The sequence below is a fragment of the Diceros bicornis genome, chromosome 6, assembly GCF_020826845.1.
Source record: "Diceros bicornis minor isolate mBicDic1 chromosome 6, mDicBic1.mat.cur, whole genome shotgun sequence".
NCBI classification, from domain to species: Eukaryota; Metazoa; Chordata; class Mammalia; order Perissodactyla; family Rhinocerotidae; genus Diceros; species Diceros bicornis.
The window spans coordinates 59,080,420-60,233,852 of NC_080745.1; the positions used below are offsets into that span (position 1 = coordinate 59,080,420).

The 1,153,433-nt window shown below is 40.3% G+C and overlaps 12 protein-coding genes and 3 pseudogenes across 32 annotated transcripts; 11 read left to right on the plus strand and 4 right to left on the minus strand.

Annotated features, from left to right (window-relative positions):
• Positions 1 to 10,583: 10,583 nt before the first annotated feature.
• CEP55 (centrosomal protein 55) lies at positions 10,584 to 30,964 on the plus strand. 3 transcript variants are annotated; one of them, XM_058543552.1, is made up of 9 exons: positions 10,586 to 10,867; positions 13,373 to 13,567; positions 15,395 to 15,670; positions 18,154 to 18,222; positions 24,858 to 25,008; positions 26,359 to 26,672; positions 28,330 to 28,401; positions 29,111 to 29,236; positions 30,644 to 30,964. In XM_058543552.1, exons 2-9 carry the CDS (start codon positions 13,385 to 13,387, stop codon positions 30,842 to 30,844), a joined length of 1,392 nt encoding a protein of 463 aa, XP_058399535.1. In that variant the 5' UTR covers positions 10,586 to 10,867; positions 13,373 to 13,384; the 3' UTR covers positions 30,845 to 30,964. The 3 variants fall into 3 exon arrangements, with proteins under 3 accessions (XP_058399537.1, XP_058399535.1, XP_058399536.1); XM_058543553.1 differs by lacking the exon at positions 10,586 to 10,867 and adding an exon at positions 10,885 to 11,310; XM_058543554.1 differs by lacking the exon at positions 28,330 to 28,401 and having other exon boundaries at positions 10,584 to 10,867.
• A 20,559-nt stretch (positions 30,965 to 51,523) lies between these two features.
• FFAR4 (free fatty acid receptor 4) lies at positions 51,524 to 72,686 on the plus strand. Its single transcript, XM_058542686.1, has 3 exons — positions 51,524 to 52,090; positions 60,898 to 61,026; positions 72,098 to 72,686. Exons 1-3 carry the CDS (start codon positions 51,524 to 51,526, stop codon positions 72,485 to 72,487), a joined length of 1,086 nt encoding a protein of 361 aa, XP_058398669.1. The 3' UTR covers positions 72,488 to 72,686.
• Positions 72,687 to 75,630: 2,944 nt separating this feature from the next.
• On the minus strand, positions 75,631 to 84,799 carry RBP4 (retinol binding protein 4). Of its 3 annotated transcripts, none has more exons than XM_058543558.1 (6): positions 84,721 to 84,799; positions 84,276 to 84,404; positions 84,030 to 84,166; positions 83,769 to 83,875; positions 77,615 to 77,827; positions 75,631 to 75,927 (listed from the first exon to the last, which is right to left on the minus strand). In XM_058543558.1, the coding sequence occupies exons 2-6, from the start codon at positions 84,384 to 84,386 to the stop codon at positions 75,890 to 75,892; spliced, it is 606 nt and encodes a 201-aa protein (XP_058399541.1). In that variant the 5' UTR covers positions 84,387 to 84,404; positions 84,721 to 84,799; the 3' UTR covers positions 75,631 to 75,889. The 3 variants fall into 3 exon arrangements, with proteins under 3 accessions (XP_058399541.1, XP_058399540.1, XP_058399538.1); XM_058543557.1 differs by lacking the exon at positions 84,721 to 84,799 and adding an exon at positions 84,677 to 84,694; XM_058543555.1 differs by lacking the exon at positions 84,721 to 84,799 and adding an exon at positions 84,480 to 84,553.
• Positions 84,800 to 92,972: 8,173 nt separating this feature from the next.
• Positions 92,973 to 143,977, plus strand: PDE6C (phosphodiesterase 6C). Of its 2 annotated transcripts, XM_058543559.1 has the most exons (22): positions 92,973 to 93,431; positions 99,696 to 99,848; positions 99,953 to 100,042; positions 101,002 to 101,142; positions 104,383 to 104,457; positions 105,467 to 105,531; positions 105,635 to 105,701; positions 110,560 to 110,607; positions 114,306 to 114,455; positions 115,046 to 115,189; positions 116,422 to 116,490; positions 121,243 to 121,389; positions 121,629 to 121,736; positions 122,129 to 122,238; positions 126,033 to 126,120; positions 136,507 to 136,607; positions 138,427 to 138,534; positions 138,620 to 138,683; positions 140,598 to 140,672; positions 140,788 to 140,871; positions 141,242 to 141,398; positions 143,912 to 143,977. In XM_058543559.1, exons 1-22 carry the CDS (start codon positions 92,973 to 92,975, stop codon positions 143,971 to 143,973), a joined length of 2,565 nt encoding a protein of 854 aa, XP_058399542.1. In that variant the 3' UTR covers positions 143,974 to 143,977. The 2 variants fall into 2 exon arrangements, with proteins under 2 accessions (XP_058399542.1, XP_058399543.1); XM_058543560.1 differs by lacking the exons at positions 99,696 to 99,848; positions 99,953 to 100,042; positions 143,912 to 143,977 and having other exon boundaries at positions 141,242 to 141,403.
• A 3,996-nt stretch (positions 143,978 to 147,973) lies between these two features.
• LOC131407269 (protein FRA10AC1) lies at positions 147,974 to 178,650 on the minus strand. 3 transcript variants are annotated; one of them, XM_058543563.1, is made up of 15 exons: positions 177,755 to 177,884; positions 177,580 to 177,649; positions 175,638 to 175,714; positions 174,227 to 174,322; positions 174,048 to 174,093; positions 171,327 to 171,403; positions 170,160 to 170,243; positions 169,493 to 169,577; positions 167,300 to 167,345; positions 165,134 to 165,247; positions 163,926 to 163,968; positions 161,332 to 161,450; positions 156,773 to 156,811; positions 150,382 to 150,460; positions 147,974 to 148,148 (listed from the first exon to the last, which is right to left on the minus strand). In XM_058543563.1, exons 3-15 carry the CDS (start codon positions 175,712 to 175,714, stop codon positions 148,106 to 148,108), a joined length of 948 nt encoding a protein of 315 aa, XP_058399546.1. In that variant the 5' UTR covers positions 177,580 to 177,649; positions 177,755 to 177,884; the 3' UTR covers positions 147,974 to 148,105. The 3 variants fall into 3 exon arrangements, with proteins under 3 accessions (XP_058399546.1, XP_058399545.1, XP_058399544.1); XM_058543562.1 differs by lacking the exons at positions 163,926 to 163,968; positions 177,755 to 177,884 and adding an exon at positions 178,630 to 178,650; XM_058543561.1 differs by lacking the exon at positions 163,926 to 163,968 and having other exon boundaries at positions 177,755 to 177,885.
• A 37,508-nt stretch (positions 178,651 to 216,158) lies between these two features.
• On the plus strand, positions 216,159 to 253,896 carry LGI1 (leucine rich glioma inactivated 1). 4 transcript variants are annotated; one of them, XM_058542687.1, is made up of 8 exons: positions 216,159 to 216,625; positions 217,032 to 217,103; positions 235,313 to 235,384; positions 235,480 to 235,551; positions 246,806 to 246,877; positions 249,435 to 249,604; positions 250,137 to 250,301; positions 253,061 to 253,896. In XM_058542687.1, exons 1-8 carry the CDS (start codon positions 216,159 to 216,161, stop codon positions 253,894 to 253,896), a joined length of 1,926 nt encoding a protein of 641 aa, XP_058398670.1. The 4 variants fall into 4 exon arrangements, with proteins under 4 accessions (XP_058398670.1, XP_058398674.1, XP_058398672.1 ...); XM_058542691.1 differs by having other exon boundaries at positions 216,411 to 216,625; positions 253,842 to 253,879; XM_058542689.1 differs by lacking the exon at positions 217,032 to 217,103 and having other exon boundaries at positions 216,411 to 216,625.
• Positions 253,897 to 326,207: 72,311 nt separating this feature from the next.
• On the plus strand, positions 326,208 to 333,662 carry SLC35G1 (solute carrier family 35 member G1). 2 transcript variants are annotated; one of them, XM_058543564.1, is made up of 3 exons: positions 326,208 to 326,429; positions 330,604 to 330,784; positions 332,794 to 333,662. In XM_058543564.1, the coding sequence occupies exons 1-3, from the start codon at positions 326,252 to 326,254 to the stop codon at positions 333,530 to 333,532; spliced, it is 1,098 nt and encodes a 365-aa protein (XP_058399547.1). In that variant the 5' UTR covers positions 326,208 to 326,251; the 3' UTR covers positions 333,533 to 333,662. The 2 variants fall into 2 exon arrangements, with proteins under 2 accessions (XP_058399547.1, XP_058399549.1); XM_058543566.1 differs by having other exon boundaries at positions 330,607 to 330,784.
• A 79,801-nt stretch (positions 333,663 to 413,463) lies between these two features.
• Positions 413,464 to 736,639, plus strand: PLCE1 (phospholipase C epsilon 1). Of its 2 annotated transcripts, none has more exons than XM_058543567.1 (33): positions 413,464 to 413,703; positions 458,069 to 459,626; positions 558,484 to 558,772; positions 591,101 to 591,417; positions 639,253 to 639,398; positions 645,425 to 645,683; positions 647,296 to 647,501; positions 656,890 to 657,565; positions 670,282 to 670,464; positions 671,959 to 672,076; positions 672,901 to 673,057; positions 675,718 to 675,840; positions 675,927 to 676,063; positions 678,036 to 678,274; positions 679,826 to 679,887; positions 679,970 to 680,135; positions 683,590 to 683,697; positions 684,807 to 684,923; positions 688,395 to 688,553; positions 696,613 to 696,742; positions 700,950 to 701,071; positions 701,987 to 702,104; positions 707,085 to 707,216; positions 708,499 to 708,789; positions 713,518 to 713,681; positions 714,974 to 715,235; positions 718,355 to 718,473; positions 722,209 to 722,337; positions 725,404 to 725,613; positions 730,058 to 730,216; positions 731,749 to 731,967; positions 732,300 to 732,512; positions 735,332 to 736,639. In XM_058543567.1, exons 2-32 carry the CDS (start codon positions 458,421 to 458,423, stop codon positions 732,486 to 732,488), a joined length of 6,912 nt encoding a protein of 2,303 aa, XP_058399550.1. In that variant the 5' UTR covers positions 413,464 to 413,703; positions 458,069 to 458,420; the 3' UTR covers positions 732,489 to 732,512; positions 735,332 to 736,639. The 2 variants fall into 2 exon arrangements, with proteins under 2 accessions (XP_058399550.1, XP_058399551.1); XM_058543568.1 differs by having other exon boundaries at positions 672,901 to 673,009.
• Positions 600,433 to 601,112, minus strand: LOC131406860 (phospholipase A and acyltransferase 1-like; annotated as a pseudogene).
• NOC3L (NOC3 like DNA replication regulator) lies at positions 729,220 to 787,446 on the minus strand. Of its 3 annotated transcripts, none has more exons than XM_058543572.1 (21): positions 787,339 to 787,446; positions 785,846 to 786,053; positions 781,475 to 781,607; positions 780,559 to 780,716; positions 779,632 to 779,685; positions 778,210 to 778,340; positions 775,708 to 775,869; positions 775,425 to 775,518; positions 770,437 to 770,612; positions 769,889 to 770,017; positions 764,075 to 764,206; positions 762,270 to 762,350; positions 761,862 to 761,962; positions 758,839 to 758,911; positions 758,470 to 758,533; positions 758,313 to 758,384; positions 757,775 to 757,956; positions 756,576 to 756,704; positions 755,783 to 755,880; positions 753,592 to 753,676; positions 729,220 to 730,333 (listed from the first exon to the last, which is right to left on the minus strand). In XM_058543572.1, exons 1-21 carry the CDS (start codon positions 787,345 to 787,347, stop codon positions 730,304 to 730,306), a joined length of 2,301 nt encoding a protein of 766 aa, XP_058399555.1. In that variant the 5' UTR covers positions 787,348 to 787,446; the 3' UTR covers positions 729,220 to 730,303. The 3 variants fall into 3 exon arrangements, with proteins under 3 accessions (XP_058399555.1, XP_058399553.1, XP_058399554.1); XM_058543570.1 differs by lacking the exon at positions 729,220 to 730,333 and adding an exon at positions 740,049 to 741,473 and having other exon boundaries at positions 787,339 to 787,445; XM_058543571.1 differs by lacking the exon at positions 729,220 to 730,333 and adding an exon at positions 743,917 to 744,039.
• Positions 787,447 to 808,753: 21,307 nt separating this feature from the next.
• TBC1D12 (TBC1 domain family member 12) lies at positions 808,754 to 916,958 on the plus strand. Of its 6 annotated transcripts, none has more exons than XM_058543579.1 (14): positions 809,613 to 809,744; positions 847,253 to 847,376; positions 851,026 to 851,062; positions 879,245 to 879,360; positions 883,884 to 883,966; positions 885,946 to 886,063; positions 887,301 to 887,407; positions 891,263 to 891,343; positions 895,100 to 895,188; positions 896,377 to 896,448; positions 910,130 to 910,258; positions 910,524 to 910,633; positions 913,612 to 913,870; positions 914,703 to 916,943. In XM_058543579.1, the coding sequence occupies exons 5-14, from the start codon at positions 883,942 to 883,944 to the stop codon at positions 914,769 to 914,771; spliced, it is 1,059 nt and encodes a 352-aa protein (XP_058399562.1). In that variant the 5' UTR covers positions 809,613 to 809,744; positions 847,253 to 847,376; positions 851,026 to 851,062; positions 879,245 to 879,360; positions 883,884 to 883,941; the 3' UTR covers positions 914,772 to 916,943. The 6 variants fall into 6 exon arrangements, with proteins under 6 accessions (XP_058399556.1, XP_058399559.1, XP_058399560.1 ...); XM_058543578.1 differs by lacking the exons at positions 809,613 to 809,744; positions 847,253 to 847,376 and adding exons at positions 852,481 to 852,575; positions 853,875 to 853,926; XM_058543573.1 differs by lacking the exon at positions 851,026 to 851,062 and having other exon boundaries at positions 808,754 to 809,744; positions 914,703 to 916,958.
• Positions 916,959 to 923,276: 6,318 nt separating this feature from the next.
• Positions 923,277 to 962,917, plus strand: HELLS (helicase, lymphoid specific). Its single transcript, XM_058543569.1, has 22 exons — positions 923,277 to 923,418; positions 923,832 to 923,953; positions 928,177 to 928,299; positions 931,468 to 931,524; positions 934,287 to 934,323; positions 934,410 to 934,474; positions 936,748 to 936,789; positions 939,475 to 939,699; positions 940,057 to 940,239; positions 940,848 to 940,991; positions 943,313 to 943,509; positions 945,887 to 945,983; positions 947,876 to 948,037; positions 949,377 to 949,516; positions 949,604 to 949,742; positions 951,119 to 951,202; positions 951,284 to 951,403; positions 953,298 to 953,414; positions 953,740 to 953,899; positions 955,959 to 956,055; positions 956,339 to 956,415; positions 962,345 to 962,917. Exons 1-22 carry the CDS (start codon positions 923,388 to 923,390, stop codon positions 962,437 to 962,439), a joined length of 2,514 nt encoding a protein of 837 aa, XP_058399552.1. The 5' UTR covers positions 923,277 to 923,387; the 3' UTR covers positions 962,440 to 962,917.
• Positions 962,918 to 1,022,409: 59,492 nt separating this feature from the next.
• Positions 1,022,410 to 1,058,444, plus strand: LOC131407275 (cytochrome P450 2C18). 2 transcript variants are annotated; one of them, XM_058543581.1, is made up of 9 exons: positions 1,022,410 to 1,022,577; positions 1,024,040 to 1,024,202; positions 1,024,372 to 1,024,521; positions 1,027,377 to 1,027,537; positions 1,029,882 to 1,030,058; positions 1,033,924 to 1,034,065; positions 1,040,068 to 1,040,255; positions 1,055,911 to 1,056,052; positions 1,058,263 to 1,058,444. In XM_058543581.1, exons 1-9 carry the CDS (start codon positions 1,022,410 to 1,022,412, stop codon positions 1,058,442 to 1,058,444), a joined length of 1,473 nt encoding a protein of 490 aa, XP_058399564.1. The 2 variants fall into 2 exon arrangements, with proteins under 2 accessions (XP_058399564.1, XP_058399565.1); XM_058543582.1 differs by lacking the exon at positions 1,029,882 to 1,030,058.
• A 34,692-nt stretch (positions 1,058,445 to 1,093,136) lies between these two features.
• On the plus strand, positions 1,093,137 to 1,129,055 carry LOC131407276 (cytochrome P450 2C18-like; annotated as a pseudogene).
• Positions 1,129,056 to 1,148,628: 19,573 nt separating this feature from the next.
• LOC131407610 (cytochrome P450 2C21-like) overlaps positions 1,148,629 to 1,153,433 on the plus strand; it is a 16,900-nt pseudogene continuing 12,095 nt past the window's right edge.

The following is a 1,153,433-nucleotide window of genomic DNA, read 5'->3' on the forward strand; positions in this document are numbered from 1 at the left end:
CCGAGTGGTGACAATCTACAGGCCCATCTCAGCTCCTGGGCTCCCCATGTGGTCAGCCGAGGCTGGTATTGGGACTGTATCACTGCAAACTCTACTTCCTTCTCCTCCTTTCTATGGTGATGATCCCAAGAATACTTCCTAAGAAATGTCCTGCACACAAATATCCATCTCAGAAATTTTTCCCTGGAGAACTCAAATGGTCACAGTTGGTGCCAGATGCTAAGATGAGATTTGGGGGTCAATCGTCCACCACTCAGCTGGCAAGGAGGACCCGTCATTGGTGGTAGGTAGAGCATTGACGGCCCCTGGCACAGTGCAATTATAAAAAGTGTCACCAGTGGTGAACTGGGCTAGTATACCAAAGGAAAGGAATGCGTTAGTTAGTGTGATGTGCCAGGTAGCTGAGATATATGGAGGAGATAGTAACTCTAAAGACTTGGCTTTGGTGGCTATTGCTAAACTCAATTGACCCTCTGGAAAAGGGAAACAAAAGGCTGAGAATGATTAATCAGCATGATTAATCAGCAATCAAAAGCTAAGAATAAAATTCAGAGGCCTTCCTTGGTAGCATACGCGGAGGCCCTCTTCTCCCTCAGCAGGAGGGCATGGAAAGCTCAGGACCAGGACTAGGACTCAGTCATAAACAAGCCAAGCTCCAAAGAAGATTGAATATCTAACGAAGACAGGTCTCCTATGACAAGGTCAAGGCCCTGCTTGGGAAAGAAAGGGACCCTGGTACATGGGATGGGGATGTCTGGGTTGATGCCTTTGAAAATCTTGAATCCCCAGATTCCCCTGAACCCTCTGAGCCTGCAAGAGTGGCATGCTTCTCCCTATTGAGGACAGCACCCCTCCACCTTGCTTGGAGATGATGCAGAGGCCTCTCCCCTGCAAGACAACTTGTTCTCCCCTCAGGATCTCCCTTCACCTCCCCTCGTGGCCACTAGGCCAATATCTAGGGTTAAGTCCCAACATAATTCTGCTGAGGATGTGCTGGGCCTGCTGAAGACAGAAAGGCACTGTACCCTGAATAAACTACAGGACACAGCCAACGTGTCCTGGCAGGAGATGGAAGAGTACACAAGGGACTGGATTCTAAGGGTGCTGGACCAAGGGGCAGGGCAGAACATAATTTGGATAAAAGAGAGTTTATCAACATGGGCTCACTCTCCCAGGACACTGAATTTCACATGCTGTAAGGGGGCCGGAGATGATGTGAACACGTGGCTAGGATGGCTCCTAGAAGCACGGAAAAAGCAATGGTCACCTTAAGTAAGGAATACCTGGATTACTCTGGCAGGTAGTGGAAAGCAGGGATTAAAATGCCCCCCAAAGTGGGCATGATAGAGTGGATAAGTATATGTAAGATCAGAACACCTACCAGATGACTATGTCCTGCAGGGGCCTGGAAGACACATCATTTACCAAGGCAATAAAGAATGTGCTGATGAGAGGGGCATCAGCTTCACTAAGAAGTTCTGTCCTCTGTAGGCCGGGACTGAGGTCAGAGATGCTGATGTAGAACTGGGCTCAGAGCATTGGGAATGATAAGACCCCAGAACAATAGAGGCCAGGGGGGCAGCACATAACTGTCAGAAGCCAGGTGTGAGCAATTATCATAATAAACATCCAAGTTGAAGTGGCAGCCAACCTAACTCACATAGAGTTATGAAGATGATTAATAGAACACAGCTTCTCAAAGCAAAATAAATGGTCCTGCCACATCAATACAATCAAAATAAATCAGAAGCCTGAGGGCAGTTGCCCCAGTAAAAAGTCATGTTTCCTTGCCCAATTTCCAGACCTGAGCAGGTCCTAGGATGTGGAAGCCACTGAATGAAGGAAAGGTCAATTCCCCAAGAGGAAGGACCCTCGATCTCCACAGCAAGTATACTTGATAGTGATTCCTCCATCTGCAGTAGGGACCCAAGGGCATTTACTCAGGTGACTACACGCTGGGAAAAGAGAATATCCAAACATTTTGAGGACTTTGGGATACAAGGTTCAAGTTGTCATTGATACCTGGAGACACAAAACATTATCATGACCTCCCTCATTAGAATGGGAGTACGTGGAGGCCAGATAATAAATGGAATCTTTGTTTCACAGTGAATCTGCTATCATTTCCACAGTTCCTGCATATATAATTGGAATAGCCATAGTTGGTTGTAAGCAAAACCACCACAGGTCTTTGGCCTATGGGGTAAAAGCTGTGGTAGTGGGGATATTCCCTTCCGGTTCACAAGAAGTGATCCTTCCCAAGAACACTCCTTAGTGAACACCCTCCATGCTCATCTCCATCTCAGAGTCTGATTCTCAGAGAACCCAACTGCAAGAGAGAGGAAATAAGGTAAGCCACACTGGAGCAGAAGTTTTAAGAGACTCTGTGGCATGTTTCTGGCAGCTCTCTTGTTCTTTTCCCTCTGCCTTGAGAACAGTATGTCCCAGTCGAGGGCTTCTCCTTTAATCAAGGTCCTAGAATGAAGAAATGTGGGGCAGAGCGACAGCCAACCAGCAGTGAGCTAGAATGTGAGCATGATTCAAACTGTTGTTTAAGCCACTGAACTATGAGAAGTTGTTTGTATAGCAGCATAACCTAGAGAAAGCTAACTGATAAAGTAACTGAGATACAGCTCCCAGGTTCTGCAGGTTTTCAGAGGCCTGAGAAAGTGTATGAAGCAAAAAATGCAATTAATTAATATATAATATAATGAAATTAATGCATTGAGAAGTGATAGCATATCATTTCTACGGTATTCTTCCCAAAGAGCCATAACCCCAGTCTAAAATGAGAAAACATCAGACAAACCCAAGTTGAGAGACATTCTACAAAATACCTGACCAGTACTCTTCAAAAGTGTCAAGGTCATAAAAATAAGGAACGATTGAGAAACTGTTACAGAATGAAGGAGGTAAAGGAGGCATGAGGACTAAATGCAAGGTCGTATCCTGGATTGGATCCTGGAACAGAGAAAGGCCATAAGTGGAAAAACTGGAAAAATCCAAAGAAGTCTACAGTTTAGTTCATAATACTGTATCCGTATTATTTTCCTAGTTTTGGTGGATGCACCATGAGTATATAAGATGTTAACATTAGGGGAAGCTGGAAGAAGGGCCTCAGGGAATTCTGTATTCTTTGCAACTTTTCTGTAAATCTAAAATTATTTCGAAATAAAATGTTAAGAAATAAAATTAAAATGAAATACATTTGTAAATATTGACTTAGAAATGTAAAAAGGAAGACTTCAAAATTGAAACAATAATTGTTTTAAGTCTCTGAAACAAAACAATGCCTGCTTCATTAATTGGTAAGTTTTTAGTATTCATGAAATTTTCATTTCAGTTGAAAAGAACTTGTAGTTAGATTTTTGTACTGTAAAAGAATTTCTGAATATACATGATAACTACCAAGAAATCACAGCTAGTCATAAGTTACTTACTCATAACCCAAATTTTCAACAAGATAATTATTTAAAATCCTTTCAAAGTTTTACAGCAAAAAACAAAATTATCTTTAATGTGGCGTAAGGTACATTTGAGTATGTTTGATGTGATGTATCCAGAAGTAGGATCTCATTAAATTGTTAAGTAAGCCGTGAAAAGAATTAACTTCCTAATCCCCAGCATTTCCTGGAGTCTTCTATTTGGCACTGATTTATATAACTTTGAATAAACACAGGCAAGAGAGAGTGAGCTGCATAGTAAAAGTAGAACCTAGTGAAAGGACCAGCACCCCTTTTAACAAGCTTGCAATGGCTTTGCCATGGAAGGAAACACCTTCATCCTCGTCCTCAGGAATAAATATTTGACGCAAAGAAGTTTGAGATACTTGGAAAGACGCAACTTAAAGCTAAGCGGTGGAAAAGATGGCGGCTGAGGGATGTGGCCTAGCGTCAGACCTTCTCTCCTGACATAAGGGAGAACTGTGGAGCAAGGTTATGAGGGTTGAGACTCCGATTCCAGGGAGAGCCATGAGCTGTGTTTCCTTGGGGAGCAAGAGGCAAGGGGCAGCTTTAAGACCTGAGACCAGCAGGAGACAGGGGCAGAGACTAGGGTGGGTGGTGTTTGGAGAAAGGAGGAAGTGCTCAGAGGCTGCCAGTCAATCTGACTTCATACCATCTTGTAGAGAGAGAGAGGGAGAGCGCGCGCGTGTGTGTGTGTGTGTGTGTGTGTGTGTGTGTCTGTGTGTGTGTTGGGAGTTGGGTGGAGATGGTTCAGTGGCAGGAATATGAACACGTGCTTTCGAGAGTGCAGAGCTTTACTCTAAGGCAATCAGTGGATGCCATCACTCCTGGCATCCTCACCATCAACCCTGACCCTCCTCTCCCTGCCACCTCTGGCCCAACAACAGCCTCCTGGAGCCCTGTTCAGCAGGCTGCTCCTGCCTTAAGTGCTCTGTTTTTATCAACTACTTTGGTCCTAAAAACAACCCTATGAGGCAGGTTCTATAATAACTTCCACTTTATATGGTGAGGAAACTGAAGCAAAGAAAAATTAAGTAGCTTGTTAAAGGTTACAGCTAATAAATGGCAGATCCAAACCCAGGCCGTTTGGTTGTGGGTCTTCCTGCCCTACTCTATTGGAATGTGTCACTTACACATGCTTTGCAGCCTCCACACACCCAGGAAACAATTGTGCCCAGCCTTGATACTGCTAAGGTGCATCGTAACCAGAGGCCCTGGATACCATCGCTCTCAGTGACTTGTCTTCTGAGCTCTCCAGCCTCCTAATGCCAAGAAGGTAACAGTGTCAGTCTCTGGTGGGCACTGGGATTTTCTCTACACCTTGTGAGCCTAGGATGGTGCTAACCCCTCAGTTCCTCTATCCCCGTGGCCTCTCTTTGGACAATCCTTATGTTTTCCCTGAATACACACTCACTAGTGTTATAGTTGGAGACAGAGAGGGAGAAGGAAAGGATGAGAGATTTCTCTGTAGCTTTGTTCAAATGCAAAAAGCTAACAGGGTCTCTTATCCTTATACGATCAGGTTTTAGATATAAATCTTTAGGAGTCCAACAAACACTATAAGAAAAACACTTAAGGACAAATATTTCCTTTTGGAAAAATCAAGGAAGAGTAAGAGAGAGAGTTAAGAATAAATTAACACACAGTGATCAACTATTTATTCATCAATGATATGTTCATTTGTTCAACAAATACTTGAGTGTCTACAAGTACCGTGTGTTAGGAGCTGAGGTTTCAGTGGACAATAAGCCATAGTTCTGACCAGATGGAGCACCCCAGCTTGTGGAGAGCACCTGCCAGGTCTCACGTCTATCAGTCACTGCTTCCAACACCTCCAGGAGCAAGGACTCCTGGGCTCATCTCTATGGCTGATGAAATGGAGGCTCAGAAGAGTTAAAAACTTGAGCCCAGATTCAAACCCAATGTCTTCTGAGCCCTACTTTCCTTTCCAACTTCACCTCAGCTGAGATCTCAAATTTCCTGTTTCATTATTCCTCACCTTTCTCATCAAGTAAACGCATGCATCAGTCTAGGTGAGTGGCACTGGGCCTGCCCTGCGGCACTGAGGCAAAAGGGATAGAAAAAGAGAAATATTTAGAGACTTAGCAAAAAATCTAGGTGTGAGGAGAAAAGTAATAAGGGTAGCAAAGAGGATTTAGCAGAAGAGATGTGAAGATTCATGATATCTTATTCCAATTCCAGTTTTACAAAATCTTAGGTTTTACCTAACAGCAATTTTCAAACCGGCACACACAGAGGGTCCATTGTTAAGATGTGTTTACTGAAATACTTCTTTAACAATTATTTTGGTTGATAACTAAAATGCTTTTTAGAACTAAAATACTATTTTTAGTAGCTTAATTATACGGTTTTGCATAGCAATAGATGCTATTTTTAAATAACTTAATATATAGTATATTTAAATTTCATTCCTTTAAAAAAGTGCCTGGCAGTGACTAAGTCTACATGGGGGGCAGGAGGGAATAGAGTATTTGGCACCATCATATTGTCATTATTCGAGGCAATTGGAGGAGCTAAATATATAAGAGAGAATGAATCTGACCTTCTCCAAGTAAGTATTAACATATTTTCTAAAATAAACTTGGAAAAAATGGAACAGGGAGAAGTGGAATCATTTTAAGGCTTGTGCTCATTTTTATGGAAATAGTAACTCCTCATCAAAATGTCTGATAGACAAATGCTTCCCAGCCATTCTTCTGTAAGAGTCTTCATTCATTCATGCACACATGCATTTATTCAGCAAACATTTATTGAAAATCTATTGGGTGCCAGGCACAATGCTAATCACAAAGATGAATAAGACACATTTCTTCTCTGCAAGAAGCTCACAGATAATTACAGCACCATGGAATGAGTGCAATGATTGAGGGAGGCGGAGGAGATGGGTATCTAATAGGACAGTGGTGGCCAAGCAGGGTAGGCTCCTGGAGGAGGTAACAGCTGGACTGAGTATTAACGGTTGGACTGACATGTGTATGTGTGTGTGATCTGAAATAGAGTTAAACAAATACCCCTGGCGAGCATTGGGAACCTCAAGCCATTCGATGTTGGTGAAACAGTCAAGCAGTGAGCCCAGGCAGGCAGGCAGACACCAGCTCAGAGAGCCTTGTTTGTTCCATTAATAACAATTAACATCGACTGAGTGCTCACTACATGACAGATGCTATCCTAAGCATTTTGTCTCATTTAATCCTTCCACTGCCCGATCCTGTGAAGTAAGGATTTTGTCATCCCCATTTTACAGTTGAGAAAACTGAGGCCCAGTTTGGCTACGCACCTTGCTCAAATTCTCACAGTTAAGTGCAGCCAAGATGTGAACACTGGCAGTCTTCTTCTAGAGTCCATGCTCTTAACTCCTTACACCATGCCTCACTGGCAGTGGGACTTAACTAGAGATGCATTTTTCAGCAGGGGAGCAAAGCGATTGTATTGCATACCAATACTCTGGACACAAATGAAACATTTTAATAACCCCACAGACTCAAAATTAAATTTTAAAAGGAGATAAAACAGGTGAAGCAGTCAACGCCCAAGGAGCTGCCCTCTCCAAATAGGATGCATTCTGAATCGAGAACCAAGTCAGGAAGCGGCACTGACTGGCTAATAAGAATTCTCCTATATGAGATTAGCCAGCCAGAGAAAATCTGCCTAACCTGCCCCTGAAACGCCTTTCAAACGTGTTGCTTACTGATAGGGCTGCCGTGATCACAGCTAGATGCTGAAGTGTCTCCCTATTTACGGATCTAAAATGCAGCCCCTCCTGGCTAAAGATGAGCTCTAATCCAGGAAAGAGCAGCGGGTCTACCCTGGGAAGGTGCTGGGCTCTAAAACGATGTTTTTGGTGCCTGTTGAGGAGTATTGATAACAGAAGGGAGGAGAGTAAAGAGCTTGTCTGTTTCTTCACAATAGTCTAGGGCAGAGGAGAGTCCGATCAATTCATTCATTCATTCATTCATTCATTCATTCATACATTGAACAAATATTGATTAACTACTATGTTTGTTCAAGCACTGGGATGGTAGGTGCTGAGGATATGGTAGTGAGCAAAATCAGACAAACTCCTCAAGGAGTTTACAGTCTAGTGAGGGAAAAGGACACCAATAAAGGACCACTCACAAATAAATGTGCCATTATAACTGTAGTGAATGCTCTGAAGAAAAGGTAAAGAGAGGAAATCCCCTTCTTGGGCAGCAGGAAAGCCTCCCCTTAGGCAGTGAGGACTGAGCTGAGATCTGAAAGGGAAGTAGGAAAGAAGATAACAGCTGGATCATTCCAGACAGGGGGAATCTTCTGTGAAAAGGCCCTGGGGCAGGAAGGACACTGCCTGGTCAAGGAATGAAAGGTGACTAATATGGCTGAGACCAGGCTGGGGAGGTCAGTCTAGGCTGACTGGGGGACTTGGTTCTTTACACTAAGAACAAAGGCAGGTCAATAAAATGTTTTAAGTGTTTGTGTTGGGGAATGTGTGACATGATTAGATCTGCATTCTTAGAGAAAAAATCCCTAGTGAGGGGAAATTGGATTGGAAGCAGGCAACAGTTTACTTGGTCCTTCTCTTCCTGCATTTAAAGAACATTTATTGCGTGCATACCAGTGCTGCCAATAGAAATGTACCATAACTCGCATTTACCATCTTGAATTTTCCAATAAAGTAAAAAACAATAGTGAGGTTAATTTTAATATATTTTATTTTACCCAATATATCTAAAATGGGTTATCTCAACATGTATTAATATAAAAACGTACTAGTGAAGTATTTTACATTCTTTTTTTCATACTTAGTCTTTGAAATCTGCTGTATCTTTCACACATCTCAACTTGGACACAAAATTTTCATCAGACATACTTCATCTGAATTTAGATTTTATTTAGATTTTACAGTTGAAAAAGTAGATTTACATACCCAAGTTGTTCCAAACATGTTTAAAAGTTTTCCAATAACTGAATCAACTATTGGTTTTTAAGTTAAAATTAGTAAAATTAAAAATTCAGTTCCTTAACCACAGTAACCACATTTCAAGCGCTCCATAGCCATATGTGGCTAGTGCTACCATATTGGACAGAGCAGAAGGAAACTTTCCACCATTGCGGAAAGTTGTACGGGAAAGCACAGATTGTATCTGCTGGTGAGGACTGGGCATTCATTAGCACCCCTTTGGAAGACAGAACCTTCAAAGATAATGGGCACATACGTCTACAACAGCCTCACCATTTCCCTTTATTAAGCCTAAACGCATGCAGCAGGCTTTTGGTACTGTTTTGGTTTCCCAAGATCTTCTTACTGGGAAGAAAATAAGCTAACCGGCTGAGACAAATATCCAGTCTGCTTGGCTGTTAAATTTTTCTCTGTAAATGAATAAAGATGAATTTTGAATCGTTGTCCAAGGATTCCTGAGTGAACTGTCAACATCAGGTACTATCACCTTGTGAGGTCTCATGCAAACTACCAGCTCCTCGCACTTTATGCCTGGCAACACCTATCTGCAAAGAGCAAACATCGATTTCCAGGCGTTAACAATGACAATTACAAAATTAAACAAGCCACCAGGCCAGCGAGGCTCCTGCTTGCTCCTCTTCCTCAGGGGTCCCCAGTCACAGGGAGAGCTCCCACCAGAAGAGAGGGACCTGGGGAGCAGATGTGTAATTGGGGTGTCTGGCCCAGCAGGCCTAGGCACCAGGCCCCCAGCCGCCAGTCTGGTAGGTGCCACCCCTCTTCACACAGTCTCTCCCACTCCCTCTCTTCTCTACTCCCCATTTGGCTGCAAGCTGAGCTGGAGATTTCTCTCTCTAAGAATCTTTGTAAATTTCTATGGAAACTAATTTTGCCCTTCCTCTCCACTCTGGGCAATGAATAACACTCACACCCTCACTTATCTTTTGCATCTGATACTTTAACACAACAGATATGAAAGAGCCCAATTCTCTTCACTTTTCCTTTAGAAATGTGAGCTCCTTGGAAGCAAGGACCAAAAGTTATCTTCTTGTTTTTTTTTTTTAATTCTTTAAAATTTTCTAGATGGTTTCTCATCCATTCTATTCAGTAACATAGGAGTTTGTTGCTTTTTGTGTAATAATTGCTAACATCAAGTGAGCATTTACTAAATGCCAAGCACTTCACATGGATTCTCTCCTTTAATTCTCATACCCACCCTATGAGGTAGGTATTATTATTTGCATCATTTTGCAAATCAGGAAACTGAGGCTCAGAGAGGTTAAATAACTTATTCAAGATCACACAGCTAGTAAGAGGCAGTCAGGAACTAAACTCAGTCCTAAGCTAGAGTTTAACCGGTGTGCGACACTGCTGTCCTAGCATGTCTTGCTACTGTATCTTTTTATCTATTGTTTTAAGTCTCTGGTGAGTTTACGCTTGGTCTGAGAGAGAAAGGTAGACCCTGCCAAACACTAACTGTGCCTCATTGTTTTAGCAATAAAGTCCTCAAGGCGGCTAACCATGACCCAGGCTAGAGCAACAGATATCGAGCCGCAGGGCAGCAATCTGGCGCACACGCCTGCCTAGCTTCCTCTAGGGCTCACAATCTCAGCGCTCAACCTGGGCGTGCCTATCAGTCCTGCCACCTGCCACACTCCCGTCGCTCACCCCCGATTTTTGGCAGGATTGAGGCTCAGCCCAAGGGGAAGACAGGAGGCTGCGCTGCCTTGTGGAATCCAGTTCTCCCATTTTAGACAGGACCAAACTGGTACTTGGGCGAATCACGCTCAGGGACACAGAACGAGTTAGTCCCAGTCCACAGTCTCACTGAGCATAGTAACTGCTTCATCCCCAAAGCGGACAAACACAAAGCTCCTCACACAGCGACCCCGACCGCGAGATCTGGGCCCTCAGATACACCCAAACGAAGCCCCAGAATACGGCAGGAACCCGAGAGGTGGTGTCGCCGTCCGCGACTCCGCCCCGCCGCCTCCGCCCGCGCTGTGGCTCTAAGCCCCGCCCCTCGGGGGCCGCAGCCAATCGTTGAGCCGCGATCCCGCCGCGCGTGCTGCCCCCACCTTCCTGCCGGGCGTGCCCCCGCCGGCAGTGACGTGCCCCGCCCCGCAGCCGCGGGATTCAAACTCCCGGAAGCGGAGTCCGCGCCTGAGGGTGTGAGTGGGCCGACGCTAGCGCTGAGCTTCGCCTCCGGTGCTGGCTGGCTGTGGGGAGGCGACCACGGAGGGCGGCGAGGGGCGGCCAGAGCCCTTCGCCCCGGGGTCGGGCGGGCCGGACCGCGAGGGAGGCGGTGTCGTGGGCAGATCGCGTCCGCTTGGGCTCAATCTCTGCCCGCCCTGATATAAGTCCCCTTCCCTGGCGCTCACGTCGAGCCTGGCTCCGGGCCGGGCGCATCACGGCCGTCGTCGTTTCGATCCCTCCTTTCAGCTTCGCGGTGGGTATTATCATCCCTCTTCAGACGGGCGCCGAGAGACCGAGTGACTTGGCCAAGATTTTTTGTTAGTACCGCATCTTTCCGGTTAGCAAGCGCTTTCATGCCTGTTCTGCAAACATCTTCATTTTAGAGGCGAGAAAAAAGTGCGTCTTTTTGCAGTTTTCTTTGCCCGTCAGCCTCCCCATGTGAGATCTTACTTCTGTGAAGGTTGTTGTAAGATTTACCTCCACTTGTAGACGACGTGGCTTTTAATAGATGTCTTGTGCAGTTTGCTGGATTGAAGTGTTTCTTTGGTCACCTGTTCAGCCTGTCTTAGATCACTTGAACCAATCAATAAGTATTTTTTGAGCATCTGCTCTTAGGCTCTGTGAGTGACAAAAATAATTCAAGGGTCAGCGCCTGAAACAGTTGTTGAACAAATACAGAAAGCGTGGGGGTAACAGGTGAGTACCAGATTGTGCCCTGTGGACTGCATATGGCTGATTCGAGTTCGCAGAGGGAAGGCTTCCTGAAGAAGGGGCAGCTGGGCCGGGTGAAGTCTGAACAGTGTGAACCTGTGAATACTAGCCTGACGAATGGAAAATACAGGAAAAGGAGGTTGGTAGGCCTAAGTGATGGGGAGCCGGGGGACCCCGGCAGAGTCTAGGCTAGAAGCTGGAAACAAAAATCGTTCTCTGCGGAAGTTCTGTCCGGAGGTCAGGAAGCAGATGTCCGGAGGTTCCTTCCAGTTCTATGATCTATACAGTTCCACCAGTCTGTGTTTCAATGACTTGGTTGAAAAGTAGTTTTCTGCCATATCAACCCATTATGTCGCATCACAGTGTGGTATTAACAGAAGCAGGTAGGAAAGAACTTTCTGTGGCGGCAGATTCTGGAGACACCGTAATCTTGCATGAGCATCAACTGATTTAGTAGTTATCTTAGTCTTGCACCTTAGAACGGGCAGAAATCCAGGAGCAACCTTTTGATAGATGGTCTGTTCGACTCAGTCTACACAGTTCTAGTCTTTTCAGGCTCTATGCTTACAGGATGACCCTAAAAGTCACTTCCACAGAGAGGCCTACCCTCACCACCTTGTCTAAGTAGGTCTCTCCTATTTTTACTGCTGTCATTTATCACTGTACTCTTCATTTCCTGTATAGCATTTATTTTACAACTTAAGAATTTGTATTTGTTTCCTTGTTATTGCTTATCTCCTTTACTAGATTGAAAGTTCCGTTATGTAAGGGAGCGTGTCCCTCTCTCTTTCTTTTTTCTTTTTTTTTACTAGTTTATACCCAGTTATGCTGCCTGGTAAATTGTAGGCTCTCCAATATTTTTTGAATGCATGAATGGTCTCATATTCTAGATTTTCTAGTCACACCACCATTATTTTATCTCAGGATCCATAAGGTGGAAAAATGCTTTTTATCCTCCCTAATTAAAGCTACTTTTATTATATGTACTGTACGTTACACTGTATATTTTCCTCCTAGAGTTTATATTATGCACTTGCTTCTAAACTGTCATCTAATACTGTTAGCAGATACTCAGCTTCTCCTAACTTAATTTGGCTCCTTCTTCGTCATTCCTGTCATTCCTGAATTCCTTGAATATTGTGCCTCTTTTTCCCTATAAATGTCTCACCTTGGATACTCCTCACTTCTGCCCTCTGTGGTCTCTCCACTGACAATTAGGATAGATCTGAACTAGGCCTATCTTATAAAACAGAAGACATACCATTATGTCAGGTAATGACATCTCAGTGCCTGTGTACTCAGAATTATATTATTTACCACTAGCTTTTTATTCCTGGGTAAAACATGTCTTTGATTGTGATCTGCTTCTTTCAGGCTTCATTAATCGTTTAATTGTTAGTTACCCCTCCATATTTTTTTTTTTTTTTTTGTGAGGAAGATCAGCCCTGAGCTAACATCCATGCCAACCCTCCTCCTTTTGCTGAGGAAGACCGGCTCTGAGCTAACATCTATTGCCAATACTCCTCCTTTTTGTTTTTTCCCCCAAAGCCCCAGTAGATAGTTGTATGTCATAGTTGCACATCCTTCCAGTTGCATATGTGGGACACGGCCTCAGCATGGCCAGAGAAGCGGTGCGTCAGTGCGCGCCGGGGATCCAAACCCGGGCCGCCAGTAGCGGAGCGCGCGCACCCAACTGCTAAGCCACGGGGCCGGTCCACCCCTCCATTTTTTTAAAACAAAACTTTTTTATTGAAATATGACACACATTCAGAATCCTGCACAAAACATAAGTGTACAAGTTGACCTATTTTTAAAAAGTGAATACTCCCCATGTATCTACCACCCAGATTTAAAAATATATTGTTACTAGCAAGCCAAAAGCCTTCCCCAGGCCCTCTCCCATACCCCACTGGTTTGGCTATCTCACTTCTATTTAGATAGAAAGGTTCTTCTATTTAGCAGGCAGGTTATTAGACCTTTTCATACCTGAGATTTGATTTTTTAAAACTCAGACTTATAAAATATAATTGTGTTTTTATTTTTACAGATAATTTCAGAGATGTCTTCCAGAAGTCCCAAAGATTTAATTAAAAGTAAATGGGGATCAAAGCCTAGTAACTCCAAATCGGAAACTGCATTAGAAAAATTTAGAGGAGAAATTGCAGCTTTAAAAACATCAGTGGATGAAATCACAAATGGAAAAGGAAAGCTGGCTGATAAAGACAGACACAGACTTTGGGAGGTAAATGGCCTTATAAATCCTTTAAATTATAGTAAGCTGTACTGTAGGAGATGAGGAAGTGTTTTCCCAATAATGATAATACTCTCGTTTTTCTGTTAGTTCGCTAAAAGTAAAAAATCAAATCTTATCATTTCATAGTGTTAAATGGAGTTCAGATTTTAATGTAAATGTTTAAAAACCCATTTTATCATGTATATTGGCTGCTTTCCAAGTAATCTTTGTTTTCAGGGTTTTTGATGTAACATCATTACATATATTGGCATTTTGTGTTCTGTTAAATTATATTTCAGATTCTCTAATTTATAATTTGTTATGGTATAGTCAGTAAAGCAGTTAGGAATTTATTAGAACTGGAAGGATTTGAGAATTTAATCTTTAATTTAATTTTAATTTATTTTGCAGAAGTACTTTTATTGTTCATATTTAGAAAATAAATGACCTGTATTAAATAGTATCATTGGATTTCTTTAAATTCTGTTTTATAAGCACATCATAAAACTGAATGATTTATTGTTTTTTTAACAGCACAAATTGAGGTAAATACTTATTCAAGCACTTAGAAATGATCCATCATCAATTCTTAGACATAAAGATTATTTTGCAATCTGGTGGAGAAATCTAAATGCTTCCCTGAGAGATCTCTTTCCAGTTCATTCCACTTTTGACCAGCACTGGAGTCAAAACTCTGTTCCTTTATAATCAGTTGAAATTAAACTTCCTGTAACTTCTACCATTTTGTTTCCAGTTGTACTCATAAAGCTACATAGAACAAGTCTATTTTTTATCCAATTGACAACTTTTCAGATTTGAGAAAATCCTACTTCCTCTTACTTTTCTGTAGACTAACCCCATATTCTTCAGCTTTTGTGGCGTCTTATCCCTGGTCACTTTCCTGCACACTTTGTCGTGTGTCCATATCTCTTTCTGAATTGTGCACCCACTATGGCACACAGTGGCAAACACGGGTTGACATGGTAGTGTTATTTCCCCTAATCTGTGTGTTTTGTCTATGAAAGCCTAAAATTGTATCTGCTCTTTTTGTAAGTCTTTTATACTATTTCCTTAAGCTTATGGCCAACCAAAATCCTGTCATCATTTTCACACAACCATCCAACTCAATTTCCCCATTTTATATTTGAACAACTGCTTCTTTCCTCCCTAAATGCAAGTTTTTAGTCTTAAGTTGTTCTTCCTTATTAGCCTGTAAAGTCATTCTGTTAACTTTTTCTATCACCTCTCTGTCATCTCTCTATGCCAGCAGCAGTTTAACAATTGTGGATTCTTTATCTTTCAAATCCTTGAAAACGTTGAACGCTCCTTCTAGATTTGATACCAAATCGTTCATTAGCAAAAAGCAAGTTAACGAATGCATTTTTATCCAGCTGTAATGTTCTGTAATTTTTAAGTTCTGTTGTTTCAAGTTCATCATGAGGGTGTATCTCTGTGTGACTCACTTTTAACCTTTAAGATTATTGGAACCAGTACGATGGAGGGATGATTATCAGATAACTCATGTGAGGGCCAGCTTTTCTTTAGCTTTCTCTCACCACTCTCGACAGAGTTGGTTTCTCCTTTCTGTGTCCGTGTCCCATTCATTTTATATATATCTTAACTATAGCACTTACCACATTGCATTCATGTATTGGTTTACCTCTCTATGAGCCCTCTGAACCTAAGACCTTGGCTTCATCTTCTTTTTGGCCCTAATATCTAATGTAATGCTGACTTGACAGTTAATAAACACTTCACAAATGCTTGTTGTAGTGTATTGTTTACTTTCATGTTTGACCTGGCTTTGTTCTAAGATTCTTCTTAGTTTATATCTAGAAAATTCGAGTCCTTGAAGCTGAGAGGGAGAAGAATGCTTATCACCTCACAGAGAGGGACAAAGAAATACAGCGACTCAGAGACCAGCTGAAGACCAAACACAGCACTACTGCATTGCTTGAACAGCTGGAGGAGAAAACAAAGGAAGGTGAAAGGCGGGAACAGCTGTTGAAATCCTTGTCTGAAGAGACAGATGTACTGAAAAACCAGTTGTCTGCTGCAACTGCAAGACTTACAGAACTGGAAAGCAAAGCCAGCTCACTTCATTTATCACAGGTACTAATCATTTATTTAAACCCGTGGGGCTGGCCTGGTGGCGCAAGCGGTTAAGTGCGCGTGCTCCCCGGTTCGGATCCCGGGCATGCACCGATGTACCGCTTGTCCAGCCATGCTGTGGCGGCGTCCCATATAAAGTGGAGGAAGATGGGCACGGATGTTAGCCCAGGGCCAGTCTTCCTCAGCAAAAAGAGGAGGATTGTCAGATGTTAGCTCAGAGCTGATCTTCCTCACAAAAAAAAATAAATTAAAAAAATTAAAAAAAATTAAACCCAGATTTTTTTTTCTTCCTGATACAATTTAGAATTCTTATGAAGAATGAGTTTGTTAAAATATGCTTGTCAAATGGTGAAACAGTATAGTATACGAACAGGTTACTTTTTTTTATAGCCCGGTACCCTCTCAATAAGCAAAAATAGTTAATATAGCTCCCTCGACTCCCCACACCATTGTTTTGCCAAAGGGAATAGTCAGAATACAGAATCCACCGTATATCTGCAGTAGCCAAGAGTTCTTTTTGCTGTAGTTTGTATCATGAAAACAATAGTCTTAATTTTTTTATTATTTTTTATATTTGAGATAGACTATTATAATATCAAGTATGCTTTTCCTAACTACACGTGCTTTTTCTGCCCCTCTTTTGTGTCAGAGTCACTAGTGTAGCAGAAAGAGCAAGGATTTATAGGTAGGCAGATCTGAGTTCAGATCTTAGCTCTGCCACTTGCTAGCTATGGACCCTAAACAAATTCCTTAACCTCTCTAGCCTTAGAGACAATGCTAGAATTCACCAGACCCTTCTCCTCAACCTCAATTTCCACATCAGTAAGATCAGGATAAGAACACTGGAGATTAAATGTGATAATATATGTAAATTGCCTAGCATAGTGCCTGGCATATAATAAGGGCTCAAAAAATGGTTTCTTATTGATCAGACCTTTGATTCTTTTGGAAATTTAGACATTTGAATAATACTAACATTACAATTATTAATGCCATCTATAGAAGAAAATCTGTAGCTTTCAGATATAATATCTCAATGCTGTTACAGGTCTGTCTTTGTACTTAATCTCCCCTTTAGGGTAGACACAGTGATCAGACCTATACATTTATATGTACTTTCATAGATGGACAATGGAGTGTTTCTACAGATGAGTTCAAAGAGGTTAAGTTTTTCTAGAGAATTTCCATAGAGCTGAAACTCATGAGACATTACAGTCAGATCCAAAGTGGTTAACTAAAACCTTTCCTTAAAGCTCAAGAATTAGTTTCTCCATTTTTGAAGATAGAAATGCAAATCTTAGTATAAATAATTTTTAAAAATGTATTCTTATAATAATTCTGTGGGCTATTCACTATTGATTTCTGTATTACTCAGCATGTCTAACTGCTGTAACAAACACCCTCCAAATCTCAGAGTCTTATACAACAAATATTTATTTCTCCCTCACGTCACTGTCTAGTGCGTGTTGGTATGGAGGTGGCTTTGCTCCACAGAGTCGTTTAGAGATCTAGGTTCCTTCCTTCTAGTAGCTCCTGCATCCCTTAGGGTGGAGTCCTCCACCAGATCCTCTCTATACAGCCGTGACCCAGAGACAACATGTAGAGAATTGGGGGGGAGGGTGTGGGGGCCGGGCCTGGTATTGGTGTATTTCACTTCTGCCCACATTCCATGGGATAGAAATCAGTCTCATGGCCTCATTAAGCATAGGGAAGGCTGGGAAACATAGTCTACAATGTGCCCAGGGCAAAAAGGAAAGGGGTTCGGTGAACTATCTCTGTCACAGTTTCCAGCTCGAGAACTGAATTGAGAAGGAGAAAGGGCTACATACTAGGGTGAGTGTCTAGAAACATTTGGAGAAAAAAATATATTTTGAGCTTCCTTGCCAGGGTTCACACAAGTCTGTTTCCTTAACAGCTGTTAAAGGATTAAAATACAGCTTTTTATGAGTTTTGCTGGCTAGCCTGGGTACCTAACCACTTCTCTTTTTTTTTCTGTGAGAAAATGAAGAGAAAAAAAGGAAAGAAATTATATTTTGAGTTCCATATAATCTATATGAACTAATACAAATTAATACTATTAGTAATACAATTATAATTCTAGAAAACAACTTTTATCTTTTGATAATTTAATATTTTCCAGATTTCATTTAAATAGCCCAGTTGTTTTGTTTTGTCTCCTTTTGGTGAAAACCACTGAGCTGTTCATATGCATTAAGGGCTTTTCTGGTGATCCTGGGGTCCAGAGGCCCTTAGAAGTCAAATTAGATCTGAAATCTCAGGGTTTCCAATCTGCTTAGGAAGCTTCTAGGAGATGTTAATTCTCCTCTGGTACCCATCATCTGGCGTGATGGTTCACCAGCATGTACTAAATCTGGATTTTGGGATGCCCCTGTGAAGTATACTGTATTATTATGGAACTAAATATAATGAAGAAACTTCTATTGTTAAATTTGTGGTGTTAACTAATACTGGCTTTTTTATAGACTGTGGCTACAAGCTGTTTCAACTCATCAATGAGTAATATTCATGAAATGGAAATACAGCTGAAAGATGTAAGTTCATTTTCCTGTTATTAAGTTATGGCTAAAGAGGACCAATTCATTTATTCTTAAATTTCATAAAAATTGACAGCATTGATGCTGTGACTTGAAAAAATCTGTTGAGGAGGTGGAGAACTGAGTGATTTGAGATCATTTCTCTAGGTTATTAACTTTAAGTCTCTTTCCAGGCATTCAAGAAGGCTAGTTCCTTTGCATGGTCTCATTAGGCTAGAAAGCCCTAGAAATCACCCATCACTACCCAATACCTAAACAACATCCCTTCTCTACCTAACTGTAATTTGCCTAACTAAGTTACTATTATCATTATAATTTAATTTATAGTTTCTTCTCTTTTAGTTTATCTGTGCAAGATGTATTCTTTAGTTTGAAATTCTTCTCTTGGAACCAGGATTTGCTTTCATAGTTTGAAAAGGAAGCACATTCTTTGTATACTCAATACTTCTTTTCTCTAGAGTATGATGTGAGCTTATTTCAGATATATGAGAAAGTTGTATTATTTCAAACTTAACATCTTAAATAGATTGGTGAGTTTCTTTGGGAATTAAATAGATTGAGGACATAGGACCACTATTCACAGTGTATTTTTTCAAGTATTAAGATTAGATATACAAAGTATAAAATTCTTGATTTAATTATTAGGCCACTAGATACGTATTTCGATTCCAGAAATATTACTGGCATGTCTACCCTCATCTAAGTATGCTCTTAAGATTCCTGTTTTATTTCATCTAGCAAGTGTACCTTGAGGTCTATTTGATCTTCAAAAGAAGAATTTAAGTCTGTTGAGTGTATAGCGGGGTATTACAGTACCCTTATCACAGTAATTTACCCAGAGGTAACTAAAATGAAGAAGAAACATAATTTTTAAAGAACTATCGAAATAAGTTTTTTGTGTTGTGTATTATCCCCAGCATCTAGAACATTTGAGAGAATGACTGAATCTTGGAATCTTGCAAAGCTTCTTGAATTTTACTAGTGTATCTTTTAGCAAAGAACCAGAAAATATATGCTGTTTTCTTAAACTGGTGTAATTTTTAGGCTTCTCAGCACTAACTGCTTCAAATAACAATTAAAGTTATTTTTAGATAATGACGGTTCTTTTTATGAAATTAACTTTGAAATGTTATGCCTTTATACGCAATCTTTTTGTTCTTTTTTATCTTCCCAGGTTATTTAGGGATCACATTGTACTTCTCTGCTCTGCTTACCTTAGAAAGGCTTTTCGACAAATGGAGTAAAATTTAACCCAGCTCACCTTCAAATGGTGGTCTAGACTGAGCAATGCCTCTCAGACTCTAATGAGCACATGAATCTAGGGGATCTCCATAAAATGCAGATTCTTATTTCCTTGGTCTCGAGTAGAGCCCGAGATTCTGCGTTTTCAATAAGCTCCAGCTGCTGCTGCTGTTGCTGCTACTGCTGGTGGTCCGAGGACGACACTTTGAGAACCATTAACTTCTCATTTGAGGAGCAAGAGGTGATTTAGCTCTGGTTGTCCCTTTGGAACCTCAGCAGATCTTTTCGACGAGGCAGAGAGTTGTAGTGGGAAGACTTAGGGAGCAGGGAAAGAGAAATCTCACTCCTCACACTCTACACGCTGTCACATTCTTGGGCTTTTGAGGGCTCAGCACTTCTAGTCCCATACCACTCCTCCACGCTCCCACAAAACTTCCTGTAGAAGTTTGCCTACCTGTTTTAAGAGTCAGTATTTGTTATGCTAAAAGAGGCTCTAAAAACCTGTTTGCCTTTCTTCAGGCCTAGCTGTGTCTTTCCTCAGTTACCGTTTAGGTCTGGCCAACATTTTGAAATAATTACAGGGAGTTAATACTGTAAAAAATACAGTAACTTTGAAACCAAATAGCTAAAAGGCAATAGTAAAAGGCATTTCTTGCTCTTAATTTTAAAAATCTAATTTTTAAACTTAGAATTTAGGGAAGATAAATAATAATTATTTTTAAATTTTTTATTTGGAAAAAAATTCAAATTTACAGAAAGGTTACAAGAATGAAAATATAGAAACCCATGTACTCTTTACCAGGATTCAACCATTGTTAACATTTTGCCCCATTTTACGGACTCTCTTTCAGTCCCCACTCCCACCTACACACACACACACACACACACACACACACACACACACACACACACACACGTAATATTTTTTTCTGAATCATTTGAGTGAGTTGCATATATCCACAGCCCTTTAAACCTAAATACTTTGATGTATATTTCTAAGAATGAGGATATTCTCTTACATGACTTCAGTACAGATAGCAACTTTAATAAATTTAACATGGACACAATACTTTCATGTAATCTATCATCCATATTCCAGTTTTGTCAATAGACCCACATTTTTTATTCCTCCAGTGTAAGCTAACATTTTAATCTATGTTAGAATTTTTGCCCAAGGAATAGTTAATGGAACCCTGTCAAACCAGGAGGAATAGCTTTAGTAGCATTCCACGGGGCTTCAGTTTTACCCATTCTTGTTCTGTAGTTTTATTGATAACTTGGATGGAAATGTGAAATGCATGTCTAAAAAAAGAGATAACTAATGCAAGGAGGAGTCTGGAGATGCAAAAGTAGTAATATCAGCACTCATTGATAGCTATCAAATCTGTTTATTATTGAAACTATTAAGAGAAGAAAAAGCAGATGCATAGAGGCAGTGAAATCAAGAGTAAAGAAATGTTACTACTTTATTGAAGTAACAGCGCCATCATGTGGCCCTTTAGAATAATGTCTCTTGAATCTTAGACAGTTTTGTTTCTCCTGCTTAAGTAATGTGTGGACAGATACATTTAAAAGAAGAAAATTTTCATGACCATTCAACATTACTTAAATTGTTTATATTAAAATATTTCTTAAATGTGGACAAATTTAAAATTCAGTATAAAATTAGGTGTCTTTAGCATCTAACACATGATTTAGGTGTATGCGTGCTTTTTGAGTTATACAATGCTACCGCTCTTATCAACTAAATCTGAATATCTAATACAGAGTGCCTGTATAGTATCTCCACTTGCTAAATGAACTGAAGCCATGCAAGGACAGTTAATGTTATAGCTGCCTAACAGGTGCAGAGAGAAAAGTGTCTGGCCAAGGGGCTAGAGGGAGGGCCCTTGAACTAAGTCTGATTCCAAAGGCTGCATCTGTCTTCCTAATCCGTTTCCTAATTCTGTAGAAAACAGACATTGAAAATCCTTTAAGCCACATACCTAGAAGGTTTGCTCATGAGTTTGTAGGATGCTCGTGGAAGCAGCCCAGCAAAGGTTGGAGGAACTCTCTCGAGTTAGAGTTTCCGTATATTTAGATCTTTTTGGACATGGAGCTCAACTGTCTGTATTTATAAAAGATGGAAGTTTCTACCTGAAAGAAGATACCCTGATATACAACCAAAAACTTCCAGTATATTCCTTACCACTTATCCCATCTCACCCCTCTAGAGTGAGATGCCAGCTTGTGGGGGAGGAGAGCCCTCCTTTTACAGTATACTGCAACAAATGCAGGGTGATTCAAAAAGAATGGCATGCTGTTGAAAATGTATTCCACTCTGTATATTTTACTCCAGTAAAGGTACACCGTGCAACTTTTTTGTCAAGAACTTTGTGTTTGTACATCTGTTCTGGCAGCCCTGAAAGATAAGAAGTTATACATCCTGACTGCCACTTCAACCATTGATAGTAATAAATTACAGCAGGTCTAGGATGAATTATGACACAAGGAGTACATAGTAAGCACTTGTAAGATTATACAAATAGCTATGATAATTCTATTATAAAGGGATTTTTATTACCTTTTCAGATATTTTTGAAAGTGTTTCATTCTTTCTGAATCATTCTAAATATATTCTGCTGTATGTGAGGAACTGTTAGATTCTTTCATGCCCTCTCCTCCCTTCCCTGAATACTCTGTAACTGCAGTTTGGGGCTAAAAGACTTGCTTGGGTGCCTGCTGATTCTTGCAGTCAGTTTCCCCACTCCACGTTGTCATCATCGTTCACAAACATTCCTTAGCCTGCTACTTGCTATGGAAACAGTATACACATGTACGGAACTATAAAAAAAAATCTCAACAAGCCTGGCCCCAGCTATCCCGGGGCCTTATGATCTAGTTAAGATAAGAAGTGTCATCAGGAAGCAATCAAAGTCATGAGAATAAGATGCCAAATAGATTGGATGGACATTAAAAGTACTCTTGGCTTACAAAGGAGAGGGAGCTTGGTGAGGGTAGTTATGGTAAGGGGACTTGAAAGACAAGCCTGGACTCACTGGAACTTGATGAAAAGATAGGATTTAAGTGGGCAGGTAATATAGGAAGGGGTTCTGGGGCACTCTGGGCAGAAAGGAGAGTTTAAGCGAGGCATAGAGGGTGTGCATGGTTGTGTAGACAACAAGGCAGCAGTGGAGGAGAAAAGGCCAGGCTATACCCTGAAGAGAAGGGAAGAGGCGGATTGTGGACAATTTTAATGTCAGCCTAGGGGAAGATAGCTTCAGTTTTAGCAAGTGGTGTCATGAAGCTTTCAGAAATTCTCAGTTATTAATATAACTAAAATGACGTAGCACTTTGGGGACCAAAAAAGAGGTTGAACTGAACTTATTAGGGGTGGCTGTTTTGCCCCCAAATATAGAGTGATCATTGTATTAATGGACCTAAAGCTTTTGGTGATGGCCCGCATCTCCTCTCAGTTTCCCAATGGGGAAATCACCCTCCAACTGAGGATTTCTATTGTTGAGAAAAAATAAATGGACACATTTTTCCTTTTTTCTCTTAGTCCAAAACTAATCAGGGTTTACCAGGATCCAACAGTGAATCGTTGCTCAAGTAGGCATTCCTGTGGGGGCAGACAGGTCATAGCATGGGCGGCAGGGGCAGAGGGCTCGGTACAAATGAGTCTGGCCATTGTGAAGGGGTGTTATCACCACTATGTGAGCCTCCTTCTGGGACCCTTCATCCATAACACTTTACATGTTTGACATCGGGTTTAGATATGCATGCTCTCTGTACACAAATAGTCATTGAGACTTATTTCCCCAGCTTCTCAGGAACTTAGAACGAAAGGAGGATAATCCCATCCTCTTGGACTGAACAGCTAGATTGGAGAGGAGAGAGCAGTTATAATCTCGTTGTGTTTTGGTGCTATATTAGAATTTCTGGGCTTTTTTTCCCCTAGCACCAGCAGGTGAATCGTCATCTTTGCTAGCTTTCAACTCGAATCCGTGCCCTGCTTTCAGTAACAAAACTGCCATCTCCCCTGGCAAAACTGGGGGTAGGAGGCAAGGGGGAGGTGTAGCGGGCAATTGCTGGGGGATGCTGGGCTGCCCTGGCTGACTCCTTTGGCTTTGCCTTTGACTGAATTTCCAAGGATCGAGTGGTGAAGAACAGTGAGTGTTAGAATCAGAGGATATATGAATTTGTCCTCGTTAACAATAATATCAACAGAATTTTTCATTAAAAAAAGACAGCTCATAAATCTACACACCTTTGTCCACATATTCCACCTTGTTTTATCCACTAAAGTTAATGTAGCTTCTTATGTGAACGTTTGCTAATGTCTCGCCACAGATTAGGTCGTGTGACCCACAGAAAATGTAGATGTGATAAGATTCTCAAACCTATGCTAGGTGGCCTAGTAAGATAGATATCAGGTATCAAAGCTAAAGGGAAAGATGTAACTGAAATGAAAAACTAATGTTAGCAGTAACAGTAAAGTGAATCACTTTCCATGTAGCCAGCTAACTTAAACAGACACTGCCTGTTTTATTAATATTATCCCATCATCCAAGTAATTTCCTGAGTATATATTGTACATAAAAGCTAGGAATCCTCTCAGAAAAACATGGTCTGCCACTTCAAAGAATTTACTATCTATTTGAGAGACACAGCAAACAGATAAAAAGCTGAAGATGGCTGGTTAAATAATTTCTTAAACTATTAAGAGATATATATAACAACTGAGTTTATAAGCCCCTATACAAACCAGGTGAGTGATGCCAGTTTGGGATTTTCAATTGAGTTCCAGAAGACATGAAGGATGAAAATTGACGATAAAGAGAAGGAGTGGCTATTTAAGGTTGATTTTCCAGGAGGCAGACACTGAGGTGGAGTTAGGGGTGCCAACAGTTTCTTGGGGAGCAACATCTGTGAAAGGAAAAGGAAGGCAGCAGGATTGGGCAGGGTCACCATCCGACCAGGGTGCAAACCTTACAGAGTCTCTGTCCGCCCCATGGGGCGCTCCTGAGCAGTCTTATGTTGGGTGCAAACAGCTCTTTCTTAAAGGGTGTCTGAAAGTGCATCTCCACCTCTGCCACGAAGGCATTCTAGTTGACAGAGAAGGACATGGACACAGACACAAAGCAAGTTGTGTATAGGAGACAGCAGGTAGATGAACTTAACCCTGTGTAAAGGTGACTTCACCGTGTCATTAGGTATTCTGAAGGTGTGTGACATTAGAATGTATTTCTGTGTTGTAAGCCATACAATGGTTGCCTAGAATTATTCTATTAAATGAGGCATAACAGTTTTTATGTGCTGGAAAAGACTGCATTACTTGGGCTCCCTTGTCCATTTTAAGATTGTGGTTTTTTATTTTATTATTGATTTGCTTTCATTGTCCCTGTGAGGCTCTGGAGAAGAATCAGCAGTGGCTTGTGTATGATCAGCAGCGAGAGGTCTATGTACAAGGACTTTTAGCAAAGATCTTCGAGTTGGAACAGAAATTGGAAGCAGCTGCTCATTCACTCCCACAGCAGATAAACAAGACTGAATCAGAAGGTACTGCTATAAAAATGTTCTTTTGGGTTAGGCCTGCCTGACATTTTCTAAAAGAAGAGATCCATCAAATTTAGATTTTTATAGATATGTTAGGAAATAAAATAAGCAAGTCTTCTAGCCTGGAAGTAAGAAATACCATTTTAGCAAGTCTGTTTTATTTCCCATTGTTTTCTGATAAAAGAGTACATAAGGCACAGGGTAAAGGGACTTCTGGCAGCTCTGAAGGCACTTTAAATTTTCCCCACTGTGCATGTCCTTCCTCTCCTTCAAAGTTCTTTACCAACTTTATTCCCCCAGAGCTGGCCTTGTCACTGATTATCTCTTTATTCTGCTTCCCTTCAGCACTTATTCATATCAGTCCCAGGAGAAAGAATACATTTTCTAGATGATTCTTCAATCATTTGACTCTCACCATAGAAGAGATGTAGTTTCTTATGAATGATGCTATCTTTTTGCCAAGTGCTTTGCAGCTTCCCTGACATTGATCTCAACTGAGTTTCACAGGAACCCCAAGAGGTGGGGCAGAAAGGGTCGTTATTTTCCTTATATAGATGGGAAATAGGGTCAGCAGTTCCAGGCGCTGAGCTAGGAAAAGAGAAACCCGCACCCAAAACACTCATGTAAATGACTGACAGCCCTAATGGGACTGAAGCCCGCAATTATATAAAGAGAAGGATAAGAAAGGCGAGCAAGGCTCAGAGTCTTGGAGCTTCACCTGCAAATATTTAAAATGAAGCTAATGCTAAAAAGAAAATGTAAAAGGAATGTCTCTAGAGGTAACTCAAAGCTGTTTATCCCTAAGGGGACAAAGTTACCACTATAATGCCTTTATAAGATTACTATATATAGAAGTAGGATTTTAGTTATGGGCTAAGTCTAATTTTTTTTTTTTTTGGTGCTATAGTTCTGTGTGTGTTTGTGTATGTTTTATCAAAGTAATATAAGCGCTTGTTAAAATAATTTAATGATAATATAGAAGGGCTCTGCCCCACCTTTCCCACCTTTCCCATTGCTGTTTTTAATTTGGTAATTATCACCTTATCTATAAATAATGAGCTTATATCCCTATTTGTTGATTTATCTTCTTTAGACCTTAGTGACTTTCCCTCCCCACAGAATAGTTTTATTCTTCTAGCTTTTAGTTCTTCTAGTTATTAGTTTTATAACTCCAAATAATGTACCTGAACCTCTGTTTCTTGTTCCATCAAATATTAACCCTATCTCTTGACTCTTCATTTCATAAGGTGAGGAAATAAGGTGATCTTATTTATAGAAAAATGTTTATGTTTATCTTTTCAGGAATAATGTCTATTTTATAAAATGAGTTGTACCCTGATGTGTTTGTCATAGGTTGTCTTCAAGAAGAAATGCAAAAATATTATAACCAGCTCTTGGCAAATGCAAAAAAAGATCTTGAGGTTGAACGACAAACCATAACTCAGTTGAGTTTTGAACTTAGTGAATTTCGAAGAAAATATGAAGAAACCCAAAAAGAAGTCCAAGATTTAAATCAATTGTTATGCTCACAAAGAAAGGCAGATGTACAACATCTGGAAGATGATAGGCATAAAACAGAGAAAATCCAAAGGCTCAAGGAAGAGAATGATATTGCTAGGGAAAAACTTGAAGAAGAGAAGAAAAGATCTGAAGAGCTCTTATCTCAGGTGAGCCTACCCAATAAGGTTTTCCTTGATGCATAATTCAAAATTTTCATTATACTTACTATGTGTCAGAGGCTATTTTAACCACTAGGAACCAGCAAGGAACAAAACAAGTTCCTGCCCCCTCCTGGGAGTTCATATTTAGATTGGAAACAGACCATCAACAAGTACCTAAATAAACAAGTAAACTAAAGAAAATAAAGCAGGGTAATTTGACAAGGAGAAGTTGGGGGCCAGTGGAGGCCTCACTGGGGAGATGGTATTTGGACAAAGAGCTGATGACAGGAAGGAACCAGGGAAGTGAGTGACTGTGGGAATTTCCTCCTGCCAGAGGAAATCAACATACACAAGTCTCTGAATGAGGAGGAGGTAGGTATGTGTGAGAACTCAAAAGATGTGAAGTCAAGAGGGGACTCAAGGTTGATTCCTAGCCTGGTGCCTTGATCGTGCTGTTGCTGTGCTTTCAAGTTAATTCATGTGATCCCTTCCATGTTCTCATCATTCTCACAGCTTTATGCCGGGAGGTCTGTCTCAGTAATGTTAGTTACTAAGTTAGGATTATTAGAATTGAATACTACTTCAACAGAAACTCATTATTTTAACTTTTACTTGGCAGCATGGAATAATGGAAAAAACATCATTTGGGTTCCATGCCTGTTCTCTAGTTCAGGATGTGTGGCCGTAGGAAAATCAGCTAACTTAGCTAACTTCCTTGACTTGCAGGTTATTCATGTGTCTATTAATAATAACCTCTTCTTGCCTCTTAGGGCTTTTGTGAAGGTCAACTGAGAATGTAAAAGTGCTTTGTAGGGGGGGGTGGGCCCTGTGGCTTGGCGGTTAAGTGCACACGCTCCGCTACTGGCGGCCCGGGTTCGGATCCTCAGTGCGCACCGACACACCCCTTGTCCGGCCATGCTGAAGCGGCGTCCCACATACAGCAACTAGAAGGATGTGCAACTATGACATACAACTGTCTACTGTGGCTTTGGGGAGAAAAAGCGAAAAAAAGGAGGAGGATTGGCAATGGATGTAAGCTTAGGGCCAGTCTTCCTCAGCAAAAAGAGGAGGATTGGCATGGATGTTAGCTCAGGGCTAATCTTCCTCACACACACACACAAAAAATTGCTTTGTAAACTAAAGGGCTAGGTAAATGTTAGTTATTGCTACCATTAGAATAGGAATTTTGAAAATCCTCCAAAAGTTGAGAGAGGGGAAAAAATAGTCTGTAACATTTGCCTTCTTAGTCTTTACCACCCTCAATTCTCCCTACAGGTGTGAGCAGTGATATTTACAAAAGATTAAGCAGAAATGATTGAGGATTTTGCTCCGACTCTGTGGCGGAGGAGGCAAGGCACCGCCAGCTTTGTTATCCTACTCAGAAATATTAGTAGCTGTCAGAACCTCCAGGAAAGTGGGTGTGTCCCCTGTAGAGTGCAGTGATGTTAATCAGCTTTCAGTCTGTGCCTCAGGGCACTCTCAGCCAGGGTGGTCCTTCTCAGCTGCTTGCATAGATAGCCATCAAACAGCCAGCTGGAATGACTCACCCGACTTGCAGGTGGCATCCCTGTTAGTGAAGTGAGACTTGTGAGCCTTTCATGCACCCCGGGTCAAGCGATAAGAGCTCAGATATGACAGTGTCGGCTCTATTTACTTCCTTCAGGTCCGGTTTCTTTACACGTCTCTGTTAAAGCAGCAAGAAGAACAAACAAGGGTAGCTCTGTTGGAACAACAGGTACTCATTGGGATTGCTTCTACACTCAACTTAGCCTATTAGAAAATGGAATTTTTTCCTGATGTTCACACTATTCTGTGCACCATTTGAAAGTTGCGAAAAATCGTTTTAAAAAACTTTGACAAAAAATATTTAAAGTGACTCTCTGTGCTAGCCATATATTCCTTTTACTGTCTGGAGGCTAAACCAGATTCTCTGAGGTGAAATGGCAATTTTCTTGACAGGTAGATGTTTGCCTTGGCAAAGTTTATTCTTCCCCAGATGGCTTCTGTAGTTCCTACTCTAGCCTAACAGGGTCTCCCTAATAGGGCTACCTTATAACTTCCAGTGGAACTCAGAGATACCATTTATTCTCAGAATATAGACCTAAGATTTTCTAGTGTATTCCAAACCAGGGAACAGCCATCTCTTTCCCCTCTCCCCTTTCCCCACAAAAAGGGAGATGGAGAGGACAGATTCTAACCAGCAACTTGTTAAGCTGCTCCTCACTCACCTATACCTCAAGCGTTAGCTTTGCTTCTTGGATAAACCAAATCCTCAACATAAGCTTCTTCATTTATCAACATCTCACTGTGCTCAGATGAATTCTTGCTCAGATGATACAACAAATATTTGCTGCTTGTGCTAATAAAAAAATGCAAGCATCCAGTCAAGAGAACGAGACAGAGTATACTAGCTATACTTGTCTTGTCCTGGGCATTTTTTCCAGATGCAGGCGTGTACTTTAGACTTCGAAAATGAAAAACTTGACCGTCAGAATATGCAGCATCAGTTGTATGTCATTCTTAAGGAGCTCCGAAAAGCAAGAAATCAAATAACACAGTTGGAATCCTTGGTGAGTCTGGAATGGTTAAACTAAAACTTGTTTTCTTCTTTCTCTTTCTGCCATCTTTCTATTTATATATCAAACCAGTTCCCAAACTAGGAGGATGCAGCTTAAAGAATGTCTGTTGATTCTCAAATCAATAGGCAGAGCCTCTGCCTCATTTGAAGCAACTGCCTTACGAGCATCAATTCAGAGCACTAGCAAGAGGGCCATTGTGTATCTCTTGGTGAGGATTACACTACCAGTGCCTGGGGTCATTTCCCCACCCACCCTGGGGCGCTGTGATTCTAGAGGCAAGGGAGAGAGGGCGGGGGTAAGGGAGGAGAATCGTAAATCCTGAACTGAAATTATGTTTTTCTATTTAAAAAGAAAAGAAGGAAGAAATGCTTTTTTAAAGGATAATGGACTATTACTGTTAATACACTGTTTTAGGCATATTGAGTTAAAGCACATTTTGTGGGTTACTCTGAACACATAATCGTTTAAAACAAACCTTTTAAATAACATAGTTCCTGTGAGGAAATGGTTTTTGACTTGCCTGTTTTCATCTTATTAATAAGCTTTTGGACCAAACCTGTTGGGTTCTGTGTTTGTGTGTGTATGTCCCATAAGCACATATTTTACATATCATCCTAGTACTGCAGAGTATTTGTAGATGGTGAAATGTTACAAATAGAATTCCTCAGTTTTCAAAAGAGAAAAAGCAGTTGTTAAAAAAAGTTATTTGTAACTTCTTCATGAGTAAAAGACAGAAAACATATTTTTGTCTCTATTCTTTAGTATGTCATTGATTTTGACCATTTATAGTATTTGAAATTGAAATTTATAATTTATTTCTGTTAATTACCGTCTTTCAAAATATGGAAAGCCAGAGGCTATACAAAAGAATCCATAATTTTCCTGTACTTTTCTTTGTGTTTCTATTGTCCATCACCTTCATAGTATGCTGTAAAATACTCATTTTTAAGCTTTACTGACTATTCTAAGTTCCTCAGGAAAAAAACATGAAAAAGGAAAGTCACAAAGGTGTTATACAATATCTTAGTCATTTCTGTGTGTAACCTGTTTGATCTGGTAAAATTCTTTGCTGCTCTTAATTCTGTGTAGTTCTTTATTGAAGTTGACCCTCTTTTACAAAACTAGCAAATTTTGTCAGACTTGCACACAGGCCTGCCTTAACGTTTGGCTCTAAGCATTTTAATAAAACCTGTCCATATAAACACCCAACCCTAGTACTTCCTGGGTAATTTGGGTAATTTATAACCACCTCATGTTACCACTGTAATACTGATGAGCAGAGATTCAAAAGAAAATCTGTCTGCAGGGCTGAAGCAGCTGGAGCATCTAGGAGCAGTTACGGCTGTTGAACAGGAGGCTGTATATACAAACGATCTTCATTTGACATTTATTTTTCAGAAGCAGCTTCGTGAGCTTGCCTTCACAGAGCCATTAATCCCTCTCCAAGGAGAGGCTGAAAACAGAGTGAAAGCTGCGTCACCCAAAAGTCCCACTGCTGCACTAAATGAAAGCCTGGTGGAATGTCCCAAGTGCAACATGCAGTATCCGGCCACCGAACATCGGGATCTACTTGTCCATGTTGAGTACTGTTCAAAGTAGCGGTATGAGTATTCTTTGTTTTTGTGCCAAAAGATTCAACGCTGTATCTTATGTTAGCTTATGGACATTTTGAATTACTTATTTCACCTCTTATTTAAGACACCTTCTATCTACCTTTGAGACTCTGGCATAGGAGTGAATCATTGTATTTTTTTGCTACTTCGCATTTTCCTTGGCAGCAATACCTCCCTAAGATGGTTCATCTTCGGGCCTCGGTGGCAGAATGTGGTGAGCAGTGAATGCTGAGACGGCTAACATTCTGCACTGTTAACGTACTTGATGGAGAAAAGATAGTTCAGGTTATTGCTCATGGGTTAAATCTTTTACACTGGCAAGCAAATATTTTATGTTTTATGGATTTTTAGAAATCAAAGGTAATTAACCAAGGATCTTACTGTGTTAGCATGTTTTATCCAAGCACTTGGCATACCTACAATATACCTACAGTTGAGTCCATTGTTAAAAGATGGTGATACCTTTTTCTCTTTTTTCTTGCTATTATAGAATGGTTATTAGAAAACTTGGGAATTTTCTTGATCTTTATTGCTGCTTACTGTTGAAATTGTAAACCTCGCTGTGTTCTAAGCACAAAGCAGATTCTACTTAAGGAGTACTCCTAAGTAACCACACACAATGTTTTCTGTCATATTAACTGGCTGTAACTTTAACTTGAATTTCATTAGCACGTGTTGGTTGCTAAAATTCTTAAAATGAATTTTAACAAAACCATCCAGCCCACTCATTTGATTTCCAGATATTTTATTTATTTATTTTTGGCACTCAAAGCTGGGCAATGTAATAAGCAGATATTTGCTTATCTGAATATATGTTTTTATACAAACATGTGTAAACCCCAAATTTTTTTATTTCTTCAGGTTTTCTAAAATACTTAACACTGGGCTACTGTTAGTAATATAAAGGAGAAAAGAATAAAATTATTTTAAGTTTTAATATGTCTAGTGTATGTGTGTATAGATAAGTATTATAAGATTTCTGTCCTGATAGGAGTGCCAGAGAGTTACAGATTAACATACAGTGTAAAATGATAAGGTAGTTAAGGATACTTTGGAACCAAAAAATACATGAAGTTCAGAAAGGTTAAGCAAAATCCCCACAATCATACAAACAAAAAAAGACATTCTTGGATTTCAAACTCCAAGTCAACTCCAAAGCCCATCTTCTCTCCACCATGCCAGAAGAAAACCTTTATGAATTCTCCAAACTCGATATTCTTAAGTGGTAACAACTGCAGTAATGGGATTTTCCTTGAGTTAGAAAAATGGCAGGACACACCAGCTGGTCTATTCTATCCCTCTGGTCTGAGAAGTCCTGCCTTGTCCTACCTTTCCAACCTGTTCCAGGTTTTTTTTTTTTTCCTGAGGAAGATTAGCCCTGAGCTAACATCCGTGCCAGTCTTCCTCTACTTTATATGTGGGTCATTGCCACAGTGTCGCTGACGAGTGGTGTAGGTCCATGCCCGGGATCTGAACCCACAAACCCAGGCCACCAAAGCGGAATGCGCTGAACTTAACCACTATGCCATGGGGCCAGCCCCACGTTCCAGTTTCCAATGTCTTTAATTTCATTCTACAAATGTTATTAAATGCCAACTATGTGCAAGGCTCTGGGCTAGGCATTAGTGACACAGTGATAATAAAATGCAGCCCCATCTTCACAATCTAGTAGAAGACCAACATCTAAACAGGTAAGTGTAATACCTAGTAGGAAGTGCTATAATCAAGGTATATGTATGGTAGAGGAGTTTAAACCCTGCCTTCTAATAAAGATTGAAGTGTGACTTTTCAAAGACACAAATCTTATACTAAGGTAAAATAAGTAAAAAAGAAGTAGAAAAAAGCAGTAGTAAAACAAGACTAAGAAGTAAAATGGAGCCACTCATAAGGGTAGACCGCAGGGCAGGCCATGGAGTGCTTCTGAGAGGTGAGCCCTGAGTTTGGTGCTGAGCGCAGAGGAACAATCCTGTACACCATTCACATGATTTAAAAATACTGCTGATCTTCAAGAGAAACACCACTATAGCAATCTTGGTACTGAGACTATGAGGAGATTTCTCCAGTGTGCCGTCATCAAGAAGAAACCATGTAATGTAGAGGTTCATAGTCTCAACAACAACCTTGCCATAAACACAACAGTGAGTTCCACTCTGCTGATTTCTTAACAATGTTCTTACGGTGGGGGAAAAAATGTCGTGTCCAGAGGCGATTTCATAATCCTCAAGGGCAGGCAATGCCATGCTCTCCCAACGCGTAGCTCTCTGCTGCTCTGGCTTTATCCCAGAGCAAATCTTAGACTCGGAGCCAACTCTAAAGCCGCCTCTGACGGGCGAGGTGGTGGCGTGAATGAGGCAGCTGGCCAGCTGGACTGTGGAGGCTGGGAAATGGTGCCTTCCCCAAAGGCGGCGCAGCTGCACAGCTCCAGCCAATGTCCTATGCCCATGTGAGTCCCGTGTGGCTGATCTTTCAGATTTTCCAAGACAAATCTGGAACTTTTAAATGTGCAGTCTTCCAATTTTTAAATGTTGGAAAGTTAAAAAAAACATTAACACTGTGTGGGCCAAACATATTTCCAGTTTGTAACCTTTGTTTAGAGCATCTGAATGGGGCAAAAGAAGCAGAGGCTAGCTCAGCCTGAGATGGGCAGGAAGCTAAGGCAGACTCTCTGTCCTGCCCGCTGTCTCAGGGCTGAGGTCTCCTCGAGTCCAGTTCAATCCAACAGGCACTGTCTGAGGGACACTGAGTACAGCCCTCCCTGACCACTCTCTTCCACCTGCCATCTGGCTTGCTTTCGTGGCTACACTTCCCTGAACAGAACCGGCTGGCTGCCAGAATTTCCTGGCTACCCTCTGTTCCCCAAACCTGACAACTGAGGGAATATCAGGGCTGGAGGGAACTGTGAGATCATCTACCCCAGCATTTTTAGTCCACGAAATCACCTCACCCTTGGAGCATGTTGAAAATGTTGGTTCCTTGGCCTCCCCCAGCTCTCCTAAATCAGATTGTCTGGGGGTGGGGAGCATGGAATATGCATTATTAACAAGCTCTCCAGGGCATTCTGGTGTTTTCCTGAAGATTGAGAATGGCTCATCTAGTCCAACCTTGACTTCCTGATGAAAGAGAGTCCCAGAGAGGGGAGTGACTTATCCAAGGTCACATAGCAGGTTTGCAGGAGAGCGAGGGAGGCCCAGGTTCCCAAAGGCAGTGGTTGTGAGAGCCCCTACCATTTTCATTCGTGTGCCATGATTCCACCAAATTACTCTTTCCAACACCCCCAATGCTCTGTCTTCCTACCAAATCCAGTGGTAGGACTTGGTTCTCTTTATTTTCCCTTGTCCTCTGCGCTGTGCTCTCTGCTTTGAATCTAACGATATTTTGGCTTTGGGTGGTTGAGTGGGAAATGCTAGCAAGACATCTCAGTGGCCAATCTAGTGGTGACACTCAAACAAGGGTGAAAGGTCAGGACCAAGCTAGGGATTTGCATAGAATCTGGAGAGACGATGAAGAAAGGAGCAAAGACGACTGAGCCCTGGGGAGCATCCTGTGGTCCAGAAGTAGATAAGAGCACTCAGAGAGAATCAAATTAATGTTGTGTCTCCCAAACCAAGCAATCAAAGAAGGAATGGCATGCACCCAAGAGAACAAGTTAGCACCTGATAATAACCTTCAGATTCTTGCCTGCCAGGCTCACTATATTGATTTAACCCCAGGATCAGCATATCTTCCATACAGTGTTTTAAGTCTCCCGAATAAATCTTACCCATTTGAGAGGATGTGTCAGGCACTGATCTCATTACTTGACTGTGAAATATTTAGCCTGTGTGCAACAGGCAAGGTGCCATGCCAGGCACTAGAGTTGGAGAGAAGAGGAATAGCAGAGCCAAGACAAGGCAGACATCAACGCAGATCAATGCCAGCACAGTGAGGTGAGCGCCCCACTAGAAGTCGCCCCACGGTTGAGAGAGGAGAGGCTTCCCAAAGGACACAATGACTGAGCTAGGTTTAAGGAAACAAGTAATATTCAAATTTTAATAATGTTTGTTCCTGAACTTATGTTGAATGTGAATCATTACGCAGAGCTTAAAGAAAAACATGGCCTGTGTTATAGTGATGACAAAGGATGAGTGTGTAGGGGAAGGGCAGTATCGTGGGTCCAGATTCTGAGACAGTGAAAGGTGTTCCTTCTTATCCTATTAACTTGATGTTGACAGTCACGTAGCCACAAAGAGACAGAAAGCAGACTATTTTGAATGCTGAAATATCGGAGGAGATAATGCATAAGCTAAAGGTTTTAAGGAAGAATAAAAAGACTTAGAAAAAAGTCAGCTTTGCTGTTTTTTACAGATATTGCAGAATGACACCTACGAGACCTTGCATAGATTATAAAGGTGTGCATTTTCACTTGATTTTTATAAGGTGGAGGTAAGTGGAGGGGAAAACCTGATTCTAGAGGATTAAGAGAAAACCTCCAGCATATATTATTTTCAGTATCAATTTAACAATCTCTCACATTCACACATATGCTACAGTAATAATTCCCTTCTCCTCAAGGAGTGAACTTTATGAAAATGATTCTGTTTATTGGAGATCAAAAAGGAAGCATCTCAAAATTCAAATTTTATTTTGTTTTACTTCTTTGGCAATTTCAGCGAAGTGTGTTACTGAGGAAAGAGCCCTCAGAAATGGAAACCACCAGACCTGAGATGAAAATCTGGTTCAGATTTTGAGCAAGTCAACCTCCCTAAGCCTCAGCTTCGTACACCGTAGGAATGTTAATGCCTGCCCCAGCTATCTTCCTAGGATGTCATGAAAATCAAAGTCCAATTTATTTTAGGGAATCCTGTGCATTAAGCCTTTTTTAGTGTCCCAGACAACTTGCTAAAAACTGCATTTGTGTCATGTCATTTTATCCTCACACTAACACTGTACGGGAGTTTCTATAGTTGTTCCATTATACAGATGAGGAAGCTACGGTTTAGAGAGCTCATGTCACTCGTCCAAGGTCACACAGCAAAGAGAGTGCCAGAGCCAGTATTTGAACCCGAGTGTGCCTGCCTCTAGGGCCTGAGCTGTTAGCTCCTACATTATACTGCCACTCTTCTATCACCTTAAAGCCAGAGAATGTACGTGAAAGCACATTGCAGATGGGGAAATACTGTCCAGGATTATTTTTATTTTTCAGCAATGATTATAGTGTGGATGGGGATGAAGAGAAGACAAGAGATAACAGTGACATTACCTACCCCCAAGAACCTCCATTCATTTTACTTATCCATTATAACCACACTCCTCATCCTCATTTGTCCATGCAGGTGTATTCAGATGCAAATAACAGAAAAGGCTGACACCATTGGGACATTCGTTGTTTGTTAAAAAAGAAGTCTGGAGTCAGACAATCGCAGTTTAGATCAGCAGTTTCACAATTTTAAGGCTCTGGACTGTCATTTCTGTTATTCTCTTGGTACTTACTCATGCTCACATAATGGCTGCTGCAGTTCCAAACATTGTAAGCTAATGAGACTTTTTTCCAGAACCAAGAAGCAGACAGCTAACTAGGGTAATGAAAGAGCACTCCTTATATGTCTCTTTCCTTTTATCCAATAAAAGGAAATTTATTGGAAATGGAAATATCCATTCAGAAACTCCACAGCACACTTCCCTTACACCTCATTGACTAGAACTGGATGACACAGTGTATTAGGCCAGGCTAGGCCGGGCTCTGTTAACAAGTAAGCCCTGAGATCTCAGTGGCTTAACACAACATGGGTTTATTTCTTGCCCGCCTCACAGTTTTTGTGGGCTGGTGGCCCTCCTTTATGTTGTAGCTACACCACCTGGAAGGGGAAGCCTCCAAAGCCATTGCAGCAGGGCAAGAGAGTTCTGAAGCCAACTACTAACTGCGCCAGACAGGAAGTGACGCACTCTGCTGACGTTCCTATTGGTCAGAACTTGGTCCCACTGCCCCACCCCCTGCAAGGTGGCTGGGTGGGACAACTAGCCCAGCAAAGGAAACAGTGTGAGGAACACAGCATTGTGTGACTCTCATGGCCACGCCTAGATGTCAGAGAAGAAGAGGCTTGGGAATGGCTGCTGGGTGGTCTGCCACTCCATCTCATGTCCACTGGCTCGCTCACCACGCCAGGAAGCCTGGTTAAAGATACAGGGAATGTTCTCATGATTCTCACACTTCCTCTTCCACAGCCCTTTTCTCTCAGTATCATAATAATCTTTCACTTGCCCATCACTCTCTCCCCCGATCCACTCTACCCGCAACAGACTGTAAGCTTCTTAAAGTCAGAGATTGAGTGGTCTTCCCTTCCCGTCTCTCACGCCTAGACTAGAGCCTGGCAGTAGGTGCTCAACAGATGTTTTTAGAGCAAGTGAATGAGAATCTTTTAGAAACAATGATTTCAAACCTTTGACTGTCTCTAAGAAATATCTGGCTCTTATCTTTAGAATTTCCGGTGGAATCGTTGAGGAACAAGAAGTATGATTCAACCTTTAAACAAATATGGGCGCAAAAGAGTGCGCAGCTGACTTCAAGAATGTGGCCGTAAATCAAGTAAATATTTGATCAACGACATCAACATTTGTAAAATATTTGTTTAAGGAAACTGAGTTTTGGAAACCCACTTAGAATACCTTCAGTACAGTTTTGGGACTTTAACCAAAACTACATCTCCAAGGCTGAAAGTGTCAAGAATCCCTTGTATGCCGGAGAAGGTGTCACAGTGATGGCGGCTGTGACCGCCATGATGAGGCAAGAATAGTTGGATATATACTCTTTAAGAAATTTAACTAAGGGAGCCAAATCAGTGAGGCACTTTGTCAGCCGGGATTATCACCACCATTAGAGTTGAAATGTGGTGAGGACTATGTGTCAGACATCGCGCTAAGGACTGTGTGTGCATTATCTAATTGGAGCCTCTCAACAGTGCCGTGAGGCAGGTACTATTATCATGCCCATTTTACTGATTGGTATAGTAAAGCTTGGAGAGTTTAATAATTTACCTAAGATCATATAGCTGCTAAGAGGATGGTGGCAAAAATTGATAAACAGGCTGTCTGGTTCCAAAGACAATGACTTTTAACCGTTAAGCTTTAGACTTGCTCCCAGATTCAGGATACTGGAAGAAAATTTGGCAGGTGTTTTGCTCATCCATTACTGTGTAACAACACAGCCCAAAACCCAGTGGCTTAAAAATGTATTACTACCTCCCGTGGTTTGTGGATTGATGGGGCCAGCTGGGTGGTTCTCTCTTAGAGTCTCTTGTACTGTTTCAGTCAGAGAGTCTTGTGGCCTCGCTTCAGAAGTCACACAGTGTCACTTCCACTGCATTTCACTACTTAAAAATGGGACACAAGACCAGCCTAGATACAAGAAGAGAGGACCACACCGGAGGGAATGAATACCAGGAAGCATCCCTTCTTGGGGCCATCTGGGGGACTGGCTACCACAGTAGACAGAGCTGAACGAGCAAATGGGAAGCACCCCTGGTGTGTGTGCAAGGGCTTACTTCTTAGAAAAGACTTTCACCTCCGCTTCTCACGTGATCCTTTGTAGCCTGTGAGGCAGGCAGGCCAGGGGCAGGACTAGAGCTCTGTTTTACAGACATGGACACTGTTGCTTGGTGAAATTAAGTAACTTGCCAAAAGTCACACCGCTTCTAAGTGTGGGTGTGGGATGTGAACTTTGTTCTTCTGACTCCTAGCCCTACAAACTTTATAAGTTTTCCTAAGCTGCCATGGCTCAGAACTCTTTGGCATTTCAAAGCAGGAAGAAGGAGACAGAGGCTCCACCAGCACAAATTAATCAAAGGGAAGCAATCATGGACCTAAATTTAAAAAGAAAAAGGATATCAAAGTTGCAAAAATATTAAAACATGATAACACCTACTATAATAGCTGATGTAGGAATGGACACGTATCTTCTGCTCGTGGGAGTATAATTTGGCGTAAACTTTCTGGATATGCAATAGACACCAAAAGCCTTAGAGTTTTGCAAAATCTTTGACCCAGAAATTCCGTATCTAGAAAATTTTCTAAAGAAATAGTCATGAATGTGGGCAAATATTTAGTCGTTAGGATGCGTTCTGGAGTATTTTTGCTAATAAGGAAAAATCAGAAAGAATCCAAATGTCTAACAAGAGAGGTTTTGTTAAACAGTGGAAGGCCATTCTGCCGTTAAATTGATATTGCAGAAAAATATTTCCTATTGTGTAAAATGTTTGCAACATTATTTATGGGGGAAAAGCAGGTTTTAAAGAGTATTATAATATCCCATTTTTATCTTAAAAACCATAGTTGTATCCATGCTCACAGAAAAAGACACAAGAAGGAAATGATACCAAAATGTTAACAGTAGTTATTTAAGGATGGTAGGATTATAGGTTATTTTTCCTTTATTTTATTTTATTTTATTTTATTTTATTTTATTTTATTTTATTTTATTTTATTTTTTCTCCTCTATATTTTAAAATTGCTTATAGCATGTATTACTTTATAATGAGTTTTTAAAAAGGAAAATAAGAAAGGGAATTAGGAAAATTTAGAGGGTTTTAAGCTAATTTCATCTAACCAAATGGAAGGTATGCATAGGAATAATATAATACCTTATATTTGACTCTTCAAAAGTGCTTTTTAATTCAAGGTCTAAGTTGACTTTTACAACAACTCAGTGAGGCTGATTGGACAGGTATTATTATTTCTGTTTTGTAAATGGGAAAAGTGAGGCTCTCAGTGGTTGAGTCTGTAGGGTCAACCTGGCTAGTTAGTGACAAAACGGGAACTAGAGCCCGGATCTCCCAGGCCGTCATGGACTTCACGTGAAGTCATAGCAGATGCCAGCATCACACCTGGCTTTGAATTGGCGTGTCCACCTTCTGTTGTGGACCCCCTGTTGTTTTAGTCTACCCAGAATCCCTTTCCCCGTCTTTGGTCTCCGCACTCAGACTTTTCTCTGTGGAACCTGCACTCACTCAGTCTCAGTGTAGATTCCAGGAATGGACATGTAACCCAACCCAGCCAATGAGAACTATCCTTGGAAACTCTGCCAGAAGTGTTAGAAAAGAGTTTGCTGAGTTGGTAGGAAGTAGGCAAGAGCTGCTGCGGCCTTTTTGCTCCCACTAAGGGACTGACGGGCTGCCTGAAGCAAAGCCAATCAGAAAAAAGAGTCAGGAGGCAAAGACAGATGCCCAGACACGTTGTTTGGGTACTTGGATCCTGGTGTGCCTGAAGCTAGATCCACTTACTGGACTTTTTGCTTACCTGGGATAGTACATTTCTTCTTTCCTTTCTTGCTTTTTCTTCTTCTTTTTTGTTTTTGTTCAGGTTTGAGTTGAATTCCTGTTAGTTGTAACCAAAAGACTCCTGACGATGATACTCTCCCGTCTCAGTTTTCTCACCTGTAAAATGGGGATACTGCTCACCTCCTACCTAGGATTGTTGTGAGATTTACATGAGTCAATGCACATAAACTGTCACATAGTGAGGGTCAGTAGATGCTACCTATTATTTTTAAGGAGTTAGGAAAAATTGAATTCAGAAAATCTCCTTCTCACCCCAAAAAGAAAGAAAAAAAGAAAAAGACTGCTCCATGCATAAACATATAGAGAATATAATTCAAGTTGTGAGAAAAGAGAGCGCCGTGTCACCAGCTTCCACCAGGAGTTGCTATTTCTTAATTTACGGTCAGGCAGAGGCTCAGCTGGCATGGGGCTGCCCCCCATCTCCCTGGCATGGGAGCCACCGGCCCCGCCTTTCTCACACCCTCCCACACACTCAGTCACTGGCTCAGGGCCCCTTTTGGATGCCAGGTGATGCTGGCCTGGGAAAAATGTTTTGTTGGCAATTGTTAGAAGAGCAGGAATTGCAAGAGAGGAGGGGAAAAGGAGGTGAAGTGGTTGGCAAGACAGAGATGGCTGATTTCGCAACGCAGTTTGGAGACAGAGACAGTAAACTAGCAGAAAGTTAGCCAAGCTGTATAGCCTCGTTCCTGCGTTGGTTACAGAAAGAAAGGGCGCCGTGCCTGCACTCCTCAAATGCTCGGTTAAGGATGCTTATTCTCCAGGGAGCTGGGACTCTGATGAAGCCAGCACAGAGGGCTCTGAGGCTGAGCAAAATATCAGCACAGGAAAAGCAACACTCACCCACGAACCCACTCCGCTGGATTAGACAGAACAGGGTATTATGTACCTCACAGGGTCTCACAGGGGAGGGCCTTGGAGTTGCTCTTGGAGACTCCTCAGCCCAGGTGAGGTGGAGGCTACTCTATCACCAGGTGATGGTGGAGGCTACTCCAGTGGAGTGCCCACTGTTGCTACCCCAGGGCCCAGACCCCTTGCATGGTTCACACGGTTGGTTCTGGCCACTGGATGCCAGAAACCCCACAACTGTGCCCTAAACCCTTACCCCAAAATGAATTCTGTGCAGCCTCAGGCTCCTCACATCCTCTCCTGGAGGCTAAGTCTGTCACGGGTGTCTGAGCCGCTAAGCCTAGGGTATATACCTTATTGCAAGGCGGCTGGGAAAGCCAGTGTCAGCCTTTCACCTTGGGAAGGCAGGACTCATAATGTGGGAAATTTATCAGTCGCAGGATGGGGTTCAAAAGGACAGCCATCAAGTATGTATGCACCCCCTATTTCTATAGTGTGTGTGTGTACACATATGAAATAGACATATGATCCGTGTCTCAAGGTCCCCTTTCCAGGGTGTTTTCATCCTTAAAAATCCAAAGAACCATCATTCAAGCCCCCATCAGCAGCAGGAGCCCAGTCTCTTCACTTGGGTGTCACTCAGCACCTCTGAGTTCAGACCGCAGCTCCAAGTACCATCTGGTCACCTCTTCTCCTTGTGGTCCTGCTCTTTCTGGTCATTATTGCCCTCATGACGAGGACCCAGGTCTCTTTCTCCCCCTTCCTCTGAAATGAAGAGCTGACACACTCCTCAGAGACGTATCAGGCCCATGGGGAAGACACGTTGCCCCAACACAACAGAGCAGTGGGCTCTGATTTGTCCCATCTTCTCCCCTTAGGACTCAACTCTGGTTTTCCCTCTGTAGAGACAAAGACCTATTAAAGTGGCCTCAAAGATGAATTCAGCCACCGAACCTAGGATGCAAGGCCAGAAGGAATTTTTTTTAAAGTACTGGGTTTTGGTCTTGTCCCAGATGAAGCCCCATTTTGGGAGATAGTTGAGAAACTACTCTAATAGATTTCTCCTTTAGAAAAACCCAGAAAGCAGATTAAGGGCGATGCCCCAGAGCTGTCCCTGCCCCACACAGCAGGGCAACCGTGACTGTCAGGAGCCACAGGCCTGGACAAGGGGAGGAAACACTATAGGTGGAGAATGATTCTCTTCTTCCTCGGCTTTCCCAGGTCTCCTCTTCCCCTTCAAGGAGGTTCATGCACTGCCTGTGTTTGCACTTGCCCCGCTCCCACCCCAACTCACTCTGTATGTCACACAGTGATTGCCTGCTGAATGACCCACCAGCTGCTCTATGCATTCTGTCTGAGTCCCCCAGGAGAGCCAGCTACAATACCGGCCTGTCTCCCACAACATTCTGTGCAAGACCCATTTGGAATATTTAGTTGGTTGTTCCACTGTTTTGTGAGTTTCCCTTTAAGACAGGGACAACATATCATTTGCTATGGGATTCTCAAAAACTGACAGAGTGCCTATGAGTGTTTTTGAATGGAAAGAAAGAAAGATGGATGGATGGATGGATGGATGGATGGATGGATGGATGGACACCTGAGCTTTGAGGATCAATGGTCACTGCAGCCAAATGCCACGAGAGGGCGGTGTGGAGCAGCTTTTCAAGGTCTCCCAGAGTTCCTCCACAAGGCCCTGGTGGGCAAGGTTTCTAGAGCTTGTTTTGTTCAACATTTTCATTTGTGAGAGAAGGAGTTAAGGCCTGAGAGGGCAGTGGCTGTGCCCAGGGGCACACTGTTCCTGAGCTGGACTCTTGAGTGGGGCCAGCACTCTTTCCATTACAGTGCACCCGTAAACCCAGCTCCCTAGGCTCTGATGGCCCCTATGCATCCAAGCCCTTCCTGGAGCTGCCAAGGGTCGCTGGCTGGCGAATATGTGCAGCACAGAGGAAATGGACCACTGAGTGCGCCATTCAGGGCCTAATGTGTCTTCCCAGCCCCTCAGCAGGGTCCCAGCTCTGCTGACTCGGGCCCTGCCTGGACTTCCCTTTGCCCCAACTTGTCTCTTCTCTCTTTTTGGGACCTACATCACCTGAACTCCTATCTCCCTGGAAAGGAGGGACCCCACCCTGCACCACATTATCTTTCTCCTCTCAAAATCTACTTTTCTTGTGTACCATTTCCTTTAGCCCTGCTTTTTGGTTTCCTACATCTCTTTTTTGGTGGGTGGGAGAGGTATTGGGGAGAATACTAGGATGGTGATGGCTCTCTCCCTCCTTCCCGGCTGTCCACACATCTTTACAGCAGGCTCCAGAGGACCAGGCCTTAGATAGCTGAGAGAGATATTTGGAGGGCACACAAAATCTCAAAATTTCCTTTTCATTCATGCATTCATTCATTCACTTATTTACTCAATTATTAAAAACATTTTAAGCAACCTCTATGTGTCAGGTGCTGAAAAAAATAGCACAGTCTTACATTTATTAAGCCTTTGCTATGCTTAGGCACTGTGCTAAGGGCCTAATGTTCATTATCTTTACACAGGCCCATGAGGGAGGCATTATTAGTCCCATTTTACAGATGAGGAAACAGAGGTCTGGAGAAATGATGTCACTTGCCCAAGGGAGCACAGTCAGTGAGCTACAGAACCAGGAATTACACCTTGGAGGCTGCCACCCCAATGATCAGGCATTTCCTTCGAATGTCCATTGTTGGGCTGTGTCTGCTCATGCCCAGGGCTCTCCCAAGTCTGCGCCTCTGCAGGTAGCCGCAGAGTGTTTAAGCCCACAGCCTCAAGGGCAAAGGGATAAGCAGGAATGGCAGAAACTCCCAGGCCGGGGTTTCTGGCCATTTAAGTGTGTTATAGCTTTGTGGGTCCTAGAGTGGAATTCCAGAATGTTCCATCAAGTTTGATTCTGCAACTGCACATCTATGCTCTGTGTGGGGCCCAGCATCACCTCAACACTGTGGCTCAGAGAAGAGCCCTTTGCAAGGTCACTGGGGTGGGAGTCAGGAACCTAGATCTGCTTGATTGAGGCCTAACAAGTCACAAGAGCTAGCCCCTCTCCCTTGCCATGCTGAGCCCTTCTGCTGCTTCATCTGTAAAATGGGACACCACACTACCTGCCCTGGAGAGCTGTCCTCAGGATGGGTTAAGAGCATGGTCATGAAAGGGTTTTATTATCACCACAGGCCAAGCTGGTGTGCCTTGCCTGAGTTCTCCTGGAGGCCTAGAGCAGAAATTCCTCGCCTTCAGGACCGCACAGGTCAGGATAATTTTTTCTATTATAAATCTCAATAAGTCACATAGGGTTGTCAACTTTTTTACATTGGGTTGTTTCTTTTTTTAAATGACTGCCACAAACATTCTGTCCTGAAAGAAAAAGAAGTTTAACAAAAAAGCAGGCGGAACACAATCTTGCAATTAAAAATGAGTGTATTCAGCCTCATGGAATGTAATATGGTCTATGTGATTCTCATTTCACTTTAAACTAGTGGAAACTGAAGCAAGGATGGCCTCTGGGAGCCCTTGCTGGAGAGTTTGTGTGGCTTATAAGTGTGTCTTTCCACCTGGCAGCCAAGCCCTGGGCAGTAAGAGATGCGCTAACTGTGTCATGGGGCAGTCATGTGCTTTGAGGGAACTGAGGAACAGAATAGAAAATCATGTTCCAGGAAATTTTCTTAATGCATATTACAAAATAGAGTGCACACCATGATCCCCAATTGGTAAAATACCCATATGCTTGCAGACAGCCCCAGATGCACAGAGAAAACACCAGAAGGCTATACAGCAAACTCACACAGGGTTACCTCTGCATGGAAGAATGATGGTTACGTTTATTTTCTGTGAGTTATTTCTTGCATTTCCCAAATCTCTTGTTTTGTAATCAGAAACGTAGAATGAATAAAGAATCCAAAAAACAAAAGTCATGCGAGAAGAATCATGCAACACACTGTAGAAGACCTTGGCCAGCGGTCTCCTTGGGACATGCAGAATTTCAGGGAAGCCATGTCTTGGGCTGCAGAAGGCTCTTTTGGGCTTGTGCTGGTCTCAGCTCCTATCTTCACACTTCTAGGGCTGGGCCTGGTGCCTTCCTTGTGGTATATGTTCCATCGGGTATGTTGAGTGGGCCACTGTCTTTACAAGCCTGGCCAGTGTGGCTCCTGGCCAAGAGGGGGCCATAGAGAAAAGCTGCCACTTAAGTAGAAATGGACTATCCCTCAACTGCGTTCCTTTCTGAGCTCAAAAATTTGTATTTGGAAACTTTGATTGCTTCTCTCAGAAGAATGGAACAAAGTGATCCCTAAGATTCCTTTTATGAGTTTAAGCTCCTGTCTTAGAGGCAGTCTGGCTACCATTAGAATGAAGACCATCTTTAAGACAACAAGGCTTGGGGAGGGCAGGTGTTAGGTCTCCCATTGGTTAGGCTTCTTGGTCACAAGCGACAGGAGTTAATTCTGGCCAATTTAAGCAGGAAAGAAGTGTATTGGAAAGCCTCCTGGGAACTCTCATTTTGGACAGAAAGACTGTAAAATAGACTGGACCCAAGATCAATCAAGCTGTAAGGACCACTGCTGAGGTTCCTGCGTCCTACCTCCTGTCCAGGCCTCAGTTTTCTCATGATTCTGAGTCTTGACAGGTTCACTGTGGGGGTTAAGAGCATGGGCCCTGGAGCCAGACTGCCTGGTTTCAGATCACACTTACTAGGACCTTAGGCAAATTCTATGATTTCTCTATGCTTCCGTTTCCACATCCGTAAAATGGGGTTAATAAAAGTACCAACTTGCATTCATTATCTTTTGCTGTAAAACAAATTACCCAAAAACTTAGTGCCTTAAAACAAAGAATGAACATTTATGATCTCTCAGTTTCTGTGGGTCAGGTATTTGGGAGCAGCTTAGCTGGGCAATTCTGTCATGAGTTTCAGTCAGATGTGGGCTGGGGCTGCAGTCATCTGAAGGCTCGGTTGGGGCTGGAAGATCTGTTTCCAAGGTGGCTCACTCACATGGCTGGCAAGTTGGTGCTGGCTCTTGGCAGGAGGCCTCAATTTCTCCCTAAGTGGGCTGCTTCAATGTCCTCACAACATGGTGGTTGCCTCCGCCCACAGCAAGTGGTACCAGAGAGAGAGCCAGACAGAGGTTGTATGCTTTTAGTGACCTAGCTGGTGAAGTCACATCACATCACTCCTGCTACATCCATTCATTAGATGAAAATAAGTCCAGCCCACATGCAAGGGGAGGAGAATTAGGATCCATCTTTTGAAGGGAGGAGTGTCAAAAAATATGCAGCCATATTTTACAACCACCACACTACCTCATAGGATTGTCATGAAGATTAAATGAGTTAATACAAGTAACAGTGCCTGGAATATGGTAATTACCACCTAAGTGTTATATTGCCATATTATTGCTACTACTATTATTGTTGCTATTCTCCCCCACCCACCCTGCTAGACTTCCTGCTCCTCACTGTTCCTTCTCCCCAAAGTTACCTCAGAGGTGAGGGCTGATTCTTTCTTGACTTGTTGGCTCCTAAGACCCCCTCAGGGAAGCAGGGGCTTCTTTAGGACCAGTCCCACTCTCTTTATCTGCCTCGGGAAACAAAGCTTAGTCACACTAGGACTCAACGATAGTGGTCAGGCCTGGCCACCAGCATGAGGCGCTAGCTGCTCTTTGTACATCTCAGTCCTCACAGGTGCTACAAGGCCGCCCCTTGCTCTCCTCTCTTCATCTCCTCAGGTGACACACCCACAACAGTGAGCTTGAGGAAATTTCCCAGGCAAATGACTGGCCTGGTGGGACACACTCCTGCCCAATTGGCACCCCAAAGTGATGGGGTATGGGGGTGGGCTTTGAGGGCTTGAGCAGAAACCACCACCAAGTGGGCAGGAAGAGCCCGTGAGAAGGGCCCTTGCTGCCACAAGCCCACAAACCACAAGGCAGAGCCACAGCAAGTCAACGTGAGGGTGCTCCCTGCAAAGGACGCCCACGTGAGGCGCGCATGCAGGGCCCTGCTTGCCAAGCTCGGAGCCTTGGCTGCCTCCACCCTGAGTGAGGGCTACATTTTCCCCGCTGAGTGGGCAGTTTTTCTAATTTATATAAAGCATTGCATGTGCTAGGTGTGGCCGGGCCACCAGGCCTCATTTTAAGATACCTGCCCTGGGCCCCTAGTATGCAAATACTTTACAACCAGGTGGCAAGTGATCACTTGTCCCACTTGGGTTTAGCTTTTTCATTTTCCAGTTTCTACTTGGACTTCTTTCTTATGGCTGATGGGTATGATTTGGACAGTAGGGTGATTACAGGCCTGAAGGCATAGAGCACTTTCCCTTTCCCAGGTATGGCCTGTTCTCCCGCACCTTCCCACTTTGTAAGTGCTAGAATGCTGTTCAATCCTTGTCTACTTGGAAACTCTTGGGCCTCCTTGAAGAAAGAGCATGAGGATCCTATCTCAGAGCACAGAGTGACCCTCCCTTCACCCCACGGACCTGGCCAAGGTGGTTCCTCAGCTGAGAACACTCAGGGAATTGGGTCTGGGGTCTGGTAAGGACCCGCCTTGACAAGATGGAAGGAGCAGAGGTACAGAGGCAGGGGGGAGCCTTAAAATCTTTACACAGGGGTAAGCATCCTTTGCATTCTGCTCTAGAATAGATCCGAATTTTGCAAGGAGATACTCTGATCTCTGCAAGGACTTATGTCTCAAACCCAGTAGATATAGATAGATAGGTAAATAGATAGATGATAGATAGCTGCTCACAGAGAGGTTTGGAGAGGACGCAATGGGCCAGTAAACATTTTCATACAAACTTTATAAAACTTTTCCAGAGGAAAATGAAGAAAACCACACACAGAAAAAGTTCTCCTCCTGTTTGGTTAAAAATATAAAATAAACAGGCACAGAAGTCATCCCTCAAGGTGGCCTTCCCTTTAGCTCAGAAACTAGACTGTCCGTATTTACATTTGGTGGATCCGTGTCTCCATTTCTACCATTTTATCTAAGAGTGGAAGAGGCGAAGGAGCTTGATAATAATAGTAATTAATGACTGCGAGCAATAAATACAACTCTCACAACGAGGGCTCAGCCGCTGGTTTCCTGCCATCTTGTCTCCGAGGGACATGTGAGGTCTGTCCACCCTTATGACTCTGCACCCGGCCCCGTTGACCCAGAGGATTCCACAGCTGCGCACCCTGGGGCCAGAGCACGACGCTGAGCCTCACCGTGGTTGGTTAAAGGGGTTACAGAGTTTGCGGTGAAAACCCTACCAGGAAAATAATATTTCTGGCTTTTGCCACTAACTGAGACTTCACAACGGAAATCAACAGTAAGAGGTAAAGTCTGGTGAGGCCCCAAGAGGGCATAGCCCCTAGTACAGGGTGTCTCAGCCTCAGCTCTATTGGCATTTTGGGCTGGAGGGTTCTTTGTTGTGGGGCCGTCCTGTGCATTGCAGGATGCTCAGCGGCGGCCTACTCTTCCTACCTCTCCCCTACCCACTGGATGCCAGTAGCAACCCCCCAGTTGTGACAACCAAAAATGTATCCAGACATTACCAAATGTCTCTGTGGTTGTGTGTGTGTGTGTGCGTGCGTGTGTGTGTGTAAAATCTCCCCAAGGTAAGAAGCACCACTCTAATGGTTAACAGCAAGGGCCCCGGAGTCAGACCGTTTAGTTCAAATCCCAGGGCTTGCGATTTGTCGGAGCACTGAATGAGTTAATCAACATAAAGGTAGGCTGACCACATCATTTATCCTCCAAACCAGGGCAATTTGAGAGGGAAAGGGGGTTCTAATAATAACTTCACAACCTGAGACTGTCTCAGCAAACAGGCATGTGTGGTCAGTCCTCCGGTCCAGATATAGTGTTGAGCACAGAGCCTGACCCTGTGTCCAGTGGATGACTGTCGTGCTAAGTGCTTTACCTGAGGAACTTCATTTAATCCCCCCAAAACCCTATGAGATCGGTACTAGTATTATGCCCTTTTTACATATGGGAAGACTGTAACACTAGAAGCTAAAGTAACTTGTCCAAGGTCACATGGTGAGTTGTACAGTCAGGATGCTGATCCTGGTAGGGGAGTTTCCAAGCCCGTGTTCTTGACCACTGTGCCCACGTGTGCTTGCGTGCCCAGGAAGACACAGTGCCAGTCAACATCCATCGGACTCCACACAAACCACTAACTCTGGGTCATTCACAGTGTCAACATTAAACCCATTTACAAAGCTGGGTTTTCAGGGGTTACTGTGATAAGAAGCAGATACACGAAAATCCAGGTGGAGAAGGAAATGAGAGTGGCAGGCCCAATCAGATTCCCAGTTTTTTAGGACTCAGCAGGTGCGCCCATCCCATTAGGTAGTCCTTATGGTTACTAAAGAAGGAAACAAAAGATTTATTTTTCAATTCATGTTTATTGTTTTCCCAGGTGGCTACTAAGTTGTTAGGACATAAATTCTTATTAAGTCATTTGGACCTAGCTGCCTAATAAATGGAGCGGATAGATACTTCTTTTGGCCTAGGAGTACCCTGAAGGTGATGTGAAAGGAGAAAGTTGGGGAACCTCTGCACTCACCATTTTGCCATGGGGAGAACTCTGGAGGGTAATGATGGAGAAGGCCTTCTAGCCCAGAGACCCCACGCTGGTCGTCCACTCTGGGGAAACCTCTTCCTGTCCCCACGGCACATCAGCCCGTGAAAATGGAATCCTCTCTCTCCCTCCTCCTCTCCCTCTCCAGCCCTCTCCCTCTCTGTCACACACATACACACAGCTCTCCCTTCCCTCACTCAGAAACTAATACTCCCTGACCCTGCTCAGACAGTTGCCAAAGCCCATCTGAGTTCCCTTTATTTCAATCTCTTGCCCTTTTTCAACTGTGTCAGGAAGCAAACTGGCTCTGTTTTACAACTTGAATTTAGTCAAGTTTCAAGATGAACATCTCCCATTGACGTCTCTGCAATCTGCCCTTCAGGCAGAGATCACATTGTCAACTCAGCCCCACATGACACAATGATAAGCAGACAGGCAAATGCACCCCCTCCCTGGAGAACACCTCAGGCTGGTGCACCAGATCCTTAATAAATACACAGAGACAATTATAAGACGGAATGGGTCACTGGGAGAGGGCTACCAGCCCTTTGTAGTATGGCAAAGGGGAGAGAGGGTGAGGGCGTGGGTGGTGAGAGGGTGGCTGGCCAGGGAAGTGGTCACTGGGTCTAGGGCCACAAGCACCTTTCATTCTCTAACAGCCTAATTTACTATGGCAGAAGACTAGACAGCAGAAATGTGTGGGGCAGGGGCAAGAGATTTGGCTTTTATTACTAACCAGGGGCTACCTTGGACAAGTCACTTCTTGCTGTAACTCAGTTTCCTCATCTGTAAGGGGATTGGATTGTCCAGTGCTTCTCAAACTGGGGTGCCTGAGGCACGATCACAGCCTGTGTGTGCACTTGAAAGCCCTGGAGTGTCTGTATACCTGAGGTATCAAGTTTATTCAAGATTTTGGGGGGCCCCACTCTTTTTACATGAAAGTGTTTTATATCGTTGCTCAGAATGCAAAATTTACATGCATTTTAATTATAGTAACTAATAATTGATGACATTTCACGAGCAATTACTGTGTGCCAAGTGTTAATCTCATTATATGATCTTCACAATTACCCAATGAGATACTATTAATCCCATTTTATAGATGGAAAAAAGTAGGCCACGGAGAGATGAAACAATCCACCCAAAGTCATATGTGACAGCAATGATAAAACAAATGATTCCCTCTTCCCTCAAAAAATAAAAGACATGGGGGGCTGGCCGGTGTCACAGTGGTTAAGTGCTGGCACTCCGCTTCAGTGGCTCGGGTCTTCGCAGCTTCGGATCCCCGGCGTGCACCAACGCACCGTTTGTTAAGCCATGCTGTGGCGGCGTCCCATATAAAGTAGAGGACGACAGGCACGGATGTTAGCTCAGGGCTAATCTTCCTCACACAAAAAAATAAATATATAAAAGACCTGGGACCACTGTGAGGTGCTTTGGGATCTACTCCCAGACCCATGGGGCTTCTTTGGTGAAGCTTGAACCAGCACGTGCCAAAATGATCTCCAAAGTCCCGCTCTGACAATTCTAAATCAATTTTAGCTAAATTGGTGGATTTAGGGCTTTACACACCGAGTGCCACTGGAGGGTGAAGGCGGCTAGGGAGGCCTCGCGGGGGCTTGGGGGTGGGGTGGGGTTCACTAGGTGGGTGTCCGGCCCCTAGGGCGCTCGGAAACCTGCCGAGGGCGTGAGGCCTCTGCCTAGACTGCCGCCTCCTGCCCAGCCGGGGTGTATCCAGCCGGCGCCGCCGGGCGCTGGCACTTCCTCGTTCCCGCGCGCCCCAGGCTCAGTTCGCAACGCCCAGCGCTCCTCAGGCGGGAGGTGGCCAGAGGGGAGATGTCGCAACCGCCTCTCTCCCTCTTTCCCCGCCTTGGCGCACAGTCACCTCCCAGATGAGCGCGCTCGCAGACGGCTGCGGGCCGCCGGGCGCCGGGCATGTCCCTTGAGTGCACGCAGGCGGCGGGCACCGGGCCCCCTCGAAGCCTAGAGCGGTCCAACCGCACCCGCTTCCCCTTCTTCTCTGACATCAAGGGGGACCACCGGCTGGTGCTGAGCACCGTGGAGACCGTCGTGCTGGCGCTCATCTTTGTCGTGTCGCTGCTAGCCAATGTGTGCGCTTTGGTGCTGGTGGTGCGCCGACGGCGCCATGGCACCACTGTCTGCCTTGTGATCAACCTTTTCTGCGCGGACTTGCTCTTCACCAGCGCCATCCCGCCGGTGCTGGCCGTGCGCTGGACCGAGGCCTGGCTGCTGGGCCCGGTCGCCTGCCACCTGCTCTTCTACATGATGAGCCTGAGCGGCAGCGTTACCATGCTCACGCTGGCAGCCGTCAGCCTGGAGCGCATGGTGTGCATCGCACGCCTGCAGCGCGGCGTGCGGGGCCCGGGGCGGCGGGCGCGGGCCGGGCTGCTCACGTTCATCTGGGTCTACTCGGCGCTCGCCGCGCTGCCCCTCTGCATCTTCTTCCACGTCATCCCGCAGCGGCTCCCCGGCGCCGAGCAGGTGAGGCCGGGCCGTGCGCGCGCCGGGCAGGTGTCCGGGGCGGGCTGGCAGGCGGGATCCGACGGAAGCGGTGACCTGGGAAGATGATTAACAAATAACAGCAAAACAGTAATAGGCCATTTGTTGCGCTTAATCGTTGTGTCACTGTGCCCGGCGCTGTGAAGTTTTATCTCTTAAATTTCTCTACAACCCTGCGATGTAACGCCCTCCAAAACGTTGTAAGAGGAATCCCCCAAATTCCTACTAATACTTGGACAACTGCGAGGTTAGTGAAATCACAGGGGGCTTAACAGCCAGCCGGACGGCACTTCGGGGATCCGGAATGGCTACTGGCATTTTCTTGGATTCTGCTTTCTTGCTGGGTGCTACAGTACTCTTACTATCACACCTACTTTACAGGTGAGGAAAATGAGGTATAAAGAGGAATAACCTTCTCAGGGTATCTCACCCTTAGTGTGAGGAGGAGGTGAGATCATGCTCAGCAGACTCAGCGCGACCTGGGGAAGGGTCCGTCTTTGAGAACCGGCAGACAGGTGCATGTGGGTGGGCCGTGGAGAAAGGGCATTGGAGACCCAGAGACCCCAGACCCGATGCTGCCTCTAGGGGGTTTGTGACTTCCCCTCCCGGAGCCTCATTTTTTCCAACTGTGAGACGGAAGGATTAGACTAGACCACGGGATCTTACCCTGGGAAGCTTGCCTGATGGGTGGCTTCAGAGTATCCCGAGAGCCCAGAATGTTTCGCAGATCCCAGAGGCTGGACCGATAAGCTTCATTCCGGGCAGAGCGCCCACAGTTGTCATTAGGATGATGGCGGGGGGGGTTACCATCTAAAAAAGGTTCTGCGGACAGTTCCGGACACTGGCTCCGGTCTTCTCGAGTCTCGCGGTCCAGAATCGCGGGCGTAGCTCTCACTGCTGCCCTACTGCACGACTGCAGGTTTTGCGAGCCGAGATTCACCCCGGGACACCGGACCCAGGCTCAGGCCGGGGTGGAGGACAGTGGCCGGCGGTTCTGGCTGTCATCCCGGTGTGTTAGATCCTCTGCGCATGGCGGGGGGTGGGGGTGGGAGGGAAAAGACTTAGGTCTGTGCGCCCTAGGGGAAGGCGCGAGTCCTCGTTCCTCTGCCCCCCCACCCGCCTCCAGTGGCTGCCAGAGGTACGGTTCTCCACCCCTCCCTTTCCTTATGGAGGTCGCTGGTTTTCCGGCCCCGGGACTGGCGAGCTCAACCCTGCCTCTAGGACGGGGTGTGGGGCTACCTGAGCAAGCCTGGCACAAACCACAGTCCCAAAGAGAGGCCTGTGCAGTGACCAGAAGAGGGTAGGAGGGTAGGGAGGCAGGGGGGAATGAGAGGTCACCTGGGGGAAGGCTTCTAGTTGTGGAGGTGAACACAGTCCAAGGAGGGGAGGCCGCCCTGGGTGAGACACAGAGCCTGGACCCAGAGGTGGGCTTCTCTGGGGGTTTCCCCAGACCAGTCTCTCACATAGGCCTTTTGTTGAGGGGTGGTGTGGGGAGAAGTCTGTATCCTGTGTAAGCAGTATCTTTTTTCTTTTTAACACAAGTCAAACTTGAAAGTCTCTTTCCTAATAGTTTATTGCTTGTGTGAGATACATTGTGAGGTTTTGGTTTGTTTGTTTTGTTTTAAGGCCTTGAATGACTAGAAGGCAGGGACTGTGTCAGGCCTGTGGCACTCGATCAAAGAACGTGTAAGCCTGTGCTATGTCCCCTCAAGTGGGGGCCAGGAAAGCCAGGATTAGCTGAGCTGAGCTGGCGGGGTGTTGTTGGCACAGACCAAGGACCCTAGCTTAGTGGGCAGGCCTGCTCTCCTCAGCTTGGATACACCTGAAAATCGAGGTGGGTCACATAGATGCTTCTAAAAGAAGTGGAAGACCAGGCCTCACCCCAGACCAATGGGATCGGCTGGGGGCTGGGGTTCTACCATCAGTCTTTTGATTTCTTAAGTTATTCTCTCATTGAGATACAATGTTTCTGCATTTTTCACAGAACTTGAGGGGTTTCTCCCCATTTCTTTTCTTACAGAAAAAATGACACTCAGGGAATTGAAGATCAAATAGAATATGTCTTAAAGATATCTTATGTTTCCAGACGTGTATCTTGTGCCTCTTCCCTTTACAATGGTTTTAAGTACACTCCCACTTAACTGGCAAAGCATGCTAAAAAATGAGGCTCTTGTCACCTCCCTGCCAAAAGCCCAAACTAAAACTGCTTGCTGACATGGACACAGGTGGTAGTTTGAGTGAGAAGGCCTTTGCACAGATGGGAGAACTTCCTGTCTCACCCCTCTGTATTTTACTCCCGTGAGGGCCTCTGTGTGTGGTTGGAGCCCTCTACAGCGCTTCTGGAATGACCAGAGTTGTTCTGCGAGATGCTTCTGTGGAAATCTGTGTTGTGGTGGCCTTCTCTCGGTCCCCGTTGGGGCCGGGCACACACATTGTTTTAATGCAGAAACACTTCCTTGGTCTTAAGAGCCTTTGGAGAAGGATTTGGGCAAAGCCACTGAGAGAATGGGTCTGCAGAGCACCTCTGAAGATTGGGTGCCAGGTGACTTGGCTACAGGATCTATTCGTTGAAATTAGTAGAGTTGGAGAGAGGGACGTTGTAGTGAAAAACTGAGCCAGCCCTTTCCAGCTCTCCATCATCCTGTCTTTCCCCCTACCTGGGCCCCTGCCTCCCACTCCACCCTCCACATACCTGCCAGTAAACCAACAAACAGAAAAAGTCCCTGGTTCCTCAAGAGCTGTAACCTGAGCATGTAGGAAACATTTTATAGGTGAACAAACTAAGACTCGGGGGTTGGAGAAGTAAGTTGAAAAGAGGGAGAAATGAGGAAGAAAAAAAAAGCGGGGAGTGCAGCCATTTAAAGAAAGAGACAGAGGAGGATCCAGTCTAGACTGAACTGAGTCTCACATTTAAAATTAGCAGAGGCTTGTTTTCTCAATCCTTTACTCCCCGAGTCCTGGCTGTAGATTCTGCCTGCCCCCTCCCACTGGGACACTAAATATGGAGGTTTTGGATGGGGGACATTTTCCTACCTAAACCACTGGCTCAGAGAACTAACTAACCCCAAGCTCATGCTGGCTCCCTCCCCTCAAGGATCGCTAGCCAGGGCAACTGTGTCTCTCACAGCTTTCTGCTTATCTGAGCCCGTTCCCCCGCCAAACAGGAAAATGATTACCGTTGTCCATGTGGGCAGTGTGTGCCCAGCAGTCCAGGGTGACCAGACTCTCTAAAACTTCCCTGATGGGAGGATGAAATGATAGACAAGCTAGAAAATGCTAGATCATTTGTTATTAGGAGTGTGGGCTTTGGAATCAAACTTTCTGAGTTTAAATCCCATCTCTGCCATTTATGAGCTCTGTGACAGAGGCAGATGGTATCACCTCGCTATACCTCCCTTTCCTTGTTTGTGGAATGGGCAAGGTAACAATATTAACTTTATAGGATTGTCATGGGGACTAATGTTCAGTAAATGGGCCAACACCTGGCACATACACAGTTAAGCACTCAAGAATTGCCAGCTTTTATTAGTTTCCTTATCTTTGATTATAAACATTTTAAACATTCTTTAAACAGTGTAACTCTTCTGATTGTTGTAAAATAATAGACTACCATTGTAAAGGGTGGACACAGCCTGACAACTTAGACATCTCAGCCAGGTCAGCTCGGCCTGTTCCAAGGGAATTCCTGCCCGTGTGTGCAGTGGCCCTGCCAAGGCGGTTACCTTCACCGGCAGATGGAGAGGACTGTCCACCCTGGCCAGAATGTGCTGCCCATTCATTCCGCAAACATTTACCAAGCACCCCTCCCCCCTGCCCTCACATGAGTCACATGACCAAGACATTGTCCTTCTCTTCAAGAAGGTCCATTTACTGAGCAGATGGTCCCAGACCCTGGCACAATTCGGTCCCCACAGTAACCCCACAATAGGCATTCTTATGTTTATTTTTCAAGGGAGGAAATGCCTAAAGTCACAGAGGAGGCAAAGGATGGAACCAGAATTTAGTCCAGGTATGTCCATTCCTTCTGGTGACATCTCCCATGAGTTCACACTTCCTTGGGAGCACCTGGTCCCCCTGCTCCACTCTGCCCTGATTTAATACCAGGCCAGTGATGCCATTGTGTCTCTACTGAGTGTAGATTGGGTGAAGAGACAAACACAGTTTGCTTGCCTTTGTTAATATTAGAGGATACTTATAAGAAAGTAAGTCCATCTCTTGCATTGGTATTTTCTGTTGGGAAGCTGATAGGAGAGGAGATATCCAACTAGGATTCCCAGTTCCTTAAGATGACCTTGAAGTCTTCCGTTTTGTTTGAAGAAGTGGGACAGGGAGAACGATTTACAAAGGGGTCCCCAGGGGTACTCCAGGAAGAATCATTAGAGAAGCTGACAGGAAACAGCTGGAATCAGGAGGCATTTGCAAATATGGCAGCCAGTACAGGGAGGGGTCAGCATTTGAGCAGTGCCTATAGGTAGACGTCCCCGGCCACAGGCGTCTTCTTAGGAAAGAATGAGTGATATCTCAGCTGAGTGTGAAGATGAGAGGCAGTTAGCCAGGCAAGGTCGCGGGGGACTGGAGGGACATTACAGGCAGAGGAAATGGCCCACGTGTTGGCAAGAGATGGTGCTGGAAGGATTGGCAGGGCCCAACTGGAGAAGGGCCAGGTACCCTCCTTTAGGGAGTTTGGACTTATGATTTGAGACTTGGCCTTGTCTGGAAGGGGGTGGGTCAGTGAGAATGAGATACATGGATGGGTTGGATAGCTATTTAGGCAGAACTTAGAGGTTCCCTCTGAGTGGAGAGGGAGGAAGAAGGCAGAAGGCCAGTACTCGGGTTTCTGGCAGTTTGGGGAATGGCGGCTCCATGCCCCGAGTCGGTGACACAGGAGGTGGAAGCTTTTGGGGGTGAGACATTGGAGGTTTGCCATGCCTGTGAGGCATCTTGCAGAGATGTCCTCAGGGCAGTGGGGTGAGTCTGGGTTTCAGGAGAAGACTGGGCTGGACGGAGTAAATTGCAGCAGCATCTGCAAAAAGAAGCCATGGAAATGGATAAGATTGCCAGGGAGAGATGGAGGTTGGGATGGGGATACAAGTCACACTTAACCATACTTAATGCCATTGTACGTGGCCTCCCGCCTTAATCCCTTCTGGTCCTGACTCTGAGCTCTGGCCTCTCCATGCCCCTCGGTGAAGCCCCATCCTTCCAGCTGACACAACCTCTCCTGGATGCAGCTTTCCTCCACTCTCTCCGTCATCTGTAGCTCTCTGGGCACTTCCAGCTCGCTGCTCTGTATTGAAGTTTCCTAGGGCTTCTCTCCCTCTGAGTGCACCGTAGCCTCCTTGACGGCAGGGACCAGCCTTGCCCATCCTCACTGGGCCCTCACAGTAGCTCAGGCACCATTTGTCGGGCCATGATGTGGTGGAGTCCCATATAAAGTGGAGGAAAATCTGCACGAATGTTAGCTCAGGGCCAGTCTTCCTCAGCAAAAACGGGAGGATTGGCGTGGATGTTAGTTCAGGGCTTATCTTCCTCACACACATACAAAAAAAATCAGGGAACATTTCAAATGTGCAGAAAAAGTACAGAGAATATTATAACACTCATGCCCCCACCTTCCAGATTTGACTCATTGCCAAGCCCCTTTACAAGTCACAGCCTGAGTGAGAAAACCTTGAATCAAAATGACTTAAGTCAAATGGATTTTCCCACAGAAACAAAATCATAACACCACGTTAGATCTCTGACTGTGGGCCTGGTGCCTGCTTTTTTATTTTTTAATGAGAATAAACACTGCATTTAACCAATGATACCATATAAAGCTTTCTAAAGAGCATATAAATCAGTCATTTAGTCCACACAGGCCAACCACACTGTCTCCTAGTTTGTGTGTAGGGGTGCTGTGCAGAGTTCTTATCTTACTTCCTTATCACATTCTGTGCCTAGAGTGATTGCCACAAGGCAAAAGGTGACAGAGTGTCTTCATCAGTCATGGAATTTGGGAGTCTTCTTGGGACGGGTTCATTGCCTTTGTTGAAAAAATAGCCCGTTAGATTTGCTAAACTATCATGGTAATCTATGTTTCATGTTTGCTCATCATTTCTTTTAAAAATTAACTGCCATTTTTTCGCTTTTATAAAAGTAATATAGGCACATTATGGAAAATTTAGAAAATTCAGATAAGCCAAAAGAGTGAAAATAACTTGAGTCCCACCTAGAAACAGACACTGTTAATTATCTGGGGTGTATCCTTTCATTTTCTCTATGCATATGTGTGTGGGTGTGGGTGTGGCTGTGTGGGTGTATGCATAGGTGTGTATCTGTTCATTCACACCTATGCATTTTCTTCAACAACACTGGGCTAATATAGGCATATTGTTTAGGGATCTACATTTTTGCCCCTAATGTAGGGAGAACATCTTGCTGTATCATTACACAGTCTTCCGCAAAATCTTGTTAATCCTGGACAGATTTTGGCAGACATTCTGGAGAAGGCTTTTGGAAAGAGTTGGGGCATCTTGGGGGTTTAAGAAATGGTTCTGGGGTCATCTGTTTTTCTGCCCTCCCTGTACGTTTTCCCATCACAAGTATAGGAATTAGAGACCAAGTCATGTTCAGGGCTGGAATCTGTTTCTTCTGATTGCTGCTTCAATATATCTGCCTGTCTGTGTTGCCCACCAGTGTACTGGAATGAGGGGTCCATGGTGGGCAGAGGTCTGAGTACAAGTGAAGGCTACGTGGATTATCTAAAGAGCCATGGTCACTGCACCATCGTCAACGTGTCAATATTCAGAAGATCCTTGAGAGACACACGTTTCTTTCCAATCACTAAAATGTAGAAAGATCTCATTAGCTTTCTCCTGTTAGTTGTAGATAGTGGGGATGGGGATGGAGAAACAAGTTTTTGGAACGTCCAGTACATTCGTGAGCCATCTAAACAAAATAGGAAAAGGAAGCAACATTCTCACCCCCCTTGTCAAGGTACAAATATAATTAAAGCAATCTCCCCTGCTGGACTTGCCTTAGAGTTTTCTTGGTAGGTCCCTGGATATCCTTTATCACTACTTAGCTCTTAGGGGAAAATATTGTATGATTAAAAAGCACTATACCTTTAGTTTTGTAGACTATTGTTTTAGGAAGATGTTTCTAAGCCTTAGTTTTCTCCTCTGTCTAATGGGAAAAATAATAATATGCATTTCAACAAGGTTATGATGAACATTCAATGAGATAATATATGTAAGTGCTTCCTGGCCCAGAATAAATGGTCAGTGACTAGTAGATGTTACTATTTTCTGCTGATACTGAATAGGAAAAGAAGTGACTATTTGACTGTATTTTGAGTTTAGCCACTCAAGTATGATACATACTGGGAAATAATAAAAATTCTTTGCCTTTGCCTGTATAGCATTCAATAAATATTGGTTGAATGAGTGAATGGTGCTATGGATGATAACACTACTTCTGGACATTGGTTAAGATGCCTTGTCCAACAAAAATCAATAATGTGGTCTTTTTATACAGAATGCTCTCTTAAAAATCTGTTCTATGGGGCTGACCCGGTGGTGTAGTGGTTAAATTTGTGCCTTCCACTTTGGTGGCCCAGGGTTCGCAGGTGCAGATCCTGGGAGCAGACCTACACACCGCTCATCAAGCCATGCTGTGGCAGCATCCCATATAAAGTAGAGGAAGATGGGCATGGATGTTAGCCTGGGGCCAATCTTCCTCAGCAAAAAAGAGGAGGGCTGGCAACAGATGTTAGCTTAGGTCTAATCTTCCTCACCAAAAAAAAAAAAAAAATTCTGTTCTACATGTCTCTGGAAGCGTTTAGGGCAGCTTGTTTTCTAAATAGTTTTGTTCCCATAGTCAAGCAGGCATGGGAAATTTGTGTTTGGGAGGAGAGAGAGCTAGCTAGCTAGATAGGTAGGTATGTCTCTTTTCACTGACTGATTTATTCATTGGAAGGAAATTGTTGCAGCAGCTCTTAGTAACTATCTAATAAGGTCTCCATGTGTTTTGGGGTTTGTAGTTAGTGTCAAACATTTGAATTCAACACAACACAGTGACAGCAGCAGGGTCCCAAACCTTCATGCTCTTCTGCCACATTCCAGTGGTTTTCCATCTTGAGCTGATGGAGAATTGTGGTTGCGCCTCGGCGTTGGGGCTGTGTAGTGTGCTGCTCTGGAGGAGAGGCACAGGAGGACAGAGTTCCTGAGTCTGGCGCCAGTATTGTCTTGGAGTAAACCATGGCCTGCTTCGATGCCACGTGACACATTTTAGATGTTTAAACATCCCCCAAATGAGCACTTAACGCCTGAACATAGCCCCTGTTGCCGTCAGTGTACATAGTGACTGCACTGAAACCTCGTTCCTGTTTTTCTATGCTTGTTTGGAGCTTGTCACTTCCAGTCAACGTAACCTTTCAGGGGTCAGGTTTTTTGCCTGTAAAATGAAGGACTTGAAAGAGAAGGCTGAAAGGCTCTTTGCAGCTCAATGTCAGGAAGTGGACAGAACACTGGCCCTGGAATCACACCTGGGAACTGACTCTAGCTCTTACCAGCCTGTGACCCTGAGGCCCAGTTGCCTCCCCTGGAGAATGGGAATGATAATTAGGGTTATTCTGAGGGTCAGAGGCAAATGATTTGTAAGTGGGGCTGTGCGGGCTGTGGAAGGGGTTCTGGGATTTCTCGTCATACCAGTTGTATAACAGGGCCAGGTCACCCCTAATGGGGACTGAGCTGAAGGCCAGATGAGAAGCCAGAATTTAAATGACGTTCTCTTCCTTTTGTAACTAGGAAATTTCGATTTGCACACTGGTGTGGCCCAGCATTGCCGGAGAGATCTCCTGGGATGTGTCATTTGTTACTTTGAACTTCCTGGTGCCAGGACTGCTCATTGTGATCAGTTACTCCAAAATTTTACAGGTACGTTTGCTTCAGGCGTTGCGGCTGAACGTCGCTCAAGCTTGAGGTGTTTCAGGTGGAAGCTTAGCATTTCCTGTCAGAAGTTACCTTAGGCTTCACGCCAGTCCAATCCTGGTTACGGCCCTGACCAACCCCTCTGCAACACTGAGGAAGGAGAGTTTAGTATTTTAAAAAAAGGTTACATCTTTGTGATTATTATTATTTTTTTATAGAGCTTTTTTTTTTTTTTTTTTTTGCTGAGGAAGATTCACCCTGAGCTAACATCTGTTGCCAATCTTCCTCTTTTTGTGTGAGAGCCACTGCCACAGCATGGCCACTAACGAGTGGTGTAGGTCTGTGCCCAGGAACCAAACCCAGGCCATCAAAGTGGAGCACGCCGAACTTAACCAGGCCACTGGGGCTGGCCCATGATTGTTATTATTATTTTTTTGCTGATCAAAATAAAGACATATAAAAGTGTATAACACAGAAACTAAAAGTCATCTCTACTCCCATTGTTAACAATTCAAAAGTACATTTTTTCAGGTTATTTTTCTTGTAAATTTATATATATACACATATATACAAAATACTTTTATGCTGTGTGTATATGTATGTGTGTGTGTATACATATATATTTATCATATATATGATGAATCATATAAAATGGTCAAATATCGACTATTCACCATGCATCAAGCCCATGTTTGTTTTGTTTTGTTTTTCAGATTTGAGATAATACTGTCTGCTCCGTAACTTCCTTTTTTCTGGTTAACACTATATCGTAACATCTTTCCATACCAGTTCCTGTATTGCTGTCTCATTATTTTTAGTGGCTTCATGGTCTTCCGTCATACAAATGTGACACAATTTATTTTATGGGCCTTTGGGTTGTGTCCATTGTTTCCTCATCACGAACAGCAATGCAGTGATAGAGAATGTGCACTTTTAAAACCTTTTTATTGAAGTATAATGTACCTACAGGAAAGCACACCCAGCGTACATGCACAGCTCACAAACCGACCACACTCCCAAAAGCAGCTCCCAGAAACAGAAAGAGAAATAGAACATTCCAGAAGCCCCGCCTGCTGCCTTCCAATTGCTGCCCCCCACTCCCAGGGAATGCGCCTTTCAGAAGTGTGCTGCAACAGGAAATGATCTCTACCTTCGAAGTGAGTGCGTACAGCGACAGAAAGAAGACCCGCCAGCCTGTGTCCTGCCTCTTGAGGCAGCCCTGTTACATGCACGGCGCTGGCCCAGGCAAACAGCGTGGACATGTGTTCACGCTCATTTTAGGTTTAATGCAAAACCTCTGAGTCCTCTCGGAGGTTTACAGTTGTTGAATCTTGGTTTTATAGCATATTATGGGTCATCTGGCAAACAAATATATTGAAGTGGGGCCCTGTGGGTCCTGCTTGCTGTCTGGCCACTTGAATGGTCCTTTCTTTGTACCTGAGGACCTGTAACCTTCTTAGACGCTCAGAACGCAAAGCCAGGCCAACCTCCACCCGGGTCTGCTAATCCCTGGGCCCGTGGAGATAGCCCTCATGTTATTCCATAGCCTCTTCCCCACCAGTTGTCCTGTGATCCCCTTAAGTGATGCCCCACTTAGGGCTTGTGCAAGGGTAAGAGTCAGGCCTGGAGTTGAGGTCTGTAACGTGCTTGCAATGGGGGCCGGGCATGTGTAAATGCTATGTAAGTGTTAGCTGTTATCATTATGTAAAAATAACTGAGGGAAAAGGGAAGAGAAATATAGAATGCATTTTTAAAAATTATTTAGCCAATACTTGTGTAGCATTTAAAATGTGTCAGGCACTAACTCATTTAATCCTCAAAAGAATTACAGGTGAGGAAACCAAGGCACAGAGAGGTTAAGTAACTTGTCCAAGGTCACACAGCTCATAAGTGGCAGTATCAGGATCTAAACCCAGGCAGTCTGTCCCCAGAGTCCCAACACTAATTCCTCAGACATTTGTTAAGAATCTGCTCTTGCAAAATGTTGGTGGGGAGTGGAGACTGGTCAAGAGTGAGCACATCACATTCTCTATCTAGAAGGAGCTATAACACAAGAAAGGGGAGGGGGAGACAGACAACAGCACTGCTATTTAATGCAGTGAAACCCTGAAACAAAGGTGGATGATGCTGAGAGTTAGTGTGCAAACATTTTGCAAGCTGTTAAATGCTACACAAATGTAAGAGATGAACAAGGGATAAAAGAGAGAAGAGCAAAGGGCCATGAAAGACAGACGCAGAGACATGAAAGGGGTATTTTAATAGTCTGGCTTTGAGTCCTGGATCTGCCACTTTCTTGCTGTGTGGCCTTCGGCAAGTTACTTACCTTCTCTGAACCTCAGTTCCCTCATCTGCAAAACCATAACTCCAACAGTGTGAGATTGTTGTGAGACACGTAAGAGACGCTGCTGGTGGAACTAGAGTGCCATGCCTGCCCGTAGCAGGGGGTGAATAAATGACATGTGTTGTTACCTGTTAGGCAAGGCTGTTCCTCTAACCCTTCTCTCACAACATGCTGGGAAAAGGTACTGCCGAGATTTTTGAGATAATAAACAGCAGAGCCCAGACGTGGAGCATGGCAGGAACGAGGAACTGACAAGAGAGCGGGGTTGGTCAACGCGGGCGGCGGCGTTTGCCCTCTTCCCCTTGGGCGGTCCCACGCCTGAGTCCCTCAGAGGCCAGAGGGTCTGGGCAGCCCCCTTTCACTCACACCTCACACTGCTCAGCCGCCTGCTGAGGGAGGATTGAGTGCAAAGGATTCTGTGCAAAGTTTTCCCAGCCCCTCCATCTTTTTCTCGGGCCAGGGCCCACCTGGACACATTCCAGGATACCCCAAGAGCCCTGACAATTGGAGGATGTGTCTTCTTCTCCATTTGCCTCTAAACCGCAGTTCATCGCTTTCCAGACACTTTGCAGATAACCCATGGCCGGCCTTCGGTTCTCTCATCGCAGACCCCAGGACAGCTCCTGGATGGAACAGAATAGGTATCATGACTCAGTTCTGAAACAGTACTGAGTGATGAGTCAAAGATAGAATTTAGATCCCATCACTTCCCTCACACCTGGAGAAAAATCCAAAGCCCTCACCTTAAGGCCATGTGTGATCCAGCGCCTGCCTGCCCCTCTCCCCTCTCCCCTGTCCACCTTGGCTTTGGGGCTGTTCCTCACACATGTCAACACGCTGCTGCCTCAGGACCTTTGCACCTGCCATTTCCTCTCCTCCATCTCTTGGATGTCTGCATGGGGCACTCCGCCACCTCATTTAGGTCTCTGCTCAAAGGGCTCTTCCCCAGAGAGACAGCCCATCATTCTCTAGTCCCTTACCCTGATTTATTTCTCTTCAAAGCACATATGACCCCTATGTGTCCATTTCTGTGTATTTAGTTGTATATCATCTGTCTTGCCCACTAGAATGCAAGCTCCAGGGACTTAGTTTTGTTTACTGCTCTAGCTCCATGCCTAGAACAGAGCCTGGCTTCTTCATTGTTGGCGCTCAATAACCACTCACTGAGTGAGTAAGACACAAACCTCGGATCACACGGAAAGGGCCAACAGCACCTTCTCCTTTTGGGCAGTGGGAAAATCACTGGGCAAAGAGTCACGGGACCCAGATTCTAGTCCAAGCTTTATTACTGTGTGACCTCAGGCAAGTCACTTAACTAATGTGGGCCTCAATTTTCTCTAGAGCCAAATGGGCCCAGTGGATTGTTTAACACAAGAACCTGAGAGTGCAAATATGATAATGTTTTGAGCAGACTTTAATATGAAAGAGATCTAAGAGATCTTATATTGCAAATATAAGACTTTTAACAAATTACTTTCCATCCCACTAGCAAAACTGGCTGCTGCTCATTTCCCTATGACATTTGTCCTCACTTTGCACCTGTGGGTTTGCCAGGCTGGTAACTTGGAAACAGGTAAGCTGCCAGGTGGATGGAGTGTCTGGGCAGACCCTCCTAGCTTGCGTCTCTCTCCCTCTGAAGATATTCGTAACTCAGAGACACTCAACCAGCTTTTCTACCAAGCTTTTTCTGTCAAGAGCGTAACTCTGTAAACTCAACTGAACATCAACGTTAATTAGCTATATTCCTAGAGACACAATTAGCAAATCATTCAAAGCCATAGGACATTGTCATAACTACACCACCCACCCCTTTTCCACCAACCCCACCTCTCACCTGTCACTATTGCCTCTAACTCGGGTTTCATCCCTAGGCCTGAGAAGTGCCTCTTTCAAATCAAAGCAAACCTGATCTTTTATTCCTCTACAGCAGTCTCCTCTAAACTGCTCTCTAGAACTCCATGAGACATTAGATGTTAGAAAGCGTTCCATGATCAAGTGAGTTTGGGAAATGCTGGGTTAATCAAAGTTAAATGGGTTTCTTTGCTGCAGGACTTCTCAGAGCCTTTATTATGCTAATGTACTTTGAGACTCTCCAGCACAGGAACAGACTAGGCACCATTGCTAAATCTGACTGCAGACCCTCTTTTCCCTGGGGGGAAAAGCATCTCTCTGGACTGGTGCTCCATGGAATCTCCTTTGGGAAATGCTGCTCTAAAGTTCCGGCTCTGGCTGCTGGTTCTGCCCTGGACAGGGATTGAGAGCAGGTCTCCCCCGGGCTCCTCCCTTCCAGGCGGCTTCATGTGCTCAGGGCAGTGGCTTTCTCCCCACTTCCGCCTTCCCTGCTCCCTCTTTCCTACTGACTCAGGCATGCTGCACATCTTCAGTGGCTTTTTCCCATCAACAGTTTCCCAGGGTAATAGTGTCCCAGACACTCACTCCCCAGTGCCTTTGATCAGGCTGTAGAGCAGGCTGTCGATGCCGGCTGCTGGGGCTCAGTTTACGCTGTCACCCAGCAACCATTGCCGTGGCAAGATGAGATGCTTCCACTCTTCGTGGCAGTTTGCATGTTTCTTGTTCCCCCTCCCCACTTGCCACATACACAGTAGAACGGAAGGGCAGGGTGGGCAGGGCTGCTGTGTTTCTTGCTGTATATCCAACACCTACACGAGTGCTGGACATACAGTCAGGGCTCAAGAAGTATTTGTTGAATGAGAGAGTGAGCATGTGGCTTGAAGTTGGAAAACCCTCATCTATCTCAGCGCTTAACCAAGAGATGGAGTCTGTTTCATTCACACCATTTCATAACGTGAAGGTGTTTGGGAGTGAACGCGCAGCCCTTGCTCCACGCCTGACCCTCATTCTCCAGCTTTGGGGCCTGCTTGCCGGCGGTGGAGAGGGAGTGGGCCTTCTGGAAAGACGGAGTCTATCGTCTGATGATTCTAATCGGGAGGTTGCTGATTGACCAAGCAGCCCCCAAAGGAGACCCAACCCCTAGGGGTCCGAGCTGTGTCACCCTGCACCCACCTGTCAGCACCACGGTCTGGTGGCATGGTTCGGCAAAGAGGTGTGAGGTGGGGAGAAGCTTCCCTCATGGCCTTCAGACACTCACGTGGGCGTGAAGGCAACGAGTCTCAAAAAGCGACTTTACGAAAGACTAGACTGTTGGTGGTGAACAAGACGCAGTCTATACAGAAACTGAAGTATAATAATGCACACCTGAAATTTACACAATGTTATAAGCCAGTAGGACCTCCACAAAATAATTTTTAAAAAACCTCTTAGAAAAAAAAAGAGGGTGACTTTAAAAAGTGACTCTCTTCCAAGGACTGGGGGAAAACTCCAAGTCTGTTGTCCTGGATTAGTGGTTCTTATACTTCAGTGAGCAAGAATCTCCTGGGGAGTGGATAAAAAGCGCAGATTTCTGGGCCCCACTCAGACCTACAGAATCAGAGTATCTAAAGGTGGGCCCAAGATTTGCATTTTATCGAGCGCCAGGTGACTCTGATGTGGGTGACCCCGGACCATGTTCCTGGGAGCTCTGTCCCCTCTCCCGGTAGTGGCGTGCCCCAGTGGTGAAGGCTCGGGTGCCTCCCCTGAGGCATGCCTCCCCCACCTGACCGTGAGGCCTTGAGCAAGTCACTTCACCTCTCAGAGCCTCCATCTCTGGTCCCCAAAATGGGGTAATGACAGAACCTATCCCATAGGCTTGTTTTAGAATTAAAGTTAACCCGCAAAGGTTAATTGAGTATTTAATTTAATCTAAAAGCACGTGAAGCATTCTACGCAATGCCAGGGACACTTGAAACCCTGGATAAAAGTTGATGGACGAGTCTTGCCATCTAATGTGGGGAAGGGAGCAGGGAGGAGCCACATTTGATTATAATGGGACCATTTTCCTTCTCACTCCCTGAAAGTTGTGGGAACCGTGAACAGAAGGAAATGGTAGCATCAGTCGGTGTTAACAAAACCCAACCACGATTCACTTGGCCCATGCATCAGCCCATTTCATCATCTGTTTGCTCAGAGTCATTGTCAGGCACTTGCTAGAACCCTGGTTACAGAAGCCACAGGGCTGCCCAGTCCCCAGGGAGCCTGCAGTCTGGCGGTGAGGGGAGGTGGGGAGGTGGAGGTGGTGTCAGAGGTGAGAACAACATCCAAGACATAGTATACATGTCAAGGGCCTTGTGAGTCCCTGAAACAAAGCGCTGCAGGATGCCAAGAGGGAGATGAACCGGAAAGCCTTCTCAGAGTTCCTGGCATTAGACCTTGAAGTTAAAGGCTAAGCAGAAGAATTTCCATTGATGGAGATAGCAGAGGGTGGGAAGGAACTAGCTGAAGATTAAGAGCATGGGCTGGAGTCAGACTGCCAAGGTAGGGAACTCAGCTCTGCAACATCTTAGCTGGGTTCTATTGGGCAGGTTCCTCAACTCTTTGAGCCTCAGTTTCCTCATCTATAAAATGGGGATCATCAAGTACAAATGTCACAGCATGATTGGGAGAATGCAAAGAGAAAAACCAAGTGATAGGTACAAGGCCAGGCAAATGGTATATGCTCAATAAATGTGCCCTTCCATCAACATCGCTCATTCAAAAAATATTCATAAGACACTGTACCTAGGACTCCATCGTTATGGCAGGGCAATGTGGACAGCCCAAGGGATGATGCTGCTTGGAATCACCCCGTATGTTCCCCCCAGGCTGCACTTAGGCCTAGAGTGACACCCCTTCTCAGAGGTGGTGTCATTTCCCTGCAGCCTCCCTACTCCCCGCCTGCCCAGCTGTGACTCTCCCAGGTCTATTGGCCAAGGGGGGCTCAGGTTGACCGGCTCTCACCTAACTTTGATTCTACTCCTCCAGACTTGGATGTGCCCATGTGACCTCCAGCGTGTGGGTCTGAGATGGCGGGCTGTGTCTCCCGAGCAACCCACCCTGCAGAGCAGGCAGTGGAGGGGAGAGCTGAAGAGGACGGCAACCCTGTTGGAGCCTTTTATGCTGTGGCTCATCTTTAGCTCAACGGAGCTGGATTTCCACAGATGGGAACTTTGACCCTTTATCATTATAAAGGAGTGACCTTTAACAAGTTATTCAAATTCCTGAGATTCAATTTCCTCATCTCTGAAGTGGGAATAATAACAGTATAAATCCAAAGAGTAGTTGTAAAGATTCAATGTGACAATTTAGAAAAGAAATGCGTGGCACAGTACCTGGCACACAGTAGCCTCCATTAAGCTCAGGGATCCAGATTCCTACTGCCCTTGTTGTTGGGGAGCGGGTCGGGGGGAGTGGGGCCTGTTCACCCAGCATCTGTGGCCCTCGTCCTCATCAAGTAGTAGACCTGAACTACTACCTGGAAGCAAACAAGAAATTGCATTTAGTCATAAAACAATTAAATGGCTATCCTTTAATTAGCTAGTTAGAAGTATTCTAAGGAGAATATTTTAAGCCATTCTGATCTTGGAGTCAAACTTGCCCAAATTGTGAATGATGCTAATTGCCTTCCAATTGCTTCCTCTCTTGAGATTCAAGAATCTTAGAGGAACGGGCCTAGGAAGGCCAGCACAGCGCTAACAATGAGATTTGTGGCCATTCAAGTCTCCAGACGTGTAAGCACCCACTGTGGCCAGCAGCCTGCTCCTGCAGGAGAAGCAGAAGGACACAGGACCAGACTCAGCAGACGGGCATTAGCAAGGACGGCAAATGTGGCCAAGACATTCTGAATTGGATCTCTTCCCTGGGGGCAGGGGTCACAGGCTAGAATGAAGCCTGTCAGGCCAGCAGCTACAGTGTCCCACCACATCCTGGAGTGGGTGCGCCAGTTTGTCCCTCACCCACCCCCAACCTCTTGGCATCGTTGAAGCTGAGCAAGGGGTAGGGGACAGCAGGCCTTCTGCCCTCTGGCTATGCCTAGAGGACAATTAGAATCAGGCAGAAGGGCTGGACACTGTTTGTGTCCCCAGGGCAGCCTGCACCTGAGCACTGGACTCTTTCCAGCTGCCCCGGAGGTCAGACCCACCCAACGTGTCCACCATCTTGTGCCTGGAGATACACTTAAATGGCAGCTCCACTTTCTCTTTCACAGACTCAGCTTTCATGGGGTTTTGGCTCTCTGAAGGGAACACTTCCAAGGCTTCTGTTTTCAAAGTAGCTTGACTAAACCCTCTCTCAGGAGGCCTATTTCTTCACCTGTGGAAGGAAGGGGTGGAGTAGGCCCTGGCTGCTCAAAGTGTGGTCCTCGGACCAAGAGCAGCGGCAGCACACAGGAGCTTGTCAGAAATGCCGGATCTCAGCTCCACTCCAGACCTGCTGAACCAGAATCGACATTTAGATAAGATCGTGCTGTGTGTCTCACGGGCACAGTCAAGTCTGAGAAGTGCTGCTCCAGTGACGCACGGGCCCCATCCTGCTCCAACACCGCGGTTCTGAGATGTTATGAAGCGTTTGCATGTTCCAAACATACTGTTGTTATGTGGGTCAGTGGGACGAGAGGCCCTGCAGGGCTTTATTTTAATCTGGTCAGCCTGCTTCAGTTGATGGGCCATTTCCATGTCCAAGGCTGCCTACTGCCAACTAATAACCAGCCTCTCTGACTGACGCTGAAGCAAGACTCTCTAACTGAACAGACTGCACAGGAGACCCTGGAAGTAACAAGGTCTCCCGAAAGAAGAGTCCAGAACTCCCTTCTAAACCCACGTAACCAAGGTTGCCATCCTTGCCCACAATCCCTCTGCTGTAATGCTGGCCCTGCTCATTAGTACAAAATATTAGAAGTCTTAGCATTTCCACTGTTAGGAATTTATTTTATTGATACGCTTACCTAGGTGAGCAAAGATACGCATGAGGATGTTTATCCCACCGATCATCACCTCTCAACTGGGGGCATAAATATGAAATGGTTTTGATTTCTCAACATATGTCACCAGCACTGCTCTGATCAGCTTCTCTGTCTTACTGGGAAGGGCAAACTTTAATGACACCTAAGTCTGATTCCAGAACTTTCCCATCATTTTGGGGGCATACCTGCTTATTTTAATCCATCAATCTCATGGTCAATTTAAAGCTTCCCCCTCCCCACAGTGCAGGATGGGAGTGGGGTGGGTGGGGGAGGAGGATGGACTGCTCTGTCCATGCCCCAATCTCCCTCATGGACAAGGAACTGCATGATGCCCATGTAGGGTGGCTGTCCCCTTCTGTTGGTCATTGCCTCTGATTCCATGTAGCTCGTGGTGGTGCCAACAGACCCTGCTGATTAGGGGATCATTCAGCACCACCCCACCCCGGACCCCATGCATTGGTGAGCTCTTCCCCGACCCAGCTTCATTTTTGGACTGACACCTGGCAGCAGCTGTCCTAGCAAATGAACAGCCTCCACTCATCCACCTTCCATAACCCCCAACTCAGGAGACTATGGTGAGATTAGGATCCATTTTCAACTGTCCCTAAGAACGGAAAGGAACCCAGTGCTGGGGTTCAGTGCTCCCTTTCTGCCTGGTCGGGCCACACCCTTATGCCATCTCCCATTGCCTTCTTCCCTGCCCAACAACCTGGAGGGGAGAGGAGAGGGACAAGTATGTCTTCTGCCATTTCAACCAGTACCTATACCACCTCCCCCACACACAAACAAAAGGCTAAATAAATCAAATACCCATCAGTAGGGGCCTGGATAAATTGTGGTACAGCCACACTATGGAATCACTAACAAGATAAGAAGAATGAGGGGCTGATATGGAATGAGCACCAAGATACACTGCTAAGTGAAAAAGAAGCAAGGTTCAGAGTGAAGTGTGTAACATGGTCCCATTCGTGTACAAAGCAAAAGTGCAGATGCCTACAATCCCATAGCCAGGCATATGTATGGAGGAAAAGCATTTCCAGAAGGACATACAGGAAACCATTCACTTTGGTCGCTTCTAGGGAGTGGAAATGGAGGAGACAGGGCCTAGAGGCCTTATACTTTTTATTTGATCTCCTTCAGTATCATATTGAGTTTGTTCCTTTTATACAATTGATTACTTACCTCTTTTAAAAAAAGAAATAACAGGGAAAATGTGTGTCTTACTCTGTTCAGACTGCCATAACAAAATACCACAGACTGGGTGGCTTATAAACAATAGAAATTTACTTCTGACAGTTCTGGAGGCTGGAAGTCCAAGATCAAGGCGCCAGCCTGGTCAGGTTCTGGTGAGAGCCCTCTTCCAGGCTGCAGGCTGCTGACTCCTCGCTGTGTCTTCACGTGGTGGAAGGGCCGAGGGAGCTCTCTCTGGGGCCTGTTTCATAAAGGCACTAACCCCATTCATGAGGCCTTCATCCCTGTGATCTAATCACCTCCCAAGGGCCACCTCCTAATACCACCACCTTGGGGGTTAGGTTTCAACATATGAATTTGGGGAGACACCTTCAGACCATAGCAAGGTGCTTCTATTCACGCATCCCTCTTCTACACCATCCATTGAAAGCTTTTCACTTCCCTTCATCAACTCTGTTTACAACATGGATGATTTTCTGCCTTATTTCTCAGGAGGCCAGCCAGGTGCCCCATTTCTCCAGTGCATCCTAATCACAGGCAGAGTGCCAGGCCTCTGAGAAAGGACCTCTCTCCACACAAAGTTCCAAAGCCAAACAGCCCCAGTGTCGTGGAGACGGCCGATTCCCACTCCTGGGCCCTCTGCTCCTCCTAAATCAGAAAACCCTAACATCTGCAGTAGAACACGGCTCCAGCTCTGTTTTGTGTTCCTGCAGATCACAAAGGCATCAAGGAAAAGGCTCACGGTGAGCCTGGCTTACTCGGAGAGCCACCAGATCCGCGTGTCCCGGCAGGACTTCCGGCTCTTCCGTGCCCTCTTCCTGCTCATGGTCTCCTTCTTCATCATGTGGAGCCCCATCATCATCACCATCCTCCTCATCTTGATCCAGAACTTCAAGCAAGACCTGGTCATCTGGCCGCCCGTCTTCTTCTGGGTGGTGGCCTTCACGTTCGCCAACTCGGCCGTAAACCCCATTCTCTACAACATGTCACTGTTTAGGAACGAATGGAGGAAAAATTTTCGCTGCTTCTTGTTCTCAGAAAAGGGAGCGATGTTTACAGACACGTCTGTCAGAAAAAATGATTTGTCCATTATTTCCAGCTAACTAATTTTTCTCTATAGGCAGAGTTTGTCACTCTCCGGCAAGCCATGGCATGTTTTCAAAGCAAGTTAATTTCCAGGACCATCACACCAGTGCACCCTGCTTCAAGAAAATGTAACCTATGCAGATACACATTTACAGCACCATCAAATTAAGGGATGATCATTCAGTATAACAATTTTATCCTTTCTAAAAGGATTTGTGATGGGTTCCTTTAAATGTGAACTTTTTCAGTGTGTTTGTAATATGACTAAATTTAATAAATTTTAATTTATAACTGTTCAGCAATCACATCTCCTGCATATAAAGCCACACTTGGCTGGTTTCTGTAGTGAGTCTTGGAACTGATCTAGGACCCAAATTTTTCCTCTGAAGGGTCATGGCCACCCTAGACTTGCAAGTCCTCAGGCTCATTCATTAATGTCAAGAACACTAGAAGAATTTCCAAGGAACAATTAAAGGTGACATTTTTTATTTCATTTATAAGAAATGCCATGGAACCCTTTAGGAGAAGCAGTGTCATGAAATCATAGAGAAGATAGGATGACTCGTAAACCGATTGAGAGTGAGAGCATGAGTGAGTCCCTTCATTGATCCACCTGTCAGATGCCTCTTAAGCACGTGCTGTGGCCACCAAGTGTTCTTGGTGTTGGGAATACAGTGGTGACCCAGACAGCCATGGCCCCTGCCCTCCTGAAGCTTGCTTATCTTCTAGTCAGGGGGAGAAACTAAACCGAAGTCAATAAATAATATAGCATCATGGAGTGAATTAACATCATGAAGAAAACAGGACAGTGATGGCAATTCAGATGGGGTGGGGAGAGGTATGGGAAGACATTCCTGAGGGGTGATGTTTGGGCCAAAAGGTTAACCACAAGTAAGAGGCAGCCATGTGAATCCAGGGGAAGGGGGCTTTGCAAAAGAGCAGACACTGGTGCAAAGAGCTGCAGTGCTTGTGGAACAGAAAGATGGGTATAACCAAAGCAAAGCAAACTACTGACGAGCCTCCTCTGCATTTGGCCCTGTCCTTGATGCTGGCACAGAGGGGTGCCCTGCTGGAGCCCATCTATTGAAACCAGAGAAGTTACAGGGCTGGATTCTGTGTGGCCTGGGAGGCCACCATAGGAAATTTACTCTTGTTCAATGGGCAGCCACTGGAGGTTTGCAATTGGAGACTGATCGGACCTGATATATGTTTCTAAATATTACTCTGGCTGCTGGGCAGGGAATAGACTTTGAGGAGCAAGAAGAAAAATGGAGACCAGTTACACAGCTGACGAAGTAGAAAAAGAAGTTGGGGAACTTGGAGGTGGGCGGCACCAATGGGGGTGGTGAGAAATATCTTGGGGCATACTTTTGGAAGGCGGAGCCAACACGATTTATTGATGGACAGGATGTAGAATGTGTGGGAAAGAGAGGATTCAAGGATGACTCCTAGATTTTTAGCCTGACACTGGTTGAATGGTGGGGCAGGCAACAAAAATGGGGAAGACTGGGAGAAGAATGGGGGTGGGAGAGCCAAGAGTTTCATTTGGGTCATGTAAGTTTGAAATCCCAGTGAGAACCAAATAGACAGCAGGCAGTTGGATGCAGGAATGTGGAGCCTGGGCCTGAAGATACAGTGTTGGGAGTTATCAGATGGTGTTTGCAGGTCTGTGGTTTTATGAAGAATCCCTGGGAGAGAAGAGAGAAGGAGAAAAAGCCAGAGCCAAAGAGAACCCAGGGACATGCCATCACTTGGAGGTTGGGCCAATGAGTGGAAGGTGCAGTGTCTCTGGGCCTGGCACATAGTAGGTCTCAACAAATCTCTGTTGCCAAGTAAATCAGTGCCAGTAGTTGCCACTGCTTGTGGAATTTCTTGAGTAGCTTCTACTGAAGTAAGATCTATGGCGATCACAAGCTCGAACAAGAGGACAGATATCTCTTGTTCATCTTTAGTTAATAGAGTCAGTAAACTAAAGCTGTATTTTGAAGTGACGTGTGGCTATCTTATGGGTCTCTGGGGTTGTCGAATGAAGCTGAAGAGCCGGGCCCTGACAGCCTGCTGTTCCATGTGACGACAGGCAGAGCTTTCCCACACATGGTCACTTGTCTCCTCCCTCCCTGGTGGGAGAACAAAGCACATGGTGGTGGGGACCCAGGAGCCTCCCCTGGGCCTTGGTATGCCATCACCCAGGCAGAGATCTCCTCACACATGGGAGAGAGGTGCCCTTCCCCACCTCCCGACACACTTCATAGATGTCAGCCTGGCATGGCCAGTGTTGGCACAGCTCCTAGCGCTCTAACCAAATCCTCACTGCATCCCATCGGGCAAGTACTGTTTCTCCTATTACATAAGAGAAGAGGGAGGCTCAGAGAAGCCACATAACCAGCCCCAAATCACACACCTAATATATATCTGAGCTGGATTTTGACTTAAAACTTTCTAGTACCAAAGACAGATTCCTTCTCAAGAAGAGAAACTGAGACTCCTGGGAACTCTTGGGAAACTGAGGCAAATGGCTTTGCATGCGGTTATACACTAGCTTTCACAAGTGTTGCTAATGGTATGGGACAATGATCTGCCCCAGTCCCAGCTACTTCCACCCTCACCTACCCCCTTTCCTGCATGATCCAGGTAGGGGGCGCCGTGATCTTCCTCCAGACCTGGCTTCCTCTCAGGGTGAGGGCCTTCTCTCCATCAACATTTTGGCCACATCTGAAACAAGTAGTGAATAGTGCTAGCAACCATGAAGGACTGGGGGTGTTTCCTAGAGCTCACCCAGACCCATACCTCTCAACCTCTCAAACCCAGCTGTGGGTGAGCCCGCCATCCTGCCCACCTCATGGGCCCAGGGCTGACTGAGGCCTTGGGCTCACTGGCTTGGCCTAGCCTACACTCACCTCCTCTTTTGGCCTTGGTGCCTTGGCCAGGCTAGTAGTTAAGGTCTTCCCGGGTTAATGAGGAAACCCCTTTTTCAGGAAGTTGGGAGAAGCCACAGTCATTAATAATGGGGATTAGGCACTACAATAGGCCAAAGGTCATAAAGAGCCAGGAGAGAGGGAAGAACGCCTCCTGGTACACAAACGTGCACCCTACCCAACCACCTTCAGGACTTCTCAATTTGACATACACGGGAACACAAATAAGAACCCAAATCGTAGGAAACGGGTGACTATATTTTAATAAATCAAAGTCTGGAATCCTAAGCCTCAAGTGATTCCTTAGAAAACTCCAGTAAAGACATACATTTGAATGCACACAGATTCACTTATTCCCACATATATTTTTATGTGACTGAAGGTTTTATGTTTACCAAGGGAAGGGGAGAAGAGAGGGCCAAACTAAACTAAGATAAATAGAGTCGAAGTGTGAGTGAGAGTTAGTGGGAAGTTTTCAAATGAAACTTGACTTCCTCGATGTTGCTAAAAATAATTTCTGTCTGATTTAGCATCACAGTAACCTGAAAGACAGAAAACAAAGCCATTAATGACAGAATGATGGACCCAGTGTCTAATGTAGATAATGAATATCATGGTGCACTCAGCTTTACTCAAATGCTTTTTGTACGGTTACAACTAGATGTGGCTGTAATTTATAAACATCCCCAAGGCTGTTTTTAAAACTCTTTGAATTTCTCTGGGGGCAATAGGGGCTGAGAGAATAGGATCGGCTATATGAAATAGTGTTCTTTTTATTTGTATTAAATTTGCCCCACTGCATTTCAAAGGGTTGGGGGCACATCCTCCTATTTCAGGAAGTGGAGGCCAAGTGAGCCTGTTCTCAGCCAAGTAACCATTAAATTGACTAGTTGGTTACTCTGCTAGTAGTTTTATAGAATGTTCACCATGTCCTATATCATGTGTCACCAGGTGGTGCCACAAGAGGTTTCAGAATCACAAAAACCCTTGGTTTGCATCCAATTCGGCTACCCATTGAAAATCTTGGGCAACTTTTCTAATCTTTCTTGGCCTCCGTTTCCTCATCTGCAGAAAGTGGGTAATCAGAGTATCTACTTCATAAGGTATCTCTGAGGATTAAGTGAGATGATGCAGGCAAAGGGCTTGGCCTGGAGTCTGGCATGGTGAAATCCTTTACTGGCCTTTCCCGTAGGCTGCCTGAGGGTAAACTATCTAAACCTTACTGATTTATGTTTTTGGTCTGGGTTCATATCGTTTGGTGTAGTGTGGGTCAGCTAGTTAGATGACCAACAGACAAATTCAGTTTTCTTCTTTTTTTCCTACATTTTAGCATTACCCTATTTGGATTTTGAAACTCAGTTTCCCATGAGAGTGAGTGAGTGTCAATTCAAAATAGACTGTGCACTTACTTCCAGAATGTTTCTGGTTTTTAAATCAAGATTAGACAAGGGTAATATCTATAAAAGGATCCAACAGTTGTTCCAAGGGATCTCAAAAAACGTAAGTGAGGAAAACCAACTAGTCAATTTAATGGTTATTTGGTTCCATATGAGAAAAAGAACATCTGTTGAAATCATTCTCTTTTGAACTTGCTATGGTGGTGTCTCTCTAAGTTTTATATCAATGGCCACATTTGCTGCCCAGCTCTTCATGGGGACCACTCAATCCCCAAATAATATTAATCCAGTTAAAATGGCTTTTGGGGCAGTGTACCTAGGACAAAATCATGTGAACAGACTGGGCCTAAGGAAGAAGAAAAAAAAAAAGAAGAGAGTACCCCCTGCAGTTTTACTTAATTAAAAGTGCCACAGTTTGTGGCCAGCCCCGGTGGCCTAGTGGTTAAGTTTGGAGTGCTCTGCTTCAGTGACTCAGGTTCAGTTCCCAGGCACGGACCTACACTACATGTCTGTCAGTGGCCATGCCGTGGTGGCAGCTCCATACAAAAAGAGGAAGATTGGCAGCGGATGTTAGCTCAGGGCAAATCTTCCTCAGCAAAAAAAAAAGCGCCAGGTTTTGGAAAAAGGCCCTTGCACACTCCTTGAGCATCAGCCCCATGATAAGGCCAGTGAAACACGTGGTCAATAAGGACTTGGGCCCAGAGGGGGCTCCTAAGACTCCCTATTTTCTCTTACACGCAGATGAAGTGCATCTTCGTGGTATGCGGGCCCAAACTCTCTACACACTGCCCCTCAGGGCGAGCCAGGGGTGCCCTGCTCCTGCCCCACTCACCATTGTGAGTGATCAGCCTGTACTGCCTGGCCAGGCACAGCTCCTCCTGCCTCCGTCTCACGATTCTCTGCACTTCTGGGGAAAAGCCGTGCGGGTCACGGGCGAACACGAAGGAGTAGCTGTCAGCACAGGTGCCGTCGAGGTTTAGGAGGCGGCAAGAGTACTGCACGGCATAGGTGTCGTAGTCCGTGTCGATGATCCAGTGGTCATCGTCTGCAAGCAGAAAGCCCAGAGCCCATGCCTCTCCCTCAGCGGGCTCGGAGGTCAGGGCAACTCACCACAGAGAAACCAGCGACTTCCTGGAACTGGGTTCATGTCGTTAGGAAGCAGGAGACTACAGAGAATTCTGAGAGCTTGTATAAAATCGGGAAAATGAGAAAAGATCTTTTTCTCCTTTACAGAAAAAAAAAAATCCTGGAGTGGGGGGAACCTCATTCACTTCAATGATTCTCTTTCACCCTGACAACAAATGTGATAGTATCTTTCCAAAGAACAATGGAGAATGTGGGCCCATCAAAACCACAGAACAGAGCTTTCTACTGTCGTCTTCTCCATCCACCCTCCAAAAATATCTGTGCCTTTGTGGCTGATGTCTGACACCCCAACTTATGTTATCCCCAACATCAGGACGTATCTTTGCACTGATCTCTATTAGCTAGTCCCCGGTCATCTCACTGACTACGCGGCCCTCCCACCTCTCAACCCACTGGAGGACGCCACTCTGATGATCAGGTTCACGGCTTTTCTGGCTCCACCATAATTCCGGCTTAGTAACCTGACTCACTTCTCCATGCTGGCAAAAGAGAGTAGTGTTTGTCTCGGGGGCACAAGATGCCCACCCTCTGACATCAGATATTCTTTCTTAGAGCTTGTATTCTTGCCCCTGATAGAGGCAGAGCTGAGCCCGTGAAGAATTTACATTAATAGAATTTACATTATATTTATTCCTGAGGCTGGGATGTAAGCCATGAAGAATACGTGTAAATAAAGGTGGTAAAAATGTCAACAAAGGCAAGATTAATGGGAAATTATACTAATAAGAACATAGTGAGAGGTTTTCCATGGAGAAACAACAATGCTCAAGTTTATCCAAGTTTTTACTTCATATTTGGTAAAAAGTGCCACATCTCTACTTAATTTAAAATTCTCATTGACATATAACCATGACTAGGACTTTCTGAGCACTTAATTATGTGTCAGTCACTGTGTAGACATTTTCCATGTCTTCTCAATTATTCCTCACAATGACCCAAAAGTGCACACTATTTTACAGATAGGAAACCGAGCACAGAGAAATTAAATAATTCACCCAGGTCACAAAGAGCAGGACTGAAGCAGGATTCAATCTGACTCCGGAGCCCACGTGCCTCACCTCTACACCACACTGTCTCAAGGCAATCAGTAAATTGGGGGGAGAGTGGACAAGGAACAAGAAACAAAACGCCTTTGTGTCTCCATCTTACATCCAGGTCATGAGCAAGTGATGCTCTCTGCTCTATGGGGAGAGTATCTGTGCTGGAGGAACGTAGAGGAACCTGGACCCCCCAGCAGTAGTGGGTGGAAAGGAGATCTCTAATGCTCACCCTAAGTCACCTCTGGGGGTGCCTCTCGGCTCTAAGAACCCCCGGAGTGCCAGCCTAGGAGGGGTTCAGCCCACACCCCAGCCTTGCAGGAGAGCTGCACAGGAGTGGGTGCTGGAGCCCTCTCTTCAGCTCACTCCATGCCCGCCAGGAGGAAGAATGAGCCATCCCTGCATCTCCCAGGCTTTCCCACGGGGAGAGTGTCAGAGGCCAGGGGTGGGAGTGCCCAGACATGTGACTGCTCAGCGGTAGCCACCCAGTTAGTCAGCAGACAGGCCAAGAACAGAAGCCGTGGGGCCACCTGCTGGGCCTCACTCTAACCACCAGCTTCCCTCACAGGCTCCCGAGCATCTGAGCAGAGTTTTCCTCCTCTCCGAATAAAGTCATTTCCTCCCTAGTTATGGGGCTCACTGTGTCAGTCACGGGTGACCCCTCAGACACAAAAGCACTCCCCTTTGAAATTCATGAATTCATGATCGAGGTGGCTATTAGCTCAGCAAATCTGCAGCTTAACTTTTTTTCCAGAATTGTTGCCAGAATGTGAATTCTGACATAGGAACTGAGTAACTTTCAATGCTTGGTTTTAGGAAAATTCACTACTGTTCTTGACTTTAAAAGGCCTAAGTTGGTTTGGTTTATCTCCAAGCTCTTTTTGGCTAAACATTCAGACAAAGAATTTAAATCATAACAATCTTTACCAGACTCTGCCTCCTAAGACAAGAAATGAACTGCCTGAGCGCTGCGCGAAAGAATGAGCTCGGTCCTCCAACCTCCTCTCTCCCAGCAGCTGGGGTGGGTCCCTCTGGAGAGCCAGATACCCGCAACGTTTCTGGACAGCAGCTCCCTGCACGCAGAAGAGCTATGGCCAGAGAGTGATCAAGACAGTGGGCATAAGGCCAGGAGCCCCGACTCCCCTCTACCATCCCAGGAAGTGGGGTTACACTCTGCTGCATCCACTGTACCCACACAGAAGGGTTTAGAGGTTTTGATTGCCAGTCCAAAAGCCAAAGAAAATGCTTGGTAGAGGGATGTCTCTGGTGACATAGCTCCCTTGAAGATCTGTCATTCACTGTGGTGGGCCTGGAACGTGTCCCTTCAGCTGCCTACACCTGTGTCCTCCAATCATCTAAAGTGACAAAACCAGGTGACAAGCTCCCTGCCGTTCTCAAGTCTAACAGTCCAGCTGATCCAGATGGTGGGTGTGATGCTATTTCTGGCTAATTGCTCCCAAAAATCCAACAGGCCCTGCCAAAGTGAGTGGAGTGTGAGGCCTTGAAACTCAAGCAAGCCAAGATAACTTTTTGGATTGAATTATCTAGAGCAGCGGTTCTCAAGCTTCATTGTGCAGAAGGAGCATACCCAAGGAGCATACTAAAAATGCAGACTCTGGGGCCCCACCCCAAGAGTTTCTGATTCAATAAGTCTGGCTTTGGGCCCACAAATCTGCATTTTTAGCAAACACTCCCCTGATCTAGATATAGGTGGCCCAGAGATCCTGACTTAGAGAAACTGATATAGACAATCAGGTCCACATTGTTACTGAGCCTGAAAGGGCTCTTTAACCAGCAAAGTGAGAGACTTTATGTGGAAGGTGGACAAAGCAGAGCCTTTGTCCAGGTCTTTCTGGAAGAGCCCAAACAATGATGGTCATAGATAGTATTTGTTGAGTGATTATTGTTCATCAAGCTAAGCATTTTTCATGCATTACCTTAATTAGTCCTCCCAACAATCTTATGAAATAGGGACTATTCTTTATCCCCATTTCACAGCTAAGAAAATCGAAGTTCAGAGAGGCTAATCAATGGTGAAGCCTGTAATCAACCAAGATGGGCTAATGGCAGCATCCTTAACCCCTGAGACGTCCTGCTTGCTGCTGGTGGAGCTAGAGCAGAAGGAGGCCCGTAGAGAGCATGCCCAAGGCTGGGGCAGCAGCCATGTCAGAGTCTGTTAACACTGAAATTTAATATTCAACTGTAGAAATTGATTACATTTAATTTTAAAATAATTTCACAAATTTAATGAGCATTTGTTCCTGAGTTATTTTGTCTGCATAAGTGTACCTCATTTTAAACATATCTGTTTGGTGAAATGCAGAATATGAAGAAGGGGAGAGACCAAGAATGCAGGCCACTCTCTGAGGCCTTCAAATCCTCCTGACCAAGTCAGTGTTTAATGCTAGACCAAGCTTAAGGAAGGAAGAAATCAGCACAGAGGAATGAAAGCAGGGTTTGTAAAAACCCCCTAAAATCACGTAAAACACAGGAAGGTAGAAACATCAAATCATACAGGAAGGTAGAAACATCAAATCATACAGGAAGGTAGAAACATCAAATCATACAGGAAGGTAGAAACATCAAATCATACAGGAAGGTAGAAACATCAAATCATACAGTTTGTGGGATGCCTGGAAAACAAAGAGACGGTTCACGCCCCTTTACATGCCCTGGGCAAAGAGGTGTCACTAGGTGCCACTAATTAGCTGTATGCCCCTAGGCTAGTCACTTCTCTAATGTGGGCCTCAGTTTCTTCACTTGTAAAATGAGAGATTTGAACCTGATGGTCTCTGTGGGTCCTCCCACCCTGGACCCAGAATATAAAGGTATTATTTCATGACTAGCAAGATAACTAAGCAGCAACAATATCATACACTTACAGAGAACTCATGTCTCAGGCACTGTTCTAAGTGCTTTCTGCATATTAACTCATTGCATCCTCATCACACAAGTCCATGAGGTGGGTGCTGTGATCACCTCCTTTTGCAGATGAGGAAACTGAGGCACACAGAGGCTAAGGAACACATCCAAGGTCCCACAGGTAGTGGGTCGAGTTAGGATTTGAACTCAGGCAGTCTAACTTTAACCCTGCCTGCTTAACCACTATACAGCACCGCTTCTTTTCTGAAAAGCAACCTAAGAAGGAATTTATCTTTATGCGTTCCATATAGTAGTTATCTCTTTTAGTAGCTACAGCAATCACTTTCAAGATTTCAATAGTTTTTTCTTCCCTCCAAATGAAATCCTAGATAGAATCTCAATGTACAAGCAGTAAAAGTAGAACTAATCTAGTTTTGTAGGGGGAGGAGGAGGCAAGAGGCAAAACCCTACCCCCTCCTTGGGTCCTCTCCCACCCCTCCCAAATGCATTACCAACAGAATCCTAGTCCTAAAAGAGTGTGTCTCAAAACGCTATGGAGTACTATGTGTTTATGCTTTCTAAAAATGAGTAATCTTGTAACTCCCAGTATTGATTTTTGTAATCCGTCATCAGAAAAGTGTATCTTTTATGGTAAAAGAATCACTTTAGGAAGTTTTGCTGCATTATTTGAAATAATTTTTATTACTTCTAAGGATAAAAGTTTTTGCCCCTTGTTGAACAGCAACTCCATCTGTACAGTGTAAATCAATCCTGAAGATGCAATTTGATAAAAAAATGCAATTTCACCTAACACACAACTTTAGAGAAGTCAAGGAGTATGTGCCAAGTGTCAACGGGCTACAAAAAGGACATTTCTGCCCTAGATACCAACCTAAGAGAGTCCCCTGAACAGCTCCCTGGGGCTTCTCTCACAGGAGAGCTTAAACAATACTTTGTAAAAGTTGGGCTGTATTAGGAGGCCCTGCTGTTCAGGGCCACCAAATCCTGGCCTGGGAGTTGGAACCCCTGACTTCTGACACTGGCTCTCACAGACTTGTTGCATGACCTTGGGCAAAGCACTTCTCTTGGCCTCAGTTTATTCATCTGTATATTGAACCCCCTTTGTAGGGTTAACTCTCCTTGGTACCTAGAGAATAATGCAGGTTATTATTAGAAAATTATTAGAAAATAGAAAATTAAAAATTATTAGAAAGTCTAATATCCCATGATATATGCCCCCTGGCCTGCATTATTCTCTAGGGACCAAGTAGACTCCAGATTTGAAACTTAGGAGAAATGGGGAAAAAAAGCAGAAAGAGCATATAGATGTGTGTTCTCACGATCAGGCCAAATTTTAGGATGCTCTTCTGAGAGTCCTCAACACTTCTGTCCCCCATCTGAGTTTCAGTGCTTGGGAGAAAGGGAAGAGGTCACTGCCACCCAGAACACTGTGCCTGGCTCAAAATCTCAGCATTGGCAGGCAGGGCACCCAGGAGTGAGCCAGCCCCGTGCACAATACTCCCTACATCCTTGGATGAGGGTCTCCCAGCCTCTGCTGGGGCCTCAAATAGTCAAGCTGTTGCAAGGATTTAAGATATGGAAGAAATGCAAACCAAGTTGAGTGGTGATGTGCGCTGTGTCTTGGGGAGGTGCGAGGTCTAAGCATGGAGTGGCTGGACGGAGAAAATGGCAGAAGGAGGTCACCTGATAAGCCCAAAGGTCCTTTTGAGATTGGCCCAGGTTTACTAAACTGGTGGGGGGAGGTAGGGCGGGGCGGGGAGGGGCCTAGCTACTCCCAATCTCACCCCCTAATCTCAAAACCTGCTGAGGTTTCCTGCCATAAGCAGACCATTCTTCCCAAAGGTGCCACTGGAGAAGAAACAGCGATTTGCCCAGGTATGCCCCCATCCCCAAGACAGTCCCACTCAGCTGACTACTCACTTCCTTTCTGGAGAAAGGACGCTACGCCCCAGTACTTCATCTTGAACTTGGCAGGGTCCTCAGTGTCTGTGAAGGTGCCCACCATGTCTGCGCACACGTCCCAGTTACTGCAAAATCCAAGGGGATCCTGAGCCGGGCCGGGCAAAGCATTTCCTCCCACCATCCCACCCCGGGTGCTGCCTTCCCTCTCCAGTCAGCGTTTGGCGCTCAGCCCAGGGGACCCTGCAGCACAAAGAGCGCAGCCGCCCAGAGGCCACTGACTTCAAGAGACGAACTCGGCCCTTGGCCGTGGCGCTCATCTGGCCACTCTCGTCCACGGAGAACTCAGCGATGATGTTGTCCTGGAGGAAAAGGCCCTCGGGGTCCTTCTTGGCCATGGCGTACCAGGTCCCGGCGAACTGCGAGAGATGAGAGCAGGGTTTGGTGTCCAGCAGTGCTCGGCCGGCCGGCCGCTGGGAAGGGAGGAGGCGGGGGCCGGGGACCCGGGCCACCTGGGCCGATACCTACGCGCGCCTTGTCGAAGTTCTCCTTGACTCGGAAGCTGCTCACCCGGCAGTCGCGCTCCGCCCGGGCGCTGCCCAGCGCCGCCAGCAGCACGAGCGCCCACACCCACTCCATCTTGCCCAGGATTCCGCCCTGCGGGAAACGCGCGCCGTGAGCGCCCGGCAGCCGGACCACCCGGCCCGCCCCCGGCCGCCCGCCCCGGCTCACCGTCCGGAGATCGCGCAAGCCTGGCCGCGGCGTCCCGGCGCGCGTGGAGCGAGAGGCCAGCGCGCCGCGGGGCCGCCCGGCCGCTTTATAGCTCCGGGGGGAGGGGGTCGCGCTTTCGCAACCGCGCGGGGTGAAAGACCGAGGGGGAGGCGCCGGGGGCCGGCGGGCCAGCCCTTGCATAACGCGCCCTGACTCACCGCCGCCAGGACGCAGGGAGGGTCCCTCTGGGCGAGAGCCTCACCTCCAGTGCCGTCTGGGGCTGGTGGAGCTGCCGCGCGGGGTGGCCTCGGCGGAGCCCAAACTCTCCAGCGGCGACGAACCGCGGGAACAAGTCCTGGCCCAGTTATCCAGCGTTTGTGCCAGCGGCCGCCAGCTGCGGCCTGGGGTGGCCACGGGGCCCAGTTGCTCTGGCTGGAGGCTCAAGTCGGCCTGGCGGGAAGATCTACGATGCTGCCTGGTGCGTTGGTGCCTGGGCGCCGGCCGTGCCAAATTGGACCCTTCGCCCTCAGAGGGCCAGTTGTGCAGGGGTTTGGGAATATTTCGGCCAAATAGTTTTTCATTTTATAAAGGATGTATTTTACTCTCTTTCAGAAGAGTTGTGGTGCCCTCAGGGTCAATATTTGTTCTTTAGTTTCAACATCTTTAGAAGCTTTAAAACCCTCCCTGTTAAATATTCTCCAGAAACGCAACCCTGGTCAGGACAGGAAATATTTTAGCAACCTTGGTGGTCGCCTACTTAACTCTGTGGCACCTCGCTCAAACCACTTTGAAACACACCTACCAATTGTTTATGATGCAATTTTATTTCAAAGCCGTAGTGGGATTTTGTTTTGTTTTCAAAACAGCTAAGGTGAGTTGGCTGAGAGCGGACGTGAAGGGGGAGGTGAACAAAATTCTATAACGTCAATGGTCAATTAAGTCAAAATGCTGTGACTAGTTACGTTATTTTGCCTAGGTGATGGCACAATTTACTGACCGTATTTTTCTCTCTCCATTCAGAGTTAAAGAGTTCCTCTAATCTGACCAAGTAGTCAGAAGATGCTGCTTTTGACTGAATGAGAATTAGTGATATGGCAAAGAAATACCATCTTTTTGTAAGATTCTTTCTATACAATATCAGTTGTGTCTCCATGGCCCAAATGGGAAGGAACCGGATGAATTTGGACCATTTTGCTGCAGCCAGCCCTGAAATAAGAGAGGGCAGAGGAAGAGAAGGGTGGCTGGCAAACAGCCAGGAATTAATTGGTCCTCAGACCAGCCCTTTACAGGGATTGGGGCTACTTCTGAGCCTCCTGAAAAGACATGTGTCGCCTCTGTTACCTCGCTGTAACTTTTTGGACATCTCCCTGCCTGGTTCTCTGCTTCTACTTTCCACCTTTCCCTCCTCTCCTGCTCCACATTTGAGTCTCAGCAGTGTCTCTGGAGTGCCAGTGATGATGCATTTAACTCCTTACTGTCCCAGAGCTGGGAAAGCTCTGTTTCTGACCATCCAGCTGACTAGGAGATCTTCTGATTAGGCCAGTTTTATGACAGGATATATAATCCCAAACAGCTCAAATAAGTTCTGCTCCAGAGCCACTCCTCCAGGAACCATGTGTGTGGCCATACGTCTGGTAGTAACTATGCACCCTAGATGGGAAAGGACTTGAGAGCATCTCTCTATCTCCTGTCCAATGCTTGGATCTCCTCTTCGACATTCCGGAGTAGAGATCTTCCAGCTTCTGCTCAAATACTTCCAGTGATGGAGAGCTCTTGGCTGAGCTCAATTGCTTTTGGACAGTTATTACTGCCAGAAAAGCTCTCCTAATACCCTCAGCATTCCAACCATTTCTCCTAGAACATATTTTGGTGGTCCTTGCACACACCATATGTTGAATAAATGTAGGGCATTTCAATGCATGTTTATGGTGATTGTTTTTGCAGCAACATGTTTTCATTTATTTTTTGGATGCTTAAAAGTTGGTATAACTGTTCCTCCTCTTCTCTCTCTCTCTTTTAATGATAAATCGTGAACCTTGGTGTCCCAGATACCAGCAAAGCAAAACAGTTTATTTTGGCATTCTCTCCCAAATTTCTTCATGATGACAAATACGTGAATACAGGTCAACTGATGTTTTTAACTTCAATGCTTTGAAATTTATCCTCATAAAATAATTTTTCAAATATGCATATATATTATCAACAATTTTATATATATATATATATGTAATATCAATGGGAAAAAGGTTCACAGTGATTACTTCTGTGTGATAGGATTAGGAACATTTAAAGGCTTTTTTTTGCTTTTGTGAACTTTTGTGTTTTCCAAATTTTCCTACAGTGAAAATGTTTAATCAGAAAATAAAACAAATATTCTCTTTGCAAACATTTTTCTTTTTTTTTCTAGAAGTAAAATTATGTTTTGAATTACATCTTATGGGTTGTACATAAAAAAATACACAAAAGTTCGTTTCCTTGCCATACTTCAGGGAGAGACAGCCCGTGTTTCATTCCTCCTGGTATCCATCCCCCCAACTTTTTCGCGGGATTTATCAAGAGACTTTCCCATAGTAGGTGCTTGATCAATAGATATTGATTTAATTTGTTTTACTAAAATTAATCACGTTAGGTAAGCTTTGGAAAATGTTTATTCAAAAAGAGCTAGTCAGAGATCACTGTTTCTGAAATATAATTTCTCAGGATTTAGCACTTGTAACAGAGGTGGCTAGCTGTCCTTCCACCAAAAAATTTGCACCCGTCTTCCGTAGTGTGGGGTTGTTGGGAAGAAGCTGCTCTGCCAGAGGGCACCTCCCCACTTCCTGCAGCTTTATAAGGCCACATGCCTAAGTTTTGGCCAATGGATTGTGGACAAAAGTGCTGTGTGTCACTCACTCCCAGACAGAGCTTATAAAAGCTGCCCATCCAATTGTCCTTGGTTCCTCTCTTCCCTCATCTGCCCGAAGTGGAGCCTCCATCAGCCTGGGACCCCACCAGTGATTCACTTTATGTGAATGAGAAGTAAACTTCCATTGGATTAAGCTGCTGAGATTTGGGAGGATTTCGTATGACAGAGGTTAGTATTACCTTAACTAATACAGCAGCAAACAAGTCACTAACTCCTAGGAAATATTGAAAAATGTTTTACCATAACTGGAAGAAGAGTTAATGCAAGAAATTTATGTCCTTACCCTCATACAAACTAAGCATCTCTAACCAGCCCCGTTTTGTACAAACTGACATTTACATCCACATCCTGACAAGACAGGCCAAGAAAAATGAAAAACAAGGAAACTGGGTAGCATTTATCTTCTGACTGCATTTAAAAGATGCCAAAATAATTGGTGGAAAACGAAAAGATTAGTTATTCAGCCAACGTTTTCAGGTACAACGAGTCAAACTAATTTTTTCAATAAGGTTTTTTCAGTGGATACAAAGGCATCAGTCAGTTTCATCAATTTAGTTGAAAATGACATGGATCCTACCAATTGAGTTATCCCTAAGATACCTGGTCATACCCATCAGTTAGGTGCAGGCAGAGACTCTCATCAGAGCAAATATGCAAGGTGAAAGGGCCCTTTGAAGTTGGCGGCCAGGATGTGCTTGAAATCCCTGCGTTTAAAGGATCCCTTTCAGTGATTAACATGGTAGGAACAGAGAATCTGGCTCAGGTGGAGCTGAAGAGTGGCTTCAATATAATGATCCAAAATGCACTGAGTTAATCCAGGATATTGTTGTTAGTTTCATGTCGGTACTTCAACCTCATATGCATACTTTTTGGCTATTATGTAAGCATTACTTCCTGTGGAAATAGTTAACTGCAGCGGAAAATTTTAGCAATGATGGAATTGAATATTACATCTGTTCATTAATATAGTATATTACTGAAAAATGTCAACTCGTTAAGTAGAAATTTTAAGGTAGTTAAATCATTCTTTGATACATTTGTAGGCCTTTAAAAAGAGTTCTTGAAATTTCATTTAACTCTTCTATTGGTGTTTAACATTTTATATGTCTAGATTTTAAATTCCTTAAAGGAAAGGTCTTTGTGTATTCCCCTGTAGCAGTTAGTATGATGTCTCGGACCACTCATGGGTGCACTTTTAATTTAATCCTATTTAAACTGGTAGTTTGGGGGTAGGTCACTATTATTTACTAGCTGTGTGACCTTGAGCAAGTTACTTTATTTCTCTGTGCTTCCATTTCTCACCTGTAAAATACAGATAATAATAGTACCTACCTCATAAGGTTAGTGTAAGAATTAAATGAGATACCATATGTAAGGGTCTTAGAAGAGTTGCTGTCACAAATTATATATTATAATGTTAGCTATTTTTATTATCATTACCTTGTGGCTTATATTTCTAAAAACATTCTGAGTAAATGGAATGGAGTTTTCACATCAACTTTGTTATTTTTTCAGAGATGTTTTATCTAAATAAATGATTGTCAATGTCTGTACCATCTAAGATATTGACCTTTTTCCTCATTCTCTTCATCAGTTAATGCTCTATTAAAAAATCTATGCTTTAAATGAGCTAGAAATGCTGACATAAAAATTAAGCAGTGAAGTTTAACAAAGTGAACAATTATTTTGTAGGGTGAAAAATTCATTCTAAGTGGTCTGTTTGGTAATTTTTTAAAAATACTACATTTTCTTAAATTTTGGGTTTTTTTTTAATGATTAGGACTGAACAGCCAATAAGAGACACAAAGGCCTTGTCAGCACAGGCCAGAGATTCTGCAAGGACTCCGAGGAAGAAGAGCAGTGGAGACGATGGGGCCCAGTCAGGGCAGGAGAGGAAGAGAAGGATTTTGTGTATGTGCTAAAAGGCAGCCTTCCAATATTTCCCTTAAAAAAATCTTTGTCTTTATAAAATGTCATCCAATACTCAAAGCAGTCACCAGAGACCCCTCTTTCCTGCTTGCTTTTTCTAATCAATTGCCTAGTCCTGTCAATTGTTGCCTGGAATTATGTTCACATTTGTCCCTTTCTTTTTCGTTCCCAAGCAACCTCACCCATAGTCTATGAAAATAGCCTTAAAAACTTGTTTATGAATGAATGAATTTCTTTATCACATAAATTTTGTATATGTTCATTGCAGATACTCTAGAAAAATCAGGTAAGCAAAAAAGAAGAAAAAATTAATGTATTGAGTCCCACCACTTTGAAATAATCACTGTTAACATTTTGGTGTATGCACCTCCAGATATGTGTGTGTGCATGTGAAATTGTACTGCAATACCATCTTGCAATTTAATGCATATCATAAATATTTGTTCATATCAATAGGATTATGAATATAATAACATTATTAATAAGTGTATAGTTTCTTATTCTATGGATATAATGCCATTTATTTACTCAACCTCCTATTGTTGAATATCTAGGCTATTTCTAATCTTTCACTTTTATAATGATGCTTTTGATGAACATCCCTGTAACTACATTAATCACATACATTCTTAATTATTTCTGTAAGATAAATTCATAAAAGCAGAATTGCATGGCAAAGTCTGTGCACAGTTTTAGGGTATTTGATAATGAACCAAATGCAATATAACTTCTTAATCTGTATCCCAAAGTCCAATATTTCTTTTCTCCAATTCATCTTTCTAAGCACTATCAGATTAAGTTTGTAGAGAAGAACACTAAAAATGTCATTTCTTACCCCTAAACTTTCCAGGGTTCAAAATCCTCAGTCTAGCCTTTGAAGCCCCTATAATCTGGGCCCAACCTACCTTTCCAGATTCACCTTTCACTGACCTCTCTGTTACTCTACACTCCATGCTATTGCTTCTGTTACCACCACCTGGAACACACTCGATTTCTACCCCATCTCCACCCACTGTAGGTATGATCCCATTTCTATATCACATGAACTCTTGTAGTCATATGTATGTACCTCACTTCTGGCATTAATCATACTCTGGTCTTTGTTTCATGGCTTTTTATATTCTAGTCTTATCTCCCTTACTACACTACAAGTGCTTGTAAAGCTGAGACAAGGCTTATTCACCCCCTGCCTCCCTGCAGTAGAAGTGTAACAGTCAGGATTGACTTGGTTATGCTGTGGGAACAAACAACCCTCATATTTCAGAGGCTAAAAACAAAAAAGATTTATTTCTCATTCATGCTACATGTCCATCTCAGGTCAGCAGGGGGCCCTCTTCTGTGACATCCTCATCCTAGGATTCAGGAGGCCCCTGCATCTGGAACTGACATGGCAGTAGGGAGAAGGGAGAGCTGGAGGGTCTCACACTGGCAGTTAATTGTTCCTACCTGGGAAAGACATTTATGCCCGCCACCCGTAGGCCAAAATTAGTCACTTGGCCCTACTGGGGGAGGAGGGCAGAGGGGAATAATCTTCCCACATAACTAGCCGGAGAGGAGAATCAGATAACAGGGAACATGAAGTCTCTACCACAGGAGCTGGTATGGTGTCTGCTTATAATGGACAATCAATGGACACGTGTTGAAAAAATGAGCAGATGAATGAATCTAGAAGTAGCTATAAAAACAAAAGAATGCTGACTATAATAGCATATGTTTCATTTTTAAATTAATTTGCATTTTTCTAAGTAGAGGAATGTTAACATATATGGGTATTTTGTTGTTCCTATTAAGTATAAATCTATATATGGAATACAGAGATGTGTTTTTCTCTCTGTTTAAAGAAGGAAGGATGGAATCAGGGAATTGTGAGCACACCACATACTTTTGGGAGAAGTAGGAACTGCACCAAAGTCACACAAAATAACCAGGTAGAAAGTGTTCAAAACTGTGTTAGAAGAAGATGATGGTGCTGCAGGAGGATGACTCAGCTGACTCAATTCCTTTCTCTTAGGAGATAAAGCTCTGCATTGTTCTAATTGTAATGAGTTGCTAATAGGGTGTTATGAAGTAATTAGTAGTCTGAGGAGGACCCTCTTGAGACTAGACACGGGTACGACAGAGGGAGGTGGAAGACAATGTACGTGCTTGACAAGGCCCTTTGAGGTAGCAAGTGAACTCAGCCACAAGAAGTGACACAGCTCCACAAATGCCAGTTTGAGTTCTGTCCCCCGGGGAAAACCACGTTCTGACCAAGAATCTCTCATTTCATGACCAAGAACCAGTAACCTCAATGGATCTCTTTTTCTTTTCTAATAGGATTATTATCACTCTAGCGAAGTAAGCCTTCAGCCTAGAGAAGTAAATGAAACCCATCGGGTTGCTGTTTTTGAAGTGGACTTAAACGTGGGTATAACAATAACTTTTAGAGTCACTGTAACATTTATGTGTTTTCATTCAAGAGAATTTGTCATATAAAGTTTGTAGGTTTATTGAAATGCTTAAAAGACCTTGACTAAGTTTGAAATCAGTATTTAAATATTCAAGGAAATTGGTTCATGAAATGTGTAGTTAGACTTATTAGTTGCATAATAGTGTTTAAATATTTGGGAAAATGTGCTTAATCGATATAAAAGCTTCATAAACTGAACATTAAACAAAACTAAGTAGTGGTAAGTGTTCTTTCCACTCCAGAAGCCCCTGAGACGTTAAAGATCCTAGCAACAGACAAAACAGGTTTTATCCAGTAGATTTAACAGACTGTACCTTGGAGCAAAACTGCATGAGGTCTGGCTATTACTATTGAAAACTAAATCCAAACTAATATGCTTAGCAGGAGAACCCAGTTAGCAGCTGCATGGGTTGCCTTTTACGATCATGTCTTTTGACAAGGATTATTGTTGAAGTTGTGGCTTGATTAGGCTTGGGCCACAGGCAAATTTTGCCACATTCGCCTCTCTAGAGTAAGCCTAAGGTTTGTTCCTTTAAAACACTTCCAAAGTCAACCTGTTAAGTGAGGGGAATGGAGAAGTGAAGGTTTTAGAGAAAGAGTAGGCCAAGCAACCTGGAGGATCATAGGACATTTAAGAAAATGAAAGATTAATATTCCATTTTGTGTAGCATTGATGCTAAACCCTTCCATCACCCCCAAATGTTCACTAAATTGCCATATAAACAAACACATTTCCGAGGTCTAAATGGTTTCATTACATAAAGCTATCACGAAAGAACAAGTCAAATTGTCAATGGATGCTAATGTAATATAACTAATGGATATGTCGAGGATACTTCTTGCTGCAGAGAGCAGCCAATGTTCAATTATTTTTCTGGAATAGTCCCTTCGACTTGCCACTTGCCTGACTGATCTAAGATGCTCTGAGGATTCTCTCAGGACTTATGAGCTAATAATGCTTAGAGATTTCGTGACCTGAAGAACTCGATTTAATCCTATGCTTCCAGAATCCCATTCTAAGCCAGGACCTTCTGTCACATCCCAAGAGTTACAGGCAGTTTGAAAGCTCTGCTGAGCAACCATTCTGCTGGGCCTTTGGGGATCCTATGAGGTACCACTTAGGGTTTCCTCAGTAACTTTGATGAGGGTGTATTTGCTACTCGGCACTATGCCCCAGGAAGTGCTCTGAGGGTCTTCCTTTCTGAACAACAGCAGCAAAGCAATACACACCATGAGTGACATCAGCCAAGAGGCCGTGGAGAAATATCTCAAGGATAACCCTCAGTTTGCCAAGGAGTACTTCGACAAGAAGCTGCAGGTGGAGGCGCCGGGAGAAGTCTCTGAGCACAGCAGGGCCTTCCCGGGCCTGACGGCAGCGGAAGAGTCAGCCCTGTTCGCAGAGCTGCTGTTGGTGGTGCAAGAAGAGATGGGCAGCGCTGAGCTGGTGGCGCACAGGGCCCTGCAGAGGCTGGCGCAGCTGCTGAGGGCCGACCGCTGCAGCATGTTCATATGCCGGGCCCGCAATGGCACCCCCGAGGTGGCCTCTAAGCTGCTTGATGTCACCCCGACCTCCAAGTTTGAGGACAACCTGGTGGTCCCTGACAGAGAAGCTGTGTTTCCATTGGACATTGGAATAGTGGGTTGGGTGGCTCACTCGAAGAAAGTCCTTAATGTCCCAGATGTGAAAAAGGTAGGTGACCTGATGACAGTGGTGTGGAGATGAGGTCCTGGCCAGTCAGGGAAGAACAATGGGAAAGAGAATTGGTCCAGGGGACCATCCTTGTGGCTTTGGTTTGGTCCTGGGGAGTGGGGGCAAAGGGGAAGAGGATCATCCAGGCAGTGGGTTACCAGATTTAGCAAATAAAAATACAAGATGCCCAGTTCAATGTGAATTTCAGATAAACAATGAATAACTTTTTAGGGTAAGTATGTCCCATGTAGTGTTTGGTGTTTTATTAGGCAATCTTACCTGGGCCTGGTGCATTCCACACCTGCTCTCTTACACCTCCATGCTCTGGGCACTATCCTTCTGAACGACACCACAAAGCAGGCTGCCCACTAGGGAGATCAGTCAACATGCCAGATGCCAAAACTCCTGAACCACTCCCCACGCCTCTCATTCCCAACCCTTTGAAGACACTCATTTCTTTAGGATGGATTGGCTCATAAATGGATTCTTTCACCTATAGACCAAATGTGCAAAAAGAAAAACTGATACCGTTTGAAAGTTCAGATGTTCACATTTGGATCACTAGATGTGTGAATTTAGGTGATGATTAAGTGCAATTGACCATCCCAATCGCCCATAACTCAGATCTATCAAGAATAAATTCCAATCATGTAAATATGACATTTGGACTCTTCCTAAAACAACAGCATATTGCACAAATACAAGGCATTGCCATGCTCTTTAAAAAAAAGAAAAATTAACTCTTTCCTCTTACCACCGCAATACATGTTCATTTTAGAAAAATTAGAAAATACAAATAAACAAAAAGGAGGAAATGCAAATCACCCAAAATCTCTCTACTCAGCAATAACGGTAAGTAGAGCCTGGAGTTTCTCCTGCCAGTCCTTTTTCTACACACGCATCCCATTATTATGATTTACTGTTAATAAAAGGAGAGAAGTCCATTATGATGGAACGGAGTTGAAATGCTTTCTGCGCGGGGGTTTATTGCCAGCTCGTGAAGGGGGGCAGCTGGAGGCGGGAGGATAATCCCCTACAGGCCTCCCGAAGCTGATTACGGAGGAGGGCTGCATGGATCCATAAGGCGCAGGAGTTCTCAAACATTAGCAACACTCGGCAAACAACCACAGGACAGCCCTCAGGGGCAAGGGTTGCCCTGGGCAGAGTAGGGTGCTCAGTCCTTTAGGACCCCTCCCCTCAGTGAGTTTAGCTAGTTGAAGTTGGCTTTTGAGGCTGCCCACAGTTACTCCAGGTGACTAAACTGATTCATGCCCTTCAGGCAAAATTCTCTGGACACCAGTTAGGAGGCTAAGCCCACACACCCGAGGTTTTCTCATGGGAATACGCTTCTTGCCAGCCTCCAACTGAGGCCATCTCCAAAATTACTAGGACATCAAACTTAAGAAAGTGACATTCAAGATTTTTTTCTGAAAAATTTTTTTTAAGAAGAGTTGGGTAAAGTGATTTCTACCATAATACTTTATTAATGAGCCCAGTTCTTCAGGTTGAGGAGAAAATAATAGAATGGAGCTTCTTAAAAGCTCAGGTGGCCTTGATCTGTTGCTGTCCATGGTGAGTGTCACGGCATGGGTGGGGCAGTAAGTGGGGGTGGGGGGCCACGTCTCTCCTTTCTCCCTTTTCCTGAGGACTCCTGGCTGTCACGGGTGGCACAGAGATGTATGTGTTGAAGACAGACACCCTCCTAAGCTCAAAGGAGAGACAAAGGCTTCATTTGTTCTCTATTTCTACTGCTTCTAGTCATCTTTTTTCTCCTAGAGTGGTGCTTTTCAACTCTGGATGCGCTTTAAATCAAATTGGGAACTTTTAAAAAAGTAGTGATGTCTGAGATTCTCAATAGACCAGTTACACCAGACTCTCAGAGTTTGGGACACAGGCATTAGCATTTTTAAAAAAGCTCTCCAAGTGATCCTAATATGCAGCAAATGTTGAAAACCACTAGTCTATTGGGTGAGCAGATGCAGGAGGAGGAAGTGAATTTCAGATCAATTTCAGAACATTAGTGATGGAAAGGGCTCCCCCAGTCTTTAGTCCAACTCTTTCCCTGGGCAGACAGGAAGTTGAGGTCACAGGAGCTGTCTCTCTCCCTGAGTCCATGGTACGGTCAGTGAATGAGGAGGGCTGGAGTAGAATCGAGGACTCTTCACTCTGAGTCCAGGGCTCTTTCCACCCTCCCCCACATCCCTGCAGTTTTGCTGCACTTTAGTTTCTGCGGCAAAATCTGCAAAGAGAAAGGCGATGGAAACTCGTGTTTTAAATGAAATTTCTATTAATTCTTTACCTTTCTACTTGACAATGTATAAGATATTTTCTCATTCTTAATCTCATTTAATTCTGACAAAGACCCTGTGCAGAATGCAGGGACCATATTTTTATTTCCATGCTACATATATAGGAATCTTCTCAAAGTCAATTAGGCAGGATGTGGTGGGTCGGGACATAACCCAGGTCTCCTGTGGCCTCCCTCTTTCTACCACACCTCTGACTACACACAATTTGTCTCTGGTTGGCAGTGTGGGTACAAGTGAGGAAAGGACTTTGCACACCTAGGCAAAGAGGCAAAGCCAGATGCTCCTGATGGCATCTATGAAGGTGATAACAGGGAAGCCACATGGTGTAGGACGACAGCTTTGGCATCAGACAGACCTGGGCAGAGATCCAGGTCTGAGACTAGGTAGCTGTGTGATGGATTGAGTTCCTGCACCTGAGAAACGGAGGTCACAGATCAGATGCATGTAAAGGGCCTGACTGCTAGTAGGTGCTCAATAAAGGACAGCTGGTAATACTATATTTATGCCAAAGAAGGTTTGAGGACTGGGTTTGGGCGGCCAAAAAAGGATCAATGATTATTGCCTGTTTTTAAAACAGGTTAAAGGCAGAAAAACTTTTAATAACAGGAAACTGAGAGAAATCCTTTGCAAGTTAATCATTTCTTTTTCTATTGGGAAAGCTGTTGATTAACTCTGTGAGTGATTCTCACTCTGACTGTGGTTTAAAAGAAAGCCATGGGAGAAGTCCTAAGTTTTCAATAATTAACAGGGTGCTTATAGCTCCCTTTTCTCCCTCCTCTCTCCTTTCTCTCCTCTCTTTCTGACTCCTGATCGCAAGGGTTAACGGTATTTAATCAGAATTTAACAATGCTGAGGTTGGATGAGAGATCCAGGCAGCCTGCTGCTCTAAACAATGTTCTCCGCTTGCCTGCAGAGATCCTTTGAAGAAGGATCATCAAGGGAGTTTAATCCGAGAAATACGGGATTTACTCAAATAAACGTCACTAAGGATTGTTTGAACTAGTGAAAATAAAAACCAGAAAGCCTCACTTCGCCTGGTGGATGGTTTTATCCAGGGCTTTCAGATACAATAATACATTACATTTTGAAACTTATAAGCCATTTTCTCAAAACTTCCAATTGAACTTAAGAACATTTCCTTGTGTTTAGAATCTAGAATAAAATAGCATCGAATGTTGAAGCTGCAGAGTGGTGTATGTTTGCAAAGAAATGCTGCCTGGGGGCCGGCCCCATGGCTTAGCGGTTAAGTGCGGGCGCTCCGCTACTGGCAGCCCCGGTTCGGATCCCGGGCGCGCACCAATGCACCGCTTCTCCGGCCATGCTGAGGCCGCGTCCCACATACAGCAACTAGAAGGATGTGCAACTATGACATACAACTATCTACTGGGGCTTTGGGGGGAAAAAAAAAAGGAGGAGGATTGGCAGTGGATGTTAGCTCAGAGCAGGTCTTCCTCAGCAAAAAGAGGAGGATTAGCATGGATGTTAGCTCAGGGCTGATCTTCCTCACACACACACAAAAAAAATGAAATGCTGCCTGACTCCATCCCATGTGTAAATGAAGGTGATCACCATCTGTAATGGGTAATAGAATAAGAGGAAAACAGAATGTGAGCTGGCCTGGGCAAGCAGTGGATTAAGAGAAAGAACCTAACAAAGTCTGGAGACATCCTGGCCTGAGAGTGAAGATGCTACAGGAAGCAGAGAGAAGGAACCAAGAGAGTAGTTGGGAAAGAAATGTGGCTGTTGATGGCAGGGGGCAGAGAGCTGGCCCTCCGGAGGAAGTGTCCTCCTATACGTAGGAGGCCTCATCAGCTAAGAGCATCTAATTTCTTCAGTGATTAGAATTGGTTAGAAAAGCTAGAACTAGATGCAAAATAGTAAATTGCAAAAGAGAACTGCTTCTAATCCAGGGAAGTGCAAAAAAGTCCCAGCTTGTCTTCCCAATATTTATCGAGCACCTACTCTGTGTCAAATACTTTAAGTTCTCTACTCATACTGTTATTTTATCTTCACGACAGGGACTCTAGACAGCAGAAAATATCACTATTCCCATTTTCAGATTAAAAAATGAGGACTCAGAGGGAAGTAGCATGCCCAGGATCACACAGATAGTAAATTGGGGCCTGGTTTCAGCCGAGGAAGTCTGATTCCAGAACCTTCTTCACCATTATGTGATGCTGCCTCCTAAATAAATACATAGTTGGTTTGTGTGGTTCCACTTTGGGAAAGACATAGAGGAGATCTGGCGTAAGGGGCTGCATTTGATGCCCTTAGTATCTCACGTTTTCTTTGTGAATGGTCCCATTTCTAGGGATCCTCCACTGGAGTGATTCACTTGCTAAAAGTACATATTCCTGGGGAAGACAGATGCCACTTTAGGAGATGAGGATTCGGTGGGTCTACTGCGAGGCCTGTGAATCTGCATTTATCTGCAGGTGATTCTGACGCACAGCCTGGGACTATTGCTCTGAGCTGAGCTGTGAGCTCTGTTCGCCAAGCAGGCCTTATTCCCCAATAGAAATTCTGGCCTGGAAATTACGCACCAGTGGACTCTCACATTTTTACTTTGGGAAACAACAGAGTCCAGCTTCCAGGTTTTGTGCTGCTTCTAAAAGCCTTATCAACAGAGGGAGATGAAAATAACATGACTTGTGAAAGAAACACCACATTAATTTTGGCCAATGAGTCTCAGAGTCAGACTGAAAATTCAATTCTATTTGAAGAAGACTCAGGTTCAAAGGGGAGATGGTAAGGACCCACAGAAGGCTGAGTCTAACCGCATCTAGAGTGAGTATTCCTCTAAATTACAGCTAATAAGATAACTACCAAGGTTGACCTTCTTCTCAAACCTTCTATTTGTGCATCTCTCCAAACTCATCACTCTGCCCTTTCCATGGTTAGTGTATTAGAATCATCTCTTGCATCTACTACATGAGGCTAGCGTCTGGGATGATCCACTTCTCTTCCCCCAAAGAAAGAAATTAAAAATATGAATGAAAGACTTTAGCTTGGTAAAACATTGAAAAACTGATAAGTTTCTGGTGCTGGCAAGAGGGTGGTCCTCTCACACATGACCAGAAGAAGTAAGAATTTCAACCTTTTGTAAAAGTAATCCATGTATATAAAAACTGCATATACCTGTTGATCCAGCAAAAAGGGTTTCCACTTTAGGGAATCTATCACATAAAAATAAAAGCAAGAATGATTAGTGCAGCATTGTTTGCAGTGGGGAAAACTATAAACAGACTGAATCAGTGGAGGGTGGTTGAGCGGATCATGGAGCTCCCACACTGTGGAGTAGTATGCAAGAATCTAGAAGATGAGGTCACATCCATGTGCATTGATCCGCAGGGAAGTCCATAAGATATTGTTAAGTGATGAAAGTATTGTATAAAATTATAAAGGAAAATTTTATTTAAAAAGAAAAGAAAAACCTTTGTCCAAGCACAGAGAAAGACATAGAAGGAGTCATGCTGAGCACTTAACAGATTTCCTCAAGTAGGTGAGATTAGGAATTTGGGGATTGACTGGTTTCAAGTGCACATTTTACTTTGGTAATTAAAAAGAAGAGCTCTATGAAATATACCTGTAATCTCAGCTGTGCTCTCCATCCCAGCACACGCTTTCTGTCCATTGTAATCCTGCACCTTTCCATCCCCTCCTCTTAGCACCTCACTTTCCACTTGGCCATAATATCACCTCTTTTCTCCTGGCGCAATCTCAGCCTGCCCTAGATAGGCCATAGCTCAGGTGGGAAACGCTCATTCGGAAACAGGCAGTTTCATTCTATACAATCATAGGATGGGGGCTGGGTGGGAGTGCTTGGGACTGCTGTGCTGAGGCCCTGCTTGTCTGTTGGTACTGCTTGGATTAGAGAGAACGATCTGTTGCCATCCCTAGATCTACGCTCCATGGTTCTGTGCTGCTTTGGCAAACCTGTGGATGTATCTTTCAGAACAGCCATTTTTCTGACTTCATGGACAAACAAACCGGGTATGTCACTAGGAACCTGCTGGCAACTCCGATCGTGATGGGCAAGGAGGTTCTTGCTGTGATTATGGCAGTTAACAAAGTAAATGCATCTGAATTTTCCAAACAGGATGAAGAGGTAATGCTAACCCTGGGCATCCAGTCAGAGGCTCAGGAAGTTTATTTGTTGTATAACAGAAAGAAAGATGTCACACCTAATTCATTTTTCTCTGCCATCTATAGGTCTTTTCCAAATATTTCAACTTTGTTTCTATCATCCTAAAGCTTCATCATACCAACTACCTGTACAGCATTGAATCTCGAAGAAGCCAGGTAAAGAGAAGGTGACATTAATCACTCCACCTGGACTTATTCTGACAAAGGACCCCGAGAAGACAAGCCCAAACCCCTCTTACCCCTTGCAGGGCTTTAAATCACATGAAGCAGACCCTCCCACTTTGGTCCCAGGCGTCCTTTCCTGCTCCGACCACCCCCCCCCACCTCCCTGCCCCTCCACCTGTATGTACAACGGGCTTACCTTTCTTCGGTCTATATCCCTGGTAGCCACGGTTTCTTCATCTATGAGATGGCGATGATAATTATATACCTACCCCTCTTGGTTGTTGTGACTATTAAAAGGTCATTAGGTAAATTAGTTCATATAAAGCTCTTAGCAGCTCCTGGTACAGAGTAAAGCTATTAATTTGAGGAGCAAATCACTTCTCTGAAGTCTGTTGCCTTCTTGAGCCAGAAGGATAAAGAACAACACTAGTAGCCAGGATACCTGAGCCTGGACCACTCTCTGGACCTCAGTTTCCTCATAAACACAAGGGTGGGAGAGGAGTTGGGATGGAGGGCTTCCAAGGTGCCCTCATGTTCTAACTCTCCAGGTAAGGTTACCTTGACTAGCTAGGACGCACGGAAGGAGGCATGTGGCTTTCTCCCGGGGCCAGCAGGAGCCAGTGGGCCACCAACACTGGACCCCGTGCCTAGGGACTGTCTCTGCATCCAATTTTAAATCACTTGCCCTTTGGAGGCAAAACATTTGGACATGGGGACCAATTGTGGCTTCTCCCCCTTCATAAGCCGGCGCAGCCTTGCAAAGGTCTACTCGTAGTCATCCCACTTAGAGAGTCTGAGTGGTTGTCACATGTGTACGTGTTCAAAAATGGAATCACATTGTTTAGTGATATGCATTCTGTGTGAAGCACCTTCTGTTTCTTCTGGCTAACGCTCTATCTCTTCATAGTGTCTTTTGTTCTAACTGTTTTCTTTTTAATACCTACCTTCAGATCCTTATGTGGTCGGCCAATAAAGTATTTGAAGAGCTCACAGATGTTGAGAGGCAGTTTCACAAGGCGCTCTACACGGTTAGAACATACCTGAACTGTGAACGATACTCCATTGGACTGCTGGACATGACCAAGGAGAAGGTTCTCACTCTTCCGTACATTTGTCTCACCTAAAACCACCTATCAAACACACATCACATGAAATGTGATCCATTAAAAAATGGATATACTATGTAAATAATCATGATAGATCACAAGAACCAGTGACAAGAAGGTATGGTACAGAGGCAAAAGTGTGCATTTTGGAGCAAAGAAGCTCTAGGCTTGAATCTTGGCTTTTCCACTTCCTAGCTGTATGTGTCTTCAACAAGTCTTTTTTATTTGTTTTTAAATTAATTAGTAGACTTTATTTTTTTTGATAAGTTTTAGGTTTACAGAAAAAATGAGCAGAAAGTTCAGAGAGTTCCCATATATGTCCTCTTCTCCCCGTGCCCCACAGTTTCCTCTGTTATTAACATCTTGCGTTGGTGTGGTACATTTGTTACCATTGATGAATCAATATATTATTATTATTAACTAAAGTCCATGGTTTACATTAGGGTTCAGTCTTTGTGTTGTGCGGTTCTCTGTTTTGACAAATGTATAATGTCATAGCTGCCATTACACTTTCATACAGAATAGTTTCCCTACCCTAAAAATCTCTCTGCTGCACCTGTTCATCTATCTCTTTCTTCTCTCTAAACTTCTTGCAACCACTGATTATTTTACCGTCTCTATAGTTCTGCCTTTTCCAGAATGTCATATAGTCGGAATCCTACAGTATATAGCTTTTTCAGATTGACTTCTTTCACTTAGTAATACACATTTAAGTTTCCTCTGTGTCTTTTCATGGATCGATAGTTCATTTCTTTTTATTGCTGAATAATATTCAGTTCTCTGGTTATACTAGTTTGTTTTTCCATTCACCTGCCGAAGGGCATCTTGGTTGCTTCCAATTTGGGGCAATTATGAATAAAGCTTCTATAAACATTGTATATAGGATTTTGTGTGGACATAAGTTTTCAACTCATTTGGGTAAATACCAAGGAATGCAATGCTGGATAGTATGGTAAGAGTATGTTTAGCTCTGTAAGAAACCACCAGACTATCTTCTGAAGTGGCTGCACCATTTTGCATTTCCACCAGCAATGAATGAGAGTGCCTGTTGCTCCACATCTTTACCAGCAGTTGGTTGTGTTAGTATTTTGGATTTTAGTCATTTTAATGGATGTGTAGTGGTATCTCATTGTTTTAATTTGCATTTCTCTGATGACACATGATGTGGAGCTTCTTTTCGTATGCTTATTTGCCCTCTGTATATCTTCTTTGGTGAGTTGTCTGTTCATATCTTTGGCCCACTTTTTAATTAGGTTGTTTATTTTCTTATTGTTCAGTTTTAAGCGTTCTTTGTGTATGTTGGATACAAGTCCTTTATTGGATATGTGTTTTGCAAGTATTCTCTCCCAATCTGTGGCTTATCTTTTTATTCTCTTAACAGTATCTTTTGCAGAGCAGAAGGTTTTAATTTTAATGAAGTCTATTTTCTCAATTTTTTTCTTTCGTGGATTGTGTTTTTGGTGATGTACCTAAAAAAATCCCACCAAACCCAGTTCACCTAGATTTTCTCCTGTGTCATCATCTAGAAGTTTTATAGTTTTACATTTTACAGTTAGGTCTATGGTCCATTTTGAGTTATTTTTTTGTGAAAGGTGAAGGGTCTATGTCTAGATTCATCTTTTTTGCACGTGGATGTTCAAGTGTTCCAGCACAATTGTTGAAAAGACTATCCTTTCTCCACCGCCTTTTCTCCTTTGCCAAAGATCAGTTGATATATTTGTGTGGGTCTATTTCTGTATTCTCTATTCTGTTCCACTGCTTTATTTGTCTGTTCTGTCACCAATACTGTACTGTCTTGATTACCATAGCTTTAGAGTAAATGTTGAAATCGAGTGATGTCATTTCTCTGACTTTGTTTTTCTTTTCAATCTTTTAACCTTCTTGACTCTTGGTTTACTCATCTGTAAAATGAGGACACCTCTCTTATCAGTGTGAGGGTTAAAGATTATTTAGAGATTATTTATATGTATGTATAGTATCTAGCACATAGTAGGGCATAATAATAAATGATAGTATCATTACCAGTTTGAGTATTTATGTTCTGAAAAGTTAAAATTATTTTAAAGTAGAAAAAATAAAATATTTAATATTATCCACACACAATTTAATGCTTATTTCTCATCTTGTTTAATTAATTCTGTTGGAGCTCTCCTAGTTCAACATAATTAATGAATACCATATCATTTATTACCCATGTGATTGGAAGTTATTTTTTCAGAGTAATTGTTCTAAGTGGATAAACATAAGACCAAGCGTCAGGAAAGCTGGGTTCTGATCCTGGCTCTGGGACTTTCTAGCTGAGTGTATTGGTTTGGATGTTTTTGGCTGTGAGTAATATCAGACCCAGATAAAAGCATCATAGCAACATGACAGTTATTATTGCATTTAACAAGAATCCCAAGGTAGAGCAGTTCTAAGGCTGGTTAATTTGGAGCTCAATATAGTCATCAAAGTCCCAGGTGCTCCCCATTTTTTCCTGGCAAGGTGCCTGCTATCTTCAGCGTGCTGGTGAGGTCTCCTCTTAAGACGGCTGCTGCAGCTCAAGGCATAGCACACAGACACGACAAAATTGGGAGACATTTCTTATAAATGTCACTTTCATCATCTTTCATATGAGGAACACCTTTCCCCAGAAGCCCCTTGGCAGACTTCTCCCCCTTCTTCATTGTCCACAACTGGGCCACATACCTGCCCTCAAATTAACCCCCGGCACCTCATACTGACCACTCATGGGCTGTGCAAGGCCCATCTTCTCTGAACAAATTACCACCTGATACCCAAATAAAATCAGGTTCTGTTAGTAAGGAAGAGGAAGAGAATGGATGTTGGGTAAGGCAGCCAACACTGTTCACCACTCTGCATGACCTTGGCCAAGCCTCTTAACCTATCTGTATTTAGTTTAGTTGTCTATAAAAGAGCTTCTATCTATTAAGTACTTTTAATTATGTGTCATGGTAGGTGCTCTGTATGTATTATTCATTTAATCCTCACAAAGACCCTGGAGTATAAGTACAGGATCCACATTTTACAGGTGAAAAAGGTTAAGTGACTTGTTCACTGTCATGAGTTCATAAGCAGAACTGCTGGGAATTATAGCTCTTTTCCAGCTCTAAAATTCCAGAATTGTATAAATTAACATAAAATATGCAAACACACAAATTCATATAAAATATCGTAGGTCATGGAACAGTTTGTTTAATAATGTTTAAATCTAATTGCCTCCAGGAGTTCTATGATGAGTGGCCAATCAAGCTTGGAGAAGTTGAGCCTTATAAAGGTCCAAAGACACCAGATGGCAGAGTAAGTGCAAATGTCATTCTTGATGATATCTGTGCATGGTGTAAGATGCTAAAACCAGAGGCGGCTGTCCATAGAGGAAAAAGCACTGGCCTGAGAAGGCCTTGGTTCTAGTCCTGCAACTTTCTGGGAGAACTTGGAGTAGTGGAAAGAGCACTGGACAAGAAGTTTGAGGTTCAAGTCCCAGCTCCGCCCCAAGCCAGCTGGGTGGCCCTTGTCTTAACTCATTGTTTAACCTCTCTGTTTCCTTTTCTGCAAAGCCGGGGCTTAGTGGATCCGTGTTTCTCCATAGGGAGGGACACATTAGAGCCACCTGCACAGCTTTTTAAAGACACTGTGCCCAGGCCCTTCTTCTGATGTGCTGGATTGGAATCTCCAGGGAGGGGTTGGATTAGATTTACTTCCCCCCTGGACTGCAAGCTTCATTGGCAGGCACCGTGTTTTACCACTGTGTCCCCAGCTCACAGGAAAGGGAAAGTAAAGTGATGGAATATGTCCAGGCCTCAGGTTCTTCATCTGCCCAAAGAAGTAGACAGACTAGTTGTCAACTCCCTTCCAGCTTTGACAACGTATTGGCTGAATCCTCTTTCTGAGGCACTTGGTCTGATAAGCCAGTGCTGGAAGGGGGTAAATGCTCACTGTACAGCTGGAAAGAGAAAACATTGACTAAGGTTGAGAAATTACATGATTTTTCCATCAGCCAGCTATTTCTGGACAATAGAAAGAGATCAGTTAAAAGAAAAAACGAGATTCCGTTAAAATCTGTTTGGGTGAATTTAACTTGTTAAATTTAGTTCAACAGGCTTGTTCGTGTAGACAAACAGCTGATAATATTTCCGGTTTTATTACATGCTTGTAATCAGGACATGATTAGTTTGGTAGTAGTTATGCAGAGAAATGTGGTTGGGAAATAAGGTTCTATTTAAATGAGTTTAAAAGTATAAGTTCGTCAATGAAAAATGTTTTCTTTGGAAAATAAGATTAGTCTCATAATTTCTCCCTTTTCTCTTAGGAAATCATCTTTTACAAAATCATTGATTACATTTTACATGGAAAAGAAGAGATCAAAGTCATTCCGTGAGTACTATCATAAAGTGGCTGCATTAGTTGCTATTGTATTTTTGTACACAGTGCATTTCTCTGTATAGTAATGATTTTCTTTCTTCTAATCTTCCTCAAGGACACCTCCCGCAGATCACTGGACTCTCGTTAGTGGGTTGCCAACTTATGTTGCTGAAAATGGATTTGTAAGTTGTTGAACAGATTCCAATCTTAAATAATATTGAATGAAACTCTTATTAGCTAAGAGACAGAAACAGTTGTGAAAGCAAGAATGTACCAGGTGAGGGTGAAATGGCCACTTCCTTTGGCCCAGGACATAGGAGAGAGGAATCTCGGCAGTCAAAGGTAGGTTAACTAGAGACTCCTAAACTCTACACAAAAATATTTTGTCAACGTGAGAGACTCATCCATCCCCCGATGTCTTATTCTGCAGCCACACAAATTTCAGACGTCCTTTGGAAGTCCGTGACTATGATTCGTGCTGGGTTTAGTTGATCTCAAGTACAGTTACCTTGGTCAAGACTTTTGAAGCATGGAAAACTATTGACAAAATAGAAAAATAGAGAGAGAACTTTGCCACTGACTGCAATGCAAAATGTAGTGAGTTGATAAAGGAAGTGAAGATTTTTGCCCTGGTCTGGCAGGTGGGATGGGGTGGGGTGGACAGTAGGCCAGGTCTGGCTAAGAGAAGTCAGGCATGGGAAGACAACAAACAAGAGGTCTCTGGTAGGTCCCATAGGTCTCATGTCAGAGGACCAGGGTCACCATAGCTTTCCCACTTGGCCTCAACCACACTTTCCTTCCTCCTTATGGCTGATTTCTCTCCCCAGTTGTGTTTCTCCTCCATCTGTGTCGTTTTTTGGCATCCAGGTGTCTCCCTGCAAGAATATTCGATGCTTGCAACATTTATGTTGACATTTTTCTTTCTTCTCCCTTCAAATCCAAGTTTCTAAAATATATTTATAGCATTTATTTGCATATTTGCTTGTTCTTTAATGTTGTCCTTGTGTTTTTGGCAGTGTTCATCCATCTTCATTATTTAGTAAATGGGCATGTGAATTACAGTGACCAGTAGGGTCACCTGAGGATCATGGAGAAAGTGAAACAAAATCTAGATTGTCTAGTGTTCTCTTTTACTGTCACAAATTTGCCTCTGCTTAAAGTGAAAATTGCTGGCTTTAGAATGGTAACAGAGTGAGGAAAATTATGTATATAACTGCCGGATAATCTTTATATGTAGGGATGCTTTCCTTTGGGGTTTCAAGGAGGAGGCCTAAACCCTGGGCTCAGTGGTTATAGGACAAGGTAGCCTCAACCAGGTGACATGATCCCTTTCCCTAATGTAGAGACATGCCGAAGGGAAGAAAAGAAAAAGAAGAGAAAAACAATTTTATTCCTTTTAGGAGTAAACAGCAGTGTGTACTAACAAATACCATGTTTTCAACATCGCTCCAAAATAATTGAAATTTTTAAAAAATGTCAGTCTTCACTTGATAGTGACTTGGTGGTAATGACCAAACATTCCAGTTCCTTCCTAACTGAATCCACACATATCACGATTTTTCAGCCTCACTAAGTAGCTAAATAGCTTGACCATTGGCCCCATCCTTGGTTTCCTGGCAGGCCAGCTACTAGGCCTCTATTAGAGCTTTTATCACATTTGATACTCCCAAAGCTGCTGCAACCAGTATAAGGGAATTTATGCCCCGATTTTTCAGTACCTATTCTCTCCTAGGGAAACAGTTTGGAGAAAGGTAATTCATCAAAAGCCAACTGATTGAATGCTTAATTTGCCATATAACCAACTTCCCAAGGGATCGATGGCCAGAACCATTGAGGATTTTTTCCACGTTTTGGTTCTGTCGCAGGTTCCCTGCATTTGCTTTCCTGCTGAGTTATACGTCTCAGCTCCTGCCCTTGGCCCCACGGCTGCTCTTATCCCTTCTGCTGGTAGCCAAGATGGTGGCCAACTGTTGTAAATAGTTTAAGGTATTTCTTTTATTATTATTATTATTTTATTTTATTTTATTGAGGTTACATTTGTTTATAACATTGTGTAAATTTCAGGTGTACATCATTATATTTCCTCTTCTGTATAGACTGCATTGTGTTCACCATCAAAAGTCTAGTTTCCATCCATCACTGTACATACATGCCCCTTCACGGCTTTCACCCTTGACCTTGAGCCAGTTCCTGGAACTCCATAATTAGGATGAACATACATCCCAGTTTCCCTGGGACAGCCTGTCTTTATACCTATTGTCTTTGTGAATTAGTAATAGTCCTCCCTTTCACTCTCAAAAGTAAAATCCTATAATATGTACTCATGAGAGGCAGGATCTACTAAAAACATACGTATTTTGTGTATATGACAGGATTTCTCAATCTTGATACTATTGATGTTTTGGGCTAGATAATTCTCTGTAGTAGAGGGCTGTCCTATGCATTGTAGGATGTTTAGCAGCATCCCTGCCCTCTACCCACTAGACGCCAGTAGCACCACCCTGCTTGTAACAACCCCAAATGTCTCAGACATTTAATGCTAAATGTCCCCTGGAGGGCAAAATCAGCCCTTGCTGAGAACCACTGGTGTAGAGGATGATATCAAACATTTCAGCAGACTCAGCCAGAGTGATGCCATTCTGGTGGGGCCTGCTGTAACACGGTGGTGGGTTCTGGTGAAGACAGCAAGAGGCTGTGACTCAGGAGCCCTGGGTGCCTTGATTCAGTCCTACCTTGGCAAATCCCTTGGCAAATCCTCGACCTTGGGCAAATCCCATGACCTCTCTGGGTTTTAACGTTCTCATCTGTAAAATGAGGTTGTTGACCTAATTATTTAAGAGATGGGGTCTTCAAGAATTTTTAAATGCTATTTTCTGGATAATAAAAATGATCTGTAGCTTTAATTATAATTATTTGTAAGTATATGATGCTCCTCTAAACTGCATGAAAACTTTCCCTTTTAGCTTTTTAAAACTTTTCCCTGGGTGATTTTCTCACAAACCCAGAAATACTTCAGCTGGATCTCACTGGACTTAGGGGACTCTCTCACACAGAGTTCTCATTAAAGAAGTAAATCCTGATGGATGTTAACTAGATCATTTCACAATATTTAAAAATACCGAATCATTATGTTGTACACCTGAAACAAATATAATGTTATATGTCAGTTATATCTCAACTAAAAAAAAATTTTTTTAAGTAAATCCCAGCTTTGAACGGGGAAACAACAGACTTCAATTTAGTGATTTCTGATAGCTGAAAACATTTAGACATTAAAAGCAAAAATTCGGTATATTTCTTGAATTGGAGGCATTGAATACAGGATCAAACTAAGCTGGAATCAAGATGACATGTAAATTCAAGAAAGAGAGAGAAAAAGAGAGAGATGGAGGGAGGTAGGGAGGGTGGAAAGGATTTCTGGATCTTGAGTTAAAAGCTTGGCCTCTAAGACCTTGACCCAGCTGTAGATGTTCTCCAGAGGCCTGAAAGTGTGGGCTAAAACAGATACTGTTGATGGGAAGGTGAGAAAAGAGGACTAAACAGCTTTTTGCCTCTTTAAAACACACCTGAAGGATGCTCAGCCAATCAATTCATGTTATTCATTCAAATTAGATCATAAAATTAATGAATGGTACAGAAGTTCTTAAATTCGTAGGCTGTATATGCTAATAAAAACTTTGAAGGATTTTCACATTTACTTTGCAAGAGTAGCCCCAAAATAGCTGACATGGCTCAACCACCCTCAGAAAGTAATTACCTTGGGCCTGAGGGGCTGGCGGGGTTAGTGCAGAGGGTGTAGAAGCCCGCTCTTACCTACCTTCAAAATCTAAATTGTTAGATTTTTCAGGAATTTTGAGAACAAGTTGTTCCATTTTTGGAAGCTTGAAATCCCCCATGGTGGGAGTATTTATACCACAGAAATTGGCAAATGATACAAATCAGGGCTTTCCCCAACCCCTCACCAGGAGAGCTGATTCCACCAGCACCCTCACTGGAGAACCCATTTCTGATTTCATTCCATGATTTTGAACAAAATCACTTAATCTCTTTGGGCTTCTATTTACTCATCTTTAAAAGGAAAAGCTTGGGGCAGGCCTGGTGGTGTAGCAGTTAAGTGAGCGCGCTCTGCTTCGGCGGCCTAGGGTTCTCAGGTTCGGATCCCAGGAGTGCACTGACGCATTGCTTATCAAAACATGCTGTGGTGGCGTCCCATATGAAGTAGAGGAAGATGGGCACGGATGTTAACCCAGGGCTGGTCTTCTGCAGCAAAAAGGAGGAGGTTTGGCATTGGATGTTAGCTCAGGGCTAATCTTCCTCACAAACACACACACACAAAAGGAAAACTTGAACTTAATTACTAATGTCTCTTCCAGCTTTAAAATGCTATGATTTTAAGAATCCAATATAATTTTGGTGGGAAGAAAGATATAGTCTCTTATTAAGACCCATTTGTGGATATGACCTGATGTTCAGATAATTAAAAATGGCCCAACCTGGAATGCTTTCTTGTCCTTATGGATGTGAGCAATAGTCTCTGAATTCAGTACTTAAAGTGATGGCTCATAGTGAATATTTACTTTGGCATACCTAAAAGGTTGTTTCCTCCTGCTCCCTAGCCACTTTCTTCCAACAGGGATCCCACATCAGAAAAAAAAAAGAGAAAGAAAATACAGCCTTCCCAGCATAGCAGCCACACCTGCCCCAACAGAACGGCCTTTCTGCTCAGCTGTTTCCTCTCCTTGGCCTAAACAGCTAGTTGCATTGAATTTGGAAGGAGAATCCTTAGAGCTTGGGAGAGTAGGGAGGAGCAGAGATAGATGGTGCTAAATGGCGACCAATGACTTAATTAGAAGAGAAGCTAACTTCGAAATGTTAGCAAATTTGGCCTAGCCGAGGTCCAGTGTGAATAATTTGCTTGCGAGCAGTCAAGAGCTAGGCAAGAAGCCTTCACACCTGATGCGTTCTTTCTTGTTCTGCTTTGTGGGTTGAATGGCTGTACCACACGATGTTTCAGGACTTCCGTCTCTTCTTGCTTTACAGATCTGTAACATGCTGAATGCCCCTGCAGATGAATACTTCACTTTTCAGGTAACCTCGCCCTCTGCCAGGCCTCACGGCTCAGTGCAGGGGAGGAGGGGAACAGCACTGTCGCCCCCACCGCCCGTCCCCAGAGTCCGCCTTATGCTCCGGTGTGGCCAGGAGGCACACACGGGGCTTATGTCCCCCTCCCCCTGGCTGGGCCAGTGGCTGAGTAGCAGATTCTTCAGTGAAGGGAGAAGAGGCAGGAGGAAAAGAGGGGAGTGAGAGAGGAGACAGGGTGTTTGTCTCCCCGGCGTGCAGGGGGCCCTGCTCTTCTCCATTCTCCCCTGCTCCTGGTCGTCTAGTGCTAGAAACATGCCTGGCACATCACAGGTGCTCAATAAATATTTTCTGCATGAATCATTGGCACCCGAATTCAGCCCTTTGGGGGGTTTTCTCGCAGCCCTTTCCTGCAGCGTATTCCAACTGTCATCAGGAAAAGAGAAACTTATTATTGGGTGCTTGGGGGCCTCGCCTGCTGTCAAGGCTCTGGGTCTTATCCCTCCTCCTCTAAGATCCAGAGATCCCCCTTCCCCACCTGTCCCTTCTGCCACTCCCCTCCCTACCTGTCACCTCTGCCATCCCTCCCCACTTGTTACCTCTGTCCCCCCACCTGTCACCTCTGCCACTCCCCTCCCCATCTGTCACCTCTGCCACCCCCTCCCCACCTGACCATCGGGGATAAACTGGCATTTGGCTCTGCAGCCTCTCCTTTTCTGCCTTCTGGCACTTGTTCTGTATTCTACGTTTAAGGAACATCCAGTTAGAGCCTAGTCCTGGTCAGGATTAGAGACTGCCCTCCCAGTGGGGACCGCGAGTGTCTGTCTTCCTGGCTCTCACTCACAGACACACACACAGAGCCTCAGCTATGCATGGATGGAGAAGCCAGCCTCCTTGGGGGTGAGGGGCGCCTTCTCAGCATCAGAAGCAAACCAGACCTGGGGAAACCTGTGCACACTTCCTTAGTTATGTGGAAGGTTTCCCTCTGATCTCCCTGCTCATCCCTCTGCTCACTGACATGGAAAACGCACAAACACCATATGGTGCCTTTGCTCCAGCTCCTTCCTCCTTACAGCCAAAGCTTAATCATGACCACACTGTGCCCCGCCCTGACTCCTATATTATGGCAATTGGGTGCCAGGAAAGAATGTACAAGCAGGAAAAAGGGGACGAGGACTTTCTAAAGTGTCCAAACCTTAAGCAGTCGTTGTCTAAACAGGGAGGGGAGGGCGCTGGCCCAGGAGAACCAGGACTGCACTCTGAGGTTTCAGGGCCTGTACTTTCTCTCGTGCCATGCTGTGGCTACCACAGGAGCAGCCACACAAATGCTCTGATGGCCCTGGCAGAGAGGAGGCTAGGGGTTAACCTCCAGCTCGTAGGAATTTCCCAGCTTTCCAAGAAACATCAATGTGGTGCCCATGAAAATATCTTCTCAGGTCTCCGACTGTGGGAAGGATAACCATCCAATGGCTGCTGGGATCAGAAATCCACTGTGACATTTGCACTGAGGCTGGGCTTCCCATGGGCCACTCGCAGCCACTGGCTGAGTGTGGCAGGGATGCTAAAGCAGGCCAGACTCCTCTGACAGCCACGTTGCCCTAGGAATCCCCAGCAGACTCTTCTAGAACGGCACTGCTATCTAAGAGGCTTCCACCCAACTCCTTAGTCCTGGGTCAGAATTGCATCTTGATGGTGCTGTAGGCCTCCTCAGGCTCCCTCCCCATTTTCCCACAGGCATCGCTCCTGTGGATTATTCCAAAGAGCAGACTCAGGAGAGGGCGGCTGCCCTCCCCAAGCCTCCACCCTGCTCTGCCTTCCCATTCTCCCTGCACCTGCTCATGCCTCGCCTCTACTCTCCCTAGTCCCTTTTGCACCTGACAAGTTTAATGGAAAAACCAATGACCCAAAGAGAACTACAGTCAGAGCAGACTTGCAAAGGCAGTGGGTCTCAAACTATGTTCCTTGGGATCATGGTGTATTAGTTTCCTATTGCTGCTGTAATAAATTACCACTCAGTAGCTTAAAACAACACAAATGTGTTATCTTACAGTTCTGAAAGTCAGAGGTCAGTAAAGCTTGTTTTGGAAGCTTTTAAAAATATACATATGTGCTTATGGTTGTGAAGTTATTTTGCACACAGATAATATATTTTCTGTTATTGATTTTGTCCCTAGTCCATGTGAGGGTATAAGTATATAAATATTTCACAGTATTTTCCAAGGATGAAGACTTTGAGAACCACTGTGCACTGCTTTTTTTCCCTAAAGCTTTGAAAATTAGGACACATAAATTGAGGTTTGGTTTCTCTGCTTTTCATTCCAAGTATAAAGATAAGATCTTCAACTAATAAGCAATTATTTATTGAGCACCTGTCATATGCCCAGGACCGTCCCATCACTTACATGGAATTCAACAGTTTGTGGAACAGCTCTTTGGTAAGGTTAGAAAATAGCCTCGGAGACAAAAATCAACAATTCTGAAACATTTGGAAAATATCTAAATGCTAAATTGTATGGTCCAGGCTATAACTGCTGTTGGAATTCTGAAAAAGAGAAGTTCCATATGGATGAAAAAAGTTAGAGAAGGCTTCATGGGAGAGGCGAGACTTAACCTGGGCTTCTGAGATGACTGAATAAGCCAAGGGCAGGCTGAAGAAGGAATAATGTAGTATGTTAAGTGCTCTGCTGCCTTTGCCTTGCTGCAAACTGTGCAGGTGCCACACCATGGTTCTCAGACTTCAGAGGGCATCAGAATTACCTGTGGAACTTATTTATGATACGTGCCCGGAGATTACGGAACAAGCTAAAAAAAAAAAAAATCTCTTGCACGTGGTCCTTGGGCCACACATTGAGAAACACTGCTAAACTTCTGTGTCTGCATCCCTCACTTATCATCTTGAGCTCAGGGCCTCTGATTTATTCATCTTTGTACCCCCAGCAGCTAGCCCAGGTCTTGGCACGTCATAGGGACTTGACAGATGTTTACTAAACTTGCCTCATCACAGAACAAAAAACTATTTTGATGGATCAGTCAGGAAAACAGAAACCACATTAGGTATTTCAACAGAGAGAATTTCACATAAGGAATTAGCTAAACTGGTGTTGGAGGACAGAAAAAGTGAACAGGGAACACTGAGGTAACAGAGGTAAGTGCTTCCCATCCCTAGGGCTGGAGGGACAAAGAGAAGAGGTTAGGGTTGTCACAATACAGACACTTTGTTCTAGTACACTTAATCGCATATACTAGAACACTTTTATGGTCTTAGCCATGTTCTGACACAACGTAGGAATTGTGCATCTAACATCCAAAGATTATTCTTTCTTTAAATTAAAAATAACCCAAGTGGAGGGTGTGGCTATAAGGGGGAAGTGCAAGGGAGCCTTGTGGTGATGGATTAGTTCTGTATCTCGATTCTAATGGAAGTTGCATATATCTATGTGTGATGAATTTGCATAGCAGCACACACACGCATGCACAAATAAATATATATAAATCTAATGAAATTAGAATAAGCTCTGTGGCTTGTACTAATGTCTAGTTCCTGGTTTGGATAGTGTACTGTAGTTACAAGATGTTACCATTGGGGAAACTGGGTGAAGGGTACGTGGGACCACTCTGCAGATTTCTTTTGCAACATCCTGTGAATCTACAATTATTTCAAAATAAAAAGTTAAAAAAATAACCCTAAGTGTCTTTATTGTTTGTAGAAAGGACCTGTAGATGAAACTGGTTGGGTCATTAAAAACGTCTTGTCCCTGCCTATCGTCAACAAGAAAGAAGACATCGTGGGAGTGGCCACATTTTATAACAGGAAGGATGGAAAACCTTTTGATGAGTACGATGAACACATTACTGAGGTAAGTGCAATTATGAAATAATGGAGGTAAATGAAATTCATGAAATAATAGAGGATGCATAATTATTTGTTGTTCTGGAATGATATTTTGGAAGGGCAATTAAGATATGAGTCACACATGGTTGCAGTCAATATGTTGTTATTGTATCATTTCTATTTCCTGATTTCTTTAAACTGCAACATTTTCTACCAAAGTATGAACTTTTGGCTTAATCAAAATTCTTTACGATACTAGGAAATTGGGAAAGACTATTTCTATCTCTTTTCTCCCCACTCCCTCTTCTATTCCCTCTCCTTTTTGTTATCATCCCCAGTCCTCTCTCTGATTATCAGGTCATGCTTTATTCTACTGGATTTTTGTAATTCTCTCCTCTAATAAAGTTTTCATGGTGCATGGTACACTTTGACAAGCAAGGGCTTAGCCAATTTTATTGTCTGGGGCTGATTATTAGTATGATTTTTCTTAGATTAAAACAAAGAACTGGGTTGTTAATGGTGGAAGGGAGATTGATAGGAAAACAAGCAGGTTGTTGCCTCCAAATTAATTTTCCTCTAATTTCAGAGAATTGAATTACGTTTTATCCATTTCAGACTCTCACACAATTTCTTGGATGGTCTCTTTTAAATACTGACACTTATGAGAAAATGAATAAGCTAGAGAACAGAAAGGACATCGCTCAGGAAATGCTCATGAGCCAAACCAAAGCTACTCCTGATGAAATCAAGTCTATTTTGGTAAGTGGGTAATTCAGTCCTACTGGACATTAGGTAGTATCTAACCATGGATTCTGGAATTTGTCTAATTATTCAGAGATCTGACAAATGGGAATAGGTTTGGTCCTGGTCTAAGGAAGGGGAGACAAAAAAGGAGGACTAGGGGGAAGACTTGGGTGGCCCAGTGTACACAGAGCCTTATGGGACTTCCAGGCTGCTTGGTTGGAATATCACTTTGTTAAAAAACAGCTCCTGGGTCTATAGGAGCTGGAGTAGTGACATCTAGATTCAAGTGTGTTAACAAGCAAAAAAAATATTTTCAGGAAGGGAAATGTATCAGTCAGCTATTTCTATATAATACTGCATAACAAACATAACATCTCAATGGTATGTAACAATAAGCATCTTTTCTCACTCGTGCATTTGTGGGTTGACCAGGCTTCGATTTATCTTGGTTGAGTTTGGCTCCAAGCTGTGAGTTTGGTTTGCTCTATGCATCTCTCATCCTTCTGGACCAGTAGCTACCTTATAGATGTTCTTCTCATGATAATGACAGGAGTATAAGAGAGCAAACCCAACTGTGCAAGCACATTTTAAGTCTTTACTCACATTATATTCACTAAAATTCTCATTGGCCAAACTTGACCAAGACTAACATCACGGATGATGGGAGAGCAAGTAGATATTTGCTCACAGTGTTCTAATTTTCGCTAAATGAAGTGCAAATATCATACACCCACTATTTCTACTCCTTTTATTTCCCTAGCCTTTAGAGTGTATGCATAGGTATAGTTTTGCTGGGGTGGTTTCTTTGTTTTTGACTTTGCTGGGTGATTTGTGAATTAAGAGAATTTGGTTTGAGAGTTTGTGATGTTGAAGATGAGAAGGTCTAGGGAGAATAAAGGGAAATTGCTATAAACTAATAAAAAACAGATGTCAGCTACTCATTTTTCTTTTTCTTTCCTACCTACATACAAACAACCCACATCTCTCTTTTTTTTTTTTAAGACAGCTACTGATACATTTTTGAGGAACAGAGAAATTCCCCCAAATGATGTTTTTTATAAGAGATTATTTCTTGGAGAAAACTCTTCAGAATTAGGTGCTTTAGGTCTTTTTTGTATCCAGAATGTATCTTTGTCATGTAACTCATTACAGCCTATTTTAAATATATTTTAACTGATTTTAAGATTAGAGGAATCAGACAGAAATCTTCTTTGTAGTACCTTCACTCAATTGCTTTTGCATTCTAGAAATATAAAGAGAAGTTAAATATAGATGTAATTGAAGACTGTGAAGAAAAACAACTTGTCACAATTTTGGTAAGTGTTTTACTTCTATCCTTAATGCCTTTTTAATAAGATATATTAGGACATATTTTCCCATTTTTCAAGCAAATGTTGAGTTTCCTCATCCTTGTACCTTTCAAGGCTAAAAAGAAAGGGGATTTCTTCTAAAGAGTCATCTTCTAGCTCCCTGCTTTTCTTCCTCTTTGTCTCCTACAGTCCAGTCCACACAGATAATTTAGAATCACGGCTAAACTAGACTATGGCATAAGGGACTTCAGGCACAGACTCCAGAGATAGCATGGCCTGGTTTATTTTAACAGCTCTAGATTACACCATGGCCAGCCCAGAAGACATGTCAGGATTACAGTAGAACATAGACCCTTCTAGAAGTCACAATTACCATCTGTCATCTCTAGCTTCTCTCTGGGAGCCTGGAGGACTTCAGCTTTTTCCTATTGTTATTAGGCCACCCCTACTATTTCTGGTTGAAATTAACTTCTTTTCCAGTTCATTAATTCTATATTTTGTTGTGTCTAGTGTTAAACTCACACAAACCCGTTTTCTACAGTTTACTGTTAATCCCATCCAATAGATTTCTTAATTTCAGAGATTATCTTTTTCAGTTCTAGAATGTACAATTCATTTTTTTAAAGATTCCAACTCTACGTTAAAACTTTTCATCATTTTATCTATCTTCCCCTCTATTTTCCTGAATTTATTGACCATAATTATTTTAAGTTCTCGATCTCAATACCTGAATCACCTATAGGTCTGCTTCTACTGTCTATTTTTACTCTTGGGTTTCAGTCATTTAATCATTTTAAAACATAGTTCATATTTTTTTTCATTGAGAACCAGACATTGTGGATAAAAACCTGGAGGGGCTCTGGGTGATATTATCTTTCTGCAAAGAGAGTTTGACTTTATTCTGACAGGTGAATGGAGTTGGCTTTAGATTTTGTTAGGGAGGTCTATTTCAGTTTGGTCCTTGCTACTAGGATAGAGCCCTTATTTCTAGAGTGTGGCCCTTCTGGAATTCCAACTGAAAGCCTGGGATATTTACCAAGGCCCCTAGACCTTGAATTTCAGAGGCTTGAATTCAATCTGCTTGAAATTGAAATAATATCACATTTATTTCCCTCACTAACTATCTCATCCTGTTTTCCACCGCCCCTTTCCAATCTGTGATGTAAGTCTTTCTAAGCTAAGATACACTGAATATCTCACCTTCCCTCTTCCCATCTTTTATGAACTCTGTCCTCCCATCCTATCCCTTGGTTCTGCTACCACAGAGCCATTGGCCTTTGACCCTTTCTTGAGGGTCCCATTCCCACCGTGCATATTTTCATGTCACCTCAGTCTCTTCCGCCTTCTCCTACTCTCCTTGGCTTCACCTCTGAGCACTTTCCTCTCACACTTGGCCTGGAAGACAATGCTTCTTCTGCATGTTTTACATGCATCTTCTTTTAAAAAAAAATCTTTAATTGACATCCATGACACTTAGGAAATTCTCTAGTTCTCTATTTAGAGGAGAAAGGACTTTATGTTGGAAAAGCAATAAAATGGACAAAGAACCAGTAGCTTTGCTAAAAGATAGCCTATTTTGAATGTAACATCTGCTCTAGGCTCATCCCCAATAATTGCTGCAAGAGACAAATAAATATTTCAGAAGTGTTCTCCAAAATTATCTTGGCATAATTTCCCAGCTACATAATTATTTGTGCATCTCCATTTACCAGGATTCTTTCTCCAGGTGTGCACTTTAAGTCTAGGTTCAGAGGAGGCCCGTCCTCTTTTCTAGGTGAAACAGCAGGCACATGTCACAGGGAAGGACCGAGGTAGCAGTGCACGGACTCAGGCAGAGGAAGTGAGGCAAGTCCTCCTCCTACCTTTCTCCTGCTATCCAGGACATTTAGGTCACTCATAGATAGATGATCTGGAGAGGACTTCCCAGAGAAGTACCTCACTCACTCATCCTTTATTCATTTTTTTTCATGCATTAGGTAATTATTGAGATGTACTATAATACAAGGAAGCCTAGGTCCTGAGGGCAAAAGATAGTATGGTCTGGTTCTTATGTGGTTCAAGAAGCCCCAGTTTATTAGGGAGACAAAAATATAAGCAATGACACTGCCCTACAAGGACGAGCTCACAGAGCATGACCACTAAGTGCCCAGGGGAGGCCAAGGGCCTGATACAATACGAGATGATAGCCGTGGCCCTGAGGCTTGAAGGGAAAGAAGGAGTCAACTGGGCAGGTTGATGATGGGGGCTTGGAGATGCCTGGAGATGAGAAGGGAAGCAAGACAGTACAGACCAGGGCCTGGAGACACAAGGTCGCACGTTGTCTCAGGAAACTGATGACAGCTGGGTGTGGCCAGAGCCCCGGTGAGCAGAGGAGAGGAGCAGCCTGTGAGGCCTGGCAGGGAGGCGGGACAAGACCAAGACAGCGTGGCACGCTAGGACCCGGGAAGTGACCTGATCAGATGTTCAGGGTGATCCTTCTGGGAGCAGATGGAGCAAGCCAGCCTTGAGGCAGGAGGCCAGTGGGGCCACTTGATGGCCAAGGGGGATGGCAGCAGCTCCCTCCTCCACCCATTACACCCCAGTTGTATGTAATGCAATTCCTGCAAAGAGGAGAAAAATCAGCCTTGGGCACCAGAGTCCCGACCTACCAGATCAATCAAACGCCTTTATTTTTATCAACCGCTCTGTATCACAGACTGAAAAACAGCTGTTCTTCAAAACCCGTGATTTTAGTATTAAAGTATTATTTTATTGGTTCTCCTGTAACTGCAGATGGGGCCTCTGGGAATCATAATTCTGAGAACTCCTTACTTTGTTTCCTGCTAAAATGCACATTTACACTTTAGTGTGACTGACCCTGCAATGCATTAAAAAGCACTTTCACATTTTATCTTTGCATCACACTCTGAGAACCATAGGGCAGAGACGAGAGGCTATGTGGCACCCCCTTGCACCTCATAACTCTCTTCTCTTACTTTGATTTTTAAAAGACGTGCTTATTGTCTGTCTCTCCCCATGAAAATGTACGTTTCAGGGGCACTGACAATGTCTGCTTTATTCATTGCTTTACCCATAATGATTAGAACACAGATGGGAATCAATAAATGTTTGTTGAATCAATAAATAATAAAATGAATAAGTGAAAAAGAAGAGCCTATATGGGCAAGAAATCTGGTAGGATTTGGAGAGAAAAAGAAAGTGATAAGAAGGAGTAGCAAAGGGCATAGGAGGGTCCTATGAGAAATGGAGAAAGGAGTTTTGTGAAGTATTACTATGGGCCATGAGTTGAATCCCCTCTAATTTTCTTTGAGACATACAAGTAAAATCGGAATTGCTTTTTAACTAAAACAATAAAGACAAAAATGTTATTACTATTATTCCCATTTCACAGATGAGAATACTGAGGCTTGTTCAGTCTGGGAGATGCAGCTAATCCAAACCCGGAACTGAACACTAGTCTCCTGACTCCAAGCCATTGCTTTGCAGGAAAAAAAATCTCTGCCTAAAGTGACGGTCTGAGAGTAGCATTGGTGAGAAGGGAGACCCAGGGAGTGGAGAGGAGGGCAAGGGTGTGATGGGGCCAGCCAGGACTCAGGGGTTAGGGGACCAGAAACCATAATTTTACTTAAAACGGCCATATACCATTTGGTGTTGAAATTTGTGTAAATAGAGTGTGAGCCGTCCCCTGGGAAACTTTAAACTTACTGAGGGAAGTGACCACAGCACATGGGTGAGCACATACAATGGGCTCAGTAAATACCTATTGAACTGAATTGCTCATCTGGTCAATAGTCCAGATGTCTAGTCCTTGCTAACGCCTGCATCCGGGAGCTTTCTCTCCTCCCACGGGATCTACTCTTCTCTCCTCCCTGCCTCCTACCAAATCAGCTGAATGCACCCCCTTCCAGAATCTCTCCTCCTTTAATTCCCCCCAGCCTGCCTTCAACTTCCCCCACAGTTGTGGGCACTTACACCATGCTCTGTGAGTATTCTCAGCTCTCACTTTCACTGGTCTGTATTGTATGTATAACCGTTTCAATAAGTTCAGTTCCTTAAGGTCAAGATCCATATTTTTATTACCCAAACCATGTCAATACTCACGTACCTAGTTCACTGTTTTTTCACATAGTCCTATATCCTAACAAGCTGTGGGTTAAATGAGATGTCTGCAATTGTACCAATACACTGCATTCATTCGTTCATTCATTCATCCAACAAAGTTTACCTAGCACCTCCACGGGCCAGGCCCTGCAGGGGGGATACCCCAGCAAACAAGACAGACACGATCCCACCCCTGTCAGCTCACAGTCTAGTGGGAAAGCGCCACTGAGCACGTAAAGAAAATACGATAGATTGAAGTAAGCCATTATTTACTGTTGAGGGAATATTTCTCAAATAGGAAAATAGAGAAGTTGAGTATTGAAAATGGGTAAGGCTGCTGCAACTAAACATTTTATTTTGCATCAAAGAAAGAAAATACCCATTGGAGCTGGATTGGGAATTGAATTCCGTCACTTAGAAAATTTTGTAATATAGCTGAGTCTCAGTTTCACCATCTGGAAACGGGATAACTGTGCAGGTTTGTTGTGAGGATAATACATGTAAACTGCAGAAGCCGGTGCCAGGCACTTGGAGGCTCAGTGAAGGGCACATGTTATCCTTTCATTGTCATTTTGTTTTACGCCCAGTGCTGGATATGTGCGACTAAAGGGAAAAAAGATGCATGTAATCTGAAACAGTTCATCCTTGTTTCAACAGAAAGAGGACTTGCCGGACCCAAAAGCAGTCGACCTGTATGAATTCCGCTTCAGCGACTTCCCCATTACGGAGCATGGGCTGATTAAGTGTGGACTGCGACTGTTTTTTGAAATAAATGTGGTGGAGAAATTCAAAGTACCCGTAGAGGTCAGATGGTATCTAATTTAAAATACTGTGAGATCCTGTTGCTGACTTGACTCGTGGTTCCTGTGGCTCAAAAGATTTAACCTCAGTTTGGATATTACATTATTATTAACTTTGTAAATACATCAGCTTAAACCCTGTAAACAAGACAACCTATCTTTTCAGATAAGATTGTCACAGACCTTCTGACCTTTAGAATTCTATTCCAAAGTCTGACGGGTGTTGTCTTCTTCTGGGGACAGGTCCTGACCAGGTGGATGTACACCGTGAGGAAAGGGTACCGGTCCGTCACTTACCACAACTGGCGGCACGGCTTCAACGTGGGGCAGACCATGTTTACCCTGCTGATGGTGGGTACAGAGCGCTGTCGCTCACCGTAAACCTGTGCAGGCCCCTCTTGAGCCTGGTGAGAGATAGATCCGGTCCACCATTTTGGATAGTAATTTTGGAATTCATGGCCACAATCCATACACCCCAAACTCCCCTGTAGACGATGCCAGGGGACATGGGTACCCAGCACCTGGCTGGATTGTCACTCTGACATTCGAATACTTACCTCCTTAAAGGAAAACTCAGTTACCTGCTGGGTTTTGTAATTGCCCGAATGAGTTACAATGTCCACAAGAAATAAACCCAACTTGCTCTGAACACACAGCAGGTCCCCTTCTCCATTGCAGGCAGGCCCCTCTGCACGTGTTGCGGAGGTGTGTTAATCCAAGTAAATATACATATGTATTTTTAGACAGGAAGACTAAAGAAGTACTACACGGATCTTGAAGCTTTCGCCATGCTCGCTGCTGCTTTCTGCCATGACATTGACCACAGAGGCACCAATAATTTGTATCAGATGAAGTAAGTGAACACATGCAACAACAGTGACATGTACTGGTGATGTTTGAAAGCGCCTGGGGGGGTGAAGGAAATTTTTCCCTGTTCCTTAGCCCAACCGGTTCCTCTTAGTCACGTTGAGGAATCACAGGGCGGTGTTCTGTGCCTTCTGAGCTTCAGCCCTCATAATGTTCTCCCTTTCTCTCTGGCTGCTTGCCTTTCCCTTCTGTTTCCGTCTCCAAATGTGCCCCTGCCTTATTGGTGAATGCTTTCACTCCTGCTGTCAACTTTGTTTAATCAGAGTATTGACTTCGTGCACTAAAGTGCATTGATCTTAGGCTGACACTTGTACATACCTGGGGAACGCCACCTAGCTCAAGCTAGAGAACATTTCTTCCTGGGCTCACCACCTCTCATGCCCCTGGTCCTTTTGCTTCTGTGAAACGCTCCTTGAGCCGGCCCTGCATCTTAATATCGCTGCCATCTTCCTCTCTTGTCCCAAGAAAGGGTAATAATAAGGGTGCAGGCTCTCAGCTCAGACAGATTTGAGTTTGCTGGGTTCACAAGTTATTTAAACTATCTAAGCTTCGATTTCCTCATCTGGAAAATAAGAATTATAGTAACGGTATCTAACAGGCAAGGTCATTGTATAGATTAAATGAGGTCATGCATATAAGGTACTCTGCTCATGGTAGGCTCTTGGCAGTTAACAAATATTAGGCATTATTATCATTACTGTTATTATGTCATTGGCGGTCTTCAAAATTCATCAGCAATGCTCATGGCCAGCCTAGCTGCCTGATAATGGTTTTTAAGATGCTCTGTCTGCCTTAGCCACACTCTATCCTCATCTCTGTCACACAACCTACCCCTCTCTGGAGGTAGTGAGGGGTTTTAGAGAGATTGAGCTTCTAGAGTCTGGGTTTGTGGGGTCCAACTACTTCCCGGTTAAGGGATCTTGGGAAAATCACTTAGTCTATTTGAGATTCAGTTTCTTGACTGTAAATTGGCTACAATATCAGCCTCTGAAAGACTGTTGTGAGAATCAAATGAAATCATATACATGATACTACGTAGTAGGTGCTCAAGAAAAATTTATTCAATGAATGAAAAGAGCTTTGTGAGCAGTGGATTCTCACCTTCAGCAACTCTATCTGCCAGACTTTGTCTTGAAGAGGATCTCCACTCTGGCTTTGGGCAAGGGACGTCTTTGTCTTGGGAGGTTCCAGCCCATGCTGGCCATTCTGCACTCTTGAACACAAGTCTCCTGACAGTCGTTGAGTTCTCTTCCTCCCTCCTAATCAGTAGTGCATTAGCCAATTCAGTTCCAAAGGAACTAACATTTATTGAGCATCTATTGTGTGCTAAAGACCAGGCTAAGAACTTGGTACCCATCACTTCATTTAATCCTCACAGCACTCCCACATGGGAGGAACTATTATCCCCTGCTTTTACTGATGGAGAAACAAGCTCAAAAACGTGAAGTCCACCTTGCCTTAGACTAAAAGAAGTAGCCGAGTTGGATGTGGCATCTCACCTCCACATCCCAGGAAGGATGCAGCCACATCCCAGACTTCTGCTTTGGCCTGGCATTTGGAGCCTGTGTGGGTCCCTCCATTCATCAGTGATGGGCATACTGACCTTCTACCACCATTTCTGTCTGTAAGCTGCACAGCAGGAACATGTAGTGATGGCTTCATTCTTTTACAGGTTTATAGATCTCTTTGTTCCTTCCATCCCCTTTTTCTCATTTAGTTTTTCAGTTCTCCTGTCTTTCAGTCTCCTTTACTCTCCTCCATCTTGTCTCTGAAGAAATGCAATTATCAGAAAAAAATCTGAGGAATTGTAGAATTTATCTCATCTCCCCATCCAGTGTAGTCCTCTCCTCTACCGTATTCCCTCCTGTGTCCTCTAGTCTATTCGATTATCTTCCATAGTGGAGAATCCACTTGCTCACAAGGCAGGCCATTCTATTTTTAGATGATTCTAATGGTTGCATGTTCTTCAAGCTATTGAACAGAAATTGGTCTCCCTATAACTTCTGTTTGTCCTAGTTCAGGTCTTTGGAGCTGCCAGGATGCGTATAATTTTTCATCCATAGGCTATTCCTTCATATATTAAAGAGAGTTATCATTACCCCCTGCCCTTTTCCTGGTTGAACACACCAACTTGTTTTAACTATTTCTTATATAACAATTTCCATACATATAATTTTGTTTGTTATTCTTCTCTGTACCCACTCTAGTGTTTTTATGTCATTCCTAAGTGCAGGTCTTGGGTGTGACACAATAATGCAGACGTGATCTGAAGTACTTTATATTTAATCCTAATTAAATTTCATCTTCTTAATTTGATTCTTTATTCCACTCTTAACAGAAATAGCCTTTTAAATCACACTCTGTTAGTCAATGGATTCATTATTTTTTTCAGTTTTTTATCATCTGAAAATTAGATAGTCATGATTTCCATCAATATTCATTTAAAATCTATAAAATTGTGCATCAGGACAAAACTGGATTTAGCTTTATTCATTTTTTAAAAATCTCCAGTGCTGACACAGAGTTGATATTTGAATATGTGTTAAAATTATGATCAATTATAATATTGATCAAACATAGTCTAATTGTTCCCTAACTGGAGTATTTGGTTTACCAGACCTTTTAGTGACCTGTTCATGACTCCTCCCCTCCTTAAAGTTCTTATTAAAAATGCAGATTCCTGGGCCTGAACCCAGAAAGGCCAGTCAGTAAGTGTGAAATGAAGCCCAGGATCTCCCCAGCCTGCCCACTCGCCCTGTGAACTCGATATTTCTGACAATGTTCCTCCCCTCCTTAAAGTAAAGAAATAAAAGGAAACTTCTCTGCTAAGGCTGCCACCCATATTTCTGATTTCTTCCTTCCTTAAAATTATTTATTCCATATTTCCATAACAAAGTCTTCACAACATCTATGTAGACCTTCGGCCTCATCCTCTCTCCATCTTTTCTTCTTTTCACCTTATTTTCAATTTTGTTTCCCCTTCCTCAGACAGGAAGAACTGAAGAAAGGGTGCCAAAGACTGAGGTCCCCACTTTCATAAAGCTGTGACCTAATGTTTAACAAATGGAAAATTTAAGTTTAAATTTCTGTCCCTGTCTTGGAGGAGGAAAGCAATGTTACTTTATCATCATTTTCATTTTGGTTTCTGGAAATTCTTTTTTATTTTTTTTTTTTATAATTTTATTTATTTATTTTTCCCCCAAAGCCCCCGTAGATAGTTGTATGTCATAGCTGCACATCCTTTTAGTTGCTGTATGTGGGACGTGGCCTCAGCATGGCCGGAGAAGTGGTGCCTCGGTGCACGCCCGGGATCTGAACCCTGGCCGCCAGCAGCGGAGCGCGCATACTTAACCGCCAAGCCACAGGGCCGGCCCACGGAAATTCTTAATAAACGCTTTCTATGCAAAGAAACATAGGGCTTCAACAGGTTTGCTACACGGTCTGTAAGTCATAGTCCCCCCACCATAAGCTCCAGGGAACTTAAAGACTTTAGATGCAGGGCATGAAGCAAACTTCCTAGTTTAAAGAATTCAATCATTTTATGCATTCAACAAATTAGGGATTTTTTTAAGGATTTTTTTTTTTAAAGAGCATATTCTCATCTTCTAAACCTAAAAAATCTTTTCCAATATGTGACTTTTGACCATTTCACAGGCATTAGGGGAGAGGGAGGAGAGGGAATAAATGAGAAAAATCCTCAGATAGTAAAGATTCTATATTGTATGGACTTATGTGTAATCTTTAAACAGCTAAAATTATGGCAAATCCTTTTCCTCTTAGATCCACATCTCCATTAGCAAGGCTTCATGGATCTTCCATTTTGGAGAGGCACCACCTGGAGTACAGTAAGACTCTACTGCAGGATGAGGTACGTGAGCCTCTCTCCAGGCCAGCTCACAAGCTCTGGATCAAAGTGCTAACCCACAGAAAATGCTTAGAAGGAGATGGCCTTGAGTTATGGCGGTTGACAGTGTGTACCCTTATTGAAGTCAATTGAGAGAAACTGCTATACTGAAACAGTATAATTTTGAACAAGCAAGTTGGAAGTAGCTGAGATAGAGAAAAGAGCCGTGGAAAGTCATAGAATCTCTGTGGGTCTGTGGAGAAAGAAGAAAAAACTTAAGGTGGATGTGAGAGAGCTCTGTGCACCCTAAAGTATGTATGAATGTAGAGGAGAAAGGAGGCTACATAACCAATGATTTTCTTATTCATGGGGCCCACGCCATAAGGCATTGTCCATATCTTTGAGAAAGTCAAGCTTTGGTAGTGGAGGTAGGCATGAAATTGGGATATAAGACAGAATCGGACAGCTGCCATCAGAGAAGCACTAAGTAAAGCTCGGAGAGTTCTGGAGGGAGATGCTGCATTCAGAAGTGGGCAGATCATAGGGTAGCAGAGGGCTAGGATCCAGGATGGCTTTATGCAGGAAGTGGCTTGTGCTTGGTCTTGAATTCACTTAGCATGTACTGCTTACATTCCATAGAAGGTAGTCATTCTTCTTCCCTATCGATTTTATTTGAGGGTATATAGGCTTTTGGAAAAGTTGTGGATATAATCTAGTTATACTTTTAAAAAATCTCTTGAGAAAGTTCCAAACCAAAAGTGATTAAAATGAGTCATTGTTAGATGGAGGACAACACTATTTTGTCATAACAGAGAATTTGTTTAGAATCACATGTGCTCATTAGGATAAACAAGACCTCTGGAGAGTGGAGCTTTTCTCAGTTTCTAGAATAATCCTTTTATTAAAGACTCAGAGGAGAGGCTACACAGAAACATGTCCAAGTTTAGAGACAACATTACATTCTTCTAGGTAATGAAAAGCTAAGTGGGAAAACTTGTAAGGCAGAGTGATCAGGCAGAAAAGTGGAAAAAGAAAAAGAAATACTTGAGTGTTTTTAATAGCCTGTGATTGAGGCTGTGCCCAGACACGGGGACCCGGACCAACTGCATCAGGGACATGGATTTCACAGGGCGAGTGGGCAGGCTGTTAAAAACAGACCCTGGGCTTCATTTCACACTTAACTGACTGGGCTCTCTGGGGTTTGGGCCCAGGAATCTGCATTTTTAATAAGAACTTTAATAATTCTGATGTATAGCCAGAACTTTTCCCTGCAGTCGGATTTACACCATAACAATGATGATGACATCTGTTTTATGAAAATTAAAAGAAGTAGACTTGAAAGAAGATAAGAGTAAATTGTTATTATCCAACTTGTTATGAGTCTTTGTTTTACCAGTTGGGACAATCTTATGTTTTTGAGTGAGAATTTTCTATACATCCCACTGATTATGTGATACTAAAGGCAAGTAGTGTCAAATATAATTTATTATTTAATTTTACATTTACTTACTAAAGGAAAATATATTTTAAAACTACAGTTAAATATTGAAATGCTTAACATTGGAAGGCTCCTGGTGTCTCTTATGTTTTTCCTTCTGGGATTTGAGAGTTTATAATAGAGTTATGGTTTTCCATCTTAATTTTTTTAAAATGTTATTTACTCTGCAGTCTGAAGTGGCTTTGATGGCTTTATAAAGACGTATTGTTCTTTCTAAAAAGGAATATTGCATCTCGGTAATCCATGCTACCTTGGCGAGGACTTGTCTACAATGCTATTCAACCTGTTAATTGCAGACTTTTAAGGCCTGTAAATAGCGTCTCCAGGCAATGCAATTACAGAGCTTTTTATGAGCAGGCCACTTGAACACTGAAAAAACTGAAATTTTTAGCCATCAGATGTTCTTTTTACATTTTTGGAAGACAATCTAGTTCTTTTATTTATTTTTTGTATAAAGAAAATATTTACATTTAAAAAAAGTTTATTTTTTTTAAATAAGAGAAATTCTTAGGATTTACCTAGCAATTTTGGCAGTTTGTGGGCATGACTCAGACATTTTGTTTGCATATTATAAGGCTTTGACCTCAAGTGTCCTTATATCGCAGCAGAGCTGGAGTCACTGCTTTGAGGATTAAACTACCTGGATTCTAAGCAGACAGAAAACAACCCTTTAACCTGTGAACAGATGGAAAAACCTTGTTAGTCAAATTTGTAAGAGTGTAAATTTTAATGCTATAACGTACTGTAGAAATGACAAAATAAATTGCTCAGCATAAATAACAGAACCCATTTATTATTCAAGACACTTCTTTATGAAGGTCACGAAAATTTTATGTTTTGTCCTACCAACTCCATCTTATAAAAAGAAGGCATGAAGAAGAAATTTAATATCTCGTGTATGGTCATGAGCGAGCCAGGAACGTGTTGGCAATGTTCCCTTAGGGGCGTGGCGGGTACCACCCCGAAGACTAGAACCGCCTGTGCTTTCTCTGGCCTCACCTCACCTGAGAGCCCTAATCAGAATGAATTAGAGCCATTTCTGCCTATTTTCGTGTGCTACACAGAATTTATATTTTTATTGCCATTTTAATAGTAGGGGGAGAACAAAAATAGACTCTTTCTGTGAGCAAGTGGGCACCCAGATGGAACGGGGCTGGGACAGGGGCCTCCTCTCCTGCTCTGCTGCACCTGTCTCTACATCATATTTTCAGCACAAACCTCAGGAAAACAAATGGAATATTATATACTTCTATATTTTTTAATTAATGACAACAATTTTTGTAAAAATTATACATACCCACCATAAAAATTCAAGCAGTAGGAACAGTTTCAAAGACAAATATAAAAAAATCACTTCAAATCCTATCACTCAGAAACAGATACTTCATTAACCTTTGATGAACTTCATTGCAGCCACCCTGTGACTATATACAGGCAGGATGGAGAGAAACTATTTTAGAAAAATGGGATCATACTATCTAAGCTATTTTTTTAAGTCAGAATTATGTTTTTTTAATCAACTTTATTGAAGTATAATACGTGTACAATAAACTGCATCCTTTTACTGTGTACAATTCTATGAGTTGTTAGTTTTATACATCTGGGAAACCACCACCACAATCAAGATACAGAATGTTTCTATCACCCCAAATGATTCCTCGTGCCCCTTTGCAGTCCATGCCTCTCTCTGTTCCCAGCCCTAAGCAACCACTGAAATGCTCTTGGTCACTATAGATTAGTTTGAATTTTCTAAATTTTACATAAAGGCATTCCTACAATAAATACTCTTCCGTGCTGCCTTTTTTCATGCAGTGTAATAGTTTTGAGATTTGTCTGTGTTGTTATATATATCAGTGATTCATTCTTTTTCATTGCTGAGTAGTATTCCATTTATCTTAAAATATATGTAATTTTTACTTGAATTTAGCAGAAGAAACATTTTGGAAATAGAAGGAATTGCAGAACTTCAGGTAACTGTCTTTATCACAAGGGATATTAGTTCTTAAAGAGCCCTCTAAAATGAATAACAAAGAACTATGAGAAATTATGAAAAACTATAGCTGAACATTTAAACATTTGATATTTTCAGACTGTATATGTTGACTTTACACTAACTCCCTGCTTTGAAACATGAAACAATTAGAATGCTTTTACTTCTTCTCACATCTCCACCTCTGTTTTGTAAGGTATTTATTATCATTAGTATTTCTTACCATTACCAGTATTTATAAAATTCACATTTTGCTTTCTAATTTCCACAATTGTTTATTCCTAATTCTACTTTTAAATGGGCCCACTACTTATCATTAGTCCTTTTATCACGGCTTCTCCACTCCTGTGTATTTTATTTTGATTCACATCTCGATTGGCTAGATTTTTGTCATCTGATAGTTTTTCCAGGAGAGGCTAATCTAAGTACATGATTAAGAATATCTGTTACATTTGTTTTTGAAGGTCAGCTTGGCAGGATGTAAAGGTTTTGGGTCACACTTTCTTTTTCTCAGAAATTGGAGGACATTGTTCCAATGTCTTCTGGCATTAATGGGTATATACGGGCAGTCTGATTTTCTCCCTAGCATGTATTGCTTTTCTGCATGGATGCTCATATGATTCTTTATTCTTCACATTTTAGTAACTTCACCTGAATGCCTTCATGTTGATCGTTCTGCTTTGATTTTTTTCCTGATTATGGGTGACACTTGTGATCCATAGATTCTTTTTTTTTTTTTAATTTCAGGAAAGTTTTCTTTCATTGTATCTTTAAACATTTTTCTAATAGATTGGGAACATCAATTATGTATATGTTGAATCTCCTTTGCCCTTCATATCTATTTTATTCTTTATGCCATTTTTATATATTTCTTCTTTTCCATTTTGTTTTGTTTAATTTCCTCAATCTTATGGACTATGTCTCCCAAAATTTCAGTTGTCTATTCTGAGTAGCTTTTAATGTGAATTTCATCAATTATAATGCTTTTATTTTCAGTTTCACTTTTTTTTCATTCTAGACTGAGCTTCACTAGTTCATTTTTTATTTTACTATTTTTATCTGACAATATCCTCTTTGAATTCTTGCGTTTTTGAGACAATGCAGAAGTACTGGTGTGAATTTTTCACATTTCATTGGATATTTCCTTTGATATGTTTTTCATCTGCCTTTTATTTGTGTTCCTTTCTTCCTTTGTTTTTTCTTCAAGTTTGGAGGGGGGAGTGTGTGTGTATGAATACACTACATTTGTTTATTCAGTCAACTATGGAAAGACATTTTCTGGTTCAGGGCTATTACGTATAGTGCTGCTATGACTATCTAGTACGTGTCTTTTCATGAACACATGCATGCATTTCTGCCATACTCTTGGGAATAGAATTGCTTGGCCATAGGTATGCATATATTCAGCTTTAGTGGATACTGACAAACAGTTTTCCACATGGTTGTACTAACGTATGTTCCTATCAACAGTTAGTTCCAGTTGCTCTACATCCTCTCTAAAACTTGGTACCTTCCATCTTTCTCATTTTAGTCATTAGGGAATGCAGTGATATTGCATCGAATTTAACTTGTATCAAATTAAATAGCATTGATCAATACATAAGCACTATAGTTCATATGTTTATTGGCCTTTTGATATTCTCTTTTTTGGGTTGCTTGACTTTGCTTTCAACTTAACTTGTAGGAATTCTTTATCTATTCTGGTTTACATATCTTTTGTTGGATATGTGTATTGCAAATATCTTCTCTCTCTGAGTTGCCTTTTTACCCTCTTCATGGTGGATTTTGGTGAACAGAAGTTCTTAATTTTAATATAGTCCATTTGATCAACTTGTTTAAGACTAGCTCTTTTTCCCCCCTTAAAAAATCTTTGCTACTCAAGGTCACAAAGATATTTTTCTGTAAAAGCGGTATTGTTCCACCTTTCTCATTTAGATCCACAATCCTTTTACAATTTATCTTTATACATGGTGTGAGGTAGAGATCAAAATAACATTTTTCTTTCCGTGTGGACCCAGCATCATTTATTTAAAAGGCCACTCTTGGGCCGACCCCGTGGCTTGGCGGTTAAGTGTGTGCGCTCCGCTACTGGCGGCCAGGGTTCGGATCCCGGGCGCGCACCAACGCACCGCTTCTCCGGCCATGCTGAGGCCACGTCCCACATACAGCAACTAGAAGGATGTGCAGCTATCACATACAACTATCTACTGGGGCTTTGGGGAAAAAAAGGAGGAGGATTGGCAATAGATGTTAGCTCAGAGCCAGTCTTCCTCAGCAAAAAGAGGAGGATTAGCATGGATGTTAGCTCAGGGCTGATCTTCCTCACACATACACACACACACAAAAAGGCCACTCTTTTTCCACTACACTTCAGTGCTACTTTTGTCATAAATCAGGTAACTATGGGTGTGACTCTGTTTCTGCACTCTCCGTTCTGTTCCACTGATCAGCTTGTTTCTCCTTTGTCAATACTGTTATCTTATTGCTATAGCTTTGTAATAAGTCTTAATGTCTTATAGCATAAATTCTCCAGCTTTGCTCTCCTTCAAGATGGCCTCAGCTTTTATTAACCTGCGTTGGCTTTTATTAACTCTTTGCACTTCCATATGAATTTTAAAATCAGTTTGTCAGTCTACAAACATACACACACACACACAAACCTGTTGGTATTTTGGTTGGAATTGCATGAGTCTATAGATTCTTTTGTGTTCTTGTGGTGTTTTGCAGAGGTTTTAGCTGTTCCCTTTTGAAAATTACTCGTCCCTTAATGGAACCAGCTATCTGCTGAAGAATACCGTGGGAGAAGGGCAGGAATGAGCTGAGGAAACCCTGAGCTTCCTGTTTATTATCTCAAACACTCTCTCCCAATTCTATTTCTTTTGTCTGGGGAGCACACCTCTTTGATTTTGGCTTTCCAGAAGCTGCTAACGCTCATGTTGAGCAAAGCCCACGAAGCTACAGGCTCTCTGTGTTGGGATCTGGCCATTGCTGCCTGCCTGCCTTCCCTCCCTCCTTGTCACCCGTCGGCTTCTCTTGGGCCTAGGAGACCAAGTGGTGGTTGTCAATACAAATGTCTATCAGCATAGCTTTTCCATCAGCTCCTCCTCTGCTGCTGTTCTGTGGTGTCAAACTGGGTCCTCAAGGGACATCCTTACTTCCCCGTGTGCTGTCCACATCCTAAGACCTCTTGCTCTAATTGAAAGATCACTGGCTTTGGCCTTTGCTTACTTAAAAAAAAATTTGCATGCGTGTGTATGTGTTTAAAAGAAATCCTCAATTTTGTCCAAAAAGGATTTAATGGAGCTTCCAAAAATACATAAAACATTAAAGAAAAAGAAAACAAGGGCTAATGGAAAAATAAGATGAAATATGGTAAATTCCCAAAATGTGCCAAAAATGTGTATAGTGGGGTAAAAATATTTATTAGACACGGGCCTCAAATTTAGTCAAGAGCTTTCTAGCAACTAATACAAAACAAAAGCAGGGTCTTTTATGTGACTCTCTATCCATAGCTTAAAAAGAAACCACTTAGAAGCTCTTCTTTTAAGAACCTTAGCTGTGAAAGGAAGAAAAGAGAACATATAAATAAATATAGAATTAAGAAAGGGTTTTTCAATTAGGAGACTTGTACGTGTTTTTAGACCAAAGTGAAAATGAGTGACAAAAAAAGGTAAGAGTGAAATTCAGGTATATTGTGCTATCAACAAAGGAAGCAGTACTGAAAAGGTGAATGTACACTGTTTTTTCCTAATTTTACCAATTTTAAAGATATGTCATTATTCATCTTTTTTTCTGTTTTTGTGAGGACGATCAGCCCTGAGCTAACACCCAATGCCAATCCTCCTCTCTTTTTTGCTGAGGAAGACTGGCCCTGGGCTAACATCTGTGCCCATCTTCCTCCACTTTATATGGGACGCCGCCACAGCATGGCTTGACAAGCGGTGTGTATGTGCCTGCCTGGGATCCAAACCTGCGACCCCTCAGGCCGCTGAAGTGGAGCACGCGCACTTAACCGCTGTGCCACCAGGTGGACCCCGGTTTATTCACCTTTTTTTAAATCCAATATTGATTTACTTTGTAAAGTGAAAGACCTTTTGACAATCTGTCAGTTTTAATACAGTTGTTTTATTATTTTGGATTGGAAAAAGGTATGACTTGGGAGTAAAAAAGTGTTAGTCATTTTTATTTTTATATCTCTATATATAGCTTTTTCTCTCTGACACACATATATTTAGCAAATAGCAACAGGTATCCAGGTTTACAAATATAAGCAACATGCATTAAAATAACTGGTGCATAAAAAATAAGTATTGATTTATTTGATCAATGGTTGTAGATTATGTACTCTGTACAATCTGACACTTGCTAGAGGCAAGGTCTATCCTAAGGGATTATTTATTTAAATTCAGCAGCCTGTTTTGCCGCCCTCCACTCTGTTTTTATTTGGTTCTTTTTTATAAACTTTTTATTTTATTTTTTTAAATTACACATATTTAAGGTGTACAACATGATGTTTTGATATGCAAATACATAGTGAAATGATTACTACAGTCAAGCTAATTAACAAATCCATCTCCTCACATTGTTACCTTTTTCTGTTTGTGTGTTGAGAACACCTGAGATCTACTCTTAGCAAATTTTCAGAATACAAGTATTAAAATGACTTCATGTGCTATTAATATTAATTTGTCTAGAAGTTTAAGGCATTTCCACACGTACTCCCCACTTTTTCCCCTAGTGCTGTAATCAAGGATGACTTGAAGCATTACTGGATCTACAAAGTATATGTGTTGAATCACATAATACTCATTACTTTTGGAACATAACAGTGTACATCAGTGGACAAGGCAGTTACTCACTGATGTAAATATGCTACTTGGTCACCACCAGTCCAAAGGAAGGCCACCATTGTACCACAATCAGGGGCAGGTTAAGTGGGATTAAAATTGCAAATGCCTCACTTACTCTTCCTTCTTCCTGGCCAATCCAGCCCAGGTTGAAAATAACCTGTATCCAGATTTGGTTCACAGATTATGCCTAAGGGGCTGCTGTGAAGTGTCTCAAGAAGGAAATTGGGTTTGATCTAGACAAGCTTTCTTTTTATTTTAATTTGGAGTGTTCAACAGCCATTTTTTTCATTCTATCCATTTAAAAAGACTAACTATAGTTGCTGTTATGAACCCATTACTTTATTTTTTTTGGCAAGGAAGATTAGCCTGAGCTAACATCTGTCACCAATCCTCCTCTTTTTGCTGAGGAAGATTGGTCCTGAGCTAACATCTGCACCCATCTTCCTCTATTTTATACTAGGGATGCCACCATAGCATGGCTTGATAAGCAGTGCGTAGGTCTGCGCCTGGGATCCAAACCTGTGAACCTCAGGCCGCCGAAGCGCAGAGCACGAACTTAACCACTACACCACAGGGCCGGCCCCTGAACTAAAAATATCACAGCTTCCCTTTCTATTATTTATATCAGCTGTGTAAAATACCATTTTTCTTGTCCTGTTGTTAAAAAAGTTGTTAAAAAAAGATGACTTAAATGGAGGTTTGTATAATATATAGTATGGCATCTAAAACTTGAGTTCTTGTCCATTTCTTCCTTTCTAATATTTCAGTCTCCTGGAATGACAGAGAGCCATATTTGGTCTTGGGTTTGCAATTCTATTTTAACCTGGAGCTAGCCTCAAAACTTTATATAACAATAATAATGACACAGCGATAATTAAATTTCCTAGCAATTTATAGTTTTGAAATGCATTCCCAGTTATCGTCTCATTTGAGTCAACATTCCACAAATATTTAATGGTCATAGACTAAGCGCTAGGCAGTTAGCAGGGCAGCTGTTATGATCCCCATCTGAGAAAACAAATACTCATAGATGTTAAGTGATGTGTCCAGGATTATTCAACTACCAAGTGGTGACACTGGGAACTGAACCTGGGCTCCTCATTGAGAGGCAGTGTAGTGCCGTTGCTGTATTGGTTTAGATACCAACTCTGCCGTGTACTAGCTGTTTAACCTTGAGCAAGTTACTTAACCTCTCTGTGCTGTGGCTTGTTGTGAGGTTAAGAGTATTCATAAAGCGCTTAGAACAGTGCCTAGTAAGTAGTAAGCATTATGTGAGTGTTTGCTATTATTATTTAGTGCTTAGTCCAGTATTCTTTTCTACATTTTGCTGCCTCTATCTCTACATAGGTTAATAGACTATTTCTTTTTTCTTTCCAGTGGAATTTTTCTGTATTTCATAACTGTCAAGCTCATTTGGAAAAACACTATACATCTGTCCTTTGGCCTGTATGCCTAAAATGGTCTATTTGAAATATCAGACCTTTTAAAAACCACTCCCAGATTTAGACTCTCATTTTCTAGACCACTAAGAAATGAAGCTGACCCATATGTGAAGCGATTATTAGTGGGCAACTCTTTGAAGAAACGTCTAGTTAAGTCTTTGTAAAATATAATTGCAAGAAAACATTTAAGAACAACTTGGAAGGATTTCATTATTTCTTCCTATGTACACATGAGTACTAGTGTAATTTGCAGGTTCTAAAAGTTTTCCAACGGTTTCTATAATTGCTCTGAAATTATCTGGTGGATGATTCAACATGTCTAACAATCTATTGTTATTTTTTTAAATGGTCCTGGAAGAAAACACTTTTATTTACTCCAAAAGCCTATACATTGATTACATGAATATTTGCTAATAGTATCTCTTTTTATAGTTTAAATTACCTTACTCAAAGTACAGTAGAGAGGTAACTTAACCCAAGAGAGAAAACTGAAAGCAAAAAAAAGTGAGAAAGACCTAGTTTTTCTTCTCTCTGTAATAGAATAATCTTTATTTTGTTAAGCATAGTTTGGTTTGTTTGTTGAATCCAAGGCAAATTAATGATTGCACTTTGTGAATTTTCATCTTACAGAGTTTAAACATCTTCCAGAACCTAAATAAACGCCAGTTTGAAACAGTTATTCATTTGTTTGAAGTTGCAATAATAGCAACTGACCTGGCTTTATATTTCAAGTAAGTACAGAACTCCCTTATACTTTGTGTGGTTCTGCCTTCCATAAACGATCCATTGCATTACAGTTAAAAGGCATTTATTCATTTTCCTTTTGGATTATCAATAGAATACCCTCAAGATGCTTGATAGTGAATTTACTAGACATCTGGAAACATATTTTAAAAAGCAAAGCCCCCTAATATTATTTAGTTTGTTATCTGAAGAAGTTTGAATTGAAGAATATGCAGCAAGTTGGTGCATTGTCAGAAGAGTGACATCACAAAACCACACAAGGGGGCTATTTGTCCTGGTGAATTCATCGTGGTTCAGAGGCTCGTATTTAGAGTTGCAGACTCAGATACTTGATCCTGCCAGAATCTGGAGCTGAAAAATCTTGGTGATACTGATGCACGTTAACCAAACTCACAAAATTCTGAGTTATATACAGCAGAGCGCCAGCCTATTTATAATACTAATAATTACCAAGGAGACCAGATACTCCAAGCTTCTGTACATTTTCTTGTCAGTGAACTATAAAGTTGCTTGCTGAAAATAGATTAGAACAGGGTGAACTAGTTATGGGATCCAAATATTTAATGACCTGGATGGGCAGTATCAAATTGTGCCTCTCTGATCCTTCTTAAATAAAAATTTAATTATTACATACTTCAAACATGAAGACAGATACTTAGAATAATATAATTGATATCCAAATATCCATAACCCAGATTCAACAAATGCTAAGATTTTGCCACATCTGTCTTAAGTCCCTCTTTATTGTAAGAAAGATTGGTCCTGAGCTAACATCTGTGCCCATCCTAAGGAGGAAAAAAGTGATGCAATTGAGGCATCCCATCCCCGCCACCATGAAAAATCCCTTTTTCTCCTGCACAGATGTCACCGTCCTCACGTTGATGTGTGTTCATTCTTTCGACCCATGTGTTTGTATGGTACTACGTGTGTTTTAAAATTTTCCATAAATGGTATCAGACTATACATACCTTTCTGCAACTTGCTTTTTTCACGCAATGTTATGTTTTAAAGATTTACCTTGGTGGTAAATGGAGATCCAGTTCACTCATTTTAACTGTACATTCAACTGTATGATTATACCATAATTAACTTAGCCATTCTTCTATTCATGGACATTTAGATTATTTCCAATTTTTCTTCATTGCCTACAATACTGCATTGTCTATCCTTGTATATATGTGAGAGTTTCTCTAAAGTACATACCCAGAAATGGGATTGCAGTAGGGTTTGCATATCTTCCATTTTATACCACATAGCAAAACTGCACTCCTGACTGGTTGTGCCAATTTAAACTCCCAGCAGCAATGTTCACGTTTCTGTTATCCTGTATCTAGATTAGATTACTCTTGATCTGAGCACATTTAAATCTATTCATTTATTTTGTTAATCTGAGTATGAGATGTTATCTTGTTGTTGTTCAAATTTGTATTTTCTTGTTTACCAGTGAGATTGAGCATCTTTTCATATATCTTGGGTTCTAATTTTTTTTTTGTTTTAGGCATTATAATATCTTATCACAGCCTGTGGCCTTTATATTATGACCTCTTTTGTCATATGTAACTTTTAATTTTGCTGTATCCAACCTTATCAGTTTTTTCCCTTTATGACTTGTGCGTTGTCTGTCTTAAACCCTTTCTATCCAAGGTTACCCAGTCATTCCCTCTTCTCCTATCCCCTGACCCCTTAGATCCACTATGTGGATCTGATGCAAAGTAAGAACATGAAATCTGAAGAGCACATATTAAAGATAGCTTTTTATCTCTGGTTTTATATGCTAAAATTGTTGCACAGCTGTATCTTTTTTAGGAAGAGAACCATGTTTCAAAAGATTGTTGATGCTTGTGAAAAAATGGAAACTGAAGACGAGGCCATCAAATACGTAACCATTGACCCAACCAAAAAAGAGATTATCATGTGAGTAGTCAGAATTTTATTCCTCTTCTGGCAAAAATAACTCATTTCAGATTTCTATTTTAACAATTTTTGTTTTCTTCCAAAGGGCAATGATGATGACGGCGTGTGACTTGTCAGCTATAACCAAGCCCTGGGAGGTACAAAGTCAGGCAAGTACAGTTATGTGTCCTTTTCTGTCACACTCTCAGGTACTGTCTAGGTCCCATGGAAAAGTGAACATGAAGGTATCTGGCAACCTCAGAATTTTATTATTACTATCAATTATATGGCTATGTATTTTGTAAGCAACTATCTTTCATTACCCTGGACTTATCGACAACTCTCAAACAATTGGTTTATAATTTAAAAGAAGAAAAAAGGAATTTGAGAAGTTAAGACAAAAATAAAATGTTCCCTGTTGGGTTTCTGCTAATGAAGAAAGGCAAATAGCTTTCGAGAGCTCACAAACATCAATAAGATAAAAAGTCATTTGGTGATGCCCCACAACAGGCCAATAGAAGGAACCTTGGAAAAAAATGCTTTCTGGAAAGAATTCCTTATCATTGAACAGGCTGTAAAAAGTTTATATAAAATTATTTAGGGAATGTCTGAGTTTTTAATAGAGGAGATAAATCAGCACAAGACAAGGATGAATCATTAGTGCTTTCCTCCATCAAGGGTGGTTTTGCTCCTACCATCTCTGTGTCAATGTGCTGTCAGTTATCAGAAGGCACCGGCTGTGAGTTCAGGATGCCCTCCCCGGGAGTTCTTCCCCAACCTTGGGGAGTGAGAGTGGGCAGCCACTAGTTTACCACTTGATTTCTTACTAATTGGATGAAAGAGGCTTCTCCTTTTCCCTCAGTAACTTCTAGGGATAACCCTAAGCAGAAGAGAGGCCAGAATTTACTGGCTTCAACTATGAATGTGAGTTGTATCTGTAAAGACAGAATAATTAGAACCATCAAGGCCAAAACCAAACATGTGCTGCTTTCACTTGACATGCCTGCTCTTCCTCCTCTAGTCTTTACACAATCACTCAAGCCAGAAACCTGAGGTCTTGCTTGAGTCCGTCTCCCCCATTTCAAAGCCAGTCCTGTCCCTCACCCTCGCTACCACCTTCCACCTTAGTTCAGGCTTTCCTCCTCTTTCATCACAGCTGTGGTGGCAGCCTCCTAAGTGATCCTCTCTCACCATTATCTCCCCAACCTTCCTCTGAACTGCTGCTGGGACTGTTTATAAATAGAGCTCTGCTCAGCCACTCCACCACTAAAAAGCCTTCTAAACTCCCCATTGCTGGAGGTTTTCAACCTTTTTCTAAATGAAGAAAAGCCCATTTTTCCCCTACAAGAAGTTGCACAAAGATCACTTTATAAAAGAGAAAAGAGCAAAGTTACTTCAGCTTGTATCTCTCTTGGCCTCCACCCTCTTGGGCTACTAGTGCACTCTAGAGGAACCCTAGGGCTCAAGGAACGAGAACCACTGGCCTAGACAATCAAGTTCAAACTTCCCAGCAAAGCTCACATGACCTGTCACTACCTGTCCTTCTCACCCTCTCTGGTTTATTTCCCATCACTCTCTCCCATGTCACTGCCTCACACTCTAGGCTCCTATTATCATCTCTTATCCTGACTCCATTCTCCTTGATCCGTAGCACTTCATACTATTACTGTTACAGCACTTACATTGTTTACATGACTGTCTTCACTAGACTGAGAGCATCTTAAAGAAAAAGGCCACATCTTATTCCTCTTGGCAAGCCTGGCTCACGCCAGTGTAAGGCAGCTAGCAGATGTTCAATAAACTTGATAGATATTGGGTTTTTAAAAACTATATAAATTAACCCTCAAATATCCTCATGCTGTAATCACATAAAGTTGTATTCTAATCTGTGTGTGCATGCGCACATGCAGATATATGGATGGTCCCCGACTTAATGATGGTTCCACTTTACAATCGTGCGAAAGCAACACACATCCAGTAGAAACCGTACTATAAACTGTATCCTTACATGTCACTTATAGTAATAAAATGCCTATTCTCTCTTAATAAGTCCCTTTCATGAACCAAGTCTTTCTCATTTGCAGGTAGCACTTATGGTTGCAAATGAATTTTGGGAACAAGGAGATCTGGAGAGAACAGTGCTGCAGCAACAACCGATTGTAAAAACCTTGAGATAAAAATGCACTACTTTTTACAAATTATCACTACAGATCAGTCTATTTTGTTCACTGAATCTTAGAAATCTATCTTTAAAGGATTTGTTTCTCTTTCTAGCCTATGATGGACAGAAACAAAAAAGATGAACTACCTAAACTTCAAGTTGGATTTATTGATTTTGTTTGTACTTTCGTATATAAGGTAAGTAAAGCAATTGATATTGGAGTGAAGTATATAATCATCTAGACGGGGATTTTTCTTTCAAACTGCAACCAGAATCAAAAAGTCACCCACATGGAAAGCCATTAGGGGTGTCCTTGTTTCTCCAAAGTAGTTTGAGATATTCCCTAATCTCTCATTCAGGGGTAGAATAAAAGGTGAAGGAACTCAGATGTGAGCAAACAGAACAGACTTACTTAGGCCAGCAGGGAAGTTCCCAAGGCACTGAGTGAAGCTCGCTTCAGCAGCTCTGAGCACTGTAACAATTCCTTACATCTCCTTCTATACATATGAAAAGTATTGAAAACCAATGATATGATTTAAGTAGTTTCTGACCTAAGGTTCTCTGTAGGAGTTCTCAAGGTTTCACAAAGAAATCACACCTATGCTGAGTGGTCTGGAGAATAACAGAGTGGAATGGAAATCCCTAGCTGATGAGTATGATGCAAAGATGAAGGTAATTGAAGAGGAGATGAAAAAGCAGGAAGAAGGAAATGCGATCGAAAAAGGTTAGATGGAATCTTGTTTTTGCTTCTTGTAAAGGAGCCAGAAGTCGAGCTGAGCTTAATGTCACATGACAATAGCATAAAAAGTGAATGCAAACTGGAAACGCGCAGTACTGCACACAGACTGGTAATTATAAGAAGCTGATTAGTGGTTTTCATGTTTTTTTCCCCCAAACAAGATCTTATGTATAATTCCAGATGCAACTGACTGGTCCAGTTGAAGCAGAGGTTGGGGTTAGGCTACTTCATCCACCTAGAAGGTGGTTCCTGGGATACCTCTGCAGAATACTGAGTTTTTAGAAATAGTATGAAAACCACAGAATCAGTGGGATCAGGTTAGGTGAGAAAACAATTTTAGTCCCAACATTATGCATCAGCTGTGAGACTTTGGACAACTTGCTTAACCTCTCTGAACTCAATATTCCTCTCTACATAATGAGGTTTTACAGATCTCCAGCCTCACTTCCAGACTTCAGGAAGCCCTACATGTAAAGTGAAGCTATCCAGCTGAAAGGGTGACATGACTGGTACTCCCAGACTGTGCCCGTGCCTCAGATGGCTCCACACAGTGCTGTTTTTCCTGATGAACTATCTACTCCTAAAGTCTTTTAGGTTTAACATTATCTTCAGAAAGCCTCTGTTAAGATGCTTAGAATCAAATATTAGTTCATCCGATGACTCAAATGTCATCTTGAAAGTGGAATGCTAATGTCATGACTTCCTATTTTGTCTTGAGAGTTCAGCACTCAAAAGGTTTTTTAAGAAATTCTCGTTGTTTAACAAAGAAATCGTCTCGATCTGGAAACGCCTTGTAACACAGAAGATACAACATTCCTTGTAGATGGTTCTATTGTGTTTAGTGGTATTTTAAAGAATTCAGAGAGGGAGAAAGTATTTTGCTTAGAAGGTTAAGGATGTCCTTTAACACGATGAAAATACGAGTTTCTGACTCCTTGATATCCATTCACTTCTGTATTTGTTGAGTGTCTACTCTGTACAAGGCCCTGTGTTAGACAAGCCCTGGGAAAAGATGGGGTCCTTAACTCACAGAGCTTACCATCTGGTAGGGGAGCTAGACATGAAACCAATAAATGACGAATTGATTATCTAACTATCACTATCAGAGGAAGCATGAGGTGTGTACCTGGGGCATTGGGGAAGGCTCACCTAAAGAGGGAGGCTTATGCTAAACTCTGAAGACAGGAGGCTTTGCCTAAGAGAGGAGGAGGGGTTGGAGAGGAAGGGAAAGAACAGAACATGCACAAAGGCCTTGAAGTGGACATAAGCTTGGTACAGTTGAAGAACTTAAAAACTGGTGTAGTTGGAGTCTAGAGAGCAAGGAGGCAAAGCACCAGATGACGCTGGTAATGCTGGCAGCTCTGCCAGATAGGATGTTGCCTTGAAGGCCTTGCTAAGGATTTGCCCTCCAGAAGAGCAAGGGGAAATCATTAACGGGATTTAAACAGGAAAGTGATAAGACCTGAGTTGCACTTCAAAAAGATAACAAAAGTGGTAATTTTTACTGAGCAAGTGAAAAGCAAAGGTATTTATTAGTACAATAAATTTATTCTTTATCTCAATTTTCTGATGGACAGGGTATCAGGTCCTCTGAGTGGCTCCTGGCATTTGCTTTAATATTCAGTATACTGGATACAGATCTTCTGTACTTCATTTGCATAAAAATACTTCTGAATTTTTTTTTCCTACTACACTGAAAAGTCTCTGTAAACTAGGAACATTATTTTGTATTTGTGCCTGGCACAAAGCAACAACTCAGATTCCCAGACTGTGTAGCTCTCTTAAGAAACAGATGTTAACAGGCTAACCACTTATTAGATTCTGTTTTTATTTTTAAAGTTTTATTTATTTATTTTCCCCCCAAAGCCCCAGTAGATAGTTGTGTGTCACAGTTGCACATCCTTCTAGTTGGTGTATGTGGGACGCGGCCTCAGCATGGCCGGACAAGCGGTGCGTCAGTGTGCGCCCGGGATCCGAACCTGGGCCCCCAGCAGCAGAGCGCGCGCACCTAACCGCTAAGCCACAGGGCCGGCCCTAGATTCTGTTTTTTTTTTTTTTTTTTTTTTTTTTTGTGAGGAGATCAGCCCTGAGCTAACATCCGCCAATCCTCCTCCTTTTTTTTTTGCTGAGGAAGACGGCCCTGGGCCAACATCGGTGCCTATCTTCCTCCACTTTATATGGGACGCCGCCACAGCATGGCCTACCAAGCAGTGCGTCGGTGCGCGCCCGGGATCCGAACCAGCGAACCCCGGGCCGCCGCAGCGGAGCGCGCGCACTTAACCGCTTGCGCCACCGGGCCGGCCCCTAGATTCTGTTTTTTAAATGGACCAATTCTGAATATGAATTCAAGTTTTTAAATGGTGAAACCCTTAGTACTTGCTATATGTTAAAACTATTAATTAGGCTATAAAGTTGATACTAACATCATGAGAGTATTAGAATAAAAACACTACATATCCACTGACTCCCAGTAATCCTGCTTTTCTCCTTTTTACTAGTTGCGGAAGATTCGGGAAGTGGTGGTGATGACAAAAAGTCCAAAACATGTCTAATGTTGTAATAGTCCAACTGGTCGAAATTTCAAATATTGTATCTACTGAAGAGAAACAGAAAACATTCAAAAGAACATCTGCAAATTGCATTCAGCAAACCATCCACTAACAGAGTAAGAGGACCTTCAGAAAAGCTACCCTTGTGACAACCAAGAGAAAATATACCACTAGCCTGAAAACCCTGAGGGTAAAATAAAGTTCAACAAAAGTGCAAAATAAGATGAAAGTAAGTGCATTTTTTGTGCCAATTTGTTTTAAATTAAAAATATAAAATCCTAAAATTAGTCACCAATTCTTTTTTTAAAAGTTCTTGTTAATTGTATCCATTTGCTAGGGCTACTATAACAAAATACCACAGACTGAGTGACTTAAACAACAGAAATTTATTTTCTCACAATTCTGGAGGCTAGAAGTCCAAGACCAAGGTGTTGGCAGGGTTGGTTTCCTCTGAGACCTCTCTCCCTGGCTTGCAGATGGCCACCTTCTCCCTGTGTCTTCACACGGTCTTCCCTCTTGTGTGTCTGTGTCCTAATCTCCTCTTCTTATGAGGACACAGTCCTACTGGATTAAGGCCACACTCATATGACCTCATTTTACCTTAATTACCTCTTTAAACACCCTATCTCCAAATAGTCACATTCTGAGGTACTGGGGGTTTGAATTTCAACATATGAATTTGAGGGGGGACACAATTCAGCCCATAGCATTAATAATTGTGATTCATACCTCAAATCCCTTACTAAACCAAAAATCTCTCATCAACGTATCTGAATGTCAGAGTAAATACAGTAGAGAATGTATAATGTATGTAAATATATAGCAAAACAAAGAAAAAGGATGTCAAATACAATTCCATCTGAAATGCTTATGATCTCTTTTCTCTACTTTTCATCCTTGATAATGGAAGGGTGAAAACCACACCACTTTTGGCAGCTTATAAATTATGTCTTTGTCCTATGCCCATCCCTCTCCCCAGGTCTGAAATCAATTACTTCACATGTAACTAAGAATATTTTTTTATGTTCAGAACTATTCTTCTCATTGAAAGAATTATGAATTTATAAGACACTACCTGGATAATCCTAATGCAAGTTAAATCAGCTAATAAATAGTATGCAATATTAAGAAGCACGTGATTTGATTATGCGAGAACTTGACTATCAAAAGCAATTTTGAAGGACTTCAACAGAGGTTACTTTTAAAAAAATGATTACTAGAACTATCTACCAGGCATTCTAACTATTGACTTGTCAAGAGAAACTCAGGACAATTAACTACTTCTACCACATGGTGCATGTCTGAACATCAGAGAAATTTAAGATTTCTTCCTTTACTTCTCTACAATCACAGACCAAATTAAAAAACAGACCAAATAATAGTAATTATGCCACAAATTTTGCCGTAGATTTTCTTGTCAAAAGATACCTATATGATAATGAATCAAAGTGACGATCTATGAACCTCAAATGCTTTGTTATACAGGAGATATTGTTCAATTTTAGCAGCCAAGAAATAAATCACCATTTGTTATATTTTGACAAGTAAGTTAGTACTTCGAATCATAAGACTGCTCCTCTCATGTTAGAATGTAAGGTCCATAAGAGGAGAGACTTTTTGTCTATTTTTGTCTGTTTTTCTCATAGCTCTATCCTGGCACTTAGAGTAGTGCCTGGTACGAGGCAGGTGCTCAGTAAGTATGAATGAATAATACTTTGAATCAATGTCATAACAAAAGGTACAAATGAGAAGTGCCTGTAAGTTAATAAAATATTGTTGGGGAGAAAAAAACTCACTCAATATGTACACCCAAATGAGAGCTGTCTAAGTCACCACCTTGGGTAAGTGATACACTTTATTTCCATTGCTTAAAATAATTTTGAAACTCCACTTCTAGGATTATTTTAGGAACTGCATGAGAACCTCTCTTCTTTTAGCCTTACGTAATTTTGGACCCCCAAATATAGGTCAGCTCAAAGAACTGCCCCCTACTCATTTACTAGAAAGCAAACTGAGGGGTAGAGATGTGCTACCACTGAAGGTCTGCAAAAATACGAACATTGCTTAAGAGCAAGTATAAGAAAGCATAACTCATATCCCAAGCCAAGGGTCCGCTGAACACCACTGACTGCACTGTAGCCAAGTTTGAGTAGGTATTTTGGCGAATTAATCTTTAAACTCATCATCTTGAGGCTTTGTCAAAGACTTCTTAAAAATATGATTCCCATTATCTGCCTCTGTGTACGAATGGATTAAGTGTTGTGATTATATATAATGATCTAAATGAACTTTATAAATGAACTTGATGTCCATAAACCATACTTGCAATACCAAATATATAGATCTATATTAAAAGGATCTTTAGCTATTCTTCCTAGTCATCATTTAATTTTGCAGGAATTCTATTTTCTGATGACCACTAAACTATGAGTGTATTTTTATCATAAAAGTGTTTTAGCTACATATATTCGATTACTATATTGCTTTTGCTGCCAGACATTTCAACACTTTTTCCCCAGAAATCACAATTCCTTTTTATTTGTTATAAGTAGTAACATGAAAAAGACATAATTTCTTTAAATGAGGGGACTTTCAAACCATGTTTAACATTAAAAACCAATGCTGATGTACTGTCTTCTGACAGAAGAAATGATTGCATAAGTGTTTCCCATATAGTTCCTCTGTAGCAAAGTCCAGCACAGTGCCTCACACATAACAGACGCCTGATAGATATTTGTTGAATTAATGAATAACAACTATTTAATAAAAGGAAAATCTCTGATACTAACCATTTAAAAATAAGATACTAAATTACTTATTTTGCAGTTTAATGCCTATCACTCCATGTTTAAGTCATTTAAAATAGTATATCTTCAACAAAATAATTGGAACACTATGATCATTTTACAGGTCCTCTCTTTTATTCACAAACCACGCATCTTCTCCTCGATCCATCTCTTTGCTCTCTAAAAAAATGGGTCTTACCTTTTTAAAAAAAATATACTTTTGAAAATTTTATGAAAACTATGGACTCTTTCCCCCAAAAACACACATAATCACAGAAGTTTACACATAGACTCTAGGAGTGCTTAGATCTCCTGAAGCACATCCACTGACTCTTGGGGGTATAGACCCCAAACTACGAAGTTAATGATTTATAATATATCCCTGCATGTAAGTATATCCATATTTGCATAACTGTATCTGAGACAAGCTCTATGCACACAGTATTCAATTAAATTATCTGATTGCATAATCTCTGTTGGAGAGTCAACTTTTGTGAACACATCCTCTGTTTTTGACTACTGGGACCTCATCTGGCCCCCTGTGGTATAATTTACGTTATAGTAAATTACCTACACACTGGGAAGTCAAATCGGTTATGATAAACTCCCTTAAGTGGCAGAGGTGAAAAGGAAGCAAGAGAAAGTTAAACAAAGAAAAAAAAAAGGGCAGCTAAAAACAGGTGGTAATGGGAAAACAGGTGCTTACAAGAGGGCTGACAGTGTATCAAAGGAAAGTAAAGTTGAAGACAGGGGCTGGCCCAGTGGCGTGAGCAGTTAAGTGCGTGCACTCTGCTACGGCGGCCCGGGGTTCGCCGGTCCCGATCCCGGGCACGCACCGGCACACTGCTTGTCAGGCCATGCTGTGGTGGAGTCCCATACAAAAAGGAGAAAGATGGGCATGGATCTTAGCCCAGGGCCAGTCTTCCTCAGAAAAAAGAGGAGGATTGGCAGATGTTAGCTCAGGGCTGATCGCCTCACACACAAAAAAAACAAGTTGAAGACATACTTAATCTACTTTATAATTTTTGTGAGGCCCAAATAATCCTAATAATTTCAACTAATTGAGGCAAGGAAAGATAAATATGAATCAATAAAAAAACCCTACAAAATATAGGAACAATGGACTCTCTGTACAGTGTACTAGCTCCATCCTTTAAGCAATTAAAAAGATATATAAGGGATGGGAAAAGTGTCTCCCATAGAACTAAAAAACTTCCAAAGCATCTGACATCCTCAGAGTAGCTGGATTTTTATTTCCAAAGACAAACCACTCAAGCTACAACTTGTAGATAAAACTTCTGTGAAGAGTTTCAAAGTATACTTGCACATTAAGGAATGTAGGCTTCTTTCTTCCATCTCACAGAAATAAATCTTGAAAATACTCATCAAATTCTTCTTCCCTATTTAAAAGAAAAAGTATACATATTGATTAAAATCAATAATTAGAGGAAAAACCTACTAGGTAACACATTATATGAGATTAATAAAAATAAAATATTTTATTTCAACGTATTTGCTGATTCTTCTGTATATCATTGTATTTCATAATTCAGCCGTCGAATAATTCTTAGCCTCTAGAATAATCATAACTACACCCAGATTGATTCAATTTAAAATGTTTTATGTGTTGGCACCTCTCCCTAAATGTATTTATTACCTAAGATTTTACTTTAAAGTACTTTGTGAAACATCATTGCTTCTCTTGACTATTTTGGTTGACTTTAGAACTTCTCTGTTCATTCTCATTTCAAATTATGTTCTGATCAAGAAATGATTGAAAAAGAAACTATTTTAAGGAAAAATACAAATCTTACTCCTAGGAATGGGGAAAATCTGCTTAGGCTACAGATTTTTATTACTCTGAGAACAATAAACATGTAGTTATCACAGTAAAGATTGTGTTTAAGACAAAGAACAGAACTCTGAAAGGAGATCTTCTTTTATAATGTGTTAAAATACTATGAAAATTGTAAAGTACTAAATATTAGTGCTAGGAGCCAAAGTGGTACAGGGGAAAGAGCACAGGTTTTCAAGTCAGACCATGTCTAAGTCCAAGCTCTGTCACTTGTTAGCTGGGTGAGCAAGTTACTTAACTTCTCTGGGCTCAGTTTCCTTATCTGTAAAATGGAGAACGTCTCATCTCCTCAGAGGGCTGCTGTGAGGATTACATGTATGCACAGTTGCTTTTCTTCCGTCTGGGAACAGGGAATCAAGCTGGACAGTCAAGTTCAGTCTACCAGTCCCTTTAGAAAATGTTCTTTTAGATCAGAGATTCACAATGGGACTCCATCATTTGGTTTTAGATCATGGTGAATGCATAAAGCCATCACAACCATGTTCAAATTTAAAAAAAATTAATTACAGAATCAGATAAAGCTGATTTAAGAATTATCTGCAATTTGGTATTCCCCATGCTACTGTCCCTTTTCCTCAGCATGACAGCAAAATGCAGAATTTTTAACATGGTAGTAAGAACCTAAATGTACAAAATTAGCTGAATCTGTGTGGACTCAGATGTTCAGTATTTGATCAATGTCAAGTTTTTATAAGGTTGCAAAGAGTTTTGGATTATAAAAGCCTTCTTAGGATTTACTCATTCCTGTATCTTTATTGTCTAAAAAAGGTGAGTTGACTCTAAGACCTATTCTGTCATTTTTCAGCTGTAAAGCTCTTCAAGGGGAAGTTATACAGTTAAGTTCAGTCAACAGTTTAACTAGGATAGCATTATTTTATTTATAGCAACAACTTTTTTATAATCTGATCTATAATGACCACATATTTTAGAATTCTTTATTTGGCTGGGAAAAAAAAGGTTAAAGTCACAGAAAAAAAATAATCTTGTTAAAAAAACTTTTTTCCAACATATCCGAAAAACACTGAGAACATATCATATAATTAGCAAGATGTTTTATAATCAGCTTAAATTAGTGAATTATGATTGCTTCAACAGGTCTCTTCCTATTATGAACCAATATGCCTCAGGACTAACAAAATGGGACTAACATTTATTGAGCGCTTACTATATCTGTAGGTATTGTATCAGGTACTTTACAATCTTTATTTCATTAAATCTTCATAATAAAGTCTATGCAGTAGGTATTATTTTATCATCTTTCAAAAGATAAAGTTCAAGTGGTGAACATCCCACTACACGACAGGAGCTCATAACACTCCAGCCCACGTCCAGACAGCTCTTCCAACCCACAGCAGAGAACAATGCAGGCACTGAGGTATCCGCCTATGGGGGCTACGAAGGGTGTTGGCAAGTAAACTTCTACACCTGTATATATCTTCAAGGCGCTTCCCTATACAGGTTTATGATCATGAGAATATCATGGATAGGCTGCTCTGGAAGCTAGTCAACAGCCCTTCTCTGAACGAATCTAAGCAAAGACCACAGGGTCACCTGTTAAGGCAAGCTGAGGAAAGATTTCCTCACCAAGAGGAAGCTGAACAAGTTTGCTGTTTACGGTCAAACAATGGTTGGGAATAAACCAGGCTAGGTGGTCCTTGGCATTAAATTGACATTCATGATGCTAAGTTTTTTCATTAACTATTATCAAGGAAGGCTGTGGTCACAGCTTCCTAAACTGATGTTAAGGGCATGCAGTATCTATTAATATGAGGACTTACTGTGACTTTTCATCTGTCTCTGGTAGTGGGCCCTTCCAAAGTTCAGATTCTGAAGTACTTTCTTCCTCATCAGAGTCTTCTGTTCATTTAAAAAAAGATTTTTTTAAAGATGAGGATTATATTTAAAACACATTTTGAGTTACTCAACAATGCAATTAAATTAACTTTGGATTTAACTGCAGTTTAGTGTCAACTTTTATGGCTCTCTGGAAATTTAATTCACTCTTCCAGACCAATAAATTCTTTTTAAAAATAAATAATAAGCTGAGACATACCAAAGAGTTCTCAGCAAAGAGACCAAGGATTTAAGGGCTCCTGGGAAACTTCTCTAAGTTACACTGAGTTAAAGTAGCAATTTCAATATTAACCCTTACAAAGGAATTACCTTTTGCAGTATAGTTGTTTTTGATTTAGTTTCTTCTTTTTCTTGGTCATACAAAAGACATGCAAGTTAAGATTTTTGTAGAGTATACTGACATTAGTATCAAGACCTCAAGAACTGAACTAGTATGTAGGAGCAGCTAGTTAAATTATGAAAAAATATTTGTCAGACAGTTTTTTAAATTAACGCTGATTACATTAATTAGAAGAAGCCTGTTTCTGTGAAGAAACAAGCATTCTCGTACATTCTTAGGAGCAAAAATTCTCTAAACCATAAACCTTTTTCTTCAGGAAAATCTGGCAATATAGATAGTTTAAAACATACGTACCCTTTGACCAGCAATGCTGCTTCTAGGAATTTAATTATTACTTAGAATAAATAAGCACCTCAGATATATGTGCAAAGATGTTCACTGTATAACAACACAATGAAAGAAAACAACCTAACGCCCACCAACTAGAGATTAAAGACTGGTTAAATAAATACAATACAGCTGTTAAAAAATATCTTAGTATATCTATATGTATTACCATGAAAAATAACTGTGCTGTATCAATTTTTTAAAAAGTTACAGAAAGTATGCATAGTATAATCTGATTTATGGTTGAAACATTATATATATATATATATATATATACACACACACACACATAGATATATATACAGTAGTGTATATGTATTATGTATATATGTATTGTAAGTTTGTAAGGACCAACCAAACTTAACGGTGATTATATTACCTGTGGGCCTGGGATGGATATTTTTACTTTCTACTTTAAGCATTTGCAAATTTTTTGTATTTTAAACAATAGTCATGTATTACCTTTAAAAATCAGTAAAAACAATAAAGACATTTCTATTTTAAAAATATAACAAAATAGACATGTTTCAAATGAATCACCCTATATTAGTCAACTAAAAACTATCAAATACTGAAAAATGTATTATAAGACAATAAAATTATATGCCACAAAGTAATTACATTAGCAAATAATTCCTCTCCAATGACCATTAGTCTAAAAAAGAACGGACACAAATTTGGCCTGTCTATACAGAATGTCCCTTAGTCAAACACAACACAAAAATAAAACAGCACTGATTTGCCACCATGGTTCCAGCCTGTCACCTGTTGGACTTTGATCCTTGGATCAACATGTGCGTCTGAACTTTGGTCCTAACTGAATCTATTCTGGCACAAATTTTAACAAAAACTGCAAGAAAAAAAAAGGGGGGAGGGGTTTGTGTGTTGTATTTCTAATGATCTACATACAGACGATAAAATTATAAAGCCTTGGGACAAGATTCCTGCTCAACGACAGCCAGCACTGGAACTGCCAGTGTCCCAAACTGAATATGACAGAAGAAAAAATACAAGTCTTTTACCCTTATTTTTATGAAAACTCAATAATATGATAAAGCACAGAAAAACTAATTAGTCCTAATGAAGTTATCATGATTGCGTTACCCTGTTAATGATGTCAGAGAACAAAACCTACAAGGCCTTTGAAAGTGGGCAACTGATTTCAAAAGGCCTTACAACCACCTGTTGTCTTGTTCCCCCTCAAGAGTACTCCCCATGTGCCAGCTTTCCTACACCAGTTTTCTGATACCAGACAATCCACTTTTACTAAAATATATAATCAGTTTAAAGTTGTTTTTTTTTTTTTTTGTGAGGAAGATCAGCCCTGAGCTAACATCCATGCTAATTCTCCTCTTTTTGCTGAGAAAGACCGGCTCTGAGCTAACATCTATTGCCAATCCTCCTCCTTTTTTTTTCCCCAAAGCCCCAGTAGATAGTTGTATGTCATAGTTGCACATCCTTCTAGTTGCTGCATGTGGGACGCGGCCTCAGCATGGCCGGAGAAGTGGTGCATTGGTGCGCGGCCGGGATCCGAACCCGGGCCGCCAGTAGCGGAGCGTGTGCACTTAACCGTTAAGCCACGGGGCCGGCCCCTATAATCAGTTTAGAGTAACATTATAAAATAACTTTTTGAAAGAGCACATGCTGAAAAAGTGACCAAATATCCTTAGAGAATCAAATCTACAAGATTGGACCACATGACCTTTAAGGTCCCTTACAACCCTATGAATCTATAGTATCCTAGTTCCCTGAGGATGAATGTAACTACAAATCATTCCTATGATAACTGCTACAACCTGCCAGGGATGGGAGGGGTGTTGCTTAGGAAATAACAATGAGAAGAATGGGCAATACAAAATGATGCCCTTGCCTCAGTGTCAAATCTAGGCAATAATTATTGGCAAGTGGGGATCCGAATTAAAGTACAGACTGTGTTGGAAGGGGATCTGGGAGGTCTTTAATCCAATCCTAATCCAATGAATGAATCTCTTATTGCAACACCTCCAGTAACAAGTGACTGTCCAATCTACACTTGAACACCTCACTACTTCCTGAAGCAGGCCATTCCTCCATTCCTTCCTTCAACGAGTTCTAATTGACAAGCTTTTCCTTATATTAAGGCAAAAATCTGTCCTTAGACAGTTTTTACCCATAGACTCTAGTTCTGCCAACCAGTCACCAAAAATACGACTCCTACATTGTAGCAGTCTTACAAATATCTACAGTTTCCATGTCCACCTCCTTACCCTTTCCCTCCCATCCCTTCACCTTTCTCCAAGCTAAACATCTACAGTTCCTTCAGCCTTCTTCCTACGACATAATTTCAAGTTCTGTCAGCATCTTGGTTGTTCTATTCTTGACCTGCTTTAAGTTTTCAATGTTAGAAAGTGATGCAAATTGCTCACAATTTTCCCTATGCTTTGGATAATGAAAACAGGTCTATCATCATCTTGGTTTTTCTGGATATTATATGATACCTAAATAACTCTGCCTATTGAAGAAGTGGCAACTCTCCAATTATGATAACAAATGGACAGGTCAGACTTCTACAGACTTAACTTTTAATCTGACCAATTCTAGAGAACAAACATCTGTTTAATGTCTGGTATTTTTCTTTTTCTCTGATATAAAATAAAACACAAAAATAAAACAGCTATAGGTTATCAAAACTTACTTTGTGTCAGACACACGCTTAACACGTATATGATCTCATCTGAGTCTGACAATAATCCAACAAAATTAAGTCTCTTTATACCCATTTTACAGATAGAACTAGGACACAGACAGATCAAATCATTTAATGTGGATTTGTATAATGTATCTGTCAAAATTGGAGTATAAAGAGTGGACTCACATTTGATTCAGTGATGAGTTATTGATGATATAGGTAAAAGGGCATAGATTTTGGAGTTATAAACCTATGTTTAATCCCAGCTCTGCCATTAACCAACTATTTGACCTCAGGTAATTTATGTAAATTCTCTGGGTCTCAGTCCTCTTGTCTGCAAAATGAGATATTATATGCCCATTATTAAGATTAAATGAAGTAAGACAACTAAACCATTTGCCATTGTGGTCGACAGAGCAGACAATCAACAAATGCAACTTAAAATTCTTTTTCCTCATAGAAATTGGGTTTTTCTTCATGGATTTGGCTTTGATAATCCCTATGTTAAATAGGGGTAAAAGCATAACTGAATATTATCCAAATGGACATGAAACAAAGAAATAGCAAAATTTGAGTTCTGAAATTGCCAAGACCATCTGAAACAGATCATAAACCACCTGAGAGGATATCTGGGGTTGGCATGCCATAACGAGGTACTTGTCTCCTACTCGATATGGTAAATGGCTTTCTGGTTGCCATATGAACAGAAGGTCACCTGGAGGTAGATAATTTGTTTCTTTAAGAACTAAACTAAGCTAGAGGTTCTTCAGGTTGGGTACAGGCTGGGTACTTCTCTACTACTAGAAGTTTGACCTAGCTGAGGAGAGGTAAAGAGACTTAGGGCTATTTCTAGGAGATGGGAGAGGCTCGAGAGGGCTGCGGGGAGGACAGTGGGAGGGAGAAGGAAGGAAGAAGAAATGAAAGAATAAATATAAATGAGTAGTCAAGACCTTTCCCCAAAAGATTTTTTAATAATGAAAAACTGGAATTGGAAAAGGGCAATGCTTTTCTTTTCCTACATTAAATAGGCCTTCATACCTCTCATTGCAATGTATTGTTGGAAATAGGTAAAAACTAAAATAAAATTTCCCATTTTAACTTGTGTATGCTTAAAAAAAAAAAAAAATATATATATATATATCTACTACTTCATTCCCCAGATAGCATAAGACTATCAGTCTCATGCCTGGATATGTTCTAGAAACTGTCACTACACTTCACCTAATTTAAGAGAAGGAGCTACTGATAAATTAGGATTCACATGGAAGAAAGGAAGTGTCACTGTTTTAGGACACTTCCAATATGCTGAAAACAAAATTGGTATGAGTAAAATAATTTATAAGGAATATGTTGTATTTCTAAACTAGAAGAATGCCTCCACTGACACCTCTATCGCCATTAAATTTTTAAACAGTAAATATCTTAAAATTTCTATTTTTCCCAGGGCAAAATTCCTGATTACTGAACGCTTAAAAATTCTCCTTAAGAATTATACTAAAATGAGAATAATGTTTATATTTGAATGGTGGGATTTGGAATAATTACTATATTTTTTCCTGAGTTTGCCAAAGTAAATATATATTACTTAAAAATCAGAAAAAAAATTTAATTCTTAAGTGTATAAATTTCCAAGTCAGCCTAGAAGTCTCAAATTTCTAAATTTCTATAAAATAAGTCCAGATATTATAAAATGAATTAGATATGCTATTGAATTACACTTTATTGTTAGGCTCTAAGCCTATATTGCAAGGTCCTTAAGAAGTTCGACATGGTATTACTGTTGAGACGCAAGGCTACTTATATCACAAATGGATGCTCCCTTTTACGAACCCACAGGAGATTCTGCTCTCAAAACTCTGCTTGCCAAAAGCTGAACACCCTGTGAATTCTCTTTATTATCATATGGATGCTATTAATCATTCTACTGGTGGTTTCCCTCTTTGGTTTGGTTGTTAGGGAAAACAGTGACAAATCTGTGATCTACCTTTGTAATTATGCAGGACTTTTTGGTAAACATTTGTCTGTATTAATTTTACCTCTAGCTTTACTTTGCTACTATCTTATTTTTCCATTATTCTGAGTTCACCTTTAAAAAAATCTTATTTTAGGGGCCGGCTCCGTGGCGTAGTGGTTCAGTTTGGTGTGTTGCGCTTTGGTGGCCTGGGTTCGCAGGTTTGGATCCCAGGCGTGGACCTACACCACTCGTCAGCCACATTGTGGCAGCAACTCACAAAAAGCAGAGGCAGACTGGCACAGATGCTAGCTCAGGGCTGATCTTCCTCAAGCAAAAAATGAGGAAGACTGGCAACAGATGTTAGCTCAGCACTAATCTTCCTCAGCAAAAAAAAAAAAAAAGAAAGAAAAAAAAATCTTATTTTACTGTATATATTTTTGTAAGTCATTGTGAATACTTTTTGGAATGTTGCAGGGAAAAAATAATAAAATTTGCAGCAAATATTCAATGAAATCCAATCTGGTTTAATCCAATCTGGTGAAAAGCACAGAACTTACTAAAAACTAACCAGTAGCAACCAGTTGCCAACATTTTGCTTTTCAGGTACAAACCACACACTTCTTTTAATCAATCAAAATCACCAAATGATAGCAATAACTCAGTCTCATGCAATATAAGAAACATTTCTTAAATCTTAATCCACCTCCCCAATTCTTTTTCTATTCCAACTTTATCCCTATGTTTCTCTTCCTTCATATTCTATAATGTGAAATTGAAATGTGTATCCACTGTATTTACTGAAAAAAAAATTTTATGCTCTTCTATACTTAAAATAAGAAACATTTAAATGTTGTAAATTGGGGAAGAAATCATACACATTTGGTCTTCTTTCTATGATTTTTCTCATTTGGTACAAAAACAAAAAATAATTTACATCAGAGCAAATCACAATTCATGGGAAACTCAAATTGCAAATAACTTGAATCTATATATTTTTATTAAATAAAGAAAATACTTGATACTTACTGTTTGCAGAATTTTCTGATTTCTTTGAGGATGAATGTCCTGAAAAGGAAACAGCACTGTTTTATTAAGAATCATCTTGTAGTGGTGCAATGGTTGTAGCTGTAACCAGAATTCTTCCCAATAGTCTAGTTTACCTTTTGTCTTACAGAAAAGCACTTTACTGTCTTCTACTCTTTCATGTTCCTTAGGCTTATCTCCCTAATTAAAATGTTAGGTTCTTTTAGGCAGGGATATTTTATGCTCTCGTAAAGCCTGGAATACCTAGCACAAAGCTAAAAAAATAACGAACATCTGTAAAAAAAAAAAAAATCTCATGTTGCTAAAAAGAAAACACAAAACTTTTTAGATTAGCTGCAATATAACCAATATTTTATCTATAGAGATATTCAAAATCTGAAAACAGTTTATGAATAAATACTGATTTTTCACAATATCTTTTCAAAGATCATATACGGGAGAGAATTAATTCTCAGTCACTGAAAATCACACAAAAAATTATGTCATAAAATAAATATCTTCAGTTCTACAATGAGGTTATCCAGTGAGGGAAATGGAAACAGAAAAGTACTGAAGATCTGTTAACGTAATTTTTAAAAATCATCACTATTCAGAGTCTCCTGAAATAAGACCTCAGTGGAAATATTTCTGAAGGCTGCTAAATCAAAAAAGGATTGATAACAGACAGAGAGTAACAATTTCTCCAACTTCCCTGGATAGGAGGTCTCATAAGCCAAAGCTGAGGTATGAATGGCCCCTTTAAGGCCAGACCAAGAGAGTGCGAGAACTACAGGGTAAAGACTCCAAAGAGAGCAGCAACTGCTTTATATTATTTCTTCACTCCTCCTTATTTCCTAGTCATCAGAGAGAGCATATAAAAACATAGCTAAGCTTCTGGCGGCAAAAGAAACGTATTCTGTCATCTCTGTCATATGAGGAACACAATACCTGCTTCCAAATGTCTATACGTTAAAAAAGAGGTTAGGCTTACTCTGGTGGCCTAAGGATATAATTGGAACCAAAGGGAAGAAGTTGTAGGTTTGGGCTGAATGTAAGAGAAACCTGCTAGCAATTACTACTATCTAAAATGTAAAGGAATCTTTTGGATGGTAGTGGGTTCCTTGTCCCTGGAGGTGTTGAAGCAAAAGCAGAACAAGTATGTGATATAGAGCAGTGCATCTCAAACTTAATTGTGCACATGAATCATCCTGTGAACTTAGAGTGCAACTGTAATTCAGGAGATCTGGAAGGGTGTGAGATTACACATTTCTAACAAGCTCACAAGTGACAATGCCAGAGGACCAAACTTGGAAGAGCAAAACCATTGAATATCTTTTCGATCATGACTCCAGGGCTGATCTCTGATGTTCCTTTCGATACTGAGAAACTGGTTGATTTCACTGATTCACTTACTCACCTAACATTTACAGAATGCCTTCTATGTGGAATAAGCTCTGTGCTTAGGAATTGGAGATAAAGAATTAAACGAGTCACACAGTCCCTTCCTTAACAGAAAATAAACAAATTATTCCAAGGGTGGTATGTATTTCTAAAGGAGAAGTGCAGGGTGCTATTGGAATGTGTAACAGGGACTTAACCTTGCCTGGAAGAGTGGGGTGAAGGGAGTCAGGAAAGGCCTTCCCAAGGAACTGAGCTGGGGGATGGGATGGGGTGGTGGCGAGAGGGGTAAGATCCTGAACTTTCTGCTAAGACAGTCTACCTAAGTACCTTGTTCTGCTCATACCTCCCAAAGCAGACTGGTCCTCAAAGTCAAGCTATTGATCTTTCTTACATTTCCTCTCCACCCCTTCGTTCAGCCATCTAGCGATCCAATTATCTATCCATCCATCCACTTATTTAACATTCTGTATGAGAGTAACCTGAAGCCATGTGAGTAGATGGGATCACACAGGGAGAACAGAGAGAGAAGAGAGGTTCTGTAAGAGCCTTGAGCAACTCCAACACCCTAGAGTGAGACTGAGGATGAACTATAGTCAAAAGAGGCTGAGGCGAGGCTAGAAAGACAGAAAGAAAATCAAGAGAGTAGATTGTTTTGAGAAGGTGTGTCAATAGTCCAAATGCAGCTGAGATATTAAGCATTTATCAATTACTATACAAGTTTGGGCCAAATTAAGGTGGTCTGGCAAGAGAGTATCACATCAAGATCAACCTAGTCTCAGATGATCCCAGATAAGAAGATATTAAAGAGTTCCACGTGGTTTTCCTAAAAGTGTGCTAAAATGTTGTCATTTTCTGCTTTATACCATAGAAGCTGAAAAAAGAGAACTATATCTTGCACTCTCTGCTATCAAAGGTGCTCTGAATTAAGAATAAATAAGAAACAGATGTCTCAATTCCACTTCACTTTGGTTTTTCTATCCCTGAGGTTGCCCTAAAACAATCTTCAAAGTCTTTCATTTTCTCATTCTTTATTTTTATGCCTAACACGTGCTAATGGGGTGCTGGCAATACACCAATGAACACAGCGGACAGAATCCTTGCTCTCCTTGGGGTTTTATGTAACTGTCATATGTGTAATAAAAGAAAAGTTCCTTTATTACATTATAAAGGATAATATACTATGTGATACCATTATAAATGGGACTCCTAATTTAGATTTGTGGTCAGGGATGGAGTCAGGAAAGGATCTCTGAGGAAGCAACATTTAAGCTCAGACCTGAAGGATGAGTTACGATGGGACTAGGGGTTTTAGGAAGAGAGGCAGCAGCATCTATGTAGTCCCTAAATGGAAATAAGCTTGGCATTTTCTAGAAATTGAAGGGTTATGTGGGTGGAGTGTGAAAGTGAGGTGGAGAGTGGGAAGAAAGAAGCGCTGTATGCCAGATCTTATAGAGACTTTGAGCTCTGTCCAGATTTTGGTTATATCCTAAGAACAACAGGAAATCATTGTTTTAGCAAGAATGGATTAAGGAGAGGGAAGGTGGGATGACGAGACAGTGGCAGAACCAGTAAGGAGAATATAGAGGTAGCCTAGATGACAAAACATGGTGGTTTGAACAAGGGTGAGAAAGAACTTGAGAAATATATATTCTGGAAGTAAAACTGATAGAACTTGGTGACAAATTAAACATAAATAATGAGAAAAAAGAAGGCATCAAGGATAATTCCAAGATTTCTGATATCAGTTTTTAGGCTGACAGAGGCGTCATCTACTGAAACATGGAACACTAAAGGAAAAACATCTAGGAGGAAGATCACATGCATATATATGTATAATCTGAGGGGTCCAACTCCACCCTCATCCCAAGTATCCAGCTACCTAATTACCTGTTTTGAAGGTACTGAATTAACTTTTACAAGGTTGGGATTAGTTCTTCTTTAACTTGGAATATGCAATGATTAACACAGTATCATACTATGATATGAAACTAACAATATTACATAATACAATAATGAATGCAACAAAATTCTCAAACATGATACATTAAATATTGTACTAGCACATGAGGATAAATAAAAATTTTTAAAACTTCAAATTAGATTTTCACATTTAGTAATTAAAATTTATTTTGGAGGTGGGAAATGATTAAGATAGAGACAAAAAGGCATTCTGCTTCAAATACTATTTCTCAATAAACAATAGAATACCAGTATTTTCCTCTCATCATCTATCAATTTTACCAAGTCTAAAACTTAGTGATACTATATGCTTGAATATATTATGATATGCAAGAGGAAAAACAAATGCACATAAGAATGTAACATAGCTAATGATCTTCATAGCCGGAGCAAGGGAGCCCTCTCCTGTCCAAGTATTATGTTAGCATTGGCCTGAATCTAATTCAGTCTACTATTACCTACCTAACAGTCTGATTCAGTTTAAGTTATAGCCAATTTGACTCAACTCAATATGGACTGAAAAAACAACTAGCAGTAACCTTCATGATAGATAACTATGTGCCAAGTACCATGTAAACTGCTCACGTGCATCATCTAATTTCAACTTCTGAACAATCCTATGAACTAGGTATTATTATCATGACCATTTTATACATGAAGATTAAGGCTTAGAGAGTTTAAGGACTGCTGAGGAAGAAGTTAAGTGGTTGATTGATGGATTTGAATTTAATAATTATTTATGAAATGTATGTGCACAGCACCATGCTAGGTTCTGAGGACACATATGCATCAATCTCTATCACTTCAAGAAGGTCATAAGCTAGTGAGAAAATCACACAGACCATGACAATTGAAATCATAATGTTGTAATTTTATACTGAATTACAGATTATGTACTGTTTTACAGTGTTCAAAGTGTCCTTCACATTTTTATTTGATTCTCCACAATAAGCTCAAGTAGTACAGAGGCCAGGTATTCATATCATTCCTATTTACATGAGGAAAGTAAAACTCAAGAAGTTCAGTGACTTGCTCAAGGTAACAAGTCTATAAGTGACAAAGCCAGAACTTAGTTTCCTTTCAACTACTATAAAACAGTATTCTAAATGTATTCACCAATTAAATTCTACATTTGCCACATATGGAGATTACACTTCATGTTCAGAAATGTGAGTAGATATTATATCTTAATTTCCTTTTACCTTTATCCTTTTTCTTGGAGGTCTCTTCTGCAGAAGATAATCTGGATTTTTTATGTGATAACTCTTCACAATCTTTTTTGGTTTTACCCTTTCTTTTTTTTGACTTGACTTCTTTTCTCCTTTATGTTGAACAACATAAAATTAAAGTTAACTTTTTCAACTGACCTTTACAAAAAATAAAACCAATGAGCAAAAAAATCAAATCAGTTAAAGTACATATTTTAAGAGCGTAATTTACATAATAAGGAACCCTTAAATGAGTCTGTAAGTATTTTAGGTTAGTAGGTAAATTAAGACAATTCTGTAAGATAATGAAGCCTGAATAGTGAGACAAAGAATTATTTTTTGTAAGTTCTGTATACAAACCTTGGAAAATATAAATCAGTTTTACACATTTCCTCCTTTTTATAGTCTATCATTTAGCCATTTAAAAGAAAATTACAAAAAAAAATTTTATTTCTTTCCACATAATTCATATCTACCTATACTTTGAAAAAACAGAAAACAAGAAGAAACCACTTTAACAGTTCTAAACTACCAGGAAATAGAAAACTCTTCTCTTAGGAATAAAAGAATATAGTAAAGGTATAATGGAATGAGGACGGGTTATTATTAACTCATATGTCCACTTTAGACCATTTATCCTTTTACTGCTATAGCTTTCTCTCGTCTAGGCCAGGTTTACAAGGTTGCTAGTACCACAATTGGCAAGCAATTGATTTGAATTGGTTAAGAAAACTCATACTAAGTCGGAAAAGGTGATAAGGCTGAAACTGGGACTGGGAAGGAGGATGAAGAGATAAGAGAGGATTACTTTAAGAAACTTGCTGGGGCCGGCCCGGTGGCTTAGCCGTTAAGTGCATGCGCTCTGTTACTGGTGGCCCGGGTTCGGATCCCGGGTGCGCACCCACGCACCACTTCTCGGGCCATGCTGAGGCTGCGTCCCACATACAGCAACTAGAAGGATGTGCAACTATGACATACAACTATCTACTGGGGCTTTGGGGGGAAAAAAAAGAGGAGGAGGATTGGCAATAGATGTTAGCTCAGAGCCGGTCTTCCTCAGCAAAAAAACAGGAGGATTAGCATGGATGTTAGCTCAGGGCTGATCTTCCTCACAAAAAAAAAAAAAAAGAAGAAGAAAGTGAAAAGGCAAGAAATGGAGTGAAAAAAATTAAAAAAAAAAAAAAAAAGAAACTTGCTTATCAGACCTTCCAAATTAAGGCACTTACGGGCTGGCCCCATGGTGTAGCGGTTATGTGAGTGCACTCTGCTGCTGGCAGCCCGGGTTCAGATCCCGGGCACGCACCGATGCACCGCTTATCAGGCCATGCTGTGGCGGCATCCCACATAAAGTGGAGGAAGAGGAGGAAGATGGAAAGGATGTTAGCTCAGGGCCAGTCTTCCTCAGCAAAAAAAGGAGGATTGGCATGGATGTTAGCTCAGGGCTGATCTTCCTCTCTCTCACACACACACACACACACACACACACACACACAAAAGGCACTTACACCAAATGCTATAATACTATTTACGACAGCAACCACTTTTTGCCTAAGAATCATTTCAAATTTGAAATGAAGCTCAAAAGTCAAGGTCAAAAAAATATCTCTGGGATCTTTCAGTATGATTGATGGAGAGAAGAAATAGAAGTTTAGGCTATTCAAGTAATCTAAAAATTCTGCTAATTTTAAGAATTAAAAATTATTAATTATTTAATATTTATTTTTAATAGCTAAAATACTAGGTAGGGCACATCGATAACAGAGCTGATTTTAAAATTAATATACTAACATATACAAAGTTGCAGAACCTTACTGTTGCACTTTCAACTGTTATTTGGACATGAAACCCAACGACCACAATCACATAGATCTTGTCTGAACATCTTCAAAGCCAGGGACTCCACTATTCCTGACTTACCATATGCCAGACACTATGTCATGCACTTTACAAGCACTTTCATTTAATCCCCAAAATAACTTTAGTATTCTCATTTTTAGAGATGAAAAAATTCAGTCTTACAGAGGTTAAGTAGCTTACCCAAAAAGACAACTAGCAAGTGGAGTAGCTGAGACAAATAGAAAGGTGTATGATCTCAAAGCCCATGATCTCACATATGCTGCACATCACAGAACACTGATACTCCTCCCCCATTCAATATGGTAGACACATTCTAGCTCATTCAATAGGAGCCTGATTTCAACATCTGAAATGAGTACAGAGGTGTATAACCCTTTGTCAGATGACAAACTCCAATTGAAACACTGTTTAAATGAGACCTAATAGTCACTTTATGAAGATCTGCTTTATAATATAGTTTCTAAGAATATTATGGTATCTGAACGTTGACTCCAACTAAAAATTTACCACCCTGCACAGGCTTTCACATTTAAAACTGCTTGGCTAGAGTAAGGCGTGGCAAACTTTCAGTTCCCTGGTTTATGTGGTCATACAGTAATGCTAAATACTCTATACAATCAACTAATTAAACCATCAACCATTCAAATCTACATTTACACATCCAGTGCAGATAAGTGACTATGTCCAAGATTATTCAACATTAACAATAGTATTTTAAAAGATAATATTACCTGTGACAAAAATTTAATTTAAAGGAACATTCTGGGCACAATCCTGGAAAAAAAATTTAACACCACTGAATCACTAAATTTGAATAACTGCACTGCTACTCTACTTTTAATAGCACAATTTCTCAATTTTACTTATATTCCTTTATTATAAGACGGGAAATAAATAATCTGAAGAAAACAATCTGATCTCCATCTCAAAAAATGCATATATGTAATAAAAATGACATTACAATGCTTGAAGAATTGAAACTATTCTAACATTACTTTAGAAAAATGTGCTGTCAATTTATTCTAAAAGCAAACTGTGTTTCATAGGCAGCATTAACGTGCATCTCACATCCAAGATATCTAATAACAACAGTGTGGGTTCAGTCATTTCCTCTGAAGCGCTCTAAGAGTTTTCAAATGGAAAACAGCTTTTCAAAAAGTTCCTCAATTGTGGCCTCTTCTTTCATCTTAATTTCAGTTCACACAAGTTCACTTTTCCTCATGAGCACTGCCAGGAGGAACTCAGAAACCAATCTTGGTGTGCGTTAAGCAGAATATGAGGAAATTCTTGACTTCTATCTGGAGTGGGCAGAAAACTCTGAGGGCACATTTATTTAGGTCTCAGAGAAAGTTGTTAACGTACTGGAGAGAAGTCGACATAAGACGAGCTTAGGAAAAAAAAAAGAATGAACAATAGATTCTAAAACATGCATATTACGAGAAACCACTGTATTCTGGGGTATCACCCTAAGCTTTTAAGACTGATATCAAGAACAATTATGGCCCCTGAAAATTTTTTCTTTATGGACACAATCAAAGAGAATGTATTTATTTACTATCCACACCACAACAACATTGCTATCAGCTAACCGGAGATTTTACATTGCCTTTTCTGATACTCTGAGTCTCACTCTGCATTGACATTCTCATTAACTTGACATTCTCAAGTTAATGAGAAGAGGTCTTCAATTTACAAATTACTGTTTTACATTTGGCATTAGAACTGTTTCACCTAAACATCACCATAACCCTGAGAATATTAAAATTTTGGGCTCAAAAGTTCTTTGCAACTTTGGGAAGCCCTGAGAAAAAAAGAGCACTTCCAGGAAGATACATTAAAATTTTTTAATTGAATCTTAAATTAGACTATATATTTTTAAATTTAAATTATTAGATAAACTTTGAAGAAATCAATCATATCCCACCTAAAGTTAACTTACTTAATTTAACAAGGGCATTTCTCTTTTCACCATGCTCAATATAACCAAAATTAACTTCCCAACTCTTTAAGCCTTCTTTTTTATCACAACATTTATTTCCACAGAAAAACTGGCCTGCAAAACAGAAAGGAATGTTAGCTATGATAGTTGGTGACAATATGTATACAATTTGGTATTATCTCTGACATTTGCCCTTAACATACATAAATTCTTAGTTCTATAAAGTCAGCATTAAAAAACAACTGACCACAATAATTACAGTATTCTCAACAAATGTGTATACAAGTATCATCAGATCAAAGAGCTGAATGAACTATTTACAAAAAAATCAGTCACAGAATTCTTGCTCGATAGATTGATTGTTTACATTTAGATACAGAGTTTTAGTGACTCCCTGTTGGGGAATCTTATACTTTGGAAAATGGGAGTACTAAAAGAGTATACTCACTAATCCCTAAAAAAAATAAAACTATTTTCCAAAGTACATGCACCTACACCTGGGTGAATCCTTTTCAATATTTAATAATACTAAAATTGATTAAAATTGACATTTTTAAGTATTAACATGATGGTATCTACTTTAAGTACCAGCATAAAACGGCATTTAAAGCACATTTTAAAATGCGGGTACTTTAGCTCTAAATTTTAGAATCACTTGACACTAAAATCAGCCACATTACCATGTCCGCTGTATATTAAAACCTGCAAAAAAAGACTAACATTGATGATCCACGAGGGAAAAAAGGAAGAAGAAACTACTCAACAATTTTTAACTTTGACAGAAAGAGACAAGATCAAACTTTTATTTGTAAAAACAAAGAAAAATTTACATCTAAATAATTTGCATCAACAGGAACCTGAATTTTTCTGAAAAAGAAATTACCAAAATGAATTTTGAAAATTATCAGTCCAAAAGGCTGATAACTTTTTTAAATTGGCATTTTTTACTCATTTCAAATGAATACTTCACTAAATCTGTATATGTTTAGTAACGGCTCTACTGTTAAAACAGCAACAAAATTATAACTTTGTAAATCACAATAACAGTTTCTCTCCCCTTCCCAACTAATCCTTTTTTCAGTTATATAAACTTAGAGAATGTCTATGAATTGTTTTTAAAGGCAGCATTACTTACCATTCTCTGAAAATTCCATTCAACAAGAGGATAAAATTTTAAAATTGTGATAGACATTTCAATATCTCTCATTGTTTTAGGTAAAACACCAACTAAAGTGTAATCCTAAGAAAAGTTAAAAATAGCTTTAAATTTCTTCTTTTTCCTTCTCCTCTAGAGTAACTTCAGGGCTGATCCTTTACTATCTAAAGAAAAAAATTCCCACTATTTAATTTTGTTTTATTGCCTATACAATTTCACACCTGACATAGACATCCAATTTATGGAAGACGTTTATGAGCCACACTGGTGGCATAAATGTTTAATCATTTTAAAATGTAACCTTTATTTTAGTTTAAACAATTTTTTAAGTTATTAGTTTAAAATTATTTCCTAAACGCTCCTATATATAGTTTTCAGAAACATTAACACTTAAAAATGCAATTATCAATCAACAGCTAATTTTATAGCACGAATACCATATCTCTATACTAATAGATATTAAATTTTCAGAAAAATTTTATGACTAGATTAAACAATGTATAGAAAAAGCATTTAGTGACTGCCTACCAAATGTCTGGTCTTTTGTTGTAAGACTAAATATTTGGGCTCAATTTCAGTGACTCCCCAAAATAAGAACTAGCCTGGCCAAAAATTCTATTAGGTTCAAAGTGATATCTAATTTCTACTTTCAAAACGTGGAGTTGACTGGAATACAGTAATATCAACTCATTATTCCAAAAATTGATGAGAAAAACTCAAGTGTTTATCTACTGATAATCTCCTTGCTATGAAATCTTTAACTCTTAAAACATTTTCTACTTATCCTCAATTGAATGTTCTAAAAGCAAAAATTCTAAAGGTAAAAATCACTAATGCATTATATTTTGACCTTTGCTAGTAATATATCATGAATACACTTTCTCTAATTTTACTTTTGTAAATAATCATTTATCATATATTAGGAATAATCTTACTCAGTGACTTCAATTCAATAATATAACAAAATAATCTTATCCTATTAAAAAGTAAAATTAAAAAAAAAGAATTACCTTTTCCTGAAATTACCTCTTTTTCTACTCGCCACCTAAATCCAAACTGATGAGGAAAAAAACATTTATGCCAGAGTAAATTTAAATATTATTTAAGTTGTATATAAATCTAAACTTCGAGCCAACAATTGATATAATGACATGTACCAACCTAAAAAGTAAAACTAATTCCCTTCATGATAGCTTTTTCTCTCGCTATCGGATTCAGGTACTTAAAAACACATTTGAACAATTACCAACTTATCTGTTAAGGAAAAATCTTCTTTACTTTTAAACTACCTATTAAAAGTTATAGTTGCCAGGTTTAGGTATCTTACCTAAATTAATATAAAAATATATCCTGTTCTATGACATTGACAGGAAAAAAAAAAAAAGAGGGTATGCTCCAGTAAAGAGGCAGTATACTATAGTGCAAGAGAGTGCAGCCTTTGGAGTCAGGCTGTTTGGGGTTATGTCTTAGCTCCACCACTTAACAGCTGTTATAATACTGGACAAGCTATTTAACCAATTTGTGCCTCAGTTTCCTCATATGTAAAGTAGAGATAATACGAATACCTACTTCTTTGGGTTAAGAGGTTTAAATGGGACAATACATATAAAGTACTTAAACTAGTACCTGGTACATAGTACACAAGGGTTAGCAAACTATGGCCCACAGGCCTGCTGCCTATTGTTATAAATAAAGTTTTATTGGAACACAATCACACCCACCCATTCACGTGTGGCTTTTTTCCCACTGTCTTTGTGTAAATAAAACTAGGAGAAAATGCATTCTAGTAAGGAAAACAAAGGCACTACTCTAACTTTCTCCAACACCTCAAACATGGTATGCCAAAAAACAATTATATTTCCCCACAAAAAAGATCCCCCTTGTACGTGTGGGGCAGGGGGTATACGGGAAATCTCTATACTTTCCCCTCGATTTTGCTGGGAACTTAAAACTGCTCTAAAACAATAAAATCTTAATTAAAAAAAAAACCCCCTCCCTCCATATTTCCTATTTCTCTAGTATTCATCTTCAAAACCTGCTAGTCATATCTGATTTCTTACTCCCACTTACTCTTCTATTTAACTACTCATCATATCCTAAAAAGAAAATATAATTTGTTTCAAGATTATCCTCTTCAAAATATGACTTTCAGTCATATACGGTGTTTTCTTTAAATGCACAATACAAATATTTAATTATTTATTCATATACACCTTCTCCCCTCAACTAGACTATAGGTTTTTTTCAAAGGGAGACATCATGTTTTAATCCACAGCACCCAGCCCAGCCCTCAGTAAATACTGAAGAACAATTAACAAATGAGCCAGGGTTGAAAAAGCTGCTCTGTTACGTCCTCCTAGAGAAACATACTGCACGCTCAACTTGCAGTGGAGTAACTTCAAGTAACTCCAACTGCTGTGGTGCTTTCTGGATTTGATATAGTCAATAAGTGGTACTGAGATGAGAGCTAGCTCACAAGAAACAGAGGGAGTCTTTGGGATACACCACAGGCATGGTCTTGTAAACAGGGTTATAAAAATGGACACTACTATTATCTATAAGAATATTACGAATATTTCTTAATACAAATGCATACTACCTAAAACATACAGATTTATGCAACTTCAAACTGAGATCCCCTCTCATTTCAAACTGAGATCATCCGTTTCTGGGTCACCTTCTCTAGCCACAAATGCAAAATTTGAGATAGGAATAAAAATCATTTTAATGTGGGAACGGAAATCTGCCATTACTAATTAGCACTGATAAGTGTTAATTTTACTAGAATAGACACTTATATAACAGATGTGCATCTGCCTTTTTATAAATGGCACTCAATCTGAAAAAAAAAGCCTATCAATTTCAAATATCGTCTGTGGAACAAGACATCATTCTGCAGTGTCAAATCATTCATTAGAATCACTAGAGGCTCTAGAAAACAGAATGAAACAGGATCCAGCAGCCACTTGTGTTTAATTTTAGACTTTTCAGGCCTCAGCTCACAAAGCATCCTTGACTAAGGACCCCTTTGTAAATTCCATAGCTGCAGATGTTAAATGGTCCAAATGATACTTCATAGATGTAGGACAACTTAGATTTGAATTAGCATCTTTAAAAGAATAATGTGGGGCATGACAGTATAATAAAAAATTAATACTGTACTTGAATCAAAACCTTCTTCTATAAATATTTGGAAGGCATACCTTATTTTCTTTGTATCTACTGAGATCTGCTATGCAGTATTCCTTGAATAATTTATCATAGTATTTCTTTGCAAGTTTCTTCTCCCTAGATCCATTAAAAAAATACAAATCTTATACATTTAGAAATTCACCCGTAATTTGCTACTTGGAAGCAATGTCAAATAACGCATATGATATAAATGTTTTAAAAGAGGCCTATTACTCACATGTGCATAGAGCATCTGAATATTAACTATCAATAGTGGTTTTCCCAGGGAGGGAAACTGGAAGACTGACAGTCAGAAATGAGAAGGAGATTTACTCTTCACTTTTTACCCTTTGTATTGTCTGAATTTTTAAAACCATTTTCAGGTATTACTTTTTCCCAAAATGTTTTAAAAATTTACGAAGAAATATATTACAGGACAACACAATATTGTAAAAATGTTATAAATTATTTCTTAAAGACAAAGTGAAGCGACAAGAAGTCAGTTAAAACTGCTAAAAGTCACCAACAGAACCAAACCAGATTCAGTAATCCGAGGCATAGCTTTATGTCCTTGATTGAGAACTGTTCTATGCAGGGGCTGAATGCCTCGGACAGGTGACAACGTAAGACAACACTCCAAGAGTAGGAAAGATAGGACTAAAGCATCTGACGCCTTGTGCCTCAGATGGCTAAAATTACCAATTCATGTCCATTTCATCCTCCTCATTCCATAGGAATCTATGATTTTCTCGTATAACATCCATGTCTGTCTTGTCATTTTCCCTGGAAAATAAAACTATTTCAATGTAATATAAACACAAAATTAGTTAAATTTAGGAGGTGAAACAGTTCTATGAGATTTTTGAAAATCTGAGTAAAAATACAATACGCAAAGATAGTTTTATGTGTATGTATATATGTACATATATTTATAAAAACTGTTTCGGTATTTTCAAAAGGCACCTATAAAGAGTGCCGCCACAGAAGCAAGTAAATGGATAGGAATCCATCCGTCTCTAGCAGTGGTTTCAACTATACAAATGGTGCTAAATTACCAGAGCTTGGATGAGAAATCTGAATAAACACTAAATGGATAAGGAAAAAAGAATGAAAATAAGTTTCAGAATCTAAAAAAAGTCAATAGTAACACCATCCTATTGAGATCTAATGTAAAAAATATGTGAAGAGTTTTCCATACCTCCTTTTACTACAGCGTGCTAGGAAGACTGAGTAAGGGAGGAAGAGAGTTGAAGGGGATGATTTTTCAAGATGCTAACAGTTTGAGGGTAGAACAAGGGATTGTTGGGGAATATAGGCTAAACTGAGAGAGGAGGTAAGTTTGGCGTAGATGAGAAGGTATAAAATTTTTTAGGGCTATACCACCTCAGAAGATTGTTAAGTCAGAGAAAAAAAACCCACACAAAACCAAGAGGCTCTGACAGAACAGCCTCAAATATAGAAAGGAATTTCACGTGCGGGAAATATTAGAGTGAGTTTTCTTGTTTCCCTACCTTTTAAAAAGCATTGTTAAAAAACACTGAGGTCTAAAAAGTTCACTATTTCAAAGATCCTTGCAAAAAAAAAAAAAATTTACTACATAATCAGGCGCATGAGCATTCCTCACATATCCTATTATTGCCAGGGGCAGATCTGGCTCAGCCAGCTACCTGAGGCCTGCTGCCAGAGAAAGAGGATTCACAACGGATGAGCTACTTAGCCAGAAGCTATGGATGGCCTCTCCACTTTATGATATAACAAGGAAACTGGATTAGAAAGCAGCGGTGAATGACAGGATCAAAAGGCACAGTAGGTATAGGTCTTTAAATACCATCCCCTCCCATTCTGTGTAAACCTCATGACACTTACCCCGATCGCCTAAAGTCTTCTTTCTTGCCACCATAGTATAAAATATAGTCATTTACAAACTTTGTATGCCTTTGATACTGAAATGCAAAAAATTAAGGATTTTATTTGCTCAGTTCTTCTTCTGTGTCCATGACATATTAGTAAGTAGGAAAAAGAAACATAGTACGAGTCTATTTAGTTTTTCTAAATATGCAAATATGTACTATATATGCTTATAAATTCAAAAAGATCTAAAAGGGTAAATATTAAACTGTTAAGAGTGAACATTTTAGAGTAGAGGGGCTTTCACTTTCTACTGAATACCATTTATATTGTTTTGAACATTTTTCAAGCACATACTACTCTTGAGATAACATATATCTCCACTCAGGGAGAAAGAGAGCTTCCTATTCTATTGCTGAACCACATACAGCCTCATACCACCAGTCATCTTCATCTTCACAATACGAAAAATAAATTATAGTTTCTAAGATTAAAGGTAAGGAGAATTTACCCTTCATTATTATAAAATATAGTTTAGCTATTCCAGTAATGATAAAGCTTCTAAAACAGAAGACACAACTTTTATGATATTAAATCCTAACATGAGCGTTTCAAAAAGAATATAAGAAATCAGATGTTGTTTTCATACTTTCTTTTAATATTAAAAGAATCCACAGTCATGTTTATTTTCAATGCAGTATAACAAGATATATGAGCATTTTACTTTTTGTTTTAAAAAGTTCAATGGGGGGCCGGCCCTGTGGTGTAGTTGTTAAGTTCGGCACACTCCGCGTCGGTAGCCCAGGTTCGTGGGTTTGGATCGCACGCACGGATCTATACCACTCATCAGCCATTCTGTGGCGGTGACCCACATACAAAATAGAGGAAGACTGACACAGATGTTAGCTCAGGGCTAATCTTCCTCAGAAAAAAAAAAAAGTTCAATGGTACTCTCTCCAGAGCTGAACATGCACATAACAGAACTGACCTCATCTATAAGACTGTCTGTGACTACACCCTATTACATTAAAACTAAATAGTGATTTAATTGATCATAATGTGTCCTAATAGAATACTGAATCAGAACATGATACTTCCAAAGCTGGCAACAAAACAGTTAACATTTCAGAAAGGAAAAAAAGAAAAGACAGATATCCCAAGATCTGGGTTCTAGCTCTTGGTCTATTGCTAACTGGTCATGTGACCATGGCAAGTCACTTAAATCTTTTAGAGCTGGGGTCAGCCAACTTCTTCTGTAAATGGTAAACATGCAGGCCATATGATCTCTGTTGCAACTGCTCAGCTCTGCCATTTTAGCATGCAAGTAGGCATAGCTAACATCTAAATGAATAAGCATAGCTGTGTTCCAATAAAACATTATTTACGGAAATAGGTGGTGGACGGGACTTCACTTCCAGGAAGATGGAGTAGACAAAGATGTACTCCTCTCTATTCTTCCCACTAAGAACAAGTAAAAACCTTGGAAATTATATATAAAACAAACAAAAGAAGCCTCAGAAAGGTGGAGAAAAGAAGGCATACCAGCTAGGGACCTCAGGACCCATGGTATGACATGGTGGTGCATTCCCCAGGTTTTCTTTTTGCCTCATACATCCCAGACTTGGAGGTGAGGAAGCTGGCAACCTCGAAACGCCAACAAGCACAGAAAAAAAAAGTCCCAACAAAAGCCTGCTCTAACCGAATAACCAAGAGAGAGGAAGCCTAACAAGACAGGTAACTTTTAGACGATAAGTACTCTACTCCAGCCAGACAATCCAGAAAAAACTGTGGCCCCACCTCCACCCCTTCCAGAAAAGGGGACCTAGACACCCTCACCAGGCTGCAACTAGATGCGCCAGCACCCCCAACTGAGCAGTGTCAAAGAAGGCAGAGTAGACGTTCAAATGATAAAGGAACAAGTAGCAGATGAGATCCACGGGAAAGCTAAGCTATTGGGTTAGGCTATAAGAGGAATAAATAAATTGGTGACAAGAGAGAACGTCTATAACTTAAAGAAAAGAATTAGGAATGATAAAGTGAAACAACTACACGTAGGAGGTGTATCTAATTGACATTGTCTCCTTCTCCCAATCTTGACCATAGTAATTAATATCCAGAAATACTTCGGGTCTTGCTTGGCCTCTCTTTCATTCTCCAATATTCCTAACAGTAATATGGATGGCCAGTAGTAGCAGTTAGTGTAACGAGCCACAGTCTTATCAAAAAGTTGAGCTGAGATATGACTACAACAGAGCAGCAAGGTATAGCTTAAAGACAGGCCAAGTCACACCTGAGAGTTGAAGCCACAGCAGGCCTGAGGACAGTCCACAGACAGACCTACTTTTAAATACAAGTTTTACAAAGACCTTAAATAGCCAAGAAACAGGTAGGAAGAAAATAAGAGTTAAAATCAGACTGAAGATAAGAGTAGTATAACATAAGAAACGTTGAGAGCATGGCAAAAACACGTTGGAAAAAATATTTGCAAGTTTGTGGACTTTGTAAATCAATTTTTAGAACATTAGTAACGTGTTTTATTATTTTTTGTCTCTAAATCTGTCTTATATATTAGTAAAAGAGAACTGTACTCAAAAGTATAAATGGCAAAATTCCACATCAATAAACACTTGTCTTTAAAAATAAAATATAGATCTATCTGACTTCACAAGATTTTATGAAATAAAAAAGATTTTTAAATATTCTATTAGTTATAAAAATCTAGAAATATAAAAAGGATACAGCATCCATAGCTATGAGATGAAACCTTCTATTTCTTGCTTCTTCCCTGTTAAGACAAATTCTATTTTAAGCAAATTCAAATGTCTATATTCTAATTAATATAATCAAATCCCCAAGTCTCTGAGTTTACAAAAACATCTTAAACCAAAAAAAAAGGAATACACATTGAAATACTATACCTATCCAGCAATTCTGCTGCAACTTGTTTATGGGCCACTTTTCCATGTTTTTCTTTCTGAAATGGCTTTTTGAGCAGTAAATCATCTTCAACTGTCCTGGTTTGTCAAGAAGAAAAATTATTAAGAGTGCATTTTTCCCAACCCTATTTCTTTGTATTTTCATAACTGAAACATGTTTTAAACAATTCAAGTCTTAATTTTAAAGACTCACCATCTTTAATGAGACATTTTATGTCTCCTTAAACAGCTTAATTAATATCTTAACTTCATTTAATACCTATAAAATGGAGAAGATGAAACTAAATGCACGGGTTCTGGTGTCAGATCACCTAGGTTCCTGGGTTTAAATTCTGGCTCTGTCATTCACTGTCTTAATTTTAAATAAAGATTAAGTTATTTAATTTCTTTGTGCCGCAATTTTCCTGTTGTAAGGTAGAGATAATGAAGCTTTTGGTAATTGATAACATGGAAAAAGAAGGGCTAATTATAGATGATATAGACTATAGATGATCAGCCCTCGCTATGTAGATAAATATAACCCTAGAGCAGAGAAGACTATCCAACTAGATTTGCTCAAATTCTATTCCTACAAAGTAGTATTTCTGAATGAAAAATCTAGAAAATGTAAAGCATCATAAAACGTAAATTATAACTATTTCTCTTCTTTTGGTTATTCATGAAGACTGAGTACCTGACAAAAATGTTCAGTCCCCATCAGTATACCTAACTGCACTCAGTGTAAAGTAATAAACCAAGTTTTATAAGTTTGGTTAACATGAATCAGTCAACCATTCCTAAGTTAATGAATAAAATCAAGTTTCTAAGCACTGAAAGCTGAAAACACTGCCCCTAAACACAGCAACTCCACCGAGATGTCGCCTCCTTCGAAGGTCCAGGCTTTATCTGCTGACAGTTCTTGTCCCTCCAATTCAATAAAAACTTCCACAAGCTCCTTCCCGTGACTACTTAGTCTGCTCATTCACAAAACCGCAGGAATTGTGCTGCATCACAGTCTCATCCTCCACACTAACCTCATTTTGAAGTCAAGTACCAGCAAAGAGACCACCAACTAAGCCCCTTCTTACCTCTGACAATCACAAGTAAAAAGTCCTTGATGGTTAAATGAAAAATGGATGCAACAGGGAAATGTAACAGCTTTAATTGATTTTTTCCCCCTGCTTCCCTTTCCATAAACCCCTTCACAGTATAAATATTATTTTCTTATTTTGCACACAACTGTTGTCAAATTTTTGAGTCAAATTCATTATAGTTTATTGAACAAAAATTCGTTCAATAGAGCATCATTGTCTTCACAAGCAAGCACAATCCCAAAACTTTCAATATTATTTATTTATACCTCATCTCAATCTAGAAAGGATCAGAAAACACAGATCAATAAAAAATTACTTACCTTTTTTTCCTTTTGCTAGATTCTCCACCATGTTCATCATCACTAAAATCAGAGTCATAGCCTCCATGACCATGCATCTGTAAATAAGCATAAAACCAGTTACTTAGAACCTAAGTTGCCCATAGTTCAGGAAACAAAATAGTCCAAAAATAAGTTATCTTTAAAAGCCACAATAGCTTTAAAGGATCATGATGAGTATATCACTGCTCGTGGGCTATCCAGCCATCTAAAACTTTCATTCACTTTGAAATAACAGACTTACCCTTTAGAAAATGAATCAACATTTTTCACCTTAATTACCATTAGGCCAACAAGGAAATCTGCTCTTTGACCTTTCCATTGAAAACCAGGTCTAGAAGCTGCCATGTGACTGCACACAAGTTTTAGTAATGCTTCATTTTTATTTCACTAGAATATTAACAGTTGCTGTGTACTTACCATCAACTTTGTTCCAGACATTATGCTATGTACTTTACTGTACGTATGTTACATACTTTACTGGAACTTTGTTCCAGACATTATGCTACATAATTTAATGCTTCTAATTCTGCAAGTTAGGAAGTATTATCTCCATTTCAGAGATGAAATCAAGGACAAACAAGGTTAAGTAAATCAATTATACAGAGCAAATAAGTGGCTAAGCTGATCTACTGGATTCTTAAGCCCATGATTTCAACTACTCCAAACCGCCTCTATGGAATATGCTAACATTTTGATTATTATATTCCATTAGACTCACTGTATTTGTGAACAGTGCACTACCAACTGATGAAAATTTTCCTCTTTTTTTCAACTCATGAGGAGACTTCCTTTTTCTTTAAAACCTAGTTTTTTCAAGGTAAACCACCTTGCCCTCTGGCCTAGTCAACTTTATCTTGTTTCAATTCATTTTTTAACTGAAATTCTTAAAAACAGTGAAGGATCTCAACTGTCATTCAGTTGTGTTGGAAGAAGCTCCTGGTTTCAGCATTACATTGAATTTGGGACACATTTTAACGGGGGACAGATGGATTATTTGACTATTTGATGTCATAAATACCCAATTCATATGGCTAAAAGGCACCAGTTCGGGTCAAATGATATATCAATTTTTTTAAAGTTTAATATTCACTATAGCAGGTACAGCAGGAAAAAAAAGAAAGATCTCCCAGAACCTCACTATAATGGACCCAAGACAAAAGATGTTTCTAGTCCTGGCTAGACTTGAATAAATTATATCATCTCTTTGGGATTCATCTGCTGAATAAGGGGGCTATATCATATAATCCTCAAATCCTATGAGTCTGTGATCTCACTACAATTCTATTTTCAAACGTAGGTGTGTGGGTGTCTAGCTCTTTTCCTGTCCCACAGAATTCGAGGGAGGAAGGCGCTAGCCAAGGTTAGAGGTGAAGGTTGGAAGGCCTCAGTTCCAACTCTACCCTCGCTTACATTTGCCACCACCTTACAAACACACCTGGATCTCACACCCTTTATCATGTCAACCCCTTGTTCCAGCTGTCTTAGCACATCTGTTCAAGCCACACTAGCCTCTCATCCCTTCACATCTTGATGAGGGACAACCACGCTGCGGAGCTTAGAGATATGTTCTGGGATCAGCCTTCCAGAACGCAAATCCTGGCTCCGCACTTTCCATTTGTCTTTCTTTGGGCATGTTCCTTAACCTCTCTGGGCCTCAGTTTCCCCTATAAAATGAGGCTAAGAAGAGTACTGGTCTCATAGGACTGGACATTAAATGAGTCACCTAACATAAAGAGTTTTAAAAAAGTGTCTGGTACAGCAAAACCCTGTAAATGTTAACTCTCATCACCATCTTGTTCCCTCACCCCGCGACACCACCCCCCACCCTTGCTCCCCTGCTCCCGTTTCTTTCTTCTCTGGCGGTTTCATCCATCCTATACCCATCTCAATTCAGTAGTGGCACTAAAAAGCTCTCACTCACTTCGGACTACGAATCAACTGACAAGGGCCGAGAGAAATTCGAGAAGGGAGACGCCGAGTGTCTCCAGAATCTGTCACCAAAAAAAAAAAAAGATAATCAACTAGTAGCATATGAGGAACAAGTTTCGAGGTCCTGCTCCCCGACCCCAAATACACTCATAGCCCTTCTCACACACCCCTTCCCTCCTCCCGGCTCTGCCAAGTTGCCCGCTGAGTCGTCGTTTCCTCCTTTCGCAGCGGCTGCAGCGACGACCCCCGGCCTGAGCGAGCCGCTGCAGGGCCAGCCCGGTCCGCGCCGGCCGCGCAGCCTCCCCACCGCCTCCGCCCGCTCCCCGCCTCTCCCGCTCTTCCCTACGGATCCCGACTGGGCTCTGCTTCCGGTCCGGCTCGGCCGCGTGTCACACTTAAATGACACCGTCCCCGCGCGCGCCGACCTTGTGCTACAGCCAAAAGAGCCCCGGGAAACAAGGGCAGCGGGAGAACAGGGCCGGAAGGGGAGGCAGAGGCTTCTTGCTTTCTTGACGTCGCCGCCTTCAGTTTTTCCCTTCCGTTCCCTTTTCGGGAGCCCGGCATCTAATATCGTGTGGCACTGCTCGCACTAAGCCCACGCCCCTTGGTTGAAAATGTTTTGTCTTGGAACAAAACCGTGCCTGCATATCACCTTCCGTCCTCTTTCTAGTAACCTTAGTAACGCCTCCTCGGAGCATCCTGCCTGAGCGCCTCAGTCTCCGCTCTGCCTCTCCTCCCCCTCCTCCCCTCTAATAAAACAGTTCTCATAATTAGAACAAAAATAACTTTCCTTCGTTTCACCACCCACACAATAGATACCGATCCAAATGCAGTGCTGGTGGCGGAGGAGCACATGGAACATGTGAGGAAAGGAAGAACAGGGGATGGGGGGATTTCACAGGGTCGCGGATTCCCTGCACACAGGCGACCTGGCACGTGTGAAAAAGGATCCAAAATAGTTCCTTGACAAAGAAAAAGAAAAGAAAGCAGGCAGGGAAAGTTAAATTATTTTAAGCTCCACCGCGTTCTCCCTGTGTTTTACCTTTGCCACATTATGATGCCCCATCCTGCTGTTATGTCTTGTCTCTCTCCGGCTGAAGCTATTCATCTGTGCCTCCCCCTCAGTACCCAACACGGTTCCTAGGAAATCTCAAGCGCTGATTAAGTATTCGTTGAGTTGAACTGGCACGCCACTGACTTTTACAGCAGCCCCATTTTAGGGAAAACCTTGCCACTTATACACATTCATCATTTTACGTCTTTTGCACTAAATAGTAGATAACAATATCCTTATAGGTTCAAGGCCCCCTTCTATCCCTGACAGTAAATTATAGATACACCCTGCTTTACCCAGTGCAGTGAATGTGATCTTTAAAATCTGTAAGTTAAATTATTTTAAATTCAATTATTTCAAAATGTAATCGGATTATACTTCAATAAAAACGTTTATTCAAAAAATTCAAAGCAATAGGAAGCCTGAAAATTTAACATTATACTATATTGAATTATTTTGTCAAGCAGTTCCTTTTTTAATAAATATCTAAAATATACATTTAGTTCTTTTATTTATTAATAAAACCAAACACACCTGTACTTTGTGTTCAATTTACTTTCTACCAATATTTGACATTTAATAGCATTTTTCTTACATGTCAAAATATGCCATTCTTAGTATATTTTTGTCTGTTGCTTCATTTTACTCTTACAACAAGCCTGTGCTGCCATGGTATTAGCCCCATTTTGCACATGAGAAATAGAAGCATAGAAGTTAAAGCCACAGACGTGGTGACGGTCTAGAACTGGGAGTATTTGTCTGTTTACAAGACCCTGTTTTCTCTCTGTCTCTCTCTGGGTCTCTCTCTCTGTCAATTTCGGTCTCTCTCTCTCTTTTTTTTAACTCAATGATTGTGTGGGAAGTAGCTTCTGGTTCTAACATCTTAAGAATTTCCGATATGTTGCTACCAGATCATTCAGCCAAAGATTTGCATTTTTCCCCTTGAGGCAGCAATTATTGAAAGAGAAAAAATAGAAAATATATGTTAGGGATAGATCACATGATCTGAACTAAAAAGAATTAATACAGGATAGAAAACCTACCTGATCAGGAAATCTCAAGTTAACAATTATAGCTCAACTATAAGAAATACAAATATTAAGTGCCTGCTCTGCCCTGTCCTAGTCATCAGGTGTTACAAATACCTAAAAGCCACTCCTTACTCTTGAAGGTTGACTAGTAAGAAAGAAAGAATATATAGAATAATAACAACAGTATATCCTATCATATGCCAAATGCCTAGTAAATGGCATGAACCTGTGGTTCCCAATCTGCAAAATGTGTTAATTCAGTGAATATGAAAATTTAAACATGCGCCAATGCTGTGTAACTCAAATAAAGCAACAAAATACTATCATAGTTACGTGGTGGGGGTGAGGGAAGTTGGTCCCCACTCCTGTCCATCACCTTCCCCCCAAACACATCCAAAAAAAAAGATGCTCTGGGAAATGGTACAGTAAACGGTATAGTAAAGAGCCACACTTCAAAGTCAGCCAGACCTCCGTTCAAGTCAGGTTTCTGCCACTCACTAGCTAGGAGATCTTGGGAAAGTTATTTAATTCTCTGAGTCTTAATTTCCTCATCTATAAAATGGAGATAATAGTAGTACCTATCTCATAGGCATTGATAAGGTTTAAAATGAAATGATGAAGCTCAAGTGCTTAGCATGATGCCTAGTTCGTAATAAGTATGTAATAAATGCTACTTGAGAAAAGAATCAGATTACAGGCATTCTTTCTTGAGAATGAGTTTAACAATTAACAGCTTCTTGAATATGGCCTAGAAACAGATACACACATATATAATCCCATGATTAACGGCATCGGTGTAGGTATGGACTTTTCAATAAATAGTTCTGGGTCAACTGAATAATATGGTAAAAAAAAATCTTGATTCCTACTTCACACCATCACAGAAGTCAATTTCAAAGAAAACACAGGAAAATATTTTCATGATATTTCATGATGTCTTCCTTAGGGCAGGAAAAATTTTCTTAGGCCACACAAAGAACTAACCATAAATGAAAGAACTTAATTAAGGATTTCTGTTCATTTAAAACACTTTATTAAAAAATGAAAAGTTAGGTCACAGAGTGGGAGAAAATATTGCAGTATGCATATTCAACAAATTATCAGAATATATAAAACTTTAAAAATATATAAATATAAGAGACTTTGAAAGTCATTAAGTGAAAAGCAGAAACCCAATAGAAAAATTGGCCAAAGACTTGAATAGACAATTCACAAAAAAAGATATTCAAATAGCCAATGCATAAAACAAAATGCTCGTCTTCACTAGTTAACAGAGATATGGAAATTAAGAATACAATGCACACCATTACACACCCACCGGAATGGCTAAATGGGAAAGACAGATCTAGTGCTGATGAAGATGTGGCATGACTATAACTCTTATATGCTGCTGGTGGGAGTGTTAATTGGTACAACCACCTTGAAAAAGGTGTTCGATAGTACCTACTAACGCTGAAAGTATATATCCTTGGTCTCATATATTCCACTCCTCAGTGTATTTTCAACAGAAACGTGTACACTGGTTCATTGAAAGACCTCAACTACAGCGCACTAGTTAAAAATAATAGCACTCTATGTCAAAAACTGGAAGCAACCCACATGTCCATCAGCATTAGAATAGTTAAATAAATTGTGATTTATTCACACAATGGGATACTATACAGCAACAAAAACAAACAAACTACAACTCTATGCAACAGCATAGATGAATCTCACAAATACAATGTTGAGCAAAAGAAGCATTGTATATGCAAAAGAATACATATGACACGATCCTATTTCTGTAAAGGACAAAAGCAAAAGTAATCTGTCTGTTACAAGTCAGGGTATTGGTTTCCCTGGTGGGTGTAGGGGAGGGGTCTAGAAAGGGGCACAAGGCAGTTGGGGGGTGCTTTGGGGAAAAGGTGATATTTTGTTTCTTGATCCTGGAGTTCATTACGAGTGGTTTGTTTACACCTATGATTTATGCACTTTTACTTATGTATGTTATACTTCGATAAAAGTTTGCATTTAAAAAAATTTAACTATTCCTAGAGGTTTTTAAAACTTTGACTCTAATTGGTTAATTGAAGAGCTGGTGATTAAAGCCATTTCAGGCATGACAGAATAAATTGGGGAATGGATAGGTGGGGTTTTCTGGGGTCTCTGAAATCATGCCACATAAATGCTTACATAGTCAAAGACAAATTTCCTATAGGCACCAAAATGGAGGCAGACGGGGGCTCTGTAAGTGCTGAGCAAGACTCTAGTCAGCACCCAAAGGACGAAAGCACCCAGGCTCGAACACTTGGCAAGGTCAGCATGTACTTCCCGTGCATTTCTAAGCCAGGATCTGGCAGAAGGCAGCTCCGCAGCTTCCGTAGTCAAGCTCAGTCCGTGAAGAGAGACACAGTGCAATAGCTCTCTTTTGCAAGCTGCCCCAAGGTCAGGCACTTGCCTGTGTAAGTGCCTGGAGAAGGCTGCCAGAGCACCAATACTACGGCTGGACGGATACTGGGACACAAAGTGGAGAGACAGCAATATACCAACTAGCCAAATGAATTGATTGTCATTTTTAGGCCTGCTCCCAGGGGTTGAGAACAGAGACAGGATGTCTAGGAAACCCCTCTCTGAGACAGTCATGGACAAGGAGCCTTGTGATTGAGAGATAGGGAGACACTTATCGGGTCAGATGATGAGAAGAAGAGACCGGGAACACTAAGCATCACCGGGAAACTGATGCACTTATTTTTTGTCGTATAATATCTATGAGTATAAAGATTTCATGCCTCACTCAGGAACGTGCAAAGAGGAAAGACTCACTATAATAATGAAGGTTGATGGGTGCTGTATCTCTGGATCCTTGCTCAAGGGCTGGCTAGACCTGGGCCTATAATCATGGAAAAGACATAATCCCCCCATCAAGACTCAAGCTCTAGGTGGGAGACAGACATAGAAAGAGGTCATTACAGTATAGCTCTGTGGGCAATGATAGCAATAGGTCCAGAAGGCTATGGAAGCACCAGGGAGGGCCCCCAGCGCTGCGAGAAGGAAGACAGGAAACGCCCGGGAGGTGGAGGACTTTATGTTTATGTTCAAAATGCTTAAACCACAGTTTTAACTCTGTGTTACAAATTGCCCTGACTTTGCGACCAAAGGAAAGGGTGGTACGTTCTCCCAGGCCTCCCACATTCACCGGTGACCCCCAACAGCCTCTCTCGCTTTATGAGGTGTAAGCAAGCACCAAGTAGGAGTTGACCGTATTACATGATTTCACAACTTATGAACACAAGTTGACCATGTAGAGAGTGTGCTGGTATCATCAAGTAAAATGTCCAGTGAAGTAGGTCTGCCGCATATTTAAGGATATATGTCATTATTATTATGTGGTTAGGCAATTAGACGTAAATAGTAAGCAATTTTCCCAAATGATGCCTTAATTAACATATTCTCTGAAAGTAAAACCTCTTTAACTAGTTGTCCTGAAGGTGATAATTGGTGGTGGGAAATGGAAATACTTAAACACACACAGATAACATAAATGACTGAATAGGTTCAGAGGAGCAATGGTAAACAGGAGATGGAGAGCTCGTGCTCTTCTTACTTTGGCTGTATAGCACCAACAGCACCCAAATACAGATTTCTCTCACAATCCAAAAGTAGAGCCTTCCTATGAAACCTTTTGTAGAGTGAAAATGCTATTTTCACTTTTCGCCTTTTTTCATAAAAGTGAAAATCTCCTTCGGATTTCTTTCAGTTAGAGAAAAGAGATACTAATATAGGTCTGTTGTAAAAGCAAAGTTGTATGAAGTAAATTTTTGAAAATCAGAGTATGCCTGTACTTGGATCCATAAATAAAACTTTTTCAATGACACACGTTATTGTCAGGAATGTTTGCTAAATAGTGTAGGAGGTATACAATAGAAATGCAGGCCAGAATTGCAAGAGCGATCCATTTTTCCACAGAAGTCGAAAATCTGGATTTTTAAATTCAATATTCTGATTTTTAATATTGGCATCTAATTCAAGTTTAAAAATCAAAGCAAAACACCACTTGGAAAAAACCACTCCTGTGAGCTGAATTTAGCGCATAGGATGCAAATTTCCAAAGGGGTGGTCCATTGCCCTCAGAACTGCACTTCGAAGGTGGTGGTTTGGAAGCAGAGGTTATGAGACTGTCTTGGATGCATCTCTTGGGGATAAGACAGGCTCCTGGTAAGTCAAGCATGAAGACTCCTTCAAGGGAGGAATCAAAAGCCTTAAACAAACACTCAGAAAAGGGGGCTCAGAGATGTCACAGCCTGGGCCACAGCAAGGGGTGGTTCATTTGTCCCTGGGCAGGAATATCTATGCTGGCTGTGAAGACCAGGGTGTCACCCAGACTAGGGGGATTGAATTCACATCCCAGAGCATGCTGACAATGTTGAATTTTAGCTGAGCCCTTCTCTCCTGGAAAACAATGACGATTAAAGGAGTCCTTTCATTTTTCTGTTCTAGAAAATGGCTTATGCAAAGAACCACTCTTGACCATATGACTTAGATAAGACTCAGATGCCCCTTGTTTGACCTATGACAAAGCTACACATAGACCTTCCAAATCCTCATTCTTCGCCTCATAAATGATAAGCTGAACTCCTTGTTCCCACTGATCAATTGGAACAAAATGCTTGTTAACCAAACTTTGGTTAGGCTTCCTTCCTTCCTCCAAGCCCCTGAACTTTGGCCCACCCTAGACTGACCAGCATACAGCCCCTACTGAGAACAAACCGGCCTCAGCATAAAATACCATCTGATCATATCGCCAGTTCATTCCATTTCCCCTTCATTTCACCACATTCAGTTTTTTCTAGCCTTGTTCACGCCTCTCTATAACAGAAAACCTTTGTTTACCTGACCCTTGAGACACTTGCAGGTTCTCCCTGTTGTAATAGTCCCTTTTCCTCCTAGCCATGATCTTTTCGAATAAAAGTTTCTCTTAACCAAGTCCGGATTTGTTTTTTATTTGACAATGTCTTTATGGATCATCTACTACTTAGAACAATTTCCGACAATAAAATGTGTTATTGAAAATCTTCTGTTTACGACCAGAAATATTACTCTATCGGATGATGCCCTCTCACACAACAAGAATTAAGCAGCAGCTGAAGTGACCCCAGGTCGCTGGACATGAGTTGCTAGGCATCAGGAGTAAGGTCACTAGTCTCTCCTGACTTCCGTGACACCACACTCAGTTTTCCCTCTCCCTCACAGTCTGTGCCTTCTCAGGGTCCGGGCGCTTTACACGGCTGGGGTGTTCTTTTCTACCTGCACTATCAGCCATTCCCATGGCTCACAGGACTGTCTACATGCTGATGTGCCCCAGTTCATATCCTTTTAATGTCTGAATAACACCCATTGTATTTGTGTGTGTGTGTTTGTGTGTGTGTGTGTATATATATCACATTTTGTTTATCCATTCATCTGTTGATAGACACTTGGGTTGTTTCTATCTTTTGGCTGTTGTCAAAAATGATACTATGAACATTGGCGTACAAATATCTATTCAAGTCCCTGCTTTCAATTTTTTTTTTAATGTATATCTAGGAGCAGGATTGCTGGCTCCTATGGGAGTTTTATGTTTAACCTTTTGAGAAACCGCCAAACTGTTTTCCACAGCAGCTATATTTTACATTCCTACCTTCTCCACATCCTCACTAACACTAGTTTCCTTTTTTTGATTTTTTTTTTATTATAGCCATTCTAGTAAGTGTGAAGTGGTATCTCGTAGTTTTGATTTGATTTCCCTAATGACAAATGATATGGAGCATCTTTTCGTGTGCTTATTGACCATTTTTATATCTTCTTTGGAAAACTGCCTATCCAAATCCTATTTTTGAAGTGCATTCTTCACTTTTATGTTGTGAGTTTTAGTTCTTTATAGATTCTAGATATTAATCTCTTATTAGATATACAGTTTGCAAATATTTTCTCCCTTTCTATAGGTTGTTTTTTCGCTTCCTTGATGGTATCCTTTGAAGCACAAAAGTTCCTGATTTTGGTGAAGTCCAATTTAAAAAGATAATTTTTTTAAAAGGCTAAAATTATGACTCTTGTACAAATATAAAATTAACACACATCAGAGATTTTCTTTACCTAATTCGTGAGGCAACCAGCAAGATATTACCACCAGTTCAAAGGAGAATTCAAGAACACACGTATATAGGCAATCAGGAAAGTGAAAATGAATTTACAAATGGATGCAAAACTGGTCAATATCCGCAGGGCAATAATCAATTGCACCTCCAGCAGACAAAATTCATTTGCATTCCTATTGACAAGAATCACTTGTATTGCTATCAGTTTTATACAACTTAAAAAATTGTAAAATAGCTTGAAGACAATGAAGGTCTCAGCAACTCAGTAGGGTGCTAGACAGGACAACTGTTAATCTTTTTTCCTATTTCAAAGTCTTTCATAGTTTTTCCTGGTGCCACCCTCAGGGCACCACCCACTGCTATCCCAGCTGTGAGCTGAACCAGCTGCTCTCAGATTCCCTCAAGTCTTTCATGACTGGGATAGCTACTGGAGACAATTAGTTCAGCTCAAGGACTCTTCATTAAGTGCCAGGTGGTCGAGGTGCAGCTCTCCAGCCATTCCTGCTACAAGTACTTAATATCTACTGCAAGCCGACATTATGCTATGAGCACAGCGGGGATCAAGGCAGACTCGTCTCTGTCTGTCCTTACTGTCCAGATGGGAACACGAAGAACAAGTAAATAAACAAATAAAATAATTACCAACTGCGATAAATGCAATGAAAGAAAACAGCTGCCGACAGAGAATCACCAACAGGAGCCTACGTTGGTAGGGCGGCCAGGACCGGCTGCTCGGAAGAGAAAATTTAAGCTGAGACTTGAAAGATGAAGAGGAGCCAGCCATTCTGAGCGTGGGGGGTGGCAGCAAGCCAGCCGAGCGGCCAACTCCACAGTCTGTCTTCGCCCTCTGCACTTCTAGGGACAGGTCTGCAGCAGCCACGGTTATAGCTTATCCCTGCCCGGCGTGTGCAGGAAGCCAGAAAGGCCAAGTCCTGCCCTCCCAGCGCTGTTACTGGCTGCCTTTGAGGCTAAGCTTCAAACAATTTCAAGGGAAAGAGAAGGGCCCCTCCCAAACCAGCTCACCTTCCTTCCTCTTCGGTCTCAGTTCTCTCTAAATTCCCCCCATCTGCTAAGTGAAGCCTGAAATGTCTTCAACATGTGAACAACAGTTGAACCCACAAAAAGAGATAAAAGGCTTTAAAAATGCAAATGAGTGGGAGAATTAACACATCAGTGTGGCTATGTAAAATGATCAGCTCTTTTGCCTAACTGATTTGATTAGAATGCTGCAAAGTACAGCGATCTTATGAGCAAGAGGAAAGACCAAGGGTGGTATGGGGTGACAGGGCACCAGAATCAATGTCACCTGCCTCACAGTTTTGTCCAGGGCCTGGGCAATAATTCGTCACTGTTCCAAAATCATTTTGGACTGCTCCATGACTCTCACCAGGAGGTTGGCACCAGAAGGGCAAGGTTGGGAACCATCTGCCCGAGTTGGAGCACTGCAACTGGATGGGCTCATGGGGACAGAGAGCAGAGGGAGGCTAAGGCGGAGGGCAGAGGCTGGGGGCATTCATATGGGCAGGAGAGGAAGAAGGAGATGGAGAACAGACTTAGGGAGCCCACAGAATCAAAAAAAAAACATTGTATCATAGCAACGGAGGAAAGTGTTTAAAGAAAAGAAGTGGCCAATTATGTCAATACAGAGGGACAGTTTCTTAAAATGTGTGTGGCTCTGGGAACATCCACATCAGAATGATTCAGGATATTATTAAGGATTCAGATTCCTAGGCCTCAGCCACACCTGGTTTGGAACCTCTGGCACTGGAACCAGGAATTGGCATTTTAAAAGGTGCTCAGAGATTCTGATCCGTGTTCTGGAGCAATGTTTCAACACGTGAGATGTGGAATCAGAGCCAGGTTTGATTCTGGTTCCTTCACTTGAGTTGTTGGGCAAATTATTTAACCTCTCTGAGCCTAGTTGTTTTTTTTTTTTAATCTGTAAAATAATACCTACTACACAGGGTTGATATAAGCATCATCTTCACATGAGATTATATTTATGTGTATATATAAAATATATGCAGTGCTTAGCACAATGCTTAGAACACAGTTGGAATTCAATGAATAGTGACTGCTATGATTACGTAATAAAGAAATGTCACTGGATTTGGGAGGAAAGGGGTAATTTTAAACTTTCCCGTTGGTCAATAGAGCAGCTTGGAAAATTTCTGGGAACTAAAAAGGAAACACATAGATAAGAAGTAGAGGCAGCAAGTGAAGATCACAAGCTCAACTGCAGGAAAATTTGCAGCAGAAGGAAAGACATTTGGGTTGGTAGTTAGAACTGGGTAAAGCTGGTAAGAGAAAGGTTATTATTAAAATAGCAGTGATGGAAGGATGCTTGCAGGACGGAGTAAGGAAAATTTCAATGGTGCCACCATTGAAGGCACTAGAAGAGAACAGGTTAGGAGAAGGAGCTCGGTCCCAGAGAAGATGGGAAGGAGGCTCAGAGGATAGGTAGTGGGCTGGATAGAGTTAGGGAGGCTAAACTGCTTCCCCTGACATCAGAGGAAGGAATTAGAGCAGGAGTTCACCAAGGGTAGACCCTGGTCCAGCAGCATCAGTATGACCAGGAACTTGTTAGAAATGCAAATTTCCCAGCTCCAACCCATAACTACCGTGTCAGAAACTCTGGGGGTGGGGCCCAGCAATCTGTATTTTAACAAGCCTTCCGGACAATTGCAACGCACCAAAAGTTTGAGAACCACTGAATTAGGCAAGAGTTGAAGAGGCAGGGATCTTGAGACAAAGCTATGTAGAGCCCTGGGCAAGGCGGTCGGCTGAGTGTGAGGGTGGCAGGGGGAGTAACTGGAAGCTGAAGGAGTACAGAAGGAAGTCTGGGAGGTGAGTGCTAAGGAGTCAGCTAGGATACATGCAAGGATTCCCAAACTACAATGTGCTGTGAGATAGCATGAAAATTTATGTCATACAATAACAAAACCCGAGTTGACTAGGAAAATAATTCAAAATATTCAAAAAGCTGTAGGTACTGAGATATTTACAATATTGAAAGATTGAACACTTAGTTGTCTAACATTTGGGAAGGGTTAACAGAGTACTAAGGTATTCATTAATGCCTTATGAAGACTATGAGACAATGAGAGAAAATATCTATGATACAATGTTAAATGAAAAAAAAAAAGCCTACAAGAGTGTACATAGGTGTAATGATAATTATGTATAAAAAAAGTACTCTTGGGGAAATGATAGGAATTTTAAAATAGATAGATTGCCAAAGGCCACTGGGTCCAAGGACATGGCTATTGAACTCGCCACCGTGGAAGGCGTGGCCATTGTTAGGTGTAGTTAGTCAGTGAGGGCTTCTGGATTAGATGAGCTTTAATCTGGGAGTTGACAGCCGTGGGATGGTGTAGGGGATCAGGAGCTGCTTTCCAGCGGGGGCAATGGCTTAGAGCCAGAGCAGATAGGTTGGAAGCATTTAAGTGTGTTCAGAGCCCCTGAGGCCACTGACTTGTCTGGAGCAGAGGAACACTGTGGAGAATAAGAGGAGATGGCTTTAGAAAGCTGGGGGGATGACATTTTAAAACCAAAATTTAGGATTCAAGGCCTGCCAAGTTTATAGATGCTATTGGGAGCATGGGCCAGCGTATTTGAATCTGGGCATTCCTGAGAAATGTGAGACCAGGGCTGTCATGTTGGATCAGCAGCTCCTGGAGATCATTTACAGTTGGAGACCCCAGTCCCCGGTCATGTTATAGATAAGAAAAATGAAGGCAAGAGAAGTTTAACAACTTGTCCAAAGCCACACATTTAATGCTACAAAGGCCGAGGCTGAAGCTAGATCTCCTGTTTTAATACCATGCTTCCTGGATGAAAGACCTCAAACCCTCAGCTGAAGAGTGGAGATGAGATGACAGGTAACAGGGATTCGTGATAAATCACTGCCTGGGGAGAAACACGGTGAGTGGAGTATTTGGGGAACGCAGTGATGTGTGACCCGGACAGGAAGAGTCTGAAGGGAGGGGATCATTGGGGGACCAGCAGCAACCCTGGGACATGTGGTTAATTAGAGCCTGGCCCAGATTGCTGGCTGTGAAATTAGACAGGAAAGAACCACGGAGAGACATGGCATTCCTCACTCTCACTCCACACTTTCCCCAATTTCCCTCGGTTGGTTCCTTAGAACTCACTTCATTTACCTTCAAGGCTTGTTTGCGGACACAACTCAGCACAAATTTTAGCCAGCTTGTAGATCTTTTAGGTGTTTTTTTTTGCTAGGCAATGGTCTACATTTTTCAGAGCCAGTGCTATACCCACTGGTAATTGAAAGGAATCAAACCCACTGTAAACGGTAAGTGGCTCTGAACTTACGGCTTTCTACAAATGACATGGTATTTAAAGAGGAAGCTGAGAAACAGAGAGTCTGAGAGTGTCTCACCCAAATACCACTCTTTCTTTCCCACTTCTGACACCTCTGATCCTCCTGCTAGTCTCTAGTTTCCTTTGCTTCTGTAGGACAGCTGCTGGATTCATTCAGGATGAGAAGGGAGGCATCACACTGAGAACATTAGGTCTGAAAGGACAAGCTTCCAGGCTAAGCCCCCAGGAATACAAGTGGCTGAAGGTGAAAACAAGACCAGAACACAGGTGTCCTAACGTCCTCGCTGAACTACAACTTTTCTTTCTTTACTCCTCCCTCCCAGAAATGCAACCTGAAATAAAGTTCCAAAATAAAAAAAAATTTTTTAGTCAAAACTGTACTAATTATATATATATATATATATATATATATATATCTACAGACACCACAGATTAGAGTCAATAGGAGGAGGGATAAAGGTATGGTAAATGCATAGAAATTCAAATATCACCTTAAATACAGTAATTGAATAACATTAGCTAAGTTGAATTACTTTAAGAAGGGGGAAAATGAAAAATTTTTTCTGTATGTGAGATCTGCCATCAGAAGTGATTGGTCTACATGTGCTCTTCTTTAGCGTATCGCTGTTACTGCCCTCGGAACTGCATTATGTAATTCCTCATACTTGCTTCCCTTTTCTTTCAGGACCAAACCTGCTTCGCGTGCCTTGTGGTTCTTTGCATTGTTTTTGGCACATTGCTTATTCTTCATAAGGTTTTGGCACAGTGTTTACTCTTCATAAACATTTGTGGAATGACAATGCATAAAATAACTTGCATCCAATGTTTTTGCAACTTTTTCCTTCGCCACTTAAAAGGGAAAAGTCAAACAGGAAAATGAGTATGCCACATCAACCGGAGAATTTAACAACTTGCTTTTTAAATGAAAACACCTTAGGCAACTATGGGTTCAGCCATACAATTCTGAAGTCCAAATCACACAGATGAGTCTGAACAGTTAAATCAAGTCCTCGGAAACAAATTAAAAATTCAAACCACGGCAATTTGGAGAGAATCAAACAAAATGTCAAATTGCATCTAAGCCAATTTCCCTTTCTATAATCAATGAGTTGTTTTGAGGCAAAAAAAATTAAAAATCCTCAGGATTGTGTGTACTCAGACAATATTTGTAAGAAAACTGCCTGCTTGCTTTCCTGTAAAAGTGAGAGGAACAGAGTGGGTTCCTAGACTCTTCTCAGATGCTTCAGCTGAAAAGTTAAATGAACACCAATGCCAATAAAATGAGGAGGAAAATTATGCCAAACACTTGGCACCAGCTGCAGCAATTAAGTAAGCACCTGCTTTAGGCTTCGTCCCCTCCCTGCTTCATTTAGACAGATTTCTGGTGTTTTTAGAATAAATGCACCTCATTGCACAGGCACACAAATGTGCTTTTTTTCTTCTTTTTCTTTATTTTTTCTTTGGCTATCATTACCAGGGCAAACTGAGTGGCAGGAAGATCCAGACAAGGGCAGAGTAGTAAAGACACTTACCTTTCTAAAATCTAGGGTTTTAGACAACGTTGGGGGCAGATGTAACCATAGCAATCAGCTCTGGTATGCGAGTACTGACGTATGCTGCTTCTACTAAGCAGCAGATTACACCATCCCAGGGAGACCCTGCAAATGCAGATGTAGATTAGATTTCTGGAAGCAAGGTTTCTGTTGGCTTAGTCTTGAATCTCAGCTGTACAACAAAAGCAAGTTCCTCTGTGGAAATTTAGGCTCGAAAAGAGATGCCATCGAATAGTTCTAGATGGTTATCTACACAGGGCTAGCAGGAGCATCAAATGAGATATGAAAGAGGTGACAGTGCTTTGAAAAGCTGAAAGGATTATGCAAATGTGAGGCAAGTATAAATATTAAAAATGTTCATTGAAATCCATCTAATAGAAACTAGATAGTAAGCGTATTCATCCACTGGAAATGAATTAGCACTTTTCAGAGCCCTGAAAAGTGGCTCTCTCTTTTCATCATGTCTGTAAAAGCTGGCTAATGATGCCTACAACAGAGGCAATTGGGAGGCTTAAATGAAACTAAAGGAGATAATGTATGTGAAGCACCTTGCTCCATGCCTCGTGTGTAAGAGACACAATAAATGTGAATTGATTTCAAGCACATTATCCTGAGAATTCTTCTCACTTGCAGCCCACCAATAGATGGTTCACATTAAATTACACATTTCCAAGAGAGAAAAATGGAAAGGTCATCCTCAACAGTACATGATCAGTGAAGCTGACTGCTTCTCACATGGAGAAAACAGACATGAAACCACAAAGACATCCATCCTTCAATTCGTAGGTGTCAAAGTAGCAATTCCTCTCTTCCCATACTGATTACTACTGCTGTGTTCTCTAGGGGGAAATGTTAAAGCTGCTTTTGAATTCCCTCTAACACAACCAGACATGCAAAAGAGAGACTCTGAGAATGGAGCAAGAACTTCCGGCTACAGACAAGAAGCTCCTGGAGGGCCCAGACATCCCTACCCTGCTCCCTGCCACGTCCCAATGCTGACTAGAGTGCCCAGCACATAACGAGCACTCAGTGACCATTCGTTGAATGAGTTCACCACATCAGAGATAGGAGGAAGAAAATGAGATATCAAATTAAAGGTGCTTTGTTTCATCAACTTAATTGGCTATTCATTTCATCTGCCTTTGGTGTAAAACGAGGCCACATTTGATTTAGTGGTCAAACCATAAAGATTCTGAAGCTTCATCTTGTTAATCAGGAGAGTTCATCCTACTCTTACTAGTGTCCTTGTCTTGTTAATAAGAGCAAGGGCTCCAGGGGTAGATAGTCCAAAGTGCTTAACCTGTTGATTGCTAATTAGTTAATATTGCCTCACAGAAGAAGAAACCAGAAAGTCTGGTCAGTCTACCAAAGGGCTCTACTGTCTGCTATTTGTACTGGTTTACATGAGTGTAAAAGAAGTGAAGTTCAGCTGTCTAGAACAACCTCTATTCATTTTAGATATTGATATTAGATATTTAGTACCAAGACAGACAACCATTGACAGTACTAAGAGATTCTTAGGGAGTGTTGGGAGATGGTGGTTTTCTCTCTCTGGGAACCCACCCTTGGAACCTCTGCACCAAACAAGTCTGTCCCTCTGGTGTTACAGCACCCATGTGATACAGAACTTCTAGTTTACACACACTCACACACAGAGCCACTTCGTCCCTAAGGCATGTCTATCTTGCCTGGGTGGCTGGATCAGCAGGTCCAGCATCACCCTTACACTGTGCCCAGAACCTTTTTCTTGACTCTCCTTTCCCCTGGAGAGCCTAGAAACTCTGAGCTTGAGCTCAAGGAGGTAACATTCAAACAGAACCTCAAGGATGGGAAGGAGAAGAGGAGATTAGTGTAGCAGGAAAGCAAACAATATCACCCAAGACAGAGTAGCAGAAGATCCAGGGCTGCAAGCAACCTTTATTTAGCTGGATGCAGAATTCCTGCAGGGTTCAGGAGGTGGGACATGTCATAGAAAGGCAGGGCCATTTGGGGGGTCTAATATTGGGGGAGGTGAGTGGAGTACAGAAGGGTCAAGATTTAAAGAAACAGTCATTCTTTCCTTGGAATATGACCAAGATCCCTGGAAAGGTGCTATTTCTATCACATTTTAGATGGGACAAGGAACCAGAACCCAACACCATCACTTCAGTGTCCTGCAGAGCAGTGGTGGCCCCAGGGAGGCCCTAGAGAGCTACAACAGCACAATGGGAATAGATATTCTTCTAAATTGTTATAATACATCACATAACATGAACTAATTCGTTCTATGATGGCAATAGGTTAAAGGTGTTACAGGAGACCTTGAAAAGACACTCAAATCACTCTAGGACAATCAGAGAAATAATCCTGGTAATGAGAGTGGACTCTTCAAAATCTACCTATCTTGATTGATAATGAGTACATTAGTTCATTGATCTGGCCAAGGAGAAGGTGATTGGCCATGATTGGCTTAGACCAATCCTCTCATTGATCCTCTCCCCTGGCTATAAAATAGAACCACCTAGGGAGCTAAAAAAAAAAAAAATCCCAGACCCATCTGGGCTTAAGGAAAAATGAGTACAAAGGCCTGGAAAACAGGGTGAGCTTATGGGGATATTCATAGTTCTACATGCCTGGAACATAGAATAGGGAAACGAAGGCATCACCTGAGGCCTCAGGTCACACACTGGGGCCACCACTGTTCAGTGGGACACGGAAGTGGGGGCATAGGTTCTAATTCCCTGTCCCCAAGTCTAAAATGAAGTAGATGTCCCTGAAGCCACATCACAGCAGATACTATTAAACAAGGGAATCTTACAGAAATCTTTGAGAAAGGGTGCAACGGTTAAAGGTGCAGATTTTACAGCAGCACAAGACGAGCTCAGTTCTATCATTTAACACCTGAGGAGCAAGACAGGGGGCCAGACCTGCACCTTTGGGAAGAATCAAGTACGGAATGGAGGTACCACCCTTGTTGACCTTGTTCTTGCCCTGTTCCCGCTATTGTCTTTCCATTATAGTCTTGAAAACTATAATGTCCACATGTTACCTTGCAAATTCCAGGAAATTCCCAGGGTTGGGGAATGTGCTCAGGAGAAGTGACAGTTTCTTCTCTAGCTGCAAAGCCCAATAATCTGCAGTCATGTTCTTGGGCTCTACCAAGAACTTATCATATGGAGAACTTATCCCGGTTCTACCACTTACTTGCTGTGAGCTGTTAGTTAAGTTACTTCTCCTGTCCAAAACTCAGATTCATCTGTAAAATGGGGGTAATGATGAGTTGTTATGGGCAGAAACTATGTGTTCACCAAACCTTGTTTCCTCTTCCTCCTGATCATACACCTAGTGGACATTTCCTAGCCTCTCTTGCAGTTAGGGAGGGCAATAGAACTGAGTTCTGGCCAATGGAATGTGGGCAGAAGTGATGCATGCCACATCCAACCTAGACTGTGAGAAACCTCCCATGGGATCCTTCCCACCTGCACTTGCTCCTCTCCCCTCATCCGCTGGCAGGATGCAGAGTCCAGTGGAGGACTCCAAGGTCGACATGAGTAAGCAATCAGCCTTTACTGTATTAAGTGACTGAGATTTGGGGATTGTTTGTTATGGCAGTTACCTACCCTGACTAACACAACAATTGTGAGGATCAAACAAGATAATTTATTTGTAAGCACAGTGTCAGAAACATAGTAAATGTTTAGTAAGAATTGCTGTTTATTATTATGTGATATCTGCCCTGCTTTAGGTACAGAGACTTTTTCCTTCCCATTTTTCCAATGCTATTTCTTCCCTTTGATCCAGTGACCAAGGCATCTCTGGATGTCCACCCTTGCTTTGCCTTTAAGCCTGATCACAATGTTAATGTGCTGCTTCTCTCCAGACCTTGTACTAATAGCATTTCCTTGCAAATGATATGGGGGTATAGAGGGTGCTTCTATTGACATGATAATGGTTCTGAAATGAGTCAGAAGCATGAGGCAGTCCAATTGGCACCATTCATCACAGCTCCATTTTTGCTTTCCCTGCCTTTCCATGTGAAGGCTACAGGGCTGAGAGTTAAATTAGTTTGAGAACTGACTCAAACGAGCAGCACAATCTGCTCTCCTGGAGACAACATTTTGTAAAAACTGTTCCTGCCGAATTTTCATGAAACTTCCAAATTTTAATTAGAAACTGGAGAACCAGATGGATGGCAAAAAGAATTTAAAGTAATGAAGGAGCAAGTGCTCACACACTAAGGTTAAAATCAATAGCCATGTGACTAGGCAGCCACTTAATCAGCATGATTTGAGGAGTTCTAGGGGCTCCCTGTGGCCCCCAAACATCTCAGTGCAAGTTGGCAATGCCTGAAAAGTTGTTCACAGCAATCCTTGACAATCACATGTCACTTTACACGTTCTCTCTTAATGCTGTCAATTCACCTGCAAGGTAGGTTATATGTATGAACCTCAAGACTCCACGAAAGCAAGTGGTCTGCACAAGATCACACAGCTGGTAAAAGGCAGAGCAAGGACCCTTTGCATCTCCTGGCTTCAGGGTTCTTTCCACCATACCACAATTGCCTCTGCCATTATTAAAGCTTCATTTCTTTGGGTTAAATGCATTTCCTAAGTAATTGATCGTTCAATTGATCATTCATCTTAGTGTATAAATGGAGTTGTTCTGGCTGAAGTATATTTATAGGGAGGAGAGACAGGGAGAGGGAAAGTTTGGGGAGATAGACATAAAACCCAAGAAATACAGTCTAAAAGCCAGTAGTAGGTTAAAGCATCTGTCCCCTATTTCAATGCAAATGGCCTTGGAGGAAGCACTTGCTGTCATTCATACCTTGTGATCTATCAGATCATTTCCTACTATCTGAGATAAAACCATAGAATAACAGACCAGGGCTAAAGGGCCCTGTCAGTATATGGCAAGGTGGGAAGGAGAGAAGAAATGGAATAAAGGATAAAAACAAATTTTACTGTTTACTTTAGGTTTGCTCTACCTGTAGAGGAATCAAATTCTTCTATGGCTAATAAGTTATTGTGATTCTTGACCACTGGTGCTTTAAAGCTACTAATACAGAAACAGAGAAGATCTAGAAATTAAAAAAAAAAAAACAACCATCCAAAAGGCCTTATACCACATTACAGTGTGGTCTTTACATTCTAGAATTATTAGAATTCCTTGTACTTGTCAAAGTAGACTTTTCAAAAAGTTAAAAACATGACCCTTATACAAATATAGAATGAACACATGTTAGAGATTATTCAACTCATTAGTGAAGGATGGTAAAGCTGATTCCAGAGAGAATTGGAGGAACTGGAATCATTTAGGCGTTGGAGAAAGAATGAGATGGTAGGATTAGATACAAATTTGGTTAATGTCCTATAGGCAACAGAACCATAACTTGAGGGTTAAGTTTTCTACCTTTCAGAATTCATTTCCATCTCTACTGGGCACAAGTCTATAAGTGCAGATGTAACTTTAAAGTGGGCCTTTGATCAACAGTAAGCAGAAACTCAAGCAAAGGTCCAGTCCTTAGCCAACTCATTGTTTAACACTTGGGCAGCCTGTAAAGCGTTCCACTCTGACACTGAGAGGACATGCGGACCTCCTTTTGACTTCTTTCAAAGTTTTAGTCCCAATGGCTCAAGTTGGGCTCAGGCAGGTCAAAATTTTTCCAGCTCAAATTCTGAGTTGCCTTTGAATGTGTGAGTGTGTTCAAACCACAAGGAAAGAAAAGAAGTGGGATTAACCTTTGTATTAGTCTGCTGGGGCTGCCATAACAAAATATCCCATACCAGGTGGCTTAAACAACAGAAATTTATTTTCTTACCGTTCTGGAGGCAGAAAGTCTGAGCTCAAGGTGTCAACTGGTTTGGTTTCTCCTGAGACCTCTCTCCTTGCCTTGTAGATGGCCAGCTACCCACTGTGTCCTCACATGGTCTTTTCTCTGTGCATATACCCCTGGTGTCTCTTCCTTTTCTTATAAGGACACCAGTTCTATTGAATTAGGGCCCCACCCTTATGACCTCATTTAACCTTAATTACCTCCTGAAAGGCCCTATCTCCAAATATAGTCATATTGGGGGTCAGGGCTTCAACATATGCATTTGGGAGGAGACACAATTCAGTCCATAGCAACATTTATTTAGCACTTTCTCATGCTCAGACTTTCAAATGCACAATCTTCTTGAAGGCTCACCCCAACCTGCAGAGATGGGTACATTTTACAGATGGGGTCCGGAAGTTAAATAACTGCCCAAGATCACCCAAGTAGCAAGTGGCAAGGCTGTCGTCTGACTCTGGGGAGACCATGTCATAGGAAGTCAGGAGCTAAAGGCAGGCCGTTTATGGAGGAACATGGGAAGAAGGTTCCACAACCTCTATAAATTCCTTATATTTGCTATTTGTTGTAATTCTTGACCCTTGAAATGAAAATGTCCTGTGGGCTTGTCTTCCAGGCAGCATCATCTGCAGAAGCCATGGAAACTGAATCCTAGGCACAGCCAGTGCTGTAAGAATCAGGTTGTCAGAGACCCGAGGGGGTGGGGGAAACCAACCACCAAGCTCCCCAAATTCCTGGGAACTGCAAGATGCAAGAGAAGAGGGTGCAGGCAGCTGGGCTGTGACTGGGATTAGTAGGAGAAAAGCCTGGATGGGTCCTGATAAGTCAGGAGAGACTGTCTGAGGGGCTTCACTCATTCCTCACTCCCTTCTTCATGCCCTCCCTCCCTGCTTTACTCAATTCGTATTTATTGAGCTCCGCCTGTGGCCAGCACGACCAGATGCTGGAGGATTTATAGCTCCTGCCAAGGATCCCTTTCTTGATTCTCCTTAAAGGCCCATTTTAAGGAATGATAGTGTTTCCTACCTCCATTTCTGCAAAAAAAATTACCCCTACTAAGAAATGATCAATTCATTTTCTCGTTTTCCTGGGCTCAAATCCTAGCTCTGCCATTGGCTAGATTTATGACCTATTTATTTCACCTTTCTGGCCTCAGTTTCCTACCTGAAAAATGGGCATATCAATAATACCTACCTCACAGAGTTGTTAAGAGAAATAAATGATATAATGTAGTATAATGTAGTATAAACATTCTTAGCACAAAGCTCAATACCCAAGCAAGGCCCAGTGAAGGGGATCAGAGTATGTCACCCCGAAATATGTCACTTTGGTGTAAGGATTGTTTTGAGCTGAAAGCAATTAGCTCTCTGCCCTTTCCCTTCCTGTCTAAAAGCAAGGCATCAATTTCCCTTTGTAAAGGTAACATAAATTTCCTTTTGTAGATGACTCTCCCTCTCCAGTACCAAGAAGAAAATTACTCGGGAGACAACTCTTACCACCTGAAAGGACTTTTCTTACTAAATGACTCGTATTTACCATACATTTCCCAGTCACCTTCTCGTTACTTACCCACCCCTGGGAAGCCCAAAACCACTTTTCCTTTGTCTAGCCTCTTCCCCATACTTTATCACCCTTTGTTAAGATGATATATAAGCCCCAAATTCTACCACCTCCTTCAGTCACATTTCTTTGTGAATTCCTATGCATAAGTATATAATCAAATTCTGTTTTTTTCTCTTGTTAATCTGCCTTTTATCAGCTTAATTTGCAAGGCCCAGGTACTGAAACCAAGAAAGTAGGGGAGAAAATTTTTCTTTCCCTACAGAGGCATGAAAACTTTTTCTTCTTGAATTTTTTTTTTGGTGAGGAAGATTGGCCATGAGCTAACATCTGTTGCCAATCTTCCACTTTTTGCTTGAGGAAGATTCTCCCTGAGCTTACATCTGTGCCAATCTTCCTCTATTTTCTATGTGGGATGCTGCCACAGCATGGCTTGATGAGTGGTGTGTACGTCCACACCCGGGATCTGAACTCTCGAACCCCAGGTCACTGAAGTGGAGCGTGCAAACTTAACCACTATGCCACTGGGCCAGCCTCCTTCTTGTACTTTTTTTCTTGTTTGACATTAGTCTCTTTGTTCCCTAGTTTTCCTTAGAAACCGTTTCTCAGAACCCTTGCCATCTTTGTGAAGATTCGAAGGCAGAGGAGTGAGGAGGTTTCCCAGATCTTTAGGAGAAGAGGAACTACAGTGGGACACTCTGCTGCTGCAGCCACCTGACATCCACAGGGAAGCTGGGGCCCTTGGGGAGGCTGCCAGGGAGGATCAAGGCAGAGTTGGAGCCCTTGGGGTTTAGTTTAAACTTTCCTGACACCTTAGTTGGGATTCTGTGCTGCTGTTGCTTCTCCACCAGCTTGACTGTCCCTTGACACAGCCTTCACCCACACTTTGTTTCGTCTTGTTTAATTCTCGTCTTCTCCTGTGGGCCATGTGATGCTCTAAGGCAGGAGCTCTGTGGGTCTTGCCCTCTACTGAATGTCCCATGCTACACTGTGCCTCACATGGAGACCACACATTTGTTGAATGAATGAACTGAGACGGCTATGCTAAATAAGAAATAAGATTCATTTGTTCACATCAAACTAAAAAGCTTCTACATAGCAAGAGTGAAAAGATAACTTTCGGAATCTGAAAAAATATTTGCAAGCCATATACCTGATGAGGGGTTAATATCCAAAATATGTAAAGAACTCATACAACTCAATAGCAAAAAAACAAATAACCGAATTAAAAAATGGACCAAAAGACCTGAATACACATTTATCCAAAAAAGATATACGAAAGCCCATCAGGCACATAAAAAGATGCTCAATATCACTAGTCATTAGGGAAATGTGAATTAAAACAACAATGAGATATCACCTCATGCCTGTTAGAATGGCCATCATCAAAAAGACAAGAAATGATAAACGTTGGCGGGGATGTGGAGAAAAGGGAACCCTTGTGCACTGTTGGTGGCATTGCAAATTAGTATAGCAACTATGGAAAACAGTATGGAGGAGCCTCAAAAACTTAAAATAGAACTACCATATGATTCAGCAATTCCACTTCTGGGAATATATCCAAAGAAAATGAAAACACTGACTCGAAAAGATATCTGCACCCCTATGTTCATAGCAGCATTATTTACAATAGCTAAGACATGGAAACAACCTAAGTGGCCATTGATTGATGAATGAATAAAGAAGTTGTGATGTATATGTGTGTGTGTGTATATATATATATATATGTACACACAACGAAATATTTTTCAGCCATAAAAATGAAGAAATCCTACCATTTGCAACAACTTGGATGGACCTTGAAGGCTTTATGCTAAGTGAAGTAAGTCAGACACAGAAAGACAAATAATGTATGAGCTCGCTTATATGTGGAATCTAAAAAAAAAAAAAAAACGTAACTTGTAACAAAAGAGATCAGACTTGTAGTTATCAGAGGCGGAGGATGGGGGGAGGGGGAATTGGAGGAAGGTCCTCAAAAGGTAGAAACTTCCAGTTATAAGAAAAATAAGTGTTAGGGTTGTAATGTACAACATGATGACTAGAGTTAACACTGCCGTCTGTTATATAAGAAGGTTAAGAGAGTAACTCCTTCCACCACAGGGAGAAATTTTTCCTTTTTTCTTTTCTTCTTTCTTTTCTTTTTATTGTATCTATACAAGATGATGGATATTAGCCAAACCTATTGTGGTAATCATTTCACAATATATGTAAATCAAACCGTCATGGTGTATGCCTTAAACTTATACAGTAATGTATGTCAATTATTTCTCAATAAAAGTGGAAAAAATCCATTGTTTACTTAGTTCTAATGTGAGCAACATAATTACAGTCAAATCTTGGGTAGTGGACATTCCACTTAAGCAAGGCCTGTGTCCATCACAACTCACTTCAATGTTGGTCCAGAAGAGTCACAAAAGGGGAAAGTGTTGTTTTCCTGCAAAAACTTTAACAATCATCTCAGAATGTTGATGCTGTCATTTGAGAGCGCCTCTGAAATTTGGCTCTACTCTAGGATGGAGACAGAAGGAAATGCTATCTCTGGGCTGTGTTTCTTCAGGGTTCTGTGATTTACCCTCAGACTACAATGAGGGTACCTATTGTACAGGCCTGGGGTGAGGGGTATAGTCTGGGTCAGAAAGGCAGCCATTCTAGTCTATTGTCCCCCCTCCTCAGGCCTGGGTGCTCCTCTCATCCCCCTCCCTCAGTCATTCTGACAGCTTCAGAGGGGGGCTCTTATAAGGGTACCTTGGATATCTAAAGACAGATTGGAATAGTAATAGCTTACTATATGCTAAGCACTTTCTTACATTATCTCATTTCCTCTTCATAGCAATCTTGTGAGGTGAGTACTAGTATTATCTCCATTCTACAGATGAGGAAAACGAGGATGAGAAAGTGTAAAAATTTGCCCAACGTCACTCAGCTGATAAATGGCAAAGTCAAGACTTGAGCTGTAACTGCCACACTAGACTGCGTCCGACTGGATTGGCATGACCCAAGGAGTCCCCCAGGTCTCCCCAGAGAGTCGCCAGAGCCAGGGCTGGGTCAGCCTCAGTTGTTTCCGTACCTCAAACACCAAACAAACAAATGAAACAGTATAGACATTTTACACAATACTTGCCTCACAGAGACAAGGCCTCAAGCACTGTCCATAATTTCACACACATCAAAAGTAAGGAATCACGTGATAAACATTTTGAAAAGAGACAGAAGTCAGTTTGAAGCCAAACTGTATGGTCTTGGGCAAGTCATTTAACCTCTGTGAGCTTCTGTTTCCTTATCTGTAGCATAAGGATGATAATGCCTCACATGCAGGGCCGGTAAGATGATCAATTGAGCATCTGGCCTGTAGGAGGTCCAGCAAGTATGGGTTCTTCCATCTTCCTCACTCCACTGTTGGGAGCAGTAAGGGCAGTGTCAGATGTGGAGCCAGGAGGGGAGCTGCGCAGAGCCTGATGCTTCTCTGCTGTTGCTGTCCCTTCCTGCCTGGACTAGCAGGGCACTAATCCCATGATCATAACCAGTTCCATCATTCCCTTGCCATTCTCTGGAGTCAAATTCCAAGCTTCTTGGGTCATCATTTCTACTGAAACCAATGGGTATAATACAGGCCACAAGTCACGGGAAGCAATGGAAAGCTCTTAGTTCTTCCAGAATGAGAGCACAAAGCCAAACAAAACAAAACAGTGCCTTTCTAAAGGGATAAGACAAAAGCAAAAAGCCTGAGATCCAACATCATGAGTTCAAGTTTCCAAAGTGTGAGCAATCTAGTTGCATATTTTTCCTTTTAATTTCAGAATCTTAAACCAAAACAAACAAACAAAAAAGCAGTGAATGGTCTTGAAATGGTGAAGGAGTGTCTCTTTTAAGAAAAAATGACTGCTAATAACTATCTTGGGAGTGATTCAGGCATAAAGTAGAAGAAGAAAGGAGAGTAATCATATTTTTAACTTTATATTCCAATAAACAAGGCCCACTCTGTGGCAACCCCTCTCAGAGCCACTGCTTTTCCTTAGGACCACCCCAAGTTATATTTCTGGCTTGGTTATGTTCCCCTTGCCCATGACTTAGAATTATGCTGGTTTTGTTTTTTTTTTTAATTTTTTTGGCAAGGAAGATTCGCTCTAAGCTATAATCTGCTGCCAATCTTCCTCTTTTTTTTTGCTTGAGGAAGATTAGCCTTGAGCTAACATCTGTGCCAATCTTCCTCCATTTTGTATGTGGGTCACCGCCACAGCACGGCTTGACAAGTGGTGGAGGTCCGTGCCCGGGATCTGAACCCATGAACCCAGGCCGCCGAAGCATAGTGTGCTGAACTTAACCACTATGCTATGAGGCCGGCCCCAGAATTATGCCTGTTTTATTCCTTAGCAAACCTTTTTTTTTTTCCCCTATTCAAGTCTAGCCAGTAGAAAAAGTAGCCTAGCATGGCCTTGCCTGCATTTTTGGGTGTTTGGCTCAGAAAAAGTTCAAATATATTTCCAGAGAAAATGCTAAACAGCTAAAATCATATTTTATCAAAAATATGCTGGGATCATTTGCTTCTGTATACTTTTTAAAAAATTGAAGTCTAATTGACATATAACATTATACTTGTTTCAGGTATATAACATACTGATTCGATATTTGTATATACTGCAAAATGATCACTACCAAATGTCTAGTTAATGTTTGTCACCATAGATAGGTGCAAAAAATTTTCTTTCTTGTGATGAGAGCTTTTAAGATCTACTCTTTTAGCAACTTTTAAATATGCAATATAGTTTTATTAACCATAGTCAATATAGTCAATAAAGTATGCTTCTGTATGCTTTTGATTTAAACTTTGCCATACACATTTTGATTAACTGCAGTACATATATCTACCATACACAAAATGAGAAAAGCAAAGTCTCTCCAAGCCTCTATTTTTACAGGGTATATTCTCTTTTCTGAGGAGAGAAATTAGGAAGTTACAGAATGCTGATGCTGTAAGATGGAGAAACTGAGGCCTAAGGAAATGAAATGCCTTGTCCAAGGCCACACAGCCTCAACACAGTTCTTGCCAGAGGACATCTGTCAGTTTGTTTTGGATTCTGTATGAAGAGCATTCAGCTTCCCTGAGTTAATGGATTATTGATTAATGTTCAGGAAAATGCACAAAGAAGTTTTTTATGTTCCCCAGTGTGAGAACTTCTTTTATTCCTTCTCAGTAGGAATGCTAAGAGCATTTGGGGCAGGACAATTCTTCGTTGTGTGTGGAGGTCCCAAGCGTCTCAGGATGTTAGCATCTCCAGTCCAACAGTTGCAGCCAGGGTACAGCACAAATGCCCTCATGCATTTCCAAACAGCTCCTAAGAAGGCAGTACTGCCCTTAGTTGATACCCACAGCACCTGATGGGATCCTGGGACCGAAACAATGAGACGTCCTCACCCTCCTCCCTACCCTGCCCTCCCCAGAGTCTTCCACTAAATAATCATTCCTGCCTTCTCTTCAAGTTTTCTTGGATATCCAAGAATAGCCCCGTCTGATGTTTACCCATTTACCGGCTTCAGGCATATGGCGCAACATAAAGCAGGAGGCAACTAGGCCCAGTGTTTTCAGAACTCCTCAGGACACCCAAATAGCTATTAGCAACTTACTTTTGGACATGCAAGAACCTGCTCAATACCGTCCTTGCCTTTCTAGTAATCTACTCTCTGATAGGATTTCTGGGAGGAGCAGTTTACATGTACAGGATCTTTAGAGATCACCTGGCCCAAGAGCTTCCTTTGTTTTCTTTTTTTTTTGTGTGTGTGAGGAAGATCAGCCCTGTGCTAACATCTGCCAATCCTCCCTTTTTGCTGAGGAAGACTGGCCCTGGGCTAACATCTGTGCCCATCTTCTTCCACTTGATATGGGACGCTGCTACAGCATGGCCTGACAAGCGGTGCATCGGTGCGCACCTGAGATCCAAACCAGCGAACCCTGGGCCGCCGCAGTGGAGCGCACGCACTTAACCGCTTGCGCCACCGGGCCGGCCCCCAAGAGCTTCCTTTGAAAGCCAGAGCCCAGGTGTTGAGAGCTGTGCCCAAAGCCATACAGCTCATCCATGACAGAACCAGATTTTGGCCCATTCTCCTTCCACATCCCAGAGACAAACTTCCCATATGCCACAGCTTTTCCAAGGACCAACTCTGATTACACACCCAAACTAGCACAAGGGGCCATTACCCATCACTTCATTGGGGTTCTGCACTCACACAGTTCTTGCCTGCTCTTGTGTGAATAGGTGAGATTACCCTTTTTCCAGGAAACCACTCTGAAGCAAGGAGACAGTGGCGTGACTAAGTGCTGTGGAGTGATTAAGAGTGTGGAATGCCTCAGTTTTAAGCGAGATAAACCTCTTATCTTGGGCAAGCTGCCTAGCCTCTATGCCTCAGTTTCCTCACTTATAAACTGGGAGTCAATAATAGCCAAACTTTATTTATGATTAAATGGGGCAATGGTTCTAAGGCACTCACAAGGTGCCTGGTACATTATAAACAAGTTAAATGTTGGTTGCCATCGTCATAGTCATTGTCGTCATCATCATCATCATCATCATCATCAATTACATCATTTTTCCTCCCCTGGAAATTTAATGAGGGAAAGAGAGAAGAATTGGTTCAACTTCCCCCAGCATGAGCCAGAAGAATCTCTTCCTTTGGGGACATAAACAATGCCAATCCATGGCTAATTCAGTTTCTACACAACGTTGAAGACAGTTATGAAAATGAATAAATTCAGCATGTTTAACTTTGGTAATAAAGATTAAGCAAAACAAAGTTTATTTTTTTAGGAGTAAAGAAAAGTACCAGCCCACACCTCTACACTGTCTTTTCTCTTTTACAATGCCATTTTAGCTGTTCCTCCTAGTTAATGATCATTCAATCACAGGAATAGAAAGATAAATATGGGTGGGTCCTGCTTTCAAGGAGGGTTATTTAAGCAGTACAACTTGCTGCCTTTCATTCCATGCACTCTAGTTTTGCTCTGTGATGGGCTTGGAATCTTGGTAAACTAAATAGGGACAGAGCTGAAATCCCACTTGATTCACTGACCCTTCTACTCTCCTCTTTGCAGACCACACTCCTAATGGGGTCGTTCCTCAGGCTTCCATGCTGTTCCCAGTTCTCTTAGAGCCCAGTCATTTGCTTCCTATTGAGGAGTGGGTGTAAGGGTGTATTAAGCATATCTTCTTATTTTCTTTACTTTGATGGTTTGACATCTGGGGCCCTGCTGACCCTTGAGGGACTGCCCCTCCCAGGGTTAGCCAATTCCTAGAGATAGTAAATGACTCACCTGTAAGCATATCTTTCCTATGCAAACCAATCAATCCAGAGTCCATATCCCCAACCACCTCCTCTAATGGACTCTCACACTCCAGGCCACTGTGCACCTGCCCTAATCATCCAGGGGCAGGTACCAGATAATTAGGGACAGCTCCTACGCCCCAGATCCCACTGAGATTGTTCAAATTAGCACAAGAAAGGCTCTTGTCCACATTTTCTCCTCACTCTTTCTGCCTTCTGGCCGACCCAGGTGCTTCCCCATGCAGCCCCCCTGCATGGCGCTCCATGCCTTATGTTTTACACTCCAGGAAACTGTGAGTATAATAACTTCTTCCTTCATGATGGCCATTTCCATGCCTGTGTGTCTTACCACACCTGACTAAAACAAATCTTGGGTACCCTTACAACAAAGGGAAATAAAAAGGGAGAAAGAATCAGAGACAAGAGCCAGTCGGGGAAGGAGAGTAGAATTCAATGCAGTAAACATGATTAGAAGAACAGAATAGCAACTCTTCATACCTGTAAAAGACTAGAGTTGATGAAATGCTTTCATAGACACAATTTCATCCAGCCCTTGGCAAAAGCCTGTGAAGTCAGCATTATTAATCTCATTTTACCTGAAGAAATTGAGACCCAGAGAGGTCGAATGATTTGACTAAGATCCCACAGCCAGCAGGTGGCAATGCTAGGATTGGAACTCAGATCTATCAGATTCTACAATTCTGTGGCTGCCTCCCAAATAAGCAGAGAGAAAATAAGAATGAAGAATGGAGCTACGATCTCATAATCTGGGTGTTCACTCCATCTGCTTCCAGTCCATGGGGCTTACAGGGCTCTCTGAAGACAGAGACTTTGTCCTGTGCACTTGGTAGTCCCTGATGCCTTGTGTATGCTAGAGTATTCAGAAGTACACATTGAACGAATAAATGAATGAAGAGCGAGGAGGAGTCCATCAAAAGGGGGCAGGTAAACAGTTCCAAGGCCCCTAGGAACCCACTGACGCTGCCTGTCTTGTCCTTGGCTCCGACACACCAATGTGGCGTTGGTATACTGCATTGAGGAAGGAGATTTTGAGATGCTTCCTACAGAAGACACTGGAGCTTCTGTCAGAATGATTTTAAAAGAAATGGTTAAAAAACCTTTCTGTATGGTTTTGGAAAGATAAAGTCCAGAAAAGCTGTTCTGGTATGGCTTGCATCTGGCCTTGTTTTTCTTAAGCAACTCTGATTGCTTAGAAAACTCACTTCCGGGAGTGAGAGGTTTGGTCTAAGTTTCTCAGAATGTCTAACTACTCCTCATCACAGATGGCTGGACCTAAGATTAACTACTAGTTTCTTTTATTTTACCAAATAGATGTAATCTACCAACTTTAGCTGTAACGTGAAATCTATTTTTCCATTGACTTTTATCCTAAAATTGGAGATGCATTCATGTGCTAAAACAGCGCATTTTATTTACAACCAATGGCAGATAGTAACTCTTCTCTGCTACCACCCTTCAAAACTGAGCTACCCAGAGGGTCACTATTCAGCATTTCTGAATAGTTTGGCCGTCCTGTGTACTTCAAAGCTTGAATTTGGGAATCAGACAAATATGGGTTGAGTTCCAATTAATAGTAACTGTATAACTTTGGGCAAATAATTTAACCTCTTTGATTTTTTATTTCCTTATCTGTAAAATGGGGTAATACTAGCACCTATCATACAAATTTGTTGAGAGGAATTAATATATAATTCAACATATAGAACATAATTATATACTATGATTATATAATATAGTATATGATTATATGTATAATTCATTATGTATATTCTAAATATATAATAGCCTGCCCTGGTGGTCTAGTGGTTAAGATTCAGCGGCTCTCATCACTGCAGCTGGGTTCATTTCTCGGTCAGGGAACCACACCACCCGTCTGTCCATTGTCAAACTGTGGTGGCTGTGTCATACACTGAAAGCTATGCCACGGGTATTTCAAATACCAGCAGAGTCACCCATGGTGGACAGGTTTCAGCAGAGCTTCTAGACTAAGACAGACTAGGAAGAAGGACTTGGCCACTCACTTCCAAAAAATTGGTCATGAAAACCCTGTGAATAGCAGTGGAGCATTGTCTGATAGAGCACCAGAAGGTGAGAGTATGGCCCAAAAAGACTGGTCAGGGTCCCAGTCTGCTGTACACAGGTTCACTAAAAGTCAAAACTGACTCGACGGCAAATATATAATATTGGTTGTTGAGCATTAATATAGCAAAAATGTTTTATCCATATGCCTGGCAAGTAATCAGAATTAAATATATGGTAGCAAGAGTAAGTACCTTTAATTCTTCTGTTGTTGGCTGGGCATTGTGGGCCTTTGCTGTCTGGGCTGTGGGTACAGCACTATTGGCTTCTAGTCAAAATTCCCTTCTCAGCCACCCTCATCATCAACTGTCTAGTATGTCCCTGCTTTCTTTCTACCTCCTGTGGGGAGAGGCCATGTTCCAGCCCCATGTCCCTATAGCACTTTCACCCCTTACTTCAACAAGTATTCATTGTTTAACTTTTTCTGTTGCTAATTAACAACCCACCCAAAACTTACTGGCTTAGAACAGCAATCATTTTATTTGCTCACAGCTCTTCCGTCTTGTCTGGGCTCAGCTGGGAGTTTCTTCTGCTGGTCATGCGGGTGGTCACTCTCGTGGCTGCATTCACCTGGCAGGTCCATTTGAGGCTAAATTGGGCCTGGATGCTGGGGTGGCTGGCATGGCTGGCAACTTCTTACATGGCAGCTCAGGGCTCCTAAAAGTGCAAGAGCAGAATCTGCCTGGTCTTCTTAAGACTCCGGCCTGGAACTGGCACAGCATCACTTCTGCCATATTTTGTTAGTTAAAGAAGACCAGTCCAGCTCCCAGGGGAGGGGGCGCAAGGGCATGAGTACTGAGAGGTGTGGTTCCTTGAGGACCATTAATATAACAGACTCTCAAAAGCACATTCTACATGCCTAACACTTTGCTAGGCTCATTGGTAAACACGTCAGACCAGGTTCCTGCTTCCACGAAGCCTATGTCCTAGGCAGTGGTTCTCAAAACTTGAGAGTGCATCAGATCACCTGGAAGCCTCGTGAAAACACAGATTTCCCAGCACCACTCCAGCATTTCTCTTTCTGTTTGTCTGGGGTGCGGCCCAATAATTTGTATCTCTAACAAGTTCCCAGGTGGGGCTAATGCTCCTGGTGTGGGAACATACTTTGAGAACCACTGTTCTGGGATTGCTTCAGGACTAGAATACATCCCCAGAGGTTTTAATTCAATTGGTCTGAGGTGAGGCCCAGGTATCCGTATTTTTTTAAACATTTTCCAGATGATCCTAATGTATAGTCCAGACTGAGAACCACTGCTTTAGAGTCTATTCTGTTTCCTCTTTTTTCTTAAAAGCTTCCTTGAGCTATTCATAATTTGATTCATCTTCATGAGCCTACTTGAATATAATTAATCTTTCCCTTCTTTAAAACAAGGGCTCTCAAATTTTGCTGCACTTTAGAATTTCATAAGACTTATAAAAGTCTGGGATGTCCAGGTCACACTCCAGACCAATTAAATCAGAACCTCCAGGGATGAGACCAAGCATTAAGTATTTTTTAAAATTCCCCAGATGATTCCAAAGTGCAGGCAAGTTTGAGAATGAGTGCTTTGAAACACCCTTATTGATGATGTCACGGTATACATTTCTAAGTTAAAAAACAGTCTTTCCCATGGTAATCTCCAATGTCTTCCTCTGAACACTGAAAAATGCAGAGGATATTTTGACCTAGACTTTTACTTTGTCCTCTGTCTATTCCCATTTACATCTGCATCCATGCCTCAATTGCATAACTATCCTTTAGGGAGACCAGATTTTGCCAAATTTGCCATTAAAAAATTTTTTTACCTGAGACAGTGAGGAACTTTTGGTGAGGAAGGGGTTAAGATGTTAGCCCAGTTGCATGCTGGGAACTGTAGTTCAATAGCAGTGCCTAGCCAGGGAGGTGCTATGGGCTTCCAAGGTAGCACCCAGGAACCCACATCCCACACAGCCCTTTGGAGAGGCAGTGTCCAGTAGTACCTAACACCATGGGCATTAGAGTCAGAACGTCTGGGTTAATCCGGGTGCTGCTCCTCACTAGCTGCAGGACCCCGGGCAAGCTACTTAACCTCCTCTATAAAAATGGAGGCAATAATAACAATAATATCATCTAGCCCCTGGGATTGTTATGAGGATTAAATGAATTAATATACATAAATTGCTTAGAACAGCAGCTTGCACATAATATGTATTCAATAAGCGTCACTTTTCATTATTATTGCCTTCTCAACTTCTGTCTTGGCCAAAGTTCTGTTCTTTTGGACCTTAAGAGTTGAAAATCCCCTGATTCCACAGTCAGGACACAAGAGTTTAGCTGTCCTATGAGAAATTATCCATATCTGTTTGTCTAAATTATCCTCTGGTCATTTCTCTTTAAAATCATGGGTTGGGTTTGGGGTGATAGGCTGGGACAGAGGGAAATGATATTAGCTAACAGATCCTGGCACACCTCCCATAGTGAGTGTCCCTTGGTTTTGTCTGCCCAGCACCCATCCTCTCTGCTTCTGGTAGTAGCACCAGAGTTTCCTTTGGGAAGCCACTCCTCTCCCATCACATGCACTCTTGTTGGGATTGCCAGTCAAAGTGCCCTGCCTTTCCATGGCAAATGGGTGGGGACTTGACCCCAGCTCAGCCCATCAGACTCTCTCCTTTGGGGAGAAACATGGGGATAAGAACTGGTTGGAGTGGATTCACCTGAGGACATTGCTCATTAGCTCCTGCCACCCAGATCCCAAGCTCCCACAAGTTTCTCCATTTCTGATGCCTGCTTGGATAGCCCTTCTTTGAATTCTGCAAGTCACTCTATTACCATGGCAATAATAAGGTCCTTTTATGCTTAGGTCAGCAGAGTCAATGTCTGTCACTTTCTACCAAAGAGTCCTAAGTGACACACTACTTCCAAGTAATCTTTGAGATCTGGTCCTCTGCTCCCTGCCCTCTCTCCCCTTCCTATTTAATTCTGGTAGAGTTATCAGAGGTTGAATGCCTTCTTAGTGACATGCCTTCCACATGCATTATCACTAACAATTCAACAATTCAAAGATGGTATTACTTCTACTTTATCGATGTAGAAAAGGAGGCACAGAGAAGCTAAGAAACTTGCCCAAGGTCACACAGCTGGTAAATAACAGAAAGGATATTCCAACAGGTCAAATTGTTGCCCTCAACCAGTAAGTGAAATGTATAGGAATTGAGATCAACATTTCTCTGCCATTTCACAGACTCCTGGGATGGGTGAAGATCTTTAGCATCCTCTAACGTAGTGTTTTCTTCCTCCCTTTCTTTCTTTCTTTTTTCTCTGTTGTAAACCCATTGTAAGAAATACATTTTACATCACAACCCTATACCTCCCACCACACACACATACCCAAAGAATGGAAACAAAGGCTTCACAAGGCAATGGTTCCTTGTATAGGTGCCATACAGTCCAATCTTGGATTCAAGACTCCTTCATTCTTTAAAATTCTGCTTATACCTACTAGACTGATTTTACAACCCACTTTTGCAGCTGACTTGCAGCTTCAACAACCCTGCTCTATTGAGAAAGCTGCTTAAACTGACACCAGCTTGCATGTCTGAGTGTTTGTAAAAGGAGGCAGGGCCAAGCTAGATCTTTTAAGGCTCATAATAATGATTTGTTTACTTGTACAATGCGTGTTTCCTAGGCCACACCAGCCTGAGGGGAAAACTGGGATCAGAACCCCAGCACATGCTGTTCCTCTCTCTCCCAGAATTGCCAGCCCCTCCACAAAGACCCTTCCAGTTTCTGAGGATGCCCAGGGAACATTGCACATGCGCTCCTAAACATCACGCCATATCCCTCATTTCCCTTCTCTTCTGCCCCAGCTCCCTGCTGGGATCATTTGCCAGTTCCTCTTATGTCTATAAGGCTGTCACTGCTGCTGGGCCACTAAGGTTGAGCTGCTTCTGGTGGAAAATCCAGCAACTTTGGTAATATCTGAGCCATGGGCCTGGAAGTGACACTGTTGGCCTGACATCTCTACGGCTGCTCCTGGTGCCACAGCACTGTGTGTAGTTCCTCATGGCACCCACTGCAATGCCATGGTGCCCACTAAACTAGAGAGAACCGCCTTTGTTACAGGGATCCCAAAGTAGATTCCTCTTACCCCTTCCAACTTACATACATTCAGGTCAAGGTCAGTGGGCTGCAAACATCTCTGTCCTGTGATCATAACCACCTTCTTTTTCTCCAGCTCTGGCCCTTGTCCTTGAACCGAGCTTGGGTGCTCCTACTCTCACCCCAACTGGTGAGTTCTTTCTTTCCCAGGAGGCTCCTTGGTTCCTTCATGTGAATAGACTCTTGGCAAGGCCACAGTCTGTCATCCTGCCCAGAAGTGCCTGCTTCCTAGAGCAAACAGAGACTCAAGCTAAACCCGTTTTTATTTGAGAGCTTTGCTTCCCAGGTATCAGGAGTCATGTGTTCAGAATTTAAGTCCTGTTGCAACACTGATGATGATGATGATGACGACAAATCTTTCCCGTAGATCAGATCCCACGCTAAGCACTTTAAATGTATTATTGTATTTAATTCTCTCAACAACTCTATGTGTTATATTATTATATTCCTCCTTTTGCAGAGGAGAAAACCGTTGCCTAGAAAGGTTGCATAGCTAGCCCAAGGTCACACGACTGGCAAAGTGCAGAGCCAGACCCGGGGCCCGCTCAGCTACTGCTCCACAGCTGGGACTGGGCGGTGAGCCTGCCTGCCTGCCCTCCCTGGGCCTCCTTCCAGCCCTGCTTTCATCCTTTCTAAGCCCCTCTCCCAAGGGCCCCTCTGTAATCCACAGGTGGGTTGCCAAACCTTATCTAAAGGCCCCCAGGTTGATGGAAACTCCTAAGCTTCCATCCTCCCACTTCCCACATCCTCTCTGTGCCCTAGCAGGGCTTCTCAGAGGAGGAGTCATTGGGAAGAGAAGCTTTGTCAGCAAAGGAGCCCCCTCCTCTCCCTAGCCCCCTCCTCAGATCCAACTCTGGAACCAGGGTGTGGTTTCTCCTCCCTAAAAGGCCATCAGCATTCTGTATTACACGGTTAAAATTTTGCCTGATCTTAGTGGGTGTTTTAATTGAATAGGGAATTCAAGTCTGGGCTTTAAATGCCATAGAAAAAGAAAAAGTTACTGTCTTTTCAGAATGGCCATTGCAAGTCGTCCGAGAGTACCCCCCTCCACTGTCCTTTTTCCACTTGAACTGACTAATTGAACTGCCAGATAAATACAGCTGCAAAGTGAATAGTTATGGATATGATTTCTCTCCCTTATTCATTTGCCCTCCCAGCTTAACCAAGTCAAAAATGAAAGACGGCTCACCCCTTCTTTGTGTCTACAAAGCACAAAGCCAAGGCTGATCAATGAATCTTGATAATTTGATACGTTTAAAAGTGAATTATCCTGTTTGACTACACCAATCAGTTTAACCAAATAACTGCCAGAGTGTCACCCTATGCAGAGTGGTGGCTCTACTACTAGGCATCTGTGTGACTTCTCAGTACCTCAGTTTCCCCTTCTGTAACATGCAGGGATTGGATCTGAGACCTCTGAGAAGTTCTCAGGGTCTTTATTTTATAGTTTCAAAATGCATCATCTTCAAGTCAGATAATTTAGGAGTGGGTGACTGTTTGAATAAAAATGATCTTCTATAAAATTTTCACCACATAATTATTTTATGGAGCAAGTTTCCACTGTGCACTTGAAGCAGGATTCAATTTACAAAAACCTGACTTGCAGCCAACCTTTAAGTGACACTTTTACTGTTTCAAGTAGGGCTTGCCCATAGGTCACGGTGGTTTCTATAAACACTGTGATATACTCCCTGCCTCCATAGAGTCCTTCACGGTGAAGCATTAGTAGAATCCATGCTAAAATCATTACATCTCTTGGACTGACTGTTTTTTCTTTTATGTTAAAAATAACATATTTACATACCCTCAAAAACTGGCTTAATGATAATAATCTACTGGTCCTTTGGAAACACAAACCAGATTATATCACTCCTCTGCCTAAAACTCTGCAGACGTGTCCGTTGTTCTCTGGGTCATGGCCAAGCCTTTGCATATGCTGTTCGTTCCACCTGGAATGCTCTCACCAACCCTCTCTTATTCCCCCTTACCTTGCAACTCAGCTCAATCATTACTTCTTCAGGGAATTGTCCCCTGACTTCCTTGACGAGATCAAATCCCTTTATTATAACCCTGAGGTGCGATTTGAAGTTTCCTTGGATGAGCATGTCCTGACCCTGAGTAGCCTCTACGCTGTGTTGTTGCTCACAAAGGCGTACTATTGTTGCTCACCACGTGCACAGTGCTGTGCAGGCACTAGAGTCACAGCAGGGTCTCTACACTCATGGAGCTTCCAGTCTTCCGGGTAAGCAGACAATAATTAAATACAAGAATGAACACACCTGCCACTGCCCTCCCTTCACAGAGCTTACAGAGAACCATATGAGTGATTAGAGTAAGCATGGGGCATGTTATGAAAGGAAAGGGTAGACCGTCAAGGCATCAAGCTCCCATGTACGATGAGTTTACGTCATAATGATGCATTTGCTCAAACAGTCCTTTTACTACTTTCAGTCTAAGAAGCTGAGAGTGAAAAGATCGTGGACTGGCATACCCTGGTCAACTGTGCCAGACTGAGAGATGGCCACCTTCAGCATGGCAAGAGGACCAAGGTCTATTTTCCTCCCCTTCCTCCATCCTACGAGTCTTCCCACCCGCTTGGACTATACTGTCTTGCCCCAATGCCAGGGCTTTTTGTTTTATCTTCCTTAAATGAATTTTCTTCCCTAAGGGTGCACCCTCTTTCCCATCAAATACAATAGTAACGTAGCCTACCATTTTGATGTAATGTTCATAATATTTATGGGACGTGTTTATTATCATCCCCATTTTACAGAGAGGGGAATAGATCCAGAGACAACATCAGCTCGTTCATGGCAGAACTGGGACCTCAAAGCCAGGTCTCCGGCTTAGTCCAGCGTTCCACACCCCTCCCCCCGCCCCCCACCTCAGCCTCCCGAGCTAAGCCAGACTTTTTCCAGAGCTCTGGAAGCCAAAGTTAGCTGCCTCCTGCTGGCAGGGAGCTCCTTCCAGGCTTCTGGTGCTCCTGCTAAAGAAGGGAGAGCGCAAGAAGTGAGGAGGGTGGCTTATACACAGAGGCAGTCTATTCTTCTATTTCCCGCCCCCTCCCCATCACGGGAGGAGGGAATGGCTCACACGTCGGGGGGCCAGTTATGAAAATCAATAATTCACGAGTGTTGATAAGTGTCAGAAAAGTATATACTCACATTCACTCCCTGAAAGTCACATTCTCCTTGTGTTCTTGTTTGTCTTTCAACGATGGCATCAGTCAGGTGGACTCAGCAAAAAATACCAAGGTTTTAGCCAAATGCTGTGGAGGGAGAGTTTCGTTTAACCTCATTTTTCCAGCCAGGGCTGGCTCCAAAGCAAGTTTTTCTTACTAGGTTGTTTGCCACATGAAAAGCAAATTCCCAGAGGTTCCTGAGATTGCCGAGATCCGATGCAAGATGACTGCTCCCACCCACCCTCCCACCCACCCACTAATAAGACATAATGCCGTCCTATTTTTGGTAACAATTAAAGAGCCTCCCGGTGCAAGCAGAAGGCTGTTTATTTTCTGTTACATCACTTCACTTCTCCTTCGAAGGCTGGTCTGGGCTCAGTGTTTTCGTGGTGATGCAAGACGGCTCTCGCCTCCAGCAGCTGGATCCCTCCCATCTCGCAGCACCTCACAGGTCTCTTCCCCGAGCAGTGCATTGCTGGAGTGAGGAGCAGCTCACGAATCAGCTGCAGGTCCCTGTTTTGAAAAGCAGAGATACAGAGGCAAAGGAAAAGGGTGGACTCGTATGTGACCTGGTCTTAGAGCAAGACAATCACCATCTGAATTCCAGAAGCCCTGTTCATGTTTGGGGATATTTTTTCGACTGCATGGAATCAGAGAGAAGCCAAAGGATGGGAAATGCCTGCATCCCCCTGAAAAGAATTGCTTATTTCCTATGTCTCTTATCTGCGCTTTTGCTGACTGAGGGGAAGAAACCAGCGAAGCCAAAATGCCCTGCTGTGTGTACTTGTACCAAAGATAATGCTTTATGTGAGAATGCCAGATCCATTCCACGCACCGTTCCTCCTGATGTTATCTCATTGTAAGGCCCGTAAGCATTTTGATATCTAATTTACGATTTAAAAATTCCAGCCGATGTATTTGGGGCTTTGTATGTATTGGCAGAAGGGCATGGAGAGAGAGGTTCCTCTTGCATGCCTGGCCATTTGACAGTGCTAACATTTTGCTGCATTTAGTAATTCTGATTTTTTATTAGCTGCTACAGAACATGCTTAGGTACCCCCCACCCCTGAACATTATTATGAGAAACCTGTAGCAGATTCATCTCTCCTGCTTCATCTGGGAAGGAGCAGTATCATACTTCATAAAATAGTGTCAGAATAGTGACCGTTTTGCTAAACCGGATTAACATAAGGTTTGTTCTGTGTGTGTGTGTGTCTCTTTGTGTGTGTCTGTTTGTTTGTTTTTTTTGTTTTGTTTTCTTTCAGATCCTTTGTGAGATCTGGTTTTACTGAAATCTCAGAAGGGAGTTTTTTATTCACACCATCGCTGCAGCTCTTGTGAGAAATATTTATATCATGACTATTTTTAATGTAGCATGTATTTGGATAAGCCATCTAGTAAAACAATCTCAATATGAATTTTGTCAAATGTGATTACATTTCTGGAGAGAAAAAGAATACCAGTAAAGTGAGAGGTAAATGGGTTTGTCTGCGACTTGGCACCCATGGTGCAGGTTGATTCTTGCAATGGTAAATTTGCTAACCTGCAATGCTATCTACTTTAATCGCTATTTATGAAGTTGTTGGAATGTTGCAACAATGACCCCAATTCCATTCCACTATTTTACTTTCATTTTTGACTCGGGAACTTTGGTTATTTTGCCCTGGAGTTTTTGAATTAGTCAATACAGAACCCAGCATAACATATGCACTCAAGATGTTGTCTCCTGGGGATCTAGGGCAGGCTGCTACCCTGTATGATTTACCATGTGGGAAAAAAGATCTGGGTTCTTTCTAGGTAATTCCTTAAAATATTAATTCTCCAGCGACTGTTTTCTAATCTCATCTAATTTATAACTAGTCCCCTTACAAGGAGGGAAAGAAATATTAATATAGGATAGTGCAAAGGATTAATCTTTGCTGTGTGTTTTGAGTTAGCCACGAGGGAACCACATATTCAGTCTATGTCTCAAAATAGCCAAAAAATAATATTTGACTAAGAAATCAGATCTCTCCACAGGCATAATGTCACACATATAATTTGTTCTGACGTGTAATGTTTGGCAACTGGAGTGCTCGTTCCTAGAGCAGGACCACATAGGGGTCAAGAGGTCTCCCTGCACTCAGGTGTCAGGCAATAGATTGTGGCTGCAGTTTCCTGGTTCCAGGAGGGAATTAGCCAACTGTCGATCAACTGAGTTTTGGTTATCTTAACTGCATGATTCCAGACCCAAGTTTTTTGCTTGTTTGTTTTTGTTTTGTTTTCTTGCCTTAATTGGCCATTTTGGTTGTTTGAGGTTATATATATACATAGGCAAACAGTATGGACTCGAAATGGGAGAGACCTATGTGCAAATCTCACCCCACCACTCACTAGAAACTAGACATGTAATCTTGTGCAAATGACTAACTCTCTCTGAGCCTCAGTCTCCTCATCTGTAAAATGGAGGTGATAACTTATTGAAGGGTCATTATCAGAAATGAATAAGATTAAAGTAGATAAGAAGCTTGGCATAGGTTATGACAAATGGTTACAAATTTTACAAATGGTAGGGTTTTAAATTTTTACAGAAAGCTAAAAAATCACTTAATCTGTTGTCTTGTCTATATGAAATCCCAAAACTGGTTTAACTATTTCATTGAATTCACAAACCTCATCAGGTGTTTTGACATTATATAACAATGTTGGCTAATGTCCTTCTACTAGCTAATGTCTTTGAGTGATTAACAACTGAGTAGAATATTCCTAAGGGATTTATCTGTTTGATTGATGGCTAATGGTGTGATTTAGGGGAAGCGTTAGCACATCAAACAAATCCAAAAAAGGTAGTCTTTAGTACATTAAGCAGCAAAGTCTCCAATGCTGGGGTCATTCCATAGGATTAGAATTGGTTGTGTCTGAGAAAGTGATAAATTGTGCTTATGTTGTTCATTTGTTAAATAAATAAATGGCTCATTTAAAAAGCATCCTTTTGATGAGCTGAGGCAGACCTCGCCCCCTAGGATAGTTAAATAGATCAGTCCTTAAAATTCAAGAAGTGTCAATCAAGACATACTACTCCTGTTCCAACACTAGATGGTTAGCTGTGACACAGAAAGCATAGATGGATCAACCTGACCAGTTAGCACGTCTCCACTTTGTTATTGTTGGGTGGACCAGCCTCAGCAAGCACAGATGCTGGACAACGTTATAGAAATAGTTACCGGCTGCTGCAGAGTAATGTGATTACATGTATTTAGAATCACAGAGGGAAGCCAAAGAACTGGTTTTTAAATAGCCCACACCGAGTGTGTGCCATGCCCCTGTGTCCCATGCTCAGAGTTCCTATGGAACATTCCAGCCCTTATTTCTAAAAGCAGTTCAGGTTTCAGAAATAACAAAAGGGCGAGTAATTCCTGCCCTGTATGTCCTCACTTAACTCACATTGGTGACCTCAACATGACAGATTTACACCAGGGCTGATATTATGCAAAATTGTCAGGGGTCAAACTTTGTCTCTAATCTTCAGGACCTTGTTTCCTAAAGATTTTGCTCTCCATTCTTCCTGCCCAATGTTCTCTGCTTCCTCCTGTCCTCAGGAAAGGGTCTAATAAGCTCATTTTCACTGAGGAGGAAATGAATGATAAGGCTCCAAATATAAACTGTGCCATAATCATCACAGTGGTAGGAATGGATGGGTCACAGACAAAAAGAGTTCGTCTGTGGGAGAGGGCCATCCAGTGCCCTGAAAACCCCAAATGGGCTACCAACCCCCCATTGGAATATGAAGACCAAGGGGCCTGAATTTGCCTTTGCATGACTTTTGCCATCAGACCAGGCCTGGGGTTTGCAATGAATTCTAATGGCATTTGTGACCACAGATTACCAAACTGACCTGTTGTACCCTGTGAAGAGAGAAACTTCAGAATCAATTCTGCTTGATCAACGTACAAAGGCAGTTGGTCTCTCACTCTGTTGTTGAAAAGAGAAAAGAAATGACCCATTCCCATCATCCACCCTAAAAATCTGATAATTTCATTATGGCCCCAAATGCTTTTTCAGACCTTCTGCAGAGGCATGAGGAGAAGTACTTTTTGAAATGTCAGCCTGGGGTACTGAGGAAAACAGACGCAGTGCCTCCTTAAGTTACATACAGTGTTTTGGGGAAAAGATTCTGGTAGGCTGTGGCTGGCAGTGTGTGTTGGAGAACAAGAAAAACAAAAGCCCACACTCTGTAGAGACAGGAGAAAAAGAATAAAATTTTCTAGTAAAAATTCATCAGATTAGTTGTACAAAACGTATTTTTAAAAAATATCTCACTTATGGCTTTAAACAACAACAAAACCTTGCCCAAGAAAATGCAGTTTCATTCATGTTTTCCATAGGGCCCTTTGTGTAACGTAACCAATGAGAACGATTAATTCATTCTAGTTTGCTTTTAGTGATGGGGCGTGGTGCTTGTAGTGAAGGCAATTTACAGAAATGTGTTTTCACACATTACAGCCCTGTTCTTCTCAACTGCAGACTGAAATTCCCAATGACATAGGCTCATAACAGAAGTAAAATTCTAATTTAAGAGTATAAAATATGGCCCCACTGCCATTTCTTTATAAAATTTTTAATAAACTAAATCCCTCCAACTCTTAAGAGAGTTCTCTTTGCAGCGAGTAATTACAGGGTTGGTTGTAGTATCATGCTCAAAAAAAAAAGAAATCTCTATATAAGAACTCAGTGTGACCAGAAAAAAAATTCTATTTGTTCCAATGAGATTTGGTCTTGCTTGAAGCGATGGAATTGATCCCTCTGGGGGGAAAAATATCATTATGTCTTTTATTAATCCACAATCAACACATATGTACATAGTCTGTAAGAAATCAATGACTAAAAACAAATGGCAAAGTGAATAGTATGAACAAGATAAATAATAAATCTATCCTTACTGAGGTTTTATTGTTTAGTCCTTCAAAATATTATCTCTCCAGGAAAAAATATCCGTGGCCTTTCTCACCTTTACAATGATTGGCATCTTTTTCTATTCTTCCTTATATTACAAGTGTAAGAAAATTTTAGCAACCTTCAATGACTATTCGAGCCAGACCTATTAGCTAAAAGGGCTTTTAGAGGAATTATTAGCTGGTTAGAAGTGAGCATGTTTCGGTTTCCGCCCAGCTGATGATCCCCACAATGGACTGAGAAGTAAAAACTTCAGTCATCTAGGCTGTTTTGTCTACAATTTGCCCCATGACCCGTAGCTCTGATTTTTAACTTTTTTTGTGTGTGTGTGAGGAAGATTAGCCCTGAGCTAACATCCATTGCCAATCCTCCTCTTTTTGCTGAGAAAGATTGGCCCTGGGCTAACATCCGTACCCATCTTCCTCTACTTTATATGGGACACCACCACAGCATGGCTTGACAAGCGGTGCGTCAGTCCACGCCTGGGATCCAAACCCGTGAACCCCGGGCTGCCACAGCGGAGCGCAAGCACTTAACCACTACACCACCGGGCTGGCCCCCTAACTTTTTAATTAATTTTTGTGACTGTGCAAACCAGCCCTGTGCAACAAATGTTTTCTCCGAAAGCATATTTCATCCTCTCAGTTATTCAGGCAGGAAAGTTAGGAATTCCCTGCCCCTTCTCCCTCACTGTCCACTTCTAACTGGAAAAGTCCCTGTCAAACATCATGAGAATCTGCCACCTCCTCTTCACCCTGGGGCCATGGCCCTAATTGAGGCTGCAATTGCTGTTTCACAGGCTACTGTGGGAGCTTCTGCACTGGTCTCCCTGCTTCTGGTTCTCATCCTACCCACCTCCATTAATGTCACCTTCCTGAAACACAGATCTCATGGCACCCTTGTGCTGGAAGCCTTTAATGGTTCCCTAGAATCAGAGAAAGTCTGAACATCTGAGTTGGTGTTAATAGAATTTGTCTATTTATCCAGGGTCATCTCTCACAATATTGACACCACGCAAACACACACACACATACCAAGCTCTGTCCATATGAGACTGAAGTCCCTCATTCCCTGTCCTCTGTTTTCTCAAGCTCTATAGACTTTACTGATGGCTCTAGTACTTCCTGTCATTTATTAGAGCAATTTGTGCTCGTGTCTGCCCTGGGTCTCTCACAAAGGATCATCAATAGCCAAGGTCCTAGATAACGTTGTAGGCGTAGACCTTGCTTATTTTATATTTTGTCACTTGTAATCCATATTTTCATAGATTTTATACTAAATGCTCCTATTTTACTACCAGTAGATAGTCCTGGTGGTGTTCACACTCTTTCTTGTGTTTGGAACGCCCTATCAGATTTCACGTGAACTAATAGTGTGGAGGTCTGGAAAGTGAGCCAAACCAAAAAAATGTGAAGAGGTCTTTGTTCATGACATTATGACTTCAAACTTCTTCAACAGAGATTTCCAGTGTTCCAGAACTTAAAAGGCAAAGCATCCAAACTCTTTCCTTAGACCCACTGCCTGAATCTCTTTTGTCCCACCCTGACTTTCTCTTGGTCTTTCACATGTGAAAAATCATACTTAGGCTCCTAGGTTCTTCATTTGACTATGGAGGCTAATTAGTCTCCCTCTCTCCTGTGAAGGGCAGAATTTCTCCTTTATCCAGTCTGACAGGACATCCAAGGGGAAATGTTAGTTAAGCATTATTAAAATGAAAAAAATTAATTAACACAAAGATAATTTCCTTTTTGACTTGTGTATATTTGCTTAGCTAAAACAAGTGTTTATTCATTGTAAAGCTGCAAGCAGTAACAAAATGAAAGCAAAGCCTCCCATTTCAGCAAACACATTTTGGGGTTCTCCTGTGCAGCAGGCACAGCGCTGGGCTTTGATGAGGCACACAAAGATGAGTGACATCTCTCCCTCCCTGCCCTGATATGGCAGCTGCAAGCTAGCGATGATCCCTTAAAAGGTAAATTATACTTTGCCCATATTTGAATGTATCGTAAGGTAGTCCTGATAAGCTTTCTCAGGTTGTTCAAAATGGTATTCTGTTGATTGTTGATGGTGGTTGTGCTTGCCAGTTGTTGATCCTGCAGCTGGTATAGGCTACAAAATGATTGCAGGGCCTTGATAATGACAGCTATGATATTGAAATGGCTCTCCCTGGTGAGCTGGCAATGTGGCAAGTAGCAAAGAACACAGATTTTGTGGTCAGATAAACATGGGTTCAAATCCCCACTCTGCTGCTTACTCTAGTGTTCTGTGACTTGGGGCAAGCTTAATCAAGCCTTGTTATCTGCATCTACAAAATGGGGAATAACCACAGTACATATTGCACAGGATTACAGTAAGGATTAAATGAAACAATACATGTAAAGCACTTGGCACAGTTCCTGTAACTCAATAAACATTAGCTTTTATTATGGAATCTGAAAGTCTCTTTAATTTGAATGACCATACCATCAGATTAGCATCTGATTGTATAGACTGGGTTTGTCTACAATCCCAGCTTTAAAATTCTGCTTTTCTACAAATAGGTCTCCAGCAGAACCTGCTAAGAAATCTTTCCTTCAAATATTTCTCACAGGAAATATGAACTGTTTACCTTTCCAGGGGGTGAGGGGATGGGGGGAAACATAACCTTCTTACTTCTTCCTCATGAAAAAACACAACTGGTACCACATTTTGTAAAACATGCCAGATTTTGTTTAAAACAACTAACATTGACAGATCTTCAGATAAGTGGTTCTGTGGTAGGATGGAAAGAGGCTTGAACTAAAAGTCAGAAGACATGGAACTGAAATCCAATTCGGCCACGAAGAGGCTATGTGATCTTGGGTTGGTCACAAAATATCCCTGGGCCTCAGATTTTATATATATAAAACACCAGAGATGGATTAAATTATTGTTCTCAAACTCAAATACCAATGGGAGTCGGGGTGATAAGGTAAATGAAGAAAACAGTTGAGCATAAAACAATAGGGATGGTAGTGACTGAGGTAAACCAGAGAAGACATGTCTTACCTAAAAATGACATCCTCAGCTCCAGCTGATTATTGCTGATGAGAACGTGGTACATGAAAATGGAGCCATATTTTCCTAATTTTCAGAGGAAGGAAGAAATCTGGAAGCAGATTTTTAAATAGGATAAAGACCAAACAAAACATAGGTTGGCATTTTGAGACCTTCACATTCAATTAATTAAGGTCTCTTCCTAGCTTAAAAATTCTATTGTATTGTATTCTATTCTATAAACAGAGCTAGTTTAAATTAATATAATATGAAAAATGGTCCTATTAAAAAAATGGTGGGACAAAATTTATTTTATCAGTTCTAACAAATCACTAAATTAGATTGTTAATTGAAAGAGCTTAATATGGAATTGGCTATTATAAAGCTATTATTAAAATAATAATGTAATTCCCAATTTCCCAAGCAGGTCCATTAGGACTTTACCAGGACCTCCGCATGGTGGCTGGTGATAAAAAAATGTTTCAGTATCCTTACCATGGGACAAGGATTGGAAAAGAATTGTTGGGCACATTTACATGGCAAGCTGGCAAGTGTTTGCCTATATAAAATGTGATTAAAAAGCAATGAACCTTTTTTTAAAAAAATAAAGAGACTAGAATTTATATGTACAAATAACTTAACTTGCAGAGAATCCCTCAGGCGAGGTCATAGATTCTTCCTAACCGTGCTTCCATGGCTAAACATTTCTAGATCCTTCTTTGAGAATTGCCCTCACTGCCAGTTTGGAAGCCATGCGATAAAACCAGGCAAAGTTTTGTTAGGGGGCATTTGTCATTTTTGTATTGACTGATGCTAAGCACTTTATATATTTCATTTTTTATTTCATCATCACAATAACCCTGTGAGGGGGTATGATTATTTCCATTTTGCAGATAGTGCACTGAGTCCTAGAAGGGTTAGGTAACCTCCTCATACCCCTCATAAGTGGCAGAGTCAGGGTTTAAACCCACATCCTCACTTTAACCACTTCTGTCTACTTCCTCTTGAGCAGGAATCACTGGGCTTGACTTTGCATAGTTTTGTTCCCCAAATCAAATCCCCTCTCAAAGGGTCAACTTTTGCCATTAACGAGGGTATTCAGGGGACTGTGTCCTGATTCCTGAAGACAATGACTGAAAAGGAGTTTCAAAAGCCCTTTGAAAGAGTGGCAGCATTGCTGCCAAGGACATCTAGTTTCCCTAGGATTCCGCTCTCATTTGTATGTATAAGCTCTGATCTCCTCGCCTTAAAAAAGAGAGAGAGAGAAAAGAAAAGAGCAAAAGAAAAAGAACTTACTTTAAAGTTACACCTTAGACCAAAGTTTTCTAAACTTGTGTCCTGTGCAACAGTTGTCTTGAAAGAAAAGGGTTCTTTGCTCAAATAAATTTGGGAAACTGCACATTCTATCCCTGCTTGGCTATTCACAAAGCACCTTGGCTTAGAAAAGCTTCCGGAATTATTTTAAGTTGTTTCACTTTTCTTAACATCCCATAGAATGTTGGTTCTGTGGACCATACTTTGGGAATCTATGCCTTTGATATTCATTTTATGTGTTAGCTTAATTATTTATGCCTTGCCTGTTCTAGAGAGGCTTGCTAGCAGAGCTTAGGCAGGTAGAAAGAATCCCATTTCAAAGCATACAGTAAACCATCTATCTCCGTATAAGGAGTAACTCAGACAATTTTGTTAGTGTGGATTCATTGAGTGTAACATCTAGGAGGCAGGCCTCACCACCAGCCCATCGACCTGGTCAAGCGGTTAGCACACACCATTTCTTTGGGGACCTCCCAGTGGATGCTCCATCTTTCTGGGAAAGTAGATTATTAATAGCAACCCATTCAACAGGAAAAAAGCCTCTGAGCTTAAATTTACACTCTCACTGTTTTTATTTGGAGCAGTTTCCCTCAAATAGATGTGGCTAAACCTGTGTTTCCCTGGGTACGTTCCATGGAATATTCATTCTGTGTGAAGCCCGATGATAAAAGGTTCCCATTGTCAATAAGACTGGGAAACTGCATATTTAATTCCCTTCTAAAGAGACTCAGTTTACTTAAGAATAGAAAGATTTATGTAATTAAGAATCCCAATTAACTTCACTTATCCACTTTTCCCAATCTTATTTGCCTTTTTTTGTCCATGTAAACCCTCTCAACCCTATAAAGGCCTTGTATTCCAGGGAATACACTCTGGGAACTACTGGATAGGGCTCTTCCCCACACTAACGCTAATTTGCAGCAGATACTAAGCAGATCTGATGGGACTAAAAAGAGGAAGCCTGGCCTCGCCCATGACCATTACCAGCCCCGGCGGGGAGACCCTGCCTGAGCGCAGAATCCCAGCTCTGCAGGTTACAGGCTTCAAATTACTTTACCTCTCTCACCTTGGTTTCCTTTATATTTTAAGTGGAGAATATAAAACCTAGATTATAGTCTTCATTTGAGGATTAAAATGAGTTAATAGATGGCAAGCTGCTAAAGATGACGCTTGGCCCAGAATAGGCTTTAGATAAAATTTAAGTCTCTTCTTCTTAGTGTTTCAGGGAGATACAGACTGAATTTATAAACAACATCGGGAGGGTGGGCTGCTGACTAGTTATGCCAACTACTAGAAAGGAAGAGTTTTGACTATCCTGAGAAGTAATGGACTGTAAAACCAAAGAGGTGGGTCCATGCTCAAATCTTTGCTAGTGTGCATGCCAAGAATATTCCCAAGGGAATCCCTGCAAATCTAAAGCCTACATTCTAATCCTGGTCCTGCTGCTGACAAAAGATGTGACCTTGGGTAAGTCACTTCTGCAGGCCTCGGTTTCCTCACCTGTAAAAAGAGGAATTGAACTACATATCTCTCAGGGGTGCTCCCCACCTGAAATTTATGTGGAGCAAAAGTTAAGGTTATTCCCTATCGATCCCGATTAGAGGTAGTGGTCTACTTGAGGATTCGCCGAATTACACTGAAAATGTTTTTCGAAGATGAGAGCCAAAAATAACTGTGAAATAATGTGCTCATGTGTGAAGCTTCCCGTTTTAATGCTTTCCTATCTTAAGAGCATATTTTAAAATATTCAAATGTAAATTATTCACGGGGCACATGCACTTAGAATGTGTGCATTTGACTAAAGTGAATCATCAGCCTATTATTAATTATCATTCGACTAGCCCTATTCTTTTGGATAAAGGAGAATATTAGTAGCAACCAGAGGGTTTGAATCATTTAAGCTAAGCCGGCTTTAAACAAGTGGGCCAGCCTGTCTAGCTCTGCCCCCAAATCTTCCAACAGCTGTAATCTATGCACCTTGCTCTCATTTACATATATATGCATATATAAACATATAGACACACATACGTACTTGCAAGTGTGCACACTTGTGTTTACACACACTGCCCACAGCTGCCTAATTCCCTGGACAATGCCCATAACAGTTCTGTTGGGCAGGTGACAATCTCACTGGGCCTCAGTTTCCCTAGCAATAAGACTACGGTCCTTCCCTAGGTCTAACAGCTCTTCCAGATCTGATATTTTATCTCTATGCTTTTTCCTTAGATATTCTTTGGCAGAAGCGTTGGAGACAGGCTCTTATACATTATCTCATGTAATTCTTAGAATCTTCCAGGAAGTCTTTTAGTTATTATAATTTGTATTTTACAGATGATGAAACAGATTCACCTACTTAATGCATTATGTACATAATAAGTGGCAGCTACAAGCTTAGAAACCAGATTCTCTGTTCTGTATCTAATCAGTGCTGTCTCCAAGAGACAACCAGGTGCTGGCTGCTCACTCTTCTCTCCTTCATCCACAATAGGCTTCACTGAGGGGGGTTGTATGGGAGAGTCCCCTAAATCGTCTCCCCTCCATAGCCAGGAGAATCTGCTTTGGGCTGGAAGGCAGGATGTAGTTTTCCTCCTAGGCCAATGACAATTCTGACGACAGTCGAGGTGTCACAAGTGACTAGAGAGAGTCTGAAGAAGTGAGTGTCATTAGAGCCAGGGGACCCTGGTGTGACTAGATGAGCAGTGTGGTTTGAGACAAGGGGAGATTTTCTCAGCCTGCAGACCTGCCTCCCCAGTACTCCCCACTAGCCATGCAGAGCCCATGCCTACTGTTCCACGAATGAAGCCCACAATGCTACGAGCACAGACTCATGCATCTTTCAAGCTAGAAGTGATCTAAAAAATTATCTAGTCTAGACTCCTCATTTCACAATGTAGAGAGGAGAAGTGATATGCTCAAGGCCACACAGAGGATTTATGGCCAAGAGAGAATTAAGACCCAGGCTTCCTGATTCTCCCTTCAGTGTGCTCCTTCCCTGGTCCCTAGAAGAGATGAGAAGCTGGGGCAGGAAACCACTTCAGTAGCCCGTCAGATTTGGCCTTAACACATGTGCCTGCCCAGTGAAAGGACTGTGGACCCCCATCTCTGGCCACTTGGCTGGACATTGAGCAGCCTTAGCCTTGACCTCCTTCTGATGTAGCTGGATCCTCATTCTGTGATCCTCTGCTCCTTCTTTTACTACTCTGTTGCTGACCCTAGAACTCTGTGCTCCCTGCTAACCCTGTCACCCACTTTTCTGCTCCTTTCGAATTAAATGCTGCTGGTCCTAGCTTTTCAGTTCAACTAGGAACCCTCTAACAACTTTATGGCCTGGGTTATTGGTTAATTTATTGCTTGTAAAGAAATGTGACCCACCCCTACAGGCCGTTGGGTGTAGGCAGTGGAAGGAGGAACTGGAGCTCAGACGTTTTACAGATTTCATCCTCTGATCCCAATGCAATATTAACCATAAAATTATGAAAGCTTTTTTTAAAAAAGCTATTATCGGGGCCGGCCTGGTGGCGCAAGCGATTAAGTGCGTGCACTCTGCTGCAGCGGCCCGTGGTTCACCGGTTCGGATCCCGGGTGCGCACCGATGCACCGTTTGGCAAGCCATGCTGTAGTGGCATCCCATATAAAGTGGAGGAAGATGGGCATGGATGTTAGCCCAGGGCCAGTCTTCCTCAGCAAAAAAAAAAAAAAAAAAGAGGAGGATTGGCAGATGTTAGCACAGGGCTGATCTTCCTCAACAACAACAACAACAAAAAAATTTTTTAAAAAAACCTATCATCAACAAGGGATTTTTTTTTTTTTTGCTGAGGAAGATTAGCCCGGAGCTAACATTTGTGCCAATCTTTCTCTTTTGTTGCTTGAGGAAGATTAGCCCTGAACTAACATCTGTGCCAATTTTCCTCTATTTTATATGTAGGTTGCCGCCACAGCATGGCTAACGAGTGGTGTAGGTCCACTCCCAGGATCTGAACCCATGAACCCAGGCTGCCGAAGCGGAGCATGCCAAACTTAACCACTAGGCCATGGGTCTGGCCCCAGCAAGGGATTTTAAGAATACTATTCTAAATACGTGTTGAAATCAAATATGCAATTTTAAGAGATTATTACCTATCAAAACTTACTGGATGCTTTATGCAGAGGTAAAGTCATATTTCTAAATACTTTCATTTTAAATCAGAAAGAATAAAAGCATATGAATTGAGGATCAATAAATATCATAAGGAAACCAAGAGAAAATAAATACTAAAGACAGATAAAATAATAAATTAGGTAGCAATGGGAATAATAAAAAAAATCCAAGATTTTTTGGAAAAAACCAATAAAATAGCAGACATTTGAAGGTAGCAATACTCACCAATGGGGAAGGCATTAATTATTCAACAACAGGTTTTGGTTAAATTTGGGTAAATATATCAGAAGGAATCAAGGCAGTGTCTCACTTCACATTATACATAAAAGTAAGTCTCAAATGGATAAAAGAGTCAAATAAAAAAATTTTTTAAAGAGGGAAGGTGTAGGTAATATTTCATTGATCTTAAGTGAGGAAAGAACATTTTAAGAATTAAAGCAAAGAGAGAATATATAATGGAAGTTGATATATTTTGTTAAAAATGTAAAACTTCTATGTGTTAAAAATCATGAATGAAAAGGCAAATCACAATCAGTAGGGAAAAACTCTTAGCATCAAATAATATAGAAAAGAGTAGGTAATGTCCATAGTAAATAAAAAGTACTTTGAAAGCAACAAAAATAGTCAAAGGACATGATTTCATAGAAAAAGAAACAATAATGATAATACTAAATGTTGGAGAGGATGTGGCACAATAGGCACTTCTATACTCAGAATTGAACATGTAATTTGATACAAGATAGCAATAAAGAACTAGAGACTTAAAAACCATCTATAATCCAATAATGCTACTTTTAGAAATCTATCCTAAGTCTATCCTAAAGAAATAATGAGAGATATGGAAAAATACTTGTGTATGAGGATGGTTATGGCAGTATTTATAATAGTGAAATTGGAATCAATAATAAAAAATTAAATCATGATATATGTATAACACAAAACTTATTCATTTGTTAAAATTATATATTAAAAATTTATTATCATGAGAAATTGTTCGTGATAAAATAAATACATGAAAAGGACACAGAACAATATAAAAATTATTATCCCAATTTTATAAATATATATGTGTATATATCATGTATATATTACATATATGCATACAAGTGTCTTTGGGTAGTAGGAGTATAGTGATCTCTATTTTCTTCTTTAAGCTTTTCTGTGTTTTCCAGAATTTCTACAAAGAGCATATAGTATTCATAAGCAGAATACACTAAACTGCATTCAAATTTTTAAAATCCTTTACTTGAAAAAAATGCAGGTTGGCATGATCTCAATGTGACTCTGAGACTACTTATATTGATTAATTAATTCCTTTAAAAAGAGATTATTATTTAATTAGATTTCTTAAATCCATATGAGCTGAGCAGTGTTATTATGATTGTCTGCCAGAATGTGGATATTGTGTCATTATGTGATCCAGGTCTTATACTGAGAGACTACCCAGTGTTTGAAAAGCGCGGTAGACCAGGAGTCTTGGGCCTCACCACCTTGGGCAAAGCTTTTGACAGCCGTCCAGGCCTCAGTTTTCTTCTGTCAAATATATGTTAACACCTGTTCTGCCACTTTCACCGAGTTGTTCCAAAGACTAGATAAGATCATGGAGCAGGAGTCTATGAAATGTAGGCTATTATGAAGGCAGCAATCATCATTTTTAAAATGAGCTATTGCCTGCCTGGAATTGATGGTTGATATGTACAGTCTTCCTAAATCTTCTTCTTGGTAAGGAAACATGCACTCCATTGGTTGCAGAGGAAAAAATCCTCCTCACTCCTCCTACAGTCCATTTTCCAACTGAATTCATGATGCTGATGGCACAGCCCTTGCCGGGAGGGTACAGATAGGTCAAGGCACATCCTTGGGTCCACCTCCACCAACATTCTAGGGAAAAATGCTTTGTTTTTTCCTCCCTAAGAATAGAGGAAGAGGCAGAGACCTCAAATGTTCCCACAAGACCAGGGGCAGAGGGCAAATTCTATACTATCTCTGCACAAACCCATTTGCTGCTTGGCAAATCTACTGGGTCTAGATCTCTGATTTGTGGCTCATGGTAACAAGTTCATCCTGATGGTACCTTGGTCCTCACTTACCCCTCCATGTGCTGCTATCTTGAGGACAGTTGCCAAATCTGTGTCATATTATTGCAGACTCTTGCTACCTGTAGTTATGGGGACAGGACAGTCCACAGCATCTGCATGTGCCAGAGCAACTGCTCCAGTCAGACTTGCTGCAAGGAGCAGAGGCCCCCTCAGTCACCACAGGTAAAGGGTGGCTATTGTAATTGACTGGAAAGCTTACCGTCCATATGCAGTCCTGCTACATACACCTGGTGAGATTTTAAATATCCCCGTGCCTAAGCCACACCCCAGGTGCAGAATTTAACCAGAATTCCTGAGGGTGAGAACCGGATATCAGTATTTTTAAAGCTCCCCAGGTCATTCCAAGCACAACCAAGATTAAGAAGCACTGGCTTAGGATCTAAAACCGACCTAGGCATCGCCGCACTCCAGCCTGCACACACAATTCCCCTTGTGAGGTCTCCTCCACATTCTGCTCTCTCCTAAGTGTGTCTTGCACACATTGTTGCCTGCCATGGATCTAACTCAACCCTAAGGCTTGCTTTCTCCTTCAGCTCCTCTGCTGGCTGGCTCCGTCTCTGCTTGCCAGTCCCAAATCCCCAAGAAGGGACTCATCTTTAGCCCAGCTCATCTCCCCTTTGTGAACCAGGCTACTTGGGCCATGGGATGATGACTGACCTCAGAATCAGCTACTCTGGATGAGAAGCTGAGTCCTTCTTGCCCTAATAGTCTGCGGAAAGGAATGGAGGAAAGGGAGATTGTGAGGTGTAACACGGCCACCCTGGTCTGCCCCAGGTCAGTGGTATGTGAAGATGAGGTGGGGTGGCACAGTTTCCCTTAACAGGGTCTGTGGGATTCTTTAACATATCTGGCCTAATAACAAATCACAATATTGAAATCAAGCATATTTAGAGGAATCCATAAAGAATTGAGGATCAGAATTTCATCCTCTTTATAGAACATGATATTTTTTAAGTCTTTTTAAGTATACACAAGATAATAAAATGGATAGCCAGCTCAGCTATATTTAGAATGTGTATAATTTTACAAATCTAGTCCATGGAATCCTTGTCCATAGAAAACTGCAATTGAATTTAGAATTGAAGGATTAAGATATTCATTATCTTAGCCAGAGGAATATTTTTTTTTGCTTTTATAAGAAACTTTTTAATTGAAATATAATATATATAAAGAAAAGTGCACATATCCTAAGTGTACATCTCTATTTTTTATTAAGATTTTATTTTTTTTAGAGCAGTTTTAGGTTCACAGCACAATTGAGGAGAAGGCACAGACATTTCCCATATACGCCTACCCTGACACATGCATAGCTTCCCCATTACCCACCTCCCCCACTATAATGGTACATTTGTTACAGTTGATGAACCTGTGTTGTCATCTAGAAGCCATAGTTTACATTTGGGTTCACTCTTGGTGCTGTACATTCTATGGGTTTGGACAAATGTTTAATGACATGTGTCCATCATTATGGTATCATACAGAGTATTTTCACTGCCCTAAAAATCCTCTGTGCTCTGCCTATTCATCATTCCCTCCCCACCACCATGATTTTTTATAAAGTGAATACCCTTGTAGCCAGCACCCAGGTCAAGAAACCAAACGTTACCATTACCCTGAGGACTCCCCTTGTACCCTCTTCCAGTTACTACTCACCTCCTGACTTCCCCCAGCATAGATTAGTTTTGCTGGGTTTTATGCTTTATGCAAGTCCAATCATATAGGATATACTTTATTATGTTCTGGCTTCTTTACCTCAACTTAGGTTTGTGAGATTCAACATATTTTTGCGTGTAATTTTAGTTTTAGCCAGAGGTTTTAATCCTTGAAATCTAGTTCAACAAACATTATTCAGCCAGGAACTGTGCCCAGGGCTGGGAACACAAAAGCAAATAAGGGTAAGCCCCTGCTATAAGGAATATTCAATCTGGTAATGCAGTAATGACCAGAATTTAATGTAAAGTGAATTCTTCTTTGTTTAACAAATATTTATTCAGTGTCCACTATGGGGAAGACACTATTACAGGTGCTAGGGATAAGCAATGAACAAGCAGATTAAAATTCTAGTGGAAATCCTCTGTTTTATTTCCCTGACATGTGTGGGCAAGTTTTGCCCACTAATATCCATTTCCCGCTCCGTTTTGCATCTGATTCAACATAAGGAGAAATAGTGATGAAAGCTATTTCTTCTGGCAACTTGGAGTGTGTGATTATGAAGTGGCTGGTCCAACCATGGGACAGTTTGTAAACCAGCGAGCATGGGAGTCATTTCTCTGTATATTTTTCTGCCTTATTCCATTCTGTCCATTCCTGATGCTGCGTATACAGAATGAAACGAAAATCTGGAACCTAAGGAAAACTTTGGATGTTAGCTTACCTTGGAGTAAGGCTGAGCAGACTTGTTTTCAAGAACCGTGAAGTGAGAAGAGATAATTGCCAAAGTTAAACCTTTGAACATGTTTTAATAACTATGGACATCTAATACATCTAATGCATTCGTTAGAGTTGACTTTTCAGAGCCTAGTCAATTACTTGAGTGTAAAGCTATATCACATTGGAGGGAGGAGAGATAGAAGAGAATCCAACATGGCTCCAGGATTGATAGCTTAGGAAGAAATGCAAGAGATCATCTAGTTTTGTTTGTTTGGTCCATTTTTCCCCTCATTTTTATGGAAAATTTCAAACATATATAAAGTTATATAAGCATATATAACGTAAAAGTTAAAATAATAGTAAAATTTGTTCCCATGTACCCATCGTTTAGCTTCAGAAATTCTCAAGTCACACTCAATTCATCTCTAACCCACTGCTGTCCTACTCCTTTGATTATTTTGAAGCCATCCAAGATGTTGAATAAGTTATTCATAAATGTTCAGAAAGTGAGATCTCCTAGTTTTAATCCCCTTAGTTAAGAGGCTCAGAGAGGTGAAGTCACTAAGTTAGTTAGTGGCAGTCATTTTTAGTCCCTAGGCTTCAAAAGTAAATGTCAAAAAGGTTACTAACACAGAATATTGAACTTTACATAGTGAAGTTAAACAGTATGTATAAGACACAAATTGTCAAGTTATGTCAAACATCTGGTTGGTCCATGACCATGGCCTCACTTTGGACAATAGTTACAAGTGGAATATGAGGTCCCTCCATACAAGAACTTCAACATGTAGACTGAGCATCATTTGACTCATAAATTTGTCATCGGTACATTTAAAATCTTTTTTTCAGCTTGTATCAACACTTTTATCTAATGAGTTCCATAAATTAATACTCAATCTAAAACAATAACTGTGTATTATTTGGCCTATAATCACCTCTTTTAAGCCTTCCATTCAGAAAGTTCTTTGAAGAGTTCAACAGGATATGGGGACTACTGGTCGATGTTCCTTTTCACCAATTTCAAAACCAAATTCCTATGGATTTTGAAATCGCAAATAAGTTTGTTCAAGTGAAAGTGTTCTTTTCAACTATTTAGTAACAAAATGGGTCTAAGACTCTTCCTAAGCTTCATTGTGTCCCATCTTCAGCCTGTTCTATTTTCGAAGAAGGAGATGAATTGATGTTCATTGAGCCAGTGTCAATGGCTTATCTATTATGAGATGTCACAGCACAACCAAGTATGGAGCTACCTTTCTAGGTTTCCCAGGCTTAAAATCCTGAAACACCATTGTTTGGGCTGGTCAGAATGTTCCAGAAGTTTCTAGAGCAAGAGGGAAATATCCTGTTAGTGTCTTTTTCATGAAAATATGCAAAACGTTGATTTGACTGCTTCAACTGTCATACTTGCCCAATTATATCTCAAAATGTTACCTAGGGCATGGGACATCCATCACTGTGAGCAGTGGGGCACAAAGCCCCCGTTTGATAAACATTTGATGAGGAGATAATTGGGTGTGAAAAAAAGCTGCAAAAATTACCTGAGTAAATAACACTGTGGAAGCAGATATCCAGACATTTTTCCTTACACAACTCCCACTCGTTTCTTTGAGAGATAAAAGCAGCAAATATTGACAACCTGTCAGTTGAACCATTTTCATTGTGTACTTTTTCTGGGCAGGTTATTCACATCGAACTCCTTTGATGTGATCAGTGATGATGCTTTCATTGGTCTTCCACATCTAGAGTATTTGTAAGTAAAAAAACCTTTTTTTAACATAGTTATGCAGGACGAGTTCTCTCAGGCTCCTATAGCTGTCTGACAAAAAATGTTATAACCTGTTGCAGATTCATAGAAAACAACAACATCAAGTCCATTTCAAGACATACTTTCCGGGGACTAAAGTCTTTAATTCACCTGTAAGTATGAATGTTGCTATTACTTTTTAAGTTTGCTAATGGACAACACAGTTTGAAAACCTGTGGGAATTCACAAAAATTGAAGGAACCCAGAGGATTTCTGTCCATGCGCAGTTACCATCTCTCCCTGTCATCAGCCAGTGTGTGTCTAGGAAATTGATTACTATTAATGTGGTTAGCCTAAACCAACCATAATTAGGAAAACAATCTAATGCAGGGAAATTGTGTGACTGAAATAACTTTTTTATTATCTACATCATTACTCACTTCATGGATAATTATGGGTTGACAATATAGCTCAATTTGATATTTGCTGTTCTTCTTTTTTTCTGTATAAGCCATGACTTTATATACATTTGAACATATGCTATAACCACAGGCAATGTCTAAATTGTACTTAAACAATTTATTTATAAATGAAATATTTAATTATTCAAATGGGGAATTAGAGCTACATCGGTTGTTATTAACAGGGGGCAATTTTGCCTCCTAGGGAACGCTTAGCAATGTCTACAGACATATTTGGTTGTTACAACTGGGGACTGTAACCGGCATCTAGTGGATAGAGAGCATCAATGCCCCTAAACATCCTACAATGCACAGGACAGCCCTCACAACAAAGAATTATCCAGCCTAAAAGGGCACAGTGCTGAGGCTGAGAAACCCTGAACAACATGAATCAAATAATTTGTTTCTCCTAGCCACCCCGGGACCCTATAGACACACATACACACACACACACACACATAGATGTATTTTTTTACTGCTATTTATTTATTTCTTATTGCGGTAACATTGGTTTATAATATCGTATAAATTTCAGGTGTATATCATTACACTTCTATTTCTGCATAGATTACATCATGTTCACCACCCAAAGACTAATTATAATCCATCACCATACACATGTGCCTAATCATTCCTTTCACCCTCCTCCCTCCCCTCTTCCCCTCTGGTAACCGCCAATCCAATCTTTATCTCTATGTGTTTGTTTGTTGTTGTATTTATGTTCCACTTATGAGTGAGATCATACAGTACTTGACCTTCTCCCTCTGACTTATTTCACTTAACGTAATACCCTCAAGGTCCATCCATGTTATCACAAATGGCTGGATTTCATCGTTTCTTATGGCTGAGTGGTATTCCATTGTGTATATATATCATATCTTCTTTATCCATTTGTCCTTTGATGGGCACTTAGGTTGCTTCCAAGTCTTGGCTATTGTGAATAATGCTGCAGTGAACACAAGTGTGCATGTATCTTTATGCATTCGTGTTTTCACGTTCTTTGGATAAATACCCAGCAGTGAAATAGCTGGATTGTATGGTAGCTCTATTCTTAATTTTTTGAGGAATCTCCATACTGTTTCCCATAGTGGTTGCACCAATTCGCACTCCCACCAGCACACACAGGTGTATTTTTAAGGAAACTAGAAGAACATGGGAAGAAAAGGCACTAACATTTATTAGGTGCCTACTATTATGCTGGTCATTATGCTTTACATGAATTTTCATTTAATCCTCTCAATAGTCCCGGCCAGATAGGCACAATAATCCCCATTTTAGAAATGAAGAAACAGGTTTGGAGGGGGATATATGACTAGTGAACTGGTAGTTATGTAATTATGATAAAATCAGCTCAGTAGTTGAACTGAAATGGCTATTCATCCATTCAATGACCATTTCTCAAGTGCCTAATATGTGTCTCACTAGTGTTAGATAAAGAAGCAAGAGATCTAAGCATCATAGTTGTTCTGTCAGCTTTAACCTGTTCCCTCACAATGCCTCATTCCCAGCTCTGTTCTAGGCCCCAGGATGCAGCAGGGAACAAAGCAGACAAAAATGCCTGCCCTTTGAGCCTGCATTCTAGTGTGTCCACATGGTCATCATGATGCCTCTACCAAGCCCTGTCACTACTGCTGTTTGTACTTGCAGTAAGGGGGAACTGATGGCCAGATGTATTTTACAAAATCATTATACCTTTCAAGGCTTTTTTATATAGTCATTATAATAGAAACAGCATTTGCAATGCTGCTTTGCATGTCAATGGTATAACGTGATACAAAAATGGCTGTGTGTTGTGTGAATGTTATGCCATTTTGTCACAGAACCAACACTGCCAAACCTAATTTTTCAGACAAAATGAATAAAGGAAATGAATATGTAGAAGGAGAAATGGAAGTTCATGACCTCGATTTGAGATCTACTTGATTCACATAAATTCCATTCAACCCAGCCTCTGTCCAGTGCTTAGCATCATGAGGGGCTGAAGGAGGCTTTGAAATACCCAACTTTCCTCTCTGGGAACCCACAATATTAGCCATGCCATGCCCCTTGGCTCGCTCAAGTGTCTTCTCTCCAGCCTAAAGCCCTCTGGAAGGAAGAAAGGAAAGAAGGATGGAAGGATGGAAGGGAGGAAAGAAAGAAGGGAGGGAGGAATGAAAGAAAGAAGGAAGGAAGGGAGAAAGGAAAAGAGAGAAGGGAAGGAAAGGGGAGAGGCAGGGAAGAGTAAGGAAGGGAGGAAAGTGGAAGGAGGAAAGGGGGAAAGAAAAATCTCTATACAACACCCTACTGAAGAACATCTATTTTGTTTGACTAGAGCCTATTACATCCATCAAGTGAAATGGGAATTTAAATTTGGGTCATAATGAGGCCCCTTCCTTAGAGATATGAAGACTATAAGAAGGTGACACCAGTACAGCATGTGCTTAATATCTAGAAATCTTCAAGCTCAAGGGAATACCAAAGGCAGCCTTCAAAGAGAGAGGCATGAATCTTAACGGTCAAACAGACAGTGAAAGGGAAGTCCCATCTCTCTGTCCGAGTGCTGGAGGTGGGAAGGAGGTGTTATGAGAGAACAAGTTAAAGTTGACTGAGTGAAAGTGACCCTTAGATCTCTTGCATCTTTATCTAACACTTAGGTTGACTCATATGGCATTGCCAATATTAGATTGTTTTTGATCTACTAAAATGGCAATGCCATATGGTTCATCTTAAATAGTCTCTAGGATGTGCCACACAAAGATGAGTAAGATTCAGTTCCAACCTGGAGGAGCTCAGTCTGGCAAAAGGAAGTAGACAAACAAATATTTTCTCACTGAGTGCCTTTGTCCCCAAGTTCTTTCCTCATTTCTAATTATTCTCTTTTCTAATTTCCTTCCTTCCCTCTTTTTTTTCTTTCCTTTCAAGGAGAGGTGGGTAGGGAAGATTTGAAACCCAAATGTCCCTCTGATGGCTTGGTACATTAAGTTCATTTTCCATTACTTATCACTTATAAATAAATCTGACATTTGTTTGAGCCTTTAATTTCCTTTTTAAGATTTTAGGTTTCAAAGTGAACTTTTCTCCACCTCAGACCAGTTCTTCCTAATCAAGGACAAGTGTTCAAGCAATGAGGAATGATCATCTCGCCCTCTAACCTGCCCATACTGCAGAAAAAGTTTCCAAAGCTTTTTCATGTTCCTGATCTTATCATAGTCTCCTGATGACCTTAAGAAAGAGACAGGGCAGTAGCACTACCCGCATTGACCAATGAGAACTTGGAGGTGCACCCTGTGTTTAAGCTGCTCTTCAGTTAGTAGCGATAAAGCCAAAGTTCCCTGAGGTCTTTAGTGAGACGTCTAGTGCCCTCTCCACCATGTCAGTTGTAGCAGGACCAGACAGCTTTTATCGAGCTGGCTGGATCCTTCCATGAGACATGATTTGAGGAGCAAATATGGCCAGGGAAGAGAGACAAGATCCTGAAGGCAGGAGCCCTACCCTCGCTGTTAATCTCCAAATGCAAATAGTTGGGATTAGACATATACTTATAGATCCAACTGACTCCCACTCTGGCCTAACATTAAAGCTACTCCAAGGGACCCACCTGAGCATTTATGTAAATTCAGTTAGTTCCTAAAGAAGCGATGAACTTATCTCACCTTCTTATACATCTGTCTCAGTAGACTTAACTTCTCAAGAGATATTTACAGACAACTTATAAGTTACTATATATACCCCCTCCCCCACAAACTAGCCCTCAGAAAAGGGAGAATTCCTTATATTGAGGTCCTTACAAAGCCAGTCAAATCCTGGAACCTTCTATCTATTACTTTATTTTCAATTACTGTCCTAATGTTAAACATGTTTAATGTTTGAATGGTTATATATTTCAGCAAGGTTTGAATTTTTCTGATGACCATGTATTACTTTTGAAGCCAGAGAAAAATTGAATAAAAAATAATTTTTGGCCAAAGATGCCAAAATGTCTAAACATTATGTATTGGTTTCTGTTAATACCCATAAGCATTTTAGTAATGATTCTCTTGGTCATCACATAATGTCACTGTGGCTAAGGCCCAGTGGAGGCAGGATGGTTTGCATGCATGTATGAAAATATTTGGGGAAAATTGTCATCAATCTATATGTGCTGTGGAGCATCTACTGGTTGCTCAGCACTATGGGGGTATAAAAGATGTATATAGCTGTCCCCAAACTCAGGATGCCCTTGTGTGCCCAGTCAGTCAGGCAAGATGTCTTTGTTTCAACCTTCACAGTGACATGCATGTAAAGAGGCAGCATGATATGGTGGCTGAGGGTGATCTCTGCCACCAGACTATGTGAGTTCAAAGCCTGGCTTTACCTCTTAACAGCTGTGGGACATGAGGCAGGTCACTTAGATTCATTATGCTTCAGATTGCCTATGTGTAAAATGAGGGTGATGATAACAATCTGTAAAAATAGAGGTGGGGAATAATAAAGTACTTAGGAGTTCCTAGCTCCTAAAGTTGCCATGAGATTAAACGAGTTAATCTATGCAAAGTGCTTAGAACAGAGCTGGTATACAGTAAGCACAACTGTATAGAAATAAACTAAAATTCACTGCCTAATCCCTATTGGTCTTGGATCTGGATTCCAAATGCTGCAGTGTATTTATTCCCTTTAAACATTTTGTATGGAATTAAAATAACTGCACTTGAAGCACCGCAAATTCAGTGAGACACCAACTCAAGCTGAGAATCTGCACTGCAGGGAGGCTGGGAGCACCCCAGATGGCCGTGGGCGATGCTTTCTTAGCAGCAGAGCCCAGTGGCACTGAAACAAACGTGCTGTCTGAGCCAGTCTGGTCTGTCTTAGAGAAAAGACTTTCCAGTAGGTTCCATAGTCATAATCAAAGGTTTTCTCAGGTAAACCAGGAAAACACCAAAGTGGAGGGAATGGTCATCATTTCTGTTAGGAAGGAAAGACTGTCTGCCACTGAGCTCCTCTCAAGGGAGCTAGATCTTCAGTTGGGTAGTTTCCTGCGTATTTTAAAGAATGTTTCTTGGGTAGATTCTGAATCAGGACCTAGAGAATGGTGCTTCATTGAAGGCACACTTTAAAGAGCTTCCGCATTGCTGTGGAATTATTTCCACAGTGAGGCTAAGAGGAAGGAGGGCACTTTGTGAGCAGTGGGTCCATGTGATGTGGGCATGGGTGGCAATGTAATTCACAGGGCTTTGCACTTTCTCCGTACCTCAGTGTCTTGGTACAAAAGGCCTAAAAGAAGACTCCTCTGCTCTCTTCTTTGTCTAGATTGATGCCCTTCCTCTCATCCACTCCAGCCTGCCCCATTCATTCATTCATTCATTTAAAAGTGTCCATCGAGGGGCTTACTTTGTGCCAGGCCCTGGTGATACAGTGGTAAGAAAAACATCCTTCCAGTACTCACTACAGAATCATCCTAGCAAAAAATTAACATGAAATGTTTTCTCAAATCTCTCACTGCCTTGTCTTCACTCCTGTCCCAATCAGTGCTACCCCCCATCAGATATTCCAGTGCACTCCTACCCCCTAGAAAAACCTGTTGTCAAACTCATCAACTCCTAACTACGTGGCTTAAAGTACTGCCTCTCCTAGTATCAATGTATTATTATTAAAGATGAAGCCATAAGCCTCTCACAGTGAAAAGTACAAAGATGTGATTTAAGAACTAGAACAGAACTTGGAGATCATTCTGACCAAGTGATCATTCACTTTGTAGAAAAGAAAACAGCCAGAGCTCAAACACATATATGCTGTTCCTGGCCCGTGTCTTGTCCACGGTGCTCTGCTGCTTAGTCCAGGGAGCCCTGAACGAGCCTGACAGGCAAGGGGTTGGCTTGGGCAGGAGCCTGGTTTTCCTTCAATCATACCATGTAGAAGGTCTTTTTCCTGACTGCTCTGGTAGCTACCTTTCACTCCTTACCTCTCTCTCCCTTACCCTTCAAATTTTTCTTCCTCTTATTCCTAATAGTGCTCATATTTAGTTTTAGAATCCAGCACTGTTTTGACCTTTGCCCAGCTGACAGACTTTTGAAGAGGAAGGAGGTCCCCCACGCCAATTCAGGCTTACGCATTTTCACGCCATCACACTCTAGAGGAGAGAGAAGAGGACTAGAGACCTTGGGGACAGGTAGCATGGCTCTCCAAAATCACTTGCTTTCCACATTAATGTCCCCATGAGATGGGCTCTGTATTAATGACTGAAAGAAAATATGACAAAATCTTAACAGTGGTTGCCTCTGCCTGGATGATTATTGTTTTTCTCCTTTTAAAAAAAAAATAATTTCCTCAAATTTTCTTGAGGTGAAGAAATAGTAATAATTATTATTACATATGTGTGTATATATAGGCATATGTGGTATGTATATTTATGTGTGTGTGTGTATGTGTATATATATATATATATACCTCAGTAAAATATATATGTGTATGTGTATATATATTTATACCTCAGTAAAAGATGGGACTTTTAAGAATACCAAGGCATAGAGTTCTCTCTATTCAGAGAGACAAAGAGAATAGATGATCTCAGCCTCCTGAATTGAGCATTTAAAAGTGCTTAAGTATTAAATATCACTGTTTTTGACAACAACAACAACAAAGAAAAAGATTTGTCTTGTGGTCTTGATTATGTAACTTAAGGCTTAAAAATTCACCTGCAGAAACAGAATTTTTCCTGGAGTCCATTTAAAAGATGTGTGTATAAAAATGTCAGTAGTTGCATGTGTTAATTCTCACAGGAAATGAAATCGGTATTCTTAATCAGTTGCGCAGATGTCAAGACAGAAACCTAGAAAGGTTAAATTAAGTTAACCAAAGGCACTCCCTGAGAGTGATGAAGCTCAAATCTAACCCTTTGTCTACTGGAGATGAAGCTGGCACCTGAACTACTACATGCACTGAATGAGGCAGGGAATAAGAGCTATGAGCAGTTTTATAAAAGATACACAACATATTCCAATCAGAGCTTCTATAGCGAAGGGAATAATAACTTTAAGTTGACACTCTGTGAAACTCAATGCAGAGACGGAATCTGAAGAAACAAATAATCCTAACATCAACCCTAAAGTAACCCTAACCCACGAAATGCTGTCTCAATATCTCTAGCTGTTTGAACAACCTACTAGGCACCAGATCTCATTCCATTCACCCTTTTTGTGCGAGGACCAAATGCTGAGCAGGCTTCAGGGAACATCACGGGACTTGCCCCTTTTTCTTCCTGGTAGACCTGGCCCAAAGCACTCAGCAACTCTCCCCTGCAGAGAATCTCCCTTAAGTCCCCAGGTGCCCATGACGGGTTTTGGAGGCTCCTGACCCTCCTCAAAGCTGAGTTTCAGCTGGCTCAAGGAACCCACATGGACAGCTCCAAGCCTTGGCTGACTGTAGTCCTAAAGTTCCCCAGAGGATGAGGGCCTGAAGCCACATGGGAATCTTGTGGGAAAGAAGGTAGCTCCATCCTGAAGCCCATCTCCTGAAAGAGGTTGCCATCATCTAACCACTCAGGCACCCACGTGCAGACCGTGGCAGTTACTCGCACTGTAGCCTGCAACTTGGGAACTTTATGAATGCAGCCAAATCATTGATCTAGAATGACTGAATGCTCACTGGACAGAACCATTACATACACAGATCCTAAGCAATGGAGTCCTTTCACAAATTCACCTTTATCCTTTGTTTCTGCTGAATTTAAAATAATACATGCTTGATGATAAAAACTCTCACAATCCAGACGTCTACATCGCAAAACTGAAATGTTCCAGCTGCCTCAAGATGTAGCCTTGGTCAACAGTTTTTATATCTCCTTCCAGACCTTTGTTTATGCATCTATAGATATAAATTCTGCCTCCCCAGGGAGATTACACTCTACATACTATTCTCCAACTTCCTTTTTTTCACTTAGGCATCATTTCATGTCAAATCATAAAGATCTATCTCATTTTTTAAAATCTCCTGCAAAATATTCCATGTTAAGCATGAGCCATCGTTTATTTACACAATCCCTTATTAATAGACATGTAGGTTGTTTCCAATTCTTTGCTACTTTAGGTAATGCTAGATTAAATATCTTTCTCCACTTGTGCAGTGAGCCTCTAGTATTTCCAGTTTCTCTTCTCTTGGGAATTGGTAAAAACTCCAAACTGGCCACAGCTAAGATATGTGAGGAGGCATTTCACATTTCCCTTCTTAACTTTTCAGGCTCTGCTGAACCCTTTCTCTATGTTCAGTGTATCTGTCACCCTGTACCCATCAGCCTGCACTGGAAGGTTGCTTTGTATCAGGGCCCTGATACATTTTTTGCAGAATAAGTCCCAGGTTCTGTCAGCATTGCTTTCCTAAGACATTCTCTGCCCGAATCCCTGCTGCCTGCTTGCTTTTTACCCACATGTAACCCAATGTCACTGAGCCCTCCCAGAGACTTAGGGAAGCTGAATTCCTGAGCCGTGGGCATCAGGAAGCCTTCCTCTCATTTCCTCTCATTTCTGAGTCTTACTTCCTGTTGTTTCTGCTGCTTTTATGAGTCCAGGCAGGCTTCTCACACCTGGCCCTCACCAAACCTAGATATGAAGCTCCATCCTATCTTCTTCAGAAACAGTATACTGTGAGTCAGTATTTCATTGAATTTTGGAAGTATAACAGAGAAAGAGTCCCATTGGGTGCAGTAAATCCATCCACCATTTCTCCCTTCGATACCCCACATGCCACCCTGCCTCCCCGAGCCTCTGGTTCCTAGGGTGAGAGCTTCCCTGTTACAAGAAGTTCTCAGGAAGCGCAATGCCTCATTCTACAGCCCATCAGGCCAGCCTGCCTTCATCAGCCGCATCCCCCAATTCTGTTGAATTATAAGTCCTCCATCTTGTTGTACAAAACTGGTGTCTCTCTATCCCAGACGGCCCAAAGCTCCAAGTCTGTATCCCCCCAGCTGCCTCTGCAATTGGCCTTCACCTTGGGTATGTGAGGCCTACAGCTCTGTCCTTTGGGCAGGAAATGAAACTCCCAGATTCACCGATTGGCACCTCAGCAGCAACACAAACATGGTGCCTCTTCCTGTGCAACCATAGGGGCAGCAGTAATTCAGGACTTGACTGTTCATCATTTCACACCCACTGTCCTATGACCCAGCGTCCTCCAAGCTTGTGCCCTCTAGACAGTTGCAGTATGTGCTGGTTTCTGGGATAGGGATGTCCACTTAGGAGAAGTTAGCATGAAAACTTGAAGAAACATTGTGCCAGCAAACAAATTGAAACACATAACTTGGGAGTGACTCTGGATTTGTCCAAGACACCAAGAAATCTCTTCATTCAAACACCAGGCAGGAAGATGAATTATGGAGACATTCTCTTGAATAGTCTTCTTTAGCAGCATTTTATTAATACCACGTAGGTGGAAAGTTAGCAGGTCATTCATATGGTCAGTTTTCTAAATGTTGTTTCTTGGGCAATGGATGCACAGAAGCCCTTCTCCTTCTTTCCCCTCCTCCTCCTCCCAGTTGCTTTTTATTGAGAATAGATCAGATGCCAGGTACCGTCCTGATTTATCTCATTTACTTTTTCTAGCAATCTTATGACATGAGGTATTATTAACTCCACTTAAAAATGAAAAAAACTGAGGCTCGGAGAAGATATATAACCAAAGTTACACAGCCAGTAAATAGTGGAGTCAAGATTCAAACCGAGCTCACAATGACTCCAAAGCTGTGCCCTTCTTTATAAAATGGACCTTCATTGAGACTGGAACATTTGGATTCTGTTCCCATTCTCAGTTCCAAGGTTCATTGAAAAAAGTTTTTCAATCTAGTAGTAGTTTCTAAAACTCAGAAAAACAACATAATTAATTTAAAATGGGTTTTAAAAGTCTTGAATGTTTGCACTTGAGAAATCTCATATTAATTAGACGAAGTGGAAGACATAGAAGACTTTTGAGAGTGTTTTAAAGGGAATTTGAGAGAATTTTTGAGGACTTTGGAGGCTGACAGCATAGGCTCTTTTGTTTTAGTTTTAAATTTTTATTCTGAAAATTAAAAACACTCCTAAGAAAAGTATATCACATGTGTGTGTACAATGCTGGTTAAAAACAGAAAATTACCAGTACTTAGTACCTTCCCCATCATACAGCATCTGCTTTGTGTTATGTCCACACTTCTGCAGAATGGACACATTTCCCTTATGTTGATACCATCAGGACTATTTCCTCCTCATTAGCCTTGATTAGAATCATTCTAGTGATAACATGGAAGAACAAATAGAAAGAGAAGGAGAAAACCATTCCTGTGAAAATAGGGGAAGAACTGGAAGAAAGGAAAAGAAGGAAGTGATTAAAAAGGATGAATGCATGGATGAGTATTTGTGAGAAAGCTATATTCTGCGGTGGAATGAATGAAGCTAAGAGGAAAAAATATAGAAAAAGGAGGTATGTACTTTGGAAAGAAGAAAGAATGTGCTGGTGAAGGGATAGATTAGATAGGGCCCCAAACTCTAGAGATGTTTGTTCCATCACTTGGAGGTCTAGCTGCTCCCTGGAGCAAGTGAGGAGGAATGAGGGAAGAGAAGGGCAGCCTGAGTGTGAGGGGAGAGGGCACTGGAGATGGACACTGTCACCACTTGGGAGACATCCCCTAGACTAAATGTCTGAAAGTATGAATCCCAGATTCTGTTCTAAATAAAAAGATCAATGCCCAGGCATCATTTTGTTGCTGGTATTGGCAGCGGGACGGTGTGCGGGGGTTGGGGAGGGGGGTGTTAACTATGATACACGAAGTGCCATAAATACTGAGTGAGTGTTGAAGCAAAGAGGCCAGGAATTGAAAATACAATAGCAGGAATCTGAGTAGCATCTTAAATGAAGAAGAAAAGAATAAGACTGCAAGTAATTTGGTTTAGTCTGGAGAGAACAAAGGACTTATAATTAAGCTTTATCATAAAATGCATTTTTTTAGTTTATGACTACAATTTATATCATTCTTTTTTTTTTCCAGGAGCCTTGCAAACAACAATCTCCAGACACTCCCAAAAGACATTTTCAAAGGCCTGGATTCTTTAACAAACGTGTAAGAGGACCTAAGAAATCACTGAGTAATTCATTAATTTGCAGTAGTTAACAAAGAAACCTGGTATTGGTGATTAGAATTTTTAATTGGCTTTAAAATTTAATTAGAATTTAAATTTTAAATTGGCTTGAATTTTCAATTTGCTTGGACTAAAGTTTGAATCTTCTATGGTATTTACCACTGGAAATTCTGAAAATATAGTGCCCAGGCATTCCTTTGACAAAGTATGTGTCTGTATGGGAGGGAGTGATGATAAGGGACTTTGAGGGGGTGGGAAGAGGAGGCCCAGATAGAAATTTCAAGATGCATTTTTTCTCATGAGGTCCAGGAAATGGGGCTACAAAGGAAAAACATAAAGGAGTCTGGGAAACTGACAGAGTCAAGATGAAAGGTTACACCCATGGGTTGGTCAGTCAACAGAGAAATGGAGCAGGAAGTGGGGGAAGGGAGGAAAGTTTGCCTTTTCTCTCATTAGACTGAACAACAACTCTAGGCTTAATCCCCAGGAATTTGGCTTAAGCCCCAGAAAGGGAATGAACTTAATTATTTTTGACCCTTTTTCAAACAAAAGAGCTTTCAAACTTTGACTTTTAAGCCTCAGAGTGAAAGATCTTTGTAAGGAATTTGTATATTTTGCAGTAAGCAAAGCAAGTAATGTATGCCTAACCCTCTCAAAAGCAATTTAGCTTCATTAGGTGCCTTCCAGAACTTTGGTATTTAAATGCCATAAGGTGGAATACAGGAACAAAGCAAGGATATATGAAAAGCAAAGATTTCTTATTATTCAGGTACTTTGCTATAGAATATATATTCAAACAACTTTTCTCCAATAACAACAAATCTGTCAAGTATTTTCTCCTAAACCTGGTATTTAACTTCCAATCAGTAAGCTAATGAAAAACTTTCTTTGTTCCTTGTAGTATTCCCCCAGCCCCTCCTCCATGCCTATTACCCCAATTCCTGAATGATGGTTTATTTCCAAGAGAGTGCCAGATTCAGGACACTTCCAAGAGAGTCTCCGGCAGACCACAGTTATCCGCTCTGGTTACGACAACCCAGAAGACTTGACCCTCATTATTCTGGGTCAGAGTATTCTTGGGAGATGAGGTCAGTCCTGGGAATGTCTTGAAAGTTAGATGATTCTCCATGGCAGACTTGAGATACAGCTTATTGGGAGACCCTCTGGCCCATCCTTGTGTCAGCCTATACTCCACATTAGCAAAAAAAACCACTTAAAATTGGCTCAGTCTCTCCAGGGAATCCCATAATGGATTTGCCTCTTGGTCCTACTCTGTTATGCCCAAATCAAGAATTATCTAAGATGTACCAGGATCCATGCCAACTTGCCTTTTAGTGGATTTCTTGGTTTTCTTGAATGTATCCCTTAAAAAACATTTTTAAATGCTTCAACATTTAAAAATTATTCATGTGCTATATGAAGAGTAGGCAGTACCTATCTTAGGAATTCTGTGTGACCAAGAAGGATTTTAGAAAAGAGATGGAATTTCTGAACAGAAGCAGTGCAAATAAACGGAGAACTTGGTGAGTTGGGATCATATGTGGAAATTTAAACCATCTATGCTGTACAGTTTATTATGGACATAAGCTATTGTATGTCTATGTTAACTCTGCTGTGTCGAAGTCATTTCCTATTAAAACTGAATTTGTAGACCATGGAATAGGATCAGGATTAATTACATCTGTGAGGAAGAAGAAAAGCAAATAGCTTACTCGATTTAATTAAATATGATAGAATAATCACTACATTCTATCGTCTAGACCTGCATTGTCCAATATGGTAACCACATATGTGGTCACTGAGCACTTGAAATGTGTTCCCAGTGTAACTGAGGAACTGAATTTTAAATTTTACTTAATTTTACAAAAACCAAGCAAAAAACTAACTTTAAGAACTAACTCTGGGTTCAATTACTGGGAAACTTTTAAGTATGTTTGGAACAACTTGGGTATGTGAATCTATTTTTTTCAACTGTAAGTTTTATTAAATCTAAATACAGATCAGGTATTTCTGATGAAAATTTAGCATTTGATTTGAGATATGCCATAAGTATAGAATACACACTAGACTTCAAAGAATTAGTATAAAAAAAAGATGTAAAATATCTCATTAATAATTTTTATATTGATCACACATTGAAATGATAATATTTTGTATATATCGGGTTAAACAAAATATACAATTAAAATTAATCTTACCTATTTCTTTTAACTTTTTTAATGTGTCTGTAGAAAATTTTACATTACATACGTGGTTCACGTTATATTTCTATGGACAGCACAGCTCTAGACTGAGCTGCCTTTGAATCCAAGGGGGAGTAACTTACGAGGTTCCATTGCCAAGGTGGTCTTTAAGGGTTTGCTGCAGTAACTCTCTGAGCCCAAAGTGAATGGTCAGTCAGGTTCAAGGTAGATTGTGGGGCATTCTGCACATAATGATTATGGCTCATTCTGCACATGTTTATTGCTGGAGTAGAAGTCATATCTGTGTAAGTAGAGCACCCTTCTCCAGCAAAAGCAACTGAAATTTGTCTTTCAGGGACCTTAGAGGGAATTCATTTAATTGTGACTGTAAACTGAAGTGGCTGGTGGAATGGCTAGGCCACACCAATGCAACTGTTGAGGACATTTACTGCGAAGGGCCCCCAGAATACAAGAAGCGCAAAATCAATAGTCTCTCTTCCAAGGATTTTGATTGCATCATTACAGGTAATGTATTCCAAATCATTTCACCTCATAAAATTAAAATGAGGACTACCTTTTTTGCATGTGCAGGAATTATTTTTATTTATTTTATTTTTTTGTGAGGAAGATCAGCCCTGTGCTAACATCTGCCAACCCTCCTCTTTTTGTTGCTGAGGAAGACGGGCCCTGGGCTAACATCCACGCCCATCTTCCTCCACTTTATATGGGATGCCTGCACAGCATGACTTTCCAAGCAGTGCATTGGTGCGTGCCCCGGATCCGAACCAGCGAACCACGGGCCGCCTCAGTGGAGTGCGTGCACTTAACTGCTTGCGCCACGGGGCTGGCCCCCAGGAACTATTTTTTATGTCTTGAAGACAAACTACGCAATTTAATTTCAAAAATATTGTGAACTATTAAAACTTCATGTGCTTAAAAGCAAAGTAAAATTGCCATTTTACTCTGAAATAAATTTATTTCTTATGGACCTTTGAGATCTAACCAAAGAACAAGGCATTAGCACACGGTCCCTCATCATCATTTCCTATTTTTGCAGAATTTGCGAAGTCTCAGGACCTGCCTTATCAATCACTGTCCATAGACACCTTTTCTTATATGAATGATGAGTATGTAGTCATCGCTCAGCCTTTTACTGGAAAATGCATTTTCCTTGAATGGGACCATGTAGAAAAGACCTTCCGGAATTATGACAACATTACAGGTATGAAAAGCCTCATCATATTTTGAGTGGAAAGTTAAGCTGCTTGGGCCAAGGACAACAGGAAAAAATGAGTGGTGTGGGGGAATGCTTTGGGCAGGCTTAGAGTCATTTGAATCCCAGCTCTACCATTTACTAAGTGACCTGGGATTTTTCCCTAAACCTTAATTTCCTCACTTGTAAAATGGGAATAATAATACTTAATTTACAGGGTTCTTATAAGATAATGCCACCATATTTTCAAGAAACGTAACATAGCACCTGGCTTAGTAAATTGAATTATTTTTCTTGAGAGAAAAAATATTGGACTAGGAATCATTCTAATCCAGGTTCTGCCACAAACTAACTGGGCAAGCTGCTTGCCCCTTTTTCCTTAACTATAAAATAAGGAGGTTATTTTAGATCAGTGAGTCTCAAACTTTGTTTCACAAACATTACCTTTGCAAAATGCTAATGTACGCCTTGTGACAAAAAGAGTTTTGTGGGGCCGGCCCCGTGGCTTAGCGGTTAAGTGCGTGTGCTCCGCTGCTGGCGGCCCAGGTTCGGATCCCGGGCGCGCACCGATGCACTGCTTCTCCAGCCATGCTGAGGCCACGTCCCACATGCAGCAACTAGAAGGCTGTGCAACTATGACATACAACTATCTACTGGGGCTTTGGGGGAAAAAATAAATCAATAAATAAATAAATAAAAAAGAGTTTTGTGGTCCAATAAGTCTGTGAACTGTATCTCCCTCTTGGAGATTCATACACATTAGACACTCAGAGAAGTCCTGCAGTGACGAAACAAATCTCTTTCTGGTATTTTTTGCATTTAATTTGACCATGGAAACCAATTATTTTTCCATGAAAACTTTTACTTAGTTCATCTCTTAACTTTCTTTCTCATCTCAACAATTTTTAAATTTTTGTCATAAATTAGAACATGGGGCTCCCTCTGAAATGTTTACATCAGTTTTAGCTTCCGACATCTTTAAATCTGGTCCTAAGAGCACTCAAATATCCCCATAAAAGGTCGCCCATTAGACGAGGCTGGGAGTGTCATAAGCTCCATTGCTCAAAGGATCAAAACAGGTCCGGGGCTTGCTCGAGACTGAGGTGCCCAGATGAAGAGATCCCCTCCAAACTGAGACCCTCCTAGAATCCTCCTTCTTTCTTATGGGTGAAGGCTATCCTTCCCCTTCTCCCTAAGCCCCCATCAGTTTTCCAGTGGATTTCAGCAGGGCTTTGTATAGTCTAAACCAGGTTATTCTCACCTGTGTACAGTCCATCAATTGCTTTGAATGAATCTTTAGATAAGCACTTGGAAGAGAAATGAATCATATATTTGCAGATTTTCAGGGTGCATTATCTAGTCTAGGATGACAAATATGTGTCACATATATGGTCACTATCCCCTCTCTCACCCCAGACAAACATTGCTAATCTGACATGGTGCTCTTTCTTGCAGAGTGCAGACATGGCCACAGAATCCTTTTCAACATAGTTCTCCAGGCAGTCACAGTCTATCAGTAACCAATATTGATACATGGTTGAAATCTAATGGCCATCTCTGATCTAGTCCAAACTCTCATTGTACAGAAGAGAAAACTGAATCCCAGAGAAGTTAAGTGATTTTCCTAAGGTCACATAATCAGCTGAGTCCTGAAAAGGGTCACAAATAGAATAATGTGGCCTATGGATGGAGCCAGTTAGTAGAAAGAGTTGATGTAGAACTTATTGCCTCAGAGTCCCTAGAGCTACCCTAGACATGGCCTGGGATCCAGATTTTCCCTGCCTCTCTTTGGGCTTCCCAGAGCCAAGCTCCCTGCAGGAGATCAGAATCTATTGATAAATATTAAACTCTTACCAAAAGGATACTGAGCTAGGCCACTGACATGTCCCATACTGTCTTCTGAGATTTCCCAAAGTAACTTTCAGGAGCACTGCATATGACTGTACCCCTCTTTCACTTTTCTCAAGGATTCCTCTTCCTTCTCTTCTCTCCTGCCACCAGTGACCTAAAGCGTCAGAAAAATGCCAAGTGGCATCTCTTTCCTTTCTCAGGGGAAAGTCAGGTTATGCTAGAGCAAGAAGCAGTTCATACTCAGAGCAAATCAATTAGAGGTAGAGCCATGGGCTGCCCAGACCACCACTCAAGACTTCGTGGGGTTGCTCTAGAACCTTGTGGGATCTTAGCCCAACTTGGAATCCCTGGAACAGCTGACCGCTGCCCCAGGTTGGGTTAAAAGCATAGCGATGCTATAGGCCTGGGTTTAGAATACTAAGTCTGCCTTCTCCTACCAGCACCGAACCTCTCTGTGCTTCAATCTGCTCATCTGCGAAAGGGAGGATAAGAATATTTCTCTCTTAAGATTGTTGGGAAATTTTACTGAGATGATTTGGCAAAGCACATAGCAGATGCTCAACAAATGGCAGTTTTCACTACAATTACAATGATTAACTCATGATGTGTCAGGCAAAGCAATGCTTTCTTTCTGCAAGAGGTGAGAGGAGAAAACTCAGGCTGTAGCCATGTGTCCCGAACATTCAGTGCGGGTTGGATGTGACGTGACAACTCAATTGTTGGTAACAAGACCCCATTAAGCACACAGAACTTCAGGATCCTGCTGCCATTGGCCTTGGAGATTGGCCTTGCCTATTCAATCAACAAAATCTCTTATTTCAGGCTGATTTTGGTAGAAGTTGTATGGCCTCAGCCTGCATGTTTCATGTTCCAAAGAGGATGGCCATCCAACTAACCTCTCCTTTGTCTTTTCTCAGGTACGTCCACTGTAGTGTGCAAGCCTATAGTCATTGAAACTCAGCTCTATGTTATTGTGGCCCAGCTGTTTGGCGGCTCTCACATCTATAAGCGAGACAGTTTTGCAAATAAATTCATAAAAATCCAGGATATTGAAATTCTCAAAATCCGAAAACCCAATGACATTGAAACATTCAAGATTGAAAACAACTGGTACTTTGTTGTTGCTGACAGTTCAAAAGCTGGTTTTACTACCATTTACAAATGGAATGGAAATGGATTCTACTCCCATCAGTCCCTACATGCATGGTACAGGGACACTGATGTGGAATATCTAGAAATAGCCAGAACGCCTCAGGCACTCAGAACACCTCATTTAATCCTATCGAGTAGTTCCCAGCGTCCTGTAATTTATCAGTGGAACAAAGCAACACAGTTATTCATTAACCAAACTGATATCCCTAACATGGAGGATGTATATGCCGTTAAGCACTTCTCAGTGAAAGGTGACGTGTACATTTGCTTGACAAGATTCATTGGTGATTCCAAAGTAATGAAATGGGGAGGCTCCTCATTTCAGGATATTCAGAGGATGCCATCGCGAGGATCCATGGTGTTCCAGCCTCTTCAGATAAACAACTATCAATATGCAATTCTTGGAAGTGATTACTCTTTTACTCAAGTGTATAACTGGGATGCAGAGAAAGCCAAATTTGTGAAATTTCAGGAGTTAAATGTCCAGGCACCGAGATCATTCACACATGTGTCCATTAATAAGCGTAATTTTCTTTTTGCTTCCAGTTTTAAGGGAAATACACAGATTTACAAACATGTCATAGTTGACTTAAGCGCATGACACACCAAATCCTGTGGCCACCATCAGAAACTTTCTACAGCACATGATCCGGATGAACTCAATGCATGATGACTCTTCTTATCACACTTGCAAATGAATGCCTTTCAAACATTGAGACTGCTAGTACCAAGCACTACCAATATCTCCATCCTTAACTGTCCAGTCCAGTGGTGTGGGAAGTTATCTTTTATAAGACAAAATTAAATTGTGTAACTGTTCTTTCAGTGAAGATGTGTAAATAAGCGTTTAATGGTATCTGTTACTCCAAAAAGAACTATTAATATGTACTTTTCCATTTATTTATTCATGTGTTCAGAAACAACTGCCAAATAAAATGTTTACATTTTCTTTCATATCCCAAAGGTATTTATTTACAGGAGTTGTTTTATTCTTGGTGATGGTATGTTGAGAAGTAGTTTGATATAATAGGTTATATTTGGATAAAGAATACATGGTGTGAATAATGAGTGAAGGTGAAACACTGTTATTGATTACTCATAATTTATGAACAGGTTTATCAGCTGGTCTTGAACATTCAAACTTGTTTCCAAAGGCCAGAGCTTTTAGAAACACTTTGAGGTGAAACGGTAACAAATTAATAGAAGGGGAGAGAAATTTGCCTATTATAAGAAGACAATTTGAAATAAAGAAGATTAAGACTCATCCTTTCCTGTCTGATAGCTCCAGCTAAAAACATCATTTAAACAACTTATGGAAAAGCTCAAGTCCAGATTTCAGATTTTTTTTTTTTTTTTTGTGAGCAAGATTTTTTGTGAGCAACATCTGTTGCCAATCCTCCTCTTTTGCTGAGGAAGATTGGCCCTGTGCTAATATCAGTGCCCATCTTCCTCTACTTTTACATGTGTGACGCCTGCCACAGCATGGCTTGCTAAGCAGTGTGTAGTTCCGCGCCCAGGATCCAAACCTGCCAACCCCGGGCCGCCAAAGTGTAGCGTGCGAACTTAACCACTACACCACCAGGCCGGCCCCAAGATTTCAGATTTTTAAAACTCTACTCAGGGACTCTCTAAATGCCTGACTCTAGAATCATCTGACAGCTGATAGAGATCGCAACCTTATAGCACTTGCCTCAAATGTACCTGATATGAAGGCCTCTTAATCTGGGCAAGGATGCTTCACTTCGAGAGACCAGTTTTGATATGTTACTGACATGCTGCAGAGTCCAGGATGCTCATATTTGATTTTCTAAACTCCTGCTCCTGGATCACAGGGATGGTTAGAACTTAGCACAATGTCTGTGATACAGTAGACTCTCAAAAAATGATTTTGAAGGTGCACATGTGTCCTCCTGTTATAATACAATAATAAACTTTATGAGGCTTTTTGGTCTAATCAGTCAGTATTTATTGAGTACCTAGTAAGAATGGGGTATCATTCCTGTGATGGGAGAGAGGAGAACTGAGGAAGAGTAGGGCATGGTCCTTTCCCTCAGGGGGCCTTGAAGACCACTTGAGGGGTTAGGACACAATAGAGCAAGCAATGATTGCCAAGTATCGTCTGAACATTCCAATTATAAGTATCATGGGACTATCAAAGATTAATTCCTGGAAGAAGTGGTCCTTACTTGAACTTAAGAGAAGATAGGATTCCAAAAGAGAATCATGGCAGGAAAGATATTCCTGGTGTAAATTGGCTCCATGTGCTGCCTTCACGGAGGGGATCAGAGCTTCCTCCAGCTCGTTGTTCCCCAGACTCTTTTGCCAAATGATGAGGGGCAGTGGGCAGTAGGCAGCAACCTCTCTTCCAGGACGTATATGGTGAACTTGAGGCATCAAAGGTACACACAATAGTTACATAGTCTCCAGGAAGCAACTCCTTGGGGAGTTATACACAGGAACCAGATTCCTATACCACATGGGGAAGACATTAACTCTGACATCAGGGTTTCAAGGAGAAGAAGACTCACCCACTCCCAATCCTGCACAAAGGGAGAAGTGGCCTTTGAATGTCTTACTTTTTTCAGTTCTCTTTTCCTATAAGCAGCATATATGCGGTTGGAGAACATCTGCTTTGTGCAGACTGGGTTTAAGTAGTGGCTTTGTCCACAGGCAAGTTACTTAACCTCTCTGAACCTCAGTTTCTTCACCTTTAGTGGTAAAATAATGCCTACTCCAAGGACAGTGGGAGGATTAAATGAGATAATGCACACGTGGTAGATTGTATTTTCCAAATATGGCCACACAATATCTCCCATCCCATGTGCTCTATGAGAACCATGCCCCCATCCCATCAACGAGTCGCACCTAATTCCCCTATCCTTAAATCTGGACAGGCTTGTAACCAATAGAGTGTGGTGGAAATGCTGCAGTTTGACTTTTGAGGCTAGATCATAAAAACAATGAAGATTCTGCCTTGTGAACTGGGACACTCGCTTTTGGAACCCTGAGCTGCCACATAAGAAGTCCTAAAAGCCTGAGGCCACCATTCTGTGAGAAAGCCCAGGCTTTGGTCCTAGCCAGCAGCCAGAATCAACCACCAGTCATGTGAGTGATACCTCTGGGTGATTACAGCCCCCAGCTGTCAAGTCACCGCCAGCCATCAATCTTCCCAACCGAGGCCCTGGACATTATGGAGCAGAGGCAAGCTGTCCTCATGGTACCCTGCCCAAATTCCTAACCCATAGACTCTATAAGCATAATAAAATGATTGTTTTAAATGTCTAAGTTTGGGGGTGATTTGTTTTACTGCAGCAGTAATGGGAATACCACTCAAAGTGCTTAACACAGAACTGGCACAAATTAGCACTCACCAAGTGCCAGCCATTGCTGATGGGTGCCACACCCAGAATATTGCTTACTTTTGAGTCACGTTCTACCTTACTGTCTTAGTGTAATTCACTGTCATTTCATTTTTAAAGGGTATCTCCTGTTGTCAGTATGTATCAGTGTTCTTACTCTGTGCCAGGCATTGTGCTGCACAGGGATGCAGAGATTAAAGACCTAAATTCGGCTCTGTGTTCACAGAAGCACTGACTGTTTAAGTTAGCAAACCAACTCTCTAATATACCTTAAACCTGAGACCCAGAGGTATGCATTGAGCTGGGTGAGGTAGGCCTCCTGACACTCAGTCCAGTCTTTTCTCCATCACGTGGTGCTAACTTTCAAACCTCACCCTCCAATCTGAACCTGGGATTGTAGATGGGAAGAGAGGTGAGGCGTGAGGAGGCCAACGGAGAAAATTAACTCAAGAAAGACTGAGGAGGAGGAGGAGGGCGTATGGTAGGGTCTGCTTTTGTAGGAATTGATGGGCCTTTTCTGAGAGTTGCCCTCTCTCTTGCTACCCCTCATCCACCCTGTATTGTATCACTCTGCCTGCTCTCCAGCCATCGAGGATTGGACTTGGAGTGAACTCCTGATCCAGGGGTTCAATCCAGAAACTGGACGGGGCTCAGCCTGAGCCAATCCAGTTCTCTTTCTTGGACATTTGGAATTAGGACAGCAGAGGCTGTGTCATTAAACACAGGCACCAGATTTGTAAGGTGATGATCTTAAATCAGGCTCCTTAGAAGCAGAGGGATTTACCAAGGGAGTGCTCTCAGGCTCCACCTGTAAGGCAGTGAATGAGGCATAGGGCAGGGGAAGATGCTACGCAAAGCTGTCGTTTCAGAGTCTAGCTTCAGCCTGACCTCACGGAGAACTCTAGAGTGTGACTTATACCACAGAGTGTGTCCCATCTTGAGGCAAGGAGGATAGACGTTCATACCCCTCATCTAAAAGTCATTGAGCAAAAGTGTGTGGGGCATAGCCTCTCAGGCATCTCCAGCAGAAAAGGTTCCAGTTGGTGAAGGGCAAGCCTCCAGAGAAGGGTACAACTGTGAGCTGTTGTTAACCAACACCCACAGCAGCTGCAGGTTGGGTGTATCAGTCTAGTAAAGGGCTTCTGAGTGGGATGCCGACAGCATAAGCCACAGCAACAGTGATTGAGGTGCTGAAGACATCACTTTGGAGGAGCCACAATGGTCCACGTACCAGAGGAGCAGAGGAAGCTGGTCTGAAAAGCGAGAAGAGAATGAAGTAGAAGCTCAGAAAAAAGCAGGGGTGAGAAACTACATAGTCTGAGGGAGGTAGGGTGAGGGAAGAAGAGAGACGGGGTAAGAAAAGTGAAAGGGAGGGAGGAGGGAGAGTGGAAGGAAGACTGGCGTGGATGGTGTCCCTCGTTGGGTCACCTGAGAACCAGACTCAGAGAGGTTAATGTACAAATGTTTATTAGGTAGTACCCTTGAGATCAACATCTGGAGGTGAGGAGAAAGAAATAGAATTTGGCGGAGAGCAGCTGAGGTGTGATGCAGCTCCAATAAAAGCAGCCCTGTAGGGAGCTCTAGAGCTGAGATGCCCCTTCTTGGTTGTCCCAAGTTGCAGTGAGGGAACCAAGCCTTTACATCTCCCTGTTGATTAGTCATTGGATGTGGGCTGTCCCTGGAACAAAGTATGGCCTTAGGTGAGGCTGTTTCTTTAGCCAAGGTAATCCCCAAAGAGGGCAGACAGCAGAGACCCATCTTCTGGTAGTACTCCCAACAGCTGGGAAAATAAGTCCTTTATTCCGGAATGAGCATCTGGGCAGTGCAACACAGCACCTACTGCAGAGGGAAAGAGAGAGAGAGAGAAGGGTGGGAGGAGGGTGGGAGAGAAAAGAGAGGGGAAAAGCAGCCCCAATTCCAAGTGATTGCCCATTTCCCGATCCATCCCTCATTAGATCCAATGCACTCCTGCTCTTGAATTCCTTGAGGTACTTCCATAGCTTTCTAATAATAACCCCCTACCACACACACAAACACACACGCACGCGCATACACACACACATTTTGTTTTGTTTTCAGTTAGTTTGAGTGGATTTCTGTACTTGCCACAAAATTATCTTTGACTAAGTTAGAATGTTCAGGGACAATGTAATATAACGTAGATACGATGGTGAATACTAGATATTTCAATCTCTTTTCTCTCTGCTATTCACACTGTATAATTTCTTTTTTTTTTAATTTTTTTAATTTTTTATTTTTTTATTTTTTTTTCAAAATTAAAAACTTTCCCTCTTCTTTATTTATTTATTTATTTTTTAATTTTTTGTTTATTGCAGTAACATTGGTTTATAACATTGTATAAATTTCAGGTGTACATCATTATACATCTATTTCTGCATAGATTACATCATGTTCACCACCAAAATACTAATTACAACCCATAACCACACACGTGTACCGAATTATCCCTTTCACTCTCCTCCCTCCCCTCTTCCCCTCTGGTAACCACCAATCCAATCTCTGTCCCTATGTGTTTCTTTATTGTTGTTATTATCTACTACTTAATGAAGGAAATCATACGGTGTTTGACCTTCTCCCTCTGACTTATTTCACTTTGCATTATACTCTCAATGTCCATCCATGTTGTCACAAATGGCTGGATTTCATCGTTTCTTACGGCTGAGTAGTATTCCATTGTGTATATATACCACATCTTCTTTATCTGTTCGTCCCTTGATGGGCACTTAGGTTGCTTCCAAGTCTTGGTTATTGTGAATAACGCTGCAATGAACACAGGGGTGCACGTACCTTTACAAATTGGTGTTTTCAAGTTCTTTGGAAAAATACCCAACAGTGGAATAGCTGGATCATGTGGTAGTTCTATCTTTGATTTTTTGAGGAATCTCCATACTCACGCTGTATAATTTCTATTGATCTATCCTCAAGGTCACCAACTCTCTCCTCTGTCATCTCCGACCTCAAATTTCTTTAAAAAGTAATATTATTTCAACTAGATCAGAGCTTCTCAACTTTTCAAAACATTTCCAATGTTTAAAAAAATTTGGACCATGAAAATTAAAAAATTTCCAATGTCTTTTAGACCAATGTATTTCCATTTGTATTGTGGACCGATATTTTCAGAAATTAGAATAAAAATGAATTACTAGAAAAACAATCGCATGGTTGGTTACTGTGGCATTGTCAAATTGCTATAAAATTTTCTCAGTGTTTCCTCTCAAGTTCTGTACTTAATCTCACGCCAAACTGATTTTAAACTCTCCAGGACTGGTACTGGTCCTGGGACCACATCTATAGGTACAACGACCTAGTCAATGAAAGCTGAACTCACTCAACTCAGCTCTTACAGTTATACGTCAGCTTAATGTGGGAGGTGGATGCGTTTTAGTCTGATTGCTATCAAGGGCACTGGGGCATCCAGGGACACCACAGGCCTAGGGAAACCTATAATGGCCCTATAAAGTCCTGAAGGTGAGTTCAAAATCTGCCCTGGCTTGCGCTCCCACTCGGCATCCTCCACTCCAGTTACTCTCACAACTTGCCAAGCTTGTTCATCTAAGCACTTACCCACCTCTGTGCCCAGGCTGCTCCAACCACCTACAATGCCTTTCCCCACTTTTCTATCTTTTGAAGTCTTAGTCCTTCTCATCCAACCAGTTAGATGTGCTCTCTCCTTTCTCTGGTTTTCTCAGCCCATGGCTTTTACCATGAGCAAGGCTCATAATTCACTGTACCTTGCATTATGGTTAATTGTTGATATATCCATCTCTCCCACTAGGTTACACATCCCTGAGGGTCAGGACTGTGTCTTAGGCTGTGATTCTTCTATGCCACCCCACCCTCTATCTCCTAGAACAGTCCTGCTTTGTAGAAAGTCCATAAAGTTGGTGGAAATGAAATACTTTTAAGCCCAGCGGCTTTAGCCTTCCTGTTTGCATATCTGAGAAGCCGCCACATCCCCTACAGCAAATTCCCAGCCCCACAAAGAATCCTGGCCGTGGATTGCCCCAAAAGAGTAAGTCTGCACAGGCCCATCTGCTTCTCCGGGGTGACTGGAGTGGGCTGGAATGTGAAAGAGACACAATTTATTTCCCGAGTAAATCCTTGTTAAAAACACACGTTGCATGTCTGCCTAAAACCTGACCCACAGAACTGAAGGATGGGAACTGATTTAATTAATCCATGGAGACCCAAAGGGCAAGAAGCTTGATACTAACACCTTCAGAAAGCCTACGCCCTTTGAAATTTTTATCCCCAGAGAGGGATCCACGTCCATGGTCAGCACTACTCAGAGATGCCCCAGGGAGAGCATCTTCCCTAGCTGAAGCTTTAACAATAATTCCCAGCAACCTGGTTTCTGTGTCCCAGAAACCAGTCCTCTTCACAGTGCCAGATCCCAGGACAACTGTCCTTTGTCCTTCATTCCGTTGACCCTGTCTTCTCACACATATTTAACAATTCTAAAGAAAATTTTAATATAGGAAATATTCTTTAATATTTAATTGAATTATAATAATATGTGGCATTTCTTGAGCACTTACTATGAGCCAGGCCCTATATCAAAAGTGCTTTATCTGTATCATCACTCCATCCTCTGTGATTCTGTAACGATAGTATTGTTTTACAAATGAGAAAGCTGAGGCTTGGAAAAGCTAAGTAACTTACCCACAGTCATATAGCCAGTTAAGAAGCAAAGTCAAGATTCATTTGGATAGTATCTCATCAGTAGCACCATGCTGTGAAGCGCTTAAGGATGAAATATATATTAAAAATTTAGGGGCCAACCCCAGTGACCTAGTGGTTAAGTTTGTGCGGTCCGCTTCGGCGGCCCAGCTTTGGTTCCCAGGTGTGGACCTATGCCACTTGTTGGCAGCCATAATGTGGCAGCAGCTCAGATAGAAAATAGAGGAAGATTGGCAACAGAAGTTAGCTCAAGGAGAATCTTCCTCAGCAAAAAACAAAAAAATAATTGAGAACTCTGTAAACTACCAGATAGATACCCCACTCAGGAACCTGAAGTGTCCCCAGTAGCCTAGGGATATTGATTGGTATTTACACCCTTGGACACAACAAGCTCAATTTCATTGAAGACATTTATTGAACACTTACTATGTACAAAGCACTATCGTAGATGATACGAAGAAAACAAAAATGAGCAAGAAGTTGTCCCAACCCTTAAAGTCTCTACACATCACTAGAGCTTATTTCTAAAAGGCAGCATGAAAAAAAATCGGAGGCAAAAGTAAGTTCTTTGTGGATCTAAAGGGGAAGTGAAAATGACCCATGTTTTCCTGCTTTTCGCCTGTGGGTCTATCCTACTGGCGCTCACAAACATTTCTTTCTTAGGGGCAGTGGACACAGTGGGTAACAGCACGTGTTTTAGACTCAGGCAGACCTGGGTTTGCCTCTCAACGGGGCTACTCACTAGCTTTATGGCCTTGGCAGGTTAATCCATCTCGTCTGTAAAACATGAATAATGATCATCACAGAGTGGGTTTGCAGATTTAACGTAAACCTTTCAACTATCCCAGGGGGTGCTTACTATTAATACTTCCATTTTACTGGTGAGGTTAATAACTTGCCGATGTACACACAGCTAGGAAGTCTAACTGGGGAGCCTGCCTCTGACCACTCCATTCTGCTCTCTAAGTTGGGGCATATTGCAAAAGTTGTGTGTTGTCATGTAGGAGCTGTAATCATTGACCAGTTTAGGCAGAGGACGCCTGGGCACCATCACATCCTTCTCTGTGAGAGCTGAGGTTGTCTGTGGACTTCTAGAAGAAGAGGTGGAACAAAAACCCAGGTGATCCTGCCATCACAGGCAGCTGAGCCCACCAAGAGAGACAGGCAGACAGCCAGAGTGAAGTGAGCAGACCACCCAGCGGCATTCCCCAGCTCCAGCATGGAAGGTAGCCAGAGTCATGGTCTGTGATATGAATGCATTCTTACCAAGGAACATTGAGGGACTTTGGCCTCTAGGAAATTACCTATGTTTTAATAAAACTTGCTTTTATTAAAATGTAGTCAATGTTTGTATCAGTGGAGGGAATGTTGTGTGAAAAATAGCTCTTCAAATTTCTGTCTGGCTTTTAAGTCACTAAAAGCCAGATATCCCTGAATGATAAGACGGAGTAATTCTACAACAGTGTCTCAGTCAGCAAAGTTATATTAAGTAGCATGTGCCTTTACATTTTTTAAAGCATTTTTTTTTCCTAAAAGAAGACAGAAGCAAGCTCAGAAGGGGTTTACTGTGTTGTAGCTATATGACATTGGCCAAGTTTCCTCAACTAGCGTGAGTCATCCTCAACTAGAAGTGATTTGGTGAGGAAAGGTATACTCCCATTTCCGGTCTCCAAACCCTGGCCACTCTCAATGGGTGTATCAGAATTACCTGTGGGGATCTTTCCAAATACGCATGACCGTTTCTCCACCCCAGGCTCTGAGCCCTGAGGAGACATAGTGGTTAGGATTCCTTTGGTTGTAAGTGGCTGAAATCCAACTAAACTAGTTTAAACATAAAAATGTGTCTAGCTTCAGAAACACCTGGGCCAGATGCTCAGATGATATTTTCATAAATCTCTCTTTCTCTGACTCTTGGCTCTATTTTCCTCTATGTTGACTTCTAAGTCAGTCTCTCCTTTCACAGTGGAGAGATACCCACCAGCAGCTCCAACATTACATCTTGCCACTTGAGCCATGCCCAGTAGAAAGACAATGCCTCTTTCCCAGTAATTCTAGCAGGAATTCAGAGCTGATGCTCATGGCCAGAGCCCGTCCCTGAAGCAACTGTTTTGGCTAAGGATAGAATGCTCTGATTGGCCAAGCTTGGGGTCACGTGCCCACCCTTGGAACCCATGGATGAGAACCACGTGGAATGAGAGTGAGGTAAGGGGGATTCTCTAAAGTAAAACTGTAGTGCTATCAGAAAGAAGGAAAGGATGCCAGACAGGCAAAGCCACAAAAATCTTCAGTAGGAGGTGTGGCGTCTATTGAGAACCCCTTTACTTAGAGAGCCAGATGTGCTAGCGGAGGAGCCACACCCTCAGATGTGTCAAGAATCCCTTCACTAAAAGGTTTTAAAGATCCCTTCCAGCTCTTCTTTTGGCAAAACTTGACAAAATATAACCTCCCATCTTTGTCTATTATTCATGATGACTTGCTGTTATAATTTCTATACACATTTTTAAATGGTGTTGTCTCAAATATTCTATTTTAAAATATTTAAACTGATATCCTCTGTTTCAAAATGATGTTTTCCCCAGTGAAGTCAAGCTGCCAATTCTGATTTAGTGGTCACCGATCCCTGGGAGATGAGACCAAGTGTTCCTAGATCACTTTCTGTTCTTCTGGATGTACTTGCATTTCAGATCAATCTCCATCTGGCAAGAGCAAGCATCAGCTGTCCTCCCTCCGTGCTCTAATCACCTTGAGCTTGGCTTTGCAGAGTAAAATCCTGGAGTCCCCTTAGTGGCCCAGGACTTCTCCTGATTTAGCTTTCTAGTCATTAGCTGGAAATTATGATTGGCCAGTATCAGCAGAGAAGAGCAGAACATGAAACACTGACTTCTGTTAACGCTCGTTCCTTAATCTGAGTGTCTCCCAGAATCACCTAGAAAGCAGACTAACTATACAGATTCCTGGGACCCCACATCAGACCCACTGAAACTGAATCTTCAAAGAATGGGACCCCAGAATTCTTATTTTTAAACATCCCTTAGATGATTCTGATATTGATAGCCTATCACCAGTCCATTAACTGGGATTTGGGGACCCTGCTCTAAATAACCACATTGGACTGACTAGCAGCATGTCAAGAGCACCAAACCCATGGTTACAAATTTGACCAAAAGCTCTGGAATGTGCTCTATTATGGTTTATTACCCAGGGCAAGACATTTGATTTTCTTTTGGCCTCAATTTTCTCTATAAGGTATTGGAACTAGATCAGGCCATCCTAAAGGTCCTTCCAGCTCTGAAAATTCTGTAACTCTCTGCTATAATGGAAAAAAAGTTAGCTTGAAAGTTTGCAGATCTTAGCCCAATACCACCATCTTTATAGCTTTGTCACATTGAGAAGTCACTTTCACTTCCTGGGCCACAATTTCCTTTCTGTAAAAATGAGTTGCTTGAGAGTAAAGGATACAGAAGAACGGATCTGTGAGCTGGACGAAAGACTAGAAGAAATTATCCAAGCTGAACAGGTAAAAAGAAAAGAATCAAAAAGAGTGAGGACAGTCTAAGGGACCTCTGGGACAACATCAAGCACACTAACATCCATATTATAGGTGTCCTGGAAGGAGAAGAGTGAGACAAAGGGGCAGAGAATCTATTTCAAGAAATAATAGATGAAAACTTCCCTAACCTAAGGAAGGAAACAGACATCCAAGTACAGGAAGTACAGAGATCCCCAAACAAGATAAACCCAAAGAGGCCCACACCAACACACATCATAATCAAAATGTCCAGAATTAAAGATAAAGAGAGAATCCTAAAAGCCACAAGAGAAAGTCAAGTTACAAACAAAGGAAACCCCATAAGGCTATCAGTTGACTTCTCAGCAGGAATCTGACAGGCTAGAAGAGAATGGCATGGTATATTTAAAGTGCTAAAAGGAAAAAACTTACAGCCAAGAATACTCTACCCAGCAAGGTTATCATTCAAAATGGAAGGAGAGATCAAAAATTTCCCAGATAAGCAAAAATTAAAGGAGTTTGTCATCAAGAAACCAGTGCTACAAGAAATGTTAAAGGGACTGATTTAAGGGGAAAAGAGAAGACCACAAATAGGAAAAATTATCTATTTCTATGATAAGAGGGTAATGGATACAAATGCACAAAAAGAGATTGGATACGATATCAAAAACATAAAAGGAGGGAGGAGGAGAGTTAAAGAGTAGAGCTTTCAGACAGAGGTCAAACTAAAGAGACCATCAATTCTTTATAGAAGAAGAAAGGAACAGAGAAGGACTACTAAAACACTGAGAAAAAAAAAAGTTAAAAAATGGCAGTAAGTACATACTTATCAATAGCTACTTTAAACATCAATGGACTAAATGCTCCAATTAAAAGGCACAGGGTGGCTGATTGGATAAAAAAACAAGACCCATATATATGCTGCATACAAGAGACACACTTCAGACCTAAAGACACACACAAACTGAAAGTGAAGGGATGGAAAAAGATACTCCACGCAAATGGCAATGAAAATAAAGCTGGGGTAGCAGTACTCATATCAGACAAAATAGACTTTAAAACAAGAACTATAAAAAGAGACAAAGAAGGGCATTACATAATGATCAAGGTAACAATCCCACAAGAGGATATAATGCTTGTAAATATCTATGCACCCAATGTAGGCGCACGTAAATATATAAAGCAATTATTAACAGACATAAAAACAGAAATAGACAGTAACACAATAATAGTAGGGGACTTTAACACTCCACTTACACCAACCCATAGATCATCCAAACAGAAGATCAATAAGGAAACATTGGCCTTAAATGATACACTAGAACAGATGGACCTAGTAGATATATACAGAGCATTCCATCCAAAAACCGAAGAATACACGTTCTTTTCAAATGCACATGGAACATTCTCCAGGATTGATCACATATTAGGCCACAAAACAAGTCTCCATAAATTTAAGAAGATTGAAATAATACCAAGCATCTTTTCTGACCACAACGGTATGAAACTAGAAATCAACTATAGGAAGAAAATCAGAAAAGCCAAAAATACGTGGAGATTAAACAAAATGCTACTGAACAACGACTGGGTCAATGAAGAAATCAAAGAAGAAATCAAAAAATACCTGGAGACAAATGAAAATGAAAATGCGACATGCCAGAATTTATGGGATACAGCAAAAGCGGTTCTAAGAGGGAAGTTTATAGCAATACAGGCCTATCTCAACAAATAAGAAAAATCTCAAATAAACAATCTAACAATGCACCTAAAGGAACTGGAAAAAGAAGAACAAACAAAGCCCAAAATCAGTAGAAGAAGGGAAATAATAAAAATCAGAGCAGAATTAAATGAAATAGAGACCAAAAAACAATAGAAAAAATTAATAAAACCAAGAGCTGGTTCTTTGAAAAGATCGACAAAATTGACAAACCTTTAGCTAGACTCACCAAGAAAAAAAGAGAGAAGGCACAAATAAGTAAAATCAGAAATGAAAGAGGAGAAATTACAAGAGACACCTCAGAAATACAAAAGATTATAAGAGAATACTATGAAAAGCTATATGCCAACCAATTCGACAATCTGGAAGAAATGGATAAATTCTTAGAATCATACAACCTTCCAAAACTGGATCAAGAAGAAGTAGAGAATTTGAATAGACCAATCACCAGTAAGGAGATCGAAACAGTAATCAAAAACCTCCCCAAAAATAAAAGTCCGGGACCAGACGGCTTCCCTGGTAAATTCTACCAAACATTCAAAAAGGACTTAATACCTATCCTTCTCAAACTCTTCCAAAAAATTGAAGAGTGGGGGAAGCTCCCTAACTCATTCTACGAAGCTGACATTACCCTGATACCAAAACCAGACAAGGACAACACAAAAAAAGAAAATTACAGGCCAATATCACTCATGAACATCAATGCAAAAATCCTCAACAAAATACTAGCAAATCGCATACAACAATACGTTAAAAAGATTATACACCATGATCAAGTGGGATTTATTCCAGGTATGCAGGGATGGTTTAACATTCACAAATCAATCAACGTGATACACCACATTAATAAAATGAAGAATAAAAATCACATGATCATCTCAATAGATGCAGAGAAAGCATTTGACAAGATACAGCATCCATTTATGATAAAAACTCTGAATAAAATGGGTATAGAAGGAAAGTACCTCAACATAATAAAGACCATATATGAGAAACCCACAGCTAATATCATCCTCAATGGTGAAAAACTGAAAGCTATCCAAGAGCAGGAACCAGACAAGGATGCCCCTTGTCACCACTCCTATTTAACATAGTACTGGAAGTCCTAGCCAGAGCAATCAGGCAAGAGAAAGAAATAAAAGGGATCCAAATTGGAAAGGAAGAAGTGAAACTGTCACTATTTGCCGATGACATGATTTTATATATAGAAAACCCTAAAGAATCCACCAGAAAGCTTTTAGAAGTAATAAACGAATATGGTAAAGTTGCAGGATACAAAATCAACATACAAAAATCCGTTGCATTTCTATACGCTAACAACGAAGTAGCAGAAAGAGAAATTAAGAATACCATCCCATTTACAATTGCAACAAAAAGAATAAAATACCTAGGAATAAACTTAACCAAAGAGGTGAAAGAGCTGTACACCGAAAACGATAAAACATTGCTGAAAGAAATCGAAGAAGACACAAAGAAATGGAAAGATATTCCGTGCTCTTGGATTGGAAGAATTAACATAGTTAAGATGTCCATACTTCCTAAAGTAATTTATAGATTCAATGCAATCCCTATCAAAGTTCCAACAACATTTTTCACAGAAATAGAACAAAGAATCCTAAAATTTATATGGAACAACAAAAGACCCCGAATAGCTAAAGGAATCCTGAGAAGAAAGAACAATGCTGGAAGTATCACACTTCCTGATTTCAAAATATACTACAAAGCTATAGTAACCAAAACAGCATGGTACTGGCACAAAAACAGACACACAGATCAATGGAATAGAATCAAAAGCCCAGAAATAAACCCACACATCTATGGACAGCTAATCTTTGACAAAGGAGCCAAGAACATACAATGGAGAAAAGAAAGTCTCTTCAACAAATGGTGTTGGGAAAACTGGACAGCCACATGCAGAAAAATGAAAGTAGACCCTTACATTACACCATACACAAAAATTAACTCCAAATAGATTAAAGACTTGAATGTAAGACCTGAAACTATGAAACTTCTAGAAGAAAACATAGGCAGTATGCTCTTCGACATCGGTCTTAGCAACATATTTTCAAGCACCATGTCTGACGGGGCAAGAGAAACAATAGAAAAAATAAACAAATGGGACTACATCAAACTAAAAAGCTTCTGCACAGCAAAGGAAACCATCAACAAAACGAAAAGACAACCTAACAATTGGGAGAAGATATTTGCAAACCATACATCTGATAAGGGCTTAATCTCCAAAATATATAAAGAACTCATGCATCTCAGGGCCAGCCCCGTGGCTTAGCGGTTAACTGCGCGCGCTCCGCTGCTGGCGGCTCGGGTTCGGATCCCGGGCAAGCACCGACACACCGCTTCTCCAGCCATGCTGAGGCCGCGTCCCACATACGGCAACTCAAATGGATGTGCAACTACGACATACAACTATCTACTGGGGCTTTGGGGGGAAAATAAATAAATAAAAATCTTTAAAAAAAAAAAAAAAGAACTCATGCATCTCAACAACAAAAAAACTAACCACTCAATTAAAAAATGGGCAAAAGACCTGAACAGACATTTCTCCAAAGAAGATATGCAGATGGCCAACAGGCACATGAAAAGATGTTCAAAATCATTAACTCTCAGGGAAATGCAAATCAAAACTACAATGAGATATCACTTCATGCCCGTCAGAAAGGCTATGATTAACAAGACAGGAAACAACATGTGTTGGAGAGGATGTGGAGAGAAGGGAACTGTCATACACTGCTGGTGGGAGTGCAAACTGATGCAGCCACTATGGAAAACAGTATGGAGATTCCTCAAAAAATCAAGGATAGAACTACCATATGCGGGTCGGCCCCGTGGCTTAGCGGTTAAGTGCGTGCACTCCGCTGCTGGCAGCCCGGGTTCGATCCCGGGCGCGCACCGACGCACCGTTTCTCCGGCCATCCTGAGGCTGCGTCCCACATACAGCAACTAGAAGGATGTGCAGCTATGACCTACAAGTATCTGCTGGGGCTTTGGGGGAAAAAAATAAATAAATAAAAATTATAAAAAAAAAAAAAAAAAAAGAACTACCATATGATCCAGCTATTTCACTGCTGGCTATTTATCAAAAGAACTTGAAAACACCAATGCGTAAAGATACATGCACCCCTGTGTTCATTGCAGCGTTATTCACAATAGCCAAGACTTGGAAGCAACCTAAGTGCCCATCAAAGGATGAATGGGTAAAGAAGCTGTGGTATATATACACAGTGGAATACTACTCAGCCATAAGCAACAATGAAATCCAGCCATTTGTGACAACATGGATGGACATTGAGGGTATTATGCAAAGTGAAATAAGTCAGAGGGAGAAGGTCAAATACCATATGATTTCCTTCATTAAGTAGTAGATAATAACAACAATAAACAAACACATAGGGACAGAGATTGGATTGGTGGTTACCAGAGGAGAAGGGGGAGGGAGGAGGGCGAAAGGGATAATTCGGCACATGTGTGTGGTGATGGGTTGTAATTAGCATTTGGGTGGTGAACATGATGTAATCTATGCAGAAATAGAAGTATAATGATGTACACCTGAAATTTATACAATGTTATAAACCAATGTTACTGCAATAAACAAAAAGTTAAAAAAAAAATAGGAGTTGCTTGGAGTACAGGAGTTTTTTTATTTTTATAATTCTAAGATAGCTCCAACATAACAATTTAGCCTTAGATAATTCTTCAGAATAATCTGTTGAGATGTGCAGTATGAACAAGCTGCGGATGATCACAGTTTCCTGTTGACTTGGGTTTGCTGGGTGAAGATCTGCAAGCAGCATTTGGTATGTCGGTGTTTACTGGCTATGACATTTCACTGCACCAAATGGGAATGGAATATTTTCAGCACAGAATTCACCAAGGTTTAGTAAAGAGGGCTTGTACTCTGACTGGAGTGTGAACAAGCAGAGGTACTATTTTAAAAGACCAAATATAGAAACCCCTTCCCCTCCAGGATGACAAAATAGTCCTATGTGCACTTATTCTTACCACAAAGCTTGAAGAATTTGCCCCTTCTATATCTCCTAAAAGGCAGTGTTCCTTCTACTTTAATAACTCTGCTGGCTCACATACATTCCTTCTGTCTTTCCATGGCCTGCAAACTTATGTTTAACAGGCTAAAAACATTGTTGCTGATTGAAAGCAATAACAATAGTTACCATTTATTGAGCACTCGCTATGTGCAGGACATGTGTTGAATACTTTACATGTGTTTAGCTATTCAACCCTTGCAACAATACTATTATTATCATTATTTTCTAGAGAAGGAGCTCAAGTTCAGAGAGGTTCAGAAGTCTGCCAACTGGCCTGTATCTAGTAGACAGTAGAGTTAGTATTCAAACCCATTCACCTGGAATTATAGACTTAGTGATTGACTACTATACTTACGTTGATTGTATCAGTCAGGACAGGATTATTTAGTAACCCTTTTGGTAGCACTCAAATAATACTGGCTTAAAATAATAAAGAATTATTTGTCATTCATGCTACTGAGAGCACTGTTCCAAGTCATCATAATCTTCATACATTGATGCATGCACTGATGGGATAGCCACTATATGGGACACTACCAAGTTAACTACATCAGAGGGAAAAAAGAGCCGTGACAAAGCATGCACTGGCTGCTACTATTGTTTTTATTTGGAATTCCTTTACTTGATTTTTAAAAACTATTTTCATATAATACTTGGATAACTTTTTTAAAGAGATGTTTTCTCCAAAATGGAGATTAAAAGAGACTAAGCTCCCTCCCGAACCCACCCCAGGCATCTCTTGGAGATGTCATCGTTGATTTGATGAGGTTTTCGCCATCTCGTCCTCCTGACCCGAAGCCAATATGCCCTGTAGTCATCAGTCATACAAGCCAGATGTTCATGTTTACGATATTTGCACTTGTGGGGGGCAAAGTGCAGACTACTTTTAAACACACACATCTGCTAAAAGGTTCTTCCATGGCAAAGAAGAAAGGCTACATGGTAGATGGATCCTCCCAGAAGTACATCCCAGACACCGCACTGCCAGCCTGCATGGGGCAGAGGAGCCAGTCCAAGACACTGAAGAGGGCTACATTATAAAATAATATCTTGCATGTATTACTGGTCCCTAATAACCCAGCACCTCGGGGTAACCGAACCTAGTCTTCTTTATGTCCAGGATACCTGCTTTTACCTCCATCAGCATCTTTCCAAACCTTTTCCTCTTTACTTTCAGTTTAAAGGGTCAACTTGATGCTGATATTTGAGATTTCTGCAATGCTCAGCTACCACTTCCAGGATGCTGCAGCAGATGAATCATAACATAACAATTATTATTATGCTATAGCAAGTGGCTTTGTGTTTAGAGGCCACCAAATAAGAACTATCACAATATGTGGGGGCAAGGTCAAGAGATATCACCATCTGACAACAAATCGAATGAGAGGGCATCGTTGATGAGCTCAGACATTTTCTAGTCATATTTCAGGGCCCTTCCCAGAAATAATCCATTATCCATTATGATGGGTGCCAGAATCATTCATCCAGGGAATGTTAGATAAACTCTACCTGGAAGCTGCAATATGGCTTCACACCATGCTCCTTAATAACGTGAGGGTTTGGTACCTGCTAAGGACTGCTGAGGAAGGAGAGTTGGAGGGAAAGAATTGCAGCCTATTGGGAAAGGAGGACATGACCCAATGGTTAACAGGCAGAACAAGCCCACTGTGGCTAGCAGAGGGCAGCAGAACTAGACTGCCCCTGCAGAGGGCCTCAGTGACCACATGGCAGCTGCTGTGGACATCTGTGCTCCAGGAGACTGGGACCACAAAGGTCCAGTGTAGAAAAGGTACAGCTAAAGTGGGAAAGGAGGTTTGGGAAAAGAGATTTCCTTCCCAGAGAGTGGCCAGCAAGGCTGTTCTGGAAATTCCAAGAACAGAGTCCAGGGACAACCGAGGTTCAAGAATTGGAACAATAATTAGTTTTGCTAAATAAGCTTTGCCAAGGTTCTGCTTCAACCAGATGAGGCAAGCAGCAGGGGCCAGAGGAAGAGTCTGAAACTGAGAAGAACATTTAAATAGCATCTTGTTTTGGTATTCGAAATAGACTTTCTCACTGGGAAAGCAGTTCTTCAAATCTGTCCCTCTTGAAGGTGACATTCTTCCCTAAAATCAATCCACTGGCCTGCCTCCTGAGAGATTGGATTAATCCTCCAAAGCCTGGTCATCCCAAGACCAACAGTCAAAATGGCAATTTGGATCATGCAAAGCTGAAGACTAGAACATAAACTCCTAATGACTCAGCCATGATATAAACAATTAATTAAATTCAGCCTGAAACAACCACCCATCCTTCCCTGCATGCCCCAGCAGACTTACCATTGAGTCACCTGTGTCACCAATGTCCACCACCTCCACAACAAAGGGGAATAATATAAACACTCTGCTCTCATCTTCCCAATAGGTCTCCTGCCCTCCATCCTCTTCTGCAGAAGGTCAATGTTCTCACTCAAGTGATGGAGAGCATGGCAAAGGTTGTGCACACAAAGAGAGGACCTGCTTCATACCAACATAAATTGCCTCCCTTTCTTCTTTGATCAAGCCAGAGGTGATAGACAGTAGTTGAATTTTACTGCCCTTGAACACAGCAAGACTCATTGAGCCTCATGTGTAGGGTCAAGTACCTAGGACCACTCAGAGTTGCTAGTTCAGATGACTGTCCCAGCGGGTCTGGGCAGATGCTCAGAAGCCTAAAGGAAATTTTGACTAACTTTATTATCAAAAATGTAAGTCTGACCAGGCAAAATTGTTGCTGTGAATGTGTTCTAAGCCCTTACCCTGGCCCTACAAGCTAAAGAAGTTTCTGCCTTTTTCTACTCAGTTTTTTCCTCTTCCACAGTCCTCCTGGCAGAGTTCTGTTTTGGGGACTCCCATGAAGCAGAATTGGGAGAAGAATAACACAAAGAAACTCACAGACTAGGCTGAAGGAGGGTGTCCAATTCCGTGTTTTGAAGGGAGAGGCCCAAAGCAGCTTCGTAAGCGGAGTGGGTGGGCAAGGACATGGGGATTCTAAGAACTGTTTCTGTGGGTTACAGCCCTTTCATGACATTAAAAAAAATGTTGTTTGAATGTGTTCATTTGATAGAAGTCTTCTTTGAGAATGGACCCTATGAATCATAGTTTCAATAGAATTACAGAGGAGACTAACATAATTCTGCCTCTTCCTTTGAATGAGCATTTGCATAATTTGACTAGGTTATCTGTAGCTCATGAGAAGCATGGAAAATTACCTAACTCACAGAATTTCAAATTTCAAAAACAAAGCAAACCAAAAGCCAAATACCTATCAAAACTCTACTGTTTCTGATCTTTGCTTCCATGTTATTACATCTAAAGCTTTCTGGAATCATCTTTGCTGCTTGAAAACTGTTGGAGATGCTTCCACTCCATCTCTCTTGGAAAATTTCTTCTTCTGGGGGCCTTTGGCTTTACCAACTCATTACATGGCTCTAGGCTGTCCTCTAAAACCTCTCATTGTGGATTGACCAGACTAATGTTTTCTACTTTGATGTCTCCGCCTGTGACAGAGCCAGTGTTCTTGATTCAGTTCCTTTTTCTGTCCTTTTAACTTCCAGAATTGGAGGCATTTAAAGAAGAAAACAGTTGTGCAGTGTTACTATGGCCACAAGGCCAAAGGGTGCTTAGTTAACTAAGTGTTACATGTGGATTTAGGTTTACACCAGAGTAAGAGGCATGGAGTCAGGAGTGGCTTTTCTTTCTAAAGAAAGAAAAGAAAAAGAAGAGGTCACATTAGCTGAGAAAGTCTCCTGGTTACAGATAGAAAGAATTTTGATATCTGAGCTGCTGGGACGCTCTCTCTCTCTCTCTCTGATTTTTTTCCTTCATTGAAGGAGGATAAGGTCAGAGATAACTGAGAAGAGTTGGAATTCACTGGGGAAATTACCTCAGAAGCAGGCTGTAGAAGAGGGCACCACAGAAACACGTCCCCATGTAACCATGGTGACGAGCTGAGGAAGGAAGGGGTTGAAAGGGAGCAAAGAGCCAGTGCAGACAGGGAGGGGAGGGGACACCCAGGTCAAGGGGGTGAGTGACAGGAGCTGTGAGTCTTTTAAGCTAAATTTAGGTTTTAAAAGGAAAGAATTAATTTATGACTGTAATTAATTAGGAAGGCAGGATGCATGTTACATTGTAGATTCTTTTTACATTTAGAAAGGGTTTTAAATGTTTCTTTAGCGTTTAGCTATTTTAACAAAGCAAGATTAGGAGTGAGCAGTGGAAAGTTGTGGTTGAGTTGGGGGTGGGGGTGGGGAGGGTTGGAAGAGGAAGGAAGACAGACTCAGCTACCTAGAAGCCTAGAGACTGGTTCAGTTTGAGTGAACACAGCACCCAGTCGCCTCCTGGTGGCCGCTGTCTTATGGGATATTCAACTGCTGAGGCTGAAGTGGCAAAATCAAAGCCGTAGGTACAGGATGGTCAGATTTAGCAAATAAAAATACAGGACACTCAGTAAATTTTGGATGTCAGATAAACAGCAAATAATATTTTAATATGTTTGTGTTCCATGACAACCCTAATAAGGTGGCACCTACTGATAAAATATCTTCTTCTTGTTCTCTCATCCCGTATATATTTAAAAAAGAAAGAGAGAGAGAAGGAAGGAAGAAGGAAGGAAGGAAGGAAGGAAACAAGGAAGGAAGGAAACAAGGAAGGAAGGAAGAAAATGAGCCCCAAATGGTTAGTTTCTCTCTAATTACCTAACCACACTCCTTTCGTTCTTGTTCCTCTCTCTCTTCACCATCATAGGATACTCCCTAACTAGTCTCTATGACATGTCCTCAAAAAATCAAATCAGAACAAAGCCACACACAATCAAACCAAACCTCTTCAGATCCTACAACCTCAGACCATCTTTTCCTGGATACTAATTGTGTGTTATGACACCCCCTCCAGCCTCACCTATAAGCCTCCACATCGACCTCACTACTCACCTTTCTTGCTGCTGCCAGATCTTTATCTGCCAGTTGACGCCCCTCTGAGCTCCCTGCTTGCACTTTTTTCAGGCCCTTGTCTATGATTAATGCACAATTCTTAAAGCATCCACTAAGTAATTGCTCTGAAACTGGTGTCAATAAATCCTGCCGCAGTAATATCTCAAAGAACCGTTTTACAAAACAAATCGATGTCCATGGTTCAGCACATGGTGGGTGGTAATGGTGTTCTTTGATGGATTTTTCTCACACATTCCACCTCAGCTCCAGCTGAGGCTGGATGTTCCCAGCCCCCAGCTCCTATCTCCAGCCTTAACCAAACACCACTATAGAAAAGACAGGGAAGGGAGGGGACACCCAGGTTCAAGACAAGAATTTGGTTCACAGATCGTCTTAAAACTTCAATCAGATCATATCAATCTGTTTAAAACCCTCCATTGCTCTCTCCTTACATTTAGAATAAAATATGAAATGTTCACAATGGCCTGTAAGTTCTGTAGGATTTTCCTCTACCCACATTTTTCACTGTATTCCTCACTCACTGCTATCCAGCCATGTAGAACCCTTTTCTGACCCTGGAAAATGCCCGGACTTTTCCTGCCTCAGGATCTTGCACTTGCTTTCTCTTCTGCCTGCATGCTTGCCCAACTCTTTGGTTGGACAAATCCCTCTGATCCTTCGGGACTCGGTTCTGGGTGCTAAGAACATTCTATATCTTGAGATTTGCGCGTTTTACGGCATGGATGTCACACTCCAGTAAGAGATAAAATGTAAAGTGGGCTACCCACAGTAACCCACTACCACATCACCCTTTTTCTTTCCTTCCTGACAATGATCACAATCTAATATTCATGTTGATTTATTTACTTGTTTACTGTCTGCTTTCCTCCTAGATAGGAAGTTGGCAACTGATGGTCCACTGGCCAAATCCAGCCACCATCTGTTTTTGTATATGAAGTTTGATTGGAACTCAGCCACAGCCGTTCACTTACTATTGTCCATGGTTGCTTTGGTGCTACTATGGCAGAGCTGAGTTGTTATGGCAGAGCTGAGTTGTTGTGACAGAGATTGCATGGCCCCACAAAACCTAAAATGTTTACTATCTGCCCCTTTCCACAAAAGGTTTGACAACCCCAGCCCAGAACTATAAGTTTCATGAAGATAAGAGCTGTGTCAGTCCTGTCCACTTGTATTTTCAGGGTCCAGTGCCTGGCACAAACTCAGCAACCCCTTAATGAATGTTAGATCCCCATTATGCCTCCTGCCAACTGACCCCAGTGCCACCTCCTGGTTTGCCCTTTCCATCATCAGAGCCTGGCTCCTGGCCAGTTGCCTGCAGACTGCAGGTTCCTGCCATATGCTGTCCCCTCCTAGTCCTGCTCCTTGCTCTCTGTTTCCAACTGGTGCTACTTATACCCGGAGGCTGAAAAGCAATCTGATCACAGCGAATAATCCCATAGCACAAGAGCTTCCTCTCATGCTTGTAGCCTATCAGGACCATGTTTTGTGATCAATCATTTTGTGGCATGCCAATCCATTCTCTATAATCATAGAAAGCATGCCTATTTAAAATTTCATTCTTCTATCATTCAACTTTTTGACAACATATTTATTTAGGTCTTTTTCTATTATAAAAATGATCCATACACATAACAGGAAATTTTGGAAATATAGAAAATAAAAGGAAAAAATCACCAAGAGACAATCATTTTCATTTTTAGCATTTTGGCAGTTTCTTTTCATTTTTCTTTCTATCTTTCTCTGCTTTTGTTTTTAAGAATACTTGTATAAAACACCAAAAAATGGCTAACGACAATTTTTTCCCTAGCATTATTACAAGCATTTTTTTTATATTATACATTCCTTGTAAGTTATTATTTTTAATAGCTGTACAATACTACATTGAGTGGATATATTTATTAAATATTTCCCTATTGGTGGGAAATATTTATAATATATCCAGATTTTTACACTCAAAAATAACCATGAACATCTTGTACATGAAGCTTTTTTTCCTATTTTGGATTACTTCCTCAAGTAAGAGTTCCAGATGCAGAATTACTGGATCAAAGGGTATCTTTTTTTAGTTCAGATACAGCTTGTCATTCTCACTTTTAAAAGGCATGAAAACCTCTGGATAAAGGTCTCAAAGTAAGTACACTCATAATCCTCTTTCCTGTGCTCCAAATCTAGAAGAATGAGAGATAAGATATTAAAATATATATTTATATGCTTCTCTCAAAATACAAGAAGAAAATACCAGTGGCTCAAAAAAGAGAGTAAAACTTAAATAATAGGCAAAGGGTACAGCCACAGAGAGAAAGGGTGGGAGTGGAGCGGGCAAGCAGGGCTGTTGTTGGGTGCCTCCTAAGGGAGGCATGGATGCACCTCCTGTAACAGGAACCAGAGCTGGGCTTCCTGCCCAACAACAGTGGGTGATATAGATCCATCCGGGCATCTAGAATTGTGACAGAAATACACTACCTGCTCAGGACCAGTATCCATAGCAGAGTCCCCTTCTGGTCTGTACCACATGAATTGTGGAGAATAGTCACTTCAGAAATGGGGAACTGTGAGTTGAATTGCAAACATATGACGTGGATTGAGTCCGGTCCACCCATGAGACAAGGCCACGGCAGCTAAGAAACTGCCTCACGGACAAGGGAAGTATGGGAGAAAATTCCCACGCCATATGAGCTTCCCAGGAAAAGTTAGAAACACACTTAACACAATGAGAAGTTGTTACAAAGGAGAGATTTATATCCTAAGGTGACAGAGATACAAGAAGAATCTGAAAAGAACTTTGAAATGAATCTATCTAAAATCTGCAAGGAAATAGAAGATAACATCAATAAAATCAGAAGCGGAGATTATGAAACTGGATTAGGTAAATAATAAAATAACATAAATTATCCACCTCCCAACTTAAAACAAAAACAAAACCATCCCTTAAAGGAACTGTACTTCACCACACTGACAGAAGAGGGTGATCTTGAACTAGGAATGGCAAATTACTCTAAATCCATGAAATGAAATGAAGCATCATAAGTGTACACAAAGTTAGTATAAGGGGAAAAAAATGAGAATCAAATCTTCTTAGCTGGAGAAAATTCTTACCAAAAAACAACCACAAAGCAACCACAAAACATAGAATTCCAGATGGAATTAATATCTTCAAAGAAGCATTTGGAAAGTTGAAAAACCACCTTAAATCAGAAATTCAAAATCCGAGAACAGAAATGGACAAAGCAACAGATGATAGATAGATGGATGGATAGATAGATAGATAGATAGATAGATAGATAGATAGATACATGGAGAGATAGATCAATCAATGGATTGAACTCAGGAAAGAAAAGAAAAAATCATCTTAGGAATAAAGGCTAAATTACAAGTATCCAATGGAGAATAGACTCAAGTGAAATTTTAATAAAGTGTATTGAGGAGAGGCAGGAAAATAAATAAGAAAATAAAAATGAAATAAAGAAAGAACTAAAAAGTTTCAGAGAAAAAGTTGTTGAAATAAAAGACAAAGAAAATTAAAGGTAATTGGAACCCCTGAAGAAGACATATGAAACAATGGCATAAAACTTATATTTAAACCTACAATCCAAAATGGAGAGATATACTATGTTCACATACCGGGAAACTCAATATTGTTAAGAGGTCAGTTTTCCCCAGATGGAACCATACATAGACTTGTCTAGGAAAAAACTCCTCGTTTCTCCTTTACTCTCACACTCACAATACTTCTGACACTAGATGTGTGGGTTTATTCCCACACCAACCAATTCTCCAATACCGGTTGGGTGTCTTATAGTTCAGTTCAATTCTGACACTATCTACCTGAAGTTAGCATCAGATCCCACAAGTTAAGGGCTCAGTCTCACAAGACTGTCCCCACTTCAGGTGCCAATCACAAGTCCCAGGTTGTCCCCAGTGCTTCTGACTAAACAGCTATGAATCAGATTTTCCACGACTCTCTCCTCAGGTTTGATAATTTGCTAGAACAGGTCACAGAACTCAGGGAAACACTTATGTTTATCAGTTTATTATACAATAAAGAATATGATAAAGGATACGGATGAACAGCCAGAAGACATACATAGGGCAAGGTCTGGAAGTGTCTCACATGCAGGAGTTTCTGTCCCCATGAAGCTAGGGTGTGCCACTCTCCTGACACATGAATGTGATCACCAACCCAGAAGCTCTCTGAACCCTGTACTTTTGGGATTTGTATGAAGTTGTATTGCGTATACACGGTTGATCATTAACTCAATCTCCAGCCCCTCCCCCCTTCCCAGAGGATGGGGGTGGGGCTGAAAGTTCCAAGCTTCTAGTCATGGCTTGGTCTTTCTGTTGACCAGCCCGCATCCTGAAGCTATTAAGGAACCCACCAAGAGTCACCTCATTAGAACAAAAGACACTCTTATCACCCAGAAAATTCCAAGAGATTTAGGAGCTCTATGTCAGGAACCCGGATCAAAGACCAAATACTAGAACAAAAGATGATGCCAGTGCTCTTAACACTTGGGAAATTACAAGGGTTTTAGGAGCTCTGTGCCAGGAACCAGGGACAGAGACTAATATTTATATATATTTTTTTCTATTATTTCACAAGACTCAATGTTGTTAAGATTTCATTCCTCCCCAAAGTGAACTATAGACTCATTCCCAATCAAAATCCCAACAAACTTCACTGTAGAAATTGATAAGATATTTCTAAAACTTATGTGGAAATGCAAAGTAGCTAGAACAGCCACAACAATTTTGAAAGAAAAGAATAAAGTTGGAGGACTTACTTGATTTTAAGACTTACTATAAAGTGAACCATAATCAAGAAAGAGTGGTATTTAATGAAATATCACCTCACACCTGTCAGAATAGCCATCATCAAAAAAGACAAGAGATAACAAATGCTGGCATGGATTTGGAAAAAAGGGAACCCTTGTACACTGTTGGTGGAATTGCAAATTGGTACAGCCACTGAAGAAAACAGCATGGAGTTTCCTCAAAAAACTAAAAATCTGGGGCTGGCCCAGTGGCATAGTGGTTAAGTTCATGTGCTCTGCTTCGGCGGCCTGGGGGTCACGAGTTCAGATCCCTGGCATGGACCTACGCACAGCTCATCAAGCCATGCTGTGGCGGCATCCCACATACAAAATAGAGGAAGATGGGCACAGATGTTAGCTCAGGGCTGATCTTCCTGAGCGAAAAGAGGAAGATTGGCAATGGATGTTAGCTCAGGTCCAGTCTTCCTCACCAAAATAAATAAATAAATAAAATAAAATAAAAATAAAAATAGAACTATCATATGATCCAGCAATCCCACTTCTGGGAATATATCCAAAGGAAATGAAAACACTAACTCGAAAAGATATCTGCACCCCCATATTCATAGTAGCATTATTTACAATAGCTAAGACATGGAAACAACCTAAATGTCCATCAATGGATGAGTGGATAAAGAAGGTGTGGTATATGTACAACAAAATATTATTCAGCCATAAAAAATGAGGAAATCTTACCATTTGCAACAACATGGATGGACCTTGAAGGCATTATACTAAGTAAAATAAGTCAGACAGAGAAAGACAAATACTGTACAATCTCACATATATGTGGAATTAAAAAAAAAAAACTGCTCAAAACTCATGAAAAAAGAGATCAGATCTGTGGTTACCAGAGATGGGGCAGTTGGAAGAGGGTGAATTGAAGGAAGGTAGTCAAAATGTACAAACTTCCAGTTATAAGATAAATAAGTACCAGGGATGTAATGTACCACATGATGACTATAGTTAATTAACACTGCTGTATGACATACAGGAAAGTTGTTAAGAGTAGATACTGGGGCCAGCCTGGTGGTGTTGTGGTTAAGTTCACACGCTCTGCTTTGGCAGCCCAGGGTTCACGGGTTTGGATCCTGGGTGCAGACCTATGCACTGTCCATCAAGCCATGCTGTGGTGGCATCCCACGTACAAAATGGAGGAGGATTGGCACAGATGTTAGCTCAGTGACAATCTTTCTCAAACAAAAAGAGGAGGATTGGCAACAGATGTTAGCTCAGGGCCAATCTTCTTCACACACAAAAAAGAGTAGATCCTAAGAGTTCTCATCATAAGCAGAATTTTTTTTTCTGTTTATTATATCCATGTGAGATGATGGATGATAACAAAACCTATTGTGGTAATCATTTCACAATATATGTAAATAAAACCATCATGCTGTATACCTTAAACTTATACAGTAATATATATCAATTATTTCAAATGTATATCAAATAAAACTGGAAAAAAAACTGCTAAAAAATAAAAAAGAAAGAGTGGTATTGGCATAAGGATTGACATATAGATTAGCGGGAAAGAGTAAAATGTCCTGAAATAGACCCACGTGTATATGGTCAATTAATTTTTTATAAAGGTACCAAGGTAATTCAATAGGGAAAGAATAGTTTTTCAACAAATGGTACTGGGACAACTGAAAATCCATATGAAAAAAATGAACCTCCACTATTACTTTACATCATACACAAAAATTTATTTAAAATGAATCATAAACCTAAACATAACACTTAAAAATATAAAACTCATAGCAGAAAATATTTGTGGCCCTGGGATAGGCAAAGATATCTTAGGCTGGGCGCAGAAAGCACAAAATATAAAAGAAAATTGATAAATTGGACTTCATCAAATTATGAACTTCTGCTCCTTCAAAAACAAAAAATATTTTTTCAAAAATAGTAGTCAAGCCATGTAATGGGAGAAAATATTACCAACACATACATAGGACCAAGGACGTGTATCTAGGATGTATAAAGAACTCTTATGACTTAATAATGAGAAGATAGACTACTTAATTTTAAAAGTTGGAAAAGAAGGAAGATTAGGAATAGTGTTGGGCAAGCTCACATGGAGTCCTCAAGCCAAAATCACACTCCTCTTGATGGAATGGTCTCACCTTAGTCCCCCTGCCAGTCTCAGTCATTGGAGGGAGCAGCCCTGGGAAGCAGGGCTCAACAGAATGGTGTCAGTGGATCTAGGGGCAGGAGTTGGGGCCAGCCAGGCAATATTGCCCTTCATGGTAGGAAATCTGGGTGGCACATTTTTATGGCCATCCCACCCTCTTTCTCTACTTTCTGGTCTTCTGGCTCTTTACTCTCCCAAGTATCATTTTTCTCTGAGCCTATATTCCTCCTGTATAAAATCAGAGATATAGTAATCAAACCTTAAGCATTCTTCCAACGTATGACAAAGATGAGGAACTCCAATTCTGTGACCCAAGAGGCCCCTTTGTAACTTTACAGCAGAAAAATACTATTCTCGCCATTGCTAGGGCCCACCCCTTTTCTCTAGCCCCATATCCCCTACCATGGTGTGTACCTACCTCTCTCAGGGAATTCTGCCCCATTCCTACCCTGTAATAAGATGCTAGAAGGCAGAAAATCCCACATTATACCATCAGCCAACTCAGTGTGTATGTGTGTGTTTATTCTCTCATAGTGCTAAGCTTTTAAATGTTTTAAGCATGTTTTTTTCTTGGAAGTCCTGATGATTCTATCGTAAACAGTTTTCTGAAGATTCCTCTGGTCTATACGAGCTGTTAACCTTTGAAGTTGCTATGGAAAAATAAATAAATTTATTTTTTTAAATAAATTATTGATGTAGAGGAAAGAGAGGCTGTGATACCTGTCTCAAGGAAAAACAAATGAGGCATTTGAAGATATGCAAAAAAGTAAGAAAACCTAGACATATTAAGTAACAAGACAGCCTTTCCATCTTCCCTCAAATTGAACTAGTGGAATGCTCTCAGAAATTCTGCTATGCAGGATAAGAACCCTTATTTCTATGGACATGGTCAATTAGTACTTGTTGGACGAATGAATGAATGGAGAATGGGAGACAAGGTAACCCTAGACGGTGTTGGGTAAACTAGTCACGTTTTACTACTCATGCGGGTTACAGGAATTAAAGAGTTTCATCACCCCGTGATTAGCACTAATTCCAGCTTTTTATCAGTTCTGTTCCTTAAACCTTGAGAGATTTTACTAGGAATCACTCATTCACTTGTCAGAATTCTATTTTCTAGGCTGTGGAAATTTAAAAATTGGTATCTGCAAAAATATCACACTGTGAACCAGCTCAAAAAAGCCACTGGTAACATGTGACTATAGGCCAGAGGCTTCCTGCTGAACAAATCTAACCACCATGTCCAGGTATTGCAATCTCTCAAGTATAAAATGAGATCACATTAATTGTTCATGTCCACATTTTAATGGTGGAACCACTGGGCTCGTTGCTAGATCTCAGGCTTTTGTACTGGACACAGAGAACCTTCAGCTGTCATCCTCTTTAGAGTCAGCCTCAGCCACAGACAGCTGCCATGCCTAAGGTCACACCCTTCCTGGGGCAGCTTATACCCAATGATGGATGGAAGCAGGAGTATAAAGTCCTAGCCATTTCAGCTCCATGTGGGACAACTCTGATGCTTTTGGATCCACAGTTGCCTGTAGGGTTGGTTGAAGCTATTGGGCTTACATCTCAGTTCACCCTCCTTTCTCAGCCCTGTCTAGCATCTTTCTCCTCCCTTCCACATGTGTTGATCTCAAGGGCACTTCCTAATAAATATCTTATACACTAAACTCTATCTCAGAGTCTGCTTGCCAGAGGACCCAACCTGCAACAACTCCTCCCATCCCCTGCCACCTAGCATGGCCAGATAAAATACAGAATGCCCAGTTAAGTGTGAATTTTAGATAAACGACGGATAACTTTTTGGTATAAGTACGTCCCAAATATTGTTATGGCTCTGCTTCCTGTGCCTAGTATGGTGGTGATTGGCCTAAGTAAATGTTTGTTGGATGAATGAGAACATTAGGATCCCATCTTAAAATAATGTGCCCTGTCACACAAGGAAGAAGGCAGAGGTAGGCGATGGTCCCCTACTTCCCATTATGCAAATATTTATCAAAATGTCCACAGATAAGCAACATCCTAATCACCTGAGGGGGCTTGTTCCTAATGTAGATTCCTGGGCCTCACCAGATGTACTGAACAAGGACCTGGGGCTGATCCCTAGAAATCTGCATTTGTAACAAGCTACCTGGATGATTCTTCTGCCCCCTAAAGTTTAAGGACCTTCTACACTGAGAATGGTGGCCTTGAACTAGAAAGACCAGTTTCATCCAAATCTCTCTGTGGTCACCAAAGAACTATAGAGAGCGGGAGATCAGCACTGTCTCTTTCCCACCTGTCCACTCTCTATTCCTTTACTCCTGAGTGTCTCTTAGATGAAAGTAAGTTCTTGGGCCAGGCTGATCATCATAATCTCTGGGAAAAGAGTGTTATAAGAATCAGAGACTGAGGATTATATTCCAAACACAGGAGGCCTCAGAGAAACCAGAGTCACGGGGAAAAGCGTTAGGGAAGAGTTGGCTTTGAATGATGGGCGATGTTTGCATAGGCAGATTGGAAAGCCTTGAGCATTCTAGAATAACAGAATCTACAGGCCTAGGGTAGGAGAAGCAGGGCGTGGGAGAACACTTACTGTTAGAAGGCTCCTGAAACTCAGTGACAGTGTTGCTTCTGGATCTGGGTGGCAGGTTCAGGAACATTCCTCCCTAGCTCCAACACACAGTTGCATTTCTGCTGCCAGATGTCCCTCTAGAAACAAGCAGAGGAATCTTCCTACAGGGTTTAATCAGATCTCAAATGAATCAACACAATGTACTAAATGATCATCTGTCAGGAGTTCACAGATTGGTGGCCCAGTCGGCTGGACACTGAAGTCTAAAATCTCACGTTCATGTTTTATACCTTTGGGGAAGTCCCCTTCAGACAATACTCTACTCTCTTCCCCACAGGATGAAGCTGTGTGGAATGGGAGAGTGGTTTTTCCCAGATGCCAAACAATGTCATAGAATTTTTCTCTCCCTCCTTTATTTTATCATTTAAGGAGCAACGGGGTTTGTGGGTAAGGGGCATTTAGACATTTGGGGTTTGTAAAAGGTGATTTGGGGCTTATGAGCAATATGTCACCTCCATGGAGTCCCACTTGGCACACACCTGGCTAGAGCAGCACATGCATGTGGAGAAGAGTGAAAAATAAGGTTGGACAATTGATAGCAATTTGCCAGCCAGGAAATGCTGAGAGCTATAGTTCATCTTCCCAGTTTCTCTTTCTAGACTAATTTTATTCTTGGCATTCAAGCCTCAGTTCACATGTCACCTCCTCAAAGAGGCCATCCTTAAGCACCCATTCTAAAAATCACTCCCTCCCCACCCTGTCACTCTTCATCACATTACACTGTGTTATTTGGTTTACAGTACCGCTCATAGATTTAAAATTATGTTGCTCATTTACTTATTTACCTGCTTGTTAGCTTCGCCCTCATTAGAATGTAAATTACAGGAGAATTGGGTCTATGCCAGTTTTGTTCACAGCTGTAACCCCTCACCTAACATTTAGTAAGGACTTGCTAAAATAGTTGTTGAATGAGTGAACTTACATTTTTTTCCGTTAAACATCATGAACATTTGTTAATGCATACCAGAAACATAAGCAGAAATGCTATGATGTTAGAAGCATCAACGCTACCAGGGCCCATAGCTTGCACCTTTCCCCAGAATCCATGTGGACCATTTTGTGAATCCTGAACAACATTTGAAAAGCCACTAACAAGTTCAGTGGAGAAAAAGACAAAAGTTGAGCATTTGCAGAGTCTTTATCAAATTGTAGCACAGGGTTTTCTGATTTGACATTTAGGGGAAAATTAGCAAGTCAGTCTACAGCTAACATAAATCCACGAGATGAAAGGTAATAATTATTCGTGAACTTTACATTTTAAAGCCTTTAGCATGAAAAAAATCTTTAGACAGATGCATGTATTTCTCTTAAATCTTATTTTATCTTATAAAAAATAGATTTAATTCTTTCTAATGAATAAAAACTTATTTTTAAAACTAAATGAAATGCCGCAATCTGCGTGTCCAATGAGTATTTTGTTAAAATTTAGATGGAGAAGAAATGAAATTCAATTAATCACTAAGAACTCAGAGTTCAGTCAAGAATAAAAGAACTGAAAAATAAAGTGTTCAAAGCTCTCATATGTCAATGAACTCCGCACCCCACTTCCCAATAAATAAGATTATAATATTCAAGATTTTAGTTATCTGCATCTCTGGGTTTAATTCTTCTATGTCATGAATGTCACAAAAGTTCATTCCTTTGGATCTGCAAAGAGCAGAATTTTTCTAAAAATAGGCAAATAGGACCTGTAAATCCTTTACCCTTCTGAAGTCTATGTAGCTACAATTATGCCCTGCTTTTAACAAGGAGGCAGCTAAATTATCTGTGTCTTTTAAAGAAATATTCTGGAATTTGGTTAAGGTTGTCAAATTTATAAGATGTCAACCAGCCTAAAGCAGGCTACTTGGGTTTCTATTATTGATGGTGAACTTTTGCCTTCTTTCATTCACTCGTTCTTCTTTCATTCATTTTCTTTTAATGTTATCTGAGTTGTGGGTAGTATGTGCCTCACTAGATGATGTGCCTTGATTTCAGAGCCTCTGGGTTCCTAGCAGAACCTAGCACAATTCATTTACTCAACCGATATTTTTAAGTGCCTGCTATGATCTAGATACTGCAGAGACAGCAGTAAACAAAGACACCTGCCTTCTAGGAGCTTGCGTTTTAGTGGTGAAGACAGACAATAAATAAGATAAAAAGTAAAATATGGATTCTGCTAGATCGTGATGAGTGCTAGGGAGAGAGCTAAGCAGAGAAGAGTACATAGGAATTCTGTGTTGGGGGAGGGAAATTTTAGATAGCATGGCCAGAAAAGGCCTCAAGGAGAGAAAATGTCGTTTGAGTAAAGATGGGAAGGTAGTGGGCACATGCCAGGCAGATAGAAAGCACTCATATGTATTGAGCAACTGAACCATGGTCATTGGTTTCTCAGCTCTCATTGTGTTTGGGATGTCTCCCATTTGGGGGCTTATGTGTTTACATTGTAGATGCCTTGTCCATTCTCATAACTCTTGAATGGCATCCTTATTCACAACCTATAAATAGTGATCCCAAATGCAGCTAATGTACATATCCACATCCTCAAGAACAAATGACACTGCACTGTCAGGAAATGGCTGAAAGCCAGCTGGCTGGATATGTAGAGGTTAATGCAGTAGCTTGCATTGGTGGAACGTAAGCAACACCACCTGCATTTGTTGGAATAGTGCCAGGCAAAAGTAAAGAAGGTGAAATGGAAGGAATCAAAGAATTCCAAAGAGAAAGCAAAAGACAGAGGTCTTGCTATTGGGAGTTAAAGTTTTACACACAAAAATAGCGAGGCCAGCCCAGTGGCGTAGTGGTTAGGTTCATGTGCTCCGCTTCAGCGGCCCAGGGTTGGCAGGTTTGAATCCCAGTCGCTGGCGATGCACCACTCATCAAGCCATGCTGTGGTGGCGTCCCACATGCAAAAGTGGAGGAAGATGGGCACAGATGTTAGCTCGGGGCCAGTCTTCCTCACACACAAAAAAAATAGCAACAAAACTCTGCACTGAAAACTAGTTTCCTATCTCTGGCCTGTGTATCTGTGGACTTTTCTCCAGCCTTATCTATTGGTAATACCCAAACAGCATGTTATTTTTGAGACAAACTACTGCCACAAAGAACTTAATGCTCTTTAGCTCCATGCCTTGGCACGTGCTGTGTACTCCTGACCTTTAGCCTCCTGTTCATTCTTCCAAGACTCAACTCAAAATTTCACCTTCTCTGCCAAACCCATTGAACTGTAACACTTAAGACTGGTTCATATCACTGTAGGTAAATTATACCTCAAAAAATAAAAGTAAAAGAAAAAAACTTCACCTCCTCCGAGAAACCTTCCAGCACAATCTCCCATCCCTGCCCCCTACCTTAGCAGGGTTGGCCATCAAGCCTGGCAGTTCCGCAGTCTGGGGGTGAGCTTCCTAGTGAGCCAAGGGGCCAAAGGGAGGGACATTAGTGCCTCTGATAATAATCTAGGTGGATTATTACCTTCTTTACCCATTCCATATTCTCTCTCCCTTTTCCTTTCAATAGCAGACAGATAATTTCAGCCTCCTGGGCTTTTGTTCACTAATACTATTGAGTTATTAATGAGTAAACATACATTTTAATATTTCTCCCATCTTTGCTAACTTCTGGTAACACTAATTCAAACTCGCATCATAATTCTGACATGTGCCATCCGTCTATCCGTCCATTTGTCCACCCATCCACCCACCCGTCTACTCATCCATCCATCCACTCACCCTCTGCCATCCATCCATCCACCCACCCATCCACTCACCCATTTACCCATCTACTTATCCACCCATCCACCCACTCATTCACCCATCCACCCATCTATCCATCTTGTAGTGGCTAATAGCACAGGGTCTGAACCCTGACTGCCTATGTTGAAATCATGGCTTTTTCACTTACTAAGTAAACTTACCTTGCTGAACCTCAATTTACTCATCAGTAAAGTGGGATAGTAATAGTCTTTGTTTCTGAGAGTTACTGGGAGAATTAAATGGGTTAATGCATATAAAATGCATAGATGGTGCCCAGTACACAGTCAGCATTCAATAATTCATAGTGAACATTCAATGATCAATCATTCACTGAGTATCTACCATATGCCAGAATTGAGTTTGATACTATGGGAAAAAAACAATAAATAAGACAGGGACCCTAGCCTCAAGGAGCTGAGTTTATGAGAGAAGGCTGACAGACAGACAGACAAATACAACAGAATGGATTAATGCTATGATGGGACAAGCCTAAGCTGCTATGGAAGCGCAAAGAAAGGGTCCCCAGCTCTCACCAGGAAATGAGTTAGTGAAGGCTTCCCAGAAGTGGAGATAATTGAACCAAGTCTTATAATTCTGGCCTCTTCTGTTTTCCTCCTCCCTTTCACCATCACAATGATGTTTTTGTTTCTGACTCCAACTTCTCTGACCACTACCCTGGACTGACATCCGCACTTTGGCATTCTCATTGCTGGTTGGTGTCTTGGATCCTCTGTGACTCTAAAAGGACCCAAGCCTCTTACCCCAAGAGTAGGCAAATAAGAACAGCAATAGTCACAGAAATATGATGATAACAAATGTTCTTTCTAGTTCCCATTTCATTCAGAGTAAAAGCAAAAACCCTTATAAGACCTCTAAGGCCCTACACCATCTGGCCCCATCATTTCTCTGACTTCTCCTATCATACTATTCCTTCCTTATTTGGCTCCAGCCAGACCTTTTTGCTGTTCCTTGAACACACCAGGCACACAAACACCTCAAGGCCTTTGCACTGGCTCCTCCCTCTGTCCAAAGCACCCTTCCCTGGGTATCTACAAGGCTCACTCTCTCACCTTCAAGTCCTCACACTGACCACTCCGTTTAAAATGCAAACCCCAGGGGCAGGCCCGGTGGCGTAGTGGTTAAGTTTGTGCTTTCTGCTTCGGCGGCCCAGGGTTTGCAGGCCCGGATCCCAAGCACAGACCGATGAACCCCTTATCAAGCCATGCTATGGCAAGCATCCCACATATAAAGTACCGGATCCCAAGCACAGACCGATGAACCCCTTATCAAGCCATGCTATGGCAGGCATCCCACATATAAAGTAGAGGAAGATGGGCACAGATGTTAGCCCAGGGCCAATCTTCCTCAGCAAAAAGAGGAGGACTGGCAACAGATGTTAACTCAGGGCTGATCTTCCTAAAAAAAAAAAATACAAACCCTACCCCTAGCACTTCCAAGCCCCCTTACCTTGATCTATTTTTTTTTCTAAAGCATATATCATATGATATCATTCTCCATAATTTACTTATTTATTGTGGTCATTACCTCCTTACTCTGCTAGATTGTAAGTGTCAGGGGAAGAGGGAGAATCTCCCTCTGCCCTTTTCCTTAAGGTTCTTATGGCTGGCCAAATAATTAACAAGACAGGTTAGCAGGAGAAAATAATACCAAGTTTAATAACATGTATACATGGGAGAAAGCAGGGACACTGCGTTTCTCAACACAATAGCAGAAATTCTTGTCTTAAATACCATGTCCAACCAAAGACAATGAGGATGTTGGGGGTGGGGGTGTCAGCTACAGAAGATCATCACTAAAGCACTGTAAACAAGAGTAAGGTTTATTATGCAGCCCCAAGGCCTCACCTTCCACATTGCTAAGTCTCTAGAAATGAGTTCATCCCCCCTCTTCCCAATACAGAGAGGGAGATACCTTTACAAATGGAGACCTCCCTTGTAAATGATTGCCTGGCAACTCCTCACAGGGCCATCCAAAGAATGTGGCCAGAGAGACAGAACTTCCGATAAGATGGGCTTGTTGATGCCTTTTCTATTGTAACCTCTATCCTACATTATCTTTATAGCAGTCATGATAATAACTCCTTCCTGAAACAGATCTTTTGTTTTAAATTCTTTAGGCAGTTTGGGAGGGGAAACTCAAATATTCTTCCTGAGTTCTCTGAGTCCTTATTGTCTTCAGCTGGAAATAATCCGCATACCAGAGCGGTGCTTCCTGGGGTAGCTTGCTCTGAGCACCATCATAAGCTTCAGAAGAGGCAGGATATTGATCTGTTTTATTCACTGAACAGCCTGTGTCAGTGGCTAGCACACTGTGGGTGCTCAATAAATACTTATTAAGTGAGAGGATATTGGCATGAGCAGCCCTAGGGAAAGTTTGTCTGAGGCCCCACAAGTTAGGAAGCACAGAACTACCTTTTAATTATTAAGCTGCACGAGTGTAAAAAACTCATTTTCATTTTACCCTTCAGTCAACAAAGCAATGAAGGTTCTTGACCCTGCTTAATGAGTTCACGAGAGTGATGGCTAACTAATGTCAAGCAGCCAGGCTACTCCGCTAGTTAGCCGCTAGGATCGCCTGCGGAGCAACTTGGAAGAGGAACAAGCCTCTCTCCTGCTCCCTGCATATCTGCCCACCTGTCTGCACAGGCCCAGAGGGGTGTCTAAGGTGGACAGAGAGCTGAGACAGCTTCTACCCCAGGGACTTTGCCCAGCTCTTGGCTGTTCTCCTTGCCTATAGGGGGCCTGGGACTTTGTTCCCACTCTCCCAGCCTGGGACCCTCGTCCTGGACCCTGGTTTGTTGGATTCCTCAAAGACTGATCCCAGAGCTATTTAATTAGAACCCAACTCGGTGATTCCATCCAGGCTCACAGAATAAGTGGGTCTGAACCTTGCTTTCTGGCGTCTTCCCCAGCCTGGCTTTTCCCGGCAGTGTGGCCCTCAATCTCTCTTTTTAGAGAAACTGATGTTCTGGCTACAAATCCATGATAGATCGCACCAATCAGATTGGGTCTGAATCCAGCTGGGACACTTACTGGCTCATTGACTTTGGATATGTTTCTCAACCTTTTGACAATACTGAATTTTACCTGAGTCCTGAGAAAATAGCGAGGGTTAAGAAATCCTCCCACCCTTTGGTATTCCAGGAAACTTGTCTGCCTTTCCTGATAAAGCCAGGTTATTAATCTGCAATCTGTGGACCTCTACAGGGATGATCAGGGATCTGTGACCCAGAAAACATTAAGAATAATTCATGTCTAGTTCAGGAGCTCCTTGGGAACAAGGCTTGTGGCTTATTCATTATTGCAACCTCTGTTCATTCAATAATGCAACATTTATGTAACAGTAAATCAGACGCTGGAGGACAGCATCTCAGGAGGCATTGCCCAAAAATTCTTTGAGGAAAATAAATGAGAATTAGGTTAAGATGAATAAGCATGTAGCTTCACATGCACAGAATAAGGGTAGATATAGATATCTATCTATCTGTATTTATCTATCTATATATATATTTAAAACTTATATACATATAAATTTATGTATATATTTAAAATCTCTCAGTATTTGGTCACATATGTTTAAGAGAGGAAAAGTGTTTTTCCCTCTGCTCTCCAAGATTCAATGAATCAAACTGATAAAAGAGTAATGTGAGAAAAAACAGTTTTAATTACATACCAATACACAAAAGTTCACAAAGAAAATTGTGGCTCAAGGAAGTGGCCAGATGATTGAGGCTTATAATACCATCATAGGCTAAACGAAGGAAGAGGGGTTTGGGCTTCTGGCAGGGCAGGCAAGTTGTGGGAAGAGGAGGGGAGGAAACGTACGGCAACTAAGGTTTGTCCTGTTATGCAGATAAGGGTCTCTCAGGTGATAAGAGTTGTCTCTGGGAGTAGCTGGCTTCCTGGTATGCAGACATCTTTATATGGAAATTTCCTTGATAAATGTAAATTTCCTTTACAAAAGGAGAAATTTATACTCTATTTTTAGGCAGTTAGGGGGAGGTAAAGAGCTCTTCGTGTGCCTGCTCGTTCTCAATGGCCTTTACCTCAAAATGATCCATACGTTGCCAAAGACATATTTTGGAATGGCATACTCTGTTACCCTTTGTATGTATATTGTGGGGTTTGATCCCCACCAAATTGTAATTCTCTGAAAGTGTGCAGTATTATCCAAAGTTCCATATTTCTACCCAGGTTAATACATATTAAATTGGTTTAAATATTCATCCATTTCCCTTTTGCATTCACATTATTGGATAATGAGACTTGCAGAGAAGTTTTGAAAAGGAAGTGCTTTAAAATTCTTTCTGTATGTTTGAGGCTAATCGGCTGAGGTCTCACTACTGTAACTGGCGTGGAATGCTGCACTTCAGAGATCAAATGTGGTCATGTCTCTGCCATTTTTCTAATTATTTGGTTGAGGCCCCATTTGCCTTACTAGCAGGACGTAAAATATCTCCCTCCCTGAGTTATCCAAGAACCACGGGAGGAGAGTGGTGTGTAGGGATGGGAGCCTCTCACTTCAGCTAAAGAGGAGATCAGTCCAGCTTCCCCACTCCTGCTGTAGCAGGAAGTACCTGTATTCATCACCCCCCTTTATTCTCGTCATTTCCGCTGCTTTGACATCTGGGGGACTTGCTGACCCTCGATTGACTGCCCTTCCCAGGGCTACCCAATTCCTAGAGATAGTAAAGACCTGCTTGGTGTGCACCTTTCAAATGCAAACTAATCAGTCCAGAGCCCACCCTCTGCCACCTCTTCCGTCAGATCCTCATCTCAGGGCCAGGTACCAGACAACTAGAGACAGCCGCTATATCTCAGAGCCCACTGAAATTACTCAATCTAGCCAGTCCTCAGCCTGCTTACTCTGCCTCGCCTGTTTCTTCCCCACAGAAACCACAATTAAGTCTTTTGCCCACATTTTCTCCAAGTTCCCTTTGCCTCTAACCAACTCTGGTGCTTCCCCATGTGGTCCCCCCATTGTGGTATGTCATGCCTGCCTCCTCTTGGGAACTATGAGTAACAAACTATCTTTTCATTGCCAATCGTCTCCTGATCTGTTGGCCTCATCATTCCTGAATGATAATAAAACCTACATTTTAAAACTGTACCACGGGCTGGCCGTGTGGTGTAGTGGTTAAGTCCAGCATACTCCACTTCGGCTGCAGGGGTTCGCCGCTTCAGATCTCAGGCATGGACTTACACCACTCTTCAAGCATGCTGTGGCAGCATCTCATATACAAAATAGAGGAGCATAGGCACAGATGTTAGCTCAGGGCTAATCTTCCTCAGGCAAAAATAAAACTTCACCAGAGTCTGGTGAGTCCAGCAAGCTGTGACTTTTCACTGCCAAGGGCATCAGCATTGAAAACAAGTCTTATAAAGTCCAAAGGCCGTGCAAGTCCCCTGCTGCCGTGACGTCAGTGTGTTCCAGATCTCAACCAAGACTGTGGGAAATCCTGGAGGCAGAGCCCAGCTCAGCCAAGGGTGCCCCACACCTGGGCTCCCCAGAGGGCAGATGCTCAGCACTTTCAGTTCACACATCCAGGCATCTCCTGGGGGCAAGTCTGCCTGGGGGGAGGCTGGGATCTGGCATCGCCACCCTAGGGACCCATAGCTGTCTTGTGAGGTGGCTGCCTTCAGATGATACACTAATCCAGTGATTTACTCCTGTAAGGAAGTATTTTACAGGAGTTCCTGGCAATTTTTTTGCTATAAAAAGAGAATCATCCTCCCAAATCTACTTTAATTTCATATAGGCATTTTACAATTTACCAGAGCACCCAATTTATGAGGGAACAGCTTTTAAAACAACTTTTCTTGGGGCTGGCCCAGTGGCATAGCAGTTAAGTTGGCATGCTCCACTTTGGTGGCCCGGGGTTTGCAGGTTCAGATCCTGGGCACGGACCAATGCACCGCTTGTTAAGCCATGCTGTGGCAGTGTCCCATATAAAGTAGAGGAAGATGGGCACAGATGTTAGCCCAGAGCCAATCTTCCTCAGCAAAAAGAGGAGGATTGGCAACAGATGTTAGTTCAGGGCTAATCTTCCTCACAAAAAAACAAAAACAACTTTGTTCCTCCTCCATTACTGGCCTCTCACTCCTCATTATTAGACTATTCCCATTCCTGAAAACTCTTCTCCCCACCCGCTATCCACAGTGGACAAAACTCCCAAATTGATTCCTTCTCTGCTAGTCTTCCCCCATGCCTCCAAGAGATGCCCCAATCTTGGCTCCTCCATCAGCCTGGCTCTCTTTCCCTGCACCCTGGCCCATAGGGGGTTCCCCAAGACCTCAAGGCTTAGCTCTCAGAAAGGCTTAGGGACCAGTGTGAGGCCCAGCACTGGAGTTTTAGGGCTGCTTCAAGGATTGCAACAGTGATATAGATTAAAATAAGTTTTTAAATGGGGAAAGAACCCAGTCAACTTTTAAACAATCATGTTTCCAGGAGAAAATGTGTCCTGAGTGCCAAACAAGTTGATACCAAACTTCTTAATCTCAAGCTCGTGTGCCCAATGCACAGCAAGCTAAACATTGAGACATCAGTGCTTGGAGATGGACAAAGTTTTATTCGAATTGGCCAAAATGAGTAGGCGGGAGCCTGGGTTTGCTCAAATCCACCTCCCCAAGAACAGGAAGCAGAGAGATTTTGTAGAGCTAAGGGGCTTGGCAGGAGGAGCTTTGGGGAAACAAAGGCATCACTCCTGATAAGCCCCTGAGCAATCTGATCTGGCCTTCAAGGGCTGCTGAGGGCCAGCCATCTGGTGATGGCAACCTCCCTGAAGGCAGTCTCTTTCTTCTACAAAACAAGCTCACAAATCCTTGAGACCCCTTTGTCACCCCTCAAGTTAAACAGGAAAAACAGCAAATTGGTTTAATATCTACAGTACCCTCAGGTACCTGACTTCAAAGTGACATACAAATGAACTTTCAGAACATTACGCTGTTTGCAAGCTAAAGACAGCCTGCCTCTACAGCCTCTAGCGAGCTGCAAAGGGGGTGCAGTGGAGTGAATACTGCCCTAGGAGATTGGGGTTCTAGTCCCAACTCTGCCACTCATCTCATCTACAGAGACTCAGATAACTCATCAATAAAACGGGCGTACCGCCTTTAATATCTTCCTTGCCAGACATTAGGGGAATGGACCAGATTGTCTCTTGCAGTTCTAACAGTGATGTAAAATTAAAGTTGAGCTCCAAGAGGTTTGTTTCCTACTGTGAAAAATTCCTGCATTGAACGATTTTTGAAAAGTTTTGGGAGTGGGGGTGGTTCGACACTGACTTAAAGGATCCTCCTTCCCAGAGGAGTTTATTAATTCAAGGATCACAGCAGAGAGGAGAAGGGAGAGTGAGATGGGAGGAGGTGTTAGCTGAGGGCTGTGAGACTGGCTGGGCCTGAGAACCCTTGGGTGACCAATTTATTTCTTGCTGCAGTGTTTCCTGTTTTGCCAATCAAGAGCCCTATTGCATCTCAATAGTCTCAAAGTAGCCATTTGCCTTCATTCCAAAGAGCAGTCATTTGCCACCTGCAGGTTTGCATTAATATAAACCATGCAAAAGGCTTTTTGTTCTAGAAAAAAAGCCTCTCTGTACGATTGCTAAAGGCAATCAGACATTCCGCTTAAGAAAGGCAGAATTAATTGACTGCAGAAAATAAGCGGACATTCTGCTCCAAGTACTGTTGAAGGGAAATAACCTTGAATGGGTTTGTAATTGGTTCGTTTACACAATTTTTGTAATTTTAAAGGATTCAGTGAGCTTTGAAAGTTCGAGGGCCTTGGTTTAGTAAAAATTGCTCTGGGTGAGATGTTAACCATTGACACCAACGCACATCCTCCTCTTCTTGTGTTTATTGCAAACACTCAAGCTGCTGCGGGCGGCTCCTTAAGAGACATTAAACTAGTAAATGCCAACTCTTATTTTCACATTTCTATTTTCATTTTGCTAATTACCTCTTAACAGCAAAATGAAAATAGAAAAAAACAGGGACTTTTTGTGATTGACCTCCATCAACCAGCTGGCAACGGGGCAGATTTCAAAGAGAACTTTTGTCTAAACAAATCGTCGGACTGAAGTCCTCTCAGTGGCACATCTCAGCAAAGGCCTGGAGGTGGGGGAGATGGTGACAAGGGAGCCCGGGATTAATAAAGCCCGCACGCAGAGCAGTGATCTTGGAACTCAGAAGTCACAAGTTCAAGTCCCTGCTCCATAAGATAAGGTCATCAGAGGATCTATTGTTCAAATCAGGGCACTTCTGAGAGTAAAAGGGGGTGCTGACTGGAGGGGGTGTCAGGATGTTACTGTACAAAAAGGGGTTCTCTGCCTGATGCTCATAAAAATCCAATAATTACACCACCAGCTTTTGAGAAAAGAAAAGGCTTTATTTTGAGGTCAACTAGCAAGGTGTCAGAAGGCAACATTCTCAAATCTGTGTCCCCAGTTCAGGGTTTGGGGTGAAATTTAAGAGGTTAGGGAGAACAGGCTGGTATGCAGAAATGCTGGCGAGGCAGGTTTCCATTGGAGGGCTTTAAACATTTACCGTAAGGTGTGGAAGGGGCTTTAACAGCCGATCTTCCTAGACAATGGACCCCGCGTCTGATAGGAGTCCGACTTTCAAGTTCTGGTTGCATCCTGGTCCTTTGGTTCCGTAGGGGGCAGAATCTTTGGTTCCAGGTGTTATTTTAGGTCAAGATTTTCTCCTCTGTGCATGCTCTGGGTATATGACTTGCTTTTTTGTTTCTCACTGCCCCTGAAAAACAACTCTTAATCACTCTGTTGATAAGATGGGGTCAGTTTGAACTGGTCCTAGAGAGCCCATGGTTACAAGGACAAAAGAACTGGGGCAGTCTTAGGAAAATCAAGATGCACGGTTGCCACACTACTTGGCTCTAAGGAGCAGCTTTGTGACTGTGCAAAGTCACTTGACCTTTCTGAGCCTGTTTCTCAGCTTTACAATGAAGATAACAAAGTTCTGTAGGATTTTTATACTTATTCCTCTGGGAGATACACATAAATGTACTTTATAACTTGTAAAGCATGGTATAAAACCTGAGGTACTATCATAGCTAACAAAGCAAAGCCAAGTTTACTGCCTGCTACCAAGGGACTGAATATACAAAGAGACAACGTCCAGGTCATATATCAAAATTGAACTTTGACCCACACTTGCAGCAACTGCCCAGAAACCAAACTCTTCTCTGCAATACACAGCCCAAGAAGCCAGCCTCCTGTAAGTCAGACTTGCAAGAAGCCAGTTTGCTATCTCTAGTGACAATCCAGGAATCTAAACAATAACCTCTGTAATAATCAGCCTAAAATGGCCACGACTTGATTAACAACTGACAGCTTCCCTAGTTTTTATCCCACTTCTAATCTAGGACCAATCAGAGAAAGCCAAATAGGCACCTCTAACCAATAAATAGGATGTTCTGCTTCTAGTCAGCCAGGCTGTAGCTTCCTCATGCCAGAGCCTTCAGTCAGAGTACACTTGAAGCCTTCCTTTTTTTCCACTAAAAAGCTTTCCCACTCCTCTGCCTGCCTTTGAGTCTCTGCCAAAATACAAGTGATGGCGGCTGACTCCCTTACTACAACAAGCTCTGAATAAAGAGCCTTTGCTCTGCTCATTTGGTTGGTCTTCATTTATTTCCACATCTGATAGTTACATACTGGACCTTGGGTCACAGGATATTGAATGGGACTTTCCCTGTTGTTTTGGAATTGTCAATAAAGCCCTAAAGTTAGAGAAAATAGGTGCTAAGTACAGGTCCTGCTACCATTATATCATCATTCCCTACAACCTAAATCAAGAGTAGAAATATTCCCAGAGCAGTAGAAATACTCCAGAGGAGGGGTGCCCAGGCTTCTCAAGCAAGGATATTTGCATTTCCTGTGATGCAACTGACTCCACAAAAATTAGCAGAGCTTAAGCCTTCTCATTGGTACCCTGGGTAGGCAGCTTCCGGCTGGTGAGAGGACCCCAGCCCAGAAAGGGCTGAAGGTGGTGGTCAGGAAAGGTTACGCTGGGAGAGGTCATCTGGCCTTGTGTGCATGGTCCTTCAGAATAAGGATTCCATTTCTCATCCCTCCTGCACCCAGATGTGCTAAGTTCTGGCTGATGAGATATGCAGCACCTATGCAGTACAGAAAACCTGTAGGGCCTCTTTCCCCGCCGAGGTTTTTGCTTTCTCTCTTTAGTGCCTCCTCTGCCTTCTCCAGTCCTGGTGGATGTGGAAGCAGAGTGGGAAGGAGTGCGAGTAGGCTGTGTCCTCTCCAGTGCAGGCCCCCTGGTCATACTCAAGCTGGGGAGGTGTGACAGATCATTGAATTGGATATGAAATTGAAGCTTCTCATTGGACTGGACTAGGACAGATTTTTAATACCTGAGTGTGACTAGGAAGCTTTGGGATCTGCCCAAGAGGTCATAAGGAACAGAAAAATAGGTGCTCAATGGATATGTTCATTCAATGACACTGAGCTGTTTAGTACATCCAGATTTTTACATGCTTCATTTTATTAAAATAGGACACACTTGTATGTCGTGCAGAATACTTATAGATTGTGTGTGTGGGAGGGGGAACACCAGAACTAAGGCAAACATCTATCAAAAAGGGCACCAGTAACCAAATATATCGTTTTAAACTTCAGTATCCTACAGCGCACAAGATCCTATCCTACAAGACCCTTGGCTTCTTCTTTATCATTGAATACACAGAGTAAGGTGGTCAATAGATGACTGATGGATCAAAGAATGAATGATTTTATATGAAAATTATTTTTCTAATCTTTTCATCAAGCAAGCAGCTTCTACCCTCAAACTTGTCCCTACATTTTTAAATGTTTAAAATGTAATTTCTCTACACGTATCCAGCAGAATGGAAGTTTGGAAATGGAATTACAGCTTCCTAAACATTAATAGTGTAGGAAACTAATTTGTTTTACATAATTTGAATCTTTGAGTTTAAATACAAAGATGGCCTAAGCATTTGCTCATTTTGTGGTAGATACTGACACCTACTGGCCAAATTTGATATTAAATGCTTGATATGTTTTGACCAAAAAAAGAAAGAAATGTTGCCAGTTCTTGGAGGGTGAAGTTTGGGGGGCATGCAGGGGGGGGGGGGGGGATCCTGGCCCCAGGGGGCTGGGAGTGTAGACATTGGGAAATGGAGACTCAAGGTGAGAAAAGACCTAAGGAAAAGAGTTACGAGGTAGCTTCTGAAATGTCATCAGGTTGATGCCAGAACTCCCGACCTGCCCACTTTAAGCCTTTCCTCTCCTTGAGTTTTTCACTTGGTGTTCAAAGAGATTTTACTCCAGGTGCACTTTCCATTTTCAAAGTAGACTTTGGAAAATAACCACTCTCCAAGCCACCAAACAGAAGTGCCCTTGCATCCTTTTCTGGGCATTCCTGTGGCACCTGATCATCAGCATTTATTATTGCTGACATGTCTCGGATGCTTCCTCTGTGCTATCATGCTAAGTGCTTTGTAAGTAGACAAGACCCTGGAGTCAGGCTACCTGGGTTCCAATACTGGCTCTGCCATTTACAAGTTATGCGACTTTGGTCAAATGACTTAATTTCTCTTTCTTTATCTCTAAAATGGAGATAACAATAATGCCTAACACATAGAGTTCTCGTGAGGTTTTAAAGAGTTCACATATGTAAAGTGCTCAAAACAAGGCCTGGTACATCCCAAGTGCTATACTTATGTTAGTTATTGTTACCTTCCTTGATCTTTGCAATAACGCTCTGAAATAAATACCGTTATTTTTAAAATTAGGAAACTGAGGCTTAGTTTATGAGTTGGAAATGCCTTCAGTTTCAAAAAGCAGAAAACCTGACGAACAGTGGCTAGAATAAAGTTCTCTCTCTCTATTAACAAGCAGCCCAGAGATAAGTGGCTGCTGGCTTACGGCTCACTGATGCCAGGACCGGTGTCTTAGAGATTATTTAGATCTTTCCCTCTTGGTCACAAGATGATCACCCCGGTTCCAGACGTCATGTCTGTCCAGCAAGAAGAATGGGATAGGGTAGGAAGCTGGGGCACTGGCTCCGTCTGCCCTTTTAACAGAAAAGCAAAAACATTCCCAGAAATGTTCCCTTCACTTCTACTTACGTCCCATTAGCCAGAACTGTGTCGCTTGACCACTCCTGGCCGGAAGGGAGCGTGGGAAAGCGGGTATTGAACTTTTCCAGACTACAGCAGAAGGCAGCAAGGGAGAAGGGAGTTGGAAATGACTGTCGGATCAGCCAGCGATCTGTATCTGCCACATCTTAGAGAGGATAAATCACTTGATAAGGTCATATCACTACTAAGTGGTGGTGCCAACATTCAAATCCAGACAGCCTGACTTCTGGCATCTTAAATACTATGTTATATTGATATTATGTTGAAGAGTCTCCATTTGTCCCTCCAGATCCACACTTCCCCCTCGCTATCCTGATGTGGGTCCTGGAATTCTCTTCTCTAAAAACCACAACACAGCCACCTGCATGCACTCAGGCTTGCCGTTTTGTTCAGCCAATGGTCTTGGAGGATGGGCGGAGAGAGAGGTCAGGGTATTTACTCCCCTAGCTCTCTCTTCGCCAGGCTCTGGTGTAGCAGAGGGGATGCTCCTCTACTGACAGCCACAGCCTGCCGGCCAGCTCCTCTCTCGCTGGTATCCACTAGCACCGTTCCTTCTCTGGGCCCTTCAGGCCTAGAGGTAATAATGGCTTTCTAGTGTCCATAGTCACTTGTTGATTCTCTTATCCCTCACATGACAGATTAATATATCATCCGTTTCCTGCCAGAACTCTGACAAACACCTTAAATTGACACAGTGCCCTATAATATCCTTTTATGAAACTCTCTTCAGAGGGTCTTACTATATTGAGATTTCAACCTATAGCCTTGCCCCCATACGTCTTTCCCGTGTCCTAGGTTTTCATAATAGCATGCTCCATCGGCATATGCACAGCAACTTTGCTAGAGAATGAGGTACTCTTGGCTCCATAAGGCATACCGGAGAGAATTAGAGTTACGTGGCTTCCTTCACTAGTCCAGCATGATATGGTTTAGTTTATAAAGTCTGATTTTGGAGTCAAATTGGATCTCTCCAAGACTTAATCTGCTCAATCTCTGCTTAATCTGACTCCCAGTCCTTGGTTTGGTCTTTCTAATAAGTCCAACTTCTCCATCCTCTCCCTTTATCTTGCATCCTTTGCTCCTAAGAAGCTTGCCCCAATGAACTCTTGTAAGCCTCGTTCTTCCTCTGTATGGACTAAATTCCCCTAGCATCTCCCACACTTAGCTATTTCACTTCTTCCTCTTTTCTCCTTCCTCTAGTCTGTGCTTCTCCTTTTCCTGCTTTCCTGGCTTGCATCTGAAACATGGCACCACTACAAACCTACTTTCCCGGGTCTGGTATCTCATTACTTGTCAATCACTTACAGACCATCACGGCATGTGAGAGAGAGAGTAAACTTTTAAAATTTTATTTTACTTTATTTTATTTTAGGAGTATTAGCATTGTAATAGGGCAGGTCTTAGATAAAAGAAATATTACTGAACTCTGAAATAGCATCACATGGATAGGAACCTATTTTGCTCATTCATAAAAGCCATTTGTTTTTATTGTGGTAAAATATACATACCATAAAATTTACCATTTTATCCATTTTTAAGTGTACAGTTCTATGGCATTAAGTACATTCACATTGTTGTGCAACCGTCACCACCATCCATCTCTAGCATTTTGTCTTCCCAAACTGAAACTGTGCGCTCGTTAAATACTAAAACTCCTCATTCCTTGCTCCCCACAGCCCCTGGCAACCACCACTTTATTTTTTGTCTGTATGATTTTGACTGAGAGAAAACTTATTTTGTGCTGCTCAGAAGAACAGGCTCAGGATCGCTGCATGTGAGTTGCAAGTGTTACATGGAGATCTGTTCGTGGGTGGACCCATTGTTGGCAGGCTGCTGCAGACAGAGCTGCCTGCCTGTGGCAACGCTCGTGATGAGCCTGAATGACCATCTGCAAGGATGCCAAAGAAGCGTGAGGGGCTGAAAGGGAGGACACTCTCATCCCCCACCCCAATCCCCAGCCCCATGCTGGCAAGCTCCCTTCTGACTCTTTAATTCCATGGAAAGGAATCTTGGACGGAGGAGTATGAAATGTGTTAATAGAAAACACAAGTTGGTTAAGTTATTGTAGCCAGTATGTCCATATATGAGTTACTGACAGTTAATGCCAGATTTGTGCATAATAATATTGACCAAATCGAGTGTTTTGATGGAGGCAAGTGTCCCAAAAAAAAGCAGGAATGATCAATGTGGAAGTGGTGAGGGGAGGCAATACTCTCTACAGGAAAAGTTACCAATGGGGAGCTTGTAGGCCAGACTCCAGCGAGACTTGTCTTGTTTGGTCTGCACGATATATTTTAAAATGTGATTAGTTGGCAGATTTACACATGTGATTTCTGGTTTCACTTGAAAAACACTAGGCCTAGAATCCTGCACGGCAACAAAATAAGGCTCCCCTCTCCTTGTTCCCCTATGGCATGGCTCCAGGAGCATTCGAGTTTGCAATTCTACTCTGGGATTTTAGGGCCATCTTTAACGATACATTTAATAAAATGTCAAAGACATGATTAATTATAGCTTTAAAAATAATTTTAAAATGAATAGAGGAAATATTTGAAAATGAACAGATTCCACGGGTGTTATGGAAAGGGAGGTTCAACTTCATCAAATAAATTTGCAAAGTTGGTAAAGTAATTTAAATAAATCTGAGGGGAAAAGATCAATCAATATACATATTTATGGGGCACTTATAACACTCCCCACCACACCCAATCCAATCCCTGCTCTGTTTTTCCACAGTACTTATCACTATTTAACGTACTATAAGCTTTAGCTGTTTATTATATTTATTTACATATGTTGCATATAATTATTCATTATAGCTTAATAAACATAGTCACATTTTTAAACATAATTGTTCATGATAACTTATTTTCTGTTTCTGTTCTACTAGCATGTAAGCCTGCCAACGGTAGAATTTTTCCATCTGTTTTATTTACAGTTGCATCTCCAGAGCTGAGAATAGTTCCTGACACATAGCAGATACCCAACAAATATTTGCTAAATGAATGAATAAACTTATTGTGAGCAGTGTGCCCTGGGGGACGCAAGGATGCACAAGGCACCACCCTCATGTTCAGAACTCGTAAGGTAATTAGAGAAATAGGATATAAAGACAAAAGACAATAATAGATTTGTATATAATTAAATTGGATATAATTGGACTGGAGGAGACAAAATACTCCAAAAGTCCAGAAGGAGGAGAGATTATTTTGATTTAGGGTGGATGTTTATAAAGAAGGTGGGACTTACCCCTAACTTGGAAGGAAGGGTGAGATTCATGTGAGCAGTAAGCGGGACATTCAAGGAAGAGGAAACTATATATTAGAAAAATTAGTAAAATAGTTTGATGACATCCTGTGAAAACTTTCACTCTATCCTTCTATAGTTGGAGCAGAATTTGAATAAGGTATATTCTTGGAGGTTTGGAGCAAGTCACTTGTCCAAATCAGTGTTTTTGGACAGTCAGCTTCGTGGCTGGGTAAAGGATGAATTCACAGACATGGTACTGATGGAACTTGCAGAGACAAGCAACAAAAGTCTTGAGGTTTCACAGCTTAGTAAGCAAGAGTATCATTTACAGGAACAGAGAAGTCAGGAGAATGGAGGCAGGTGGTCAGGATTTTGATCGCCAGCGACAGAAATGCAATTTGAACTTTTATGGGCAAAATAGAGACTTTATTGGCTCATGAAACCAAACTGCAGAAAGGCGGGTGTGATGCGGAGTCTCAAAAACATTTGGCAGCAGGAACTGAAAGTTCATCTCACTCTCCACCTGCATTTCTCTCCTTCTCTCTGGGTTCATCTCATTTGTGAAGCTGGAATACATCTGCCAGCATCTCTCAGGCTCACATCCTCCCCACTCTGACACTAGAGATGACAGAACTTGCTTCCTTAGTTTCAATTAGGAAACTCCCAGGGAACACTCTGATGGATCTGTGGGGTCACATGCCTACTTAAGTTGGAGGGAAGAGGCAGTTCCTCTGATTAGTAGCGCCCACTAAAATCACAAGGTTGGCAGGGGGAGCAGTCCCTCAAAACAAAGGGAGGATACATTTTCAAAAAGAAATGGGAACACATGCTGGCTAAAGCAACTGATGCCTACCACAGGGAATAGGCTGATAGTTTTTTGTTTGTTTGTTTGTTTTGACATTTTAAACTTAGGTAAATGGCATAAATCTGAGATCACAGAATCTCATAATCTCAGATTTCCGTGAAAGTCATCTGATCCTACGTCCTATCTAATGTATTCATCATTTCCATAATATTCCCAACAAGTGATCTTCCAGCAGGCAATCAAACAATTTACTCCTTCCTTAAGCACTCTATTCCATTGTAAAATGTCCCTACTTGTTACAAAGTTGTTCCTTATAGTCAGGTAAAATCTGCCACCTTGGAGCTTCCAATAATTGATGGCTACCCCCACCTTTGGAGGTGTCCATAATGAATCCCTTCCATTTTGCGGGTTTGAAAAGAGCTCTCATGTTCCCCAGCGAGTCTTTTATTCTCTGGATAAGTCTCAATTTACTCCATTTCTCATGTGGCATAGAGATGAAGTCCCCTTGAACATTTGTCCAGTGAATTTTTTCAACATTCAACAAATGTTTATTGTGTACTTTCTCTGTGTCAAGCAGTAAACTAGATCTTGGGAATAAGATGGTGAGAAAAACAGGTTACATTCCTGTCCTAATTGAGTTTGTAATCCAGGAGGAGAGACAAATATTATATAGATAACCACACAAAAAGTTTGCAACCAGGATAGGTATAATAAAGAAAAACTACAGGGTAAAATGTTTCTCTTAAATTTCAATGCCCAGATCACGTAAAATGCTTCATGTGTGGTCCTGACAGTGGTAACGGTGGGAGGTTTAAACATGCCCATAAATTCTTCGACACTTCCTTCAGAAGGTGGAACCCTCTCCCTGAGTGTGAGCTGGACTCGTGATTTGCTTCTAATGAATAGAAAAAAAGCAGAAATGACAGATACCACTCCTGAAACCAGCTCATAAGAGGCACTGTAGTTTCCTGCTTGTTCTCTCTCTCTGGATCACTCGCTCTGGGGAAAGCCAGCTTCCATGTCATGAGGAAACTCAAAAATCCCTATGAAGAGGCCCATGTGGTAAGGAACAGAGGCCTCCGGCCAACAGCCATGTGACCAATCTTGGAAACAGATCCTCCAGCCTCAGTCAAGCCTTCAAGTGACCATAGTCTTAGCCAAAAGTTTTGTTGCAACCTCATGAAAGACCCTGAGCCCAGCAAAATCAGTCTAAATTCCTGACCCAAAGAAACTGTGAGATAATAAATACTGTTTTAAGCTGCTAAATTTAGAACATAATTGTTTATACGGCTATAGACAATTAACATAGTAACCAAAGCATGACAATTGAATATCCATCCTTCACGTTGACTATTTTGGCTGTCATGTTGCTCTGTTGCTTCATGTTGATTTTGCAGTCAATTAATATTCCTAAGTCTTTTTATCCCACATTCTGCTAAGATTTATCCCATTGTTCCATCCTGTCAAAACCCTTTGGGAATTTAATTCCCTTTCAAGTTAATAAGTTATCCCTATTGCTTTGTGCTGCTTCATGGAAGGATTAATAACATCAAAATCCAAGGAACTGGGTGGTGGTTCCAGATCTGCCACTAACTAGTTGAGTGACAATGAGCAAATCTACAAATCTCCTTCAGCTTCAGTTTCCTCATATGCAAGTTGAGTATAATAATGCTGACTTCATCGGGCTCTGAGGATAGACTAGCCTGAGACTTGTTTCTAGATCCAGGAATTACCAGCTGAAAGGGACATTTTTCACCTGCCCAGCATCTACTTGTCCCCTCTTCTTCTGGTAACAGTACTAGATTCTTTTGGGAACCACCCCTCCTACACTCTCAGTCCATATGGTTCAGCAAGCTTAAACCCACCCCCCCCCCAAGCCCCAGGGATGGTGTTTAATTAAGATGCAAGGGAAAACTCAATTACAAGTTACTATAAACTATAGAGATATGTACTATATAGGTGTAGGAGGTTTCTGGATTGGACTAGTGGTTGAACAATGTCAGACTCTAGGCCTGCATCTCAGAGATTCTCTTGGCCTTCTCTTCATTGTCAAACTCCAGTCTTTTCATTCTCACACATTAGTGTCAAAGCAGGAAGTCACTGGGTGGGGTGGGGGGTATACACATAGGAAGACTAATCTCTCCTTCAATCAGGGAAGGAAACTGTTAGGACTTTGTTAAATTAATATTTATTAAGTAGACCCTGGGATCCTAGATGATGAGCTGGGGTTCAGCAAAAGACCACAAGAGGAACTGAAATGAGGAGGTTTATTACTCACAGGTACTGGAGGAAGTACAATGCATACTTTGAAGGGCCACACAAGGAAGTGACCCTTGCAGGCAGAGAGAAAGGCAGGACCTGGGGAACGTGCATTTTTCAGGGTCTATGGGTGGAGTGCTTAGGGTTCCTAGGCTAAGGCCAATTTGTTCAATTCAAACCAAAAAGAGTGGGGTTTTGGTAAGCTCCACAGGGGTTTTATCTAAGGGAGAGGGCACAAGGGGAGGGCCCTGGTAGGTGGGGGAGACTTTATCACAAAGGTTGTTGGGGAAGTCATAATAGGAACTTACATTCACTTGTGACTCTGCGGGCTACTATCTAGAGTATGAGTTTGCATGAGGAGGCTGGTGTTAGTTTAAGGCCCCCACAGATCACTTGACTGAACAAAATAGATGCCAAAGCAGCAATACCTTGGAGTAGCTTAGCTAAAATCTCAACAAAAATCTTCCCTGAAACTCTGACAGATCACTTCCCCTTTCACTTCATTGGCCAGACTCAGTCACATGGACACCCCTAACTGGAAGGGAAGCTGAGAAATGGAGTATTTGGATTTTTCAGGCTCTCAGTCAATGGAGAAGAAAGCTGGGAAACACTACTGGGTAGGTAGTTAATCATTAACATGTGCACATGATAAGTGACCACATGACCCAGACTAACAACTAGCATATTCCATCCTTCTAGTCACAGGACAGGTGCATAGATGGATGGATGCATGATCCTTGGCTCCTTGATCATGGCTCCTTGAAAGTCAGAAATACTATGGCCATCTTGCTACCTTTAGCAAGGAGTCCACCTGAGAATGGTATCAACACAGAGGAAGCAGAAGTGAGAGGCAAGGAGAAGCATATTCCTGTTGACCTCCCTTAAGTGCCTTGTTATAGCCTAAGTCAGCTACACTTCTTGGACCTGCCAGTAATGTGACTCAATAAAATCCCTAGCCCCGTATGGTTAGACAATTACTTTAGTAACCCTCAATGAACCATGCCTCCCAGTATTCATAACTTGCGTAGTCTCTCTCCTTGAATCTGGGTTGGCCTCTGCCTTTAACCAATGTGAAAATGACATTGTGCAAATTCTGGGCCTAAGCCTTAAGATTTCAGCTATTGCGCTCTTGGAAACCAACCACTGTATAAGAAGTCCAACCACCCTGAGACTATCACGCTGTGAGGAAGCCCAAGCTAACCATGTGGAAGAGCTATATGGAAGAGAACTGAGGAACCTAGCTGCATTAGTCAGGGTTCTCCAGAGAAACAGAACCAATAGGATATATAGAAATATATAGAAAGGGATTTATTACGAGGGATTGGCCCACATGATTATGGAGGCTGAGAAGTCCCAGGATCTGCCATCTGTAAGCTGGAGGCTCAGGAAAGCTGGTGGTGTAGTCCCAGTCCAAACCCAAAGACTTGAGAACCAGGGGAGCCAATGGTGCAAGTCCCAGTCTAAGTCTGAAGGCCCAAGAACCAGGTGTGCCGGTATCCAAGGGCAGGAGAAGATGGATGTCCCAGCTCAAGCAGAGAGATCAAACTTGCCCTTCCTCCACCTTGTTGTTCTACTCAGGCCCTCCGTGGATTGGATGATGCCCTCCCACTTTGGTGAGGGCAGATCTTCTTTACTCAGTCTACCAATTCAAATGTCAATCTCTTCCAGAAACACCCTCACAGACACACCTAGAAATAATATTTTGCCAGTTATCTGGGCATCCCTTAGCCCAGTCATGGTAACTCATAAATTAACCATCACACCAGCTGACAGCAAGAACTGAGGCTCCCAGCTGAAGGCCAGCACAAACTCGCCAGCCGTGTGAGTGAGCCATCTTGGAAGTCGACGCTCCAGCCACAGTTGATAAGCTTTCTCCACCTGAGCCCTGTCCACATTGCAGATAAATATAACGTTGTCGTTTTAAGCCACTAAGTTATGGACTCATATATTACGCAGCAATAGATAGTTAAAACACTGTTTGAGTAGGATTCAGATATCATTTGCAACTGAGAGGATATTAGCTACTACACCAACCATGTAACCTTAAAGAAATTATATCTGCCTACAATTCAGTGTCTTCAGCTATACAAGGCCTGTAATTGACATTCGGTGTAATTTAATTTTCTTTCACTCACTGGGTTATTTTTAGGATTAAAGGAAATAACATATGTAAAAGTGCTTAATAATGCTAGGGATTCTTGCTGACTCCCAGTGACACTGCCTTCCCACCTGCCTTGCTGAAATCCGGTAACACTGCCTCCAGCATCACCTTGATCTTCCAGCTTTGTAAATCATCAAAAAAAGAGATTAACTTAGCTGGTGAATTCTTGCTGACTCCCAGTGACCACTGCTTTCCCAAGTGGGTAAAGATTCATTAAATGGACCTTTCTAGAATTTTGCCATGGATAAAGAAAGGCATAGAAAGCTATTTAAAACTTCATTTTGTTCATTCCTGCATTTGTTTCTTGTTTATTCCTGTTTCCTCTCTTCTCCCATCCTACCTCCTCCTCTACCTGCCATCCCCAGAATAGATAAAGTTTCTCTGGTCTTGCCTAGTGAGTAGATTGGTTCTACTCGGTTCTAAGAGAGGAACATTTCACCCTCCTTCTCCCCTGGGCATGAAAAAGAGGAAGAACAGAAATCCCAGATCGGTTTTGGAGTTCTAAATGCAGAGGGGACTTAAGCTGCCCCTCTCCAGTAGAGCCCAGGAGGGGCAAAACAGCAGAAACTCTAAACGGGTTTGGGGTTCTGAGCTCAGGGGGGACCGGAGGCAAGATCTCAGACTAGGAATGGCTGTGGTGGCCTGGGCAAATGGGCCCAAGAGATCTTCACTGGAGTTCCCCACACTTAGCTAGGTAAGGGGACAGTAGATGATTCCACTGAATGCAACCCAGGCATAGTGAAGGGCAGCAACCACCTCATGGGGTTCCTGTGTGCCTGGCATGATGTGGAACACCAGGAGCCCCATGCTCCTGAGAAGGCACCCAGTGAACTAAGAGAGCCCCAGAGCTAAGAGAGGGACCCAGACCTAAGGAGGGATGACTCAGCTGGGACCTGGGTGGGTTAACAACTAAAGACCAAGTGAGAAGGATGACTTCCTAGCAGATGCCAGCAAACAGACCAGGCATTCCACTTGCCCCTCCCTGCACTTTAACACTAGATCCTGAACTTTGATGCAACAATAGGGAAGTGGGGAATCCCTGAGTGACTAAGATTAGATGGCTACCACTCAAATCAAAGTGGGGGCTCATAACAGAACCAAGTTCACTTATAGAAAACTAAGTGTTAATATTTTGCATACCTGAGTTTGTACACCAAACATATCCTCTGCCTGGATTTTGGTAAAAGAGTTTGCAGCCATATGGGGAGTACCAGGACCTGACCACCACTGGCGCCCTCACCTAATGTTGCATGAAATGGGCATCTGGCACTGCGCCTGGGCCCACTTGATCCAGATCACGAAAGTAGAGGAGATTGGGGTCAGCAAAGTGCCGCCAGCAGCAGTCAAGCAGCTCCATGACTCCAAGATCAAGTTCTCGCTGCTCCACTGGGTCCTGTGTGGACAGCACAAGCCATGCTTCACCACCAAAAGACCCAACACCTTCTTTTAGATGCAGGGCCCTCCTCATCCCTGGGTCTATCCAAATAAATTCTCTGGGGAAAAAACCATATATTCTCCACCTGGGGAATGTGTAAAACAGAGATCTGAAAGATGGATGAGGATTAGGGACGTAGACCAATGCAGAAGGAGAGGAAGAGAATTCCAGGCAAAGGGAGGAGCTTGTGTCCTCTTGTTTTCAGAAAACTACGCAGGTCATTTTGAATAAAGTCCCATCCAAAAGAATTTTTGTTTGTTTGTATATTTTTAATGGCATTAAAGGGGCAACTCTCAAAAGCTACCAAAACCCAGTGATTTCTGGTTAGCTAAGCTGTACTCTACACTCCATGATGTTATTTTCCTTAACCAATCTTGCATAACAGTGGGGACTATTTTGAACTACATTGTTTCAGCAGAAACCTACTGGAGTATCTGCCCATTTCTCAGTCACCCTGCTCACAATGAATTGCTCACCCATGAAAGTGGACTCCTGGCAACCTTGTTTGTAATAGATGATCCTGGGCAATTATAAATTAGATAGAGGGAGACATCTGGCTCAATTTGAACCAATCAGATTCTCCCCTGGAAATTAAGTTTGGCAGCTAAGCAACAGCTAGTTATTCTCAGGGTGCAACTGGAACTGAGGGACACATAACCCCAGAAGCCAAGAGATTTTCTTCCATTGAACAGAAAAATGAGGAAAGAAGCAGATGGGCAGAGAGATCTAGCATCAAGGACTCATCCAGCTCCAGAGAGAAAGAGACAGGAATCTGACAGAGGGTGCCCTAGCTCCTGATGGCAGTCCTGCAGGAGATCCAGCTGCATTCCTGCCTTTGGGTTCTGAGGCACACTCTGTATGTATATCCTTACACACATTACCTACCCCTCCACTCATCCTTTCTGAAGCTAGTTCAAGTGAATCCCAATACTTGCAAGAAAGGGCTCAAAAATAAGATAATAAATATTTGTGTGCCTTTGTTTTCTGGTGAGGCAGTCAGTAGCTGCTACATGCCCAAGCAGCGATGTTGCAAGACCTCAAATAAAGATGATTCTCTGTTCAAAAGGCATCCCTGTGACTCAGCAGTTTCGTTCTCAAAGTCCTTGCAGAGTCCTGGTAAATCTCAGCCAGCTGCTGCCCTCGCCTTGTTCCCCAGCAAGTTAGGTTGGCCGCTTCTGCATCCTCACACTACCTTGCTCAGGGTACAACAGGTAACTCCTCCAACACATACCGATGCAGTGGTGAACTAGAGGGACTGGGTCTCCACCCACCCAGAGCTTCTAGCTATTGGGGGACACAGGTAATTAAACACACAGTTATAATTCTATTATAAGTGCTGTTTAGCCATGGGGAAGTACAACAAGCCAGGCAGACACGTGGCATGGGTGCCTAACCCAGTCAGGGAGGGGTGGAAGAGGAAGGGTGATTTGTCAAGAGGGAACACAACCCCAAACAATCAAAGCCATTGATTACATAGAGTAACTGTGTGTCAGATATCGTTCTAAGCACTTCACATGAGCTCATTTAATCCTCACGAGTCTATGTGGTGAATTCAAGCACAACATAGAGAGATTAATAAGCATGTCTAAGAACACACAATTAGTAGTGGCGGAGCTGAGATGCAAACCCAGGTAGTTTGAATAATGAGTGTTTATTTATTGATTGAACAGTTACAAATTGGACAAAGTACAACAATGCTTTGCCCCCACCCCACCACCCATATTGGTCATTTTTATTTCTAAAATGTCAATATCCTTAGGCTTAGAAAAATGTATCTAGTGTGACCCTACTATACATACAGAGTCAATATCAAGATAAAAAAAGCATTCCAAGGCAATTCTGCCATGTTATCACACCCCAGATAATAATGAATAGCAATCACATTACTATCAGCCGTGACCTCTGCACACTGGGGAGCAGGAAAACAAACAGGATCATTTCAAGGTTGCACCAGCTGCCAGCTCAAATCACCCCATTAAAGGGACCTCCGGAGGAGCGGTTGCTAGGTGACAGGAGAAGCTTGTTGACATGAAGTGCTCCTTTTTAGGAAAATCCTTCCATGCAGATTTTTATTTCCACATTTTTCAGATGGATTTTTTGTAGCTTCCTGAGAAAAATGATTATTTGGTTATTCTATTTAACAAAAGGTACTGCAGCACTTCCTTGTGAAGCCACTGAGAGGTGAATCTACTCCAGTCTGAAGGTTTAATTATTGGCGTTTGGATAGTATTTGGCTACACATATTTTGTACTAAAAAAAAGAGATCTAATTTTTTTTCAAAGTGACAGGCTTTTGTATGTTTTCCAAAAATATGTTTATAATTAACAAAATAAAGTACTCTACTTTAGAAGTTTTTCATTTGTTTCTGTTCTTCTTTCCTTCTGGCCTTTATTCCCCCCTCCTCTTCTTTTAGCTCACCTTTATATACTCTCAGTGATATTTTGTTCATTTTCCTTCTGGAAGCTTTATAATATTTAAGTAAGAGATAATGGCCTGATTTGTATATGTGAACTTGCAGAGAGATGATGGGTCTATTTTGATCTAATCTCTCATCTCTCCTGACATTAACTGTGTGACAGTCATTAGGACTACTCACAAATATCCCAGTGCTCCTGTTTCTGGCACATGTTAGGACTGCACCTCCCACTCCCCTTAAAGCTAAGCATGATCATGTGACCTGCTTTGGCCAATAAAATATGAGCAGAGTGATGTGAATGTATTAAGAGCATGTAGGGTAATAATAATAATAATAACAGAAAATAACAACTCTTGACAAAAATGTGGAGAAATTAGAACCCTCCTATATTGCCAGAAGAAATGTAAACTGGTGTAGCTGCTGTGTAAAACTACTTGGTGGTTTCTTAATAAATTGAACATAGAATTACCATATGACCCAGTAATTCTGCTCCTAGGTACATACTGAAACTGAACTGAAAATGGGTGTTTAAACAAAACTTGTACATGAATGTTCATAGCAGCTCTACTCACAATTGCCAAGGGAGGAAACAACCCAAATGTCCATCAATTGATGAATGGATAAACAAAATATGGTATATATACACAATGGGATATTATTCAGCCATAAGTAGAAATGAAGTACTGATACATACTACAACATGCATGAACCTTGAAAACATTATCCGAAGTGAAAGAAACCATATGCAAAAGGCCATATATTGTATAATTCCATCTATATGCATATCTAGAATAGACAAATAAAGAAAGCAGGTTAGTGATTGCCAGGGGCTGGGGGAGGGTGAGGATAGGGACTAGAGAGTGACTGCTTAATGGGTGCGGGATTTCCATTTGGAGTGATGAAAAAGTTCTGGAAGTACATAGTAGTAATGATTTCACAACATCGTGAATATACTTAATGCCACTGAATTGTATACTTTAGTTAAAATGGTAAATTTTATGTTATGTGTGTTATACGACAATTTTTTAAAAAATGAATATATATGTATGTGTGTGTGTGTGTATATAGATATATATATAGAGAGAGAGAGAGAGAGAAAGAGAGAGCACATGCGTAATTCTCCAGGGGGACCATGACTTGATATGGAACACCATCAACCTAAATGATTACAGCATGACTGAGAAATAAACTTTCACTGTGTTGTCATTTGTTGCAGCAACATAACCTAGACCATTCTGACTGATATAAACTATTACACTGCATTTAGTTCATCTGATTTTTTCTAAGCCTTCGTGCCAGACACTGGGAAACAAAGAAGAAAAGCCTCAAGCAGCTTACAGAATAGCAAGAGAGATAAACATGTTAACCAAAAGATGCTCTTCAGTGTGTTGGTGCCATAACAGAGGTAGATTATGAGTTACAGTGGAAGCACAAAGGCTAGAATGGCCAATTCCATCCTGGAAACTCAGAGAAGGCTACCCAAGAAGGCAAAGCTTGAATTACGTTTTAAAAGATGTGCAGAAGTTAGAGAAAGGGAGAGGTTCATTCCAGTTTGATGGAAGAGCTTACCTTCTGTGCAATGATGTAGCATGAAATAGCTTGGCACGTGACAGGAAATGGCAATCATTAGATAACAAGGTGTGAGGTGATGAGTCCTGGAGATGGGACTAGAAAGTTGATAAGTGTTTGGAGTTTGGACCTTGTAGCCAGTCCTTTCTAACCCCTCCATTCATGCCATACATAGAAAATGAAAACACGTATGGCACACTGGGATAAAAGGTAGAAGCTTCTTGTGACTGGCAACACACCTGGCCCAACCTTGGCCACCACTGGCATATTTTAATCCATTGCAGTACACGATTGGGGCACATGTTTTGGGAAGCTTTACTATGGGTAATGGAGTATCACTGAAGATTTTTAAGCTAGGAAATACTATCATAAGATTTGCATTCTAAATCATGGTTTGGAAGATAAATCAGTATGAAGAATAAGACTGAAGCCAGGAAGGTCTGTGAGAAGGCAATGGCAATAATCCAGAAAGAAATAGCAACAGTTTAAATCAGAATAGTGGCCACAGAAATAAAGAGAGCAGACAGATTCAAGATATAGTTACAAGGTAGAATTAATAAGCCTTATTGATTGACTGAATGTGGAGGGTGAAGGAGGAGAAAGAGTCTAAAATGGCTCCCAGCTTGAGTGAATGTTAGTTGATCCACCAGGATAGGAAAGAGAGGAAGAGAGGACCGTGAAGACAGGAGTTCTTAGGGACCTATTGAACTGATGCACCAGTTTAGGTGTCGGTATCTGAAAGGTAGTTAGATACCAGGGTAGTTAAATAGGGTTCAGAGAGAGAACTGGAGTAGAGTTAAAGATATGGGGGTCATGGACAGATACAAGTGGTAGTTAAACCCCAGGGAATGGATGAGCTGGTTGAGAGAGGACTTAAGTGAGAAATGAAAAGGGCCAAGGTCATTTAAGGGGAACATGGAGGAAGGAAAGCCTGTGGGAATGACACTGGCATTTCTTTGATACATAATAGGATCTTCTCAATTGACTGAACATTGCGATTCTTTGAAATGAATGACTCTCTTTAATCTTTCTAAATCCGTCTAAATTATCTGTAAAGGCGCCCATGGGAATGCCACGAAATTGGTCCCCTAATACAGTCTGAGGCCTATTGTGAAAAATGAATGTTTAAAAAATTATATAATTTAAAGTAATTTTAACAAAGTCATAGTTATGGCTCTTGCTAACATATTACTAGAGTATATTGTGATTATCTACTTATATGTCTAACCCTTCTCACTAGGCTGTGAAATCCTCAAAGTTCCCCAGCCCTAGTGTCTAGCCTGGTACCTGGCACATAGTACATAATTAAAAAATATTTGCGAATTAATACAAATTTGAGTTTTAAAATTCAATATATACAGAGGATGATAACACTTTTTGGAACTCAGGTCCAGTAGTCTCTCCAAGGTTTTGCAATGGAAATACTATAAATGGGCAAGAGATACTATAGTTCTAAATGTGGCAGTGCCCCTCATAATAGTCAAAACTGATAATGATGCATGATATATTCATAAAATATAATGTCATATAGTAAAGACAATGAATCAACTAAAACTACATAGAGCAACAAGGATAAATTTCACAAATAAGATATTGCGTGAAAGAGGCCACATAAAAACAAGTGCATACTATAGAATTCCAATCATATGAAGTTTAAAAACAAGCAAAACTAACATATAGTTTTAGAAGTCTGGAGAGTAGCTATCTTTGGAGGGGATGTAGTGACGGGGAGGAGGCACAAGGAGGACTTTTGTAGAACTGATTATGTTCTATTTCTTGATCTGGGTGTTCTTTTCATGAGTGCACTAAATTTGTAATTATTCATTGAGCTGTACACTTATGATTTGTGCATTTTCCTGTATCATTATACTTCAATAAAATACTATTTTACAAAAATAATTATGGTACATGATACTACATGATAATTAATAACATTAAAGAAAATCTCTACAAGTACAGTAACAGTATGGCATTAAGCAAGTAGTTGAACCTACACTAATTGGCCAATAAGAAAGGAGAGTGAAAGGAAGAAGTCAATGGGTTTCAGAAGGTGTGGGAGACTTGGTTGGTTTATTGGCTAAAGACTCAAGGAGTTGCTAGTAACTGCATATCTGCAGGGGATCAAAACCCAAAATGTCCTTACTATTTGATAAGACCATCTCAATTTCTGAGCTTTCAGTATAACTATCACCAAAGGGATCTTCACTTCATTAGATCAAAACTCGGGATGGAGGACTTCCAGTTCAGGCTGTGATGGAGTAACTGATATTATCTTAGCCCCCCTGCCATAAATAAAGTATAGATAAATATGGACAAAATATTAAGAACATTTATTTTAGACTCTGAACAACAGGCTGTCCAAGACTTTAATGTCTGAGAGAAGGGAAACAAGTGAGGTAAGTCCTGCAACTGCCCCAGCTTTAGGTTTAAAGGTACTTAGATTCTGGCATAGAGAGAGAGAACCCAAGCAAAGCAGAGCAGCCTTGCTCAGTTGAGGAGACAGAGATTTTAGTTCGGTGAGACTAAGACAGCTGGAATTCACAGAGAAACTATGAAAGAGGAGGATACCATGAAGAGAAAAACTTCAGAAATCTGCACACAGTCTAGGGAAAAAAAAGTACCGGGAAAAGAACAACTTTCAGGGAGCTATGAACTGAATAACTGTGAAGCTCACAAAGTTTTGGGAGACTTTTGAGTTCTAATCAACCAGAGTGAAGAGATCTCATTAAACACCCAGGACATTCATTAGCAATCCAGAAAGTCCACCTCTTATGAATAAAAATAATCTAGCCACAGAGTTAAAGCTACTCTACTCTAAACCCATTCTAGAAGAGCTTAAAGTCAAACTTTGAAAGGATCAAGCAGATCCACAACTAAATTAACTATAGGCCAGAGCAAAGTTAAACACTCCTTAAAGGAAGACAACAAAACCTAGACTCTGTCCAGCATCCCATAAAAAAAATACCAGACGTGAAAAGAAGTAGAAACGTGCAACCCATAATAAGGAGAAAAGTTAGTCAATATGGAGACCCAGAAACGACAGAGATGATGGAATTAGCAGGTAAGGACTTTCAAACTGTTATAAATATGTCCCAGGACTTAAAGGAAAACATGAACTCAATGAGGAAAAAAATAAAAATCCATCCAAATGGAACTTCTAGAGTTGAAAAATATAACACCCGAAATGAAAAATTCATTAGATGGACTTGACATCAACTTAGACTTAGACTACAGAAGAAAGAGAAGTGAACTTGAAGACAGGAAACAGAAACTATCCAAACCAAAGCACAGAGAGAAAAGGGGATTAAAAAATGAATAATCTCAGTGATCTGTGAAACAAAATCAAACAGTCTAACATTTGTATAATCAGAGTCTCAAAAATTAGGGGGTGTAGGCCAGTGGGGCAGGGGGAGAGAGAAAATGTTTGAGGAAATAATGGCTGCTAATTTTCCGTTGATGAAAAATATCAACCTGGAAATCCAAGAAGCTCAATGATCCTCAAGCAGGATAAACACAGAGAAAATTACAACCTATACCAATGCATATCGATGAAAATCAATGATAAAAAGTTGCCAAAGAAAACAAGGAAACAAAGATAAGAATTTAACTGACTTCTCATCAGAGACAATTCAAGCTAGAAGAAAACGGAACAAGATCTTTAAAGGAACGAAAGAAAAAAACTGTCAACCCATAATTGTATATCCAACAAAAATATTCCTCAAACACAAAAGAGAAATAAAGACACATTTCAGACAAACAAAGACTGAGAGAATTAGTCGCCAGCAGAAAATGTTTTTAAAATTTCCTCAGGCTGAAGGAAAATGATACCATATAGAAACTGAGATCTGCACGAAGGAATGAAGAGTGTTAGAAATGGTAAATATTTGAATATATATAAAAGATTGCTCCTCATTTTTAATCTCTTTAAAAGATAATTGACTGTCTTGAACAAAATAATGTGTATCTATATATGAAGAATCTTATAACATTCCACTTCCTTTCTCCTGTTCTAAGATATCATTGTCACAATTGTCATACATTTTATTTCAACATATTATAAATGTGGATACACATGCACCCACATGTACGCACGTGCACACACAACTTGCAGGATGAAGGAAATATTCATCTTGGCAGAACTAGACCAGCCTTAAGGCACTTGTTTTTGTAGGGCAGTAATGGTTCAGAATGTAGGCTTGAGTGTTACAGCCTAGGTTAAATCTAGCTCCACCAGTTATTAACTATAAGACTCTGAGCAAGTTATATAACTAGACAAAACCTCAATTGTCCTATCCATAAAATGGCGGTAGTGCCTATTTACCATGTGAGTATGAAGACTAATTAAATTATCAAATACAAAGTGTCAGCACATTGCCTGCCTGGCAAGAATAAAGACTTGACAACAGGTAATGACTATTATCCTAAAGTCAAACATGTCCCCACCTTGCTGGATTTCAACTTGGCCAGACTCCAGTTGATCAAAAAATATGACAGGAACAAGGGAAAGTACGAGGTGGCAAAGGGCACTAAAATTCTTCATCTTCCAAAGCAGAATAAAAGAAATCATAAAAAATTGATACATTAGTACCTAGAGACCTAGGAATGTGTAAGAGTATGATGACAACTACTGGAAGAGTTAAAAACAGAAATTGTTTACAGTGATTGCCTCTGAGAGATGGGATTGGGGGAAGAGAGAAAAGATGTTATTCTTTATAGTATATCCTTTTGTCCTGTTAAAAAATTAAATGTTGCCTAAAACTTCAAAACCTAGTTCTATAATTTAAAAAGAATATGTGGAAAAAGTAGAAAGGTTAAATAAATATACCTGGATTTGTATCAAAATGGAACTTCTTGAGTGCTTTCTATCCCTACAACCACTGAAGGTGAAATTGCTGCTGCTTCAGAAGCCTAGTGCTGGCCTCGGATTAGCTTGTGGTAGCCAAGAACTGTGTGCATGTGTGTGTGTGTGAACACACGCGCGAGTATCCACACATCTGTTTGTCTGTAGAGTAAATAACTCTTTATGTTTAATGTTGCAATTCTCTGCTCACTGACAGTTTGCGCAAGCCTTCTTCCTCCTTGAGGTCTCTTATTACTAAAAATTAATATTTTCCCCTTTTTGTTTGACAGCATGAAAAGTTGGAAAAAGATCCAGGAACGGGAAAAGAAATGGAGCAAGAGAGTGGAGGGAAAATAGTGGACATGAAAATAGAGGCTCTGAGAGAGGCTAAGTCACTTGTCTAAGGTCACACAGCTAATAAGGCAGCCAGGACAAGAGCCAGGCAGTCTGACTCCAGAGCCCTGCTTTTAACCCTTATGCATTTAACAGCGCTTGGCATGTTTTGAGCATTTAATAAATGGTAATTATTAAAATATGAACTGAGTGGAAGTCAAATCCCAAGTAATAACAAGTTTGGGGTTAAAATGGATTAGGTTGTCCTTTTATCATCTAGGGCCAAGTCTAAAGTTCAGGCATTATCACTCTCAAAGAATCTGCAAACAGAAGCAAGTTCCCACAGGAGGATGCACGGTCCCCGGGGTGCCAGAAATCATTTAACGGGAGCTACCTTTTGTAGTGTGGGAACAGAGGAGAGTAGGAAAGCCAGGAATCACTGGAGAAAGTCCCAGCCATAGCAAGGCCTACAGAGTGCTCCTCTGCCCAACAGTGACTGCTTGGGGATCCAGCCATGTGAATTCCAAGCTGAGGAAATGGAGGTTGAGAGAGCTGAGTGGATTTGTCCAGACCACACAGAAGCCCGTGTCCTGACTCTCAGGCCAGTGTATGTCAAACTGAGAGGGAACAGGAAGCTAAACAAGTCACACACCACTCAGGCGTCAGTTTTGCATGATGCTAAGTAAAGCTAGCATCATATTTTATTCCTCCATCATCCCTATCCCATCGCTGTGGGGACTGCAGCCTTGTCTCCTTTGTTCGCCACTCCGCCTCTGCTATGAACTGTAAATGGTCCAGTGTAGCACTCAACCAATGTTAGTTGAATGAGTTACATGAACAATGGTACTAAGATAAACATAAATATATTAAGGCATAGAATGGAATATTTACATAAATTTTTAAGACGGGACATGGGACATCAAAGAAATTTCTCACTTCTGATAAGGGCTTTAAACTCTGTCTCCAGAAATGGAAGTTTAGAGTTCCAAGTTCACACTTTTTAGCCATGTGGGATACTTGGATGGAAAAGTTTCAGAAGCCCAGAACACACTATACCATGCTATCTCTTTTCTTATCATTTCCTTTTTTTACGCATGGTCATCCTCCTTCTATAATTATGAACCAGAACTGAAGAGACGGCACGGCCAGTGCTGGGGAAAATATCTTTCACGTCTCCGTTTGTAGACAGACAGTTTATTTCAACTTTGGATCTACGTTGCTGGTGTATTAGCTTTCTGTTGCACACTCTCAGAAGGGTTTTCCCTGGCATCTTTTTAAACTTTTTTTTTATTGTGGTAAAATATTGACAACATAAAATTTACCATTTTAACCATTTTTAAATGTACAGTTCAATGGCCTTAAGTGAATTCACATTGATGTACAACTGTCACCACTATCCACTCAAGAACCCATTCACTATCCCAAACTGACACTCTGTACCCATTCAACAATAACTCCCATTCCCTCCTCCCATCAGCTCCTGGCAACCACCATTCTATTTTCTGTCTCTATGAATTTGACTGTTCTAGGCCCCTCATATAAGTGGAATCATACAGTATTCGTCCTTTTAGGTTTGGCTTATTTCACTTACCACATATCTTCAAGGTTCATCCATATTGTAGCATGTGTCAGAATTTCATTCCTTTTTAAGGTTGAATAATATTCCATTGTATGCATATACCACATTTTGTTTATCCATTCATCTGTTGGTAGACATGGGTTGTTTCCACATTTTGGCTATGGCGAATAATGCTGCTATGGACATGGGGTGACAAATATCTGTTTGAGTCCCTGCTTTGAATTCTTCTGGGTATACACTCAGAAAAGGAATTGCTGGATTATAAGCTAACTCTATGCTTAATTTTTGTGTGTGTGTGAGGAAGATCAGGCCTGAGCTAACATCCATGCCAATCCTCCTCCTTTTTTTCCCTTTTTCTCCCCAAAGCCCCAGTAGATAGTTGTATGTCATAGTTGCACACCCTGCTAGTTGCTGTATGAGGGACGCCACCTCAGCATGGCCAAAAAAGTGGTGCGTCGGTGCGCGCCCAGGATCCGCACCTGGGCTGCCAGTAGTGGAGCGCACACACTTAACCACTAAGCCATGGCGCCGGCCACCTCTATGCTTAATTTTTTTGAGGAACCAATCTTGGCATTTTTTTTCCAGTTGTATTTCCAGAGTCAGCTCTTATCATCTATTTGAACAGTTTATTTTGTCTCTACGATGTAGTACCTAAATTTACGCTAAACCACCTCTCTTTGCTTTCCCTCTTTCATTTACCGAGGTATTTAGAATTATGATCTTATGTGCCACAGAACTGATTATGAAACCGGCAAAGAGTTAGCCATTGATGATTAAGTAGCTAGGGACCAAAGACTAAAGTTTTTTTCCTTTTTGCAATTACTGGCTATAGCTTTTAGCTGTTCCCCCGCCCATCGTTAACTGTTCTATTTAGGCAATATGCTATCTGACTCCCACTAGATTCCTATAGATAACATCTCTTTGAAGCCTGGGTCACCATGGTAATGGATGTTTGAGCTGTTTTTCAGGAATTTGAACCCCTTGTCCACTTCATGCTGGTTGAGACCACCAACCCATCAACTGGGCCCGCACAGATGTCAGATAAGCGACCTTTTGACATCAAGAGGCTAAAAACTCCACCCTTGGTTCATGCCAACATCAAGATTTCGTGAACATGTGTCCCATGAAGGCATGAAGTCTGACTACGCTTGTGCAGATCATCAATTACCTCACCTCTCCTCACCTCCAATCATCTATCTCCACATTTCAGACCACCTTGCCCCCCTATCCCATAACTATCCCTGAGTCCCAGTTTTCAGGGAAGTGGATTTGAGACTCATTCTCCCATTTCCTCACGTGGCTGCCTTATGATTAAACCCTCTCTCGCTGCAATCTCATCGTCTCGGTGATTGGCTTTCTGGGCGGCAGGCAAAACGAACCTGGTTCGGTAACAATTTTCCCCAAAGCACAAACACTGGACCTCACTCCTTGGAACCAACTGCCATTTTCCAAATCATAAGGTGCATTAGTTAAAAGAGTAAGAAACTAACAGTTTTTGAGAAAACAAAAAAGCAGTCTTTCAAATCAGTACCAAGGTACCAGTCTGACATGAATCAGGTAGGAAAAGAGAGTTCCTGATTTACAAATGTCTCACTTAAGAACATTCGTGACGTGCAAACAGTAGTGGAAGTCAGGAGGTGAACTCCCGCCACAGCAGCTGGAGGTCTCCGTCTGCCACCACTGAGGTGACAAGGAACTTGGACTCTCACTTGCTAATGGGACAGCAAGAAACCACCTCTATTCTACTTTCATCTTCCTTCTTCCTTCTTGACACCAGAACTGTGGGAGTGCCACCCCCATTGTGGTTACCTGGCATCATAGTGAGAGCTCCTGTTCTCACTTAGGATTGAATTCCTTCAGAAGCAGACGAGTTTCAGGTGGAATACTGCATGACTTTGCAGACAGAAGCAGTGCTCTTTCACATCTAGTCAACAAATCTGTGTCCGCTCCATCTCCTAACTACCTCAAAATCAATCCTTGCTCCCTGCTTCCTCTGCCTTGGGTTAGAACCTCCCCTAGACCACTGCAATGGGCTCTGAGATGGTCTCCCCCACAGTTAGGATTTCTGTCCCACCCTTCACACTATGGGGGAAATCCATTTCTCACCAGCTCGATGTCATTGTCACCAGAGCCTTGAAATGACAATGCTTACAGAAGAACTTAACTTGAAATGACAATGCTTATAGAAGAACTGAACTACGCTACACCTCTTCTGGGTGGAGCTGCAACAGAGCCCTGTCTTCTTACTTCTAATCTGGTCCATACTTCCCTTTCCAGTTGCTTTTTATATTTGCATGGCTCACGTTTGTTTACCAAACCAGAAAATATCATTCATATATCAAGGTCAGCAGCAGAGGGAAAGGAAGTTAAAGTGAATAAACCGGAAGACCAAAATCATCCCATCAACCTCTAGTCACTTTAGTCGATACTGGTGTGGTACCCATTTTCTTCTCTCTTTCTTCTCCCCTTTTGAGGATGGTGTTGAAAGTGAACTAGCAAAGTACTTGCTCAAATCATCCCAGTTCTTTCTTCCTTACACTTCCTAGGCACCATCGTCACCATTTGAAGAGGGGGATCTTCAAACCTTCTGCACTAAATCTCAGGATGCAATTGTGAAACTACACTTGATTTCTAGACTTTTGGAGAAGCTTCTTGGTTCTTGCTTTATGACCGTGATCTATCACTCTCACCACCCCTCCCTCAATTTCCTCACTAAAACACCACCACAACAAACACAACCAACAACAATAAAATCAGTCGCACATATTTTTGTAAGCAGCATTAAATTCTTTTTAAGAAAAGGCAAAGGTTTGTTAATCAAGTTAGAATTCAGGTGATCATCTGTCCCAGTTTGCCTAGGACAGTCCCAGTTTATACCTGTTACCCTGCATAATTTTTTAAAAGAGCTCTCCCTTTCACTCTAAAAGAAAAGGGGTGGAGAAGAGCTGGAGCAGGGAAGGTGCTGGTTCCTGTGAGGAGGGTGGAGAGGCAGGAGTGAGGGCAAAAAAATAAATTAATTAGTACTAAAAGGAAAAAGGAAAAAAAGGGTTCCAGTTTAGAGGATAAATTATATGTTCACCCTAGTTAAAAATACACCTTGATTTTCCAGTAAAGTGCTTTCCAGGTCACGCTGTGCTTTCGCCCACTTTATAATTTTATTTATTTATTTTTTTCTCCCAAAGCCCCAGTAGATAGTTGTATGTCATAGCTGCACATCCTTCTAGCTGCTGTTCACGGGACACGGCCCCAGCATGGCCGGAGAAGCGGTGGGTCGGTGAGCGACCGGGATCCGAACCCAGGCCGCCAGCAGCGGAGCGTGCGCACCCAACCGCCAAGCCACGGGGCCGGCCCTTCCCCACTTTATTGCACTTTATTTGAATAACTGCAAATTTGGGAGAGAAACATTTTATCTCCACTAATTAAATGAAATGAACAAGGCTCCAAGTAGTACGGTGATGACTGTTCCAGGTCACACACTCAGGGACAGAATCAGGGCCAGAACCCAGGACTTCTGACTTCAAGTTCAATATTGTTCAGCTGTGGACCACTTCCTGTAAATATCTGAATAAAGGCAAACCTTACTCTCGTTTGGTAATCTGCTTGCGTTCGGCCCTAGAAGAGTTTAGACAGGTTCCTCCTTGCCCAGAGACTGTCCCTCTACATCTAAAGCAAGCAGAGACGAAAGAAGATTTGCGTAAACATAAACAGGTTATTAGTGAATCCTGGGGCCAAACGACATAACATCTTTCATTGTACCAGGTGTAATTACACCCGATTATTGGAATCTTACATCTAACCAAATTAGGATGTCTCAGTTGGAAGGAAGGGAGGAAAGGAGGGAGGGAGGGAGGAAGGAAGGAAGGAGGGAAAGGAGGAGGGCAGGCAAAGAGCAATAATGAATGCCAACTGTTACAAAAAACATATAAATGGGTTCTGCCCCAGTCTTACAGATATATTCTCCCTATGGTTACATGCTAATCTTTTTTTTTAAACCTAAAAGCAGTAAAGTTGTACCCTCCTTGGATAAGTGGCAATGAGACAACAGGGGGAAAACCTCGATCCTTCAAAGACAGGCACAGTCCTCGGCAAGTTCTCCAGGGTACCCAAAGGCGCTGAATGCGGCGCCACACCAATAAATAAAGGCACACCCTCCTGACCTCCTGACGGCCTGCCCCAAGAGAAGGCCACAGGACCCGCGGGCGTCCCTCCCACTCTTTACAGAAAGGGTCCAGTGTGCCTTAGGAAGGATGACTCCAAACCCCTGGCCAGTCTAGCCGGACCGCAGCAGAGGGGTGGACGCCTTCGGGCCAGCTGTGGGCACCGCAGCCTGACCAGAGAAGCGGGCGGCCACCCCCTGCGCAGGAGGCTCGGGGACCTGTAGGTAAGAGGGCAGCGGAGGACGAGCACGATCCCCCGCGGGGGCGGGGGTGAGGGGGGACCGCGCGCATGCGCCCTGCCGCCGCCGCCGCCGCCGCGGCCGGAAGAGCCGAGCAGCCGAGCCGCTGCTGCCGGCGCCAGACGCCGCGGTGGCCGCAGGGAGAGCGCTGGCCGCACGATGCGGCCCCTGGACGGCACCGGGGCCGCCGAGCTGCCGGAGCTCGGGCTGACCCTGACGGACGATGCGCCCCCCGGCGCGAGCGAGGAGCCCGCGGCCGCCGAGGCAGCGGAGACGCCCGGCCCGGGCAGGTGCTGGCTGTGCCGCTCCTCGCCGTGCGGCTCGTGCGCGCAGCCGGGTGAGTGCGGGGTGCGGACCCCGGCGCGGATCTCACTGCTGGGGGGCCGGGCGGGCGCCAGCGGCCGGGGTCCCCGCCGCTGCGGGCCGGGGGCGCGGCGCGGACCGCGCCCCCATCCCCACCCTGCCCAGGGCTGGGGAAAACCCTCGAGCTGTCACCTGGGGGGCTGCAAAGCAGAAGCCCCCTGCGCCCCTGCCGGCGCAAAGACCGGAGAAAGTTTCTGATTCTGTTTGGAACCCATTTGGGATTCGAAAACTGTTCCTATAATTAAAGTGTTGCCGGCAGGACCGTGGAGTCAGATTGCATTTCCGTCTGCCCTGCCCGAGGTCAGAGGTTGGGGGCTCAGCGAGAAAGGCCAACTCGAAGCCGGCCCAGGTTGGGAGGAAGCAAACCATGAAAACTGGTCTCGGTGGTTGACAGTGTCCCCCGAAGAGGAAGTTGAAAAGCATCCAGTATAGAAAATGTGTGTCCCAGAGTCTTAGAATCTTGGGAGGGCAGAGTTGAGTGGGACCACTGGTTCTAAAACTTTTTCGGTTACGAGGACTTTTTTGCAACTGATGCAAAACGAAACAGAGGCACAATCTTACATACATGGTTAAGAGGTTCACGGACCCATCCCTACAGCCGAGGACCCCGTGTGAAAAACCCTTGATCTTATTCAACCTCTTCCTTTCACAAATGAGGAAAGTGAGGCCCAGGAAGGTGAGGGCTTTGGGGGCTTTTTGTTTGTTTTATTTTCCCCAAGAACCAGCATGTGTGGGTGAGACAGGGCACAGGTCCAGGCAGCACCAGGGTTAGGATCCCAGCTTGCCAGAGACCCAGCCCAAGGCACTTTCTCCTGGCCACAAACACATTCCTCCTTGAACTTCACCACTCACTTGGAGCAGCTTTCTGGAAGAAGAGGGAAATAGGCAGATCTCCTTTCAAAACAAAGTTACACAGTCTGCACCACCTCATCATCTGGGTTGCCTCTTCTAAGTGTGACCCACGATTTCTATGCCTCCTACCCCGCGCCCCCCACTTTTCCCTCCTCCCTGTATGCACTTTCCCCAGTTTAGAGAGATAAACCCCAGGAAGATGATTCTTGCTCCATTTTTCTCCTAAATGCTACCAGAAATGATCAGACTGATAGTCAGTTATGCATGGGCTAGAGCCTCCAGAGCAGAGGTTACCACAAGCTGGGGTGACCAGATGTGCAGCCTTTGAAGCGGTCACCCTATGGCTGAATTTCATTCTGGGAGAATGCTGAATCAGTCCTTGCAAACTGTTAATGTTTCCCCTGTTTGTGAGCTGAAGAGGAATACTGTATGCTCAGGTAGCATGTGGCAAAATGACAAACCTATGAAAACAGTTTGCACCTGAGAACCTTGTGGGGTCTTTCAACTTCAAAGACGGTTGCTAACAGTAAGACTTAGTTATTGTAAGGTGACCAGATAATATTCCGAAAACAGGATTGCTGTAGAAACACTTTAAACCACTGCACTGTTGCCATCGATCTTGGTGACGGTATCATTTTAGCCTCTTGATCCAACTGGTTATCTCAGCAAAGCTCATTTTCAAGTTCAGGTTGAAACTCTCACCCGTTTTTCTTACGTTCTTGCATAACGTCCACAGACAACATACAGCTATCCTAAGACATCGATTTATTTTCTTGAGGGACAGTGTAAATCTTAGACTGAAGGAAGGAGAAGCTGTCTTAGGTCTGGGCCTCACATCCCCCTGAAGGAGTGAGTTCTCTAGCATGGCAGTGGTTCTCAAACTAGTGAAGCTTTCTACAGTTAGAGATCCTGTTTCAGTGGGTCTAGGGTAGGGCTTGGGAATTGAAGTTTTAAAAGTTACTCAGTTGATTCTACTTCCCAACCAGGTTATGAGTCACCATTTTAAAGCAGAGGATAGAGAAACTGAGCAACTTTTCAGTTTTCTTCTAACTCAAGAAATTGCACTGTGGCTACTTAGTTTCAGTTGTTGAGGGTTGCCAGATTATTAGATATGCTTGTAGTGGGATGTGTACATGGAAGCACAATACATAAGCAAATGCCTCTTTGGATTATGTTACTCTCTTGCTCATCTCCATTGACAGAATTGAAATTATCATTCAGTTAAGAGACTGAGGTTTGTCTGAATGGAATCAGTCCTCACCCTCCTTAACAAATAATCAGATTCAGCCAGGCCCTGTAGCAACTGTCCTGTCCCAATCAGGAAGCATGGAACTTAAGTTTGTAGGCAAGAAAATATGTGAGTGTATGTATGTGTTTTAAGAAAAAAGATCATCAGAGCCAAGGCTGTAAAATTAAGTTTTAAAAGAGTTAAAATATCACGTTAAGTTAAAATATGCCTGGAAAAAAATTAAAAAGCTTAGGTTGGAGAAGATCCTTGAAATACAGACAAGGGAGATGTTTTCTGTCCTTGATCTTTCCATTCTGTTCTGTCTGAGGGTGTAGGTTCTATATATGGGTTGTGTTTCTTTTAAGAAAAACTATTTTATTTGGACCTGAATCCTGAAATTTCAGAAGCTGAACTCAGGCTGACCACAGCCAAGACATGTATTTTGTGGTGCTTAACTTGGAAGTCTTCTAAAGCTTCCTTCACATGAGCTGAGTGGGTATGCACAGTTTGTTTCTGCAGTGTCTGAGCACATAGTACAGAACAGAACGTGGAAGATTCTGGCACTTAGAATGTATAACCTATAACATGACGACTGCCAGCAACAAATTATTCTCTTCAGCTGTGCATCTACAACAGGAAGAGGTGGAGGCCTCTGACCAGATGGGATTTTACTACGAAGGTCAGGCTATAGAATGCCCCAGAAAGACTGTGCATCATCACACTTTGGTCCTGATTTGCAAAGTGTCACTTGTGGGCAAAGGTACCTAGCTAACATGAGGATGTTAAAATGTATTACCTGGTGCTTGCATTTATCAGAGAACGGCATTTAAAAAAAAAAACAACAACAACATTATTGTGCAATACTTTTCAATAGATGAATAACACAATGTAAATTCCTAGATTAGAATGATAGTCCTAATTTTACTACAAATTGATGTGCCCACACATCCTTCAGCTCTGCTATGCTCTTAGCTGATGAGGGCCAGTATTCTTATTCTCTCCTTGTTTTTGTGTTAGTTTCAAAAAAGAATATATTCCTCAGTGTGTGGCCTTTTAGGGAGTTCTCTGCTCACCCTGCTCTATTTTGCTCTCCTCTGAATGACGGCGGGGTGAGATTGAAAGCAGATTCTACTCCTGTCTTAGGCATCTAAGACAGAGGTAGTGACTAAACAAAAGTTTAATGCTTACACAGATGGTCATTAATGGATTGAATACTTGATGGCCTGGAAAAAGGAGAAGTTTCGTTCAGATCAAGCCAAGAAGTTGGTATTAGATGGCAATTCTAATACAAAATTAAAAAAAAAAAAATTGGGGGGACAGAAGGGTAGATAATCCAGCCCCTGCCCTCAAAGAGTTTTATGCTCTAAATGGAAGATGTCATAAACCATGAAAAGTTCAGTAAAGATTTGATTAATGGTTCAAAATAACAAAACAGAGAGCCTTCTCAGATTGTTGCTGCCTGTGGTGCTGGACTCTGCGTCTTTCTATGAAGTTCTTTCATATTCTTTTATTCAGCAAATATTTATTCAGGGTGTGCCAGGCGTGAACAAGACAGCTGAGGTCCCAGCCCTGGAGGAGCTCACAGGCTTGTGGGAGAAGTCAGATCATCAGCAAGTAGCCGTATAACACAGTTATAAACTGTTTTCCAGAAAAAAACACTTTCTTCATAAAGCCCAGTTCACCAGTGAGATGGTATAAATATCATTTGGAAGTATTTTTCACCAGCCATCTTGACAAGTGTTTCTTAAAGATTTTTTCTCACCGTCTTGGCAAGCCTTTGACTTCTTTTTGACTTATAAGTGAGGGATGATTCTTCAGTGAGCCAAAGGGAATCTATTTTATAGGGTGAAACTACATTTAGAAAAATACAGGTTTACGTTGTTGCCTTTGTCTGTGGTTCTTCATTCTTGGTGGGGAAAGGTTTCAGGTCCAGAGAATGGATATGCTTAGGAGGTAATGTTTGTAGGCTGTTAGCCATTAACACTGCTCCCTCTTTCTCAATTTCTAAGTGAAAATGAGAAAACATACACTTGGAAGCAAGGACTAACCAGAATTTAATCTTTTTCAGAAGCCAAGAGGAAAGCACCCTGTCCTGGACTTGGCTTGTTTTACACGTTTTTGTCTGCCTTCCTTTTCTCCTTGTCCTCTTTATTGGTTAAAAAAGTGGAAGACATCCATGCTGTAGAAATTAGTGCATTCCGATGTGTGTTCCAAATGATAGTCGTTATCCCTTGCTTAATATACAGAAAGTAAGTATTTCTTACCTGCAAAGTAGAAGGTATTAATTAATGTTTGTAAATCTTTTGACCTGCTTAAATCATTTATTCTATAGTATCTGCTTTATCCTTTTCGTAGATTTACCAGTTCCTATACCCTTTGGCTCTGATTAATTAAGTCACAAGGATCCACCCACAGAAGATTCTCTCAAAAGTGCAAACTGTGTGCCCAACAAAGAGGGAGAAAGAGATTCAGTTATTCTCCACCCCTCAGTTTGAGAACAAAGCTTTCCTTGTATAATTCCCCCCATCTTGTACCACCGTCCCTTCTTTCCTTTGGCATAACTAGTATTTGGAAGAAAAAAGTAAATGAGAGGAAGCGGTAGTGTCTCCTAGTGTCAGAGGTTTCTTTCATTAGAACAGGCTTCTCTCTTACCAGGGCAGACAGAAGGTTACCGTAATGATATTTAGGTCTTCCCCCTAGGGCGTTATGGGAAAGGGGAAAGGTGTCTTGAGCAAGGCCTTTTTAACTACTTTCATGTTCAGTGGCCTCATCTGTAAAGTTGAGGGAATGATATTCTTTGTCCTCTATTCTGCATGGTGCTTGCAAGGGTCAAATAAAATTTATTATAGATCAGAGCGCTTTGTATGTGAAAGTATATGAAAACTATCTTTATTCCTCATCCTTACTGTTCTCTCCCCACCCAGCCCCTCTTCCCCTTCCGTATGGAACCCCCTGCACTCACCCTCACCAGGTTAAAATTATGCCCCCTGCAAGCTCTTATAACCTCTACATACCCCTGTGTACTTAGAACCCTGGGTGGAGAGACCAGTTGGGTTACTGGTAGTTGCCTGGCTCTTTCTCTCGTTGGGCAAAGATGCTTAAACCCCAAATTAAAAGCTTCAGTCGCTTGCCACCAAAGTCTCCTTGTGTCTATAACACAATGCAGAGTCATTAGAATAGTTTCACTCTATATCCCAAAGATTTGGTGAAAATCTGCTAAGGTCGGTATTGTCAGAAATTCCTGTGTCAGTGTGGACAAGTCACAGTATTAGGAAATGATGGTGAGACTTCAGAAATTTCTAAGGTTGGCAACAGACCACTGATGCTAACAGCATCATCTTCTCCATTTTGGAATACAAGTATCGACCGGAAGCGAACAGAAGAATTTTCTTAAATCCTTGGCATTAATCTGTTTTGACCTATTTTTTGTTTCACTATCTTGGAAGACTCAGCTTCTCAAAGTATGGACCAAAGGTGACCACACTATCATTTCTAATTTCAGGGACCCAGGTGTCCCCATGTCAGGCCAGATGCTGCCCTAAAGATGTCCAGCCCTGACACGGATCAGCGAGCTGCGCCTAGTCAGGAACTTACACAGTACTCTGCTTAGTAAATATTTAATGGGAAAAAATTTGAGTAGCAGTTATTATACTTAGCCAAATGCTACAGGTTCTTTTTCAGTGTGTTTTAACTCTTTTTCCAAATGAGAACAATGAGAAGTTGCCTCACATTCAGTGGCTAAAATAAATTTTAGAAAAACTTATGAGATTGGGAATGCACACTAGCCAGGTCCAAGTTTTCTTATATGGGGCAGCTAAATCTTGAAATTGTATTTATCATAAAAATCACACATTTTCATTGTAGAAAATTCGGGGAAAATAAATATAAAGAAGGAAAATTGTCTATGAGTTCACCTATTAAGGTATAACCACAATGAAAATTTCAGTAGATTTTCCTTTTTGTGTTTTTTACAAGAATATATATATGGGAAATGATACCTATATTTACTGAATTATAATTATACTATTTATGTGGTTGTCTTGTACTATTTTTGCTTATATTGTGAACATTTAAATGTCATTAGCTATGCTTAGCAAACATTTTTCAGAGGTGTATAGTAGTTGTGGACATTATCATAATTAGTTTACTATTCCCTTATTTCTTGATAGGACTTTTAAAATAATGTTTAATTAAAAATTGTAATTTAAAAACAGATACCGAGTTCATTTAATATGCCGTCCTCCGTTTGAATTTGCAGAAGTGGGTTTGTAGGCCCCAAAGGGCAGCGCATCTTCCTGGTTCTCAGAGGACTCCTCGGTTCCGCCTCCATGATGTTTGCCTACTACGCTTTCCAGGCGACGTCCCTCGCTGACGCCACGGTTATCTCGTTTAGCTGTCCAGTGTTGACGTCTATATTTGCTTGTATATTTCTCAAGGAAAAATATAGCCCTTGGGATGTTCTCTTCACCCTATTCACGATCGTCGGAGTGATCTTGATTGTGAGGCCACCGTTTTTGTTTGGTTCCGACGCTGCGGAGGTGAATGAAAGCTATTCGGTTCACCTGAAGGGCACGTTCGCAGCCGTCGCACATGCCGTGTTTGCTGCCATGACTCTGGTTATCCTAAGGAAAATGGGGAAATCCGTGGACTACTTTTTGAGCATTTGGTATTATGTGATACTTGGCCTCACCGAGGGCGTCATCGTCCTCTTTATATTAGGAGAATGGCGTCTGCCGTACTGTGGGTTGGACAGGCTATATCTCATACTAATTGGGCTCTTCGGTTTGGGGGGTCAGGTGTTTCTCACGAAAGGCATTCAAATAGAAAAAGCAGGGCCAGTAGCACTAATGAGGACTATGGATGTGGTCTTTGCTTTTATCTTTCAGATTATTTTCTTTAATGATGTGCCAACGTGGTGGACAGTGGGTGGCGCCCTCTGCGTGGTAGCCAGTAGTACTGGAGCAGCCATTCATAAATGGTGCCAGAGTTCCAAATGACACGATTGCCAAATGCCTGTTTTTTTCAAGTACACGGTCACCCCGTGCAGACACACCACACACGCACACACCTGGAAAATCTGGATTACTTCGTTGATTATATTAAATAAATTACATAATTAAAGTACCATTTTTGAATATGGTATGTCTTTAATTTGCTAAGAATAACCACTTAGTTTGGTTTAGCAATCGTTTTTTCAGCAATTATGTTTTGGTTTTGGTTTGCTTTTTTGTTGGGGTGGCGTTGGTAAGAGGACAGATCATTAGTTAAATAAAAACTGCAAAATTTGTTGGGGATCTAGTATAAATATAGGTAGTTTTTTAAAGTGTATTTTTGGTACTGATGGAATATAGGTAGAGAGGAAATTTTAGATGCTCTTTTAGCAGTATAGAGGCTAAGAAACTTATTGATAATAGTGCTGCTATAATTAGTATTATGTTGATAATTCATTTGAAACATAATTCCATTTAGGAGGCCAAAGCTGAAACTTGGAATAGGTGCCTACTTAATGGTGTTAATCATACAAATGAATTAGCCTTATTTTCAAGGCTTTTATAAATGATTATCGTTCTTTTAACCCATATTCGTGCCTTTTCATTTTAATGCTGGAATTTTTCTATGTAAACTTTTTTAAAAGTCTTTAAATCACCAAATTTGGCTAATAATTTTCTCTTTCAGTGTCATTAGCAACTGTAGCTATCATCCTGTAATTTTAATTGTCCTCTGTTTTTTTGAAATTGCACTCGATTTTTCCTAACTAAGATTTCAGGTCTTTAAATCACAAGAGGAATTCTTGGCATGGCCAATGTGCACATTTCCATCCTGAAGTGTTTTCCCCTTCACCAGAAATGTGATTTTCTATGAATTCTCTTTGAATTTATAGTGTGATGCCAAATAAAATTTTCTCAGGATTTCATTAGGTTGAACCATATGAAATTGCCAAGATTTTACATTTTTAACTTGCAAAAACCAAAGTTTCTTATGGTTTACCCAAATAGATACCTCCCTTACCCTCTAAACCAAATACTTAGAGGACTTTGGAATATGTATTTTTAATACAACTTTTTAAACTACAGTGATCCTATTAAACTTATTTTTATAGTCTTTTTCCCTTATGGAATTCTATGTAATAATGCTTCATATTACATGTTAAATGTAAAGATCTGTGAATCTATGGTTGATTGGCTTTTGTAGTTTCTTGAATAGAAAAAAAAAATCCCTGTTAAATTCTAGTATATGAGTATGATATTAAATGTCAATTCTGCACCATCATGCTAACATCATGAATGCAAACAACATATTTTATATCTGAAACTTCATCAGGCCAATACTCTGCAGTTAAAGAGACAATTTAATATTTAGGAAAGCTTGGGAGGTTAATCAGGAAGTAGGGAGTAGATGTAAATGATTCTTTGTCACAATGAACCCTTTATTGCTGAGGCTATAATGGTCTCCAACTCTTACTGTGTCAGAACTAGCATCTATTATTATCTTAAGCCTGCGGATTTGAAAGAATTATAGGCTCTTTCCCACCCTTTCATCACAGTTCTTCCAAAGTAAGAAAGATCTTGGCTTCTGAGGTTTATGCCTTGGTGAGAAAGGATCTTTTCCAATAGTTCCAAGAGAAAATTTTTGGCTTACTGATCTTCCCAAATGCTTCCCACCTGACAAATCCTAAATGCAGTCTATTTAGGGGAGTTACACTATCATTATAACTTTAGCCTAATCTACGATATTGGAGTTAGAGTTGCAAAAGCATCATTTTGCAAGTTTCTTAGATAATTACAGAATTGGAGCATTTTTGAGTTCAAAGGTTAGAAATCCTCTTATAGGAGCCACGCTCCATAGATAGGAATGTAAGGGAGGGGACCTGCCCAAGATGGATTTCCATGGCCTTCTCCCCTCCCTTAGTTCCATGATAAAAGTATGGAAAGCAAACCACTGCTTGAGCTACCTAAGGTAAATTAACTCAGGGAATCCTCTCTTAGTTCTTTACCTTGCACAATAAAAGAACCTATGGGACCTTGAAAGTTAAATCCCTTTGGGCCTGTACGCTAGAGACATGTTTTATTTCAACGGTGTGGTTTAAGTACTTGAATGTCAAGTACTTATATGTGACCAAGGTTGGAGAAAATGTTTCTTCTCCCAACTTTTACAAGGCATGATTCTTAAACACTTTCATAATGTCTAAGGTATATACAAGGATATGTTTTGTAACAATTATGGGTGTGTTTATTTTATAAAAATTATAGTTTCTCTATCTTGAAAAGGAAAATATTTTCATAAATTGTTTTTATTTTATAAGTACTAATAAAGTTAATATGAAAGAAAGCTATATTTCGGTTTTTATGATTATAGCAAATGTACTAGCTAATATAACTTATTTCCTTTTTCAATCATGTGCTTCAAAATTCATTTTATGAAGGAGATTGACCTCTAGCCATGTAGCTGTGATGTAATATGAATTTTCAAACTTTATCTGTCCCTCTAATACTGTCACATCAACTCCAATATCTCCAAAATAAAGGCCCTAATCTTTTGTTCCAGTGAGGCCTTCATTGTTCTAGATCCTTCATTGGAGCAGCTTTCAACTCTGTACTTTCTGTTCCCATAGCTAATCTGTTACTAAGTCCTGGTGTGTCTGTCTTCCTATTGTCTTGTGGATTCATTCTTTCCTCTCTATTTGCACTGCTGCCATCTTAGTCCAAGACTTATCACCTCACATCTAAATTACCACAACAGTATCCTAACTGGGTTACCCACTTCTAGACTCTTTCTTCCACTCCGATCTTTGTCCCACTGCCAGACTAATCTTCCTAAAGCCCTGCTTTCATGGTTACTCTGGTTCTTATGAAACCACAACGATGCCTTTACACACCACACCACATCCAAATGATTCCTCTGGCCCTATTCCCACATTTCCAACCTGATTTCCCACATCCCAACACAAATTCGATACTGGGACCAATTTCCCACCAACTCCCACATTTGCCAAGAAACTCCTGCCTCTGTGTTTCCCCTGCTCTCTCTGCCTTCTCTTCTTTGCCCTCTAAAGCCTCTTAGCCTCCAGTGGCTCAGCGTGAGCTTTTCATTTCTTCCACTATCTCCAGCTCCTCCCACCCGCACTAGTCCACCTTGGAAGAGTGGATAAAGCACTGGATCAGGAGTCTGAAGATCTGAGTGTGGCTTTATCGCTGTTTAGCTGGGTGAGTCGCTTAACGTACCTGAGCCTGTTTTCCTCATTTGTTAAATAGGATAATATTACTTGCCCAACCCACGTTACAATGGGTGCCATAGGAAGACTTGTAGACCATAAAGGAGAACAAAAACGCTAAGGATTGAACTATGATTAATACTGTGGAGTTGAGCATTCACTCTCCCTCTCTTCAAAATGATGCCTACTCCAGCGTCCTTACTCCTGAGCGGTCTCACCAGGAACTGTAGGGAGTCTTCTGGATTACAAATCTCGTTTGGCTCCTTAGTGCTAGCACAGAATTCCACTGTTGGACAGCTCTCATTTCCTGGCTGATCCACCCATGTAGGGCTGCCAAGGATCACCAGTCTTTTTATCATATGCATAGGTGTTGCCACCTTTCCATTTCTGGCTTTAGCTCTGGTCTTCTGTGAGTATTACGCTTGGCTCTGACTGGGGGCATGAGCCTAATTCTCTGTGTGTTTCACATGCACTGTTCTCTATACTCAGCATAACTCTTCTAGCCTCTTATATGTTCAGCCAATAAGCATAGTTAGTCTCTTGAGGGTAATCTAGTGGGAAGAGAGCCAGATCTCCTTGATAGCACGCTGACCTCTGATCTAGGTGTATGAAGCCATGGTCAATACTGAGCATTAGAATTTTGTTATTAGGGTATAAGCTGGGCATGTGAAACCTGGGCACTACCCCAAGCACACTGTTATATGGCCCCTTTGGTCCCTTACATCAAATCTAATACAGCTACCATATTCACTTAGAATTCTGCAAGATGCCCTATCACAGACTCTCTGATCCACAAAGAAAGACCTATCCAAGTTTTAGCCTATTTGAACACTAGGTTTGGTGCTGGACTGCGAAAACCAATTCATAGAAAGCCCATGAAGCTTGGCACTGCCCATCATCTCCTGGAAACTGGGGATGGGGTTCATAGCAGGAGGGTAAGGAGCAGGCATATCTGGTGTCAAGGCAGGGCAGGAAATGTTGTACCATAGAAGTCTAGTCCACAGGAAAATGTTCCACTGTGTTCCCCAAGGTACCATGCTAGCTGTCATCTATAAAGTCAGATTTAACAATATAAATATAAAACAAATACTATTTTATCACTAATTTTTAAATAGCTATTTTTCATAAGAATGTTATTTATATTAACATGTAAGAATCATTTTTAATAAATATTTTAATTTTGTTTCAGTTTTGCTTTCAAATATGGTAAATATCTATATATTTAACCCACATAAATAGAAGCTCTTTGGAGTCTTCCATAATGTCTAAGAGAGTAAACAAAAAGTTTCAGAACTGTAGATTTTATAGAGTTATCGAATTTGAAACCTTAAAAAACAAAAATTAAACCCATCATCAAATCTCCTAACTTCTTCATGAGGTTCTGACAGTCTGAAATGCAGCTAAATAACAGTTTGTAAATTAGAAACATCTTTAATGTGGCATTCCATTTTAGAATTGTGAAGTTAAACAACTCTAAATCTACATGAGATCTAAATTCCCCGAGAGAGCAAAAGAACGCTATGCAATCCAACTGGCCCGTGGTCATAGGGTCATACCAGATTGTCTCTGTTACTTCCCGTGTAAGTGATTTGGTTCCTTTGTGTGTGCTTTTTAGAAAAGTCGGAAGACTTCAATGCTTTGCAGGTGAGTATGTGCATTGGTACCACTTCTACGAAGGGCAATTTGGCAGCATCTATCAATTTACAAGTTCACAAACTTTTTCATCTGGAAATTCCATTTCAGGAATTTATCTTATAGATATATTTGCTATTGCAAAATAACATGTACAAGATTATTCATTACAGCATTACTTGTAATAGCAGGAAAAAAAAAAAAAAAAACTAACCTGAATGTGCCTTAATAGGGTACTGGGTAAATAAGTAATGGAAAATACACAACATAAAATATAATGCAATTAAAAATAAATTAAGGAAGAGCAAGTGAGCTTTCTATGTATGAGTGTGGAATAATCTTCAAGATTGTTAAGTGAAAAAAGCAAGATTCAGATAGTAGTACAGTTGAGTATGTGATCATTTGTAGAAAAAAGGGGGTAAACAGAATATTCCTGGAGGATACACAAGAAACTTAACATTGGTTGCCTTTAGGGAAAAGAATTTGGTGGCTGAAGGATAGGGTAGGAAGAAGACTTCACTGAATCCTCTTTTATACCTTTTGAATTTTGAACCGTGTGCATATATAACCTAGTCAAAAAATAAAATTAAAAATTGGCGGAACAAAAACAGAGATGACTTGATAGAAAGAAAAGAGGGAAAGAAAGGAGGAGGTAAAAGAGTTAGAGATGTACATGCATGCATACATAGAGAAATGTTGACTGCTTTAATCTGAGCTATCACCCTGGCTCACCATTACTGACTTCTTTTTGCTTTCTCTTCTTTTCCTCATCCAGCCTACAAACCAGACTTAAATTGCCACATGCTCCGTGATTGAAAAAAATACAAAAGGAAAAACTGAATTTCAGCTTTTAAATAGAAATATATCCTCCAAGATCCCAAAAAAGCGTTCCCCAACCCGTGCCAAAAATCCTCCTTTTCACAGCACCAAAACCATTTTTACTACGGAAGGAAACTAACCTTTATTGACTATGTCCCATCCAGTCCAGGAGCTTCTTGATCCTTCTCTCATTCAGTCCTTGCCAACTCTGGGAGATGGGCTGATTGGGAAACTGAAGTTCAAAAGGATGAATGGGCTCACCTACCTAGTAAGTTCCAGTGCCCTCACTAGTAAACAATGAAGCTGGGCCACTGCCCTAAGTCTGCCTGATCCCAAAGATCTTGACCTTTCCAGTACCCTTGACCTTTCCAGTACCCTACCTAGCTGAAGTAGAATGCAGGTCAGGGAGACACTGTGGTGTTTGTTACTGTGGTAACAGGATTGTTTCTTGACTTTGGGATTTAGAGGTACGTATGCCCTCCTCCTATCTCCTTTCCCCTCCTGTAGCAAGAGCTGGATGTGAAAGAATAGAAGGGGATGACAACATCACATATATTTTTGTTTTATTTCTTTCAGTCTATTAATATTTATTGAGCAGTAGCCATATGCAATCACAGTCAATATAAGGAAATATCAAATATTGTCAAGCCCTCGAAATAGTCAAAACTAAATGCAAATATGACGTGTATACGCTATGTAATCAGTATGCCCGGGCTACAGCAAGACACTGCCCAAGGGCCTAGAAATGAGAGAGCCTCCTGAGGTCTCAAACCAGGGAAGAACAGAGCTATGCAACGCCACCTAAATATACAGAATTGAAACCTGGGCCAGCCACATTCAGCCATAACTTCCCTGGACGTACTAAGAACATTTCTAAGGGTATAACGTAGTCAGAAGGGTTGGCCAGCCACAGGAGCAGGAAAGGAGGGTGGCTGTGGCAGGCATGTTCCCATCGTAGAGTGGGGATGCACCAAGATGGTGAGTTCCCAGTTTTTCTCCCTAAAGTGTCCCTAATAGCTGAGAAGAGTCTGGAGCCACAGCTGTAATCACAGCAACAATAACTACTGCCCTCTATTGTGTTCGTCATGTGTCAGCTACTTCCCTAACTGCTTCTTGTGCGCTGGCTTATTGAGTCTTGCCACTCTGTTAGGAAAGCTCTTTATTGTCTTCATTTCACTGTTTAGGAAATAGAAGCTTGGAGAACTTAAGTGACTTGTCCAAGGTTGCATAGCTAATAAGTGGCAGAGCCTGGGTCTTAAAACCCTTGTCTGTCAAACTCCAAGACTATCTTCTTGACTCCAGTGTTCGACTGCTCACCCTGAGCCTGATGCTGCCTATTTCAAGCTCAAACTTCTTTGAGGCTTCATGCTTCTTTTAAAGTTCATGCAATTTTTTGCATCCTAATTAATAAAATATCTGTGTGTTTTAGTGTAAAGACATTATTTTAAATTACCAATTCAGTTATTTAACTTTTTATCCCCCAAATCTTTGGTACGCTAGGAAGATGTGCCAAGTTTATCCTGGGTCTTGTTTAGCCCCTGGCACCCTCCACTATAGCCCAAGGTACTCTTGTACTCCATTTTAAGAAACATGACCCAATGACTAAGCAGTCAATTCCTCATGCTACTGAACACTACAGTTATAAATCAACACCACTTACTCTCTGTATATCCATGTTGTCGACTATCCATGTGATTGTAATTTGGTTTCTCATATACTTTAAGTCCAGAAGAGAATGGACTAAGCAAAGGATTGAGCACCTGCCTCCCTAAACTGTTATATTTCTCATTGTGTATTAATAAAATTGGCATTGTTCCACATATCAGTCTCCATGTGCTTGGTTATTGTGACTCTTCCTAGAGAGAGACGTTGTCTTCCCAGCATCCTCATCCCCTTTCTTATAAGATAATACTCCTGTTTTACTCAGGGTAATTATGCTAGCTTCTATAACAAACAACCCCAAAATCTCAGACATGTGCCAATAAAGTTTTATTTCCTAAGTATGTCACAGTCTGAGGTAAATTGTAAGCTCTCTGTAATCTCTCCTTTAAATGGTGACTCAGGCTGCCAGGCTCCTTCCATCCTATGATCCTGACTTCTTAAACATGTAGTCTCCAAGCTTGCTGCAGATTTTATGTCCACACAGACTTGGACATGGAGAACACCACTTCCACAAACATCCCGCTGACCTTAACCTAACTGAAAAGGAAGGTAGAAAGTAAGGTTTTCCTTTGTATCCAGGAAGAGGAAAAGAAAAGAGAGTTTGGTGAACACATAGCATTGTCTCTGCCACAACCCCCTACCTTTGGAGAACTACCTGAACCTAATCCCCACAATTCCAGTGGAGCTGGCAATACAGAATCCCACTCACAATGGCCTAAGGAGTGGGTGGACCCATGACATGAGCTCAAGAAAACCAAGTTTCTCTCTCCTGGTCACTTAAATGTTGAGCAGAGTCACAAGAGCAGAAGGCACATAGTTAAGTTGTCTGATGACAATGTCCAGAGAGGCAGGCCATGGATTATGGCTGCAGAACTCTTGCAGTTGCACTAGGTCCCATGCGTCTTAATACCCAGCTGTCTCTCTCTCTCTGTTGTCAAGACTGAGCCCACTACTATCATCCCAATTAATCCCCTATTGGTGATTCAGTTAGACTTAATTTCTGTCATTTCCACCCAAAATACCTTAATCAATACCCAATATTTGCTACCTATATGCTAACCAACCAGATTTTCATTTCCTCATGACTTGGCCTTAAACTGTGATAATTTCACTGAGGTGGTGCCTCCCTTTGGGGATCTGATGGGGTGTCTGATCAATCTTTTCCAGGTGATACCTATCTCTTTACTTGCTGTCTTTGATCTTCTATGCACATGAGAAAAGAAATTAACAATAAAGAGCAGATGTTTAAGACCAAATAAGTGGTAAAGATGACGTGATACCCTCAGAAGGGATGGCAAGTGGGCAATGGAGTCATATCCAGGAGTGCTCTCTAAAGAAATATCCCAGACAACAATTTGTCAACCTTTTCTATTTCACAGGCAAAAGCCAAGATTCTACAGTAGCACAATCCAATAGAAATATAACATAAGCTACATATATGTTATGGACTGACTGACTGTGTCCTCCTAAAACTCATATTTGAAGTCCTAACCTCTAGTATGATGGTACCAGGAGGCAGGACCTTTGGGAGGTAATTAGGTTTAGATGAGGTCATGAAGATGAAGTTCCCTTTATGGGATTAGCATCCTTATAAGAAGAGGAAGAGACCTGAGCCCTCTCTCTCTCCACCATGTAACAATACAGCAAGAAGGTGGCCATCTGTAAGCCAGGAAGAGGGCCCTCACCAGGAACCAAATCTGCCAGCACCTTCTTGGACTTCCTCGCCTCCATAAGTATGAAAAATAAATGTCTGTTGTTTAAGCTACCCAGTCTATGGTATTTTGTAATAGCAGCCTGAGCTTGTTACCGAACCCAAACACAGGTTTGTTTACCCGCCGCACAGTAGGGCCAATAAAGAAAAAAACTGAAACACCAGGCTTGTGGCAAGGAAAGAGGTTTACTATTTTTGAAAGGCAGCCATACGAGGAGATGGGACTTAAAACTCAGATCCACTTCCTAAAAGGGAAAAAGGGAGGGATTTTTATCTGAGGTTTTAGGTAGGAGAGGGAGAGTATGTGCTGGGGTTTTAGATAGAGGAGGAGGAGCATGTGGCCGTGCTGGTTGGTGCCTTCCCACCAGCCTGTGTTTGGCCTTGAAGACTGAATTTCTTTTCCCTTGACTGTCTGGACTTTTCTGGTTAGTTTTCATCTTCAGCCTGAGTTTGGCCTTCTGAGGCTGAATCTTGATGTCTGGACCTTGACTTCCTGGGAAAGACAGCTCACTCGTATACTAAGGAGAGACAGAAAGACCTGGTTAGTTTTAAACAACAGTTAATTATGCTGAATATGCACAGCTGCAGTTAGCAAAGCTTATCTCAAAGTTTTTTGCTCTAGGGAAGATTTTTTTAACTTCTTTGTGCTCGGTTTCAATCCCCACTGTCTTATGATCATTTCTCAATCTTGGGAAATGGGGGCGAAGACTGCTCTAGCTACTTCCTGCTGTGAAAGTGTGAAGATCAGTATCAGAGGAATGAAACTGTTTTACCTTTATTTTTAAATATTTGGGGGTAACAGGTGGGGAGAGTGAAATATGATTTGATATTTGATATTTGAAATATGATCAATATTTCAGTACTCTGATCGATGGCTTTACAACAACACTTAAGTTTACATTTTATAGTTACATAGATGACCACAAAGATTAGCAAAATAGACAGCCCAAATTTTAGTATCCCCTCCATAATGGACCTCAATCCTTGGGGAATCCAGGAGAAGAGGCCTGTAAACCAATAAAGATTAGTGCCTAGAATCCTAAGTGAAATCTGCTGTAGCCAAGTAGCCTGCTGTCTAATAGTCCAACCAACAAGATAAGAACCTGAGAGGCATTTATTACTATCTTTAGAAGACCATTTCCTGAACAGCAACTTGCAGTCTGTCAGGGATTCACTTGGCTATTTGGAGAAGTCAGTGTCTAGAGTATGAAGCCAGCAAAAGTTTGGGTAATCCCAGTTGTGATGTATTTTTATGGTATGGTTCCTGTTCCCTGTGGTGTTTCTTGTATGGTCCCATCTTGTGCTTCCAGGATTTTAATATGACCTAGTCTCCATGACGAATATGATGCAAATAAACATCTGACAGTGCCTAGTTCCTTAGTTGAAGTTCCCTACAAGTCTTTTGGATCATCTCTAGAGCATAGGAAGGATCTCCCAAAGTTAGGCCTATATTGTAGAAGCAAGTAATCAGGTATTTAACAAGAAGTATTTCTAGAGAAACAAAAAGAAAAGCAAGATTAATTGTTGGAGCAAATTATAAACCAATTTCTGAGCCCTGGGGACAGTCAGTCAAGAAGATCTCTAGATGTTAGGGTTGAAGCAGCCCCTGCAGTTTGAAATGTCTCCAAGGATGACGTCAGGCATTCAGATAAACCTTTTGAGCATCTTACACAGCAACAGGCATGAAGATTATCCAAACATGGGCTATCATGGTGCTCTCTCTTAGGTTTATATCAAGTTGTCCAGCTTCAGTTTGCAGGGCTTCAGGAAAATGGGTGGTTTTAGTTTTCAATGATTCCAAATGAAAATGATGGAAAAAATTGAAAATTTTAGCTTTGAGAGTTGTACCAGCTATTTGAGGAAACTAGAAGAATTCAGGATCCAGTCCAGTTTACAGATAGAAAAAAAAAAAACCTTGAAGAAAATTAACAGAACTAGAATCCAACATCCACATATGTGTATTATAGTCTCTACTGAAACATAATTTTTCTCCCTAAAATCACCCTCATTTTTACCAAAGATAGCCAAATTAAGACTTGCACAATTATTTACACAAGTACATAAACTTTGCACAATTATTTACATAAGTACAGCAAGAATAGCAGTTGATCATATAGGCTCTTTTAAATCTGCTTTGCTGGAACTTTTTATAAGGAATCTCAGATTGAACTTGTTAGGTGTCTTGAGGCCAGGCCAAGCCAAGGACTTGTCATTAGACTCCACCTGCAATACCTACAGATTTGAATGAATTCCTCTCTTCTCTTGAGGTTCCCAAAATATCCTGGGGTTCTTCCACCTGCCAGGGAAGTGACCTCCTTTACTCACCTGGTAAGGTTGCTGGGAACCGTGTAAGCAAGGTACCAGGCCAATATTTCCAAGTGGCTTTATTTCATAAAGTCCAATCTTTGTTTCTCAAAAGCTGTCCTGTCATATCTGAGTCTGCATGGTTTTTTTTTTTTCAAATATGACATTCCAGTCAAAGCCTCGGTAATATAACCAGTGTTTCCAATTGTGTCTTGATATAAGGAGAACAGATTCTTATTTAACTTATGCAAGTAACTATATTGCCACGAATATAAGAATACTCACTCATCAAAAGTTTTCAAATTCTGGAGGGATCAGATAGGGAGAAAAATATAAACGCCTCAATTCTGTTTACAAATTGTTATAAGTCATAGTTCCATAAGACAAAAGAGAAAAAGTTTTCCTTAGACCTGTAAAAAGAAAACATTAAAAAATCAGCAACGTTTCAAACAAGAAATCATAAAAACTATAATCATTCTCATCAATTTATTCAGTCCCATGACATCAACCGTTGATCTTCTGTTAGCAATTTAATGAGGCCATCAGTTTCTCCGTTACAGTTCTGTAATTTTTTACCCAGCTCAGTTTCATAATTTGAAAGTTTATCAGAAACCTGTATTTTAGAACAAGTGTCAGAGTCCTTTCCATGAATCTCTCTGAAGATGAAACATATTTGCAAAGACATCAGAGTAAAACTGTTGTCTGCAAATGACCAAATACTCAGAATGACAATTGACAAAGACACTTGGCTAATTCTGTGACATTCAACATTTTGAGATAATAACTAGAATTATGACTGACAACCAGATCAGAATTTTTGGAACATTATATCTTTTTTAAAGCACTTATATTAATAACATTTACCCACACAATATAACATAGGAAGGCTTATTACCATTTATTTGATAAGGTTTCCAATGTAATTTAACATACCAAATAAGTCTAACTAGTTTAATGTCTTCCTCTTTATAGAAAGAGAGAGCAAATTCTTTGAGAAGTCTCAGGGCTGATTGGAAATTCTCAAAGTTTCTTTTTTAAATCAAAAGAAAGTCTTTAAGTTTGAGGGGGATTTTGTCAAAAATATCAAAAGGTTTTAAAACACTTGGTCAAATAGGAAATAATATTTAGTTATCCATTGAATCAAGGTGACAATAGAAGATGTCAAAGGCAAACAGAGAGTTAAAACAGTCAAAAAAAACCTTAATAGAGATATCTCAGTCCTTTTGAACATAGGAAATTATTTTAACAAAACATAGATTTTCTGTCTTTTAGATGGACTTATTCAAATGTAAAGAAAAACCTTTTATAACCTCCTTATCAAGAGCAGTCCAAAAGTTCAAGCAAATTATCTTTTTAAGAGAGAAAGCCAAATTCTAATTTTGTACCAGCGTATTTTTGATATTGAAACTCATTCATTTTAATCTCAGCCAACTTGACCATGCACAAAACTCCTCAGGGTTTTACTTCCCCAAACCTTCTGTCACTTGCTTTTTACATTCAGAATTTGTCCCATGCCTTCTTCTCTTTTCTTTCTTTCCTAGTACTTTAGGACAAATTTATCTTTCTTAACAAAGCAAACAAAAGTATCTCTATTATATATATCTCCTTTACTGAAAACATACATTCTACTTTCCTTGTATACAGACTTTCCAAAAATACGTGCTCTCTCATAGAAAATTCTTCAGCATGCACAAAACATGTTTATCAATAAACTCAAGCATCTTTTAGTTTCTTTGAGATAAGAAAACAAAGACAGACAAATCTATGCTTAGTAATCAATTTCTAATATTTTATCTTATGTGGAAATGACCTAGATGCTCAACGAATTTTTATCATTTAACTTAATTTAGCAAAACTCTAAAGTTTCAAATTATCAAAAAGATTTTGGAAGCTATTTTTCAAGCATAGATACCATAAAACACAATTATTGCACCCAAAACCTCTTACCTATTTTTACTCATCTAAATTATTTGTTCTCAACAATTATGTTTAGATTACCCACAAAAACTTCATGTGCCATTAAAGCAATTAGCCATCATCTTGAGTTGTTTTAACATAAACATATGTTTTATGTTATGTTTATGTTTATATGTTTAACATAATTATTGTTAAAAAGTTCCTCCAAAAACTTTCATCCTTTTCATGTCTATTTATTTTACTTGTTCCAAATAATTATATTTAGGTTGCCTGTAAAACCCTCATGAGATATCAGACAAAATCAGCTATTATTCTAAATTATTATTTTTTTGCTGACAAATTTTGTAACAGAAATAATGTTTGCACAATATCCAATGTTGATAACTCTGAAAACATATTTATTTTAATTAAACTAACAAACTTAAACAAGCTTTTATTTACCAAAGATAATTTTATATTATGTTAACTTAAAAGACATTTGGGTTAGTTTCTATTATGTTTAGAAATAATTTATATAAGCACTTATTTCAAGCCAATTAAATAGAGATCCTTTAGAAATTGTACCATTTTGAGGTAGACAAATATATAGAAAGACTCACGTACAGATAGACACAAACAGAGATCTTCAAAATTTTAACCAGGTCTCAGGTACAAAACTCAAAAGAACGGTTGAGTCTGAACTGTTTTTCTGGCAGATGGACCTCTTCAGATAGCCAAAGATTTTTACTAAAGATTCTTTTTGTTCTAAGGATCCTTTTTAGAGCTGTTTTTGTAATCATTTTGTCTTGTAGAAGTTTTGGCATATTAATCAAAGATTGCATTTCATCATGAGAGGTTTCGAATCCTCTCTTTTAAGGGAGACCTTAAGCTGGACTCATCTGAAACAGAGGTTCCCCAAAATGGCCATTAAAATTCCAAATTATCTCAAAAGTTTACTTATTTCCACTTGCTTAGTTTTAGATCAGGAATTTGGGGGGAGTTGAAGTAGGGAAGCTCAGCAAGAGAGGAGAGAGGAGCAGCAGATTTGGGTTCAGCTGCTGGCATGTTTAATTATTTAATTATTTTCTTTTAAAGAAGCAGTAAAGTATTCCTGATTTTATTTAGAAGCCTCAAAAGATTAAAATAGGCTTCCCATTGGTTGTTTAATTTTATAGCTGGCTTTTTCCAATTGCATGTGCAAATATACCAGTTTGGGTAAACTGAAATTGCCCCGTTTTGGCCATTTTAAAGTGAGATCTCCTTTAGCATGTTTAATTAACATTGCCTGAAGAGTGGATTTATATGCTCTTATGATATCAGGCAGGGGAAACGTTCCCCAGTGAGACATAATGTTTATCCCCATAATATAATCTACTATATAACCATGTAAAAAAGATGCAATCATTTAACACAGAGCCCACTTAAATATACCAATTTTTTATAAAACTTTATCTTAGTTTTATCAACTCTCATACCTCTAATCATAGCTTTCATTAGAATTTCATCAATAAGTCTCAGTCTTATAATATTGTGTAGGGGAAGCATTTCCAGACAGACATAACATCCATTTCCAAAAAACATTCAGGCAAAGTTGACATGACCTCTTCATGTAAGATTAGCTCAATACTTTTTTTTTTTTTTTTTTTTGTGAGGAGATCAGCCCTGAGCTAACATCCGCCAATCCTCCTCCTTTTTTTTGCTGAGGAAGACGGCCCTGGGCTAACATCGGTGCCTATCTTCCTCCACTTTATATGGGACGCCGCCACAGCATGGCCCACCAAGCAGTGCGTCGGTGCGCGCCCGGGATCCGAACCAGCGAACCCCGGGCCGCCGCAGCGGAGCGCGCGCACCTAACCGCTTGCGCCACCGGGCCGGCCCCTAGCTCAATACTTTTTAATCTTTATAGTCTTATCAACCTTAGTGGCCTAACTGTTGCCCCAAACAATTATTAGGTTCTCATTGTGACTTCTGCCTTCTGGCTTTTAAATTTTTTTCCCAAACTGGAGTGAATAGAATGGGCTTGTTCGAGGTCATTTAATGTTGGGGGGCAAATCGAGGGTCCCTTTAGCCCATCCAACCTTAGGTAATGTTTTATTAAAATCTTAGTTTTAACCTCATTTATGTACATTTTATTCATCCCACTTTTCTTTTTAATAACTAGCTAAAGATTTCCATCCTGCTGAGACAAGTCCTGTGATTCCTCCCTTTCTGATTCCTCTTTATTTCCCCCCTTTTAATATTTGTCTTACTTACCTTAACTTTTTAAAAAAAAAAACTTAAAAAAAATTTCCACCTTGTTGAGAAGAGTCCCTTTATTTTTTTCTCAGCTTCTTTTTCTTTTTTTTTGGTGAGGAAAATTGGCCCTGAGCTAACATCTGTTGCCAATCTTCCTCTTTTTGCTTGAGGAAGATGGTCCCTGAGCTAACATCTGTGGCAATCCTCCTCTATTTTGTATGTGGGACTCCACCACAGCATGGCCTGATGAGTGGTGCATAAGTCCACATCTGGAATCTGAACCCGTGAACCCCGGGCCACCGAAGCAGAGTGCACAAACTTAACCACTATGCCACCGGGCCAGCCCCTCTCAGCTTCTTTTTACTCTTTTGTTAACTTGTTTTCATTTTCATTTTCATTAGTAAGACCATGAGAGGAAGCTGAGACCCCAAATTTGATTAAGTTTCATCTTTTTCTTTTTCATAGGTTTATAACTGAAAACATCCCAATTTAGCAATACATAACCCAGATGGCTCCTACTGGGAATCGAATCCAAGTTTCCCATTATGCTGCTGCCCACACATACACATTATACACACTCACACATTTCCACACAAGTATCAAAACAGATGGGAGCAAGAGTTAGTCCTTTCAACAAATTGGGGTTCCCCTGAAACAAACTCCAGTAACCTAGAAAAAAACCCTGAAACAGAGGCAAACAAACTACACATTCACATACATACACACACACACACACACACACACACACACACAAGTATCAAAACAAATAGAGCTCAGAGTTAGTCCTCTCTGAGTGAGACCTCTAGTCCTTTCAACAAAATCAGAGCCCCCCTGACCAAACTCCAGCAACCTAGAAACCCCTGAAGCAGAGGCAAACAAATGAAAGGAAAAATAAGACTCAGTCAGTTTTAACGAGGCAACTCAACCAAGACAAATGGAGCCCAGAGTTTATTCTCTCAGTGAGATCCCTAGTCCTTTCAACAAAATCGGAACCCCTCAAACCATCTCCAGTAACCTGGAACAGAACCCCTGAAGCAGAGGCAAACAATGAAAGGAAAAATAGGACTCAGTCAGTTTTAATGAGGAAACTCCCCAAAAGGACGTCTGTTCCAAACCAGAAGTCAAAACAAACAAACAAACAAACAAATCTAGAGCCTATTTCCACACCACAAGAAAAAGGAGCCTAGGGTCAGTGGTGCCGTGTCAGATGGAAAGTACTGGGGACAGTCCCTAGGGCAAATCACCTAGGCAGCTGCTGGACTGCTTCCCAGGAAATCCCAGTTGGCCCAGGTCCACAGAACCATAGGCAAAGAGCCTCCTGGTTGGCTCACCAAATTGTTACCAAATACAAACACAGGTTCATTTACCCGCTGCACAGTAGGGCCAATAAAGAAAAAAACTGAAACACCAGGCTTGTGGCAAGGAAAGAGGTTTACTATTTTTGAAAGGCAGCCAGACAAGGAGATGGGACTTAAAACTCAGATCCACTTCCTAAAACGGAAAAAGGGAGGGATTTTTATCTGGGGTTTTAGGTAGGGGAGGGAGAGCATGTGCTGGGGTTCTAGATAGAGGAGGAGGAGCATGTGGCCGTGCTGGTTGGTGCCTTCCCATCAGCCTGTGTTTGGCCTTGAAGACTGAATTTCTTTTCCCTTGACTGTCTGGACTTTTCTGGTTAGTTTTCATCTTCAGCCTGAGTTTGGCCTTCTGAGGCTGAATCTTGATGTCTGGACCTTGACTTTCTGGGAAAGACAGCTCACTCGTATCCTAGGAGAGACAGAAAGACCAGGTTAGTTTTAAACAGTTGATTATGCTGAATATGCACAGCTGCAGTTAGCAAAGCTTATCTCAAAGTTTTTTGCTCTAGGGAAGATTTTTTTAACTTCTTTGTGCTCAGTTTCAAGCTGACTAGGACAATACATAATTTTGAATTTTCTGGGGAATTTACGAAACAATGTAAAAATAAATAAGTGAAATTAATTTTAATAATATCATTTATTCAACCCAATATATCCAAAATATTATCATTTCAACATGTAATGAATATAAAAAATTGTTAATGAGATATTGTACATTCTTTTTGCCATACTAAGCCTTCAAAGTGTGGTGTATATTTTATTGTTACAGCTCATCTCAACTGAGACCAGCCACATTTCAGGCACTCACTGGCCACATATAGCTAGTGGTTATGATGTTGGACAGCCCAGTTCTAGAAAGTGCTGGGAGGAAAGGAGGGAGTACGATAAAAGCCACCATTTCTAGAGCCCTGCCATGCACCAGGACACATCAAAGCTCCTTACACATTTCTCTCATTTGATCCTTGAAATAACCTGTGAGATTGATGTTCTTTTCTCTATTTCACAAATGAAAAAGATAAGACTTAGAGAGTTTAAGAGACTTATGTAAAGTTACATAGCCAGCAAAGGACAGAGGACAGTGCAGGTCACGCATGGATCTGTTTGACCCAAGCACTTTCTAATTTATCTCATGCTTCCCATTTACAGATATTAAGAGGTGAATTGCTCTGGACTTCACCCCAAAGCTCAGAAAGCAGGGAAGGCCTAAACAAAGCTCAGGGAACATCACTAATACCACCAGTAAGATGTGCGACCCACCCACCCATTCCCTGTGAAGGCAAGAGGCACCTACTATGTGAATCAGAGAAGCAGAAACAAGATGTCAATAAATTTCCCCACCCAAAAAACTTCTACAAAAAGCAATGGTGAGGGAATGAACAAGGTGAAACAGAAGGAAAGCTACACTAACTGGAAAGAGATAAGTGAGTTTGAACATTAACAAAGGGCAGGGGTGATGATATAAAAATAATCATAACCTTGGCAGATAAACATGCAATTTCAGTAAAGCAAGGGGAAGTGGATGCCAGAGGTCCCATCTGGAAGGTTGCCCTTGGGAGGAAGAGGAATCAGACTCTGTGGTCAGGGGTTACCTGGATGGCCTATGGAAAGCAAGTCAAAGGAAAAGCTAAGGTCACAATGGAGGAGACAAGGATGTGCAACCAACCAAGGTGTGCTGTTAGAACACTCCATTCAGGCCAGCTCTGATCGGGTTACCAGGGCAGACACAGCTGCTTACCCGTGCTCAGCTAGGACTAGCACCAACAGCTTGAGTCCATATAAACTGTCCTCTATGGAATGAGAACTCATGCTAAATTTATTAAATGTTTACACTATGCCTTTTCTATATTTAAAATTTAAATACATCTTATTTATGAAATGATGGTAATAGTGGATAGCCATTGTTTAGATGGCTTTCCCTGTCTTTTTTTTTTTTTCAATGTCTTCATTTGGCTAATACAGAAGCTGACAACCTTATATTGGTCCTCCAGTTTTATTATTATCTTTTTGTGTGTGTGAGGAAGAACGGCCCTGAGCTAACATCTGCTAATCCTCCTCTTTTTGCCGAGGAAGACTGGCCCTGGCCTGACATCCATGCCCATCTTCCTCTACTTTATATGGGACACCACCACAGCATGGCTTGCCAAGCGGTGCATCGGTGCGCGCCTCGGATCCGAACCTGCGAACCCCGGGCCACCACAGCAGAGCGCACGCACCCAACCTCTTGCGCCACCGGGCCAGCCCCCAGTTTTATTATTTTTAAAAAATTTTAGTGGCATATAAAATCAAAAAACCACTGCTTCAGATTCCATCCTTTCTCATATGTATTGGAGTTTGCTTCCCTCTGGTATAATTTCAACTACTCCCTCTTCCCTAGCTCCATCCCCTCAGCACATAAATATGCTCGAATTTGTTCAGATTAAACCAAACTAAGTGAAACTTTCCTTGAATTCCCCTCCCTTCCTCTCTTGGTACACCTGAGCACCTGTTTTCTTCTTTACCACTCTTTCCTCAACTCCCCAACTGTTTTTTTCTCCCGATTTTTCACACCGGCAATCAAATATTAAACAACTGTGCAACAGTTTCTCCACCAAAAGAAAAATTAATTAAAATCTATTATTCAACTGTAATGTTTTCCCTTCTGGTTGAATCAGTATTACTACAGTATTGCCTTCTTCCTATGGTAATCACCTTCGGTGGGCTCAGTATTTCAGCTACATTAAGTGTTAAATACTTCCTTGTCAGCTACCTTGGGAACTTAGCCAAGTTCACATGCTTGGGTACAAGAGAAAAGCCATGTTCCAAACTGGTTTTCAAAAATGCTTGGTTTTTCTGTTATCTTTTTACTTTGACTTAATTTCAGAATTACAGTTGCAAGAGTTGTACAAATAATTCCCAATACCTTTCACCCAGATTCCCCAAGAATGAACATTTGAGAGTAAGTTGCAGACATGATGCCATTTACCCCTTGTATTATTAAGGGTTCTCCAGAGAAACAAACCAATAGGAGATATATATACACACATCTTAAGAAAGAAAGAGAGAGATTTATTTTAAGGAATTGGCTCATGCAGTTGTGGGGGCTGGCAAGTCTGAAATCTGTAGGGCAGCCTGGCAGGCTGGAAATTCAGGTAAAAGTTGATGTTTCAGTCTTGAGTCTGAATTCCACAAGGTAACAGACTAGAAATTCAGGCAGGCTTTCTATGTTGCAGTCTTGAGGAGAACCCCTTCTTCTCTTGGTAACCTAAGTCTTTGTTCTTAAGGCCTTCAACTGAATGGATGAGGCCCATCCACATTATGGAGTATAATCTGACTTACTCAAAGTCTACTTATTTAAGTGGTAATCACATCTTAAAAGTACTTTCACACCAACAACTAGGTGGATGTTTGACCGAACAAATGGGCATCATAGACTAGCCAAGTTGACACATAAAATTAACCATCACAACTCCTAAAATCTTTCAGTATATATTTCCTTTAAAAGGATATTCTGTCAATAACTACAATAAAATTTGCAAAATCAAGAAATTGACATCAATATAATGCTAATATCTAATATACTAACCTTATTCGAATTTTACCAATTTTCCCAAAAGCCAAAAAAACAATCTAGACAGTTCCAAAATCAACAAGAAAAATGTTTAAAAATCAGAAACTGCTACCAAGAAAGTAATTTTAATGAAAAGATTGTTGATTTTTTAAAAATGCTTCTAATTGAGGAAATAAAAAGTTGGCAACTCTCTGATGGACTCACTCATTTTTTTGGAATTTGATCTTCAAAATCCCAAAGTCTGGTACCTGGCTGGAGATTCTATCCATTCTCATATGCTCTAGGAAATTGTTTTTCTAATTCCCACACTGCCCACTTCTACTGGCCCTTCTTCTACATATAAATATGTTTGCGTCTCTCCTATCTTCAAGCCAAACAACAGCAAACAAGCCCTTCTCTAATTCCAACCTTTCTCTTTTGCTAGTTCTTCCCATCAAACCTAGATTTCTAGAAAGAATAACGCACTCCTGTCTTATTTTCTTCCTCTCCCATTCACTCCCCAATCATAGTAGACCCCAAATCCATCCACCTCCCTTTTCCTTGTTTGAATATCCCCAATTTTGTTTAGTTGCTCAGGGAAGGTGACCCCAATGCAACCTCAGGAGAGGGGCTAAGGTGGGAGTGAATTTTAATTCCCATGATGATTCTAATCCACTTGCCAGCAATTGACAGAGAAAGCTGCAAAGAAAGCAATTCTGGTTGATGAGATGATGAGGGAAGTCTACAGGCAACACCTCTGGGAAAGATATCCTTGTTCTCACAATCAGGCTTCTGATAAGAACCTTTTCTGCTTTGTAAGGAGGTGACGCTTGGAGCCACTGCAGCCTCTTGCAACCATGAGGACATCTAGCCAAAGGTATCCTTACTGATACAGCTCAGAAGCACTACGAGAGGTAGTTAACATTTTACAAGCTAGCAACCATTTATTAGACAACTGTACAGTCATTTCTCCCTGCAGAATTCAAGGCAATAAAAAATCCATTATTTAAAAACTTGATTTTTCAGTTTTTAAACATCCTAATTATTTACTAATACTGTAAAAGCATTATTTCTTATTCCCCTCTCCTTTTTTTCCCTTTTTTGCAAATGCGCAGAATTTCAATTACGTGTGTAAAATGAACTATTGATGGATACCTTAAGAATTTAACCAATGGATACGACATTATATGTAGGACAAAATTCTAAGGCGGCACGCAAATTAACTTTTAAATAATAAGTCATCTGTGAGCTGGAATGCCCTAGAATCCGTCGGTTAATGGCAATGTTATGTTAGCCATGGCTCCCAGTCTTTCAACTCAATGTGAGTTACGTCAATGTTGTATTTTTCTAAGGTTCTGTGTACCTTCTCCTGTATGGTCCTTTCAAAAGGCTGCCCAGTAGCTTGGTCTATGAGTTTTCAGCAAAGACAGCATTGGGATTTCAAACACAAAAGATTTTAAGATTCAGAAATCATTTACATGAAAGTGATTTTAACGAAGTGGTTTAGGAGTTCGCATTATCAAAGAACGTTGATTTGGAGGTCTGCCTGGACCACACTTCAGGGAAAAAAGAATTGTCAAAATCCCTTTGGGACTGTACACTCTCCTTGGTTTACAGCTCATTTTTACCACCAGATGTCGCTATAGTCAGACGTTACTTTAGAAAAACACAAAAAGATGACCTCGTTAGTGAGTGTTTAAAGCTTATGCGGGGGAGGGAGCAAACAAGCTCTTCTATATCTAAACATGTGCTCTTCTTTTTAAGAAAACACAATAGACAACTACAATGTTTGCTGCATAAGTTAATGAACAATCCCTGTATATTAATTATTCTGCCTTGAAATCTTGGTGATTACGTTCTGATAGGAATGTCAGAGGAAAAGCTTTAGACTTTGCAAAATAAAAATGATTTCTGACATACGAGCAGACAAGTTGAGAGGTAAACAACTTGACTAGAGTTCATTCATGAGAAGCAGCCTGAGAACTCAAGCAATTCCATTTCCCAGACATTAAATGCTCCCATCCTATTCAGCACGGAGCTAGGTTCTACTGGAAACAGAGGGAGACGTGACCTAGTGCTCCACGGGAGAGCAAAGCAGAAGCCATTTGTTCTGTCCTCCATCCACGAAATGGGGAAGGGGCAGATTTTCTTGGTACCAGAGACAGACACAAGTTCTAAAATCTGGAAGCAGGGTCCAAGAAACAATTCCCACTAGCTCTCCTCAACACTCACTTTCCTTTTTTTAACTGAAGTTCACCTGCATATGACATAAAGAGATTAGGAAAACAGTTTACAAAGCTGGCAAATTACTCAGAGGTTTGATATTGATTCTATGTGACACTACGTATTATATTCATTTTGAGGCTTTGCTAAGCAGCACAGGCTGCGCCAAGTCCCTTATCGGATTTAATCCTCCCAAAAGCTCTATGAGGCAGGAGTTTTTATTATCCTCATTTCAGAGATGCAGTATCTGACAAACACTTAAATACTGAAGGGGGCTGGGAGGTTGAGTGGTTAAACAACTTGTCCAAGATCACCCAGTTAGCGAAAGGTAGAACCAGATTCAAACCTAGCCCTGTGTGAAGCACTCTGCCGTGCCCTTTCTCAGTTCATTATTCTAATGTAACGGGCTCTAGTCAAAGTCTGACCAAAGATAAAATCTGGAGTCGATGTTATTTAATGTTGACCTTACCTCCCAGAAATAAACCCACACATATATGGTCAATTAGCTTATGACAAAGGAGCAAAGAATATACAATGAGGAAAGGACAGTCTCTTCAATAAACCGTGTTGGGAAAATTGGATCTCCGCACGCAAAAGAATGAAACTTGACCACTGTCTTACACCATACACAAAAATTAACTCAAAATGGATTAAAGACTTGAACCTAAGACCATAAAACTCCTGGAAGAAAACATGGGTGATAAGCATCTTGACATCAGTCTTGGCTACAATTTTTTTGGACTTAACACCAAAAGCAAAGGCAACAAAAGCAAAAATAAATAAGTGGGACTAATCAAAGTAAAAAGCTCTGCACAGCAAAGGAAACCATCAACAAAATGAAAAGTCATCCATGGAATGGAAGAAAATATTTGCAAATCACATATCTGATAAAGAGTTAATATCCAAAATATATAAAGAACTCACACAACTCAACAGCAAAAAAACAAACAATCCCATTAAAAAATGGGCAGATGATCCAAACAGACATTTTTCCAAAGACACACAGATGACCAACAGGTACATGAAGAGGTGCTTGACATCATTAACCATCAGAGAAATATAAATCAAAACCACAATAAGATATCACCTCACTCCTGTTAGAATGGCCATTATCACAAAGACAAGAAATAACAAGTGTTGGCAAGGATGCGGACCAAAATGGGACACTTGTGCACTCTTGGTGGGAATGTAAATTGGAGTAGCCACTATGAAAAACAGTATGGATGTTCCTCAAAAAATTAAAAATAGAACTACCATATAATCTAGCAATTCCACTTCTGGGTATTTATCCAAAGGAAACAAAAACACTGACTCGAAAAGATATCTGCACTCCCATGTTAATTGCAGCATTATTTACAATAACCAAGACATGAAAGCAACCTAAATGTCCATCGATGGATGAATGGATAAAGAATTTGTGGTATATATATACACATATATATATATGAAGATTCCATAGAAAAGAAGGAAATCTTGCCATTTGTGACAACATGGATGGACCTTGAGGGCATCATGCTGAGTGAAATAAGTCAGACAGAGAAAAAGACACATACCATATGATCTCACTTATATGTGGAAACTAAAAAAAATTTTTTTTAAACTGAACTCATAGATACAGAGAACAAATTGGTTGTTGCCAGAGGTGGAAAGTAGGGCATGGGCAAAATGGGTGAAGGGGGTCAAAAGGTGCAAACTTCCAGTTATAAAATAAATAAGTCCTGGGGATGTAATGTACAGCATGGTGACTATTGTATATTTGAAAGTTGCTAAGAGAGTAGATCTTAAAAGTTCTCATCACAAGAAAAAAAATTTGTAACTGTGTGGTGACGGATGTTAACTAGACTTATTGTGGTGATCATTTTGAAATATATACAAATATTGAATCATTATGTTGTATGCTTGAAACTAATATAATGTTATACGTCAACTTAAAAAAAAAGTTGACTTTACCCCAATCAGTCATTTAAAAAATCTTAATTATTGAACAATGCCTATGAACAAGGCACTCCGCTTTGTGCTAGGAGAAGGGAACATAGAGGCACGAAAGCTGAGTGCCCTAGGAGAACTTATGATGGGGTGGGAGTAGACATGGAGAGTTTGGAGATGAGGAGGAACTAGAATGAGGAAGGTCACCCAGCCTCTGACTTCTCCACACGGCTTAGGAGGGTTTAGAGAAAGAGGAGAAGATTTGGAGCAGCTGCTGTGAGGAATGTGCTAGGTTAAATAATATGTCTGGAGAAGCGAGGGGTATTTCAGATCCTTCTTTCCACGCCTCAGAATTAATTAAGCTTATTTTCTCAGATTTTCCAAAACAAAGTTCACCTCTGGCTAGAATTCAAGCTTGAAGAATTTCAGTACAGAATTTAGTCTTGTCTCTTGAAAATTTGTCAGCACTTAAAATTTTTACCACGAAAATAGATCATTGATAACACTACATTAAGGAGAAGGAGGCTGAAACACTTACTTGACTTTCAGTGTTGATTGTCTATTCAACTTGATATTTCTTAATGTCGCCTCACTTCTGAAATAAGGAAACAGCCATGTAAGAAACGTTTTCAAAACCACAAGTTCAAATCATAAGACAGACCTAACATTTAGGGACATTTGTGTTTGTATCTTCGAGGGACACGGATTTAGGCCCCAATCCTTGCATTTTGAACGATGTCGTCTGCCTGCTTTGTGTTTCTTCATAAATGTGTAGACATTTTCTGGCTCCATCAGGCTGTTTTCGTTTCTGCCTCCATTCCACTTAAAATATTTTGTTAAATTATCTCATTGCATTTTATGTTGAGAAATCCTCTCTTTGAGACATTCCATCTTCCTTCTGGAGAGGGAGGTAAATCTAGTTGAGTGTTAATTACTAATGGAATTTCTTCAGACTCAAATATTCCTCCATACATTTTGCCTCAGAGCAGGTAGAAAAGTTGCTCTGGAGAAATTACAGGATAAATATCGCTAAATCAGAGGCTTAATAACCAAGTCCATAACCAGTATATTTTTCCAGAGTGGCCTTCAAAAACTGTATAAATTCATTATTAAAGCCCTAAAAAGGGGAAGGGGACTCCCAAAACAGGATACACAAATGGTTAATAAATATATTAAAAAATGTCAACCTTACTACAAATAAAGAAAATTACGTTAACAGAGCAATAAGTTCTTTTAATTTTAAGTGAAAGTTTTGTTTTTGAGTTTTTTTTTTTTTTAACAGTAATGCTCAATATTGGCAAGAGGGTTCAAATTGCTAGATGGCACTGTGGTTGGAGTATAAACTGGTAAAATCTTTTTGAAAATAAATTTGCAATACATATCATACTCTGTGGCCCAACAACTCCATTTCTAAGACTCTTCCCTAAGAAAAGAATCTGAACACAGAAAAAAACCTTTACATGAAGATATTCCTTTTTATAATTTATAATAATAAATTATATGACAATACGTTGGTAGGATTCACTTAAATATGTAAATAACTATTTCCCCGCTCAACTATATTAGGTTTTTTTAAAAAGCTACATTCATAGATTATAATATTATGCATCTTTTCTACAAGTATGTTTTAAATATAGAAGTAAAGGAAAATAATTGTGATATGATACTAAGTGGAAAAAGGAAGAGAATAAATATATATATGTAAATATATATAAAAACACATATAAAAATATATATATATGCGTATACACACATACATGTCCTTTCTGTAAAATAACTAGATGATCTCTGAGGCCCCAAGTGTGACTCTATAAAGTGAATCCTACCAACGTATTGTCATCATATAAGTCATCACTTTCTGGAAACTACAAAATGACATCAGTGACCCTTACCACTTGTATTAGGTAAGATTCCCTAGAAGCAGAGCCTGAAAAAGGGATTGGGGGTCTGTGATTTATTGGGGGCATGCTCTTCAGGAAAAGCCTGTGAGGGCATGAGAGAAACAGACTATGGAGGGGGAGAGAGGCAAGTAAGGATATGGTTTCAGGTAACGTCTAGTCTTGGCCAGATCCCAGGGGTGCTCTGGAGCATAAACCACACCACAGCATTGTAGGTGGTTCCCATCCCAAGGGCAGGTCGGGGGGTGGGCAGAGTGGAATCAGTGAGCCATTAACAGCCAAGTTCACAGCAGCTGGGCAGGCGCTGGGTGTAATAGAAAAGGGGATCTGGGCTGGCCCTGTTGTGTCTATTAAACCATCTAGGGACATTGTGAGGATTAAATGAGGTCACTTTTGTGGCCCCACGAGACCCATCATGGAACAGTAGCTTTTCTGACTCTTAATGTTAAGTAGCTACCAATTTTTAAAGACCACATCTAATTTTAAATCCATACATAAATCTGGCTCTTCGAGTGGGGATGTAGCTGCAATGCAGAAGCTCAGCTTAGAGCGTGTCCCCTTCCCCTGGACGAGCATCATCTGCTGTTTCCACCTGCTTTGGTACCTGTCTCCCTGCTGGTTGCAGATGCGTGGAAAACCAGGAGTGAGAAAACAGGGTTGAGCCCTCCCTATGGGTTCTGTGGCCTTGAACTCTCTGGGCCATGTTTTCCTCCTCGGTAAAATAAGTGAGTGAATTAAATCAGTGAAGGATTCTTAATCTAGGCCTGGAGATCCCCAGGAATTGTCTTGACAATTCAGCCTTCTGCACAGTTTTCTGGGATTAAGATGCCTAACTTTCATCAGATTCTTTAAGGAGAGGGTGACCCAAGAAAACTGACTTCCAAGCTTCCTTCCACTCCAGAACTCTGATCATGAGTGTGAGAAGAGACTTAGATCAAAGGAGGAAATTAAGCATTAAATTCTTTGTTCTGTTTTTATAAACACAATCAATTAGAAAGGATTCTTGGTCTCATCTTCCCTCAACACCTCTTCAGATTTAGGAAAATTAAAAGCAGACTCCCAGGACACACCAAATAACTCTCAAGGCGACATCTTCCCCACCCTTTGTGAGGTAAGGTGTTATGTTCATTTTACAGTGGAGGAAACTGAGGCACCTGTGAAGTGAATCAGCCAAAGTCCAACAGCACCCCCTTGTGGACCTAGATGGTCAAGACTTCTTGTGGCTGTCAGATGTCCTGGGGAACATACTTTGAAATATTTTTATTTAAAAAAATATATAAATTTCCTCTTTCAAAAGTGATACTTTAAAAATCCAACAACATAGAAATGTGTAAAATATAAATGAAAAGCTCAACTCTACAACTTACCTCCCTAGATGCTAAGTAGTATAGTGGATTCTTTTTTATATAGATACATATAGATTTTTTTGTTTGACTGATTTTTACAAAAATGGAATATTATACACCCTGTCTTGAAACTTCTGTCCAGGCAGTATATCATGAGAATTTCCATGTCAGCACATAAAGATGGACCTCACTCATTTGAAAACTGTAATAAAAACAACTTATATTAAAGACCACTAATATGTTAATTTGAACTGCCGGGTTAAATCATCTTTGTGAACAATGTGGAATGAAACCTACCATCTTGGAACAATTATTTGAACTTCTTATAAACTAATTATGGAGGTTGTATCTCTGTACTGTTCAAAAAAATTCAGGAACTGTTTAGGACCACTCACATGAAATTATTCAAGTAAGCACACTCCCGCTGCCCCAGGAAGCTGCCCTCCAATGAATGTCCAGCAAGGTTCACATCAAGTTGCTTCACACAGGTGCTCATCACATCACAATTATAAACTGTGCAATAGCAAGAGAACGTATCAGCTGCCTTACCATATCATATTGTATTATACATAGGTTTAGCTTTTATAATTTTGGCATCCTGTCTGTCTAACTCTCTATACTTATACTAGAGTTTTTATAGGTTTTGGACACGTGATTTAGTTTTTAATTTTATAAATGTTATCATATTTTGGTAGAGGTAAAATAAGTAACCTAAGAACTGGAAGCCAAATGATGGATGGATAGACAGAGATATAGATGTATAATTATTTAACAAGTACTATTAAAAACAGGACACTTAATAGCTTCAAATTGAGTTAACCAAGCTCAATTTGGCAACGCAGAAACACAACTGTACCAACCTGGAATGCAAACAGAATTCCAGGAGTGAAATTTTACATATGATATTCTTTTATTCAACATATAAAACAAATGAAACATGACAGTTTTGAAACTTCAAGTAAATGCTTGACTGACACAGGCACTGAGTATCTGAATATTTTCAAAATGTCTTGGTTGAACATCTCATAATGTTACAATATACACCTGAAAAGTGTTATACCAAGCAAAGAATAGTATAGCATGGTGGTTAATGGTTCCAGCTCTGGAGTCAGGTCAACCCAGGTTTGAATCTTATCTTCATCATTAGGTAGATGACCTTGAACAAGTAACATCACTTCTCTGAACCTCAGTTCCCTCATCTGTGAAATGGGTTTATTAGTCCCCAAACAACAGGAATGTTGCAAGAATTACGTGAGATCATGGAGGTAAAGAGTTGAGCACAATGCCTAATGCTGAATAAGTATTAAGGATTGTTACCGTTTTAAATAAAAGAGAAGCAAGAGCCAGCTGGGGCCACGGTGAAGAATGCTCTTCTCTGAGGTCTTGCTGAGCCACACATAGCTTGTCAGGATTTCCTTGTCTCATCTGCCTGACCCCTACTTACTGTGCTCTTACCACTCACTGTGGATCTACAGTGAGTGTCCATTTCCAGCAGGGAGATGCCCTCCATCATGCCTATTTTTCTTTTTTTCTGAAATCTGCATGGAAAAGGGGAAGAAGGTCTTAAAGTTAAGTACAAGGAAAGGAAAGCATTACTAGTCAGAGGAAAGACCCTGCTGTTGGCCTCTGAAGAAAGCCACCCAGAGGGGCTTTGATGCTAACCTGATCTGAAGGAAGTGCTTCATTTCCGGGCTAGAATTCACAGTGAATTTATTTTGTCTTCTTTTTTATGAAAGGAATATGTAGGGGCCGGCCCAGTGGCGTAATGGTTAAGTTTGCATGCTCTGTTTCGATGTCCCAGGGTTCACGGTTTCAGATCCCGGCCGCAGACCTACACACCGCTCATCAAGCCATGCCGTGGAGGCATCCCACATACAAAATAGAGGAAGATGGGCACAGATGTTAGCTCAGGGCCAATCTTCCCCGCAAAAATAAATAAATAAATAAATAGTCACATAAATCACTAAAAAATAAAAAGAAAAAAGAAAAAAAAGAAAGGAATATGTATACTTGGTAAAGGGAAAAAATCACATAGTTCAGAGAAATTAAACAATAAGTTTTTTGTTCCCGAACACCTCCAGTCCCAGTGTTTTGCTCCATTTTAACTACTGGTTTTGGGGCCTTTTGTGGTCGTCTCCATTGGAGGTGGATTTGAATGGAACAATCTCATCCAAGTGTTTGTAAAATCTGAAGTCAGGATATGCTGAACCACTGGGAAAAAGAGGATTTTGTGTGCTTCTGGTTAAGGCCAGCAACAGCACTAGGAATTGGCAGACATCATCCTAGCAGAATTTGAAAATGGAATTCTAGAATAAACGAGCAGACCATGGGCAAAAGGGCCAACAGGGCCAGAGGGACTAGGATAGGCTTTTCAGTTCACCCCTTACCTCACCCACCCCCACAGTCCCTGGGTAGAGATAAGCAGGGGACCATCACAAACTGGGCAAATGCCCAGAGCACCAGAGGAGCAAGGCTTGGAAACCAGACTAGGAACCAGATCTCTCCCGGCACACCCAGGCACCCAGGATGGTGACGGAATGAACTCAGCCCCGAACGGTCCAGACCTGGCTCCCAGGCAGATCCCTTGAGAAGAAAGATAGGAGAGACCATCTGGTGAGATGCAGGATTCTCCTAGCCAAGCCAGCCACATGCAAACTGGGAACAAATCAGGACTCTGCTCTTCTTCCCACAGACATACCAGCCAACTTGCGACTTACCTAGCGGGAATTTGGAAACTGCTTAAGGAAATGAAAGCAATCCAAGTTTATTTCATTGTGGCCAGATGCCAGCAAAATAAATCTAGATTATCATTATGTATTTATACCCACAAAGGGAGCAACCTGGCATGGATTGCAAGGTATTTAATTACAATTTAGACACAACATGGCATTCAATGTTTTGTTTCATTATGCCTTGATTTATTGACATGCCAACGTGACCACAGAAAATGCTAAGTTTCTGCCAGTCCTTCACTGACCTCTTGCATTGTTAGGAAAAATAAAAATTAGCTGTACAGGAAAAAAAAAAAAAGATTCACTTTCATAAGTAGCTTACATGTGATGTAGTAAGAAGAGTGAAGCTAGAGGAGGAAGGTGCATCTCCTTAAGCACACGGGCTCTTTGAAGCTTCTCTGCCTTCTCAAAGGCTCTTCTCCCCACCTCCAAGTTATCCTTTCAGACTCGCCCCTCTTTCAAGCCTTTCACTTCCTGATTAGAATGATTTCTCCTCCTTTCTACTTCTGGAGTGCCCTGTTTTTACCTAACTAATTGTACCAGCGATGTGTTCTATTAGTTTAACAGTCTGTCTCTCTGACTGGCCAGTGAGCTCTCCAGAGGGCAAAAGACTGCAAGACATTGCCTTGCTCATTATGGTGCACCCACACAAAGACGTACTATGCTGCAGTCAAAGACAACAAGGAATCATCAGGCATCAGGGGTATGAAAATCAAAGCCACAATCAGATACCACTCTACACCTACTAGGATAGCGTGGTCAAGAAGTCAGATAATAACAAGTGTTGGCAAGAATGTGGAGAAATCTGAACCCTCATATGTTACCAGTGAGATTGTAAAATGGTACAGCTGCTGGAAAATCGTCTGGCAATTCCTCAAAAAATTAAACATAGAGTTACCATATGATCCAGCAATTCCACTCCTAGGCATATAGCCAAGAGAACTGAAATCGTTTGTCCATTCAAAAACTTGTACATGAATGTTCACAGCAGCATTATTCCTAATAGCCAAAAAATGGAAACAACTCAGTGTCAATCAACCGATGAATGGAACAACAAAACGTGCTGTACCTATACAATGGACTATTACTTGGCAATAAAAAGAAACAGAGTATTGATACATGATACAACATAGATGAACCTTGAAAACATTGTGATAAGTGGAAGAGGCCACTCCCAAAGGACCACACGTGGTATGAATACATTTACGTGAAAGGTCCGGAATAAATAAAGTTCAAGAGACAGAAAATAGATTGGTAGTTTCTTAGTGTTGTTGGAATTAGGGGGAATGGTGAGTGACTGCTAATGGGTAAAAAACTATTATCCTGTTGTGTAAAGAAGGGTTCAAAGAATGATGAGGATATGTCAAAAGTTTTCAGAAGCCATCTTAAAGGGGTTCCCACTGGCCAAATCAGGGAAAATTTGAGCATGAAAATAAATATCATTAGCAATAGACTGTAACATGTTAAATAAAATAGGAATCCATGAACCCATACTGATATAAATAATAGATAGATATAGATAGATGGTAGATAGATAGATAGATAGATAGATAGATAGATAGATAGATAGACAGATAGATGATAGAAAAACCTCCTTGCATTGGAAAGTCAATTGATAAATGTAGATAGAATTGTGGAATTAGAAAATCGCTACTTGGCAACCATCACAGTAATAAGAAATTCAGCTGAGAAATATCAGTGAATGTTAAAATTAGGGAGCAAATGTTTGATGAGGAACAAAATACTTACATGGTCTCAAAATAACACTCCACAAAACACTTATTGAGTACAAAGCAAAAGAGAGTAACTATAGTAAAGAAACCTTGCAGCAGATACCACTTTAATCAAGTAATGAAGGTTAACATCACCGTGATAAGACTAACTGAAATTGTAAGCCACCTCATAGGATACACAGAGGACACACAACAATGCTTCTGAGATATCCCTGCTAAAATGCAAAATCTGCATCTAATCACAAAGAAACATAAGGCAAAGTCAACTTGAGGGACATTGTACAAAATAACTGACCTTCAAGAGTGTCAAGATCGTAACAGTCAAGGTAAACACAACTCGTGTTCCTGGATTGCATCTTTTGGCAATTGGAGAAACATGAATAGGGTCTACGGAGTAGATGACAGTAATTATCAATGTTAATTTCCTGATTTTAAAAGTTGTTTGTGTTATGTAGGAGAATGTCCTTGTTTAAAGGAATGCTAAAGTATTCAGGGGGAATGGACATTCTATAAAACAATAGGCAAGTACTCTTTAAAAACTTTAATGTCATGAAAAACTGTGAAAGGCTGACAAATCATTGCAGATTAAAGGAAACTAAAGCAACATGGCAACTAAATGCATTGTATGATCCTAGATTAAATCCTGGACTGGAGAAGAAAAGTATTGTTATTTTCAATGTTGGGATAGTCAGCAAAATTTGAATATGGACTGTATATTAGGGAATAATATTCAATCAATGTTAAATTTCCTGAATTTGATATTAAGACACTATCCTAACTCCAAGGAGATACAAATTAGTGGTAAAGAGTCTTGATCTCCTCAATTTACTCTCAAATATTTAATTTGAAAAAAAGAAGAAATGTGTGTGCGTGCGTGCACACACACGCAGAAAAAGCACAAATGTATCAAATTGCTAATAAAAGGTGAAGTTTTCAAAATTTTAGTTTATAAAAAAAAGAAATCATCTCACTCAACTCTGTATCCCCAGCACTTCCTTGCATAACCTCTGGAACACAGTAAGTTCTCAATATATATTTGTTAAACACTTAAATGACAAAGTCTGATCAGGACTCTTTGAATTACATGTGATAAGGTATTCACTTCAAACTGCCTAAGTGACAAAAGAAGTCAGTATCTTTAACTGACTTTTACAGTACAGTAAAGTCAAAGGGTATCTTGCTTCAGGCATAGCTGGATCCCGGGGTTCAATCAATGTCATCAGGACCTGATATCTCTCTCTCTCTCAGCCCTATTTTCCTCCGTGTTGGCTTTACTCTCCCTCTTAAACTGACTCTCCATATGGTGGCCCCACATAACTCTCTAGTTCAGCAGAAATAAATATACTTTTGTCCAACTGTTCCGTACACTTCCACCACTAATTCTCATTGAACTGACTTGAGTGGTCAGAAAGGATGAAAAATGCTGATGGGCTGATCTAAGACTTGTGACTTTCACCCAAACCACGTGGAGTAAGAGGAGGGTAAGTTTAGTTCTCCAAGGAAAATCAGGGTGCTATTCCAAAAGAAGAGGGATTCGATGCTGGGCCAGCAAAAGCCACAGATGTCCACTTCTGAATCACTGTGTCATCTAAGACACAAGAAAGCAAACACTCCTGTTGCTCTTCTGAGCTATCGTGGGTCAGGGCCAAAGGCTACATCAAAAGTGGACAATCACTAGCTCCCCGGCCAGACCTGCTCTTCACTTAATTTCACCCTCTAAAGAAGCCCCGAGGGGATAGTGTGACCTCCACACCTAGTGGAATGAGCCTTAAATCTTTCAAAGCACAAAGACAAAGTCATGCAGAGTCTTGGAACATCTCACTGAGAGGAGTGCCAGCAGGTTCTTCCTTCTCCCCTTGTGCCCTTTGATTAGCATCTCTATGGGCCTCGTGGCAGAAACTGAGGGACACCTCCAAGTCCCCAAAGTGAATCACCAAAGTCCAAGCTATTTATTCTCTGAGGTTAATTAACCTATGCTTCAACATAAAATGCCATAATTTGAAAGTCAAAGTAAAGAAAGTTCCTTTGATCTTCTTTTTGAAGAACAGTAATGAAAAGTGATGACTTACTCTAATGTGCTTCATTCCATTGGTTGTGATAAAATCAGTTTAATCAATTAAACAATGGACATTTTTAGACACTTGGTTCAAGATCGTTTGGGGGAGTGCTGTGAGATTCCAGAAAGTAGAAAACATGGTCTCTGCTGTCAAGAAACTCTCACAGGGGGCCAGCCCAGTGGCAAAGTAGTTAAGTTTGCCACCTCTGCTTCAGCAGCCCTGGGTTCGCTGCTTTGGATCCCAGGCGTGGACCTACTCACCACTCATCAAGCCAGGCTGAGGCAGAGTCCCATATGAAAGAGCTACAACTCTACTATGACACACAACCATGTACTGGGGCTTTGGGGAGAGAAAAGAAAAAAAGAAACTCTCACTGTAGTCGAGGGGAGAATTTACACAATGGAAACATTCACTAAGGCTCTATATAGTCCCTAAGTGCCAGACGTGTGGTGAAACTTCGAGTTCTCTGCATGTTCTGTGGATTCAAGGGCAAGCAAAGATCAAAGAGGATTAGAATGTGGACTCAACAAGGGGGGGTATTTTTGCCTGTCCTATTCACTGATATGTCCCCATGCCCAGAAGAGTGCCTGGCACATAATGAGCATCAATAAATATGTGGTCAGTGAAAGAATGGGCTGAGGAAGGCCAGAAAGGCCATCAGAGAAAGCTGGAGGGAAAGTGAAGGCTGAGTAAGACTTCACGAGGAGGGATGGTGGCAGAGAGGGGCTTTAGGAGGGATGGTGACACACTCCGGGACTGACAAGACACGAGGCAGCTGGCAGGAAGAGGCAAAGCCAGGTCACGCTGGAACTAACAATTCACACTGGCACAGAGGTGAGAGTAGTGAGCAGCAGGTTGTACAGAGGTAACAAGCTGTACAGGGCAGTGGTCACAGATCAGCAGCCCATGGGCTAAATAAGCTGACAGATGTGTTTTGTTTGACTTTTCCAGTTTTTAAAAATTGGGAAATCTTATATAGCATCCAGATTTCTGGCTTTTCTTGAAAATTCAGAAGATCTGGCAACACGGAGCCCACATTCTCACATGGCAACAAGTGGCTGGAGCTGAGTATCCTTCAGAGAGCACATCCTCCATAGTTCACCACAGCCCCGCCACTCCCAATACCTTACACCTGGGCCAAGGCTCTCATTCACGTGACCTGTGGGCTCTATAGGCATTTGAGCTTGTGACAAGTGTAGGTGAATGTGAATTCCCACAGTTACCTCTGAACACCCACTTAGCACCTCCTTCCTCAGCCCCTCCTGGCCTCTCCCCCTTCCTCTTTGCATCTTACTGTGTTGCCTTCTGTTCTCAGCAAAATTTTTTAAAAACTTTTAAAGAAGTAAAAGGGACTCACAAGTTTCGCAAAACTAAACTTATGCTTGAAAAGTATAAAATAAAATAGTGGAAACAGGGGCCAGCCCGGTGGCATAGTGGTTAAGTTCACACGCTCCACTTTGATGGCCCAGGGTTCGTGGGTTTGGATCCTGGGCACAGACCTACACACCGCTCATCAAGCCGTGCTGTGGCAGCATCCCATATTGAAAAAATATAGAAAGACTGGCACAGATGTTAGCTCAGGGCCAATCCTCCTCACCAAAAAAAAAAAAAAAAAGAGGTGGAAACAAAAGTTCTACCACAATTTGCCTCAAAGAATTCCCATGGTCCCGCATTAATTAGAAGACTTGAGAAGCAAAGGCCATTGATTATTGCCACCCCCCTTCCCTTTCACCCACACCCACAATGTCCTAGGACTACAGTCTCTTGAAGGACGTTGGTATGAATATTTTTGCCATCTTCCTTCCCTAGTATTTTCAGAAACTTAACACATGCTGGATGTGGCAGGTGCGATTCTAATTTTAATATGGGTGGGAGCCCGCCTAGCCAACTATTCTAGAAGGGCTTTGGGAATTGTATCAGAGCATCCCGCTGGTTGGAGCACTGTGCTCTCTGAACAACAGCCCATTTGGGCATAAGTCCATTGAGTGTGGGCCTCCTTCTAGCCGATTAAACCCCTGTGAGCTATGTGTGATTAAAAAAGAAAAAAAAAATCAGCACCTGTTCCAGCTTTGACAAAACCCCTAAAATAGAGCAGCCCTTTCTCGTGAACGCTGAACTTCAGTACTGGCAGCTGCTTACTCCCTCATCAAAAATCAATTTCTGTCTATTTTATAACACACATAAATAGGATGGACTTTCCCTCCTTCTAATTCACCACTTTTCTTCTTGACCAAAGGAATCTTTTTGAGCACTCTTGTGTAGACTTGGAGTCAATGGGGAGTTTTCCCCTCAACCCCCATCAAAAGCCATTGACCCACTGAAAAGAAAGAATCCACTTATTAGAAAATTTGGCCACTTTTAAAAGTAAGCATAGCACTTACTGTTGTTTTTTTATGTTTGCCTTTTTCAGGTAATCTGCAAGAGAATGAATGAAAAAATAAACATAGGTATATAAAACTTTATTCAATATATACAACAATCAATAAAAACCAGCTTCAGTCTAGCATAAGAATAATGGAGACGAGACAGAGAAAATGGGATGGCAGGAAAAGGGACAAGAGAGAGAGGGAACAAGGAATAGAGGTAATGGAGAGAGAAGGGTCCTCAAAGATGGGAAGGGGAAAAGCTAAAACCGACTCCTTTTTTAGACCACTCCCCAAGTTCCCGTTAGTCCCTAAACTCATCTTACATCCCAACTGTGCAAAGTCCACACCTCCTTCATCCTAGCTCCATGAGCCTCCAGCACATCTAGTCTATTCAGTTTGGTCCCTGATGATGTGGATCCAATTCCCAGGATGCCCTCATAAAACCAGCCACAGGATCTTCTTTCCCCAAATATTTCTCAATCCCCTCAACAATAATGAGCGCACTCAGGATACAAATCTCCCTACAATAGGGATTAATTATCTAGATCTTTTTCTAGAGTGTGCATGATTTTATTGGTTGTATTGTGGATAGCTCATTTTTAGGAGTCAATAAGAAATACACACCTAGTGCTAGCATTTCCTGCTTTACTGCTGAATGCCATCTGAGATGCTGAGAATGACTGACTCCAGGGCATTTCTCACCTCCTACAACACAATTCTCTAGTATCCAGACCACTAGCCACTCTGTCAAAATATCTTTTACACAGCCCCATTATTTCTTTTATTTAAGTAAATGCAAGCTGTCAATAGTGAAGTTACCGAAGCAGAGTAAAAATCTTAGAGGAAAAAAAATCTATTCCTTAAATTTCACCCACAGAAATAGGGTGCTTTAGAAAGTGCATATTTCTTTAAAAAGTTTGATTTGAAATGTAGAGGAAGAAAAACATTTTTTAAAAAGTATTCTGAGAAACAACAAGGAATTATAAGTCATCGATAAAGTAAATAAACTTCATCACTTCCTTCCTCCCACCACCCGGTCTCGCTCCCATTGATTCTGCAGTGTCTCTTGTGAAAAGCACATACAGAGAGAGCAGCAGTTAAGGATAGATAAACAGATTCTCAAGTCTGTGAACTCTGTAACTTATCTTCCCTCCGCCTATCCTTTGATTTAAGCAGGGACTCAGAAGTCAGCCTCTACTGCCCATCTCTATCACTGGCCTTCCCGTTATGTCGGATATAAACTTCCAGTTACATCAGATGATCCTTTTATGGACTGGCATTCTTATCATCAAATACAATTACTGGTTAATCTGATGGCTGTCTCCTCTCATAAAGAAAGTTTTTATACAACCAGATCTAGCCTCAGCTTCAAACTCCTCCCTAGCCGCTAGTTCCCACGGTGAAGACTGAGCAATGCTCTCAGCAGGCCTGGGGAGGGAGACCCCTGCCCTGATTCCACTTATGTTCTAAACTTTAACCCCAGAAGTGATACCAGAAGTTCCTTTGAATACTGCTATGAAATCGGTTAATTTTCTGATCTACTATAGCAGATAGTAGCAGAGTGATTTGTCCAAAAGTCACATCATGCCTCTGCTCAAAAGCCTCCAGTGCCTGCCCACCTCACTCAGAGAAAAGCCCTAGTTCTTCAGGGGCCAAGTCCCGCCCACACTTGGCCACTCACGCCGTCAACTGTCTAACCTTCTCTTTTACCACCTCTTCCTTGCTTGTTCCACTAGCCACGTGATCTTCTGGTTATTCCTCCAACATTTCAATTTTCTACTCACCACACAGCCTTTAACTTGCTGTCCCCTCTGCCTAGAATGCTCTTCCCCCAGATATCCACAGTCTCATTCCCTCAATTCCTTAAAGGCTCTGCTCAATTGTAACATTATCAGCCAGACCGCCCCTGCCCACCCTCCCTAAAACAGTAGCGGTCCACTTCCACCCCAGCACTACTCCCTATCATGTTTTTAAACAGTTTTTTTGAGACACAATTCACATATCATGCAATTCACTCATTTAAAGTGTACAATTAAATGACTTTTAGTGTATTCACAGAGTTGTGTATCCATCACTACTATCAATTCTAGAACATTTTCAGTACTTCAAAAAAATTCTTCACCCTTTAGCCATCACTCCCAACCACCCCAACTCCCCAGCCCTAGGCAACCACTAATCTACTTTCTGTCTCTCTATATTTGCTTATTCTGGACTTTTCATAGAAGTGGAATTATACAATATGTAGTCCCTTGTGACTGGCTTCTGTAATGTTTTTGAGGTTCATCCACGTTGATGGATAAACTATATTTTACTACAGTAATGGATTACTACATTTTATTGCTCCATTCATCAGTTGATGGATATTTGGGTTGTTTCCACTTCTTGGCTATTATGAATATAATAATGCTGTTAAGAACATTTGTGTACAAGTTTTCATGTGGACATATGTTATCGTTTCTCTTGAGTATATGCCTAAGAATGGATCACCATCATTTTTATCCTGCTTTATTTGAGCACTTATTACCATCTGATATATTGTATATTTACTTACTTTTTTTTCAGTGCTCTGCCCCAGAATATAAGCTTCCTGAAGGCAGGATTTTGGTTTGTTTTGTTCACTGTTTGCAAAGTGCCTGGCACATAGTAGCATACAATAAATATATGTTGTATGAATGGAAGAATGCTAAATCATTAGGGCAAACTGAGGGAGAAAAACCTATTAAGTCAGTAAGCTGATTATGTACACATTAAAAGCCAATTCGTGGGAGGAGGTTTGGAATGACAACTTGCAGGAAAGTAAGAAAATTTCCAGAGTTACCACCAGCCTACGCTTAGTCAAGTGACCTCTCTTTGGCCTTGTTTCCTCCCCTGTAAAAGGTCAGGATTGAACCAGTGTTTCTGGCTCCTTCCAGCTCCATAGTCCATAATCTAACATAAAAATTAATATGTGACTTGATTTGTTTATACAAGTATTTATCTTTCACTCATTCATTCATTCATTCATTCAATAAATATTAAATGCCTTCATGAGCCAGACACTATTCAGGTATCTGATTTGGCACATCAACATGTATAGTCTATTTGGACAATAATTACACCCTTGCCGATTTAAATTTCTTTTTTTTTTTTTCTCATTGTTTTGTTTCAACAAATACAGCCAAGTTGGGCTTTAAAAAACAAAAACTATCTCTTAATTATTTTAAGTTTCTAAGACAGAAGCAGAAACTGAAAGACCAAAAAAAAAAATCAGTATGGACACAAGTTTATTATTATTTCTTATTTTAGTGTCTTCCAGTTTCACACAGATACAAAATTCATCCTTCATCAGAAATAGAGAGGGGTAAATGGAATGGGTGGGAAAAAACCTCTGTCAGACTCACAGCCTGTGGCTTCTGCTGTGTGGGACTCCAGTCTGCGTTCTGAGTGCTCACCATCAGCAGTGCCTACCTCTTCTCACGACTTGCATAGTGTTTACAGACTGAGGGTTTGCCTGAAATGAGACAAGCTTCTCTATCATTCTTTTATCCAGGCAGTTGATTCCTTGACTTAGCATAATTCCTCAAATGCTGTGGGGGCAGGGGGGCAGAAGGAGTAAAAGAGTCAAAAAACCTTTTTCTACTCCTATCAACATTGTGTTAACGGGCAAGCCACACACGTTGTCTCGCTCTTACCTCGGTTCTCCTCAGTAAGACAGTGGGTTTAGAGTTTAGACCTCAGCCTCTTCCAGGTTGAACCTGGCCATCTGTAGAAGTAGGGCAATCTAAAGGAGACAACAAGCCAAAGGAATATGAGGTTCTGTTGTACAAAGGCCTTGTTTTTGCTGGAGAGATATGCTTGCAAAATCACTGGCTATGTTCCTAGACCAAATACCCCAAAATGTTCTTTGTTAGAGTATTTTCCATGATTAAGTCCCAGGGACAGTTTTACATCATCTGCCTACTGCATAATTTTAAGAAAGCATTTTGGGAGAGCAAAGTGGATTTGGGAATAATACAAATGTCTCATTCAACGAGGCATTGTTTGTTTGCCTCTGATGCACTAGGCTGCAAGCAGGAGGTGATTAATGTTTTCTCATCCAATCTGCACTGGGTCTCCGTGAGATGGGTATCACTGGCTCACTCTGTTTTATAAATGAGGAAACTGGGGCTCTGAGATTTAAAGCAATGACCTTGGATAGCACTGTACAGGTAATAGACAGTCTGTGGGCCCCCGAAGCCTTGACCCTCTTTTTACTCTGTAAAAACCACTCCAATTGCATATTTTACATTCATGGTGGATCTAGCATGTTATCTATTTTTTATTATTTGTTTATTTTTTGTGAGGAAGACTGGCCCTGGGCTAACATCCGTGCCCATCTTCCTCCACTTTATATGAGACTCCGCCACAGCATGGCCTGACAAGCGGTGTGTCGGTGTGCGCCCGGGATCTGAATCCCGAGCTGCCGCAGCAGAGCGCACACACTTAACCGCTGCGCCACCAGGCCGGCCCGTCTAGCATGTTATCTTTGCATATGAAATGTGCAATATTGGAGATAACACATCCTAATAATTACAACAGTTCCTTTCAGAACGCAAAAAGAGGATATTTTATCCTCCTGTAACTGGAGAATTTTGTGGAAAATTGAAAAATCTTACCAAATTCCTTTATTTTTAATTACCAGATATAAATCAGAGAGCATCTCTTTTAAATAAAAGAACTGAGGTGGCATTTTGAGGTGGCTGTACTGAGGTATGGCCTGGTGGTGTAGTGGTTAAGTTCACACGCTCCACTTCCGCAGCCTGGGGTTGGCCAGTTCAGATCCTGGGCGTGGACCTACGCACTGCTTATCAACACATGCTGAGGCGGCGTCCCACACAGAGCAACTAGAAGGTTGTACAACTATGACATACAACTATCTACTGGGGCTTTGGGGAGAAAAAAAGGAAAAAAGGAGGAAGATTGGCAACAGATGTTATCTCAGGACCAATCTTCCTCAAAAAAAAGAAAAGTAGTGAACTTTGGAAGCTCTCAGATGCTATTTTCAAGAAAATTTAGGTGAATGAACTATTCATATTTTGCATGGGGGGAGCTCTAAATGTTAAATTAATGCTCCACTTCCCCATCCATCCAGAAGTGATTAATAGATAGTTCCCCAATATAAAGTCAGTCAGTAGACGATCAGGGCACTATGTGTTACCTCAGTTCCTAAGGTCTCAGTTTTCTCATCTGCACAATGTAAGGGCTGTATGGGAAGATCTGTAGTCCAGTTCTGCTCTACAGTCCTGTCATGCGATCCTGGGATATAAATCACCCTCTCAAAATAATTCTGTAAAATCGTAAAAAAAGAAAAAAAGTTGGCTGTAAACTAGCTGTATCTATTGGTCACAAACAGTAGAACTAGCTCTTGCTATTGTAAAAGATAAGAATAATAATAAAGGAACTCTGGGAATTGAAGAAAAAGCTGCAGAATGAAGCTTAGAAAAGGGCAAGAACCAGGGAGTTCAGAGGCTCTAGGTGGTAGAAACAAAAAAGCATTACCTTTGAGATAAGTAGGTTTGACTATTTTGTGAAGCTTTTGCTGCTCTGCTCCATTCAAGTTTCAGACAGAGAGTATCTGAATGATTTAGTTTGGACTTCTGCCCATGCCTTGGCCAAGGGAGGGACACTTCACACACACGATGGATTTACATTATTTCCTATTGGAAGCAAGCATAGATTCCCCCAAGCAAAAGTTGAGTGCTGTTACCAGAAGAAGCGAATGGAGGCCAGGCAGGCAAAAACAACAGATGTCCATAAACCTGATGTCAGGAGTTTGGCCTCTCCATCCCTTCAGAGGGATCTGTGACATGAATTTGAGGCTAGGGACAGATACAAACCATGAATAGACATGAGGATAAACCCTGGATCAAAGCTCTGGCCCAGGCCAGGAAGGGGCAGGCCGGAGCCAGGGAAGGTGGATGACAGGAGAGGGCACTTGGAGTTCTGAGGGGTGAGCAGCTGTATTTTCTGATATGCACTTCATCCAGCTGCCTGCACCGAGAATGTACCACATGGTCAGTGGAATGGAATGCAGGGCAGACACCAGCCCCTCCGAAGCACACAGAAACCTGATACAATGGCTTTAGCCTAATGCATGTCCAGGCATTTTCTTTCATTTAATTCCAATTCTTGGTGACATCCTGCAGAATAAAGATGGGCAGGCCGGGTCAGAGGGTCAGACCAGCCAAGCCAGAGTGGTCAGGCCCAAACTGCAAAGTTAGGTGAGACCAGGGGTGTTAGCTGATGCAGAGAGAAACTGTCTCATTCCCTTTCTTAGGCTGAGGCTCACCCGGCTGGCACCAGAGAGGGGGCCTGGTTTGGCTTGGAAGGTGCTGGTACTGGCCAGGGTAGAGGAGACTACTGTGATAGATACATAGGGTGTAGTCACATTTGGAGCCAAGGACTGGACCGAAAGGAGCAGTATCAGCTGCCAAATTCAAGAGGTCAGTTTGGGGCTGTGGTCAAGAATGAGGCAGAAGTCCAGGAGCTGAGATCAGAAACAGGTCTGGAAACACAGTGAGAAGTGGGATGGCTTGAGAAAGTTCAGGATATAGACTGCACAGCCCAAGGGACCAAAGCCTTGTTCTCATTAGGTGCTAGAGGCATATCAGGGGTCTCAGAAACCAATCAGATCATTTAGTAGTATAGAGGTGGGCTGGAAGAAAATGGGCAAATACCATAGGTGGGCGTGGGCGCCTGGTCCAGAGCAGGCAGGAACTGGAGGTCTAAAGGATGGCATCCAGAGTCCCAGAGTTAAGAATGCCAGCTAGGTGGGCATTAGCCAATAAGATAGTGATACCCAGTGATACCCTCTAACTGGGGACACAGGTCCTTGGACTTGGTGGTGATGTTTATTAAATATGAGCCATCTTCTAATTGGGAGAATACAGATAATTAAAAGAGATAATTAAAATTACGCTGTCTCCGTAAGACAGTAAATCTCAGCCATGGCTGCACATTGGAATTACCTGGAATCTTTTGAATAGGCTGATGCCTGGGATCTACCAATAGAGAGTCTAGTTTAGTTAGTCTGGGGCATAGCCTGGACATTAGGAGTTTTAAAAGCTCCCCAGGTAATTCCAATGTGCAGTCAGGGCTGAGAAGTGTTATCCTAGACATTGGGTCTCAATGAGCATTCCTCAGAATGCTGGTGCAGCAGTTTTCATTGAAAGCTGGGTTTCACATCCAAAAAAATTTAGTGAGTATAAAATTATTCTGAAAATTTAACAAATTCTGAGAACTTTTTCCATAAAATAACCTCACTCTCCCTTTATAAGGTAAAATTTACATTCGGTAACATGCACAGATATTAAGCATACAGCTCAGTGAGTTTCAATAACTGTATAGACCCAACAATTGATGATCTGGATAAAGGAAATATGGAAGTTCCTGTAGTAGCCTTGTAATTTTCTGTAAGTTGAAAATTATATCAAAATTAAAAGTTACAAAAAAGTATACACTTGTGTTACCATCACCCAAATCAAAATAGAGAACATTTCCACCAGCCCCAAAATTTCCTTGTGCTCCTTTCTAGTCACCTCTAGACCCTCCTCAGAGGCATTATTATTCTAAATGATTTCTATCACCATAGCTTAGTTTTGCCTGCTCTTGTTTTTTTTTTAATAAATGATATCATATAGTATGTACTAGTTTGTGCTTGCTTCTTTCCTCAGCATAATATTTCTGTTGTTTTGCGAATCAGTAGTTAATGCTTGTGAAATTCCTATGTATTTTGTGTGAACGGGTGCTTCATTCCTATTATAACTAAAGCTGCTATGAATATTCTTATATCAATCTTTTCATGGATATATACTTTCATTCCTCTTTGGTGCCACAAGGTTTTCACTGAAAAATGGACTTCATATGTAAATAAGTCTGTGAAGTAATGCTGTGTGTTTGTGTATCATGTATATATATAATACACACACATACAGATGCTCAGAAGTACATCTAGGAGAGAAATTATTACTGTCATTAGCTGTCTGTTTAGTGGTAAACTATTTTCCAAAGTGGTTGCACCATTTTACATTCTTACCAGCAATGTATCACAGCTGGCCCATATCTTTGCTGATGCTTGATATTTAAATCTTTTTGTATTTTAGTCATTGTAGTTGACGTGAAGTGGTACCTTATTATGGTTTTAATTTGCATTTCCTTGATAACTGATGATGTTAAGCCCCTTTTCGTGTTCTTATTGACCATTTATATATCTTCTTTTGTAAAGTATTTCTTCAAGTCTTCTGTCTAATGTTTTTTAGATTTGTCTTTTTTAATCGTTTGTCTTTTTATTATTGAGTTGTAGGAGTTCTGTATATATTCTGGATATGAGTCTTTTGTCAGTTGCTTGTATTGTGAGTATTTTCTCCCTGTCTGTGAATTGCCTTTTCACTTTCTTAACTATTTCTTTAAAAACAAACAATGTTAAAAACTATTAAAACATCAATAAAAAAACAAACAAAAAACTGTATCTTTTGATTAGGTGATGTTTTTAATCTTGTTGATGTCAAATTCGTAAATTTTTTGATGTCCTGCTAAGAAATCTTTGCCTACCTCAAGGTCATGAAACTATTTTCCTATGTTTTCTTCTAGAAGCCTTGTAGTTTTAATTTCTGTGTTTAGGTTGATTACCCATCAAAAATTGATGTTGCATTTTGCATGATTGTTAACCCAGAATTTCCCAAATATTTTTGGCTGCAAAATCTATTTCCCTACATAACACCTATCCAAATCCCAAGGAACTGACATTCAAAACACAGTGAGAAATGGACGTTTCCTTAGAGGAATCAGTATAAAGACTCAAACTGATAAACATGTCTGGATACCATCAAATCCATTTATTACAATTAGGGCCAAAAGAACAAGACACAAAAGTCAGCAAGTTAAAATGCAGTTGTGGTAGACTCAAAGAGGCTATAGTAGACTTTGACATATCTTTGAAAGAACTGTTTTCAATTAGACTTAAAACTGTAAATATTCAAAACATGGAAAACTATCAAATGTTAACTAACCCTCAGCAAACTAGCTCCTGATCAATAACTCGAATGCCCTCTTTGTGAGTCGTTGGGGACTCATTCACCTCTTTCTGTCTCAGCACCCACAACAGTTCTGGGCATATATTAAACACTCAATAAATATGTTTTCAATTGAAATATAATATTTCTCAAAGGGTATAGAACAAAATGTTAAGTTGTTCATTTGGTGGTGAGACTACGGGTGACTTTTTTTCATTTTTTTAATCTCCATTTTTGTATTTTTCAACAGTGAGCGTGAATTACTTTTAAAATTAAAAAACATATTTTTAAAATACTCCTTGGAAAGGACTATTAAGTCTTTATTAGGAGAAAAAAAGAGGAATGCTTAATCTTATCACTGCTTAAATATTTCCCAGTTAAGTAGTTTAGCATTAAAACTAAGATCTTGAATTTCTGTTTGAGTTTGAGAAACTAATAATTGATGGGATGAAGTGACCAGGAGCAATTGCGTATGTTTTGCAAATGTTTGCAGGCAGCAACAGTAAATAAAGAAATATATAACCGAATCTTTACAAAATGGGCCTGAGGTACTGATTACTGCTAGGTGAAGACATTTAAACATTTGATCTGCTGCTTCAATATCTAATTTATGTTCAAACATCAAATACTCAGCTTCTAAGTTGTAATCTAATACTATGATTACAGAATACTAATAGGGGTATCACGTTAAGATTCTTCCACCTCAAGGAATTCCCCCAAAAAAACAGTTGTAGCTTGTAAACTATTTCAAATATTATTGGATTTATGTTTACCTTCTTTTTTTTTAAGGCACTTCATACTCTACTTGTACCAACTACAAAACACTGACAGACAGTGGAATCTAGAGAGGGTGCCCACAGTAAAATCTTGGTTAATAAGGTTGTTATGATACAGAACAACTTGTCACCATAAATGAAAACTTGATAGCCACATGTGAGAAGTTTTTCTTTCCCTTCAGAATGTTACGCAGTTTTCCCTACTTATCCTCTCATAAACAAAACACACTTTTAAAACTAGAATGAAAAAGAAAAAAAAAAGGTGATACAGAATGCAGTAATAATAGGTATTTATCCGTTCTATTCTATAGGCTATAGGGAGTAAAGCATTGTTGGAATACCTAAGTGATTGCTATTTATTTTTTTGATTAACAGGAAAAATGAAAGGAGAGAATACTTTTAGATTTGAAAGAAGTATTGCAGATGACAGACATCAGTAATTGCTCCAACAGACCACACAGGATTAGTTTTACAGCAAGAAACTTGGGGTAACCTGGCTAAACATTCCATTCATGTGACCGAGCAGGTTAGGGGTGGGATGGTTGGGATCTGCTTGTTGGTGTGAGTGGCTGTGGCTTGGCTGGGCTTGGGCTTAATTTCTCACTAGTAGCCTCAGACTGTACAGACCAACCTACTCATGCCCTATGCTCCACTGTGGAATTTACGGTCCTGCTCCTCAGGTCAAGGCTATCTTAAAAAGGCAATAGCAGCAGCACTAGAGTCAGCTATTTAAGAGGAGGAGGGCTGTCTGGCCCAGGCTGTTAGATGTGAGAGAGATGATGATGTTCTTGTCAAAAGCCCAGCCAGGATCCTTTTGAATTTCATTTTCATAAATGCCCTGCATTTAGCCAGCATTTCCTACTTTCATCCAATGGAGTGGGTGTTGGGAAGAGAAGAGAGGATCAGGAAGAAAGGAGAATGCTAAGGATCTGGAGAGTGAGGAGGGCTTTAGCACAGGATATAATTTCTCAAGATCCCAACTGAGTTCTCATTTGGATTCAACAAACTAACCTGAGGTATCAGAGCCTCTCCTATATTCGTTTGAATACTTTTCCAGTGATGGAACATTTATGCTTTCAGTGGTTACATCTGAATTTTGGAAATAGCCGAGCCCATTCAATTCTAATCAAGCAGAGCCAATAATAACTAACATTTGGATGGTGCATTTTATTTCACAAGGTGCTATAACAATTCCCTGTTTCATTTAATCTTTAGGACATCCCTTGGTGTAGGCACTTTTATTCTAAAATTGCTGTGGAGGAAAGTGAGGTTAAGAGAATTTAAGGGATACACAGAGTTACAAAACAGAGGTTGGACTTGAATCCAGATCTGATTTGAAATCCATTGCTTTTTCCCTATATCAGAGGTTCTATTTTTGATTTAAAACATACGAAGCAGTACTACAGGGCAACCCAGCTAATGTTCATATATACCTCATAATCTTGTGCTAAAGACAATTCAAAAAGAGGATTTCCAAAACATTTTGAGCAATGGCATCCTTGTCAGAATGAGCATGTGTTTTCACAAGAAATAAATGCATGGTTTTCCTATCTTTCCAAATACATGGTTGGATTTTAAAAGTCCCGTTATTTTATTGTCACACTGGTAAGGCTTTGAAATGCTTACTATATTCGTTTCCATAAAAATCATTATGCAGGAAAAAATATTGGAGGTATAAGCTATTTAACAGCTGTGAAAGGGAAAATTGCAAAGAACCTCTAATGGCACATAAAACCAGACTTGTGGGTCACTTCACTTTTATCTGGGAAAAGAAAATATATTAGTATAATAAAATTATACCTATACATCTACAAAAGAACCTCATTATACCTGGAAGCTATATTCTAGAAATTCCAAGTTAATAAAGAAATATGAGAGGAGTGTTTCCCTGATTCATTTTTTTCCTCCCATTTTTGGCTTTTGGTCATTTGTTCCATTATACCACCTTTCTTTTAGGTGCAGTAACTATATACAGGAAATCAGCCTGTGATAATGTTATATCAAGATTAAAATGTCCTATAGTTGCCCTAATTGATCATTGAGTGGCCTGACACTCATGTGCTATAGCGGCTCAGAGCTGATTGTTAAATATTCAGGAATTTTGTAAGCCAACTGTTAAACTGTTGATACTTGAGACCTGCCATAGTGAGAATATTTACACCATGGAAATCAACAAAGGCTACAAGTCAGGGTTCCCTCCTCACCCCCACCCAGAGCTAGTTCACCAGCACACTGCTGACCGAGGTGTGAGGAATTAGCGAGGGAGGTTGCTGTCTAGCACCCACAAATGTTGTAAGCCACAAATTGAGTCTTCTCTGTACCAGCAGAGAAGAACAAAGAATATGCCATCTTGTCCAGTGACTTATGGATTTTGTTTATAAATTGAGTTTTACTAAAGCTGGGAGAGTAGGGCTGCATTTAAGGACATTTCCATAATGCCAAACAAACATTTGGAGCTACAAAAGCAATTCAGTGTGCTTACAGTAAGTTGTTCAATCTACCTTCTAGCTAAAATAATGTAAGATGATCACTATATATTGTTAAATGGAAGAAAAGCAAGTTACAAACTACACATATATGATCCAACTTTAATAAAGAAAAATCGTTTTAGTCATGTATGTTCTGGAAATGTATGCACCAAACTGATTATCTCCTAGGGAAGTGGGGAGGGAGATTATGCTTACTCTTTTTATTTCTGAATTGTTCTTTGTTGCTTTCTTTTTTTAAATCAGCATTATTATCTTACAACTAAATAGTAATTTTAAAAGAAAGAAAGGAACCAAACAATGTCAGGTAAATTTGGTCATGCTGACAATGTGACAATGGTCTGTTCAAAGCATAAAACTGATCTAACTGACCATTTTCATTCTCTCTTATAGTCTCAACCTGTTTTCCTTTCTTAATTATCTTGATTTTTTTTATTGTTGTCTTCAAAGACAAATGCATTTATATCTTGCCGGACTCTGAACTTTCAGTTGTTTTACCTGCTTGTAAATACTTTAAAATTAGTCCCTGCGTTACACTGAAAGACACAGCAACCCTACTCCTGGGATTGCTCAGGTCTTGAAAGCCAGTCGCTGTGTCCAAGTATTTGCAAGCCCCAGGGGACTCTTAATTCCAACTGCTGCCTGCAGGCAGAGCTGACACAATTTTATTCTTTTTTTTTTTTCCCACAATTTTATTCTGACAAATTGCTTTGTTCTTGTCAAGGACAGTTTGTTAGTAGAGGAGCATCTGGAGAACTCGAGCATCAGGGATGCTGGGTTATATTTCTGGCTTGGCTATGTAATGAACCATGTTACTTTGGGTTAGTCACTTACTCTTTTAAAACCTCATCTGAAGATAAAAATAATACCATGTTTCCAAGACTCCAAGATATACATTCCTCTCCACATTTCATTATTCCTGAAATGGGATGTGTCTAAATAAATTTGCCACCTTCCAGGCCCAGTATGTACGTCCCAGTATGAGACGTAACTGTCATTTGTGTCATGTAGAAGAACTTAGCAGGTTCCAAAGAGAAGGTATCTGTTCATTTCATACCACTTCAGATGAGTTATTTGCATTTGGTAGCAACACACATGTTTATTTGTATTTCATCTTCAATAACTATACATACACATTTATTCTAAGTAAAGCAAATCTTTGTCTCTGGAGGACCAATGAAATCTCCATATTTTCTTGTTAACTAACAAAAGACACTCTCTAATAACGTCATTAAATAGTCTTCAACTGATGACATGTTACAATCAAGGGAAAGGGAAAATAACCCTAGCAGGCTAATGTTGTTAAAGGATAAATGAGATTATGCTCATAAAATGCTTAGCATAGTGCCTGGTACATAGTAAGCACTCAAAAGATGTCTTCATCATTGTGGTCATCACACTTTACAACACATAAGTTGACTTAACTTTCCACATCCATATCTCATTCACAACCCCTCTGTAAGGGGTTGAGTCGATGGGTAAGATCTGAGTCAATGGTTCTCAATCTTGACCAAACCTTAGAATTACCTGGTGAGATTTTCAAAAATATCAATACCCTGAGACTGAGACCCATTAAATTAGAATCTCTAGGGGTTGGGTCCAGGCATTTGAAGTGTTAGTCAATCTTCCTCAATGATTCTAATGTGCCTTACGTTAAGTTAGTGGTTCTCAACCTTAGCTGCACATGAGAGACCCACACATCAACACATGAGCATCTCAAGGCGGGGATCTAGGTATCAGCATTTCTTTCCTAAGTGGTGGATCCCAAACATCAGAATACCTAGAGCACTTGTAATTGAATCCAGACTCACATACCCCAGTCCCTTAATTCTTATTTAGGTCTCAAGTGAGAGCTTTGCAGTCTGTATTCTTAATGAACCCAGTTTATGCTGTGGTGTGGATTTGTGAATCACCAACCTATGTTCACTAGGTTTGCAGTTAAAGGACCAGGGATCTAGTCTTGGTTCGGCTAACTAGTTCTCTGAACATAGCTTCCTCCTCTATGAAGTAAGGAGGTTGGACTAATGCCCTCTGAGATGTCTAAAGTCCCTTCTGACTCCAACATGGGGAAGCCTGGATCGTTGGTCTACTGTGGGACATCTGTTATTTTGTCTACTGAAGGCAATATTCTGTCCACCTCTTCTGGGAAGTTTACTTCTACCTGTGTGAGTCTAATGGGAGCTGCCATTCTTCCTGCAGAAGTCATCTCCCATGTCACTGTGACTGGTCTAAGGTTGCATAGCTTATGCAAACTGAGCCAGTTGGAGCCATCCTGCAGTAGTTTTGCACTTCAGGCCAAAGAACCAAAGACTCTGACCCTTCTCTGGTGACAAAACGAAAGTTGCCTGTCTGGGTGACAAAACAGAAGTTGCCTGTCTGGCAGCCCACAGATATCTATTCCCTTGCCACTAGTGAGGGAATGAATGTGATATTCAGAAAAGCCAAGATGAGAGGTGGAGAGAATGCAGCTCAGTGGGAATCTCTAGTTCCAGGGCCTCTGGCATCCTGCGGTTTCATTATGTGAATCAGTAGTCTCAAGTTAGATTTCTGTTATTTGCAACCAAAAAACAAACAAACAAAAACTCCCAACTCGTACAACTAATCCTCACTAAAAATGACACTTTAGAGTATTACAAAGGTTTTGTGTATACTTTATCTCTGCCTTCTAATGATAGCCCTGTGAAGTAGCACATGTATTTTCTTTAAAAATTGAGATAAAATTCATATACCACAAAATTCACTATTTTAAAGTGTACAATTCAGTGGTTTTTAGCATATGCACAAGGTGTGCAATCATCACCACCATCTAATTCCAGAACATCTCACCATCCCTAAAGAACAACTCCATCCCCCTTAGAAGTCACTCCCCATTTCCTCCTTCCCCCAGCCCTTAGCAACCACTAATCTACTTTCAGCACAAGTACTTTCCTTCCCCATTTAGAGGCAAGGAAAGGAGACCTAGAGATTCTAGTGACTTCTTAAGAGGCTAGAGCTGGGACTAGAACCTGTTAAATCATTCTGCCTCCCTTTTGTGGATATATTTACACCTAATTTATTTCCTCAAGTTATTATATTTGTTTGTATGGGGGAGAGGTTAAAACAACCACTTGTAAGTTGGTGTAGTCATTTAGAAATAGTGTTGGTTCGTTCTGAGATCAATTCACTCAGATATGGCTTGCTTTAATTTTGTTAACGTTATGCTTTCTTAATGAAAGAGATCACTTTTGTTTACTTTTTTGCAGCTGAAACCCACTTGACTTCCCCAGGAAAGAAAAAAATGGTTATTGAAATTAAGTCAATTGAGCTGAAATTGACTTTATTATAAATTTAAGGAAGAAAACAAGTTTTAGCCCTCTTCAGAACCATATATCTTAAGTATACTAATTCTGTTTCAGTCTATTAAGCGTCTGATCAGGACAAATAAACCTTATACGAAATTCAGACGGAGTTCAACAGGATTAGAAAGGGGAGGTCAGAGAGAAGAAGTGGATATTATATTTTGGATCATTTGAAGTTCAAACCAACTTGGAGCCTTTCTTTTTGGCAGATATTATTTTAATAAGAGTCATTGCCTACCGACTGCTTTAATCTAATTCTAGAAACCAATAAATTGCAATCTAATTGTGAAATGATGAAAGACGTTGATTTGGAGAAACAAATTTGTTTACATGCAGCTTTGTGCAAGTTCGGCTTTGTAGAAAAGAGTCAGAAATATGCAATCTCTACTTTAGGGGTAAAAATGCATCCAGGGGTACACACCCATATAGCTGGGTATGTATCTGTCTTTGTGTGCCTTGCTTTCCAGGCCTGGAAGTCTATTTCTGTCAACGTGGATAATATCAGGCCTGCACATCCCAGCCTCCAGGGCCCCTCAGGGTAAAGGGCTAGAGAACAGCAAGTCCTCAGAACAATTGGGGAGCCTGTTCACAGTTTTGGCTGCCTGTGTCGCTGCTCTGCCAGTCTGTCTGAAGCATGTGGGGAACACCCAGTCTTTGCAGAAGCTTGAACTTGGCGCTAGAGAACAAAAGTGAATAAAGAATAAATTTTCCCCGAAGCTAAAACAGGGGCCTTCACCCTCCTGTCTGATTTTCCTGCCACTCAACCATGTCTGCACCAGGAGACCCAGTGCACATATGTGCTGGGAGCGGGGAGAACATAGACTCCTTCCCACCCCAGCCTGGACATGCTGGGTCTAATGATCTCTCTAACGACCAACAGTTAGAATATGTTCATCGTCTGTTTGTTTCACAAAGCCATGGTGGTCTTCAATCCTCTGTCCCTGGTCCATACTTTGCTCTACTGGAACATCCACGCCTCCCTTCTCTCAAGCCTGTCCTTCTAGACTCAGTGCTATCCTCCTGGGAAGCTTTTCCTAATCTCCTTCATCTGCAGTCTCCGTTAGGTCCTTCCTCAGTGCTCCTCTAGTGTCTACCCAATGCCATTTGCATCCTCGTACTACAATGACTGTTGTACTCTGTTATTATCTTTTCTTAAAAAAATCTGTCTCCTAAAAAAAAAAAAAAAAACCTGTCTCCTCTCTTAGATTGTTTCTACAGGATCTGGCCTTTCATGTTTATCTCTGCACCCTCAGGACCTGATATCATACTTGGCTTGTAGCAGGCATTTCATTCATTCAAAAATACGTATTGGGCACCTACTGTATGCTAGATACTGCGTAGTATGCTGAAGCTAATCAGCATATTCAGTGTTTGCTGAATGAGTAGTCTCCCACCCCTTGGTTCTTTACCATCTTCTGCAGTGCAGTGGGCAAGAGAGCTTGCTGGGTGGGTTGGGTACCAAGGCCTGAATGGAAAGGACAAGAGTGGTCTCCCTCATTATTCTTGTTTTACATGCATTGACTGCTCATTGTGTGCCAAGCACTGTGCTTAGGGCTTTATGTGCATTCACACACTTAATCCTTTGGTCCTGGTACCATCTTTATCCCCATTTTATAAAGAAGGAAACTGAGATGTAGAGGTTGTTGTTTGCCCAAGGTCACAGGGCAAGTAAGTGCAGCTAGGCTTCAAAGCCAGGCCTTTGTTACTGTACTATGCTATGCTATACTATACCATACTACATTAATGGTGGGCCATGGAGAAGAGATTGTCTTTTTCTGATCTTCATGAATGGAGCTTCTTTTCAACCCCAAGAGGGGTAATCCTCAAATGGAGCCACATTCAGGAGCTGCCCTCTGAGAAGGCAACTCCAGTGGGCAGCGGCTCTGCCATGGAGCAGTGAGTACCCATGGGCTCTCACCCGGTTAGTAGGCAGTGTAGCATGATGGATAAGAGCCCAGTCTCTGAACTAAACTTTCTGCATGTGAGTCCTACCTCTACAATGTCCTAGCTCTAGGACTTTAGTGAGTCCCTTAACCTCTGTTTTCTTACCTGTAAAATGGGGACAGACAGACAGGAAGAGGGCGATCAACTATCCCAGCTTGCCAGGGACTGCCCTAGCTTTAGCTGAAAGTGGACCACTGGTCACTCTAAGCTGTTTTGCTTCAGGATTCATAGGCTATAAGGGGCCCATCTAAGTTCAATGTTACCAAACATGGCCTTTGAAGAGTCTCCTACAGCAGCTTTCACATGTTAGCCTACCTCAGAATCACCTGGAGGGCTTGCTAAAACACAGACTGCTGAACCCCACCCCCAGAGTTTCCGATTCAGTAGGTCTGAGATGTGGCCTGAGAAACTGTGTTTCAACAAGTTCCCAAGTGCTGCTGCTGCTGCTGGTTCCAGGACCACACTTTGAGAATTACTGGTCTACGCATTTAAAAATCGATATGTTCAGGGCAGGCCTGGTGGCGTAGCAGTTAAGTTCGCATGCTCCGCTTAGGCGGGCCGTGGTTCACAGGTTCGGATCCTGGGCACGGATCTACACACCGCTCACCAAACCATGCTGAGGCGGTATCCCACATAGAGCAACTAGAAGGATATACAACTATGACATACTAGGGTTTTGGGGAGAAAAAAGGAGGAAGATTGGCAACAGATGTTAGCTCAGGGCCAACCTTCCTCAAAAAAAAAAAAAATCGATATGTTATTAGCAAAGAAACAAAATTGTACTTGAATAGAATTTAAATTGTGGCTGCCATGATAAGAAAAGGTGAAAATCCATAAATATTTCAGTTTATCTGTGCTTTACCTTGGAGCAACCCAAATTGGTGTTAAGATGAAAATATTGCAGAGGATAATACATTAATAGTTGTGCTAAGAAAATAGATTTGTTAATTTAACCAATAAACAGAGCAAAATATGTTTTTTTGAGTTAATCTTTAATACACTAATATGAGATGTAAATTCCTGAGAAATGTCATGTTTCCCAAACTTTTGACCACAGAAATCTTTATTCTCTTCTATCTGGAAATTATTGCTCAGTTTACAATGGAGTAATAAATCATTTATCAGTTTTAAAGCAACATTTAAGCCCCAATTTATTACTTTCTAATTGGCTAAACAGTTGCAAAATCGAATTATATAGTATTGAAGGTAGTAAAAACATTCTCTTTCCTACAAATTCCACAGATCACTGTGCATGTGTCAAATTTAACGTGGGCTACACATACATAATTTTTTCATTACCAAAGAAGGCATCCAGACCAATCTTTACTCTTGCAGTGGACACTTCTTGGTATGGTTGCATTGCTCATAAAAATCCGTTCTCTGAGAGTGACAATCAAGGGCCCTATCTGTGCCATCAGACCCTCTCAGCAGCCATAGTCCAGAGTGGTCTCCTGACCCAAGCTGGCTGATCTGTCCCAAGAATTTGGAATTGTGATCTAAAAGACAGAGGCTGGAAAGCCTTTGGAGCTTCTTCATTATCAACAGCATAGCTCTAGTGAGAAGGTCTTTGTATCTCAGTCTCACCATGTGTAAAATGGGGCAGATAAGAGTATCTACCTCATACAGTTGATGTGAGGATTAAATGAGTTAACACACACAGAGTTCTTGGGGCAGTGACTGACGTATAGTAAGAACCTTCTAAGTGTGATTGTTTATTAATGTTGTTAATTCCTGATGCTCAAGTCCCTAGAGATGATGAGGCTCCTGCCCTCCCTAAACCTCAGTGATTCAACTTCTCCTTGGCTTTCATGCGAGAATGCAGTGTCCTTCCAAAATATTCCTCTGTGGCATGTGGTAGGCAGAATAAGGGCCTCCCAAATATATCCATGTTCTATTCCCTGGAACCTATGAATCTGTTACCTTACATAGTAAAAGAGACTTTGCAGATGTGATTAAATTAAGGATTTTAACATAGGGAGACAATCCTGGATTATCTGGGTGGGCCCAATGAAATCACAAGGGTCCTTATAAGGGAAAGAGGAAGATAGGAGGATCAGAGAAAAGAGATGTGATAATGGGAGCAGAGTCAGATAGAGATTTGAAGATGCAACCCTGCTGGCTTTGAAGACGGAGGAAGGAGCCATGAGCAAAGGAATGTAGGCAGCCTCTAAAATCTGGAAAAAACAAGGGAATGGATTTTCTCCTAGAGCCTCTAGAAGGAATATAGCATGGTCAACACCTTATTTTTAGCCCAGTGAGACCTATTTTGGACTTCTGACCTTCAGAACTGAAAACAATAAAATTGTGTTGTTTTAAACCACTAAGTTAGTGGTAACTTGTTAGAGCAGCAATAGGAAACCAATACATGGCTTGAGCTAGGCAAAGCTGGATTCTGTTGCTCACAACAAACAAACAAACAAACACACACTTTAACCACGGTAGCTCTGCAGTCAGTGGAAGAAGCTGCAGCATGGACAGGTCTCTGCTGGGTGATTCTTTAGCTCCTTATGGCATCTATTGGGATTGCTAAGTGGTACTCTACTTAAGCAGGATTGCTCTGGATGGGTCTAAGATGGCTTTACTCATATTCCTGGCACCTTAGTGGGAAAAGTTGGAAGGGCAGGGCTTTCTCTCTCTCCATGTAGTCTCAGGGCCTCTCCATGTGATCTTCCAGCAGGATAGCTGGACTTCATACATGGCATCTTTCAGCTCCAAGAGTGAGTGTTCCAAGATACCCAGGCAAAAGCTGTAAGGCATCTTATGAGCTGGTCTTGGAAGTCCCAGAAAGCCACTTCCACCACATTTTATTGGTTAAGGAGCAGTGTATATAGTTAGCTCCACCAAAAAAGCACGTGGCTAAGAGAGGGAGGGATGACTTCCCCAAAGCAAGACTGGAGGTGCTATTATCAGCGGAGGGGAAAGGATGCTAGAACCAAAACAACAGGAGTCTCCTAATGAAGGTAAAAAGGCAGCCAGTTGAGAGATGAGAGAAAAGCAAACCCCATGGCCAACATACTTTAAAGTGCTTACTTTAAAGAGTGGGTCTGTAGCTTAAAAGACATAAAATATGTAAAGTAAGCATTGAACGAATGGTAACTATGGGTTTCATTCTTTGTTTCTTGTGTAAATTACTTTTTAACGTACTGATAAAATAGCACTATCAAGAGAAGTAAAAACATTCAGGATCCTACCACATTGGCACATAGTTTTGAGTTTTCTTCTTTCTCTTCAGTTCGTACCCTTGGCGTACGTATTTTTCACAAGGTTAATTAATTTGTCATTTGATCTTGAGAATACCCACACAACTAGGATACACTAAAGTATGATGCCTTTATCTACCATTCCATGAAAGTTTATAGAGAAACAAATTTAACTCTGTCGAGATTATTTTTTTCTTTACTGAAATATGCAACAGTTTTAAATGACTTTAAAGAAAAAAATCCATAATTCTGACACTATAATACAGTGAATTTAATGTTTGCATATTACCTGTTAGTCTTGGTTCATAGACCTTCATGTTTTTTTTCTTTTCAAAGCTGGAATCACACAATTTTGCAATCCTTTTTTTTTTTAAGAACTAAATGCTAACCATAAGTTGTTTTTCATTTTAGAAAGTCTTGAAACCCATGTTTAACACTTGCATAATATTCCATCTAGTGGCAGAGCATAATTTCTTAAAGCTAACCCTTAACATTAGACATTAAGGTTATTTCCATTTCCAATTTTCAGGCATAGCATTTAACTTCGTTGACCCAATTCCTGGAAACGAATCCTCAGGGCAGTGACTGCCTCAATGGATGTGTTCCAATGCTTCATAAGTATTGCTGTATTCTAGTCCACATAGGTTGAGCCTATGATCATGCCACTGGCAATTTGACTGTACCAGCTTCCCACAACCTTGGCAGTACTGGACGTTATTTTAAAAAACAAAGCACAGTGAGGTGAGAGGAACTGGTTTAATAGGCATAAAATGGTATTTGTTTTTCTCAAACTGTTTATTTTTCTATTGTTTTTTTTTTCCCAACTTCTTATTTAGAAAATTTTTAAACTCACAGAGAAGTTGAAAGAATAGTATATTGAGCCTCATATCTCCTTCACCTACATTCACCTATTGTCAATATTTTGCCACATTGGCTTTTTCTCTCTTTCTTTCTCTTACACACACACGCACACACACACATGCCACACACACAATTTCTTTTGCTGAACCATTTGAAAGTTGCAACTATCATAACACCTTATTCCTAAATACCCCATCATGTGTCTCCTACATAACCAAAATGCCAATATCATTCACAAGAAATTCAACGTTGATTCAGAACAGTATCTAATATACAGTATATAAGTAAATTTCTCCAATAATCCCAAAATGTCTTTTAAAGTTGCTTTTTAAAATCTAGGATTCAATCAAGGTTCACATACTGCATTTATTTGTCACATCTCTCAGCTTTCTTTTAGTCCAGAAAAGTACCCTGCCATATTTTTAACTCTTTCAATATATAATATATATGCTGGAGATATGTGTTATGGAGAAAAAAAAAATGGGGTAAGGAGGATAAAGAGTGCTGCGGAGTGGAGGTTGCTATTTCATAATTTCAGTTTGTCAGGGAAGAATACTTCGATTAGGCCACATTTGAGCAAAGACCTGAGGGAAGTGAGGGATGAAGTCATGGAAATGTTTGGGGAAAAACAAGTACAAAGTCCCTGATGTATAAAAATGCTCATCATGTTCAAAAACAGCAAGAAGGTAAGTACGATGGAGAGGGAACGTGGAAGGAAGAAGTGAGAGGATGTCAGGGAGACCAGATCACGTAGGCCCTTGTAGGCTGAGGAAGACCTTCTGAGAGAGATGGAAGCCATTGGAGGGTTTTGAGTAGAAGAGTGATATAATTCAGTCACAAATGTAACTGACTCACATTTTACAAGAATTATTCTGGCTGCGGTGTGGAAGTAGATGGTAGGAGTCAAGAGCAGATGCAGACAGACCTGATAAGAGGCTGTTGGCAGTTGTGCAAGTGAAAGGCGATGGTGGCTCTGGCCAGTGCAGGTGGTGAGAAATGAACGCCATCTTTAGAGCACATAACTGAGCCTCTTTGCTGGTTTCCTGGTGGCTCTCAACTCTTAGAAACCCATTGCTACCAATGGGTGCACCCACAGACTACTTCAAGTATCCATGGTCTCAGATTAGGAACTCTTGGTTTAAGGAAATTATCTATTCAGAGCAACAGCTCTGTGTTGGCTGACTTACCAGAATGCATTTAGCTTAATATAGATGAAAAATGAAAAACTTTAATGAACTATGGCAGAGCCGCCAAACTCTAATAAATCTGAGCATGACTGCTCTTTCAACAGTGGAATTATGCTCAGAGTTCAGACCAAATTGCATTAACTGTTGCTTCCATGTACTCAATAAAAAAATAGAAGAATGAGTCGCAGTCCCAATAAAAGTAATACTTTTCAATACTGTAGTAAAGGCAGCAAGAATGTATCCGGCTAGACCTCAAGGACTGATCCTCTGTGGAGTCACCATGGTCAAGGGCTGGTCCTTGGCTTTGAGGCGTCAGAATTTGATTGTTGACCCAAAGCTCCTCAGAGGCTGAAGGAGGCTCCTGGCCTGACTAAGGATGTATGTGGCCCAAAGCAGAGGCCATGTTAGTGTATCCTTACGGGAGCCAGAGTCTGAAAGGAAGTTGTGAGACGTCAAGTGGCTTAACCTAGATGCCACGCTCAACATCAGGGGGCTCAGGAGGAAGCTGTGTCATTGAAGATCAAGACAGACTAGACATTAACTCTAGGGAGAAACTGCCTGGGTTCAAATCCTGATTCTGCTACCTACTAGCTGGGGTAAATTACTTAATCTTTCTGTGTCTACATTAAATGAGTTAAAATGTATGAAGTACATAAAATAGTGCCTGGCATGTTGTGTTATTATATGATAATAATATCATAGCTAAGGGAAGAACAAAAATAGGGTAAATCAAGACAGCTATCAAAGGATCAGACGGGAAAAGAATCTGGTATTTTACAAAATGAGGCCCCAAGACTAATTCTCCCTGGGTAAGATCTGCCTGAATAGTAGATCCCCAACAATATCCACATCCTAATCTCCAGAATCTGTGAATATATTACTTATATGACAAAAGGGAATTTGCAGATTAAGTTAAGGATCTTGAGATGAGAAGATTATTCTGGATTATCCAGGTGAGCCCAAGATCACTCCAAGGGTCCTTATTAAGAGGGAGACAAGATGATCAAAGGAGGACGTGTGACAACAGAAGCAAGGATCAGAGGCCATGAGCAAAGGAATACAGGCAGACTCTAGAAGCTGGAAAAGGCAAGAAAGATTCTCTCCTAGAGCCCTCTGAAGGAACCAGCCCTGCTGATACCTTGACTTTCACCCAATGAGACTGAACTTGGACTTCTAACCTCTAGAACTCTAAGACAATAAATTTGTGTTTAAGCCACTAAATCTGTGGTAATTTGTTACATCAGCAATAGGAAATGAATACAGTGCTCACAACTCAATAAGGTATCAGTACTTCTATTTTACCTCTGGGGGTGATACTCCCTGATAATACAGAGTAAGGCTCCCAAATCTCTCTGGTAAGTTCTGCCCAAAAAACACTGTCAGATGGCTCTTTCTGAGAGTTTTCGGCAAGTGGCTATTGCCAAGTCTAGCACTTCAGTTATAGAGGATGGTGCTTGTTTTACTTTATCCATTGATTGGATCCTCTAGTAAAGGATCTACATTCTAGAGCCATGGTACAAAAATGTCACTGATTAAACAAAGGAAATTACATATTCATAATATATTCAAGGGTGTTATAGTTTATGCAGTAGCTCTATTCTGTGAGAAAAAAAGTGTACATCAATGCTTTGTGAAACACAAGTCATTTTTTTATACTTAAGTCATATGTTTTTAGGTATTGGTGGGACTAACTATTTAAAAATATCCTACAATGAATCTTTTTGAAATGATTGTGTTTAATTCGAAGCATGTCTGTATTGAGCCTTATCTTTAAATTATAGATTTCGCTTATGGTCTTTGCTCCTTTACGGTCTCATCTTTCAGCCAGATTTGTTGAGATGCCATTTAGTGCCAGCCTGTATCAAAGGAGCTGGGAAAACAGCATGATAATGAGTGTAGCCAAACAATAAACAAGTAAACTGGAAAATATATCAGGCTGTTAAAAAAACAGCTATGAGTGCTCTGCTTTGGTGGCCCAAGCTCAAGGGTTAGGATCTCAGGAGCGGACCTACACCACTCGTCAGCTATGCTGTGGCAGCGACCCACGTATAAAAATAGACGAAGATTGGCACAGATGTTAACTCAGGGCTAATCTTCCTCAGCAAAAAAAAAACAAATGAAAATAAAAAATAGCTATGAAGAAACTAAAATAGGGTGATGTGCTAAAATTGAAATGAGATTTAAGAACCCACCACTAATCACCCTATGGTGATCCGTGTATGGGAAGGTATCTTGAGAAGTGCCTTTCCATCTGTGAAGACTTGGCATAGCTCACAGAGGACCTGGGTGGAGTCCGGAGTGTTTTTTCCCTTGTAACTCTGAAGACTAACTTGTTTGATCTTTCTAGGGCAAAAGAGGAGAGTGTGTTAAAAGATCTTCACATAGCAGACACATAGTAAATATGTATTATTATTATTTATTATTTGTCAATGCCCAGCCTGCCATGGTGTTCTGAGTTCACCTGACAAGTTACAAATACACAGCAATTAGTCTCACTTACCAGGGCAATGGTCTGGGTTCCAAGTATTCATGGTTAGAGGTCAGGTGATTGGAAAGGTCATCTAAGTCCCACACCAGGGGCCCGCTGCAATGACAAATGGCAGTGTTCCCTCCTCAGAGGAATGCTGTTGCACATATTCACCTGCCCAGCTCCAGGGCATCTGCTTGGCAAGTGTGAGCTGCTTGGCAGAAAAGGCCTCCAGTGTTCCCCCAGTGAGGCACAGGGGAGACACTGCCTCATGACTGCTGACGACCTTCAAGCTCCTTGTCCCCAAGTATAAGCAGGGAGCTTCCCATACATGAGCTCACTGTTTGTTGCCTTAGTTCTGAACCACCTCTGCCAGCTGCTCACTCTTCCATTCTGATTCTTGCCTTTAGCTTCCGATTTGACCTTCAGGATTGCTTTCTGGTCAATGACTCTGGGTCTTTCAACAGTTCTTGTTCTCCAGAGCTGTGCTCCTGCCTCGCGTCAGATAAACCCCCCTCCAAGTTAGCGTCAAACCTCTGAAGCAGCTTTCTCCCCAGGCACTACCCGTATGAACAGCCCCCAGCCCTCAGGCTTTCCCTACCCTATTTCACGAGTTTGAAAACTAAGCATTCAGAGAGCATTTATCAGAGAAATTAGCCTAGAGGCAGTATAGTAATAGGGTATAACCAAGCAGGTTCTAGAAAAACACAGCCTGGCTAGGAAAATTAGATCTTCCTCTTACTAGTTATGCAAAGTTTGGCAAATTACCTGCTCTAAGTCTCAGCCTTCTCATCTATAAAATAGGGTTAATGATCCAATGAGATAATGCTTGTAAAGAGCTTAGCTCAGGACCCAGCATATAAGAAATAAATGTTAGCCACTACTGGTGCCACTCGTGGTTCTTTATCACAAGTTTACTTAATGGCATCATAGTGACTATAAGTGTCAAGTGTACCTAACTTTCCACCAAGGTATAAGGCAACAGGAAGTCATGTACCTTATAAATCTTATTTATAAGAATGGATCCTTCTCTAAAATTAAAATGCAAAAATGTGTGGTTGTGTGGCTTGTATAAAAGATGACACAGTGACTCTCTGGAGAATTTTTACCTAGCGGATGTGATAGGTTACAAGTGGCAAAAACAGTCTGATCCAATGCTTGACCACAGAACATCCCGAGAAAATGTTGCGGAAAGATGGTAGTCCATGGCTGGGGTAAAAGAAGTGGAGAATAAGATTGAAAAGATAGGAAGGGGAAGGTGGTGGAGAGCCTCAAATGCCGGGTTGAACAGTTAGTGGTGAAATAGCCAGGCAAGAGGCTTTAGAGACCCACAGCTTGGGTGTGAATCCCGGCTCCATCTCATAGTAAGTTAGGCAGTGGCATTCAAACTTTTCTGAATATGACAATGTTTTACATTGTGTTCCAGGACACACAGACACACACACACACACAGACACACACACACACATACTCCTGAATCAAAGGTTAAGCTTTTACCCTTAGCATGCGTGATATATTCTGATATTTTCTCCTCTAGTTTATTTCATTTCTTAAAGCTGTTTGCTAGCCACTTTGGCCACTAAATTGATCTCATGATCCATTAATGAGTTGCATCCCACAGTTGAACTACAGAAAAATTACTTCATATCTCTGAACTTTAGATTTATTATCTACGAAGAGGAGATAATGCCAATGCTATAGAGTTGGGGATTGAATAAGATACAATTTGTAAAGCACCTGATACAGTACTTGATACATAGAGCATATTCAATAAATGGCAGTTAAAAATACTTTTGCCAGTTTATTGACGGGGGTGAAGAGAAACAGTTTGAGGAGTTTAAGATTCCTGGGAATTTTAAGCCTGGTAACTAGAAAAAATTATGCAGTGACATGAATTGGGTGAGGAGAGAGGACAAGGCTGACTGGGATATACCTTAAGGTTTTTGTGTAGGGCTTCAGTTTTAATTTTATTTTCAGACTATAAAAATCATACCTGCTCACTATACAGTTTGGTTTTTTTATTTTTAATTGTTTATGATGCTTTAACATGCAGAGATTTTAAATATTTGTATATTTTAAACGTTCATGCAAATTCCTTCTATTGCCTTTAGACTTAGAAAGCCCCTTGGCACAATTAGACAAGTTAAATATTTACCTCCACTTTATTTTACTTTTTTTGTCTTGATGGTTGCATTTTAACATTTAGCTATTTTTTCTTCTGAAATTTATTGATGTGTGTGTGAGTGAGGTGAGGTTCTTACCTGATATTTTTCCAAATAGCCAATTTTTCCAGTGTCATTTTTCAATAATCCATCCCTTTCCCACGGGCTTGTCATATTTATTTTATCATTTAGTATATCCATGTACATTATATATACATATGTGTGGGTATTTGGATTATTTTAAAATCCATCTTCTCTATTATTTTGTTCAGTTTATTCTTATGATTATATCATTTGTTTCTTGTTTTTATAGCATTGTGAAATTTTTCAAACATGGAAAAGTGCAGACAGTAATAAACACTATGTACCTACCTCTCAGGATTAACAAATACTATATTTGCTTCAGATTTTTTTAAATTAATAAACTTTATTTTTTAGATCAGTTTTAGGTTCACAGCAAAATTGAACAGAGTGTACAGAGAGTTCACATATATTCACTGTCCCCACACATGCACAGCCTCCTCCATTATCAACATCCTGCCCCAGAGTGGTACATATGTTACAATTGGTGAATCCACATTGACTCATCATTATCACTCGAAGTCCATAGTTTACTTTAGGGTTCACCCTTGGTATTGTACAGTTTGTGGGTTTTGACAAATGTATAATGACATGTATCCACTGTTGTGGTATCATGCAGAATGATATAGCTGCCCTACAAGTCCTCTGTGCTACAACTATTCATCTCTCCCTCCCCCCTAACTCCTGGCAAACACTGATCTTTTTACTGTCTCCATAGTTTTGCCTTTTGCAGAATGTCATATAGTTCAAATCATACAGTATTTAGCCTTTTCAGATTGAATTCTTTCACTTAGTAATATGCATTTAAGATTCCTCCATGTCTTTTCATATCTTGATAGGTCATTTCTTTTTAGTGTTGAATAATATTCCATTGTCTGGATATACCACAGTTCATTTACTCATTCACCTACTAAACGACATCTTGGTTGTTTTCAAGTTTTGGCAATTATGAATAAACCTGCGATAAATATCAGTATGCAGGTTTTTATGTGGATATAAATTTTCAATTCATTTTGGTATATACCAATGAGGGTGATTGCTAGATTGCATGGTAAGAGTATGTTTAGTGTTATAAGAAACTGCCAAACTAGCTTCCAAAGTGGCTGTACCATTTTGCATTCCCACCAGCAGTGAATGAGAGTTCCCATTGCTCCACATCCTTGTTAGCATTTGGTGTTGTCAGTCTTTTAGATTTTGGCCGTTCTAATAGGTGTGTAGTTGTATTTCATTGTTGTTTTAACTTGTAATTTCCTAATGACATATGATGGGGAACATCTTTTCATATGCTTACTTGCCATTTATCTGTCTTCTTTGGTGAGGTGTCTGTTAAGGTCGTAGTCCCATTTTTTAATTGGATTGTTTGTGTCCTTGTTGTTGAGTTTTAAGAGTTCTTTGGATATTCTGGATAACAGTCCTTTATCAGATGTGTCTTATGCAAACATTTTCCCTCAGTCTGTGGCTTGTCTTCTCATTCTCTTGACAAGGTCTTTCACAGAGCAGTTTTCCATTTTAATGAAGTTCAGCTTCAGATATTTTTAAAGACCAAAAGCATTACAGATATAATTGAAGCAATTTTTGTACCCTTTCCTTTTATTTTCTTACCTGTCTAGAGGTAAATCACTGTCATGAAGTTCATGTGCACACATCCTGCCCAAATTTTTACACTTGCATTTCATGCGTACTTATGAGTCAAATTTAATCTTATGTTGTTTTTAAAATTTACAGCAATGGTATCATACTGTACATGTCATTCTGCAACCTTTCTTTTTCACTCAACATTATAGTAGTCCCCCCTTTTCCACAGGTTCCAAGACCCCCAGTGGATGCCTGAAACCGCAGATAGTACTGAACCCTTTATATACTATGTTTTTTCCTATACATACATACCCATGATCAAGTTTAATTTATAAATTAGGCACAGTAAGAGATTAACAACAATAACTTCTCTTTGGCATATCCAAATTGCTAGCATCACTACTCTTGCACTTTGGGGCCATTATTAAGTAAAATAAGGGTTCCTTGAACACAAGCACTATGATACTGCGACAGTCGATCTGATAACCAAGGCGGCTACAAAGTGACTAATAGGAGGGTAGTGTATACAGTGTGGATATGCTGGACAAAGGGATGATTCATGTCATGGACAGGAGGGAGCAGGATGGAAAGAGATTTCATCACACTACTGAGAACATCGCACAATTTAAAACTTATGAATGTTTATTTCTGGAATTTTCCATTTAATGTTTTCGGACCACGCTTGACCGCAGGTAGCTGAAACCGCAGAAAGCAAAACCACAGTTAAGGGGGAACTACTGTATATTTTTGAGATGTATCCAAGTTGATCCTTATAAATCCAACTCATTCACTTAAACTATTGTATAGCAGTCTATCACATGAGTAAACAAAACAGACGAGTTAATTTATTCCTCAATAGATAAACATTCAGGCCTGTTTCAATCTTTTTTGGGGGGTGGGCAATTACCAGCAGAGCTGCAAAGAATTTATAGTATGTCTCTTTATGTATATATGCAGAAATTCCTCTATGTCTAGACATAGATGCAGAACTGGAGTTTGTAGTGTAAGGATATCTTCAACTTCACTAGATATGACCTAACTGCTCTTCAAAATGGCTGTACTGATTTACACGCCCACCAATAGTAAATTAATTCTCATGTCCTCTAATTCTAACACTTGTTCTTGCCAGACTTAAAAAATTTTTTGGCCAAGCAGCTGGTATAAAAAACTATCTCATTTTAAAATTTTTTAGTTTTTCCCAGATTATAAAGGAAGTTTAGCATGTTTTCCGATGTTTATTGTCCTTTTGGCATATTTTTTCTATAGGTTACCTATTCATATCATTTGCCCATTTTCTACTTTTCCTACTGATTTTAAGACATTCTTCAAAGGACACTAATGATTTGTCTGTTATGTACGTTGCAATTTTCTTCTCCCAATCTTTGGATTTTCTTTCAACTTTGTTAATGATCCCTATGGTTATACAAGTTAGATTGTCAAAGCCAAATTTACCAATTTTCACTTATTCCTTAGCTTTATAAAGAACCTCATCTAAGAACTCCTTTACTACTCTGGGAGCATAGCGATATTATCCTATATTTTTGTCTAAAAGATGAAGTGTTTGTACTTGGCAGGGTGTGTCCCCTTCCTTTACCCACTGTCCCAGAGTCTTCTTGGTTCTTCTATGTCAGATATCAATGGAAACAAAACAGTCCTTTAGGCACCCAGGAAAGTGATCACAACATCTAAAAGAAGAAATAAATCAAGATTGGCCTCGGGTGTCTCTTAAATACACTAAGAAAGGATGCCAAATGCAGTGAAGACTAAACAGGTGTGGGAAGGTCCCTAAAGAAGACACCCAAGGCTGCAAACCTCTCATGTAGGAGGCAAGACACCAAAGAAAATGAGACACTCTGAAAGGAAATCCAACAATCCCAAATTGGAAGATCCTCAAGAAGTTTGAAAAGCACTTTCTTGGAGGCGGTGGGAACACAAGCACTCACCTACATTGCCAGTGGGAATATAAATTGCTACAACTCTTATCATAGTCAATCGGGCAGTAGTTTTTAAATTTAAAACTTTTGAAACCCAGCAGTTCAACTTCTAGAAATTTCTCCTATAGAAATATTACTCACATGTGAGTGAAATTATGTATATACAAAGCTATTCATTGCAGCCCTTTCTGTGGTAGCAAAAGTTTGGGAACAACTTAGATGTCCATCAACGGAAGACTGGATAAGTAAATAATGGGATGGCTACATACTGGAGCCATAAAGGAGACATTACTCTATGTACTATTATGGGAAAATCTCTAAAAGACACTGTTAGGTGAAAAAGTCAAGGTACATATAACATAGCAGGTTATCAACATATTTTTTAAAAGAGGAAGGCACAAATAAATGTTTGAATATGCATAGAACAGCCCTGAAAGCACACCTAAGTGGTTGTGTCTGGGTCAGGGAAATGGGTGGCAAAGGATAACGAGGGAGAAGCTTACGTTTTACACCTTTTGAATTTTTATCTATATTCCTTGATCTACAGATACAAACTGATTCAAACTGATCTACAGATTCAACACAATCCCTATCACAATCCCAGCTGCCTTTTTTTGCAGAAATTGACAAGCAGAACTTAAAATTCATATGGAAATGCAAGGGACCCAGAATAGCCAAAATAACCTTGAAAAAGAAGAACAAAGTTGGAGGACTCACACTGTCTATGGAAGCTATTAAATAAATAAATTTGCTTTAAAAATGAACAAAAACCTAATACATTAAAAATTGTCTGCTTCTTTTCTTTTTAAAATTAATGGCATACAATTTTTCATAGAGCTGCCGTGTACTCATTTACTTTCTATTATCTCTCTAGTTACGTTCACCTTCTCTGGCATAATGGTGAAGAACAGAGACTCTGGAGCCAGACTGCCTAGGGTCTTCTACAACTGATCATGAAACTCCAGCAAATTACTTAACCCTCTGTGCCTCAGTTTCCTATTGTGAAATGGGAATTTTAATTATATTTATTTCAGGGCTTGTTGTGAGGATTAAATGAGCCATGTCAAGTACTTAGAAGACCTTACCTGATACTAAGTAACTTTTCAATAAATGTGAACTTTTTTTTATAAGCTTTTATTTTTATTTATTTATTTGTTTATTTTTTGGTGAGGAAGATTGGGCCTGAGATAATATCTGTTGCCAACCTTCCTCTTTTTGCTTGAGGAAGATTGTCCCTGAGCTAACATCTGTGCCAGTCTTCCTCTATTTTGTATGTGGGTGGCCGCCACAGCATGGCCTGATGAGTGGTGTAGGTCCGCACCTGGGATCCGAAGCCACGAACCAGGGCCGCCAAAGTGTAGCCTGCCAAACTTAACCACTATGCCACAGGGCTGGCCCAATAAAAGTATAAACTTTATTACTACTGCTACATTATATATTTGTGTCTTCTTTTCTTTTATCTTAATTAGTCTTGCTAGATGTTTACCTAATTTATTATGCTTTTCAAAAAATTCAGCTTTTGTTTTTTGTTTTCTATTTAAATAATTCCTTTTATATGTATTATTTCTTCTTTGGAGTTTTCTCTCTTGTTCTCTGACTAGTTTCTTGTGTTGAATGCTTAAGCAATTCATTATACACCTTTCTTCTTTTCCAATAAATGCATTTGAAAGTTATAAATTTCCCTTCAGTACTGCTTTAGTTATAACTAACAAGTTTTGGTATGCAGTTGGCTGTTTTGGTTTTTTTTTTGTCATTCAGTTCTAAATATCTCAGAATTTCTGTTATGAATTTTTTTTTAAGCCTATGAATTATTTAGAAGCATGTTTTTTTCTTTCCTAAACTGTTCAAGTCAGATTTCTTGGTTGCAAACAACAAAAACCAACTCTAGCTAGTTTAAGTGAAAAAGAATGATTACTATCAGAATCACTGGGAAGGCTGGAGAACTAGGCTCAGAAAATGGCTGGAACCACAGGTGGCAAGACACAGCCAAGCTCACATGACAGGAACAGTCAGCCTAGCACCAGTTAGTTGCTGGTGTTTCTCTACCGGACACTCACTGTTGCCATATGGCCTCTGCCTGTGGACAGTCACTACTTGTGCTGAAACATCACCTCTGCTTCCCCCTCATCGTCTTTCTTTTACAACATTCTTTTAGCTAATCATCTTTTTTAATGATTTTTTTAAAATTTTCATTCAAGTTTTTAAAACTTCTTAATATGGATAATTTTAAACAAAAGTAGAAGTAGAGAGACTATTATAATGAAATCCAGTGTGATAATCACCTTAGTTTCAGCAATTATCAGCATTTTCTGGCAAGTTTTTAAAAATTCCACTGGGATTTTTTAAATATTAAATGCTAACTTAGTAGCAATTGGCATTTTTAACCCTTAAGTCTCCCCATGAAGGAATATTGTCTCTCTCTAAGCATTCAAATCTCCCTAATTTCTCCAAAATAATTATATGACACACACGTATAGATGTGTATGTATAACATTACAGTTATTCCTAATTTCCATTTTTTATGTTTTTGTTGCTATTGTGACTATCACCCCAATATATCTTAAGTAGATATTAGTATTATATGGAAAAGATGTTGACTTTAGAATATTTGTCTTGTACCCAGCCACTCTCCTAAGTTCTCATTAACTCTAAGTATTTTGTGGTTTATTGTCTTGGATTATTTAGGTACATAATCACATTTTCTGCAGGTAATCATATTTTTGTCTCCTCCTTTTCAGGAGATATATTTCTATTTTCTGTTTTGTATCTTACCAAATTGAATAAAACATCCAGAATATATTGGATAATAACAATCATAATTAGGCATTTTTGTTTGGTATTAACTTTAATAGGTACCCTCTAAGTAGTTTACCATTTGTATGAGATGGCTATTATTTGTGAAAGATATTGTAATTCTTTTAAGAACATGCACTTCTATTATTTGTCTTCGAAAGACTTTTTAATCAGGCGGAAAGTAGTGTTTAATTTTATGAAATGCCTATTGCTTATTTATTGAGATGATACTTTGGTACCTTTGATGTATGGATATGAATTCTTTTATTAATAGGTTACCTAATATTCAAGTATCTTTAAATCCTGTGACAAATTCTGATTGGTCAGAGTAGATGATTTTATAATATGCTACTGAATTTGGTTTGACTGCATTATATTCAGGATTTTCATGTCTAGACTCATAAGTGATAATTTATTCTATTTTCTTTGTTTTAGAAAATATTTTATAAGCATTTGATTTAGATCTACTGAAAATTCGAAAGACTTGACTGGCCAGATTATCTGGCCCAATGGGCAGCATTTCACAGCAAGAGTTATGTGCAATGTTTTGTAAATTAGGGAGTCTCTGGGTTAAATGGAGTTAAATAATTATTTACTCTAGGATTTCTCATAGTCTTTAATATGTCAATTCGCATTGTAAGCCTCCAGCATTTTCAAAGTTGTTTGGCTACAGAGCACTTTTATATTGACGAACTAGTATTGGGTGAAAATTCTTTGAAAACACCATGCTAGAACTACTTTGGTGAGGATTCTTTGATAAATACTCCATTAGACTATAAGCTTTATGAAGGTAGGGATTATGTCAGTCCTTCTGGTTATTGCTGTTTTCCTAGTACCTTACACAATTCCTACCCTAAAAGTCACTCAGTAAATATTTAATCAATGAATTAACTATTTTCATTTCTTTCACTGATTATTGGGTCAGTCAGGATTCTCAGTTAAAAGCAATAGAAACTAACTTAGGTAGGAAAGCAATTTACCAAAAGGAATTTGAGTAGCTCATAGAGCTGTTGGAAGGGCTGGAGAATCAGCCCTTTCAGCCTCAAAGCTAGGCTTCCAAGAATAATGCTCAAACCATTCCCCAGGCACTGGAGGCTATGATTTAGCACTGCTGCCAGGAACTCAACTTTTCTGGAACCCAACCTGCTACCAGCACTGAAGCCACTTTGGCACCAAGAATCCAGCTTTATGGTCACCCCCAAAAGCTGACTGTCTGCTGTCATTCTCACTGGCAAAATGTATTCTGTACAGAGCCTCCTTCTTCAAATTGTTCACTTCTGAATCTAAGTCTCACACAGGTATGCCTGGCCGATGGTGCTGGATTACCTGTCAGCTGCAAAGGAGGCAAGGAGAAAACACAGTTTATGGCTAATAACTTGGGAAGAAAGAATTGTAAGGAAGAAATTCCCAAACCCACCAATGGTGTTCCAAAGGAAATACAGACTTTTCTACTTCTTGGATCAATTGTGGTAATAAAATTACTCAGAATATTATCAATTTCATCCAGATTTTTAAAAATTGATTAGCTTAGACTTTATCATAGTATTCTTTTATAATTAAAAGTGTTACATACCTATTATAGCATTCTCTTTTCCTTTTATAATTTTGTTTTGCTTTTACTCTTGATAGTATTTTCCAGAAGTGTTACTCTTTTTTAATGTCCCTAGCTCCTCCCAAAAAAAAGGGCATTTTATGTTTTTCAAAGAACCAGCTCTTGGATTTATCTTCTAGTTGGTTGTGGATTTCATTTTTACCATTTTTGTTTTTTAGTTTTGTTTTTCTTAGAATTGTTTTGGTATTTTTAATTTGAATTCTCAGTTCATATGTTTTTACTCTTTCTTGTTTAATAATAAAAACATTTAAAAATGCATAGTTGCCTCTAATTACTGCTTTAGCCACATCTCATAAATTTAGATTATGTAATAATCTCATTTTTGTTATGTTCCAAAAAGTCTAGCATTGTAATTTGGATTTCTTTTTGACCAATCATTATTTAGGAGAACACGTTTTAGTTTTTGAGTGGCTGATGCTTTCTGGCTTAAAATATTTAATATTAATTTCTAGTTTTCTTTCATTTTACTCAGAGAATATAGTCTATACATTTCCTGGAATTTCTTGACATTTTCTTGACCCATTTTTGTAAATGTCCATAGAACTCTGAAGAGAAGCTATATTCTCTATGTGCAGATTGTAATGGTTGTAAAGAGTAATTTAGACTTTGTTTCTTAGCTTTTTTCATTAGTAAAATCTATACTAAATTAATAAATAAAGTCAGGTCAAGACAACTGTTATACAAATAAGTCACATAAACAAGCCATGTTAGTGGGAGAGATAGTGATATGGGGAAAGAAAAGAAATCAAAAGGCCACGGAGGGTAGGAGGAGAGGTGGGCGGAGGGGAGAGGAGGCGTCAGAAGAGAAATATAGACTTTAGATCAAGGTACAGTTGCTCAGGTGGCCAGGTTTGGGACACGTTTCAGACATGTTGAGCTCTGGTTGATGGAGACATTCTTTCACACTCTGCTTGCAATGTCTTTTTCAGGGTGAGATAGATAGCATAGGTTGAGATGCTGCTTCTGGAAAATAAGAATGAAGAAAAGGCAGTGTAGCCTAAGAAGCAAAGAAGAAGAAGAGAAGACTGTGATCAGAGAAGGGCATTTCAGAAGTGAGACTTCAGAGGAGTAAGGTGTGACCTGGTCCACAAACAGCTGAGTTTGAGTAGCGTTGGAAAACACTGAGGCAAGGAGGTTCCTGGATTTACTGAGAATCTATCATTTTTCAGGTATGGTTTTCTATGTTGGGGATATAGTGTGCACGTGTCCCCACACTCATGGAGGGTACCATGTGTTCCCAATATTGGAAGGGAGCGGGGATGTGGAACTCTTTTGGGATAATGCCAGAAATAGCCTGGAGAGGAAAGCAAGAAGTAGACAGAAGGCTTTGGTGAAGATGGGAAGAAACTGGAACATGCCAGCGGCATAAATTTTGAAGGAGGAAAGACTGTTGAGGGAAGGCAGTGGGAAAAGTGGAGGTGGGGTGGTAGGAACTAGCCAGCCCTTCCTCCTTCTTCCATGTTAACTGGAGGAGAAAATGTAGCCTTCACTGAAGAGGACTTCCAGGGATGATATGGTGTTGGGCATTAGCAAGGTGAGCTCAGTGTGGAAGGAGCTGATTCTGATGTCCTGGGAAGGCTGAGGTAAGAGTATGACTCCAGAACCAGTTTGTGTGAATTCAAATCTAGATATCTGTGTAACATTGTGCAAGTTACTTAACCTTTCTGAGCTTCGGTTTTCCTTATGTCTAAAATGGAAATGATAATAGTGCCTACTCATAGGTTTTCTGTGAAGATAAATACAAGATATGTTGTATATAAAACATTTAGCACAGTGCATCGTAAGCCTTCACCCTCATTGATTCTCACCAGCCTCACGTCTCCTTTCCTAGTTTAATTTTATGGTCAGTCATAATACACACTCCTTTGCTTGTGTCCTAAATCTTTGCTCCTTTCTTGTGTTGTTAACAATACTAGTTAAACCCAACTCTCCAGTTTTTCTTCTCAGGTACCCATGCGGCTAAATCTGTCTGAAGAAAAATGTATGATCATAATAACTGGGCTCACTTTACGTTTATGACCATGATTGAACACTTAATGCCTGGCATTATATTTCCCTATTCCATTTGCTGTCCCACTTTCCTAAATGAGTATTTCATACTCTCTCAAACTTTCTGCACCTCCTACCCTATCTTTACTCTCACCTGATGATGTTATTTACCATTTCCTTGAGAAGATAGAAGTAGAAGAAAACTCTCACAAGCTTCTACCAACTCTACTCACCTCCCAACATCCATATCTATTGTTCCAGTTACTAAAGCTATGTAACAACCTACCCCAAAGCTTGTGGCTTAAGAAACTGACAACATTTATTTCCTCACAAACCTGCAATTTGGGCAGGGCTTGGCAGGGATAGCTTTTATCTGCTCTCCTTGCCATCATGGAGGTGGCTTGAAGGCTAGGGAGGGGAATGCCCTCAAGGCACACTCATTCACATGTCCAGGTCTGCTGCTGGCCATCAGCTGGCATCCTCACTGGGACCATCAGCTGAAACATTACACATGGCCTCTCCATGTGTCCTGGGCTTCTTCACGATCTGGCATCTGTGTGCCTATGATGAGAGTTCTGCAGAGAGATAGCCCAGTGGAAGCTGTCTCAACTTTCATGACATAGCCACTGTAGCCATGCAGCATCACTTCACCATATTTTATTGGTTAAGAAGTGGGTAAGTCACTGAGGCTGCCTCATAGTCAAGAGGAAGGGAATTAGACTCCATCTGTTATCAGTGGCAAAGTTCTGGAAAGTATGTGGGACCGGAAATATTGCTGTGGTCACTGTTGGAAAATACAATCTGCCTTCTCTCCTGTTTCTTTAATTGAATTTTCTGTGCTCCTGTCCAAGGCTAGCCCCTCCGTTTGAGCTCTAGGATCCATCCCTTCTTACCCACTCAAGGACATTTTTACAGGAATTCTTGCTGCTTTCTTCTTCATGATCCATTTTGCTCTCTCTACTGGGTCAGTCCTATCAACATAGCAATGAGTTATAATTTCTCCCATCTGAAAAAAAAGCCTCCCTTGACTTCACGTAACAGTCCCAAAGTGAGTGGTCCAGGGCTGCTGTGGCAGCTCTGCTTTCTCCACACAGGGCTTCCACCGCCGAGCTAAGACAGTTGCCCCAGTCTTGCCAATTCTCAGATAATGGGAAGGGAGGAAAGAAATCAAAGGCAAGCAGCCTCAACTTTAAGGATGTCACTGGAGGTTGCTGACTTATTTTCTGTTCATAAGCCATTGGCTGAAACTTAGCCATGAACTTAGTCTAGGGTGCAAGAGAGGCTGAGAAAGTAGTGGGCAATTGCTGCTATATCTCTGGCACCTAGAACAATCCTTGGCACACAATAGGTACGCCATACACATTTTCTGAATGAAAGAAGAAAAGAATGGCGCAACAGTAAGCACTCAGTTACAGTTACTGTTATCATTATTATCATTTTCTGGCAGAAAGAGTGGCTGAGGATGTGAGGACGCACTTAAGATGGTAACTGCTAATAAAGGATCCGAAGGGGCCGGCCCCATGGCGTAGCGGTTAAGGGCATGCGCTCCACTGCTGGCGGCCTGGGTTCGGATCCCGGGCGCGCACCGAGGCACCGCTTGTCGGTCCATGCTGTGGCGGCGTCCCACATAAAATAGAGGAAGATGGGCACGGATGTTAGCCCAGGGCCAGTCTTCCTCAGCAAAAAGAGGAGAATTGGCAGATGTTAGCTCAGGGCGGATCTTCCTCATACACAAAAAAAAGAAAAAGCAAAAGGATCTGAGACATTAGAGAAGGAGAAGTGGCAGAGAAACCAAAGAATGAACTTGTTGGGAGTTTGTAGAACTAATAAACACCAAGTTTCTAGTTGGAGAATCAGTGAACAAATCGGCCTATGCAAACCTGCCTCCACGTCCTCCACCCTCCACTGGTGGCCAGTCTGATCTACTGAAAATTCAGAGCACTTAGGGTCACCCAGGAGCCATAGCCATTTTCCTATCAGACTTCCAGCAAAGTCTGTAGAAAAGATGATGTTTTTCGAGCAAATATTATTTTCCTTTGCGTTCCATGATCATGTCAGAACTTTCTTCCTCTAAGGAACATTTTGGCCACTAAGAACAACAAGAAACCTTAAAAACTATATTTAGAGAACTCTCAAGCTCCAATGTCTATGCTTCAGGATTCTAGTATAGCCAAAACTATTTTTTTAATTGTACTTTTATAATTTTTAGTTATGGCTCCTTAAGACAGTTTCAGCTGGACCTACCTGTTGATGATAGTAACTCTGAACCAGATATTACAATGAGATTCCAGAATGTTTCAAGGAAAAAAAATAGATGAATTTTTCTGTCAAAACATTAACAAGATATTTGCAATATTCAAAGGAGATAATGGTTTTTAAATACTGTAAGTATAAATGAAAATAAAGTTGTAGGTTTCATTTATTTAGTTAACAAACCCTTATATGTTCTAAGTGCTTCACATGGATTAACTCATTTAATCCTCACAACAACTCTGAGGGGTAGGTAGAGTTTACAGAAGAGGAAAACAAGGCACAGAGAGGTAAGTAGCTTGCCGAGAGGTCATACTTGGGGAGTGGATCTGGGATTTCAACTCAAGTGGTCCCATACCAGAGTCTGTGCCCCTAATACTGGCTGTGTTGAGAGAGTATGTTCAGGATTGTCTCTCCCTACTTCACTCTCTTCCCACCGATCTCCTCCCCCCTCACTCCTAACCACCTCACAGAAGCAGAGCTACCCTCTGCTTCAACAAGCTCATTGTTTTTCACCAACCTCAAACTGCCTTAGTACTTCTGCCCTCACATATGAGATAACCCTGGAAATCTTGTTTTTGGCTCTCTCCCCACTATCTGAACTCACTAGCCTATTTGCAGACAGCTGGTAAACCCGGTACAATCTGATGCAGTGACTCCGAATGGGAGGAAATGGCAACTCCTAAACTAGGGACTGGCTTGTTCCTTCAGTTCTTCCTTGGCTTTCAAGGCTATCCCTTGTTGTTGTACCCCTGTTGGCAAATTCCTCTGCTTGACAATTAGCTTCTGTTTAATAAAAACCAATACATTTGCCAATGGTGCCTGTGCTGACTACTCAGTTCCCAACCTTAGGGTTTGTTTATAAATGGGTTAACTGATGGCTGGCTTGTTGAGTGTGGCAAAGGGCCAAACTTTTTTTCTGTAATATGTGCAGTAGGAGGTGTAGGGCCTCCCATTGGCAGCAACAACTATGAAGTCAAAGACCATCCCCCCGCCCCGAAAAATGACAAGATAAGAGAGGAAGAAAGTAAGTAGGAAGATGATTCTATTTCTTAAAATGATTTTATGACTTAAATTCCCTAGTCTCAACATTTATCACTTATTTAAATCAATTTCCATTGAATGGAGACTATTATGTAACAAGTTCAAAGAGATGTACGCTTTCTTCTGAAATTTCAAACACAGACACCCTATATTTAAATAAAGTTTCCACAGCATTATTTCTTGGGGTTTTTGTTTTTGTTGTTGTTTTTGACTATGCAGAATGGTTTTGTATACAAAGATGCATAACTTAGTTTATTGAAGCTGAATTTTCCATGGAAATTATCCAGTGCTCTGCCAATTCACAGGCACTTTATCTGACAGTCTTTCTTCCCCCAGATAATGGCTGGCAGCAACCCACAGCATGGAGGTTATATGCTGCACTTTTGAAAAAGTCTTGAATGGAGCCATTGTTCCCCTGAGATGGTCTGTGTATTGCACTGAACAGAGAAAGCAGGGTGTAAAAAAGGCACCTTGTGTGCAACTGTTGGCGAGGTTGGGGAATGAATTAAAATCTCCAGAAAGTCTGGGCAGTGCTGTTCAGAGGAGCAATGAACCCTCTGGAAGCACTGTTAGCTCAGACATTCCAATGCGGTGAGGCAGCCTCAGGGACACAGCTCCCTCCAGTCTCATTTAGAGAGGGAGCAAGGGGGCGAGCAAAGGACATTGATCTGGACCTGCTCTCTTTGCAAAGATTTAGGGAAGGCGCCCTTTTCCAAGGATGGGGTGACGCTGATTATCACACTCAGATAACTTTCCTGCCCAACAGATCTAGACTTGCCTTGGTTATTAACGGTGCAATGACTCATTTGGAGGATTCAATGTTAACTGCTTGTGCATCCACCAGTTTGTAACAATCTAATTTCCATGTGCCGAATTAAAAAAATAATACAAGACTTTGGGGGCTCCAGGTGACTGATGATGTTTGATATTACTAGATTCATTAAATGCATTATAAAACCATAATATATACTGTATATTAAATAAATAGCCTACTGTTTATTGTCAGTGATGCTTCCTTTTTCCTGGCTCCTCCATTCACCTGTCCAGGATGTGGAGGCTCGGGGACTGCAGTAAATGACCGCTCCTGATTGCTCTAGCCCTAAGATCTCAAGCTCTTAATGAACCAAGAATTTCCTCAAAGCCCTCTGCAGAGACCTTTCTGAAACCAGCTCTCAAGGGAGGAGGTAATGTTGATTTTCATTAAAATCCTAGTGGTGAGAGAACAGCAAAACAGTTTAAGGACCAGGCTGGCATAGTTTTTTTATAGGCAGAATTCTTTGGTGCCCTCCTGTGCATTCTTGCTCCAACCTTTCTTGCCCTGGAGGATAAAAGGAGGGGAGGTCACTTTTAAGAGCGATCTGAATGAAAGGGTCAAACTTGAGCAGATGGAAAGTGTGTGGGAGGAGGTGGTGATGCTCCAGGCAGAGGCTCAGCCTAAGCACAGGTACAGAGTTGGAGTAGGAGAGACTTCACCAGTGGGTGGTCCATATTAACTAGGACATGTTGGGTTCCTACAGTCGGGGGGTTAATTTGGAAGGCAGTAGGGAGCCAATGAAGGTTTCTGTGTAGATTGAAGTTGTAGAAGAGGAAGAATAATATGGCTGTAGTGTGAAGGATGATTCAGTCCAAAGAGAGGACATATGGGACGGGAGATGGGCCACAGGAATTGGTCGCAATTGAATGTAGGAGGGGGGCTCAGACCTATGGTAGGGTCATTCGGCCATTAGAATAGATAAAGAGGGAGGAGGAATAGATTTAGGGGAAAAGGAGAAGGATGATGATTTGATTTTTCTTCATGTCCCTGGCTCTCCTAAGACTGCCAACTGCGTGTAAAAACTGCCCCAGCGGCTAGGGAAGGCTCGTTGCAGAGCCTGTAGTTTCTGGCAGCTGCGAACATCTTGTTTGCTTCGGCAATGTAAGAGCGCTGCATTGGAGTCTGCAGACCTAGGTGGCCACCATTAGTAGCAAAAGGAGTATCTCCAGAGCCTAGCACAACGCTGGGCACATCATGGGGCTCAATAAATATTTGTTAAATGAATGAATGACCGAATGGATTCGAGACTTGGCGCTGCCATTTACTAGAGTAACCTTGCTCAAGTAATCTAACTGCAGGAGCCTCAGTTTCCATGTCTGTCAACCAGGGATGGTCCCCTGGGGGTAGGTGTGGGATTCAATTCCCGCGGCCTGAGGTTCCCGCCCTCCCCGGAGCCCGGGGACCCGGCCTTGCTCTCGCCAGCTCCCGCCTGGGCCTGGGTGCAGGCTGGCTCCCGGGGGCTGAGGCGGGGCGGGGCGGGGGTCGCGCTGCCGGCGGCGGCCAGGCGGGGGTGGCGGCCGGATCCGCCCCTCGCACCCGCCTTCTCCGCGCGGCCCGAGGCCGGGGGCGGGCCCGCCTCAGGCCGCTCCCCCCGCCGCCCGGCGGCCCGCGGCGGCGCTCGCGGCCTCTCACCCGGGGCGGGCGAGTTCTGGGAAAGCCCGGCCCAGGGCGGGGGCCCCGCTGCCGCCCGCGCCGCCGTCCGGGCAGCGCGCAGAGCTCGGCGGGCGCGCAGCGAGGGAGCGGCGCCCGGCGGGGGCGCACACGGTGCCGCGGGGCGGGCGGCGGAGCCCGGCGGGCTCGCGGGGCGGGAGCGGCGGCGGGCGGCGCGTCCCGGGCTCTGCCTCCCGGGCACTTGCCTGGGTCCTGCGCGCTCCTGGCATCCGCCCTGCCGCTGACACACGGTAGCGGGGACGCCCGACGCCTCTAGCGACAGGCGCGTCCCAGAGGGACGCCGCACTTGGGGACTCCGGCGCGACTGGCCAGACGAGGAGAGGTGAGGAAGCGGCTCTGTCGCTTGGGGGCTTGGAGAAGGGGAGAGATGGGCTTTTTTCTTTTTTTTTCCTTAAAAAAAAAAAAAATCTCTGAATCTAGTAGATCCGCCAAGGGCAGCAGCCTAACACCGCGTACCTGGCACACGAATCCTCCCTCCCCCCCACCCCCCAGGGGAGAACTGAGGCAGGCGACTCCAGAGGGAATGCAGGCCAGCCATCACATGGGCTGGAGAACACCCTGTAAGTGCTTCCTTCTCTCCTTCAGATGTTTGCCTCGGGTCCCCACTTCATTTTGTGTGGAGGTGGTCAGTACAAAGAAGAAAAATATAAGCTCTTTTTGTGGCAGTATCTCGCAACAGTATTTCAAGGAAGGTGCTCAAGAGATTATTCCTGGAGAGATTTATCTACATCAAGTCCTAGAAAATACAATATTGGACCTGGCCCCACTTTAGTAATTAGCAGAATGGCTACGTCTTTTTTTCTGCAAGTCTTCTAATGCTGTAGTAACGAATAACCTAGAGCTCGAAGTCTTCCCTCGTGGCTAATGTTAAACGCACAGTGTAGATTTATGTTTTTCCCCCTTTGCCCGGTATTTAAGCCATGAGACCCTTGGTTCAACTGACTCAACCAATTATTCTGTGTAAGAAAGATTCATCATTTAAAGATTTATCGGCATCAGCGTCGTTTTAGTTAGCTTCCTGAATAGATGTCAATAGGATTCACTTCATGGAAAAGTTTTATTTGCACACGGTTCATAATTTTAGTTGCATTGTGCGCAATTTGCTGGTAGGACATTTAGATCCTTGCGAGATTAGTGCGTTTCCATGGGTTTCTTATAGGAACCCCTGGTAGGGATAGGGTGGGGCTGCTGCCACCGAAAGCACACAGCGGAGGCCAAGAATACTGGACCCCATTAAGGAGAATTTTGTCTTGGGAGGTGGATGCAGGTGACGCCATAGATTCCTATACAGGGGCCCAGTTGTCATTTGGAGAGAAGGGGAAGTAAACTATCTTTGGATGCTGTTTTCAGCCATGTCTTCCGAAATACTTTCTGAAGAATGCCTGACGATGGCTGTCATCTAGAACATTCTTTCCTCTTCCCGATGACCCTTCCTTCTGCGTTTTCACCACTCTAAATCCTAACCATCCTTCAAACTGAATTTTGTTGCTTCTCTGATGCCTCAGCCCCAAATAGTCAGCCTTCCCCAGCTCTGATGCCTGCAGTGTTTTACCTTCCCGGCCTTTCTCCTCTCTGCCTTCTATGAGTTATGTAGATGTCTTATTTTCTCTACTGAAGGCATTTACTGTGGCTTGCTTAGTACAGTGCTTGCACCTAGAAGGCCCTCTAGAAATAATTGTGGGCCATTGTTAAATGTTAAGACTTTGGTTCTTCGACACAGACCTCTACTTTGGAGGAGATAATATAACTGAAAGGATTTAGAGAAAAACATAATATTTACCATTCACATTGTCCTCCATTTACAGCACCACAGGGGAGATTTTCTTTATACCCAGGAGCCATGCATAATAATCATCTTTGGTCCATGCCTTGGAACCAAGTAAGAGGTGAGATTGAGCTGGAGGGACATTCTTCCAGTCCTTCTAGTAACATTAGCTTCTTGGATGTGCTCCAAGGTTGACCTGTGTCATTAAAAATTCCATGCTCAAGTGGGTTGTGGTGAAGCTAGATTCCAACGAAGGTGGTTGTTTTTCTTTTCCTATTTGCAACCGTTCTTAGTCACAGTCTTCTCTGGGCTTTTGTTGTATACTTTAAAAAATTCATTTGATGTGCAATTTGTTACCTACAAATTTCTAAATGAATAAAGGAAGATTGAAAAGAATTGTGCGTGATGGATCAGTTTTCTGCAGCAGAGAGCAGGGAATGTTTCCCATGCCTGGGCAAGAGGAGGTGTTTGCACAGAGCCAGCCTGCTCTGCACGTGTGTGTGTTGGCAGTCCTTGCCTTTCACACACCTGGCTGGCAAGCAGCCTATTTAGGACAACAACTGCTTCAGTCCGGGCTCCTTTTCTCTGCCTTGGCTACCTCTGCTGGGGAGGAGGATTGGTCCAGGGGAACACAACAATTCAGAGCTTCTGAGTTCAGAAGGAGAAGCAGAGAAGCAGCCAGAAAAAATCAGTAACAGCTTAGAGTGTGAATCTGGTTGATCAAGTTGCTTTTCTCCTGACATGTGGTTGGGATCTTTGGCATTGAGCAAGTGGGCATTTGGTTGGGGAGAGGGAAGGCAGGTGATTGGGGAGCATGAGACTTCTGGAGAAGGATGAGAGGTATTGATGGGGGCTTAGGAAAGCATGTGGCCCTGTTACATGGGGTCCCCAAGAGGAGAGTTGGAGATGAGGGAGTGGGGAGTAGAGAAAGGAGATACCAAAGATGCACTTTGCCATGGACCAACCACAGGGCCTAGAAAGGAAGAGAAAACTCTTTCCGGCATCCTTTGGTCCTCTCTGCTCCCAGGGTACAGAACTCAGGCTTGTTTTTATTAATGCTGTAATTCATCTGTGTTATGGCTTAAACGGGTTTTCATGGACCAGATTGGGAACTTAGCCCTCTATAGGTGTGCTGTCCAGTATGGTAGCCACAAGCCACATATGGCTGTTTGCATTTAAATTTAAATTAGTTAGTATTAAATGGAATTAACTAGCCACATTTCAAGTGCTCAATAGCTACATGCGTGTGGTTGCTACCATACTAGACAATGAAGATATAGAATATTTCCATCGTTTCAGAAAGTCCTGCCCTGGAATATTGTTCTAAAGGGTTAACGCCTATTAATCTCCCAGGTACTGATTTCCAAACCAAATTTATTCATAAATTAAAATTTTACTGTTTGTAGTCTCCTAGCAAGTCTGAAAATAGATTAATAGATGAAAGTAATAGTGTAGGTTGTTACATAGTGCTTACTACATGCCAGGCAGTGTTCTAAGTGCTTACATCTATTAACTCGTTTAATCCTCAGAACAACATTAGGCAGGAAGTGCCAGAGATCTGTTATCCCTTAGCTGCAATTCCAAAATCAAAAGTGCTCTGAAAGCTGTGGTTTTCATAAGTTTGGCTACAAAACTTGGTCTGAACTGACTTGAGGTTATTATAGTCTTTATTTTTCTCACCTGGTGAGAACTATTCATACATTTTTACTTCAGAAATAATGGACGTGTTTGTTTGCTGCAGACCCCACTGACAGTGTTATGTAACGTATGGCATACGTACTGTCTTGCCATTACAAAAGCCAAAAAACTTCTGAATCAAAGTTGGCTCCTCAGATTTTGGATAAGGAAGTATGGACCTCCATTATGGTGCCAGTTTTGAGGATGGGAAAACTGAGGAACTGAAAGGTTAAGTAACTTAGATAAAGTCACAGCAGGAAAGTGCCAGAGCCAGGATTCAGTCAGAGCAGACAGGCTCCAGAATCCATTCCCTTGACTACTGTGCCATCCTCCCTTAGCCTCTGGGCTCATCACCCAAATGACTGGCTCTTTCTCAGCTGGGTCAAACCAAATAGCTTTTACTCAGCTCATTAGAAAGTTTCAGGTAGGGCTATGGCTGAATTGTTTAGCAGTTGAGATTTTGAAATGCTATTGCCAGTTAAACCACCTTGATAGGCATGCTTAGCAGTTGTTCAGCCTGCCTCTTTCCAAACTTTGTGCCAATCATACTTGGTTTTGAGCTGTTTGCTGTGTAAGAACTGGTAGGAAAAGAGTTGTTCATCGTGGGCCCTGGTAAACCCACTGGGCCTTTGTTGAAACCTGTGGTACATGGGTGCTCATATACTCATAACTGTTGTGGGGTAGAAGGCAGGGGATGGTTTGATCCTGGTGTATACTGACTGTTGAGCCATGGGTGGGGCCATTCTGGTGGCTTCAGAGGGTCTGGATCAATCTGACTCAGTTGAAATTCTCTCCAGGGCATACTGCAAGTTCCTCTTTTCTTTTGGGAGGGCAATGGGAACTGCAAGACTGGTCTGGGATCAAGACAGATTTTTCACTTTCCCACCTCAAGTAGTGGCAAGCCTAACTGGTCTCTTCTTGGCTTTTTGGTTCAAACCTGCGTTTGAAGAAGTTCTTGAATAACCACAGGTTTCTCTTTTAAGTATGAGAAAATGTTCTGGATGCTCTGCCATCTCTGCAGACCTTTTAGTATGGGCTCTGCAGGACCCCCGTCTCTCTGTATCCAGGGAGCATGCATACCTCTTGTGGCATAGTCTTTGAGGCCCCCATAGTCATGGTGCCCCCCAGTTATAATTGCTTAAGGTGTAGGGACAAGGCACTCTATTGTTCAAATACAAACATACCTGGGTTTATGTAGGCTTTTCCTACTAGCTGTACAACCTTAGACAAGCAATTAACCTTTATGTAAGATAGTAATTTTACAGGGGTTAACCTTTATGTAAGATAGTAATGAGGCCCGAATATAATTCACCTAAAGCATTTTGCATAGTGCCAGACACATAGTCCATGCTCAAAAAGTTAGCTACTAATAGTGTAGTTTTTTTCCCTCGGGGCCTACCTAAGTCTTGCCAGTCTGCAATTTTAGGCTTGGGAGAGGCATGTGTGGCAGGCTGAATACAGTCATGCGTCGCATAACGACATTTCAGTCAACGACAGTCTGCTTACACGATGGTGGTCCCATAAGGTTAGTACCATATAGCCTAGGCGTGTAATAGGCTATACCATATAGGTTTGTGTAAGTATACGCTATGATGTTCACACAATGACAAAATTGCATAACAACTCATTTCTCAGAACGTATCCCTTATCCCTCATTAAGCAATGCGTGACCATAATGTCAGTGGCCTCCCAAAGGTGCCCAAGTCTTAATTCCTGGAACCTGTAAATATGTTACTTTACATGACAAAAAGTAGATGTACAGATGTGATTAAATTAAAGATTTTGAGATAAGGTTATCCTGGATTATCTGGGTGGGCTCAGTCTAATCACAAGGGCCCTTATGAGAGAAAGGCAAGAGGAGCAGAGTCTCTAGTAGGAGGAAGGGGTAATGTGAGGAAGGGAACACGAGCCAAGGAATGCAGGCCGCCTCTAGAAGCTGGAAAAGGCGAGAAAACAGATTCTTCCCTAGAGACTCCAGAAGGCATGCAGCTCCGCTGACCTGTTTTAGACTTCTGACCTCCAGAACTGTAAGATAACAAAATTGTACTGTTTAAGCCACTAAGTTTGTGGCAATTTGTTGTAGCAGCAATAGGAAACTAATACGGTGTGGAAGAGGAAAAAGCAAGTGATCAGGAGTGGAATGAAAGCCGTCGATATAAGAGAATAACAGTCAGCGTTTAGTGCGAACTTTGCTAGATACTGTTCTAAGTACTTTATATCTATTAAGCTGTCATCCTCACACAACCTTTTGAGGTAGGTATTTTTATTTGCAAATCACAGAAGAGGAAACTGAGGTACTGAGAGGTCGAGTAACTTGCCCAAGTTTACACAGCTAGAACAGGGTAGAGCCGGCATGTGAATCCAAGCAGTCTGGCCCTCTTAACTGTTAGCCACACTACTCCCCAAAGCAGGCATTTCTGTCTGCTAAGTCTTGACAGTATCACACCGCTGAATGGTATGTTACTATATGAAAGGAAAAGGCGGTATTTGAATCAGCGAGAAAGAGGGCGATGTAGTTTCCCCCTCCAAAAAAAAAAACCTGGTATTGAAGTACTTGGTAAGTTTTTGCTATTCCTATCTCATATAATATGTGTGGACAGCTTAAAGCTGGAGGACGCTGGCTCTGGGAGCAGTTCCTGTGCTGGCCTCCCGCTCATGCTCCCACCTCTGTTCCTACAGCAGCGTTGCTCTCTCACCACAGACCGCTGGCCCTGGCGCCCTGTTGGCTCTGCTTCCCACCTCTGCCTGTTTATTGGGTTTGCCTCATTCCTGCCTCTCTGCTCCAGCCCTGAATTCCACCTCCTTTTGGCCCCTCAAATACTCAAACTTGAGATGGTTAGAGTCAGGGCCCGGATTGTGAGGTACCTCAGTGGCTGCTGGTCGGGGGGCATTTTTGCCATTTTCCTTTGGTTTAGCTAGCTGTTGTTGGCTTTCTAGCTGTGCCTCTTTTGTCTCTCCAGCACATAATTCAGAGTGATATTGGTTTGGACCAGTGGTTTTCAAGCTGTGTTCCAGGAGTGTTTGGGGCCTCTGCCAGGTGAGAAGATGGCAGGAGATGAAGATCTCAGCCCTTCTGCCATGCGGCCCAGCTCTTATGCATACTGTATATTGGGCGTCTGCCTGAGATTTGGCGTGAGAAGGGTATTCTATTGCTGGAAAGACGAAAAGAGAGGAGTTTGAGAAGAACTAAACCCAAAGTCAAGGCACTATATGTATGATCTTTAGCCTAAAGACTCAGATGTGCAAAAAATTTAACTCTGTATTTTCTCTAGTTGTGTTTCACAAGTTTGGGATCTGGAGCCAGGTTGCTTAGATTTGTTTACATCCTGGCTTCACTACTTATATACAATCTGTATGACCTTGTGCAAAATACTTGGCCTATGGAGGCCTAAACTTCCATATCTACATAATGGGAGGGGAAATAGTAGTACCTACCTAATAAATGAGATAATTCATGTAAAGGGCTCAGAGCAGTGCCTGAAAAAAAATAAGAATTCAGCAAACACCAGCTGTGATGGTCATTTTTATTATTACTGAGTCTCCCCATGGAGGGGCAGAAGAATCTAGCCTCATTTTTGCACAGGTCTCTGCTCTCCTGTGGTGCTGTGGCTGGGGGTCTTGCTTCCATTACCCCTGTCTCTTTGGCTGGTTGCCGCTGAAATGCTCATCATCCCTGACCACAGGTGACTTTAGATGCAGTGACACAGGGCTGCTTCTCATAGGTGCAGCAGCTCGGTCTCCATGAGTTGTCCGTGGTCTCAGTGTCTTCCGCCAGGAAGCAGGGTCCCTTCTGCTTTCAGGACCTGCAGGGCATTTCTCCTTTCCTCCTCTGCCCGCCAGCTGTGGGGGCTGGGATGGGGACAGAGGGAAACTGCTGTCTCCTCCCTGCTTCTTCTCCGAGACATTTGGTCTATAATACAGACCTAATACTCTTGAATCCCTTCCCCTCTACCCTTAGGGCTTAAGAAAATAGAACAAAATATAAATATACACCGGGTGGCTAAGCTTGACAAGGTTATTGGTCAAACAGTGCTGGCCAGTGCCAGTATCGGCTTAGTGGTGGCATTGCTGCTGGCTCTGTGGAGTGATCTGCTAAGTGGTGGCTCCAATGAAATGTGCTCCACTTATAAAAATACTGGAAGGTCTCCTTCATAGGGGCTGATTGTGTGTATACACAAGTCCAGAGTGATAACAAAACACAGCAAGCGTGTATGTATTTTTATTGCTTTGTATGAACAGCTACATTATAATAATAAAACAGTAAGGCCACTATAATTCAGAATTAAGGAAGAGGCAGAAGCAAGGAGAAACTCTGTTTTGATGACTTCATTTTAGGTTTAAACTATATAATATCACTGAATATGGAAAATCCAGAGAATGGAAAAAAAAATCATTGGGAAAAACACATGTGACCAAGTGCGTACTACACACATCTGGGATTATAATATCATGTAACACAGTTTAATTTGGATATCACTGGAGTTGGTTCAAGTGACTGTCATTTCTAAAGAAAGTTTCAATTCCTTTGTTATTATTAATAACACGAACCCAGATTTCATTGATGAACGTATTTTCACCTATGAAAAATTTGCCTCGAAGGACTGAAGCTCTCTCTAGTAGTCTGGTTTGTCGATCTCAGAGAGGTGGATAAAATTCACAAAAGTTAAATACTTTTGGCATGAAATTGTATTCCTTTTTTCCCCTGAAAGGCAGAATGAATTTGGATGACAGGGCAGAGCATGAGCCTCACTTGGTCTGCAGTTTTGTTAACTGCTGGGGTCTGAGCAGATTCAGATCCACTTCTCTGCTACTCAGCAGGCTAATTAGTCTGTAACTCATCCTGGTTTACTGTGTTTGAGGTTTTTCTGTCATCATGCCTCCAGGCATGGTTTTATTTTTATTTTTATTTATTTATTTATTTTTGAGAAACACTGGCCCTGAGCTAACATCTGTTGCCAATCTTCCTCCTTTTTTCCCTTTTTCTCCCCACAGCCCCAGTAGATAGCTGTATGTCAGAGTCGTACATCCTTCTAATTGGTGTATGTGGGACGCCGCCTCAGCATGGCTTGATGAGCAGTGAATAGGTCCGCGCCCAGGATCCCAACCGGCCAACCCCTGGCCGCCTAAGTGGAGCCTGCGAACTTAACTGCTTCGCCACTGGGCTGGCCCCTCGGCGTGGTTTTAAAACTCACAATGGGAGAGATTGGAAAGCTCGAGGCAGTTGTGAAAGAAATATGCTCAATTAGTATTTGAAATTAAGAGAGGAAGGCAAGAACTTCTTGAGCTATGCATAGACTCTATATAAATTTATAAAAAGAGGGGCTAGCCCTGTGGCCTAGTGGTTAAGTTCCATGCACTCCGCTTTGGCAGCCTGGGTTCGGTTCCTGGGCCTGGAAGCGTACCACAGCCATGCTGTGGTGGCGGCTCACATACAAAAAGAGGAAGATTGGCAGCAGCTGTTAGCTCAGGGAGAATCTTCCTCAGCAAAAGAAAAAAAAAATTGACAAAAAGAACTACAAAAAGTGAGTTTCCCAAGCCATCAGTGCAACATGGCAGACAACCTTGTGGGTTCTCCTGTGACATCTCCTGGATCTGGGTTTTTGACTGCCCTGTGCTGACTGAGAAGGGGCCAGGCCCACCAAGGCCAAGTCACAGGATGGCTGATGACAGGTGATGTGCGTTCCCAACTCAGGCAGGCAAGCCCAGATCAAATTAGTTACAGAGGGTAACGGAGTGTGCTCGCTTCTAGGCATGCTGCGTATGGCTAGTGAGTTATCACTCTCTAAGCAGCCATGTCTAAAGTATGTCATCTATTTAGGAGATATTAGTTTAAAAAAAGAGACTGTTTAATCTGAAATAATTTTATTTTAACAACTAAAATTCTGTCTTTTAATTATTAATGAAGACATTATGCATCTGTTTATGATTTATTTATTACTTTACTTTTTTATTATATGCTGTGTCATCTAATAGTGAAAATTGAGGGCTAGAAAGGAGGGGTTCCGAGCATTCCTCTTTGGCTTTTAGAGCTGAAGGAACTGGTCTCCAGAGAGACCCAAGGATTTGACCAAAGCCGCCTAGCTGGGGAGCGGCAGAACTGGGGCTTTCGTTTGCTTCAAACAAAATTGAGATCATACTGTAGATGTATAACACACAATTTTGGATCCCGGATTCTTTGCTTAACATTCCATCATTAAGATGTTCCCATGCCATTAAGTGTTTCCAAACCTTGATTTCAGTGGCTGGGTCTTATTCTATCATGTGGTCCTGTGGAGGGCTGACCCATTCTCCTATTGTTGGACATTTAGTTGTTGATCCTTGATGGTTTTCTATTTAAATAACTTTCCATTGTCCAGGTCTCTAATTCTTTCTTCAGCACAGAGTCCTAGAAGTGGAATTACTAGGTCAAAGTGGAGAACTTTTTTTAAAAGCTCCCAATGTGTACTGCCAAATGCTCTCCAAAAAGATTGAACCAATTTGCACTTCTACTCGTAATGTACTGGAGTGGTCTTTCCAGGGCTATGTCAGTGAGAGATACCAGTTTTGTGGTATCTCTCATTTTTTTTTCTTCATATTTGCCAGTTCGATAAACAAAACTTGGTATTTCATCATTTGGATATGTACTTCTTTGATTACTGGAAAGGAAAAACATTTCTTTATATTTATCATCAATATACTTTCTCTTGGTTAATTTTTTTCCAGTTACTTTATTGAGGTCATATTGGTTTATAACATTGGGTAATTTCAAGTATACATTATTATATGTCAGTTTCTGTATAGACTGCATTGTGCTCACCATCTCTTGGTTAATTATTTAATGATATTCTTTGCCCATTTGTGTTTGTATTTTTTTTTTTTTTTTTTTTTTTTTTTTTTTTTTTTTTTTTTTTTTGTGAGGAGATCAGCCCTGAGCTAACATCCGCCAATCCTCCTCCTTTTTTGCTGAGGAAGACGGCCCTGGGCTAACATCGGTGCCCATCTTCCTCCACTTTATATGGGACGCCGCCACAGCATGGCTTACCAAGCAGTGCGTCGGTGCGCGCCCGGGATCCGAACCAGCGAACCCCGGGCCGCCGCAGCGGAGCGCGCGCACTTAACCACTTGCGCCACCGGGCCGGCCCCCAAAAGAACTTTTTTTTTTTTTTTTTTTTTTTTTTTGTGAGGAGATCAGCCCTGAGCTAACATCCGCCAATCCTCCTCTTTTTTTTTTGCTGAGGAAGACGGCCCTGGGCTAACATCTGTGCCTGTCTTCCTCCACTTTATATGGGACGCCGCCACAGCATGGCTTACCAAGCAGTGCGTCGGTGCGCGCCCGGGATCCGAACCAGCGAACCCCGGGCCGCCGCAGCGGAGCGCGCGCACTTAACCGCTTGCGCCACCGGGCCGGCCCCTTGTGTTTGTATTTTTTACTTGAGACTTCTCTTTTTTTTTTAAGTGTATCGAAGTCATATTGGCTTATAACATTGTGATGATTAAGAATATAATATCCCTTTATCATATATTTTTGCAAGTATTTTCCTGTCTGTCATTTGATGCTATTTTTTCAACTAGTATTTTTTTCTGATTACAAAATACTATAAGTTAATTTTGAATAATTTGGGAAATAGAGAAAAGCACAATAAAAGAAAAGTCCAAAAGCACCTGCAGTTCTACCATCGAGAGTAATTACTAACATTTGGTGCATGGCGTTCTAGGGTTTTTTGTTTGTTTGTTTGTTTTTTCCCAAATTGAAATCATGCTTTCATGTTTTATAATTTGCTTTTTCACCTAACTTTATTAATCATAATTAAGCAGATTGTGTTTATCCCTACTGTGGGATACTATATACACATATTAATGAAATATCATGTTTTTGAAATGTTTATCATGTTTTTTTAACATACAGAAGATTGTAATTTCTGTATGGCCAGATAGGTCTGTGTCCTTCCTAATTTCCATGGTCTTTAAATTTGTAGTCTTCATCTACTTTCTGTGATTGACTATACTTTTTGGCATTTTAGACTTGTAGTTAATTCAGCTTTTCATTTGGAATCAGTTTTTTGTACATATTATGAGTTGAAAACCTAACCTGTTTTCTAAATACTTAATTAATTTTTCTTAGTAATATATTTATTTTCATATATATATTTATATTCCTTATATAATTTCCTTACACAATATATTTATTGGATAATCCTAGACAATTCCTAATCACATTTTGTGTATCCTAAAGTCAATTTTAGGCCTAAGCTATCTTATGTAAATTCTTGAATGAGTACCACATTGTTTTAGTTATGTTAGCCTTATAAATATATATTAATATCACATAGAACAAGTTCTCTTTCATTATGATTATTCAAATTTTCCTTATTTTTTGTTGCTCATTCTTGCAAATTAAATTTTGAGACATTTTGTCAAAAATCTCAAAAATTCTTTGAGATTTTGATTGGGATTATAATAAACTATACATTAATTCAGGAAGAATTAATATGTTTACGGTATTCAGTCTTTCCATACTGATATGTTTCTTGGTTTACTCAAATGCTTTTATATCTCTCAGTTAAGTTTTGTAGTAGTCTTTATATTAATCATATATTTCTTACTTAATTTAAAAAAATGTTTTATGTTTTTTACTTTATCAACTTAATTTTTTACCTGATTATGCTGGGCTTTCTAGGTAGAGAATTATATATCCATAAATAATGATTGTTTCTCTCTTAAATCAGAAATTCCAGAATATAAATAACTAAGAGTGAGGATAATAAACTTCTTTATTTTATTCCTGATTTTAATGGAAATGCTTTTCATATTCACAAGTATCATGTTGGCTTTTCGTTTAAAATAGTTTAAATCATTTTGAGGAAGTAGTTTTATATTCATTGATGTTTTAAAAAATGAAAGGAAGTTGAATTTTGTCAAATGCCAAAAAGGTAATCTTTGAGATGACTGTATGCTTTTTCCACATTTGACCTACTGATGTGTTAATTATGCTAACAAATTTCCTATGATTAAACCATGTTTGCAATCTTGTTGTGGCAGTTTATTATCATTGTGTTAGTGAATTGTATCTCTAAAATAGAGGTTAATCTAGAACCCATTTAGATTTTACTTTGGAATTTTTTTCGTTAGCTTTATTTTAGCCATGGTCATCAAAGGCTAGTATCGAAATTAGTTTGCTGCTCCTGACTGATTATGCATAGATTGAATTCCAGGAGACCCCCTGCACTTTCCTGAGAGTGACAGGGGCAGCTTCAGACGTGGTGAGAAGCTGGAGACACTGTTTATGTGGGAGAGAGTAAGGAGCATAAAGTGCCCACCATTCATTGGTTAAGTGGAGCCCTGCCTGTGAGATGAAAATGCATTGCGTTTTTTTTTAAACTAGGACACTCCCATTTCTTTGCTTTCCTCATAAGACAGGCAGAACTGGAACTCTACTATCAGAGGGTTAGGCACCACCCTTGAGGATCGCAGACACTGAATGTGGACCTCCTTTTCTGGAGTGATGGGATTTTAAGTAGCAGAGCAGCAAACCTTAAAGACAAGCTTGGGCCACATCATTGCCTTAGAATCTAGTAGTAGTCAAATTCAATGCCAAGTCTTAGTTTAGGTGAAAGGTTAAAAAAAAAAGTATTCCTAAGGTATATAGAAAGGAAGAGAGAAGAGAAAGCAGTTACAAAACTTAAAAATATTAAATGGGGGCCGGCCCAGTGGCTTAGCAGTTAAGGGCGCGCGCTCCGCTACTGGCGGCCCGGGTTCGGATCCCGGGCACGCACCGACACCCCGCTTCTCCGGCCGTGCTGAGGCCACGTCCTACGTACAGCAACTAGAAGGATGTGCATCTATGACATGCAACTATCTACTGGGGCCTTGGGGGAAAAAAAAAGGAGGAGGATTGGCAACAGATGTTAGCTCAGAGCCGGTTTTCCTCAGCAAAAAGAAGAGGATTAGCATGGATGTTAGCTCAGGGCTGATCTTTCTCACACACACACACACACAAAATTAAATGGCAAATACTTTGTGTGCATTTGACAGCTATAGAACTGAGAAACTGACTCAAAGATTTAGCTGCTGTGTGGATGTCTTTGGGAGAAGGTGAGGAGAATCTGAGCCTAGGAAGTAAGCAGGTGGTTGGTTGTCTCTTCACCTTAGCCTTCTTCACACTCTTGCTGCTTACTTGTCACCCCTCATTCCCTGTCTCCTTGCTTTTTTCTACAATTTTGTTTTTTCCCAACCTTGTTTTCTCATCCATTCAACACTCATACATTCAGCAGTCACTTTGAGTCACTCCTATGTGTCCAGCACTGTGCTGACTGATGGGGGCTGCTGAAGAGCAAGATCCCCGTGGCTACTGCCCACCTAGCTTACCTGAGTGAAGTGGTAACACAGGTGAGAACCTGACAATTTCTGTAATTTGTGAAACAAGATGTTACTAACTCTCTCCCTTTCTCAATATTGTAGACATTTGTTTATTTATGGAAGCATCATGAATGAGGAATCATTTATAAGCTGTAAAATTTGACAATATTTTGTTAAAGGGGCTTGGTTAAAATTCTGTGACTTGACTCATGGGAAAGAGGCTTTTATTGCTGCTACTTGGTGTTTTCTTGAGTAAAACATTTTCATCCTCATTTCTTCCCTTCTGAAGAAATTTCTTTTCAACTTGAAGAATTCTGGAAGCAAGGGCTGTTGGCACTGAAGGAGGCAGCACATTCCAAGGAATAGACTAGAATGTACAAGGAGAGGCAGCGAATGCTCACCTTGTGACCAGCTCTATTGAGGCAGAGGCTCAGGGGGAAACTTGGGAGAATGCCCAGGATGTTGGTTGCTTGTGTTGAGGAAGGCGTTCAGGTTCATCTGGAGTAACTAGTTCGCGTAAATGCTCTGCTATTGATTTACTGCTTTATTACACTTTTTGAAATTGAGTACCATTGGTTGCTGCTGTAAAGAGGGTGTTGACTGCATTCCTAATTTTATACCCAGGATTTACCATCAGAGATCTTTCAATCCAGTTAGGGAGACAGGGCACAAATACCTGAAATTTTCAATGTCCTTACCAAGAAATGGTTGAGTCCCAGGCCAGCTGTGAAGTGGCTTGAGTCCAGGAGGGGGAGCTCTGGGCTGGAGTTTTCTGGTACAGAGCCAGGTCTTGAAAGGCGCAGTGTGGCTTAATGGACAGGATGGAAAGGTATTCCTCCTTGGGAAGAGGAGAAGCAGTCTGTAGAAGCTTGTTCACAGGAGAGCATTCATTGGCCAGGTGGGCAGGGTCTCCTTTGAGGCATTCTCTTTCCTTGTTTACCCTACATATATGTTGGCGTTCCTTAGAGTAAATTCACCTCCATGAGTTGAGTTTCCCCTTTACCTCAATTGTTCCAGATCTTTCTGTGGCCCACTCCTCACTCCTGAGCTCCAGACCTGCATATCCAGCTACCTGTGTGACATATCCCCACAACTCGTGTCTCAAACTGAACTCAGTCTTTTCGCAAACCTATTTCTCCTATGTTCCCCGTCATAGTGAATAGAACCTTTATCCACCCACTTATCCAGACCAGAAACCTCAACTCTCTGAGGCCACCCTCTCTGAGTCTATGCTCTCTTAGCACTGGGAGCTTCTCCTTCCCAGTACTCACCACACTCTGCTACCTTCCATTTCAGTGTCTGTCTTTCCCAATAAAGCATATGCTCCATGAAGCCAGGGGCAGGGACTGTTGTCCCCGTTCACTTCTGTTATCTCCAGCCCCAGCACAACATTGAGCCTGTGACAAAGGTGCTCAATAAATACATGTTGATTGTATGAATTGAACTTCCTGTCCATTCTACCTCCTAAATATCTCTCTAGTCTGGCAGACCCCAGTTTGAAATCCACCTGTGCTGTTTACTAGTTGGGTAACCTTGATTGAGCTATTTTTTAAAAATTTATTTTGAGATAATTTTGATGTACAGATTAAGCTATTTTTAATCTCACTATGCATCAGTTTCTGAATCTGTAAAATGGACATAGTTATACCTCATAGGTTTGTGGCAGATTAAATGAAATAAAGCATGTAAAACGTTATTATGGTGTTTGACATGGGTATAGTCTCTACTGTTACAAAGGTGGGTTTGAAGCTAGATTGTGGAAGGCTATCAATGTGGATTAAGAAGTGTGTGCTTTATCTTTCAGAAGTTGGGGATCTGTGAAAGATTTCAACTGTGCAGCGAGCTCTGGAATAAACAGACATGGGCTCAAATAAAGACTCTACCACTTAATAGCTATGAGCCTTGTCACAAGTTACCTAGCCATTCTCAACCTCAGTTTTAAAATTAGGATAACAATACCTCGTACCAGGCATTGGTATAAGGTATAAATAAGACGGTATATGAAAAGCATCTGACATTAGTTTTGTTTTGTTTTGTTTTTTAAGTTACTTTCTTTCCTCCAGCGATAAGCTCTGGGTTCTCTTGGAAAGAGATCTGTAGTCCACAGGCTTGTCTTTGGCTCAGCCCAGTTTAACATTTTTGGCGTAAAGCCTTATTTCCCAAATTTGCAGATGACTCAAAGTTGGGAGGATAGCTAATACGGTAGGTGATGGAATGGAGCGCTCCAAGTGACCTCAACAGGCTGGAATGTTGGGCCTTCACCAAAAGGGAAGTCAGGCATCTAGCAGGTGGATCAAAGCAATCGGGCATGGAGACCATTTAGAAGGCGATTCCACTAGTCCGGGTGATGTATAGAAAAGATCTGAATTGGAGTGGTGTCAGTGGCAACAAAAGGGAGTTAACAGTTGGGAAGAACTTTTTAGAAAAATCACCAGAATATGGCAACTAACTGGGTGGGTGTGTGGATACAGAGGGCTGGAGATGACTGGGAAGTTTCCTTTCTGGGTTCCTAGGAAAAAAGAGGTGCCAGTGAGCAGGAAGGAAGAAGTTAGGCGGAAGAACTGAATTAGGGAAAGGAGGGAGGTCAGGAGACTGGTTTTGTATATGAAGTGTTGGCTCTACCCAGTAGGAATTTGGAAAGTCAGGACTGTAGCTCCTGGGAGAGGCTGTGTCTGGAAAGAGGGATTTGGGAATCATCCACATTGAGGTGATAGTTGAAGCCGTGGGTGGGAGGGGATGGGATGGCCAAGGAGTGGCCCGTGCTATTCAGAATCATTAGCATTGTTGGCTCTAACTTGAGATAAGAAGGATAAACAAACCCTTGCCCAAGTGGGAACTAGTTCTGCTGCCTTCCTCGGGCTCTGTAACTCATTAAAGCAAAGTTCTACAGGATGAAAAAATCTCATATAATAATTTCAGATTTTAAAAAATTGTATTTTTGATTTATTTTTAACTACACAAGTAATAGCTGAATACATTCTTGATTGTAAAGAATGTAAACACTACAGATAAGGTAAAAGCCCCCATTAATCCCTCTCCAATTCTTTTTCAGAAGTAAATCACTGTTACTAGTTTGGTGGATATTCTTACAAACTTTCTTCTATGCATTTATATAGCTATATACACACACATACCTAAAGATATAGTTTCGTTTTTGTGTGTGTGGTTTTGTTTTATTTTAAGTGGGCCTGTAATATGTTTTGTTCTTTATTTTTATTTTTAAAAATGAAACAGTATGTTCTGGAACTCTTTCTAGGTAAATTTATCTAGTTCTAAGTCATAAAAACAAAAAAAATCTGTTTTCCTGGGTATGAATGTACCATGTTTTATTTAATCATTCCCTAATTGATGAGATTTACCTGGTTTCCAACTTTTGCATCTCTCCATCCTACAGATATTTATTGCTTGCAGTGTGTAGGAGACTGCCCAGCAGAAACTAGGATACGTTGGTAAATAGTAAGCCAGGAGTTTGCAAGCTCTCAGGGGCAACGAGAAGCACATAAGGAAGAAGGCAGGCAGAGTATGCTACTTCTTAAAGTTGCCACATGCTGTGATGGCTTAGGGAAAGGAGACCTTATTCATTGTGGGGATGCAGAAGTAGATGAGAGAGGCTGAGCTATATGTCTAGGTTTGGAGTCTGGAAACACGAATGGATGATTGAGGTGGACTCTACTGCCCCTTAGTGCCCTAGTCCCATCACCCCACAGAAGTCAACCACTAATATATTATTGACCTTATGTGGGGAATTTCTGTGTCAGGCTCAGCAATTCGCTGTGTTCAACCTTGCCAGGACCCTCTCAGGCCTTAAGCTGGAGGAGCTGGAAGTAGTGGGGAAAAAGGTGAGTGTATGCTAATGAGATGGGGACTTTCACCCTTCCCCCCAGGTCCAAGCCAAAGTCGGAGTGATTGATTTGGGGAGGGGTGGGTTGGGTTTGAGAACATTTTTCTCTTTATAAGTATCATCAAAATGAATATACAAAGTTTTAAATTCTCACTTGGGATCCCCTGAAAATCTGTCCCCCTGTGAGAAACTGACACATTGTTCCCTATTCTGTTGAGCACATGGGATTGAGGCAGCTCCAGTATAAGGGCAGCTGGGAAAGGAAAGGAAGGGGAACCGTCTTCCGTACATGCTTTATCCCAACCCAACCATCCTCTCCCGCTCCCTCTCCTCTTTCTCTCTCTGCTTTTCCTGCCCTTGATGCTCTAAATCATATCATAGCTCATGAGCAAATTTGGGGCATAAGTATTTTATGCAAAACCCCAAGGCCGTAATTTTCCTTCTCTTCATTTCTGCAGCCTTCATCAGGACTCAGAGGAGGTTCCACTTTGTGCTAAAACGCAGGGAGTCACGCTGTTCTGTCTCCTCTTGCCTCTGTTCAGCACTGACTCAGCTGCTGCGCGGCTCTGCCACTCTGTTAGGAAGCTGCACCACCCCGGGTGAGACTGCCCAGAGCAGAGCTTCACAGGCAGTCCTGAGTCAATGACATAGGCAGCTGTTGTCCACCAGCATGTGCGACAAGTCTGGCTGGGAACTTTCCTCCCGCTGGTATCTCTCTCCAGTTGCCCAAGCCCAGCCTCTCCCAACTCAAGTCTTCCCTGCTTGCAGCACTGGTTCATCTTTTCTGTTTTACCAGTTTCTACTCCCAGCCAAGCCAGACTGGCCCTCTGGGCTACTGGGCCAATGAGTGGGCTCATCACACGGCCTCCACGGGCATGAAACACGGCTCTGACCTGCTGCCTGTGGGAGAGTGGTTGCTCGTCACTTCTCTGGGTACGTTTCCCAGTCCCCTTTCTCCCTTTGCCCGCTACCTGTCCCCTAGAGCACTGGACACTTCAGCAATAAATATCCGATGCTTTCACTGCTCGGAACTCCCTAAACACAGCACCTGGTCTTTCCATTTTTGGCCTTACCCTGGGCTCCTCACCCTTCCCACCCTTTTCCTCAGTCCTTTAAATTCAGTTTAGGTGTCAGTCACTGTAGAAAGCCTTCCCTGACTCCCTCCATGCTGGATTCATCTCACTGACTTTGAGTTTTCGATTTAGTATCTATGTATCCCACTCCACTGTGACAGTCTCAGCCAGCTCTCTGTCCCTGAGGCAGAGCCCAGGACCTGGAATATACTGGGCACTCAGTGCACGCTTGTTGAACCCGACTGACCTGGGGCAGGGAACGTCTCTGTGGTTCTTCTAGCTTTGCCCTCCTGGCAGGTCCCTGACTTCCTCAGTAGCATCTTTGAGCTCTGTTGGTGAAAAAACTCACCGAGAGGCCTCGCCTTGTAATAAATAATTTGGTTGCATTCTTTGTGGATGGTCTGTAGGGTGGAGCATCATCATTTTTAGATTCCAGACAAGTATCTGCCTAGGAGGAGTAGAGAAGAGAGGGAGGGGCGCCACCACTGCTCCAAGGTCACAGAGGAGGCCCCTTGAGATGCTCAGGGCTTTGTGAACCACCCTTCCCCCCACGCATGCTAACTCCACCTGTGTGTGGAGTCTTTCTTTTTACAAAGCACCTTGGCACACCCCATCTCATCTGACCTTTCCTACAAATCTCCTTGGGAGGTAGAAGGAACCGATTATGCACAGTGACACAAGTGAGGCTGATTCATGTATTTATTCTACTAATATTGATTGAATTCCCACTGTGTCTTTGGCGAGGCCTTGGGAATATGGCAGTGAGCAAAACCAGCACATTGCCAGCTCTCAGAAAGTTCTGGTTCTAGTCAGGGGATGCCAACAAGTACCTAGTGTACAAATAATAAATATAATTTACGGTGGTAGTGAATGCTCGGAAGACAGTCAGGCGGGGTAATGTTGCAGAAGGCGATGGGTGGGACAGAGGAGAGACTGCTTCAGAGCAGGCAAACCTTTCTAAGGAGATGACATTTGAGCTGAAATCTGATAGGTGAGAAGGAAGGGGCCAGGTGATACCTGAGGGAAGTGGGGGGACTTGCTGAAAGTCCCGGGGTGGAGCTGGCGGTGGAGCCCTGAAGCAGGCTCTTTCCCAGCATCCCTTGAGCTCCTTGCCTCCCTCTTTACCGTGTCTGTGGACACCATGAGTATGTCGGGGGCAAGCTGAGGGCAGGCAGGGGGTGAGGTGTGCTTCGGGGTGCTGGGAACTCTCACCGTGCGCAGGCCCCGCCATCTCGACCTTAAGTGTGCACAGCCAGCCCACAGCTGAAGAGAGGCCACCTGAGGGCCAGCTTTCTTCACTTTTTGTCTCTAGTAGTCCCTTTCTCAAGGGATCCCTTAGAACCAAACCTCACCTCTTCCCAGGTCAGCAGGAGAGGGTGTCAGGGGCACCTTCCACAAGGCAGCTAAGAGGTTAGCATCCTGCCACTTTTTTTATTGTGGTAAAATATACGTAACATAAAATTTACCATTTTAACCATTTTTAAGTGTATAGTTCAGTGGCATTAGGTACATCCACATTGTTGTGCAACCATCACCACCGTCCATCTCCTGAACTTTTTCATCATCCCAAACTGACACTCTGTACCCATTCAAATAATAACTCCTGGCCACTTTTTTTAAAGCCCTGGTGGATCATGGGTAATGAGGACATGAATGCCGTTTTACAAAAGCCTCTCCCCTCATGGGTTTAGTTTCCTTGTGTTTAATGTGGTATCTCTGTGTGTCATCTGAAGACAACTGGCACCAGAAGCACCTGGTTTGGGGGGGCCAGGGGGAAGTGCCTGCTGAAATGCAGAGCTCCCCTCTCCTTCCTGAATCAGAATCTTTGGGCTAGCACGCAAGCGAGTGTATTTTTACCAGGTCCCCCCCCATGATTCTGGTGCTGGTGTAAATGTGAGAATCACTGGTTTCAGCCTCATGGGAAGAACACGTGAGGAGGAATATTAGCCAGGGCAGAAAAGACTTGCTATGGGGAGGTAGCTGCCTGGATTTGAATATCTGCTTCACAGTGGCTAGCTGAATAACTCTGGGCAAGTTCCTTAATCCCTCTAAACCTCAGTTTTCTTATCTCTAAATTAGAAATTGTGATCCCAGTATGTACCTCATACCAGTTGCTGTGAAGATTGAATAAGATTATACACGAGAGGCACTCACATCAGTGCCTGGCTTAGAAGATCTCAGGTCTTGATGTAGCATAGAGGTGGTGAGGTGACCCAAGAGACTGCTTTACACTCAGTAGTTATGTTTTCTTGAGGAGTTAGGGGTAAAGTGAATCAAATTTTACTATTTCAAAAGTGCTTTATCTTTAGCTGTCACCCCACTGCAGGAAAGGAACCAAGGTTATTAGTCAGGATAGAAAAAATAGATATATGCCTGCAGCAATTGAGAGAGTAAAATGTTTTTCTTGAAAAATCTTTTCAGAGGTGGATTCATGTGGAGAAGCTCCTGAGAGGAATGGTTAGGTGATTAGTAGTGATGCATGTAGTGCTTAACTGTGGGAAATAAAGAAAATGAGGCTCTGGCGCCTGGCCCGGATACTTACCGCCACCCTACTTGGGAACAAGGGCAGTTAAGGTTGTCTAAAGAATGTTCTGGATGATTGGTGTGGCAGTAGTTTGAGAGTGAGGCTGATAGCCACTGGTCAGAAAAGCTTCCTGAATAGAATGTGGCTCTGCAGAAGGGAAGGTGGTGGGGGCTCTGGGGTGATGAACAAGATGCAGAAGATTCACTAGACTGTTCACTAGGACTAGACCACTTGGCTCTGGTGGGTGTCAAATTGGTGGATTGGAGAGGCTAGTTTTGATCAGATCACCCTCAAACCTGGCTCTGTTTGGCCTAGTTTAATATCATATCACCTAAAGCTAGCCTCCCTTTGATATATTTCAATTAGACCCAGTAGTTTTATGAACCATCCATACTTGGTGCCTAGCGTAGGATCTGGCACACAGTAAGTGTTCAAAAAATATTTGTTGAATAAGTGAATGAATGACTCATACTCTTTCGTTGACCAACCCTCAGAAGAAAGATTGGGTGATCCGGACGTTGTTGTACTTTAAGGATGGGGCGGTGTTTACAAATGTATCAAACAGGTGAGATTATGCATGATCTCAGGGGGGTAGGGCATATAACTTTCTGTGATCTCCTTTTTAAAATAACCTTTAGAACATTGGGAAAGGGATTGCTGGTGTTTCCATAGATTTCATTATGTCCAAAAGTTATTCCTTTAGACAATAGAATAATAAACAAAAGAAGCAGGATAAAAATGGAATATACAGTATAATTTCAATTCTGTAAAAGATATATGTGTTCATGGCGGAAAAACTAGAAAGAAGTTGTAACAAAATTAAGACTTACCTAATGATCTTACTTTATCTTTTCTACTTTATACTTATGAGACTTTTTTCAAATTTTCTACAGTAAATGTGTATTACTTTTATAATCTGAAAAATATAATGTATTTGTTAAACAGTTGGTATAGAATGTGGTTCAACATTCTTGCCAAAGCTTGCTTTGTTTTTTTATCTCTGGCACTTACCATAAAAATCACAACTGGTATTTGAAATAATGACATAATGATAAAAATGAACTATACCTTACTAAGTAGAGTACTACCTGTGTCGTGTGACACAGTTTGATTTACTGAGGAGCTCACACCACCCAGGTTCTGAGATTGGCCATATCGTGGCTCCTTGCCTCCACCTGCATATCCCTCAGCCTCCTTGGGAACCACCCGCCCCCGGGTCAGAGGTTCAGGAATGGCCTGAAGGCTGGTAGTGCAGATCAGAGCAACCCTGCTTGCTTCAGATTGTAGACTCAGCAAACAGCTCGGTACTTTGGGTTACACTGCCCTGAAAAATGGCCAAAGTGCCAAGGTGTTAGCCTACACGTTAAACATATTTAAAAAACAACAACAACAAAATCCAGAAAACTTGTTTGCTTCATTTTTTTTTCCATCAGGTAAAAAGTGTGGATAATATTGCTTCTCCCTTTTGGATGATCACTTCTCACTGGTAAATCAGAGGCACAGCTGAAATGGACGTTGATTTTTAAGGAGGTGTTCTATTTACATTTTTAACTCTACCGAAAACAAGCCGTAAGAATGACATCAACTGTTTGAGTCAGCTGTTGGCTTGGGCTTCCACTCAGAACTGGATGTCATTGGTGGGTATCCATCAGGAACAGGAATAATTTTTTAAGCTTGCTGGCCAGAGGACCTCTGAAGACCTTCACTGGTGCTGGTGTTAAATATAATGTAAATATAAAAAAGGAAAATGGCTAGAAATGGCCATCTTATGCGCTAAGTATGTGATTTTAAAATGCTTTCCATCTGCTACGGTTTGTGGGGGAACCTCTATGAAAGTGGAGAGTTACTTTGTCTGGAAAATGTTTTACTTGGTGTGATGATGAAATGTAGGCTAGGTATCAGATGTGGGGGACCCAGGGAGGAGGGACAGCAGGAAGCACAGCCATGAAGAAGAGTTTGCAGGAGCTGAATCATACCTTATTTTGATGAAATCAGGATCATTTTACAGAGAGGCTGCAATGTGAGAATGTGTTAGGGTAGTAGAGTGGTTCTATTATGTTTATCTCATCCAAAGTGAGTTAGTTTTCATCACATGTATTTTTAATTCTTTGGAAAGACAATTACATGAATTGAGCAATGACTTGTAGAATACCAGTTTGAAAAAAATCATTTAGCGAGTGAGTGTTGATGTTGCGTAATTATCAATTAATTAAAAATTGCTTGTAACATGAGCTATAGGTACTCCAGCTAAATGGTGGCAGTTGCTGCTTGGGGAAGCCTGTTATATTTTTGATGCACAGGATGGGTACTGCAGGGCCTTCACAGAAGCAGCTCTGAGTCCTTCCCACTTTTCTTTTCCCCTTCATTGCAAGGCATCCAAAATGTGCTGCCTTGACCTGGTATGAGAACTTTCCAGCACCTGTCTGGGATGGTTCTACTGCTTCTGCTGAGATTATGCTTAGCAAGGGCAGAGTAGCCTCCATGTGCCAGCCAACCCACACCCTTCCATCCCAGCTCCAAGAAATGCTAAGACTCCCCTCTCCTCCAATTTCTCCCTGGCCTCACTTCCCAGGGCAGAGTCCTCTTTTATAGACTATGACATTCTCGGGGAAGTCCTCACTGATGACTTGAGTTCATGCTGATTTCTGCCATCTCTATCTTCATTTGTTATCTGTTGCACAATTAGTACACACACCATTGGATGATTCCCCCACTTTTTAACTTCCTGGACTATACTGTTCAGTATTTTATGATATTAGCTCACATCCTGAGTCTTTTCTTTATGACTCTGTAATAATGAATGATTTCCTTATAGGCAGGGATTGTGTTTTTCTCTTCTTGTGAAGTCGTGTGGTACCTTGCACATGGGCTAAGCACCCAGTAAACTTGTGGAACTTAATTGCTTAGCTGCATGCAATGGATGAGATAAGGAAAATTATTACATAGTAACATGCAAATAATATTCTACACACAGCAATAAGTGAGCAAATATTTATTGAGCTTACATCTTTATTGTACTGAGAGGTGATTTAAAAGAAATAGACATGGTCCTATGTCAGGAAGTAATTTGTGATGACTCTGGAGAGATTTTTATAAGAATAAAAGATACTATTTTTTGAGGGATTACCACTTCATAGGATTATTGTGAGGATTGCATGAGGAACTATTATTTTCCCCCATTTTACAGTTGTAGAAACTAAGCCTTAGTAAGGTTAAATGAATTGTCTTAGGTCAACCTATTGTAGAGGCAGGATCCAAATTCAGAATGACTGACTCCACTGTCATGGTGCTATGTGGTCATCTGACATTTTCAGCATTGTATAATTTTATTTCTTTCTTTCTTTTTCCCCAAAGCCCCAGTAGATAGTTGTATGTCATAGCTGCACATCCTTCTAGTTGCTGTATGTGGGACGCGGCCTCAGCATGGCGAGAGAAGCGGTGCGTCGGTGCACGCCTGGGATCCGAACCCAGGCCCCAGCAGCAGAGCGCACGTACTTAACCACTAAGCCACGGGGCCGGTCCATCAGCAGTGTATTGTACAGTTGAGCAGATTGTTGACTACTCAGAGGTTACTGGCTAAGGGTGCAGGTGGGATTGAAATGCAGCCTGTAGTTCACTTGAAAAACTGGTATGGGATAAAGTATACAGTTGGATGAGTACACACCTGTGTAGCCTCTACCCTAGTCAAGATGTAGAGCGTTTCCATCATTTTCAGAAAGTGCCTTTGTGCCATTTTATAGTCTTTCCACTTCCCCATCCTCCCTGCCACTGGCCCCCAGCAACCGTTGATCTGATTCTATCGCTGTAGTTTAATTTTGCATGTTTTAGAACAGCACTGTCCTATAGAACTTTATGTGATGATGGAAATGTTCTATATATCTGTGCTGTCCAATACAGTTGCCACCAGCCACATGGAACTGTTGAGCACTTGAAATGGGGCTAGTGCATCTGAGGAAGTGAATTTTTAATTCTACTTAATTTCAGTTAATATTTTACTTAAACTCAGATAGCCACCTGTGGCTAGTGGCTGCTGTATTGGACAGCACAGGTCTAGAACTTCAAATAAATGCAATCATTTGGTGTCTAGCTTCTTTCACACAGCCTAATGTTTTTGAGATTCATCCATGTTTATTACATAACCAGGAGATCATTCATTTTATTGCTGAGCAGTATTCTATTGTATGACTATACCACAGGTTGTTTATTCATCTGTTGATAGACTTTTGGGTTGCTTCCAGTTTACAGCTTTTATGAATAAAACTGCTATAAGCATTTGCATACAAGTCTATTTGTGGATGTATGCTTTTATTCTTCTGCCATGTGTGGAATTTTGGGGTCATATGGTAAATGCATGTTTAACTCTATAAGAAACTGCCAAACCATTTTCCAAAGTGGCTGTACCATTTTACATGCCCACCACAATATTCCAGTTGCCCCACATTCTTACCAACTTTGATGTGACCAGTCATTTTAATTTTAGCCATTCTAGTAGGTTTGAGGTGCTATCTCATTATGATTTTACTTGGTATTTCTGTGATGACTAATGTTGTTGAACATCTTTTCATGTGTTTGTAGGTCATTTGGACTTCTTCTTTTGTAAAGTGCTCATTCAAACTTTTGCCCATTTTTCAAAAGAGGTTATTTGTCTGCTTATTATTGGGTTGTTAGAGTTCTTTATGTATTCTGGACGCAAATCCTTTGTTAGATATTTATATTATAATTATTTGCTACCGTACTATGGGTTGCCTTTTGAAGAGCAGATGTTTTTAATTGTGATGCAGTTCACTTTATCAAATTTTTTTTGTGTGTGTGTGGTTTGTGCTTTTGTGTTCAGTCTAAGAAATTTCTGCTTACTCCAGTAGTTGTAAAGATTTTCCCCTATGTTTTCTTCTAGAAGTTTTATAATTTTAGTTTTTCACTTTTAGGATTCTGATCCACGTTGAGTTAACTTTTGTGTGTGGCGTGAGGAAGCGATTGAGGTCCTTTTTTTCCGTACAGAAATTTTGTTGATCCGTCACAGTTTGCTTATACGTTGTTTACATCTATTATTTTGTGAAGTATCTGTTCAAGTTTTCTGCTCATTTAAAAAAATTAGATTGTTATCTGCTTATTATTAAGTTATAAGTCTTTTTTAATATGTATTCTGAAATCGAGAACTTTTTCAGGTATATGTATTGTTAATATTTTCTCCCAATCTGTGGCTTGCCTTTTTATTTCTTAATGGTATTTTTTTTTAAAGAGCAGAACTTTTCAATTTTAAGTCCATTTACCTTTTATTTTTTATTTTATGGTTAATGCTTTTTGTGTCCTGAGAAATTTTTTGTATCCCAAGGTCATGAAGATTTCTTCTGTTTTCTTCTAGAAGTTTTATAGTTTTAGATTTTATGTTTAGCTGTATAATCCTTTTTGAATTAATTATTGTGTATGGTTTCATGTAGGAGTTGATGTTCATTATTTTTCTATTTGGATCCAGCACGATTTATTAACTGTACTTTCCCCATTGAATTACCTTTGCAGCTTTATTGAAAAGCCAATTGACTGTATATGTGTAGGTCTATTTCTGGACTCTATTCTATCCCATTGATCTAAATTTCTCTCTTGATGCCAGTAACACACTGTTGAGATAACTGTAGCTTTGTAGTAGTCTTAAAATTAGGTTAAGTCCTCTCATTTGTTCTCTCTGTAACAATTATTTTGGCTACTCTAGGTCGTTTACATTTTCCACAAATTTGCAAAATTGTTTCAATACTTGAAAATCAATTAATATAGTTTACCATGTTAACCTATTAAAGGAGAAAAATCATATGGTTATCTCAACAGATGCATTAAAAACATTGGGCAAAACTCATTGTGATAAAAACTTCCAGCAAGCTAGGAATACAAGAGAACATCTTCAGTTTAATAAAAGGCATTTATAAGACACCTACAGCTAACATTATATTAAATAGTGATGTATTGAATACTCTCCCTCTAAGACTGAGAACAAGGCAAGGATGGGTGCTCTTTATACTTGTATTAGCATCATAATTGGAGATCCTAGCCAGTGCAGTAAGGCACGAAAATAAACAAAAGGTATACATTTTGGAAAGAAATAAGTAAAACTTACTTTATTTGAAGATGACATGGATGTCTATGTAGAAAATTCTAAGTCATCTGCAAAATATCTGCTAGAAGTAATAAATGAATTTAGCAAGGGTATAAGTTATAATGTCTACACACAATAATAAATTGTATTTATGCGTACTAGTAGCAAACAACTAGAAAATTAAATGTAAAATAATTCCTTTATATTAGCAGCACTAATATAGGAACAAATTTAACAAAAGATGTGCAAGACCTTTATACAGATAAATACAAAATATTACTGAGATGAATTAAAGAAGATAGATGTGGAGCTTCTAGGTTGGTGAACACGTGGAGATTTCGAGAGAGTGGTGCGCTCAAAGAGAGCATGGAAGCTCCTCACCCTTTCCCCATATCTTGCCCTATGCATCCATTCCATCTGGCTGCTCCTGAGTTGTATCTGTTTATAATATAAATGGGTAATCTGTGTCTCAGCCTCTCAGCCATTGCTTTCAAAGCAACAAATTCTTTGTGGAACAAAGTGGCAGCAGTGTCAGAGTTGCTTCTCTGGGTTGCCTCTGCCACCACCTCTACACCACATGGCCAGTTTACACACCCACCATCCTCTGCCTGCTGTGAGCACACGCAATCTGGCTGTGTGACATTCGATAAGTGACACATGCGTTATGAGAACAGCCTGACCACGCAGCACCTCTTTCATCCATGACATGCAGAAAATAGACAAGAAGTCTCCCTATCCGCCCAGGATCTGCAGAGTTTTCTTTTTTTTTAAGTTTGCCCTTATATTAATATCACCCACAACTGAGACAGCTGCTAGGCCCAGCTATCACACAATATGTCATATTAATAAAAACAATAAACACACAGTCATTATTTTACCTAAACACAAATTAAAACCAGTTTAATTCTAAGACACATCTTGCTCCCAGTATTTTATTTTAAAAATGCTATTAGATGTCCATAGCAGTTTTAATATAAAGGTATTTCAACTTAAATATTAGCTCTGAAGATATCAGATATTATTTTATGCAAAGCTTTTAAATAACAATAAAACAGTTATGAAATGGCAAAAAAAGATATATGTATATATTCATAGATACATACATATGTATATTCACACGTACGTACATATATTCATAGTATATGGAGAGAGACAGAGAGAGAGCACTAGTGCTAGTTAGCTATATCATGTTTATGGATTAGAAGCCTCAATATTGTTAAGATGTTATTTTTCTCCAGATTGATATATTGATTCAAGCCAATCCCAATCAAAGTCCCTGCAGGAATTTTTTTAAAAAAGATATATGATATTCTTGAGGATTAGGGTAAGGTTTGGATTTACTACACTAGATAATGTGGCACTCTATTCCTTCTCAAGTAAAGGAGTGATGGGATGAAAATAGTGTTTGGGGAAGATTTTTCTGAAAATCGTGTGGGATGGATTGAAACAGGAGGAGTTTTAGAATTTGGGAGACTGGAAGCTCTTAAGCAATCCGGGTCCTAATAGGCAAGGATTTGGCTTAGATAGACATGGATGGGAAGGACAGAGTCAAATGTCTGTTGAGACCAACTATACGCCTTGGTACTGTGCCGGGAATGTAGGGTGCAGAGTATCTGTAAAACTCAAGTTTAAAGATGCAAGGTCTTGTTCTTCAGAAGCTCTCAATCCGTGCAGGGGCCCTACATAATCAGTAGCTGCAGTAGTGTGTGGTGTGACATGCTGTGGTGGTGAAATGTAGGAAGAACTACAGGAAACCCAGATGAGAGCAATGAATGCAGACAGGTGGGCTACCGAGGGGCGATGCCATTTAAGCTGTGTGATGGAGTCCTAGTAGAGTTAGAAAACAATGGGAAGGAAATGCACAGAGGCATTAAGTACTAGACTGGTTCAATAAATGGCAAAAGGACCACTGTGACTGGATATCTTTCCTCGGGGGGTATTGGTCAGAGCTAAAGCTGGAAAAAATAGACTGGGACTAAATCATGGTGAGTCTAATGCCATCTTCTGCTGCCCCCTCTTCACTCTTTTCATATCTCCTATCAACAGTGTACATCTTTGTGTGCATGTGTGCACACACCCATAGTTCCAGAATCTCTGACATGATTGTCCTACGGTGAAGGAGAGGGAGTCCTGTGAGTGCCACAACACCACAATCCTATCTGCTTCCACTCTTGGCTTAAAGTTACATTCTACTAATGTCTATGACCTCAGATTTTTAAAAAGCAATAGGGAGAGAAGGGGTGATTTGCAAAGCTCATAGGAAACTATGTTTACAGTGAGGATTTCCTTTCCTTGTGAGTTTTATAGTTGAGAATTAACCTGTTATGGACAAACATTTTTGTAATCCTCCATTTTACTATATTGGCAGCCTTATCGATGTATTGGTTCAAAAAAATCTGTGTAACTTTCTCATCTACCTATCAGTCAACTCCTGATATCTAATACACACAGAGTGTAAAGATTCAAGTATCTCTAGGTTTTCTGGGTCAAAAGTCTGGCATCCCAGACTCTGAAACTTTTCTAAAAAGAGAGTGGAAGTCACAAAGCGTTAAATCTTTGGAGTCTTAGAAAAGGACCCAGATTAGTACACCAGTGCCTTTTGGGAATGTTGAAAAAGCTTTGTTTCCTTATGAGTTATGGAATTTCCATCATAATAGTTCAGGGAAAAGAGGTCAGGAGGGAGTGGAGCAGCAGACATTCAGTGGAGAAGAAAGAGTGAAGACTGACTCATATCATGTAGGGTTTGGGTGTGGGTGTTGCATACACTTACAACAGTGCACACCGTGTACGTGTGGTAGGGAGAAAGGGAGGGAAGGGTTGTGTAGACAAAATATTTTCTTTAATCTCTTTGCAGAGTGGGCTTTGGGGAAGAGAATGCATAAGTAAGTAAGTGTGGCATGGTTGTTTGACATACACACAATACTCAAAGGGATTCTATAAAACCCTTTAAGTTTAAAGACACAAATAGGACTATTAAATTCTGTCACCAGCTTTGACAGTTACCCTAGTATTTCTTTTTCATAATAGTGAAAATTACGGAGCAACTTTCACTTTCTTTGATTGGATGAAATGTTCTCCTAAGAACTCCAGATGAATTCTTGGTTATGCATTGTGTTTTCGTACTTTTTCATCCTTCTTTACACTGTTCTTTCTACCCGAAGCCTCTTTTCCCCTCTATGAATACAAGTAATTAACTACCTTTATGTAAAGTTCCAGCTTAAATCCCTCTCCATTGGAGATTTACTGATCTCCTGATCTATGGCCATCTTGCCTTCTGAACTCTGGATTATAGCAGGTGCATAATAAATAATGGACAGTTGTCTGATAAATTAGTTTTTGTTGTTGTTGCTAAGCCCCACCTCTTCCAACACCTACAATCACAAAAGACAATATGCTTGTATTTAATACTTTTCTAATTTAACTGTTCTTTATGACACAAAGGATTTCATCTGGTTTAGGCACATAAAAATGGAAACATATTAGGAATTAATGAGTATAACTTTCCCTTCAATGCAGTTTCTGTACAGCTTCCTTGTTATATCACATCTCTATACTCTTAGATAAGTCATTCAGATACTCTGAGTCTCATCCATAAAATAGGGATGATATTAGTACTCACCTATATTAGTTAGGAAAAGGTGTAAATGCAAGTGACAGAAAACCTAAAATAGTGGTGGCCTAAACAAGATATAATTTTATTTTTCTCTCCCCAAAATCCAGGAAACAAGCACCCAGGCTTCTATCTTGTTTCTTTGCTATGCAAGGCATCCGTTCTCATGTTCATCTCATTGTCTAATATAGCTGCTCCAGCTTCAGCCATCATGCTTTCCTTTCAGCCAGCAGAGAGGAGAAAGATGGAGAGGACAAGGGCACACCCTCTCTCTTCAAAGACACTTCCCAGAAGTGCAAACCACTTCTGCTTATATCTCATTAGCGGTAACTTAGTCACATGGCCACATCTAGCTGTAAGGGAAGCTGATAAAGGGATGGCCGTATGCTTGGCTAAAATTCAGAGGTTCTGTTATTGAGGGAAATGGGAACAGATTTGGGGGGACAATTAGCAGTCTCTGCCACCCTACTGATACTGTTATCTTAAAGATTAAATGAGATAATATGTATACTGTGCTTAGAACATGCCTGATACATGATACATGCTCATTAAGTATTAGCCTTTGTTTTTATAATTAATCATGATAGGCAGTCATCCATTCACTCTGTTATTTGTTCAACATATATTGAACACGTTCTGTGCGGAATATTGTGCCTCTCTCTGTTTAAATCCCTCTATCAACAACTAGGAGAAGACTACCATCTAAGATAGCTTGTCCTTTGTTGAACAGCTCTAAAAGTTAGGGAATTCTTCATTGGATTAAGACAAAGCATTCCTCCCCATTAATTCATTTGTCTTGGCCTTGATCCTACCTTTTGAAACATTATGAAACAACCCTATTTCCTCATCTCAGTTCTTCAAATATATGAAGATTGATATTAAACCTCATACTTAGTTTTCTTGCTCTAAACAGGCATTTCATTAACTATTTTATCTAAGGCATGGTTTGGCAAACCTTTTCTATAAAGGGCCAGATAGTAAATCTTTCTGGCTTTGTCGGCTGCATGGTCTCTATCACAACTTTTGAACTCTACCATTGTAATGCAAGTACAGCCATAGACATTACATAAATGAATGGAGGTGGCTGTGTTCCAATAAAATTTTATTTACAAAAATAAACAGCAGGCCAGATTTGGGCCTCAGGCTATAGTTTGCCAGCCTCTGATTTAGCCCATGGAAACTCATCTACAAGGTTATTTGTGACTGGTATTCCCCTATCCTGAAGCTGAAAACTTACTTTATGTCCCTCCTAATTCTTCTTACACCTTTCACTTCTTTTTCTTGTCTCACTACTTTGGCTAGGATTTCCAGCACCCTCGATATCTCCATAGCTCTACTTCCCGGCCAATCATTTCCCTAGACGTATTATGCATCCTAGTTCATCTCTAGCTTGGAAATGCTACCTTGACAGGTCCTCTCTTGTTCTGCCATATTCTTAGCCCACACATCCTTTGACCTCTCCCAGGCTGCCCCTTCTTCAGTCATCCCCACAAACCTGTCCACACTAAGAAAAGAAGGGTCCCTTTTTCTATCCTTTTCTTCTTCTTCTTCTTCTTTTTTAATTGTGAAATTTTTGTTGTACATTATTGTTTATCAGTCACCATATAAGTGCATCCCTCCACGTCTTGTGCCTACCCCCTAACCCCCTGGCCCCTGGTAACCACCAAACAGTTCTATCTGTCTGTGTGGTGGTTTGTCTTCCACATATGAGTGAAATCATGCACTGCTTGTCTTTCTCTTTCTGGCTTATTTCACTTAACATAATACCCTACAGGTCCATCCATGTTGTTGCAAATGGGACAATTTTGTCTTTTTTTATGGCTGAGTAGTATTCCATGGTATATATATACCACATCTTCTTTATCCAATCATCTGTCGAGGGACACTTAGGTTGCTTCCATGTCTTGGCTATAGTGAATAATGCTGCGGTGAACATAGGGGTGCATAAGCCTCTTTGGATTGTTGATTTCAGGTTCATTGGGTAGATACCCAGTAGTAGGATAGCTGGATCATAAGGTATTTCTATTTTTAATTTTTTGAGGAATCTCCATACTGTTTTCCATAGAGGCTGCACCAGTTTGCATTCCCACCAGCAGTGGATTAGGGTTCCCATTTCTCCACAGCCTCTCCAGCATTCGTTGCTTTTTGTGTTGGTGATTATAGCCATTCTAACGGGTGTAAGGTGATATCTTAGTGTGGTTTTGATTTACGTTTCCCTGCTGATTAGTGATGTTGAGCATCTTTTCATGTGTCTATTGGCCATCTGTATATCTTCTTTGGAGAAGTGTCTGTTCATTTCCTCTGCCCATTTTTTGATTGGGTTGTTTGTTTTTTGTTATTCAGTTGTGTGAGTTCTTTATATATTATGGAGATTAATCCCTTGTCGGATATATGGTTTGCAAATATTTTTCCCCAGCTGGTGGGTTCCCTATTCATTTTGATCCTAGTTTCATTTGCCTTGTAGAAGCTCTTTAATCTGATGAAGTCCCACTTGTTAATTTTTTCTTTTGTTTCCCTTGTCTGAGTAGACATGGAATTCAAAAAGATCCCTTTATGGCTGATGGCGAGTAGTGTACTACCTATATTTTCCTCCAGGAGTTTTACAGTTTCAGGTCTCACCTTCAGGTATTTGATCCATTTTGAGTTAATTTTTGTGTATGGCGAAAGAAGGTGGTCTACTTTCATTCTTTTGCAAGTGGCTGTCCAGTTTTCCCAGCACCAATTATTGAAGAGACTTTCCTGTCTCCACTGTATGTCCTTAGCTCCTTTGTCAAAGATTAGCTGCCCATAGATATGAGGTTTTATTTCTGGATTTTCAATTCTGTTCCATTGATCTGTGTGTCTGTTTTTGTACCAGTACCATGCTGTTTTAATTACTATTGCTTTGTAGTATGTTTTAAGTCAGGGATTGTGATGCCTCCAGCCTTGTTCTTCTTTTTCAGGATTGCTTTAGCTATACGGGGTCTTTTGTTGCCCCATATGTTAGTATTCTTTGTTCTATTTCTGTGAAGAATGTCCTTGGGATTCTGATTGGGATTGCATTGAATCTGTAGTTTGCTTTAGATAGTATGGACATTTTAACTATGTTTATTCTTCCAATCCAAGTGCATGGAATATTTTTCCATTTCTTTATGTCATAATTTATTTCACTCAATAATGTCTTATAGTTTTCATTCTATAGGTCTTTCACTTCCTTGGTTAAATTTACTCCTAGGTATTTTATTCTTTTTGTTGCAATTGTAAATGAGATTGTCTTCTTGAGTTCTCTTTGTCAGTTCGTTGTTGGTATATAGAAATGCAACTGATTTCTGTAAGTTGATTTTGTACCCTGCCACTTGGCTGTAGTTGTTGATTATTTCTAATAGTTTTCCAATGGATTCTTTAGGGTGTTCTATATATAAGATCATGTCATCTGCAAACAGCGAGAGTTTCACTTCTTCGTTGCCTATTTGGATTCCTTTTATTCCTTTTTCTTACCTAATTGCTCTGTACAGAACCTCCAGTACTGTGTTGAATAAGAGTGGTGGGAGTGGGCACCCTTGTCTTGTCCCTGTTTTCAGAGGGATGGCTCTAAGTTTTTCCCCATTGAGTATGATGTTGGCTGTGGGTTTGTCATATATGGCCTTTATTATGTTAAGGTACTTTGCTTCTATACCCATTTTGTTGAGAGTTTTTATCATAAATGGATGTTGGATCTTGTCAAAAGCCTTCTCTGCATCTATTGAGATGATCATATTGTTTTTCTTCCTTGTTTTGTTAATGTGGTGTATCACATTGATTGATTTGTGGATGTTGAACCATCCCTGTGTCCCTGATATAAATCTCATTTGATCATGGTGTATGATCTTTTTAATGTATTGCTGTATTCAGTTTGCCAATATTTTGTTGAGGATTTTTGCGTCTACGTTCATCAGGGTCTGTAGTTTTGGTCTGTAGTTTTCCTTCTTAGTATTGTCTTTCCCTGGCTTTGGTATCAGGGTGATGTTGGCCTCGTAGAATGTGTTGCGAAGTGTTCCATCTTCCTCTATTTTTTTGAATAGTTTGAGAAGGATAGGTATTAAGTCTTCTTTCGATGTTTGGTAAAATTCTCCAGAGAAGCCATCTGGGCCTGGACTTTTATTTTTTGGGAGGTTTTTGATTACTGTTTCAATCTCTTTACTTGTGATTGGTCTATTCAGGTTCTCTATTTCTTCTCAATTCAGTTTTGGGAGGTTGTATGAGTCTAGGGATTTATCCATTTCTTCTAGATTGTCCAATTTGTTGGCATATAGTTTTTCATAGTATTCTCTTATAATTTTTTGTATTTCTGTGGTATCTGTTCTAATTTCTCTTTTTTCCTTTCTAATTTTATTTATTTGAGACTTCTCTCTTTTTTTCTTGGTGAGTCTGGCTAGGGGTTTGTCAGTTTTGTTTATCTTCTCAAAGAACCAGCTCTTTGTTTCATTGATCCTTTCTACTGTTTTTTTTTAATTTCAATTTCATTCATTTCTGCTCTGATTTTTATTATTTCCTTCCTTCTGCTGACTTTAGGCTTTTTTTATTCTTCTTTTTCTTATTCTGTTAGGCATAGTTTGAAGTTGCTTATTTGGGCTTTTTCTTCTTTGTTAAGGTGGCCTGTATTGCTATGAGTTTCCCTCTCAGGACCACTTTTGCTGCATCCCATATGAGTTGGTACAGTGTATTTTCATTTTCATTTGTCTCCAGATATGCTTTGATTTCTCCTTTGATTTCATCAGTGATCCATTAGTTGTTTAGTAGCATGTTGTTGAGTCTCCACAGCTTTGTCACTTTCCCAGTTTTTTCCTTGTAGTTGATTTCTAACTTCATGGCATTATGCTCTGAAAAGATGCTTGTTATGATTTCAGTCTTCTTAAATTTATATAAGCATGCCTTGTTTCCCAACATATGGTCTATTCTTAAGAATGTTCCATGCGCACTTGAGAAGAATGTGTAATCTGCTGTGTTTGGATGGAGTGCTCTGTATATGTCTATTAAGTCCATCTCATCTAATTTTTTGTTTAGGTCCATTATTTCCTTATTTATTTTCTGTCTGGATGATCTGTGCATTGGTGAGAGTGGGGTGTTAAGATCCCCTATTATTATTGTGTTGTTGTTAATATCTCCTTTTAGGTTTGTTAATAGTTGCTTTATGTAGCTTGGTGCTCCTGTATTGGGTGCATATATATTTAAAAATGATATGTCTTCTTGGTGGAGTGTCCCTTTTATCTTTATATATTGCCCCTCTTTGTCTCTCATTACCTGTTTTATCTTGAAGTCAACTTTGTCCGATATAAGTATGGCAACACCTGCTTTCTTTTGTTTGCCATTAGCTTGGAGTATTGTCTTCCATCCTTTCACTCTAAGCCTGTGTTTGTCTTTAGAGCTGAGATGTGTTTCCTGGAGGCAGCATATTGTTGGGTCTTGTTTTTTAATCCATCCCACCACTCTGTGTCTTTTGATTGGAGAGTTCAGTCCATTTACATTTAGGGTAATTATTGATATATGGGGGCTTGTTGTTATTTTATCACTCTTTTTCTGGTTCTTTTGCATTTCTTCTTTTTCTTGTCTTGTGTGTTTTGGACTACCAATTTAGTTTGGTAGTTCTGTATGGGGGTTCTCTTAGTTTTCTCTTTCTTTATCATGTGTGATTCTGTTCTGATTATTTGGTTAGTGGTTACCATGAGGTTTGTATAAAAAAGCTCATGGATGTGATAGTCCATTTTTTGATGGCCTCTTATTCCCTTAGACTAAGTCAATTCGATCCCTTTCCTCTTCCTCTTCTACGTTATTGTTGTCACATCTTATTCCTTCTTGTATTGTGAGTTTGTGTTTAACATGATGAGGTTATATTTATGCTTGGTGCTTACCTTCCCTTGATCTTTGGTTTGATAGTTAAGTGTTTGCTAATCTATTTTGATAGAGGACTGCAATTTTTCTGGTTTTGTTGACCTGTTTTCCTCCTTGTTCAAAACTTTGAATCCCCTTTCTCTTTTTTTTCTCAGGGATGAGGGCCTTCTTGAGCACTTCTTATAGTGGGGGTCTTGTGGCAATGAACTCCCGTAGCTTTTGTTTATCTGGTATAGTTATTATTTCTCCATCATATCTGAAGGATATTTTTGCTGGATAGAGTATTCTTGGCTGACAGTGTTTGTACTTCAGAATTTTGAATATATCGTTCCACTCTTTCCTAGCCTGTAAAGTTTCTGTCGAGAAATCGGCTGAGAGCCTGATAGGAAATCCTTTGTATGTTATTTATTTATTTATTTATTTTTTGTCTAGTTGCCCTTAATATTTTTTCTTTGTCATTGACTTTTGCCAGCTTTACTACTATATGCCTTGGCGAGGGTCTTTTTGTGTTGACATATTTAGGAGATCTATTGATTTCATTCACTGGTATTTCCAGCTTCTTCCACAGGTTTGGGAAGTTCTCAGATATTATTTCTTTGAATAAGTTCTCTGCTCCTTTTTCCCTCTCTTCTCCCTCTGCAATAACTATAATCCTTGTGTTGTATTTCCTAATTGAGTCGGATATTTCTCGGAAAGTTTCTTCATTTCTTGTTAGTCTTAGTTCTCTTCCTCCATCTGGAGCATTTCTGCATTGCTGTCCTCAGTATTGCTAATTCTTTCCTCCATATTGTCAGCTCTGATGCTTTAAGTCTTCCAGATTTGTCTTTAGCTCCTCTATTGTGTTTTTCATCTCTAAGATTTCTGATTGGTTTTTTTTTTTTTATAGTTTCAATCTCTTTCGTGAAGAAACTCCTGATTTCATTGAATTATCTGTCTATGTTTTCTTGTATTTCATTAAGCTTTTTTATGATGGCTATTTTGAATTCTCTGTCACTTAGGTTATACATTTCTGTGCTTTCCGGGTTGACTTCTGGGTGCTTGTCATTTTCCTTTGGGTCTGGAGAATTAATATATTTTTGCATGGTGCCTGTCGGCGTTGGCTTACTTTTCCTCATAGTGAAAATATATGGTGGCAGTTTCCTCTTGCTGCCGCTGGGTGTGGGTCAAGAGCTGTGTATTCTGGCCTGCCTCAATCCGCGGGCACTCTCGTCGGCCCCTGGCTGATCTGAGGCATGGCTGAGTGGAGGCTGCTGGGGGGGAAGCGTGGGAACAACTGAAGCTGGAGCATGGGAAGAGCTAGACTGGAGCACAGCTAGACTGAAGGAGTTGGGGCTCAGGTGCGGGTGGGTTGAAGCAGCTGCAGCTGAAGTGCCGCTGGGCCAAAGAAGCAGGAGCTAAAGCACCGCTGGACCGAAGGAGCTGGAACTGGAGTGTGCTGGGCCCAGGAACGAAGAGCTGGAGCGCCGCTGGGCCAAAGAAGCTGGAACTGGACTGCACTGGACCAAAGAAGCTGGAATTGGAGTGCAGTGGGCCAAAGAAGCTGGAACTGGAGCACCCTGGGCCAAAGAAGCTGGAACTGGAGTGCACTGAGCTGAAGAAGGAGGAGCTGGAGCGCCACTGGGCTGAAGAAGCTGGAACTGGAGTGTGCTGGGCCAGAGAAGCTGGAACCAGAGTGCGCTGGGCCAAAGAAGCTGGAACTGGAGTGTGCTGGGCCAAAGAAGGAGGAGCTGGAGCACTGTGGGCCAAAGAAGCTGGAACTCCTTCCACTTACTCTGGGGATTCCAGCACCTCAGTCCTCAGGTGTACGGCTGCCTGGGTACCTCAGACATACCCTGTGTTGTGTGAATAGCTTCTGTTGGAATATGAATGTGCTTTTTGTTGTGTCTTAGAGGGGGAGAATTCAATGGGGGAAGCTCACTCCGCCATGATGCTGATGTCACTCTGTTTTTCAATATATTGGAGGAGATTTTTCAGGAATGGCTTTTAAAGACCATTATAAGATTTCTGTTAGTAAATGCCTCTTGGAATCAAAGAGTATTAGGAAAGGCACTTGGTTGCATTTTTAATTCATTCCTTTTCACTAGCAACACCAATAGTTGAAAGTGTCAAGAACTCACTTAGATAATTCTTTGAGGCCCTCACCTCTCTTCTTTCCCACATTGTTCTTCCTCTCTCCTTTCCTTCCTGATCGCTTGTGCTCTGGACCAGCCAATGGGCAATCCTCAACACTCAAGCAATTGCTGATACTAAATGGAGCATCTCTTTGAGCTGTGGCCTGGCTTAGCTATGGGAATTTAACGGCTACCTGGCAACAATCAGATTGCAAACCAACACTGGTCCCCAGACCAACTTCGAGGTCTCTGGTCCACACAGCTCTGAAGAAGTGCTATCCTTTTCTTCTTCAAACCTATTAGACTGCGATTTTCATTCAGTGCTTCAGGTTTTCTTCAACCAAGTCTAAAGCTAACTGTAACCCTAATCTAACCCAACTTCCCCAAAGACAACCTGGGGCTGCCCAAGAGGAAGTAGGTAGAAAATTAACATTTATTGATGGGCCAGGCACTGCTGACGTATAACATATACGTGTTTCATCCCAATGTTATAGATGTGGAAAGTGTAACTCAAGATTGGTAGTTTAGCCAGCTCATGGTCATGCAGGTGAGATTCAAGGAGTTGATCCCAATTATAGAACTGAAATTCCAATTTGAGTGGACCTGGTGAGTGGAGTGTGTGTATCTGGCAAAAGTTCAACACCATGTCACTGATACAACAGAGCTGCTGAACTTTGGTTGTCCTCTCTCATCAAAACATTTAAAAGCATTTCTTTCATGATCTTATGGAGTAGGTGATTTTATTTTTATCTTAGAGGAGAGGAGGTCAAACCCCAAAGTGGTTAAATGTTTGCCTGAAGTGCCAGGCCCCCTGTGTTTGACTGGTTCTCTCTGTGAGAGTCCACATTTGCTCTTCTCTGAAAAGTTTACCCCACCTCTTTATTTGGCTAACTCCTCCTTGTCTTTCAAAACTCAGCTCAATCATCATCTTCTCCAGGAAACTCTCCCTGGCAGTCACCCTCACCTTGTCCCCACCATCTGATGTAGATGCTCTTCCTCTATGTTAACCCAGATTGTAGCTCTATTTGCACTGTATCTTAACTGATGATTTATTCACTTCTAAGGAAATCAAGGGCAAAATCCCTGCCTCATTTAATTTTGCACTCAAAAACTTGTTGAGTAAAGGAATGACCTGAGATGGAGCCAAGTCAGTGCTCCAGGGAGTCAGCTCTCTGTGATGCTGCTTGTTCCTGATTACAGCGGGAGGCAAAACAAAGACCTCAGCCTTCTAGAGACAAACTCAGAGAAAAGAGGCTCTTCTCAGAAGCCATGAATCTCTGCAGCCAGGGGACATCAGAAATTCAAATCCGTGGAGTTCCAGACTAGATAGCAAAGACAGCAGCATAATCTATGGTGAAGAGCACAGGTTCTGGAGTCAGGCTTCGTGGGTTTGAATCCTGACTCCATCATTTTCCAGCAGTTTGATCTTTGGCAAGTGACTTAGCTTTTTTATGCTTTGGTTGCTAATCTGTCAAATGTGTGTAATGATAGAACTTATCTGTATTAGTTATCTATTGCTGTGCAACAGATGAACCCAAAATTTAGTGCCTCAAAACAATAAACATTTATCATCTCACAGTTTTTGTGTGTCAGGAATTTGGGAGGGGATAAGCTGAGTGTTTTTGGCTCAGGGTCATTTGTGAGATTACAGTCAAGATGTAGACTGTGGCTGCAGTCATCTGAAGCCTTGACTGAGGTTGGAGGGTCCCCTTCCAAGATGGCTCACTCACATGGCTGTTGACAGGAGGCCTCAGTTCTTGCCACAGGCAACTCCCCTTTCAATGTGGCAGCTGACTTCTCCCAGAGCAAGAGAAACGAGGAATCCCCAGTGATATTTATGACCTATTCTCAGAAGTCACAGTTACTTCAGGGGAGGGGTATTAAGCTCCACCTTTTTTTTCTTTTTTTTTGAGGAAGGCTGGCCCTGTGCTAACATCTGTTGCCAATCTTCCTCTTTTTTCTTTTTCTCCCCAAAGCCCCAGTACATAGTTGTGTATCACAGTTGTAGAGTTGTAGCTCTTCTGTGTGGGATGCCACCTCAGCATGGGTTGATGAGCCATATGTCCTTGGCCAGGATCCGAACCGGTGAACCCCGACTGCAGAAGCAGAACAGGCAAACTTAACTGGTATGCCACGAGGCCATCCCCCAAGCTCTACCTGTTGAAGAGAGGAACATCAAAGAATTTGTGGACATATTTTAAAACCATCTCACTATCTTGTAGAGATGAATGAGAATTACGTGAGATAATAATTGCAAAGTGCCTAGAACAGGACTTAAGCAGCACCAAAAATGTTTTCTGCCTCCCCTGCCTTGAATTACCTTCCTCATGGGTGATAATGGTCAAATTAGCTGTCAGTTTGAAGGCTTTGGCTTGAAAACAGTTTCTAAAAAATAGAGCAAAGATATTGAAACCAATTTAGTGCCATAAGCCACTAAAGTTATCTGTAGTTCTTTTTTTAATTTATTTTCTTGAGGTAACATGGGTTTATAATATTATATAAATTTCGGGTGTCCATCATTATATTTCAACTTATGTATAAACTATATCATGTTCACCACCAAAAGTCTAATTTCCATCCGTCACTGTACAAATGTGCCCCTTTACCGATTTCACCCTCCCCACGCCCCCTTCCCTCCTGGTGACCACCAATGTATTCCCTGTATCTATGTGTTTATTTGTTGTTGTTTTATCTTCCACGTATGAGTGAAATCATATAGTATTTGGCTTTCTCCATCTGACTTATTTCGCTTAGCCTAATACCCTCTAGGTCCATCCATGTTGGTGCAAATGGCAAGATTTGGTCGTTTTTTATGGCTGAGTAGTTTTCCTTTGTGTATATACTGCACCTTCTTTGTCTATTTACCTGCTGATGGGCACTTACGTTGTTTCCAAGTCTTGGCTATTGAGAATAATGCTGCAATGAACATAGGGGTGCATATATCTTTTTGAGTTAGTGTTTTCATGTTCTTTGGATAAATACTCAGAAGTGGAATAGCTGGATCATATGGTAATTCTATTTTTAACATTTTTGAGAAATCTCCATACTGTTTTCCATAGTGGCTGCATCAGTTTGCATTCCCACCAGCAGTGTATGAGGGCTCCCTTTTCTCCACATCCTCTCCAACACTTGTTATTTCTTGTCTTTTTAATAATAGCCATTCTGACGGGTGTGAGGTGATATCTTATTGTGGTTTCGATTTGCATTTCCCTCACATTTAGTGATGTTGAATATCTTTTCCTGTGCCTGTTGGTCATCTGTATATCTTCTTTGGAAAAATATCTGTTCAGATCCTCTGCCCATTTTTAATTGGTCTGTATAGTTATTAACATGAAAAATTGTTCATGTTTTGAATTTTAAAAAGCAAGTATAGAACAACATGTACAGTATGATCTGGTATTTGTATAATTATATACATATATCTCTCTCTGTATACTGATGCATAGGGAGCATTCTGGAAAGAGGTTCCTTAAAGTATTAATAGTGGTTATGTCTGGGTGGGGGGATTTGTGTTAAGTTTAAAAAAAATTTTTGTCATTTGTGTTTTTATGCATTATTTGCATTGTTACACTGAGCATATATCTACAAAAATAATAGAGACATTTTCCAAAGAAAATAAAAAGAAACCAAGTTGGAAGGAGGATGTGAAAGGTAGAAAGGGTCAGGATGTTGAACTAGGACATTGCTGCTTTGTGTGGGCTGATTTATTCCCTGCAAAGTATCTGATTGATAGGATGTCCTCTGATCCTTCAAGGTAGTTGTGAAAACCTGCATATGATGGGAGCAGGTGAGAATTTGTGATTGCGCTTGAGGGGATATATACGTAAGGGAAGAAGGGGTAGTTGATGACTCTTTGGGGAAAGTGGAAAAGGGAGAAGCAAAGGGAAGAGAAATATCTATAGACAGGGCAAATCTGGTGTTGACAGCAGAGCTTGAATGCTCATCAGTTTCTTTTGGAAGAGCATCTTTGCCTGAAAGGAATGGTATACTTGTGATGGGCACCCTATGAGCCCACAGTGCCTTGTATATGCTTTATAATTGCCCTTGCCACTTTAGCTTGAAAATGGTTCACTTCTCCCTCTCTCTTAATAGACTTGCAAGCAGGTACTGGCTATCTATCTAGCCCATTGCACATTCCCACCATAGAGCAGGGTTCCATAATTTGGAGAATAAAGATAGGCTAAGTTATTTTTTTAAATAATGCCTTTCATAAATTGAAAATATTTGTGCCTACTGACATTCAGCTGAATAATTTCCTATTCATTTTAAACAGAAGGAGTTAAAAAAATTTATATTTTATGGGAAAAAACTGGAAACGCTGCCTAAAGATGCTTTTCAGAAGGTTTAAATCTACCATTTGTTTCCCATTTTTCATATCTGTTCTTTGTTCACCTTTTTATCTTTTTTTGCCTTCTTTTTTATTATCTGAAATTTTTTTATGATTTTAATTTCTTGACTTATTATCTATATATATTTTTAAAGTGATTGCATTGGGACTTATAGTATACACCTTTAACTTATGACAGCCCTCGTTTATGTAATGCTATACCAATTCATTTAGAAAATAGTCTTATAATAATATACTTCCATTTCCCCTCTCTGGCCTTTGTGCTATTATTGTCATACATCTTACTTCTGCATTTGTTAGAAACCCCACAATGCGCTATTATTGTTTTTGCTTTAAGTGGTCAACTATCCCAAGTGATTTAAAAAGTAAGAAAAAAATGTATTTATCCACATGTTTAGCATTTTCCATACCCTTTATTCCTTTGCGTAGATCCAGATTTCTATCTGGTATCATTTTCCTTCTGCCTAAAGGATTTCCTTTACCATTTCTTATGTGCATGTTTACTAGTGATGAATTCTTTCAGCTTTTGTATGTCCAAAAAGTCTTTATTTCATTTTTGTTTTCAAAAGATACTTTTGCTGGGTATAGAATTCTAAGTTGGCAGTGTTTTCACCTTCAGTACTTTGAAGATTTACTCTACTCTCTTCTGGTTCACATTGTTTCTCATGAGAAGCCTGCTTTCATCCTTATCTTTGCTCCTCTCTACTTAATGTGTCTTCTTTCTTTATCTTCCTTGGCCTTACTAAACTCACAGCCTTCACTCTAAATCAGTCACACCTGATTCAAGTAGAACACAATGGTGTTCTACTTGAATTCCCCTTCCCTCCTCTGTAGCCTAGAAATTCTCAAGCTGTAAGCTAGGGCATTTATAGAGCTCACCTCATTTGGTTTTTTCTTCTTTCAGGGATCACTGTTCTGTGTTGTCTGTTGTTCAATATTAGAAACCCATTATTTATTATTATGTTTGTGTGTGTGAGGAAGAGTGGCCCTGACCTAACATCTGTTGCCAATCGTCCTCTTTTTGCTTGAGGAAGATTGTCCCCGAGCTAACATCTGTGCCAGTCTTCCTCTATTTTGTATATGGGATGCCGCCACAGCATGGCTTGATGAGCAGTATGTGGGTCTGCACCTGGGATCCAAACCTGTGAATCTGGGCCACCGAAGTGGAGCGTGCAAACTTACCCACTATGCCACCAGGCCAGCCCCATATTTCATTTTTTTTTTCTGCTTTTTTTTCCAGTTGTTTAAGGCAGGGGGGTAAATCTGGTTTCTATTACTCCATTTTGGCTATAAGCACAACTTCTGAAATACTAAATCGGAGAAATAAATACCTAAGACATTAAAACTAACTTCTGATTGGAAAACTCATTCCTCAAAATTGGTTCATATTTTGCATTAGCTTAGAATTATGATTTCATTTTTAAAAATTCATTTAGTGCCACAGTGTTTGACATTATCCTTTTTCTTGCAGGAAACATTCAAACTGGATTTTTAAATCATTTTAAATCAGTGATGGATCAGAAGTTGCAGAATGCAATCTCAAATAAAAGTCTTCGAAAGAATTGCTTCAAATAACAGGAAAGAAAATTGATCTACCACTTTAAAATCCTTGTCTAGAAAAACATATTGCACATAATAGGAAATTATAACTGGGGAAATTTATTTGGCTCTTAATATACCTGAATGAAAGGAATTGTCACTTTGTTTCTCAGAAGACTTGTATATCTGAGATTATTTTAATAATCAGTCATTTTATAAAAATCTTGACATGATCACCAGGGAGGAGAAACAGAGCAATAGCTAAAACCTGTGTGTTGGTCAAGATGACTTCTGAAGAAATGGCAGCTTCTGTTCTCATACCTGTGACTCAGAGAAAAGTGATATCTGCTCAGGGGACCGTAGATGAAAGTAGTGAAAAGGTCTCAGACATCAGTGTTCCAAAGGCGCATTCTGTCAGGCAGAGCGGGCCGACTTCTCATACCATCTCACAACTGAACACACTTAAAGAAGACTCTTCTGGAAGCAACTTGCCCAAGATTCTCTCAATAGCAAGGGAGAAAATAATGAGTGATGAGAACAGTAATGAAAAGTGCTGGGAGAAAACCATGCCAGATTCTGTGAAAAACCTTAACATTAACTGCAACAACATGTTGAAAAACCATCAGCATGGCCTTCCTCAGAGCCAGTTTTATGAAACTTGTGATTCTGTCACAGAGGAAGGCTTGTGTTTGGAAACTGGAATCCCTTCTTCACTGGAAAGAAAGGTGATCCCTGGAATTCAACTGGAAATAGACGGACCTCCCATGGGCATTAGTCCCTTAGGAAACCAATCGGTGATCATGCAGACCAGCAGGGCACACCCTGACAGCAACATGGCAGTATTTCACTTTCATTATGAAGTTGACAGAAGAATGTCAGACACTTTCTGTACCCTATCTGATAACTTGATTTTGGATGATTGTGGAAACTGTGTACCGCTGCCTGATGTTGGTGGAGAGCAAAAGAAAAATTACATGGCGTACACTTGTAAACTGATGGAATTGGCAAAAAACTGTGATAATAAGAATGGGCAGCTGCAGTGTGATCATCGTGACACCTTAAATGACAAATACCTGTGCTTTGAAGATTCTAGCCAGAAGGCCAATGTGGTATGTTCTAGTGACAGCTTTTACAGGGAGGATTTTACTGACAGTCCTCCTGCCAAGACTTTTCTGAGCCATTTTGAGGACTTTCCTGATAATTGTGAAGATGCAGAAGAAGATTTTTTCAAAAACAAAAAGGAGCGGTCCACTTTGTTAGTGAGGAGATTTTGTAAAAATGACAGGGAAGTTAAGAAATCTGTGTACACCGGGACAAGGGCAATTGTGAGAACTCTGCCTTCTGGTCACATTGGGCTGGGAGCTTGGAGTTACATTGATCAAAAGAGAAATGGTCTCTTAATGCCTTGTGGGAGAGTAATGGAACGGCTGTCAACAGTGGTGACTGGGCAAGATGGGAGCCGATGTCTGTCACAAACCCAGTGGTATCCGGTAAGAGTTAAAGTCTCTTTTGATCATTTCTTTAAACATGATCTTTTAAAATCCAATTTCTGTTGTCTTCATTCATGGAAAATTTTAAGTTCTGTGAAATTATGATTCTTAGAGGAAGCATTTGTAGTTATTGGACTCTGGTAGACCTAACAGATACTCCAATTGATAGCTGTCAAGATTGAGTTAACTCTGCAACAATATAAATAACAAAATACACATACATATGCCATCAGGAGTGGAGAAATTAAGGAGATTGCCTGGTCACTGTATGTGGGATTACAAGACAGACTCTTGGTAGTGGGAATATGGCTTCATCAACTGATTATCTAGTGTCCTTTGATTCCTAGATAGATCCCTAGATTATCTAGTGTCCTTTGGGGATACATACCTCTGTCCTCTTCTACCGTGTAGCTCATTGTTGTTTTTAGGTTGCAAGGCTTAAAGGAACTTAAATCTTGGGCTGGCCCTGTGGCTTAGCGGTTAAGTGCACGCGCTCTGCTGCTGGCAGCCTGGGTTCGGATCCCGGGCGCGCACCGCTTCTCCGGCCACGCTGGGGCCGGGTCCCACATACAGCAACTGGAAGGATGTGCAGCTATGACATACAACTATCTACTGGGGCTTTGGGGGGGAAAAATAAATAAATAAAATCTTAAAAAAAAAAAAAAAGGAACTTAAATCTGGTTTCCTCCATTTTCCAACCAGTGCTCCCAGTTTCTTTCCTTTTAACCTTTTTTGTGCCGTGGACCCCTTTGGCAGTTTGGTGAAGCCTGTGGACTCAGAAGAATGCTTTAAAAATGCATCAAATGAAATACAAAGCATTATAAAGGATACAGGTTATGTGGATATATGTATCAAGATATTTTTTGATATTGTGATTAGCAGGGCTGATGCTTCTTCATTAACGTACTGACTAATGGCATCCAACAATGAGATGACTACCATAATTTCTAAGTGCTGATGAATGTAAGCAGGGAATGGTTTGCCTGGGATTTTCCCAGTTTTAGCACTACAAGTCTCGTGTCCTGGGAAACCCCTCAGTCTTGGGCAAACCAGGGCACTGTGTCACCCTAAATATAAATACTATTTCAGAGTCTCTACCATGGCTGTAATATATGGAAATGTCTGTCGCCCCTATTCATTGTTGAAGGAAATGCTAAATTTCTATTTGAGATTAATAAAAATATTTTTTTTCATCCAAATTTCTGGGCTCTTTGAATTCTATCCATAGTCCCCCCTCTTTAAGATTCTTGCTCTAGAAATACACACGATCAGGCCGCCCACTCTTGGACCTGATGCTTGCATCTGAAGCCAGCACTATGTGTCCTCTTGGTTTTTTCTTCTCCTGGCTAAACAGCCCTGCTTCCTTCAACTGTGCTTTGTGGGGAACTATTGCTAAAACTCTCACATTCCAGTTTTTCACAATTCCTTAAAACCTGGCCCTATAAATAAACTCCCAGTCTAGAAAAACGTCCTTTTTATTGAGATATAACTAGTGTATTTTTACTTTCCTCATCATCAATCATGGTAGCTATAATTTACTGAGCATTTTACATGTACCAGGCATTGGGCCAGAAAATTTACATACTTGGTTTCGTGCAGGCACCTCAACTACCCTCTGATATTTGTATGATTATTAATCCCATTGTATTGCTAAGAAAACAGAGTCTCAAGGAAGTCATGTAATTTGTCCAAGGTCACTTAGATAGTAAGGGGTATAGCTAGGATTATAATCCAGGCAGCCCATACTCTTAGTTTCTTAAGATCTAGAAAGAAATAAGATTTAGAGTAAGCTTTTAAAGGAACAGAAGAATTCTGTTCATTTCAGTGTCTGTTTTTTGTGTGTGTGAGGGAGATTAGCCCTGAGCTAACATCTGTACCCATCTTCCTCTATTTTATATGTGGGACGCCTGCTACATTGTGCTTTGATGAGCAGCGCATAGGTCTGCACCCAGGATCCAGGCCTGCAAACCCCGGGCCGGGCCACCGAAGCAGAGTGTGCGAACTTAACCGCTATGCCACCGGGCCGCACCCCACAGTATCTGTTGATTGAGTAGCCTCACTCACTGATGCGTGTGGTATCTCAGACGTGGCCGTGTTCAATAAGGTGGTTCTAACCATGGTTACCTGTTAGAATTACAGTGTCCATGTCCCACCACAGACCCTCTAAATCAGAATCACTAGGGTAGGGCACAGCATGAATATCTTTTTCAAAGTTCCCCTTGGCGATTCTCTGATTCTATGGAGTTGAGAACCACTAACTTAAACTGGAACCAGGAACTTAAACTGAGCTCTTTGCTTTTTGGGCAGGACATTTCAGGAATATTCGCTCTTTCCCAAAGACCTTGATGCTGCTTGGGCTCTCAGGAGTGTGAGGGCAGACCTGGGATCCTGCCTGAAAAGTGACCCTGTAGCCCTTCTCTCTTGCATTCCACCGGCCGTTCACCCTAGCAGTGTCACGAATTTCTTTTTGAATCTTTACCTGATTCCTCGTGAAACCTGACTCAGGAAGTGGCGTCAGCTATCCACATGCTCCCCAGTTCTTCTGACTGAATTTTCTCCAGTGGGGAGAAAGGAGCCCATCACAGGCGTGGGTGTCCTGCCTGCACTATGATGGCATGTCCAGTACCTTCCCCCACCGTGAAACTGCTACTGACAGCAACATGTCCTCCCACTTAAAAATGCAGTGATTTTTAAATTCATGTACATTTGAAATTGAAGATTAAGAACACAACAATAATTTAAATATAGCAAAGTGAACGGAAGTAGCTTGCTTGAGAATGATTATCACAGTTCCCCACACACTTATACAGGCATGAGGGTCGTGAATCTGGAGTAAATTTCAGAATAATTTTTGGCGTGCCTGTACTCATTTCTCCTGTTTCTGGAGCCCTGCTGCTGCTGCTGCTTCTGAGAATCTTCACAGGTCTCTAGCTCAAACCTGCCCCTTTTTGCCAGTCAGAGGCCCTGGAGTGGGTAATTTCCAATGAAAGAAACTGAAAAGATGATGCAAATCGTTTCCTCCCTGCTTCCTAGTCTCTGGAGGCTGGGTGGAATTGCCACACCACTGTCACGGTGAACTCCAGGAACTTCTCTTTCCTCTCTGGCTGGGTTTCCAGGAGGCTGTGGGCATTTTTATTAACCCTTAAGATGAAGCTGGGGGACGGGCTGACTGTCCTCCTCTCCTTTCTTAATGGAGATTTCTGAAAGGGAGAGTCCTTTTTGAACATTTAAACCACAGCATGGCAGGAATGAATCAGTATTTCCTGAAGTATGGTCTTCTGTCTTTATGTCATTTTTTAGTTCAAAGTATGCTGGAAATCCTTTTCAAAAGTTGCACTGATGAATTATAGCCACTTCTCCCCCAGCTCCTATAAATTGCTTCCTTCACCTAAAAAAGGCAAACCCTAATGCTATTCTCCTGTTCCTGTTTTCTGATTATTTCACATGTGTCCATCCCGGTTCCCTAGTCAGATTGTAAATTTATTAAGGGCAAGAAATGACCCTACCGTTTTTTGACTTTCCATAATGCAAGCATAATACTAAGTATATAGGAAACAGGACAATGTCAGGCTTAGAAACAGGGTCTCTGGAGTCAGTAGGCCTGAACTGAAATTGACTTTGACTCCACCACTTACTGGAGGTGTGACTTTGGGCAATTTGTTTAATATCTGTCCCCCATTCCTTATGTGTAAACTGGGAGTAATGGTGTTATTGGGGAATTAAATGAAATGCCACTGTAAAGTCGTCAGCATGGTGCTTGGTGAGGAGTGAGTGCCACTCTTTTCACTCTGGCCGTTTATTACATGCTTTGTTGTGAACGTGTCCCCACCTCCTTCTGCTCTTTGGTTGCTTCTTACCCGGAGAAGTTTACAGTGGTATGAATTTGAATGTATGTCCCTCAGTCTATGTTGCAGTAGCTTGAACAATCCTTCCCACGCATTTAAAGTATGTGTTATTGTCCATTTAGTTCCTTTGCCTCACGTTAAAAATTTTTTTCTTGTATGCCTTCGTCAAAATGCCCCAACTAATTTATATTTGCACAGCTGGGCAGAGGCAAATGGATTTCAATGGGAGACATTAATGAGGATTAATGCTTGCTGACTGACTAACCATATTGGTATCCTCCTCCCTCTGCTTGTAAAAAATTAAAACCCTACTCCTTATCCAGTTACAGCCACACTCCCTCTCTCCTGCTTTCGATTTATTGGCTCAATAAGACAGCATATTTTGGCTAAAGTCTCCAGGTTAAAAGCTGGTTATGGGTGTTTTTCCTTTCAAAAAAATCCTCTTCCTGCCTGAATTTTGGGGAGTTTAGGTACCTAGAGTTATTCTGAATATGAAGTACAAGAAGTTCCTGCCTCTGCTGGCATCATTCACATAACCTGAATTCCGTGTACAGTGAGTGATGGAACGTGGAGAAAGCGAGGGTGACCAGGGCGGACGGTCCACCAGCTCCTGTATTATCGCTTCATTTATTTCCCTGCCTTGATCCACAAGAGGATTTACTGTACAAGAATATGTATGGCAAAATAGAAAAAATGAAGTTTTGTTTTTAAAAAATCAGACTAGAAAGGCTAAATTTAAAAGGAAAGTCAAAACCAGTTTCTATGTTGCTAGTTCTTTTCTTCCTTCTAAAATGTGTCTTTCTTCACATTTTATTCTACTCTCTAGCAGAGAAAATTAAACTTGAGAGGCAATGAAAATTTTTTGTGTTTAACATAAATACGTTTGTCGGTATATATGTCCTTGATTCTATATTTTCTGTGTTATATGCTAAGGGACCTCCCGATAATAAATTCATCTTCTAAGTTGTAGCTTTTATGGATGATCAAATATCCGTTGAGCCCTGCTGTCCAGTGTTGTGATTGATGGCTGTTGAAATAGCAACATGTCTTGTTTTCTTGTCTGGAAATTTGGTCTCCCTGCAGCTTGGGTACAATTTGGACCTTGAAATAATTAAAATTTCACAGGGTGTGCAGGCTCAGCTGAAAGCCTGTACTTGGTGACGTGCCAGGCCTCCTCTTCCATTACTAAGGGTATGTCAGGTTCATGACACGGGTATAGGACGATATTGGCCCCTTCCTGCTGAGAACAGTGAAAGGGAATCCAGCTCCCACACTAAACTCCTGTACAGTTTAGTCACATCTAGTGCATCAGTGGAAAATGTGACGAGCTGTCAGAGGCCAGCGCTGTGATGATTGGATGACCTTCCCTTATTAGCTGCATTGAGACAGTTTACGATAAATTAACTTCCACATCTCTGTAGTTACACCAGCTCTTTGGCTAGGATGTGGCAAAAAATGGAATGAAAAACACTGACCCTGGGCTCTAGTTTAAGGTGAATGTATTCATGGCCACTGTTTTTCTCATGGTAGCTTTGGGACAGTATCAACATTAGGATTTTTTTTCCTTTTCCCCAGATGTCCTGCATAGCAAGTGGAGAGGCCCCATCCCTGGAAATGGGCCATGGTTAGAACGTGACCTGAAAAGAATCAGAACCCATGGGCAAGGATAGACCATCAGATGGAGCCCTGATCTGAGCCACACCCTGCATTTTTACACAATAGGGATTCAGGCTGCCCATAGAATGACCTCCCCGTGGTCACAAGCGCTAAGAGTGTCCCTCTCCCCTTGATCCCCTCCCTGAGTGCTGATTCAAGTACAGCAGTCCCCCTGGGGCTTGTAGGCCTCCTGGAGTGGTACAGAGGTTTCTTTCCTGGTGACCAAATGATTCAGCATTCAAGGATTGAAGCATCATTGGGGGTGAGGGGTGACCATCCCCTGACCCCTCCATGACTAGAATAACTTGTGGCTCAGACAGGGCCCTCCCTGAAAAGCTATTCTCAGACAATAGTGCTGGGGTCATTTTCTGGCCCTGAAGAGCCCATGACATCCAATATGGTGCCAGCGGTTCTTTGTTCTAGTGGCTGGCCTGGACACATTCAGAGTCTCAGATTAAATGTGGGTTCTGCAGAGCTCAGGCATCCAAACCCCTAACCCCGACACTCGGCCCTTGAACCCTAGCCCCTTCCCTCTCATTTAGGCCATTCCTCCTCAAGCCCTCCGAAAGAGCTTAGCAGAAAACCATTCAACCTTCAGCAGCACAAAGACATGATCACTTTCGAGGGTGAGGGGAGCCCATACTCTGAAACCCAATCGCGGCTCTCCTTAGAGGGCAAGAGAAATGCTTTGATTTCTTTTTTCTTTTCTTTTTTTTTTTACAGCTTTATTGAGATATGATTCACATACCATACAGTTCACCTGTTTAAAGTATGTAATTTAGTGGTTTTCGGTATATACACTGATATGTGCAACCATCACCACAATTTTAGAACATTTTCATCACCTCGAAAAGAAACCCTATACCCTTTAGAGGTCACCCTCTATTCCCCGCAGCCCTTCCTCCTCTGCCAGCCCTGAGCATCCACTAATCTACTTTCTGTGTCTATAGATTTCCCTGTTCTAGGCTTTACATATGAATGTACTCATATAGTATGTGGTCTTTTTGACTAGCTTCTTTCACTTAGCATAATATTTTCAAGGTTTGAGGTTCATCTGTATTGTAGCATGTATTGGTACTTTGTTACTTTGTACTGCTGAATAATATTCCATTGTATGAATATACCACATTTTATTTATCCAGTCATCAATTGCTGGACATTGAGTTGTTTCTACTTTTTGGCTGTTATGAATAATGCTGCTATAAACATTCGTGTACAAGTTTTTGTGTGGACGTATGTTTTCATTTCTTTTGGGTGTATAGCTAGGAGTGGAATTGCGCAGTTATATGATTGTGTTTAACCTTTTCAGGAACTGCCAGGCTGTTTTCCAAAGCAGCTTCATTTTACATTCCCACCAGTGGTGTGTGAGGGTTCCGGTTCTCCACATTCTGACCAACGTTTCTTAGTGTCCATCTTTTTGCTTATAACCATCCGAGTGGGTATAAATTGCTATCTCATTGTATTGCATTTTCCTGGTGGCTAATGATGTTGAATATCTTTCATGTGCTTTTTGGTCATTTGTATATCTTTGGAGAAATGCCTATGCAAATCCTTTGTTCTTTTTTTAATTGGGTTGTTTTCTTATTATTGGGTTCTTTGTATATTCTGGATAGAAGTCCATTATCAGATACATGATTTACAATAAATATCTGGATATAGGTATAGGTGTAGGTATAGTGAGTGAAAGTCAAGAGAATGGCAAAGAAGGTTTACAATTTTAATGCACAGGGAAACTTGTTAAACATTTTCTTTGGACCTTGATCTCATTCTCAGTTTTTCTCACATTAAACCCACCAGCAACAACTTTCAAGTAAAATTTTTTATCTTCCTTCTCCCCCAAATTCTCTCCAAAATCCAATCTGCATAGTTTCTCCCTCCTCTTCTGCCTAAACTTTTTAGTATATAGGTCGTTTTTCTTATTATCCAAATTCTGCACTCCAGAGCAATGCCTGGGAACCAGATTGTCATCTGCAAACTTGTGCATCACAAGGAAGGCATCCAAGGCAGGGTTGGTTGAGGAGGAGGTCACCACTTCACAGTAATGTACTCCATTATGCACAGGTGCAGCCCATCAAGGCCTAGGGTGAGACAAGCAGGTACCTAGGTGCAAAATTTAAGGAGTCTCACTCTCGGATCCTCGCAAGAGCCTACCCTCTGCTAATTAGCAAGTGCCTCCTTAAATTTTGAGCCCTAGACACCTCACTTGGTGTCCCTAGTCCCAGCCTTGAGTATGAAGGTCTAAGAGAATCTATGGTTTAGAAATGCATATCCTGTTCCTAGTTCAGGAATGGCCTTGACTAAACTCCCATATACCTTAATACTACAGATATTCTTAATATATAAGCTAAAAATGTTTCCTCATTCTTAAGGGGTTCAAAAAAATCAAAAGAAGAAGAATATTTCATGACGTGAAAATTATATGAAATTTAAATTTCAGTATTCACAAGTGAAGGTTGTTGGAACATAGCCACAGTCATTCCTTTATATATTTTCTATAGCTCCTTTCTCCCTCTAACAGCAGAGTCGAGTAGCTGCAATCAAGACTGTATGGCCTGTGGCTACTAAAATATTTATTATCTGGTCCTTTACAGCAAAAGTTTGTCTACTCCTGGCTTAGAACACCCCTCTCTACCTAGCTAATTCCTTCTCATCCTCAGTCCTAAACTTAGATTTCACATCCACTCCATGGTCTTCCCTGCCAGCCCCCTTCCCCACCATGGACCCCAGTCCGGATTTTCTGACAGTCGGTACTCAATACATATTTCTTGAATGACTCCCTGAATTATAAATGAAGAAAGGCAGTTTCCACCCACTGCTGATGTTTCCCTCTCTCCTTCCCCAGACCCAGTGCAGGCTTGTTAGCTGTCCTCCTCCTGACCCTCAGAGCTTGGAACCAGTTTCTTTGTGCAATACCTAGGACAGAATCAGAATTTTCCATTGATATTCAAAAGGGTCTTTTTCAGTCCTATGAATCCAGAGACCCATGCTTGTCACCTCCACAGACTTGGCCTTAAAGACAAAGACGAGATGTGTTTGGACCTCCTTGCCCCTGGTGCCCCACTTCAACTGGCTGTAAAAACCCTTGGGAAAGTTTCCAAACGTTTTGTGTTTATAAAGGGGCACCTGAGACTGCTGTGATCTGCAATGGGGCAGGGAGGAAAGAAAGGCCCCTTCTCTCAAGATCCCGGAGCTCAGTCCCTGCCCTTCAGAACCCAGTCCTTACAGGCAGAGATTTCCACCATGAACCGCAGGGAATCTAGCTTCTGTTTCTCAATAGTGATCAGGGGTGGGGTTGGTGGTAAAATGGATAGGGACAGCATGCTGTGTTTGTTAGTTGGGGAGATCATTCTTGGAGTTTGGCCACTTCCTTCAAACCATCTGACCCCCAATACTCTCAATAATAGATCTGAGGCAGCATTCTAACCCCCCCAAGAAAAACACCCAAGTACCAATCCCTGCTCTACCATTAACTGGTTATGTGGCCTTAAGCAGGACACTTTAGGGCCTACGATTTTAGTTCCTTCGGGTGTAAAAGAAAGTGAGGGCAGACGTATTCATTGCCTGCTGTGTGTCAGACACTGTGTATATAATTTGCGTACATTAACTTGATGAATTGTAAGTTACACGTTTCCTCTTAACTCTAAAAGCCCAGCAGTCTATGACTTCCTGTTTTAAGTCCTGACCCTGGATTTTGGGTTGAGTGAATATTCTATCTCCCCAGCAGTACCTGCTGGAGGTTTGATTTGGAGAGAACCTTGTCACTCCTCCAGCACTGGGAGAGACACTCCTTTATCACTGGCTAAGCCCTGAAGTGCCTGCAGCAGTAAACCAGCAAGCACTTAGTGGACTTGCACTGTGTGCCAGGCATTGTGCTTCCCAGACGTCTCTTCCCTGCTTTCATTCTCACGGCAGCTGTCTCCGAGATTGATATTGTGAACACCTCCATTTCATGCTCGTTAATCAGTAACGTGACCACGGTCACACAGTATCAGGACTCGAACCCAGGTCTGGCTACCTCTCGAGCCCGTGTTCATAACCACTCCTCAGAAGTTCCTTTGGAAGTTTCTGATGTAACTCACCCCTATAACTTGGCAGAGGTTCTGTTCTCTTATTAAATGTGCAAATGTTGAGCTGCATGAGTCCTGGAGCTGTTTCTGTCTTCAAATGGGAGCTGGGTGTGACCTTTGGATGAAATGGAAGACATGGGGAACAATACCAGTTCTTAATGTGAGGGGTGTGTTGGCTATTGAAATGGCTAAGATTTATTTTTATGACTCAGCCTGCTAGGGGGAGGAAACCAAGCCTGAAGGTTTGAATTTTTTACTGAATTGCTGTAATTTAGGAGTACATTTTAAAACTTTTATAAGTAAGCAAGAACAAAGTCCAAAGCAAACTGCACATCTGACTCAGAATCTATAGCTTATTCACGATCATGCTGAAATGACCGAAACTAGTGGGAACATAATTTAGTATTTTTCCATTTTAATTTAAAGTTTTCTGTGATCCTCAAGGGTTCTGACCAACTGAACTGAGGATGAAAAACATTACTCAGTAACATTTCTTTCCATAGTCACACCATTAAAATGAAGTCTTCACCTACTTCACAAGGTTGTAAGGCTGGAGAAAAAATTAAGCTGGTTGTGTATTCAAATGCTTGGCAAACATTATTAAATGTTCCTGCAATTATAACTTTTCTCGTCTTACTCCATGCTCTGAGGATTCAGAGTAAGGTACCTGGGGAAAAAGGAGGCTCAAAAACCACTGCGGAGGCAGCAAAACAAAACCAGAGTCAGCTGTTTCCTTTCATAAATGCTGCAAGCATAGAGTGTAACCTGCTCACTGAAACCTGACCCTTTGGTTTCCCTTTCGTGACGCTGGCTTAGTTTTAATAACTTCATTTTCAACTTGAGATTAGGTAACTTTTATCACCGACACCTAGTTCGTCTTATCCCTGTGTTTTAACAGAATAAGAAATCAGTTTGTCAGTAGATCATGTTGAGTAGCCTAGCTTCAGAAAGATTTAGCACCAAATTATAAACGGTGACACTTTAATAGTGAGTGTGGATGTGTCTTGAGAGCCAGCATGTGGGAGTTTGGCAGTTGGAAAGCCCCATGGCTTCAGTTTTTCCAGATTGTGTACCCTTCCATCAAATAGTAATTTCTTAGCCTTGAAAAACTCGTTTCTAGAAAATGGGAAAAGTTCATTTGAGTTCTAAATTGGTGAATCTAAAACTTGTTTATTAGCAAATGCGTTATTTTTCTCCTTAATGAGGCCAAGAAAATGGTCTCAGGCCCTGCATGGACCAGCCAGTTCTCCTTTTGATGGCCACAAACCAAATAAGGGCACTGTGAGGATGGTGTGACTCTGGCATGACTGATATTTTGTGAGGGTAATGTCATTATCGTGGCGACCATATTTTCCAAATAAAAAGTTGGCAACTTTTTATTGAGAGGAGAGAGGGGCAGAATATTTGAAATTGAGACTGACCCAGGAAATCCAGAATGAACGATCTTGGTAGCTCTTGATCACAATATGAAGGAAAAAAATGTGAGTGAACTAGTGAACTACAAATCTAATTTGTAGCTAGGAAAATCAGGAGCCTCAAAATGAATGACTTGATAGTGGTGGCAAAGAAATGTCCACGCATAAAGACAACACATTAGAAGCCCAGAATGGAATCCGGCAAGTGTTTTTCGCAAAGTTTTTGTTTTTCTGTATTTTTGCCAAGTATTTGGTAGCTGCTGTGCTTTGGAAGTATGAAGGTAATGAAATAGATTTATTTTAAATACCAGGACATGTTCAGCTAAATAAGGGTTGTCTCTTTCCAAGGAATCACCTTGAAAGGCTGTCTCCATTTTCCATTTATGCTGCCATTATGCATAATGTCTTAATCCTTTGAGCTTGGATTGAGATTTTAGAAACAGTCCACTCAAGCATCCTGGCTAATGCTGGTTTAGGTCAATATTGATGTGTGACTATGAAGGATAGGATTGGTTTTATTGAGGGTCTTAAAAACTGACTGAAGATGAAAGGTGTCTGGAAATGTTTTGAGCAAAGGTAAAATTATAAATTCTGCATACAACGCAAACTGGAACATGAACTTGGCCATTGCTCACAGTCTTGCTTACTACTTTCCTTCACTGTCGATAGATAGTTCAGAGGAACTCACAAACCCATATGCACCTTTGGTTTGGACTCAGCCTTGCGGTCACAAAGCTCATGCCAGATTGAAATTTCGCCTCATCTCTCCCACCTGTCTTGGCCAGGTGCCCTTGTACAGGGCACAGCATGCTCAACCATACATGGTGATCCTGGATAGGACCATGTGGAACAGAATCAGAAGAGCTACTGAAGCCCAAAGCTACAGTTGTTTTTCTCTTGGATTCATGTATTATGTGTTCAGCACAGTAGAGTCCATTGAGTTCCAGTGGTCTGCACTATAAAGAAATTAAATTGGTCCAGTGTGAATGCTTTTCTAGATGAATATAAAATAAGTATTTGGTAACTTTATGAACTATAGAATAACTGAACTGTAAGGCCCATCTTCAATAACCTTATTCAGCCCCCTTTATTGGTGGATAAAGTAGCCAAGGCCCTAGACAGGTAAAGTTACTCAACCAGGTTCACTGAGCTAATGATGGAAGACACAGAACTAGAATCTGAATCCCTATAGACTCTGTCTTTTCATCTCTAAAATAGGGTAAAAATACATGATACAGCCTGTCACATAGTAGGTGCTCTGTTAATGTCAGCTCATTCTGAACCCTAATGCCTGTAGGGTTCCTGGGATTCATCGATTCCTGATGCAGCACGTGCCCTGGAAGAGTTCATGGTGGGATGGTGGAGGTGGACATGCCCATGCTATCTTTGATTTATTCCACTGTTTTCCTAGATTGTAAATAACATTGATTCGTGCATAGTTTATCAGGTTTTTCCTGTGTTCTCTGATCTATTCCAGTTTTCACGGCTTATCCTGTCTTCAGTTCTTTAAGAAGCTGGCTCATCTTGTTGCAATAACATTGTCAGTTCTTTAAGTACTCAGAGATGTCCTTTTAATTTGAATGTAGCCAAGTTTTGTGAGTTCATTTCTCCCCTTAGTCTAGTTTCTTTCCATCCTTCACTTGGCAGGTAGCTCTCTCTGGTTAATGACTGTAAGTTCTTCAAAGCATACGGAGCAGCCGTGGGATCCCTCCCAGTCTCTCAGGAGGATATTTTTCCCTTGTTCTTTTTCTCTTATTTATGGGAAGTAGAGCCAAATGCGAGACACAGAGCCCAGCAGGAGGGGCCAGACCTGGCCCAGGAAGAGCCGGTATGGCCAACGCTGCAAGGAATCAAGCCAGGAATCCCAGGCTCATAAAACATCAGTGCTGGAAGGGCCTTGGAGACCATCAAGTCCAAGCCTTCATTTTACAGGGAAGGAAACTGAGGCTCAAATAGAGGCAGTGGCCTTGTCCAGGTCTGCTCAGGCATCGGTTTCAGAGCTCTCAAGTTTCCTCTCAAGCCAACTTTCCTGCCCTTTGCCAGATGCCAAACACTGTTTCTGACCCATAGGTGTGGAGTTGAACCAATTCTATTAGAACAATTAAGTTATTGAAGGCTTAAGGCTCCATAGTGATTAAGTGAGCTTGGGAGCCAGACTGCTTGGATTCAAATCTGACCCTGTACTTACTAGCATTGTGACCTCATGAAAGTTACTTAACCTCTCTGTGCCTCTGTTTCCTCATCTCTAATGTGGGGATAATAATTTAACCTTCTTCTTTGGGTTGTTGTAAAGATTAATAGGTTGTTATATGTTAACTGTTAACAATCATGTTCTTAATTTTAAAGCATTTAGAACAGTACCTGGCACTACTATTGTTGTTTCTTGTTGAGTCTTAAGACTCAATTTTTAACCAAAATTCTGTATTATTTCCCTAAATACAGAGTTTTCTCTAGGGACCCTGACAGAATAACTCTAAATTGTGAGAAATAATTTCTAAGTGCTGTAAGAGTGGCAGGAGGATTTGTGTAGTCTGAAAAGTCTTCCTGGAGGAGGTGGAATATCAGCTGAGTCCTGCCAGGAGTTAGGATTGCTCATGTTCTAGCAGTGAGAATGCAAAATGTTCCATCATAAGAAACCTGACCACCTTTCTCCCTTCAGGAGGCCATGTGACTTATTCCAAATATAATGTCGATTTCAAAGGCCTTGTACCATTTTGCCTTAGCCATTTTTTTCCCCAAAGAAATTACTTTATATAAAATTTAAAGTGACGTGGGGGCCGGCCCGGTGGCGCAAGCGGTTAAGTGCGCGCGCTCCGCTGCAGCGGCCCGGGTTCGCCGGTTCGGATCCTGGGCGCGCACCAACGCACCACTTGGCAAGCCATGCTGTGGCGGCGTCCCATATAAAGTGGAGGAAGATGGGCACAGATGTTAGCCCAGGGCCAGTCTTCCTCAGCAAAAAGAGGAGGATTGGCATGAATGTTAGCACAGGGCTGATCTCCTCACACACACAAAAAAATTTTAAGTGATGTAACTTCTCTCAATAGAATAGGAGTTTTCCTGTTTTGTTTTCAAAACACCTGTTGTGGAAATTGTCTTCTATACTTTGCAAAAAATTGTTGATGACATCTATTGATATGAGGAGGCAAAGAGGACCAGTTTGTTTATTTGTTTGTTTGTTTATGTATTTGGTCATTTTCAATAATGAAATAAGCACCCATAAACGTACCAGTCAAAACTAGAGCTGGGACCTTGAAAACCTCTACATCTAGCTATGTGAGTCCCCTCCTTTGTCCATTCCACACCTCTGCCTGTCCCCCCACACCCCTATACCATTATCCTGAATCCTCCGTGTCCATCATTCCCTTCCTTTCCTTTATATACAATGTTGTTGCATCTACATGTATTTTTAAGAACTATGCATTTTTAATAAATGCCACTGAATTCTACACATTAAAATGGTTTTTTAATTGTATATTATGTGAATTTCACCTCAATAAGAAAACTATACATACTAAATTTTATTGTTTTGAACTTTAGTATATGTGTAATCTTTTGAGACTTTTTTTACATAACATTATGTTTCTAAGTTTCATGAATATATTGTTGTATGTTGCTGTAGTTCATTTGTTTTGATGGCTGTATAATATTCCTCTGTGACTATATTATAGTTTATTCATGTATTCTTCAGTTGATGGAAATTGATTGTTTCCACATTTTTGATATTTTAAATAGTCCTTCCATGACCATTTTTGTATATGTTGCTTGTTACACATGTCCCAAATTTTCTCTTGGATATATACCTACAAGTGGAATGGCTGGAACGTAGGATATGTGAATATTCAATTTGGGAGATAATGGTAAACTGCTTTCTAAAGTGGCTGCACCAGTTTAGACTCCATGCCCCCTCCCCCCCGCAGTGATGTATAAAAGATTCTCTGTATCAACCATCCTCTCTAATACTTGATATTTTTCAACTTGTTATTTTTGCCAATCAAGCAGGTTTAAAAATATTTCTCTGTGGTTAATTTTGCATTTTCCTGACCACTAACAAGGTTAACCAGATCTTCATATTGTCATTGGCCATATGGCTTCTTTTTCTGTGAAATGCCTCAGATCTTTTGCCCATTTTCTACTAGCTTGCTTGTGCTTCTGATTGATTTGTAGGAGTTCTTTATATATTCCTGATATTATTCTTTTTTGTTTGTGTGTATTGCTGATATTTTCCCAGTTTTAAATTGTGTTTTCTTTTTTGTAAGATTTCTTTTGATAAACAAAATTGTTAAATTTTATAGTCAAATTTGTTCAAGTTTTATTTTATGGTCAGTGCTTTTTGTTTTTAAGAAATTTTTCTCTATCCAAAGCTTAAAAGATATTCGCTTATATAGTTTACTAGGTGTTTTAAAGTTTTATTTTTGACATTTAATTCCCTAATCTATTTAAATTCCTGATTTTGTATAAGGCTGGATCTCATTTTAATCTCTTTACATATCGATATCCATTTTCTAGTTCTAAGCTGACATGCCACCCTTCTCATATACCAAAGTTCCATACATGCGTAGGTCTTCTCTGAGCCTCTAATCTGTGTTGGTTATTTTATTCATCCCTGTGTCAATAACATTAGGAAGTCTTAACAACTTCTTTTTAGAAGTGTCCTTACTATTCTTGGCCCTATACTCTTTACAACGACGATGATGATTGAAGTATAACATACCTACAGAGACGTATACGGACCATACAAAGTGTACAGTTCCCTGTATTTCACAAAGTGAACGCAGTGATGTAACCAGCACCAAAATCAACAAATGGAACATTAGCACCCCAGAAACCTTCCTTGTATCCTCTTCTAGTCTCTCTGTCTCTCTCTACCTTCCCCAAAAGGAACCAATCTTGTTTTCTAACACCATAGATTCATTTGGCATATTTTTGAACTTTATATGAATGAATTCATAGTAGGTACTATTTTGTATGTCTTCTTTTACCCAACATTTTATCAGTGAGATTCATTCATGTTGTTGTGTATAGTTGTAGTTTGTGCATTCTTGTTGCTATTTACTATTCCATTCCATTTCATGACTATCCTACTCTTTATCCATTTCACTCTTAACAGTCATTTGGGTTGTTCCCAATTTGAAGCTATTATGAATAGTGCTATTCTGTTCCATGCCAACCTCCAAGCCCTTGCCTGAGCTGGTTCCCCCTTCCTGTCATGCTCCCATTCACTCCGCTACTTAAGATGCTGACCATTTTACAAAGCCTTGGTAAGTATATCTCATCCCTTTTGTGAACCTTTCTTAGGCTACCCCAGTATACCAAGTTATTCTCTGTCAGGGCATCTAAGCTCATAGCCCATGAGTTGAATCCTAAGTGAAATACTTGGAAAGCTTTTTTGCAAAAGAAAAAAAAAATGTTTTACAAAATAATTAGTGTCTAGCAAATATGAACTAATAGGGTCTAACTACTTGCCAAGGATTTTGAGAAGTTTTTTATAAACTTGTAAACACTGAGTTCACTTAGAGTGATACGCAAGGAAAGGAGGGAGTAAAAGGCTTCCAAGAGTGTGTGTGAGTCGAAGAGATGATTGGGATAACCAGCCTCCATTTCATCCTTCTTCAGGAGAAAGTGTAGGCCAGGTTCATAGCATGATGTGATGGAGAAAGTGATCAAAGTTGTTAATGACTTATGTGCTTCTGCCCTTAACTATGGCTAGTTTATGGAAGGGGATACTTGGAAGAATTTGAAGCAGAGTATTAATATTTAGTTTATTTTAATGCCGTCAGATGGCTGGGCGATGGAAACTTGTTGAAAAGCTCTCCTCAACTACTTTTTCAGATTAAGGACTTTGGGGAACCAAAAGGTTCTGTGAATTAGTGGTTTGAAATGCATCATTTTCTTACTAATGAGACAAGACATTTGAATACATTGAATTAGAAGATGTTAAAGTAAAAACAAAATCCAAACCAAACAAAAATCAGTATAATGCTGATTTGTTCAAACAAGTAAAGATACCCAGACTCAAATTGGACATAGCATTTGAACATTGATTCATTCATTCATTCATTCAACAAGTATTTATGCAGCACCTACTACTATGTGCCAAGTACTGTTAATGAACTAGAGAAACAGTAGTGAACAAGACAGAAACATCCCTGTAATCTTGAAATGTGTTAGGTGGGATATAGGTTCTGCTCTCTTTAATAGTGACCAAAATTAAAAGTGGCTTAAATAAGATAGAAGTATATATCTTTGTCACTTAAGAGTAGCCCATGGTTATGTAGAAATTCTGCCCTACAACATCATCCAGGGACCCAGGCTCCATTTGGTATATTTCTCTCATCCGCGTGATCCAAGATGGCTCAACATTGCATCCATGTTCCCAACAACAGGAAGAAGAAAAGGGGGAAGAAATAGCATGCCCACTCCTTTTAAAGCACACACTCCAAAAGTTATCCAGATCTCTTTACAAAATATTCCATTAGCCAGAATTTTGTTACATGGTCACTACCTAGTTCCAAGGGAAGCTGGGAAATAGAGTTTTGATTCTGACAGATCATATACACAGATAAATTCAAGGGCTCTATGTCTCTGGGAGAATGGATACTGGAGGACAACTAGTCTCTGCTACATTCTAGTAGAGGGAAAAACACAATAGACAAAACACAAAAAAAATAGGTATTATACAGTCAGATGGTGACGTGTGATAAATACAGCAGAGTACAGAAATAGAGGATAAAGGGAAAAGAGATGCTATTTTAGTAAGAGAGGTAAGAGAAGAATTCTCTGATGAGGTGATATTTTATCAGGAGGTATGTGGGGAATGCCTAATTCTCCCATTTCTAAACGTTCCTAAGCTCATACACTTGCAGAGTTACTTAGAAGTAATTGAAATCATAATTGCAGAAGAGATTCAGAGTGATTCGTGCCTAAGAATCATGCTTTAAGATTTTGCCCGCCGCCTTGGTGTATCTGGATGATCAAACATCTGCTTCATCATTGTAGCTTATTTTAAAAGAAACTGATCCATCTGAAAAGAAACTATGCTCATCAAAAAAATACATCATTCCATAAATTTTGGAGATAAGCATATGCATCCCAGAATTAGCCAGAAATTTCTGATTATGTGGTCAAACACTGGGCAGTGTTGGAGACCAGTGGGCATTATTAAAGTACATTCTTTATCATGAGAGCACTAAAATTGAAAGTTAAAGTCACCATTAGTAAAATAAACCTGGATTCAAAATTGCAATGTGCTAGGACTGAATACAGTCCATAATGCTTGAAGATAGTTAAGCATGCCAAACATCAGTATTCTCATCAACATGATTAAAATTGAACAGTGCCAAGCAAACCATCTATAGACCCACAGGTAGGCTTTTAGTCATCTGCCTCACCTCTTAGATGCCTTTGTTTGTATTTTTATATCTTATCTCTCTAACTAGGCTGTAAATTTAAAAAAATACTTAAGTAATACATGTCCCTTGTAAAGAAAAATTAATATATACAATTTTTAAAGCAATCCATTCTTCTTTCACCAATCTCCCTCCACCCTAATCCTACCCCCAAGTTAACAGGTTGTTGATTCTGGTTCCAAACCTTTTCCTATGAATTCTATATAGGTTTTAAGCTTCTGGAGGGCGTGGCTTTCTTATTTAACTTTGTAATGCTTTCTCCCTAGAAGGGTGCTTTGCATAAAACAGATTTTTCAGTACATATTTCTTTGACTAATTATTGATTAAATAAGGATTGGGAAAGAGAATGCCCAAATGGAAACCTAGAGGCTTGTGAGAAACCAAATCAATGTTTTCCAAGTTTCAATTCATTTGCGTTTGACAGAAATGTCGCTAATAACCTTTGAAGGAACACTGTGATCGCTATTTTTCTACTTCCTCCTTCCCCCTTAATAGGAAATCATGGAGAGAAAATAAACAAGACCTTGAGAAAAGAAATGTGTGATTCCCTCTCTCACCTCCGCCTTCTTAGAGAGTGAAGAACATGTAGAAAGGGGAGGTTGGGGATGACAGGAGAGGGGCCCTCGCAGTAGATAAATCTGTTACTTTGTATCACCTGACTCCAAAATTTGCTGTGGAGTATTTTTCCTGGTAATTTCTTTCACAGATGTTTTTGGAGAAAGTTGAAATTATGCTGGTAAAAACAGATCTAGACTCCACATTGCAATTTAAACATATTGTATTTTATTTCCTTAAGCACAAGAGCAGAGAACTCTTTTTTTCCCTCCTTCTTTTTCTTTTCTTTTCTTTTTCATTAAAAAAAAAAAGGAGTAAAGAAAGTCCAAAGTGCTTTTTTCCTACCTGGACTGAAAAATTAATTATTGCTTTGGAAATAAACGGAGTGAGCCTCATGTTTCTTTCCTAGTTAACCAGTAGTTGCCCTTAAATATAAAGAACAATGACTTTGGAACACTAAAAAAAATATAGTCTTAAGGTGTGATTCATATTATTTCCCCAAGGTTTCATTTTTATTTTATTATCTTCCAACTTCATGACTAAACGTTTATTTGGTGCTTGCAAATTGAAAAAGTCTGGACTGCAATAAGCTGTTTGCCGTTCCTGATTAATTGCTATGGATATGCTTTTAAATCCTCCTGCTGAACCTACAGTGTACTGTCCCGAGGAGTGCTTTCTGAAGGGAAAACTTTTGGAAGGACCTCTATTTCTTTGAGTTTTCATAATAGTGGAATGTGTTCTACAGGCAGCCAAGCGAACAGTTAAGAGCTGGGCTCTGGAAACAGTCCCGGCTCCACTGTTAACTCGCCATGGAGCCTTCAGCAATTGACTTGATCTCCCCAAGCCTCCGTCTTCTCACCTGTAAAATGAGAATAATGAAAATAACACCTAACGCAGAGAGTTGTGAGGATTGGATAGCTGAAAAAGCACTAAACGTAGCACATTGCAATTGTTCCAAAAAATTTTAGCTGCTGCCATTATGATTATTATCTCTACGACTATTACTACTAATAATAAGGAATTGTGAAGTTCTGTAGTACAGGAACATGCCCTCTATATCTGAGCAAATATTGTCCCCATCACCAGTATCTTATTTAGCGTGCGTGATGTTTTTACTCTGCCAAATTGTAGTTGTTTATAGTCCATTGGCCCTCCTAGATAGTACACCTGCTGACCCACTCATATATTGACCTTCGCATCTGCCACTGACTGTCAAGGTGGCTTGCATTGAGCAGGTCCTCAAGAAAGGTTTATTGAATTGCACTGGCAAGTTATAGGTGGAGGGCTGGGTTCCAGCCTACTGCAGAGTGATGGCTCTGTCTTAGAAATATCCTCACAGTTGTTGAATGAAGGCTGAAGGCTGGGGATAGGGATTTGGGATTTTGCGTTCCATCCAGGAACTGGGGCTGCCAAGGTGCTAGTCACCATAGTAAGAGCCAGCCTTCCAGTCTCTGAATGAAGTTGAAAAGTAGAGCCTATTTGGAACATAGAAGTTAGTCTGTTTCACAGGGTGGCCAGATTAGGTTTTTTTTTTTTTTCTAGTAAATATTTTAAATTATAAAAAGTAAATGGTCGGAACTTGTGATTCAGATTTGTAAATTGCCAGAATCCAGCTTGAAGAAACTGGCAGTAAGAGTGTCAGTCGAATGATCAAATCATCTAGGCAAGAATGCAAGTCCGAGAGTCTCAGGATGAAACTAAGAAAGTCTTACAACATGAGGGGTGTGGACAGCCAGCTCCGTGAGCTTCCCCTGTAGATGATGTCGGCCTTGCTGATCTTTCCAGCCAACGAGGATGAAATCAAACCAAAGCAAAGTGAAAAAAATGCAAATTCTCTGTACAGTCTGTAAATGAATTGGTGACAGATCGTCTCTGCTAAGCTTGTGGGCTCCAGAAGGGTTTGGGGAAAGAGACCAACGTTAAAGCCAACTCCACGATTGTGCCCTTTCCCTCTGATGGGCAATGCTATCTTTACCCCAGCTCACCTTTATTAAACCTTCTGTTTCCTTCTCCCTTTCAGACCTCTGCTTTTCTGGGATTTCAGTTAAGAATTCCAAATGTCCCCGTTGTCATTCTCAAACATAACATCATGATGATTAAATACCTTCTGCATGGCCAGTGCTGTACAGGAATGCTGTTTGATTAGGTCTCCATTCGAACCTTGATGCACTCTTATTTTTAAAGCCCTTCTCCATAAACCATTTTAAATATAAGTTTTGCTTTATGTTTATGAAGGTATTTTTATACTTTTGAGGCTTTTAAATAATAAATCATTCATTTGGTGATTTCAGCTGTGTTAAATTTCTACATGACCGTGTAGAGTGAACTTGAAGTTAACTAATTGACACGATGTTACCTTTTGAGGCAGTTTCATTGTTTAATATTGTAGTTTTTCTTTCATATTTTAGCCAATACATTATTTCTTCAAGGCTTAACCATTTTTTGCAGGCCCTTAAAAAGTTTGTTTGCTGTAGGCATACTATGATGAATAAGACAAGACAGACCCAGTTTCTTTCGTGGAGCTAATGGTCTAGTGGGGCCTTTCTTCTGTCGTAGAAATTAAAGACATACCACTGGGTGAAACAAGAGGTCACATGGAAGGGTGGATAGCCCCTCATTTCTGCACAGTCTCTTACAATAGCAGAAGAGGAAAAGGTACATAGGTGGTGGTCTGTTCTATGAAGAAGACTGGTTAGCTATTTGCCAACCCATTTTCCCTTCTTCTTCAGCTCCTAGCTAGACCACGTTCCCAGACTCCCTTGCAGTTAGATGCACCCATGGGCCTGTGTTTTGGCCAGTGGCATGTGGACAGAAGTGAAGTACACCATGTCTAGCCGGGCCCATTAACAACACTTCTGGTCAATCCTCTATGCTGTCTCTCTTTTCCCATCCACCTGCTGGAGGTGAAGGATTGGAGGTCTGGGGGAGGTGGAGGGCGAGATGCAGAGAGGCTGGTTCCTGAATGTCCATGTGGAAATCTTCCTGCTGAGCAGCTGTAGGTGACTGTGTGAGCGTGAAATGTACTCCTTTGTGAAGCCGCTGAGAGTTCAGGGTTTCTCTCTTTCAGTAGTCAGAATTACCTTAGCCGTTAATAATGTTCCCTTCTGGTGCTTTTAGTCTATTGGAGTGAACAGACAAAAATTAAATGACCACACAAATTATTCAGGTGAAATTAAAATGCCCTGCTCCATCAGAGAATACAAGGGCGAGCCTAAATAGATTACAGTCACTTCAGAAGAGCTGAAATTTGAGAACTGTGGTCTGAAAGAGGAATATGAATCATTTTATTATGAAAGGAGACAGTATAATAATGGGGATAATAATTGGTTCTATATCATAGGGTTATTCTGAGGATTAACTTAATGTTATATTGTCAATAAGCTAATAATTACATACGCAAATTAATAAAACATAAAACATGGCCTGAATTGTAGTAAACGTTTTTTGATTTTATTGTCTTACTTTTGAGTTATACTCCCTGTGTTCCAATCCCAGGTCTGCCTCTTGTTGTAACCTGGGCAGGTTACTTAACCTCTCTGAGCTTCGGTTTCCCCACCTATGAAGTGGAGATGCTAAAAATACTTACCTCATAGAGTTATTATGAGGAGTAATGAGATGATTTATGGATACCTTCTCAGTGATTCATGCAGTGCATTACAAATCTATGGCCTTTCTCTTCAAGCTGTTTTAGAGCATCTCTTACCTTGAGCTGTTACTGTGTTAGGCTCCATAGGGGTACTCTGTGATCCCTGCTCATAGGAAGGTAAGATATATACACAGAATTAAATAACCATTCAAGGCCGGCCCCCTGGCTTAGCGGTTAAGTGCGCGCACTCCACTACTGGCAGCCCGGGTTTGGATCCCGGACACGCACCGACGCACTGCTTCTCTGGCCATGCTGAGGCCGTGTCCCACATACAGCAACTAGAAGGATGTGCAACTATGACATACAACTATCTACTGGGGCTTTGGGGAAAAAAAAAAGGAGGAGGATTGGCAATAGATGTTAGCTCAGAGCCGGTCTTCCTCAGCTAAAAGAGGAGGATTAGCATGGATGTTACCTCAGGGCTGATCTTCCTCACAAAAATAAATAAATAAATAAAACTGTTTATAAATAAATAAATAAATAACCATTCAAGGCATTATGTGATTTCACGTGAATATGAGTATTTGTATCACTGTTGTGGCCACGTATCAGTTTGAATTGTCAAAGGACCTTTGAATCCGTTCTGAGGCACTACCCGATTCAACAGTCTACATCCACTGAATTTCTGTAGCTTGGCCATTCTGTGGATATCTGTACAGCAAGGTTATATTTTTTAACAAACTCTTTCCTGCCTCAGTAGTTATGAATTTTCTGAAAGCTACAGATTCATTCTTTTGGTTTCATTTTGAAAAAGCAGCACCATATGCTTAAATTTATACTAATTCCTTTTAGGTTTTATCAACATTAAAAAGAGAAAGTTGAAAAAAGAGGGATAGAGGGTTGGACTAGATAAGTGGGTTTGTTTGTTTTTTGGGATTTTTGGTGAGGAAGATTGTCCCTGAGCTAACATCTGTGCCAATCCTCCTCTGTTTTGTATGTGGGATGCTGCCACAGCATGGCTTGATGAGCAGTGCGTAGGTCCGTGTCCAGGATCCAAACCCACAAACCCTGGGCCACCGAAGCAGAGTGCACCAACTTAACCACTATGCCACTGGGCAGGCCCCAATAAGTGGTTTTCAAATGTGGTTGGAAGATCAACCAGAATTTATGATTCTCTTTTTCAAACACCATAAAATTCTGTTTTATGAAACATTAAATAACTAGGAATAGCATTAGATACTAAATTAAATGCCTTCTTATTTTAGATTCTGGGATAGACTGTGGTAGGTAATATAAAAAAATGTTTAAAGTAATTGATTTTTCAGATTTGAATATTTATATATCTGTTCTATAAAACTGAGAATACGGAAAACAGAAAAAGAAAAAAATTTTCTATAATTGAACCACCAAAGAATGGCCAGTGTTAGTATTTTGTAAATTTCCTTCCAATCTTTATTCTATGCATATCCTTTATGTTTCCCACAAATTTTAGTCATATCATATATAATGTTTTTTTAGCCTTTTTTTAAAAGAATAACTTTATTAAAATATAATTTACATAGCATAAAACCCACCCTTTTAAAATATACAGTTCAGTGGTTTTTAGTATATTCTTAAAGTTGTACAACCATCATCATAATCAATTTTAAAACATTTTAATCACTCTGAAGAGAAACTCCATACCTATTAGCAATCACTCCCTATTTTCCCCTCCCCCAGACCCTGGAAACCACTATTCTACTTTCCATCTGTATGCTTATTGTGGACATTTCATATAAATGGAATCATACAATATGTGGCCTTTTGTGCCTAGCCTTTTTCCCTTAGCATAATGTTTTTAAGATTCATCCATGTGTAGCATGTATCGCTTCTTCATTACTTTTTTGGCTGAATAATATTCCATTGTATAGATATACCACTTTTTACTTATCCATTCAGGAATTGTTAGACATTTGGATTGTTTCTACCTTTTGGCTATTATAAATAATGCCTCTGTGAATATTCCTGTACAAGTTTTTGTGTGGATATGTTTTCAATTCCCTTAGTTATATACCTAGTAGTAGAATTGCTGAGTCATATGGTAATTCTAAGTTTAAAATTTTGAGAAATCAACAAACTATTTTCCAAAATGACTGTATCATTTTCATGATGTTTTCCAGGCTGCTTTTTTTTAATCTAGCGTTATATCACAATCATTTGCATGTGTCACTAAATTTTCTTTGAAAATGTTATTTTTAATAGCTGACCTGTACTCCATCATATGGTTACACAATAAAGTCAACCATTTTCCTAATGTTGGACATTTATCATTATTATTATTATTATAAATAATGATACAGTGACATTGTTTATATGCATCTCTAATTTTTGTGTGTGTGTGTGTGTGAGGAAGATCAGCCCTCAGCTAACATCCATTGCCAATCCTCCTCTTTTTGCTAAGGAGGATTGGCCCTTGGCTAACATCCGTGGCCATCTTCCTCTACTTTATATGGGACGCCGCCACAGCATGGCTTGACAAGCAGTGCATCAGTGCGTGCCTGGGATCCGAACCTGCGAACTCCAGGCCGCAGAAGCGGAGTGCACGCACTTAACCACTTGCGCCACCAGGCCGGCCCCTATTATTATTTTTTTTAGAGTAAATTCCTAGAGGTGAAGTGACTGGATCAAAGGGTATAGACATATTTAAAACCCTTAATACTTAATGTGACATTTTCCTCTAAGAGGGATTAGCAACCTACACTTCCATCAAACTGCGTGCATGGCTCTTGTTGTGTCCTTTGCCCATTTTTATAATGAGAACCTAGCAAAAATCTGTATTAGTTTTCTATTGCTGCATAGCAAATTACCACAAGTTGGTGCCTTTAAACAACACAAATTCATCGTCTCAGTTTCTGTAGAGCAGAAGTCTGGTGTGGTGTGGCTGTATGATCTGCTCAGGTTTTTACCTGGCTAAAATTGAGGCGTCAGCCAGGGCTGCCATTCTCATTTGGGCTCAGAGTCTTCTTCCAAGCTCACTGGTTGTTGCTAGAATTCATTTCCTTCTCCTGCTTTCTGTTCATTAAGTTACTTTCTTTTTCTTTGAATTGAGAAAAGGCACACTGCTATTCACTTTTAGTAGTTGATTACCTATGTTCTGCAGGTACAAAGTCTGAGAAGCAGTAGACTATATTAATTTTAAGATTCTTCTAATTATAGCATTTTGCCATTTGTTATCTATTTGGCCATCTTTCTGCAACAAGAACCTAACTGTACTGAATTGGTGTAACACAGTCTTTCAGGGTGACCCCTCCAATTGACAGTGACAAAGAGACTTTTTTTTTTTTTTTTGGTGAGGAAGATTGTCGCTGAGCTAACATCTGTGCCACTCTTCCTCTGTTTTATATGTGGGACGCCACCACAGCATGGCTTGATGAGCAGTGTGTAGGTCTGCGCCCAGGATCTGAACCCATGAACCCCAGGCTGCCAAAGCAGAGCGCGTGAACTTAAAACCACTATGCCACCGGGCTGGCCCCAAAGGAACGTTTCTTAATGGAGAGTTAATGCTGCTTTTGCTTGTTACTACGTGTTAAAATGCTGTTTAAAGATGTCAAGTGCTACATAAATATTAGCTGTTAGTATTGTTATGATAATAAGCTCAGTGCAGTCTCTCAGCTCTCTTCCCTTTTCAGGATTTTACCTGTCTCTGGAATCAGAAACTTCAATGGCAGAGATGTCAATAATTATAACAGCCTTTTTTTGTGAGTGTGTTCTGTGGAACTCTAGCCCTTCAAATATTTTTTTTTGAGCCAAGATGTGTTAACCATGATAACCAAGTTTGGGAAACATTGCATTTTATATTTCTACTTTCCCCTTTGCATCTCTGGAAAGTCATAGTACACATGAACATTCAAAAAGTTCTTCAGTAAAGAACTTCTTTAAATTACTAAACCAAGTTTTCCTTGGCCATGGAATGAGCATGCCATGGGCAGTCGGTTTTATGCATCTCCCTCTCTCCATTAGTCAGGTTAAGCAATTGAGTTGAGTTGAGTGGGTCATCTAAATCCTGGATGATGACCAGGAGCCCAAAGGAGTAAGTTCTGGGGATCTAGAACAAACCTGTCTAGGATGCTAGTTCCTCCTTGGTAAAATGAGAGTAGGGGATTAATTACACTTTAAAGTTTCAGTTTTAATGTTATAGGATTCTATCATTTACTTTATTATAAAAGTATAACGGAAAAACTTCTCAAAAACACAGCTTTGCCAAAAATAAAATAATAACAAAAATCATACCAAAACAGAAAAATTAAAGTCATCTGCTGGACCTCTGAGAAACAACTAGATCATGGGAATCTTTCCTCATGAATTTTTGAAAGTCCATTAGCATGAACATGTGCACATATCGGCATATAGCTTGTGTTGATCTAACTAGCTATTAGGGTAGAAATAACGTTATGAAAGGTATGGTTTAGACCAGTTGCTTAGGCTATGAAGCATAGGATAGAGCAGGAGAGAGAACTGCTGTAAAGACTAGGGCTGTGCCAGGTGATGACTGGAGAGATGTAGAGGAAGGGTTGTTGGATCGTGGTTACTCATGAGGTCTGACTCTTGTAGGGGGTGGGGGGAAGAACCAGTGGTCACTCCAGGATAGAGATCTCAGAAGAGGAAGTGGTGCCATTGGTGGTGACAGAGAATGTGTGCAAAATAGTGATTTAGAGGTAAAGTGATGTTTTTCACTAGATATGTTGAGATCTGGAGAAGTAGTGAGGCAGCTGAATGGAGCTGGCCAGTAAGCAGGGCAGGCGAGCCCATTGGGAAGTGGGACTGAGAAAAAAATAACTCTCTTGCTTTGCTTATCAGAAATATTTGTGTTACGTGCTATTCTTATTTACTCATGTACTATTGCACTGGGAAGGTACCTTTGTGCCCCATTTAACACATCATCTACCTTGTGTGAGGGTGAGTTTATTACAGTGCTTCGAAACATTTGACATTTATATTGCTTTTTGAGCTCTATTATTTCTTTATGTTTTCATGAACGTAATGAGTGGTCCTGTTTCAACACAAGTACTCAGCATTCTCTTCCTGCTCCTGATGGCTTTTTTTTTTTGGTCTATTTCCATCATGGCTTTTGAAGAAGTGCATGGGTTTGAACAAACTTGGCACACTGTTAAATTACATCAAGTTATAGTGGAAGCATTATTTGTGTTTTTTGTTTGCCTTCTTAAAAGAAAGAGACAGCTAAAAACAATATCCATATGGGCACTTCTTTAAGTTTCATGATTTTAATGGCATGTGGTATGTAGGTCAGGGCTTGGGTGGTATGAGAGGCAGTGTGGCTTTGAAATGAAGGCTTACTACATGCCGGTTCTTGGTCAAGTTACTTTCCCTCTATAAGCTTCAACTTTCTCAACTTTGAAATGAAAATAATCATACTACTTATTTCCCAATGTGGTTGTAACACTCAAGTGAGTTGATTCATATAAAGACTTAGCATGGTACCTGCCACCTGGTAAGTACTCAATAAATGGGGACTACTATCATCATCATCATGATCATCATTATTAGCAATGGAACTATGTGAGATCTACAGCTGATAGAACTGTTTAGAAAATTTAGTTATATAGAAAAGAATAAAAACATATAAAAATAAAGGAGAAAATGAGAAATAAGGTTAGCTTGCTCTAAATGTCTGTTTCTTAGTTTTGTGAGCTTGGCAAGACTTTACTTCCCTGTGCCTTGAAGAAATGAGTACTCTTGTGGCTTGCCTTACAAGAAAATTACAAGGATTAGTGCATTTATATTGAACTCCTGGACACTCTGATTGCAAAGTAGGAAATATTTTTTGCAGCTGTGATGCATTAATGTTAGCATGAACCCAGGCACAATTACTGGACTTAGATTTTTTTCTGCCCTTTTTCAACTTTCATGAAACCTTTCTGTGTTTCTCAGTTATGAGACTAAGGAAATGCTAGAGAACATGCCTCCCAAGTGTTCAGCAAGGAGGAAGCCGGGGGACAGGGGCACTAGATGCTCAGCGTGGTAAGTTTCAGGCAAAACTCGTTTTGCTTTTTTCTGGTCTGAACAAACTTTCCACAAAACGTGTTTCTCACTTAGACAAGCTGGAGAAACCAGTTGTGTAGGAAGATTATAACAGGTTGTGGTGAAAATGAAGTTCCTTTATTGGAGATCAAAAGATTAGCTTGAGCAGGTGATCTCTAAATGGTAGCTCTCCAGGAGTCCATGGAAATGGAAAAGACCATAGCAAGCCAATACCATGTCTCTGTGGATGGTGACTGAAGTGTACTAAGGACCAGACCCTTAAATAAGATACCCAGGACAAATGGAAAGCAGTGATTAACTTCACACAAAACAGTAGCTGGATTTCTTATGATGTGCATGACATTAGCCAAAGAGAAATTGCCTTTTATACTTTTGCAATCAAGACATTATCCCCCAGGATTTTCTACTTTTTGTTCATTCAAGTAAGGAATGGTAACCCATGAGTGTTTACTTTATAGTTGTTGAATGATTATCTAATGGTTCCTACTTTATGGGACTGATGTGACAATTAAATTTACAAAGCACTTCATGATTCACACAGTGCCTGGTATATAGTAAACACTCAAAAAATGTTAGCTGTTGGTTTCTTGATTTTTCTTGTCTTCAGCTTTCAAAGACAACATTTTTAGTCCTCAAGCAGAAAATTTGAAAATCTAAGGGTGACAGCTATAGGGGCTTATCTCCACCTTCCATTGCTGGAAGATCTTTCCCAGATCCTATGTTGGCCCCTGAACAATGGAGTTAATTGTTGTCTTTCTGAATTCACTCTCCAGACGACAGTGTTCTATAGCTAATCTTGGCAACACATCAGCTTCCAGGAACGGACATGAATCATCATGGGGCTCTCGACTCTGTACTTCTGAACTTCATAAAAACATGTGATTCTCTTAACAGATCTCCTAAGTATTCTTCTTCTCTGATTTTCTTACTTCCTTTCATCTACTTATGTCACCAACCGGTACCCCCTTCCACTGCTTTGTCATCCCTGGTTTCACCCCCACCACTCCATGCCCCCTCCCCTCCTGCTGCCTTTGGCTCAATCCCCAAAACATATCCAGCCCTTTCTCACCTGGACTCTTTTCCACCCATTTCCTTCCTGCTACCTTTTCCTCCTACTCTCTTCAGAACTCTGCTGTGAGCAGACTCTGTATCTCTGCCTTATTCGCCACTCTCCCTCCTGTCCTTACCTTTACAGCAGTTTCATTCTTAATTGAAGACATCACATACTCGCTGTTTTTATATGTGGAAGCCTCACCTTCTTTGTGGGGAAGAGAGGATTCAGCTTTCTCATTGCCCTGTGCTGGGAGGGAGTAGACACTGAACTTCCACCTTCTCCTCAACTCACAGGATGTTCGTGTCATCTCTCTGAGGTCCTTGCTGTAGTATTGCCACATCTCCTTTCCATAATCCCAGGCTGAACATCTAGAACAGAGCCTGGCAAAGAGTAGGCATTCTAGTATGTGTTGAGTGAACTGAATGAGTGCGTGAATGAATGATTGATTCTTCTTAAGAAGTTTTATCAACTGGCACATTTTTTGCCTATCCTGACCCCATTTATTATCATTATTTATTCATTTACTCAATAGATATTTATGGAGATGCTAGGGCTGATTCACTACTGGGGATACAGTGATGAACAAGAAGATGTGGTCTTCTCTTAAGACATGCCATTTAGTGAGAGGAAGATATATTGCTTAAATAAATAAATTAGAGTTGTGATAATTGTTTGAAGAAAAAGTGCAAGGTTCTATGGGACCTAACCTAGTAGGGAATAGGGTGATCAGTGAAGGTTTTTGTAAGGAAGTGAGGTTCAACTGTGGGAATAGTAATTGGTTAGGTCAAGGTGCGTGGGAGGAGGAGGAGGAAAGAGTATTCCAGGCAGAAGGAGTAGCATGTGCAAAGGCTCTGAGATGGGAAGAAGCACAGCAAACATTGAAGGGGCTCGAGGAAGACCAGAGACACAGGAACAGGAGCGGGGGTGGCAACTGAGAATAGTGAGAGGTGGGCAAGGGCCAGGCATGGGGGCTTCAGCATTCATTTTGATGACCCTTGATATTCTTTAATCAAGGCTATTAACTCTGTACAAGTGCTTCCTTGCCCTGCATGTTTCTACACTTGTGGTACATTTTTATCCATATAAAAACTCTTTTTACTTTGTCTCCAACTCAGAGTGATCGCAGCGATGAGATCTGTTGCAGATTAATCATGGTAAGGTGGGCCAGTTTGATGATTAAGGACATGAGCCTTGCAACCAGGCAGAGCTGTGGTTCAGATTTTAGCTTTCTCACCTAGCAACTGGATGATCTTGGGCAGTTTACTTAACCTCTCTGAGCTTCCATTCTCTCATCTGAAAATAGGGATGATAATCTTTACCACGTGGATTTGGTAAAGACTAAATAAACGAACTCAGTAGAAGCCCTGTGCACAGAACTTGGGCTGTGCTAATTGCTCATTACGAGGCTGTACTTGTTTTTTTTTTTTAAGGATTTTATTTATTTATTTATTTATTTTCCCCCAAAGCCCCAGTAGATAGTTGTATGTCATAGCTGCACATCCTTCTAGTTGCTGTATGTGGGACGCTGCCTCAGCATGGCCGGAGAAGCGGTGCATCAGTGCGCGCCCGGGATCCGAACCCGGGCCGCCAACAGTGGAGCGTGCACACTTAACCACTAAGCCACGGGGCCGGCCCACGAGGCTGTACTTGTTGAAGGTTGAGGAGCGTCTAGAGGCCCTGTGCTGTAGGAAACAGTCACCCAGCCCTTTTTCTGCTGCTTCTGGACCTTGGTGGAGCCGTGAACAATAATTGGGATGAGAGTTCCGGGTTTTTTTGGTATTTTGTTCTGCAACTGCTTTCTTGGGGTATAAGCCAAAGACTTTTTTTTCATTCGTTGTTCTGCTCTCAAGAGCATTTGACATCCATGTTTAGTCCTGGCCTCTGCTTCTCACTCAGCATTCCTTAGGGAAACTCTCTGTTCTTAGATCTTCTACTAGCTTGTCTCTGACTGTCACTCCCCATGTTTTTATTTCCCACCCCAGCTGCTCACTCAACCCCTGCCCTGCCTGTCCTGGATTCTGGACCTTTGTCTGCCCTGGTCATTGAGATCTGGTTGTCTTGTTTCAACTCTCCATTAATCTGGTCCCAGACTCTTGGATTGCACTGGATAGGTGATACCATGTATTCTTTTCCCTCCCCTTGACCTCCTGGCTCTAAAGCCAAGGCTTGCCTCTGACAACTGCCATGTGGGGAAACTTAAATCCTGTGTTCCTAGACCCAGACTCATGTCCAGCCTTCTCTTGGCCTTACTCCCTATGTGTAAAACCTCATGCTATTGATGCCTTTACTTCTTCCTGGATAAGAGACATGACCTTTGGATTCCCACCACCAATTCTGGCTCAACGTACTGAAAACAGAGTTCACCTCTGTATGCCTCGTTCTTTCTGTACTTTGGTCAGGTTGCAGACATAGAACTTATTGCATCATATTTGCTTTCCCCACTAAATTATGAAATCTCTGAGGACAGCAATTGTCCTTAATTATCTCTGTGTTCCCAGCATTTAGTTCAGGTCCTAGAAAATAAAAGAAGACCTTTAATTAATGATTTTTCAAAATTAATTGGACATTGTCACCCTGCCGGAAAGGCTAGGGTCAACTGGTGGCATCGGGGAGGAATAGGAGCTGATAGAGGGCAGCAGGGAACCTTGGGACAATTCCAGTGATGGTATTGTCAGCTTCAGATTATGTGAGGGAAGGTTCCATGGTCAGCTGATAGTCAGTGAGGTGGCCTTCCTCTCTGCTTGGCAAGGACTTTCCAGATACCAATATAGCACAAAAATTAGTGCATGGATATTCACAGCCTTTCCTCCTCTTCTAACCTGCTGAAGATAAGTCTGTGTTGGCTTTTTCAGTGTTCCATTTGCTCTCTCTTCCAAAAGAGGTAGTCTTCTGACTGGCTGAGAGAGAAGCTAAGTTCATCTATAGAATAATAGACACCCAGCAGGGAGGAGGAGAAGAACAGAACTCACAAAGATCTGTGGGGAGAGAGAGTGAGCTTGGGGGATATCATTTTGTAGAGAACACTCTGCAGCTGCTGAAAGGTGAAAAGGAAAGGGAGAAGAAAAGGAAGGCGTGAATGGGCCCCTCTGATGTTCTTTAAGAAAAGCAAATAAAAGATTTGACTTGGGAATAAACTTCCTCTGCATTTTTTATTGCTCTATCCCTTGTTCCCAACACAATGTCTGGCACGTGGGATGTTCTCAATAAATATTTGCTGAATGAATTCCTTGAATATTCCTTAAATATTGGAACTGTATATTCAACAAATGATCATACCCAGACTGTAGGCTCTGTATTCACACCATTCACAGTATAATGGGGCTGGGAGCACTATCTTTTGACACCATGAATCTTGTATTGTTGGGTTATATGGAGGAGCAGTGGAACATGTACCAACCCACTTCCAACTTCACGGTGGAATGACCATGCCCTGGTGTACAATGCTAGTTCAGGACCAAGGACAGCATCCGTTGGATGCTCCCCCTCACATTGTCATGCTGCTACTCCCATGCTTGTGTGTGATTTCAACATCCTGGGCCCCTTGTCTTTCCATTACACCTGCTCTGCAACCCTCCCAACCGGGATCAATCCAACTTCTGCCACCTTCATTTCTAGACGTGCACTGCCAAGTACTGCTGGACAGAAATAACAAAACCAAGCCCTTGGTTGACACACTAATTTATATCCTCTTGTCTTAGCTCCACAAGCCGTCCTAACTGTTCCTTGTCATCACTCTCTATCCCATGCCCCACGATGGCTATTCCAAACCTACATCACTCTAGCCCCTCACACCTTTGCCTGTTCTTTCAGTCTCAGTATATGACTCTGCCTCCTACTTCTGTGAGAAGTTGAAGTGACAAGGTGAAAATTCCTTTAACTTCCCCTTTACACTCACTTTGCTTTGTCTGCCCTCAAAAGAAAAGATGTCCTTTGGCCTTCTCAAAACAAATCCCCCTACTTTTGTTTCTAATTTCCCTCCCCAACCCTCCAGGTCCTCTAGGACCAGACCTTGCTCCATCAGCTATCATCCTCCCTCCTCTGGATCTCTACTGGATCCTGCCCAACATGCTGGTCAGTATTCCTGGACAACTATGAGGTTCTGTCTTAGTCACATGGAGTTCTTATCTAAAGATATAGATTTGGAGACCCTATTCCAGGCCTACTGAATCTTCAGTGGTGGGGCTTCAGTGATGCAGCCCTGGAATCTATATTTTTAACAAGTGTTCCTGGGTTGGGGAGCACTGTTAAAAGCTCTGCCTTTATTCTTGCTGCCCATTTTCCACCAAAGAGCCAGAAAGAGCTCTCTGAAATACAAATCTGATCACATCATTCCCTGTTAAAAGCACTCGAGAGTTTTTTTTATAAGTCAGAGTCAAGGCAGGATGCACATGGCACACTCGAAGTGGGTAAATTGAAGAGAGTTTAATGAAAGTGATGAGGGCTGGTGCAGTACCCCAGGGCTAGTAACAGGGGCCCTGAAAGGGTAAGAGGAGGGAGTGGTTACTTGTCCAGAAAGAGAGGGCTGCCTGACTTGAGCTGTAATTAGTGGAAAGGTACATCCAACCTGCAGCGGCAACAGGAAAAGAGAAAGGAAAATAAATATTCCTCCTCCCTCTCCCACCTCCCTCTGAATTCTTGCCAATGTTCCCCATTGGATGAGGAAGAGGGAGCTGGGGGTGCAGTCTATATTGGTCAGCCTCCAGGGCCTGGAGCGTGGTGGAGAAAGGAGGAGAGTGGGTTTTGCGGAGATAGAGTAGAGAGGCGGGGCACACAAACGGAAGTTACCTGGCATTAACCAGTGCTCATAGGATAGGGGCCAAACCCTCATGGTGGCACATAATGTCCTCTTCCATTAGGCTGTCTCCTACTGCATCCCATCCTCCCCTGCAGCCTCTGTAGATTGCAGGAGCTCACGGAACCTCCTTTGCCTGGAATGGCCTTTCTGTTCTTGTCCACCTAACAACTGCCAAACTTTCTGCAAAACTAAACTTAAGTGATACCATCTTATGAAGCCTTTGTTCAGCCTCCTCACCAAGTAGAATTGGCCACTCCTTTTTTGCTCCACAGTTATTCCATCATCATAATAATAGTTAATGTGTATGGAGTTCTTACTATGTGCCAGGCACTGAGACGTTTGCATACGTTAACTAATTAAATCCTCATAACAAATCGAATACCCCCATTTTACAGATGAGTAAACTGAGGCACAGAGTGGTTAAGTAAAATTGCACTAGATCACCCAGCTAATAATTGATAGAGCCAGGATTTGAAGCCTGGCCATCTGGCTCTGAGTGCTAACAACTCTGCCGTAGAGCCTCATGGCACCAGTACCACTTGACAACATTAATTTATTTACGTATCTGTCTTCATCTACTAAACCACAAACTCATGAAGGATAGGATCGTGTTTTATTTGTCTTCCTCATTACCCCCTTGCCTTATCCCAGTGCTTAGCACAGAATTTGGCAGACAGAAGATATTTAATAGATGATGAATGAAAGGAAGGAGTGAGGAGTGAAGGAAAAGGAATCTTTTGCAAACACCCCCTCTTTACAATTGAGAAGATTGCGACTCAGAGAAGCTAAGTAACCTTTACTCCCATAGCCTATGCTATAATTTCATTCCAGGTCTGCCTGACTGCAATGCCCATGTTTTTTCCCCCATCATATCAGGTTGCTTTCAAGAGGAATACAAAACTTTAATGCTATACAGTTGTCCCCAAACAAAAACATGGCAAGCCACTTTGTTCATTTTATGGAATGACATAACTCAGATAACTCAAAGGAGATTGAATGCCATTTGAGGTCAAGACCCAAAGCAGAAACTCTACTCAAGAATAATAAACTAACGCTGGAAGGTGGAGATGGGGATATGGGACAGGGAGAAAGTTCTAGGTCAGATTTCAAGGTAATATCCAAAAAGTTGGAATTTAAGAGCCACAGTTCTAGAAGCAGAGTTCTGGCTCAGTCCTGCCTCTTTTTGAATCATGACTTGAGAAAACAGACAGAGAGTGGCCATAATTTAAGGAAATGTGTCTTCCAAGGAGTTGGGTGGGGTTTGACCAAAGCCAGGTCCACAGGACAGCTCTCTGGAGGCTCCAGTTCTATAAGAGGTACTAAAATATTACTAGAATTATTATTATTACTAGAAAATATTACATATTGGAAATAATGTACTAGTTAACTCAGCTTTCCATAGTCAACTCCTAAAATGACTCGGGAGGGAGGAATTTGTCCCGTCTCATGGAAATCTCTTTCCATCAAGTAAAAACTGTTTTAAAGCATGCCCACCAGTGCTGGCCACTCTGCAAGAAGTGAGCGACTGTACAGGCTATAACTGCAGCCACAGGCATCAGCGTCAACCCACCCAATGGCCAGCTGTCATCAGCAGGTACCATCGACCAATTCTAAAACTGAATGATGCATGGCGTGATACTGACTTACTATCTAAATTTTAAGCAGTTAAGATGCCTGGCTTAGAAAAAAAGAACACATGCCATCAATCATTGTAATAAATCCCTTTTTTTAAACATAAAGAATGTGGTGTATATTTTCTTATTCACAGAAGATCAGTTTTTGTCCTTGCTCCAACAAATGAATGTTGAGCAAATATGGGAAGAACATCAGTGTAAGGGGGCCCAAATGTCTGGTATTCCTCCTCTGAACTCATGCCCTCTGTTAATGGCTTCATCCTAAAGAGGAAGAGCTGGGCTTCCCTCCCTTCGCCAGGAATGTTGATCCCCCAGCATAGGCCAGTTAGTTCTCCTTCTAGTGCCTCTCAGTCTGCCCCCCTTTTCCTTCCTTTATGTCAGACCAGCCTCTGATTGCCCAATTACTAGGTCAGTTGCCTCCAAGGCATTTTAACAGCTTACTTCTTGGTGTGGAGATATGCTTTTTTTGAGCAAAACTTCCAAGCCTTTCCACAATCCGATGCCCCTACATATTAAAATTTTTTCCTTACCATTTCTGCTAGTCCCTTTAATTGAGAAAGTTTCCACCTTGGTTGTCACAGTCAGAAGATCTGGGCTCATTGTAACTTCTATGCCTTCAAGCACTGTCTCTTCAATTCCCACCCGTCCCCCCATCTCCCCAATTCCCACTATCCCCCTTCTCAATTCTCTTTTCTCTTTTTTCGTCAAATCCTACACATTTTTTAGGTCTCAGCTTATCAATAAAGCCTTCCTTGACTGTACTGGTCAACATTAATTCTTTCCTCCTGATGTGACCTTGTACATGCCATGTGCCAGGCACTGTGCTAAACACCTTACACCTGTTGGCACACTTAATCTTGCCAAGAAATCTGGGAGGAGACATTGCTAGCCCCATTGCAGAGATGAACAAAGTGAAGCTCAGGGAGGCTAAGCAGCTTATTCAAGATCAGGTAGCTAGTAAGTGCTGGAGCTAAGATTCAAGCCCTGTCTTGGATATACTGCCAGTCTGTGAAGCTAACACCTTTTTTAGGGCACGGCCCTTCCAGCTTGGGCATGTCCCATGCAGACTCAAAGGGCTGGAAGAGTGTCCTGCTTGCATCCTGCTTCCCAGCTCCTCTCACACTTCGAGGCCATCCTCTGTGCCATTGGCACCACCTTGAGCCTGGCTCGTGGGAAAGGCATCCATTACACAGCTCCTTCCTCTCCAGTTGTCTTCCATTCCACCTCAGCAGTCTTTCCCGCGGTACAAACACACACATCATAACCGTCCTTCTCTCTCTTTCTACCTCTCTTTCACTCCTTGTCTGGTTACATTGGAAAGTCTTCCTCTTTCTTTACCAGCCCATCACCCCTCTTCCTCTCTATTTGTCATCACTCCTATTGTTGCCCTCTCCCCTCACCTTTATGTTAATTAACTCTTGTCTTCCTATTTCTTTTTTTTTAAAGATTTTATTTGTTTATTTTTTTCCCCCCAAAGCCCCAGTAGATAGTTGTATGTCATAGCTGCACATCCTTCTAGTTGCTGTATGTGGGACGCGGCCTCAGCATGGCTGGAGAAGCGGTGCGCACCCTGGATCCGAACCCGGGCCGCTAGCAGCGGAGCGCACGCACTTAACCGCTAAGCCACGGGGCCGGCCCTTGTCTTCCTATTTCTGTCCCTCTTTTACCTCTCTTTTTCTTTCATCCATTGCATTCCATTGGAGCTAAAAACTACCTGGATGGTGGCTGATGAAGAGAGCCGTGCTCCCGGGCACTGTTTAGGGTGGTGGGAGTCCTTCTGCCTGGATTTGGCTCCCAGCGCTACCACTTTTACCTTGGACAAAAGGCTGAATCTCCCTTCCTCTATTTCTTCATCTATCAAATGGGCATGAGAGAAGTTACTGAGGCTGAAAGGTGATGCTTCTTTAATGTTTGACTATTAGTATCATTATTATTTGAATCTGAATTTGAATGTTCTTAGCCGGGACCCCATTGTCCCTACCTGTCACCTTCCCTGTTTCCACCAGTTCGCCCATGTTACCCATTTCATTTATCTGCTTTGCTCCTGTAGGTGTTTGAGTTTGTGATCGATACAGACCAAAGCTTAGAAACTACTCACAAGTCTCCATTTATTTCTGTTTATTTATTTATTCCAAAATTTTTATTTATTCTCCCACAAATAAGCCATTTTTCTCTCAAGCATCGACAGTGGCACGTATTATTTTTTTTTATTACATTTGATTCCTAGACTTGCAATAAGACTTTTCTGTTCTCGTTTTTTCATGTAATGATGAGGGTTAAATGAATGTCACCTGATGTCATCAGGTGACCCTACTCTTTGAGCTCTCCCCAGAAGCATGTACTCCCCACACGGAAGCATTGGTGAACGACGTGGAGTGAGGCTTACCAAGGAGAGGGTTGACATCACCTTCCCCTCAGCAACAACTTGGACTCCTTCTCTGGTGTCTCCAGCTGCAAAGTCTCCTCTGCCAGGCAGCACCCACTCTGCCCCCCATCTCCTGCCTCAGGGAACATCTATCTCTTCTGGCTCCTGTCTTCATCCTTCCATATCCAGCTTCCCACCCCAATCTTTGGACATTTTCTTAGAGTGTAACACCATCCACCCACCCACCGCATGCAGCTCAACAGTTTATCTTTAAATGAACATTCTGGCAAATACATTTTTTCCATGTCATGACTTAGATTTTTATAGACTACCTGAGGATACAAATCAACATTTATATCACCTTTTCTATGGGTCAACATGTCCTGATTTCCAAATAACTGACTTATAAACTTGTAACTGATATATCTAAAGTCATATGGAGCTCGGTGAGGACTGAAAATGGTCAGGAATGGCTTCATGGAAAGTGGGTCTTGAGTTAGACCTTGAGGGGTGTTTAGAAGGAGTTCAGAAAAGGAGATATTCCAGGTGGGGGAGTGAAGATAGAGAAGCAGAATTGATAGGAGACAGTGAAGAGGAGTAGAGAGGAGGAAACATGTTGGGAGAGTTTTACTACTCAGTAAATAGAAGCCAATGGAACGATTCAATTTGTTTCCCCACGCCTGCAGCTTCTTTAATGTTTTAAGTCAGGGATGGCAATGCTGGGCACATGTGCTGCTATCTACCCACCGTGCCCATGGCAGACGTTACTAATCATCATGGCACTTTTCTTTGGTGAGTCCAGGCATAACCTAAAAATCCTTCATAATGAAACACCCCAAGCACTTCTATGGTTGCATGTAATATGAAATCCCTTTACTGTTTGTGTCCTGGGTTTAGTCAACCTGGTGATTTTTGTCTCTAAATGGGACTGTATTTAGAGTGACTTTATTAGGTGAGAAATGTAAATATGCACTAGTAACAGCATTAATATAATTAATATAATATAATTATCCAAATACACTATGATACTGTCTTGCTAGGATATAAATTTCATAGAGATATACAAAGCCCTTTTAACTGATGCTTAAATCCATTTGCTTTTAGAAGGTGACATTGGTCCAGTTACTGATGTTAAGAGCTTTATGTCCTCGGATTTCAGTTTTGCATTGATCCATTTTCCAGAGCTTGGTATTGAATTTTTAAGAATAATTTTTATAATACCAAGTGGAGCAACTATACTAATAAGTTGTATGGTCCTTTCTTATCAAATAGACAATTTATGCCTAGACAACATGGGTCTACACATAGTTTGCCACAAAGATAGTAGGATTTCAAGTGCCTGGGCCTCTATAGATTCCCTTCACTGCTTCCCTTTCTCCCCTTCTCCTCTTGGCATTTAAGTCTTATTGTCCAAGAACTGGCTCAAGAATCATCTTTCCTGTGAGATCTTTCCTGAACCGCCACATCCACCATCAGAATTAGTCTCACTCTTCTGCATTCTGTAGCACTTCATTTTTGCATTGTTAGCAGAATGGCTAGTTAGCCTGGGACATGCCCACCTCTCCAGGTGGACTTGGAGTTTTTTGAGGGCAGCCGTGTGCCTCACCTTCCCCTCCCCATCATCCAACACAATGTAGGCGCTAGATGCATCTTTATTTTTGGTTACAGCAATAAAATCATTTTAAAGTACCAGGCTAGTAGAATTTTCATTTTGTTCGAATGTATTACTGTTCTGCTGGTTTACTTAAGAAGGCAAAATCGATGTAAAATTAAAGGACAAATCCATAAATGTGGATTTGGGGAGTCATTCATTTTGAAAGACTGAATATTTTTTCTACTGACTAAACTGCTGGCTTTCTGGTTTTTACAATAAAAGTGCCGTGGGGTACAGGCATTGGTATTGGTGTTTATCTGTCTCAAGCTGAGCCTACCTTTGTGTGAGTGAAGGGAATGTATTTGGATCATATGACTGGAAACATGCATGTCATGAGACAAATATGCCAGCATTTCTGTTATGACAACAGATGGTATTCTCTTCCTGAGTCAAATGGGAAAAGCAGGGATTTAGGAGAGGCCTGCACCATGACCTGAGTGAGGGAGTAACATTCAGAATGTGTCTCGATGTTTAAAGTTCCCTTCCTCTTGAGCATCACCATTTGCCTCAGTTTTTCATATGGGAAATGGGTGGAAGTCAGTGGAATTATTGTGTAATAAAAATAGCTAGCCCTCTTTTCCTATGAGTCAAGTACTGTGCTGAATACGTGAGCTCATCTAATCCTAACAACAGCCCTCTAAGGTGGTAACATTAGGATCCCCACTTTACAGGAGAGGAGAAGATTGACCTTGCTCAAAGTCAACCCCTAGTGAATGGAAGTGTCTGTGACTCGAATCCAGGTCCTTCTGACGATTGAGCCTGTGTTTTTTATACCTCCGTGCTAAGCTGCCTCTGTGGGAGCTCTGGAGAGCGTCATAAGAGAGCTAAATAAATAGCAAGGGTCAGGGATATCCTTATGAGAGAGAGTGTTCAGTAGGAAGTAAATGAAGGTAATATTATGTATTTTCTTGAGACAGCTCTCAGCCCAGAGTAAAGACAGATACTATATAAACTGTACAGTGGTTGATTTGATTGATAACTCAGTCTTTTGAGTCCATTTAAGCTTATAATACTGTCAGGCAATTTCTGAGGCTTTGGTCCCTTGAGGTAGGAGTTCAGAGAACAAAGGTCTATATTAGGGCTGGAGAGGGCCAATGTGAATTGATGTTTGAGGGTTGTACTGCCTTTTCTAAACCCTGCATTGTTGTCTTTTTTCCTACCAGTAGGTGGAAATAGAACTGAATCTTTCAGCACTTGCCCTTTCAGCTGAATCTGGCAGGATTACTGTAATTTCTGCCTCAAAAGAAGAGCAACAAAAAAGCCCCCGGGAGAAGTTCGGAGTGTGCAGTTAGAGGATTGTTATTCTGCAGTCAGACTGGAATATTTCCAGTCTGATGGTCAGATAATGGTTTTAGCCTCTTACAAGGCCAGGGTGCTGGAAGCAGCCGCTGGCAACCATGGGTCTCCTGTGAGCCCTGCTGGACACCTACCACGAGTAGGGGTTTTTTCCTGTCCTGACCACATGTCCTTTTCCAAGACTTTTATTCCCAGTTTTAAACCTTTGTACTTACTGTCAAGTTGTGTATCGTGATTTTTTTTCAAAAACTACATTTCTGAAATAAAAATTTACCAAATTGAAACAGTGCCTAAATGGATAGAGTAGAAGGGGAAAGTCTCCCACCCATGGTTCCCCCACCTTCCCAAGGTATTCACCAACAGTTTGTTGCATAGCTATCCAGATATTTTTCTATATGTATACAATTATATATCTCCATTTAAGTAAAACTGGAATCATGAAGTAAGTATTATTCTGCATCTTGCTTTTTTCACTTTAAATGTATTGATAAGGCTGCCCATATATGTGATTATCTCTAGAACAGTTATTGGTTCTCAACTGGGGGCAATTTTGCCCCCCCGCCCCGGCTGACAGTTGGCAATGACTGGAGGCATTGGTGCTTGTCACAACTGAAGAGGAGTGAGGGCTGCTACTGGCATGTATTGTGTAGAGGACAGGGATGCTGCTGAACATCCTACAATGCACGGGACAGCTCCCCACTACAAAGAAGTATCTGGCCCCTAATGTCAATAGTGCCAAAGTTGAGAAACCCTTCTCTAGAGAACCTCATTCTTTGTGATGGCTGTATGGTATTCTACACTGTGGATTTCCCATTTTGTATTAATCCATCTTCCTACTGGCAGTCATTTAAGGCTGTTTTCAAATATTTGTGTTAGAAGCAATGTTGCAATGAACATTGTTTTACATCTTTGTGCACTGCAAGATTTTATTTATGCAAAATAAAGACACAAAAGTAAAATATCTGAGTATAGGGTCTTTATTTTAAAAGTAAAAGACCCTAAAAACTGAAAATTTTTTCTTAAGTTCACAGCAAGCTCATTTGGTGGCAAAACCTGACTTGAGCTGGTATGAGGCTAGTTACAGCCTATTTATTCCATTTAATGTGAATATTTAGATGTTTGTGATTATGGAATGCTGCCTCAGTGTGTGATGGATGTTCCATAATATATGGTATAAGCACCTCATTGATTTTTTTTTTAATCTGAAAATTGAATTCCAAAGCCCTTTTAACTTTTTTATAAATATTGTAGTGACATGCAGCATTTAGTCCCTGTAATCCTCATGTGTTGGAATGAGCAGATAGTGGTGACTTTGATGGTTTTGTTTTCAGCCCCTGAGAACTCCAGTTTTAGGGCCCAGCCCTTCGGCCAAGCGGTTAAAGTTCCGCACGCTCCACTTTGGAGACGTGGTTTGCAGGTTCAGATCCCGGGCGCAGACCTCCTTCATTCACCAGCCACGCTGTGGTGGTGTCCCACATACAAAGTAGAGGAAGACTGGCAAGGGATGTTAGCTCAGGGCTAATCTTCCTCACACACACACACACACACACAAACACTTTTACAGGTAGTTTTGGTCCTATAAAGAAAAGTTGAATGTTTTCTGGTCATAATTCTTGCCAATGCCTGTGGTTTTCCATGCAGATTAGCCCATCAGAAAACAACAAGCATGACCTTGGGAAGCACTCTTTGCCTTGATATTTATGAATATCATTTAAAATATTAACAATAGCTACAATAATTGAGCATTTACCATGCTTTGTGCTTAGCAAACGTGACCAAGTCTGACTTTCATGGCAACACCTCTAGGAGGTGGTCTTTTTAGCTTCATTTATACTTAGGGGAATGGGCTTCAGCAAGTTGATGACTTGGGCAAAGTAACATACTTAGGAAGAGGCAGAACCCAAGCCTGCAGTGGTATGTGCTGTATCCCTCTCCGGTGTTATTCCAATTCACTTTCCCCTGTATGAACAGTTTTAATATTTCCACATTGGTGGCCATTGACAAATTTTTGAGAAAAAAAAATTGATCCCAAGTTGCTTTTTCTCTCAAGGGGCTGCACTTGGACTTGAGGGCAAATAGGCGAATATCACTCAAGTCAAGTGGATATTTTCATCACAATATTAAGAGAAAGTCGTTGGAGCAAATCTGAGGTCACATGCTCTCCCACCAAAGAACTCCAGCACCGAGCGTTGTTTGAAATGAGCAAATGTTAATGTCCTCCCTGGAGCCTGGATTTGATATGATATTAGGGGAAAGCCTTCAGTTATATTTATTTCTCTTGGTTTAATCCCAAGAAAATGTCAGTTTCCATTATGAAAATTGCAGGTGTAAAAAATATTATCTTCTGTTCTCTCCAGCAGAACCAATCCAAGTGCCCTCAGGAGAGATTCCTGCCCCAAGCCAACTGGAATTTCTGATCCGGAATTTTTTGTGTGTGAGCAGCTTAGGCTGAGGTGGCGTCCAAGAAGGATGCTCCTAGGTTGGTTTTTTTAGCTGCCAGTGACATGATTCACTTTGCTGCCTCCTGGCTCTAGGAGTTTCTCAAAAAAATTAATACGCAAAGAACCTTCCCATTCCTCAATGCTGCTTTCCACTGTGTCCTCTGCAGCTCAACCTGCTGACTTGTTTTAAAGTTTCAAGTTTATGATTGATTTTACTTCAGCGAAAGGGAATATCAGGGTATGAACTGTATACAGACCAGTTAAGTACTCTTGTTATTCCTTTTCCTGCCCAGCTTTTATTGTTGCTTTTAGATGTCTTTCAACTTTTTACACAGGGTCCTTCACCTTGGCAGAATTCTCTCTGGTTCTTTAGTCTTTGAGAAAGACATAGGTACACTCCCTTGACCCTTCATTGTAATGCCCTTCCTCACAGCACCCAGAACCTTTCATGGAAGTCTCTTTAGATTCTGCACTAACACCTCAGAGGACCAGACTCCTTTCTGCCTCAGGGCCTTTGCACATGCTGGATTCTCTGCCTGGGACACACTCTTCTACCTACTACCTTTTTGTACCTGGTGATTAACTTCAGTTCTTGTGCTCCAGGAAGCCTTCCCAGACCACCACACCCCTTCCCCTAGCCAAGATTAGCCATTAGTTGTGATTATGTCGTGAGTCTGTCTCTAACATGAAACTGGACATAGTATTAGGTCAGAGACCAGGTAAAATAGTCCAGTGCGATAAATGTTTGTGCAGTGAGTGGACAAGCAAGGCCTGTACTTCTCTGGATTGCCAAAGAAGCAGCTTCTCTACATTTAGACTTTATTTTCTCAACTAACATTTTCTATAAAATGTGTGTGTTTCTTCACATCACTTGCCTATCCTTTCTGCTGCCCCCATCTGCCGGCCTTCACATTGTCCTTCTTCAGGGCATCCAGATTCCATTCTGGGCCCAGCCAGCCCTCTCAAAAATGGACTTATTTAGACACTTTTCTATTCTGTTGTTCCTCCTCAGTATCAACAGGCTGTTTTAGATATAGTTTGTTTGCTTGTGTTTATTATGGATATTTCAAGCATACAGGAAACCCCAGAGAAACTGATGGCAAATAGCCATGTACCCACTGCCCAGAGTTGCGAGTGACAACATGTGTCCTGTTTGCCTCAGATATTTTTTAAGAAATAAAATGTTACAGGGATAATTGAGGGCCCCATTCCCCACCCTCTCCTCTTCCCTCAGTGGTAACCTCTATGTGGACAATTGTCAGACCAGTCATTGGAAAGCATGTAAGTGGAGGAAAACAGGAAATTTGACATTTTTGCTAGTCTTACGGATGGGAAATATTAACTCACTCTTGTTTTCATTTATATTTCCCCGATTACTAGTAAGGTTGGGCATTTTCAATGTTTATTGGCTACTGAGGCTGCTGTGAATCATCTGTTTGTATCTTTTGCCATTTATCTCTTTGGTTGATTGTGTTTTTCTTGTTGGTTTGTAAAGTTCCCTGTATATTTGGATTATTCTTTTGCCTGTTATATAGGTTGCAAATACCTTCTACTAGTCCATAATTTGTCTTTTGTCTTTGTTTATATTATCATATGGCGTATAGAAATTTTAGATTTTAATGCGATCCAATTAACAATTTCCTTTATGATTTCTGCTTTTTATATTTTGATTAAGAAATCCTTCCCTACCCTGTGATCGTAAAGATATTCTCCTCAAAATGTTTTAAATATATTGCTTTTCACATTTTGAGTTTTTATTCTTCTGGAATTTATTTTCGTAATTAAGTAGAAATCTAATTTATTTTAACTAAGCTGCCACATACAGTTGGGTACATTTCTTCCTGTGCCATCTTTATACTTCTTGTTTGTTTTTCTTGTCTTATTACACTGCCTAGTACCTCCAGGGCAGTATTAAATAGATGTGTCCTCAGCCATATGCTAAATCTCGTTTAATTTGATTATGCCAATAGTTAATGATGTAGGTGTTATCTCAACTTTATAGAAGAAGTAACTGAAACTTGGAAAAAATAAGTAACCTTTCCATAATCACACAGCTAGTAAATATATAACAGAGTCAGGATTCAAACTCAGGTGTAAGTGGCTTCAAAGTTAAACTGCTTCTACTGCCTCTTGGTCACAAATGACTTGGGGTAAAGAGATCCCCTTCCACCTTGCCTGCTTTTGCCCAGATCCTCTGTGTCTAATGAGGAAGAAAATTTTATTGAAATGATGCCAGAAAAGCACTTCCAGTGTGTCTGAACAAAACTAATAGACTTTGTTTAGTTTAGACCTGCCAAAAGCAGATTAAAGGACCTTATAAGTATGAAACAGTTCTTATTCCAGATGGTATAAGCATTCACTCAGGTAATAAAATCACATCTTGGTGGAACTTCAGAAACGGGGAGTAGGTCTTCATGGTAAGTTAATATTCTCAGGAATATTAACAAGTAACTGAAATATCTTTCCTTCCTTCCTTCCACCTTGCTTCCTTCCTCCTCCTTCCTTCCTTCCATCCTTCCTCGCTTCCCTCTATCCATAAAAGATCTGAGGTAGCTTACAAAGATCTGCCCAAAACAAGATAAAATAAGATGAGAAAATCAGGGCAAAGAGAAAATAAATATGGCAAAATAAAAAATAATCCTTGCCCTAGTGTCATTTGTTAGAGTTTGGCCATAACATAGCCCTAAGCCTCCTAGCAACTGAAGCAAAGAAAACCTGTCCAGCTACACGATTCACAGTGGACATGGGATCAAAATAGAACTGTTGCTAAGGGGATACACAGCGTTTCCTAATTCTGACACTGGAGAGGAGCTTCTGCAATGGCCCTCATACAGAGACCTTGTGTGATGATGTGGGCAGAGCTCATCAGCGTCTTCTGAGTAATGGGGAAGTGTACCTCACCTGGACCCAGTTCCCCCACTTGACCCCAAACTCCTTGAGGGGGCAGACACCATATCTACTTTGTTGTTCATTGTATACCAGGGCCCAGCACAATGCCTGACACAAAATAGGTGCTCGTAATGTATTTTTTGAGTGAATGAATGAATGTTATTTGTAACATCCATCAATAAAAGCCAATGGCTAGATACAAGGTCGATATATAAAAATCAGTTGTATTTCTTTACCCTAGCAATGAATAATTCCAAAATTAAGTTAATAAAACAATTTCATTTATATTATCATCAAAAAGAATTAAATACTTAGGAATAAGTTTAACAAAAGTGGTGCGAGACTTGTGCACTGAAAACTATAGAACATTATTGAAAAGCCAATGGCACAACGTTGGAGAAAATTTATTAAAAGCAATTTTTCGTGAAGTAAAAATATTGATATTTTAGGTATGTGGCTTTCTGATGATTTGATTTGATTGAAGACTATAATTTAAAATTTTAAGAGGAGTAGATGGGCCAATCATACTTTTGGCAATTCTCTATGATATTACTTTTTACAGTCAAGCTCCTGGTAAGAAGGTACAGCAGAGAGTTGGAGTTTACATTCTCGGTCAAGAATCTGAAGTGTAAATATTACATATTGCCAGTGTGCTGCTAGGAACTCAGGTGAACCCATAACATATGGTACCATAATTGCTTTGTGAACTGGAAAGGTGTGTGTTGGGTGAAATAAAATCAAGATGTATATGGAAAAGGAAAACTGCCTCAAATGTTTAGCAGCATCTAATTCATATTAAGGGCCCTTGTATTACTGATTTCAACCGTTTGCCTATACTCTGATATCTGCCTTAAAACTCACGTCTGCTGTCACGTTAGCTAATTTTTATTGAGCCCATGGTGTGTGCCGGCCACTTTTCTAAACAACTTGACTGATGTTATCTCCCATAATGCCCTCACACATTCAACTTTCCTGACGTTATCTCATGTAATACCCACAACTCTGTAAAGGAGGTACTGCTGTTATTATCTCCCTTTACAGAAGAGGAAACTGGGGCCTCGAGAAGTTAAGCCACTTGCCCAAGGTCACACACTAGCATGTGACAGAGCCAGAACCACACCCAGGTTTGGGAACTGTGTGGCCTATGCACCCAACCACCCTGCTCTGTTGCCCCCACTTATTTGTAGCTCAATGATAGCAAACACCAGTTTCCTGTGATTGGCTAGTAGTGAATTTCCCTGCTAGGGATGGGGTGTGGATGTACTTTGGGGGCCTTGTTTTGATGTTGTTCCCAGGATGCCACAGTTAAAGAATGGTCCCAATTATGCAACCATCTTTCCAGAGAGTCTCCTACAACTCCAGGATAGCCAACTACAGTTTGTATGACATTCTCCAAGTGTTGGCCTCAGAAAATTTATTGCTTAAACAGGGGGCTGGACAGAAGCATGGTTACCAGACTTTGTTCCTGCCTAGCAAAGACTCCCGTTTTATAAAGGTAACTGAGAGTTTGTAGTTAAGACCTTGGGCTCTGGAGTCAACCAATGTGGCTCAGGTCCTGGTTTAATAATAGAACCTTCCTCTTGGTCTTGTTGGAAGGATTAAATGAGGCTATCTCTTAGGGCACTTAGCACACCGTGGGGCACTTAGAAAGCTTTTAAGAATGGTAGCTGCTAAAACACACAGCCTTTTAAAACTGGACCTCAGGGCATGGAGTGCATCTCAACAACCAGCAGAGGCAGCCAACAGTTTAAAGCTGAGAACGCCTCTGGGCTGCAGACTCTTGAGGCCACCTGGCAGCTCTCCAGCCCAGACTTTGAAAATTTAAACATTTTCATATTTATTTTTAACCAAACATAAAGAAAAGGGATTCCCACAGTGTGAAGAGGCTGCGCAGCTTTGTCATTTCCCACGGGGAAAGGGACCGAGGGAAGCTTCTTCTGTTGGTGGAAGAAATGAGGGAGAGGGCGAGAGTTCGGGGAGGGAGGGAGGCACTGGCCTGGGAGCTCTGAGTCTGGGTCCTCAGCCAGCTGTCCCTTCAGCTTCCCAGCCGCTATTTCTACTTCTATAAAACCAGGGTGCTGGACGACAGGCCCTTCCAGTGCTGACTTTCTGTGAAACAGTAAACGCCTCCCTCGAGCTACAGTTTAATGTGAGCCCTCAGCTTTTATGGAGGGGCCTTGTAAATCTGGGCCCTTGGAATGATGTCTCAGTATCTTGCATGCGAGGCCCGGAGAAGGCATTGTCCTCTGTGTTACCCAGTGCCCTATATCCCAGCTTATAAATTCCTCTTGAAATTTGGAGCCAGGAAAATGTTTTTCTCCCGGCTTGAACCCTTACGTTTTTTCTGATTGGATGACATTCGTGATACCCCCTCAGCGTGTCTCTCTTATTACTCCGTTTGCCAAGAAGCTCAGAGCTAAATGCAGTGGTTAGCAATAGCGGCTTCCCTCAGGCAACTTGGGTCTCTAAATCCTTCTTAGAACTGGATGTTGTTGTTTGATTTTGTGTACTTTAATATAGAAACCACACCACATCCTTTTGCGGCATTAAACAGGGCATAAATCATTCGTGCAGAATGACATAGTAAATAGATGCAGAAATACGTGACTACACCGTCATCTGGCTCCTCCCCCACTCTCAGCGAGCCTGAAACGACAGCAGTAACAACTGACATGCGGTAAGGACCCTCTCTGGATCTGACACTGTTCTCAGTCCTTTATATGTATTTTCTCATTCAACAACCTTGTGTGGGGGGGTACTATTATTTTTATTTAAAGATGAGGAAAGTGAGGCACCAAAAGGTTAAGTGGCCGAGCAAGGTCTCACAACTAGTGAGAGACCACCCCTTCCTTCACTAGTGGTCGACATTAGACCCAAAGAATTCCTTTGGCCTTGAGAGTCCTCGTGGCAGAGAGGCTTTGGCCCAGCTGGTATTGGCTTGTTTGTGGATCATTAGTAAGCCAACCACAAACAAACAAAAAACAGGAATAAAAACAAGGAGGAAGGGGAGAATTGATGACCACAGAAAACTGGTGAAACCTCTGTGGCTTCTGACTACCCTGAGGTCTATTCTGAACCCCAGTTGGTCCTATTGATTTGAGAACCCACAGAGGCTCAGAGATGTCAACCCATTTTTTGGAATGTGTATGGGGTGGGGTTGTGGTTGAGGATGGTTCCTGGAACAGCCCAAGTTCCCCCAGACTTAGGTCCATTGGGAGGCCAGCTTGGCTATGGGTTGCTCTACGTGTCCATTGAGGTGCCCTGCCCACGCCGATGGGGTTGTAGACATATTTTCCAGTGGTTTCTTGACTTCCAGAGCTGGCACTAAACGAGGAGTCAGTCAGCTCATTTGGCCATAAGTCCCAAGCAGATCCTTCATGGTGGCATCTTTAGTGCCTTGTACTTACTCCTCACGTTGAATACAAGAATGGCCACAAGTAGGGACAGGATGGGAAATTGTCATGGCCAGTCATGGCCAGGCTGACCACCTAGGGCCTGGCCTGGTAGACAGACTGGGTAAACCCTGTCTTAATTTGGATTAATATGTAAATTTGGAGTCGATATGCAAATATATATGTTTTACCAAATAATAAGACAGTTTTTAAAAACAAATAATCCAGAATTTTTACATTCAGAAGTGTCTCTTGGGGCCAGCCCAGTGGTATACTGGTTAAGTTCGCCAGGGTTCGCAGGTTCAGATCCCAGGCGCAGATCTACACACCACTTATCAAGCCATGCTGTGGTGGTGTCCCACATACAAAATAGAGGAAGATTGCTGCAGATGTTAGCTCAGGGACAATCTTCCTCACAAAAAAATATATCTCTCATTCAATCTGTCAACAAATATTTACTGAGCCTCCCCTGTGCCAAGCACTGTGCCAGATGCTGGGGGCACAGCAGCAAGCAAGCTGATCTGGGCCTGCTGATAGGGAGTGCACGGCAATGATTCTGCAGGCCGTTGCCTCTGGTGTGGTCGAGTTCTGTGCTCAGGAAGCCTGTCTTTTGGAATTGCTTGGGTGGCTCTGCCTTTAATCTGGAGATGGTATCATTGCTCAAAACATCTTTGGAACTGCCCTTTAGGAACTGCCTTCAGAGCTAGTCTAGGCCACACAGGAAAATGCATCTCACTATTTTATAGCCACACCTAGCTTGTGACCAAAAATGGTATTGCCCAGCTTGATGACCCACTTTATTCCCCAGACTTGGCTCTAATTGATTGCCTGTGAGCCAAAATTACATCCACCCTCTAAGGATGGATACTTACCACCACTGAGCATATTAGCTGTAATTTGGATAATTTCGAAATAACATCTCACTTGCCCAAACTCCCATCGTCCTGGGTGCCTTTGTTGTAACACTTAGCCCAGTCTCCCTGGCAGTGGAATAACCTCCGTGCGTTATAATAACCTGCCTCTATTTCCCCTGCTAGGTTGAAAGCCTTTGCAAGGGAGGACCATATGTCTATACCCTCTACAGTGCTCAGTGTGGAGCAGGTGTTCAAAAATGTATATTTACTAAAATGGAATGTACAGGTTCTGAAGGAAGTTTCCAAAGAGGTGTTCCAGAATTGCTCTGAGTGACAAGAATGTTGTTGGAACAATGGGCAATGTGGTGTGGACAGTATATATGGGCTCTGGAGTCTAGCAGGCCTGGCTCCACTCCCTACTTGTCCCCTTTACCAGCTGTGCAGCTGGCCCTACACAAATCATTCCTTCCCTCTGAGCCTCCATTTCTACATCTGTGGAATGGGAATAATTGTACTGCCTCGTGAGGGCTTTTATAAGGACAAGTGAGAATATTCATGTAATGCCCTAAGCATAGTGCCTATTGCATAGTACACTAACTCAATAAATGGGAGTGATGATGATGATGATGATGATGATTGCCATTTTGGAGTGAATTCTTATTTGGATGCATAAATTCTGTTTTTTAAAAAATAATAACTCAGCATTCACATCATTTAAAATCTTATGTCATAGAAATTTCATGCTGGAAGGAACCCGAGAACCCATCTAAGTCCAACCTCCTCATTTTACTGAGATCCAGAAAGGGAAGTAGATTGACTAAGGCCACACAACTGGTTCATGGATGAACTGGGCCAAGCCAGTGCTCCTTTTATGTGGCATTTGATTTTTGCCTCCTGCATTTGGAGGTTCCACCTTCTTTCCAAGGTCTTTGCAAGCCCTTGGAGCTTTGGGGCCTGGCACTCCTGGGCAATAGCCAAGGATTTGCTATGTGCATTTGGGGAGCTGCAAGCACGTGCTTCCCACACCTTGTGTAGAAACACTTTCACTTTGCAGAGTGCAGAGCATGCTTACGGTCATGTGGCTGTGCAGCTGACAAAACTGAGAGCAATAGATTGGAGGTTAAGGAGCACATCAGATAAACCTGGTACCACTACTTAGCTTACCACTACTTAACCTCTCTGAGCTTCGGTTCATCATCTGCAGAACAGGAACAATATTAATATCTACTTCATAGAAGTCTTGTGAGGGTTAAATGAGATATGCATGTATAGTGCTTAGCACAGTGCCTGGCACATGGTAAATACTTTTTAAAATTTCATATTATGATCAGTAACATATCCAAAAACAAATAGTCTATCTCTGGCCTGCCCGCCAGTCTCAAGCTAACTTCTAATCAGTTGTGAAACCTTCCATGGTCTCTCTCTTAAGCAAATTCTATTGACAAACCCCTTCCCCATCTGTAATACCCTTCTCATCCAGCAGCAACATGGCCTCTCAGATCTTCCCGTCCCACTCCGAATTAGGGAACATGAGATCCTGAAGTAATGAATAGCAGTTGTCCATCAGGAATGGCTTTGGGAACCCCTGGGCTTTCTTGTTCATCAAAAGTTATGGGGGGGCTGGCCCAGTGGCGCAGTGGTTAAGTTTGACACATTCCACTTCGGTGGCCCAGGGTTCGTGGGTTCAGATCCCAGGCATGGACCTACACCACTCGTCAAGCCATGCTACGGTGGCATCCCGCATACAAAATAGAAGAAGATCGGCACAGATGTTAGCTCAGGGCCACTCCTCCTCAAGCAAAAAGAGGAAGATTGGCAACAGGTGTTAGCTCAGGGCCAATCTTCCTAACCAAAAAAAAAATTATAAGAAGAAAAACAGACTTCTGGCTTAAAGAAACACTGCTTTTCTTAGAAGTTGCCTTTCCTTTGAAGGCATTCACACCTCTGGTAGGTATCCTGCAGCATGGCAGGTCCCACATGCCTGGATTGTTGTCCTTACCCCCTAGACACCAGGTTCTTTGCACACAAATACACTTTGGGTTCTGTTAGCTACTGTTTTTTCCTCCTGATTAAAACTATGGGTAATTGAGAAGTTCTGAATTTCTATTTGGAAAACATGATACTCTTGATGAGACCAGAACAATCCAAATAACCCTAAATTTACAGAAGCCAGATTAATAAAACCCAAGGGTGCTTTTTTTTTTTTTTTTTTTTTTTCCATCTAGAAAAGTTGTATTTCACAGCAGTTTTTACAATGCCCTGACTCTGGATGGGGCCCTCCCTTGAGTCTGGCTATTACATCATTTCATTTTGGCTAATGTAAACACTCATCACCCTACGTGTTGCAGGGCTTTTCAGTACAGTTTGAGATTGGGCTTCACTCTGTGGGTCAGTTGCGGTGATTAATGGTTTCAGAAGGAAATGCAACAGGAAGAGGTTTTGCGGGAATGGAAGAGGTGAGGCAGCTCCATGTGAGATTCTGCAAAGGGATTAAGATTTGGCACCGGGCTTGGTTTCCGTGCAGCCTCTGAGGCAGAGAGCCTCAGGAGAGGGAAGCAGGCTGTCAGCTGGGGCTTTGCACACTTGCAGCCTGCCTTGAGGGTTGGTTAGCTCTTCCCTCTCTCTGCAGTACCCAATTTTACCTTATTAAAGGATGGATGTGGATGCTGGAGGCTTAAGGAAGACCAGGTAAGGGTTCCCGTTTTCCGAGAGGTGCCCTGATGTTCTTAATGCATGGAATCCTGGGGACTGCTCCTCGACTCACACCGCTGTGCAGTGTTAGCCAAACACAGTTCCTCTGAGACATTTCACAAAGAGGATCAGGGAAGTTTCTTTCCTAGTTAAGAAAGTTTCTAAAGTGTTTTAACCCCAAATACTTAACTATAGGGATGCAAATTTTTCTTTCTTGGTAATCACAGCTTTGAGATTACTTCTCTGCATTTTAATCTACAAGATTTGAAAAGAATCCTGAGGGTTTATTAGATGTTTGTTTTTCTTTCCTTTTACAATGGCCTGTGTGTTATGTATCCACATCTAGTTTAATGAAAACTTCTAATTCATGATATTCTTGAGAATACTGGCTTTTGAATAAGTTGATCTTCTTTACGCAGATTTGATGTGTTTTTTTCCTTGTTATCTTTTGGCTTTTGTGAATACGATACTGGTAAGGAATATCCTTAAGCATAACTAATTTTAAGAGGATAAAACTATATTTAGGATTTCAATGCAAACATATTTGATAGCATCCCTGGTTGAAATGAGCTACGTGTTTTTTGATGCTTCAAATATACTTTATTAAATGAAATTTTCAGTGTAAATGTCCGTTTTTGTGGGAAAGGTGATACAGCTTATCTGTGTGTTTAAGATATTTATTTACAAGCATTAAAAGCAAGTTAGCCCTTGGATAAGATTAGCTCAAGAAGAGATCATTGGAAGAGTGGTTTTCTGCTCACCACCAACTCAATTCCAAATTCTGTTCCTTTTCTTAAAAAAAAAATTCTGGAGTTAAAAATAACCCAGAATAAAACTTGAAAACTGTTTTGTTTCTCTGTATTTGGCTAACTTTATTGCAAAGTACTGTGTTTAAGGAATTCAAACTATGAAGATTACTTTTGAAATGGCTCACACAATTCTATCTGTGAATTTCTATGACCCTCTTCAAGAGCATATGATATTTAATGAGTATTAGGATTAAAATTTTCAATTAAGCGTTCATTCCTTCTACAGCCCTAGGAGATGGATAACAACCTGAGGAAAATAACGTGAGAAATTGTGTCAATTTCTTGACACAAGCTCATTTTTCCTGTGTCCGTAGTAGTGTGGAGTTGTCAAAGTGAGGCAAGGGGGCATTTGGACCCCTCATTACAGTGAGGGTGTGGGGTGTCTTGGTAGGAGTGAATGCCTGTGGTTGTTGTGGCAGATGGATAGATGCGGGAACTGCTGATCCCTATTACTTACTGAAAACAAAGTGTTTTTGTTAAATGTAGGGGCCTCTGACCCTACAGCTTTGGTTGGGTGAGAGGAAGTCTGTGCGTCCACTTGTTCTTACTGTTTTCGTTTGATATGCCCTTTTAGTTCATGCGGTCCTCTGTTTCTCCTTTGGAAAACACACTGGCAGTAGGGTCTCTTGCATTTTGTATTACTTTAACAAAGCATTTTAGCCATCGTATTTTCTTTTAGTGGATGGCTAGTAATAAGGCAGACTTGAGGCTCAATTTGAGAAGGTGTGAGAGCAGCTATAATCTTTAGGAAGAGAAAATCATTCGAAGGGTTAAAGCATGCAAACTCTTAATTGTGCTGTGTCCGTTCTCTTCCGATTATTGAAGGATGTAGACAAGCTGTTGTTACAAATGCTTTCCATAATTGAGCTTTAAAAAAAAATCATGCTGTATAGTGTGGAAATGGTCAACCCTGATGTTGTCCTGACTTTACTTATTGTCATATTGATATCTTCTTAAGGGATATCCTTAGCCCTCTGGCATTTTTAGAAGACCAAAACAAAATAAAATTTTGTCCATTTATTACCTTTTCCTCATTTGGTCTTCTTCCTCTTTACCTGTCATTTGGAGAGACGGATATTGTCCAAGGAAACAGTTGAGGAACAATTGCCAGGAACATCCAGTAGCTGTTGCCAGGAATTATCCTTTCCTTCTGAATGTGCTCTAGATAAAGGTTTTATTTATGTGTTGTTTTTGTATCTATTGAAATTGTAAGACATGGGAGTGACTGAAAAAAATTCAAATAGTACAAAAAGTTAAACAGTGAGAAGTCTCCTCCATGGATCCCAGACACCCAGTTCTCCCTTAGGCAGTATCTGAGAGAGTTTTGAAAAGAAGTAAACACTGCTTTAGAAAGTGCTTCTCAAACTTTAGTATGCGTAAGCAACACCCGCAGAGTTGGTTAAAACACAACTTCCTGGGTTCCACCCCAGAGATTCTGAGTCTAGAAGACTGGTGTTGGGCCCCAGAATTTGCATTTCTAGAAGTTTTCCAGGCCCTGATGCTGCCTGCCGGGACCATACTTTGAACGGCGCTGGTTTAAAGTGAAGGCCTCCTTCTGCATCCATTCTTCACTTTCTCTTCTCCAGTTTTCAGAATGGCTTCTGCTGAGATTGATAGCCACAGTAACCCGCGGGAAGAAAACTGTGGTGGCAAATACATCACATATCTGTAATTAGAATTTGAGTGGAGAGAAGGGTAGTGCTGGGGGAAGGTATTCTGTGTGAATTACTGTGGTATGTGACATACACACACTGAATGAAGGGCATTGCCTCGCCGTTGGTCACTGTAAATTCTAGCCTGGATTATAATCTGAAACGATGCCATCAACTAAAGGGAGCAGAGCCTCCATTAAAAATCGTTTTTTTTTTTTTTTGTGAGGAGATCAGCCCTGTGCTAACATCTGCCAATCCTCCTCTTTTTTTTTTTTTTCGCCTAGGAAGACTGGGACCTGGGCTAACATCCGTGCCCATCTTCCTCCACTTTATATGGGATGCTGCCACAGCATGGCTTGCCAAGCAGTGCGTCGGTGCGCACCTGGGATCCAAACCGTCGAACCCCAGGCCACCGCAGCAGAGCACGCGCACCTAACCGCTTGCACCACTGGGCCGGCCCCAAAAGTCTCTTTTTATAGGTTGTAATTTTGAAAATAATTATACATATATATACACACACATATGTGCTGGAAAAATAATGCTGTCTCTGCCCCCTTTTACCTCTGCTTCCCCAGGAGTGTCACCATATGTGCTCTGTCCTATAGCAAGTGACCCACATGGATCTGCTAGACACAGATGTACATGGGTCACACTTTGGTACTAGGCAGAGTGTTTCCCATGAAACCAGCCCAAGTTGGAAACAGGTTTATTCTCATTGATTTGCTGGCTCAATGAATGTTTACTGGGGACCTTAGGTGCCACACACCACCGAGCCCTGAGATACAGCAGTGAGTGGACAGACATGGTCTCTGCTCTTATGAAGCTTCAGGTATAGTAGAGATTCTTGGGAAGAGAGGCGAGTAGCCCAGCCCAGGGATGAAGAGGGGAGAGAAAGGGAGGACCCTACTGTGTGATGTCTGTGGTAGATGCTTAGTAAATGACTGGTTGTATGGATGGATCCCTTCCAGTTCATGTTCAGTTGAATTAAACAGTTACTCAGTGCAAGTCATAACATTGGGACTGTAGAGGATACTAGGAGAGTAAAAATAGTTCTTGTCCTCAGGGAGTTTGCCGTTCGGGGGCAGGTGGTATAACTCCAATAGTCCAACCCTGTGCCATCACAGAGAGCTTCCCTGGACATTGTGGTCCCCAGTCCCCACAGTGACAGTGTGACATGGGCTGGATGATAAAATGTAAGCACTTGTCTCTGGAATCCACTTCTGCCACTTCCCAAAGGAGCTGTTGCTGCAAGAAGATCAAAAAGGTAAAACACCTGCTGTGTTTTATTTACTGTTCATTTCACACCCTGCCATGCTTTGCCATGGATGCCGGCTGCTTAGACATCTGGTACTAATAATTTCCATGTTCTCTCCTGCAACATAGGGACATACAGAGAAGCAGCAGGTGTACGTGTGTGTTGTGGAGTGGAGAGGGGTTTTGCCAAAGACTGTGTATGTTCAGTGATTTCTCCATTGGGATCAGTCCAGCTTAGGAATCCAGTGGGGTCAGCAAATCGTACCCATGAGGAAAGAACTGTGGCAACCACTGCAGGCTTAGGCAGGTATAGGACACAGGGAAACCTTGGGGCATTCCAGAACAGTGACTCCATGTTTGCAACAATTGGCAAAGGGAGTTGTATATGGCACTAATTGGGTCAAGACCATCTGGTGAAAAGGATGAGAACAGAGGAAGGAAATCAATAGGATGGAAGTGGTTCTGTCCCAGGGGAGACATGCCCAACTCTCCCCTTTGGTCCCAGTACCATGACTTGGGAGCATACAATAGGAAGGTTCTGAAGGCTAATTTGGGAAGTCAAGAAAGAGGCTGAAGATCAGAACCTTTTGTAGTCATTGCTGAGCTATAGTCCATTATATAGATTTTGTTTATATAACTATAATACATAGCACCCATGAAGCAGGTGGGATTTGAGGGTCCTGGTGAGAGCAGGAAACAGGGCTGTTGAGTTTCTCAGGAGTCAAAGGCTCCCCTGAGACAGCTGGCAAAGGAGGGTCAGAAACCAGGGTCATGAAACAGATTCTCAGAGTAGTGGAGAAATCTAAGAAGCCTCAGCATAAAAATGCTGTCAGGAAATACCCAGTGGGTGGAAATAGCCAACAGTTGATGAAAATATGGCAGTAGAAAGAGGTTATGGGCCACCTGACAAGGATAATGAGATTGAGCTGGATACTGGAATAGGACTGGCCAAGCTAAAAAATCAGGCCATTTTGTAATAATGAGGGTGTTTACTCGCTTGTAGATTGGCAAAATACCTCCCTGGGATAAATTAGGACAAATGATCATTTCCTGTGCTAACGATTTTACAGAAGAAAAGGAAGAGAAGCACTGTAGAGGGTGCAGGGAGTATCCATCTGTGACCACTGTAATTTAATGACCCTAATAAGTTTAAAATTAACAGTTTGGTGCAAGAACAGAAAACCAAGTTAATGTATATATAACATGAGAACTAAGAAAAACATGAATGGTAATTATGAAAAAAAATGTCACAACTCAAGAATTTTGCCAACTAATTTTTAAAAAGCATTACCAAACACCTTTTGGGAAGCACAAAGTATGACACGGTTCAAAAAACCATTTTGCGGGATAAGGTTGGAAGAACTAGCTTCCTTTTCCTACCCGACCTTCTTTGGCCAACACAATAAAAATAATAACCATTTGCTAAACACTTAGTTTGTGCCAGGCATGGAGCAAAACCCTCTATGTGCTTTACTTCATTTGACCCTCATTTAGCCCTGGAGGTTGGGATAATATTCACAAGTTACAGATGCAGCTCAAAGAGGATTGCTCAAGGCAAAGACATATTCATAAGAAACAGACATCTTTGGGGAAAAAATGGTAATTTCGTTGGAAAACAGGGAAACCCACCTAGGAAGCCCACAAAAAAGATCTACATATAACTTAAGGAGCATAAGTAACAGACATTAAAGCAAAAATAAGAGAGCTTTTTAAAGTAATTAGAATGAAGGAGCCAGCCAAAGACCCAATAGAACTTTTGTAGATTATCAGAACACTCCTTTGGATACATGAAAAGGAGCCAGCAGGCATAATAAATTATTTGCCTTGATCTTTTCAGAAAAATATATCAAAATAAATATCATTCTTAAATCATCTTTAGAAGCAAAGGTATTAGATCAAGTAGTAGTAGATGCACAGAATGTTCTAGACCTAGTTGACAAACTGGACATGGATAAATCATGGGAACAGTTTGGCATTCATCCAAGAATTCTAAAGGAATTCAAGGGTGAAATCGTGGGGCTGTTGGTTAAAGCAACTAATTTTTAGCTTCAAAAATCACGCAAACCCCTAAACCCTCGTTGTCTGGTAAAATTCCCTGGCTCCATCTCTCTGCACTACATTATTTGAACATAAATTATAATATATACATAAAACATGAAATGTAATAAATCAAATGAGGAAATATGTTTTAGACAGCAGTGATTTTGAATTCCCAAACCCTGTTGTGTCATGATCTTGCAAGTCTTTGTGGACATTTCATTCTTGAAATTGCTGAGAATTACCAGCCCCTTACGATCATGTAAAATAAGCTTATAATTATTCACGTGAATTCGGTAGCAAAAGCACAAAGAAGCAAATGGGCAGTGACTGAGTGTTTCGAGAAAGTATTCATCATACAGTGCTGCTTCACTAACGGGGGAGAAGATTCCTGCAGCCTCAGAAATGGATGCTCACTGTCCATTAATTAAATAAAAGGCATGTGGAGGATTTGAAAACTAATCAGCTTGTGAGCCCTAACTGTACAGTCCAGCTGCCCGATTTGCCTGGAGGTCTGACCCTGCTCCCAGCTGGCTCAGGCCTTTTTCTCTTTCTCTTAGTCTTGACTTCGTCTGGCCCTGCTCAATCGACTAGTCCAAATGCCTTGTTCTCTGCTTTGCTGCAGGTAGCTCTAGCTCTCTGTCACCCATGGCCTGCAATGCATAGTGCAGGAGTAGAATGGGGGGCCTGGTCAGAGTCAGAACACAGAATTTGTGCTAGGTGAGATGGAGAGGCCAGTATAGGTAGCTGGTCTGCATCAAAGCAAGCCAGAGTCGACTAGAGATGGGAGCTGGGGTGAAGGTCATTCAGTCCTTTAACAGGTCTTTTTTGAGCACCTAGAATGTGCCAGGCATTGTACTGGGGATACAAATATGAATGAGATAGCCACTGTGAGATAGCCACGTTTTGGGCTGGATAATTCTTCATTGTGAGGGCTGTCTGTGCATTGCAGGATGTTTAGCAGCATCCCTGGACTCTACCCATAAGATGCTAGTAGGATTCTCTCTCACACACAGTTGTGACAACCAAAAATGTTTGCAGACATTGCCAAATGTCCCCTGGAGGCAAAATTGTCCAGGTTGAGAATCACTACAGGAAGGTGTGATAAGTGCCTGAACGGAGAAAGAACAGGCGATTATGGCAACTCCTTGCAGGTCTCCTTAACCCAGACCTGGCAGGGAGGGGAGGCTTCCTGGAGGAAGTCATAGCTAAGAGGAGACCTGCGGGCTGAGTAGCCCCCAGGTGAAAGTCTGGAGGAGGTGGGTGGAGGAAGGGAAGTGCTCCAGGCTGAGGGAACAGCCAGGCCTGGAGACCAGGGGGAGGAAGCCCTAGGCCAGCCAGGTAGTTACTCAGGGATGGTGGACACTCCTTTTAGTGCACAACTTTATCAGTCCCCGAGGGGCGGTGTTTCACACCCGGAGTCCAATGCCTGTTAGATTCTGTGCTTACACACAAGCAACTGCCACCAGGTGAGGAGTGATGTTGATTTAGAGATGCCTAGCCTAGTGGTCACAGGTACAAGAGAAGAAGTGGGTATTCCATTGCCTTGGTGAATTTTCCATAGAAGTGGAATTCTGACTAATTGCCCCTTTTGGCTCTAATGTCTATTTTTGATTAGCTAAATCTAATCAAATTAGAGCAAGATTCAAACTTGTTAGAAAAAACTTCTTTTCTCCTGTGGCTGCCCCAGGAATTGTTTCCAATTACTAGTAACTACAGACTGTTTTGGCATCTGCTTATCAAAGTATACGTTTTAATTACCTTTAAAATGCCTCCCTCTTCCTTCTACTCCTTCTACTGACTCTTTTCTAGAGAGACTGGTTTATATTTCTGCCAGGTAAGAGCTGTGAGCCATATGCTGGGTCACCCTCAGGTGACCACTCAGGGTCACCACTCTACGATGGATACGTTTGGAGAAGAGGCACACTGTGTCTTTGCTCTGGTGGTGTCCCCTGTGCAGCATGCCTCTCCTGTGGGCTCCTTAATCTCCATTGTACCTCGTGGGCCCTTCTATTCCATTATAACAATAACTGACACTGAGCACCTGCTGTGTGCCAGCAGCCACAGGGGTGCATAGGAGACAAGACAGAGGCATGAGAAGGTGGGGGAAAGGGAAATAATCAGATCTGGCGCCATCCTAGCTGCTTTCATGTAAGACAGTTCATCTAATCCTCTCAGAAAACCCTTCAGAGTGGGTGGTATCACCCTCATTTTGCAGATGAGTAACAGGCCTGATTTCACACAGCTACTAAGGGGTACAGATGAGATTTGAGCCTACCTGTTAGACTTTGAGCTCATATTCCTTCCACTTCCATATTCTGGAGGAACCACCCAGGTCCCTGGGCCTTGCTGTGGCTGAGCTCCCATGCCATTAAGACAGGCTGACAGGGTCTTCTCAGGCTGCAAGGCAGATCTGGACGTGAGTGACCTGCAGGACTGAAAGTGAGGCTGTCATCTCCACCTGTTCTTGGGGGCTTCTTGTGATCCAGATTCATCCTTATTTGGGCCATCACTTCATTGATCATTCACAGATTGCTGAGATGGCTTCACAAGCCAGACCCTGGTTCTCTTCACCCTCCCAGCTGTCCTGCTTACTGCTCCCATGGGCAGTATGCAATGATGCTAAAGAGTCCAGGACCAGAGTTTAGGATACCTAGATTCTAGGTACCCCTGCCTTTTGCTTGCTGTTTGGCCTTGAATGTGTTTCTTATCCAGCTGACTTATTTGCAAAATGATGAGCTAACCATGAAACCTACCCAGTTGTCTCCACTGGTTGCCCTGGGTATGGAATAACATAATGGTTATAAAGGCAGACTGAAAAGATGCATAACTTACCATTGTCAAGAGGTTCTGTCTCAGCAATAGGAAGGACAAACTGAATTGGCTCATAGTAGGAACTTAATACATGTGTATTGAACCAAGGAATGAAAGAAACTCTATCAGGAGGCAAGTTCCAGAGAGGAACTTCATATCAGCGAGTCTAATTTTCCTGTCAGGCAAGCAGCTGGAATCTATAATAAAAGGGAAATTTTCTGAACGCTTAGGTCATATAACATGTTAGGCAGAAGGCATTATGCCTTCTATAAAAGAAAGTACCGAGATGATTATAACTGACAAGATCCCACCAATTACCCAACCACCCCCTCCTTTGACAGATGATGAAACCAAGGTCAGACATGGGTGGCTAGATCAAGTTCACATGTAGTCAGTGGTAAAGCTAAGACTGTTTGACCTATCAGTTAAGGTCTGTTTAGACTGCATATGTGGAAAAAGGGAAACCCTAGAATATCTTTTATTTGGATTTTCAGATAACTTTTGATAAGGTCTCTCAGCAAAGGTTCTTGAAGATTTAGTCATCATGGGATTGGGGTAGATGAGATTACAACCTGTGCTGAAGAGAGCACTGCGTAGTTAGGCATATGTGGAGGGAACAGTGGCATTGATGATTTTTTTTCACAGTATTTGTTCATCAGTGAACTTATTCATTCACTCAACCAATATTTACTGAGCACCCACCCCCATGTGCCGAGCACTGAGCTAAGTGCTGGGATGCAGTGGTGGACAGACAAGCCCTGCCCCAATGGAGCTTCTGGTCTAGCTGTAACCAGACTTATTCTAAAATGGCTAGAGAAGGTATACAGTGAGCTGCTAAAGGTAATAAGATGGAGCTCAACCATAAAAACTCCTGAGAGGGCTATGTTAGAGGACAGAGACATAACAGGTGGGTTTCAAAATGGGCAGTTCCAAGTAAAAGCATCAAGCATGGCAGTCTGGAGTTTTAGAAAATCCAACTGTTCGCACAGAACAGAGAAAGGTCAAAGGAGGGAGACCTGCTAGGAGGCTGTTGCAAGAATCCAAGTGTGAGGTGCTGAGGCTTTAGATAGAGCTGGAGCAGCCAGAATGGAGAGGAAAGGTGTCCATCTGAGTCATGTTCCAAAGTATCATTGGCTGCCTGGCCTGCAGGATGAAGGGGAGGAAAGAGGCAAAGGTGATGTGAGGTTCCTGGCTAGAAGAGTGGAAAGAGATAGTAGCAATGGTAGAGCTGGGATAGCAGAGACAGTGAGTTTGTTTGGTGGAAGGTGACAAGGGCAGTTGGAACAGGCTGATTGGGAAGGGGTGGCAGAATAGTCCAGGTGAGCTGTCATCGCAACAGGTGCTTAACCTCACTTGGATGAGTACATTTGGGAGCCTGAGGAAGAGGACGACTTTTCTTGTCGTCAAGGAAGCTGAACTCTCTAGGAAGGAAAGTAGTTGCAGAACAAAATAGAAGATTGCTGGGGATTCACCATTCATTCTTTCTTTAAAAAAAAAAAAATTCTTCTTGTGTAAGTTTTCAAACAAACACAAAAATATTGAACATAGTATAATCAACCCCCACGTGCCCATTGGCTTGCTTCAACATTTGTCAACATTTGCCAATATTGTTTCACCAACCTCCTCCCAGGAGTATTTTTCCCTCCTGCTGGAGTATTTAAAGTAAACCTCAGATTTATATCATTTCATCCATTAATATCTCATTATACATTTTTTACAGGTAAAGAGTTTTTAAGAACATAACTTTAGTATTATCATACCTAAACAAATAATTCCAAGTGATTAATAATGAGCCTATATTCAGATTTCCCTGATTGTCCCCAAAATGGCTTTTAATATTTATTTGATTTTTGGAATCAGGGATCAGATGAGGTCCAATGTTTCATTTGATTGACGTGTCTCTTGAGTCTTTTCACCTCTAACAGATCTCTGCCCTTTTATACACTATGTACTTATTGAAGAAGCTGTGGCAATTGTCCTGTGGAACATTCAGTCTTTTTCAGAGCACCTTGAATTACTATTTGAGATTCACTTCTGATAAGTACAATGGGCAAAAAGTTGTTAGGTGACTCTGAAATTATCTTTCTTGTATTTTTTCTGTCTCAGGGGTCTTCATCATCATGGCTGATGCCGCTCATGGTTTTGAAGAGCAAGCTGGGTGCCAGGCTGAGCAAGGGCAACAAGTATTTTCTTGACCAGTGGTGCATTGAGAGCACAGCATGTGCGATGCTGTGCCAGGCCATTTGGGAAATGCAGGGAAAGTAGAATTGCCTTTGCTTGGCTCTGAGGAGCTTAGCGCTCAGTTGGAAGGAAGAAGATTACATGAAACTGAGATCAACACAGACAGCATGGTGTACGGAAGTCAGGGAAAGCTGCACTTGGCTCAGACTTCAGCCTTGACACTTAACAGCTCTGTGATGGTGAAAACTCACTTCACCTATCTGAACCTAATTCCTCATCTTTAAAATAGGGACAATAAACTCTACCTACTTCAGAATTATGTGAAAAGCAGGCAGCATGGGCCCTGGAGTAAGACAATCAGGAGTTGACTCTAAGCTCTGCTTCTTCCTAATAATATTAAGTACTCAGATCACTGGGCACTGTACTCTGTGCCAGTCCTGTGCTCAGGACATCATGCACATGACCTCGTATATGGCCTCTCAGAAACCCCATTTCACAGATCACAAAACTGAGGCTTAGAGAAACAGTTTGTGCACATTTACCTACTTAGGGAATTGGGATTGAACCCAGGCAGACTAATATACTCTAAACTGCTAGGATGTATTACTTTTTCCAAACAGGTTCATCAAGGCTCAATATCCTTGTTTTTAAGAAGGGAGATGTTGTATCCATTTTATGGAATTATCATGAAAATTAAACAAGAAAAATATATTCAGCAGATAGCAAATGCTCAAAGTACTTCTTTTCATGCTTGTTATAAAATAAATTATGCCAGTAGTTGGACAATTCTGTGAATTATTACACTGTGCAGAGCCATCCATAAACATAATAGGAGTATGGAGAATGGAGACATGAACTGAGGTTGAAGCCCTTGTGGCAAAGGAGGAGGAAAGTAGGACCCAGTGGATATTTGACCATCACAGGAGGTAAAAGTGCATTTCAGGGCCTTACAGGATCAGGGAACAGGCCAAGCAGGGAGACTTGACAGAAAGGAGAGTTAAAAATACTTGCTTTAAACTTCCTAGTTGTCTTGTTAGTACAAGTGAGTGTTTAAATGGTCAGGGAGAACACACATATACACCCATGGCCCCTTTAAGAAAAGTTTGTAGGAAATTACAAAAAGAGGCAATGGTTAAGAACCAGGTGCTCTGGGTGCGTCCCAGTACAACCTCTGACCCATCTGTCTGTGATCTCAGCCAGTTACTGAACTTTGCATCTCATTGTTTCTTCCTGTAAAATGGAGATCATAAAGGACTTACATCTTAGGCTTGTTCGGGGAATTTTATGAGTAACGTGGGGCAAGAATCCAGAGAAGTCAAGACCTGGAGTTATTCCATTCCCATCTCCATATGGCCCTTTCTGCCTATATTAGGGTCCAATCTTCCCTTCCATTCACCCCCTGAAGGGCAGCCAGGACTCCGGGTCACCCTGGGTCAAAGGCCAGGCTGCTAAAACCACAGGGTGAGGGTATTCTCAAAGGCTCAGTGCTTTCTGCAGAAACACTGTCCTGGATAAGAAAGGGTGTGAATCAAGAGGAGGGGACTTGGATGTGCTCATCTGGGCCTGGTTAATTGCTCTGCTCCCCTTATTTGCTTGGATAAGAAGTTTATTCCCAATTTCTTGAAAAATTTAGAGGGTCCTTCAGTCAAAAATTGTGAAGTCATTTGTCCTTGGGCTTTTGACCACCCTTGGGACTCTTCCCTTCTTCGGGTGCTCAGCACCTGGGTCTTTGCAGGTAGGAGAGATTTTAAAGGTCACTAACATTTTGGTGTGAGTTAACTGTGTCTGCTCTGCTCTCATGCTACATGCAGACCTTGAGGGAAGATGGATGCAAAGAGATAATGATCTGTTGCAAGACCAGTGAGCAATACCCACCTTGGAGAGAGGGCATAGAAAGCACTGCTGGGGAAACATGGGAGGGTTCCCTGCCTGGAATTAGAGGCTTAGATGGGCTTCCTGGAGAAAGCACCTAGAGAATGAAGGTGACTTAGCCAGATTTGCCAGAAGAGGAAACAACATTTACAAAAGCCTGGAAGTAAGAGAAAGGAATGAGTCCATGATGGATTTGGGACACCTGGAGGGTGCTATTTCTGCAGAGCTGCCAGGCCCCTCAGATCTCTCCATAGAGGGAAATGCAGTCATTGTCAGAAGCCGTGCCATTCAGAACCTGGGCCTGCTTTAACAAGGAAATGGGGTGTGTGACAGGCTGGGAGGTAGAAGGAACACATGCTAGGAATCCATGGTCTGCTTTCTCTCCCCTGAGTGCCTCACCGCTATGTGACCACCACAGAGCTCACCCCTAGGGGCCTCATTGTTTTCATGAATGAAATGAAGACTCCATGAGTTCCTTTCAGTTCCTCAGTTCCATGGCTCTCTGAAATTATTTTTAAAGCTGAGAAAAAAAAAATCAAGTAACTACTGAAAACAGATTTCAGTCCTTATTAGGTTGCAAAATGGGAACAGAAACAGAACCTGGTATTGAGAAAGAATTCAAGGAAACATTTGAGAAGAGACATCTTTGATATTGAGTAGATAAAGACTCCATGGCAATTCAAGTCAATGCTGAGCTCGAATTACCAAAAAGCAAGAGATGAATCAAGGAGACATCGGAGGAAGGAGAGAAAAACCCTCCTCAAAAGCAAATGGGCATTTGGAAACAAGTGACGGAGGGTTTCCCCAGGGTGGGGTGAAGGACTTGGTGAATATGGTGGCCAGTGGCTGGCACAGGATATGTGCAGGGTGATGGCGGCAGCAGACATGCATCAGAGAGCTTGAGCTCTCAGGAGGGGCTGGCTTGTGTTTGCTTGGACGGAGATGCAGGCGGAGGTTGTGGGGCACACGGAGCACGTCACTCTCTGGTCTGTGTGCAGGCACTGGCGAGGTCTGGCCCAAGAGACCAGAGCCTGTGTGCAGAGCTGAGTGAGTGCCAGCCGGGCAGGGTAGGACTGGCATCTGACGTGTGGTGACGTATGGTGGTGTGAGTGTGGTAGGACATGTTTGTGTGGGGCACGTACTTGGAGTTGCCTGGGGACCTCTGAGGCCAAGGGTCAGAATCCCTTAGGAAACTGGATGAGTGGGGCGGCAGCTGCGCCGTTGTCTGCTCTGCCTGCGGAGGAGAAGCCAGATTCCCACAAGGAATCCAAGAAAGGAGAGGGGAATGGGTTTTCTCTCCAGTGGTATTATGATATTATAAAACCAGGCAGAATCAGGCATCATCATCATCTTCATCTTCACAACAACAGCAATAATAGGCATCTGTTATGTGCCAAACATTAGGCTCAGTCCATTATCTACACAACAACCCATCAAGTGGGCATTATTTTTATTATCCCCATTTTACCCATTTTTCCTCCAATGAAGAAATGGAGTCTCAAAAAGGTTGAGCCTCAGAAAGTTGCAGAGATGAGAATTCACACCAAGTTTACCTCCTTCTCTTTTATGAGACACAGTGTGAGTTGTGTTTTCCAGTCCCAAGCAGTTATACCACCTTGCCAGTGCTCCCAGTAATGCAAAAGAAAAGCGACATTGTTTTCAAGTTTTTATTTTAATAAATGTAAAAATGATGTCTTTGTATTGCTATAATTCACATTTCTTTGATAACTAGTGAAGGGAACAATGTATTTACTGTTTGTCCTCCTGGGTGAGTTGTCCTGTTTTTTTGCCCGTTGCCAGCCCTCTCATGTCACAGATGAAGACAGTACAGTCTGGCGAGTTTAAGTGATCTGTCTAAGGTCACACAGCCACTTATTGGAAAGGCCAAGGCCAGAGCTCCCCCACAGGCTCTCCTGACTGACTCCTGCATGCTGCTGCCCTGGGCTGAGCTCCCAGGCACCCTCCCCCACACACAACATCCCGCCACCTTGGTGGGAGATAGTCAAAGCCCCACTCATGCCAGGGGCTATCCACGGGGAAGAAAGAACAGGACAGGCAGCTCCTTGACCAAAGCATCCCGACATGAAATTCTTCCTACAAAAAGCCCTGGAATCTCTTCTGATGAATAATAGGCAACCACTTAGACATACTTTAAAATAGCTGGTTTGTTTTGAAATTAAAAAAAAAATACAAAGAAGAAAAACAGTAGAGGAGGCAGATGGCCTATTTTAAAGGAGTTCTCACTGGGGATTTTAAAAGCTAGTATAAAAACCAGCTAATACACTGCCCATCACAATCCAAAGATGAATACACCCAAGATCTCGCTGAGGCACTTAGGGGCAAGAACAACCATTACTGTGAAATCTGCTGTTGAATGAGCACTGACTGTCAGGTATCATGCTAAGTGCTTCTTGAGTATTCTCATTTATTCCTCACAACTATTTGATAAGCTACATACTGTTATTATCATTATCACCATTTTACAGATAGGCAAACTGAGGCTTAGAGAGGTTTAGATATTTTTTTAAGGTCACACGATAAGTAAGTGGCAAAGCTGGGGCTTGAACACAGGGCCTGAATTCAATGTTTGTGTTCTTAATTGCTTACGCTACCAGACACCCTGAGGTCGTGTCTTAGCCAGTGGAGTGGCAGCAGCCCTCTGGCTGGCCTGCAGAGAGGCAATCGTTATGAAAACAAATCATCCCAGCCACTTTGAATGATAGGTATTGGTCTAGAAAAGAGCCCCCCAAAGACCATTTGTCAAGACCATTTTTCAGTTCTAGTAATTGAGGCTCAAGAAATTAGCTAATTTGTTCTAGGTAACAGCTGTCAGTGTTGGAGCTAAAACGCCCCAGACTCAAGGGTTCAGGCGTCATGTCTCCAGCTGGGCTATTACCCTTCCCCCACCATGTGTGTGTGTACACACACACACACACACAACACAACTCAATCACTCACACACCAGAATAGCTAAGAATAAAATGGGTTCAAATAACTCAAGCAAACAGTTGGTTGAAATTACAGACTCTGAGACTGGTGGGCCCCATGCCAGGGCATTCTAATTTCATCTCTACCAAGAAACTCGTATCTTCTCTTTAAAGAGAAGAGTCATTTTGATTTCAGCAATCCTGGCAAGAGATGTTTCAGTGTAAATTCCTCCCAGCCCTTCCTAAGTAAAAATGAACAACAGCTGATCCTTGTCTAACGTATGGTTTTCCGTGGTACTTTTATGAGTAAGGAGGATGAGCAGAGAGGAAGGATCCTTTAAGAGAATCAATGTGCGGCTGCTCTCAGCTGCCCTGTGCTGCCTCTAGCAACTAAGATTTATTTTATAAACACACATGTAGCACTGACTGTGCATCAGGCACTGTTCAAAACAATGTAGAAATAGTAACATCTTCATCACTACCCTATGAGGGGGAAACTGAGGCAGAAAGAAGCTAAGTAACTTTCCCAAAAGCACTTAGCTGGTGAGTGGCAGAGCTGGGATCTGGGCTCAGGGTGCCTGGCTTCAGTGCTCGATACTCGTGGGCAGTGGAAAGTTACAATTTCTTCTAACATAGGGTTGATTGTCTTCATGCGGGGCTTTTCTCACACGCAAGAGTAGGCCTGAAGTTCACTCAATCCATGACCTTGGGGGGAAGACAGAACCAAGCTCCAATAAGCAATGGGAAATGAGTCAGAGTGTGTTTATTTTGGGGATTTATTTTGTGAGAGCGATTTGCTGAATGAATGAACAAATGAAACGTGGGCTTTTTGCAGCTTCTCTTTGCCACTCTGATATTCCGTGATTTATTTCTTGTGATCTTCTAAGCCATCTAATTTAAATACCCGCAAATTCAGGTGTTAGGATTTATAATGGGCCCTGAGCCCCCTGTCTACATCTGGCACACTGGACTCAACTACATTTCACCCCTTGTGCATTTGACCTCTTACTCTAAAAATAAGGGCCCCATGAATGCTCATATTCTGTATAGAACAGATGATGGTTTTACTGGACGAGTGTGGTTTATGCTTTCAAACAGCTGCACATATTGAAGGAAATTATCTGAGTAACCCATTTTCAGACCTTGACACATACATTTGGGTTAAGAATTCAATATGCACTTTCTCAAAAAGGAAATGAATGTAAACAATCTTCTTATACATTATCCTGCACATCTGAATCCTGTGTTTTAATGGTTTCTCTTTTGACTCGAGTATGTAATATTTTGGCAGTGGGAAAGGAAGTCCTGTTCGTTTGCCTCTTCATGATTACATGAAAACTATAGAATGTTAGAGCTGACAGGGGCCCTGGAGATCATCAACGGTGACACTTTCATTTTATAAGAGGATTCCAAGGCCCAGGGAAGTTCGGTTCTCCGAGGCCCCTCCAGTAAATGGTGGTGAACATCGAACTAGAACCAGGTTGCCTGACTCCAGGCCGACTGAGTTGGCTGATGCTGGGATGAACTCTGAAAAGCTGGTGTTCAGAGGTTCTCTGGTCCACCACAGTTCCTCGTCTGACACCTCCAGCCTCAGCCACCTCACCCACACTAGGGATGGCCTGTCTGTTGTCTCAGACACCTCTTCAAGGCTTCAGGCCTGGAGTCCCTTTCAGGCCCTCCTCACCCAAACAATGCAAGGGCCTCCTGACTGACAGTCTTCCTGATCATCTCCCCCTAAACACACACAAAACACTGTAAGATGCACACCCATCATACCCAAAAGGCCAGTCATGATTTCCTTGGTCCTTTTTAGAAATGCTGTTGTCCATTTTGTTCATTGATGTGTCCCAATCATCTAGAACAGCGTCAGGCACACAGAAGGCACTTGATAAATATTTGTTGGATGAATAAATGGCTCCTCATTTCCCACTGCATAAATTAATTCTCACTCCTTAGCTTGGTGTTCAAGGCCCTTTATCATCGGGGACTAATCTTTTCCCATTTTCCCCCTTCTATCTTTTGTTAATTAAAAGAACCCAAATTATTTTTTTTTTAGACTAACAGTTTATTGGGTGTTTACTATATGCCAGGGCTTTTCTAACCTCTTTTTGTGTATTAACTCATTTAATTGGCAGAACAACCTTATAAGGTTGGTACTATCACTATTAGCATTTGACCAATGAGGAAACTGAGTCACAGAGAGGATAAGTTACCTGTCACTTCTAGGTCAAGGCAGAGCTGGGATTCAGACTTAGGTGGTGTGGCTTCACAGCCCGTGCTCATAAACACTGTGCTATAGCTAGCTCTCCATATTAATTTATATTTATTTATTTTTCTTCCCACCCTGAGAAACTTTTCTTTTGACCCAGGCCCAGGGTTCCCATTCCCATCACTTCACACAGCTGAGCAATGGCCGTCAGCAGTACAGGCACCCACGTGGAGCCACAGGCACGCAGGGGCGCAGCCCCAGTCCACTCGGCAGGGGGTCGAGTCTCAGCTCCATCCACCACGTCCTCGTAGGCGCCAGGCCCCGCAGGGCTGTGGTCAGCAGTAATGCTGCCTGCTGCAGCACATCCTCCAAGTGTGCCTGGGGCCACCAGGCGTGTGTTGCCACCTGGCTGTAGAGTAGCACCTCCTCTACACTACAGCCTGGCACTCTTGGGGGCCCTGCACTTCTGCACCACTGCCTATGTGCTGGCCGTGGCCCCAGGCACCGAGATGCTCCTTTAATTAATTAATTAATTGATTTATTTTTTGCTGAGGAAGATTGGCCCTGAGCTAACATCTATGCCAGTCTTCCTCTGTTGTGTATGTGGGTCTCCACCACAGCATGGCCACCGAGTGGTGTAAGTCTGCACCTGGGAACCGAACCCAGGCTGCCAAAGCGGAGTGGGCTGCACTTAACCTCTAGGCCAGCCCCCTCCTCTAATTTATTTTTAATTACAGATAACCTCTAGGCCAGCCCCCTCCTCTAATTTATTTTTAATTACAGAATTCAGCAATCTAAAATTATATAATGTAAAAAGTGACTGTTTTCCACCCCTACAAAAAAAATGGAAATAATGGATGTGTGTCTTTCCATATGGTTTTCTTATGTTTTCATGAATATTCATATAATTTTAAAACTAAAATTGGGGCTGCCCAGTAGCGTAGCAGTTAAGTGCGCGCGCTCTGCTTTGGTGGCCTGGGGTTCGCAGGTTCGGATCCCGGGCGCACACCAATGCACCGCTTGTCAAGCCATGGTGTGGCGGCGTCCCATATAAAGTAGAGGAAGATGGGCACAGATGTTAGCCCAGGGCCAATCTTCCTCAGCAGAAAGAGGAGAATTGGCATTGGATGTTAGCTCAGGGCTAATCCTCCTGACAAAAACAAAAAACAACTAAAATTGGCTTATATTATACATATTACAGCTTGCCTTTTTCACTTACTGTATTTCTGAGATCTTTTCATATTAGTACATATATCAGTACCTCATTCTTTTTCACTGTTGCCTGATGTTCCATTGTATGGATACACCATAATTTATTTAATCAGTCCCTGCTGTTAACACTTAGGCAATTCCCTCAGGGAAAATGCTGGAAGGAACACCTTTGTACATCTATCTGTACAAGGTTAATATTTCTATAAGTTTAGGGCCGGCCCCGTGGCTTAGCAGTTAAGTGCACGCGCTTCACTATTAGTGGCCTGGGTTCGGATCCCCGGCGCGCACCGACGTACCGCTTCTCTGGCCATGCTGAGGCTGCGTACCACATACAGCAACTAGAAGGATATACAATTATGACCTACAACTATCTACTGGGGCTTTGGGGGGAAAAAAAGGAGGAGGATTGGCAATAGATGTTAGCTCAGAGCCGGTCTTCCTCAGCAAAAAGAGGAGGATTAGCATGGATGTTAGCTCAGGGCTGATCTTCCTCACAAAAAAATAAATAAATAAATAAAACTGTTAAAAATATATATATTTCTATAAGTTTAAAATGATCCTCTCAAAATGTTGTGCCAATTTATCCTCCTGCTGGTAGTATCTTGAAATTCCCCAGCATTTTCTTTTCTGTGTACAAGTTGAGAAAGTGAATACTAGCTCCCTTCCTGACAGTTCCAGAGAAGCACGTGTTCTCTGCTTTTGATGCTTCTCTTTCTACAGAGGAAACTTATTTCTTCTTCCCACATTGCTTGGCTATATGACATCCCCCCCTGCTCGCTCACTTGTGCCTCTTTCTCTCTCTCATTGTCTCTCCCCTCCCTCAGTTATGCAGAAACACAGTGGAGATCCTCATTCAGGCCGAGGTTTCTTTGCTACAATTTTCCTGTCAAGGGAAGGTGGAGGCTACTTAGAGAAGAGTGAACTCCATGTTCCTGGCTGTGATGACACTTCACATGGTGCTGGTTGGGGCTGAGGCTCACCGTCTTGTAGTATCAGTGTTTGGCTGTGTTGGTAAAGATGACCCCATCATCTTGCCCCCCTTATTTAGGCAGAGCAACGAGTATGATTAAGAAAGGAACAAAGGGTCTGGCCCGGTGGCACAAGCGGTTAAGTGTGCGCGCTCCACTGAGGCGGCCTGGGGTTCGCCGGTTCGGATCCCGGGCGCGCACCGACGCACTGCTTGGCAAGCCGTGCTGTGGCGGCGTCCCATATAAAGTGGAGGAAGATGGGCATGGGTGTTAGCCCAGGGCCAGTCTCCCTCAGCAAAAAAAGAGGAGGATTGGCGGATGTTAGCACAGGGCTGATCTCCTCACAAAAAAATAAAATAAAATAAGAAAGGAACAAAGAGTTACAATGGAAGGTAAAACTAGAGAAGAGCCTGTTCAATGCTGAAGAAGATGGAAAAAGAGGGATAAAAGGCGTCACACTTGCTGAACCCCTCCTTTGTGCCACCTCTTTAGCTTGATACTTTACATACATTATTCCATTTAATCCTCGGTGAGAACAGACTAAACAGATTAGGAATGTTCTGTCTGGAAAGAGGAGGAGGATGTGAACAAAGTTTCAGTCACAAATAGTTCTAGTGTAACTGCTAGGAAGAAGAGAAGATACCCCTTGAAGTTAGAGCAGAGCAAATCTAGGACAAAAGAAAGATACTTCTGAAAGTGGCTTGTAAATAGTGGACTTTGTAGCCAAAAGTGTGGTGCAGATGGAAAACTTCGTTTTTTCAAAGGTTTTAGAAAACTGCATGATAATGGATTGCTACTGGATTTCTAAGGAGAGTTAGGACACTTGGGGTCCTTAGTCATTCCTGTTGATGTCAAGGGATCCGACCATGCCTACAGGCCTAGGGCCCATGAAGGTATGGGGGTAGGGGGAGCATTCTGGGCTTCCTTTATCTTTCTGGTTTAAACTAGAATCTCTTTACTTCTTATCTCTTGTAAGTTCTGGGCTTCCACATGAGATTTCTCTTAAACAATTTTTTGTTATTAAACAAAAAGTCTACAAACCATTGCATTAGTTGTTTGATTTCACTGTTGGAGATGAGCCCTGGGCTGAATGGACTGTGTGTCTAACCCAGTGTGGCAGATGTACCTGTGGACCAAGCCTCCACCATTGCTCTTCTCACGTCCATAGTACGGGCGTAGTACAGGCCTGCGGGCCTCCTCAGCCATTCCTGACCCTGGTCGTGGGGGAGGGCAGGGAGGAGAGGGCAGTACAGCAGCAAGAACTGTTCGCTATTACTGGAAGAACAATCCCAGTCCATTTGTAAGACCTCCCGAGCCCCACCCCACCACACTTCAGGCAAGGCCTGAGCTCCTCAGAGCCAGGAGCCTCAACCTACCTTACAGGTTCTCTCTTCCCCTGTGCTGTCACTGAGCTTTTTATTTAACTCCTACTCCTGTCTGGCCTTTCCCTTGGGCTCTGAGTCAGAAAACAGGGATTGAAATCTCTATTTGGCTATTTTGCATCTGTAAGATTTTATATTACTCTGAACCTCTCTCTAAGCCTCAGTCTCATCTGTGTTTCTGTAGCAACTCCTATCAGATGGTTATGAAGATTGACTTACATAATGCCGGTAAAACACTTGGCAGAATGCCTACAGTGGAGTAACCCTCAGTAAATGGTGGCTGTAGTTGCTGCTGACATTATGTCGATTTTGTGCCTCTCACCATCATTGCTGATATCCTGATTCCCAGACCTGTGACTTGGAAGGGACTTTTGATTCCTACTGCAATACCTGCTTCTGAACCACTAATTCCCCACCCAGACGTCTTCTTGCTTCTTTCCAGTCCCGTGGCTCACCTGATTAGTCCTGGCCTTTCTCTCCTTGACCATACTTGGGTTGATATCATAAAGGACAGTACACGATACATAGGAATACACAGTAACAACCCTCTTTGTACTGTTACTGAATTTAGAGACATGCACTGTATCTGCAAAAGCACGTTGCATACACTATTTCATATTTGACAGTCCTCCTTTTATGAAACTGAATGCTTCAAGTGTCAGTGGCGAAGCCAGGGGCTTGCAAGTGACAAAGAGAAGTGGAAACCCAGGTCCTCTGATTCCCACCTTCTCACTGTTCCCTGCCATCATTGAGTTTACACATCAAGACATACTGTTTTGCTTTGATTTATATATACTTGTAGGTTTCCCTTTGAATCTGGGAGCAGGAAGAAAGTGAGAGTCTAGCTTCTATTTCTTTGTAGCCATACTGTAATCAACTGCTAAAACTTGAGAAAACTGTTTGGGTGTTAATGAAAAAAATTTTTTATCTTTGGCCTATTCTTGTTTCAAAATGTTCTGAATTTGTACCAACAAACAGCTGTCAAGATGTTTGTCAAAATTATTGCATTCCCAAAGGCCTAAATAAATACCTGAGCTAAAGAGAAAATATGACTGAAAAATAAAAAAGTAGCTAAACTGCTTTAATGAACAGAAAATGGCATTATGCTTCTAAGAAAGACATTCTAAACAAAATCATTTTGCCTCCGTAACCAGCAAATCCTGCCATCTTAAGGGCATATTAGTTATGTCTCTCTGTGCCAAAAATCACAAGACCTTTTATTCTTGTTCTCATGATCCACTGCCACACTCTATTCAGAAAGTTCTGGGATGGATTTTTTTGTTTTTCTGGCTCCTTTGATGTCCCTCAAATGGAGACACTTTTCCTCAAATGGAGACACTTTAAGTTTGGAGTATGTTACATGGGTTTTGATGTTAGAATCCTTGCCAAATCCTGTTTGCCTTTCAAAAATTGTGTCAGGAGTATAGACCCTTACTAAGATTTGGTCAGGAAATAACCAGCCATGTAGAAAAAGTTTTATGCACAAATATATACATCACAACGGCTTTTATAATAGTGAAAACCTGGAAACAACTTAAATTTACACGAATAAGAGAATGGTTAATTACACTGTAGTTTGATCATGGGGTCGACTCTCACATAACAATGAAAGTAATGTCTTTTAGTAATAGGGCGGAAAGCTTGATTGTCATGTTATGTAGAAAAACCAGACTATAAATTGTATATAATATGATCACAACTATGTAAAAATACATAGTGATCTTGGTATCATGTATGATCTTTTGCTTCTCTTTATTTTCTAATTTTTCTATAATGAGTATGAATTTTGATATTTGGAGGGAATTTTTTTTTAACTGAAAATAGAAGCGTTATCTTTCTGTGTTGGTAATTTTCAGTTTGAATTGGTTTTTAATGCTGCAGGTTTCTTTGATTTCTCTAGAACAGTGTTTCTTACCCTCAGCCAAGTTGGGGTTGGATAATTCTTTGTTGTGGGAGCTGCCCACTGGCCTCTACCCATTAGATGCCAGTAGCGTGTCCTCAAATGTGTCAACCAAAATGTCTCCACACATTGCCAAATGTCCCCTAGGGAGCAAAATAGCCTCTGGTTGACAACTGTTCCAGAATCATGTGCTGATACTTTCCCAAATGCCTACTTCCCTGTGCAGTGCATGAGAGACAATAGAGATGTCAAGAGATTAATCTGGAGGGTTTTGATGACAGAGTTGTTCCTGGAGCTTGTAAGGCCTTAATCAGTGTGGTAAGGAAGAAGGGACAGAGTGGGGAGGAGTCCTGGAGACCCTTCCAAGGGGAGGCAGGTGCCAGCACAGCCAGGAAGGCAGAGCTGGTGTTCACAATGAGCACATAGTTTTCACAAAGAAGCAATGGTGGCCAGCAGTCCAAGAGCCACCTGGCTCAGGGAGACCCACCATGAGGTAGCAGTGTCTGTTCAGTTGTGCACAGTAGTGGAGAAATCCAGGAATTCCTTCATTCGTGAAACACTTGTTTGTCTGAGAGGTGTTTGCCGTGAGAAAAGTGTGAAAGTGGGTAGCAGGATTCCTTCCAGTGACAGGGTGGGATTCAAGGAAAAGACTTCAGCCTCCTGCAGGCAGAGGTGGAATGAGGCAGGAGTCTGGCAGGTAACAAGGCTCAGAAGGACTGAGATACCAGCAGTTCTGGTTACACGAGGAGGTAGAAGCCCAACTTCCCAGCCTAAGATGGGAATGAAAGCAGAAATGGCCTTGACTAGACATTGTGGAGCCTGCACCAGAGAACTAAAGCTCCTTAAATTCCTGACTCGGAACAGGATTGTCCTCAGAACTTGGGGCAGCACACAGCTTGCGAGTAGAAGGAGCAGAGCCTCAGATGAGGAGGTGGAGGGATGGGAGAGAGCCCTGAGGACACTGCCCAGTCAGAAGTGAGATTGTGCAGGGTCTCAGCTCTAGACTGGGGCATTTGTACTTGGTCCTGTAAGGGGAGAAAGACACAGAGCCAGTTTTCCTATAGAAAACTGATCACTAGAAGTGAACCAAAGAAGGTGCACTTTTTGAATTTTGATGGGTGGTATTAAATTACCTTTCAAAATGACAGTCTAATGATCAATGGGTAACATAACTTTGGCATTTTTATGGTGCTTGAATAATAAATTTATTATTTTAAATGTTTATGGAAGTTTATAGCTGTTGCAGCTTTGCTTTCATGACCTGTTGTTGATCATATCTCTCATTTATATGTTGTCTAGTCAGGAACACAATCCTAAAAATCATAAAATTTTTTCTATGGGAAAATATAACTTGCTTTCTGACAGTGTACTTTATGACATGCTTCCCAGAAATGAGGTGTGGCAAAAAGTGAAGGTTGTCTATAAAGTCGGTGTTTGTTTTATCTGTTTATGAATTTTCATGCTTTTGTCTTCCTTAATGGCTAGTTTATTTTCCATCCTTTACTAGAAATATATATTTAATAAAGCTTGAAATGTTCTTTTCAAAAAGTGTGTGAAGCATAAGGAAGATGAATAGGTGGATTAGTAAGATGGTGATTCAGATTGAGTATTATATGTATCTTCTATTTCATGAAATAAATGCATTCAGTTGGTTTGAATGATAAAAATTTCCATTTCATAGCTCAAAAACAGTCAAATATCAGCAATTTCATATGGTTCAATCTAATAGTAATATTTGCTATAAAGAAAATTTTTGTGAAATGAATTTTCTGTTTTTTATTGCTTTCTTAAAAATTCAGAGATTCATTTCCCTGAGGACAGAGTTGAAAACTTTGGCTATGTATTGTGCTGGGGATGGCTGGAATTCAACAAATTATTCTTGCTTAGAATGATTGTTTCCATTGGAACAAGAGTTCTCAACCCTGGCTGTTCACAGAATCATATTTAAAATTGGGGAGCATTTAAAAGATGCTGCTGGGGCTCATCCCAGTCTGATAAATCAGAACCTTGGGGGTGGGATGGGGAGGGGCAGGGCTCATGTCTCAGGACTTTCTGTTCCCCAGGTGACTAAGGTACAGCCAGGTTTGAGAACCACTGCACTAGAATTTCACTTTGAGGAGTCTCAACAAAGCTTTTCTATGCCTTAGAAAGACAAAGACACAACACTGGTCCTGATCTATTTCCCAAACTTGTTTTGGATGAACAAAATTCAAAGATGAAATGTGACAAAATTAAATGTTTAACTTGATTGAACCCATGTTTTAGTTTTCGTTCAACAGAACGTATATGCTTGGTCCTATGGCTGGGTATTCTGGGGAAATAGTTTAATGATGAATGAAAGGAGAAAAGTTTGGCCTCTTTAAAAAGCCAGGGGATTATATGAAATGTCCAGAATAGGCAAATCTAGAGAGAGAGAAAATAGATTAATGGTTGCCTAGGCCTGAGGAAGTTGGGGAAAAATGAGGAGTGACTGCTAATGGGTATAGGACTTCTTTTTGGGGTAATGAAAATGATATAAAATTAGTTATGGTGATGATTGTGCAACTCTGTGAATGTACAAAATCATTGACTTGTATAGTCATGTGCCGCATAATGATGTTTTGGTCAATGACAGGCTGCATATACGACAGTGGTCCCATAAGATTAGTACCATATAGCCTAGACGTGTAGTAGGCTATACCATCTAGGTTTGTGTAAGTACACTCTATGATGGTTGTACAATGACAAAATTGCCTAATGACACATTTCTCAGAATGTATCCCTGTTGTTAAGCAATGCATGACTCTTCTTCAAATGGGTGAATTGTATGGTATGTGATATACATCTCAATAAAGCTGCTGTTAAAAAAAAAAGCCAATGTTGTCCTTCTCTGGGAGGATTTAACACTGAATCAGTGAATTAGGAACAGCAGAGAAGAAACTAGTGCTGTACACCTGTTCCTTTCAAAATAGACAGAGCTTAAAATGGGGACAAATAGCTGAGCACACAATAAAGTAAATCCTGCTTGGAGGCATGTAGCTATCACTTGTATTCCAGATAGCACCTAAGTGTGCAGAGGGGAAGATGGGCTGAAGCCATGCAGATGTCTTGGGACATCCAATGGGTGAGAAAAAGACAAGAATGTTCACAGAACTCACTGTGTCCCAGGCACTGCTCTAAGTGCTTTGCCTTTACTAAGTCACTTAATCACCACACAGGTATCCCCATTACCACAGTGAAACTGAGGCACAGAGAAGGTAACTGTCCCAAGGTCATGCACTAATTAAGTAGTGACATTAAGACTGCCTTAAGGAGTGGGTAGGATTCTGATAGGAATGTGAAAATAAAGACATCCAAGGTGATGCTAGGGCAGGAAAGTTTGGGTGTGCTGAGGACATGGATGGTAAGCAGCTTGGTTGGGCAGGAGCCGTGGGTTCATGTAGGGTAATAATTGAGGGTGAGACCTAAAGGATGGACAGGAAGAGGGTATTGAGGCGCTGTCGTGACTGCTTCTCAAGATACAGTGGCATGGGCACCATTGAAGATGATTGAATCAAAGCAAGGTGTAAGAAGGCCATGTTCGGTCTTCTCAATGTGCAGGTATATGTGTATCTGAATAGGTGTATCTCTGAGTCTATTTAAAAGCAGCTGTGAGTGTATTGTCTGGAGCACCACCCTGTCCCCTGCATCTCACCTGGTGTATGTAGGTGGGCACAGCACAGGACCTGCCCGCCCACTTGGCCCCATGAGCTGGCCACTGGGGAACAGCCACCAAAAGAGAAGTCACAATGATCTGGGGGAACTGTAAGCCTCCATAAGACCTGCCCTAGAACCTTAAATTCCTTGTCATGATAGCAAAGTCCCTGCCCAGGGGGCTCCCCAAGCCCAGAATGCTCAGGACATTTGGCATCAAGCCTCCTGGACTGAAAAGCAAATCCTCCGAAAGGAAGGAAAAGACTGTTCTCCTTTGACCCCTACTCTCCCCAAAGTTGCAACAAGTTGGGTTTCCCAGCCTTTCTCTTCCAGCCTTTCTTCCCGCTGGGACAGATGGAGACAGACAGTAATGTGGCTAACAGGGGCAGAGGAGGAAGGAAATCCGGCATCTCAGGCTGACAGTCTGATCTCCAATGCAAACCTGCACTTCAGAGCCAGCAACTTTTCATCTCCGTGATCACAGTCCTCTTGACCTTGCTTGCCCAGCTTTGTCCATCTCAGGGCTTAATTCATTTGGGAAGATCTCTCCCGGGTCTGACTTCCTGTCATGCTTGGATTTTTAGACCAAGCCTCACAGCACCTCACTTATAGGTAGCTTTGCTTAGTGTTATAATCTCCACATTACCCCAGATAAGAGTTCACAGTATAGCTGTTCTTTCCTTATTTCTTCACCCCCAGACCTCACAATAGGTTACTTCTACTACACCCTGTCTAATTTTTTGCCCTTACTTGATTCCAGGCACACAGTAGCTGCTCATATCCCAGTGAAGTCAGTCTGTTCCCAGTTGCCTGAACCTCTCTCTCTTCTCACTTATTATCTCCTGTCTTGTCCTATTAGTTAACTTTCCCTGCCTTCCAACCACCCCTGGTCATGTAAGAGACACTCAATGAAGCAGGGGTGAGTCATTGATTAATCAGTGAGCACTTCATAGGGTAGGGAGGAAGGGCGATAATTGTTCTGATATCCAAAACCAGGGCGAACAGTGGGTGTCTCCGGAGCACACTCACCTCAGAGACGCTGTCCTCGCTTCTCTTCTTCCTGCCTCTGCCTCCCTCTTTCCATCCCTAGCTTCAAAATTTTATCTTTCTATGATTTTCTCCTCGCCAAATTCCTCCCCACCCACCCACACCTTAGTTCCTTAACTGCTCACAATGTAGATCTCTTTTGTCCTCATTTTTGCTATACATACACCTCTTGGCTGTTCTTATTTTCTATGTTTTGTGTCTGAAAACAATACTATGATTTTTTTTAACTTTTTGTGTGTGGCCTCTCATTTTGGAAGTGGTCGAAGGATCTATGACTTTGATAGGAAAGGGTTGCCAAGTCTTTCTTAAGAATTCTTACTTTTAGAAGTAATAAACGAATACGGCAAAGTTGCAGGATACAAAATCAACTCACAAAAATCACTAACAATGAAGTAGCAGAAAGAGAAATTAAGAATACAATCCCATTTGCAATTGCAACAAAAAGAATAAAATACCTAGGAATAAACTTAACCAAAGAGGTGAAAGATCTGTACACCGAAAACTATAAAACATTGCTGAAAGAAATTGAAGAAGACACAAAGAAATGGAAAGATATTCCGTGCTCTTGGATTGGAAGAATTAACATAGTTAAGATGTCCATACTTTCTAAAGCCATCTATAGATTCAATGCAATCCCTATCAAAGTTCCAACAACATTTTTCACAGAAATAGAACAAAGAATCCTAAAATTTATATGGAACAACAAAAGACCCCAAATGGCTAAAGGAATCCTGAGAAAAAAGAACAAAGCTGGAGGTATCACACTCCTTGATTTCAAAATATACTACAAAGCTATAGTATCCAAAACAGCATGGTACTTGCACAAAAACAGACAAACAGATCAATGGAATAGAATTGAAAGCCCAGAAATAAACCCACACATCTGTGGACAGCTAATCTTTGACAAAGGAGCCAAGAACATACAATGGGGAAAAGAAAGTCTCTTCAACAAATGGTGTTGGGAAAACTGGATAGTCACATGCGAAGAAATGAAAGTAGACCCTTACCTTACACCATACACAAAAATTAACTCCAAATGGATTAAAGACTTGAATGTAAGACCTGAAACTATGAAACTTCTAGAAGAAAACATAGGCAGTACGCTCTTCGACATCGGTCTTAGCAGCATATTTTCAAGCACCATGTCTGACCCGGCAAGAGAAACAATAGAAAAAATAAACAAATGGGACTACATCAAACTAAAAAGCTTCTGCACAGCAAAGGAAACCATCATCAAAACGAAAAGACAACCTCATAATTGGGAGAAGATATTTGCAAACCATACATCTGATAAGGGGTTAATCTCCAAAATATATAAAGAACTCATGCATCTCAACAACAAAAAAACTAACAACCCAGTTAAAAAATGGGCAAAAGACCTGAACAGACATTTCTCCAAAGAAGATACACAGATGGCGAACAGACACATGAAAAGATGTTCAAAATCATTAACTATCAGGGAAATTCAAATCAAAACTACAATGAGATATCACCTCACGCCCGTCAGAATGGCTATAATTAACAAGACAGGAAACAACAAGTGTTGGAGAGGATGTGGAGAGAAGGGAACTCTCATACACTGCTGGTGGGAGTGCAAACTGGTGCAGCCACTATGGGAAACAGTATGGAGATTCCTCAAAAAATTAAGGATAGAGCTACCATATGATCCAGCTATTCCACTGCTGGGTATTTATCCAAAGAACTTGAAAACACCATTGCATAAAGATACATGCACCCCTGTGTTCATTGCAGCGTTATTCACAATAGCCAAGACTTGGAAGCAACCTAAGTGCCCATCAAGGGACGAATGGATAAAGAAGATGTGGTATATATACATGATGGAATACTACTCAGCCATGAGAAATGATGAAATCCAGCCATTTGCGACAACATGGATAGACATTGAGGGTATTATACAAAGTGAAATAAGTCAGAGGAAGAAGGTCAAATACCATATGATTTCCTTCATTAAGTAGTAGATAATAACAACAACAAACAAACACATAGGGACAGAGATTGGATTGGTGGTTACCAGAGGGGAAGAGGGGAGGGAGGAGGGCGAAAGGGATAATTCGGCACATGTGTGTGGTGATGGGTTGTAATTAGTATTTGGGTGGTGAACATGATGTAATCTATGCAGAAATAGAAGTATAATGATGTACACCTGAAATTTATACAATGTTATAAACCAATGTTACTGCAATAAACAAAAAATTAAAAAAAAAAAAAAACCAGAATTCCTAGGAATATGTACAGGGCAAAATGTGGAAGAGCTGATGATGAAACCCATGAGAGGGGACCAGTGGAAACCAGAGTTAGCCCAGCCAGGGAGAGCCATTCCCTCCTTCCTAACAGAATATGCTCTGCCTCTTAGAAGAGATGGGACTTTGCTTTTCCATGGCTACAAGGTGACGAGTTGAAAAGGAGCAATTCGGAGGGAGGGCATCAAAAGCAAAGAAAGAACTGCTATCATCCCCACCCCTTTGACTTTCTAGAGCCTGTTTTTCAGAGCCTCTTCCTTCTCCATTCCCAGTGCTTCTGCCTCCTATTTTGTAACATATCATGGTCACTACCGGATCACAAATAAGCAAGAGTTGACAGGGTCGTCTGTGACCTGTTCATCAGTGTGGCCCCATGCAGGGTCTCCATATCTGCTCCTTCTCCTCCCATCAAGAGCACAACAAATAGAGCTCCGTTCCTCTTTCCTTCACACACATGAAGTGAACAGCTAAGCACGGTCGAGGTTGTAGTGAGGGCACAAGATTTTGAGAGAAGAAAGAGCACAGGCGTTGAGCTTCTCCGTGAACAAAAGGTGACCTGACTTTTGGGCCATGGATGATAGAACTCTCTGATTGAACCCTCACCTGCTCCTGAAAAAGCTCACATTGATGTCCAAAGAAGCTGCAGAAATGACTGCGATTTACACAGAGGTGTGGCCTCATCAAAAGTCCCTTTCTTCCAGCTCAGCACTGCATTCACTACGTCTCCTTTAGCTCTTACCTGCTCTGCTGGAAGTGAGCCTCAGTGACCCCACCCCTCCCTCTAGTCCACCTGGCTGTGGACTCATTGCCAAATGCTGGCTGCAACATCTTCATTGGCCCCCGCCTTTGACACTACTGGTAATGTCCAGTAAATACAGATGCCAAGAGCTGGCTGAAATCAATTCAAGGAATATTTCATGAGTTCCACCTGCATGCAATACGACATACCATGGATCACTGGATTGTGGAGGGTACACAGGAGAGAAATCTTTGGGACACTTACAAGTGGTTTATCCCAGTGGGGTTGGTCACAGCTGTAGTTAGTATATACACTGTTGTTGACATTGGCTTTAATTATGTATAGTCACATCTGCATAGTGTTCTTTGTAAGCGTTTAGAAAATAATGACTGCATTTTTTAGGGTTCCCACCGAGTGAAGGTCAACAGTATTTTAGATTGTTGCAAGAAACCCAGGGAATCTGGAGACAGGGAAAGCTCTTAAGTCTACTTTTTACACAATAGAGCTTCATACCATTATTCTGTATATAATCTTTTTACCAAAACACTGTCGCCTGTTTCTGTCAACAAAAGACCTCTTTGTTTTGATAGCCAAGAAAAACCTTAAGCTCAGTAGAGACAACAGAACAGGCTTTTTAAATGACAAAATGTGAGAGCCTAAAATGTCTTATTTTTGGAATGTAAATTAGAAACTTTTTTTAAATATGACTATAGCTCTCAGTTTTGATCAACTTCAGGATTTTTTTTTAATGATATTCATTGAGTGCTTTGGAATGCAGCTCATCGTGACCATATCTTTCTTATCTGACTACAGAATGGGTATCTGAGGTGGAAAGTGATAACTTTTCCACACTCCTGAGCCCTCTGAACATGTTGTCTTTGACCTTCAATCTCTCCACATGATCCTACCCCTGACCATATGTGCTCATACACACATGTAGCTGAGAGCCTCTGTAACAGGACAGAAGTTCTTTTTCTGGGGATAAATCGTCCCTGACTTCTCCATGAACTTGAGTACAATTCTAATACCACCACCTGTTTATTTTTATTTTTTTGTAGTCCCCAATATTTTGGAACCTTCTTGAAGGCTTACCTTTCCACTGCTGTCTTCCAAAGGTAGAGAGCAAGGCAATGTTTCCTTCAGAGCCTTCCCATCTCTTTCTGGCTCTATACCTCCAACTAGACAGGAAAAGGCCTACATCACCACCCACGCTTTGGGATGCCTCTTTCATTGTTACGCTGTGGGTATGAATGAAGTTGATGCTCTTCTTCCCATTCCAGGCTGATAGGTAATGTTGGGCACTTTGTCCCTTCCTGTTGGGTTTTGTTAATAACAAGGAAACCATCAAGTTGTAATAAATCTTAGAAGTGATCATCTCTATCCCATTGGTGCCTTAAGAGCTGAGACTGGGTCTTCTTAGACGTTGCATCCTCAGTGTTTAGCATGATACCCCTAGAAGAGCAAGAGGTGTCCCCAGACATGGGAGATATAACCTTCCAGCTGTAAACTCTTTAGTTTTTTTTGCTACTGAAGGTACTTCCATGGTAGTTAGCTTAGAAAATATTTGTGAAAGGAAACAGTTCTGGGCTAGAATTGCATCCACTGGTAAGGACTCAGAAGGATCCTGCTTTTCTCCCCAGACTCATTGCTCACTCTCGTAGCTCCAACCCTAGGGAGCCACTTTGCACATGGTGTTCCCTCTGTTTAGAACATTTTCCTCTCTCTTACCTTACTCTGCCCTCACCTTTGCCTAGCTAACTCTTAGTGTCTTTAGGTTGTGTCTAAATGTTGCTTCCTAGGAGAAGCCTTCCATGGCCTTCTAAGACCCTCCTCTTTGTTCCTGAAGCACTTTGTGCTCACACCATTGCAGAATTGCATGCTGTAACAGAATTGCTCATTTTCTGGCCTACCTCCCCTGATACTTGGTAACTTTCTTGAGGACAAAAACTGTTTTATTCATCATTTTGTCTCCAGCTTCTGGCACACTATTTGGCACAAAGTAGACATTCAGTAAATATTTGTTGAGTGAATTAATGAATGGAGTCCAAACAAGGAAGATATTTGTAAGCATAGATTTAGTCTCCTTCAGAAGTTAAAGTGCGGCCAGAGACTTTGTCCATGTCTGCACTGGATGCCAGTCCAGGCTTCTCAGGATACCCCTGTCTGGGGCCTGGCTGTTACTCTGGCTGTTACGTGGGCTCTCTCGGAGGCTGTCCTCTCGATGTGGGCTCCAGGATTTCCCCAGGCTGGGCTATACTCCTATTCTACACTCTTCCTCAGCTCTCCATCTTGTCCAGGCCCCTGCTGCCTTTTCCCTTCTAGACTCAGCAGTTCCTTTCCCAGGTTCCATGTCCTCCTGACCTGTCTGAGCTCAGTGACCACTCTGGCTCCTGGAAACGTGGTGGTCTCTGTTCAGCCATCACTACCTGTTCCATTTGCTTTGCCTGACGCATGTTCACTAACTGGTTGTTAAGCCTTATTCTACCCTTGGATGAAACCTGAGAGTCTATACTCCTTGTTCTAAACAGCTCTCAAGTCTTATTGGTAGCTTGAGGCTCTGAAGTGGGTGCTCATGCCTGCAGCCAGCTCAATTAGCCAGGCCAGAAGCCAACTTATATTGGGTCCTGTTTGTGAGGGTGGGTCCAGTGTTGGCTCAACTACTGAGTTCCTGTTCCTTGGGAGTTTGGGGAAGGAATGTCCCTAGCTCCTCTCTGGTGACCATTCACTTGGCTCCCGCCAGAGGAGAGACTTTCAAGAATTTAAAGCACTGCAGTTTTCCAGTAGAAGAAACACAGTGCATTCAATAATGATGAACAACTGTCCACTAATGATTAGAGGAGGGTCTCCACTTGCAGACCCTCAAAGGATCCAGATCAAAAGGGAGTGAAAAGAAATGAGGGGTGGAGGAGAGAGATGGGCAATGGGCAAAAAGGGAAGACAAGGAGAAGTGAGGAAGATAGGAAGCTCAGGACGGAGTAAGAAGAAATAGGATGAGAATAAAAAGAAAGCAAAACAAGGAATGTGAAAGTGGGGAGGAAGAAAAAAATTGAGAGTTAAGAAACCATGGAGACCCAGAGAAAGTTGGAGAAAACATCTCCAGGAGCAACCTAGAGAGCAAGAAGAGAGCAAAGAAGTGAGAGAAAGGAAGAAACCTCAGGTGAGAGAGAAGATTCATGCTATAACTCCCATATTAACCAAGAGGATTAATAAGCTCCCATTTATTGAATGGCACATATGTACCAAGCACTGTACTAAGGCTTTGCATTTACAACACAGTGGGTGCATTAGCCCCAAAGTGAATTCAGAGTGTGGCTGTTGGTGGAGCTGTGGACCAGAAAACGCATAACATCTCCACGTGAGTTCATACGCAGGAGGCTGGGCATAGGAGTGGTTCCTCCACCTAGGGAACACCAGTGAATAACTAGGAGGGGTGAGAGTGGGGGTGATGGCTTTGGAGGGTAGGAAGTTGTCTCAGGTCCAGCAGGCAAGCAGGCATGGCCTTGGAGCTCTAAAGATTCAGGCATTGATGCTATTATGACCACTTGGATACTCAAGGGCTGTGTAGCTGGAGACAAAAATTCACAGCTATCTTATCTCATTTAATCCTGGCTTATAACAACCCTGTGATAATCTCCATTAAAGAAACACAAGTTGCTTTCCCACTGCTACTAAATGCGGGCACTAAGAGTCCAGCATAATCAGTGTGATGCAAAGACCAGGCTCTTCCCTCTCCACCCTAAGGCCTCTGTTCTGCTGTCCCACCTCTGGTGGTCAGAGCAATATATTCCAGGAGGTCAGCCTCAGACAGTCTTCAGGCAAAGAGTAGAGGAAGGAAATGTAGTGTTGGTGCTGCAGTAGCAATAACCCAGGCAGAAAGGGGCCTCTGGGAACCTTGAAGATGGGTGGCAACACTGATCCCTTTCAGTTGGGCAGAGGGAGGGAGGTTAGAAGCCGGGACGAGGTGAGTGGGAATTTAGTTGGGGCAAAGGAAGCAAACAACGTGGCCCTATAGTTTGGCCTTGGTCCCCTTCACCTGTTGTGGACACACAGCAGCCTGGAACCACAGGACTTCAGGAGCTTTCTGTCCCTCGCAGCTTCATATGCGCACAGCTTAGCAAGAACGCTGCCCCTGAGCCTCTGAGCCCGGGCATCCCGGTCTATGGGATTTGTGAAAGTTTGTTTTTGTCTTGCTGGGGCTTTGTCCCCATGTGATTCATTAATTGACCTTTTGCTCCTTAGAGCTGCAGGGAGCCTGGTAGTTCAGGCCATTAAATCCCTTCTGTTGGCCTAATTCGCTGCCTAACACCACAACCTCACAGCATAATCCATTTGTCCTGATTTGATTTTTTCTTTTCAAGAGGGTTCCTTGGCAGCCAGGTTTTCTCATTACAATATGACTCATCTGTATGGTAATTCCCATTAGAATTAGTATCTCAGACATGATTCATCTTTGGAAATATTAAGCTGGAAGCATCATTTCAGAAAGCCTGTTACTTTCACAGCCTCAGGGAATTTCTGCAAGAGATGCCCCTTCATTCAGCCAGCATTTGTTGAGTTTGCCCTGTGCTGGACTCCGAGCTAGGGGCTTTGGGAAATATAGAGATGATAGGACTTCACCCCTGCCCTCAGGAGCTTCCATTCTGGAAGGAAGATGACATGGATGTGAGTGTTTATGGGATGGATAATATGAGAAGTGCAGTCAGAGATAAAAGGTAATATGTTCTCCTTCAGGTCTCAGGTAGTGGTTCTCAAATCTTAGCAGGAATCAAGATCACCTAGAGGGCTTGTTATAACACAGATTTCTGGGCCCCAGCCCCAGAGTTCCTGATTCAGTGGGTCTGGGGTAGGGCCCAAGAATTTGCATTTCTAACAAGTTCCCAGGTGATGGTGCTGCTGCTGATCTGGGGACCACACTTTGAGGACCTAACTCTAAGGCTTCAGTTACTTCTTCACTGCCTGCTCTCTCCATTGCCTGCAGCGTGCTAAGCAGTGTGCTCTGTGCTGGAGACAAAACGTTGAATAAGAGATGGCCCCTGCCCCACTAGGAACTCACAGCCTGGAAGAGAGGGGAGTAAACAGTGACTTCCATATTTTACAGAAAGTGCCACTGGAGAGTTTTGCATAGGGGCTGTTGGAGCATAGAAAAAGAAGATGTTTATTTCTTGTTGGAGCCCAGAGAAAGCTGCATGGAAGAGGCAAATTTGAATGCAAGAGTAAAATGTGGATTGAAAGAAGTTATGTGGAAGGATGTTTCCAGCTGTTAAATTTCCAGATTATGAAATGTCCTGGGACATCCTCTCACACTCCTTCTTAGATGTTTCCTGTAGTAATAAAGGTTTGGCTTACTTCCTGTAGAAGCTGGTGGCATAGATCTGGTTAATTGGCCCGGCCTTAGCAAAGGCCTTTATTTTTGGCTCTCTGGAGCTCTGTTTGGTCAGCGTCTCGTGCATGGTCTGAATATTCTCAGTAGAATGGAATTCTGTGCACAAGCACTTGAATGGAATGTGGAATCAAGAGCAGAGGAAGCAACAGCCTGCTACCAAAATCCTACTCCCCGTCCCTGCCACACAGGTCCTCAAGCTGCCTCAGCTGCCGCCCCCCTACAACACCCTCACGGTTTTGTTGACTTTTCAGGAAATTTGGCAGTTCTTATATCATTGCATTTCGTTTAGACACACACACCCGTCGGAAATCAAACTTCTTTCATCTTCAGCCTTCTAGAACACTGCTTCTGGATTCCAAAAATTAGGAAAAGCGCCCATGAGACCAGTAAAAGGGGTTTCCAAACCACAGCTGGTACACTGGATTCCATGAGGGAGGTTCATACATTGTTACCCAGCCTATTAACTCTCAGTTAACACATAGTTCAAATAAATGTGATTATTTGTTTTTCTAGCTCAGGCTACTTTAGGAATCACATTCTAGGGAGAATAAGGGTGCTCTTAGAAGTAGACACGTAGTCACTAGTAAGAGATGACAGCTCGTAGTGAAGGAGAACACTGATAAGAGAGAGGGAAAGAGGAGACCCTAACTATATACTGTATTAGAGAATAGTGATGATCGAAATTACGGTGAATTAATGTCCTCCATCCTCTATTTAAGAAGGGTAGGAAGAATGGGTCATCAAACAGTAACACTGTTGGAGATAGTGTTGACTGACCCCCTCCTGTTAAAGATAAGAAAACTAGGAGGGAAAGGTGGGTTTCAGTCACAGGACAGACTTTGTCCTTTTTAAAAAAACACGTTCTCAGGCATCTACCTGTGTCTCTGTAACTGCAACCTGACATTTGTTGAAGTATATTGAATTAAGAGAGCTAATATATGAATCTTTATCCTGGTTTTTTTTAAGCTATATGATCCTTCTAAATCATCATTTTCATGAAAAGTTAGGATGGAGAATAGATCTGAGTAAGCATTCTCACCTCTAAGCCAATTAGCAAGTGATAATGAAATAATGTTAAACCATTGGTAAATTTCTCAGGATGGGCCACGTTTGGCTAGTAGCAATTAGAGCCTCATTTGGCTACAGCTATTCTGAATACTTTATAATACTTGATGCCATTTCCTGTGATTTCTGTATCTGGTGCTCAGCAAATACAAGTGACAATACAATGTCACCTGTGGTTCAGATGAATCCAATAGATTCATGGCCAAAAGACTGGAGGATTCTTCCCAGTTCTTGGCAAAGATATAGAATAGAGACATTAATTCAGTCAAGAACTATTTATCGGGAAGCTATAATGTCAAACACTTCTAGACACTGGAGATACAACAATGAAAAAGAAATAAAGTCCTCATGAAGCTGACATTCTATAATTTTATTTATTTATTTATTTTTCCCCCAAAGCCCCAGTAGATAGTTGTATGTCATAGCTGCACATCCTTCTAGTTGCTGTACGTGGGACGCGGCCTCAGCATGGCCGGAGAAGTGGTGCGTCGGTGCACACCCGGGATCCGAACCCAGGCCGCCAGCAGCGGAACGCGCACACTCAACCGCTAAGCCATGGGGCTGGCCCTGAAGCTGACATTCTAGAAGGAGGAGACAGACAGTAAACAAAGAGAGATGGAAGGATCATTGCTACAAGTACCCCTCTCTTAAAAGTGGTTTCTTTGACAACTGTAGTATAGGATTCCCTAACCGTTTAATTTGGTGGTTAGCAGCACTGGCTTAGAGATGGAGAGTCCTGATGCTGAGTCCTAGCTGTGTGCACATTAGTTCCTTATCTTTAAGTGGTGGTAATAGTAGGACCTCTTCCTAGAGCTGTTCTGAAGTTCCAGTGAAATCATGTGTCAGTGCTCAGTGCCTACTTCATTTTAAGCACTCTATAAATGTTTCAGTGATTACAAGTGTTATTATTAGGAACCAATGGACACCTAAGTAACAAGCCTTCTTCTTGTTGAAAGATTTCAGAGGATATGCTATCAAATCTTGGAACATCATAATTTCCCATAACTCTGACCCCAGAAAGATAGCTTTTGAAACTGAGCAAGTATAAAATTGACTCCCCTTGACAAGTACCCTCTTTATCTCAGTAGAAGTCAAGTTAAGACAAAGCCCTTTCTGGTGTATAGAGGAAGGAGCTTTCCTCCTGGGTGAGAGCTGTGGACATGCTGTGTGTGGCTACTTCATGTCATGCAGTAAGGCTTCGGCTTTGTCTCCTTCTGAATTACCCCGGTTCTCTTCAGCCTTGGATGTTTGTTTTATTTTGTTTTGGGTCTGAACTCCATGTCCCAGTGCTGGTTTCTACAAGGCATCCCTCTTTCTTGAGTCACAAGGAACTGCAAATGTTTTCTTAAGTATTGTCTAAGCACTGCTTGCTTCTCTGCAAGTAACTTCATAATATCAAGTTTATTCAGCTCAAACGCAGCATCTGCCATAATCGGAGTGGCGTAATTCCACAGGGAGGACCCACTCACAGTTCACAGTGGTTGTTAAACATAGGAGTCATGAGGAGCGCTGTTTGCAACACTGATTTATAGCTCTATATATAAATCTTAAATCTCTAAGAATTTAACAATGACCAAATGTAGAAACCTTGACTCCTTTCCTTTTCTCATTCCCACCAACTTCAACAAGTCCTGTGGAATCTATATCCAAAATATATCTTGACGATATATAACAGTCTGCAATTTTTAATTAAATTATTTGTCCCACTTATTTATTGTCTGCCTTCTCCACTAAAGTGAGGCTCTTCTTGCTCACTGTTGGATCCCCATCAATTGGGCTTGACACAACATATGTGCTTATTAAGTATAAAGCAATTGTTGAATGAATTAATGGACACATATCTGTTTAGCAAGCTTAGATGCCATGTTGTGACATGCTGATTTTGTCTCAAAAAAGATATTGGCCCTTATAGAGCAGTAGTCTGTCTAGTTTTCAGGACCTTCTATTACCACATTAATCAAGTGAGATAGAGTTTATATAATTTTTCATCTTGTAACTTAAAACTATAAATCTCCATATAAAGGAAACGTATTTGGTCATTCATTAGTGATAACTTGACTATTTTCAAAAGTAATTTAGGATGACCATGAAAGGAATTATCATGAATAAAAACAATGACAATAGCCATGTAAACATGATTTAAACCTCTTGCCAAATAATCATGTTTTCTTGAATCCCGCTGTTTGAGCTTTGGGTGTGACCATGTACAAATGGATAAAGCTAAACCACCGAGTTGGACAAACCCAGATTTTCACCCTGGCTCAGCCTCTTACTAGCTGTGTAAAGCTGACTGTATTTCTCCACCTCTCTAGCTTACTGTCCCTATCTGCAAATTGAATCAACCTCATAGGGTTAATATGTGGATTCAAATCTCATGCAAGTAAATACTTATCATTGTGCCCAATACTTCATCATTTTGTCAGTTAACTTTTACTTTGTAACAAAGCACTCCTAAAACTTACTGACTTTTCACAACAATCATTTGTTTAGCTCATGTTTCTGTGAATTGGCTGGGTGGTGCTCCCAGTCTGGATCAACTGATCTCTGCTTGGCTTTCTCATGTATCTGTGATGGCAGTTGGACTGGCAATTGGATAATCTAGGATCTGGAATGGGCTCCCCATGTGTCTGGCTGGTGGCAGGCTATCAGCCAAGGTGACAGGAGTGACTGGGTCAAGGTCTCTCTCCTCCGCGAGCTAGCTCTAGCTTCGCCACGTGACAGTTGTTGCAGAGTTCCCAAAAGCAGCAAGAGAGAGCAAGCTCCAACATACAAGTATTTTTCAATATTTTGCTTGCACTGCGTTTGCTAAATTACCATTGGTTAAGCAAATCACAAGGCTGGTCCGGAATCAGTGAAGGAAATAACATATGGCCATTTTTATAGTCTACCACAGTCATCATTGTCACCATCGTCATAAAAACCAAAATGCTGAGCATTTACTAAGTGGCAGGTGCTCTTGTATTCATATTACGTCTGTCAAAGCTTGTCATTCTTACCACAACCTTATGAGGCAGATACTATTATATCCCCATATTGGAGAAAAGAAAACTGAGGCACAGAATGGCAAAGCAATTTGTCCAAGGTCACACAGCTGTGAAGCAGGAGAGCTAGGGTTCAAACCAACACTCTAAAGCCACACTCATAATGACCGTTCTTTACTGCCTCTTCCTATTCTATATATGTGGGATTTTCCATGATTGCTTTTTTTAAGTGGATGATCTAACAAGATGTTATAGCCCGATTTTAACATGTTGCCTGAGCATTGCCATATCTACCACTTCATCCACATTTCAGCATTTTTCCAACAAGCAACTTGAACTCAGCTCATTCAGTATTGGTATGACTAGCATGTGTTAGCCCAGAACTTAGTAGAACCTGTTGATCTCTTTCTGGTTCTTTGTGGAGGGGGTGTTAGCAATGGTGATGGCAGCTCAGAACTTTATTCTTAGAGCTGTTCATCTCTCATTTCTTCAAACAAATTTGAGGACTTAGAAACAGGTGGCTGAGAGCAATGCTGAATGATTACTTAAGATATACATAGCATTTATAGACATTGAGAATAGAGACCATGGCTTTCTCTTTGTATCCTTAGCAACTAGCACAGGGAAGAGCACACAGAGAGCACTTTGGAGGAGCTCAGTACATGTTTATTGTGTGTATCTACAGCCATGTCCCTATCCAATTAAGGCAAGGCTCACAAACACATATACCAATGGTAACCAGATATTGGCCAGGTGTGATTACTAGGGAGCGGTGAGGACTAGCGCCAATTGTAGAACTCATGCCCCATTCAGTGGGGGGAAGGTCTAGTCATTTGACACCACATGGGAATGCTCAGTGTTTCCAGATTATCCCATTTTTCAGGAGATGCTGTAACTTCAGATGTGTCTGTAAACCTTCCTCATTTTAAAACACTGTGTCAGATGAAGCAGGTCTTTTGGATAAATCTGACCCATGGCCAGCCAATTTGTGACCCCCTATGTTAGGCACTTGTTGGCACCTCTCTATTGCATTATAACTGTCCTGAAGGCTTGAGGAGGAAGGGGAACCACTGAATAAGGCAGAGATGGAGGAGTGAGATGATAAGAGAGGAAGAACTTCAAGAAAGATAGGTGATTATCTATTTCAAAGATTCCACAAAGGTCAAGGAAATGAGAATAAGAAAAGGCCATTTGATTAGAACAAATTATTTCGTACAACAGTACATTCACAGGCTGTGTCCTTAAGAAAAAAATCCATAGTCAAATAACATGAGAAATACTCAAACACATAGTTAAACAAAATAAAATAGATTTCTTTACTCTGATCCTTTTTTTTTTGCTGGGAAAGATTCACCCTGAGCTAACATCTGTTGCCAGTCTTCCTATTTTTTTTTTCCTCCCCAAACCCTCAGTGCATAGTTATATATCCTAGTTGTAAGTCCTTCTAGTTCTTCTATGTGAGCTGCTGCCACAGCATAGCAGCTGACAGATGGGTGGTATGGTTCTACGATTGGGAAGCGAACCCAGGCCGCCGAAGTGGTGACAGCACCAAACTTTAACTACTAGGCCATCAGGGCTGGCTCTGCTCTGACCCATTTAATTGTCTTTAATATTCTAATATGCAAGGTAAATCTTCAAAAGGAGAAATATGTACTGAGATTTTCAAACTTCCATGATCAAGGAGTCCTTATTTCATGCAATCACTCTAGATCTAAAGATTTGAGGAAAACACTTCGGGAAAGCTGGATAAGGGACTGGATGAGACATTAGGAATCTCTGAAGGCATGATGTGGAAACTGGAATGCATAAGATAATGAGTGAGGGCATAAGGAGCCAATGGAGCAGCTTGGCAAGTAAAGCAAGTAGGTCAACCCGTTAGTAACTAAGAACTGTCAGCCTCTTCATCTTTGTAAAATAAAACCTCTTTAGCATCATTCATCTGCTAAAAACAAAAAAAGTGAAGGGTTCCCCACCTCTGATGGATTAAACCTGTTTACTTGACATTCAAGGCTGTCTTTTATCAGGCCAACTGACCTTTCTAATTTCCCGGTTGTTCCCTACACTCACTCCCTGCTCTAAATACCCTGCTCTGCTCACTGTCCTTAGGATGAGTTCACTGTTTTCCAGCTTCTTCACCCTTGCTTACCATGTGCCTCCCCCAGCTGCTCCAATTAGAGCTGTGCCTGTTTTCCAAGGCTCAAATCTGCTTTCCCTCTGAAGCCTTCTTTAGCCATCAAACCTCACAGCAGGTTCTTTTCCCTGAACATCTAGAGCGTTTACTTCTGAAGGACTCGTTTGAGACTCAGTGTGCTAGAGATTGCTTGTATGACTTGGGGCTGAGAGAAGAAAAGCATATCCTGAGCTCTGCAGCTCTCTACCCTGTTTGCCCTCACAATATACCCAAATAAGGTTAGGATGATATTATCCAGCAGCATGTAAGAGCAGGGGTATAACCTCCATGGTGAATTTCATAGACTATGCTCTGTTGTTATACAACTACCTGATGTTCCTTGAGGATAGAAGAGTCCATTCTCTTCTTTCCCAATAGTAGTAGGTGCCATTTCTAGACACTAGGCTGATCACTTGCCATGTATTGTCTTGGTGAATCCCACAACATTCCTAAGAATGGATGTCATTATCCCCATTTTACCAAAGAGGAAGCTGTCTCTAACATTCAAGTCAGCTTGCTCATGCTCATGACCAGGTCTCTAGCTGGTCAAGGCAGAGCCAGGTGTATAACTCCACATACCTGGCCCCAAAACCTGGGCTCTTTCTTTCCCAGCACACCATCTCCATGGCCACATTAGCCACCAGAAATTTAGTGACAGAGAATTAAAGCTAAGAATTCGCACTCTGCCTTCAAGTGGAAAGTATATACCAGCAGGCAGAGGAAGGCAGAGTAGAAATCAAGTTAGGGTCAATGCAGCTGGAATATCAGGGGGGTTCTGGGTACATAGTAGGGTCTCCTAAGGACCTAGAACAACTCAACAGAGGTCCTCTTGAGTGCCCATGGGCCCTGGTTAAGGTGAGATTTGAAGTGTGCAGCATCATGGGGGTGTCTACATGGCCTGGAGGGCATGGAGGGTCTTCTCCTCCCTGGCCTGTCACTGATGTCACCAGAAGAGGTGACCTCCATTTGCACCCTGAGATCTTTGCTTATCTGTCTGTCTCCCTTACTAGACTGTGAACTCTTTGAGGGGAAAAGCTGTCTTATTTACCCAGGCCTGACCCATGGCTGGTACAGATCTTCCTTGACTTACGAGGGGGTTATGCCCTGATAAAGCCATTGTAAATTGAAAATATCATGTCAAAAATGCATTTAATACACCTAACCTACCAAACATCATAGCTTAGCCTAGCCTACCTTAAACATGCTCAGAACACTTACATTAGCCTACAATTGGGCAAAATCATCTAACACAAAGCCTATTTTATAATAAAATATTGAATACCTCATGTAATTTACTGACTACTGTACTGAAAGTGACAAACAGAATGGTTGGGTACAGAATGGTTGCAAGGATATCGGCTGTTTAACCATGTGATCACGTGGCTGACTGGGAGCTGCGGCTCGCTGCTGACCATCACAAGCGAGTATCATACCACATATTGCTAGCCTGGGAAAAGAGCAAAATTCAAAGTACAGTTCTTACTGAATGCGTATCGCTTTTGCACCATTGTAAAGTCAAAAAATCGTTAAGTCAAACCATTGTAAGTCGGGGACTGTCTGTATATAAACACATGGTAACTGTTTGTTGATTTGATTAATGAATGACAAGTCAACCAAGGCAAGGTGCTCAAGGTGGCATGATGGAGATAACGCAAACTAGTAAACCTTTATTCCACCATCAGAAAGCTAGATTAACTCGCCCCAACTCACCCATTAACTTCCCTGTTGTTTATACACTACCCAGAAGTCTCTGGCTTCCCAGAGACCTTGACAGAGCTCCAAACCTCTCGCAATAATGTCAAACCTCATAATTTTCAGGCCTCATCGTCTAAATTAGGTTGTGAAATCCTGCAGCACAAGAGGTGTGTGTTACTCTTAACACATGCCCCCACATCTTTCAATGCCATGCTCCACACAGAGCAGGATCTATATAAATGCGTGTTGAACGACTGCATTGGAATGGACTGGAATTATGGTTGGGAACCTGTCCTAATAGTCCAAACTTCTTGAGATAATTCTTGGTGAATTCAGGAGATAAAGGAAGAGGAAATCAGGATAGTGACAGAGACGGAGCAGAAAGAGTGGGCAGGGTCTGTCAACTCATTGGATGAGGGAGGTAAGGGAGGAGGAAGAGGAAAAAGAATTCAAAGACTTTGATCCAAGCTGATGGATTGAAGGATTATGCCCAAGAGAGAAATATAGAATTTCTCATTCCCCATGACCCTCGCATCCTCACTTCAGTTTGAGCATGGAGAAAAGATTCCTCATGAATGTCAGGCTGAAGTGTTCCTTGGAGGCAGACAGACCTGGAACAGTCACTCAGGAGACCCCAAGAAGACAGCAAGGAAAGGTTTGCCTTTGTCCCTCTGCACAAGACCTTTGCTCTGCTGAGGAGGAGAAGGAGGAGAAATTTGAGCTGAATATATTTTTGGTTGGTGCAACTTGTAAGTGCTCTGTTTGATAGCAGGGTTGTTTGAATGGCCCATTTCATAACTACACATAGCTTTTCCAAATAAATGGTGTCTGTAGAATGTTCAGGTTAATGCATGAGTCCAGTGCTCTGGAGTGTTTGTGCTTAGAGCGATGGAGCCTTCTTTCTTAATAAGTCTTCTTGGCATTTTGTCAACAAGTTAATTTGCTTTTCTAAGAAACTAGACGAATACTTCCTGTACTTTGTGTTATTCACAGATCTACAATGCAGTGAGAAGGGGACAAGAAACAGAAGATACAATTGGATCTCTTCTCCATTTCTTCACAAAGCTCCCAGCCTCTGAGAGAGCCGATGAAAGGATTAGCATTGGTCCATGCTTAAAGCAATGTGTCCAAGACACTGTCTGTGAATATCGTGCCACCCTCCAAAGGACTTCCATATCTCAGTACATCACCGGTTCTCTCCTAGAAGCAACCACATCTTTAGGAGCAAGAAGTGGCCTTCTCAATACTTTTGGAGGATCCACTGGACGAATGATGCTGAAAGGTAATGTCTGAAATTTCACTTTTAACTTTTCATCTTTGAATGCAGAAAAGAATCTAAGTTAACATTTATGCATCTCTTGATGGCAAATTGAGTTCACTTATCAGCAACTTTAAATAAAGGTAGCTGTTTTAAGAGAATGTAAAAAGGTAGTTCTTTATCAAAATCCCTTAAGGTGTAAACATTCCAGATATTAAGCATTAAGATTTTGAAATTTCTTTTTCAAAAGAAGTAAATGGTTAAAAGGCTATCTTTAATTTTTAAAAAAATTATTCAGGCAGGTGGTTTCTCCTAGTGGTAGTCCATGACAGATGTCAATTACTGTAAGATGCTCATAAACAAGTGTTGTCATATGGTCACAGTGAAAACCAATAGTGGTCAGGAACAGAGTGGAATATAGTTCTCCTTCCTATACAGAATTAATAGGTTCATGTTGAGCAGAAAAGCTAAAGGCTATCTCCCAATGACTCCCATTTAAAAGACAAGATAGGGCCGGCCCCGTGGCATAGCAGTTAAGTTCGTGCGCTCCGCTGCTGGAAGCCTGGGTTCGGACGCACCGCTTGTCAGGCCATGCTGTGGCAGTGTCCCATATAAAGTGGAGGAAGATGGGCATGGATGTTAGCTCAGGGCCAGTCTTCCTCAGCAAAAAAAAAAAAAAAGAGGAGAATTGGCATCGGATGTTAGCTCAGGGCTGATCTTCCTCACAACAACAAAAAAAACAGACAAGATAGTAAGGCATCCTGCTGAAAAATGAAAGTCAGTGGAAAATGGAGTCCCTCAGCATCGGAACTTCCCAGCTACTTCCCACGAGTAGCAGACAGGCAGGTCAGAAATGGCAATGCACCAAAGAACCTCAGAGATTTGTGCACTGCACAGCTGTCACAACCCATTTGGCAGTCTTCCCTGGCAGGAAGCTGCCAGCCAGATGGGGACCACGCAGAGCAGCGTTCCACTGCCTAGGGTCTGCCAAGAGCTCAATCTGACATCTGGCCATTTCTCTCAAGGAGGGCAGCTGTTGTCACTCCACAGCAAGCCCCAAACCTGCAGCTAGCAGGCCAGTGACCTTCCTCCTTGATCCTCAACCTCCCCCACCAGCACCCCACCACACACTCCCTGGGCAGGCCTGAGAGGAGGTGCACACCTCCCTGTGTACCATGTGGGTGCCATGTTGGTTTGTTGTCTGAAGTCACCTTAATTTTTGTGGATTGGTTATAAATGATGAATGAAGGAAAACACAAGATGTGGGAACACTAATCCAAGAGACTAAAAGGGAGAAACTTGGTTTCAATTGTTTTTCATCCATTCAAGATATGTTTTGTGAGCCCCTACTAGGTGCTAGGTGCTGGGTAGGGAACAGAACATAGTTCCTGCCTTCACGGAGCTTCTAGTCTCTAGGTGGTAAGCATTTCCCCTATGCACAGGATTCGAGATTTCTCTACTCTGATGTGGCTCCCAGTGGCTGCCAAGCTGACGTTCTCCATTAGTGCTCTTCCTGGGAAGTTGGGCTGAGATTGGCATGTGGAATTGGCATTGCTTCAATGCTTGTGACTCTATGTGAAGATCTCATCCTGTGAGTTAATCAACCTGTGTTTATCAGATACCCACTCTGTGCGAAAAACTGTGTAGGTGTTATGGGAGATCCTAAGACGTACAATCAATTTACTTGCCCTTAAGTTATTTAGGACCCTAATGAGGAGGCCAGATATGCATGCATCAAGTATTCAAAGAATAATATGAGACTGCAGAGAGTTAAGTGACGAATAATGTGGAAGTGGCTATAAGTGTTGAAAGAGGAGAGGGAATGATAAATGGCCTAGACTGAAATGTGAGACCTCAAACAAACAAAAGTCAATAAAAGCACCTTACTTTCTTCTCTATTAATTGCAAAGGAACAGATCTCCAGGCTTCCTGACCAAGGGAGGCTGCCTCCAGTCTTACACAGATCTTGGAGGAGAAAAAAGGAGGCTGCTGGTTAGTTCATCTGTTGCTCTGATAGTAACTTGATTTCAATTGCTATTTGCACTTCCCTGTTCAGATCAGAACTTCACAGATCACCATTCCCATCTCTGAGACTCATTGGACCATCAGCTAATCTGTTATTTTTAAATTGGCGTTTTATGCAAGAGTTGGGTGTTTCTTTAACTTTCTGTTTTGCAGCTCTTCAATCATTTCTGATATCCCTCTGAAAGTAGCTTCTGCTGAATAATACAATTAGCTGGTTGGCTTCTGCTCCAGGCTTACTTCTGTAGATTTGGCTTGCTCTCTCTCTTTCCTTTTCAATTTCAGTGCCCTTTCTAAACGTCTCTATGGTTTTCGAAGTCTATATGTGCTGTAGTCAAATTGTTCTTCAACATGTGGTGGAAGAAAATGCATCAAAAGACCGTATGGGCATTTGAATTCATGGAGTATTTATATAATCTATAGGTTCAGCATATTGACTAGTTGGATTTTGAACTCTGTTGGCCATATACTCTGGCAGGGGGTCTGGAGGACGTGCTGGCTGCTGTGACTTGGTTGTCTTCTTCTTTTATTTTTCACTGTGTGTCCTGGGGCATCGAGTTGGCTGATAGCTTTCAGTTCTGTATCACTAATGAAAATCTGTGGGAAGTGTGTAACACACACTCGATCCTCAGTTTATAAGTGGCTTATAGTCCAGAAGTTCATTTCTCAGGAACTGTGTAGAACTTAGAACACTTTCCTGGAGAAAGAGTATTAAACATTATGATTTGGTTCGCAGACTCTAGTCCTCAAAAACCTCTTTAACCCATAACACAGTTGAAATCCACACACTTCCCCTGGAAGAAAAAGAAAAACACGATTATTAGAACACTGAGAATCAGCCTCCAAGAAAAAAGCAATACAAGTGAGTTAAAAGATATCTCTTGTTCAGGGGAAATAATTTTAATTAAGATGAGTAGAGAGTTAAATTAAAACTTTTATGGAGATTTTGAAAGAACTTTGGGCCATTTCAGAGATTTTAAATGTTGGCATCTGTAGTTCTTTTGTTATGGTTATTTCCATTTCGAAACTCATACCGATATGACAGAATCAGAAAATTATTATCCCAGTAACTTTCTTTTCCTTTTTTTTTTTTTTTTAAGTGGGAGGCTTATAAATGGAATGAAAAAGGGAAGAGAGAGGAGGGCAGGTTTAAAATTCTTTTTCCCCGAGGGAAAAAGTAAGGAAAAGTTCAAAAAGATTGACCTCTTCCGTGAGAGAGATCATGTTTGAAGCAGATTAAATGGAATTGGGAAAGGCAGAAAAAAAGGAGGAGGGAAGAAGACAAATACCATATGATGCCATTTATATGAGGCACTTAGAATAGTCAAAATCATAGAGACAGAAAGTAGAAAGGTGGTTGCCAGGGCTGGTGAGGGAAGAGGAATGGGGAGCTATTGTTTAATGGGTATAGAGTTTCAGTTTTGCAAAATGAAAAGAGTTCTCGAGAGGGATGGTGGTGATGGTTGCACAAAAAAATATGAATGTACTTAATACCACTGAACTGTAAAAATGGTTAAGATGCTAAATTTTATGTTATATGTATTTTGCCACAAAAAAAATGAACTGAAAAATTTAAAAAGGAGGAGGAACGTGTTATGTAAGGTCTTTGGTCCCAGGTCTATTAAGATGTCAGAAAGAACTGAGGTTGTGAAAAAGAAATATGAAGACAGATAGTTTTGCATGTGACCTCTGGATGGACCAAGTCAACTGTCCTCTGGGAACGGTTATGATTACAAGATGAGGGTTGGAGCAGCCTGCAGTAGATGAGATAGCAGGAGAAATGTCTAACCAATTGTTCATTATTCCCAGGGTATTCACAAGTCAGGAAGTGGTAACTCGGGGATTGATTGGTCAAAGCTCTGCAGCCTTGCAGCTTTACCACAGTCTACAGGATTCTGCTAACTCTTCAACATCTCCATGAGCTTGCCTACCTCCAATGGTATGGGTGGCTCTAGAAGGACAGCCAACAGTACACAAACATTCCTGGTTTTCTGCCTTCAGGACCACCAAGGATGGTCTGTCTACTAAGTTGAAAGTTTGCCAAATAATGAGAAACATTTTCTGATATGAGGCATTGATCAGCAAGGGTGTGCCCTTCTTTACAAAGGTGTGCTGTCTCAAAACAGAAAATGGGGAGCTTACACCATCCTGTCAGCAACTTCCACTGGTTTAATACAATTAAGATCTTTCTACTTCCCGTCTGGGTTCCCTTCTCCCCCTCTTCATTAACCTTGCTAGAATCTCCAGACCAACTCCGTAGAGCAGTGGCAGTCGAAAGAACTATTGATTTCAGTAATCAGCAAGTCATTTTCTAAAACCATTACCTGCTTTTGCCTCTTTTGTTCCGATATACTACCGACTGAAAATTATAAAAGCAAGATAAAGTAAAAAGGGAGAGAAAAGTGGGAGATAAGTGATAATAATGTAAAACGGTAGAATAGCAAAATTGGAAAAATAAATAGTGATGAGGAAGAGGATGTTTCAATATAAGGCAGCTAAGTGTTTTCAAATGTGCATATTGTATCAGCCAATATGATAAATTTAGGACATTAAACTCAATTTTTCCTTCTCAAATTGTTGCTAAATAAGTTTATAAATTAAAAGATTAAATATTTACATATAATCAGGATAAAGCTTAGTTACCCATATTTAGATTATGTAATAGAAAACTCTGCTGTTCATTTTTAACCAGTTTGTGTGTGTATGTGTGTATATCGAATAGCTATATTAAAGTTATCGGTCGCATATAGACTGCAAATAGAATATTAATATGAAAACAAAAAATGTCCTACGGATTTAATGTTCTTATTTGAAAATAGGAAATATTTTGTTTCTGCTAGAAAGGTCTAATAAATTTCCAACTTATTTTCTTTTACTGCAATAAGTATATTCTATTTGTGTCTTTTTCTAAAGTTAATATCTTTGAGTATAAAAACAAGAAGTTGTAATAGGAATATATACACACATTTGAACTATGTGACTGTACCTCGTAAATAATTTAGTTTATAAAGGCTGTCTTAGTTGACTTCCTCATAATCAAAACAATTACCCTTTACATGCCTACCAGGCAAGAAAGGCATATGCATAGTTCTAATTCCAAGATTTAGGTTTATTTAAAGAAATCCTCTGACTTAACTAGTTTTGTGACTTTGAAATTATTTTCTTGATGGTTAAAAGTATGCTTTAATGTAATTTGGGGTATGTTTCTCTACCAATTAATCGACTAAAAAGTATTCGTTCACTGCCCACTGTGGCCTAGGGCAGTGTCACCTCTGGGAAGAATGCAAAAGATCACATCTGAAAGTCTTCAACTCATGAGATAATGTTTCTCACTCCAGAGAAAATGTAATATTAGGTTTCAGGTCTACTGAGGTAGCCCTTACTACCTCCAAGGGATTCATAAAGTGCTGGTCTACTCAGTTGAAAGTGGGGTCTGTAGCTCGTGGGGCCAGGAAGTTTGGTGGGCACAGGACAAAAGCCTTCTGCTTTGAGACCGCAGGTGGTCAGGCATCATTTAGGAGTGTGACTCTATGCCCAAGTGTGACCAAGGAGTGTGGCTCCATGTCCAGGTATGTCCTAAACATGCTCAGGTGTGACTGAGAAGTGACTCCACACCCCTGCTTATAACCAGGGGGAGCTTCTCCAAAGTGCCAGCAGAGAGCAAAGTCACCTATCTCAAATATTACTGGAGACATGATGCTTCTTGGGTCAAAACAATTATGTATATTTGGAGGAGGGAAGGAGGGTCAAGTAGAAGAATTCCATATTTTTTTGAATTTTTTCAAGATGGCATCCCCATTACTGTTATCTCTGAAGTTTAAACTCTTCCATCTATAAAGAGAAGGTTGGGCACAGGGGAGGTTTAGAGTTGGGTAGAATTATAGTAATACTTATTAACATTTTTTTAGTTCTTGCTGGGTGCCATGTATTGCTGTAAGTACTTTGCATGCATGATTTCATTGAGGACCATTCAATGATCCAGTGAGCGAGGAACTGTTTACTAATGAGGAAATTGAGGCCCAGAGACCGTAAGAAACTTGCCCAAGGGTGCACAGGTAGTCAGTGACGGAGTCAGTACTTGAACCCTGGTAGCCTGTTGAGTGCTTACTGTGTTCCAGGCAATGCACCAAGTCCTTTATCTGCATTATTTAATTTCTTCCTTATTGTGGACTGACTTGTGTCCCCTGACAGAGATATGTGGAAGTCCTAACCTCCTGTACATATGAATGTGATCTTACTTGGAAATAAGATCTTTACAGATGTAATCAAGTTAAGGTGAAGTCAGTTAGAGTGGGCCCTAAACCCACTGACTAACCCACTGGCCCTAAACCCAATGTCTCAAAAGCCATTATCAGCACCAGGGTCCTGGAATGGTTGCAGGGTTATCTCTGGGGAATTCCTTACTCCTTGTCTGAACTCCTCTCCCCTCCTTCCACGCACCTGCTGCCTCTAGGGATCCAGAGCCCCTCTAACTGTACCAGCCCATCCACTGCTCCCTCGCTGCCCCATGAAAACATAATCTCCTGTTCTCACTGTGGTGGATCCCAGCTGGGCTTTGTGAAGAGAGTAACCTGATGGGTTAGAATAGAGACCTGAAGTGTTGACTGATGAGGGAAACTCCCTCTGGAGGGCTGGGGACAGATGGAGGTGCTGATGGTAACTGGCAAAGGGAATGGGGCACACAGGTGCAAAGGTATGAGACAGGAAAAGGCATGATGTGTTCAGGGAACTGCTGTCTACCAGGCTGTTCTGGCCAAAGCTTGGGGAGTACAGAAGGGAAGTCGGGAGGCATGGGACTGGGGCTGTGGGAGAAAATAGGTCTCCAGGGGGCTATATTTCATAATAAAGAGCTTAGATTTTACTTTGTAAGTAATGAGAGATACTAACAAGTTGTAAGGAAGGGTGTGATGTGATCAGATGGGGTTTTTAGAAAGATCCATCTGGCTGCAGTGTGGGGTGGGGCTGCTCAGAGCATCATCCTTAGCCCACCTGCATCAGAATCACCCAGCATGAGTGTCCAAAAAACAGCTTTCTGGGCTTCACCCCCAAACCTACTGTATTAGAGTCTCTGATACTTCAGGTGAGTATGTTTGGTGTGGGAGGTGGATGGGGGGATGGTGCTGTGAGAACTGGAGGCATTTAGGAGGCTGCTGCTAAGGCAATGTTCCTGGTAGGAAGCTGGAGGCCACCCCTATGTACAGTTTTTAGTTAGATTTTCCTTACGGCTCATGTATCAGGCCATTCATTCATTCACTCATTTATTCATTTAACAAAGATTTGTTGAGCATCTACTGTGTGCCAAGCACTGTGCTGGGCCCTGATGATAAAACAGTGAATAAGATATAGTCTTAACTTTCAAGGAGTTCACCTGCTAGTGGAGGAGATGGACAGATAAGCATGCAATTTTAGGATGGTATAAATGTTATAGTTGAAATAAGCGCAGGATGTAGGGGCTCAAGAGGGAAGTCCCTGTACCACATTGAGTGAAGTCTGAGGTTTCTAAAACCATTTAAGAGCCTGGAGAAATGAGAACACCTGTTAAACCAAGGCAAACACTCCCCCACCTGTATTATGAAGCTTCTGTTGTTTCTACTTTATTCTCTGCTGATATCATCTCTCTTCCCTCCTGGGTAGAAAAGATGCTAAGTGTTTATTCCTGGCATTGGGAGCCGTGTCTAAAAATCTATGATTGGTACAAAATTTACTGCTCAAGTTAAAATTTATACTTTTTTATGAAGATACATGACTCATTACAATAAAATTAAATGAGATTTTTCAGTACATGTAACTAGTCCTTTTGAGTGTTTTTAAATTGTTTATTCGTTTAAAGAACAAAAACTCATTTAAATGACCTATGAAAATTCTTGTCCATGGGAACATTTATAGAACATAATGGAATACGCTTATAATTTGTTTATAATAACATGTGGGTCAGTAGCAAATATTTCAGAGGAAAAAAAGAGAAGATCTCAAGAAAGTCTGAGTCATTATTTAAACTTCTGTTGGAATTGAGTCTTAAAACCAAGAAATCATAAAAAACTTAGTAGTACAGTTAAAGCAGTAAGAGGGCATTTTAAGAGTGTTTAGTTTTCGATGGGCTGAATTCTAACAGAAGATACTTTACCGTCTTCAAGAAAGCCTAAAATGTTTTGCCAACTGGAAACCCATGTTGAGTATTTTAAGTCTTTTAACTCTGTATTTCATTATGACAACAAACTTTTTAAAAAATGATGTCTATGATATTAATCCCACAAGTGATTCTATGAGGGCCTGAACAAATATATGCTCCAACCCCACTGAGGCTCTCCCTGTGTATTTTACAGTCACCAGAAACACCCTTGGTTTCAGTGGTGGGTGTTTTACCCCCATTTATGCCCAGAGTCACATTTTTGCATTAATAAGCAGACATATAAAATCCATTTCAAACAGATATTGTTGTAGATCATCTGGGAACATGGAGGGGAACAGAGAGTGCAAAAAGTTTCAGAGACCCTGGCACTTCACAAGGTCTGGGCTTACAGACTAGCAAGTCTAGAACCAAAACATTTAACTGGGGTTGATTAGTCAGTAGAGGCCAAGCCAGCATTTGCTTCCCAAGCCTGTCTGATTCCCAAATCCAAGTTCTTAACCATTAGGAAACCCTCCAGTTTTATCTCCCGCTCAGGTTTCAGCCTATGTCCTGAGCCGTGTGTGTGTGTACATACATATATACGTACAACATGGAACCCCCAATTTGAACGCAGGTCCATCTGGCTACAAAATTGATCATTTTCCTGCATACCTGCTGCCTCCTTGACTTAGAGACCTCCAAGGACTTAAAGGATATCTCAAGCATTCCTTGATATGGGCACCTTTGAAGGTAGATAGGGGGGTCTTCCCATCTGCAGTTGAGTAGTCATAGCACAGAATCAACCAAATGGTAGAAGGGACTCTTATTAGCTAACAGACCAAGCAAATGTATTCCTCTCTGCAAAGAAAGCCACATAGTGCCTGGCACATGGAAGGGGCTCAAAAAATATTTTTGGAGTGAATGAATGAATAAATGAACACATGCACACAAGTCTAGGCTAACACACAGTTATCTGTACTAAAACCAGAAAGAAACATTTGAAGCCATTTGATTTGATCCAGTGAGCATCACCAACATCCAAATTAATTTACCAGCAGTGACTATTTTTCAAGAATCCTTTACAAAAGTCATCTGGGCTGGTTGCAGCCCTGCCCCGCGTGTGACTGGAGGTATGTGACAGAAGACAGACTGTCTGAGAGCCATATAAGGCATATTTAAACCTTTGGTCCTCATTGGCCTCTGAGCAGGAGAGTCCTGCCCGGTTGGGAGGTATTAACTGGCCCACAGTGAGGACAGCCATGGAATGATTTCCCTCTGGTCTGTTTTTATCATTGCCCATGTGCCTTCACACCCTTGGGCCAGTTGGCAGGTGCTCCTAAGGGTCTTATCTCTGCAAAGTGGGCCCACACTGTTGTAGAGAAAAGGAAAAGAAGGAAGGAGGTGGCCCTGAGTCTCTGCATTATTCCTGCTTTGGAGGCCCCGAGGTCTCTTTCCTGAGCAAAGAAGTGAGGGCATCTCCACTCTCCAGCCCTCAAGCCAGGAGAGGAGTCCCCATTTCCTCTGTATCTTTGGGGGACACCCTGTTCCCCATGGTTATCATACCCCAACACACCAAGAACAGGCCACTGGTGGGGGAGATTCATTCACCTTACAACTGTTTATTAAATACTTGCACTGCCAGATACCAACAATAGAACAGACATTGTCCCTACCCACATGGAGCTTAAAGACCAGTAGGGAATCAAGTAATTCCAAAAACAAATGACAAATTGTAGCCATGGTCTACAGGCTGAGACCTGGACGTTTGATGTTTCAGCTGAGGGCTAAAGGTCCAATGGATAGGGTTGGAAGCAAGTTCTAGACAGAAGTATCTGCAAAGACCCAGTGGCAGAAGAGAGTATGGCAAGTTTGAGGTTTGGATGGAGTGTGGAGAGCTGGAAGTTCATCAGTAAAGTCTGGAGAAATCAGAATGACAAAGTCTAACAGATATTGGGTGCTCACTGTGTGCCAGGCATTGTGACAGTGTTTTTTAAAGTATTACCTAATTTAAAACTGACATTTTTACATAAGAAGAAACTAAGGCACAGAGAGGGAAAACAAGCTGCTAGATAATACAGGCTCTTGTTAAGGGCCCTTGTCTTTATCTCTAGGAGCAATGGGAAGCCATCAGAGGATTTAAGCAATAGTGACACAATAAAATTTATGTTTCAAAAGGATGATTCTGATAAAAATAAACTAGAGATGCCCCACCTGTACTGTCCCTTCCAGCCCTCTTAGTACCCCAAATTACATTTAAAACTGTCATGGATGTTGAATCTGAAAATAAATAATTATTCTGAAATAGAGACCCAGATAGGATTGGCTGAAGTGCTGTGTAGTTGTTCTGAGGAGGTGGGAACAAGAGGCACGGCCTAGTAACGCAGCTCTCTCTACTATCTGTGGACTGTATTCCAAGAAGTGTAGAAGAGCATCTTGTGATGTGACCCAGAGAGAGGGGTTGAAGACACTCCCCCTCCAGGCCCAGGGGGACTATTAACGCTCCCCTTACCCACAGCAACTCACTGGGTACTGAGTCGTAGAAGTGTCTTACTTGTACCAGGGCAGCAAAAACTCCCTCATAGACCATATCCAGGACATGTGGGTTTTTCTTTGACAGCTGCAGTATTTTACAAATTGGGAAATTTTGCATTAAAATATAGAGTTCTGGCTTCTCTGGCACCCCTGGGCCACCATTCTCCCTTGGCCCTGTGGGCTGGGTCTGACCCACCCTAACCCCCCAGATAAGACACCAGCTTCATACTCCTCCCCGGCTACACCTGGCCCCACCTCCAGCTTGTCTCCCTCCCAGCTCCAGTCTCATTTTCTCACCTGCCTGGCCCTGCAGGCATCTACATTTGGGACCCCTGGATTGTTTTCTGGGATTCACACATGCTATCCAGGATTTCAGTTCATGGATTTAGGAGGCTGGGCTGGACGTTGGGACAAAGGAGACAGGGCTTTAAACACAGAGAGGTCATCCTTGTACCGGCTCCTGGTTGCAGGCTTTCCCTGGGAGATACAGGAGTTGTTCCCGACAGGAAAAGCACGTGAGACAAAGTGCCAGGGTGGGAGTGAATGCAGTGCCTGGGAAACAAAGAAGAAATGATTCTCAGCAACAGTCTAGTGGGTGGACAAGAGAGTAAAGGTTAATTTGGTAGGTGTGGTTACAATTTGGAGAGCAGAGGTGAAAATTTGGACCTAAAGCATTAGAGAGCCATCGCAGGCTTTTAAGCAGGTTGAATTTTAGGAAGGTCAGACCCACAGCGCCATGTTAGGGTCTGGAGGCAGGGTCACCCTCTGTTGGAAGGAGAGTGGCAGTTACAAACCTGAATGATTATTCACAGATTAGGAATGGTGCGCTCAAAATAAAGGGACAGAAGCCAGCGTGAGCCCATGTAGTTTTCATTGGCACAGGGCCACGGTTATAGGAAAAAGACTAGTCTTGAAAATCTAGCCTCACCAGGAGAAAAATGAAATGTAATAAAAATTACAGTTGGTTAAGAATGGAGGCATTTTTACTACAACACAGCACCATTGTGAAAATCCCCAAGCTCGTGCCAAGGGGCAGATGCTGCTAAACTTCCCCGGGAGTCAGGGCGTTCGAGCACTCTTGGCACAGTCTGCCCAGCCAGAGGGCTGGGAGCAGGGCCTCCTCGGGCTTCCATAAAGCATAGATCTTGCCCAAATGTGGAAAACCTTTGGGGATGTGAAAACCATTAGGGATCCGAAGCCCTGATTTGAACCAAGCAGAATAAACAAACCCCTGCCCAAATTGGAACTCGCTGGATGCCTTTCAGAGTTATCCAAGGGGAAAGGCTAGAGGCCTCAGGGTCTTGAGTTGGCTAAAGTCTTGTTTCGGCTGCTTTGCTCCAGTCTGATGAGACTGTGTGCACTTGGGTCTTTGTCCTTGTTTGAAGTGTTTTAACACCTCAGTTGCAAACCCACAAATGGGTTGTGTTCTGAACCTGTAATATATACAGTACTTTTTTTTGCTGCTAATGGGATGTTAAAGCCCAAGTTAGATCTTCTGAAAGTGTGTTACATATTCAGGAACTGGGTTGGAAAAGCTCCAGAGAGCATTCACATTTTCCATAGACAGGGTCTTGGTAAGTTCCCAACCTCCATTTCTATTTTCAATATCCTTTGTCACTCTTTCCAGCCTAATAGTTTTGTTAGTTTTCTATATGCATAGCATAGTGTAACTTTGTGTCTCTCTCACCATAACAGGTAAGTGGCATATTTTCCTTTTTGATCTCAGTTTTTTTAAAAATGGGGGAGGCAGTTTCATAGAGAATAAAGTTCATTCACTCACTGAGTAGTCAACTTAGTGCCTACTGTGGGCTGGACACTTTGTTAGGCACTGTTTTGGGGCAGAAGAGGGGAGTGGACTGAAAAAGAATAAACAATTCCCCTAAGTCCTGAGGTTCACAATCTGTTAAAAGGTGGAGATGGACATAGAGATAGGAAACCAAGACACAGAGCATCTAAGAACCAAGTCCTAAATGGTCACAAATCCGGAGGTCACAGAAGCATGATGTGAGCGAGTCTCAAACTAGACTCAAGCTCTTACCCTGTTTCTTGTCTACCTCTAGGAGATACAATGTAATATAGCACAAAATGGAAAACATTTACATGGCTTTGTTCTAGCCAGGAATGAAAAAAGGCAGTGTTCTTAATGTCTAGGAGTTGGTGATTTAGTTGACAGAGAGACTGACATGTGAACATGTGGTTACACTGTACCGTGACACATATGAGGCAAAGAGTAGTGATTAAGAGTGTGCACTTTGGTAACAGACAGACCTAAATTCCAGATCTACGACATACAAGCTATGTGACCTGGGGCAGATTACTTAACTTCTCTGTTCCTAAATTTCATCATCTTGCCTGTAAAATGGGGACAATGCAGATTCTTGCCTCAGAGAATTATAATGGGATAAAATGAATGAATCTAATGAATATAAAGTGATTAGGACACTGTCAAAAAAAAAAACAAAATAAGATAGAGATTGAGCAAAGAAGACATTCCAGAAATAGCAAAAACAAAGGCTTAGCTGGGGAGGGAGTCTAGCAAGGGGTCAGGTTTGGCAGGAAGGAGGGAGTATGGAGGGGGCTGTGGGAGGTGGAGCTGGGAAGTGTGCCCTGGTCTGGGGTCTGCCTGGAGCTGCAGGTGGGCCTTGGGTCAAGGCAAAGCTCAGGACAACAGGGATCCAGACAGCAGCTCTTCCTGCCTCTTGCCTTCAGAGCTTATTTCTCCCATCCACACCTGCTCCTTCTCATGATTCCAAGCCACATCAGCTGCAGAGAGCACTCACCTGCCTAGAAGGTCGCTCTTGTCTTCATAGCTAGCTCAGTTGGGTAATGCACAGGCACATCCCTTTTTCTCCTTCTCTAACTCAGCTGTGAGAAAGTTGGAATTTTTTAGTGCAAACTTTTCCTTTCAAAAGAAAAAGAGAGAAAAGATGGAAGGAAGGCAGGGAGGGAAAAAGGGATGGAAGAAGGGAAAGGGAGGGAAATGGACAGAGGAAGGGCAGGGAAGGATATGCGGATGCACCAAAACAGACGTGTTCAGCAAAGCAGACTTACACCTCATTTGTCAAGAGTGGAACACAGATCAGCCTTGCCAATGGTCCCTTTATAGGACTTCCTATTCTTTTCTTCCTTGCTTCTGCCCTGAATGTCTGGACTTGGAGAGATTAAACCAGTTATCTGAGGAAGAATCTGCTGACCTGGCTGCCACATCCCTTCTAGAACCTTCTGCCCTCTCCACAGAGGGCCCCAGGTCTTGGGTCTCTTTGGCCCTAGGCTGTGTCCCATTCCTTTGTGTTTGTCAATCTCTCCATCTGTTCATTAGGTGACAGTTGCTGAGCTCTCCTCTCTGCAGGCGCTCTGCTAAGTGTTGGAGATAGCAACATAAGGTGTGGGAGGTCCACACAACAGTGCGGCAGACTCTGAATCAGCACCAAAGAAGGACCCAGGGCTACCCATATATAGTACCCAAAGGCGACCACTTAGTGCTTACTTGGACATAAATTCTGGTGGTTTTGAATAAAAAATATATATATACGTATATACATATATCATTCTTGCACGTTTATCACTTTGGAATTAAAAGCCTGCATTGCTTTAAAAATATTGTTATTAAGTCTCCTTAGTTAGTAAAAATTAATGAGAAACCATGTATTTATGAAGTGACCCATGGGATAATAAAATAACTTTGATTTAGGCTTCTATGTTGAAAATAAATTTTTTAGGAGCAGTTTCAAAGAGCCATTCCTGGGGGACCTCAGATTTGATTGTTCAGTCTCGTCAAGCCTTGGTTTTCTGTATCCACAAAGTGGAAATAATAGGCCTGTCCTATAAACCAAAGGAATGTAAAGACTTGCAATTCGTTGACTGTAAGCCGTCCTACAAATGTCAGCTGCTGTTGCTACTGTTGTTAATAATGGTAATGATAAACAATGACTGTGGCTGTGGTGTGGGTGTGGTTTGTGAAGCCAGCGGGCTCATTCTCTGCTGTATCTGGATGCTTCTTTCCCTGCGGTGGTCCCACTTGTAATGAAACTCCTTCAGAGCAGTGCTTCTCAAACTGTAATGTGCATATGAGTCTCTGGGGATCTTGCTGAAATGCAGGTTTGGATTTACTAGGTCTGGGGTGGGGACTGAGATTCTGAATTTTTAGGGCATTCCCAGGTGAGGCAGTGACTGCTGGCAAGGCCCTCACGTTGAGTAGCAAGACGCTGGATTATCTCGAGACCTCTCTGTGTCTCGTGGCTTCTGTGTCACCCACCTTTGCCTGAAGAGAACTAACTCATCCTCTGAGGGCCCAGAGCTTCCATGCCAGGCCCACACCCAGTCTTAGAGCAGGAAGCCTGCCTGCTGCACACAGAGCAGGAGCCCCATCCTGCAGCAGCACCCTGTGACTGCTGCCGCACCGAGGAGGCAGCTTTTTTATGTTCTCCTGTATGTTTGTTCCACTCTGCCTTGAGGTCTAGTCCTCAGCTCTGTAGGTGTCTTCAAAGTTTGGTGGGTCAGTTCACCCAGCCTACTTGAATCAGTCTTTGAACCCTAGGTCGCTGATCTGAGCCAATCAACTTCACAGAAAACTGACATCTAAACCCAAATGCCCTTTCCCAGTTTCTAAGAGCTACATGTAGCTCAATGAATGCAAGTAATAGAAACAACAGCAATAATAACTACCATTTATAGAATCAGGAACTACATGCCATAAACTGTTCTAAATGCTTTACCAACACTAACCCTCTTGCAACTGAAAGTGTGGTCCCAGAACCAACAGAAATCTCAGACCCCACTTGAGACATCATGAGTCAGAATCCACATTTTTTTTTTCACAGATTTTTTTTTTTGAGGAAGATTGGCCCTGTGCTAACATCTGTTGCTAATCTTCCTCTTTTTGTCTTTTTCTCCCCAAAGCCCCAGTACATAGTTATATATCATAGTTATAGAGTTGTAGCTCTTCTATGTAGGACGCTGCCTCAGCATGGCTTAATGAGTGGTGAGTAGGTCCGCACCCAGGATCTGAACTGGCGAACCCCAGGCCGCCGAAACAGAACGCACGAACTTAACTGCTACTCCACCAGGCCGGCCCTGGAATCCACATTTTTTTTTAAACAACGAAATTCCTAGGTAAAAACCTGGGTTCGAGTCCTAGCTATGCCACTTACTAATCATGCAACCGTAATCTTTTCTCCTCTGCCTTCCATCTTCACTCCCTTGGTTTCCTTCCGTTTCAAGGTCAAATTAACAATACCCCAAATAGGGCTGGCCCGTGGTGTAGTCGTTAAGTTTGGCACACTCCACTTTGGCGGCCCGGGTTCACAGGTTCTGATCCCAGGCGCAGACCTACACCACTCATCAAGCCATACTGTGGCAGCGACCCACATACAAAATAGAGGAAGACTGGCACAGATGTTAGCTCAGGGACAATCTTCCTCAAGCCAAAAAAAAAAAAAAAAAATGCCCCAAGTCCCTTCCATTGATAAAGACGTTTGGGAGTTCTCTTTGGTGCCCAGGATTGGTAGTCAACAACTGTGAGACTCACTCAGAGTGGCCATAGTTTATAATCATAAACCCACTCTGGTTTATGCTTATTCCCTCAGAGAGAGCAGGGGCTGGCCAGCTGGGTCCCTTCAGGTGAAGAGATTATGAAGCAATTAGATATGATCCACCAGCTGTCAGAAAATATAATCTCCTTGTATTATTTATATTTATACCTGTAACTGTAGACAAAAAGGAAGTCATCCTGAAATAATAGACCAGTAAGTAACTGAGCCTTCAACAGAATGAAGGAGCCACATGTCTTATGTGTATTAATGACCTATTACCCCCTCTGCTAACTCTCATGTGCTTATAAACAAGTAGATATTAACACTCCCAGTGCATATGACAACCGGCCTGGAGTTCATGTGGAAACATGCAGGCATTCCATTAATAGCCCAGCCACTATGCTGAATAAAGTTTTGTGTATGTCTCATGTAATTCCCAAAACAACCTGGTGAGATAGGATCATAATCCCCATTTCAAAGATGAGAAAACTGAGACTTAGAGGCTATAAGTTGGTGTCCCTACAAATTCAATTATTTAAGAAGGAGTTTGAGAGGGGGAAGATAGCTGGTGGCTTTACCCTCTGTTGTCTTGAGCTATTTCCTTCTGGCCCCAACCTTTCCTGCCCCAGTCCACAAACCCAAGGCTCTATGGTTAGGCTAAGTGGGTGCCCCTACTTTAGAAGGCATTTAGGGGACCTCATGGTGATCTCACCTTCTTGCAACCTCAGAAATTTGCCCAAGTGTTTGTTCCATGTACAATATTTTGCTTGTGAGGAGTTTAGGCAAATTGGTTTTCCCCCTCTTCTCATATCTTCAATGATGTTTTGTACTCTTTCCAGCTGGGAGTTCACAGGAAGCTGAGCATCTTCCTGTGAGTGGCCTACTCTGCTCTGAGAGATTAATTACAGAGTTAAGCAACCAGAGTGGCTGAGCAGGAATTTGAACTTGGTATCATCCCGCTTCAGGGCCCGGGCACCTGAGCACTCTCCTGTATGGCATCTAGAGTCCAGGCCACCTCCTTCACCACATCCTTACCCATTGCCTTTGGTAGGATACACATGAGTGAAGATTCCCAAGGCTCTCAGGCATGCAGCCCTGGTTTGCACAGTGAGAGCTGGCAGCAGTACAGCAGCAGGGTCACAGGCACCAGACGCTGGGCAGCCTGGCTGTCCACATCCAGCTGTGGGTGCTAGCACTTCCTAATGAGCTCAGGCTCAACAGAGAGAGACCGACAGCTGTTCTTCCAGGTCCTATGACTGTTTTATACCAAATCAGAGAGGAACTGACCTCAGGAAGGAAGTGTGAGGTCTTGCCCAGAACTGTATAAACCATGTGTGTTTTCTTTACACATTCTGTTGGGCTGGCCTACACCCTTCTCCCATCTCCCACTGCCATCATGAACATCACCTCACAGGGCCAAATGGCCTTTCCAACCCCCTGGATGTTGGCCTTGATGGGTTTTGTAAGGATTCCTCTTGATCTCTCACAGCAGAGGACAGTTAGGATGCTGTTGCAGACACTGATGCAGGTGGAAGTTGAGGGAAGGTAATGAGAATGGGCCGGAAGGGAGCAATCCTCGAGACAACTCGTGGACGAATGAACACAAACACAGCCCAAGATATGAAGGAATAATGAATGCCTTCAAGATTTTGGACCTGTGGAAATAAAGGTGGTACCATTAAAAAGAAAGTGAAAAGTTAGATCCAGTTGGAATATCTTGACTTGGAGATGCTGGGATGTTCCAGTAGACATTCCCAATAGAAGCATCAGGATTGGATCTGAGTAAGAGGTCAGAACTGGAATTACACATTTGCAAGTCACCTGCTTAGTTGTGATGGTTACAGCTGAGACGAGCTTTCCTAGGAGGAGAGAGAGAGAGATGAGCAGAGAACTGATGAGTAGAGTTCAGGCTGAGGGGCTGCAAGGAAGTCCAGAAACCACTGCCGTGGCTGGAAAGTTATGAAAGCCAAGAGAGTATAGTGTCCTGAGCTAGGACTCCAGGAAGGTCCGTGGTGCTGGGCTTAAAGTTATAGATTACCAGGCTCCCTCTACATAACAACTCTATGGCGATTTTAATGCAGCAAGTCATAATGTCCTCAAATCTCTCATTAGCCACTTTGGCATAGCTATGTTTTTCCTGTTAAAGGTTTGACTTTGTAGTAAAGATCTTCTACTTAAATCATCAAACATAGTTTAAAATCTATTAACTGCACAATTAAATACACAATACAGCTTTTTCCACTACTAGATTAAGTACATCACATCACATAGGCTGAATTCATATGATAAGTACTCAATGAGTACTTGACTTGAAATAGAATTGGTCAACCAGTGGGAGACTGAATCCTATGACTTTCCAGGTTTTGGTCCTATTTGAATTGAAAAGAGGAAATGAACAGTTTTGAGTTTGTGCATAAATTAAACTCTGGTACCCAAAGTATAAGAAATGGTAAAAAGCATTAACTTTGGAGTCAAATGGTTCTGAGTCAAAATCCTAGCCTCACTACTTACTACCTGTGAATATTTAGGCAAGCTACTAACCTCTCTGGGTTTCCTCAGCTGTAAAATGGAATACTAATTGTACTTAGGCCACAGAGTTGCTAGTAGGACTAAAGGAGATACTTTAATAAAATGTTAGCAAGTAATGCTATTGGTACCATTATTGTTGCCTTTCATGGTCAAAAAAAAAAAAAAAAAAAATTCCAGGTCCATATGTGTTTTTCTTATTAAGTGACTTTGACCTGCCCAAAGTCTAGTACAGGTCATTTCTGCAATAGTATGTTCTAAATCAGAAATAACATGCACCAGTTTTCTTTTAAGTCAAGAGCTACTTTAATTGATACTTATATCGTCAAGGGTTGAAAATGTGATTATAGTAACAAACAACAATAAAGAGTGCATGTTCAACATGAATTTTAAAAATATATATTTCCTTTCTTTAAAACAAACAGTTTTTAAAAATATCGGACTGTTTGTGATTTGAAGTCATGGTCACAGTCACGTCCTAGTTTACCATCTGTTCTTGTCCAATGTACAGGTCCAAGTTAGGACCAGAATTGCAAATAGACAATAAATGTGTGTTGGTCTTGTACAGAGCTCTTCTCAGTTAGACTTACTTTAACGGTAATATATTTATATAAAAATGAATATACAGTTAAACATACAAAAATCAAACTAATATACTATATTAGTAGAGTAGTGGATAACAACCACATGATCATCTCAATAAATGCAGAAAAAGCATTTGGCAAAATCCAGCACCCTTTCATGATAAAAACACTCACCTAATAGGAATAGAAGCAAATGTCTCCAACCTGATAAAGTGCATCTATGAATAACCCACAGCTAACAGAATGTATAATGTTGGAAGACTGAAAGCTTTCCACCTAAAATCAGGAACCAAAGATATCCATTCTCACTATTTCTATTTAACATTGTACTGGAGATTCTAGGCAGGGCAGTTAGGCAAGAAAAAGAAATAAAAGGCATCCTGATTGGAAAGAAAGAAGTAAAGCTATCTCTATTATAGATAACATGATCTCATGTACAGGAAATCCTGAGGAATCCACTAAAACACTAGTAGAACTAATAAATGAGTTCAGCAAGTTTGCAAAATACAAGCTCAGTTGTATTTCTGTACACTAGCTATGAACAATCCGAAAGTGAAGTTAAGAAAATTCCATTTACAGTAGCATCAAAAAGAATAAAATACTTAGGAATAAATTCAACAAAAGAAGTGCAAGACTTGTATACTAAAAACTACAAAATGTTGTTGAAAGAAATTTTAAAAGATCTAAATAAATGGAAACACATCCTGTGTTCATGGGTTAAAAGACTTAATATTGTTAAGATGGCAATACTCCCCAAAGCGATCTGCTGGTTCAGTGCTATCCCCATTAAAATTCCAATGGCCTTTGTGGCAGAAATTAGCAAGCTGATTCTAAAATTCATATGGACTTTCAAGGGACTCAGAATAGCCAAAATAATTTTTTAAAAGAAGAATAAAGTTGGAGGACGTAAACTTCCAATTTCTAAACTTACTACAGAGCTACAGTAATCAAAATAGTGTGATACTGGCCTCAAGACAGACATTTAGACCAATGGAATAGACTAGAGAGCCCAGAAATAAGCCCTCACATATATGGTCTAATAATTTTTGACAGGTGTGCTAAGACCATTCGATGAGGAAAGGAGAGTCTTTTCAACAAATAGCGCTAGGAAAAGTGGATATCCACATTCAAAAAATGAATTTGAACCCTTACTTTACATCATATACAAAAATTAACTCAAAATGGATGAAAGACCTAAGCGTAAAACCTAAAACTACGAAACATAGGGGAAAAGCTTCATGACATCAGATTTGGCAATGATTTCTTTGATATGACACCAAAGGCACAGGCAACAAAAGAAAAAATAGACAAATTGGACTTAATCAAAATTTAAAACTTTTAGAGGATTAAGAGGTACAAAATTCCTCCTTATTAGATGTACAAATATTCCTTTAAAAATAAGTCATGGAGTTGTAATGTACGGCATAGGGAATAATAGTCAATATTTTAATAACTTTGTATGGTGACAAATAGTAACTAGACTTATTGTAGTGATCATTTTGTAATGTGAATAAATATTGAATCACTATGATATACACCTGAAACTAATAGGATATTGGATATCAATTATACTTCAACAACAAAGAAAGCTTATTTGTTAAAGGTGTGTGGCACTGATGTTGTTAGGTGGATAATACAAACTTCAACCTAGTGTTACCTAAGATATTTTATCAGAATGGGAGGGTTTGTTTTCCTTCTGCCTAAATGAACAATAAATATTACATTTGAGGATGAAAAAAATTAAAACTTTTGTGCGTCAAAGAACACTATCAATGGAGTAAAATGTCAACCCACAGAAAGAGATAAAATATTGCTAATCACATATATGATAAGAGATTAATATCCAGAATATATATAAATCTCAACAACAACAACAGAAAACAAACAACCCAATTGAAAAATGGGCAAAGGACTTGAACAGATGTTTCTCAAAAGAAGATATACAAATGGCCAATTAGAACATGAAAAGATGTTCAACATTATTAGTTATTAGAGATATGCAAGTCAAAACCATAAGATACCACTTCACATCCACTAGAATGGCTATAATTTTTTAGAAAATAAATCAAAGAAAACAAGTGTTGACCTGGATGTGGAGAAATGGAGCCCTATACATTGCTGATGGGAATGTAAATTGGTGCAGCCACTGTGGAAAACAATTTGGGCATTCTTCAAAAAATGCTAAATATAGAGTTACCATATGATCCAGCAATTCCATTCCTAGGTATTTACCCAAGAAAAATGAAAAAAAAAAGTGTTCACACAAAAGTTTTGCACAAATGTTCATAATAGTAGTGTTCATGATAGCCAAAAAGTAGAAACCCAAATGTCCATCAACTGATGAATAGGTAAACAAAATTTGGTATATACATAGAATGGAATATTATTGAGCCATGAAAAGAAGTGAAGTACTAATTCATACTATAACATTGATGAACCTGGAAACATTTCTTCATGAAAGAAACCAGACACGAAAGGCCACATATTGTATAATTCAGTTATGTGAAATGTACAAAATAGGCAAATCCATAGAAACAGAAGATAGATTAACAGCTGTCAGGGGCTGATGTGAGGGGGGCTATGGGGAATGACTGCTAATGTGTAGGAGGGTGATAATGTGTAGAGGGGGTGATAAAAATGTTCTAAAATTGATTATGGTGATGGTTGTACAATTCTGTGAGTATACTAAAAGCCACTGAATTGTACACTTTCAAAAATGAATTTTCTGGTATGTAAATTATATCTCAATTAAAAAAAGAAATGGACATAAATAGCTCAGCAATATTTTAGCATGAAAGGATTTAACTCTGAGACTGCTCTGACATCTTGATTGAGTTTGCTGATAATGCCAAGCTAGAAGGGATATGAATCTTCTCTTCATAGACGGAAGAGCTGCACAGTTAAGAACAGCAGATTGGACGGGGGGTGGGGGAAGGAGGACTTTTTTTTTTTAACTGAGGAATTCATTACTACAATGTATAGTAAGATGTTGTGGACATTTCCTTTCATATGAATAAATGAGGTATCACTAGGGATCTTTAAAAATGTTTTTGATTAGAGTGGGCACCACACCAGAGGATACAAATTGCAGGTTATAAAAACAAAGCAAAAGTTTCCATAGCCTGAAATGGTTTGATATATTACTAAGTCGCCCCATCTGGCTTCTAAGATGAAAGGCCCCAGAATTTCTTCTTCCTCTTTCAAATGATAAATTAATGATGATGATAAAAATGGCTAACCACTGAGAGCTGAATATGTACTAAATATTTTACATGCATTTTCTCCTTTTAATTTCCCCATCCTTACTATGACAGTTGTAGAGAACTTACCCAAGACCATGCAGCCAGTCGGTGCCTGAGCTGGGCTGCAGCCCCACATCTGTGTGACTCCAAGACCTCACTCAGAACCACAGGATTACACTCTCCGTTTCCCTGTTTTCTCCCTCTGGGGGAGATTCCCCCCAAGAGCTTATAGCACCTGAGATTCTAAGCACACCTAGTAGGGGAGGCAGTGGAGTAGAGAGGAAATGCTCTGGACTCGGAGTTGGGGGCCTGAGTTCTAGTCCAGCTTTGCCACTAATCAGCTCTGTGACCTTAGACAAGAAGCTTGACCTCTCAGAGGCATAGTTTCCTGATTTGTAAACCGTGGAAAATTCATCCCAACTATCCCTGTAGTCCCTTCCAGCTCGAGTATTCAGTCTGCGTCCTGCCTCCTTTACCTACCACTAAGAAAACATCTGATTGTCAGTTGTATATAGAGACACTAAGAGGAATAAAACCTTCGAGTCAGTGGAGGGTGGTGATTTGGGGAGCCTGGGCTTTGGTGTCAGACTGATGTGACACTGGTTCCATTGCTAATCTCAGTGGGATGTTGAGCAAGTTACTTAACCTCTGTCCCCATCTGCTAAAATGGGGATAATCATAGCGTCAAGTGCTCTGCCATCCGCACAGAGTTGTTGTGAGAACTGAGTGAGATCTCTGTAGGGAGCTTAGTGCAATTCCCTAGCACATAGTAAGTGGTGGTTTATTTAATAATATTATAATTTATGATTATTATTATTGATGGTTATAATTATACAATAGAGACACAGAATCCCTTGATGGTAATTAGTATACATTTAAGTAGCCCAGCCAGGTTGGACTCTGGGGTTCAGGTGGCATGCTTAGGCTCGGTTCTAGAACTGTCCATGTCTGCTGGGTCACCCGTTCCTCAGGAGTTTGCTGCTGGGTAAAGGGCTTTAGATTGTCACCAACACTCCAGAGTTTCCCTCCTGTTAACTTTGAGTCACTAATGCAATTTTCCTCTACATAGCCCAATACATTATTATAACTTACCATATGAATTTTGGCTCAATTAATTTTGTTTACCCAAAGTAATCAGAAATACACGGTTAAGGAGAGATACTGATAAAACAGTTAGTTAATGAGCTATAAAAAGAAAAGAAACTACTGTTCCCTGGAAATTTCCCAGTGTGAGTGGGGAATTTTTCTCTTTCAATGTTATTAGATAATATAATAAGCACGTATAATGATATATTTACAATACTCTCTATCACAGTGTTATTTATAATGGTAAAAAATTATAAACATAACACTGACTACTAAAGAGCCATTAAAATCAAATATTAAGAAAACTAGCTTTAGATTTGGGGAATTGTTCACTATAGAGTAAGTTATCTAAAAAAAGTTTAGAAAAAAGTATGTGTTCTGATCCTAATTTTGTAAATCTTGTGTGTGTTTATAGAAAAAACATGAAATGCTGTGACAAAAATATTAGCAGGGATTATCTCTGGGTATGAGGTTATTGATTACTTTAATCTTCTTTATGCTTCTTTAAATTTTCTATGCTTTCATATTTTTTTTTTGGAAATCAGCATGCAGAAGTTATTTTTTATTAATAAGAATTCTTTCGGATTTTTTCATGTTATGAGGCTCTTCAGTCCAGTAAACTGTTTTATCTGAATATGGCTTAATTCTCAATCTAGACATATTGGTTTTTTTCTTTTTTTAAGTACTGACTTAGAAATAATATGCTTCATTGATTTTGTGAACTAATCTTTTTCATGTAATATTGAGGACAGGCCAGACACATTTGTTGCAAGATGATTTGTTACTCTGAAAACCAATAACAGATAATGAGAAAGAATCACCAATTAACTAACCTTTCTGTAAATCCATTACTCCCCTGTTGAAGTAATTTTCAACTCTGCCTGAGATTTAGTGTCTTTAAGCCAACTCTGAATCTTTTATAAAAAGAAATCAACATCCTTCCACTCCTGTCTTATTTTATATAACTGGAATTGCACCACTCGAAGACTATTAAATGTGCAGTTGATGAATTTGATGCTTAACTTTAAAAAATAAAGGAACTGTCTAAAAAATTAATTCAAATCAAATAAAAAACAGATAGAGTAGATACAATAAAAGTTTTTCCTACTTTCTTCCATAATTGTAATTTGAAGTAACTTTCAAATGCAATATTGCAATATTCATTGGAAACAATCTGAAGAGCTCAAATGCCCAACCAGTTTGTACCCATGAGAAGATTGGGATTTTGTCCTCTAGGTGAATTTTTCAGATATCATTTTGGCATATTTTTTTTAAATACTGTCACACGTACCTTAGAAAAAAGTTAAAACAGAAATGTGCAATATATAAACCGTATTGTTAGTTTGGTGTGTACTGGACAGATATGCAAACATATACCCACATTTGTAAAATTCTTTTTCCTCCAATAGGATCATATTCCATTGTTCCAAGCTTGCTTTTTTTCACCTAAATTTATCATGAAATGTTTTCAATTTCACTACATATAAATTTCCCTCACTTTGTCTATAGTTTTGCAAGAATTTCTGTTGGATAAAATCCGAAAAGTGGAATTGCTAGGACAAAGAGTATGCATGTTTAAAATTTTATTTTACCTTCCAAGAAAGCTTGTGCCCATTTCACCACCACTCACAGAGAATGAGAATAAAAGATAGAGTTTCAGAAGGAAGTGTGTGTGTGTGTGTGTGTGTGTGTGTGTGTGTACGAGAGCGAGAGAGAGAGAGAGAGAGAGAGAGAGAGAGAGAGAGAGAGAGAGAGAAAGAGAGAGAGAGAGAGAGAGAGAGAGAAAGAGACAGACAGACTCAGCAGGAAGTCAGGGAAATCTGTCTCCTCTGCAGAAGATCCTTCAAAATGCTGAGTATAATAGAGGGTGGACCTTTGGAGTCAGAACTGGATTTTGGTTCCAGCCCCATCTCTTAGTAGCCAGGTGTCTTCACGCAAATTGCTTAACGTCTTTGACTTCTATTTTGTCATCTATTGAATGGGGGTAATCCCACTTGCCTTACAGAGTTCTTTGTAAGAATTAAATGAGTCACTTGATTCAAAGGGCTAATAAATGATGAGGAGGAAGAGCAAGATTGTTGAGATGCTAGAAACGGATTAGGGTGACCAAGCCAAGAGCATCCCGGATGGTAAAGCTTTGAAAACTTTTGCAGACAAACTTGAAGAAATTGCTAACATTCTAGTTAATATATGCTTTGTAATACTGCACCTTCCCTACCCATCCATCACCCCCCACCACTCACATTATATTATTGTTTATCTGTCTCCTCTCCTAGAATGTTCTATATGAACAAGGATCTTTTCTTGTTCAACTAAATCCAAACGTCAGTGTAGCCTGCAACAAAGCCTGGCATCTAGTAGGCACTCAATAAGTGAATGAATGCATTTCTAGTTAGCCTTTCTTAAACCCATTCAGATGTATCGACAGCTAATAAGGCTGGCCCTTGCACCCCACGCACACGCAAGATAACTCAGGCTTGGCTTGGGGTAATGCAGACTACTGGGCTAGGTGGCAGAATCTTCCGTTACTCTCAGCTTTTGCCAGTTTCAGGGCTGACCACTCACAAGCTGGATTCTTGGGCAAGTCACGTAACTTAACTCAAGCTTTATAGAAAATAAGATTAGCAATGCCTGCCTGTCATGACTCCCTCACCTTATGCAAGAGATTTTGTGAGATTATTTGGTAAACTCTAGATTTTCATATGAGGCACAGCAAGAAAGACCAACTGCTTTTAATTTTGATGGGGACTAAAAAGCAAAAAGAGAAATAAATGGGAAGTGGCAGGTTTTGCTGGGCACTAGCCCAAGCCCAAGGCTTTTCCGTGGGCTTGGACCTAAACTAGCATTTCTGAATAAGTGCTAACTCTGAGGGAGGGTTCAGAATTCTGGGGGAGGGAGTTCCCCCAAGGCACTGTACCCCAGGGCATTGGGTGAACGATTATCAAGGAAAAATGCTCATCAGGTTTAGAGGCTTTTCTGGCTATTTCTGGGCTGCACAGTTTGTGGACAGCCCTGGGAATGGCAGCTTATAGACAAGATCAGGGGCTTTCTGATCACCAGAAAGGAATGAAAGAAGCAAGGAATGAGAGGACTCTGTGGGGATGGCAGGAGAAGATGCCTCTCAGGGCAGCATTCCTCAAGGGAAGACGTGGCCCAGACTCCCTTCCCTCTAAGCGAGGTGATTGCCTAGATCCACCCAGGGACACAAAAGTCTGGGGTAGTATTTCTTCACTTGTGTGTTTTTTGCCTCCCATACCCCTATTGTTCCTCTTGAGCCACACCTATTCTCCAGTGCCTTCTGGAAAATGAAGCTTCCTTCTTCGTTTGCTACGGTGATGCTCCATCTCTCTTAATATATGCTTCAGCCATAGGAATAACTTGCAGTTTGCTAAATAAGCTACAGTCTCTCTCACCCTTAGACCTTGCGTCGAGTTCCAGCAACATAGCAGGCTAAGCTTCCTTGGAAATTAACTTACCTCACAAACACCTTAAGTTCCATTCCCCTATTGAGAATCACTGAGCGTGATGAGAAAAGTTTTGAAGGGACTGTAATTCTCATGTAAATGATATAGAGACAAACAGCAAGGCTGAGGATAGCTGTTGTGTGCTATGATAGTATAGTCCCCTAGTGGGAATTACTGAAGGCTCTGAGAAGTCCTGCAGTTAGGGCCGGCCCCTTGGCTTAGCGGTTAAGTGCACACATTCCGCTGCTGGCGGCCGGGGTTCGGATCCCGGGCGCACACCGACGCACCGCTTCTCCCGCCATGCTGAGGCCACGTCCCACATACAGCAACTAGAAGGATGTGCAGCTATGACATATAACTATCTACTGGGGCTTTGGGGGAAAAATAAATAAATAAAATTATTAAAAAAAAAAGCTTATTAACTTTGTTTAACCCAATATGTCTCTAAATTATTAACCAAGGAACCGTGTTTTGCATAAATTTAGTGTAACACACTTTGGAAAATACTTGTTTAAAGCTTGGGAACATTCTTATGAACAGGTAAGAAGGAAAGGAGAGGGAACTTTTAACTTTCAGTGCGCTACATTCTAATATCATTGTAATGTGGTGGTTGACGTGATGGTTCCAGGCTGACCCAGAAGGGGAACTGTCCACCCTCTAGAGTCAAATCCTTACCTTTGGAGCTTGAAGAGTTCATTTTATCAGACCACTCCAAGTAAATGAGCACAAGAAGTTGATTTATACTAACTAATATCACATGAGATGCATCTAAAATCCAGAATGCCAGTGTGCCATTCTGTTGCTACATAAGGCAATATGCTGAGTGATCAGAAACATGAGCTCTGGAGTCAAATAGACTGTGATTCAAATCCCAGCTCCCTGGCTTACTACTTACGTGACCTTATGTGAGCATCACATAATAATACCATCTGCCTCCTGAATTAGTCCATATAGAGCACTCAGTACAGGAAGCTATTACTTGCACAGGAAATCAGAACTTGGAAATACTGTGTCTCATGGTCAATATTTCTGGGCTGTGATGGTGTCTGGAGGTATAGCCCTGTTCTACTGTGGAATAATTATTAACTGAAGAACATGGGGCTGAGAGTAGACATTGACTATAAATAAGGTGGATAATTTTATTCAACAGAAACTTTCTAAAATTTTTTTCACAAGAGAAGAACTACAGTTTCCAGTGGGCTTTATGGGAACTTTGCTCCACAAATAATGAGGAAGGATCAGGGGTCATAGAGCTACTGGATCTTTAATCCATCCTAGAGTTGCCCATGTTGCGGAAAGGAAGATGTGATAGTGACATACAGCTGAGAGCTGGGGCAATATGGCCTGTGAAGGGAAGGAGATTGTAAGGAGAGTTCAGCAAGAATGAGAGAAAGTGGGAATTGTTTTTAACAACAGCTAAAAAGTGTGGAACTTCAGGGACAGAAAATTATGTCCCAAGAAAATTTCTAGAATATTTCTTTGTGGTGCATGATGTAAAATCCCTGAGTAATCCTGCTTTAAGGAAACCTACACCAAAAGTCTACATTATGTTTCAAGGTTTCCAGTATCAGATTTGTGTTTCCTTGGAGTTTGATGTCACCCTTGTACTGAGACACATGGGGCCACTACATTTATTAGGGTTACCCTGACCAGGCTTCTTCTATTCAATATTTTTGTCTCCTGTACTGCTATTTCCCACCAATCACTAGACTCTTCATTCGTTGTAACATCATGTGATTCATATCTCAAGTTTACAATGTATCATCTTATGTTATTTGCATATTTTATTACATTATCTCTTAACATATTAGATGAGCAGTTTCAGAAGACTTGGGAATTGCTTTCATTTCCTTCACAGACAGCTGTACTTTGAAATCATGTCAGAGTTGGTTACTTCTGGGAAGACTTTCTATATATGGCTAATTCCACTGTACATAAATTATCAGTATCCAGAAACTGCAGTCTGCCTCTGTCATCAGGCCACATTGTGACTCAGTTTTCAGGAAATCCAGTCCCTTTCTAAACTATTCAGCAATTTGGAGAGTGAGGCCATGTAGGCTACAGTTGAGCACCTGCCTTTGTAAAATTATTTTCAAATATGAGCTTAGAGAGAACCAAATATAATTTGGTAGTCCTCGCTTTTTGCTGCAGTTAATTTTTGGTAGTTTGATCCAAAAGATGGATAAAAAATGGCTAGAATAAATCATTATACTTCTTATTCACCTGCTCACCTTTTAGAATCAAAGAGAAATGATAATTTGGATACTATGATTTTTATATGGAAGACAAAACAGAGTTGCTACCAGAATATATTTAAAACAAGTTCGGGCTGCATCAGTGGAGAGCGATGTAGCTCAAACTTGAAAGCTTTCTCCTCACAATTTTTTTGTAGATTGTCACTGAAAGCATTTCTCCAAAAGGGGAGCAACTCACTTAATTAAATAACGAATACCACCAAGAACCTTCCCTGAGCTAGGCTTCAAAGATGGTCTGCTTAGGAGAGGATTAGTTGAGGGGAGAACATCAGAGCCCAGATCATCAACAGAGATGGCCTGTCAACATGGAGACCTAAGAACTAGGAGCTTCCAGGGCCTGCCTTTCCATTTTTCTCTTCCACATCCTTATTGGTTTATTAATTTGGACAGACCGTGTGGCCTGATTTTTGGATCAGAAGATATGGTCACCATACTTACTGAGGAAGGAATCAGAGAATGTAGACTACTCTTTAGAGAAGGTACATAATGAAGGGAAGGCAGAGAGGATTTGGAGTTTAAAGGAGAAGGGAAATTTTATTGATTTGTTTTAAGAATAAAGGAAACTGAACATTTGTGTAGGCTAAGAAGAGTCAGTGCAAAGAAAGGGACTGAAGGTGGAGATAACCACTGAGGCAGGTTGAATAGACTTCATCACAAACCTAAGTGGGCCTTGGAGAGGAGGAGGCACACGCCATCTCAGAGAAGGAGGAGAAAATGGAAAAAATAGAAGGATTTGAACTAATTGAAGGTGTTGCTGACACTTGGCAATTATCACATTGTCATAAGTTAAGAAATGATCAAACAAATGTAAGGAAAATAAAAGTGGGTTTGGGAGTGTGAGAAGAATAGAAGAGCTACACTGCTGACGTAAAGAGGACGGTGAGTTATTTAGGGAAAAATAAATAAATCCATGTCAAGTTTGAATCTGCCCTGAGGGCCTAGCTGAAGTTAGATAACACAAACTGGCAAGGGTCCTATCGCTATGTAGCATAATTGTCAGTGTTACCATATAGTGGCCCAGGAGCCAAGTATGAATGGCTGTGTTTGCCTGGGAGTGAGGACTGGCAAGTGCAGGTGGCACATGTCAAGGTGACTGGTGAGGGAATCCTGGGTGTCGGTGGGTGCCATGTTAAAATGCTGACCGTGCACCCAGATGAAGGCCAAGGAACTGGAACTGTGCGAGGACAGAGAACGTTTAGTAGAAAGGGTGGAAGAGGAAAAAGAGGTCAAATTCAGGGCTGATGACTTCAGAGTTCAATAGTACAAAGATAGAGCACTTCAGAGTGAAGGTTCCAAAGTTTTCTGCAATAGAGATAAAAAGAGTCAAGAATACTGAGGTCTGAATGTTGAGGGAGTCTTCCTTACAAACTTTGCTGTTGTCCAGTGTCCAGGCCAGATGACACTTGGTGATGAGGACTACGGTGTTGTCAGAAGGCACATGGGTTTTATTCTGCCAAAGGGTCAATAGGGGTGTTTTAAGAAATCAGAAATGTAAGAAAGACTCTGGAAAAATAGAATGTGGTCCCTTTGTGAAGCACTATGAGAAGTGTGAGGTTGGGCTGGCCAGGGAGGGACTGCCGGGAAGGAAAAGACATGAACTAGATGGAGAGCGAGAGCAGTTTGGCCCTCAGGACAGCATTTCCTGGTGTGGTTCCAAGCAAAGCCAGTCACACAGAATCGCGTGGTCGATGTTGTATAAAGTATGGCTCTGGAGAAACATGGGTAAGCAGTGTAAATGGATTTCTTTACTGCAAGGTCCCTTAGAGCCTTGACATTGTACCCATGTGCCTCATGTATTTCCAGGAAGAGAATTTGTGACATTAGTGTGTGACATTTCCCCCACTTAGCTGGCCACAAAACTGATCATACTGTAGGAAATTCTGTTCTAGGGCTCATCATAGATTTTCAGAGTTTTTTGAATGAATGGATGGATGAATAGTTAAGTAGATGAATGAATGAATGACTTATAGGCAGGAAGTTAAGAGACATATTGGGGATGAGCAGCTAAACTAAAGTGAATCTGTGCTAAGGGAATAATTTTGAGCCTACGAATGCATTTGGTACTTCTATCTAATGCACTCGCCACTTTCTCTCCCACTGCCACCTTCTTATTACCAGTTGTGGAACAGGGAATAAGATTTATTTATTTTAGGGGCCGGCCCGTGGCTTAGCGGTTAAGTGCGCGTGCTCCGCTGCTGGCGGCCCGGGTTCGGAGCCGTGGCACGCACCGATGCACCGCTTCTCCGGCCGTGCTGAGGCCGCGTCCCACGTACAGCAACTAGAAGGACGTGCAGCTATGACATGCAACTGTCTGCTGGGGCTTTGGGGGAGAAATAAATAAATTTAAAAAAAAAAAGATTTATTTATTTTATTTCTTTAGACACGTCTCCTTATTACCTATTCCTTCCTTACTTTTGTAGGTGGTTCTGTCCCTGCAAACCCCCAAATGGATTTCAGTGGATCAGAGTCTTTGAAGGTAGAATGTTGGCAGAGTAGACCATGAAGTTTTGAAACCTTGTGTGCAGAGGGTCCCCAGGTCTCCTGCATATTTACACACAGTGTGCATATACATGTACATGCCTCCTCCACTACAGCCTTCCTTCCTCTTCCATTTCAGTTGCTGTGCCCACACTCACCCTCATTTCTTTTCACTCTGATGAAATTCTCATCACTCTGATGGTTAGCACTGGAGGACAGGAAGCAAATAGTATATTTTACTTTTTTACTGCTCTGCAAAGTGTCATAGTGACCTCATTAGGGAATGGTGTGCTAGATCAATTCTGCTTCTGAAAATAGGAAACTAAGCCTCCCCGGGTGGCAGGAGGGCACAGGCAGGACAGATATTAGAAAGGTTTTCGTAACAAGAAAGATAGTATAGAACTATGCACCAAGCAGAAACTTTGGTTAAGAAACCTATAAGATTTTGAATGGCTCTCAAGTAAACAGCTGTTTGGGGAATGCCGACCTTGGTGTCACCATGACTTTTGTTGCTTTATTTTAGAACGCCAACCGGGCACCTCTATGGCCAATTCTAGTGCCCTCCCTTCAAGTTCAGCTGGGATCAGCAAGGAACTGATTGATCTGCAGCCCCTCATCCAGTTCCCAGAGGAGGTCGCCAGCATCCTGATGGAGCAGGAGCAGAATATTTACCGGAAGGTCTTGCCAGTTGACTATCTTTGCTTCTTGACCCGGGACTTGGGCACTCCGGAATGCCAGAGGTCCCTGCCCTGCCTCAGAGCGTCCATCTCAGCATCGATTCTTACCTCCCAGAATGGAGAGCACAATGCCCTTGAAGATCTTGTGATGAGATTTAATGAGGTAAGAAGCCACTTTGAGATGTTTTTGCAATTGAAAAGCTAGTAAATGATTTTTAAGCGTATTTCTCCTTTTAGGTTTGTCTGTTACTGATATTTCGTCTACCTGTCTTGCCACTTCCATGATGGCCGCTTTCTTTCCAGTCAATGAGGATAAACAACACATTGTCATCTTCCCTCTCACTTCACATCATCCTACCCTGAAGCCTAATTGATGCTGTCTCCACCCCATATCTCTACCAAGTGCACAAGCCTTCTCCCTCTGGACAACCAGTCCCTCCTTTTTCTCCCCTCTCTTGCCAAAATATTCTCCCTGGGCCCCTTTTCAAATATTCTCCCCCTTGTTCCTACAGGTGCTTTTAAGACTAGATATCTCAATTTTGAGGATTTTTTGTTTTTGTGTGTGTGTGTGTGAGAAAGATTAGACCTGAGCTAACATCCGATGCCAATCCTCCTCTTTTTTGCTGAGAAAGATTGGCCCTGGGCTAACATCTGTGCCCATCTTCCTCTACTTTATATGGGACGCCGCCACAGCATGGCCTGACAAGCGGTGGGTCGGTCTGCTCCTAGGATCCAAACCTGCGAACCCCGGGCAGCCGCAGCGGAGCGCGCGAACATAACTGCTATGCCACCGGGCCGGCCCCTCAATTTTGAGTTTTGACAACATGATCCCTGGCCACAGGATCTGTGTAGCCCACTCCCTCTTCCCCTATCAGGCCTCCTCTGCAGAAAGTAAACACCAACACTCCTGGGTCAGGAGAGTAGGGAGGAAGGTCAGCTTGAGGGGCAATGAATCACCCCACTCCTGCTTTATGTATCCCATCAAGATCTTCAGCCCAGAAAGTTCCTCCGAGGCCTCCGAGACCTTACCAGCAGCCAGTTCTAAAGAGGACAGTTGTGACTGGAGTCTGGGAACACTTAGGAGGGAGGTGCTGTAGGAGGTATAGGGGCTCGCTGGGAGGACAAGAGCCAATGGCTGACATCCTGTGAACTGGAGCAGGGCGAGGGACAGGAAGGAGAGGCGGGTCACCATACAGTGCTAGGGTCCGGGGATACTGCGCTCTTGGGCTTAAAGAACGCTTTCTCTCCATGTTATAACCCCACACCCAGAGTTTTCTGTTCTACATTTTCTTTCTTTTAGACTTAATTTCTTTTGCCTTGAATATTAAAACACAACATTTCAATCTGTGCGTTTTTTGGTTGTTGGTTGGTTAAACTCCACAAATATAGTAGTTTTCTATTTTAATCATCTAGTAAACTACCTAAATGCTAAAAGGATGCTCCCCTTTGGGGTCCCGTATATCTCTGATTGACAGAGGATCCATCAGCCTTTGTTACTTGAACACTTTCTAATCACAGCAGCTCCTTGCAGCCTCCGTAGCCTGCCAATCATGACCCTGATGATGGTTGTAAATGTCAGTCATCATGAGGCTCAGTGGATGCAGAAAGTGTTAGAGGCTGAGCTCAAGGAATTCTGTGTCCAGATGTGCCCTGAACGCCGTTCCTCAAAGGAAGATCCGTTATCCGTGGGAATCGCTGATAGCCATCTAGCCCCGTCATGCGAATCATTTTACACGTACCACTTATTCATTCCTCACAACAACCCTGGGAGACAGACACTGTCAATTGCTCCGTCTTACCAATGGGGAAATTGAGGCACGAGGAGATGAAGTCATTTGCACAAGTTAACACGGGTGGTAGATGGCAATAGTGAGATTCCAACCCACGTTGTTCAGAGCCTGGGCTTTGAACCACTACAGAACCCTGCCTCTCAACATGTTTCAGGCTCGCGCTGGGGAGTGGCGCCTGATAAAATGCAGATTCCTAGTCCCACCCCTAACTGAGTCAGACAGACTCTCTGGGAGTCCACATGAGAGCTTGTGAACCACACTGCCCCAAAGTTGCTTTCTAAAATAAATCTCTTGGTGTTCTTGATTTTCCTTACTGATAAAAACAGGGTGGAAAATTAAAGCTCCAATAAATTGAGAGATTTTATTAGTGGATTTTACTGTATTTGGTGAACTGTTTTAAACTTCCAGATCTACTCACTCTCACATCCTTAGGACCTTATCTTTGTCCGTTGTTGTTATTGTTTTTGTTTTAAATTCTACCTGATCTTACAAGTGATTTGCCTAAACTTTTAAAATCTAATTTTAAATTAATTTTGGAGAAAGAAAACTTGGATTTCTTCCATTCACTACGATAACCTTGGGAATCAAAGATGAATCAGTGATTTCACTAATTTAGAGTTAGTGATGGTCTGAACCACAGCTGGATTGAGGCATGCTTTGGACTATCTCTGAAAATAGTTTAGCTAAGCAACTTCAGAACATAAACAAGATTTCTGGGAAAACACTTAAACTACTTAAGAGAACAGTCTGTTTTCAAGTATTCTCAGGCATCTATTTTCATACAAATTATGGGTATGCTGATTAAAAATCAGTCTTATATAGTAATTGCAGGCAGATTCCAAATGACCTTCATCAGGCAACAGTGGGATAACTAAATTCTAGTTGCCTTATATACCTTAGGGTAGAAAAGCTGCACTACATTACGTTCAGATTTTTCACCTATTTGGAGGGGTCTTGCCTCCAAATTAGTGTGGCTTTACTTTCTGTAACAAAAAGAAAGGAAAGGAGCTAGCATTTATTTACTAGGTGCTCTGCACTGGGCATTTCCACATTTTTTAATCCCATCTAATCCTTATGACAGTTGTGTAAGGCAGTTGCCATTATCTCTGACTCACAGATGAAGAAAGGGGAGTTTAAACAACAAAATAAATAATGATAGTATTGGATATGGTCCATAGAATAAAATAAATATTCATGAGTTCTTACTGATTTAAATAAATAATCAAATAAATAAATCAATGACAGGGGAGGGGAAGGTACAGCTCTTATAAAAGAATTCCAATTAATAAATGTAAAGGGAATGAGGGAAATAGGAAATCCCCATTAGGACACCCCAGTAATAAATTGTTACAGGCAAGAACCACTGATGAATGCTAAAATTATTGGGCAAAAGTATGATGAGAAGCGAGATATTTGCATAGTCCCAGAGTATCTCTCCACAAAATATTTGTTAATTACAAAAGGAAAAATAGAACAGTGGAGAAACCCAGTAGATATCACCTTAAATAAGAGCTCAAGGTCAACATGACCAGTAATAAGACATATTGACAAGTATCTTCTGATATGATGCACTGAGAAGGACATGACATCATCTCTATGGTGTTCTTGCCAAAAAAAAAAAAAAAATGCATTACCTGAATCTAATCATAAGAAAAAAACCATCAGACAGCCCCAGACTGGGAACATTCTACTCTTCAAAAGTGTCCAGGTCATGAATGGCAGGGAAAGACTGAACAACTGTCAAAGAGTAGAGGAGAAAAGGAGACAGGACTAAAGGTGGTGTAGGATGCTATCGGATCCTGGACTAGAAAAAGAATGTTAATGGGAAAACTGGTAAAATTCTAATAAGGCATGTAGTTTAATTAATATTAATATATCAACGTTAATTTTCTGGTTTGGATAATAGTACTATGGTTATGAAACACGCTAACATTAGGAGAATCTGGGTGAACTGCATACAGGAATTCTCTGTACTATTTTTGCAACTTTTCTGTAAATCTAAAATTACTTCAAAATAAAGTTAAAAAAAATAGTGAAGCTCAGAGAGGTTGAGTCACTGGTCCAAGGTCACACAGTGGCTGAGTGAATGTCAGAATCCAGACGTCTATCTTCAAAGTCTGTTCTCTTCTCACCCAACTGCCTTGCCTCTCTACTTGTTAAATTATCAAGTTTGTAGTAGAACCAGAATTGCTGATTTAGAATTTAATTATCCTTGAGTCTCCTTTTCCTCTTACCCCTCTCTCTTTCTACTTTTTAGAAAAATCTCCTGTGCATCTATTTTTTTTCTACTCCTCTTTCTGTTTCTATTTTTATCCAGTATCCTATTAGCACTCACTCATTCATTCACTCACTCAAGACTTATTTACTGAGGACCTCTATGCTATAGCCTTCTTCTCTTTTTTTATTGGTGTGTCAAACATATTCTTTTAAATAAGAAATTTGCAATATATGATGAAAATTTACAACATTATAAACCTATACTTTGGTTGATGCACAAAATAATTGCCCTTTCTTCAGTGGTAGGAAGATACGCATTCCTTGGAAGACTGGAGAACCTCAAAGAGAAAAGAGAGAATATGAGCTCCATCGCAGGAGTGCCACTCACTTAGGGGAGAGGCGCACGCATTTATTCATGCATTCAATCACTCAGTTAACATTTATTCAGCACTTCTCAGAAGCAGGGCACCATGGTGGATACGCACTAAAGAAAGTGAGTAACGGACTGCAGCTGCTGGAATCTACCAGTCTTGAATTGTAGTCAGGCACGGGCACGAATCACTACCAAAAAAGGCAGGAAGTAAGTGCAGTGTGAGTGGCACAGTTGGTGGCAGCTGAGGTGTCTAGGTGGGTGATCAGAGCTCTTTCTGCTCAGCTCTGGGGTTTGGAGCCAGGCCTCGAGGGATGGCTGGGATAGAGGGGGACATCACAGGGAAGAGAGGACATTCCAGACAAGAAGACAACCAGTCCTTATCCTGAGCAAGACTCATGGTCCAGGGAGGCAGCTTGTTCCTGATTGTCAGTAGAACATGATCATGAGCTAGAAGTTTCCTGAATTCTAACAGCTCTTTGCACAATGACTTAACTGTAATATGGGGAAAGGGAAGAAAATCCCTGGTGCCTTTCGGGCAATCTTGCGTAACATTCGTTCTTAGGAAAATATGGTTAAAATGCAATTCAAAGTACAATCATGAAATAACTGAAAGGATTTGGCTTATGTGAAGGAAGGCCAAGAGATAAAATCATTTTAAATCAATTTATATTGTGGCTTGGAAGCAATGTTTCTCCTCATTCTCTCATCTCCTGCCTGATGTCAAGACTGGAGCACACCAGAGTAACTTCTTAAAGTTAAAGGTGGTCATCTCTTTATCCTCGCAGGTAAACAGAAGCACGTGCAAGGGGTCAGCCCTCAAGCTGGTGGTAGTCGAGATCCGTGCTAGGGGTAGGCTCAGTCCTGCTTTGCTTGATTTGGAAAGCAGATGTTCCCGAACTGTTTTGGTCCGGACACCTCTCTGTTGTCATATTCTTGATCTAAAGCTCCAAGAAGCCGGTGTTCTTTCTCCTTTCAGTTAGGCAGCCTCACTTCCTGACCACCCACAAAGTCTCTTGCTTTGACAGTCTCAAATCATATTGTTCTGTTTTTTTCCCTTTTTCTTCCTCTATCCAGCCTCTACCTCTAGCCCACATTCCCTTTGATCTTACTGTTTTTTTAATCCCTCTTAGAGTAAATGCCAGAGCCATTTATCTTTTTTAGAGGAGACAGAGAGACATTTTTTTTGCAGATGACTTCACCAAAGAGATCACATAGTTTAGCACATGCAGTTGAGAAGAGATGAGAGTCAAATAGAAATTGAAGTTCATCCTTATTCCCTTCCCTTTCATGCCTTTTTCTAAGGAAGGACTGTGGTAGAACACGGATCACGGTTCTGAGTCACCAGTTCTCAAACCTTATGCCTCCTCAGTATGGCCTCTGCCCCTGTCCTGTTCACTCATTGATGACCTTTGGGGTTTGAACTTGTCATGGTCTGCATCTACAGCTGGTCCTCAGGATCTGTCAACAGAGTGAATTTTTGGCTCCATAACTTAGCACTGCCCACACCACTGCCAGAAGCACTTTTGTGTAAAAGACAATTGATTTCTCTGACTGAAGACTGGTTTTCGGCTTTAAGAAACCACTAACAGGTTAACTTTTTCCTGTGCCCTGAGAGGGCAGTTTTTGCTTGTCCAGTAGTTCTCAGCAAGAACATTCTCTGGGCTCCTTTTTCGGACCAGCTGGTCCAAGGGCAGGTCATGAGCCCAAGATTGAGCCCACAGTTTTACTGAGACCCCAGAAGACTCTGAAGAGATTCTACCTGGCTCTTTGCCCCGAGTGACCTTCCTGCACCCCTTTCTGTTTGGTCAACCTAAGCAGTCATCAACCTGCTTCTCTAGCCACGCAAACGTGGGCAGCCCAAACTGACACTCAGTGTTGCTTGTTCCTTCCATCTGGTAGGTTTCACCAGATGTCAATTCTACAGTTTAAAGGCCACCGCCTCTATAAAGAATGCCAAGGTACAGCCTAACTTCCTGGGAAAGAATTGTAAGAATAAATAAATCATCTGGCCAGTGAAGGGCTGATTGAGCCTGAGTCCTTTTAGCCAGAATCCCTTCTATCCTTCATAAGTGATGATGATCACTTTGGCAAATTCCAGCATCTGCAATTCGGTCTGGTCATACCAAGGAAAGACCATTTCAGCACAGTAAGGAAAAACCAAGACATATGATAATGGCGGAGGGGCGGGGAGGGGGATGTGGGAGTATCCTCATGTCCAAATGTATTCCTTCACTTGAAATATTTTGGGAAAAGTACTGTTTTTGAATTGGTACATTTAACCATGTTAGAAAAGTTTCCTGTCAAAGCTTTTTCCCCTTTTATGCAGACAGGCAAGCAAATCATCTGTTCAGGGCTGCTATACAAACTTTCTTCCTCATAACTGAACACTCATGGGGTAAATTGTCAGTAAAGATCCCTCAGGGTAAAGGAAATTTCAACTCAGTTTGGAAAACCAGATTTCTCGTTTGGAAAACACACCTCCCCAGAGGCACACCTCTCAGAGCAGACATTGTGTTCATTCCCCAGAACATTTCACTGCACATTCCTGAGTTAATATAAATTTTAGTCCAGAAATTTCTGGACTAAAAAAATACAGTAGACAGTTAAACCACGAGACTCAGCTGTGCGGGACAGTGTTCTAAGAGGAAGGTTATTTGTAGGGGCCTTATCTGCCCTGGAGCCAGTTGACAGCAAATCATGTCTGGTGGTTCTTGGCCATCAGCAGCCACAGGATTCTACTCACTCACGGTGACACCCAGTAAATGGCCAGGCTAAGAATGATGAGGGGTGTCAGGGCACATCATGGTTCAGGCCTGCCTGGGTTCTAGTCCATCATTCTCAGCTGTGTAACCTCGAGCCAACTACCTAATGCCTCATCTTTACATGTGGATAATAATAGTACCTACAGCAAATGGTTTATGTGAGTATTCAGAGGGGTGACGTGTGTAAAGCACTTAGTGAGGACCCAAGACACAGTTGTGGTTCAATGTTTGTTACAACAAAAAAACACTAAAATAACTGCGTTTTTAGTATAACTAATAATAATAGATCCTAAGTTTTATTATTACTATCCTCCCACTTAACAGATGAAAAAACTGAGGCACAGAGAGGGTAAGTAAATGACCTCTGCTTTCAGAGCTAGCATTTGAACCCAGGTGATCTGGCTTCCAGAGCCAGTGTTCTTGGCTCGTCTACCTCGTGCTGTTGAATCAAAAGCTGAAGGAGCCTTTTTTCCTCAACTTGGTTCTCTTACTCTGAATAAAACCATTTGCTTCACAACAGGATTCAGAATATTATTTAGGATTTCAACGTGTGTAACACTGTTGACCTCCTGGTTGACTTTAACCCATGTGCTCACTTCCTGATATTGAAAATGTGGCATCTTCTTTGAATTGGGAGATGGTGGTCCTCGAAATGGGGAGGACAATGGCATCTCAAGCTGTCTGAGAATATTGTCCCAGAAGAGCATTAGGATGGGTTGTCATTTCCACAGCACCAGGCAGAGGGGGACTTCAGGTCTTTGGCTTTTAAAGTTCCCTTCTTGGTTTTGAGGTTTCCTTAAGTGCTAGATGCCTGAGAATGTAGGATGCCAAAAAAACCCCCAATTTTACTTTATTTTATTTCTTTATCTTATTCTCTTGACTACACCATCTCTGTTGTATTTTTCCTCCTCTCTCTCTGTTTACAGTCATGCTTCACATAACGATGTTTCGGTCAACAACAGACCACATATATGACGGGGGGCCCATAAGATTACTACCATACAGCCCAGGTGTATAATAGGCTATACCATCTAGGTTTGTGTAAGTGCACTCTATGATGTTCACACAATGATGAAATTGCCTAACGAAGCATTTCTCAGAACGTATCCCTGTCGTTAAGCAACACATAACTGTATTTCTGTTTTGCGTAAAACCTACACCCTCAACAGGAATGGCTTTTGAAATTCAAAATCTTAAGTCCTATCTGTACTCCTAGGAGTACTGGAAGAGGAGGAGGCTGTGCTCAAAGTTGGGGCAGCAGCAAAAGGTGATAGAGAAGGGCTGCCAAGCACCTTGTGAATCAGGGCCTCCATGCCTGTGCTCATTCCTTAAATATCTAACATGATTTCCTTGAACAGTGGTTTTCACTGATCAGCAGAATGAAGGCAATGGGCATCAGAATATTTTAAAAAGGTATACATGCATGGAGCATGGCCCCAGGTGATTCGGGCTCCATGCATACATAGTGGCCCTAGGGATCTGTATTTTTAAAAAACTCCACAAGAAAATTCTGATGCCACTAATCACTGCTCTAGACCATCTGGCACACCAGTATTCAAAGAGAAAAACAAAGCTGTAGCCCAAAGCAAATAGAAAGAAAAGTATTCTTCTCTTTAGGGTCCTCTGTTAGTACAGATAGGTAAGAACTGTCGAAAGTAAATTTAAGTAAATGTGATGGGTTTTCTCTTTCCTTCCTTCCTTCCTTCCTTCCTTCCTTTCTTTCTTTTCTTTCTCTCTTTCTTTCTTTCTTTCTTTCTCTCTTTCTCTCTTTCTCTCTTTCTTTCTTTATTTTCTTTTTCTTTCTCTTTCCTTCCTTCTTTCTGTATTTTTTTTAATTCTGTGGTCCTTGTGCTGCAGTGAAGGACTTGGTTTTGAAATCCTAACTATTCAAACTATTTTGTTACTATCACAGGATATTTTTATTCTCTTAGTTACTTTTTTTGGGGGGGTTGGGTAATACCAGTAAGCAATCTATTAAAGAGCCTGCCATCCATCATTGGAATTTGGAACAATAATGATGGATTGAAAATAAGTATTCATACCAGGTTTTTTTTCCCCCTCCTCACAAATTCCTTCAGTTCCAGTATCTCTTTAGTAAATTGTTGACAGTATTTTGCTGTTCGTCTTTTTGGAATCAAGCCCAGGAGTAAGAAGGCACCAGCAGCAGCTGATGGAACATTCACAAACCCAATGGAACTTATTGCTTGGTTGGCCTGTTCTGAAACTCATTCTCCACAGCGAAACAAAGTCACAAAATGCTCACAGTTGTTGACAAATATGTCATACTCCACCTCCTGTCCAATAACAAACTCTGACCATTGCATGACTTCTTCCATGGGGAGAGGGGAGTATGTTTCATTGTATTATTTATTCTATATGTGTCATTTCCCACAACATCCTTCAAGAGCTACATCTTCATCAGGGCCTTTCTGCTGAATACAGACTTGGTGCTTGTAAATGATGCAGGAATGCTGTCCTCTTGAGGTGTTGTGTCGATAACATAACCATCACCCAGGTACAGCACCCAGTGCTGATAGCCAGGACGAAACACTTTAATCAAGTCTCCTGGCAGGGGCTTGCCAGAGTAGTTCAAACTAAAACAATCATTAAATACCAACTCACTCTTAAGCCCAGGTTGTCTTCCTTCACCAGTGGCAGCTAGGGGGAGTCCTCGGGTCACCCTGGTCTCACTGCTGCCTCTCCTTCTAGTGACCATGGGCCGACTCCATCTGCTCCTGGGGGAGATCAAGGTGGTCCCAGCCAACTACCCTCTTAGTTACCCTTCTTGAAGCTCCCTTCGTGTCTCTGGAATTTAACAAACCTAGAGAGAGAACTGCCAAAGTCATTGACACATTGGAGGCCTGTTTTATTCTGTTTAAAACAGGCATCAAGTTAACACGTCAATCCTAGGACTGATAGAAATAAAAATGAATCCAATGGAAATTAGCAAATAGCCAAGAATTTTTACATACCTGAGAAGTATTATTATTATTGTTGTTAGAAATAGTAAATATGACTCAGAAGGGCAGTGCAGCAGCTCCTCAAGGTCCACTGTTCTTTGCCATCAGACATATCACTTAAATGACACTGGACACTGTGGGAAAGACCAGGTATGCTTTAGTCAGAGACTAGGATTTTGAGCCTCTCTCCACGACTGCATTAACTGACCCTATTAGGATGTTTAATTCAGCTCTGAAAAACCACTCTCTTAGAGATCTTTACTGCACATGTAGGAGCCAAGGAGGAATGTATTTATGCTTTGCCAAGAATCTACATTCGCCCAAGAGATTAAACATTCATAAATCCAATTGCCTTCTCAATGCCTCCTCTTGGCTTTTTTCATTCAGCAAAATTTTATGGAGTTCCAGCTTACATACTAAGTGCTGTTTTGTGCACTGGGGATACAGTACAGAACAAGATAGACAGAGCCCCTTCCCTCACAGAGCTTCAATTCTAATGATGTCTAAGAGACATATCACATATGGCCAGAATGGAACTGTTGACTCCTCCCTCTCCCATTCCCATACCACCCAGTATCTGCCCCACTAACCCCATGCCATCCTCCCCATCTCAGCGTCTACACAGGTGCTCAGGCTAACAACCTAAGAGTCATCCTTGATTTACTCTTTGTTCCCGAACATCCAAACCATCAGCAAGTCCATTTGCTCTACTTACAAAATGCATCCTGAATTGGACCACTCCTTAGCATTTCACCTGCCACCACCTTGGAGCCAGCCACCATTGCACTCATCTCCAGTACTGCTTTCCTGCTTGCATGCCCTGTAATCCACTCTCCACTCAGCAGCCAGAGCGTTCTTTTATAAACATAAATTAGCAGATCCGGTTACTGAAAATCCCCCAGTGGCTTGCCTTTGCGTTTGGAATGAGATCCAAAGTGTCAAGACCCTGCATGATTTTGCTCCCGCCTACTTCTCCAACCTAACTTTACACCACCCACTCCTTTCTCTGGCTCTGTTCCAGCCACACTGACCTTCCTTCTGTTCCTGAACATACCGAACCTGTTTTGTCCACACGGCCTTTGCACTTGCTATTCCCTCTGCTTAAGACCTTCTTCCCCCAGGTCATACCACAGCTGCTGTCTTCTCTTGGTTATGTCTCAGCTCAGAAATCAAGGAAGCCATTCACTTGTTTACTTTTTTTCTTAGAAACTTGTTTAACTTGCTCATTGCGATATATCGGGTTCTTTACAAAGTGCCAGCTATGTAGTAAATGCTCAATAAATAAGTATTTAATGAATGAATAATGCTAATTGATGTTAACAATTACTTATTGAAATAGGTGCTGTTAGAGATACAAAGAAAAGCAAGACGGCCCTTTGTTCGAGGAATTTACGAGCTAGTTCAAGACATATAAGACATAAAATATTGAATAAATATACACATTTAAAAAAAGCAATGCAAAGCATCTAACCACATGAGAGACTGTGGTTAGAGAAGTGCCATGCATTAGTGGAAAGAGTGTGATTCTATTGCTAAGTCTGGATTTGAGTCCAGGTTCTGCCACTTACTCAGGAGGAGACTCTGGGCAAGTAAGTGACATAAACTGATTTCAGCTTCATATTTCTCACCTATAAAATGGGATAATTTTGTCAACTTCACATAGTTATTGGAACATTTAAGGAAGATAGCATATATAAGATTACCTAGCACAGGATAGGTATTCAGTGAATGATAACTAGTATGGTCCATGTCAGATGAGAGACAAGGACTGTATGTACCATGAGAGTGGAAGAGAGAAACCACACAGGGACATTGCCCTGAAGGATGACCAAAGATGTCAGAGTCTCAGAGATTGGAAAGGCTTTTCCAGACACAATTATGAACTTTATCATTGATGAGGTTTCAGAGGTTATGTTATGTACTCCTATCATCTACCAAGTATAGGAATCTCTCCCTTGCAGATTTTTACCCAGCTTTTGCTAAAAATTTTTAAAGACAGTTCACTCCATTTCAATGAGCCTATTATATTGGTGGAGCTCAACATAATGTATGTCTGATTCTTTGCAGAGTGCCAGCTGTCAAAGTTGTCTTTCACGTTAAAATTGTCTCTAACAGAAATTGTGTCGTCCTTTGGTTTTGTTCTCTTGAGGCTAGACATTCCCCGTATTGTCAAAACTTACCTCATGTTTCAATATCCCTCTTAAAAATGAGGCTCTCTTCTCTGTTCTGAGACTCTCCCTTCTTGCATTTGGGTCATTCTCATGCTCTTAATGCCTGCTAATTTGATTACTTTCTTCTGTCAGCTGTGTCTGTTTATTAGCCCAGCTAAAGGGCAGCTGAAAGCCCTAGGCAAATGGCTGTCAAGCTCATCTCTTCTCTGTGCATAGATTGTTTTATTCATTGTTTTCTTACATGGATGTAATATTTTATGTTTTTGTTTTGTTTTGTTTTGTTTTGTGAGGAAGATCAGCCCTGTGCTAACATCTTCCAATCCTCCTCTTTTTTTTGCTGAGGAAGACTGGCCCTGGGCTAACATTCGTGCCCATCTTCTTCCACTTTATAGGGGACGCTGCCACAGCATGGCTTGCCAAGCGGTGTGTCGGTGCACGCCTGGGATGCCAACCGGTGAACCCCGGGCCGCCGCAGCAGAGTGCGCGCACTTAACCACTTGCGCCACCGGGCCGGCCTCAATATTTTAAGTCTACTAAATTTTATCTTTTTGGACATTCAAACCTGTCAAAATAATTTTTAATCTTAATTCAGTTATGTGTTGAATTATCTTCCACTCCTGATTTTTTTTTATATTCAGGTTTGGTAAATGTGTCTCATATATATTTATTCAAATTGTTGGTAAAAATGTCAAACCAAATAGGAATTAATGGAAAGCCCTATGGCACATCACTAGTGACTACTCATCAGGTTGGCCTTGAACCATTAATGCCCTCTTTGCTAAGTGTTTTAAGCTAGACATGAATTTCCTTAATGCCACGATCATCCGACAGATGTTTCACATTTTGTCTCTAGGTATAACTTAAGATACTCTGTGAAATAATTCCCAAAACCAAGACACATCCTTGATACGCAAGTAAAATTATCATCTCAAAAAGAAATTTAAAAATTGCTTAATTTGATAATTAGCTGCTTGAGGATATCTAATTTTTCTCCCATTTCCTCAGATGATGATGATGATGATGATGATGATAGAGAAATTAGTAATGTAGCCCCTGTTAATTCTGTGCCTTGCGCTGGCTACTGTGCCAAACACTTTGCATACCTAATCACATTTAGCTTTCGTGTAACCCTAAAAGATGGGAATCGTTGCTTTATTTAGCAAATAAGAAAACTGAGATTCAGAAAGGCTACGTAATTTGCCCAATATCACATAACTAGAAAGTGACTAAGCCAAGAAGAAACTCAGGGTTTTGTGACCTCAAAGCCCAAACTCTTTGTCATATCGCTATACAGATAGACCTATGCATCTAGTTGCACAATAAATACTTGCCATGGGAAATACCATGAATAAAGAAATGGGGGCATAAAATGCTGGTTTGTTTGAGGGATTTGGGTGGTAACCGAGTAAGACCAGAGCAGCATCTCCAAAGTGAGTTGTGTGGGCTGTCAGTATGCATTCTATGGAAAAATAGCGCCCTATGGTCTAACACATGCCACATGCTGGGAAAACAATGATAACAAAGTGGTCTTTTTCGTTGCAGGACTTCTCAGGTCATTTATTGTGCTAATGTACATTGGGACTCTCAAAATGCAGCATTTCACAAACATATTTGAGTACTGAGTGCCTGTAGGCCCAATACCTATTACAGAACATGCTTGGGAAACTGTGTTGTGTAGGGGAGGTAGGTGGGTCTGTCATATAGGGAGAAGGTGGTTCTGGGCCTTAATGCCTCAGCCTCCCAAAGCGGTTGGCCATGAATCCCTCAAGAGCTGGAAAAGGAACAAGGAAGGAAGTGAGGCTTCAGCTCTAGGTCAAAGCAGGGCAGATTCTGTGGAAGAAGAGGTCTGGGTCCCTCATGTCCTGGCACATGGATCTAGGCCACATAGACTTACAAAGTGAGAACTTAATCTCATGATTTGGATGTCATAAGCCTCACTCGAACACAAGTTTCATTCTTTTATCATTACACTTCATACTTTAAAAATTATACACACACTGAAATTATGTGTAAATCATTAGAGTAGAAAACACTCAGCACTGGCCTTGAAAAATGCAGCCAAGAAGTTTGTGGGGATTTCCAGCCACCACACCTGTCTCTTCTGTTCTCTGTCCCCTCTCCCTCTTCCCTGGGTACTCACAGCCACCATGAGATCCCCAATTCGTGTTCAAGTGAAAGCTTGAGAAGTCCAGCAATAGAGACACTTTTAATTTGTTGTTATGAGTCATTTTGTGACTTGTAAAATATTTTCTTCAGTGAAAAGTAAAATCATCATATATTTGTGGCCATTCTTTATTTAGATCAATCAAATATATAAATGCAACAGATACTCCTCAGAAGTAGAGGAAAAAAATCTGTATATTTATAGTTCTTCAATCTAATACTTTCTAAGATGCTTTGTATTGCTTATGTAAAATATGATTTCTTAATCTTTAGCTGGAGAAACCAGCAGCCAATCTTGGGGAAAATTTTTAAGGTATACTTAAATTAAAACCCTTAATCAAATGATGGACACTTTTATACCGTGCCTTTATACTTATGCAGAGCTTTTTGCATGTGTTATCTCATTTTATCTTTATAGGCCATTCTAATTTGGATCTGGGGCTCAAATCTGTTCTTCTGACTCCAAGTCCAGGGTTCTCCCCCTTGATCACTGTTGCCTTTCACTCCTGCTGTGTATCTAGCACTTTGATACATACTCCTAGAGTTTAGCTTTTCCTAAAAATTGTTCTGCAGAACCCTGGTTTCTCAACCTGTTCTGGAGGAGAAAGGAAAAAACAAAAAGATTCGTTGCTCAACACCTTTCAGAAACACTTTTGCAGCTCTATTCCCCTCGTGTGTTGATAGTCTCAAAGCATATTAGCATATGGAAGGCTACAGAAGTCCAGCAATAAGGACACTTAATTCACCAGCATTTCTCAAACATATTTCACCTGGAACTTTATATTCCTGCTCTTTGTCTAGTTTTGCTGAGCACACTGTTCTTGAAACTACCGAAGACAAAAAATATTAAGAAACAAAAAATACACGTGCGAAATCTGACACGCATTCCAGCCTTCCTCCCCTCTTCCCCCTTAGGATGAGGGCTCCAGGTCAGTTCGGGCTGGACAGTTCTAAGGTGGTTGAAATGAATGAATGGCAAAGAGGTGGATGGCAGGGAGGACATTTCAAGTGAGAGAATCAGCTTGATCAAACATATTCTGGGCAGGATTGTGCATGATGGATTGAAGAGGAAGCCTGGGTGCAGGAAGACCCAGCAGAGAATTGGAGCAAACAACAGGAGGTGACAAGGGGCCTACTATAAGACGTGAGAATAAAAGGGGAAAATTGCTCCCGATTGTTTAGAAAAAAGAACCCCAGCAGTGCAGTGACGGATTGGGTAGGAAGGCTGAATGAGAAAGGAGGGTCAAGACTGACTTCAGGCCTTCAAGGCAGGGTGTTTGGAACACACGGGGCACCTGTGACAGCATCTGGGCAGTTACAAAAACCATCAAGATGGTCAAGAGCACATGCTTTGATTCAGACATACTAGGGTTCAAAATCGGACCCTGTTACTTATTAGCACAGTGGATTTGGCCAAATTACTTTACTTCTCTGAGCCTATTTCCCCAGCTGTAAAAGGGAGCAAGAGTAGTTTCCTCATTGGTTGTTGTAAAGATTAAGTAAGATAATGAATCCTTAGCTCAGGATAGTGCCTAGCACAGTGTTTAGGTACTCAACAAATGTTAATTGTTATTTCTGTTATTACTATCACCATCATCATCATATTCAATTTGGGACACGCAGGTTTTAGGATGAGAGTAAAGTAAGATCTTTAAATGGATGCCCTCTAGGTAGTGGGAGGTAGGAGTCTGGAGCTCAGGTACTAGGAGATCGAGGCTACAGATACAATTTGGGAATAATCCCTATAGAAGGGATGGCTGAGCCACCAGAGTTAATCTGTTTTCTAAGACGTCAAGTGTGAGAGAGCTCACAGGCTCCAAGGATCAAGCTTTGGTAACACACACTGCCATGGCAGATGAAAGGATCCATTGAGAAAGAGAATGTGGGCATCACAAGAGAATCAGGCAATGTGGGTGATGAAAACCAAGGAGGAAAAACTTCCCAGATGAGTATCACATTATCCTGAGCCAGCGAAGTTGAAAAGTGCACTGACAGAGAGTCCAGAATGGTGAACAGGTCACAGGATGACGTAGCATTACTCACGTCTCCTCTAAACTGGGCACACCTGAAGTGTTGTATTCTGAGGCCAAATTTGCAGAAGGATTTCTATAGACCAGAGTAGAGAGGACACTAAAAAACATGTAGAACAAGTGACAAGTGAAGAAACTTGAACTATTTTCCCAAGGTGGGAGACTTCTAATGTGGTCAGGGTGGTACATTTTAGTATTTGAAGGGTTGCCGTGGGGGCCGGCCCGGTGGCGCCAGCGGTTAAGTGCGGGCGCTCCGCTGCAGCAGCCTGGGGTGTGTCGGTTTGGAACCCCGGGTGCGCATTGACACACTGCTTGGCAAGCCGTGCTGTGGCGGCGTCCCATATAAAGTAGAGGAAGATGGGCATGGATGTCAGCCCAGGGCCAGTCTTCCTCAGCAAAAAGAGGAGGATTGGCAGATGTTAGCTCAGGGCCGATCTTCCTCACAAAAAAAAAAAAATGAAGGGTTGCCATGAAAATAAAGTTGAGTTATTCTTTGTGACTTTAGCAGGCAGAACTAGGTCCAGTCATTTCATCTTGGCCTTAGAACAGGCTGCCTCCTGAGGCAGTGAACTTCTTGTAACTGGGGATATTTCACCCAGAGCCTGGCTGGCTGGCTGCAAAGCTGGAAAGAAACTCCTGGTTGGGTTGGGAAGTTGACCTAGGTCACCCTATGGCCTTGGGTTGAATCCGTCCCACCACCTGTTTTTGTACAGCTTATGAGCTAAGAATGGCTATTGCATTTTTAAATGATTTTTAAAAATCAAATGAAGAAGAATACTTTGTGATAGGTGAAAATAGTATGAAATTCAAATTTCAGTGTCCATAAATAAGATTGTGTTGGAACACAGTCGTGCTCATTCATTTACATACTGTGGCTGGTTTTGCACTACAATGGTGGGGCTGAGTAGTTGCAACAAAGAATGAATGGCTCACAAAGCCTAAAATATTTATCATCTGGCCCTTTACAGAAAAAGTTTGCCAAGAAGTTTGAGATCATCTGGTGGCCTTTTTTCAACTGGGAGATTCTGTGAGGGAGAAAAGTTTTTGCCTTAGATTTGGGTAGGTCATGGATCACTTGGAAACCATCATTGCAATAGTCTGCAGGGATAGAAACCAGGGTACAGTGGTGAGAAAATGTAGATAATGGATTGGGAATACTTGTGTGAGAAGTCTGACAGAAAACAAAGGTGAAAACGGGTGGCGGCTCATCAGACCAGCCCAGTACAGGGAAGGTAGTTTGGGAGGGAGAGGAAGATGTACTATAAGTTTGTGTCAAAAGAGAGACATAAAAACTTTTCCTGTGCTTGATGAACCCAGTGGTATTCTTAGTATCTGCTTTATTTTATGGCACAGTTATATATATCTGTTGTCATATCTCTCAGCAAGAGGGGATTTTCTAAATGTTCTTGTTTATAAATGTGCAGAAAATTTTTGCACAGAGAGTCATGCTTTTGTTGGCCAAAGAAAGTGAACACTTGCTGATTTTCTGGCAATCCTAACAAAAATACTGAAGTGTATTTATACTCTGGAGGCCAAAATGAGTTTCAAAATGACAGTACTCAGATACATAATCAGCCCAGCTTTCCTCTTCTGCCTCCATTGGGTTTAACAACTTTGTCAAATCCCTTCCTCTGAAATCCACTTCGGCAAGTGAGATGAAACTAATTCTCTCTGCTGCCACATAAACACAAGGCGGGTTTTCCTGCTGGGCTCTCAAAAACTTGGTCCCTAACCAATGGATGAGATAAGCAGGATAAATCCACGGAAAGTGTGGTATGAAACTGTCTTTTTTTAAAAGCAAATTTTTTATGACTTCTTAGAGCATGACTTCCTTATTAACATTTCATACCATCACAAAAATGTTTACTTCACACTGTTTTAAAGCATAATAGTATTCAAGTAGAATTTCAAGCCAGACACAGGAACTTAGTTACTGCTCTTATTCCAAACAAAGCAAGATACCTGTTGTGTAGTCCAATATAAGTAACTGTTTGTGATCTGTGCCAGTGAGGGAACCAGATATTCTGCTTATAAAAATCCACACAGAACCAAATATCCCCCTTTGGCTAATAGTTTTGCCATCCTTTCCCAGGGGAATTATGTGACAACTGTTAACAAGCAGCTACATTCATCCATTTGGTTTTCACATTCCTTCCTTGTCCCTGTGACCATACCAAGAGATATTGTCACCAAATAATTACCCCAAGAAACTCAAGGGAGGTTTCAGAAACATTTAACTGTTTCTCCAAATTGTTTTTTTTCTTGTTGTTGTTAAGAGATGCAATCACCAACCACCCTGAACCAGACTGAGCCCCACCGCAAGAGCAGCACCTGCAGAGGTGAGCCAGGAGGTGCCAGTTGGGCTTGCACAAGCGAATGCCCACCTCTCCCCTTTGAATATTCATTCCGCATCCAAAATAAAAGACCCCTGCTTTCATGCGCTCAAGGAAAGCCAGGACTTTGAAAATGATTCCGTGTGGCCTCCTATTTGCTGCAAATAAGCTCTACTTTGTGTGACAGCTACTTCTGGTGGAGAGTCTGATTTTAACTTGCCAGGAGGCAAACGCACTTTGGTTTGGTAAAAAACCTCTCTGCTCTTCATTTGTTAGTAGCTCCTTATCGCCAACCGAATAGTGTTTAGGCATTTTAGCCACATTCAAGAAGCTCTACCATGTACCTGTCCAGTTTTCTCCCACATTAATCTCTCATGCCCCTTTCGCGTCTATCAGCCCGATGACTCACTGTCACATTCTGTGGGAAGTGATTCCAGGGGGCACCATTCACATAGTGTACAAAACAGCAGCTCTGAATGAGAGTACTGGCTCTGAAATTTGAGTTCAAATCCCAATTCCACCACTTACTGTCTGTGTGACCCCAGGCAAGTTTCTTAACCATGCTATACCTTGGTCTCCTCATCTATAAAATGGTGCTAATAATACCGACCTAACAAATAGGGTGGTTGCAAGAATCCAAAGAGATAATTTAGGGGAATGTGTTTGCCACAGTAATTGATCTAGACTCAAGAACTCAATAAATAACTAGTGATGAAGATAATAATTCTAGAAAACTAATAACTCTGGATCACTTACTTTTAGAAAAGATAAGAAAGTTTTCCTTGCTTCCAATATTATAACATTTTAAGATCACCATTTACAAGACATCAAAAAGTCTGGGGAAATGGAGATCACCATTTTGAATAGTACAACATACCCATGTGGGCCATTTGAATGATAACAAAGGTTGTAGGTAGATAGAGCTACTGATATTAGGGTTGGTTCTACCATCTGTATCTGGATTCATAGAATAGAGAGACCACATCTAAAGTATAAAGTATAAAGTTTTCTAACATCTTTAACCCATGCCTTTTTTCAAAATGTTAAAAAAACCCTCATGTCCACATTTAATGTGATTTGAAATTTCAAAATACAGTTGATAGCATAAATAAAAGTATTTATAATGCTGAATATACATGAAATATTAAAAATATTTCACGTTCGTCTCTCCCCTGCCTGCCCTGCTCCAACCTTGGCCGGGACTGTCATCACCCTCCTCCCCAAGGTGAGAATCACAGTCAGAGAGAAAGGGTGGTGGGCTGGTCCAGATTCCACATGACGTCTAATGGTGCTCTTCTAGTTCTAGAAGTTTATGATTTAGGGACTAAGTGTCCAAACTCTGGAGATCCAAGTCTTTCTCCTAACAAGAAAGAAGTCCCTGTGTAAAGGGATACAATGAGAGATGACATGGGAACAGAAGTTTGGGTCCGGGAATGTCACTCTAAGAGTCGGGGTTTTTTTGAAGAAGAAAAGTGACATATCATGACATGTCACATTTGAGGAAGATAACACCACACCCAGTGATTCCTTTTCTCTTGGGAATTTGAGACTAGTTGTGGGAGGGGGGGAGATGATATTCTATCAGCAATGTAACTCCCTGAGGATTTCAAAAACTTCTTTCTTAGAAATTCTTAAGAAAACAATACACTCTCATCTGCTTGGGATAGTTTTAGGATTCAGTTAGATAGCTGAACTATGGGTGTCAGATCTTGATTTCACGGAATTTCTTCCTTATCTGTACCATGAATCTAAAAAACGCCAAAGAAACTTTTAACAAGATCATGAGTCTGGAATCTTCGTTTTGCCTCTAGCCAGCCATGTGAACAAATCCTTTAAGCCTCTGGGCATCAGTTTCTGCCCTGTAAGACAAAGGATAAGACCAGATGACCCACAATGTCCCTTAGAACCTGAACTCTGGAGTCTGATCTCCCCAAGTTGGAATCCTATCTGTGTTGTTTATGTGATTTAAGTTACTAAGTCTTTCTAAGCCTCCCTTTGCCCATTTCTCAAATGAAGATAATACTTCCTTCTAGGTAGAGTTGTTGTGATCAATAGATGCCATCTATTGTTATTGTAATCCTCTGATGCTTAATGTATAAGGTAAACTGTGTGTAATATTGAATCCAAAATATTCTATATGCACTACCCACTTGCTATACCCCTATTTGCAGAAAAGGAAGGGAGAGGAACCGAGTCTGCCAGTCAACAGCCAAGGCCCTGGGCTCAGGGGCTTGGGTTCTATGGCATAGGGGTGACAGGGAGTGTTCTGCTATTGCTATAGCGTATATATTTTAGCATGGAGTGTTCTCCTCTTCATTCTTTTCAAGTAGTGATTTCTTGTCTGATCCACTCTCAGTCTGGTTGTTACAGCGGGGCAGAGCCCCTCGAGGAGAAGCAGCTCACCCCCAGCTCCAAGTGAGGGGGAACTTCATAGGATAACAGGGAAGGATGAATGGCCTGCCTTTCATGGGAGAGACTTAGGGAGAAAGGGCCCCACTCAGGCATAATGAGGGGGCACTGCTCAGCCCAGAATGCCCAATCCCCGTTCTCGTCTGCTTTCTCTTCTCCTGGCAACACTTCTTTTTTGTTTGTTTGTTGTTTTCAGTATGATTTTTCATACTGAAACACTGAAAACTGATTTTTCAGTGACAGTTTTATTGAGATATAATTCATATGGCATACAATACACACATTTTAAGTATATGGTTCAGTGATTTTTTAGTGTATTCATAGAGTTGTGCATCACCACAATCAATTTTAGAACATGTTCATCACCCCAAAAAGAAACCCCATACCCAGTGGCAGTCACTCCCTATTCTTCCCTAGCCCTAGCCCCTGGAAACCACTAATCTACTTTCTGTCCCTATGGATTTGCCTATGTTGGACATTTCACGTAAATGGAATCATACAATATGTGGTCTTTTGTATGTAGCTTCTTTCACCTAGCATAATGTTTTCAAGGTTCGTCCATGTTGTAACATGTATCAGTGCTTCATATTTTTGGTTGTTGATCAATATTCCATTGTATGGATATACCTCATGTTGTTTATCCATTCATCAGTTGATGGATATTTGGGCTGTTTCCACCTTCTGGTTATTATAAATAATGGTACTATGAACATTCATGTATCAATTTTTGTGTGGGTATATGCTTTCGTTTCTCTTGGGTATATGCCTAGGAGTGGAACTGCTGGGTTATATGGTAACTCAATTTTTAGCATTTTGAGGAATTGCCAAACTGTGTTCCACAGCGGCTGCACCATTTTACATTCCCACCAGCAGCAGATGAGGGTTCTGATTTCTTCACATCCTTGTCAAAACTTGCTATTCTCTGTCTTTGTTTATTATAGCCATCCTAGTAGGTGTGAAGTGGTAGCTCATTGTGGTTTTGATTTCATTTCCCTAAATGGTTAATGATGTTGAGTATCTTTTTATGCACTTATATTTGTATATCTTTTCCGGAGAAATCTCCATTCAAATCCTTTCTTGCAACATTTCTGACAATGAAGCATGACATTAAGATAGTCTCATCCTTCACAGATTTGCTGTTGTCATTCTGAGTCCTTGAGTATGAATGTGTATCCTGGGTAGGGAAAGTGAGGGCTCTAATTCCAAGTGTGGACAGGAAGAGAAGGGTCAGCACTTAGGATTCCTACTCTAACTGGGATTATGTCTATAAGCAGGGAAGACGGAAAATCAGTTGTTAATCTAGACGGGTGTGCATTCTCAATAGAAAAACTCTGGACTGGAAGGTAGATGACCTGAGCTCAATTCCTGGTTCTGCTTGGTGACTATGAACAAGTTGCTTAGTAGGTAACTTAGCTTCTTTAATCTTTCCTTTCCACATCCCCCTTTTCAATGATCTTTTTTCCTTTTTTAAATTGAAGTATAATTTACATACAGTAGAATTCACCCTTTTGGTGTACAGTTTGAGTTTTTACAAATGCATACAGTTGTGTGATGACTACCACAATCAAGAGAGAGAATATATCCCTTATTCCAAAAGTTCCCTTTACCCTCTTGTAGTCAATCTCTTCCCCCTATTGTAAACCTCTGCGAATTACTGATCTGATTCCTCTCTTTATCTTTTTGCCTTTTCCAGAATGTCATACAAATGGAATCTTGCAGGCTTTTGAGTTTGGCTTTTTTCATTAAGCATAATACATTGGAAATTAATCATTGTTATTTCACAAATCAATAATCTGTGCTGCATAGTATTCTATTGTATGTATACGTATCATAGTTTATTTATCCATTCATCAGTTGAAGGACATTTGGGTTATTTTTAGGTTTTTTGCCATTATGAATTAAGATATTAAAAACCTTATCAAACATGTGAATATAGGTTTTCCTTTCTCTTGGATAAATACTAAACTGTTTGCAAAGTGTTGTGCAAAGTGTCCGTGTCATTTGGCATTCCCGACAATGATACGTGAGAGTTCCAGTTGCTCCACATCCTCACTAGCACCTGTTGTCATGAACCTCAGTTTTTTCATCCGTAAATGGAACAGCAATCCCTGCCTTACTACTCTTTCGGGATCATTAGATAGAAATAAAAGTGAACAGCCTAAGCAGAAGTTCTTTCTAAACTGTAAAGTCCTATACCCAAGTAAGAAATGCTAATACTTATGATGATAATGATCATGCCCACTTACATGTAAAACTTGTTTCCCACGTGAGCTAAATGTTTCATTTTTTTCCCCTACATCTTGGCAGACAGAGTGAGTTATAGCAAGTCTAAAGCAGCAAGAGGTTTTGCCTTAGATGCATTCTGGAGTTTGTTTTGGCTCCTGTTTTTGAACTTTTCACAGAAGCAGATAAATGACCAAGATGTAAATCATCAAGTGTGAGTCAGTTTCGTAAAGAAAAATGACCCTCTGTGATGGAAGTCAGCGGGAGTGGAGTCAGCAGGACAGACAGTATGACGTGCTGTGGGAGAAGTAAGTGCAGGCCTCGCCAGGCGGAGTCCCTAGGGTAAGGTATTCAGGATAACTGCAGCTATTAAGAGGACCGGCCGTCTAACATGCCCTACTACAGTGGGGTGGGAGTGATGGGTAGGAAAACTGACAATAAAAGTAATCATTTCATCTTACTTTTTTTAAATTTGAAATTTACTTTTTCCGTGTTAGAAATAGAAAGGCATAAGAAACAACTAGTAAAGGGTTTTCTCCTTGACATCAGTTTGAACTAATGTTTAGCATAATATACAGATGGTTACACGTAGAAGTATTTATAGACATGTATGAATTCATAGGTCATTATACACACATCTGTTTCCTTGCTCTGGCATCTGAGAGGGTCTAGAAAGAAGCAACTGACACCCCAGTAGCAACAAGCACACTAGTCCCCAGATCTTGGTTTCTAATACCGTCCTCCAGTAAAAGGGACCAGGGCCCCTTGGAGAAATGGCTGATTCTAAAACTGAGGCAGGAAATATACAAGATGATCCTGGAGCATCTGGTAGTGCTAGAATATGGCAAAAATACCACAGAAGTGGTCAAAAATACCACAATGATGGGGTATGTCAAAACAAATGTACCATACTAACCTCAGATGTTAATAAAAGGAGAAATTGGATGCTGGGTATATGCGAATTCTCTGTACTATCCTTGCTATTTTTCTGTGAATCTAAAAATATTCTAAAATAAAAAGTTTACTTTTAAAAACTTATCTCCTCACAAAATACGAAGGACTAGAAAGACCTAAAATTTCATTTGTTTATATAGAACACTTTGCCACACTGAAAAATATTCTCTGAAGAATTTCAGTTTGATCTTGATGAAATTTTTAAAGGTTGTATGACATGAATTATATGAGCTTCAAATGAAACATTTATTAATGATTTTTTTGTTGTTCATTGAGATATCCAAAGAGAAAGATGACTGTAGATATTTGGGGGGGCATTTCCTTTCAAAAACTTAGAGAGGAGCCGGCCCTGTCGCCTAGTGGTTAAATTCGACGCACTCCACTTCGACAGCCCAGGTTCAGTTCCCGGGCGCGAACCTACACCACTTGTCGGCAGCCATGCTGTGGCAGCAACCCGCATACAAAATAGGGGAAGATTGGCACAGATATTAGCTCAGTACGAATCTTTCTCAAGCAAAAAGAGGAAGATGGGCAACAGATGTTAGCTCAGGGTGAATCTTCCTCAGCCAAAAAAAAAAACTTAAAGAAATATGGAGAAAGAGGTGGTAAAAAATAAAAATCCAGCAGATAACTATTCAGAATATCAGGCACAAAATCAAAGGTCACTTTTTCTGCCAAGTTAAAAACAAAATCCAGCTTGGTTTTCGTCTGTTCTCTAAAGTGTTATTTAGTTTTGCTTTTCAAAGTAACAAATAAGAGTAAGTGTACAAATAATATCAACTTACAAATGCTATAGAAGCCAATATTTTATAATGTGACCACAATGTGTAGAATATGTCCACATACAAACATCTGGACCATCTGGGTCAGTCAATCAAGACGTTTTATAGCAATGGGAAATTCCAATATTCCTTTTATCAACATAATTTATTCCTGGCCAGAAGTATCCTTTCCCCCCTCCCTAAGATAATAGTACTGCCTTTAAAGGATACGTAGCCGTTTAATCTTTCCTTGCTTTCTAGTGAGCTTCCTGTAACAGAAAGTTTCTGGCAAGATGTCTTTACATTCAGATCCAAATCACTATCTGTGACAAAACCGAGTCAAGATCTTCACCACCGCCCCCGACAGGAGCTGATGCCCCTCAACCCCACCCCCCAAGACTCCAGGCTGCCAACCACTCAGTTTGCGAGGGTTTCTTCTCCTTGGGCTCTGACCTTGGGACCGTAGTCTTGCCCTGTTATGACTCTCCAGGGGCACTTAGGCCCGTTTTCTGCACAGCTGGCCATTTATGACTTGATGACAATGTGAAGGAACCTTGGCCCCTTGGCTCCGAGCTATAAAAGTCCAGCAGAGTCAGACAATTACCAGGTATGGAGTTTATTCATTGATTTGATTTATCCTAACGTAAGTCTGGCTCACCACAATTTCAGTCTGAAAACTGTCATCTTTGCAGCTCCCTCCCTCCCAGGGAGTTAAGTCTACCCTCAGCTGAATGTACCCAGCATCTCTTCAGTACCTTCTGTGACCACTGTGTCCTCTCAGGGTTTTCTTTATGATTCTTGCCTAGTTGGTTAAGTAAAATGGTTACTGACTGGCTACGATAGTTGCTCTAACCTGACTCAGTAATGGTAATAGCTACAGTTAGTTGAGTGCTTAAACAAATCGGCACGACACTGTGGGCTTCACACGTGTGACCTTATTAAATCCCCTGCACAGTCCTAGGGGATAGCTACTGTTGTTCCCATTTTATAGATGGGAACACTGAAGCTCAAAGAACTTAGAAAACACATCAGAGGGCCGGCCCCGTGGCTTAGCGGTTAAGTGCACGCGCTCCGCTACTGGCGGCCCAGGGTTCCAATCCCAGGCGCGCACCGAGGCACCACTTCTCCGGCCATGCTGAGGCCGTGTCCCACATACAGCAACTAGAAGGACATGCAACTATGACGTAAAACTATCTACTGGGGCTTTGTGGGGGAAAACAAAAAAGGAGGAGGATTGGCAATAGATGTTAGCTCAGAGCCGATCTTCCTCAGCAAAAAGAGGAGGATTAGCATGGATGTTAGCTCAGGGCTGATCTTCCTCACAAAAAAAACAAAACAAAACAAAACAAAAAAAACACATCAGAGTTCACACAGTTGATCCACGGGAGAGCTGGGATTCTGGGCACCAGCTGTGTGCCTCCAAAGCTCTACGTGTAGTGGCACTCCAGTCAGATCAGGGCTCCGTCACCCTCTCTGCTCCCCCCGACTTGTGACTCCCTCCTCCATAGCGTTTGTGGACACCTGTCATTCTACCCTGAATATTTGTCCAACTTAGCACTCCTAGACCCATCTTTAGACATGCCATATTTTTCCATGTAAGGAAACGTAGAAGTACAAATAAGAATTTTTCTTCATATTAATGGTTTAGGTAGAAATCATTTTAAATCCAATCAGTCATACTTGCTTTGGGAGTATAAACTGCCACATTTTAAACTTCAAAATGTAGAGTTCTTCAGCTTGCATTAAATTCAGGTGTCCTTCTTTTTGGTGATTCCCATACTCCACAACAAAAATGTCATACTCAGAAATACCTCGTTTCCTAAAGATATTTTGTCCACATCCCCATCGCTGGAGGTGAGCCTCCATAAGCAGAGAAGATGTGAGAAGATATCTCCCTCCCTCTTGGAGCCTGTCAACCTCGTGCGTTGATGGTGATGAGGGGGAAAAAGATCATACAGACCACAGCCTTGGCTTCTCTCCCTAAAAGCAGAACACAAAGGAAATCAAGCTAAGTGAATATCCACAACATGTGAAGGCAGAAGAAATATTAGTCTTTAATTTGACACAATTTAGGGTAGTGGAAAGGGTGGGAACTCTTGGGTTTTAGGCTGAAAGCTTCCTCTCAACCAGCTGTTTGGGGCTCTTAGCAAAGACGACCTCTGTGGGCCTTATATTCCTTAGCTGTAAATCGTAAAATGTCAACATTGGACTGTTTGTTAATGTATTATTTATGTCTCCTCCTCCTTGCAAAAAAGAAAAAAAAAGATCTCAAAAAGTTTTTAAAAACAGTGGAGTAAAAAGGCTAGAATCATGCCAGAAAGACTAGAATGATATGAGCAAGAATGCCTAGGCAAAAGGAAGCTGATGCCATTGATTCAAAAGTTGGTCAGAGCTTCCTGGTAGCCTAGGCAAAAAGAGAGATATGATGGCTTATATTTCTCTCATTAACTGAAAAAGGAGTGCAGAGAGGAGGGAAAAGAAGAGAAAGGAGAGGAAGAAGGCCAAGAAGCAGCAGCATACCAGATCGTCAGAATATCCAAGCTAAAATCAGGGAGGAATTTTTGTGTGTGTCCTATGGAAAATGGACAATTTTCAGGAGCAGTTTTGAGGACAAAAACATTTGCAGAAACAGTCTCTTTCTGGCCATATTTTTGTATTGACCCTCAATAAAAGGACATACTTGAAAAGTGTAGCTCTCTAAAGATATGCATGTAGAGAGCTAAGAAAATCTAGTTCAGGTGTGTTGCTCACTGCCAGTCTTACTTGGCATAGGGATAAAGCTTAGAAAATCTAAGGCATGAATGCCTGGTCTGACCCTTAGGAGGTCTTGCTCAAATACCAGTTGACTCAGCCAAGCTTTTGACAAACGTAACATGTTATAGACAGTTGAAAATTGAGATTCTTGGCAAGTCCTTTTATATGTAAAAGTAATTTGGATTTGTGAAAATTCCCCCTTTCACCACCTTTCTATGTCCCAGAAGACTCTCACCTATCTACCTGCAGAGAGGGCTGATAAAGTGTATTAATACAGTGACCCGAAGTGAGGGAAAGAGGGAGGGAATTTCCTTTTCTACTCTATAAAATGCTGTATTGTTGGATTTTCTTTTTGTTACAAACATATATGGTACTGCTTAAAATAGTAAAGACTAGATCAGGGACCTGGTGACGGGGAGAAAGAGAAGGAAAGGAGAGAGGGAGAGAACGAGAATGAAGATGAAGTACAGCTGCATGCAAATAAATTTGGAAAGGTCTGTTCCACAAAAAGAGTCAAGTTATGCACATGGAGCCCTAGTGCAGTCCTGTCACTCAGACATTGCTCCACAAATATTTGTTGAATGACTAAATAAATAGAACATGGAGGAGGGGACCAGCCAGCAAGAGTCTGGAGGCGAAGTGGCCAGTTGGCCTTCTCGACTAGGAAACAAATGTACTATGGCTTCTTTAAAGCATTTCGTTGTAAGTAGGGCAGCATCCTAACACGCTTTCCAGGATGAGCAGCCCCAAAATGCATCCCCCAGATTCCTAAATGGGTTCGTCTGTCAGCTGGAGTTATATGTCACAGGCAGGCTGCCAAAAACGACTCTTCTGATCCAGCATAATTGGAAATGAGCTCTTCCTCCTGTCATCAGTCAGCCAGCACTTCTGTCTGCTTCTTGAGGTCACTCTTGGAATATTGTTCATTTGTTCATTCAGTCCTTCATCCAGAAATATTGCTTGAGTGTCTACTATGTGCCAGGCACTGTTCTAGGCTCTGGAGATGCTGCGGTGAAAAAACAGACAAAATCTCTACCCACAGGGATTACATTCTAGTTAGGTGGAGACAGATGATAAGATAAATAAGTAAAACGTATGGCATGATTAAGTGTTAGGGAAAAAAATAAAGCAGAGAAGAGGGATGGAGAACGTTGGGAAGGGGTTAAGTAGGGTGGTGAGGGAAGGCCTCACTGAGACACTCATATTTGAGTCAAGACAGGAAGAGACTGAGGGAGTGAGCTAGCTGGACATCTGAAGGAAGAGCCGTCCAGGCAGAGGGAACAGTAAGTGCAAATGCCCTGTGGGGACATGCATGCCTGGCACTTTCAAGGAGCAGTAAGGAGGTCAATGTGGCTGGGGTGGAGTAAGCTGTGGGGGATGGAAGGGAGCAGTTGGAGGTGAGGTCAGACAGCCTGATAGTATAGAGCTTTGTAAGGACTTTGCGTTTTACCCAGAATGATACGGGAAGTCACTGGAAGGTTTTCACCAAATTGTGTGTATTCTTTTCTGACTTGTTCTTTCATTCAATCTTGTATTTGAAATTTATGCATGTTGATATGTGTAGCTATGATTGATTCATTTTTATTGCTCTATATTCTGGTGGGTACTCTATCCTTCTACCACTGAAAAAGAGTTGTTTCTCTCTTTGCTTTTTCTTTGTCATCGTGTGGATACATCTGTTTCTCTTTGCAATTGTGAGGAGTCAGGGGTGGGGGATATATCCTATTCATCTCAGTCCCATACTGAAATGATTTGAGGATGAGTTAAGAGATAAGAATCTAAGCCATCCTGTTTTTCCTGTGAACAGCTGAATTTGTGCTATCAATGGGCCAATCCTATGCAATGCAATCTTCTGATATCCCTTCATAATGATTCAGAAGGAATGTGAGAATCCTGGAATCTGTTGAGGTACATGGCCTGGCCCCATGGGTGGTTCCTGGCCGTGTATCAGCGGTGGACTGTGGAGAAATCTATGTGCCCAAACATTTGAAATTGCTGTTAGCAAATAGCAAAGTGGTTGGTAAAGCCTGCCTTCTCCTAGTTTGGAGTTTGATGGGTTGGACCAGGCTGGTGGTGTTGAAATGATGTTCTGAGGAGCCCTAGGGAATATTCTTTGAAGAGACTCTGCCCGATTTCTTACCCAGCCTCTCTTCATCCAAAGCAGCTCTGCCTCCTCAGTGTTGTATCCTAGGCATCCCCATAAAGCCTTGGGGCCCCAAAATTTGAAACCATTTGACCAAGTGACCTCTAAAGTTCTTTACAGCTTTAAAGTTCAGCTGTCACACACACACACACAATGTTTGAAGTATTAATGTTTATTTTTTCATTAGTAAATGTTTTAATAAAAATGGTCAAACTTATTTTCACAATTATGAATTTGCTAGCCATTGTAGCCTAAACATAAAACACAATTGAATCATTTACAAAGGATGAATAGCCGCTTTCCCTTTCTTTCCCAGCGTGGAGGAGTTGCGGGGAGACCTGCCTCATTGGAGGTGTGGTAAGGGCTATGAGAGCCACGCAGAGGATGCAGGCTGGTGAAGGGGACACGTAGGTTGTGTACAGAAGAAAAGCCTGGATGGTTGGGAGATTGGTTACTCTGAGCAAATAACTAAAGTGATTGAGTAAATAATTAAATATGTTTAGGATAAATATAGGAACGCCAGGTTCATCACTGTTGGAAAAGATACTTAAAAACCTAGAAAGGAGAAAGGCTAGAAAGAACCTCCAGGTATTAAATGGAAAAGTAGATTTTGTTATGAACTTATGTTTTTAAATATATATACACAAATAAATTTGAGAATAGTTGTCTTTCTCTCTCTCTATGTGTGTGTGTGTGTGTGTGTGTGTGTGTGTGTGTGTGTGTGTGTGTGTTTTCTAGCCCTGTGTGCTTAGGGGACCTAAACGCAATGACATTCCAGTAGCAGTGAGTGCATTGAGCACGCAGCTATTGGATTCTAAATACCATCTCCACTAAAAGGAAACCAGGGCTTCTTGGAGAAATGGCTGATTCCACGTCTGGGGCAGGGGAAATTAAAGATAAGTCTGAAACATCTTGTTATGCTAGAAAATAAGGAAATGCTCAAATGATGATGGAGACATGTCAAAAGGACCCGGGAGGCACTTTAGGACAATGTGAGCTTCATTATGATAGTCATGGATTCCAAAATAGTGAAAAAAATTATAATCCATGAGTCTATGCTGATTTTTTAAGTGAGTGAATAAATAAATGAGGGAGAAGGGAAAACTAATTCTTACTGAAGAATGCAATGCATAAATATAGCTGGAATGGTGGACATATAAATTACCATGTGGCACTTATTTTAGAGCTAGGTGGTCGATCTAGGCAGTAGTCATCAACGGAAGGCAGGTGGATGGAGGGTTGATGAGGAGCAGGATTTTGATGCAATCTTCGAATTATCTCCCCACAAAATACTAATCAATTATAGGGGGCAAATGGTGGCTTTATGGTGGAGAAACCTGGTAGACACCAACCTGACCACATGATCAAGATTCATATCACCTGTGGTGTGAAGTGTTATCCTGTGCCCTCTGATGTGATGCACCCAGCCACGCCCAGCTGCTTTCTGGGGCATTCCTGCCAAAACAACATAACCTAAGTCTGGTCATGAGAAATTTTCCGACGGACCCAGGTTGAGTGCCATCCTACATAATGTAAGCCCTGCAATCTTTCAAACTTCGAGGACATGAAAGACAGGGAAATATGGAGGAACTATTCCAGAATGGAAGAGACTGAAGAGACCTGAGAATGAACTGCAATTTGTAGTTCCCCAGACCAGCCCCTCAGCATCATCTGGGAGCTTGTTGGAAACGCAGAATCTTCTGCCCCCACCGCCACCCCAGACCTGCTGAATCAGAAGCTGCATTTTAACAAAATCCCCAATAAGTCCTATGCACATTTAAGTTTGAGAATGGCCAAGGCCTTAGATCAGCAGTTCCCAAATATAAAGCTTTATCAGAATCACTTAGGAAAACTCTTTAAAAGGACAGATTCCTGTCCTCCTCCCCAGATCTACTGAATTAGATGCTAAATGGTGAAGTCTACAATTAGTTATTTTTAAGAAACTCTTGCAGGTGGTTCTGATGCCGAGCCACATTTAGGAACCACGGGCTCTAAATGATATTGTCATATGTATAAGCGTGACCTAAGAGGGGTTCATTCCACTTGGGCCTCGAAACAGATTGGAGACTCAAGCTAATCGTCACCACGACTCCTACTCCAAGCATGGAGACATGACCCCAAACTAGTACTCCAATGCAGCGGTGGAATGTAAATAAATATTGCTGGTTCACATTTCAGGAGTTTTCCAGAACATTTAAGTGGATTTGAAAAATACTTTTTTAAAAGATTGTTTGTACAAACATCATACTCTTTCCAGTCCTTGTTTGGCATAAAGTTTAATCAGATTTAAAATGGTGAGTGTTCTTTATAAGGTTGTATGTTTCTTTTCTTCCAGGGCATGTAAAACAAGACATCTGGGTTTTATCATTAAAATACTAAAACATGTCCAGCATTTTTAGGAAATCTGGGCCTGAGTTTATATGCTACAGGTGTTGGATATATTTGATCGAAGGCTGCAGTCTATTCATTTAGAGTTAAAAGAAAAAAAAAATTATGCATGCCAATTTTGTTTCAGAAAAATATCTGATTAAAACATTTAAGGTTTTGACTATATTTTCGAGGACTTAGAAAATTAGGAGAAAATAGAAATCTTTTTAGTGAACTTTATATGAAAATATCTAGTTTTCGGACATTCTTTGTTTACCTCAACTCTCATCAACACATACCAAAATTTGCTTTTGCTCTCTTGTTAGCATCTGTCAGTTTATCTATAGAACCTCATGGACATGAAAAGCATCTTCCTTTGCTCATTTCTTCCCCGCCACAGGAAAGATATAAAAATATAGAAGTTAAAGAGTGAGGCTGTGTGTAATGTAGGCATATTCTATGCACGAGTCTAAGACCTGATGCTCTCCGGTCCCTCCGTGGAGCAGAGAATCCAGGGAGGGGCTGTATAATGGCATGGCGAGGGAAACATATTAGACATTAACAAAAAAATTGTAATTTCTAAGTTCAAAGAAATGCCACATTAAATGTAGGTGCCTCACAAAATCAAATACCATATCTCGCTATCATTGAATATGTGCCCATTAATATTAGTAAAATTGGCTAACCTTTCCACTGTGCTTATAAGTATATAAGGCACTTCCACCTGATTTCCTTGAATTCTACAATTCTGTAGGGTGGGTGTTGCTCATAGGCCTGCTATAAAGTGAAGGAGTAGCAGAGAGACCAAGTGGTTAGCCCAGTATCACACAGTCAGTGAACGTTAGAGCTGAGGCTTGAATCCCGCACCTCTGATTTCAAACAGGGGCTGCCCCCCACTGCATCTAGTAAAGAGTATTTGTGCCGTCAACATCCCAAAAACGTGATCTTGTTTTGTTTTGGTTTGGTTTGGGGATTTTTTTTTTTTTTGGTATGAGGTGTCCCTTTCTAATACTTAAATGGTGTTTTTTACTTTTCAGTCTCTGTCAGCTGTACCCTAAGAAGTTTCCAAGTAAATATTTCTCTAAAGAGACTTCTTGAGCCAGATATCAAACATGTCATTACCCTCTGGGGTTAAAACTCACCCTCTCGCTACAGGAGAAGCAAGGCTGGTGTTTGGCTTCTACCCCGCCTTGCCACAGGTCCGTGTAACCTTTAAATAACCAGCCACTCAGACGCCAAAGAGGTCTGTCACTTTTACAGGAACTATCAACACACCCTCAAAAACTTTCAACACCCCCCAAGCTTTTTTAACTCACTTTCCTGAAGAAAACGAGCAGCCTTAACTTCAGCCCCCTCATCAAAATCCCTCCCAAGTCCTGCCAGCCACACAGCCCGGTCTCCAAAATAAATCCCTTTTCTTCTGCTGGTCTGAAGCTCACTTCAGCCTCCCCACGTCCAAAGTTTTGAATTTCTACAGCTCTTAACCTTGCGTTTGTGACCATAAGCTGTTAATCAGGGTCCCCAGCCCATAATCTGCTGCTGCCACTAGTGAGCAGCTGCTCTCTCCTTTCCAGAAACACAGAGCCTTGCAGGAATTTTCCTGGAATGGCTCTTCCTGCTGGGCTCCTCTGCTCACGGAAGCAGTGGTTTCTTGCCTCTTCCTTTTACCTGTCCTGCCATCCCTATTGAAGACAAACAGCAACTGCACCAACTTCTTTTATTTGTTATTTCTCCCCTGTTTTCCTTCCAGCCTCCCTTCTAGAATTCTGCCCCAAATCTCCATGCTCATGGGCCCTTTCGCTCCCATGGCTGTCTGCAGGACACAGCTGGAGTCCTCTCTCTGGCTGAGCTGGAGGAAAAGTTCAAGCCTCAGCATATCTGAAATTCTGCAGGCAGGTCAGCTGTCCACTGGGGCTGTGACATGGCAGGCCCTGTGCTGGGCACTCTCGTTTTCATTGCCTGGCTCTTCTCCCTTTTATTCCTCCAGTTTTGCCCAACTAGGACCCACTGCCACGGTCTCTTAGGCTACCTGAGTTAGCGTCTTTAGCAATTCCTGCAGCTCCCAGCTCTCCTCCTCCTCCTCACCATTGGTCCAGGTTGGCTCCTTCCTGGCATGCACCACTTGTTCACCCAGGTGAGCCTGCCTCTGAGGACCCATAAAGAGGGAGGGATGGAGGGGTGGTGGTGCATCAAATCCCCTTCACAGAGATACGGGGAGCGCAGCAGGTTGTAACTATAGGATGTCCTGAGGTCAAGGGACCTGGGGTCTAGCCCTGGCACTGCCACTGACTAGCTGGGTGACCTTGAACAAGTCACCTAACCTCTCTGGTTCTTGGTTTCTTCATCTATAAAATAAGGGAAGTGGGCTAAATAACCACTGAGGTCCTCTGATTTATTAGTTGTCACGTTATGTAGTAGAACCACATGGCTAAAAGCTGTTACTGTCTGAGGCTTTTCCTCTGAGGCTTTTTCCTCGGCTATGAAATAATAGTTGCCCATCTGCCTTACTCTCTTCATTTTGGATTATAAGGAAAATCTTCCCTGTGTCTTGGTTTTAGAATTCCTCCAATGATATATAGATTCTGAATTTGTGACACCAGTTATAAAACCATATGCTGCTATTTCTGACTATTTCTACCTTCCAAAGTCCCCTCCCACCATGCAGTTTCTAGAGATGAAAGGATTTGTTCTCAGGGTGGGCAGATGCAGGGAAAAGTCTCCACTCAAGCCACTAGCTATACCCACTCTACGCTAAAGGAGCTTGGAGAGACTCAGTGCCGATACTCCAGGGTCTTTCTAGATGTTAATGTTCCTTTGAGAAATGTATCACATGGTCAAAAGAATTTGGGAAACTGAATATTAGCTCCTTCTTAGAGATTTACCATGCACATTAGCATATTTAAAGCTCCGAGAAATCCTGCCAGTGAAGAAATCTTGATTTGTCTCAGCATTTCCCAAACTTATGTGGCCCCAGACACTTTGTTCACAAAATACTTAACATCTGATAGAACACGTGCCTGGAATACAATTCGGGAAACATTACCACAAAAAGTTGCTGATCTGTCTCTATCTGGGTCTTCAGAGCAGAAAGGGATAACTACAGGTGCTGGGTAATATTTATTGGGTACCTACAGTATGCAGAACACATGGGAATAATTCAAAATTGGCAGATCAAGTGCCTGCAGGTCAAGATTTCAAACTCTAAGGCTACAGGGGGCTGGCACACACGCATAAGCATGCCAGTCAGCAAACAAGACGAATGAAGTATCAAGTACGGCTGGGAAGTGCTGGAGCCAGGCCACTGGGCAGTTGTTTGACTTCCCGAATTGAATTTCTGTGCTCTCAGCTCTCAGTCTCAAGTTCTTTGCTTTGCTCCACCAAGGCAGCTTGTTATGTTCAGCCAGTTATGTGATGGCATCACAGGGCACTCGTTGTTTATTTTTATAGATTAGGTAGTTGGTGAGGCATTCTAGAATTTTTGCTTGACATGTACAGCTCTCTGGGTTTTTATTCAGAATTGCGATCTATTCTTCCCCCAGAAAAGATGACCTCCTTTTCGCAAAGCAAGAAAGATGTTGAAGTGGCTGCTGTCACATGCTGTCATTGAATCCTACTCTGAATCGAAAGTAACTGCAGTCTAGTGTACCTGATGTTTCCTGGACAAAAGGCCCCGGGTTCTCAGGGCAGCTGCCCTTTTAGAACCTATTGGTGACTCACTGCTATTTTTGCAAGCACTTGCCCTCCTACGAAACCGTATCCACGTGCCCCTACTTCCTCAGATAGCCCTCGCCCAGGTCATCCTTCCTTGTCTCCTGTTCCCGCCCTCCCTGCCTACTTTGCTTAGGCTTTCTATTGAAATGCTTTTTCCAAATTTTTTTCTTTTGCCTTTACCACCTTCCCTCTGCCTCTCCTTTCTGGCCTCTTTAAAGCAGTGAAAGATCATTCTTTCTGCCGGTTTAATCCTTGGTAAGTCCCTCCCTGCTAAGCAGAGAAGAGAAACTGGCACTCTAATAAAAAGACCCACATCTTCTACAAAGAATACCTCTTGGAGAAGGAGCTGCTTGTTATTATTATTTTTTAATTATCAGTATTAGTTGACATTTACTGAGTCTGTACTCTGCTCCGAGCACAGGAGCCCTTCCCATGGATTGTCTCTTGTGTTAGTCACCACAACCCTTGTGATACAGGATATTTAGGACATTTATTATTCCCATTATATGGGTGAGAAATTGAGTCTCAGGGAAGATAAGAAACTTGCTCAACGTCACAGAAATAGTGAAAAGCTGTGTCAAGAAATGAACCTGCATTTCTTTGGCTCCAAATCCTGTGTTCTCACCATTACATGCCCTCCTCCCCCCGCCTCCCATTGGAACAGGGAAGTTGAAGAGACAGAATTCTGGTTTTCATCAGCTTTATCCCCTAAAAAGTTCATTCACAGAAGCTCACCCCTACACACGTGTACTGCACAGACGGCAGATTTAATTATCTTCTTCTTAATGATCTATGCTATCTATCCATGTCCAGCAGGCCAGGATGTAATTGATCTTGGTGGGATGCCAATATCCTTTGTTTCTTCACAGAGATTTGTCTTCAGGGGAACATATGCCAACACAGGCAAAGCATTTTATTCCCTTCCATTCTCTCCTTCCTGCTTGATCATTAGTGTTGGTTTAGTTGTTACTTTCCTGTTACCAGCTCACCATCTGCATTGCAGTTGGCAAACATTTGCCATTGGGCTCTACAAGTGAAATAGTGACTTGCTGGGCTCACTTTTACTTTCCTGTGACAGGCATCCACCCGCTCTGGGGCCCAGAGTGATTCACGCCATGTCTCAAAACCTTCTGGACCTGCGTGGCCCTGGAAGACAACCTTCACTCTTCCCCTTTTCCCAAGCAGTGTGGCCTGTGGCCAGTGGCTTCCTCATCCAGGGCACTTGAGTCATCAGGGAGGCCATTTCCTGTCCATCACTCAGGGTACCTCAGAATGGGCCCAGCCCATTCCAGAGCAGATGAGAAAGCCACCACTACCCTCATTCTCTGATGCCCCGTTATCTCAGAGAAAGTGGAATCTTCTCGTCATAGGCTGCATTACCCGTAGGCCTTCTATGTCATGGCTCCCTGGGTGTCCTTCCCCAGCACTGGTCTCTTAAGCCTCTTGAGTGAAGAGCAAGCTGGCAGGTGACTACAGGATGGAGCTGTCAGCCTCACTTCTTCTACTGCAGCCCCCACATGCCCTGAGCACTCAGGTGCACGGACGCTCTTCTAGGAAGGGCAGCACCCACAGCGAGCTGGCTGCTGTGCTCTGTATGTGACTCAAAACAAGAAGTTATTGAGGATCCACCACTCATGCTGGAACCTGTGCTGGGAAATGGATGAGTAAAACAATGCCTGCCTTGAAGGAGCTCAAACTGCAGAGCAGGGCCCTGGGGGAAAGGGGTCACAGTGCAATGATCAAGTTATATTAGCGCAGAGGATTGATTAGCCGAGTGAGGGTTCAAGAAAGGCTTCCTGGAGGAGGTGACATATGGGCTACTTGGCAACTAATTGGATTTGGGAATGGAAGGTGAAGGGGGAGTCAAAGTGGGACCCCGGTCAAGTGGGGTCAGGGTGGGCTTTTGGAGCCTCTGGACCCTCTAGGTGGAAATGTCCAGTTAATTCTTGAATATACAGGACAAGAGGTAGATATTCGGAGACAACAGCAGAGAGGTGAGTAAAACCAGATACATAAAGGAAATTATCTAGGGAGAGGATGTAGCATGAGCAGAGATCTAAGAAGAGGGGCAGGCCCGGTGGCACAGCGGTTAAGTGCACGCACTCCGCTTTGGGGGCCCGGGGTTCGCAGGCCCGGATCCTAGGCACGCACTGATGCACCACTTGTCAAGCCATGCTGTTTCAGCGTCCCATATAAAGTAGAGGAAGGTGGGCACGAATGTTAGCCCAGGGCCAATCTTCCTCAGCAAAAAGAGGAGGATTGGCAATGGATGTTGGCTCAGAGCTAATGTTCCTCACAAAAAAAAAAAGAAGAAGAAGAAGAGATCTAAGAGGAGCCAAGGGTGGATCCCCAAGAAACACCAGCATTTAAGAACCAACTCATGCCAGCACAGGACAATATTATGAGCATGGGCTCTGGGGCTGGGCTGCCTAGGTTGGGGGATCCCACCTCTACAACTTACTAGCTGTTGATCTTGGGCAAGTGACTAAACCTCTCTGTGCTTCCATTTCATCTGTAAAATGGGGTGATAATGACGTATACCTCATTGGGTTGTTGTAGGATAAAATGAGTTAATACATGTTAAGTTCTAAAAACGGCGTCTATTTAAGTAGACTCTACAAGAGCATTTGCTATTATTATTGTTTCTGATGTCAGAAAAGGGCGAACACAGCCTGTGACAGTCAGCCTCTCAGTGCCCACTGGCACTGCCCAGTTGAGATCCCCAGTGAGGAGAGGTGAAGGAGAGTCCCCATGGAAGCCAGATCACAGCTGAGACAAGAAGGGACCAGTCATTCTGGGTGGTGAAAATGCCACCATCTCCTGGGAGATCAGGGACAGTGTCTACCTTGCTCATTGCATGCCCCCAGTGCCCAGAGCGGTGCCCACTGGAGTGTGAGCTCCTTGAGGGTGGGCACTCAGTCAAGATTTGCTTACGAGTATATGTTTGCTAAAGGTCCCACGACTTAGCTGGAGCAAAGAGGCTGCAGGGACCAGGGGAGGCAGGTAGGCCATTCCAGTGGTGGCAGCAGCTCAAGAAGCAGATTTCTTGGGGGCATCTCCTGACTCTCTCTGTAACCTCTGCCTGGGACACCTGGCTGTCTCCATGAGTGAGTTGCAGGGATGGAATCGCTCACAGTCTTCTCTCACACACTCCTTCCTCTTCCAGACTCTTTAATTCAGGAGGACCCTGTCCTACTTTGCATGTCATAGAAAACTTAGAATTTTAGATGCGTGATGGAACCAGCAAGCACCTACACCACATTCTCAGTGACCCCTCAGAATGCTAACATGCTACTTCTAAAGGGGATGTGACTCAGCTTCGTCTCTCAGATCTTCGAGCTGGGTTCCCCATAGTCTTAGCTGAGGCATTTCTTTGCTCAGTAGATCAGGGTAGCTGTTGGGGCTAAAAGCTGTGATTAATTCACTCTTTGGTCTAATGCCCACAAGAAAAAATGGAAGGTAGTAAAGCATGGTAGTTTAAAAGCACAAGCTTTTGATTTGGCTCATTCCTAGTTGTGTAACCTTGGACAAGCTAGCTTAGCCACTCTGAACTTCAGCTTCCTCATCTGTAGAATGGGGACAGTATTAATACCAGCCATGTAGGGCTAAGAGGATCAGATGGGATAAGCAGTGTACCTCTCACAACTACATGCCCAATACTTGGAAGCTGTTACTGTTGAAAGGATTATTAAAATCATGCAAAGAGAAAAAGAAATTGATTCATAAATGGCCCTGCAGTCACATCATGGTAGTTTGGAGCTAACAGCTCGCTTATATCAAGACTTTATGTAAACTGCTAGCCATGGGTTTTAATCCCATTATTAAAATGGGATGAAAATGACAAGGACCCTATTCTAGGGCTGTCAATAAATGCTTTGACAAAAGAGGAGAATATGCGTGAAATGAGGCTTACTCTTGAATACCATTTAATAATTGGTTTCAGAATGAATGACCCATTCAATTGAGTATGATAGGAGAGCAGAGGATAACACCTGCATAGCTGTTGGCGATTCTCTGCAGTCCATTTAACTAGAAATGGCATTTGCATAGCTAAGTCAAAACATTTCCCCTAGTTGATTTGAAAACAGTAAATAATTCTAGTGAATTTAGAACCTAATTGGGCCGGCCGCCTGGCTTAGCGGTTAAGTGGGCGCGCTCTGCTACTGGCGGCCCGGGTTTGGATTCCGGGCGCGCACCGACGCACCGCTTCTCCGGCCATGCTGAGGCCGCCTCCCACATACAGCAACTAGAAGGATGTGCAACTACGACATACAACTATCTACTTGGGCTTTGGGGGAAAAAATAAATAAATAAATAAAATTATAAAAAGAACCTAATTTCTGACTATTTGGGGAATTTATAGTTGAATAATTTGAGCATAAACAAGTATTTTATGCAAACTATGGGCAAGACAGTTTGCAAAAAATAGAAAGACGGCCAGGGTACTATGGTCTCTATCCTCAGGAACTGACAATTTAGAGAAGGTGGACATATATATAACTGACTTAATTGCAAGGCAGAGCATGCTATCTTACTTTTCTTATACTTGCTCCAACCCCTCCTGCCCCCATGCCTAGCATAGTTCCTGGCCAATTCACAGGCATGCAGTAACTGTTTGTGGAAAGCATAAGCGCTGTTACAGAGATATAAATAAAGTACTTTGGGAAGGCAACTGGGACCAACGAGTGGTAGAAAGACCAGACTTCCAAAGATGGTAGCACATAAATGGGTTAAGTTGATCTGGTACTTGCCCAATCATAATATCAACCATGCTACTATTTAATTGTTTGCTTATGTTATTTTCCCCCATGAGGCTCCAAGCTCCCCAAGGGCAGATACCATGTCTGTCTTGTTTACTAGTGTCCAGCATGGTGCACGATACATAGTAGATACTCAGTAAGTGTTTGTTAGAAGAGAAAGGGTCATCTCAAGCCAAGATATATTTGTCAAGGCTTTTTTTTCAGTTGCAAGTTAACAGCAACTCAATTCAAGAGTTGAATTGCTCAAGCAAGAGAAGGAAATTTTTTAGTTTATGTATATGGCAACTTCAGAGGGCTTCAAGTATGGCTGGATCTAGGAATCTGACCAGTGTCCTCAGGAATCCATCTTCATCTTTCTTTTCTGTTGGCTTCATTCTCAGGCACGCTCTCCCGATACTGTGGCAAAGATAGCTGTCAATAGCTCCAGGCTCATATCTGTGCAGTTTGTGATTCCAACAAAAAGATTGTGTCTCTTTTCCTGATAGTTTTGGGAAAGACTGAAGAAGGGCTCTAGTTGGCCTGGCTTGGGTCATATACAATCTTTGAACAAATCACTGAGGCCAGGCCTGAAGGCAGGGAGTGGGACAGCCCTATGTAATCTATACAGATTAAGATGAGGAAAGAGCAATGCAGCTAAGAGAGGTTGACCAGCCAAAACAAAACAAATAAACAAACAAAATCCCCTATATATTCACAACACAAGGAAACGGATTGAACAATACTATAGAGATAGGAATAGGTGGAGAATAGGAAATGATACAAAATGTAGTAGGCTTGAAATGTCAGACAGATGAGTGGTGGGCAACTGAAAATTTATGCTGGATCAGATGGTGCCAGGCTTGAAGGCCAAAAAAAGAGGTATAGGGTTTGTTCTGTAGACAGTTGTGATGCAATTTGAAAGGAAGGAGAGGGATATAATGTAGGGTGTGTTTAGGGCTTCTCCAGAAGCCACCTTCAGGTGTCTCCCTTTTCACCTCCGTGTCCCTCCTAAACAAAGAGTCATCAGTAGAACCGTGCCAAGCAGGACAAGGAGTTGAAGAGACTCTTCTGCACCTGCTTCATGTCAAAGAGGATGCCTGGCACTGCATCCTTGGTACTGAGCCCCCGGTATGAATAAGTCACGGTCTCTGCCTTTAAGGAGCTTACAGATGGGGGAGATTGGTCCAGGACAAGGTACTATAAATACACCTGTAAATACATATATGTGTATTTGTGTGTATGTGTATGGGATAGGGCGATTTAAATAGAAAAAAAGGATATTTTATTCCTAATGAAGAGTCAGGGATGCCTTCAGAGAAAAGGAAATATGTGAGTTACCCTTCTGTTAGGAAAGGCTTGTGCTCAGGGCACAAACCCTTCTCAAGCAATCACATTTTCCTCCTGGTCCAGCCTTGTCGTGGTTAGAATTGGTACTTAAAGATTCCTTTCTTCTGGATTTCTGTGTTCTGTTTCCTCTACAACTCAGGTAACAGTATTAATAGTAGTGGTAGCAGCAGCAGTATCACAATAGTAAACATTTATTGTGTCCCTAACCACACACCAAGCATCATGTTGAGATCTTTAGATATAATCTCCAGTTTCTCCCTCACGATAGTTTGATGAGGTAAATATTATTATTTCCATTTTACTGAAAAGGGAATTGAGGCCGATGGGTTAGGTGGCTTGCCTCAGGGACATGTACAAGGCAACAGTGGAACCGAGAGGTGAATGCAGGTCCTGTCAACTCCAGCACCCATGGTCTCCACACCGTGCTGTGCTGCCTCCCTCTGGCCTCTCCTTCCTAGTTCCACACGGGTCGCAGCCCCAGTCTCCAGTGCAGTTACAGAGACGGTGACTTACAGTGGTGACTGGTACTACAGACATGATGCTCGAGCTCTGGCTTGAGGCTCAGGAGTGCAGAAAGGGACGCTGAACCCCTGGGATAGTTCTCATTTAAGTGTGAGCAACAAGCACAAGGGAGTCATCTAAAAATGCAGATTCCTGGGCCCTGCTCTTGGAGAATATGGTTTCTAGGTCTAGGGGAGACCTTGGAATCTGCATTTGAGCAAACACTCTACCACCACCAGAGATTCTGGTGCCGGTGCTCCACGTTGTGAGGAGTGCTGCCTGGGCAGGGGGGTGTGTGTCTGTTTGTCTGTCTGTCTGTTAATGTGTTGTGTGCATGTACGTGTCCACACACTCTAATTCAAGGGTTGTGTTAGTAAAGCTCCATGGAGAGCAGGTGTAGATGTGTACTAATGTAAACTACTTCAGAGTGCCTTTGTCTAGACATTCGCTGTCTTCTTTAGATTTCACCATTTGAGCCCAGCCTTTGCAGTTAGGGGGACCAGATACCCATTAGAAAGGATCATCTTTCTAGGAAAACTTCTGCTCAGCGTGTTCAAAAAAACTTTTTGGCATAAAGTCATTTGTCCCGTTTTTCTGGACTTGAGAACAGCAGTAGGAAGCGTTCAGGCCTTCTCCCAAATATAATCCCGGACCTTCTGGAGGCTGAGAATCCTCTCTGCCCATGGCCTCCTGGGACTCTGGGTGGCCTGCCTGTCAGTCAGAGCCACCGAGCATCCCCACACTGGAGATGTGGGAAAGATGGTCTCTGTCCTTGAGGACTTACGGTCTGGTGGGGGAGACAGAACAGATCCATGTGAAAGAGTCAGGCAGACAAATGTAACAAAAATAAACCAGATGCAAATCCATGCAGTAGTGAGAATCCAAGTGCAGACGGAATGTTGAACTCAAGGTCTAACATTAAGTCAAAGAGAACCAGAAGAAGTTGAATGTGAGGTGCTACATGAGCCATCAGATAAGCCTTCCTGGTCACATCCACTCATTCACCGAATCTCATTAAGCACTGACAGTGGACACTGCTACTGGTGAGCACAGCAGAACGGATGTCTGCCTTTTGGGGAACACAGTGCTGACTGTGCAGGGAGTCTGGGGTCAAGGAGATGTAGGGGCACTAGATAATGCACAGCATGAGAACCTAGCCTAGTGGGATGTCAGAGCAGGCCTCCTCGAGAAAGTGATGCTTTCATCAGATTCGTGAAGGCAGCGTGCCCCTGACTACAGAGGAGCCAGGATGAAGTACAAAGGAGGCCCCAGCCCTTGGCCTGCCCACCTTCTCTTTCCATCGTGGCTCATATGCCTGTATGTGGACACCTCAGGCCTCAAGTTCAAACCCCATCCACACGCCACCCCCCTCACTGCCCCTGGGCGAGCCTTCAGGCCTAGAGTTTTGATCTACCATCAGGAGGAATGATCCAGATAAAAGGCCCTTGCAGGCCTGGAAGTGGGCTTAGGGCTGTTTGTACAGGGGACTTGGTATTCCAGAGTCTACAGGGGTGAATGATCTGGAAGTGGGTGCACAACCAGTGGGCAGACATGTTCCCTCCAACTTACGGGCTTCTCACTCTATGGAGAGGGGCACAGCTGGATGAGCCAGTGTGGGCCTTCTAAAACGTGGGGCCCAGGACAGGGATCCTGATTGTGGGGTCTAAGGGCAGTTGTGCCTAAAGGATAAGTACGTGTTGGCTAAATCAAAGGTGGGGTATGGGGGAAGCCTTCCTAGAAGGGACGACCAGTACAAGATCCCTGGGATGGGAAGAAGCCTTGGTCACCTCCCTCAAAGCAGGGATGTGGGGGAGAGCTGAGGTGAGGTTGGAGAATGGACAGGGGCCTGGTGGGTCAAGGTAAGGTTCGGCTTTACACAGGACACGGGCAAGACGTGGTGGAGCAGGAGAAGGTCATTTTGTGGAGCAAGAACATTCCTTCTAAACTGAGCTTGTGTGATGCCAATTAGGTCTTTGATGTGAGAAGAGAGAGCAAGCTGTTCAGTTTGGCTAGGCCTGAGAGTCCTGAGAAAAGTGAGAGAAAGAAGAAAAAAACATTTGGGGAGGAGCAGTTGTGGTGGAGTTGTAGGCATATACCAAGGGGTCAGGATCATCAGGGTGAGCACAGAGCCTCTGGGAGGAACTCGGGAAGAACTCTGCTGGGGGCCAGAGTCTCTCTCTACTCTGTGCTGACCATTGAAATAAGGCAAAATAATCTGCCACGTCTAACACCTCTCCACCCTAGGGATGCTCCCATGACTGAGTCGTAGGACATTATATGTATGTGATTTTTGTGTTTTTCTATGTGATTTCGGTGTCCTGAAATTCTTTCTGGGTTGGCAACATATCCCATTTTCTACTTAGTAAATGTGACTGCCCTTTATGCTTCGGGCAACATTTTACAGTCATTGCTGAATCCTTGTTTCCTTTTTGTGTCTTTTATTTTCCATAATTAGTGATGACACTGATCACTTAATGCCTGTGAAATTATGAATACGTTAAGCCGCAATAAGAATTGTCCCTGAAGTCGGTAAGCAGATGTTGCACTGTGTTTGTGTGTTTGTGTGTGTGTGTGTGTGTGTGTGTGTGTGTGTTTATGATAACAGTGCTTACATGATCTCAACGACCGGGCCCTGGGGACTCACACTCCGAGATGGAACAGTTGGTTTAAATTAGGTTTCCATGTGAAATACGGTATCGCTATTTTTTTCCTAGCATTGTGGGAAAGTATATGGAAAATGATTTGACTGATAGGAAATAAATCTGGTTGCGTGATCAGGATTGAGGCACAAACCACGTGGTGATCTCTGCCTGCTCTGTGACGCAGGCCTCTCCAGGGGAAGATGAGTTAACCCTTTCAGGCCCCTGGACTAATAAGTCACTGTGTGGTGCCAGCATAGTCTGAAAGAACAGTGACTTTCCAGAGACACTGATTTGCCATCAATTTCACCAGGAAAGGAGCTAAAGACATAGGAATAATCTAGCCATAAGCTTCGAGGACTCATGCATTGGGTGTCTTTGACTTTTCAAGATTTCATTTTTATTTGTAAAGAGATGGGTTTGAATTTCTAGCTCAAAGAGTCAATGATTTTATGATTCTAAGTGTTTGCTGATGATTTCCTACAGCAGCATAGGGCTCATCAAAGCAGATCACACTCAAGGAAGAATCGGACAGAAGCACTAATGATGCTCAGTCTCTATTGGCAAAATAATGTCTTGCTCTAGTGAGCCAGAGTTTCACAAAGGTGACTGTTAACTGGGTATCTGGGTGAGGGGACATGGCATGGAGACACTGAGCAAGGAACTGCTCATAGCTGCAGGAGAGAGGCTGGCTCTGGGAATCCCAAGAGTTCCTGTGTGCTCAAAGCAGTCCCAGGAGATTGGAACTGATGGTTATCTTCTTCCCAAGAGGCTCTGAATTCCTTTCAGGGTGATCTGGACCAGGCTTGTCCTAGAGGTCTGAGTCCACATCTGCTCTCCTGGTATTGCATGAGGGCCCAGCGAAGTCCAGAGCAGGTAGAGAGCAGAGGTGCGTGCTCGGAGCCCACTGAGCTGGGGCTGGGCTCAGGGATGGCAGGTGGCCCATCACATTTTGCTTCAGCCAATTTCAGAAGGGAAGAGACAGATTATTACTGCAGTGCTCCTGGCTGGTGCCGGAGAAGAATGCTGTTTTATCACTGAAACTCCCTGTTGCTTGTATTTCCCTATTTGTTTCTGGGTGGGGAGAGGAAAGAGGTGTTCAGCATCAGTCTCTTCTGTTCTGCTTTTTTCATTTCTTTAATCATTTTTAGTACTCTTCTCGATATCGTCTCCTTTTATTCCAGCTCTGTCTTCAAACGTGCAGCTCTTATTGAGTGCTTAGAAGGACCTAACCAGTGCCAAGTTTAGAGAAACTGTCATCTTTCGTCAGATGTAAGAGCACCGGACTGGGAGTCCTAGTTTTGACATCCACAAGAATTGTGACCTTGGAAAGTCACTCTCCCATAAGCCATAGATTCTTGATCTGGAAAAAATGGGGTTGGACTGCCCTCTGCCAGGAATAAATGCCATTCATTCCTATCATTTTATTGATGGGGAGAGGAGGGGCAGTATGCATAGACCTTGAACTCTTTTCTTTCTGCATTTGTCATGGGTCACCACAAACTCTGCGTTCAGGCCTCACCCTCACTCAGGCCAGGGCAATGAGTTGCTCCCCAGGTTTCAGCACTGTTGTGAACCAAGTGCAGCTAATGGCCATGTGGGGTTAAGACCAAAGCTTTGGTTTGTTAACAACTGAGCTTATCACCCCAGAGATCAGCCAGGATAGAGAAAGTAACTTAAATGAACACTGGTGTCCAAATACCATAGTATAGGTAGCAGCAAAACAATCCGAGATGTTAAGCAGAGGATTTTGAGGCTGCAGATCACAAAGGGGTACTTTAGTAGTAGATTATTATTAAATATCATACTCCAGTCTGTGTGGTGGAAAAAACAAGTCACATTAGAATAAAGTTAAGCCTGGAGTGGGAGAACATTAGAGTTGGTATATACACATTTGGCATTTAGTAAGTGGTTAATAGTGCCACCTCTGGGGCACACACCTCAGTCCAAATTCACTCTTTACCACCTGTTTGTTGGGGACCTTGAGCAAGTCTCTTAGGCCTTCTGTGCCTCAGTTTCCTCATCTGTAAAATGAGGATAATAATAGTCCCTGATTCTTAGGATGGTTGTGAGACATAAATGAGTTAACTTATGTAAAGTGCTTAGAAGAGTTCCTGGCATATAGTGCTATGTAAGTGTTTGTTCTTATTATTATTTAGTCATATGAGAAGCATAATAGATAATGCATTTGTAAAAGATAGTTCAAAAATATATATATTTCTGTATTTTTTCATTTGATATTATGTATTGTACTACTTGATAAATGGTCTGTCATTTATGGGATAAGTACATTGATCGCCTTTAATCTTGCTGTCCGTCAGTCAAATATATTTAAATCAATATTATTCTTAGACCTTATTTTCTTATAGTCTCATGGAATTTTATAGATCAAGAGAGATTTTATGAATTGCCTTTCAGCCTCCTTATTTTAAAGATGAAGATGAAGAGTGCAGAGAGGTTAAGTGACTTTCCCAGAATCCTGTTGCAAAGCTGTGATGGAGCCCGAGCTTCGCATTGGTCTCCGGGCTGGGTCCTTCACTTCCTAGTACTAAACTGATTTTTGAAAAGAGAAAAACCATCTTCTTATGAAATAATATGTATCAAGCTTCCAGGACATAGTTTCAGTGAATGCCTCTCTTTGCATTTTCCAGGTGAGCTCCTGGGTGACGTGGGTAATCCTCACAGCGGGCTCCATGGAGGAGAAGCGGGAAGTCTTCTCGTATTTGGTGCACGTGGCCAAATGCTGCTGGAACATGGGCAACTACAACGCCGTCATGGAGTTCTTGGCCGGCCTCCGGTATGGGCAGTGGGGAATATGGTTATCTGGGCACGGTTTCCTCTTACCAGCTGAATGGCACTGAATTAATTGCCCTGGTAACCACATTTACCTAAACCAGGCAATTGGTAGTGATTATTTGGGGGAAATATATTATCCTCTCTTAGCTCTGTCCCTCAAAGATGCTGCAGAATTCAGCCCCTGTGGGCCAGTCATGATCCTAATTAGCTGTGTCTGCTCTGAGCCCATGCTCTTGGCCAAGCTGAGTAAAATTACCTGGTTGCATGACTCCGTCAACCCCAATCCTGACCCCTCTCTTCCCCTCCTGCCCTGTAAATCGCACTGTTACCTCTCTCTTCCCAGCTCTGCCTTAAGAATTGCCCCAGCACTGTAAGCTCCCAACCACCGACTGCCCTTAGGAATAACAGTGGCTAACACTGATAATAAGCATTCTCTAATGTTAGCTCTCATTTTTATTGAACACTTACTGTGTGTCAAGCATTGGGCTAAGCATGTTGCATGCATTAACTCTTTTAATTCTCAGAACAATATTTTGCAATAGATACTATTATTATAATCACATTATACAAAAGGAGAAACTAAAGTTAGGAGAAGTTAAGTCATTCACCAAAGGTCACCTGGCATGGGTAGGACATGAATGCAGGCAGCCTTGATTTCAGAGCCTGCCCTTCACCTCTGTGATATCCTGCTCTTATGCCTTCTCCATCAAGCTAATAATAAGGTCACCATTCTGTCAATAAAGTCTCCCACCTTATTCCCTTTCAGCCTCGGTTACCTGGCATACAGTAACTGTCCTTCATGCTTGTGGGAGGCAATGTGGTGTGAGGAGGAAGAACATAAGTTGTTGAGTCAGAATAGCAGGGACTCAAATCCTGGCTCCCCCACAGAATAGCTGTGTGATCTGGGAAAATTACTTGACCTCACTGAGCCCAGTTTCTTCATCTGTAGAATGAGGATAATAATAAAAAAGCGCCTATCTCTTTATGTAGGATTTAGTGAGATAATATAAAGTGTCTGGCGTATAGTAAGTCTTTATAATATAAGAGAACCTCTTACTGTTGTTGTTGTCTGAGATTCACCTTCTCAATGAGGGTTCTCACTATAAATAGATCTTGCTTTGTAAAATTATCAACTTTTTTCTTTGATTCTCGAGGTCCTACATAGGGATTCAGGATTGGGGGAGGAGAGGAAAATTCTCAGAGTTGGAAATTTTTTGTCCTTTTGAATTTTCTTAACTAAGAATAAACTCAAATGATCATGTTGTTAGCATTTAAAATGATCATAGAAATGTACCAGGTACGGCTCAAAAAAAGGAAAAAATAGAAAAAATACTGGGAGAACAAGAGGCTATATCCAGATGATTTGATTCTCTTTGTGATAAATTTTCTATAAAGAAACTGTGTTACTTTTATTTAAAAAAAAAAAAAAGATCATATATGATAAAATAGTTCTATTTCAATGATGCTTATCCTTCTATGTTTGACTGGTAAGTTGGTGCTGGCTGTTGGCTGGGGACCTCACTTTCTCTCTTCTGTCCTCACAGCATGGTAGCTGGCTCCCTCCGAAGTGAACAATCCAAGAGAGCAAGGCAGAAGCTGCAGTGCCTTTATGTCCTAGCCTCAGAAGTCACACGCTGTCACTTATGGCATATTGTACTGGTCACATAGGACCAGCACTGGTTCATTGTGGGTAGGGACTGTACTGCACTAGGAAGTGTGGATCCTTGGGGGCCATCTTGGAGGCTGGCTGCCACATACCATGTATTAGATTCTCTTGATACAAGAATGGCCTCAGAATGACCCATGGAGACCTTGGGTGAATGTGACTTTCAAACCCAACTTAGTTTGGATACAAAATCCAAGAAGACCATAGAGCCAGGTGATTCTCTCTTAGAAGAGGAATAACCTCAAACCGGGCTAAACCTCACCACTGATTCCTGTACATTTTGTCTTAGACCCTAGACCCACTGCCGCCTATTCATGCTTCTATATTTGGCTTAAAACTGAACTGATCTTTACAAATATATGGGTAAAAATACCAAGTTTAATAGCTCTTTTGCTGGAACAATATATACAGAAGATAAGTTGCTAGATGTTCTTATGATGGAATGATTGTGGAGGCAGAGCTTGTGTGTGCAGTTTCAGGCCTGAAAATATTTGGATTACAAGTAATTTAACTACATCAAGATAACTAAAGTTTTTTATTTTTTTAAGCTATTAGATGGGAAGGGGGAGCAACCTTACTATTAAATGACTTTGGTTTTCTATAGACATTGTACATTTTGCTTCCTCAAACTAAATTCTCAACTGTTTAAAGGAAACAATTAGAAATATGAAGATTTATAGATAACAATATTTACTTGTCAACTTAAAAAGTAAATTGGCCAGTTGTTTTACCCACACAACAAGTTTATTTGGCATTAGCCAAAAGAATTGCAATTTGGGAAATATGGGAAACAAAGAAAGGGGCTTGCTTTTATAGAGGAGAAGGGGGAGTAGGGAGGGACTGTTCTAAACAAAAGTTCATTGGAGGAAAGTAAGAGTTCAGGGTGGTGACAGCTTCTCATTGGCTTAGCTGTGGTGCTTCTTGTTGGCTGGGCTGTTGCTGGGCAGGGAGAGACATCTTCCTTCCTCCTGCTGTATAGTAAAGTAGTAAACACCTTCCTGTCTGAGATGCAAGCTACATCTCTTCCTGTTTGGAGTAATTGATGATGGATCATAGGACATGAGAGATAGGCCTTCCTGTCTCCAATTTACTTGAAGTTTCCTTTATTCATTTCACACAATCATGGTGTCAATGTAAAATAATCCAAATGAAGAACAATACAGGGCCGGCCCTGTGGCTTAGCGGTTAAGTGCGCGCACTCTGCTACTGGCAGCCCGGGTTCGGAACCTGGGTGCGCACCGACGCACCGCTTCTCCGGCCATGCTGAGGCCGCGTCCCACAAACAGCAACTAGAAGGATGTGCAGCTGTGACATACAACCGTCTACTGGGGCTTTGGGGAGAAAAAGGAGGAGGATTGGCAATAGATGTTAGCTCAGAGCCGGTCTTCCTCAGCAAAAATAGGAGGATTAGCATGGATGTTAGCTCAGGGCTGATCTTCCTCACAAAAAAGAAAAAAGAGCAATAGAAAAATGAAGAAAATAATATGATGAATTCATACAATGGAATACTATTTAGCCACCCAAAATGATGTTTATGAAAAAATTTTAATACCATTGGAAAATAAGTAACATACAATGCATAAAAACATCTGGGAACAAAGCTGTCAATACTTAATAACCTCTGCAATATTTATACAGCAATATTTATAAAATATTTGTATCAGACAGATGCAAATAGAATACTGAAAGAAGCTATACCTAATGTTACCTGTGAATGGTAGAACTGTAGGTGGATTTTCTATATTTTTGGTATTTTCCATATTTTCTACAATGAGCATCTAGTAACTTTATAATCATAAAAAGAAACAAAAGTTTTTTTTGTTTTTTTGTTTTTTTTGTGAGGAAGATCAGCCCTGAGCTAACATCTATGCCAATCCTCTTTTTGCTGAGGAAGACCGGCCCTGAGCTAACATCTATTGCCAGTCCTCCTCCTTTTTTTCCCCAAAGCCCCAGTAGATAGTTGTATGTCATAGTTGCACATCCTTCTAGTTGCTGTATGTGGAACGTGGCCTCAGCATGGCTGGACAAGCAGTATGTTGGTGCGCGCCCGGGTTCGGATCCCGGGCCGCCAGTAGCGGAGCATGCGCACTTAACCGCTAAGCCACAGGGCCGGCCCCTAAAAGTTTTAAAATAGTGTCAATTCTCAATCTAACAAAAAATTATTGATCTTTGCTGAGGTTTGTCTTTTGCCCCCAAACATACCTTGACTACTCCATTACTCACGGAAAGAAGGATGGTTAAATAATGAGAACCATGTCTCATTTATTTATCCACTTTATTTATTTATACCTCCATTTCATGCCCAAAAAAGGATTCTCACCACCTTATAAGAAACCAGTTGTAGGACGAGCTGGACTTAGTGGGGTGAAATCGGGAAACAACTTTATTTTTCTGACCTCACTGTCTTTCAGACGTGCTTGATGGGATCTTCCTCTCCTGACTCTGGATTACACCTTGGGAGATCTTATAGCTTTCCCAGTCAGTTGTGTGGTTACTAAGCTGTCTCAGTTCATGAGCGTGAATGAATCTCAGAAACATATGGCTGTGCGAAAAAGCAGGTTGCCTAAAAGTAGCTACAGTGTGACACCATTTACATACAGTTTAACACAAACAATTCTATAAACTGCTTCACGATATATACACATGTTGGGAAAGTGTAAAGAATTATAAGAGAATGAGAACCCTGAAGTCACAGTTGTGGTCCCCTATAGTGAAGGGGGGAGGAATATGTGCCCATGGAGGAGTCCACTGGGGCCTCAACCATATTATTAGTGTTTTATTTTTTAAACTGAGAGGTTGAGGCATGCATGTTTGTCATGTTGTACTTCTTTATGTCTTTTGGATATCTTATATATTACATGATGGTTTTTTAATCCAGTCTGATCTAAATCAAAATTTCAACCTCTCATTTAGTTTAAAGCTTCTCCCTTTCCGCACATTTCACAGCCCAGCTAGTCTCAGAAACCTGCAGTGGGGTGGGAAGATATGGTTTATCTTTTCTCTCTCTCTCCTTCCAACTCAAGGTCCCTGCGGAAAAAGTGGGCAGGAGAGGAGAGGGGAAGGGATGAAGGGTAAGGGGAACAAAGGTCTTACTTGGCTGGGACAGTTGTTATCTGGCCTGGGTGCTCCCACAGAGAGCAATGTGGGGTGCTTTTAGGGTTTCTTCCTAGTTACTCCTCCTAACTTCCCCCACCCCCTGTCCTATGGGTACCTCCCACTGCACCATTACCTGACAAGAGGCAGTGCACCCTCAATCCTCAGGACACAGCTCTGGAACTGCTGCGCTCACAGACGCTTTCCGCTAGGGTCACCTCATTTGGCAGGCAAGCCTTTCAAGATAGCTCAGGTCCAGCTGCCTCTCACAGTGTCCACTCCTGACTCACAGGAAGCACTCAGCGCTTTGCCCTCCCAGACTCTGCAAATGCAAGACACACCCACTGGAACCTTCTCCCTCACATTGCTTTCTGGCAGCTCCTGGTGGCCTCTCATCTTTAGACTTTCCTAGGCAAGAGTCACACACCAGTCTATGTGGTTAACAAACTGCCCAGGACACAGGTCACCCTCTCCATGGAATTCACTTGAAGGCCCCTGCACTTGGGGTGGATTTCCTCCTTCTCACATACAGCGCTCTGACATCTCTCTCCAAAGAAACATTCCCTAGCTGGCTCTCAGATCCAGTTCCTCTGCATGGGCTGATGGAGGGTTAGAGACCAGTGAGGGCAGAGCCGTTAGGGTACCCCTTGTGATGACCTGGTGCCTATCTTTAGAAGATGAATTACAATGTCACCTGTTGTTCTCAGCAGCAATTTCAAAATAGGAAAAGTCCATTTAACATCTTGTTATGCAAATAACACTTTAAGATAATGTCCCTCACAGGCCAGTGGCTTATTGTCAAAGCTGGATTCAGTAAAAATAATTCTACAAAAGAGGCCAAAACAGGCTTCATGTGTATCACTGAGGGACTGGCCTAATCCAAGGATAATACTTAAAAGATCAAGAGGAATGGATGGACCATGTTTCTGCAGGCAATCCTCCATAAATATTTGTATAAACCATATTATCTATTATTTTCCCTTTTGGCTATAGCTGCAAGGAAAGCTTAAACCTAAGTTCATTGCCCACCTTCCAAAATTAACTCCTTCCACGTGTGTTTTTGTTTCTATCTGTCGTATTTAATTTTGTGTTTCAATTTATAAAAGTAATAATCACATCATTTGGGGAAGTGGGTGGAAATATGATTGCTAAATAAATATAAGAAAACTTAGACAAAAAAGAATGAATTTGTATGGAATTTATGCCATTTACTGTAAACTATATTATTTCTCCTTTGGTCTAAAAAAAAGGTCATTTACTTGCAATAGGTCGAGAAAAGTTTTAAAAATGTGGCAGTTTATGGACCAGTCTGACCTGGAGACCATGAGGAGCCTGAAGGATGCCATGGCTCAGCACGAATCTTCCTGTGAGTACAGGAAGGTGGTGACGCGGGCGCTGCACATCCCTGGCTGTAAGGTGGTTCCGTTCTGTGGGGTGTTTCTGAAGGAGCTCTGTGAAGCACTGGACGGAGCCTCCGGCCTCATGAAGCTTTGCCCGAGGTACAATTCCCAAGAAGAAACTCTAGAGGTGAGGCCTTTCAAAATCCTTATGATCTGAAGAGTCATTGTTGCCCCCAGGCTCATCACTCACTAAAGTGAGAAGAGAGAACTTACTGAACCCAAGGTTATCAGTTGTTACTGTTGTGTTGGATAGCAGTTAGTCGAAAGTTCCAGAGAAAAGAATGCCAACTAGCACTGTTTGGGGCTTAACATTGTTAAGTTAGCTTGAATAGGACAACATGTAAATACAAGTGGAAATGGGTGTTGTTTTCCAATTTTTTTTTAAAGGTTGATGGGGTTTTCTTCTCTCTTATTGGGTGGGAATGTCTGGATTCAGGGGATAAGAGAAGTCCAGCAAGAGTTATTAACTTTTCTGAATCAACAGAATAAAGAATGGGGGGAAGTCAACGCTGCCTTCCTTTCATCCTTACTGAGAGGATGCTAGAGAAGCTGGTGCCTCATCTAAAGATGAGCTCCAGGCTCCTGATCACAGCTGCCTCAGTCTTCCCAGGCCCATTGCTTCTTGTTCATGACTTCCTCAGTGGAGAGGACCATGTGAGCTTTGACTCAGGGCTTGGGCATTGGAGAGAAGGGGCAGTGAGAAACTGGATCTAGAAGATAAACACCTATATGGTGTTTAGAAATGAAAGAAGGGACAAAAATGTGGGGAGCTTTATGGGGAATTTTGAAGAGTCCCACACCTGGAAGTCCCAAACCCAAATCTAGAGTCATTCTCACCATGGTAGCAACACCAACTACTGACCTTACAGACACACACACACACACACACACACACACACACACACATATGCTCTCACACTCACATGCACCCCTTCTCCGTGGCAGTGGGAAGACTCTTCCTAAAACTTCAGTCTCTTCTGGGTCACCTGGGAGCAAAGGTGTCGCCTGGTGGCAGGGAGACTTAAGAGCCCGTGACAGGTACAGGCAACATTACTGGCTTGCATCTCTCTGGCTTATGAGAGGGATAAAAGGGCAAGAAACGCAGGAGAAGGCTTAAAGGAAGCCCCCCAGGCTGCACCCACACCGGCCCCTCATGTCTTGAGAGGAGGGAACGCCACATCTTGTACCCAGCTGCAGCTCTTGCCTCTGGTGGAAGAAACTTCCTGATCACGAGTACAGACAATCAGAGCTCAAAAAACCACCAGGAAGCCACTGTGTCACTGTAGGATATATGGGAAATAAGGCAAAACGTCACCCTTTCTCAATGTTTTCCTTGGGCCCCAGTAATTTTACCCGGTTCCATAGAATAATAGACTTTTGTCATGGTTTTTCTCAATTCTCACTGAGAGGATAAAATAACCCTGCCCTTCCTCTGTAAAGTGGCTAATCTTCTCCCTAGGGGGCCTTGAAATAATGTTGCTTTTTGTGTTGTAAATTCGAAGTGGAGTGTTGATTCCTAGAGGGACTAAAGTTGTCTTAGTGGAAACAAGAGTGAGTTCTGATATTCCGTGTGGTGAAACAAAAAAATGTTTTTCCTGGAGTTCTTTTCTTCTTTGCAGTAAAATGGGCACAAATGCCATTATTTATGACTATTATGATTTCATTTCCCTAGCCAAGTAGGTTATTTGGATGTAGTATGTGAAGTTGTAATAACAAATTCTCAATATATTTTTCTGTAGTTTGTAGCCGATTACAGTGGACAAGATAATTTCTTACAACGTGTGGGACAAAATGGCTTAAAGAATTCAGAGAAGGAGTCCACTGTCAACAGCATCTTTCAGATCATCAGGAGCTGCAGTCGAAGTCTGGAGACCGAGGAGGAGGACAGCCCCATTGAAGGGAGCAGCTCTAGGAAAAATTCCTTGAAGGATAAAGCCAGATGGCAGTAAGTTTTACATTTAAAAGTATGAATGCTTATTTCTTCTTTCTGTTATTTCTTTAAAAAAAATAAGGAAGAAAGAAAAGAAAATTAGAGCTATCCTGCCATTTCTAAAACTTCAACAAATTAAATTGCAGGACCAGACCATGATATTTTATTTATTTCATAACTTCTGTAAAAATTGTTTTTATTAATCACTGGGTAGGGCACAGGGACAAGTACTAAAATATTTTTAAATCACATATACTGATTTAGTTGGGCTGGAGTGATACCCAGAAATCAGTATTTTTAGCAGCTCCCGCCAACATCTGGGTGATTCTAAGACAGGTGGTTCAAGGATCTCATTTCAGAAACATGGCTCTGGGCCGGCCCCGTGGCTTAGCGGTTAAGTGCACGTGCTCCGCTACTGGTGGTCTGGGTTCAGATCCTGGGCGTGCACCGACGTACCGCTTGTCCAGCCGTGCTGAGGCGGTGTCCCACATACAGCAACTAGAAGGATGTGCAACTGTGACATACAACTATCTACTGGGGCTGTGGGGGAAAAAAAAGGAGAATTGGCAGTAGATGTTAGCTCAGGGCTGGTCTTCCTCAGCAAAAAGAGGAGGATTAGCACAGATGTTAGCTCAGGGCTGATCTTCCTCACAAAAAAAAAAAAAGAAAAGAAAAAGAAACATGGATCTGTGAGGTGGCATCTGCAGCTTTGTAAGTGTTCAGTTGTTCCAGTTGCTGTTTTATCAGCAGACATTGCAGTCTAGCCAGACAGGCTTACCCACAACCAAATGAGAAGTTCAGAAATCAGTGGTCTTGGGGCATGCATTGCATCTCTTCAAGGCCACTTACTCATGGTCAAGCCTAACTCAAATGGAGAGCCTGGCCCAGCTGGAAGAATCCTTTGGTGCCATCCAGAGCTGTTAGGTCTACTGGCTTTGACATCTTTGCCACGAATGGTTTTATCTGTAGTCAGTATTCCTGAGTGATACCTTGCAGTTGTCTTGTAGTGCTTATACACATGTGTGTGCATTTGTAAGACATTGCTATTTGTTTTGCAAAGCCTTTCCCAATTGTCTCTGTGTGTGTGTGAGCCTACCCTGGGAAGGGTGACAGTGTTTTCAGAAAATAATTTCTTTGGAATTATAGTGCTAGATTCTAAGAATCGTTGTGAACACAGAAATGAACACCTTATGTCTGAATCGCTAAAGCTGTTATGTTTTAAGGAGGTAAACGTATTTTCCAGGTTTCTCCAAAGTCTTTTGGCTTTCTTCCAAACCTCACTTCCTCACTTATTCCCCATACAGGACACAGGTGCTCAAAGATTAACTGTTACTACCCTCCCCACAGCGTCTCGGCCCTAAAGCTCAAATGTCTCAGAAGTGACTTCTACAATTGGTGTTTTTTTTATTTTAAGTTTATCTCAAATCAAAGATTATTTGAAAGTTTCCTCACTAGCAGTTTGCTGACATTAGTGGCAATCCATATAAGAGAGAGAGGATCATCTACAAATAAGCTCATGTCTACACAAGAAGCCTCTCATAACCATTTAAATCCTTAATCTATATCTACCTCTATCTACCTATCTGTATATATAGGTATCTGTGTATATATCTACCTCCTTCCACAAAAGATCTTGTAGATGCTTATAAGAATAAATATAAATAATTGAGGATATTAAGGAAAAAGGCAAATAGGATAGGAAAAAATAAAACATACTGAAGTGTATACTATACAGTCTTTACAGTGATCATATTTTGTTGTGAGAATTCTTAGTGGCCAAAGGAAAGAGGGAGTCATGATTCATTACAAATTTCACAGTATTTGTAAGAAAAGTCAGACAAATGTTTGGGAGAAGCATACCTTTTCTGTATACTGAGATCTGGCCAAATTCCTTTCTTAAATCCTACTATAAGGGATACATCACCCCTGAAGAGATAAAATAATGAATTTCATATGGCTCTTTTTTATAACAACCTTCACTTGAGGCCGTGTGTGTGTGTGTGTTTGTGTGTGTGTGTGTGTGTATGGAAGGGTTACTTAAAGATGTCAGCCTTTCTAAAATGCTTTTAGGAGTGCTACCTTTAATTGAGCCTCAGAGACCTAGTCTCTGAGCTTTCCCTATACCATCCTTTCCTTTTGCCTGGGGTTCCTTCAAGTGATAACATTTCTTCCCTCATTCCATCACCTCTCATGAAATTTTTATTCCCAATCTTCCGCTTATTCCCATGTCCCCTTCCTAGTCTTTTTATCATCGACATCCTAAGAACATTTCTCTTCCACTTCCATTTTCCAGTTCCTGCTTGTAAGCACTCTTAGAAGGGAAAAAAGCACAAGAATGCAAATATTTCTTTTACGAACCTGTGAAGTCATATTGAAATCCTCGCACTGAAACCTGTGTACCTCAGTTCCAGTAATACTTTCCTTACCCCAAGTGACTGCTCCTCTGGAAAGAACCACTGAACACAGAAGATGGGGTGAGATGTTTAATAGAATCCACTGCCACCGGATCAGCAAGCACTGTTTCCAAGACTATCTGCCAGGACTTGGGATCTGTTCCTGACCCAGAGCCCCACGTTTAAATATCCAGCACAGGGTTGTGTGTGGCGAGGGGATTTCCAGATCCCAAAACCCATAGGAACCATGCTTTGTTGTTGAAATGGCTAAAACAAAGACTCTGTAAACAATAACCTCCAGCCCCTGTTCCTGTGGCAGCCACCAAGCCTGTGAAAATTACGTCAAAGAAAGAAAGGACAATCTCGTGGTCCTTTGGTTCACCCAGCCTGCAGGGCCCTCTTATATTTTTTCTCAAACCTTTCAGCTGCTCCTGCCAAAAAACCCATTCAAAGCAGCCCAGAAAAGTGACCATAAAAAGTTCAACATCTCCACAGGAGAGAAACAGGGTTGAGAGAGTCTCAAAATGTCCGCGGGATCTTAAGGCCATCTCGTCCCGCTTCCCCGGTACAGATGAAGAAGTGATACCTGGAGATGGGAAGTCACTTGCCTAAGTGACGCCCAGCAGAGCTGGGGCGTGAGCCTGACCACGCGTTCACCTGCAGGGCAGGGTCTTTTCTCCTGCAACGTTTAAGGCATTTCTTGTCCCTGTAGAGGAGCTGACTCAGCTTCTTTTTATTTCTAGTACCTGTAGATTAGGAACATCTGAATTCTAAAGGCACTCTAATTACATCTAATTACATTTCATATGACCTATAAAGCTCATTAATAATGACTTTAACAGCATGAAGAATAAATAAGCTTTGCCTGTGTGAGTATGTGTAAGTCGTGGAGGCATAAGCGTAGCATATGACACTATGGTTGGAAAATGGAAATTAAGAATATTAAGATATGTAGAGAAGAGTGTTGGGTCATATAGGAACTGCAAGTTTTTATTTTAAACACTGTTGACCCTCTTTAAGATGCTGCAGCATAAGAAGGATTTGTACATTTGGAGAAATCAGATATAAGTAGATAATGAGTGCAGACAGAACCTTGGAATGGAGGCTGCTTGAACCAGCTAAGAGCTCAGACCTTGCAGTCACATTGCCTGGGACTGAATCTTGCCACCACCACTTACTATTTGTGTCACCTGGGTAGGTGACTTAATTTTGCTAAGCTTCGGTTTTGTCATCTGTAAAATGAGAATGATCATAATGCTTTATAGGGTTGTTGTGAGGATTATGTGAGATGATGCATGTAAAATAACCAATTTTACATTGTAAATGCCATATAAATGGGGCAGTTGTAATTAACGTCTGACATCACACCCTGCAAATGCTCAGCTGAGGCATCTGGGGGCTTGAGCACAAAGATGTGGGCACGCTTGGCAGCAGTCATCATTTTAGGAGCACCCCTCAGTCACACTCCCCTTCTGTACTGGAGAGAGCTGTTGTCTGTGCCCTCCTACCCCAACAACCTCCTTAGAGACGTGCCTGGACGATAATCCAACCCCACAAGGATAGAAAATAAGAAAGCTATGCATAAGAAAGTAGCATAGCCAAGAAAAGATGATAGTTATCAGGATTTGCCACACACGCATGCATGCACGTGCACACAAAAATAATAAAATGATAGGAAACCAACCAGTTATTCTCCACAGACGATGGTGCAGACAAGTCCCAACCTTACGGACACCCACCTCAGGTACAGCTGATTGCTTCAGCCCACCCCAGACCTTAACATGGTCTCCACTCCCCCCAGCATTGCTGGGGTTACCTGGGACTGGGGATACCTGGGACCCTCTATTTCTCTCTCTTCCTGTCTCCTTAGCCAGCACACAGGACCCAGTCCAGCTTCTGTGACCTGTAACAAAGAAAGCCATTTTCCCACTATCTGTACAACATTCAGTTTAAGCTTGTTTATGGCTTGAATCCAGACCTGAAACTTGGACACCATTTTCACAAAGAACCAATGTTTGTTTGGGCGGCTATATTCTAGAATATTGACTTTGCAAATACAAGTCAGACAATAATGATATTAGTAATATTTGACATGCTATTATTTATTAAGAGCCTACTTTTTAACAAACACTGTCCTAAATACTTTACATATATTGTATGATTTAATCCTCACAACACTTCCATTTTATACAGGATCTCACAGGTTGCAGGGCCAAGATTTAACCTCAGGCAGGCCGGCTCCAACATCCACACACTACCTTGACGTAATTTAGAAGCTGCCTGTAGTTGAGGAAGGTGCTAGGTTAATTGAAAGCAAGAATTTGCCAGAAGTGAGCTTAAAATTCTAAATTTTATTACAGGGAACAGCTGTAGCTAGTTCTTTGCAAAAGGTGTACATTTCCTTCTATCTTACAAAATTAAATTTAGGCTTGTTTATCACTTGATGAATCATGTTCATGTAATCATATTAAATTTGTAGGAAGTAATGAACTGTTTATTAAGAAAACATATAACCAAGTTCACAAATAGCCCCCTTATTCCCTAATATAAGATTTTCATCATAGAACATTAGAAAACTGTTCATCTATCTATTTATGGTTTCTAACTAAAGGATGCTGCGGAACGTTTTCAGGGGTTGGATACAAACCTTCCTCTTTTCTTCTTGGTCCTCTCCTTAAAGCGTATGACCTAAGTTTGACAAGGTAGTTGCTTTGATGGCAAACTACATGTTTGATCTTTGGTTAATGTTATTTGGTTTCTAAGTAACCCTTTAAATTTCACCGTATTCCTTCTTGTAAACCCATAGAAATTTGTCTCCTGAGAGAATCAAGCACAAAAGTGCATAAAATTCACTATATGATCTAAGAGACAAAGCTGTTAGTTTCTTTCTTGAGATAAACTTATTTCATTACAAAAATTGTCAATTTTATCTTGGGCATTAGTCCCTGGAAGAATGCTTTTTAATGGAGTTATTTATACCTAGCATTAGTTCTTTCTGTGTTCTAAAATAGAAACTGATACTAAGAAAGACAGTGTCCCCTCTGTCCCAGCTTACATCATCTCGGAGCAGCAGAAATGGGCTCCAGAAAAGCCTCATAATTTTTCTTTGCAGACACTATTTTTCATAATGCCTATAGTTTTTCACTGGAAAATAATTTAGCTCAGAACTCAAATTAAATGGAATATCGGCAACACCATTTCTCTTGCTAAATTAAAATCAGAAATTCTATGTCCAAGTTAACATTGGACAAACTATATTTCAGGCATACTGACACTTACCAATTGATTCTTTTTTGCTCTTAAAACCACAACTAGTGTGACATGGAGTATGTGGAAATGGTCCCAGAGAAAGGAAATAAAAAGATTAAAGGGCTTGGATGTGGCCCTGAAGAAAACCCCTCCAGAGGAACAGCTGGGCTGGTGAAGCCTAGGGAAATGGAAGTGGGGAAGGAAAAGTGGCAGGGATGAAATCTCGGTCTTCCTATTTTTAATTATAGTCATTTATTTTCCTGAGTCAGGTGCTGTGCTGAGTGCTTTACAAGTATTATCTTATTTAAGCACCACCATTACACCAAAAGAAATGGGTATTGTTTTTTTTCCATTAACGAATGGTAAGGTGAGGCTCAGGAGGTTGAGTGATTTGACTACATCATGCAGCAAAGAGGTAGTGGAACTGAATATTAAACCCAGGGTGACTCTAGAAGGCACATTCCTAACTACCATGCTAATGTATAAAGCATGGACAGAAGTATTATATAAGAGGACATAAGTGTTGATTTTCCACTGTTACTGAGAGTAATTTCAGAGGGATGGAGCTAAATTAGACACAAAGGATTTTCTTTCTTTTTCTTTCTTTCTACACCTCTTATGGTGAAATGCAATTTTAAGAAAAGTGTATAAAACAGAATGTTATTGCACATAGCACCCAGATCTTGATTTCTAATAACATTCTTCAATAAAAGAAAGCAAAGCTCCTTGGAGAAATAGCTGATTCCAAAACTGGAGCAGGAAATACATAAGATGAGCCTGGAGCATCTTGTGCCAGAAATTAAAGAAGTGCTTAAAAAAAAAAAACCCTGGGGCATGCCTGGTGGCACAAGCGAGTAAGTGCGGCAGCCCGGGGTTGGTAGGTTCGGATCCCTGGCGCACGCCGACGAACCACTTGTCAAGCCATGCTGTGGCGGCGTCCATATAAAGTGGAGGAAGATGGGCACAGATGTGAGCTCAGGGCCAATCTTCCTCAGCAAAAAAAAAAAAAAAGAGGAGGATTGGCATTGGATGTTAGCTCAGGGCTGATCTTCCTCACAAAAAAAAAAACCCACAATAATAACATTATGTCAAAGGAACACAACAGCCAACTGAAAGAGCTCCCAATGGCCAAAGCTGGGACAATTTGAGCAACAGAATAAAGTGCTATTAAATTATATCCCAAAGTATTAAATAAATATCCATGAGTCCATATACATAAATGACAAACAAACAAATTGGGGGAGAAGAGACAAATCTCCCATGCAGAAGAATTCCAAATAATCTAAATAGGTACTCCGCCCTCTAGGAGGTAGAGCATAACTCCCTACTCCTTAAGTGTGGGCCACACATGGTGACTTCCTTCCAAAGAGGACAGTAGAGAAAGGAGTTAAAAAAACAAAGAGTAACTTTACGGTGAACATGACCAACACTGCCCCAGCCAGTCACTGTCAACAGGGGTGAGTCATGTTGGTGGGATGTTCCCTTGACATGATGTGATGAGAATGCCTCTGTCTCTTCCTCCCCAAAATCTGGATTAACCCAGTCTAATTCTGAGAAAAACATCAGGCAAATTCTAATTGAGGGACATTCTAAAAAGTACCTGACTGGTGCTCCTCAAAACTGTCAAGATTAACAAAACCAAGGGAAGTTTGAGAAACCATCATATCTAGGAGGAGCCTAAAGATACATGATAACTAAATGTACTCTGGTATCCTACATGGGTTCCTGGAACAGAGAAGGACATCGGCAAAAACTAGGAAAATCTAAATAGAATATGAATTTTAATTAATAATAATGTATCGGGGGCCAGCCCTGTGGCGTAGCAGTTAAGTGCACATGCTCCGCTGCGGCAGCCCGGGGGGTTCGCAGGTTCGGATCCCGAACCTGTGACAAGCACCTGTGACAAGCACCGACACACTGCTTGTCAAGCCATGCTGTGGCAGCGTCCCATATAAAGTGGAGGAAGGTGGGCACGGAGACTGGCCCAGGGCCAGTCTTCCTCAGCAAAAAAAGAGGAGGATTGGCAGATGTTAGCACAGGGCTGATCTTCCTTACAAAAAAAAAAAAAAAAAGCTAATGTATTTGAATATCCATCAAGTGAGTGCATGCGTAACTACCACCGAGAGTGAAAACACTGCCAGCACCCAAAAACCCCTTGTTTCCCTTCTCAATTATGTCACCACCTTTCCCCCTAGAGAAAAATTTATTACTGTGAATTTTATGATAATACATCCTGCGTTTCTTTATAATTTTACCACTATTATACATTTCTAAACAATATAGTATAGTTTTGTCTAGTTTTGAAATTTACATTTACATAAATGTAATCATACAGCATGTATTCTTGTCTGTCTTGCTTAAGAGTTGTCCATGTTGTTGCATGTAGTTAGTTATTGCATGTTCGTTTTCATTACTATGCAGAATTACATTGTATGAACACATCAATTTTTATTTATACATTTTATTGTTGCTGGACATTTGGGTTGTTTCCAGTGTTTCCAGTGTGGGTTATCTGAAAAGGATATTCTGACCATCAGATTTGTGAGATCTCTTATAGATTTCTTTTTTAAGAATATGATTTATATGAGGCAAGGAGGGAGAACCTGCTGTTTCAAAGCAGGGGTGGGATCTTGCTCCGGGACCAGGATCTAGACTGAGAGTCCAAGAAGCCCAGTGCTGCTGCTCATGCCTTGCCAAGAGGCAGTATGCTCTCCAAGTGCCTCAAGATGATGGGAACATTACTTCCCAGAAATGTATGGACCAGCTCCTTCTCAATTTTATCCACCACTTTGCTGGTGATGTCTATGGGTCAAACAGCAGAAACCTTGATCTTACTAACAGTTCTTCATGCTTTGAAGAGAATGAGTCTTGGGCACGTTTCTGCCAAGGTGGCCTGATAGAAAGGAGGCAATAAAGTCTCCCTTGCCTTCCCCTCAGATCCTCCTGGCCTTGATAATCCAGGTTCCTGACTCAGGGAAGGCAACTTGCTAAATTTTCCAAGCAAACAAGTCCTTGTATGTGCACATGGGCTTGCACATGTGCACACACACAGACAATGAAAATCTAAGGTTGAGTCAAGGAGAGCTGGTCTTGCTCATCTGGCTACCATGACTGTATTTCCCAATGAGTGTCTTTGAACTAATAATATTTTATTTTTAACAGACACACTTCTCAGGCCAACTTATTAAGTCTTGTTTTGCCTGTTTAGCCTCATTGTATTCTGGTCATGACTTTTGTTTATGATCAAGTAGAAGGCAAATGAACCTAGTGATGAAGATCCCAGACTAAAGAGTCAGACAGACCAGAATCCTGCCTTGGGTAGACTTCTTCTGAGCTGGGTAACCTGGAGCAATTTATTTACCCCTTTGGAACTTCAGTTTCCTCAAAGATAAAAAGAAATAATAAAACTTACTTCACAAGTAGGTCAAATTAAGTAAGAAAAAAATATGTAAAGTGTTTAACACAGTTCCTGACACAAAAGGGAAAACTAATACTAATGAAGATTATTGTTGTTAATATTAAAAATATAAGAACTGATCTAGTAGTTCCTTTCCTTATGTCTATGGTCAGACATATTGCTAAATATGAGGTTTTAGAATACAGCTATAAAAAATTACTTTGTGACTTTTAGCATTTTATGTTTCCTATGCTAATTTGAATTCATTGTGGAATGAAAAATGATGTCCAGTGTTAGTGAAAGGCTTTGTGCTCTTCTCACTTCTGATTATAAGACAGACAAAATTTGTATCTCTTTCCATCAGGTTTATAATTGGAGATTTGCTGGATTCTGAAAATGACATCTTTGAGCAGCCCAAAGAATGGGACCCTCATGGATCAGAAGAGCCACAGAAGGCCTTTGACCATGGGACAGAGCTCATCCCGTGGTACGTGCTGTCCATCCAAGCTGATGTGCACCAGTTCCTGCTGCAGGGGGCCACGGTCATCCACTATGACCAGGACACGCACCTCTCTGCCCGCTGCTTCCTCCAGCTTCAGCCTGACAATAGCACGTTGACCTGGACGAAGCCCACTACTGCCTCCCCAGCCAGTGCTAAAGCAAAACTTGGTGTACTTAGTAACACGTCCGAGCCTGGCAAATTCCCATTACTGGGCAATGCTGGATTAAGTGGCCTGGTGGAGGGGGTCTTGGATCTGTTTTCAGCAAAGGCTGTGTACATGGGACACCCTAGCATTGATATACACACTGTGTGTGTTCAGAACAAACTGAGTAGCATGCTTCTCTCAGAGACTGGTGTAACACTGCTCTATGGGCTTCAGACCACGGACAATAGATTATTGCACTTTGTGGCACCAAAGCACACAGCTAAAATGCTCTTCAGCGGATTGTTGGAACTCACAAAAGCTGTGAGAAAGATGAGGAAGTTCCCTGACCAAAGACAGCAGTGGCTGCGGAAACAATACGTCAGCCTCTATCAGGTAAGGGGTGCAGCTTTCCCTCTCTTCTCAGTAACATAATTCTCAGGATACAGATCTTGTAAAAACACACTTGGCAACTAGATCATCAGAATTCATTCTCCCAGCTCTGTCACTTACTACCTGAGTGATATTGGGCAGCTTTTACTAACCTCTCTGTGCCTCAGTTTCTTATCCATAAAATGGGAATAATAACAATACCTATTCATATGGTGGCTGTGATGTTTAACTGAGTTAATATGTGTAAAGCCATAACGTAAATTCATGTGTATAAAGAATAGTATTTGGGGGCCGGCCCCGTGGCCTAGTGGTTAAGTACAGTGCGCTCCGCTTTGGCAGCCCAGGTTCAGTTCCCAGGCACAGACCTACATCACTTGTCGGCGGCCATGCTGTGGCGGCAACCCACACACAAAATAAAGGCAGATTGGCACAGATGTTAGCTCAGGGGGAATCTTCCTCAGCAAAAAAAAAAAAGAATAGTATCTGGCTCATAGTACATCTTATTATTATTTTGTATGAAAATAGTGACTGTGAGGGCCGGCCCCATGGCTTAGCGGTTAAGTGCGCGAGCTCCGCTGCTGGCGGCCTGGGTTCGGATCCCGGGCGCGCACTGACGCACCGCTTCTCAGGCCATGCTGAGGCCGCGTCCCACATACAGCAACTAGAAGGATGTGCAGCTATGACATACAACGATCTACTGGGGCTTTGGGGGAAAAAAATAAATAAAATTAAAATAAATGAATAAATAAATAAATAAATAAATGTAAGCTCTGGAAAACCTTTAAAAAAAAAAAAGAAAACAGTGACTGTGGTCATTGTACTTCACACATCTGGAAAGAAACCAGTTTGTATAAGCATTTTCACTTACTCCAGGTTTCACGTGAAAGTATTGTAATCTGAATGCTTTTATTTTATTTATTTATTTATTTTTTGTGAGGAAGATCAGCCCTGAGCTAACATCCGTGCTAATCCTCCTCTTTTTGCTGAGGAAGACCGGCTCTGAGCTAACATCTATTGCCAATCCTCCTCCTTTTTTTCCCCCAAAGCCCCAGTAGATAGTTGTATGTCATAGTTGCACATCCTTCTAGTTGCTGTATGTGGGACATGGCCTCAGCATGGCCAGAGAAGCGGTGCGTTGGTGCGCGCCCAGGATCTGAACCCCGGGCCGCCAGTAGCGGAGCGCGCACACTTAACCGCTAAGCCACGGGGCCAGCCCGTGAATGCTTTCATTATTAATTAGGGACTAGCTGATACATTGGAAACCTTCACTTTGGAAATTGAAATTCAGAGTCATCACCTAATATGTTACATGGCTCTCAGAGCATGGGTATTAAATACTCAGAGTATTTAACTTAGTGGTATTGCTGCCTACCTGTAGAACTTCTAAGGTTAAAAGAAACTTTCTCGAATGTGAGATAACTCATACATGGAGTTCTTCCTAACCAGGTTTGTAGTGGCAGCAGCCCTTAGGGGGCAGTTTCTCATAGTCAGCTGCTTAAACTGAGTGAGTTTCTTATTAACCCTATATTATCAGGTACTTTAATACTCCAGTTAGGGGTGGCGCAGGACTGGGCTGAATGAGATGGTGAGAAAAGCCATGGGCATAACAAACGTAGCAAGCTTGTGGGGGAAGGAGGGGAAGGATTGCTTGGAAATTGAGTCATAAACCCCGCTGCTGTTGAAATGGCATTGTCAAATGAGTTGCATCAAAATATTCAGTTTTTGTTTACATTTTTCTATCTTTTTGGGAAAAAAATTATCTTTTTTACTAGTGTTACAGAACAAATAGAACTATCACTTACTACTCAAATGACTGACTTCATGTGCTTTTTACAGTTCTAACATGTTTCTGACAATTAAAAACATTTTTCCCTCTGGGATGTTAGTAGAGGCACAGACAATGCCTCTTCTTCCCTTTTCCCCAAATGCATGCAATACTTGTGAGTAGAAATCATGTCCTGAATTACTAACTTGATTAAATAATTAATAAGCACATAAGCCTATATACACAATTTTGCTAATGCTGCACAGCACAAAGCCAGTTTTAGTTAACTCATCTAGAGTTAGTGGGGTGTACAGAGTGGTTATATACCATCAAAGAGCATGTATCACATATGATTGCAATGTCCCTTTTACAATAGTCACAAGATCGCCCTGCCAGATTGCCCTGTGCATAACAGTGCATAACAGCTCCTGATATGAATATTGATTTTTAATTACAGTCATTCCTCAGCCTTCTACAATCATTAAGATTCATTCAACCTGGACATAAAGCAAAGTCTTTGAGCTCAGTTCCAATTATGTCACAAAGCCCATGTGGTTTACTTGGTCCATGTGTTTCCTTCCCTATCTTATAGCATAAAGTAACTGAATTAACACGTAAGGTGTACTTGGTTTCTCATTTACCCTGGCAACCTTCAGTTTTTGCTGAAGGAGGCACCAGCTGAGACCGTGAACAGCAATGAGAAGAGGTGAGAGGTGCTGCAGGAGCAGAGACAGAGAAAGTGACCTGGAGCAGATTCAGTCCTACCACAGCTACACCCCTCCCTTCCCCCAGGTCCCCATCCCTAAAGGCAAAACAGCTCCATATACCTCAGTCACTTCTGAAAACGTACGTGATGTTCTTCCTCAAAACATTGTTCTACATGAGCCGCCTAGGAAGACAGGCAACATGTCTTAGAAACATTCGATTTCTTTTTTTAAAAATAGTGAAAAAGGTCAACGGACTGATCATTTTCCCATCATATAGACCAGTTCCCAAATTGTCTCAGGGAACATCAAAAAGATGCTAATTTGGTACTTGGAGAACAAAAGGTCAAACAGGCATCATGGTAAATGCTCCTCTTGGTGACTTAGAATACAGTTTAGCACATTTAAGGCTCTGAGAAGTCCCAAAGTATAAAAGAAACCCATTGAAATATATCTGTAAGTTAAAGACATTTATGAGAAGTCTTGAGTTCTTCCAAGCTTCTGTTAACAGCCCTACAACAGTATTTCTTTATCCCCAGTTTGGAAAGGGCTTTCATGGAAAATAATCTTTGTGACATCAGAGTTCCTTTGTGTGATGAGTGTATGTGAAGTTACTTTCGAGTACAGGTATTTTATACTAGCAAATATAAATTGATCTAATGGAAATAGTAACAGGAGATAAAGCAAAAGACAAGAAGAAATGGTGACATTTGTAATGAAGCCTAGGAATACAGAAAAATAAAAGAAAGTAAACTGTGCTGAGATTTGATGTGGGGTGTGGAGGAAAGACTGGTATCCTGAGCTTTGGCTCGAGGTTGTTAAGAGCAGAGCTGAGAACCCCTAGTCCTGGGTGTCGATGCAAATAATCCATGATCAATCTATAAATCAAAATCGAGGTGAGTTTATTATGAGCCAAATTTTGAGGACCATATAGCCCGGGGCCTTGCTTCCCTAAGGAAGGAAGGGCACCAAAGAAGTGGGGTGTACAGAGTGGTTATATACCATCAAAGAGCATGTATCACATATGATTGCAATGTCCCTTTTACAATAGTCACAAGATCGCCCTGCCAGATTGCCCTGTCAGCATAGCAATTGATGCTACACAGCGGGTAGCAGGTCTGCTGTCTCCATGGGCGTGGCTGGTGGCAGGTCTGTTGTCTCCAGTTGAGTGGTCACAGGATGAGCACAGCAATCAAATCCTGGCCTAGGGAGAAATGCTTATTCTCAAGGAAATTCCAATGTGGGGGAAGTTGCATCCCTATCTTAAGAACGTTTGTTCTTGTCTTTGGGACATGTTAATTGTTTAAAGCAGATATACAATGAATGTTCAGAGGCCACAGGCCCCTCTTGGAAAAACACGGTCAGGCTGAATTAGTTTTACGCCAAAGCCTTCCTCATATGCTCCAATATATCCTATTGCTTGCCATTTGTTTATCATGGGTATTTGGAAAGATCTCTGGGAAGCTGAGAAGGTTAGAAACAGGATCAGCAGATAAACTTCTTTGGTTGTAAGCAACAGAAACAGATTCTAGCTACCTTCAAAGAAAAAAAAAAAGGATTTATTCAAAGGATTATATTAGTTGAACACTCTTCAAGATATTGTATGCAGAGATATGTCAAGAGGTAAAAGTGCATGAATACTTTTTAAGGAATCAATTTTCTAATCCTCAATTTCCACATGAACTGTTTTCTAAAACTGAGAATGTGCCTTCACTCACAATAGTCCTTCTCCCAAATTAAAAATAGCAGGTATATCTTTCACCCATCGCAAACAAGTTTACTGTTTTATATAAAATGAAAGATTCAAACTACATGTTAGTTCCCAGAAAGTCTCCTTTAGAGATTATGCAGAGGAATCCTGCCTTTTCCAGACCTGAAATATTTCCGTTAAGAGTAAAGCTTGGCCCACGTTGGGACGTTCTGAATTTAGAAAAATCAAAGCAGTCGAGGTAAAAGGTGCTGATTCTTTTGTGTGTACATGCTAATGGGTCTATTAAAAAATTTCTTATTAAAGATTTTATTTTTTTGGAGCAGTTTTAGGTTTACAGTAAAGTTGAGAGGAAGGTACAAAGATTTCCCATAAACCCCCTGCTTCCTCACATGCATGGCCCCCCCCATTATCAGCATCACTCACCAGAATGGTACATTTTTTACCAAGGATGAACCTGCATTGACACATCATAATCACCCAAAGTGCATAGTTTACCTTAGAGTTCACTCTTAGTGTTGTTCGTTCTTTGGGTTTGTACAAATATATAATTACATATATCCATTATTATAATATCATATGGAGTATTTTCTCTGCCCTGAAAATCATTTGTTCTCTGCCTATTCATCTCTTCCCCACCCTACCCCACCCTTTTCTCTGATCCCCTGCAACCACTGATCTTTTTATTGTCTCCATAGTTTTGCCTTTTCCAGAATGTCATATAGTTGGAATCATATGGTATGTAGCCTTTTCAGATTGATTTCTTTCCCTTAGTAATATGCATTTAAGATTCCTCTATGTCTTCTCATGGTTCGATAGCTCATTTCTTTTTATCATTGAATAATATTCCATTGTCTGGATGGACCACTTTGTCCATTCACCCCCTGAAGGACATCTTGGTTGCTTCTGAGTTTTGACAATTATGAATAAAGCTGCTGTAAACATCCATGTGCAGGTTTTTATGTGGACATAAGTTTTCAACTCTTTTGGTTAAAAACCAAGAAGCACAATCACTGGATCATACAGTAAGAGTATATTTAGTGTTATAAGAAACTGCCAAATTATCTTCTTTTTGTGTGTGTGTGAGGAGGACTAGCCCTGAGATAACACCCAATGCCAATCCTCCTCTTTTTGCTGAGGAAGATTGGCCCTGGGCTAACATCCATGCCCATCTTCCTCTACTTTATATGGGATGTCACCACAGCATGGCTTGACAAGCAGTGCATCGGTCCACACCCGGGATCCGAACCTGCGAACCCCGAGCCGCCGAAGTGGAGAGCACACACTTAACCGCTGAGCCACCAGGCTGGCCCCCTCAAACTCTCTTCTAAAGTGGCTGTCCATTTTACATTCCCACCAGCAATGAATGAGAGTTCCTGTTGTTCCACATCCTCACCAGCATTTGGTGTTGTCAGTGTTTTGGATTTCGGCCATTCTAATAGGTGTGTACTAGTATCTCATTGTTTTAATTTACAGTTCCTTGGTGACATATGATGTGGAACATCTTTTAATATGCTTATTTGGCATGTGTATATCTTCTTTGGTGAGGTGTCTGTTAATGTCTTTGGCCCATTTTTTAATCAAGATATTTGTTTTCTTATTGTTGAGTTTTAAGTGTTCTTTACAGTCCTTTGTCTGATGTTTCTCCTATAAATGTTTTCTCCCAGTCTTTAGCTTGTCTTCTTATTCTCTTGATAGCATCATTCACAGAGCGGAAATTTCAATTTTTTTTTTATTGGTGTTTTAATGGTTTTTAACATTGTGAAATTTTGGGTTGTGCATTTTTGTTTGTCCATCACCATATATATGACTCCCTTCACCCCTTGTGCCCATCCCCCACCCCCACTGCCCCTGGTAACCACAGTCCAGTTTTCTCTGTCCATGTGTTGGTTTATATTCCACATATGAGTGAGATCATACAGTGTTTGTCTTTCTCTTTCTGGCTTATTTCACGTAACATAATACGTTCCAGGCCCATCCATGTTGTTGCAAACGGAACGATTTTGTCTTTTTTTATGGCTGAGTAGTATTCCATTGTATATATATACCACATTTTCTTAATCAGATTGTCTGTCGAGGGACACTTAGGTTGCTTCCACTTCTTGGCTATGGTGAATAATGCTGCAATTAACATAGGGGTGCATAAGTCTCTTTGGATTGTTGATTTCAGGTTCGTTGGATAGATTCCCAGTAATGGGATGGCTGGGTCATAAGGCATCTCTATTTTTAAGTCTTTGAGGAATCTCCATACCGTTTTCCATAGAGGCTGCACCAGTTTGCATTCCCACCAGCTGTGAATGAGAGTTCCTGTTTCTCCACATCCTCTCCAACACTTGTTGTTTTTTGTCTTGGTGATTATAGCCATTCTAACGGGCGTGAGGTGGTATCTTAGTGTTGTTTTGATTTGCATTTCCCTGATGATTAGTGATGTTGAACATCTTTTCATGTGCCTATTGGCCATCTGTATATCTGCTTTGGAGAAGTGTCTGTTCATTTCCTCTGCCCATTTTTTGATCGGGTTGTTTGTTTTTTTGTTGTTCAGTTGGGTGAGTTCTTTATATATTATGGAGATCAACCCCTTGTCAGATGTATGTTTTGCAAATATTCTCTCCCAGCTGGTGGGTTGTCTGTTCATCTTGATTCTGGTTTCGTTTGTCTTATAGAAGCTCTTTAATCTGATAAAGTCCCACTTGTTCATTTTTTCTTTAGTTTCCCTAGTCTGGGTAGGCATGTCATCCGAAAAGATTCCTTTATAACCAATGTCAAATAGTGTGTTGCCTATATTTTCTTCTATGAGTTTTATAGTTTCAGGTCTCACCTTCAGGTCTTTGATCCATTTTGAGTTAATTTTTGTGAATGGCGATAGCACATGGTCCACTTTCATTCTTTTGCATGTGGATGTCCAGTTTTCCCAACACCATTTATTGAAGAGACTTTCCTTTCTCCGTTGTATGTTCTTAGCACCTGTGTCGAAAATTAGCTGTCCATATATGTGGGGTTTTATTTCTGGGCTTTCAATTCTGTTCCATTGATCTGTGTGTCTGTTTTTGTACCAGTACCATGCTGTTTTGATTACTATTGCTTTGTAGTATGTTTTGAAGTCAGGGATTGTGATGCCTCCTGCTTTTTTCTTTTTTCTTAGGATTTCTTTAGCTATTTGGGGTCTTTTGTTGCCCCATATAAATTTTAGTATTCTTTTTTCTATTTCTGTGAAGAATGTCATTGGGATTCTGATTGGGATTGCATTGAATCTGTAGATTGCTTTAGGTAATATAGACATTTTAACTATGTTTATTCTTCCAATCCACGTGCATGGGGTATCTTTCCATTTCTTTATGTCATCATGGATTTCTTTCAATAATGTCTTGTAGTTCTCATTGTATAGGTCCTTCACCTCCTTGGTAAGATTTATTCCTAGGTATTTTATTCTTTTTGATGCAATTGTAAATGGTATTATCTTTTTGAACTCTCTTTCTGTTAGTTCATTATTAGCATACAGAAATGCAACTGATTTTTGTAGATTGATTTTGTACCCTACAACTTTGCTGTAGTTGTTGATTGTTTCTAATAGTTTTCCAACAGATTCTTTAGGGTTTTCTATATATACAATCATGTCATCTGCAAATAGTGAGAGTTTCACTTCTTCGTTACCTATTTGGATTCCTTTTATTCCTTTTTCTTGCCGAATTGCTCTGGCCAAAACCTCCAGTACTATGTTGAACAGGAGTGGTGAGAGTGGGCAGCCCTGCCTCGTTCCTGTTCTCAGGGGAATGGCTTTCAGTCTTTCCCCGTTGAGTATGATGTTGGCTGTGGGTTTGTCATAAATAGGCTTTATTATGTTGAGGTACTTTCCTTCTATTCCCATTTTGTTGAGAGTTTTTATCATAAATGGATGTTGTATCTTGTCAAATGCCTCCTCTGCGTCTATTGAGATGATCATGTGGTTTTTCTTCTTTGTTTTGTTGATGTAATGTATCACGTTGATTGATTTGTGGATGTTGAACCATCCTTGGTATAAATCCCACTTGATCATGGTGTACGATCTTTTTAATGTATTGTTGTATTCGGTTTGCCAATATTTGTTGAGGATTTTTGCATCAATGTTCATCAGCGATATTGGCCTGTAATTTTCTTTCTTTGTATTGTCTTTGTCTGGCTTTGGTATGAGGGTGATGTTGGCCTCGTAGAATGATTTAGGAAGTGTTCCATCTTCCTCTATTTTTTGGAATAGTTTGAGAAGGATGGGTATTAAATCTTCTTTGAATGTTTGGTAAAATTCACCAGAGAAGCCATCTGGTCCGGGACTTTTATTTTTTGGGAGGTTTTTGATTACTATTTCAATCTCTTTTTTTTTTTTTTAAGATTTATTTATTTATTTTCCCCCCAAAGCCCCAGTAGATAGTTGTATGTCATAGCTGCACATTCTTCTAGTTGCTGTATGTGGGACACGGCCTCAGCATGGCCGGAGAAGCGGTGCGTCGGTGCACGCCCGGGATCCAAACCTGGGCCACCAGCAGCGGAGCACGCGCACTTGACCACTAAGCCACGGGGCCGGCCCTATTTCAATCTCTTTACTTGTGATTGGTCTATTCAGACTCTCCATTTCTTCTTGGTTCAGTTTTGGGAGGTTGTATGAGTCTGAGAATTTATCCATTTCTTCTAGATTGTCCAATTTGTTGGCATATAATTTCTCATAGTATTCTCTTATAATCCTCTGTATTTCCATGGTATCCGTTGTAATTTCTCCTCTTTCATTTCTAATTTTATTTACTTGAGCCTTTTCTCTTTTTTTCTTAGTAAGCCTGGCTAAGGGTTTGTCGATTTTGTTTATCTTCTCAAAGAATCAACTCTTTGTTTCATTAATCCTTTCTACTGTTTTTTTGGTCTCAATTTCATTTATTTCTGCTCTGATTTTTATTATTTCTCTCCTTCTGCTGACTTTTGGCTTTGTTTGTTCTTCTTTTTCTAGTTCTGTTAGGTGTAATTTAAGGTTGCCTATTTGGGCTTTTTCTTGTTTGTTAAGGTGGGCTTGTATCGCTATGAGTTTCCCTCTCAGGACAGCTTTTGCTGCATCCTATATGGTTTGATATGGCATATTATCATTTTCATTTGTTTCCAGATAGTTTTTGATTTCTCCTTTAATTTCATCAATGATCCATTGGTTGTGCAATAGCACTTTGTTTAATTTCCACATTTTTGTCACTTTCCCAGTTTTTTTTTCCTGGTTCATTTCCAGTTTCATAGCCTTATGGTCTGAAAAGATGCTTGTTATGATTTCACTCTTCTTAAATTTATTGAGGCTTGCTTTGTTTCCCAACATACGGTCTATCCTAGAGAATGTTCCATGCGCACTTGAGAAGAATGTGTAGTCAGCTGTTTTTGGATGGAGTGCTCTGTATATGTCTACTAGGTCCATCTTGTCCAGTTTTTCATTTAAGTGTACTATTTCTTTATTGACTTTTTGTCTGGATGATCTATCCATTGATGTAAGTGGGGTGTTAAGATCCCCTACTATTATTGTGTTGTTGTTAATGTCTCCTTTCAGGTTTGTTAATAGTTGCTTTATGTACATTGGCGCTCCTATGTTGGGTGCATATATATTTATAAGTGATATGTCTTCTTGGTGGAGTGTCCCTTTTATCATTATATATTTCCCTTCTTTGTCCTTCTTAACCTGTTTTATCTTGAAGTCTACTTTGTCTGATATGAGTATGGCAACACCTGCTTTCTTTTGTTTGCCATTAGCTTGGAGTATTGTCTTCCATCCTTTCACTCCGAGCCTGTGCTTGTCTTTAGTGCTAAGATGTGTTTCCTGAAGGCAGCATATTGTTGGGTCTTGCTTTTTAATCCATCCTGCCACTCTGTATCTTTTGATTGGAGAGTTCAATCCATTTATGTTTAGGGTAATTATTGATATATGAGGGCTTAATGTTGCTGTTTTGTCACCTATTTTCTGGTTCTTTTGCGTTTCCTTTGTTTCTTGTCCCATTTGTTTCAGACTGCCAATTCAGTTTGGTTGTTCTGTCTTATGACTCTTCTAGTTTTCTCTTTGTTCATCATATGTGGTTTTGTTTTGATTATTTGTTTAGTGGTTACCTTGAGGTTTGGGTAAAAAATCTTGTGTATGATATAGTCCATTATCTGATGGCCTCCTATTTCCTTATACTAAGTCAATTCAATCACTTTCCTCTTCCCCTTCTAAGTTGTTCTTGCTATACCTTATTCTATCTTGTGTTGTGGCTGTGTGTTTACAGTGATGAGGATAAATTTCTTTTTGGTGAATTCCTTCCTTTGATCTTTGATTTTAGTATTTAAGTGGTTGCTAACCTATTCCGGTAAAGATCTACTATTTTTCTGAGTTTATCTACCTATTTTTCTCCTTGCTCCAAGCTTTGTATTCCCTTTCTCTTCTTTTTTTCAGGAGAAATTTCAAATTTTAATGAAGGAGTCTATTAAATTTTTTTTTATAATTTTATTTATTTATTTTTCCCCCAAAGCCCCAGTAGATAGCTGTATGTCATAGTTGCCCATCCTTCTAGTTGCTGTATGTGGGACATGGCCTCAGCATGGCCGGAGAAGCGGTGCGTCTGTGCGCGCCCGGGATCTGAACCCGGGCCGCCAGTAGCGAAGCGCACGCACTTAACCGCTAAGCCACGGGGCCGGCCCTCTATTAAACTTTTAAAGATGTATTGGTTATAATCCATAGATAAAATTTTACAAAATTTCCTTCAGATTCAGAGTATGTTATTCAATAAGATAGTTAAAACCTATTTATGAAATTGTGTCATGAAGTGTTTATTCCATGTTGGAGTCAATTGTAGTGACTTGTTAGGGGACTGTCTTCAGCAGGCCTGCATCAAGTGGAATGATCTCCAACCATTTTCATTCTCTGTCTCTCTGCATTCAAGATTCATTTTCCAGAGAGGGAGATTCCAATTGGCTTATTTGGATCTTGTGCCAACCATTGGTCAAGGGAGAATGTTCCACCTTGATTGACAGACCCAAGACTGTATCCAGTGGAAAAAAGATAAAGTAAAATTGGGGTGTGGTTAGAGAAGAGAGAAATAATTAATGGACAGGAATAAGTCATAGATATCCACTACTAGAAATCACCAAAAGGTTTCCCACGTCGGGTATCCAAGTTACTCAGCATCTTAGGATCCATAACAGGATGCGGGAAGTGGGAGGTCACAACTCAAGTCATAAAATCAGACAGTCATTGAACATTAGAATGAAGGAGCAAGCACATACACACAAAGCTTCTTTATTATTTGCATATTATCTACAACAAAGCAAAATCTATTTACAAGCACTTCTTTGGAACTGCAAAGGAGGACTAGCCTTAAAGGTTTGCAGAAAGTAAAGATAGTAAGATTTGCAGAAAGTAAAGATAGTAAGGTTTGCAGAAAGTAAAGATAGTAAAGGGAAATTAATTTTTAAAAGGCCCTTTTATACAACCTGTGACATATCATCAATATTGTCTTTAATTCATATGTGACCTTTTGTAGTTTTATGAACTGGCTTTCCTGACTTATTGGAAGAATCATTGACCATTGTTTATTAATAAATCCGGGGCCGGCCCCGTGGCCCAGCGGTTAAAGTTCTGCACGCTCCACTTCAGCGGCCCAGGTTCATGGGTTTGGATCCCGGGAGTGGACCTACTCCACTCATCAGCCCTGCTGTGGAGGTGTCCCACATACAAAATAGAGGAAGATTGGCACAGATGTTAGCTCAGGGCTAATCTTCCTCAAGTGAAAAAAAAAAAAAGAAGAAGATTGGCAACAGATGTTAGCTCAGGGCGAATCTTCCTCAGCCATAAAACAAAACAAAAAAATAATAAATAAATCCCTACTGCTGCTCAATGCTTGTTACATGGAGTTGCCTTATGAGAAACAACCATTTTAAACCATTGCCTGCCCCTTAAGTGTGTTTTTGCTCACAGCACATCATAATATGCATGGTGTTCTGAGTCCCCTGGGCTCTCTATCCTTGGATATCAGTCACTCAAGAGGATGGCAGCCCTACTATTTGAGGTTCTCCCCAGAGCCCTCCAAAGTGAATTTCATGTATGCCACATACCCTATATTTCAAGTCAGACTGTTCCAAGCATCAGCCTAGGTGAAAATCTACCTAGAGTGATGCAATAACTAATAGAACTTGATTTTACTTAAGTAGATTCACGTACACACACACACACACACACACACACACACACACCCAAGTCCTCCAAAGCCCTAATTTGCAAAGTACATTTTAATGAATTTTCCTGCATTAGTAATTCTGGAACGTAACCTTTGAAACTGGGAAAGGAAATTCTTTTTGTTAACCTCAGTTGAAGGTGGCCCTATGAAAGCACATCGCTAGAACTCAGCAGGGATGTGACCAGGACTACAGAGCACGTGATGAAGTCCCCACTCAAGAGTCCTGACAGTTGGGAAGCAGAGCTACTTGGGTGGCCAGATCACTATTCCTCGGTGGCTGCCCGTGCCCTTCCCCAGTGCTTGCTGTTCCCTCATGTGTTCGGCATGTGGTTCTTTTACAGGAAGATGGACGGTATGAAGGCCCAACTTTGGCTCACGCTGTGGAGTTGTTTGGTGGCAGACGATGGAGTACTCGAAACCCCAGCCCTGGGACATCAGCAAAGAGTGCTGAGAAGCCCAGTGTGCAGAGAAACAACACCTTGGGCATAAGCACCACCAAGAAAAAGAAGAAAATCCTCATGAGGGTAGGGTGTTACTTGTTTATTAAGCATCAAACCCAATCCATCCAGACGACCGTATGGTCTACATCACCATAAAGTACCTTAGGTCATTTGAGTTGGGACAAGACGAGGTATAAAACAAATGAAATACAAGGGCTTACCAAGTGCCTCCTAGGTGCCAGGTCCAGTTCTGGGAACTGAATCAACACCAGGAAAAAGTCAGGGTCTGTAGAGGGACACAGATATGTTAACAAACACAGTGAGATCTAAATAAGAGTCATTGCTAAGCTGCCTACAAAGTGCTGTGGGAGCAGAAAGAAGGAAAATATCAGGCTGAGAGGCACGCAGGGAAGGCATCACAGAGAACTTGACAGATAGGTCTTGAAGGATATGTAGGAGTTTACCAGACAGACAACCCAAGGAAAAGCATCCCTGACAGAGGAGGCAGCAGAGAGGCATGAAAGATTTGGCTTGTTCAAGGAAGCACGTGTAGTTCTGAGATCATGCTCCAAGCTGGAGCATGGGCTCTGTGGTGGGCAAAGGACTAGAAAGGAAAAGGATCAGATTATGAAGGTCTTAGAGGGCCAAAATGCTATATTGTAGAACACAATTTAAAATATATTATCACTAGAAGCAACCTAAATGCCCATCCACAAATGAAGGATAAAGAAAATGTGGAATATACGTACAATGGAATATTATTCAGCCTTAAAAAAAAAGAAAAGGAAATCCCATCATATGCTGCAATGTGTATGAACCCTGAGGACATTAGCCTAAGTGAAATAAGCCAGACACGAAAGAACAAATACTGCATGATTCCACTTCCATGAGGTTTCTAGAGGAGTCAAACTCTTAGAAAGTGGAATGATGGTTGCCAGGGGTTAGGGAGAGGGGGAAAAGGGGAGTTGTTGTTCAATGGGTATAGAATTTCAGTTTTGCAAGATGAAAAAGTTCTAGATATCTGTTGTACAACCAGGTACATATAGTTACCACTGCTCTACTGTACACTTAAAAATGGTTAAGATGGTAAATTTTATGTTACGTGTTTTTTACTATAATAAAATATATATATATAATGACTATATATTTTATGTTGCATTATATAATGCAACATTATCATTATTGCAATGCATTAATGCAATAATTATCATTATTACATGTTAATATGTTTTCTCCATGGTTATCTAGAAAAAGTCCCACTCTTTGTATATAGAAGGCTATTGAAGCCTAAGTCAAACTTTATCTGCTTCATAATTCTGTCTCTACCCCGAGATCCCAGGGATTGTGTGCCTCCTCTTGTCGGTCCCCTCCCTTGAGGAGTGCTGCTTTACAGTGAAGAACAAACAAGATAATGTCACCTGAGAATACTTGGTCAGCCTTCACGGAGGTCTCTACTGATTTCACTAGGAGGGGGCAGTATTGGAGGTGGGTCCGTCAGAAAATAGAGACCTGCCTGAACTAAAGCCGTGGTGGGAGAGAAATACAGAATGAGAAACATTGTGAGTGTTGTGTTCCCAGGGTGAGAGTGGAGAGGTAACCGACGACGAGATGGCCACACGAAAGGCCAAAACGCAGAAAGAGTGTCGCAGCCGGAGTGGTTCTGACCCTCAAGATGTTAATGAACAAGAAGAGTCGGGTAAGCAGCGTATTCACATCTGCGATTTTTTTTGTTTTACGGAAAAAATATGTGTTTGGTTTTAAATTGTGATTTAAGTATTGTGGGCATTCTTAACAGACTCTTTATCTTGTTAAATACACTTACCTTTGTTTTTAACTACGTGATGTAACCCAAGAGGTATTTCTGCGAGCACAGTACTTGGAAGAAAATTTCATTCATTGCCTTGCCATTATTGACAGGGAATTTTCGATATACAAGATACAATTTGATGGATTAGACCAGTGATTCTCAACCCCAACTGGGTACTAGAGCTTTTATAAAAGTACCTAGATGGGGGCCAGCTCTGTGGCTTAGCAGTTAAGTGTTAAGTGCGCGCGCTCCGCTGCTGGCGGCCCGGGTTCGGATCCCGGGCGTGCACCGACGCACCGCTTCTCCGGCCATGCTGAGGCCATGTCCCACATACAGCATCTAGAAGGATGTGTATGACATACAACTATCTACTGGGGCTTTTGGGGGAAAAATAAATAAATTAAAAAAATTATTTAAAAAAAAAATGTACCTAGATGTCCTGGTCACACCCCAGGCTACACAGTTCAGGCACTCTCTGGCTGGGACCTGGACATCGATATGCTTTTTAAGCTCCCTGGATGATTCTAATGTGTAGCCAGGATTAAGAACCCACCAGATTAGTCCATTCATCAGAATATTTTGATGCTTGTTATATAGAAATTGCCTGCATAGATTGATTTGCTCAGACTTTCAGAGGCATCTTTGATTTTTATTTGATTTCTGAGGGAAAGTATAATTGGAGTGGTTTTCGCTTTTGTCTTTCGTTTTCACAGAGGCAAATGCCATCACAAGCCCTCCTAACCCTCTCCCTTCCAGAAGAGCCCACTCTTTGACCACGGCTGGGTCCCCTAACTTGGCTGCCGGGACATCATCTCCCATCAGGCCAGTGTCTTCCCCTGTGCTGTCTTCTTCAAACAAGAGCCCGTCCAGGTGGGGCCTTAACATGATAAAACAGAAGGACCTTCACATCATTCAAGTTGTGTAGAAGGGCATCTTCTTCCAGTGCTCTATGGAAAGACTGTCTCTAACTTTGACCTAACAATTACATTGAAAATTGAAAAACCCCAGATTTTTAAATGCTCCTAATTTTCCTGATTCTATACTTCTACCTTCTCATATTACTATAATTGCTCTTAATTATTTGATAGACCAGCTCTTCAAAGGTCAGTAGCAGTAACGAAACCCGAGCTGTGACTCTAAATCTGCACTGCCCAGTATAGTAGCCACTAGCCACAGGAAAAAAAAAAAGGTGGCTATTTAAATTAATTAAAATTAAATAAAATTTAAGATTCAGTTCCTCAGTCACACTAGCCACATTAAAAGTGTTCCATAGCTCCAAGTGGGTGGTGGCTACTGTACTGAACAGTGCAGATATAGAACATTTCTATCATTGCAAAAAGTTCTATCGGATTGCTCTAAATTGAAGAATAAATTAAGTTTTAACGTAATCTGCTTGACCCTTTGCTAATGGGTGAAATATATTTAATACTCTTCTCATACATAAGATAAGATATACATGTCTAGAGAAATGAATGTATTATAGCAAGTTGGATATGTTTAGGTATAATTCTAAAGCTGGTATGGTATTATAGTAAATTATTTTATAAGATCCATGCAAATTACAGATTTGAAACAACACATACTCTCTCAGAAGAAGTAATATTAAAATGAAAGTCTTCCAAAGGAATCAGAATTCCACGCTATCTCCCTCGACCCCATACTAAAGTTTAAGAAATGCAGAGGTTCTAGACGGAACCAAGATAAAGCAGCCCTCTTTACTTTATCAAACAGAGTAGTGGGAGGAGGAAATGGGTCTGCAGACACTGGCTTTGGAAATGTTAATACACAGGACACACACACACACATAATCTCTCTCCCCTCCCCCTCCCCTCTCCCACTCTGAAGGAAGCTTGCTATTGATGAGAACCCTACAGTAAATCATCTTTTATAAGGCAGCATTCTTTCACAATGAGAATAATGAACATAATTTATGCTTTATACATTCATATTTTTACACGTGGCAAAACTGAGTCAAGGGTACGTGGGAATTCTTTGTACCATTCTTGCATCTTTTCTGTAAGTTTAGGTTTGTAACATAATTAAAAGCTACAAAGAATCAGAATTCTTTACATTATATTTCAGCCTATATAGTATCCCAGGTAAGTAAAATAGCCAGAAAACTTAGATCAGGTGGCCTTTCCCTTTATTGCAGTCCCTCATGAGCAGGAAAAGGAAGGCCAGAGTAAGGGAGGAAAATCTTTTCAAAGAGGTAGAAGTTGAGAGACTAACCTGCCAGATGTGAGATCACAGGGCTGCCCCACAGGAGGACAGGGGTCTGTGCCTACCAAGTATTCTAAAACAGAAGAAAAAGACCAGGTAGGAAAAGAAAAATCAGCCTGAATCCTGTTCAAGGAGAAAGCAAGACTCTGAGTCCTAGAAAGGGAAAGAGTGGACAAATAGAGTTTCCTCAAGTCAGAGGGAGATGGATGCCTACAGACAGCAGCTGAAGCTGAAACAAAAGGAAAACAGGGAATGGACGTGTTTAAATTCAAATGATAAAGCCTCTTTATCAGACCTTCTTCCTCTTCCTGAACCTCTACCGGGTCTCCCACACCACACTGGGGATCAACAACCCATGCCTGAAGTAATGTAAATCTATTCTTTTGTAATACTCTTCGCTTAACCAAGGTGGCCTTCAGATTTTCACACAAAATAATTTTCCATGAATAAACATTGTTAGCAGGAGTAACGGTACACTGTTCATTCATTACAATATTCTCTATACTTTCTTTTATATTTGAAATATTTCTAAAGTGAAAAATAAAATATGAAAACAAAGATGAAAAGAAAGGTCCTGTTCACTGATTTGACTAAAAACTACAGTCAAAACATTTCTCACACTATCCTCTCGGGGAACCAGTATAGAAAATAAAAAATGGTGTGAAACATTTTTGACAGAGTTGACTAATATTTTTATGTTGAATAGATACAGCCTTGGCAGGTGCAAATATAATCCTAGGCAGAGTTGGCTTCTTTCCATTCTTAATATTTTTCTGACTCACATTTTCCGTTAGTATTAAAAGCCCTTCCCTGTTTTCATCTAAGAACTGGTTAAGAAAGGAAAAAGAGAAGACATTGATACCTTCAAGACTTTCTTCTTAAATGTGTTTCTATAATTTAGAATATGGGAAAGAACATGCATAATTTTCCATAGATTATGACTGAGTAATTTTGAGCTCTTTTTTTAAATGGCTTTTCTTTGAAAACGCTGAATTTACAGGGTTTTTTCCCCCATTAATCTGTGATTTCAAAGAACTATTTTGATTAGTAGAGGAATATTAACCTCAGTCCTGTGCCCTTATTAAATAGGCTGCAAACATGAAGTGGTTTCATTGTGTAATATGTTTTATTTCCTCTGACACAATATAGAATAATTTTGAGAGAAATGAAAAGAGTCTGGAAAATATCCTAAACCTTAAATGACTTGCAATCCATCTTTTTGGTCATATTGCTAATTAGAGAACGTCTTTTGGGGTGGAATGACAAAGCCGGCCCCAGTTTTGCCCATTAAGGCCATGTCTTTGTTGCAGTGCTTGGAGCAGCAGCAGCTGGCATGGGCGGATCAAAGGAGGAATGAAGGGCTTTCAGAGCTTCATGGTTTCAGACAGTAACATGAGTTTCGTTGAATTTGTTGAGCTGTTCAAATCATTCAGGTAAGACATGCTTTCTTCTCACCCTTTCTCAGCCCCCCATTTTTATAACAATACTAAATGTGAGGTGTTTTCCATTCCTCGCCCAGTGTAAGGAGCCGCAAGGACCTGAAGGATCTCTTTGATGTCTACGCTGTGCCGTGCAACCGAGCTGGCTCTGAGTCGGCCCCACTCTACACCAACCTCACAATTGACGAAAACACCAGTGGTCTTCAGCCTGACCTAGGTTTGTGTAACAGTTGAATATTTCCCTTTGAGACCTTTCTATCTAAAACAAAGGTTAGAGATCCAATCACACAACCCTCAGCCTGTCCCACATGGCGTGCTGTTATCTGGAGCCTGGTGAAACACTTAGAGAATTATTTCAAAGTGTCATGGGGACAGGTACTATTGGCGTTTGGGGCAAGGAATTCATCATTGTATGGATTTGTCCATGTATTCCAGAATATTTCATCAATAGAGCCTTCTAATCATTCTGACAACTACAACCCTTGCCCACCCATTTCCAAATGTCCACTGGGTGTGTGATGTGTACTAGTTGAGAACCGCCAGTCTCTTCTCTGCCTTTTTCAGGCAGATGGGTGCTCAACCCCAGGGTGGGTTTGAGAGTCTTTAGTGACCTCAGCAGAGCACTCCTGAAGATGCAAGACATTTTCCCTAATATGTAAACCAGAATGTCTAGTTCTTCTATCCCACTCACCACCACCACCATTACCATCACCACCATTACCATCACCACCCATGCATTTTAAGCCTATTATTTTTCTTGTCTGTTCTTACTGGAAACTATAAACACAAATAAGCAAAAACAAAAGAAAAACTGTCCTTTTTTATGCAGTTGCTTTCTAATTATTTAAAAAATTATATTGTCCTTAAGCTAAGAATATTAACCTTTTTCAACTTCAGTCGTAAAATGTGCATAACTATGGATTAGTCAAGTAGTAGCACTCTTTAAAGAAAAATAATATATTTTAATTTTTTTAGAGCAGTTTTAAGTTTACAGAAAAAAATGAATGGAAGATACAGAGTTTCCCATATACTCTCCGCCCACACATATACACAGTTTCCCGTTATTGATATCTTGCATTAGTGTGGCATATTTGTTACAGTTGAGCCAATATTGATATAATATTATTACTTGAAGTACATAGTTTACATTAGTGTTCACTGTTTGTGTTGTACATCATATGGGTTTTGAGAAAAGTATAATAACATATCCACCATTACAGTATGATACAGAATAGTTTCACTGCCCTAAAAATCTCTTGTGCTCCACCTTTTTATTCCTCCCAACCTCCCTCTGAACCTTTGGCAACCATTGATCTTTTTACTGTCTCCATAGTTTTGCCTTTTCTAGAGTGTCATATAGTTGGAATCATACAGTATGTAGCCTTTTCAGACTGGCTTCTTTCACTTAGCAATATGCATTTAAGCTTCCTTCATGTCTATTCATGGCTTGATGGCTCATTTCTTTTTATTGCTGAGTAATATTTCATTGTCTGGATGTATCACAGTTTGCTTATCCATTCACATATTGAAAGACATCTTGGTAGCTTCCAAGTTTTAGGGGACAGGTACTTCCAAAGTGTCTAGAATTAAAATGACTGGCCGTATCAAAGTTGGTGTGAATGCAGAGCAAGTGGAACATTGCTGGTAGGAAAATGGGACAGCCACTTCAGAAGAGAGTCTGGCAGTTTCTTACAAAATTAAACATACTCTTACCATTCGATCCAGCGATTGTACTCCTTGGTGTTTACCCAAATGAGTTGAAAACTTATGTTCACTCAGAAACCTGCACACAAATGTTTATAGTTGTACTTTTAAAGTACAGAAAACCTGTAATTTTAAGGGTACATCTTCAGTCTCTGCAAACATAAGAATGTAGAAGTAGTTATTCTCAAAAACCAAAGTCTGAATTCAGCCTCAAGTCCCCAATTGAATGTACAATTAGTTCCCATCTAATACCAAAGCTTGTGGGCTTTCAAGATCATTGACCTAGCGCTCTCTTAGTTTCTTTTATTTATTCATTGATTCATTTTTTTATTCCTTCGACTATTGAAGCCAAGAATAAGCCTGGAGTTTGATGGGTTGTTTAGACAAATTAGTGGAGAGTTAATAATTAATAATTCCGCAAAGCCATTATCTCCAAAATGAACTTGGTGAGAGATGCTGGCTAGCTTGTCCATGTTCTGTTTCAGATTTGTTGACCAGAAATGTCTCGGATTTGGGGTTGTTCATTAAGAGTAAACAACAGCTGTCAGACAACCAGAGGCAGATATCTGATGCCATTGCTGCTGCAAGTATCGTGACGAATGGCACTGGGATCGAGAGCACATCCCTGGGCATATTTGGGGTTGGCATACTCCAGCTCAATGACTTCCTTGTGAATTGCCAAGGAGAACATTGCACATATGATGAAATCCTCAGCATCATCCAGGTTCGTACCCATTTCATGTGCACACATATGTGTAAGCCTCTGATTATTCTAAGTATTTTCTGCTAAACATCTACTCTTTCTATACTTCTTTCCAAAGCCTTCAAGTCTGGGGCAGAGGGTTTTTGGGGGTTTTTATTTGAAATATCAAATGTATGTGTTCTTATTTAACATATAATTAACATAGGTCCCAAGCCTTCTCTTATTCAGTGACTATTTTAAGGAATCAGTACATGATTCCTTCTTGTTCTAACACATGCAGTAGAATTTGTAGTTTAGGCTTTCAACCTCTTTGATCGTTTAACAAATATTTGTTAGCTCCTACTATGGGCCTGGCTCTGTTCCAGGACCTGGGAATATAGCAGTAAATGAGATCAAGTTCTGGCCCTCAAAGCAGCTTACATTCTAAGTGGGTGAGGCTGACAATAAACAAATAAAGATATAATTTCAGGTAATAATGGGTTCTGAAAAAAGTTGAGCAGAGTAAGGGGATGGAGTGATGCAGGAGGGCTGAGAGGAGTAAGCAAAGGTTACTCTGAGGAGGTGACACTGGGGCTGAGCCCTGAATGAAGAAGCCATGTGAAGGTCTGAGGAAGGAGCATTCCAGACAGAGAGTAGCAAGCTGAGAGACTGAAGCAGAAGCCAGCCCAGGGTTTATGAGGAGCAACAGAAAGGCTGGTGTACAGGGAGCCACGTAGGCTAGAGGGACGATGGTAAACATGATTTCAGACAGGTAGGCAGGGGCCGAATAGTCTAGGCATTTTAGGCCATGGTAAGGAGTTTGACTTTAGTCCATGTGAAATGGGAAGCTATTGGAAATTTTTGAGCAGGGGAGTAACGTGATTTGATTTATGTTTTTAAGAGGTCACTCTGGCCCTATTGAAGAATAAACTGTGCTGGATAAGGAGTAGAAGCAGAGAGACCGGGTAGGAAGTTTTTACAGTAATTCAGGCTGGAGATGGTGATGGCTTCAACTAGAGGGTGGCAGGAGTTGGGGGTGGGGGGTGAGACCATTCATTGTGGCTGCATCACATGCAACAGAATTAGTCTAGGTTTCAACCTCCCCTGTCAACTGATTGGGAATCAGTGGATTAGCTGTCCAGAAATTGGATTTGATCACTGACAATGCTAAAAATGTAAGATTATGATCACATGATTGCATGCTCACTATAACATTGAGTACAAGCACTGTACTTAGTATTCTATGAGAATCATCTCATTTCACCTCCCACCAACTCTGTGGTAGCTGCTATTATCATCCCCATTTCACCTGTATAAACTGATACAGTTTGTTTTCATATAAATCAGTCTTATTCTTTTCTCTCACTTTCCTTTTTTCTCTTAAATAAATATGCTTTGTATAATAAACTCACGTATAATAAATGTTTTCTTTTGGACTAAAAAAGTACGTCTTACCACTACATAACTGAAGTCGTTCAAATATTTGGTTTAGATGTTTCCTGATGAAAACAGAACAGCTTTAAAAAATGATGGGGTGTTTTTTTCCCCTTCGTTTCCTTTACCTAAATAACACTCTTTTTGTATCCCTTGCAGAAGTTTGAGCCCAGCGTTAGTATGTGTCATCAGGGCCTAATGTCGTTTGAAGGATTTGCAAGGTGACTTTTAAAATATCATTTGCCCATCATTGAAGAGTATCTATTTTTCCTATGCAATCCTAAGAAAATTTGTTTCCTCTAGGTTTCTGATGGATAAAGATAATTTTGCCTCGAAAAATGATGAGTCGCAGGAGAACATTAAAGAATTGCAGCTGCCTCTCTCTTACTATTACATCGAATCTTCCCACAATACCTACCTCACAGGCCATCAGCTCAAAGGAGAATCCTCAGTAGAACTCTACAGCCAGGTACTGAGATTCCACTTGGAATGTGGTTTCCATTAAACCTTATTTGCGTAACCCCTGAAGTCACAAAAACCTGACCCCAGACTCTGAAGAACTTATAAACTATTACATGTGAAATGTGAGGACACATGATGTGTGGGAAAACTGCCTATACATACGGTTATTTTTTTTACTTTTTTTTGTTTTCTTTTTTCTTCCCATCTATACTTAACCCTGATTCTAGGCAAAAAAAAAAAAAAAAAAGTATTTGTTTGAGACTCATAGCTTTTAGATCCTAGTTAGTCTGACCCACTCCTACTAAAATTAGATTTTCCCATGGGAAGATTATCTAATTGTTTCCCTAAATGCTAAATAAATCAATATATTGTAGTGGGAAAGCGTAGTAGAAAATCCAATTTTCTACGAAGTTAGTCCCAAAATATTGTTTGTTTTGCTTTGCAATTTTTTAGGCAATCAATCCACCCCTGTGGTGACCAACTTAAGGAAAAAAATCTGCACAGACTGTAGGCATGTTTCTACACACTTAAATTCATGGGAATGTTCTTGGAAACTCAGTAGGCTCTCTGACTAGAAAAAGCACTTCCTTTTGATCTAAACATCCAGCTTTCAATGATCTGCATGTCAGTTGACTCTCTGTTGTATTTTCTGCAACTTCCTGGTCTATGCTGCCTGTTTTCTAAACCTCCTACAAGAAGAGTTAATTAGGAAGGAGCTAGGCTAGATCCAGGGAATATAAGTGTGTGAGTGTGTGTGTGTATGAGTCCAAGTGTGAAAATTATAATTGTATTGTTCACACAAACCCAACAGACTTGAGGTTCATTTGTTCTCCAGATATCCCTCAAAGCATGGGTCAAATTTCTGTCCCAAATCTAGTATGAAATATGTATCTAGTATGGAATATGTATTTTAAATTCTAAAATATAAGAGACTTTTATTATGAAATGAAGATGTGTTCTTAGAGTAGTTGTGATTTTCCTTTTTTTTTTTTTTTTGTGAGGAAGATCAGCCCTGAGCTAACATCCGTGCTAATCCTCCTCTTTTTGCTGAGGAAGACCGGCTCTGAGCTAACATCCATTGCCAATCCTCCTGCTTTTTTTCCCCCAAAGCCCCAGTAGATAGTTGTATGTCATAGTTGCACATCCTTCTAGTTGCTGTATGTGGGACGTGGCCTCAGCGTGGCCGGAGAAGCGGTGCGTTGGTGCGCGCCCGGGATCCGAACTAGGGCCGCCAGTAGCGGAGCGCGTGCACTTAACCGCTAAGCCACGGGGCCGGCCCAAGTTGTGATTTTCAAATTAGGAGTTCTGTCAAGGGGCCTCAGCTGCTGACACTGAGATGAGCAAGCAGTCGAGTACGGAGGGTCCCATATCCTGCCCCTACTGCAGCTGCAGGGCCTGCTCTTTTAGGTGCTTTATCCATTGGCCCTGCATTTGCACAGAGAATTCCAAGGTTAAAAGTAGTTTGAAATCTATTGTTCTAGGGAAAAGAAATGAAGTGTGTGTGTGTGTGTGTGTGTGTGTGTGTGTGTGTGTTTCTCCCAAGAAAATAAGCAGGGACCAATGTCCTAGCTTTCATTCCTGCTTCACTTTCCTATTCGACTTCAAAGAGTTTTTTTTTAACTCCTTAATATTACACCCCAAGTAGAGATTGTCACAGCCTTTAAATAAAGCACAAGAACCCCTCAAATAGATTCAGACATGATTAAACCTAGTATGAAGGTCCCATTTCTTTTCTTTCTTACCACTCTCCCTCTCCCTCAGTCCTCCTAATTACCTCCTCACATTACTCTATGGGGCAGATGGGAAGTGAGAAAAAACTCTGTTATCACCCAGAATTTTCAACCTTGGTTTTCCTTTTCTCTCCATATATGGAGTTCTTAATGTTACGCAGACTTTGATAAAGACTTTGGTCTTTTCATGCTGGAAAACCATCTAATCTGCTGCCAGTCGGTGAATGTTCTTCCCGGTATGGCAGGCTCACTACAGAGATGAAGCAGCCCCATGTTGCAGCTGTCATATTACACAACAATCTCCAGCCCCAAGCAATATACCTGTAGATACTCTAGCTGGTGAAAGAAGCTGAAAGATAGCCTTGGGATTCTAGACAACAGAATCAGTCCACCTGAAAAGATTGGTTGCCCAGGAAGAATGGATGCTGCATACTGTGCAATGGGAAGAATCTAGCAAGTATCTCATCAAAAATACTGGGCCGGCCCCGTGGCTTAGTGGCTAAGTGCACACGCTCCGCTGCTGGCGGCCCGGGTTCGATCCCGGGCACGCACTGACGCACTGCTTCTCCAACCATGCTGAGGCCGCGTCCCACATACAGCAACTAGAAGGATGTGCAGCTATGACCATACAACTATCTGCTGGGGCTTCGGGGGAAAAAAAATAAATAAAATTTAAAAAAAAATTAAAATAAGAGGGATTCCACTATCCGAGTTTCGTTGCAGCAACTCCAGTGGCCACTAGCCCCTAGTATTAGATTACTGTCACATGGGAATAGTTATGTGGATTCTTAAATCAGTGGGTCAGCCTATTCACAGATATATCTGCCTCTTGGCTTGGGTTACCCTTTCAATATGTGGTAATCCTTTAGCATAGTCTACAGATAGATTCTCTGGAGGAAGAGGTTGCTCCAAGCAAACGTTACAGAGCTGCAACCCAAGCACATGTTTCAGGAGCTCTGCTTCCAACTCTAGATCTAGGATAGCAAATAAGTATCATCTCATCTGATTCCTTGGTAGTGTTTCCTGGAGCACTTTGCTGAAGAGTTCATGAGATTACAGATCAAAGCTTAGGGGGCAAGTGTGCTGTGATTGATTACTGACATCTGCTGTGCGTATGAGAGAGGGGTGTTTATGGATTATTTGCCATCTCTGCTCTAGACACTGTTCTGGGATTAGACAGCAAAGCAAATCCTTGATAATTCTTTATTGGTACTCTTCTTAAATGCTACATGTTCATAGCAAAAGGATTAGCTGGTGTCAGAATTTGCATCTAAATGGAGGGGATTTTATGCTGAGTGCCTTCATATAATGTTTGGCCAGTTCATTTAGGAATCAGTGGCCTCATTTCCTCTGGGCTGCAGATTCAGCACCTTTACTTCCACTGACATCTGCCCAGATAGAGCACTAGCCTGGCTCTCTCATTTCAGGATATGCCATGTATAGGTCCCTTGAGAGACCAAAGTTTCTGGGGAAATGGTCAAATATTTTTGCTATCCAATTTTTCCTTCCAATAGTATTCAGCTCCGGTAAGCACTCTTTCCACCTTAATCTGTTCTCTCTGCACTGATTAATTGTGGCCTTTAGCCAAAATGCAATATTCATTTTAGATCTTATGACCTTGTGCATTAGCCCTGAATGTGAACACTGATATGCCGAAGCGTGTGCTGGGTTTATTTTGAGGCTTTATCTCCATTTGTTCCCGTGGGCTGGATTCATTCGTTGATCACACAGGTCCTCCTGCAAGGCTGTAGGAGCATAGAGTTGGACTGCTGGGATGGAGATGATGGGATGCCCATCATTTATCATGGACATACACTGACAACCAAGATCCCCTTCAAGGTAATGCTTCATAACTTTCTTTATTCAAATCACAAAGTCGTTATCTTCATTCATCATTTGAATCAGTGATCCTACCAAATTATACCTTAGGTTAAGGGTTCTTATCCTGGGTCTGAAGACTTCCCGAAATTGTTTGCAGTATTGATTGTGTAGGATATGCACATATTCGTTTTTCTGGAAGTTGATCTAGAACTCTCATTAGATTCTCATTCAACCAAAGTTTAGTAACTATTACCTTAAATTAGTTATCATGTAATGATGTTGTTGCCATACATCATAAGATGATATATAAAAGGCAGGGGCTGTTCTCTTGCTGTAGGAATTAAAGGTCATTTGTCCTGGTGACCTGCTAACAAAGGCCAACATCATGTGTTAGGAGATGATTAAATAATTAACATTATAAAATAATGAGAATTGGTTCCACCCAGGGAGATTGGTCACTCAGGAAGACCGGTCTCATTGAATGTGTTTCAAATTTTAGGTAGTTTATTAGTTCGTTGTACAATTACTATCCTCATTCAGGGCGTCTTTGGCTATGTAACATCATTTTTCTCTGAACTGTGGCCAGCCTAGGAAGGAATACTGTTATTTCTGTCTTATATGTGGAGATGATGGCTAAAATGCATTTTCTCTTTTACTCATTTTTCTATGCAGCCCTCTTAAAACTCTTGTACTCTAGATTGAGGGAGGGAGTTAATAACTGGTTCACATATACCCCTAAATATATATGCCTTATTGCCCCAAGAAGATTATAAACTCCTTGAAAGCAGGAAAGTATCTTATGCCTCATTATTTTTGATGCTGTAACTAAACCAGTGTCTTTTACCTACAGTATACTCAATATATATATTGATTTGTTAAATTCACCATACTGATAGCTGTTCCTTATAGTATGTGAACAAAACTCAATATGAACAGTTTAATGTCTTTGTAAAAAATAGCCTTATCCTCTTACTTAACTTGAAAATACATTTGAAAAAGGTAAAAAACGCTTTGGCTAGAGTCTTCTGAAAACAACGAATTAGATGCTTTCTGTGGCTATAAGTACCTTGCCCTCTGGCGCCCTGGACAGATACCTGGATTCTAATGAGCTGTTTTGGCTCTCATAGGAGGTGGTTGAAGCCATTGATCGAAGTGCCTTCATCAACTCTGACCTGCCAATCATCATATCGATTGAGAACCACTGTTCATTGCCTCAGCAACGAAAAATGGCAGAAATTTTCAAGGTAAGCTTTTAGCTAAGAGGTAGGATGGTATCTTGGCCTTTGTCTTACAGCTGTAGTTGAGTTTTATGTGGAGCCACCAGGGACCACACCACAGCTGGACCTCAGCCATGAAGCAAATACAATTAGGGTCCCTCAGACTTGAGAAATGGGGGTGCCCTAGGAGCTTGGGCTCTCTCAAATGGTCCATCTTTTCAGCTGGAGTGATAGAAGCATTGTTCTGTGATCTCTTGGCTATTTTCAGAAAACTTAGGAGATAAGGAGAGACCAACTCTCCAATATTTCTAGTACCACAAATCAGTGGTGCCAGGATGTCGCCTGTCAGTTGTATGTGGGAAAGCTGAACATATCTCAGGGCAAATAAGTCAAATCTTCTTGTGCCCACACTACAAATACGGGGATCCAAGTTGACAAAGAGCTTAGACTAGCCGGAATAGTTGCTATGTTAACACGGCCCTTCCCTATACAAAGGAACTGTATGCAGACAGATGTAGGGGCAAATATTCCCTTATACTTCCCCTTCCACTGGTAGAGGCATTTATGGAAATATGGCTCTCAGTGGGAGGGAGGGGCACCACCTGGGGGAAGTGTCCCCAAATACTAATGCCAAGAAAACTAATTAGCCTTTCATATTGTCTTTCCTTTGCCATCATTTACTAAACTTTTTTTATTGTATGTCCCTACCAGTAAAATGCTATAGCATGTATTCTTATTATACATTTATTGACTTATTTATAAATTATATACATATCCTACTTAACATATTGTATACATTAATTAAAACGTGCAAAAAATAGAATATAAAAGTGAATAACATAGAGAGGGTGAAGTAAAGAATAATTTTTTAATACTGTTATTTATTAATGGTATAAAAACCCTTTTTGCTCTCTTAAAAAAAATTAAGTAAATTTATTATTTATTTATTACCTAAATTTTTAGTGGGAGTAATGTGATTGAATATGCTTCATTATTTTTGAAATGTTTGGTTTAAACTTTGTGATCAATGACTTGGATGTCTGGTTTTAAGTTTAGTTTATTATTTTGGTGTTTGGTTTTAATAGCTACGGTAGCTGATGAAGATACCGTAGAAAGATATATGTATCCTGACGGAAAAAGGGTGTCAGCTGTACTTGCCAAATCATGTACTCATTTCTCAAATCCATTAATGATGGAAAGGGTTTTGTTGAAATTTGGCTAGACAATTGGTATGTTTCCTGGTGTCAATCAATTTTTCTTAGAACTTATTGAAAAGGTGTTGCCTTTTATATTTTTAGCAAATGAGTTCAAACTCCACTATAACCCTTCATTTGGAAGATTTCTTGTATTATTTTTTGTGTGTGTGTGAGGAAGATCAGCCCTGAGCTAACATCCATGCTAATCCTCCTCTTTTTGCTGAGGAAGACTGGCTCTGAGCTAACATCTATTGCCAATCCTCTTCCTTTTTTTTTTCCCCCCAAAGCCCCGGTAGATAGTTGTATGTCATAGTTGCACATCCTTCTAGTTGCTGTATGTGGGAGGCAGCCTCAGCATGGCCAGACAAGCAGTGCGTCGGTGAGCACCCAGGATCCGAACCCAGGCCGCCAGTAGCGAAGCGCACACACTTAACCGCTCAGCCATGGGGCCGGCCCTGGAAGATTTCTTAACCGTTAGAAAATCTGCTTCCAAGTTTCTTAAGTGTGCATATATGAGAGTTTTTATGTTAACACACATTGTTTCCTACAACAAAATCACATCACAATGGGAATATTTTTAGACATCTTCTTTTAAAATATCCTTTCCAGACCACAAATTGCATCTAAAAGGCAATTACTTTCTCACTCACTATTAGAACATTACCCTGGGCCAGCCCCGTGGCTTAGCGGTTAAGTGTGCGCGCTCCGCTGCTGGCAGCCCGGGGTTCGGATCCCGGGCATGCACCGACGCACCGCTTTTCCGGCCATGCTGAGGCTGTGTCCCACATACAGCAACTAGAAGGATGTGCAACTATGACATACAACTACCTACTGGGGCTTTGGGGAAAAAAAAAAAGAGAAGGACTGGCAATAATTTTTTATTTATTTATTTTTCCCCCAAAGCCCCAGTAGATAGTTGTATGTCACAGTTGCACATCCTTCTAGTTGCTGTATGTGGGACGCGGCCTCAGCATGGCCGGAGAAGCGGTGCCTTGGTGCGCGCCCGGGATCCGAACCTGGGCCGCCAGTATCTGAGTGTGCACACTTAACCGCTAAGCCACGGGGCCGGCCCAGGACTGGCAATAGATGTTAGCTCAGAGCCGGTCTTCCTCAGCAAAAAGAGGAGGATTAGCATGGATGTTAGCTCAGGGCTGATCTTCCTCACAAAAAGAAAAAAATAATAAAAAAATTTAAAAAAATTAAAAAAAAAGAACATTGCCCTTATCATATAGGAACAGATTAAATGTGATTTTATTATTTATATTATTATTATTATCTGATAACAACAAAATACTGACACCACTGTAAACACAGAAAAAGTCAGAAATTTTAGGACACTTTTTTTTTAAAGAAAAATGCATAACTTAACTTTAACTACTTTTTCATGATATAAAGTGTGAACTTCTATGTGGTATAAAAGATTTTCATAGTCACTTTTCATCTCATTATAAAATAGTTTCAAGAAAAGTCTTTTTATGAAATTAACCACAGTGGTGACACCCTGTGGCACCCAAACTGCAATCATCTCAATAAGCTGGTAGCAAACAAAGGTGTGAGGGACCCACTGTCGGTCCCTCAGCATCAGGAGACTCCCCCTTGTATCTCAGGGACCTTCAGGAACAAGCACCTGACATACCAACTGGTCCAATATACAGATGGAGTGAGGGCGCCATTTTCAATCTGTACATTAAACATTAATAAGCTTCAATTTTTGTTCTTTTTTAATTAAAAAATAGCTAGAAATAGAAATTGCCATATTTTCCACCCTCACCCCAGTGGATCATCCTCTGCCTACCCCCACTACCCACCTCCTTGAAGGACACAACTTCCATTTTGGAAACCAGTATTCAGAAAATCTTTGTGAGAATAGTGTCTGCAGTTCTTTATACCAAATGGTAGCAAATTCTCTCTATTATCTTTCAGCTTTCTCCCCACTCCCTACCTACTTCAAGGTTTCCATCTTTTTTACTTCTTAGCCACTTCTGAAACAGACTACATTCTACAAACCACAGCCTCTAACTACATCTCTGTTTTCTTCTTTAGTACATCAGACCCCAGATCATTTTCCAAAATAGTTAGAGCTGGCCCCACCTGGAAAGTGGCCTAGACTCTCCTCCTGGCCTGCTATCCCCCTCCCTTCCTTCCAGTAAGACTATTGTTGGGGGGCCGTGGAGGGGAGGAGGCACAACTTCATTCCTATTTCCTCTTCCTAGGATTTTTTAAACAATTCAACTAGGCTGAAGTATCTAGTTGAATTATAGATAAAAGTCATTGATTATGTCTTTTTCTTTATTCTTTTTAGACCGTGCTTGGAGAAAAACTGGTGGCTAAATTCTTATTTGAGAGTGATTTCTCAGATGATCCAATGCTTCCCTCACCTGACCAACTTAGAAGAAAAGTGCTTCTTAAAAATAAGAAGCTAAAAGCCCATCAGACGCCAGTGGATATCTTAAAGCAAAAGGTACTCTCCACTTGTTAAAGAGGCTATGGGTATGCTGTGTGCCCAGAACAAAGAAATTGATGTCATTCTAAGCTTTCAGATGACCTGGTGGGAAACCAGTGTTTGAAGATTGAGTTTCCTTGAATGATACATTTGATTTTTGGCTTTTCATTTAATGGACCAATAAATATTCTCATCCCACTCACCTAAAATTTTATTTTGTAAAACTGACTTCCCATGTAGAATGTACCTCTCTTATTTAGTTTACTCTGAGCAGGATAATGTGTGACTCTTGTCTCTAGACCTGGGCTTCATGGCTGTCAATCCCACAGTGGTTGCCATAGTCCCGTGTAGGGAGAGCCCCCTGTAGGGAGAGCCCCCAGTAGGGAGAGCCCCCAGTAGGGAGAGCACTTGGACATGGGGCTGTGATTCCTGAGGTTGGTGGTGGAACCCCAGTAGCAGCAGCCCTGTGGTCCCAGCATGGAATTTGGCAGAGTGTATCACTAGCATGTGGACTCTGAGGCACTCCCAACCCACCTCACCCATGAAAATCTGCATGCCAAGTACCACAAACCCACCTGTGTAGGATGGCCGTCAGCCCGAGGATCCCTGATAAAGTTTAGGTCCAGGACCACAAGTCCATATGCCAGGTTGCACTTACTTATCCCACAGAATGACAGCTGCCAAAACTCTTTGTCCTATTTAAGAGGGTGCTGTTGGCCCTAAGACACTACTTTTGAAACTTACAACAACCAAGAGTTGCTGCATGAACCTCAGTACCCTGCAGGGGTAGAATGGTGCAGCTCCAGCAGTGGGGACAGTCTAGAGCTAAAACTAGATTGCATCCTATAGCTTTTAATCTCTCTCTGTGCTATCACCTCCCAGCCTCCAAGCTCTACGCCAGTCCTACTTTAGTGATTCCCAGAGAAAAGAGAAGTCAGCAGAAGGCTTCTATGAGCCCAGCATATTTGGAACCTTTGCCCTAAGTCATTAATAAAAATGTTAAGTCAAATTGAGTCAAGTGTCCAGTTTGACCTAGTTGAGTAGTCAATTTGGTAGTAGTCTAAAAACTCTAATTTGTAGAACTCACAGGTAGGGCCTGAGTTTAAAGCTGAATGATATATAGCATGATGTTGGAGAAAGAGCATTAGGTGGGGAGCCAAGATACCAAGTTCTAGCTGCCAGCTCTGTCACAAACCCTCCATGTGACCATGGGCCAGTCAGTCTTTCTGGGCCTCCATTTCTCCATCTATAAAATGGGGATGTTAAGGTAACTAGCCTCAAAGGACCCTTCTGGCGCTAAAATCTCACAATATCTCTCCCAAGATGAATCATGAGACCCCTGTCAGAATTGCAGACACTCTGTAAACATAATATTATCCCACTTCTCAGGCTCTATTTCCAGTGTTTCTTGCCATTCTAGAACATTACTGCTTCTCTGAGGGGCCCCTTGGAGCATCCTGTCATCAGCTGTTCTAATAAATATAGGGAGTTTCCAGATTGTCCAGCTCACCCACAACGGGATTCCAGGTGGCCCAAAGTCCGGGCTGAGTTTTAGGGGCTAAGGTTATATCACCTAGTAACCCCAGTGATCCACCAAAAGCCCAGATTGTTTCAGTTGTTCTCAGAGTGGAGAAGGAAGGTGAGGCCAGAGGCTCCATCATCTTTAGACTTACCCTTCTGAGCAGAAAAGCAGATATTTACAGAAAGGACCCTAAACCAGTCCAGCCTCGCAGATCCCTATGATCTGATTTGCCCTAACTAGAGCAGCTCAAAGTTATCATGGATCCTCCAGACCTATGGTCTTCAAACTTTTTTTGCTCAAGTATCCCTTCAAAGAATTTTGAAAAACTATGTACCTCTCTCATCCATTTCCCCCTCATACATTTTTAAGGTGACATTAAAAATTTTATCACAAGTTTCAACAATTACAAAGGATATTTTTTCAGACGTATTATTTATTATACATAAATATATTATAGATAAAATAAATTATATACAAATATAATGTACAAAAACAGTCCTCATAAATAAATCAGCCCAGTCAGCCAGACTTACTTTTGGTCAGAAAAAGTCTGACTTTATTTTTTCAATTTAAATAAACATTCTATTATCATCCCTATGATGACCATCTCACTTTTGAATTTTAGTTCTAAGATGGATGGATGGATGGACAGACAGAAGATAGCAGGAAGGGAAGGGAAGGGAAAGGGAAGAAAAGGGAAGGGAAGGGAAAGGGAAGAAAAGGGAAGGGAAGAGAAAGGAGATGGATGGATGGATGGATAGATAGACAGACAGATAGATAAGGCATGGAGCCTTGTTCATGTCTTGTGCCTGGATGAAATAAGATGCTCTCCTCTTTAGTTTCTCAAGACTCTCTCAGGAGCTCTACATTCTCAAATGTGCCTTTGCTGCCTTGGGTGGTTTTTCACCTCATCTTGTGCATCATAGTAAGATCGTTGATCGATAGTGAGAGTTGTTTTCTTTTGTCGAGTAGGAGAAGTGCAATTATGAAAAGAAGATGGGAAGGGAGAATTAGCCGACCATAAGCTTGTTCTCAGGCAGGACTATTTATAAAAAAGTACAGGTAGATGTTGAAAATCTTGAATCTAGAAATTGATTCCTTTAAAAATATATGAACCAGCACATCCCTAGAAGACTGTGCATACCCTGCAGGTACACATTACCCAATTCGAAGACCACACATAGCTCTATGCCAAGAGTTACAAAATCAGCCACCTTCAGGGATCAAGCGGGAAACATAAAGATGAGGAGCCAGCTGGATATATGACAGCTGGAAGTGGTGAGGACAGGAGTGGAGTGTGCTTGCCCTCATAAATGAACAGCTCTAAGTAAATTCTTTTTAAAACACTGCACCGGCCAAAGAAGTCTGGTCTGGAGGTGAAGTCTGCCCCGAGGACCACCAGTTTGAGACCTCTGCTAGGTCTACCTTTGTCCAGATCTACACTCTCAAAGCTGCTCCAGAAGGCCTGGCGTTTACTTGGGTTCCAGAGACCATGAGACCTGTGCTGATGGGCTTTGTTATGAAGTCAATTGACTAAAATATTAGCTTGTGTTCTCTAATGCCTGGCCCTCCTGAATTGCTGCATCAGTAACTGACTACCCAGCACTGGGCGCTTTTTCTTCTATACCACTGTTCCTCCGTGCTGTTTTCTTTATCCAGCACCTACTGCCCACTCCTCACTGCCAAGCAGATGCAGCTGCCCTGTGCGTACCTCTATGGCCTTCAAAATGTGTTTGAGTGTTCTCGTAGCTGTTGCCTTTCCCATTCTTGGCACAGTCATTTGCAGTTACTTATACAGCCTCCATTCCACTGACGAATAGATCGTGTTGTTACAGAAGTCTGCTTCCTGTTGAGCCCAAATCTTCCTTCCTGGTCCTCCTACTCTTTGGCACTGCTTCTTCCCTCTGCACAGACTAACTGCATATCTAGAAAGCGAACATGTGTCTTCCCACCAGCTTTTCTCTTCTCCAAGCTAAACATTCTTGTTGTGTCAACTGTTCCTCACAGGACATGGCTGCTAAGACTCTTCACTTTCCATTAAGAATATTTTGGATATTCTTAAATTTGTGGATATTCTTGAATTTGTCAATCTTAAAACATGATTTCCAGAACGAAGCCAATGCTCCAGACAGGGTCTCACAGCACGAGGACAGTGAAACCATCACCTCTGTTAATTTGAACTTTATACCTCAGTTAATGCAGCCTAGGACTAGTCTCACTTTTAAAATTCTGTAGCACACACCAGGCTCATGTTGAGTTTGTGGAAAATGAAAAGAGTTCAGTTATTTTCACATGGGCTGTTCTTATGTCTAGTCTCTTCATTGTTCCAGGTTTACAGTTAGTTTTAACCTTTCGTGTGCAGGAGCCTCGCATTTTGGTTTTGCTATGTTATTGCAGCATACCAAGTTCTTTGTGAATTTCAACATCTGTCATCCAGTGTATTTATTAGCATTTTTTCAAATTGTGCCTTCATCCCAAGTTGACCTTGAGCCAGACGGCCAAGTGGAGAGCCCTGTGGCCCTTCGTACAGAGCCCCCTGGAGTTTAGGTATGAGCACCCCTGCCTGGTGCTCTCCTCTCTCACAGGCTGCATTTCTCCATTCTGCTTCAACTTCTTTATTTATAGAATAGAAAACTGAGGTCTGGCCATTTATGTAACTTTCTCAAAGCCATCCAGCTCATAGTGGCAGAGCTAGGATTCATATTCAGGCCTTCAGGAAAGACCTTTTCAAAGGCAATACAGAAGTCAGAATACATTGATGGGAATCACTGGGGCACTTTTAAAAACATAGATTCTTAGGTCCCAGAGCTACCCAACTAAATCAGAATTTCCACAAGGAAGGCTTGGTAATCTGTTTATTTAAAAATAATTCTTGTCATCATGGAAGTTTAGAAACACTGTTTATCTGTTGTTTCCCACAAAGTGAGTTACCTTATCCAAAAAGTCTAATGAGGTTACTGTGTAGGAGATTTGTTCTTAGTAAACTCATGCTAACTCTTGCTAACTGCCCCTTTTTCTGTGTTCTCACAACCAACTAATTAATAATCCATGCTGAAATTTTGTCGGGTATCACCTTGACACTTCCTACCGTATAATTTCTACAACTTACCTCCTCCTCATTTTAGAAAAATGGGACAACGTAATCCCATTTCCAGTTTTTTAAGATCACTTCCAACCCCCATGATTTCTGGGGAGTACTGACAATCGTATCTGCAGGCCTCTTAGTGGCGTGGCAGGTTGTGGGTCTGGACCTAGTGATCTGCGTTCACACGACACCAAGTGAATGAATGCCTAGAGAGCCAGTGTGCACAGACCCAACCCCTCATTTAGAAGGCCTGGGTCATTTCCACGCTAGGAACTCACCCTTAGCAAGGATGGATTGACTCAGAGCGGGATTTCTTAAGCCCTCCATCTGCCTCAGGCTAGTGCTAAGGCTCTCACAGAGGCCCTGTAACTACACCCCACCAGAAGTCCAGTGTTCCAACCTTGGTCTCCTGAATTCCAACCTGCTAGATTCACACAATTCACACCAGATGACAGGCACTGTGCTAGGTGCTGGGGCAACAGAGCAGAGTAAGACATGGCTCCTGTCTAGACCCATCTGAGCCAGTCTCCTCATCTGACCCCTCCCTCTAACCCCTGACCTATATCTAAACTGCTTTTATTCAAGGGCTGGGGTCCTGTTTTTCTGCCGCAGAAAAAGTAGGATATTGCAAAGAATAAGGATGTCAGCTCTTGGCTGTTCATTTGGCCACCTCTCCCATACTTCATGCACTGGTGGAAGTATTTGAGCATCTAACGGACCTTGGCGCTCCACCTTCTGACGTTGCTAGTCTCTGGGTCTTTGAATAGCACCGCTCCTACCATACAATTCTCACACATTTCTGCCAGTGGGCCTACCAGGCTCCTTGCATCATCATCCTTGACACTTGGCTCTACCTTGAATGCTTGCTGCGTCAAGGCCTTTCTCTTATCCGTGACAAATAGACTTGCTTTTGTGACTCATTTGTGCCTAGAGCAGATTTCTCAAAGTTTTGAAGAATGCTAATCCTATGAGACACTCTGAAAAAATAAAAATAAAAATTCCCGGGTTCAATAAGCATGGGAAATGCTGCACTGGAGATCTTTGAAGAATCATGTTGTCCTTGAGCGTGTTAAATGAAGGCTATGTGAAACTCTGTAGTAGAAATGTGTTTCAGTTTGTTTAAGCTGCTGTTTCCAAACTTCCATTGTGTTTTGTGGTTACTGTAATTGTCATTTTTTACATAACAGCTATTAACACTCATGGAGATAGTGTTCCATAAAACCCACTTTGAGAAATCCCAGCCTAGACATCATTCAGTTATCTAGAGTGGACTGCATTGTAAAATATGTATCTGGATATAGATATAGCCTAAATTGTATCTTCCTTAGATACACATTTTTATTATAAAGGTAATATAACCACATTTCAGGCAGCTTAGGGAATAGACTATTTTATTTATTTATTTATTTTTTTGTGAGGAAGATCAGCCCTGAGCTAACATCCATGCTAATCCTCCTCTTTTTGCTGAGGAAGACCGGCTCTGAGCTAACATCCACTGCCAATCCTCCTCCTTCCTTTTTTTTTTCCCCAAAGCCCCAGTAGATAGTTGTATGTCATAGCTGCACATCCTTCTAATTGCTGTATGTGGGACACGGCCTCAGCATGGCCGGACAAGCGGCACGTCAGTGCGCGCCCAGGATCCGAACCCTGGCCTCCAGTAGCGGAGCGCACGCACTTAACCGCGAAGCCAGGGGGCCGGCCTGGGAATAGACTATTTTAAAACATACGTAGTTCCAAGGCCAAACACAACCTGTATTACAGGGATTCTTAACCTTGGTAATATCCACAGATAGAATTCAGGGGGTCCATGAACTTAGATGGAGAAAAAATTACATCTTCATTTTCGCTAACCTCTAGCTGAAATTTAGCATTTCCTCTGATTATAAATGTAGGGAACAAACCACAGAAATGTTGGCAGTACCTATGTCTTTTTCACCAATAGAAATCACAGATTTTTCATATTATATCACAGTAGTTGCTAATAGCTCCAAGAATTATGCTCATCACTATTTCAAAAGCATTACAACCTACCATTATATATTTTTTACTGTGTTAACGAAGAGACATATATTCCTATAGCACAAATTTAATTTTTCAACATGTGATAACTGTATTCAACATTCTTTTTTTCCTTTGTAACCTTATATATTTTATTTTATGTATTTAAAACATCATTCTGAGAAGGGATCCTACCTCATCAGACTGCCAGAGGGGTCTATACCACAAAAACAGGTCAAGAATCCCTGCTGTATTGACATTTAATATCTAGCCTTGGGGCCGGCCTGGTGGCGTAGCGGTTAAGTTTGCGCACTCCACTTTGGTGGCCTGGTGTTCATGGGTTTGGATCCCGGGCGTAGACCTACACACCACTTGTCCAGCTATGCTGTGGTGGCATCCCACATACAAAATAGAGGAAGACTGGCACAGATGTTAGCTCAGGGCCAATCTCCCTCACCAAAAGCAAACAAACAAACAAATATCTAGCTTTTTTATGCATGTCATTTTATATTATTACAGTCAGTATATATAGACAGAGAGATATATAGATCCTGAACAACGGCTATAGAATTGTATATATTTACATGTATACATGTATATATTTACATGTACAAATATTGTATACACATACACAATTCTGTATCCTTTGTTCAGTAAATATATATCAGAATTATTTTTTCATGTCTCATTCTCTCAAGCAGATACACCATAGTTTACTGACTCCATTCCTCCATTGTTGAACTTTTAGATTGTTTCCTGTTTTTAATTCACGCAAGTAACCTTTCCTATATTTCAGATTATTTCCTTATGTGAGGTTCCCAGACCTCTATTTATTCTTGTGTCCTGTGATGTCCCATCACAGTAATTCTAGTCAGATGTAGAGGCACGTGACCTCCCTGGCAGCACACATCAAGTTTTTGGAAGTTTCTAAGCCTATTTTGTTAATCTGATTTATGGTTCAGATAAAGTCTGTTGAAAAACTTTATTTAAACCAACAACTATTCTTTTGGTCTCTGTGTCCATAGGGATTCTAACATTTTTCTCAAGGTCAGAGGCCTTTAGATATTATTTTAAAAAGGGAAAAAAACTGTTTCTAGCAGAGATTTACTTTTCAAAATTGATGGACCGATTCACGCCTTCATCATTTGGGATTGGTGGTGGTTCTCTGAAACACCAAGGTTTCTCCCAGAGGGTTTGCCCCAGGGAAGCCAGGTGGCTGGGCACCACACTCGAATTCCTTGAGATTGTTTCTAAAAGCTCTGGGATTCCTCCTGTAAGAGTGTTAACTTTTGCCCAAGTATTAACCTTGTACTTCAAGTGAATTTAGATTTTTTTTCCTTTCCCAAATGAATCAAAATAGGATAAGCCACTTTTAATGACTGTAGTAAACATTAGGTGATCATTTTGAAAGCTATAAATGGAAGTTCAGAAGCTTAGCATCTGCAGTCTTTAATTATTGATTTATCTTACAGGCTCATCAGTTAGCATCCATGCAAGCCCAAGCTTATAATGGTGCGAATGCCAACCCTCCACCTACTAATAACGAGGAAGAGGAAGATGAAGAGGATGAATATGATTATGACTATGAATCCCTCTCTGATGGTAAGAGAAACAGAACCCTATGCTGTGCACAGGGAAGTGCCTGGATGATTTTCTGTTGGTTTTATTGGTGTCTTTTTTTTTTTTTTTCCAAAAATATGTCTGGCACTCCATAGACTAACAATACAGATTATAGTAATATTATCCAAGAGTTTCTGAATCCTGCCACTTCGTGAGGAGGCCCAAGCAAGGAAAGGGATCTGTTAGCCACTACAGCCACCACCCAAGGAAAGAAGAAGGAGGAGGGTGTGGGATGCAATACAAGGGTCAATCGTAAATGAGTTTCTCGAGGAGGAGGTGGAATTACAGCCGAGAGACCCCATTCTCACCTGTCAGTTTCTAGTGTGGCTGATCCTCTTGGCAGGAATTGTAGACTGTAGCTGAATCTTTTCCCTCTCCTGCACCGCCTGCAGGGGGCAGCATCACGTTTCTGTGCTCTTTGCTTCTTCCTTTCACTGCGTTCACTTCTGCTCTAGGAGTATGGAAAAGAAAGAAGCATCATTTCCCTTCCCTCCTTACCCTGGCTCTCACATTGCTAAGCCAACCAGACATTTATTTGCTTCTGGCCCCATCAAAGGGACAAAATATGGGTGATGGCTAATGGTGCAATACAAAAAGTCACATGAGTGATGTAATCTACCGATTACCGGTGAAGGATTCTTCTTATATGAAAATTAGGTTTCAGGTGTGTTTCATTTGCACTAAATTAGTGTCATTTGTTATAGATTACAAAATGTCTTCTCAGGTACCATTGCTGATGATAGTCTGTTTATTTTGGCAACTTCTGAAAGAAAACAATGTAGTAATGAAAAATGCCAAAGTTTCTATTTACTTAAACATTACATATGTAGAAAATATTACTTCTGTGTAAGATAATTGTTTTGATAACAAGCAAATATGCTCAGACCAGCAATCATTTACTATTGGCATTAAGACAGCCAAGCTACCCTCCTCTCACGCTCCAGGATTCTCCTAGTCACGTTCAGTTCCATGAGCCTCCATCGTGGCCAGCAGTTACAGTCCAGTCTCTTTCTGCCCCCAAATACAATACTAGTCTATGTCCATTTAATATGTATCCTTGGTAATAGTTGATTGCTTCATACCATCAACTAAAAGCCGATTTACTTGACCTGAAATCCCATGAGATAATACAAGGGGCATATTCTCTAATGGAAAGAGAGAGAGGGGGAGAAAATGAAAAAGAGTCATGATAATTTCTTGTATCCTATTCCTGAAACATTGTGGGAATATGAATATTTTTGTATTGACTTAGTCTTCCCTATGGATCTCTACTACAGTCGTGGTGATGTTGTCCCATAGAAGAACAAATTTATTCAGATAAGAAATGAAGGGGCCGGCCCCTTGGTGTAGCAGTTAAGTTCGCACGCTCTGCTTCAGTGGCCTGGGGTTTGACGGTTCGTATCCCAGGCGTGGACCTACTCACCACTCATCAGGCCATGCTGAGGTGGCGTCCCACATAGAAGAGCTACAGCCCTACAACTATGATACACAACTATGTACTGGGGCTTTGGGGAGAAAAAAGAAAAAAGGGGAAGATTGGCAACAGATGTTAGCACAGGGCCAATCTTCCCCCCCCCCAAAAAAAAAGAAAGAAATGAAAACCACATTTAAGAAATCAATCAATCCAGATGTCATTTGCCCCTGTAAGAAGTTAATACACTGGAAGATAAACGCACTCTATCATAAAGTATTCCTGTGTTTCTTCTGTACTTTTGAGAACAGGAAAGGAGAAGGCTTTTCTTAATTATTAGTAGTATTATTATAGGAATTTTTGATATGCAAATAACAAAATGAACAGGTAGAGGAAGTATCTTTCTGATTTATTTTCGGTTAGGAGAGTAAAATTTAAACCCTACTCCACTGAATTTCTATGATAGTTGCATGCTTTTTTAAAACCCGCATGTTCTAAGGTAAGGTATACATGGAAAGGGTCCCCACCGGGTTCTGCTCGAGTGCACTGTGAGACCTTGGGCAATGTTCTGTCACCACTCTACGCCTTAGGTCCCTTAGATGTGTAACGAAAAGGTTCTGTTGCGTGTCGGCTGATCTCCCTTCTTCTAGCACTATCATCTATGATCTATGACGACTTAAGTCCACTGCCACCCCATGATTATTTCCCATTTCGTTGGAAGATTCCTCTGACTGGCTGGTCCCAAACAGACCTTGTTGTTATGCTGTGACTCGTTTGAGCTCGTTGTATTAAGGCTTCCTTATGCCACTGTTAAATGCCCTTTCAGTCTTGCACTTTTGGTAGTGGTTTGTGGTGCCTTGCTCATCTCTGCTTCCCTGTACCATCTTCACTTTCTGCAACTGAGATGAGAAGAAAATAGAAAGCTACCTGCTGTGGGTAGGACCATTGCTAGCTTCTTAGAGGGACCCCACAGATTTCTAAGCTTCTTGTAATGATGGGTCCTTCTGAGGATGAGATGTAGGAAGCTGCGACCAGAGAAATAAACATGCTCTCAAGTTTTTACATAAAATTTCAGGAGTTTTCACAGACCTTCTGAAGCCCTCGCAGGCATCCCAGGTTAAGAGCCCATCTCTCGAGTCTGGCTGTCCCAGTTTATCTCTGTGAAAGCTCTAGTCCTCAGTTTTCACATCTATGAAATGAGAGAATTAGTCTAAAGCCTCTTTTGGCTATAAAATGTGATGATTTCTAGCCACAAAGTTACTTCCAGAAAATCTAAAGGAAGTTGCAAATGAGGCTTATGTATTTCAGGAACTGGTACTCTGCCTTTTGGCCAACAAGTTCTTAATGAATATTTAATTACATTTCATTAAGTAAATATGGATTAATTTTTTCACAACCTTGCTGTTTTTTCTTGACTAGCTTTGAACGTACACTAGAGCACAGATTTCAATTTGCAACTTAATATAGACATATTCTATGACAATGCATGATTCTAATGAATTAATTTCTACGCATTTGACACAATCTATTACTGGGAGTATTACAGTCAGTAACTGCAAATATGTAACGTGAATGTGGCCGCCTGATTAACATTAATAATGTGTGCACTTCTTTTATTACTAGCCCTTGTGTCCCTTAATAGTCAAAATGTTACATTGATGGAAGATTTCTTGTTTCATTTACCTTATAATCTAAGCTGTTGTTATTTATGCTTTGCTTTGTACCTTAGTTTAATTTATCTGGCTTTGTGTCTTATTTTCCTTACTTTCATCCCTTTCTGATTCTGTTTTTCTGTAGCAGATGTCCTTACTGCTTCTCCTGCTCCTAACAGTCAGGAAGGTAAAGCCATTTGAACTGGCATTTTAACTGCATGAATGTCGGTGTTCTGTTTCCAATTTCTTAGGCCTGATTAGCATGAAGTTGCCACACTTATATGAATAAAAATGTAATAAAATGATTGATCTCATTTACTTCTTGGCAGTCTGCATGCCCTGATTTGATATAAGGAAATTTTGGTGTAAGTATTTGTGGTGATGAGATAGTAAATCTGGAGTGAGAATTGAGCTTTTTGTTTTTCGTTTTAAAAGAATGTAATCATGATATACCTCTAACCCATTTAATGTAATTTTGAATAGAAATACCAAAATAAGAGCAAAGTATAAGATTATCTGTCATCTTTTAGATATTTTTAGATATATTTTAATTCCTATCCTTAAGATTTTCACTTAATAAATTGATAAACAATTCTGAAAACTTTACTTTCCAATTAAGTATAATTGTGAAAACTGCATTACAAATAACAATGTCTTTTTTCCCCTGGTTTTGACATTTCAAGACGTAAATGAAGCTAGTAGCTTCCTTTTAAAGTGAGAGTGATTAAATCATGTATGCACCATTTAGAAGTGCTTCAACCACCAAATCCTTCCCAAACCTGTGAGCTGAGAGCTTCTTGACATAGGGTATCTTCCATAATGTTGGCACAATTCCAATCATCTGCATGACACATTCATACAGATGATTGGAATTGTGCCTTCACATTTAGATTATGTGTATATGGCACCAAAACTACTGGTAAATGAGTCCATTCAATCAAAAATAAACACATCATTTAACAAATTTTAAAAATTATACTTCAAGCCATCATTTTGGTAACATGTAGCTAGAGCCTCCGTCTTACAGATAAGCACAAGTGTCTGAATATCCTTGCAATGATGTAGACGTAGCCCTTAAGTGAAGCATTTGGTTCTTGTTCACTGAAGCCTGCCAACTCATTTTCAGACAACATTCTGGAAGACAGACCTGAAAATAAATCATGTAATGACAAGCTTCAGTTTGAGTATAATGAAGAAATCCCCAAGAGGATAAAGAAAGCAGATAACTCTGTTTGCAACAAAGGAAAGGTAGGTGAATAGTTTCTGTTAAATTGCGCTTGGACCATGGTACTCTTGTCAGTTTCACTCCCTCCCTATCCCTTGCCTTCACCTTTCCCCTCTCTTTCCCTTAGATGCCAAAGCCCACGTGGTGATGATTTGGGACACCCATCTGCCATTTGTAGGGGGTTAGTCATTGATTCATCCACAGTACCTACTGAAGGTGTACTGTGGGGCAGGCACTGAGGTGCTACCAGAGGTGGTTTAGTGATGAAGACAAACGTAAAGAGTGCTTGTGGATAAGTACAAAGAGCAGTGATCACACAGTGTTATTTGAGTGTGAGGGAATATGATGGTGGAAAAGGAAGATTTGGCCAAGCAGACAAAAACAGGGCATTCAGGCCCAGAAGACAGCCTGCTACGTTCACGGAATTGCTAGAAGTTTCAAAGGTGTTTGGGATGACCAAAAAGATAAACAGGGCCCAGCTTGTGAAGTGTTAACAGAGGGATGACACTGAGAATAGAAAGACAAATGAAATACCCAAACCCCACCTTCAGGTGCCTCACAGTTTGCAGACTCTGAGCAAATCTACAGACATAGTTGCAGTGACATTGTTGGAGAACAAAATAATAAAATATGTCAAAAATTTGAGCCACAGAAGATGCATAATCAATCATCTATTCATTCAACAAATATGCATTGACTGTTCCACATTTAAGGCACTGAACCATGCCCTCAGGGAAGGTGAAGCATGAGTTAGACTCATCTCTCGCTCTCAGAAAGCTTTTGCTCTAGGATAGGTGTTAGGACATGTATATGGATAAATATAGAGGAGGGCGAAGCACACTAATCACGTGAGAGAGGAACAGGTAAAGAGCTTTGGGGATTCAGGGGTGGCTGGCATATGCCTTCCATGTAAACTGGTATCATTTTTCCCTTGATAGGTTTATGACATGGAACTGGGAGAAGAATTTTATCTTCCTCAGAATAAAAAGGAAAGCAGACAGATTGCACCAGAGCTCTCTGACCTCGTCATCTATTGCCAAGCAGTAAAATTTCCAGGTAAGACTAGGCAATATCATCTATAACATTTAAAGATACCGAAAAATAAAAATATGCTGTTTATTTAATGGGGCATTGTGAATGCTCTCAAAATAACTAAATTGTGTTGCTGAAATCATGATTACAATACCTTCTAAATATTTACTATTATTATAATTTGCTTTGATGGTCATGAGGAAAATACCATAAAATGTTCATTTTCCAGATCTTATTATGATTTTCAAAATAGTTAATGATGATGATAATATTCATAAAATCTAATAGCTAAAATTTATTAATACTTAATACTTAAGTACCAGGATTTGTGCTAAATATTTTACATACATCATCTTCTTGACTTTTTAATAATTCTATGAAGTAGGTGGATTTATCCCCATTTTTAAATAAAACAAAGTCTGAAAGAGATGAAGTAACTGGCCCAAGGTTTCAGAGTGCATCAGTTAAGACTCTTTTGCTTGAAAGTAGCAGAAATTGACTTAAGCAAAGAGGAAATTTATTGGCTCGTGTGTTGAAACATGAAGGGTTACACAAGTTTCAGGTATAGCTTGATCCAGGGCTTTCTCTCTCCGCATTTCTCACTCTGCCTCCACTGTGTTGGCTCTATTCCCTTTGTGGTTGCAAGGTGGCTGCAGTAGGCTAGCACTACATGTTTCCAGATTCAGCTTTAGTGTAAGAGTCTCTTCCAGAACTTTCAGCAGCAGTTTCGTTGTTTTTCATTGGGTCCCTTGCCCATCCCTGAACCAATCACTGTGGCCAAGGGCATGCAGTGCTCTGACAGTCTAGGGCCTATGGCACATGTCCCATCCCTGAGCTGGGTAGCGAGGGTCCACCCAAACCAAGGACGGGATTTCAGTGGGAGAGAGATTTCTCCAATTGGCCATTTCTAAAGTACAAGGTGGTCTAGCGGTTAAGATTTAGAGTTCTCACCACTGTGATCCAGGTTTGTTTCCGGGTCAGGGAACCACACCACCCATCTGTTGATTGTCATACTGTGTCATGCTGAAAGCTATGACACCAGTATTTCAAATATCAGCAGGGTCACCCACAGTGGACAGGTTTCAGTGGAGCTTCTAGACTAGACAGAATAGACAGAAGGACATGGCCACTGACTTCCAAAAAAGTTGGTCATGAAAACCCTATGAATAGTAGCAGAGCATTTTCTGATATAGCGCTGGAAGATGAGAGGATGGCCCAAAAGACCAGGCAAGGTTCTGCTTTGCTGTACACCAGGTCTCTAGGAGTCGGAATCAACTCGACAGCACTAACAACAAAGTACAGTGAACTTATGCTGATAAACCACTTCCCCAAAAATGTGCATATCAGTTAATAAATGTTAGAACTACAATTCCAAAGCCTGTCTATCTCCAAAGTCCTGCCTGCCCTTAACCATTGCACTACCCTGCCTCTCTTGCTAGGGGTTGCTTCATTGAGCTCATCCAATTACGTGTTCCACAGATGGGGCAGCAGAAGGTAGAGGGCAACCAAGAAAGCCCATAAATATATGGAAGTCAGAAAAGTTCATTGGGGCCGGCCCGGTGGCGCAAGCAGTTAAGTGCGCGCACTCCGCTGCGGCGGCCCGGGGTTCGCTGGTTCGGATCCCGGGCGCGCACCGACGCACCACTTGGTAAGCCATGCTGTGGCGGCGTCCCATATAAAGTGGAGGAAGATAGGCACAGATGTTAGCCCAGGGCCGTCTTCCTCAGCAAAAAAAGAGGAGGATTGGCGGATGTTAGCTCAGGGCTGATCTCCTCACAAAAAAAAAAAAGAAAAGAAAAGTTCATCACCTCATACTAAGAGAAAGGATTCCCTTGCACAAGATTTCTGAGAACAGGAAAGCTGCTGGAATTGGGGGATCTGTCCAAATGTCAGTAAACAGGGTATATAAACTTGGCCTGGAGAGAGGAGTTAAAATACCAACCCTCAGGGCTGGCCCCGTGGCATAGCAGTTAAGTGCGCGCGCTCCACTGCGCAGCCCGGGGTTCACAGGTTCAGAACCCCGGGCGAGCACCGACGCACCGCTTCTCAAGCCGTGCTGTGGCAGCGTCCCACGTACAAAGTAGAGGAAGATGGGCACAGATGTTAGCCCAGGGCCAACCTTCCTCAGCAAAAAGAGGAGAATTGGCAACAGATGTTAGCTCAGGGCTAATCTTCCCCTGCCCAAAAAAAGAAAAGAAAGGTATAAGCAAGAACAAAAAAAAAAAAAAAATACTAACTCTCATTTTTTTCAAGGTGGTCTGAACACAGATCCTGGCTTCCAGAGGCTTGTCTTAAGCACCACTTCTCCCACTCTGACCTACAAACAGGACAGAGGTGATAGGGTATTAAAAAAACTAGGTAGTAGTGGTCTTTTCACGCACCAAAGGGAAAAAATCATAAAGGGAACTTTCTCAATTTCAAGTTTTCTCCTGTAAACTGTTTTTAAACTTTTGGCAGCTGCTACTGCTTATCTGCTAGCAAATTCTGTTGAGGAGGATATGAATGAATAAGTAGCAAGCAAAGATTTCAAAGAAATGCAAGAACCTAGCCATTTAGATTTCACAGATTGTGACTTTCTGTCACATGATTACAATATGACCATATTTGCAGCAGTGAAATTGTTCTTATGATGGGATAGAATCCTCTTCCTGTCAAAGAGTCTCGTGGCCTTCACGTCCTTCATCATGGGAACAAATGTGAGGACTACTCGTTCAAGAAGCACACACTACATCTCTTGTTCTTTATAAATTCAGCTGAAGCTATACCCAAACCGTGTCACTGGCTTTATCTTTTCTTCTCAAGCACTGAGTAAATAAAGAGCACAAGTTCCCAAAGATATTTGAAGTCACTGTGAAAGGTACAGTTTCTGTACTGATAGAGAATTCTGAAAGAGTCAAAAGGTCATTTGGTCCAGCTTCTGATATGAGGCACAGGATAAGCGTGGGGCTGTTTGGCTTATTTTCAAAATTCCAAGTATGCTGGTTTTTAAAACTGTTTATATAGCACACATTCTTTATAGGTGTACTATATTTTAATTTTTTTTAGTAACTGAAATTTCTTACATTTTTCTTTCCCAAATTTATTTCCTTTCTCAGAATAACTAAATTGTGTTGCCAGAATCATTGTTATAATACCTTCTAAATATTTATTGTTATTATGATTTATTTTGATACTCATGAGGAAAATATCATAAAATGTTCATTTTGCTACACTATTGATTTTAATTTTGCTACATTATCAGTTTCATCTCACCTTTCACCAAGTCCCTTCCAAGGAGCCATATGCAAAAAAATCTTCAGAGCAGTGAGGCACCACGAAGATCATGTGTTATGATCTTCTCCAGAAGTAAAGTCAGTTCCCCAAGATCACAAACCTGCTTCAGTGGCCTTGACTCCTCAGTGACCTTGACTAGGCAGTTATATAACTTCTCTGCATTTCACATTCCTTATCTGTAAACAAGACGTAACAGTCCTAACTCAAGAGGTTGTTGTAAAAATTAGCAGTGAAGTATGTAATGTAATTAGCACACTATCTAGAAAACAGTTGGCTCTCTGGAAATGGTCATTATTGTCGTTGTCATTGGTAAATGGGCCAGCAGGGCAGACGAAGGTTCTTTGTTGCTGCTTCTGTTACTTCTGTGGGCATCTCCGGATTCCTTCCCCTTTCTTGATTACCAGGCCCTCGTTTTCTTGCTTCCTCACCCCACCCCAGGAGAACAACCAGGATCTTCATGGAAGGGCTCACATACCCCTTGGGGATGTCGACACGTGCCAGAACGCGTCTCCCAGAATTTAACACAGCCCCTCACTCCGGCCCGTCCTCGGTTTTACTTGAGAGAAAATCCGTTGTTACATCACTGTGTAGAGGGCAAAATTCACACAAAATCTTAAAGCTTGAGAACTCACTAGTCCAAGTTTGTGCATCTTGGTGGTTTCAGATACTTCAGAGAAAAAAATTTAGAAGCCCCACAGCTGCTATGAACTGAGCACTTTCTCTGAACAAGATAATCTACTAAGTATTCTCTCATTTAATCCTAAACACAACTCTTTTGCAGATGAGGAAGGAGTGGTTCACAGAGGTTAAGTAACTTGTGTGAGGTCGCACCTCTAGGAACAGGGTTTAAACCCCAAATTCTACGTTCTTGTTAAACACTATCCTGTCTTCTCTGATGGTGTTCTTAGAAGGTGTATTTTCTTCTCAAAAAGGACTGCCTGAATGCTGCTTCAGCTGAAGGAAATACTCTCTAATAGTACAATGGTAGACAGAGGGAATGGTTTGGAGGCAACTCTGGCTTCATTGGTGCCTTTAAATGGCTCTTCCTGCGGGAGCCGGGTCTGCGTGGTATGCATCCATTTCCTCATTCAGCAAGTATCTATTAAGTTCCTGCTATGCACCAGGCACTGTGCCAGGCAGGAAGGATCCAGGGAGTGGTTGGACTAGAAGTGAGAAAAAGAAGCTATGAAACATCACTATCGTCATAATTTATTTCCCATTTAATCCTCAGACTAGCCCTGTGAGTTCCTATCATTACACCCATTTTGTAGGTAAGGAAACTGAGGAACAGAGAGGGTAGATGTTGAGTCAAAGCTCCTACTGACAGGAATGGAACCCAGACAATATGATGCTAACGCTCAGGCTCGTCACCATTCTTTCTTCTCTCCGAATTGAGTAATTAGGTCCTGATAATTTAATATTGACAGCAGCACTTTCTCTTCATGTAATTGTTCAAAATCTTTCTGGTGCACGATCAAGTGGGTGTGTGTGTGATTTTGTCGTCATTCTGTCATAATCATGCACTTCTTGTCACATTTGCCTACAGAGATAAAAACTGTGCTATAATTGCCTACAATGCTATTATTATCGGTGCTAAAAATGCCACTAGGTCTTCTGTACTAGGTTATAAGAGAGTAGTAGGATTTCAAAATAAACATTAACAGGGATGGAAAATGTTGAGTTCCCTTGCCTGTAGTTTTTGGCTTATTTATTTTCATTTTATGGGAACAGGCCTGTCAACTCTAAATGCATCTGGCTCTAGCAGAGGAAAAGAAAGGAAAAGCAGGAAGTCCATTTTTGGCAACAATCCGGGCAGAATGAGCCCTGGGGAGACAGCATCACTTAACAAAACATCTGGAAAAAGTAAAGTCACCTTCTGACAGTATCTTTGATTCTGCATGCTGGATGATTCTGATATTTTACTGTCTAACCACTTCCTTTGAACTTTTTAATTCTTTTTTTATTTTCATGAATGTTCAGATTATCTGCATGATATAAACATTTAAAAAATTATGAGTTTACACTTTTAACTTCCTAAAAAATAGTATTTCACTGAAGACATTCTAACAGTGTTTGCCTCAAAAGTAAAAATTGGAGCCACCTTGGAACATTTTAGTGGTTCCTGGAACTGCACTCTTCACCATTATAACTCCAGAAGATATATCCATTTTATTTCTGATTTTTATTATAAAAGTAATAAATACTCATAGTTAAAAACTCAAACAATACAGAGTATTATTAAAATTCCTTTCCATTCTCAATGTCCCAGTTCTACTCCCCGGAGGTAACTGCTGTTAAGTTTATTGTGTTTTGTTCAAGAAAAGTAAGATCTTTTTTAAGATAATCCAAATGGGATATAACTCAGCATGTTTGTATAACTTTTATACTTGCTATAACTTTTCACATAGCTTTCTGTACGTGTATCTACCTTGTTCTCCTTAATGCCTCTATGGTACTCCATTGTGTGGATATATTGTCGATTATTTAACCACTTCCTCACTGGTAGAAGGTTTGGGTTGCTTCCTGGGTTTTTTTGTTGCTTTTCTTTTTCTTTTTCTTTTTTTTTTGGTATAAAAAACAATGCTAGAGGGGCCGGCCCGGTGGTGCAAGCGGTTAAGTGTGTGTGCTCAGCTGCGGCGGCCTGGGTTCACCAGTTCGGATCCCGGGCATGCACCAACGCACCGCTTGTGGAGCCATGCTGTGGCAGCATCCCATGTAAAGCAGAGGAAGATGGGCATGGATGTTAGCTCAGGGCCAATCTTCCTCAGAAAAAAGAGGAGGATTGGCATCAGATGTTAGCTCAGTGCTGATCTTCCTCATAAAAAAAAAAAAAAAAAACAATGCTAGAATGAACACCGTTGTACATGTGTTGTTGTATCTTTGTGCAAATATGTCCACAGAACTGATGAGATACCAAGGCAAAGGACTTTCAGGCTTTTAACAAGTTAGTGTTGCAATACTCATTTGAAAACTCACCAGCTATCATTTTGTTTCAAGGTAGTGGACTCACTCACAAGTAACACGCACGATGTTTTCTGATGTGTTCTGTGTTATGATTGCTTACTGGGATGTTGTTCAGGGTTTATCTTTCTAAAATATTTAAAGTTTTCTGCACTAATCTGAGGCTAATCTTTTGGGGGTTTAGGTTCCTATGAAGGAATGCGACAGGCCTGGGAGGAATCTTCTTCCTCCCTCAACCCAACCACGTCCCTCAGCGCTATCATTAGAACTCCCAAATGTTACCATATCTCATCGCTGAATGAAAATGCCGCCAAACGTCTGTGCCGCAGGTATTCTCAGAAACTGATCCAGCACACCGCCTGCCAGCTGCTGAGGACTTACCCGGCTGCCACTCGCATCGACTCCTCCAACCCCAACCCCCTCATGTTCTGGCTCCATGGGATACAGCTCGTGGCTCTCAACTACCAGACAGATGGTAATGGGCCTGCCCCACCCAGAGGGTGCCTCCTCACCTCACTCCTTGGCGTCTTATATTTCAGTAAACGTAGTTCGACAAACCACATTTTTTGAAAGGGCCAGGATTCCAGACTGGGGCACACCATGTGTGAGGATAAAAATACAGATGACGGAAGACAGAAGTGAATTTGATACTGAATTGTGCCCTTGACGTTTCAGAGTTAAGGCAACAGAAAAAACCTCGAAGGGTTCCCTAAGAGTCTCTTGTTGCTGCCCCCTTTTTACAGCACTTTTTAAACATAGGACGGCTCTTGATAGGGCTGTGTGCGGTTTGTTTTTAAAGATCTTTTGGGGCAGAGATTTCCTAACACCGCTTAGTCTCGCTAAACTATTGTTCTTGCAGTCAGAAAGTAGTGTCGCTCCAAATACTTTGCAAGTTAAAACATTTTAGCTTCTTCTCATCCCTTTGAGATTGAAATGGAGAATAACTGTCAGTGCTCCAAGAGTAGCCAACACAAAGAAAACAAGTATGTGAATTACATGAGCAGAGACGGTAGTTCGTGTTTCTCCACTGTCGATGAGACTCTCATAACGGGTAACTGATGAGGCCTAAAAGTCCAGAGTAAAAGCTACTGTTTATTGCATGCTCACTGTGTGCCAGGCACTGGGCAGAATTCTTGACCCCTGTCATCTCACTTAATCTTCGCAACAACCCTAAGAGGGGGATACCTTTATGATCCCTATTTCTCAGACGAGCAAACCAAGGCACAGAGCAATTAATTTGCTCAAGGCCACAAAATGGCTTATAATAATAAATTTGAGGACTCTGGGAGTTTAGAGGATAAAGCTTTTTGTTTCCACTTGGTTATGGGGGGAGATGGGGAGCTGCAGAAGATGAAGAAAGAATAGATGAGGAATGTTTCCTAGAAGCTCATTCAAAAACCACAGTCTTTCCTTTGAACAGTCAAGCGGCCTTCCCATTCCACTCACGTGAACTGAACCAGATCCTAACTAACCGTGCTGACCCACCAGCCACAGCAGAGCCCAGCCTCCAGCCAAGGTCAACCACAGCCTGAGCTCTGGGATCAGCTGGCCACCTGGTACTGGCGCCAACAGCACCCACGTGTGGCTGACCCTGCAGACGTGTGGTTAGAGATAACAGTCATGTTTTTTTGCCCTTGTTACATTTGCTTCTTTCAATTGAAATTAAATAAGATAATGCAGGTGAAGTACCAGACTTGACGTAGTGCCTGGCACATAGAAAGCATTCCACAAATGTTAACTGTCATTAAGTGTTTTTGATACGTTATGGAAACAGTATGATTTGGACTCACAAGTGGAAATAATAATGAAATATTTTCAAAGTTGTAAAAATTCCTTTTCAATCTGTCCCAAGTGACTTGTGGGTTCACATCTCTGGCTCTGTCTTTAGCCCTGTGTCCGCTGGCGCCCTTGGTTATTATGATACTGAAATATTTTAAGTAAACTGAAATAACTAGCAAAATGGTTTTCTCAAGGAAATGGAAATGCATTTGGTTTTGGATGTGCCCTTTCTCCTGAAGTGCCGAGGCCGGTGCAGACACACTGGCTCCACTGGTGGCGCAGAGAGCCACAGCTGAAGGGGACGTGGGAATTGCCCCTCCTTGGGCCACCCTGCAGTCCAGAGGCACACACTGAGCCTGCATCTTGACCTCCACTCACCGCTAGAGCCTCTGCCTCTCTTCCAAATCCAGCCAGGAGTGCATGTTCAAGCTGCCCTGCTCAGGGGAGGCAGACGGCTGTGTTGTGTGGTTCATCCTCAAATTTCTCTGCATAATCTTTCAACCCAGGAGGGAGTGCTGCCATATAACCTCTCTTGAGTTGATGTAGCAAGCAGTGATTAAACATCTCCCTTGGACAAAGCACAAGCTACATGCAGTTTCAGTGTGGTCATCTGTAAAAATGGTCTTCATTTCCACAAACTGAGTGTAGAACCTGGTCAATACATTGCACACAGTTGATGCTCAATAAATGTATGCTGCACTAAGCTCAAACAGATTGTCCCTCTCAGCCCCACTGCGATCTGAACCTGTAGTTCTTGATTTTTGGTCCAGATCTCTTCTAGGTACTTCTCTATGAATTGCAAGTCCAAATAGAGAGATAAGAGTCAACATTGGAATCATTTTTTAATTTTTGAAAAGAATTCCCAGGTTAGGGAGTGATTGATTTTCCGTAAAATATCCCAACCAAATAACAGAGAACCCCTTCCCAATGTCCCTGTAGCCTCCAAATATGTGCCATGGATCATGTGTCTTACCACTTCCTGAATTTCAGGGGACCCTGATGCCCCAAAGTGATGTCCATGGACTTAAGGTCATCTCTTCCCAAGATTTCTAATGGTTCCATCAACTCCCAGAAGGTCTGCAGTGATCTGGAAGCAGGAGTAGCCCATGTCTACACTCAATAAGACCAGCTCTTGAGTTTGGAAACTGACGTGAGCCTGGTATGCAGACCCAGGTTATTGCTGGCAACAGTCCCTCAAAGTCCTTTCTGTCTGGGGCAGAACGATTCCTGCCTCATGTCCCAGGACCTACAAGTATGTAGACATACACCCTCAGTCAAAAGAAAAGCTCCTATTATTATTTATTATGCTTTCTTGAATGATTGTCACACTTTTTGTGATGACTTTTCTAGCTCCAAAATATAGGGATAATTATTATGAGAATAGTGTCTACTTAATACAGGGTTTTTGAATTAATAGAAGACCATAAAGATAGTGATATGCTTGATCTGCTATCACATGCATTGACGGAGAGAGGTGATGGGGTTACATAGATTCATGCATAATCTTTCACTTTGGTAGAACAGAGGTCAAAACTATAGCCCTAGATGAAGTTCTGGGACCACCCCTGGGGGACAGTAGGAGGGCTAAATCTGACAATATAGGAGGGCTAAATTTGAGGTCCCACCTTTATTCCAAACTGAGCAGCTCTACATGGATCTGTTTTACATGTGGCATCACCAAATGAGATTTTAGTTAAGAAAAAGTGCTTTAAAGTTTTAGAAAGCTACAAGGATAGACACAGTGCTAATGAAATCAGACTTCAAACCCAAATGGGTGTTGACATCATAATCATAATTTAATAGCTAGTGATTATCGAGCACCTTCTATGTGCCTTATGCTGGGGTAGGGACTTTCCCACAATATCTCATTGATCTTTGTGACATCTCTGTGACATGTACAGTATATGGCTCAGTAATTAAGATTGGAAACTATGGCTCAGGCTTTCTGGGTTTGAACCCTAGCATCCACCACTTACTAGCTGTGTGCCTTGGGTTTTTTCATTTCTTGTGCCTCAATTTCCTCATCTATAAAAATGAGAATACTAAAAGAATTTACCTCGTGGGTTATTGGGAGGCACCAATGCACATAAAGTGCTTAGACTGGGGCCTGGTACATAGTAAGAGGGTAGTAGGTGTGAGTTGTTATAATTTTGTTAGTAATACATATCCATTTCACATTAACCAACTCTGCATGAGCTAGTTTGCTTCACTCTCTTCGCCATCCTAGCCCATGTCTGTGTTACTCTGTCACAGAGTAGCCTGGGAAGAGAATTTTCTCCCACTGCAGGCAAGACAATTTGCCTCATTGAATCAGTCACATGGGGACTGCAAGGGGCCTGAGAGATGGGGTCCCGTGCACTAATTTTATAGATAAGCAGACTGAGGCCCAAGGAACTTTCATATGTCTAAGACATCTTACCCTAGGAATTCCTGCACACGATCCCAGCCAACCCCACGTACACGGAATAATTTTACACACGAGACAAGTAGAGGCCAAATTCTCATTGCTCCGTGGTGCTTACCACACTTTTCCTTGATGTTGGTCCATGTAGCAGAGTTCACTGTGCACATGGAAGGAATCTGTCAGAGGGAACATTTGTCAGGTGTGTCTCATAAACTTTTTGCTCATCTGGGCAACTTTTCATACAGACTTGCGCCATCAGAGGAGCATTTGAGTGTGTAAGAGCCCAAAAACAGTGCAGGAATCCAATCATTCATCAAAACACTGTGCCAGATAAAACCTGGCCACAAAAGACTGGAAGCCGCTGTGAGGGTTCCAGAGTTGATGATGGAGGGGATTGTGGACATGATGTGAATCACATGTGATAACGATTTTTTCTTTCATATTTAACTACAATGAAAAAAAGAGGCAGAAGTATTGTAATTTATAGGTTGAAGTTGAGATTTTAAGGAAAAGATATGTTCTTCTGGCTAGTCTCCTAGTCTTTTTTAGATTATTAAGATTTTATCTTACATTTGAAAAAGCAAGAATTGGTCATACAGTTGTCTGCGTGGTTTGGCTTTTGGGGGTAAGAAAATGCCATTATTCTTTTCTAAAATTCAGTACAAAATGAGGTATTTCAAAGATTTTTTTTTGGATACATGTTGTAAATTTTTACTTGCAAGAGGAGTTTTTAAGTGGCAGAACCTAGGCCAGAGTGGGCACTGGGCATATCCCGTGGACTGTGAGCACCGTGGAGACAGGGACTTTACGTCTTGTTACCTGCTGCATCTCGGTGCCTGACACAACCCTGGTACATAGTAGGCACTCAGTCAATCTATGGAATGAATGAATGGTTATCTCTTCTTCATGCTTAAGCTTAGGGAAAATCAATACAAAGTTCTTTTGAACTTTAAAGTAAATTTATAAGATGACATTTAAGTGACAAAGTGACAAGCAATATTGACTTTGTTTATTTTGCAGATCTCCCTTTGCATTTAAATGCTGCCATGTTTGAGGCCAATGGTGGCTGTGGTTATGTTTTGAAACCCCCAGTTCTGTGGGACAAGAACTGTCCTATGTATCAGAAGTTTTCTCCCTTGGAAAGAGACCTGGACAACATGGAGCCTGCTGTCTATTCTTTAACTGTGAGTGTGGCCCCTGGTGTCAGAATGTCATAAGCCTTCCTGAATACGAACTGGTTTTGGATTCAAGGCATTACAAAGTTCTCATGTCACAATTTTGTTCATGCAGATTTAGTTCCCAAAAGAATTTCTTTACCTCGCAGAAAGCGGTGGCTGTGGTTTAAGTATGCTGTCACCAGGCACGGTATTTGCCAGAGCCCACAGGTGGAGTTAGGAGCTCCCTGCTTCACCTACATACTGATGATGGTAATTCTGTCTTCCGGGGGCCCCTAGCATCAGAACTATGAGTGTATCCCATAGAAGCGGAGCTCCTTCTTAGAGCAGGTCATCTTAACCTCTAACAAGCTCTCACAAGATCAGACAAACAGGCATCAATATACAAATCAATTAAACATCTTTCCTCCTTACAGTTTAACCTTCATCGTTCCTGGGCCTTTCCTTACTCCTTTTATTGCCTAATTAACTAACTGTCAAAACTCCACAGACTGCCGTTAACCACCGAGCCCCAGTAGCTCATCACTCAGGTTTATTTCCCCCTTCTTTCGCATCCCTTTAAGCTGAAGGAGAAAAAAACCACCGGATGGGTGATAGGAAAGACATGAGGGACAAAGTTATCTCTTCTGTCCGTCTTTAGATCTTGCCTATTTCCCTCCAAAGGAAGAATGCCGAGCAGCCTCTGCCGCGACGCCTCAAACCCCCGGGAGAACCCCACTCACAGATTTCCCTACCACCCAAACTGCTTTTTCTCTTTCCCTAAGACTAGGGCAGCGGCGCCTCTTCCCTCTGACCATTTTAGCTAGACTCGAGCATGGCTTCATGTTTACAGAGGCTATGAATTAATTTTTAACAACATTCCCTGTGACTTGCTCCGAAACTACACCATTCAAGGGAAAGGTTTTGGGAGTTATAAAATATACACCTAGAACACTTTGAACAGAATGTTAGTAACAAATTTGTGATTAGATACTTGAGGTCTTCTCCATTTCTCAAGCCTTTTCGAGAACCTTAATTTCCTCTTAATTACTTGGTTTTTGAAGATAATTGAACTTTTTAACAGTTGAAAGGTTGTCGTTAGGTGAATGCTGTTGACAAAATAGGCTCTGGACTGGACATGATTCCAGTCATGCGGTTACATGATTACAATAGCTTACTTTTTTTTTTTTAGCAGCTTTATTAATCATTTACCTCGTCCATTCCAGAGTATTCTTTGTCTTTCTTTGTGAAGGTGCAGGTGCAGAGTTGCCTTTGTTTCTTTTGCATCTTCGGTGACTTGGATTCTTTTTTCCCCTCCTCAGATTGTCTCTGGTCAAAACGTGTGCCCGAGTAACAGCACGGGAAGCCCGTGCATTGAAGTGGACGTCCTTGGCATGCCCCTGGACAGCTGCCATTTCCGCACGAAGCCCATCCATCGAAATACCCTGAACCCCATGTGGAACGAACAGTTTCTCTTCCGAGTTCACTTTGAAGATCTCGTATTTCTCCGTTTTGCGGTTGTGGAAAACAACAGCTCGGCGGTAACCGCTCAGAGGGTCATTCCACTCAAGGCTTTAAAACGAGGTAGAATAAAATTGTCAAAATGTTAATAGTTTTGTAACTAAGTGATGGATGCCCCAGAGTTCATCATGCTCTTCTTGCTATTTTTGTGTATGTTTGAATTTTTCATATCGAAAAATTAAATTAAGAGGCAGGAAGAAATCAAATTTGAACACTGTTTAAGCACATCCCAAAAGAGGTTTTTCTTTTACATTATCCTAAAATCTGAGGTATTGACAACATCCTTTATGAGGTGCAGCCTCTCCCACCGCTGCTGATGTTGGGGGCAGGGGTTCTTGTGCTCTCATTCCTTCACGTCCCTTCCCAGACAGCACCCACCGCACCCCTGGCATTTTTAAAGCAGGGATTGAAGGAGGGAGAGGGGGAGGGTTGGGGGTGGCAGTGGCATAAGTGGGCCGAGGTTGGAGTTGAGGCCTGGCAGAAGTCCAGGTCAGAAGCCAGGAATGGATGTTGGGTGCAGAGCAGGGAAACGTGGAGAATCCTGAGCAAAGGCCGAGCTGTTGGCTGGTTGGATCCATACTTCGTAAGGGATTTTGCTGGTACCTCAGATTGGCTTTGCCGTGGCCCTCGGGGAACTTCAGCTTGCGCACCTGTCCAGAATGTCTGTGCAATTTTGATGTGCATCAGAGTCACCTGGGGCTCTTGGTAATAAAATGCAGATTCTGATGCAGTAGATCTGGGGAACGGCTTGAGATTCCCCCTCTCTAACAAGCTCCCAGGGATGCTGACCCTGCCCATCTACTTTGAGTACCAAAGTTCTAGTGCCTACTTCCTCCCACAACCGCACCCACACCGCCATCCTCTGAGCTCCACAAACACCTTCTAATCTCCTACTTTTTGTTCTTTTCCTCTTTCTCTTCTCCATTGTGCAAGTAGCACATGGTCATTGTCTAAGTCCGCTCAGGCTGCTGTAACAAAATACCGCAGGGGCCGGCCCCGTGGCTTAGCGGTTAAGTGCGCGCACTCTGCTCCTGGCAGCCCGGGTTCGGATCCCGGGCGCACACCGACGCACCGCTTCTCCGGCCATGCTGAGGCCGTGTCCCACATACAGCAACTAGAAGGATGTGCAGCTATGACGTACATCTACTGGGGCTTTGGGGAAAAAAAAATGAGGAGGATTGGCAATAGATGTTAGCTCGGAGCCGGTCTTCCTCAGCAAAAAAAAAAAGAGGAGGATTAGCGTGGATGTTAGCTCAGGGCTGATCTTTCTCACAAAAAAAAAAAAAATACCGCAGGCCGGGTGGCTTAAACAACAGAAATTTGTTTTCTCACAGTTCTGGAGGTTGGAGGTCTTAAGGTCAAGGTGTCAGCAGATTTGGTTTCCTCTGAGGCCTCTCTCCTTGGCTTGCAGATGGCCACCTACCCACTACGTCCTCACAGTGTCGTCCCTGAGTCTGTGTGCGCGGCATCTGGTGTCTCTGTCTGTGTGCTAATCTCCTCTTATAAGGATACCAGTCATATTGGAGTAAGGCCCACCCTAATGGCCCATTTTAACTTCTTCACTTCTTTAAAGGCCCTATCTCCAGAAACAGTCACATTCTGAGGTAGTGGGAGTAAGGACTTCAACATATGAATTTTAGGAGGACACAATTCAGGTCATACATAGTTGTCACAGAAATATGAGAAAGTAGAGATAAGCAAAAACAATTTTTTTTAATTATCTGTTTTTCCATCTCTCCAAAATAATCCCTTTTGGTGTATATCTTTTGCAGCTTTATTTCTCCGCCCGTGTATATATATATTAGCACATAGTAAAAATTTTTAACAAATAAGCTTCCTAGTAATCTTAGTGTTTTGCAACTTACTGGTTTTCACTTAACTAATGTATTTATTTATTTATTTATTTATTTATTTTAATTTTTTTTCCCCCAAAGCCCCAGTAGATAGTTCTATGTCATAACTGCACATCCTTCTAGTTGCTGTATGTGGGACGTGGCCTCAGCATGGCCGGAGAAGCAGTGCGTCAGTGTGCACCCAGGATCTGAACCCGTGCTGCCAGTAGCAGAGCGCGCGCACTTAACCGCTAAGCCACGTGGCCGGCCCATTAACTAATGCATTTAAGGAGCTACTTTTCATGTTAATAGCTATACATCTTCATTACCACTTTTACTGGCTGCATATTATTCCATTTTATACTTTGTACAAACACTCATCCTGTAACTTATTTTGCCAACCCCCTATGGTTGGAATACTTTATTATCACTAAAGCTGTTCTAAGATGGAATCTTTGTAAAACAGTGACTGTAGATGCCTTGATACAAAAATGATCAGCTTTTTCAACTGTATTTTGTTTGAGTTTAAGATTTCTGTTTGAGGGGCCGGCCCCGTGGCGTAGCGGTTAAGTGCACACGCTCCGCTGCTGGCGGCCAGGGTTCAGATCCCGGGCGCACAACAACGCACCGCTTGTCAGGCCATGCTGTGGCGGCGTCCCATATAAAGTGAGGGAAGATGGGCGTGGATGTTAGCCCAGGGCCGATCTTCCTCAGCAAAAAGAGGAGGATTGGCAGATGTTAGCTCAGGGCTGATCTTCCTCACCAAAAAAAAAAAAAAGATTTCTGTTCGAGCCTAAGTTAGAAACAGTACTTGGGGCCGGCCCCGTGGCTTATTGGTTAAGTGCGTGCGTTCCACTACTGGCAGCCCAGGTTCGGATCCTGGGCGCTCACCGATGCACCACTTCTCTGGCCACGCTGAGGCCGCATCCCACATGCAGCAACTAGAAGGATGTGCAACTATGACATACAACTATCTGCTGGGGCTTTGGGAAAAAAAAAAAAGGAGGAGGATTGGCAATAGATGTTAGCTCAGAGCCGGTCTTCCCCAGCAAAAAGAGGAGGATTAGCATGGATGTTAGCTCAGGGCTGATCTTCCTCACAAAAAAAAAAAAAAAGAAAGAAAGAAACAGTACTTGGACAAGTTAATTACCACTAGGTGGCCCAAAACTGTCTCTAGGGGCAGCAATCTCCCAGTGAAAAGGCATGTGTTGGCTGCAGGCCTGTTGCCACCCGCTGCTCACCTAAAGTTCTTGTTTCTGCCTGTCATTTATTGACCTCCCTGGGGTATCTTCTTTGCAGAGTTCTGCAGTGCATGGCTAACAAGCGTTTCCCAATTCTGCGTTATTCCAGGATATCGACATCTTCAGCTACGAAACCTCCACAATGAAGTCTTGGAGATCTCTAGTTTATTCATAAACAGCAGAAGGATGGAAGAAAACTCCTCTAGCAGTACTCTGCCAGCCTCTTTGGTAATTAAGTTCTGTTTCACTCAGCATATTGGCAGGGATTGCTACACTGGAGGCGGGCTTTCCCGTGGTACAGGAACATGGGCCGTTAGAGTCATTAAGTAGGTAGCTATGAACATAATAATAATAATGGCTGACACTTGATATTTTCTAAGCACTTTACATATATACTAGCTCACTTAATCCTCTCAATAACTTCATGAAATAGCTGTTAGTATCATCTCCACTTTACAGATGAGGAAGGTAAGAGCTGAGCACATCTGAGGTCACACAGCTATAAACCCAAGTTCTTCTAGTGCCAAAGCCCATATTCTTAACAGGTACGTTATAGTGCCTGCCAGGAAAGGGAGCCAAAATAACAACATGGGGAAAAGGCTCATTAAGCAAAGCCTGCTAGGATGCATCTCGATACTTCTAGAAACTTCAAGTTGGACCAGGAAAATCCTTTGCTTCTTCAGCAGTCCCGGGGCCGATGTCCCAGGTGAGCAGGGTTGGGGTGAGCAGCCAGGCGCTGCTGGTGATACGTAACTTGCACCCCAGCACATGGGGAGGGGCAGAGTCTGCACTCTTGCATTAGCTCTTTACACGTTTAATAGTCTGATCACTGTTGTGTCAATCTTATACTTCAGCATAGTCCTGACAACCCTTGCAAAGGCTCCTTCTATGCTCACAATGGCGCTGACTTGACCACTGCCACTGCCCTATCTAAATAGCCCTGCTTTCTTCTCTGCTTCTCTTTCCCTTACCTTGTCAGTTTCTTCTCTGTCTGTCTCCGACCTTGTTTTCTTAGGTTCTCCTCCTTTTCCCTTCAATGTGTGGCCAAGGTTGAGAACAGCACCTTGGCCAAGGTGGAGGGAGGTATTGCCTCCGCCTTGTGCAGAGGACTGCAAAGCAGGGCCAGGGCTGCCTGGTACCTAAGAGCATGAATCACATGTCTTCAGAAAGGCAAGAAAGGGCTTAGTGCCCAATTCTGGGATGGTTGCCCTCAGTCCCTAGTAGAGCTGAAGATTCTACACGTGCCATGAATGAATGGTTTTTCCTCACAACACTTCAGACACCAAATGTGTGGTGTCTTTCCCTACACTACTTCTCTGACTCTCTGACACCAGCTAGGTGTCCTACCTCAGATCCCGCAAGACTGCCCCCACTTCAGATACCAATTGCAAGTCCCAGGTTGTCCCTGGTACTTCTGACAGACCAACTATAAATTCAAGAGGTTCCCACAACCCCCTCCTCAGGTTCAGTAATTTGCTAGAATGACTCACAGAACTTAGGAAAGTGCTTTACTTACTGTTACTGATTTATTTTAAAGGATACAACTCAGGAACAGCCAAATGGAAGAGATACATAGGGTGAGGTATGGGGGAGAGGGAGCTCAGAGCCTCCATGCCTTCTCTGGGCACAACAGCCTCCCAGCGTCTTGATGTGTTCGCCAACCCAGAAGCTCTCAGAACCCCATCTTTTAGGGGTTTATATGGAGAGTTCATTGCATAGGCATGATTGAGTAAAATCATTGGCCATTGGTGATTAACTCAATCCCCAGCTCCTTTCTCCTCCCTGGAAGTCAAGAGGTGGGGCTGAAATTTCCAACCATCTAATCGTGCCTTGGTCTTTCTGGTGACCAGCTCTCATCCTGAAGCTATCTAGGGGCCTCCAGCCATCAGTCATCTCATTAGCGTACAGAAAACACTCATCATTCCAGAGATTCCAAGTGTTTTAGGGGATGTGTGCCAGGAACCACGAACAAAGACCAAATACTTATTTTTTACCACATCACACCATACCATCCTTGGTATATCCCAGGCAGCAGCATATATGGTTGGTAAATATATGTGGTCTTTGACATTGGAAGTCATCACCCTTCATTGTCCAAGCCAGAGACTGAAGATCATTCTGGACTTCTCCCTCTCTCTCACCACTCCATTTAAGACTTGATAATTCTATCTCCTTAGTATCTTTCAAATCCATTCATCTCTATCCAACCCTACTGCCTTGGCCCTCGTTCATCTCACCTGGCTTGTGACAGTGGGTTCTTGACTGGTCTTTCTCCCTCTGAGCTTCTCCCCCTCTGTATGTCCTCCTTTAGGGCCCCCTTGACAGATTTATCTAAAACCTAAATCTGATCATGTCACTCCTCTGTTAAAAACCCTTTCTTGCTTCTCCATTGCTTTCAGGATCAAATCTATATGTGGGCTGGGCAAAGACTCTGGGAACGCAAAGAGCTTAAGGGTCATTTAAAGGGGTGGCTGCTACCCTGCTCTCAGCTCCAGCTGCCTGTGGCCTTGCAGTGTCACCAGATCTTTTGGTTTTCAAGAGAGTCAGCACATCTGGATTTGTGTAAATGTTGGCAACTATCTCCACTGCTTAAAAATATAGTGCAGGCTAAACCATACAACTAAAATGCGTGCATTTTATGGTATGCAAATCGTCTCAGGAAAATTGAATAATAAAAATAGATTGTGCAAGGATAACAAAACAGCAAACCTCTTCCCTCCTCCAAATAAAAATAAAGTGCATGCTAAACAAAACACTTAGACCCTGGGGTCACCGTTTTGCCCATTTCTGTTTAAATTTTCTAGCCAGTTGGAAAAAAAGGCCTACGTGATTGTGCTCTTGCTTGTATCTCCAGCCTTTTCCTCTCCAACTCTTCAGTCGCAGAACTCGTTGAGGTTCCCAGAATGCTCTGCTAGGCTGCAGCGGTATTTGTCCCACTCTTCATCTGCTAAGTCACACTGGACCTTCAAGATTTAGTTCAGATGATACCATTTTCAGGAAGCACTCTCTGATTTCCTCCAAACCTGGGATAGTTCCCCTCCCCTGGGTTCCCAAGGAACTTCCATGCTTCTTACAATTGTCTACTTTCTCTTCTAGCTGTTTCTTTCAATTGGGGGAATCCTTGAGGGCAGAGATAATGTCCCATTCCTCTCTGAATCCCCAGGGCCAGGCATAATGGCTAATTCACTATCAGCCTTCCGTAAATGATTTTGTACAGTCGTGCACCACATAAGATGTTTCGGTCAACTGCAGACCACGTATACGACATTGGTCCCATAAGATTAGTACTATATAGCCTAGGTGTATAGTAGACTATACCATCTAGGTTTGTGTAAGTATACTCTATGATATTCGCACAATGATGAAATCACCTAACAACACATTTCTCAAAATGTATCCCCCTTGTTAAGCTACCCCTGACTGTGTTTTTGAATGAGTGAATGTATCTTAAAATACAAAATGCTCAAAGAATTGTGAGTTGCACAACCGCCCCCTCCCCTCGTTCTTCCTAACAGAAATACTTTGTGTATTATAATTATTTGTGTGCCTGGACGGTGAGCTCCCTAAGGCCGGAATATTTTATTTAGCATCTTACCATCCAAATTCTAGCCTGGTGCCCTGAAAAGAAATGGAACTCAATATTGAATATCAGTTTATAAGTAAGGACTAACATACATTTCATATAATATCAGTCCCCTAATTATGATGGAAAGAGACACTGTTATTTAAAATAAATTAATATTTTAGTGGTATGCTACTAAATATCCTCACTAGGCATTAAGGAAGATGCACCATTGCCTCTTCAACCACAAAAAGATGTATCAGGTTCTAAAACAATGCTCTTCTTTTGCATTTACATGTCCCCATACGTACTTCTAAGAACTAACACTTCTGTATTGAATATAGCCTAGAGATAACATGAGAATGAGAATAAATGAGAAACCATGTGATTTTCCTTGACAGATGTTTAATACGGAAGAAAGAAAATGTTTGCAGACTCATAGAGTCACGGTACATGGGGTCCCTGGTCCAGAACCCTTTACTGTTTTCTCTATAAATGGAGGCACCAAGGCAAAGCAGCTTCTCCAACAAGTAAGTCCACTAAGCCCATGGTTAGGAGAATCCAGCATCTAATGTATATGGGGGGGTGTGTGTACAAATGTGTGTGTAAACATACACACACACATAAATACACAAAAATCCATGTTGATGATCTGCTTTTTGATAATTTGTGTTATTCAACATTGAGATCCACCTTAAGAATGATGAGGGATCTTGGTACCACCAGACAAGCTACCTTAACCTGAGAATCTTTAACAGTTTTTAGGATATTTAACAATTTTTCAGCCACATAAAAACACTGGGCTCAGGGGCCGGCCCCATGGCGTAGCGGTTAAGTGCACACGCTCCACTGCTGGCAGCCTGGGTTCGGATCCCAGGCGCGCACCAACGCACCGCTTGTCAGGCCATGCTGAGGCGGCGTCCCATATAAAGTAGAGGAAGATGGGCACGGATGTTAGCTCAGGGCCAGTCTTCCTCAGCAAAAAGAGGAGGATTGGCATGGATGTTAGCTCAGGGCTGATCTTCCTCACCAAAAAAAAAGATAAAGACCAGAATGAGTGGTTCTCCAACCATGTATACTCTTCCCTTTTTTTTTTTTTTAAACTTTATTTTTTTCCCCCAAAGCCCCAGTAGATAGTTGTATGTCATAGCTGCACATCCTTCTAGTTGCTGTATGTGGGACGTGGCCTCACCATGGCCGGAGAAGCAGTGCGTCGGTGCGCGCCCAGGATCCAAACCCGGGCCGCCAGTAGTGGAGCGCGCACGCTTAACCGCTAAGCCACAGGCCGGCCCTATACTCTTTCCTTCTAAGCCTAGAGGTGTGCTTCATCTTTGCTCTTAACGCAGAGCTTACTAATCCATCAGAATTTCCGCACGAATGCTGTCTGAATGAAGCTGAGCTGAATGAAGTCTGTTTGCCATCCTAGGAGTTGGATCAAATTTTTAGAGCATCAGGATGGACCACATGGACCAAGAAGACATCTTCAGTCCCTTCAGCTTTCTGCCTTCATTTTTATGTTGAGCAGCCCCCTTGTACCCCTTCCCCTAGCACTCGATCTTGACCTTTGAGGTCCTACCCCTCTGGTGGTGCAGAGAGGCTTAGAGGGCCTAAAACAAGAGGATGAGGGCCTGTTACCCTAAAACCCTGTAGCATAACTCACCTAGGCCCCCTCCTGCTCTGGATCCCCCCAGAGATCTCTGTGGCCTTCTCCAGGCAAGGACACTGCCTCATGGGAGGACTTATAAGAGTGGAAAGCCAGGAAGAGCACCATCCAGAACGGGAGGCAGATCCTCTAAAGGGCAAGGCAGGCCCATGTGTAATTCTCTTCTCTTCATACTAGAATCTCAACCCCTGCTTGGCACAATGACCTAATATCCTTGCAGACTCTTTTATCTTTAACCCATTTCAGAATTCCTTCTCCTCCTTGGGAGTAGACCAAGGGGAACAGTGACCAAGGAGAGTGACTTTTGAGCTCCCTCTGAAATTAGAATGTATGATGAAATGTAGCTGGGATCATAGAATGTAAGGGGCGATTAAAAACCAATCAAACAACCATACATAATAAGTGTTAACAAACAGTTCTGTCCTTTGAATGGAAGTCTCTATGGACAGGCCAACATTTTGCCTAACATGTTATAATTGACTTAGAGTCAGCAAACAGCTTAAGTGTCAAATTTCATAGATTATCAAACGGAAGCTACTACTAAAGTTTTTGGGGGGTTTTGTTTTTTAAATCGGTCAGTCCCTGAACTTCAGTGTCTACTATCACAAAGCACTCTTGGGGTTTTGGAGACTCTATAAAATGTGAAGATATAGAATAAGGAAACATTTCCATGGACCACCCATACAAAGCACCCAGTACTTTATTGTCACCCTATGCCCATAATCACGTGGATGTAAAGCAGGACTGAGGGAGTGAGGCTGGCACTCTCTTGGAGGTAACAGTGCTGACTGACCTACTCCTGGAAGCTTCGCATCCTGAATTATTCCCATAGCATCCTGAATTATTCCCATAGCAGGAGTTGTCTTGCCCCCATAGAGGTCATGGCCCAGCATCAATTACAGACCAAGAGCTGGGCTGAAGGGAGCGGAGTCTTCCTAGAATCTTCTGCCCCCACCATCTTCAGTTCATTCTGCCTCTCCTCCAAGTGAGATGCAGCAGTGCCAAGTGTTGACTCTCATATTGCCTCATTGGCGGGGGCGAGAGAAGTGTGTTTGCTTAATCCAGGCCAGATGGTGGCAGCCTTCTCCCGTCACCCCCTTTGAGTTCAGCCTTTTGTCAGTAACCAGTACAACGTGAGTGTGAAAGAATACATCAGTAAGAGTAACTATAATGACGGCTACTGTTTATTGAGTCTCTTAATGTGACCGTGTTAGGCTTTATAACCAGAGCTTCAATCATAAAACAAAACAAAATAAGAGGTTGTTACTCTTACTGTTCCCATTGTATAGATGGGGGAACTGAGTCTCCAGGTGGTTAAATATCTTGCCCAACACCTCACAGCCAGTAAGTATTAAAGGCAGACCTCAGACCCAGATCTGTCTGGCTCCTGAGCCTTTTCTCAACCACTCTGTTTGACCGCCGAGGGTCAGTAGCCAACAAAGAAAACAGGCCTCTAGGCACACTGTCAGAGTTTATTGAAAGGAGAATTCCCAGGAACTTAGATCAGATGAGATTAGAAGAAGATTGAATATTTCCAACGTGAGAAAAAGAGATTATCTTTGTAAAAGCTGGACTGGGTTCTTTGCCCTCAGTTCTGTGTTGCAAGATTACAAAGAGCTAAATTCATAGATTGAAAGACCTAAAGTTTTTAATTCAGTAGGAGCTCTCGTTCCAGCACTGGGAAAAATAGTTATGCTGTCTGGGGATCATGAATAAATTGTGTGGTTGCCCAGAATGGACGTAAACAATCCTTTTTGGACATAAGAGAATTCTTAGAGCTTCCAAAAAGAATTATGCAACACTGCAGAGTAGGTTTCAGTTATAAATTGCACATCAAACCTATCTGAGCACCGTGAAAGTAGACTTGTTTTGAATTAAAGTTTTTGCCCACTCCTCAGAAATGTGCCTAAATTTGCCTTTGCTTTTTCTTTAGATTCTGACCAATGAACAAGACACCAAACCTATTGCCACAGACTGTTTTTTGATGGAAGAAAAATATTTCATATCTAAAGAGAAGAATGAATGCAGGAAACAACCATTCCAGAGAGCCATTGGTCCAGAAGAAGAGATCATGCAGATTTTAAGCAGCTGGTTTCCAGAAGAGGGATATGTTGGCAGGATTGTCTTGAAAACCCAGCAGGAAGTAAGTATGTCCTGGCAGAGCCTACACGGTAACAGCTCAGTTTGGAATTAATCACCTCACCACTGGCCACCTCCCTCAAATTCAGAATTTCTTGTAATTGCAACTTGGTTTATATTATTCATCGTAAGTAAATGTGGAGAAATGATTTTATTCTTCTGCACATATTCAGAATATTATCTCTAAGTTACAGAAATTCAGTCTAAAAATCATCCCTTATAAAACAAAGGGAGATGGGCTGGCCCCGTGGCATAGCAGTTAAGTGCGCGTGCTCTGCTGCGGCGGCCCAGGGTTCGCAGGTTCGGATCCCGGGCACACACTGACACACCGCTTGTCAAGCCATGCTGTGGCGGCGTCCCATATAAAGTAGAAGAAGATGGGCACGGATGTAAGCCCAGGGCCAATCTTCCTCAACAAAAAGGGGAGGATTGGCAGATGTTAGCTCAGGGCTAATCTTCCTCAGGAAAAAAAAAAAGACAAAGGGAGACAGAATTCAAAGGATTCCTTATGCATGGCGTCAGCTGTGGGGTCGATGTTTGATCTGTGTGTGTGAGAAGGCACTGTGCTGCGGGCCACAGTACTGTGTAATGGAAAGCCTGGAGGCATTTTGCATTTTGGGACTGGATGCTTTCCTGTTAGTTAGTGCCTGTTAAAGTTTTAGCTAATGAAATGTTCTGTGCTTACAAGTAAAACAACAGTGATTCTTTGAAAACATTCCGTGACTTCACACAAAGTAAGAATAATCTCTCAGCTTTGGTCAGAAATTGTAAAAAATTATATTATGTTCACTGATATTCCTGTGATCATTCCCATAGAAGAAGCAATAAAACGACTGCCATGTCGACTCCAGATTGGTTGGCTTCTGTGGGGGTGTGTGGAGGGAGCACTTTTTTTTTTTTAATAAACTGATAAGAACCCACTGACTTACTGCTATTTTTTAAAATGACACATAAGGTCATAGCTCCAGCACAGACAATCATGCCTCATGATACGTCGATAATGGGGCAGTTGTGTCAGTTCAACAATTTGATTAAACAGGTATTTACTGAGCACATAATATGTCCCAGGTCCTGTTCTGGGCACATGATCTGCTCCTTTTGGTCACGTGATAGAGCTTGACTGGTAAAATGTCCATTGGCAGTCATGCTTGCTGGGATGCAATGGAGACGATCAAGAGCCCATTTTCAGCATCATGTGTTACTTTTTCGCTCTCTACTTAACTGTGAACATGGCCTGCAGCCCCTACAGACCTCTAGTCTCTCCTCTGAGAACCAGAGCCACTGCTTTCCCTCCTACCATTGCCTTAGACCATGTAATGACACTCATTTAAGCAAAGAAATGTAATTGTCTCCCCAGCCTCCTCTTCCCATCAGACATACAAATTGCTAAGACAGAGAAAAAGCAGTTCCAATAATAATAGCTTTATGAGAAAATATCAGAGGGCTTAGCTGGACTTTTGAAGCCATCTTTCATTTCTCTCTAAATTTTCTTCCTATTTATAATTGTCTTTGGCACATGTAAAAAAAGTATAAGTGACAATTTCAGTGAACAAGTGAATTTTTAAGCCCTGTATTTGCATAATGATGTACAGTGTTTAAAGCTCTCAAACGCTCACTATTTTGAATGATCTCATGATGTAATGGAAACCATTTACACATAAGGAAACTGAGGTTCAGAGAGGTTAAATCGGGACAGGGTCAGAAGTAGAAAGAACTCAAGTCTTATGGCTTCCAGGTCAGTGTTCTTTCCACCACCCTGTGCTGCCCAGGCTGGAGTGGTGTCAGTCCTCGTGGATCATCCACACCCAGCACTGGGGGAGGCAGTGGACAGGAGGAAACACTGGCAGGCTGTTGAGTGTCACAAAGGGACGACGTCGTATGGTTGTAAGGCCTGGGGAGGTTAGAGAGGCCCATATGCAATTTTAAATGTACAGGACAACAGGCGGTAGAGACATCAGGAATAAATGTCTAATAAGGCTGGTGGAAGAGGAGCATTTTGAGGAAAAGGAAAATAAAATAGAAGGGAAGGCTAACAAGCATTTTCTGATGCATAGCATACAGCAAGTTCTCTTTTATATGCCTTTGTTGAGAGGAGATTTTTGAAATGATTGAACTATATCTCAAAAGATAACCACATTTACTGCATCTAGGTTTATCTGGTGCATAGTGACACACAATACATATTTACTGATTGAATAAATGAATTCAGCAATTATTGTATGCAAGCAGACACTAGCATAGCTGATAGATTTGGGCTATATGTATTTCCATTTATTTTACTCTCTGGAACTAGTAAGATATATAAGCAGTTTGCTCATATATTAAAAGTCCCCAAACTGCTATCTGTGACCTCTGATTTCTCCTGCCTGCTTTTTATAGTTTTCTTGTCTCCTGGGCTCTCAAGCTGTCAGGTATCACATCTTCCTATGGTCACTATGGCCTCCTCTGATACCTACTGGCTTTGAAATCAGACAAACCTGGCTCTGCTACAAATTAGATGACCTTGGACAGCTCATCTGACTTCTGTAAATGTCCCTAATTCATAAATCTGTAATAGAAACTACCCTGCCTGACTCAAAAAGATTATCATGAGACTCATGCCGAACACGTAGACAAAACGTAGAAAAATGCTTAGTAAACTATAAAGGATGATGTAAGTGAGAGCTGTTGTCATGGTCATAATAATATGTGGCTTCTAATGCAGCTGAAAACTCCTTAAAAATAAACAAGCTCTGAGTGCGGCTCTAAGGAGCTCTCTTAGAAGTGATGCTTAGTGCATGGTTGTTGGGATATTTTATGTGGCAACTTACAACCTTTTTTGTTTTTTTCTTGCTTGCTTGCTTCCTGGTTTTCAGGACTCTGAGATTATAAATTATGTCATGTGAGTTACCACCCAACCCCACTCTCCAGTTGGTTAAATATGTTATGATCAATGCAGTGACATATATTATGCAGCAAAATCTCTAGGAATTGACATGATATGAACACCACAGTCTTTTAATTGGGGAGAAAAAACAAGTTGTAGAACAGTATATGTAGTAGAGTAGAATCTCATTTTATGTGATAAAAATAGACAATAACTCTCCCCCAACCCATAATATAATGAATGAGGTCCAAAAACTTCAGTCATGTAAAGTGTAGGGACCATGACTGCAAGATTAATGAAATGATTGGGGCGAGCCTGTGTGGCTCGTTGGCAAGAAGCTCTAGGAGCCAGTCCTGTCTGGTCCTAGCTACAGTTTGGCGCCACCTAGTGGCAGTTACCCATTCTGACTGTATTATCAGTGAGGACAATTGTGAGTCCTGTGGCTGGTTGGAACCTCCAGGATAGGACAGCAATTCTTGGAATTTTCTGGGTAGTTAGCACCTTTCAGTGGCCTGATCTGAGGAGATTAGGCTAGGAGAATGCTGAGGATCAGAGGACCTTCCTGCCAAAATGCTCACTTTCTGAGCCGGGGTTGCCTACTCTTTACTTGCCTTGCCTCTCCTTCCCCTTCATGCCTCCACCTTGCAGAAGATAACTGTAAGCTACGCTCCTTTGACAATGGGGCTAACAAAGAACAGAGCCATTTGGCAATCACATTATATCTAAATTCACATAATTCCAGTGTTTCATCATATATATTTATTCACATACACACAAATACATTTGTATATCCATAACAGATGTTTAGAAGGATATATAACCTAACATCAGTGTTTTTTTTGTGTGGAGAATGAGATGGGAGAGAGAAGGAAAAAAGGTGAGAACGGAAAAAGTTTGCCTTTTATTGATATATTTCTGTACTGTTTGAAAATTTTTAATAAGATACCTATGTCCTATAGACATATCTAACTAAATATATATGTATAATTATATATGTAAATTCACTGAAAGCCAAAAGCCATTTAACCTCATGACCAATTCTCACAACTACTGAGAATTTTGTCAATCTTTATTTCAGTGTTACTTACCTCCAGCCATTGTTTTAGCCTTTTCACTGTGGGTTTTGAAATGTCAATTTTGCATGTTTCACATTTCAGATGTCTAGCATCTCTTAAGTACTCAAGGTCTATGTGGGAAATGGGTGGGATTTCTCTTAAATGTAATTTACTGTGTTCTTACATTTGGCTTTTAGTAATGGACAAAATGGTATGTTGTGTTTTTACAAATTTATCTACAGTTGATTTGAACTCAAAATTCATAGCCAATAGGAGATCTACTGGCTTGTTCTGGGCCAGACCTTATCAGTCTGTCAACAATAACAGAAATACAATACGTTCCTCCTTTCAGAAGACATGTATATCCTTTTAAAATAGGTTATTAAATATTAACTAGTATATGAAATATAAAGCTAAGAAGTTGTTCCTACATTACCAAGATCCATCTCAAATTTTTGCTAGATATTTCTTTCCTTATTTTATATCATCTTACCATTTACTCATACTTTTCTTATTTTCTAACATAGAACCTAGAAGAGAAGAACATTGTTCAAGACGACAAGGAGGTGATCTTGAGCTCGGAGGAGGAGAGTTTCTTTGTCCAGGTGCATGACGTTTCTCCAGAGCAACCTCGGACAGTCATCAAAGCACCTCGTGTCAGCACGGCGCAGGATGTCATTCAGCAGGTGAAGGCCCCGCCCTTCCTCACCACTGTCCTTTCCTCAGTATAAACTATTGAGATGAATCCAATGTCTATGCACTGACGGCTCATTTTATGAAGGAAGTTCTAGAGCAATGGGGACCTGAAAAAGGAGAGTGTGCCTTTTAAGGCTGGGAAATACTAGTTCAGTCCTTCAAGAGATACTTACCTAGAAACTACTATCAGTCTGACTCCCTATGTAGCACTGATGATAATGGATTTAGGAGGTGGCTCTGCAGAGTAGTAATTTCATTGTCCCAGAAATGCCTAAGCCAATACCTAATGACCAAATCTCAAGGATCCTTCAGAGGACATGCAGGAGGACTACTCTGACTCTCTCCCCTCCTCCCAGTCATGCTTCTTTGTGTACATGGTTTCAGAGAACTGTATCTCCCTCCTTTGAAGGCTTGTCTTGGTTTGCATTCATTAAACACCCATTTGAGAAGTGGTATAGCGTAATGTTCAATAGCACAGACTCTAGAGCAAACTGCTCCAGGTTCAAATCCGAGCTCTATTTCTTACTTGCTCTGATATCTTGGGCAAGTTACTTAACCATCTGTGCCTTAGTGACAGTGGTGTGCTGGTAAACTGGCTCTCTTAAAAAAAAAAAAAAAAAAAAAGCCCTGATTTGTGGCATTTGCCCATTTCTGTTGTGTAAACGCTCCCATCACATCTGATTTCACTAGCCCGTTCCAGTTGGCTCCAGCACACTACGTGTGGTACGTTACCACGTAGATCACACGGAGATGCTATAATAGTACTTTCCTCGCAGAGTTGTTGTGAAGATTAAGTAAATATATGTAAGGTGCGCAATGCCTAGCACATGGGGAGCACTATTTAAATGCTGTTTGCTATTCTTATTGCATGATAATTTGGTTAATATTTAGCCTACTTAATAGACTTTGAACTCCAAGGGGGCCCAGAAGTATGTTTCCTTTGTTCATCTTTGTCTTCCCATAGTACAATATCTGGGACACAGTAGGCTCTTACTAAATATTTGATGAGTGAATAAATGCATAAATGAAAGATAATCTTATACTAAATGAGCAGTGAGATGAGGTAAGTTCTAAAATTCCTTCAACGTCCAAGACTCTGATGAAGTAGGGCAGCGAGGCTGCTGAGGGTCAGGGTTCTGTCCCTCACTGTCTGCATGACCTTCATGTCTGTGAGCTTAGGGGCATGCAGAAAATCCAGTTCAAGTTCTTATTCTATTATTTATTAACTGTGCATCCTCTGGAATCTGCCTGACTTCTGTAAGCTTCAGTTTCCTTGTCTAAAAATGGGGATAACAATACCTAAGTCATGGACTGTTGTGAAGCTAAATGGGGTAACATGGGAAAGTACATTATAAGCTACATCTATGCAAATATAAGATGAGGAATGGGATGAAGTGATCTGAAACATCCCCTGCTTCTCTAAAAGTCCGTGACATTTTCCCCCCTTAAAGTTGCATTGAGAATGAATCCAAGTATTGGAGATACTGTGTCTTTATTCAGTTGATCATCACTTATCTTTCAGACCTTATGCAAAGCTAAATATTCCTATAGCATCCTGAGCAACCCCAACCCGAGTGACTATGTGCTTTTGGAAGAGGTAGTGAAAGACACTACCAACAAGAAGTCTTCTACCCCCAAGTCCTCCCAGCGGGTCCTTTTGGATCAGGAGTGTGTGTTTCAAGCGCAAAGCAAGTGGAAAGGTGCAGGAAAATTCATCCTTAAGCTAAAGGAGCAAGTGCAGGTAAAGTTCAAGGTTATTTTGCTCTCTTCACAAATCATTTGCTATTCATAACTACACTGTAATCAAATGTGGGAGCTAGTGAAATCTAGGAGAAAGTTTCTGAGTCAAGGAATTCAGGTGGGAAAAAACTGTCTGGCTGTTTTTTCATTATGTGAAAAGACATGCATTCCCCTCGGTGGCTAAGGAGTCTTGAGAGGGGTGTCCCTCAGCCCTTCTGTCCAAAGCTCTACTTACTAGAGAGGGAAGAAGAAAGGGCTCTTTCTGATGTAGTGTCACATGACTGAGGATTCTGGCTTTAACCTAATACCAATGGAAGGTTCTTTTTCCCACAGGCATCCCGAGAAGACAAAAGAAAAGGTATATCTTTTGCAAGTGAATTCAAGAAGCTCACCAAGTCAACTAAACAGCCCCGAGGACTCACGTCACCTTCTCAGGTCTTGGCCTCAGAAAGTGTCCAAAGCAAGGAGGAGAAGCCTGTGGGCAGCTTGTCCCCCAGTGACGCGCTAGACTATCACCAGTGACCAAGGGTGGCACGTTTTACCCAGGTATACTAAGTCATGGCACCGTTCCTAGATGGGTCAACTCAACTACTTTGTAAGACATAGTTTATACAGTATCTTTTGTCTTTTCCAAGAGGTGGAGGTCCCCTGAAGGCAGGTAGGAATGGTACCTTAAAACAGGAAGAGGGCTCTGCAGACATATGTAACTTCAGCACTTATCATTTTAGACCTCCTTATTTTGTAGGTAACTAAACAAAGGCCCCAAGAGGACAGCCAACTTGCCTAGACTACTACAACAGCCTTATTTCATAGACATAGAACTGTCTTAATTATTGGTAACTCACATAAACATTCTTGAAAGGCTGCTGTGGGTCCATTCAGCTTTCATTCCTTTGGATTTCTAGTTTTATGTTATTTTAATTTAGGTGTTTTGTTTTTTTTTTTTGAGGAAGATCAGCCCTGAGCTAACATCCATGCCAATCCTCTTCTTTTTGCTGAAGAAGACTGGCCCTGAGCTAACATCCGTGCCCATCTTCCTCCACTTTACGTGGGACGCTGCCACAGCATGGCCTGACGCGGTGCATCCGTGCGTGCCTGGGATCCAAACCCGGGCCGCCAGCAGCGGAGCGCGCGCACTTAACTGCTACGCCACGGGGCCAGCCCCTTAATTTAGGTTTGGTTTAGCCTCAACTACCTCAACTTCTTCTGCCTCAATTAAAAAATAAAAATCTGTATTCAGGCTGTTATGATGGTTAAAAAGAAAGCAAACTAACGTAACAGCCTTCATCTTGAAACTGCAGTAAATCAGGCCTTTGGTTGCCAAACCACTGCTTGGTACAGAGTAAATTTCATTCTATCTTAAAACAAATTATTTATATGGAACTTGAATTTTAAAAAAAGACACATAAGGAAACCAAACATAGATTTCTTCTCTTCACTTAGTTTCTTAATGAACCCAAAGGATTACTAAAGCTGACTTTTCACCTGTTCTGTTGTAGTTCTTTGTTTTTTTTAATAATTTTATTTATTTATTTATTTTTCCCCCCAAAGCCCCAGTAGATAGTTGTATGTCATAGCTGCACATCCTTCTAGTTGCTGTATGTGGGACGTGGCCTCAGCATGGCCAGAGAAGCGGTGCGTCGGTGCGCGCCCGGGATCCGAACCCGGGCCGCCAGCAGCGGAGCGCGCGCACCCAACCGCTAAGCCATGGGGCCAGCCCTGTGGTAGTTCTAAGATTTAAAACTCACAAGAGACCAACAGCATAGGGAGGCATTGCTGCTTATACTGCAGAGCTTCATCATCTGTCTTTATCACAATCAGGAATTTCTGTTATATGAAATTGTAGAAGCTCACAATTAAACAATTCGTTGATACGTCTTGACAGGGCCAAATTTGGCTTATAACGGCCCCAAAGAAGACCCAGTACATTGAGCCCGTGTTTCTACATTTAAGGAGGGACTCCTAAAATAATTAGTGCCCCATACTATACTTACAAAGTTCCCTCAAAACCACAGACAAGGCCAAATACAGGAAACTGCCTCCTTCAGCATGTCTGCATATCCAGCCATTCTGAGAGATTCAAGGTTGTTGAGGTTCTGTATGTAAAGACTCATCAGAAGGAAATCTCGGAACTGTGGCCACAATCCACATCACATAGCATCAGATAATAGTGAACACTCTCCAGAATGGTGAGGCACTGGGCTGCCCAGACTCTCAGAAGGTTCAGCACCCATCTTCTGTTGACGTACATCTGGTATCCCAATTTTTAAAAGTTCCGGACTCACTCTCTTTTCTGCCCTAGTGTCACTCAATCAGTGCCTTCTCCAAAAGCTAAGTGAGCTTTAGAACTAAGCACCACCATTGAGCCTCTCCAACTTTTATAAAATGACTCACCGTGGCAGTGAGTCTGTGAGCATGCCATAAGGACAGTGACCAAAATTTAAAGTATTGTTTTCCGTATCAAGAACTGAGCATCAAATAAATCATAAGTGTGATAATGTTATACGCATCTATATACTATAACCTCCGTAATGATAAAGTGAAATTCCACTCTGCACAGTAAGGAGCCCTCATTGTGCTACAAGATTACATTAAGTACAAAAGAATACAACTCCACTAGGAATCTGACTTAAAAATAATATAGCGTTACTAATTGCTTATATTTTAGGTGACGAGGGAGGGTGGTGGTGATTTAGATGAATGCCTTTGGCCTCAATTTTCCCGTAGCAAGGAGACATTTAGAATCATTCAGTTGACCTCAGCTTTGCTTAAACTTGGGGAAGCTTCTCTTTAAAAATACCCATTGATGCATCTATGGGAATAGATATCCCATGTTATGAACGCCTTTACAAATGGTGTTTCCAAGAAAGAGCACTTGTGAAAAAAGAAGGGCCTTTCTGTATATGCCCATAAGAAAACAAGTTTAGTATTTTTATTGCTTTCTGAGTGACATATTTCACGTTATTTGTTCTAAAATTTTCACCTCTAAAGTTTCAAGAGTTACCCCTTAATAATCTAAGAATTTCTAAACAATTATCTACCTTACTTTTATCTGAAGTAATAAATAGTTAGTTGAAGGAATTCCATCTTTTTAAAAAAGCTGAACAGTTTATTTGATTGTGATAAAAAAAAAATTTTTTTCTAAAGAACGTGGTGTTCCAGGGCAGAAATAGCCTAATGTTCCACCTCCTGGAACATCATGTTATAACATTGTGACTTTTATAGGAAATAATCTCTCCCCTAAACCCAGCCACCAGAGCTGTGGGTTTCTGTTGGTTGAACAACACTAACTCCTTGCTACACTGTAAATGTTTCTGCTCCTTCATTTTAAATATACTAATAAGCCTATGTATACAACTTCACAGGTGGTATCTTTTGGCAGGAAGTTAAAGTCAAGAACGAACATGGTGGAAACAAATATAATTTCCTTATTTTCCTTAAACTGGAAACTGATGACTTCTGAACTGAAGCCTTCTTCTCACATGATGTGAGGTCCACAGTGAGGGCAAGCAAAATGGCACAGGGCTAGCTGCCAACCAATTTCCTGATGAACGAAGCAAGGAAGCCCAGGAGACTGCCATTTTACGAACGTCAACAGTTGGGAAAACCAGTGCTAAGCTAACAATAATTGACTTAGAACAAGGGTCAGCAAACTTTGTAAAGGGCCAGATAGTAAATATTTGAGGCTTTATGGGCCATATGGTCTCTATTGCAACTACTCAACTCAGCCATTGTAGTGCAACAGAAGCCTTAGACAATACATACATGAACAAGCGTGGCTCTGCTCTAATAAAACTATTTACAGACACTGAAATTGGAATTTCATATAATTTTCATGTCACAAATAAACTCCTCTTTTGATTTTTTTCAACCACTTAAAAATTTAAAAACTATTTTTAGTTCAAGAGCCAGACAAAAACAGGTGGCAGGCTGGATTTGGCCCAAGGGCCATAGTTTGCTGACTTGACTTAGAAAGTTGGGAACAAGAGGCACAGAGATCTGAAAGCAAGCAAGCTAGTTTAGCCATACATTTTATGGCTGAGAAATGGAAGCTTTTGGGCATTGCAAATGTAAATATGTCCTGTAAAATTCATTAAAAAGTAATTCAATTTAGTTTCTATATTGTGTACCATAGTGTACTCTCCTTTACGATTTCTTTTACATATAGAATAATATTGGGGTTTTCTTTAAGTTGATCTCGTATATATTCACAGGTTATTCCACTTTTGGTTTTTCACAAAATGAGTTTAGAATGATGTACAATTTAATATCTACTGAGTTGTGACGTCTTAACAAGAAACTTAACCTTTTTTTTAAAAGCAAAAGTAGATTGAGTTGGTGTTTAAATTTATTTATTTTGCAAAGTTTGTACTGACACTGTACTTAAATATTTATTATACATAGCTTTCTTCGTATTGCTTATGGATTAGAAATATTCGTGGTTCTATCTCACTATTTGAAGACAAATCTCCTAAAAAAGAAAATGTATGCTCTGAATACCTGAAATGGACCAGAATTTCATGTAAAAAAGCTTCATTTTCATTTCTGATTAACTGAAGAGCTATTGATCCAAGTTATACTTGCCATTTAATGTAAATTATTTTTAAAACCTTGCTGTATAACACTATCATGTGAGTGTAAAGGAGTCTTCTTATTCTTTGTATGAAGCAAATTATGACTTCCTCTGAAGTAAAATCCAAATTTTCTTTCTATTGATATTAAAATTTAAGACATTTTTCTTCAAATTATAAAACACAGTAAAAATCTTAACCTTTGCTTTGAGAAGTTTTTTGCCAATTATAAAAATGAATAAAACAATCCCCAAGTTCTTTTCATATTCTAAAAACAGAAGTGTTAAAAATACAGCACACATAGCTTTCATGTTATTGGAAGTTCTTCCTGACTCAGAGTCTTCGTGCTGGAAGAACCACCCACCGTTTGCTTGTTGACAGAATTCAGGCTGTTCCACTTTGTACAGTGTTACAGATTTCTTTAACACTTTAACATTTATAGGTTTGTACAGTGCTATAGGTTTCTTTAAATCAAATTGTCTATAACAAATGCTGCCCCATTTTTAAAAATATTCCAGAAACACTTGATCAAGCTTCTATAAACTAACAAACAAGCATTTTTTTCCTCTGTTTTGGCTTACCATCCATTGAAAACTGAGTTACTGATCTAACTAACTGGCTAGAGTCAAATGAAAACTATGCAGAGTAATGAGATGAAAAGCAAGACTGGTCTCTCTAGGTTTATCATTTGGCCTTGACTCTTTGTAAGCTCCGCCCCACCCCACCCCACAGCCTTTAACATAGTTGATTTGGCTGCAGCACAAAATCTGCAACTTACCTGGAGACTGAATGTGAGACTAGGTTTTAGCAAGTGAGTGTTTTAGCAACAGCCTGTTGCCTATGTTGCAACCGAACTTGGTTGGTCATTCCATTTTGAGGTTGTTCATTCCATTCTATTATATTTGAGTCTTTGGCATTTTAGGAAGGATACATTGCTCGAAAATGTAAAAGGTCCACTCTACTACTACAACTAACCAGCACAACCTGATGTCTGCCAAAAGTACAAAATTTTTATTTATAGCTTATATGAATTATACAGCTATATTAGTATACCAAATGAAAGAAATTATCCTCTTATTTAGACTGCATCTAAAACAGCCTCCCAAACCATACCCATTACCCCTTCATACTTTTCAGACTACTAAACATCTGCATAGCAAACGTTTATCAGTAGAGTTGATATGGAAAAGAATCTAACATGCAAGCTGGGTTTATTACAAGATTTTGAGGAAAAATATTTTAAGGTGCTTCACTAAAAACAAGGAGCATGAATTCTGTCACCTTGTTAGGTAGTGCCAACTTTTAAGAGTATCTATAGCTGGCAAGAAAGGATTAGAGTAAGAATCCAATATGATGTGTGATGCTAGAAGAACTAGATTAACTTCCTCTCAGTCACCTGTTCATCTGGAATTGGTTGTTTTGCAAAATAATGTAAGATCACATGAGAGTGTTAAGGAATTGACAATAAGCTTGAGGATAACTCTGCAGAAAGTAACAATACTATGTGGGCAGAAAGTGCCCTCTTGTGGGAATGCCTCTTTTCATGTCATCCTTAGCAAGGAAAAGTTATTTATAAATTCTGCATTTAGGGGTAAATATGGAGTCTAGACTCAACCAAAGTGAGTTACAGATGCCTTGTTTTTAATCCAATATGCTTTCCTACAAAGGTCTCACATTACCATGGCTCTGGAGACACTGGAGACTCATTAATGAAAGTGGGCCTCCCCTATTGCTGCATATGTACTTTTTTTTTTTTTTAACTACATCTTCCCTTTCCTCTGTTCTCTCCCTTTCCAATATCTCTGTAGACCTCTTCTCCCCCATTCAGATGAACACCCACAGGCCTTGCTTAATTCTGAAAAGTAACCAGAGCTTGCATACCAGTCTGGTAAAACTGAATTAACTCTAAAACACAAAAGTCCACAACTCTACTCCCATGCAGAGATAGAAGAGTAGGATTTTCCTGGCCAGTGTCTGATCTTATACTTGGCAGAGTGAGAGGCAGCCTACAGGGAAAGCACTCTCTAGATGGCCGCCTCTGATTCCTTTCAGTTGCTTCTCTCACATCAGCAGCAAGGCAAGAAGAGGTGAATACCTGAGCCTTCCAAAAAGTTATTAGAAAAGGGAGATTGTCTCTTACACAAAGTCCATACTTGGGTCAACATTTCCATGATACAGTGCATTGTTAACAACATATGCGTCCTCTGCCATCTCTATGTAACAAGTTCCTAAAAGCAATCCTTGGCTGATGGCTAAGGATTTTGAAATAGGAATACCTGCAATGAATGTTGTTGAAATACTGAATCTCCATGATTACCAAGCTATTCATATACATCTCTTAGATGCAAAACACAACTGCTCAAGCCTGCCATCAAGCAGGCCTCTGAAACCTTCCCTATTTTAGATGACTGACACTGAATTGAGTAATGTCGTGTTGTTAAAAACTGTGTGACTGATTTGACTCAGCATGCAAGATCATGGAAGACAGAGGCTATGTTATTACCCCACTTCACGTTTAAGTGCCTAGCACAGTACTAAGCACATAGTAGGTGCTCAATATTTGTCTAGTTAAAAAAATATTAAAGCTGTAGCTTAGTATAGTCTCAGGGTGTGTGCGTGTGTGATTATTAATGACTACAATATTTAGTTCTGAAAATGAAACTCATCAACACAAAGCTACATAATGCATAAATATATTTCATTCCCAAATTCATATAGGATACTGAAATACTAGATATATATCTAATTTTATGGTCCCACTGTAATTCTTTATATGTGTAACAAGAAGGTTAAAAGCATAATACCAGTGTGAAATAGTTGAATTTTTTTTTTTGAGGAAGATTGGCCCTGTGCTAACATCTGTTGCCAATATTCCTCTTTTTCCCCCCCAAAGCCCCAGTACATAGTTGTATATCATAGTTGTAGCACTGCGGCACTTCTATGTGGGACACTGCCTCAACATGGCTTGATGAGCGGTGAGAAGGTCCACGCTCAGGATCTGAACTGGCAAACGCCGGGCCACCAAAGCAGAACATGTGAACTTTGCTATGCCACCAGGCCAGCCCCATGAATTTCTATTTTAAAATTGATTTTTCACCTAAACTACAGTTTCTGCTGCCAAAGTGAAATATAAATGTGTCTGTATATGTTTGGAAAATAAATGATTTGTGACATGTATTGGTCACTTGTGCTCTGATGGGAGACCTTTGGTCATCCAAATAACTATTCATTAACAATCCTGAACTTCGTTTTATATCTAAAAGGTGGGTTACAAGCTAATATTTATATGTTGAATCATACATCTCTTATCATTAAATAATCAAGCCTAAAAAACCTGATCTTAGAAACACTCTTTTAAAATCACATATAAGAATATGCTAAAAGATTAACATGCACTGTTAAGCTGATATCCCCCACTCTTCTGTACTGATAAAGGAACTTTCTATTTTCATTTACTTCATGAGAACAAATGAGCTTTAGGCTCTAGACCAAAATAATTGGCTTCTATAGCTCTGAAGAAATAAGAGACCTATTTATTTGGCTGGATTGCTGTGCATTTTTTAAAATTCTTATATCACAAGAATAGGAAAGAGAAAAAAGTAGTTGTTTTATTCAACTGTTCACAGTGGAAATATTTATTACCTGGTCAGTAAAACACCAATTCATAGGTCATTCTTAGAATATGGCAATGGCTGTTACATAAAATACTGCTATTTAATTACATTCATAATAGGCATTTTATCTGTATTTTTTTAAAAAGGCCCTTCACTGGATAGCCTATATCCTTAAAACAGGATGGTAAAGTCTCAGACTTGGTTTTTCCACCTGGGAGCAATTCTTCCCCCATCACTCTCCAGAACATGTCAGAAAATGTGAAGAACTTTGAAGAGATCAGAATCACGTTCAAACTTTCTTTGAAAGTAGCCATAATGAACAGTCATTCTTTTTTTAAAAGGCCAGATTACCTTCCTTCTTGAAGTGTATTATCCAGCAAGAGCCAATGAACCTGGTATCAAATTTCAAGCTACTTTTTCTGTTCTCAAAAATCTTCATAAAAATATACTCACTCAAATTTAGAATTTTTCTCACTTCCACCTATGGTTACAATAAAAACATATTTATTTGGTTATAAAGAGTATTTGGTTATACACAGTAGCTTAGCGGTAAAAAGCAACCTCACAGTCTTGATTTTTCTGTGCTCTATGCTCTCATTTTAATCTAGCAACTGCATTTCAATAAGTTCAGTCAGAAGATTTTTTAAAAACTATAATTTAATATGTATATTAAGTTTAAAAAGGCAACATCATTAAGAAAGAAATTCCCAAATATTAGGAGGAGAGGAAAGGCTTTAGATTATCTTTCTTAATGAAATGACATTTTCAAAATTAGGGCAGAACCCTGTGCCACACAAAGGGTAATTCTTCCTCCTCTGTTAATTTTCTTTTTTTTTTTTTTTTTTAAACTTTATTTATTTATTTTTCCCCCCAAAGCCCCAGTAGATAGTTGTATGTCATAGTTGCACATCCTTCTAGTTGCTGTATGTGGGACTCGGCCTCAGCATGGCCGGAGAAGCGGTGCGTCGGTGTGCGCCCGGGGTTCCGAACCCGGACCGCCAGCAACGGAACACGCGTACTTAACCGCTAAGCCACGAGGCTGGCCCCCCTCTGTTAATTTTCTTAGGACGTTTCCCTTGTATAAAAAGAGAAGGTCCTAAATTAACAATATATCTTTATGTGCATTTGTGTGTGCGCACGCACACACACACACACAAATATACAACCAAGTCCCCTGATTCTTCTTTCTTCTACTACTGTGGTGATGATTCCAAATATTTGGTGAAATCCAGAGGCAAGTGAGTAGCAACTTCATTGCAATGTCTTTTGATTAGCTGATTTAAATCTTCATCCAAAAATGAGTCTCTTTGTAAAACTTTATCCTGAAAAAATATTAAAAGTATGAGTTGGGGCCAGCCCCATGGCAAAGGTTAAGTTCAGCACAATCTGCTTCAGCAGCCTGGGTTCGCGGGTTTGGATTCCAGGCACGGACCTATGCCACTCATCAGCCAAGCTGAGGTGGCAACCCACATGCAAAACAGAGGAAGTTTGGCACAGATGTTAGCTCGCGGCAAATCTTCCTCACCAAAAAAAAAAAAAAAAGTATGAATTAAAAGTTCTTATGCCACAAGCAAAAGCCAAGTTATGATCAAAGTTGAAAATGGCAACAGGTGACACCAAACCAACACGTGAAACATAATACACAGGTGCTGGGTCGGGTCTTGGACATATCCTATGCTGAACGGAACAGAATGATTGTTCTATAGAGACAGTCTGACTGTCTCCATAGAATTCCAACCCCAGAGTTCCATCCTACCATTGACTCCTGAACATGAAAGAAATCTACCTATAAAACAATTAAGCAAGTTGAATCAGTTATTGAGACATATTTAGTTTTTATTTCATCTTTAAAAAAAAAAAATGAGGTGACGTCAGCATCATGGCAGAATGAGTTGTTCCCTTTGTCTCTTCCCTCTAAGTTACAACTAAACGGACATCCATTAACCAACAGAGGATTCCCTACACAACACAACAGGATGCCTGAGAGATCCACACAGCTATCCATCTGAAGGTGGGTGGACTGGACCCCCAGAAAGCAGAGGAATTAAGGGAGCGGACCCCACCTACTCCCCGGTGGAAGTGATCAAGGTCACAAATCCTCATACAGCGGTCTGCATGACTGTGAAGGGAGGCAGAGACAGCCCAGTCTGCATACAAACGCTTTTGTAGTAGTAATCCAACCCGCAGGAGCACCCATCTACCACGGCGGCCCCGCCTGAGCAAATGCTCCCGACCAAGTGGTGGTGGCTCAGCTCATGCAAAGGCACCTTCCCTACTGAGCACAACCCACCCACCGAGCAGAGCAGCCCAGCTGTGACCCGCCCACCACACACAGCAGCCCCACTCGTGTGAACACAACTTGCCAAGCAGCTGCAGGCGGCCCCATCAACACAGAGCAGCTCAACCAGCACAACTGTGAGTAGACTGGGCGGGAACAAAAAACACAGCCCCTGCATCCTCCACAGCAGTGGAGGTGGAATCTGCGACCAGAAGCAACAGAAACCACAGCAGAACTTGTGACCCAGCCCCCCGTGCTACAAACCCTGACACCAGCTCCACCAGCAGCAAGGACTGTACACAAGCCCCAGGCTCGCCAGGTTCCCACCAACTACAGTGACAACTGTGAACACAGCACCCCTGACAGTGGTGCAACCAGCACATCAAGACAACCCAGGAACAGCAGCACAAGTGGTGCATGGCACAGCAGCATCCAAGCCTGCAGAGACCCCCGTGGAGGAGCAATGAGACCCAGGTGAGCAGAACCAAAGTAACCAAAGCTTTACCCAAATAAGAAAAGGTGATTACTGCCACAAATGTGCCAGCAGAGGATCAATTCATCAATCACCATGAAGAACTACGGTAACACTGCAGAACAGAAGGAAAATAACTCCAGAAACCAAACCTGAAGTCACAGGAAATTACAATGTAAATGACAGAGAATTCAAAATTCTCTGTCTGAGAATTCAAAAAAGAAACTGAACAAATTACAAGAAAATGCAGAAAGACAGTTCAATGAGCTCAGGAATAAAATTAATGAACAGAAGAAATACTTCACCAACGAGATTGAAGTCCTAAAAAAAAAATCATATTGAAATTCTGGATGTGAAGAACACAATTAATGAGATAAAAAATAAAGTTGAAAGCATAAAAAATAGAGCAAACCTTATGGAGGAGAGAATTAGTGACCTGGAAGATAGAAATATAGAAATGCTTCAGGTGGAGGAGAGACCTAAGGTGTAAAAAAAATGAAATTCTTCAAGAAATATCCAACTCAATTAGGAAAAGTAACATAAGGATTATAGGTTACCCAGAGGGAGAACGGAGGGAGAAAGGAGCAAAGAGAACTTGTTCAAAGAAATAATAGCTGAGAACTTCCCAAAGCTGGGGAAGGAAGTGGCCATACAAGTACAGGAAGCCAACAGACCTCCTGCTTAACATCAATGCAATAAGATCCTCTCCAAGGCGTATAATATTAACACTGTCAAAAGTCAATAACAGACCTAGTAGACATATACATAACACTCCGTCCAAAAACAGCTGACTACACCTTCTTCTCAAGCACATACGGAACGTTCTCAAGGACAGACCACATGTTGGGAAACAAGGCAAGCTTCAATAAATTTAAGAAGATTGAAACCATAACAAGCATATTTTCAGACCATAATGCTATGAAACTAGAAATCAACTATAAGAAAAAAACTGGGAAAGTGACAAAGATGTGAAGATTAAACAACATGCTACTGAACAACCAATGGATCACTGACGAAATTAAAAGAGAAATCAAAAAAATATCTGGAAACAAATGAAAATGAAAATTTGCCATACCAACTCATATAGGATGCAGCAAAAGCGGTCCTGAGAGGGAAATTCATAGCAATACAGGCCCACCTTAACAAACAAGAAAAAGCCCAAATAAGCAACGTTAAATTACACCTAACAGAACTAGAAAGAGAAGAGCAAACAAACCCCAAAGACAGAAGGAGAGAAATAATAAAAATTAGAGCAGAAACAAATGAAATTGAGACCAACAAAAAACAGTAGAAAGGATTAATGAAACAAAGAGTTGGTTCTTTGAGAAGATAAGCAAAATTGACAAACCCTTAGCCAGACTCACTAAGAAAAAAAGAGAAAAGTCTCAAATAAATAAAATTAGAAATGAAAGAGAAGAGCCAGCCCTGTGGCTTAGTGGTTAAGCGCACACGCTCCGCTACTGGCGGCCCAGGTTCGGGTCCTGGGCACGCACCAACACACCACTTCTCCAGCCACGCTAAGGCTGCGTCCCACACATAGCAACTAGAAGGAGGTGCAACTATGACATACAACTATCTACTGGGGCTTTGGGGTGGGGGGAGGAGGAGGGTTGGCAATAGCTGTTAGCTCAGAGCAGGTTTTCCTCAGCAAAAAAGAGGAGGATTAGCATGGATGTTAGCTCAGGGCTGATCTTCCTCACAAAAAAAAAAAAAAGAAAAAGAAATGAAAGAGAAGAAATTACAATAAATACCAAAGAAATACAAAGGATTATAAGAGAAAACTATGAGAAACTATATGCCAACAAATTGGACAATCTAGAAGAAATGGATAAATTCTTAGACTCATACAACCTCACAAAACTGAACCAAGAAAAAACAGAGAATATGAATAGACCAATCACAAGTAAAGAGATTGAAATATTAATCAAAAACCTCCCAAAAAATAAAAGTCCAGGACCAGATGGCTTCTCTGGAGAATTTTATCAAACGTTCAAAGATTTAATCTCTATCCTTCTCAAACTATTCCAAAAAATAGAGGAAGATGGAACACTTCCTAACTCATTCTACGAGGCCAACATCACCCTGATACCAAAGCCAGACAAAGACAATACAAAGAAGGAAAATTACAGGCCAATATCACTGATGAACATAGGTGCAAATATCCTCAACAAAATATGGCAAACCAAATACAACAATACATTAAAAAGATCATACACCATGATCAATGGGATTTATACCAGGGATACAGGGACGGTTCAACATCTGCAAATCAATCAATGTGATACATCACATCAACAAAACAAAGAATAAAAACCACATGGTCATCTCAATAGATGCAGAGAACACATTTGACAAGATCCAACATCCATTTATGATAAAAACCCTCAACAAAATGGGTATAGAAGGAAAGTACCTCAACATAATAAAGGCTATTTATGACAAACCCACAGCCAACATCATACTCAATGGGTAAAGTCTGAAAGCCATTCCTCTGAGAACAGGAACAAGACAAGGCAGCCCACTCTCACCACTCTTATTCAACACAGTACTGGAGGTTTTGGCCTGAGCAATTAGGCAAGAAAAAGGAATAAAAGGAATCCAAATAAGCAATGAAGACGTGAAACTCTCACTATTTGCAGGCAACATGATTTTATACATAGAAAACCCTATGTATAATAATAATACATAATATTATTATGTATATTATATATACATATTATGTATATTATATATACATATCCATATTATAATAGAAATAATAACCACAGCAAAGTTGCAGGTACAAAATCAACTTACAAAAATCAGTTGCATTTCTGTATGCTAATAACGAACTAACAGAAAGAAAGCTCAAAAAGATAATACCATTTACAGTTGCATCAAAAAGAATAAAATATCGAGGAATAAATCTTACCAAGGAGGTGAAAGACCTATACAATGAAAACTACAAGATATTATTGAAAGAAATCGATAATGACATAAAGAAATGGAAAGACATCCCATGCACATGGATTGGAAGAATAAACATAGTTAAAATGTCTATATTACCTAAGCAATCTGCAGATTCAATGCAATCCCAATCAGAATCCCAAGGACATTCTTCATTGAAAGAAATAAGAATACCAAAATTCATATGGGGCAACAAAAGACCCCAAATCGCTAAAGCAATCCTAAGAAAAAAGAATGAAGTTGGAAGCATCACAATCCCTGACTTCAAAACATACTACAAAGCAATAGTAATCAAAACAGCATGGTACTGGTACAAAAACAGACATACAGATCAATGGAACAGAACTGAAAGCCCAGAAATAAAACCACACATATACAGACAGCTAATTTTCGACAAAGGAGCTAACAACATACAACGGAGAAAGGAAGGTCTCTTCAATAAATGGTGCTGGGAAAACTGGACAGCCACATGCAAAAGAATGAAAATGGACCATCGGCTATCACCATTCACAAAATTAACTCAAAACTCAAAGACCTGAAGATGAGACCCAAAACTATAAAACTCATAGAAGAAAATATAGGCAACACATTATTTGACATTGGTCATAAAGAAATCTTTTTGGATGCCATACCTACTCAGACGAGGGAAACTAAAGAAAAAATAAGCAAGTGGGACTTCATCAGATTAAAGAGCTTCTACAAGACAAATGAAACCAGGATCAAAATGAATAGACAACCCACCAGATGGGAGAAAATATTTGCAAAACATATATCTGACAAGGGGTTAATCTCCATAAAATCTAAAGAACTCACACAACTGAAGAACAAAAAAACAAACAACCCAATCAAAAAATGGGCAGAGGAGATGGACACTTCTCCAAAGAAGATATACAGATGGCCAAAAGGCATATGAAAAGATGTTCAACATCACTAATGATCAGGGAAATGCAAATGAAAACAACACTAAGATATCACCTCACGCCCATTAGAATGGCTATAATCACCAAGACAAAATATAACAAATGTTGGAGAGGATGTGGAAAAACGGGAACCCTCATACACAGCTGGTAGGAATGCAAACTGGTGCAGCCTCTATGGAAAAGGGTATGGAGATTCCTCAAAAGATTAAAAACAGAAATACCCTATGAACCAGCTATCCCACTACTGGGAATCTATCCAACGAACCTGAACTCAACAATCCAAAGAGGCTTATGCACTCCTATGTTCATTGCAGCATTATTCACTATAGCCACGAAGTGGAAGCAACCCAAGTGTCTCTCGACTGACGATTGGATAAAGAAGATGTGGTATATACATACAATGGAATACTACTCAGCCATACAAAAAGACAAAATAGTCCCATTTGCAACAACATGGATGAACCTGGAGAATATTATGTTAAGTGAAATAAGCCAGAAAGAGAAAGACAAACACCATATGATCTCACTCATATGTGGAATATAAACCAACACATGGACAGAGAAAATTGTACTGTGGTTACCAGGGGCAATGGGGATGGGAGGTGGGCACAAGGGGTGAAAGGAGACATGCATACGGTGATTGACAAACAGAAATGCACAACCAAAATTTCACAATGTTATAAACTATTAAGACATCAATAAAAATATAATTTAAAAAATTGAAAAAAAAAGCCAATAACAAAGAAAAAATATTAACGATAGTAAGGCAGAAGAAAATAAGCTACAAAGGAACCCCCACAACAGGCTTTCAGCAGATTTCTCAACAGAAACCTTACAGGCTAGGAGAGAATGGAATGATATATTCAAAACACTGAAAGACAAAAACTATCAGCCAAGAATATTCTATCTAACAAAATTATCCTTCAAATATGACAGTGAAATAAAAGATTTCCCAGATAAACAAAAGCTGAGGGAGTTCATTGACACTGGACCTGCCTTACAAGAAAGGATGAAGGGAGCCCTCCTACCTGAAACAAAAAGGCAAAGGTTTACAAAGCTTTCAGCAATGAGATAAATAGAAAAAAATCAGAAAATTGCAGCTCTCTATCAGAACAGGTTAGCAAACAATTAAACATAAAACATAGTTAGCAAACGATCAGACATAAAAGATACAGGGAAAGAAAGCATCAAAAATAACTACAAGCACTTCAATTTAGTCACAAACTGACAACACAAAAAATAATAATTTGTGACAATAACACAGAAAGGAAAGAGGAAAGGGATGGAACCTGCTTAGGCTAATGGAGATAAAAGGCTATCAAAAAATGAACAATCTCATCTATGAGATCTTTTATACAAACCTCATGGTAGCCACTAACCAAAAAGTGGAGCAGTCACAAATCAAAAATAACGAGAAAATTATCATAGAAAACCACCAAACTGAAATGGCAGAAAGAAATACAAGAAAAAGAAACAATGGAAATACAGAACAACTGGAAAACAAGAAATAAAATGGCAGCATTAAGCCCTCATGTACCAATAATCACTCTAAATGTAAATGGATTGAATTCATCAATCAAAAGACAGAGTGGCTACATGGATTAAAAAACACGACCCAACAATGTGCTGCCTCCAGGAAAAGCATCTCAGCTCTAACAACAAACATAGGCTCAGACTAAAAGTATGGAAGACGATACTCTAAGCAAATGGCAAGCAAAAGAAAGTGAGTGTAGCCATACTTACATCAGACAAAGCAGACTTCAAGATAAAAAAGATAATGAGAGACAAAGAGAAGCAGTATATAATGATAAAAGGGACATTCCACCAAGAGGACATAACACTTATTAATATATATGCACCTAACACAGGCGCACCAAAGGATATAAAGCAACTATCAACAGACCTAAAGGAAGAAAATAACAGCATCACAATAATAGTTGGGGACCTCAACATCCCACTTACATCAATGGATAGATCATCCAGACAGAAAGTCAACAACGAAACAGTGGCCTTAAACTAAACACTGGACTAGATGGACTTAATATCTAGATATATACAGAACATTCCATCCAAAAACAGAATACACATTCTTTTCAAGTGCACATGGAATATTCTCAAAGATAAACCATATGTTGGGAAACAAGGCAAGCCTCAATAAATTTAAGAAGACCGAAATTATATCAAGCATCTTTTCCAACCACAATGCTATGAAACTAGAAATCAACTACAAGAAAAAACCTAGGAAAGGCACAAATATGTGGAAACTAAACAACGTGCTACTGAACAACCACTGGATCAACAAAGAAATCAAAGGAGAAATCAAAAAATACCTGGAGACAAATGAAAATGAAACTACAACATACCAACTCTTAGGGGATGCAGCAAAAGCAGTAGTAAGAGGGAAATTTATAGCAATACAAGCTAACCTCAACAAACAAGAAAATTTTCAAATGAGTAATCTTAAACTACACCTAAAAGAACTAAAAAAAAAGAACAAACAAAGCCCAAAGACAGCAGAAGGAAGGAAATAATAAAAACCAGAGCATAAATAAATGAAAAATAGACTGAAAAAACAATAGAAAGAATCAATGAAACCAAGAGCTGGTTCTTTGGGAAGATGAACAAAATTGACAAACACATAGCCAGACTTGCTAAGAAAAAAAGAAGCCTCAAGAAAATAAAATTAGGGGCCGGCCCCATGGCTTAGTGGTTAAGTGCGTGCGCTCCGTTGCTGGCGGCCCGGGTTCGGATCCCAGGCGCACACTGACACACCGCTTGTCCAGCCATGCTGAGGCAGCATCCCACATACAGCAACTAGAAGGATGTGCAGCTATGACATACAACTATTTACTGGGGCTTTGGGGGAAAAAAAATAAAATAAAATAAAATAAATAAAATAAAAATTAGAAACGAAAGAGGAGGGGCTGCCCTGGTGGCGCAAGTGGTTAGGTGCATGCACTCTGCTGCGCTGGCCCGGGGTTCACCGGTTTGGATCCCGGGTGCACACCAATGCACCGCTTGTCGGGCCATGCAGTGGTGGCGTCTCATATAAAGCAGAGGAAGATGGGCATGGACGTTAGCCCAGGGCCAGTCTTCCTCAGCAAAAAAAGAGGAGGATTGGCAGATGTTAGCTCAGGGCCGATCTTCCTTACAGGAAAAAAAAAAAGAAAGAAACAAAAGAGGAGAAATGACAATAGATACCAGAGAAACACTAAGGATTGTAAGAGAATACTATGAAAAACTATATGCCAACAAATTGGATAACCTAGAAATACAACCTCCCAAAACCGAATCAAGAAGAAATAGAGAATCTGAATAGACCAATCACAAGTAAAGACATTGAAACAGTAATCAAAAACTTACCAAAAAATAAAAGTCCAGGACCAGATGGCTTCTCTGGAAAATTCTACCAAGCATTCAAAGAAGATTTAATACCTATCCTCGAACAATTCCAAAAAATTGCAGAATGCTTCCTAACTCATTCTAAGAGGCCGACATCACCCTGATACCAAAACCAGACAAGGACAACACAAAAAAGGAAAATTACAGGCCAATATCTCAGAACATAGAGGCAAAAATGCTCAACAAAATACTGGCAAACCAAATACAGCAATACATTAAAAAGATCATACACCATGATCAAGTGGGATTTGTACCAGGGACGCAGCGATGGTTCAACATCCGCAAATCAATCAATGTGATCCATCACATTAACAAAACGAGGAATAAAATCCACATGATCATCTTGATAGACGCAGAGAAAGCATCTGACAAAATCCAACATCCATTTATGATAAAAACTCTCAATAAAATGGGTATAGAAGGAAAGTACTTCAACATAATAAAGGCCACATATGACAAACCCACAGCCAACATCATACTTAATGGGGAAAAACTGAAAGCCATCCCTCTAAGAACAGGAACAAGACAAGGGTGCCCACTCTGACCACTCTCATTCAACATAGTACTGGAGGTTTTGGCCAGAGCAATTAGGCAAGAAAAAGAAACAAAAGGAATCCAAACAGGTAATGGAGAAGTGAAACTCTGGCCGTTTGCAGATGATGTCATTTTATATATAGAAAACCCTAAAGAATCCATCGGAAAACTATTACAAAAAATCAAGAACTACAGCAAAGCTGCGGGGTACAAAATCAACCTACAAAAATCAGTTGCATTTCTATACACTGATAACGAACTAGCAGAAAGAGAACTCAAGAATACAATCCCATTTACAATCGCAACAAAAAGAATAAAATATCTAGGAATAAACTTAACCAAGGAGATGAAAGACCTGTACACTGAAAACTATGAGACATTATTGAAAGAAATGGAAGCAGACACAAAGAAATGGAAAGATATTCCATGCTCATGGATTGGAAGAATAAACATGGTTAAAATGTCCATATTACCTAAAGCAATCTACAGATTCAATGCAATCCCAATCAGAATCCCAATGACATTCTTCATGGAAACAGGGCAAACAATCCTAAAATATATATGGAACAACAAAAGACTCCAAATAGCTAAAGGAATCCTGAGAGAAAAGAACAAAGCTAGAGGCATCACAATCTCTGACTTCAAAACATACTACAAAGCTATAATAATGAAAACAGCATGGTACTGGCAGAAAAATAGATACACAGATCAATGGGACAAAAATGAAAGCCCAGAAATAAAACCACATATCTATGGACAGCTAACCCTCGACAAAGGAGCCAAGAATATACAATGGAGAAAGAAATGTCTCTTCAATAAATGGTGTTGGGAAAACTGGACAGCCATGTGCAAAAGAATAGAAGTAGACCATTATCTTTCGCCATACACAAAAATTAACTCAAAGTTCATTAAAGACTTGAATATAAGACCTCAAACCATAAAACTCCCAGAAGAAACATAGGCAGTACACTCTTTGACATCAGTCTTAGCAGTATCTTTTTGAATACCATGTCTACTCAGGCAAGGGAAACAAAAGAAAAACTAAACAAATGGGGCAATATCAGACTAAAGAGCTTCTGCAAGGCAAAGGAAATCACGAACAAAACGAAAAGACAACCCACCAACTGGGACAAAATATTGGCAAATCATATATCAATAAGGGGTTAACTTCCAAAATATATAAGGAACTCATACAACTGAACAAGAAAAAAACAAACAACTCGATCAAAAACTGGGCAAAAACTATGAACAAACATTTTTTCCAAAGAACATATACAGATGGCCAACAGGCACATGAAAAGATGTTCAACATCATTAATCATTAGGGAAATGTAAATCTACAATGAGATATCACCTTATACCTGTCAGAATGGCTATAATTAACAAGACAAGAAATAACAAATGTTGGAGAGAATGTGGAGAAAAGGGGACCCTCACACTGCTGGTGGGAGTGCAAACTGGCAGCCACTATGGAAAACAGTATGGAGATTTCTCAAAAAAAATTAAAAATAGAGATACCATATGATCCAGCTATTCCACTACTGGATATATAGCCAAAGAACATGAAATCAACAATTCAGAGAAATCTATGCATCCCTATGTTCACTGCAGCATTGTTCAGAATAGGCAAGACATGGGGGCCGGCCCGGTGGCGCAAGCGGTTAAGTGCACGCGCTCCGCTGCGGCGGCCCGGGGTTCGCTGGTTCGGATCCCGGGCGCGCACCGACGCACTGCTTGGTAAGCCATGCTGTGGCGGCGTCCCATATAAAGTGGAGGAAGATAGGCACAGATGTTAGCCCAGGGCCGTCTTCCTCAGCAAAAAAAAAAGAGGAGGATTGGCGGATGTTAGCTCAGGGCTGATCTCCTCACCAAAAAAAAAAAAAAAGAATAGGCAAGACATGGAAGCAACCCAAGTGCCCATCAATGGATGAATGGATCAAGATGTGGTATATATATACAATGGAATACCATTCAGCCATAAAAAGGACAAAATCAGGGGCCAGCCCAGTGGCATGGCAGTTAAGTTTGCTCACTCCACTTTGGGGGCCCAGGATTCGCAGGTTCAGATCCCAGGCGCGGACAGACGCACTACTTGTCAAGCCATGCTGTGGTGGCATCCCATATAAAGTGGAGGAAGATGGGCATGGATGTTAGCCCAAGGCCAATCTTCCTCAGCAAAAAGACAATGATTGGCAACGTAAGATGTTAGCTCAGGGCTAATCTTCCTCATTAAAAAAAAAAAAAAAAAGACAAAATCATACCCTTTGCAACAACATGGACAGACCTTGAGGGTATTATGCTAAGGGAAATAAGCCAGACAGAAAAAGACAAACATCATACGATTTCACTTACATGTCAAAGATAAATAAGCACTTGGATAAGGAGAACAGATTAGTGGTTACCAGAAGGGACGGGATAGGGGGAGGGAAAAAGGGGTAAAGGTGCACACATGTATGGTGATGGATAAAAACTAAAATCTAGGGCCAGCCCAGTGGCACAGTGGTTAAGTGTGCACACTCCGCTTCAGCGGCCCAGGGTTCGTGGATTCGGATCCCGGACACACTGCCTGGCAAGCCATGCTGTGGTGGTGTCCCATATAAAGTAGAGGAGGATGGGCACAGATGTTAGCCCAGGGCCAACCTTCCTCAACAAAAAAAAGGAAAAAAGAGGAATATTGGCACTGGATGTTAGCTCAGGGCTGATTTTCCTCAAAAAAAAAAAAAAAACAAAAACAAAAAACTAAAATCTAGACTATTGGTGGTGAACACGATGCAGCCTATACAGAAACTGAAAAATAATAATGCACACATGAAATGCCACAATGTTTTAAGCCAATATGACCTTAATAAAATAATCAAATTTAAAAAAATAATGAAAAGATCACATACCTTCCTTTTGGAGTTTGAAGATTCAACAGGAGGATTGAATGTCATTGCTGCCATGCTATAAGTCTCAAAAAGTTCTGCAGCAGATCTATAATCACAAATATAAGAAATGTAAAGCCCCACCATACCTGTATAACTTGAAAATAATTAGATTGTAGCCAAAGAATGACTCATTATTCTAAACCCATATATTAAAGTATAACCTAATCTCACTTTTAAAACCAATAAATCAACATAATTAGGTAAAATAAATCCTAAACTCCCATGTAATGATAACATTATCCTACTAAATCCACCTCAGAGAGGTCTGGTATACATTTAGAAATACGGGCCTCGATAGAAGACTGAGCAGAAGCTCAGTGTAATCAAACCCCAACTCAACTAGTTACATGAATGATACGCAATTAAGTTTAACTTAGCCACGGGAGCCAGAGGAGTGAAGCATGGAGTTATCCTCCATGGATTTCAAACAGCTCAATCCTTCAGCTGTTGGCCTGATTAAAAGTAAAGAGAGACCACTCAGGACAGAATAATTGTCTATATCCATGGTGTATAAATGAATCTTTAATGATTTGGGCTTGGTTTACATTTGCCAAAGGAGATCGGCAGGGGCCTGCAAGGGTTGTGATTAGGCTCACATTCCAAGCTTTACTCTCCAGGGGAAGACTATCATGAGTCTCCTTTCTCAAGCCTTCATCTTCCTCCAGAAAAGCAAACTTCTGGCAAAAATGAGACGAATGTTCAAGATCTCTGATGAAAACATGCCAGAAAAGGATCATGAAAAAGAAAAGTGACAAAGAATTCTTTTCTCCTTTTTTTTTCTTTTAAAAAACAAGGCTGGGAGACAGGTGAGGAGTATGAGGGAAGAAAAAAGTAAACGGCCATTTTATCATTTAATAAGACTAAAGGTTATCTCCATCCTACCCAGAAGGAAACGGTTTATAGAAAACAACCAAGTTTATGCCTCATTTAGAGGGAGAAGCAGCTGACTATCTAAGATATATCTAAAAATATAGACCCAGGGCCAGCCCGGTGGCGTAGTGGTTAAGTTCGCGCATTCCACTTCAGCGGCCCAGGGTGTGTGGCTTTGGATCCTGGGCGCAGACCTCCACGCCACTCATCAAGCCATGCTGTGGAGGTGTCCTACATACAAAGTAGAGGAAGACTGGCATGGATATTAGCACAGGGACAATCCTTCTCAAGCAAAAAGAGGAAGATTGGCAACAGATGTTAGCCCAGGGCCAATCATCCTCACCAAAAAAATAAATAAAAATTAAAAAATATATATATTGACCCATTTTGCCAAATCTACCACTATTTCAAGAGAAGCTGGAAATGTGATTTTTAGGTGAATTCTTCTAATATTTAAAATATAGCAACCAATTCAGTTTTTGTTCAAACTCTTAAGAGACCAGAAAATCAACCTGCTAACCTACAGGTCACATATCTGTGATCTCTGAATTAAAGAAACCAGTGGGCTTGCAAAGAAGGAGAAAAAGCCACAGCAATTTTAATTCTGAGTGGTGGGTATACGGTGAGTACAAGGGTGTCTTTGATACCGTTTTCTCTTCTTTTCTGTATAATTGAAGTATTTCCTAATTGATTTTGTGGGGAAAAAAGGTAATTACTATGATTTCAACTTTTCTGTACTTCTGAAATTTTTCAGAACAAAAAGGTGGGGGAAAGAAAATTCTGTTAGGAGGACCCTTTTCCCCATCTGGAAGAGTGTAAAGAAAATGCTGGAAGTACCAGTCCAAGCTCCTTGTTAGTTAGGAGGCACTGTACAGAGATGGCTGTGCGGGCCAAGGAGAGAAACTGCTGCCCTTCTGGGTGGCAGTGCTCCAAAGCACTTTTCTCTCATAGATCTTCACATAAAGGAAATATGTCATTATCTTATTAATTGTTGAACCTGAGTGATGCGCATATGAGGATTCACTATTCTTTCTACTTATATGCGTAATAAAACTTTTTATGACAAAAAAAAAATGTTACGTGATGACCCAAAGCAAACTAACAAAATCAGTCAGCATGTTTTCTCTTTAGAACAATTCAGGAATATGAAGTGAGATCAAATCCAGATAACCAACTAGCACTTTACATTTTAAAATCTATTACTTTACAAAACAGACTTCTCATAGTAAACAGGTATCAGCTGAAATTTTTAGTTTTATAATAAGGCATCACTAAATACTACCTTCGGCTCAACTCTGGTTTGAGTGCTTCAGAACCCTCAGAAGGTGCTCCAGCCATGAGGTGGGCTGCAAATCTCTGCACTATGGGATGGTAATGTCTCTGAAGGGAAAACAGGACAATCACATTTTGCACAGGTCAGTACTTTATAAAACACTAGCTACATCAAAGATTTCCTTTAATAAACACTAATTTAAAAAAATATATATGTGTAACTAATTCATAAGAACCACATACCTACAGAAAAAATACTATCTTTGCTCACAAGATTACAACACAAATCTGTTTGATGACCAAGTTACCAGTGACGTAGGTTAGTCTTGCTTTTACAGCATGAAAGGACAAATCAAAAAGCAATTTCTCTTTCAGAGTGAAAAAAGTCCGTTTACAACAGCTTTCCTGAAATACACTTTCTCTCAGTCTCACTCAAATGCTGTCCGCACTGTCAGACAACACCACAGGTGAAACCCTCCTCAAACTGGGCAGACCTATCGAAGTCTCCTTGGATAGGACCCAATACAAATGGGCCTGATAACGAAATCTTCTATTCTGAATAGTGTTAGGGAAAGATTTCAGTAAATTTTACCCACGAAACTGTCATCATTTTCTGCTTCCTTAGAAAATATATCTCAAAATCTTAAAGAATAGTTAAGAGCAAAGTGAAATGTATACTATTGAAACACAAATTATACGAAACGCAGTCCCAGAACAAAATATATTTGGTACTCTGGCAAACTACTTGGGGGAAAACTGGAAAAAATTGCTCACCAAAAAAAATGGTGGGAGGCCACTCTTACCCGTAGTGCATGCAATTCCCAAAGAGCAGTGTTCTGAGCATTACAGTACTCGGGTTCATCCAGCTCAGGAAGGAAAACCCCACTTCCCTGAGATTCACTGTCAAGCAACAGATCTGTTTTGGGGAAAGTCTGCAAAGATGTCATGTAAAAAGAAGAATTAAACTGATATTGTTAATTTAAAAAACATTGTTGGGTTCTGTACTTTTATTTGTATTTAATTTGATTTTATGGTTCTATAAGGGCTATAAGCATATGCACTTTATACCTAGCTTTAATTTTTAAAATTTAAGCTTATACCATAAGAGAAAAAAAAACTGCAAAAGAATATTTTATCCTGATTGCTTTGAAAGGAATTTATTTTGCAAAAGAAAACAGAATATTCTTTTCACCCAGCAATCCCACTTTTAGGAATCTTTTCTACAGAAATAATTACATTAGCTACACATATAAGGATAGTCACTATAGCATCATTTATAATAGCAAAAAAGGAAAGAACCTATATGTCCATCAAAAGAAAAATGCAAAGAAGCATAAAGGCCAAACTGCCTAAATTTGAATCCCACCTCTACCACTTACAAGCAGTGTCACGTTAGGCAAATTACTTATTTTCTCTGAACCTCAGTTTTCCCCATCTGTAAAATGGGAACAATAATGGTAGCCACTTCACAGAGTTTTTATGAAAATTAGATGAGTTAACTTTTATAAAGCAGCAGCAGGCAAATAATAAGAACTATATAAGTGTTTTTTAAACAAATAACCTTATATAGTCATTAGAGAGATAAAGTAGTTATATTTGTACTGACAGAAAAATGTGTTCATCCTCATTAACTGTTAAAAAAAAGTTGTAGAACAATAATGTATATCATAATCCCCTCAATCCCTTTTCCATTAAAAATAAAAGTTGTGTTGCTTGTGCGTGTTTGGTATATGCATTTATATGTGAATTTTAAAAAGTCTGCTGGAAGGCCACCCACCAAATGGTTAAAATGGTTACTTCTGGAAAGCCTCAATCTGGGTGGTATGCTTTGTTATTTTATGTACTTTTTGTTATCACCTGATTTTGTTACAAGTGTGAATTACTTTTATAATTAAAATAATAACAAAGAAAACATTAAAACGAAGAAAAAAGACATGAATCAAACAAAACACCACTGCTGTACTCCAAAAACTTAGCTCTATTCATTTGTATCACTACTTACATGCATTAATATTCTGTTAGTTGCTAAAATGCCAATGCTTGAATTTGGAAGAACATGAAGAGCAAGGGTACAAAGACGTTTAATGAAGGCAAGGGCTCGCTGCTGAGATACTTGCTTTCTTCGCTTAGTTAGCATGACATCAAGACACTGGAGGACAATCTCAACACCTTCATTGGTAGCACCTAAAATAACACACACACCCTTCAGGGCTATTCTCATTACTTTTTCATTATGTAACTTCGCTGAACTCCCGAACAATCCAACACGAACTGTCGCATCTGTCCCAAATCATTTCCCTAACCAATGAAGTAATGCTATACTGCTCAAGATATGCAGTGGGTTGTACCACGTCTCCACTCAACTCCAAAAGTTCTCTCTCTCTAAGTCTTACATAAGGTTAAATACAGATATGTGGCACTGGCAGGCCAGCATTTCATATACCAGTTCCTAGTTCTCATTTTTCATTCACTATAATTCCGGTCACAACATATTCTTAAAAGATAAATATTGATCAAAGACACGTTATCTAACATCATACCTGCATGTAACTTGAACAGTGTTTTGTAAAGATGTGTATAGAATTTCATTGGATCAATATTCAGAACATCACCTTTGAAATGACAATAAACACCAATTAGGTATGTTACAACCTCCAAAGGTGAAGTAAACAAAATTTGATTAAGAAAATATCTTACCTTGCCCAGAAAGAATATGAAAAGCAGTCTGGACACAGTGAAGACTTTCTTGATAGCTTAGGTCCTTAAAAAGAAGAAAAAATGGATATTAAGAATAATAATTATCATTTATATCTTAAAAAGTAATCCATTAGGGGCCGGCCCCGTGGCTTAGCGGTTAAGTGCGCCGCTCTGCTACTGGCGGCCCACGGTTCGGATCCCGGGCGCGCACCGACGCACCGCTTCTCTGGCCATGCTGAGGCCGCGTCCCACATACAGCAACTAGAAGGATTTGCAGCTATGACATACAACTATCTACTGGGGCTTTGGGGGAAAAATAAATAAATAAAATTTAAAAAAAAAAAAAGTAATCCATTAATAGTTACTTACACCAGATTCAATGAGAGTATGTAGAACTACTAACAAGTCATCAAAAAACTCCACATTTATAAGGTGAGCAAACCTAGAATCAAACAAAACTTAGTTAAAAGGGAACCTAAAAACAGAAATAAAGCAGCTAAATATTAAGCTTGACTTTAAAACTGTATTTTTAATATTCCTTATTTCAAAATGTTAGCTATGATGAACATGATGGTGATTACTGATACTTTTCATTACTTCAGATCGGCCTTTTTGACAATTCATCCATAGCTGGACACTATACTCGGCAGGAATATATGAGGCACTAAATGAACTAAAAATATTTCAAAAATACTTCTGCCCTAAGGAAGAAGTTGCTAAGAGCAAGCAATTTCCCTGAGCAAAGTTTACCAGGTGTCCAGCACTGTTCTAAGTCATAAAGGAGCCAGCATCATCAGCTTCTAGGAAGAAGGGTGGTGGAAAGAGGGAAAAGAAGTATAAATCTGCTATTTATAAGACTATGGACCCTATGAAAGCTTTAAAAACAAAATGGAAAGAATACTGGACTTGGAGTCTAGTTCAAGCTCTGCAATTACTTACCTATATGATCCTAGGTGAGTCACTTGACTGTCCTGGGCCTCTATTTCTACAAATAACTGAGATCACTCAATAGAATTAAAGAGAAAGAATCATTTGAGCTACTAAATGTCAGAGCACTCAACACTATAAACTACTAGGCACTGAAGTAGTTAAAGTCAGGATATCTCTTCAATATTAGCAAAAGAGCCTTTGACACTTTGCAAATCTTAGAACAAAAGGATTAGAGGGCCGGCCCCGTGGCTTAGCGGTTAAGCGCTCGCGCTCCGCTGCTGGCGGCCCGGGTTCGGATCCCGGGCGCGCACCGACACACCACTTCTCCGGCCATGCTGAGGCCGCGTCCCACATACAGCAACTAGAAGGACGTGCAGCTGTGACATACAACTATCTACTGGGGCTTTGGGGGGAAAAAAAATAAATAAATAAAAATCTTTAAAAGGATTAGAAAAAGACCTTAGAAGTGATACATTCCCCATTGTATTATACAATCTTTTTGGGAAGGAATTTGGCAATATTTATCAAAATTTAAAATGAGTATAACCTTTGACCTGGAAATACATGCACACAAATGCATGACGATATTCCATTCCAGTGCAGCGTAGGAGACTGGTCAAATAAAGTACTGTATATCTATAAAATGGAGTATTATGAACTTAGAAAAAGTGGATCTATACACGCTAACATGGAAAGATATTCAGAGTAACTGTTTACCAAAAAAAAAAAAAGCAAGTTACAGAACAGTATACATAGCAGGATTCCATTTGCGTGAAAGACGGCAGGCAGATAGACTTACATACATATATAGAAGAAGAATTTGTGATTTTTTAATTTTTAATTGTATTATTTCAATTTTTAAAATGAGTATTATTAAAAACTTATTTAAATAAAGGAATTGGTCATTAAAAAAAACCAAAGAGCAGGTCCTACCCAATGTAGGAATAATCCTTTCTCTCTGAACCTCTGACCAACCTCTCTTTGAATACTTTCAATGACAACGACCACATTAGTTTATAACGAAAAGCATCCCATTGCCAAACAGCTCCAGTCATTAGAAAGTAATTTCTTATATGGAACAGACTTGCCCTTTTTCTTTCAGCCACAAGTTTTATTTCTAAAGTTGTGCTGTCAAACAATGGTAGCCACTAGCCACATGTGACTAGTAGGCATTTGAAATGTGGCTAGTCTAAATTGAGATGTGCTCTATGTGTAAAATACACACGAGTCTTCTAAGACATATGTTATGAAAAAAAGAATGCCAAATCTCTCTTTGATGTTTAATAGATTGTATGTCAAAATATTTTAGATAAATAGAATTCAATAAAATGCATTAAAATTAATTTCACCTGTTTCTTTTTACTTTTTTAATGTGGCTAACAGAAAACTTTAAATTATATATGCAGGGGCTGACCCAGTAGCATAGTGGTTAAGTTCACACGCTTCACTTCAGTGGCCCGGGGTTCGTGGGTTTGGATCCCGGGCACGGACCTACGCACCTCTCATCAAGCCATGCTGCGGTGGTGTCCCATATATAAAGTAGAGAAAGACTGGCACAGATGTTAGCTCAGTGACAATCTTCCTCAAGCAAAAAAAGGAGGATTGGCAACAGATGTTAGCTCAGGGCCAATCTTCCTCAACAACAACAACAGAAAATTAATTACATATGTAGTTCATATTACACTTCTATTGGATAGCACTACTCTACAGGACTACCTCAAATAATTGTGCAAAACTATCACGACAACCATTATTCTAGCTCACATGCCCCAACAGGTTCATTAGTGTTGATAAAATTTATGAAGAAATCTATCTTAACAGCAACAGATTACTAGGACAGAGAAATGATGTGTGAGCTGGGTTAGAACAGACTTAAAAGTCATCTGCATGAACCACTCAAACTGTGACAGTGGATAACTGACTACAGTGCAAAAAAAACCAAGAACTGAGAAATGAACCTTAGGACACCTAAAATTTACTAAGCAGAAGGAAGGAGTTAGTGAAGGAGATTTAAAAAGTAAAAGGTTTGGGCCGGCCCCGTGGCTTAGCGGTTAGGTGCGCGCGTGCCGCTGCTGGCGGCCTGGGTTCGGATCCCGGGTGTGCGCTGACGCACCGCTTCTCTGGCCACGCTGAGGCCGCGTCCCACATACAGCAACTAGAAGGATGTGCAGCTACGACATACAACTATCTACTGGGGCTTTGGGGGAAAAAAATAAATAAAATTATAAAAAATAATAATAATAAAAAAATAAATAAATAAAAAGTAAAAGGTTTGAGGTGAGAAAACCAAAAAAGCACAGTGTTACGAACAGTTTCAAGAAAAGCTTGCAACAAATAAAAAAGGAATGAGAACTGAGAAGGACACTAGGTCCTCGTTCATGAACCCTATTTAAAATTCATGGTTACTTCAGTCTTATCCATTTAGAAAAAATCTAAAAGGTTTCAACCTACACAGCCCTTACTTGGCAAGACCTTCTAGAACTGCTGGCAGGAGAGGTGACCTCTGGGCTTTCTTCAATATTCTGAAGTAGGTTACAAACACAATATTCAAAGTCTCCGTGTGCTGGCAGGAGAAACAGACAAAATGACTTGAGTATAACCAAGTATACTTTCTCCTGAGTTACCATAACCATGATTTTCCAAGTCAACCTTTTAAAGCTCAACCTCAATCTTAGGAGCTTCAACAAAACAGAATGAAGATACACATCCTGTGGTTTCATAAAACTAGCATTGATCACATCAGTTTCTGGCACAAATAAACCTCATGAACTAAACCAAAATTATATAACCACAAGTTGAAACAATAAATCTCTAGTTAAAATCATTTAACAAAACATTTTAAAAGCATAAGAGAACGCGAAACTGCCTACCAGTTTAAGTTTTTTCTCAGTACTCTCTGAAGCTTCTGCCTCCCGAAGCTCTCGCTCTAGTTTCTCTTCTGCTTTTTTCCACTGAAAAGAGGTTGAAAAATATAAGCGTATATACCACTGAATGAAAACAGCATGCTGCAGAGAGGCCTAATTTGTAAGTATTATGAAAAAAATACACTAATACCATAGATTATCTATGAACACAAATATGAGCAAAAGTAAAAAAAAAAAAAACACAGATAAGAAGCCTACTCAAAACTTGTAACAGTGGTTGCCTCCTGGGAGAAAGGCAGAAGAATGAGACTGGGGAGACAAACAAAGGGGATTCCAACTCTATCACCAATGGTTTCTTTCTTTTCAAGAAAAAAACTGAAATAAGTCTACTAATATTTGCTCATTCTGAATAGTGGATACATATATATGTTATATTACTCTCTGTAGCTTTCTATAGCTTAAATTAAAAACTTTCAAAAAAGAAAAAAGGAGGGGCTGGCGCCGTGGCATAGCAGTTAAGTGTGCGCGCTCTGCTGCTGGCGGCCGGGGTTCGGATCCCGGGCTTGCACCAATGCACTGCTTGTCAGGCCATGCTGTGGCAGCATCCCATATAAAGTAGAGGAAGATGGGCACGGATGTTAGCCCAGGACCAGTCTTCCTCAGCAAAAAAAGAGGAAGATAGGCATGGATGTTAGCTCAGAGCTGATCTTCCTCACAAAAAAACAAAAAGAAGAAAAAAGGAAAGAACATGCTGAGCCCAAAAATAATTCTTATTGTTAAATCATCTGTAACATGAAAACCAGTCATTAGTAATACTTCCTAAACACATTTACATACAATGAGTAAAAAGAGATTCTATATAGGAATTCAACAAAATATCAATTTTTTCTACTTCCGTATACTGTAAGAGTAGCAAACAACGGTTGCTAAGGTGTCTGAGACACAGGGGACTGACTGAGGAACAGAGTTTCCTTCCCTCATCTGAAGTTGTTAAAGAGCTGCTATGTTCTTAATGAGTCTTTGTTTCCCCACCATAGCTATATAAATGCTATTCCTAGGCATATCCAACTTCTATTAGGACAGTATGGTATAAATAATTAAAATGTTTATCTTTATTTGTTACAACTATTAAGTCTATTTTGATACTTCTGTCATGTTTTCAAAATTTATCAGACACATTCAAAGATGGATATTCCCGGAAATTACTTTTTGTTTTGTTTTCATAAACAATTTGATAACCCTAATAAACTGTTTAGAAATGTTTTGAGAAGTGATAATAATGATGGTGGTGGTGATAACTAATGTTTATAAAGCACACCCAGTGTTATGCACTCTGCTTTACGTACATCATCTTACTTAAAATGCACAATGACTCTGTGAGGTAGGTGCTATCATTAGTTCCATTTCTCAAAATTAAAAGTTTTCAAAGTCTCATAGTAAATAAACAATGGGCTGAAATTTCAACGTAGGTTTCAAACACAAACCAATAAAAAAACATGATTCAATTAACAAAAACCCACTTTGTTGCCAATTTCACAGGAATACATCCTTTCTATTAAGGCAGGAATCTGTGTCACAATGAATCTAAGATGGTCTTAAAAATCTTTTCCTCTATTGCTTTCTTTGCCAATGAATTATCAGTTTAAATTGATTCATTAAAATATTTCTTTGCACTAACTGAGAAAAATAAAATTCTCTGAATATTAGATTTTAAAATATTTACATTTATGATTTAACTATGATTTTTACCTGTGCCTATACTATGATTTTAATCTAAAATCAAATAAAACAAAAAAGGAAATAAATCAAACCTTTCTCTGCATTCTTGATAGAGTTTTTCTCTTTTCCTTGAAAGTCATGAACTTTTTTGGTTTATTAATGTCCTCTGTATCTTTTTTCACTTCTATTTCCTTGATTCTCAGGCACAAGAATGTTTTTAACATCTAATATTGAAGAAAACACAAATACACAGCTTCATATTTATATTGCCCTCAAAAACTACACAGAAAAATAAGTATTTAACAATGTTATTTCCTTCCTTCATGCAAAAACAAAACAAAACTGTGAAACATCTTTTATCACATTTTATACAAAGTTCCATATCTTTTTGCTGAACATATTCGATAATCTGTGCCTATGAAAGAACACTAGTATTTGGCTAAATACACATAATGTTATTTTGCAGTTTAATGGATATAGGAAAAGAAAACACATTACTTGGCATTGGTAGATAGGATTACAAAAAGTAGACAGGCCAGAAAAAGGTTTGGACCAGAATGGGAGGAGAAGATATAAATTAGGTATTTCTAAACCAGCTTTAATTTACGAAACCAGCTTCAGTTTTGCAGTAACAGTTCTAATCTTTACTTTTTTTTCCCAAAAAAAAAATAACATGAACACTACTGTTACTGATTTTAAGACAACTTATTTTCCTTTAAGCCACTGGTTCTCCAACTTTAGCAAACATCAGAATGATCTGGAGGACTTGTTAAAACAAAAATAGCTGGGCCCCATCCTCAGTTTCTGATTCAGTAGGTCCGGCGTGGGGCCCCAGAATTTATACTTCTAATGCCTAGCTGGTCCAGGGACCACAATAAGAACTATTGCTTAAGCCATTCAAAAATTCAGATACTAATTTGAAAGTTGGTGTTTTGTGTGCTTCAGCAACCAAAAAGACAAAAGAGGTGTAAAATCCAACATTTTCTCTGCAAGAAATCACTCTACTGACCTCCTGCAGTTAGAGCAGCATTCCTGGGGAAAAAACTGAGAACTACAGGTTCGTCTTCCAATATGTACACATGGAAGAAAGCTGAGTATTTCAGATGACAGGGCTTAAAGCACAGAACTAAAACAAGCAAGAACTAAAAGCATAAATAATGAACCTAAAGTCATCCTAGGTATCATCAGGTATGTTACTTAAGCCTAATGAATCCTGAATATTTTGTAGCCATTCTACATGCTCATAAAATACCACCCACAAATGAAAAATAACTCTAAACTCAAGAATGCAGTATTGGTCATCTAATCTTTGGCAAGTAAACCAAGACTACACAAGAAGGAATGGTAATCTCTTCAATAAATGGGCTGGGAACACTGGCTATCTACATGCAGAAGAATGAAAGTTGGATCCCCTATCTTATACCACTCACAAAAATTATCTCAAAACGGATTAAACATTTAAAAATAACACCTGAAACTATAAAACTCCTATAAGAAAACATATGGAAAAGCTCCTTGACATTGGTCTTAGCAATGATTTTTTTGGATATGACACCAAAAGCACAGGCAACAGAAGCAAAAATAAACAAGTGGGACTACATCAAACTAAAAAGCTTCTGCAGAGCAAAAGAAACAATCAACAAAATGAAAAGGCAACAGGATGGGAGAAGATATTTGCAAACCATATATCTGATAAGGGGTTAATATCCAAAATATCTAAGGAACTCATACAACTCAATAGCAAAAACCAAAAAACTTGATTAAAAACTGGACAAAGAACCTGAATAGACATTTTTCCAAAGACATCCAAATGGCCAACAGGTATATGAAAAGGTGCTCAACAGCACTAATCATCAGAGGAATGCAAATCAAAACAATAATGACATAGCATCTCATACCTGATAAGATGCTTATTATTAAAAAGACAAGAGATAACAAGTGTTAGTGAGGGTGTGGAGAAAAGGGAACCCTGTATAGTGTTGTTGGGAATGTATATTGGTGTAGCCATTATTAAAAACAGTATGGAGGTTCCTCAAAAAATTAAAAATAGAGTTATCATATGATCCAGCAATCCCACTTCTGGGTATACATCCAAAGGAAATTAAATCACTGCCTCAAAGAGATATTTGCACCTTCATGTTCATCGCAGCATTATTCACAGTACCCAAGATATGGAAAAGATCTAAGTTTGTGTCAACAAACGAATGGATAAAGAAAATGTAGTATATATATAATGGAATATCATTCAGCCATAGAAAAGAAGGAAATCCCACCATTCCCAACAACATGGATGGACCTGGAGGACATTATGCTAAGTGAAATAAGCCAGACATAGAAAGACAAATAATGTATGATATCACTTACATGTGGAATCTAAAAAAGCTGACCTCACAGAACCAGAGAGTAGAACGGTGGTTGTCAGGGGATCAGAGAAATGGGGAAATGTTGGTCAACAAGTACAAACTTTCAGTTATAAGATGAATAAGTTCTGGAGATCTAATATGGTGATTATCCACACAAAAAACGTAACTATGTGAGGTGACAGATGTGTTAACTTTATTGCGGTAATCATTTCACAATGCATACATATATTAAATCATCACATTATATACCCCCTTTAAAAAAATCACATTGTACAACCTAAATATATACCCCCAAAAGCCCTCAACAAATTAAAAGAACGTGGTTTATATTCTAGCTTCACTAAAATGAAAGTTTCCCTACGGCTGAGTTTCAGGTTCAAGCCTTATTATCTGATGGCTCTCAATTCTGAGTAAAGACACTAATTATTTTGTCTTACTTAAGGGTTACTTAAGCCCAATATTTATAATTTCAGTGGTTCAACTGAAATTATCAGCTTTGAGGAATGAAAGGGATTTGATGGCAAAGGAAGACTTTGAAGTTAGGAAATAAAACAGTAGAAAATATCACCTTAACAATCAAAACTATATGACTAGGGCCAGCCCAGTGGCGTAGCAGTTAAGTGCTCGCGCTCCGCTGCTGGTGGTGCGGGTTCTGATCCCGGGCGTGCACCGACGCACCACTTGTCAGGCCACGCTGTGGTGGCGTCCCACATAAAGTGGAGGAAGATGGGCACAGATGTTAGCTCAGGGTCAGTCTTCCTCAGCAAAAAAGAGGAGGACTGGCATGGATGTTAGCTCAGGGCTGATCTTCCTCACAAAAGAAAAAAAAAAAAAAAAACTATGTGACTAAAAATAAAGTTAATAAAAATATCTAATATCCAAAAGAAGAAAATTATAAAACTTCAATTAAGAACATAAAAGATGGGGCTGGCCCTGTGGCTTAGCGGTTAAGTGCACGCGCTCCGCTGCTGGCGGCTGGGGTTCAGATCCCAGGAGCGCACAGATGCACCGCTTCTCCGGCCATGCTGAGGCCACGTCCCACATACAGCAACTAGAAGGATGTGCAACTATGACATACAACTATCTACTGGGACTTTGGGGAGAAAAAGGAGGAGGATTGGCAACAGATGTTAGCTCAGAGCCGGTCTTCCTCAGCAAAAAGAGGAGGATTAGCATGGATATTAGCTCAGGGCTGATGTTCCTCACAAAAAAAAAAAAAAAAAAAGAACATAAAAGATGACTTAAATAAATAGCAAGCTACACGATATTCTTATAAAAAAATCAATTCTGTAAATATTCTAATTCTCCCACACTAATCCATACACTGAATCAATTCCAATCAGATTCTCTGTGGGGATTATTTTGGGGGGGTGGGGGGTGTAATAAATTTTGATTCTAAATTCCCTGGAATAATATATAAAAAGAATTAAAAATATTACGGAGGGAAAAAAAAGAATGGTCCCTGCCTTTTATCAGTTATCCCCATTTTGATCAGTACCATCCTACCAGATATGCAAATATACTATAGATATACTAGGTACTACAGATATAAGGCTACAATAATTAAATAGTATATTTTAGGGAACTAACTGAATCAACAGAAGAGCTCAAAAATAAAATTTTGTGTTGGAATTTAGCATTTAATAAAGGCAGAATTTTAAATCAGCAAAAAGAAAATGGTATTGAAATAACAAGTTATCCATTTCAAAAAGTATATATATATTAGATCTGCACTCATACCATACACCCACAAAAAAATGTCAAATAGATTAAATATTTAAATATAATATTAAATATAAATATTTAAATATAACTAAAACTCTTCTCAAAGGAGAAAATCTATATAATTCTTGGGATTGAGAAGGTCCTATGCATGACAAAAATACAGCCTCATATATAAATGGAAAAAAAATGACAGTCAATTAAAATGTAAAACTTCTATAAGCAAAAAAATGACTACAATACAAAATTAAAAGATAGAGCAACAAACAAATATTTGCAACTTACATAACAAAGATTTAAGATCCTTACTATGTAATGTCATGTCAAGACACACACATGGCTTTTGTTTCTTTTGGTCAGTATTTTAAGCCCAGGACCCAGAATAGTACCTTGTACATAGCCAAAATTTAGTGAAATGAACAAATATAAAAAAATCATTACAAGTCATTAAAGAAAGAAAATTCCTGAGGAGAAAATTTGGCAAACAATACAAACAGGCAAAAAATTCAAATGACTAATAAACGTATGAAAGGAAGTAAAACCTCACTAATAGAGCCAGCCCCGTGGCTTAGCAGTTAAACGTGCGCGCTCTGCTACTTGCGGCCCAGGTTCGGATCCCGGGCGCGCACCAAGGCACCGCTTCTCTGGCCATGGTGAGGCAGCGTCCCACATACAGCAACTAGAAGGATGTGCAACTATGACATACAACTATCTACTGGGGCTTTGGGGAAGAAAAAAAGGAGGAGGATTGCCAATAGATGTTAGCTCAGAGCCGGTCTTCCTCAGCAAAAAGAGGAGGATTAGCACGGACGTAAGCTCAGGGCTGATCTCCCTCACCAAAAAAAAAAAAAAATTTTTTTAAAAATCTCACTAATAAAGATGTGTAAACAGGGGGCCAGCCTGGTGGTGTAGTGGTTAAGTTTGCGCGCTCTGCTTTGGCAGCCCAGGGTTCACAGGTTCAAATCCCGGGCACGGACTGACACACACCCATCAAGCCATGCTGTGGCAGCATCCCACATGCAAAATAGAGGAAGATGGGCAGAGATGTTAGCTCACAGCCGATCTTACTCAGCAAAAAGAGGAGGATTGGCAACACATGTTAGCTGAGGGCCAATCTTCCTCACCAAAAAAAAAAAAATGTGTAAACAAAAACTATACATGTAACATACAGAATTTTTTACCTACCAGACTAACAAAGATTAAATAGTAAAAATATTCAATTTTGGGTAGGTTGTGGGAAAATGACACTCCTATCACTAGTGGGAACATAAGTGATAAAAAGTTTTCGAAGGACAATTTGGCATTATCTCTCAAGTTTTTAAATGTGTATACTGCTGGATCTAGTATCTACACTTTAGAAATGTAATTCACAGAATACTCAGAAGTATGAAAAAATAACAGAGCCAAAATGTTCTCTTCCATGCTGACTGTAACAGCAAAAATATATAAACAAACCAGCTGTCCATCAAATTGGGGGCTATCTATTCACATAATGGAACACTACAGCAAAATTAAAAAGAACAGGATAGCCTCATACATAAGGCCACAATATATAAAATGAAAATAGCTCCAGAATAGTTTCCACAGTATAAACTCATTTTTTATTTTAAAATATAAACAAATATATATGTCTATATCTGCATGGAAAAACATCTAGAAGGATACATACCAAACTGTTAAGAGTGGTTAAATTTGGGTAGTTGAGTACTTACACTTTCTACTTTATATACTTCAACAAAGAATAAATTCCTCACAACAAATGAAAATTCACTTTGTAATTTAAAAACAAATAAAATGTAAAGTGAGAAAAGAAAGGCTTACCTCCGGCCTAACTTCATAATTTCTGCCCTTCACAAAACCAGAAATCACTTTAATTACGCCAAGGGAAGCTTGGCCTACTTTATCTTGTTTAAAGAGTTTCTTTACTGCCTCACAACACATTTCAGATACCTGAAAAATAAAATGATATACTAAACCAGTGTTTCTCAACCTCAGTACTGACATTTGGGGCCAGATAATTCTCTGTTGTGGGGGGCTGTCCAGTGCATTGTAGGATATTCAGGAGCCCCCCCTGGCCTTTACCCACTAGATGCCAGTACTAACACTCCCCCACCACCACAGTCGTAACAATAAAAACGTGTGCAGATACAGCCTAATATCCCCCGGAGAGCAAAACTGCCTCCTGTTCAGAACCACTGCACTAAACTTATGTTCAAATAATTTTCTTAGAGAGACAGTGTTCAACAAAGTGACCCTATTTTAGAAATAAATAATAGCTCTAAAAGAATTTCGAGTGAGAGGAAAAAAAAATCACACAGTCTATAATTTTCTGTTAAGGACAATAGCAACAATCATTTAGAGCAACCCACCAGTTTTGACACGTCATTCATGAGAGGGACAATCAATACAATGATGTTGTTGTGAAAGTTGAAATGAGGCAGTGCCACCAACAGCTCACAGAGGCTCTTCACAGCCACTTCTGCCAGTCCTTTGTATGCCTTTAAGGAAACTACATTACTTTTCTTCAGCTTCCTTTGCTTCCAGTCTAATCAAAAGATAACTGTAGTTAGTTACTTTATTCATTGGTCAAAACTTCAACTAATTAGCTTTCTTTTACAGTAATATGCAATGATATGAAATCAATACACCATGCAAATTCTTAAATATGAGTTGTGTCTACATTTGACAAAAGTACAAACGTTACTATTAAAATTTGTCTACCATCTCCACCCTCTGACTCTAACCACAACTAAAAGAATCTTGGCTTTCCATGTATTTTATTTATTTTCTTGTGTGTGTGAGGAAGATCAGCCCTGAGCTAACATCCATGCCAATCCTCCTCTTTTTGCTGAAGAAGACTGGCCCTGAGCTAACTTCCGTGCCCATCTTCCTCCACTTTATGTGGGACGCCGCCACAGCATGGCCGGACAAGCAGTGTGTTGGTGTGCATCCAGGATGCGAACCCAGGCCACCAGCAGTGGAGAGCGCACACTTAACCGCTATGCCACGGGGCCAGCCCCTCCGTGTATTTTAAAAGATACATCATTAGATGAAAAGGGTCTGCGGGGTAAGAAAGGGAGGCAGTGACAGGGAAGTGGATACCTTAAAGGAGTCCTTGGGTTGGGCTCTACTGAGGCTTTCTCCAAAACACTAGACTATAAGAAGCCTGGGTTCAAATCCTAGCCATTCACTAATTGGCTGGTGAATACGAGTAAGTTCCAAACTCTCTGAGCTCCAGTCTCTACTATGTTCCAAAAATCCAAGAATCAAAAACATCGTTTCTCCTGACTTCTAGCTGAGGCTCGCTGTGATATCTTTACCCAGGAGGGCCAGAAGAGATTTAAATTCTCCTTCAAAATAACTGATGATTCACAGTACCTCTTTTTTAGAAATTTCTACATATGTATTCTGTTACCCATAACACAGCATCTTGATTATGAAAATATGCTGGTTTTTCTAGAATAAGTTCAACACCTCCCTCTACATCATACACAGCCAGAGATGAGAAAGACAGTAAGGATGATAGTACCTTTGTTTTAAACTCGATTTTCATAAATATGATTTTTCCTCAAACAGACTGTATTCACTGTTAAGAACCATATCTTCTATTTACGTAAAGCTAACAAGACTTCAAATTGGACAGATGAATGGATACAGATGGACACATGCAGTGTATACATACAATGGAATGTTATTCAGCCTTAAAAAGGAAGGAAATTTTGGCACATGCTACAACAAAGATGAATCTTGAAGACATTATGCTAAGTGAAATAAACTAGTTACAAAAGGACAAATATTATAAAACAAGTGGGACTTCATCAGACTAAAGAGCTTCTGCAAGGCAAAGGAAACCAGGATCAAAAAAAAAAAAAGACAACCCACCAACTGGGAGAAAGTATTTGCAAATCATACATCCAACAAGGGGTTAATCGCCATAATACATAGAGAACTTACACAACTGAACAACAAAAAAACAAACAACCCGATCAAAAAATGGGCAGAGGATATGAACAGACATCTTTCCAAAGAAGATATACAGGGCCAGCCCCATGGCTTAGCGGTTAAGTGCGTGCGCTCCACTGCTGGTGGCCCGGGTTCGGATCCTGGGTTTGCACCGACGCACCGCTTCTCCGGCCATGCTGAGACTGTGTCCCACATACAGCAACTAGAAGAATGTGCAACTATGACATACAACTATCTACTGGGGCTTTGGAGGAAAAAAATAAATAAATAAAAATTAAAAAAAAAAAAGAAGATATACAGATGGCCAACAGGCACATGAAAGGACGTCCAACATCACTAATCATAGGGAAATACAAATCAAAACAACACTAATATATCACCTTATACCCATTAGAATGGCTATAATCACCAAGATAAAAAATAACAAATGTTGGAGAGGTTGTGGAGAAAAGGGAACCCTCATACACTGCTGGTGGGAATGTAAACTGGTACAGCCACTATGGAAAACAGTATGCAGATTTCTCAAAAAATTAAAAATAGAAATACCATACAACCCAGCTATCCCACTACTGGCTATTTATCCAAAGAACTTGAAATCAACAATTCAAAGGGACTTATGCACTCCTATGTTCACTGCAGCTTTATTCACTATAACCAAGATGTGGAAGCAACCCAAGTGCCCATCGACTGATGACTAGATAAAGATGTTTTACACACACACACACACACACACACACACACACACACGAATACTACTCAGCCATAACATAAGACAAAATTGTTCCATTTGCAACAACATGGATGGACCTTGAGGGTATTATGCTAAGCAAAATAAGCCAGACAGAGAAAGACAAACACCATATGATTTTACTCATATGTGGAAGATAAAATAACACACAGAGAGAACAGTTTAGTGGTTACCATGGGGAAGGGGGTTGCAGGGTGGACACAAGGGGTGAAGGGGTGCATCTATATCGTGACTGACAAAATAATAATGCACAACTGAAATTTCACAATGTTATAAACTATTATGACCTCAATTAAAAAAAATACAATATTCCTAAAAAAAAAAAAGGGACAAATATTGTATGATTCTACTTATAGTATGAGGTTTCCAGAGTAGTCAAATTCATATTTAATTCAAATTAGTAGAATGGTGGATACCACAGGCTGGGGAGAGGAAGGAATGGGGAGTTAATGTCTAATGGTTACCGAATTTCACTTGGGGGAAATGAAAAGTTCTGGAGATGGATGGTGGTGATGGTTGTGGTCTTGACATGAGTACAGCCATGTCTGGCCGCTCCATTGACCTATGGCCACCAGCACACAAAGAAATATAAAGCTGTTTTCTGTGTGGTGGGAACTGGCCTCTTCCTGGGAACTGGCCTTTCTCCCATGGAGAGAGTTGCGTTGTAACATTTCAAGGCTCTTGGAGCGTCGTAGCACGGGATGGACTGGCCATCTGTGCCGGGCTAAGACGATAACCAAAGAGAACAATGCACGTACACAATTACTGGGCTGGGAAGTTAGCCAGGGGGCTCAGTGCAGGTACGCCACTGATAACCATTTGTGCATGGAAACACTAAATGCTTGCTCTGCAAACTCTGTAATTGCTTACTCTGAAAATTACTGATGGTATAAAAACGGCTGGAAACTGAGACCTAGGGAGAGTTCCACCTGTGGAAGGGATGCCTTGCCCATGACGTGTGATCCTTGCCCAGCCGCGTCGATTGACAGGACTCTCCGGGCAGTGGGGCGTGGATGTTGTGAGTAACTGATTTGATGTGAAGTAACTGATTTGATATGAAGTAACTGATCTGATGTGTTCTCTTTTTGGTCAACCTGGTGTTTTTCTTTCCGGTTGATTTGTGTCATTTCTCTTCAGCCGATGTGGATGTTTTCCCTTTCCAGTCGAGCTGATGTTTTTTCCCTCTTAATATTTGACCTATTCGGATCCGTTTACAGACTATCACCTTTACTATCCTCTATATAATAAAATATACCTTCAGTTCATTTGTTTGGAGTGGGAAGTGTCTTTACGTCTCCGATCAAATCCCCGAACCTCTCGTAACAGTTGTACAACACTGGATTTACTTAATGCCATAGAACTGTACACTTACAATAGTCAAAATGATAAATTTTATGTTATATATATTTTACTATGATTTTTTAAAAACTTCAAGACTTCATAATGGCTCAATCTGCTTAGAAAAGGCCTACACTTGCATGGTCCAATACAGAGGCCACTAGCCACATGTGGCAATTGAGCACTTTAAGTGTGGCTAATCCAAATTCAGATGTGCTGCAAGTGTGAAATACACACCAGATCTTGAACTCAGAACAAAAAAAAGAATGTAAGATATCTAATTTTTAAAATAGATTGTGTTGAAATAATAATTTGGAGATATATATATATATAATTCACTATTAAAATTAACATCATAGCTTTTTACTTTTTTTTTTTAGTGTGGTTACATTTTTTTTTAAATGACATATGTATGTGTCTCATGTTATAATACTATTGGACAGTGCCAGTCTACATAAAGCTCCCAGGCCCTAGATTAAATGCTAGTAAGAAAGTTTCACTTGGGATGCCAGAGCATAGAAGCAATATCCATGCCACCCACAGGCATGTCGACTATACTCCACCACTTTTATGCCCATATTGGGCCAACAGATTCAGTAGTCCTGTTCCAGCTGAGATAGCAACTGAGTGATCCTCAGGCCCAGCACTAAGTAAAGGAGCCCAAGTGAGTGAAGTGAAAACACCTGGCATGGGCAATTGAATCGCTTCTCCTTTCATGCCCAAATTCTTCCTTGCCCCTCCTTTTCTGAACAAAGAGAAAGAGAACAAGGGTTTGATAGAAGAGTTTATCATCCTGAATGATTGACTTGTAAGTCCATTTTCAAGGCACTCATCACATCCATTTCAAGTTATCCTTCTCCCTTGAGTGCCCCTTCCAAATAAAAATAAAGTAGAATAAATTCCAACCATTCATGAATTCAAGAAACATACAAGTACTAAGGCAAAGGACTGCAGCAACAATAACACTAATACTAATAGCAGATAAAATATAACGCCTAGTACAGGCTAGGCACAGTTCTAAGTGCCTTATATTATAAATTAATTTACTTTTAACAAGAATCCTATGAGATAAGTACTATCATTATTCCCATCTTATAGACAGAAAAAGGGAGGCACAGAGAGATTAAGTGATTTGCCCATCCCACAGGTATTAAGTGGTGAGCCAGGATTTGAACCAGGAAGTCTGACTCTAGACTCTGCTCTTCACCATACACCATACTGACTCTCAACACACAGCACAGAATATAGAAATCACCTTCCTGACCAAAGCTAAGTATGTTACATACTTTTAAGATATGTTTAATATACCTTTAACCATTTGCTCCAGATTTTCCAAATAAAATTTATATTGGCTAACCAGGCCTTCCTCAAATTCTCTTAACTTTTGGGTTTCTTTGCGCATCTGAAAAAGCCAAAAAGATCAAATATATTTTAAAATCAAAGTACTGAAATCCTTAAATTAGCACGAAATGGGAGTGCCTAGTATACACTCAGTCTTGTAAAAACAAACAAAAACACCCTACTATTTCTCCCATCTCTAGCTCTCCAAAATTTTCAGCTTATTTTGTATAGTATTTATATCTAGCATTACCTTGGTAGATTTTTCTGCTTCTGTTAGGGGTCGTATTTTATATGAAGGAGTAATGTCTTTAAATAACTCCATCAGGGAAACTATCACCAGCTTTCGAACAGTAACAGCCACATCAGGATCCTGTTCCATCAACATGGAACGCAACTCTTTCAATTTTTTAATCTGTTAAAGAAATAACTTGTAAGGCTAGAGAAACTATGGCAAAACAATTATGAACAAAAGACAACACCCTCACACCTGGTATAATAAGTGGAAGTCACATAATGACCCAGAGAGTCTGGTCAAGCCGCACACAACTCCAGATACTGCTCACATTACCAACATATAAATCACTAAAGTTATAAGTTAACCATATTTTGTTAAATAAGTAGTTAGAAAAAATATAGACTTACAAAAATAGTTTAAATTTGTTAACTTACCTATTTTTAGACATTCTTTTTTTACTGCATTTTCCTAAAGCCTGTGTGTCTTATTTCCCTAAGACACTTTTTGAAATATACTATCTACACCAATCGAATGTATTAATCACATATACACGAATTAATCAGGAATTAAATATAATGTATCCACATAACTTTAGCTTCAACAAGACTCAGACAAAGATCATCTGTAGGATGTACTGCAGAAGTGAAAAACTGATTTCAACAAATGTGCTTGCTTTGATGAATTATTGCCTGCTGAAACAATATCTTAACAAGCAATGCTCTGGTTGGTCAGCAATGTTGACCACAGCAGTGAGTAGGACAAATATGCCACCAACTATTTGCTATCCCTAACTTGTATGAAATGAGCATGAGGCTCCAGAGTTAGAAGACCTGAGTTCCAATCTAGTGACTGTTAAAATCGAGAACAAATCACTTGAATTTTTTATTTGTTTATTTATTTATTTTGTGAGGAAGATCAGCCCTGAGCTAACATCCATGCTAATTCTCCTCTTTTTGCTGAGGAAGACCGGCTCTGAGCTAACATCTATTGCCAATCCTCCTCCTTTTTTTTTCCCCCAAAGCCCCAGTAGACAGTTGTATGTCATAGTTGCACATCCTTCTAGTTGCTGTATGTGGGACGCGGCCTCAGCATCACCGGAGAAGCAGTGCATTGGTGCGCGCCCGGGATGCGAACCCGGGCCGCCAGTAGCGGAGCACGCGCACTTAACTGCTAAGCCACGGGGCCGGCCCTCACTTGAATTTTTTAAAGCTCAATTTTTCAGCTGTAAAATGAGATCAATAGCTCGTCTCTATGATTTTATAATGATTAAATGAGATAATACAGGTGAGAAATATTCCAAATTCTCCTCCTCAATTCTGCTCCAGATCTTCCTCTCACCTGATTAGAAAAGGACAAATACTACTCCAAAGTATACTCACATGAAATTTTTTTCTACAAATGTAAATAATCTATTTTATCGTTCAATAAACAAATATTTGTCACAGTAGGATGCTGGGGACACCAATATAACTAGAATAATAGTACCACTTTATATAACTTCATTTATATTTTATCATTTAATCCTCACAACAAAGTTTTAAAATAGGTACCATCCTCTTTTTAGAGATGAAGAAAATAAGTCTTGGGTAAAACAACTTACCCAAAGTCTAACAGATAGTACTTAGCAGAGCCAAGACTGAACCTCAGGTTCCTTGAGTCCACATGTTGTAACTCTCACCATCTTCACCACTGTACCTATGGCCCATTGGTAATTCACTATAACTCTCTCATCTATTTCACTTAAAATGTTTTCCACTTCCAAATATTACTGAACTAATCTCATCGACTTCTGTGTAGCATGCTCCTTATTAGAAATTCTATACATCAACGGGCCAGCCCCGTGGCTTAGTGGTTAAGTGCGTGCACTCCACTACTGGCGGCCCGGGTTCGGATCCCGGGCGCGCACCGATGCACTCCTTCTCCAGCCATGCTGAGGCCACGTCCCACATACAGCAACTAGAAGGATGTGCAACTATGATATACAACTATCTACTAGCGTTTTGGGGGCAAAAAAAAGGAGGAGGATTGGCAATAGATGTTAGCTCAGAGCCGGTCTTCCTCAGCAAAAAGAGGAGGATTAGCACAGATGTTAGCTCAGGGCTGATGTTCCTCACAAAAAAATAAATAAATAAATAAATAAATAATCTTTAAAAAAAAAAAAAAGAAATTCTATAGATCAGTCAAGCAAATTTGCAAGTAGGTTCCTCCTCCCTACTATAACTAATTTTTACACTTACCACTTTTAGAGCTACAATATTAAGTCCAATATCTTCATTTAAAGATGAGGAAGATAAGACTCAGAGAGTTTAACTGATGTTTCTAAGATCACAGAAGAAATTAGGTTCAGACGTAGGATTAGGCTAAGATTCTGTCTACTCTCTTATTCTAACTCAATTACTACGTTCTATTAATGCTTTTCCTTTTTGTGTGTACTTATAGGTAACAAGAGAATATGGAAATATTAGACATTTACACCATATCTAATATGAAAAGCCTAAAAAAATTAATACTACTTACATTACTTTCTGGATCTGATAATATGGCAGATGCCAAGGCTGCAATATGCATTTTTTTCTCTTGTAGTTTCTTCTTTCTATCAATTAAATGTTCTTCTAATGTCAGCTCTCGAATGGGATCTTCAATTACCTCTGAAACAGATTAGGTTTCCCCTCTTAAAACAGTCTTTTATTCACAAGTATCCAAGAACTTTAATTAACAAAATAATTTTCTTGTAGTAATAGATAATAATAATGATAGTTAATTATTGAGCACTTGCCATGGGCCAAGATTACTGTATATGATCCTCTCAAAAATTATATCATTAGCCCCATTTTTTAGATAAAGAAAATGAGACAAAGGGAAAGTAACTTGCCTAAGCTCAAAACCTGACAGAAATGGGATTCAAACTGAGGCAGTTTGACTCAAGAGCTCATATACTTAACTACTATGCTAGTAAACCCACAGTAATTCCTATTAGCTAAGGGAAAAGGCAAACTGATTTAGTTTTAAAAAAAGTACAGAATATTCTCATTTGTTTTCAATTCTACACAGGCCTTTGAACTACAGAAAATATTTCCACCTTAAGAAATTCATAGGGAACTAGATTTAATAAACACACAAGCATAATCTGTAATGAGCCTATGAAGGATGACTGAAAACAGTTAAACAGTTGAACTATAATCTCATTTACACTATTAATGAGGTTTGCTAAGCCAAAGTAAAATTTAACCCACTTATTCTATCACAAACTCCAAACCAATAAAGTTTCAAACAATAAAACATATTTTCAGAGGGCCGGCCCCGTGGCTCAGCGGTTAAGTGTGCGCGCTCCGCTACCGGCGGCCCGGGTTCGGATCCCGGGCGTGCACCAACGCACTGCTTCTCAGGCCATGCTGAGGTGGCGTCCCACATACAGCAACTAGAAGGATGTGCAACTATGACATGCAACTATCTACTGGGGCTTTGGGGAAAAAAAGGAGGAGGATTGGCAATAGATGTTAGGCTCAGAGCCGGTCCACCTCAGCAAAAAGAGGAAGATTGGCATGGATGTTAGCTCAGGGCTGATCTTCCTGACAAAAAAATAAATAAATAAAACATATTTTCAGTCTAACATAGAACTGTTCTAGCTATTAGAATCCAACATCCAACTACCTAAAACAGACATATATAAAGTATAATTGCTCTAAGAAAGAACCAAAATGATTTCATACCACAAAATGCACAAAAATGTAATTCTCAATTAACCATTTGGTAACTATAAAGATTCACCCCATTGGTCCACTGGTTCAGATCCCGGGCACGGACCTACACACTACTTGTCAAGCCTTGCTGTGGCGGCATCCCACATACAAAGTGGAGGAAGATCGGCACAAATGTTAGCTCCAGGCCAATCTTCCCCACCAAAAAAAAAAAAAAAAAAAAAAAGATGCATCCAATTACCTTCTTCAAGTTCCACCTCTTCTTGATCCTCTTCATCTTGGTTACTGTCAATAACTATATAAAAATATATGTATTAAAAGTATGATAATACACTTAAGTAGTAAAGAAAAGCAGTACAAAGAAAAGCAGGGAAGTGATTAACATAAAACTCAGGAAAGTAGCTACTTTTCTTAGGAGGGAGCAAATTAGGATTGAAGGGAGCAAAAAGAAAGTTTCTGGGCACTGGCAGTATTTGTTTCTTGCCTGGATGCCAGTTTTCTGGGTGTGTGTTTTGTGATACACCACACAATGTGAAGTCTTTAATTTCTGGACTTTTCTGTGTGTTTTATTTCAGAAGAAAAAAGATACATGCAAGAAAAAAAGGCTAAAAAAGGATGACTAAGATCCTCCAATTTCAGAAACAATAGACTTTGGTAAAAGAGACTCTGAAAAGAAAATCACATTAACACTGTAGCTTCAGTTGTACTCACAGTACAAAGAACACCAGAGAGGCCGGCCCTGTGGCATAGCAGTTAAGTGCTCGCACTCTGCTGCTGGCAGCCCGGGTTCGGATCCCGGGCGTGCACCAATACACCGCTTGTCAGGCCATGCTTTGGCGGTATCCACATAAAGTGGAGGAAGATAAGCACAGATGTTAGCCCAGGGCCAGTCTTCCTCAGCAAAAAGAGGAGGATTGGCATGGATGTTAGCTCAGGGCTGATCTTCCTCACCACAAAAAAAAAAAGAAAAAAGAAAAAAAGAACATCTGAGATAATCACCTGTATTTCTGGCCAAAATCATCAAGCTTGCTATATGACTAACTACAGCTACCCCTATTTTGTAGATATGGGTAAAAGTCAAAATAAAATTAAATTGTGAATGAAAAAAATGTGATGATATTAGTAAGGAGCTAAAATTTTAACTAATAAGCAGGCTGATTAGACTCACCTGGCTTCTCCCTGGTCTGTGGGATTATACCACTTTTATCTTTGATAGGAAGCAATTGAATCAATTCCTTCTCTGGTGCAGTTTGCAGAGTTCTTGGTATTTTTTCATATTTTTCTATAATGTGCTCATGCTTTCGTTTCTTGGCGTGAACAGGGTCACTGCAGAAAAAAGTTTTTAATTTTCAGTTTTAATATATTTAAAAAGGAACCTAGAAACCTATCATTTTAAAAGTACATAAAAATAAACTACTAGCAGAACGTCCAATAGGCATACAGATACTAGCACCTAGACCAGGCACATAGCAAGCACTTGAATAGTGAATAAAGGAACTATATGGTCTACCACAAAGATGCAAACTACAGCTACATCTAATTTTCCCTTTACATGCCAAATAAAGGTGCAAGTGAAAGGAGATTCTTCTTTTGGAAAGATATTCCCCAGAGCCACGGGTGACATCATGCTATTTTACTTTCTCAAAAACCTTCAGCATGGACTCCGGAGTTAAAAAGATCTAAGTTTAAATTTCAGATCCACTACCTGTGATTGCAAGGAAACATCAGTTCCTCTCTATAAATGGGAATAATACCTACTTAATAGGGTAACAAGGATTGAGATCATGGCCATAAAGAACTCAGGACTGTTCTGCCAATTCCTCAAACAGAGAACAGCATTCTTCTCCCATGCACTCTACTTCACTATTCAGACTCAAAAGAAATAAAGATGTACACTAAATAAAATCAACTTATTTTATTCATGAACTTCCTTTATTTAGGAAATAAACTGAATAATAAGATTTACTCTTTGTAAACACTGCTTTCAGAGCTGAACATCTTGCACTAACCACCTAAGTAAAATTCAGAACCAAGTTTTTAACACTGAAAGGATGTGAAGGATTATAATATAAATGAAGTAGTACCTAGAAGAAAGATCTCTCGTTAAAAAAGATGCTCTTTGTCCTAAATCCTTCATCAACTGTAAGTCATCTTCATCCATCATATCTAAAGGAAGGGCTTCCTCTTCTTCCTCCTCTTCCCTTTCAATCCTTTTACCTGTTCCACCAAAAAAAAAAAAATCAGTAAAAAGTATTAGAGATATAGAATTCAGCATTTCTGCGTCTACAATAGGAAAAGCTTATGCTTTTGTAATACCTTAGCCCAGTGTTTCTAAATGGGAGCACTACTGACATGTTGGGCAGAAGAGTTCTTTGTTGTACTGGGATGTCCTGAGCTAGGCAAAATGCTATCATCTCCAACCTCCGAAACCTAAACGCCAGGAGCCTTCCCAGGTCACTAAAACAACCAAAAAGTAAATGTCTCCACATATTCTGCAATGTCTTTCAGAGCATTTGAGAACCAATGACTTAGCCCTTTAGCTCCTTCTGATCTCCAACGACTTTCACTTCCATTCCACTTCAGCCACCCCTCCAAGGGCCACATCCCAAACCTTGGTGCTCACCCCATTCTCCAGCCACAAACTTCTGTCCTTCCAGCTCTCCTTCAGTTACTTCCACTGCACTTCTTTGACCAAACATATAGGCCTCCAATCCTTTGACCACTCTACTTTCTATCTACCAACATGTTCTATCTTCACTCTTTCACTTAGATTGCATGATTATCACTTCAACCACCCTCTTGCCAATATTCTCAACTACTTTCCCTTCCACAGGTCAGGCACTCACATCCAACAAAATCCCAACTACCAATTACTATAACTTCTCTCTCTGTCCCTCGCTCTTTCTCCATCTCTTTCTCTGTTTTAATGAAAAAATGAGGGGCCAGCCCGGTGGCGCAAGCAGTTAGGTGCACGCGCTCCGCTGCGGCGGCCCGGGGTTCGCTGGTTTGGATCCTGGGCGTGCACCGACGCACCACTTGGCAAGCCACGGCATGGCGGCATCCCATACAAAGTGGAGGAAGATGGGCAAGGATGTTAGCCCAGGGTCAGTCTTCCTCAGCAAAACAAAAAAAAAGAGGATTGCCAGATGTTAGCACAGGGCTGATCTTCCTCAAAAAAAACAAAAAAATGAACACCAACTACGTGCCAAGCACACCCTAAGTGCTAAGGATTCAACCATGAACAAGATAATCAGTGTCTTCTCTATCAGAACTTATAACTCTCCCTGACTCCGATAACACTCGTAAACACTGCTATATAAATGTATACACTGAACAGAATGGAACTCTTATCTACTTTAAATGAACCTGCCATTTCTCAAAACTGATCAGTACTCAGTTTATTTCCCTGGTCAGCTTTCTCTACTCCCTAGAGTATCTTTTCAAATCTTTTATCTACCATCACACTTCTAACCTCATCACCTACCTCACTTCATAATCATCAGAGGACCTAGTTTCCTATGTCACTGAGAAAAGAAAAGCTACAAGCAGGGCCAGCCCTGCTTGTTAAGTGCACATGCTCCGCTGCTGGCGGCCCGGGTTCGGATCCCGGGCACACACCAACACACCGCTTGTCAGGCCACGCTGTGGCGGCGTCCCACATAAAGTGGAGGAAGATCGGCACGGATGTTAGCTCAGGGCCAGTCTTCCTCAGCAAAGAGAGGAGGATTGGCATGGATGTTAGCTCAGGGCTGACCTTCCTCACAAAAAAAAATGCTACAAGCTAGAAACTCCTTCAATTCCCGTACTGAATTCATAACAGCATTTGCATCTATCTTTTCCTTTTTCCTTCTCATAACATTGGAAGAACTGCCTCTCCTCCTGTGCTCTGGATCCCAAAAACTCTTGGCTTACCTTGCCTTGTTCTATCATTTAAGCCCTCTCTGCCCTGTATCTTCAAACTCTCCAATCTACTGACTTCTTCACATTAGTATTTTAAGATGGTCAAGTCCTTTTCCAGTGGGCAATTTGTCGATATCTTACCAAAATTTAAAATGCATTCTATTACTGGTTAAATAAACTTCCATTTGAGGGAAAAGTATGCAGTTGCTAAAAAAATTGAAGTAAGGAGGAAATGATGATAATTGTATCATTTGCTGCACAGATCTTGTAGATCATATAGAATATAGCTCTTAGTCTTTTTTTTTTTTTTTGGTGAAGATGATCAGCCCTGAGCTAACATCCATGCCAATCCTCCTCTTTTTGCTGAGGAAGACTGGCCCTGTGCTAACATCCATGCCCATCTTCCTCCACTTTATATGGGACGCCACCACAGCATGGCCTGGCAAGCGGTGCATCGGTGCACACCCAGGATCCAAACCCGGGCCTCCAGCAGCAGAACGCACGCACTTAACCGCTACGCCACAGAGCCAGACCCACTATCTCAGTCTTAACAGCTAGATAGTATTCCACCATATGTAAACAACATTTATATCATTTAACAATTCCTTGTTGATAGGCATTTTGATTATTTTCAAGTTTTGGTGGTGGTGGTGTTCTGGGGGGGTTTTTTGCTATTATTAATAGTGTTGCAATGAACATGTTTGGGCATATATATTCTTGGCAAATTTTTTCAAATATAATTATAGAATGAATTTCTAGCAGTGGGATTGTTGGGTCAAAGGAAAGTCTATTTCGTTTTTTTTTAATCCTTCCTGTGACAGTTTATATGAGTTTATGAATATACACTTTTTCCCTTTTTCATTCAAATGGTATAAAGTACATCATACATGCGGTGATAGCCTATAATTTCAAGTGGGTAAAAGCTTCAATACATACTACTTTTCACTTGTTTTTTAAAAACATTTATTTTGTAGAGTATTTCATGTTAGAACATAAAGAGTTTCCTTCTTTCTTGAAACACTCTTCTTTTGATTTCTAAGACACTGTACAATTCTGGTTTTCTTTCTAATTCTCAGGCTCCTCCTCAAACGCCATTACAGGTTTTTCCACCTTCATGCATTTCTTAAATGCTGGATTTCCTTAAAATTCTGTTCTATGGGCTGGCCCCATGGCTTAGCGGTTAAGTGCGCGCGCTCTGCTACTGGCGGCCCGGGTTAGGTCCCGTGCGCGCACCGACGCACCGCTTCTCCAGCCACGCTGAGGCCGCGTCCCACATACAGCAACTAGAAGGATGTGCAACTATGACATACAACTATCCACTGGGGCTTTGGGGAAGAAAAAAAGGAGGAGGATTGGCAATAGATGTTAGCTCAGAGCCGGTCTTCCTCAGCAAAAAGAGGATCAGCACGGATGTTAGCTCAGGGCTGATCTCCCTCACCAAAAAAAAAAAAATCTGCTCTGGATTCTCTTATTCTCATGCTACACAGTCTCCACAGTGATTTTACCCAAGTCTAAGGTTTCCATTACCATCTATATGATGTTGATAATTCCCAAAACTATTCTTCCTAACCCAGATCTTTCACTTGAACCTTATACTCTGATACCCAACTGCCTGATAGACTTCATTTAGATGCTCGACATGTAAGAATGAAGAAATCTTTTGCTTTTAATATATAATTATTAACACATTATGCTTTTTAAATTCAACTAAAATTTAGATGGAAGAGATCTTAAAAAGCATCTAACTCAACAATCGCATTTTTTTACAGAGGAAGTACCTGCAGATTAAGTGACCAACTAAGGCCACATGCTAGTAAGCACCAAAAGCAAGAAAAATGTCCAAGTTTCCTGACTTTCCAGTCCAATGACCTTTTATATTTTATACATCACAATAATATGTTGCCAAGGGATCCAACTAAATAGGTCAGGATTAAGAGAATGATGGAAATGGGAAGACTGAATAGTCAGATAAAGTCAAATATGAATACCCTGAAAGTACTAGTAACATTGTAGAAGAACTGGTCTGACTCAAAATGGTCTTATTCCTTACTTGTTTTGAGTACTTGGAGTTCTTGGATGCTTTTACAAAAGAATAATCCTGACAATTACAGCTCAATTTCACTTCAAATTTCCAAGTGAAAAGAAAGCCAGAAGTTTAGAAAACTAAGTGAACCTTGGCAACACTGTGAAGAATGCACCAGAGAAAAGCAATGTTCTTACCTTAGCTAACTGGCAGTAAATGGGAAAGGGGCAGCATTGGCATGCTGCCCAACATTTATTTATATGGCTGCTCTGAGTTTGTTTTTCCAACTATTAAATCTTCAAATCTGCTTGCTAGACAAACTAAAAGCAGAGGCTAGCTCTTTCTCACAAAGAATGCTACACTGAAATGTTTTCTCATACTGACTGTGATAAAGTATATAGGACTACTATCCTTACCTACTCTTAGAAAGATCTGAGAACAAGAGTGATTACTACAAAGCCATGTTATTTCATGAAGAACATTTCAGAACAAATCAATGGAAACTAGAGCACATGAATGCTTTCAAAATTACCTGGTCGTTTTTCCTTTGGGTCCTCCAACGGAATCGGTTTCTTAGACACAGCATCTTTTACAGCTTGTCTTAGTTTCCTCTGTTCTTTTCGGTACTTCTTGAGAGTGCTTTGTTGTTTAAACTGCTTATTTTTTAGCTTGTTTTCAAGTTTGACTTTACTAGTTTTTAGCAACTTCCGAAAGCTTGGGACCTGTTTTTTATTTCTTCTCTAAAAAACAACAGAAGGAGCGCTGCATACCCAGAAATTTTTATTTTTAAAATCAGATTAAAGAGAATTGATTATAAATTACATCAGCCCAGTTCCATAATTTTAATACCTCACAGCCACGGATCTTGCATATAAAAACTAAAACCAAACTATAGTATTAATCCTACAGAATGGCATTAGAGCATCAGTTATGCAACTAAGAGTCTTCCTGTGGGGCCGGCCCGGTGGCGCAAGCGGTTAAGTGCGCGCGCTCCGCTGCGGCGGCCCGGGGTTCGCTGGTTCGGATCCCGGGCGCGCACCGAAGTACTGCTTGGTAAGCCATGCTGTGGCGGCGTCCCATATAAAGTGGAGGAAGATAGGCACCGATGTTAGCCCAGGGCCGTCTTCCTCAGCAAAAAAAGAGGAGGATTGGCGGATGTTAGCTCAGGGCTGATCTCCTCACAAAAAAAAAAAAAAAAAAAAGAGTCTTCCTGTGACCAGAATCCACAGCTGCTCAGAAGGGTCTAAGACCCAAAAAAAAGGTTAAGAACCACTGATCTAGTAGTAAATGGTTATTTAAGGCTAGCTTAACACCTGTAGTTTAACATATTCAGACCAAAATGCTGGCTGTCTTTAAAATAACAAGTGACATTTTATATTTCTTTACTGCTTACAAAATGCTCCAATATACTTATTACCTCCAACAGCCTAGTTAAGCAGTAATTGCTGTTATCCTCACATTACTGATGAAGCAGCTCAGGCTCAGACAGATTATGTGACTTGTCAAAGATCCCCAAACTAAGGAGAGCAAAAGTGAATTCCAGTCTTTGGATTCCAACTCTTGCTGGTGACCCCTCATTCAGACATCCAAATTCCAGCTCTAATTTTCGGTGAGAACCAGCCTAAATCACTTACTTTCTGATCTTCTTACCCTTTCTCGGAAAAAATGGACTTGTCTCGGGTCCCATGATTCAAAAACTCATTGAGGGCTGGACCCTGCTTCTCATGTGTAAAATAAGTGGTTCAAAAGTGGTCCTGAAGAACCCTTCAACATCCTACGGATACAAGACTCCGTGCTTGTCTCACCGCGGCCCCCTAAAGCCAAGCGCGCGGCGAGTCGGCGACGAAGGAAGAGCCAGGTGTAAGGGACAGGAAGCTGACAGCGAATAGAGCCAGGAAGAGGCCGGAATCTAGGCCACCGCCCCCTACACAAGGGCGAAAACCCGCCGAAAATCTACACCAGGCAGCGACTCTGTCAGCCCAAGGGATCCTAAGCCGCGGGAAATGGCCTTCTGAAAACACTTACCGCCTTCATCCTTAAGTCTGAAGGGAGTCCCGGCCCGAAAAATTCACCCGGGACAGAAGTAACCCAAGAACCCCAACAGGGCGACACACGCGCCAACGCCGCGACACTGCGCAAGCCGGAAGCTGCCGCTGGCCCCTCCCCAGTCTCCGCTGCCGGAAATGGGGGCGGGACTTCCGCACACAGGCTCGGGCGCGCGCCCCCTGGCGGTGAGGGTGTTGGGCCTTTGGGCCGACGGGCGACGCGGCGTGCGCGCGCATGGCCAGGCAGGGAGCCCAAAACGGAGTGGGCCGAATCGGGTGGTCCTGGGGGACTTGACTTTGATACTTTGACTTTCGCCGGATTTCCCTTAAAGTGTTGAGGAAATCGGGCTCCTCCTATCAGGAAGAAAGGACTTGATTTTTTCAATCACCTGACTGCGTTTTGTGCCTCTCCTCACGTAGCTTATGTCATCTTTCTGTTATACTGATTTTTGCAGTCTGTTTTCCTCCCTACAGTCTTGACGGCAGAGAAAAGCGTATTCCTTTTGCATAATGCCCGCCTCTCGCCTGGCCCTCGACGGGCTCTCTGGGCGTTTTTGTGGAATAGTGAATGATTTCTCATGACCTTCCGGCACTCGAAAATCTACAATTCCTGATGTTTTATTTCGAAACACTTTTCGCCTTAATTTTAACCATTGTCTGATAAAGAGAGATGTCAATGAGACTCATCTGCATTTCAATATTTTACAACTATTACCTTTGTGTACAGTCTGCTTAGTAATTCCGCCAAAGTCATTAATTTTACCTGGAAGATTTAGGCATTACAAAAATAAGAATATATTTTTCAAAATGTTTGTCTCTCAAAGACTTTTTTCCTGAATAAATTTAAGAATTCCATTTCTGTTTATTTTTTTTTTTTAAAGTCTTATGTTTCTTGAGCACATTCCTGACAGTTAACTTGAGTCCTGACCTCGCAGTCCTGAGCCAAGTGGCAAAAGCCAGGAGAGGCTCAAAAGTTTCTGAGCTCCCTAGTGGATGTTGATATTAAAGAGACTGAGAAGAAACCTGCCAAATTCCGGATCCCACTTCAAAACCAAGAATCCCATTCTATCTGGAATTCTTCTTTCCCTCCTCTCCAACTTCCCCAATTTGCCTGTTCTCTCTCCTTGCAGACACACTCTCAGAAAGAGCAGAGCCTGGGGCCGGCCCGTGGCTTAGCGGTTGAGTGCGCGCGCTCCGCTGCTGGCAGCCCAGGTTCGGATCCTGGGCGCGCACCAAGGCATCGCTTCTCTGGCCATGCTGGGGCCACGTCCCACATACAGCAACTAGAACGATGTGCAGCTGTGACATACAACTATCTACTGGGGCTTTGGGGGGAAAAAATTAAAAGGATAAAAATAAATAAAAAAATTAGAAAGAGCAGAGCCTGTCCCACTGGAGTATTACTTCATCAAACAAATTGAAAACATTAGCCTGTGCTCTTCCCAAGTGCCTGAATTTCTTCCCAAACAGAAACTTATCTGTGGTAACTCCCATGCTTCCAGACTTCCGGTCTCTCCAAGGGTGAGGCATCCCCATTTCAGTTCAAAATCAACCTCTCCCAACTTCATCAGACTCCTGTATAGCTAATTATCCCTTCTCTTCTGTGTTCTGTCCCTCCCTAATGGATCCTTCTCCTCGGCCTATAAACATATTCAAATCTCTTCCATCCTTAAATTTTTTTTCTAATGACCTTGTCTCCTTTTAACCGCTGTTTTATTTTCCTCCTTCCCTGCTTGTTCTTCCAAAAAAGCTGGTATTCTCCTGTGTCTCCACTTCCTCTTCTCTATTATCACAGCCCAACCCTATGCTAGCTTTTTTAGGAATTAAGTCACAGGCTTGGCCCATTTTAAGTTTATAATCAACTAAAATCTCTGGATCATTTTTAAGCAATTGTTGCCAAGCTAAATCTCTCCCATCTTGAATTTGAGCAGTCTATTATTTGAACGCAAACTTGGAAATGGAAGTTTACATGACTCCTAATTTAATCTTACTGATTTCTCAATTCTATGGTCTCCAGCTTTATGTCATTTCCTATTCACTCAGCTCAGTTTGGGCTGTAGATCCTCTTGGATTCTCCAGGGCTTTCCTGGACACTTGGGCTGAGAGGGGTCATTGGGCTACCCCAAACTGGCTTCACAGGGATTGTACCCAGAGATTCCTAGGAGCCCTTTTGAGAGTTCTGTTAAGAACCCATCTGGCTCTGCCCATAACATTCCACTGAAACTGCTGTCATTAAAGTCACCAAGAATCTCTAAATTGTTCTGAGTTTTTCTTTTTAAAGTGCGTACTGAATTACATCATTTCTTTTTCCTCTTTTTTCACCTCACTAGATCTCTCCACTGCATTTGGCGCTACACATTTTTCCTTTCTCACGTTAGAATGTCAACTTCCTGAGCTCTCCTAACAGCCTCTTCTCCAGATTCTTGTCGTACCTCCCTTCCTTCTTCCTCGTGCCTCTTCAATGTAGGTGATTCTCAAGGTTCTACTCTTGACCCACTTTTCTACTTCTCTTCTCATTCTACTTGCTCTTCCAGCGTGATCTCATCCATCTACCCATTGCAAAGAGATTCTCAAATCTTTTGTCCAGTCCATACCTCTCCCTCAAGCTTCAGTTTTGTAACCACCTCCTCCTGGACATCTCCATGTGGTAACCAAGGACTTCGAATAACCACGTTCAAAACTAAACTATTTTTTTCACTGTGCCTTTTCCAATATTCCCTATTCCATGCATTTACCCACAGCTAGAATCCCGATATTCCAGAGATCTTTGGAAACAAGCTAGGACTTTCTTGGCCATTCACCATATTACAATTCTTTTGTTTTCTATAAACAAACTGGTTTGAAAACTGTCACTAGGTGGACGTGGTATAATAAGGCTTCTGGTGTTCCCTTCCCACAAGATCATTTATATAAGTTATAACAAGCTTGAAGAAACTAAAAGCGAATAATAGGTTCAAAGTAAAAGTCTCACATTTCCTTATGAAAAATTACTAAATAGCGCTAGATTATAAATGTAAATCTCCAAGATCCCAACATCAAGAATTTGAAAATATTTATGTTATGCCCTCTACCTTCAACAATGTTAAAATATTGTTGAGAAAAATATATATATAGTTGAGATAGATAATTATGCACGACCAAACAGAGATTAATAAAAGAGATTGCATAGGTGCTAAAAAAGATGAAAGAAAGCTGCTTTGAAGGAAATGACAGAGCAATGTATACTTAAATGGACCCTTGAACAAAGGATAAAGTTCGGATAGGCAGGGTAGTATTTTCTAAGCAAAATCGCACAGATAGTGCAAGTAATTTATATTGTGGTTCATCAGGAAATTAGGTTAAAATAGCCAATAACAATAATTGTAACTAGTGATTAATTATTCAATTAAAACTGTTAACAAAAACACAAAATTACAATAAAAAATAAAATAATAACATAGCATTTGAAGTTGTGTCCCATCAACATCCTCTCAGCACTTCTTGTTGCATACGTGCTAGAAAAAGTCCTCTGCAAGCACTTGCAACTTTTCACCTGAGGACTTTTTCTCAACCCCTGCAGAGCATGCCAGAAGTGCCAAGGAAAGCAGCCTTCAACCGATGACGAATGGAAGTTGAAGGGTAAATATATCACCTATGATAAGCTTAAAAATGTCCTCCAAAGATATCAGGCTGTAATCCCTGAAACCTGTGAATATTATGTTTTGGGCCAAAGTTGTGACTAAGTTAAGGACCTTGAAATGGGGAGGTTATCCTGGACTATCCAGGTGGGCCCTAAATGCAATCACATCTGTTCTTATAAGAGCTGAACAGAGGGAAATTTCACACAGGAGAGAAAGAGACAGTGTGACCACAGGGGCAGTGATTTTAGCAATGTAGCCACAAGTCAAGGAATGCCAGCGGCCGCCAGAAGAGGGAAGAGCCAAGGAACAGATTCTCTCCTAGAGCCGCCAAAGGGAGTGTGACCCTGTGGACCACATGATTCCAGTGATAATGATTTCGGACTTCTGGCCTCTAGCCCTGTGAGAGAATAAGTTTCTGTTGTTTTCAGCCATCAAATTTGTGTTCATTTGTTACAGCATCCATAGAACACTAATACACCAATATTTATACTAATAAATATACCAATATCTTCACTCCTCAGAGGTAGGACAACTCTGAAGCATCTTCCACATTGTCTTACGGAAGTCTACAAAACGATGAGCCCCCCTGCAGAGGTAACCTGCTCACCAACCCACTCTGTTACTGTCCTTCTCACTTCCCCACTCTTGTTATCAGTGGTTCCCTGACTCTCCTTCAAAATAAACCACTTGCACTGAAATCCTTGTTTATTAGTATCCTGGGGCTGCCATAACGAAGTTCCAAAAATTGCACAACAGAAATATATTATTCTCTCACAGTTCTGGAGGCTAGAAGTTGGGAATAAACGTGTTGGCATAGTTGGTTCCTGTTTAGGGCTCTGAGGGAGAATGTATTCCGTGCTTCTCTCCAAGTTCCTGGTGACAGCTGGCAATCCATGGCATTCTCTAGTTTGTAGATGCATCACTCCAATCTCCGCCTCCATCTTTACCTAGCATTCTCCCTGTGTCTCTGTGTCTTCACATGGCCTTCTTCCCCTCATGTAAGTACACTGGTTATATTGGTTTAAAGGCCCACTCTAATGACTTCATCTCAACTTAATTACATCTGCAAAGACACTGTTTCCAAATAGGGTCACATTCATAAGTACTGGGGGTTAGGATTTTAATATCTTTTTGAGGAGCACACAATTCATCCCATAACACCTCGACTCAGGGTCAAGTTCAGGAGACCCCAACCTAGGACAGTTATCACTTATTTAGCACTTTTTAGATTTCCCTAACTATAATTATCTCTTTTTATCCTTACTAATCTTATGAGTTAAATATTAGCTCAGTTTTAAAGTTAATAAATCTGTGAATTAGATATTATAGTATAGTAAAGTCTGTGTTTACACCAGATGGGAAATGTAATAAGATGCCAATCCCACCAGTGGCAGTGGTTTTCAGCAAAAGGGATCAAATGCCTTAAACTCTTTTCCTAATATGCAATATTATAGATCAGGAAAAAATTAAAGAGGGATTTTCCTAGGATTGTGATATACGTTCTTTTCTATTTAAGATTTTTGTTGATAAATTAAACTTCTAAGACGTGACGTTTCCTCTTTATTTGCGTTGGCTGCTCAGAGCCATTCTTTATTTATTCATTGCTTTCTAAAATCTCTAGGGAAGGGGAAGTAGATTCCAGGCACAAAGTCATGTACAGTTTCTGATAGTCCCTTGGCAGCAACAGTTCCTCACTCTCCTCTCTGTACCAGACTCTGCTAGGAGCTCTCTGTGGAAGAATGTTCTGTAAAACAAGGACACATTGTCTCCAGGCCTCTATTCTAAAGCTACTGGGAAATATGCTGAGCAGGGAAGAGACTATAGAATGAAACTAACATCTAAGCAATCATGTATATCATTCTCACACCTCCCACAATGCAGCCCTTGATTATTCTAATATTCTCTACTCCACCTATCACCAAAGCTCAAGTCCTTTCTCTGGTTACAAGTTTGGAAGTAATTCTGCTCCTGGGCATATCCACAAACACTCCGAAGACCTGCTTAGCATTTCTGCTTCTGATTGCTGTTCTTCATTTTCCAAGCTGATGCTGTTGATTATAATTAAAATCCACTTGGGTGAATAAATGGATACATAAGTGAAAAAAGTCAATATCTTTGAATAGATTGATGAGAAGTCTGGATGATCCAAAATATCTCCTCTTATATCTGTCACACCATAAACGAGATAAATATCTACCCCTAAAGAATCTCTATCTTGGGCCCATTAGGGGCAAAAGGACTTTTTAATATTCTATTTAGGACTTTTTATCATCCAGAAAGAAAAGGGAATTAGTGGCTTCTGGAGGTGGCAAAAATGGGAAGTGGAGGAGGGGAAGGATGTAAGCGAAAGAGAAATCCTCCAAAACAGCTAGCTTTTAAACATAATACAGGGGCCGGACCCGTGGCGTACTGGTTAAGTGCACGCGCTCCACTGCTGGCAGCCCGGGTTCGGATCCTGGGCGTGCACCAATGCACCACTTGTCAGGCCATGCTGTGGTGGCATCCCATATAAAGTGGAGGAGGATGGGCACGAATGTTAGCTCAGGGCCAGTCTCCATCAGCAAAAAAAAAGAGCAGAATTGGCATGGAAGTTAGCTCAAGGCTGATCTTCCTCACACACACACACAAAATTAAACATAATACATATAATGATGTGTGTGTATATCATAATATAATGATAATTTCAGAGAGCATATGAGCTATCTATTTCTGCTTAGCAAGTTACCTTAAAACTTAGAAACTTAAAACAATAATTAACATTTATTATTTCACACAGTTTCTGTGGGTCTGGAATTTAGGAGTGCTTAGCAGGATGGTTCTGCTTCTGGAAATTGCGGTCTAGATGTCAGTCAAGGCTGCAGTCGTCTGAAGACTTGACTGAGGCTTGAGGATTCACATCTAATATGGCTCACTCATATGGCTCTTAGCAAGAGGCCTCAGTTCCTTACTGGCTGTTGGCAGGAAGCTTCAGTTTCTCACTATGTGAACCTCTCCGTAGGGCTGCTTGAGTGTCTTCATGACATAACAGCTGGCTTCCCCCGGAGCAAGTTATCCAAGAGAGAGCAAGGGGAAAGCTCTAATGCCTTTTTTTTTTTTTTTAAGATTTTATTTATTTATTTTTTCCCTCCAAAGCCCCAGTAGATAGTTGTATGTCATAGCTGCACATCCTTCTAGTTGCTGTATGTGGGACGCGGCCTCAGCATGGCCGGAGAAGCGGTGCGTCGGTGCGCGCCCGGGATCCGAACCCGGGCCGCCAGCAGCGGAGCGCACGCACTTAACCGCTAAGCCACCGGGCCGGCCCTCTAATGCCTTTTAAGAGCTAGTCCTGGAAGTCATCACTCCCGCTATTCAGTTTGTTAGAAGTGAGTCACTTAATTCAGACCACACTCAAAGATAGGGGAAATAGAGTTCACTTTTTGAAGGGACGAGTATCAAAGAATTTGTGGACATATTTAAAAATCTTCGGTGTTGGGTTCAATGAACATTTGAAAATCTTTATTTGGACCTGAGTAGTCACTGGAATTCAAACACAAATTATTTTCCTATCACCCAGGACTAAAGAAATCAGAATTTTTATATAGGTAGACAAGAAGCAATTTTAGAATACACGACATTACAGGACTGTGATAGGTTTAAAGCTAAATGGACATGAAGGCGAGATTTAAATCATGGACAGCATGAGGGACTGAGCAGAGGAGAAAGGTTATTTTTCAGCCTGTGTGACTGCCCGTTCATAAAACTTTGTAACTGAGAACTAAATACCAAAGTACGGAGACAGTGACTTATTCTATCTTGTAACCCCCGACACCTAGATCATTATTTTTTCTTTCTTTCTTTTTTTTTTTTGTGAGGAAGATCAGCACTGAGCTAACATCTGATGCCAATCCTCCTCTTTTTACTGAGGAAGATTGGCCCTGAGCTAACATCCGTGCCCATCTTCCTCTAATTTATATGGGACGCCGCCACAGCATGGCTTGACAAGCGGTGCGTCGGTGCATGCCCGGGATCTGAACCAGTGAACCCTGGGCCGCAGCTGCGGAGCGTGCACACTTAACCTCTTGCGCCACTGGGCCGGCCCTTAGGTCATTATTTTTTATCTGCAAATAATCAGTAAATATTTACTGGTTTGTTGAATTAAATTTAACTGATGAATTAAGATGAATTCTAAGTATAGACTCCTGTACCCTGTTGGATTTTTGTATAATTCTATTACTGTGGTTCTTATGGGTGTTTTCTGTTACCTATTTCTTTGACATGGTCAGCTCTTTTCTGTAGAACTTAGAGCAGTCACAGGGGCAGAAATTGGAGGCCCACGAACCAAACTCTGCCAGTGGAACTGTTTCATTTGATTGAAACAGTGTGTGTGTGTATCATATATATTTTTAATTGATTTTTGAATGCCTTTAGGTGGGCATACACTCAGTATGCACTCTCTAGTTCCCCACAGGCCCCACTACTTCCTGTTGTCTAGTATCCATCAGCCTTATCGGTCCAGAAAGGCACTTGGGTGTAAGACCTGTGTGTCTAGATTTTATTTATTGTTTTTATTTTTTTATATTTTTATTTTTTCTGGTGAGGAAGATTAGCCCTGAGCTAACATCTGTTGCCAATCCTCCTCTATGTGCCTATCTTCCTCTACTTTATATGTGGGCTGCTGCCACAGCATGGCTTGATAAGCAGTGCATAGGTCCGTGCCTGGGATCCGAACCCACGAACCCTGGGCTGCCAAAGTGGAGTGCACAAACTTAACCACTAAGCCACTGGGCTGGCCCCCGCATCTAGATTTTAAATCTCAGGATTACTCTACATAATATTAGTTCAACCTATTCTCACGCTCCATCCCAAGGGTGAGCTGTTTGCTTTAGACCTTTTGGCTTTAGGTCAAAAGCACTGTTTTGGGGGCCAGCCCCAGGGTCTTCGTGGTTAAGTTTGGTGGGCTCCACTTCAGTGGCCCAGGTTTGGTTCCCGGGTGGGGACCTACACCACTTGTCTGTCAGTGGCCATGCTGTGGTGGTGGCTCACATACAAAAAGAGGAAGATTGGCAGTGGATGTTAGTTCAGGGTGAATCTTCCTCAGTGGAAAAAAAAAAAAAGCACTGTTTTGGTAGCCATCTTCCTCTTTAGTTTAGTCAATATCCACCTGCATTCTGCTAAACCCTTGTTTTCTCTCTGTCTCTTCTTTCCTTTTCCTCTTAGTCAGCAATCTTGGTGAATAGTCTCCCTTTCCTACTTCTCTCCATCCCTGCATCCTAAATGGTATATGGAAAAAAACACGAACATTGAGGACAGAAAGGCTTAGTTTTTACTAATTTTTAAAATGGGGATAAAGGCCAGCCCCGTGGCTTAGCAGTTAAGTGTGCGTGCTCTGCTGCTGGTGGCCCAGGTTCAGATCCTGGGCACACACCAACGCACCACTTCTCTGGCCATGCTGGGGCCGCGTCCCACATACAGCAACTAGAAAGATGTGCGGCTATGACATGCGGCTATCTACTGGGGCTTTGGGGGGGAAATAAATAAATAAATAAAATTATAAAATGGGGATAATGCCTAGCTGTGAGAGAGATAATCTATATATAGCACCTGGCGTGCAAAGGTGTAAACTTAAGAAACATTCCCCCCTCTTTCTGGCAAGTACTTTTGAGACCTTCTGTGAGGCTTTTTTTTTTTTTTTTTGGTGAGGAAGATCAGCCCTGAGCTAACATCTGACGCCAATCCTCCTCTTTTTGCTGAGGAAGATTGGCCCTGCACTAACATCGGTGCCCATCTTCCTCTACTTCATATTGGACACTGCCACAGCATGGCTTAACAAGCATTGTGTCAGTGCGCGCCTGGGATCCGAACCTGTGAACCGCGGGCCGCCAAATCAAAGCACACGCACTTAACCACTGAGCCACTGGGCCAGCCCTCTGTGAAGCTATTTGCACAGCCCTTCTACTTTGGCTCTTTTTCTGTCTTTATTCTCCTCGGTTTACTCATTTATCCTTTTATTAATTCACTTATTCAATAAATATTAATTGGTCACTTACTCTATATCAGCCACTGTGTCAGTGGCTGAGAAAAAGAAAACGATACTATCCCTGCCCTTGTTGAACTTATGGTTTAGTAGTGGGAAGCAGATAGTAATCAAAGATCCATACAAATAGATGTAAAATTTTCAAATTTTAAACATTTTAGTTGTAATTAGTGCCAAAAAGGAGAGAGTATACGGCATTAAGACCTATCATAATAGGAGGATATGACCTCGTCAGAGAAGCCATAGAAGCCTTTTCCTGAAGGAATGATGACTGAGCTGAGATCCAAAGGAAATAGGAGTTAACTCTGTGTGCGTGTGTGTGTGTGTGTGTGTGTGTGTGGTGATTAGAACTTCTAGCAGATGGAACAGTATGCACAAAGCCCTGTGATCAAAGGGAGCTCAGCCTTATTACTGGTCAGAGTTTGCTGCTTGCTTTCTTTCTCCCTCTTTCTTCCTCCCTCCCTCCCTCCTTCCTTCCTGCCTTGCCTCCTTCCTCCCCTCTTTCCTTCCTCCTTTCATTTCTTTCTTTCTCCTTGAATGCAGAGAGTTATTAATACTTTCCTCAGTTCTTGACACATTAACCCCATTCATCCATGCAAGGACTCTCTGTTGCATTTTTTATTTATCACTATATTCAGTTTTATCCCCTTTCAGCAATTCCTTTCTACTCTCTTCCATAGGCAACCATTTTAATGTACTTAACGTAGATTTAAAAAATTTGTTTGTATTCTTGTGAAAATATATCTTTCTATTTTGTGTATATGTATTTTTAATTTATGTAAATGATATTGAATCATTATTCTCATTTCTTTTTTCACTTGGCACTATGTTTCTAATATCCATCCAAGTAGCTCTGTGTATATCTAATCTGTTGTTTCTATTTGTTGCATAGTTCTCCATCATAGTTCATCTACCACTTATCATATATTTACTCCAATTCTGGATTCTCTCCAATTCCTTTCCACTTCAAACAACAACAACTCACACACGCTTGAATGAGCATCCTCTAATATGTCCTCTTAGGGACCTGCGAGAAAATCCCTTTGAAGGGTATAACCAGGAGTGCAATTGCTGGGTCATAGGTTATGCATGCACTTGATTTGACTAAGTCAGGCCAGCTGGGTCTCCAGAATAGCTGCAGTTATCAGAGGTTTTCTGTTATATGGTTATCTCATCCCCATTGCTCTCCAACAGAGCATCCTGGATTCTTCTTTTCAATCATTTTTTCTGTTACCCCCCTTTATACTGCACAAATCCATTTTGAGCAAAGCCACCAGGGTTCTGTTCTCCCCCAGCAGCCTATATCCAGAGCCAGCTTACCATATCCCCTCCAGGAATTTACAACACACAGTTATATACTAAAGATAATCACCGTCTCCTAAACGAGGTTTCTGTTGTCTTTACCTAAACATTTAAAGTGCTGTAAGATTATCTCTTAGCCTATAAGTTGTACATTTCTCCATGGGCCCCTTTCAATTCATGAATATTTCTTAGGATTATCTAATCACTAAGGTGGGCTGGAAGCAGGTTAGACCAAAGAAATTTTTTACTTAGTCTCAAAAGAAGAAATATAAATGGCTAAGTAATACAGGAGGTGGGTGGGGTAGGGGGGAGGTTCAGTGTCATTAGTAATCAAAGAAAAGAAATTTGAAATAATTAGGAGAAGTCTTTTACTCATATAAAATTTGTAAGTTTTTAAAAGAGATATAATCTATCTTTGGTGAGAGTTCAGGAAGATGGGGACTTTCACACAGTGCTGGTGGGGAATGTACACATGTACAACCTTTCTGGAGAGAAATTTGAAAACGTGTATGAAAGGACAAAATAGTAACTTTACAGTGCAGAAACCTGGTAGGCATCATCTTGACGTAGTTATTAAAGTTAGTATCACCAATATTGGGATAAACCAACGTTATGTGCCTCCTGATATGATGCATTGAGAAGGACACAACATCACTTCTGTGATATTCTGACCAAGAATGCATAACCTAAATTTAATTATGAGAAAACATTAGAATAATCTAAACTGAGGGCCACCTTACAAAGTAATTTGCCAATCTTCTTCAGAAGCATCAAGGTCATTCAGGATCAGCTACATAATTGACAGAGCCCAGTTCAAATTAAAGTATGAGGGGCCAGCCCTGTGGGTAGCAGTTAAGTGCACACGCTCTGCTGCTGGCAGCCCAGGTTGGGATCCTGGGAGCGCACCGATACACCACTTGTCAGGCCATGTTGTGGCAGCGTCCCATATAAAGCGGAGGAAGATGGGCACAGATGTTAGCCCAGGGCCAGTCTTCCTCAGCAAAAAGAGGAGGATTGGCATGGATGTTAGCTCAGGGCTGATCTTCTTCACCAAAAGAAAAAAAAATGATTAAGAATTTTAAGACAGCAACAGCAGCACATTAAACCAAATGTGCAGGGCCCTGTGTGACCAGAAGCCCATGAAGCTGGCTCTGAGGTCAGGAAAGACAAAAACAGACTGAGAAACTGTACCCCATTGGGTGGGTAGGAATATGAAAACTAAAAGGAATGCTTGATCCTTTTAGTGGGACAAAATGAAAAATTTGAATAAAATCTGTAGATTAGATGATAGTATTATATCAATGTAAATTTCATTATTTTTGGGCCGGCCCCGTGGCTTAGTGGTTAAGTGTGCGCGCTCCGCTGCTGGCGGCCCGGGTTCGGATCCCGGGCGCGCACCGACGCACCGCTTCTCCGGCCATGCTGAGCCCGCGTCCCACATACAGCAACTAGAAGGATATGCAACTATGACATACAACTATCTACTGGGGCTTTGGGGGAATAAATAAATAAATAAAATAAAATAAAAAATTTCATTATTTTGATAATCATATTGTGGTTATGTTAGATGTGAACATTTGGGAATCTAAATAAAGAGCATATGGAAATACTTTGTACTGTTTCTGCAAATTTTTCTAAGTCTCCAATTATTTCAAAATTAAAAATAAAAAAATAAAAGATGTGGGAGATCAATGATCAATGTAGGACTCACTGAAATTCTATGGAAAATAAAGCTTAAAACTAGGTTTTGGAGGATGAATGAGAATTTAATGGGCAGAAGGAAGATTTAATTAGACATAGGAAGAAAACATGTAAAGCAATGCAAAATATTTGGCTTTCAAGTCTAATAAAAAAATAAAATGTATGTTTATATCATTTCCCCTATCAATTCCATTTCTAATAAATTTTCCTGAGAAAATAACCAAAGATATGTACAAATATTTATATACAAGGAATTAAATTGCAACGGTGTTTATAACAGTAAACAGTTGGAAACCATCAAAATGTCCAGTAACGAGATTGGTTAAATATACTTTATTTCATCCACCGAATGGGAAACAACACAGCAAATTAAATCATCTGTAAAAGAGTATCAATTAATATTCAATTAAAGTTAAAGTTGAGGGGCTGACCCAGTGGCATAGCAGTTTAAGTTTGTGTGTTCTGCTTCCGTGGCCCAGGGTTTGCTGGTTCAGATCCTGGGTGTGGACCTACTCACTGCTCATCAAGCCATGCTGAGGGGGCGTCCCACACAGAAGAGCTACAACTCTCCAGCTATGATACATAACTATGTACTGGGGCTTTGGGGAGAAAAAAAAGAAAAAGAGGAAGACTGGTAACAGATGTTAGCACAGGGCTGATCTTCTGCAAAAAAAAAACCCCAAAAACAAAAAAATAAAAAATTAAATTAAATTAAAATTGATTATTTCTGGGTGATGGGATTGTAGTTTTGTTTTGTTTTGTTTTGTTTTGTTTTGTTTTGTTTTATTTTGGTGAGGAATATTGGTCCTGAGCTAACATCTATTGCCAACCTTCCTCTTTTTTGCTTGAGGAAAATTGTCCCTGAGCTAACATCTGTGCCAATCTTCCTCTATTTTTGTATGTGTGATGCCACAACAGCATGGCTTGATGAGCGGTGCATAGGTCCACGCCCAGATCCAGCCTGTGAACCCCAGGTTGCCGAGGTGGAACGTGCAAACTTAAGCACTACACCACCAGGCCAGCCCCTGTAGCTTTTCAAAAAAAATGTCTATATTCTATTCTCCTGCAAAATGGCTTCCTGTTATACTTTTGTAATCAAAATAAAGACATCATTGAAAAAAAATTTAACCTACTTCAGGTCTGGCCCCAAATGTTTCTGAAAATACTTACACTTGACAAACTTTAGTCTTCCTTATACTGAATTTATGTAAAAACTCTCATTTGATTTGAGCAGTAGTAACTATTTGCAGAACTGTCATTGTTTTTGAAAGTCTGTCGGCAGTTTTTAAATGCAGGCTTATAGATGCTTTTTCCTCTAAATGTAGCTGAATGCCCTCTTGCAGCATAGAAAATCTTTGCAACTCTTCTTTCTTCAGAGTTCATAACTGAGATATGTATTTGAAAATACATTTCAGAACATTCTTTTTTTGTTTTTTTGAGGAAGACCAGCCCTGAGCTAACATCCTATGCCAATCCTCCTCTTTTTTGCTGAGGAAGATTGGCCCTGGGCTAACATCCATGCCCATCTTCTTCCACTTTATATGGGACACCGCCACAGCATGGCTTGACAAGCGGTGCGTGTGTGAGCACCCGGGATCCGAACCTGGGAACCCCAGGTGCCGGAGCGGAGCTCGTGCACTTAACTGCTGCACCACCAGGCCGGCCCCCTCAGAGCATCCTTTTAAAGAGTTACAATTTACTTAATTTTTAAAATATCATAAAAAGGACAAGTATAAAAATCCAAAAACTCCATCATTCTTTTTTCATGTCTATCCTTTGTGACCTTTATCAAGCTAGAGATGTGGTTTTATACATCATTGTGATTATAATATGCAATTGTATATCTCTACCTTTTATTTATTTTGTAAAATTTCCCCATATTTCTGCATTTTTATAATTTTAATTATCTTCATAATATTTCACTGATATATCTAGTTTTTCCTACACTTCCCATATTATCAACAATTTAGGTAATTTCTAATTTTTAACAGTTAGACATTTTGCTATAAGCATCTTTGTATAGCTTTTATTCTTTCAAATGATTTTCCTTTGACAGATTCCCAGGAGTAGGATTATAGTGCCTCTTGATATGTGGCATCAGTTTGCTTGCCCAAGGGATCAGTGTGCATTTCTAAAGCATTTTATCTGTCTCTTGGTTTGTGGCTGTCCCTCTGTGGTTTACCAAACAGCAGCTGCTTTGTGATCTTACTATCATTCATTTCCCACACATATCTCACCCTGCTGAGTTAATCTGCAATACATATCCTCTCAATACTTGTTATCTAACTATAATCCACAACCTTAGTCCTAGTCACCCTCTTTTACCAGCTGAGGCTTTGCCAGGCATGCATGGAATTTAAACCATTTGTGGAAGTTGAAGATGATTTCAGGAGCAATTCAAGTCACACAGTCCCACAGAAGATTGTTCATTCCTATTGCTTTATAAAATTTCTTTTGGATTTTGATGCCAAATTTATTCCATGTCTTGTCAGACAATTTTCGAATGGATATATTGACCACATTTTTGTTTAATTAGTTCATCATCAAAGATTCAGAGCTTTCAGATCAGTATATAGTGAGGACAATCTATGGTTATTTTAGGTTTCACTAGTGCATACTCATACAAAACAAACCATCTTGGGGCCGGCCCTGTGGCTTAGCAGTTAAGTGCACACGCTCCGCTACTGGCGGCCCGGGTTCGGATCCCGGGCGCACACCGACGCACTGCTTCTCCAGCCGTGCTGAGGCCGAGTCCCACATACCGCAACTAGAAGGATGTGCAGCTATGACATACAACTATCTACTGGGGCTTTGGGGCGAAATAAATAAATAAATAAAATCTTTAAAAAAAATAAAAATAAATAAATAAATAAAACTGAGTCCTGGGGGCCAGCCCGGTGCCGCAAGCAGTTAAGTGCGCGCACTCCCCTGTGGCGGCCCGGGGTTCACCGGTTCGGATCCCGGGCGCGCACCGACGCACCATGAGTTAAGCCATGCTGTGGCGGCATCCCATATAAAGTAGAGGAAGATGGGCACGGATGTTAGCCCAGGGCCAGTCTTCCTCAGCAAAAAGGAGGATTGGCATTGGATGTTAGCTCAGGGCTGGTCCTCCTTACAAAAAACAAAACAAAACAAAACTGAGTCCTGAAGAAAGAGTAAGAGTTAGCCAGGTTAACAAAGTAGAGAAGAGCCCTCTAGGCAAGAGAACCAACATGCATGAAGACCCTTAGGGAGAAGGAGCTTATCACATAATTTCAGAAACAGACAAAAGGGTGATGTGTCTGAGACATGATAAATGAGGAGAAGAGAAATGTGAAATGAGGCTGGAGAAGTAGATAAAAGTCAGTATAACAAAAACTCAGATCAGCATGGAGAATATCGTAGATGTAGAAGCTTGCAGAAGGAGGTTTTTAGCAGCTAGGGCGAAAAGAAAACCAACATGACTGAAGTTCAGGGAGGCTGGGAGAGAAGTGGGAGAGGAGGCTAGACAGGTTGACAGACTGTGGAGAGCTTTGTAGGTCATGAAAAAGACTTTGTCTCTGGCCTTAAGAGAATAGGAAGCCACTCTAATTGGATTAAGGAAGAACTCTCCCAAAGAATACTCAGAAAAAACAGCCAAAAATGTAGGAAAGAAAAATGGAGACAACAGAGTAGTGAAAACTAAGGAAACAGTATGTCTTTTAAAAGGTTGAAAGCTAGGGGAAAGAGTGTTTCAAAATGGAAAAAGTTGGGGCCGGCCCCGTGGCTTAGCGGTTAAGTGCACGCCCTCCGATACTGGTGGCCTGGGTTTAGATCCCGCGCACTGATGCACCGCTTGTCCGGCCATGCTGAGGCCGCGTGCCACATACAGCAACTAGAAGGATGTGCAACTATGACATACAACTATCTACTGGGGCTTTGGGGAAAAAAAGGAGGAGGATTGGCAATAGATGTTAGCTCAGAGCTGGTCTTCCTCAGCAAAAAGAGGAGGATTGGCATGGATGTTAGCTCAGGGCTGATCTTCCTCACAAAAAAGAAAAAAAAAATGGAGAGAGTGATCAACAGTATAAATTCTGTTGGAAGATCAAGCAAGATGGAGACTGAAAACTTTCTATTGGATTAGGGACAAGGAAGTCATTAATGACAGTAATGAATTGTGGATAGAAGCTAGAATGGAGTAAATGGGAGGTGAGAAAAGGGAGACATTAAAAAGAATTTTTTTTTGGAAATAACCTTTAAACTAACAAAGTGTTGCAAACATAAAAATAGTACAAGGGACACTCACATATCTTTCCCAGATTTGCCTACTGTCAATATTTTATCCCATTACTTTATCACTTGCTCTGTGTGTATGTGTGCATGCAGAATTTTTTTTCTGAATCATCTGAATATAAATTACATATATCATGGCCCTTTATCCTAAATACTACAGTATGCATTTCCTAAGAATAGAAATATTTTCTTATAGAACTGATATAGCAATTATCAACTATAAATATAAATATTTACATTGACACCTTTTATTTAATTCACTGTGCATATGACAATTGTGTCAGTTGACATAATTAATGTCCTTCATAGAATGCTTTCCTTTTCTCTATCTAGTATGAAATCCAGTTTAGGTGGATCTCAATTGGGTGTAATTTTCAGATTGTTTTAATCTTCTTTAATCTTGAACATGTCCACAGTTTTCTTTGCCTTTTATGATATTGGCATTTTTTGAAAAATAGAGTCCTGCCATTTCATCTTTTCAAATAGAATTTTCCTCATTTCCAGTTTACCTGATGATTTTGTGTGATTAGATTGAGTTGTAATTCTCGGCCACATTGTATCCTTCTCAGGGTATCACATCTGGAGGTGCACAATGTGCAAACATCTTTTTCAAGAAGCTTGCTTTTTCAGGGAAGCACAGAGATAAAGTTGTAGCTATAAGGTAGTATTTCCCAACCTTGGCTGTAAATTAGTCACTTGAGTAGCTTTTTTGTTTTTTGTGAGGAGGCCCAGCCCTGAGCTAACATCCCAGGCCAATCCTCCTCTTTTTTGCTGAGGACGACCGGCCCTGAGCTAACATCTATTGCCAATCCTCCTCCTTTTTTTTCCCAAAGCCCCAGTAGATAGTTGTATGTCATAGTTGCACATCCTTCTAGTTGCTGTATGTGGGACGCCACCTCAGCATGGCCGGTCAAGCCACGTGTCTGTGTGCTCCTGGGATCCGAACCCGGGCCGCCAATATCGGAGCCCGCACACTTAGCCACTAAGCCACAGGGCCGGTCCCCCCCAATTTTTTTTATTAAGGTAAAATTCACATAAAATAAAGCCATTTAAAATGTACAATTCAGGAGCATTTAGTGCATTTGCAATGTCATGCAACCACCACTTGTATCTGGCTCCAAAACATTTTCATCACCCAAAAGAAAACCCCACATCCACTAGGCAGTCCCTCCCTATTCCCCTCTCCCCCAGCCAATGGCAATCACCAATCTGCTTTCTTTCTCTAGGGATTTATCTTCTCTGGATAGTTCATATAAATGGAGTTATATAATACGTGACCTTTTGTGCTTGGCTTCTTTCACTTAATTTTTTTGAGATTCATCTACTTTGTAGCGTGTACCAGTACTTCATTCCTTTTTATGGCTAATAGTCCATTGTGTGTATATACCACATTTTGTTTATCCATTCCTCTGTTGATGGACATCTGGGTTGTTTCCATCTTTTGGTTTCTATCAATAGTGCTGCTATGAATATTCATGACAAGTTTTTGTTTGAACATTTGTTTTCAATTCTTTTGAGTATATACCTAGGAGTGGAATTGTTGGGTCATACGGTAATTCTATGTTTAATTTATTAAGGAACTGCCGAACATTTTCCACAGCAGCTGGGTCATTTTACACTTCTACCAGCAACGTATGAGGGTTCCACTTTCTTCATATCGCCTATAACTCTTGTTATGTTCCACTTTTTTTTTTTTTTTTGGTGAGATCAGCCCTGTACTAACATCTGCCATTCCTCCTCTTTTTTTTTTTTTTTTTTTTTTTGCTGAGGAAGACTGGCCCTGGGCTAACATCCTTGCCCATCTTCCTCCACTTTATATGAGACGCCGCCACAGCATGGTTTGCCAAGCAGTGCCTCAGTGCGCGCCACCGGGGATCCAAACCGGAGAACCCCGGGCCGAAGCAGTGGAGCTCGCGCACTAACCACTTGTGCCATCGGGTGGACCCTTCCACTTTTTTGATTATAGCCATCCTAGTGGGTTTGGCTGGTATCTCTCATTGTGGTTTTGATTTGCATTTCCCTAGTGACTAATGATGTTGAGCATCATTTCATATGCTTATTAATAGCTATTACATACCTTCTTTGGAGAAATGTCTGTTCAAGTCCTTTACCCATTTTTAAATTGGGTTGTCTTCTTGTTGTTGAGTTGTATGAGTTCTTTATATATTCTGAATACTAGCCCCTCATCAGATATTTGATTTGCAAATATTTTCTCTCTTCCTATATTAACTTTTCCACCTGTGTCCTGGAAGTCATTTCTTCTTCTGAAAGATCTTGACAATAAATGTATTGCTAACTATGTCCTTGCCACTTAGTCCTTCCTTAGGGACTTTAAAAATGCTCATTATAAAAGACACTTGAGGGGCTGGTCCTGTGGCGTAGTGGTTAAGTGCGCAGGCTCTACTGCTGGCAGCCTGGTTCAGATCCTGGGCGTGCTCCAACGCACCGCTTGTCAGGCTATGCTCTGGCGGCATCCCACATAGGGTGGAGGAAGATCGGCACAGATGTTAGCCCAGGGCCAGTCTTCCTCAGCAAAAAGAGGAGGATTGGCATCAGATGTTAGGTCAGGGCTGATCCTCCTCACACACACACAAAAAAGAAAAGACATTTGATGTTTCTTAAACTGGGTGCATGGATGTCCATTTTATTTACATATTTTATTACTACTTTTTTTTTTGTGTGTGAGGAAGACTGGCCCTGAGCTAACATCTGTGCCCATCTTCCTCCACTTCATATAGGATGCTGCCACAGCATGGCCTGACAAGCTGTGGGTCAGTGCGTGCCTGGGATCCGAACCCAGTTAACTGCTACGCCACCAGCCGGCCCCTATTATTACTCTTATATACGGGTTATATTCACTCTTTTGTGTATACGTGTATGCATATTTACAAGAAAAAATGTTTTAAAGGCTTGACAATCCTGCTTCCTCTAATTACTACTCCATTCTCTTATTTCTGTCCTCTCATTGACATACTTCTAGAATGAGTGGTCTCTATTTGCCACTTCATTTTTTCCACAACTAGTGCCTAATTCCCTGCAGTACAACTTTTTGTCCATCCCGAAATAATAACACCTTTGAGTCTCTGCCCCACCTCTATCTTTACTCTTTCTTCCTAGGTGATGTCACTCATGACTCACCTAGTTGCATTATGCAGATGACTCTTCAATCTGCCTCTCCAAACCTAAGCTGTAACCCAAGTTTTAGAACTCTAACTATATGCTGGATATTCCCAGGCTTTTACTTTACCAGATATATTTCTCCTATTTATTTTTATTTTTTTTTAATTTTTAAAATTTTTTGTTCATTGCAGTAACATTAGTTTATAACATTGTATAATATTTATTTTTATTTATTTTTTAATTTTTAAAATTTTTTGTTCATTGCAGTAACATTAGTTTATAACATTGTATAAATTTCTGGTGTACATCATTATACTTCTATTTCTGCATAGATACATCATGTTCACCACCCAAATACTAATTACAACCCATCACCACACACATGTGCCTAATTATCCCTTTCGCCCTCCTCCCTTCCCCCTTCCCCTCTGGTAACCACCAATCCAATCTCTGTCTGTATGTGTTTGTTGTTGTCAGTATCTACTACTTAATGAGTGAGATCATATGGTATTTGACCTTCTCCCTCTTATTTCCCCTATTAATCAAGTTTTTTTCCAATCCAAATCCCTACTTCTTCAAACCACATCAGTTTCACTCTAAAGTGAAATAAGTTTTGTAATAATTGCTGGTTCCTCCCTCTTCACTTACTCCTTATATCTGATCAGTTATCATGTCTTGTCATTTCTAGTTTAAATACACTTCATTTCCACTCAATCGTTATTACCCCATTTTAATCCATTATCGTGAGGTGCTAGAATTATTTCAATGGCCTCTCTCTGCCTGACTCCACTTCCTCTCCCTCCTTGAGTGATGATGGAAATCTTTAAGAAGAGTGATATGATGAAATGTGTTAGATAAGAGAGAGAATTTTGGTAGTATTGTGGAAGATGGAGTGGAGAAGGCAGCGTGTTGGCATGAGGCGATGAAGCCCTAAATTGTGGCAATAGCGATGGAGAAGATGGATGTAAAAGCTTAAAGTCGACTGGTGACCAATTAGAGCTGGAAGGACTATTCACATCTAACATCCTGTATTCTATTCCCATAAACTAAGTACGTCAAGAGAATATTTGCTAAGTGAGCCATACCCGTGCTTCTGTTAAGAACTGTCATGCTTAACTATCATGCTCAGAGTGAGCCAACCAGCTTCCACCATCCAGATGCGGATCCCAGATTGGCAGCCAGAGTGTTCTGGAGCGGGGCTCTCTAGCTACCGTCTCTATGGTTCGAGGAATCTCCAGGTCGGGGCTCGAACGGTCCGGCTTTTGCGCGTGCGCGAGCACAGGCTCGTGCCCGCCCTCCCGCAACTGCCAGAACCCTGGCGTGGGAGGGGTAGGTGTGGGAACGTTGCGGCGGCTGCCGCCGCGGCCCCAGCACGGAGGGTTGTTCCCGGGCCGAGCCTGCGCCGGGGAGTCTTCCGCCGCCACCTCGGGCGGCGCTCACCGGGGCCCCGATGGTGGGTCCGGAGGATGCCGGAGCCTGCTCGGGGAGAAACCCGAAGTTGCTCCCTGTGCTGGCGCCCGAGCCCGCGGGCCAGGACGGGAAGATGATCCGGGCCACGGGCGGCTTTGGCGGAGGCGCCGGCGCTGTGGAGCCGCCGGAGGAGCAGGAGGAGGAGGAGGAGGAGACGCCGCCTCAGCAGCTCCTTCGGCGTTACCTCGCGGTGGCCGGGGGGCAACTGGAGCCTGGGCTGTGCTCCTGTCCGCTCCCCGTCGGCCAGCCCCGCGCCCCGGCGGACGCTTGCCCGCCGGACTCGGGCTCCAAGCACCGCGGCGCGGAGGCGGCGGATACCTGCACGCCGCGGCACGGAGGCATGACCAACGGGGACTCGGGCTTTCTGCCCGGCCTGGACTGTCACGACCTGGAGGAGGCTCGCGGGCTGGCCCGCGCCGGCGGCCGGGAGCCGCGCCCCCGCCGCCTCTGCCTGGAGGGGCCTGGCGACGAGGGCGCGGACGGCGCGGGCAGCCGGTCCAACTGGGCCGCGCAGCTCGAAGACCCGCTGCGGAGCTGCTGCCTGGCGGCGGCGGACCCCGAAGAGCCCGAGGGCGCGGGCAGCGGCTCGGGGGCCAGCCCGGCCAGCGGCGGCAGCAGCAGCGAGGACTTGGAGCCGCCGGGAGCCGGCACCAGGGGTCCCGAGGAGGGCGCGACCCCCGCCACCGCCGCCGAGAGGACTAGCGGGTGCGCGGGCGCCGAGCCGCGCCTCGGCTTCTCGGACGTTCTCTTGAACTCTCGGAACACGTTCGAGGTGAGCCGCCGCCAGAGCGCCCAGGACCACCTGCCGCCGGCCGGCCCGCCGGCGGCCTCGCCCGCCGTGGAGCAGGGCCCCGCGGGGACCTCGACCTGGGCTCGACGGAGCGGCGGCTTCGCCGACTTCTTCGTCAGGTACAGCGCAGGCTGCGCGGGGCTCGGGGCGGCTTCGGGTCCGGGTCCGGGTCCGGGAGCTGGCGGAGGGCGGCTTGGGGGCCGCCTCCGTGGGGGCACTCGCTTGCGTCAAGATTTAGCCTTGATGTGTCAGGAGGAAGAGCAACTGGGTCTATGTTGTGTTGTCTGTAGAAGTTGTGAGCTCTGTGGGCAGCGAATCTTTCTGTGCCCCTGTTGGCTGGAGGCTGTACCTGCCATTCCTACCTGGTTTCTGTGTATTCAGGTCTTGCCATCGTGCTAGTGCCGTATTTACACAGTTTTGCCTCTTCCGGAGAAGCAGACAACTTTCTCCGTCCCCATTTTTTTTTTTTTTTGTTTAATTGTACTACATGGATTAGGGTTGGAGTGGGGCGGTGCGGCGGTATGTGTGTACGAGTGTGGTTGTGAAAGAGAAAGGGAAGTCATTTTACAGAGCTATTTGCGTGGAGTCCAAACCTATTCAGGTAGTTGGAAGAATTCTTGAAATTAGAAGTGGTTGTGTTTCATAGTGGTTAACCGTTTGTTTCAGTAACCTTTATTAAAATACAGTTTGGCGTTTAGAATTTGGTTCTAGCCGTTAAAGCCAAATTACTCTGGCGCTTTATCTAGAAAATTTCTCTTCTCTGCTTCTGCCAGATAGGCCTCCACTGTTTTCAGCAACTTCTTTTTAATCTTGTATGGTATTGTATATGTGATTTGACCTGCTATTCTTGAAATTAAATTAGAGTGCTGGACATTGCAGATTTCAGTGTGGGACTTTGATAGGGATAAATAAGTAGTCAGAAAATATTCATCTCAATGCACATTAATGAAAAAGCAATTTCCCGTGAGTCAGATTTTGACACGCTTTTTTCTTTTAAAGTCTTTAGGCAAATAGGAAAGTATTCTCAACTTGTAAAACCTTCTCTTTCAGAGTTCTCTCTTTTGTGTTTTTGTTGCCTTTTCAGGGATCTCGACAAAAAACCAGAAATAAAAGAAACAAATTTTGCAGCTCAAGTTTTAGAGGATTATACAATTAGTGTGCATATTTGTAGACACACAGGCACAATTTTCTGACTGTAATTAATATTTCTTATTCCTTTTCCCACTTTATTATCCCTTACTTTTTCTGCTTGTATAAACTTATGAATAGATTATGAAGTTGTTTAAATCAAGATTGGAAATCCTAATTTTTTGTTACTCATAGGACAAAATATATAGTAGTGAGATCTGTATTTGTGCCTATAATGGCAAAAATATACTTAAAGCTTGTAGTGGCGATATTTTAAAAGCTCTCAAGGTGAGTTAAGTTTATATATTTGTGACCTTATGTGATCTTTAGTTGTTTATTGATCCTGTTTTGATGTCAGGTGTCAGGCACGTTTAGACCTGGGAAGGGGCTTTGGAGATCAGTGATTCAACGAGTATACCCAGAGTATATGCTCTGAGTTGAGAATAGAGATGATTTGGACAGTGGTCGCTGATTTAGAGGTGGAGTGCAGGCTAGTGGGGATTAGATTTGAAGACATATATCTATATATATATATATATATATATATACATCGCAATTTATGAACAGTAGCAAAGCAAATCTATTGTAAGAGGCATTCATATTGTTAACAGTAGGAATTTTGATATAATTTAAAAGATTTTCTTTAACCCGCAGTCTATTAGGACTTTTTTTTTTGTGTGTGAGGAAGATCAGCCCTGAGATAACATCCGATGCCAATCCTCTTCTTTTTGCTTGAGGAAGATTGGCCCTGAGCTAACATCCGTGCCCATCTTTCTCTACTTTATATGGGACGCTGCCACAGCATGGCTTGACAAGCGGTGCGTCGGTGCACGCCTGGGACCGAACCTTCGAACCCTCGGGCCGCCACACGGGGAGCGTGCACTTAACCACTACAACACTTGGCCGGCCCCTGGACTTTAGTTAATATAGCTAGTTGACATTCATATGGCCACACTAATCATGTGTATCAGAGCACTGGATTTGAAGTCAGAAAACTTAGGTGCTCTGAAGTTAATTTCTCTAAGTCTCATTTTTCTTAATTGAGATCTGAATGTCAAGATTCTATAGGTGTTATTGCTTCCTTTATATAACATTCTTGGGAAAGGGCAGAGTCAGACAGAGGTACAATTTTTCCTTTAGGAAAGGGCAGAGTCAGACAGAGGCACAATTTTTCCTTTAGCATTTAGCCAAAACCTTTACTGAATTCTCAACACCTTAAAGGGAGAGACTATGACATCTGTCTCTGAATCTACAGTACCTAGTGCTGATTTGAATAACTCCACTCAGATTGTGTTGAAGTGGCAACTTTCGTGGACTCGCCTTCTTTATTGTTCTCTGGATAGTGTTATTTTGAATAAATATTCCATCCCCAGGCAGAATAATCAGAAATTTCTCTTGCCCCTGCGACCTGAGAGGTTTTTTCTTCCTGTGCACGGTTGTCATTCTCAACTCTGAAGCTCCAGGTGAAGGCTCCCTTTGGGGATACCTTGTTCTAGGATGTGTTCTTGTTCTTGGGAACAACCCCTACCCCACTTCAGTTTTCGATGATGAAGCTCACTGTCTCGAGAAGGTGGTTTAGTTAGCTAATGGCAGACCTGCAATTAGAAACCAGGATTCCTAGGCCGGCCCGGTGGCTTAGCGGATAAGTGTGCACGCTCCGCTACTGGTGGCCCGGGTTCGGATCCTGGGCGCACACCAACGCACCGCTTCTCTGGCCATGCTGAGGCCGTGTCCCACATACAGCAACTAGAAGGATGTGCAGCTATGACATACAACTATCTACTGGGGCTTTGGGGGAAAAAAAAAAAAAAAAGGAGGAGGATTGGCAATAGATGTTAGCTCGGAGCTAGTCTTCCTCAGCAAAAAGAGGAGGATTAGCATGGATGTTAGCTCAGGGCTGATCTTCCTCACAAGAAAATAAATAAATAAATAAATAAAAAAGAAACCAGGATTCCTGATTTTCAGTCCAGGTTTACATTTGATCACAACATCTGTTCATCTGCAGCTTTTTTCTCTCCCACCTGATTATCCTCCATCTTTCCCTTCTTTCCACTTCCTCTCTTTCTCTTACCTGGGCAAAAATCTGTAACAGAAATACTTTTATTATTATTATTTTTTTTGTGAGGAACATCAGCCCTGAGCTAACATCCATGCCAATCCTCCTCTTTTTGCTGAGGAAGACCAGCAAGACCAGCCCTGAGCTAACATCTGTTGCCAATCCTCCTCCTTTTTTTTTCTCTTTTTCTCCCCAAAACCCCAGTAGATAGTTGTATGTCATAGTTGCACATCCTTCTAGTTGCTGTATGTGGGACGCCGCCTCAGCATGGCCAGACAACTGGTGCATAGGTGCGCGGCCGGGATCCAAACCCGGGCCACCAGTAGCAGAGTGCTCGCACTTAACAGCTAAGCCACGGGGCCGGCCTCCACAGAAATACTTTTAAAGAATAGTTTCATGTTTGTTTTAACTTAAGTAAAGAGAGGGGAACATTTTATAGCAATATATTTATTCCTACAATATTATGTTCAATTAAGACACTTCATTGACAGGTGCTTCGTTGAGTAGGGGAGAAATCAGTAGGTCATAAAGGAATTTGGTCCAGGATGGGGCTGCTGTCATTGTCTCCTGCTTGCCTTCCCTTCCAGGGCGAGGTGAGTTCTGTTTCAGTCCCTGTTGGGGAGTGCCTCAGTTTCACATGGGCATTTCTCAGTGTTTATAGTGACTTGACTGTGAAAGACCTAGAGGTAACATTCTCTCAGATCCTTGGCCCTTTCCTCTCTATAAAATTTGAAATGCTAGGTGGGTACCAATATCTCCCCACTATCACCAACTCAGCAGTGAGGAGGAAGTGAAAACTAAAAAAAACTCTCTTGTGTTTCCAGGCTAGCCTTTGTTCCTCAAGGATCTGTTTTAAAAATAAAGTAGCTTTAAACCATTTTTATGGGTCCTTTAAACAAATTCATGTCTTGTTTTCAAACTAGAATGGTTTATTTTATTTTGTTTATTTATCATGAAATTTTTGTGGTACATTATTGTTTGTCACTCACCATATAAATGCATCCCTTCACTCCTTGTGCCCACCCCTCAGCCCCCTTGCCCCTGGTAACCACCAAATAGTTCTCTCTGTCCCGTGTGTTGGTTTATCTTCTGCATATGAGTGAAATCCTGCAGTGTTTGTCTTTCTCTTTCTGGCTTATTTCACTTAACATAATACCCTCCAGTTCCGTGCATATTTTGTAAATGGGACTATTTTGTCTTTTTTTATGGCTGAGTAGTATTCCATTGTGTATATATACGTGTATATATATATATATATACACACACACCTCATCTTCTTTATCCAGTCATCAGTCGAGGGACACTTGGGTTGCTTCCATGTCTTGGCTATAGTGAATAATGCTGCAGTGAACATAGGGGTGTGTAAGCCTCTTTGGATTGTTGATTTCAAGTTTGTTGGGTAGATACCCAGTAGTGGTATAGCTGGATCATAAGGTATTTCTATTTTTAATTTTTTTTTTAAATTTTATTTATTTTTTATTTATTTTTTGTGAGGAGATCAGCCCTGTGCTAACATCTGCCAATCCTCCTCTTTTTTTGCTGAGGAAGACTGGCCCTGGGCTAACATCCATGCCCATCTTCCTCCACTTTTTTTTTTTTTTAAAGATTTTATTTATTTATTTTTCCCCCAAAGCCCCAGTAGATAGTTGTCTGTCATAGCTGCACATCCTTCTAGTTGCTGTATGTGGGATGCGGCCTCAGCATGGCTGGAGAAGCAGTGCGTCGGTGCGCGCCCGGGATCCGAACCCAGGCCGCCAGCAGCGGAGTGCGCGCACTTAACCGCTAAGCCACGGGGCTGGCCCTCTTCCTCCACTTTATATGGGATGCCGCCAAAGCATGGCTTGCCAAGCAGTGCGTTGGTGCGCGCCTGGGATCCGAACCCTCGAACCCTGGGCTGCCGCAGCGGAGCGCACGCGCTTAACCGCCTGCACCACCTGGCCGGCCCCTATTTTTAATTTTTTGAGGAATCTCCATACTGTTTTCCATAGAGGCTGCGCCAGTTTGCATTCGCATCAACAATGAATTAGGGTTCCCATTTCTCCACAGCCTCTCCAGCATTTGTTGTTGTTTTTGTCTTGGTGTAGAATGGTTTATTTTTTAGGTAGATATACTTTGTAGATGTATTTTTTTAAAACCATTTAGTACTGTTGAGGCTTGTGTCTCCTGGTAGTGTTGATAATTTTTTTACAAAGTCTTTGTGATGAATCATAAGGATTTTTTGGCCTTAATGGGCATAGCTAAGGTAAGGTAGGGAAGAAAGCATTGAAGATTTTTTTCTTTTTGTCTGAAAAAAAATTGACTTTATAGATTCTGGAACATGTAGATCCATGTAGCTTTCCCTGTAATTATTGACTTCCAAAACTTCCTAAATGTTGTGGCAAAAAACTATTTTCCCAGAGCCCTTTTTATTACAGTTAGGCTGAATAGGAAAGATTAAAGGCTCTTTTAGTGATTTCTTGTCACATCTAGGCAGTTGCCATTCTCCCCAACATGCAAGTTGTTGAGAATATATACTTTTTGTTAATTATGGTATTGAGAATTTAAAATTCCTACAGTTATAATTTTTCTAAATTTAAGGTTCTCAAAAACAACAAAATCGACCACATCCTTTTTCTCAACCAGAAGTTACACAGATTGACAAATCATAATTCACCTGACTGAGCCATCATAGACCTCTGTCAGAAAGGGCTCCGTTATTTGTTCCACAGTGTGTATTCTTCCCAGCCAACTAAAATAAAAACTACAGTACCCAAAACCAGTTTCTCAAAAAAAATTCCTTCAACATCTCAATAAAGAAAAGGCAAAATATCAAACTTCTAAGTTTTGTTTTTTTAATTAATTTGTTTTTTTGTGAGGAAGATTGGCCCTGAGCTAACATCTGTGCCCATCTTCCTCCGCTTTGTTGTATGGGACTCTGCCACAGCATGGCTTCACAAGCGGTGCGTCGGTGTGCGCCTGGGATCTGAAGCTGTGATCCCTGGGCCGCGGAAGTGGAGCAGTTAACCACTTGCGCCACTGGACCGGCCCCTCTGATAAGTTTTAAAAGATTTTTGTAGTTTCCCAAAGCAAGCAGTTCTTTTTTTTTTGTAAATTTTATTTATTTATTTATTGTTTTTATTTTTTTTGTGAGGAAGATCAGCCCTGAGCTAACATCCATGCCAGTCAGCCTCCTTTTGCTGAGGAAGACTGGCCCTGGGCTAACATCCATGCCCATCTTCCTCCACTTTATGTGGGATACCGCCACAGCATGGCCTGACAAACCGTGCATCGGTACGCGCCTGGGATCTGATCCGAACCTGGGCTGCCAGCAGCGGAATGCGCACTTAACCACTATGCCACAGGGCAGGCCCCAGCAGTTCTTTAATACAGGTTTGGTATAATTATTTATAAGGAGAATGAAGGAATATCTTGATCTAAATATTAAATTTTTGTTACTACAAGAAATTATAAAAATAAATGCAGAAGTATTCCTTTCTGTGTCACTAATGAAACTCTTTTGGACATTACTTATATGTTAATATAACTAAAATGTTTAAAATGTTAGAAAAGTTGAAAGAATGTGTAATTAATTTCTCTAGAATAAAAATAAGAGTCTGTTAGGATTTTAGTGTTGTGAAGCTACCCATTATAATATTAGATTGGGGAGCTAATGGCTCAAGAGCCTTTTGTATCTTTTCCCTGTGTCTGACCATTTCCTCCCATCAGATCCAGTATTTTCTTAAAACAAACAAACCAACCAATCACAAAACACTATAGGGCTCAACACTAAACCATTGGAAATTCAGCGTTCAGGGACTTCACTTTAGAAATTCATTTGTGATTTTAAGGTGGATGGTTACAGATGTGATAATCTGAATATATATTAGGTAGAAAGTATTGGGAAACTCCAATTTTTGTAGGGCTAAGATAATTTTAAGCACTCAAACATATTATTTTGAAGTGCTAAACTAAATTAACATTTTAACACTATACCCCAATAAGCAAAGAAGACTATAACTCTAATATTAACTTGGAGTTACTTGTTTGGTAGAAATTTTCCGAACTATTCAAAATAGGCATAGAGATTTACTTTTTATTTTTTAAGATATTTTTTATTTTAGATTTACAGAAAAGTTGCAAAGATTGTACAGAGGGTCTGGTAAACCCTTCATCCAGTTCCCCTATTGTCAACATCACATTACTGTGGTATATTTGTCACAACTAAGAAACCAACATTTGTACATTACAATTAATTAAACTTCACACTTTAGCATAGAGGTATTGACTAAAAAGATTTTTATTTGGGGAGCAATTGTATTTTACTGTAAAATCAGAAATGTTTAAAGTAGAGAGGGCCAGGCCTGTGGCTTAGCGGTTAAGTGCACGCGCTCCGCTACTGGCGGCCCAGGTTTGGATCCCGGGCGCGCACCGACGCACTGCTTCTCCGGCCATGCTGAGGCCGCATCCTGCATGCAGCAACCAGAAGGATGTGCAACTATGACGTACAACTATCTGCTGGGGCTTTGGGGGGAAAAAAAGGAGGATGATTGGCAATAGATGTTAGCTCAGAGCCAGTCTTCCTCAGCAAAAAGGAGGAGGATTAGCCCGGATGTTAGCTCAGGGCTGATCTTCCTCACACACACACAAAAATAATAACAAATAAAAATTAAAAAATAAATAAATAGAGTAGAGGGAACTTCAGGGATCACTTTATTCATCCTTTAATATTCTATGGAAAATTGGCAGTGCCATTATCAGAGAAATCTTTTATTTGCTAGATATCACCTAGTAAGTGGTATTAATTTAATACTGGAAATGAGTTAGACATAGTGATAAGTTGCTCTTCAGGGGGCCTAGAGCAGTGATTTTCAAAGCTTTTCAAAGTTCAGGCTATTTGGGGGGGTATTTACAAGATTTAACAACCAGTACCTGTTTGCCTCTAGAAAAAAAATATGAAAGTATATCTTAATTCTACATAATTTCATATTTTTCCAAAATTACTTTCATATGTTTCCTTTGTAAGTTGTTTTTTTTGATTCTTGAAATATTCCTGTGACCTAGGAAGGGTAGGATTTATTTTTATTTTACAGTTATTTGCCCAAAGTCAGATAGTCTAGCTCTGATTCTTTTATTATTAACTGTGGATCTGATTCCTAACTGTGGATCTGATTCCTAGAGTTTGAAGTTAATGTGCTGATTTCTATGAATTATAAGAAGTTGACGAACAAAAACACAGCTTTTGGTGTAGTAAAAGTATTATTGGCTTGAGAGATAAGAAATTTGGCTTTTGTCCTGGGTAGCTGCTTCTGCCATTAAATAATTGTGTGACCTTAGGCACATCACTAAATTTCTAGACTTCAGTTTCCTCATCCGTGAAACTAGGAGATTCAGAGTCTCTTCCAGCTCTAATATACTGTGATCTTATATTACACGATTCTCTTGCACACACTGTACTAGACCTCAAATATTTGCTGGCTAAATATTACAAATGTGGACAGAGTTAAAGAGGATGCTTAAAAAAACAGGATGTTTTTTCATCTGTAAAATGAGAAGGTTGCCAGAGATGGAAATATCCCCTTCAACTCTAAATTCTGCTTTGAACATTTTTTTTCAGTAAAGGTCTAACTTTCTGCCGTAGTAATCATGCTAAACATTAGTGATCTTTGTTTAGTTTCTCATATGTAGACAGTACAGACCAGCCACTCTAATTTTTTTCTTTAGCAAATTCTAGATCTTTTTTTTCGTTATAATTTCTTTGAAGTAGAAGAGAGAGAATAGGATAAGTTAATTCTAGTTAATCAATGAACTGAAATTTGAAACTTTAACTTTCAGATTGTGAGTTATTTCTCGAAGGTTGCCAGTGGCCCGCTTTGGCAAACTAATAGCCTAATGCAGTAGTTCCTAGCCTTCGTTATACTTCAAAATTATCTAAATGCACGTGTGAAAAAATTAGATTCTCCAGAATCCACAACCCCTACCTAAGTCAGATTTAGGCAACTTGCTTTTGGCAGGTGGCATCTTCAGACTATGGGATAGTACAGTGGTTAAAAACACTGGTTCTGGAGTTAGACTGTCTGGGTTTGAATTAGCTTACTAACTGTGTAGTTCTGGACAAGTTGCTTGACCTCTGTTGACCTTAGGCAACTCATCTGTAAAAGGGAGATAATAGTCATAAGTGTATCATGGGATTATCATGAGGGTTAAATGAGATAATAGTTTAAGTGCCTTGTATTTATTATGTGATATATAGTGAGGATTTAAATGTTATTATTCAAACTACAGCAAGACCACCACAATCTCTTCCGCAACTCCATCACAAAAATCCACTGATTTAAAGAAAGGAAAAGACTGGAATGAATTTTTTGTGTCCTGCCTGAAGAAACATTACACAATTTGTAAAGTAGATTTTTAAACTTAATTTGTATTTTGGATTGAATGGGTGTTAAAATGGCGTAGTGATATGAAATTTCCAGAAGTCTTGAAGCTTTGACTAAAAAGCAAATCTGAGAAGGAACTGAAAGGAGGGAATGTTGGGAAAGATTAAAATATTTGTATCTTTTACTGTTTTAGGGAACTTTTATAGATAGGCAAAGCCAATTTTTTAGTTTAAGTTCATGAAATGTTTTGCTTGGCTTATTCATACATTTCATACTTAGTATGTTGTGGTGGGAAAGCTTTGGGGAAGAGTGGAAACATTTGGAGATTTTGAGGTGATCCATCTGTTGCCCATCTCTAAATGTATTCAGAAAGGGAAATCCAGTCCTTTTTGAGGCTGCTTATTTCTTCCTAGGAACTGTTAACTACACTAAGAGTTGTCCCCAGGTAGTTCTGGTTGATAGTTGTTTAGACCCTACTACTACAGTAATTTTTTAAATTTTAGTGTTTAAAATTACTTGGGGGCCAGCCTGGTGGCATCGTGGTTAAGTGCACGCACTCTGCTGCGGCGGCCCGGGGTTCGCAGGTTCAGATCCTGGGTGTGCGCCAACGCATTGCTTGTTAAGCCATGCTGTGGCAGCATCCCATATAAAATAGAGGAAGATAGACACAGATGTTAGCCCAGGGCTGATCTTCCTCAGCAAAAAAAAAAAAAAAAAGAAGAAGAGGATTGGCAACAGATGTTAGCTCAGGGCTGGTCTTCCTCAAGCCCCCCACCAAAAAAAACCCGAAAATAAAATTACTTGGAGGGAGGGAGATTGTTAAGAATGCAGATTCCTTGACCCCCCTCCGCCCCTTTTCATTCAGTAGATCTTTGGTGGGGCCCAGCAGGAATCCAGATATTTAACAAGGACTTCCAAGTGATTCTGATGCAAAAGGTGCCCAGGTTATAATTACTGAAATAATTGTTGATAGGTCTCCTTAGAATAATGAAAGAAGGTACAACATACATTTATAGCTCACATTGCCTCATTGATTTAAAATTGGGTCATATTTAGGTTCTGTGTAATTGATGAGTATAAATAGAGATACAAAAGAGAACAGATACAAATACAAATGTAAAAGTATTTTGCTAACCTTCACCAGGTTGAGAAAGTATCTCTGCCTGAATAAATCTTGGCTTCCTTTTTATTAGTGGAAAGGGTCTTTTACTTTCATTTTATGCTGTTGCGATAGTGATGCTTGCCTGTTCCGTGCAAAGCTTTGACTCCGAAAACCTTACTCAGGTCTCTTCACCGTGTTGTCATAACTTTACCTCTCGTTTATTTTTTTTTTTTAATTTTTATTTATTTATTTTTCCCCCCAAAGCCCCAGTAGATAGTTGTATGTCGTAGTTGCACATCCTTCTAGTTGCTGTATGCGGGACGCGGCCTCAGCATGGCCGGAGATGCGGTGCGTCGGTGCGCGCCCGGGATCCGAACCCGGGCCGCCAGCAGCGGAGTGCACGCACTTAACCGCCAAGCCATGGGGCCGTCCCATACCTCTTGTTGTTTATAGCTTATCTAAAAGGGTGTTAATTTTCCTTCCTTCTGCTGCTAGTTGTAATTCTTTTCCATGCCTTTAAGAAAAAATCCTGCACATTGCACATGGCTTATTTCCCTCCAGAATTTGCTGCTTCAGCCTTTCTTGCACGTCTTATTTCTGTGGCCAAAAGAAGAAGGAGAGGGGAAACCCATGTGACTGTCTGGGTTTTCAGCAGGCTCTTTCCTGCAATTAAGAGAAGTTTACCTTAGGAAACCAAGCTACAAGTTATGCTCCTACTTAGAGTTAGTTTGAGAGTGAACTTGGTAATGTGCTTAATATACCTTTTCGATTTCTTTTTAATTTGAATTTTATTTTGGGATACATTTCTTGGTTAAAAAATGTTTTCATCTGACTGCCTGTAACCCCACACAGACTAAAACATTTTAAGTTTGGAACCAAACACGATAGTTTTGAAATCAAATTATGTGCCATTTTCTCATATTTTCCCAAATACTGTCAGTACAACTACCCATGATACATTGGGCATTGTTTAGAATTTCCAAATCTGGTTTTCATCTAGACTGTTTGTAGTCATCTTCTGGTCAAGTAGGGGAGATCCTTTTCTGTTGTCCCAGGAAAAAAGTTATTCAAAGACTACAAGTTTAATTTTTTTTTTGGTTAGAAAAACATAAAATGCTCATGTTATCTGCTTTTGAAAAGTAGGACAGGGAATATAAAATAAAACTAAAGATAAATACTTTGTTTCCATACTATTCCAGTTAAGGTGATAAGAGAGAAGATAAAATCTGAGGCTGTGGAGGTGTGGTAAGAGACAGGAGAAACTGTTAGAGAGTAACTTTGAAGAGATTTGTACAGAGAAAAACTGCTGGAGAGAATAAGTTTAGCTGAAAGATAGCTCTGTGCTTTGGCCTGTGGGCTTCACAATATTACCACAGATTATCTCCATATTTATCTTTTTGCTCTGCTTACCTCAGTGCCTTTGTGGATGTTTCTGGCAACTTCTTTCCTTAAAGATATCTGTTATGTCTCTCCCTCTCAATTTCCCTAATGTCCGCATCTCCTCCTGGCCTCTTAATAGGCCATATTGTGCAACTGAGATATTTTTTTTAATGGCAGATTGAGTATATAAGGTTTAATTTAGGCTTAAAGGTTTAGGGCTGGCCCTGTGGCTTAGCGGTTAAGTGTGCGCTCCGCTACTGACGGCCCGGGTTCGGATCCAGGGCGCGCACCGACGCACCGCTTCTCCAGCCATGCTGAGGCTGTGTCCCACATACAGCAACTAGAAGGATGTGCAACTATGACATGCAACTGTCTACTGGGGTTTTGGTTGGGGGGGAAGGAGGATTGGCAACAGATGTTAGCTCAGAGCCGGTCTTCCTCAGCAAAAAAGAGGAGGATTAGCATGGATGTTAGCTCAGGGCTGATCTTCCTCATAAAAAAAAAAAAGTACACGTAATATCAAAGGGTAAGATAAATGCAATATAGGTTTACACAATTTATTCTTGAGTTCCAGTGCTAAAAGGAAAATGTCTCCTACAAACGTCGTGGTTAATCTAGCAAATAGAATTAAAATCTTTCTCATCCACGAGGAGAAAATTAATTGTTCATTACCAGGAAGATATATTGCATAAAAATTTAAGTTCTGACGTAAGTTGTTGAAATTTTAAATCAGTAAAAGTTCTCAACCGAAGGAGTAGTTTCTGTGTTTGTGAAGAGTGATAAAATTTAAGTAGCTTTTTTTGCTTACATGACCCTTGATAGTCCTCACCCCACCCCTGTTGGATTGACTTTTTAACTTCTTTGGTACTACCTGGAATTAAAGATATTGATAATTCTTGGGTGTTGTTTGGAAAAGAAAGAATTTGTTGTGACTCATGATTGAGTGTTGAGCACCAAAATTTATCTAAAGACTAATAAAATAAAACTTTTGATAGATAATTATTATTATAAGGTAACCAGCACAGTAATTGAATGCATAACCAGAGGATGATGTCCATCTTTGTGAAATACTCCCAGAAGCACATTAATAGTCAAGAATACTAGGACAGTAATTAGCTTTCAGAATTGGGCATACAAATAAAATAACTGAGAATTATACTGCATGCAGGGAAAATTTTAGAAGATAACTATAAAATTTTTTTGAGTGAAGTAATAGCTAGCTACATATTTAATGAGATAAGATTGTTTTGCTCTTATATGAGACCACCAAAATATCTTTCGATTTAGTTGTTCATTTAATGGAAACATCATAACACCATATGGAAAAAAAAGGCCATTACCTTGGTCAGGAGAGGGACTTGAACTGTGCTACCAGAAGATAGGTTCTATCATGCATACTATCAATTCAGTGTAAGTACTTCTAGGTCAGACAGGAGCAGAATGTCAATAAAACAAAACAAAATAACAACAACCCTAGAGCTAAGTATCTGCCTCTTTATTCTTAGAGAGCTTAGGCACCTGATGGATGTTGTTTAGCCTCTGCTTGAATTCTTTCACTAACAAGCAGCTCCGTTTCCTCAAGGCAGCCTATTGAGGGTATTAATTGTTAGAAGGTTCTTTATATCCAAGCACAGTGTATCTCTTTGTAATGTTCCTGGTCCTAATTTGCCCTTTAGAGCCACAAAGAACAAGTCAATTCTTTTACGTAATCACTCTTTAGAAATTTAAAGATTGTTACTGAACCTTTTCTGTTTTTGGATTCTCCTAGCTAAGCATATACAGTTCTTATGAGTTAGTTTTCAGTTTTCTTACCACTTATTCATTCAACAGATGCTATTGAGCCCTATTTTTTTTTTATAATTTTATTTTATTTATTTTTCCACCAAAACCCCAGTAGATAGCTGTATGTCATAGTTGCACATCCTTCTAGCTGCTGTATGTGGGACATGGCCTCAGCATGGCCGGAGAAGCGGTGCGTCGGTGCGCGCTCTGGATCCGAACCCGGGCCGCCAGTAGCGGAGCGCGTGCACTTAACCGCTAAGCCACGGGGCTGGCCCTATTGAGCCCTATTATGTATATGAAGCACTAAGGAAATTAGAGAAACAGAATATTTTATTAATAAACTTAAGATGGAGGAGTCATATAAATCAGTATTTACAAAATTACCCAATTCAGTTATAAAAGAAGATACAAGGATGCATCAGTAGCACTGCATAAGGAGTGATTAGCTTTGGGATGAGAAGTTAGGGAACTCTTCACAGTAGATGAGATGAGCGCTTGGTCTTTTACCAGTGAGGAGAGTTTGGATTGGAACGAGGCTGAGGATACTACAGGCACACAACAGCATATGCAGAATTTATACATGAAATAGCAAAGCACTTTTTGGGGCTGTAGATACTCATTAGTATGACTGCCCTTAGGGCAGGTGAGATAGAGTGTGAAAAACCAAGGCACAAAGGTTGGGGCTAAGTTATGAAGGAGTTTGTGTGACAGAACTAAGCAATTTGAATTGATTCCATGACGGATAGCAGCACCCAGGACCTTTGATGGGTTTTTAAAACAAAGCCAACATGCTTTGAATTGCGATTTTAGAACAATGACTCTTGTAGCAGTGTGGCAGATGCTTGAGACTTGAGAGCAGTGAGACTTGAGAAACTGAGGCTTGGATACACTTGTGGTAGTTTATGGATGCTTGTCAGTCTCTTTATTAAAATGTGATATCCAGATTGTTGATGTAAATAACATTAAATTCAATCCCTGTCAGAAGGGATAGCTAACACATTGAGTGTCATATGCTTATACCAGTATTTTTGTTAAGCTTCAGTGAAGGTAGACTTTGAATCTGATTTTTGTTTTGAGGGAAGTGGGATGATATGAAAATGGAGAAAAATGTGAAAAATTATGTCTACCATGTTTTGTAAGGACTTTGATGAAAGGGAAAAGAGCCAGAATAGCTGTTAGGCTAGTTGTTTTGCTGCCGTGGATCAGAAAGGAAACAACTTGAGGGAAAACCTTGAGAGTGTTAAGTTGTTGTAAAATCAAGTCTTTACATCCAATGCACAAGTTCTATACTTTGCTTCATAAAAGTGGTTGATGGCAGTATACCCATCAGCCATTTTTGAGGATTGAATGAGGTAAAGACAAAGGATTGAGACTTTCATAATTACTTGTATGTATATGTATCTCTTCTAAGATGCAAACTCCCTGGAGATAGGGAACATGTCTTTTTTGCCTTTTTGTCTCTGCATAGAGACATAGAGCCTTATAGTTAATAGGAACACAAAAATTTATTGGATTAAAAAAACTCTTTTAAAGGTATCAGAACTTACATAGCCAAATGATTGGAACCTTTGAAGTGGTCACTCGGGGAAGCTCTCCACTTGTTACTTTAATGGTATCATTTCTCAAAGTATGTTTGGTACCTGTCTTTCGGACATGTTTCTATAGGAGAGAAATCAGTTGGGCCAAGGTAAGATAGGACTGAAGAACTGAACATTGGAGGAGAGTCATAGCTGAAATACATTAGGAAGTCAACTAAGCAAATTCAGTTGTATATTAACTGTAATAAGTACTCTGATATCCTCAGGATGATAAATTCATCCCCAGGCAAATTGCTAGACATAATATGTAAATAGTTGAGGTTTGTACGAATAGACTTAAATGATTTCACCTCTGGTAGTCTTTTGAAGGATTAAATAAAGTCAGAGACTTGGGGTCTGCCACCCTTAAATTTGATCATCTTCGGGTAGATCTAGCTATATCAGTTTAATTTTGGTGAAGCCTAAAAGTCTTTCATTATCAGTGGGTTTGCAAAACAGTCCATATTTAAAGGACTAACTTACTTAGATTGTGGTAAAATCCATAATACAGCATCTGTTACTGACAATGTTATAATGTAAAAGAAGTGTTGAACTTTGTATTATAAATATTGGCTTAACGCTATTGTAAGTTTTGAAGTATCCTTTATACTTTTTCCCTTGTGAAGTAAATATTTTCTTTAGCTTTTCTAATTAGCTAAACAAATTAAATTTCAGTAGAACTAGATGTGTCTAGCTTTTTCTTGTTCTCTTTTATTTTTATTTATTTATTTCTTTGTGAGGAGGATCAGCCTTGAGCAAACATTCAATGCCAATCCTTCTCTTTTTGCCGAGGAAGATTGGCCCTGGGCTAACATCTGTGCCCAGCTTCCTCTACTTTATATGAGATGCCGCCACAGCATGGCTTGACAAGCGGTGCGTCAGTGCGCGCCTGGGCTCCAAACCTGCGAACCCCGGGCTGCTGAAGCGGAGTGTGCGCACTTAACCGCTGCGCCACCGGGCCTGCCCCATGTCTTTTATACTTTGATCTTTTATTGATGGCAAACACATACATCTCTTATTTGTTTTTTTTTTGTTTTATTTTGTTTTATTTGTTCTCATGAATCCATACTAAATGATACTTGTTTACTGTCACCAAAGATTTTAATAATTTTATTTACCTGCATTTTAGATTTGATAAAACTTAAAAACAGCTCCTGTAGAATAAACAACTTTCAATGTGAACAGTCATTTTTGTGTTTTGTTTATAAAGCCTTAACCAATGGAATTTAGTTTTTTTTTTTTTTTTTTTTTTGTGAGGGAGATCAGCCCTGAGCTAACATCCGTGCTAATCCTCCTCTTTTTTTTGCTGAGGAAGACTGGCCCTGAGCTAACATCTATTGCCAATCCTCCTCCTTTTTTTTTTCCCGCAAAGCCCCAGTAGATAGTTGTATGTCATAGCTGCACAAGCTTCTAGTTGCTGTATGTGGGACGCAGCCTCAGCATGGCCGAAGAAGCGGTGCATCGGTGCGTGCCCGGGATCCGAACCCGGGCCGCCAGCAGCGGAGCACGCGCACTTAACCGCTAAGCCACGGGGCCGGCCCTAGTTTTCTACTTAATATATTTAATCCCAAACAGAGCCAGGAAAAAAGTGAATTTCCTTGAAGTAGTTCTTATTTTACAAAAATATGTGGTTTAGATACGGCTTTTAGCTTGGCATACTTATTCCTACTGAATGATATGAGTTTAGTCTGTTAATTAAACTGGTGACCATGTTTTAAAAACTCATAATTGGAAGCTCAGCTTTAGAAACCTGTTAAAAATTATTTTAGTATGGTACAATACATATAAAATTTGCCATTCATGTCCTTTAATACGTTCACAGTGTTGTATAGTCATCACCACTGTCTAATTCCAGAATGTTCATCACTCCAAAAGGAAACTGCATACCCTTTAGCAGTCACTCCTCCTCAGGCCCCTGGCAACCACTAATCTGTGTTTTGGGTTTGCCTATTCTGGATATTTCATATAAATGAAATCATACAATATGTAGCCTTTTGTGTCTGGCTTCTTTCATTTAGCATAATGTTTTTTTTTTTTTTTGAGGAAGATTAGCCCTGAGCTAACATCTGTGCCAATCTTCCTCCACTTTATGTGGGATGCCACCGCAGCATGGCCTGACAAGCAGTGCGTTGGTGCGTGCCCGGGATCCAAACCCAGGCTGCCAGCAGCAGAGCGTGCACACTTAACCGCTACGGCATGGGGCCGGCTCCTAGCATAATGTTTTTAAGGTTCATCTATGTTGTAGCATGTATTTGTACTTCATTACTTTTGATGGCTGAATAATATTCCATTGTATTGATATACCACATTTTGTTTATTCACTTATTCATTAATGGACATTTGGGTTGTTTCCATCTTTTAGGTGTTATGAATAATACTATTATGAACATTTGTGTACAAGTTTTTGTTTGAACACCTCTTTTCAGTTTTTTTGGGTATTATGCTTAGGAGTGAAATTGCTGGGTTATATGATAATTCTATGTTTAACTTATTGGGGAACCGCCAGCTGTTTTCCACAGCAACTACACCATTTTGCATTCCCACCAGCAAGGTACGAAGGTTTCAGTTTCTCCACGTCCTCTGCAACACTTATCATTTTCCTTTTTTTTTTTTTCAGTTATAGCAATCCTAGTGGATGTGGAGTAGTACTTCACTGTGGTGTTGATTCAAATTTCCCTAATGACTAATGATGATGAACATCTTTTAAGGTGCTTGTTGGCCATATGTATATCTTCTTTGGAGAAATGTTTGTTCAATTCCTTTGCCTATTTTTAATTGGGCTATATATTTTTGTTGTTGAGTTATATGAATTCTTTATATATTCTGGATACTAGACTCTTATCAGATACATGATTTGGAAATATTTTTTCCTGTTCTATGAATTATCTTTATACTTTCTTGATAGTATCATTTGATGCACAAGGTGTATTACAGTTCTAGGTATGTGTAACCAACTTAGTTTGTGCTTTAATAGAGGAAATAAGATGTGTATATAGGCAGGAAATTACAGAATGTGGCAGGAAGGTACAGGAAAGTACAGAATGTGTGAAAAAGAATATAGAGTTTGGCTGATATGTTAGGGTTCATGTAATTTTCAGGAACCGAAGCCTACTTAAGCTACCTTAAATGAAGGAACGTTTATTGTAGGCATGTAATAGGCGTCTTGTAGACATTTTGAAGATAGAAAATAAAAATATACTTGGGCTATAGAATACCTGGAACAGTGGTTTCTCTGCCTTTCAAGAGATGCTTGGTTTTTCTCATCTCTTTTCTGTCTCTTGGTTGTTCAGTGCTTGGTTTCCACCTGCAAAAGCCCTGAAAAGCTGTCTCAACTCTACATAATTTATCAGTTCAAGCATCTACCACCCTTTGACTGACTCAGTCTTCAAGTCTCCTACTTAAAGATCCTGGGAATTGGATTGTCTCAGCTAATGAATGAATTTGTCTCTGTTTTATCAGCAGTCCAGTCTAATCAGTACTGACTGAGGGGCAAGACCATAAGATACCAATATGGCCACCTTGGGCTACTGCTTTAGTAGGGATTGGGGCAAGGGCACTGTCAAAGAACTGGGAGTGGGTTGCAGATACGCTAAAGACATATATTTCTCCTAGTTGTAGAAAGAGTAGTAGGAAATAATGTTGGAAGGATAATTTCGTCCAAACTGTGAAGAGCCTTTAATGATAGAATAAAGAGTTAAAAACTTTTCCATAGATACTAGGGAACGTTGAGGGTTTAGAGGCAAGGAAATGAAATGCTGTGTTCTTTCCTGCTTGTATCTTGTAGTTTATTCTGGCCGGAATAAGTTATCTGTCATTCTCCTCCTCTCTCCAATTTCTGTTTGTCTGAATCCTCCCTTGTTCATTCAGCAAGCATGTTTGAGCACTGACTATATTCCCGGAAAAGAAGGAGCTAGAATAAGCCCTTTCTGGTGAAGTCAGTGATGCTCACATAGCAAACATAAATTGAAATGCTGTGATGTGAGGGAGCATGAGATGGAGAAAGCAAGATTTACTACTCTGGCATGTAATCTGGTTTGTAAGTCCATTTTCAGGCTCATTTCAGTGCCTTACAGGGGTTAGGGGAGAGGGTGACCAAAAAGAGGTAATATGATGGAGTTTTTTGGCATGATGGAACTGTTCTATACCTCAATTGTGGTGGTAGTTACACAAATCTATACATGTGGTAAAACTTACAGAACTGTACACCAAAAGAAAAACAGCCAATTTTTATTCTGTGTTAGTTTAAAAAAATAAAATATTTATTGAGTGTTTTAAATACCTTATATGCAGGGCATTGTGTGTATTACACAAATCCTGTTCTCAGTGCATTTATAGTTTAAAAGTAGCATTCAGATCAGTATATAAGGTAGACAGTAGAAAGTATCAGAAGAGAATGATTCATAGAAGAAAAGGGTCATAGAAATAATGGCTCAGCAGATTGCGCTCCTCCATTAGACTAATGCTATAGATTGAATGTTTGTCCCCCCCACACCAAATTCATATGTTGAAACCTAATCCCCAGTGTGATAGTATTTGGAGGTGGAGCCTTTGATCATGAGGATGAAGCTGTCATGAATGGGATTAATGCCCTTATAAAACAGGCCCCAGAGAGCTCTCTTGACCCCTTCTGCCATGCGAGGACACAGAGAAAAAAAATGGTGGTCTGTGAACAGGAAGTGGGCTCTCACCAGGTACTGAATCTGCCAGCTCCTTGATTTTGGACTTCCCGGCCTCTGGAACGGTAGGAAATAAGTTTCGGTTGTTTATAAGCCACCAAGTCTCTGGTATTTTGTTATAGCAGCCCGAACAGACTAAGACAACTGAGTTTGAAGACGGAAGTGATTTTTTTTCTCTATAGTCCCCCAAATTAGCAGACTTTCATTCATACATGCAAACATAGCACTTGGGATACAATGGTGAATACAGAGCTCACAGTCTAATGCAGTGGTAACATCGTCGAGCTCATATTCTAATACAGTAGATAACGATTAAATAAATTTTCAAAATTGTTTTGGCTCTTCTACTTCCTTTGCCTTTCCATATCAATTTTAGAATCAGCTGCCTTTATCTACAGGTAATCCTTGTTAATTAACTTCGGGAGAATTTACATCTTTACTATCTTGAATTTTCTGTTCCTTGAACACAATATGTCTCCATTTATTTTGGTCTTTTTTGATTTTCTTCATCAGTGTATTGTAGCTTTCTTTCTTTTTTTTTTGTGTGTGTGAGGAAGATCAGCCTGGAGCTAACATCTGATGCCAATCCTCCTTTTTTGCTGAGGAAGACTGGCCCTGGGCTAACATCTGTGCCCATCTTCCTCCACTTTATATGGGACACCGCCACAGCATGGCTTGACAAGCAGTGCATTGGTGCGTGTCCGGGATCCGAACCTGTGAACCCTGGGCTGCCCAAGCAGAGCATGCGCACTTAACCGCTGCGCTACCGGGCTGGCCCCTGTGCATTGTAGCTTTCAGCATATACATCTTGCACATGTTTTTATCTAAATAATATTTTTTGAGCTATTGTAAATGATATATATTTTTTAAAATTTTTTTTTTTTTTTTGCTGAGGAATATTAGCCCTGAGCTAATATCTGTGCCAGTCTTCCTCTCTTTTGTATATGGGTTACCACTGAGTGGTGTAGGTCTGCGCCCGGGATCTGAACCCATGAACCCGGGCCACTGAAGCGGAATGTGCCAAACTTAACCACTATGCCACAGGGCTGGCCCCGTAAATGATATATTTTTAACAATTTCAGTTTCCAATTATTCATTGCTAGTATAGAAAAATGATTGATTTTTGTTTGCCTTATATCCTATAACCTTGCTAAACTTATTAGTTCTAGGAGCTTTTTTGTGGATTCCATGGGATTGTTTAGGTAGACGATAATGTCTGCAAATAGGGAAAATTTTATTTTTTCCTTTCCAATAGGTAAGACAGGCTTTTCTTGCCTTATTGCATAACTAGGACTTTCAGTATGATTTTGAATGGGAGTGATGACAGCGGACATCCTTACCTTGTTTCCAATCTTCAAAACATTTGCTCTTTCACAATTAAGTATGAAGTTAGGTGTAGGGTTTTTTTTTGTAGATGCCCTTAACTGGGCTAAGGAGCTTCCATTCTATTCCTAGTTTTCTGTGTATTTTTTATCAATAAGGATTTAGGATATTGTCAAATGCATCAATTGATATGATCATGTGGTTTTAATTCTTTAGACTTAAATTAAATGTAGATTACATTGATTGACTTTCAAGTATTGAATGAGCCTTGCATTCCTGGGATAAATCCCACTTGGTCTTATTGTTTTTCTTTTTACATATTGTCACTTTTGATTTTTTTCCACTTTAAAAAAAACAACTTTATTGAGATTTAATTCACATACCATACAACTTACCCATTTAAAGTGTACAATTCAGTGGTTTTTAGGATATTCACAGAGTTGTGCTGCCATCACCACAGTCAGTTTTAGAACATTTGTATCACCACAAAAAGAAAGCCTGTACCTATTATGAAGATTAAATATATGTGAAGATATTTTACTTTTATTGTAAACAAGAACACTAACACAGTTTCTGTTTTATTTATGCAAGAGGCATAAATGGACTGGTATTCACACATGTGGTTAGTTTTATTCATCATCATCAGTCGTTATCTTGCCTTTTTTTCCAACTTTCTCTTAGATTAAAATATAGCTTACCTCCTGGTGATTGGAATATTTTTGCTCATATTTTGCTGATGTTGTTCCTTGTTATTGCTCATGTTCTCGTCCTAAAAGTTCTTCCCAATATCCTTCCCTTTTTCTTCTTCTGGTGGTTTCTGTCTTCCCTCTGAATGTCTTATCTACTATATTGGGCTTAAAGCAGCAGAGATTCTCTTCATGAAGCATTCGATACATAGTGTAATTGGTATGCAGTACAAAAGCAAGAATATTTTTATAATTGCTTTTTTCTTTGCCCCTTAATTGTGTTCTCTTTTGTTCTCTCCCTGCAACAAAATAAAGAGATCTTTATCAGTGAGGTATTGCCTGAAACTTATTTACTATAAGAAATAAGATATACTATAAGGTGACTTGCTGACATGAACACAGGAGGAAGAAGGAAATAATTTATATTTTTGAACTGTTTAAGTGAATATCAAGAGGCATTTTGATGATGTGTAGGATGAAAGAAAATAGGGATACTTGTGAAGCTCTTACATCTTGATTGTTTTGTGGAGGATGTGAACAAAATAATTAGAAGGAAATTAATTAGAAGTAAATAATTAGAAGGAAAAGGAACTGTGCAAGAGACCTAGCTCAAACCATCGTTATTAGCGATGTGACCTTGGCAGATGACTCATAAACCTTTCTTGGGGGTGGTGAGGTGGCACATTAAATCCTTGGAGAATTTGATGAAAGCTGTAGACAGCTGCCCAAGAAAAGCTTTTGTAAGCACATCGTTTACTTCAAATAGTGTGTATAGTTCGAGGAAGCTTATGTACCTCCTCTAGCCCATTTTTGTAGGTTCATTGATTCTTGATGAAGAACCTTTGACCTGGTTACTCTCTAAGACTCTCTAAGGTCCCTGGCAGCTGTAAAATACCTTTTTTTAAAAAAAAAATTATAACCTTCACTTTCAGCCTTGAAATTTTCTTTTTTGACAAAGAGTAAATGATACGGATTCTCTCCTTTTTTGATAGTTCTGATGTCTGAAAATAGTTTAGTTAAGCTGTGTATATTAAATAAAAAATCTCTATTATTTTTTGATTTTTAGGATTTGTAATAACGACAAAGACAACATCCAGAAACAGCCTGAAAAAGAAAATCTTTGGAATTAAAAAAAAAGCCTAACTTAATCTGGCAAAAACGTACTTTTTTTTTTGAGTGTAGTCAGCTGAAAGTCTTTTTCAAGTGAAAAATGATGGAGGTTTGGAAAGAATGTAAGTAATGTTCATGCCAGATCTTTAATCCAAAATACTCAGTGGTAGACAAAGTACTTAATTTTAAAGAGACAGTACTTATACTTCTTTGAATTAATTATGTAGTCAACTGTGGCATTCCATGGTCACTAGGTAATGTTTTCTTTTTGGCCTTCTATTATACTTTGGGGAAACTTAAGTACAAAGTCCAGGAAGTTGATGTGACTTCAGCAGTCCAACTTGTACTGAGACAGAGTTTGATGATTAGGTCATGATTTCTAAGTTTTTAAACTGATTTTACTCTTTTGATTGATGTTGGATTCTTTCCTGTTTGGAAAAGTTTTCTAATCCCCCCCTTTGTTGTTTTTTTTTATTTTTATTTTTATTTTTTTTGTGAGGTGGATTAGCTCTGAGCTAACATCTGTTGCCAATCCTCCTCTTTTTGCTGAGGAAGATTGGCCCTGGGCTAACATCCGTGCCCATCTTCCTCTACTTTATATGTAGGACGCCTGCCACAGTGTGGGTTAATAAGCAGTGTGTGGTTCCACACCCGGGATCTGAACCTGTGAACCCCAGGCTGCTGAAGCAGAGTGTGCGAACTTAACCACTACGCCACTGGGCTGGCCCCTCTAACTGCTTTTTAATGTACAACTCCATTTAAGTGATGATTAGAATTTTATCTAATGAATCTAAAAAGTTAAAATAGTCATATAGACATATTAGACAAAAACGGTGAAATTTTTTTTTTTTTGCTAGAGCTGACTATTATTAGCAGTAAGAAGATTCAGGATTAGGCATTCACAGTTTTCTATAGTGTCAAATTCCACAGTCTGACAAACTATGGAATTTTCATGGTTTTGTCTCAGATGTGTAGGTGGGTTTGCCAAGTCTTAAAGACCCAAGCACTGGAGATATGCTACTTTTGAAATCATGAGCAGAGAGCTTACATGGTATAAATAAATTTTGCCCCTTTTTAGTTAGCTTTTTCCTTTAGTAAAGTATGGTAGGCAACTGGTTTGACTTTTATATCATATGTAAGTAACTCTGTGGTAAAAGAAATGAAGAAATCTTGGAAAAATGAAACAGACAGATATGTAAAGCAAATATTAACAAGTATTAACAAGCAGGAGTCACTCATCAACCTTTATTAGAAAAGCCACTAAGAGGCAAGGCTAGGCTTTTTTTTCTCTTTCTATTCTAATCCCCACATCAGTTTCTTCTTGATGTGCCTTTTTTCTTTTTCTTTTTTATATTTGCAGAAATATAGAAATGCTGAACTACTTTTTCTCAACTGGTGCTGTTTCTTAACTGGTGCAACAGATTTTCTCAATTTCGTTTTGCCAAAAAGAGTGGACACAAATTAGTGGAGAGAATGGAAGATAGTATGTGTGTCTCTCTGTGTGTGTTGATAGTTGTGTATGTAAACATAGTGTCGATTGGAGTGAGAATGAATTTAATTGGGGAAAGATGGATTACCACTATCATTTCCTGTTCTTTATGTATACTGACAAGATGTGTCACAGAATTAAAAAAAAAAAAAAAACTCCCTGAACTAGAAAACACATAGGTTTTAATACTTCCAGCATATCTGAAACAATAAGACACTTTTCAGCTTACAATAACTTGGCTATTGGGATTTGGGGAGAAGTGGTAAGTAACACCTCTTCATCAGCCCATCTGAGTTTGGAATCAGAAAAAAAGACATAGGACACAGACAAATGGGAACTCAAAACATCAGCTTTAATACTGATGAAATCTGGATCGAAAGACATGCTTTTGGCTGCAGTGGGCCTCCTAATAACTTCACATGAATTAAATATATCCAGCGAGTCACTAGCACAGCAGGCCTTTCCTGTGGGGATGGGGAGCAGAGGGGTGTGAAGGAAACTTAGCCTCATATTAACAAAGCAGAACAAACTGTATCCTTTCTGCTGTTAGGCTGCAATGTCTGTCACCAAAATTCAGCCCCTCAGGTGGAGATGAATAAGGGAGCCCTTTCCCCAGCACTGCCATATAAATCTCATTCATATAGTCAAGCTCTACCTCCAGAATCCAGCGAGAAAGAATTGTCCTCCCTTTGGTGTGTGGGTGCTGGAACACATTTGGCTTGTTTTGCCAAGAAGCCTTTAGTGTTAATTTACATTTAAGAAATTTGAATATCTTGGAGGATAGGAAAAAGAGAAGAGTGTGTGTGAGTGTGTCTGTCTTTGGTTCGAAAAGGTGATGAGGAGGAAACTAGTCCCACACATTTACTTGCATTGAGACCTCAACTTCACCAGTCCCTTGACGGTGGATTTGTTACCTCGGTGGATTTGTTACCTCATGAAGGGCATGATCTGCTGCTGTGAGACAAAAGCCAGTAGTAGCAGCGAGACAACAGCCAATCGTCAAGAGGCAAGATGGTGGAAAAGAAAGGGCAACTTATTACAGCTTGCTAGCGAGGGGAAAGATGGCCAATTCATGTCCAAAAGAACCATCTTACAGAACAACGACCACAGGCCAGTTACATAGAGGGCTGGTCTGAGTGGGGGAGGCATCTGGTCCCAGGATGGGGGCATCCATCTGATTACTGGGTGGACGCATCTGGTCACAGGGTGGGGGCATCCATCTGGTCTTAGTTCCTGGCGGTCTTTTGTTTTACTTGATGTGCATCAGAGACTGGAGCAACGCCCTATACCCTGATCTTTCAGTTGTCATTGATGATGGCTATCAGCATAGACTCTGCCTGAGGGTCATCACATCACATTCCTAAGGAACTCAAAAGAACAAAGTTATCAACTTATAGCAGCTGGGAGGGGCCCTAAAGTCCAGAGTTAGTTAGAAGTCATTCCAAGTCACACATGGTTTCCCCTCTACAATATGGCTTCCCTTATGTCACCCTTGTATTGAGCCGGTATCAGGTTGGGGTCCAAGGGATGGGGTATGAGAAGAATGACAGTCTAAGACGCAATTTTGGCCTGTTTATGTTCCTTTTCCTTGTATTGTCAATGCAAAATAACCAATAAGCATTTTTTTTTAATGATTTTATTTATTTATTCCCCCCCCCTCAAAGCCCCAGTAGATTGTTGTATGTCATAGCTGCGCGTCCTTCTAGTTGCTGTATGTGGGACGCGGCCTCAGCATGGCCAGAGAAGCCGTGCGTTGATGCGCGCCCAGGATCCGAACCCAGGCCGCCAGCATTGGAGCGCGCGCACTTAATGACTAAGCCACCGGGCCGGCCCCCAATAAGCATTCTTTTTATTTTTATTTTTTTGTGAGGAAGATCAGCCCTGAGCTAACATCCGTGCTAATCCTCCTCTTTTTGCTGAGGAAGACCGGCTCTGAGCTAACATCTATTGTCAATCCTCCTTTTTTCCCCCAAAGCCCCAGTAGATAGTTGTATGTGATAGTTGCACATCCTTCTAGTTGCTGTATGTGGGACGCAGCCTCAGCATGGCCGGAGAAGCAGTGCGGCGGTGCGCGCCCGGGATCCGAACCCCGGCCACCACCGCTAGGCCACGGGCCTGGCCCCTAATAAGCATTCTATAGATAAGAGAAATAAGGTGAGTTTACTTGAGCCAGAGTGAGGATTATAACCCTGGAAGGCCTTAGAAAGCGTTCCAGAGAAGCATGGTTTTCAGTAGTCTTATCTTTTAGAACAAAGAACATATATTAAACACACACAGGATACATTTTCATTTAAATTTCAAAAAGGTATTTAATTGCAAATCAGCAGGTCAACATGACCGGCTAATGGGGCATTACCAATAGGGTGTTACCAATAGGGTGTAGGAGGGGAAGTATGTATTCTTATTTTAAGAGAGTGTATTCTTTGCTTTAATGGTTAAGCAGATGTACAATGTATGTTTGATAGGCCATAAGTCAGGCTTTTTAGTTCAAGCCAAATCAATTTTGAACCCGAATAGTTACCCCATATGCCTCCATATGTGAAATTCTCTTGTCAGTATATTCCCCCTAAGATTTAATAAAGTAGTATTTTTTTCCTAGGCTAACCAGTAGAAGCACATTTAATCTGTAATGTTGTTTTAATACAATTCCATATACTTTAATAATATTTTAAAATTACTTTTGGTTGCAGATGTATGCCATTTAGCTACATTATAGATAGTTTTTGTGGCAGGGGATAACCTGAAAATCCAATCCAGAATTTCTTAGTGGCATAAGAAATTAAATCTTCACTCAAAGATTCATGTGTATTTGGTATTTTGGCTGTGACTTATAAAGAGTACTGTCCTGCTGTACACGAAAGGTCTGATGTACAGGATTAATATGCATAGCCTCTAGTTTTTCATATAAGAGTATGTTTGGTATTAATTACAATATCTAATTGTAGGTAAAGGTATAGAGACATAACCACCTCCAAAGGCTCCTTGTAGAACTCTGCACGTGGAGAATTTCCTGATCTGTGGTTATTACTGTCCTTTGATAGAACTGCATCTCACACTTGTGGTTTCCTCATTCTGCTGCTGTGTCTGTGTTCTCAGCCAGGTCATATTATTTGAAGCTGTGCTTCATTGAATTTGAACAAAAAATGCTTATTCCCTTCAATTTTATGGTTACTGCTTTAATTAATTATATATGTAACTGCATTTCTAGTATAGAGAATGAAATCCTATTTTTTTCCCGTTATAAGCACTACCTGTTCACACATTGTTGTGAGGATACAAGCAATTTATGGATTTTTAGATTTGAAACAAGATTATAGTTAAAGATCTGATTGTGGTCAGTGCTTAGAGTTGGTGGTAGCTGTATAAACAAACAAAACTGGTTGTTCATTGTAGACTATTTTATTTTTTCCTCAAGAGCTAATTGTAGTATGAAGGCTTCTGACCCAATAACTACCTCAATATGATTGAGCCAAATTTATATATAGATGTGTGAATTGACCCTAAGGGGAGTACTTAAAATCTGAAATATTTATCAACTTTGGCCCAAATAGAAATACCTAAACTTGTGGTGAAGGTGGATGCCCAGGACTATGTAGGAAAAGGCTAAATTATTGTTGTTCCTCAACCGTGGATTACATATATGAAGGCTTGTAACTGTTTTAGTTAGTGCTCTCCAGTTAGTAGGGACATCAGTTAGGACATTAGATTTACATAACAGTAAAAACTAGTGTTTTTTTGGACACACAGGAAAATATGTAACAAATATATGAATTATGATGCAGAGTGTACATTGTTTTTTTTTGTGAGAAAGATCAGCCCTGAGCTAACATCCATGCTAATCCTCCTCTTTTTGCTGAGGAAGACCGGCTCTGAGCTAACATCTATTGCCAATCCTCCTCCTTTTTTTCCCCCCAAAGCCCCAGTAGATAGTTGTATGTGATAGTTGCACATCCTTCTAGTTGCTGTATGTGGGACGTGGCCTCAGCATGGCCGGAGAAGCGGTGTGTCGGTGCGCGCCTGGGATCCGAACCCGGGCCACCAGTAGCGGAGAGCGCACACTTAACTGCTAAGCCACGGGGCCGACCCAACAGAGTGTACATTGTTGAACCATTTGCCCAATCTGGTGAACCACTTGCCCAATTTCAGGAATAGGACATTATAAATACTGTTGAAAATAAACCTCTGAATGTCTTACTATCCTGTTCACCCTTAAGAGGTAACAACTATCCTGAATTCTCTTGTTGTTTTATTTTATTATTTATTTATTTTTTTGTGAGGAAGATCAGCCCTGAGCTAACATCCATGTCAATCCACCTCTTTCTGCTGAGGAAGACTGGCCCTGGGCTGACATTCGTGCCCATCTTCCTCCACTTTATATGGGATACTGCCACAGCATGGCCTGACAAGCAGTGCATCGGTCCGTGCCTGGGATCCAAACCCTGGCTACCAGCAGTGGAGCACATGCACTTAACCGCTACACCATGGGGTGGGCCCCTCTTGGTGTTTTAAGCAATAGTTTTTGCCACAATATTATTTTTGTATCATTATTTTATTATTTATTTTTGAGTTTTATACTTCTGCATCTTGCCTTTTTTTTTTTTTTGAACTCAGTATTGTTTTTTTATTTTTTTGTGAGGAAGATCAGCCCTGAGCTAACATCTGCCAATCCTCCTCTTTTTGGTGAGGAAGACTGGCCCTGGGCTAACATCCGTGCCCATCTTCCTCCACTTTATATGGGACGCCGCCACAGCATGGCTTGACAAGTGGTGCGTTGGTGCGAGCCTGGGATCCGAACCGTCAAACCCCGGGCCGCCGCAGCAGAGCATGCGCACTTAACCACTTGTGCCACCAGGCAGGCCCCTTGGTGCAGTACTTTTTAGTAGCTTTTATCTGTTTTTCTATTCGACAGTTTGTCCTTTATGAAAATGATTCTTTATATTGCTTCATGTTTTCTGTATACTAATCTTTTGTCACTTGTATGTGTTGGAGTTTCTCCTCCAAATTTGTATCTTTTTACTTTCTCTGTAGTATCGATTGATCAGAGGTCCTTAACTTTAATGTTGGTGATTTTATCAAGTTTTAAAAAATGATTATTACTTTTGGGTCTTGTTTGTAGATTCTTCTCTATGGTGAGATTATAAAAAAAATTCTCCTGTATTTTTTCTAAAACTTTTGAAAGTTTGCCTTTCATAATATGACTATTTAATCCATTGGGAACTGACTCTTATGTGTGGTGTATGGTACAGATCCTGTTTCGTTTCCCCTACATTGGTAGCCTAAGTTCCCAGCACCATTTATTAAATGATCTATCCTTTCTTCATTGATCTGCATTGCCACCTCTGTTTTGGTTTATGCTTGGTGTGTTTCTGAGTTTTGTATTCTTTTTCTCTTGATCGATTTCTTTATCCCTGAGCCAAGGCCATGCTTTCTTAAAAATGATAAGTTTTAGTAAATTTGATATCTGGTAGGGCAACTCAGCCTTACTTTTTTCTTCTTCAAAGTATCTTGGCTGTTTTTGGTCTTTTATTCTTTAATATAAATTTTAGAGTTTTTTCAAGTTCTTAAAAAATCTTGTTGGGCTCATGATGGGAATTTCATGGAATCTATAGATAAATTTGGGGAGAATTGATATTTTTTATGATAGCTTCTTTCTATAAACATAAGCAGTCTTTCTATTTAATTAGGTCATCTTTAATCTGTTTCAGGAAGTTTGTATTCTTTCTCTGTAAAGGTGTTGTAAAACTTTGGTTGGGTTTATTCCTAGGTACCTTATATTTTGTTACTATGTATCTCTTTCAACTTTTTCATTTCTAGCTATTGTCGATGGGTAGGAAGTCAAAATTGGGTTTTTTTTTTGGTGAGGAGGATTGGCCCTGAGGTACATCTGTTAACCAGTCTTCCTCTTTTTGCTTGAGGAAGAGAGGAAGATTGTTGCTGAGCGTTTAACATCTGTGCCAGTCTTCCTCTATTTTCTGTATGTGGGGCGCTGCCACAGCATGGCTTAATGAGCAGTGTATAGGTCTGCACCTAGGATCCGAATCCGAGAACCCCGGGCCTCTTGAAGCGGAATTCGAGAACTTAACCACTATGCCACTGGGCCAGCCCCTGGGTTTTGTTTTTTTGATCTTTCAGCTAACCACTTGCTAAACTCTTTATTTTTAGTAATTTGATACTGGATTCTTGAGTTTTTTGAAACAGACTTTTATGTTATCTGTGAATAATGACTTTTGTTCTTCCTTTCAAAGTCTTCTACCTTTTATTTCTCTTTCTTGCCTTATTGCAGTAATAACTTCAGTACAATGTTGAGTAGAAGTGGAGATAGTGGCATCCTTGTCTTGTTCCTGATTTCCAAAGAATATGTTTCTGGCATTTTATTAAGAATGACATTAATTAAAATATGCTGACCATCTTTTCGTGTGACTTATTAGCTTTTAATATGTCTTCGTTGGTAAACTATGTATTCAAATCTTTCCCTGTTTCTAAACTGGGTTCTTTGTTTTGTTATGGTGCTGTAAGAGTTCTTTATATTGTCTGGATAGAAGTCTTTTCTCAGATATATGTGGTGCAAATATTTTCTCCCAATCTTTGGCTTATCTTTTTATTTTCTTAATGTCTTTTTAAATTGTGGTAAAATATAAATAATATGCAACTTTTCATTTTAACCATATTTAAGCATACAACTGTGCAATTCGGTGGCATTAAGTACATTTACAATGTTGTACAGCTATCAGTAGTATCCATTTCCAGAACTTTTCATCTCCAGAACTTTTCATCATCCCACACAGATACCCATTAAGTAATAACTCCTCATTCTCCCCTCTTCCCAGCCCCTGGTAACTTCTACTTTCTGTTTCTCTGAATTTGCCTAGCTTAGATGTATCACATAGTTAGAATTACACATTAGTTTCTTTTTGTCTGGCTTATTTCATTTAGCATAATGTTTTCAAAGTTCATCCATACATGTATGAGAACTTCTTTTTATTGATGAATAATTTCATTATATGTTATATTGCTTTACTGGGGCTGCCATAACAAAATACCACAGACTAGGTGACTTAACGGAAATTTTATTTTTCAAGGTTCTGGAGGCTGGAAGCCTAAGATCAAGGTGTCTGAATGGTTAGTTTCCTTTGAGGCCTCTCTACTTGGCCTGCAGATGGCTGCCTTTTCTCTATGTCCTCCCATGACCTTTTCTTTGTGTGCCATCTCCCCTGGTGTCTCTTCCTCTTTTTTAAGTATACCAGTCAGATTGGATTAGGGCCTACCCATATGATCTCATTTAACTTTAATTACTTCTTTAAAGGCTCTGTCTCAAAATACAGTCACAGCTAAGGAACTGAGAGTTAGAGCTTCAGCATAGGAATTTTGGGAAGACAATTCGGTCTTATAGCATATGTATATACCACATTTTGTTTATTTGTTGATGGACACTTGGGTTGTTTCCACTTTTTGGCTATTGTGAATAATGCTGCTGTGAACATTGGTATACAAGTTTTTGTTTGAACACCTGTTTTCAGTTCTTTTGGATCTTATACCTAGGAGTAGAATTGCTGAGTCATATAGTAATTCTATGTTTAACATTTTTAGCAACTGCCAAAATATTTTCCACAGCGGCTGTACCATTTTACTCGTCTACTGGGGTTCTGGTTTTGCCATGTCCTTGCAACACTTGTTATTTTGCCTTTTTGTTTTTTTTTAAATAGCCATCCTAGTGGGTGTGATTGGTATCTGATTGTTCTTTTGATGTGCATTTTCCTAATGACTCATGGTATTGGATATCTTTTCATGTGTTTAATGGTCATTTGTAGCTCTTCTTTGGAGAAATGTCTACTCAAGTCCTTTGCCTATTTTTTAATTGGATTTTTTTGGGGGAGGGTGTTTTAGGAGCTCTTTAGATATTCTGAATACTGGACCCTTATCAGATATGTATTTACAAGTATTTTCTCCTGTTCTGTGAGTTGTCTTTTTACTCTTTTAGTGTTCTTTGATGCACAAAAGCTTTTAATTTTGATAAAGTCCAGTTTATCTAGTTTTTTCCTTTGTTGCCTTTGCTTTTGGTATCATAGTTAAGAAACCATTGCCAAATTCAACATCAGGGAGAGTGCCCGCATATATTCTTCACAAGTTTTATAATTTTGGCTCTTAAGTATAGGTCTTTGATATATTTTAGTTAATTTTTATACATACTATAAGATAAGGATCAGACTTCATTCTTTTGCATGTCAATATCCAGTTTTCTTAGCACCATTTCTCGGAAAGACTGTCCTTTCCCCATTGAATGGTCTTGGAACCCTTGTCAACAATCAATTGACCATCTTTGTGAGAGTTTATATCTGGGGTCTCTATTTTATTCCATTGGTCTCTATGTCTGTCCTTATGACAGTACCATAGTGTTTTTTTTTTGGTTTTTTTTTTTTTTTGTGAGGAAGATCAGCCATGAGCTAACATCCATGCTAATCCTCCTCTTTTTGCTGAGGAAGACTGGCTCTGAGCTAACATCTATTGCCAATCCTCCTCCTTTCCCCCCCCCCCCAAATAGAACTGGCTTTGACATTTACCTATGTAGTTAATTTTACCAATATTCTTTCTTTATTCTCGTGGCTTTGAGTTACTGTCTAATATCTTTCCATTTCAGCCTGAAGAACTCCCTTCAGCATTTCTTATAGGGCAGGTCTGTTGGTAATCCCTCAACTTTTATCTGGAAATGCCTTCATTTTCCTTTCATTCTTGAAGGATATATTTGCTGCATATAGAAGTCTTGGTTGATAGTTTTTATTTCAGACCTTTAAATATGCCATCTCACTGCCTTCCGGCCCCCATGGTCTCTGATGAGAAATCAGGTATTAATCTTGTTGAAGATCCCTTGCTTGTGATAGTCACTTCTCTCTTGCTGCTTTCAGAATTCTTTGTCTTTAGGTTTCAGTTGTTTGATTATAATGTGTCTCAGTGTGTATCACCTTGAGTTTATTCTGCTTCAAATTTGTTGAGCTTCTTGGATGTGTAGATTTATGTCTTTCATCATATTTGAGAAGTTTTTAGCCATTATTTCTTCAAATATTTTTTCTACTTCTTCCTTTTTTTTTCTTTTTCTGAGACTTTTTTTTGGGTGGGAGGAAGATTGTCCATGAGCTAACATCTGTTGCCAATTTTCTTCTTTCTTGTTTGAGGAAGATTGTCCCTGAGCTAACATCTCTGCCAATCTTCCTCTATTTTATATGTGGGACGCCGCCACAGCATTGCTTGATGAGTGGTGTGTAGGTCCGCACCTGGGATCTGAACCCGCGAATCCCGGGCCGCTGAAGTTGAGTGCGTGGACTTAACCACTACACCACTGGGCTATCCCTCCTTCTGGGAGTCTTATGGTACGTATATTGGTGCACTTGATAATGTCCCACACATTCTTCATACTCTGCTCATTTTTATTCATTCTTTTTACTTTCTGCTCCTGAGACTGGATAATTTCAGTTGTCTTGTCTTCACATTTGCTGATCCATTCTTCTGCTTGCCGTAATCTGATGTTGAATTTTTCATTTTAGTTATTCTACTTTTCAGCTCCAGAATTTCCTGTTTGGCTCTTTTTTATAATTCTGTCTCCTTATTGGTCTTCTCATTTTATGCATATATTTTCCCCCTGATCTCCTTTAGTTCTTTGTTCATGGTTTCCTGTAGTTCATTGAGTATATTTAAGACAGATGATTTAACATCTTTGACTACTAATCCCTTTTTCTGGGCTTCCTTAGGGATGGTTTTTGTCAAATTCTCTTTTTCCTGTGAAATGTTCATACTTTCCTCTTCCTTTGTATGTATTGTTATTTTTTGTTGATATTGGACATTCTGAATGTTATAATGTGGTAACTCTGTAAATCTGTTCTCCCACTCCTCAGTGCTCATTTTTGCTTGTTGAGGCCTGGAGTCATCCATTTATGATATTTCCAAACTATTTTTTTCCAAAGTGTGTAATCATTTTTCTGTGGTCACAAGTTTCTGTTCTATTATTTCTGCAGTCAGCTAGTGACCTGGCAAAGATTTCCTTAAATGTCTGGCTCAAAAAGAGGGACAAAACAGTTCTATCTTTTTTAATGTTATGATAGATACCACCAGTGGAAGCCACTGCTGCAGAGAGGACTGAAACTGATGTAGGTGTCTTTGCTGATCCCTCAGGGCACTGTTAAATGCACTGCCAACAATGCAACTGCCAACCAAAATGCACAACCCCACATTTTAGAAGGATATCGTCCCATCTACCCCTCTTGGCACCAGTCAGCCACTCCAGGGACATAGGCTGTTATCCTTATTGCTGTGGGAGGGAGGGGCTGAGAAATAGGGGATGGTGATTGGTTTACACATGCCATTCACTTACTGAAAGATCAGCAGCCTCTCCCTTCATGCACTCCCCTAGTTGTTATAACTATCTGATAAGGTTCTAGAGTTCTAAAATGGTTGATTCCAATAGCTCTTTCCATCTCTATTTTCACTTTGGTGGAGGGACTACCTCTAGATCTTTCTACTCCTCCATTTTGCATCAATGTCCTTTGAAGTGCATGTGTTTTAAATTTGATTAAGCCCAGTTTATCAATTCTTTCTTTTATGGATCATGGTTTTGATGTCATATTTAAGAATTTTTTGCAAAAACCATCATGAAAAAGATTTTCTCCTGTGTTTAGCATGGCTAGATGGCAAACTTTTGGAGCGTAGGCAGGCCACATGGGTCTTGTAGGGGGATCTTGGCTTGGTGAGAACCGTCCAGGGAGTACAGATGAGCTGTTGGGAGCTTACAGAGGGTATTTGTGCATCAGTGCTGCAACGAAGCCTTTGGGGTGCCATTTTCATGTCAAGAAGGCTGCGGGAAAGCCATCTCCATGCTGAGTTTGCCGAGGCTGAATGTTTGCTGAGGGACTACATGTTCTGGGCACATGACTGAACAGAGAGTTCTTGGTTGGTCCTTGCGCTCATACCACTGACCCACTCTGCAGCAGCTAGAAACCACAGGAGAGCCCCTTCTTCCTGCAGTGTCCCTTCAGCGCCCTCTATTGAGAAAGCTTAACAGTTTCATGTTTGTTTTAAAAGAGAAATGCTCATAGGAATTTTTTCTGTTATCACAGAGTATATATTGCAGGGTGAATATGGAGCTACGAGGCAATAAATTGATAAGTGGCACACAAGATATCAAATATTGTTTCAATTAGTAGGTTACTCTTCGAGGCTTGAAATTGTTTGTTATAAATATACCAGTGTTCAGTATAATCATTATTGAAAACCTCCAACCTAGAGCTCTTATAAAGTAGAGAATTGAGTCACTGTATATGGTCTCTGAGATGAAACTTCTAGAGTATCCTAAGTAGAAATTACTTTGCATTGTCACCAACTCACTTCCACTGCACGCCCAAGGAAATGTGAGTGTTTCTTTATTATTAATTAGCTCATTTTCTTTTGTAGGAGTGCATTGATACCCTTCTAAACTTGAAGAATAGCCTTAACTTTAAGCACTATAAGCTAACCTCCTCCTTATCACAATAATGTACTTTTGTGTGTGTGTGTGTGAGGAAGATCAGCCCTGAGCTAACATCCATGCCAATCCTCCTCTTTTTGCTGAGGAAGACTGGCCCTGGGCTGACAACCGTGCCCATCTTCCTCTACTTTATATGGGATGCCACCACAGTATGGCCTGACAAGTGGTACATTGGTGCGTGCCTGGGATCTGAACCTGGGCTGCTAGCAGCAGAGCGCACACACTTAACTGCTATGCCATGGGGCTGGCCCTGCAGTAATGTACTTTTAAGAACAGATAATATTTATATGATGTTTTGAGTGTAGACAAAGCCACTTATTTGGGACTTCAAGTAATTTGTAATTATAACTGTATGTGCAAATTTAAAATCTTCCTAATGATCATTTATATTACAGTTTATATGAAGGGTTGATATTCAGTTGGATTCATCAGTACCTTTTTAACTGGTTCATGGGGCCCTGGTCATGCTGTATTGATGGATATATATTTTGAATATCATCCTTGCTTGTGTGTGCAATAGCTACTTAATTTGGTTGGTAAGGGCATGGAGATAGTAGGTAAAGCCGTTGATTCTTGTGCAGGTTTCTTTAGATTTTCAGTGAGAGATACTTTGTTCTTTGGTTATATAGTGACTCTTTTGCAATAAGATTTCTTGTACATACCTATCCTAGGAAAAACAATTTACATATACATAATTATAGCAATAGAGGATCAGTAGATGCCTCCCCCTTTTTTTTGAGGAAGATTGGCCCTGTGCTAACATCCGTTACCAATCTTCCTTTTTTTTTTTTTTTTTTATCTTTTTTTCTCCCCAAAGCCCCGGTACATAGTTGTGTATCATAGTTGTAGAGTTGTAGCTCTTCTATGTGGGACACCGCCTCAGCATGGCTTGATGAGTGGTGAGTAGGTCCACGCCCAGGATCCAAACCTGTGTGAACCCCGGGCTGCTGAAGCAGAATGTGTGAACTTAACTGCTGCGCCACTGGGCCGGCCCCAGTAGATGCCATTTTATTACAAACAGTAACAAATTATTACTGAAAATAGAGTACTTTCCCTAAAGATTGTATTACTTAATCCTTTACCTATTTTATACAAGTTCTCTTTAACTTTTTTGTTCTCAGATTCTTGGCTTTTATTCTCAAGTGTATATATAGTCAATTCTAGTACACTTAGCTGATTCAAAGCAATTATTTACAGTTTATTTACAGCTGTTGTTTTCTTCCCAATTTGTTTATCTCTCTAATCTCTGTTGATGATTCTTCTAATATTTTTATATAAGCCAGATATTCCTAATTGAGTCTTGTTAGTCTAGTAGTCAGTAGTCTAAGTAGTAGAAGTAATTTTATTTAAAAGTATTTTGATTTGTCTTGGGAATAAACATACTTTAAAAATTATTATTAAGTAGTTCTCTGGTTACCAAAACCACAATTCATGTACCTTTTCTGTGTTTCAGAAACCTTTTTCCAAAAAGGACAAAGGAACTCAAATCAGTTGTCCATAGTGCTCCTGGTTGGAAATTATTTGGTAAAGTCCCTCCCAGAGAGAATCTTCAGAAAACTTCCAAAATCATTCAGCAGGTAAGTACTATTATAGCCATGTGATGTGTCTTAGCTTTTCGAATACCCTTTTCTTGATAATTAGCCATATTCCATTTTCATTCATATTTTTCTACATACAGAAATTAGAGATTATAGATACTTGTACTAACCTTACCTTTTTTTTTTCTTTAAACATGACATATTTTCAATTATCTTTTATGGTTGTGAAAATTCTCTAAAGTAAAAGAACATTGGTTTGGTTTTCTTTCCTAGTTATTCCTTGGATAGCCTTTTTTTTTTTTTTTTGACTTAGCTAACCACTTGCTACATACGTTGACTTCTAGTGGAACATGGTGGCATTTGCCAATGGCACGTATTTTATGGATATAGGTAGTTGGAACTGATGAAACAATAAAAAGGAAAAACTTAGTAGATTGTGAGGTTGGACTCTTTCCTTGGTCATTTTTCTAGTGTTCTGTCTAAACCAAGGACTTTGTGAGATGGATAGGTATATAATCTGTTTCTTAATAGGAGCCAGTTCTTCTAATATCTGTATTAATATGCATCTTCTTGAGTTCTTAAGACTTTGAGATCTTATTTGACTTCTGAACTTGTGCCTGTGTGTACTAGAAGATCAGTGAGACTGGAAAGCAGTGAGACTGGATCAGTTTGCAACATTTTTAAGTTCAGTGAAGCTGTTGCACCAAAGGAGATATATAATGAATTTTCTGTTTCTGTCCTTCCCAGTTGTAGTTTATCAGATTTAATACAACCAACATTTATAAAATTAATCACTTTAAGGCAATAGTCATCATTCAGATTGGAAAAAATATCTCCTTTTTTTGATTTAATAGTGTTTCTTTTGTTGCTCAAAAGAAAAACTGGCTTCCCAAGTAATATAAGAATAGAATTTTTAGATCTTTAAAAATATATGTTATAATTAATTTTATTTACAAGTAATTAAAGTATTGACTAGTTTATATAGCTGCTGGGACTTAAAACTGTAGTGCTGTAAATCCCAAGCTGTGTGCCCAAGCACCCCATGTGCTGCAGCTGACGAACTCAGGGATACCCTATATCTGTGGGATACGGTACAGACTGTTAGCTTGAGGTAGTACACAATTTCAACATTAAATGGCACTATATTCTTTTCTGTGGCATCATATCTTTGTGAATCTGTTTTTTCTGAGGATGCTGTGATAAAAATCAGATACTGTGCAACAATCAGTGTGGAACAGGAAATGTGTATAATGGTGTCCAATCTGTTTTCAAGGTTTGTGAAATTGTACAGTGCACAGTAGACATGCATGCCCAATAGTAATTAATTGTGGTTAAGAATAAAATAGAACTTTTTTTCTTTCATTTATGTATATTAATTTTTCAAACGGCTACTAAGTGTTAGGACAAATTCTTATTAAATTGTTGGATGTAACTACTTATTAGACATAATGATTAGATATTTCTGTGGCTTTAGGGGGTACTATGAAATAATTGTTGAGACACTAAGGGCACTGATAACCAAGAAAGCTTGGGGATCTTTGCTAGCTCAACATCTGGAATTTTAACTTTTTTTGTAAAGTCTGAAAGTAACCTCTCTTGTCTAGAGTTTTCCAGAAGACCAAGTTCGCCCTCTAGAGGCAAAACAGTAGTCTTGCTATTGAAGGTTTGTATTCTTGACTTTATGGTAGTTTACCTTAAATATGCATGTGCACACACTTTTATATCTTTATGTAAACTAACATTCTGCGATATTTTCTTACCATAGGTCTCTAAGTAAATTACTGGTTGGATAATTATCTGTTTACTGATATGCTGTATGCCTTTAATCTGCTGTTTTAATTTTGGAAAGCCAAGGCCTCACATTCTCTCTTTTTTATGTATGTTGTGTGAAAATTTGATGAGTGGTCAGGAAAAGAACAACTGTTATTTTCATATGGGAAGAAGGAGCGGAGTTGAAATGCAATTACTGTCCTCTACGGCCCCTTCCCTGGCTTTTTTCAGATGATGATTTCTCCCAGCCACCTTTTTAGATTTTTGAGCTTTCCAGTCGTGTGTAGGTACTAAGTATGTATTTTGGTGCCTTTTTCATGGTTCTGTTTGTTTTCTGGGGGGTGTGATGGATAGCGAAATCATTGTTCCTCTTTTCCTTCCTCCCCGCTTTTCCACCCTCAAAATATGTATCTCTTTCACCATGCGAAAGAACATGTTTCTGCCTCTCCCTTTCTGCTTTCTCTTTCCCTACTTCTGTGTGTGTCCTCTATTCCCTGTTTGTCTAACTATGCTGTCCTCTTCCCTGCAATTGTCATTTTCAAGATGGGCATGATTTTCTTTTATTAGTAATGGTAAATTTATAACTTTGTGTTTCAGCTCCTGCTTGAAAACATTTTTTCACAGCCCTGATTCTTAAACTCTTTAAAACATTATGAAGATAAAACGTGTTTGAGATCCTTTACCATGTACTCCTTTCAAATGTGTGTTATGTGTTTGGAATCAGAAATCAAAAATGAAGATGTTACCGGTAAATCCATGAAGAATGTTAGGACATATCTGTCATATTTTAGAGTAGGATCTTAAGCTGTTAGTGCTGTAGAAAATGAAGGTAGCTAGTAATTCCAGTATAAAACTGCCTGAAAAAGTGAGGCAGCACTAAAAATACCAAGGAAAAATAAATTCCTTTGAGCTTTCTAAAGATGCCTCACTTGCTCCTTGAGTGGCAAAACAGTAAGATTTATTACATTAGAGAAGTAGTAGTATTTCATAGGATAATTATTTTTTAAAGCAGATATTCAGAAAGGAATCATCATATTCTTAAATATGAGAATAATTATGTTATTGGGCCAGAATTTTTTTTTTTGGTGGAAAGACATCTATAAGAATATAAACTAACTATAGAGTAAAGTAAGGTTTGACTTAAAAACTTTTTTCTTCTTAATTGTTAATTACACAAATACATGATTATATTCTCTATATAAGATATAAAACATAGGAAGATATGTCTCATTTCACTTTCCATTCACATTTTTAGGCCTTTTAAAATTCATTTTTTGTGTAGACGACACATATAATTATTTTTACACGTGTATATTTTTACATATGTGGTGTTATATATATTTTCCTATAACTTATTTCAAGAACAAATGTCACTCTCTCTATATTTATTTATTTATTTATTTATTTATTTATTTTTTCCCCCAAAGCCCCAGTAGATAGTTGTATGTCATAGCTGCACATCCTTCTAGTTGCTGTATGTGGGACGCGGCCTCAGCATGGCTGGAGAAGCAGTGCGTCCATGCGTGCCTGGGATCCGAACCCGGGCCGCCAGTACCCGAGTGCGCGCACTTAACCGCTAAGCCATGGGCCGGCCCACTCTCTCTATATTTATATTTTCCCTATTTAACTTTACACGTATTGTAACTATAGCTTTTCAGAGATGTATGAAGTTCATAAGTGAAAGGTACTTGTAGGTTAAATATTTTTTTAAAATTTTATTCTTACAGTGAATTTTATTAAAGGTCTGATCAATTTTAGTGTTTTCTATGTTAACAATAAAGAAACATGAAAATCATTTTAGGGTAATAGCGAAGTCAAACTGACTCAAATTTGGCATTTAACTTGACAGTCAATTCCCAAATCACATGAATATTCATAATATTATTTTATGAGGATTATCACATGTGTTCTCTTGCAGGTGTGAAATTCCTGCTTGTGGCCTTTTGAACCAGTTGGTGAGCCATGTTAAAAATTGCATCTATTGATTATAAATAGTATTTCAGTTATATTGTAGTTCAATTGACCTAAGTTTTTGTTTTTTCTAAATTAATTGGCTGAAGTTGGAATGTAGCTACATAGTTTGTCTTATGATCTCCAAACTGCAAATGAGGATGATTACAAATGAGCCATGTTATGTATAATTGTAACATGATTGCATACTAGGTTGAATATACCCTATTTGTGTCAAACTGACAGTCTTTCAGTTCGTTTTTTGCTAGGCACTGTTTTTACACTGGCATCTTTAATGAGAAAATGAGATTGTAGTACTTAGACGATGTTTCAAGTTTTTCATCACTCATGTCTTTTTCTGAGTGAAGTGTTAGTTCAGTGGTTGAATCACTTTCACATAGCTTTTGATAGGCGAGGGAAAAAGATTTTAAAACACTAACTGATTTCTTAATCTGAGCACTTCAAATTGTCTAAAAGGAGAATAGGTCACTCCTCAGTTAAGCCTTTGCTTTTGAAATACATGTGCTTTGTGAGCAAGTGGTTAAATATATAACATTTTGAAAGTGTTAGAGCTTATTTTTCTGGTTACTAATTTTTTGGTGTGTGTAGCATTAGAACATTTCAAAACAGTTCGTTGGCTTTAATTATGCTTAAATATAGATAGCACTGGCGTAAAATTTGACTGAGTACTGTAAAAATGACTACTTCCTTCATTGTTGTTAAATTTTGGAGGGTCTGGACTATGTTCAGAAGTTGCTTTTGAAAAGTCCTTAAAATTGTTAGTGTGTTTTATTTTCACCTTTATTTACCTAATGTATTGTCACCTTGAAAAGGTAGTGAATGACTACCTTTCCAGCTGCATGTGTGTTCTTTACTTATGTATCGTTAATGATAAATTACTGTGTCCTTCCTATGTGTGCATAAAATTGGTTTCATAAAAGTTAATTTATGTGGTGTGCAGATTGAGAGAGGAATTCATAACAGCTCTAGCTTATGCTTCTGGGAGAGGGGAGAAGTATGAGAAAAGCTTAAATTAGTTAAAGAAAACTAAAAGAATAAAAATAATAAACTCTCACAAATTAAACAGAGTAGAAATTGGAGGGAAAATTTTTTCCTGTTATCAGAGACAGAGACTTGGAAAGAGGTTGCAGTTTGAAAATACTCTGAGTGCCTGTTACTTGATTCCGTAAATACAGTTTGAGTATCAAAGGTATATTAAAAGTTGTATTCGTTCTGTTTATGTCAGACTTATATATTATGTTAGGCTTCAAGTTAGACTAAAGAAACAAAATTGTGCTAATAACTTTGCTAAAATGACGTTTACTAAGGCACTCCTATGTGCCAGAGGGCCATGAAATGCTTCCCCCCAAGGTGCCAGTTAAGCTTGAATTATGGGATGGGTTTTCTCTGTCTTAATTCACAGATTCTACAATAAAACTTTGAATTAGTAAAGGCATCATAATCGGCTTAACCCTCTCTGTCTACTTCAAGCATGATGGTTTTCCTGGCTCAAATTGTGTAAGTGCGCCTCTTTATATTGGGCAGACATGGTCTTGAGGTGGTAGAGATGTCCACATGGGGAGTTTCTTCCATTTCTGAGACATTATTCTCCTTGTCAGTAAACTGTTCACAGCATTTAGAAATATGAGAGTTTACTCACTAATGTGGGTTTATCATTAACCCCTTTAGGAGGAGTGTTTGCACTGTCCACTGAAACTCAAAGTTGACTCAGTGTATGTATCAGGCTATTTTGGCCTCCACATTGTCTTTGGAAGAGAAGCTCCTATTCTATTCTTTCTTCTCCCCAGTTCCTGTTTTTTATTTCTTTAAGAAGCTATTCAAAGACTCTTGCCACCCTCCCTTTGAACCTATAGTCTGATCTTTTCTCACATTTCCCTCCCAGTACACCTTCTTTCTGGTAGATCCCTTTAGCTACAGAGCCCAAGGCATCAGAGTGTGGTAGAATACCATTCTACCACCAGCTTACTGTGTGACCTCACGTTTGCAAACTGTAAGCCCTTTCTCCAGCAGAAATTGAAGGAAAAAATTTTTGAATTGATCCTAGATTCTTTAAGATTTTCGGGCTTTCATTTGAATGAATGCATAATCTATTCAACATACATTTACTGAGTATAATACAGTAGGCATGGTTCAGGTTCTAGGAATATAAATAAATATGAGTCCTAGCCTTTGAGTTATTCCAGTATAACTGTGGGGAGGAGGCAGAGGTTCAAATATAATTTTAATCTAGTGTGGTGAGTGCTATAGTAGAGTTGTGAACAAAGTATGAGAGTACAGATGAAAGAGTGATTAATTCTGCTCATAGATGACATGCAAGTTGTGTTCTGAAGTATACAGTAAGAGTTCACCAACTAGACAAGATGGGAAAAGCCATTCCAGAAAGAGGAAATTGAATGAGCCAACAGGAATGCACAAGACTTTTTTAATTAGTAGGCCAATATATCGGGGATGTAGGGTAGATGGTGAATTGTCTTTAGCCACAAAGTTAGAGAGCTGAGTTTTATCCAAAATATTTTAAATAAAGTACTGAGACATCAAATTGATGTATTAGAAAAATAATTCTGGAGGCATTATAGAAGCTAAATTAGAAAAGAGCGGGTTGTCAAACAAGGGCATTAAGATTTATCATAGTAGTCTATGACTCTGGTTCTCAAACACAGTGGATTACCTAGGGAGTGTGTTAAGAATACAGATCTTTTGGCCCCATACATTGAGTTCTTAATGTTATTTTTGTGTTTTTCAATTCTTGCATTACTAGTTGGTTCTTTTTCAAATCTGCTATGTCACTTTTTACAGTTTACAGTTCCCTGCTGAAATTTCAAGCTTGGCCTTTATCTCCTTAAACATAGTAAGTATAGTTGTTTCATAGCCTGTGTCTGATAATTCCAATGTCTAGAAATTCTGTAGGTCTGTTTATATTGACTATTGTTTCTGCTACTTTTTGTTAGCAAATGCTGTTATATCTCTGTGTATTCCTGGTTACCTTTGCTTGGGTGCTGGATAAAATATTTGAAACATCATATGTAGAAAACAATTTGAAGGCTAAGGTGATACCATGATTCAGAGATTTTGAATTTATATCTCTCAGGTGCCTGATGGCACAGCTATCTAGTTTTTTCATCCATCCAGTTGAGACAAAGCTCAGATGCAGTCTGTTTTGGCCATTTTTCTTAAGTTGTAAAAGTTTTTTGATTGTTAAACCAACTTTGCATTCCTGGATAAAACTCCAATTAGTCACAGTTATTATCCTTTTTGTGTGTTGGTGGATTTGATTTGCATATATATATTTTTTAATTAATAAACTTTATTTTTTACAGCAGTTTTGGATTCACAGCAAAATTGAGCAGCAAGTACAGAGAATTTCTGTATACCCCCTCTGTCCCCACACACACACAACCTCCCCCACTATTGACATCCTGCACTACAGTATGGTACATTTGTTACAGTCAATGAACCTACAATGACACATCATAATCACCCAAAGATCATAGTTTACATTAGGTTTTACTCTTTTTTTTTTTTTTATAATTTTATTTATTTTTTTACCCCCAAAGCCCCAGTAGATAGTTGTATGTCATAGCTGCACATCCTTTAGTTGCCGTATGTGGGACGCAGCCTCAGCATGGCTGGAGAAGCGGTGCATCAGTGTGCGTCCGGGATCCGAACCTGGGCCACCAGCAGCGGAGCGTGAGCACTCAGCCGCTAAGCCACGGGGCCGGCCCTTTTTCTTTTTTTTTAGTTTTACTCTTGATATTGTACATTCTGTGGGTTTTGACAAATGTATAATGACGTGTGTCCACCATTACAGTATCATACAGAATAGTTTCACTGCCTTAAAAATCCTCTCTGATCTGCCTGTTCATCCTTGCCCACCCCCCAGCCCCTGACAACCAATTATCTTTTTACTGTCTCCATAGTTCTCCCCTTTCCTGAATGTCATATAATCGGAATCATACAGTATGCAGCCTTTTCAGATTGACTTCTTTCACTTAGTAAAATGCATTTAAGTTTCCTTCATGTTTTTTCGTGGCTCAATAGCTCATTTTTTTTTTTTTTTTGGTACTGAATAATATTCCATTGTCAAGATGTACCAAAGTTCATTTATCCATTCACATCCTGAAGTACATCTTGGTTGCTTCTAAGTTTTGGCAATAATCAATAAAGCTGTAATAAAGATCTGTGTGGAGGATTTCTGGTGAATATAAATTTTCATTTCATTTGAGTAAATACCAAGGAGCCCAATTGCTGGATTGTATGGTAAGAGTATGTTTAGTGTTATAGGAAACAGCCAAACTGTCTTCCTATAACATTCCTATAATAATGCAAAGTGGTTATACCATTTTGCATTCCCACCAGCAAGGAATGAGTGTTTCTGTTGCTCCACATCCTCACCAGTATTTGGTGTTGTCAGTCTTTTAGATTTTGACCATTCTAATAGATACATAGTGGTATCTCATTGGTTTTTTTTTTTTTTTTTTGTGAGGAAGATCAGCCCTGAGCTAACATCTGTTGCCAATCCTCCTCTTTTTTCCTGAGAAAGATTGGCCCTGGGCTAACATCTGAGCCCATCTTCCTCTACTTTATATGAGATGCTGCCACAGCATGGCATGATGAGTGGTGTATAGGTCCGCGCCCTCTGCGCCCAGAATCCAAACCTGTGAACCCCGGGCTGCCGAAGCAGAGCACTTGAACCTAACCACAACACAGTTGGGCCGGTCCCCTCGTTGTTTTAATTTTCAATTTCCTATTAACATATGAAGTAGAACATATTTTCATGTGTTTACTTGCTGTCTGTATATCTTCTTCTTCTTCTTTTTTTTTTAGTGAGGAAGATCAGCACAGAGCTAACGTCCATGCCAATCCTCCTCTTTTTGCTGAGGAAGACCAGCTCTGAGCTAACATCTACTGCCAATCCTCCTCCTTTTTTTTCCCCAAAGCCCCATTGGATAGTTGTATGTCATAGTTGCACATCCTTCTAGTTGCTGTATGTCGGATGCTACCTCAGCATGGCCGGAGAAGTGGTGCGTCGGTGCACACCGGGGATCCGAACCCGGGCCGCCAGTAGCGGAGCACGCACTTAACCACTAAGCCACGGGGCCAGCCCCTGTATATCTTCTTTACTGAGATGTTTCTTCAGATCTTTTGTCATTTTTTAATTGGGTTGTTCATTTTTTTTATAACAATAACAACAGAACTCACTAGAGTTTTTGGAGTTCTTTGTATATTTCATGTAACAATCCTTTATCAGACGTATCTTTTACAAATATTTCCTTCCAGTTTGTGGCTTGTCTTCTCATTCTCTTGACAGTATCTTTCACAGGGCAGAAGTTTTTAATTTTAATGAAGCCCTGCTTCTCAATTATTTCTTTCATGAATCATGCCTTTGGTATTATATCTGAATAAAGTCATCATCATACCCAAGGTCATCTAGGCTTTCTCCTATTTTATTTTCTAGGAGTTTTATAGTTTCTTTGTTTTACATTTAGGTCCGTTGAGTTAATTTTTGTGAAGAGTGTAAGGTCTGTATCAGATTCACTTTTTTGCATGTGGATGTCTGGCACCATTTATTGAAAAGACTATCTTTGCTCCATTGTATTGCCTTTGTGCCATTGTCAAAGATCAGTTGACTACATTTATGTGGTTCTATTTCTGGGCTGTCTATTCTGTTCCATTGATTTATCTATTTTTTTTTTTTTGTCAATATCACACTTTCTTGATTACTGTAGCTTTATAGTAAGTCTTGAAGTCAGATAGTGTCAGTCCTCCAACTTTATTCTTCTCCTTCAATATTGACTTTGCTATTCTGGGCCTTTTGCCTCTGCATATAAACTTTAGAATCACTTTGTCAATAGCCACAAAATAACTTGCTGGGATTTTGATTAGGATTTTGTTGACTCTGTAGAACAAGTTGGGAAGAACTGACATCTTGACAATACTGACTCTTCCTTTCCATGAACATGGAATATCTCTCCATTTATTTAGTTCTTCTTTTGATATCTTTCATCAGAATTTTGTAGTTTTCCTCAGGCAGATCTTGCATGTATTTTGTTAGATTGGTACCTAAGTATTTCATTTTTTTGGATGCTGATGTTAATGTATTTTAAATTTCAAATTCTGTTTGTTCACTGCTGGTATATAGGAAAGTGATTGACTTTCCTTGTATCCTGCAACCTTACTATAATCACTTATTAGTTCCAAGAGTTTTTTTTTGTCTGTTCTTTCATATTTTCTACATACACGATCATGGCATCTACAAACAAAGACAGTTTTATTTCTTCCTTCCCAATCAGTATACCTTTTATTTCCTTTTCTTGTCTTTCTTTTTTTTTTTTGTGAGGAAGATCAGCCCTGAGCTAACATCCATGCCAGTCCTCCTCTTTGTGCTGAGGAAGACCAGCTCTGAGCTAACATCTCTTGTCAATCCTCCTCCTTTTTTTTTTGTTCCCCAAAGCCCCAGCAGATAGCTGCATGTCATAGTTGCACATCTTTCTGGTTGCTATATGTGGGATGCTGCCTCAGCATGGCCAGAGAAGTGGTGTGTCGGTGCACGTCATAAACGGGTGTTGAATTTTGTCAAATGCTTTTCCTGTATCTATTAATATGATCAAGTGATTTTTCTTCTTTAGCCTGTTGATATGATGGATTACATTAATTGATTTTCAAATGTTCAGCCAGCTTTGCATACCTGGGATAAATCCCCCTTGGTCGTGGTGTATAATCCTTTTTTTACATTGTTGAATTCCATTTGCTGATATTTCATTGAGAGTATTTGCATCTGTGTTCATGTGAGGTATTGGTCTATAGTTTGCTTTTGTTGTAATGTCTTTGTCTGTTTTGATATTAGGGTAATGTTAACCTCATAGACTAAGTTAGGAAGTAGTCTCTCTGCTTCTGTCTTCTGGAAGAGATTGTAGAGAATTGGTATCATTTCTTCCTTAAATGTTTGATGGAATTCACCAGTGAACCCATCTGAGCCAGATGCTTTCTGTTTTGGAAGATAACGAATTATTGATTCAATTTCTCCCTCTGTCCCTCCCTCCCTCTCTTCCTTCCCCTTCCTTTCCTTCCTTCATTTCATTTTTCTCCAGCTTCATTGGGTTCTGTTGTTGATTGAATTTTTTGAAATAGATAATAGGCCTGTTCAGATTGTCTGTTTCTTCTTGTATGAGTTTGAGCAGATTGTGTCTTTAAGGAATTGATCCATTTCATCTTGTTATCAAATTTATGAGCATCTAGTTGCTCATAGTATTCTTTTAATGTCCATCAGATCTATAATGATACCTCCTTTGTTTGTGATATTTGTGGTTTGTGTCTGCTCTTTCTCTTCTTTTTCTTAGTTAGCGTGGCTAGAAGCTGTCTTTACTGATTTTTCTGCCTCCTGGATATGTCCATTTCTGATAGAGGGCTTTGAAGCCTTCAGCTGTAATAGTGGATTCATCTATTTTTCCTTACAGTTCTATCACTTTTTGCCTGATATATTTTTTTTTTTTTTTTTTTTGTGAGGAGATCAGCCCTCAGCTAACATCCGCCAATCCTCCTCCTTTTTTGCTGAGGAAGACGGCCCTGGGCTAACATCGGTGCCCATCTTCCTCCACTTTATATGGGACACCGCCACAGCATGGCTTACTAAGCAGTGCGTCGGTGCGCGCCCGGGATCCGAACCAGCGAACCCCGGGCCGCCGCAGCGGAGCGCGCGCACTTAACCGCTTGCGCCACCGGGCCGGCCCCCTTGCCTGATATATTTTGATGCTGTGTTGTTTGGCACATACACATTAAGGATTTTTATGTCTGCTTGGAGTATTGACCTTTATCGTTATGTAATGCTCCTCTTTATATCCGTGACAACTTTCCTTTTTCTGAAGTGTGCTCTGTCTGAAATTAATATAGCTATTCCCACTGTCTTTAAGTCTTAACATGGTATATCTTTCTCTGTTCCTTTACTTTTAATCCATATGCATCATTATATTTAAGTGGGTTTCTTGTAGACAGTGTATAGTTTGCTCTTATTTTTTGATCCACTCTTTTAATTGGTATATTTAGACTATTCACATTTGAAGTGATTATTGATATTGTTTGGATTAATATCTATCATATTTGTTACTGTTTTCTATTTGTTCTTTTTCTTCCATTCTTTTGCTGCCTATTGTCGTTTTAATAGAGAATTTTATATGATTCCATTTTCTTCTCCTTTCTTCTGTCCCTTGTCTTCTTGCTGTCATTCATTTCACTTATATTTAAGCATACACACACACACAAACACACAAAAGTACATTTATAAGCATATGTAATTGAGTATATCATTATTTTGAACAAACTGTTGTTAGATCAGTTAAGAGTACTAATAATTTTTATTTTACCTTCATGTATTCCTTTCTGATGCTCTTCCTTTATGTAGATACAAGTTTCTGATCTACATCATTTTCCTTCTTTCTAAAGAGCTTCTTTTAACATTTCTTGCAAGGTAGGTCTGTTGGCAACAAATTCCTTCAATTTTTGTTTGGAAAAGTCTTTATTTCTCCTTTACTTTTGAAAGATCATTTGCAGGGTACAGAATTTTAGGTTGCATTTTTTCTCTCAACATTTTAAATATTTCTATTCTCTTCTTATGTGGTTTCTGAGGAGATGTTGAATGTGATTCTTATCTTTGCTTCACTATAGGGAAGGAGTTTTTTCCCCTCTGGCTTCTTTCAAGGTTTTTTCTTTATCTTTGATTTTCTGCAGTTTAAATATGATAAGCCTAGACATAATTTTTTTGGCATTTATTCTGCTTGGTGTTCTGAATTTCCCGGATCTTTGGTTTGGTGTTGACATTAATTTGGGGAAATTTCTGGTTATTATGGCTTCAGATATTGCTTATGCTCCTTTTTCTCTTTCTTCTCCTTTTGATATTCCTATTACACGTGTATTACAACTTTTGTAGTTGTCCCATGGTCCTTGGATATTCTGTTCTGGTGTTTTTTAGTCTTTGTTTTTCAGTTTTGGAGGTTTCTATTAAGATATCCTCAAGCATAGAGATTCTTTCCTGAGCTGTGACCCATCTGCTAATGAGCCCATGAAAGGCATTCCTCATTTCTGTTGCGTTTTTTTTGATCTCTAGCATTGTTTTTTCATTCTTTCTTAGAATTTCTATCTCTCTGCTTACACTATTTGTTCTTGTGTGTTGTCTAGTTTTTCCATTAAAGCCCTTAGCATATTAATAGTATTTAAAAATTCTTTGTCTACTAATTCCAACATTCCTGCCATATCTGATTCTGGTTCTTAGGCTTGTTCAGTCTCTTTAAACTGTGTTTTTTGTCTTTTACTATGTCTTGTAATTTTTTGTTGAACAGTGGACATGATGTACTGGGTAAAAGGAACTGTAGTAAATAGACCTTTAGTAATGTAGTGGTAAGGTGTTGGGGGAGGGAAAGTGTTCTATACTCCTATGATTAATTCTCAGTTTTGGTGATCCTGTGCCACTGGACTGTGAACTTCACCAGTGCTTCTCAGTCCCCCTCCCTGCTTTGGTGGGACAGGATGGCTAGAGTGGGCTGGAGTTGGCTATTTCCCTTACCCCGTGTAAGGCATTTCCCTTCCCCTAGGTAGGTTAGGCTCTGATAAAACCTCTTCCCTCTCTCTTCTGAAAGAATTTGTGTAGAATTAGTATTATTTCTCCTTAAATGTTTAGTAGAACTTGCCAGTGAAATTATCTAAGGCAAGGTTTCTCAACCTCAGTGCTGTTGACATTTTAAGCCTTGTATTATTGTTGTGGGGCGCTCTCCTGTGTAATGTAGGATATTTAGCAGCATCCCAGACCTTTATCCACTAGATGCCAGTAGCACTCCCTCACAGTCATGGCAAACAAAAATGTCTCTAGATATTGCTAGATGTTCTCTGAGGGCCAAAGTTGACCTCATTTGAGAACTACTGACATAAATTAAGCATGGAGGTTTTTTCTTGCTGTTGAGTAGATTTTTAATTAGAAATGTAATATTTGAGTTCATGGAGGGCTGTGAAGTTTTCTGTTTCTTCTTGAGTCAGTTTTGGTAACATGTCTTTCAAGAGATTTTTACATTTCATCTATGTTATTGGACTTATTGGAATAAAATTGTTCATAATATTCTCTTATTATCATTCTAATGTCTATTGGATATGTGATATGCATATGGATAGAGATTATCTTTCTTACTTTCCTAATTTTAGTAATTTGTGTCTTCTCTTTTTTCTTCGTCAGTTTTACCAGAAGTTTATCAGTTTAAAATAAACACCTTTTGTTTCACTGATTTTTACCTCTTCTTTCTCTGTTTTCTATTTCATTTGTTTTATTTCACTCTTTATTATTTACTTTTTTCCTCTAGCTTGTATTTGTTTTGCTCTTTTTCTAGTTTTTTAAGGTGGATCATTGATTTTAGACCTTTCATCATTTTAATATAAGTATATGAAGCTATAAATTTCCATCTAACCATGCTTTAGTTGCGTTCCATTTTCACTCAATTCTTTTGCTTATGATTACTTAGAAGTGTGTTGTTTTCATTTTCAAATACTTCGGGATTTTCCAGATATGTTTCTGTAAACGATTTCTAACTTAATTCCATTATGGTCATACCATAATGCAATTATGCATTATACATTATACATGCAATATACGTTATGCAATTTCAGCCTTTTTCAGTTTATTGAGACTTGTTTTCTGCCCAGATGTAGGTTGTCTTAGTGAATGTTCCTTGTGTACTTGCAGCTGTTGGTTGACTGTTGTATAAATGTCAGTTAGGTCATGTTAGGTGATAGTGTTGTTCAAGTCTTGTATGATTTTGCTGATTTTCTGTCTACTTATTCTATGAATTACTGAGAGAGGAGTAATAAAGTCTCCACCATAATCTACTTGGCTTATTTCTCCTTATGCTCCATGTGTTTCGGAAGTTTGTTTTTATGTCTTCTCGATGACTCGACCTCCTTACCATTAATGTAATGTCTTTTTTGCTCTGCTAATCGTTCTTATTTATGAAGTTTGTTTGACTTTAATTTAGCCAATGTAGCTTGCTGTTAGTTAGTATTTGCATGATAGTTGTTCTTCTATCCTTTTACTTTTCATATGTCTTTATATATAAAGTGGGTTTCTTGTATATAGCATATATTTTACTCTTTTGTATGCAGTATGATACCCTTTGCTTTTTAAATGGAGTGCCATTTAATGTCATTATTTTTTTTTTTTTTTGCTGAGGAAGACCGGCTCTGAGCTAACATCTATTGCCAATCCTCTTCCTGTTTTTACCCCAAAGCCCCAGTAGATAGTTGTATGTCATAGTTGCACATCCTTCTAGTTGCTGTATGTGGGATGCAGCCTCAGCATGGCTGGAGAAGCGGTGCGTCGGTGCGCGCCTAGGATCTGAACCCAGGCCGCCAGTAGCGGAGCAGGCACACTTACCGCTAAGCCATGGGGCCGACCCTAATGTCATTATTGATATGACTTGGTTTAAATTTACTATCTTGGTATTTCTTTTAGATTGTCCCATCTGGTCTTTGTTTCTTTTTTTCTCTTTTCCTGCCTTGTTTTGGATTAAATGAGTATTTTTAGTACTCAATTTTATCTCCACTATTAGCTTATTAGATATGTCATTGTTTTAGTTTTCCAGTGGTTGCTCTTAGCCAGCAGTTCTCAAATGTTTTAGTTTCACAACTCCCTTGAATTCTTAATTATTAAGGACCTCAAAGAGGTTTTGTTTATGGGGATTATCAATTATTGCTATACCCAAAATTAGAGCTGAAAATTTGAAATATTTATTAATTCATTTAAAAATGACAAGAATAAAGTCATTGCATGTTAACATAAATAACATGTTAATGCTATTAAAAAACTATTAAAAAAACACTGGTGGGAAGAGTGACATTGTCTTACTTTTTTTGCAAATCTGTTTAATGTCTGGCTTAATAAAAGAAGGCTGGATTATCATATCTACTCCTGCATTCAATTTTTGCTATATGTTGTTTTAGTTTACGTATGTGAAGAAAATCTGGCCTCACACGGGTATGTAGCTAATAAAGGGAAGAGTGTTTTAATAAATAGCCTTTTCAGATAATTATGGATCTTCGTCTATGATAACTACTCCAAAACTCAACAAGTGGTAGTTTCTTGAAGGTAGGTTATACTATGTAATCTGAAACCATATAATTGTATTATATTGATATCCATTGGTCTCTCTTGCACTTTGAATGTTTTGAAAGTTTTAACCCATACATGGTTTAATAATATACATTGATCATTTGGAAAATATTGGTTTACTGTATCTTGTAGATCACTCAAATGTTGTAACAGTTCATTATACAGTATCAAAAAATTCCATGGTAATATCACCAGTGATCTCATCTGAAAAATTTAAATATTAGAAACTGTTAAACATGGCATTTACAAGTTTTGCAGAATTTTAATTTTCACCTGAAAGGTTGACTTTTATTATTGACAACAGTTACTTTTAATTGCATTCCTTGAAATCAGTGGCTCACTTCATCCTTTTGTCAACACAATCTGTAATCAGTCTATAAATCGAAATTGGGATGAGTTATTATTTGAGCCAGATCTGAGGACCATAGCCTGGGGGCTTCCTTCCCCGAGGAAGGAAGCACACTGAAGAAGTGGGATGTATAGAGTGGTTATATACTGTCTTGGAACAAAGAGCCTACATCACATATGACAAAAATATCTCTTTTACTACTGTCCTGAGATGCTTACCTAGCACAGCAGGTCAGTGGTCATGAGGTGAGCACAGCAAGTTGGTGGTCACCAGGTCAGTAATTAATCCTTAGTTTCTGGGAAGAAATGCTTATCCTTAAAGAAATGCTGATATGGGGGAGGCAACATCCCTATCTGTAAGGGCATCATTCTTGGCTCTAGGTCATTGTAAATGTTTAAAGCAGATATATAATGCGTGCTCAACAGGCCACGTCAGGCCTTTCTGGAAAAACAAGGTCAGGTCAAATTAGTTTTAAATCAAATGGCTTGCTCTTATACTCCAGTATATCCTATTGCTTTTCATTTATTTATCTCCTGTTTGTTTAATAAACGTTTTGTGTTGGAATAACTTTAGATTTACAGAAGGGTTGAAAAGAAAGTACAGAGAGTTCCCATATACACCTCACTCAATTTTCTGTAATGTTAACATCTTGCATTACTCTGGACATTTGTCAAAACTAAGAAACCAACATTGGTACATTACTATTAAGTAAACTCCATACTTCATTTGGATTTCACCAGTTTTTTTACAAATGTCCTTTTTCTGTTTCAGGATCTAATCCAGAATTACCACAGTGTATTTCGTTATCGTGTTTCTTTGTCTTTATGAGCTTTGACAGTTTCTCACTCTTGCCTTATTTTTATGACCTTGCCACTTTTGAGGAGTATTGGTCAGGTATTTTCCAGAATGTCCTTTAAAAGAAAAACTCTACTATTTCTTCTCTACCTTCAATATTTCTGACACCAACTGCTTAGGCATTTAGCCCACACTGACCAATTCTTTGACACCAGCTGAGTGTCCTACAATTCAATTCAATTCTGACACTACTTAACTGGAGTTGGCATCAGATTCCACAGGTTAAGGGCTCAGTCCCACAAGACTGCCCCCATTTTAGATGCCAGTCACAAGTCCGGGCTTCTAATACTTCTGGCCAGCCAGCTATAAATTGGAGACTCCCATGACCTCCTCTTTGGGTTTGATAATTTGCTAGAACAGCTCACAGAACTCAGGAAAACAGTTTACTTACTAGATTACCAGTTTATTATGAAAGGGTACAACTCATGAACAGCTAGATGGAAGAGATACATGGGGCAGAGTATATGAGAAAGGGTATGGAGCTTCTATGATCTCTCTGGGCACATCACCCTTCCAGCATCTTGATGTGTTCACCAACCCAGAAGCACTCTGAACCGCTTCAGTTAGGATTTTTTATGGAGGCTGCATTACATAGGCATAGTTGGTTGAACGCTGGTCATTAGTAATTAACTCAACCTCCAACACCTCTCCCCTCTCCAGAGGTCAGGGGTTGAGGCTGAAAGTTCTAACCCTCTAATCACATGGTTAGTCCCCCTGGCAACCAGCCCCCATCCTGAGGATATCCAGGAGCCTTCAGCCACCAGTCATCTCATTAGCATACAAAAAGACACTTATCATTTTGGAGATTTCAAGGGTTTTAGGAGCTGTGTGCCAGGAAACAGGCAGAGACCAAATATATATTTCTCATTATGTCATATCCTCAACTTGTGTTTGTCTGATGATTTTGTCATGACTTGACAAGGGTTGTGTTTTTTGGGGAGGAATACCATGGAAATGAAGTCCCACTTTGTCTAAATTTCAGAGAACGTCTGCTGGATACTCAAGCCTGATTAACTATAGTTTGCTATCAGTTTTTCTTTTAAGTAAAAATAATGTTCATGATAAAATGGGTTTGTCCAATTTACTACTCAAATAATTGCACATATGCTTTTCCTCTAAACAATCATTGTACTTTGGTGTACAGCAGAAGTTTCTTATGTATACTTCTCCTTTTATCCCATAGAATATTAAAGAAATGTTTACCCATAGGTCAAGATTTAATATAATTTAATATAATTAATAATTATATACTGTTTCATCATAGACATTCTTTTTTTTTTTTTTTTTGATTTTTATTGATATTTTAATGGTTTCTAACATTGTGAAATTTTGGGTTGTACATTTTTGTTTGTCCATCACCCCATATATGACTCCCTTCACCCCTTGTGCCCACCCCCCACCCCCCACCCCCACTTCCCGGGTAACCACAGTCCAGTTTTCTCTGTCCATGTGTTGGTTTATATTCCACATATGAGTGAGATCATACAGTGTTTGTCTTTCTCTTTCTGGCTTATTTCACTTAACATAATACGCTCCAGGCCCATCCATGTTGTTGCAAATGGGACGATTTTGTCTTTTTTTTATGGCTGAGTAGTATTCCATTGTATATATATACCACATTTTCTTAATCCAATCGTCAGTCGAGGGACACTTAGGTTGCTTCCACTTCTTGGCTATGGTGAATAATGCTGCAATGAACATAGGGGTGCATAAGCCTCTTTGGATTGTTGATTTCAGGTGCGTTGGATAGATTCCCAGTAGTGGGATGGCTGGATCATAGGGCATCTCTATTTTTAATTCTTTGAGGAATCTCCATACCGTTTTCCATAGAGGCTGCACCAATTTGCATTCCCACCAGCTGTGTATGAGGGTTCCTGTTTCTCCACATCCTCTCCAACATTTGTTGTTTTTTGTCTTGGTGATTATAGCCATTCTAACGGGCGTGAGGTGGTACTTAGTGTTGTTTTGATTTGCATTTCCCTGATGATTAGTGATGTTGAGCATCTTTTCATGTGCCTATTGGCCATCTGTATATCTTCCTTGGAGAAGTGTCTGTTCATTTCCTCTGCCCATTTTTTGATCGGGTTGTTTGTTTTTTTGTTGTTCAATTGTGTGAGTTCTTTATATATTATGGAGATCAACCCCTTGTCAGATGTATGTTTTGCAAATATTCTCTCCCAGCTGGTTGGTTGTTTGTTCATCTTGATTCTGATTTCATTTGTCTTATAAAAGCTCTTTAGTCTGATAAAGTCCCACTTGTTTATTTTTTCTTTAGTTTCCCTAGTCTGGGTAGGCATGTCATCCGAAAAGATTCCTTTAAACCCAATGTCAAATAGTGTGTTGCCTATATTTTCTTCTATGAGTTTTATAGTTTCAGGTCTCACCTTCAGGTCTTTGATCCATTTTGAGTTAATTTTTGTGAATGGCGATAGCACATGGTCCACTTTCATTCTTTTGCATGTGGATGTCCAGTTTTCCCAACACCATTTATTGAAGAGACTTTCCTTTCTCCATTGCATGTCCTTAGCACCTTTGTCGAAAATTAGCTGTCCGTATATGTGTGGTTTTATTTCTGGGCTTTCAATTCTGTTCCATTGATCTGTGTGTCTGTTTTTGTACCAGTACCATGCTGTTTTGATTACTATTGCTTTGTAGTATGTTTTGAAGTCAGGAATTGTGATGCCTCCTGCTTTGTTCTTTTTCTTTAGGATTTCTTTAGCTATTCGGGGTCTTTTGTTACCCCATATAAATTTTAGTATTCTTTTTTCTATTTCTGTGAAGAATGTCATTGGGATTCTGATTGGGATTGCATTGAATCTGTAGATTGCTTTAGGTAATATAGACATTTTAACTATGTTTATTCTTCCAATCCACGTGCATGGGATATCTTTCCATTTCTTTATGTCATCGTAGATTTCCCTCAGTAATGTCTTGTAGTTCTCATTGTATAGGTCCTTCACCTCCTTGGTAAGATTTATTCCTAGGTATTTTATTCTTTTTGATGCAATTGTAAATGGTATTATCTTTTTGAGCTCTCTTTCTGTTAGTTCATTATTAGCGTATAGAAATGCAACTGATTTTTGTAGATTGATTTTGTACCCTGCAACTTTGCTGTAGTTGTTGATTGTTTCTAACAGTTTTCCAACAGATTCTTTAGGGTTTTCTATATATACAATCATGTCATCTGCAAATAGTGAGAGTTTCACTTCTTCGTTACCTATTTGGATTCCTTTTATTCCTTTTTCTTGCCTAATTGCTCTGGCCAAAACCTCCAGTACTATGTTGAACAGGAGTGGTGAGAGTGGGCAGCCCTGCCTCGTTCCTGTTCTCAGAGGAATGGCTTTCAGTCTTTCCCCGTTGAGTATGATGTTAGCTGTGGGTTTGTCATATATGGCCTTTATTATGTTGAGGTACTTTCCTTCTATTCCCATTTTATTGAGAGTTTTTATCATAAATGGATGTTGTATCTTGTCAAATGCCTTCTCTGCGTCTATTGAGACGATCATGTGGTTTTTATTCTTTGTTTTGTTGATGTGATGTATCACGTTGATTGATTTGCGGATGTTGAACCATCCCTGCGTCTCTGGTATAAATCCCACTTGATCATGGTGTATGATCTTTTTAATATATTGTTGTATTCGGTTTGCCAATATTTTGTTGAGGATTTTTGCATCAATGTTCATCAGCGATATTGGCCTGTAATTTTCTTTCTTTGTATTGTCTTTGTCTGATTTCGGTATCAGGGTGATGTTGGCCTCATAGAATGATTCAGGAAGTGTTCCATCTTCCTCTATTTTTTGGAATAGTTTGAGGAGGATGGGTATTAAATCTTCTTTGAATGTTTGGTAAAATTCACTGGAGAAGCCATCTGGTCCTGGACTTTTATTTTTTGGGAGGTTTTTGATTACTATTTCAATCTCTTTACTTGTGATTGGTCTATTCAGATTCTCCATTTCTTCTTGGTTCAATTTTGGGAGGTTGTATAAGTCTAAGAATTTATCCATTTCTTCTAGATTGTCCAATTTGTTGGCATATAATTTCTCATAGTATTCTCTTATAATCCTCTGTATTTCCATGGTATCCGTTGTAATTTCTCCTCTTTCATTTCTAATTTTATTTACTTGAGCCTTTTCTCTTTTTTTCTTAGTTAGCCTGGCTAAGGGTTTGTCTATTTTGTTTATCTTCTCGAAGAACCAACTCTTTGTTTCATTAATCCTTTCTACTGTTTTTTTGGTCTCAATATCATTTATTTCTGCTCTGATTTTTATTATTTCTCTCCTTCTGCTGGCTTTGGGCTTTGTTTGTTCTTCTTTTTCTACTTCTGTTAGGTGTAATTTAAGGTTGCCTATTAGGGCTTTTTCTTGTTTGTTAAGGTGGGCTTGTATCGCTATGAGTTTCCCTCTCAGGACCGCTTTTGCTGCGTCCCATATGGTTTGATATGGCATGTTATCATTTTCGTTTGTTTCCAGAAAGTTTTTGATTTCTCCTTTAATTTCATCAATGATCCATTGGTTGTTCAGTAGCATGTTGTTTAATCTCCACATTTTTGTCACTTTCCCAGTTTTTTTTTCCTGGTTCATTTCCAGTTTCATAGCCTTATGGTCTGAAAAGATGCTTGTTATGATTTCAATCTTCTTAAATTTATTGAGGCTTGCTTTGTTTCCCAACATATGGTCTATCCTAGAGAATGTTCCGTGCGCGCTTGAGAAGAATGTGTAGTCAGCTGTTTTTGGGTGGAGTGGTCTGTATATGTCTACTAGGTCCATCTCGTCCAGTTTTTCATTTAAGTCTAATATTTCTTTATTAACTTTTTGTCTGGATGATCTATCCATTGCTGTAAGTGGGGTGTTAAGATCCCCTACTATTATTGTGTTGTTGTTGATTTCTCCTTTTAGGTTTGTTAATAGTTGTTTTATGTACATTGGTGCTCCTATGTTGGGTGCATATATATTTATAAGTGATATGTCTTCTTGATGGAGTGTCCCTTTTATCATTATATATTTCCCTTCTTTGTCTTTCTTAACCTGTTTTATCTTGAAGTCTACTTTGTCTGATATGAGTATGGCAACACCTGCTTCCTTTTGTTTGCCATTAGCTTGGAGTATTGTCTTCCATCCTTTCACTCTGAGCCTGTGCTTGTCTTTAGTGCTAAGATGTGTTTCCTGAAGGCAGCATATTGTTGGGTCTTGCTTTTTAATCCATCCTGCCACTCTGTATCTTTTGATTGGAGAGTTCAATCCATTTACATTTAGGGTAATTATTGAAATATGAGGGTTGAATGTTGCTGTTTTGTCACTTATTTTCTGGTTCTTTTGCATTTCCTTTGTTTCTTGTCCCATTTGTTTTGGACTGCCAATTCAGTTTGGTTGTTCTGTCTTATGATTCTTCTAGTTTTCTCTTTGTTTATCATATGTGGTTTTAATTTGATTATTTGTTTAGTGGTTACCTTGAGGTTTGGGCGAAAAATCTTCTGTATGAGATAGTCCATTATCTGATAGCCTCCTATTTCCTTATACTAAGTCAATTCAGTCACTTTCCTCTTCCCCTTCTAAGTTGCTCTTGTTATACCTTATTCTATCTTGTGTTGTGGCTGTGTGTTTACAGTGATGAGGTTAAATTTATTTTTGGTGAATTTCTTCCTTTGATCTTTGAGTTTAGTATTTAAGTGGTTGCTAACCTATTCCGGTAAAGATCTACTATTTCTCTGATTTTGTCTACCTACTTTTCTCCTTACTCCAAGCTTTGTGTTCCCTTTCTCTTCTTGTTTTCAGGCCTGAGGGCCTTCTTGAGTATTTCTTGTAGTGGCGGTCTCGTGGCCATGAACTCCCTTAGCTTTTGTTTATCTGGGAGAGTTACTATTTCTCCATCATATTTGAAGGATATTTTTGCTGGATAGAGTATTCTTGGCTGAAAGTTTTTGCCTTTTAGTATTTTGAATATATCATTCCAGTCTCTTCTAGCCTGAAAAGTTTCTGTTGAGAAATCCGCTGAGAGCCTGATGGGAGTTCCTTTGTATGTTATTTTTTGTTTTTGTCTAGCTGCCCTTAATATTGTTTCTTTGTCGTTGACCCTGGCTAGCCTTACCACTAGGTGTCGTGGTGAAGGCCTTTGTCTGTTAATATATATAGGAGTCCTGTTGGCTTCGCTTACTGGTATTTCCTGCTCCTTCCCCAGATTTGGGAAATTTTCAGCTATTATTTCCTTGAATAGGCTCTCTGTTCCTCTTTCCCTCTCCTCTCCCTCAGGAATACCTATAATTCTTATGTTACATTTTCTAATAGAGTCCGATATTTCTCAGAGTCTTTCTTCATTTCTTTTTAGTCTTAGTTCTCTCTCTTCTTCCATCTGGAGTATATCTGTATTCCTATCCTCTAAAGTACTAATTCTTTCCTCCATATTGTCAGCTCTGTTCTTTAAAGATTCCAGATTCTCCTTTATCTCCTCCATTGTGTTCTTCATCTCCATCAGCCCTGATAGGTTTTTCTTTATGATTTCAATCTCTTTTGTGAAGAAACTCCTAATCTCATTTAATTGTTTGTCTGTGTTGTCTCGTATTTCGTTGAGTGTTTTTATGATAGCTATTTTGAAATCTCTGTCATTTAGTTTATGGATTTCTGTGTCTTCGGGGTTGATTTCTGGGTGCTTGTCATTTTGTTTCTGGTCTGGTGATTTCATATATTTTTGCATTGTGGTTCCTGTGTTAGTTTTGATTTTCCTCATCCTGGAAGTCTCTGGTTGCAATTTCCACCTGCCGCCACTGTGTGGTGGTAAAGGGCTGTGTAGTCTAAGCCCCCTGCGCTCTGCCCCAGTTTTTCTGCTGCGATCCGCAGTTTTGTTTTGTTTTGTTTTGTTTCTTTTCCCCACTGCGATCCACGGGTCCAGTCCAGTTTATTCAGGTCTGCCTCGGACCGCTAGATCTGGTCGAGCTGCAGACTCCGGGTTGCGGGGAGGGGGGAGCTCTCTCTTTTGCCCTCTGGGTCCCTGACGTGGGAGGCTTCTCGTTTGCCCCTCTTTATCCGCTCTCTGGGTTGCTCAGATGTTGATGGTAGCCCTGTGGCTCCTCTGAGCCCTCTGTGCGGGAGTTTCCCACTGGCTGAGAGCGCCCGAAGAGCTACAGTTTCCCGCCGAGGGCCGCCCCTCCCCCCTCTCTGGGAGCCGCGCGGACCGGATCGCTGATCTGATGGGGAGGGAGCGGAGTTCTCCTTACCTCTCCCCACTTCCTCCGGGGGCCCAGCACGTTCCGCTCTCAGATGTGCGGCAGTGTGGATCCCTCCGCTCCAGCTTTTGACTGTCTGGGATTCCGTTGTTGGTCTGTGGCTGTTACTTTTGTTGTATTTTGTGGGGGAAGAATTCACGGGAAAGCTCACTCCGCCATGATGCTGACGTCACCCTTTTTTTTTTTTTAATGTGAGGAAGATCAGCCCTGAGCTAACATCTGCCAATCCTCCTCTTTTTGCTGAGGAAGACTGGCCCTGGGCTAACACCCGTGCCCATCTTCCTCCACTTTATATGGGATGCCACCACAGCATGGCTAGACGAGCAGTGCGTCACTGTGCGCCCGGGATCCGAACCCTGGGCCGCCGCAGCAGAGCGTGCGCACCTAACCGCTATGCCACCAGGACGGCCCAATCACAGACATTCTTAAGTGAAACTGGCCAACCCCTCACCCCGCTTTTAACTATTACTGCATGTCATGAAGAATACAGTGATTAGTAGTACAGTTTGCTGTCATTGCCTTGATTTGTGCTAGGGCATCAACAGTTTCATTCAGTATTGCTTTAGCACACCATTGGTGCTAATGTCAATACATTGACAAACTATTAGAACTATTATGAATATAGTTTTGACTTTTGCAAACCCCATGAAAGCATCGCTGAGACACTGTTGAGAAGTGCTGCAACAGGGCTTATGATGTTTGTCTTTAATTTGTCACAGTCTACCCTCAGATAATGCTGTACACTTTGAGTTCAATGTAATAACCTTACAACAGTATACTGCCATGCTCTCCCTTCTGATTTTTGTGCTGTAAACCCCTCAATACATTGGTATTATTTTTGCTTTAAGTAGTGAAGATATCCTTTAAAAATTTTAAAAATGACTCTTATATTTATGTCTTTTTAAAAATGTGTTTTATATTTATTCATATCTACTATCTTTGGTGCTTTACATTTCTTTGTATAGATTCATGTTTTTTTATGATATTTTCTTTCTGCCTGAAAAATGTCCTTTAAAATATCTTATAGTGCAGGTCTGTTGACAACAGATACTCTCAGCTTTTGTTTGTCTGAAAAAAATTTTATTATGCTTTCATATTTATTTATTTATTTATTTATTTATTTCTCTCTTTCTCTCTCGCTCTCTCTCTCTTTCTCTCTCTCTCTCTCTCTTTCTCTCTCTCTCTCTTTCTTTCCCCCAAAGCCCCAGTAGATAGTTGTATGTCATAGTTGCACAGCCTTCTGGTTGCTGTATGTGGGACGTGGCCTCAGCATGGCCGGAGAAGCGGTGCGTCGGTGCACGTCTGGGATCCTAACCTGGGCCGCCAGCAGCGGAGTGCGCGCACTTAACCGCTAAGCCACCGGGCCGGCCCGTATGCTTTCATTTTTGAAACATATTTTCTCTTGGTATAGGATCCTATGTCAACAGTGTTCCCGCCGCCCCATTGTTTTATTATTTTTTTTCTTTCAGCATTTTAAAGATTATCCCATTGTCTTCTGACTTGCATAGTTTCAGATGAGTCTGAACATTCAGGTCTCTCCTGAATGTCCTGTGTATTCAGTGATGACTTTCCATTCTTGTTGGTGGGAACGCGAATACTTCTCAGCCCTGAGTGAGCTCTGGGAACTGTTCTGCGTACCGCTCCCCAGTAATTGTTCTTTCCCTGGAAGTTGTTTTTTGCCCATCCTTGTAGTGTTTTACTTTACACATGTGCAGATCAGTATTCAGCTAAAGACTCAAGAGGACTCCTATGCGGATTTCTGGAGCTCTTTCTCAATGGAGTGCTTTCTCTTCTGCTGCTCTGGCCCCTTTGGCTATTCCAAACTAACAGCCAGGCTTTCTTCGAGTTCCCTCTTCTTGTACTGATGTCTAGAATTGCCTCCATGCAAAACAATGGGGTGATCCTTAGGCTCACCTTGTTTGTTTCCCCCTTGTCTGGGAACACAGAGGTTGTTTTCAGCAAGAAAGTTGGTGTGAATTACCCAGTCCACCAAGTGGGAATCTAGGCTGTCTTTCTGAAGAATTTTTTGGCCAACATGTATATATAATTTTTAGGAATGCAGATGAAAGTCAAATACTTATTTAAATTTCTAATTACATATTCATATCACATTATATAAAATAATTTATTAAGAAATAGTGCCTTTTTATTTAAAATTCTTTGCATACGTCCTTGACATCAATATGTTCAGCATTACTGTGACCAGTTTTGGGTTCTTCAACCCCAGTGCACGTCATCTTCACTTTTGTCCAAATTTTAGGAGATAAAGTGTTTTTTAATGCTATATATTATCTTGTTACAAGAAATTTTGTCTCAAGCCACAAATTTCCAAATGCATTACATTTTTTCTTTTGTTTTATAAGTGTAAAATTATGATCTTTACAACCTAGTCTCTTACGATGTTCTTTTTTAAGGTAATGTTTAAAAGGCTCTTTGTGATAGTTTGTAATTAGATGGTTAGACCTCCAGAATTCCTTCTTACTTTGTGCTCAATTTCTTCCTCTCCTACTCCAGTTGAACAAAAAAACAACATCAACAAAAAACAGTGATCAAATAGTGACCTTCCAAGCTAGCACTGATTGAGATAATTTCTGAATAATGCATCTTCTCCAGATAGTGCTTTGCTGTTCAAAATTAATAGAGAGAAAGCACCCATAATATGAGAGATGTTGTTAAGCAAATGTGCTCCCTCTTTTCTGAGAGATTATGTGTATACAGTATTTCTTTGCCTTGGAATTGTAAGTCATTTTTTTCTACTTTATGCTCATGGAGATGACAACAGTTACCTCCCATCTTTTGATCAGGCTTAAGATTAATTGTGTGTTTGATTCAAATTCTTTTACCGTGACTAGAATAAATTATCCTACAGATACTTGCTAGCCTGCCCCTAATATTGGCTTCATCTATTACTCTAGTTACCCCAATTAAAGTAAACATATTTCATAGGACAGAATATTTTGAGTGGAAAATGAAGAATAATTTAAATTAAAAAAATAAACAGGCTTCATTATAGCATCCCGTAGAAATATATTCTGTATGTTGAAAGAAAAACTAAATGCTCATCTTACATTTAGCAGGTAGCTCTCAACTACTCATAAAATAGGTGAGTTAAAACTGAGCTTTGTTGGCAGAAAATGAGGCAGATTGATATAGTATTTTCAAACAGTGAATGTACTGTAGCTAGCATTATTTACTGATTTCCTTGGACTATGATACTTTCAGTTGCTTTTTAATATTGTAAAATTTCTTTATAACCTATAAAATTGTCAGTATTTAGTTCATCATTAAACTCCCTTAGAAAAAATACATGGGGAATTTTTATGACATGATACACATGGATTTAAAGTGAAAATGACTTCAGGAATTCCAGCTATGAGATATTGTTTGGTTATATTTTTAAATGAAGTCTTATATATTTCAACTACTCCTTAACTTGAGTCTGTTCTCTCTCTTTACTGCCCTGACTCAGCAGTTGAGTTGTGTGATTTGCGCAGCTACAGGGATAGGTCCTGTTTGACTTTAACTTATCTATAAAGCTTATTTCTCAAGTCATTGTGATTGATTGTGGAATGGGATACTTCCAGGAAGGATGCTTTCTTTCTCTTTTGTGAGAGTTACTCGAAGAGCAGTTGGAGGATCTTTGAAAGTTAGGCTATTAAGGATGTGACAGCTGGCATTGCTGCAGTCATTTCTCTGAGCAGCAAGCCAGCCTCCAGATGAAGCCCACGTGGAGGGGGGCATAGCTGAGAGAATGGTAGAGAAGTGGAGTCTCTGACTGATGCTGTGACCTCCTTGGGCAAACAGGGTAAAAAGTTAGCTAAGTGTATGGAATATTTAGTCCTATGATCTGATAAATTGGCCTAAACCTATTTGAGTTGGGTTTTTTGTTATGTATAGTAGAAAACATCCTAGTTAACAAATAGGATATCACTTTGTGATCAGTTCTTAAAGTACTGATATTTATTATTTTACTATTTCTAATATGCAATTTTAATCACATTAGAATAGCATCTTTACTTTATTCGGCAAATATTTGAGTCATTTAGGATATATAAATCTGTACTATTTGCAGATAAGGATGGATTGATACCATGTTTTTAAGCTTTTTAAAAAGTTACCCTTGTAGCGGTCCAGTGGCGCAAATGGCCAAGTGCGGGCGCTCCACTGCCGCGGCCCGGGGTTTGCCAGTTCAGATCCCGGGCATGCACAGACGCACCGCTTGTCAAGCCACGCTGTGGCGGCGTCCCATATAAAGTAGAGGAAGATGGGCATGGATGTTAGCCCAAGGCCAGTATTCCTCAGCAAAAAGAGGAGGATTGGCAGATGTTAGCTCAGGGCTGATCTTCCTCACAAAAAAAAAAAAGTTACCCTCTGGAGATTTAAAGCATTTTTTTTTTTTTTTTTTTTTTTTGGTGAGGAAGATCAGCCCTGAGTTAACATCCGATGCCAATCATCTATTTTTTTTTTTGGCTGAGGAAGACTGGCCCTGGGCTAACATCCATGCCCATCTACCTCTACTTTATATGGGATGCCGCCACAGCATGACTTGACAAGCGGTGCGTCTGTGCACTCCTGGGATCCGAACCGCTTCTGGGATCCAAACCAGTGAACCCCGGCTGCGGAAGCAGAGCGTGCTTACTTAACTGCTGCACCACTGGGCCGGCCCCTTTAAAGCATTTTTATGCTAAGGATCTGTGATGGGAAATGATAGAACACAACTTTTTCCACTGTGAAAAATATTTGAGTGACAATTCTGTATAAAGCTCATTTAGTAAGGTAGATACATAAATGATATTTATTAATGTTGCCTTTTATATTAAATGTGTACTTATTCACTTAATTTTTAATGAAAGACTACTTTCATCAAAGCCAGCCTTTATCTGTACTTTCAGTGGCTGTCTGTTTTGTTCATCATGAATTCCAAATATTTTCGCCAATGAAAGGTCTCATAATTTAGCCTACACCTTTGCAATCTTATTTCTCATCCTTTTTGATATTCAGTGAGAATAATATGTTTCTCTAATCCATGCCTTTGCTTGCTCCTCCTGGCTTGTTCTTTCTAATCCTTCCTGCCTGTGAAATTAATATGCATCATTTTTCCCCTAGTTCTGACCCCACCTCTTCAGTAAAATCTTTGTCAGTTATCCACCATGACTATAAGTGATCTCTCTTAAGAACAAACTACTTTGTTTCTTCTTGTAAGAAAAGTCAAACAATGCGGAATACTTGAAAGTAAAGCAAATGTCCTTCATTCCTAGTCCAGCCCTCCAGAGGAGAAACTTTTAATAGTTCAGATTTCTTGGTATTTTTCTATGTATATTTTAGCATGTATGACTTATTTGATTATCACTTCTAGCACAGTTCTAGAGGCTTGATCATATTTAAGTTGGATTTTTCTTTTGCAAGAAGATTTCAGGAGTGGTGGTATGTACTTTATATTGCATCATAACAGGAAACACACACTATCTGGTGGTCTTTTCTTGTGAGGTTTAGATGGATCAGTGATTGAGGTATTGCCAGGCTGATCTACCCATTTTAAAGTTCCCTGTCAGCCTCTCACTGAATGTTTTTGTCTCATTCTTTTAAATTGTCATAGATAGTTACTTGACTGTTGATATAGTAACATAATGGATCATTGAAAGGCCAGACTCTGGAGCTATACTGCCTGCCATTTATGACCTTTGGCAAGTGACCGCACATCTTTGTGCCTCAGCTTCCTCTACTGTGAGCTAGGTGCCTCATAGGGATGATTCAAGAATTAAACGTGTTAAGTGTTTGAAACAGTGCATGGTACACTGTAAGTGTCAGTAAATGCTAGTTGTTTTTATTAATATATTGATTTAGTTTATTTTGCTGTCTATGCACTGGCATTTATTTGCATGGAAAATGCTTTATTGGATAATGTTCGTCGTGTTCTGTCTGGCAGTGAAACCAGGTCACATTGTAGGAAAACAAAGTGCCATTTAAATGAAACAAATATATCTATCATCTACTATTTTTAATAAGAAAAACATTAGCAGAAAAGAGGATTTGTTAACTTGAGTTTCAAATGAAGAATAGGAACATTGATCCTAATTACATATATATATACTAGATTTTGGGAAAGAAAATTGTGAAAGAAAATGAGATGATTGACCCCATGGCTTTTTACTCTGAAAGGATATATGGGATCGTAGTTAATAAAAATGAGCTTACACAGTCCTAAATAATTTGAGAAGTCTCTAAAAATTCAATGCAGTTATGCAAAGGAACTCTCAGATTAACAGAGCATAGATTTAGTAGATAATCTGGAAGGGGAGATGCAGAACTAAAGACAATTATAAAACAATACTTACAAACCTTTATAAATAGTGGCAGGAACCATAAAGTAAGCTGAAGTTTATAGAAAATGCTTAAGACAACACAAATTGTTTTTTTAAAGTAATATCTCAAATAAGAAGATTAAGCTTCAATAAGATCATCAAATTTTTAAGAGAAATGGAACCATCAGTTCATATTTTACAGCTGTTTGATTCAGTAGAGAGAAATAGAATAGTCTTTGAGTTGGAAAAGATAATAATAATATAAAAAGAATTATAGGCCATGGTAGGAAAGCAGCCAGTTAAGTGAAACACCTGACCACTCTAAGTGCATTTAATTTTCTGCATTTAGATTAATGTCTTCTCTAGCTGCCAGTGGGCTTGCAGATATATTCATGAAATCATTGAATAAATCTTTGAGAATTTCATGAAAAATGTATTTGTTACCTGGAGATGATCAAACACTAGCTTGATTTTTTTTTTTTTTAGGAAGGAAAAAATGTGGGTTATGGAAATTACAAGCCAGTAGGCTTGTTATTGATCTTTGACAAATTTCTAGAAATAAATTTCAGCAGAAGTTTGTGAACATTTATGAAAAAATGTTCAAATGTAGAAATTGAAATGTGTCCACCAAGAACATACCCTGTCAAATTAACTTCATTTCTTTTAATAGGATTATCAGTTCAGATGAATTAGAAAAATACTGTAGTAACAGTTTCTTAATGTTAGTGAAGTACTTGACAATCTTTGGCCATATTTTTAGATAAGATATATTGGTGAACTGTTGTTTAAATTTAGAGTAAGTAGGTAGATTATGGTAGTTAGATTCAAAGTAGATTACAATCCAAAATCAGTATTTGATTAGAGGTTCAATGTTACCCTTGAGAGAGATCTTGAAAACATTACAATGGGGTTATCTCTATCTTGTGTCAACATCTCCATCACTGTTCTGGCTGATGGTGTAGCAAGTAGGCTTATCTGTAGATTATTCAAAGCTGGATTTGGATAGCTTTATACCATAGAAGGCAGTCAAGAACATCTCCTGAAAACCTTTCCTAATTAATCTAGTTCATTTCTATCTTCCTCTCTCTTAACATACTTTGATACTTTATATGTAATATAAATTCAGAATCTAGATCGCTTCAGGGAAAAAAAGTGACTTTTTTTTTCTGTCTGATATTTTTACCAAATTAATGTATGAATTGTATGTGTCCCTTATTATAGCATATCTTTAATGATACAGATTTAATAATACAAACTGAAATTGGAAAAAAGTCTCTGCATCAAGTATCTTTTTATATACCCTAGGAATATGAAGCACGAACAGGGAGGACCTGTAAACCACCACCTCAGTCTTCAAGACGTAAGAATTTTGAATTTGAGCCTCTTTCTACCACTGCCCTGATTCTCGAGGATCGACCATCGTAAGTATTCTGGTGATCATTAGGCACGCTTTATATTTTAAACCTAAATTCAGTTTTGCTTACTGTTTCACACAAAAGATATTGAGAAATTAGATATGGAAATTGATTTATTTTTAAAAAATTTTTAAATCTCAGTCATATATCCTAAAACTAATACAGAAGAATATATTGTTGATGTCTAAGCCTTATGCATATTTTCTAGAAGTCTCTATGAGCCAAGGTATGAAACATAAAATCCTGGCTTTTTATATCTGTCCTGATTTCAACCCTCCTCTGCCTTATCTTAACATGATAGGGCAATTATTTTTCCTTTCTTAACATTTAATATGTACATAAGATGTATTTGTTCTTGCCTTTTATGCCATGTAACTACTGACTGTCAACCAGTTGGTTTTACTGTTATTAAGAATATAGTATTCTTTTTTTTGTGTGTGTGAGGAAGAGCAACCCTGAGCTAAGATCTGTCTCCAATCCTCCTCTTTTTGCTGAGGAAGACTGGCCCTGGGCTGACATCCGTGCCCATCTTCCTCCACTTTATATGGGATGCTGCCACAGCATGGCTTGACAAGCCGTGTGTCTGTCCATGCCCAGGATCCGAACCCTGGGCTGCTGCAGTGGAGTGCACGCACTTAACCACTATGCCACCGGGCTGGCCCCAAGAATGTAGTATTCTTAATACCCAGAAAAACACTTTAAATTCTTCCCTTCCCATTTCTGCCCTTCCCATCTCAGCCTTCTGCAAAGCTGCTGTGCTTCAAAATATTGGCTCTGATTTTGTTATCAAACAAAGCACGCCTTCCTTCAAACAAGACCACTTGGTTCTTAACTCCTTTTCTCCTTCTTGGACTCTCTGGATCTATTCATTTTCTTCTTCTACTAGACTTCTCTTTCTTTCCAGCATAAAAGTTCCTAACCTTTTTTGTCATTTTCCTGGTCTGCAGCTTTTTCCACCCATTAATTATCCTGATGAGCATAATAAAAGAATCTGGGGCCAAACAGGCAGAGCTTGAATATTTTTTAGACATTGTGAGAGAAGAAAGGCTGGACATAAGTACATTATTTTTTTATTCTCGTTACAGTCCTTCATACTAAAGAATTGTGATCTTGTACTCCTTTTTTAGGATTTGGTAAATATGTTCATATTCATTTTTCCATTGGTAGGGAAAAAAAAAAGCTTTTCAGAAATTTAGTTATGAGAACACGTCAATGTTTTATTTGTCTTGCTGCCAGGGAGGAGAATGTACCAGGCCAATTCAAAGAGTGGTTAGATAACAGGAAAAGAATACTTGGTAAAAGATCTTTGGACTCTTGACTGACAGTTAGCTGAGTAGGTAGATAACTAAGTTCCCAGAAGAGCCTTCTTAAACTTGTTAAAATTCAGCCAAAATGGATTAAGGTTTTTATCAGGAGTGTTAATTTCTTCCCAGAAGGAGTTTATAAAAATACTATGCCAAAGGTTCTGTTCTAGACAATGGGACAAATTTTTCTTTACACCATACTCTATTTTGCAATCAAACCTGTCTCATTAAGTGCCACCTTAATTTCATGACTTTGCTCATGTTATTATCCTCACTTCCAATGCAGTTATCTTATTTCTACTTCTTGCCTACCTAATCCTTTAAGGATTAGGCCTTTTCTTTTCTGTTAAGTCTTTGTTGACTTCATCAACTTTCAGTGATATCTGCTTCTGTAAATTTTTCTGGTAATTTGTACAAGCAGTTTCATGAAATGGGAACTTGAAATAATACACTAGACACAATAACTTTATAAGATCTCAGTGTACCAAAAATGTATAAACAACTGAAAAAAGTACCTTTTTTCCACTCTACTATTGACTATCTGAAATTAATATCTTAATTATAATAAATATTGTAGCTTTTCTTTTGTTTCTGTATGTTTGTTCATCTGTAATGTAGAGATTCAACTTGATAGCTGTTGTTCTGCTCAGCTTTGAGATGCTGTGGTTAATTAAAAATTTTGTTTACCTTTTTAATGGAAGGTATCTTTTTTGGGGGAAGTGATTTATATGACTTACATTTATGTAACTAAAACAAATCAACAAACAAAGGCTTTCCATGATGTTGGAACATGGGGGTACCTAATCACTCATCCCTCCTCCTTCTATTCAATAATTGGAAATAGATATAGAGAACAGATGAGAATGAAAACTTTAATTTTATTGAGGTAAAACCAGATGAGAGTTACATGGGTGCAACCTGAGTATTAAATGACACTTCCTACTTTATGTCCCCCAGAATACTCTCCTAGCAGGTTTGAGCCAGCTAACATCCATCCGTTCACAGGCTGAGAAGCTGGAGGAGACTTGTGTAATCTATAGGTTTCTTCTGTTTCTGGATGCAGCCAGGTTCTGGTAACACCACTGCTTCAACTATGAGGTGACATCTGTGTGAGGGAGTGGAGAAAGAGTCAGAAGTTCTTCCTCAGCATGGAATTGATGTTGGAAGATTCCTCTTCCGTAGGTCAAAGAGCTAATATGAGGAGAGGAGGAGTTGACCGCCACAAAGGGAGTTTGTGAATTGGTGCTACTTTTCCTTTCTTAGCTTCTATAATTTGCAGAAGCATCCAGAATCATTGACTGCATAGGTTTTTATAGTTGAAACTTCTTTACAGATGAAGCAATTATAGCATTTAATCATCTGAAGTCTCAGAAGATTTCAAATATAGGAATTTCGATAATTTCATACTTTTGTTAGTTTTCTCTCTGACCGTTCCTATCTTAATACACCTCACAGAAAAGACAGCCTTGGACAGGAAGATAAGAGCATCCATATGAGCTGATTGTATTGATATGACCCTCTTCTATTTTTTAAATCACTGATGCTTATAGTACTATGTTTTTATTTATTTATTTATTTTTTATTTTTTTTTTTATAATTTTATTTATTTATTTTTCCCCCAAAGCCTCAGTAGATAGTTGTATGTCATAGTTGCACATCCTTCTAGTTGCTGTACGTGGGACGCGGCCTCAGCATGGCCGGAGAAGCGGTGCGTTGGTGCGCGCCCGGGATCCGAACCCCGGGTCGCCAGCATTGGAGTGTGAGCACTTAACTGCTAAGCCACGGGGCCGGCCCTATAGTACTATGTTTTTAAACCACCAATAGATAGAGCTGCCTCCTTTTCTCTTCTAGCTTCCTCACTGAATTATTATAAACATTAGTACTAAACGAAATGGTAGAAATCCTTAAAAATACAAGTGAAAAAGGTGACAAAGTTTATTTTGTGATACCTTTGAAAAAAGCAGCAAATGTTCATACCGTGTATTTTAGCATGATACACTATCTTAGATATTCATTAATGGTTTCTTGTCTTGACCACGTAACTCATTGACACTTGTATAAGAGATAGGAATAAACCATATCTTTTCCTTTTTCTTTTTTTTTTTTGTGAGGAAGATCAGCCCTGAGCTAACATCCATGCCAATCCTTCCTCTTTTTGCTGAGGAAGACTGGCCCTGGGCTAACATCTGTGCCCATCTTCCTCCCCTTTATATGGATCACCGCCACAGCATGGCCTGACAAGTGGTGCCTCGCTGGGCACCCGGGATCCGAACCCCGGGCCACCAGCAGCAGAGCACACGCACTTAACTGCTACGCCACAGGGCCAGTCCATATCTGTTTCTTATGGTGAATAAGAGTGCTGAGTGAGGTGCTTAGTATTTCTTGATTGATTATATTCACTCAGCATTTGATTTTCAAGACTGAAGAATCTTTTTTTATTTACTTCTCCAAACAGATGACTACAAAATTAGTGATTTTTTTGAAAAACAAAAACACATAGAAACAAGCCTGTATCTGTATTTGTTTTTATGCTTTATTCACTCTATAGCCTATAGTTACTTAGTAGTTGTAGTACTGAAGCTCTGCTCCTCCGTAAACTGTCAAAGATTGGTAAGATATTTACCATATGGACCATTCAGCTCGGGACCATAGTTATTGAATACCTACTATGTACCAGAGTTTTTGCATTTATGATGATTTGAAGAAGGGGATACCAAGACTTAGAATAATTAATAAGCCAATTATTATGTACTATTTTGTTTTAGAGTATGTATGTAAATACTCATTTTCAAAAAAATGAAATCACAATAAAAATAGTAAGACAGAAATATATAAAGCAACCTGGATTTTGATCTTTTCTAAAGTGCAGACTTTTCAACCTTTTACTTTCTTAATGTATGAAATAAGGAGGTTAGGTTAGAAATCCTTTGTATCTGGCTATAAAAAGGAAGAAGTTACTACATTTAAAAGTTAGGTTTTTTTTGTTTTTTTTTTTTTTGGTGAGGAAGACTGGCCCTGAGCTAACATCTGTGGCAGTCTTCTTCTATTTTGTTTGTGGGCCCCTGCCACAGTATGCTAGACAAGTGGTGTAGGTCCTTGCCTGGGATCTAAACCCGTGAACCCTGGGCTGCCGAAGCGGAGCGCACTGAACTTAATCACTGTGCCACCAGGCCAGCCCCAAAAGTTGGTTTTTTAAAAAATGACTTAAAAAATTTTTTTTTCCAGAAATCTTCCTGCTAAATCTGTGGAAGAAGCTTTACGTCACCGACAAGAATATGATGAAATGGTGGCTGAGGCTAAAAAACGAGGTATAAAATTTAACTCCAATTGGTATATTTAGTTTACTGATTTCAACAGGAAATTAACCAGTTGGTTAATTTCAACAGGAAGGTAGATGGTGAAATTGATCAAGTCTGTCTTTAAGATGATGCTGATTTCTTACTTTTCTAACTAAATTTATTCTTAAAGAGAAATAAAATGTTGTACTAGGATCATAGTTTTTTTGTGAGAACTTTTACAAAACTGATACGAGGAGAAAGGCAGCAGACTATGAGGGACCTCATAATTGTAGTCATCAACCTTGGACTACTAGTATCTTAATTTATAAATGAAGATATTATTCATGAATTTATTCATAATATTCACTTCTTTTACAGGTTTTAGGCTTTTGATATTTTGTAATTTAATAATTTTAACATTTTAAGATAACTTCCTATATGGCTTTGAGAATATGTTTTGGAATTAAAAGTTGCTTTTGTGACTTATGAAGTCTCTAGAGTCCCAGTGGTATCACTGGGATGGGCCACATAAATGTATACTCAAGTATATAAATTCATACATTTGTTTATTCATTTTCTCCTCCAACTGAAAATGTAACACAAGGATAATTTAACAGTATTTATTTACAACCACTATTAGTTCAGGATACATTTTTAGAAAATACTATACAGCTATGTATATTTTTAGACATATGCCTTATTAACAACTGTTATTTTTTCTTTTGACTTAAGTAAATGGCATATTATAATAGTATACAGTCCTACTTCATGGCACTATTTTGGAAATGAAGTTAATTCTTTAATATCATAGTCAACCTAGGGTATATAAGGCCGGTTAAATCTTTCTAAAAGGCCTAATTATTTAAACATTGGTTGAGTTTATTTTACTATACAGAATTTGAAATATTTCTAACATACTCAACAAATTTTAATTGACTCTCAATATTGACTTTACTATTTGATTAATATTTAAGATATTGATAAATAAATGATCCTAACAACAGGCTATGATAGAAATAACATTGAATTGGAAAATCAGAAGGTCACAGCTTTAATCCTGTTTGACACTACCTGGATGTGACACTCATCACATCATCAATGTTAGATTTCTCATCTGTAAAGGGTGTATGAGGGGGCACGTCAACTAGATCTAGGCTTTCAAGCCCCTCTGTCAACACTTTTTTTTAAAGCACTGGAACCCTCTCCAAAGAAATCTTGCATAGAATCTGAATACATAAAACAAAAGAAAAAGTGGAGCTGCTTACTTGGCCTCCTGCTTGCTCCTCAAGATGGTTTCTGAGGCATATGTGAAACACAATTAGAAAACAGTTTGACTAGCTGAGCTCTGAAATCCCCACCGGTTCTAAAATTATATATAACTGTGTATATATTACTCACTTCTCTATTTTTGAAGCACCTCTTGTTCTGAAATTGTGACTTCTGATTTTCAGAAGTGTGTTGTATGTTATGTGTGTGTATTGGGGGATTTTTTAATTTCAATCTAAGTAGTAAAGTGGAACATCATAGCAAAAAGGGTTCACTATAATAGTGCTGTTGGCAGAATCATTTTTTAATGTCATGTGGTTTTATATGAGGAAATTCATAAACCCCTTGTATGAAAAAAAAGGTGTTGGTTAGTTGCTCACAGTTGTTTATTTTTTACATAGTTATTAATTCATGACAAATTTCAGTTCATTGATTAAGTATAAATAGAATATGTGATATAGTAACCTATTTAAATTATTTTTCTGACCTTTATTCCATTTACTTTTGTAGAATAGGAGATGTTAATTTAAAATTAGGGTAATCAAGTTCATTTGCTTTCTCTTTTTTTCCCCTCCTTCCCTCTTTCCCCCTTTTCCCTTCCTCCTATCCCTCTGTCCTTGCCTTTCTTCCTTCCTTCCTGTTATCAGAATATTCTTTTTGAGAGAACCTTTTTTGTAGACTTAGGTAAAAGGAGAGCGGTGTTTTGATTTAGTATTGAAATAATTTTTACTTGTTTAAAACAGAAATTAAAGAAGCACATAAAAGAAAAAAAATAATGAAAGAACGATTTAAACAGGAAGAAAATATTGCAAGTGCAATGGTAATTTGGATCAATGAAATACTGCCCAATTGGGAAGTAATGTAAGTAAGCAAACTTTTCCTGAATTCCAGTCTGTCTCCAAAGATCTCATGTTTCCAATTCTATGTTTTTATTATTTCCAATGTCTGTGTTATGCTTTGGCTAAATTATACTGTTAATCAGGGTCTGAAAAATTTTGTGCTTATCTCTGTACTTTGGCTTTTATAAATCCCTCAATCTCTAACACCTACTTCCCTTACTGACTACCCTCTATGCCTGTCAGAATCTTACCTATTCTTTGTATCTGAAATACTAGTTGATCCATGAAACTTAATTTTCTCAGTTACCATATTTTCTTAATTCTAACATACCGTCTATTGCAAGATGCACTATTGATGTAAAAGCAGGTTTTTGCAAAGAAAATATTAAATGTGTACATTCATTGTAAGATGCATTTATTAAATGTTAAATATTAAAGTGATTTTTAATATGCTTCTCTCATAATCAAGAGAATGTGGTATATATGATCTTTCCCTTCTGTAATGTCCCATTATCCTTTGAGACTAATATACTTCTTCCCTTACTTTGCCTTTTTATTTCTTGATAATATTTTTGCACATGCCTGGAGGGTAGCAGATGTCTTCTGCAATGCCTAGTGTAGGATATGCATTGGGAATTTGTTGAATATTGGCACAGTTTGACAGATATTATATTAGGCTCTTTACATAAGTAATCATATTTGATTCTTACCTTTACTCCCACTTATCTTATAGGGAAGCTCAAGGTCAGAGAGGTTAAGTGATTTGCCCAAGGTTATACAATTAATGAATGGTTAAACCACATTGGAACTCAGATCTTTCTGACTCTAAAGCCCTCTTTCAGCCGACTATACTCTTTCAGCCGACTATACTGCCTCTCAATGACTAGAGCCTTATCCATAGTAAATACTTTGTGATTTTGTTTTTGGTACTGAATTGACAACAAATTTTTATATTTCTTTCATCTTGTTTTTTCTCAGTTGTCCACAGATTTTTGATTCTTTCATTGTATTCTTAGTGTGGCAGCTATAGAAGGCAGTTCCCTTTAAATTACTATTATCTCTCTTTAGGGTACTATGTATTTTTTAGACTTTTGTTACCTAAAGCATGAACCCAATAGGAAGAATGCATCATATACTTAACTCTCTGTGTTCTTAAAAATCATGCAGTCATTTGGCCGTAGACTAGGTAAACCATCATGCAACTAGTATTTTTGGTATAAAAAGTAACTTTCTCCTTTTTTCTCCCCCTTTAATTCTAGGCGTAGTACGAGAAGAGTTCGAGAATTGTGGTGGCAGGGATTGCCCCCTAGTGTTCGTGGGAAAGTTTGGAGTCTAGCTGTAGGAAATGAACTAAATATCACTCCTGGTTTGTATTCTATATTCAGTTACTCCCACACATACGAATAGCCATCTCCAGAGTTACAAAGCAGATTACTAGACTGGCCATTTAGAAAGGCTTTACCATATATAATGTCATTTTAAGAGGATGCTTCATTCTCCACCTCCTTCTAAAACCTGGTATGATTTAATAAGTAAGTTACTATATTTCATATTATGTAAATAAGATTTGTAAGTTTTCCTTTAATTTACAACCATCAATAATATTCTTGACATCCAAATATCTTAACTCTAGGTAACTGCAAAAACTTCTGTGATTCTAGGTAGCAGTGGATGAATAAGAATATACAAGGAAAAATAAAATAGTTAAATTGTGGAAAGGTTTCCTCTTTATTAAATTTTTTGAATAAATATAATAAACATAAATATTAGCAGAAGGCTAGAAATTTCTTTTCCTACATCTCTGCCCAAACCAGTACTCTCGGATTTTTTTTATTTAAAAATTTTAAAATTTGAAAAACAGAAAAAGAATTAAGAGCCTCAAGGAGTAGTTAAGTTTTTTAAAACTTTAAAGGATAGGAGTAAAATGTAGAGTAGTTTTGATGAATTAAAAAAAGTAGGATAGGGGCTGACCTGGTGGCATAGCGGTTAAGTTTGAGCACTCCACTTTGGCGGCCCAGGGGTTCGCAGGTTCAGGTCCTGGGCGTGGACCTATGCACTGCTTATCAAGCTATGCTGTGGCAGGCGTCCCACATATAAAGTAGAGGAAGATGGGCATGGATATTAGCCCAGGGCCAGTCTTTCCCAGCAGAAGGAGGAGGACTGGCAACAGATGTTAGCTCAGAGCTCATCTTCCTCAGCAAAAAAAAAAAAGGGGGGGGGGCAGCCCTGTGGCGTAGCAATTAAGTGCGCGTGTTCTGCTGCTGGCGGCCTGGGTTGGGATCCCAGGTGTGCACCGATGCACCACTTGTCAGGCCATGCTGTGGTGGCACCTCATAAAATGGAGGAAGCTGGGCACAGATGTTAGCCCAGGGCCAGTCTTCCTCTGCAAAAAGAGGAGGATTGGCATGGATGTTAGCTCAGGGCTGATCTTTCTCACCAAAAAAAAAAAAAAGGAAGATTGGCAAATGAATCTTAGCTCAGAGCCAGTCCTCCTCACAAAAAAAAAACAAAATATTGGTTAAGTTGGTATTAACATTTTGTGATGATGTAATCAAAACATTCTTTTTTAGGCTAGAAATTTATAAATTTTGAAACATAACTGGGTCATTTTATTTTCAAAGTAGTTTAGGTTTTCTCTACTAGACAATTATGTATTCAGGAATGGAATGGGTACTCATTCTCTTTCATTAGTGGTAGGAAGAAAGCTAAATTTTGATTAAAGTAAATTTACTTTTCATAATCTTGTGTACTTTTATTGGTTCTAATAGTTTGACTCTATCTGTTGTATTTGTTTTAATCATGAAATTTGAAACCATTAGAGAATAGTAACTAAGAATAACGGTTCTAAAGTCAGTCAAATGTGGTTTAAATCTTGTTTCCACTGTATAGTAGGTTTGTGACCTCGGGCAAATTACTTAACATCTAGAACTCTTCTTAGTTTTCTCCATCTGTAAAATGAGGGTAAGATTATTAGCTATCTCAAAGGATTGTTCTAACAGTTATTTATAATAATGAATATAAAATTATAGTGAAAGTGAAATTTGCTGAGAGTGTATACAAATCATCGTTGTCAGGAAATCAGAAAATGAAACATACACTGATCTCAAAGCATTCTCTGTTCAAGTCCAAGGTACATCTTTGAGTCTGCTTCAAGCTCTACATTTGTAGATAGAAAATAAAATGTGTGACATGCGGAGTCAAGCATGGAATTGAACTGAGATGCAGGTTGTCTTGCTATAGATAAGCACTATAAATCTTCCCTGGAGAGATGTCCTTTGGTATTTTGAAATGCATTACCACATTTTTATTACTGTATCAATTTTGTCGCTTCCGAAGGTGATGTATTTGTTCAGTGAACCTTTCTTCTTCCAAGACAGTTTTAAAATTTGAGTAGACTAGTGAAACTGGACCTGGCTTGGAATCAGTTTGAAATCAAAAAGTGCAAACTTCAATTTGATACCTGATAACTGCAAAAAAAAATTGTATACATTTTAAAATTATATCCACCTCTTAAATTATTGATGGAATTGGGCACAAATAATAGAAATTTTTTTTGCTTTTTAAATTTCTTCTTTTCGGGCCGGCCCCGTGGCTTAGTGGTTAAGTGCTTGCGCTCTGCTGCTGGTGGCCCGGGTTCGGATCCCGGGCGCGCACCGACGCACCACTTCTCCGGCCATGCTGAGGCCGCGTCCCACATACAGCAACTACAAGGATTTGCATCTAAGACATACAGCTATCTACTGGGGTTTTGGGGGAAAAAAATAAATAAATAAAACATTAAAAAAAAAAAATTTCTTCCTTTCAACACAGTAGTAGTAATGAAAAGTGAACAGAAGGGAGAAGAGATCAGAATCCTAAAGGTCTGTTTGAAATATATCTAGTCAGGTATTTTATAATGATCTGATTCTTGGCAATATAAGAATACTTATTATGGTACAGTCATACACTGGGATACTGTGTAGTAGTTAAAAAAAAACTAAAGCAGATTTATTTTACTAATATGGAACAACTTCCAATATGATAAAGCAAGATGCAGATCAGTGCATGTAATATGTTTCCACTTTGTTTTATTTGTTTTAAAGGAAGTTTTATTTATATATATATATATATATATATAGTGTATCTCTCTATGTATATACTTGTACATGCATATTTTCATCTTTAGAGCTCTGGTAAGCATGGTGGCATCTGAGGGAAGGAAATTTATTTTTCACTCTATACTGTTTTATACTTTTTGAATTTATTAAAAAAAAATCGTGTTCACATATTACCTTTAAAAACAAGTAAAGTCTTTAAAAGGATTAATTGAAGCAAAAACTGTTCTTGATATTTTGCGCAATATATAAATGTTAGTGTTTGGGCAAGAATATTTTTTGCTGTTCTTCTGTCATTGAAATTTACTATTTTTATGTAATTTAAAATATCTGTAATGGTTAGTTAGAAAGTAAAGACAAATTTGGGGAATTGAGAAAAAATTTTCAATTTCTTATGTTCTTAAAGTTTCAATGAGATCCGACATATGGAAGCACAGAGTGGTATCTCAAAAGTGATTGGGTACTTAAAGTAAAAAGATAGGGGTAGAGGTTTCTGGACGTAGACCCTCTGACCAAATCTGTTTGAAGTTTAGGTAGCTTTGGATAGATATCTTAGGTAGCTTTAGATAGCAATATCATAATGGAGAAACCAGTTTCAAGAGAAGAAAAGCAAGAACTAGCCTTAATTGAGAATCTAAAAGGTGTCAGGAGCTTTATGTAAATTATCTTGTTTAATCATCAGTAACCTCAAGAGTAGGTGTTACTTTTCTCCAGTTTACAGATGAAGAAAACAGAGTTCCAGGGTGATCACATAACTTTCTTGAAGTCTCACTGGTAGTAAGAGGCAAAGCTGGAATTTGAATCTAGGTCTGACTGACTCCAAGAAATTGTGTTTCTGCTATTCCACAATGATACTCCTTTAGCAGAAGCATCTGTTCCTGCCTCTTACGTATATTCTATATGGTAGCTATTTGGATGACCACTCTGCGGTATTTTTATTTGCTGTCTTTCTGGTTGTGTAATGAATAGTTTTGGTAGAATCAGGTACTTCAATTTGCCACATTTTTGATCCTCCTACATAAGAGACCTGACCTATGATAAGATTTTACTCTGTATTTTTAAGAGTAAAAATAGGTGAATATATTTCTTTCCTATTACTTATGAATTTTTGTTCTTTTTTTCCACAGAACTTTATGAAATCTTCCTCTCAAGAGCAAAAGAACGGTGGAAAAGCTTCAGTGAAACAAGTTCAGAGAATGATACAGAAGGTGATTATTTTTTTTTTTAATCAAAATTTTGGGATGAAAATCCAGTCACTGAAGACAGAGTGCGATTTTTACCACATCAGGACCTGTAGAAATTGCTTTACGTTCATTATCTCCCTTAGCGTTAATAACCCTTTAAGTAGGTGGTATTATTCTGAATGATACAAGAGGAAACTGAGGCTCAGAGTGGGTAACTTGTAAGGAGTAAAGCTGTGATATAAACCCAGGTTGTTGGACTCCAGAGCCCAGAATTTAATCACGTCAGTAAGACTAATGGCGTGAAGTATTTTTGGCCAACTCTTACTTAACTTAAAGATAGATAATCTTCACACCTCACTTGTGACCTGCTGTCTCCCCACTCACTGACTTTCATTCACTTCATATTATATTATTTATGATTCTTATCATGCCTTAACCTTTGTTCATGTAATTCATCCATAGACCCCATCTTTCCATCCACTCTTATCAATTTTTTTTCCTAATCATTTTGGAGAAAACAGGAACACTTTTTTTCCTGTCATCATAGTTTATTAAATTCAGGTAAATTTATCCAACCATCTCTTGTCCTTGAATAATGAAAAGCTAATTGTCTGCCAGTCTCTTTTCTTTCTGTATTTGTTCTACTTTACAGAAAAGCAAACCCTATTCTCTTGCCTAAAAATGAACATGCTTTAGGATAGAGAAATGGTGCATATCTCATAGTGCTTTTCTATGAGTATGTAAACAACTCTGTTAAATTCCTCGAATACTCTTTTTGTCTGTTTTAGAAAAGTGAACAGTAGGGTGGGGAAGGTTGACTAAACAAGGTTAGAGAGAAGGCTTGATGTCCAGAAGGGCTCATGTAAGTATCATCCTGAGACCTGTTAGCTGTGTCAACTATTTGTGGGAAGCTAAAAGTGCGAAGATGAAGATGTAAGACGTTTTATACTGGCAAGGTCTTGCCTGTTTCATCGTTTTTTTAAAACTCATTTTTATGAAGTATTGAAAGTACAGTCATACCTGAGAAATATTGTGGGTTCAGTTCCAGACCACTGCAGTAAAGTGAATATCACAGTAAAGTGAGTTGCATGCATTTTTTGGTTTCCGAGTGCATATGAAAGTTATGTTCACACTATACTGTAGTCAATTAAGTGTGCAATAGCATTATGTCTAAAAATACAGTGTACATACCTTAATTAAAAAAATACTTAATCGATACAAAATGCTAACCATCATCTGTGCCTTCAGTGAGTCATAATCTTTTTGCTGTTGGAAGGTCTTATAAAAAACATAAAATCTGGGGGCTGGCCCCTTGGCCAAGTGGTTCAAGTTTGGCGTGCTCCACTTTGATGGCCTAGGTTCTCGAGTTCGAATTCCGGGTGTGGAGCTCTTTCACTCATCAGCCATGCTGTGGAGGTATCCCACATGCAAAATAGAGGATGATTGGCACAGATGTTAGCTCAGGGCTAATCTTCCTCACCAAAAAAAAAAAAAAAGAAAAGAAAAAATGCAAAATCTGTGAAGTGCAATAAAGTGAAACGCAATAAAACAAAGTATGCCTGTATAAAGATTAAAATTATAAGCATTGGCCAGCCCAGTGGCGCAAGCAGTTAAGTGTGCGTGCTCTGCTGCGGCATCCTGGCAGCCTGGGGTCTGCCGGTGCGGATCCCGGGCACGCACCAAGGCACTGCTTGGCAAGCGATGCTGTGGCGGCATCCCATATAAAGTGGAGGAAGATGGGCACGGATGTTAGCCCAGGGCCAGTCTTCCTCAGCAAAAAAGAGGAGTACTGGCAGATGTTAGCACAGGGCTGATCTCCTCACAATCAAATAAATAAATAAAAAGGGCCAGCCCCGTGGCTTAGCGGTTGAGTGCGCACGCTCCGCTGCTGGCGGCCTGGGTTCAGATCCGGGGCGTGCACTGGCGCGCCGCTTCTCCAGCCGTGCTGAGGCCGTGTCCCACATACAACAACTAGAAGGACGTGCACCTATGACATACAACTGTCTACTGGGGCTTTGGGGGAAAAATACATGAATAAAAAATTAAAAAATTAAAAAAAAATTATAAGCATTTACTTCTGAGACATTTTGTCACGAGTAAATGGTAAAAGTTTGCTTTAGTAAAAATTAATTGAATGTAAATGAAGAATTGTTCTAATCAGAACCAGTGTTCTGTTTATTTCCTGGGTGTTTATAATTTGCAGTTGTCATTTAACTTTTTTGGCCATTATCTTTTCAAATATTACTTTTTTCTCATCTCTCTTCTCCTTCTGGGACTTGAATTACATGTATGTTAGATCATTTAACAGTGTCCCACAAGTCTCATACTGTTTTCTTTTTCTTTCTGTACTTCAGTTTAGATTTTTATTGACCTATAATCAAGTTCACTAATCCTCTCTTCTCCTATATTCAGTCTGTTAAATCTGTCAAATGACTCTTTAATTTCAGATATTTTACTTTGTAATTCTAGAATGTCCATCTGGTTCTTTTTGTAGATTCTATTTCTCTGGAAATTCTTCATCTTCCCATCCCATACATTTCCACTCATCTTTTCCTCTGTTTTCTTTAACGTATTTATAACAGTTTATGTTCTTGTTTGTTAATTCCAATACTGGATCATCAGCTTCAACTGGCTGTTTTTTCCATTGATTATAAGTCATATTTTCCTGCTTCTTTGCGTATTTTAAAATTTTAAATTATATATCAGTCATTATATATAAAAACAATGTATAAACTTAAGCTGATGTTTCCTTTGCAGAGGAAAGCATGCTTATTTCTGTTTGAGTTATCACCTCAATTCAGTCAGTAGCTGAGCTAAGTTGGCGAAAGGTTTCAGCTTTAGATAGACTTAGTTCATATCGGGTTTCAAATTTCTTGATAGGAAGACTGTCCTGTTTTGATTACAGGCTCCTTTCTCTAATGAGACTCTCTCCCAAGGACCACGTGATTTTGGGTGATTTCATTCTGCCTTTCCAGCCCAGCCTTCTGTGCTACACTGGTACTCAGCAAAAGTCCCGTAGGGGAAAACCAGAAATGCATTCAGGCTCCCCCAGATCCTATCACATCAGTCTTATTTGGCCATGAAAAACTCTCCTGTTTTCTCTTTCCCCAAGCAGAGTACCTTTGTCTATGGCAAGCTTAATCCTGAGCCCATGCCTCGACTTGGCAGATGCCTCAAGGAAGAAAAATGGCCACTGGTATTCACTCACCTAGGAAAGACTCTTCTCTTTCTGGGATTTAAATCCTCTAGACTTCTCTGTGTCCACAGCTTTTTTATACCTTTTTTTTTTTAAAACGTGATATTTGAAATTTGTTTTTTCATAGTTATTATTGTGGGAGCAATAGTCTTCCCCTACTTTCTGTAAAAACTGGAAGCAGAAATCCTTCACCATATAACTTTCTGATAAATGTATAGATATTTTCTTCATATAAGAGGCTCTCTGGGCCGGCCCTGTGGCTTAGCGGTTAAGTGCGGGCCCTCCGCTACTAGCGGCCCGCGTTCGGATCCCGGGCGTGCACCGACGCACCGCTTCTCCGGCCATGCTGAGGCCGCGTCCCACATACAGCAACTAGAAGGATGTGCAGCTATGACATACAACTATCTACTGGGGCTTTGGGGGAAAAAATAAATAAATAAAATTATATAAAAAAAAATTCCTTGATTTTTCAGATTGTAACTTTTCTTAAGTAACATATATGCTGTGTGAGCGTTCTGTGTTTACAAGATTGAACTTGGTATAGCCAAGTAATCATTTTAATTTTATCTACTTGGCAAATGCAGGTGTATCTGTTGCTGATCGGGAGGCCAGTCTGGAATTAATTAAGTTGGACATATCTCGTACATTTCCATCTCTCTACATCTTTCAGAAGGTGAGGGTTTCTAACCAGCTTGTAACTACCTTTTTTTTTTTTTAATCCAAGGGAAACAGATTCTCTAAATGCATAGCTGTTACGTTTTAAAAGGCAAAACTATAAAAATTGGGGACCTTTATATAAAAAGTGTAAAACTAGTAGGAAAATTTTAAAGGAATTTCTATTATTTTATTCCACTGACTGAATGCATTGCAGTTAGCATAGCACATAGTACCTTTTATGTAGTAAGTACTTGATGAATTTTCATGAAGATGAATTTCTTTGTTTTACTTCTTACTCTGTAGGGTATTTGAATTTTAACATTTTTGCCTAGTAAATTGTTAAAATATAAAGAACTTTGTCCCCAAATTTAAAATTTTTGAGAATTACTATTGAAATAGGAAGAAATGGTTTATTTTTTTTGTGCAAGGGCTGTTATGAAGTTGCTTATACTTTATGAGAAATGATTACATTTTATATGTACTTTATATTTGACTCAAGTTTTAATACATGGAATTCCTCTATCTTTAGATAGCTAAAATGAGAAAATTTTTATCAAGGTTAAAATTATTAATAAACTTAATTTAGTGTAGCTTGATGGTTTTCTTTTGCTGAAATTATATTAAATGAAACAATGTTTTCATTATAATCTTATTGTACCATATCTAGAAGTCTTTAAAATTGTACACAAACTATATAACTTGTATCCATCAAGTGAACTTATTTGGCATTTTTTGTTGTTCATGATTTAATTTTGTGTGTGTGTGTGTGTGTGTGTGAGAGAGAGAGAAAGATTGGCCCTGAGCTAACATCTGCCAATCCTCCTCTTTTTTTTTTTTGCTGAAGAATACTGGCCCTGGACTAACATCCGTGCCCATCTTCCTCCGCTTTATATGGGACACCTGCCAAAGCATGGCCTGACAAGCGGTGCATCGGTGCACGCTGGGGATCCGAACCGGCGAACCCCGGGCCGCCGCAGCGGAGCGTGCCCACTTAACCGCTTGCGCCACCGGCTGGCCCCTTAATATTTTTTTATTAATACTTTAGAAAACATCTTGCCAGAGTACATTTATAGTATTTTTGACAATGATTAAATATACTAAAACTAGTCATTTAGGAAATGCTAAAGTTTATTAACATGTTATTTGAGAATTAACTTAGAGACAATTATTTGTATAGTTTGACATTTCATTTTTCTTTCCTAAGGGTGGCCCATATCATGATGTCTTACATAGTATCTTAGGGGCATATACATGTTACAGACCTGATGTTGGTTATGTAAGTATTTGTTTCAATCTGTTTTTTTAATATAAACATTTAATCTATCTTATCAAAGTATATTAGCTCCCAAATGTCTGTATCTCTATGTCTTTTTTTCTTGAGCCTATCAACTTATGCAGAGAGGAATCTTTCCATTTTCTACCAAGGACTTATGAGACTGGCTGCTAACTTTCTAGGGGAGCAGCTTGGGGTTTCACAATTCAATTAGTAAACTTTTATTTTTGCCCCTGCTGAGATGTGGTGCCTTATTCCCTTCTCCCTAACCCTCCTTTTCCTGACTATACCTTCAGAGATAAACCTCTTATGTTCTGCCCGGTTGAGGGAAGGATAGACACCTGCCCATTCGGGATAGGGGAGGAGATTTGCTCCTTTTACAGATTTTCAACCAATCCTAGTTTAGCCCTGCTCCTTGGTTTCAGAGATACCTGATAACTTCAGTTCCTGAGCTTTTCAGATATTGTGCCTGAACTGTCTTGCTGCCTGTTGGCTTCCTCCTCAACATTCTCTATTTAAACTACAATTTCTAAAATGCTATTGACACCTTTTATCTAGTGTTTATATTATTTTCCATTCTCTTTGTCCTCCTAGGTTAATATTTATTTTTTTTTTACTGTCATTTTAGTTGGATTTGGGAGGGAACAAAGTAAAATGTGAGTGTTCAATTTGCCATGTTTAACCAGAAGTCATAAAATCTTCATCTTCTCACCTTTGTCTTAAACTAGAAGAATTTTAGAGACCTCACAACAGGGTGACTGTCTAGTGCAACTTACTCTATTTTGTTGCATGTTCATTTGTACATTTGTTCATTCATTCATTCACTCAACAAATATTTATTGTATGCTTATTGCTATATGCCAGGCATTTTTCTAGGCGCTTGAGATACCTCAGTGAACAAAAGAAAGATTTCTTCCCTTCTGACACTTATGGTTTAAAAGGAGGAGACAGACAATAAACAACAAGCAAATAAGTAAATCATATATTATATTAAAACAGGATAAGTGCTATGGAAAAAGTATGGCACGGTAAAGGGGGAAGTGCCAGATTTAGGAATGGGGAAGGTGGTAGTATTAAAGAAGATGGTCAGGTAGTCCTTATGGAGAAAGTGAAATTTGAACAGAGTCTAACCTCTCTTGCTCATGTATTCTGTAATAGAATCATAAAAACATTATAAAACACCTTCACACATTTTTAAGTTGACATTTAAATTTTTTCATCATAAGTTTAATTGTAAAGGATTTAATTTTTGTACTTATTAAATATTGACATTTTAAAATAAAACTATCTCTTTTAAAAAGTATAGCTAATGGGATTTAAACACTATAATGATTTTTTTTATTGATGTCATAATAGTTTATAACATTGTGAGATTCCAGTTGTACATTATTTTTTGTCAGTCACCATATAAATGTGCCCCTTCATCCGTTGTGCTCACCCCCCAACTCCCTTCCTCCGGTAACCACCAGACTTTTCTCTCTGTCCGTGTGTAGTTTATATTCCACATGAGTGAAGTCATACAGTGTTTATCTTTCTCTGTCTGGCTTATTTCATTTAACGTAATACCCTCCAGGTCCATCCATGTTGAGGCAAATGGGACGATTTTGTCTTATATTATGGCAGAGTAGTATTCCATTTTATATATATACCACATCTTCTTTATCCAATCATCTGTCAAGAGGCACTTGGGTTGCTTCCACTTCTTGGCTATAGTGACTAATGCTACAGTGAACAGAGGGGTGCATAAGCCTCTTTGGATTGTTGATTTCAAGTTCTGTGGATAAATACCCGGAAGTGGGATAGCTGGATCATAAGGTATTTCTATTTTAAATTTCTTTCTTTTTTTTTTTTTTTGGCGAGGAAGACCAGCACTGAGCTAACATCTGCCAGTCCCCCTCTTTCTGCTGAGAAGACTGGCCCTGGGCTAACATCCATGCCCATCTTCCTCCACTTTATATGGGATGCTGCCACAGCATGGCTTGACCAGCGGTGTGTTGGTGCACGCCCGGGATCCGAACTGGCAAACCCCAGGCCGATGCAGCAGAGTGTGCGCACTTAACCGCTTGAGTCACCGGGCCGGCCCCTCTATTTTTAATTTTTTGAGGAATCTCCATACCCGTTTTCCTCTATGGAAAACGGGTTTGCATTCCCACGAGCAGTGAATGAGGGTTCCCTTTTCTCCATGTCCTCTCCAACACTTGTTATTTTTTGTCTTGGTGATTATAGCCATTCTCACAGGTGTAAGGTGATATCTTAGTGTAGTTTTGATTTGCATTTCCCTGATGATTAATGATGTTGAACATCTTTTCATATGCCTATTGGCCATCTGTATATCTTCCTTAGAAAAATGTCTGTTCATATCCTCTGCCCATTTTTCGATTGGGTTATTTGTTTTTTTGTTGTTCAGTTGTGTGAGTTTTTTATATTTTATGAAGATTAATCCCTTATCTGATATATGATTTGCAAATATTTTTCTCCCAGCTTGTGGGTTGTCTTTTCATTTTGATCCTGGTTTTGTTTGCCTTGCAGAAGCTCTTTAGTCTGATGAAGTCCCACTTGTTTATTTTTTCTTTGGTTTCTCTTATCCCAGTAGACATGGGATTCAAAAAGATCCCTCTAAGACTGATGTCAAAGAGTGTTCTGCCTATATTTTCTTCTAAGAGTTGTATAGTTTCAGGTCTTATTGTCTTTGATCCTTCAAGTCTTTGATCCATTTTGAGTTAATTTTTGTGTATGGTGAAAGATAATGGTCTACTTTCATTCTTTTGCATGTGGCTGTCCAGTTTTCCCAGCACCATTTATTGAAGAGACTTTCCTTTCTCCAGTCTATGTTCTTAGCTCCTTTGTTGAAGATTAGCTGTCCTTGTATGTGTGGTTTTATTTCTGGATTTTCAGTTCTGTTTCATTGATCCTGTATGTCTGTTTTTGTACCAGTACCATGCTGTTTTGATTATTAAGCTTTGTAGTATATTTTGAAATCAGGGATTGTGATGCCTCCAGCTTTGTACTTTTTCCTCAGGATTGCTTTAGCTGTTTGGGGTCTTTTGTTGCCCCATATCAATTTTAGGATTCTTTGTTTTATTTCCGTGAAGAATGTCATTGGGATTCTGATTGGGATTGCATTTAATCTGTAGATTGCTTTAGGTAGGTTGGACATTTTAACTATGTTTATTTTTCCAATCCTTGTGCATGGGATACCTTTCCATTTCTTTATGTTATCATTGATTTCTTTCAGTAATGTCTTAGAGTTTTCATTGTGTGGGTGTTTCACCTGCTTGGTTAAATTTATTCCTAGATATTTTATTCTTTTTGTTGCCATTGTAAATGAGATTGTATTCTTGAGTTCTCTTTCTGTTAGTTTGTTGTTAGACTATAGAAATGCAACTGATTTTTCTAAGTTGATTTTGTACCCTGCCACTTGGCTGTAGTTGTTGATTATTTCTAATAGTTTTCTGATGGATTCTTTAGGGTTTTCTATATATAAAATCTTGTCATCTGCAAACAGTGAGAGTTTCACTTCTTCATTCCCTGTTTGGATTCCTTTTATTCCTTTTTCTTGCCTAATTGCTCCGGGCAGAACTTCCAGTACTATGTTGAATAAGAGTGGTGCGAGTGGGCACCCTTGTCTTGTTCCTATTCTCAGAGGGATGGGTTTCAGTTTTTCCCTGTTGAGTGTGATGTTGGCTGTGGGTTTGTCATATATGGCCTTTATCATGTTGAGGTACTTTCCTTTTATACTCATTTTGTTGAGAGTTTTTATCATAAATGGATGTTGGATCTTGTCAAATAGTTTCCCTGCAACTATTGAGATGACCATGTGGTTTTTATTTCTCATTTTGTTAATGTGGTGGATCACACTGATTGATTTGTGGATGTTGAACCATCCCTGTGTCCCTGGTATAAATCCCACTTGATCATGGTGTAGGATCCTTTTAATGTATTGCTGTATTCGGTTTGCCAATATTTTGTTGAGGATTTTTGCATCTATGTTCATCAGTGATATTCGCCTGTAATTTTCCCTCTTTGTATTGTCCTTGTCTGGCTTTGGTGCAGGGTGATGTTGGCCTCGTAGAATGTGTTAGGAAGTGTTCCATCTTCCTCTGTTTTTTGGAATAGTTTGAGAAAGATAGGTATTAAATCTTCTTTGAATGTTTGGTAGAATTCTCCGGAGAAGCCATCTGGTCCTGGACTTTTATTTTATGGGAAGTTTTTGATTACTGTTTCACCCTTTACTTGTGACTGGTTTATTCAGAATCTCTATTTCTTCTTGATTCAGTTTTGGGAGGTTATGTGAGTCTGAGAATTTATCGATTTCTTCTAGATTGTTCAATTTGTTGGCATGTAGTTTTTCATAGTGTTCTCTTATAATCCTTTGTATTTGCCTGGTACCATTGTGATTTCTCCTCTTTCATTTCTAATTTTATTTATTTGAGCTTCTCTCTTTTTTTCTTGGTGAGTCTGGCTAAGGGTTTGTCAATGTTGTTTATCTTCTCAAAGAACCAGCTTTTTGTTTCATTGATCCTTTCTACTGTTTTTTTGATTTCAATTACATTTATTTCTGCTCTAATTTTTATTATTTCTCTCCTTCTGCTGACCTTGGGCTTTGTTTGTTGTTCTTTTTCTATTTCTGTTAGGTGTAGCTTAAGATTGCTTATTTGAGATTTTTCTTGTTTGTTAAGGTGGGCTTGTATTGCTATGAATTTCCCTCTCAGGACTGTTTTTGCTGCATTCCATATGAGTTGGTATGGTGTATTTTCATTTTCATTTGTTGCCAGATATCCTTTGATTTCTCCTTTAATTTCTTCTATGGATCCATGTTGTTTAGTCTCCACATATTTGTTACTTCCCAGCTTTTTTCTTGTAGTTGATTTCTAGTTTCATAGTATTATGGTCAGAAAAGTTGCTTGTTATGATTTCCATCTTCTTAAATTCATAGAGGCTTGCCTTGTTTCCCAACATATGGTCTATCCTTGAGAATGTTCTGTGCACGCTTGAGAAGAATGTGTAATCTGCTCTTTTTTTTTTTTTTTAAAGATTTTATTTATTTATTTTTTCCCCCCAAAGCCCCAGTAGATAGTTGTATGTCATAGCTGCACATCCTTCTAGTTGCTGTATGTGGGACTCGGCCTCAGGATGGACGGAGAAGTGGTGCCTCGGTGCGCGCCCGGGATCCGAACCCGGGCCACCAGCATCGGAGCGCGCGCACTTAACCACCAAGCCACGGGGCCGGCCCTAATCTGCTCTTTTTGGATGGAGTGCTCTGTGTATATCTGTTAAGTCCATCTGGTCTAGTTTTTGTTTTAAGTCCACTATTTTCTTATTGACTTTCCGTCTGGATGATGTATCCATCGATGTAAGTGGGGTGTTAAGGTCCCCTCCTATTATTGTGATGTCATTGATATCCCCTTTCAGTTTTATTTTTTTTATTTTTTATTTTTTTTAATTTTTTGTTTATTGCAGTAACATTGGTTTATAACATTGTAAAAATTTCAGGTGTACATCATTATACTTCTATTTCTGCATGGACTACATCATGTTCACCACCAAAATACTAATTACAATCCATCACCACACACATGTACCGAATTATCCCTTTCACCCTCCTCCCTCCCCCCTTCCCCTCAGTTTTGTTAAGAGTTGCTTTATGTACTGTGGTGCTCCTGTGTTGCGTGCATATATATTAATAAATGTTATGTCTTCTTGGTGAAGTGTCCCTTTTATCATTATATATTGCCCCTCTTTGTCTCTCATTATCTTTTTTATCTTGAATTCTACTTTGTCTTATATAAGTATGGCAACACCTGCTTTCTTTTGTTTGCCATTAGCTTGGAGTATCATCTTCCATCCCTTCACTCTGAGCCTGTGTTGGTCTTTAGAGCTGAGATGTGTTTCCTGGAGGCAGCAAATTGTTGGGTCTTGTTTTTAATCCATCCAGCCACTCAGTGTCTTTTGATTGGGAAATTCAATCCATTTCCGTTTAGAGTGATTATTGATATATGAGGGCTTAATGCTGCCATTTTATCTCTTGATTTTCAGTTGTTATGTATTTCCCTTGTTTCTCGTCCTGTGTATTTTGGACTGCTAATTCAGTTCGGTGGCTCTATATGATGGTTTTCTCAGTTTTCTCGTTTTATTTATTTATTCATTTCTTTTAATTAATTAATTAATTAATTTTATGAGGAAGATCAGCCCTGAGGTAACATCCAATGCCAATCCTCCTCTTTTTTGCTGAGAAAGATTGGCCCTGGGCTAACATCTGTGCCTATCTTCCTCTACTTTATATGGGACACTGCCACAGCATGGCTTGACAAGCTGTGTATCGGTGCGTTGGTGCACGCCTGGGATCTGAACCTGGGAACCCTGGGCTGCCACCAGCAGCGTACGTGCACTTAACCGCTACGCCACCAGCCCAGACCCTCAATTTTCTCTTTATTTATCATTTGTATCTTTGTTCTGATTTTTTGTTTAGTGGTTACCGTGCAGTTTGTATAAAAGATCTCGTAGATGCAATAGTTCATTCCTTGATAGCCTCTTGTTCCCTTAGTTTAAGCTGGTTTCATCCCTTTCCTCTTCCTCTTCTCAGTTGTTGTTGTCACAATTTATTCCGTTTTGTGTTGTGAATCTGTGGTTAAAATGAAGTGATAGTATTTATTTTTGATGTTTCCCTTTCCTTTATCTTTAGAATTATAAGTGTTTGCTAATCTCTTCTGATAGTGAGTTGCAATTTTCTGATGTTGTCTGCCTATTTATGTGCTTACTCAAGGCTTTATAAACCCTTTATTTTTGTTTCAGGTTTGAGGGCCTTTTAATTGTTTCTTGCGTAGGGAGGTCTTGTGGTGATGAACTCCCTCAGCTTTTGTTTATCTGGGAAAGTTGTTATTTCTCCATCATATTTGAAGGATATTTTCAGTGGATATAGTATTATTGGCTGAAAGTTTTTATCTTTCAAAATTTTGAATATATCATCCCACTCTCTCCTAGCCTTTAAGGTTTCTGCTGAAAAATCCACAGAAAATCTGATAGGGTTTCCTTTGTAGGTTATTCTCTTCTACCTTGCTGCCCTTAATATTTTTTCTTTATCGTTGACTTTTGCCAGCTTTACTAATATATGCCTTGGAAAAGGTCTTTTTACATTGATGTAATTAGGAGTCCTGTTGGCTTCTTTTACATGTAATTCCAGCTCCTTCTCCAGGTTTGAGAAGTTCTCAGTTATTAGTTCTTTGAACAAGCTCTCTGCTCCTTTTTCCCTCTCTTCTCCGTCTGGAATACCTATAATCCTTATGTTGCATTTCCTAATTGAGTTGGATATTTCTCGGAGAATTTTTTCATTTCTTGGAGAATTTCTTCATTTCTTTTTAGTCTAAGTTTTCTCCTCCTCCATCTGAAGCATTTCTGTGTTCCTGTCCTCCAGATTGGTAATTCTATCCTCCATGTTGTCAACTCTGTTGTTTAAGACTGGAGATTTTTCTTTATCTCATCCATTGTGTTTTTCATCTCTAACAATTCTGTTTGATTTTTCTTTATAGTTTCGATCTCTTTTGTGAAGAATTCCCTCTCTTCAGTAATTTGGTTCCTGATTTCATTGAGCTGTCTTTCAGAATTCTCTTGTAGCTCATTGTGTTTTCTTATGACAGCTGTCTTGAATTCTTTGTCATTTAGATCGTAGATTTCCATGCCTTTAGGATTTATTTCTGAGTGTTTGTCTTTTTGCTTCTGATCTGGAGTATTAATATATTTCTTTATACCATTTGATGGATTGGATTTGTGCCGGCGCATAGTGATAATTTCTGGACACAGGTTCCACCTGCTGCCACTTCGGGGGGGGGGGTTGCAGGAGCTGTATAATCTGAACCCACTGCCGTGATCCCTGTCAGCTGTGCCTGTCCGAGCCTGGGTCACTCCTTGGGATCGCAGCGGCCCTGTTGGGTCTCCCACCGAATGGGAAAGTAGTCACGTGGGGGGCTCAGGGCTACTGCCGCCTGCTTCCACAGACCCACAGAACTGTGCTCCCTGCTTCGGGACTGCAGCTCTACTGTAAGCATTCACAGTAGCAGGAGCTTGTTCGCCTGGACTTGGAGCTCAGCTGCCCTCTGTTCCTAGGTCATGCCAGCTGTAGTGGTTGGTGGGTGGGACCTCCTCTCTGGGACCGAGCCAAAGCCACTTCCTGGGACTGGGTAGGATTGTGGGTTCTCCCACTAGACTAAAGAGCAATCACATGGGGGCTCAGAGCTACTGCTGCCTGCTCCCACAGTCCCGCCGACACGCTTCCCCTCTTCGGGGCCACAGCAGTACTGTGGGTATTCGTGGCAGCTGGGATCTTGTTCTCCTGAGTGGCTGCTCAGCCATCCTCTGCTCCTACCAGCACCAGCCTTTGTGCTTGGTGGGCGGGGCTTCCCCACTGGGTCCAAGCTTGTGTGCTGTGTGGCCCTGAGGGCTCTCCCACTAGATGGGGAAGCGATCACACGGGGGTCTCTGGGCTGCCGTCACCTGTTTCTACAGTCACACTGAGGCATGCTGCCACCCCTGGGGCCACAGCAGTGCCATGATTGCTCTAGCTGGGAAAGTAGTTGCATGCAGGCGCTGGGCTGCCTAGGGTCCACAGGGTGCTCACCTACCTATCTCCACCACCTCCTCAGTGGGGTAGTTCATCCACCTTCAGATATATAGCTGCTCAGGTCTCTCAGGCATCCTGATGTCCTGTGTGGATATCCTCTGCTGATCAATGAATGTCCTTTTAGTTGTAGTTCGAAGTGGGAGAGACACAGGGAACAGCTCACTCCACCGTGTTGCTAACGTCCACACTATAATGATTTTACATGTATCATCATCCATTTAAAGAAAAATATATGAACAAGCTCTTCATTAATATTTTACAGAACACACAGATTTATTAGCTCATGAATTTATGTAAAGCCTTATAACCTAATTGGTAATGCCAAGCCTCACTGACAAACCAGTCATCCAAATCAGACTTATTTTATAACATGAGAGAAGAATAGGATAAACTATATTGGAATACATATTTCATGATGTGAAAAAACAAAATAGGTTTTTATCTGCATTAATGAATAATATATGCAGAATCTATAAATAAATCATATAAAAGTTTTATCTGTGGAATTTCTTAAGTATATCTTGAAAATATTTGGTAGTGGTTCACATTCTAGTTATATTTAAAAGATCCAAGGGCACCAATCTTTATTGATATTTTCTTTCTTTGTTCTCCTGGGACTCTCCTTCAAGGGCTATGTATTCTTTGATAAAAGGTGCTGTATCGAAGAGGTAGGGTCACTAAATGAAAATTGTTATTACTCATCTCTATTCTATCATATAGTGGAATTCAGTCATATTTCTATTCATATATATGACAGAAAGCCAGAGGCTTTCCCCAAACAGTATTTAGAATTACCTCTTGGTCTCACATTTCATGCATCAAAGCAATTCACCATAGTAAGTTTTGTAAAGGATAGGGACTGTGACTTTCACTTTCTACTGTGAATGCAGACATTCTTAGACCATGTTAAGAAAAGAAAATATATGTAAATTGAGGATCTGGAAATGGATTCCATTAAAATAATCCATGACTGTGTATGGTCTCTTTGTATAGTCTGTGTACAGTCTCTTTTTCTCTTTGGAAAGTGTTTCTATGTCTCCAGGGTACGCTTATCCCAGTTTAAGACCACTATTGTTTAGATTGTTCAATTGTATTAGTTTTCCACTGTGAGGAAATGGTTATGGCTTACTTCTGAGTAGAGTAAACCTCTTGAGTCTTGAGTGTCATCTGTTGGGAGGTCCTCTGATACAAACTTTCTCCTTTGAAGCAAGGAGGTAAGTAGCTATTATTTTGCCTGGATTATATCTACTAGCATGTATAGTGAACAGGGCCTGCACTGTGGTGGGACTCTAAGGTGGGCATACCATAAAAGCGGAAGTGAGAAGACAAACTAAATTTCCCGCTAACTCAGGAGAAGTCAGAAACTGTAGACCAAGACACAGATTCAACCATAGAACTTTGTAAGCTTTGTAACTTTCCCACATTTATTTTTCATTATAGCTCTCTGTCTCTTTATAGTGATTATCAGCAAAACCCCTAAAATAAGAAAGATATGTGTGCATGTCCGCAAGGATAATAAAGAATGGGGAATCTGAGTAAATGACCTCCTCCCATGTCCTAGCCAGACATAGGGGAAGAGAAAAAGACTTCAAGTGACAGGAAGTGGGTGGGTTACACAGGTGCTTCAACTAGGAAAAGTTTTATTTCTTAAGCTGGGTGGTCTATACATAGGTGTTTTTTTTTATTGTTTGTTTCTCAAATTTTTACTTTGAACAACTTCAAACAGAAAAGTTGCAGTAGCTCTGCCCTCTCTGCCTCCAGGATCCAATCAGTCATGTGTGGCATTTAGTTGTCATATCTCTAATCTAGAACAGTTCCTTAGCCTTTTCTGTCATGACAGGGACACTTTTTTCAAGAGTCAAGCCTGATTGTTTTCACAATGACCCTTTTTTTTTGTGTGTGTGTGTGTGTGTGAGGAGGACCAGCCCTGAGCTAACATCCAATGCCAATCCTCCTCTTTTTTGCTGAGGAAGACTGGCCCTGGGCTAACATCCATGCCCATCTTCCTCCACCTTATATGGGACGCCGCCACAGCATGGCTTAACAAGCGGTGCGTCGGTGCGCACCCGGGATCCGAACCGGCGAACCCCGGGCCGCCGCAGCGGAACGTGCGCACTTAACCGCTTGCGCCACTGGGCTGGCCCCCACAATGACCCTTTTTTGATACTTTTTGCACTATTTTTCTGATCATTTCTTCATGATTAGATTTAGGTTATACATTTTTTTTTTTTACAGAAATACTACATAAATGATATACTTATTTCAGTGCATCACACCATGAGTTGATAAATACAGAATATTCAGAAAAACTGGACTCTGATATTGTAGAAATAACTTTTCATATATACAAAAGAGTGATATAAATCTGAATGAGCTTTAAATAGCTCTATGAATATGCATAAAATAAAAATTCTAAGATAGCACTGTCGTATAATTGGCAGCAGTTTTTCTTTTTTAGTGGTAGGTAAAATAATGTTTCTTATAATAAACAGCATCTTAGAGTCAATTAAATATATTTTTAATCCCTTCTATTTGCTACCCTTCTATTACAGATGGTTAATAATTTGCCCTTTGTATCCATTTAGCAAATATTATGGTACTGAGAATAGAACTGTGAACAAACAGACATAGTCTTGTCTCTGTATTAGTTTCCTATTGTTGCTGAAATAAATTACCACAAACTTAGTGGCTTTGAACAACACAAATTCACTGACAGCTCTGGAGGTCAGAAGTCCGAAATAGATTTCACTGGGCTCAAGTCAAGGTGTTGGCAGGGCTGTGGTCCTTCTGGAGGCTCTAAGGGAGAAGCCATTTCCATGCCTTTTCCAGCTTCTAGAGGCTGCCTGCATTCCTTGGCTCTTGATCCCCTACCTCCATCTTCAGAGCCAATTGTGTAGCATCCTCAAATCTCTCTCGGACTCTCATGCCTCCCTCTTTCACTTACAAGGACCCATGATGATTACATTGGGCCCACCTACATAATTCAGGATACTCTTCCCAGCGCAAGATCCTTAATTTAATAATACCTGTAAAGTTCCTTTTGCCATGTATGGTAACATTGTCACAGGTTCCAGGGATTAGGACATGGATGTCTTTGTGGGCAAATTATTCTGCCTACCACAGCCTTTGTCCTCATGGAATTTATATTCTAGAAAAGCAAATAGGCAATTACTGTAGAGTCTGCAAAGAGTACTCAGAAGAATCCAGAGAAGTAGGAGGAGAACAAAGAAATATTGGATCACAGAAGCTAAGGGAATTCTGCTAAGAGGGTAGGGTTTTACAATAAATATCTTTGGTCATCCTGGCAAGAGAATTTTCAAGATAGTATAGTAATGTAACCGCAGGCCCTCCAGGACCAGTTCAACTGACCCTATCTTATCAACAGAGTAATTAAGAGTGGTTTTTCAGGGGCTAGCCTGGTGGCGCAAGCGGTTAAGTGCGCACGCTCCACTGCGTCGGCCCGGGGTTCGCAGGTTTGGATCCTGGGCGTGCACTGACGCACTGCTTGGCAGGCCATGCTGTGGTGGCATCCCATATAAAGTGGAGGAAGATGGGCACGGATGTTAGCCCAGGGCCGTCTTCCTCAGCAAAAAAAAAAGAGGATTGGCAGATGTTAGCACAGGGCTGATCTCCTCACAAAAAAAAAAAAAAAAAAAGTGGTTTTTCAGGAACTGAAACCCCTTGTCCAGTTCAGGCTGGGTGAGACCACCAGCCCATCAACTGGGCCTGTGCAGATGCTCTACAAGTGTCCTTTTTGATGTCAAAGAGCTAAAAACTCCACCCTGAGATCATGGTAACGCCCCCATTTTGTGAACATGCCTCCTGTGAAGAGGCATGAAGCTTGACTACGCTTGCTCAGATCATCAGTTACCTCACTTCTCCTTGCTTCCAATCAACTATCTCCACACTTCATACTGCCCTGCCCATCATCCTATAAATTGTGCCCCAAGCCCTGGATCGGGGAGACAGATCTGAGAGCGTATGTTTCCTGTCTCCTTCAGATCAGTCTCGCAAAATAAGCTACATTTCTTCTCCCAAAAGCTGATGCCGTAATGATTGGCTTTTTTGTGCACATCGGGTAGAAGAACCCCATTGTGTGGTAACAATAATGGAGTGGGAATTCAGATTAAAGTGTGCTAAAGAGTTTAAACGGAGCTGAGAAAGTAGAAATAGTGATTGTAGGCAACCTTTTCAAAACATTTAGCTGGGAAGAAGAGACAGGGGTATCATTGCAAATATTCTTAGTGTTTTCTGTGTGTAAGTCTATTATACAAAACTCTACCAGAAGTTCTTGATAAATCTTTTTTTAATGAAGAATGAATATTTTTTACAATAGTTCTATATTATTTGCTCAAAAATGTACAATAGCTACCCATAACTCACAAGCAAGCATCTATTTGGCTTAGCCTTTTACTCAAGACGTTTCACAATTCGTAAATACATCCTACTTTTCCTAATTTCTCCCATTATTCCCATTATAAATCTTGTGCTCCGACTGGGCTGGTCCTGTATGTGTTTGCTCCTACATCTTTTCCATCTTGGGATGGTTTTTCCTTATTTCCTCCTCTTTTCCAGGAATCCAGCCTCACTATCTCAACCCCCCACAACCTCTTCTTTTTTGGAATTTCAGCAGCACTTCTCATAGATCTCTTTTATTCTTAGTTCCTCACTTTCTACCTCAGACAGATGTGTTATAAGAATGAAGACAGTCACCTGATTTTCATTAAACTTTGTGATTCTATACTCTGAAAGATTTCAGATTGAAAGAAAATGAAAACTAGGTAGTTAACACTGAGAATAGGCTTTTGTAGCAAGTAAAAGCTGATACTTTTCTTTTTTCCAAAATTTTCCCTAATACTTTTTAAACCACACCACATGAACAAAAAATATAAAATTAGGGAGAACTCATAATTATTAGTGGGTTCTCTGTATTTACCTTTGTTGGGAAATAAAAAGAAATCTTGGTTAATTCTAGTTTGTAATATCACTGTAATTTTTCAGGAATACAATAAAATAAACTATAGAATATTACTGTAAGCACATTTTGATTAATTTCTTTTCCCTTTGAAGGTACAAGGGATGTCCTTCATAGCAGCAGTTCTCATTCTCAATTTGGAAGAGGCAGATGCCTTCATTGCATTTGCAAATCTCCTGAATAAGCCATGCCAGTTGGCCTTTTTTCGTGTGGATCACAGCATGGTATGGACGTTTGGAATGAATTGTGTTTTCCTTTGACTGTCAGTTTCTGTAGTTTTAATGCCCTGTTAGAGTGAACAACAATAATTAGAAGACTAAGATAATCTGATCTAAAATAAACTTTTCATTGAATTACAGTTTTATGAATGCTTGATGAAAAGACTCAGAAAGATGTGTGAAGCAAGATTTTCTGTTAATTTACGATTAAGGATTTAATTTCTATATTTCTAGAGTATACTCTTTAATTTATTGATATTTCTATCTTTAGATGTTGAAATATTTTGCAACATTTGAAGTATTTTTTGAAGAAAATCTCTCCAAACTATTTCTTCATTTCAAATCTTATAGTCTTACACCAGACATATACTTGATAGACTGGTAAGTCATAACATACATAAAATATAATAATTAAAAGGAAACAAATGATAACTTTCCATGTGTTTTAGGAACTAGAGTAAACCTCATGCACAGGATCATACATATAAAAAACTCTTCCCTTACAAATGGAAACTCTCATTTTTGTCGGGAGGCATTTGATTGAGTGTGGACTCTGGGTTGAAATCAGAATCCCTCAGTTTGTATTTTAGTTTCTTATCTATAAAATGGGAATAATAATATCTATATCTTGAGTTGTAGTAGTGGAGGTGTTTTACATGGATTATCTCATTCAATGCCTGGTACATACTAAGGTCTCAGAAAGAGTTAGTTGGTATTCCTTTATTATTCTTAACACACAAGAGCCTGTGATAGTTATGATAGGATTTCTTTAGTGAGGGCTTTGTTTTTTCCAAGGCTTTATCCAGCTTTCTGACAAGAGGAATGATGCCTTATTTAGGTGCAAATGTCTTTTTTCAACTTTCCAATTCTAGCTCTTCTGTTTTAACTTGGAGGGTTTGCCTAGGGCTCTGTGAGCAGCAGCCAGTTAATTATAGAATGGGGAGTGAATTTTGCCAGAGATGGAGAATTCTTCTTCCGCTAGGTTGTTAAGAGTACATATGAAATGTTTAAACCTTAAATCCTAATCATTCAAAATCAGTGGGTTTAATATAAATATTGTTTTAATATAGAAAAATAAATAATTAATGGCATTGATCAAATGTGATATCTTCCCAGTTGTTTGCGGCTCTTTTATTTGGGCTTTTTAAAAAACTGAGTTATTTTTCAATGTGTTCTCTTCCATTCTCACTAGGAACATTAGAGTTCCTCTGGGAAGGACCCAAGATAAAGGGGAGAAGAAGGGTTTTATATCATGGGACCCAGAGGACCAAAATCAAATACTAAATCTGTAAAGAAGGGGGAAAGAAAATCCTCAGTTGTCAGTCTTGAGGAGTGTGAACGTGAGGCAAAGCAGGATCACAACTGATATAGGGAGCAGGATGGAACTAATAATGAGTGAGTACTGTATACTAGAAACTGCCTAGGCACTGCTGGTACCCTTTCTGATGTTTTAATTTTTAATTTTTTTTTATTGAGGTAACATAACATTGGTTTATCCCTTTCTCATTTTGAACAGCGAATCAGTATTCTCTGTACTACCAAGAATATGCTTCTTGTTGTGCAATTAAATATGTGTTTATAATTTAAGAAGTAGACATGGATTTTTGTTTCACTGCTTCTGTTGAACTTATTAGCTTATTACATACATATCCCAGAATCAGTTGTGCAGTAAAAAAGAGGAATAAATAACTGGCAGTGCTAAAGGGTTTTTTTTTTTTTGGCGGGAGAGCCTTTGTTACCACCCAAAAGGGGGGTTCAGCTGCTCGCCGCAAGACATGCCAATAGTCAAGAGGCAAGGTAGTAGGAGAGAAAGGACTTTTTTATTACAGCTTGCTAGCAAGAGGGAAGATGGCTGACTAATGTCCAAAAAAAACCATCTTAAGGGGGCAGAAGATCTTTTTTTATTTTTTTTGTTTATTGCAGTAACATTGTTTTATAACATTGTATAAATTTCAGGTGTACATCATTATACTTGTGTTTCTGCATGGATTACATCATGTTCTCATGTTCACCACCCACATACCAATTACAATCCATCACCACACACGTGCCTAATTATCCCTTTTGCCCTCCCCCCACTTCCCCTTTGGTAACCACCAATCCAATCTCTGTCTCTATGTGTTTGTTTATTGTTGTTATTATAGGGGGCAGAAGATCTTACAGCAGTTATATAGGCCGGTGGGTTACAGGGGAGGGGGTTAAGATTGTTGACCCTCTGGTGTTACAGACTGGGAGTTGCCACACCAGATCTTTCAGTTTTCATTGATGATGGCTATCAGCATAGACTCTCTGTTCGGGGGTCATCACATTCCTAAGGAACTCAAAAGAGCAGTTATCATCTTATAGCAGCTGGGAGGTATATGCACAAGCAGGGGCGTAAAATCTACAGAGCAGTTAGATCTCCTGGAGGGTGTATATCTGGCTGGCTGGCTTAGTCAGAGGTCATTCAAAGTTACAGCAGGGTTTCTTTTCTACAATGTGGCTTCCCTCATGTCAGCCTTGTGCTGAGCCAGTGTTACCTTTAGTTCCCTTCCTCAAGTTTCATCCGTACTAACTCAGGTAAACACAGTCTGTATAAAAAAATGTGCCAAGGCAACTTCAAGAGAAGTTCTCTAGCACCTACTCTCCCTAAATGCCCCTCTGAAGCACCACCGTATAAGGAATTACATGATCAGACATTGTCAGAAAGGATGGGAAAAACCATTTTGGTGATTTTGTTGGAGGGTATACATGCTCCAAAAGAAGCAGTAAGTAAAGTCTGGTGAAGGGAAAAGAAAAACCAGTGGATGTTTGTGGAAAGAGAAGAGAAAAGAGAGAAGTCAGACTTTCTGGTTTGTATTTAGGTTACTAAAAGATGATACTTGGTTCCTCATACAATAATAATAAGTAACTTTTATTGAGAATGTCATGGGCCAGGCACTGTTCTAAACCTTTTACATTTATTAACTCCTTTAATTTTCAGAACAATCCTGAGAGTTAGGTAGTATTATTATCTTTTGTTTACTAATGAGGAAGTGAGGCATAGCAAGGATAAATATCTTGCTCGAGGTAACACAACTAATAAGTTGCAAATCTAAGATTCAAACTCAGGTATTCTGATTTCACAGACCATACCTTGAACCAAAGGCTATTCTGCCACTCTAGTTTGTAGAGGCCGTATCTCTACGTAAGGTTGTAAATTCACATAATTTTGTTATTACTTAATTTCCCATTACTCAAGTTCTTTGAGAGAAGGAGCCGTATTTTATTTGCCTTTTTATCCCTAGTTAAGTACTGTTCTTTTTATATAGAGATGCTTAATGAGTGAATGCATAAACGAATGAAAAATTTCAATGACTATTTTCCCCCCCTAATTTTAGGATCTTCACACTATATAGCAAATCACTACCCCTTGATCTCGCCTGTCGAGTCTGGGATGTATTTTGCAGAGATGGGGAGGAATTTTTATTTAGGACTGGATTAGGAATCCTCCGATTATATGAAGATATTCTCCTACAGATGGATTTTATTCATATAGCACAGTTTCTAACTAAATTGCCAGAAGATATCACATCAGAAAAGCTGTTCAGCTGTATTGCAGCCATTCAGATGCAGAATAGCACCAAAAAATGGACTCAGGTAGAGTGACATTTTTCTACCTCTAATAGATGTGTTGAAACAGTCAGTTGACTTCTTGTAAAAAAGTTATGTACTCCTCAAATGTTAATGCTTAAATTAAAAAAATATATTTAAAAAATAATTTTTGACTTTGAAAAATAAAACAGATTTCTCCTCTTTCACTTGTCTAAATCAATAGCTTTATTTTTATGTAAGTTTAGTGGTATTTTATGAGCTTGGTGCAGTACAACCTACAATAGTCATGTATTTGCCAGATCAATTATATAATTACTTTGGTCTTTCAAATAGACAACAGTTGTATTAAACACCTGCTGTGTACTGAAGGTTTGCAATAGAAAGAATATAATGTATGATATTGGCTTTTTCGATGCTTAGTCTTGTTAGGGAAGCAAACAAAAACTTCCAATTCCAAGTTCCAATTTCCAAGGAACTTCCAAACTTCCTTCTAGGAAACAAACTGCCATATTGGCAGTCTAAAGTTAAGTAACATATAGATAGCATGATCACTTGCTCCATGAATAATAGACATTAGGCATTAAAAGCTCACAGTTTTATTGCTTATGAAAATGAAAATGTAAGAATACTAGTCCAGAAAATGTTCTGTTACCACGTAGTAGTTTCAGAATATTTGGCAAGTGATGAAAACTGGAATCTAATTATATACCATAAAGTTGGGTTGAAACAAACAAGAGGATTTGAGAATGACAGTGTTTCAGGGGACAGAGTTAAATACACTAAAGCTTTTTCATATTAATAAACTATAGTTATTTAAATCTTTTTAATCTGTGTAGTAATTTTTTGAGGATTAATCTTTATTGTATATAATTTCCAGGTCTTTGCATCTGTAATGAAGGATATTAAAGAAGGAGACAAGAATAATAGTCCGGCTCTGAAAAGCTAATCTTCAAAATTAACAGACTAATTGAAAGATAAAAAATGTTTTTTTGATATAAGTTTTTTGTTTCCTATGTAAAAAGCATGGAAGAAAATGTTGGAGAAATCTGAAAGAATCAAGACATGGAAAATTGCTGATTTTGAATTCCATGGCTGAAGTAAATGAAATGAATAACCTATTGTGACAGTATTAATAAAAAAGTATTTTGTAGGGAGAGCCATTTTACAAAGGAAAAAGTTTAAATGGCTAGTTCATACTCCATAATTTGGAGTGAACAAGTTTAATGCAATAAATTTTTTAACAACTTTGGAGATACTTCAAATTTTTACATCATCTTTTCTTTTTTAACAGTTAACATAAAGGCACTTTGGAGGTCAGAGCAAGATTGTTAGTATACTACTTTAACTTCCAAAATACTATTTGAAATAAACACCTTAGTAAATACAGATATTATCTCCAGTTCCAGCCTTTTGAAGATATTATAGACCAAGAATAAGCAACTTGGATTGTAAATTATTTAAGTCACTGAAGTTGTTTATCTTCATTGACAGACTGGAGCAAGTTTGGGTTATCTGGGAACTGGAAGTATTGGTGGAAGATGGTTTAGCGTTTGTTTAGGTGTTTTTCTACAGTATCATGTCTATTTGTTTTTGGAGAGAAATTGTTTCTTTTCCTTAAGGAATTCCTATCACTCAAAGAATTTTAGCCTTTCTGTTTCTAGTCTAATAAATTGTTCATCTAGTAATTTAAGAAAGTCTAATTGGTAGAAGGAAAGTTCTTTGCACTTTAGTGGACCGACGACTTGATTTTGGGAGTAAGTCCATAAATATAAATGAGGTTTTTCACTGATAAGAGTAAAAAGTAATGAATTCTAAGAGTTCTTAAATAGCATGCTACTTGGCAAGACTTTAAATTTTTTAATTAAAGTTCCTTCACTGTTTGTAGAAACAAAATTTAATTCCAGTTTGAAATTTGAAATCTTAATATGTAGCCAAGTCCGTGACTTGTAAAAAACACTGTGTATAATTTTCTAATCAATGGAAGTAAGAGTAAAAGAAAAAGGTAAAATTAACTTTTTTCTAATGAGTCTAACTTTGATGATATAGTTTATAAAGTAATTATTAATTATTGGTAAATTGACATTAAATTTATTGTAATATGTTTAATTCTTGAACCTAAAATAAATCACTTGAGTATTATGAGTGATATCTGTATTACATGCTATTTGGTTAGTAATTAGATTTATAGTGTGCTTTTATGTTGCAGTTTGGTTTGAAACAACACTTAAGCACACTATTTGTGTTAGTGGTATATAGTCTTCAAACTAACGAGCCTGAGAACCTTGTTAGTGTAGTGATTGCCTCTTTAGGAGTATGGGACCAGATGGTACCCATATATTTTTACCCCATGGGTCATTCTAGCCTAGGGACCACTAGTGGAACCCTCAGAAGTCAACTCCTGTCATAGGAGCTTGCTTAGTGGAAACTAGTAGTGTAATAAAATATTGAAGGAGTGCCCAGGGTCTCAATCGGTTTTAGGATGACATTTTAACTTTGGTAACTACTTCCTTGTCATTGGTGTCCCTGATAGAGGGAATGTAACCCCTGGCAGTGATCTCATTGAAGTTATACTACTGGCCTAAATTTAATCTTTCTTTTGTGTATTTGTTTCCTGAGTTGAACCTAAGTTACTGTATTTCTTTTTCTCACTTTTATTATTGTACAGTTTCTTTATCTTTCAAGTATAAATGTGTATATAAAATATAAATACAAGGAATTCACTAAAAACCACTACCAATAATTTCTGTGTAAATAAAACTTGTAAACAGAGTAATTAAGTGAAACGAGTCTTCATTACTTTGGGGATATCCGGTTTATTTAACCACATTTGGAGAAAAAAAGGAATAAACTTTTTTTTGCCAAATTTCTCTTGCAAGGGATGCGCTAGTCCTTCAGCTTCTTGAGACTAACAATACTGGCTGCTAAAATATTGTACTGTATCTTCCCTTGAACCTCCTATACAGGCAATATGGGGTTATTCACATGGTCAGTGTATGACAGTTTATTTGGTCAATTAAAAAATAACTTTTCCTAAAATCCTCAAGATAATGTGAAACTTAATATGGTGTTTCATTTGTTTGTCTACTTAATTAATATATATATTTCTCATTTCATTGTCCTTTTATTTATTTATTTATTTTTGTGGGGAAAGATCAGCCCTGTGCTAACATCTGCCAATCCTCCTCTTTTTTTGCTGAGGAAGACTGGCCCTGGGCTAACATCCGTGCCTCATCTTCCTCCACTTTATCTGGGACGCCACCACAGCATGGCTTGTCAAGCCATGCATCGGTGCGCATCTGGGATCTGAACCGGTGAACCCGGGGCCGCCGCAGCAGAACGCACGCACTTAACCGCTTGTGCCACTGGGCCGGCACCATCATTGTCCTTTTAGCCCAGGTCTACATTGTATTATTTAAATGCTACTAGAAGACTCCAGTAACTAGCATAGTTTTCTAAAGTCATAGACTATAGTTATAGTTTTTGCTATGACTATGCATTTTTCATTTCTTTCACATTGATGACCTTCATATAATGTTATTGGTTTGAGTAAATTTGTTTGACTTACAAAAGTTAGGTAGCATTTGCAAAAAGGCATTGAGATTTTCAAAGCCTCTGACTTTAGGATAACAGTTTTCATTGTAGCTTAGGAAGTAATGCTATTTTTATCTAGAACAATCAACTTTTTAGAGTCTACACTGTTGGAGGGTATAATTCTAAAGCTTATAATCATGGAATAATTTACTTTACAATGCCATGTGGTTTATTTTCATTTTTCATTTCCTATTTTTGTTTGGATAAGAAAATTATTGTGTATTCCATGAGTATATTCAGACAGCAGAGATTAGTATAAAAGAGGCAAAAAAACGTGAGAGGTAGCATTGGAAACTCAAATTTTAATTTGCCTTGACTAGTTGACATATATAGAGTCCGAAAACAAAGCCTTACCTCTGGGAGAAAAAGTGATTTTTGTATTGAATTCATATTATTATTATTATTTTTTTTAATTTTATTTATTTATGTATTTATTTTTTTCCCCCAAAGCCCCAGTAGATAGTTGTATGTCATAGCTGCACATCCTTCTAGTTGCTGTATGTGGGACACGGCCTCAGCATGGCCGGAGAAGCGGTGCGTCGGTGCGCGCCCGGGATCCGAACCCGGGCCGCCAGCAGCGGAGCGCATGCACCTAACCGCTAAGCCACCGGGCCGGCCCTGAATTCATATTATTTTGATATTGTCAAAGCAGTGTCCAAAATATGAATTCCCAAATGTAGTAAAACTTCATTAATTAGAACGTCACTGCTTCATAACATGTAAAAACGAAAATTAAATGGAAGTTTTAAACAATATTTCAGGAAAACTAGCCACTTCAAAGAGAGAAGAAAGCCTTGTCCTTTAAAAATATTGTTTGCTTACTAACACTTATTGCAACAGAAGTGAGCTACTTGGTACTTTGAATGCAGGAACATTTGTTAAGCTCTGATTATAAACCAAGCACTGCCTCTTAACATTCTGATTGGCTACCTAAAGTTACAAGACTTGGGAAGTTAGCAAAATTGCATTTCTTTCCAAACATTCTACCATTCATACTGATCTTCCCCTCAGTTCCAATTAATGAGGTTTTACTATGTGCATTTCATTCTGTGGGTTGGATTTATTTTCTAATAAACACCAGGAGGAAATCTGACTTTTAAAAAATTGCATTGCAAAAGTGCTTAATCTGTTGAATATTTAAGTAAACAGTACATTCATGATTTTATTTAAGGTAAAATGACTTTTGTACTATTGCAGTGTATTTGGAAAATTATTTTTGTAATAAAAATGTAAATGATAAACTAGACTGGAAGGAGTATATAAAATTGACAACAATGGGATATATATGTTCTCATTTTTCATCTTCAGGCATAACACTATACACAATGGTATTATAAAAGCAGAAAGTGAAGCTTCAAATTTTCCTGGTCTAGGCAATATTGATAATCAGTATTGTAAGTAGATGTATTTTGATTATCACATACATCCCAAGGCTTTTAATTTTAGCATCTATATTCTTAAGAAACTTTGAAAGGGAAGTATTAACTTGATTAAAACTTGTAGATTGTAAAAGGCTTTGAATGCCTGTGTTCAGACTTCAAAGTGAGAAGATAAATTGGAAAGTGCTTGAATGATCGGGTTTGTTCTATTCTTTAATTATATACCAAGTGATTTTTAAATAAATTGTGCTGCAATAAGGTAATTTCTCCTACCTTGTAATATTTCTTCTGATTTGATTTTTAAAGCCACTTATGTGAACCCTTGAAAAAGTAAGTAATTCTCATCAAACTTTTAATTAGACTATGTTTTATGATCTTTTAAAGATTTTATTTATTTATTTTTTCCCCCAAAGCCCCAGTAGATAGTTGTCTGTCATAGCTGCACATCCTTCTAGTTGCTGTATGTGGGACGCGGCCTCAGCGTGGCCGGAGAAGCTGCGCGTCGGTGCGATCCCGGGATCCGAACCCCGGGCCGCCAGCAGTGGAGCGCGCGCACTTAACCGCTAAGCCACGGGGCCGGCCCTATGATCTTTTAAAAGTATAAATCAAATCCTATCATTTCCTTGCTCAAGACCCTCTACTGGCATTCCTCATAATAAAAATCCAAACTCTCTACCCTGCTCTACCAGGTCCTGTTTGTTCTGGTCTCTGCCTATCTCTACAATTGCAACCACTCAACCTCATTAAGGTCATTTCTCAATCTGCCAACCTCCTATCTACCTAAGGGCTTTTACTCTTGCTGTTCCCTCTGAAATGTTCTTTGCCTGGGTCTTTGTATGGCTTATGTTATCTCTTCATTCAGGTCCCTGCTTAATGTCACTTCTCAGAGTCAGACTTTTCTCTAAATATCCATCCTCTGTCATTCTCAGGACCTTACTCTGCTTCATATTTGTTTATCGTACCTATTACTTATCACTACCTGACATTGTTTTATATAGTTGTTTGTCTGTTGTTTCCACTACAGTGTAAACTCTGAGGTCAGAAACATTGTCTGTCTTTTTCCCACTGATTGCTAGTGCCCAAAATAGTGCTTGGCACTACCTATGATAGATATGGATGAATAGATTGTTTTTATTTGGGGCCATTACTCAGTGGACTTACCTTTCATTTAAAATATTTCTATTAGAGAGATTAGGCAATTAGCTAGAAACTCAACTAAGACTATTTTCTGGCTTACTGAGAAAGTTCAACATTTAAAGGTTGGGTAGAAGAGAATGAACTAATAGAGGCTGGAAATAGGAATATCAGGGGTCAGAAGAAACAAGGGACCATAAAAGAGTGATTGATAGTATAATGTGGCAATGAGGTTGAGATGAGGACTGAGAAATGTCCACCAAATTTAACATGTAGGTCATTGAGTCCTTAGTTACTTTGGTGTGCTGAGTGCAGCCGCCAGACAAATGGTTGAAGAATCAGTGGGAAGCAAGGAAATCGAAGATTGCTAGTGTAGATAATTCTAAAGTTAGCTGTAAAGGGAAAGAGAGAGCAGATAATAAATGGTTGGAAAAAAGGAGGTTGCCTCCTTTTTAAGATGGGAGAGATTTAAGTATTTAAGTACTAATGGAAAGTTTTTAGTAGAAGTTTTTTTTTCGTTTTGTGAGGAAGATCAGCCCTGAGCTAACATCCATGCTAATCTTCTTTTTGCTGAGGAAGACCGGCTCTGAGCTAACATCTATTGCCAATCCTCCTCCTTTTTTTCTCCCCCCCCAAAGCCGGCCCCCCTGTCAGATTCCTAACGCCAAACTTAAACAAACCTACTTGCAACTGAAAACCTTTTCCACTTTCCCTCATTTTATGCTCTGGATCCATCTCCCTGCACCCTGTTCAGGAATCTTGGATTACACATTATCCCATTCTCTTTATTTCTTAAACTTCTACTGAGGGCTGGCCCCGTGGCTTAGTGGTTAAGTGCGCGCGCTCCGGTACTGGCGGCTCTGGTTCGGAACCCTGGGCGCGCACCAACGCACCGCTTCTCTGGCCGTGCTGAGGCCGCATCCCACATACAGCAACTAGAAGGATGTGCAACTATGACATACAACTATCTACTGGGGCTTTGTGGGGGGGGCGGGAAAGAGGAGGATTGGCAACAGATGTTAGCTCACAGCCTGTCTTCCTCAGCAAAAAGAGGAAGATTAGCATGGATGTTAGCTCAGGGCTGATCTTCCTCACAAAAAAAAAAAAAGGAATCTGAAAGGGGAGTTCTGTTTTGTAGCTATTGTTTACTTTGTGAGGTAGGCAGGAAGTGGGGCTATCTAAAGTGTAGTAAGCAAGAGGGAGCACTGGTTTTGTTTTGATTTTTTTTTTTTCCACTTCTATGATTGGATAGATGGTGAAGCCATTAATATGAAAAGGATTCTGGAAGAGGCAGACATTTTGGGTGGGTAGGGAAAAATAATGACTTGTAACATCTTACTTAAGAAGAAAATATCAGTGCCTCATCTGGACAGTCTACCTCTTACTTTTTGTGTCACGCCCCTTGCCAACTCTGCTTCAATCATACTGGCCTTCTGATACTCAAACATGCCCAAGCTTATTCCTGCCTTAGTCTCTTTGCACTAGCTGTAGCTTCTGCTTGGATTACTCTTCCCCTGGGCAAGCTGGCTGGTTGATTGCTTAAATGTGTCACTTCCTCAGATACCTGATTACTCAGTCTAAAATAACTCTCAGTTACTCTTACACCACTCTATTCTAATATTTTGCAGAGTACTTCTCACACTCCGCCTCCCACACACACTTATTTGCCTCAACTCCTGGAATGTAAGTTCCATATATCAACAGGGATCTTGTCTGTCTTGTCCATTGCTGTACGGCTCCTAGAAAAGTTTCCATTACCCAGGAGACATTTAAATATAGGCTCTTGAAGTACATGAACAAAACTTTTCACAGCCATGCTGAGGGAAGGTCTGGACAATGGCCAGACATGGGTCAGGAAATGCACCAGTGTACTTGTATTAAGTGTGGGGCCAGATGTTAGATGAGATGTCCGTTCTTTGTGAATCAGATGAAAATGCCTTGAACTCTCTCGAGTGTTTGGACAAATCTTCCCCAGTGTGAGGAATTAGAAGGGAGGTTGTTGGTCTTGAGCTCATTATTGAAGCCTTTGGAGCAGATGCTACAAGGAACAAAGTATATAGAGAAATGCAATAGATGGAGCAAAGATTTTGGGAGGTGGGCCACAATTGAGTTCAAAAGAAGGAACAAGGAAAGATTTTCAATACATTAGGGGAAAAACTCGTAAAAAGCAGTGTTTCAAACGTCAAGGGAAAAGAAATTTTGGAGGGTAGTTTGGGGAAGATTAAAAATCTTATGTAGAGTGAGACTGATAGCTGTTATCTTTGATTGAGAGGTAGGATTTAAGAGTAATTATTAATCGAGACATCTTAAAGTAACACTGAATTAGTCAAAAGACATGTTTGACCCCTGTTTTATCACAAAGTGACTGTTGGCTTCTGAGCAAGTTAATTTATCCTCTCTGAGCATGTTTTCTCACCTGTAGTGTAGGAATAAGAATAATCTGCTTTGCTGAGTGTTGTTAATGGAGGTTGCTGAAGAACGTTATGATGGATATGCAATGTAAACCCTTAAGTTTTGTACAAATACAGTTATTAAAGTTGTTGGAGTCAGAAATGAAGGAAACGGGTGGTTACATGGCAGGTATACCATACATTCTGAGCGGGGGGGACAACAGTCTTGTTCAAAGACTGCAGGTAAGAAAGAGTGGGATTGAAGGCTGAAGTGAAAACCAGAGACAAGAAAAGCCCTGCCCCTTCCTCCAGGCGCCCACTCTTAATTACTGGTCTATTGAATTCCTGAGTCGTACCTCCCTTCTACTGGCCACTCTGCTCGGTTTAAAACTGCCTTCAGGTCTCCCTTATCCTGAAACAACTTTCTTGAACTCTACTGTAATCTTAATTTAGTATTTCTCTCTCTCATCCCACCCATAAAAAAGCTCTCTTCTGGGTCATTTCGGGGAATTCTCATTCAAAACGTGAACTGCGCACTGCGGGTGGCGGGCGAGGTTAGCAATATCTGCTTCTGACATCCTCGCCTGGATACTCGTACATCTTTCCTACCTGAAGAGTCATCGGTTGGCGGGGTTTAAGCACATCAGTCAGGCTGTGAAGGCGACTTGCAAACTGTTAAGAGCGCTACTAAAGTATTTCGTAGTTCGGAACTATCATCCAATACGTGAGGAAACTGGGCCCTCCGCGGTGGGCAGGCTCGCCCAGTATCACAGAGCTGGTTGTAGGCTCACTTCTGCAACACAAGCCCGAGACAAAACTCCAGGCAGACACTCACCGTTTCTGACGAAAACCAAACTGCGCCGAATCTCGCGCCTCCGGGATTCGGGGGCGGGGCGGGTAGTACGAAGTGTCGCGAGATGACGGCGTTTTCCCGCGAAAGAGAAGCGCGCGTTTTTCTCTGGCCGGGGATTTAGCGAGAAGGCTGGGTCTGGCAGCGGCTTTGAGAATTTAGCGCGCGGTGTTGCAGGCGCTGAGAGCAAGGGGCCCGGTTCCAGAGTGTGTTTAGCCATGCCGGCACAGCGGCCCGCGAGCAGCGGCGGTGAGTGAGGAGAAGCTTCCTCCGGGCACGGGCGGCGGCGTCCGGCAGGGGGGTGCAGCATGGAGGCTGCAGGCGAGCTTCAGGGGGAGAGCCGACCCTGGGCACGGACTGAGGAGGGAAGGAGGGGCAAGAAGGTGTGGAGAGGGAGTGGAGGACACATATTTGCGTGATATAAGAGCTTTTACTCAGGGGAGCTGCATTTTCCCGAGCATCCCGGTTCGTAAACGGGTCCAGGCAACTTATTGACGTTGTGAAGCCCTAGGATGTCTTCTGAGAAGCGATGCTGGCGTCTCCGTCGGTCCTTAGTTTTTGCCTCAGATGCATCTGGGAAGAGGAGGAAGGTTGTTTAATGTGGGAGCTGAGTAATTGGTAATTTTTTAAAACTGCAATTTAAAAGCCGTCTCCCCTCTTAGGGTCCCTCGCTCCAGATATGGTTGAACGACCGGAGACTGCCGTGATTACCCCAGCCATGCTAGAAGAGGAAGAACAGCTTGAGGCTGCCGGACTTGAGAGAGAGCGGAAGATGCTAGAAAAGGTAATTTAGGAAGCAAGTTCATCGTCGTTTAAGCCAGTAGTAACCTGACGCTTCCTAGGAGGTGTGGTTTGTGTTCTGTGGTTTACTAGTCTGGTTTTTTCATAAGCTTGAAAACGGGCTTTGTTATTTATCTGTTTGTAAGTTTACAGATGCTGAGTTGGAGAAACCTCTGCGTGTACTTTGAATGATGCTTCTGTGAGACGTAGTCTTAGTGTATAAAGTGGCCTCATCTCCCTTTCAAGTGAGAATTTCAAATTGCTTGTTCAGCTGTTATAATTCTTCCAAAGTCGGTAGTGAATTCTTTTTAGTCAATTCTTCTAGTGCTGTTTTATACCTAAGTGATCAACTTGCTTTTTGTTTTCTTTTTAATTTCTTGGGCTATTGCTAAGGAAGATTCTTTAGGTAAAACTTGGTTTACTTTTTTGATGATAAGTTATTATATTTGTGGTTTTCTTGTACAGAGTATCTATTTTCTAGATTACTAAAAGCAGTTTTTAACCTCTTGAAAATTCAGTTCTTAAGTATGTTTCACTCTGGTAGTAAAATCCCACTCTGCTGTTTAATTATTGCATATGCAAGAAAAAGAAGGATAGCTGTCGGCTCTTATGTATTGCATACTAAGTGATTTTGGTTTTTGTAATAATATATTTAGCCCCCTCAATATTATGACATACGTACTTTCGATATCACCTTTTACATAGGAGGAAACTGAGGCAGTTGGGGAGTCACACTAATGAACTCAAATTTGAACTCCAGTTGTCTCCAAAGTTCCTGTCCTTAACCCTATACCTCTCTAAGGAAATATACATTGAATAATATGATGCAGTTATGCATCATAGAACTTAAAATAGCAATTTTTAATTCATTTTCAATCCTTCCATGAGTAAAGTGTATAGCTCTTTTCAGTCCTTCTAATACAAGGGTATAATTTGCTAAAAACCTAGTAGCATTGTTGTCCATTGCTATTACATTGTCTTTGTAGGTACAGGTATTAAAAGAACTTATTAATTTTTGACACTTGACACTTTTAGTTATTCCCTAGGTGACTATGGAGAAAATTCTAAGAATAAGCCTCTCCCTACATGACTTTGGAGTCCAAAAACTCACTATACAAAAGTAAAGATTCCTGGGGCCGGCCCGGTGGCGCAAGCGGTTAGGTGCGCGCGCTCCACTGTGGCGGCCCGGGGTTCGCCGGTTCGGATCCCGGGCGCGCACCGACGCACTGCTTGGCAAGCCATGCTGTGGCGGCGTCCCATATAAAGTGGAGGAAGATGGGCACAGATGTTAGCCCAGGGCCGTCTTCCTCAGCAGAAAGAGAGGAGGATTGGCAGATGTTAGCACAGGGCTGATCTCCTCACCAAAAAAAAAAAAAAAAAAAGTAAAGATTCCTTTTCTTTTGGGAGAATGCAGCCTTTATGGGCGTATATTTAGAAGTACTTAAGAGAGGAAGAGCTAGCTTAAGTTCCTTAATGGGAAGCATTTACTTTGCTTTAGGAGATTTTAAGATTTGTGAAGAGCCTGGAGAATGACTTTGACATTCATTTGCTACAGTTATTTTCTTTGGCTTTTTACCTGCATTTCCTTTTGAAAGAAGTCATTGTTAGTCTAGAAGACTTAAGAGTAGCATTAATGTATATGTAGTGGGGGAGGGGGAAAGGTAAGAATTGAGAGATTTCTTGGAGAGGTAAAAGGAAAATAGTTCATATTGTGTAGACTAAAATATAACTCCCTCCTCCCCAAATCTGGGGTTGGTGTTGGGAGAGACAGTGGGGAATTGATGCCCTTGGTGTCCATTGGCATACTCTTTCACTCTAGTCATCAAGAGATGCTCCTTGCCAGGCACTCAGTGCTTTCCACAGTTGGAGCTACAATTAACCTTAATAAAACAAATAATAAAATTGTTAAGAAAGGGTAATGATAGATAAGATTTGCTACAAAATTATTTTGAAATAGGGAAGACTGGGTTTAAGGGTTAACCATTAGCATAGTATTATTTTAATTATATTAATTATAAATTACTGTTCCATGATGGCATCTTAAAACTTTAATTACTTAAAAAAACGTATGCTGATTTATTCTGAACAGAATTTAAGGTAGCAGATATATTTAAAGTACGCCCAGAATATTTTAACTAAAATTTTAAACAGATTAAGAAAGTAAAGTTTAAAAATTCATTTTTATAAAGTCTAATTTTATCTCCCCATTTATATCCACCTTATTCATTGACTGCCAGGTGTAATCACAGTGGTATAGTGGTGATAGTAAAAAAAAAGGCTGTCCTAAAAGAATTGAAAATAGTTTGATAAGATGTTAACAGATTATCTGCAAGGGTAAAATTATGGGTGATTTTTTTTTTCTTTGGTGAGGAAGATTCGCCCTAAGCTAACATCTGGGCCGGTCTTCCTCTATTTTGTATGTGGGTCACTGCCTCAGCATGGCTGATCAGTGATTAAGGTCCGTGCTTGGGATCCGAACCCATGAACCCAGGCCACCTAAGCAGAGCATGCCTAGCTTAACTACTACGCCAGAGGGCTGGCCAGATTTTTTTTTTTTTTGAGGAAGATCAGCCCTGAGCTAACATCCAGTGCCAATCCTCCTCTTTTTACTGAGGAAGACTGGCCCTGGGCTAACATCCGTGCCCATCTTCCTTTATATGGGACGCCGCACAGCATGGCTTGACAAGCAGTGTGTCTCTGACGCGCCCGGGATCCTTGCTTGCAAACCCCAGGTCACCGAAGCGGAGTGTGCACATTTAACCGCTGCGCCACTGGGCTGGCCCCTGATTTGTTTTTTAATATTTAATTTTTCTGTAAGGCACATGTATTACTTTCATTAGATTTATTCTCATGTATCTTATTGTCATTGCTTTTGTAATAGAAAGGAAATTTATTTTGAAAGAAAAGCTAGGGAGATGACAACATCTAGGAAGTATAAGCCAAATATACAATGGTGTCTGATTTAGAGGGTCAAGCTGTAATCACTAAATTAAACTTAATTAGGTTATGCTAATTTTAGCACATGCATTTGTGGGTAAATACACAGTCTCTCTCTGTGTCTCTCTCTCTCTCTCTCTCTTTCTGTCTCTCTCTCTGTCTCTATTTCTGTCTTTGTCTCAGGCATGGAATTGCTGGTTGGTAAGGTTTGCATGTACTTGGCTTTAGTAGGTGAATTCAACTCTCACTTGACTCACTTCAGCCCACTTAATGTTTTTCTTTGAATTCAGGTTGTATGAGGTTGGCAAATTATGAACTGGATTTGGCCTGTGCCCGTTGATGTAAATAAAGTTATATTGGAACACAACCATGCCCATTTGTTTACATATTGTCTATGACTGCTCTTATGCAGAAAGGCAGAGTGTGTATTTGCAATACAAACCATACGATGCTCAGATATTTACCCTTTTGGCCTTTTACAGAAAAAGTTTGTGGACCACTGAACTATACTATTTATTTGTTGCTTTTGTGTTTTCTGTCTTGTGCCCTCTGGTATTGTTCTTTTAAAATATTTAGCTTTTATCAATGTGAATTAAGAGAGTGTTCCTCCTCAGCCACTAGACCATTGTAGACTCTTACAAATCACTCAATAAATAAATGGTGTATAAAAGTAATATGGAAAGCAGAGGTTTGTAATTGGAGGGTGTACAGAGGTGAAAGATAAAAGCTAAAAGTATGAGAGTTAAAGAAAGCGAAAAGATGAAGGCAAAGCTCTGGGGAACACAATACTGAGGAGGAAAGAGAAGAATCTTGTAAGAAATCATCAGCTGGGCTGGCCCCGTGGCTCAGTGGTTAAGTGCACGAGCTCTGCTACTGATGTTAGCCCAGGGCCAATCTTCCTCAGCAAAAGAGGAGGATTGGCAACAGATGTTAGCTCAGGGCTGATCTTCCTCACACACACACAGAATGGACCCTCAACTCAGTAGATACCAGTAACCATATGTCCAGTGTCTGAAATCTCGATATTTTGGTGTCCCAACTACATCTTACCAGATTGCCTGTTGAACCCAGGAATCGTATTTTTTCAGCTATTTGTTCTAGTTTTTGCTTTGGAAAATTATTTTTAGTAAATGAATTTAATATTATAAAAATCTTTTTAAAAAAGTAATTAAAGGAAATATATTAAACCCAAAGAGCATTTATTTAGCCATTTTTGTTATATCTTATGCAAAAAAATCAGTGTATATCAGAAAACTTTAATAATTACAGGAAAATTTTCTCTTTGGATAGGCTCGCATGTCTTGGGATAGAGAGTCCATGGACATTCGGTACCGTAGACTTCAACATTTGCTTGAAAAAAGCAATATCTACTCCAAATTTTTATTGACTAAAATGGAACAGCAACAATTAGAGGTATGTATATGTGATTGATTACAGCTAATAACTTAAATTTTTTTTAAAACAGCCTTATTAAAATATAAATTACATACAATAAAATGTACACATTTTAAATTTACAGTTTGAGTTTTGACCAATGAATAGACCTGTATAATCACCAGCACAATCAACATCAAGAACATTTTAATCACCCCGAAAAGTTCTCTTGTCTCAGTGATCCCCATGCCTGCACCCTGGCAACCACTGATTTCTGTTTTCTTTCACTATAGATTGGTATTGCTTTTTCTAGAATATTATATAAATGGATTCATATGGTAAGCACTCGTTTTGTGTCCTGCTTCTTTAGCTCAGCATATTTTTGAGATCCGCTTATGTCGGGTCATTCAGTGGATCATTCTTTTTATCCCCGAGAAGCATTCCATTGTGTGACTATGCTACCATTTATTTTTCTTTTCACCTATTGACTGATTTTTTTCCTGCCTAGTGATATTTTTTTGGATGCTGGAGATGGAATTTTATGTTGCTCAGTGCTTTTCTTTTTTTAAATTGCTTTATTGAGATATAATTGATATACACAGAACTACATACATTTAAAATGTACAATTTTATAACTTTTGACATATATACACCCATGAAGCCACCATAATCAAGATATAATGAACATAATCATCAACTCCAAAAAATTCTTCCTGTTTCTCTCTTTTTTATTGAGATATAATTGACATAAAACATTATTTTAGTTTCAGGTGTACAGTGTAGTGATTGATATTTGTATATATTGCAAAATGATCACCACAATAAGTTTAACATTCATCACCATACATAATTATAAGTTTTTTTTTCTTATGATGACAACTTTTAAGATTTACTCTCTTAGCAACTTTCAAATATGCAATATAGTATTATTAACTATAGTTGCCATGCTGTACATTACATTCCCATGTATTTTATTACATTATTATTATTATTTTATTATATTATTATTATTATTTTATTATAAATTAAATTCCATTATTTATTTTATAACTGGAAATTTGTACCTTTTGACCCTCTTCACCGCCTGCCCCGTCCACCACCAGTCTGTTCTCTGTATCTGTGAGCTTGGGGGTTTTTTTTTTTTTTTTTCCATTTTTTTAAATTTTGACTCCACGTAGGAGTGAGATCATGTGGTATTTGTCTTTCTCTGTCTGACTGACTTCCCTTAGCATAATGCCCTTAAGGTCCATCCATGTTGTTGCACTTGGCAAGATTTCATTCTTTTTCTTATGGCTAATTTCCTGCCCCTTTTTAATTCTTTCCCATCCCTCACTTCCTGATAGCTGCTATTCTGCTTTCTTTTATAGATTCATTTGCATTTTCTGTTGGTGATAATGTTCTGTCAGCTTTTCTATGTCGGGAAAAGTCTTCATTTGCCTTCAATTTGAAAGATGTTTCTACTGGATAAAGAATTTGTTTTTCTTCAGTACTTCCTCTTCCTCCCACCCTCTCCCCACCCTGCCCCCATGAAGTACTTTAAAGATGTTTCACTGCTTTCTAGCTTATATTGTTTCTGACAAAGCCAAAGTCCTTAATGATGGCCTATAAGACTGTAAGCAATCTGGCTGCCTTCCTCAACACCATTACCTTTCAGACTTCCTTCCGAGTGTGTTTCCTGCCTTTGGGCCTTTGCACTGGCTGTTTTCTGCCTGGCACCCTCTTCTCATGGATATCTTCATTGCTACTTCATCATTATCTTCATGTCTTGGCTTAAACGTTTTTCTCAATGAGACCTGCCCTGACAACCTTAAATAAAGTTGCTACCTGACACCTCCACTCTCACGCTCCTGATCCCCTTTACCTTCCTCTGTTCTTCCCATTACACTTATCTAGGATACTGTATAATTTATTATTATCTACTAGAATGTATGAAAATTTAAAAACTTGGGCAAATTTCGAGACTACAATAAATCCCTGTGTCCCCATCATTCACATTTAGCAATTATCAATCAAGATTTTGCTACATTTGGGGCCGGCCCCATGGCTTAGCGGTTAAGTGCATGCGCTCCACTACTGGCGGCCCGGATTCGGATTCCGAGTGAGCACCGACTCACCACTTCTCTGGCCATGCTGAGGCCGCATCCCGCATACAGCAGCTAGAAGGATGTGCAACTATGACATACAACTATCTACTGGAGCTTTGAGGAAAAAAAAGGAGAAGGATTGGCAATAGGTGTTAGCTCAGAGCCAGTCTTCCTCAGCAAAAAGAGGAGGATTAGCATGGATGTTAGCTTAGGGCTGATCTTCCTCACAAGAAAAAAAAAATTTTGCTACATTTGCTAAATTGTCTTTTTCCTTTGTTGAAACCCTTTTTAAACCTTTGTATAGTAAAATGAAACACAGATATAGAAAAGCAAAACAAATACCAAACTTAATGAGTTATTATAAGGTAAATACCCTTTTGACCTCTTGGAAATGATTTGAATCCTTTTGTGTCTTGCCTTTAAAGCTTTGTTAGGGTGCATATGGGACAGCATTTCGTCTAGGAATAACTTGGCTTATCTACTGAGCACTCTTCTTGATACCCTGTATGTTAGGAGGTCTTTCTGCTTTGGCTGACAGGAACGTGAACTGTTCCTGATCCCTTGTGAGCGCAGGGATTATTCCACCTGCTTCTTTCTAGTGGCTCTTTTTCTGGCCTTGGTTTTCTTACACTCATGCGCTGATCAGTACTCAGCCTGAAGACTCGACTGCAGATCTTCAGAGCTTTCTTTTTGTGCAGCTTTCTCCTCTCTGGTACTTGACCCTGGGTATGCTAGCCGCTCTGCGTTTTATACTCTGTCTCAACTCAGGGAGATTGTTGAGCTCTGTTTGGATTCTCCCTCTATTATTTGCACTTGGAAATTGCCTTCAGGCAGTAAGCTGGGCAATCAGAAGATTCCCCTCATTTGTTTCCCTTCTGTCAATGCTCACTGTCCTTTGCTGCATGTTGTCTGAAAACCACTGTTAAATTATTTTACCTGGATTTTAGTTGCTTGAGGCAGGAGGGTAAATCTGTTTCCTGTTGCTCCACAAAGGCTTGAAGCGCAAGTTCTCCCTTGTTTTAATTTTTATATAGTTTCTTCATTGTGAATATAAGTTATTTGAGATGTATATTTTATACTTTGCATTTTCCATTTGTGACATTAATAAAAAATTATTTTACAGGAACAGAAGAAGAAAGAGAAACTAGAGAGAAAAAAGGAATCTTTGAAAGTTACTAAGGTAATATATAGTAAGCTAGAACATTTTGTATATGTTGCCTTAAATGTTGAAGAAATTCTTTTGTATTTTGACTTTATTGATCATTCATTTTAACCTTCTTTATCTGATAACCTATCTTTGTTATAAGCTGTATAGAAATATAAAACCTGTTTCTCAGCTTTTTAGCTATGGAAGGAGAGCTTAAGTATGACCCTTTTGGTTTCTTTTATTCTGTGGACTATTTTTCATAATAGTAAAATTTTAGTTTCTTAACTGGGAAAAATCTGCAAATGTTCTGTACCTCAAGGCATTTTATAAGTGGCCAGCTCTTTTGGAGCTTGAAATTATTTCTCTTTCTCTTTCATGCCTCTAACCTCATGTCAACTTGCAGCCATAACAATAATCTAAATTTGTATCTTGTATCTTGTGCATAACTGCAGCAGTAGAGCCAAAATTAGAGCAGATAATGTATCTGCTAATAACATTTCAGATAATAGAGAGTTCATTTGACCTGAATTCAAGTAGCCTGAATTTTAAATGTGATCTTTTTGCGGAATATGTTTTAACATGAGGCTGTTTAATGTGGTATTGATGGATATTGTATAAAGAAAAGTTAGCTAGTGAAAAAAAGAAATAATAAAGGCCACATTTATTGAGTACTTACTGTGTGTTAAGTATTGTTCCAAGCTTTACATGTTTTTTCTTAATTCTCAAAACAGCTCTGTTAGGTAGAGGTACTTTTATTATCCCCATTTTACATATAAAGAAGCTGATGTAAGGAGATACAGTTCATCCTCATTATTTGCAGATTCCGTATTTGCCGGTTAGCTTACTTGCTAAAATTTATTTGTAACTTCAAAATCAATAGTCCTGTTTTTGTGGTCATTCACAGACGTGTGTGTGTAGAATGGCAAAAAATTTGAGTCTTAGGCTGGCCCCGTGGCTTAGTGGTTAAGTGCGCGTGCTCCGCTGCTGGCGGCCCGGGTTCAGACCCCGGGCGCGCACCTACACACCACTTCTCCGGCCGTGCTGAGGCCACGTCCCACATACAGCAACTGGAAGGATGTGCAACTATGACATACAACTATCTACTGGGGCTTTGGGGAAAAAAAAAGGAGGATTGGCAATAGATGTTAGCTCAGAGCCGGTCTTCCTCAGCAAAAAGAGGAGGATTAGCATGGATGTTAGCTCAGGGTTGATCTTCCTCACACACAAAAAAATTTGAGTCTCCCAGCACACAGCGTTTCCAGCTGAGATCGAAGTGGTCTGCCTTATTTAAGCTGTCACACTATAAACGAGTATCCTTTCTGTGGTCTATTTAATGCCACAATTTTTGCGTTTGTGGTTTTTGTAGATTTTCCTGTTTAAAGTAGCCCTCAGCCACGTTGTACTGAAGTGCTGTCTAGTGTCTAATGCAAGAAGGCTGTGATGTGCCTTATGGAGAAAATACGTGTGTTACATAAGCTTCCTTCAGTTGTGAGTTCTAGTGCTGTTGGCCCTGAGTTCAACGTTAATCAACATATATATTAAATAAGATGTCTTTAAATAGCAACACACATAAAAAACAGGATTATGTGTTGATTCATGAAAATGTGACTAGAGGCTTGCAGGAACCTAAACTCATATTTCTCCTAGAGGCAGTGATTCAGTGTTCACTACTTGGGTATTTGCAGTGACTTTATAGAACATAATTACTGTGAATGAGAATTAACTAACTTGCTGAAGGTCACATGTCTAGTAAATAATAATGCCTGAATTTGAACCCAGAATTTAGTTTCAGACCCTACGCTTAACTTCTATACTAAACTGCCTTTATTAGGAAATATGAAAATGCCAATAGGCAAAATAGATAGGGTATCTTTAAGTCCAGTTACTTGATTCTTAGTGTGGTTAGTGGTATTAAAGAACATGGTAGATAATTTTGCAACAAAAGCAATTATTGAAAATGGATGATATTCAACTCCGTTGCTAGCTCTTGGGACTTGAGTTGGGTTTTGAGGAACATATAATTTTACTGGCTTAACGATTTACTCCCTACTCTTCAACCTGTACATTTAATCCGTCCTTTACTTTTGCCCAGCTAACTATTATACCAGGGTCTTGGTTTTTTCCCCCTCTGTTCTAAAGGTGCCAACCATTAAATTCTACCTACTCCCATCTCCCCAGTCCCTTTTGGTATTTTCTCTTAATCTTTTACCTTTTTTTACTTCATTTTTTAATTTACCTTATTTCTTTGTCATTTTGATTTCGCATACATGCTGTCTACCTATTCTTAATCTTCTTTTCCAACTCTCATTTGAAACTTTGTTTTTGAACATCTCTTCCTTTCCCTTTTCTCTCATCACTAATATTTTTTCAGTCAGTATTCTCTTTTATTTCTATTTTTAGTTGTATTTAACTTATAAGTATTGCTGAAAATCAGTGCTCCTTCCATACCATACCCATTGAATATCTTTGGCATAAAACATAGTTACAGAAGATGTACATGGTAATTTCAAAATAAAAATGCCTTCTCTGTTTAATTTGGAAATTTCTCTTCTTAAATGGAAAAAAATTGAGGAAAGTAGAGTCTTTGGGAAAAAGTAGAGGGATGTGGTTACAAACATGCTATAGTAGGGAAATAAAGAAAAAGGTTATATGTTGGTAAATATAATAGTATAATATCCAGAATAGAGTTGTGGATGTGGTTCAACTGCAAGGAACATTTACTTAATCAGTACCTTTTAATATGTAATACCATAGAAGTCCTTAGAAAAGTAATATTCTAACTCCTTGTTTTGTAGGGTAAAAATTCCATTGATGCAAATGAGGAGAATCCAGGTAAATTTCCTTGTTCTAGTTTTGAAGAATATGTGTTTGTATTTTTGCTTTAATTACTATCAAACATAAAATGATTTTTTTTATAGTTATGAGAAAGAAAAGAGGAAGAGAAGATGAATCATACAATATTTCAGAGGTCATGTCAAAAGAGGTAAAAATAAAGGGGGAAGGGCGCATAAGATTCGATGTTGAGTGACACCTACTGTGGGTGTGAACCACGTTAAAGCTGCATGGATTGCTGTTACTTACTTGGCTTTTGAGCCTGGTAAGTGTTTTAGGGAAGGAGATGGCACTATCTTCCTGTTGGTTAAAGAAGCATGAGCTTGGCCTAATCAGAAATTATTATAATTTCTTGTAACCTCAAAACCTTACCTTAAGTTTGTTCTTGTTGTTGAAGACCTTTAGGGAACTAAAATCACTTGTTACCTCATAAAATAGAAATTAATTAAAGAGCATCTTCAATTATGACAAACCTTAAATATTCCTTAAGCATATTTTAATGCATCACATTCTTACATTTAAAAAACTCTAACCTTATTACCTATTGGATTTTTCTTTTATCTGAAATTCAGGCTCTTAGATCTTCATAAAGTATAAAATTTCACATAATATTTGTCTTTAGGGATGCACGCTGATATTTTCCTTTTCTGTTTTCATTTAAAAATAATGGTTAGGACCCACTTAATTGGTTATGGAACATAGTCAGCCTGCAGTTTATTAATGAGATTTATTGAAGTTTAGCTGCTCACTGAAGTTTAGCTGTTAATTTAATTCATCAAATGTTTGTGGCCTATCTGCTATGCGCAAACTTTGTCCTTAGTGGATAAGATCAGTTAGTAAAGAAAGGTAAACCCTGTCTTTGCCTTAGCCTACGTTCAGTGAGAAATAGAAGTAAGTAGTCAATTATAATTAGGAAATTGGATGCTATCGAGCATGTAGAGAGGCTCTTAACTCAGGCATGAGGTTCATAGTTTTCATCTAGGAAGTGACATCTAAATTGAGACTTGAAGGATAAAAGTTAAATCATTTAAAGGGGGTAGAGGGGTTAACAGGGAAATAGTAAGATACAGGGAAGATAGTGGAGAAGTGTTTTAGGAAGAGAGAATAACTTTTGACAAACTTCCAGAGGCAGGAGAGATCTTGGCAAGTTCAAAAAAACCTAACAAATTATATTTGGCTCTGGTTTGTGTGTAAACGAAAGGGTGGTGAAAGATGAGGCTGTAGAGGTAAGCAGAGTGAGGAGTTTAGTTATGAGGTTTAATTTTTAACAAGAATACCTCATAGGTGATGTTGTGCTTATGTTTTGACTTGTTCACAAATTGTTCTCCAAAAAGGTTCAGCTTATCTAGTCATTTTAAGACAACTCTTCTATCAGTTCTTTATATATAATCCCTTCAGCCTTAGAATATGAATATCTATACTTACGTAATACTTTACATACACAGGAGACATACATATACGCATGTATGTTTGTGTGTGTCAGCCACTTACTGACATGTCATGTCCTTTTCCTGCTTATCTTAAATTTGAGATACACTTAAAGTTTCTTGAATGTATCATATTATTTTATTCTGTTTGTTCTGCTTGAAATGTCCCCTAACTTTAATCTTTAATGATTATGCCCTGATGATAACTTTTTCAGATTATTTGATGTAACATAATACTCTCCTAAGTCACCATGTCTTCACACTCTTAGCATCTAGTAGATACTTCAAAAGCAAAACACTTTTATTCTGTATTTTTATTTGTCTTTGCATCGTGCTCAAGATTGCAAACTCAGGTGTCTGTTCACAGAGGCCTGAAGTCTAAAATGGGCTGGAGTTGGGACATTTGGGAGTGAATCCTTGAATAACGGGAGTAGCAACACCTGGACTCTAGAGCAGGGTGTGGAAAACTTTTTCTGTGAAGGGTCAGATAGTAAATGTTTTTGGCTTTGAATAGTTTTGTGGGTGGCTACTCAGCCCTGAACTTTGCCACTGTAGCCTGAAAGCAGCCAGGGACAAACTGTAAACAAATGAGCCTGACTTTGTTCTAATTAAACTTTATTTATAAAAACAGGTTGCCAGCTGGAGTTGGTCCACAGGCTGTAGTTTGTCACTCTGTACTAGAGGATTGTTGCCATGTGTGAATTTGGACTTAGTCTATTCAGTTAAACTTTGATTAAAAAAAGCAAAGCAAAACTGGAAAATGCATGAATAAATATCCCAATTTTTAAGTGTTGCTAACTAATTTAGATTTTAATAAGACACTATAGGCTTAATTTTGCCTAAGGTCCACCACTTTGAGTCTTCTGTATTTTAATTACCTAGAGAGCCTTTTCCCCATTTCCTGGCATAAAATCAGAACAGAATAAATGTTTGTTGAGTAGATAAATGAATGAACCACATATATTGTTATTTTCTTTTTGTTTTCTTAATGTTTTAGGAAATTTTGTCTGTGGCTAAAAAAAGCAAAAAGGAGAATGAGGTAAGAGTTTTATAATAGATATTAAATCAAGGAGTTATATTTGCTTCTCTGATCATTAGCCCCTTTTAATCACCAGTGTACATTTTTTCTCACCAGTTATCCTATTTCTTAGCCTTAAAAAAAAAGTACCCATTCACTTCTTCCATATCCTAACATGCTTCTTTCTTAAGTATCAACTTTAGGTGTCCTCTTGCATGTTTCTTAATGTGTAAATATTAAATTATGGGTCCTTGGGTGTCTAGCAATGATGCGAGTGTCTGTAACCATATGGATATATACATTCCACATGTATATATTCCACAGCTTCTGGAAGCTGTGAGGGATGTTAATCTCTTTTCTGGCCTTAAAGATTTTCTTTGATTCTGTTTGGGAAGGCTTGATTCCAACCCCCATTTTATGTAGAGAGGTTCCTTGTTATCTGAGTATTTACTATCCAAGTCCCTACAATTACAAGATTTCTTAGGGAAGCAAAAATAATTATCATCAAATGTTCACTAAAGGATGTGAAGTAAATTAATTTACCTATCAAAGATTAGTAGGCCCTTGGGAAAATTGATGACTAATTATAAAATGAGAGAGAATCTGTTTGGCTATCATATAATTTTGTCCAAAATTTACGCCATAAAGTGTTGCATAAGGGTTTACATGTTCAGCATAAGGGTTAGTTTATGATGCAGTTATAACCCAGCCATGTTAAATGTAAATAAGATTAAGTAAGCATATTTTTTATATTTAGTTGCATTTTTAAAGATGAAGACACAGTCTAATCTTATACCAAGATTTACTATGGAATTTCCACCTCATTTTATAATATACAGTAAATAATACTGTTCTGTTCATTCTGATGAATTTTGACAAATGTATGCATCTGTGTAACCATCATCCAAATCAAGGTATAGAACTTGCCATTATGGTAGAAGGATCCCTTGAATCCCCAGTCATTTCCCTACCCCCAAACCTAGAGGCAACTGCTTTTTGACTTCTGTCACAAACTACTTTTGCCTGATTTTTTAACTTCTGTCACAAGCTAGTTTTCATACAAATGAAATACCAATATTGTTTTACCTCCTGCTCCTTTTCAGTCAACATGCCTGATATTCGTTTATGTTGTTCAGCTTATTACTAGTTGATTTCTTTTTATTGCTGAGCAGTATTCCATTGAGTGACTATTATAATTTCTTTATCCATTTTCTTGATGGGCACTTGGATTGTTTCCGGTTAGTGACTATTATGAATAAGGCTGCTACGATAATTTGTGTACAAACACACTCTTTGTATGGACATGTTTTCATATTTCTTGGCTATGTACCTAGGAATGGAATTGCTGGGTCATATGTTAAATGTATGTTGAACTTTATAAAAAAGTGCATATCTTTTTCCAGAGTGAACGCACCATTGTACTGTTACCAGCAATGTATAAAAGTTTCACTTCGTAGTATTGCTAGCATTTCATCTTGTTAATCTTTTTAATTTTAGCCGTTCTACTGAATGTGAAATGAATCTCCTGTGGTTGTCTTTTGCATTTTCTTTGTTTCTGATGATGTAGAGTACACTTTCATGTTCTTAATGGCTGTGTGTTTTCTTTTGTAAAGTTTCTGTTCATATCTTTTGCTCATTTATTGGGTTCTTTTTATTGTTGACATGTAAGAGTTCTTTATATAATCGGGATACATGTTCTTTGTCAGAGTTATGTACTGTATTTTCTTTCAGTTTGTGGCTTGCCTGCTCATTTTCTTAATGGTATCTTTTAATAAGCATTTTAATGGTATCTTTTAATTGAATTTTGTAATAGCTGAATTTATCACTTTTTTTCCTTTCGTGGTTAGTGCTTTTTTGTCTTGTATAAGAAATCATTGCTTTTTGCCAGGTTATCAAAATATTCTCTGTTTTCTTCTAAAAGCTTTATGGTTCCAGGTTTGAAGTTTAGGTGTATAATTTCATCACAAAATAATTTTATGTATGGAGTGGTGAAACTCAAGGTTCATATTTTTCCAATTGAATATCCAGTTGTGCCGTTACTTACAAGACTGATCATTTGTAAGACTTTTGCCTTTGAATGGACTTAATCCTCCTTTTCACATTCTTAAAATGGAGTTGTGGACATTGCTAACCAGTAAAATCTCATTGGTCCAGTAAAATCCATCATTGGTCATAAGTTGGTCCTGAGTGTCAGAAACAGATAAATTGACACTTTTAAGTGTGATACAGTGAGTTTTTAAACTTTATTTACTTTGCCCCTTTCCCTGCAATGAAAGTAATTACTTAGATGGAAGCAAATGTTTCTGTGTTCCTTGATAGGAAATTCTTTTCTTTTCTTTTTTTTTTATAGACATTATCCATTATCTTTGCTATGGGTGAAGGAAATTACTAAGAAAATAGTTTAATAAATTCTTGGGTAGCATATTTTAGAGGTTCGGAAGGGAGGTACAATTGTAAAGATCATTTCAAAAGTGTGTGCCTGTAATCTGTAATGGTTATTTTCAGAAGTTTTTTTTTTCTTCAATGGCTTTGCATTTGTGAAGGAATGGAGGTAACTGTCTCTAGGGTTTTATTCAACATGTGGTTTTATTTCTCGATTCCTAATCATTATAGGACTGGGTAAATTTTGATTAGTTAACATTTTCTGATAAATAGAAGGTAGCGGCATTATGTATGAAACTTCTAATTAAACTTTTTTCTTTGTAGGATGAAAGTTCTTCATCTAATCTCTGTGTAGAAGATCTTCAGAAAAACAAAGATTCAAATAGTATAATTAAAGATAGATTGTCTCAAACGGTTAGACAGAATACTAAGTTCTTTTTTGACCCAGTTCGGAAATGTAATGGACAGCCAGTACCCTTTCAGCAACCAAAACACTTTACAGGAGGAGTGATGCGATGGTACCAAGTGGAAGGCATGGAATGGCTTAGGGTAATGAATTCTCAATTTTAATATTGGTTCATTTCTGTTATAATAACCTATTAATGTGATATAACAGAACTTGAGTTGTTCCCTCCATATTTGTTGTTTATTATATGTAAAACAGACATTTATGTGTAAATATTTTCCCAGAGTAAATTTTTGAAAGTGAAAATTATCTTATTCTAGGCTCCCAACACTTTTATGGCTTTGATAATGGACTTCCCACGATTGTTACTATAACTTATTGTATAGTGAATATATCAGTCTCATAATTACCATCTTTGGGTAAAAAGAAGAAATAAACTATAGCTAATTCAATAGGTATTTTTATCAGAATTTAAATACAATGTATATTATTTTGTCCAGATGCTTTGGGAAAATGGAATTAATGGCATTTTAGCAGATGAAATGGGATTGGGAAAAACAGTTCAGTGCATTGCTACAATTGCATTGATGATTCAGAGAGGAGTACCTGGACCTTTTCTTGTCTGTGGCCCTTTGTCTACACTTCCTAACTGGATGGCTGAATTCCAAAGATTTACACCAGAAGTAAGACATGTTTCCTTTTGTTAAATATATTATCATTTCAAATGTTTTATTCTGTTTTGTTGCCAGAATTAAGTTGTAGATCTCTTACGATAATCATATTGATTTCTGTGTAAACACACTTATGTGTCTTATCTTTCAATCTCAGCAATACAAGTTTATATAGTTGAATAGGGATTAGTAATCGAAGACATTTTGCCAAAAATAGCCCTGGATGATTTTCAGTGCATTGGATAATTTGATTTACCTAAGACAGACCTAGTTCAAATTTATTTTTAAATTCTGTTTATTTTTATTATGGTGTTTATTCCTGTTGTGTTTTCCTTCCATACATATGTGTTGCCTTAGCTACATCCTTTACTTATGAGGAGTATATATTCCAGAAGTAGCTTTGCCATCTACCTCGTCTTACACTTGGTTTGTTTTTATGGCTTTTTTATTCTCTGATAGCAGCCTAATTTAGAATTGACTGACTGATTTTGTTATAGAAAAATAGAACTGAGATTAAATTATCTTTTTCCTCTTAGAAATGATTAATTTTATAATTTCCAAATTGTTGATATTTACATTTTGTTCTAAAATTTGTTATAAATCAATGTAAAATCTTTTAGATTCCTACCATGTTATATCATGGGACCCAGGAGGAACGTCGAAAATTGGTAAAGAGTATTGACAAACGGAAAGGGACGCTCCAGATTCATCCTGTGGTAATCACGTCATTTGAAATAGCCATGAGAGACCGAAATGCGTTACAGGTACAAATGGTCTTCACTGGATTCTTTATAATCCATAAATCACATTTTTCTTAATTCGTCACACCTTATCATCATCCAGAAGCATTTGTTTAATTTTTTTTCCCTTTTTCTTTCTTTTTTTTTTTTTTATAATTTTCTTTATTTATTTATTTTCCCCCCAAAGCCCCAGTAGATAGTTGCATGTCATAGCTGCACATCCTTCCAGTTGCTGCATGTGGGACACGGCCTCAGCATGGCCGGAGAAGCGGTGCGTCGGTGCGCGCCCGGGATCCGAACCCAGGCCGCCAGCAGCGGAGTGCACGCACTTAACCGCTAAGCCACAGGGCCGGCCCTAATTTTTTTTTTTTCTGATGGAAGTAGCACATTATGTGGTACATATTCCTTTAGAAACTGGAGGTTTATGTGAACAGAGAGATTGAGATGAAGGTTGTAGCCTCTAACATGAAAATTAAAGCCTATGGCACTTTAACCTGTAGCCATAATATCATTTTAAGTGTGTTTGAATCAGCCAGACGTAGACCTAATCTGTGAAAATACTACAGGTATGTCTCTGACATGTGATTTTAAGTGTACACAACTTACTTATCCGTTTAATTTTATCAAATAAGAATAGAATATATGAAGACAAGTTATTTTTAGATTATCTTATGGATCTATGGTATAACATTTCCATATCTGTTTTTCTTCGTGTTGTAGCTATTTATTTATTAGTGCCCAAGTTATCATAATGCAGTTGGAAAATTGACCTTCTCTCATTGCTTCTGTCAATTCATTTTTTGGTGTTTTGAACTTCTTCCTCACTGTTCCAGCTGTTTTACTTATAGTTCTTTACTGCTTTGTTTTTCCTTTCTCTGACCAGTACATCAGATTTTACTTGTGTGATGTTGGAACTTTGGAATATGATTCGCAGTTATATTATTTCTTCACAATAAAAATAATACATACTGCTTGTAGAAAAATTCTACCTGAGAATTACTATTACTGTACTAAATAACTAACAAATAGGTATAATTTACATAGGGCTATATTATACATTCTTTTCTTAAAACTCCTGTTTTCTATTAAATAATATAACATGAAGACCTTTCCAATTATACATACTCTCCCTACCAAGCCCATATTGAAACAGTATGCTTCCTTGTCAATTCCATTTGCCAATGTCTAGAATTTTTCCTTTTACTGACCTTATGTTGTTATATCAAGCATCCTAGTTTTAGAGGTTGATGGCATTGGGCATGCAGGGCTCCTATTCCTGAGTGGCAGCAGAAGTATCTGAGTCTACTTCGTAATTCATTTTTCAGGTTCCTCATCATTTCTCTTTCATTGGGTTTTCTCTTTTCTTTTGCCTCTTCATTTATAAAGGATGTTTTATATTTTGTTTCGCTTATTAAGGTAGGTTCTTATAGTGAGAGATTATTCAGGTTATCTGGTTTGCCATAATACCAGAAAAAGAAGTCCCAAATTTTTATTAAAGTCATAATATTATTAAAAAAATTTCTCTTTTCATTCTGCTATGAATGTATAAAGTAAAATGCAAAAGATGCACCATTTCATACTCTTCCCCCAATTTGCCATCCTGTCATCCAAGGATACCTACACTTGCCAGTTTCGTATTTATCTTTTCCAGAAATTCTGCATATGTTTGTGTTTTTACACAATAAAATAGATGAGCTTTAGGTTTCCCTGATCAAGATAAAAGAGAGAAAGCGCAGATAATAAAAATGAGAAATTAAAACAATTTTCATGACAATGAAAGTAAATGGATGGCTTTCTGTGAAGATGTAAATCCCTAAAATTGGCTCCAGAAGAAAGGGAAAACTTAAACCAGTAACTTTGTAAGAAATTGAGAACACCATCAGATTAAAGAGTGTCGATCTCAGATATAGACCTCAGTGAAAATTCTAATGCTATTTAATGTTTCAGAACGTATGAAACTAATAAAAACTTTCAGTTCTTTTTAAGGAATCTAGTATAACTAATCAAAAATTGACAAAGCATTAGGAAGGAAAGCTACAGACTACTTTGACTAAAGAATTGTGACTGTAGAAGTCTTAAATACATAATAGCAGGCGAACTTTAGTTATTAGTTCATCGCCAAGTGAGGTCTATTTCAGGAACACAAGTATGCATCAGTTTTAGGAAATTTATTTATCCTATTAGTAGATCAAAGGAAAACACGATCACCTTAATGGATAGAGAAATGCCGTTTGATAAAATTGAACATCCGTCCCGAATAATTAAGAGGTTTTATTTTTAGAGTTGTTTTTAGGAAAAATCATGAGATTGTTATTTAAAAATTTTTCCTTAAATCCCTTTTCTAGCATTGCTATTGGAAATACTTGATAGTTGATGAAGGACACAGGATTAAGAACATGAAGTGCCGTCTAATCAGAGAGTTAAAGCGGTTCAATGCAGATAACAAACTACTTTTGACTGGTACTCCCTTGCAAAACAATTTATCAGAACTTTGGTCATTGCTAAACTTTTTGTTGCCAGATGTATTTGATGACTTGAAAAGGTAGGTAAGCCAGTTATGTTCTATATTTTTCTCACCTCCTTAAAATCTGTGCTCTTAGTTAAAATTAATTCCTTTCTTCTTGGTAGCTGGATTAAAATGATAGCTTTTTGGCAGGTTTTTTGTGGTATATGTTACATGTTCTACTCTTTTTATGGTGTTTAATTTTTTCCAATTTTATTGAGAAATAGTTGTATATATCACTATGTAAGTTTAAGATGTACAGTATGATGATTTCATTTACATATTTATGGAATAATTACAATAGGTTTAGTTAACATCCATCATCTCATCTAGATACAATAAAAAGGAAAGAAAGAAAAATTCTCCTTGTGATAACTACTAAGAATCTGCTCTCTTAACAACTTGCATATGTGTCAAACAGCAGTCTTGATTTTAGTCATTGTGTTGTACGTTACATCTCTAATACTTATTTATCTGATAACTGGAAGTTTGTACCTTTTGACCACCTTCCTTCAATTTCTCTTCCCTCTATATGTTTTACTCTTGACACAAATTATGTGAAAGCAGATAAATAAAAGATTATTTAAAAGCGTTTATTTGTATTGATTAATTAAAAGAAAACTGTTGAATGCTACCTTTATTTTTATAAGGCTCCTTATTATCTTAACTTTGTGAAACACTTTCAGATGGATTTTTCTCATTTTATCCTCACAAAAAAATCCAGAGGATAGAGAAGTTGAATATAACCCCTATCTCACATATAAGAAAAGCCAAGTATAAAGTTATTAAAAATATAACTAGTTAAAGCCAGGTCCAAAAGTAAAACCAAGGTCTCCCAGTTTCAACCTAGTGCTTTTTATTCTAGAAACTGTTTGAGTCTTAGCTAATATCATAAAAACCAAAAAATAAAAATAGTTTTCAGAAAATAAATAGTATGCTCAGAATGGAAGAGGAGTTAACAGAAGTTAAAATTAAGATGAAAATATCAAAATCAGGAGTGCAAAATAATTGATTTATACTTATTTATTTTGGCATCAGTGAAGGAAGAAAGTTAATTTAATATAGGAAAGTAACTTAATGTTTTATTTTGAGAATATATTTCACCTCTGGTTATCAAATGTTGGCCCGAGGCCAGGCTGTCGTACTGAATGTCTAGGGAACCTTTATTATTAAAGGACAAGATTTTCAGGTTCTTTGCATTTCTACTGAGTTAGAACATCCAGGTAGGAGCTGGGAATCTGAATTTATAAAGTGTGCTCCAGGTGATCAAAGTTTGTAACTACCTGCTCTAACTATTGCATAAATGTTATAAGCATTTTTCCCAATTGGATTTACTGACAATGTAGTGTAACTTAGTATAGACTATAAGATGTATTTAATTGCTTATTTTAATAGTTTTTTTTATGTTGTGAAGAACTAAGGATATATAGTAGATAATCATTATCAAGGTATGTATATGTTGAATTTTTAAAACGTTCGTTATAGCAGGTCATGTTTATATCTAAAGAGAGAGATCATATGGCCTTGGTTTTCAGAGATGGTTTTCATTTCTATAACTTTATTAAAATGTTTCAGAAATATGTACCTTAGGATGTCACCCCATTGATCGCCAGGGTTGATTCAGCTGATCTCGCTGGTCAGGCGGGTGTCGGGTGTCCCCTTCCTCCCTCACTGCTCCATGTGCATCCCTCCAGAAGCTACGCTTGGTTGAAGAGGACGACCTTCTCTGATAGAGGAGGACCATTCTTTGGTGAAGGGTATGCAAGTAGCTGCCCTCCGCTAGAACTTCCAAACAAGCTGTCAGGGTCCATTTGTAGGAGAACGTAGGGTAGTGAAGCTTCCAAGACTCCAGACATCCAAATGAGGCACTGCATGTGCCTCTCTTTAAAAAAGAGAAGGAAAAAAATGTACCTTAATGTTTTTTTGATTTTCATATTATTGTAAGATTATGTTAATGTACTTAAGAATCAAAAAATGTCCATTTTAAGAAAATATTTGCGGGCCAGCCCTGTGGCTTAGTGGTTAAGTGCGTGCTCTCCGCTACTGGCGGCCTGGGTTCAGATCCCAGGCGTGCCCCGACGCACTGCTTCTCCAGCCTTGCTGAGGCCGCATCCCACATACAGCAACTAGAAGGATGTGCAACTGTGACACGTAACTATCTACTGGGGCTTTGGGGGAAAAAGGAGGAGGGTTGGCAGTGGACGTTAGCTCAGAGCCGGTCTCCCTCAGCAAAAAGGGGAGAATTAGCATGGATGTTAGCTCAGGGCTTGTCTTCCTCATTAAAAAAAAAAGAAAAAACAAAAAAAAGAAAATATTTACTTTGTAATGCATGGGTTAATACAAAATTAAAAGTGTAAAACATAATATAATTGATTTATGTGATAGGTTAACTTGTAATCATTTTTTTCTCTTACAGCTTTGAGTCTTGGTTTGATATCACTAGTCTTTCTGAAACTGCTGAAGATATTATTGCTAAAGAAAGAGAACAGAATGTATTGCATATGCTGCACCAGGTTTTGACTTTTTTCTTACTCTGTTCATTATAGACTCAGAATGAAAAAGGAACTCGAGAGATCAGCTGTTCAATCTTTTGTGATTCATTTGGAAAAATGAGGGCTCCCCAAACATAACTTATTGCCCTGCCCTTCCCTCACCCAGAAGTCACATGGCTCTACAGCAGAACTCAAGTGCTTTTTGAAATTTTGCCCTTTTTTGGGCCGGCCCCGTGGCTTAGCGGTTAAGTATGCGTGCTCCGCTACTGGCGGCCCGGGTTCAGATCTCAGGCGCGCACCGATGCACCGCTTCTCCGGCCATGCTGAGGCCGCGTCCCACATACAGCGACTAGAAGGATGTGTAACTATGACACACAACTATCCACTGGGGCTTTGGGGGATAAAAAAAGGAGGAGGATTGGCAATAGATGTGAGCTCAGAGCCGGTCTTCCTCAGCAAAAAGAGGAGGATTAGCATGGATGTTAGCTCAGGGCTGATCTTCCTCACACACACACACAAAAAGAAATCTTGCCCTTTTCACATGTATTCATTTTATCCCTAATGGTAACTGATGTTTTTCAACCAGAAGATGAAAATGAGTGGTTTTTATGCAGTGTTTGTCAATAATTACATAATTTCTGTCCTTGCATGATCCATTCTTACTGTTTCCTGCAGTCTTCACTCATCCTACCTTTCCTTACTTTAGACAAACATAATCTTTCGAAGGTCTCCTAGTCATTTTCATATGCGGGCCCTAAAAGCTTTCAGTTGTGCTTTGAGAAGTTTATTCAAAATCTTTATGATTTTTTTTTACTTTAAAGTTGATACTACAGGGGCCGGCCCCGTGACGTAGCGATTAAGTGCATGCGCTCCTGTGGCGCGTGCTGCTGGTGGCCCGGGTTCGGATCCCGGTTGCCCACCGATGCACTGCTGACTTGTCAGGCCATGCTGTGGCGGTGTCCCACATAAAGTGGAAGAGGATGGGCACAGATGATAGCTCAGGGCCAGTCTTCCTCAGCAAAAAGAGTAGGATTGGCAAGGATGTTAGCTCAGGGCTGATCTTCCTCACACACACAAAAAAGTTTATACTACATGTTCATGATAAAAGTGTGAAACAGCATAGAAATGGAAAGTAAAATTAATATCCCAAGTCATATTTACCCTACCAAGTTAATTTACGTTCTTTTCTTGATAACTGCCTATAGGTATGTTTGTTTCTGGGTTGCTGTCTACAGATACTTTTTTCTTAAAACTATTGGTGATTTTCTCTAGTCAAGTCTCTATGATTGGCTCGATACCTGTGGGGTATTTAAGTACAGGGCCCTAAAATGAACTTTGTATATGTAAATCAATTATCAATTTGTATTTAAAGGTATGGCTGTAAAGGATGTAAAGTAATTTTAAACAAGTTTGTGTTTTCTTTTAAAAAACTAAGCAGTTTAATAATGATATAATTATCTGTTGCTTCTGTGTTTTATACATGTGGAAATCACTTGTCTTCACACAGCTAATGAAGGAGAGTAATTTTTTAAGCCTGAAGTTTTAGAACTTATCTGGGTTGGTTGGTTCATTGCTTTTCTACTAGTCCAGAACCTAAACCTGTGGGCTGTAACTTTAACCCTAAAAGTACAGATATCACCTTCTTATTTCTGCTTTTTAAAATATTCAAGATATATTAGAGGTTTTGAAAACTTAGTAAATTGTGAACCGTTATGGATAAATTTTATGTGTTTGTCATGTAGTGGTCTGGTCTGGGAAAATTTCAAGGAGATATTTTATCTGACCTTTTGAGACTTGATAATATTTATGTAGGAAAAATGAGAGAAGGGGTAAAGGGGTATTTGGAGAGAGTATTCCCTGAAAACGTAGTAATGTTTAATATTCACATATGTTTTCTCATGTTTAAATTTTAGATTCTAACACCTTTCTTACTGAGAAGACTAAAATCTGATGTTGCTCTTGAAGTTCCTCCTAAACGAGAAGTAGTCGTTTACGCACCGCTTTCAAAGAAACAAGAGATCTTTTATACAGCCATTGTGAACCGTACAATTGCAAACATGTTTGGATGCAGTGAGGTAGAGTGCAGATTTGAAATATACTGTAAATGACAGTTGGCATAGAAAATTTCATGGTTGATTTCAGTCTAATGCTTATCACTTGTTTGCAAGACTTTTTTTGTGTGCAGAGATCAGCCCTGTGCTAACATCTGCCAATCCTCTTCTTTTTTTGCCGAGGAAGACTGGCCCTGGGCTACCATCCATGCCCATCTTCCTCCACTTTATATGGGACACCCACAGCATGGCTTGACAAGCGGTGTGTCGGTGCATGCCCGGAATCCGAACCGGCGAACTCTGGGCCGCCACAGCGGAGAGCGCACACTTAACTGCTTGTGCCACCGGGCTGGCCCCTGCAAGACTTTTTGAGAGTGCATTTCTAACTGGAGTATAAGGCATGAGGCCAATAGCAAAAGTTGTCTCCTAGTAATTCTATGGTCCTAAAATTCAAGTGATGGCTCATGCATTAATTGCTTTATAGTCACCTGGAACGCTTGTTAAAAATTTTGATTCCTGTCCCTGATTAACCCTTATCATGTATCTGGGGATGGACTTGGAAATACATTTCACCAAGCACACACTATACTGACAGCTTGCCAGCTAGACCAATCCCCAGAAATATGTAATCCCTTTACAGAAGGTTATTGATAGCCAGAAAGTTTAATAGAATATTCTATTTGAAAGAAATATCTTCAATTACCCACCATATTGCAAGAGATTGAGTGGAATGTGATTATCTTATAACTGAAGATTAGGAGACCCTCAAGTTTTGTTTAAACGTCCAGATTTTTACTGTATGCCATGGACCTGTGTATTTCTTTTCAAAATACTGCAGTTATGCATTTCTGTTTTATACAACCATTAGACTCTGTTCTCCCATTTTCATTATAATTAAAGGGAAGATTGGCTTTTTAGCTATTAGAAACTTACAGTAGTTGCCTATTGTGAAGAATTTCGTTGCAATACTATACCAATCCAAAGAAATACCCTCTGTAATGCAGATTTGTGGAGCCTAATGAGAGCCCTAAGCCATTAAATCCTTTTATATAAGTTCAAACCGTTTTATCCGTCCTTAATTTTTTCCACTGAGATAAGAAGGCGTTCACTTTAATTCTCAGATACTGTCATCAGTGTTAAAACAATTAAATTTCACATGGCAATATTTGCATTTGGCTATAGTTTATGAATCCTTGATTTTGTGCCTTTGGAAATTACTAAACTTCGTGATTAAAGACAAAATGTTGTTCTTTATATCTTAAAAGATTTTGTACATAAAAACATTATACCCCACTTTGTATATATTTAGAATTGAAGGATATAGCTTTTAAAACAGATATTCCTTTAATTTGTTCTTTTTTAGAACGAAACAGTTGAGCTAAGTCCCACTGGACGACCAAAACGGCGAACTAGAAAGTCAATAAATTACAGCAAAATAGATGATTTCCCTAATGAATTGGAAAAATTGATCAGTCAAATGCAGCCAGAGGTAGACCGAGAAAGGTGTGAGTTTAGAAATAAATTTAAGTATTCTTTAAACTGTGATATTTTTTGTATTTCTTGTATTCATGGATTATATGCTTTTGGTAGAGCTGTTGTGGAAGCGAACATCCCTGTAGAATCTGAAGTTAATCTGAAGCTGCAGAATATAATGATGCTACTTCGTAAATGCTGTAATCATCCATATTTGATTGAGTACCCTATAGATCCAGTGACACAAGAATTTAAGGTGAATACCATTTAATGTACTGTTTTGATTTCTGTAACTTTTTTATGTTGGGGGAAAGTGTTATTTTGTATTTTTGATTATTATGCTTAAAGTAAATGCTGTGCTGTTGGTCATATGAAGATTGTAATCCTTCCAGTAAATGGAGACAATCTTCTCCCACAAAATTTAGAACTTTATGAGTGTTAGAATGAAGTTCATTTTCTGTATGTAAGCTAACTAATAATATTTTTATTTACATATTTTATATGAACAGCTAAGAATCATCCTAAATTTAGAGTAATATTGGAAATATAATTTTTTTAGTAATGTAATTGATTTCCACTCTGTTTTACTGTGCCGTGTATTTTAGCAATGGTTGTCACCTTTTCAGTATTCCTTTTAGTTAGTATTCTGCTTGTCAAAATGAATCTCGTGGCTCATTGCTTAAGTCTCAACAAATTGCCGCAGAAGAGAAGGAAAAAGTTGATATTGAGTTGTGGGCTTTCAGATTAAGTGAATGAAATTGCCTTCTTGGGCATTGGATGGAAAAATTGCATACATAGTATTAAAAGAAATTAGTTCTCAGTAACCCTCAATAACCCTGTTTCATACTAGTTTACTTACCCCTGGCAGTATTGACATTTTGGGCCAGATACTTCTTTGGAGGTGCTGTCCTGTGGACTGTAGGCCACTTAGCAGCATCCCTAGCCTCTGGTCACTAGATGTCAACAGTATCTCCCTCCCCCAGTTGTAACAACCTAAAATGTCTCTCTGAAATGCCAAATATACCCTGGAGGAGGAGGGCAAAATTGCCCGCATTTGAGAACCACTGCTTTACAGTTTTTCATTTGAGTAAGGAAGAAGATGATCTCTGATGAGGTAATTGATATTCATCAGAAGGTGAAAAATTTCTTTATCTTCAATATTTAGGTTGCTTATAAGCTCCTATGTTTTCTTTAGAATTTCTACTGAGAATTCTTATAGTAATTTTCATAGCTGTTTTGTTGAAAGTGTACTACTCAGTTATAAAGAATCAACTTCAATGTATATACAGTAAGGTTGAACTTATTGATCTTTTATACAAAGCCTTTGGGAGAGGAGTGGGGAGTATAGATCAAATTAGACCTAAACTGAATTTTGTTTTTGTGAAATCATTGGTTTTAAATTCTAGAGTATGTCTTGGTTTTAAATTCTAGAGTGTGTCTTTCCTTCAGAAAGAACTGTCTTCTGATAAAAATCAAATTTATAATGTCAATTTTAAAAAATTTTAAAGTTTTATGGGGACTTAGTTTTCATTGAAAATTGAACTGTTTACATGATATTTATTTTGACAAAAACAAATTATTAGTAGTTATCATGACTTTTTTCTATTTTTTCTTTCTTTGCCCACTTTTAAGATTGACGAAGAATTGGTAACAAATTCTGGGAAATTCTTAATTTTGGATCGAATGCTGCCAGAACTAAAAGCTAGAGGTCACAAGGTGGTACTTTTGATTGGATTTTTGGTTGTTTAATTATTCTCTTATAATCAGTACAGATACTAAGATATATTTAAATTTTAGGTGCTGCTTTTTTCACAAATGACAAGAATGTTGGACATTTTGATGGATTACTGCCACTTTAGAGATTTCAACTTTAGCAGGCTTGATGGATCCATGTCTTATTCAGAGAGAGAAAAAAATGTAAGACGACTTATGTCATACATACCAAATTCTTTTTTGTAACTCCTATCTTGATTTCTGAAGTAATGTTCAAAATAGACCCACAGATTAATAGAGAGATAGGAAAGACCAAAAACCCTATAGCAGGATCCACAACAAAGCATTTTGATTTAATATTAATGAGGCTTGGTTCTCAAATTACATGTATCTTCTGATACTACCGTACTTAATAATATCCTACTTTAACTACCACTGTGAGAATTTAACAGGAAATGTTTTCTTCTGACTTTTTGGCTCTTCTCTCTACTCCAACATTTTACTATGAAAATATCAAATGTATAGCGGTTGAAAGAATTTTACAGTAATCACCTGTAAATCCACCTAGGACCTGCCATTAAAATTTGACTATTCCTTTTTTATCCCATACCTGTAATATAGCATCAGTCCATTATTGTATCCATGCATTTTAAAACAAATTATAGATGATATTTCCCTTTCTAATTACTTCAGCATATTAAGTCTTTGGGGGTAAAATTTACATATCCAGAAGTGAATAAAGTGTACATTTGACGAAGGCATATATGTCACCCACACTCCTATCAAGATATAGAACATTACCATTACCTCAGAAAGTTCCCTCATGCCCCCTCCCAGTCAAGCTGCCTTTCCTGCCTTCCCTATCTCCTAGGCAAACACTTGATTTTTTTTTTTTTTTGTCACCAGTTGTTGAGGGAGAATGGCCTAGACTTTTTTTTTTTTTTCCTGTGAGGAAGCTCGCCCCTGAGCTAACATCTGCCAATCCTCCTCTTTTTGCTGAGGAAGACTGGCCCTGGGCCAGTCTGCCATCTTCCTCCACTTTATATGGGACGCCTGCCACAGCATGGCCTAACAAGTGGTGCGTCGGTGCGCGCCCAGGATCTGAACCAGCGAACCTCGGGCCGCCGCAGCGGAGTGCGGCACTTAACCATTTGCGCCCCCGAGCCGGCCCGTAGACCTTTTTTTTAATATTAGATATTCTCACTTAAACTTCCCTTGTAATGTGTGAGTTTTTTTTTTTTTTTAAACAAAGTTAAGATCTCCTTAATAAAATAGGTGCTTGGAAAATAAATGAAGTTAACACGAGCAGATATTTTATATAATAATTGTTTTGTAGATCTGAAAGATTGATTTGGCCTCCCTTGGATACACTTTTATTAGTTGTAATTAAAAACAGTTTCCCTCCTCAGTCTTTTTGGTTCAAGTTAGTCCCTCCCTCTGTTATGGTTTATCACAGTGAAAGGATACAGATTTAAATCAGCAAAGAGAAGAGTCACCTGAGGTGAAATCCAGAAGAAACTAGATGTGAGCTTCCAGTGGAGTCCCAGACAGTGCTTAATTCTTCCAGCAACAATTTCTAAAGTACACGGGGAGTAAGCCAGGGAAGCTCACCTGAGCCTTGGTGTCCAGGGTTTTTATTGAAGATCAGTCATGTTGGCATGGAACACTTGTGTGACTGGCCTGAACCACTCAATCTCAAGCCCTTCTGATGGTTAAATTGATACAGTTTGTCCCAGGGCCCCTGGTTTATTGCCACAAGGTGTGCATTAGGCATGCTTAGGATATTTTGTTTCATGGGAGGTGAGTCTTTGACGATTTTATCTCTTTCCAGCAAATTAGTCGTCTCTAACTTTTATGGCTTCTAGGGTTTTCAGTATTTATTTACCCCACATCAAAAGTCCTGTGGATGCTGAAGAACTCATACCCAGTTTGAAGAATGCTGGCTTATTATATCCCTTGGCACACACTGCCCTCCCCCTTCCTTTCCTGGTAAACGCTTGGTTATAAGATGACTGCTCTATATGCAACACCATATCCACATTCCAGGCAGGAACAGTTTTTTTGTTGATTCCTGTGTTTACATCCTTTTTGCTTTTAGATGCACAACTTTAACACAGATCCAGATGTGTTTATCTTCTTAGTGAGTACACGAGCTGGTGGCCTGGGCATTAATTTGACTGCAGCAGATACAGTTATCATTTATGATAGTGATTGGGTAAGTTGAAAGTGTAGCAATATGCTGATTATATTTCCATTCTGAATTTTTAATCTTTCATTGTACACTTTGCAATTTCATTATCTATTTTGGAAGATATTTATTTTAAGATAAGAATCATTTCTTTATCAAGTGTCCTGTGTGTAAAGACTTGAACATGTTTTATCAGTGAAGCCACTGTAGAAGTCTTAACTGACTTAAGTTAAATAGTTAAGGCACTATTTAAATTTCTGATTGGATCGTGCATGTTGACTTTAGCCATAGTTTGAGTTTAAATAATTTTAACCTTAAACTGTTAAATGTTGTTTTTCTTTTTAACTTTAAGAACCCCCAGTCTGATCTTCAGGCCCAGGATAGATGTCATAGAATTGGTCAGACAAAGCCAGTTGTTGTATATCGTCTTGTTACAGCAAATACTATTGATCAGAAAATTGTGGAAAGAGCAGCTGCTAAAAGAAAACTGGAAAAGTTGATCATCCACAAAAGTAACACTTTCTAGTACTTTTTCGTTTCAGTTGTCTATTGTGTATTGTGAATTTTTGGTGTTTTTTTTTTTTTTTCTATATAAAAGAAATTAGTGCAGCTTGATTAGTGTAGGATTTAAAGAGGCAGAGGGGAATTTGAAGCTGTAAAGACCTAAACTAAGTTGATGGCCGTAGACATAAAAGAAAGAAAAACATTGGTGAGTGTCTAGATGAGGAGCAGAGGGGCAGAGAGAAGTATCAAGGGTAATTTTAAAATGCCATATCCTTAACTGTGTCATAGGGATGACATGATTGACATGATGTTAATGCTTATTCTTGATAAGAGATTTATCTGCCAAAAAGCTTTAAGAAAACTTCCAATGCTCTTTTTGCAAGTTCATTATATTAAGTATTAGGTTATTAAAGGTATATTGAAATAGTGCTATGAAAAAATGTATTTATTTTATTGAACTCACTATTTCAAAAAATATTTGACTCTGGAATGCCCTTTTCATATTTTTCATCTTAGTGTTTTAAACACACCGTGATTTTTAGTCTAGAAAAGATTCTGAAGAGTAGGGAAAGTGAAATGGGTGAGGCATTGGCATTTTATGTTCTGTTGGCTGAGATTCCTTGGAGAAGTTCTACTTGTATTCATTCAATAAAAAATTCCATTTGGATAAATGGCTTGATAGCTGCCTTAAGAAAAGTTAAATCATATATATAAGTTGTGAAGCCTAAAGAAATAGGAACATCATAATAATGTTGAAAATCACTAACAATTTATTTTATGCTACTTTTCTATTTGTAAGTACTTTCTCCAGGGTATCTGATTTTGAGGGAAATGTGGATGAGGTTTTAGACATCTTTAATTTGACTTGATGGAACACTCGCATTGTAGTTGGAATTTGTATTGAAGGAAAAACAAATTTTAATCTTAATAAGATTTTGTGCAAATTAAAAAATTTCCACCTGTGCAGCTTTAGGAATTTGAATGATAAATTATATTTTGTTTATTGAAGATAATATGAATTAGATAAAGTTTATTTATGGTTTTATTTTCCCAAGTTCTATTTTCAGTATTTTGAGAGATTAATTTCAAAGAATAATTTGAAAAGAATTTTTAAAATGTTGGCAGTGTTTTACTGAGGTGTATGACATACATACAATAAAATACCCAGATCTTAAGTGTACAGCTTGATGAATTTTGACGAATATATACACTCATGTAACTATCATCCAAATCAAGATAATGAACATTTTCATTGTCCAGTGTTTCTTCATGTACCCTTTCCAGTCATTTCCCATGCTCCCTAGCCCCTCACTAGGAGGCAACTACTATTCTGATTTCTGTCACATAGATTAGTTTTTCCTTTAACTTCATACATGGATTCATTTGTATATATGCATTCTCTTTTGTCTAACTACTTTGTTGAACATAGTATTTTGAGATTCACGTATGTTGTGTATATTAGAAGTTTGGGGTTTTATTTTTTATTTATTTATTTATTTTAAAGATTTTATTTATTTATTTACTTTTCCCCCCAAAGCCCCAGTAGATAGTTGTATGTCATAGCTGCACATCCTTCTAGTTGCTGTATTTGGGACGCAGCCTCAGCATGGCCGGAGAAGCGGTGCGTCGGTGTGCACCCGGGATCTGAACCCCGGGCCGCCAGCAGCGGAGCGCGTGCACTTAACCGCTAAGCCACGGGGCCGGCCCTGGTGTTTTATTTTTAAATTGCTAAATAGTTTATCCATTCTTTTGTTGATTGGTGTTTGAATTGTTTCCACATTTTGGTTATGAATAAGTTGCTTTTGTACAAGTGTTTGTGGATATATGCATTTATTTGTTCTTGGTCTTAGAGTGGGTATATGTTTACCTGTATGAAACTACCAAGTGGACATAGCATTCTACACTCCCACCAACAAAGTATGAGAGTTTTGGTTGTTTTTCTTCCTTAGCAACACTTGGTTTTCTATGTCCTTTTTAATGTAAGCTATTCTGATTGGTTTGTAACGTATCCTGTTTTGGTCTAAAAATCAATTTTGAATGTTTTTAATTTCTTGAAAATTTTTCTAGATCATTTCAAAGGTGGTCAATCTGGATTAAGTCAATCTAAGAACTTCTTAGACCCTAAGGAATTAATGGAGTTATTAAAATCTAGAGATTATGAAAGGTAAGATTTTTTTCATTTTAAAAAAATGTGTTTTGGGGCTGGCCCTGTGGCCTAGTGGTTAAGTTTGGCATGCTCTGCTTCGGTGGCCCGGGTTGGGTTCCTGGGCACGGACCTACACCACTCATTGGCAGCCATGTTGTGGTGGCGACCCACATACAAAATAGAGGAAGACTGGCACAGATATTAGGTCAGAGACAATCTTCCTCGAACAAAAACAGGAAGATTGGATGTAATTCATAGTTTTGATTTATCATATAGACTTGAATATTTTGTTTTCTTATAGGGAAGTCAAAGGATCAAGAGAGAAGGTCATTAGTGATAAAGATTTAGAGTTGTTATTAGATCGAAGTGATCTCATTGGTAAGTATCTCTTACGCTTTTATTTATGTATTTTTATTGAAACTTTGAAAAATACATGTAAGTAGAGAGAATAGTATAATGTGCCCCTATGTATAATTCATTCAGCTGCAGTAGTTCACAACATTTAGCCAATCTTGTTTCATTGCCATTTTCTTGTTGGAACCTTAAAAACATGAAATTTTACCTATAATCACTTTTCTTGGGCATCTGTCACTGAGAAGAACATGTTTTTAATCATAGCCACTATATCATTATTACATTTAGGAGAATTGGCACTAAAACCTTAATTACTTTAATACCCAGTCTATATCCAGATTTCCCCAGTTGTCTTGAATCAGGATCTAAATTTCGTTGATTGTTATGTCTCTTTCCTTCTATAACACCCTCCTCACTTTGTTTTTCCATGCCATTGATTTGTTGGAGAAACTGGGTTATTTGTCCCATTCAATGACTTAGACCGGAATTGGCTGATTTTTTTTTTTTTTCTCCCCTTGTGTTGTCCTTTGATTTGTTCCTCAATCTGCTTGTTTTCTGTAAAGTGATAAATAGCTCCACAGGCTTATTTAGATTTAGATTCCACATCTTAGGAATACCAGTGCTTTGTTCTCATGTTTTAAATCATATCAGGAGGCATATATGTCTGGGTTTCTTATTTTTAGTGAGCTAAGAGTGATCAGCTGATTCAGGCTGTTTCCTGTCAACCTTTTATTTAACTCGATGGTTTTATCATCCGTTGATGATATTTTCTTCAGGATTGAAAAATGATGATTTTCTTGTTCTGTCATTTCTTTATTAGCTGGAATTAGTCTATTAACTTTACTTTATCAACTCTTTGGTTACTCTGAGATATAATCTCTATAGGTGAGGCAGGATAAATTGCTTCTTTTATTTATCAATTTTTAGAGTAACGAGTTGATGCTTACAGTGGTGACCATAAATTATTTTGAAAACAAATATAGTAAATATAACTCTTCATTTCCTAATTTGTAACATATTACTAGTATCTATGCTCTTGACTATTTATGTGTATCGTATCTGTATGGTGGAAACACTATCAAATGGTGTGCTACTGTGCATCTTTTCCCAGCTCTACATTCAGCAATGGTATATTGGCAGCTTGATATTGGTGATGATAGGAATAATTAATACCATGGAAATAGGGAACAACTACAGGGGCCGGCCCAGTGGTGCAAGCGGTTAAGTGCGTGTGCTCCGTTTTGGTGTCCCGGGGTTCGCGGGTTCGGATCCCGGGCACGCACCAGTGCACCGCTTGTCACACCAAGCTGTGGTGGCGTCCCATATAAAGTAGAGGAAGATGGGCACAGATGTTAGCTCAGGGCTGATCTTCCTCACAAAAAAAATAAATAAATAAAAAATAAAGGATTCAAAAAAAGAAAACTACAAACCAGGGCCCTTTGGGGGTGGGGGTTATTGTTAAACAATGACCAGGACGCCACTGTATACAGTGTCATGATGTCTTCAACTTAGTTTCAAATAGCTGTTTTTAAAATTGTCTTTGTCTTCCTTTTTTTTTTTCAGTAACTTTATTGAGATAATGTCTTTGTCTTATCATTGAATTGAAAGAATTTTTTTTTTCTGAAGAAGATTACCCTGAGCTAACATCTGTTGCCAATCTTCCCCCCCCCCGCCCTTTTTTTTTTTTCCGCTTGAGGAAGCTTCACCCTGAGCTAACATCTGTGCTAGTCTTCCTCTGTTTTGTATGTGGGTGGCTGCCACAGCATGGCTGCTGATGTGTGGTGTAGGTCCGTGCCCGGGAACTGAACCTGGGCTGCTGAAGCAGAGCACGCCAGACTTAACCACTAGGCCACAGGGCTGGCCCCCAAAGAATTCTTTATGTATTCTAGATACAGGTCCTTTATCAGGTATGTTTTGCAGATATTTTTTCCCAGTCTGTGGCTTGTCTTCGCATTTTCTTAATTAACATCTTTCGAAGGGCAAAGGTTTTTAATTTTGATGAAATCCAGTTTATCTTGTTTTTGTTCTTGTTATCACTCATGATTTTGGTGTCATCTCGGTGAGTTATCTTTGCCTAACCCAAGGTCATGATTTTTTTTTCTTTTAAGAGTTTTATAGTTTTATTTGTTATATTTGAGTTAATTTTTATGTAGGGTATAAGGGAAAGGTCTAATTTTTTTTTTTTTGTGAGGAGGATCAGCCCTGAGCTAACATCCAATGCCAATCCTCCTCTTTTTTGCTGAGGAAGACTGGCTCTGGGCTAACATCCATGCCCATCTTCCTCTACTTTTATATGGGATGCCGTCACAGCATGGCTTAACAAGTGGTGTGTTGGCGCATGCCCGGGATCTGAACTGGTGAACCCCGGGCTGCCACAGCGGAGCGCACGCACTTAACCGCTTGCGCCACCGGTCGGCCCCTAAATTTCTTTTTTCATGTTGTTATCTAATTGTCCCAGCACCATTTGTTGAAAAGATTATTCTTTCCCTATTGAATTGCTGTGGTACCTTTGTTGAAAATCAGTTCTTCATAAATGTAAGAGTTTATTTCTGTACTTTCAATTCTGTCCCATTGATCTGTTTGTCAGTTCTATGCCAGTACTACACTGTGTTGATTATTGTAGCTTTATGGGGAGCTTTGAAATTGTGAAAAGTGAATCCTCCAGTTTTGTTTTTCTTTATCAAATTGGTTTCAGCTATTTTGGGTTCTTTGCATGTTTATATGAATTTTAATTTTCATATAGTTCAGGAAAAAATATGAGAAAGATAAAGCATTATGGCCAAATTAAATACATTATCAAATAAAAAGCAGCAGTATAGAAGGTATGCAAGAATAGTGTAACATCTGAACATACTAATTAACATTAACTGAATAAAGGATTTCTAGATACTGAAAACCCACTCGACATAATGTCATAATGACCCTCATAATTCTTAAACTAGATGTAGAGAAGAATGTTCTTAATCTGGTAAAATGTATCCATCTGGTAAATTACTGCTAAAATCAAGAACAAACAAAGATAATAACTCACACTCACGCTATTTAGTATACAACATTGTTCGCTGTACAAGGAAGTCCTAACTAATGCTATAAGATAATAAAAATAGGTTAGAGGAATAATTATAGTAGCCCACCCTTATCCATGGGGGATACATTCTAAGATCCCCAGTGGATGCCTGAAACCATGGATAGTACCGAACACTATATATACTATGTTTTTTCCTATACATGCACACCATTGATAAAATTTAATGTATAAATTAGGCACAGTAACAGATTAACAATAATAACTAATAACAAAACAGAACAATTATAGCAATATTCTGTAATAAAAGTTACCTAGATCTTAGCAACCTGAGCATACAATTTTTTTCTTATTAAGTTGAGAACGTCTACTTTTTCACTTTTTTTTTTTTTTTTTAAGGTTTATTTTATTTTTTTCCTCCATAGTCCCAGTAGATAGTTGTATGTCACAGTTGCACATCCTTCTAGTTGCTGCATGTGGGACGCGGCCTCAGCACGGCCGGAGAAGTGGTGCATCGGTGCGCGCCCGGGATCCGAACCCGGGCCGCCAGCAGCTGAGCGCGAGCACCTAACCGCCAAGCCACAGGGCCAGCCCCTACCTTTTCACTTAAAGGAAGCACTTTATGGCTTCTCTTTGGCATATTCTAATTGACAGCATCACTACCCTTGGGCGTTGGGGCCGTTATTAAGTAAATTAAGGGTCACTTGAACACAAGCACTGCAATACTGAGACAGTCGATCTGATAACTGAGATGGCTGCTAAGTGACTAAAGGGTGGGTAATGTATACAGTGTGAATATGCTGGACAAAGGGATGATTCCCATCTGAATGAGGACTGAGCAGATGGTGCCAGATTTTATCACACTACTCAGAATGGCATGCAATTTAAAACTTCTGAATTGTTTATTTCTGGAATTTTCCATTTGATGTTTTCGGACTGTGGTTTACCATAGGTAACTGCAATCACAGAAAGCAACAAAAATGGGACTACTGTGAAGTAAGAAAGAGTTCGAATTGCTTATATTTGCAGATGGTGTAATTGTCTCTGTAGAAGGACCAAGGCAATCTAGAAGTTTTTAGAATAGAATTCAAGAATGTTGCTATAAATTAATAGTATGTGTATCAGCAATAATTATTTAGAAAATAAGATGTTTTAAGAGCTACAATACTATATAACATGGCTAGGATTAAATATAACAATTTCTTTAAGGCCTTTATGTAGAAAATTATGAAACATTGGACAGTAACAGAACTAAATAAATGTACAGATTTAACTATATTCATGGATATGAATGTTTAATATTAAAAAATGTCAGTTATTATTATATTTGTAAGTTAATAATAACTTATAACCCCAAATTAACTTATATTTCTTATATTGATCTTATAATTAAAATCTCAGTATGACTTTTTTAAAGAACTATGACAGGCTGTTTTTAAAATTTATGTGAAGAGTAAAGGGCCAAGAGCCAAGACAATTTTGAAGAACAAAATATTCCATAGCAAGTATTAAGACTTAATTTAAAAGTCGTAATAATCAAGACTGTTGAATTAGCATATGATAAAATAAATTGACTAATGGTATCGCAAATCTGGAAAGTCAACCAAACTTCCATGGAAAGTCAGTAAATGACAGAAATGGCATTTCAAACTAGAGAGGAGAAATTCCTATTATTCACTATATGATGCTGGGACAATTTGTAATCAACAGGGAAAAACCTCATACCATACTCAAAAACAAATTCTATATAAATTAACAATCTAACTAGTCAAAACCTAAATATTAAAAGCAAAACTTTTAACAGATAGGAAAATATATGTATGGCTTTGGGATAGGAAAACAGTTCTTAAAACAAGGTACAAAATTCACAAACTAAATGAATAGATTGATAGATTTTATTATAGTCATTTAAACACTTCTGTAAAACCAGATTTTATTACATTAATTTAAAGACCTCTATGAAAACATGATATTATAAACAGATAAGAGACAAACCACAAAAAATATTTGCAACATGTAACACAAAGTGTTTATCATATATAAATAACTAAAAATCAATAAGAAAAATGGACATTTGAGCAGGCGGTTACCAGGAGAGTTGAATGGCCAGTGAACATACAGAGATGCTTTAATTTCACTGGAAATCAGAGTAATGCAAATTAAAACCAGTAGAGATTTTTATTCCATAGCTATCATATTGGTAAAAATGTAAAAGATCACATATTGGCAGTGGGACTGTGTATAAAGATAGATTTTCATGGTGTCGTCCTGCCCAACTTTTTTTTTTTTTTTTTTTTTTTTTTTTTTTGTGAGGAGAACCAGCCCTGAGCTAACATCCAATGCCAATCCTCCTCTTTTTTGCTGAGGAAGACCGGCCCTGGGCCAACATCCGCGCCCATCTTCCTCCACTCTACATGGGACGCCGCCACAGCATGGCCTGACAAGCGGTGCGTTGGTGCGCGCCCAGGATCCAAACCGGCAAACCCCGGGCCGCCACAGCGGAACGCGTGCACCCAACGGCTTGCGCCACTGGGCTGGCCCCCTTCCCCACTTTTAAACTAACCATGATTGGTTTTTTTTTTAACGTCTGAGAATGTAATTCAAATTGGTGTTCTGTTTATTGCTCTATATCTACATATCTTAAATTCAGCAGGAGTGATTTTGATTAGCAAACTGATATTTTAGTTTGTGTGCTCCCTGGAGGCCAATTCTAGTTGTGATAAGAAGAGTACATTTTCTTGCCTTTGTTATTATTAAGTGTTAGTGATTAAGAAATAAAGCGGCCCACATTTCTGAGTTTTTAAATTTTGGACAGATGACTCACTTCTCATAACACATTGGACATCTCTTTTAAGATTCCTTTTTAGGTTCTTCTACTTTTTAAGAAATAAATACTTGTTTTAACTTGTTTTAATATTTTTCTCTTAGACCAAATGAATGCCTCAGGACCGATTAAAGAGAAGATGGGGATTTTCAAGATACTAGAAAATTCTGAAGATTCCAGTTCTGAATGTTTGTTTTAAATTGGCTCTAAAGAATGTCTTTAAAAAATTCTTATTTACATCTAGTGATTTACTTTTATTGGTGTTGAAATCCAGATTATCCACTTTACTTTTTTGATTATATCGGTTTACATACTGTAACTTGTACCATTGCATACTTAATAGATGATGATTTTCTGAGCTTTATTCAGAACAAAGAAGTATTCATATTAAGTGTAGATTTTTCGGTTAATTTTTCAAACTCGGTAGTACTCTTGGGTACAGGCTGATGTGTACTTAACCACTGCCAGATTTATACAGTCTTCCTGTGGAAGTTTAATGTCTTTTCCCCACCTTTTAGCAGTACAGTTCTTGGGTTTTTGGTACTTCAGTTATGGAGTAAGCTTTTGATGGGGGAAAGATTGGGATTATGCTTTCTGTTGGTTAAATAAGAAATTGTTTGATTTTAGGGTCTATTTCTATAAAATGGTTTACCAAATAAATGTTCATTATAAGATGATCTCATCAAATTATTTCTTCAGAAAAATAATGGCTCAGGTGAAATAATAGCAAAAGTCTTTACTGACATTGTGATTCAACATTATTATGCTGACTTGGTTTCATTCACTGGTACTACACACATATGTTACATAAAGATTTCAACTGGCCATTGGGTTAACGCAGAGAAGGCTCTGGAAGAAACTGTAGGGTCTTGACAAAAGACCAGAACTTGGAAGTGGCAGTAGATCTTGCAAAACAAGAATAGAATGAGAGAGAGGAGACCCTGATAATTTATAATAGGAGGAGTAAATAGTACCAGAGAAGGAAACAAGACCTAGGAGTATTTGTAATGCAGAATCCATAATAGAGGAGCATAAAGGCCAAAATGGGAACAATTTAGGCCCTGTATGTATATCAGACTATGAGGAAGAGAAATCCTGAATGCTCCTTGAACTGTACATTTCTGTGTATATTGTTTATCATGTCAGAATGTTATCCTTGCTGCTGTGCATATTCAAATGTAGATCAGATTATTTCTACTTTTGGGTAATGGAACTAGGACTTGGAAGAAAAACTATTTGGAGAGAATATTCAGTGCAAGACAAGAACTGACTTCAGAGTAGGTTTTTTTTTTTTTTTTTAAGCGGAAATATTTACTAGTTACACAGTCTCGAAGACTAATCATCATCATAACCTTAGTTGGTTGCTTAGTAGTCGTACTGAGTTTTCCTAGTCTGTTTTCTCTTACATTCTCCCAAATGAGTATTTCATGGGTTCATGTCTGTCTTCACATCTCTAGTACCTCATCCCTCACCTTGCTCCCTGTTGGCACTGAGAAATTAGAAACAATCCGAAGAAAACTCATAAAAGTTGCCGCCACTACGTCAATAAACCTACCAGCATCTGTGCCCATGTATCTTCCTTTCCTGTTACAGTGGATATATTGTCTGTCCTAGCTAGAGCCAACGGAAATGTCTCTTTTATAGCAAACTCCTTGAGAAGTTGTCTATATTCACTCTTGTTTCTCCTTTTACATTTTTTTTCCTGAACCCATTCCAGTCAGATTTTCACCCCCATCACTCATGGAACTGTTCTTATTCAGATCTCCAGTGACGTCTAACATCATTTTACTTAACCTTTCAGCAGCATTTCCTACAATATTATAATCTCCACTAAACAATTTCTTTAGTTTGTTAGATTTCTAGCAAATAGATTTGTGTGGTTTTCCTTCCTACTTCTCTGGCTCTTTAGCAGTCTCCTTTGCTGTTTCTTACTGTGTTTGACCCCTATACATCAGAGTGTCCCAAGCAGCGCTTGGGGCTCCCTTGATGGTCTTATTGCTTTAAATACCAACTGTGTGGTGAGGACTCAAATTTATATCTCCAGCCAGAATCTTTCTCCTGAACTCAATCCAACTGCCTACTTGACATGTTTACTTGATTGCCTAACTCAAGCTAACCTAAATCTGAACTTAAGAATTTGTAGTTCTCCAGCCTGTTGAGACTGTTACCACCCATGCATTTATTTTTCATCTTCCAAAATCTTGTATTGTCATCTCTTCTGTTCTCTTGACCTGAGAGTTTAATGCCTCCTCCATAGTTTTACTGTTATTTTAGTCTCCAGATTTCAGTAAGGGACAGAGGGGAACAGGTGTTCTCCTTCTGTGATGTTGAAACAAAGGCTCCCTGGTTTGTCTTGTATAAATATGTATTCTCAAACCAGGACTTGTTTTCCATCACTTGATCAAATTGCTGTGAAAAATACTTGACTAGTTTGTTTTTCAGTGAGTCATTCTTCCACATCATTAGGCAGTTGCTGAGTGAATTGAGAGGTGGAGTAGAAGTGGTACGTGAACATTTCCAAGCAAACGTTTGATGGAATCTTGGACAAATGTCTTAGCAATTTTATATGATTTTTTAGACTTGACAGTTTGAAGTAATATTTTATGAGAAGTCTGACAAGAGCTAATGTTTATATTCAAAACATTAAGTGATTCTGTTGGTTTTAAATTCCATACTCTATTTCAAACACTTATTATGGTTTTGAGCTTTTTAAGTTAATGCTACTTAAGTTTTTACGATTCTGTTGCCTTTACTAGCCAGTACATCTCCACAAATGACATACTATGTTTTTTAATACTTCTCCATCAATTTTGGTTACAGAAATCAAGCCCAGAGAATCATACTTATGAGTAAAATTAAAAAGATCTCTTTTGGTCATCCTTCTTTGGAATCGCTTATTGTCATCACTTGGTTTAATATACTGCTGCTGCCTTCAGAGAAGATGTAACTTGTCAAAATTTAGTGAAGCTTGTCTTTCCATTATACACATTTTACACCCCTAATTTAGCTAATAATGTTAGCTCTAAACAGATTTGATTAAAAATTAAAATGATTGTAAAAATGAATTATAAAGCAAATATTTACATTTTCTCAGAATTTTATATATTTTTGGCTTATAATTGGTGAACTAAGTTGAAAATACCACATGTTGTAATGTGGTCCTATTGTGCATGGCTAGGATGTGAGTTTGACAACAATGCCAAGCAAATGGCAGACAGACACAATAAAAGTGCTGTCTCTAGGTTTTACTTGGTATCAACATAATTTCAAAATGTGAAGACTTAATTACAGGTAGCTTTACTTGGTAAAGTGGTTGGTCATTCACATGATCTAGAATGTGCTTGTATAAGTTTTGTGTAGATTTGATTGACATGAATACACACTTAAAAACAAATACCTGAGCTATAGTCACAGGTTCTAGTTTGAGAAGTGCAGCCCTAAATGATAAATAAACTTGTCCATAATTTTTCCTAATTTCCCTTTCACAAATCTTCTGCCTCCTCTAGCCAGATGAATGTACAGACCAGCCCCTTTATCACCTCTCTGGGTCTTTTATTTCTTCCTGAGTCTTACGAATTTTTAGATTCCTCTATATCCTTCACTGTCTTGCTTAAATATCACAACCTGAAGAGGTCGTCTTTGACAGTGGTGACATTATGTGAGCTGTTCCTCTTATTTAAGGTATTTCAGAACATTTATAAAATGTATGCCTGGCTCTCTTAATGCTCGGTATTCACCACCACCCACCCAATTAAGGTGGTCAGATGAAGGTTTCATTTCTTTTTTAGCTTTAAAAGGCTTTTTTTTCGTTAAAAAGCTAGAGGTATAAAAATAGCATAGGCATTACAGAAACATGGCAGATTTCTTTTTTACTTTTAATGGAGGTATAACATACTCCAGAGAGTTCAGGAATCTTATGTGCTCAGTTTGGTTTATACAGATGTATCCACTGTGTAACTACCATCCGGATTATGATGGAATGTTTCTAGCATTTCAGAAGGCTCTCTGCCCTCCTAATGAATAAGCCTACCCCAAGGTAACCACTCTTCTAATCTTTATCATCGTGGACTAGTTCTACATAGCAAAATCTGTGACAGGTACATGAGTTAATGAAGTTTGGGAAACATTAATTAAAAGAACATCTGTCAGTACAGATGAAATAAATGGTAAGAAAACCTCTGAGAACAGATCAGTTATACATGTATCTTGAATGTTCCTGATCTCCACCCTCTACCCCCCAAGATCTCACTCTTCCTAATCTGTCAGCCTCATAATCTCCACGAGACTGGCATTTAATCTGTCTTATTCTCTACATGAGAGAGCATGTTGGAAACAACGAAGCAGGAATAAAATTACGGAGAAGAACTAAGTGAACACTGGATAAAAAAAGACTGATTCTTAGAACCAAAGAAAGGTGAACAACTTTTTATTGGATTAGTTTATCAAGTGCTAAACTGAAGAAAAACTACACCTGGATGCATTGTAGATAACATCAAAATCAAAGAGAATCTTATGAAACTTCTGGAAAGATCACCTACAAAGGAACAAAGATCAGGTAGATAGCAGATGTCTTCTTTTCAGCAAAGTAAGAGTAAAATTTTCAATGTGAAGGAAAAGAATTTCCAACCTAGAGTTTTATATCCATGTATAGTATTTTAACGTGAGGGAATAGTCAAGATATTTTCAGGCATACAAGGCCTTATAAGTTTCGCCACATAAGAGGTAAAGCGACTGACCCAACCCTGTGAAGTATGTTAGAAACAACCTACCGTAGAATCCATGTGTCCTGACATAGCTCTTTCTTTAGTACCCTGCTGAGGATCTTCCTAATTCAGTAGTTCAAAATGTAGGCCATTCTTAAGCCACAGTGCTGTTGGCGAAGCAGAGTTGTAATAGCCGAGAACCAGATGGAGATGTGGATGAGTTTCAAGCCAGCAGCTGATGTCACTGAACAGGCGGCCCACACCTTCGGAATTAGGTCTGCTGTTATGCAGAACTGAGTGCAGCTTTTGAACCACTTCCCTTAGATAAGTATGCTATCATTTTAGTTTTAATATATATATTTCTCTGAATAATTAGAATTAAATGCTTTTCTGGCTGTCAAAGTGATTTTCTTTTGTGATTTCCTCATGTTTTTGTAAACTTAGTTCTGTAATACAGAATAGTGGTTAAGTTGGCTCTGGCAATTATAAACTGTTCTGCAAAATGAGGGAAATGGTAGTCACTCCTACCTCAGGACGTCGTAGGGCTTAAATGGGATCTTGCACAAAAGGACATATTTAATAGTAACCTCAAAGATACAGGTAAATGATACAGTGTATGTAAAGTAGTTCATGCAGTGTCTTCCGGTTAATGTTCAATAAATGAAAGGTACCATTATCACCACCATGACTACTACTACACAGTATTTTTATTAAAAGTGATTTTGTAATGATAATTGGTAAACTACCAAAGAAACAGCACTCAAGTGGAAGAGCCAAAATCCACACTGTAGTCAGAACCTTTCCGCTGTGCTATTGCGCCTCTCCAGCTACCAAGTAGAAGTCTCCGTTCCTTGGACAAAAGTATCATCTAATTATTTCTCTGAATGGGAAAAGAATCCTCTCTTTGTACCGAGTTACACTCCTTTCATTTTTGCTGTAAACACGTGGCTGCAATTCTGAGGCATTTTCCTGGCTTGCAGAACCCAAAAAGAAGATTGGCTTGAGCACATTAAATAGAGAGTGATTCTCTTAGTCCAGAGTCAGTAGACCTTCCTAAAAGCTTTTGACAATTGATGTGGATATATTGGGGGGAAAAAGACAAAAACAGTCTTTTGGTTTTAGCATATAATGAGAAAATGCCAGATTTGAAATGAGAAGACCTGATTACAGTTAACTGCTCTGTCCAGTGTACCAACTTGGGTAAGGCAGCCTATCTAAATCTATTTCCTTACACCACTGGGGCTGATATTCCCTGCCCAGCCTAGTTTACGGGTTTCTTTTACAGACCAAGTAGATTAGAGTATGTGAAAAATCACTCCAAATTATGTAGTGCATAGCTTCAGGGGATGACCAGACTTTTTTATTATAGCCAGAATCCCATCTAAGGAAAGGAGACCATTTGGTGTATACCAATGAAGGCTCCAGCAGGAAGTCAAGCCTATGTTTTAGGGGCATAGTTATAATGGAAAAATAAAATTTTGATTTCAGATTATAGCCGAAAGTTTTGCTCTCCATAGATCTCACATATCAGTGTCTCTTTAACTGCTCTTTCGGGTTTGTAGACAGAAGCTTTGCAGATCATAGAAATATGAATCACAATAAGCAATATATTTTTTGTTGTTTTGCTGAGGAAGGTTCACCCTGAGCTAAGATCTGTTGCCAGTCTTCCTCTTTTCGCTTGAGGAAGCTTAGCCCTGAGCTAACATCTGTGCCAATCTTCCTCTATTTTGTATGTGGGTTACCGCCACAGCATGGCTGCTGATGAGCGGTATAGGTCCACACCCAGGAACCAAACCTGGGCCACGAGGCCACAGGACTGGCCCTGAGAAACAGTATAATTTTGTGATCAAGAGCATGGGCTATAGAATCAGAACTGGGATCAAATCCTCGTTCTGTTCCAATTAGCTGTGTGACTTTTGGGAAATCACTTAACCTCTCTGAGCCTCAGTTTCCTTATTTGTAAAATGGGGAAACAGTCGTAATCCTCAGATTGCTGTGAGGATTAAATGGTATTATGTGCAAAAATGCTATGTGTAGTGCCTATCACATAAGAAACTCAAATATTGCTACAAAATATATATTATAATGGATTTCAAATTTGCTCTAACCAAATATCACAGAGACAGGAAGAAAAAGGGAAGTTAATGTATCTCTGGATCAGTATAGGGCACAACTTCTCAAAATGTGGTCTAGAGTCCGCAAGATACTTTCAGGGAGAATGGAGATCAAAACTATTTTCATAATAGTACTATGATGTTATTTGCCTTTTTCTCTCATTCTCTTACAAGTATACAGTGGCGTTTTCCAGAAACTACATAGTATGTGATAATATGATTTCTCAGATGGCTAATGGAATCTATGCTTGTATATATTTTTTAAAGTTTTAGCTTTAATTTCTAATATGATAATATTGATCAACTAACCCTCATAAACAAAATTGGGGACCTCAGTAATTTTTAAGAATGTAAAGGGGTCTGAAGATCAAAATCTTTGAAACCTGCTGCTAGGTGGGGTCTGCTATCTCTGCAATGTTCTGTGCTGTTGTTTACTCTTCACTCACTACTATATTTTAAAGATCCCCCGTATTGCTGTCCATACATTTCGTTCTTCTACATTTATCCACCACATTTTACTTATTCCCTTATAGTTCTGTGCAAGAATTTCTCTGGTATAATTTCACTACATACTTCCAGATGGCTTTTCAGAATGACTATTTGAGTTTATACCCCCACCAGCAGTACTAATGAGTAACTGTTTCTCCACATCCTTACCAATACTTCATTCACTTTTCTAATTTTGCCATTCTGATCGTCATAAAGTGGCATCTTCCCGTTTAAATTTTGCATTTCTCCCATTTTATTTTTTCATCTTTATTTTTCTTTTGATCAGTTTTGCCAGAGTTCTGCCTATCATGTTAATCTTTCCAAGAATCAGCTTCTTTTTTTTTTTTAATATTTATTTATTTATTTTTTTTTTGTGTGTGTGTGTGTGTGAAGAAGATCAGCCCTGAGCTAACGTCGATGCCAATCCTCCTCTTTTTGCTGAGGAAGACTGGCCCTGGGCTAACATCCGTGCCCGTCTTCCTCCACTTTATATGGGATGCCACCACAGCATGGCCTGACAAGTGGTGTGTTGGTATGCGACTGGGATCCAAACCCGGGCCGCCAGCAGCGGAGCGCGTGCGCTTAACTGCTGTGCCAGGGGGCTGGCCCCCAAGAATCAGCCTCTAGTTTTGCTAAATGTCTTTCTCTTTACCATGTATCATTGATTCTGGCTTTTATCCTTAAATATTTTTTTTCTGTCCTGTTTCTTTGTGTTTGGTCTAAAATAAGCAACATCTTGAACGCTTAATTATTTTGTTTTCAATGTTTTTGTTTTCTAGTAAAGTATTTAATGATGTAATTCTTTCTCTAAATATTGTTATAGTTATATCTCAGATTATGACAGGTAGTGTTTTCATTGTTATTTAATTCTGTTTTCTAACTTCTTTCATGATTTCCTCTTTAACCCAAGGGTTTCTTAGATATTTAGTTTGCAGGTATATGAATTTTTAAAAATTGCCTTTATTGTTGCTTCTACCTGTATTGCATATGGTCAGAGAAGATGATTTTCGTAATATTAACTTTTTAGAATACAGTCATGTGCCACATTAACAATGTTTTGGTCAATGATGGACCACATATATGACAGTGGTCCCATATGATTAGTACCATATAGCCTAGGTGCGTAGTAGGCTATACCATCTAGGTTTGTGTAAGTACACTCTATGATGTTCATACCACAATGAAATCACGTTAACAACGCATTTCTCAAGCCACATATGACTGTATATTGATGCTTCCTTTGTGGCCTACTACGTGGTCAATTTTGTGAATGTTTCCATTTGTACTTGAAAAGAATGTACATTTCCGGATTATTGAGGGTAAATTTCTTTATAATTAATATGTTCCTGTTTAATAAATATTATATAAATCTTCTAAATATTTGCTTATTTTTTGACTGCTTGATCTGCTTGATTTATTATTTTCTGAGAAGTATATGTTAAAAATCTCCAATTACAGTTGTGGATTTAATAATTTCTGTAGTTTGTCAGTTTGGGCTTTATATATTTTGGAACTATATTTTTAGCATATATATGCATTTTGTCAATATATAATATGTCCCCAGGAAAGCTTTTCATTTGAATTCTGTTTTATCAGTTATTAATATCACTACATTAGCATTCTTTTACTTTGTATTTTCCTGGCATATTATTCCATCCTTTTATGTTTAATTTTTCTGAATTCTTTTATGTAATGTGTCATAGTAATTGTATTTCTGGATTTGTTTCTACAATGTAATCTAGGACTCTCTCTTTTTTTTTTTTTTTTTGTGAGGAAGATCAGCCCTGAGCTAACATCTGCCAATCCTCCTCTTTTTGCTGAGGAAGACTGGCCCTGGGCTAACATCCATGCCCATCTTCCTCCACTTTATGTGGGACGCCGCCACAGCATGGCCTGACAAGCGGTGCCTCGGTGCGCGCCTGGGATCTGAACCTGCGAACCCTGGGCCGCCGCAGCGGAGCGCGCTCACTTAACCGCTTGCGCCACTGTAAGTGCGCCACCGGGCTGGCCCCAAATGACTCTGTCTTTTGATTGGTGGGATCAGATTGAGAAACTTCTGGAAGTCAGCAGGCAAGAGTGAAGAGATAGGATATATAAAAATAAATGTTTAAGAGATACAATGGATGGAATTAAAAGGATGAACATCTTGGGGGCCTGTCCGGTGCCTCAAGTGGTTAAGTTCTCGCGCTCCACTGCAGCGGCCCGGGGTTCGCTGGTTCGGATCCCGGGCGCACACCGACGCACTGCTTGGCAAGCCATGCTGTGGCAGCGTCCCATATAAAGTGGAAGAGGATGGGCACTGATGTTAGCCCAGGGCCAGTCTTCCTCAGCAGAAAAAGAGAGGAGGATTTGCAGATGTTAGCACAGGGCTGATCTTCCTCACACATACACACACACACAAAAAGTACGAACATCTAGATAATGACCCCAGAAGTAAAGAGAAGAGAAAATAGGACAAAATATTTGGAAAAAGAATGACGATACCAATTTAATTTCCAAGAATTAAAGGAAGATAAACAATCCCAGAATATAAGGGCTCAGAGAGTGCAAAATGAGACACGAGGAACTCCAAACTAGACACATTATAGTGAAATTTAAGAATAGCAAAGCTAAAGAGAGAATTCTAACAATTTTCAGAGAGAAAAAACAGATATCCTACAAAGGAATAAGAATGGGATTGACATCAGACTTTTAAAAACTGAATTCAAGAGGATAATGGAATATTTTAAAGGAAAGGTGCTTTAACCTAGAATGGTATGTCCAGACAAGTTGTCAAATGTTAGAACATAAAAATATTCTCATGCATGTAAGGCCTCAGAATTATTCTCATGCATGTAAGGCCTCAGAATGTTTGCCATATGTAGACCCATATTTAAAACACTCTGGGAAAAAGTCCTCATGAAAAGAAACAAACATAGGTGATACTGAAAGATATAGAAGAAATAAGGATAATAATATACAATAATAAAATTGTTATATTAAGAAAAACCAGGATTAAATAAAAAAGAAAGCAAATTTATAATCAGTACTAAATTCTAGACAATATTAATATGTTGGGGGGGCTGTGTGTGTGTGTGTACAGACCAAAGGAGCATTACATTTCAGAAACAAATAGTGGTAAATAAATGAGTCAAAGGGAAAACCACCATAAGAACAAAAACAGAGTATCTAACTTAAATCATAAGAGAACTCAATTTATTCAATAAAGAGGAGAAAAGTATTTAAAAAAAATATTAAGTTGAAAATATAAAATGAATGGCAGAAGTCTGTCCTAATATAACCATAATTGTAAAAAATGCATATGGGCTAAACTCATTAATTAAAAGACTTTTAATTTAAAAATTAATGAGATTTTATATTTAAAATCCAACAATATGATGCTTATAAGGTATAAACTTGAAAGCAAGAAGTCACAGAGAAGTAAAATAAAAAGATTGAAAAGGAAATGCTTAGAAAGTAAGAACAAAAAGAAAGCTGGAGTAGCAGCTTAATATTTGACAAAATAGAATTTTGGGCAAAGATATGCTGGGGCTGGCCCCGTGGTGTAGCAGTTAAGTGTGCGCGCTCCACTGCTGGTGGCCCGGGTTTGGATCCTGGACGCACACCAATGTACCACTTGTCAGGCCATGCTGTGGCGGCGTCCCACATAAAGTAGAGGACGATGGGCACGGGTGTTAGCCCAGGGCCAGTCTTCCTGAGCAAAAAAAAAGGAGGAGGATTGGCATGGATGTTAGCTCAGGGCTGATCTTCCTCACACACACACACACACAAAATGATATGTTTATAGCAAGGGATATTAGACTGGGAATATAACAATAGAACAAGCAGATATAACCATTATAAACATATCCACAACTGGCAATTACAATGGGAGATTTTAACATTCTCCTGTCCAAAACCGATCAATCAAGTAGGCAAAAATATAAATAAACAGAGATATCTGAAATCTGAATAAAACAATAAGCTTAAACCATTAGTTATGAAATGTATACCCAATAATTAGAGAAAGCATTTTCTTTGCAAGTCTATATAGAACATTTGCAAAAATAGGTCATGTAACAGGCGAAAAAGAAAGCTTTGATAAATCACAAAGGGTCAGTATCATAAAGATTTTGTTTTATGGCCATAGTAGACTAAGTTAGAATCTAACAATAAAAATTTAACAAACAAACCCCACTCCATATGTTTTTGTTAGGAATCAGATCATTAATAAATACTATATATACCTAAGAAATAATTTTTTTTTTCGTGAGGAAGATTAGCCCTGAGCTATCATCTGTTGCCAATCCTCCTCTTTTTGCTGAGGAAGATTGGCCCTAGGCTTACATCTGTGCCCATCTTCCTCCACTTTTATATGTGGGATGCCTGCCAGAGCATGTCTTGATAAGCGATGTGTAGGTCCATGCCCGGGATCCGAACCTGCGAACCCTGGGGCCACTGAAGCAGAGCACGTGACCTTAACCACTACGCCACTGGGCTGGCCCCACAAATAATTTTTAAAATGCATTATGTCAAAATACGTTACAGAGTTAAACCTTAATTTTGAGGGAAATTTTTAGTTTTAATAATATTTTTATAAAAATAATGGCTAAAAGCAAACAACCTAAGCATTCAATTCAAGAATTTGGAAAAAGAACAAGAGAATAAATCCAAAAAGATAAGAAGGAAAGCAATAATAAAAATAAAGGCAGAAGTCAATGAAACAGACTCTAACAAAACCAAAAGAAAAAGTCAGAATTGTGTGAATGTGTGAATGTTATGATGCCTAATGAGATGTGACTTCCGACTATAGGCTTTTTCACATTGACTGCATTGTTAGAGATTCTCACTATTGTAAGTTTTCCCTTCTAGAGTAAGGGATGAAATACCATGGAAATTTTTTTTCATTCCATTGTTTTCATAGGGTTTATCTCCACTCTGAATTCCATAATGTACAATGAGGTTTGACATTTAACTGAAGACATTTATACAATGATTACATTCACAGGGTTTTAATTTGGTATTTGATGAGATATGGCAGAATGATTTTCCATCTCTATAGTGGACAAATGATTTCTTTCTTGCTTGGTGTCTCCCATGATCAACTAAGACTAAATTATGTTTCAAATTCTTTCTAAGTGAGTCATGGTTACCAGGCTTATTTCTTGGAGGTATAAGTTTGGAGCTTAAACCAAATTGTTATCTGCCATTGTGACAATCCTTATGTCTTACCTTAAACTGATTTTCCCAGAAAGCCCCTTTGAGGCATTTCTCCTTTCATTCATGACTCTTCACCTTGTAACAATTTCGCGATCACATCTGGTTTGGTGTCCCGACATTCCACGGACACCAGGTTCCCATAGGTCTCCAGCATCAAGTTTCTGTAGAGAGCCCTCTGGCCAACTGATTTCACTACCTCCTAGTGAAACTCGTAGCCCCATACCTGATATGACTGAGGCCTGTGACTTGGTCTTTTCAAGTCTTAGTAAAGGGCAAAGCACAGAGAAAGTGGAGCCAGCTCATCCAACATTTGGGTCAAACCCTCATTGTTATACAGTTGCTCATGTACTCGGGAGGTGAACACATCATTGAAGCCTTCCTTTCTTTGAGCGCCAGAGTCAAGGATGGATTTAGGCCCAAAGACCCAAAATACTTCCTGGGGCTTAGGCTCTATCCTGCAGTCCTGCTGTGGGTCTTAAGGCAGAAAGTTCCCCTCCCCAGACAGCCTCCTCTTCCCGATATAGCAGGAATAATGTTTTACCTGTGGGCTAAGACCACCACTCCCTCCAGCCTTCAATAAGTGTACATTTTAAGGGTTCCTTTACATGAGTTTTGAGAAATTTATATACCTATAAACTACCTGTATTATGTACCTATATAACTACAAATATATATACCTGTATAACGACCAATACAACCCAGATATAAATCATTTCTATTACCCCCAAAAGTTTCCTGTGTCATATCCCAGTCAATCCCCACCCCACCTCCAGCCCCAGGCAACCACTGGTCTGCTATTTTTGCCACTATAGATCGTGATTCTCAACTAGGGTGATTTTCCCCTCCACGGGACATTTGGCAAGATCTGCAGACGTATTTTGTTGTCATAACTGATGGGGGGTGGTATTGGAATCTAGTGGTTAAAGGCTAGGGATGCTGCTAAACATTCCACAATGCACAGGACAGCCCCTCACAAAAAAGAACTATTAGATCCAATTCAATGGTTGGAGAACACAGAAGGTTGTGAACACCAGGAGGTGGGAATTACCGGAGCCACAATCAAGTGTTTCAGCCACGTGGCCCATTATCTGTCTCCTTTCTTTCTGGGATTCTAACACTAGATGTTTTTTTTTTTTTCATTTGGTGAGGAAGGTTGGCCCTGAGCTAACATCCATTACCAATCTTCCTCCTTTTGCTTGAGGAAGATTTGCCTGAGCTAACATCTGTGCCAGTCCTCCTCTATTTTTTGTATGTGGGATGCCGCCACAGCATGACTTAACAAACAGTGCACAGGTCTGCACCTGGGGTCCAAGCCTGCGAACGCTGGGCTGCTGAAGTGGAGTGCATGAACTTAACCACTACGCCACCGGGCTGGCCCCTAATGCTAGCTCTTTTGAATGTATCCTACATGTCTTTTACCTCTACTTTAGTTTTTCCATTATTTTTCCTTCTGTGCTCAGTTTGATATTTTCCGCTGACTTGTCTTTGAGTTTACTAATCTTGTCTTCTTTTGTGTCCAGTATACTGTTAAAACCCATCCAATGAGTTCCTAATTTCAGATATGTGTTGCATTGTTCAGTTCTAGAATTCTTATTTAATTCACTGTAATGTTACCAGTTGAGATTCTCCATCTTTTAATCCGTTTCCCTCTATTAAAAAATATGAATCATGAGGGGCTGATCTCTTCAATCCAATCAGGGATTAAGGTGGATTGGGTTGAGGCTGGGTTGCAATCTTGGTAAGACCCAGTTCACCTCTGGTTTGTCTCTTTCCTATGGGCTTGGCTCTCCCTGGCTTTTGATTTACAAACTGAGCAATCTAGTTTTGCCCTTCAGAAGTTCTGATCTTAATTCTTGAGCCTCAGATTCCCCTGCAGCTTCAAAATCTGGCAAATGTCTTGAGGTGGAAAACTGTGTGTCTGATAGAGGCATCTTCTCTTACTAGGACCTTGTTTTCTAAGTACTTTGAGATTATGGGAAACTTCTCGCTGCATTTCAGAGGCCACCAGTGTGCCTCCTCACTTTTCCATTTGCAGCCCTAGAATTTAGCAGATGTCCTGTGGAGAAAACTGAATATATATTTGGGGTTTGTCAAGCTTCCAATCTGCCAAAAGCCTTGCTGGTTTTTCTTTCCCCTTGTAGAGTCCTTCTTTGTGGCCAAGCCTGATCTTCAGTCTGCACCCAAAATTAGCAAATGCTCCCCAGGGGAAAAAATGGCTAGTGCTGTTCAACTTACCTCCACAGGGCTTCTCTTCCGGAATTCAAATTCATCTAGTTGTCACTTTTCCACAGTTTTCTGGTGTCTTTAAGAAATGACATGTAGGGGCCGGCCCCGTGGCTTAGCAGTTAAGTGCTCATGCTCCGCTGCTGGCGGCCGGGGTTCGGATCCCGGGCGCGCACAGACGCACTGCTTCTCCGGCCATGCTGAGGCCGCGTCCCATATACAACAACTAGAAGGATGTGCAACTATGACATACAACTATCCACTGGGGCTTTGGGGGAAAAATAAATAAATAAATAAAATCTTACCAAAAAAAAAAAAAAGAAACGACATGTAATTTCTCTGGCTTTTTCTAGTTGTTAGAGCAGGAGCATTGGGCTGCTGAAACCTACTGCATCTTACTTAAAAGTGGAAATCCCACCAGTTTTCTTTAATTTCTCAATGTAGGGTTACTGTGCAGAAAAGAGTTGACATAGCAGGCCTGAGATTGCCTATCTGTAAAAAGCCCTGCGTGCAAGGTTAGTCCTTGGCTGGTATCTGGGAATTTGATTGGTAAACAGTTCCCTACACTGGTATAAAACTTTCCCTAGATGACAAGTGTGGCTAATGGTGCATAAACTGTTTGTACAAGCAGTGTGGTTTATGATGAATATCTGCTTTCCTGAGTGTCTGGAATGCTGGTATGTGCTAGACAGAAGGTACCTCCGTGACCAGTTGCTAATAAAAACCTTGGGCACTGAGTCTCTAATGAACTTCCCTGGTGCACAACACTTAGCAAGTGTTGTCACAACTCATTGCTGGAATTAAGTGCATCCTGTGCGACTTATTGGGAGAAGATGCTTGTAAGCTTGTGCCTAGTTTCTCTTCGATTTTGCCCGTTTGCTGATTTTGCTTCATATACTTTCACTATAACAAACCTTAGCTGTTGACTATGATGAATCCTTTGAGTCCTTCTAGTGAGTCATGGAAGCTGGGGGCAGTCTTGGGGACTTCTGACACAGTTCTCAAAACACATGGTGTAAATACTCACCCCATCCCCCTTGTGTGGTGCAGGTTGGTGCTTTTGATTTCTCATGGGGGACCTTTTTCTCCCTACCCAAGGCCCTGGACCGACAGTGAACTCCACTGTCCTAGGTTGGTGAACAGAGTTCTTTTAATCCTTTTTTTATAGACTTTATTCTATATATAGACTATATTTTATAGACTAAAATATTCTATAAAATAAAGTCTATAAAAAAGGAATGAAGTCTTGTGAGCATTTAGGTTTTATGTAGGTGTTTCAAAACTCAGTGCCCCATTGTGAAGCTACAACTCTGTTTTGTCCTTGGCTTTATGAGTCAACTCCATATTCTACTCTTTATCTTTTGGGTTCTGGCACCTGACCATGTGCCTCTCTTTCTTTTGAGTTTGGCTGTGTATAAAAGTATTTATTTTTGTAATATTTTTTTAAAACTTTTTTTTTGGATTTTTAATATTTTATTTCCAGTTGTGTTATAATCAATAGAGTAACTTGGGACATATTAAAAAAAAACAAAATACAAGCTTCAAGCATATCCCCTGAGTTCTCTACTGGCTTTTTCCAAAAATCAAATTCAAAATCCTTTATGTAAAAAATGAAAAAAAAAAAGCATTTTGGGTCATTCATTCATCAGCATAACATCTATAAAACTGTAATCTCTTGGAAGGCTCTGGCTATAACAAATCTATTTTGTATCAGGACCCAGCACCTTTTTCATAACAGGTATCCAACGGACATTTGTTAAGCCAATTAATGAACAAGTATTAATTTAACAAGCAATTATTGAGCACTTAGGAGATGTATTGCCCTAAAATATGTTTGTAGTAGAGTGTTATCATCATTATGGTAATTAATAAATAATGGTTGCACCACAACACTGTCTAGAATGCAGCCATCCAGCAAGCCGTAAAACTTTTTTTGTTTTTAAGGAAGATTGGCCCTGTGCTAAAATCTGTTACCAATCTTCCTCTTTTCTTTTTCTTTTTTTCTCCCCAAAGCCCCAGTACATAGTTGTGTATCATAGTTGTAGAATTGTAGCTCTTCTATGTGGGACACCTCCTCAGCATGGCTTGATGACTGGTGAGTAGGTCTGTGGCCAGGATCTGAACCGGTGAACCCTGGGCTGCCGAAGTGGAACGTGCAAAGTTAACCGCTATGCCACCGGGCCAGCCCCTATTTTTGTAATATTTTGTGTAGCATTTATATACGTTTATAGTTTGTGGCCATCCATTCACGTCAACTCTGTCTACCATGTTTCTTTGCGTTTTATCTTGAAGTTCTGGTTTTCTGGCTGTTGAAGTTGAATATTTAGTGGATTTATTTCTATTCTTGCTTGTAATCCAGTGAATACATGCAAGGCTATATAATTTGTGTACTGATAAATATAGGGCACTTATTGAGATTCATTTGCAAATAGTTGGAATTTCAGTTTTAATATCTTTTTACAACTATAATTATTTAGAAGCTGTTTTAAAATATTTTGAAGAGTATTGTCATGTGATGGGTAGATTTTTTGTTGTTAGATTTAAAAAATTGAATTCTAATTTTATTGCAATCTGATCAACGAATGTTGCCTAAATAATATCTGCTTTTGATGGTTAAGATTTTCTTTGTGGCCTAGTAAGCAGTTAATTTTTGAGAACATGTGTTTATATTTTCTGTTAGTTGGGTACAATGACATATATTTCTAATTCATATATATGTATATATATGTATATACACACACACATAAGTTAAGGCTTATTAGTATTTAGATCCTTTGTATCATTTCTTATTTTTGTTCACTGTGAACAAAATGAACAGTACTTTTTTTTTTGAGGAAGGGTGGCCCCGAGCTAACATCTGTTGCCAATCTTCCTCTTTCTTTTTTCCTTTTTCTTTTTTCCTCCCCAAAGCCCCAGTAAATAGTTGTATATCCTAGTTGTAGGTCCTTATAGTTCTTCTATGTGGGATGCCACCACAGCATGGCTTGATAAGCAGTGCATAGATCCATGTCCAGGATCCGAACTGGCGAAACCCGGGTCCCTGAAGTGGAGCACGCGAATTTAACCACTACACCACCGGGCCGGCCCCTTAGCAATTTTTTTGAGAGATGCTTTAAAAATATGTTATTATTATTATGGATTTATGTAACTCTTATTCATATTTTCTATCAGTTTTTTACTTTACATATTTTGAAGCCATGCTGTTACGTGCTTAAAGGCTCATGACTGTTATATAATCTAATTAAAAATAATTTCTAGCCATATAAATAAATTCTCAGGCCTGATTAATGTTATTTACTTTGAATTCTAATTTGTTTAAAATTAGTATTGCTATTCCATTTTCATTTTTTTTAACTCCTACCAGAAATATAGTTTTCCATTTCTTTTTTCTTTTTTTTTGGGAGGAAGATCAGCCCTGAGCTAACATCCATGCCAATTCTCCTCTTTTTTCTGAGGAAGACTGGCCCTGAGCTAACATCCATGCCCATCTTCCTCCACTTTATATGGGATGCCGCCACAGCATGGCCTGACGTGCAGTGTGTTGGTGTGTGCCCAGGATCCGAACCCGGGCCACCAGCAGCAGAGCGCATGCACATAACCGCTACACCACGGGGCCAGTCCCTAGTTTTCCATTTCTTAATTTGCAATACTTTTGTGTTTAGCTACATTTCTCGTAAACAGCATTGTTTCAGCTTTAGCTAGAAGATTTATAGATTTTTGTGCACACAACTATTATATCCTATATTTTTGCTCTTTTATGGTTACCTTTTCATTTTTTTGGAGATGTTTCTTTATTCCCTCTAACCCATTGTTATTTTCAATTAAGATGGTTTTGATTGCAAGTAAAATAAACCCTACCTCAGGCTGGTTTAAAAAGTAAGGTAATTTATTACTTCACATAATAGGAAGTCCACGTTTGAGCATGCTTCAGAGATGGTTGACTCTTTGGTTCAGTGATGTCATGCAGGTTGTTTCTAGTTCTCTTCTTGGCCTTCCTCAGTGGCAGCTTCATTCCCAGACTGATAGCAAGATGTCTGAAGCATTTCCAGGCATTACACCCAGACACAACCACATCCAGAGGAAAAAGAGAACCTCTCTTTTCTAGTGGTGTTCTCCTAGGAGCAAGAGAACATTCCCTCAAAACCTCCTTTCAGATTTCCCCCCATAAGTCCTTGGCTAGACTTGTGTCAAATTCCTGAGGCAATCACTGGCAGTATATGCAAAAATTACACTTGCCACTCCTGGATCTAGAGGTTGGATCATCTTCCCCTCAGGCACATAGCTGCATGAGCAAATCCTGAAACTCCCCAAATTACATTGGCATTACTCTGTTAGGAAGGAAAAAGTGAGTGGGAGAGGATGTTGGGTAAGCCAGAAACAGTGTCCACTACAAATATTCAAGGATTTTCCTTTCACTGATTTATTCACTGGGTCCTTCAAAACCTCAAGAAATTCTGTTAGAGAGGTTAAATATTCTTGTTGGTTCCCTGCTTGTGCATATTGGAAAACAGAAACTCTACAAATATAATAAAATGAAATTATACTTGATAAAAGATGGTTTTCTTCACATATTTGGTAAGTCTTGTGGTTTGTTCATACTTGTTGTCTTGACATAAGTACAGCCATGTTTGGCCGCTCCATTGACCTACAGCCACCAGCACAAAAAGAAATACAAAGCTGCTTTCTGTGTGGTGGGAACTGACCTTTTCCCGGGAACTGGCCTTTCTCCCACGGAGAGAGTTGCAAGTTGTAACATTTCAAGGCACTTGGAGCGTCGTAGCACGGGATGGACTGGCCATCTGTGCTGGGCTAAGATGATAACCAAAGAGAACAATGCACGTACACAACTACTGGGCTGGAACGTTAGCCAAGGGGCTCAGTGCTCGTACGCCACTGATAACTATTTTGTGCATGGGAACACTAGATGCTTGCTCTGTAAACTCTGTAACTGCTTATATAAACTGCTGGAAGCTGAGACCTGGTGAGAGTTCCACCTGTGGAAGGGACACCTTGCCCAGGACGTGTGATCCTTGCCCAGCCGCGTCGATTGACAGGGCTCTCCTGGCAGTGGGGCGTGGATGTTGTGAGTAACTGATTTGATGTGAAGTAATTGATTTGATATGAAGTAATTGATTTGGTGTGTTCTCTTTTCGGTCAACCTGGTGTTTCTCTTTCTGGTTGATTTGTGTCATTTCTCTTCCGCCGATGTGGGTGTTTTCCCTTTCCAGTCGGGCTGATGTTTTTTCCCTCTTAATATTTGACCTATTTGGATCTGTTTGCAGACTGTCACCTTTACTATCCTCTATATAATAAAATATACCTTCAGTCCATTTGTTTGGAGTGGAAAGTGTCTTTTACGTCTCCGATCGAATCCCCGAACCTTTCATAACACTTGTGGATGAGGATTTAGATTCAATAGTGTTGATACCTGCAGTATGTTTCCTCAGCCTTGTCCACCGGATGCTGTATGTAAATTCTGATTTCAGAGTCTTCGAGACGGTTGTTGGGCAAAGGGAGATGATGTGTGATACACAGTGGGCTTTCTTTTTGTGTGAATAGGAAGATTTTCTTCTTGGTTTGTGGGATCCCTCTCCTTTGTGGCAGCCGTAAACCTCCTGAGACATCATCTCTCTTTTTTTTTGCGCCAGCATCTTTGGGGTATGTTGTATTCCCACTTGAGGGAGCTCTACTGGCAGCTTTGTCCTGGAACGATTGCTAGGGTCAGCTTCTCTGAAAGCTGATGATTTTGGCATAGCTGTTCCATTCTTTAATTAATGAGGAGGTTGACTGTCTATGCCCTACAAATTCTCCCTATTCCCACTTCCTCTGATTTTGGGAGTTTCAGGATTCTTCTGTGAAAACCCTTATATTTAATAAATATCGTTTTTTTCGTGTCTGATGTTTTGGGATTCATAGCTTGGTTGTATTTTGTTGGCACTCTGTTTCCATATACTTGGTTTTCTAGAAGTTTCTCAATTTATGGTCTCTTATTATTCCCCTCCTGGATTTTCAATGCTGCTTTAGATTAATTATTATGTTTATTTATTTTTTGTCATTTAAAAGAAGATATTGGGAAGGAGAAGAAGTAAACAAGGGTATTCAGTCAGCTATCTTGAACTCAGACATATTTTGTAAATCAGAATAATAAAAGTCATTTTATTGCCCAAAAAGTTGGAACAAGAATAAAATAAGCAAGATGCCTTGTGATGGTAATTACAGAATGTATTAGTTAGCTATTGCTGGATATAAAACCACCCTCAAAATTCAGTGGCTTAAAATATTACTTCTCATGAGTCTGTGGGTAAGCTGGGAGTCAGCTGGTCTAGACAGGGCTTGGCTGGTTGGTTCGGCTGGTCTTGGCTGGATGCCCTCACACATCTATGACCAGCTGGTGATCAGCAGATCTAGGCTCAGCTGGGTTGAGGAAACTAAGCTAAGAAGTTTTTCTGGCGTCAAAGAGCTAATCCAGACGTGTTCTTCTAACAACGGCAGAGGCACGCAAGGGCAAGCATAACTGAGTGAGTAAGCCTTTTCAAGCTTCTACTTGCATTACATCTAATTTCCCATCAGCCAAAGAAAGTCACTGGGGCAAGCCCAGAATCATAGACAGAAGGCAATGCAAAGTTATATGGCAAAGGTTATAGGTACAGAGAAGGGTGAGGAATTAATACAAACTACCATCCAGAACTATTTCTCACTCTCAAGTGTAACTCTCAAATGCAAGGAAATATAAAACTGGTTGGAGGTAGTTGAAATAGTTTTTAGAAGCATTGTGGGCCAGCCCCGTGGCTTAGCGGTTGGGTGCGCGCGCTCCGCTGCTGGCGGCCCGGGGTTCGGATCCCGGGCGTGCACGGACGCGCCGCTTCTCTGGCCATGCTGAGGCCGCGTCCCACATACAGCAACTGGAGGGATGTGCAGCTATGACATACGGCTATCTACTGGGGCTTTGGGGGAAAAAATAAATGAATAAATAGAAGCATTGTGATATTTTGTTAGTTCTACCCATTCTTCAAAGCTTACTTCTAATACCAACTTTTCCATTAATGTTTGCTGATTCTCACAACAGGAAGTATTTTCATCCCTTTCATATTTCTATGGATCTTTCTACTTTTTTTAGGACACTCATTATTCGGTATCTTATAATTCTCCAAGAACATGCTTTATATTCTTGACTAGAGAATAATATCCTTGAGGACCATTTTTTTTCCTGAACATTTTCCTTATTTCCTAGCCCAAGGCATGATGTGCAGTAATTGTCCAGTAAATATTTACTGAATAAAGACAAGAATGAACAAATGGAAGAAAGAGTAAGCAAACCTTCAGAGAGGACTTTTGGACATAAGAAAATCCCTTAAATCCTATAAAAAGTCCTCATGTGTTCTAGTTATTATTTTTTTCTATAAGGAAAATGTCCAATTTCTAGTAAGATTTATTTAAAAATAGATCTTATTTGAAGTATTTGTTTTTTCTTTTTCTTTCTTTTTTTTTTTTTAGTAAGGAAGATTAGCCCTGAGCTAACATCCAATGCCAATCCTCCTCTTTTTGTTGAGGAAGGTTGGCACTGGGCTAACATCCGTGCCCATCTTCCTCTACTTTATATGGGACGCCGCGATAGCATGGCTTGACAAGTGGTGTGTTGGTCTGCATCCGGGATCTGAACCTGCGAACTCCAGGCCGCGGAAGCGGAGTGCACGAACTTAACCACTATACCACCGGGCTGGCCCCTGAAGTAATTCTTTAAAGAGAAACAGACACAAATCACACCCAGTGATTCCCAGTGACAATTTATTTCTCCCAAGATTATCAGAGGTAGGATACCCATATTGTATTTTTCTGCAGTATAAATGTAGGAGTATTTGATGGTTGAATTATGAGACTAATCTCATAAGTAACGAGGTCAATTTCTGAAACTAAAAAGTTTTCTTCAATTGTTTGTAAAGATAATCTTAAAAACTTCTTCAACTCTGGTGTTTGCAAGGAGCCAATTTTACCATTCAAAAATGTATCTTTCTATCAAGTTTTAGTAGAGGTAAAACTAAAGTAGAGGGCTGGAAATCAGAGCAGTGGTTGCTTCTGGGGATGGGGATTGGAAGGGATGTGAGAGAACTTTCCAGGGGGATGGAATTTTCTACACCTTGATGGGTGTGGTTGCGCAGGTGTTGGTGTTTGTCAAAGCTCAGCTCTTATCAGAAGACCCTAGTGACCCCCAAACGAGCAAGATGTTTAAGGCCATTTCCAAAAGGAAAGGTGTTTCAACACCTGAAATAAGCCTTTTCTCATATCCATTCTGATCTAGACTGAGCATGTGTTTATACTTGCCCTTTCAACATAGCTGGGCTTTATGCTTTGCATTATGATTACAACATTAATCTTGATAAAAATGATTTCTGATGCCAAATAATAAAATATTGAAGACAGGACTGGTAAGTGTATATGCAGAGACTCTCCAGTCTTAAAGAAATCAAACCATTCTTTCCAAATAACTTTTGCTATTTTGTTTTCTTTTTTCCTAAGCTAATACGTGGTCTCTGTTGGAAGTGTTAAAACATCATATTTTTTTTTTTTTTTAAAAAGAAAGAAAGAAAAGAAAAAGAAAAAGCCCTCATCATTTCACCATCCAGTGACTACTGTTAAAAATTTGGGGGCAAATCCTGTCCCACGCTTTTCTATGTGAACATATATAAGAGCTTTTACATGTCGTCTTTAAAATGGAAGCTCTCTATATGTTCTCTTGTAATATGCCTTTTTAGGCTTGGTACATTCTGAACATTTTGTGGCCAAGACGGTTCCCTGCGAGTATAAAAGAAGCGAAGCCAGACTGGGAACTGCTGGGAAGGGAGTGAGGAGACAAGGACGGTCCTGTGGAGTCTTGCTGTCACCCTGCCTCTCCTTGCCACTGTCCGCTTCCGCAGAGAGGGCTGTGTCTCCAGGGCTGGGCGCCTGTGGTTCTGTTAGTCACAGGAGGGAAAGCTGTCTTTCTTTCACAGAATCCTGGCTGCACTGACCACAGGAAGCCAAAAAGGAGCAGGTTCACATGGAGAATCTGCTTGCCCGCAGTGTATTTTTAGCCAGCTTTGAAACACTTAAAGCCTTTGTCAGGGAGACATGAACCAGAGTTTTGAGTCATATGTGGTTGTAATCTTCCAGAGGACAATTTTTTAATTAAAGGAATTTTTTTTTACCAGTATATTGTGTGTTATTTTACTTCAGAAAATTTTTGTCAGAGGCCAGCTTGTAGACAACAAAGAAAAAAAATGCAGCAGTGATAGTCTAAGTGTAACGTTAGCTACCACATATCTATAGTGCTACAATGTGCCAGGCACTGCTCTCAGCACTTTACCTACACTAAATCGTATAATATAAATTGTTACAAGGCCGTCTGTTAGTGGTAACTTCATGTCAGTGTTCAAGTTACCAATCCAATATGCTTTTTTCTCTAAAAATTAAAGCATATCAAATAACAGTGTAAGTTATTTTACTATTCTCTAATAGCTGCTTTTATGTATTTTAGGGAAAGATATAATGTAGATTGGTGCTGTCTTTTGCCAGATTTCTGCTGTTATCAATTACTTTCTGGTTTTTGTTCGCTTTGTTCTCTGTGACTCTGTCCTTAGCTCTTCTTGCTTTTAAAGAAATTGCCTTGGAGCTGCACACCTGTTAACTCCGTGTTTAGGCTTCCAGCTGGGGTGGTTCTGCTCCCACTGTCCCTCCCAGCACGTGACCTGCTAGTGATTACTGTGCCTGCAAGGATCTCACTTGGCCTGGGCTGGGCTTGGACCAGGGCTGCTGAATGGCTCCACTGGTCAGCGTGGCTTCTGAAGTGTCCCTCAGCTCGTTCATTTTCCGCTTGGCAATAAAGGGAAAAAAATTTCTTGCTGACTCCATTCTTTCTCTCCAAACAATATAAAAATTCTGCCCCAAACTTAGAATTATAGTATCTCAATTGAGAAGGAGCTTTATTTAGGAATTAGCTAACTCAAAAGATTTCTTGTTATTGATAATAGTGGCTCAATAAATACATTTTGTTGGTTAGTTTTAACCATCTCATTTCATAGACAAACTTTTCTTTGACTCAGGTAAGTGACACAAAATCATTGGGGGCCCTGTCATCGCGCAAGCTGGAAGATAATCTCAAAATTGAGTACTGAAATTTATACTGAAAACGGTCATACGTAGCAATCTGCTCAAAGACCACAAGGTGGCCTGATTTCCTCCATGAAACCTGACTTGGTTCTAAATACGATTTCAGGCAGTCTTTCTACTTTACAGGGCAAGATTTCAACGTTTTCTTCTTTTTTTGTTTAATTTTTATTTTTTTTGTTTATTTATTTATTTATTTATTTATTATTTATTTATTTTTTCCCCAAAGCCCCAGTAGATTGTTGTATGTCATAGCTGCACATCCTTCTAGCTGCTGTATGTGGGACGCGGCCTCAGCATGGCCAGAGAAGCAGTGTGTTGGTGCGTGCCCGGGATCTGAACCCGGGCCGCCAGTAGCGGAGCGTGTGCACTTAACCGCTAAGCCACGGGGCCGGCCCTCAACTATATTTTATTTTGGCTGTTGAAAAATAGAAAGAATAACAATTCACTAACTTCTGTATCTGTAACAGCAAGGGAAATTTCTAAATTATTCCATTATATTTTAAAGTAGAATCTACCTTTTTCTCGTTATAAAAGTGATATAATTTCAGAAATTCAGAAAACATAGAAATCACTTTTCTTGTCTTTTTCTATGTGCATAATTAAAGCACACATATTACACTCAGGATCATATTGTTTATAATACTTCGTAAACTGTTTTTCTCTAGTGAGAATATATGATGCACATTTATATCGTAAATATTTTTCAAGAATATTATCGAGTACATGCTAAATTATTTTATTGTATACATGGATCATTATTATTTTTAAGTCATTGTCTATTATTAGGTAATTGTTATATATATAAAGGTGTTTCCTATATATCTTTCTAAGTTTCTGATTTGTTTCTTAGGCTATGCTCTCTAAGTCTGAAGGTGCAAACATTTTCTAGGCTTTTGATAAATATTGTCCAGGAATGATTTTCCCATTTTAACAACATTTACCCGTTTACCTACCAGTGTGTGTGATTCATTCATTCAATTTATTTTGTTAAATTTGAAGTTGTAAATATTTTTCAGGCTTTTGGTGCATATTGTCTAGGAATGATTTGTATACATGTATATATATCTCTCCACAAAATTAAAACAGCACTTACTTACTTTAACCAAGCAGTATGCATAAGTATTCATTTATTCACTCATGCATTTTTTAATTTATTAATTCAATTCATTATTCGTGTGTGTGTGTGCATTTTCTTGTCATGTAAATGTATTTCTTACTGAGAGTGATAGTGAAGAAAGTGTTTAAAACCCTGGTCATGTGATCACTGAATACCAAAATTCCTACCAGAGCTCAGTTATACAATGGTCCTCTCTTCAGGGACCCTAGAGAACAGTAAGTCTCCCCACTTCATTTTATTGATAAGGAAACTAGGACCAAGAGGGAGCAATTTTTCCACAGATGGCAGGGCAGAAGCCAGACTCAGCACCTAGATCTCTTGACTCTCTATACTGTATTCTTTCCATTCTGCCCTCCTAAATAAATTAGGCAGGTATCTACCAAGGGTGTCTTTGATTAGGTTAGTGATCAAGGCAGGAGCTAGGTGAGCAAAGGAAATGAAAGAAGACAATTGGGAATATTGGGGCTTAATGCAAAGTGGGGCATGCATGTCCCTCCTAAAATTATTGATAGTAAAATTTTTAAAAACTAGATTCTGGAGCTAGAGTTTAAAACCTTGGTCTAAGGCACTTTTATGGGATAACCAAGCAGTCCTCCACAAGGGCTGAATTCTACAACATTTATTGAAACATTTTTCGGCAGAAATGCCTTTCTTTCTATGAGTATCTTTGTGATCTCTTGATCAGATTACTTAGGTCTCTCTTAATGAAGCTAAGAGCATCAACATAGGATCAAGAAGACTTAATCTGAGGTGTTGGGGGAGGAAAATTCTGGCATACCAGTTGATGCAGGAAAGAATATCCTAGAGTAGGAGGACAGGGCACTGTACTGGGGACCCTCATGTTATCATGAGTGGGTGTGATGGAAATCATAGGAACAGTTCACAAGGTTACCTAGGGGCAGTCTGTCCTGTAAACATTGCCTTTTTTGTTAGTGCTCTTCAGTGGATTCTGACTCCTAGTGACCCCGTGTACAGCAGAGGGGAACCCTGCCCGATCTTTTTGCGCCGTCGTCTCACCTTCTGGTGCTATATCAGACGACACTCGGCTGCTATTCATAGAGATTTCATGGCCAATTTTTTCGGAAGTGGGTGGCCAGGTCCTTCTTCCTAGTGCTGTCGACACAGTAAGACAGCTGACAGACGGGTGGTGTGGTTCCCTGACTGAGACACAAACCTGGCCCGGGCAGTGAGAGCACCGAGTCTTAACCACTAGACCACCAGGGCTGGCTAAACTTTGCCTAAGTAATAATAATTTAGTTTACTCTTGGGATGTTCATTAACCACTCTGCTCTACAGAATCCACATTATCTATTCTCTCTATCACTGTATCTATCACCTATTACTCAGCTTTATAATAAGTCTTGATTCCTGGTTGAGGAAAACTAACTTTCTCTTTCTCCTCCTCCTCCCCTTCTTCCTCTTCCTCCCTTTCATCCTCCTCCTCTTCTTTTTTCTCCTGCTTCTCCTGTTACTGGGCTTTGCATTGTCACATAAATTTTCAAGTCAGCTTGTCAAGTATTGTGAAGTGAAAAGAAAAGAAAAGAAAAAAAGAAAAGAAAAGAAAAGAAAAGAAAAGAAAAGAAAAGAAAAGAAAAAGCCTGTTAGGGCTTTGGTTGAGATTTCACTGAATCTGTTGATCAGTTGGAAGAGAATTAGTATCTTTAGGATATTGGCTGTTCCAATCAATGGATGTAGTATAGCCCTCCATTTATTTAGACTTTCTTTTATAACTCTCAATAAAGTGTTATAGTGTTCTCCAGAACATTTTTTCACTCAATGTGTTAGATTTATCAGGTACATGATTTTTTTTTGTTATTATAAATGACAATTAAAACATTTCACTTCCCACTTGCTGCTGGTATAAAAATACAATGTAGAAACAGAATTTATTTATTATTATTATTATTTTTAATTTTTTGTTTATTGCAGTGACATTGGTTTATGACATTGTAAAAATTTCAGGTGTACATCATTGTACTTCTATTTCTGCATAGATTACATCATGTTCACCACCAAAATACTAATTACAACCCATCACCACACACATGTACCCAATTATCCCTTTCACCCTCCTCCCTCCCCCCTTCCCTTCTGGTAACCACCAATCCAATCTCTGTCCCTATGTGTTTGTTTATTGTTGTTATTATCTTACTACTTAATGAAGGAAATCATACGGTATTTGACCTTCTCCCTCTGACTTATTTCACTTTGCATTATACCCTCAGTGTCCATCCATGTTGTCACAAATGGCTGGATTTCATCGTTTCTTATGGCTGAGTAGTATTCCATTGTGTATATATACCACAGCTTCTTTATCCGTTCGTCCCTTGAGGGGCACTTAGGTGGCTTCCAAGTCTTGGCTATTGTGAATAACACTGCAATGAACACAGGGGTGCATGTACCTTTACAAATTGGTGTTTTCAAGTTCTTTGGATAAATACCCAACAGTGCAATAGCTGGATCATATGGTAGTTCTATCCTTGATTTTTTGAGGAATCTCCATACTGTTTTCCATAGTGGCTGCACCAGTTTGCACTCCCACCAGCAGTGTATGAGAGTTCCCTTCTCTCCACATCCTCTCCAACACATGTTGTTTCCTGTCTTGTTAATTATAGCCATTCTGACGGGCGTGAGGTGATATCTCATTGTAGTTTTGATTTGCATTTCCCTGATAGTTAGTGATTTTGAACATCTTTTCATGTGTCTGTTGGCCGTCTGTATATCTTCTTTGGAGAAATGTCTGTTCAGGTCTTTTGCCCGTTTTTTAATTGGGTTGTTAGTTTTTTTGTTGTTGAGATGCATGAGTTCTTTATATATTTTGGAGATTAAGCCCTTATCAGAAGTATGGTTTGCAAATATCTTCTCCCAATTGTTAGGTAGTCTTTTCGTTTTGTTGATGGTTTCCTTTGCTGTGCAGAAGCATTTTAGTTTGATGTAGTCCCATTTGTTTATTTTTTCTATTGTTCCTCTTGCCCGGTCAGACGTGGTGTTTGAAAAGATGTTGCTAAGACCGATGTCGAAGAGTGTACTGCCTATGTTTTCTTCCAGAAGTTTCATAGTTTCAGGTCTTACATTCAAGTCTTTAATGCATTTGGAGTTAATTTTTGTGTATGGTGTAAGGTAAGGGTCTACTTTCATTTTTTTGCATATGGCTATCCAGTTTTCCCAACACCATTTGTTGAAGAGACTTTCTTTTCCCCATTGTGTGTTCTTGGCTCCTTTGTCAAAGATTAGCTGTCCATAGATGTGTGGGTTTATTTCTGGGCTTTCGATTCTATTCCATTGATCTGTGTGTCTGTTTTTGTGCCAGTACCATGCTGTTTTGGTTGCTATAGCTTTGTAGTATATTTTGAAATCAGGGAGTGTGATACCTCCAGCTATGTTCTTTTTTCTCAGGATTCCTTTAGCTATTCGGGGTCTTTTGTTGTTCCATATAAAGTTTAGGATTCTTTGTTCTATTTCTGTGAAAAATGTTGTTGGAACTTTGATAGGGATTGCATTGAATCTATAGATGGCTTTAGGAAGTATGGACATCGTAACTATGTTAATTCTTCCAATCCAAGGGCACGGAATATCTTTCCATTTCTTTGTGTCTTCTTCAATTTCTTTCAGCAATGTTTTATCGTTTTCAGTGTACAGACCTTTCACCTCTTTGTCACCTAAGTTTATTCCTAGGTATTTTATTCTTTTTGTTGCAATTGTAAATGGGATGGTATTCTTAATTTCTCTTTCTGCTACTTCGTTGTTAGTGTACACAAATGCAACTGATTTTTGTATGTTGATTTTGTATCCTGCAACTTTACCATATTTGTTTATTACTTCTAAAAGTTTTCTGGTGGATTCTTTAGGGTTTTCTATATATAAAATCATATCATCTGCAAATAGTGACAGTTTCACTTCTTCCTTTCCAATTTGGATCCCTTTTCTTTCTTTCTCTTGCCTGATTGCTCTGCCTAGGACTTCCAGTACTATGTTAAATAGGAGTGGTGAGAGTGGGCATCCTTGTCTGGTTCCTGTTCTTAGAGGGATGGCTTTCAGTTTTTCACCATTGAGGATGATATTAGCTGTGGGTTTCTCATATATGGTCTTTATTATGTTGAGGTACTTTCCTTCTACACCCATTTTATTCAGAGTTTTTATCATAAATGGATGCTGTATCTTGTCAAATGCTTTCTCTGCATCTATTGAGATGATCATGTGATTTTTATTCTTCATTTTATTAATGTGATGTATTACGTTGATTGATTTGCGAATGTTAAACCATCCCTGCATCCCTGGAATAAATCCCACTTGATCATGGTGTATAATCTTTTTAACATATTGTTGTATGCGATTTGCTAGTATTTTGTTGAGGAATTTTGCATCGATTTTCACCAGTGATATTGGCCTGTAATTTTCTTTTTTTGTGTTTTCCTTGTCTGGTTCTGGTATCAGGGTAATGTCAGCTTCGTAGAATGAGTTAGGGAGCTTCCCCCACTCCTCAATTTTTTGGAAGAGTTTGAGAAGGATAGGTATTAAGTCTTCTTTGAATGTTTGGTAGAATTCCCCAGGGAAGCCATCTGGTCCTGGACTTTTATTTTTGGGGAGGTTTGTGATTACTGTTTCGATCTCCTTACTGGTGATTGGTCTATTCAAATTCTCTACTTCTTCTTGATCCAGTTCTGGAAGGTTGTATGATTCTAAGAATTTATCCATTTCTTCCAGATTGTCGAATTGGTTGGCATATAGCTTTTCATAGTATTCTCTTATAATCTTTTGTATTTCCGAGGTGTCTGTTGTAACCTCTTCTCTTTCATTTCTGATTTTACTTATTTGTAAAATCTTCTCTCTTTTTTTCTTGGTGAGTCTAGCTAAAGATTTGTCAATTTTGTTAATCTTTTCAAAGAACCACCTCACGGTTTTTTTCATTTTTTCTATTGTTTTTTTGGTCTCTATTTCTTTTAGTTCTGCTCTGATTTTTATTATTTCCCGTCTTCTACTGATTTTGGGCTTGGTTTGTTCTTCTTTTTCCAGTTCCTTTAGGTGCATTGCTAGATGGTTTATTTGAGATTTTTCTTGTTTGTTGAGATAGGCCTGTATCGCTATAAACTTCCCTCTTAGAACCGCTTTTGCTGTATCCCATACATTCTGGCATGTCGTATTTTCATTTTCATTTGTCTCCAGGTATTTTTTGATTTCTTCTTTGATTTCTTCATTAACCCAGTCGTTGTTCAGTAGCATTTTTTTTAATCGCCACGTATTTGTGGCTTTTCTGATTTTCTTCCTATAGTTGATTTCTAGTTTCGTACCGTTGTGGTCAGAAAAGATGCTTGGTATTATTTCAATCTTCTTAAATTTATGGAGACTTGTTTTGTGGCCTAATATGTGATCAATCCTGGAGAATGTTCCATGTGCATTTGAAAAGAACGTGTATTCTTCGGTTTTTGGATGGAATGCTCTGTATATATCTACTAGGTCCATCTGTTCTAGTGTGTCATTTAAGGCCAATGTTTCCTTATTGATCTTCTGTTTGGATGATCTATGGGTTGGTGTAAGTGGAGTGTTAAAGTCCCCTACTATTATTGTGTTACTGTCTATTTCTCTTTTTATGTCTGTTAATAATTGCTTTATAAATTTAGGTGCACCTACATTGGGTGCATAGATATTTACAAGTGTTATATCCTCTTGTTGGATTGTTCCCTTGATCATTGTGTAATGCCCTTCTTGTCTCTTTTTACTGTTTTTGTTTTAAAGTCTATTTTGTGTGATATGAGTACTGCTACCCCAGCTTTCTTTTCATTGCTATTTGCGTGGAGTATCTTTTTCCATCCCTTCACTTTCAGTTTGTGAGTGTCTTTAGGTCTGAAGTGTGTCTCTTGTATGCAGCATATATATGGCTCTTGTTTTTTTATCCAGTCAGCCACCCTATGCCTTTTAATTGGAGCCTTTAGTCCATTGACGTTTAAAGTAGCTATTGATAAGTATGTACTTTCTGCCATTTTTTAACGTTTTTTTTTTTCCTCAGTGTTTTAGTAGTCCTTCTCTGTTCCTTTCTTCTTCTATACAGAAGTGATGGTCTCTTTAGATTGACCTCTGTCTGAAAGCTGTACTCTAACTCCCCTCCTCCCTCCTTTTATGTTTTTGATATCATATCTAACCTCTTTTTTGTGTATTTGTATCCATTACGTTCTAATCATGGAAATAGATACTTTTTCCTATTTGTGGTCTTCTCTTTTCCCCTTAAATCAGTCCCTTTAACATTTCTTGTAGCACTGGTTTCCTGGTGACAAACTCCTTTAATTTTTGCTTATCTGGGAAAATTTTGATCTCTCCTTCCATTTTGAATGATAACCTTGCTGGGTAGAGTATTCTTGGCTGTAAGTTTTTTCCTTTTAGCACTTTAAATATATCATGCCACTCTCTTCTAGCCTGTAAGGTTTCTGCTGAGAAGTCAGCTGATAGCCTTATGGGGTTTCCTTTGTATGTAATTTGACATTCTCTTGCTGCTTTTAGGATTCTCTCTTTATCTTTAATTCTGGACATTTTGATTATGATGTTTCTTGGTGTGGGCCTCTTTGGGTTTATCTTGTTTGGGGATCTCTGTGCTTCCTGTACCTGGATGTCTGTTTCCTTCCTTAGGTTATGGAAGTTTTTATCTATTATTTCTTGAAATAGATTCTCTGTCCCCTTGTCTCGCTCTTCTCCTTCCGGGACACCTATAACACGGATGTTAGTGTGCTTGATGTTGTCCCAGAGGTCCCTTAGACTGTCCTCACTCTTTTTAATTCTTTTCTCTTTTACCTGTTCACCTTGGGTAATTCCTTCTAGTCTTTCGTCCAGCTCACAGATCCGTTCTTCTGTATCCTCTACTCTGCCTTTGAGTCCCTCTAATGAATCTTTCATTTCCTGTATTGTATTCTTCATTTCTGATTGGTTCTTTTTTATATCTTCCATTTCTTTGTTGACATTCTCACTGAGTTCATCTATTCTTCTCCCCAGATCAGTGAGCAGCCTTAACACTCTTAGTTTGAACTCTCTGTCGGGTAGGTTGCTCATTTCTGTTTCACTTAGTTCCTTTTCTGGGGTTTTGTCCTGTTCCCTTACTTGGAATGTATTCTTTTGCCTCCTCATTTTGCCTCTTTCCCTGTGCTTTTGTCTACATATTAGGTAGGTCAGCTACATCTCCTGCTCTTGGATAGGTGACCTTATGTAAGTGATGCCTTAGGAGCCTTCCAGTGTGCTTCCCTCAGTTCTCAATGCTCCAGGTGTGACCCCTATGTGGGCTACATGTGTCCTTCTGTTGTGGCCTGTTTGCTCTCCCTGTAGGTGCCCAGGGAGGCTGAGTTATGCTCCTGGCCAGCTGTTGTAATGCTCAGCTGCTTGTAGTTGTTGTGGGCCCTTCAGTCTCTTTATCAGGTGTGGGGAGCCCCACTACAGTTGACTGCAAGTTCTAATACCACATTTATGTTGCAGTATTTCTTTTAAGTGTGTAGGTTCCCAGCGTGGCAGGTTGTTAGGCTCAGGGACTTACAATTGCTGTAAGCCTCTAGCCTATTAGGTCTCTTGTCAGCTCTCTGAGGATTGCAGCTGGCTGGGGCTGGTCTCAGGCACAGGAGCACCCCATTATTTCAGGCTTTGGAAGGTGGGGCAGACCCCCATGTGCGTCTTTGAGAAGCACAAGTCTTCTGCAGCTGACAAGCCCTGCCGCCCACAGGTCCACACACACAGTCAACACAGTCATGCCCCGTGTGCACGCCCCAACCTCCTGAAGTGGACCCAGTCTCTCCACGGCAGGATCCCCACACACTGCACTACCGCCCCACACTCTCTACCCGCTCCTTGTGCACGCCCTACCTCACTGAAGTCGGCTCAGTTGCCAGGGTGCAGAGAATCCAGTCACCAATCTATGCATGCCCACAAGTTGCCTGAGGGCTCGTTGTTGGCTGGGGCCAGTCTCTAGGGTGGGGTGCCTGCCCTAGCTGAGCTGGATTAAATTGGTGCTCTAGTGGGTGGGGCAGCCCTGTCTTGACATGAGTACAGCCATGTTTGGCTGCTCCATTGACCTACAGCGACCAGCACAAAAAAAGAAATATAAAAGCTGCTTTCTGTGTGGTGGGAACTGGCCTTTTCCCGGGAACTGGCCTTTCTCCCACGGAAACAGTTGCAAGTTGTAACATTTCAAGGCTCTTGGAGCGTCGTAGCCCGGAATGGACTGGCCATCTGTGCTGGGCTGAGACGATAACCAAAGAGAACAATGCACGTACACAACTGCTGGGCTGGGACGTTAGCCAGGGGGCTCAGTGCACGTACACCACTGATAACCATTTGTGCATGGGAACACTAAATGCTTGCTCTGCAAACTCTGTAATCGCTTACTCTGAAAATTACTGATGGTATAGAAACTGCTGGAAACTGAGCCCTAGTGAGAGTTCCACCTGTGGAAGGGACACCTTGCCCAGGACGTGTGATCCTTGCCCAGCCGCGTTGATTGACAGGGCTCTCCCGGCAGTGGGGTGTGGATGTTGTGAGTAACTGATTTGATGTGAAGTAATTGATTTGATATGAAGTAATTGATTTGATATGAAGTAATTGATTTGATGTGTTCTCTTTTCAGTCAACCTGGTGTTTCTCTTTCTGGTTGATTTGTGTCATTTCTCTTCAGCCGATGTGGGTGTTTTCCCTTTCCAGTCGGGCTGATGTTTTTTCCCTCTTAATATTAGACCTATTTGATCTGTTTGCAGACTGTCGCCTTTACTATCCTCTATATAATAAAATATACCTTCAGTCCATTTGTTTGGAGTGGAAAGTGTCTTTTACGTCTCCGATCGAATCCCCGAACCTCTCATAACAAGCCCTGGGCTAGCAGGCCCCAGGGAGAACTCCAATGGCATCTGTGTCAGCATGGCCACACCGGGCCATGACAATGGCCGCCGCCAATGTCCCAGTCCCTGGAGAGGTCTCACCTCTCACCGAGATGCACTCAGGGCCTATCAGGTGAGTGTCTTTTCAGCAAAGCACTGTGCACCTTCCTTTCTGGTGATTTTAGGTTGCTTTCTGTAATGGGTGAGTTTGCACGTGGGCCCTTTAAGAGCCAGTTTTAATTTCTTTGTGAACCAGCTGTTCTGGGGTGATTCCCCAATGTTTTAGTAGCAAGCAAAGTCAGATATTATGCCACTTGTCTCGATTGTGCTGGGTCCACAAAACGCCCCCAGCGGGGGCGCTCCCCAGCTCAGGGCCCCCCTCCTCCAGGGAGGCTGAGTACCTTTGGGCTGCTCCAGGGTGGCCGTGAAGCTGCTGGCTTGTGCAGGAGGCATTTTCTCTCTCCAGAATGGAGTTTCTGCCTCTTCTACCTCAGTTAGGATTGTCCTTTGTTGCAGGAGTTCCTCTTATCCAGTTTTCAGTTCTGTGTCAGGGGTAATTTTTCCACGAGTAGTTGTAAATTGGCTGTGTCCATGGGAGGAGGTGAGTTCAGAGTCTGCTCACACCGCCATCTTGACTACTCCTCGAGTTTCTGATTTCCATTACTATAGATGAATTTTTCTCTTCCTTGAAATTCATATAAATGGAATAATATAGCATGCCAGTTTAGTGGCAGCAGTTCCCACAGTAATTTCTTTTTATTTTTGGTGAGGAAGGTTGGCTCTGAGCTAACACCCGTGCCCATTTTACTCTACTTTGTATAGGGGATGCTGCCACAGCATGGCTTGATGATCGGTGTGTAGGTCCTCACCCAGGATCGGAACCCGTGAACCCCAGGCTGCCGACGCACCCGAGCTTAACCACTACAACACTGCGCTGGCCCCAGTAATTTCTGATTAAAGGGAAGTACAACAGCAGAGCTCTTCAAGGATCCTGGGACTCCCTTTACAAGTTTATTTTTCATAGTCATGTTGAAAGGTGGTCCTCTGTGCCCTCCTGGGGTGTGTGAGCAGGTCTGATGTGATAAATGCACTCAAACCTTCCACTCTTCCTGAGCCTACAGATACTTTCCTCTACAGAATGCGAAGGCAGTTCTGGCTTCTTAACTCCGTTTAGTGTAGGCCATTTCTTACCCCTCAAGCTACAACATTGAATCCAGAATCTCTGCTTAGTGGACTCAGTCTGGCAAATAAATCCCTAAGTGGGGCTCTGTCTTGCCCCAAGCCTTAATCTTTCTTAGTTCAAGGCCCTTTGGCCAGCTCACAACTCACACCAACTTTAAAACTTTCCCACCACTCTTTCTTCTATTTATTTATTTATTTATTGTGAGGAAGATCAGCCCTGAGCTAACATCCATGCTAATCCTCCTCTTTTTGCTGAGGAAGACTGGCTCTGATCTAACATCTATTGCCAATCCTCCTCGTTTTTTTTTCCCCAAAGCCCCAGTAGATAGTTGTAGGTCATAGTTGCACATTCTTCTAGTTGCTGTATGTGGGACACGGCCCCAGCATGGCCGGAGAAGCGGTGCGTTGGTGCGTGCCCGGATCCGAACCCAGGCCGCCAGTAGCGGAGCGCGTGCACTTAACCACTAAGCCACGGGGCCAGCCCTCTTTCTTGTATTTAAAGGGGATGTCTCTCACCTCCATGTATATAAAAACTCATTATATATGAGGCTCTTTTAACAATGCTTTCCCCATAGTTATAAATTTCCAATTTTTCTCCAATCCCACAAGGGTTGGAGGCCAGATCAAGGGTGCACACTCTCCTGGGACCCATTTACCACTGGCTGTTGCACGGGTCAGGCAGCTGCTTATCTGATATGGGACCCATATGAGCATAAATTACCACAAAAACAAAAGTAAAAACCTATCAAGTGCAGCAACACACCATTCTAGTGACTGTTGGTACTATTGGTCTGAGTGTCTTCATTGGTTTATAATCCAGAGGGCTAAACCCTCCAAATAAGCCATTGTTTGAACCAAACACGGCAAATGAGACCAATAACCACTTGCATGAGTACCCACTTGGAAAGGATACCCCAGTCCCACAACCCCGACAACATCACCCTAGCCCAAGACATCGCTGTTGGAGATGACTTCTGTCCCTTCATCGGAGACAACTTCATCCTGGACACTAAATCCTCCGCCTCAGCCATGCTGTGGACTGCCTCTGCCAAGGCACCAATTGGACACAGGACATTGATTGCTTTTCTTCCTTTGATATTAGGAGTTCTGTTATTCTTCTCAGACTCCTGTCTGCTTAGTCCATGATTCCGGAATGCTCTTTGCTCTCTGCCAAAACGTACACCCCTACACTCCTGTGCCTAAAGGACAATCTGGTGGAGGTTACTACTGCCTGTACCATTCCAAAATTAATGGAGATTCTTGTTTTCTCCAGGAGGCACCTCCTCATATCAGTCAACACCTGACTCCATGGGGAGAGGACCACTCACTATCCAGTGCCTTCTCCTACTATCCGCCAGCTTTCCAACATGACCTCCTCTCCTGTGTCTCCGACCATAACTGCACCTCTCTCTTGGTTACACACAAATACTATGCCAATCTTGACATATACATTACTAACTTGTTAGTTCATATCCTCCAACCCCAGAACTGCTGGACCTTCCACCTTGACCAGAAAAATACACTGAGATATTATTGTCGAATTCATATCTTCACTTTACAACTCCACCAAGATATCGCTAGAGATCTCAAAAAGTTTCAGATCCATTTTATGGGCTAATGCCATATAAATGGAAACTTAGTTATGGGCAAGCCCAAAAGGACTTCTGATACCTCTACTTGTGTTCCTCCTTTCTATCCCTTTATAAAACGTTTTCTATGATGTTTAGGGCAACTTGTATCCTACTCTCTTAAGTCTCCACTATTATCACTCCACAGTTTCCTTTTTTTTTTTTTTTGTGAGGAAGATCAGTCCTGAGCTATCACCCATGCCAATCCTCCTCATTTGCTGAGGAAGACCGGCCCTGAGCTAACATCTACCTCCAATCCTCCTCCTTTTTTTTTTTTTCCCCTTTTTCTCCACAAAGCCCCAGTAGATAGTTGTATGTCATACTTGCACATTCTTCTAGTTGCTGTATGTGGGACACTGCCGCAGCATGGCCGGACAAACGGTGTGTCGGAGTGCACCGGGATCTGAACCCGGGCCGCCAGTAGTGGAGCACACGCACTTAACCGCTAAGCCAGGGGCCGGCCCCAACTCCACAGTTTCCTTAATATGATGTGAAATCATCAGAGGACCAATTGTATTAATCATTTTTTCCTGTGTTTTATAATGTTTTGACATCTGAGGTCTCACTGACTGGAGACAGACTGCCCCTCCCAGGCTTAGCTAATTCCTAGAGGTCATACACCACTGGCGTGGGAGCATGCAGTTGATATGAAGACCAACCGATTCTTAGTCCATACTCCCACCTACTCCCTCTATCTGGCTCTTCCTCTCAAGGAGGCACTATTCCTCTGCCCTGATCATCTCAGGATCAGGTACCAGGCAGCTAGGGGCTGTACCTACACCCTGGAGCCTGCTAAAATTATTCAAACAGCCATCCTACGCTTACTTAATGTGCCTCCCTGCCTAGCCCATTCCTGCCCATGAAAACCACAGTAAAGACCTTTGCCCATGCTTTCCTCCTCACCCCACTTCTGCCTCCTGACCAACCTGGGTGCTTCCTCAGTGCCCTGCATGGTGTGCCATGCCTCCTGTTTCTAGGAAACTGTTTCTATGGAGAAAACATTTCTTCCTTCATGACAGTCGTTTCTTGTCTCTTGTCTTACCATACCCAATGAAAACAAATCCTGGGTATATTTTAATGTAAGTAGTTTTGAAAAACAAATTTGTTAGGTTTTCTACACATAAATTCAGGTCTCTTGTGAAAATTTTACTTTTTCCTTTTTAATATTCTTATCTGTTTTACCTTCTGTTTGCCAAATTGTACTTAATGATCCTCTACCTAACGTTGAGTAGAAGTGTGAGAGCTTGCCTACTTCTTAATAGTATGGGGAAATTTTTCCATGTTTCACAGGTAGAGATAATGTTGGTTCAAGACTCCTTTTTTTTTTTTGCAGGGGAAGATGTGCAACATCTTCTAAGCTAACATCCATTGCCAATCATCCTCCTTTTTTCCTTCTTATTTCCCCCCAAAACCCCAGTACGTAGTTGTGTATAGCTGTAAGTTCTTCTGGTTCTTTTATGTGAGCCACCGCCACAGCATGGCTACTGACAGATGAGTGGTGTGGTTCTGTACCTAGGAACCAAACCCGGGCTGCCAAAGTGGAGGGCACTGAACTTTAACCACTAGGCCATGAGGGCTGGCTCTCAAGACTCCTTATAGATGTACTTTACCACATGGAGGAATTCCCCTCTATTCCAATTTTGCTGTGCATGTTTTTTTCCATAATGAGTGGGTGATGAATTTTTTTAAATAATCTTCCCAAATCTATCGAGATGAATTTATGTTTTGTCTTTTTTATTTCGTTAATAAGAGTAGACTTCAAATTTGGATTTTTAAAGGTTAACCTGTGTGTTGATAAATGCTACTTGGTCATGATGTTATACTTGTCATATGTTGCTGGATCAATATACTTATATTTTATATGAGCATGCTCATGAGGCGTATTGGTGTATAATTCTATTTCCATGTGATGTTTTTGCAAGGTTTGGGGTCAGAGTAATTTTGGTGTTTTACAATACATCAAGAAGTGTTCTTTCTTCTACTTTCTGAAGGAGTTGGTGTAATGTTGGTGTCGTTTCTTCCTTCAATTTGATAGAATTCACGAGAAAAGCCATCTGAACTTTAAGTTGACTTTGTGGGGTTAATTTTTTTTTTTTTTTGGTGAGGAAGATTAGCCCTTAGCTAACATCTGTTGCCAATCTTCCTCTTTTTGCTGAGGAAGACTGGCCCTGGGCTAACATCTGTGCCCATCTTCCTCCATTTTATATGGGACCCTGCCACAGCATGGCTTGACAAGCGGTGCGTTGGTGTGTGCCCGGGATCTGAACCCCAAGCCGCCACAGTGGAGCGCACACACTTAACCACTATGCCACTGGGCCAGCCCTGTGGGGTTAATTTTGATTAAAAAATCAATTTCTTTGACTGTTAGATTTTCTATTTGATCCTTTGTCATTGTGTGAAGTTTAATACTTAATGCATCTTGGGGCCTGTCCTCACTTGTCTCACTCCTTATAGTTCCTTTTCCTCCAGTAATCCTCTCTAGGATCTGTTTGGTTTAGGCAGCTCTCCAGTGTGTTCTGTCAATAGTTTTCTTATGAATAAATTGTCCAGGTTTACTAATTGTTATCTGTGAGAATTAGCTACACCATCATTGTTAGAAGGTGAAACTCTCCCAACACATCATTGAACAGAAATGAAAGGATCCCTTTTGCACAACAGCACCCCAGCTCCTGCTTCAGAATGAGTAATTGGAAACAGGGTGGGGTGACAGGTTTATTCTGACTCCAAAGACAACTCATATTGGAAGCTTCCCAGGACCGCTGATAGGCACGTACAGACCCATGTGCCTAATGTGGACCTGTGTACTGATGGGGAACCTGAGACTCAGTGGTGGTCAGACGGTGTGCAATTTCTCCAGCCCATGAGCTGGCTGACACCAAGGATCTGTGGCACAGCTCCCCCGAAAACTCTGACAGCTGCTTTGCCCTGAATGTTTGTGGCTCAGGACCAGGCTCAGGATCAGCACAGCCTGGTCTTTTGTTTATAGTGTGGGACCAGCCTGGGCCTCAGACCAAAGACACTTCACCTAGATACTTGAGAACTCAGTCGTGCTCTCTGGTCCCACACTGTCCCACATGCCAACCCTGTGGATATGCCTGACTCTGTCTCAGCCCTGCTGCAGGCAGAGCTGCCTCCATGCTTTGTCCTCCAGTACCAAGGCCCCATACTTAAACTCTTGGGGCAAGATACCACTGAGGACATCAGCGTGTGAAGCCCAAAGACACCATTTTGTAGAGGGGGTGATATTGAGAGAGGCCCATGTTTCTGAAGAAGAGTTTGAGGGCCCCAGTGACCACCAGGTCTTCTGGTGAGTTGGGACAAAGGCAAAGAGTGGTAAACTGAAGCTACCTCCCTCATCACTGAGCGTCTACAATTAGCCCAGCCCCTTCCAGAGCCTCATACACCCTCGGGCACTAGACATAGCTGGGTCCAGTCCTACTGGACTCAACACTCCATAGTCTGCTCTCTCCACTCAATCACCACACATTAGCCATTTTAAAATTCAACTATAATTTATTGAGACCACGAAGTAGTTTTCATCTCTCTCATAACAGTGATAGATAGACACATTAATAAAGAAAAGTATTTTCTATATTAAAAAGTGTCTTTGTGGATTAAACTGCTCACCGATAATATTGGGTTGTTTAAAGAAGAGTGAACTGACTCATCAAAGAAATATCTACTACTTATATTTTCTAGAGAGTACATTGTAATGGGAATGACTTAAATGATCTCTATTTTCTGAATCAATACTGAAATTTATATTACTATCAAGATGAGAGAAAGTAAAACCATTTGCAAAAAATGAGCCTTCCATTCTAAAAGGAAAAACATATATCGTTCCACAATATTTTCAGAAAAATAAGAAACTCAGTGACCTAAACGTCTCCCAGTGTTACAATTTTATGACTAGCGTCATGAGGGAAGCCACAAAGTAACACACTTCCATTTTCAGGATGAGAGTGTCCAGGAAAATAAAAACCAGGCCATAATGAACAAAAAAGTAGACAGAAATCCCTTGGTGGGAGTTGATTCAGAAAGGTACACACAGGCTTCCTGGAGTGGTAGAAAGCATCCTCTTGCCAGGAGCTTCCACTTTAGACTAACAGGGAACATGAGTTGGGGAACGGAGCTGCAGGAGAGGTCAGCCTGGCACTCCAGAGGAGGGTCTGAGGAGAGGGAAGGAGCACCCTATGCACAAGATTGGAGTCCCTACCAAATGTTCCATTGGGATCATCAAATGTCTGAGGAACCACTTCTAGAAGCTCAAATTTAATCATAGTCAGGGTTTTTCTTTGCATCAGGTTTGCAAACTCTTCTCTGTAGATGATGAAGTTTCATTCAGTTCCCTCCCAAACTCTCATGAGAGTTTAGTTCCAGGGACAGAATCTGCTTCTGTGGAGAAGAAATGGTTCTTTTCAGCTTTTCTTTGAGATCTTGAGTTGTTTTCTGTAGGTCTTGAGCTCATCATTTTCACAGTTCATCAAGTTGTTTGCTTCAGAACTTTCCACCTCTTGCTGCCAAGTCATGATCTGCCATGATAGGAAATTCGGGGCTGCTCATCTTGTTTCTGTTGATAAATCTCAGTCACTTCATTTCCTCTCTCCTCAAAATATTGGTCTGCCCACTTGATAGAGGCTTCCTCAGTCTGGCCATCTTTATGATGATCTGTCAGGTGGGCTTTTTCTTTTCTTCTTCAGCCGTGTTGGAGCACGGTGGACTTCTCTTGCTATTTGAATGAGCATTAGACTTTGGAACATCCCTCTGTGTTGTCCTGGCTCCTTTTGCCAGGTCGTCAACATTCTTTCCATCCTCTGATTCTATGTTATGACCTGTGGCCACTTTCTCCAGAGAAGCTTGTTTGGACTTTGGTCTTGAGCCAGTACTCTGCAGAGACATGACTGGACTCTCCACTCAGGCCCTAGAGCTCACTGTGGAGACTCAAAGCTTTATTTCAATTGCCCACAATAGTTTTAATTGTGTCTTAGCTTATTCCACTTTGATGGAACTGGCTTCATCTTCCAGAGCCTGAATCTTTATTTTTTGCAGGAACAGATGTCAACTGTTCTTGGTCTGAATATTGAGGATTTTCTTTGCCCCAATGTTTTGCAACAATGCATGTGATATTCCTTGTCACAGGGTGAACTTGTCCAGGTCACCAGACATTTCTGCTTTTGCAGTCTCTTCCCTCAGAGGACAAAAGTTGTAGGGAGCAATACATTTTGCTACATCTAGTGCTGAACTGCACAACTAGACAAGGAACCAATAGAGGTTCCTTGTCTCCTGGTAGAGAAAGCCTTTCTTTGACTGCCTGAAAAATTCTGCCTAAAATCAAGAGAGCTATGAACACCTGAACCATCACAGCACCCTCCACCATATCCACTGATATCCAGGGACAGTGTCTCACCGTCAGTGGGTTCTGCCGGGAAACTCTTAGGCATCTGCTGTGATTGCCAGTGTACACATCCCTGCCAGGATGCAGTTCCTCCATAGTGGCTCCTGATGCAGGGGCCCTGTGGCTGCTACCGTGGCCAGCTGGACCACACTACACTGTGGACACAACTGAGCTGGGTTCCACCCAGAATCACTGCTGTGTCAGGTAACTGGGGCAGACCATGCCAGCAGAGGGTTGAGTGGGCAGCACCAAAATAATAAAAAACTCAAATACCCTCCACCCTGCCCCTGTCATTTACTTCCCTCTACTTGAACTTCTCTCTCTCTGGTCTCAGAAGGCTCCCTTCATCTTCTATGCACACTGTTCCTTTAGTCCGGAAAGATCTTCCTCCCTTTGCCTGTGTGGGGTCACACTTCTTCCTTTAGCAACTCTGCTCACTTTCCCCTGTGTGCCTCAGTGTCCAAGGCAGGACCTGACCAGGATTAGAACCCAATGCTCCATGCATGTTTGTGGGAGAAGTAAATGAACGAGTCCTTGAATGAAGAAAGGAAGGAGAAAGCCACCATTTGCCATCCCTGGAGGTTTACACATAATGCTCTGCTGACTCAGCAGGTGGTTAAAAGTCCTGTGAATGTAGAATAGAGGAGGGATGAAATTCAAAATGCTAAACAAATGCTAATAGCAGGTGTGGGGAGAGAGGGAGAATCCCCCTCTGCCCTTTCCCTTAAGGTTCTTATGGCTGGCCAAATAATCAACAAGACAGGTTAGCAGGAGAAAATAATACCAAGTTTAATAACATGTATACATGGCAGAAACTCAGAAATGAGCAACTCGTCCCTCTGTCTAAGCTGCTTGCTTAAGTATTGCAGCTAAAAGCGAGGAGCGTGTTGGTGGCAGGTAGTGGCCTGGGACTTCAGAGGGCAGGAAGACAATTCTTTTCAAGGTCATCTATAGATAATGTGGTCAGGGAGAGACAGAGTTTTTGATAAAAGAGGCTTGGTGCCTTTCCTATTGTAACCTCTATCCCACACCATCTTTACAGCCATCATGATAGAAGATCTGTTCCAGGAAGGAGCCACCATGTCAAATTCTCTAGGCAGCTAGTGGGGGAGGTCAAACGTCCCTCAGAGAAAACAATCAAGGTAAAGAGATACATTTCAGGGTGGCCAAATCTTGATCTCCCACACAGGCTAGCAGGAGAAAATAATACCAAGATTAACAACATGTATACTTGGGAGAAACTCAGAAATGAGCTCTCCTCTCTCTGTCTAAGCTGTTTTCTTAAGTATTGTAGCTAAAGGCGAGGAGGGTGTTGGGGGTGGGTAGTGGTCTGGGACTTCAGAGGGCAAGAAGACAACTCACATGAAGATAGAAATGCAAATGTTTTTCTGACAATTCTTTTCAGGGTCATCTATAGATAATGTGGTCAGGGAGATATAGAGTTTTTGATAAAAGGGGCTTGGTGCCTTTCCTATTGTAACTTCTATTTTACGTTATCTTTACAGCCATCATGATAATAACTCCTTCCTGAAACAGATCTTTTGTTTTAAATTCTTTAGGCAGTTTGGGAGGGGAAACTCAAATATTCTTCCTGAGTTCTCTGAGTCCTTATTGTCTTCAGCTCGAAATAATCCGCATACCAGAGTGGTGCCTCCTGGGGTAGCGTGCCCTGAGCACCATCACAGGTGATCATGTAGCATTATTTAAAATTCACCATTTTAGACTACAAAAGATCTTCAACCTTTAAAAAAATAGTGTAATAGAGATCATTTCCTGTAATCCTATTTCAGGATAGTTCAAAACAAAGTGTGAAGTAAATAGAACTGCTTGGAAATTTCAGAACTCTCCTAAATAATCTTTGGATCAAAGAAAGCACCAAAACCAATATTACACAGTACTTTTTATTTTGTTTTTTCATGAGGAAGATTAGCCCTGAGCTAACATCCATGCCAATCCTCCTCTTTTTGCTAAGGAATACTGGCCCTGGGATAACATCTGTGCCCATGTTCCTCCACTTTATATGGGACACTGCCACAGCATGGCTTGACAAGCAGTGCATCAGTGTGCACCTGGGATCCGAACCCAGGCCGCCAGCAGCGGAGTGCGTGCACTTAACTGCTATGCCATGGGGCGGCCCTAACAAAGTACTTTAAAAATACCAACAATGGGTGTACTAACAGTGTATAGAATAGAGAATAGTATTCAATGAAGGAAATTCATACTATTTAATTCTTAAGAACACTTATGACAAGCATGTGAAAATGATTCGAACAATTAAAGTAGCTAAAAAAATTAGATATGGGAAAGGAAACACAAAGAAGACAGAGCAATGAAAATAAATTTTAGCATAAAGTGTTTTAGAGATCTGAAAACTGGAATGCTTAATACTAAAATGTAAGAACTGCATATAGGGTGGCAATTTTTCTTTTCGCTGAAGATGCCTAGTGACCTCTGTTGACACTGCAAAATATTCCCCCAAGTACAGCTTAAAACCCCAGTGGAAAAGCACACGCTTCTGGGAGTTTTTGGGGGTCATGTGAGCAAACCCCATATTCTGAGAAGGGTGCTCTGAGAGTGAGACCCATGTACAGATATGGAAATTGAAACTTAGGGCGAGGAACCGGTGATGCTCCTTAAACTCCTGAACTGCCCTCTTGAGGTGCCCAGGATGGGTCAGGCCAGCTGATTACACTAGCCTGGGAGGCAGGCACTCCTGTCTATCTGGCTGTCACTTTAACCCATGGTCGCCAGAGGTCGCATGGATATTATGTTTGCCTATCCTTTCCAAAGTGGGTGTAACTTTTTACATTATCCCCAGCAAAGTATGGGAGTTCTAGTTTCTCCACATCTTTGCCAATTCTTGTTGTTTTCAGTCTTTTAAAATTTAGTCTTTTTCATGGGATTTGAACGGTATCTCATTATTCTTTTTATTAGTATTTCTCTGGTGTAAAATGATGCTGATCATTTTTTTATGTGCTCCTTGTTCTTTTATCTCTTTCTTTATGAATTGTCTTTTCAAGTCTTATGCTCATTTTAAATTTCTTTGTATCTTTATGATTGAGATTTACTTATTTATTGTTTGTTTATTTGAGTGTCAGAGCTTGCATGGGGAGAGGAGGGTACTGATGCAGAGGATAGGGCTGCCTTGCTATGGGACCTAGAGTCAAGCAGAGTGAAGAGGGCATCCACATGGAGGGGCAGCTAAGCATGGGGTGTCACAGTCCAAGAGAGGTGAGGACGGCACCTATAAGGACAAGTGGGGGAACCTGCCTGGTTTGAGGAGCCAAAGCTTCCCATGCTGATGAGAGTGTCCACGTGGGGGTGGCACCTTGGCATGGGGAATCAGAGGCCAAGTACGGTAAGAAGGTCTTTCCCCACATATGGATTCTCTGAGGCAGAGTAACAGAGCCTAAGCAGTGTCCACACCTGGCGATAGTCTGGCATGGAGTATCAGTGCCTTATCAGGGTGAGTAGGGCATCCACAAGGAGGGGGGGCCTGGTGTGATTACTGTAGACCAAGCAGGATAAGGAGAACATCTTTACTTTAGGGAGGGATTGGTGGCATGAATAGGAGATTGGTTCCATACAGGGGAATTGATCAAATAAGTGACTATATTAAGGATAATGGGAGACACGTTTATCACTGTCAGCAAGGTATAAACAGAAAGGGAGAAAGCTGGGATGAACCCTGTGATGTTGGGTTAGAAAAGGATTTATCCATATGATTTAATGGTAGTCGCTATGTGTAGATAAATATTGTAATAAATGTAGATATAAATGTGTACCTGTGTTAGACATATTACATATCTCTACGCATGTGTGTGTACATATACAATGCATATCTTCCCTAGTTCTGTTCATTTAGAAGGCCTGGGAGCTGTGATACCCCATAGCAACGAGCACATCTAGTGCACAGATCTTGACTTCTAAGCCACATTTTAAACTAAGAATCAGGGCTCTTTGGAGAAATGGCTGATTCGAGAGCTGGGGCAGGAGAAGTACAAGATGAGACTGGAATATATTGCTGTGTCAGAAAGTAAGGAATTTCTCAAAGATTGATGTGGATATGTGAAAAGAACAATGAACCCAGTCATTAGGAGACAATTTGAGCACCAAAATAAATAATGATATAATGGATTATAACCCACTGAAAGTAACTGAATCCATGATTTCATAATGATATATAGATATATTGAAAAGTTATATAGTTTCAAAGAATCTACCTACAAAATATTTTTAAATTACAAATGTGAGAAGAATAACTTTACAGTGGCGGTGACTACCAGAGACTGTCTTAGTCAAGTAATCAAAGTGAACATCACCCTTAATGGGACAGATTGAAATTGTTTGTCACCTAATAGAATGTCACGAGAAATAAAAGCATCATTCTGTGATAATCCTATCAAAGATGCTTAACCTGAATATAATATAACCCCAATTTGAGGGACATTTTAAAAATACCTGGCCTATATTCTTCAAGAGTGGCAAGGTCAAGGAGTCTAGGAAAGACTAAAGAACTGTTCTAGACTGAAGTTGACTAATGAGACATGACAACTAACTGCAACGTGTGATTCTTGGTTCTGAGCTGGATTCTGAACTGACTATAAGGGATATCATGGATACTTTTGGTGAAACATTAATAGAAATGAGGATTAAGTGGTCCTAATGCAACAATATTAATTTCCTGATTTTGAAGTTTCCATTATACGTATATAGGAGAATCGCATTGTTTTTAGGAAATATATGCCAAAAATATTATTTGGAACTTCAGGTCAACTATTTACTCTCAAATGTTCAAAATAAAGAAAATTCTTTGTACATACCTCCATTTTTTTCTATACATTTAAGATTTTTAAAAATTATATATAGAAAAATATAAAAAATTATATATATGAAACCAACAATGGGCTCATATTTAAACAATACAAACACTTCACAAAAGAAGAAATGATATTGCTAATGGACATCTGGAAAAATGCTCAGCATCGTTAAACTTCATGGAAACATGAATTAAAACTACAGTGAAATATTATTACATACCCATCAGAATGGTTAAAATGAGAAAAGACTAAATATACTTGGTGTTGACAAGGAAGTAATGCAACTGGCACTCGCATACTAAAATTGTTAATTGGTTCACTCATTTGGATAATTCTTTGGCAGTATTTACTAAAAGTGAGCACATGCATTTCCAGCAATTACACTCATAGGTATATACTGAACAGAAATCCAATACCTTGGGATACAAAAGAGATATGTATAGGAATGTTAATAACAGCACTATTCATAATACCACAAACTAGAATCAACCCATATGTCCATAACAATACAATGAAAAATATAAATTGTGGAATAGTTATAAAATGAAAGGCCTAATAAGAAAGCTTAACTCTGCTGCTCTTTGCAATAACATGAATGAATCTCACTAAGTCAACATGAGGTGAAGAAGCTAGATACTATAAAATACATAACGTATGGTCCCATTTGCATAAAGTTCACAAATAGGCAAAACTAACCTATGACACGATACTAGATGCATTTAAGGAGAGGGAAGGTACTGAGTAGCAGGAGACATAAGGGGGCTTCTGAGCTCCCAGTAAAATTATTTTTCTTGACCTGTGTGTTGGTTACACAGTATACGTTCAGGTGATAATTTGTTGAGCTGAACATTTAGAACTTTCTCTATGTATATTATGCTTCAATGAAAAGGTTTATTTAAAAAGAAAGGGTTCGGGCCAGCCCTGTGGCTTAGCGGTTAAGCGCGCGCGCTCCACTACTGGCGGCCCGGGTTCGGATCCCGGGCGCGCACCGACTCACCGCTTCTCTGGCCATGCTGAGGCCGCGTCCCACATACAGCAACTAGAAGGATGTGCAACCATGACATACAACTATCTACTGGGGCTTTGGGGGGGGAAAAAAAGGAGGAGGATTGGCAATAGATGTTAGCTCAGAGCCAGTCTTCCTCAGCAAAAAGAGGAGGATTAGCATGGATGTTAGCTCAGGGCTGATCTTCCTCACACACACACAAAAATAATAAAAAAATAAAAAGAAAGAGTTCTACTTCACAATTCTACCCTAGCTGAGGTTTGTAGTACTCAGTCACCATAGAGGGCTTCACACTGATGCCCTCCTGGCCATCCATCTGGGCAGCAATGGGAAATCCCTTCGATGTGAGATGTCACTGAATCGGGAATTGGAAACCTGGCTTCTAAGTCAAGGTCTTTTACTGATGGGCCAGTCAGGAGCCTCAGCAGAAGGAAAGTGGGGCAGAGCTGGAACACTCATTTCTCAAGGAATAAAATGGTTGCTCTAAAGAAAGTGACTGAATTAATACCATCCAAAATAAGCTGGTGTGGGTCTTTTAGAGTTTAGAGCTATGTCAGTTAGGCAGCAAATTACTGCTTCTCTTTTCCTGGATAAAGGTTATACCGAGTCTTGGACTTGCTCAAGTTTAAAGGTTACAGAAGTAAGCTTTTCTGACCCCCATTTTAATCAACTGGTAATGTAATTATCAACTAAATTAGTATATTAGGCAAGTCATTGATTAGGATGAATCATGAAGTACTGAATCATAGTACACATTCAGTAGGTGTGGTGACTCTGGTGAACTGAATGTTGGCTTGGAGAGAAGCGTGCATGACTCAGGGAATATGAGGTCCAGTCTCAGCTCTATCTCCTGTACATACCATGTCCTTGACTCAAGCACTGAATCTCCAAGGCCCAGTTTCTTTATCCCTAAATTGGGAATAATTTTACCTTAGGAAAGGTCATTGAGAAAATCAAAATACTTATGATGGGGGGCTGGCCCGGTGGAGTAGTGGGTAAGTTCAAGTGCTCAGCTTTGGTGGCCTGGGGTTCACAGGTTTGTATTCCGGGTGTGGACCTACACACCGCTTATCAAGCCATGCTGTGGCGGTGTCCCATATAAAGTAGAGGAAGATGGCACGGATGTTAGCCCAGGGCCAATCCTCCTTAGTGAAAAAAGAGGAGGATTGGCAACAGATGTTAGTTCAGGGCTAGTCTTCCTCACCAAAAAAAAAAAAAAGAGAGAGAAAAAAAGGAAAAAAAAAGAAAAAAAGTGATATGCTGGGTGTGAAAATTCTCTAATCATCAGAATCCATATAAACATGAGGAATAAAACATTTTGTAATTGTCTTGACAAATCTTATTTGTTCCTTACTAAAAGAGTTTAGAAATAACTGCACTAATCAATTTAGAAACAATATGATGGTATCTTTATAGAACACATGTTTGTAAAGCATTGTCATTAGTGATCTAGTATAATTCTAGTGATACTGAGATCCTCATGACCACTAAATGTCATCCCCTGTTCAGGTCTGCATGTTGTGGTGGTTCTGTGCTGTGGGTCTGTTTAATGAAGTCCCTGCCTCCCATCCTCCACTGAATCCATGCCTGTTGTTCTGTCTAAAAATTCCCTTCCTTGCTGTGCATGCTTCATTCCACTTTTTCTGACAAAGACAGACTCAGAAAGGCAACAGAAGCAGCTGTGTCTGGAGGCGACTGGGAGGCAGGGGAAGCCATGGTTTCTCAAGCCCTCTCCACTGAATTCTCGAGATTGGCTCTTCCCTCAGTTTCACCTCTGCAGTGATGGAGAGAGGAGAATCCCTCCTCTATCTTATGTTTCTTCTATTAAGAATCTATGATCCTTTTATCCTTGGAGTCATGTAAGGGGCATCTAGTTAATGTGAAGCCTGTTATTTTGTGAACAGAGTCAATGAGGTGTGTAATCAGAGTAACATGTTTGGGGGTTTGGTTTTGTTTTGCTAAAATTGTTATTGAGGCACCTGTGGTGTAAGTGAGTGCATCACAATGGGCATCAGAAGATCTCACTTTAGGGGCTGGCCCCATGGCCTGGTGGTTAAGTTAGGTGCGCTCTGCTTTGGCGGCCTGGGTTTTGTTCCCAGGCACGGACCTATACCCCTCATCAACGACTGTGTTGTGGTGGCGACCCACATACAAAATAGAAGAAGATTGGCAACAGATGTTAGCTCAGGGTGAATCTTCCTCAGGAAAAACAAAGAAGATCTCAGTTTAAATCCTAGTTTTATCAATTATGAGCTGTGTGACACTGGACAGGACTCTTGTTCTCCCAGAATTTTCCTTTCCCCCTTGGAAAAATAAAAATTAATAATGTCTTCTGTCAGTGTTTTCTTTTGTAGAGGGGAGAATTTGATGGTAAAATGTGTGTAAATTTACTCAGCTTATTACTCAATACATGTTTGGACATTCAAGATGTATAAGTGATATTAGCTAGTTTCTGTTTAGGTAGCCATAATGTTAGTACAGTACACTAAACATTTCAAAAGGCTTTTATTTTCAAGGACAAAGTATAGTAGTGTCAACCTACAGAAACAGAAACCAGTTTAAGAGACAAAGAATTTATTTGGGATCAAAGAATTGCAATTTGGGGAGCACAGATTCAGGTAGAAATTCAAATAGTGTCCCAATTATAGGATAAGGGCTTAGGGTTTTTATGGGAAAAAGAGAGGAAGAGGGAAGTTGTAGTAAAGAAAGTTCATTGGTGCTAGATAAGGTAAGGCTGGGTTTGCACTTCAGAGATTGGCTTGAGGTTTGATCATCCCGCAGAAGGTTAGACTTGTAGTTCATTGATTGGTTAGTGATCCGGTCATCAGCAAAGTCCAGTTCCAACAGCTCTTACAGACAGGATATTCTTGTCCTTACTGACTTCTTGGAATGTTGGTGGATTGGCCCAGTTAGAAAGATAAGTAAAACAAGATGTGCCAGGCAATTCCTCTGGAATGGTAGCTCTAGGTCTATTGTAATATTGCTCCACTCATGTCATCTTTCACATTTTCTCCCTTTTGATCAAGATCTTTCTCTGAACGCATCGCTGATCAAACACTGGAAAGTACTGCTGATCCACTCTTGGAAAGCATTGCTGATCAGCCATCAAAGCATCATTAGTCCGTTGTTGCCAGGAAGGCTCATTCCTGGTATGTCATGTCCTACATAGGAGGGAAAGTGGTTTCCTTAGGAGACTTTAGGCCACATTTGAAGCGGACACATTTGAGCAGAGGAAGGCTCTACCATCAAGTTTTTTAAGGCAAATCGTCTTCTGCAGTTCCTTGAATTTTCTCATGTGAAGTTTCACAAGCCTTAGTAATCATCTCAAAGCACTAAGTGACCAATATCTGAGTGGTGTTTTTATAACATTGAACTATGCAAAGGAGACACATTTGTATAACAACAAGAATTCCTATAGTAACAAATAAAATGCTAAGTCCAAATTGGAGAATAAACCTGAACCAGGAGGCAATGCCTGAGGCAGCCAGCTAAAGAGATCAAAGAACCACAGGACCTCAGTGGGCACTGCATTTAACCACTTGACTTGTGCCCAAATTCGGTCTAGTTCTGTCTCTACCTTGCCAGATGTGTTTACTCAGTAAAACAAGAGATATTTACAACAGTTACAAGCATTACCTCTTAAATCTCTGGAGGTTTGATTGATTAGGTGAAAAGTTCTTGACGCTTAGTACAATGAATTAGGGGAGGAATAGAGGAGAGATTGGCAATTAAATGTACTAAAGGATTCTCTAGATTCATGTACAGAATGAGGCTCTGATGACACGTTCAACAATCAGAAATGTTTCCTCCTTCTGTAATAGATTGGGAGATGCAGATAAGAGTATTGTCTTTGCAAGAAATAGAGGGAGAAAATAAGGTAAGAAGCACCAGCAAGTCAAATGTATACAGGCCTGGTCCGGCCATCTTGAGAAAGCTGTCTGCCTCAGTTGTTGGTAGCTTCTCTTCATAGCCAATTTGATTCGGAAGGCTCCAGCATTTGTATAGGACCAGATATTAGGCAGAGACCTCTTTAGCTGTGAGCTGTATCTCCAAGATTACATGCCTTCTCGTTCTGCAGCAGTATCAGTGGTTAGGAGCACTTGGTAAGGTCCTTTCCAATGGGGTTCAAGGGCTGTCTTCCTCTGATGATGTTTCCAGAATACCCAATCACCAGGCTTAGACTTTGACCAACAGGATCCTTTCAATTGGAATCCAGGAAAACTTCTTTAACCTGTTGATGATAGGCTTGAGTATAAGACATCAGATACTTACAGTAGCTGGTCATATTAGCAGAAGACCACAAGGGGTCAGCAGAAGGCTGTATACCAACGGACACTGATCTTCTGGTGACCATCCTATACGAGGTCAGTTCATGTTTTCCAAAGACGACGCTGTGAACAGTGGGTGAGGCCAAGGGCAATACATTTGGTCAGGGGAGTCCAGTCTATGGGTAAATAACAAAACCTCAAAGACAATTAACAGGAATAGCTTACTAAATTGTTGATAGCTTAAGAGAAAAGATTTTAATTCTGGAAAAACAAAACATTAGAGCATCCTCCTCAGTTCATGTAGTCCCATGTAATTAATATTTGTTCTTGATCTTTTGTTAGCAGTTATATGAAGCCATCAGTTTCTCCATTAAAGTTCTGTAATTTCTTACCCAGTTTAGTTTCATGATCTGAAAGTTTATCAGAAACTTGTATTCTAGAGTGTTAGAGGCCTTGCCATGAATCTCTCTGAAGATGAAACATATTTGCAAAAGCATCAGAGTAAAACAGTAACTGTCTATCGACGACAAAAGACTTAACATTATAATGCAGTTGACAAAGAAACTTGGTTATTTTTATGACATACAACATTTTAAGGTAATAACTAGAATTACAAGTTATAACATTATACCAGGACATATTAGAATTTTAAAAATTTCATATAATTTCTAAAATACTTATATTAATAACATATATGCATGCAAGGATATCCTAAAGGAGGCTTAGCATGACTTATTTGACAGTACTTCCCATGCAGTTTAACACACCAAATAAATCTAATTAGTTTAATATTTCCCTTTTTATAAGAAGAGAGAACAAATTCTTTGAGAAGTTCCAGGGTCCAGCTGGAAATTCTCAAAGTTATTTTTGGGTCAAAAGAAATACTTTATTTATGATTTGAATTTTTGGGAAGTTTGTCACAAATATCAAAAGATTTTAAAACACTTGGTCAAATAGGATCATAGATCACTGTGAAACAATGCTTAGTTATCCATTTAATCAAAGTGGCAACAGAAGATTTTAAAGACAAACACAGAGTGTTAAACAGTTAAAAAAAACCCCTTAGTTCTCTTAATAGAGACCTCAGCTTTTGAACATAGAAAATTATTCTGACAAAACATAAAATTTCTACCTTTTATGTAGACTTACTCAAAGATAAAGAAAAACTTTCTGTAATCTCTTTACCAGGTGTAGACTAAAAGTCCCAGGAAAAGAGAGAGCGAACCAAATTCTAATTTTGCACCAGCTTACCTTTGGTATTAAAACTCATTTACTTAATTAAATTCATTTCAATTTTAGCCAGCTTGACCAAGCACAAAAGTCTTTTCTCAAGGTTCCTCTTCCACACGCCTATAAGTTTTTTACATTCAGAATTACTCCTTTCTTTTTTTCCCCATAACCAGTTTTACTTTAGGACAAATTTACTCTTTTAACAAAAAATATCTCCATTCCTTGTACCTTCTGCTGAAAACACATATCTTACTTTCCTTGTATACAGGGATAGTCCCATTATTAATTTTTAGTAGCTTTAATCACATATTTCAATTAGAATTCTTAACCCTTAGAAGCCTTAATCTTCAGTGAAAACTAAGAAGTGAGCAATTATGAACAGTCTTTTACATTAGCTTTCTGTTGATTGGCAGACTTAAAAATACTTTCTAGAAGCATGTGCTTTCTCATAGAAAGTTTCTCAGTGTTGCATAAAAACATATTTATTAATAAATCCAAATATTGTAACTTTATCTGTAATAAGCCAAAAGTAGATAAACCTATGTTTAGTAATTAATGTCTATCATTATATCTTATTTGGAAATGATCTAGATACTCAATAAATTTCTATCATATAACTTAATTTATCAAAACTCTGAGCTTTCAAGTTATGAAAATGTTTTGAAGATATTTTTAATTACATATATCATAACACATAATTATTGTTAAAAATTCCACCTAAAAACCCTTTAATCTTACTTACATCCATTTAGTTTACTTGTTCCCAATAATTATATTTAGATTACCTACAAAAACATTGTGAGACATTAGATAATCAGTAGTCAGGTTTTTTTGGTGACAAATTTTGTAACAGAGATAACATAAATTTGTTTCACTTTTAGTAAATCTAGGTAGAACAAATGTTTTATATTTAATGTTGATAACTCTAAAGATAGCAAAATTAAATTAGCTTTACTAACAAATATTTTCCTAGATCATGTGAATTATTTGGGTTAATTTCTATTATATTTAGAAATGATTTACATAAGCACTTATTTTTTTTATTTTGGTGAAGAAGATTGGCCCTGAGCTAACACCTGTTGCCAATCCTCCTCTTTTTGCTGATAAAGATTGGTCCTGGGCTAACACCCATGCCCATTTTCCTCTACTTTATATGTGGGATGCCTGGCCTGGTAAGTGGTGCATATGTCTGTGCCTGGGATCCAAACCTTTTAACCCCAGGCTGCCGAAGAGGAGTGCGTGAACTTAACCACTGTGCCACCAGGCTGGCCCCTATAAGCACTTATTTTAAGCCAATTAAATAGAGCTCTTTTAGAAATTATACCATTTGGAGGTAGAAAAATATCACATATAAATATATATAGCATACATATATATAGACACACATACATAGAGACCTAATAGCTATGGTTTTAAAATTACTGCCATGAATCAGGTACATTAAAACAAAGTTTACTACTTATGAAAGAATAATTGAATCCAAATTTTTTTTCTGTAGATGGAATAATTAAGGTTATGTGCTTCGATGACTAAAGATTTTTCCAATAATATTTGTGGGGAAGACATTTACAATGCTGGATTTTGGACCAGGGGGTTTCTATAGCTGTTTGACTCTTTTTATTTCTGTTTTTTTTCCCTTCAGTCTTAGGAATTGGTGATGGTCTAGATAACAGTTCCCAGAGAGGTTACAAGCCTTTCGAGATAAATAAGGGAGGTCTCTGGGATTGGTGAGAGGGAATGGGTGGACTCTGAACTGCCTGTAGAGCCGCATTTCCAGTTTTGTGTAGATTTCTAAGGACAGTTGCTCTTAATTCCTCAGAGTTTGGGCTGTAACTTAAATGATGCCATAGGTTGATCTACTCATCCAACTACATCATCCCTAATTTGGTTCTTTCCCTCTGGGTACATAGTTTTATTTTAACTTAGGGAAGAAGGCCTATAAAAAATTCCTATCAGGCTCTGAATATTATCTTCCAATCTGGCCAAATCTGATTGTAAGTTACTAAATCCTTTCAAATATCTTGTCATGTTTTAGCCAGGCCAAGCAGTAAATATTTCTGGCAGTATTAAACAACTCCATTCATTTTTTAATAATTTTCTTTTTTTTTCTTTTGTGAGGAAGATCAGCCCTGAGCTAACATCCAGGCCAATCCTCCTCTTTTTGCTGAAGAAGCACATCCTTGGGCTAACATCTGTGCCTGTCTTCCTCCACGTTATATGGGACGCCGCCACAGCATGGCCTGACAAGCGGTGCATCGGTGAGTGTCCAGGATCCGAACCCGGGCTGCCAGCAGCATAGTGTGCGCACTTAACCGCTATGCCATGGGGCCGGCCCCAACTCCATTAATTTTTAATTTTAGTTTCCTCTTGACTGTTTAAGGGAATAATGTAGCAGTTTACCAGAAAATCTCTCAAAGTCTTGTTAACTCTCGGAGGGCTCGTATAGGGCCCTCCTTTGAAGATAGATATGGGGGTGTCTGTAAAGCCATTAACTTAACAGACTTCTATGTAGTCTTTTCTTTTATGTACCTCTTATATCTCAATTTTTCATTACCTTTTTGCAATGAAACTTTTAATACTGTTATTTTGGAATTTTGAAGGCTTTGCCTTTAAGTGCACTTACTAAATGGTCTTATTTCAGTTGAATGATTTTTCTAATGGCCAATGTAATTCCCCTGAGGCTGGTGGCAGTCTGGCAGGACCCTAGCTGCAAGTGGAGTTCAACCCACATTTCTGTCCAACCATATTTGACCTCAAATGGGGTCCCCAACCTGATGGTTACCAAGCCAAGCTCTCAGGACCTGAAACAACCTTAGTAAGATTTTTCTGTTATTTGTAAATATTTACAGCTTCTGAGACCATAGATTTAAGCAGGTGTGCTCAAAGGTGGTGCACTTGACTCTTTAGAAAATAAATATGGCTTTTATTTTGTCTAGTCCAGAGTTCTCAAATCTAGTGTGCAAAAAGACAAGTTTTGGAAGCTCAAATGAGCCCCAAAGTGGTCACTGCAATTTTAAATCATCTTTGGTATTATTGGTCCACTGGGACAAAAATTTACAAGAGGAAGGACAGTAGTTCTTAAACATAAAACCAGCTGGAGTTCCTGAGCGAGGAACTTCTCAGAAAGCTTTAGAAAATAAGTCCCCTGGTAAAGAAAAGCAGACACCTTAGAATGACAATAGGAGTTTTTTTTTTTTTTTTTGCACAGTAACAGAGTTAGCTAAGCCTTGGGTCTCTTGGAGCCTAACTTATACCTAAAAGGGATGTGCCACAGGGTTGGGGGATTGTGTGATGTTTTTACAGCGTACCTCATTGCACGGAAGTTTCCTTGAGGTTGGCAGGTGACCTAGGCATCAATCTGACTCATTCTGTGACCAACTTATCCTATCACGGGAGACTTCTTGAGGTGGCAAGAGCCCTGATGGCTCTTAAATGCTTGACCCATACCTACTAATTTTGTGGCTTTGACTTTCAAGATATCCCTTAGCAATAGCTTTAGCCTCACGTGCATATTAACCCACAGCAAAGTTTGTCTAAGCAGAAATTTTTACCGAGGGAATCCTTTCCAAAATTCAAAGTACTCACAAATCTAGAGAGGGAATCCTCTCCTGCAGCAAAAGCCGCATCAGTGTTGTAACCAGGGAGAGAAACCTCCTTGCTTGAGAGAAACTTCTCCTGCAATGACGAAAGTCACCGCACCAATCCCAAAGAAAGACACTGACCTCAACCAAAGGGTGGGAGGTCTGAGCTTGAGAGGTCCCACGGTTTGAAGAGTCAGCTGTCCATGGAAGTGGCTGAGCACACAAGGGGGCTTGTGTTGGTATCAAACCTGTTTCCAGGTGATGCTGGTCCTTGAAGGTGAGGTTACTTCAAATCCTGCTTTCTGACACCGTATGTCAACCCACAAAAACAGAAACCAGTTTAAGAGACAAAGTGTTTATTTGGGATCAAAGAATTGCAATCCAGGGAGCACAGATTCAAGAAGAAACCCAAATAGTGTCCCAATTATGGGAGAAGGCTTCAGGTTTTTATGGGAACAAGGGAGGATGAGGTGAGTTGTATTAAAGAAGAGTTCATTGGTGCTAGATAAGGTAAGGCTAGGTTTGTACTTCAGAGATTGGCTTGAGGTTTGATCATCAGGCAAAAGGTTAGACTTGTACTTCATTGATTGGTTAGCGATCCAGTCATCAGCAAAGTCCACTTCCATCAGTTCTCCAGACAGGATATTCTTTTTAAAATTATTTTATTGAGGTGACATTGGTTTATAAGGTTTTGTAAATTTCAAGTATACATCATTATGTTTTGGCTTCTGTATAGACTGCAATGTGTTTACCACCAAAAGTCCAGTTTCTATCCATCACCCTACATATGTGCCCCTTTATCCCTTCACCCTCCCCGTACTCTCTTCCCCTCTGGTTACCACCAATCTGTTCTCCTTATCTATGTGTTTTTTTGTTTGTCTTCCACATTTGAGTGAAATCAGACGGTGTTTGTCTTTCTCTGTCTGACTTATTTTGCTTAACATAATACCCTCAAGGTCCACGCTTGTTGTCACAAATGACAAGATTTCATCTTTTTTTTTTTATGGCTGAGTGGTATTCCGTTGTATATATATATGTACACCACATCTTCTTTATCCATTCACCTGTTGATGGGCACTTGAGTTGTTTCCAACTCTTGGCTATTGTCAATAATGCTGTGATGAACACAGGGATGTGCATATCTTTTTGAATTAGTGTTTTCATGTTCTTTGGATAAATACCCAAAAGTAGAATAGCTGGATCATATGGTATTTCTATGTTTAACTTTTTGAGAAATCTCCATACTGTTTTCCATAGTGGCTGCACCAGTTTGCATTCCTACCACCAGAGTAGGAGGCTTCCCTTTTCTCCACATCCTCTCCAACACTTGTTATTTCTTATCTTTTAAATAATAGCCATTCTGATGGGTGTGAGGTGATATCTTACTGCAGTTTTGATTTGCATTTCCCTAATAATTAGTGATGTTGAACATCCTTTCATGTGCCTGTTGGACATCTGCATATCTTCTTTGGAAAAATGTCTGTTCACAACCTCTGCCCATTTTTTGAGCGGGTTCTTCATTTTTTGTTGTTGAGTTGTATGAGCTCTTTATGTATTTAACCCCTTATCTGATATATGACTTGCAAGTATTTTATCCCTGTTGGTGGGTTGTCTTTTTGTTTTGTTGATGGCTTCCTTTGCTGTGCAGAATCTTTTGGCTGAGGAAGATTTGCCCTGAGCTAACATCTGTTGCCAGTCTTCCTCTATTTTGTATGTGAGCCACCACCACAGCATGGCCACTGACAGATGAGTGGTGTAAGTCTGCGTCCCGGAACTGAACCCAGGCTGCTGAAGCAGAGTGCACTGAACTTAACCACTAGGCCACTGGAGCTGGCCCATAAACTTTTTTTTATATACAAGGATTGCCCCCAAAGTCATAAATTATCAACTTGTCATCAATCTGAGAATCCAGAATGTTGAGTAATTTTTTTTTTGATCTAATCATTTACTGGTTTTCAAACACCTGGGATATTAAAAAAAATTACCAGTACCAGGGCTCCAAGTCAGACCTGCTAAACCAGAATCTCCAGGGTGGGGCACTGGAAGGAAGGAGAGCAAAAGTAAATAAAACCATATTTTTATCAGTGGGCCAAAGTCCCTTCAAAAGAGAGATTAAAGTAGACCTAGCTGATTTGTCGCTTTATGAGTCAAAGAGGCACATGTTGAGTCAGCAGGGAGTGTTATAAAAGCTTTGGATTTCAGGCTTACAGTTGTCTAAGTAAGAAGAGACAATGGATCTGGTTGTAGTTCTGGTGCTCTGTCTCTCCTGTTTGCTTCTCCTTTCACTCTGGAAGCAGAGCTCCAGGAAAGGGAAGCTCCCACCTGGCCCCACTCCTCTCCCTATTATTGGAAATATCCTACAGTTAGATGTTAGGGATATCAGCAAATCCTTAAGCAATGTAAGTATGTTTTATGCTCCTCCAGTGGCTTGCAAAGCGTAAGTAAATTAACCTCTACTTTTAAATAAAATAAATTTAAATTTAATTAAATAAATGAAATTAAATAAATTAAAATAAAATTATTAAAATATGTCATTGTAAAGCAACTACTCCCTGAGGAGTATTATTTTTGGCCTGTCATTGTCAAGAATAGTGGAATAAACTAATGCACTTTGCAAGTAGAGAAACATTTAAGTCTTTATATGGCAGAATCAAAAAAATGAAGTGGCAAAAGATGGGAGTGTTCCTTCCTTTCTTTGTTTCACCACCAATTGCCATGATTTTTGGCTGAAGGTAAATGGTTAAGGGAAGTGTTTTGTGACTAGAGATTTCATTCAAAAAGTCCTCTACTATATAATCAGTGTGTTTTGTTCAGAACAGCCATGAAAATTGAACTTCTCTGAAGAAACCAGTTATGCTTGATGTCAAGGAAATAGCTTGGGATCAGGACCAGCATGAGAGAACAAAAGAAGAAACTAATTAGTTAGAGCCAGCTAGGTGGTTACAGAATCCTTTTGGCTTCTGCACAAAGCTGCTCTCTGTACCCTTGAATGCTGTGGGGTGGAAGATATTGTTCTTCCATGAGATGCTACATTTCCTGGCACTGCCTTCTGTGATGCTCACTCTCTGTGTTAGTAATACCAGCAGATCACAAACTGAGGTGGGCATTAGAATTTTCTGGGGTGATTTTTAAAAGTATAGATTTCTAGTATTCATCACTACTAAATCAGAATCCTCATGGAATGAGCTTTAAAGGTTATCCTGAAGCAGTCAGCTGGGGATTGGTTGCAAGATGGGCATTGGGGACTGATAAATTACTCAGGCATCAGAGTTCAACTAAGCAGGGTTGAAATTTGGGTATTCTATTTACTAGCTGTGAGACACTGGAAGTAAATAAGAAATTCTTTGAACTTCAGTCTCTTTATCTGTAAAAGAGGGTACATAAAGGTGTTGATTTGATGATTAAGTATAATAATGTGAGTACGAATTATCTGGGCGTTTGTCTGGCACATCCGAGTCCCTCTATATGCGTCAGCTATAACAATCTCCATCATATTTATGTACAGTCGTGTGCCATGTAACATTTCAGTCAATGACAAACTGCATATACCATGGTGGTCCCATAAGATTAGTACCGTATATCCTAGGTGTCTAGTAGGCGTTACCATCTAGGTTTGTGTAAGTACACTCTATGATGTTCACACAATGATGAAATCATCTAACAGTGCATTTCTCCGAACTTATCCCCATCCCCATCGTTAAGCGACGCATGGCTGTATAAGATCCAGAAATGTTTGAAGTTACGTTTGGCAGGATAAAAATATCAACAAGATGATGATGGTTACAGTCTTAATCTTGTATAAAACATAGAGCAAATTGTGACTTCTTTCGCTAATATTTGCATTTCCTTTCCATTTCCCAGATCTCAAAAGTCTATGGCCCTGTGTTCACTCTGTATTTGGGCTTGGAGCCCACTGTAGTGTTGCATGGATATGAAGCAGTGAAAGAAGCCCTAATTGATCTGGGAGAGGAGTTTTCCGGAAGAGGCAGTTTCCCAGTGGCTCAAAGAGTTAATAAAGGACAGGGTAGGTGTGTGAGTGCACATGCTCAGCATTGATAATGGTGCCGGGGAGAATGGAAAACGTGAATTTAAGGATCTCCTCAGCAGAGCTTGGCCCAGCCCATGCTGGCAAGTGTCAACTTCCTCCTTCATGCGTAGGACCCCCTCCTAGTTTCTGTTTCTCCTCCTGGTAGGAATCCTTTTCAGCAATGGGAAGAGATGGAAGGAGATCCGGCGCTTCTCCCTCATGACTCTGCGGAATTTCGGGATGGGGAAGAGGAGCATTGAGGATCGAGTTCAAGAAGAAGCCCGCTGCCTTGTGGAAGAGTTTAGAAAAACCAATGGTGGGTGATTCTATACTGTGTATCTCTGACCTTAGCACTGTCTTCTTCTCTAATAACATCCTTGAAAATGTTTCAGGGGTGGCGAAATATTTCATATGAGTAGCGGCTACCAGCCCTTATGTGGAGGAGGGAGGGTTTGAAGCAGAGCCAAGATAGATATAGCTTTTTTCTACCTATGCTGTTGTGTGCATACACCCATGATTGTGCTTACAGTGTGGGTATAAAAGATCATTTAATCCTAGTCTCTCCTGAACTTTGTTGGTTTACAAATCAGAAATCATGAAGAATAGTTTTAGTCAGTTTCTGAAAGAGTTAGAGAACAATGTTTTTGCTATAGCATAAATGTGGTTTACCTATTCCAGAACATTTCATCAGGGAACACTTGCCAGGTGAACATGGTGGGAATGACCTTATCACACCCTTATGTAGCATGAAACATGTGACATATGCTTTAATTTAATTGGCCTATATTTGTATGGTCAACCTCACTGACACATCTGAGGGTTTCTTCCAAGGCCTGTGCCTACAGTTTTGGCCAATAATGATACTTATCTGTCGTTTTAATTTCTTCATTTTTTGATTGCATCCTTTAGTGCAGCCCTCATCAATTGTGATTTTCCTGTAAACAACTATTTTAAAACTATCAGCTTGAGTTATTTAATATTGCTCCCTACTTACCGTATTGTTTTATATATTTTAAGAAATATGTACTATATAGCATAATTTTGAAAATTACACAAATACCAGATAATAAAATGATTTATTTAACTAGACTTCAGCTATTATTAATGGCTCTTTATGCTGCCTTCCCTATTAGTTGACTGTTTTCAGCTTTCCTTACACTCCTCTCTCCCTTTATTGATATCTCAATCATGTTTCTTATATTCTCTATTTTATGTTGCTTTGACATCTTGGGGGCCTTGCACCAGGGAACACCTGCCGCCTCCCGGGGTTAGCTAACTCTTAGATATAGCAAATATCTATGTGTGTGAGCATGTCTTTAATTCACAAACCAACCTATCCAAAGCCCATACCCCTAGCCACCTCCTTTATGAAGCTTTCACACACCAAGCCAATATTCTCCCTGCCCTAAATCAACGTAGGTCCAGGTACTGGACAAGTAGGGACCACCCCTCTAGGCTAGAGCCCCCTGAAATTATTCCAACTATCCAATCCTAAATTTACTCAGCATACCTACCCTGCCTTGCTCGTTCCTTCCCATGGAACCCCAGTAAAGGCTTTGGTCCATGCCTTCCCCTCATTCCTTCTGCTTCTTGACCAATCTTGGAGCTTCCTCATGCGACCCTGCAAGGTGGGCCCCCTCCTCTTGGGAACTGTGAGTACCAAAGTATCTTTTCAATGGTTATCATTTTCTGATCTGTTGCCCTCACCATCTGAATAAAAAAGAAATCCCAAGTGCGTTTTAAAACAATTGGATATTGGGCTAGAACTTTTATGGTAACTATTTACCCCCCAGTGCCAGCTCTACTGACCTATGAAGTACTTGTTACAATGAATTGGATCTTTAGCCTGGATTCCAAATCACCCTGCTTTTTAATTCTCTCTCTCAAATGAAGCGAAAGGAACGATTAAAAATCAGATTTTACCTGAGAATCACACACACACAAAGAAATCTCCAGGCCTTCCCAAATTCTCCCCTACCTTCTAAAATAAAAGATTTTCTGAAAGCTTAGTGTCCTAGTGTGTTTCAGCTGAAAAGGAGCCTGGAGTAGAAGCAGTTAACTAAGCAGATTTCCTATTATTTAATTTCCTATCGTTTCTTCACAACACTTTTGATTCAAGCCACCCTTAATTACATCTATGATGTGAATTTGGGGGCTTTTTGCATATAAAGATTATTGATCATTTGGTTATAAAAATTTTATTTAAATATTGCCCAATAAAAAGAAAAATTTTCCTCTGCTTTAATATGTCTATCTTTAAAGTGATGGAATTGACCTAAATGATGGTCCAATTAAAAAATTTATAATATACTGTATTCTGTTGATGGGTATATGTAGCAATACCCAGAATTCCACAAGAGGGCAGGCTCTGTTCAGATAAATTAAATGTGGGCCTGATTGGTGATGAAGAACATGATTTCCTAAAGCAGGAAATTCTTTTTTTTCCTTCTCTATATTGTAATAAATAAAAGGACTCCATTTATAAATTTAAACTTTTCATTTGCCTTATCTGTGATTTAAGTTGGAAATGAAGATTTCTCATTTTACTTTTATTTTAGGCAAACAAACCTGTCTTCTTATAATTTATATTCATTTGCGTTAATTTTTCTTCTCATACAACATGGATGGCTTTTGCTTTTTTACATTTGTTCTATGAAAAACTTGAATTTTTCCGCAATCATTCTCTCTTTAATCTTTCCCTCTGCTGATTCTACATGCAATTCCTTCAACTATTCATTATATATAAAAGGTTTCCATGTCCCTATTTTCTACATTCCTACATCAACGCTGAATTGTCTACAAGCCAGACTACCAGATGGATGTGATTCTGCACTGATAACCTGAATTATTAAGTGTTTTAAAAAGTGGCCTTTTAAAATTTTTTTCTTTTGCTCTTCAAAACAATAGGCACCTTGGGTCAGAATCGAGTAAACAAAGGCAGTGATGTAAATGGAGTATTTGGAAAACCCACTATTAAATAAACTAGGATGGATCGGTCAGTTCCCATTTAAGGGAAAAGTGATGTGTTGATATTAAGCATGCTGAAACTTTTGCTGATAAGGGGATTTCTAGATAGATATTGCTTTAGAGATTCTAAAATTACTTGTTATCAATGGCTAAGTTTCATCTGTATATTTTAATGGTATTTTATAAATCTTTCCAATTCTTTAGCCTCACCCTGTGATCCCACTTTTATCCTGGGCTGTGCTCCCTGCAACGTGATCTGCTCCATTGTTTTCCACAATCGTTTTGATTACACAGATCAGAATTTTCTTAACTTGCTGGAAAAATTTAATGAAAACCTGAGGATTCTGAGCTCTCCGTGGATACAGGTGAGGTCAAGTTTTCCCTTCCTGAGAAATCATTTATGCTCTTCTCTTGACAAGTCCAAAATCCGTGTGGACAAAGCTGTGAGGCAAATGTTTGATAACTGGATGTTCTGATATTGTAAGGTGGCAACTCTGGAAATCAGATTATTCCTCCTTCTTGTTTTGTTTTGTTTTGCTTCTACAGGTTTTTTTGATTCTTTTTTTTTTGCCTACTATAGGCTGAGGCTGTTTGTTTATTTAGTGACTTTTCTAAACTATTTTTGCAAGATCTCTTTTTTTTGTCATGTGTGATCTCTGAAATATATGTTTCTTTAGCTTGTGTTCAGCTAGTATTTTGACAGAGACTTCCTTGAATGTGAAGAGCCAAAAAGAAGAGAAATAGAGAGAAAGAGATAGAGATAGAGGTAGAGATAGAGGGAGAAAGAAAGAAAGAAAGTAAGAAAGAAGGGAAGAAAGAAAAAAGAAAGAAAGGAAGAAAGAAAGAAAGGAAGAAAGGAAGGAAGGAAGGAAGGAAAATAACTCTTCCAGATGGCGCTGTGCTGGGGCACTCCTTCAATGCATAGCCAGGCCTTTTTCAATTCTGTCTTGGTCTTCACTTATTGTTTGCACTGAGCCTAGAGATCTGCCATAGGTGGAAGCTTAGAGTCTTCTCAGGTCTTTTCTTAGCCTGTGCCCTGCCATGGGCATGTACACAGCTGTCTAAATTCCTCAGTATACATGGGTGCTTTTGAATGCCCTAGTTTACTTTCTTTCCAGCTTTTCTTCCCAGGGGTTTGGTGCTCTATTGTATGCCTTAACTGTCGTCTTTTGCCCCAGGTGGCTGTGGGTTGCTCATTCACCTTACGAGGTTTTTGAGTCATGTCTGCTGATTTCCACCCTGAATTCTAAGTTAAAGGAGACAAAGACAAGTGCATGTGTCAGTCCTTCAGGTTGCCTGGGACAGGTTAGAACAGAGAAACACAATTCCCTGCAAGTGAGGTCTGCCCTGGTTCCTCTGGAACCAGGAACCAGGGTTCCACACAAGAAACTGCTCTTGTCAGACTCTTGCCAAGCTGAGGAGGGAGGTGGGACAAGGGCAAATAAAAAAATGTCACAAAGCTTTCCCACCACTTTTAAGTTGGCTTTTTCTTGGTTCAGCATTTGCTTGATTGCTGTAAACTTTTGTTTTCTAGAGCTCTGACAAGTTGATTCTCACAGTTTTTGCTTGATTTTTCAACGTTTTTTATGGAGGGTTGGGCCTTTGGAGCCATCTACCGTGCCGTTTTTGCTGATGTTACTATGTGAAGTGAATGTTTGAAGATCATCGACCTGCCCAGAGCTTAGTGTTATGGAGTCAACATCTGGGCAAGATGGCCAAGCCCTTTATTGTACACATAAGAAAACAAATCCTCGAATATAGAGCTGGAAGTCAAGATCTTTGGCTCCTGGCCAGTCATTTCCCTAAATTACTTTGGTGATGGCTCCAAAGCATGGCCATAGCCCTGAATGGACATCCAGGCTTTTGCTGAAAGGTTTCCATTGCCAGCAGGCTTGTCCTCCAATATCACTTAGTGACCTCTTCATCACATTCCTTGGCAGAAATATCCAAATTCAGGAAGGAAGAGAATATCTCCTTCAAGGAGGGAGAGTGTTTGGGATCGCAGATGCTGCCAGGGAACACTGACTAGGGTAGGGCTGTCGGATGCTTCAGTTGGGGTCTTAGCTGACAAGGTACTTGGGCTTGGCATGACGAAATGATTGGTTTCTTGGTATTGAACCATAAACAAACATCAGAATTTTGCCTTGTGCTGAGCTGATATATCCTGCCTAAATAAAATTACGTGATCTTAGAGAATTCAGTTGCCTGCTCTGGTGCACAGGTGCTTTATCCATAAAATGCTGAATTGGGTTTCATAGCATGTTTTCATCCCTCCCAGTTAGGACGTAGTGATTCTATTTCTGAGGTTGCCTGATAGTAGTAGAAATAGCTTTGTGCTTTATGTTAGGTTGCCCAAGCTCTCTTGCTCTCTGTCCTCATCTATAAAATGTGAATCATAGTAATTCATGCCATTCTATATTTCAAGGTTGTAGGGAAGAATTAATGTAAAAAATGGGAGAGTTGACATAAAGATGCTTTAATACTATAAGGTTGATGAATGAGTATAGGAAATTATCATCATCTTTCATCATCTGGTCAGAGTTTTCACCCTTAAATACTTTTATCAGCAGAGAATTATTTTATATGTACAATATAAAATCTTCCGGAGGATAGAAACCATTTTTTATTCACCTAAATTTTTGACCAAGTCTTGGCATATGGTATATATGTCTTCAATTTTTAATTTAATATATTTTTTTAATCTTTAAGGTCTGCAATAATCTCCCTGCTCTCATTGATTATCTCCCAGGGAGTCATAACAAAATGCTTAAAAATTTTAATTATGTGAAAACTTATGTTTTGGAGAGAATAAAAGAACACCAAGAATCCCTAGACATTGACAATCCTCGGGACTTCATTGATTGTTTCCTGATCAAAATGGAACAGGTAAAATGTTAATGACAGATTGGTTACTTGTTTGACTGCATTTTTTGATTCATTGATTAGTTCTGTACTTGGCAGGAATGTTTAAATGATCAGTCAAGAAATGCTTGCGAAGAACTTTAGGCACCTATTGTGTGCATAGATCTGGACTGAGCATCATGGAAGATTTAAAATTGACTTGTTAAATAACTAGAATACATGAAACAAATACCCTGTTTGTTAGGTACTAATAATCTACCTGTGGGCAAAGAGAATGTACACCTCAGGTGAAATGGAAATACAGACAAGCTAGAAAATACAAAATATTGAGCCATAAAGTGAAGGTTGATGCACTCATTTCACACAGTGTGTGGGAGACTGAGAAGGAAGTGTTTAACCTAGCTGGGCTTACTGCATGTTCAGAGGTTTGTATATTTTCAAATATTTGCAATAGGAAGAGGGGAGGGAATTTCAGATGGGTAGAATGTTGTAATGAGAGTTTCAGTGGTATGTGGTGGCAAAGAGATTAGATGGGTGGAAGAGAGACGCCTTAACTGAACGTAATCAAAAATGAATTTGGACAGATAGGGACTTGGGGGTTGGTGTCTGTCAAGTAACTGTAAACATGAATGTTGACATGAAAAATTTTGATTTGGTCAAGTATATGCATGATCCACCACAAGAGTGGAATACAAATAATTATTAGGGAAAATTATCCTGGGAGTTCTGTAGGATGAATGGTACGATGAGAATGCAGCTCAAGGACCAGCTGTGAGATTATTCATTTCTTTGGACTTCAGCTTGATGAAAATCTAGACCATGGAAATGCAGAGGATTCTGAAGTAAAATCAAGTTATCATATTCTCAGAGGTTTATAGAGATTGGTTTTAGTTAGAGGAGAGGATGAGAGCCAAATTGTAGGAACTATATGGGAAATTTCAATAATAAGACCAGATATTCTATCTGAGGGGTTTAATCAAGGAGGGAAAGATTCAAAGAGTGACTCTGAATAGTAAATTTGAATAGTGGTAGGGTCAAATTGGAAATTTTATGACAAGAGTAAGAAAGATGTCATAAGGACACTTGTGTATGTGTAAAGTCCTCCTTGAACTGGGGCGAGACAGAACCTAGAATACGCTGAAAAGAGCTAACTTTAGAGAAGGAAATTCCTTCATCTGAGGCCACCATTAGTTTATTCAACCACTTTGTAGCACTGGGCAGAAATGAGAAACCAGTGAGTAGGCTAAAATGGTGAGGAGTCAAAGATGCTGATGAAGGTGACTTGCAAAGAACTGTCCATGGTTTTGGACTGGACTGCCCAAATCATGTGTTCTAGATGGAAAGAAGTGAAGAAGATGGAATGATTTGAAGAAACTAGAGGAGGGAAGAAACAAATTGCTTTTACTCTCTGCCTCCTCTGCTGCTAGGGCAATGATTTTTATCTTTCTGGGGTCCAATGGATTTGAGAATCTCATGAAAAGTAGGGACATCTTTTCAGGAGAATTCACCTGTACAAGTTCTCAGTAGTTTGCACATATTTTGAGGAATTTCCTCAATGTTAGGAAGCCTCTCTATTAATCATGAGCTAAGGAGGGCTGTAAGTTCGCTGGTATTTCAATTAACAGTGGCTAATTCCTCAATACTATACCTAAAACTGCATTGTTCCTCTGGACTTTACTATCTAGTGTTTAGAGTCTAGATAATTTTTTTGGTAACATCTTTACTGAGTGTAATTTGCATACCATACCCTTCACACATTTTAAGTACAATTCAACAGGTTAGTATTATCACAGAGTTGTGCACTCACCACCACAATCAATTTCTAAACATTTTCATCACCCCGAAAAGAAACCCCTGTGTGTTTTAGCAGTCACCCCTATCGCCCCCCAAGCCTCCCAGCTCTACACAATACTAATCTACGTTCTGTCTCTATAGATGTGCTAATCTGCACATTTCATGTTAATGGAATTATACAATATGTGGTCTTTGGTATCTAGCTTCATTCGCATAACATGTTTTCAAGGTTCATTGATGTTGTATCATATATCAGTACTTCATTGCTTTATATGGTTGGATAATATTCCAGTGTGGGTAAATCACATTTTATATATCCATTCGTTGGTTGATGGACATTTTGGCTGTTTCTATTTTTTTGGCTGTTATGAATAACATTGCTATGGACATTTGTATACAGGTTTTTGTGTGGATATATGTTTTAATTAATTTTAGGTATATATTTGGTGGTGGAATTGCTGCATCATATGGTAGCTTATATTTAACTTTTGGAGGAAGTGTAGCGGAATCAAAGACCTAAACATAAGAGCTAAAAATATAAAACTCTTAGAAGAGAACCTAGGCATGAAAGTGGCTGCAACATTTTATACTCTCACCAGCAGTGTATGAGGGTTACAATTTGTTGACATCCTTGTCGATGTATCCTATTTGTCTGTCTTTTTGATTCTAGCCATCCTACTAGGTATGAAGTGGTCTTTTATTGTGGTTTTGATTTTTATTTCCCTGATGGCTAATGATGTTTAGCTTCTTTCATGTGCTTATTGGCCATTTGTATATCTCTTTGGAGAAATGTCTATTTTAATCCTCTGCCCATTTTTTATATTACCTATTATTATTTTTAAACTATTATGATGGAAGTGTTGTTATGTCTTATAGATTCAAGTCCCTTACCAGACATACAATTTGCAGATATTTTCTCCCATTTTGTGGGTTTACTTTTCACTTTCTTGATAGTGTCTTTTGAAATACAAAAGTTTTTAATTTTGTGAAATCCAATTTATTTATTTTCTTTTTGGTTTCTTGTGCATGTGGTGTCATATCTAAGAAACTATGGTCTAATCCAAGGTCACAAATATTCACCCCAAATTTTCTTATAAGAGTTTATTGTTTTAGCTTTTACATTTAGGTCTATGATTTTAAATCAATTTTTGATGATAGTATGAGGAATGGGTCCATCTTTATCCTTTTGCATATGGGTATCCAGTTGTCCCAGCACCATTTGTCACAAAGAATATTTTTCCACATGGAATGGTCTTGGCACCTTTGCTGAAAATCGTTTGACTGTAAATGTGATGGTTTAGTTTTGGACTCTCAGTTCTATTATTTCCTTGATTTATGTATCTTATTTTATGCCAGTACCACGTAATTTTGTTTACTATAGCTTTGTTGTAAGTTTTAATATTGGGAAGTGTGAATTTCCAATTTTATTTTTTTTTCTAAGACTGTTTTGTCTATTCTTGGTCATTTCAAGTTCTATATGAATTTTAGAATAATCTTGTCAATTTCTGCAAAGATGCTAACAGGGATTGTGTTTACCTACAAACAAGAGAAAACCCAATTAACAATGATTTAAAGAAATAGTGGGTTTATTTATCTCATATATGAGGAGTCTCATGCTGTGCAGTTAAGGGCTAGTACTGTACCCCTGAGGTATCATGGATCAGGTGACTTCCATTTTTCTTCACCATACCTAGTATGTAGGCTTCATCTTCATGCTCAAATACTCATGTTCCAAGATAATGTCTACACTACCTCTGCCTTTGTATCTGTGTTGTAAGTAAGAAGAAGGAAAGAGAAACAGTGGCATCAACAGGTTCCTGCTTGTATGTCATTGATAAGAAATACGTTGCTTGGCCAATGTAGCTGCAGAACAGATTGGGAAATGGAATTTTTACGCAAGCAGAGGATAAGGAGGTAGGAAATGAAGATTGGGTCAACTAATCCACACACTCTGCCATACCATACGGTTGTTGTTGTAATACTGCACTCTGTAGTTTCTAAATTTGCTTAACTTTATAAACATATGAATTGCTTTGGATTCATTTAATTAAATATGGTGGCAAACTATCAAATAATTACAACCAATAATTCCTAGGAAAAGCACAATCAAGAGTCGGAGTTTACTTTTGACAACTTGATAGCTACTGTATCTGATTTGTTTGGCGCTGGGACAGAGACAACGAGCACCACCCTGAGATATGCTCTCCTCCTCCTGCTGAAGCACCCAGAGGTCACCGGTACGACCAACATGGTGGGCAGGGTGAATTTCAGAAAAGATGCTGAGAAGACACTGCTAGGGTCCTCCATCTTATTTTTCTTAAAGAAGCTGCACTGCTGAAATTTCTGTGCCATCAGCTATAATTTGTCCAAATGTGAAAAAAGTGTAAAAGTGAGAAAAATTAGCACAATAGGGGAGAATGGCTGAGAGAAGGGAAGACAGTGTGAGTAGTAGTGAAGGTGATAAAGCTATGGATTTCATCAATAATAATTGGATAAAATATCTGGATTTCATGGGAAGGGATCTGCAGCAGGAACAGCCAGCATAAATTGGCCTAGGATTGAATATTAGTTTTCTTAAGAAGAGGCCACTTTAAATGGTAAGTGTGTTTATGTAGAAATCTTTCCTTCTTCTGAATATGCAGTGTTCTAATGCTGGGGTAGAGAAGATGGGAACTATATTTGTTGAAATTTAGCAGAAATTCTAGAAATTTGGTGAGAAGGCCTGAGAAAATTTCCATAGTTTGGGAAGTATTTTAAAAGGTTAGATTTGTAAGAAAGATATATGCTATTTAGATAGACGATGTGCCTATAGGAATTTTTTTTTTCCTTTTGAAACAACTTTATTTTTCCAGCTTTATTGAGGTATAATTAACAAATAAAAACTGTGTATATTTAAGGTATACAGTGGGTCTTTTTGTGTCTGGCTTATTTTACTTAGCACAATGTCCTCTAAGTTCATCTATGTTGTTGCAAATAGCAGGATTTTCTTCTTTTTTTATGGCTGAATAATATTTCATTGTATGTGTATATACACCACATATTCTTTATCTATTCATCCATCGATGGACACTTAGGTTGTTTCCGTATCTCGGCTACTGGGAATAATGCTGCATTGAACATGAGAGTGCAGTTATCTCTTTGAGATGCTGATTTCATTTCCTTTGGAAATATACCCAGAAGCGGTATTGCTGGATCATATGGTAGTTCTATTTTTAACGTTTTGAGGAACCCCCCACTGTTTTCCATATGGCTGTACCAATTTACATTCCTATCAACAGTGTACAAGGGATTCCTTTATTCCACATCCTTGCTAATACTTATCTCTTGTCTTTTTGATAATAGCCATCCTAACAGGTGTAAGGCGTTAACTCATTGTGCTTATGATTTACATTTCCCTAATGTTTAAGATGTTGAGGTTGAGTACCTTTTTGTGTACCTGTTGGCCATTTGTATGTCTTCTTTGGAAAAAATGTCCATTTGGGTCTTTTGCCCATTTATTATTGGGCTGTTATTATTATTATTATTTGCTATTGAGTTGTATGAGTTCCTTATATATTTTGGATATTAACCACTTATCAGATATATGGTTTGCAAATATTTTCTCCCATTCCATAGGTTGTCTTTTCATTTTGTTCATTGTTTCTTTTGCTGTGTAGAAGCTTTTTATATGATGCAGTCCCACTTGTTTATTTTTGCTTTTGTTGCCTGTGCTTTTGGTGTCATATAAAAAAATCATTGCCAAGAGCATGTCAAGGAGTTTTTTTCTTCTATCTTATACTAGGATTTTTATGGTTTGGGGTCTTACATTTAAGTCTTTAATCCATTACAAGTTATTTTTGTGACTGGTCTAAGATAAGGGTCAAATTATATTCTTTTGCATGTGAATATCCAGTTTTCCCAACACCATTTATTGAAGAGACAATCCTTTCCCCATTGTGTATTCTTGGCACCCTTGTCAAAGACAGTTGACTGCGGAAAGTGTGAGTTTACTTCTGGGCTCTCAATTCTGTTCCATTAGTCTGTGTTTCCATTTTTTTTTTTTTTTTTTTTTGGTGAGGAAGCTTGTCCCTGAGCTAATATCTGTGCCAATCTTCCCCTGTTCTGTATGTGAGATGCTGCCACATCATGGCTTGATGAGCAGTGCATATGTCCCTGCCTGGGATTTGAACCCATGAACCTCAGGCAGCCGAAGCAGAGCATGTGAACTTAACCACTGTGCCATCAGGCCAGCCCTTGTGTGTCTGTTTTTATGCCAGTACCACACTGTTTTGATTACTATAACTTTGCAGTAAAGTTTGAAATCAGAAAGTGTGATACCTCCAGCTTCGTTCTTCTTTCTCAAGATTGCTTTGTCTAGTCAGGGTCTTTTGTGGTTCCATATGAATTTAGGATTTCTTTTCTATTTCTGTGAAAAATGTCATTATAATTTGATAAGGATTACATTGAACAGTAGATCACTTTCGGTAATATGGACATTTTAACAATATTAATTTTTCTAATCCATGACCATGGGATATCTTTTCATTTAATTGTGTTCTCTTCAGTTTTTTCATCAGTCTTTTATAGTTTTCAGTGTACAGATCTGTCACTTCTTTTGTTAAGTTTATTACTAAGTATTTTATTCTTTTTGATGCTATTGTAAGTGGCATTGTTTTCCTAATTTCTCTTGCAGATAGTTTGTTGTTAGTGTATAGAAACAGAACTGATTTTTATATATTGAGTTGTATCCTGCTACTTTACTGAATTTTTTAATTCATTCTAACAGTTTTTGGTGGAATATTTATGTCTTTCTATATATAAGATCATGTCCTCTGCAAATAGAGACAGTTTAAATTCTTCCTTTCTGATATGGATACCTTTTATTTATATTCCCTGTCTAATTGCTCTGGCTAGGACTTCCAGTACTATACTGAAAAGAAGTGGTGAGAATAGGCATCCTTGTCTTCTTCTTGATCTAAAAGAGGAGCTTTCAGCTTTCCACTGTTGAGTATGATGTTAGCTTTGGGCTTGTCATATATGGCCTTTGTTATTTTGAAGTAGGTTCATTCTGTAGGTAATTTCTTGAGAGTTTTTATCTTGAAAGGATGTTGAATTTTGTCAAATGCTTTTTCTGCATCTATTGAGATGATTTTTATCCTTCATTCTGTTAATGTGGCATATCGTATTTATTGTTTTACATATGTGGAACCAGTCATGCATCTCAGGGATAAACCTGACTTGATCATAGTGTATGATCCTTTTATTTTATTTTATTTTATTTTTTTTGTGAGGGAGATCAGCCCTGAGCTAACATCTGTTGCCAATCCTCCTCTTTTTCCTGAGGAAGATTGGCCCTGGGCTAACATCTGTGCCCATTTTCCTCTACTTTATATGGATCACCGTCACATCATGGCTTGACCAGCGGTGTGTCAGTGCATGCCAGGGATCCAAACCTGTGAACCCTGGGCCGCTGAAGTGGAGCTAATGGACTTAACCACTTGCGCCACCTGTCAGTTTACTGGTATTTTGTTGAGACTGATTGCATCTATGTTCATCAGGAATATTGGCCTGTAATTTTCTTTTCCTATACCGATGTCACTCTTCTAAAGGAATTTTATTTCAGAAGTCTGAGTCCAGAAATATAGTGTTTGCCATAGGAATTTCTTTTCAAGTCAATAGTTCTGTCTTCTATGAACAACTTTTTTTTTTTTTTTTTTGTGAGGAGGATCGGCCCTGAGCTAACATCTGCCAATCCTCCTCTTTTTGCTGAGGAAGACTGGCCCTGGGCTAACATCCATGCCTATCTTCCTCCACTTTTTATGGGACGCCGCCACAGCATGGCTTGACAAGCAGTGCATTGGTGCGCGCCCGGGATCCGAACCGGCGAACCCCAGGCCGCTGCAGTGGAGTGCGCGCACTTAACCACTTGTGCCACCGGGCCGGCCCCTATGAACAACTTTTTAAAAAAATTAAAAACATTTATCTTTAAATAGAGTCTGGTTCTGCATAGCAGATTGTTTTTCTGGGTCAGAATCCCATTGATATGTTGATTACAATTAAGAGTTACTCCTGTTTGCATTGGAAAAGAGGAGCACAACAAACAATCATGAAGTCTTAACAAATTTCTGAAACATAGAGAGCAGATGGAGGGGTGATAACCAATTTAGTAGAGAGATTGAAGTTGTTACCTAAATTTCAAAAACAGCAGATTTATCACGGGTAAACAACCAAATTTGTACCCCTACAGCCACATAACTTTCGGTATTGGAAGAAGCAATTGTCAAAGAAGGTATAGGGAGAATGGAGCAGAAAACAGCAGGCTCTCCCTGCCCCGGTTCCCTCCACAACTTCTCTTGTGGAGAAGTAACAGCAGGTAACTGTTTTTCCTCCACAGCAAAGGGAGGTTAACTCTCTGGAGAAACGGAACCAAAGAGGCCCTGCACTCAGGGACACTGGGCAGCGACAGGGAAAGTGTGAGGTGTAGGGCTGAAAAAAAAAAAAGACTAAGTAAGAGTCCATTTGAATTCTGAGACCCTTAGCGCCTTTCTCCATCCTGTTCCTAAAATTCAGCAGCCAGATATACACCCCAGAGAATGAACAGCTCCAGAGAAAAGACCTCCGCCTTCTGCCATCTAGACAGAAAATTCTCACAAAATGCACAGCAAAGTGAATGAAGTAATATCTGCCCCAAGACAGAGGGTCATGGAACTTCAGAACACCAGGATTAAAGAGAAATTCATAAAAACTTGCAGATATAAATCAGGTCATGTATGGCCTTAGAATTCTCAAGAGCAACTATCATCTTAAGTATTAATAGTTAAAGGATATTTTCAGAGATACAAGTTGGCAAAAAAGTACCTTTTGTTGTTATTCTCTTGGAATGATACTGAAGGATATGCTCCATCCAAATATCTGAAATCACATCAGAGGAAGCCATGGGCTCCAGGAATCAGGAGATCTCATGAAGGAGAATGGAAGTTTCAGGAAGGGTGCTAGGCACCAGGCTTAGGAAACATGTATTTCAAAATGGACCAGGTGGATAAAGCAGATATAAGAGGAGACACCAAGAACAAAAGAGAAATGATGGATTATTTGAGATTTTCTGGTAATGAGAAAATTATTACTAGGAGTTTGAAACATCTACCTGAACATTTGTAACAACTCAAAACTGGCATTTAAAATCTAGGAGTTGAAATAGGCACTTACAAGCCCCACAACATACAAGAGATCAAACATAATCATAGTTTTCTTACCTGTACAATATTTATTATAATCTTCATGTTATAAACAATGAATATTGATATAATCAAAAATTATAATATAAATACATTAGGGGAAATGGAGTGAGGGGAAGTGTGTGTGTGTGCATCTGTTTGTAGGTATGTGTATTTTGTATGGGGTGGTGGTTGAGATGTAAGCTCTCACATCTCTTACCAGAAAGTCATTAGACATTGTCTAAAAATGGATGAATCAAGAAATAGTCATTATAGAAATATGAAACATAAATTTCAGAAGAAACTGCTGGAATGTTTCAAAATGGCCACATTTGGGGCATGTGAAGATGAGAGAAGATATCATTGCGAGTTGCAACAAACACACACACAACACACATATAGTCACACAAACCATACATACATATTCATCAGTTAGAATCTGATTTTTAAAACATCATATATTAAAGATTTTTTTAAAGATTTTTATTTATTTATTTTTTCCCCCCAAAGCCCCAGTAGATAGTTGTATGTCATAGCTGCACATCCTTCTAGTTGCTGTATGTGGGACGCGGCCGAGGCCGGAGAAGCGGTGCATCTGTGCGCGCCCGGGATCCGAACCCGGGCCGCCAGCAGTGGAGTGCGCGCACTTAACCGCTAAGCCACGGCCGGCCCTAAAACATCATGTATTATATTTATGTGAAATTACTACTTGATTCCTGTTTTTCTTTCTGCAAGGACAGTAATTTCTTAAGTTAGTAATGTACTATTTATATTTTGAAGCATTTCATCATTTCTACTTGTTTTAATTATCCTGTATGCTAATATATGTGTGCACAAATGTATCTCAAAGCCCGCCTTGTATGAGAGTTGTATGTATCTATATTCTGGCAATTCTCTCTCTATGTCTAGGTGTACTTCTGGGCATATAATTTATGTTTATAATGATGTTAGAACAACTTTATAGTGCTTCATGTAACCCTGAATTGGAATGCAAATGTGCTGTGCATTTTTCTCTTTTTCCATCAGTCTTACTTGTGTCTTACCAGCTAAAGTCCAGGAAGAGATTGACCGTGTGATTGGCAGACATCGGAACCCCTGTATGCAGGACAGGAGCCACATGCCCTACATGGATGCCATGATACATGAGGTCCAGAGATACATTGATCTCGTCCCCACCAACCTGCCTCATGCAGTGACCTGTGATGTTAAATTCAGAAACTACCTCATCCCCAAGGTAAGATTTGCTTCTCCTACACTGACCTCGGTGCTCTTGAAGTTCCCATATTCACAGTATGGTTTTGATCCTCTAGTAATGCAAGACGAAAGAAGAGCAAAAGTCATACGTGTGGCAGCTTGATGGATTTTGTGTTGTTTCCAGTTTGGTATAAATCTTTAGGACAAGTCTTGCTAACTGGCTGCATATGTCTTCCAAATTTGTTCTGATTCTTTGATATTGTTTTGGCTACTCTTAGCTGTTTACATTTCCCAATAAATTTTAGTATCAGTTTGTCTATTACCCAAAACACTCAGCTATGATTTATCAGGGTGATGTTAAATTAATTTGGAAAAAAATTGACATCTTGACATCTTGAATCTTTCATTCATGGATACGATATATTCTCCTGATTTATTTGGGCTTTCTTTAATTTTTTGAATGTTGTTTTGTTTTCAGGACAGTGTCTTGCACATCTATTAGGTTTTTCCTGAATAAATGATATTTTTGATGTTATTTTACTATGTATAATTTTTAAAATGCCTTTTCCCACTTTTTTGGTATATAGAAACATAATTGATTTTATTATTTTGATGATCTTATGCCTAGCAACCTTTCCAAATTCACCAATCATTGCTAGTAATTTGTTTGTGGATTCAGTTATAATTTTTGTGTACACAGCTCTGCAACCTGCTTAATATTTGTTTGTTTCTTATTTTCCAATTCTCATGACTTTAATTTCTCTTTATCACATCATCACGCTGGCTGAATTTCCAGGATAGTGTTGAGTAGAAGTGGTGACAGTAAACATCTTGTTTCATTTCTGATATCCAGGACAGGGTGGGGTTTTAATATCTTATCATTGCGAATGATAATTTATGTATATTTTTGTACTTATTTAAAAAAGATTAGGAAAGTATTCCTTCTTCTCGTATTTTTGTATGATTTTCTTTGATAGACTTTCCTTTTTAGAGCTGTTTTAGGTTCACAACAGTATTGAGTTGAAGGTACAGAGATTTCCCGTGTGCCTCCTGCCTCCACACATGCAGAGCTCCCCCATTATCAACATCCTCTACCAGAATGGTACATTTGTTACAACTGACGAGCCTACATTGTTACATTATCATTTTCCAAAGTTCGTCATTTACATTAGGCTTCACTCTTGGCATTGTACATTTTATGAGTGTGGCGAAACGTATGATGACATGTATCTATCATTGTAGTGTCATACAGAGAAGTTTCACTTCCCTGGAAATCCTCTGTGCTCTGCCAGACTATTCATCCTCCCTCCCCAAACCCCTGGCAACCACTGATCTTGTTACTGTCCTTGTGGTTTTGTCTTTTCCAGAATGTCGTGTAGTTGGAATTATACAGTATGCAGCATTTTCAGATTGGCTTCTTCCACTTAGTAATAACGCACTTAAGGTTCTTGCATGTCTTTTCATGACTTGATAGCTCATTTCTTTTTAGTGCTGAATAATATCTCATTGTCTGAATATACCTCAGTTTCTTTATTCATTCACCTGGTGAAGGACATCTTGGTTGCTTCCGAGTTTTGGCAATTACGAATACAGCTTCTATAAACATCCATGTGCAGGTTTTTGTGTGGACATAAGTTTTCACCTTATTTAGGTAAATACCAAGGAATGTGATTGTTGAATCACGTGGTAAGAGTATGTTTAGTATTGTAAGAGATGCCAAAGTGTCTTCCAAAGTCACTCTATCATTTGAATTCCCACCAGCAATGAATGTGTTCCTGTTGCTCCACATCCTTGCCGGCATTTGATATTCTCAGTATTCTGGATTTTGGTCATTCTAATAGGTGCATAGTGGTATCTCGTTGTTGTTTCAATTTGCATTCTCCTGTTGGTGTGTGATGTGGAGCATCTTTTCATATGCTTGTTTGTCATCTGTGTATCTTCTTTGATGAGATGTCTGTTCAGATCTTTCTCCCATTTTTAAAGTATGTTGTTTGTGTTCTTATAGTTGAGTTTTAAGAGTTCTTCATATATTTTGCACAACAATTCTTGATCAGATAAGTCTTTTGTAAATATTTTCTCCCAGTCTGTGACTTGTCTTTTTGTTCTCTTGAAAATGTCTTTCATAGAGCAGAAATTTTTAATTTCAATGAAGTCCAGCTTACTGATTCTTTCTTTCGTGGATTGTGCCTTTGTTGTTGTGTCTGAAAAGTCATTGCCAAACCCTAGGTCATCTAGATATTCTCCTATTTTATTTTCTAAGTGTTTTATAGTTTTGTGTTTTACATTTGGGTCTATGATCCACTTTGAGTTAAATTTTGTGAGATTTATTTTTTTGTGGTGGATGTCCAGATTTCCAGCAACATTTTGTGAAAAAACTATATTTTCTCCATTTTATTGCCTTTGGTCCTTTGTCAAAGATGAGTCAAATTTATTTATGGGCCTATTTCTGGGCTCTCTATTCTGTTCCATGGATCTGTTTGTCTGTTCTTTCATCAGTACTACACTGTTTTGATTACTGTGGCTTTCAAGTAAGTCTTGAAGTCAGGCAGTGTTAGTCCTCCAACTTCGTTCTTCTCCTTCAATATTGAATTGGCCATTCTGGATCTTTTTCCACTGCATATAAACTTTAGAATCAGTTTGTTGATATCCACACAATAACTTGCTGGGATTTTGGTTTAGATTGCATTTAATTGGTAGATTAAGTCAGGAAGAACTGACATCTTGACAATATTGTCTTCCTATCCATAAACATGGAATATCTCTTTCCATTTATTTAGATCTTTGATTTTTTTCCTCAGGTTTCCGTCATATAGATTTTACACATATTGTTTTTTAGATTTATACTTAAATATTTCATTTTTTGCCTGCTAATGTAAGTGGCATTGTGTTTGTAATTTTAAATTCCAATTGTTCATTGCAGATATGTATGAATATGATTGACTTTTGTATATTAATCTTGTATCTCGCAATCTTGGTACAATTGCTTATTAGTTGCAGATTTTTTCAAATTCTTTTGGATTTTCTACATATATGATCATGGCATCTATGAACAAAGGTAGTTTTATCTTTTCTTTCCAAGTCTGTATACCTTTTATTTCCTTTTCTCATCTTATTGCTTTAGGTAAGATTTCTAGTGTGATGTTGAAAAGCAGAGGTGAGATCCTAGCCTTGTTCCTGATCTTAGTGAGAATGCTATGAATTTCTCACTAAATTTGAAGTTAGCTATAGGTTTTTTGTAGATATTCTTTATCAAGTTGAGGAAATTCCCCTCTATTTCTAGTTTATTGAGAGTTTTTTTTTTTTTATCATGAGTGGGTGTTGGATTTTGTCAAATGCTTTTTCTGCATCTAAGGACATGATCATGTGATTCTCCTTTAGCCTGTTGATGTGATGGGTTACATTAATTGGTTGAACTGGCCCTGGACACCTGGGATAAATCTCATTTGGTCATGGTGTACAATTTTTTAAAATAAATTATTGCTAATATTTTGTTGAGTATTTTCATATGTATGTTTCTGAGAGATATTAGTCTATAGTTTTTGTCTGGTTTTAGTATTAGAGTGTTTGGCCTTATAGATTGAGTTAGGAAGTATTCCTTCTGCTTCTGTCTTCAGAAAGAGATCGTAGTGAATTGGTAAATCTTTCAATTTTTAGAAATTAAAACAAATTTTTAAAATTTTATTGTGGTAAGAACTCTTAATGTGAGATCTACCCTCTTAATGGATTTTTAAGTGTGCAGCATAATATTGATAACTGTAGGCACAATGTTGTACAGCAGATCTCTAAAACGTATTCATATTGTATTACTGGAATTCTATGCCCATTGATTAGGAACTCCTCATTTCTCCCTCTCCCCTGCTCTGGGCAAACTGTGTAGTTTTTTGGCATAAATTTGTGTACAATTTGATCAAAGGGATCTCTGCATCTACTTATATGGCATATATTTTGATCTCTGTCTCTTTTTCTGTCTCTCTGTCTCTGTGTCTGTTTCTCTGACATACACACAGCTGAATTTGGTTTGCTACATTTTATTGAGAACGTTTGTGTATATATTCATAAGCGACTTTGATCTGCAGTTTTTCTTCCGCAATATTTTCTTGTCAGACTTCTGATATAAAGGTAATGCTGGCCTCATAAAATAAGGTGGCTAATTTTTCCTACTGTGGGTATATTTTTATTGCCTTATATATTTCATTGCCTCTTTCTCTCTTCTTTTTGTGTCCACTTAGTTCTGTCTTTAGTTTGCCTAATAAATTTTGGTTAAGTGTGGGTATTACATTAAAAAAATGCAGAGTCTCAGATGATGTTTATCTTCTTCTAGAAAGTGTTCATCCTTCCCTTACCAGGCAGATAGAATTATGTAACACCTCCTGCCCCATTTCAGAATTGGTTATTAACATAGTCAAAAATTGTAGATATCAGCTTACCTTTCCAAGGTTCTTCCATCTCTGGAATCTGGAGGCTAATTTTTGTCTTAGCAGCTTTCCAATGCTTTCTAACACATGGTTTCTCTATTTATTCAAACTTTCTAGTTGGTATCTACAAGCTGTTCCCATGTGAAGCCCACACATTACTATTTTTCTTTTTCTTTTTTTTTGTGAGGAAGATCAGCCCTGAGCTAACATCCATGCTAATCCTCCTCTTTTTGCTGAGGAAGACTGGCCCTGAGCTAACATCTATTGCCAATCCTCCTCCTTTTTTTTCCCCAAAGCCCCAGTAGATAGTTGTATGTCGTAGTTTCACATCCTAGTTGCTGTATGTGGGACGGGGCCTCAGCATGGCCGGAGAAGTGGTGCGTCGGTGCGTGCCCAGGGTTCTGAACCCGAACCGCCAGTAGTGGAGTGCAGCGCACTTAACCGCTAAGCCACCGGGCGGGCCCCACACGTTACTATTTTTAAACAAGAAACAACTGAAAATTCTATTTTGAGGGGAAAAGAGTTGGGCGTTTATTAAGGTTGAAGTTACTACTGCCATGTTTTGGGGAAGAGAGAATTCTGAATATCTGTGTTGTCTCATATGGTAGCCATTAGCCACATGTGCCTTTCAAGTACCTGAAATGTGATTAATGCAACTGAGGAACTGAATTTTAAATTTTATTTCCTTTTAATTAACTTTAATTTAGATGTAAATAACCATGGATCACTCAAGGCTACTGTGTTGGACAGAGCTGATCTAAGGTTTTTTTCTGTAATATGGGTTTAGAAACCCCTCATCCATAATTCTGCAATACTAAGAACCTGGAAAATTAAAAACGAAGATAGACTTGGTGCAGTTTCATTCAGTAGCCAAAACTTTACTTGAACAGAAGTGAATCTATTTATATTCCTTATTTATGCCACTTCGTGTGACTATTTATGTTTTGCTAAAGAAATAGCAATGTGTTTGACTGTCTGGTACTTGCCACATTATTGGGTGTATCATAAACTTTATGGCATGTACATCATAATATCTTTCTAAAATGTCAAACAATTCTGAATATGAAAAAACATTTGTCTCCATGGTTTCAGATAAAGGATTGTGTAGTTATACCTCCAGGAAAACAAATGCTCATATTTTATGGGTGGAAGCAGAAAAGTAGCAAGAGGCTAAAATGATCCTCCTACAGGTAATTTTGAAATAGTTGATGAAGTAACTTTGGGGAAGGATGACTTCCTCTGAGTTGCAGAACAACCATTGTGTTTCCTGTGCCCAGGTTATGTCTCTTTATGCTTTTCAGAGTCTTATTTCTCACCCAGGAAAACACAGGGTCAGAATCACAGTTGCATGCTTAGGGCAGAGGGGTGGAAGGAATGTCATGTATGCAGAGGGGTATTCCCCTTTTGGCTTTTCTAAAAGAATCAGATACCGCCTTCTGCCAAATGTGTCCTAAAAATGGAAAACTCCAGTAGGTATTCAGAAATGCATGGCAGCAGGATGTAAGTTCAGGAGGAACTCCCCATGAACTCTGGCTCTGCTACTCTTAGCTATAATCTTGAGTAAATTTCTTAAGCCTATGAGCCTCAGTTTTCTCACTTGTAAACTGTTGATAATACCAGCCTTGTCTACCTCGATAGAACGTTGCAAGAATTAAACCAGGCAACACATGCAAAATACAAGCTAAGACTGTGAGACAACATTTTCATCTATGAAATTGATGAAGTTAAAGGCTGAGAAAATATTGTGTTGGTGAGGATATGTGTAAACTAGTTTTTTGAGTGCTGCTGGCAGGATTATAAATAAGTACATTTTTTGGAGAACATTTTGGCAATATCTATTAAAATATAAAATATAGTAATTTATAATGCAAGAATTAAAATTCTTTGTATCTATTATAAGTGCTAATGAAGGAATGTCCAAAAAATTGTCCTTGCATCATTGCTTGTAATAAAAAATATTTTGAATTATCTAAATGTTCATCAGTAGTGTGATGGCACATTCATACTATGTAGCATGAATAAGGCAGATGTATATGTGTTGATATGGGACTATATCCGAATTATTTTATTAAGTAAAAAAATCAAGATACAGGGGAGGCATGTCATTTGGATAAAAAAAGAAGAGAGTGATAAGTGACATAAAGGTATATAGGTTTACCTGCCTGATTTGCGTAATGTTTCTGAGAAGAAGGACATATTCTCTGGAAGGGCATATAACTGGTTGGTGGGAAGGATTGTTTCTGGAAAGTCTAAAAGGGTTTGTGTTGTTAGATGGGAGGAAGATTTACTTTTCACCATAGATGCATTTTGTGACTTAATGTATTACTCTATTTTTAACTTGAGGTATAAGTTATAGAAAAGAAAATTCACCTTTTTTAACTGTAAAATCTAATGAGCTTTGACCAAATGTGGGAAGTCATGTAAGTACCACCACAACGAAGATAAAAAACATTTCCATCATCTCCAAAGTTCCTTCATTCTCCTTTTGCAACCAATCCACTCCCCCAGTTTCAGCCCTTGGTAGCCAGTGATCTGTTTTCGGTCCTACAGTTTTGCTTTTTCACGAATGCAATATACTGGACTGTGACTTAAATGGAATAACATGTAATCAGTATAAGCCTTTATCTCTGCTCTTTTATGTGGTGGAATGTGTTTGAGATTCATCTTTGTTATTGCAGGTATCATTAGTTTGTTCCTCTTTGTTGATGAGTAGTATTCCATCTTATGGAGTACCACAAATTGTTTATATGTTCACTAATTGATGAATATTTGGGTTGTTTTCAGTTTTGGGCTATTTGAATAAAGGTGCTATGATCATTTATATACAGGTTTTTTTTTTTAGGTTTTAAATAAAGTTTATTCTGACATCAAAAATTCTGTATACATTTACCTCCCAAAGTAGATCTTTATTTACAAATTGTAGGACCTAATAATTCATCTTTCTGTTAGTTCAAAACTTTAGACTTGACTTTAATTCTACTGTCAGTCATCTTCCATATTGTATACAGGTTTTTTTGTGTGGACATAAATTTTCATTTCTTTTGGGTAAATACCCAGGAGTGGGATTGTTTAATCCCACAGCGCTCAACTGTTTAACTTCATAAAAAGCCACCAAACTGTTTTTGAACGTGGCTGTGATATTTTACATTCCCGTTAGCAATGTATGAGCGTTCCAGGTGCTCCAGATACCCTCCACCACTTGCCATTAGTTAGTCTTTATAAATTTTAGACACTGTAGTGGTTGTGTATTGATATCATATTTTAACTTCTATTTTCTTGATAAATAATGATGTTTGGCTTCTGTTCATGCGTTGATTGGCCATTCATATAGGTTTTTTGGTAAAGAGTTTGCCTAAATTATAGTCCCATTTTTTACTGGGTTGTTTGACTTATTATTTAATTACTGCAATTATTTATATATATATTTTTTACACAAGTCCTTTATCATATGTAAGTGCTGCAAATGTTTACTCCCAGTCTGTGGTTTTTTCTTTCTTTCTCTTTTTAGTTTCTAAAGAATGTCTTTTTTTTTTCATTTATTTCTTCATACATCCATCTGAAGTTATGTTTATCATCTCACATTATGTTCAGAAAAAAGAAACTGAAGTTCAGGGAATTTAAATTGCTAACAATTGCATCGCCAAACAGTGACAGCATATTGTGCACTCTCTTGAATACATACAAACAGAATAAGGCAGTATGTGCTCTCGGTTTTTGTATGCCTCCTTCAAACCTACCAAGTACACGTTTTATTTTTTCTTTTTCTAGCTCTATTGTGGTATAATTGACAGTTAACATTTAGTAGGTATGCAGCGTTATGATTTGATATATGTATATATTGCAAAATGATTACCACAATAAGGCTAAATAACACCTCCATCACCTGACATAATCGCTATTTTTTTCCCAGGGGTAAGAACATTTAGGATGTACTCTCTTAGCAAGTTGCCGGTGTATAATATAGTATTCTTCACTACAGTGACCATGTTGTACATTCAATCCTCAAAACGTATTCATCTTAGAACCGGAAGTTTGTATCCCTGGACCAACATCTGCCCATTTTCCCAACTCCTCAGATACTGGCAACCACCGTTATCCTCTTTATTTCCATATACTTGGCTTTTTTAGATTCCACATATATGTGAGATCATACAGTATTTGTCCTTCACTGTTTGACTTAGTTCACTTAACATACTGTCCTCAATGCCCCTCTATGTTGTTGCAAATGGCAGGATTTTCTTCTTGTGGCTGAATAATATCTCATATATATGTATATGTCACATTTTCCTTATCCATTCATCCAACGATGGACACTTCAGTTGTTTCTCTGTTTTAGATATTGTGAATAATGCTGCAATAAACATGGGGGTGCAGACATCTTTGAGATTGTGATTTCATTTCCTTTGGATATCTACCCAGAAGTGGGCTTGCAGGATCATATGGTAGTTTTATATTTAATTTTTTGAGGAACTGCATAGTGTTTCACCTAACGGCTGTATCAATTTACATTCCCAGCAACAGTGCATATGGGGTCACTTTTCTCCACAGACTCACACACAATTGTTTTTTTGATAATAGCCATTCTAATGGATGTAAGGTGATTGCTCATTGTGGTTTTGATTTGCATTTCCCTGATGATTAGCGAAGTTGAACATAAAGAATGTCTTACGAAGAGCAGAAGTTTTAAATTTTGATGAAGTCCAATTAATCAACTACTCCTCTTATGATTTGTGGTTTTGTGTCCTATCTAAAAAATTATTTTCAAGCACAAGTTTCCAAATATTTACCCTTATCTTTTATATTTGGTCTATGATGTATTTAAAGTTCATTTTCAACTATAGTGTGAAGTAATGATCATACTTCATTTCTTTTCTTTATGGATATTCACTTGTACCAGAAGCGTTTACTGAAAATATACCTGGTTTTGAAATTTTTAAAATATTTTTCCAGGTTGTTTTAGTTAGAAATGACATTAAAACAGTACTTTTATGTAAATATAAGATACATTAAAATTTTTGGTTATGCTAGAGATTGTATAATGATGTAACACAGAAATCATATTCATTCACTGTGCCCTAATATATTACTTTATTAAGAGTTAAACAAATCCTGGGTCAATTGCACTCTTAAAATGGCTTTGACCTTGATTCATCTCTGAAACTCAATTTGGAAGTAAAATTCATTTTTATTTTATTTTATTTTTATTTTTTTAACTTTTTGTTTATTGCAGTAACATTGGTTTATTACACTGTATAAATTTCAGGCGTACATCATTATACTTCTATTTCTGCATAGATTACATCATGTTCACCACCTAAATACTAATTAGAACCCATCACTACACACATGTGGCTAATCATTCCTTTTGACCTCCTCCCTCCCCCTTCCCCTCTGGTAACCACCAGTCTAGTCTCTATGTGTTTGTTTGTTGTTGTTATTAACTACTACTTAATGAGTGAGATCATATGGTATTTGACCTTCTCCCTCTGACTTATTTCACTTTGCATAATACCCTCACTGTCCATCCATGTTGTCACAAATGGCTGGATTTCATCATTTCTTGTGGCTGAGTAGTATTCCATTGTGCATATATACCACATCTTCTTTATCCATTCGTCCCTTGATGGGCACTTAGGTTGCTTCCAAGTCTTGGCTATTGTGAATAACGCTGCAATGAACACAGGGGTGCATGTATCTTTACGCATTGGTGCTTTCAAGTTCTTTGGATAAATACCCAGCAGTGAAATAGCTGGATCATATGGTAGTTCTGTCCTTGATTTTTTGAGGAATCTCCGTACTGTTTTCCATAGCTGCACCAGTTTGCACTCCCACCAGCAGTGTATGAGAGTTCCCTTCTCTCCACATCCTCTACAACACTTGCTGTTTCCTTTCTTGTTAATTATAGCCATTCTGATGGGCGTGAGGTGATATCTCATTGTAGTTTTGATTTGCATTTCCCTGATAGTTAATGATTTTGAACATCTTTTCATGTGTCTGTTGGCCATCTGTATATCTTCTTTGGAGAAATGTCTGTTCAGGTCTTTTGCCCATTTTTTAATTGGGTTGTTAGTTTTTTTGTTGTTGAGATGCATCAGTTCTTTATATATTTTGGAGATTAACCACTAATCAGATCTATGGTTTGCAAATATCTTCTCCCAATTGTTAGGTTGTCTTTTAGTTTTGTTGATGGTTTTCTCTGCTGTACAGAAGATTTTTAGTTTACTATTGGCCCATTTGTTTATTTTTTTCTATTATTTCTCTTGCCCAGTCAGACATGGTGCTTGAAAATATGTTGCTAAGACTGATGTCGAAGAGCGTACTGCCTATGTTTTGTTCTAGAAGTTTCATAGTTTCAGGTCTTACATTCAAGTCTTTAATCCATTTGGAGTTAATTTTTGTGTATAGTGTAAGGTAAGAGTCTACTTTTATTTTTTTGTATGTGGCTGTCCAGTTTTCCCAACACAATTTGTTGAAGAGACTTTCCTTTCTCCATTGTATGTTCTTGGCTCCTTTGTCGAAGATGAGCTGTCCATAGATGTGTGGGTTTATTTCTGGGCTTTTGATTCTATTCCATTGATCTGTGTGTCTGTTTTTCTGCCAGTACCGTGCTGTTTTGGTTACTATAGCTTTGTAGTATATTTTGAAATCAGGGAGTGTGATACCTCCAGCTATGTTCTTTTTTCTCAGGATTCCTTTAGCTATTCGGGGTCTTTTGTTGTTCCATATAAAGTTTAGGATTCTTTGTTCTATTTCTGTGAAAAATGTTGTTGGAACTTTGATAGGGATTGCATTGAATCTATAGATTGCTTTAGGAAGAATGGACATCTTAACTATGTTAATTCTTCCAATCCAAGAGCACAGAATATCTTTCCATTTCTTTGTGTCTTCTTCAATTTCTTTCAGAAATGTTTTATAGTTTTCAGTGTACAGATCTTTCACCTCTTTGGTTAAGTTTATTTCTAGGTATTTTATTCTTTTTGTTGCAATTGTAAATGGGATTGTATTCTTAATTTCTCCTTCTGCTACTTCGTTGTTAGTGTATAGAAATGCAACTGATTTTTCTATGTTGATTTTGTATCCTGCAACTTTACTGTATTCGTTTATTACTTCTGAAAGTTTTTTGGTGGATTCTTTAGGGTTTTCTATACATAAAATCATCTCATCTGCAAATAGTGAGAGTTTCACTTCTTCCTTTCCAGTTTAGATCCTGTTTATTTCTTTTTCTTGCCTGATTGCTTTGGCTAGGACTTCCACTACTATGTTAAATAGGAGTGGTGAGAGTGCGCATCCTTGTCTGGTTCCTGTTCTTAGAGGGATAGCTTTCAGTTCTTCACAATTGAGGATGATATTAGCTGTGGGTTTGTCATATATGGCCTTCATTATGTTGAGGTACTTTCCTTCTATACCCATTTTATTCAGAGTTTTTATCATAAATGGATGCTGTATCTTGTCAAATGCTTTCTCTGCATCTATTGAGATCATCATATGATTTTTATCTTTCATTTTATTAATGTGGTTTATTACGTTGATTGATTTGTGAATGTTATACCATCCCTGCATACCTGGAATAAATCCCACTTGATCATGGTGTATAATCTTTTTAACGTATTGTTGTATGTGATTTGCTAGTATTTTGTTGAGGATTTTTGCATCAATGTTCATCAGTGATATTGGTCTGAAATTTTCTTTTTTTGTGTTGTCCTTGTCTGGTTTTGATATCAGGGTAATGTCGGCATCACAGAATGAGTTAGGGAGCTTACCAACCCCTCAATTTTTTGGAAGAGTTTGAGAAGGATAGGTATTAACTCTTCTTTTAACTTTTGGTAGAAATCACCAGGGAAGCCGTCTGGTCCCGGACTTTTATTTTTGGAGGGGTTTTGGATTACTGTTTTGATCTCCTTACTGGTGATTGGTCCATGCAAATTCTCTATTTCTTTTTGATCCACTTTTGGAAGGTTGTATGATTCTAAGACTATATCCATTTCTTTCAGATTGTCGAATTGGTTGGCATATAGCTTTTCATAGTATTCTCTTATAATCTTTCGTATTTCTGAAGTGTCTGTTGTACTTTCTCCTCTTTATTTCTGATTTTATTTATTTGAGCCTTCTCTCTATTTTTCTTGGTGAGTCTAGCTAAAGGTTTGCCAATTTTTTAAATAATTTTATTTATTTATTTATTGTTTTCCCCCTAAGCCCCAGTAGATAGTTGTATGTCATAGCTGCACATCTTTCTAGTTGCTGTATGTGGGACATGGCCTCAGCATGGCCAGAGAAGCGGTGCATCGGTGCGCGCCCAGGATCCGAACCCGTGCCGCCAGCAGCGGAGTGTGCGCACTTAACCACTAAGCCATGGGGCCGGCCCCAATGTTTGTCAATGTTGTCCATCTTTTCAAAGAACCAGCTCTTGGTTTTATTAATTTTTTCTACTTTATTTTAGTCTCTATTTCATTTATTTCTGCTTTGATTTTTATTATTTCCCTTCTTCTACTGATTTTGTGCTTTGTTTGTTCTCTTTCCAGTTGCTTTAGGTGCATTGTTAGATTGTTTATTTGAGATTTTTCTTGTTTGTTGAGATAGGCCTGTATTGCTATAAACTTCCCTCTTAGAACCACTTTTGCTGTATCCCATAAATTCTGGCATGTCATATTTTCATTTTCATTTGTCTCCAGGTATTTTTTTGATTTCTCCTTAGATTTCTTCATTGACCCAGTCGTTGTTCAGTAGCATTTTGTTTAATCTCCACGTATTTGTGGCTTTTCTGATTTTCTTCCTATAGTTGATTTCTAGTTTTGTACCATTGTGGTCAGAAAAGATGCTTGGTATTATTTCAATCTTCTTAAATTTATGGAGACTTGTTTTGTGGCCTAATATGTGATCAATCCTGGAGAATGTTCCATGTGCATTTGAAAAGAACGTGTATTCTTCGGTTTTTGGATGGAATGCTCTGTATATATCTACTAGGTCCATCTGTTCTAGTGTGTCATTTAAGGCCAATGTTTCCTTACTGATCTTCTATTTGGATGATCTATGGGTTGGTGTAAGTGGAGTGTTAAAGTCCCCTACTATTATTGTGTTACTGTCTATTTCTCTTTTTATGTCTGTTATTAATTGCTTTATAAATTTAGGTGCTCCTACATTGGGTGTGTAGATATTTACAAGTGTTATATCCTCTTGTTGGATTGTTCCCTTGATCATTATGAAATGCTCTTCTTTGTCTCTTTTTTCAGTTTTTGTTTTAGAGTCTATTTTGTCTGATATGAGTACTGCTATCCCAGCTTTGTTTTCATTGCCATTTGCGTGGAGTATCTTTTTCCATCGCTTCACTTTCAGTTTGTGAGTGTCTTTAGGTCTGAAGTGTGTCTCTTGTATGCAGCATATATATGGGTCTTGTTTTTTTTATCCAATCAGCCACCCTATGCCTTTTGACTGGAGCATTTAGTCCATTGACGTTTAAAGTAGCTATTGATATGTATGTACTTACTGCCATTTTTTAACTTTTTTTTTTCTCATTGTTTTAGTAGTCCTCTATACAGAATTGATGGTCTCTTTAGTTTGACCTCTGTCTGAAAGCTGTACTCTTTAACTACCCTCCTCCCTCATTTTATGTTTCTGATATCATATCTAACCTCTTTTTTGTGCATTTGTATCCATTACCCTCTTATCATGGAAATAGATAATTTTTCCTATTTGTGGTCTTCTCTTATCCCCTTAAATCAGTCCCTTTAACATTTCTTGTAGCACTGGTTTCTTGGTGGCAACTCCTTTAATTTTTGCTTGTCTGGGAAACTTTTTATATCTCCTTCCATTTTGAATGATAACCTTGCTGGGTAGAGTATTCTTGGCTGTAAGTTTTTTTCTTTTAGCACTTTAAATATATCATGCCACTCTCTTCTAGCCTGTAAGGTTTCTTCTGAGAAGTCAGCTGATAGCCCTAAGGGGTTTTCTTTGTATGTAATTTGTCTTTCTCCTACGGCTTTTAGGACTCTCTCTTTATCTTTAATTCTGGACATTTTGATTATGATGTGTCCTGGTGTGAGCCTCTTTGGGTTTATCTTGTTTGGTGTTCTCTCTGCTTCCTGTACCTGGATTTCTGTTTCCTTCCTTAGGTTAGGGAAGTTTTCATCTATTATTTCATCACATAGATTCTCTGCCCCTTTGTCTGTGGGACACGGCCTCAGCATGGCTGGAGAAGTGGTGCATCAGTGTGCACCCAGGATCCGAACCCGGGCCGCCAGCAGCAGAGCGCGCACACTTAACCGCTAAGCCACTGGGCCGCCCCCCCCATATTTTTAAATTAAGAGAAACAAATTTCATTCCAAAGATAAATGCTCAGTAGTTGTTAGTGTACTTATTGGTATTACCTAAGAAGTCATTTTTTCTCTTGGGCAAATTTTCTTTTTCATTGTGATAAAATACACGTAACATAAAAATTATCATTCGAGCTATTTTAAAAGGTACAATTCAGTGAAGTTTAGTACATTCACAATGTTCTGCAACCATAGCTACTTTTCCAGACCGTTTTCATCGCCCAAAAGAAAGTCCCCTACACATCAGTCATTTCTCGTTTCTCCCTCCCTCCAGCCTCTGACAACTACTAATCTATTTCTGTCTGTATGGATTTGCCAAAAGTCATTTTTTTTTTCTGAGGAAGATTTGCCCTGAGCTAACATCTGTGCCATTCTTCCTCTATTTTGTATGTGGGTACCGCCACAGCATGGCCGCTGATGAGTGGTGTAGTTTCGCGCCTGGGAACAGAACCCAGGCTGCCAAAGTGGAGCGTGGTGAACTTAACCACTAGGCCATGGGGGCTGGCCCCCAGAAATCATTTTTAATCAGATCAGACTTCTATTTAAAAAAAGCCCTATGAACAGATTACAAATACTCCTGACTCTTCAAGATCAGCAGAGGCTTCCAGTTTAAACCATAATTCACATATGAGATATATGAAAACTGAAGAGATGAAATAGAGCAGGGGGTAGGACAGACACCAGTGTCCAAATGTCCTGATAAGTAGAGGGGATTCAGAGGTCTCGGACCCAAGTAACCAAGCACTCAGTATTTCAAATGTCATTGGAGTCCACTTGAGCAACATCACTGCCACTGGTCTTAAACTTATGCTTGTTTATTAACTGTTCTGTCTGGCTCAAAATGCCACTATCCTCCTTTGGACCTAGGATTCCTCATCTATAGATTATAAGATTGGACTAAATGATTTGCAGCATTTCTTCCAGCTCCACGACTTCTTCATAACTCAGTTTATCTTCATCTGTTCTTTTCCAGGGCACGACCATATTAACATCACTGACTTCTGTGCTGCACGATGACAAAGAATTCCCCAAACCAGAGGTGTTTGACCCTGGCCACTTCCTGGATGAGAGAGGCAATTTTAAAAAGAGTGACCACTTCATGGCTTTCTCAGCAGGTAATAAAGATGTATTTCCTTCGGTACTTCAGGGGACAGGTTACCTTCATGGGATCAGTTGGAACTTCCATGGTGTCCACACTGGGGCTGGTGGAATTGCTCCTTGTCCATGATCATGAACACCACTTGCAATGCCCATGCACTTCCCCCAACCATACATCCTTATTATTGGAACTTTGGGGAGCTGACTCCATTCCTTGAAAGTGAAAAAGTGATAGAATAGATTGATTGAATTCTGCCTGTATATATATATATATATATATATATATATATATATATATATATATATACACATATGTATATCACTTGGCTAATCACTAATATAATGATAGTTAATATATCGCCAAGAACTCCTCTTAGAAGGTGAAACTCTTTTAGACTTTCCTCACCTCCTATGAGAAAGGTGTATAACTCCACAACTTTGAGTGTTTTCTATGTGATATCCCTCACTCCCCAGACCGAGCTCTGGGGTTACATATATCCACAAGCACAGAATGAGCACCTGAGCTAGGGAGCACTGGCTCTTTCCTAGTTAGGGAAGCAGATTAGTGAACAGATCATTGTCATCCAGTAAGACTCGTGCTGTGGGAGAAGAAAACGCAGGCTGCTCAGGAGACCAGAAGGGGAAGCTGCCTGCTTCCTGCTCATACATACTGCACAGTGTGGCATAAAATGGAATAAGCAACATTCTAGCAGCAGAGTGGAAATTTGAATTGCCTCACATGGGACGAGGAGCAAAGAGAGAAGAGAAGGCAGGGCACTTTTACAGAGTGGACCACAGGAGCAGGACATTTCCTGAAGCTCGAGGAGGTCAGAACCTGCCAACTAGCTGCTGCGTCAGGGAGATCTTGGGAACGTGGCAGGATACCCTGCAGTGGTTCCAGATGTTCCTTGATATTCCTCCACTCGCATCGTACATCTTAGATATTAGGTCTCCACAGCTACAGTGTGTGTGTTGAGTCTCTGGCCACAGAGGCGCCCTCATTTATTCGACAACCTTGTTGCCTGCTTTGGGTCTTGCACTGCACATACCAAGATATCAAGGACTGAGCCTTCTCTTCAAGGAACACACATTTTAGCATGGTAAAAAAATAAATAAACAGAGAATTATGATTCAAAATGATCTGTGCTTCAAACTAAGTGTGAATATGATGCTGAGGAAACTCAGAGACTGCAAGATTTTGCTGCCTGAGGGGATCACAAGGGTTATAAAGAGGAAATGACATGGGACATAGGTCTTGAAGGAAGTATAAGAGATGTGCACCTTAACCAAATGGAACAGCATGAGATAAAGCTAGAAACTTCATGGTGTATTAGAGAATGATGAAGCGTGGGTATGGCTAGAGCCGAGAGTAGAGGGTATGAAGAATGGAAGGAACGACATGGAACATCAGACTGGGAACAAAATGTGAATTTCACAAAATGTGAAGTTCAACCTATTTAGATCTCCTCTCATGGGACAGATGGGGAAGACGTTTAATATATATATATATTTTTTTTTGGTGAGGAAGATTGTCCCTGAGCTAACATCTGTTGCCAATCTTCCTCTTTTTGCTTGAGGAAGACTGTCCCTGAGCTAACATCTGTGCCCATCTTCCTCTGTTTTGTATGTGGGACGCTGCCACAGCATGGCTTGATGAGCGGTGCGTAGGTCTTCACCCAAGATCTGTACCTGTGAACCATGGGCCACCAAAGCGGAGTGCATGAACTTAACCACTGTGCCACTGAGCCGGCCCTGACATTTAATATTTTAAAGTGAGAGGGTGACATATTTACACATATGTTTTGAAAGCACATGAAGGAAAACAAATCTTTGGCTGTATTTCGTGCCAGAGGTAGAAAGGGAAACCGATATATGAGTTCCTTCAGCTCAGTCCTCTGCCTTCAAGCCACTTGGACAAGCAAAGTAGATGTGTTTCTGCAAAGATTGATTTAAACTGCAAATGTATAAAGAGCTGTTATAAAGTGGGAATACATAATAAAGTGCTTGGCATAGAGCTGATACTCAATAAATATTTGTTGAATGAAGGTCTCCCATTAAGATATTAGATGAATAGCAAGTGTGTCCATCCTTCTATTCATCTGTCTCTCTAACCCTCCTCCTAGTCCTCTATCTCTTTGGTCATTCATTGGATAGTTACTGCATATGTTTTGTGACAGTTCAAAACATAATATTCAAGGAACAAATTCTCTATGTTGGTTATTTTCAGGAAAACGGATTTGTGTGGGAGAGGGCCTGGCCCGCATGGAGCTGTTTTTATTCCTGACCACCATTTTACAGAAATTTACCCTGAAATCTGTGGTTGACCCAAAGGACATAGACACCACTCCAATCGCCAGTGGGTTTGTCCATGTGCCGCCCTCATACCAGCTCTGCTTTATTCCTGTGTGAGGAAGGGCAGACCGTCTGGCTGCTGATGTGCTGTCATCCACAACTCCCCCTCCTCTGAGACATTGTTCACCTCCTTCCCACTTCATCCCCTTCCCAGAAATGCCTTCTCTGACCTCTCATCTCATATCTCCCCATTCTGGCAATATCCAGTGAACATCCAACCTCTGTTATAGGAAAATTTCACCGCCCAAATGTATGTGCTATTCTTTATTCTCTGTAACACTTGTATTGGCCGCCACATATGCTGACACTTACCTAGTATTGAGTTATTACAATGTTATCACTATGAAACAGAGCAAAATTGTTAGTGTAAGCCAATACACAGCTGTTTGTCCTCTGCATGTTCTAAATAAAAAGCATTATTATTTGCTGAGCCAGTTCTTAAACTTTCCTTCTTTTGTGTGTAATGCAGGTAAGGTATGGAAGAATATAGAGTCCAAATAGGCCATGCTTGTCCTCATAATGATAAGCAGAGAGAGGAACAAAGGAGAAGAGGGCAGACAAGCTCTTTTGGCTGAGTGTCACTAAGAGTTTACTTGAGGTTTGGATTTGAAAGTGAGAAAAATTGTGTCCTGAAGCAGCTTCAACCAGTAGGGAAACAGTGAGAAGATCAGCAATAGGGATGAATGAATAATCAATGTTAGAATTCATTCCTCTGCTTTGGTGTCACTGTGAACACTCACATATTTGACATGTTCTTGTTACTTTTGCTTCAAACTTAGAGTTATTAACATATGCTTCCATGTTGCCAGTCATGTGTTCTAAGTGGTTTCCTTTTCTCCCTAAACAAGAAGAAAATCCCTAAAATGCATGACTAGATTGTATTCTTTTTCTACTTTCCACTGCACTGTTTTATACTTAACATGAATGTGGTGCCAATTTGATGCTATGATGCTGAAGTGTTTAGTCTCATGTCATCTCTAAAGCATAGAGACAACTGAATATTTTAAACAGTCAAATTATTGTCATCAGTTTTTCTTCCTTCTTTCTTGAAGTGTATGAAATGAGATGTGGCATCACCCATTAACCCTTGCCAGCTCATAGAGAAATCCACTTATACTTTGGCATGTATTTTTAAGATAACATATGAAGATAGATGTACATATGTATCTATACCTACATATGTGCATAAGTATATATTCACACGTAATGTACATTATATGCACACATATACATCTGAGATTCATAGTGATTCTTTCCAATATTGAGCTCATATTACACAAATTAGTCTACGACTTGCTCTTTTCCTAGTATACAATATGGCAGGAGAACCTCTTAAGTAATAAAAACATGGGCAAATGATTTGAATGGACATATTATGGAAGAGGAAATGGAAATGGTTACTAAACATGTGAAAAGATCTTAAAAATGAAAATTACAAATTAAAACTGTAGTATATTCCTTTAAACCTTCTTGACTGACAAATGAAAAAATTTATTGTAAGTATTAGCAAATGTGTGGCAAATAGGCAGACTTGCACATTGTTCTAATGTCACATGCTCAGGGAAGCCTACCCTGGGGATCTTACTGACATTGCGATCTCCCCGCCATCACCACCTTCCCCATCCTTCAGCTTCTGATTCCCCTTATGTTGTTTTTGGCACTTTGCATGTTTTATGTTACTTAATCTTTCTCATAAACTTAGGAGGTAGATGGTGTTCGTATTAGTTTCCTATTGCACCTATAACAAATTACCACAAAGTTAGTGTCTCAAAACAACACCAGTTTACTATCTTGTAATTCTGGCATTCAAAAGTCCACTATCAGTTTCACTGAGCTAAAATCAAGGTGTTGGCCGGACTGCTTCCTTCTGGAGGCTCTAGGAGAGAATCCATTTTGCTACCTTTTTCAGCCTCTAGGTGCTGCCTGCATATTTGGCTCTTGACACCTTCCTCCCATCACTCCACCCTTGTGCTTATCTTCTCCACCTACTCGGATCTTCCTGCCTCCCTCTCATAAGGACCTTGGGATTACATTTGACCCACTGGACAATTCAGGATAACTTCCCCAATTAAAAATCCCTGACTTAATCGTATTTGCCAAGGCTCTCTTGCCATTTAAGTTATATAATCCTAGGTTCTGGGGATTAGGACATGGACATCCAAACAAGTAGAATAAAAAATATTTGAAGTTTTTTTTTTTTTCTGTACATTTACCTTAATTCTCAGCTCAGGCCCTGGTGTGCACTAATGAATTGTTCAGTAAATATGTTCTGAATAAACACACAGATGAAAGAGTAAGCAGACCTTCAAAGAGGGTTTTCAGATGTAAGAAATTTCCTCGACTCCTGCAAGCAGTCCTCATATATCTTAATTATTATTATTTTCTATCAGGAAAAAAGCCCCCAAATTCCAGTAAGGCTTGTATAAAACGGCTGTTTTTGAATTGTTTCCTTAAAAAGAAGCAGAAGCAAATCACATCCAGACTTCCCAGTGACAATTTGTTTTTCCTAAGATTATTTGATGCAGGATACCTATGTCTTATTTTCCTTCTGTATAATCGTAGTAGTATTTGATGGCTGAATTATGAGACTAATCTCCTGGCAACCAGGTCGACTTCCAAAACTAGAAGGTTTTCTTCAATCATTTGTAAGGATAATCTTAAAGACCTCTTAACTCTAGTGTTTGCAAAGAGCCAATTTCATCATTCAAAAATGTCTATTGCTAGGAAGTTCTAAAAGAGGTAAAACTAATCTACGGAGTGAGAAACCAGAGCAGTGGTTGCTTCTGGGGCTGGACGTTGACTGGGAAGAGGTGTGAGGGAACTTTCCAGGGGGATGGGATTTTCTACACCTTGATGGGTGTGATTGCGTAGGTGTTGGTGTTTGTCAAAGCTCAGCTCTTATCAGAAGACCCCAGTCACCCCCAAATGAGCAAGATGTTTAACGCCATTTCTCAAAGGAAAGGTGTTTCAAGCACTTAAAAATAAGCCTTTTCTCATATCCGTTCTGATCTAGACTGAGCATGTGTTTATACTTGTCCTTTCAACATAGCTGGGCTTTGTGCTTTGCATTATGATTACAACATTAATCTTGATAAAATTTTTTGATGCCAAATAATAAAGTATTTAAGACAGGACTGGTATTTGACCTTCTCCCTCTGACTTATTTCACTTTGCATAATACCCTCAATGTCCATCCATGTTGTCACAAATGGCTGGATTTCATCATTTCTGATGGCTGAGTAGTATTCCATTGTGTATATATACCACATCTTCTTTATCCATTCGTCCCTTGATGGGCACTTAGGTTGCCTCCAAGTCTTGGCTATTGTGAATAACGCTGCAATGAACACAGGGGTGCATGTATCATTACGCATTGGTGTTTTCAAGTTCTTTGGATAAATACCCAGCAGTGGAACGGAAAGAAAAGAAAAATCACTCACAATTTCATCGCTCAGTGAATGCTGTTAAAAATTTGGTGGCAAATCCCTTCCACGCTTTTCTATGTGAACATATATGTGTGTTTACATGTTTTCCTTATAATGGAAGCTCTCTATATGTTCTCTTGTAATATGCCTTTTTAGGCTTGGTACATTCTGAACATTTTGCGGCCAAGACAGTTCCCTGCTGAGTATAAGAGAAGTGAAGCCAGACTGGGAACTGCTGGGAAGGGAGTGAGGAGACAAGGACGGTCCTGTGGAGTCTTGCTGTCACCCTGCCTCTCCTTGCCACTGTCCGCTTCCGCAGAGAGGGCTGTGTCTCCAGGGCTGGGCGCCTGTGGTTCTGTTAGTCATGGGAGGGAAAGCTGTCTTTCTTTCACAGAATCCTGGCTGCACTGACCACAGGAAGCAAAAAAGGAGCAGGTTCACATGGAGAATCTGCTTGCCCACAGTGTGTTTTTAGCCAGCTTTGAAACACATAAAGCCTTTGTCAGGGAGACATGAACCAGAGTTTTGAGTCACATGCCGTTACAATCATACAAAGGACAATTTTTTAATTAAAAAAATATTTTTAACACCATATTGTGTGTTACCCTACTTCAGAAAATTTTTGTCAGAGGCCAGCTTGTAGACAACAAAGAAAAACTGCAACAGTAATAGTCTAATGACAATGTTAGCTACCACGTATGTGTAGTGCTACAATGTGCCAGGCACTGCTCTCAGCATGTTACCTACACTAAATCTTACAGTAGAAATGGTTGCAAGGCCATCTGTTAAGAATTACTCCAGGTCAGCGTTCAAGTTACCAATCCAATATGCTTTTTTTCATTTAAAAATTAAAGCTTATCAAATAACAGTGTAAGTTATTTTACTATTGTCTAATAGTTCCTTTATTTTCATGTATTTTAGGGAAAAATATAATCTAGGTTGGTGCTGTCTTTTGCCAGATTTCTACTGTTATCAATTACTTTCTGGTTTTTGTTCACTGTGTTCTCTGTGACTCTGTCCTTAGCTCTTCTTGCTTTTGAAGAAATTGCCTTGAAGCTTGCATAAGCTGTTGTTAATACTGTTGTTTAGGGGCCGACCCGGTGGCTTAGCGGTTAAGTGCGCACGCTCCGCTACTGGCGGCCCGGGTTCTGATCCCCATTGCGCAGGGGCGCACCGCTTCTCCGGCCATGCTGAGGCGGCATCCCACATACAACAACTAAGAAGGATGTGCAACTATGACATACAACTATCTACCGGGGCTTTGGGGAGAAAAAGGGAAAAAAAGGAGGAGGATGGGCAATAGATGTTAGCTCAGGGCTGATCTTCCTCACAAATAACTAACTAAATAAATAAAATACTGTTGTTTAGGCTTCCAGCCAAGGTGGCTCTGCTGCCGCTGTCCCCTCCCAGCACGTGACCTGCTTGTGATTACTGTGCCTGCAAGGATCTCACTTGGCCTGGGCTGGGCTTGGACCAGGGCTGCTGAATGGCTCCACTGGTCAGCGTGGCTTCTGAAGTGTCCCTCAGCTCGTTCATTTTCCCCTTGGCAATAAAGGGAAAAAAATTTCTTGGTGACTCCATTCTTTCCCCCCAAACAATATAAAAATTCTGCCCCAAACTTAGAATTATAGTATCTCAATTGAGAAGGAGCTTTATTTAGGAATTAGCTAACTCAAAAGATTTCTTGTTATTGACAACAGTGGCTCAATAAATACATTTTTTTGGTTAGTTTTAACCATCTCATTTCATAGACGAACTTTTCTTTGCTTCAAGTAAGTGACATGAAATCAGTGGGAGCCCTCTCTACGTGCAAGCTAGAAGATAATCTCAAAATTTAGTACTGAAATTTATACCGAAAACGGTCATACGTGGCAATCTACAAAGAGACCACAAGGTGGCCTGATTTCCCCCATTAAAACTGACCGTCCGGTACTAAATAGAATTTCAGGCAGTCCTTCTACTTTACAGGGCAAGATTTCAATTTTATTTATTTTATTTTGGCTGTTGAAAAATAGAACAACAATTCACTAACTCCTATATCTGTAAGAGCAAGGGAAATTTCTAAATTATTCCATTATATTTTAAAGTAGAATCTATCTTTTTCTATCTATAAAAGTAACAATTTTGGAAATTCAGAAAACATAGAAATCACTTTTCTTGTCTCTTTCTACGTGCATAATTAAAAGCACACACATATTTACACACTCAGGATCATATTGTATATAATACTTTGTAAACTGTTTTTCCCTAGTAAGAATACATGATGCACATTTATATCTTAAATATTTTTCAAGAATATTATTGAGTACATGCTAAATTATTTTATTGTATACATGGATCATTATTATTTTTAATTAATCGTCTATTATTGGATAATTTTTAGATATATAAGGATGTTTCCTATATAAGTCTTTGTAAGTCTCTGATTTGTTTCATAGGATATACTTCTGTAAGTCTGAAGGTGTGAACATTTTCTAGGCTTTTGATAAATACTGTCTAGGAACGATTCACCCATTTTAACGACATTTACCCATTTACCTAGCAGGGCGTGTGATTCACTCATTCAATTTATTTTGTTAAATCTGAAGTTGTAAATATTTTTTCAGGCTTTTGATGCATATTGTCTAGGTATGATTTGTATACACATATATATACATATATATATCTCCACAAAATTAAAATAGCACTTACCTACTTTAACCAAGCAGTGTGCATATGTATTCATTTATTCACTTATTAATTCAATTCATTTGTCCGTGTGTGTCTGTGTGTGTACATTTTCTTGGCACGTAAATGTACTTCCTGTTGAGACTAGTAGTAAAAAAAGTGTTTAAAACCCTGGTCGTGTGATTATTCAATACCAAAATTCCTGCCAGAGCTCACTTATACAATGGTCCTCTCTTCAGCGACCCAAGAGAACAATAAGTCTCCCCACTTCATTTTATTGATCAGGAAACTTAGACCAAGAGGAAAGCAATTTTCCCAAAGATGGCAGGGCAGAACCCAGACGCAGCACCTAGATCTCTTGCCTCTCTATACTGTATTCTTTCCATTCTGCCCTCCTAAGTAAAGTAGGCAGGTATCTACCAAGGGTGTCTCTGATTAGGTTAGTGATTAAGGCAGGAGCTAGGTGAGCAAAGGAAATGAGCCACGACAATGGGGAATATTGGGGCCTAATGCAAAATGGGGTGTGCATGCCCCTCCAAAAATTATTAATGCTAAAAATTTTAGGGGCTGGCCCAGTGGTGTAGTGCTTAAGTTCTTGCACTCCACTTTGGCGGCCTGGGGTTCACAGGTTCAAATCCTGGGCGTGGACCTACGCTCTGCTTATCAAGCCATGCTGTGGCAGCCGTACCACATATAAAGTAGAGGAAGGTTGGCACGGATGTTAGCCCAGGGCCAATCTTCCTGAGCAAAAAGGGGAGGATTGGCAACAGATGTTAGCTCAAGGCTAATCTTCCTCACCAAAAAAAAAAAAAGAAAAAAAATTAAAAACTAGATTCTGGAGCTTGAGTTTAAAACCTTGGTCTAAGGCATTTTAATGGAATAACCAAGCAGTCCTCCCCAAGGGTTGAAATTCTACAACATTTATTGAAACACTATTTAGCAGAAATGCCTTTGTTTCTATGAGTATCTTTGTGATCTTTTGATCAGATTACTTAGGTCTCTCTTAATGAAGCTAAGAGCATCAACATAGGATCAAGAAGGCTTAATCTGAGGTATTGGGGGAGGAAAATTCTGGCATACCAGTTGATGCAGGAAAGAATATCCTAGAGTAAGAGGACAGGACACTGTACTGGGGACCCTCATGTTATCATGAGTGGGTGTGATAGAAATCATAGGAACAGTTCACAAGGTTACCTAGGGGCAGTCTGTCTTGTAAATTTGCCTTTTTTGTTAGGGCCCTTGAGTGGATTCCGACTCCTAATGACCCTGTGTACAGCAGAGGGGAACCCTGCCCGGTCTTTTTGCGCTGTCGTCTCACCTTCTGGTGCTATATCAGGCGACACTCGGCTGCTATTCATAGAGATTTCATGGCCAATTTTTTCGGAAGTGGGTGGCCAGGTCCTTCTTCCTAGTGCTGTTGACACAGTAAGACAACTGACAGACGGGTGGTGTGGTTCCCTGACTGGACACAAACCTGGCCTGGGCAGTGAGAGCACCGAGTCTTAACCACTAGACCACCAGGGCTGGCTAAACTTTGCCTAAGTAATAATAATTTAGTTTACTCTTGGGATGTTCATTAACCACTCTGCTCTACAGAATCCGCATTATCTATTCTCTCTATCACTGTATCTATCACCTATTACTCAGCTTTATAATAAGTCTTGATTCCTGGTTGAGGGAAACTTCCTTTGTCTTTCTCCTCCCCCTCCCCTTCTTCCTCCTCCTCCCTTTCATCCTCCTCCTCTTCTTTTTTCTCCTGCTTCTCCTGTTACTGGGCTTTGTATTGTCACATAAATTTTCAAGTCGGCTTGTCAAGTATTGTGAAAAGAAAAGAAAAGAAAAGAAAAGAAAAGAAAAGAAAAGAAAAGAAAAAGCCTGTTAGGACCTTAATTGATATTGCACTGGATCTGTTAATCAGTAGGAAGAGAATTAGTATCTTTAGGATATTGGCTTTTCCAGTCTATGGACATAGTATAGCCTTCCATTTATTTAGATTTTCTTTTATGCCTCTCAATAAAGTGTTATAGTGTTCTCCAGAGCATTTTTTCACATAATGTGCTAGATTTATCAGGTACATAATTTTTTGTTATTCAAATGACAATTAAAACATTTCATTTCCTACTTGCTGCTGGTATAAAAATACAATGTAGAAACAGAATTTATTTTTTATTGAGGTAAAATTTAGCAACAGGAATATGTACATATCTTAAGTGTACATCTGATGAGTTTTGATAAATGTTAACATCCATGTAACAACCATCCAATCCCGATATAGCGCGTTATCATCACCTCTGAATGTCCTCTTGTGGCTGCTCTAGTCAATCAACATCGATGATGGTCCAGGGCAATGCTTTTCTGATTTCTATTACTATAGATGAATTTTTCTCTTCCTTGAAATTCACGTAAATGGAATAATATAGTATGCCCGTTTAGTGGCAGCAGTTCCCACAGTAATTTCTGGTTTACAGGGAAGAAAAACCATAGAGCTCTTCCAGGATTCTGGGACTCCCCTTACAAGTCTATTTCTCATAGTCGTGTTGAAAGGTGGTCCTCTGGACCCTCCTGGGGTCTGTGAGCAGGTCTGATGTGATAAATGCACTCAAACCTTCCACTCTTCCCGAGCCTATGGATACTTTCCTCTACAGAATGCCAAGGCAGTTCTGGCTTTTTAACTCCATTTAGTGTAGGCCATTTCTAACCCCTCAAGCTACAACAGTGAATCCAGAATCTCTGCTTAGTGGACTCAGTCTGGCAAATAAATCCCTAAATGGGCCTCTATCTTGCCCAAAGCCTTAATCTTTCTTAGCTCAAGGCCCTTTGGCCAACTCACACCTCATGCCAACTTAAAACTTTCCCATCACTCTTTCTTGTATTTAAAGGGGATGTATCTCACTTCCATGTATACAAAAACTCATTATATATGAGGCTCTTTTAACAATGCTTTCCCCATAGTTATAAATTTCCAATTTTTCTCCAATCCCACAAGGGTTGGAGGCCAGATCAAGGGTGCACACTCTCCTGGGACCCATTTACCACTGGCTGTTGCACGGGTCAGGCAGCTGCTTATCTGATATGGGACCCATATGAGCATAAATTACCACAAAAACAAAAGTAAAAACCTATCAAGTGCAGCAACACACCATTCTAGTGACTGTTGGTACTATTGGTCTGAGTGTCTTCATTGGTTTATAATCCAGAGGGCTAAACCCTCCAAATAAGCCATTGTTTGAACCAAACACGGCAAATGAGACCAATAACCACTTGCATGAGTACCCACTTGGAAAGGATACCCCAGTCCCACAACCCCGACAACATCACCCTAGCCCAAGACATCGCTGTTGGAGATGACTTCTGTCCCTTCATCGGAGACAACTTCATCCTGGACACTAAATCCTCCGCCTCAGCCATGCTGTGGACTGCCTCTTCCAAGGCACCAGTTGGACACAGGACATTGATTGCTTTTCTTCCTTTGGTATTAGGAGTTCTATTTTTCTTCTCAGACACCTGTCTGCTTAGTCTATGATCCTGGAATGCTCCTTGTTCTCTGCCAAAACATACACCCCTACACTCCTGTGCCTACAGGACAATCCGGTGGAGGTTACTACTGTCTGTACCATTCCAAAATTGATGGAGATTCCTGTTTTCTCCAGGAGGCACCTCCTCTTATCAGTCAACCACTGACTCCCTGGGGAGAGGACCACTCACTGTCCAGCGCCTTCTCCTACTACCCCCCAGCTTTCCACCATGACCTCCTATCCTATGTCTCTGATCATAACCACTCCTCTCTTGGTTACACACAAATACCACGCCAATCTTTGATTATTTGTTTAGTGGTTACCTTGAGGTTTGGGCAAAAAATCTTCTGTATGAGATAGTCCATTATCTGATAGCCTCCTATTTCCTTATACTAAGTCAATTCAGTCACTTTCCTCTTCCCCTTCTAAGTTGCTCTTGTTATACCTTATTCTATCTTGTGTTGTGGCTGTGTGTTTACAGTGATGAGGTTAAATTTATTTTTGGTGAATTTCTTCCTTTGATCTTTGAGTTTAGTATTTAAGTGGTTGCTAACCTATTCCGGTAAAGATCTACTATTTCTCTGATTTTGTCTACCTACTTTTCTCCTTACTCCAAGCTTTGTGTTCCCTTTCTCTTCTTGTTTTCAGGCCTGAGGGCCTTCTTGAGTATTTCTTGTAGTGGCGGTCTCGTGGCCATGAACTCCCTTAGCTTTTGTTTATCTGGGAGAGTTACTATTTCTCCATCATATTTGAAGGATATTTTTGCTGGATAGAGTATTCTTGGCTGAAAGTTTTTGTCTTTTAGTATTTTGAATATATCATTCCAGTCTCTTCTAGCCTGAAAAGTTTCTGTTGAGAAATCCGCTGAGAGCCTGATGGGAGTTCCTTTGTACGTTATTTTTTGTTTTTGTCTAGCTGCCCTTAATATTGTTTCTTTGTCGTTGACCCTGGCTAGCCTTACCACTAGGTGTCGTGGTGAAGGCCTTTGTCTGTTAATATATATAGGAGTCCTGTTGGCTTCGCTTACTGGTATTTCCTGCTCCTTCCCCAGATTTGGGAAATTTTCAGCTATTATTTCCTTGAATAGGCTCTCTGTTCCTCTTTCCCTCTCCTCTCCCTCAGGGATACCTATAATTCTTATGTTACATTTTCTAATAGAGTCCGATATTTCTCGGAGTCTTTCTTCATTTCTTTTTAGTCTTAGTTCTCTCTCTTCTTCCATCTGGAGTATATCTGTATTCCTATCCTCTAAAGTACTAATTCTTTCCTCCATATTGTCAGCTCTGTTCTTTAAAGATTCCAGATTCTCCTTTATCTCCTCCATTGTGTTCTTCATCTCCATCAGCCCTGATAGGTTTTTCTTTATGATTTCAATCTCTTTTGTGAAGAAACTCCTAATCTCATTTAATTGTTTGTCTGTGTTGTCTCGTATTTCGTTGAGTGTTTTTATGATAGCTATTTTGAAATCTCTGTCATTTAGTTTATGGATTTCTGTGTCTTCGGGGTTGATTTCTGGGTGCTTGTCATTTTGTTTCTGGTCTGGTGATTTCATATATTTTTGCATTGTGGTTCCTGTGTTGGTTTTGATTTTCCTCATCCTGGAAGTCTCTGGTTGCAATTTCCACCTGCCGCCACTGTGTGGTGGTAAAGGGCTGTGTAGTCTAAGCCCCCTGCGCTCTGCCCCAGTTTTTCTGCTGCGATCCGCAGTTTTGTTTTGTTTTGTTTTGTTTCTTTTCCCCACTGCGATCCACGGGTCCAGTCCAGTTTATTCAGGTCTGCCTCGGACCGCTAGATCTGGTCGAGCTGCAGACTCCGGGTTGCGGGGAGGGGGGAGCTCTCTCTTTTGCCCTCTGGGTCCCTGACGTGGGAGGCTTCTCGTTTGCCCCTCTTTATCCGCTCTCTGGGTTGCTCAGATGTTGATGGTAGCCCTGTGGCTCCTCTGAGCCCTCTGTGCGGGAGTTTCCCACTGGCTGAGAGAGCCCGAAGAGCTACAGTTTCCCGCCGAGGGCCGCCCCTCCCCCCTCTCTGGGAGCCGCGCGGACCGGATCGCTGATCTGATGGGGAGGGAGCGGAGTTCTCCTTACCTCTCCCCACTTCCTCCGGGGGCCCAGCACGTTCCGCTCTCAGATGTGCGGCAGTGTGGATCCCTCCGCTCCAGCTTTTGACTGTCTGGGATTCCGTTGTTGGTCTGTGGCTGTTACTTTTGTTGTATTTTGTGGGGGAGGAATTCACGGGAAAGCTCACTCCGCCATGATGCTGACGTCACTCCGATACCACGCCAATCTTGATGTAGACATTGCTAACTTGTTAGTTCATATCCTCCAACAACAGAACTGCTGGACCTTCCACCTTGACCCGAGAAATACACTGAGATATTATTGTCGAATTCGTATCTTCATTTATGACTCCACCAAGATATTACTAGAGATCTCAAAGGGTTCAGATCCATTTTATGAGATAATGCCATATAAATGGAAACTTAGTTGTGGGCAAGCCCAAAAGGAATTCTGATGCCTCTACTTGTGTTCCTCCTTTCTATCCCTTTATAAAATGTCTTTTGTGAAAGTTTTACTTTTTCCTTTTCAACATTCTTACCTATTTTCTCTTTGCTTTGCCAGTTTGTACTTACTGATCCTCTACCTAATGTTAAGTAGAAGTGATGAGAGCTTGCCTAGTTCTTAGTAGTGTGGGGAAATTTTCCATGTATCACAGGTAAAGATAATGCTAGTTCAAGACTTTTTTTTTTTTTTTGCAGTGAAAGATTCGCCCTAAGCTAACATCTGATGCCATCTTCCTCTTTGGTTTCTTCTTTTTTCCCCTCAAAGCCCCAGTACATAGTTGTGTATAGTTGTAAGTTCTTCAGGTTCTTTTATATGAGCCACCACCACAGCATGGATACTGACAGTTGAGTGGTGTGGTTCTGTCCCCAGGAACTGAACTCAGCCGCCAAAGTGGAGTGTGCCCAAATTTAAGTGTGAGGCCATCAGGGCTGGCTCTCAAGACTCTTTATAGATGTACTTTACCACATGGAGGAAATTTACATTGATTCCAATTTTGTTGTTAGTTTTTTTTTCCATAATGAGTGGGTGATGAATTTTTAAAAATTATTTTCTGAAATCTATTGAGATGAATTTATGTTTTGTCTTTGTTATTTAGTTAACAAGAGTGGACTTCAAGTTTGGATTTTTAAAGGTTAACTTGTATGTTGACAAATGACACTTGGTCATGATGTTATACTTGTCATATGTTGCTGGATCAATATACTTATATTTTGATAAGACTTGTGTGAGCACGCTCATGAGGCATACTGGCATATAATTCTATTTCCACGTGATGTCTTTGTGAGTTTTGGGGTCAGAGTAATACAGGTGTTCTACAATACATCAGAAAGTGTTCTTTCTTCTACTTTCTGAAGGAAAGTAGAGATTGGTGTGAGGTTGGTGTTTCTTCCTTCAATTTGATAGAATTCATGAGGAAAGCCGTCTGAACTTGAAGTTGACTGCATGGGGTTAATTATGATTATGAAATCCATTTCTTTGACAAACACAACTGTCAGATTTTCTATTTGGTCCTGTGTCATTGTGTGAAGTTTAATACTTAATGCATCTTGGGGCCTGTCCTCACTTGTCTCACTCCTTACAGTTCCTTTTTCTTAGGTAATCCTCTATAGGATCTGTTTGCTTTAGGCGGCTCTCCACTGTGTTCTATGAGTTGTTTTCTTATGAATAAAATGTCCAGGTTTAATAATTGCTATCTGTGAGAATTAGCTACAGCATCATTGTTAGAAGGTGAAAAACTCCCATCGCTGTGGACACACTGTGGACACAACTGAGCTGGGTTCCACCCAGAATCACTGCTGTGTCAGGTAACTGGGGCAGACCATGCCTGCAGAGGGTTGAGTGGGCAGCACCAAAATAACAAAGAACTCACATACCCTCTACCATGCCCCTGGCATTTACTTTCCTCTACTTGAACTTCTCTCTTTCTGCCCTCAGAGGGCTCCCCCAATCCTCTATGCACACTGATCTCTTAGTCTGGAAAGATCTTCCTCCCTTTGCCTATGTTCTTCCTTTAACAACTCTGCTCATTTGCCCCTGTGTGCCTCAGTGTCCAGGGCAGGGTCTGACCAGGATCAGGGTCCGAGTGCTCCATGCATGTTTGTGGGAGGAGTAAATGAATGAGCACTTGAATGAAGAAAGGAAGGAGAAAGCCACCATTTGCCATCCCTGGAGGTTCACATATAATGTTCTGCTGACTCAGCAGGTGGTTAAAAGTCCTGTGGATATAGAACAGAGGAGGGATGAAATTCAAATGCTAAACAAATGCTAATAGCAGGTGATCATGTAACATTAATTAAAATACAGCATTTTGGACTACAAAAGATATTCAACCTTTAAAAAAAACAGTAGATCATTTCCTGTAATTCTATTTCAGGATAATTACAAACAAAGTGTGAAGGAAATAGAACTGCTTGGAAATTTCAGAACTCTCCTAAATAGTTTTTGGATCAAAGAAGGCACCAAAACTGATATTACACAGTACTTAGAAAAAAACTAACAATGGATATACTAACAATGTATAGAGTAGAGATAACAGTATTCAATGAAGAAGATTCATACCATTTAATACTTAATAACACTTATAACAAGCATGTGAAAATGAATCAAAGAATTAATAATGTAGCTAAACAAGTTAGAAACTGAGAAGGAAACACAAAGAAGGCAGAGCAATGCAAATAAATTTTAGCATAAAATGTTCTAGACATCTGAAAATTAGAATGCTTGATACTAAAATGTAAGAACTGCTTATAGGGTGGCAATTTTTCTTTTCCCTGAGTATATCTAGCGAACTCTGTGGACTCTGCAAAAGTTCCACAGCTTAAAAAGTTCCAAGAACAGCTTAAAACCCCAGTGGAAAAGCACACGCTTCTGGGAGGTTTTGGGGGTCATGTGAGCAACCCCATATTCTGAGAAGGGTGCTCTGGTCGTGGGAAGCTGAGAGCCCCATGTACAGATGTGGAAACTGAAGCTCAGAGAGGGGAACTGGTGTTGCTCCTTAAACCTCTGAACTGCCCTCTTGAGGTGTCCAGGACAGGTCAGGCCAGCTGATTACACTAGCCTGGGAGGCAGGCACTCCTGCTTATCTGCCTGTCACTTTAACCCATGGTCCACAGAGGTCACATAGATATTATGTTTACCTATCCTTTCCAAAATGGGTGTAACTTTTTACATTATCCCCAGCAAAGTATGGGAGTTCTAGTTTCTCCACATCTTTGCTGATTCTTGTTGTTTTCAGTCTTCTAAAACTTAGTTTTTTTGTGTGTGTGTGAGGAAGATTAGCCTTGAGCTAACATCTGTTGCCAATCCTTCTCTTTTTGCTGAGGAAGATTGGCCCTCTGCTAACGTCTGTGCCCATATTCGTCTACTTTATATGTGGGATCCCTGCCACAGCATGGTGAGATAAGCGGTGCTCAGGTCTGCGCCTGGGATCCCAATCTGCGACCCCTGGGCCGCCAAAGCAGAGCGTACAAACTTAACCACTACGCCACTGGGCTAGCCCTGAAAATATAGTGTTTTTTTGTCATGGATTCTGAGTGGCATCTCATTGTTCTTTTCATTAGTATTTCTCTGGTGTAAAATGATGCTGATCATTTTTTTATGTGCTCTGTGTGCTTTTATTTTTTTCTTTGTGAATTGTCTTTTCAAGTCTTATGCTCATTTTAAATTTCTTTGTATTTTTATGATTGAGATTTACTAATTTATTGTTTATTTATTGGGGTGTCAGAGCGTGCGTGAGGAGAGGTGCGTACTGATGCAGAGGATAAGGCTGCCTTGCAATGGCACCTTGAGTGAAGCAGAGTGAAAAGGGCATCCTCAGGGAGGGGCAGCCAAACAGAGGGTGTCACAGTCCAAGAGAGGCAAGGAGGCCACCTACAAGGACAGGGGGGAGGCTGCCTGGTTTGGGGAGACAAAGCTTCCCACGCTGATGAGAGTGTCTACGTGGGGGTGGAACCTTGAAATGGGCAATCAGAGGCCAAGTAGGTTAAGAAGGTCTTCCCCACGGATGGGTTCCCCGAGGCGGAGTATCAGACCACACCTGGGGATAGTCTGGCCTTATCAGGGTGAGTAGGGCATCCACAAGGAGGGGGGCCTAGTGTGATTATTGTAGACCAAACAGGGTCAGGAGAACATCCTTACCCTGGGGAGGGATTGGTGGCATGAATGGGAGATTGGTTCCATACAGGCGAATTGATCAAATAAGTGAATATATTAAGGATAATGGGAGACACGTTTATCCTTGTCAGCAAGGGAAGGTATAAACAGAAAGGGAGAGAACTAAGATGAACCCTGTGATGTTGAGTTAGAATAGGACGTAACTTTACGGTGGCAATGACTACCAGAGACTATCTTAATCAGGTAACCAAAGTGAATATCACCCTTAGTGGGACAGATGGAAATTGTTTGTCATCTAATAGGATGTCGTGAGAAATAAAAGCATCTTTCTGTGATATTCCTGTCAAGGATGCTTAACCTGAATATAATATAAACTGAATTTGAGGCACATTTTAATAATCCTGGCCTATATTCTTCAGGAGTGGCAAGATCAAGGAGGTCTGGGAAAGACTAAAGAACTGTTCTAGACTGAAGTTGACTAATGAGACATGACAACTAATTGCAATGTGTGATTCTGGGTTCTGAGCTGGATTCTGAACTGGCTATAAGGGATATCATGGGTACTTTTGGTAAAACATTAATAGAAATGAGGATTAAGTGGTCCTAATGCATCAATATTATTTTCCTGATTTTGAAGTTTCCATCATATGTATATAGCAGAATCACATTGTTCTTAGGAAATACATACCAAAATATTCCTGATTTGGAACTTCAGGTCAGCTATTTACTCTCAAATGTTCAAAATAAAGAAAATTCTTTGTAAATACCTCCGTTTTTCTATACACTTAGGATTGTTAAAAATTATGTATATGAGTATAAAAAAATTATATATATGAAACCCATAATGGGCTCATATTTAAACAATACTAACGCTTCACAAAAGAAGAAATGATATTGTCAATGGCCATCTGGAAAAGTGCTCAGCATAATTAAGCTTCACGGAAACACGAATTAAAACTACAGTGAAATATTACATACCCAGTGGAATGGTTAAAATGAAAAAAGACTAAATATACCTGGTGTTGACAAGTAAATAAAGCAACTGGTACTCTCATACTAAAAGTGTTAATTAGTCCACTCATTTGGATAATTCTTTGGCAGTACTTACTAAAACTGAGCACGTGCATATCCAGCAATTACACTCGTAGGTATATACTGAACAGAAATCCAATATCTTGGGACACAAAAGAGACGTGTATAGGAATGTTAATAACAGCACTATTCATAATAGCCACAAACTAGAATCAACCCATATGTCTATAACAATACAATGAAAAATATAAATTGTGGAATAGTTATAAAATAAAAGGCCTAATAAGAAAGCTTAACTTTACTGCTCTTTGCAATAACATGAATGAATCTCACTAAGTCAACATGAAGTGAAGAAACTAGATACTATAAAATACATAACGTATGGTCCCATTTGCATAAAGTTCGCAAATAGGCAAGACTAACCTATGACAAGATATTGGATGCATTTAGGGGGAAGGAAGGTACTGAGTAGGAGGAGACATAAGGGGGCTTCTGAGGTCCTAGTAAAACTATTTTTCTTGACCTCTGTGTTGATTATACAGTGTATGTTCATGTGATAATTCATTGAGCTGAACATTTAGAACTTAGTATATTATGCTTCAAGGAAAAGGTTTATTTAAAAAGAAACTTCCTAATTCGTAATTCTACCCTTGCTGAGGTTTGTAGTACTCTGTCACCATAGAGGGCTTCACACTGATGCCCTCCTGGCTGTACATTTGGACAGCGATGGGAAATCCCTTCGATGTGAGATGTCACTGAATTGGGAATTGGAAACCCGGGTTCTAAGTCAAGATCTTTTACTGATGGGCCAGTCAGGAGCCTCAGCAGAAGGAAGGTGGAGAAGAGCTGGAACACTCATTTCTCAAGGAATAAAATGGTTGCTCTAAAGAAAGTGACTGTATTTATTTCATCCAAAATAAGCCAGTGTGGTTCTTTTCGTGTTTAGAGCTATGTGAGTTAGGCAGCAAATTACTGCTCCTCTTTTTCCTGGATAAAGTTTACACCGAGTCATGGACTCGCTCAAGTTTAAAGGTTACAGAAGTAAAATTTTCTGACCCCTGTTTTAATCAATTGGTGATATAATTGTCAACTAAATTAGTATATTAGGTAAGTCACTGATTAGGATGAATCCAGAAGTACTAAATCATAGTACACATGCAGTAGATGTGGTGACCCTGGTGAACTGAACGTCGATGTGGATGGAAGCGTACATGACTCAGGGGATGTGAGTTCCAGTCTTTGCTCTACCACCTGCAAATACATGTCCTTGGCCCAAGTACTGAATCTCCAAGGCTCAGTTTCCTCATCCCTCAAATGGGAATAATTTTACCTCAGGCAATGGTAATTGAGAGAATTAAAAGAGATATGATGAGTGTGGAAATTCTCTAATTGTCAGAATCCATATAAACATGAAGAATAAAACATTTTGTAACTAGGCCTTGACAAAAACTTATTTTTTCCATACTAAGAGAGCTTAAGAGTAACTGCACTAATCAATTTAGAACAAATGTGATGGTATCTTTACCGAACACATGTTTGTAAAGCATTGTTGTTAGTGATCTAGTATAATTCCAGTGATATTGAGATCCTCATGACCACTAAATGTCATCCCCTATTCAGGTCTGCATGTTGTGATGGTTCTGTGCTGTGGGTCTGTTTAATGAAGTCCCAGCCTCCCATCCTCCACTGAATCCATGCCAGTTGTTCTGTCTACAATTTCCCTTCCTTGCTGTGCATACTTCGTTCCATTTTTTCTGACAAAGACAGACTCAAAAAAACAACAGAAGCAGCTATGTTTGGAGGTGACCGGGAGGCAGGGGAAGCCATAGTTTCTCAAGCCCTCTCCACTAAACTCTCAAGATTGGCTCTTCCCTCAGTTTCACCTCTGCAGTGATGGAGAGGGGAGAATCCCTCCTCTATCTTATGTTTCTTCTATTAAGAATCTATGATCCTTTTATCCTTGGAGTCATGTAAGGGCATCTATTTAGTGTGAAGCCTCTCATTTTGTGAACAGAGTCAATGAGGTGTGTAATCAGAGTAACATGTTTGGGGGTTTGGTTTGGTTTTGCTAAAATTGTTCTTGAGGCACCTGTGGTGTAAGTGAATGCATCAGAAGATCTCACTTTAGGGGCTGGCCCCATGGCCTGCTGGTGAAGTTAGGTGCACTCTACTTCGGTAGCTGGTGTTTGGTTCCCAGGTGTGGACCTATACGACTCGCCAACGGCTGTGTTGTGCCAGCGACCCACATACAAAACAGAGGAAGATTGGCAATAGATGTTAGCTCAGGGTGAATCTTCCTCAGCAAAAAAAAAAAAAAAAAAAAGAAAAAGAAAAAAAGAAAAAAAAAGGTCTCAGTTTAAATCCTAATTTTATGAATTATGAGCTGTGTGACATGGATAGGGCTCTTGTTCTCCCAGAATTTCCCTTTCCCCCTTGGAAAAATAAAAATTAATAATGTCTTCTGTCAGTGTTTTCTTTTGTAGTGGGGAGAATTTGATGGTAAAATGTGTGTAAATTTACTTAGCTTATTACTTAGTACATGTTTGGACATTCAAGATGTATGAGTTATGTTACCTGGTTTATGGTTAGGTAGCCATAAGGTTAGTACAGTACACTAAAACATTTCAAAAGGCTTTTATTTTCAAGGGCAAAGTATAGTAGAGTCAACCTATAGAAACAGAAACCAGTTTAAGAGACAAAAAGTTTATTTGGGATCAAAGAATTGCAATTTGGGGAGCACAGATTCAAGTAGAAATCCAAATAGTGTCCCAATTATAGGGGAAGGGCTTTGGGTTTTTATGGGAAAAAGAGAGGATGAGGGGAGTTGTATTAAAGAACTAGATAAGGTAAGGCTATGTTTGCACTTTAGAGATTGGCTTGAGGTTTGATCTTCACGCAGGTTAGACTTGTAGTTCATTGATTGGTTAGTGATCCAGTCATCAGCAAAGTCCAGTTCCATCAGCTCTTACAGACAGGATATTCTTGTCCTTACTGACTTCTTGGAATGTTGGTGGTTTGGCCCAGTTAGGAAGATAAAGAAAACAAGATGTGCCAGGCAATTCCTCTGGAATGGTAGCTCTAGGTCTGTTCTAATATTGCTCCACTCATGTCATCTTTCACATTTTCTCGCTTTTGATCAAGATCTTTCTCTGAACGCATCGCTGATCAAACACTGGAAAGTACTGCTGATCCACTCTTGGAAAGCATTGCTGATCAGCCATCAAAGCACCATTAGTCCCTTGTTGCCAGGAAGGCTTATTCTTGGTATGTCATGTCCATGTAGGAGGGAAAGTGGTTTCCTTAGGAGACTTTAGGCCACATTTGAGGCAGACACATTTGAGCAGAGGAAGGCTCTACCATCAAGTTTTTTAAGGCAAAGCATCTTCTATAGTTCCTTGAAGTTTCTCATGTGAAGTTTCACAAGCCTTAGTAATTATTTCAAAGCACTAAGTGGCCAATATCTTAATGGTGTTCTTACAACATTGAGCTATGCAAAGAACACAAATTTATACAACAACGAGCATTCCTATAGTAACAAACAAAATGCTAAGTCCAAATTGGAGAATACTGCTGAACCAGCAGGCAATGCCTGAGGCAGCCAGCTAAAGAGATCAAGGAACCACAGGAAATCAGTGGGCACTGCGTTTAACCATTTGATTTGTGCCCAAATTCTGTCTAGTTCTGTATCTACCTTGCCAGAGGTGTTTACTCAAGTAAAACAAGAGGTATTTACAACAGTCACAAGCATTACCTCTTAAATCTCTGGAGATTTGATTGATTAGGTGAAAAGTTCTAGACACTTAGCACAATGAATTAGGGGAGGAATGGAGGAGAGATTGGCAATTAAATGTAGTAAAGGATTCTCTAGATTCATGTACAGAATGAGGCTCTGATGACACACCCAACAATCAGAAAGGTTTTCTCTTTTTGTAATAGATTGGGAGATGCAGATAAGAGTATTATCTTTGCAAGAAAGAGAGAGAGAAAATAAGGTAAGAAGAGACAGCAAGTAACAGGTACACAGGCCTGGTCTGGCCATCTTGAGAAAGCTGTCTGCCTTAGATGTTGCCAGCTTCTCATTGTAGTCAATTTGATTTGGAAGTCTCCAGCATTTGTATAGGACCAGATGTTAGGTGGAGACCTCTTTAGCTGTGAGACATATCTTCAAGATTAAAGGCCTTCTAGTTTTGCAGCAGTATCAGTGGTTAGGAGTATTTGGTAAGGTCCTTTCCAATGGGCCTCAAGGGCTGTCTTCCTCTGATGATGTTTCCAGAATACCCAATCACCAGGCTTAGACTGTGACCAACAGTGTCTTTTCAATTGGAATCCAGGAAAACTTCTTTAACCTGTTGATGATAGACTTGAGTATAAGACATCAGAGGCAGTAGCTGGTCATATTAGCATAAGACAACAAGGGATCAGCAGAAGGTTGTATACCAACAGACACTGATCTGCCAGTGACCATCCTATGTGAGGTCAGTTCATGTTTTCCAAAGAGGGCACTGTGAACTGTTGGTGAGGCCAAGGGCTATACATTAAGTCAGGGGAGTCCAGTCTTTGGGTAAATAAAACCTCAAAGACAATTAACAGAAATAGCTTACCAAATTGTTGAAAGCTTAAGAGAAAAGATTTTAATTCTGGAAAAACAAAACTTTAGAGCGTCCTCCTCAGTTCACATAGTCCCATGTAATTAATATTTGTTCTTGATCTTTTGTTAGCAGTTATATGAAGCCATCAGTTTCTCCATTAAAGTTCTGTAATTTCTTACCCAGTTTAGTTTCATGATCTGAAAGTTTATCAGAAACCAGTATTCTAGAGTAAGTGTTAGAGGCCTTGCCATGAATCTCTCTGATGATGATGCATATTTGCAAAAGCATCTGAGTAAAACAGTAACTGTCTATAGATGACAAACGACTTAACATTGTAATGCAAAATGACAAAGAAACTTGGTTATTTTTATGACACATAACATTTTAAGACAATAACTAGAGGCGGAGTCAAGATGGTGGCGTAAGCAGACTCTGAACTCGCCACCTCCCGCGGACACAGCCAATTTACAACTACTCGTGGAAAAATTACCCCTGAGACAGAACTGAAAACTGGATAAAAGGAAATCCTGCAACAACGGACAATCCTAACTGAGGTAGAAGAGACAGAGACTGCCTTCTGGAGAGGAAAAACGCCGCCTTCACAAGCCGCCAGCTTCACGGCTGCCGGGAGCAGCCCACAGGTACGCAGCCCTCCCTGGAGGCGCGGAGCCCTGAGCCGGGGAGCGCCCCCGCTGTGGGCATTTTGTGGACCCAGCACAATCGAGACGAGTGGCATAATATCTGACTTTGCCTGCTACTAAAGCATTGGGGAGTACCCCCAGAAAACCCAGTTCACAAAGAAACTAAAACGGGCTCTTAAAGGGCCCACACACAAACTCACCCGTTTCAGAAAGCATCCTAAAATCACCAGAAAGAAAGGTGCACAGTACTTTGGTGACAAGAGACTCACCTAATGGGCCCTGAGTGCATCTCAGTGAGGGGTGAGACCTCTCCAGGGACTGGGACATTGGCGGTGGCAATTGTTGAGGCCTGGTGTGGGCATGCGGACACAGACGCCATTGGAGTTCTCCCTGGGGCCTGCTAGCCCAGGTCTGCCCCACCTACTAGAGCACCGATTTAATCCAGCTCAGCCAGGGCAGGCAGCCCACCCTAGAGACTGGCCCCACCCAACAACAAGCCCTCAGGCAACGTGTGGGCCTGCATAGATTGGTGACTGGATTCTCTGCAGCCTGGCAACTGAGCCGACTTGAGCAGGGCAGGGTGTGCACAAGGAGGGGGTGGAGAGTGTGGGGCGGTGGCGGACTGTGTGGGGCTCCCGCCGTGGAGAGACTGGGTCCGCTTGGGGAGGTTGGGGCATGAACACAGGGCAGGACTGTGTTGACTGTGTGTGTGGACCTGTGGGCAGCAGGGCTTGTCAGCTGAAGAAGACTTGTGCTTCCTAAAGACCCACATAGGAGGTTTGCCCCACCTTCCAAAGCCTGAAACAATTGGGTGCTCCTGTGCCTGAGACCAGCCCCACCCAGCTGCAATCCTCAGAGAGATGACAAGAGACCTAATAGGCTAGAGGCTTACAGCAATTGTAAGGCCCTGAGCCTAACAACCTGCCACGCTGGGGGCCTACTCACTTAAAAGAAATACTGCAACACAAATGTGGTATTAGAACTTGCAGCCAACTGTGCTGGGGCTCCCCACACCTGATAAAGAGACTGAAGGGCCCACAACAACTACAAGCAGCTGAGCATTACAACAGCTGGCCAGGATCATAACTCAGCCTCCCTGGGCGCCTATAGGGAGAGCAAACAGGCCACAACAGAAAGACACACATAGCCCACATAGGGGTCACCCCTGGAACATTGAGAACTGAGGGAAGCACACTGGAAGCCTCCTAAGGCATCACTTACATAAGGTCACCCATCCAAGAGCAGGAGACGTAGCTGACCTACCTAATACGTAGACACAAGCACAGGGAAAGAGGCAAAATGAGGAGGCAAAAGAATACATTCCAAGTAAGGGAACAGGACAAAACCCCAGAAAAGGAACTAAGTGAAACAGAAATGAGCAACCTACCTGAAGAGAGTTCCAACTAAGAGTGTTAAAGATGCTCACTGATCTGGGGAGAAGAATAGATAAACTCAGTGAGAATGTCAACAAAGAAATGGAAGATATAAAAAAGAACCAATCAGAAATGAAGAATACAATACTGGAAATGAAAAATTCATTAGAGGGACTCAAAAGCAGAGTAGAGGATACAGAAGAACGGATCTGTGAGCTGGAAGAAAGACTAGAAGAAATTACCCAAGGTGAACAGGTAAAAGAGAAAAGAATTAAAAAGAGTGAGGACAGTCCAAGGGACCTCTGGGACAACATCAAGCGCACTAACATCCGTGTTATAGGTGTCCCGGAAGGAGAAGAGCGAGACAAGGGGACAGAGAATCTATTTCAAGAAATAATAGATGAAAACTTCCCTAACCTAAGGAAGGAAACAGACATCCAGGTACAGGAAGCACAGAGAGCCCCAAACAAGATAAACCCAAAGAGGCCCACACCAAGACACATCATAATCAAAATGTCCAGAATTAAAGATAAAGAGAGAATCCTAAAAGCCGCAAGGGAATGTCAAGTTACATACAAAGGAAACGCCATAAGACTATCAGCTGACTTCTCAGCAGAAACCTTACAGGCTAGAAGAGAATGGCACAATATATTTAAAGTGCTAAAAGGAAAAAACTTACAGCCAAGAATACTCTACCCAGCAAGGTTATCATTCAAATTGGAAGGAGAGATCAAAATTTTCCCAGGTAAGCAAAAATTAAAGGAGTTTGTCACCAAGAAACCAGTGCTACAAGAAATGTTAAAGGGACTTATTTAAGGGGAAAAAAGAAGACTACAAATAGGAAAAATTATCTATTTCCATGATTAGAACGTAATGGATACAAATGCACAAAAAAGAGGTTAGGTATGATATCAAAAACACAAAAGGAGGGAGGAGGGGAGTTAAGGAGCACAGCTTTCGGACAGAGGTCAAACTAAAGTGACCATCAATTCTGTATAGAAGAAGAAAGGAACAGAGAAGGACTACTAAAACACTGAGAAAAAAAAAAGTTAAAAAATGGCAGTAAGTACATACTTATCAATAGCTACTTTAAACTTCAATGGACTAAATGCTCCAATTAAAATGCATAGGGAGGCTGACTGGATAAAAAAACAAGAGCCATATATATGCTGCATACAAGAGACACACTTCAGAACTAAAGACACTCACAAACTGAAAGTGAAGGGATGGAAAAAGATACTCCACGCCAATGGCAATGAAAACAAAGCTGGGGTAGCAATACTCATATCAGACAAAATAGACTTTAAAACAAAAATGGTAAAGAGAGACAAAGAAGGGCATTACATAATGATCAAGGGAACAATCCAACAAGAGGATATAACACTTGTAAATATCTATGCACGCAATGTAGGTGCACCTAAATATATAAAGCAATTATTAACAGACATCAAAACAGAAATAGACAGTAACACAATAATAGTAGGGGACTTTAACTCTCTACTTACACAAACGGATAGATCATCCAAACAAAAGATCAATAAGGAAACATTGGCCTTAAATGACACACTAGAACAGATGGACCTAGTAGATATATGCAGAGCATTCCATCCAAAAACCGAAGAATACACGTTCTTTTCAAATGCACATGGAACATTCTCCAAGATTGATAACATATTAGGCCACAAAACAAGTCTCCATAAATTTAAGAAGATTGAAATAATACCAAGCATCTTTTCTGACCACAACGGTATGAAACTAGAAATCAACTATAGGAAGAAAATCAGAAAAGCCACAAATACGTGGCGATTAAACAAAATGCTACTGAACAACGACTGGGTTAACGAAGAAATCAAAGAAGAAATCAAAAAATACCTGGAGACAAATGAAAATGAAAATACAACATGCCAGAATGTATGGGATACAGCAAAAGCGGTTCTAAGAGGGAAGTTTATAGCGATACAGGCCTATCTCAACAAACAAGAAAAATCTCAAATAAATAATCTAACATGCACCTAAAGGAACTGGAAAATGAAGAACAAACCAAGCCCAAAATCAGTAGAAGAAGGGAAATAATAAAAATCAGAGCAGAAATAAATGAAATAGAGACCAAAAAAACAATAGAAAAAATTAATAAGACCAAGAGCTGGTTCTTTGAAAAGGTCAAAAAAATTGACAAATCTTTAGCTAGACTCACCAAGAAAAAAAGAGAGAAGACACAAATAAGTAAAATCAGATATGAAAGAGGAGAGGTTACAACAGACACCTTGGAAATACAAAAGAGTATAAGAGAATACTATGAAAAGCTATATGCCAACCAATTCGACAATCTGGAAGAAATGGATAAATTCTTAGAATCATACAACCTCCAAAACTGGATCAAGAAGAAGTAGAGAATTTGAATAGACCAATCACCAGTAAGGAGATCGAAATAGTAATCCCAAACCTCCCCAAAAATAAAAGTACAGGACCAGATGGCTTCCCTGGTGAATTCTACCAAACATTCAAAGAAGACTTAATACCTATCCTTCTCAAACTCTTCCAAAAAATCTAGGAGGGAGGGAAGCTCCCTAACTCATTCTATGAAGCTGACATTACCCTGATACCAAAACCAGACAAGGACAACACAGAAAAAAGAAAATTACAGGCCAATAACACTGATGAACATGGATGCGAAAATCCTCAACAAAATACTAGCAAATCGCATACAACAATATGTTAAAAAGATTATACACCATGATCAAGTGTATACACCATGATCAGGGATTCAGGGATGGTTCAACATTTGCAAATCAATCAACATAATACACCACATTAATAAAATGAAGAATAAAAATCACATGATCATCTCAATAGATGCAGAGAAAGCATTTGACAAGATACAACATCCATTTATGATCAAAACTCTGAATAAAATGGGTATAGAAGGAAAGTACCTCAACATAATAAAGACCATATATGAGAAACCCACAGCTAATATCATCCTCAATGGTGAATAACTGAAAGCCATCCCTCTAAGAACAGGAACCAGACAAGGATGCCCACTGTCACCACTCCTATTTAACATAGTACTGGCAGTCCTAGCCAGAGCAATCAGGCAAGAGAAAGAAATAAAAGGGATCAAAATTGGAAAGGAAGAAGTGAAACTGTCACTATTTGCAGATGACATGATTTTATATATAGAAAACCCTAAAGAATCCACCAGAAAACTTTTAGAAGTTATAAACAATATGGTAAAGTTGCAGGATACAAAATCAACATACAAAAATCAGTTGCATTTGTGTACACTCACAACGAAGTAGCAGAAAGAGAAATTAAGAATACCATCCCATTTACAATTGCAACAAAAAGAATAAAATACCTAGGAATAAACTTAACCAAAGAGGTGAAAGATCTGTACACTGAAAACTATAAAACATTTCTGAAGAAATTGAAGAAGACACAAAGAAATGGAACGATATTCCGTGCTCTTGGATTGGAAGAATTAACATAGTTAAGATGTCCATACTTCCTAAAGCCATCTATAGTTTCAATGCAATCCCTATCAAAGTTCCAATAACATTTTTCACAGAAATAGAACAAGAATCCTAAAATTTATATGGAACAACAAAAGACCCCGAATAGCTAAAGGAATCCTGAGAAAAAAGAACAAAGCTGGAGGTATCACACTCCCTGATTTCAAAACATACTACAAAGCTATAGTAACCAAAACAGCATGGTACTGGCACAAAAACAGACACACAGATCAGTGGAATAGAATTGAAAGCCCAGAAATAAACCCACACATCTATGGACAGCTAATCTTTGACAAAGGAGCCAAGAACATACAATGGGGAAAAGAAAGTCTCTTCAACAAATGGTGTTGGGAAAACTGGATAGCCATATGCAAAAAAATGAAAGTAGACCCTTACCTTACATCATACACAAAAATTAACTCCAAATGGATTAAAGACTTGAATGTAAGACCTGAAACTGTGAAACTTCTAGAAGAAAACATAGGCAGTACGCTCTTCGACATCGGTCTTAACAACATCTTTTCAAACACCATGTCTGACTGGGCAAGAGAAATAATAGAAAAAATAAACAAATGGGACTACATCAAACTACAAACTTCTGCACAGCAAAGCAAACCATCAACAAAACGAAAAGACAACCTAACAATTGGGAGAAGATATTTGCAAACCATACTTCTGATAAGGGCTTAATCTCCAAAATATATAAAGAACTCATGCATCTCAACAACAAAAAAACTACCAACCCAATTTAAAAAATGGGCAAAAGACCCGAACAGACATTTCTCCAAAGAAGATATACAGATGGCCAACAGACACATGAAAAGATGTTCAAAATCACTAACTATCAGGGAAATGCAAATCAAAACTACAATGAGATATCACCTCATGCCTGTCAGAATGGCTATAAATAACAAGACAGGAAACAACATGTGTTGGAGAGGATGTGGAGAGAAGGGAACTCTCATACACTGCTGGTGGGAGTGCAAACTGGTGCAGCCACTATGGAAAACAGTATGGAGATTCCTCAAAAAATCAAGGACAGAACTCCCATATGATTCAGCTATTCCACTGTTGGGTATTTATCCAAAGAACTTGAAAACACCAATTTGTAAAGGTACCTGCACCCCTGTGTTCACTGCAGCGTTATTCACAATAGCCAAGACTTGGAAGCAACAAAAGTGCCCATCAAGGGACGAATGGATAAAGAAGGTGTGGTATATATACACAATGGAATACTACTCAGCCATAAGAAACGATGAAATCCAGCCATTGTGACAACATTTATGGACATTGAGGGTATAATGCAAAGTGAAATAAGTCAGAGGGAGAAGGTCAAATACCGTATGATTTCCTTCATTAAGTAGTAAGATAATAACAACAATAAACAAACACATAGGGACAGAGATTGGATTGGTGGTTACCAGAGGGCAAGGGGGGAGGCAGGAGGGTGAAAGGGACAATTTGGTACATGTGTGTGGTGATGGGTTGTACTTAGTATTTTGGTGGTGAACATGATGTAATCTATGCAGAAATAGAAGTACAATCATGTACACCTGAAATTTTTACAATGTTATAAACCAATGTTACTGCAATAAACAACAAATTAAACAAACAAACAAAAAAAGACAATAACTAGAATTATAAGTGATAACATTACACCAGGACAAATTTGAATTTTAAAAATTTCATATAATTTCTAAAACAATTATATTAATAACATATATACATGCAAGGATATCAATAAAGGAGACTTAGCATCACTTATTTGACAGTGCTTCCCATGCAGTTTAACATACCAAATAAATCCTTTAGTTTAATATTTCCCTTTTTATAAGAAGAGAGAAAAAATTCTTTGAGAAGTTCCAGGGTCCAGCTGGAAATTCTCAAAGTTATTTTTGGGTCAAAAGAAAGACTTTATTTTGCATTTGAATTTTTGGGAATTTTGTCACAAATATCAAAAGGTTTTAAAATACTTGATCAAATAGGATCATTGATCACTGTGAAACAATGCTTAGTTATCCATTTAATCAAAGTGGCAACAGAAGATGTTAAAGGCAAACACAGAGTGTTAGTTAAAAAAAAACAAAAACAAACCTTACCTCTCTTAATAGAAACCTCATATTTAAAACAGAAAATTATTTTGACAAAGCATAAAATTTCTGCCTTTTAAGTAGACTTACTCAAAGGTGAAGAAAAACTTTCTATTGTCTCTTTAACAAGAGCAGACTAAAAGTCCCAGGAAACTCTCCTTTTAAGAGGAGCAAACCAAATTCTAATTTTGCACCAGCTTACTTTTGGTATTAAAACTCATTTACTTAATTAAATTCATATCAATTTTAGCCAGCTTGATGAAGCACAAAAGTCTTTTCTCAAGGTTCCTCTTCCACAAATCTATAACTTTCTTTTTTTCGTTCAGAATTTGTCCTTTTTTTTTTTTTTCCCCATAACCAGTTTTACTTTAGGACAAATTCTCCTTCTTAACAAAAAATATCTCCATTCGTTTTATCTTCTTTTACTGAAAACACACATCTTACTTTCCTTGTATACAGAGATGTTTCCATTACTGATTTTTAGTAGCTTTAATCACAGGTATTAATTAGAATTCTTAACCATTAGAAGCCTTAATTTTAAATGAAAACTAAGAAGTAAGCAATTATGAATTGTCTTTTACAGTAGCATTCTGTTGATTGGTAGACTTAAAAATACTTTCTAGAAACATGCTTTCTCATAGAAAAGTTCTCAGCATGGCAAAAAGCATGTTTATTAGTAAATCCAAATATTTTAATTTTTTCTGTAACAAGAAGCCAAAGTAGATAAACCTATGTTTAGTGATTAATGTCTAACATTTTATCTTATTTGGAAACGATCTAGGCACTCAGATTTCTATGAAATAACTTAATTTAGCAAAACTCTAAGGTTTCAAGTTACCAAAAGGTTTTGAAGATATTTTTAAGTACATATACCATCACACATAATTATTGTTAAAAATTCCACCTAAAAACACTTTAATCTCCCTTAAATGTATTTAGTTTACTTGTTCCCAATAACTATATTTAGATTATGTACAAAGACATCAGGATTTATTAGACAAGGTCAGCAATCAACTTTTTGGTGCCCAATTTTGTAATAGAGCTAACATAAATTTGTTTAACTTTTAGTAAAGCTAGGTAGAACAAAAGTTTTATATTTAATGTTGATAATCTAAAGATGACAAAACTGTTAGCTTTAATACCAAAAATTTTCCTAGATCAAGTGATTCTGAAATTAATTTGGGTTAATTTCTATTATAATTGGGTATAATTTATATAAATACTTATTTTAAGCTAAATAAATAGAGCTGTTTTAGAAATTACACCATCTGGATGTAGATCCATATCACACATATCTATAGCATACATATATATAGACACACATATGTAAAGATCCAATAGCTATTGTTTTAAAATTACTGCCGTGAATCAGGCACAGTAAAAGAAAGCTCACTACTTGTGAAAGAGTAATTGTATCTGAATTTTGTTTCTGTATATGGAATAAATCAAGGTTATGTGCTTAGATGACTAAAGCGTTTCTCTGTTAATGTTTGTGGAGCAGAAATTTAAGATGCTAGATTTTGGACAGGGGGCACCTATAGCTGTTTGATTCTTTTTCCTTTTTTTTCCTTCAGTCTTAGGAGTTGTTGATGGTCTAGATAACAGTTTCCAGAGAGGTTACAAGCCTTTTGAGATAAATTAGGGAGGTTTCTGGGATTGGTGAAAGGGAATGGATGGAATCTGAATTGCCTCTAGAGCTGCATTTCCAGTTTTCCAAAGAACTGTAAAATAAGGACAGTTGGTCTTAATTCCTCAGAGTTTGGGCTGTAACTTAAATGATGTCATAGGTTGATCGACTCTTCCAACTACATCATCCTTAATTTGCTTCTTTCCCTCTGGGTACATAGTTCTATTTTAACCTAAGGAAGAAGGTCTATAAAAAATTCCTATCAGGCTCTGAATATCAGCTTACAATCTGGCAAAATTCCTGATCATGTTACTAAATCCTTTCAAATATCTTGTCATGTTTTAGCTGGGCCAAACAGTAAATATTTCTGGCAGTATTAAACAACTCCATTAATTTTACTTTCTCCTTAACTGTTTAAGGGAATAATAATAGTAGTTTACCAGAAAATCTCTCAGTGTCTCATTAACTTGGAGGGACTCATATGGGGCCCTCCTTTGAAGGTAGATACGGGAGTGTTTCTAAAGCCATTAACTTAACAGACTTCTGTATAATCTTTTCTTTTAGGTACCTGTTATATCTTAATTTTTCATTAACTTTGTGAATGAAACCTTTAATGAGGCTATTTTGGAATTTTGAAGGCTTTGCCTTTAAGTGCACTTCTTAAATTATCTTATCTAGTTGGAATGTTTTTTCTAGTGGCCAGTGTAATTCCCCTGAGGCTGGCGGCAGTTTGGTAGGACCCTAGCTGTAAAGGGAGTTCAACCCAAATTTCTGCCCCGCCATATCTGATTGCAAATGGGGTCCCCAACCTGATGGTTGCCATGGTTGCCATGAAATAAGCTTAGTAAGATTTTGCTGTTCTTTGTAAACATTTGCAGCTTCTGAGACCATAGTTTTAAGCAGGTATGACAGAAGGTGGTGTATTTGACTCTTTAGAAATTAAAGATTGCATTTAACTTGTGTGGTCTGCAGTTCTCAAATCTAGTGCACAGAAAAACAAGTTTTGGATGCTCAAAGGAGCCCCAAAATGGCCACCACAATTTTAAATAATCTTTAGTACTATTGGTCCACTGGAACAAAAATTTACAAGAGGAAAGACAGTAGTTCTTAAACATAAAACCAGCTGGACTTCCCAAAGGAGGAACTTCTTGGAAAGCTTTAGAAAATAAGTCCCGTGGTGAAGAAAAGTGTGCAACTTAGAATGATTATAGGTTTCTTTATATGCACAGTAACAGGGTTAGCTAAGCCATGGATCTCTTGGGGCCAAATTAATACCTAAGAGGGATGTGCCACAGGGTTGGGGATTGTGTGATGTTTTTACAGTGTGCCTCATTGCATGGAAATTTCCTTGAGGTTGGCGGGTGGCCTAGGCATCAATCTGACCCATTCATTGACCAACTTATCCTATCATGGGAGACTTCTTGAGGTGGCAAGAGCCATAAGGGCTCTTAAATGCTTGACCTGTACCCACCAATTTTGTGGAGTTGGCTTCCAAGATATCCCTTAGCAATAGCTTTAGCCTCATGTGCATATTAACCCAAAGCAAAGTTTGTCTAAGCAGAAATTTTTACTGAGGGAATCCTTTCCAAAATTCAAAGTACTCACATATCTAGAGAGGGAATCTTCTCCCTCAGCAAAAGCCGCATCAGTGTTGTAACCAGGGAGAGAAACCTCCTTGCTTGAGAGAAACCTCTCCTGCAATGACGAAAGGCACTGCACCAATCCCAAAGACACTGACCTCAATCAAACGAAGGGAGGTCCGAGCCTGAGAGTTCCCATGCTCTGAGGAGTAGGCTGTCCATGGAAGTGGCTGAGCACGTGAGGGGGCTTATGTTGGTACCAAACCTGTTTCCAGGGGATGCTGGTCCTTGAACGTGATATCACTTGAAGTCCCACTTTCTGACACCATATGTCAACCTACAAAAACAGAAACTAGTTTAAAAGGCAACACATTTATTTGGGATCAAAGTATTGCAATTAGGGGAGCACAGATTAGGTAGAAACCCAAATAGTGTCCTGATTATAGGAGAGGGCTTAGGGTTTTTATGGGAAAAAGGGAGGATGAGGTGAGTTGTATTAAAGAAGAGTTCACTGGTACTAGATAAGGTAAGGCTATGTTTGTACTTCAGAGATTGGCTTGAGGTTTGATCATCAGGCAAAAAGTTTGACTTATAGTTCATTGATTGGTTAGCATTCTGGCCATCAGGAAAGTCCAGTTCCATATGTTCTTACAGACAGGATATTCTTTTTAAAAATTATTTTATTGAGGTCACATTGGTTTATAATACTGTGTAAATTTCAGGTGTGCATCATTATATTTTGGCTTCTGTATAGACTGCATTGTATTCACCACCAAAAGTGCGGTTTCCATCTGTCAGCCTACATATGTGCCCCTTCACCCCTTTCACCCTTCCCTCACCCCCTTCCCCTCAGGTAACCACCAATCTGTTTTCCTTATCTATAGGTTTGTTTGTTTGTTTATCTTCCACATATGACTGAAATCATACGGTATTTGTCTTCTGTCTGACTTATTTTGCTTAACATAATACCCTCAAGGTCCATCCATGTTGTTGCAAACGGCACGATTTCATCTTTTTTCTGGCTGAGTAGCATTCCATTGTGTACCTATACCACATCTTCCTTATCCATTCACTTGTTGATGGGCACTGGAGTTGCTTCCAAGTCTTGGCTATTGTGAATAATGCTGCAGTGAACATAGGGGTGCATATATGTTTTGAATAAGTGTTTTCATGTTCTTTGGATAAATACCCAGAAGTGGAAAACCTGGATCACATGGTATTTCTATTTTTACTTTTTGAGAAATCTCCATACTGTTTTCCACTGTGGCTGCACCAGTTTGCATTCTCACCAGCAGAGTAGGAGGGTTCCCTTTTCTCCACATCTTCTCCAACACTTGTTATTTCTTGTCTTCTTATTAGCCATTCTGATGGGTGTGTGGTGAGATCTCATTGTAGTTTTGATTTGTATTTCCCTAAGAATTAATGATGTTGAACATCCTTTCATGTGCCTGTTGACCATCTGCATATCTTCTTTGGAAAAATATCTGTTCATATCTTCTGCCTGTTTTTTGATTGGGTTGTTCTATTTTCCTGCTGTTGAGCTGTATGAGTTCTTTATATATTTTATAAAATAACCCCTTATCTGATATATTATTTGCAAGTATTTTATCCCTGTTGGTGGGTTGTCTTTTTGTTTTGTTGATGGTTTCCTTTGCTGTGCAGAATCTTTTAAGTTTGATATAGTCCCATTTATTTATTTTTTCTTTTGTTTCCCTGCCTGAGTAGACATGGAATTCAAAAAGATACCGCTAGGACTGATGTCAAAGATCATACTGCCTATGTTTTCTTCTAGAAGTTTTATGGTTTCAGGTCTTACATTCAAGTATTTAATTCATTTTGAGTTAAATTTTTTGTGTGGTGTAAGATAATGGCCTACTTTCATTCTTTTGCATGTGGCTGTCCAGTTTTCCCAACACCATTTATTGAAGAGACTTTCCTTTCTCCATTACATGTTCTTGGCTCCTTCAGACAGGAGATTCTTGTCCTCACTGACTTCTTGGAACGTTGGTACTTTGGTCCAGTTTGGAAGATAAAGAAAGCAAGATGTGCAAGGCAATTCTTCTGAAGTGCCTCTCTGGCTCTATTTTAATATGGCTCCACTCATGTCATCTTTCACACTAGTGTTTGATAAACATTAAAGAATAAACTTCTTCTTTTATATACAAGGATGGCCCCCAAAGTCATAAATTCTCAACTGGTCGTTAATCTGAGAGTCCAGAATGTTGAGCAATTTTTTTGGATCAAATCATTCATTTCACTGGTTCTTAACAACCTGGAATGTTAAAAACAATTTGCCAGTACCAGGGCTCCACCCCAGAATCTCCAGGGTGGGGCACTGGAAAGAAGCAGAGCAAGAGTAAAGAACACAATGTTTTTTCAATGTTTTTTTTATCAGTAGGCCAAAGTCCCTTCAAAAGAGAGATTAAAATAGATCTAGCTGATTAGTCACTTTATGAGTCAGAGGCACATGTTGAGTCAGCAGGGAGTGTTATAAAAGCTTTGGATTTTCAGGCTCACAGTTGTCTATGTAAGAAGAGACAATGGATCTGGTTGTGGTTCTGCTGCTCTGTCTCTCTTGTTTGCTTCTCCTTTCACTCTGGAAACAGAGCTCCAGGAAAGGGAGGCTCCCACCTGGCCCCACTCCTCTCCCTATTATTGGAAATATCCTGCAGTTAGATGTCAAGGACATCAGCAAATCCTTAAGTAAAGTAAGTATGTTTTATGCTCCTCCAGTGGCTTGCAAAGCGTAAGTAAATTAACCTCTACTTTTAAATAAAATATATTAAAATAAATAAAAATAAAATTATTAAAATATCTCATTGTAAAGCAACTACTCCCTGCGGAGTATTATTTTAGGTGTGTCATTGTCAAGAATAGTGGAATAAACTAATGCACTTTGCAAGTAGAGAAACATTTAGGTCTTTATATGGTAGAATCAAAAAAATGAAGTGGCAAAAGATGGGAGTGTTCCTTCCTTTCTTTGTTTCACCACCAGTTGCAATGATTTTTGGCTGAAGGTAAATGGTAAGGGAAGTGTTTTGTGATTAGAGGTTTCATGGAAAAAGTCCTCTACTATATAAACAGTGTGCTTTGTTCAGAACAGCCATGAAAATTGAACTTCTCTGAAGAAACCAATTATGCCTGATGTCAAGGAAATAGCTTGAGATCAGGACCAGCATGAGAAAATGAAAGAAAAAACTAACTAGTTAGAGCAAGCTAGGTGGTTACAAAACCCTTTGGCTTCTGCAGAGAGCTACTCTCTGTACCCTTGAATGCTGCGGGGTGGAAGATATTGTTCTTCCATGGGATGTTACATTTCCTGGCACTGCCTCTGTGATGCTCACTCTCTGTGTTAGTAATAGCAGCAGATCACAAACTGAGGTGGGCATTAGAATTTTCTGGGGTGATTCTTGAAAGTATAGATTGCTGGCATTCATCACTACTAAATCAGAATCCTCATGGAACGAGCTTTAAAGGTTATCCTGAAGCAGTCAGCTGGGGATTGGTTCCAAGGTGGGCACTGGGGACAGATATTTTGCTCAGGCATCAGAGTTCAACTAAGCAAGGTTGAAATTTGGGTCTTCTGTTTATCAGCTGTGAGACACTGGAAATAAATAGGAAATTTCTTGAACCTCACTCTCCTTATCTGTAAAACAGGGTAAATAAAGGTGTTGATTTGATGATTAATCGTAATAACTTGAGTACCAATTACCTTGGCCTTTGTCTGGCACATCAGAGTCCCTCTATATGTGTCAGCTATACCAATCTCCATCATGTTTACATACAGTCGTGTTCCATATAACATTTCAGTCAATGACGAACTGCATATACCATGGTGGTCCCATAAGATTAGTAACATATAGCCTAGTCGTGTAGTAGGCTTTACCATCTAGGTTTGTGTAAGTACACTCTATGATGTTCACACAATGATGAAATCACCTAACAATGCATTTCTCAGAATTTATCCTCATCATTAAGCGACGTTTGGCTGTATAAGATCCACAAATGTTTGAAGTTATGTTTGGCAGAATAAAAATATCAACAATAGAATGATGATTAAAGTCTTAAACTTGCATGAAATCTAGACCAAATTGTGACTTCTTTTGCTAATATTTGTATTTCCTTTCCATTTCCAAGCTCTCAAAAGTCTATGGCCCTGTGTTCACTCTGTATTTGGGCTTGAAGCCCACCGTGGTCTTGCATGGATATGAAGCAGTGAAGGAAGCCCTTATTGATCAGGGGGAGGAGTTTTCTGGAAGAGGCAGTTTTCCAGTGGCTGAAAGACTTAATACAGGACACGGTAGGTGTGTGTGTGTGCATGTTCAGCATTGGTAATGGGAGTGCGGAGAATGGAAAACAGGAATTTAAGGATCTCCTTAGCAGAGCTTGGCCCAGCCCATGCTGGCAAGTGTCAACTTCCTTCTTCTTGCCTAGGACCCCGCTCTAGTTTCTGTTTCTCCTCTTGGTAGGAATTATTTTCAGCAATGGAAAGAGATGGAAGGAGATCCGGCGCTTCTCCCTCATGACCCTGAGGAATTTTGGAATGGGGAAGAGGAGTATTGAGGACCGAGTTCAACAGGAAGCCAGCTGCCTTGTGGAGGAGTTGAGAAAAACCAATGGTGAGTGATTCTATACTGTATATCTCTGGCCTTAACACTGACCTCTTCCCTAATAACCTCCACAAAAATATTTCAGGGGTGGCCAAATACTCCATATGGGTAGTTTCTACTAGCCCTCATGTGTAGGAGAGAGGGTTTGAAGCAGAGAGTCAAGGGAGCTTTTGTGTATGTCTTCTTGTTTTGTGTGTATACTTTCCATTGTGCATACAGTATGGGTATAAAAGATCATCTAATGCTAGTCTTTCCTGAACTTTGCTTATTTTCAAATCAGAAATCATGAGGCATAGTTTTAGTCATTTTCTGAAAGAGTTAGAGAGCAATGTTTTTCCTACAGCATAAATGTGGTTTACCTATTCCAGAACATTTCATCAGGGAACACTTGTGAAGTGAACATGGTGGGAATGACCTCACCACACCCTTGAAATGTAGCATGAAATGAGTGACATGTGCTTTCACTTACTTGGCCTATATTTGTATGGTCAACCTTACTGACACATCTGAGGGTTTCTTCCAAGGCCCGTGCCTACAGTTTTTGCCAATAATGATACACATCTATTGTTTTAATTGCTTAATTTTTTGATTGCACCCCTTGGTGTAGCCTTCATCAACTTGACTTTACTATAAACAACTATTTTAAAACTATCAGCTTGAGTTATTTAGTATTGCTCCCTACTTACTGTATTGTTTTATACATTTTAAGAAATATGTGCTATAGCATAATTCTGAAAATTACACAAATACCAGATAATAAAATGGTTTATGTAACTAGACTTCAACTATTATTAATAAGTCTTTACCCTGCCTTCCCTATTGGTTGGCTCTCTTTTCAACTTTCCTTATATTCCTCTCCCCCTTTATTGGTATCTCAATCATGTTTCTTATTTTCTCTATTTTATGATGCTTTGACATCTTGGGAGCCTTGCAGACCAGGGAGGACCTGCCCTCTCTCAGAGTTAGCTAATTCTTAGATATAGCAAATATCTTGTCTGTGAGCATGCTTTTGATTGGCAAACCAACCTATCCAAAGCCCATACCCCCAGCCACCTCCTTTATCAAACTCTCACACATCAAGCCAATATTCTCCCTGCCCTAAATCAACGTAGGGCCAGGTACTGGAGAAGTAGGGACCACCCCTATAGGCTAGAGCCCCCCCAAATTATTCAAACTATCCAACCCTAAATTTACTCAGTATGCCTACCCTGCCTTGCTCATTTCTTCCCATTGAAACCCCAGTAAAGGCTCTGGTCCATGCTTTCCACTCATTCCTCCTGCTTCTTGACCAATCTTGGTGCTTCCCCACGTGGTACTGCAAGCTTCACCCACTCCTCTTGGGAACTGAGTAACAAAGTACCTTTTCAATGGTTATCATTTTCTGATCTGTTGCCCTCACCATCTGAATAAAAAACAAAATCCCAACTGCATTTTTAAAACAATTGGATATTGTGTTAGAACTTTTATGGTAACTATTTACACCCCCCCCCCCCCCGTGCCAGCTCTACTGACCTTGAAGTACTCGTTACAATGAATCTGATCTTTAGCCTAGATTCCAAATTACCCTGCTTTTTGATTCTCTTTCTCAAATGAAGTTAAAGGAAAGATCAAAAATCAGATTTTACCTGAGAATCACACACACACAGAGAAATCTCCAGGCCTTCCCAAATTCTCCCCTACCTTCTAAAATAAAAGATTTTCTGAAAGCTTAGTGTCTTGGCATGTTTCAGCTGAAAAGGATCCTGGCATAGAAGCAGTTAACTAAACAGATTTTCTACTATTTAATTTCTTATCATTTCCTCACAACACTTTTGATTCAAGTCACCCTTAATTACGTCTATGATATAAATTTGGGGGCTTTTTGCATATAAAGATTGTTGATCATTTTGTTATAACAATTTCATTTAAATATTGCCCAATAAAACAGAAAAATTTTCCTCTGCTTTGGTATATTTATCTGTAAAGTGATGAAATTGACCTAAATGATGGTCCAATTAAAAATTTATAATATACTGTATTCTGTTCATGGCTATATGTAGCAACATCCAGAATTCCACAAGAGGGGAGATTCTGTCCAGATAAATTAAATGTGGGCCTGATTGGTGATGACGGGCACGATTTCCTAGAGCAGGAAATTCTTTTTTTTTCCTTCTCTCAATTGTAATAAATAAAAGGACTCCGTTTATCAATTTAAACTTTTCATTTGCCTTATCTGTGATTTAAGTTTGAGATGAAGATTTCTCATTTTACTTTTATTTTAGGCAAACAAATCTGTCTTCTTATAATTTATATTCATTTGTGTTAATTTTTCTTCTCATACAACACTGATGGCTTTTGCTTTTTTACGTTTGTGCTATCAAAAACTTGAGTTTTTCCACAATCTTTCTCTCTTTAATCTTTCCACTGCTGGTTCTACATGCAATTCCTCCAACTATTCGTTATATGTAAAAGGTTTCCATGTCCCTAACTATTTTCTTCCTTCCTACATCAATGCTTAATCATGTACAAGCCTACCAGATGGATGTAATTCTGCACTGATAACCTGAATTATTAAGTGTTTTAAAAAGTGGCCTTTTAAAACTTTTTTCTATTGCTCTTCAAAACAATAGGCACCTTGGGTCAGAATCGAGTAAACAAAGGCAGTGATGTAAATGGAGTATTTGGAAAACCCACTATTAAATAAACTAGGATGGAATGGTCAGTTCACATTTAGGGAAAAGTGATGTGTTGATATTAAGCACACTGAAATTTTTGCTGATAAGGAAATTTCTAGGTAGATATTGCTTTAGAGATTCTAAAATTGCTCGTTATCAACAACAAAGTTTAATCTGTATATTTTAATGGTATTTTATAAATCTTTCCAATTCTTTAGCTTCACCCTGTGATCCCACTTTTATCCTGGGCTGTGCTCCCTGCAACGTGATCTGCTCCATTATTTTCCACAATCGTTTTGAATACGGAGATCAGAATTTTCTTAACTTGCTGGAAAGATTTAATGAAAACCTGAGGATTCTGAGCTCTCGATGGATACAGGTGAGGTCAAGTTTTCCCTTCCTGAGAAATCATTTATGCTCTTCTCTCTGACAAGTCCAAAATCCATGTAGACAAAGCTGTGAGGTGAATGCTTGATAACTGGACGTTCTGATATTATAATGTGGCAACTCTGGAAATCAGATACTTCCTCTGCCTTGTTTTGTTTTGTTTTGCTTCTATAGGTTTTTTTGATTCTTTTTTTGCCTTCTATAGGCTGTAACTGTTTGTTTATTTAGTGATTTTTCTAAACTATTTTTGCAAAGCCTTTTTTTTTATCATATGTGATCTCTGAAATATCTATTCCTGTAGCTTGTGTTTAGCTAGTATTTTGACAGAGATTTCCTTGAATGTGAGGAGCCAAAAAGAAGAGAGAGAGAGAGAGACAGAGAGAGAGAGAGAGAGATGGAGATAGAGACAGAGATAGAGATAGAGGGAGTAAGAAAGAAACAAAGAAACTAAGAAAGAAAGAAAAAGAGAAAGAAAGGAAGGAAGGAAGAAAGGAAGGAAGGAAGGAGGGAAAATACCTCTTCCAGATGGCGCTGTGCTGGGGCACTCCTTCAATGCATAGCCAGGCCTTTTTCAACTCTGTCTTGGTCTTCACTTGTTGCTTGCACTGAGCCTAGAGATCAGCCGTAGGTGGAAGCTTCGGTTTTCTCAGGTCTTTTCTTAGCCTATGTCCTGCCCTGGGCATGTACGCAGCTTTCTAAATTCCTAAGTATACATGGGTGCTTTTGAATGCCCTAATTTCCCGAAGATACTTTCTCCTCAGCTTTTCTTCCCAGGGGTTTGGTGCTCTATTGTATGCCTTAACTGTCATCTTTTGCCCCAGGAGGCTGTGGGTTGCTCATTCACCTTACGAGGTTTTTGAGTCATGTCTGCTGCTTTCCACCCTGAGTTCTAAGTTAAAGGAAACAAAGACAAGTGCATGTGTCAGTCCTTCAGGTTGCCCGAGACAGATTAGAATAGAGAAACACAATTCTCTGCAAGTGAGGTCTGCTCTGGGCCCTCTGGAACCAGGAACCAGGGCTCCACACAAGAAACCGCCCTTTTCAGACCCCTGCCAAGCTGAGAAGGGAGGTGGGACAAGGGCAAATAAAAAAATGCCACAAAGCTTTCCCACCACTTTTAAGGTGGCTTTTTCTCAGTTCAGCATTCACTTGATTGCTGTAAACTTTTGTTTTCTAGAGCTCTGACAAGTTGATTCTCACAGTTTTTGCTTGATTTTTCGTGTTTTTTATGGAGGGATGGGCCTTTGGAGCCATCTACTGTGCCGTTTTTGCTGATGTTACTATGTGAAGTGAATGTTTGAAGACCATCAACCTGCCCAGAGCTTAGTGTTATGGAGTGAACATCTGGGCAAGATGGCCAAGCCCTTTATTTTACACACAAGAAAACAAACCCTTGAATATAGAGCTGGAATTCAAGATCTTTATCTCCCGGCCAGTCATTTTCCCACGAACCTCCAAAGCCCAGTTTCCATAAACTACTTTGGTGATGGCCCAAAAGCATGGCCATAGCCATGAATGGACATCCAGGCTTTTGCTGAAAGGTTTCCATTGCCCGCAGGCTTGTCCTCCAATCGCACTTAGTGACCTCTTCATCACATTTCTTGGCAGAAATACCCAAATTCAGGAAGGAAGAGAATATCTCCTTCAAGGAGGGAGAGTGTTTGGGATCACAGATGCTGCCAGGGAACACTGACTAGGGTAGGGGTGTCAGATGCTTCAGTTGGGGTCCTAGCTGACAAGGTAATTGGGCTTGGCATGAAGAAATGATTGGTTTCTTGGTGTTGAACCGTACACAAACATTACAACTTTGCCCTGTGCTGAGCTGATACATCCTGCACTCTGCCTGAATAAAATTACGTGATCTTAGATAATTCAGTTAGCTGCTCTGGTGCACAGGTGCTTTATCCATAAAATATTGAATTGAGTTTCATGGCATTTTTGCATCCCTCTCAGTTATGATATAGTGATTCTATTTCTGAGGTTGCCTGGTAGTAGTAGAAATAGCTTTGTGCTTTATGTCAGGTTGCCCAAGCTCTCTTGCTCTCTGTCCTCATCTATAAATTGTGAATCATAGTAATTCATGCCATTCTATATTTCAAGGTTGTAGGGAAGAATTAATGTAAAAAATGAGAGAATTGACATAAAGATGCTTTAATACTATAAGGTTGATGAATAACTATAGGAAATTGTCATCATTTGGTCAGAGTTTTTGCCCTTAAATACTTTTATCAGCCTGGAGAATTATTTTATATGTACAATAGCAAATCTTCTGGAGAATAGAGACCATTTTTTATTCACCTCAGTTTTTAACCAGGGCTTGGTATATGGTACATATGTCTTCAATTTTTAATTTAATATTTTTTTAATCTTTAAGGTTTGCAATAATCTCCCTGCTCTCATGGATTATCTCCCAGGGAGTCACAACAAACTGTTTAAAAATTTTAATTATGTGAAAAGTTATGTTTTGGAGAGAATAAAAGAACACCAAGAATCCCTAGACATTGACAATCCTCGGGACTTCATTGATTGTTTCCTGATCAAAATGGAAGAGGTAAAATGTTAATGACAGATTGGTTATTCGTTTGCCTGCATTTTTTGGTTCATTGATTAGTTCTGTACTTGGTAGGAATGTTTAAATGGTCAGTCAAGAAATGCTTGCGAAGAACTTTAGGCACCTATTGTGTGCATAGATCTGGACTGAGCATCATGGAAGATTTAAAATTGACTTGTTAAATAACTAGAATACATGGACCCTGTTTCTTAGGTACTAATAATCTACCTGAGGGCAAAGAGAAGGTACACCTCAGGTGAAATGGAAATACAGACAAGCTAGAAAATACAAAATACTGAGCCATAAAGTGAAAGTCAATGCTATCGTTTCACACAGTGTGTGGGTGAGTGAGAAGGAAGGGTTTAATCTACGTGGGCTTCCTACATGTCCAGAGGTTTATGTATTTTTAAATATTTGCAATAAGGAAGAGGGGAGGGACTTGCAGATGGGTAGAATGATGTAATGAGAGGTTCAGAGGTGTGTGGTGGTAAAGAGATTAGATGGAGGGAAGAGAAAAGCCTTAACCGAACATAATCAAAAATGAATTTGGTGGGGCCGGCCCTGTGGCGTAGCAGTTACGTGCGTGCACTCTGCTGCTGGCGGCCCGAGTTCGGATCCCAGGCGTGCACTGATGCACCACTTCTCAGGCCATGCTGTGGCGGCGTACCATATAAAGTGGAGGAAGATAGGTACAGATGTTAGCCCAGGGCCGGTCTTCCTCAGCAAAAAGAGGAGGATTGACATGGATGTTAGCTCAGGGCTGACCTTTCTAGCAAAAAAAAAGAATTTGGAGAGATATGGACTTGGGGTTTGGTGTTTGTCAAGTAACTGTCAACCTGAATGTTGACATGAAAAGTTTTGATTTGGTCAAGTATATGTATGAGCCACCACAAGGGTGGAATACAAATAATTATTAGGGAAAATTGTCCTGGGAGTTCTGTAGGGTGAACGGTATGATGAGAATGGAGCTCAAGGACCAGCTGTGAGATTATTCATTTCTTTGGACTTCAGCTTGATGAAAGTCTAGACCATGGAAATGAAGAGGATTCTGAAGTAAAATCAAGTTGTCCATCTTATCATATTCTCAGAGGTTTATAGAGACTGGTTTTGGTTAGAGGAGAGTATGAGAGCCAAATTGTAGGAACTGTATGGGAAATTTCAATAATAAGACCAGATATTCTATCTGAGAAGTTAATCAAGGAGGGAAAGATTCAAATAGTGATTCTGAATAGTAAATTTGAATAATAGTAGGGTCAAATTGGAAATTTTATGACAAGAGTAATACAGATGCCATGAGGACACTTGTGTATGTGCAAAGTCCTCCTTGAACTGGGGAGAGACAGAATCTAGACACACTGAAAAGAGCAAACTTTAGAGAAGGAAATTCCTTCATCTGAGGCCACCATTATTTTATTCAACCACTTTGTAGCACTGGGCAGAATTGAGAAATCAGTGAGCAGGCTAAAATGGCAAGGAGTCAAGGATGCTGATGAAGGTGACTTGCAAAGAACTGTCCATGGTTTTGACTGGACTGCCCAAATCATGTGTTCTAGATGGAAAGAAGTGAAGAAGATGGAATGGTTTGAAGAATCTGGAGGAGGGAAGAAACAAATTATTTTTACTCTCCGCCTCCTCTGCTGCTAGGACAATGATTTTTATCTTTCTGGGGTCCAATGTATTTGAGAATCTCATGAAAAGTACGGACATCTTTTCAGGGGAATTCACCCATACGAGGTCCCAGTAGTTTGCACATATTCCGAGGAATTTCCTCAATGTTATGACGCCTCTCCGTTAATCACGTGCTGAGGAGGGCCCTAAGTTCTCTGGTATTTCAATTAACTGTGGCTATTTCCTCAATACTATACTTAAAAACTGCATTGTTCCTCTGGACTTCCCTATAGTGTTTTGAGTCTAGCTAATTTTTTTGGTAACATCTCCCTGAGTGTAATTCACATATCATACCCAACACACATTTTAAGTACAATTCAACAGGGTAGTATTAGCACAGACTTGTGCGCTCACCACCACAATCAATTTCTAAGTATTTTCATCACCCTGAAAAGAAACCCCTGTGTTCTTTAGCAGTCACCCCTATTGCCCTCCAAGCCTCCCAGCTCTAGACAACACTAATCTACTTTCTGTCTCTATAGATGTGCTAATATGGACATCTCATGTTAATGGAATTATGCAATACGTGGTCTTTGGCATCTAGCTTCATTCGCATAACATGTTTTCAAGGTTCATTGCTGTTGTAGCATATATCAGTACTTCATTCCTTTATATGGTTGAATGATATTCCAGTGTGGATATATCACATTTTATATATCTGTTCGTTGGTTGATGGACATTTTGGCTGTTTCTCTTTTTTGGCTATTAGGAATAATGTTGCTATGGACATTTGTGTACAGGTGTTTTTGTGGATATATGTTTTAATTAATTTTAGGCATATACTTGGTGTGGAATTGCTAGGTCGTATGGTAGCTTTATATCTAACTTTTGGAGGAAGTGTAGCTGGATAAAACCCTAAACATAAGAGCTAAAAATATAAAACTCTTAGAAGAGAACCTAGGAATGAAAGTGGCTGCAACATTTTATGTTCTCACCAGCAGCGCATGAGGGTTACAACTTCTCCACATCCTTGCTGATGCTTCCTATTGTCAGTCGTTTTGATTCTAGCCATCCTACTAGGTATGAAGTGGTCTTTTATTGTGGTTTTGATTTGCATTTCCCTGATGGCTAATGATGTTTAGCTTCTTTCATGTGCTTATTGGCCATTTGTATATGTCTTTAGAGAAATGTCTATTTCAATCCTCTGCCCATTTTTTAATTTTAGCTATTACTTTTATTTTTATTTATTTATTTATTTATTTGTGAGAAAGATCAGCTCTGAGCTAACATCTGTGCTAATCCTCCTCTTTTTTGCCGAGGAAGACCCACTCTGAGCTAACATCTATTGCCAATCCTCCTCATTTTTTTTTTCCCCAAAGCCCCAGTAGATAGTTGTATGTCATAGTTGCATATCTTTCTGGTTGCTGTATGTGGGACATAGCCTCGGCATGGCCGGAGAAGCGGTGTATCGGTGAGCGCCCGGGGTCCAAACCCCGGGCCGCCAGTAGCCGAGCGCATGCACTTAACCGCTAAGCCACGCGGCCAGCCCCTAGCTATTACTTTTAAATTGTTGATCTGGAAGTGTTCTTATGTGTTATAGATACAAGTCCTTTATCCGATATACAATTTGCAGATGTTTTCTCCCATATTGTGGGTTGCCTTTTCATTTTCTTGACAGCGTCTTTTGAAATACAAAAGTTTTTAATTTTGTGAAATCCAATTTATTTATTTTCTTTTTGGTTTCTTGTGCATGTGGTGTCATATCTAAGAAACTATGATCTAATCCAAGGTCACAAATATTCACCCCAAATTTTCTTATAAGAGTTTATTGTTTTAGCTATTATATTTAGGTCTATGATTTATTTTAAATCAATTTTTGATGATAGTATGAGGAATGGGTCCATCTTTATCCTTTTGCATATGGGTATCCAGTTGTCCCAGCACCATTTGTCGCAAAGAATATTTTTCCATATGGAATGGTCTTGGCACCTTTGCTGAAAATCGTTTGACTGTAAATGTGATGGTTTAGTTTGGACTCTCAACTCTATTTCATTGACCTATGTATCTTGTTTTATGCCAGTACCACACAATTTGGATTACTATAGGCTTGATGTAAGTTTTGATATTGGGAAGTGTGAATCCTCCAATTTTATTCTTCTTTTCTAAGACTGTTTTGTCTATTCTTGGTCACTTAAATTTCCATATGAATTTTAGAATAATCTTGTCAATTTCTGCAATGGTGCTAGCAGGGATTGTGTTTACCTACAAACAAGAGAAAACCCAATTAACAATGATTTAAAGAAATACTGGGTCCATTTATCTCATATACAAGGAGTGTCACGTTGGGCAGTTCAGGGATAGTACAGTATCCCTGAGGTATCATGGACCAGGTGCCTTCCACTTTTCTTCACCATACCTAGGCTTCGCCTTTGTACTCAAATACTCGTGTTCCAAGATAATGTCTACACCACCTCCGCCTTTGTATCTGTGTTGTGAGTAAGAAGAAGGAAAGAGAAACAGTGGCATCAACAGGTTCCTGCTTGTAGGTCATTGATATGAAATATGTTACTTGGCCAATGTAGCTGCAGAACAGGTTGGGAAATGAAATTTTTGTGCAAGGAAGGGATGAGGAGGTAGGAAATGAAGATTGGGTCAACTAATCCACACACTCTGCCATACCATACGGTTGTTGTTTTAATACTGCACTCTCTAGTTTCTAAGTTTGCTTAACTTTATAACCGTGTGAGTTATTTTGGATTCATTTAATTAAATATGGTGGCAAACTGTCAACTAATTACATAAAATAATTTCTAGGAAAAACACAAGCAAGAGTCGGAGTTTACTTTTGACAACTTGATAGCTACTGCATTTAATTTGTTTGGAGCTGGGACAGAGACAACGAGCACCACCCTGAGATATGCTCTCCTCGTCCTGCTGAAGCACCCAGAGGTCACAGGTATGACCAACATGGTGGGCAGGGTGAACTTCAGAAAAGATGTTGAGAAGACACTGCTAGGGTCCTCCATCTTATTTTTCTTAGAGAAGACTTACTATTGAAATTTCTGTGCCATCAGCTATAATTTGTCCAAATGTGAACAAAGGATAAAAGTGAGAAAAATTAGCACGATAGGGCAGAACGGCTGAGAGAAGCGAAGAGAGTGTGAGTAGCAGCAAAAGCAATAAAACTATGGATTTCATCAATAAGAACTGGATAAATGTCTGGATTTCATGGGAAGGGATCTGCAGCAGGAACAGCCGCATAAATTGGCCTAGGATTGAATATTAGTTTTCTTAAGAAGAGGCCACTTTAAATGGTAAGTGTGTTTATGTAGAAATCTTTCCTTCTTCTGAAGATGCAGTGTTCTAATGCTGGGGTAAGGAAGATTGGAGCTCTATTTGTTGAAATATAGCAGAAATTCTAGAAATTAGGTGAGAAGGCCTGAGAAAATTTCCATAATTTGGGAAGTATTTTAAAAGGTTAGATTTACAAAAAAGATATATACTATTTAGATAGTGATGTGCCTAAAGGATTTTTTTTTTCCTTTTTAAACAACTTTATTTTTCCAGCTTTATTGAGGTATAATTAACAAATAAAAATTGTATATATTTAAGGAGTACAATGTGCCTTTTTGTGCCTGGCTTATTTTACTTAGCATAATGTCCTCATGGTTCATCCACGTTGTTGCAAATGGCAGGATTTCCTTCTTTTTTATAGCTGAATATTATTTCATTGTATATGTGTATACACCACGTATTCTTTATGTACTCATCCATTGATGGACACTGCGGTTGTTTTCATATCTCAGCTACTGGGGATAATGCTGCAATGAACATGAGAGTGCAGTTATCTCTTTGAGATGCTGATTTCATTTCCTTTGGAAGTATACCCACAAGTGGGATTGCTCAATCATATGGTAGTTCTATTTTTAATGTTTTGAGGAACCTCTATACTGTTTTCCATAATGGCTGTACCAGTTTACATTCCCATTAACAGTGTACAAGGGATCCCTTTATTCCACATCCTTGCTAATACTTATCTCTTGTCTTTTTGATAATAGCCATCCTCACAGGTGTAAGGTGTTAACTCATTGTGGTTTTGATTTACATTTCCCTAATGTTAGTTGTTGGGTACCTTTTTGCGTACCTCTTGGCCATTTGTATGTCTTCTTTGGAAAAAATGTCTATTTGGGTCTTTTGTCCATTTTTTAAATTGATGTCTTAATAGTTTATAACATTGTGGAATTTTGGTGGTACGTTATTGTTTGTCAGTCACCATATAAATACCTCCCTTCACCCCTTGTGCCCAGCCCCCAACCCCCTTGCCCCTGGTAACCACCATATAGTTCTCTCTGTCCATGTGTTGGTTAATATTCCACATATAAATGAGATCATGTGGTGTTTGTCTTTCTCTCTCTGACTTATTTTACTTAACATAATACCCTCCAGGTCCATCCATGTAGTTGCAAATGGGACGATTTTCTCTTTTTTATGGCTGAGTAGTATTCCATTGTATATATATACCACATCTTCTTGATCCAGTCATCAGTCGAGGGACATTTGGGTTGCTTCCACTTCTTGGCTATAGTGAATAATGCTCCAATGAACATAGGGGTGCATAAGCCTCTTTGGGTTGTTGATTTCAGGTTTGTTGGATAGATTCCCACTAATGGGATAGTTAGCTCATAGGGTATTTCTATTTCTAATTTTTTGAGGAATTTCCCTACTGTTTTCCATAAAGGCTGCACCAATTTGCATTCCCACCAGCAGTGAATGAGGGTTCCCGTTTCTCCACAACCTCTCCAACATTTGTTTTTTTGTGTGTCTTGGTGAGTATAGCCATTCTAGTGGGTGTAAGGTGATATCTTAGTGTAGTTTTGATTTTCATTTCCCTGATGATTAGTGATGTTGAACATCTTTTCATATGCCTGTTGGCATCTGTATATCTTCTTTGGAGAAGTGTCTGTTCATTTCCTCTGCTCATTTTTTGTTCAGGTTGTTTGTTTTTTGTTGTTCAGTTGTGTGAGTTCTTTATGTATTATGGAATTAACCCCTTGTTGGGTATATGATTTGCAAATATTTTCTCTCAGCTGGTGGGTTGTCTATTCATTTTGGTCCTGGTTTCATTTGCCTTGTAGAAGCTCTTTAATCTGATGAAGTCCCACTTATTTATTTTTTCTTTAGTTTCCCTTGTCCGAGTAGACATGGTATCTGAAAAGATTCCTTTATGACCAATGTCAAATAGCGTATTGCCTATATTTTCTTCTAGGAGTTTTATAGTTTTTCAGGTCTCACCTTCATGTCTTTAATCCATTTTAAGTTAATTTTGTGAATGGTGAAAGCAAGTGGTCTACTTTCCTTCTTTTGCATGTGGCTGCCCAGTTTTCCCAGCACCATTTGTTGAAGAGACTTTCCTTTCTCCATTCTATGTTCTTAGCTCCTTTGTCGAAGATTATCTGTCTGTAGATGTGTGGTTTTATTTCTGGGCTTTCAATTCTGTTCCATTGATCTGTGTGTCTGTTTTTGTACCAGTACCATGCTGTTTTGATTACTATAGCTTTGTAGTATGTTTTGAAGTCAGGGATTGTGATGCCTCCAACTTTGTTCTTTTTTCTCAGGATTGCTTTAGCTATTTGGAGTCTTTTGTTGCCACATATTAATTTTAGGATTCTTTGTTCTATTTCTGTGAAGAATATCATGGAGATTCTGATTGGGATTGCATTGAATCTGTAGATTGCTTTAGGTAGTATAGACATCTTAACTATGTTTATTCTTCCAATCCATGTGCATGGGATATCTTTCCATTTCTTTATGTCATCATTGATTTCTTTCAATAATGTCTTATAGTTTTCATTGGATAGTTTTCACCTCCTTGGTTATATTTATTCATAGATATTTTATTCTTTTTGTTGCAATTGTAAATGGAATTACCTTTTTGAGTTCTCTTTCTGTTGGTTCATTATTAGCATACAGAAATGCAACTGATTTTTGTAAGTTGATTTTGTATCCTGAAATTTTGCTGGAGTTGTTGATTATTTCTAATAGTTTTCCAATGTATTCTTTAGGGTTTTCTATATATAAAATCATGTCATCTGCAAATAGTGAGAGTTTCACTTCTTTGTTGCCTATTTGTATTCCTTTTATTCCTTTTTCTTGCCTAATTGCTCTGGCCAAAATCTCCAGTACTATGTTGAAGAAGAGTGGCAAGAGTGGACACCCTTGTCTTGTTCCTGTTCTCAGAGGAATGGCTTTCAGTCTTTCCCCATCGAGCATGATATTGGCTATGGATTTGTCATATATGGCTTTTATTATGTTGAGGTACTTTCCTTCTATACCCATTTTGTTGAGAGTTTTTATCATAAATGGATGTTGGATCTTGTCAAATGCCTTCTCTGCAACTATTGAGATGATCGTGTGTTTTTTTTTTCCTCGTTTTTTAAATGTGGTGTATCACGTTGATTGATTTGTGGATGTTGAACCATCCCTGTGTCCCTGGTATAATCCCACTTGGTCATGGTGTATGATCTTTTTAACATATTGCTGTATTTGGTTTGCCAATATTTTGTTGAGGATTTTTGCATCTATGTTCATCAGTTTTATCGGCCTGTAGTTTTCCTTCTTTGTATTGTCCTTGTCTGGCTTTGGTATTGGGGTGATGTTGGCCTCATAGATAGTGTTAGGAAGTGCTCCATCTTCTTCTATTTTTCGGAACAGTTTCAGAAGGATAAGTATTAAATCTTCTTTGAATGTTTGGTAAAATTCTCTGGAGAAGCCATCTGGTCCTGGACTTTTATTTTTTGGGAGGTTTTTGATTACTGTTTCAATCTCTTTACTTGTGATTGGTCTATTAAGATTCTCTATTTCTTCTTGACTCAGTTTTGGGAGATTGTATGAGTTTAAGAATTGATCCATTGTCCAATTTGTTGGCATATAGTTTTTCATAGTATTCTCTTATAATCCTTTGTATTTCTGTGGTATCCATTGTAATTTTTCCTATTTCATTTCCAATTTTATTTATTTGAGCCCTCTTTCTTTTTTTCTTAGTGAGTCTGGCTGAGGGTTTGTCAATTTTGTTTATCTTTTCAAAGAACCAACTCTTTGTTGCATTGATACTTTCTACTGTTTTTTTTGTTTCAATTCCATTTATTTCTGCTCTAATTTTTATTATTTCCCTCCTTATGCTGACTTTGGGCTTTGTTTGTTCTTCTTTTTCTAGTTCTGTTAGGCATAGTTTAAGGTTCTTTTTTTGGGAATTTTCTTGTTTGTTAAGGTGGGCCTGTATTGCTATGAGTTTCCCTCTTAGGACCGCTTTTGCTGCATCCCATATGAGTCGGTATGGTGTGTTTTCATTTTCATTTGTCTCCAGATTTTTTTTATTTCTCCTTTAATTTCATTGATGATCCATTGGTTCTTCAGTAGCATGTTGTTTAATCTCCACATTTTTGTCACTTTGCCAGTTATTTTTTTGTGGTTGATTTCTAGTTTCATAACATTATAGTTGGAAAAGATACTTGTTATGATTTCAATCTTTTTAAATTTATGGAGGCTTGCCTTCTTTCCCACCATATGGTCTATCATTGAGAATGTTCCATAAGCGCTTGAGAAGAAGGTGTAGTCAGCTGTTTTGGGATGGAGTGCTCTGTTTATGTCTACTAAGTCCATCTCGTCTAATTTTTCATGTAAGTCCACTATTTCCTTGTTGACTTTTGTCTGGATGATCTATCCATTCATGTAAGTGGGGTATTATGATCCCCTACTATTATTGTGTTGTTAATATCTCCTTTTAGGTTTGTTAATAGTTGCTTTATGTACTTTGGTCCTCTTATGTTGGGTGCATATATATTTATAACTGATATGTCTTCTTGGTGGAGTGTCTCTTTTATCATTATATATTGCTCCTCTTTGTCTCTTATTATCTGTTTTATCTTGAAGTCTATTTTGTCTGATACAAGTATGGCAACACCTGCTCTTTTGTTCACCATTAGCTTGGAGTATTGTCTTCCATCCTTTCACTCTGAGCCTGTGTTTGTGTTCAGAGCTGAGATGTGTTTCCTGGAGGCAGCATATTGTTGGGTCTTGCTTTTTAATCCATCCCCCTACTCTGTGCCTTTTGATTGGAGAATTCAATCCATTTACATTTAGAGTGATTATTGATATAGGAGGGCTTAATGTTGCTATTTTATTGCTTATTTTCCTGTTCTTTTGCATTTCCTTTATTTCTCATCCTGTGTGTTTTGGACTACCAATTCAGTATGGTAGTTCTGTATGATGACTCTTTTAGTTTTCTCTTTATTTATCATATGTGATTCTGTTCTGATTATTTGTTTAGTGGTTACCTTGAGGTTTGTATAAAAAATTTCATGGATGAGACAGTCCATTTTCTGATGACCTCTTATTGCCTTAGACAAAGTCGATTTGATCCCTTTCCTCCTCCCCTTGTAAGTCATTATTGTCACAACTTATTCCATCTTGTGATGAGTGTGTTTTTAAAGTGATGAGGTTATATTTATTTTTGGTGTTTTCCTTCCTTTAATCTTTGATTTTGGTATTTAAGTGTTTGCTAATGTATTCTGATAGAGAGCTACTATTTTTCTGATTTTTGTCTACCTCTTTTTCTCCTTGCTCGAAGCTTTGTATCCCCTTTCTCTCTTTTTTTTCCAGGCATGAGGGCCTTCTTGAGCATTTCTTGTAGTGGGGGATCTCATGGCCATGAACTCTCTTAGCTTTTGTTTATCTGGGAAAGTTGTTATTTCTCCGTCATATTTACAGGGTATTTTCGCTGGATAGAGTATTCTTGGCTCAAAGATTTGTCTTTCAGAATTTTCAATATATCATTCCAGTCTCTCCTAGCCTGTAAAGTTTCTGTTGAGAAATCTGATGAGAGCCTGATGGGAATTCATTTGTATGTTATTTTTTGTTTTTGTCTAGCTGCCCTTAACATTGTTTCTTTGTCATTGACTTTGCTGGCTTTACTACTATATCCCTTGGAGGGGGCCTTTTCCTGTTGATGTATTTAGGCAATCTGCTTGCTTCCTTTACTGGTATTTCCAGCTCCTTCCCCAGGTTTGGGAAGTTCTCAGCGATTATTTCCTTGAATAAGCTCTCTGTTCCTTTTCCCCTCTCTTCCCCCCGAGGAATTCCTATAATCCTTTTGTTACATGTCCTAATTGAGTCAGATATTTCTCGGAGATGTTCTTCATTTCTTTTTAGTCTTTGTTCTCTCTCCTCCTTCTGGAGCATATCTGCATTCCTATCCTCAGTAATGCTAATTCTTTCCTCCATATTGTCAGCTCTGTTCTTTAAAGTTTCCAGATTTTCCTTTAGCTCCTCCATTGTGTTTTTCATCTCCTACAATACTGATTGGTTTTTCTTTATGGTTTCAATTTCTTTTGTGAAGGAGTTCCTTAGCTCATTGAATTGTTTATCTGTGTTTTCTTCTACTTTGTTGAGCTTTTTTATGATAGCTATTTTGAATTCTCTGACATTTAGGTTATAAATTTCTGTGCCTTCAGCGTTGATTTCTGGGTGCTTGTCATTTTCCTTCTGGTCTGGAGATTTAATGTATTTTTGCATTGTGCCTGCTGTATTTGGCTTGTTTTTCCTCATCCTAAAAATACGTGGTTGCAGTTTCCACTTGCTGCCACTGGGTGGGGATCAAGGGCTGTGTATTCTTAGCCCACTGCCATCCAGGAGCCCTCTGGCTGACTGGCTGAGTTGAAGTCCTGGGTGTATGGAGGGAAGGGCTCTCTCTTTTGCCTGTCCAATCCCCAGGGGGCTTCTGGTTCTTCTGTGGCTGTCTGCTCTCCTGGGGTGCTCAGATGTTGATGGCACCCCCGCTACAGTTCAGATTCCTCTGTATGGAATTTTCCCATGGCCTGTGAGAGACCTTTGAGAGCGACAGTTATCCCACAAAGGGATGCCCCTCCCCCTCTCTGGGAGCCATGAAGCCTGGAGCCTTCAATTAGGTGGGGAGGGGAATGATTTCTCCTTACCTCTCCCCACTTCCTCCAGGGGCTCCAGCAGGTCCACTCTCAGATGTACAGCTGCATGGGTCTCTCAGATGTCCTTTTGTTGTGTGAGGATCCTTTGTTGGTACGTGAGCGTCCTTTTTGCTGTATCTTATCTGGGGAGAGCTTACAGGGAAGCTCACTCTGTCATGATGCCGACGTCATTCAGTCCTTTTGCCCATTTTTTATTGGGTTGTTATTATTATTTGCTATTGAGTTGTATGAGTTCCTTATATATTTTGGATATTAACCCCTTATCAGATATAGGGTTTGCAAATATTTTCTCCCATTCCATAGGTTGCCTTTTCATTTTGTTGATTGTTTCTTTTGCTGTGTAGAAGCTTTTTATATGATGTAGTCCCATTTGCTTATTTTTGCTTTTGTTGCCTGTGCTTTTGGTGTCATATCAAAAATAATTGCCAAGACCATGTTAAGGAGTTTTTCTCTTCTGTTTTCTGTTAGGAGTTTTGTGGTTTGAGGTCTTACAGTTAAGTCTTTAATCCATTTCAAGTTATTTTTGTGACGGGTCTAAGATAAGGGTCAAATTATATTCTTTTGCATGTGAATATCGAGTTTTCCCAACACCATTTATTGAAGAGACAATCTTTTCCCCATTGTGTATTCTTGGCACCCTTGTCAAAGAGAGTTGACTACAGATACATGAGTTTATTTCTGGGCTTTCAATTCTGTTCCATTGGTCTGTGTGTCTGGGTTTTTTTTTTTTTTTTTTGCTGAGGAAGATTGTCCTTGAGCTAACATTGGTGCCAATCTTCCTCTATTTTGTATGTGGGTTGCTGCCACAATGTGGCTTGATGAGCAGTGCATAGGTCTGTGTCCCAGATTCAAATCCACATGAACCCAGGGCCGCTGAAGCAGAGTGTGCAAACTTAACCACTATGCCACCAGGCCGGCCCCTGTGTGTCTGTTTTTATGCCAGTAGCACCCTGTTTTGATTACTGTAACTTTGTAATATAGTTTGAAATCATAAAGTGTGATATCTCCAGCTTCATTCTTCTTTCTCAAGATTGCTTTGTCTAGTCAGGGTCTTTTGTGGTTCTGCGTGAATTTAGGATTTCTTTCTCTATTTCTGTGAAAAATGTCTTTATAATTTGATAAGGATTACATTGACTCAGTAGATCACTTTGGGTAATATGAACATTTTAACGATATTAATTTTTCTAAGCCGTGACCACAGGATATCTTTCCATTTAATTGTGTTCTCTTCAATTTTTTTCATCAGTGTTTTATAGTTTTCAGTGTACAGATCTTTCACCTCTTTGGTTAAATTTATTACTAAGTATTTTATTCTTTTTGATCCTATTGTAAATGGGATTGTTTTCCTAATTTCTCTTTCAGATAGTTTGTTGTTAGTGTATAGAAACAGAACTAATTTTTATATATTGAGTTGTATCCTGCTACTTTACTGAATTTTTTTATTCGTTCTAACAGTTTTTGGTAGAGTCCTTAGGTCTTTCTGTATATAAGATCATGTCATCTGCAAATGGAGACAATTTAACTTCTTCCTTTCTGATATGGATGCTTTTTATTTATTTTCCTTGTCTAATTGCTCTGGCAAGGACTTCCAGCACTATACTGAAAAGAAGTGGTGAGAGCAGGCATCTTTGTGTTCTTGCCGATCTAGAGGAAAAGCTTTCAGCTTTTCACTGTTGAGTATGATGTTAGCTTTGGGCTTGTTATATGTGACCTTTGTTGTTTTGAGGTACATTCCTTCTGTACATAATTTGTTGAGAGTATTTATCGTGAAAAGATGTTGAATTTTGTCAAATGCTTTTCCTGCATCTATTAAGATGATTTTTATCCTTCATTTTGTTAATGTGGCATATCATATTTATTGTTTTATGTATGTTGAACCACTCATGCATCTCAGGGGTAAATCTGACTTGATCATAGTGTATGATCCTTTTAATGTACTGTTGAATTCAGTTTGCTAATATTTTGTTGAGAATTGTTGCATCTATGTTCGTCAGGGATATTGGCCTATAATTTTCTTTTCTTATGCTGATGTCACTCTTCTAAAGGAGTTTTATTATTTCAGAAGTATAAGTCCAGAAAAATGGTGTTTGCCATAAAAATTTCTTTCCAAGTCAATAGTTCTATCTTTTATGAACAACTTTTTTTTTTGTTGTGAGGAAGATAAACCCTGAGCTAACATCCATGGGCCCCAATCCTCTTCTTTTCTTGCTGAGGAAAATGGGCCATGAGCTAACATCCGTGCCCATGTTCCTCTACTTTATATGGGATGCTGCCACAGCAATTAATGAGTCATACGCAGGGGATCCAAACCTGTGGACCCCGGGATGCTGAAGTGGAGTGGGTGAACTTAACTGTTATGCCACCTTGCCAGCCCCTATGAAAAAGTTTTTTAAATAATTAAAAAAAATTATCTTTAAATAGAGTATGGTTCTGCAAGCAGATTAGCTCACACATCACGTTTTTCTGGGTCAGAATCCCATTGAAATGATGATTAATTACAAATAAGAGTTACTCCTGTTTACGTTGGAAAAGAGGAGCACAACAAACAATCATGAAGTCTTTAACAAATTTCTGAAACATCGAGAGCCAATGGAGGGCTGATAACCAACTTAGTAGAGAGATTGAAGTTGTTACCTAAATTTCAAAAACAGCAGATTTATCACGGGTAAACAACCAAATTTGTACCCCTACAGCCACATAACGTTCGGTATTGGAAGAAGCAATTGTCAAAGAAGGTATAGGGAGAATGGAGCAGAAAACAGCAGGCTCTCCCTGCCCCGGTTCCCTCCACAACTTCTCTTGTGGAGAAGTAACAGCAGGTAACTGTTTTTCCTCCACAGCAAAGGGAGGTTAACTCTCTGGAGAAACGGAACCAAAGAGGCCCTGCACTCAGGGACACTGGGCAGCGACAGGGAAAGTGTGAGGTGTAGGGCTGAAAAAAAAAGACTAAGTAAGAGTCCATTTGAATTCTGAGACCCTTAGCGCCTTTCTCCATCCTGTTCCTAAAATTCAGCAGCCAGATATATACCCCAGAGAATGAACAGCTCCCGAGAAAAGACCTCCATCTTCTGCCGTCTAGATAGAAAATTCTCACCAAATACCCAACAAAGTGAATGAAGTAATATCTGCCCCAAGACAGAGGGTCATGGAACTTCAGAACACCAGGATTAAAGAGAAATTCATAAAAACTTGCAGAGATAAATCAGGTCATGTACGGCCTTAGAATTCTCGAGAGCAACTATCATCTTAAGTATTAATAGTTAAAGGATATTTTCAGATCTACAATTTGACAAAAAAGGTGCCTTCTGTTTTTATTCTCTCGGAATGATACTGAAGGATATGATCCATCCAAATATCTGAAATCACATCAGAGGAAGCCCTGGGCTCCAGGAATCAGGAGATCTCATGAAGGAGAATGGAAGTTTCAGGAAGGGCGCTAGGCACCAGGCTTAGGAAACACGTATTTCAAAATGGACCAGGTGGATAAAGCAGATATAAGAGGAGACACCAAGAACAAAAGAGAGATGATTGATTATTTCAGATTTTCCAGTAATGAGAAAATTATTACTAGGAGTTTGAAACATCTACCTGAACAGTTGCAATAACTCTAAACTGGCATCTAAAATTAGGACTCGAAATAGGCACTTACAAGCCCAAGAATGTACAAAAGATCAAACATAATCATTTCTTACCTGTACAATATTTATTATAATCTTCATGTTATAAACAATGAATATTGATATATTAAAAAATCGTGATATAAATACATTGGGGGAAATGGAGTGAGGGAAAGTGTGTGTGTGCATCTGTTTGTAGGTATGTGTATTTTTTATGGGGTGGTGGTTGAGATGTAAGCTCTCACATCTCTTACCAGAAAGTCATTAGACATTGTCTAAAAATGGATGAATCAAGAAATAGTCATTATAGAAATATGAAACATAAATTTCAGAGGAAACGGCTAGAATGTTTCAAAGTGGCCACATTTGGGGCATGTGAATATGAGAGAAGATATCATTGCAAGTTGCAACAAATACACACACACAACACACATGTAGTCATACAAACCATGCATACATATTCATCAGTTAGTAGAATTTTATTTTTATAACATCATATATTATATTTATATGAAATTAATACTTTATTCCTGTTTTTCTTTCTGCAAGGACAATAATTTCTTAAGTTGGTAATGTATTATTTATATTTTGAAGCATTTCATTATTTCTACTTGTATTAATTATCCTGTACGCTAATATATAAGTGTGCACAAATGTATCTCAAAGCCTAGCTTGCATGAGAATTGTATGTATCTATATTCTGGCACTCTCTCTCTATGTCTAGGTGTACTTCTGGGCATATAATTTATGTTTATAATGATGTTAGAACACCTTTATAGTGCTTCACGTAACCCTGAATTGGAAAGCAAATGTGCTATGCATTTTTCTCTTTTTCCATCAGTCTTACTTGTGTCTTACCAGCTAAAGTCCAGGAAGAGATTGACCGTGTGATTGGCAGACACCGGAGCCCCTGCATGCAGGACAGGAGCCACATGCCCTACATGGATGCCGTGATACATGAGGTCCAGAGATACCTTGACCTCATCCCCAACAACCTGCCTCATGCAGTGACCTGTGACGTTAAATTCAGAAACTACCTCATCCCCAAGGTAAGATTTGCTTCTCCTACACTGACCTCAGTGCTCTTGAAGTTCCCATATTCACAGTATGGTTTCGATCCTCTGGTAATGCAAGATGAAAGAAGAGCAAAAGTCATACGTGTGGCAGCTTGATGGATTTTGTGTTGTTTCCAGTTTGGTATAAATCTTTAGGACAAGTCTTGCTATCTGGCTGTGTAAGTCTTCCAAATTTGTTCTGCTTCTTAGTATTGTTTTGGCTACTCTTTAGCTGTTTACATTTCCAAATAAATTGTACTATCAGTTTGTCAATTACCCAAAACACCCGGCTATGATTTATCAGGGTGGTATTAAGTTAATTTTGGAAATAATTGACACCTTGAATCTTTCAATTCATGAATATCATATATTCTCTGAATTTATTTGGGCTTTCTTTAATTTTTCAATGTTATTTTGTTTTCAGTACAGTAGCTTGCGCATCTATTGGGTTTTTCCTAGATCAATGATATTTTTGATGTTAGTTTATGTTGTATAATTTTTAAAATGCCTTTTTCCACTTTTTGTGTTATATGGAAATATAATTGATTTTATTATTTTGATGATTTTCTGCCTAGCAACCTTTCTAAATTCACCTATCATTGCTAATAATTTGTTTGTGGATTCATTTATGATTTTTGAGTACACAGCTCTGCGATCTGGCTTAATATTTGTTTTATTTTTTATTTTCCAATTCTCATGACTTTACTTTCTCTTTATCACATTATCACACTGGCTGCATGTCCAGGATAGTGTTGAATAGAAGTGGTGACAGTAAACATCTTGTTTCATTTCTGATATCCAGGAAAGGGTGGAGGCTTAATATCTCATCACTGAGAATGATAATTTCTGTATGTTTTTTGTAAATATTAAAAAAAATAAGATTAGGAAAGTATTCCCTCTTCTCTTGTTTTTGTATGATTTTCTTTGACAGACTTTACTTTTTAGAACACTTTTAGGTTCACAGCAATATTGAGTGGAAAGTACAGAGATTTCCCGTGTGCCTCCTGCCTCCACACATGCAGAGCTCCCCCATTGTCAACATCCTCTACCAGAATGGTACATTTGTTACAATTGACGAGCCTACATTGACACATTATCATTATCCAAAGGTCATCATTTACATTAGGCTTCACTCTTGGCGTCGCACATTCTATGGGTGTGGGGAAATGTATGATGACATGTATCCATCATTGTAGTGGCATACAGAGTAGTTTTACTGCCCTGAAAATCCTCTGTGCTCTGCCTATTCATCCTCCCTCCCCCAACCCCTGGCAACCACATATCTTGTTATTGTCTTTGTGGTTTTGTCTTTTCCAGAATGTCGTATAGTTGGAATTATACAGTATGCAGCCTTTTCGGATTGGCTTCTTCCACTTAGTAATACGCACTTAAGGTTCCTCCATGTCTTTTCATGAGTTGATAGCTCATTTCTTTTTAGTGCAGAATAATATCTCATTGTCTGAATATACCTCAGTTTCTTTATTCATTCACCTGGTGAAGAACATCTTGGTTGCTTCCGAGTTTTGGCAATGAATACAGCCTCTATAAACATCCATGTGCAGGTTTTTGTGTGGACATAACTTTTCACCTTATTTAGGTAAATACCAAGGAATGTGATTGCTGAATCACGTGGTAAGAGTATGTTTAGTATTGTAAGAGATGCCAAAGTGTCTTCCAAAGTCGCTCTAACTTTTGGATTCCCACCGGCAATTCTACTTTGAGGGGAAGAGTTGAGAGTTTATTAATGTTGAAATTACTACTTCCATCTTCTGGGGAAGAGGGAATTCTGAATATCTGTGTTGTCTCAGATGGGAGCTGTTAGCCACATGTGCCTATTGAGTACCTGAAATGTGAATAACGCAACTGAGGAACTGAATTTTAAATTTTATTTACTTGTAATTAGCTTTAATTTAGATATAAATAACCATGGATTACTCAAGGCTACTGTGTCGGACAGAGCTGATCTAAGGTTTTTTTCTGTAATATGGGTTTAGAAACCCCTCATCCTTAATTCGGGAATACTAGAAACCTGGAAATTTAAAAACCAAGGCAGGCTTGGGGCAGTTTCATTCAGCAGCCAAAACCTTACGTGAACTGAAGTGAATCTGTTTATATTCCTTATTTATGCCACTTTGTGTGACTATTTATGTTTTGCTAAAGAAATAGCAATGTGTTTGACTGTCTGGTACTTGCCACATCATTGGGTGTATCATAAACTTTACAGCATTTACATCATAATATCTTTCTAAAACGTCAAACAATTCTGAATATGATAAAACAATTGTCTCCAGGGTTTCAGATAAAGGATTGCACATTTATACCTCCAGGAAGACAAATGCTCATAGTTTATGGGCTGAGCAGAAAAGTAGCAAGAGGCTAAAATGGTCCTCCTAGAGATAATTTTGAAATAGTTGATAAAGTAACTTTGGGGAAGAATGACTTCCTCTGAGTTGGAGAATGACCATCATGTTCCACGTGCCCTCGTTAAATCTCTTTATGGTTTTCAGGTTCTTATTTCCCACCCAGGAAAACACGTGATCAGAATCACAGTTGCATGGTTAGGGCAGAGGATGGAAGGAGTGTTATGTGTGCAGAGGGGTATTCCCTTTTGGCTTTTCTAAAAGAATCAGATACTGTCTTCTGCCAAATGTGTCCTAAGAATGGAAAACTCCAGCAGGTATTCAGGGGAAGGGGGGAGGGAGGAGGGTGAAAGGGATAATTCAGCACATGTGTGTGGTGATGGGTTGTAATTAGTAGTTGGGTGGTGAACATGATGTAATCTATGCAGAAATAGAAGTATAATGATGTACACCTGAAATTTATACAATGTTATAAACCAATGTTACTGCAATAAACAAAAAATTAAAAAAAAAAAAAGGAAATGCATGGCAGTAGGATCAGGAGGAACTCAGTATGAACTCTGGCTCTGCTACTCTTAGCTATAATCTTGAGTAAATTTCTTAAGCCTATGAGCCTCAGTTTCCTCACTTGTAAACTGTTGATAATACCAGCCTTGTCTACCTTGATAGAACGTTGCAAGAATTAAACCAGGCAACACATGCAAAATACAAGCTAAGACTGTGAGACAACGTTTTCACCTATCAGATTGATGAAGTTAAAGGCTGAGAAAACATTGTGTTGGTGAGGATATGTGTAAACTAGTATTTCAAGTGCCACTGGCAGGATTATAAATAAGTACATTTTTTTTGGAGAACATTTTGGGGATATCTATTAAAACATAAAATATAGTAATTTATAATGCAAAAATGAAAATTCTTGGTGTCTATTATAAGTGCTAATGAAGGAATGTCCAAAAAAATTGTCCTTGTATCATTGTTTGTAATAAAAATATTTTGAATTATCTAATTGTTCATCAGTAGTGTGATGGCACATTCATACTATGTAGCATGAATAAGGCAGATATACATGTGTTGATATGGGACTATATCCAAATCATTTTACTAAATAAAAAAATCAAGATGCAGGAGATTCTTGTCATTTGGATAAAAAAAGAAGAGAGTGATAAGTGGCATAAATGTATATAGGTTTATCTGCCTGATCTGAGTAATGTTTCTGAGAAGAAGGACATATTCTCTGGAAGGGCATATAACTCGTTGGTGGGAATGATTGTTTCTGGAAAGTCTAAATGGCTTTGTGTTGTTAGATGGGAGGGAGACTTACTTTTCACCATAGATGCATTTTGTGACTTAATGTATTACTCTATTTTTAACTTGAGGTATAAGTTATAGAAAAGAAAGTTTCCCGTTTTTTTTTTTTTTTTTTTTTTGTGAGGAGATCAGCCCTGTGCTAACATCTGCCAATCCTCCTCTTTTTTTTTTGCTGAGGAAGAATGGCCCTTGGCTAACATCCGTGCCCGTCTTCCTCCATTTTATGTGGGACCCCGCCACAGCATGGCTTGCCAAGCAGTGTGTTGGTGCGCTCCCGGGATCTGAACCGGTGAACCCCGGACCACTGCAGCAGAGAGCGCGCACCTAACGGCTTGCGCCGCCGGGCTGGACCCGGAAATTCACCTTTTTTAACTGTAAAGTCTAATGAGCTTTGACCAATATGTGAAGTCATGTAAGTACCACCACAACTAAGATATAAAACGTTTCCATCATCTCCAAAGTTCCTTCATTCTCCTTTTGCAACCAATCCACTCCCCCAGTTTCAGCCCTTGGTAGCCACTGATCTATTTTTGGTCCTACAGTTTTGCCTTTTCACGAATGCAATATACTGGAACGTGACATAAATGGAATAACATGTAATCAATATAAACCTTTATCTCTGCTCTTTTATGTGGTGGAATGTGTTTGAGATTCATCTTTGTTATTGCATGTGTCATTAGTTTGTTCCTTTTTTATTGATGCATAGTATTCCACCTTATGGAGTACCACAAATTGTTTATCTGTTCACTAATTGATGAATATTTGGCTTGTTTCCAGTTTGGGACTATTTAAATAAAGGTACTATGAACATTTGTATACAGGTTCTTTTTTAGGTTTTAAATAAAGTTTATTCTGACATCAAAAATTCTGTATACATTTACCTCCTAAAGTAGAGTTTTATTTACAAATTGTAAGATTTAATAATTCATCTCTCTGCTAGTTCAAAACTTTAGACTTTACTTTAATTCTACTGTCAGTCATCTTCTACATTGTATACAGGTTTTTGTGTGGACATAAATTTTCATTTCTTTTGGGTAAATACCCAGGAGTGGGATTGTTGCTTAACTGTTACACTTCATAAAAAGCCACCAAACTGTTTTGGAACGTGGCTGTGACATTTTACATTCCTGTTAGCAATGTATGAGAGTTCCAGGTGCTCCAGATACCATCCACCACTTGCCATTAGTTAGTCTTTATAAATTTTAGACACTGTAGTGGTTGTGTAGTGATATCATATTTTGTTTAACTTCTATTTTCTTGATAAATAGTGATGTTTACTTTTTTTTCATGCGTTGATTCTCCATTCGTATATGATTTTGGGTAAAGTGTTTGCTCAAATTATAGTCCCATTTTTTACTGGGTTGTTTGACTTATTATTTATTATTACAATTTTTAATATATTTTTCTACACAAGTCCTTTATCATATATAAGTGTAGCAAATATTTACTCCCAGTCTGTGGTTTTTTCTTTTTTTCTCTTTTTAGTTTCTAAAGAATGTCTTTTTCTTTCATTTTTGCCTTAATACATCCATCTGAAGTTATGTTTATTATCTCACATTATGTTCAGAAAAAAGGAAACTGAAGTTCAGGGAATTTAAATCACTAACAATTACATCACAAAACAGTGACAGCTTATTGTGCACTCTCTTGAATACATACAAACAGAATAAGACAGTATGTGCTCTCAGTTTTTGTATGCCTCCTTCAAACCTACAAATTACACCTTTCATTTTATCTTTTGCCAGATCTATCGAGATATAATTGACATTTAACATTTAGTAGGTATGCAGCATTATGATTTGATATATGTATATATTGCAAAATGATTACCACAATAAGGTGAATTAACACCTCCATCACCTGACATAATCACTATTTTTTTCCCAAGGGTAAGAACATTTAGGATGTACTCTCTTAGCAAGTTGCCAGTGTATAATGTAGTATTCTTCACTGTAGTGACCATGTTGTACATTCAATCCTCAAAATGTATTCATCTTAGAACCAGACGTTTGTATCGCTGGACCAACATCTGCCCATTTTCCCAAACCCTCAGTTACTGGCAACCACCGTTATCCTCTTTATTTCCATATGCTTGATTTTTTTAGATTCCACATATACGTGAGATCATACAGTATTTGTCTTTCACTGTTTGACTTATTTCACTTAACATGCTGTACTCAATGCCCCTCTATGTTGTTGCAAATGGCAGGATTTTCTTCTTGTGGCTGAATAATATCCCGTATATAGGTATATGTCACATTTTCCTTATCCATTCATCCAACGATGGACACTTCAGTTGTTTCTCTATTTTAGACATTGTGAATAATGCTGCAATAAACATGGGGTGCAGACATCTTTGAGATTGTGATTTCATTTCCTTTGGATATCTACCCAGAAGTGGGCTTGCAGAATCATATGGTAATTTTATATTTAATTTTTTGAGGGACTGCATAGAGTTTCAGGTAGTGGCTGTATCAATATATATTCCCAGTAACAGTGCACAAGGGGTCACTTTTCTCCACATACTCATAGGCAATTGTTTTTTTGATAATAGCCATTCTAATGGATGTAAGGTGATAACTCATTGTGGTTTTGGTTTGCATTTTCCTGATGACTAGTGATGTTGAGCATAAAGAATGTTTTTCGAAGAGCGGAATTTTTAAACTTTGATGAAGTCCAAATAATCAATTATTTCTCTTATGATTTGTGCTTTTTTGTCCTATCTAAAAAATTATGTTCAAGCACAAGTTTCCAAATAATTACCCTTACCATTTATATTTAGGTCTATGATGCATTTAAAGTTCATTTTCACCCATGATGTGAAGTAATGATCATACTTCATTTCTTTTCTTTATGGATATCTACTTGTACCAGCACCATTTACTGAAAATATACCTACTTCCTAAATCTTAAAGTAACATCTTCAGGTATTACTTGTTTTAACATATACAAGGCAACAATTTTAAAGACAAAATTATAGACCTTAAGTATGATAAACTTAGGTGGTGGAACTTTCTCCCAATTTTGAATTAAAAAATTTTTAAAATCTAAATAACATGTAAAACACACACACAATGGCTATATATATATATATATATATATACAGTATATGAAAATGTATACATATCTGTATTTTAACTACATATCCACCTGCATCCATCTATCTATCTATCTATCTATCTATCTATCTATCTATCTATCTATGAATCTATCATCTACTTACCACACTTAACCCCTAACTACTTCAGCATGTATCTTCTAATAACAAGGAGTTTGCTTTACATACTAATAATAGCTCTCACACTCAAGGAATTATCATCTTCACGATAGCTTTAATAGATAGCCTGTAATAAGATTTTCTCAATTATCCTAAAAAATCTTTTATAGTTTTTTTTGAGGGGACATCTGGTATCCAATCAAGGAACAAGTATATAATTTGGTTATCTGTCCCTTTAGTGCCCTGTTATCAAGAACAGTTCCTTTTCCTTTATTTGTTTCATTTCAATACATTGACCGTTTTAAAGAGTCCAGGACAGTTGTCGTGTAAAACATTTCTCAATTTGGTTTTGTGTGATTGTTTTCTTGAGATTAGATTCCAAGTCTGTGTTTTTGACAAGAAAATCACATAGAGGATGTTGTGTATGTCCCACTGTAATCACATTTTGGCTGGAGACATGTAATGTCAGTTTATTTCATTATTGATGATGCCAAGGTAATCACTTATTATGGAGGTGTCTGCCATAACTCTCCATTGCTGAGGTTCTGTTTTTCATAGGTAATTAATAAAAAAATGCATAGCATGCTACTTTAAGACCTTGTGAATATCCTGTTTCCTAAATCATTCATCTAACAGTTTTAGAATTAATTGATGATCTTTACCTGAGTTGTTCAGAAATGATAATTTTTCTAATTGTATCATCACTCTGTGTGGTTTTTTTTTTTTTTTTTTGTGAGGAAGGCTCACCTTGAGCCAACATCTGTGCCAATCCTCTTCCTTTTTTTGTATGTGGGATGCCTCCACAGCATGGCCTATGAGTGGTGCAGGTCCGCGCCTGGGATCCGAACCCACAAACCCAGGCCGCCAGAGCAGAACGCATGGAACTTCAACCACTCGGCCACAGGGCCGGCCCCTCTCTGTGTGTTTCTTTTAAAGCTAGGATTCATCCATAATGAAGAGTTACCCATATTTTTAAATTAGGAGAAACAAATTTCATCCCAAAGATAAATGCTCAGTAGTTATTAATGTACTTTTTGATATTATCTAAGGAGTCATTTTTTCTCTTAGGTAAATTTTCTTTTTTATTGTGGTAAAATACACATCACATAAAAATTACAATTTTAGCTGTTTTAAAGTGTACAATTCAGTGAAATTTAGTACATTCACAATGTTGTGCAACCATAGCTACTATTTCCAGAACATTTTCATCACCTCCCAAAAGAAGTCCCCTACCCATCAAACAATCATTTCACATTTCTCCCTCCCTCCAGCCTCTGACAACCACTAATCTATTTCTGTCTGTATGGATTTGCCAGAAGTCATTTTTTTTTTCCTGAGGAAGTTTCGCCCTGAGCTAACATCTGTGCCAATCTTCCACTTTTTTTTTTGTGAGGAAGATTAGCCCTGAGCTAACATCCATTGCCAATCCTCCTCTTTTTGCTGAGGAAGATTGTCCCTGGGCTAACATCTGCGCCCATGTTTCTCTACTTTATATGGGACGCCACCATAGTATGGCTTGACAAGCAGTGTGTTGGTCTGTGCCCGGGATCTGTATCTGCAAAACCTGGGCTGCCACAGCAGAGCATGTGAACTTAACCGCTACACCACCAGGCCAGCCCCCAATCTTCCTCTATTTTGTATGTGGGTTGCTGCCACACATGGCTGCTGGCGAGTGGTGTATGTCCATGCCTGGGAACTGTACCTGGGCTGCCTAAGTGGAGAGCACTGAACGCAACCACTAGGGCATGGGGCTGGCCCCAGAAGTCATTTTTAATCAGATCAGACCTCTATTTAAAAAACACATTATGAACATATTACAAATACTCCTGACTCTTCAAGAGTCAGCAGAGGCTTCCATTTTAAACCATAATCCACCTATGAGATGTATGAAAACTGAAGGGACGAAATAGAGCAGATGGTGGGACAGACACCAGTGTCCAAACGTTGTGGTAAGTAGAGGGAATTCAGAGGTCTCACACCCAAGTAACCAAGCACTCAGTATTTCAAATGTCATTGGAGTCTACTTGAGCAACATCACTGCCACTGATCTTAAACTTATCCTTGTTTATTAACTGTTCTGTCTGGCTCAAAATGCCACTGTCCTTTGGACCTAGGATTCCTCATCTATAGATCATAAGATTGGACTAAATGATTTGCAGCATTTCTTCCAGCTCCACGACTTCTTCATAACTCAGTTTATCTTCATCTGTTCTTTCCAGGGCACGACCATATTAACATCACTGAATTCTGTGCTACACGATGACAAAGAATTCCCCAAACCAGAGGTGTTTGACCCTGGCCACTTCCTGGATGAGAAAGGCAACTTTAAAAAGAGTGACCACTTCATGGCCTTCTCAGCAGGTAATAAAGATGTATTTCCTTCAGTACTTCAGGGGACAGGTTACCTTCATGGCATCAGTTGGAACTTCCATGGTGTCCACACTGGGGCTGGTGGAATTGCTCCTCGTCCATGTTCATGAGCACCACTCGCAATGCCCATGCACTTCCCCCCAACCATACATCCCCATTATTGGAACTTTGGGGAGCTGACTCAGTTCTTTGAAAGTGAAAAAGCGATAGAATAGATTGATTGACTTCTGCCTGTATATATATTTCACTCGGCTAATCACTAATATAATGATAAATAGCATATCGCCAAGAACTCCTCTTAGAAGGTGAAACTCTTAGACTTTCCTCACCTCCTATGAGAAAGGTGTATAACTCCACCACTTTGAGTGTTTTCTATGTGATATCCCTCACTCCCCGGACTGAGCTGTGGGGTTACAAGTATCCACAAGCACAGAATGAGAACGTGAGCTAGGGAGCACTGGCTCTTCCCTAGTTAGGGAAGCAGATTAGTAAACGTATCATTTTCATCCAGTAAGACTCGTGCTGTGGGAGAGGAAAACGCAGGCTGCTCAGGAGACCAGAAGGGGAAGCTGCCTGCTTCCTGCTCATTCATACCCCACATTTTATGTAGCATAAAATGGAATAAGCAACATTCTAACAGCAGAATGGAAATTTGAACTGCCTCACAAGGGACGGGGAGCAAAGAGAGAAGAGAAGGCAGGGCACTTTTACAGAGTGGACCACAGGAGCAGGACATTTCCTGAAGCTCGAGGAGGTCAGAACCTGCCAACTAACTGTTGCGTCAGGGAGATCTTGGGAACGTGGCAGGATACCCTGCAGTGGTTCCAGAGCACCTTGATCTTCCTCCACTCACATCACACATCTTGGATATCGAGTCTCCACAGCTACATTGTGAGTGTTGAGTCTCTGGCCACAGAGTCGGCCTCATTTATTCGACGACCTTGGTGCCTGCTTTGGGTCTTGCACTGTACATACCAAGATGTCAAGGACCGAGACTTCTCTTCAAGGAACACACATTTTAGTATGGTAGAAAAATAAATAAACAGAGAATTATGATTCAAAGTGATCTGTGCTTCAAACGAAGTGTGAATATGATGCTGAGGAAACTCAGAGAGGGCAAGATTTTACTGCCTGAGGGGATCACAAGGATTGTAAAGAGGAAATGACATGGGACATAGGTTTTGAAGGAAGTATAAGGGATGTGCACCTTAACCAACTGGAACAGCATGAGATAAAGCTAGAAACTTCATGGTGTATTAGAGGATGATGAAGCGTGGGTACAGCTAGAGCCAAGAGTAGAGGGTGTGAAGAATGGAAAGAATGATATGGAACATCAGACTGGGAACAAAATGTGAATTTCACAAAATGTGAAGTTCAACCTATTTAGATCTCATCTCATGGGACAGATGGGGAAGACATTTTATATATATATATATTTTGGTGAGCAAGATTGTCCCTGAGCTAACATCTGTTGCTAATCTTCCTCTTTTTGCTTGAGGAAGATTGTACATGAGCTAACATCTATGCCCATCTTCCTCTGTTTTGTATGTGGGATGCCACCGCACCATGGCTTGATGAGTACCGTGTAGGTCCGCGCCCAGGATCCAAACCCGCGAATCACGGGCCGCCGAAGTGCAGTGCACAAACTTAACCATTACGCCACCGGGCTGACCCTAACATTTAGTATTTTAAAGTGAGAAGGTGACACATTTAGACAGGTGCTTTTGAAAGCACATAAACGAAAACAAATATTTGGCTGTATTTTTTGCCAGAGGTAGAAAGGGAAACAGATATGTGAGTTCCCTCCTCTCAGTCCTTCTGCCTTCAACTCATTTGGACAAGCAAAGTAGGTGTGTTTCTACAAAGACTGATGGAAACTGGAAATGTGAAAAGAGCAGTTATAATGTAGGAATACGTATGGAAGTGCTTGGCATAGAGCTGATACTCAATAAATATTTGTTGAACGAAGGTCTCCCATTAAGATACTAGGCGAATAGCAAGTGTGTCCATCCTTCTATTCATCTGTCTCTCTAACCCTCCTTCTAGTCCTCTATCTCTTTGGTCATTCATTGGATAGTTACTGCATAAGTTTTGTGACAGTTCAAAACATAATGTTCAAGGAACAAATTCTCTATGTTTGTTATTTTCAGGAAAACGGATTTGTGTGGGAGAGGGCCTGGCCCGCATGGAGCTGTTTTTATTCCTGACCACCATTTTACAGAAATTTACCCTGAAACCTGTGGTTGACCCAAAGGACATCGACATCACTCCAGTTGCCAGTGGGTTGGGCCATATGCCACCCTCATACCAGCTCTGCTTTATTCCTGTGTGAGGAAGGGCAGACCGTCTGCCTGCTGATGTGCAATCATCTGCAACTCCCCCTCCTCTGAGACATTGTTCACCTCCTTCCCACTTCATCCCCTTCCCAGAAATGCCTTCTCTGACCTCTCATCTCATATCTCCCCAGTCTGGCAATATCCAGTGAACATCCAACCTCCGTTAATGGACAGTTCCCTGAGTTTCACTGCCCAAATGTATGTGCTATTCTTTATTCTCTCTAACACTTGTATCAGCCACCACATATGCTGATACTTATCGAATATTGAGTTATTACTATGTCACCACTGTGAAACAGAGCGAAATGATTAGTATAAGCTGATACACAGCCATTTGTCCCCTGCATATTCTAAATAAAAAGCATTATTATTTGCTCAGTAAGTTCTTAGAGTTTCCTTCTTTTGTGCATAACGAAGGTAAGAAATGGAACAAAACAGGGTCCGAAGAGGCCATGCTGGTCCTCATAATGATAAGCACACAGAGGGACAAAGGGAAAGAGGGCAGACAAACTCTTTTGGCTGAGTGTCACCTAGAGTTTACTTGAGGTTTGGATTTGAAAGTGAGAAAAATTGTTTCTAGAAGCAGCTTCAACCTGTAGGGAAACAGTGAGAAGATCAGCAATAGGGAGGAATGAATAATCAATGTTCAAATTTGGTGTCATGGTGAACACTAAAAGATTTGACATGTTCTTGTTATTTTATGTTTCAAACTTAGCATTATTAACATATGCTTTCACCTTGCTAGCCATGTGTTCTAAGTGTTTTTCTTTTCTCCCTGAACAAGAACAAAATTCCTGGAAGTCATTACCAATTGGATTCTTGAACTACCATCATCACTTTTCCTACCTTCTGTCTTGAAGTGTATGAAATGAGAAGTGGCATCACCCATTAGCCTTTTGTCAGCTTGTCTCCCAGAGAAATCTACTTATAACAATTTGGCATGCATTTTTAAGAAAACAAATGGGGATAGCTGTACATATATACCTATATCTATATATGTGCGTAAGTATATATTCACACATAATGTATATTATATGCACACATATACATATGAGATTCATAATGATTCTGTACAATATTGAGCTCATATTACACATATTATTCTACAACTTACTGTTTTTCTACCATACAATAAGCGAGGAAAACCTCTTAAGTAATAACAACATGGGCAAATGATTTGAATGGACAGATTATGGAAGAGGAAATGGAAATGGTTACTAAACATACGAAAAGACATTAAAAATAAAAATTACAAATTAAAAACTCTATTATATTCCTTTAAACATTCTTGATTGGTAAATGAAAAAATTTAATGTCAGTATTAGCAAATGTGTGGCAAACAGGCAGACTTGCACATTGTTCTAATGTCACATGCTCAGGGAAGCCTACCCTGGGGATCTTACTGACATTGTGATCTCCCCTCCATCACCACCTTCCCCATCCTTCAGCTTCTGATTCCTCTCATGTTGTTTTTGGCACTTGGCATGTTTTATGTTACTTAATCTTTCTCATAAACCTAGGAGGTAGATTGTATTCATATTAGTTTCCTATTGCTGCTATAACAAATTACCACGAAGTTAGTATCTCAAAACAATACACATTTACTATCTTGTAATTCTGGCATTCAAAAGTCCACTATCAGTTTCACTGAGCTAAAATCAAGGTGTTGGCTGGACTGCTTCCTTCTGGAGGCTCTAGGAGAGAATCCATTTCTCTGTCTTTTTCAGCTTCTAGATGCTGCCTGTATATTTGGCTCTTGACACCTTCCTCCCATCACTCCCCTCTCATGCTTATCTTCTCTACCTACTTGGATCTTCCAGCCTCCCTCTCATAAGGACCTTGGGATTACATTTGACCCACTGGATAATTCAGGATAACTTCCCCAATTAAAAATCCCTGACTTCATCATATTTTCAAAGTCTCTCTTACCATTTAAGTTATATAATCCTAGATTCTGGGGATTAGGACATGGACATCCAAACAAGTAGAATAAAAGATACTTGAGGTTTTTTTTTTTCCTGTACATTTCCCTTAATTCTTAGCTCAGGCCCTGGTGTGCACTAATGAATTGTTCAGTAAATACGAACTGAATAACACACAGCTGAAAGAGTAAGCAGACCTTCAAAGAGGGTTTTTGGATGTAAGAAATTTCCTCAACTCCTGCAAGCAGTCCTCATATATCTTAATTATTATTATTTTCTATAAGAGAAAAAGCCCCCAAATTCCAGTAAGGCTTGTATAAAACGGCTGTTTTTGAATTGTTTCCTTAAAAAGAAGCAGAAGCAGATCACATCCAGACTTCCCAGTGACAATTTGTTTTTCCTAAGATTATTAGATGCAGGATACCTATGTCTTATTTTCCTGCTCTATAAACATAGAGCAGGATGGCTGAATTATGAGACTAATCTCCTGGTAACTAGGTTGACTTCCAAAACTAGAAGGTTTTCTTCAATCATTTGTAAGGATAATCTTAAAGACCTCTTAACTCTAGTTTTTGCAAAGAGCCAATTTCATCATTCAAAAATGTCTATTGCTATGAAGTTCTAAAAGTGGTAAAACTAATCTACAGAGTGAGAAACCAGAGCAGTGTTTGCTTCTGGGGATGGACGTTGACTGGGAAGGGATGTGGGGGAACTTTCCAGGGGGATGGGATTTTCTACACCCTGATGGGTCTGCTTGCTCAGGTGTTGGTGTTTGTCAAAGCTCAGCTCTTATCAGAAGACCCCAGTGACCCCCAAATCAGCCAGATGTTTAACGCCATTTCTCAAAGGAAAGGTGTTCCAAGCACTTAAAAATAAGCCTTTTCTCATATCCGTTCTGATGTAGACTGAGCATGTGTTTATACTTGCCCTTTCAACGTAGCTGGGCTTTGTGCTTTGCATTATGATTACAACATTAATCTTATAAAAACTTTTGATGCCAAATAATAAAATATTTAAGACAAGACTGGTAACTGCTCATACAGAAACTCTCCAGTCTTTAAAAAAATTAAAGTATTTTTTCCAAATAACTTTTTGCAATTTTGTTTTCTTTCCTTCTAAACTAATACGTGTTCTGTGCTGAATGTGTCAAAACAGCAGACACTTTAAAGGAAACAGAAAGAAAAAAAAATCACTCATAATTTCACCACTCAGTGACTGTTAAAAATTCGGTGGCAAATCCCATCCACACGTTTCTATGTGAACATATATATGTGTTTACATGTTTTCCTTATAATGGAAGCTCTCTATATGTTCTCTTGTAATATGCCTTTTTAGGCTTGGTACATTCTGAACATTTTGCGGCCAAGACAGTTCCCTGCTGAGTATAAAAGAAGCGAAGCCAGACTGGGAACTGCTGGGAAGGGAGTGAGGAGACAAGGACGGCCCTGTGGAGTCTTGCTGTCACCCTGCCTCTCCTTGCCACCGTCTGCTTCCGCAGAGAGGGCTGTGTCTCCAGGAATGGGCGTCTTTGTTTCTGTTAGTCACGGGAGAAAAGGATGTGTTTCTTTCACAGAATCCTGGCTACATCGACTGCAGGAAACAAAAGGGAGCACACATGCAGGGAGAATCTGCTTGTCCACGGTATGTTTTCAGCCAGCTTTAAGATGCTTAAAACTTTTGTCAGGGAGATTTGAAACAGAGTTTTGAGTCACTTGCTGTTATAATCATCCAAAGGACAATTTTTTTTTTAATGAGCATATTGTGTATTATCCCACTTCAGGAATTTTTGTCATAGGCCAGCTTGCAGACAACAAAGAAAAATAATTCTAAAATAATAGTATAATGATAAAGATAACTAATACTTGTATGGTGCTACAATGTGCCAGGCACTGTTCCAAGCACTTTACTTATGCTAAATCTTTCAATGTAAATTGCTACAAGGCCATCTGTTAAGGATTAGTCCATGTCAAAGTTTAAGTTAACAATACAATATGCTTTTTTCTCTAAAAATTAAAGCATATCAAATAATAGTGTAAGTTATTTTACTATTCTCTAATAGCTGCCTTTAGTTTTATGTATTTTAGGGAAAGATATGATATAGGTTGGTGCTGTCTGTTGCCAGATTTCTGCTGTTATCAATTACTTTCCGGTTTTTGTTCGCTTTGTTCTCTGTGACTCTGTCCTTAGCTCTTCTTGCTTTTAAAGAAATTGCCTTGGAGCTGCACACCTGTTAACTCCGTGTTTAGGCCTCCAGCTGAGGTGGTTCTGCTCTCACTGTCCCTCCCAGCACGTGACCTGCTTGTGATTACTGTGCCTGCAAGGATCTCACTTGGCCTGGGCTGGGCTTGGACCAGGGCTGCTGAATGGCTCCACTGGTCAGCATGGCTTCTGCAGGGTCCTTCAGCCCTGTAATTTTCCACTTGACAATGACGGGAAAAAAATTTCTTAGTGACTCCATTCTCTATCTCCAAAGAATATAAAAATTCTGCCCCAAACTTGGAATTATAATGTTTCAACTGGCAAGGATCCTTATTCAGGAGTTAGTTAACTCAAAAGATTTCTTGCTATTGACGGTGGCTCAGTAACTACATTTTATTGATTAGTTTTAATCATCTCATTTCTCAGACAAACGTTTCTTTGCCTTAAGTAAGTGACGTGAAATCATTGGGGGCCCTCTCAACGTGCAAGCTGCAAGATAATCTCAAAATTTAGTACCGAAATTTGAGCTGAAAATTGTTTATATGGCAATATACTGAGACTACAGGTGGTACAATTATTTCTCCATTAAAACTGACCTTCAAGGTTCTAATTTGATTTCAAGCAGTCTTTTTACTTTACGGGGCAAGATTTCAATTTTATTTATTTTGCCTGTTGGTAATCGAAATTGATAAATTGAATATTTCTCTGTAATTTATTTTTGCAATGCCTTATAGTTTCTTATGTAAATGTCTTTCACATCACCCTTAAATTTATTCCTAAATCTTTTATTACTTTTGATGTTATTGGTGAATGGAGTTGTTTCTGAAATTTCATTTTCTAATAGTTTATTCCTAGAGTATAGAAAATTTTGATTTTTTTCCCTGAGTTTTGTACCCTGGCATTATATCCTTCTAACTTCATTTATTGGTTCTAGAGGCTCTTTTGTGGATTCCTTGGTGTTTTCTGCCTACACAATCATTTCATCTGTAAATAATGACAATCATATTTCTTCGTTCGCAGTTGATATGCCTTTTATTTTTTCCTTGCCTTAATAAACTGATTAGATCTCCAGTACAATGTTAAATAAAAATGGTGAGAGTGGATGTTCTTCCTCTGTTCGTGATCTTAGGTAGAAACATCAAGCCTTTCCTCACTGCGTATGTTATTAGCTGTAGGTTTTTCATGGGTGTCCTTTATCAGGTTGAGAAAGTTTCCTTCCTAGTTAGCCGAGCTTTTTTATCATGAAAGCGTGTTGAGCTTTGTTAAATGTTTTTTCTGCATCCATTGAAAAAAATTACATACTTTTCTCCTTTGTTCTATTAATATTTTGAGTTACATTGATTGATTTTCAGATGTTAAACCAACTATGCACTCCCAAGACAAGCTCCACTTTGTCATGACATATGATCCTTTTTATGTAACGTTGAATTCAGTTTGCTAATGTTTTGTTAAGGGTTTTTACATTTATGTTCATGGTTTAGTGGTCCATAGTTCTCTTGCCTTGTAATGTCTTTAGTTCTGGAATCAGGGTAGTACTGGCATCATAAAATGAGCTGGAAGTGTCTTCACTTTTTTTGTTTTCTTAAAGAGTTTGTGTAGTATTGATATGTGTTCTTTTGTTTAATTGTTTGGTAGAATTAACCAATGAAGCCATACGGGCCTGGAGTTTTCTTTGTAGGAAAGTTTTTAATTACTAATATAACTCTTAAAATGGATGTTGGGCTGGTCAAGCTTTCTAGTTCTTCTTAGGCCAGATATGGAAATTTGTGTCTTTTAAGGAATTTGTCCATCTCATCTGGGTTGTCAAAAATCTTGTTTATAATAACCCTTTATTATTCTTTAATGTTCTGAAGGCTCTGTAGCGATTGTCCCTTCTTTTATTCCCGATGTTGGTAAAATGTATCTTTTCCTTTTTTTTTCCTAGCTAGAGATTTATAAATTTTATTAATTTTTAAAAAAGAACCAGCTTTTACTTTCTTTGCTTTTTATCTTTTGCTTTTCTCTTTTTTATTTCATTTATATCTGCTTTTACATTTATTTTATTATTTCCACCTCTCTGCTTGCTTTGAATTTAATGTTCTCTTTTATAGTTTGTTAAGGTAGATGATATTGATTTGGGACTTTTCTTCTTTTTCTCTTATAGATTTTCTAAGGCTTTAAGTTTTCCTCTAAGCACTGTGTTAGCTGCGTCCCCACAAATTCTGATATGTTGTATTTTCATTATTATTCAATTAAAAATATTTTTCTTGTGACTTATTTTTTCACCCAATGACTACTTACAAGTGTATTGTTTAATTTCCATATAGTTGAGGGTTTTCTTATTACCTTATATTTTTAAAAATTACTGAAGTTTACTTAGTATGATTTTCTTTCAACTTGTATTTGTTTTCTTCTTCTTATTTTATAAACTAGTAACTCAGGCCATTTACTTTAAAGCGCGGTAATATTTTTTGCTCTGAGTTACAGAACAAAAAATCCAGCCGTTTAAAGCATTACAAGTTCAATTTTCCTTTTCTAGAAATTATTGTTCTTTTGTTTTAAATTTATGTAAATTTTTATTAATCTTTACAGTCAAATTAAAAAGGAGTTCTGTTAAATTTAGAAAAGTTTATAATCTAATTCATTAGTTGTCTAATCAATCTGGAGATAAGTAAATGTATACAAATTTGTTGAGAAAATATTTCATACTCAGTAATTGGAAGAATTTTATCAAATTCTTAAGAAAGCTAGGGAATTCATTGGGCGTTCGTAGTCAGATTCCTCCCTATGTCTTTATTTGCTCTTTTTTTTTTTTCTCTGCAGTAATTGTTTGGTCAGACTATGGGTTGAGCTAAAAGTTTAACTATAAGGTCTATTAATGCCTTGCTGGCACAAGTCACTCTCCTTTATATCTTGACTTAGCTCATTTGTATAATTCTATGTGGCTACTTTATTTCCTTTTGAGATAAAAGAGAAAAAATTGCATACTCAGAACACTTCAGATTTCTCATGTATTTACTATCAGGAGGACGTGAAGCTCCTGACAAGCCAGGAGCGTTAATTTCCAGTGCAACATGTATTCAAATCATTCATACAGTTGTATAAACCACGAAAGACTCTCTTCAAAATCCTTTATCTTTACGCTAAAGCCATACAAAATCAGTATAGAAGTTTTCTTTTGTTTTTTTTTAATTTTTAAAATTTTTATATAAAGGATTTTTTCCAGCTTTATTGAGATATAATTGACATACAACATTGTGTAAATATGAGGTGTACAATGTAATGATTTGATCTATGTATACTGTGAGAACTTTTAAAATTGATTCTCTTAGCAACTTTCAAATATACAATATGGTATTGTTAACTATAGTCACCATGCTGTACATTATATCCCCAGAACTTATTCATCTTATAACTGGAAATTTGTACCCTTTGGCAATATTCATCCACTTACCCCACCCCTAATCCCCACCTCTGGCAACCACCAATTTATTCTCTGTATCTATGAGTTTGGTTTTTTAGATTCCATATATAAGTGAGATCATACAATATTTGTCTTTCTCTGTTTGACTTATTTCACTTAGCATAATGCCTTCAAGGTTGGTCCTTGTTGTTGCAAAGGAAGGATTTCCTTCTTTTTAATAGCTGAATAATATTCCATCGTATATATATATATAGCACATCTACTTTATCCATTCATCTGTTAATGGACACTTAGGTTGTTTCCATATCTTGGTTACTGTAAATAATGCTGCAATGAATATAGGGGTGCAGATATCTCTTTGAGATATTGATTTCATATACCCAGATGTGGAATTGCTGGATCATACGGTAGTTCTATTTTGAATCTTTTGAGGACCCTCCATACTATTTTCCATTAGGGCTGTTTACATTCCCACCAACAGTGAGCAAGCGTTCCTTTTTCTTGACATCCTTGTCAATACTTATTATCTCTTATCCTTTTGATAATAGCCATTCTAACGGTGGGAGGTGATATCTCAGTGTGGTTTTGATTTGCATTTCCATGATGTTTAGTGATATCGAGCACCTTTTTGCGTACCTGTTAGCTATTTGGATATCTTCTTTGGCAAAATGTCTATTCAAGTCCTTTGTCATTTTTAAATCAGACTTTTTTTCTATTGAGTTGTACGAGTTCTTTATATGTTTTGGATATTAACCCCTTATCAGATGTATAGTTTGCAAATGTTTTTCTCCCAACTGTAGATTGCCTTTTCATTTTGATGATAGTTTCCCTTGCTGTGCAGAGCTTTTTAGCTTGATATAGTCTCACTTATTTATTTTTGCTTTTGTTGCTTGTGCTTTGAGTGTCATACCCCTAAAATCTTTGCCAAAACCAATGTCAAGGAGTGTTATCCTCTGTGTTTTCTTCTAAGAGTTTTATGGTTTCAGGTCTTACATTTAAGTCTTTAATCCATTTTGAGTAAACTTTTGTGAGTGGTGTAAGATAAGGGTCCGGTCTCATTCTTTTGCATGTGAATATCCGCTTTTCCCATCATCATGTATTGAAGAGACTATATTTTCTCTATTGAGTATTTGTGACTCCCTCGTCAAATATTAGTTGATGGTATATACATGGGTTTATTTCTGGGCTGTCATTTCTGTTCCATTGGTCTATGTATCTGTTTTTATGCCAATACTCTACTCTTTTGATTACTATAGTTTTGTAATATAGTTTGAAATCAGGATGTGTGATGCCTTCAGCTTTGTTTTTCTTTGTCAGGGTGGTTTTAACTATTCGAGGTCTTTCGTAGCTCCATACAAATTTTAGGATTTTTTTTTTGTATTTTTGTAAAAAATGCCATTAGAATCTTGATAGGAATTGCATTGAATGTATAGAACACTTTGGGTAGTATGGACACTTTAACAATATTGATTCTTCCAATCCATGAAAATGGGTTTTCCATTTATTTGTGTTTTCTTCAATTTCTTTCATCAATGTCTTATAGATATCAGGTCACAGATCTTTCACTTCCTTGCTTAAATTTATTACTAAGTATTTTATTGTTTTTGATGTTATTGTAATGCAATTGTTTCCCTTATTTCTTTTTCAGATAATTAGTTGTTAGTGTATAGAAATACACTAATCTTTGTATGTTGGTTTTGTATTCTGCAACTTTGCTGAATTTGTTTGTTAGTTCTAAAAGTTTTTTGGTGGGGTCTTTAGGATTTTCTATATATAAGGCCATGTCATCTGCAAACAAAGACGATTTTAATTCTTCCTTACCTATTTGGATGCCTTTTATTTCTTTTTATTGCCTGATCACTCTGGCTAGGACTTTAAACAGTATGTTGAATAGGAGTGGTAACAGTGGGCACCCTTGTCTTTTTCCTGATCTTAGAGGAAAAGCTTCCAACTTTTCACCATTGAGTAGATGTTAGCTGTGGGCTTGTCATATATGGCTTTAATTATGTTGAGATATGTCCCCTCTATACTCACTTTGTTGAGAATTTTTATCATAAATGTATGTTGAATTTTGTCAAATGCTTTTTCTGCATCTATTGAGATGATTATGTGATTGTTATCTTTTGTTCTATTAATGTGATGTATCATTTTTATTGATTTGCTTATGTTGAACAATCCTTATATCCCAGGAATGAATCCCCTTTGATCATAGTGTACAATCCTTTAATGTGCTCTTGAATTCTGTTTGCTAGTATTTTGTTGAGAATTTTTATGTCTATATTCATCAGGGATATTGGCCTGTACTTTTATTTTCTCATAATGTCTTTATCTGGCTTTGGTTTAAGGATAACGCTGGCCTTGTAAAATGACTTTGGGAGTGTTCCCTCCTCTTCAATTATTTGGGAGAGTTTAAGAAGGATGAATGTTAACTTCTTCTTTAAATATTTGGTAGAATTCACCAGTGAAACAATCTGGTACTGGACTTTTCCATGTTGGGAGGTTTTTGAATACTGATTCAGTATCCTTAGTCCTTATTTGTCTGTTAAGATTTTTCTATTTCTTCCTGATTCAGCCTTGGTAAGCTGCATGTTTCGAGGAATTATCCATTTCTTCTAGGTTGTTCAATTTGTTGCCATATCTTTGTTCATAACAGTCTCTTGTGATCCTTTATATTTCTGTGGTATCAGTTGTATTGCCTCCTCTTTCATTTACAATTTTATATGTTTGGGTCCTCTCTCTTTTTTTCTTGGTTAGTTAGCTAAAGATTTGTCAATTTGTCGTTTCTAAATGATATTTTAGTTTTTAAAATCTTTTCTATTGCTTTCCTTTGCCCTATTTCATTTATTTCTGCTCTAATCTTTATTATTTCCTTTCTTCTGCTATCTTTGGGCTTAACCTGTTTTTCTTTTTCTAGTTTCTTGAGGTGTATAGTTAGATTGTTCATTTGTGATCCTTCTTTTTCCTTGTTGTAAACATTTATTACTATGTACTTCCCTCTTTGAACTGCTTTTGCTGCATCCATAAGTTTTAGTGTGTGTGTTTTCATTTTCATTTTTCTCAGTATATTTTAAAATTTCTCTTTTGATTTGTTCTTTGATTTGTTGGTTGTTGAGAAGTATGTTGTTTAATTTCCACATATTCGTGAATTTTCCAGCTTTCATCCTGCTATTTGATTTCTAGTTTCACTCCTTTGATGATGGAAAAGATACTTGGTATAAATTTCTAACTTCTTGAATTTGTTGAGACATGTTTTGTGGCCTAATGTATGATCTATCCTAGAAAATGTTATGTGCGCACTTGAGAAGAATATGTATTCTGCTGCTGTTGGATGGAATGTTCTGTATGTGTCTGTTAGTTCCATTTGGACTATAGCGTTTTTCCAATCCACTATTTTTTATGATTGTCTAGATGGTCTATCCATTGCTGAGAGTGGGGTTCAAAATCTTCAACTATTGTTGTATTGCTGATTTTTTTCTTTTAGTTCTGTTAGTATTTGCTTTAGGTATTTTGTGTTCTGATGTTGGGTGCATAATTATTTACAATTGTTATATATTCTTGATGGATTGACCCCTTTATCACATAATGATCTTCTGTGTCTCCTTTGAACATTTTTAACTTAAAGTCTATTTTGATAGCTACACTGATATAAGTGTAGCTATATCTGCTTTCTTTTGGTTACCATTTGCTTGGAATATCTTTTCCATCCCTTCACTCTCAGTCTATGTGCATCCTTAAAGCTAAAGTGAAACTCTTGTAGGCAGCATATTGTTGGATTTTTTAAAATCCATTTAGCCATTTTATGTCTTTTGATTGGAGAATTTAAACCATTTATATTTAAACTAATTATCGATAGTTAAGGACATACATACCATTTGCTAATTGTTTTCTGACTGTTTTATAAATCCTTTGTTCCTTGCTTCCTCTCTCACTGACTTCCGTTGTGATTTGATACCTTCTTTTGGCAGTATGCTTTGACTCCTTTATCATCATCTTTTGCGTATCTACTGTGAGTTTTTCCTTTGTGTTTACCATGAGGCTTACATAAAATATTTTATAGTTATAACATCCTATTTTAAGCTGATTGTTTAAATTGTTCAATTTTTTAAATTAACAATTTAAGTTAATTGTTTAAATTAACAATTTAACTTCTGTAGCATACAGAATTTATACTTTTTTTTTTTTTGCTAGGAAGGTGGGCCCTGAGCTAACATCTCTTGCCAATCCTTCTCTTTCTGCTTGCAGAAGATCATCACTGAGCTAACAATTGTGCCAGTCTTCCTCTACTTTGTATATGGGATGCTGCCACAGCATGTCTTAATGAGAAGTGCATAGGTCTGGGCCCAGGTTCCAAACCCGTGACCTCCTGGCTGCTGAAGCAGAGTGTGAAAACGTAACCTCTACGCCACCAGGCTGGCCTCCAAAATTTATACTTTTACTTCTCTGTCCCTCACATTATAGGTTATTGATGTTACAATATACATCTTTTTTTGTATTATATATCCAATAAAAATTATTGAAGTTATGATTATTTTTAATATGCTTGTTTTTTTAACTTTTAAGCTACATGTGTAAGTGATTTATGCATCACCTTTACAATATTAGAGAATCTGACCATTACAAGTGAGTTTTACACAGTCACATGTTTCTGTGATGGTAATGGGCATCCTTTTATTTCTGCATGAATAATGTCCTCTAGCATTTCTTGTGTGGTAGGTCTAATGGTGATGAACTCCTTCATCATTTGTTTGTTTGGGAAAGTTTTTAACTCTCCGTCATTTCTTTTTTTTTTTTTAATTTTTGTTTATTGCAGTAAAATTGGTTTATAACATTGTATAAATTTCAGGTGTACATCATTATACTTCTATTTCTGCATAGATTACATCATGTTCACCACTCAAATACCAATTACAACCCATCACCACACACATGTGCTGAATTATCCCTTTGGCCCTCCTTCCTCCCCCCTTCCCCTCTGGTAACCACCAATCCAATCTCTGTCTCTATGTATTTCTTTATTGTTGTTATTATCTACTAGTTAATGAGGGAAATCATACGGTATTTGACCTTCTCCCTCTGACTTATTTCACTTTGCACAATACCCCCAATGTCCATCCATGTTGTCACAAACGGCTGGATTTCATCGTTTCTTATGGCTGAGTAGTATTCCATTGTGTATATATACCACATCTCCCTTATCCATTCGTCCCTTGATGGGCACATAGGTTGCTTCCAAGTCTTGGCTGTTGTGAATAACGCTGCAATGAACACAGGGGTGCATGTATCTTTACGCATTGGTGTTTTCAAGTTCTTTGGATAAATACCCAGCAGTGGAATAGCAGGATCATATGGTAGTTCTATCCTTGATTTTTTGAGGAATCTCCATACTGTTTTCCGTAGTGGCTGCACCATTTTGCACTCTCACCAGCAGTGTATGAGAGTTCCCTTCTCTCCACATCCTCTCCAACACATGTTGTTTCCTGTCTTGTTAATTATAGCCATTCTGACGGGCGTGAGGTGATATCTCATCGTAGTTTTGATTTGCATTTCCCTGATAGTTAATGATTTTAAACATCTTTTCATGTGTCTGTTGGCCATCTGTATATCTTCTTTGGAGAAATGTCTGTTCAGGTCTTTTGCCCATTTTTTAATTGGGTTGTTAGTTTTTCTGTTGTTGAGATGCATGAGTTCTTTATATATTTTGGAGATTAACCCCTTATCAGATGTATGGTTTGCAAATATCTTCTCCCAATTGTTAGGTTGTCTTTTCGTTTTGTTGATGGGTTCCTTTGCTGTTCAGAAGCATTTTAGTTTGATGTAGTCCCATTTGTTTATTTTTTCTATTATTTCTCTTGCCCGGTCAGACAAGGGGCTTGAAAATATGTTGCTAAGACTGATGTCGAAGAGCGTACTGCCGTACTGCCTATGTTTTCTTCTAGAAGTTTCACAGTTTCAGGTCTTACATTCAAGTCTTTAATGCATTTGGAGTTAATTTTTGTGTATGGTGTAAGGTAGGGGTCTACTTTCATTTTTTTGCATATGGCTATCCAGTTTTCCCAACACCATTTGTTGAAGAAACTTTCTTTTCCCCATTGTATGTTCTTGGCTCCTTTGTCAAAGATTAACTGTCCATAGATGTGTGGGTTTATTTCTGGGCTTACGATTCTATTCCATTGATCTGTGTGTCTGTTTTTGTGCCAGTACCATGCAGTTTTGGTTACTATAGCTTTGTAGTATATTTTGAAATCAGGGAGTGTGATACCTCCAGCTTTGTTCTTTTTTCTCAGGATTCCTTTAGCTATTCGGGGTCTTGTGTTGTTCCAAATAAATTTTAGGATTCTTTGTTCTATTTCTGTGAAAAATGTTGTTGGAACTTTGATAGGGATTGCATTGAAACTATAGATGGCTTTAGGAAGTATGGACATCTTAACTATGTTAATTCTTCCAATTCAAGAGCACGGAATATCTTTCCATTTCTTTGTGTCTTCTTCAATTTCTTTCAGAAATGTTTTATAGTTTTCGGTGTACAGATCTTTCACCTCTTTGGTTAAGTTTATTCCTAGGTATTTTATTCTTTTTGTTGCAATTGTAAATGGGATGGTATTCTTAATTTCTCTTTCTGCTACTTCATTGTGAGTGTACAGAAATGCAACTGATTTTTGTATGTTGATTTTGTGTCCTGCAACTTTACCATATTCGTTTATTACTTCTAAAAGTTTTCTGGTGGTTTCTTTAGGGTTTTCTGTATATAAAATCATGTCATCTGCAAATAGTGACAGTTTACTTCTTCCTTTCCAATATGGATCCCTTTTATTTCTTTCTCTTGCCTGATTGCTCTGGCTAGGACTTCCAGTACTATGTTAAATAGGAGTGGTGAGAGTGGTCATCCTTGTCTGGTTCCTGTTCTTAGAGGGATAGCTTTCAGTTTTTCACCATTGAGGATGATATTAGCTGTGGGTTTCTCATATATGGTCTTTATTATGTTGAGGTACTTTCCTTCTATACCCATTTTATTCAGAGTTTTTATCATAAATGGATGCTGTATCTTGTCAAATGCTTTCTCTGCATCTATTGAGATCATCATGTGAATTTTATTCTTCATTTTATTAATGTGGTGTATTACGTTGACTGATTTGCCAATGTTGAACCATCCTTGCATACCTGGAATAAATCCCACTTGATCATGGTGTATAATCTTTTTAAGATATTGTTGTATGCGATTTGCTAGTATTTTGTTGAGGATTTTTGCATCGATGTTCATCAGTGATATTGGCCTGTAATTTTCTTTTTTTTTGTGTTGTCCTTATCTGGTTTTGGTATCAGGGTTATCTCAGCTTCATAGAATGAGTTAGGGAGCTTCCCTCCCTCCTCAATTTTTTGGAAGAATTTGAGAAGGATAGGTATTAAGTCGTCTTTGAATGTTTGGTAGAATTCACCAGGGAAGCCGTCTGGTCCTGGACTTTTATTTTTGGGGAGGTTTGTGATTACTGTTTCGATCTCCTTATTGGTGATTGGTCTATTCAAATTCTCTACTTCTTCTTGATCCAGTTTTGGAAAGTTGTGTGATTCTAAGAATTTATCCATTTCTTCCAGATTGTCGAATTTGTGGGCATATAGCTTTTCATAGTATTCTCTTATAATCTTTTGTATTTCTGAGGTGTCTGTTGTAACCTCTCCTCTTTCATTTCTGATTTTACTTATTTGTGCCTTCTCTCTTTTTTTCTTGGTGAGTCTAGCTAAAGGTTTGTCTATTTTGTTGATCTTTTCAAAGAACCAGCTCTTGGTTTTATTAATTTTTTCTATTGTTTATTTGGGCTCTATTTCATTTATTTCTGCTCTGATTTTTATTATTTCCCTTCTTCTACTGATTTTGGGCTTTGTTTGTTCTTCTTTTTCTAGTTCCTTTAGGTGCGTTGTTAGATTGTTTATTTGGGATTTTTCTTGTTTGTTGAGATAGGCCTGTATCGCTATAAACTTCCCTCTTAGAACTGCTTTTGCTGTATCCCATACATTCTGGCATGTCGTATTTTCATTTTCATTTGTCTCCAGGTATTTTTTGATTTCTTCTTTGATTTCTTCGTTAACCCAGTCGTTGTTCAGTAGCATTTTGTGTAATCTCCAGATATTTGTGGCTTTTCTGATTTTCTTCCTATAGTTGATTTCCAGTTTCACACCGTTGTGGTCAGAAAAGAAGCTTGGTATTATTTCAATCTTCTTAAATTTATGGAGACTTGTTTTGTGGCCTAATATGTGATCAATCCTGGAGAATGTTCCATGTGCATTTGAAAAGAACGTGTATTCTTCGGTTTTTGGATGGAATGCTCTGTATATATCTACTAGGTCCATCTGTTCTAGTGTGTCGTTTAAGGCCAATGTTTCCTTATTGATCTTCTGTTTGGATGATCTATCCGTTTGTGTAAGTGGAGTGTTAAAGTCCCCTACTATTATTGTTTTACTGTCTATTTCTGTTTTTATGTCTGTTAATAATTGCTTTATATATTTAGGTACACCTACATTGGGTGCGTAGATATTTACAAGTGTTATATCCTCTTGTTGGATTGTTCCCTTGATCATTATGTAATGCCCTTCTTTGTTTCTTTTTACAGTTTTTGTTTTAAAGTCTATTTTATCTGATATGAGTATTGCTACCCCAGCTTTGTTTTTCATTGCCATTTGCGTGGAGTATCTTTTTCCATCCCTTCACTTTCAGTTTGTGAGTGTCTTTAGGTCTGAAGTGTGTCTCTTGTATGCAGCATATATATGGCTCTTGTTTTTTTATCCAGTCATCCACCCTATGCCTTTTAATGGGAGCATTTAGTCCATTGACGTTTAAAGTAGCTATTGATAAGTATGTACTTACTGCCATTTTTTAACTTTTTATTTTCTCAGTGTTTTAGTAGTCCTTCTCTGTTCCTTTCTTCTTCTATACAGAATTGATGGTCACTTTAGTTTGACCTCTGTCTGAAAGCTGTACTCTTTAACTCCCCTCCGCCCTCCTTTTATGTTTTTGATATCATATCTAACCTTTTTGTGCATTTGTATCCATTATGTTCTTATTATGGAAATAGATAATTTTTCCTATTTGTGGTCTTCTCTTTTCCCCTTAAATCAGTCCCTTTAACATTTCTCGTAGCACTGGTTTCTTGGTGACAAACTCCTTTAATTTTTGCTTATCTGGGTAATTTTTGATCTCTCCTTCCATTTTGAATTATAACCTTGCTGGGTAGAATGTTCTTGGCTGTAAGTTTTTTCCTTTTAGCGCTTTAAATATATTGTGCCATTCTCTTCTAGCCTGTCAGGTTTTTGCTGAGAAGTCAGCTGATAGCCTTATGGGGTTTCCTTTGTATGTAACTTGACATTCTCTTGCGGCTTTTAGGATTCTCTCTTTGTCTTTAATTCTGGACATTTTGATTATGATGTGTCTTGGTGTGGGCCTCTTTGGGTTTATCTTATTTGGGGCTCTCTGTGCTTCCTGTACCTGGATGTCTGTTTCCTTCCTTAGGTTAGGGAAGTTTTCATCTATTATTTCTTGAAATAGATTCTCTGCCCCCTTGTCTCACTCTACTACTTCCGGGACACCTATAACACGGATGTTAGTGCGCTTGATGTTGTCCCAGAGGTCCCTTAGACTGTCTTCACTCTTTTTAATTCTTTTCTCTTTTACCTGTTCACCTTGGGTAATTTCTTCTAGTCTTTCATCCAGCTCACAGATCCGTTCTTCTGTATCCTCTACTCTGCTTTTGAGTCCCTCTAATGAATTTTTCATTTCCAGTATTGTATTCGTCATTTCTGATTGGTTCTTTTTTATATCTTCCATTTCTTTGTTGACATTCTCACTGAGTTCATCTATTCTTCTACCCAGATCAGTGAGCAGCCTTAACACTCTTAGTTTGAACTCTCTGTCGGGTAGGTTGCTCATTTCTGTTTCACTTAGTTCCTTTTCTGGGGTTTTGTCCTGTTCCCTTACTTGGAATGTATTCCTTTGCCTCCTCATTTTGCCTCTTTCCCTGTGCTTGTGTCTTCGTATTAGGTAGGTCAGCTATGTCTCCTGCACTTGGACAGGTGACCTTATGTAAGTGATGCCTTAGGAGGCTTCCAGTGTGCTTCCCTCAGTTCTCAATGTTCCAGGGGTGGCCCCTATGTGGGCTACGTGCGTCCTTCTGTTGTGGCCTGTTAGCTCTCCCTATAGGTGCCCAGGGAGGCTGAGTTATGCTCCTGGTCAGCTGTTGTAATGCTCAGCTGCTTGTAGTTGTTGTGGGCCCTTCAGTCTCTTTATCAGGTGTGGGGAGCCCCAGCACAGTTGGCTGTAAGCTCTAATACCACATTTATGTTGCAGTATTTCTTTTAACTGAGTAGGCCCCCAGCGTGGCAGGTTGTTAGGCTCAGGGCCTTACAATTGCTGTAAGCCTCTAGCCTATTAGGTCTCTTGTCAGCTCTCTGAGGATTGCAGCTGGGTGGGGCTGGCCTCATGCACAGGAGCACCCAATTGTTTCAGGCTTTGGAAGGTGGGGCAAACCTCCTATGTGGGTCTTTGAGAAGCACAAGTCTTCTGCAGCTGACAAGCCCTGTTGCCCACAGGTCCACACACACAGTCAACACAGTCCTGCCCTGTGTGAGCACCCCGACCTCCCCAAGCGGACCCAGTCTCTCCATGGCGGGAGCCCCACACACTCTGCCACCACCCCACACTCTCCACCCGCTCCTTGTGCCCACCCTGCCCGGCTCAAGTCGGCTCAGTTGCCAGGCTGCAGAGAATCCAGTCACCAATCTATGCAGGCCCACACGTTGCCTGAGGGCTTGTTGTTGGGTGGGGCCAGTCTCTAGGGTGGGCTGCCTGCCCTGGCTGAGCTGGATTAAATCGGTGCTCTAGTGGGTGGAGCAGACCCTGGGCTAGCATGCCTCAGGGAGAACTCCAATGGCGTCTGTGTCCGCATGCCCACACCAGGCCACAACAATGGCCGCCGCTAATGTCCCAGTCCCTAGAGAGGTCTTACCCCTCACCGAGATGCACTCAGGGCCTATTAGGTGAGTCTCTTTTCACCAAAGCACTGTGCACCTTTCTTTCTGGTGATTTTAGGATGCTCTCTGAAGCTGGTGAGTTTGTGCACGGGCCCTTTAACAGCCAGTTTTAGTTTCTTTGTGAACCGGGTTTTCTGGGGGTACTCCCCAATGCTTTAGTAGCAGGCAAAGTCAGATATTATGCCGCTGGTCTCGATTGTGCTGGGTCCACAAAATGCCCACAGCGGGGGCGCTCTCCGGCTCAGGGCCCCGCGCCTCCAGGGAGGCTGCGTACCTGTGAGCTGCTCCCGGCGGCCGTGATGCTGGCGGCTTGTGAAGGCGGCGTTTTTCCTCTCCAGAAGGGAGTCTCTGCCTCTTCTACCCCAGTTAGGATTGTCCGTTGTTGCAGGAGTTCCTCTTATCCAGTTTTCAGTTCTGTCTCAGGGGTAATTTTTCCACCAGTAGTTGTAAATTGGCTGTGTCCACGGGAGGAGGTGAGTTCAGAGTCTGCCTATGCCGCCATCTTGACTCCCTAGATAAAGCTTTCAAATTAAGTACTTGAACTATCTTCCATTTGTTTTTGGAGCTGACCTTAAACTATCCCATCCTCTGGTGGGTCACTGTGTTCCTGCAGAAAGAGATAAGGCCTGAATGGAGTCATTTTCTCCTCTACATTGTTGTTTAAGATCTTTTTGGACAATTTCTTATGTGTATTGTTTTTTCCCCTGATCTTGTCTTGGCTCTGGAAGTCTGATATTGAACTCCCTTAGTGTTAAGACTACATTTCATGGAAGAGATTTATCAAATAGAGGGGAAATGTTAAAATGAGAAGGACTGTGGCTGTGTGTGCCTTCTCTGAGGAAAAGATTTTCATGAACTTCCTTCCAATGTACAACTTCTGTCTCTCCTTCTGTTGAGAATTGACTCCTCTTGTTGCTTCTCCTACAATTCACTTACAACACACAAAAGTCATCCCTGTAAATTTAACCTATAACTTGGACTCATCACGATTTATTGGCTGTGTGATCATAGAGCAAGCATTTTGCCTCATGATGTTCAGCATACTCATCAGTAAAATGGGGACGAAACACTTCATTTACAGAGTTATTCTGAGGTTTAGAGGAGCTAATGGATGAAGAAGAGTTTACTAATATGTAAAACCAAGAGTCTTGACAGTAAGATATGAGGCTTGGTTAAGAATGGAGGCAGGTCAAGTAGGGCTCAATGGGAATTCCTGAGGCTGGAACCACTATATCTACATTGCTGCTTAAGCATCAATATCATTTTCTGAGATAAGGACTCTCAGCTAGAATTCATGGCAATGGAAGCTATTCTTTCTCTATTTTTTTGTCCTGATAGGGATTATTTTGAGCAGAGGAGAGAGATGGAAGAAAATCTAGTGTTTCTCCCTCATGATTTTGCGTAACATGGGGATGCGGAAGAAGACTATTGAAGACAGATTCAATAGAAAGCCTTATGTTTGATGGAAGCATTTGAAAAAACCAATGGTGTGTATTTCTTCATGTAATTAATAGTAATAGTTTGGGTAGACAAAATACTATTACAAATAGACTACAGAAAGATATGATGGCTCAAGTATAACAGCAGTTTACCTTTTGCTCATATAGCAGTACTAAGAGGTATAGTGGATAGCACACAGCTTTTTCAGGCACCAGGTAGATAAGGGCTTTGATACCAACGTATGTCTTCCAGTGTCACCCAGGATTCATCTCTTTGCATGGTAGTGGAGGAGCAAAGAACAAGCAAAAGAGCAAATACTGTTTTTAATAGGCCAGGTATGGCGGTGGCACACAAAACTTCTTTCACATTCTGTGGGCTGCAACTCAGTCACAGGGCCACATCTAACGTAAGAGGAGCTGGGAAATGTGCTTATCTGTGTGCACAGGAAGAATACAAGAACATGGATTTTGGTAATCAGCTAGTAGTTTTGGCCACAATAACTTGAAAAACTAAGTAATTTCTCTAGTAACTTCTTGAGAAACATCGCAAACGTTTCACAATACATATATGCTAATTATTATGCTGTGCACCTTAAACTTACACGATGGTGTCTGTCAATTATATCTCAAGCAAACTGAAAAAAAAAAAGCATTGGTGTTTCAGTGAATTCACAACAAATCATTCTCAACACATAGGGCTGCATTACAGCTCACCTGGAGGAAAGTGGGTGTGAGGAAGGGAGCCAAAGTAACACAAATTTGCCGTGTTGGTATGTGTGTATGCACATGCAGGACTGGGAGTGGGTAGAGGAGAAAAGGGTGAGCAGGAGACTTGGCAAAAGGAGTAAGATCAGAGTAATAAGATGTATGTGGTTTTTTAACCTCAATATTTAAATATTTTACAAGAACATTATTAACTTAATACTACTATATGCTATACGGTGAATTGACATTGTGTTTTTAAACGAACAGTGTATTATTGTCCAGTTAGGTTGTTTTTCTCTTTTTTTTGCTGCTGTTAATATGAAATGCATTTATTATGAATTTTTGCATGATTCTGGTTTCTTCCTTAGAATAAGTTTCTGGAAATGGGAGTAGAGTGTTAATGAACATCGTTTGGACTTTTGATGCATATTACCTAGAAATGGGTGGGAGACCTGGCAGAAGAAGGGATAAGACCATGAGGCTTAAACTGTGTATATTGATTTGTAACCTGTGTTTAAATTTAATATACTAAATGAATATTTTCACATGTTTAATACTTAATGTTTATTAAGAGCATTATTTTTTTTATAATTTTATTTATTTATTTTTTCCCCCAAAGCCCCAGTAGATAGTTGTACATCACAGTTGCACATCCTTCTAGTTGCTGTATGTGGGACACGGCCTCAGCATGGCCGGAGAAGCGGTGCGTCGGTGCGCGCCCGGGATCCGAACCCGGTCCGCCAGCAGCAGAGCGCGCGCACTCAACCGCTAAGCCACGGGGCCGGCCCTATCAAGAACATTATTAACAGAATAGTAGAGTATTCCATTATTTTAGATGTATCATAATTTATTTAACCAGTCTTTTATTTTTGGCCAGATAGACTGTTTTCAGTTCTTTGTTGCTATTAATATAAAAATAATGCAATCCATATTAATAATTGCTTATCTCTGACTACTTTCTTAGAATACGATTTTGGAAATGAATTAGTAAGTCAATGAATATTGAGTTTTGATACATATTATCCGGGAAATGATTTTGTGCACTTAATTTATATTTCAAACAGTATTTATTATTGACTGGTCCAACTTTCCCATAGAGAATATGACCTTCTCTCAGCTTCCTGATGTGAGATCACTCAGATTCTTCTTGATTCCACCTAGCTGTGGGGGCCTCAGCTTGGGGTAGCCAATTTCATCACTGCATAACTCTTAAGTGTTGGAAGTTTCTTTTACACACTGAGCAGAACCTTTTTCTGTTATCACGTCTACTTTTTGATCCCTGCTAATATTTTTCTTTTTGGAGTATAGTATTGTGGTGTTTATTATCTTGATTGTACTTGAGGAACTGTCATGGATGTAATGACTGATGAGGTTGGTTATAGTGATGCAGTTTGGGGGTGGGTGGTTCTGGTGGCTTGAATGAGAAATTTAGACCTGATAAAATAGACAATAGATGCTAGAATTGACAGCGAGTAGCAGTGATAACTTGATAAAAATTATATTTGCAAGAAATTATAGAGGAACTGATTGGCTCTAGTGGGTGAGAAAGCGAGGAATCAGAAATGACTTGTTGGAAGTTTGTAACTCTGATCATATTTTTACTGTTTGAAGGAACACTAACAACTCATCTAACTTTACCTTTAGCTACACCACTCTCTAATGTCTGGCTTAATTTACCAAATAAGAAAACGGAGCAAATAGTGATGTTATATCAAGTTATTTTATGTTACTTCTAAGACTTTTTTATTTGTCAAGTAATTCTAACACACCGTTGCTAGGAAGAACACAATAAACAGTCTGAATTTACCACGGACAACTTGATCACTACCATATGGGATGTGTTCAATGTGGGAACAGAGACAACGAGCACCACCCTGAGATATGTACTCCTGCTCTTGCTGAAGCATCCTGAGGTCACAGGTATGATCACAGGTGATGGGCAGGATGAAATTCCTGGTAGAAACTGGCAGACAACAGTAACAACTATCCCACTCTTTACCTGCCTAGACAACGTACAAGACAATTTTTCATCATTAGTACATCTTCCTATCATTGGATGAATTAAATTCAAATTAGATTATAGTACAAAAATAGAATGAAATATTTAAACAGCAGCAGAGATTTGAATGGCAGAGGTCACTGTTCTCCCTGCTATGGTGGAGTCTCCTTGATTTGGGTCGAAACAGATGTGGAAAGCAGAGTTGTATTAGGATCTGGAAAGCATTAGCCTTCCTCTTTCTCTAAAAGATATCGCTTGATATACCTTGTATATGTAGACAAATACATTTCTGTCAAAAGATATTTCTACTCAGATGCATTTGCAATGTAAGGATTGACTCAAGAAAATTACAATCTTTCTCTATCAAAGAGACTTACTCTCTAAATAAAAAAAGTTACAGACATACCTAAGAGATATTGGGGGTTTAGTTTCAGACCACTGCAATAAAGGAAATATCGCAATAAAGTGAATCACAGGAATTTTTTGGTTTCCCAGTGCATATAGAAATTATGTTTACACTATACTGTAGTCTCTTAAGTGTGAAATAGCATTATAACTAAAAAAATGTACATACCTTAATTAAAAAATACTGCATTGCTAAAAAATGCTAACCATCATCTGAGCCTTCAGTGAGTCATAATCCTTTTGCTGGTGGAAGGTCTTGTAAAAAACGCAGTATTTGCAAAGTGTGATACAGCCATGCACAATAAAAAGAGGTATGCCTGAATACACAAATAAAGAATTCTTTTCAAACATACCCTTTTGGGCAAACAATTTTTTTTTCACAAGCATAATTTATTTTGCAAATGCCATCTTTCCATTTTTCCTCCTTTCTTTATCAAGCCCTCAGCTAAGAGGGTATTTCCTTCACTACATATCATGTTTTGTGCTTTGGCCCATTAAAACACTTTTTGTACAATTAAACCTCACAAGGCTCATCTCCATGACATCAGCACCATATTTGTCTACTTTGTTGAAGGTGCTTCTGCCTTCCCATTATAAATAAGACATGCTTTCCAAGTGGTGTGACTTAGAAGCATAGCCTCAAAATTACTTTGCTCATGCACATTATGGAATATGAAGGTGTTGTATTTCTTTCACATGACGCAAACACTTTCAGCCAAATAACTTCACTAACCCTTATAAGACCTATGTTGATTATGACTATAAATAGTATATGACATTTTTCTCCAAATCTTGTATACATTGCAAAAGCACTTTTTTTGTCATATTTCCCTACACTTCCATTTTCATTTTCCATTTGGATTTTTTCTTGCATCATATCCATTTATATTTGCATTTTATGTCGTCCCATCTTCATCCCTTACTGTGCCATTCTACTGAGGATTCTGACTTTTCAAGTTGTTCCTAACCACTTCATATTATCACTCTCTTCTAGATAAAACTCTAGCCTCTCAACCTGAGATGGTGAAGTTTAAAACTTTCCTGAAATTCCTAACCTTTTCTTCTTGATAGCTGTCAAACCAAAAATTTTCACATGCTCCATTACATTCTTCACGTAGTAGATAAATACCATTTGAGCAAAGTAGCAACATAGTATTGGAGAAAATGGGTTATAGACGCTAATGGCAGTGGCTTCAGATTCTGACTCGACTAGTAAGTAGCTTTGTGACCTCAGACTCATGACTGCCTCTCTTAATATCTGGGTCCCTCACCTGTTTAAAGGAGAGATAATAATACTTTCTAATATTCATAAAGTTTTTCTCTCGCAGGAAAATGTTAGTGCTTATTTTAACTAATGAATAGTTCTACTTAAACTACACATTATTAATATGACATACTTTGCAGATATAGGACCTGGGTGTCCTTAAGGAATACATTTACTTTTCAGAACCTGTTTCCTCATTTTTAAGATGCACAAAATGATACCAAACACGTAGAATATTTTGAGAATTATAAAGTAATATAATAGTGAAGCATGCCTAACATATTTTGTATTCTAAACAAATGTTAAGTTATATCTTATTCCTATGTGCTGAGTCGACTAAATATCTTATTCACTTGTCCAACTTATTAAGAATTTACTGCACTGGGTAGTTCTTACCCT

What these genes read in the sequence shown, in the direction of transcription:
- RBP4 (XM_058543558.1), bottom strand. Translation starts at nt 84,386, where the DNA reads ATGGAGTGGGTGTGGGCGCTCGTGCTGCTGGCGGCGCTGGGCAGCGCC. An exon ending in GTCCTTTCTCCAGAAAGGAA is followed by an intron (nt 77,828 to 83,768) that starts GTGAGTAGTCAG and finishes TTCTGCTTGCAG; the next exon opens with ACGATGACCACTGGATCATC. An exon ending in CAGGCTGATCACTCACAATG is followed by an intron (nt 75,928 to 77,614) that starts GTGAGTGGGGCA and finishes TCTGTCTTTCAG; the next exon opens with GTTACTGTGATGCTAAATCA.
- SLC35G1 (XM_058543564.1), top strand. Translation starts at nt 326,252, where the DNA reads ATGCGGCCCCTGGACGGCACCGGGGCCGCCGAGCTGCCGGAGCTCGGG. An exon ending in CGGCTCGTGCGCGCAGCCGG is followed by an intron (nt 326,430 to 330,603) that starts GTGAGTGCGGGG and finishes AATCTTTTTCAG; the next exon opens with AAGCCAAGAGGAAAGCACCC. An exon ending in CCTTGCTTAATATACAGAAA is followed by an intron (nt 330,785 to 332,793) that starts GTAAGTATTTCT and finishes TTGAATTTGCAG; the next exon opens with AAGTGGGTTTGTAGGCCCCA.
- NOC3L (XM_058543570.1), bottom strand. An exon ending in AGAGGTGGAACTTGAAGAAG is followed by an intron (nt 778,341 to 779,631) that starts GTAATTGGATGC and finishes AATCTGTTTCAG; the next exon opens with AGGTAATTGAAGATCCCATT. An exon ending in TATCAGATCCAGAAAGTAAT is followed by an intron (nt 775,870 to 778,209) that starts GTAAGTAGTATT and finishes TTTCTTTAACAG; the next exon opens with ATTAAAAAATTGAAAGAGTT.
- TBC1D12 (XM_058543573.1), top strand. Translation starts at nt 808,816, where the DNA reads ATGGTGGGTCCGGAGGATGCCGGAGCCTGCTCGGGGAGAAACCCGAAG. An exon ending in CTGCCCAATTGGGAAGTAAT is followed by an intron (nt 886,064 to 887,300) that starts GTAAGTAAGCAA and finishes CTTTAATTCTAG; the next exon opens with GCGTAGTACGAGAAGAGTTC. An exon ending in GACATATACTTGATAGACTG is followed by an intron (nt 910,634 to 913,611) that starts GTAAGTCATAAC and finishes CCCTAATTTTAG; the next exon opens with GATCTTCACACTATATAGCA.
- FFAR4 (XM_058542686.1), top strand. Translation starts at nt 51,524, where the DNA reads ATGTCCCTTGAGTGCACGCAGGCGGCGGGCACCGGGCCCCCTCGAAGC. An exon ending in GGCTCCCCGGCGCCGAGCAG is followed by an intron (nt 52,091 to 60,897) that starts GTGAGGCCGGGC and finishes TTTTGTAACTAG; the next exon opens with GAAATTTCGATTTGCACACT. An exon ending in GTTACTCCAAAATTTTACAG is followed by an intron (nt 61,027 to 72,097) that starts GTACGTTTGCTT and finishes GTGTTCCTGCAG; the next exon opens with ATCACAAAGGCATCAAGGAA.
- LGI1 (XM_058542687.1), top strand. Translation starts at nt 216,159, where the DNA reads ATGCAAGACGGCTCTCGCCTCCAGCAGCTGGATCCCTCCCATCTCGCA. An exon ending in CTTCCACATCTAGAGTATTT is followed by an intron (nt 235,385 to 235,479) that starts GTAAGTAAAAAA and finishes AACCTGTTGCAG; the next exon opens with ATTCATAGAAAACAACAACA. An exon ending in CTGGATTCTTTAACAAACGT is followed by an intron (nt 246,878 to 249,434) that starts GTAAGAGGACCT and finishes TTTGTCTTTCAG; the next exon opens with GGACCTTAGAGGGAATTCAT.
- PLCE1 (XM_058543567.1), top strand. Translation starts at nt 458,421, where the DNA reads ATGACTTCTGAAGAAATGGCAGCTTCTGTTCTCATACCTGTGACTCAG. An exon ending in CACAAACCCAGTGGTATCCG is followed by an intron (nt 459,627 to 558,483) that starts GTAAGAGTTAAA and finishes TGTTATTCACAG; the next exon opens with ATCTACAATGCAGTGAGAAG. An exon ending in TCAAACAAGAGCCCGTCCAG is followed by an intron (nt 673,058 to 675,717) that starts GTGGGGCCTTAA and finishes TCTTTGTTGCAG; the next exon opens with TGCTTGGAGCAGCAGCAGCT.
- LOC131407269 (XM_058543562.1), bottom strand. Translation starts at nt 175,714, where the DNA reads ATGCATGGTCATGGAGGCTATGACTCTGATTTTAGTGATGATGAACAT. An exon ending in AAATGCCCTTGTTAAATTAA is followed by an intron (nt 161,451 to 165,133) that starts GTAAGTTAACTT and finishes TTCAACATAAAG; the next exon opens with GAGAAAAGAAGTCAAGTCAA. An exon ending in ATCAGAAAATTCTGCAAACA is followed by an intron (nt 150,461 to 156,772) that starts GTAAGTATCAAG and finishes TTAAATGAACAG; the next exon opens with AAGACTCTGATGAGGAAGAA.
- HELLS (XM_058543569.1), top strand. Translation starts at nt 923,388, where the DNA reads ATGCCGGCACAGCGGCCCGCGAGCAGCGGCG. An exon ending in TGCAAATGAGGAGAATCCAG is followed by an intron (nt 934,324 to 934,409) that starts GTAAATTTCCTT and finishes TTTTTTTTATAG; the next exon opens with TTATGAGAAAGAAAAGAGGA. An exon ending in TAAAAGCTAGAGGTCACAAG is followed by an intron (nt 951,203 to 951,283) that starts GTGGTACTTTTG and finishes TTTAAATTTTAG; the next exon opens with GTGCTGCTTTTTTCACAAAT.
- CEP55 (XM_058543552.1), top strand. Translation starts at nt 13,385, where the DNA reads ATGTCTTCCAGAAGTCCCAAAGATTTAATTAAAAGTAAATGGGGATCA. An exon ending in GCTCACTTCATTTATCACAG is followed by an intron (nt 15,671 to 18,153) that starts GTACTAATCATT and finishes GCTTTTTTATAG; the next exon opens with ACTGTGGCTACAAGCTGTTT. An exon ending in TGGAAATACAGCTGAAAGAT is followed by an intron (nt 18,223 to 24,857) that starts GTAAGTTCATTT and finishes TGTCCCTGTGAG; the next exon opens with GCTCTGGAGAAGAATCAGCA.
- LOC131407275 (XM_058543581.1), top strand. Translation starts at nt 1,022,410, where the DNA reads ATGGATCTGGTTGTAGTTCTGGTGCTCTGTCTCTCCTGTTTGCTTCTC. An exon ending in AAGAGTTAATAAAGGACAGG is followed by an intron (nt 1,024,203 to 1,024,371) that starts GTAGGTGTGTGA and finishes TCCTCCTGGTAG; the next exon opens with GAATCCTTTTCAGCAATGGG. An exon ending in GAAGCACCCAGAGGTCACCG is followed by an intron (nt 1,034,066 to 1,040,067) that starts GTACGACCAACA and finishes GTGTCTTACCAG; the next exon opens with CTAAAGTCCAGGAAGAGATT.
- PDE6C (XM_058543559.1), top strand. Translation starts at nt 92,973, where the DNA reads ATGAGTGACATCAGCCAAGAGGCCGTGGAGAAATATCTCAAGGATAAC. An exon ending in ACGATGAACACATTACTGAG is followed by an intron (nt 114,456 to 115,045) that starts GTAAGTGCAATT and finishes TATCCATTTCAG; the next exon opens with ACTCTCACACAATTTCTTGG. An exon ending in CCTGGGAGGTACAAAGTCAG is followed by an intron (nt 138,684 to 140,597) that starts GCAAGTACAGTT and finishes TCTCATTTGCAG; the next exon opens with GTAGCACTTATGGTTGCAAA.